This window comes from Hemitrygon akajei, chromosome 5 (genome assembly GCF_048418815.1).
Source record: "Hemitrygon akajei chromosome 5, sHemAka1.3, whole genome shotgun sequence".
Classification (NCBI taxonomy): domain Eukaryota; kingdom Metazoa; phylum Chordata; class Chondrichthyes; order Myliobatiformes; family Dasyatidae; genus Hemitrygon; species Hemitrygon akajei.
The window spans coordinates 149,749,053-150,897,514 of record NC_133128.1 but is presented as its reverse complement, the minus strand read 5'-3'; the positions used below and the strand labels follow the sequence as shown (position 1 = coordinate 150,897,514).

General features: G+C 40.8%; 5 protein-coding genes, 1 long non-coding RNA gene and 1 pseudogene across 12 annotated transcripts; 2 read left to right on the top strand and 5 right to left on the bottom strand.

Moving 5' to 3' along the window:
* The first annotated feature begins 124,124 nt into the window (after nt 1-124,124).
* LOC140727256 (nmrA-like family domain-containing protein 1) lies at nt 124,125-136,966 on the top strand. The gene is made up of 6 exons (XM_073044518.1): nt 124,125-124,142; nt 126,155-126,422; nt 127,239-127,261; nt 129,493-129,670; nt 135,575-135,597; nt 136,826-136,966. The coding sequence occupies exons 1-6, from the start codon at nt 124,125-124,127 to the stop codon at nt 136,964-136,966; spliced, it is 651 nt and encodes a 216-aa protein (XP_072900619.1).
* A 1,834-nt stretch (nt 136,967-138,800) lies between these two features.
* LOC140727389 (sin3 histone deacetylase corepressor complex component SDS3 pseudogene) lies at nt 138,801-139,729 on the bottom strand (annotated as a pseudogene).
* Nucleotides 139,730-166,443: 26,714 nt separating this feature from the next.
* LOC140728318 (ETS translocation variant 5-like) lies at nt 166,444-193,795 on the bottom strand. Of its 3 annotated transcripts, XM_073046862.1 has the most exons (13): nt 193,625-193,791; nt 193,033-193,196; nt 192,775-192,862; nt 192,638-192,685; nt 192,456-192,509; nt 183,042-183,168; nt 181,459-181,746; nt 178,931-179,169; nt 177,023-177,091; nt 174,015-174,083; nt 172,801-172,970; nt 169,474-169,575; nt 166,444-168,336 (listed from the first exon to the last, which is right to left on the bottom strand). In XM_073046862.1, the coding sequence occupies exons 2-13, from the start codon at nt 193,081-193,083 to the stop codon at nt 168,118-168,120; spliced, it is 1,524 nt and encodes a 507-aa protein (XP_072902963.1). In that variant the 5' UTR covers nt 193,084-193,196; nt 193,625-193,791; the 3' UTR covers nt 166,444-168,117. The 3 variants fall into 3 exon arrangements, with proteins under 3 accessions (XP_072902963.1, XP_072902965.1, XP_072902964.1); XM_073046864.1 differs by lacking the exon at nt 181,459-181,746 and having other exon boundaries at nt 193,625-193,795; XM_073046863.1 differs by lacking the exon at nt 193,625-193,791 and having other exon boundaries at nt 193,033-193,297.
* An 803-nt stretch (nt 193,796-194,598) lies between these two features.
* LOC140728317 (uncharacterized) lies at nt 194,599-201,223 on the top strand. The gene is made up of 3 exons (XR_012099047.1): nt 194,599-195,039; nt 195,360-195,589; nt 195,940-201,223. It is a non-coding gene; the product is annotated as an uncharacterized lncRNA (long non-coding RNA).
* A 29,635-nt stretch (nt 201,224-230,858) lies between these two features.
* Nucleotides 230,859-747,938, bottom strand: dgkg (diacylglycerol kinase, gamma). Of its 5 annotated transcripts, none has more exons than XM_073046856.1 (27): nt 747,645-747,938; nt 665,852-666,228; nt 629,054-629,130; nt 605,346-605,366; nt 593,178-593,343; nt 577,117-577,179; nt 574,017-574,265; nt 528,382-528,552; nt 498,995-499,044; nt 497,766-497,840; nt 496,657-496,776; nt 488,156-488,273; nt 485,599-485,687; nt 483,423-483,539; nt 464,370-464,468; nt 456,319-456,432; nt 441,368-441,441; nt 439,646-439,720; nt 429,240-429,325; nt 428,939-429,028; nt 427,876-428,036; nt 373,448-373,512; nt 338,774-338,864; nt 287,297-287,498; nt 240,270-240,390; nt 237,305-237,365; nt 230,859-232,372 (listed from the first exon to the last, which is right to left on the bottom strand). In XM_073046856.1, the coding sequence occupies exons 2-27, from the start codon at nt 665,916-665,918 to the stop codon at nt 232,274-232,276; spliced, it is 2,721 nt and encodes a 906-aa protein (XP_072902957.1). In that variant the 5' UTR covers nt 665,919-666,228; nt 747,645-747,938; the 3' UTR covers nt 230,859-232,273. The 5 variants fall into 5 exon arrangements, with proteins under 5 accessions (XP_072902957.1, XP_072902959.1, XP_072902962.1 ...); XM_073046858.1 differs by lacking the exon at nt 747,645-747,938 and adding an exon at nt 746,790-747,022; XM_073046861.1 differs by lacking the exon at nt 574,017-574,265 and having other exon boundaries at nt 747,645-747,937.
* Nucleotides 747,939-1,095,163: 347,225 nt separating this feature from the next.
* Nucleotides 1,095,164-1,098,850, bottom strand: LOC140728315 (gamma-crystallin S-1-like). The gene is made up of 3 exons (XM_073046855.1): nt 1,098,725-1,098,850; nt 1,098,396-1,098,638; nt 1,095,164-1,095,521 (listed from the first exon to the last, which is right to left on the bottom strand). Exons 1-3 carry the CDS (start codon nt 1,098,731-1,098,733, stop codon nt 1,095,246-1,095,248), a joined length of 528 nt encoding a protein of 175 aa, XP_072902956.1. The 5' UTR covers nt 1,098,734-1,098,850; the 3' UTR covers nt 1,095,164-1,095,245.
* A 33,972-nt stretch (nt 1,098,851-1,132,822) lies between these two features.
* LOC140728314 (gamma-crystallin S-1-like) lies at nt 1,132,823-1,135,036 on the bottom strand. The gene is made up of 3 exons (XM_073046854.1): nt 1,134,942-1,135,036; nt 1,134,605-1,134,847; nt 1,132,823-1,133,175 (listed from the first exon to the last, which is right to left on the bottom strand). The coding sequence occupies exons 1-3, from the start codon at nt 1,134,948-1,134,950 to the stop codon at nt 1,132,900-1,132,902; spliced, it is 528 nt and encodes a 175-aa protein (XP_072902955.1). The 5' UTR covers nt 1,134,951-1,135,036; the 3' UTR covers nt 1,132,823-1,132,899.
* Nucleotides 1,135,037-1,148,462: the final 13,426 nt, after the last annotated feature.

The window sequence follows — 1,148,462 nt, the reverse complement described above, 5'->3', positions numbered from 1 at the left end:
ACAGTAGTACCAACAACAGAGCTACGATTCTTTTAACAAAAAAGGATATCATAAATGGGGAGTTATCCATGCAGTCTCTTGCTTTTCAGTAAGATATTGGCCGATTTGAATTTGGTCCAATTTTGCTATCTGTTCCCCATAACTATTGACTGTCAGGTAGATTGAAAATTTAAAAAAGACTGCAAATGGTGAAAAACTAGAATAAAAACAATAAATACAGGGAATATTAAGCAGGAGCTTAAGAAGGGGCTGAGGAGAGCAAGAAGGGGGCATGAGAAGGCCTTGGCGAGTAGGGTAAAGGAAAACCCAAAGGCATTCTTAATTTATGTGAAGAACAAAAGGATGACAGGAGTAAAGGTAGGACCAATTAGAGATAAAGATGTGATGATGTGCCTGGAGGCTGTGGAAGTGAGTGAGGTCCTCTTCGGTATTCACCAATGAGAGGGAACTTGATGATGGTGAGGACAATATGAGTGAGGTTGATGTTCTGGAGCATGTTGATATTAAGGGAGAAGAGGTACTGGAGTTGTTAAAATACATTAGGATGGATAAGTCCCTGGAGCCTGATGGAATATCCCCAGGCTGCTCCACGAGGCAAGGGAAGAGATTGCTGAGCCTCTGGCTAGGATCTTAATGTCCTCGTTGTCCAAGGGAATGGTACTGGAGGATTGGAGGGAGGCGAATGTTGTCCCCTTGTTCAAAAAAGGTAGTAGGGATAGTCCGGGTAATTATAGACCAGTGAGCCTTGCAAATTTAAGGTGGAGGGCTTAAGGCTGAAGGGCCTGTACTGTGCTGTATTGTTCTATGTTCTAGGTTCAAGTACAGCTCAGCATTCAATACCATCATACCCTCAAAAATTACAAATAAGCTTCAAGATCTTGGCCTCAGTATCTCCTTGTACAGTGGATCCTTGATTTCCTCACTTGCAGACCTCAGTTAGTTCAGATTGACAACATCTCATCCACAATCTCCATAAGCATTTTACACTTTATTACTGTGTTGCTAAGTACAGCTTCAATACCAAATTCAAGTTTGCTGATGACACCACTATCTTAGGCCCAATCAAAGGTGGTGATGATTTGTCATACTGAAGGGAGATTGAAAATCTGACTGAGTGGTGCCATAACAACAGCCTCTTAACTCAGCTTCTTGATTAGATCAGAGGTGGAGAGGGTCAGCAACTTTAAATTCTTCAGCATTATCATTTCAGAGGACATGTCCTTGGCCCAACACGTAAGTGAAATTATGAAGAAAGCATGGCAGTATCTCAACTTCTTTAGGAGTTTGTGAAGGGTCAGCATGATATCTAAAGCTTTGACACACTTCTCTAGATGTGTGGTGGAGAGTATATTGACTGGTTGCATTACACCCTGGTATGGAAACACCAATGCCCTTGAATGGAAAATCCTACAAAAAGTAGTGGATACGGTCCAGTCCATCATGGCTAAATCTCTTCCCACTACTGAGGTCAGCTACATGGAGCACTGTCGTGGGAAAGCAACATCCATCATCAGGGACCCCCACCATGCAGTTCATGCTTTCTTTGTGCTGCTGCCATCAGAAAGAAGGTACAGGAGGAGCCTCAGGACTCACACCACCAGATTCAGAAACAGTTATACCCTTCAACCATCAGGCTCTTGAACCAGTGGGGATAATTTCACTCAGCTTCACCTGCCCCCTCACTGAACTGTTCCCACAATTTATGGATGCACTTTCAAAGACTCTTCATCTCATGTTCCCAAAATTTATTGCTTACTTATTTATTACTGTATTTTCTTTTGTATTTGTACAGCTTCTTGTCTTTTGCACATTGGTTTTTGTCTGCCATGTTGGTGCAGTTGATACTCTTATAGTTCTTGGATTTACTGAGTTTGCCTGTAAGAAAACAGATCTCAGGATTATATATGGTGGTGTGTATGTACTTTGATAATAACTTTGAACTTTGAACTTGAAACTCTCAACACACCAGAACTCTGCACCGGCCCTCTTCCTAAAGTCTTGTTTACAAACAAGAAATTCTGCAGATGCTGGAAGTCCAAACAACACACCCAAAATGCTGGAGGAACTCAGTAGGCCAGGCAGCATCTATGGAAAAGAGTTCAGTCGATGTTTCAGGTTGAGACCCTTCATCAGGACTGGAGAAAAAAAGATGAGAAGTCAGAATTGGAAGGTGGGAGGGGGAGGAAGAAACACAAGGTGACAGGTGAAAACAGGAGGGGGGAAGGTGAAGTAAAGAACTGAGAAGTTGATTGGTGACAGAGATGCAGGGTTGGAGAAGGGGGAATCTGATAGCAGAGAACAGAAGGCCAAGGAAGAGAGAAAAGGGGGAGGAACACCAAAAGATAGTAGTGGGCAGATAAGGAGAGAAGGTGAGAGAGGGAAATGGTGAAGGAGAAAGGAGCATTACTGGAAGTTCAAGAAATCAATGTTCATTCCATCAGGTTGGAGGCTACCCAGATGGAATATAAGGTGTTGCTCCTCCAACCTGAATGTGGCCTCATCATGACAGTAGAGGAGGCCATGGACTGACATGTCGGAATGGGAAGTGGAATTAGAATGGGTGGCCACTGGGAGAACCCATTTTTTCTGATGGGCGGAGCATAGGTGTTCGACAAAACAGTCTCCCAATCTATGTCAGGTGTCACCAAGCAGAAAGTGGAGGGGGGAGGGAAAGATGTGCTTCATGGTTGGATCCTGTAGGAGATGGCGGAAGTTAGGAGAATCCCTCCCCCCCCCCCCCCCCCACTTCCTGCATTCTGCAGGGATCACTCCTTACATGACTCCCCTTGTCTATTCATCCCTCCCCACTGATCTCCCTCCTGGTACTTATCCTTGCAAATGGAACAAGTGCTACACCTGCCCCTGCACCTCCTCCCTCACTGCCATTCTGGGCCCCAAACAGTCCTTCCAGGTGAGGCGACACTTCACCTCTGAGTTTATTGGGGTCATTACAGTATCTGGTTCTCCCAGTGTGGCCTCCTGTTTTTTGGTGAGACCTGACATAGATTGGGAGATGACTTTGCCGAGCACCTATGCTCCATCTGCCAGAAAATGTGGCCACCCATTTTAATTCCACTTCCCATTCTGACATGTCAGTCCTTGACCTCCTCTACTGTCCTGATGAGGCCACACTCAGGTTGGAGGAACAACACCTTATATTCCATCTGTGTAGTCTCCAACCTGATGGAATGAACATGGATTTCTTGAACTTATGGTAATGCCCCCCCCCCACTCCATTCCCCATTCCCTTTTTACCCCTCTCACCGTATCTCCTTACCTGTCCATCACCTCCCTTTGGTGCTCCTCCCCCTTTTCTTACTTCCAAGGTCTTCTGTCCTCTCCTATCAGATTCCCCCTTTTTCAGCCCTGTATCTCTTTCACCACTTCTCAGCTCATTCCATTCTCCCTTCCCCCCTCTCTGTTTCACCTATCACCTATCAAGGTGATATCCCCTCCTCCCCCCCACTTTCTAACTCTAACTTCTCATCCTTTTTTCTCCAATCCTGATGAAGGGACTCAGCTCGAAACATTCTCTTTTCCATAGATGTTGCCTGGCCTGCTGATATCCTCCATCATTTTGTGTGTGTTGACCAGCTCTTTTATTTTGCTGACATTGAGGGAAAGGTTTTTGATGACACCATGTCACTTGCTTTTTCCTTCTCCTACCTGTACTCCAACTCATAGTTACTTGAGGTTTGGCCCACTATGGTGCCATTTGAAATTATGTTGATAGTGTTAGAGCGGATTTGGCCATGCATTTGTGAGTATATATGGAATAGAGTAAAGGTCTGAGGACACAGCATTGTGGGGCACCAGTATTATGGATAATAATGGCAGAGGTGTTGCGGTCTCTCTTTACTGATGGCAGGAAATTGGTCAGGAAGTCAATGTTCAAAGTACATTTATATCAAAGTATGTATAAAGCATAGAACCATGAGATTCATCTTCTTGCAGGCAGCTACAAGGCAAAAAAACACAATAGAATCCATGAAAACCCTCACACAACAAAGACAGTCAAACACCCTATATGTGAAAAAGGAACAATTTGTACAAGCAGTAAAACAAAAGTAAACAAATAATATGCAGAAGAAAAACTGTAGCCTCTTGAGTCTCACAGCCATGGAATCAGTTCAGTGCTGAGGCTCAGGTAATGGATCCTGACTGATACAGAGTAGGCTCCTCTTGTCTTCGACACCTTATTATTTTTAATCTGACTTGGTGCTAAACATCGGTTCATTTTTTGCTCTTGGTCTTGGCTGCTGCTGCTTCAATCCAGCCCAAAGTTTCAGTCCAGCCTGAATTTGAAAAACAAACCAAAACTGTTGAGAGGTTGAGTGAGGTAATTAACACTGCACTTCCAAGTAACTGAGTTCCAAGTCAAGACAAGTACATTTGATCCTTTATTACGAGACCAGCAAAGACAAACAATCAAAAATTAGTGATATCAAAATTAGTGTATCCAAATTTTAGATAGTGAAGTTAACAATATTAATGATATAAGCAGAATAAGAGTGATAAGCAGTCAATAAAAAATACTCATCTCTGGCTCACCCCTTTCAATTAAACTAACTTAAACTAACGAGGACAAAGCATGAACACATGACTATACTCACTTGATTCAATCACCCACCAAGCCACGTGACAAATTACCATAGCCCATAATAAAAACATGTAATGCAAAATACGAAGCAGACAGACAGAAAGTAGACTTGGCTCCTACATAGCCCAAAGTCCACACCAGCAATGGCCACTAAGACCTTGTCTGCATTCTTGCGAGTCTGGTTTGTCGATACTGCAAAAATACCAGATAGTTCAGATGGTTCAAAATCACAACTCACAAAGGGAAATTGTAGGCTGTGGATTACAATGATTGTAGTCCAGAAAAAGTATATTGGTAGACTAGTTAGTAGTTTTGTTAGCTGCCTTCAAAACGTCGCCGCATATTGCCATTGCCATCTTGGGATTCAAGAATCCAGCTGCAAAGGGAGGTGTTGAGTCCCAAGTTTAGGAATTTGGAGATGTGTTTGCTTGCAACTATGAAGGTGGAGCTGTAGTCAATAAACAGTAGTCTAATTTCTGTGTTTTTACTGTCCAGAAATTATTCATCTCTACTGTAAATGGGTAACTAAGTTCTCTAGATCTAGATTACCAAACACAATTTGAAATGGAACATCGAAAGTACGCAGGCAATGGGTTGGAATGCAAACTTATCGTGAGATCTTTGTGATTTTATGAAATTCTCTTTAATTCTCCAAACTGATCAGGACAGCACTTGTGTACAATCCTCTTTTGGTTGACATCTGGATAGATCATGAAACCATATATTTCACTTCTTTTATGTCTTTTAATTTGTTTTTCATCTTGGATGTGATTCTGGAACTGTTGGAGCCTGTGATTTGCAGTTTGGAGATCATTTGGGTGTTCTAGCACTCTACAGTCTCTAAGAAGATTCTGGGAGACAGAGGCAGCATCCGTGAACCTCATGGTGGGAAGGCTGCAAACCGATATTCGACTCCATTTCACCAATTAAAGCTTCCATTGTTCGCTGATTAAAGTGACGAGGAAGATTGAAACATTGAAGCAAATGCAGATGCTTGGAGATTGTTTCAGTGCTCTGCAGTCTCTGAGAAGATTCCAGAAAAAAGAGAAAAAATGCGTGAACTTCATTGCAAGAAGGCTTTTGGAAGGGGTGCAAGCTGATGTTTGATTCCATTTTGCCAACTGTTCACCAATTTAAGCGACAAGGGAGATTGAAGCACCAAGACATAGGCAAATGGTGAACACCAGCTGCCCATCTTTTGATTGAGCTGCTATAGAGAGGGAAATTTCTGCCACTGTGCCGGGAGTGTATTCCATAGGTTTTCTGCGTTTTGGATGTGGTATTGGACTATAAACTTTTTTCAGTCTTATAGTTTTTATATTCTGTGTTTTACGCCTGATTTCTTGTTTATTTTGTGCAGGGAAGGGGATTTGGGGGTCAATATGTCTGGTTTGTTTTTGTTCTTATTATTGTGATGGAGGAGGGATTTGGGGGTCAATGAGCCCGTTCAGTTTGTTTGATTTTTATGCAGGAGGAGGGATTTGGGGGGGGTCAATGTGCCTGTTCTGTTCATTCCTTTTTTTTTGTGCAGGAGGAGGAATTTGGGGGTTGATGTGCCTGTTCCATTTTGTTTTTTTTGTGCAGGAGGAGGGATTTTGGTCTTGATTGAAAAAGAATTTCAAGTTGTATACTTTTATAACCATATAACAATTACAGCACGGAAACAGGCCATCTTGGCCCTTCTAGTCCATTCCGACACTTACACTCACCTAGTCCCACTGACCCGCACTCAGCCCATAACCCTCCATTCCTTTCCTATTCATATACCTATCCAATTTTACTTTAAATGACAATACCGAACCTGCCTCTACCACTTCTACTGGAAGCTCATTCCACACAGCTACCACTCTCCGAGTAAAGAAATTCCCCCTCGTGTTACCCTTAAACTTTTGCCCCCAACTCTCAAATCATGTCCTCTTGTTTGAATCTCCCCTACTCTCAATGGAAAAAGCCTATCCACGTCAACTCGATCTATCCCCATCGTTATTTTAAATACCTCTATCAAGTCCCCCCTCAACCTTCTATGCTCCAAAGAATAAGGACCTAACTTGTTCAGCCTTTCCCTGTAATTTAGGTGCTGAAACCCAGGTAACATTCTAGTAAATCTTCTCTGTACTCTCTCTGTTTTGTTGATATCTTTCCTATAACTTGGTGACCAGAACTGTATACAATACTCCAAATTCGGCCTTACCAATGCCTTGTACAATTTTAACATTACATCCCAACTCCTATACTCAATGCTCTGAATTATAAAGGCCAGCATACCAAAAGCTTTCTTCACCACCCTATCCACATGAGATTCCACCTTCAGGGAACTATGCATCATTATTCCAAGATCACTCTGTTCTACTGCATTCTTCAATGCCCTACCATTTACGATGTATGTCCTATTTGGATTATTCCGACCAAAATGTAGCACCTTACACTTATCAGCATTAAACTCCATCTGCCATCGTTCAGCCCACTCTTCTAACTGGCCTAAATCTCACTGCAAGCTTTGAGAACCTACTTCATTATCCGCAACGCCACCTACCTTAGTATCATCTGCATTCTTACTAATCCAATTTACCGCCCCATCATCCAGATCATTAATGTATATGACAAACAACATTGGACCCAATACAGATCCCTGAGGCACACCACTAGTCACCGGCCTCCAACCTGACAAACAGTTATCCACCATTACTCTCTGGCATCTCCCATCTAGCCACTGTTGAATCCATTTTACTACTTCAATATTAATACCTAACGATTGAACTTTCCTAACTAACCTTCCATGCGGAACCTTGTCAAAGGCCTTACTGAAGTCCATATAGACAACATCCACTGCTTTACCCTTGTTAACTTTCCTCGTAACCTCTTCAAAAAATTCAATAAGATTTGTCAAACATGACCTTCCACGCACAAATCCATGTTGACTATTCCTAATCAGACCCTGTCTATCCAGATAATTATATATACCATCTCTAAGAATACTTTCCATTAATTTACCCACCACTGACGTCAAACTGACAGGCCTGTAATTGCTAGGTTTACTCTTAGAACCCTTTTTAAACAATGGAACCACATGTGCAATACACCAATCCTCCGGCACCATCTCCGTTTCTAATGACATTCGAAATATTTCTGTCAGAGCCCCTGCTATTTCTACACCAACTTCCTTCAAGGTCCTAGGGAATATCCTGTCAGGACTCAGAGATTTATTCACTTCTATATTCCTTAAAAGTGCCAGTACTTCCTCCTCTTTAATTGTCACAGTTTCCATAACTTCCCCATTTGTTATTTTTTTTATAATAAATGAACCTTTGAATTCAGAAATCTAAGAAGTTTTTGCCATTTTTTCTTTAAAAATATATTTTTTATTTACTCTCATGAACCTGTGATGACAATGCTGTGGATGATCATCAGTCTGTGAACTGGCTTTAGAGAAACAGTGCATCAGCGAATATGAGGGTTTTTTTTCACAATAATCCTGTAGTTTCATAGTCACTGCTGGATACATCATGGCTGCAAACAGAAGTTTTGAAATAATGGAAAGTAGCGGAGTAATGTGAAAGGAAACTGGAGATCTGCATTTTGGTTTTGCAATGGTTTGATCACAGGCAAATACATAATGTCCAAATCTAGATATCAGACAGAAGCTACAAAAGGGTCAAAAGAGGTAGTGGTGGTGAAGAGCTGGTTAGTGCAAGTACAGAAACGGAACCTGACCTTTTAGCACCAGATGATGTAGTGTGTACAAAAGAGGAAGATATCAAGAATGGATTCTTAGGAGACTCCAGATGTTCTGGATAGGCTAGGAAGAGATGCATTAACACAAGAGATTCTGCATATGCTGGAAATCCACAGTAATACACATAAAATTCTGGAGGAACTCAGCAGGTGAGGCAACATCTATGGAGAGTAATAAAGAGTCAATATTTCAGTCTGAGACCTTTCATCAGGACTAGAAGGAGAAGGTGGGGGGAGGAGTGGGGAAGTATTACAAGATGGCAGATGATAGGTGAAGCTAGGAGAGAGGGATGGTAGGTGAGCAAAGGAGGGGTGACAAAGTGATGAAGGGTCACGATCCAAAATGTTGATTCTATTCCTCTCCATAGATGCTGCCTGACCCAATGAGATCCCCAACATTTTATGTGTATTACATAGGAAGAGATGCACAGCCAGTGATACTCCAGCTATGAGCGGTTATATTGGAGAATCAAATACTAGAGTGCATTGGTTAGGTTATTGGTGTCACTTTGGAAAGACTATTTTCAATGTGAGGATTACAAGATGGAAGAATTGGTGGTTGCTTGCACTAAAGGGGGGAAACTTGTAGTGCATGATCCATTTCAGTAAAGAGAGCTATTAAGTGAGGACAATTTTAAAAGGATTGTCAAGCTTTAGAAGCAACTTTTCAGAGTGTTACCACAAATAATTTGTTAGTGGGATGATTACACTGAAATCAACCAAGGATGGAAGTTATTATAAAAATCTGGAAAGATATTTGCCTGCAAACATGGCATTCCATTATATTTACTGCAGTAAAAATGTTTCTGGCTGGTGAAGTAGGCTATTTTTGGCTGTTTGTGGTACCAAGGCTGCATAACTTCTAATGATTCTCTGAAGAGAATATAGCATTATTACCTTGATTTACTTTAGTGAAGAAATGCCAATGCTGTCTTTGAAATATTTAATTGTGTGGATTCCCTGCTGGGTTCCTTGCTATAAAGGAACAATACCAGAAGTATAATATAGTATTGCAAGCAAGTGGCCCATTAATTGCTACTATCTGTGACATTTAAATCATACCCTGCTCCTTGGTCTTTTATTCTAAAGTAAGACGCATACTAGTCAACCATGCCAGTGACTTGGGAAATAGCTTTCAATCTAAAAGGCTGATTAACCGTGTTTCATCTAGCCATGTTGTGATAGTTTAAGTGTCTTCAACTGCTTAATCCTATCACCTCTACTGGAGCATAGGTCAATGACATCAGCTGTCCTGGGCCAAATGTTTATCGGCTCAGTTGCTTCCGCTTTCACCACATGACTTTATAGTTCTTCTAAGTGACGGTCCTTCCTCTCCCAGGAATGATGTCTTTGGAGCATCTGTTGGCATTTCTGTAGCTCTGGGCTTTTACAGGATGAGGTTGCAAGCCACATCCCCAACCCTCCTCCTTTCTCAGCCGGACTTGGGATCATCCATGGTGGAGAACTTTAAAAAAAATTATTGACTGGATACAAATGCTGTAATATCTGAATAAATATATCATCCTTTCACAAGAATTTCATACAGCTGCTTAATGTATAACATGTCAATATCAGGATCAGGTTTATTATCACTGAGTGTGTTGTGAAATTTGTTGTTTTGCAGCAGCAGTACAATTGCTATAAATTACAAAATAAATAAATAGTGCAAAAAGCGTCAAAAAAAGCTACATAAAGGACTTTTAACATTGTAAACTAGTGAGTTGTTTGTTATGTCTCCCCGCTCACTGTGAAAACAGAGACATCTCTTTCTCCCTTACTCGGGAGAGGGAGAACCTGTGGTATGTCGAATGCTGGATGAAACGCAAAGTCCTTGGGTAACTGCAAGTTTGTGTCTTTGCTCACACCGGAGTGCTCGGTGCTGGTGCTGATGCTTGCTTTTTTTTGCTGGTGGGGGGAGGGGGATTGTTGCTCACTGCCGCTTACCCGTGGGAGGGGGGAGCTGGGCGGGTCTTTTGGGGTTCTCACGTTTAACTGTCGTTCATTCTTTGGGGCACTTCTCAGTTTTCATGGATGTTTTGCGAAGAAAAAGCATTTCGGGATGTATATTGTGTACATCTCTCTGACATTAAATTGGACCTTTGAACCTTTGAAGAGGAATAATAGATGGATAGATAGATTGATATTTTATTGATCCCAAAGGAAATTACAGTGTCACAGTGGCTTACAGTGCACAGATATAAATATTAGAAGAGAAGTAAAAAATAATAAAGGATAAGTTATCTTGAACAGTCTAACAGGAGGGGGTCATCACTTTCCCGGCTATAGGTTGACTCATTGTAGAGCCTAATGGCTGAGGGTAAGAATGATTTTATACAGTGCTCTTTGGAGCAGTGCAGTTGTCTTCGTCTATTACTAAAAGTGCTCCTCTGTTCAGCCAAAGTGGCGTGCATGCAGAGGGTGGGAAACATTGTCCAGGAATGAGGTAGTATTTGTGGGTTCATTTAACTGGAGACAAAGCAGGGGAACTGAAAGTGGGCAAGTCAGCACCAGACATCCAGATTGATAAAGCTAACTGAACAAAAACAAAAATCACAGACAACACAATAGTCTCATTATCCAAATTCCTGATGTCCACCCTGTTTTGTAAGACATCTGTAGAATGCTAAATCATAAACCATACATGAAATCTCCGTATTTTCCATGTTTTAAATCTGTTGACAGAGTTTCATCATATGTTCCATGTAATTGCTGTTTCATCCAAAGAGTGTGCAAGAGTTGAGGCAGATTGTTCAACTGAATTATTAGTGGGAGATCCATTCATGTGGGTCTTTATATTAGATCAGCACTTGTATAAGACCATAAGATATAGGAGCAGAAGTAGGCCATTCAGCCTATTGAGTCTGCTCCGCCATTCAATCATGGGCTGATCCAGTTCTTCGGGTCATCACCACTCCCCTGCCTTCACCCCATACCCTTTGATGCCCTGACTAATCAAGAACCTATCTATCTTTGCCTTAACTGCACCCAATGATTTATCCTCCACAGCCACTCATGGCAACAAGTTCCACAGATTTACCACCCTTTGACTAAAGTAATTTCTCCACATCTCGGTTCTAAAAGGACGTCCTTCAATCCTGAAGTCGTGCCCTCTTGTCCTATAATCCCCTACCATGGGAAATAACTTTGCCATATCTAATCTTCTAACATTTAGATTGTTTCTATGAGATCCCCCCCTCATTCTTCTGAACACCAGGGAATACAGGCTGAGAGCTGCCAAATGTCCCTCATACAGTAACCCTTTCATTCCTCCATGTTGACCTAAAGCTTACAGAGTGGTTACACATGGTATTTGTGAAGCTAGTGTGTCAGGGCTACAGGTATGTAGTGTTTCCCTTAGACGGACACGAGCTGGGCGAGTCTGAGGGTTACAGTAGAAAAGCACAGTGGCGAACACAAATAATTAATAATTTCTTTCTTCTCGCTTCAGTTATTAAGTGCAATATTAGGGTGCTGTGTAGTCAGTCACATTTGATCATATTCATTTGAATTGAGAACAACAAGGCTCTTTTTGTACCCCAATTTATCTGGAGAACTTGGGGTACATTTTAATGAGGGCACAATTTCCAGTCCCACTTTCAGCATAATACAAAAGGCACAAAGGATTTCAAAGTTATACTCTTGAGTAAGCCGCTGGAAATTGTTATATCTCTATATGTAGCTCCAATAGTTTATCAGACTCATTCCCAGGTTGTCTGCCTCACTTTTGGCCTACATTTAAGAGCAATGGAGAGCTTTGGAGCCTTTTTGAATTTGGATGGGAGCTGGGTGGAAGAATGTGAAATCCAATGAATTCAGTAAAATGCTGAATCATAGTGTCATTATTTTTGTCATGGTGTTCATATGTGGAAACAAAAAAAAGAAATAGGCTCATAATTCAGTGGACTTCTTATTCAGCAGACTGTAGATTTTTGCATGTTTAATCAGCTAAAGTCAGATTTAAGGCTATCTCAGCATTCTTCCTTAAAGAATATAAACCTTATTACTTGAAACACCTATCCTATCTGGCAATGTTGGTTTTAAGTTATTAACCAAGAATGCAAGGGATTTTACATCCTCTCATCATCTGGCCCTTTCTATCTCTGCAAACTCCTCAAATCCTGCACTGACTCCTGATTAAGATGCACCTAAATTAAACAATTCTCATTTTTGTTTTCAAATCCCTCAATAGCTTTGCTCTTTTCTAACTCTGAAATGTCCCTCCGGTCAGTAATCCTCAAAACTATTCCAATTCTGATCTCTGGAGTATTCTTGAATTTAATTGCTCTGCCATTGGTGGGTGTTCTTTCAATGTTTAAGATTCTAAGCTCTGGAATTAATCAACCTTTTGCTGCAACCTTCCTCCCACACCCCCACCCACTACTATCACAGTCACTGAATATTATACTCTCTTTAAGAAGCTGCTGAAAATCCACCTCTGACTAAGCTTTTTGTCTGCACAAGAAAGTACTTATCTAGCTTGCCTTCCCTAGTTCAGGATCAGGTTTAATATCACTGGCATATGTTGTGAAACTTGTTTTTTTGGCAGCAATACATAATATTATTAATAAATAAAAATCACGATAATACTTGTGTGTGTATATAATTTAATAATATAAAATTTATATTATAGTTTATAAAAATATATAGGTAGTGCAAAAAGAGAGGGAAAAGCTGAGGCACTGTTCATGGGTTTATTGTCCATTCAGAAATCTGAAGATGGAGGAATACATTGTTAGAAATATGTTGGTTGTGTGTTCTTCAGGCTCCTATACCATCTCCTTGATGGTACCAATGGAAAGAGGGTATATCCTGGCTGTTTGGGATCTTTTTGAGGCATTGCCTTTTAAAGGTGTCCTGGATGTTGCTGATGCCTATGATGGAGCTGCCTAAGTTTACAACTTTCTGTAACTTTTTCCAATCCTATGCAGTGGCTCTTCCATACCAGATGGTGATGCAACCAGTTAGAATGCTCTCCATGGTAGATCTGTAGAAATTTGTGAGTGCTTTTGGTGACATACCAATTATGAGATATTGCCACTGTCATGCTTTCTTTGTAATTGCATCAACATTTTGTGCTCCTTTCCACTTCCGATCTCTCAATAAGCACTGGTGTGTGTTCCTTCAGCTTCCCCTTTCTGAAATTCACAATCAATTCTTTGGTTTTACTGACGTTGAGTGCAAGGTTGTTGTTGCAACAACACTTAACAAGCTGATCTATCTTTATGCTGTATGTCTTCTCATCACTATCTGAAATTCTATCAAAAATAATTGTGTCATTTACAAATTTATAGATGGCATTTGAGCTGTACCTAGCCACACAATTGTGGGTATAGAGTGAACTGAGCAGTGGGTTGAGCATGTGTCCTTGAGTGTACCAGTGTTGATTGTTAGCAAGGTTGAGATGTTATTTCTTATCTGCACTGACCCTGGTCTCATGATAAATTTGGTGGCTACTGTGGTGTATTCATTCAGACTTGAAGATGAATCCCTGAATATTGTTCCAGTCCACCAACTGAAAGTAGTCCTTTAAGCACTCCTCTGCCTCCTTTCTTGGTCCTCACCTCTAGTGCTGCAGTCTTTAGTCCCTGCTTCTACTCTGAGAGTAGATGTACAGTTAAGTGATAGGATTTTCCAAAGTATGGGCGTGGAATGACACGGTAAGCGTTGTTGATGTTGGTATAACAGTAGTCAAGTGTGTTAGCTCCTCTGGTTCCACAGGTGATATGTCAATGGTAATTGTTCAGAGACTTCCTCAAGCTGGCCTGGTCGAAATCTCCTGTAGTGATAGGGTCGGTAGTTTTGTGCCCGCTGATTCTGTTGCTCAGCTCCTTCAGTGCCTGCTGGTTTGCCTTAAGGTGGAAAGTACACTGCTACCACGATGATGACAGAAAAATCCCGCTGCAGTTAAAATGGATGACATTTGACCACTAGATATTCCAGGTCTTGTAACTAGGACTGAGACAAGTCTGATGATAAAGCTTCTATGAATTGCTCTGGTACGTTTTTCCTTGTTTAGATAAACCATCAGTCAAAGGACCTGTGCTTTTAAGAAAGTGAAATTTTGATCCAGATTATGACTATGAGTCACACTGCCCCGTTTTACTCTTGTTACTGCCTTAACACTCTTTGGAAATGGACATTATTTTCAGCTGAATGTCTGTGGTAAAAAGGAACATTGTTTAGTATCTCTGCAAATGCAGTTCAGTCATTTGTCATAGATGGAGTTGAACCTGCTACACTTGAATTACCATTTCCTTAAAGATCTTTAAGCCGTTTTCATTGGGCAATTTTACTCTTCTGAATAAATGCTGTTAACCAAGTAACTATTGCACTATCATCATCAAGTTAACACAAGATAATCAATCCTGTTAATTTATTTGCTATCTTTGAGTAAGCTCTCAATAATCACTTCTGTTAATTTGTATGTAATAGGAGTAAGATCCATGGATCTGTAATTGCCTGTGTCTGTTCTGTCATCCTTTTTGAAAGTGATAATTTTTCCTTCAATACTAATTACAGCACTGAAACTGTGCATTTAGCTCCACCGATCTTCACTGTTATTTATGCTCTACACGACTGCTTCCACCCTATTTCACCTTTATCAGCAATTCTCTTTATTCCTTTCACCCTCTTGTGCTTAAAAGTAACATTTTCTGTGAAGTCTATCAATTTGTGCTAATCTTCTAGTTTTGGAGAGAGAGTTAATAGTGTTTTGATTGAAAGTGAGGTATGGATTGGGCTGAGTATTGATTACTATTTGGGCTCTAACAGCAACGTCTTGCTTTTCTCATCCAGGCCACATGGTGCAGCCCTCAGACCATATCAATAAATAATGTGACTTATTCACATGCTCATTGTGTACATGGATTTGAGTTTGCTTTTGGATCCACCCATCATGTACATGCAGATCATTAATCATTAGCAGTTTGTGTGGTTCCTAATTCAATTGAGGAAGAGTCTGAAAGGTTTATTTTATAAATGCCTAACCAGATTTCCAGGAGAGGAGAGGTCGTTCATTCGCCAAATAATGAAAACAGGCACAAAACAAACAAAAAAAAATAAGTACCTCCATGAAAATTTCACATTTTCACTCCAAAGGTCTTCAGCCAGATCATTTATAGGATCTGACTAACTACACAGGCAATGTTCCAAATACAAAACGTGTTCTGGAACAGCAATGCTGGCCAGACAGACATCTGAACTTTTCCAGACAGGAAAAGAGTAGTTGCGAATTGAGTTGGGCATGACTGCTGTGCATTTTACTAACTGCTTTAACTACTACAACAGGACAAAATCAAATTAGTCCAGCTTTAGTCACTCTCAGCACAGAAGTATTCACATCTCTCTATTCTCTCTGCCTTTATTTCAATTACTTCTGCTCTTAATTTGCATTTTTACTATGTTCCTAATGATGATTGGTTACTCTGTTCCTTGTTATTGAAGTTACCATAATATTTTAATACTCATTGCATGTTAATCGACATAACATACTTGCATGTTGAGGAAGTAATACATGGTTGCAAACACTGAGGCGTTAAACTGAGTTCCTATCTGTTCTGCTCAAAAGGATGCAAGACATCTTATGGCAATATTCAGAGAGAACTATGCCTAGGACGTTGCCAATACTTAGCTCCCAAACAACATCAGAAAATAATTGCTCATTATAAAAATGTGCTATTGTATCTTGCTGCAAGTAAGTTGGCTTCTCTGTTTCCTTGTAATAGGGACTTATCAAAGCCAATGTGGATGAGTGTGTGCCTTCAAGAACATATCAGACATACCCAACCAAACGCTGTGGATGATTCAGGAGATTTGTAGTCTGCTGTGGGATAGACCTGTGGCATTCAAGACCAGTGATCCAGAACTACACAAGAAGTCAAGGTATGACCTATGGAAGGCTATTTTAAGAGCAATAAAACAGTTCCAATCAAAGTTAGAAATGGAATCGAATGTATGGCAGCACTGACAGGGTTTGCAGACCATTATTTCCACCAAGGAGAAACCTAACATCATGAATAGCTGTGATGTTTCGCTTTCAAATGAGCTCAATTCCTTTTACGTACGCTTTGTAAGGTAGAATAAAAATACACTTGTGCAAATGCCTGTAACCCCTGGTGGCCCAGTGATCACTGTCTCAGAGGCCAATGTCAGAACATCTTTCAAGAGGGTGAACCCTTGCAAGGTGTCAGGCCTTGATGGTGTACCTCGTAGGGCATTGAAAACCTGTGCCAACCAACTGGCAGGAACTTGTATGGACAACTTCAATCTCTCACTGCTGCAGTCCAAGGTTCCCACCTGCTTCAAAAGGGTGACAATTGTACCAATGCCCAACAATTAGTTGACGAGGCAGGATGAACTGCCTCAACAACTATTGCCCAATTTCACTCACATCTACTGTGAAGAAGTGCTTTGAGAGTTTAGCCTTGGCCAGAATCAATTCCTGCCTAAGCAAGGACCTGGACCTGCTGCGCTTTGCCTATCACCACAATAGGTCTACAGTGGATGAAATCTTATAGGCTCTGCACTCGGCCTTGAGTCACCTGGGCATAGCAATACCTACGTTAAGCTGCTGTTTACTGATTACAGCTCAGTGCTCAAAATAATCATACCCTCAGTTCTAATCAACAAACTCCAAAATATGGGCCTCTGTACCTCCATCTGCAAATAGATCCTTGACATTCTCACCAGGAGACCACAGTCAGTTCGGATCAGAAATAAAGTCTCTTCCCCACTGATAATCAACTCTGGCATACCTTAAGGATGCATGCTTAGCCCACAGTGCTACTTTCTCTACATCCACTGTGTGGCTAGGGACAGTTCAGACGCCATCTATAAATTTACCAACAGCACAACTATCGTTGGTAGAATTTCAACTGGAGTCAAGGAGACACAGGAGTGAGATAGATCAGCTGGTTGAGTGGGGTCACACCAACAAGCTTGCACTCATCATCAGTAGTACCAAGGAATTGATTATGGATCTCAGGTAGGGGAAATTGAGGAACACACACCAGTGCTCATTGAGGGATCAGAAGTGAAAAGGGTGAGCGGTTTCAAGCTCCTGTGTGTCAACATCTCTGAAGATCTATCCTGGGACCAACGTTTGATGCAATTACAAAGAATACACAACAACAGCTATATTAGGAGTTTCAGGAGATCTGATATGTCATGGAAGACACTCACAAATTTCTACAGCTGTACCATAGAGTCAGCATTCTAATGGGTTGCATCACCCATTTGGTATAGCGGGTTCACTGCACAGGATTGGAAAAAATCTGCAGAAAGTTGTAAACTCAGCCAGCTTCATCGTGGGCACTAGCCTCCCCAGCATCCATCATTAATGACCCCCTTCACCCAGGACATGCCCTCTTCTCATTGCTACCACCAGGGTGGAGGTATAGGAACCTGAAAACGTACTTGCAAAGTTTCAAGAACAGCTTCTTCCCCTCTGCTATCAGAAATGATAATGTACCCTTCAACACTACCTCACTATTTCTTGCTCTCTTTTTATATGAGTTAATTTAGTTTCTTAATTTCTTATTGTAATTCATAGTTTTCTTATTATTATGTATTGCAATGCACTACTGCTGCAAAATAATAAATATCACGACATATGCCAATGATATTAAATGTGATTCTGATTTTGATTCTGACATTGTGGAAAGTGCATTAAAACATCCTGAAAACATTATGAGAAATGCATAATCTTTCTTTTTATATTCCTTACTGAAAGGATTATTTTACTCAATATAATTGGACTACTTAAACACTGAGAACAAATAAATCATTGCTTTCAGAAATATAAAAATTCAAAATAAATGAAATAAAACTTCCTTCACAAGAATCAGTATGAAAAGAACAGCTTAAAGTACTGACTATTACAGTCAATCCTCATTTTCTGCCGGTTTGTTATCAGTGCAAAAGTGCTGATGGGAATTAATCAACTCGAATTCCCATCTAGAATTTTTTTGACCTACATATACATAGATATTGAGAACCAATTGTTATCTGTATAAAAAGGATAATTAGATTCTATACCATTTGTGTTAAGTGGCTCCCTGCTGTTCACCGTTCAAATAGAAAGTGGCCTTGTTTATTCATACATTTTGTGATTTTATATCGCAAACCTTCTATGCTCACTTTGATTGTCAAAACATGGGAGGAACCATCACAAACTCCCTCAGCCCATAATGATCCTGTGATTTCAGTCTCTGAGGCTGATGTAAGAGCATCCTTCAGGAGGGTGAACCCATGGAAAGCATCCATTCCAGTTGAGGTGATTGGCTGAGTACGAAAGACCTGAGCTGATGAACTGGCTGGAGTGTTCTCTGAGATCTGTAATCTCTCGCTTTGGCAGTCTGAGGTACCCACATGCATCAGGCTGGCTTTAATTATACCGGTGCCTAAGAAGAACAGGGTAACCTGCCTCATTGATTATTGTGCAGTTGCTCTTACAGTACATCCACTGTGATGAAGTGTTTTGAGAGGTTGGTATTGAAACATATTGATTCCTGCCTGAGAAATGACTTGGATCCACTCCAATTTGCCTACCGGCACAATAGGTCTACAACAGATGCCATCTCATTGGCTCTTCACACAAGCCTGAAGCAGCTGGACAGCGAAGGTGTGTACAACAGGATGCTATTATTGACTACAGCTTGGCATTCAATACTATCAGCCCTTCAAAACTAATCAATAAGCTTCAAGACCTTGGTCTCAATATCTCCTTGTGCAATTGATCCTCGATTTCCTCACTTGCAGACCTCAGTCAGTTCGGATTGGCAAAACATCTCCTCTACAATATCCATCAGCACAGGTACACCACAAGACTGTGTGCTTAGCCCCCTGCTCTACTGGCCTTATACTTATGACTATGCGGCTAAGCACAGCTCCAATATCATATTCAAGTTGGCTGACAACACCACTGTCGAGGGTTGAATCAAAGCTGGTGACAAATTAACATTTAGGAGGGAGAATGAAAATCTGGCTTAGTGGTGCCACAAAAACAGCCCCTTACTGAATGTCAGCAAGAACAAGAAGTTGATTATTGACTTCAGGAGGAAACCGAATGTCCATGAGACAGTCTTCATTGGGGGATCAGAGGTGGAGAGGGTGAGTAACTTTAAATTTCTTGGTGTGATTATTTCAGAAGACCTGTCTTGAGCCCAGCACACAAGTGCAATTATGAAGAAAGTATGGCAGTGCATCTACTTCCTTAGGGGTTCACAATGATTTGGCATGACATCTGAAATTTTGACAAGCTTCTTTAGATGTGTGGTGGAGAGTATACTGACTGGCTGCATCACAGCCTGGTATGGAAATACCAATGCCCTTGAATAGAAAATCCTACAAAAGGTAATGCATATGGCCTGGGGCATATGGATGTGGATCATGGGTAAAGCCCTCCCCACTGTTGAACACATCTACACAGAGCTCTGTTGTAGGAAAGCAGCATCCATCATCAGGACCCCACCACCTAGGCCATGCTCTCTTCTCACTGGTGCCATCAACAAGAAGGTAGGGGAGCCTCAGGACTCACACCACCAGTTTCATGAACAGTTGTTACCCTGCAACCATTGGGATCCTGAACCAGAAGGGATAATTTCACTCAGCTTCACTTGCCCCATCACTGAATTATTCCCACAACCTATGAACTCCCTTTCAAGGACTCTATATCTCATGTTCTCAATTATTTATTGCTTATTTATTTATTATTATTATTTCTTTTTTCTTTCATATTTGCATAGTTTGTTCTATTTGCATGTTGGTTGTTTGTCCATCCTGTTTGATGCGTTCTTTCATTGATCCTATTATGTTTCTTGGATTTACTGAAACTTTGACAAATTTCTATAGATTGAATGACTGCAAAAGAATCAGAATCAGGTTTATTATCATTGGCATGTGACGTGAAATTTGTTAACTTAGTAGCAGCAATTCAATGCAATATATAATCTAACAGAAAAAAAATAAAAATTATAATAATAAATAAACAAGTAAATCAATTACATATATTGAATAGATTTTTTTTTAATGTGCAAAAACAGAAATACTGTACATTAAAGAAAAAGTGAGGTAGTGTCCAAAGCTTCAATGTCCATTTAAGAATTGGATGGCAGAGGGGAAGAAGCTGTTCCTGAATTGCTGAGTGTATGCCTTCAGACTTCTGTACTTCCTACCTGATGGTGACAGTGAGAACAGGGCATGCCCTGGGTGCTGGAGGTCCTTAATAATGGATGCTGCCTTTCTGAGACACCGCTCCCTAAAGATGCCCAGGGTACTTTGTAGGCTTGTACCCAAGGTGGAGCTGACTAGATTTACAACCTTATGCAACTTCATTCAGTCCAGTGCAGTAGCCCTTTCAAACCAGACAGTGATACAGCCTGTCAGAATGTTTCCATGGTACATCTATAGAAGTTTTTGAGTGTATTTGTTGACATGCCAAATCGCTTCAAACTCCTAATAAAGTATAGCCGCTGTCTTGCTTCTTAATGACTACGTTGATATGTTGGGACCAGGTTAGATCCTCAGAGATCTTGACACCCACGAACTTGAAGCTGCTCACTCTCTCCACGTCTGATCCCTCTGTGAGGATTGCATGCTTCTCAAATATTCTCTGACAACTAAGTCCTTCTCCTGGTCTTCATGTATGCCTTAGCTGCTAAGCCTAGTGGAATCATTTCTACTGACAGGAGAAGGGGCAAAAGTGGGTTATTGACACATTAAAACCAGTCGCTTTGGGCAGATGGGGCTTGGCAGCTCATCTAGGAGAAGGCAAACTTCAATCTCAACCCTCCGCTGCCTTATGGCTATACTCACTCATGGGGAAGGCTTCGGGAGTAAACACCGAGGGAAAAATCTGGAGCCGGAGTCCTTAAGGCAGTCCTAAGTTGAGTTCAATGCTGACTGGCAACTTCTGTGACACTGCTTATGCCAAACTATATCGGTCTCTGCTGTTCCTTTAAGTTAATCAGATACGTGGAGAAGGGGAGCTTACTACATGGGCAACAGCTTGCTCTCCATATTTTACTGCCCTAGCTTTGCGTATCTAGATAGCTAGGATACAACATCTACCGTTGACCATGACCAACCTCAGGTTATATATACAGTTTTTGGGTGGCAAAATAGGTACAAAGGAGAAATCTCAAGAGTTATCTGTGATTTTGTTGTCCACAGCATGTCTATGCCCGTATCCTTTGTGAACGGTGAGGATCTTATGGTACCGATTAAATTCACAGAAGTGCTTTTAATGTAAATTTTGCTCTTTGTTCATTACTAGTTAAGTTGGTGGACTTCTGGAGCCTTTGCTCACAGATGGAACAGGTGTTGGTCATTTCAGAACTTTGATCTATGACCTTACTCTTTATACTAATTTTTGCCTCATTTCTTTTAATTCATTTGTTATACAGGTATCCACCAATCTCAACGTAGGAGGCATAACCACATATCAATGGCCAGAAAATCATAGTCTGCATTCCTGTGATTTTTTGAAATGTAGCAATCATCACCTACCCTTACCAAAAACATCTCATTAATGGATAAAAGTATCCAAATATTGGAGGTGGCCAAGGCTGAAGAAGCATTGTAGCAGTTAGACAAGCAGTAATGCATAAGTAGACATATTTCAAATTTATTAAAGACACAGCCAATTTTCTCCATTCCTTCCCACTCCTAACATATTGCTGCTAGTTACAGTGCTAAGAAAGCCTTCTGTGATTGTGTGCAAGCAGCTACTTATATGAATGAATCTAGACAATTAACATTGGTTAGTTATTTGACCATGATAGGTATATTTATCCTGTTCGAGCCTTATCCAATTTCTACAGATGCATATTTTGATTGTAGAGATTAGAGCTCAAGGTCAGTTCAGCAATAACTATTGTTTTCGCTAATCAGGCTACCATGGCTGTAATTAGTTCTGGTAATTTGGTTGCAAACTGAACCTGAGATAACCAGCGATTATATTATAAACTCCTGTCATCGGTGAAACATGGACAATTTAATACTTATCTCCATTTGGAAGTACTATTCTTCATTATCTTCAAATCACGTAGAATTTTATCCTCATTTCATTTGAAATCTCATGGGATTGTTCACAATAAATTGATTGTGGGTTGATAATATAGAGCTAATTTTGCCACTTGTTTGAATTTAAGTTATACACAAGACCTTGATAGGTCTAATTGCCTGTATACAAGTGATATTTTTAACTTCTTGATTTATTTATTTAGTGTGCCATTGGCCCAATGAATCTATGCTGGATTCTACAAAACAAAATCGTGGCCACTTCTCCTACTTTCCTCAAAACTTCGAATGCCAGAAATTCTAGAGTGTCAGGGGGAATATGTAACGTGCAACTCCACTCATTTGGATGATGCAATTGTTGGCTTTGTGACTAAGTTTGTGGACAATTCAAATTGAGGTGCTGGGCCAAGTTGTGTTGAGAAAGCAGGGAGTCTGCAGAAGGACTTAGATTAGGAGAATGGACAAAGAAATGGCAGATAGAATATATTGTAGAGGAGAGTATGGTCATGCACTTTGATAGAAGGAATAAAGGTGTAGACTATTTTCTAAACTCCAGAAAATTCAGAAATCAGAGGTCCAAAGAGTCTCGGGAGTTCTTGTGAAGGATTCCCTAAAGGTTAATTTGCAGGTGAAGTTGGTGGAAAGGAAGGCAAATGTATTCATTTCAAGAGGACTAGACCATAAGAGCAAGGATGTAACACTGAGGCTTTATAGGGAATTGGTCAGACCACACTTGGAGTATTGTGAGCAGTTTTGGGCTCCTTATCTAAGAAAAGATGTGCTTACATTGGAGAATGTTAACATAAAGGGTTAACATATGAAGAGCACTTCATGGCTCTGGGCCTATACCCACTAGAGTTTAAAAGAATGAGGGGGGAATCTCATTGAATCCTATCTAGTGCTGAAAGCACTAGATAGAGTGAAAGTAGAGAGGATATTTCCTGAAGTGGGGAAGTCTAGGACCAAAGGGCATAGGCTCATAATAGAGCGATGTCCCTTTAGGACGGAGAAAAGGAGGAATTCCTTTAGCCAGAGGATGGTGAATCTGTGGAATTCATTGTCACAGACAGCTAGCTGTGAATTTGTTGTTGTCGTTGCAGAGGTGTGTGTATGTATATGTATGTATATATGTGTACGTAAATGTAAATAAATAACACACACACACACACACACACACACACACACACACACACACACACACACACACACACACACACACACACACACACACACACACACACACACACACACACACACACACACACACACACACACACACACCCTTCCCCCCCAAAAAAAGTATTCAACCCACTTGGAAGTATTCATGCTTTATTGTTTTACAACACTGAATCACAGTGCTTTTAATTTGCCTTTTTTTGACACTGATCAACAGAAAAAGACTCTTTTGTGTCAAAGTGAAAACAGATCTCTACAAAATGATCTAAATTAATTACAAATATAAAACACAAAATAATTGATTGCATAAGTATTCACCCCCTTCAAGTTAGTATTTAGTAAATGCACCTTTGGCAGCAATTACAACCTTGAATCTGTGTGGATAGGTCTTTATTAGCTTTGCATATCTGGGCACTGCAATTTTTCCCCATTCTTCTTTACAAAACTGCTCAAACTCAGTTAGATTGCATGGGGATCATGAGTGAACAGCCCATTTCAAGCCCAGCCACAAATTTTCAACTGAATTGAGGTCTGGACTCTGACTTGGCCACTGCAGAACATTAACTTTGTTGTTTTTAAGCCATTCCTGTATAGCTTTGGCTTTATGCTTTGGGTCATTGTCTTGCTGGAAGACAAATCTTCTTCCAAGGTGCAGTTCTCTTTCAGACTGCATCAGGTTTTCCTCAAGGATTTTTCTGTACTTTGCTGCATTCATTTTACCCTCTACCTTCACAAGCCTTCCAGGGCCTGCTGCAGTGAAGCATCCCCACAGCATGATGCAGCCACCACTATGCTTCATGGTAGGGATGGTGTATTTTTGATGATGTGTGCTTACGCCAAACATAGTGTTTAGTCTGATGGCCAAAAAGCTCAATTTTGATTTCATCAGACCATAGAACCTTCTTCCAGCTGACTTCAGAGTCTCCCACATGCCTTATGACGAACTCTAGCCAAGATTTCATGTAACTTTTTTTCCAACAGTGGCTTTCTTTTTACCACCTTCCCAGAAAGATGCGACTGGTGAAGCACCTGGGTAACAGTTGTTGTATGCGCATTCTCTCCCATCTCAGCCACTTGTAACTTCTCCAGAGTTGTCATAGGTCTCCTGGTGGCCTCCCTCACTTGTCCCCTTCTTGCATGGTCACTCAGTTTTTGAGGACAGCCTGATATAGGCAGATTTACAGTTGTGCTGTATTCTTTCCATTTCTTGCTGATCGACTTAACTGTTTCTCGAGAGATATTCACCCTGAAATGTCGACTGTACTCTTTTCCATAGATGCTGCCTGGCCTGCTGATTTCCTCCTGCATTTTGTGTGTGTTGCCCCAAGGGGGTCAATATTTTTTAAAGGCATTGTATATAAAATAGTTAAATTAAATGAGTAGTGCAAAAATAGAAAGAAAAAGGGTAGTGAGGTAGTGTTCACGGGTTCAATGTCCATTTAGAAAATGGATGGCAGAGGGGAAGAAGCTGTTCCTGAATCACTGAGTGTTTGACTTAGGGCTTCTGTACCTCTTTCCTGATGGTAGCAATGAGAAGAGGGGCATTTCCTTGATGATCTGCATCCTTAATAATGAACACCACCTTAATCATGCACCATGACCTCCCTTGTTTTATACTCAATTCACTGACTTATGAAAGCTTTCTTTACCATCCTTTGTACCTTTGACTCCACTTTCAATGAACTATATGTTAGTACTCGCAGAGCCCTGTGAAAGTTTTACCTGGATTTGACTTTCCAAAATGCAACATCTCAAACTTATCTGAATTAAACTCCATTTGCCATTCATCAGTCCACTTACTCAGCTAATCAAGATCCCCCTATAATTTTGATGATTTCTTTCATTTCCCCATATACTACAAATTCTAGTGTCATCTGCAAACTTACAAACCAGCCCTTGTATATTTTTATCCAAAGCATTGATGTAGATTACAAATAGCAATAGGCCCAGCACCAACCCTTGAGACACATCACTAGGCATGGGTCTTCAGTCTAAAAAATAACCTTCTACCATCACCCTCTGCTCTCTACCATCTACCCAATTGTGCATCCAATTAGCCAGCTCTCCCTGGATTTAATGTGATCTAACCTTCCAGAGCTCACTACCAGGTGGAATTTTATCAAAGGCTGTATTGAAGTTCATATGCACCACTTTTACTGCTCTGTTCTCATCAACTTTCTTGGTCTCCTCATCAAAAAATTCAATCATGTTTGTAAGACATGTTCTCCCATTCACAAAGCCATGAGTACCACTAATCAACCCTGCCTTTCCAGATGTACTCCAAATCTCCTCTCAACTGAGTGTTCTTAGAAAATTATTATATAAAATTGTGTTGAAGTAACTACGAACTATATCTGGGTCAGGATGAATTGTAACTATGAACTAAATCTGAGTCAGGTTGAAGTTTGAAGTTTGAAGAGGGCTTCTATGTGTCTGCTGCCCTCGTCCTTCTCATACAAAGACATGCTAGTTAGTATGCTGTTGGCTACTGTAAGTTGCCCCTACCGTAGATGTATGGTAGTAGAATAAATGGGGTATTAATGGCCACACATAGAGGAGAGGTTACAGGGAAATAAGTGGAACAAAATTAAGTCCATAGGCTTGGTGAGAGAATCAGCGTAAATGATGGGCTGAATGGCCTGCTTTATGGCATAAGAAAATATATTAGTCAGAGGTTTGGCAAATGCTGTCCAAAATGACTTAGTGAGTCACTACAGTGCACCATCTACAAGGTATAAAATGATGCCATAATGAAGGATATAAGGAGAGCAAAGGTTTTGAGTAATGGATCAAGTACCAGTGAAAGAGGCTGCTGAACAGAGTTAAACTTAAGCATTGTTGTAACAGAACCTAAGGAAAGCATGCCAGGTAATTCTTGCCTTGTTCATGATGGAAAGGGTCTGCGAATTCAGAAAGCAAGCTTCATGCCTCAGCTTCTGGCTTTTATGTTTGCAGACACACTTTATGTTGCTGGTCCAATCAACTTTTTGGAGGATGTGTCTCTACTGGTTGGATATAGTAATTGCCTGACATTTGAAAGATGAGAATGTTATTTGCAAGATACTGTATCAGACCAATGATAAATGACACCCATGTCTTGATGCATTCAGGCACACTCAGGTTCATTATCTGAGAAGTTGCAAACCCTGAATTATCATCCATATCTCCACTTCTGACCTTAGAACAGAGGGAAGGATATTGCTGAAGCACCTGACGATGGCTGGCCGATGACACTGCCCCGAGGAACTCTTCCAGTGATGCGTAGGGGCCACCGCGGTAGCAGCTGTGAAGTACATGCACTTTGAGCCTGCATCAGACATCTAGAGCAGTAAGTAAACTGCGGCTTCTTTTCATCATGTAGAAGTGGTTGATGGTAACAGCCAAGTGTGGTAAGGAAAACATATGTAAGTAAAGTTAGTATTCAGTTCCTGGTCATTATGATGTCAGGGAGAAGAGAATCAAGTTAGGGGATGAGAATACATATTAAAAATAAAGAGCAGTAACACAGAATCAAAAAGCATAGAGGGAGTAGAAGCTAAGTAGAGAAATGAAAGGGTACAGTGAAGTTGTACAGTGGTAAATGGAGCCTCTTTTGATTGAGCGCATTGAGTATCAATTTTTTTGATGCAACTGATTCTTAAAGTTTATTCAGTGCCATTACCTGTGAGAAGAATATTATAGGACGGAATTTCTATCATGTGCTATTTCATGCAAAATCATAAACACGTAAAAATAAAACATTTCCAAAGATGAAATCTCAACAGAAAAAGTAGATTTTATTTTCTTCTTCTGGAGTGTATAGTTAGGATCTGTTACATTTTCTAACAGTTTTTAGATGTAAGAATAACAAATGATAGGTAGTTCTGCATTTTTTGTACAGTATGTATAATTGTTATACATCTGTACCAATATATTGTGCAAGAAAAACTAAAAAAAAGAATGGTATCTAGACCCAAACAGAATGATACCTGTATCCAAGGACTAAATTATGAAGAAAGTTTGTATTAAGTTGGAGTTGGAGTAGCAATGTGTTCCTCCATACTAGAGTTCTATATTATAAGTATTTTAATGATATCACCAGGCCAAAAAAGCTAAGCACATTTATACATTTACCTGTGCCGCTTAGTAGGTTAATTGGTCAATGTAAATTGTCCTGTGATTAGGTTGCTGAGTGGCACGGCTTATGGGCCATGCTATATCCCTAAATAAAGTAATGTACCTCTGACTCTAGCCCCCTCAAATTCCCTCTTTGTCTCCTCCAACACATCGGTCCTTACACCATTTCCAACCTCCTCACAGCCTATGTATTTTCTTACATTTCCATCTACCATTTCAAAGTGTAAACAGGGCAAGAGAATACACAATAATTGAGAGAAAAATAAGAACAGCAGGGAACAGGGAATCTTGGAGTGCATGTCCACAAATTTCTGAAGTTAGCAAGGAAGGTAAATTAAGTGAAATTCAATTTGATCTTTATATGGTGTCCAACTTCTCCCACATAGTCACCTTTAATAGGTAGTAGTGGAAGGTCTCCATTGTAAAGTGTGGAAATAACCACTTTCTTCAGAATATGTGTAATTTTTCATATAAAGACTGGCCACTTGACTCATTAAATATGACAACAATAAGAACATATGAGGATTTGTGTTTTGTGATTCACCACATGGCCAGACTACCTAATTATCTGAGCTGATTTGTTATGGCTGTTAATGAATGATTACTTTATTCCATATGCCAAATATCCTTTCCCTGGTGGTTTCTGGATTGTATCCTAATACTTGGGTTAAATCCAGAAAAAAGTGATATTAGGAAAGAAAGAAAGAAAGCAGAGGTTTGATTTGATGACCAAACCAGTCCAAGATTTGTGCTGGGGCTGGCCCACAAGTGTTGCCACACACCTGGCACCAACATAGGATGCCATCAGCTCACTAACTCTAACCCTAACCATATACCTTTGAGCTGAGGGAGGAAACTAGAGCACCTGGAGAAAATCCATGAGGTGATAGGGAAAATGTACAAACTCCTTACAGACACAGTGAGAATTGAACTCTGATTGGTGATCCCTGCCATTATAAAGCGTTGTGTTAACCGCTACTCCACTGTGGCCTCAGATTACTGAGCAGTGTGGACTGTACCCAATCAATGAACTGAGCAGGAGTAGAAGCTGCGACTTCAAGCAGGTCCACAATTGAATATTCGCTGGTCCATGATTGAAGATTAAAAAAGCAGTGCACTGTGGCAGTTTTCAGAGTTTGACTGCGCCCAATTAGTGAACGGGATTCATTAGAAAGGATGAATAAAAGTAAGGCACGGGCAAGTGGAGGCAGGGGCAGGGGCACTGAGTGAGTTGGCCAGTATTAGAGTGGCATTAGCTCATCAGGCTTGGGCAAGTGAAGTATCTGGTAAGTTTCTTCTTTTTTATTCTTCATTCCTCATCTGTTAGGGCACAGTTAGTGTGGTAAGAATGGCTCCAGTAGTCGTGTTGTTGTCTTTGTGTGAGATGTGGGAATTCTGGGAGGCCTCCAGTCTCCCAGATAATCTCACCTGCACCATGTCTACAGAGCTAAAGCTCCTCTGAGAACATTGTAAGGAACTGGAGCTGCAGCTCGATGACCTTTGGCTCATATGGGAGACTGAGGAAGTGATAGATAGGAGTTACAGGACAGTAGTCATCCCTAGGTTGAAGGAAGCAGGTAACTGGGCGACTGACAGAAGAAGGAAGGAAAATGGACAGCCGGTACAGAGTACCCCTATGGCTGTTCCCCTCAATAATAAGTATACCATTTTGCATGCTATTGAGGGGAGCAGCAGTGACTGAGACTCTGGCACTGAGTCTGGCACTGTGGCTCAGAATAGAAGAGAGGTGAAGAGGATTGCAGTAGTGATAGGGGATTCTATGGTTCGAGAAATAGAGAAGAGATTCTGTGGAAGTGATAAAGACATGAGGATGGTATGGTGCCTCCCAGATGCCAGGGTCAGGAACGTCTCAGATTGGGTTCACAGCATTCTAAAGGGGGAGGGTGAGCAGCCAGAAGTCTTCAAACATATTGGCACCAATGACATATGTAGGAACACTGAGGAGGCTCTGAAGAGAGATTTTAGGGAGTTGGGTAGAAAGCTGAATAGCAGGACCACTAGGGTAGCAGAGACACACCAGAGAGGTTAAGAATAGAAACATTTGGTAGATAAATATGTACCTGAGGAACTGGGGTAGGGGTTCAGATTTTTGGGTCATTGGGATCTGTTCTGGGGAAGGTACAACCTGTCAAAAAGGGATGGGTTACGTTTGAACCGAGGGGGATGAATATCCTTGTGGGCAGGTTTGCTAGGGCTGTTCGGGAGAGTTTAAACTAATTTGGCAAAGGTAGGGTTCAATAGGTACATTTAATGTCTGAGAAATGTATACCATATACATCCCGAAATTCTTTTTCTTCACAAACATTCACGAAAACAGGGAAGTGCCCCAAAGAATGAATGACAGTTAAACGTTAGTCATAAGGAAGGAAAAAATGGAATACAAAGGTAAGCTAGCCCATAATATTAAAGAGGATGCCAAATGTGCCTTCAGATACATAAAGAGTAAAAGAGAGATGGGAGTCGATATCGGATCACTGTATCATGATGCTGGAGAGGTAATAATGGGGGACAAGGAAATGGTGGATAAATTGAATAATTATTTTGTATCAGTCTCCAGTGTGGAAGACACGATCAGTATGCAGGAAGTTTGAAATCTTTAGAAGGCTGAAGTGAGTGAAGTCTTCATTACTTGGGAGAAGGTGCTTGGGAAACTGAAAGGTCTGAAGGTTAATATATTACCTTGACCAAATGGTCTACACAGTTCTGAATTGAACTGAAATGACTTTATTTCTTATATCTTTCACATATATGAGGAGTTAAAATCTTTATGTTGCATCGCCATCTGAATGTGCAATGTGCAAATTAGTAATTTGTAATAAATAGTAGAGCAAATAGAACAGTATTTGTAATAATATATTAAGATATACAACAGAACAGTCAATATAGCTTAGAAATACAATTGTGTCTGCGTGAATTAATCAGTTTGATGGCCTGGTGGAAGAAGCTGTCCTGGAGCCTGTTGGCCCTGGTTTTAATGCTGTGGTACCGTTTCCTGGATGGTAGCAGCTGGAACAGTTTGTGGTCAGGGTGACTCGGGTCCTCAGTGATCCTTTGGCTGAAGAGATTGTGGAGGCATTAGTAATGATTTTTCAAGAATTAATAGATTCTGGCATGGTTCCCGAGGACAGGAAATATGCAAATATCAGCACTCTTCAAGCTGGGAGAGAGGCAGAAGAAAGGAAACTATAGGCCAGTCAGTCTGACCTCAGTTGTTGGGAAGATGTTGGAGTCGATTGTCAAGGATATGGTATCGAGGTACTTGGAGGCACATGATAAAATAGGCAGAAGTCTACATGGTTTCCTAAAGGGAAAATCTTGCCTGACAAATCTATTGGAATTCTTTGAAGAAATAACAAGCAGGACAGACAAAGGAGAATCGGCTAATGCGGTGTACTTGGATTTTCAGAAGGCCTTTGACAAGGTGCCACGCATGAGTCTACTTAACAAGTTAGGAGCCCATGGTATTACAGAGAAGATACTAGCACCGATAGAACATAGGCAGGAGCCAAAGAGTGGGAATAAAGGGAAGCTTTTTTGATTAGCTGTCAGTGACTAGGGGTGTTCCACAGGGGTCTGTGTTGGGACCACTTCTTTTGGATGATAGAATTGATGGCTTTATGGCCAAATTTGCAGATGATACGAAGATAGATGGAGGAGCAGGTAGTGTTGATGAAGCAGAAAAGGCTATAGAAAGCAAAAAGTGGCAGATAGAATACAGTGTCAGGAAACGTATGGTCATGCACTTCGGCAGAAGAAATAAAATCATAGCCTACTTTCTAAATGGGAAGAAAATTCAAAAATCTGAGGTGCAAAGGGACTTGGGAGTCCTTGTGTGGGATTCCCTAAATGCTAATTTGCAGATTGGGTTGGTAGCGAGGAAGGCCAATGCGATATTAGCGTTTATTTTGAGAGGATTAGAATATAAAAGCAAGGATGTAATGTTGAGGCTTTATAAGGCAGTGCAAAGCCTCAGTTGGAATATTGTGAGCAGTTTTTTGCCCCTTATCTGAGAAAGGAGATGCTGTAATTGGAGAGGGTTCAAAGGAGGGTCACAAAAGTGATTCTGGGATTGAAAGGCTTATCATATGTGGAGCATTTAATTGCTCTGGAACTCAGTCGAATTCTGAAGAAGGAGGGAGGATCTCATTGAAATCTAATGACTATTGAAAGTCCTCGATAGAGTGGATGTGGAGAGGATGTTTCCTGTGGTGGGGTGTCTAAAACCAGAGGACACAGCCTGAGAATAGAGGGACATCCTTTTAGAATGATGAGGAGGAATTTCTTTAGCCAGAGAGTGACAAATATGTGGAATACATTGCCACAGATGACTGTAGAGTCCAAGCCATTGAGTATAGTTAAGGCAGAGGTTGACAGGTTCTTGATTAGTCAGGGCATGAAGGGTTACAGGGAGAAGGCTGGAGCTGAGAGAGAAATGGATCAGCCATGATGAAATGGCAGAGCAGACTTGATAGGCCAAATAGTTTAATTCTGCTCCTATATCTTACAATCTTATGGTCTTATTACCGTAATGTTGGATTTCAACTCTATCATTGGTTACTGTGGATATCACTTGCCTGCTTGCAAACCCATCTGCTCAGAAGGGTTATAATTGTCCTGTTCTAGAGAAGGTGATGGTGCGCTCTCTTCCTGGTTTACAGCAATCTGTAGTGAAGTCATTTCTAAATGCTAAAGTCAGGTAATTCCGCAATTTGAACGCAGGATAATGAAAGAATGATGACATATTTACAAGTCAGGATGGCATGAGACTTGGAGGGTTTGCTGTGAATAGTGAGATTCCTATGTGCCCATTGCCTCTGACTTTCTTGGTGTTGGAGATTGTACATCTGGGAAGTGCAGTTGGAACAGTCTTGATGAGTAACCACAGTGCATTTTGTAAATGGTACACACACTTTTGACAAACCTTTAAATCATCTAGCTCACAAGTGGTGGTGGTGGGGGGGCTGTGCTGGGGAGTGAAGTGTTTTAATAAATTTTGAGAAATGTTATAATAGATTATCTGGTGTTTTCATTTTAGGTGCGTTACTAAACTAAGCACATTCCGTGGAATATTGCCTATTTCCAGTTCTTTGGCTTACTCGGCAGGGGAAGGGGGTGAATGGTGGGATTCTAACTTCCGTTGTTTTATTGCTGCTCAAGTGCTTTCCGGTAAGTAAGCAGTGCTGATGACAGGTATTCCTTTCTGAGAAGTTTCAAGTAGTTGGCAAAGCGAATGATTTTAATGAAGCACAGTTTGTGCTGTGCTGTTTTTAAAACTGTAATTCAATCTATGAAGAGCATCTGACAACACAGCTCATCTGCCAGTAAGGGCCAGATAACAGGCAGTTTATTCCACTGCCAGACAGCTTACACTGTTCACTCTGCAGGGACTCTTAGCTAGAAAAGTTAGGACCAATATTCTTGTTCTTCGTACCATCATGAAGCAAGTATATAAAAATGCACTTAACCAAGGGCTGGAGGTCAGCAATGGAACTTCCTTTGCAGCTAATTGGGGGTCTAATTTTTATGTTTTAACCAATTAAATACAAAATGTCTACTTGGAGAATTTATTTTCTTCAGTAAATTATGTTGGCAATAAACCTTGCAGAATTTGCAATGTCTTTCATTTTGCTGTCAGGATACCACATGATGTTTTTCAAAGTGACCAAACGGACTAATGTTACTTTTCTGGTAGATGTGCTGGTCAATGGCAAAACAGTGATCAAAAAAGGCTGGAATAGTTATTGGGCTGAAGTGGGGTGAGAAACATCTATGTTTCTCATGATAACCTACTGAATATTGAAAGGCCTATATAAAATAGATGTGGAGAGGATGTTTCCAATAGTCTAGGACCAGAGGGCACAGCCTTAGAATAGAAGGACTACTTTAGAACAGAGATGAGGAGGAATTTGTTTAGCAAGAGGTTTAATTTATCAAATTCATTGCCACAGATGGCTGTGGAGGCCAAGTCAATAGGCATATTTAAAGCGGAGGTCGATAGCTGCTTGATTAGTATACGGAGAAGACAGGAGAATGGAGCTGACAGAGAAAATAAATCAGCCATGATCAAATAGCAGAGCAGACATGATGGGCCGAATGGCCTGATTCTGGTCCAATGTCTTAGGCTTTTGATTCCTTTTAAGAAATGAAGACTTTATTGAAGAAGTAATTAAGGGCTAAATTAACTGGTTATTGTTTTTATTACTGACTTTGATGGCTGTGACTTAATGGGACCACAAGTCGATGCATCCCTTTAGTAAATCTTTAAAATAACTAAATTATCTAATTTTATTAGTCATAAAAGATTACTAGTTTTCCATGATTAATGTATTTTTTAATCTAATGAACCAAATCAAAAATAAAAGCCAAAATATTCAATCCCTAGGCACACTTAGGAAGGAAAAGCCAGCACAATTTATGAAGTGTCAAGTTCCAGGACATCTGGATGGCATGGTACTGAGCACGGTTTGCTAAGCACTACTGAGCAACCAGATTTGACGGTAGCATAGCAATTTAAAAAAATTTAAATCTAAAAATGAAAACCTTTCTTTACAATTGCCAGTTCTTCGATGTTAACTGAGCTTGGCGGTTCTTAGATGTCAGCATATTGATGTTTGAAAATGATAATGACAGACTTCCCCTCTTCAGGTAGATTCACAAGTAAAGCTTAATCTTATTTTTCAAAGACAAAAATGAAAAACTAAGTACTTGAAATCTGAAGTGTGAATAAAATCCTAGAAATATCAAATGGGTCTGGTATATCTGTGGAGAAATAAATGGAGTTAACACTTCTAGATGTTTTACTTACACCACTATGCAATGTGTGTGTATGTGTGTGTGTGTGTATATATATATACACACACACACACACACACACAAGTATATAGTATATATATTAACATATATGTGAAAAAGTATGAAAGCATAAGATATTTTTGAGAAGAAGGTAGCCTAAAAATGTCTATCTGTCAAAATGTGAAATGCCACCAGATTTTTTGGGAATATTACATAATTTTATGAATAATATCACAATGAATCAGAGAATCAGAATCGGGTTTAATATCACTGGCATATGTCGTGAAATTTGTTAACTTTGTGGCAGCAGTACAATGCAATGCATAATAAAATTAAAAAATCTGAATTACAGTAAGTATATATATATGTATATTAAATAATTATATTAAGATAAGTCATGCAAAAAAAACAAAATTTTAAAAATGTAGTGAGATAATATTCATGCGTTCAATGTCCATTTAGGAATCAGATGGCTGTTCCTGAATCAATGAGTGTGTGCCTTTTGTACTTCCTTCTTGATGGTAACAGTGAGAAGAGGACATGTCCTGGGTGATGAGGGTCCTTGATGATGGATGCCAGTTTTCTGAGGCATTGCTCTTGCAGATGTCTTGGATACTATGGAGTCTAGTACCCATGCTGGGGATGACTAATTTTACAACTCTGTGCAGCTTACTATGATCTTGCGCAGTAGCTGCCCCTGCCTACCAGACAGTGATGCAGCCAGTCAGAATGCTCTCCATGGTACATCTGTAGAGGTTTTTGAGTATTTTAGGTGACAAACCAAATCTCCTCAAGCTCCTGATGAAATATAGCTGTTGTCTTGTCTTCTCTATAGCTGCATCGATATGTTGGGACCAGGTTTGATCCTTGGTGATCTTGACACCCAGGAACTTAAAATTGCTCACCCTCACCACTTCTGATTATAGTTTATAGTTTGTGTTCCCTCATCTCATCCTTTCTGAAGTCCCCAATCAGCTCTTTGGTCTTAATGATGTTGAGCGCAAGGTTGTAATTGTGACCCCACTCAACAAGTTGGCATATCTCGCTCCTGTATGCCCACCCGTCAGCATCTGAGATTCTGTCAACAATGGTTGTATCATCTGCAAATTTGAAGAATTTGTTCTTAAATCACTGAATGTGGATCTTCAGGCTGCTATACCACCTCCACGGTGGTAGTAAAGGAAAGAGGGCATGTCTTGGATGGTGTGGGTCCTTAGTGATAGACAACAGATATCATTTGATTCTTAATATCAAGAACCTAATTCTCCCCAACAAGGAACTATGCTGCCAAAATTCCCATGCAAAGAAAAACAGCAAAAAAATTGAATGGTGGGGAGGAACACTGACAACAATAAAGTGTTATGTCTATAGGTGTGGAATTGTACACAGTCAACTTTATTCCATTAACAATCAGGACCAAACACAATATCAGAAATCATTGAATTACACTTCTCATCGAGTGTTTTCATGGCTTGCCCAGCTCTTGCATTGATATATCTTCATAGCAAATTGCTTGTTGACACATAACACCAAAGGCAAAGTAATGCCAGCTTTAATGACTCATATTCTAACTCACACAGTGAACAATGGCTTCAGCATTTTCAGCTACTTTGTTTAGAAATTGCATTAATATGTAATGTATTTAGTGTGAACCCAGAGTACTGGAAACTTATCTGAAAGCATATTCACTGATTACCAACATTCCCGTGACATCTTCTTCTACAATTTGGCTCATAAGTATAACTTGTCTCCATGTCTTTAGGCTGGAGGTAGTTTAAGATTACTATAGGTACAGTTGCTATGGAGGAACAACTGTGTTTCTAGCTATTATGTGGATCATTTTTGAAAACCTTACAGGATCGCAAAACATTATAGACAGACGGACAAGGACAAAAGCTTTGCATATCCAGGCACATAGATCTAAGAGGTAAAACTATAGTATTATGGAAACACAAAGCAATAATTAAGAACATCATTCTAAACTGGATTATTTGTTTTACAGCCACATAAATCTGTGCATCGTAAGTATATCATTTGATCTTGTGCTGCTAGGCCTTACAATGGCTTGGTATTTTCGGGTTAGACAGGTTGCTGTCACTGAGCATTTTGTTTGGGTTTTGGGTTTTGGATTTTTGAACCTCCACAATATCCCATGTGGGAATTTAAACTGGAGGTGGCAGTGTTTTATAGATTTAAACTACCAACAATCTTCATAATGATAGATTCTTTTGTTCTTAAATGAATCTGTTATATTTCAATTACTTGCAGAAAACTGGACACCAGTTTTCAGACCTTGAGAATGGTGACTCAGGGATTATAACTATTAATGGGAGTTTCTATTTTCCTCTAAAATGATGACACCTTTGTTCACACGGAAAATTGTTACTGCAAAATCTATCTTTAGAATAAAATCTTTTCATCATAGTCAGGGTCCTTAACTGGCAACAAGAAGGAACACAAAGAAGTACATGACACACACGAGGAAGTCTGCAAATCCAGAGCAACACACACAAAATGACGAGGAACTCAGCCAGCCAGGCAGCATCTAAGGAAAAGAGTAAACAGTCGACGTTTCAGGCAGAGACCTTTAGTAACAATAAGTGTTGCTTCCTTCCTGTGAGATTTTACTATGCAACATGCCTTTGCAATGGCTCTTCAGTACCAAATGATGTCTAATATCAACAACGGGTTAGTGGAGGTGAAAGGTCAATAAATACTAAGCGAAATTTGGTATGAGTACAAAAACCAGGGTTTTTAAGAGGGCAGAAAGGGAAGTTAAATTTAAACTCCTGTAATATAACAAGCACTTTACACATCATGAGTATGTCTTCCCTATGCTAAACATCACCTGTCACCTACAAATCAAGATAGGATATCTGGAAATTTTAACATCCTTTCATTTCATGCAGGGATTCTATAATGTGATTTTATGCTTAAACATCTTGTTGCACTGAAAGCCAAGACAAAAGTTATCAGGCATCACACATTGTCAAGGCCGCTTTGTTAGGTTGAGCCTATAGCATTCACCTTTTTGTTGTGACTCTGATCAAAGTCACCAGAGAGACCCTGAAGCTGGTGATACAGAAGTCATTATTCACCACAACATGTAGGCATTCTCTTGGAACCGTTGTAGTAGAGCCAAAAGTACATCACATTTTTATACCCTTAAGATCAAAGGCAACAGCAGGTGATTCAATACAATTTCAATAGTTACAATGACATCATTTACTTCAATATTTGGGTTGATAATGCTTTCTTTGAATTGCATATCCACAGTGGGAGACACATCTGAATGTTCAAATTCCTTGCTAATTGCAAGCTTCACTGAACTTATTTACAATGGTGCAAATTACTTAAACCTATATTTTCCTGCATTGCTGCAGGGAAATTAACACAGCCCCAATGTCTTAACATTTGGTCAATGCATACGCAAACATCTCACAGTCACCATGTTGTAAGCCGTTTCTCTCAGTCTGCTTGCAATTTACAATAAGAATTGAACACTGTTTCTTGTTTGAGTTAATATCTGCTACATTAACGTAACTCCCTAAATATGAAATATTTACTGTTAGCATTTCAAATTGGAAGTCATGGTAAGAGTTATGATTGAAGGTGCTGCTTCTCTCTTCATGGATGCTGTTGAATCTGTGAAGTATTTCAGAACATACTGATCTCTACTGTCTTATTTAAGTTTAAATTAGAATTGTTGGGTGTAGGAACCGAACTGAAGAGACTGGGGAAGAGGAGGTTGGCTCACAAATAGAGAAAGCTTGTAGACAGTGCGAGAGGGAGGATAGGCAGGTGATAGAGAAGGGATGTGCTCAGACCGACGGTTTGAGGTGTGTCTATTTTAACACAAGGAGTATTGTGAACAAAGCAGATGAGCTTAGAGCATGGATCAGTACTTGGAGCTATGATGTTGTGGCCATTTCGGAGACTTGGATGGCTCAGGGACAGGAATGGTTACTTCAAGTGCTGGGTTTTAGATGTCTCAGAAAGGGCAGGGAGGGAGGCAAAAGAGGTTGGGGCATGGCACTGTTGATCGGAGATAGTGTCACGGCTGCAGAAAAGGTGGACGTCATGGAGGGATTGTCTACAGAGTCTTTGTGGGTGGAGGTTAGGAACAGGAAGGAGTCAATAACTCTACTGGGTGTTTTTTATAGGCCGCCCAATAGTAACAGGGATATTGAGGAGCAGATAGGGAAACAGATCCTGGAAAGGTGTAATAATAACATAGTTGTTATTGTGTGAGATTTTAATTTCCCAAATATCAATTGGCATCTCCCTAGAGCAAGGGGTTTAGATGGGGTGGAGTTTGTTATGTTCAGGAAGGTTTCTTGACACAATATGTAGATAAGCCTACAAGAGGAGAGGCTGTACTTGATTTGGTATTGGGAAGTGAACCTGGGCAGGTGTCAGATCTCTCAGTGGGAGAGCATTTTGGAGATAGTGATCATAATTCTATCTCCTTTACAATAGCATTGGAGAGACATAGGAACAGACAAGTTAGAAAAGCGTTTAATTGGAGTAAGGGAAATTATGAGGCTATCAGGCAGGAACTTGGAAGCTTAAATTGGGAACAGATGTTCTCAGGGAAAGATACAGAAGAAATGTGGCAAATGTTCAGGAGATATTAGTGTGGAGTTCTGCATAGGTACGTTCCAATGAGACAGGGAAGTTATGGTAGGGTACAGGAACCGTAGTGTACAAAGGCTGTTGTAAATCTAGTCAAGAAAAAAAGAAAAGCTTACGAAAAGTTCAGAGAGCTAGGTAATGTTAGAGATCTAGAAGATTATAAGGCTAACAGGAAGGAGCTTAAGAAGGAAATTAGGAGAGCCAGAAGGGGCCATGAGAAGGCCTTGGCAGGCAGGATTAAGGAAAACCCCAAGGCATTCTACAAGCATGTGAAGAGCAAGAGGATAAGACATGAAAGAATAGGACCTATCAAGTGTGACAGTGTCAAAGTGTGTATGGAACCAGAGGAAATAGCAGAGGTACTTAATGAATACTTTACTTCAGTATTCACTATGGAAAAGGATCTTGGTGATTGTAGGGATGACTTGCAGCAGACTGAAAAGCTTGAGCATGTAGATATTAAGGAAGAAGATGTGCTGGACCTTTTGGAAAGCTTCAAGTTGGATAAGTCGCCAGGACTGGATGAGATGTACCCCAGGCTATGGTGGGAGGCGAGTAACGGGATTGTTGAGCCTCTGGCGATGATCTTTACATCATCAATGGGGATGGGGGAGGTTCCAGAGGATTGGAGGGTTGTGGATGTTGTTCAATTATTCAAGAAAGGGAGTAGAGATAGCCACTTATAGAGATAGGAAATTATAGACCAGTGAGTCTTACTTCAGTGGTTGCTAAGTTGAGGGAGAAGATCCTGAGAGGTGGGATTTATGTACATTTGGAGAGGCATAATATGATTAGGAATAGTCAGCATGGCCTTGTCAACAGCAAGTTATGCCTTACGAACCTGAATGAATTTTTTTGAGGATGTGACTAAACACATTAATGAAAGAAGAGCAGTAGATGTAGTGTATATGGATTTCAGCAAGGCACTTGATAATGTACCTCCTGCAAGGCTTATTGAGAAAGTAAGGAGGCATGGGATCCAAGGAGAAATTACTTTGTGGATCCAGAACTGGCTTGCCCACAGAAGACAGAGTGGCTGTAGATGGGTCATATTCTGCATGGAGGTTGGTAGGTTGGTCACCAGTGGTGTGCCTCAGGGATCTGTTCTGGGGCTCCTACTCTTCATGATTTTTATAAATGACCTGGATGAGGAAGTGGAGGGATGGGTTAGTAAGTTTGCTGATGACACAAAGGTTGGGGGTTTTGTGGATAGTGTGGAGGGCTGTCAGAGGCTACAGCAGGACATCGATAGGATGCAAAACTAGGCTGAGAAGTGGCAGATGGAGTTCAACCCAGATAAGTGTGAAGTGGTTCATTTTGGTAGGTCAAATATGATGGCAGAATATAGTATTAATGGTAAGACTTGGCAGTGTGGAGGATCAAAGAGATCTTGGGGTTCGAGTCCATAGGATGCTTAAAGCAGCTGCAAAGGTTGTCTCTGTGGTTAAGAAGGCAAATGGTGTATTGGCCTTCATCAATCGTGGAATTGAATTTAGGAGCCGAGAGGTAATGTTACAGCTATATAGGACCCTGATCAGATCCCACTTGGAGTACTGTGTTCAATTCTGATTGCTTCACTACAGGAAGGATGTGGAAACCATAGAAAGGGTGTAGAGGCGATTTACAAGGATTTTGTCTGGATTGGGGAGCATGCCTTATGAAAACAGGTTGAGTGAACTCAGCCTTTTCTCCTTGGAGCGACAGAGAATGAGAGATGACCTGATAGAGGTGTATAAGATGATGAGAGGCATTGATCGTGTGGATTAGTCAGAGGCTTTTTCCCAGGGCTGAAATGGTTGCCACAAGAGGTCACAGGTTTAAGGTGCTTGGGAGTAGGTACAGAGGAGATGTCAGGAGTAAGTTTTTTACGCAGAGAGTGTTGAGTGCGTGGAATGGGCTGTCGGCAAAGGTGGTGGAGGTGGATACGATAGGGTCTTTTAAGAGACTTTTGGATAGGTACACGGAGCTTAGAAAAATAGAGGGCTATGGGTAACCCTAGTAATTTCTAAGGTAGGGATATATTCGGCACAACTTTGTGGGCGGAGGGCCTGTATTGTGCTGTAGGTTTTCTATGTTTCTGTTTCTATTTCACTGTCCGATTTCTAAATGGACATTGAGCCAATGAACAGCGCCTTATTTATTTCAGTTTTTGCACTACTATTTTAACTAGTTCATATACATATATATACTTGCTGTAATTCAATTTATTCTTTATTTATCATTGTACTGCTGCCATTAAATTAACAATTTTCACAATACTCTTCCACACTCCAATCATATTACAATATTACAAGGTAACGTAGAATCTTGACTTTCAACGTCCCAGCCTCCTGGTTCACCATCTGGTCACTTTGATGAGATGAATTAGCCCAAAATAGGCAGCATGGAGATATTCCTCAGTCCTGACTTTGAATCCAGTCAAGTGGCATTGCATCGGGTCACGTACAGGCATAGAAAATTCTGAACGATTATCATACACTGCGTCCCCTCATGTGATAGTGAATCAGAAATCTTACACGATGAATAGAACTTCATAGAAAAAATGACAGTGGCAAGGATACAGAATGATTTCCAGTCTAGGGTTCTTTTCCCCCAAGGTGTATCATCACAGTAGCATCACTGCAGAGTCCTGGTGGATACAGCGGCCAGAGAGGCCTGTGGCAGTAGTGAGAGAAGCAAGAGGAAGGAAAACTCTACCTAATTTTCCCTTACAAATCTACATGTCACAATGCTTATTATTTCTTTCTCTTTGACACTTGTGTACAGGAAGTGACATTAAACAATCTTGAGTCTTGAATATATCCATGGAAGTGGCCATCGCACAATCCCAAAGGAGAATAAATTCCACCTTCATACAAAGGACACCTCCCACTATATCTTGTATATCTAACATAACAGTAAATGAGATGCATTAAATACAGATGTCATGGCACAAATTTGGGCAGCCAGGAGCGTCCTCTGCCCGTTTGCAGTAGCATTACTGTATCCCATTACTGTATGCATATCCTAATAACTCAGCAAATTCCTCAGTATGTCATTTCCTTCAGTCTTGGTTCAGGGTAAGGTGTAGGAGAGTGCCCAAAATAGCACCAGCTGTATCTACAAGCAAGTGCCAAGCTGATCACTACAAGACAGGAGTACATGCCTGCTAAAAGATATGCAAATTCTGATCATTTCTGGAAGCTATTCATATCAGTTCCAGGTGCATTATGGTGGAAATGTATCAGTAGCTTCATCTATGAACTTTGGATCATAAGGTCAGAAATGCAGATAATTATTAATGATTGTTCCTGTTTGGTTTTGGTAACCCTGCCCTCCACCCCATGCAGCAAGGTGTATAGTATTCAGACTTGAACTAGTAAATTGAAAATATATTCTGGATAGTGACAAAATTCATCAAAGAAGATTTCTGACAATCAATGACTTTGACATTATCAAATCCCCCTCTTTATAGTTTGCTTAGCCAGAAGCTTATCTAGACAAGCCATATAAATGCTATTCTCCTACCAATACAATTATGGACAGGCGCATCTGTGGCTACAACAGCAGGTCAGAGGCTGACTAGACTGCATGCTTTTTCACTCCATCTATAAAGAATTGTCATCAACCATAAAGTACAAATGAGAAGTGTAATGGAATAATTTCTATCTGTTTTGATGTGTCCGTCAACAGGGACACCCACCACACAGGACATGTTCTCTTCTCGCTGCTGCCATCAGGAAGAAGATACAGTAGCCTCTGGACTCACACCACCAGTTTCAGGAACAGGTATTACCCCTCAACCGTCCGGCACTTGAACCAAAGGGGATAACTTCACTCAACTTCATTTGTCCCATCATTGAAATATTCACACAACCTATGGACTCACTTACAAGGACACTACAGCTCATGTTCTTGATATTTATTATTTACTTAATTATTATTATTATTATTATTTCTTTCTTTCTTTCTTTCTGTATTTGCACAGTTTGTTGTCTTTTGCACACTGGTTAAATGCCCAAGTTGGTGCGGTCTTTCACTGATTCAATTTTCAATATTATTCTATTATGGATTTTTTGAGTATGCCCACAAGAAAATGAATCTCAGGTTTTTATATGGTGAGATATATGTACTTAGATAATAAATTTAATTTCAACTTTGAGCTTTGCAGCTTGAATCACTCCTTAATTCAAAAGCATGCAAGAAAAAGAAGCTAGCTTTTCGGTCACCCATAAAGAACTTAAATACTCATTTCAACCACCACCAACATACATAAGGATGCTGATCAATAATATGCAACAACCCTTTGACTGCACCTTCTTAGTTCACAGGATCTGCAACCTGAAAGGACAAGGGCAATAATTGTATTGAAATACCACCATATGTAAATTCCCTTTCAGGTCACACATTATCCTGACAGAAAATATTTTGCGTTAGTTCTTTACTGATGCTGTGTTAAAAATTGTGGAATTCCTTACCTAACAGGACTGTGTTAGCTTTTGTTTTCACTACATGAACTGTAGAATTTAAAGAAGGCAGCTCATATTCTCTTTAGAAGACAAATAAATGCCAGTCATCCTACTGGTGCCAGCATCCTGTGAAGCAATGAATAAAAAACAGCTTTTTTTCTCTCTTTGATTAGATGTAACATCAAGACAAGCAGACTAGAAAACAGGGGAATTTAATCCTTCAGTTTCTGTGCCAATCCAATCCCTTTTGGTAACCATGATTCACTCTCTCCTTACCAAACATAAGAATAACTGCCTGCTATGTGAATGACACTAATATACTTAGTGATCAGTACCAGTGGCCAAGCAAGTCTGCTCCTGTATGAGCAATCTATTATTTGAGATATATCTTAAATCATATCTGAGTCTCCTCAGATGCCTGAATGTATGAAAGAAATAAATAGGGCCATACAGCCTCTATCTGCAATGGTTCGTCCAACAAAATCTTTACTCTGGTACATAAAGGCATCTCCAACCCAATTTTCCCCTTTTTAATGAACAGCAGGATGTTTAATCATAAGGGGAAAGCTAATTTGGAAAATACATGCTTAAATTCACTTAGTGAGGGGTGAAACTAGGAGAACAATGCAGATATTTCTGTGCATCAGTATTTTACTAAATGGACTAGGCCAGCCCTATCACTCACAAATTTCAATATTTTGATATTTATCCATTTTCAGTCATCTTTATTTCATTGGCAAAAACCAACATTTATCATCCAACCATAATTTCCCTTGAGAAAGTTGTGGTTTGTGACCTTCTTGCATTACTGTGTTCTCTCCGGTGAAAGTTCTTGACACACTTTTTTAGTGTAGGAAGTTCCAATGTTAATGAAGAGATGACAGTAAGCTTCCAAGTTAGGATGTTTTCCCCTACACCCATTGCCCATGATCATCTCAGTGGAAAGGTTCTGGGACTTGAAGATGCTCTTGGAATAACCTATAGTGTAAATGGTAAATGGTTGTCCATCATGGAAGGACTGAATGCTCAAGGTGGTGAATGGAGAACCAATCAAGTGGGCTGGGCAATATCCATGGAAATAGCAACTCACTGTTTCAGGTCCAAAATGCTTCTTCAGATGTTCTGAACATTTCTAGGCAGTTTCCATTTTTATTTCAGATTTCCTATATTTGCAATTTTTTTTCATTGTTTGGGCACACTGTGTTATCCTGGAGCTTTTTGTTCATTTTGGAGAGGAGTTCATAAAGTAAGTGGAGAGTTCTATCAAACTCGTATCTTTTGCCTTATCAATGGAGGAAAGAAAAATTTTAGGGTGTCAGCAGGAGAATTGCTCACCACAACGTATCCAGCCTGTGACCAGCTCAGATATGTTCTGTTCCTGTTAAGAACTGGTTATTGATGACCAACAGGATACAGATGGAGAACTCAACAATAGTAATATCATTCAATATCAAAGGCAGCTGTTTCCACTCTCTCTTGTTGGAATGGCCATGGCCTAGCATTTTTGTGCCATGGATGCTCATGCCTTAATGCTTATGTAGGTCTTAGTGCATGCAGGCCTAGACTACTTTATTTGCTAAGAAATAGTGAATAGAATTGAATATTGTACAATCATCAGCCTACATCCTGACTTCTGATCTTATTATAGATGAGAGGCCCCATGATGAAGATCGCCGGCAAGTGGTAAGAGTGGGCTTCCTCACCTCTGCCCCTCTGATCCTCAACAGAGGTGTCCCTCAGGGCTGTGTCCTAAGCCCCCTCCTTTACTTTCTGTTTTCCCATGACTGTGTTGCCACCCACAGCTCCAATCTGCTAATTAAATTTGCTGATGACACTATATTGATTGGCCTAATCTCCAATAATAATGAAGAAGTCATCACCCTGACACAGTGGTGTCAAGAAAACAACCTCTCTCTCAATGTCACAAAAACAAAGGAACTGGTTGTGCACTACAGGAGGAATGGAGACAGGCTAACCCTTATTGACATCAATGGATCTGGGCATAAACATCACCGAAGATCTCATGTGGTCTGTACAAACCGGCTGTGTGGTGAAAAAGGCACAACAATGCCTCTTTCACCTCGGATGGTTGAAGAAGTTTGGTATGGGCCCCCCAAATCCTAAGGACTTTCTACAGGGGCACAGTTGAGAGCACCCTGACTGGCTGCATCACTGCCTGGTATGTGAACTGTACCTCCCTCAATCGCAGGACTCTGGTCAGCCCATCGCACCTGTAGATGTGAACTTCCCATTACTCCTGACATTTACAAAGACAGGTGTGTAAAAAGGGCCCAAAAGATCATTGGAGACCCGAGTCACCCCAACCACAAACTGTTCCAGCTGCTACCATCCAGGAAGCGGTACCACAGCATAAAAGTCAGGACTAACAGGCTCCGAGACAGCTTCTTCCTCCAGGCCGTCAGACTGCTCAATTCATGCTGACACAATTGTATTTCTACGTTATATTGACTGTCCTGTTGTACATAATATTTATTATAAATTACTATAAATTGCACATTGCACATTTAGATGGAGATATAACGTAAAGATTTTTATTCCTCGTGTATATGAAGGATGTAAGTAATAAAGTCAATTCAATTGAATTCAGCTGAATATGGTTGAACACACTTCCCTGCAGTGATGCCCTGGAACTGGAATGATTGACCTACAACAACCACAATCAGATTTTATGGGAATATAATTCCAAGTACCTATGGTAAGTATTTTCCTCTGATGTCCATGGACTTCAGTTTTATCAGAACGCATTGATGCCGTACTATGTTAAATTCTGCATTGATATCAAGGGCATCTCATCTTATTTCTGGAACTGAGCTCTTTGGTCTATGTTTGGACCAAGGCTGTGATGAGGTCTGGAATGGAATGCAAAATGTAAGCCGGATATCAGTGAGTATATCACGCGTGAGCAGGTGCTGCTTGATAACACTGTTAATGACAGCTTCCATGACTTCACTGAAATCTAAGAGTAGATTGGCTGGGCAATAATTAGCTTAACTTTTTGTGAACAGGAGTTATCTGGGCAAACTTTCACATTTTCAGGTGGGCAGTGGTATTGTAACAGTACTGGAACAGCTTGGTTAGATGTACTGTACAGCTTGTTCTCGCACTGCAGTTGGGATGTTGTCTGGCCCTTAATTCTTTGCTGCATTTATCTAGTACTTTCAGCCACTAGTTTGGTTGCAAATGTTGGTGGTACTTTCTGCTTGGTAGTCCATCCAATTTTATTGTTTCTCTTTTTGACTGTAGTAGTCATGGTACATCTGCTGGCCTTGCTAAGCAACTTCAGAAAGTGATTTATGGGGTTGCTAGAATTGATGTCATATATAGTCGAACTGGGAATTGATGGTAGGTTGTCTTCCATTACTGAGTCAATTGGGTTTATATAACCACCTGATAATTTGTGTGGCCATCATTACCAACATCAGTTGTTCCAAATTTCACAGATATAATGGACTTAATATGATGTCAATGGCCTTCAATGTCATAATTTTTTCAAATACCTCTTTGGTCCGCCCCATGCTATCTCTGTAATTTTCTCCAATGTTTGAATACACCAAAATATTTGTGCTTCTCCCACTCAGGCCTGGATTTTAATCTCTTCACCAATGCCCAGAGCCTTTTTTTCTCTGACACCCTTTATCTTTCTTTGTTTCTTGCATCTTTTGATCATCTTGTTTAACTGTTACTATGTAAGTTTTGCCCAAAAATTTTTATTTTCTGTTTTCCTGTTCATTTAATTATCACAGCAGAAAGATAAAAGTAAGGCAGGAGTCATCTTAACATATAAACTAAAACTAAAAGGAATATTATTTCCATATTTTATTATATACAATCTAATAAAGCTGGTATTGTGAATAATTATCTGCCCAAGATGCAGGTGAAAATGAAACCTTAAGAAAAATCTTATTATGTTGATGAATGAAAACCATTCACCAGCAGAAGGGTTTTCTGCCAGTGATATATTTAAATTTGCAGGTGACACTCAGGCATGAGTGGCAAATGGATAACTATTAAAAATTTATTTTAATGACCATGACCAGCTTCAAATGAACATATATTCACAACAAAAATAAGAGATTGATCATCAGATGATTCTTCTGTTGGATTTGATTTTGATTGATCAAGAGTTGTTGCCGGTGCTAACCATCTGGTAAGACAGCACTGTGAATTGTTCGGAAGTAACCATTTAAGTTTCCCTAGTGTAAGTGCTGCCTGTTACAGAAATAGACAAATCACATCTGCTAATACTCATCATGTTTATTAGCTGTAATGACAAATTGCTTCCTACATGTCATATTTGGAAACAACAAGATTAGTGATCAATTGGAGCCAATTTATTTTGCATTAAGATACTGCATTAAGATATGGAAACTTATAATTTTATTTATATATTGCCTTTGGAGGTATTTGAAAATAAAGCTGAGAATATTTAAGTTGAAGGATTGCTTAATTAGTGTTGTGACTGTGATCGAAGTCATTCGAGAGACACTAAAGCTGGTGACATAGAAGACTTTATTCGTCACAACAAGCAGGCTGGATTCTGGAGTCACTCTCAGTAGAGGTTCACACACCCAAAGGTACATCATGTTTTTATACCCTTAAGATCAATGGTAACTGTAGGTGACTCAAAGCAGTTTCAACAGCTACAGTGACATCATTGACTTTAATACTCCCTCACAACTAGGGGACAATGCAAGTCAGTGAGCAGAGCAGAGATCGGCATAGAGTTATAGAGCTGTACACACAGTAAACAGGCCCTTCGGCCCAACTCTTCCTTACTGACCAAGTTGCCTAACTCATTTCCTTACATTTTGTCCATAACCTCTAAATCTTCCCTATGAATACAACTTGGCCAGAACAAGAACAAGAGCAGCAGGATGTGTTCATGGAAAGTGGACAAAAGAAAGCTGGCCAGTAGTAGTTTTGGAATAGTCAATCTCAATGATAAAGGTCTCAGCTTCATAATATGGAAATGGCTATGATTATGGCCTGAAAATAACCTGCGGCCAGATATGAGTTCAAGTTTGGAAGTATTTTATGTGTAATGTACTTCATATCTTACCAATTAAAAAATCTTTTAGTTAAAACCTTTGATTGAATTTGGAAATTATCTGTCTCTTTAACATTGCATTTAGCAGTGACCCAAATGTACTGTCACGATTTTAAAAGGTAAAGATTAGCTTTATTTGTCACATATTCAGTGAAACATAGAGCAAAATGCATCGTTTGTGTCAAATCATATCAGCGAGGATTGTGCTTCTGGTGCCAGCACAGCATGCCACAACTCATTAACCCTAGCTGTACGTCTTTGGAATGTGAGAAGAAACTGGAGCACCTGGAGGAAACCCATACAGTCATGGGGAGAACGTACGAACTCCTTACAGACGTTGGCAGGAATCTTACAGCTTGTACTGTAAAGCATTGCTACAAATGTTTCCCTTGTTATTGTAGCACTTATCTTGGAATAGGAACTAATGAAGAGCAATAAAAAATATTGCACAGTATTTCCTACAAACCAATGTTCCTAAGATTTCCTCCCAGAGATACATTTACTTACATCACCCATTGTTCATTTAAGGATTACTTTTAACTTCCTTTCTAAGATTTCATTGTTTTTGCTTTCCCTTTTAATCGAAAGTCATTGTGGAATGTTTTCTTTTATGTAATAATTCTTCCGAAACATAAGCTGATGGTTTCTGCATGAAGATTCTGTTGTACCTTTGTGGGTACACAGACCTGTAGCAGCTCAAGAACAAGAATCTTCTTGGGACAGCTAAGAATAAGCAAAAAAATTGCAACACTGTCCTCATTCTAAAAACTTTTTTTTTAAATAACTAGTCTTAACTAATCTAACATGTGTTTGTTTTTTTTCATAGAATTGTTTCAGTGGGAAATTAAATCATATAGCCCATTGAGCCTGTATCAGTTCTTTGCAAAGCAACCCAGTGAGGTAAGTTCTCTACTCTTTCTTGTTTCTCCCACAGTCCTTATTCATTTCTCATGTTCTCCTGCTGCATTTCTGTTTTTGCCTTCACCACACTCTCGGTAGTGCATCTCAGATCATTAATACTTCACCACCCTTGAATCTTCTATTAATCATTTCAAATTGCTTCATCCTTCTAATCATTTCTATTTTTTAATACGTGAAAGGCCTGACACCTCTCCCCACCAAAGCTCCTCTTAAACCAGAGAGAAAAAAAATTAAATAAAACAGGAAAAGGGAAAAGTGCTAAAAATGAGTGGTTTGAATCCACTTAATCCAAATTAAGTTCATCTTAGATAATTTTATGGTACTGATAATAACCAGGAAGCATCAGGTTTCATACAAATACGTTCTCTTTCTGTGTTTTCTACACAATTGTCTAAAGCAATTATCACCTCCTTGCAATAAAATTATTCTTTAAGTCTCAATTAGATATCTGCTTCTCTTACAGATATGATTTCAGTTCTACATAAAATTTGCCTCTGTGCCCTTAATAACAATTCCCCAGACGAGCTGAATCCATGAATCATTCTTCCACTTGTCATCGGGGTATTACATGTTTAACTAATAAAATTTCAACACAAAAATTAGTGTATTTTAATACGTGTAACAGATGCAATGTATGTAATTTGCCTAATAGAAACTGACCATTAAGGGTCTTTCAAGAGAAGTTTGATGAAATATTTGAGAGAAACAAAATTGCACGTAGTAGAGCACAGTCAGGTAGCAGGAGTAAATGTATCTTTAACAAACTGACAGAGGTACCATGAGCTGAATGAGCTCCTCATATCTGCACATGAAAAATGTTAAACTTTAGAAATTAGCAATACTGTATTACTAAAGTATGAATATATGAAGTGGTAAATATTACATCTGGTTGGTTGAATATTTACTAAACACAGTAGATGTATATTGCTAAAGAAATGAAGAACATTTTCAGTGTTGCTTAGGTAATGAATTGTGCCTCTCTTCCTTTACTGCAGAACGAAACTGTGGGGTTGGTGACAATGGCTTAGAGTCCTTTAAATCCTTAATATAAACAGCTCGAAGTAATGAGACACACAAGCTTGATGTGCTGCTTTCAAGAACTCTTACTCCAAAGAGGTAATGAGAGACTGACATTGTTTGTGGTTTTCATTAAAATGTTAGTTTCCAAAGTTGTCACCTCTTTGTAGATCATCAGCTTTATATGAGAGAGTGTCATTAACTGCTGGAGAATTCTCCATTTATCATTGAGAGCACTTATACTGCATTGAAGGCCTTATTGAAGTAATGTCAAATTATAGCCCATTTTGTTGTAGGTCCAAAGAGATTTGGAAAACACATTTTATGCGGAACTCTCATGGCCTGAAGTGGAAGCTTCCTGTGCATCATTCAGGCTTTGTGTCAAAGGAATATCAAATTATGAATGGAATGTTTGCTGATACTGTGCTGTATGACAGAAATAACTTCCACTGAATGTTTGGTTCATTGGGACACTTCAAGGTTGTGAAAGGTGCTGGATTTATGCGAGCTCTTCACCCACTCATCTGAAGCAATCACATTCTAAAATTACTTTTGGATTGACACAACTTTCATTTTCAGCCTTTCTTGATAGTGTTAAATATAAACTTGATTTTAAAAACTATTTATTACCTAAAAGCTAAAGAAAATGGGAAATCCTCAGTAGTCAATTTAGTAGGCAATCTAATTGAACATAGAACATAGAACTATACAGCACATTACAGGCCCTTCGGCCCACAATGTTGTGCCAACCATATAACCTACTCTAGAAACTGCCTAGAATTACCCTACCACATAGCCCTCTAAGCCTATGTACCTACCAAAGAGTCTCTTAAAAGACCCTATTGTATCCACCTCTACCAGCTTCGCTGGCAGTGCATTCCATGCACCCACTACTCTCTGTGTGAAAAACTTACCCCTGACACCCCCCCTCATACCTACTTCCAAGCACCTTAAATCTATGCCCTTTCGTGTTAACCATTTCAGCCCTGGGAAAAAGCATCCAGCTATCCACACGACCAATACCTCTCATCATCTTATACACCTCTATCTGGTCACCTCTCATCCTCCATTGCTGCAAGGAGAAAAGGCCAAGTTCACTCAACCTATTTTCATAAGGCATGCTCCCCAATCCAGGGAACATCCCTGTAAATCTCCTCTGCACTCTCCCTATAGTATCCATGTCCTTCCTGTAGTGTGGTGACCGAAACTGAACAGAGTACTCCAAGCGGAATCTAACTAAGGTCTTATATAGTTGTAACATTAACTCATAGCTCTTGAACTCAATCCCACGGTTGATGAATGCCAATACACCATACGCCTTCTTAACAACACTGTTAACCTGTGCAGTGGCTTCGAGTGACCTATGGACATGGACCCCAAGATCTCTCTGATTCTCCACACTGCCAAGGGTCTCAGATCTCTCCTATTTATGTACACCAACAAGCATGCCATTTAATATCATGGGCATATTTTTAAAAATCCTCTCTATTACTCTCCCACCAAGTAAAGAACAACTGATTCATTCAGCTGGAGAGGCTTGAATTAAAATACAGTTCCTTGGCTATCAAACAACTTATAAATGGGATTGAACTAAAGGAGTTACACCTACATGCACCTGTTAGATTTGTAAAATCAACTCTACAGTGTATGTACTGTAGGCCTTCATCAATTTTTAAGCAGAGACAATCTTCACAAAGATCTTCAAAGTGAGTCCATATTGACTATAAAATGAGCCTTTTGCTCCTGGCTTAAAGTCGAAGTAAATTTATTCTCAAACTACTGCCTGAAGTTCGTAGCGAGAAGTAAGTATGGCCTGTATGGTGGGTGTCTTTGATGATGGTGCTGCTTTCTTGTGACAGCATGACACATGGAAGTGTGCTCAGTGGTGGGGAGGACTTTTCCTGTGATGGGGAGGGCTGCACCCATCACTTTCTGATGACTTATTCGTTTCTGGACATTGGCGTTTACTTACCAGGCCATGATACAACCAGTTATGATTATCTCCACTGTGCATCCATAGAAGTTTAACAAAGTTTTAGGTGACATCCAAATCTTGCAAACTTCTAAGAAAATAGAGGCACTGTCATGGCTTCTTTGTGATAGGACTTACGTGCTTGTTTCCACCTCTGGTCCCCTAATGAAGACTGGTTTATGCACCTCTGCAATCTTCCTCCTGTAGTCAAAAATCAGCTTTGTTTTGCTGACACTGAGTGAGAGTTTGTTATTGTAACGCCATTCACTCAGATTGTCAATCTTCCTCCTGTATGCCAATCTCGTCACCATGTTTGATTCAGCCAACAACAGTGGCTGTTGTCATCGGTCTTAAATACTTAAATACTGATCCATTATGATATAATTTTACGGAGCCTCTTGTGTAACTAAACCAAAGTCTGCTTTAGACATTGAACCATACTCCAATTAATTCCTTGTACTCTCACATAGATTAAAGAGCAGCTAATTCATACCAGTAGAAAGAAGCTTGAATTAAAATACAGCTCCTTGGTTATCAAACAAATCATAAATAAGATTGACCTATAGATGTTACAAACACCTACATGTATCTAAGTTCATGGAAAATATATGAAATTGAAAATGCACCTATGCAAATAATTTAATATTAATGTTATAGTACAATAGATGAACATAGATGCACTTATTGCTGGTCATTTTGCCAATATTAGTAAGTACTCATGAACCTTTTTCCATTGCTGCCCTCCTTCCTTCTCAACCTCCCACCCATTCTCCCTACATACGTACAATCCTTCCAGTTCCTGAATCCCATCCTGTGTGATCTCTCCCTGATCCTTCTCAGCACACTTGCCATGTTTGTGACCATCCTCCTGTCTCTAGCCCCTGATTCCAGCCATGCTCCATCACATAGCTCCCAGCTGTATATCTGCCCATACTTCTGGCATTATTAATGGGCAGAATCTGCTGGCTTTGTTCTGGGCAACCTCTGTCATCACACCTGATCCGTTCCTGGCTGTGCTTCAGTTTGCACATCCACCTGTGTTTCCAGCTATACTTTAGTTCCCAGCTCCTGAATTGTCCATAGGCTCTATGGGTGCTGCCTCTGGCCCACAGACCTTGCAAAGATAAACACTACTCTACTGGAAAGTAACTAAAGATTAAATCAGGCTTGACCATAGTCTTCGGAGGTTGAATAAGTTGCCAATGATCACAGTGTAGGCTCTTTCGTAAAGAATAACATGTCAGGAAACTTTACTATTCTAACACGGAATGACTACAGAGAAAAGGACAGGAAAAAATTGATTTAAAAACTCCCCATATTCATGTTCATGTAGTGTGTAATTATTATTTTGTTATTAATTTGTACCTATAACTTTTTTTTAGAAACTTTCAGAGAGGTGGAATACTACTTGAGTGTCAAAAGGCTATAGGTGTACAGACTGGCATTTCTGTCATCTCCACTTTTTAATGAAGATATTGACTTTTTGCTGGCGTACAATATTCCACCACTAGCTTCCATTGCAGTTGGTAGACCCTGTTCCATCTTCAGATGCATAATATTAGGCTATTCAACTGCCAAGCCTGTTGTTTTTCATACATCCTGATACACTCACTTTCCCACAGGGTCATACGCTTAATGAAGGTCATGGCTGACTTCGGTCTTCTAATCCCAGCAGTAAGAGACAAATTGCAACGCCTACCTTGTCTAATTCTTCATAGAACAGGATTATCTAATGCCAAAACAAATTCACAAGATTCAGTTCAATATAGACCATACAGATCAGTGTATGGTTAATCAAAACAGATATCCATCTTGTTCCTGTAACAAAATGACAAAACCTTTTTAAAAATATAACCAATGGAGAGTGACAAGCATAGGAAAAATTATGATCAATCACAATGGGTAGTCAGGTTTAGCATGTGAATGCGACCCTGCATATTTATCTCACTGTGTAACTTTCTGTTCACAGCATTCAACACACTAATTATAATATCTGGGTAGCAAGTATCTTGCTTCAAAAATATTGCTTCAGCACAATGACATGCTTGATGGAGATCACAGTTTTAAAGGGAAATGGTTTTGACATCGGAAAAGTGTGTAAATATCTGTGGTAAAGATCATAGTGCTAGCCTGTTGTTAAATAATGTGGGGGAAATTCCAAATATTTATTCACGGCATGTGTTTCCACTGCAGACAATGTTGTTTGCACTGGAATTATTGTAGGCACCACAAAAAAGATATAAAGGAATACGCAAATACTATTATCTTGCCAAGTCAGCTCAGTTCAATGAAAACAATACCTTGTAGCATTAAACCAAGAGTTATTGAAATCTGTCTGATCTTTATTGTGAATAGGGGTATTAGGGTATGTTTCTCTGATTTGTATGTCCAGCACACTTCCCAATAAGGAAGGGATAGAAGAGATAGGAATTGAGTATGGCTTTTGGTTCTCCAAAGCTTGTCTTGCAATACAGATCAAATCATCAGGTAAAACAATAAGAATGCAGAATAAAATGCAAAGCTACCAGAACAGTGTAGTGCAGGTAAAATGATAGAAATTCCAGATCATAATGAGTTAGAATGTAAGGCCAAGAATCCTCTGTACGCTACAAGAGGTCTGTTCAAGAGTGGGATCACAATTGTCCGTGAGCCTGGTGTGATATGTGCTCTTAAGAAATTATGTCTGGGTGGGTGAGGTCTTTGATTATGCTGGTTGCTTTACTGAGTCAGTGATAGATGTGGACAGAGCCCATAGAGGGAGAGGCTGGATCCTGTGACGTGCTGAGCTGTGTCCACAACCCTCTGCAGTTTCTTGCAGTCACATGCAGGGCAGTTACCATACTAAGCTGTTATGCATCCAAACAGAATACTTTCTATGATCCATTGATAAAAATGGGTAAAAGTCATCTGGGACATGCTGAATTTCTTTAGCTTCCTGAGGAAGTAGAGGCATTGGTGAGCTTTCTTGGTGGTGACATCAACATAGTGGGCCCAGGACAGGCTGTTGGTGATGGTCACACCTAGGAACTTGAAACTCTCAACTTTAAACACTGTTATACTGATGGGTAACAGATGGAATAATTGCAACACCTGGTGATGTCACCAGCTAGAGTCCCAAAACATTTTTTCATTTATTTGCAATCAATTGGCAAGCTGCTATTATACTTTGAGGTTAATAGGCAGCCTGGCAATTTTGGAAGGTGGAAATTATAGCATGCCATTCAGAGAGTACAATAACAGATTAAAGAAGAAGCCTGAGTCATATAGGAGCAAAATGGAAACCATAACTAAAGGATAAGCTGTGAGGCATTGTGAGAACCATACTGTTTCTCCTCCAGCCCAAATAATAAAACCATTAGACATAGGAGCAGAATTGGGCTATTCAGCCCATTGAGTCTACTCCCCCATTCCATCATGGCTGATACTGCATCCCACTCAACCCCATACACCTGCCTTCTCGCCATATCCTTTGATGCCCTGACCGCAGGAAACTGTCAACTTCTGCCATAAATCGACCCAGACATGGCCTCCACTACAGTCTGTGGCAGAGCATTCCACAGATTCACCATTCTCTGGCTAAAAAAATTCTTCCTTACCTCTTTTCTAAAAGGTCGCCCCTCAATTTTGAGGCTGTGCTCTCTAGGTCTGGATATCCCCACCAGAGGAAACATCCTCTCCACATCCACCCTATCTAGTCCTTACAACATTAGGTAGGTTTCAATGAGATTTCCCCTGCATTCTTCAAAATTTCAGTGAGTACAGGCCCAAAGCTGCCAAATACTCCTCATATGTTAACCCCTTCATTCCCGGAATCATCCTCATATACATCCTCTGGACTCCCTCCAATGACAACATATCCTTTTGGAGAAATGAGACTCAAAACTGTTGACAATACTCCAAGTACATTCTGATTACTGTCTTACAATGCCTCTACATTATCTCCTTGCTTTTATATTCTATTCCTCTTGAAATAAATACCAACATTGCATTTGCCTTCTTTAACACAGACTCGACCTGTAAATTAACCGTCTGGGAGTCTTGCATGAGGGTTCCTATGTCCTCTGCACGTCCGATGTTCTCCCCATTTAGTTAATAGTCTGCACTATTGTTCCTTTTACCAAAATGTATTATAGTACATTTCCCAACACTGTATTCCATCTGTATTCCCACTTTTTTGCCAATTCTTCCAATGTCTGAGTCTTGCTGTGATCGCATTGCTTCCTCAGTACTACCTACCCCTCCACATATCTTCATATCATCTGCAAATTTTGCCACAAAGCCATCAATTCCATTATCTTAATCATTGACAAACAATGTAAAAAGCAGCAGTCCCAATACCGAACCCTGAGGAACACTGCTAGTCACTGGCAGCCAACCAGAAAAGTACCCCTTTATTCCCACTCGCTGCCTCCTGCCTGTCAACCATTCCTCTATCAATGCCAGTATCTTTCCTGTAATGCTGTAGGATTTTTATCTCATTAAGCAGCCTCATGTGTGGCACCTTATCAAATGCCTTTTGAAAATCCAAGTAAATGACATCCACTGCCTCTCCTTTGTCTAACCTGCTTGTTACTTCCTTGTAGAACTCTAACAGAGTTTTCAGGCAAGATTCCCCTTTACAGCAACCATTCTGACTTTGACTTATTTTATCATTAGTCTCCAAGTACCCCGAAACCACATCCTTAATAATAGACCCCAACACTTTCCCAGCCACTGAGGTCAGGCTAACTGGCCTATAATTTCTTTTCTTTAGCCTTCCTCCATTCTTAAGGAGTGCAGAGTCATTTGCAATCTTCCAGTCCTCTGGGACCATGCCAGAATCAAGTGATTCTTTGAAGGCCATGATCAATGCATCCATTATCTCTTCAGCAACCTTTCTCAGGACTCTGGGATGTAGACCATCTGGTCCAGATGACTTATCCACCTTAAGACCTTTGACTTTGCCCAGCACGTTTTCCTTTGTAATAGTAATGGCACTCACTCCTGTTCCCTGACACTTACGAACCTCTGACACACTGCTCATGTCTTCCACACTGAAGACTGATGCAAAGTATTTATTAAGTTCATCTGCCATTTCTTTGTCCCCCATTACTACCTCACCAACGTTATTTTCCAGTGGTTCAATATCAACTCTCATCTCCCTTTTACACTTTATATAACTTTTAGTATCCTGTTTTATATCATTAGCTAGTTTGCCCTCATATTCCATCTTTTCCCTTCTTATAGCTTTTTTAGTTGGCCTTTGTTGGATTTAAAAAGCTTCCCAATCATTTAACTTCTCATGCACTTTTACTAACCGATATGCCCTTTCCGTGGCTTTTGTGCAGTCCTTAACTTCCCTTGTCAGCCACGGTTGCCTACCCCTGCCATTTGAGAACAACTTCTTCTGTGGAATGTATCTATCCTGCGCCTTGTGAACTACTCCCGGAAACTTCAGCCATCTCTGCTCTGCTGTCATCCCAGCCAGTATCCTCCTCCAATCCACCTGGGCAAGCTCCTCTCTCATGCCTTAGTAGTTCCCATTATTCCAAATTTAATGTTAAATAACTTATAATTGATCTCTAACCTGCTTCTAACAAACCTCTAAAGGGATGATTTTTATGATCAAGGAGGTTAGCTGGTAGCATTTTCACCTCCGAGTCAGAAGGGTTTGAGATCTACTCCAAAGACTAAAACAAAAATGTTTTGTGATATGGACACATACTGGAGTGGGGTAGATCAGTTTGTCAAGTTGAATTGCCTTGCAGCGTCATTGATCACCGATTGGGGTTCAATTCTCATCACTGTTTGTGAGGAGTTTGTATGTTCTCCCCGTTGCTACAGAGGTTTCCTTCCACAGTCCAAAGGCATATGGTTTGGGTTAGGGTTAGCGAGTTGTGGGCAATCTGTGATGGCTTCAGAAGTGTGGCAGTTCTTGCGGTCTTCCCCAGTACAATCCTCATGCTGTGTTGGCTGTCGATGCAAAATGATGCATTTCACTGGCTGTTTCTATGTTTCAAAGTACATGTAAGAAATAAAGCAAATCTTTATCGTTGAAGTGTATAGACTGGATCTAAGTGCCATCCTCCTGTACATCTATGCAATTTTCTCATTGAGCCCTCTCTTTTGCTGCCATTGATATTTCTGCAAAATCAATAGTACATTGTATGCCCCATTTTTAAGATACTTAAATGAAAAGCATATACTCTACATTTTGAAAATGCCATGCTAAAAGAAATCTCCTCTAAACAACAACAAAATTCAATATCATACAGTAGGTAGAGATGTCCATGTCTGTTTGAGATTTAGCATGGAGGTAAATATTATAGCTCTTGTATTTTGTTGTAGCTTGCTTTCTTTTAAGTCCACCGATAGGGTAGAAAATATGTTGCTGTTACATGCTATCAGTTATTGATGACTTTTTTCCTTTATAACCTTTTGACAGATTTTATTCCTTCCTGTTACTTGCTGATTGTTATTTTTACTATCTAATGCACTTGTGGTTTTTTGATGTTTGATGAAAATGAAATTTGAAGACTGGTGCAAGTGTGATAAAGGGAGAATATCCAGAGCAATGTGTAAATACAATTCCTGTATTTGCAAAGGGGGGGGGGGGGGGGGGGTGTGTGTGTGTGTGTGTGTGTGTGTGTGTGTGTGTGTGTGTGTGTGTGTGGTGGGGGGGTGTATTTATATCGATTGGTTCTCTTCCAAATACATTTTTCATGAGGATTCTGAGCAAATATAGTCTGCATATGAAATCATAGAGCATACGTTATTGGAACAGGCTCACAAATATCATTCAATCACCATTTTGAGGTTGTATATGACTTTAAAAAATCAGAAAACGGCAATCAAAATTCTTTGGACACATCATGCAGAGAGAGACATTAGAACATTTAGTTACAACCGGAAAGCTGGAAGGAAAAAGAAGCAGAGGCAGTCAGAGAATGAGAATGATAGATAGATTAACATCACGGTTAGAAACAGGGGAGGCAACAACTACAATTCAGAGGGTCAGGGACCATGATGGATGGAGAGACATGATTGCCCACGCTGAACAGCAAGGCACCTGAACTATATTCTGGTCTCCTTTTGCTTTGATAATATATGACTATTTACAGTTAAGTACTGAAGCTTTTGATGATTTGTAAAAAAGGAGTTTTGGTGGTTGAGCAATTAAGCTTTTTTTGCGATGTTAATTGGGGCAAATCTTCTGGCTGTGACTAATGGTTCTAATGAGAGCTACTGGGGTTCAAGGAATTAAGTCACTGACATTCCTGGGACCACCATATTGAGCCTTACCAAATGGTGCATGGAGGGTTGGGTCACGACTTCCACTTTCCCTGTGGCCGGACACTGATGAAACTGTTCATTATTGCTGGTGTTCTAGCCTATCAGTCATACCTATGAAGTTTGTTCTTAACATCTAGTCCAGGGGAATGCAAATCATAGGATCACAAAGTGTACAGCACAGAAAGGGCCCTTTAGCCCACCACATCAATGCTGGTCCATTTGCCCGTCTACAGTAATCCAATTTGCCCACATTAGGACACCCTGCATGGATAGCTTCATTCATCACTAGTATGAACTGATTTTTCGACCTACAGGCTCACTTTCTAGGGCTTTCTACAGGTCATGAGATCTCAATATTATTTTTATTTTCACAGCTTGTCTTCTTGTGCACATTGTCAGTCTTTGTTTAGGTAGGTTTCCATAAAATTCTATTGTATTGTATTTCTATTGTATGTATTTCTTTTTTCCTATCAAAGCCTGCAAGACAAATGAATCTCAAGGCAGTATGGTAACATAAGCATACTTTGATAATAAATTCACTTTGAACTTTGTATCCTTCTGAAACTTGCTTATTTAACTGTAGTAATTCTAACTGATTCCACCACTTCCTCTGACAACATGTTCCAGATGTCCACCACTCTCGATGTGGAAAGAAATACATACCTCTCAAAGCTCCTTTAAATCTTCTTCTGCTCGCCTTAAACTTATGCTGTCTTGTTTTGACTACCCTACCATGGGGGGTGGGAGTGGAATTCTTTGATTATCTATGCCTCTCATAATTTTATATACTTCATCCTCCTTTACTCCGGGGAAAAGAACCCAAGCCAGTCCAATCTCTCTTTGTAACTAAAATCTTCCAATCCAGGCAACATCGTGGTGAATCTCCTCTGTAATCTCTTCAGTGCAATTGCATCTTTCCTCTAGTGTGATTACTAGAAATGCACAGGATACCCCAAATTCAACCTAACCAGTGTTTTGTAAAGTTGCAATGTAACATTCCAACTCTTACATTAACATAAACCCGGCCCCTCTCTTATTCCTAAACTCTACCCATTGGGTGGATCCCTTCAGGATATGCTCTCTACAAACTGATGTGATGTTCTGCCAAATCAGCAGTGTGGTTTTCCTCCCCATTTTGCATGCCTGTCATGCATAAAAACTCTACACCTCGTAACATGAAGCTGCAGTACTGGTCTTCACTGAACTATATTTCCTTATTTACAATAATATCAGAATTCCACATGCTGATCCACATTGGAAGCTCTGACTTTCCCTTGAGGCTTTCTGCTATCATTTTCCAGGGATACATTCCCAATGTTAAGTGAGGTACCAATCTATAATGTCACTTTAATGACATTAGATTATCCCAAGGCCTTTTACAGCCAATAAACTACTTTTCAAATATAATCACTCTTGTAATGTAGGAAATGCATTGTTAACGTTGCCACAGAAAGCAAGCTTATGCCAAGAAAATCTGCGCTTCTTCCAGACAGTTTCCCAAATCTTTCACACCCACTTCAGAATAAAGAATCAGAGTCAGGTTTGTTATCACTAACATATGTCCTGAAACTTGTTGTTTTATGGCAGCAGTAGAGTTCAAGACATAAAAATGTCTCTAAGTTACAAATAAATAAATATTGTAAAAGCCAAATAACGAGGTAGTGCTCATTGAATTTTCAGAAATCTGATAATAAGATTAGTTTTATTTGTCACAGGTACATCAAAACATGCATTGTTTGCGTTAAATCAAATCAGGGGGATTATGAAGTGTCTCCTTGCTTCCGGTGCCAACGTACAGCTCACTAACTCTAGTGTGTGTCTTTTGGAATGTAGAAGGAAACTGGAACACCCAGAGGAGACCCACACAGTCATGGGGAGAATGTGTAACTCTTTACAGACAGTGGTGGGAGCTAACCACTATGTTTCATGTCAACCGCCCAGAAGAAAGTGTACTTGAAATACTGAGTGTAGGTCATCAGGCTTCTGTACCTCCTCAATGAAAGTAACGTGAGGAGAGCATGGCCCAGGAGGCTGCTCCCTCCTTGGGGTACCTCCTCTCGAAGATGCCTTCAATGTTGGGGGAAGTTGTGCCATGAAGCTAAGTCCATAAGCCTCTGCTGCCTCTTGCAATCCTGTGCATTGGAGGCTCTTTATCAGTCTGTAATGCAGACAGTCAGAATGCTACGTATTTGAAGAAATCTGCAAGAGCCTTTGGTTAAATCTCCTCAAAGTCCCAGTGGAGTAGAGCTGCTGGTGTGCTGCCTTTTTGATGTTAGGCCCAGAATAGATCTCCTAAGATGTTGACCCACTGGAACTTGGTGCTGATCATCTTTTGCAGTGCTGAGCCCTCAGTGACTAACGGTGCGTGTTCTCCGGACCCCACCTTACTGGTACACGATCAATGACAAAATACACAGGCTGGATTTTAAAAAGAAGGGTCCTACACCTGAAATATTTCCTCTCTCTATAGATGTTGCCTGACTAAACCCCCCACCCACCCCTGAGAGTTTCTAGCATTTTCTGTTTTGGTTTCAGATTTCCAGCATCTGAAACAATTTCTTGGAATTCCAAGACTTAATGTAATGTTTTCTACTGATATATAGAAACTTAAATTAGAAAGTTCATACGTACATTGAATATTGAATTTCTCTCTTCATTAATAGACTAAGTATATTTAGTGCTTCCTATAGCAAGAATAGGAATATGCATAATGACAGCAGCATTGAACAATTGAAAATAAAGTGAACCTGTTTATTTCTTGAATTCAGGATGATGTAAATTATGAGAATTCTTGGAATGAGTACTGAGTTCATTTAAAGGGCAAATTGTAGATGAGAATCATGGCTTAGTTAGACTGGGAGGTCACTTAGGAATCATAAATATTATAACACCAGTATATTTTTGGGGAAAGAGTAATGGGATTAGAATGAGGTGGTGAAATAGAAGGGGCAGGTACTGAAAGAAACGGTAAAGCGAGGGTGGGAGCACAGGGCTGCAATTGCTGCAGTGCCACACTGCTGACAGTTGCTGTTATCAATGCCTTGGCTGAGTAAGACAAGGCATTGTCTTCCTCAAAGGAGAAGGAAGTGTGGCTCTATGGAGCTGTTGACAGGCTCTCAGCCTGGAGGGAGGAACTTCGGGCTTAGCACCCACTGCCCTGGGAATCGCAGCCAGGCGAAAGCCTGCACTTATCCCCTGTGCCCTGTGCTTTCTCCACTGTGCATTCATTACTCACCTTCTGTGCCCACTCTTCCCACATCTCCTCTCCTTCCCTCCACTCTCATTCCCATTATAGCCCTCTGTCCATTCTCCTCTCCTCCCATCCCCTCCACTTCACCCCTCTCCAGTTTCCAGCTCTCATCCAGCACCTCCACCTCTCACTTTGGACTCTCGATCCACTCTACATCCATTCCAAATCCACCCTCAACTAGCCTTACCTCTACTGGTCTCCACATCCATCCTTGATAGCCTCCACTTTAGATCAACCCAGGACTGGCCTTACCTCACCTCCCAAGCCATTCCCCTCCTCAGCCTGGGCACTACTCTTCTTACCACCTTCTCAAAAACAGCTCTGCCCTGGACCCTCTCTTGGCCTGGTCTGACCTCCCCTCCTGATTCATTCTGTGGCTCACCTTATTTCCTCATCAGTATCCCCTCCCTCACAGATTACCTCAAGCCCCTCCTTCTGCTTCCACACCATCTCCCCTACCCTCCTGTTACATTCTTGCTCTGGATAAGTAATTAGTGAGAGTTGTCTTTTGTTCTGGCATTGCATATGCAGGTGCTGTAATGCAAGCCGGACTGTGATAAGTCCCCAGTATTAAACCCGTCCTCTAAACTTCTGTGTGGATACTGACCATGTGGACCATGTGACCAAGGTTGAGGAGGACATCAACAAATCACCATTTTCCCAAAGGATAGTAGGCACAAAGTAAAGCTTGCGTTTACAAATTTAAATCGAAGTGCTTGGCAACCACCTGTTTTTATATATGTATTTCAACAAAGAGTTATGAGATGGTATTAAAAAGGTGAAACATTCTTTTTTCTCTTGGTAAGCAATATGATATGAAATTTTTGCACACTTTAAAAAGGAAGTTCTGGATGAGAAAATTTACTGGTAAAAATATAAGAAGGATTAGTAACTGATGCTAATTTGCTCCTGATATCACACCAAACCCTGGAACCATCAATTATATGACACTCTATGATAATAATGCTTGAAAGATAATTGCTAACAAAATATTTTTGGAAATCAATCATTCAAATTGCAGAAGACAGTATATTGGTAATTGATAAAGGTCATCATCATAATCATTACATGCCATGTCTATGACCATTGCCTTCTTCTGGGCAGTGTCTTTACAAGACAGGTGACTCCAGCCATTATCAATACTCTTCAGAGATTGTCTGCCTGGCATCAGTGGTCACATAACCAGGACTTGTGATATGCATCAGCTGCTCGTACAACCATTCACCACCTGCTCCCATGGCTTTGTGTAACCCTGATCAGGGAGCTAAGCAGGTGCTGCACCTTGCCCAAGGATGACTTGCAGGACAGTGGAAGGAAGGAGCGACTTCTTTGGTAGACACATAGATTCACCCTGAGTAAATACAGATGCAAAAAATCCATTTAAGATCTCCCCCATCTCCTTTGGCTCCATGCATAGATTACCATTCTGATCTTCCATAGGACCAATTTTGTCTCTTGCAACCCTTCTGCTCTTAACATATCTGTAGAAATACTTGGGATTCCCCTTATCTGCTAGAGCATCCTCATGCCTTCTTTTAGCCTTCCTGAGTTTGTTCTTAACTGTTCTCCTGCATTTCACTGATGAATAATGTTTTCATACAGTAAACTAAGGCATTTTCATTGGTATGAATCTGTGCTGTTTAATTTTTTTTTAATTCTTAGAAATTGCTCAATCTCAGAGTACTTTGTTTCAAAATTATCCTTGGGGAGAAATCCAGGTGGGTTTTACTTTGTTTAGATAAATGCTTGTCATTCAGTTACAGCCCTTTGTATATTTAATATTTTAGTAATACTTAAGTAATATTGTATGTGTATGTATATATATATATGTGTGTGTGTGTATATATATATATATAGTTTGATTGAGCATTCTTTATTTGTTTAAATAATTAATTACGGGCTATATATAAAAGTTCGTAAATGGCACACGTCAATCTGCCACCACGTCATTACGTGGTGTCTCACTTAAAGTAAAAATGAAGTTAGACTAGCTTTTCAGACTCCTTTGTTTTTCTTGCAATTAGTTTTATGTTTCAGCATTATAAAACCTAACAGTAGTGATGAGGAAATTTTAAATGAACGCAAGAAAACTACCTACCTGTTGAAGTGCCGTGATACATTAGAGTACAAAAAACACATCAAGAAATGGTCGAGTGAAAAAACAGCACAGCACATGCTTCATTGGGAGGAGACAGAGATATTTGAGAAATAAAAGTGGCAGAAAACAGACCAAATTCACAAGTTCATAAACAGTGAGTTTCAGAAGCTAATAATCATAAATAAAATAAAAGAGCAGAAATGGCTGGCTACATCAGAAAGATAGACACATTCAATTGCCCAAGAGATAACAGGAATATGTACAGTACTGTGGCAAAAGTCTTCGGTACATATACATAGCTAGGGTGCCTAAGCCTTTTGCAGAACACTATATTTCTCAAAGTGGAGTGGAGAACGAATTTGTAAATCTGGCAAAGGACGTTCAGAATGGCGGTGGTGGAGTGCCATGGGAGGGGCAGGATTTGGCGAGGGGGCAAGCACACCCAGTCCTGAGAAGGAGTGCCAGGAGCAGGGCGGGGGCGGGGTGGTGGTGTGGGTGCTGACACAAGGCAAATTCATTTGATTGCATACAATTGGTTTATTGATCATTACAAAATGTTTCCGTGGTGCTTCCCACTCTCTCCCCTCTCCCTGCACCCTTCCCTCTCTCAGTCCACGATAGAGACTCATATCAGAATCAGTTTTATCATCACTCACACATGTAATGAAATTTGTTTTTTTTACAGTACAGTACAATATATAAAATTACTACAGAACTGTCTTAGGCACCCTAGCTATATATGTACATATGTATATATAAGGCCACAGTCTTGGAAGAAGTGCGAAACATCCACGACTGTGTCAGAAAGGTGGCTCTTAAGGATGACCTTCTGGGAGAATACCTCAGACAGCAGGCAGGGGACATGGAAATGGAAGTGGGTGAAGCAGAGCCAGAGGACCAAAGGCCATGGCAGGACAAGCATCTGCACGGGATGTACCATCGGCAGATATCTGAGGTGGCTAACTTAAGAAAGTCCTACCAATGGCTGGGAATGGCAGGCCTGAGGGACAACACGGAGGCGCTGCTCATGGCTGCACAAGAACTGGGGCTGAGCACAAGAGCAACAGAAGCGGAGGTCTATCACACCAGACGAGACCCAGGGTGCAGATTGTGCAAGCAATTCACCGATAGTAACAGTGCAAGGTGCAGGCAGGGGCAGCATACACTGAACGGCACAGCCAAATTGCAGGAACATCTGGGCTGAGTATGGATTGGATACTCCCAGCCCAAATGGGAAACGTCCGAGAAGGTAGTGGAGAATGACAGAGCTAAGATCCCATGGGACTTTCAAATACAGACCGATAAGCAGGTACCGGCCAACCAACCAAACATAGTAATACTGGACAAGGAACAGAAGAAAGCAATAGTAGTTGATGTGGCAATCCCGAATGACAGGAACAGCAGGAAGAAAGAATATGTGAAGCTGGAGAAATACCAGGGCTTGAAAGAGCAGATGGAAAGGATGTGGGAGGTTAAAGCCAGAGTAATCCCAGTGGTAACAGGAGCACTTGGGGCTGTGATACCTGGACTGGGAGAGTGGCTCCAACAAATCCTGGGAACAATATCTGAAATCCTGGTCCAGAAGAGCACATGACCAGGAACAGCAAGGATGCTGCACTGAGCCCTGAAGCTCCAGGCCTTTGGTAGAGGGAAAAATGCACATACACACCGCCCATAAGGGGTGAGAGAAAAAAGTGTGTGTGTGTGTGTGTGTGTGTGTGTGTGTGTGTGTGTGTGTGTGTGTGTGTGTGTGTGTGTGTGTGTGTGTGTGTGTGTGTGTGTGTGTGTGTGTACGTACGTACGTGCGCACACGCACACCTAAGACTTTACACGACTCTATATACTGACTGAATTGAGCTGTATTTTCGAAGCAAGTAAAATAGCCGATGAGAAGTGAGTACCAGTTTTGCTGGGTGCATTGGGTTTAAAGGCATACAGTTTGTTTAGACATTTGACTGCTCCAACCAAACCAGATGTAATGAGCTTTGCTGGTATCATGAAAGTAATGCAGAAATACTTAAAACAAAACCATTGTGGATTGTAGAAGGCTTTAGATTTCATAAACAAAATCAAAAGGAAGGGGATTCCATTTCAGCTAACGTGGCCAATTGAAGAAGTTGTCTGAGCATTGTCAATTCAATGATGGGATTAACGATGAATTGGGAGATTGTTTAGTTTGTGGAATCTTACAAGAAAGCATTCAAAAATAGCTCCTATCAGAAGCACAACTTGCTTTTAAAAGAGTAGTTGAATTAGCTGTATCAATCGAGACAACAGACAGAGACACAACTGAGTTGCGATGAGGAATAGAAGTGAGCATGAACAAAACTGCAATGTCAAAACTGAAACTGGCCCCAGAGGAACAAACTGAATCATCATTGTGGTAGTGGCTGACATGTGGTAACCAATGCAGGTTTAAAGGTGAAACTTACAGAAAATGCAACAAAGGTGTGGTGAACTACATATACCTGTCTGGACACGCCCCCCCGCTGACTGCTCCTATGGCTCCTCCCACAGACCCCGGTATAAAGGCGATTGGAGGCACTGCTCCTCCCTCAGTCTCCAGGATGTTGTGTGATGGTCTCTTGCTGCTGACAGTGCTTTCTTCCAGCTAATAAAAGCCTATCTCGCCTCACGCCTCTGAGAGTTATTGATGGTGCATCAAAAGGGCATGACAAAATTCAATGGACTGCACAGGGAAGAGAAAGGGATAAAAACTCAAGTTACAGTTTCAAATAGAGCACTAATCTGCATGTTGTTGATGAAAAGTCGGATAATGATGAGAGTGACACAGGACTGGAGTGCATAGCCTTGAGGTTTATAATGTGAAAACTAACAATAGGCAAGCAATCTGGCTTACACTAGAAGTAAGCAGCAAGTTAATCAAAATGGAATTGGACATTGACTCGGCTGTTTCAGTCATTCCACAAGAAGTGTTTGAATGGCATTTCAAAGATACTGAGTGCAGATATCTAACTAAGAACTTATATTGGAGAAAAGATAACTTCTGTGGAATGACATTTATAACAATGAAATACAACAATCAACAAGCCACATTGGGCTTGTACTGTATGTGGTAAAAACAGGATGGCTTGATTGGAAATCCATTCACCATTTGCATGTCACATTTTGTGTGATAGAGTAAGCTGAAAGTGAATTAAGAAAGGTACTGGATGATGGCACAACTGTCTCCATGCTGTACAGCATGAACTTTTACACAGCAGAGGGCAAACAGGTGTTGGTGCCAACCTCTTTGCCTCTGGTTAGAAAGCATATTGGACCAAGGAAGGACCATGCTGCTCAGGGGAATCATGGAAGTATCAAAAGCAGTGGTCCAATTATAACAGTTTTTGCAGGGAAGCTTCTGATATGTTAATCAGGGAGCTACTTGCAACATGTGGCTTGCTTTTAAACTGGAAGGGAGTTCATGGAGCTACAGGAAAGTTGCAAGCATTCAGGTTTTGTGAGTATAAAGAATCAAAATCTACTCTGCATGAACTTCAACAGAAAGCTGCTCAGTAAAAATAGATACAAAGACCAAAGCCCAGCTAGATGAATGGAAGGCCAAGAATAGTCAGTGGAGATATGAAAACAGATGATTCCTCATGTTGTGGATGAGGAAACCAAGAGGAGAGATCAGATCATAAAGGAAGCACTGTAAGGATTAATAAGACAATATTCCTATAAACTAAATGCACCTTGCCAAGATCAGGATGCACAAACTAGAAAGAAGAAAAGGAAAAGAAAGAGGAAGATGACATCAGTTCTATGGAAATGGAAGGGAATAAACAAGATCTAATTTCTCAAATTAGAGATTCAGAGATACAACAAAACTAGAAGGAAGAAAAAGGAAGGTGAGAAAAGAGATAGAGAGAAATAAAGGGAGTGAGAAAGTGAAAGAGAGCAGGATGTGAGAAAGAAACAGAATGGGAATGAGACCGTGAGCAGGATCAGGACTGTGAATGAGACTGAGAAAGGGATCGAGAGTGAGTTAAAGAGAATGAAAGAAGCTGGGACCAGGAGAGAAGCAAGGATCAAAGTAGGTCCAGAGAGAAATGCCAAAGAAAGGTGTAGAACTGTTGGAACTACTTCCTGCAGTCTCAGAGTCAACTCCTACATCCACCATGAAGTAGGTCCCAGAACCTGAGATTGCTTTCACAGCCACAGGTCTCACCTGCCAAGCAGAGTCGTCTCTTTTGTCAGGAAAGACACTATACCACAAGAGTAAGAAAGCTTCCACAGCGATTAAATCTTTAGGCCTGAGTGGGAGAATTTAAAATTTATTATGCTGTGGACGTCTGTATAGTAGTGGTATCACATGAGTAATATTGTGTATACATATATATTGTTCAATTAAACATTCTTTATTTAAATAATTCTTTACTGGTTATATGTAAAAGTGTGTAAATGGTATATTGCATTATGGAAATTATGGAAAGTTTTCTTAATAAAGAAATAATTAAAGCTGAGCTAGGGCAGTAATCGTTATTAAGTTTACTGAAGCAAATGTAAGCCAGGCAGTAGGTCTTTGTACCCCAAGATAATTTCCATGAAGCTTATGGCATTAAACTATCAGCAACGTTAATTTTTGTCTCCAGTTGTCCCTTTCCTAATTACATACCCTGAAAATGACATTTGTTTATGAACATTAACAATAACTGTATATGGTATCTATAAAAAAGGACTAGACAGGCAAATTATGTTCCTTATATTTTAACTAAAAATGGTGCATCTACCACTCACTCATTGCCCAAATTATGCTGGTGAAAGCTTTATTTTCATAGAGTGTAATTTAGGTTCTGGGTTTAATGTTGCTAAATGGTTTAGACACATGATTGATACTGATATTAAAATGTAACTGTTCATGGATCACAGTGTAGAGTGTACCTGAGAAGTATTTCATTGTACAGTATCTTAAATCGGCAATTGAAGCCACAGTTAACAATTGTTTAATGTCACAAGTATAAATTATGAAAACATTGAATTTAGAAGATGAAATTTGCAGTATCATAAAACAGAGTAAACAGGTGTCACCTTTTGCCATCTCAATTCCATTAATCTGCCTTTAGCAAACACTTTGTTGACCAGGTTTGTAACTATAGCAGCAGAGGTTAAATGAGTTGGTGCATGTGTTTCCTTGGATACTGATTTTTACCATCACATTTTTTCAATGTTTGCTATTCATTGCAAGTCACTTCTTAGGAAGCAGCAAGAAATGGGATCTTGGCATGTTAACCCCAACAGAGATTGACACTAATTGAGGTATGCAATAAATATCCCTGTTCCTGAGCCTATCCGCCTATTTCAAAATAGATACCTGACAGTTAAGAAAATCTAACTTTTGGTTCTACAACAAAATGATGGGCTTAGTATGCCCAGAGAGTGACTGTAAAAGAGTTACATAAATCAATTATTTTTAAAAATATACTTGCTTTAATACTTGTAATTGATGTCAGCAATTTATTTATTTTTTTATTTGAAGAGTCTGGTCTTTGTCATCTGGAGTGTCCAGGGGTCTGGACTGCTTCCATGTTGTCCAGGAATTGCCTTCTTTTGGGGTGTGCCACGATATGCCCCTTATTTTTCCTCATGGCACAAATGCCATCTGTGGTGATAGTGCTTGTGCTGTGAATCAATCATACGGCACAGAAATGCGCCCCTATGGCCCACCTTATCCATGTGATGTTTATCTATGCTAATCCCCATTGCCTGCATTAGACTTGTATTCCTCTACATTTTTCAAAGCAAGCGCCTGGCTTTTTAAAGATTGCAATTGTATCTGTCTCTGTCACCTTTTCTGACAGCTTATTCCGGTGAAATGCCACCCTCTGTACCCCTTAGATCTTTTTAAAATCTCTCTTCCTCACCTTCCAACTGCAACCTCAAGTTCTAGGCATCCCTGATCTTGTGGAAAGACCCTAACTAATGTTCTATCTATAATGTTATAAATATTGATATGGTCACCCCTCAGGCTCTAACATTCCTCATGTGCATAAACCCACATTTTAATTTCAGCCCTTCTTTTTTGGCACTATCCTGATTAATCTCTTCTGCACTCTTTCAGTTAATATCACATCTTTCCTGTAGTGTGGAGACCAGAGCTGGACACAGTGTTGTCTAAGTAAGTCTGTACAGATGCCCTAGGTCTTCTGTTCAGTGCTTGAGCCAATGAAGGCAAGCATACTAAATACCTTCTTCACTTCCCCATTTACCAGTGTTGCCACTTTCAGGGTTCTATGGACACGTAGCAGAAGGTCTCTCTGTACATCAACACACCTATGTTGCTTTATGTGTCCGACCAGAATTTCACTTAACCTTTGTCTGCCTCTGCTTTTCCAAAACGAACAGCTGCTCAATGTCACACTACTCCGTCTGTAAATATATCATACATATATACACACAAACATACGCAGACACAGAGGCCACTTTATTAGGTACACCTGTACACCTGCTTATGCAAATAGCTATTCAGCCAATCATGTGGAAGCAAGTCAGTGCATAGAAAACATGCAGACAAGGTCAAGAGGTTCAGCTGTTGTTCAGACCAAACATCAGAATTGGAAGAAATGTGATCCAAGTGACTGAAGTGGTTGTTGGTGCCAGATGGGGTGGCTTGAGTATCTCAGAAAATGCTGATCTCCTGGGATTTTTATGCATAGCAGTCTGTGGACCTTGCAGAAAATGGGAAGAAAAGCAAAGCAGTGAGAGGCAGTTCTGTGAGCAAAAATGCCTTGTTAGTGAGCAAGGTCAGAGGAGAATGACCAGACTGGTTTAAGCTGACATAAAGGTGACAGTAACTCAAATAACCACGCATTACAACAGTGGTGTGCAGAAGAGCGTCTCTGAAGAAGCACCATATTGAAGCTTGATGTGGATGGGCTGCAACAACGAAGACCCCACCATGTTCTACTCCTGTACCTAATAATGTGGACACTAGCTGTGTCTATTATATAGAATTGGAAGAAAATGATATATAAAGGATTTGGAAGAAAATGTAGGCAGTCTGATTAGTAGATTATAGATAGTGAGGAGGGTAGTCAAGGAGAAAGTGTGTAAAATAGGTATATAACATAATTGCCTTTATCGGATGGGTGTTGAGTGTAAACGTTCAGAAGTCATGTTGCATCTTCTGTCAGGCCACATTTGGAGTATTGGCTCTGCAGTATAGGAAGGATGTGGAGGCTCTGTAGATGAGGTTCTCCAGAATGTTACCTGGACTAGAAAGTCCGACAAAATTGGGTTGCTTTCTCTGGACCATCGAAAACTGAGGTGGGGGGGGGGGGGGGGGGAGGAACCAGTCAAAAGTGTATAAAACTATGAAGGGCAATAATAATCAGAGACTCTTCCCCATGATGGAAATGTCATATACTGGAAGGCTTGGCTTTGAGTGTGAGGTTGAAATTTTAAAGGGGATTTGTATGTTTATTTTTGCACAGAGAGAGGGTGGTGCCTGGAATATGCTACCAGGGGAGGTTGTAGAAGTAGTTATAATAACAAGAGGAAGTGACAGGCACATTAATAAACAGGTAACTAAGGGATATAGACTATATGCTGGCTGATATGAAATTTAAAATGGCATCATAGTTAGCAAAGATATGGACCATAGTGCCCATTCATCTGCTTTGCTGTACTGTTTTGCTCTATGCATTATTAGACAACTTTCTGCACTATCTATGACTCTGCTAATAATTATGGTGCAAACTGATTCATCATACCATTTACATTCTCATCTGAGTCATGTATTAAAAACAACAAAGGTTCAAACACTAATCCCTGTAGTATAACACTTGTTACAGTCAGAAAAGCACCTATCCATCAGTATCCTCTGTCTCCGATTATCAACCTATTTTTGGATTATCAACCCACTTTTGGCCCAGCTGCAGATTCCCTTAACTTTCTGGATTAACTTATTGTGTAAGATCTTGTCCAAAGTCTTACTGGAATCCATGGAAACCACATGCACTGCTCTGCCTTCATTACATTTCTTAATTACCTCCTCAAAAAACCAAATCAGATTTGTGAAACATGACCTCACTTGCACAAAATCATGCTCACTCTTCCTAATCAGTCCCTGACGTGAGGATGTATGCATGAGGACATTTTAGGAATAGGTATATGGTTAGTTTGGGACCCTTTATCTTAGTGGGAGGAGAGGACAGGGATGCTGCAAAGTAATTGAGTGGAGGGCTTTCAGACAGTGAAATTGTTTAATAATATTCCAAATCTAGGGGCCATGAATGTGAGATTCACTAAAAGATTCAGTAGAGAATTCTAGAGGAATCTCTTCACCTAAAGATTGGTAGGAATGTAGAATGAATAACCCAGAGGGAGAGATTGAGAAAAATATTTTAAATGCACTTAAGAGAAAGCTGGATTAAAAAAAAGAACAGGAAGGAAAAAATGTTTGGTAGGCTCAGGAAGGAGGATGGGAGGAGGATGTGGAGCATAAAAACTTTGATAGACTGTTTGGCTGGATGAACTGTTTCTGAGTTGTACGTTCGGTGTATGGCAATGACAACCATTTTCACTGAGGACAAACTATAGGAGCACATCAGCCAGTGGACCAAGGTTAAATTTAAAATTGCTGATACATTTATGTCACTGGTTAAGTACTAGCAACAGGTCTTGTTATTATTGGCAGTGTGACAATATAAATGGGTTGGCACCTAGAGCCACTCACTCCACAGCATCATGCAATTTCTTTGAGATCATCTTCCAGTACAGGAGGAAAGGAGACGACATCGGCAGCTAAAACGTTAATTCCCTCAGCTACATCAGCTCTGAAACTCTCCCAATAAATCTCTCCTCCTTTATCACTTCCTAATTCTTTCACTGTTTTTCCCCTCTGTGTCTGAATGTCTTCCTTTGGTTGTTTTTTTCTCACTATGCCATTGAAAAGCACATTGAAACATTTTATTGCTCTTAAAAGCTGTAAAGTGGCTTTGTAGTGATTGCTGTTGGAGGATGCTAGATTTCTGATTGCTTGTGGCCTATATGACATGATTCATCAATGAAGTAACCTTAATCCCTTCCCCTAGCACCCCCCCCCCCCAAGACTGCAAGAGATACGATTACAAGCTGGATGAGACATGATTGCTAGCTGCACATTGACAAGCCATCAATTTAACAAGCGCACTTTCTTGACAACTTCTGCAACTATCTGGGGATGTTAGCAATGAGATTATTATTGGGAATGAATAATTCAGAGGAGGTGGGAGAATGCCTTATCCCATTCCAAAAAAGACCTTTGCAACGTCTACATCATTAGTATGACAACTTTTCCATCTGTATGACAATGCCCATGACTTAGCTTTTCAGCAAATCAATCAATCATGAGAGTAGGTTCTTTTCTTCTTTGGCAGTGTGATTTTGGGTTGAGGATGACTTGCTCCCAAATCACTGTGTGGGTTACAATGTGGCTAATGTAAAACACAGAATCTTCTGTAGATAGGTCAGGAGGTGGCTGATGGGGCAGGTGCATGGGTAGTTCTTGTGGCGATGTGATCCTTTTGCCACTTAGATAGGACTTACGTGTGTTTTGGGTGCTCAACACCATTTCAAATGCCCCTCAAATATGCAACATTTCCCTCGACTCTAGGGCAGAGGCTCCTGGACTCGAGGGAAATGTTGCACTTCTTCAGGGAAGCTTTGAGCAACTCTTGAATCTTTTTCTCTGTCATCCTGGTAAACTCCTCCATTGTCAGAGCTTGGAATGGAGAAGAGTCAAGTGTTGAGCATGTCCAGCATAGCTGACCGAAGGCAACTAGGGCTTGTGACTAAAGTTCTTTACGGTTGATTTTTAGGACTTCAGTGAGGATGTCTTGTATTTGTAATTGATTAGCTTCTTGATCTCTTGTAATACTCATCAAACAGGTCTTGCTTCTTCCTGGTGTGCGTCTTCATGGGTACCAATTATAGCTAACTCTGTATCCGTGGATTATAGCTGTGGATACTCTGCAGATCCTGCAGTCTGAAGATGAATGAGGCACTGTCAGGCAAGAGCTACTTTATGAAATCATTGAGGGTTTTGACTCTGAATTTTTTGTTTGCACTGATATCTTGGGGCCAAATGTTGGAAATAATAGATTAAACAATTTAGTGCAGCAGGCATTAGTGCCTCTTGTGGCACATGTGATGCCAACATCTTTAAGATCCCACATTCAGACAATAACAGGTGCTTCTGCTTGGACCCGCAGTGTTGCCAAGGTGTCATGAGCTTGCCCTTCTGAAAAATTAGGATGCTCATTATGGCAAGACCATGCCCCAAGATTTTGTCACGAAAGGGACCCCAGTGAAGTTGGCCTTCCTTGCTGATCACACATCACCAGAGTGTAGTGTTCCTTCTCATCTGGCATTGCAGTCTCCCAGGTAGATCATTTTGTTTTCCTTTAGGATGAGCGAAAATTTAAGGTCAGAGAAGTCCTCCATATTCTCATCTGAAGCTCTGAGAGTTGGAGCACGTGCACTGATCCTCATAGTGTTACTTTCATGTTAGAGTAACTAGAAGGGTCTTAAAATGTTAATTACTTCTGAGGTGAAGTCATCTAAACATTGGACTGGCTTACTCGACTGTCATTTCTCCACCAGTTTACTTCTCCAGATGTTGTTACCACTTTGTTCCTCAGACTGGCTGCATCGTGCCTGTCATGTCTCACTCAGTGTGAGATGCTAAGATCATGGAAATAGATATCACACCTGAGATTTACCTATTCTACCTTGCATCCACACAGGAGTGTTGTGTAGTAGGAAGTATTGCAGTTATAGGAAACTCTCATGCACTAATGTTTCATATTAGCTCAGTAGCTATTTGATATGCTTTTTTAAAATTGCCTCTTTTTGTTTATTATTCAGGTTAGACTTGGTGCCTACAAAAATATTGTAACTTTTAATTACCAGATAGTTGCTGAGACAGTCCCAGTGTTAGTAATTATATAATAATCTGCCACCCGCCTGCTTTACTGTCATAGTATTGAAACTGATAATCACATGTGACAGTTCACACTCCAAAGGTAAGAGCAAGTAAATTCACACAGTTTAACCGGTGTTTTGTTCTGAAAGCAAAACCGTGGTGGCAATCTTATTCTCTTCACAAGTAGAATTAGAATGCAAGAACAGGAACGATACCTGAAAGCATCCAACAGTGTTTGCAGAGGGGAAAAGGGGCTGATTGAATCTGTTTGAAAATGAACCTGTCCTGTGAATGATCCAGAAAGATGTAATGTCGAACTGATATCAATACGTTAATAAGAGAGGCGGGAAAACAAAAACTAGAACATAAAACATTAGATTTTTAAAAATAATGAAAAAAATTGAAGTGTTGAACTTAGAGAAATAAACACGTAGAGGTTGTATGCTATGGAGTAGATATATTCTTTTTGCTTGCCAAACCGATAAAACAGCTTCAGACCAGTTCAGTTTGCAAGCAGAATTTTCCATGTCCAAGTCTCAATACTTTGCTTCTGCTTGCTGTTTTATTCCTGTCTCCGAGACTTCATGAATAAATCAAAAGCCCAAAAAGTCAGATGGATAAAATTATCTCAATTACACATCATGTGGTTGTTGTGACAAGAAAAAGAAGTCTGGAGTGTACATTGAAACTGGTACAGTTTAATAATGAGCATTTAGTCACTTGTAGCTCCTGCTAAGGCCATCAGCCACTTGTCATACACTAACTATAGTCAGCTCCATCTAAATCAAACTTTCAGAAGATGAATATGGCTGGGTTCAGCATTAGCCAGTAAATAACATTTTTTTCCCAAAAGCATGCATGTTATCTTATCTACCTATATTGGTTGCAGGCTACGTATTTGTGATTTAGAGGCAAATACTGATGAAGACATTTATGATGAAATTGGAATTGGTTTATATCAGTACTGCAAGCCATCCATGCAACTAATTTAAAACATAAACATGTAAAGGTAGTACAAGCAAAAACCAAAACAGAATGCAGGATATGGTGTTACAGTGCATTCATGGAGTAAGTGCAGTGCTAATACACAAGGGTCATGATGAGGTAGATTGTGAGGTCAAGAGTTTATATTTAATAAATGAGGGGGTCCATTCAGCAATCCTGTAACAGCATGATAGAAGGTGTCCTTGAGTTCTGTGATTCATGTTTTCAAAGTTTTCTATCTTCTGCGCAATGGAAGGGTGAAGAAAAGAGAATGTATTTTGATTATGTTGGCTGCTTTTGGTAAATTGGTTTATTATTGTCACATGTACTGAGATACAGTGAAAAACTTGTCTTGCGTGTTGACAATAAAGGTGAATTAATACAGCAGTGTATTGAGATAGTACAAGGTAAAAACGGTAACAGAGTACAGAATAAACTGGCTACAGTACAGAGAAAGTGCAGTGCAGGTAGACAATAAAGTTCAAGCTCACAGCAAGGTAGATTATGAAGTCAAGATTTCAATTTTCATATGAGGGAAACATTCAATAGATTTATAACTGTGGGATAGAAGCTGTCTTTAAGCCTGGTGGTACTTGCTGTGGTGTGGTACATGGAATCATTGTTGGTGCCAGATAGAGTGGTTTGAGTATCTCAGAAACTGCCAGCCTTCTGGGATTTTCACATACAAGGGTCTATAGAATTTACAGAGAATAGTGCAAAAAACAATACATCCAGTGAGTGGTAGTTCGGTGGGTGAAAACACCTTGTTAATGAAAGAGGTCAGTGGAGAATGGCCAGACTGTTTCAAGTTAACAGAAAGATGACAGTAATTCAAATAACCATGCACATTACAACAGTGGTGTACGGAAGAGCATCTCTGAACACACAACACATTGAACCCTGAAGTGGATGGGCTACAGCAGCAGAAGACCATGAACATATACCCAGTGGCCACTTTATTGGGCATAGGAGGTACCTAATAAAGTGGCCATTGAGTGTAGGATGTTTGATTATGCTGGCTGCTTTATTGAGGCAGCAAGAGGTCCAGACGAAGTACATGGAGGGGAGGCTGCTTTCCTGAATGCACTGAGCTGCACCACAATTCCCTGCGGTTCCTTGCAGTCATGTGCAGAGCAGCTGTTATAACAAGCTGTGATGCATCCAGGTGAATCCTTTCTATGGTGCCCCAGTTATAAACTGGTGTTGGTCAAAGGGAACTTGCCAAAATTCTTTACACTCCTAAAGAAGTAGAGGCCCTGATGAGCTTTCTTGGCTGTGGCATCAATATGCTTGGACCAAGACAGGAAATTTAAGATGATCACTCCTAAATACTTCAAATTCTCAACCCTCTCGATCTCAGTAAACAGGACCACGTGCACCCGCTGCGTTACCTTTTGAAGTTGAGTGAAGTGTAAACAGAGTCAATGGAGGGAGACTGATTTTTGTGACGGAGTGAGCTATGTTCACAACTCTGTGCAATTTCTTGCTTTCATGGGCAGAGCAGTTGTCATACCAGACTGTATTGCATCTGAATAGGATGTTTTCTATGTGTCTCTGTAAAAAAATGGTGAGGGTCAATGGGGACATGCTGAATTTCCGCAGCCTTCTGAGGAAGCAGAGCCTTCTGGTGTGCTTTCTTTGCCATAGTGTTTATGTGCTTGGACAAGGACAAACTTTTGGTGATGTTTACACATAGGTCCTTAAAGCTGTCAACCATCTCTGCCTAAGCATCATTTATACATAAGGGGCATGTGCTTTGCCCCACTTCCTACGGTCAACTACGAGCTCTTTTGTTTTGCTGAGTTTGAGGGAATGGTTGTTGCCATGGCAATAGACTTTCTCCGTCTAGTACTCTGTCTCTTCATTTCAGATCCAGCCTACAATGGTGGTGTTGTCAGCAAACTTGTTAGGTGGAGGTAGTAGAATTTGATAGTATCTATGACCATGCTGCATTAAACAACAAATTTTTAACACTTGGTAAGGTTAAATATTATAATTGATGAAATGAAAGATCAGAAATTAAGATTTTGAGCATCCATACAGTAAAACCATTAAACATTTAAAATGTTTTCTATCATTTTGATGTAGAAAACTAATTTAATCATAAATAGAATTTCAAGATTTTTTTTGTCACTGATCACTTATGAAATGTAAACCCAGGACAGGAAAAACTGCAGCCTCACAAAAACATTTTTGCAGCTTAATATGTTTTGAAATATAATATATAATTATCTTCTTGCTCGTTGTCTTCCTTGTTGGAATTGGCATTTAATCTGTTTCATGAGAACTCATGGGGTTATTGATCCTATCAATCACCAGTTAAAAAGAACGTTAAGCCATTTATGTGTAAAGTTTCTCATTCACTGAGAAATTTAGTGTCCAGAATACAGTTGTAGAAGTTCTACTGTGCCCTAAAAGATGCACGAGGAATGTGTTGTATCGGGGCAATGAGCAACATTTCAGTCATGCAGGTGCCACTGTAAATTTTACAGAATAAACTTGATATATATCTATAATACTTACGAGCTGGGAGGATAGAGTCTAGAACAGGGATGCTGAACCATTTTGGGAATCTGCACGCAAATTGGTGATATCTTAAAAATATTCTCTTGCATGCCATGGTAATTTTCATTAGAAATAATTATTGTTACTAATTCATTAATCAATGATAATGGATATTTTAAGGAAAAAGGATGAGTACTGTTGCTTATTTATGTGTATTTATTGTTTTAATATTAATAAAAGTATAACAGATTGAAACAAATGCAGCATTATAGAAAATCTATTCAAAATTATTAATATTAATATTTTAAAGCACAATTGAAAAAATACATAATTTCTAAATAGTATTGTTATTGTAATCATTTGCTATCCAGTTACTGATGTGTGAACCAGGTCTGTAAGGATTTCAAAACATATACTGTATCCAACATCACATGTTCTCACAAGCTGGCGTCAAGCCAGTGTAAGACTTTTTCTGTGAAAATATCTATCTCACTGCTCCTGGGCTGTAACAAATTATTCGCTGCTCATTTGACAGTGATGATAGTCATTATGTTTCTTTATGTTAGGGGTGGAGGGGTGGGGTTTAAATAATCGAGGGGCAGCATGCATGCTGCATACCAACAATATTTTTGCATGTGCCATTTGGTTTACCGATCTGGATAAGAATCGGTGCTGAATTCCCCAGTGAAAGTAAGAGGAGGGGATGGAAACAGAGGATTTAATTGGTAGTCACAGCCAGTGAGGTAAGATGTTTCTTGGTTAGGGATATGGGCCAATCAGGTGGTTGGGCGGTGGGATTAGGGGAACCTTGGAGGGTTGGCAAAACTTGAGCTTCATGGATTGGAGTGCCATGGGCCCCTGATCAGGGAGGGCTGGGATTATTGAAGGTTGGGAAAATCAGGGTCTCACTTTTGCAAGGTCAGAAGCAGACTTGTGGGCTTGGAATATGTGTACTGTCTTGTGGCGCTGAGGAAGAATGGGGAATTCTATAGATCAAAGTTAAACAATGGATATCCCACAGGCGTCTTAATTGCTGGAAAAACTTGACCTGAAATGCCAGCAGCTTCCCCCCTCCCACCACCTTCAGTTGATGCTGAACCTATTGAGTTCCTCCAGCAGATTTTTTTTTGTTTTAGACTCCAACACCAACAGTCTCTTGTGTATCTGTAAACCTTGGTTCTTCCCGTGACTGTGCTGGGACAAATTCGTCTTATTGGTCACCAGTGCTCCAAAAGATGGATCGCCAAGGAGTAACATTGTGCCATGTGCGAATGTGTGAGTAGGAATTTGACAAGCTTTGTTGGGCCGAATGGCCTATTCTTGTTGGAAACTTTCTATTGTTCTAATTGTGACTGATATGGAAATTGCATAAATTTCATATTAGCATTTCACATGTCAATTTTCTAAAACAGTGTGTGACAATCTGGGAATGGTATATACTGTGCTTAAAGTCAATTTTCAATTGTAGAATACTTTAAGGGTGGGGAGAAATGCAGAAATTTGCAGTTTTAGTTTTTAGGTCACCATTTTTTTATTAAGGCAATAGATACTGTGGTTGACTAGTTTACTACTAAAACAGCCTCCCCAACTGGAATCTCACTTTAGTGCCTGAAAGTTCTAAACCTTGGTCCTTGCCATCACAAAAGCAAGCAATACTTAGCACAGGCAAAAGCTACTCGGTTCTTTGTGCCAGTACTACTCTTCCACACTTTTGCAAAGAAAAGCTTTACCTTGTTGGAAAATCTTTCACATTCTCTAATTGTCATCCTCAGTTATTTAATCCAGCAGGTACTCATTCATGGGTGGACCTTGACAGTTAGTGCTTTAGATTATGAAAGCATGGGTACCAAACCATATTGGAGCCTGATCCACTTCTCATTTAGCCTCCCTTGTAGAAGTGAATGGAGGCTAATGTAGTCTACATTACTGTACTTCCTTAGAAGGTTGGCGTCATTCAATGTCTGTAGTGAGATGCTGAAGATGTTCTATAGGTCAGTTGTGGAGAGCGCCCTCTTCTTTGTGGTGGCGTGTTGGGGAGGAAGCATTAAGAAGAGGGACGCCTCATGTCTTAATAAGCTGGTAAGGAAGGCGGGCTCTGTCGTGGGCAAAGTACTGGAGAGTTTAACATCGGTAGCTGAGCGAAGGGCGCTGAGTAGGCTACGGTCAATTATGGAAAACTCTGAACATCCTCTACATAGCACCATCCAGAGACAGAGAAGCAGTTTCAGCGACAGGTTACTATCGATGCAATGCTCCTCAGACAGGATGAAGAGGTCAATACTCCCCAATGCCATTAGGCTTTACAATTCTACCGCCAGGACTTAAGAACTTTTTAAAAGCTATTATTAATGCTTTTTGAGATAGTGATTTAGATGCATATCATATTTTTTACTGAGTTAAGTATTGTATGTAATTAGTTTTGCTACAACAAGTGTATGGGACATTGGAAAAAAGTTGAATTTCCCCATGGGGATGAATAAAGTATCTATCTATCTATCTACATAAGAAAGTGACAGGTGCAGTCAGTACAAATGGTTAACTTGATCTTGTTATTGATACAGCTGTATTGACAGGAACTAAGTTGTGTTTACCCCTGCTGCATTGACATGTACTGTATATTCATTAGGGGTATTTGACATTTTGAAGTGGGAACATCACTGATCATTGGCTGAAAAAGCTGGCAAAATGATGTTGCAATAGTTGAGTGAAGAGGTCAACAAACAACAGTCTCAATCAAATTGAGCTCTTTTGGCTCAGCTTTTATAGGATAAGTTTATGAACAACTTGCAGAGGGATACAAGGAACTTCATTTTTAATTAGTTAAAGACACATTTAGAATTAAATAAAAGCTGATAAAAACTGAAATCTGTTTCCAGTGAATAATAAATTTTGTACAATCAAGACAATCACACTCAATCTGTCTATTATAATAAGGCTATTCAGACTTTTGTGGTGGCTGAAAGCATTTTCCAGCAGTTAATCTGCAATTTGTGCATGTTGCCAGGTATTTTAAGTCTGATTGATGCTTTTACTATTCCTTCAGGCAAAGAGTTCTAGATCTAGGGTGAAAAAACTCTCTAATGTCTCAACCAATCACTTCAAATCTGACAAAGGGGTTCCAACCTTAAACATCAACTTTGTTTTTTTCATACCATAGATACAGCCTGATCTCCCTATTACTTCTAGCATTTTTGAAGGGTCTCGCCCTGAAATGTCAACTGTACTCTTTTCCATAGATGCTGCCTGGCCCACAGAGTTCCTCCAGCATTTTGTGTGGGTTTCTAGCATTTTGTTTTTTTTTCAGATGTCAGCACTTTTTATTATTTCAGTTTACATTTATGACCCTCGCCACTTTTCAAAGTGGAATAAGTCCTTACTGCATGGTTGCCTATGACTTGTAGCACAGCTCAATGAAGTCTCTTTCCAGTATTTGTTCCAAAGAAGACAACCCCAACTTCTCCATTCTTTCCTCATAGAAACAAAGTGATGATTTAACTGCTGAGCCGGATTCAAAAGGTCAAGGTGTCCAGGCAAAGGATGTTCAGCTCATGACTCCACGAGGCTTTACTTCCCTCAGCATCAAAATGGCTCTGTGGCTATGGCTTGCAGCCATCGGGCTCCTGGACTGGCTCCATCGCTGTTGCCTGCAGCAATCGGGCTCCTAGACTGGCTGCAGACCTGAGCTGGCTCTGCAGCTGTTCTGGGGACTCTGCAGTTCATGTGCTGTGTCTTATTTGTCTGCATTTTTAAATTGTTTCCACAATTTGTTCTTCTTTTGGCACATTGGGTGTTTGGCAAACTTAGTTGTGTGAGTTTTATTTTGTGGATTCTATTGTGTTTCTTTGTTTGTGGCTGCCTGCATGAACACAAATTTTGAGGTTGAATATGAACTTAAGATTTTCAATGCAGCCAATATCCTTGTCAACGCATTTGTCAATCAAATGCAATTACACCTTTCCTGTGATAATGTGACTAGAACTGTATGCAATTTCCAAGCTGTTGCCTAAACCATATTGTATGCAATTCAGATATAACTCAAGCAAAGTTTAACATGTGCTTTTATTTTTAAAACACCCTAGCAACATGGAATCTGATGAGGAACAGCCATTTGGTCATAGAAAAAATGTCACTATTACCTTTTTGCTTCCTGCTTCTGAGCTCATTTTGTATACAGACCACCCCCTGGGTGAACAAGAAGTCCCTTAGATTCTGATTAAATCACTCCCCTTTCACTCTAAACCTCTGTCCTCAAGGTTTTGATCCCTCAACCCTGGGGAAAAGACAGTGTGCATCCCCCTTGTGATGTTATACCCCTCTGTAAGATAACTCCTCTTTCTCCTCACTTATTTACAGTAAAGGTCCCTCAACAGTACACAGGGTCTGGCCAGTGAGGATTAGAGCTTAGATCTTCTTCTTCGGCTGTCCGTCGATTTCGATGTTGACTGCTGAGAGTTTAGTCTCTGCAGGCACGTTTATGGGCCACAAGACCAGCATTGGATCGGCACTGAGTCCCACATCCATTGCATTTGTGATTTGACTGGTCTAGCACCGAATGTCTGCGTTCATGACCTGTTTCATATTTCTTCTGCCTTTTCTCCTCGATAGCTGGGATTGACTTCTTGACAATGCAGCGCTAACTTCTTCTGTGCAAAGCATCTTTCTCCCAGGTGTTGACATTCATGTCAGTGTTCTTCATATGGCACTTGAGCACATCTTTGTAGCGCAGTTTCTGACCACCATGCTTCCTCTTTCCTTCATGTAGCTCCCCATAGAAAACAGCTTTGGGTAAACGATCATTGCTCATTCTTGTGACATGACCAGTCCAACGCAGCTGAGAAGCTGTGATTAGCGATTCTGCGCTGACTGTCCCAACATGTTTGAGCACCTCCACATCTGGTACCCTCTCTTTGCCACTTGATGTGTAATATTTGGCGTGATTGCCTGAGTTGTGTCTTGGTCAATTTCTTGATGTGCTTCCGATACAATGTCATTGTTTCAGTTCAATAAAGCAGAGATGGTAAAACAGCTGTGTTATACACTTTGACCTTGGTTGCCATTTTAATGTTGTGGCAAGACCAAAGTCGCTTCTGGAAAGCACCAAAGACTTCTGTAGCTGATTGAATTCTCATCTCAACTTCCAGATCTGATGAGTTGGTGTTGCTCACAGTGCTTCCTAAGTACGTGAAAGAGTCACAACATTTCAGTGCTACCCCATTGACCAATATGACTGGTGGTTGGGTCTCACTGGGACTACACAGAGGAGGAGGCTGGTACAGAAGTTCGGTTTTGGAGACATTGATTCTTTGGCCAAAAAGAGTGGCAGCAAACGAAAAGCGGTCTACAATTTCTTGAATCACATTAACATCAGTAGCAGCCAGGGCTGAGTGATCTGCATACAGAAGTTCTCTGACACATATCTCTCTTGATTTGGTTGATTTGATTTGGTTAGATACAGAATAAAGCTCTCTCTATATCCCAGGGGTAGTACCAGAAGATTGGAGGTCCAAAACTCAGGAGGCATGGCATCCAGGAAAACGTGGCTGAGTGCATTCAAAATTGGCTTGCTCATGGAGTGTATTCCACCTGGAAGTCCATAACTACTGATGTTCTGCAGTGCTCTGTTCTGAGACACCTGCTGTTTGTGATTTTTATAAGCAACTTGGATGAACAAGTAGAAGGGTGGGTGCATAAGTTTGGAGGTGACACGAAGGTTGCTCATGCTATGGACAGTGTAGAAGGCTGCCGTCGGCTATGATGAGATGTTGATAGGATGCAGAGCTGGGCTGAGAAGTGGCAAATGGAATCCAACATGGAAAAGTGTAAAGTAATTCACTTTGGAAGGTTGAACTTGAGGGCAGGGTACAAGGTTAATGGCAGGGGTCTTAGCAGTGTGGAGGAACAGAAAGATCTTGGAGTCCATGTCCATAGATCCCTTAATTTTGCTGTGTAAGTCTATATAAGGGGTTAGGAAGGCACATGGTGTGTTGGCCTTCATTAGCTGGGAAATAGAGTTCAAGAGCCATGAGGTAATGCTGCAGCTCTATAAAATTCCAGTTAGTCCACACTATGCACGCTGTGTTTAGCTCTGGTAGCATCAATAGACAATAGACAATAGGTGCAGGAGTAGGCCATTTGGCCCTTCTAGCCAGCACTGCCATTCACTGTGATCATGGCTGATCATACACAATCAGTACCCCGTTCCTGCCCTCTCCCCATATCCCTTGACCCCACTATCTATAAGATCTCTATCTAACTCTCTCTTGAATGCATCCAGAGACTTGGCCTCCACTGCCTTCTGGGGCAGAGCATTCCACATATCCACCACTCTCTGGGTGAAAAAGTTTTTCCACATCTCAGTTCTAAATGGCCTACCCCTTATTCTTAAACTGTGGCCTCTAGTTCTGGACTCACCCATCAGCGGGAACATGCTTCCTGCGTCCAGCGTGTCCAATCCCTTAATAATCTTATATGTCTCAATCAGATCCCCTCTCATCCTTCTAAATTCCAGTGTATACAAGCCCAGTCGCTCCAATCTTTCAACATATGACAGTCCCGCCATTCCGGGAATTAACCTTGTGAACCTACGCTGCACTCCCTCAATAGCAAGAATGTCCTTCCTCAAATTTGGAGACCAAAACTGCACACAATACTCCAGGTGGGATCTCACCAGGGCCCTGTACAGCTGCAAAAGGACCTCTTTACTCCTATACTCAATTCCTCTTGTTATAAAGGCCAGCATGCCATTAGCTTTCTTCACTGTCTGCTGTACCCGCATGCTTGCTTTCATTGACTGCTGTACAAGAACACCTAGATCTCGTTGTGCTTCCCCTTTTCCTAACTTGACTCCATTTAGATAGTAATCTGCCTTCCTGTTCTTGCCACCAAAGTGGATAGCCTCACACTTATCCACATTAAACTGCATCTACCATACATTTGCCCACTCATCCAACCTGTCCAAGTCACCCTGCATTCTCATAACATCTTCCTGACATTTCACACTGCCACCCAGCTTTGTGTCATCAGCAAATTTGCTAATGTTACTTTTAATCCCTTCATCTAAATCATTAATGTATATTGTAAACAGCTGCGGTCCCAGCACCAAACCTTGCGGTACCCCACTGGTCACAGCCTGCCATTCCGAAAGGGACCCGTTAATCGCTACTCTTTGTTTCCTGTCAGCCAGCCAATTTTCAAGCCATGTCAGTACTCTGCCCCCAATACCATGTGCCCTAATTTTGCCCACTAATCTCCTATGTGGGACTTTATCAAAAGCTTTCTGGAAGTCCAGGTACACTACATCCACTGGCTCTCCCTTGTCCATTTTCATAGTTACATCCTCAAAAAACTCCAGAAGATTAGTCAAGTATGATTTTCCCTTCATAAATCCATGCTGACTCGGACTGATCCTTCTACTGCTATCCAAATGTGTCGTAATTTCATCTTTTATAATTGACTCCAGCATCTTTCCCACCACTGACGTCAGGCTAACCGGTCTATAATTCCCTGTTTTCTCTCTCCCTCCTTTCTTGAAAAGTGGGACAACATTAGCCACCCTCCAGTCAGCAGGAACTGTTCCTAAATCTATAGAACATTGGAAATTGATTACCAATGCGTCCATGATTTCTAGAGCCACCTCTTTAAGTACCCTGGGATGCAGACCATCAGGTCCCGGAGACTTATCAGCCTTCAGACTCAACAGTCTATCCAACACCGTTTCTTGCCTAATATAAATTTCCTTCAGTTCATCCTTTACCTTAGTTCCTTTGACCACTATTACATCTGGGAGATTGTTTGTGTCTTCCCTAGTGAAGGCAGATCCAAAGTACTTGTTCAACTCATCTGCCATTTCCTTGTTCCTCATAATAAGTTCACCCGTTTCTGTCTTCAATGGTCCAATTTTGGTCTTAACTATTTTTTTGCTATTCACATACCTAAAGAAGCTTTTACTATCCTCCTTTATATTCTTGGCTAGTTCTTGGCTCATTATAGGAAGGATGTAGAAACTTTAGAGAGGGTGCAGAAATTTACCAGGATGTTGCCCAGAGTGCATGTCTTAAGAGGAAAGTTTGATTAAGTAGGCCTTTACTCTTTGGAGCGACGGAGGAGGATAAGAGGTCGCTTTATAGAGGTGTATAGGATAATGAGAGGCAAAGATAGAGTAGATGGCCAGCACTAATTTTCCCACATGGCAAAAGCTAATGAAAAGGAATAATTTTAGGATGGGAAGAAAGCATAAGGGGGTGTCAGAAGAAGTTTTTTACTTACACAGAGTGGTAAATATATGGAATGCACTGCAGATAGAGGCAGATACATTAGGGACATCTAGAAGATGCTTAGGATGGATGAAAGAAAAACAGAGGGCTATGTGGGAAAGAAGCATTAGATTAATCTTAGAGTAGGTTACCTTGCCCTATTGTCCTGTTTATTATTTATTGTAATGCCTGCACTGTTTTTGTGCACTTTATGTAGTCCTGTGTTGGTCTGTAGTCTAGTGTAGCTTTCTCTGTGTTGTTTTTTTTTACATAGTTCAGTCTAGTTTTTGTACTGTGTCATGTAACACCGTGGTCCTAAAAAACGTCTCATTTTTACTATGTACTGTACCAGCAGCTATGGTCGAAATGACAATAAAAGTGACTTAACTTGCATGACATCGTGGGCTGAAGGGTCTGTACTGTACTGTTCTATGTTCTACCACACACTCTTAGGGAAGGGATTGCACATCTTGAAGATCACTATCTCCTGTAAAGGCAGACTGCTGCCTATAGGACATAATGTTGAATTTAGCAATTTCAGATAAGTAGCCTTTTCCTGCTTCTGTAGTAACTTCCCAGTTCTGCTGTAGAGTTATCAAGTTGTAATATTAACCCAGCTTTTGTTTCTCTGTGCAGGCATTGTCTGAGCTACTGGGGATTGTCAGCATTTTCCTTTTGATTTCATAATTTCTTTTTCTCTCTAATTGCCCTCATTAATCTTTCAACTGAACACATAAACATTGGAATCATCTGACTGATCCTGGCCTCACTTTATTAGAGATATTCTCTACATCTTATCTAGTCTTCCCTTCCTTTCCCTCTTTGCAAATAAAACATAACTTTAAACGTTCACTCACTTACCCAGTACTGCTGCAGGGTGTTCAAATTGAAACGTTGAATTCTATTCACAGATGCTGCTTGACCTTCTGAGTGCTTCGAGCATTTTCTGCTTTTGTTTCCTATTCTTTGATTTGAAGTATTCATTAAGTGCCTACTCATCTTCTTTTTCATCTATACATGGGGTATCTTTTTGATCACTAATAGTCTCCACTCTGTCCATAGTTAGTGGGAAAATCTCTCAGTATTTGCTTCAGCTATGTCCTCTGTTGATCTTGCCATACATTCTATCATTCTACCCTATTTAAACTGTTATATCCCATTTCTTGGAAATGCTCAGAAAAGAATAATCTGTTAAGTGTAATCAAGTTATTTTCCCACTTGCGTTAAGATTCTCTGGATCATGCCATATGCAATAAATTAACAACAGATAGGTCCCATCAGCTGTTTGGAAATTGGGATGTTTCTTCCCACGTATCATTTTTGTGAAAGGAGCCATATTTATGCAGAGAATCAGGGCAACACATTGAGCATATTGTTTGACTTATCTAACCATCCTTGACAAAGATAATTAGGAAAGTATTAAAAATTAATGCATTATTTTATTTGCTATCTCTAGAGATATAATGTCCTTTCATAAAAATATTATCTGCAGATATATTACAAAGGTTAAAGGTATTGTGGTGACTTCTGTACTGTAATTATTAGGATAACATTTTTCACTTTTCTGCATGTTAATTTACTGAAAAGGCAAGTATTCTTTTTGCAAACCTTCTTGCCTCCTTTTGTGAAGGTGTTGCATAATCTCCTGCTTTGTTTTGGTGCTTTGACAAATGACTGTTCATCATAAATGACTAAAATAATGTTTCACAGAGGGCTGGGGAGAAGAGGTGGGTGTAAGGGATGGAAAAGAAGGAAGATCATTCTACTGTGGAAGTGTCATTATTAAATTTAATTTTATCCTTACCTGGGAGAGGTCCATATATAATTTAGCAGATCTTTTGCATTTTTAGCTAGTGGTCAGGGATAGATGACTTTCCCACTTACTAATTTGAAAACCCGTACAAACATTGCATTCTGTAGCATCTACCGAGAGATCAGTGTAGACAACAACATAATGTTTCTGGATTCTATAAACTCTGTCCCACTGGGTAATAAGATATTGACAGATATGGGACATGTGGCTAGCTGCATCTCCACATTTTCATAAATCACTGCTAATCAATAAACACACACAATATGCTGGGGGAACTCAGCAGGCCAGGCACCATCTGTGCAAAAAAAGCACAGTTGACGTTTCAGGCCGAGACCCTTTGGCAGGACTGGAGACCACCAGGAAGACCTCAAAGTTCTCCGTTTCTTTCTGAAAAGAAAGTTCCCTGGACCCATCATCTTATTTTCCCTATGGATATCCAGTCCATACACCTCCATCCCCCACCAGGAAGGTCTGAAAGCTCTCCATTTCTTTCTGGACACCCGACTCAACCAGTTCCCCTCCACCACCATTCTCATCTGTCTAGCAGAACTTATACTCATTCTCAATAATTTCTCCTTTGTCTCCTCCCACTTCCTTCAAACAAAAGGTGTAGCCGTGGGCACTCGCATGGCAGCTATGCCTACCTTTTTGTCAGCTACGTGGAACAGTCTATGTTCCAAGCCTATACTGATGTTTGTCCCCCACTTTTCCTATGCTACATCGATGACTGCATTGGTGCTGCTTCCTGCGCCCATGCCAAATTCGTCAACTGCGTCCACTGTGTCTCCAACTTCCACCTTGCCCTCAAATTTACTTGATCCATTTCCGACACCTCCCTCCCCTTTCTTGATCTCACTGAATCTATCTCTAGAGACAGATTATCTACTGACGTCTATTATGAACCCACAGACCCTCACCGCTACCTGGACAATACCTCTTCCAACCCTGTTATTTGTAAAAACGCCACCCCCTTCTCTCTTTTCCTCCGTCTCTGCCACATCTGCTCTCAGGAAGAGGCTTTCATTCTAGAACAAAGGAGATGTCCTCCTTTTTCAAAGAAAGGGCTTTCCCTTGCTCCACCATCAATACTGCCCTCACCTTCATCTCTCTCATTTGGCATATGTCTGCCCTCATCCATCCTCCCAGCACTCACCAGGGATTTGGTTCCTCTTGTCCTCACCTACCACCCCACCAGCCTCCACATCCTGCATATAATTCACTGTAACTTCTGCTATCTCCAACAGGATCCCACCACCAAGCACATTTTTCCATCCTGCCCCCACTCATTGTTTTCCGCAGGGATTGCTCCCTATGCGACTCCCTTGTCCGACCGTTCCTCCCCACTGATCTCCCTCCTGGCACTTATCCTTGCAAGCGGAACAAGTGCTACACCTGCCCCTACACCTCCTCCCTCACTACTATTCTGGGCCTCAAACAGTCCTTCCAGGTGAGATGACACTTCACCTGTGAGTCAGTTGGGGTCATATGCTGAGTCCAGTGCTCCCAGTGTGGCCTCCTGTATATCGGTGAGACACGACGTAGATCGGGAGACCGCTTCCCCGAGTAGCTAGGCTCTGTCCGCCAGAAAAAGCGAGATCTTTCAGTGGACACCCATTTTAGTTCCACATCCCATTCCCATTTCTCACTTGCTGCAAATTAGAGAGTTTCCAGATCAGATTCTGGTTTAATATCGATGGCATATGTCATGATACTTGTTGTTATGTGGCAGCAGTACATTGCAATAGATAACAATAAAAACTGTGACTTACAGTAAGAAGTATATATGTATACATCTATAAATATTAAAAAGTTAAATTAAATAAGTAGTACAATAAAGTAGTGTTTGTGGGTTCAATGTCCATTCAGGAATCGGATGGCAGAGGGGAAGAAGCTGTTCCGGAATCACTGAGTGTGTGTCATCAAGCTTCTGTACCTCCTCACTGATGGTGGCAATGAAAAGAGGGCATGACCTGGGTGATGGGGCTCCTTAATACTGATGTCTCCTTTTCGAGGCTTCACTCCTTGAAGATGCCCTGGATGCTGGGGAGGCTCGTGCCCATGATGGAGCTGACTGACTTTACAACTTTCTGCAACTCATTTCAATGCTGTTCAGTGCACTGCACCCCCACTCCCCACCCCCGTCACACCAGACGGCGATGCAGCCAGTTAGGATGCTCTCCACAGTATATCTGTAGAAATTTACCAGTAAACTTATACAGATGAAGTCTGTAGAAGTTTGAGGATAAGTTTAGAAAACTAGGCAAGATAAGGGTGGTTACCTATATAAATTTTGTTGGACAGATATACAAGTTTACAGAATAGAACAAGTGAATAGATGTGCAAATTCGGTTTAAAGGGTATGATGAACTCCTTGTTACATTGACCTGGACTTGGAGACGAGTGAGTAGTCAGTGTTTGTAGATAGAATAATCAAAAGGAAGAAGGGCGGCAGTATTATAAAAGATACAGTTATCGCACTTGCTGTAAGGGAGTAATTTGAACAGAAGTGAATGTGCTGTAGGAAGGATTAAAGAACAGGAAAGGATTCGAGACTGATCGGGATGGTTCACTTGATGTGTGATGATAATATTTGTGGATGCTTAAGTATAGAGATGAAGAAAGCATAAATCAAAAATAATGTATGATTTTAACATACAACTATTCATTCCACTAAGTGTTTTATTGAAATCATTCTCAAGATCAATTTACTTGATTTGAAAGCAGATAAGATGAGGTTTAGTGTGAGCAATGAAACAAAGTGTTGAAAGAAGTATTTAGCACAATGCAAAGTATATACATAAAGTCATAGTTTTTAGGATTATTAGCAAAGAATTGAAGTCAACGTGTGAGATGAGGGAGGGCACCAACTTAAAAGACTTACATCACTGAAGGAAATCATTCAAATCTATCCATTAGAAACAGCAAAATGTTCCGAGATTTATAAAATAGATATAACAGTGAACTTACAAGTGAAATTAACAGCGTTTCTTTCAGAAATATATCGTCACTTTTTATTGTCATTTCGACCATAACTGCTGGTACACTACACAGTAAAAACGAGATGTTTTTTGGGACTATGGTGCTACATGAAACAGTACAAAAACTACACTGAACTATGTAAAACAACACAAAAACTACACTGGACTACAGACCTACCCAGGACTGCATAAAGTGCACAAAACAGTACAGGCATTACAATAAACAACAAACAAGACAATAGGCACAGTAGAGGGCAGTAAGTTGGTGTCAGTCCAGACTCTGGGTATTGAGGAGTCTGATAGCTTGGGGGAAGAAACTGTTGCACAGTCTGGTCGTGAGAGCCCGAATGCTTCGGTGTCTTTTCCCAGATAGCAGGAGGGAGAAAAGTTTGTATGAGGGGTGCATGGGGTCCTTCATAATGCTGTTTGATTTATGAATAAAGAAAGACAATAAGGAAAAATCTAGGTATATTACAGTAATCTGAGATTATGATGTCTGAAGAGCCAGTCATGCTAAAGTTTTACTGACAACAACTTCAAAAACACAATGCAAAATCTTTAACTAATGATTTAAACAACCTACAGTTGACACATATATAAGATTAAATTAGAAACCAAAGTAATGTAAATTTTTGATATTTACATTTTAAAATGATTTACTTATTGAAACAACAATACACAAGAGTAAGGTAGTATCAAGGCAGAACTAAAAGAGTTGCTGCCTCATAGTTCCAGCAGTTCTGGTTCAGTGCTGTCTTGTGGAGTTTCCATGTTCTTCCTGTGACCACGTAGGTTTCCTCCTTCCAGGCTAGTTCATGAGACATTGCAAATTCCCCTTCATGTGCAGGTAAGTGATGAATTCCGAGCACATTGATGAAAACGTGGTGGGGAATAAAATGAGATGAATGTAAAGGGATGGTTGATAATTGGTATGGACTCAATGGGCTGAATGGCCTTCTGTGATCCTGTATGACTTTTTAAGGTTAGGGTGATATGGTTTGCTAAATGGTGTTTTAAAGTCATATTGCAGTTTTCAGGGCATTTTATAGCAAGGCTTCTCAAGTAGCTTGAGATTGTATTAGTTCAAGTGACTCCTCATGAGTACTGTGGAGAAAGATGATCGCTGTGCTGAATTACAAACAGCAACTGCAGGAATTTGGAGCAAACAACTTGTGAGGAAATCTTATAACTGCTGACTTCCTGCACTGCACTTTATCTGTAAATGCAATACAATATTCTACATTCTGTTTTCTTTTAACTCCCTTGATGTAATCATGTAAGGCATGATCTGCAACAAAACTTTTCATTGTTTCTCAGTACACGTGACCATAATGAACCGATACCCGGGGAGAAGTGATAAACATATTATCTGTTTAATAAATGACCCATCCTCACCAGCAACGTGTTAAAATAAATAACAAAAGATATTGTAGATAGGTTGGGTATCATTTTACAAAACTACTGAGATTCAAATATTATAGATTCAGAAACTATAAATGGCACATATAAAAATGAAACAAAAAAGAAACCGGGTAACTAACCGGGTAACCGGTTTACATTGGTTTTGGAAAAATTACTCAAAATTATATTAAGACTCTCCACCCTGTTGCAGATATTTGTTCCTGGACCAGTCATAAATCTGATGGTGGATGGGAAGAAGCTGTTCCTAAGTCATTGAGTGTACGTCCTCAGACCTCTGTATCTCGTCTCTGATGGTAATGACGAGAATAGGGCATGTCTTGGATGTTGAGGTTCTTCAGTGATGGATGAGCCTTCTTGAGGCACCACCTTTTGAAAACGTCCTCGATAGTGGGAAGTGTTGTGCCCAGAGGGCTGAGTCTTCAACCCTCTGCAGCCTCCTGCAATGCTACGCACTGCTGCTTCCATACCAGTCCATGATGTAACCAGGCAGAATGCTCTCCTCCTTCCACATATAGAAATCTGCAAGAGCCTTTGGTGACGTATCGAATCTCCTCAAACTCCTAACCAAGTGCAGCTGCTAAATATAGTGGCTGGGCATGGACAGCTTTCAGCTGATCAGATTTTACATTGATTTGTGAAGGAAATAATATGCTTAACTGCCTGAATTTACTGAATACCTGAACTCTACAAGCTGAACTGTGGATGTAGGATGTTAATGGATTTGGTTGATATTTTATTTGACACATTTTATAAGATTCTGGAAAAGAGATTAATATGAGAAATAAAGCTCATAGAATTGGAAGCACTTGTGATTTGAATTAGTGATTCGATGGGAACCAGAAGATCAACTAGGAATAAAATGAATGTTCTCTGCATGCTAGGATGTGGTAAGTAGTGTTCCCTGCGGATAAGTAATGCAGACAGAGCATTTCACAAAATGATAAATTATTTTAATTAAAGATTGCAGAGTTATACATCAAAGTTGTGGATATTGCTATGATAGAAGACATGATAAATTGTGTACATGTGCACAGGAAAGAAAGGAAGAGAAACTTGCATTTAGATATTGCACATACCATCACACATCAAAACAGTTTTGCATATAATGAAGTACTTGCAGAAACGTAATCACTGTTATAATATAGGAAACATGGCTGCCAATCTGTGAATGACAAGCTGCCACAAAAGCAATGCGGTAATAATAATTAAAAGAATGTTGATTAAGAGAAATATTGGGGTAAGTTCTCTGACCAATCTTTATTCTTTTACATTAATCAGAAAGCTTACGAAGCCTTGATATTTGAATATGTAGAATAACGTGCAGCATTCCATAGTACTGGAAAGATTGTGTTCAAATTGCTGGAGTAAACTTGAGCATAAACTTCTGATTTGGACACAAAAGAGGTCAGAATTGAAGTGAGGCACTTTTGGAAGAAAATGCATGAAAGGATGCAGACAGGCCAAGTGAGGGAACTGAACATTAGGAACAAAATTTAATGTGGGGAAGTGCAAATGTGCCCTCCTTGAATCCAAAACTGCCTCGAGTGATGTTTCAGTTGTCAATAGTTGTCAGACCCCTTCTGGAATATTGCATTTTTATGGCCCAAACCTTGGAAAAATATATTTGTCTTTGGTCACAGGCGTCAGAGAGCTAAAATATGAGGGTAGGTGGCATAAACACTACACTCCCTTGAATTTATCAGAATGAGGAATTATATAATTAAGTTGTTTAAAATGCAATAGAAATTTGATAGGGCTGTCACAAAGAAATCATATCCTCTGATGAGGAAATGCAGAACAAAGGGACACAATTTTTAAATTATACTAAGCCATGTGGAGTGAACTGAAGTGGCAGAAAGCTAACAAGGATTCTGGGGACAGGAGGAAGATAAGATTATTCATCTACTTATTATTTCTGGGTGAATATGTTGCAATTCTTTTGCTCTGAGCCGTTAAGATTGGAGATGTGCATAGAGGTTCGTCATCCCACCGTTCACCAGAGGATCTGGGTACCATTGCAGGGATTTGATCTGCTCTTATCTGATAATTTACCCTGGAAATATCCCTCATAGCATCTGTAACAAAAATATGAATCAGATGACAATTAATCATCCTTTAGTCACTGGTGCCTGATCAGTAATGTTAATATGGCTGAATGATTCACAAATGAGTTTTAGCCCTACGTTTCTCCAGCTGAGTGTTAGGATGTAATTTAATAATAAAAATGTTAGTTAGTGATCAAATAAGTGGTATTGTTATTGATAGCAGCTGTGGATTGTTGTTTAATTGTAATGCAATCGATACTAATTCAGTTTTAAAAACCCACATCCATCTGGCTCACTTAGGAAAGAATATAATGTTTCAGATTACAGGCATCATCAATATTGTGTGCGGACGTCATACTTTCTTGCCAAAAGTCAATCATTAATGAAGATATTAGTTGCAGAGAATGAGTCCTGATGAGACCATTAGAAGAGTAGAGAAATTGCTAATGTCAGAGGCCATGTGTATCTCTAATGAGACTCAATAAAAATCCAGTTAGTCCCTGGTTTGTTTGTTTGTGTGTGTGTATGTATGTATATATATATACATACACACACACAATTTCACCTTTTCATCCCCACTCCAGTTAACTTCTTGATCGCCTGATAGTATGGATTCCTAACTGGGGCCTGGTTGTAACTTCCAGTTCCTTTTTGTTTTCTTTTCAGCTTGGCACAGGTGAATCAGTTCCTGTCCCTGGTTGCCTGGTGGGGTCAGTCACCTCGCTATTTTGCTACCAGTCTTGTGGTGAAAATGAACTTAAGATCACCGTGGTTTGTTGTTACTGTTGCAAAAGCTTATTCAGAACACATTCATATATAGAATTTGTTCATGGCGTAATGTAGAATAGAATTGATTATCAACTCTGAAGACAATTGGAAAGTTAACTTGCACGTTGAAAAATAGCTTAAATCATGATGAAAAATGAAATCTCTAATCATTACTCATTAGATAGATAGATAGATAGATACTTTATTCATCCCCATGGGGAAATTCAACTTTTTTTTTCCAATGTCCCATACACTTGTTGTAGCAAAACTAATTACATACAATACTTAACTCAGTAAAAAATATGATATGCATCTAAATCACTATCTCAAAAAGCATTAATAATAGCTTTTAAAAAGTTCTTAAGTCCTGGCGGTAGAATTGTAAAGCCTAATGGCATTGGGGAGTATTGACCTCTTCATCCTGTCTGAGGAGCATTGCATCGATAGTAACCTGTCGCTGAAACTGCTTCTCTGTCTCTGGATGGTGCTATGTAGAGGATGTTCAGAGTTATCCATAATTGACCGTAGCCTACTCAGCGCCCTTCGCTCAGCTACCGATGTTAAACTCTCCAGTACTTTGCCCACGACAGAGCCCGCCTTCCTTACCAGCTTATTAAGACGTGAGGCGTCCCTCTTCTTAATGCTTCCTCCCCAACACGCCACCACAAAGAAGAGGGCGCTCTCCACAACTGACCTATAGAACATCTAACATCTTCAGCATCTCACTACAGACATTGAATGACGCCAACCTTCTAAGGAAGTACAGTCGACTCTGTGCCTTCCTGCACAAGGCATCTGTGTTGGCAGTCCAGTCTAGCTTCTCGTCTAACTGTACTCCCAGATACTTGTAGGTCTTAACCTGCTCCACACATTCTCCATTAATGATCACTGGCTCCATATGAGGCCTAGATCTCCTAAAGTCCACCACCATCTCCTTGGTCTTGGTGATATTGAGACGCAGGTAGTTTGAGTTGCACCATATCACAAAGTCCTGTGTCAGTTTCCTATACTCCTCCTCCTAGAATACAACCAGTGAAAAGAATTGTGTTTTGTTTTCTTACAGGAAGACCATTTGCCACATGGAGTTTGCAGTTGCTCTTTGTAGAGCTGTCCTGCCTGGCTCAATCACAACTCCTTCCCTTTAGTCCCTTATATTATTTCCTTCAACTCCTTTATGGAAGTGCTAATTGACGCTGCTTCCCCAGCACTTGCAGGCAGTGATCAATTTACCTCTTTGCCAATTCATCTTTTTCTTGCGTTCTGTTGTTTTTACCCGCCACTTAAAATGAAACATAGGCAGTGCAAACAGAGTACTGTTTCTGTGTGATGTGCTGATTCAGAATGAGCTCAGTCTAACAGTATTACACTACGTAGAATATAATGCTTCTGTTGAAATTATGTAATGCAATGGCTAATCTTTGGACCTTTACAAAACTCTCACTCCAACTCAGGATCAGAGCATGGAGAGTTTGTACTGGTTATTTATCACAAACGACTGGATTAAAGCAGTGCTCCACTCATGCTATAGGGTGTTTCTATTAAAAAGCCCAGAATGCCTTATGTCAGTTTTAATAGTACTTCCACTGAAATCAAAATTTTAGCTATTTTAAGGTTTTCAAAGAAGTTTGATGCCTTGTGGTGAGTTATGATGGTTTATTTTTGTGTGCTATCCGCATTTACATAGTTCAGCATATATTGAGGCACAGTACATTGCGCGGTAAGTTAAAAACCTACTGATGCTGGAAATCTAAAATAAAAACAAAACTGCTGAAAATACCCAGCACGACAAGTTGAATCTGTGGAAAGTGAAACTATGTTTCATATTGGAATTAATGCCCCTCCTCCCCTTCTTACCCCATCCCTGACATATTTAGTTGTTTGCCTGTTCTCCATCTCCCTCTGGTGCTCCCCCCCCCCCCCCACTTTCCTTCTCCTGAGGCCTCCCGTCCTATGATCCTTTCCCTTTTCCAGCTCTGTATCACTTTCCCCAATCACCTTTCCAGCTGTTAGCTTCATCCCACCCCCTCCGGTCTTCTCCTATCATTTCGCATTTCCCCCTCACCCCCACTACTTTCAAATCTCTTACTATCTTTCCTTTCGGTTAGTCCTGACGAAGAGTCTCGGCCCGAAACGTCAACAGCGCTTCTCCCTATAGATGCTGTCTGGCTTGCTGTGTTCCACCAGCATTTTGTGTGTGTTGTTGTTTCATATTGGAAGCTCTTTTATCAAAAAAAGCTTAAGTTACAGGGAGGTTGGAGGAGGGGCATGTCATAAAGTGAACCATGGAGATAAGCTGTAAAGAGGTTATCTGGTCAATGGGTGAATGGTTCGGAGAGTGAGAACATAGACAAGCTAAAAAGGGAATTGCAAAATGCAGAGCAAGAGGGCATGTCCTGTAGATTGGCCATGTCTCTTTCTGAGAGAGAGAGAGAGAGAGAGAGAGAGAGAAAAAGAGGATGGGGGTTGGGGTGGAAAGCAATATGGGCTAATATCACAGGTGGATTACTGATAGAGACTGATAAGTGAAATTACCTGAATTCAAAGAGTTCAATATTGAGTCTAGAGGCTGCAAAATGCCCAGACAGAAGATGAGGGGCTGTTCCATATGTTTGTGTTGGGCCCTTCTATGACAGTAGAGGAGGTTATAACACAGAAGAGTGGGACTGGAAATTGTAGGGCTTCCCTGAAACACGGGTATTCTGTAATTTCCCAATCTGTGTTTTGTTTCTCTGTTGTAGGCGAGAACTGTTGTAGGTGAGTACTGAGTGGAATACATGCAAGTGAATTGCTGCTTAACCTGGAAAGACTGTGTCCTGAAGAGTAGAAAGGGAAGAGGTGAAAAGACAAGTGTAGTGTTACCTCTTGCTGTGAGAAGTGGGGTAGTTGGTGGGAACAGAAGAGTACATGAGGAAGCCACGAAGTGAACAGTCGCAGCAAAATGCTGAAACAGAGGAAAGGGAGCGTGTGTCCGGCAGGGGAGGTGGCAGAAGTTATGGTGAGTGAACTGTTGAATGTAAAGGCTGGTAAGGTGAAAGGGATGACCAGGGGAAATCTACCCTTGCTCTGCCCAAGAGGAGATAGGTGGGGTGAAAGCAGAGGCTTGGCAGGTCGATGAGATGTGGTCAAGGGCTGTCTCAACAATGGTAGATGGAAAGCTACAGTAGAGAATGGTAGAGAAGGAAAGAAGATGTTTCAGAGGCACCTATACTGAAGTCTCCTCATCAAGGGAACTGGGAAAATGGAATAGGGTCCTTAGAGGAAGCAAATTGAGACAACGAGGAGTGGAGACAGCTGCAGTATTTGATAGACTTATGATGGATGTTAACAGCCAACCTCCTAAGCTTAAGTCTTGTGGACTCAATAATGAATTCTACAGTTTCTCAGTATATATCTGAGATATTAGCATGTTTTCTTCTTTCTTCTCACCATGAGTCGTACATACCGTGTCTGATCTTCTGGACTTGACCTGATCTGCATTTTGCAACTCCATCTTGCTCCCATTCATCCATTGACCAGATGACCACTCTGAAGCTTTTCCCTGTGGTCACCTTGGTTTCACCCTGCTGGAGATACCCTCTTCTCCCACCCTCCCGACAGCTAAATGAGCCTCTTTTGTCATCATTTCAGTTCTGAGAATTGGTATTCAACCTGAAACGTTGACGCTATTTCACTTCCCCAAGAAGCGAACTGATCTGCTGATTTCCAGCCTCTTCTTTGAGTCATGTTGCATTGAATGTAGGTTTTTGATCCAGCAGCAGCCCAGTAGAACCTGACTGCATGTATCGAGTTTGGGTCAGGTTAGGTATGTGTTCTGTGATGGTATTGGGTCAGGTTAGGTATGTGTTCTGTGATGGTATTGGGTCAGGCTGTGGCTTGCCAGCCTGCCTCTGCATTTGATCCAGGTGATCAGTATCACTGCATGTGTCCTCTTGTTTCTGATTAAAGTTTCATGTTTCACCCTCTAACAACTCAACATAATATGTTTGATGGCTGTGTTGGCAAGAGAGAAAAAATATAACTACACAGGCTTTTGTCAGGTTTAAATATTGTAAGGTTTGCTGGGTTCAATTCAGAATTTGATACCTGGCTCAACCTGTTTTGATGAATCTTAGTGCAGTATTCTTCCTACTCCTATTGTGTTGAAAACAGGAGTTACCAAATGCTCAGAGTTTTCTCCAGACCCTGAATATCTTGGAATTCATATTCAGGTCTTACTAATTTATTTTTCTCTTTGCAATATTTTCATAAATTTAAATCTGAGCATTGAGTCATTTCCGTGTTTTCTCTGTATGTAATGTGCTGCACCATTGATCCCTTGTCTTCAACTCAATTTTCCCAAGGAATTATTGATGAGACATTTGAATAGTTAATCTCTCAGTGGCCAGTGATGATTTGATACTTGCACTATTATTTTAAAAATTCAGAATCAGGTTTATCATCACTGACATACAGTCAGTGGTCATTTTATTAGGTACACCTGTACATCAGCTCGTTAATGCAATATCTAATCAGCCAGTCATGTGGCAGCATCTCAATGCATAAGAGCACGCAGACATGGTCAAAAGGTCTAGTTGTTGTTCAGACCAAACATCAGAATGGGGAAGAAATGTGATCTAAGTGACTTCAATCATGGAATGATTGTTGGTGCCATAAAGGGTGGGTTTAGGTATCACAGATACTGCTGATATAATGGGATTTTCATGCACTCTCTAGAGTTTATAGAGAATAGTGCCAAAAACAAAAAAAAACATCCAGTAAGCAACAGTTCTGTGGGCAAAAATACCATGCTAATGAGAGAGGTCAGAGGAGAATGGCCAGACTGGGTCAAGCTGCCAGGAAGGCAACAGTAACTCAAATAGCCATGAGTTACAACAGTGGTGTGCAGAAGAGCATCTCTGAATGCACAACACATTGATCTTGAATTGGATGGGCTACAGCAGCAGGAGACCACACCTGATTTCTCTCCTGTCCTAAAAAAAGTGACCATTGAGTGTATATCATGAAATCTGTTGTTTTGCGGCAGTGGTATAGTGCAATACATTAAAGAATTAGTATAGGTTATAATAGGAAATATATAAAAAATAAATCAATAGTCCTAAAAAGAAAACATAATATTGATGTAGAGTTCATGGGTTCATGGTCTGCTCAAAAATATGATGGTGGAGGGGAAGAAGCTGTTCCTAAAACATTGAGTGTGCATCTTCAGGCTCCTGTACCTCTTCCCTGATGATAGTAAGGAAAAGAGGGCATGTCTTGAAGGGAGTGGGTCTCCAGTAGTGGATACCACCTTCCTGAGATGCTGCCTTTTGAAGATGTCCTCGATGGTGGCATTTATATTCCAACTAACATTGATGTCCAAAATATAAAATTTGTGTGGCTCAGTTTGTGTTCAGCTGCAGGAAGTGACTCTCACAAGCACTATTTAAAAGGGAATATCAACTACTTGCTGGTTTGTTGCTGATTAATTTTGCTGGTTGTACAGTAGTTTGAATGCAAGTGCAAGAATATCTCAGATTCCATGGGTAGCTTTTCATTTGTTAGTACTAGTACGAATACCAAATTTTCCAATTTCAGATAAGCCACATCTTCAGTGTTCTCTTGCACAACTAACTGTCCACCTAGTTTACTTCGTTTGTTCATCCTTTCCATCCACTCCACCCATGTGGTTCCATCTGCCAACCATCTCCTCCCCATCTGGCTCCACCTATCATCTATCAGCCTGTGCCCACCCACCCAGTCCCCAATCATTCCATCCATTAACCCCTCCCCATCCAGCTCCACTCCACTCTACCACCTTCTACCCCAACCATACTACCACCTCTTATAAAATGAAATCAAGCAACATAGGCAACAGCGGTGCATCACCTCCAGATGAGCTCAATGCCTTCTGTGCTCACTTTGACCATCAAAACATGGAGGAACCATCATGAACTCCCAAAGTCCCTGCTGATCCTGTGATTTCAATCTCTGAGGCTGACATGCTAGAGCCTTCAGGAGGGTGAACGCACGATAAACATCTGACCTATATGGGGTACCTGGCCAAGTACTAAAAACCTGTGACCCCCCTGGTTTCCTTGGCTGTGTACGTCTAGGGAAGACACTTTCCAGTCCCACCAAATCCATGAGATTGAGACTTCTCTCTCACCCCAAACGCTGGTTTGTGTGGATTCTGGGTAATTTGCTACCCTGTTACAAATTAGTGCCACAAAATGACAGACAGTGCACTGCATACGATTAAAGAAATTATATTTATGAATCTTAACTAAAGGGTTAGTAAAAAAAAATACAAAAAGAAAAGGCCCCATTTTAATTAAACAGTATTCACCGATCCTTAATCAATCATTGCCCCTGGCTGCATCGAATCACAATCCTACTCCGGGTCAAATCCTACGACCTGTTCTCTCCAGTGTCATTTCTCTTCACCTCCCGCTGAGCAAAAACCCCAAGCCCAACCTTAGTGTCCCTCACCAGAAAAACCTCCCCTAATCGGATGGCACACATTCCCCATCATCCCTTATCTTCAACAATAACCCAAACAGGCTGACAGCAGAACAGACTGCTCTTACAGAACTGCTAAATGAAATACCTACAGCATAACAGTAAAAATACGAACCAGGCCATTACACCTCTGCTGATCAACTGGCTGGAGCGTTCACTGAGATCTTTACCCTCCTGCTTCACCAGTCTGTGAGACCCACCTGCTTCAAGCATGCTTCAATTATACTGGTGCCTGAGGAGCACGTGGTAACGTGCCTCAGTGACTATCGTCCAGTAGCTCTCACATCCACAGTGATGAAGTGTATTGCGAGCTTAGTGATGAAACATATTACCTCCTGCCTGAAAGGCTACTTGGATCTCTTCAATTTGCCTAGTGGAGCAACAGATCCGCAGCAGCTGCCTTTTCATTGGCTCTTCACTCAACCCTTGAACATTTGAACAGCAAAGATGCATACATCTGGATGGTCTTTATTGTCTGCCGCTCAGCATTCAATACCATCATCCCCTCTAATCAATAAGCTCCAAGACCTTGGCCTCAATAGCTCCTTGTGCAATTGGAGCCTTGATTTCCTCACTTGTAAACTCCACTCAGTTTGGATAGCAACAACATCTCTTCCACATTCTCCACTGGCATGGGTGCACCTCAAAGCTGTCTGCTTAGCCATATTTGTTTGCTGATGACACCACTGTCATCAACTGAATCAAAGCAATGACAAATCAGCATATAAGAAGGAGATTGGTTATCTGGCTGAGTAGTGTCATAACAACTACCTCTTACTCAGTGTTAGCAAGACCAAGGAGCTGATTATTGATTTCAGGAGAAAGAAACGAGAAGTCCATGAGCCAGTCTTCCTTGGAGGATCAGAAGTGGAGAGCGTCAGCGACCTTCGATCCCTCTGTATTATTGTTTCAGAGGAACTGTCCTAGACCAAGCATGTAAATGCAAATACAAAGATAACATGGCAGCGTCTCTACTTCCTTAGGGGTTTGTGAGAATTTGGCATGACATCTAAAACTTTGACAAACGTCTATAGATGTGTAGTGGAGAGTATATTGACTGGCTGCATCACAGACTGGTATGGAAGCACCAAAGCCCTTGAAAGGAAAATCCTACAAAAAGTAGTGGATATGGTCCAGAGTATCATGGCTAAAACCCTACGCACTATTGAGCACATTTACACAAAACGTTGATGCAGGAAAACAGTACCCATCATCAGGAACCCCCAGGTTCTCAGGTCATGCTCTCCTCCTGCTGTTGCCATCAGGAAGAAGATACAGGAGTCTCAGGACTCACACCATCAGGTTCAGGAACAGTTATTGCCCCTCAACAACCAACCTCTTGAACCAACGGGAATAGCTTCACTCAACTTCACTTACCCCATCATTGAAGTGTTCCCACAACCTCTGGACCCATTTTCAAGGACTCTTCATCTCATATTCTCAATATTTATTGTTTATTTATTTATAATTATTATTTCTTTCTTTTTGTATTTGCACAGTTTGTTTTATTTTGCACACTGGTTGAATACCCAAGTTGATACAGACTTTCATTGATACTTTTAAAGTTATTATTCATTTATGGATTTATTGAGTATGCCCTCAACAAAAAGAAAATGAATCTTAGAGTTGTAACTGATGCCATCTCTGTACTTTCATAATAAATTTCCTTTGAACTTCTGCAGAAAATCTTTTGAATTGGAATGAGTATATTCATAGTTCTTATTAGCGATGAGAGAATTTCTCCTCCCCCATCAAAACTGAATATTGTTCATACTTTCTAAGCGGCTTCCTTCTCCCCGACTCATGCATGTGCAACTTAAATCTACTGACCACAATTTCTTGGGAAAAGTTCAATTTGTGCTCAGCACAACCGTAATATAAAAGTGTTGTCTTTATTAAATATCTGCAGTTTGGATTTTAATTTATTATACGTGGAATTAAATCCTGTATATCTTTCACTGCATAAAAATTAAAAGTGAATTTATCACGGTGATGTCTGGTTCTGTTTTGCATCTTTACATTGTTGATGAACATCTGTGCCTTTCATTTTATTATTTCTTCAATGGTCTATAACAAAATTACATCATTTCTTATCCTGAAAGAAATTTAGATCTAAATTCAGGTTTAGAACTATCTAAAGTTACCTGATCTGATGATGTCATAATTCTAATTATTATTTAATCACAATCATTTTTCTTCCTTGTGCTCTTTAACTTTAATTCTGTATTCCACCCTCCAACACACAAATCCAAGTACTCCCTAGTCTTGGTATTTGCTGAGCTGGCTGGTCTTAGTTGCGTGGAAAAAGAATCATGCGCCAAATTTTATTGCCCATTAAGTACATACGCTGTAAGTCTGGTGCCTTCCGACTAATTTAAAGAAACAAATCTGTTACTGTATTGCGAACTCCATGTAGAGTTCAGAATCTGAGTTGAGTCTTACTTGATTCACCAGCAGTGGCAGGATTTGAGACCCCAGTGATTTCATTAGATATTCTAGGTCTACACCTCAGAAGAAAAAGGGAAAGTGTTTTCATATTTTAATTCTTTCCACATAAATTTTAAGAGGTTAATATCAGACATTTAATTGAACCATTTGTGCTTTAGTTAATAGGTCAAGTCACAGGTAGAGGCCCGTCATTTTTTATTAGAAGTGCAATTTCTAGCAAACCTAGATTCTAGCAAATCTTCTAATTCTGAGTTCCATCTCTTGACTATTCCTGATTACTAGGAGAATAACTGAAGGAAATATCTGTTTTAAGACTGTAATGATCTGAGCAGCAGTTCACTGTGCAAGTACTATAATGCAGCATTGGCACGTGGCCAAGTGGTTAAGGCGTTCGTCTAGTTATCTGAAGGTCGCTAGTTTGAGCCTTGGCTGAGGCTTGCGGGCTTGCATGTGTGTCCTTGAGCAAGGCACTTAACCACACACTGCTCTGCGATGACACTGGTGCCAAGCTGTATTTGGACAACATTGGTGACGTGGAGAGGGGAGACTTGCAGCTTGGGCAACTGCCGGTCTTCCATAAAAAAAACTTTGCCCAGGCTTACACCCTGGAAACTTTCCAAGGGGCAAATCCATGGTCTATCGAGACTAACTGAGGCCTACTATAATGCAAGATATTCAACAACCAGTAAAATATCCTACATTCACTGTGTATGTAACATCGAGAATGAGGCATTCGGGATTTCTAGGTTATATATCTACCTCTTGTACCAGATACTATAAACTTAGCTTCAGATTGCTATTCCCAGAATGTTCAATATATTTAGTGTTGCCTTTTCCTGAGATTGGAACAGAAAGGTTTTACACCCTGTCCTAGTAAAAGCTTGCAATGTGAGGTTGTCATTACACATTTTGTCTATCAATTCACTTCCGGACTCTTTCAGATTTTTCATTATTGGGCAGAACCTAGTTAGGTTGTTCCAATCTTTGATTGTGGGAATTCAACATTTTTTTTGTGTACTTAAAAACACTTCTAAAGGACTGATATCAAATCATGCAAGATTAATATGTTCATTTTTTCTAAAAGTGTTTTTCATAAAATAGGATCATAAAATAAAATAAATAGGATCTTCAGACTGTCCTTGCTGCAGCAGTGCTACAGCAGGATGGGGCTGACCGTCAATACCACCAAGACAGAAGTGGTTTGCCAATGGAGTACCAGTGTCCCACCCACCCTACCTGCCTTCACTGTTGGTGATGAAAAGCTGTCAGTAGTGTCATCTTTCAAATATCTGGGGAGCATTCTCTCTGAGGATAGCGGCATGGCAACGACATCCAGAGCCGCATTAAACAGGCATCAGCTGCCTTTGGGAGACTTCGGCGTAGAGTCTTTCAGAACAGGAGCCTTCATCCCTCCACAAAGGTCGCTGTATACCAAGCGGTCTGTGTAACCACCCTCCTTTATAGCTGTGAAGCTTGGGTAACCTACAGCCGTCACATCAAGTCCTTGGAGCGCTTCCACAGAAGCTGCCTGAAGCACATCCTGGGAATTACCTGGTGTGAGCGGGTGCCTCACACTGAAATACTTGTAAAGACCAACTGCAGAAGTATTGAGGCCATGATCACCCAGCGTCAGCTGCAGTGGCTGGGGCATGTGATAAGGATGCCCCCACATTGGCTACCCCGCCGAGTGTTAAACGGGCAGCTACATCATGGTCATCACTCAGCTGGAGGGCCGAACAAGTGCTATAAGGATCGGATGAAGAATACTTTAAGGAAATGCAAGATCAGACCTGAGGACCTGGAGGATGTTGCTGCTAACTGTAACACTTGGCGACAGCTGTGTAGGGATGGGGTTCGTATTCTGGAGATGGAAAGAACAACCAGAAGACAGCAGAAGAGAGCCAGGAGAAATGCAGCCATGGTTGCCATCACTACCACCACCACTACATGTCCCACCTGAAATAGAACTTGTGGGTCCAGGTTAGGACTGTATAGTCATCAAAAATCTCACCATTAAAGGAGTGGACGTTGTCATCAGATTCCAATGGGCAACCGAAGAAGGAAGACTGTGAACACAATTTGATCACAGGTGAAATCCACTTGGCTCTGATGAAGCATATGAGTGTTTGGACAGCTTCAAGCATATGGAATATGATGAGCAGGTAAAGTCTAGAGATAACAAAGGGAGAAGATAAGGATTGAGCAACAAATGAGCTGAAGCAGTGGGCAGGCATTTGTTACGGAGGTGGAATTTGGTGATTATGGTAAAGCCATGGATATTTGGTGCAAAACCCTTCAGGGAGACAAGTATGATGCAATGATTGGGTACTGTCTCATTCAGCCTAAGACTGCTCAGGGAGAGGGATGAGTGGTCAGAGAATCAACAGGGATGGACTCCAAGGCAGTGCCTTCAGAACATACAAAAGTTTAGCTGGAAGGTATAGGGATAAATAGTTCATTGTTTCCAATGAAGGATGCCATCACACACACAGAAGTAATAAATTGTATTTGATTTGTGGCTTTGTGTAAGGAGCACCCCCAAGGTACGTCATAGCTGATCAGTTAATATGATCCAATAAGAAGAGCAGTGACTGAAGGCATGGCCAAAGTCATGGATTTTGAAAGAGATCTGGAGACTGGAAAGGACGTTCAAGGACTGAGATTTAAGGAGGGAATTCCAGTGGGTAGGAATTAAACAGCTGGTCGGAAGTTTGGTTAAGTAACGGCCTCTGATTATCCTTCTCATTCTGCATATGAAAATCCTCAGCATGTGGTAAGTTGCCTCCCCGTACACCACATCAGAAATGGAAAGCTCACCACAAAACAAATGTAATGTTTTACATATGGTACTCATTGAGGCTAGCAATAAAATTTTGCAAGGGACAAAAAAATTAAGAGAATTTTTAAGAATATGTTGCTACAAGTATAGAGTGCTTTTATTCAAACCTGAAAATGCCATGGATACCAGTTAATTAGCCCATGGGTTAATCATTGCAGCCACTTATTTGGGACAACTCTTAAAGATCTAATGCGAATCAAGAAAATATCTGGGATTCCCTTTGTTTAAATGGGACAGAAGACTGTTGCTAAACAGCTTCTAACTAGCGACAGTCGTATGCACTTAAATGGCCTTTGGTCAAGACACCGTGTTCAGAGCAAACAGTTTTCAAACTGTGTCAGTTGCTTGAGTTTATGTTCAAAAGGCAGTGATTTTTGTCACCAATGGTTGGTGGGAAATAAACAGTAAGATAATTCTGAACTGTCTTGCTCACTGCACTTTCAATAATTCAGGCTTGGAGATGCCTGAAGCAGCTGGGAGTGAAAACAAAACTATTTCACTACTTCAACAAGTTAGGGACTATGAAGAATTTGAAGGTATCAACAATCATTGTGAATATTATAATGAAAATGAAGATTTTGAGGGCGCAATCATTGACAGCATTGTATGAGGGCAGTCTGTTATCTGCACTACATGTCTGCATTGATTTTGTTCATTTACAGTCAGAAGAACATGGCAGTGTACACTGGATGAATTCCCCCGTCAATAACAATTAGGAACCAATGCAGTTTTTTATAGTTCTATAGTAGTATTGGTAGAGTTCTAATTTGTTCTGTATTTCATTTAAATTCATAAGCTGTTACCCAGTTTGCCTTTCTTTATACTGTACCTTTTCAACTATTTCCCTGAAACTGGATAATTGGGGAAGTTGTTTAATTGGGCCTAAGTGTTCAGGTCCTGATGTGTTACAATTAACCAGAACCTACTGTATATTGATGTAAATTCCCTTTGTTCATATCTAATGAATGGTTATATCTATGCTAGAATAATAAATGAAAGAAACATCAAATCCTGCTTTAAACATCTTTGAAGACATCAGAATGTTTGTACATTGCAGAATACTGACTTGTCCTTTGTGGTTCAACCAGTCTGTTTGAATTCTTTTCAATAAAACCCTATATATACTAAAAAAAAAGTGTGCTTTTTAATTGAGGTTTCAAGCATGTGTGATCATGGCACCTACCTAAAGAAAGAGTTTCAAGACTGAGGATGTAGCTAAGGGACAATTCCATTGTTGATTCGCAGAAGGGCATGCTGGGTAAAGATGGCAAAATGGTAGACACAAGAGATTCTGCAGATGCTAGTAATCTTGAACAACACACACAAACTGCTGGAGGAATTCAGCATCCATAGGGAGGAATAAACAGTTGGCATTCTGGGCCAAAATCCTTCATCAGGAAAGGGGGGGGCAGAATTCAAAATAAGAAGGTGGGGAGAGGGGAAGGAATACAAGCTGGCAGGTGATAGGTGAGAGCAGATGAGGGGGAAGGCAGGTAGGTTAAAAAAGAATCTGGAAGATGATAGGTGGAAGAGCTAAAAGGGTGAAGAAGGAATCTAATAGGAGAGGACAGTGGATCGTGGAAGAAAGGGAAGGAGGTGGGGAACCAGAGGGAGGTGATGGGTAAGTGAGGAGTAAAGAAGGGGTAATGGAATAGGAATGGAAAAAGAGAGAAGGAGGGAAGTGAGAGAAACTAGAAGTTAGAGCAATTGATACCCATACCATCAAGTTGGACACTACCCAGACAGAATATGAACTGTTGCTCCTTCAACCTGAGCTTGGCTTCATCATGGCTGTAGAGGAGGCCATGGATATAAATGTCGGACTGGGAATGGGAAGTCGAATTGAAAAGGGTAGCTATTGGGAGATCCTACGAACTTCACCCATCCGGCCCACTACTGAATCCAGTTCCTCTAGTGAGGCCTCCTCTATATCAATGAGACTGATGCGGATTGGGGTACTGCTTTGTTAAGTACTTTCACTCACTCCACTATTGCACTTTGGTTTGGTGTATGGCTGTTTCTGTTTCATTCAAAAATCTACAAAATATTGATGAATTTTGGAGTAGAACATCCTAGTGATCATTCCCAGTTAAAGAAGTATGTATTGGAAATTGCACCAGGCATTTCCAAATGCTAAACATGTTAGTGTTTTGCATCTAATTATATTACTGTTGACTTTTGCCCATTTCTATCTGTGCTGACATAAACTGGAGCCTTTTTGTGCAGCCTGTTGATGCTGTTTTGAACAATTCTGGTCCTTGTGGACAATTACTTTAATTTTCAATAAAGGGTTCAATTTTGTCTATTTGCTATATGTTGCACAGGTTTACTACTATTACGTCGACTCAGGCCTACGGGGTCGGCGTCAATGGCACAGGTTTAACATAACAAAAAAAGCCCAAGTCCAGATTCTAGACAATCGTTTGTGAACTCTGTTACTTTGGGAACAGCTGCATTATTAAGAGAACATAGTGATGTAAAAATATCTCAGTCCTGTTGAACTTGCAGTACAGTTATGAATCACAAAGTTTGATGTAGAAAACAAGGCAGAGGATCCAACTGAAACAATTGAAGCTACCACCAGCTCCCCAACACTTTGAGCATCCTCTTATTCAATTCAGCAGTGCCATGATCGAACACAGAGACAGTAAGTTTTGAGAGTACTTTTACTGGGTTCTGGGAGGGAAACATCCTCTCTTTGTCCACTCTATCTAGGCCCTTCAATATTTGATGGGCTTCAGTAAGATTTCCCCCCCCTCCCCCCATTCTTCTAAACACCAGATGGTACAGACCCAGAGTAATCAAACATGCAGCACACATTAACCCTTCCATTCCTGGGATCATTGTTGGAAACCTCCTCTGGACCCTCTTCAATGCTAGCACATCTTTTCTTAGATTTGGGGCTCAAAACAGCTTATAATACTCCCAGTACAGTCCAAACAATGCCTTATAAACTCTCAGCACCACATTCTTGCTTTTATATTCTAGTCCTCTTAAAATGAATTGTATTTCCCTTCCTTACCACTGACTCAACCTGCAAGCTAACCTTCAGGGAATACGAGGACTCCCAAGACCTTTGTGCCTCTGATTTCTGAATTTGCTTCTCATTTAGAAATTAGTCTATGACTTTATTCCTTCTACCAAAGCGCATGACTCTATATTTCTCTGCACCATACCTGCCACTTCTTTGCCCATTCTCCTTGTCTACCGAAGTCCTTCTGCAGATTTGCTGCTTCCTCAAAACTACCTGCCCCTCCATCTATCTTCTTATCATATGCAAACTTGGCCTCAAAGCCATCAATTCTATCATCCAAGTGATTGACATATAAAGTGAAAAGAAGTGGTCCCAACACTGGCCCCTGTGGAGCACCAATTGTCACCAGCAACCAACCAAAAGAAATCCTCTTTATTCTCAATCTTTGCCTCCTGCCAGTCAGCCAATCTTTTATCCATGCCAGAACCTTTCCTGTAGTTCTTTGGGCTGTAATCTTATTTAGAAGCATCACTTGCAGCACCTTGTCAAAGGTTCTTTGAAAATCCAAGTAAACAACATCCACAGACTCTCCTCTGTCTTTTATGCCTGTTATTTCCTCAAAGAATTACAACAGATTTGTCAGGCAAGATTTTCCCTCAAGGAAACCATGCTGACGTAGGCCTATTTTCTCATGTGCCTACAAGTACCCCGAAATTTCATCCCAACATCTTCTCAACTACAGAAGTCAAGTAAACTGGCCTATAATTTTGTCTTCTGTCTCCCTCCCTTCTTAAAGAGTGGGGTGACATTTGTTATTTTCTAGTCCACTGGAAGCAGTCCAGAATCTATTGATTCTTAGAAGATAACTACTAATGTCTTCACAGTCTCTTCAGCTACCTCCTTCAGAACCCTGGGGTTTAGTCCATCAGATCCAGGTGAATTATCTACCTTCCAGCTTTCCAAGTACCTGCTCTTCACTAATTTCAACTACACTCATTTCCACCCCGACACTCTCAAACTTCTAGCTTACTGCTGGTGTCTTCCACAGTGAAGATTGACAGAAAACACTTATTAAGTATTTATAAACATCTGATATATAACTCTAAATTTGCTAGGTAATGAACAAAATCAGGTGCCACTTCAGTATTGTATATTCAACATTTTAATTGTTCAAAAACAGCATGGTTTGCTACATTAAATACTGACATCCTTTTATCACGCGTTTTCAGTGACATGTTTTAGTTTGCATTACGATCGAGCCTCTTCTTCCTATGCAATGACTCTGTGTATGGAAGTGCTGCCCAAGAGATATATATAGAGACTATAATGGTTACAGAATTTTTTTTTACAGAGCTGGATAACTTACTCCCTGAAATGCTAGTACATTTAGTTGATATGCTCTGTCATGATTCAATTTTCTCAGAATAGTACGTAATTTCTTCTTGGTTTTGTCAAGGTGCAAAGAGCTGTCACTGATATGATACCCTTGGTCCCAAAGCAACAATCTACCTAAACATGATAGTACTTCATTTCAGAGTGATCATTTGTTCCAAAATAAGGAAACCAAGATCACAGCCAGCCTCTGATGAACTACATTGGCTCTTTATAAAAATAGTTCCTCGTTTAAACTCTTATCCTCACCTTAAATTATTTCACAATTTGTCATTACTGGCAGTCACAGTCCACATACTTTAACAATCACTGACCTTCAAAAACAGTTCATTGGCCGTAGTGCTTTGGGACTTCCTGTGATCATGAAAGGGACTGTATAAATCTGAGTCGACTTTACTGTTTGTGGAATTCCTTAGGGAGAATGTGTCATATTTTTTGGAATCTGGATCTTATGGCAGATGAAAAGAAGGCCTCCTGCAGGCAAACTTCAAGAAGGATTCTGCTTCTATTTTGGTTTAATGTTTTGAAAAATCACTGGTGTGTGTAGTTCTTTAACACTGAGATAATGGATTAAACATGATAAAATTTCATTTGGAATTGAATACTTCAAGCACAGCAAGAAGAATTGTAGCAAAATATATACAGTAGTCCTGTTTTTCTCCAATAATGTAAGTGCAACATATTATGACAACTAATTTCCAATAAATGCAGGGATTAGTGTTGTAGTGAATTCCTTCAATGAGCAATTAGGTTGAAGCCAACAATTCCTCACATAAATCACAGCTCCAATGCAAATAATTGACAGTGAACAAGTATTTTCTCAATAGAATGAGACCCACACTGGCAGGACAAGTTGTTTGTACACTACAACAGGAGTTCTTAACTCTGAAGCGTCAAAGGAAAATATGGGTTCACAAAGATGCTTGATAGTGTAATTTTAACTTGATTTCATTTTTCACCAATGTCATTTTGTGTTTAAAAGTTTAAATTGGGTTAAGACTTTTCTAAAGCCTCAACTGTAATATTGTAGATCAAACTGAGCTGAAGCTTGAACATCAAACTATTCTTTTATCAATGATTGTGTGAGAAACTTAAAGGAAAGGAAGTTAAATGTTTAACAAATCCCAGCTTATCAAATCACAACTTTTCAGTGAATAAACTTTGCTTCCTAAACTTGTTAATTTCTTGTATATAATGAAAATGTAAAAAAAGAGTAAATTAGCTACTATTTGGATGGTTTCACAGAGGGGTTTCATCAGCTATTACACTTGGGAATATGACCACTGAAACACAGCAAGTGACTCACATTGTGTAATTTATGTGACAAACAGTTATTTATTGTTGTTATAACACTAAAAACAATTTTTATTTAAAAATTTGTCCCAGCCTTCAAATGAGCAAACTAACAGCTTGCTTCATATCTTGCCGAAGGTAAGTTGCTGTGATGGGTGAAAAGTCTGCAAAATCCTACAAGAGTCGAAATTAAAACAAATGCTTAAAATGGAAACTAACACTGCTTAAATGTGTTTGCCTATCAATTTGGCATTTTAGAAACTTTGCTTTTATTCCTGCTTTCTCATTTTCCCATCTGTTCTTTTGAAAGAAAGAATTAATTTGAATTACCAGGGAACCAGAGAAAGTTGTTATTATAGTGATCAGGAGTGAGATAGAACCTGCTGATTTTGTTTCGCCACTGTGCTCAGGGCCATAGGCTGAGTGTAATGCCCTGTGTTTCTTGCTGTCTTGCCTTCCCAAGGTTTGAACTATGATCTTTCTTGCTTTAGGAAATACTTCCAGTGAAGCTCACTCATGGATTCCAGAGATCTACCATGGCTCTCTTGAAATAACCCAGGGAAATCTGGCATATAGATTTTATATCCGTGACAATTGAAAATCAGCTTCTAAATGCACAATAGCAGGTCAAATAAACAATGAAATGTAATGAAAAATATTGAACTCATTGACTGGATTGCAAAAGGGCTTAGTTAATTCAATTATACACGGAAAATAAAAAGCTTATGCCTCAGATGCTCAATCCAGCTCAGACATTGAAAAGTTTATGTTACATTTCAATTATTGGCTCAAAAATCATATTGATAACATTCACAACAGGTAATGAACTAATCATTGCACAAGCAGGATGCAAATCATTAAGCTCTTGGAACCAGGCCAATCCTATTCACTCTTGGAAGTTGAAGGAAAAGCTCATGAGAACAAGCGGTACCATTTGGACTTGACATCAGCATGCAGATTTATTGTCAGCCTTTCCACCCACCAACATGGATGAAATTATAATGTACAGCTGCACATTTCACTCTGCCATTTAACAATGCAGCATTTTAATAAACAATAACATGCTTCCATGTTACCTGTATGATGCTTTTTGAAGTCAAAAGAAGACATGAACTAGCTGACTCAACGATTTTGCCAGTTTATGTTTTGTGCTTTTCATTTGCTGTTTGCAAAGTTCTCAACCAAGTTTTGTTATTCATATCTGGTTGGGGATCAGGTATCCTATAAATATCCTTAATTGTCACTCTCACAAGAAAGGTAAGTCTAATCCATGGAAGGGGAGGCAGAGAGCCAAGTACAATGTTGACTTCCGTTATAGAAATTTGTTGTTGTTGTTCCTTTTCACGCCTTGTGGTACAGCAGGTGGCATTTCTGCTGTTTCCGTAGCATTTGATTAGGTCAAATTCCTAGCTCAACGCTCAACCCAGTATGGATAAAAAGATGCAAGGTGCAAGGTGCTGGATGGATTTGAACTTGGGACCATTCACCTCGAAGTCTGATGCTGATGCCACTACACCACTCGCTAGATAATAGAGGTTGGTGCTGTACAATTAATATGATAGGTTGAAGTCAATGAGGGTTAATCCAGATTAAATCCAAATTCCAAATCATTTCCAAGAAAGCTTTCACAGCTCAGGAGAATATCCAGCTGTAAGTCATGCAGAACTCTCATGAGATAAGTCGGTTGCCACTAGAACAATTACTCTTAGAAATATGTCAGAATTTTTTTGTAAATCATTTTTTCTAGACAGAATATGACTAATTACTTTATTTATGGATGCAGAAAAGGACAAAAATGGTATTTATATATGTGCACATTGATTAAGATTGGACAATTTCTTGTGATTATAATGGTTGAGAGGTAAATATTGACCTTGCTCTGGAGATTCCACTTCACTTTCATACTACTGAGATTCTTTCATTATCACTTATTTCTTGTTAACTTTTTCCATTCTTGCTTGTCCTTCCATATCCTAGAGTCACATGGCACAAAAAGATTAGATTAGAGATTTTTGTTAAAATAATTTTGATAAAATAATTAAAAGATTAACTGTGGCCCTGATACCTGAGGTTGAAACAAGATGCAATTAATATTTGTTATCTGATAATTCTTCTGTAAGTACTAAATAAAATATCATGTCCTACAACTCTACACATTTATTCTTTTCATACACCCACTCATCTAAACCCTAGTCTTCCGAGCTTGTTTGTGATTGAGGAATACAGTGGGTTCCAGTTAATTGGACCATCGGTTAAATGGGTCAGCTGAATATTTGGGACAAGTCTTAAAGAACAAAAACTTATTGAGAAAATTTGGGACACTATGCTTCTCAATTGGGACGGGTAACTGTTGCCAGTTTCTAACTAGCGTCAGTCATATGCACTTGCATGGCCATGAGACAAGACTCTGTGCTTAGAGTGAACAGTTTTTAAGTAGCGTTTGTTGTGTGTGTTTGTGTTAAAAAAGCAGTGATTTTTGTCACTGACAGTTGGTGAGAAATAAGCAATGAGACAAATCAGAACTGTTTTGCTCACTGTAGTTTCAAGCATTTAGGCTTGGAGATGCCAGAAATGGCTAGAAGTGAAAATAAAATGATTTCACTACTTCAACTACAAGGAATTTGAAGGTATCAACAAGCATCTTGAATGTTACAATGAAAATGACAATTTGGAAGATGAAATTGTTGAATGATTTGTATCAAAGCAGTCCATTATCTGCGCCAGGTGTCTGCATTTATTTTGTTATTTATAGTCAATCAATAGAACATGGCAGGCATACTGATTGAATTCCTCCATTGATAACTATTAGGAACCAATACCTGGTTTCATAGTATTGGTAGTGTTCTAATTTATTCTGTATTTAATTTAAATACATAAGCTGTAATTCAGTTATGTGATAGTTTGCCTTTTGTATACCTTTTCAACTATTTCCATGAAACTTTGGCTAATTGGGGCAGCTGCTTAATTGGGTCAAAATGTGCTGGTCCTGATGTGTCCCAATTAACTGGAATCCACTTTACTTCTAAACCAAGGTTGGATGATGTCTGCAAAAGCAGAGAGAGAATCTATAAATGATGTGTTTGGCTTCTGAGCATTGCTGTTCCTTTGACTGAAAGTGAAGTATTCTCTCCTGCCATCAATCAACCTTAGTGTAATTACCTTGTCCAAATTGTTATTATTATTATCATTATTATTTAGTAGTTTTATGAAATGGGCAGAGGAACAAGAGATATAGAGAGGAGAGCTGAGTGAAGGATAAGGAGGGATCGGATGGGATTGTAGTGTATGAATGTACTGAGAAAATTCACACTATGTTGTGTCTGTGCTTTTGAGTAAGGCACATAGAAAGACGGGTGTACTCTATGTAGGGCGTAAAAAGAATATCTACTGATCTTTTGGAGAGAAGTAGTTCATATTGTATTAGAAGTGGTTTTAAGATGCCGGGAAAGGACTGGAAGTGGACAGAATTCTATATGGTTCATAGTTACATTCTGTAGAGTTCAGAGTTCATTGTTGAGTCTGCGCCTCATTTGACCTTGATATATGGATTTCAGATGCGTATATGCTCTGGAAGTGATATAAGTGTGCAAAGTTGGCAGTCATAATATTTTCTAGAGTGATGTTAATGTGCTTTATTTGGTGGTTAGTGTGTGCCCATGGCTGAGTGGTGTTTTTCTGGCAGCAGAAGATTTTGGGTTTTAGTCCCTCTGAGTACGTGATCTAGACTGGGAGTGCAGTACAGTCCCACATGGAAGGAGTGCACAGCTGTTTCCATCGCTCACAGAATGCTGGTGGAACACAGCAGGCCAGGCAGCATCTATAGGAAGAAGCACTGTCGACATTTCAGGCCAAGACCCTTCGTCAGGACGTGTGTGTTGTTTGAATTTCCAGCATCTTCAGATTTCCTCGTGTTTCCATCGCTGTATGTTTTGATGAAATATTAAGTCATGACCTCAGCATTTACCTAAGATAGCATAAAATATCACATGACATTCTTTGAAATTTTGTTTTCTGGTGAAATGCCTAATATTTATCTCTTGACCATTATCACCATAACATATTATCTGTCATTTACATTGTTAGTGGGACCATTCTGTCTGCACAAACCAATCGTATGTTTTTATAACAGCCACAATATAAATAATTGGCTATGATGTACCAAATTGGCTATTTGTACCTTTGTAAAACATTGATGGTGCCATACCAAAGCAAATAGCTTATTATTTAATTGAATTAAGCATCCCTCGATCAGGCATTTCTTTTAATCTTGGTTTAGACTCACTTACTAAGACCTTACAGCATTTTCTGCTTTTATTTCTTTTAATGTATCTCTTACCACTTTGTCAATATTACACAGATGTACTTTTGATAAAGCTGGAATGAAAATAAGTTTTACGGCATCTTATTAATGTAGTTGGCAGTAATGGCACGAACAAGGATGACAAATAATGTAATAATGTTAAGTGGTGATGTGGCTGCAAGAGGAAGTGGGAATGACGATCAGCCTGTCGTTTCTCAAGGCTCTTTTAGATACAACCATTTTGATGGTGAAAGTGCAAGTGGATACTGCTGACTGTGGTGAACTACATATACCTGTCTGGACACGCCCCTCTGCTGACTGCTCCTGTGGCTCCTCCCACAGACCCCTGTATAAAGGCGATTGGAGGCACTGCTCCTCCCTCAGTCTCCAGGATGTTGTGTGGTGGTCTCTTGCTGCTAATCGTGGTCTCTTGCAGCTAATAAAAGCCTATTGTTCACCTCCCATCTCTGAGAGTTATTGATGGTGCATCACTGACGCTGTTCCTTTTTCTTTAACTCCTTCAAAGTACAGAAAATGAAAACTAAATGTGTGGCTGTAGAAATGCGTGAACTTTACCATTAAATAATCTCAAACTGGCACTTGTTGTCTTCTGAGTACTCTGAGCTTTCTACACTCCAGCCAGTTCATGATTATTATTAAACCGATGACTACAATGACCACTGCAAACTCCCATCCACAATTTTCATCATGTGTTTTCTTTAAATTGAATTAAGATGTGATTTGATGCTTTCATTATACATCCAAGTCAGCCAATACTGTTGTGGCCTAGTTAGCAGTGCTGCTCCTTCACAGTTTCAGCAGCTTGGGTTCAATCTTAAAATCCAGTGCTGTCTGTGTGGAGTTTGCAAGTCTTCCTGTGATCAGGTGGATATCCTCCATTTTCCTAATATATCCCATAAGATGCGTGGGTTGGTAGATTAATTGGCCATTGTAAATTGCTCTTAATATGGTGGGCGTGGTAGAATGGGGGAGACAATAAAATGGGATCCGTGATGATTTGGTGTAAAACTGAACTGAATGGACCGAGGTGCCTGTTTCTTTGCTGTTTGTTCTATTACTGCTGTAGGAATTCAACAAGGAATCTTCAACTTGAAATTTTTACAGTTTTTCTCTTTTCAGTGATCTGCCTGACCTACTGTATATTTGCAGCACTTTCCATTTTTATTTCAGATTTCTGGGATCTGTAGTTTCTATAATTTAAGGTATTGTAGGATCCACAGGAACATTAGTTAGTTATTCAGTAATGGGGGAAATCTTAGTTCCACTCTTTTTAAGAATTTGCACATGTACTGTTGAAGCAAGGACACCTTATATGGATTATGGCTCAAATTTTGTCATCTTTATTCAGTATTGATGTGGCCACAGGGGCAAGTAATCCCAAATCTTGCTTTGACAACACAGATAAATAATTTTAGAGAATTACTCTAGCAAAATAAGTGGAAAATAATTACCTAGCTTACCCTTAGCCTTCTAATCCAAGATCCCCATTAGATTCCGTAGTCCCTCAGACCCTGTGGGGTGAATCTCAGGTCACCATTGGGATCAAAGGGACCTCAAATCCTAAGAGGTGAATACTGAGAGAACTATTGGAGAATACCAGCAAGACTGGTCAACTACACCACCCCCTGTTGGATTCCATGTGGGGTCTAAATTTGATGATAGTTCACCACTGCCCCACCTGCTTGAACCTGTCACTATGTCCCAAACCCACAGTACACTCAAGTCAGGGACTTCAGCTCAAGAGGCTGAACATAGGTATTTCACTTGCAATCACAGGCAAGGTTTGGCCCATTATTTTTCCTGCCAATAAAATTCAAGATCAGATTTCTAATTATTAAAATTAGATTGCTATTTTACTGAATCTTAGGGCTACTTGGATTTATGTTGTTGGGGGGGAGGAGGAAGTTATCAATTAAATATTTATGACAATTTCAAACGATTGCAATTAAATAATGATTTAAATAATTATATCCGGTAATTTTACTTTGTTAATAAACTTGATTTAGTCCAATATAATCTTCAATGGGGGAAGGAATTTTTTCATCTTATTACAAACTTTAGAAAGAATAATTTATTAGAAAGGAAAATAATTACCGAACTAAATCCTGCTCATTTAAAACTATACATTTTTGTTTTGCTATGTAAAATAGTAATTGTAATGTGATTTTGTGAAACTCGTGTTCCCACAGCCTTGAACACCTAATGGTCAAATGCCGTCTCATCTATTTACCTAGGGAGTTCTTTTCCATATGCCTGACTGCAGTTTACGTACCAGCAGCAGCTGACTATATCAAGCACTTGAGATACTGCATGATGTCGTCTCCAAACAAGAAACAGTCCACCCCAATGCATTTCAAATCATAGTTGAGGACTTCAACCAGGCTTGTTTTAAGAAATCCCTGTCCAATTACCATCAACGTATAACTTGTAGTACCCACAGGTAACAGCACACTAGACCACTGCTATACCAAAGTAAGGAATGCCTATGGTTTCATTCCCAGATGGCCCTCTGGAAAATCTGATCACTTGGCTGTCCTTCTCCTACCTGTTTACAGGCAGAGGCTATAAAGCAAAGCTCCAGAGAATAGGACAACAAAGAGGTGATCACCAAAGGCAGAGGGTCAGCTACGGGATTGCACGAGTTAGTGCACTGGGCCGTGTTCAAGGACTCATCTGTGCATCTGAATGAATACACCATGGCTGTCATGGACTTTACTAAAATAGTCATAGATGAATGAGTTCCCACAAGATCATTCAGAATCTTCCCCAACCAGGAGCCCTGGATGAACCATGAGATCTGCAATCTGCTGAGGGCCAGATCAGAGGCATCATGTCTGGTGATCACAAAAGTTACAACAAGTCCAGATACAATCTCCAGAAAGCCATCTCACAGGCGAAGGGGCATTTCTGGACTAAACTTGAAGCAATGAAGGATGCTTGACAGTTGTGGCAGAGCTTGAATACAACCACCATTTTTTAAAATTAAATCAAGCAACATGCTAGAGCCTTCAGGAGGGTGAACGCACGATAAGCATCTGACCTATATGGGGTACCTGGCCAAGTACTAAAAACCTGTGACAACCACCCCCCCCCCCCCGGTTTCCTTGGCTGTGTAAGTCTAGGGAAGACACTTTCCAGTCCCACCAAATCCATGAGATTGAGACTTCTCTCCCACCCCAAACGCTGGTTTGTGTGGATGCTGGGTAATTTGCTACCCTGTTACAGATTAGTTCCACGAAATGACGGACAGTGCACTGCATATGATTAAAGGAACTATATTTATGAATCTTAACTTAACTAAAGGGTTAGTAAAGAAAAACAAAAAGAAGAGGGTCCATTTTAATTAAACAGTCAAATGTGTGCAAGTTGGAGCTCAACGTTTCAACATGTTCACCGATCTTCAATCAATCATCGCCCCGGCTGCATTGATTCACTATCCTGCTCCGAGTTGAATCCTATGACCTGTTCTCCCCAGCGTCATCTCTCTTCAACTCCCATCGAGCAAAAGCCCCAAGCCCAAACTTAGTGTCCCTCACCAGAAAAACCTCCCCTCAATTCTACCATCCTAATTGGATGGCACACCCTTATCTTCAACAAGAACCCAAACAGGCTCTTACAGAACTGCTAAATGAAATACCTACAGCATAACAGTAAAAGTATGAACCAGGCCATTACACCTCTGCTGATCAACTGGCTGGAGCATTCACTGAGATCTTTACCCTCCTGCTTCGCGAGTCTGTGAGACCCACCTGCTTCAAGCATGCTTCAATTATACTGGTGCCTGCGGAGCACGTGGTAACGTGCCTCAGTGACTATCGTCCAGTAGCTCTCACATCCACAGTGATGAAGTGTATTGCGAGCTTAGTGATGAAACATATTACCTCCTGCCTGAAAGGCTACTTGGATCTCTTCAATTTGCCTAGCGGAGCAACAGATCCGCAGCAGCTGCCTTTTCATTGGCTCTTCACTCAACCCTTGAACATTTGAACAGCAAAGATGCATACATCTGGATGGTCTTTATTGTCTGCCACTCAGCATTCAATACCATCATCCCCTCTAATCAATAAGCTCCAAGACCTTGGCCTCAGTAGCTCCTTGTGCAATTGGACCTTCGATTTCCTCACTTGTAAACTCCACTCAGTTTGGATAGCAACAACATCTCTTCCACACTCTCCACTGGCATGGGTGCCCCTCAAAGCTGTCTGCTTAGCCATATTTGTTTGCTGATGACACCACTGTCATCAACTGAATCAAAGCAATGACAAATCAGCATATAAGAAGGAGATTGATTATCTGGCTGAGTAGTGTCATAACAACAACCTCTTACTCAGTGTTAGCAAGACCAAGGAGCTGATTATTGATTTCAGGAGAAAGAAACGAGAAGTCCATGAGCCAGTCTTCCTTGGAGGATCGGAAGTGGAGAGCGTCAGCGACCTTCGATCCCTCTGTATTATTGTTTCAGAGGAACTGTCCTAGACCAAGCATGTAAATGCAAATACAAAGATAACATGGCAGTGTCTCTACTTCCTTAGGGGTTTGTGAGAACTTGGCATGACATCTAAAACTTTGACAAACGTCTATAGATGTATAGTGGAGAGTATATTGACTGGCTGCATCACAGACTGGTATGGAAGCACCAAAGCCCTTGAAAGGAAAATCCTACAAAAAGTAGTGGATATGGTCCAGAGTATCATGGCTAAAACCCTACGCACTATTGAGCACATTTACACAAAACGTTGATGCAGGAAAACAGTACCCATCATCAGGAACCCCCAGGCTCTCAGGTCATGCTCTCTTCCTGCTGTTGCCATCAGGAAGAAGATACAGGAGTCTCAGAACTCACACCACCAGGTTCAGGAACAGTTACTGCCCCTCAACAACCAACCTCTTGAACCAACGGGAATAGCTTCACTCAACTTCACTTACTCCATCATTGAAATGTTCCCATAACCTCTGGACCCACTTTCAAGGACTCTTCATCTCATATTCTCAATATTTATTCTTTATTTATAAAAAAAAATTCTTTTTGTTTTTGCACAGTTTGTTTTCTTTTGCACACTGGCTGAATGCCCAAGTTGATGCAGTCTTTCATTGATACTTTTAAAGTTATTATTCATTTATAGATTTATTGAGTCAATAAAAATAAATTGAATCTTAGAGTTGTGAATGGTGCCTTCTCTGTACTTTCACAATAAATTTCCTTTGAACTTCTGCAGAAAATCTTTTGAATTGGAATGAGTATATTCATAGTTCTTATTAGCGATTAGAGAATTTCTCCTCCCCCATCAAAACTGAAAATTGTTCATAGTTTCTAAGTGGCTTCCTTCTCCCCCACTCATGCACATGCAACTTAAATCTGCTGACCACAATCTCATGGTAAAAGTTCAATTTGTGCTCAGCCCAACTGTAATATAAAAGTGTCTGTATTGAATGTCTACTATGAACACCATTTGATTTGGCTCTGATGAAGCATATGAGTGTAACATTATTCATTAACACAATGCGAGCTAAGCGATAGACAGCTAAGCTTGGACAGCTTCAAGCATATGGAATATGATGAGCAGGTAAAGTCTAGAGATAACAAAGGGAGAAGATAAGGATTGAGCAACAAATGAGCTGAAGCAGTGGGCAGGCATTTGTTACGGAGGTGGAATTTGGTGATTATGGTAAAGCCATGGATATTTGATGCAAAACCCTTCAGGGAGACAAGTATGATGCAATGATTGGATACTGTCTCATTCAGCCTAAGACTGCTCAGGGAGAGGGATGAGTGGTCAGAGAATCAACAGGGATGGACTCCAAGGCAGTGCCTTCAGAACATACAAAAGTTTAGCTGGAAGGTATAGGGATAAATCGTTTATTGTTTCCAATGAAGGATGCCATCACACACACAGAAGTAATAAATTGTATTTGATTTGTGGCTTTGTGTAAGGAGCACCCCCAAGGTACGTCATAGCTGATCAGTTAATATGATCCAATAAGAAGAGCAGTGACTGAAGGCATAGCCAAAGTCATGGATTTTGAAAGAGACCTGGAGACTGGAAAGGACGTTCAAGGACTGAGATTTAAGGAGGGAATTCCAGTGGGCAGGAATTAAACAGCTGGTCGGAAGTTTGATTAAGTAACGGCCTCTGATTATCCTTCTCATTCTGCATATGAAAATCCTCAGCATGTGGTAAATTGCCTCCCCGTACACCACATCAGAAATGGAAAGCTCACCACAAAACAAATGTAATGTTTTACATATGGTACTCATTGAGGCTAGCAATAAAATTTTGCAGGGGACAAAAAAATTAAGAGAATTTTTAAGAATATGTTGCTACAAGTATAGAGTGCTTTTATTCAAACCTGAAAATGCCATGGATACCAGTTAATTAGCCCATGGGTTAATCAGTGCAGCCACTTATTTGGGACAACTCTTAAAGATCTAATGCGAATCAAGAAAATATCTGGGATTCCCTTTGTTTAATTGGGACAGAAGACTGTTGCTAAACAGCTTCTAACTAGCGACAGTCGTATGCACTTAAATGGCCTTTGGTCAAGACACCGTGTTTAGAATGAACAGTTTTTAAACAGCATCATTTGCTTGTGTTTATGTTCAAAATGCGGTGATTTTTGTCACTGATAGTTGGTGATTAATAACCAATAAGATAATTCTGAACTGTTTTGCTCACTGTGATTTCAAGCACTCAGGCCTGGAGATGCCAGAAGCAGCTGGGAGTGAAAACAAAACTATTTCACTACTTCAACAAGTTAGGGACTATGAAGAATTTGAAGGTATCAACAATCATTGTGAATATTATAATGAAAATGAAGATTTTGAGGACGCAATCATTGACAGCATTGTATGAGGGCAGTCTGTTATCTGCACTACATGTCTGCACTGATTTTGTTCATTTACAGTCAAAAGAACATGGCAGTGTACACTGGATGAATTCCTCCATCAATAACGATTAGGAACCAATACAGAGTTTTATAGTACTAGAGTAGTATTGGTAGAATTCTAATTTGTTCTGTATTTCATTTAAATTCATAATGTGTTACCCAGTTGGTCTTCCTTTATACCTTTTTAACTATTTCCCTGAAACTGGATAATTAGGGAAGTTGCTTAATTGGGCCAAAACGTACATGTCCTGATGTGTCCCAGTTAACCAGAATCTACAGTATATTGATAAAAATTCCCTTTGTTCACACCCTTAACAAATCTAATGAATGGTTTAAGGGCATAACAAATACATTTCTTTCGGTAGTTACTACTTTTCATTATGGTGCTTTGAATCTTTTCTACAGATAGGTATTTTTCACTATTTGTCTGATCTTTCTTGAAGATGCTCTGCCACATTGGAGAATTGTGTATAGTGCGATCATTCACACAGTTAGCAACAAGCATTATATCTAAATCTGATCCTGCCTTACCAATTGACAACTAGAAAGCCCTCTAACTATTCACAACTCAAATATCAGTTAACTCAGCACAGAGCAATATCAAACTACTGCTTGTGAGACTCACTTGTTTGCTGGACCATTGACGAAGTGGCATGGATGATTATCATAAACTGACCGATGATATTTAAAGGAATACTTTGCTCTTTGTCGGGGGAAGAGAGTAGCTGGCATTTCCAGTAAACTTGGTGTGAAAAATACTGTATTCAGTGCACTGGAGAATGTGAAAAAACAGATCAAAGCAAAGCTCAACCTGCCGCATTTTGATGGGAAGGAAGAGATGGAAGCTTGCTTTAGGGAACTTGGTGCTCCCATTGCAAGCATTAGAATGCCAGATTATATTGAAATTTTTCTCAAATCCTTGAAACCCATTAAATCAGGCAAGGACGACTATGCTTTGGGTAAGTGGATGGAAATTCCAAATTGTCATTTGACCATGTATGGATGCATAGAGTTATACAGCACAGAAACAGGCCATTCAGCTCAATGTCAATGCCATCTAGGATGTCTGTCTACCTAATCCCTGCATTTAGCTCTATCCCTCTAACCCCTTCCTGTCTATGTACCAATCCAATTATTTTTTTAATATTTTAATTATGTCTGCCTTTTTACCACTTCCTGTAGTATCTTGTTCCATGTACATATCACCCTCTGTGTGGAAAACCTTATTCCTCAGACCCCCTTGAAATATTTTTCCTCTTCACCTTCAACCTATGCCCTCCGGTGTTTGACACCCCTAACCTGGAAGAAGGGCTATGGTTATCTAACCTATCTAAACCCCTCATAATTTTGCTTACATCTGTCATGATATCCCTCAGCCTCCTTTGTTCCAGGGAATACAGTCCCAGCCCACCCAGTCTTTCCTTGTAAATCAAACTCTCCAGTTCAGGCAACATTTCTGTGAATCTTTTCAGTACCCCCTCCAGCTTAATCACATCCTTCTTATAGTATGGCATTCACAAATGCACACACAAGTGTGGGCGGTTCAATAATTATACTAATGTAACATGACTTGCCAACTTCAACAATCAATGTCTCAGCCTATGAAGATAGCATTCTATATGCCTTCTTCACCATTCTATTTACCTGTGTTTTCTCTTTCAGGCAAGTGTATACTTTTACCCCAGGGTCTCACAGTTATGTATAATTGGTCTATTATAACAATTAATTGCAAGTCTGTTATATATTATTAAATTGTATGTTAATATCCTTATCAGTTTTGACATTAAATCATAATCAGGTTTGATTTAATTTGTTTCTCCAATTTACTTCTTTCTCTTCCTCTTTTGGAATATTACCTATGGTAGCCATAAGCTTTCCAGTACCTTAACTAAATGGTAGTGTTTGTGCCCAGGTGAAATACATTGATGACCCAATTTATTCTGGAAGGCATTACTGTCTAGTCAGTCCTGTCCCAGAAACATATCTTAGGGTGAACTTAGCGAGCAATCAGAGACAAAGGCCCCAGGTGACTTTTTTATTCTCTGAGGCTACAAGAAATAAATCATTTTGGGCAACCAATTGCTACTCTGGCTGAGATCCAGAAACCCAGTACAATTTGAAGATTGAACCTGGAATATGGAGCAGTTATGTTCCTAGTGCTAAAGAATATCAGTTGATGAAAACCAAAACTGTTAAATGACAACTTCCAATAGAGGGTTTCTAATTAATAGAGGGTTAATTAATGTGCTTAATTGCTGAATTTCATTATTTCAGCTCCAACATTTTGAAAATACATTGAAAGTCTGGGGGATAATAGAATAAGGTTAATATGGAGTTACCATTCGCATTGCATTTCACTCAGCCTTGATTGTCAAGTATCAGCAAGGTTTCACTGTGATAAGAGAAAATGTTTTGGCTAAATGAGAACTAAATTTGTTATGAAAGCAATTTAATGTAATTGATTGTAATAGCACTTCATTTACTTTGGTCTCTGCACCTGTTTGAAAAAAATGTCTAAATTGTGCATTAAATTGCAGAGAAGATTTGAAAAGGAGGTATTTAACAGAGCAAATTAGATATCAATGTATGTGTTGTTGTAGAGGTGAACCACTTACCCTATTGACCCTGAGTTAGTTTGTATGGAAGAGCAAACCATTCGCTCACTCTGCCTCTGCCCCTCCTCCTGCTCTTAACCAATATCTCTACAGGTATTTATTCAATTTTGCTTGGATATTGAGTTAGAATTCTCAAATTCACTAGATTATTTCAAATTCTAACCATGTATTGGATTTTTTAAAAAATCTTGCATTCTCTTCACTTCTTATGCAAATCACATTAAATCTCTGCTCTTCGGTATTAGAAATTTCAACTGTCTTCATTTTCCTAATGAAAAAAGGCTCTTCATGATTTTTTAACCAATTCCTTATCAAATTTCCTCCTAACCTTCTCATGCCTGTTGAAGAACCTAATTCTCCAAAGCATCCAACAACTATAGTTCTCGTCACTAGAACAAATTCTACTTGATCGTTTCTATGTTGTTTGCAAGCTGGCAGATCCATGACTGAAGTGTCCAGAGCTGGACTCAGCATCCCTATAGAGACTTAACCCATGCTTTAGTGTTACCTTTGCCTTTTATAATTTGTCTCTCTATATGTAAATTCCTAAATATTGTTTCTAAGTGTTATTCTTTGAATCTTCAAAGTCATGTGCGAACACCCCCTACATTTCTTTATTCCTTGCATTACATTTCATCTACTATGTGTTCATCCTACCTATGGCTTCTTAAAGTTGATTGTTATCTGCTACAGCATTTACTACACTTCCAAGTTTCATGTCACCTGAAAATGTTGAAATTGTCTCCTGTACACCAAAGTCAATGAAAGAGACCAGCACTTCCAGTGCTGAACCTTCTCATCCCAACTCTTTTATACTAAGCCATGTCTGATGAAGACAAGCATCCCATCTGCCTTCTTCATCCACCCTTTCTACTCATGGTATCACTTCTAGGAATCTGTGGACTTTGCACCCCGAGGTCCCTCTGTTCATCAACACTCCCTAAGACCCTACCAGTTATTGTGCACGTTCTATCCTTATTCAACCTTCCAAAATACATCACCTCAGACTTGCCAAGAATAAATTCCATTTGCCATTGCTCTGCCCCACGTTCCAACTGATCAATATCATGGCCTGGTCTAAGACACTCCTCCTTGTTATCTACAACAACACAAAACTTTTTTTCTGCTGCAATTAACTCATCATGGATGCAAACATCCGTAGTATTTGTCATAACTATTGCTTGATAAGCAGTGAAGCAAAGTGTACATTTACTTTTATCAATAGATATGTATTTTTATCCCTTACTGAACCTAGTTTGACAATCCTTGTACTGCTACTATGCTAATAAAGAACTTTGGATTTTCTTGCAGCAGCAAACTTTGAATTTATTTTCAAATTATGTGCTTATAACTATCCAGGTAATTAAATGTTTTTCCAAGATACTCCAATGGAGGTAATTTCACTTGATGTCAGAGACTTGGGTGGGGTTTGCTGGCCATCTTGAAAAACCCTGCAGAGCATATTTGGAAAGAGATAGGCCTCAGTCCTGACAGGCTTACAATTAAAAAATATGTTTCAATTATGTGCAAACATACTGGGAAAATGATCAATGACTCTAAGGTTAGTTTAAATTATTCTCATTTTGTCGAAAGTAATAAAAGACACCTAAGTCAGACATCTCAAACTGAAAGTCATAGAACATAGACGTCTATGGCACAGTACAGCCCACAATGTTGTGCCGACCATGTAACCTACTCTAGAAGCTGCCTAGAATTTCCCTACCACATAGCCCTCTGTTTTTCTAAGTGCCATGTACCTATCTAAGAGGCTCTTAAAAGACCCTATTGTATCTGCCTCCACCACCGTCACCAGCAGTGCATTCCATGCACCCACCACTCTCTGTGTAAAAAAAACTTACCCCTGACATCTCCTCTGTACCTACTTCCAAGCACCTTAAAACTATTCCCCCTCGTGTTAGCTATTTCAGCCCCGGGAAAAAAGCTGTGGCTACTACACGATCAACGCCTCTCATCATCTTATAAACCTCTATCAAGTCATTGACAAAGCCTGAGTATTGCGACCTGGACGACTCATACCATTTGCATTTACAGTTACTGTGCTAGTTCTTTTTTCTGCTCTATCTTGTGGGCGTGGCAGTTTGGAAAATTTAATCACAGGAGTGGATTAATCTTAAATTGCCTCTGGTTGACTGATCTGGGTCAAGGCACCAAAGGTAGGCTGCTAAAATTACTGACGATACAAAGATATGCAGAAAAGTAAATTGTGATGAGGGTGTAAGGAGATTATGCAGCAAGGTTAAGTGAGTGGACAAAGATCTGACAAATGGAATAAAATGTGGAAAATGTGAAATTGTCTAATTCACCAAGAAAAATAGAAAGCGTATTATCTGAATGATGAGAGCTTACAGAGCTGCAAGTGTCACTGTGTGATTTACAAAAGGATAATGTGCAAGTCCAGAAGTTAAATGGGAAAGCTAATAGATTGTTATTGTTTAGTGTTGTGGGAAATGAATACTGAAAATAAGAAGTTTATACAGTAGAGTGCAGTAGTGAGAGCTCATTTGGAGAATTGTATACAGTATTGGACTCCTTATTAAGGAAAGATGTTTTAAGAAGATCATTTAAGAATATGTTGGAAGGAGCTCGGAGAAACCTTCCTATATGTGGATTCCTGACTGGAATTAGCAAGTTATTACATGAGGAAAGGTTGGATGGGCTTGGCTTATATCTGTTGGAGAGTGAATGTGATTGAAATATATAAGATCCTGAGTACTCTTCACAAGATGAATCTGGAACGGATATTTCCTCTCGTGGAAGGGACTAGAACTCGCAGATGTTTAAAAAATAAGGAGTTGCCCACTTAAGATGGAGATAAATTGATTGTTTTCTCCAAATGTTTTCAGTCCTTTGAAGTTTTCTTCCTCAGATGACAGTGAAAGCATAGTCTTTGAATATTTTAAGTGACAGAAACATAGATTTTTTTTATGACCAAGGAGTGAAAAGCTTATGACAAGGTAGATGGGAATTCAGAGTTAAAGTAAACAAATTCACTATTAAATGGCAGAGGATTCTTGAAGGCCAGTGATCAAAGTATTGAGTGCAGAAGATAGGATGTTATGTTGAAGTTGTTTAAGACATTGGTGAGGCCTAATTTGGAGTACTGAGTACACTTTTAGTCACCTACCTACAGGAAAGATGTAAATAAAGTTGAGAGAGTACAGAGAAAATTTACAAGGATGTTGTAGGGTCTGGAGGAACTGAGTTATAAAGTAAGATTGAATAGGTTAGGACTTTATTCCTTAAAACATAAAGGATTGAGAGGAGATTTAATAGAGGTATACAAAATTATGAGGGGTATAACTAGGATATATGCAAGCAGGCTTTTTCCACTGAGGTTGGGTGGGACAACAACCAGAGGTCATGGATTAAGGGTGAAAGGTGAAAAGTTTAAGTAGAACATGAAATGAACTTCTTCACTCAGATAGTCGTGAGGATGTGGAACAAATGGTGCATGCTAGCTCAATTTCAATGTTTAAGCAAAGTTTGTTTAGGTACATGGATGGTAAGGGTATGGAGGGCTATGGTCCGGGTGCAGGTTGATGGGAGTAGGCAGTTTCAAATGCTTTGGCATTTGATGGGCCAAAGGGCCTGTTTCTGTGCTGTACTTCTCTGTGACTCTATGACTCTTTGGTCTACAGCTATTCTTAATTCACACATTCATATGTATGTTTGTATTATAACTTTGAGATATAAGCAAATTAAAAGAGTATAGAATCATAAAATCTACAGATACAAGGAAGCAGTTCAGCCTGTCATTCCTGTCTCAGTTCTCTGAAAGAGCTGGTAAATCAGTCCTCCCGTGTGTCTTCACCATAGTGTTTTGAATTGATTTACACTTTCCTTCCGGTCTGGAACTGCACTGTACTTATTTTGTGGAGCATGAGCATCAGCAAATCCCAGCATTCAAGGAGTTTATTTTATGCTGGAACTTATTGGTGGTCTTTAAATGTAACAAGAGATTTGAAAGAATGTTATCTTTGTCCTCAAGATATGGCAAGGCTGCCATGACCTTACTTAGTATCCATCACGTATGGAGAAAGTGAAATTGAATCACTTTGACCAGAAAGGAAAACAAGGACATTGAGTAAGTAACAAAGAACAACCGACAGTATGTGTCCATCCAGGCAGAGTGTGACTCAAAGGGGAAATTGAAAATGTTGGTGTTCCCATAGCATTACTACTCTTGCTCGTTTTAAGGCCGAGGGTGCTCTGGTATGTTGGATGTCAAATGCGGTTACTGTTATCAATACTGTGTTCCATTACAAGTTCACCCTAGCTTACAAACCCAATTTACATCCTGTCCATAAATATAAATGAGATCTTGGAAGATCAGCAGGATGGATTTGCTGACTAATCATGAACACAAGAGATTCTGCAGATGCTGGAAATCCAGAGCAACACACACAAAATTCTCAAGGGACTCAGCAGGTCAGGCAGCATCTGTGGAAATGATTTGGACTGAGTCCCTTCTTCAGGACTGGAAAGATGGGGGGAAAATGCCAGAATAAAAATGTTGGGGGAGGGGAAGGAGGATAGCTAGATAATAGGTGAAGCCAGGTGGGTGGGAAAGATAAAGGTCTGGAGAAGTGGGAATCTGATAGAAGAGGAGAGTTGACCATGGGAGAAAGGGAAGAAGGAAGGGCATAGGGGGAGATGATAGACAGGTGAGGAGAAGAAGTAAGAGGCCAAGAGTGGGGAATAGAAGAAGTGAGAAGAGGGAGAGGTAACAATTTACTGGAAGAAGAAATCAATGTTCACGTCATCAGGTTGGAGGCTACCGAGTTGGAATATGAGATGTTGCTCCTCCACCTTGAAAGTAGCCTCAAAATGGAAAAAGAGGAGGCCATGGAGTTAGGAAGTAAAATGTTTGGCCAGTGGGAAATTCTACTTTTTGCCAGTGGAATGGAGGTGCTCGACAAAGACGTCCACCAATTGTTGGGTCTCACCAATGTACAGGAGGCCACATCAGGAGCACCGGATACAATAGATGCCCCCAAAAGATTTGCAGGTGAAGCATTGCCTCACCTCACAAAGTGCTGTAGATTCTCATGGCTACCTTGATTATATGTTTTCCCAACCCAAATGCCATCCCCTTTTCTCAGTTCCTTCATCTCTCCTGCATCTGTTCACAGGATGAGGCTTTCCTTTTCAGGATGTCAGAGATGTCCTCTTTCAAAGGACAGGGTATCTCTCCCTCCACATTGATACTGTCCATTTCCCGGACACCTGCACTCACCCATCTTCCCTCCCCACTAATCTCTCACCTGACACATATCCCTGCAAGTGATAGAAACACTAGACCTACCCATTCATCTCCTCTCTTTCCTCCATTCAAACAGTCATTCCAGGTGAGGTAACAATTCACCTGCAAATTTGTTAGGGTTGTCTATTGTATCTGGTGCTCTCTGATATGACCTCCTCTACATTGGTAAGATCCGACATAAATTGGGGGGTCACTTTGTCGAGCACCTCTGCCCCATCTGCCAAAACCAGTATTTTCCCACGGTCAACCATTTTAATTCCTATCCCCATTCCTGCTTCGACATGTCAGTCCATAGCTTTCTCTTTTGCCACGATGAGGCCACTCTCAGGGTCGAAGAGCAACACCTTATTTTCTGTGTAGGTAGCCACCAACCTGATGCCATGAACATCACCTTCTCCTTCTGGTAATTATTTTCCCTCCTCATTCCCTGTTCTTCTATTCCCCACTTTGGCCTCTTATCTCTTCTCCCCAACTGCTTATCACCTCCCTCTGATGCCCCTCCTTCTTCCCTTTCTCCCATTGCCCACTCCCCTCTTTATCAGATTCCTTCTTCTCCAGCTCTTTATCTTTCCCACCCACCTGGCTTCAACCATCACCTTCTAGCTAGTCCTTCTTCCCCACCCCCCATCATTTTATTCTGGCATCTTCCCCCTTCCTTTTCCAGTCCTGAAGAAAGATCTCAGCCCGAAGCATTGACTGTTTGTTCATTTCCATGGATGCTACCTGACCTGCTGAGTCCTGCCAGCATTTTGTGTGTGTGTTGCTCTGGATCTGCTGGCTGCTGCAGGGCTGCAGTCATCCTCCGCTGTGTTTGAACTAAGTTAGTGTTTACCTTTCTGACTTGCAAACTGTTCCAATTACAAATAGTCCTCAGGAATAGAATCCTGTTGCGACCTGGGGAGGACCTGTGTTGCATTTCTATGTGTCTCAACATTATGATGAAATTTAGCATTCAAGTGATTTTCTAGTACACTAATAGTGATTGACGTTGGGAGGCACAGTCTCACAGCTAGTAGAGCTGCTCCCTCTTTGCCCCAAAGACCAAATGAACATTTTCTCTATGACCAATTGACTTTTCTTCAGGTATTTTGGTTTTCTCCCATATCCCAAAGACATGTGGTTTGGAAGGTTAATTAATTGCTGTAAATCACCTCTTGTATGGAGTTGTAGAATCGGGAGGAGCTGAGAATATGGAGAGAATACAAATGGGATTAATGTGGGACTGGTGTAGGTGGGAGGTTGATGGTTGGCACTGACTTGATAGAATGGAAGGCCTGTTCCATGCTGCATCTCTCTGTGACTCTCTAATTCTCTGACTTTGTCTATAATTCCTTTTGTGGACCTCTTCCCTTCTCATATCCCACAATCTTTTCTTCTGGGTGTACAAAGATTCCATACAATGGGTGACTTGCTCTGCCATTTCAGAAGTTATTAACATCATCCATTACTGAAGAAATTAGAAGGTCATTTTGGGTGGAAGAGTTTAGATTATTTCCCTGGTGGAAACTAGGATGGTATCCATCACTAGATTGAAGCTCGCAAACTCTGATTTTTGAAATTGCTCTGTACAAGAACAAATTAGTTAAAATCTGGAACATTCATATCAAGGTGCACTTTGAAAACAGTTTGAAGTACGTATTTACTTTAAAAAAGCAAAATCAGCTTTTGATTTTGATTATAAATTAGTCAAATACACTGTTTCTGCTAAACTATATTGCCTAACAGAAGCAAGGCTGAGCCCTCATTCACTGGTGTCCTCAAATGATTTTAGAAAAGTACGGTATACTTTTAGCTTCAAGTTTAGCTTTAAGCCCATTGATACCAAAGCAGCAGGGTTAATATGTACTGTCAACTGTATCTCTGCACCATTTGTCATACACAAAGAGTTTGTTAAGACTCCATGTGGGTTAAGTTCAGTAGACCCTGAAACTGGGACTGCAGATTGCAATGTGTAATTAATGAACACCTGTTGTTTCTGCAGCAGGAAGGTAAAACCCTTTCTGTTTGTTGCTTAATAGTGTGCACTCAGTGTTAACTGTTGGGTGGATGGATGATTGCTTCAACAAAGGACTTTGAATTGTGAAAGATCTGCACCACTTATAGTGAGACACTCACTGTGTCTCTTAAACCCAGCCTCCACTATTTACAGTTTATCTGCATTTCTTTTGACTACTAAGAGCTAGCCTGAATTGCTTGTGCCGATCTCTTACAGGCAGCAGCCACCTTGCAGACACGGTGCTTACGTTGTTTCGAGCACTGCTTTTACACCTTAAGCACCCCACTTGTAAACTAGCCTGCACCTTCTAAAGTGGAGGCACACTCTGGCTGGAGCAGACACGCAAAATCCATAAAATGGCACATCATGACAAAGAGCAAGTTCCACGATTTACAAATGGAGAGTTTGCCCTATCAACAGGAGGCCCTCCAGGCTAAATCTTAAAAGGACTTGAGACCAAATAGCCACAAAGATGAATTTTGAGAGTAAGACCTAGAGGACATAGGTAGTCTGTTGCAAGAACTGCACATGCTTGGTCATGGTCAGTGATTAAGCCCTCAAACTCTTTTTCTTTCTGACTGTACCACATCCATACTTGACATTAATAAGTTAACATCACCCCATGCATTCTCTAGTGCCTCACACCCACATCACAAGCTCACACATAATGCCTCCTATTCACCCTGATACATTGCACTGACACTTTTCTCTTTTACAAGAAGGGGTGGAATATAATCAAAAGCAGCAGGAGTAAGTGTTCCCAGATGCCCTGCTGGTCATGGAGGAGATCATAGAGGCCATTGTTTGGAAGGCTGTTGGTGACACTTTGGTGGTACTGGAGGACAAGCCTATTGTCCTCCCTCAGACTGATGGCATTAACGCTCCCAACATATTGGTACACTTGCTGTTGCCTGCCATCATCAGTCACAAGCCAAGGCTGCCTTTGAAGCCAGACCTCTAAGAGACCAAACTCCTTCAAAGCAAATGTTATAGTTTTAGCCATGCTTGTACAAACAGCACGACAGACAGCAAATCAAATTACTTGTGTGCACAACAGTAATTTGCTGCAGTCCTTGCTTTATATGAGAGCGGGATGTGTCAACTGACCTGTTATCGAACTGAGACCTGCATGGCACCGTGAAGACATGAAAAGCAGATTTTCATTATTATACTGAATCACGGAGTGTTTAAACATTTAATTATTTTTCTAAGAAATACATTTGACATAAATGTAAGTGTTTGATTAAACTACAGCCTTGTTTGCTCAGATAATAAATGAAATTTGTTTCCTTTAGTGACAGGATATTTTTCTTATTAATGCTTAATCCATCATTGTGCAATATTAAATTAATTGTGACTGCTGCACAGGACTTCTTGGATGGGACCAATCTCTGGTTTGGAGAGAGATTACAGATTTCCATTCTTTCAGATCTCAGTTGAAGATTATGCAAAACTCCGTTTTTCCAGGAGACCAAGAACTTACCAAAAATGTTCCAATTTTATATGAAACATCCTGGTCACAGTAAAGAACTGACATTGAAATCAAATCTGAATGCAAAATCCTTTGAGTGGATGTCAGAAAACAAGAATGCCTTTGTGAGTGATTGAGATTCATTTTCAATGTGGAAAAAATAGAACTTGTATAAACCTCTTGGGACAAGCAGCTTACCTGTGTACTATTCACGTGTTAGCTTTGAAACATTATTCAAACAAGCCACACCCAAGCATTTTCACCACGTAGTTATAGAACATTCTTAATATAATATCTCTCAAGAGTTGCTGCTTATCTCAGTAACTGAATATTCACTGAAAATGACTCTCTTTGCCTTCATAGGATTATCCTTAACTCCGAACTCTTTGGTCAAGCTGTTGGTCACCTTTTCTTTATTAACAATTAGTTATATTATTTTTGAAGCATCTTGTAAATAGCTGAATATTTTACATTGTGTATGCTTGTAATATGAACTTAATGCTTTTGTGTAACCACTACATACTCTAAAGATTTCAAATGAGAATTGGAAGAATGAGGAAAACATGTAATGTTAAATTCTGAGCATGTGTAAAAGGAAGTCAGAAAGTGCTGCCTCTGCGATGTGGGAAGCTGATACGAGGACCTTTCTAAGTTGAGTTCTTTACCTGATCAGTAAGGAGATCTAAGTGTTATCTAAACAGAAGCAGAGAAAGGATATATAAAGAAAGAAGTAGCAGCCACATGAGAAGAGAAAAGTAAATAAAATGATTTGTTAAGTGCACATGTAGAATAGGAAATAGTTAAATTTCAAAAGACACTTACATGAGGTGTCAAAAAGCATTAACGTTGTAGTTAATGTATGAGGAGACACTTCGAGCCTCTGTGCTGGACTGAGACAGCAGCCCGCAACTAGTGGACTTCAGGATCAGCTGCAGAGATGCCTGGTTTTGTGAAACAGTTCTGACAGCTGTTTGTTTGCTTTTATTGTTTGCATGATTTGTTTTGTTTTGTCTCCACAGTCTGGGTGTTTGACGGTCTTTTGTTTTTAATGGCTTCTGTTGGGTTCTTTGTTTCATGGCTGCCTGTAAGGAGATAAATCTAAAGTTTGTAAAAAAAAAGATAATTTGATAATAAAATTAACTTTGAACTTGTGGATTTGTACAGAATGGAAATTGGCCCTTCAGCCTTGCTTGTATATGCTGATTGGTGTGGCTTTTATGCCAATCTCATTGACTGACATTTTACCCATATCCCTCTATTCCCTTCCCATCCATGTTCCTGTCCAAATATTTGATTATGATTGTATCCACCTCTAACATCTGCTCTGGCAATTTGTTCCCGATACTCACCACCCTGCAAAACTTATCCCTCAGATCTTCTTTAAGTATTTCCCCGTTTGTCTTAAACCTATGCTTTTGTGTAACTATGCTTTTTAGTTACACAACAATGCTATTAATAAAAATGCTGGAGACAGGAGCTAAGGTTCATGGTTCTTTACTGGTAGAAACCGAACTCTAACACTCACGTACAGATCAATACGTGCCTAATAACGCATGCTCAATATGCGCCTAATAGTGCATTCAACAATGTGTTACTAAAACATAAAGTAGTCCTTTATTATACTGTATAGTGTATTATACGGTACACTTCTCCACTTTTATTTTATTAGTGTAGCAACTGTTTTTTTACTGGGAACTATGCTAAACAAATATGTTTACCCTTAACATAAAGATGCCTACCATTTGTTTACTTAGTAACCTAATAATATCAAATTATAACAAGCCTTTTTTTTACTTTTGGTCTAAGACCCATTTATTACTCAAGTCTCTGGGGGAGTCTTCTCTGCCTCTCCGGGTAATGTCTGTCAATAATTTATTTGTTTTAATACAGATTTCTATATAAAAGTCATGAAAAGTTGACCTCTGAGCATAGGGAGTTAAGAAGATGTGTGCCTCCAACTTGCTAAGAGTTCTAGGCAGCAGATCACCTCCATATAATGAAGACTCCTCTGTGTAGCTGTCCTAGATATATACGCATCTTTGTGCTATCACTTGTCTTCCGTACCCATTTGTTCCGACTGAGCTAATTATACAGCCAAACTTTGTATTCTCCTTAGATTCCAAATAGATAGCCTGACCTTTATGATACCATCTCTTATCGTAATATAACTTTCCATCTTCTATTCATGCTTCATATCTTTGTGCTGGTGATTCAGCAGGAGTGCTGGGAAGATGCTCAGGAGAAGATGGAGATGCTGGTCTTTTCGGAGATTTAAGCTTATTGAGAGTTCCCAGATCTTCCATTATCTGTTCATCTGTTAACAAGTAATTTAACTGCACAGGTGCAGGTTTTCGTCTTTTGTCTGTAATTGGAACAGGGTCTTTAGGTCTCCTCCTTAGTTTCTTAGTCATTATTGGCTTTACCTCCATAGAATCTCCTGCTAGTTCCATTGTTAGCCTCTCATTCTCAATCATCTTTTTCTTTTCTTCTAACTCAATCTTTTTATCTTCAAATTCCTTCACTGTTGCTTTCTTCTCTTTAATATAATTCCTTTTCACTTGTTCTGTCTCCAGTTGCAGAAAAATCTCTGCATTTCATATTCTTCCCTTGTATTGTTGATCTAGTTTCTTCATCCTTTTCTGATGCTCCTGCAAAGTGCTTTCCTGTAACTGCTGTAGCTGTCTATTGAGAGATATCAATTTCTCCTGGTACATCTGCTCTTTTACTTCCAGGTAGTCTTCATCATCCTGCTTATCGGCAATATCTGTCTCCCATGCATCATCTGTATCTTCATCTGAGTCACGGCCATGGATACTGCGTTCATCCTCATCATCGACGCTGTCTAGCTCCTCCTCATCATTGTAATAGTCAACAATGGGTGAGAGGAGAGCTGCAGACATCTTCTCCGCCAAGCTGCCCTCCTTTTTTGACACATCTAGTGCCTTGACGGTGTGCCAATCCAACTGGATTTTCCAGAGCCATTCACGTCCCAGCAATGGTGGTCCTCCATTTTTCAGTACATAGAGCTTCTGCTGCTATGTTTTGTCTCCGTAGGTCACTGTCACTTTAATTTTACCTTTGGGACACACTTTCTGTCCTGTGTAAGCCTTTAGCAGTACTTTAGTTCGTTTCAGAGGTATGTGAGAAAACAGTCGTTTGTAGTCATGTACAGAGATCACTGTTAAAGCTGAGCCTGTGTCCAAATCCATTTTCAGTCTCATGCCTGCCACTTGTGGAGTGATCCATATTACTCTTTGATCATCTGTCTCTTTCACGCTGTGAAGTTGCAGACAAGACAATTCACTTTTGTCTGAGTTGTTTTCATCAGAACTGCTTTCTTTCATTTTGTGTGCATTGTTGTTTTTTCCCTTTCTGGGGTTTCTTGTTTCTCTGTATTTTGTCCTTTTTCTGCTGTTAACTAGCTTTGCATACTCTGCCAGTGTGGCCCTGTTTGCCCCTTTTCTGCATTCTTTGTCTTTAAACCAGCAGTCATCAGGGCCATGTGACATGATCCCACAATGGTAACATTTCTTTCCTTCATTTCTGTTCAGTGACATTTTACTTGTGGCATATCCAGAGAGTTTTGTTGTATCTCAGAAGCATCCCGTGCCACTGTTTCCGTTGATATTGCAATGTTTAGCACTTTCTCAAATGTAAGGTCTCTATCACACAGAAGCTTCTTCTGTGTGGTTTCACAGTGCATGCCACAGACTAAACTGTCCCTCCATGCGTCCGATAGACCAGCTCCAAATAGATAATGTTTTGATATTTGCTCAATTCTGCACAATATTCAGAAATGCTTTCATTTTTGCTCTGATTCTGTTTGTGAAATATAAATCTTTCAGCCATGACCAGTGGTCTGGGGTTTAAATGCTGTTGAAGAGTGTCTACTATTTGCTTGAATGTTTTGTCAGCTGGCTTTTCAGGGGTTGATAAACTCTGTAGCAGGCCGTATGTTTTTGCCCCCATTATACTGAGTAAGACACTGGCTTTCTTTTCATCATTAACACCGTTAGCCTCACAATATAACTCCACTCTCTCAATGTAAGTTGCCCAGTCTTCAATGCTACTATCAAATGCTGTAATGGTTCCAATCATCACCATCTTTGTTATGCTAATTTAGCCCCATTTTCCCCTTGTTTTCTTTTTGACTTGTGTGTTCTTTTTGCTAGCGCCACGAGCGCATTCCGTCTAGATGTGTGCGTCGCTCCTTTTTATCTCCCTTCTGGGGCAGGCAGGCTCTCAGCCCGTGGGGGTCAGCATCGGCTGTGGTCTCGCCTGGACACGCTGCAGCTCTGACTGAGTCTCTTGATCTCCTGATGTTCCCGACCCCTTGCTCGTTCCTTGCTCTCTTCCTCTGAGTGTCGTTATCAATTAAAACACAACGTTCCGATATGATGTAGGTTCATTAACCTCGTTGCCAATTTGTTGCATATGTGGCCTGTTACACAACAATGCTATTAGTAAATACGCTGGAGACAGGAGCTAAGTTTCATGGTTCTTTACTGGTAGAAACCGCACTCTAATACTCACGTACAGATCAATACGCGCCTAATAACGCATGTTCAATATTCCCTTAATAGTGCATTCAACAATGTGTTACTAAAACATAAAGTAGTCCCTTATTATACTGTAGGCAATACGGTACACCTACCCTTTGGGGAAAAAAAACTGTGGCCATCTACCCTATCTATGCTACTTATAATTTTCTAAACCTCTATAAATTCACCCCTCAGCTTTCCATGCCCCATGGAGGACAATCCTAGCCTGTCCAAACGTATCCTGTAAGTAAAACACTCCATTCCAGGCAAATTCCTAGGTGCCTCTCTTCAGCACTCTTTCTAGCATGATCACGTCCTTCAGAGGCTTGACCAGAACTGCATACAATAGTCCACATCTGAACCAACCGAAGTCTGCACCACAGGTTACACTTCCAGCCCGAAGAACACCGTCCAACAATCCCTGCCTCCTATCGCCAAGCTAATTTTGGATCCAGCTTCCCAAATCATCTTGAATCGCATGTGTTCCAACTTTCTGGACCAGCCTATCATTCAGGACCTTGTCAAAAACTGTACTAAATTCCATGTTACCATGTTAACACCTTGTCTTCATATATTTCTTTGTAATCTCCAGAAAAACCTCAGTCAGGTAGGATTTTCCATGTACAAACCCACACTGATACCACCCACTCCCCCACCCCAATTCATCCATGCCTTTCCAAAAGGTTATAAATCCTGTTCATAAGATTTCTTTTCCTTGTTGTTTTCTCACGACCGAAGCCTCACTGCCTTGTAGTTTTCCACAATTTCTCTACTGCCCTTCTTGAATATGGGGAGGAAATAACCTATTCCAGTCTTCCACTACTTCAACAGTTTCTAAAGATGTTGCAGAAATCTCTATCAGAGACCCCCCCCCCCCCCACCTTGCTTTCCACACCACACTGGGACAGATTTCATCAGGCCCTGGGGATTCGTCCACTTTAATGTGAATAAGTATCTCTGACACTTCCTTTCCAATACATTCATGTTTCAGACAATCAGTGTACACCTCCCCCTAACTCACCACCCCACCCATCCTTCCCCCTTGTAAATGCTGTTATAGATGGTCCAGTTCTCAGAAGCATAAAGGAGGGCAGGAGTTGACCAGTTTTGCGCAAGGTCTGTGGTCTTGACCTTCAGATACCCTTTTCAGTGCTGGGACACTGAAGACAATGATGAACTTTATCAATGATATCTTCCAAGAGATGGCTCCTGAACATGAGAAATAAATTGTATAAGGTCTTGTTGTTACAGGGCACTGTGGTGCTGGAGGTAAGTTAGAGGAGGACTTTTGTCTTGTGGATATTGAGTGTAAGGTCCATCCTCTCCAATGCTTCAGTTGAATGTGTTGATGGCTTGAAGCTCAGCCTCTGGACACTGCAAGTGCAAGCATTGACATAATTTAATTCTATTACCACTGATATATCCCTAGCATCTTTGTGCTTTGTTCTTTTCTAGCTCAATACATCTGTTTTGATTCAGATTTATTTTTCACAAGTATATCGAAACATACAGTGAAATGTGTCATTTGCATTAACAACCAACACACCCAAAGATGTGCTGGGGACAGCACGCATTCCAGCTCCCTGATAGCATGCCCACAATGTTCTGCAGAACAGAGAAACACCGCAAAGCAAGCAACAACAGCAGAACAAGCCTTGTTCCTCACTCCCTACCACCCACCCCGCACACACATTTATTTATTTACTGACACGCTGCCCAGCAACCCCCAACTTAATCCTAGCCTAATCACGGGATAATTTACAATGACCAATTAACTTACCAACTGGCATGCCTTTGGACCATGGGAGGAAACTGGGGCACCCGAAGGAAACAGATGCAGTCTTGGGGAGAATGTACAAACTCCATAGAGGCAACTGTGTGAATTGGACCCAGGTTGCTGGAACCATAAAGCATTGTGCTAACCACTATGCTACCATGCTGCTCCCCAGGACAGGTTGTCGTCAGTCTCCAGTGCACTCATGGATTCACTGATACTGGGCCCAGCTTCCCCCGCGGTCTTGTGGAGATATGCAGACTCGGCTACTGTTTTTCCTTCACCATAATGATAACTGCACTTCAAGTGTATTGCCTTGTCTATAAAGCACTTTTGAATATCTTCATAAGGATGTGAAAGTGCTTTATAAATGCATATCTTCAAGCAATGCATTCTCATTCTATTTGCTTTCAATTCACTGTAGAGTACTGATATCTCAAGAACTGTTAAGTATTATTTGGAAAATGAGTCATAGCTTAGTGATAGTTGCAAAACTTTGATCATTTTAAAGCTTCATTTTTAAACCAATTAATAAGTAGTGACGATTTGAAACCTGTTACGTCTTTCCTTGACTAGTTCATTCATAGAAATTCTTGCGTGGGTGGTACCTTCTGCCAACAATGACAGTTCTTCCTGTGATGTTGGACCACAAGTCATCAGCTGGGTGGTGTTATAATGTGGGAGGCAGTTGAGAAATTGCATTCAGTATTACAGCATAAAGGCAACAGCATCACCTGCACACATCTGAACGAGTTCACCAGTATAATTAGCTATATGACAGACCACTCTTGCTTTTTTTTGACATCAATTTTTAAACGAACTCATTAAAGCAAAGTATAGAAACATGCTATCTCAAACATCCTTCTTCTCACAAAGTTCAGTAAATTGATATTTGTGATCTTTGAGAAGGAGTTGTTTAAAAATTCCATCTCAAATCAAAAGAATACTCTTTCTGAAGTATAGATATGGATCAAAGATGTCAGTTATTAGTTGTCAGGTATAAATGGATTAAGTTGGCTGGTAGTGTAATGGCATCGGCACCAGACTTCAAGGCAAGTGTTCCCGGGTTCGAATCCCGCTGCTCCTTGCATGCTTTCTGTCTGTTGAGCATTGAGCTATCAACTTGGCCTTGTAAAAAAATAAGCAAATCGAAAGAAACAGCAAAGTTGCCACCTGATGAGCCACGAGGAGCGGAGAGGTTTTATAAATGCGCCGGCTCAAATCTTCCAGGCTATGACTGAAAGGAAACACTGGCATTCAGTAATCAACACTGAGGTAAGTCCCTTTCAAGTTTCTAGTATCTGAAGTTTTTTTTTTATGATTTGCGTAAGAACAGAGAAGCTGTTCATTTCAATGATGATTCTCAGCCTGCAACATGGAGAACATAGAACAGTAAAGCACAGGAATAGGTCCTTCGATCCATCTACCAGACTAATCTAAGTAATCCATCTGCCTTCACACGGTCTGTATCTCTGTCTTTTCATGTGCCTGTCTAAATGTTGCTATCACATCTGCACTACCTCAGAATTAATATCACTGGCATATGTTTAATATCACTGGCATATGTTGTGAAATTTGTTGTTACGTTGCAGCAGTGCATTGCATACATAATAGTAAAGAAATGTAAATTACAGTAAGAAGTATATATATATATAAAAGTTAAATAAGTAGAGCAAAAAGAGAAATAAAGTAGTGTGGTGGTGTTCATGGTTTTAATGTCCATTCAGAAATCAGATGGCAGAGGGACAGAAGTTACTTCTGAATCATTGTGTGTGTTGTCAGGCTCCTGTACCTCCTGCATGAGGGTAGCAGTGAGAACCAGACATGACCTGGGTGATGGGGATCCTTAATGATGGATGTTGCCTTTTTGAGACAATGCTCCTTGAAGATGTCCAGAATGCTGGGGAGACTAGTGCCCACGATGGAGCTGGCTGAGTCTACAACTCTCTCTGGTTTATTTCGATCCTGTGCAATGCCCCCGCCCCCCCCCACCATACCAGACCGCGATGCAGCCAGTTAGAATTTTCTCCACAGTACATCTGTAGAGATTTGCAAATGTCTTTGGTGACATACCAGTTCTCACACTGCTAATGAAATATAGCTGCTGTTGTTCCTTTTTTGTAACTGCATTGATAAGTTGCGTGTAGGATAGATACTCAGAGATATTGACACTCAGGAACTTGAAATTGCTCACCCTTTTCACTTCTGATTCCTCGATGAGGACAGGAGTGTGTTCCCTCATCTTACCCTTTCTGAAGTCTACAATCCGTTCTTTGGTCTTGCTGTGATACCATTCAACTAGCTGATATAACTCACTCCTGTACGCCCCCTTGTCACCATCTGAAATTCTGCCAACTACAGCAAATTTATAGATAGCATTTGAGCAGGCAATAGGCAAGGGTGCAGAGAGAGTAGAGCAGTAGGCTAAGCACATATCTCTGACATGCACGAGGTGCCCAGAAAATAGCAAACAGAGGCTTTTAATTCTTTGAAATATTTACTTATTCTTTAGTGATAGTTATTAAAGAGAGGAAGTAGATCTTCATCAAATAATGAATAATCAAGAACTGCTGCTTTAAACATTTGGTAAAATCTGAATGGTTCTGAATGTTTGTGTGAGAAGTACTGTATACTTTGCAACACACACAAAATGCTGGAGGAACTCAGCAGGCCAGGCAGCATCTAGGAAAAGAATACAGGTGACATTTCAGGCTGAAACCCTTTAGCAGGATTGGAGAAAAAAAGCTGGGGAGTAGATTTTAAAGGTGGGGGAGGGGAACGAGAAACACAAGGTGACAGGTGAAACATGGAGGGGGAAGGATGAAGTTCATTGGTAAAAGAGACAGAAGACCATGGAAAAAAAGCCGTGGGAGGAGCACCAGAGGGAGGCAATGGGCGGAAAAAGAGATAAGGTGAGAAAGGGAAAAGGGGATGGAAATGGTGAATTGGGGGGGTGTGGGGGCATTACTGGAAATTTGAGAAGTTGATGTTAATGCCATCAGGTTGGAGGCTAACCAAACGGAATATAAGGTGTTGTTCCTCCAACCTAAGTGTGGCCTCATCACAACAGTAAAGGGGGCCGTGGATAGACGTATTGGACTGGGAATGGGATGTGGAATTAAAATGGGTGGCCACTGAGGCTACTTCCACACTACACCGGATAAATCCGAAACCAAAGCTTTTTCTCTTCGTTTTTCTCCTCCGTCCACACTAAAATGGCGTTTTCATCCACCGAAACCGGAGCTTTTCAGAAACGCTTTCCAGGGTGGGTATTTTTGAAAACGCTGCTCAGGCAGATCAGTGTGGACGGGGTAACCGGAGAAATCTGAAAACGCTGTCAGACGGCAGCGCACCATTTCATTGTTTTCTTGAATGCAACCTAACAATTTCAGAACAGATGACAATGAGACTGAAGCCAGGAGAGTTAGAAATGTACTCACCAAATACTTTGACCCATAACTTACTGAATAAATAAGTATACTGTACTCACTTTGCCCTGTTTTCTGTCCTTGCTCGTATGAAGGTGGTTTACCTATTTATGCAAGTACTTCTCTGACAATAGACGTGTAACAGCCTAATGTAACATTGTATAGAAATACAAGATAATACTGATGCAGACATGTTTTATACATTTAACAAGGTGCTTTATTAATGCAACAGAGTTAGTCATTTTTTCAACGTTCGTCATCAGCCAGGTCATACAGTCTGTGAACTCCCAGTCGGTTGCCTCCATACGCTTCAGTATTTGTTTTTTTTACTTTTAAATCTTCCTGTGCGAGAGCCAACAGCTGCCCGTCGTTTAAGTTTTTCTAATCTGTAACTGAACAAACACACACCGTCTTTCACAGCGAGATTCAACACCAAACATGTCGCTTGTTTTTGGTAGATGTGTCCTTCACATGTGCAGTAGGAGGAGATTCGACAAAATATCCGTTTCAATGTGGACAGAGATATTTTTTAAAACGCATAGTGTGGACGCCTATCGTTTTTACGCGAAACCGGCATTTTCAAAATTATCAGGTCTAGTGCGAATGTAGCCTGAGAGATCCCATTTTTTCTGGCGGACTGAGCATAGGTGCTTGGTGAAGCAGCCTTCCAATCTAGGTTGTGTTTCACTGATATACAGGGGGCCACACCGGGAGCACTGGAAACAGTATATGACCCCAACAGACTCACAGGTGAAGTGTCGCCTCACCTGGAAGGACTGTTTAGGGCCCTGAATGGTAGTGAGGGAGGAGGTGTAAGGAGAAAGTATACCCTCCCCACTGGGGAGCAGCAGACCAGTTTCTTCTTTTAATATCATGTTTTTCCCTTCTTTTTCAAATATTTCTTTAGTTCCTTTTTATATGATACTATGATAAATAGATGACAATATATTAATGTTATGATAACCTTTCAGATAGAATGTATTCTAATATTTTCTCCTTTTACAATTCAGAGATAGTGACTTATTATTTATTTAACAATAGAAACAAACATTTACAACTGCTTTCTCAAAATAGTTCTGAATTCTGAAAATCTCTGTTATATTCCCTGTTAGTGGAAACATGTAATTTTAAAAAATAAAATTAATTTCCTGTTTGTAATTTTATGACTGTAGTCAACTTTATTTTTTAAATATTTTTCTGAATTATATCTATAATTTTTTAATAGTATCTCACTTGTCAAAGCCAGTAAGTAGTGTTCCAAAGTTCAGCCATAGCAAAGGGAAGGTTACTATGCCTCATTGGATGCCAGTCTGGTGTTTGCACAGGGCTGCTGTTCAGGTGCGTCATTGGAAATCCCGGGAAACTGCAGGAGCTTGGAGCTGCAGGATGAGTCTCACATCAGAAAATGCTCCGAGTGAAAATACCTGAGGAAGCGGGTACTTCTGCACTTCCAAGAGAGGTCCTCCGAACAGGTTCAGATTCTCAGTATTGTCCGAACCACAAAGTAAGAGGGGTGATTGATAAGTTCATGACCTAAGGTAGAAGGAGTCAGTTTTAGAAAACCTAGTACATTTATTTTTCAACATAGTCCCTTCCTACATTTACACACTTAGTCCAGCGGTCATGGAGCATACGGATCTTGGACCTCTGGAAAGTGTCCACAGCAGGGGTGATTGATAAGTTTGTGGCCTGAGGTAGAAGGAGATGAGTTATACAGCTCTCGTTACATGCACATGCAGTTCAACTCTTTGAGTGATTATGAAGAAAGTTTGAAGTTAATAACTCATCAGTTAATGACTCATCCGGGTGATTGGTAAGTTCGTGGCCCAAGGTAGAAGGTAGAAGGCCTAAGGTAGAAGCCCTCTCAGCTCCATCTGAGATTCTGCCAACAATGGTTGTATCATCAGCAAATATATAGATGGCACCTGAGCTGTGCCTAGACGCACTCACATGGGTTTAGAGAGAGTAGAGCAGTGGGCTAAGAACACATCCCTGACGTGCACCAGTGTTGATTGTCAGCAAGGTGGAGGTGTTAAATCCAATCCACACAGATCGTGGTCTTCCAATTAGGAAGTCGAGGATCCAGTTGCAGAGAGAAGTACAGAGGCCCAGGTTCTGCAGCTTTTCTATCAGGACTGAAGGAATGATGGTGTTAAATAAGTTAAGGAAATCTAATGAAGATGTAAGCTGGTAACTTGAAAGGACTATATAAAAGTATGACAGCATCAAATTCAAAATATTTTTCACAAGAGAATTGGATAAGTATATAAAGAGGTAAAACATAGCAAAAAAAAGGTATGTGATTAATTGGATAGTTGTGAACAAGATTAAATGAGAGCATTACCCAAGATCACACTTTGGGTGAGATAAACCAGCAGGGTACTTTGAATGACTAATGTGGCAATTTCCTTACCTTTATTTCTACTGATTTTAATGGAAATTAAATTGGGTTCATTCTAATACGAGCAAGTGACATGTAGCAGTGGAGCTGAATATGAATGATCCTGCTGGATTACAAAGATTTCGCAGTAACAAACAGGACCTGTGAACAATCTGGTAAATTTTGTGACAGAGGAACAAATGAAAAAAGAATTACAGCTGCTCATGAATTTGCATATGTTTTATTTGCATGTTTCATTTGTGTCTCGTTTCTGTGTTCTAGATCTTTTTCCAAAACTGATCTCTGAACATTACATACACTTGATAATTAATATTTCTGTTTGTCACTGTTCTCTTTTGCCCAGTGTTAATTCCCACATGTTTCCTTAATTTTACAAATATGTTTCTTCTGATTACCACCACCCACAATCCTCCTTCCAACATCCACCAACTTTCAGATTTTGACTTCCAGAGAGAAGTTCTTTCCCCAGGACACACTAAGACACAAGCAAAGCTTAGCGTATGCTCTATGACACAAGGTGACCTGAGCTGGCAGGGGTCCAGTAGCACGCTTTGGAGTTTCTGTGCTGTGATTATCAACACCTTGTCTACCAACACAGATCCTTGTGCTTTCTGTTGGTTGTGAGTACTTCATTGCTTTTCCTGGCATCAATGAAAATATGTAAGCGATGTAACAAAAGCATCTTAATGAAAATAAAATCCTTGAAAACTTTTCTTTTGTGTGGGAGATAGAAAACATATGATTTTTGTCCTGCCATTGAGCAGCGCACAATGAACAATATGGTCTACTTTGTTGAAAATTACTTTAAATTGTTAAGTATTTGCGGACAAAATTGGAGTCCAATGACTTATCTGTCCGTTATCTCTCCTGTTACATTGAAAGTAACCTTCCATTCAAATGCATGTTTTGAAGCATAAGGCATCTGAGTTGTGTGGACCAATTTTGCTTTCTCTTTCATTCATACTCAGATAGTCAAAGAACTTGCAAGTACTTAAGAAAACGAGCAAACCTGATTGCTGATTGGTGCAGATTTTGCACTATTTCCATTCTACTGATTGGTTATTTGGCTTTGCTAAGTGGCCATACATAGTTAGTATTTCTCCCAGGATCCCTTTAAGAAGCTTGTTTGAAACTTATTTAATGTGTAATACCTTTTAAATGGCACATGTACCTCATTACTCCAAACATTTTGAAATCTAATAAAAGCATATGGCCTTGCAAGTCCTGATGAGCTGTTATTCCAAATTGGACATGCTTTCCTCATGAAATTGTGGAACTTTTTAAAAATAATATTTGTGGTGTGAGATCCACATTTTGGCACTGTTTGAAAGCTGTGGACCCAGGGAGAAACAGATTTGATTCCTTACTGCAGCTCTCTCTTTCATAATCTTAGTCTACTCTTCACAGAAGCAGATGCTGGTGAGTCATACATCCTACTGTGTTTGGCACAACACAAGGGCACTTCCTGTACCCTGTTAGATTGTATTCAAGTTGCTAACATGGTTAAAGAGGTAGAATGAACTGCAGCAGCTATGACGGATTATTCCTGTTAAAAACAACTCAGTGCCTCCTCATTTAAAGTAAAGCCTTCGAGGTCAGAGGTCATTTGTTGGTATTTGAGGAAAATACCTGCATTTCTGTTCAAAATTTAACAGGGATTTTAATTCTGTTGTGCTGGAAATGTTATTCTGAAATAAAACCGTTCTTTCTTCATGGAAATTTGTTCCTGCTCACCTTAAATTTTTGTTTAGTTTAATGTCTAAACAATCAAACTGTTGAGATCACATGTGGGTATCTTGAAAATATCTGTTTAAGAATGCCTTTGATTGGAAAGTTACATATAGTTAAACAGACAATTGTGTAAGACTTTATGATTCCTGTTTCCATAACATATGTTAATATAAAAATACTACTCATTTGTTTTGACATTTTGAAAGCTAGTAGTTCAAACTATTATTCATCAATGAAATATTAATGTCTGCTTCTAATATCCATTTGAGCAACCTTTGTTTGATGCAGATATTTAGCTGCATCAGGTAAGTACTTTTCCCATTACCCCTGGTTCTGTGAGTTATTCATGTTGGTGTGAAAGAAGCTCCCTCCTCATGCTGGGGTGCCCTTCCATAGACCACAGTCAGTGCAGATCAGTAACAACATTCCCCTCCTCACTGACAATCAACACTGGCACACCTCAGGGATGTGTGCTAAGCCACTGCTCTAGTCTCTCCACAGCCATTAATGTGTGGTTAAAACACTATCTATAAACTTGCTGATGACACCACTCTCGTTGGCAGCATTTCAGATGGTGACAAGAAGGCGTACAGGAGCGAGATAGATCAGCTGGTTGAGTGGTGTCCTGACAACAACCTTGCACTGAACATCAGTGCGGCCAAAAATTTGATTGTGGGCTTCGGGAGGGAGAAGTTGAATAAATACATACATCACAAATTTCTACAGTGACTGGTTTCATCACTATCTGGTATGGAGGGGCCACTCTATAGCATTGGAAAAAAGCTGCAAAAGGTTGTAAACTCTGCCAGCTTTATCGTGGGCAGTAGCCTCCCCAGCATTGATGACAACTGCAAAAGGCAATGTTTCAAAGAGAGAGCATTCATCATTAGCGACCCACATCACCAAGGACATGCCTTCTTCTCATTGCTACCATCAAGGTGGAGGTACAGAAGCTTGAAGATACACACTCAGCATTTCAGGAACCGCCCTCTTCCCCTTCACCATCAGATTTCTGAATGGACAATGAACATGTGAATGCAGCCTCACTTTCTTTGCTCTCTTTTTGCACTACTTAATTAATTCATTTTTTATATACACTTCTTATCGTATTTATCATTTTTATTATTATATATTTCAATTTACTGTTGCCACAAAACAACAAATCTTACGACTTAAGCATGTGATATTAAGCCTGATTCTGATTCTGACTCAAGTCAGCCTTGCCTGGGAAGTGAATGCTTGCAGTTTTAACCATGCAGGAATAACAGTTCATGCTGATCGCTTTCACACCCTACTATTATGCAAGAAGATTACTCTGCAGTAATCACTGAACCGTAAACTGCAACAATCTACACTTATGGAGTCATAGAGTCATACAGCTTGAAGCAGACCCTTTACCCACTGAATCGACACCAACCACTCATTTACTCAAATCCTTTGCAACAAGATAACAGGGTTCAGTACTGTGGTCAATTTGCTCTCTTCCGAATCAATAGGAATAATAACAATCTTAAATACAATTTTATAGCAGCTTTAATGACAAAATTTCCCATGATGCTCCTGGGGAGTGTTCCGAAACAAAACTTGACGGTCTCAAACAGTGACTTTAAAGCAGATGATAGAAAGCTTTATCAAAGAAGTAGTTGTAAGGAGTGCTTTAAAGCAGGAAAAAGAGGTAAGGAATTAGAAATGTTTAAGGAAAGAACTCTAGAATTTAGGAGCAAAGAAAATGAAGACACAGCCAGAAATGGGAGAATGATTAAGTTTGAGAAGACACAAAGGATTCATGTAAATGAGTGGTTGTGATTTCAGTGGGCAGAAGGGCCTGTTTTGAGTTATTTGACTATGACTCAGTAAGTGCAGTTTCCTTGAGAGATTTACAGAGAAACAGAGAGGTGAGACCATGGAAGGATTTGAAAGCAAAAATAAAATATCTAATTTAGCTGATTTACCTAAAGGGAACTGAACAAGGCTACTGGGTGAAATGTATCTGCTGTTTTTTTTTTGATTTTTAGAAATGTGTTGAACATCGTCAGTAGAGGTTTAATTGACTTCAAGTTGATGGAGAATGTGGCGAGAGAAGCTAGGCAGAAGAATATTAGAGGTTCAAGTCTAGAGGTTAAATAGCATGAATGAGCACTTCAGAAGTAGCTGAGCTGAAGCAATGGAAACATATCACGTCCAGCTTCAGATTAGTTAGTGCAGCATTGATCAGGAATGAACCCCAACACTTTCTGATTGACATGTCATGGTGCATTTCTGAAAGTAATTTTATAATTAATTAAATCTCTTCTACAGTGTGAAAATTTAACAACACATCCATTTCTTGTGATATCTTTGTTTCTATTGGTTAACTGTATTGGTTGCTATGGTCTCAGATGCTTAGAGTTTATCACAGAAAAATGATTTAATTTTGGGCAAAGAGGAAGCAAATCACTTTGGCTTCAGCTACTAAGGTCACATTGACTGAGTACCAGCTGAGATTTTATCAAATCCTTGAAACCCAGGAAAAGCTAAGGTGTAACCTTAATCTAAACTTAGTATAAATTGAACTTAACCGAAAAGCACAAAACTGTAGATGCTGGTAATTTGATATAAAAGAGTAAATGCCAAAAGTCCTCAGCAGGTCAGCTTGATGACCTTTCAATGGAAACATTGAGATGAAAGATTATTGACTTAAAATGTTAAGTCTACTTCTCTCTTCATGGACACTGGCTGAATGACTGAGTCTAAGTTCAAACATGGACCAACGAGCTAAATTCCCAGGGTTAGCTGAGAATGACTGCTCTTGACACAGGGGAAGCATTTGTCCGACGAGGAATCAAGAAGCCCTAGTGAGAGCCCAGTTTAGTGGACATGGGAAAAAGACTGCAAGCTTCCTAGGTCCAAGCATTTTCGGCTGCTCTGTCAATGACTGTTCCTTCACGGTGCAGCCAGACACACAGGCAGTTGCTGATGACTGAACAATGTTCAACTTCTGTCGCAACTGGGCAAAAGTGAGTGCAGCGTATGCAAGGGTGTGCAAGTTCTAGACAGCATTCTGGCATAGATCACCCATCTCCAAGAATACTCTAACCATTTATTCTTGGTGTTCATTGGCGTTATCTTCATCCTAGGGGTAACCATGGACCAGAATCTCAACTGAACCAGTCAAATCAATACCTTGTCTACATTTTTGGACATCCTCCAGTGAGTGACTCACGTCTGATATCCTAGTGCCTTTCCTCCATCCATAAGGCACAAGTCCATTGATTAGCCAGGGCATCAAAGGGTATGGGGATGACTGGTAGAACTGGATCAGCCCAAGATTGAATGGCGGAGCAGACTTGGTGGGATGAATGGCCTACTTCTACTCCTATATCTTATGGCCTTAAGTCGTGGGCATATGGGAATACCCTCTACTTGTCTGGAGGAATGCATTTCTAATGTCTAGAAGCTTAACATCATCCAGAACAAAACAACTACTGAATCTTGATAGCTTAAACATTTGTATGCTTCACCTGCTGTTGCTTGTCCAGGGAGTCAGACTGCTTCTCCTAAATCCGTGTCCTCTACTACCAAGAAGGACAGGTGCATGGGAAGATAGAGTTGCCTTTAAGTTGTAAACTATTCTGCCTTGAAAATACTGTATAGTGTTTCTTCATTGTAATTCTATTCGCAACTACAGTGTGAATGAAGGACTGCAAAGCATTAAGGAGGCAGCTCACCACCAAGTTCTCCAGAGTACTTCGAGATGATCAAGCAGTTTTGGGATAGCTGCAACCTAAAAATGTAAAATGAATAAATTACATTGAACAGAAGTATTTGATGGTGACCCATGACAAGTGATCAAAAGCTTGGTCAAAGATCTCCTTAAAGAAGGAAAGAGTAGTAGGGAGATGGAGAACTTTAAATAGGAACTCTGGGACTAAACAATTTGCCAGCTTTAGTCATGGGCTCCAAAGGAGAAGGGATGAAATCAATGCAGATCTTTCGGGCTGATATTTATGTGTGGACTGGATTTAGTTCATCCCTATGAATTTATGAAGTCAGATTAATTCTTTGCAATCAACATGGGCTTGATTGAAATAAATGTGAAATCATGAGCTGGTTAATCTTACATTAACTTGCATCACCTCTCTCATTTTTAGCATATAATTTTTTTTCAGATTTTTTTATGACATGTTCTTTTAAGATATTATATTACAGTGGAAATTTACATCTAACCAGAAGAAGAGAATGAATCCATAAGATCATAAGACATAGGACCAGAATTCAGCCATTGGCCTATCAGGTCTGCTCTGCCATTCGATCTCTGCTGGTTTATTAGTCCTCTAAACCCCATTCTCCTATCTTCTCCCCGTAAGATTTGATGCCCCAACTAATCTAGATCCTATCAATCTCTGCTTTAAATATACTGTACCCAATGACTTGATCTCCACAGTCATCTGTGGAGATCTTTAAATTCCAGATTCATCCCCCTCTGGCTAAAGAAATTCCTCCTCTTCGCTGTTTTAAAGGGACGTTCTCCTACTCAGAGTTTATGTCCTCTGGTCCTAGACTGTCTCATTAATGGAAACATCCTCTCCGCATACACTCTATCTAGGCCTTTTTATAGTTGTAATGTTTCAATGAGATCCTTCTGTCCCCTTATTCTTCTAAATTCCAGTGAGGACAGGGAATACGCTCCTCACATACGACCCTTTCATTCCCAGGATCAATCTCATAAACCTCTGGACCCTCTCCAATGCCAGCATGTCTTTTCCTAAATATGGGGCTCAAAACTGCTCGCAATACTCAAAGTGTGGTCTGACCAATACTGTATAAAGCATTACATCCTTGCTTTCATATTCTAGTCCTCTCAAAATGAATGCTAATATTGCAATTGCCTTCCTTACTATCCATCCAAACAACCAAAGCTGCAGCTAGATGGGCCAACGGGGCAGCTTCCATGCTGTAGTGCTCTATGATTTATTGTTTCAGTGTCTAGTCACTGTGTAGAATTAAGTTTGGAACTATCCTGGCACCAGCAACTAAGTGACATTACAAAGAAGATACAACAGTGCCTCAGCTTTATTTGAAGTTTTCATAGGTCCAGCTTGTCACCTACAAATTTAACGAACATCCACAGATGCATAGTAGGGAGTATCATAGCTAGTTGCATCATGGCCTGATATGGAAACACCAATGCCCAGGAATGGAAAAGCCAACAGAATGTGGCGGATACAGCCCAGTACATCAGAGGAAATACCCTTCCAACCACTGAGCATATTTACATGGAGTGCTGTTACAAGAAAGCAGCACCCATCATTAAGGCCCTGCTAACACCATCAGGCAGGATGTACAGGACCCTTAGGTCCAAGACTACCAGGTTCAGGGTCAGTTATTGTCCTGCAACCATCAGGTTCCTGAACTGGCTCACCACAACCCTGAACTGATTCCACAACCTACAATCTCACTTTCAAGGACTCGACAGCTCATGTTCTTGGTATTATTTATTCTGTTTATATTTGCACAATTTGTCACCTTTTGCACATTGGTTGTTAATGCATAGTTTTTCATAAATTATATGGTACTTCTTTATTTCCTGCAAGAAAATGAATCTCAAGGTAACTTTGATAATAAATTTACTTTGACTGCGACCTTGACAAATGTCAAGAACCATAGTCACTTGACATGAAGTAACTAATACATTTTAATAAATATATCGCTCATTAGTATTGTCTCTATGTTGCAAGTATTCAGTACTAGTCACAGAAAATATATTGCACATATTGGAACTCTGCAAGTCAGGCAGCATCTATGGAGAGGAATAAAAAGTCAACATTTTGGGTCGAGACCCTTCATCAGGATTGGAAAAGAAGGGGGAAGAAGCCAGAATAAGAAGGGGGGGAGGGTAGGTGGGTAGTGGAGGGGGAATTAAGTGAGAAGCTCAGAGCTGGCAGGTGGAAAACGTAAAGGGTTGAAGAAGAAGGGATCTGAGAGGAGAGGAGGGTGGAGCATGGGAGAAAAGGAAGAAGGAAGTTTACCAGAGGGAGGTGATAGGCAGGTGAGGAGAATATATTTCACAGTACTGTTCTAATTTATGTTCCTTTCTTGTTTCTTGTCTCTGTTTTCAAGAATCTTCTCAAAACCAACAGCATGAATTAACATTACCTTTTTAATGTGGTGAAATGTCTTACAGGAAACAATTCAGGTGGCATTTAAAACTGAGCACCTCAGGAAGAAATTTTATTAAGCAGCCAACAGCTTGGTCAAATGAGTCTTAATGAATGCCCTGCTGAAACAGAGGTTCAATGTTTAACATCCAGTGGTGGGCAAAGAAACAACAGAGGAGAAATCTGAACAAGTGCAGGCCTGTGTTAGGTTGCCTTTTGTCATAGGGCATCAAACATAAAAATAACACTTTAAAGTTTAATGACTTGCTGGGTCAGTGGGCCACTGAGATCCTATGATGGACGTGTTAGTAGAAATGACCATATATGGCAATTCCAAAGTGTAGCACTGCCCCAACTCGATACAGTACCAACCATAATGCATTCTGTGCTGCGTTGGCGGCTTCTGCATAGACTCCAATCGAGCAGTGCAAATGCCTGCAAATTTTCCATCCTTCCGGTCAAGAGACGCTATTACAGCCTAGGGCATTCTGGAGATCGGAGTTCATTTCTGGCAGCGTCTGTAAGGAGTACATCTGCTCTCCCCATGTGACTGTGTGGGTTTCCACCAGGTGCCCCGGTTTCCTCCCACTACCCAAAGATGTACAGTTTAGTAGGTTAACTGGTCATTGTAAATGCCCTGTGATCAGGTGAGTGTTAAATAGGTCGGCCGCAAGGGCCTGTTACACGTGGCAATATTCAATAAATAAATAAATAACATTATACATTCTTCTCTAGATTGGCTCAGCCGCCTTGATTTTAGAAGAAAGAAGTAAAGAGTGTTTTGGATTTGGTTAAAACCAGAGAGACTGTACATTAGTAGGCAAAGGAAACGAGATATTAAGTAGGAATGAAATCCATTTATGACCTTTGTGTTGATAGCTCCACTTACCAATATCCAGCTAATAGGCTCACTCATAGCATGTCTGGTTAATGGCACATGAATTACTGCAGCTGGTGAGTGAAGCAGTTAGGAGCTTCTGACCTCCATGCACAAAGGCACCTTCAACACTCAATGAGCCTACCTATTTCAATGAAACACTCTGTTACAGGGGAATACTTTGTTCTTTGCCTTCATTGTGGAAATTGATACAAATATGAGAAAAGTATTTGAGGCTGGAGATGGACAGTATAACTTCTTTGCTCAAAATATAAGACGGGATAGTAGAAAACATGCTGCCCAGAGAAAACTCTCCCAGTAAACATTGTGGTGGACCAGGGAGAACTTCCCAGATCTTCTTTGAAATAATGCCATAGGATTTTTTTTTACATGTTCCTCAACAGCTTTGATTAAACAGCTCATCCAAAAGTTGGTATCTCCGACCCTCTTAGCAACTACTGTGGAATGCTTTAAGTGGTTTTGAAGAGCCTATTTGGTTCATCACAACTGAAATTGTGATCAGGTTGAGCATTTCATCCCTTGCCTTAAAAATAAGAATAATTGCATGTGCTATAACAACAAATCAAGGTAGTTTTATGTCAGCATGCCTTAAAAGAGGAGATATTATATAGCATGTCTTAGCTGCGTGCATACATCTACTGATGTTTCTGGACACATCATCAGTGATGTTCCTGGAATCATCGGGTGTTTTGGGTCTTTCAACATCTCACACCCTCCTCCAGGTGACCCAGCCGGGGCTGATCAGACCCCAGCTTGTGTCCAGATGGCTAGCTACACATGACTCCATGGCTCCCCTCTCTTGAGCCACAGCCACCTTGAGGCCCTCTCTGCCTCATCGGTAGTATTGTGGATGGCTCTCCTCTTCCTCTCTCCCTCGATGCCCAAATTGCTGTAGGCTCTGGCTGTGAATCCCCTACAACCAGCTTCCACTGGGAGACACCTTGCTCTCCATCCAGCCTGCTGGCAGTTGCTGACCAGTCCTGCGTACTTAGATAGCTTCCTTTCAAAGGCCTCTTCCAAGCGATCTTCCCATGGGACTGTCAGCTCCAGCATCACCACCTGCTTCGTAGACTCAGACACAAGGACAGTGTCTGGTCACAGGGTGGTGGCTGCGATATGGTTGGGGAACCTCAGCTGCCTTTCGAGGTCCACCAACAGCTGCCAGTCTCTTGCAGAGGTCAGGATACCTGCCGATGTTCTTTTGGCGGCTATTGGCTGCTCCCCAGCTCTTACAAAGGCAATGGTCTGCTTGGAGGGTTGGGACTGCGTCGCCCACTCCACTCCTGCACTGATGGCTTCAGTGATGATCTTCAGGACTTGATCATGCCTCCATCGGTACCGTCCCTCACCAAGTGCCCTTGTGCAGCTGCTGAGGATGTGCTCCAGGATTCCTCACTTGGAACACAGTGGGCATGCGGATGACTCTGCTTTGCCCCATGTGTGCAGGTTTGATGGGCTTGGAAGTACATCGTACACTGCCTGGATGAGAAATTGGATGCGGTGTGGCTCGGCTTTCCAAAGCTCAGCCCAGGTCACTGTCCTCTCCACCACATTCTCCCATCTTGTCCAAGCTCCCTGTTGCTTCATTCCCACCGCCTTGCAGGTTCTCCTCTCCTCCACTGCTGCTCCCACCTCCTCCTGAACCAGGCGGTGCCTTTCCTTCCCTCTGATGGTGTCCATTTGGGGAGTTGGAAAGGATCCTAGCCCAGCTCTGCCTCGTGTGACCACTCCCACCAGCCTCCTGTGACGCAGCCTTTCCTCTGCTTTCTGATCAGCTTCCTCTGCCCTCCACTTCCTGTCAGTCCTCACTTGGATCCCTGCTCTAATATATTGTGCAATTGGATCCTCGATTTCCTCACCTGCAGACCCCAGACAGTTTGGATGTGCAACAATATCTCCTCCGCAATCTCCATTAGCAAAGGTGCATCACAAAGTTGTATGCTTAGCTTCCTGCTCAACTCACTTTATACTTATGACTCTGGGATTGAACACAGCTCCAATGCCGTTTTCAAGTTTGCTGATGGCATCACTGTATTAGGACAAATCCAAGGTGGTGACAAATCAGCATATCGGAGAGAGATTGAAAATCAGGCTGCATGGTGCCATAACAACAACCTCTCACTCAATGTCAGCAAGACCAAGGAGCTGATTATTGACTTCAGGAGGAGGAAAACTGAAGTCCATGAGTCTGTTCTCATTGGGGGATCATAAGTGGAGAGAGTTAGCAGCAACCTTAAATTGTCTGGTGTTATCATTTTAGAGGCTGTGCCCTGGGTCCAGCACGTAACCACATTTATGTAAAAAGTACGGTTATGCCTCTACTTCCTTGGAAGCTTGCAAAGATTTGACATGACATCTAAAACTTTGACAAACCTCTATTGATGTGTGGTGTAGAGTATATTGACTGGTTGTATCACAGCCTGGTATGGAAGCACCTATACCCTTGAATGGAAAATCTTCTCAGTTGTTGTGGATATAGCCCAGTCCATCATGAGCCTTCCCCTCCACTGAGCACATCTCTATGGAGTGCTATTGCAGGAAAGCAGCATCCATTATCAGGGACCCCCAATCACCCAGGTCATGCTTTCTTGCCACTGCTGCCATCAGGAAGAAGATTCAGGAGCCTCAGGGCTCACACCACCAGGTTCAGGAATTGTTGGCTCTTGAACCAGTGGGAATAACATCATTCAACTTCACTTGCCCAATCACGGGATGGTTCTCACAACCCATTGACTCACATTCAAGGACACTTCATCTCATGTTCTTGATACTTATAGATTATTTATTTATTATTATTATTTTCTTTTTCTCTCCCTTTTGTATTTGCTCAGTTTGATGTGTTTTTGTACATTGGTTGTTTGTCCACCCTATTAGATGTGGTCTTTCATTGATTCTGTTATGATTCTTGGACTTACTGCGATTGCCTGCAAGAAAAGGAATTGCGGGATGGTATATGGTGACATATATGTACTTCAATAATAAATACACTTTGAACTTGTAATATTATTTATTGTAGACCAAAATGATTTATTATTATTTTGCTGTTCTTTTTTATTTGAACAGTTAGCTGTCTTTTGCACATTGTTCGTTTGTCTGTCTTTGTGTGGAGTTTATCATTGCTTCTATTGTTTCTTTGCATTTGCTGTGAATGCCCAGAAGAAAATGAATGTCACTGTAGTATGTGGTGACATATATGCACTATGATAACAAATTTACTGTAAACTTCGAAGAAAAGGCATAATTCAGATCACAGGGAGTAAAGGCTTGAATGATTCGATAGGGTCTCCTCCCCACAAAAAAAACTGGAACATTTGGAACTAAGTCTAAAAATATAGCAACATTAATGAACTCTAAATATGTATGACTAGTGATATAAACATATTTGTTACAGAAAACCTTCTGATTTCACTAGCCCCTTGTATTGATTGATAGAGTGCGTCTTTAATCATCTGAACCACTTTGAAATCTCTGATCCTACCCAAGCAAGAACTGGATAATTAGATCAGTGTGGGATAATGATGACGTTATTTGTGTTTCTTTGGTCAAGATTCTTTCTGATATTTGATATTTTAAGCAATGCTTGTTTATTGACTAGTTTGATGAATAAATCATGTTTAGTCTGGCAATAACTGAAGAGGCAGACTCATGTCCCTCCATTCTTCAAGAAGGCAGAAGAAAGGAAATTATCGGCCAATTAGCCTGACCTCAGTGGTTGGGAAGATGTTGGAGTCAGTTGTCAAGGATGAGGTTTTGGGGTACTTGGAGGCACATGAAAAAAAAGACCAAAGTCATCATGGTTTCCTTAAAGGAAAACCTTGCCTGACAAATCTGTTAGAACTCTTTGAGGGAATAACAAGCAAGATAGACAAAGAAGAATTGTTTGATGTTGTGCACTTTGATTTTCAGAGGGCCTTTGACAAGGTGCCGCACATGAGGCTGTTAAGGGCACATGGTATTACAGGAAAGATTCTAGCATGTATAGAACATTGGCGATTGGCAGAAGGCAAAAAGTGGGAATAAAGGGAGCCTTTTGCAATTGATTGCCAGTGAGTTCTGCAGGGGTTGGGACCACTGTTTTTTTATGTTGTATGTCAAAGATTTGGATGACAGAGCTGATGGCTTTGTGGCCAATTTTGTGGATGATATGAAGATAGGTGGAGGGGCAGGTAATATTGAGGAAGTAGGGAGGCTGCAGAAAGACTTGGACAGATTATGAGAATGGGCAAAGAAGTGGCAGATGGAATATAAAGTAGGGAAGTGCATAGTCATGAACTTAGATAGAAGGAATAAAAGTGTAAACTATTTTATAAACAGGAAGAAAATTAAAAATTCTGAGATGCAAAGGGACCTGGGATCCTCATGCACGATTCCCTGCAAGTTAACTTGCAGGTTGAGTCGGTGGAGAGAAAGGCAAATGCAATGTTAGCATTCATTTTGAGAGAACTAGAATATAAAAGCAAGGATGTAATGTTGAGGATTTATAAGGCACTGGTGAGGCCTCACTGGGAGTATTGTGAGCCGTTTTGGACCCCTTATCTAAGGAAGGATGTGCCGACATTGCAGAGGGCTCAAAGGAGTGAACAATGAAGCAACATCACTTCCAGGTGATGGTGACAAACAGATGAGTGATATAAAAAATATTCATAAAAGGCAGCAAGTCATGAAGCAGCTGCAGAAAGAGCCCATATTTCAGGCAGAGAACAGTCGGATAGTTGAGTGGAACACTGCCCTGTACCCCAGAGGAATTATCATAACTAAAGGAGATTCTATGTGTCAGGAAAGAGCTTATGTCAGGGAAGGACTAGTGAAGTTATCAGCATACTAGTATGGAAAAGGTCCCAGGTGATAATGATTCTACCTGAACTTATCAAGCACAGGAAGTTGATTCTCCTGCAGATTCTGCTGGAACTTCTCTGTCCCTGTTAGAAGGAGATCGTCATTCCCCAGGATTGATAGATGCAAAAATCACGAACATTATAAAAATACAACTGCATGACTTGTAGCCTGTATCTAGACATTCCCCCATTGAATATCTATCAAGGAGAATATTTGTCTGTTTCTCCGACCAGAGTGCAAAATCTTAGCTGAATGCACTTACCTGAATCCTAGGATGATTTTGGAACTGAACATCCACAATCCAGCCCACCTGCTCAATGCAGAAGCTGCACAAGAAATACCATCAAATGTTGCCTTTATTAGCCTCACCAAGGTGAGTGTGAGCGGGAACAATTCACTCAACCTGCTGAAGCTGCTCAGAGTGATCTACTCCTCACAGGAAAACAACAGGCACAGAGAGCCAGCTAATGGGGAACACTGGAATTGTGCCTGATCCGCCTCTGGGTTAAGCAGAGCTACGTCTATATCCAGGCGTTTGGTCATGTTCTTATCACTGCTACTCTCATGTGGTGCCAGCTCATTCAGTTTTCTACTGGTTGGAAGTTCAAAGTAAATTTATTCCCGTAGTACAACTATGTCACCATATGCTACCTTGAGATTCACTTACTTGCAGGCATCCACAGTAGATCAGAGGAATACAATAGAATCAATGAAAAATTACACACCAAGACTGCCATCAACTAATGTGCAAAAGACAAACTGTGCAATTAATTAATCAATACTAAGAACAGTATTGGCACGTGGCCAAGTGGTTAAGGCGTTCGTCTAGTGATCTGAAGGTCGCTAGTTCGAGCCTTGGCTGAGGCTGCGTGTGTGTCCTTGAGCAAGGTACTTAACCATACATTGCATTGACATCGGTGTCAAGCTGTATGGGTCCTAATACCTTGTAGCTTGGGCCGGTCTTCCATAAAAAAAACCTTGCTTGTGCCCTGGAAACTTCCCAAGGTGCAAATCCATGGTCTATCGAGACTAACGGAGGCCTAACACACACTATGAACATGAGTATAGCATCCCCAAAAGTGAGACCATAGGTTGTGGAATCAGATTAACATTGAGAGGAGTGAAGTTATCTGTCCTGGTTTAGGAGCCTGATGGTTGAAGGGCACTAACTGTTCCTTTACAGAAGCCAGTCCATTATGGGTGAAGCCCTCTCCACCACTGAGCACATCTACACGGAGCACTGTTGCAGGAAATCAGCATCCATTGAGAACTACTACCACCCCCTCCCCTCTCAGTCTATGCTCTCTCTTCTAGCTGCTGCCATCAGGAAAATGGTACAGGAGCCTCGGGACCCGCATTACCAGGTTCAGGAACAGTTATTACCTCCCCAACCATCAGGCTCTGGAACCAGTGGGGATTACTTCACTCACCCCATCACTGTACTGTTCCCACAACCTATGGACTCAGATTCAAGGCCTCTTCGTCTCCCGTTCTTTATACTTACTGCTAATTTATTTATTATTTCCTTTTTTTCTTTTGTATTTGCCATTTGGTTTCTTTTGCACATGGGTTGTTTGTCTGTTCTGTTGGGTGCAGTCTTTCATTGATTTTTTGAGTATGCCCTCAAGAAAATGAATGTCAGGACCATATATAGTGATATATAATATATACTTTGATAATTAATTAACTTGAGCCTCTGACCTAAGCCTTTGTACTCCCTCTCAATGGCAACAGAGAGATGGCACAGCAGTTCTGCTGTGTGAATAGATACACAGAGAGCATCTATTTATATATCAGAACCAATGAAATGTCATTCAGATCTACGCAGAGAGCCATGTACAAAGTGCTCCAGGTCTTCCTCAGAGTTTCTCTGTGCAGGTGATGCTAAAGCAGCCTCCCACACCTCTGGCCACTAATGGACAAACACTCTCACATCTGTAAAGAGCCATCAGCATCAGGAAGCTGAATGTCATGGCCCAGGATGCTGTTACACCACGATCAATTAACACTGATAATGTGTTACTGGAGGCTGTTGACAGCTTCACAAATCCAAGCTCCACAATCACCAGCAATCTGTCACTTGATGCTGAAATCAACACGCACATTGCAAAAGCTGCAGCTGTTTTGTCTAAGCTGAGCAAGAGTGTCAACCAACAGGGCAGTGAGAATCACACAAATAAATGCCTTGCTTTACATTGATAAAGGTCAAAGAATGAGAAAGCAGTATATCAAGCCCTTGTCCTCTATGCTGTGAGGCCTGGACAACACATCAAAAGCAGGAGAAAAAGGCTCATCAGCTCCCACCTTTGCAGTCCATAATCAGACATGTTTCTGCCATCTTCTAACAGAACAGCGTTACTAACAGAGATTCTGGAATGCATCAAGTCCACCATCAGAGTTTAATTACTGAGCCCATGATACTTCCAGTGAACTGGCCAAACCCAACGGATGGATTACTGCCACGTTCCTAGGGACATTTTACAATAATGTGGCCAATTGGTCACAAGCTACTGTACGAGCATACCCCTGTTGATATCTACCATCTTCCTACTGAGATCAGAAGGTTGTGGACATTGCACTGGAAACTGGGAGATAGAGCCTTCTATGGGGCAATGGCATCAACATGCATGATGCCAACAGACTCCATACTGATTAGAAAGGCTGGCTCTGTCACAGGAGTCAAACTGTACATGATGGAGCCTGTGGTAGAACAAAGGACCCTACAAAAAATTCTGGCAATTCTGAGCAATGTTGCTCAACCTCTGCATGCCACTTTGGCTGAACAGAGGAGCACTTTTGGTAATAGACTGAGGCAACTGCACTGCTCCAAAGAGTGCTGTATGAGGTCATTCTAATCCTTGCTCATTAGGTTTTATAATCAGTCAACCTACAGCCAGATAAGTGATGCCACCCTCCTATTAGATTGTTTGAGGTAACTTACTTTGTCTTTCTACTTGTCTTCTAATATTTATATTGGTGCACTTGTATTGCTACTGTGAGACTGTAATTTTGTTTGGAATCAATAAAATTTCTATCTACCTAACCAGGGTGACTTTGGAGAAGTTGTTAATATCTTGTACTAGAATTTTACTGTGTTTGTTAATGTGATAAATGTCCTCAAGAGTTACTTGCTTTGTGGCGTTTTGATATTTTAAAGTTCAAAGTAAATTTATTATCAAAGTTCATATCTGTCACCATTTATACCTGGAGGTTCATTTTCTTAGGGGCATTCACAATAAATACAAAGAAACACAACAGAATCAATTCAAAGCAGCAAAGTCAGGCAAACGACTAAGGAACAAAAGACAACAAATCGTGCAAATATAGAACACGAAAAAAAATAACAAAATAATAATAAATACGTAACAAGTATTGAGTTGTAAAGCCCCTGAAGGAGAGACCATAGGCTGTGGAATTAGTTAGGCTGGACATGTCTTGCAGTATGACCCTGTGTAACTTCACAGCTAACCTTCTTCCAGGCTGGTAACTGTGATTCATCACTGCTCTGCTTTGTCATTCATCCGATTTCCTCCCAATACTACCATGGCCTTTTGTCTTTCAATGTTGTTTACAGGTCAAGTACATGGCATTCCATCAAATACCAAGGTCAGTACATCAACCCTCTCTATTGCATTTATCTATAATGACTGGCAGATTAACCCAAATTTTTCCAAGCTACTATTAACTATGAGTTTGGTCACTGACTCTAGAATTTATTTATGCCACTAATTGGAAGCTTATGGTTGTATAGGATTGCCTCTATGTCTCAACGTCCCTTGGCAATCTGGAAAGTGTACTTTCGAGTATCACCAAACTATCAACATAGAATCTTACACCTTATTTGACAAAGACATAAAATCTAAATGAGTATGAGGCCAAGAAACACTTTATTGTACACAGAGAGATCAAACATTTATTTGGTGTACATGAGAGTTTTCCTTAAATGCGCAACTGGATTTGAAAATAAAGGTAAATTTGCTTGATGGTTATCGACGGACTTTGAGCACACAATTCAAAAGTAAAAGCAAAACATTTAAAACTCCCAAAATAAAATACAATCGAGACCTGGTGTAAAAATAATTTTGTTTCCAAAAAAAATATAGATCCTGGGGACTTTATACATAAAATGTCACAAACTGAAACAATGTGGATATGTTGCAATTATACAATTGCAGTATGCCATTGCAAGATACAATGAGCAGAAACAGTCATACCATTATTTCATTTCCAAAGATTAAACTGTAAAAGATATTCGGTGCAAAGCTTGAAGCAGGCATGTATAACCTGCAGCAGAATGAACTGTTTTACACAGTAAGCCCTAACCCCCTGATTAAAGCAGTAACATCATCAAAATATTGGAACTCTAACCTTTAGAGTGCAGTGTCATTAACAAAAAGATTTTGTCTTGAGTATAAAGACAAAACAAATTACAAATTTATTAAATTTTTCTTGAAAATATTTTGAAAAATACCTGCAGATTTCTTCCCTTTTCCCCATCTTACCTTCTCACCCACTCTAAATGAAAATGATAGAATATTACGCAGGTAGAGCTGCTTGTGGGGAACATTGTATGTACAGACGTTATGCAATACAACTACGGTACATTCTCTAGAGTTAGATCAAGCCATCAAACATTTGATACTAGCTTTTTTTCTTTTTTTTTACAAAGATTGGATGCTGAAAGAGGAGGCGGGGCAGAAGAGATTGGGAATGTGAACACAGGTGGGAGGGGAAGAAAAAATATCAAATGCAGTTTTAAACTTGAATAAAGGCCTTCTTTTTCATTTGATAAATACAACGGGATTTAAACATTTGGAAATTGCTACATTTACATGTGTAGTTTAGAAAAGGAGCAAGACACAAAAAAAATGTTTACAAGGTGCCAAAGACTTCAGGTTTCAAAGATTTAGAACATCTAAGCATTAAAAAAAACAAAATAAACTACAAGCTGTACTCTATTTAAGTCTCAGGTAGACAGGACTTTTGTCTTTAGCTATTTTAATACAGCACCAGTATGTATCCAGTCCAGGGAACAGATCCACATGCTATAGTGCACACAGTTTCCTTATCGTGTCTGACCCATGATACAACTGTGGGATTGTGCAAGTTGAAGCCCTTTAACATCAAAAAGGCAGCTGAAAGAACTGTGTTCTACACAAAGCAGATTGTCATTACAAACGCTAGCCACACGGTCTATCCAAGCTCTGTGAATGCCACACTGAACAATCACAAATGCCACACCTGAATGCATTTCTGATAGCAACACACAGCCTGGTTGCTAGGCATCCCCCCCACCCCCCCTCCCCATACCCACGGCTATCAAAGTGGAGGACTTAGGCAAATTAAGTCACACTTGTTAGTGCATCATCAGTGAAGCACGTGGCAGCTTCTCCAGTAGTGTGATGCTACCGTACAACTTTTAGGCTTTTGCATGTTCTGAAGAGCTGGATTCTTAATACAGCCGAGTGCAACAGTACCGCATAGGGAGCACTTTATCAGCTGGACAGTGATGCATTCAGTCACAGGAGCTGCTGTGATTCAGTCAATATGCAAAGCCCTCTGAATACGGAAGGTTGTTGCAGTGATCCACTTCCAGCAAGAAGGCTGTGTTATCATCAAAATGTGTTAGAGGAACGGTATCCTCCTTAATGTGACAGTCGATTTCAGTCTTCAGAAAGGGACGCTGATTGTCTGGGAAGGCCATAGAGAAAAGTGCCTCGGGATCACACACAAACTTGTACACGTATCGCTCCCCTGCAACCTGGATTGCAAAGAAACAGACACATTGTTATTCAACCAAACTAGAGATGGATTTAAATCTATAATTATAAATTAAAATGATTATGCAGAAGACAAAATACTTTCAATATCCCAGTACAATGGAATCCATCAAAGGGATGTTTTTTAGAATAATTAGACAAGATAGTGCCAGAATATAAAGAAAGAGCCCAGATCTTCCACCAACCAACCAATAAGCTCCTTGAAATGGTGGGTCATCTGTCCTTGGAGCCCATTGCTACCTGGAGAAGGGTCCCCATGGAGAAATTTTCAAGAGAGCACAGCCAATTTATTGGCAAGGCCTAGTATTGTGCCACTCCAAGTCAGGATTGGCAAGCTTCACTCCAGCATGTCAAAACTTAAAGGAGACTAAACATCTAAATTCCTGAGGAGCTAAAACTATTCAAAAGATGTTAAAATTAAATTGAAACAAAATTAAGAACACTTAAAACAACAAAATACAGCTAAATGAATTTGGCTAAGGAAAATGGAATTCCTTGTATTTCGATCTAAAATTGCCCCATCCCATTAAATGATTGCAATGGCTGTACTTGGCACAGTGGACAAATTTCTTTGATTAAATACAAGGAAATCTGTGGAACTGGTCCTTCCATTTCACTACACATGGGGAGTCCGACGGAGAAGCAGTTGCCCCAACGAAGACACTGTGCCATCATAGAGGCAAAAGCCAGCATTTCAGAAGCTAGCTGGAGATCCCCAAGCAGAAGATCTATGTTTTGAAAGCCTGAACACAACTCAAGATCTGCATTTTGGACGAAAGCAGAATTCAATTCCAAACAGAGTTACAGAGGGGTTAAACTAAAGCATGGTAGAAACGAGTCCCTAGACACGCGTACGTAATGCTCAAATTAACAGCAGCTGGACAGCAGGTTTATTCACGCAAAAAAATTCCAAAGTTCAGTTCCACTGAAAATACATTTACATTTAGTGTACGTGAAGAAGAACAACGTTCCACCCTTTTATTAACCATGCTGATTGGATAATAATTGTGCAGATTTGACACAGATGCTGCCACTTTTAGCCAGGCCTGCACAGGGACAGCAGGTGCCCACACGCTGGAAGTGCTGCAGCTTTTTATAAATGCTGACCTCCTCCTTACCTTTTGCATGATCCCCTTTTCGTAATAATAGCGCAGCGAGCGGCTCAATTTGTCATAGTTCATTGCAGGGCGGTTTTTCTGGATGCCCCAGCGGCGGGCGACCTGTGGCAGAACAGGGGAGAAGAGAGAAAAATCTGTTGATAATGTTTGTAGTTAAGGACACGGGGCATATGAACTCTTGAAAGGAAGCAATGGTAAAATGACCGCAGATTGTGTTTATATGCTATTGATCTTTCTCTCATTAGTGCACATCTTAGCAAAGGCAGGAGTATGAATTTAGCAATCAATGGAAACCCCATAGGTCATTACTGTAACAGTAGCACTGCATCAGCAACTTACTAATGGGCTTGTTGATGTGAAAGCATGATTTTAAATGAGATTCTGGAGCGCATATAGCACTTATCTGCTCAGCTACCCTTCAACAGGGGTGAGAATGGTAGCTCTTTTGCTTTCATGGAAATCCTTTCCAATATTTTGACCAAATTAATTGAAAGCACAAATACAAATTTGAGAAACACGATTGGAAGAAACAATGTTAATTTCAATTTTTTTTTAAAAACCAGAGTAATAAATATTCTTAAAATCCAAGCAGCCTTTAGAGGTCCTAAAATTAGCTCAGTGGCCATCAAGGGTTGCAACTTAATGCAGGCTCAATTCCCTTGGAGATCTCTGAGTGATCAAATGAACAAGATGCATCCACCATGCATTTATCATAAGTGTACACAACAACCAAGGTTAGTTGTAATACTGCTTCCTTCATGTTAGCTCATGGCCTCTATAATTAGCACTGAACATCAGCTCATCACCTTCACCACCGACATACAAATCAGATAAAGAAGCTTTCAATCCAAATGAAATTTGGCCAGTGCCTAAGAGTCTTTCATTTCATGCATTTTTAAAGTCACAAGGCTGCTTCTTCAGTAACACGAAGCTGCTGTGGTCTTCAGCCATGTTGCGTTGAAAACACAGGCAACCATAACGTTTACATCAATTGCGTGATAGTCACTTAATACAGATTCTGCTGTTCTACAGTAGAATTACCCAGTTCCTGAAATGTTTATTTTGCTTTAAATGGTTCACTGTTATTGCAACAACAAAGGCCACTTTCACAGATCATGACCTCCTAACACTCCTTCCCATTTTTGGTGATAAAACTGAGTTGTAGACTGACAAAACAGTCTAATACCCTGCACTCACATTTAAAGAGAAATGGATCGAATAAAAAAAAATGCAGTGGGATATGCTGAACTATACAATTTACTTCAAAGGAAGCTAAAACCATGTGATATTCTCTGGTAATAAAGGAGACAGAGTACTCTAATCCCAAGCATTGCATCAGGAGAGCGATCTTCCCTCCTACATTCTGGGCACTTGTTGTGGCTACGTGTTAGTTGCATTGGTCTGCTTGGATTCTGCATAACTCTAGGTTTGGAAAAGGTTGTTATTGTCTTTAGAGTTACTGTTTCCCAAGTCAGAACATCAAGATAGGGCAGTATTCAGTGTTTGACGCTAATTTTAATGGGAACCTTACATTTAAACATTACATTTTGAATATTCATGTGACTCAAAAGGAAAAGCCCAGACATTCTTGCTTGAGTCTGAATACAGCACATATTCAAGTAATGAACAATAACTGATTAAGTATAAAAAATGATTTACATCAGTCTAATGTATAACAAAGCTATCATGTTGATCACCAAGATTCACTCATCTCTCTATCTTTCAGCAATCTCATTTTGTTTACAGCTGTTTGCAGTTCAGAAAAATGCCATCAGTAAAACCACTCGAACATTGAGCAACACATGGACTGTGCTATAGAAAACAGTCAAAGAGGAAATATTTTCTGAATGAGACTAGATCATTTTGCTATTTCATTCTTGAAATCACCTGTGGACTCCACAACCACTCCAGACTGTGCTCCTGAACAAATTAAGTCAGCAAATTAAAATGGCTGATGCCATCACACACACCACCCACACAAATTTAAAAATACGACAAGCAGCTAGCTCTAGCAGACGAAGGTTTGTAAGAAGCCACTGCAGAGATGTGACTGCTCCTGTTACTGCTTCATTCATAATTTCTGCAGTGCCCCAGGCTTTTAATGAAGCTATTTGTCTTTAATGTCAGGGTGTGGTCACGGATCCTCATTCATAAATGTGGTCACTCCCCAGCAAAACAGATGAATGGTTTTATTAAGATCCTAGAGCAACAGAGACACTAACATGTAAAACCATGAACGCAGGCCCATCTCCTTGGTAACAGGGCTCCAGTGTATACTTGTTAAGCCTTTCTGATTTCCAGGAATATGTTCTAGAGCAGCACAGAATCCAATTCCCAGGTAAGATGATTAGGTTTCTGGGTAACACTAATTCATTGGGGGGGGGGGGGGGGGGAATTCCAGTTTAGTTCTGTCAAATCACAACGGAGACAGAGGGCTGATTCAAGGTTACATAAAGGAAGTACAGAGTTAAAAATGGGCCATGTTCTTTGAATAGTTACTTTGTGCTGTAGCCTTCATTGATAAAATCTAGCAAGTTCAATACAGATCATTTTCTTCAAATAATGCTTTTGAAGGAACATAATAATCAGATGAACTATTCCAGAGATAAAATCAATTTGATTGCTCCTCTCATTCATATCTAAGTTCACCTCTATGTTCCTTATGGCATAGGAAGCAGCTATGCAAGCTCTCACTGCAATGCCATCAATCGCATCTCCCTCTAACCTGATCACACATGCTCCTAACGCTCACTGATTCGCCCACCAGCCACCTACAACGGGGTGAGCTGTGGTTGTCAATCAGCCTTCCAACCACCACGTTTTGGGGATGTGGGAGAAAACAGGAGCGGCCAGGAGAAACAGAGAGAACAGGAGAACACCACACAGTAAGCACCCAAGGTCAGGACTGAACCCGGGTCACTGAGGCCAAAAAGCAGCCAAAAAGTTGTGGCACAACTTTTCTCCTCCATGCCACAACTTCCCTCAAGGGCAAAAATAAATCATAGCAATGTAAAAAAAAAAGTTGTGGCATGGAGGAGAAAATCTGTACACCAGACTGTGAATTGTACCCTTTCTCTGTAACAGTATAGTCTAAATGTTTAAGAGTAGCGTCAGCAAACAAAAGCCAGCAGAAGTTGGACAAAATAAGGATTAAGTGTTAAGGAACGTCTGCAAGGAGGATTATTTGAGATGCAGAGGCTTAAGGATAGAATTCCAGTGATCAGATCCCAGGACTGCCAATAGTGGAGAGGTGAAAATCTGGAGTGCGCAAGATGCCAGAGCACGCAGAGCTCACTGAAACCACTAGATAAAAAGTGGAGTACAAACCTCCTCGGGTTCAATTAACTTGAATTCCATGCCTCTGCCCGTCCACGCGATGAAGTGGGAATTTGATGGATCATCCAGCAGCGTTACTAGGAACTGCCACAGCTGTAAGGAACCACGTCGTTGGTAGGGCAGGTTTTCTCTGTACACTGGGGATTCTTGTTTGACTTTATCTGTTAAACACACCAAAGGTGAGAAGCTGGTTGCCATTTTCTTGAATCATTTCCCATTCTTTAACAGAATGGCTAGTCACACTGAATTAAACCACTTTCAGAAATAAAATCTTGCCTCGTATACATCTGCCCAACAGAGAGGTTAGAACTTTGTATATTTTATATTTGCAAAGAACGTCTGTAGAGATTTAATTTTTCCACATGTTCAGCTCCTTCAAGAGCAAACAAAAATTCCATTGAGGGGAACAAGTCACTTGAAAAAACATCAGAGAGGCCCACATTGAACATGATTGGCTCAAACTCAGTTCCTGGTGCACTCTGTAAGCAATTATGAATGACTCAATGTTATCCCTTTCAACAAAAATATTCACTAACAGGGCACTGACCTTGTTGCACAATGATAGTGAGAATAGAAGGATCCTGATCCTTCTAGTGTGTATTTTGGTTAACATGAAACAATGACAGTCTTTACATAATTGCTGAATCAGTGTTATTCGTCTGAAAGTGATCATCAACCAAAATGACTTGACTCAAACTGACAGCGGTTGTAAAATCGAAACAAAACTTCAAGTCTTGGTTATGAGCCCAATAATGTTAAAAGTGAATCTAGCAAAGGGCCTCTTAACAGAATGGACTGCATCTTGAAAGATATGGCTCATATTTCCCCTCCAGTAAAGAAACAGGACTCTCAGGAGTCTTGCCATCCCTGTGGGCAATCTGCTACTGGGTCATTTTGCATGCATCTATATGACTAGACGATGGGATGATGGTGTAAAGCTACCTAGGCCCTCCTCCACATGCTAAATCTGGTTTATGCCAAGCACATGAGGAATTTCTGGCACAATGGTACCAAGAAGCAGGGCCCTTGAGTGATGCCCCTCTATGCCACCAGTTGCATCCTATAAGTGTCCCAGATGAGATCAACTAAGTCAAAATTGAGAAACCAAAGTCAAAACTGATGCTTTCTATAATAAAGCGCTGAAGAACGTCTTTCCAATCAACCTTAACCAGATTTGAGATATGTTAATTATGTACAGAACTTACTGTCAATCCTATCTGGTACCACGCACGTATCGTCATAGTACATTCGGGGATCCTTTTCATAAGGAAAACCTGGGAAAAGGAAAAAGATATAGATTGGCAAATCAGTTGGTTAGAAATTAATTTTCATTGGCAATCTACTTGTCTAGTTTGCTTTTATAAAGCAAGTACTGACTTTGTTGTAATCTTATAACTGTGTGTTCCATGTATATGCGTAGTGACAGGGTGCAAGGGGATACCATATCGTACCAACGTTCTCCAGAACATCTGACAAATTTAGAGATAGGCACATAGGAGGAAAATGTGGATAAATGAAAAATAATGAGGGTTTTGAAAGGTAAATAGTAAGGGTTTTAATAGAGTGAAGACTAACATTTACACGTGCAGGAGAAAACTGGACCATCAGGCGTAACAAAAATCCCATTAAAGTGACATCAGGTCTGTGAACTTCATTGTGGCCTTTATTTTAATTAATATAAAGCACTAAAAGAAATGGTATTGGGATGAGTTCTTGTGCAATGCAATAAAATGCTCTTCTCAAGTTGGCAGCCTACTCCTGCACTTTAATTTCTTCTGATTATATTCTACAATATAACCTTGGGTAAACCTTCAGTGTTGCTTAGCATTCTAAATCGGATAGCCAAAAGATAAATCCCAGTGACATGGTCACATTATTATTCCACTTAGTAACCAGAGGAATAACTTGAGATCACTGCATCAATCCTATTGGTCCCAGATGGAAGAATTTATTGATTTGCGATTTTACCTTCCAAGGGCATGGAAGAGAGAGGGATTGAAAAAGCCACGGCGTTTCTAATGAACACCCATCCTTGTGTTATATGTTATTGAATGCTATGTTTTGACACTGACAGAGTTTAGCATATTTCCTTATGCCTAATAAGCTAATGCTGTCCAAGAGCTTTCTATTCAATCCCATGCCCCTGCTGATTTACCTTTAACCTATTCTCTCTCAAATGCCCACTAACTCCCTCCCTGATTCTCTTACCGCTGACCCACACTTGGAGTAATTTACTGTAAACGATTAACCTACAGATCTCTGTGATGTGGGAGCGTCCAGGGGGAAAATCCATGCAATCAAAGGGAGAACATACAAGCCCCAGACTGAGAGCAGCAGTGATCAGGACTGAGCCTGGGTTAACGGATCGGTGAAGCAGCAGCACTTCCTGATGCGCTACGGTGCTGGCAGAAACTTGTGATTATCCAGGAAAGCTGGTAATTAGCTCTTGTGTACGAGTGGCATGCTGGATCAGCAGTTATTGCTTTTGCCAGTGATCTAGCTTTAATCCTGTGAACATACACGTTTCCTCTGCATGCTCCTGCTTCCCTGTACATACGAAGAGGTATATTCATTTGCTACTGCAAGATGCTCCTTGCTGGTGGCTGGGAGGAAAATTATGGAGTGGATGGGCATGTGAGAGAATATTTTACATGGAAATAAGTGTGTGTGGGGGGGTCATCTTCAGAATGCTCCGACAGCTAGCATAGGTTCAATGGGCTAAATATCTTCCTTCTAGATGTTATCAATGAATAAACGTACATATGACTCAGTGCCAATTAAAACGCATGTGTGCACACACACAATGAAAGGCAGCCTGAATTTTACATTGAGGTTTTCAGCAATCTTGTATTTTTCTAAATACATAACTGAGCAATACTTCATCAGAAGGCTGAGGTACAGTTGCAACAGATGCATCAGCTACAACAGATAACATTGCTTGGTAGAAAGCATACGAGGAGAAACAGGAACAAGCAGCTAACCAACAGCTGCCTGAGATCTTTGTAGATCCGTTAAACCCTGATGGTTCCAAAATAATTTTACTTTTACACCTGCATTTTTCAATCAGATAAGTTTCAGCAAGTTAAATTGAAGAAACATTGTTCAGCTTGCCAGTAAACACTGTCTTCAAAAAGCATCTTCTCAGCCTTCTGAAAAGTGCAATCTATATTTTAATTTCTTTGTAAAGTAACAGGTATAAAAATTTATGGCTGGGCACTTGCTGCAAGTTCCTCCTCCTTTTCTATGGTAACTTCAGCTCAAAAAACTCTTTAAACAAAATTCCTACCATTTACTTGATGAAATAGAATGGGAGTTGCACTGAAGGGGCTTGCAGTTTTACGTCAGTCTGGATTCTGTCGTTTTTAAAACCCAGTCACTCAAATGTCTTCCTTACCCATGCTTTGCTGAGATGATTCTATAGATCAGAGTAACCAGCCATAACTACTCAAGGTAGCAGGAAAAAAACTTTGGTGCCATCCTTTGTGATGAAAGCATTGGAATCATATCCTATTTTAATCAATGGTCTTAATAAATTCTATTTGTACATCCTCTGCACAGATTCATGAGGGGCAAAGATAGGACAAACGTACAAGGTCTTTTTCCCAGGGAAAAGCTAAAATCCACAAGGCAGAGCTTAAAGGAAGGAGGTGAAAGACTCGGCCGGCAGTTTCTCCATGTAGAGTGGATTGAGCTGACAGAAAAAGTTGTTGAGGATAGTACAATAATGCTGAATAGTCATTTGGCTTAGTACATAGATAGGTGGGGTTTAGAGGGAATGTGGGCCAAATGGGACTAGTTTGGCGGGTACCATGGTCAGCATGAATGAGTTGGGCCAGAGCACCATATGGCTCTATAAATCTAATTAAAATACCAACTTTTGAAATTCCATCCTATGTTTTAGCCATTAAAACCAGACCGTGAGGCAAATCTGTTTCTACATTATTTCGGGTGGTTGTGGCATTGCACATTGGCTGGGTTTCGATATCCCTCAGCACACCATTGGCAAAAGTAAATAACAGCAAATGCTGGGAACTTGAAATGAAAACAGAGGGTGCCGGAAAGAGTCAGCAGATCAGGCAGCGTCTGTGGAGAGGGAAACAGACTTCCCAGTTCAATGCCCTTTGGTTGGAGCCTGAAAAGTCGTTTCTGTCAGCATAGATTGTTTTGATTTTATTGCAGTAGACAGTGGAATGGAGATATCAGTGGCACTTACCCTCCTGGTTGGTGGGAGCAGTGTAATAGCTTCCTCCCGTCAGATATGAGGATTGGCAGTTAGGCACTTCTAAACAGAAATATTAAATAAAACAAAAAGACTTTCAAGATGGAGGCCAGAACATTACTAGACCACAAAAACAGTTTATTTAAATGCGAGGATTATAACCCACTGAAAATTTCAGGGCAAACAACGTAAAATAATAGCTCATACATTAGGACATGTGAAAGTTGCATTGAAATTTGTCTGCAACAGGAAAATGCAACTTAAATGCTCTTTAAGAAAGAATAAAAGCAAGCATTGGCCCTGTAATCATTGTAGAGTCTTTGCAAAAAGCAGAAGGGAAAGTTGAATTGAATTGACTTTATTTCTTACATCCTTCACATACATGAGGAGTCTCCATCTAAATGTGCAGTCATAGTAATTTATAATAAATAGAACAGTCAGTGTAATATAGAGTACACTCAAATCAGCGTGAGTTCATCAGTCTGATGGCCTGGTGGAAGAAGCTGGAATAGATTGTTGTTGGGATGTCTTGGGTCCCCAATGATCCTACGGGCCCTTTTTACACTCCTGTCCTTGTGAATATCCTGAATCATGGGAAGTTCACAACTACAGATGCGCTGGGCTGTCCACATCACTCTCTGCAGAAACCTGCGATTGAGGGAAGTATAGTTCCCGTACCAGGCAGTGATGCAGCCAGTCAGGATGCTCTCAGTTGTGCCCCTGTAGAAAGTTCTACAGTGAGGATGTACACCTCAGTAATGACCTACCCTATTTGTGAAATGCTAATTCTTGCCTCTCTCCATGGTGAGGTCCTAAAGAGCACTCACAGCCATTTACAATTGTTTAAACCACAAGTTGGCTCTGTAATGTAGGGCAGATGGGCATAAAAAGACTGACCATCAAGAGATCTTTGCCATTTCTGACCCGTTGAGATCCGAGTGACCCGTGACATGTTGCACTGGAAAAGCAGAAGAGCCAGACAGTGCACTGAATTAAACTCAGGTTTTCAGCAGAGAGGGGCAGTCTAGATATCTCCAATGTGAGTCAAGCACATTTACATCTGACGTTTGGTCAGCTGTGTCACAGAACTGCAAGGTGGGGCCATCGGGCTGACAAAACTCTGCTTCTCGGTTGTCGACAGTTTAAGTGGGATCTCGCTGCTGGTCTGACAAATGGACCAGTGATCTTTAACTGGTGATTAGAGACGTAAGGTACAGGAAACCATGACCTACATTTTTAAAATTTGTTCTGTTAAACCCTTAGTCATTGGTAAATGTTGTCCTTTAGATTTAAATCTTAACCATCTGCTTGGCTTTACAGCAGATCCCCAATCACTGCCTCCTATTAGGTTTTAGTATTAATAGGCCTAAGCTGATTAGAAGATTTTACAGTTACGTCACCGAGCATCAAATTAATAACACCCTTGAAGAAAGCGTTTCGCAAGCCACATACAAAAACATGATCCTTTAAATATCCAAGCTAAGCTTGGATGCATTTTCCCTTTAAAAAAGGAAAGGATCCACCGAGCAGAGGGCAAATCATCTATTTGAGAAATCAACACAGAGTAATTCTTCTAAATAGTAGATGGTGCGATGGTTTCCTTTCCTGATGCAAGATGGAAGTAAAGATTGCTCTATCGAATCTCCCATGTCTGTCAAGCTACCTACATAAATTTAAATTGTGAAATGTCAACCAAGGCCCATCGCCATGGTAACAAAACTCTCATGTTGTCAATTTCAAAAGATAACAAAAAGCCATGCAAAATAGTCTAGGGCAGGAAGAAGGCCCAGCTTTGTTCCTTCAAACGATCAGCAAACAAATATCAGCCAACCAGTGCAGAATGGTTTACTCAGACTGGGGACACAGATCAGAATGCTTCAGTACTCGCCCAAGAGAACCTACCTGAGTCATAGCAGTAGTCTCTTGGTTCCTGCTTAATCCCAAGAGGAGGTTGGAAATTCTGCCTGCTGGGACCACTGACATGATCATAATGTGAGTCGTGGTACTCCTGCTTGAAGGTCTGAAGGGACGGTGAAGGCATGGGCTCTGACAGTTGTCGCTGATAAACTTGTCGACTGTCGTTGGGGACTCCTGACTGATGTGGATATGGGTGGCATGGCTCAGACATCTGCCGCTGGAACCTTTGATGACGAAAAGCAAAACTATTTGGTTGCCTCTCTCAGCACAAACATTATCACCAGATATAAAACATTGAATGAGAGAATTATATATGGTTGAAAATAAGATGCCAGTTGTATGTGTATCCTGTCATACGCAATTATTTAAATTGGCTTATTGTTGTTGTTGAGTCGAGTACGACTCTTTGTGACCTCATGGATCATAGAGTCCAGAGGGTTTTCATGGCAGAATACGGAAGTAGATTGCCAGGCCTTTCTTCCCTGCAGATACTGCTGCTGCCCAGGCTGGGACCCACTGGGTTTGAACTCAGAACCATCTGCCTTGAAGTCCAGTGCTAATGCCACTACACCACCAGCCAGCCCATTAAATTGGCTACAAAAGTTTTAATTTGGTTGTGTGACTGCCAGATCAGAATTGGCAAAAAAATTGTTGACATTAAATTTACATGCAAACTTACAGAAAATTATTTGGAAGTCAAACTACATGAACCTCTAACCTTTAGCAAATAATTATACAAGGTCATCTTTAACCTTCTTGTCTGGTCAGATACGTGAGACTATATCAAGATTTTTTTAAAAAGAATCATTTATTTAGTAAAAAGCTGTGCATTAAGAAAAGTGAACATCTGAACTGCCTGAACAGAATGTACAGGCTAAATTATTATAGAAGAAAATTATCACACCAAAGGAATGTTGCTTTGGCTTTATCATTACTTCCCTTTCGGAAGATTTGTCAGCACAATTCCAAAATAGAACTCTTGAGAATCATTTAGCACCTTGAAAGGCGATCCCACATAAATCAGCTCTCTGCAAATCACCCAGGTCCTCGGGACCACTTTCCACGTAAGATGATCCTTCACAGCTGATTGCATTTGGATTAGTCCCATTTCCACTGTGTATCACCCTGCCTGCCAAACTGTAATCTATAGCTCTACTGGTATGCCTCCATCGGAACAAACACTTCCAGATGGTCTCCAGCCAGCGTCCCGCACATACCAGTTGGCAGAGGTGAAAACCAAGAGCTGTGGGAAGCAGAAGTGCCACACAGGCAGGTGCCATCAAGGGATCTGCCACTGCCCAAAATACCATCTTTCTGAAATCCATTGAGATTTCAGAAGCATGACAGAACTTTTATTTATTCTGCCAAGGCTCCTAAAATACCGCCAGGATAACACGGCAATGTAGAGATAGAGGGCTTAACATTGAGAATAAAATTTCTCCTCTCTGCAGAATGGTGCGTCTAATATTTATGACAATAGTTCGGATTTTGACTGAGTTTGATAGGGGGAAGGCAGTTACAAGGATATTTCTCCTCACCGGGGGACTTAAGAATCTTGAGGCAACATCTCAGGAAAAAAGGACCCAACCACTCAAGACTGAGATGTGAAGTCATTTCTTTTCTAAGAGGACTATGATTCTGTGAAATTCTCTATCACAGAAAACAGAGGATGTTGAGCTACTGGGTACATTCAACCATGGGGTGTAGATTATGAAGTGGAGGGAGGGGGGGGAAGAAAGTCAGGAGGAAATGGTGGCAAGGCCAAAGGTCAAATCAGTCATGATAATACTGAATGGTTGACCAGGCTTGAGAGGCCACATGGCCTATTGCTGCTTCTCTTTCTTATTTAATAATTGAGCACAGGACAGTGTATTTGTTGTCCTTCTTCGGTAAATTAAAGCCAATGTGCTGTGAAATCAAGAAGAGGAGCTTTTCCTGCTAAAACATCCCCTTCCTACGCTAATTCTTTGACTCCTTGTAACGCCTCAGCTGGTGTATCGTTGCTACAGAACTCTTCCTTCAAATTGCCAAGCCTTGTAAACACCTAGGCTGGCTGCATGTTTGGCTCACTGCAAGGATCTACTGTACATAGAGAAGTCCAGTTCACTTCCTCCCTAACAACCCACAAAACTCAATGGTCTAAATAGCCTAACTCTGCTCCTAAGTCTTATAACCTTAAAACACTGGAGGAAATCTGCATGTCAGGCAACTTTTGAGGCGAGAAATGGAAGTCGACTGCATGCTGCTCCAGGATTCCATCATCAGCGATCTCTTGTGTCTCCCGATTTCCCGTCTAGTTCAGGGTAACCAACACCAAATGTGATATCCCCACAATTGCCTGAATTCAACACAGACAGCAGGAAGCCCACCCTGGAGGAACAAAACTGATGCAAAAAAAAAAATTCTGGGGAAAGCAATCAGGAAAAGGGGCACATTCCACAAACTACAAGCTTCCCTCACTAAGCTCTTTCACTTGCACTACAAGACAGCAGAGTGACTTGTCGCTCACTTACCTGTGCTCTGGAGCGTACTGGGACTCGGGCAAGGTCTGGGACATCTGGAGCGGGGGGTGGGGAGGCTGAGGTACTGCAAAGGTCTGCTGTTGTTGCTGCTGCGGCGGTGGTGGTGGAACGGCCGCAGGAGGTGCAGCCTGCACCGGGGACGAAGTGGGGACATGGGTTGGCGGCGGCACTGCAGCAGGAGCGAGGTGAGGCAGAGGGGAGTTCTGATGGACTGGAGACACGGGGGTGGCTGGTGGAGTTAATGGCTTGAACCCAGCGAGGGGCTTCCTATCGTAGGCACTGCAAATGAAAAACCAAAAGGCACAGAAGATTCAGACACTTTGCTGGTGATGCACTTAACACATCCCTGGCTCACACTGTTGTTAGCGAAACTGAATAACTGAAGTGCAAGTACAAATGACCACCATAAGTAGGTGTTAACTACGTGAGGATCACACTGTCCCTCCAACAGCTCCACCCCCCAGCACCACACACAAAACTGCTGGAGGAACTCAGCATTTCCAGCATCTGCAGGATCTCTTGTGTTACAGAAGTCCTTATCACCTTTCCAAAAGATGCCGAGTCCTGATTTTTCACAAGGGCAAAGGCCAAACTTGTAAGTTTCAGTATCTGGGCAGTGCAGTGCAGCAGCAGGTGGGTTCAATCCTGACCTCCAGCGGGGCTGCCTGTTCTCCCTGTGGCCAGGCGCGCTTGCCCTGCGCACGACGCGTGAAAGGGTGGCAGACTTTGGGATGGCTGACAGGCCCGGCAAACCCAGGTTCAGTTCTGGCCTCAGGCTACTGTTTGTGTGGGGTTTGCACATTCTTCATGACCAAATGGCCTTCTTCCTCGCACTACTACTTCCCCGTGTCCTGAGTTTACACTCAACTAGATCCATTCTACATGGAACAAGACTATACTGCCAGGTTCTTCAGAATCCTGCTGAAGAGTCTTGGCCCCAAACGTTGACTGTTTACTCTTTTCCACAGATGCTGCCTGGCCTGCAGAGTTCCTCCAGCATTTTGTGTGTGTTGCTTGGATATCCAGCATCTGCAGATTTTCTCTTGTTTATCAGAATATCCCATTCAATGGTAAATCCTGGATGCTACCATGTGTGATGATTGTCAGGAACATTTAAAAACTACAAAAAAGTTGTAAAACTATATTGAAGCCAGCATCGGACGAGAGATTAAAAAAAATGCTCCTATAAACTGCCTACATGCAGGCAACGTCATCACTGTGAGAAGTAAATACTGTTTCGTCAACTGCTGAAACAAGTGCCAACAATGGGAAAAGAAACACAGAAATGGAATAAAGATGGCGGGAGGATTAGCTCTGTTGGAGTTATGGTGCAACCAAGGGCAATTAAGTAATAAAGCCAAATAACTGGACAAGAGGCCAGGGAAATGAAGTCTGAGCTGGTAGAAGCTTTCACATAAAGCACCTTTGATGTGCTCAGAAGCTCCCAGTTAGAATGTAAAATGTTAACTAACTCTGTGCAAATCTTCACTGCCAATGGTTTAGTTGTGAAGCGCAGTCACTGTCATCATGCAGACAGGAGGGCTGTCCAAAACTAAGAATAAGCCATTGCGTACCTGTAACTGTAGAGGCAGTTTTCTCCATAGCCGGAACTGAGACTCTGCTTGTGACGGCAGGACACTTCTGTATTAGGGCTTTGAGTTTCGCGCTTGATCTTAGCCGGGGAAGGTCCATGAAATACCACTGAAATAAAATAAGTTCACTTTGTAACTCTAGCCGTAGAAAGTGACAGATGCAAAACTAAGATAGACAATGACAAGTTCGTACTAACTAGCATTTGATCAGGCGTTAAGGGGGCAACCATAATTGTCCGGATGCAAATGCGTGGGTGCGGGGAAGCTGAAACAGATCCTTTCCTCTTTATCAAAGTGTAACCTTTAATGTAGATTAATGAAGAATGATTGGTAAAGGATTGCGAATGAACTGACGATGGATGTCCTCACATCTTACAGACACATATAATCTAGAAAAAGAAGATGCTTCAATTGCCAATTTGCAATGTTTCACAACAACAGTTTTAAGAATGACCTACACTCACTTGAAAGTCAATAAAAATACATACTCTGTGCAGATCAGCTGTCGGGGTTTACTTCGATATCAACTCATTGAAAACTCACCAAGAGTGAAAGTGTGTGTGTGTGTGTGTGTGTGCAGATATGAATTCTCACACAGCGGTGCAACAGAATCATTGAGCTAACAGGTGTGTTCCAAACCTCGAGATTTACTGTGAGGAAACATTCTTACAGAGACAGTGAATGGTTTACAGATGGAAGGCAGACATTGGCCCTTACATCTTGTGAGAAAGTTAAAGACCTTACAAAGATTGAATTTCACTCCACAAAGAGAGATTCCAATCCTTGAAAGAATGTGGATCTTCTTGAAAACAGAACAGCCCAACTCCAGGGTTACTCTTACGTTTACTTCATTAAGAAAAGCCTGGGATTAAAATGTAACCATTAAAGTATTTGTAGACAGTGCACTTTATCCCAGTCATTATTTTTGCTAAGTGAAAACAGCAAATGCTAGAAATTCTCAGCCAGCCAATTGAAACATTAACTCTGTTTCTCATTTCACAGTTCCTGCTCGACATGTGTATTTCTAGCATTTCTGTTTCCATTCCAGACCTCTAGAATCTGCAGTAGTTTGCTTTTATTCCTTAATGCCCACATCCTGGTTGTAGTCACAGTTCAGTGGCAGATAATAGTTACCTTTGTTAAGGACATGCCTTTTCTAAACCATGCATGCAAAACAGATTTTTGTCACCTGTAACAAAGGCCGCTCAGTTTTACGACCTGTACTTTATACAGTGCCTTTAATATTTCGCCCATGTACCATCATATATTTTCTTAACAATTCACATATAATTTTGCAATTAACTATGAAAACTGAGAAATTAGCAGGTTCTCCACATTTTTTTTTTAACATTTTGCTTTTCCAAAAGGACCTATCATTTATCTCTTCCCTACTGTCAGCAATTGTATCATTTTACAAAATCACCACTCAGCACTGAATTGTTCTCCGGGTAGCTGCAGTCTAAGGTTAAATGACCCAGGATGAAAATGGTGGCAGCTGCAAAATGGTGCACAGCTGCAAATCACCAGAACAGTCTAACAATGGTTACGTATTTTATGCACGTGACATTTCAAAACAGATGCACAGTGGAGAAAGACTTGCATTTATATAGTATCTTCCAAAGCTTCAGAGCATCCCAATGCATTTTAGTGCTAAAAAGTACTTCTGTACTGTGGTCACGGTGTTAATTAGAAAGCCACACTAGAAAGTATCAGGACATTTATACTCATGCAAGAGAGATACCATCTCTGTCAGGACAACTCTGGAATGTCAGTTTACATTCCTGTTGCTCCGTTCTCTCAAATGGAACTTGGAACAAATTAACTACTGTACTGAGTCAGGTCCAGGAGTGCTAACAACTGAGCAACAGTGGCATTTAAAATTTCTGAATTTTCATCACAATGAGATTCTATAGGGTTTTTTAAAAAATGGGGTTCATTAATACCTAAATATTTTAGGGTAAAAAGGACTAGGCTGTGACCAGCTCATCTCCCCGTGAATAATCCCTTGAATCCCTTGAAAGACAATTTTAATACCATTAGAAGCCATCACCTCAACTTATGGCAGGTGTGTGGCTGAAGATGTCCTAATAAAGTTGGCAACACAGGAGGAAATTCAATGGATTCCACAGCCAAATCTTTACAGAAGACAACTCCTGAAGTCGTGATAAGAGCATGAAGAGAATTCCTAATGTTGTGAATTTTGGTACATAACCGCTGAGGTACAATCAGGTCCAACTGTAATCAGAACCAACAATCACTCAGGCACTTCCACGTGAACCCAGTGAACAAACTACATGAAAGGTGGTGCCCTGGGTTAATTGCTTCCATCCATCTTTCCCAAGAGAATGATGCAACAGATCACTAGAGACGACTTGCCCACTGTTGAATAATCTGATAAACTGCACAAAAGCAGCTGGCAGCTGACCGAAGGAATTCAACTGTGCAAATAAGAAAAAAGCTAATAACTGGACGACAATGATAATCCTCCCTGTAGTTATAAACAAAGGTGAATTTTTTTTTAAAAGCCATTTTTATGCTTGCCAGTTGAGGAAAACTGTAAAATGCTATTTAACAGGACAAAAGTGCAGCTTTTGGTGGAAATCAAACCAAATGTTCCTTACAAATCTCCCATTTTTAAAGCTGTTTTCCTGCTTGAGGACATTATTTTCTGATGGCCAGCTGGGACAGTAAACCAGGAGAAAGAGGAGAGTCAATGGATCCTTTAATGTGCTAATTATCTCTGCAATCTGCAAGGATCAAACTGCTGTTGCAGTATTTCCAAGTCTTTCATGTTTTGCCGACTTTTAGTCATCGCGGATAGTCCAGGTCAGCCCTGGACCTTTATTCTGCGGTTGTAGTGGGTGGTTTGACATTTGTGGAATGATCTGTTGTCAGGCAACAAACAGCAAATTTCAGTGCCACGCTCATCAACAACACCGAAGTCAAATGAGTGGTTATATTTTGTGCTCCATATTGTCTTTACATGCAGCAAAGCATCACATGGTAGAAAATTAAATATTACAGGCCCATATTTCACATAAAGTCCAAGATTTGTTCTTAATTAACTACAAGTAATATGTTGAGCATTATTAGCTATTTTAAAACAATAATGCCATCTTTGAATTAGTGTAACTAAGGAACATTTTAAGAATAGTCAGCTATATCTGTGCCAGAGGAGACATCAGCATTGGTGGCTTAAGAAATTCTAGAGTTTTAATGATTACCTTTATTTGTCATGTACGGTGAAATGCATCACTTGTGTCAAATCGGAGAGCCTGCAAGTGTAACCATGCTTCCAACCTAGTGTGACCACAGCTCACTACCCCTCACCGTACGTCTTTGGAAAGTGGGAAGAAACAGGAGCACCTGGAGGAAACCTACGCAGTCACAGGGCGAATGTTCGAGCTCCTTACAGGCAGTAGCGGTAATTAACCCCATATCGACGTTCAGTGGCGCTGTGACGTGTTGAGCTAACCACTACCGTGCCGTCCCCTCTAACGGGAAGATCATTAGAATTGGGGCTGAGTTTGAGAGAGATGTAGATAGCTGAGGACCTAACAACAGAAGCCACATCACCAGTAGTGGTGTGAAGGGACAGGGCAACAAAAGGCAGGAGTCTATCGTTCAAATACATGGACAATCGCGGCACCTTGAAGCCACTACAGAGATGGTGAGTGGAGAGGTGAAGGGAGGAATTTGAACCGCAGATGAAAATTTTAAAGACAGCGAGAACAGGTGCAGCTAGTAGAGCGGCTGCCTCAACGCTCCACTAAACCAAGTTCTACCCTAAGACTGGGTACTAACTACGTGGAGTTTGCATGTTCTTTACGTGTCCACGTGCACTTCCTCAAATTGCTTCACTTCCCCCATATCGCAGAAGCCATACGACACTAGAGCAGAATTAGGCTACTTGGCCAATCGAGTCTGCTCCAGCATACGGTCGGTAGCCACTAAATTGTTCCGAGTGTGCAGATGAATGGTAAAAACTGCAGAGTTGATGAGAAAGTGGGAGAATAAAATGGAATCACTATAGGATTAAATGTTTAATAGTTGGCGCAGACTCAGTGAGCAGAATGGGTTCTTCCTCTGCTGTCCAACTGTATGGCGATTGAACAGGACTCAAGTTCATAGAAAGTCGCGATGGGAGTCAGGGAAGCACAGGAATGTGTCAGTATGCAGATGGATGGGGATTTCAGTCGCGTAAAGTTGGTGGTATGGTTGATGATGGCAGTGCCTACAGGACTGAAAGCAGATGGGCAATAGTAACCAAAAGTCTGACTCAATCCATGATAGATCTCTAATGGAAAAACATTTATAGTCAGTGATAAAACTTCCCTGTGTTTTAAATGTCAGAGCACAATGATATTTTAAAAATCCACTTTACATTTAAATCTGTGTTCAGTTTTGTTTATAGACACCTAGTTCAAAGGAAATGATTTTATTAAATCAACACTGCACTTTCTGGAATGGCTTTTACTGGGCACTAGCTTGGGTTTAAAATAAACTGTTGTTTCCTGTTGCATGTTTAAAGGGAACTCACCAATCAAAATCTCTCATTTGCTCTCACTAGCGCACTCAAAGGCAATTATATGACATGATACAGTTGATTTTTAAAAAATTATTTAGAGACACAGTGTGGAATAGGCCTGACTGGCCCCTTGAGCTGTATAGTCTAGCAACCCCCAACAACCCTGATTTATCACTAACATAATCACGGGACAATTCACTATGACCAATTATCCTATCTGGTATGTCTTTGGACTGTGGGAGAAAACCAGAGGGCCCAGAGAAAGCACACACATCCCACAGAGAGGACACACATTCCTGAGACCAACTACTTGTAGTCAAGTGTGATCAGTGAAAATCTGACTTAATTCATTCACCAAAATTCCATTTCTAAACATTAGTTAAGTAGTGAGATTTAACATTGTGTAATTTTATTTTCTTTAGATTTGTACCGCAACCAGCTCTGCAAAAGTAAAGCATGCATATTTATATTCTACTGATTAGCAGATAAGAGTGCTGGAGTAAAAGCTCTTCAGGGATGAACTGTAAATAGGTGCCAAAGGAATTCAATATGTGGTGATCATTAAAAAACTGAAGACACTACAGTTGCACAACATGAAAATCTAGTTTCGTTGATGGTGGTCATGACATCAACAACTTTATTACAAGATTTATACAGATATTATTATTACTGCATGGATGTGCTTAATATACAATGGCTTTAATCTGCAGCTAGAGTCGATTAGAAAATATTTTCCTTGAGTTTAAAAGAAAATTTATCTCTTCCCTAATCAAGTGTGTTGTTCCAACCATACCACATAATCAAAGAATCACTGAACTAGTTAGAGATGGCTATCTCATCAGCCACATGTACAGAAAATTACTCTCAAGGCTAATTCTTCTTCTCCATCTTACATGTTGGCAAAATTCAACGTCAATAACCTTTACTCCACACCTCTAGTATAGATCACCAGGGTGGAGGAGAGGCTAGCACAAAAATTCAACAGAGTGAGGATTGTGTGAATTAAGATAGTCTTTCTTTACTCTACCTCTTGTGGCAGAATCGCAGGGCACACACGTTGATAATAAATTTATTTTGAACTTTGAACATGAGAGTCATGATGCATTGAACCAACTGTCCGCTCATAAACACAAAAGCAGCAGCAACTAGACTTCTCACTGCTGTACTGGCACTTCTTCGACGTTGATTTAGTATAATTCATAATTTACAGTTAAGGGCAAGAACAAAAAGGCATACCTGTTGTGAACCAACTCTCCCAGTTACTTTGTAACAGAGGTCCATTTCCCAGGATATGTCTTTTACGCTGGGGATAGTGATGGGGATGCACTATGCTAGATGAGATTTTTGTGAACCCCACAAAAATGTTATGGGTATCAACTGCTGAGGTTACATTGGCATGAGATGTCACGTTACAGGGATGGCAATATCTCCACCATAAAATACTGCACTCAGTAAAACAGGTCCAATGACACTGAATTTGAATTTGCTGCAGTGTGCCAAAGAATCACTGTAGCCACATATGTTCTAAGTGCACCTCTCTGCTCCTGAGGGAAATCAGAGGACTTTAAGGCAAACAACAGACTGACTTGCCACATCACCACCACAACAGAAAACAATTTTGGAAAGACTAAAGACACTACAGGAAGCCAATAACTTCAGTGAAATCTCTATAGTTACAAAGATAATTTAGTAACAAACAATAATGCGAAGCAGAATTCAGCCTTAAAATATAATGCTTTCTAGAAAAGCTCTTCAAAAAGGCAGACCTTTATCTAATTTAAAATATGTCTTTAAAATGTTTTCCTGGTAAAGAATTGTTTGATGACTGTCTCCCTTAACCATTAAATAGTAAATTCTAGGTTATTGATCAGTTAGTCTGATCAGAAAAATAACTATTTACAATGTTGATGTTTTAAATTGGCTTCATATCCTATTACAATCAAGGACAGTATTATATGTTTCATTAAGCATAATTAAAGTGGCTACTCATGTGCTTTACCAGAAACAGCAACCCATGTTACTAGCTCGGTTTAAGTTGACTTTCATTTGACTTCCAACAAAAACCATTAGGACTGATATCTGAGAGTGAGGAATGAGGAAGACAAATGCCTTACTCTTCAGCAAAGAGAATTCTTTACAAAACTCTGACTCCACTTAGCAGGAGATCAATTAAAACATCATTGTTACTAAGGATAAACTTTGCTTCAACACAAAAGAAATGAATTTTATTTAAATACTATCCACTGCTGGACAGTACAGAAAGAGACGTTGCCTAGGGTAGTATTTTTGCTTTGGTGCTTATGCCAGTTTTCAGTGAGAAACTGAAGCGAGCAGGCAACTTTAGCAGTGGGGTGAGAGAAAATAATACAGCATTTGTCGAGGCTGTGGACGTCATTAAATGTAGACAAGACAAACATTACACTGTACACAATTCCCAGATTTCACAGAAAGTCTCAATTTTTGTCTGTCTTTAGGAGAATCATTGCAGATTGAACTAATTTATGGTCCAGTTCTTCATTCTCCCCACCCCATCCTGATTATTCCTTGAGAATTACCTCCTCCTTCCTCAATTCCCATCTATAACCCCTTTCCTGTCTTGTCACTATGCTAACAGCAATTCCCCACCCACTCATTATTCTGCAAGACACCTTCGTAAATGTACTGGAAGGCGACTTTGCAGTTGACCAAGTGGTAGGGCAAGTGCAGCCTGAATGAGAAATTCCATGAGGATTCAATAAAACACACTGCTGTGCTGGACCCAAAGACGCCATGAAGAGTAGACTCACACAAGCCAGCTTGCTAGCTATCCCAATGTTTTACAATGAAGGTTCCCAAGTGAAGCACATTTGCTGCTGGGAACCTCTCCAATCAATGCCTCATTTTTAAACGCCCATACTGTGTACTTAAATCATATTTAACATTCAGGTTTAACATAAAGCAAAATCAAACATAACTAATTAAAATTCTACTTATAAGTGTTGCTAAATAGGTCAAAAAAAGGAAAGCATAGTGAAGAAATGCTAGAGTACAAATGGTGAACAACTCTTCTTGCTGTTGAAATGATCAGAATTGGCTAAAGTGTTAAGGTAGCAGAAATAAAATTCAATACTATTGCACAAAGCAGTAGTGCACAGCATAAAGCACGTCACTGGCTATGCACGTGCTTTGAGATGAGGAAAAATGCTACAAAAGTACAAATTTTTCATTTACTATCACTGTTCTGTCCCAGTAAACTTCACCACAACAAAGGATTTATTTTTAAATGCATTGGTAGCAATCCACGTGCAGAAAAATCAAAACGACTAATGCTATCTAAAGCTGGTAACAGATGGCCAAGTTTCAGTTATACTGCTGTTTTTTTTTAAAAATCAGTCAGATCATTATATAACCATAGAGCCAAAATCTGTAAGAGACCTGATTAAGGTCTTTGTGGCGCAAATAACATTGGGTTGGAATAAACTGCTGTTCGTGGTTGGTTCATGTCAAAAGTCTGACCAGGAGTTAAATGCCAAATAGTCACAGGAACCATAAATCAGAATGGACATAACCCAGGACTGCTGGCTTGGTGCCAACTCCTCCTCCCCCATCCAATATCAAAACAGTCACATGACCTTTAGTGGAGTCTACAATTCCCCATGTGGCCTGAGTAGCCAAGAATAAATGGACTAAAAGGAAAACAACAAATCCCATTCCTATTTTCCATTCAGTTCTATTTATATAATCTTTGTCAATGAAGCAACTGGTAGAATGTAGGCAAAGAATCCCATCCAAATCCACAGTCTCTTTTGGCAGTCCTAACAAACTGCCACCATCAAGGTAAAGCACTCTGAAGTGGGCGACCTGTTATGTGTCAATACATGCACATAGAGAAAAAAAATTTTAAATGCTAAATTTAGAAGTTGCATCAAATCGAAAAAAAAAATTCTTCTGGTGAAGAAGCCTGTCTTTATTAGAAAATGTTCCATTTTCCAGGAATGTGAATTTTGATGGTCAATTTGAAAGTCAAGTTGTACAGCAAAGATTCATTTCGTATAACTTAATACATTTGCTGTACTAATTTTATTACGAGTATAATTTACGGTAATTTGTTATGACTGCCCCATACTGCTGTCACAGAACAATTAATTTCACGACTTCTGTCAATGACAGTAAATACCGATTTATGACTTAAACCTGATTCTGATTCTTCAGAAGTCTATTCCCTGCACTTTCTCTGTGATGGGAAGCTTGGATGCATACTGACCTTGAAAACCTCCAATTAACCAGTCACCCCCACCCCCAGGAACAGTCACTCCAAACGTGATCTTCTGCCCCACGTGATGAACACCCAGAAAATGCCCGTTTGTACTATTATCCAAACCTAAGCACCTTTAAGGAGACTATTTACTACTACTAAATACATTATTTACCAGCGTTAAATTGCAAGAGTGAAAAAAAAGATTGGAAATTAATATATTAGAGAGCTTCTTTGCCCTAGTAATATCATTTCATCAAAAGCTTCTGGTGCAGCCAAAGATGAACCAAGATTAGCGCCACCTCCCAAGTAATTTGCATCTCAACAGGATCCCGAACACAGGAGGGATACAAACATAAACGGTGATCGTTAAGACAGAAAATAATGTAAAAATTTTATTCAGTATTTGACGTTACAGTTAATTTAAATACAGACAGGTAGCCTTCATAGGGCTGCACTTTGCCTGGATATTTAAAATTGATCGTCAGTCTTCCCCTGAGATCTCAGAGAATTGTCAACTCTTCTGTACAGTTCTGTATAAAATACAGCATTTTCCGGTCATCAAAGACTACCCCTGGTTATTCTTTCCACTAAAATTGCCACTATCTTAAAACAGCAAAAGGGATATACTTACAATTAACCGACTGGAAGTCTGGTACAAACTGCTCATCATCTTCGGGAACCTGGGCTGCGCAGAAAGAAAAAAAAATCACGTTCGCTTGAAATATTTCACTGTTCTATTTTACTCGGCAAGTATTTAACTGTCAAGCATAACTGTGCAATTACTGTGATCTGAAATGGATGATTTATACATACCTTCTGCTAGCCATGTTTCTTGCAACTGGCTTAAATCTTGGAAAAGTTCTGGGGAAGCGAAACAAATCACAAGCATAAACAAGGCAAGTCTGTGCGATTGGTTCTACAATCCGCAGTAAATCCAGAACAGTCATTACCTTCCGAATCATGGGCAAGGTCAGTCTCCACTAATTTCCTCTTTCTCTCATTTATTTGTCGCCCACGAAGTTCTTCCCCGCGAGTTTTCTGTGAAAATCAAATAAACTCACATAGAAAATCGAGCAAAACAAGCGCAAATTTTACAGTAAAACCCATCCCCTATTTAATGCACAAATCGATCCAACTTTGTCATATTTAAGAATAAATTCTGAAAATAGTTTTCTTTAAAAAATAGTGAGAATAAATGGCTTACTTACCGGTATATTGTGCACCATAAAAGGAACTTGCTGATCGTAAAATCCGTCCATTTTGTAGCTGATCTTCTATTATAAGTCGACCTACAATCCTTTAACATGGACTCGCAGAGCACAGTCGAGATTTTTTTTTCAGGTTGTTTTGTTTCGCTCGTTCTCCACAGCTCCTAAGAGACGACAGAGCAAAAATTATGAATGGGGCAGGCAGGCTGGCTGGCGTCAGGTATGAGCGTAACGGGATCCGAGCGCCCCATTCACAAAAAAACACACACACGCAGCTGAGCCCCACCGCCCACTGCCTCCCACACAGCAAACAACAACTCGCATTGAGTTTAAAGGCCGCTGGAAAAGCAATCGCCCCAAGCTCCAGAGATTGTCTGCGGAAAAAAATCGGCCTCACAGGCGGCGGAGCAGTTTTTTTACCAATTGCACAGACGTATTCAAGAAAAATGGCGAACATTTCTAGCCAAGCTCTCGTTCGAATCTATCTTTAGCATTAAAATGCAACACTTTCATTCCCTTTCTAAGTCTTACGCGCATTAAAAAAAACTTTATTCGAAATGATATTGTAGACTCGGATATATTTTCTGCTTACCTGTGAAATTATTTGTATTGTATTTAAAAATTACTTTTTAAAAATACACCATCTTTAAAAAATAAAAACACCACACATTCAGACTCACGAGTCGCCGTCAGAAAAAAAAGTTGAATGGGTTTTTTTGCTCAGTTTAAGTGAACGCGATTTCTTTTCCCCAGAGGCAGCTCGGGCTCGCGCATCTCGCCTGCGCTCTGACTGGACAGATCCCACGCTTGTCACAAAGCGAAGCATTTCATTGGTCAGCGTTGAAGCGACATGTGAACCAATTGCTCAATAGCAAAAGAAAACTTCTAAAGCCTATTGGTCAAAAATGGATGGTGTCTCGACAAGCGCAAAAATAACTTCCATAAACCAATCAGAAAACTGGGCGTGTCTTTGATTGATAACTGGCCTGTTGATGGGTTTCATTCACGAAAATTTGGTCAGGGCTGAGTAACTGCGCCATTGAAGGATTGGAGATCACAATAGCAGCTCGATCCTATGCAAGGTCACAACAGCATTAAAAGCATATAGAACAGATTAATCAAAGCTTAGTTGTGCTGTAAAATTAGACACCGTTTTATTCATACTTTTTGAGTAGGATCTGGTCTTCATTACACTTTTAAAAATGCGCATCTCGGAAAATCATTCGGCTAAACGCACATTGCATTGTTAAATGTCAGAGGAAATTTGTTAAAAGTAGAAGAATGTACATGAACAAACGATATTTATTCTAATTTGGCAATTTTGGAAGATTGTTTTTAAAAAATCAACAGTATTTTGCTTAAAAGTATTAAATAGCCTGTAGATTTTTTTTGTCTGCCGATTCAACGCTCTGCAGGCACCACATATAGGTCGTTTGAAAATAAAACCATTCTTGGCAGAAAGTTTGGAAACATATTTTCAGGTGCTGGCCATTTAAGGGCTTCCAGTGCACAAGGATTGGGCAGCCTTAGCCTTAGGCTCCCGGGCGACATTTAAAGCTGGTATGTGGTGAGAGTGGGAGGAACGAAAACATATTAGAAATGACAACATCTCGGGTTCAGGATGAGGTTTCTCGTATCCCGCGTGTTTCATTAATTCCAGAGTCCAGTTTTTCTTCCTAATCTCCCCTCTAGTTCCATTAGTGTTACTTAAACCAGCAGCCTAACCGATCAGCCATGGCCCAGGCATTTCTGTACGACCGATCTTTCACTAACATTCGATCAGTAATATTCAGCAATAGACCAGTTGACTAATTCCACTGGAGCTGCGTCCCGCAAGGTTAGACTCAGACTACTTCCTGAACTTTCCCCATAACAAATGAAGCTCGGCCCAGGACAAAGAGGGCCCCAGAAGCTGGAAGCAATTAGCATATCCGCAAGGTGGGCAGGCACGCTGCCACCCAGACCCTTTTCTTAATGCTTTGGTCAACTTGCCTCTTCTCACAAATGGTGAGTGGGCTGTCGGTAACTTGCAGCGTTTACTGTTTAGTTGTTGCCCTCGTATCTCTACGCGGTGGGAAAATGGAGGATACCTGGGCGGCTCTGCGGTTTCAGTGGATAACAGGCACTCATTGCTGGAAATGCAGGAACGGGGCAACCAGTTGCATACAATATGGCTCCATCTTTTCTACTGAGCGATGGAAAATAGCCGGGACTCCAGTCGCTAAGCATCCAGTGCGTTTTAAAACCTGGATGGGGTTGGGGGGGGGGTGGTTATTATGCTCACCTAAGAGGACAGAGAAGCTCATTTTAATATTCTCTTTTAAAAGGCGGCATCTCGGGCAGTGCAGCAGTTTCCCGGTGTAACGCCACAATACCGACTCAGAAACGAGAGTGTGGAGCTGGCGGATAGATTCATCGGGATTGGCAGTGGACCAGATTCACTCTGTCATAAACTTGATGGTATAAATCGAGTAACCTGAGGTTGTTGGAACCAGACTGTAAATTATACCCGTTACAGGATCCCCCCCTGTGTTGTAGATTGGAGACCAGTAATAATGTAAGTGCAGTGGGAGCGAGAACACTTTGATCTCTTTGTGTATCTCCGGGTTACAAGGAATGTAATTGTAATGACTTCTAGTTAACATATTATTGTCCAGGCTGACACCTAAAGTGAAAGCCCCCCCCCCCTGCAAAGAGTATTTCCCTCTTCGACACCAGCCAACCATCGCTTTGAGCAACTTCCCCCAGTGACATGTATCATGGGTTTCGAATGAGTCGACATTCTGCTCTCTCTCTCTCTCTATGGTCACAAAGACGGAGTTACATTTGAGTCCAAAATCTATTGTTACTATCTTTAGTTACATCCAAAATATTGTGTGATAATTTTCAGTGTTTTTCTTTTTCCAGATTTTCAGCTTCCACATGATTTTGGATCCCTTTGCAGTCCTTGCATAGATGCACATACCTTATAGTGTGTGGGAGCAAAATTCCCTCCTTAACTCAGGGCTTTGGCATTGGAAGCTGGAATTGCCAACCCTCTGAACTTGGACTGAAGGAAAACAAATCTGGAGTCGAGACAGGAAAACAGAAAAGGAAGCTTCTTGCAAGCATTTCAACATTACAATTCTAACTTTATTTGTACTGTATATATTGTATGTGTTAATCACTTCTTTTATTACTTTTTGTTAACTAAGTTTTAAGTGAAAATTTAGCAGTGTCACTTGACTTGGAAGCAAAGACTAAGGGGCAAAGTGAACTGATTGTATTTCTGGAATTAGAGATGGTAGTAATCAGATATTTGGCAAATGAAAATGGTGGACTAAATACCCCCCAAGACCAACGTTAAAATATGAAATCGTATTTTCTCTTACAGATAAGTGTAAAAATCTTAAAGATGTAGAAGACCATTCTAATTTCATTTGAAAAGAAAAAAGCCTATATTCCCTCCACTGTAACCTTTAGTGAATTGAGTAAATTCAAGACTTCCTGGCAAAGAAAAGCCTCCAGTTGGAAGTCCTAATGTTATTTTGTATCCATTAAGAATGTGTGCCTCTTTAATATAAATCACCCTGTTAGATTAGCATTTCCATGTCTTATATACGTCTATAACAGCATTTTTCTTTGTTCTAAGCTGTAAAGGCTGGGATTGAAAATATAATAGAAAGCACAATGTTTTTGTGACTTCCATGTTGAAATTGAAATACTTGCCGCTTTATTTTTGCCAGTTTCAGGAAGAACCCATAGTAGACACACCTGAAGTCGTGGAGTCTGAAGCTTGACTCCATGCACACGAACACACCCTCCTTCCTACAATTGTAATTTGGGCTCTGTACAATCATGACACTTCCTGTCACAGAGCGACCCTTGAAGATCTATATTTTTTCCTGAACACTCTGATTGAATATGCATTATTCAGATACATAAAGTGTAAAAGAGGTGAGTGTGGATTTTGGGCTGCTGGGGGAGTAGTAATGAGGGGACAATGTAATTGTGGATGGACTGAATAAGTATTTTACATCAGTCTTCATTGTGGAAGACAATAGCAATACGGTGGAAGCTCCAGGTGTCAAGGGGCATGGAGAGTGTGAAGTTACCGTAACTAGAGAGAGGATTCTTGGGAAACTGAAAGGTCTGAAGGTAGATACACCCCAGAGTTCGGAAAAGGTGGAAAATTGCAAATGTCACTCCACTCTTCAAGAAGAGAGAGGGGCAGAAGAAAGGAAGCTATAGGCCAGTTGGTCTGACCTCAGTGGCTGGGAAGATGTTGGAGTCAATTATTAAGGATGAGGTCTTGGAGGCACATGATAAAATAGGCCATAGTCAGCATGGTTTCCTCAAGGGAAAATCTTGCCTGTCAAATCTGTTGGAATTCTTTGAAGAAATAACAAGCAGGATAGACAAAGGAGAATTGGTTGATGCTGTGTACTGTATTTGGATTTTCAGAAGGCCTTTGACAAGGTGCCACACATGAGGCGACTAAACAAGCTATGAGCCCACGGTATTACAGGAAACATTCCAGCTCATGAAGAAGTGGCTGATTTACAGGATGTAAGGAGTGGGATAAAGGGAGGCTTTTGTGGCTGTCTGCAGGTGACTAGTGGTGTTCCACGGGGTCTAGGTTGGGACCAATTATTTTTACGTTATATGTTAATGATTTGGATGATGGAATTGATGGTTTTGTTGCAAAGTTTGCAGAGGATATGAAGATAGATGGAGGGGAAGGGAGTTTTGAGGAAGTAGAGAGGCTACAGAAGGATTTCGACAGATTAGGGGAATGGGCAAAGAAATGGCAGATGGAGTACTGTCTGGGGAAGTGTCTGGTCATGCACTTCAGTAGAAGAAGTGAAAGGGATGACTACTTTCTAAATGGAGAGAAAATACAAAAAAATGAGGTGCAAAGGGACTTGGGAGTCCTTGTACAGGATTCCCTAAAGTTTAATTTCCTGGTTGAGTTTGTGGTGAGGAAGGCAAGTGCAATGTTAGCATTCATTTCGAGAGGACTAGAATATAAAAGCAAGGATCTAATGTTGAGACTTTATAAAGCACTGGTGAGGCCTCACTTGGAGTATTGTGAGCAGGTTTGGGCCCCTTAAGTATTAGAAAGGATGTGCTAAAACTGGAGAGGGTTCAAAGGAGGTTCATGAAAGTGATTCCAGGATTGAACGGCTTGTCATATGAAGTGTTTGATGTTTCCAAGGCTGTATTCACTAGAGTTCAGAAGAATGAGGGGTGACCTCATTGAAACCTATCGAATGGTGAAAAGCCTTGTTAGAAAGGATGTGGAGAGTACATTTCCTATGGTTGGAGCGTCTGAGATCAGAGAACACAGCCTCAGAATACAGGGGCGTCCTTTTAGAATGGGGTTAAGGAGGAATTTCTTTAGCCAGAGAGTGGTGAATCTGTGGGATTCTTTCCCATAGTTAGTTGTAGAGGCTAAGTCTTTTTGTATGTTTAAGGCAGAGGTTGATATATTCTTGATCGGTCAGGGCATGAAGGAATATGGGGAGAAGGCAGGAGATTGGGGCTGAGAGGAAAATTGGATCAGCCATGATGAAATGGTGAAGCAGGCATGATGGGCCAAATGGCCTAATTCAGTTCCTATATCTTATGATCTTATGATAATCCTACCCAATCCCATGAGTATTTGACATCTATCAGACTTGTCAACTGTGATCTCGTTCCTAAATGGGCAGAGATGATAAAGGGGAAACCTTTGTGTATATAAACAGTGCAAGTCCCTGAGCTTTTTGTACCTAGTAATTTCTGGTAGGGACATGTTCAGCACAACTTTGTGGGCCGAAGGGCCTGTATTGTGCTGTAGGTTTTCTATGTTTCTATAACACCAGTAAAAAGGAGTAGTTGTAGGAGAAGGCAATTAGGCCCTTCCCATCTGTTCCTCCATTTTGTAGATTGGTGGCTAATCTTTTACCTCAACACCAATTGCTGCACTGACCTTGCACCCTTTGAGTTTCTTAATATCTAAAATTACTACAGTAATAGAGACAAAATATTGGAGTAGACAGACCCACACATAAAGTTCATATTGACATCCTTCACATAACCAAGTTAATGGACTTTGTTCCTGCCGTGGAACAGTTTCTAGGCCCTATATTCTCTGATTTTTTCCCTCTGGAAGTCAGATCACTGTTGCAGCATCTTATTCTTGAAAATTTTCAGTGCTCAACATTTCTCTCATTCCTTAGGACCAGACCTGGTCACAGTTTCCCTTTTCTATGTACTAAGGGATTTGATTTCAGCTAAACTGCACATTGTTGAAAAAAATTTGATTCAACTTGAGCTTCCACATAAACACTTTTCCATATATCAAAGAGAAAATAAGTTGCAAATAGGCACAGTATTTAGAATGTGGCTTGGAAGGTAATTTGTTTTAGAAACTATATTTGGATTTGGGCTTGTTTGCAGTTTCATTACAACAGCTGAAAATATTATTGCAAACAAGAACCACATTAATCAGTGTATATATTAACAAAACTGTTACTGAATTGATGTAAACTGAAAATGTCTCAAAAAATCTGTTTACAAACATTTTATAGTTAAGATATGCAGAAACTATTCTCTTGATGAAAGTTAAAAATTCATTCAGAAACTTTTTTTTTAATGATTGTTTATATCCTTACAACCAAAAGATTAATTTTAAGTTGACTAACTTGTCAAACTTGAAGGCTAGGTACAAAGTTAATGTACTGGAACAGATGGATCTTGGAGACCAGGTCCATAGATTCCCGAAAGTTGTCATGAAAATTGAATGAGTGTTTAAGAAGGCCTACGGTGTGTTGTCCTTTATTGGTCAGGGGACTGAGTCCAAGAGTCGTGAGGTTACATTACAGCTCTATAAAATTCTGGTCAAACCACACTTGGAGTATTGTGTTCATGCTCAACATTTATGAGACAGCACTTGGAGTCCTGTGTATAGTTTTGATCACCATGTTGGATGTTAGGATCATCTTCATCATTATGTCCCGTATCGTATAACGTGGGTGATTCTTCACCATCTACACCTCGGACTTCAACTACAAGAGTCTTGCCATCTTCAGAAGTTTTCTGATGACTCTGCCGTAGTTGGATGCATCAGCAGGGGAGATGAGGCTGAGTACAAGGCTACGGTGGGAAACTTTGTCACATGGTGCGAGCAGAATCATCTGCAGCTTAATGTGAAAAAGACTAAGGAACTGGTGGTGGACCTGAGGAGGGCTAAGGCACCGGTGACCCCTGTTTCCACCAAGGGGTCAGTGTGGACATGGTGGAGGATTACAGATACCTGGGGATACGAATGGACAATAAACTGAACTGGTCAAAGAACACTGAGGCTGCCTACAAGAAGGGTCAGAGCCGTCTCTATTTCCTGAGGAAGACTGAGGTCCTTTAACATCTGCCAGACGATGCTGAGGATGTTCTACAAGGCTGTGGTGGCCAGTGCTATCATGTTTGCTGTTGTGTGCTGGGGCAGCAGGCTGAAGGTAGCAAACACCACCAGAATCAACAAACTCATTCATAAGGCCAGTGATGTTGTGGGGGTGGAACTGGACTCACTGTCGGTGGTGTCTGAAAAGAGGATGCTGTCCAAGTTGCATGCCATCTTGGACAATGACTCCCATCCACTCCATAATGTACTGGTTAGGCACAGGAGTACATTCAGCCAGAGACTCATTCCACTGAGATGTAACACTGAGCGTCATAGGAACTCATTCCTGCCTGGGGCCATCAAACTTTACAACTCCTCCCTAGGAGTGTCAGACACCCTGAGTCAATAGGCTGGTCCTGGACTTATTTCCACTTGGCATGATTAACTTATTAGAATTTAATTATTTATGGTTTTATATTGCTATATTTCTTCACTATTCTTGGTTGGTGCGGCTGTAACAAAACCCAATTTCCCTCGGGATCAATAAAGTATGTCTGTCTGTCTGTCTGTCTGTCAATTGTGGTTGCCTCATTATAGGAAAGATGTGGGAGCATTAAAGAGGATGCAGAGGAGACTTACAAGGATGTTGTCTGGATTAGAGAACATGTCTAATGTGGAAAGCCAGTACTTTCCTCTTTGAAGTGAAGGAGGTTGAGAGGTGATCTGATAAAAGTGCATAAGATTATAAGGGACACAGATAGAATGGTCAGCCAACACTGTGTCGCCAGGCAGCAATGACTGAGGAAATGCTTTAAAAGGAGTGGAGGAAAGTGTCAGGGAGATGTCAGAGCAACGCACACAAAATACTGGAGGAACTCAGTGTGCCAGGCAGCATCTGGGAAAAGAGAACAATCGGCACTTTGGGCCGAAACCCCACAGCGGTACTGAAGAAAAAGATGATGAGGGATGGAGATAAAAGGTGGGGGCAAGGGAGAGAGAAACACAAGATGGTAGGTGAAACGGAGAGGGGGAGGGATGAAGTAAAGAGCTGGGAAGTTGATTGGTGAAAGAGATACAGGGCTAGAGAAGGGGGAATCTGATAGGAGAGGACAGAAGGTCATGGAAGAAAGAAAAGGGGGGACGAGCACCAAATGGAGACGATGGGCAGGCAAGGAGATGAGGTAAGAGAGGGTAAAGGGGATGGGGAAAAGGGAATGGTGAAAGAGGGGAGGGGATTACTAGAAGTTTGAGAAATCGATGTTCATGCCAACAGGAGGCTACCCAGACGGAATGTAAGGTGTTGATCCTTCAACCTGAGTGTGGCCTCATCATGACTGTGAAGGAGGCCATGGATAGACATATTGGAATGGGAATGAGAAGTGGAATTAAAGTGGGTGGCCACTGGAAGATCCCACTTTTTCTGGCAGGTGGACTGTACGTGCTCAGCAAAGAAGTCTCCCAGTTTTCATTGGGTCTCACCAATATACAGGAGGCCACACTGGGAGCACCGGACACAGACGGAGCATAGGTAAGCAGTGAAGCCATCTCGCAATTCCGTCTGGGTAGTCTCTGACCTGATGGCATGGATATCGATTTCTCTAATTTCCGGTAATATCCCTCCCATTTTCCCCCTTCACCATTCCACATCCCCTCTTCCCTCTCTCACCTTATCACCTTGCCTGCCCCTCTGGTGCCTCCTTCCCCCTTTCTTCCATGGCCTTCTGTCCTCTCCTATCAGATTCCCCCTTCTCCAGCCCTTTATCTCTTTCACCAGTCAACTTCCCACCTCTTTACACCTCCCCCTCCTTATTTCACCAATCACTTTGTGTTTCTCCCTCCCCTCCCCCCCAATTTTAACTCTACCCCTCATTCTTTTCTCTCTCCAGCCTTGCCAAAGGGTTTTGGCCGGAAACATTGACTGTACTCTTTTCCATAGACGCTGCCTGGCCTGCTGAGATCCTCCAGCATTTTGAGTGTGTTGCTTGAATTATCAGCACCTGCAAATTTTCTTGTGTTTGTCAGGGAGATGTCAGAGGTTGGTTTATTACCTGGAGAGTTATAATTGTCTGCAACACACTGCTTGGGGTGGTGGTAGAGGCTGATACAATAGGGACATTTAAAGATGCTTTGTTAGGTTCATGGATGAAAGAAAAATGGAGGGTTCTGGGTCATGTAGGAGGAAAGGGATCATGGGGTAGGTCTATATAGGTTAGCACAGCATTGTGCTGTCTATATTCCTCAAATTAAAAACAATGGTAAGAGTGATTTGTGACTACGGTGTAGCTGTAGAGAAATACTGTTTCAAATAATATAAACTATCAGAAATTTAATTTGTACTTAAACGCCTGTGACATTCAGCTGAGCTTTGGAGAATTTCTTTTGGAGAGAATCAAAAACTAAAACAGTTTAGCAAAAGCTTTAAGTCATCAAAGAATGACTGATTTAAATGATCATGCAGCTTGGTGATATTCTAGTTTGATATCTGTTGCAGTTCAACAGCCAAGGATATTGAACTTACTGAGTGTTTTAGGTTTTGTTTTCAAATTGCTTCGTAGCTTTACCCACACTCTTTGTGAAGTTTGCCTGTTCGCTATTCTTTCCGACATTTCCTTATTGACATACCCGTTCAGCATTTTCACCCTGCGTACACACCCTCAGTGGTCACTTTATTAGGTACACTGGTACACCTGCTCGTTTATGCAAGTATCTAATCAGCCAATCATGTGGCAGCAACTCAATGCATAAAAGCATGCAGATGTAGTCAAGAGGTTCAGTTGTTGTTTAAACCAAACATCGGAATGGGGAAGAAATGTGATCCAAGTGACTTTAACCGTGGAGTCATTGTGCCATGCGGAGTGTCCTTGTTAATGAGAGAGGTCTGAGGAGAGTGGTTGGACTGGTTCAAGCTGACAGGAAGGCAACAGTATCTCAATTAATCATGCATTACAATAGTGGTGTGCGCAAGAGCATCTCTGAACACTTTGAACCTCGAACTGATGGGCAGAAAGCCACACCGGGTTCTACTCCTATCCCTAATAAAGTGGCTACTGCATGTATTTTGCTCCTGGGATATTTCCTTTCATTCTACAACTCAAATTTAATGGTTAAGTTTTAAGTAGCAATCATTTGTTGAGCTATATCAAACTGTGTTTGGAAGGCTTACATTATCACTTTGAGGTGTTTGGGCAAGCAAGATATCACTTGTAAAAGGTGTATTGACTATTACAGTGGTTTTATTTCATAGTTAATCCTTTTTTTAGCTCCTGTTAATCAAATGTTATTTTGCATTCAATGGAAATAAGATTAATGAATTTGTATTTGCCTCTGATTAATTTATCATGTTTCTGTAGAATGGTCACTAAATTGCCCAGTTTTCAATCCGAGAACCTCCCTAGTGTGTTTTAAGCCTTTTCTGCTTGCCTAAAACTTGCACTTCATTATATCAGAGTCTTGACTTTTATCTGGGTGGGAAGTGGGAAAGGATCTGATGAGGAACCTACATTGCTCATCTCTTCTCTCATGTATATCTTGATGAAGTAATTGTTCAGGAATTGTTATTATCTTCATGTCACAAAATACTCATCTATTTTTGTGGTCTGATGACACTGTATTGGAATAGCCTGAAATAAATATTGAAAGTACTGTATAAATTGTATGAATAAGCCAGCATGATATAAGGATGTATTTCAGAGTACTCCAAACACTCTGGTTAACACAGCAAAACATTTGACTTTTATACAAGAAACACTGCAGCAAACAGAACCTAGCCCCTTACTGCATGAAATCACGGGCTGCACAGTTCACTGAGCTGAGTTAATCCGTCACAGTGCCATAATTGACCCTGAACTTGGGTGCTGTCTGTGTGGAGTTTGCATGTTCTGCCGATGACATGTCAATTTCTGCTGAGTGCTCTGGCTTCCTCCCATATCCCCAAGAAGTGTGGAAGTGGGTTAAATGGCCATTGTAAATTTCCCTCGGGTGTATGGCGTGGTATAATCTGGGGCATGTTGATAAGATTGGAGGGAAAAGAAAATCGGATTAATGTGGTGTTAGTCTAACTGGCTGGTTGATGGCTGGAGTGGCTCCATGAGCTGATAGGCCTGATCCGTGACTGCCTCTCTGTCTGTGATGTGACCTCATGGCAAGTATCACAAGGTGCTTAGCTGTCTCTCTCCCTATTGAGTGGGTAGCTTGGTCTTGAAAGTACATTGCTTCAGGCTGCTAGTTTGGACCTTGTGCCCGGGCAGTGTGCATGTTGGTGTGGTGCACCCATATTGTTCTGAAGGAGCGCAGGCTCAGAGATTCTTGTTATACTGCGGATGACAGGAAGGTTGGTGGTGTAGAAGGTTGTCGTAGATCATAACAACACTGATGGGATGCATACCTGGGATGAGACTTAACAGATGGAATTTAATCCTGAAAAGTTTGAGGTGATGCACTTTGGAAGATCAAACTTGAAGGCAGAGCACAGGGTAATGGCAGGGTTCCTAGCAGTGGAGAAACAAAGGGATCCTGGGGTCCATATCCATAGATCCTCAAAGTTGCCATGCAAGTTGATCAGGAGGTTAAGAAGGCATATCGTGTGCTCACCTTTATTTGTCAAGGAACTGAGTTCAAGTATTGCAAGATCATGTTGGAACTCTATAAGCTCCGGAATATTGTCACAAACAACAGAAAATCTGCAGATGCTGGAAATCCAAGCAACACATACAAAATGCTGTATCTAAGTACCAGTATACAAAAGTGTGGATCTGGTGAAGGATAAAGTAGTATACAGGTCCATTACAGGTGGTGGAGCGAGAATCCCAGAGTTGTGGAAGTGACTGGGATAGGGACACCAGGTACCTCCTCATGGCGGAAAACGTGGTGTGTAGAATGCAGTGGGAGAGGCAAATGGAGAAACAGTCAGTTGAATGTGAGTACCTGGGGTCCTCAGAGGGTCCATATCAAGAAGCTTGGAAATAAATCTGGAAACTGTGTGGTACAAGCTGGCGGTGAAGGCATGTTCCCAGAAAGGATACGTGGCTGTAGTAGTGGGTATGGGTAAGCATGTGGTCAAAGAGTCAGGGAGCAACAGAGATCACAGAGGGGGAGCAGTGAGAAAGGGTTTCACCAAACTCCCATCGAAGGGAAGATCTAAGCTTCTTCGGGGTAGGCATCCCTGGAAGAGACTACTTGGAATATTCAGTTCTAGTCACCTCACTACAGGAATGGTGTGGAAGCTTTAGAGAGGGTTCAGTGGAGATTTACCAGGATGCTGCCTGGATTAGAGGGCATGTCGAATGAGGAAAGACTGGGCGAGCTAGGGATTTCCTCTTTGGAGCAAAGAAGGATGAGAGATGAATTGATAGAGGTGTAAAAAATGATAAGAGCCACAGATACAGTGGACAGCCAGCATCTTTTTCCCAGAGTGAGCAGGCATGATTTTAAGGTGATTGCAGGAAAATATAGCAGAGATGTCAGAGGTAGATTTTTTCATAAAGAACATTAAGTGTGTGGAACGCAATGCCACGGGTGGTGGCAGAAGCAGATACATGAGAAACTTCTAACAGACTCTTAGACACACAGATGATGGCCCTACATTTTTCTCTGTGGGAGGGATGCGTTAAAATGATCTCGGAGTAGGTTAAAAGGGGATGAAGGGCCTGTGCTGTGCTGCTTTGCTCTATGTCCCGTACTGCATGCTGAAGCTCAGAAGATTGGCAAGTCTAATGACTCCTTTAACACCTTGAAAACCTGAGTGTCAGAAATCCACCGAGGCCACAATTGTCATGAATCTGTCAGATTAATGAGGCAAATATTTTCCTAATTAGCAGCAGTTTCTTCAGCATGACACTTCAATCATTTCATTCCCAGTCTTCAAGGCTGGATCTCTAATTCCTAGTTGCCTCTAACACATCATATTTCTTTTGTATGGTCGGTCAATTGGGTTTTTCCGGTGGGTGTAAGTTAAATAGTGAAGTTCTGCCTGGTTCAGTTGTGGTGAACACCAGAGCTTTGCAGAAGGAGCTAGGAAAGTGTTTGTCTCTGTGGGGATTGTTCTACTCTTGATAGGTTGACTGGTCTTTTCTGTGCTATAATGCTTCAGCAATTCCACCCAAAACTTGCAGTCACATACTGTTTAATGTAGTTCAGAGATTCAGTGGAGTATTATCTATTGGAAAAAAACTCGATGACTGAAGAGTGGTCAAAAAGACAGATCTTTGAGAGCTTCCTAAAGGGGTAAAATGTAGATATATGGGAGGGAATTCCAGAACTTGGCCCTTAGCAGCCGAAAGACAGTGGCAACATTGAAGTTATAATCTGAAGGTTGCATAAGAAGCTCATGTTGGATTGTTGGACAATAGGTGATTACAGGGATAAAAAGCTGCAGTACAGTGGAGGAGACTTGAGAGGACAATTTCAAAATGACCGTATAGGCCAGGCACCCACATGAAGTGGAAGGGCTGATCGTATTAGGAGATGGGCAAACTGCTTTTGTACAAGCTCATGTTTGGAGAGAGGGTGGCCAGAAGTACTGTTCGTTGGAAAAAGTCAAGCCTAGAGAAGAGTTGATGATCAGGGCTTTAGGAACGAATGAACCAAAGATAGGGTGGGACTGCATGTGTAAATGTTATATAATCTTAATGTGCAAATGTTATGTAATCTTAGCGAAGGCTTAGACTTCCTGATCCCATCCAAATGAAATACGACAGTATTGTGAACAGCCAGTTTCAGACCGACTTCAAGACCAGGAATGTGGTGTGAAGCAACAAAACAAAGTTAAAGACAGGGACTGAAGATGGATGCTTTAGTCTTCCCAACATTTATTTAGAAGAAAAGTCTGTTCACCTAATAAGACCATAATATATAGAGCATAATCAGGCTATTTGGCCCATCAAGTTTGCTCTGCCATCCCATTATCATTGATTTATTATCCTCAGAACTCAATTCTCCTGCCTTCTCCCCGTAACCTTTGATGCCCTTACGAATCAAGAACCTATTAACCTCTCTTATAAATATACTCAATGATTTGGCTGCCACAGCTGTCTGTGGCAATGAATTCCACAGATTCACCACCATCTGGCTGAAGAAATTGCCCCTCATCTCTGTTCTAAAGGGACACCCTTGTATTCTGAGATCCTAGACTCTTCCACTGTTAGAATCATCCTCTCCACTATATCTAGGCTTTATACTTAATAACTGGCAATTAATTTGTTAGTTTAGACATAGTGAGGATGGTGGTGAGGTAGATGTGGGTATGCAAATGGAAACTGACATTGTTTAAAAGTGATGTTGCTAAGGGGAATTGTAAGATCGGAGAGAGCAAGCGAGAATTGTTAGGGAAATCCGCAGGTAATGGAATGAGTCAGGGAGATCAGTCATTGCTGATTACCCTTGACTATGACTGAACGGAGAAGACTGGAATCAACCTTCAAAGGTGTGCCATGGTTCAGCGGTGTGGGAGAAAGATGGTAAAATCAACTGAGTTAAGATGTAGTGAGCGGGTTGAGAAGGAAAAAAAAGACATAGGTTAACTTTGCTGTAACAATTCATTTCAATAGTTGCCATGGTCCAGAGCTGTTTTGATGTTGTGCTAGGTTGGATCAAGAACCCAGGTAGAAGAATTTGGTTGAGGATTTCTGGAAAGGAGGACTGCCAATTTCAGTGGCTACTGGACATTCGGGTTAGAAACCAGAGGTCCAAAGGTTGTTTATTTAGGCAAGGGAAAGACTTGAAAGAGACACAGCATGTGAGAAGAGAGAAGTGGATAATTAACATAGGAGCCAGAGAAGCTAGGTAGGTGGTCATCAGTTTAGTACTGAGATTGCCCTGAGGGTTGAAGAGGAGGAGGAGGAGGAGGAGGAGGAGGATTAGACTTGAGCAAATTTTAAAATTACATGATCTATATCTATTGTGTTAATTGTTTGAGGGAAATTACATTAAAATTTCATTAAAGGTTGCATTTGCTCGAGGCACAAGATGGAAAACAACAATATGAGGCACCACAAGCTTTCCACAAATTGCCCTTTATTGGAATATGTGACATTAAATCAATAATAGTCAACACTTCACCTCAGTGGCTTTTAAACCAATTCCAGCTAGATTTGTAGCATCCACTCAGCTCAGGCACCGTTATTATTTCATCTCTTTTGTTTAATTTCACTCTCCTTACTCTAAGGAAGGTCTGTGGATACCTGTTTCCCATTTGTGATCCATCCCAATGCCGTTTGTTCATTTGTGAGCTCTGAGAGTGAAGGTCATCATGTTTGCTGGTTACCGGGGGTATCATTAGAAGGCGAAGAAGGTGGGCAGAAAATTATTGTGTGTTTTATCTTTCCTCTTCACTGCCTCAAAACCCAGTAGATATTTGATGCTACTCCCAACTCTCTGCCTCAGCAGTGTGAGGCCATGAATTTTAGGAATGCGGTGGTGGCAAACAAGATTGAGGTGTTGCTACAGGCAGCTAGAGGCTGAGTAGTAATCCGAGGCCACGGTGCAGACTGCGGGCTTTCAATTATGAAAGTAAGAAATGCGCAGAGGCTGCCCTTGGTGTTGCTCCCTGTAGTACGGTGTGATAGCAGCATTGGGAGCATCAGTGAAACAGCCAATTCTGAGCTCCCTCAGGGGGAGGTGAGAATCTTGATAATAAGTTCCCCTTTTTCTGCCATTTCCAACTGACTTTAGATTTAAGGTAGCTCTGAAACAAGTAAGTGTTGAGAAAACCCAGCTTCAGCGTGTGAAGCCAAAGAGTGGAGAAATTGCTAAATTGACACTTTTTAAGAAATGCACTCCTCAGAGTCATCAAGTATACAATGGGTGCAAAACGTCGCTGTGACAGTGAGGACAAAGCAACGTCTTATTGGTGGCAGGTCAAAGGCTTTTAAATGACTCCCATCTGCTAACCTGATAGTATTCCTCTTCACTTTGGCCACCTTCTTGACCGATTTCCGCAGCTGAAAGGGTGCTGACAATGACTGAAATCAATGAGTAGTATCGAGTACCTCTTCTTCATTAATGCTCTCTGCCAGTCAGAGTCACAGTTGGTATTAGGAAATGGTGATCAAATCTATCCTCCTATGATTCAGCATCCTCTTCTTTTTCCTGTACCCATTGGCCTTTCTGCTTCTTTTTTTGAACCCAGCTTTATGGTTTCCTGAATCCCTTTTTCCTTTGATTTCCTGGGCTCTATTTACTTTTGTGTTCTAGATCTGTAACGTAGCACCACTGACATTCAGGTTTCATAAACACAGGTAATAGTCAAAGTAAGTTTATTATCAAAGTACATTTACTGTATGGCACCAGGTACTACCTTAAGAGTCATTCTCTTGCAGGCATTTACAGGAAAAATTACAATAGAATTTATGCTCTACATAAACAAAGACTGACCATCAATCGCTGTGCGAAAGAAGACAAATTGTGCAAATAAAAAATTAAGTAAATAAATAATACTGAGAACATGAGTTATTGAGTCTTTGAAAGTGACTCTACAGGTTGTAGAGTTGAGGTGAGTAAAGTTATTCCTGCTGGTTTAGGAGCCTGATGGTTGCAGGGTAATAACTGTTGCTGAACCTGGTAGTGTGGGAACCAAGGCTCCTGTCCTTTCTCCTGATGGTAGTAATGAGAAGGGAGCATAGTAGGGATCCTTGATGATGGGTGCTGCTGTTTTTGTGGCAGTGCTCCTTGTAAATGTGCTCAATGGCACAACTTGGCTGTTCCTTGCGGTACAACTTCATTTTAACTTCAGAATGATAGGAAATATAATTGACTTATCAGGAACACTTAACTTGTTTACCGAATCATCGGGTGCTACAGTGCAGAAAAGGCCATTTTGTGCAATGGATCCGTGCCAGTGAATTTTTGCACTAGAGCCGAGCTGATTAATCCTACCTTCCTGCTCGCCCTCCACACCTTTCAACATTCCTCTTTGTTTTCAAGTCTCTATTTAATTTTTTAAAAAGACCATCTTTCATTTGTGGCAGAGAATTCCACAAGTTAACCACTCTTTGCATAAAAAAATTTGTCCCCAGGGCCCTAAGCACGCGATTTAATAGCAGCTGCATATTGGACTTGCCTTTCAAAATTTAGGATCATTGAAGTTAATGGAGCTGCATTTTGAAACCTGTGTACAATACAACCGTATCAGGCAAGTATTAAATCAAGGATGTTTTTACCACTCTAAGTTAGCATTTATTTCTTTAGTTTTATTTCTCTGTGTTTGAGAAAAACTTGCCCTGTACATTGCTTTGAACATTCCCTCTTTGAACAAAAATCCATCCTCTCTAGTATTAGACACTTTGGCCCTGGGGAGAAAAGATACTGGCCTCTCTAAAGGTATCTATGCCTCTCAAAATTTTATAACTTCCATCAGATCTCCCATCAGCCTCCGCCACTCCAGAGCGAAAACAAGTCAACCTCTCCATGTAGAGCATGCTCTCAAATATAGGTACCGTATTTCCACATCCCTTCGAAACAAGGCAAATAGAACTGAACGCAGTACTCCAGATGTGGTCTAGAGTTTTATAAAGCTACGACATGATTTCTTTACTCCTGAATTCACTGTCTCAATTAATAAAGACAAGCATGCCACAACATGTTAAATTCTATTGTCTTGCTATGGTCTGATAGACCAGGGGAAAAGTAACCCCTCAACAGTTAACTTATCTCAACCAACCTTTATCACTATACCTCCATCAGGTTAACAAATATTTTCACCCCAAAATCCCTTTGCTACTCCTCCCCAACCCACCTCTCATTTTTCTTAAAGCATCCCAATCGATCGATGTTGAAATTTATCCACTGTTTTCTGAAGGCTCATTGGTTGGAGCTATGGATCAACTGCAGCTTAGCATTGGCTGTATGTTGCGATGTTTGGCTCTGGATATAGGAGCAAGGACTTAACAGAGACTTTTGAAACATCTGTTATTTGCATCATTAGAAATGACCTATCTGCCGAGGGTTTTTTCCACCACCTTCTTGGTAGATTCCACCTTCAGCCAAAGCCAGGCAGGTTCTGGAGAAGTGAGTAATGTAATCAGCAGGAACAAAACGGCACACCCTGCTGCCTTCCCTATCATTGCGAGAGATTTCGACCAGGACAGCTTGAAGAAGTTTCTGAACAACTGCCGCCTACATGTCTCCTGTAGTACCAGAGGAGCCAGCGTACTTGACCACCGTTATACCAAGAAGATGTACCATGCCAACCCACAGCCATATTACCATGCCATCCCACGTCCAATCACCCAGCTGTACTTTTAATCCCTACATACAGGCAGAGACTAAAGACCGTGGCACCAGTGGTGAGGACCAAGAAGGTATGGTCAAGGGAGGTGGAGGAACACTTACAGGACTGCTTTGAGTCAGTGGACTGGACTGTATTCAGAGATTCATCTTCAAGTCTGAATGAGTATGACACAGTTGTCACGGACTTCATCAAAACCTGTGTGGATGAGTCTTCAAGAACGCACTGGACATACCAAAATCAAAAGCTATGTATGAACTAGGTGATAAATCACAGTCTGCTGAGGGCTAGATCTATGGTATTCAAAGCTGGTGTTCAGAATTATACAAAATGTCCAGGTATGATCTACAAAAGTCAAATTTAAGGCTGATAAAGCAACTCTAATTGAGTTTAGAGACAGAATCAGAAGCACATCAGCTCTGGCAGTGTTTTCAGGCCATTAATTCCTACCAAGCGAAACCTAACATCATGAATCATGAATGCTTCACTCCCAGATTACCTCAAAGCCTTTTATGCACCCTTTTTAATGGAGAATCCCTGCAGCACCCGGTGACCCCGCGATCTCTGCCTCTGAGGCCAATGTCAGAATATCTTTCAGAGGTTGAACCTTTACAAGGTGTCAGGCCCTGATGGTGTACATGGTAGGGCTCTGAAACCCAGGGTCAACCAACTTGCGGGAGCGTTCAAAGACATCTTCAATCTCTCACTACTACAGATCGAGGTTCCCATCTGCTTCAAAAGGGCGACAATCATACCAGTGCCCAAGAAGAGCATGGTGAGCTTCCTCAACGACCATCACCCAGTCGCACTCACACCTACCACTGTCATGAAGTGCTGTGAAGGGTTTGTCAAGTCTAGAATCAAATCCTGCCTAAACTAGGACCTGGACCTGCTGCAATTTGCCTATCTATTGTAGTTACACCCAAGGTGCAGGACACAGAAAACTGGGTGACAGTCAGGAAGGTGAAAGGGGTTAAGGAGAGAGTGTAGAGTACCCCTGTGGCCATCCCCTGCAACAACAGGTATATCACTTTGGGTACTGTTGGGGAGAGTTGACCTAACAGAGAAAGTCACAGTGGTTGACTCTCTGGCACTGAGTCTGGCTCTGTGACTCAGATGGGTTGGGGGGGGGGGGGTGCGGGTGGAAAAAGGCACATTATGGTGATAGGGGATTCGTTGGTTAGAGGAACAGACAGGAGGTTCTGTGGGCAAGAATGAATTTCCCAGATGGTATGTTGCCTCCCAGGCGCCAAAGCCCGGGACATGTCGAATCGGGTCCTCAGATTTCTTAAGTGGGAGGGTGAACAGCCAGCGGTCATGGTCCATGTACAATGACATGGGTAGGATGAGTGAAGAGATTCTGCATAGGGAGTTCAGGGAGTTAGGTGCAAAGTTAAAGGGCAGGATCTTCAGGGTTGTAATCTCAGGATTGCTGCCCATGCCACGTGCTAGTGGGACCAGAACTAGGAAGATAATATAGTTTAATACATGGCTAAGGAGTTAGTGTAGGAGGGAAGGCATCAGAATTTTGGATCACTGGACTCTCTTCCAGGGAAAGTGGGACCTGTACAGAAGGGACGGTTTGCACTTGAACTGGAAGGGACGAATATCCTAGCAGGAAGGTCTGTCAATGCTCATGGTGGGGTTTAAACTGGAGTTGCGGGGGATGGGAACCAGAGTGCTAGAACATTTAGTGGAGAGGTTGCGAAGGCAGCTAAGACCTCAGACAAATTTAGGAATCTAAGGGTTGACCATGGTCCCGAGCTATGTATATTCCCATGCAAGAACTATCGTAAGAAAGGTGGATGATAGTGCTGAAGATGAGGTAGCTGGTTTACAAACAGGCAAGGAATAGCTGATGATATTGCAAAATTTGCGGACAGTATCGAAAAGGGTGAATGCAGGACTGAAGGTGTTATCTTTGAATGCACGTAGTATATGGAACAAGGTAGATGAACTTGTAGCACAGTTGTAGATTGGCATGTATGTTGTTATAGGCATCACTGAAACATGGCTGAAAGAAGATGATAGCTGGGAGCTTAATGTCCAAGGATACTCATTGTATTGAAAGGACAGGCAGGAAGGCAGAGGGGGTGGTGTTGCTCTGTTAGTAAAACATGAAATTAAATCATTAGAAAGAAGTGTCAAAGGGTCGGAAGATGTTGAATCATTGTGGATAGAGCTAGAGAACTGCAAGGGTAAAAAAGACCCTGATGGGAGTTGTATACAGATCCCCTAATAGTAGTAAGGATGAGGTCTACAAATTACAATGGGAGATGGAAAACGCATGTCAAAAGGGCAATGTTACAATAGCAATGGGGGATTTCAATATGCACGTAGATTGGGAAAATCAGGTTGGTGATGGATCGCAAGAGGGGGAATTTCTTGAATGCCTACAAAATGGCTTTTTAGAGCAGCTCATGGTTGAGCCCACTATGGGATCAGCTATTCTGGATTGGGTGTTGTGCAATGAACCGGAATTGATTAAAGAGCTTAAGCTAAAAGAACCCTTAGGGGTAAGTGATCATAACATCATAACATGATTGCATTCACCCTGAAATTTGAGAAGGAGAAGCTGAAGTCAGATATATCAGTATTACAGTATTACAGGGAATTATAGAGGCATGAGAGAGGAACTGGCCAGAATTTTTGGAAAAGAACACTGGCAGGGATGACGGTAGAACAGCAATGGCTGGAATTTCTCGAAGCAATTCGGAAGGCACAGGATATATACAGGAAAGTGTATTCTAAAGTCAGGATAACACAACCATGGCTAACAAGAGAACTCAAAGCCAACAGAAAAGCCAAAGAGAGGGCTTATAATAGAGCAAAAATTAATAGGAAGTCAGAGGATTGGGAATCTTTCTAAAAACTAACAGAAAGCAACTAAAAAATGTCATTAAGAAGGTAAAGATGGAACATGAGTGGTAAATCTGTAGAATTCTTTGCCACGGGCAGCTGTTGAAGCCAGGTTTTTATGTATATTTAAGGCAGTGGTTGATGGGTTCTTGATTGGTCAGGGCATGAAGGGATACAGGAAGAAGGCAGGAGATTGGAGCTGAGAGGAAAATTGGATCAGCCATGATAAAATGGCAGGGCAGAATCAATGGGCCAAATGGCCTAATTCTGCTCCTATATCTTATAGTCTAAACATGAACTTTTCCCCTCAATACAAGATTTGAGCAATAGCTTCACTTGAGTTTACAGGTGATGTGCTTGCCATGTTTACTGGTAGTCAGCGATTATCATAACAAAAATAGGCTCATTTTATACCTCTTGACACTTAGCAGCACCTACATCCTTAAGTTATATAACTATCTACATCCTGCAAGTCATAATTGATTGGAAGCATGACTTAATCCACTGATGGTAATGTGCCTGTAGCTTCTGAAAAGTGGCCAGGCAGTCTATCATAAGTGACTCGCCTCCCAGTTTTTCAGACAATCTCCATTACCAGCAGAAGTTAAGTTAGCTCTCTGATGCAATACTTGGCATCCCTGGACAGTCATAGCTATAAACAGATTTGTGAGATTCATGTCTACCTGGATCAGAATAGTCCATTAGATTGGTGCTGCACCATCAGACTCACTGTCCATTCTCTACCCCCATTGTGCATGGTGTCTGCAATCCACATGACTTGCAGCAATTTGCTATTTTTTAAAATTATACTTCCTGGTCTATAGCATTCATCACTGAGAAGAAGAAACACAATAACATCCTGAGTAGTTCATGTTCAAGTTTAAATATTATTCAAGCATACATGAACATAGCCAAATGAAGCAGAATCCCTCCATGGCCAAGGTGCAAAAGACATTACCAACAGCACGCTACACACTACACATAGCACAAATAGCACATATGGTTATGATTTCAGAAAAACATTGAGTCACAAAGAAAAAATAATATAGCCCATAATCCTGACTGGCATGACTGTAAAATTGATGGTAAGTTGTCCTGATCCGGTTTGTTCTTCTACTGAGCAAACACAGGAGGGCAGCTCTGATGAGAGGGGCCAGTTCCTAACCCAAGTACAGATTCCAGCAGTGCACCCCACAGGGCTCTGCCATACAACCTTGGCGTCTCCTCTCCTCGCCGACTGTAACAGGCGACTCCTTGGCCTTGTCCTCGCCACAGCTGAGGCAATGGAGCTCCCCTGCCATTGGTCTTGCCAATGAATCAGTGAACTGGACTTGCATTTTTGTATGTTACCAATGTTCAACAGGGTCTTGTGATCACAATAAAAATGTTCAAGACAATCATTTGCATTGCGCACCATTCAAGTCCAGGCGACAACGCAACGATGGTACACAATATGTTCAACTCCGTTGCTATAGAGCAACTCACTGATGGGATAGTCCTGCAATACTTGATGTTCTTAATATCCAGCAGTGACCTGCAATTGTGAAAAGGACATACAAGACAAACAAATTCACCTTTGATTGTATCCAGAGTGGCCGCTGCATATGTGTGTGCCGCCATCTTACAGGAATCATCACTATCACTTCTGAGTTATGGAATATCCTGACTTGGGTGTAAATTGTCAGTGATACTGAGCAAACACATCAGCTCCCTACACCATCATGCAAGAATTGCAATATGGCCATCAGCGTCTTTCAGTGGGCAACCAGGAATGGCTGACAAAGGTACCTTTGTCACTTATGTCCCGAGAACAAACTTGAAAAATGCATCAGTAACGGCTGAAAATGCATTGGGAAACAAAATCCGTGCAGGGCCCATTTGCACATCTAACATCTCAATGAGGAGTGAGTTTAAGTGTTTTTCAACCCGCCATCAACGACATGCATACAGAAAGGTGCCGATAAAGGGCCAGTAACATCAGAAGCATTCCCCCTTCCCATGTCTGCTCATGGACTGTTTGTCCCACTCCCATCAGGAAAGAGGCTATGTAGCATCCACACTAGATCAACTATACTCAAAAACAGTTACTTTTCCCAAGCAATAAGATCAACACCTCCACCCACTAACCCACCCCTCCACACCCCCAAGCACCACTATTTTATCATTCCCTGTCAGTCACCTTATGTACAGACACTCCTGAGTGTAGCATTATTTTATGGACAGACAATCTCTCTGTATATAAGCTGTCTTCTGTATCTATATTTATTGTGTTTTTTATTATTGGGTTCATTATCTTAGTGTGTATTTTTGTGCTGAATTGGATCTGGAGCAACAATTTTTTTTTTACCTTGCACTTGTGTACTGGAATTGACATTAAACAATCTTAGTCTTAAACTTAAACAATGAGATATAATTCATAACTCAAGTATGGTTTACAGTGAAGAAAATTTACAGAAACTAGTATCTACCATCAACACAGAGAGCGAAAGACTTGGCCTAACCTTAAACAAAAGGAAAACTGAAGTAATGGTCATATCAAAGAAACCTGATATCCCAAACTGTAGGATGGTTTTGGGAATGACATCCTGAAACAAGTTCACAACTTTAAGTACCTTGGATCATGGGTAACATCTGATGGCAAATGTGAAACAGACATAAAGCAAGAATAGCAATGGCAAGAATAGCATTTACAGAAATGAGAAACATCCTAACGAACAAGAAAATAGCAATTGACATCCGCCTTAGAACTCTTAGCTGCTACATTCTTCCTATATTGATGTACGGCTGCGAGTCATGGACCGTCACAAATGCAATGGAAAAAAGAATCAATGCAGCAGAGATGTGGTTCCTCAGAAGAATGCTATGCATATCATATATGGACAGGATAATCAACGAAGAAGTTCTACAGAGAACGAAAACAGAACATACGTTACTTTAAAAAATCAGAAAACAGCAATCAAAATTCTTTGGACACATCATGCACAGAGAGACATTAGAACGTTTAGTTCCAACTGGAAAGCTGGAAGGAAAAAGAAGTAGAGGCAGTCAGAGAATGAGAATGGTAGATGGATTAATATCACGGTTAGAAACAGGGGAGGCAACAACTACAATTCGGAGCGTCAGGGACCGTGATGGATGGAGAGACATGATTGCCCATGCCGAATGGCAAGGCACCTGAACAGAACATGTATGGAGTTTTGACAAAGTAGTCATTTGTCAGCCAATAATTGTAATTCAATGTTCCTAATGTATTCAGGTAAGAGTGTGATTTCCAACATTGGTTTCCAAATCTGTTTCAGTTAATACTCAAAAAGTAGTATTTATATTAATAAATTATCCTGTGCTAGTTTGGTATTTTTTTCTTTCTGAGACTCATTAGCATTCTTGATATAAATACATATTTCAATGGAAAGCTTTGGGAGGGGCAGAATGATGTAATGTCTCCCTGGTACTGATGAAAGACTATGGCCTGAAGGGAAATTAATATAGATATTTGCATTGGACAAACTTCTATCAACTTGCCCAAATTCCAGCTGACTTTGTGTTCCAGTATGCTCCTAACCTAAAAGATAGAGAACCATGTCATGCCCTTTGTATATCCCACATGTCCTATCTCTTATCCACTGTATTTCATAGGAGGATCTTTGCTTCCTGTTGGCTGTATTTGAAGAAAGAAGGAAATGCTTCTCAGTGCCCTGCCCACTTCATAGGGTCCTCTTGTTCTTCCCACTCTAGCTGATGGTGCAGGAACCATGTCACTGTCCTGACCACCGTGTCAGAGCCAAGGAACGGTCTCCCTGTTTGTTGCCCAATATATTTGATAGAGCAGGAAGCATTTCAGAATCAGAATCAGGTTTAATATCGCTGGCGCATGTTGCAAAACTCATAGTTTTACAGCAGTAGTACAGTGCAATACATAAAATATACTATAAGTTACAATAATAAGTAAATAATGCTAAAAGACAGCAAAATAGTGAGGCAGTGTTAATGGGTTCGTGGATCATTCAGAAATCTGATAGCAGAGGGGAAGAAGCTGTTCTTATAACATTAAGTGTGGGTCTTCAGGTGGCTACTTCCTCCCTGATGGTAGAGGGCATGTTCCGGGTGGTGGGGAACCTTAATGACGGATGTGTCTTCTTGAGGCACAGCTTTTTGGAGAGGCAGGAACTCTCGCAATGTTGAAGAAGAAGCCTGTAGATCAAAACTTGAAATGCCAAAGCGTAGCAGACTACAGCCATGTGCTGGTAAATGGTATCAGTGTAGATGGGTCCTTGGTGGTCAGTAAAATCATACTGTGCCAATGAACCTGTTCTGTGCTGTATGACTGTCTTATATTTATCTGTTGTTGCCATATTTTAGGAGAGATGTGAAGATGTCAGTGACGGGGCAGAGCTGTTTTATTAGAATTGTTCTAGGATTGAAGAATTTGGTAAACGTTTAGAAGAGAGGTTAAAAGAGGATTTGTTGAAGAAAATAATAGATTTAATATTTGGTAAATAGAAAGAAGTAGTTTCTTTAGCAGGTGATTCAGGAACTGGTGGATGGCAAAAGACTTGGGTAAGTATTGAACAGTCATTCTTTTATGTAGGGCTTGATTGTGAGGCTCATTGTCTTTAAAGGTGGCAGAAACAGTCAGGGTTCTTGAGGAAACTCAGGGAAAGAGAAGTGAAATGGAACAGAATCCTTTAGGACGGAACCCTAAAACACTAGATCCTCTTTGGGACAGAATAGTTTGCTGTCTGTACTGCTGGTACAGATTTAATAAGTGGAACAGCCTCTAGTGACTTAGAATTCTTTGAAGCTGTTTCATCATGTACACAGTTTTTAAGGAGAGTGGGAGAGTTATCTCAAAGCCCTGGCTAGTGTTTTATCCACCAACAGATCTCAGTGAAACAGATTATCTGAGCATTATCACAACATTGTTTGTGGGAGCCTGCTGTGGTATTTGTTGATTATTGTCACATCTACCAAGGTGCAGTGAAAAACATCACTGCAAGCATCCATACAATTTATTTTAATGCAGAAGTCTAACAATGTAGCACAAGAGAAAATCAGTAATAGATGCAGAATACAGTTACAGAGAAAGTGCAGCACAGGCAGACTAAGGTGCAAGGCCCATGACAAGATAGAATGTGAAGTCAGGAGTTCACCTTATGAATGCTGCTTATGTTTTGCTATGTGCCTGTGATGCTGTTGCAAGATATCTTTTCATTGCATGTACTTGTGCATATGACAATAAACTGGAGTTTGATTTTGGCTTTTAACATACAAGAGGTCCATTTGGTAGTCATATAACACTGAGACAGAGGCTGTTCTTGAGGTTGGCCTATGTTTTTAAGCTTTTGTATCTTCTACCTAATGGAAGAGGGGGGGGTGGGAAACAGAAGAGAGAATGTTAGGGGTGGGAGGAATCTTTGATTATGTTGGCTGCTTGGCATGTGATAAGTATAGACAGAATCGGAGGGGAGAGTTTGGTTTCCGTGATATACTGAGCTCTGTCCACAACCCTCTGCAGTTGCCATATCAAGCCATGACCCATCTGGTTCGGATGCTCTCTATGGTATGTACATCTACAAAATCTGATAGGGGTCAACCGGGACATGCTGAATCCCATTTTCCTTCTGACGTGCTTTCATCGCCAAAATGTCTACTTGGTTGGACCAAGCAAACTATTTGTGATGTGTACACTTGGTAACCTGGAGTTCTTAAACCATCTCCACCTCAGCACCATTAATACAAACAGGAGTATGTGCAGCCTGTTCATTTCCTGTGTTCAATGACTAGCTCTTTTGTTCTGCTGGCATTAAGGGAAGGGTTGTTGTCCTGACTCTACTCTACTAGGCTTTCTAACTCCATACTCTACTCATCTCACTGTTATTGACATCTGGCCCCTGCACCTCCTCCCCAGTGATAGTAAGGAGAAGGCTGTTCTGGATGGTGGTGGTCCTTAGTGATTGATTGCCTCCTCAAGATGCTGCCTCTTGGGTTTGATGCATCCTTCCTTTCCACACTCTTGCAGCTGCTGTTCAGTTCGTCTCCCTCCTCACTGCCCCCCGAGAACCCCATTCCTTCAACCCAGGTCTGCTCTATAGCTCCCTCCCCACCTCACACACACAGACACAACTTCAGTGTTGCTGACCATGCTTTTACACATCTGATCTTTTTCTCCCTTTTACCTTCCCATTTTGTCTTTTAGGCCCCTGCCTAAAGGTCTTCTACATGGACCAAGAGTCTAGTCACCCATTCTGACATCTCCTGCAAGAATGCTGGCTTGATGAAACCTCTGTAAGGTTTGAATGTGCTGGAAATTGTCTGTAAACACAGTTGGAAAATAGATTTGCCTATTGAATCACCAATTCTAATGATTACTCAGATTTTTTCTTAGGGACTGGCGTCAAAAGGAGGCCGTTTGTGTATTGCTACCATGCTAGCAGTTGCATGCTGCTGTAGAGAGAGTGAGTAAATACCATTGCTTCCTAGATGCTTTCTTCCTACAGCAGCCACATTGAGATGTGAAATATAAAAAAGGAGATATTTTAATACCTTGCGTGGTTTGGAAGCTCCTTAGATTGGATCAGACTGAAACCCCTCAACTGCTGCCTGAACATCGTCAGTTTTGATAAATACATTTGGAACTGTGGTAATTTCAAATCAGCCCAGTATCAATAATTTGAAATGAGAATTTCATATAGATCATTTATTTATCATATTTATTTAGAGATACTGCACGGTAACAGGCTTTTCTGGCCCAATGAGCCCATCCCGCCCAGTTATAGTCATGTGACTAATTGACTTGCTAGCCCATATCTCTTTGGAATGTGGGAGGAAACCAAAGCATTCAGAGGAAACATACTGTCGTGGGTGCGACATACAGACTCCTTACAGACAGAGGTGGAATTGAGCTGGGGTTGCTGGCACTGTAACAGTGTTATGCTAACTGCTGTGCTACCGTGCTGCCTCATTTTCGTGTATGTTTGTACGCCAGTAAGTTAGGGCACAATTTCAAGGCCGTCAATCCCTTACAATGCTACCTGGAGTACTTTCCCAACTGGAAAAACAGCACTCTAAGGTACGACTGCAAAGTTTTCCAGACATTCCAAGGTACTGCTGAATTTTTCCTGGAATGGGACTTGAACTCATATAACTTTCTGTCTCAGAAGCAACAGCACTATTGACTAAGCCTTTCTAACTAAATATCAGACCAAGACGAGAAGCTCTTAGTGGAGAGGCTGACATACACTGTTGTGGTCATTGACTGAGGACAATATTGGGTTTGGCTTTGTGCCTCTGTGGTCAGTAACACATTCCTTCTTAACTCAGTCAATGATAGGATTTTTTAATGATAAGTTTGTCTCACTGCCAATTTCATTATTTATCTGGTATTCACTTATTGCATTCTTAACTTCTGTTGATAGCGTGTGAAGGATTAGTGTTACAATCACAGCAGTGCAGGCGGAGAGTGTCAATATTAATGCAAGGTTACTGTTAACAGAATCTAGCTTGCTATAGAAAAATGATTCCTTGAACCTTTAGCTTTGAGCAAATAACATTCCAAAGTATGAGTGAGGAGCCCGTTCAGCCTGCTGTGGCATTCCGTGCATCACACTTGATCACACTGATTTCCACAACTTGATTTCCATCCTTTTGCAGTTGGCTAATACTGTAAATATTCAAAGACTCTTCTTCCAATACCCTTTGAGGGATAAATTTCCAAAGACTCACACCCCCTGCACGAAAAAATACTGTGATCTAAAATGAATTAACCCTCATTTTTAAATAATAAACCTTATTTCTAGATTTCCTCACACAAGGATTCATCTCTTTTACTCTAGTCTGTCAAGACCTCTCTGGAATTTATAAGTATCAGTGAGATTGCCTCCTACAGTTCTAAACATCAGGGATACAAATCTAGATTCTTCAGACTTAACTCATAGGATAACTTGCACATTCAAGTTGTCAGTCTAGTAAACCTCCCCTGGCCTGCATCCAATGAGTTAAAAGTCTTCCTTAAATCAGGGAAGCAAGACTGGATATTTCTCTATAAGTCAGCTAATGCCCTTTGCATCCGAAACATAACCTCCCTACATTTGCATTGAATTCTTGTCAAAATAAACTATTATGTTTATTATTTGCCAATCACCTTTCCAGCTCTCAGCTTCACCCCACCCCCTTCCGGTCTTCTATCATTTCGCATTTTCCCTGCCCCCTGCTACTTTCAAATCTCTTACTATCTTTCCTTTCAGTTAGTCCTGACGAAGGGTCTCAGCCCAAAACATCCACAGTGCTTCTCCTTATAGATGCTGCCTGACCTGCTGTGTTCCACCAGCATTTTGTGTGTGTTGCTGTTATTATGTTCTGTTAGTTTTCCCAGTTACTCACCGTACCTGCACACCAGCCTTTGTGAAACACGTACCAAAACATTCAGTTTTCCTCTGCGTCTCAGTCCTCTGCAATCTCTCATTATTTAGATAATATTTTGTTTATATTTTCTTAACATAATGAATAATTTCTCACAATATATTCCAGTTGCCAGCTCGTTTAACTTATCTGTAGCTCTTTCTCTTTTGCTATATCTATCCTCTTCAGAACCTACCTTCCTACTTATTTTTGTGTCATCAGTAAATTTAACATTTATACCTTTGGTTCCTTCGCCCAGGTCATTTGTATAAATCGATAAAGGCTGAGATCACAAGTTATATTTTGTCACCAAGCAAAAAACCCCTTTATGTCCTTGTTTTCCCTGTAGGCAGCCAATCTTCCACCTCTCCACATCCATCCAGAGTTGTAATTTGCAAACACTGTGAGTCTTCAGTAATTTTGACTGAAAAACATTGGTGGTGTTGTGGCTGGTGTAGAAGGTTGTCATAGGTTACAGCAGGACATTGACAGGACAGAGAGCTGGGCTGAGAAGTGGCTGATGGAGTTCAGTCTGAAGAAGTATGAAGTGATTCGTTTTGGAAGTTTGAACTTGAAGGCAGAGTACAGGGTTAACGGCAGGATTCTTAACGATGTGGAGGAACAGAGGGATCTTGGGGATTAAGTTGATAGGGTGGTTCAGAAGGTGTATAGTGTGTTGGTTTTCATTAGTCAGGGTATTGGGTTCAAGAGCCATGAGGTAATGTTGCAGCTCTCTGAAGCTCTGGTTAGACCACTCTTGGAGTATTGTCTTTAGTTCTGGTTGCCTCATTATAGGTTGAATGTGGAAGCTTTAGAGAGGATGCAGGGAGAGATGCTGCCTGGATTAGAGAGCACGTCTTATGATGAAAGGTTGAGCAAGTTAGGGATTTTCTCTGTGGAGTGAAGGAGGAGAAGTGACTTGATCGAGGTATACAAGTTGATAAGAGGCATTGACAGAGTGGATGCCAGTGCCTTTTTCCCAGGACAGAAATTACAAGATACTGTAATTTTAAGGTGATTGGAGGGAAGTTTAGTGGAGGATATCAAAGATATTTTTTTTACACAGAGTGGTGTGTACATGGAACGAGCTGCCAGAGATGGTGGTAGAGGCAGATACATACTGTACGTTAGGGACATTTAGGAGATTCTAAGATAGCCACATGGATAAAAGAAAAATGGAGGAGTATTTGGGAGAGACCAATAGATTGAATTTGGAGTAGATTAAAAGGTCAGCGTGATACCATGGGGCAAAAGGCCTTTACTATGCTGTATTGTTCTATGTTGTAAAGCTGAAAGATTCTTGAATACATTCTTTACTACATTGCTATTTATTTGCAGTACTGATTTTGCCAGTGTGAATTTCAAGCAAAGTGACTAGACTGCTTTCTGTAGTTGTACGAAACAGAAAGATACTTTCAGCTTTAATTGGATTTCTGTTGGTTAAAGCATCCTCTAACTAAACTGTCCAGATCTGTTCCTGTTTTTATTCTAGATGTGGACTGGATCAGCTGACCTTAGCGGGATAATCATAGATAGTGAGAGCTGCATCAAGTCCTGTCAGCCATTGGTTCTTTAGTTACTGAATTGCATTGGCTTTCTGCCCAGTTTAATTACTCAATTTCAAGTTCTGATCTTTGTGGCTCATCACAGCTGTACCCCTCCCTTTATTCTGGGTACCTCCAGAAATGTGAACCTAAGATCTCTGCATTCTGGCCTTTACTATGTCCATAAATTTTCATCAATCTACTGTTCTGCTATTTGAGCTCCAAGGTCTGGAATTTCTTCCACCCCACCAGCCTCCGGGTCCACATATAATTCTCCATAACTTCCGCCACCTCCAACGGGATGCCACTACCAAGCACATCTTTCCCTCCCCCCCCTTCTGCTTTCCACAGGGATCGCTCCCTACGCGACTCCCTTGTCCATTCGTGTCCCCCCACCCCTTCCCACCGATTTCCCTCCCGGCATTTATCCTTGTAAGTGGAACAAGTGCTACACCTGCCCTTACACTTCCTCCCTCACCACCATTCAGGGCCCCAGACAGTCCTTCCAGGTGAGGCGACACTTCACCCGTGAGTCGGCTGGTGTGGTATACTGCGTCCGGTGCTCCCGGTGTGGCCTTTTATATATTGGTGAGACCCGACGCAGACTGGGAGACCATTTCGCTGAACACCTACGCTCTGTCTGCCAGAGAAAGCAGGATCTCCCAGTGGTCACACATTTTAATTCCTCATCCCATTCCCATTCTGATATGTCTATCCATGGCCTCCTCTACTGTCAAGATGAAGCCACACTCAGGTTGAAGGAACAACACCTTATATTCTGTCTGGGTAGCCTCCAACCTGATGGCATGAACATTGATTTTTCTAACTTCCGTTATTGCCCCTCCTCCCCTTCTTACCCCATCCCTTATTTATTTATTCCCCTCTCCTTTCTTTTCTCTCTCTGGCCCTTCACAATCACTTCTTGCCTGTTCTCCATCTCCCTCTGGTGCTCCCCTCCCCCTTTCTTTCTCTCTAGGCCTCCTGTCCCATGATCCTTTCCCTTCTCCAGCTCTGTATCCCTTTTGCCAATCACCTTTCCAGCCCTCAGCTTCACCCCTCCCCCTCTGGTCTTCTCCTATCATTTCGCATTTCCCCCTCCCCCCACTACTTTCAAATCTCTTAGTATCTGTCTCTTCAGTTAGTCCTGACGAAGGGTCTCGGCCCGAAACGTCGACTGTGCTTCTCCCTATAGATGCTGCCTGGCCTGCTGCATTCACCAGCATTTTGTGTGTGTTGCTTGAATTTCCAGCATCTGCAGATTTCCTCCTGTTTGCGTTCTGGAATTTCTTTCTTGCTTTCACTCCCTTCTATGTCATCTTTTAAAGTGCATTAATGCCAAAGTATTGGTCATGCATTGTGGTAGCTCACTATCTGACTTAGGGTCAATTTACCTTTTATGAAGTCCCTAGGGATATATTATAGCTATTGGTACTGCATGTATAGATATGTCATATTCAGCAGGTCAGGCAGTATCTGTAGAAACAGAACTAACCTTCAGGTCAAAGGTGCTTCATCAGGTGAAAGGTTTAGTCATTATTTGATTTGATTGGAAGGGGACATGAGCAGGAACAATGGTAGTGCAGCAATGGCTAGAGTTTCTGGGAATAATTTGGAAGAGATAGGATTGGTTCATCCCTAAGAGGAGGACTATAACTAACAACCATGACTAACAAGGGAAATCAAAGTCAGCATAAAAGCAGAAGAGTAAGTACCATATAACAAACATTAGTGGGAAGGTAGGGGACTGAGAAGGTTTTAAAAGCTAGGGCAACTGCAAAGCAATATGGAATAGAAGAGAAGCAAGAGTAGACAACAGACCACTGGAAAATAATGTTGGAGAACTAGTAAAAGGGACAAAGAAATAGTGGATAAACTAGGTAGGTATTTTGCATCAGTCTTCACTGTGGAAGACACAAACAGCATGCCAGATATTTGAGAGAGAGAGTCAGGGAGCAGAAATGAGTGTAATCTCTATTATTAAGGAGAATGTGCTTGGGAAGCTGAAAGGTATGGAGTTAGATAAGTCACCTGGATCAGATGGACTGCACCCCAGTATTATGAAAGAGGTAGCTGAAGAGATTGCAGGGGCATTAATAGTGATCTTTCACAAATCACTAGTTTCTGTAATGGTTCTGGAGGAACAGAACATTCCAAATGTCACTCAATTCATTAAGAAGGCAGGGAGGCAAAAGGAAGGAAATTACAGGCCAGTTAGCCTGACCGCTGGATGATAAGATGTTGCAGTCCATTTTTATGGATGAGGTTTCGGGGTAGCTGGAGGCACGATAAATAGGATGAAGTCAGAATGGTTTCATAGAAACATGGAAAACCTACAGCATAATATAATCCCTTCGGCCCACAGAGCTGTGCCGAACATGTCCTTACCTCAGAAAGTACCTAGGGTTACCTATAACCCTCTATTTTTCTGAGCTCTATATACCTGTCCAGGAGTCTCTTAAAAGACCCTATCATATCTGCCTCTACCGTCGCTGGCAGCCAATTCCACGCACTCACCACTCTCTGTGTAAAAAACTTACCCCTGATATCTCCTCTGTACTTACTTCCAAGTACCTTAAAACTGTGCCCTCTCGTGCTAGCCATTTCAGCCCTGGGAAAAAGCCTCTGTCTATCCACACGATCAATGCCTCTCATCATCTTATACCCCTCTATCAGGTCACCTCTCATCCTCTGTTGCTTCAAGGAAAAAAGGCCGAGTTCATACAACCTATTCTCATAAGGTATACTCCCCAATCCAGGTAACATCCTTGTAAATTTCCTCTGCACCCTTTCTATGGTCTCCACATCCTTCCTAAAGAGAGGCGACCAGAACTGAGCACAGTACTCCAAGTTGGGTCTGACTAGGGTCCTATATAGCTGCAACATTACCTCTCAGCTCCAAAACTCACTCTCATAACTGATGAAGGCCAATGCACCGTATGCTTTCTTAACCACAGAGTCAACCTGCGTAGCAGCTTTGAGTGTCCAATGGACTCAGACCCCAAGATCCCTCTGATCCTCCACACTGCAGAGTCCTACCATTAATACTATATTCTGTCATCATATTTGACCTACTAAAATGAACCATCTCACACATATCTGGGTTGAACTCCATCTGCCACTTCTCAGCCCAGTCTTGCATCCTCTCTATGTCCCGCTGTAACCTCTGACAACCCTCCACACTATCCACAACACCTCCAACCTTTGTGTCATCAGCAAATTTACTAACCCTTCCCTCCACTTCTTCATCCAGGTCATTTATAAAAATCACAAAGAGTAGGAGTCCCAGAACAGATCCCTGAGGCACTCCACTGGTGACCGACCTCCATGCAGAATATGACCCATCTACAACCACTCATTGCCTGCTGTGGGCAAGCCAATTCTGGATCCACAAAGCAATGTCCCCTTGGATCCCATGCCTCCTTACTTTCTCAATAAGCCTCGCATGGGGTACCTTATCAAATGCCTTGCTGAAATCCATATAAACTATGTATATAGTATATAGCAGTATATCCATCTACTGCTCTACTATCATCAATGTGTTTAGTTACATTCTCAAAAAATTCATTCAGGCTCATAAGGCACGACCTGCCTTTCACAAAGCCATGCTGACTATTCCTAATCATATTATGCCTCTCCACTTGTTCTTTAATCCTGCCTCTCAGGATCTTCTCCCTCAACTTACAAACCACTGAAGTAAGACTCATTGGTCTATAATTTCCTGGGCTATCTCTACTCCCTCTCTTGAATAAGGGAACAATTCCCACAACCCTCCAATCCTCCGGAACCTCTTCTGCCCCATTGATGATGCAAAGATCATCGCCGGAGGCTCAACAATCTCCTCCCTTGCCTCCTAGAGTAGCCTGGGGTACATCTCCTCTGTTCCCGGTGACCTATCCAACTTGATGCTTTCCAAAAGCTCCTGCACATCCTCTTTCTTAATATCTACATGCTCAAGCTTTTCAGTCTGCTGTAATTCATCCCTACAATCACCAAGATCCTTTAAGGGGAAGCTTGCCTGGTACATCTGTTGGTAATTTTTGAGAAAATAGTAGGCAGGGATTGATAATGGAAAGTCAGTGGATGTTATTTACTTAGAGTTTCAGAAGGCCTTTGACAAGGTGCCACACTTAAGGCTGCTAAACAAGATCCCACGGTATTACAGGAAAGATACTAGCCTGGATAGAAGATTGGCTGACTGGCAGAAGTTCAAAAGTGGGAATAAAGAGGGCATTTTCTTGTTCACTGCTAGTGACTAGTGGTGTAGGGTCTGTTATTTTTTATGTTATATATTAGTGATCTAGATGATGGAATTGATTGTTTTGTGGTCATGTTTGCCGATGATACAAAGATAGGTGGAAGGGCAGGTAGGGTTGTAAAAACAGGCAGTTTCCTTTGGTTGGGGATCTTGGCTCAGCCCTTGCTATTCCATCTATAGAGCCTTCCGAAAGCTTGAAATTGGTTTCTGCTGTGGATCACACTGTGGAGGATCATAAATAGATAATAGATGACATGCAGAAGTAATGTCTCCCAGCAAGAAATATGCACTTTCACAGGGGAGGCATGAAGTGGCATTGAGAAAAAAAATTATTTTAAGATTATTGCTTCAAATATTATCCTGATTGTCTAATTTAATGGAAAGAGGAAGCTTTGGATTAGATTCTTAAACGTCTAATTGCAGCCAAAATGTTCAGGGCAATGTTTTTTCAAAAGTCTCCCAAAAAATGTAGCTTTCACACTTGAATAAATTCACCTTTGGTGTTTTTCTTATTTTTTGAAACCATTTACGGTGGCTTCTACAATGAGAAGAGTTACTAAATGTGCATAACAAAACTGGTTACAAGCAAAAAATGCTAGAAGCACTCAGCAACATCTGTGGAAAGAGAAACAGTTAATCTTTCAGGATGAAGCCCAGCTATCGGTGCTGGTTAGAAGTACTCAGCCATGTTGATAGCTATCAAATAAAGCATAATAAAAATCTCTCTAAACCAAAATAATTATTTTTGGAAACAACAAATTTAATTATTAAGCAATGGCATGCTTTTGCGTAACAATGATCAATTTATCATTCTCCAATGACATCCAGTAACCATTTATTTGCAATCTTAATGGCATGAGACTATTTAAAATAAATCATTAGTGTTTTCAAGAAAGAATTATTTTCCCAATTCCAATGGAATCCTTTAAGTAACCTAACATAATGTATTGCCTGTTATTGAATATTATAGTTTCAGAAAGAAATACAGGAGTGACCTTTCCACCTTCCAGAAAAAAACCTCTGATCTGCCTGCCTTTCTCCTTTAACACAAACTCTCCAGCTTAGGCCTATGAGTACACCTGTTCCATTTCCCACATTTCTGGCCTCCCTCTTTCGCATAATTATAGTAGAACTTCTCTTTTCAGCGTCTGCCCCTCCAACAGTCACACTTTTGGTTTCTTCTGTACAATGCATCACCATCAAATCCATCTTCTTTGGCCTCCCCATCAGTGTTGTTTTCCTTCCACAACCCCAATTCTTTTCCTTCTATCCATTTCCAGCCACATAACATTTCATCGTGCAAGCACAGAAGTTACAATATCTTCCCTTTTTGTTTACTTTTCTTTCCTATTGCAAATGGTTTCACCACTCTCACCCAGAAACAGTGATTTCCCTTTTTTACTTTCAGTTTAATATACTATGCTCTTAACGGTTTGATCTCCTATGCACCGAGAAGACTGACTCCAGGTTGTGCTACTGCTTTATGGAATACTTCTCTTCGGTGTAACCCTAAGGTGCCACCTACCACTGTAATTCCTCACCCTATGGTATTCCAATGATCCTCAATATCTGCTGGAAGAACAATGCATTGCATCCTTTGGGATCAACAGTTCCAGAAAATAATTCTGCTATTCCTCTTTTCCTGCTTCAGACCTTGCTTCTATTTCTCATCCCCTCATTACCGCCTCTTTGTCATGGACCTTTGACCTTTGTCTTCCACCCTTTCAGTTTGTTTCCATTCCATTCGCTTTCTATACCTCTATATTTCTTCTCCCTGGTTCTGATGCAAGGCCATTGATTAGACTCTTCTTGATTACATTCACGTTCAGGTTTACCATCATCTGACCTTACATATACAGTATACAACCAATGAAAACAACGTTCCCCCAGACCATGGTGCACCCACCAAACATCCATCACACACAGCCCATAAAACACAATATTACCATAAATATGTTACTACAACATAATTCAAAAAGTATGTAGTATACAGTAAACAGTAGAGTAAACACCTTGCTGTCCTAGTGATGAGACCTTGGTGATGGCAGTGTATTCGTTAGTCTACCCCGGTGAGTTACTTCATTATCATCTTCTGTGATTACAGAGATAATCTATTGGCCTGGCGCTATCTCATATTAGTCAACAAAAAACGGTTATATGCCCGGTATCTAATAATGATATTCAGCACAAAGAAGATGCTTTTCTTTTTATTTCTTCTAAAACAATATCCATTTTGGGTTACATATAAACATTGTACATAACAGATCTACACAATACCATGCAAGCAGCCAAAAGCAATTCAACAGACAAGGGGCAACATTACATTGGTAACTTTATTTTCCATAAATTTCAAATTCTTAACAATATACTGGTATGAAAACCCTAAATTATCCAAATGGCTAAAAGTAAGTATTTTCTAACAGCTTTACAGTACATTCAAAATAGATATGGACCCTCTCACTATACTAGTAGTGTGTTTAGTGGCATTTCTATTTCAATGCAGCTAACACAAAGAATATAAAAACAAGTGCTATATATTTGGCTTCTTTTACAATGTTAGATCTATTGATTTTTTTTCAATAATTATTGCACCTTTTTATGTTCAGACACATTGTTAAGGCTGATGATTGTAAACAGACACACAGAACACACAAGCCTACTGTTGCCACTGATATACGACATCAAGAATGATAATCTACACGTAAACACGACCACTGCTGATGCATATGTTTAACTTGAATACCAGTGATGTTTTGCAACTATGTATATGATACACGCACGCATGCACACACACACACACACACACACACCCACACGCACACACACGCACCCACACGCACCCACACAGGTCAGGCTTCTAAGCACAGCTTTCTCTGAATGTCGGTTCAACTAGTTTACTCTACAAGTTTCTCAGTCTTTGCCAATATTAAGAATATTGGTGCAGTCAGTTAATTATAGTTTACCATAAATGTTATATAGCTATGGCAATGATATCACAGCAGGAAAAAAAAAAGACAATTTGTCATTATGTACTGTCATGTTTTGACCTGAAACCATGAGCTGTTTAATCAAAGTGCAAGGTACGGAACTTGCAATTTCAAAATGTTTGTACGTACACAATCCCAGAATGCAAATTCCTTGCTGCCGTCCCAGAACTGCCTGCAGCTCTGAGATGATGACGTGGAAGTGTAACTTTGTTAGGCAACAGGCATTGGTCGGTATGTGACAGCTGAAGTTGATTGTTTTACTGTTGTAGCATGGGTGTGCATCCTGGAGTTTTGCTTCCCTCTTTGCTCCATTGTTCCTAGGATACTAGAACAAACATCGGAAACATGGAAAATGGAAACACCGAAGTATTTACTGATTCTGTTCATTCTTGGAAAGTTTATGACTTTGCTTCATAGATTCATTTTAAATAGTACAAAGTTATTTTCATTGAAGTCCAAGTTATATATTGTTACTGTACAGTGTTTAAGTCCGATGACTCTGTGGTATAAATGTAGAATAAAAATAAAACATCTAAAGTAAAAAGAAAATAATCATTTGTCCAGAGGGCTTTCTTGTAATATTGTGATCTTCAGCTGTAACATTTTCCTGCACATTTAATCTCTGCTGCGATTTCTCCTTTTCCAGAAAAGTAGGCTTGCCTTTGCAGGAGGTCCCAACAGCATGGGGACCTGGTTTTTGTGAGTAATTCTAATCTGGAAAATAAAATATTACAGACGAGTCTTAAACTGGGTAATTGTTGAGTGATACTATATTTGTACATCATGATATTCAGCTGAATGTGTTTATGATATTCAGCAAAGCAGCACTTATGGAGCGGGAGCCCCAAAGGCTGTTGAAGGTTAAAATTAGATAAACCCATATTTGGTCTGCAAATTGTTAGTAACAGTTATTTAAATGACAGAAGTTCACATTATCCTCAGGTACCACTTGGCCCTCTTTCTGCATACACAAGAACAAAAACACAGCCTCATGGCCCATTCCTGTTACTGTTCCATTTAACAAGATCACGGTTGATTTTATGCATTAACTCTAGTTCCCTGACTAATCCCTGAATCTCGACATTCTTTAAATTCCAAAAATGTATCTATCCCCATATATTCAATGACTGTGCATTCACAGATCTCTCAGGTTGGGAATTCCTCCTGACATCATGTCTCAATATTCAGTTCCACATTTTGTAGCTATGTACTCTAACACCAACTCTAGCCATTTCCATCTCCAGTTGTGCTTAACAAATAAATTCAGTGGATTCTGGTTAATTCGGACACATTGGGACCAATACATTTTGGCCCAATTAAGCAGCTGTCCTAAATTAGCTGAAGTTTCGTGAACAGTTAAGAAGGTATATAAAAAAAAGACAAACTACCCTTTAACTGAGTAACAAATTATGTATTTAAATTAAATACAGAATACATTAGAAACTAATAAGGACTATAAAACTGTATTAGTTCCTATTAGTTATCGAAGGAGGAACTCATTCAGTGTATGCTGATGTATTTTAATTGACTATAAATGAACAAAATGAATGCAGACACATAGGGCAGATACCGGACTGCCTTTAAACAGTGCTTTTGACAAATGCAACCTTGAACTCTTCCTTTTAATTGTAACATTTAAGATGATTGTTGATACCTTCAAATTCCTCATAGTTCCTAACTTGTTGAAGTAGGGAAATGATTTCATTTTCACTCCCGCCGTTTCTGGCATCACCAAGCCTGAATGCTTGAAACCGCAGTGAGGAAAATAGTTCTGAATTGTCTTACTGTTATTATTCACCAACTATCAGTGACAAAAATCACTGTGTTTTGAACACAAACACACAAGTGATGCTATTTTAAAATGGTTTGCTCTAAGCACAGTATAATGTCTAATAGCCACATGACATGCATGTGAATGACACAAGTTAGAAATTTTTTTGGCAACAGTTGCCTGCCCTAATTAAGTGGCATAGCATCCCAAATAAGCAAAGGGAATCCTGGCTATTTTCTCAATTTGTTTTTGTTCTTTAAGAATTGGCCCAAGTAAGAGGATGCCCTGATTAAGCAATGGCCCAATTAAATGGAATCCACTCTATGATATTTTAAAGGTAAATTTTGATTAAAATTTCAACCATAAGCAGAGGATGTTGACAATTCTGTTGAACCAAAAATAACTTTTCACTGATCTTCCCATTTATGCTGCTAGGAGGAATTATTTCTAAATAAAAAATATAAATATAAAAATGATTTTTGTATTTGATTATTGTTAATAAAAGGAGGGGAAGTTAAATGTTCCTAGGATAAATTTTACAAACTGTTTTTAGACACACTATACAGAATGTAAATTCTGGGTGCAGTGCATGTGTGCTAGGTTGTGGCACATTGGACATTTAAGTGCAGGTAATGTTATATGTGAACTGGGCACTGCTAACCAGCCACCTACATCTCAGTTACTTGCTGCTGATGCCTGAAAGTCTATACTGGCATGCCAAACTCCATGGTGGTTTTGGGGTTAACGTGTTTAGTGGTGATTCCCGACCTTGACCATGCCAACGAGGTGAAGCATTGAGCAGATGGTAAGCTGCTTCTCTACACACCAGGACTGGTCGTGCACGCATCCTATTGGTCAGATCGAGGCCAGATTTGGCAGAAGGCTGGAAATAGGTTGCCGGGTGTTGAGAGAAATCCAAAAGGAAGGATTAAATATAGTTTTATGCTGTTTTATAGAGATAAAAATTAAATGTTCTAATAAAGTTATGTTGGTAGAACTATACAAACAAGAAATTTAGTGAGCATGAAAAGGGGCATATTGGTACTTAAATTCTGTTCTGTCAATGGTATCGTAAAGTTTTCAACAACAGTTACTAATTTATCCTTAGTAGGTAATTAATGGATGTGAAATCTGTTAAGGTGTAGCATGTCTACTCTGGAACCACTCATTTTGTGTCTCTACTGAAGTTGAATGTTAGCGAAAATTATCTGAAGAAAGTTCCAAAGGTGAGTGGGGAATGGAAGTAACATGGTTACTCTACAGAGCTACAGTGCTCTCTGTCATGTCCTGATCTCATATGGAGACTGCTCCATCCACTGATGCCTTCCATTAGTGTTCAACTGTGAAATATGTTGGTAGGAAGTAGAGGACACCAGAATCTGCAACTCTTACGACTGGTGAACTCTAAAATGGAACATCTCTCAATGGAGTATAATTTATGTATGATTATACAGTTATGTATAATTTTGTATTCTCTGTGTTGTCAATACCTGTGTGCCTTTGCTTCTGTGACAAATTTTTCATTGAACTATACCTCACCATACTTGTGTACATGATAATAAACTTAACTTCCCATGAGATGCACTACCAGAAGACATCAGGGAGTACAGGAGTCTACAGATTGTTGACTATAATAATACTGTTGTATTGTTGATGGTCTGTTTCGCAGTGCTTGCACATGTAACTTTGATTTCATACCAAACTTCCTGAAATTACGGATCTGGTTTCTTATGTTGTAGCTCAGTGATAAGTGATCTCTGATGTCCATGACTCTTCCTGTGCTTTGGATTTGGAATTGGTTTATTATTGGCATATGTACAGTGCTACAGTGAAAAGCTTGTCTTGCATGCTGTTCATACAGATCAAATCATTATGCAGTGCAGAGTGAAGTGTAACCGTAAAGATAAAATGTAGTGCAGGTAGACAGTAAAGTGCAAGATCATAACAAGATAGGTTGTGAAGTCAAGAGTCCAATCATGTAAGACCCTAAGGCACTGAAGCAGAATCGATCTATTGAGTCTGCTCCACCATTTGATCACGGCTGATTTATTTTCCCTCTTAACCCAGTTCTGCAGACTCCTTTCCATGACTGTTGATGTCCTTACTAATCAAGAACATATCAACCTCCACTTTAAAGATTTTATATGAGCAGGGGACCATTCAGTAGTTATATAACAAGAGGCATTGTTCATGTGGATAGTCAGAGGCATTTTCCCAGGGCTGAAATGGCTAGCACGAGAGGGCGCATTTTCAAGGCGCAGAGTAGGTACAGAGGAGATATCAGGGGTAAGTTTTTTTACGCAGAGAGTGATGAGTGCGGGGAATGGGGTGCTGGCGACGGTGGTGGAGGCAGATACGATAAGGTCTTTTATGAGACTCCTGGACAGGTACGTGGAGCTCAGAAAAATAGAGGGCTATGGGTAAGTCTAAGTAATTTATAAGGTAAATTCTGCACAGCTTTGTGAGCTGAAGGGCCTGTATTGTGCTGTAGGTTTTCTATGGTTCTATGACAGCAAGGTAGAAGCTGTCAGAGCCCGGTGGTAGGTGCTTTCAGGCTTTTATATCTTCTGCCTGATTGGAGAGAGGAAAAAAGAAAATGTTCAGAGTGGGTGAGGTTTTTGATTATGCTGGCTGTTTTACTGAGGCAGCAAAATGTGGAGATAGTCAATGGACGGGAAGCTTTTCTCCATGATGTGCTGAGCTGTGTCTACGACTCTCTGCAGGTTCTTGGGATCATGGCAGAGCAGTTGCCATACCAAGCTGTGGTGCTTTGATAAAAATCGATAAGGTTCGACAGAGATTTGCTAAATTTCTTTAGCCTCCTGAGGAAGTAAAGGTGTTGGTGAGCTTTCTTGTCTGTGGTGATTTCATGGTCGAATCAGGACAGGTGCTTGGTGACGTTTACTCCTGGAAACTTGAATCTCTACATTCTCTCAATCTCAACACTGTTGATATAAACAGGAATATCAGTGACAAGGAAAACTAAAGTCTTCCTTTTTCTGAAAAGTCAATGGGTTTCTTCCCTATTGTCCGACAAACATTACCTTCTTGCTAACATTTTGCCTTCTTACAGGCACTGACAGTGCTGGGTCTTCCTCAGGCAGCTATTGTCATGAGTGATCCTTTGTTGTGAAAACTCATAAGCTGCTGAACTACATGGGCACAGGCAGGGAAAGTGGATGAAAGAGCAAACCGTAATCCTACTGCCACTTGAGATACAAAATAGCACTGGTAGTAATGAAAGGAACCCTTGTGAATTTTCTCTTTCATAACCCCAGGGCAGGAATCTAATTTTACAGCAACCAGCAGCCCAACCATGGAACTATGTATATCCTAACCAGGAGTTAATGTTGCATTGCATGAAACCCATTAAACTGTTTCAAGGTGATTTGCAACTATTACTTGTAACCAATGTTCTCATGTAGACAAATCCAGTAGTTGTTAACCTCACTGGCGTTATTCATCAATTTCTCGTGTTGCTTGAGGAGATATGGATGATCAGGACAGCAAGACATGTTCCTACATCTCTCTGAATAACCAGACCAATCTTGGTGTAACTTCTTACTTCTTTTCCTGACTGTAACATTCCCTATGTTTTGCACATCATGGAGACTGTGCAGAGTTTTATGGGTTAAAGTGATAGTATGAATCTACAATCTTTGACTGAAGGAATATTAAAGAAAATGCTCCCGAAAGTTTTTTTTAAACAGTAACCAGTGTTGGGTTTTGCCATGGTATTTGTTTGGAGGTTTTAACATTAAGTAAAACAAAGGAACAGTTGGCATTAATAAGAAGTTTCAATTAAAAATCAAACAAATACCATTGATGCATCAATTCACAGCACAGCTATAGAAAAAAGTGAAATTCACACTTACGGTACAAGGAGGCTGCATCCAGGGCTCCCCATCAATCTGCATAGGCAGCAGCTTAGTTGTTCTATAAATAATTACCTGCAGTTAGCTCAGAACTTTTACTGTAGTATACATACTTTTAAAAGGTGATATAACCACAATACTAATAATTAAAGTTTTTTTAATACCTTGGTAAAGGAAACATTTATTGTCAGTCCAGAGTTGTCCCTGTCCTTGAACACTGTAGCCCATTTAATGAAGGTACATTTAAGATTTTGATACAGTGATATTAACAGATCAGCAATGTACACATATATCTCTGATAATCCAGCGTCCAGTTGTTTGGAAACCCTAATAGTATCGTACCTGGCTTAATCACTGGATCAGAATGAGTCAGGGCTCCAGAGAGCAAGAGTGTGTGATTCCTGGAACACCAGCAGTCAGGATCATAGGTCGGTGCGTGGCCAGATCCATGACATAGAGTGCTCGTACATTTCCTGCTCTTTTTAAACTCAGCATTCAGCTAAAAAAAACTTGTGATATTACCATGTAATAACATATTAAGGGAAAAGTAGAATAAAATAGAGTGTGTATTAATGTACAACATTCAACAGTCTAGGAGATCTGCTGGTCTGGTCCAACCAAAATTTAAAGGCTTTGGACTTTAAGGAATTATCAGAGTTTCACTCTACGGCCTGTTTAGGTGTGACTTGGAGGAGTCCTTCAAGGTACTGGTATTCTATGAGCCTTTGCGCTTGTCCTTCTAGCTGGTAGCAAGTTGTACACACTGCGGCCTAAGTGCACTATTGATGAAGGGTAGGAATGCTAAAGTGATGGATGGGTGTCAATCATTTTGACTGCTCTGTCCTAGATGGTGTCGTGCTGTTTGAGTGCTTCAGTCATCCAGGCAAGTGAATGGTCACCTGCTGAAGAATATTTGAGCCTCTGATTTGCTCTCAGTATATCTTAGTGACTGATGAAGTTAAATTTCTGGTGATCCCTGAATGTTGTTGATAGACGGAGAAGTTGGGCTGGGGGTGGAATGGTGAATTTAAGTTATGCTCCAGGCTTGTGTTTTACATCAATGCACAAGGATGTAAAGATTATGCAGCATCTTCTTTCCATTGACTATTGAGTAGACTGCTACAATTGTGGTATTGCTCTAGCAGCAGAATATTTCCTTTGTTTCCCTTGCGTGTAGTCCTGTGTTGTCATTTCACTAAAGTGGCATCTCATTTTGAGGCAGACCTGTTGCTGCTCCTGCATGTTCCTCTCCACCATTCATGGGCTCTAAGTGGTCCCTTCAAGGCATGTATGAGACTAACGTGCCAGCCTTCCGAAGGGAATACATACAGTTCCTTTTGTTGTGGACCGGACTTGTTTATAACCTTGTGACCACAGCTGCTGCTCTTGGTTTCCCTTTGTGCATGCTCTTGCTCATCAATAGTGTGAGGGATACAAACATGTCAGGCCATGAAGTTACAAAATGAAGTGGATCCCAATTTATCTACTTGCTGACTTTGTACTTCTGGATTTGTTCACGTTCAGAACATGTCCCACTCAATCCATGAAGGTGTAACAGAACATCAGAGCTTTTGATGTGAAAATGGGCATCATCTGCTCAAGGACTCTGCTACGATCACTCCTACCAATCACATCAAGGACATGTCAAGTGCATTGGTGGGGGCAACGACAAATAACTTCTTGCTGTGTGTTGACTTCAGATCAGAATCAGGTCTGATGTCGCTGGAATGTGCCATGAAATTTCCTGTTTTGTGGCAGCAGTACATTGTGTTACATAACAATAAAAACTACAAATTACAACAAGATACAGGTATATCGCCTGTTGAAGATCTTTCTGCAGACTGTGTTATAGAACCTTTATCCAACATGCTGTGGGCAGATTGATCAATAATCACACTACTACGCCTTAATTAAGCCAAGGTTGATTACTGATGATTTCCAGGACCTCTCCTTTCCAACTTCACAATTCATCTCTCCTGCTAGTTGAATAGGATATAGCCTGGAATGGTATTAGGGTCTGGAATGTTGTTGTTGTTGTTCACGTATTGTGGCGAATCGGGTGGCATTTTTGCTGTTTCCATAGCATTTGACTGATTTTACGATGCTGAGTTGCTAGCTCGATGCTCAACCCAGTGCAGATGGAAAGCATTCAAGTAGCCGTCGGATTTGAACCCGGGACCTCTGGCCTTGAAGTCCGGTGCTGAAGCCATTACACCACCTTGGCTTTGGAATGTTGACTGAAGGTCTGAGTCTGAGAATGATTCAACCTGGACGATCCTTACCTTGAGTATCGAATGTATTCTGCTTCTGCCTAGGTGTGTTTCTGTCAGCTGTTCCACTTCCCTCCCGTGTCCCAAAGTAGGAAGATTATTTGGATCATTGTGAAGAAAGTACAAAGGGAGATGGTGCACATTTGAGACAGGAACATGGGGAGATAATTAGAAAGGGAACAGGACCAATGAGATTGTTCAGCTGGGAGTCAGCTTGAAGCAATGGGTGAATAACAATCTCCTGTGTCCTAGTAAGCAAATATATTTCTGAGGGGACCTTTACCTTTGTTATTCTGTGTGGCTAAAATGATGCTGGTGTTCAGGTTAGATACTACTTCTCCTACTTGCATGATATAACTGAGAGAACAGGTAAAATTTGATCTCACATTATAATTGGTCAAAAATCAGTAAGAACGTCAGATCTTCCCCAAAGGTTACTGGTGAATGTGATGAATTTTAATGATAGTCTAATAGTTTGCTGATCACATGATCAGTACTAACTTCTTATTACAGATTTAATTAAGCAGATTGAGATTTCCCAGCTACTGTGGCTGCTTCTGAATTTGCACCCTCATTTCATAATTCAAAGTACCTCAGATAAAAGGTCCCACTGAGTCGTACAGAAGCTCCAACGGCATCAGCATACACGACCGATTTAATGCCGAAGTAATGAGTAAGTGGGTTTGGATAGCTACCTGATGGTGACACAAGCACACTGAGCCAGTCGCTTCCCAGCACTCTTCAGTCCGGTGTAGATTTGTCCCATCTCCATGGCACCTTCAAGGCCAACAACCTCCAGCAGCTGATCACTAAAGTCTGAATGAAATAGAAAGGAAAAGTCAGCCCCATTTGAAGGCAATGACTCTGACAGTCACAATGAAGTACCACACTTCTCTTCACATGCTGCGTATAAGCAATCACAAATTTTTAAATCCTTCGTTCATTATGTGCCCTGTCGTGTGACTTGTGATGAGTACCAGCTGCTCATACGACCATGCACCACCTGCTCCCATGGCTTCACATGACCCTGACTGGGGAGGGCTGGGCAGGTGCTACATCTTGCCCAAGGGTGACCTTCAGGATAGCAGAGGGAAGGAACAACTTACACCTCCTTTGGCAGACTGCCCTGCCACCCTAAAAATTGTGTTAAATGGATTGAAAGGAAGCTCTATTTTTCTCCCAAAAGGAAGGAATTTTATAAAATCTTGAAATAATAAATCAAGCTCTTTCTGTGAGTAAAGATGACGCATAAAACACTTTTTCTCTTGTGCCACTTTGCACTGCAGCGTGATGATGTGATGTCCTCTGTCCCGCACACCTGCTGTGGAGAAGGCAGCACCGGTGGGATCATTAAGTTTCAGCCCGAAGTATCCAGCTTAAAAGTAAAAATAAAGGCCAAACTGTTTCCACTGACAGGAGAGTTGTAATCAGAAGCCATAGACTTGAGATAACTGGAGAAAATGCAATAAATTTTAGGGGGTGGGTGTTATGGATCAAGATGAGGACCAGCTTGTTTTGCTGTACATTGCCTGGAAGGGTGAATAAAACCGTTTCAGCATCTACTTGAAAGGAAGCATGGAGTGACGGGTGGTTGGGTGCAGAGCACTTTCCATTGCTCTATTAAACCCCTGGCATAGTCAAGTTGCTCAGAATCTCCTCCTCTGCTAAAGGAGAACTCAGAACAGGAATGCTATCTGTGGAGAGAGGCTGAAGCTAGGTTACCAAAAGACATTTTCTGTTTTAATTTCTTAACTTATGCACTTGCTTCTGAGTCAAAAGGACAGAATCATCAACAAATCTAAGCATGCACTGTGACTTAACATATTAGATTCAAGTACCTAAGTGGAGACACTGACTCCTGGCCTTGGTTTAACGAGCAATGAACTGCAGCGCCAGTGGAAAATGCACAAGCACTTTGGTGGTTAGGGAATTGGAAAATCTCAAGGAATTCTATTTTCTTGTCAATTCCAGTAACAAAATAACCTGTTGTCTGCTCACTAAAGCTGTAAGTTTCACTGCTCTCCTGTGAAGTGAAGCTCTGCTCTGAGGACACGTAGAATCTATTTATTTGTTAGTTTATTCAAGGGATATGGACAAAGCTGGCAATACCAATATTTACTATCTATCCATAGCTGCCTTTGAATTATCAGCTAGTAAAGAATTAGACATATCAATGGGGTTGGAATCGTATAGTATATAGGTGAGAACAGGTAAAGGTTGCAGATTCTCTTCCCTCAAAGACGTCAAAGTTCAAAGTTAATTTATTATCAAAGTACATATATGTCACCAAATGCTGTATGAATGCAATCACCTTAATAGAATCAATGAAAGGCCACAGCAACAGAGTGGTTAACCAGTGTGCAAAACACAATAAACTGTTCAGATACAAAAAGAAAGAAAAAACAATAAATATCAGGGACATGAGATGAAGAAGTTCTTGAAAGTATTTCTATGGGTTGTAGGAACATTTCAGTGATGGGGCAAGTGAGGTTCAGTGAAGTTATCCCCTTTGGTTCAAGAACCTGATGGTTGAAGGGTGATACTGTTGCTGAACCTGGTGTTGAGGGTCCTGAGGCTCCTGTACCTTCTTTCTGATGGCAGCAGTGATGAAAGAGCATGATCTAGGTGGTGGGGGTCTCTGATGATGGATGCTGCTTTTCTTTGACCATGCTCTATGTAGTTATGCACAATGGTGGGGAGGGCTTTACTTGTGATGGACTGAGCTGTATCCACTACCTTTTTTCTGTTCAAGGGCATTGGTATTTCCGTACCTGGTTGTGATGCAGCCAGTCAATATACTTTGCACCACACAAGATGTTGTGCCAAATCTTTGCAAACTAAAAAAGGAAGTGGAGGTGCTGCTATGCTTTCTTCATAACTGCAATTACCTGCTGGACCCAGGATCGGTCCTCTGAAATAATAACTCGAAGGAATTTGAAGTTGCTGGCCGTCTCTAGTTCTGATCCTCCAATGAAGACCGGCTTATAGACCTCCAGTTTTCTTCTCCTGAAGTCAATAATAAGCTCCTTGGCTTTGCAGACATTGAGTAAGAGGTTGTTGCGGCACCATTCAGCCAGATTTTCAATCTCCCTCCAATATGCTAATTCATTACCACCTTTGATTCGGCCTATGACATTGTTATTGTCAGCAAACTTGGAAATGGCATTGGAGCTGAGCATAGCCACACAGTCGTAAGTGTAAAGTGAGTAGAGCATGGGGCTAGGCACATACCTTGTGGAGATTGTGGTGGTGAGGTTGTTGCCAATCTGAACTGACTGGGGTCTGCAAATGAGGGAATCAAGGATCCAACTTCACAAGGAGGCCTAGATATTGAAGCTTATTGATTAGTTTTGAGGGGATGATAGTATTGAATACCCAACTGTAGTCAATAAAGAGTAACCAGATATATGCATCTTTGCTGACAAGATGTTCCAGGGTTGAATGAAGAGCTGGTGAGGGGGCATCTGCTGCAGACCCGTTTTTCCTGTCAGTAAATTGAGGCGGTTACAAGTTGCTTCTTTGGCAGGTATTGATACGTTTCATCACTATACCTCTCAAAATTCTGGACGTAAGTCATCAAGGCAGGTTACCACGTTCTTCTTAGACACCAGTATAACTGAAGCCTGCTCGAAGCAGGTGAGTACCTCAGACTGCCAAAGCGAGAGGTTAAAGCTCTCAGTGAACACTCCAGCCAATTAATCAGCACAGGTCTTTAGTACTTGGCCAAGTACCCCATCTGGGCCAGACGCTTTCCATTGATTCATCCTGCTGAAGGATGCTCTCATGTCAGCCTCAGAGATTGAAATCACAGAGAAATGGGGTGGTGGGGGGGAGTTTGTGATAGTTCCTCCATGTTTTGATGGTCAACGTGAGCACAGAAAGCATTGAACTCATCTGGAAGCAAAGCCTGATTTCCCTTTATAATTGGTGATAGCATTCAAGCCCTGGATAGCTGTCGAGCATCCTTTATTGATTCAAGTCTATTCTGGAAATGCCACTTCACCCTTGAGGTGGCTTTCCGCAGATTGGACCTGAACCTCTTGAACCTTGCTTGGTCACCAGACTTGAATGCCTCTGATCTGGCCCTCAGCAGATTGTGGATCTCATGATTCATCCAGGGCTTCTAGTTGGGAAAGACGCTGGATGATTTTGTGGGGTCACAATCACCTATAAGTTTTAATAAAGTCTAAGACAACCATGGTGTATTCATTCAGATGCACAGATGAGTGCTTGAACACGGCCCAGTCCACCGACTCGATGCGATCTCATAGCCACTCCTCTGCCTCCCATGGACGTCTCTTTGCTGCCTAGTCTCTGGGGCCTTACACTTTAACCTCTGCCTGTATGCAGGTAGGAGGACAGCCAAGTGATCAGATTTTCTGAAATGTAGTCTGGGCATGGAATTCCTTATCTTAGTATAGCACTGGTCTAGTGTTTTCTGACCTCTGTTGCTGGAGGTTACATGCTGACGGTAATTGGGCAGGGATTTCTTCAAGCAAGCCTGATTGAAATCACTGATTATGATACGAAATGTATCAGGTTGGACTGTTTCTTGTTTGGTGACGGCATCATACGGTATCTCAAGCACTTGATTATAGTCAGCCGCTGGTGGTATACACACCATGTACACATCAGACTTCCAATATAACTCAGAGTCCTGCCATGTGCAGAAGTTCGCTGATGACACGGCCATAGTGGGGTGTGTCAGGAATGGACAGGAGGAGGAGTATAGGAAACTGATACAGGACTTTGTGATATGGTGCAACTCAAACTACCTGCGTCTCAATATCACCAAGACCAAGGAGATGGTGGTGGACTTTAGGAGATCTAGGCCTCATATGGAGCCAGTGATCATTAATGGAGAATGTGTGGAGCAGGTTAAGACCTACAAGTATCTGGGAGTACAGTTAGACGAGAAGCTAGACTGGACTGCCAACACAGATGCCTTGTGCAGGAAGGCACAGAGTCGACTGTACTTCCTAAGAAGGTTGGCGTCATTCAATGTCTGTAGTGAGATGCTGAAGATGTTCTATAGGTCAGTTGTGGAGAGCGCCCTCTTCTTTGTGGTGGCGTGTTGGGGAGGAAGCATTAAGAAGAGGGACGCCTCACGTCTTAATAAGCTGGTAAGGAAGGCAGGCTCTGTCGTGGGCAAAGTACTGGAGAGTTTAACATCGGTAGCTGAGCGAAGGGCGCTGAGTAGGCTACGGTCAATTATGGATAACTCTGAACATCCTCTACATAGCACCATCCAGAGACAGAGAAGCAGTTTCAGCGACAGGTTACTATCGATGCAATGCTCCTCAGACAGGATGAAGAGGTCAATACTCCCCAATGCCATTAGGCTTTACAATTCTACCGCCAGGACTTAAGAACTTTTTAAAAGCTATTATTAATGCTTTTTGAGATAGTGATTTAGATGCATATCATATTTTTTACTGAGTTAAGTATTGTATGTAATTAGTTTTGCTACAACAAGTGTATGGGACATTGGAAAAAAGTTGAATTTCCCCATGGGGATGAATAAAGTATCTATCTATCTATCTATCTATCTAAACAGCGGTCAGGATCATGGAGGAAAACTCTCTTAGTAACTAGAATGGTTGGCATTTAATTGTTAAATGTTCAAGGTTGGGGTAACACAAGTAAGACAAAACCGCCACATCAGAGCACCACAGAAAGTTTACCATGAAACATATACCTCCACCTTTTGCCTTTTCCAAATCAGCAGTTAGTCCATCCTGTGTATAGAGAGGCCTCTGGGTCTTATACCAGTATCTAGTGTAGTCTGATTAAGCCACGTCTCAGTAAAACACAGAACACAATAATTCCCTGATCCAATCAAAAAGAACCACGTTTTTGACAGCAATCCAGCGTGGTTTCATGGTTACTGTTACCAGAGAGCAGGTTTTTTTTAAAATTCCAGGTTTATTTATCTTGTTGAATTTAAATTCCCCAGTTACCATCACAACTCCAGGTCAGTTGAAAAGAGGTCCAGCTGCTAGTTCGGTAATGTAATCACTGTACCACTCAGCTATCTTATCCCACTGTGACTGATGATGGAAAATATAGAGTTATCAAAGCTGCTTTTGTGGAAAAGATATATTTAAGGTCAAGGTTACATAGTACACAAAAGATTTGTCAAAATACACTGATTTACAGAACGTTCTAAAAAATTAGAAAATTTGGTAATAGCAAAATTTGGATATAAAAACACAGAGAAAGCACTTTTCAGCTGGGAAATCAGCCACTCTTTGACAGCACTTTAGCTGATCCCATCAATTCACCATATTCACTGAATAAACAGCTGCATACATTCTGCTTACTTGCAAAATAATGCAATTGGATCATGATAACTATTTTTTTAGGAGTTCCGGGTACTATGTTAAAGTTCTAGGAAATTATGCTCTATAAAGTTTGAGGAAATCTCTTGTGTTTAGGAACTATGCTGCACATTTACATCAATATTAAACAAATTGGAACTTTGCACTGAATTATTCAAGATGATTGGTGAATGTTAGCCCTCTATGTGAATGAATTTCATCTCGCTCTGTCAATAAATCCTTCTCATGGTCATACAGCACTGCCCACCATGTCCATACTGACCATCAAATCCCTATCTATACTAATCCCATTTATCAGAATTTGGTCCATAACCTTGTATGCGTTGATGATTTAAGTGGTCATATGGATAATGCTAAGTGTTGTGAGAGCACCTCTGCCACTCACTCAGATAATGTGTTCCAGATTCTAACTACACTCTAGGTGGAAACATTACTCTTCAGATCCCCTGTCAATCATTAACCAATTTCCTTTATCTCTAGACACCTCTGCTACAGGAAAAATGTCCTACTCTCAATTTTATCTATGTCCCTCATAATTTTGTTTCCCTTCTATCAATTCCTCCAATTCAAGAAAAGCAAAACCAGCCCCTCCTCCTAATTGCAATGCATCTTGCTGGTGAATTTCCTCTGCATCACATCCTACTGTATAGTGTGGCAACCAGAATTATACACAATTTACAGCTGTAAAAATTTTACCATAACCTCTTTGTTCTTATATTCTATGCCCTGACTAATGAAGACAAATAATACCCATCAAACACGAGGAAATCTGCAGATGCTGGAAATTCAAACAGCAACACACACGAAATGCTGGTAGAACACAGCAGGCTAGGCAGCACCTATAGGGAGAAGCGCTGTCGATGTTTTGGGCCGAGACCCTTCGTCAGGACTGACCGAAAGGAAAGATAGTAAGAGATTTGAAAATAATACACGTGCACTTTCTTCACCTTATCTGTCTGTGCTGCCTATTTCGGGCATCCTTGGACTTGTACACCAAAGGTCTCTTTTTCTTCAGTACTCCTTACAATTCAGTGGGTACATCCTCCCCCCACTGGCCCTCCCAAAGTGCATTAACTTGCACTTAACAAGAGAAAATTCCATCTGTCATTGCTCTGCCCATATTACCAACTGAACACTTTCATAGCCCATGACTATTCTCCTTGATATCAACATGTGTCATTTTTGCATCATCATTACTTACAATGCCTCCTGCCTTCATTACCCATATCACTGATGGTTATTACAAATAGCAAGAGTCCCAGCACTGGTCACAGGCTTCCAACCACACAAACAACCTTCCACCATCACCCTCTGTTTCCTATTGCCAAACCAGTTTTGGATCCAATGTAGCCAACTTGTCCTGGCCATCATGGGCTTAGACCCTTTTCAACCAATCTCCCATGTGCGATCTTGTCAAAGACCTTATTAAATTCTACACAGATCACATCAAGCACATTGCTGTCATCAATACATTTGTTACCTTTTCAAAAAATTCCATCTTGTCAGACAGGATGTTCCCCTAGAAAGCCATGTTACCTCCCTTTGAATAATTCCAAGTGTACTAATCCCTCCATTTACTCGGTCTCTACTTCCTGCTATGTTTGGAAATCAGCCAATATAATCAAGAGCCCCTTCCACGTTGGTCATTTTCTCTTCTTCCCTCTCCCATCGAGCAGAAGATACAAAACTTTGAAACCACCTACCACAAATCTCAAGGGCAGCTTCTATCACACTGTTATCAGACTTTTGAACAGACTTCTCATTTGTTAAAGACAAATTCATAGCCTTCCATCTACTTTGTCTTGGTCCCTGCACTTTTGTTTGGACGGCATGGCAGTACAAGTTTTTCACTGTTATCTTCACACGTGACAAAAATGAACCAGTATTGATACCTACGCCTTTCACTGTTCAGAGTTGTTCAGTCCTGCCATACACTTCCTTTTGCAACACACAGATTTCCAGCATCTGTGGTCTCTTGTGTCTCCGTCTTTCTTTTCCTTTAGCCAGGCTTCGATTCCACAGACTAGCTGTCTTCATCTTTCACTTTGTCACACAGTGCCCCCTGTACTCTCATTATTTCACTTGGAGTGAATTTGTAACTTCTCCCCCGTCTACTTTCTTATGATACTGAAATCAGTCTTCCTCCAGTTCAGAACATTAGCTTCTGTACTATGCTTACACAGTCCGTGAAATTTATGGCCACTCTCTCCAAAGCGTTCACCAGTTAATCTATCAGCTACTAGCGTGGCTCCACTCTCTAAGATTAGGTTCAGGGCTGTCTCTTCCTTTATTTCTATGCACTTGCTCAAAAAGCCATCTTGGCAGCACGTTATAAATTCCATTCTCAAGGAAAGTGATTGCCCCTTTTGTTCCCCAGCTCCAGGAAACAAAACATTTGTAAAATATATTGACTTTGTCTGCCATCGCAAATAATCCCAGTATTCTATAAAAGATTACATGCTGAATAAAAATTCAGTGGTTAGCTTTCCTCCATGATAAAATCTGTAAGACATATGATCAGAATTAGACTATTTGGCCTATCGATTCTTCTCTGCCAAACAATCACTGTTCCTCTCAAACCCATTTTCATTCCTTCTCTCCTTAGCCTTTGTTGCACTTACTAATCAAGAACCTATCAACCTGTGCTTTAAATATACCCAATGACTTGTGACATTGAATTCCACATTATCACCATCCTCCTCTTTTCTAAAGGGATGTCCTTCTATTCTGAGGCTGTTCTCTGGTCATAGACTGCTCCATTATTGGAAACATCCTCTCCACATCCACTCTATCTAGGCCTTTCAATATTTAGCAGGTTTCAGTGAGATTCCCCTCCTTCTACTAAACTCACGCAAAGCCATCAAACATTCCTCATACGTTAACTACTTCATTCCTGAGATCATTCTTATGAACATCCTCTGGACCCACTACAAAGCAAGCACATCCTTTCCTAGATATGACACCCAAAACTGCTCACAATACTCCAAATGTGGTCTGACCGATGCCTTATAAAGCCTCAGCATTATGCAGTCCTCTCGAAATGAATGCTAACATTGCATTTGCCTTCCTTATCCAAACCATGCACACCACAGGTAAACAGGCAGTTCTCTTTATATGCTATATGTAAACTATACATATATAGTATATGCAGTTATGTCTAAGTGATATATGACAAGTAGGCCTCCGTTAGTCTCGATAGACCATGGATTTGCACCTTGGAAAGTTTCCAGGGTGCAAGCCTGGGCAAGGTTTTTTTTTTATTGAAGACCGGCAGTTGCCCAAGCTGCAAGTCTCCCCTCTCCACGCCACCAAAGTTGTTCAAGGGAAGGGCATTAGGACCCATACAGCTTGGCACCAGTGTCGTCGCAGAGCAATGTGTGGTTAAGCGCCTTGCTCAAGGACAGACACGCAGCCTCAACCGAGGCTTGAACTAGTGACCTTCAGATAACTAGACGAACACCTTAACCACTTGGCCACACGCCAACACATATGGTAAGAACTTCAGCCTGTTAGTCCAAAACCACGATACCCTCCAGCCAGACAAGTCCACCCATACACACCACAGTTCACTACATCTCCACACAGTTTAAAACTTCTGCTTGGATTCACAGTCATGAATCTTAACAAGCAGTATGTGTTATCTGTCACCTTCTTACAAAAGTGTTGTTGCTTAGAACACCAGTTGTCAACTTTCTCAAATCCCAAAAGAATGTAGGTCATAAGGCATGTGCAAGTCTTTGCACACCTCAGCCAGTAGCCTTTCATTATATGCAAATTTAACACTGACTGATACTGACATATTATTCACAGTTAAATCCAATCCTGTACCCACTTAAAGTCCGGAGTGTCAAGTTTCCAGATAAAATTACTTTATAAAAATCATAAATAGAAACAGCAGCTGGCTATTCACCTTAGTGGAATTGAGCCAGTTGAGCTAACTGAATTGTTATGGTTTAGATAAATCCGCACTGTTTGGGATTGAATTTGGTGTTTTGCAGAATCAGGATTAGATTTAACATCATCAACATATGTCGTGAAATTTGTTAATTTAGCAGCAGCAGTACAATGCAATACATGACTAATATAGAAAAAATAATTACAGTAAGTATATATATGTATATTAGATAGTTAAATTAAAAATAGTGCAAACAGAAAAAAAGTAAGGTAGTATTCACAGGTTCAATGTCCATTTAGAAATCGGATGCAGAGGGAAGAAGCCGTTCCTGAATCACTGAGTGTGTACCTTCAGGATTCTGTACCTCCTTCCCCACAGTAACAATAAGAAGAGGGCATATCCTGCCTGAAGAGGGTCCTTAATAATGGATCAAACACCAGGAAATCTGCAGATGCTGGAAATTCAAACAACACACACAAAATGCTGGTGAAACACAGCAGGCCAGGCAGCATCTATAAGGAGAAGCACTGTCGACATTTCGGGCCGTGACTCTTTGTCAGGACTAAAATAATGGCTGTCAGCTTTCTGAGATACTGCTCCTTGAAGCTGTCTTGGATACCTTGAAGGCTAGCACCCATGATGGAGCTGACTAATTTTACAACTTTGTGTAGCTTCTTATGATCCTGTGCAGTAGCCCCCTGCCTCTTCCCCCCGCCCCCCCCCCCCAATACCAGAGAGTGATGCAGCCTGTCAGAATGCTCTTCTTGGTACATCTACAGAAGTTTTTGTGTGTTTTAGGTGACAAACCAAATCTCCTTAAACTCCTTGTGAAATATAGCTGCTGTCTTGCCTTCTTTCTAGCTGCATTGATATACTGGGACCAGGTTAGATCCTCAGAGATACTGACACCCAGGAACTTGAAATTGCTCACCCTCTCCACTTCCGATCCCTCTGTGAGGACTGGTTTGTGTTCCCTCGTCCTCCTCTTTCTGAGGTCCACAATCAGCTCTTTGGTCTTACTGATGTTGAGAGCAAGGTTGTTGCTGTGATACCACTCAGCCAGCTGGTATATCTCTTTCCTGTATGCCCTCTTGGTCTCCATCTGAGATTCTACCAACAATGGTTGTACCATCAGCATATTTATAGATGGCATTTGAGCTATGCAGTGATATTGGGTATAGAGAGAATAGAGCAGTAAGCTAAGTACACATCCTTGAGGTGTGCCAGTGTTGATCATCAGTGAGAAGGAGATGTTATTACCAATCTGTACAGATTGTGGTCTTCTGGTTAGGAAATCCAGTATCCAATTGCAGAGGAAGGTACAGAGACCCAGGTTCTGTAGCTTTTCAATCAGGACTGTAGGAATGATATACTGAGCTATAGTCAATGAACAGCATGAATAGGTATTTGTACTGCCAAGGTGATCTAAGGCTGTGTGGAGAGCCATTGAGCTTACGTCTGCCATTGACCTATTGTGGTGAAGGGAAAGTTGCAGTGGGTCCAGCTCCTTGCTGAGACAGGTGTTGATTCTTGTCATGACCAACCTCTCAAAGCATTTCATTACCATAGATGTGAGTGCTACTGGACAACAGTCATTAAGGCAGCTCACACTGCACTTCTCAGACACTGGTATAATTGTTACCCTGTTGAAGCAGGTGGGAACTTCTGACCGTAGCAGTGAGAGTTTGAAAATGTCTTTGAGCACACCACCCAACTGATTGGCACAAGTTTTCAGAGCCTTACCGGGTTCACCCCCCTGAAAGACAACTTGACGTTGGCCTCCGAGACAGAGATCACAAGGTCGCTGAGTATAACAGGGATCCTCACAGCTGTAGATATATTCTCCCTTTCAAAGTCGGCATAAAAAGTGTTGACCCCATCTGGTAGTGAAGTATTGCTGCCAGTCATGCATGATGTTGGGTTTTGCTTTGTAGGAAGTGATGTCCTGCAAACCTTGCCAGAATTGATGTGCAACCTATGTCGCCTCTAACCTCGCTCAGATTTGTGCCTTTGCTCTTGAAATAGCGGGTTTTCTTTTACAGGCTTGGATCACCAAACTTAAATGACTTAGATCCAGCCCTCAGCAGATGCTGAACCTCCTGGTTCATCCACGGCTTTTGGTTTGGGAACGTACAGCAAGTTTTTGTAAGTACACACTCATCCACACAGGTTTAAATGAAGTTGGTAACAAATGCAGCACACTCATCCAGATTCGAGGATGAATCCCTGAATACAGTCCAGTCCACCGATTCAAAGCGCCCCTGTGCTTCCCTTACCCAAACCTTCTTGGTCCTCACTACAGGTGCTGCAGTCTTCAGTTTCTGGCTATACTCAGGGAGTAGAAGTACAGCCGGGTGATCAGACTTACCAAAGTGTGGGCGTAGAATAGCACACTTGATGGTGGTGTAGCAATGGTCCAATGTGTTGCTTCCTCTAGTACTACAAGTGATTTGTTGATGGTAATTATTTAGTGACTTTTTCAAGCTGGCCTTTTATTGCAAAATGATGTAGAGTCTAAGGAGGTTAAATTCAAAAGTCAATAGCTTTTGCTGTCCTAATTAGTATAATTTCAAGGCTTTTTTTGCAATATTGGACAAGGTCAATAATTTAAATCTCTTTAATGGTGGGAGTTTGGAACTGCATTCCATTTGCTATCTAACACAAAAGCATTACAGTGTCATGATACAGCACCAACACTATATGAGGAAGGGTGGAAGAGGAAGTATTGCACCCGCACTAAAGAACCGAAAACAATACAGCATCCCCTCAGTGACCATGGAAATGCCAGTCCAGTTTAACAGCTGTGCTACCAGGTGGACAATGACCCGCATTTGCCGAGCATCGTGGTTTCAACGTTGGCACTGGAATGTGTGGCAGCATTTACAGGCTGCCCTCAGCATGTTAACTGTGTTATTGTTAACGCAAACAATGCATTTCACCTTATGTTCAATGTACATACAGTATGATAAATAAATCTGAATGTGACCTATCTCATTTTGTAGACACAACACAATACAAAAGAGGGAGTACATTTGAACAAATAATTGGTGCGGGTTAGGATGGATTTAGCGAAAGTAAATGATGTTTTGTTGGATTATATAGAATGGCTGTACTGGATTACCTTAAGCATTCTTTATTTGTTGCAGAGGCTAATTTACACATAGTAACATCCCATAAATGGGTAATTAGATGAATAAGTAGCTTTAACAGACCCTGAGGGAAGGGAAATGTTTAGCGAGGCCAATAAAACAAATCATTCTTTTGCACCATAATATCTTTAACAATTTCAAACCCTCAGATGGTGATTGTCTTCTATATCTGCATTTCATTCAAGAATAAATCAATTTGAGATATGATGTTTAGTGCGGTGGGAGGTAGAGTGAGGAGGTTAGTGTCAAAGTTTACAATCAAGAATATAAGATAACTTCAAATAAATGTAGTAAGAATACAGGAGAAACATTGCCACCCAGAATTGGGTGAAAATGTGGAACTTGCCACCAATTGGAGTAATTGAGACAAAGCATTTCAGAGGAATCTGGGTAAGTACAGGAGGAAGGAGGAATAGAAGGGATAAATAACAGTATATAGTTGTTGGGCTGAGTGGCTGTAATTTTTGAGTAATAATTTTCTCCTTCCTGGCATGTAGTGCCACAACATAGCCTATTTTATTCAGCTATTTTCTGTCAATTAGTGAGTCACCAAAGCACCAGAAATTTTGCAGCACTCCCTCCCTGGCCACTGAAATACCAGTCCAAGTTAAACGCATTATAGAAAGTGTATTGACAGAAATCAATTCTAACTCTGGAATAGAAGCAGGTTAGGCTTTTCAATTACCAGGATTCTCATGTGATACTGCGTTTGTTGAGCGCTGCAGTTATTTTGTGGTTAAAGTTAAAACCACTTGAACTGCTGTTGCAAACAGCGTATCAGAGACACACTTGGGAATCTAAACAAGACACACATTCAGGTTACACTAAATGCCTTAGCCAGGAAGCAAATATTTATTTTCTTGACTCTTTTAGGAAATAAATGGTCAAGTATTTTAATGCAATGTTCAGAACTTGATAAAAGGAAGAATTTGCTAAATTTGGAAAAAGTATCTTATATTACTTTAAGCCATTATCCATCTCGCCATCCTCCGCCTTCCCACCCTTAGCTCTGAGGAAGATTTACTCTTTTCATGGTGGGGGATTTCTTGTCATTCAGCCAAATGGTTGTTACTTGGAAGACTTGACAGTGTTGGCAACCTATTTGACATTATAACTGTGCCTGTTCCTGTCCTCCTCAAATGCCCACAGATGCATACCTACAGTAGGGGAGGCTTTGGATTTCATTCAGGAACAAAAACTCTGCTTGATAATTCCTTTTTTTAAACCAGGACGCTGGTTATTTGTAACTGCAAAGGTCGATGTCCACAATAAGAACTGGTTTATAGCTTATCTGTCCCTAGCATACGTCTAGTATATAGTACTGTTAGTATTTTTATTTTAAAAACATTTGGGGGCAAAGTAACTATAGGTGAAATTATTCACAACATGCCTATACTAAAAAGTCAATAGTATTTAGTAGTAATTCTACAAGCTGTTTAAATCTTAGTATATTCATTAACTTTTAAGAAGAAACCTAGTTTGCATCCTCTTAGCACTGCTTGATGTAGATTGCTTTTAAAGTGCAATGAAACTCCCTGTGAAATCAGCTTTTATACTTTGTTCGAATTGCATAATGGAACCTTGTAACGCTGTTGGCATCTTGTAGAATCTTGGTTCCTTATGTGGCAACAACCTAAGGCATAACAAGCCTAGGGCATCAACAGCTGATGGCCGTGTTTGCCAAGAATTCATGAATGAAAAACAGGATGCAGTGCTGCTGGAGGTGGCACAGTGAAGAGTGAGAGAGAGAGAGAGATTCAAAGATTCTAAGTACATTCAAAGTACAGAACAGCCCTTCCCCCACCACACGCAGGTATTTTGTTGGAACAAATCAGACATTATGAACTTGAGCAATAGGGCTTCATGCAACACAGCATGCTCAGAAAAACCAAGACCTGAGTGTACTGTGGAGAAAGAGAATGAAAGGGCAGTCTGTGGTTTATATGAGGGGCCTTGGTATTCCTCGCCTTTTGGAAATAGTTATAGTGTATTCTTCACAGTCCTACTCTGGCCCTTTTCCATAAACACTGCCATTATATTCACCGACCTACTTGATCCCATGTATAAAGCGTCCCTCCTCCTCTTGCTCCCTTTGGGAGTGGTTGCAGAGCAGGCTTAAAGTCTTGAGGGGTGAGAGGGGGTAGGCACAATTGTTTTTTTTCCTGACCAGACCTTTCACTCATTTTGTCAAAAGATCTTTTTGCTGAACGCAACGCAGTACGAAGGAATTCAGCAGGTTGGACAGCATCCATGGAAACGAGCAGTCAACGTTTCTATGGATGCTGTCCGACCTGCTGAGTTGCTCCAGTGTGCTGTACGTGCTGCTTTGACCACAGTATCTGCGGTGCACTTCGTGTGTTTGCTGAATGGTTGTGAGGTAGCAAAGCTACCCTGTGCAATCCTTCCAAAGACCTTAAAGCTGTGGTGTAGTGGGAGCAGTCACACTCATCTGTGTTTTCGCTTCCACTGAACTCAAATGTTCCAGAACTTGCTCATTTGTCTTCAACATAATACAGTTCTCACAGCAAGTCTATCAGTTGTACCAACACACCCTTCCCCCTACCCCCGCTGATTTCCCTGTATCCTCCTCACCCTGCAACTCCCCTCAACTCTCCACACAATCCAACAGCCAACACAGCCTAGCGACATGGAAGGAAATCAGAGTTCCTGGGTAGACTCAGGTGATCACGGGGAGGATATGCAAACTCCACACAGACAGTGCAGGAAGTCAAGATTGAATGTGGACTGCTGGGTCTTTCAGTTGGTGCCTGTATTCTGATTCACACCAGGTCTCAATCATTCATCAACCTGAAGCTTTCTGTTCCACATTGGTTACCCGCGCGGCAATGTCTCTACTTTAAAATTCCCATCCTTGTTTTCATATCCCTCATGGCCCCTATCTCCATTGCCAACAGCCTAAAACCTTACAAGATCACTGCAGTCCTGTACATCACTTCTGCGGCCTAAGATCTGAAATTTACCCACTTGACCACGGGTGGTGCCTACGCAGTCTGTGACTGTGAATTTCTTCCTCCGGTTTCCTGCCACATCCCAAAGGGGCTCTGCTAGGTTCATTGGCCCCATAAATTACCCCAGGTGGAGGCAAGTGACAAAGAACCAAAGGAGGTAGTTTGTAGGCATGGACTCTATCTGGATAATGGAAGAGGAAGTGCTTGCTGCCTTGAGGCGAATTAGAGTGGATAAATCCCCAGGGCCTGGGGAGGTGTCCACTTGAACCTGTGGGAGACTAATACATAAATTTTAGGGGCTGTGGAAGAGATACTTTAAGCATCCTTAGTCACGGGTTAGGTGTGGATGGCGAGAGGATATCTAAAGTTATTTCATTTTTTGAGAAAGGCTCGAAGTACAACTTGGGAAATTATTGGCCAGCGAGTTTGATACCAGTTGTGCATGTCCTTATGGAATGATGATGTGATGTTGTGCAGTCTTGGAGGAGGGGGATGGCCTATCATTAGCAGAAGTTTGAAAAGTTGAACGCCTTGGTCAGATCAATGTAGGCTGTGTACAGTTGCTTCTGCTGCTCTCGACTCTCCTCCTGCAGCTGGCACAGTGAGAAGATCATGTCCGCTGTAGACCTGCATGTTCTGAACCTTCACTGTTTCAGCACAACATTGTGGGCCAAAGGGCCTGTACTGTGCTGTATTGTTCTATGTTCTAAAAAGGTCCATTAAGGACACTTACGAGCAACATCCTCTCCAATTTTTTTTACAGCTGTGCAAACCAACCATTGCTTTGAGCTGTATCCCACCAGACCAATCCCAGCACACCAATCCCACCAGAGCAATCCCAGCACACCAATCCCAGCAGACAAATCCCAGTACACCAATCCCACCACACTAATCCATCATAATCTCACACACTCACCCACCGCAATCCAAAACACTAATCCCAGCAGACCAATCCCACCAATCTGGGATTGGTCTGGTGGGATTGGTGTGCTGGGATTGCTCTGGTGGGATTGGTGTGCTGGGATTGGTCTGCTGGGATGCTCTGGTGGGATTGGTGTGCTGGGATTGGTCTGCTGGGATGCTCTGGTAGGATTGGTGTGCTAGGAATGGTGTGCTGGGATTGGACTGTTAGGATTAGTGTGGTCTGGATCTGCTGGGATTGCTCTGGTGGGATTGGTGTGCTGGGATGCTCTGGTGGGATTGGTGTGCTGGGAATGGTGTGCTGGGATTGGTGTGGTGGACTGCGGTGGGTGAGTGTGTGAAATTGTGATGGATTAGTGTAGTGGGATTGGCGCCAATCCCAGCAGACAAATCCCAGTACACCAATCCCACCACACTAATACATCACAATTTCACACACTCACCCACCACAATCCACCACACTAATCCCAACAGACAAATCCCAGCACACCAATCCCACCAGACCAATCCCACCAGAGCATCCCAGCAGACCAATCCCAGCACCAATCCCACCAGACCAATCCCACCAGAGCAATCCCAGCAGACCAATCCCAGCACACCAACCCCAACAGACCAATCCCACCAGACCAACCAGCACACCAATCCCACCAGACCAACCCCAGCACACCAATCCCACCGGAGCAATCCCAGCACACCAATTCCAGCAGACCAATCCCAGCAGACCAATCCCAGCACACCAATCCCACCAGACCAACCCCAGCACACCAATCCCAACAGAGCAATCCCAGCAGACCAATCCCACCAGACCAACACCTGCACACCAATCCCACCAGAGCAATCCCAGCACACCAATCCCACCAGACCAACCCCAGCACACCAATCCCACCAGAGCAATCCCAGCACACCAATCCCACCAGACCAATCCCAGCACACCAATCCCACCAGAGCAATCCCAGCACACCAATCCCACCAGACCAACCCCAGCACACCAATCCCACCGGAGCAATCCCAACACACCAATTCCAGCAGACCAATCCCAGCACACCAATCCCACCAGACCAATCCCAGCACACCAATCCCACCAGAGCATCCCAGCAGACCAATCCCACCAGAGCAATCCCAGCACACCAATCCCACCAGACCAATCCCAACAGAGCAATCCCACCACACCAATCCCAGCAGAGCAATCCCACCACACCAATCCCAGTACGCCAATCCTACCAGACTAATCCATCACAATCTCACACACTCACCCACCGCAATCCACCACACTAATCCCAACAGTCCAATCCCAGCACACCAATCCCAACACACCAATCCCACCAGACCAATTCCACTGTGTGCATTCAAATATAACATATTCAGTCCTGTATTCATCACCCCTTTTGATTTTGTCCCCATGTTACACTTCAACTAATTTCATTGACTGCAATTTTGCCCTACATCAGCCTGTCCTTCCTCACAACACACTGCATCAACTCATATAAGAACTGCCCCTATCCTCAGCCCTAACACTGTGGTTCTCATCCCCCTGCCAACTTAGTTCGAACCCTCCCCAACACCTCTAGTAAACCTGCCCACAAGGATATTGGTCCTCTTCAGGTTCAAGTGCAACCTGTCCTTTTTGTACAGGACATACCTTCCGCAGAAGAGAACCCATTGATCCAGAAATATGAAACCCTGCACCACTTCCTCAGCCATTCATTCATCTGTACTACCACCCTATTCCTTATATTCCCTAAGGTTGCCATGGCCACTGGGTGGGGGTTAGTGGGAGATTAGTTCCCACTACCTATTAACTCCTCCCAATGGCATGTATCTTAAATAGCTCCTGACAACCAAGGCCAGTTCCTGGCCTTCACATGTGCTTTAACTACTAAGTCCAGTGGAATTGTTTCTCCTGACAGGAGAAGGGGAAAAGGTGGGTTACTGCTGCCTTAAACCAGTCACTTCAGGCAGATGGGACTCATCAGCCATTGTTGACACCTCTTCAAGGAGAATGAAAACTCTGATCTCAAGCCTCTGGTATCATGCAGCTATACCCACTCACAGGGAAGGCTTCGGGAGTAAACGCCAAGGGAAAAATCTGGAGCTGGAGTCCCTAAGGCAGTCCTACATTGAGTTCAACACTGGCTAGCAACTCCTGCGGTGCTGCTGGTACAAAACTGTATCAGTCTCTACTGTTCCTGGGCTCATCAACTGTGTGGAGAGGGGAAGCCTGCTGCATAGGTGACAGCTTGCTCTCCATATTCTACTGCCCTGGCTTGCATATCGATGTAGACAACTAGGATACAACATCCGTGGTTGACCGCGACCATGTAGGACCTCCATTATCTTATTCCTGCTCTGACTAGCAAATGGTACCTGAAGGAATCACAAGATTACTACCTTGGAGGTCCTCCTCTTCAGTCTCTTCAAGTCCTGCTGAAGGGTCTCGGCCCGAAACATTGACTGTACTCTCTCCTATAAATGCTGTCTGGCCTACTGAGTTTCTCCAGCATTTTGTGTGTATTGCTTGGATTTCCAGCATCTTCAGATTTTCTCCAGCTCCAGTTCCTTGACCTTGTCAGTCAGGAGCTGAAGTTGGGTGCATTTCCTGCAGATGTAGTCATTAGGGAGACCATTAGGTACCCTGTAAACGCACGTCTCAGGACAATAGCATTCTACTGCCTGAGCTACCATCCTGAGAACACTTGTTATCCCTCTAACTTCTCAAGTATTACTTCTAGCCTGTGATTGTTCTTGCCCAAGCCTGTTGAGTCAAAGCCTGTCCATGTGTATATTATCATAGAAATCTCTTTAAAAATTATATAAAGCATTAAACATTATTCCTGCCTTTATAGAAACGTATTTTTTCTGGTCATGCCTGAACATAGGTTTTTTGCTTAGAAAGAAAGGGCACTGGCTTGTTAATTAAACCCTTTGTAAATTAACATTTTGCTTCGAGGTTTGTATCTGCAAGCTTTTATTTAGGGCACTTCCTAAAATTCACAGTTCTTTGTTACATGTGGTTTTGTGGTAATTTGCACCTTATTTGACTCAACATGTTCTCTGCTGTCCTTTGAAAGAATGTGTTGTGGAGGCAATGAGTAGCAAAATTGAGAGATGCATGGATAACGTGTAATTATATTACTTGGCATAGAATGGAATACCCTGACAAAGATGATCAATTACACTTGTACTAAATGCATTCTTGCTCATTTCAATTCATTGGAACCAAAAATGACAGTCTATGTACAGAGACACTGTTGCTCATCATTAGACGAGTATTCTTTTTGCTTTCATTTAATATGGCAACGTGAATTGCAAAAGTATTGACAACTTAAAAACCTTTTTTGCTGTCATCTCTTTCTACTGAAATCTCATGACAAAATCTAATAAAAAATAATCTTGAAGGGTGAAGAAGTTGCTCAGTGGGAAGTTTATTTGGTATCTTCAGCTGGACTCATCTGTTATCTTTTCCAATTCATTTGCAATGGCCAGGCAACCACAAGCAAAGAGCAAAGATCAAGGGGGCAGATCCTCATTACTCATTGCCTCAACTCTTTATCTCTAACAGACCTGCAGGTTTGAGCTTTGACACTTATTTTAACATGTGCCACTCATTAGCTAAATTGTATTTTCTTCTGAACTGATAAACAGGCATTCATCATGTAGCAGTCCAGGGTAGACACTGGCTGCATTTGCCCCTGTAACTGGAGGACAGAGGGGCCAATTTCTTTACTTATGGTGTTGCTGGAACAATGCCAGGCAACAGCGTTCACAGATGGAATCTTCCTGCTTTCCAAACTACAGTGGATTCTGGTTAATTGGGCCATTGGGTTATCGGGGCAGCCACTTATTCGGGACAACTCCTAAAGAACAAAAACTAATTGAGAAATTAGCCATAATTCCCTCCCTTTATTCAGGACATTATGCCGCTTAACTGGGGAAGGAGACTGTTGCCAAACAGTTTCTCTCTAATGTCAGATGGGTGCACTTAGACGCTACACCGTGCTTAGAGCAAACAGTTTTCAAATAGTATCACAAACACGAGAAAATCGGGAGATGCTGGAAATCCAAAGCAATACACACAAAATTGCCTTGGCCCAAAATGTCGACTGTGTACTCTTTTCCACAGATGCTGCTTGGCCTGCTGAGTTCCTCCAGCATTTTGTGTGTGTTAGTTCTTAAATAGTATCAGTTGCGTGTGCTTGTGTTCAGAAAGCAGTGATTTTTGTCACTGATAGTTAGTAAGAAAAAAGCAGTAAAAAAATTCAGCCCTGTTTTGCCCAATACTGTTTCAAGCAGTCAGTCTTGGAGATGCCAGAAAAGGCTGGGAGTGAAAATGAAACAATTTCACTTTAACAACTTAGGAACTATGAAGAATCTGAGGCAATCAAAAGTGGGGGTGCTTGGAAAGTATCAGGACAGAACTGGACCACAGAAGTACACAGTGAAGATTGCATCTGATGTCACCTGGAAATGAAAAGATGAAGAGAGCAGTGTCAATTGTTCGAGAAGAAAGATGTTCAGAGCCTTCAGAACCACTTCCTGCAGTCCCAGAGTCAACTCCTACAAGGACTACAGAGGTTCCAGAACCTGAGATTATTTCACAGCCATATGTCTCACCTGCCAAGATTAGTGGCCCTTCTATATATAACTGGAGAGCACCATGATACATATTTGAGTTGAGATGTATGCTATATTGAGTTGGAGTTTATAGCTAAGCAGGAAGGAGTGCTGTGTATTTCAGTAGTATTGTAATTATATTGTTTGTTTAAGCTCCCTGCCCTTCTGCTCCACAAAATGACATTCTATCTAACTCTCCGTCGAGAACTTTGGAGATATCTCATCCATGGGTGGAATACCTTTTTTACACTAATAGAGTTCCAGTCAGAGATCCGAGCAGGGAATAGTGATGGCTAGGCTTGCTAGGACTGGACTATGGGCCAAGTTTTTAAAAACCCCAGGGTTCCTTGTGCATCAGGAGTAATTCTGCTGAGCTTTATCCAGATGCACTGCATCCACTTCGTGCTCCTCCCCAAATGACCTATTCCCTGAAATCCTGGCTGCACCATTTCCCATCCCAAGCAGCTTAATCGCCATAAAAGAATGTGCAAGTAAGTTACAAACTGATCAAGTAGTTTGGACAATATTATCTGACTTCTGTTATTAGTTTGGAACATTTTTAGTCACTGTTGGTATCTGTTATTTTACGTGACATTGGATGTGTGAAATGTGGAGCTATATTCTTTCACCATTCCTGTGAAAGTTCTAGGGTTTCTTGACATTTTAATGGTGTTAGAGAGTGTCAGAGCTGTGCACAATCATTCACAGCAGATACCCTACTTGTTCCTGACATTGCTACAAATTTAGGGAATAAAACTGCATAAGATTCATGGAAATATATTGCACTCAGTGGCTAACTTTGGTTGTATTATTTGCATATGTCAATAACGATATAACTTGCAGTTTCATAAATCACAAATGTTCATTTGATCAGGAAATTCATGCCAGTGCATTTGTAAGAGTCACGTGTATATCCAAATCTATTTCAGCTGTGATTTTCTCATGGACCAAGATGTAGAAATAACAGGGAGCCTAAACTTGACAATGGTACTAAATTGTAAATCAGATCACAAATTTTCTTTCTGAACTTGCAAAGCTAAATATAGAAGTCTGGAGACTTTTGCTTGGGAAGCTTTATTACTCCATAATTTATGTTTCTGAAAGATGATATCCAAGTACATGCAACAATGTGAAATTGTAGTATTTCCATGATGGATACCCATTTTGCCGTAATGTAAAGTTTTCAAAAATAGAACTACAGCATCCATTAATAGAGCATCTTTAACAAAAGCAATAGTTCCAAGAGGTTTATAAAATTTATGAAGTTCAAAGTAAATTTATTATTAAAGGAAATATATGTCACCATAGACAACCCTGAGGTTCCTTTTCTTGTGGGCAATCACAGGAAATACAAGAAACCCAACAGGGCGACGACAACCAATGTGCAAAAACATACAACTGCAAATACAAAAAGAGAGAACAATAAGAAATAATAATAATAAATATATAAGCAATAACATTAGAGATCATGAGATGAAGAGTCCTTCAAAGTGAGTCCAGTTCAGAGGAAACAGTTCACTTCAGCAAATGAAGTTGAGTGAATTTATCCCTCTGATCCAAGAGACTGATGGCTGAAGGGTAATAACTGCTTGTGAGCCTGGTGGTGTGAGTCCTGAGACTCCTGTACCTTCTTCCTTGTGGCAGCAGTGAGAAGAGAGCATGACCTGGGTGGTGAGGGCCCCTGATGATGGATGCTGCTTTCCTGTGATGCTGCTCCATGTAGATGTGCTCAGTGGGGGCAGGTGGGGAGGACTTTACCTGTCTTGGACATGTAGGAAGGTAGTACAGCAGATGATAAAATATCTGGGAGGCTTAATGGGAAATCTCAAAGGAAAAGAAATGGTAAGGATCACACACAAAATGCTGGTGGAACACAGCAGGCCAGGCAGCATCTATAAGGAGAAGAACTGTCGACGTTTCGGGCCGAGACCCTTCGTCAGGACTAACTGAAATGAAAGATAGTAAGAGATTTGAAAGTAGAAGGGGGAGGGGGAAATGTGAAATGACAGGAGAAGACCGGAGGGGGTGGGGTGAAGCTGAGAGCTGGAAAGGTGATTGGCAAAAGGGATACAGAGCTGGAGAATGGAAAGGATCATGGGACGGGAGGCCTAGGGAGAAAGAAAGGGGCAGGGGAGCACCAGAGGGAGATGGAGAACAGGCAGAGTGATGGGCAGAGAGAGAAAAAAAAGGAGGGGCAAAAAAACACTAAATATATCAGGGATGGGGTAAGAAGGGGAGGAGGGGCATTAACGGAAGTTAGAGAAATCAATGTTCATGCTATCAGGTTGGAGACTACCCAGCCGGTATATAAAGTGCTGTTCCTCCAACACCAGCTGACTCACACCAGACTCACAGTCGGCTGGTGTGGTATATTGCGTCTGGTGCTCCCGCTGAGGCCTTTTATATATTGGTGAGACCCGACGCAGACTGGGAGACCGTTTCGCTGAACACCTACGCTCTGTCCGCCAGAGAAAGCAGGATCTCCCAGTGGCCACACATTTTAATTCCACGTCCCATTCCCATTCTGATATGTCTATCCATGGCCTCCTCTACTGTCAAGGTGAAGCCACACTCAGGTTGGAGGAACAACACCTTATATATCGGCTGGGTAGCCTCCAACCTGATGGCATGAACACTGACTTCTCTAATTTTCATTAATGCCCCTCCTCCCCTTCTTACCCCATCCCTGATATATTTAGTGTTTTCCCCCCTCCTTTTTTTTCTCTCTCTGCCCATCACTCTGCCTGTTCTCCATCTCCCTCTAGTGCTCCCCTTCCCCTTTCTTTCTCCCTAGGCCTCCCGTCCCATGATCCTTTCCCTTCTCCAGCTCTGTATCCCTTTTGCCAATCACCTTTCCAGCTCTCAGCTTCACCCCACCCCTTCCGGTCTTCTCCTATCATTTTGCATTTTCCCCTCCCCCTCCTACTTTCAAATCTCTTACTATTGTTCCTTTCAGTTAGTCCTGACGAAGGGTCTCAGCCTGAAATGTCGACAGTGCTCCTCCTTATACATGCTGCCTGGCCTGCTGTGTTCCACCAGCATTTTGTGTGTGTTGCTTGAATTTCCAGCATCTGCAGATTTCCTCGTGTTTGAAATGGTAAGGATGATAAGTTTAGAGAGAAAACTCTAAAGATTCAGATCTTGGCAGATGAGCTATACCACTCAAGGGTGAGTAAGAGGCTGGAACTGAAGGAGAATGACAGAAATGAATGATGTTCAGGAAACTATAAAATGAAGGACCTGCAAAACTCCCTCAAGCTTAGGGAAAATAACCTCCAGTTATATAGTATCTCAGGTTGTTATAAGATGTTTAATAGCCAATGTATTCAATATTTGAAATATTATTACTGTTTCAGATGGGGAAAACAGTCTAATTGCATACAGCAAAATTCCATAAACGGCAATTGGCAGCACAAAAGCTCGCACGACTTGGGTTCCAACCTGACCTCTAGAGTTTATATACTCTTCCTGTGACTGCACGTGTTTCCTCCCACATTCTAGAGATGTGTGAGTTGGTTGGTTAGTTGGCGTGGTGGAATCTGCGGGGATTGATGAGAATGTGGGAAGAAGAGGAACACAGGTTCAGTGGAAATGGGTTCTTGATTGTCAGTGTAGACACACACAATGGGCCTGTTCCATTACTGCATAACTCTAAATACAGGTCTTGATAAATTTTAGTTTCTGTCAAACAAACCCACTAGTACTGGTGATTAATTTTAACTAGTGCAAAGTTTCATTCTTCCTGATTTCAGCCATTTCATGCATTTAACTCTTTCCTTTTACTTCTAATCACATTGTCTCTCTTTTGCTTTGGGTGCACTTGATTTGGCTTTGAATGCATCATTCAAACTGACATTTACTGGATCCTGACATGATACTGCATGTACCTGAACTGGTTCTTCAGTGTGACTAGTTAAGGAGATACCCAACTCGGTTCAAATTTTCTCCATGCTCTCTGTAGATAGAGTGCTCTTTTACAGCATGTTCTAGAACAACTTCCCTTTTAAAATGCTAGTAACTCAGCACAACAATAAAGAATGGCTTGCAGCTTTGTTTGAAGCTGATAGGGAAAAAAATCTTACCCTCAGTGCCAGAAATGCATGTGAGCAGTTGACTTGAAAAAGGCCATTCCCTTAAGAAAAATATATTCATTCCACCAACATGGTAAGTAAATCCATTGAAATTTCTCCTCCATTGTATAAGGGGTCGTCTTGTTTGAGGTTATTTATTGGCATGTTCAATCTTTCAGTAGTAACTTTGAACAGAATGTGATCAAGGTTTACTCATAAAATATAGTGAAGCCTTTCTTATTTATTTTCCAGGATGTAGATATAGTGGTAAGGGAAACATTTATTGCCCCTCCCTAATTGCCCTTGAGTGGTGAGGGTTAGGGCCAGGTGGAAGGTGATGGCAATGGTGTCGTCTGTTGAATGGTTGGGATGGTACGCGAACTGCAGGGGGTCCAATGAGGGGGGCAGTAGGGTCTTGTCATATGCCTCATGACAAGCCTCTCGAAACACTTCATGATGATGGATGTGAGTGCAACGGGACGGTAGTCATTGAGGTAGGACACTGAAGACTTCTTCGGCACGGGGACGATGGTGGTGGTCTTGAAGCACGTTGGAACGATGGCGCTGCTCAGGGAGATGTTGAAGATGTCAGTGAGAACATCTGCTAGCTGGTCTGCACATCCTCTGAGCACTCTGCCAGGGATATTGTCTGGTCCAGCAGCCTTCCGTGGATTGACCCCGCACAGGGTTCTCCTCACATCGGCCACGGTGAGACCCAGTACCTAGTCATTTGGAGGAGGGGTGGACTTCCTCACCGCCACGTCATTTTCCGCCTCAAAACGAGCGTAGAAGTTGTTCAGCGCATCTGGGAGGGAGGCATCACCTGCACAGTCAGGTGATGTTCTGCCGTCCAGGCTTATACACATGAAGAACATCGGCTTGGTCAACAGGCTGAGGGCTCTGAAGAAAGATAATCCGCAGCATCTTCAGTAAAGGAAGGTAAAAAAGCCTCTGAGGAATCAGTATCACATACAGTATATCTACGTGGCCTGATGCAGGGTTTTGGACCCAAAATGTCAACAATTCCTTTCCTTCCACCGGTCCTGCTCGAGCCACTGAGTTCCATCTGCAGGTTGTCGTTTCAAGCGTTAGTGTTGACTAAAATCGCAGTGTATCATAGTCACTTGTACTGGTGAAATTAAGCTGAAACCAGCATAGCGGAAAAGAAAATCATCACTGCAAGGCTATTAATAATAAGCATAGATGTCTTTTACTTTGTATGGATCGAATGATTTATGTCGTTTTATTAATCTTGGAAGAACAGAAGACCCCCAGTGAGCATTCTGACCCACAACGCTTTTTAACCTGTTTCTCAGCCCTACCCACTGCCCAATGTGAAAATATATCTGTTTTTACACTCAGTGAAATACAGCGTCACAGAAAGCAGAAGTGACATCCAGGAAGAGTGGAGTAAAAGTGTGGACAAAGGATAATGATCGAAAGAATGAATTTAAATTACTACTTACTTCTTTCATATGAAAAGCTAATCTTTGTTCCTGAGATTGCTGGCAATGGTATTGAAAGCCCTTTTATATTCACCTAATTAAACACAATATTGTTGTTTACCTTGCGGATAGGCATCAGGTTGCCACTGTACATTCTATTTTGGGTAACACGATATTAAAATAAATCACGGCAAACACCAGCGGAATTGCTAAGTGCAATGTAGTGAAGTTTAGTCAGCCACCATGGTGATGATTATTAAAACTGTTCTGCAAAGAGATGTTTTCACTGATCTGTCAGAACCTGCATCTGTCTTCAAACCTAACATGTTCCTCGCATTCCCATCTACTGGTTTCAGCATCAAGCAATCGGCAGGATGAGTCAGACAAAGCGATGATATCAACCATGTGGCATGGCCAGCAGCTCAGGCAGCTTTGATTACCATATGGACTGTTTTCTCCTGCATTCAAGCATCAGTTCAAAGGCAACGTACACGCAAAGAGGCCGATCATGTTGCTACTGCCTCACAGAAGTCAATTGCTCCATCCTGTTGCTGAATGGACTTGCAGAGAAGGTGGCTTTTATTATCGGAATTTAAAATGGATTTCTTTCATAAATTGAAATCTTTCATCTTCTAAGTACTGTGCCTAGTTCATGATAGGGACGAATATTAACCAGAGGAACAGGAAAACTGTGAGGCGCAAAAGATGGTAAAACTTATTAATCTCAACACCCAGCCCTGGGCCAGCTAACAAGATATTATAAAGAATGCTGGAAATGCTCAGGTTAGGCAGCATCTGCAGAGAGAGAGAAAAAAGAGCTATCACTTTGAAGTGTGAACTCTGTTTTCATCACTCTGCAGATATTGTCTGATCTACCGATTATCTCTGACATTTTCTGGAGAACTTCAGGCAGGATTTTGCTTTTCTAGCTGACTACTGCCGGGTTGCGATGGAGGTGGGATATAAAGGTGGCAAAAAACCTGTCCCTAGGAGCTAGATTCATTATTTAAATATAATAAAGAAGGTGTGTTGTTGAGATTTACTCCATTACTCAGGTTATAGAGGAGACAAAGAATGTTTCATTTTTGTTCATTCCTAGAACCCATTTCTGTGGAAAAGGTACATGTTTAATGACACTACTATTGGGCCTGGAGAAGCAGGAATGCTTCATCTCATTCCTTCATCCCTTCAGAACTCCCACCACCCTGCATTTCCCAGCTGATCAAAAGAAAAAGTGTTAATATCTATGCCACAGATGTACAAACCTTTTGTCTTGTGGGGCAGTGTGAAGATGTCTATTTATAAAACTTAAATCATATTCCGATAAGTTTAGTCAATTTGGAAACACTGATATTAGTATTCCGATTGGAATCCATTCACTGATGAAGCAACAGCATTTGAAAGCAAAAAACAAATTACTCAAGGAACTCAGTTAAGCAGCCTGTGGAGGGAAATGGATAGGCAATGTTAAAGCCCTTCATCTGGACTGTCTATTTCTCTGCATAGTTGCTGCCTGACCTGCTGAGTTTCTAGAGAAGTTTGTTTTATGCTTCAGATTTCAGCATTTGCAGTCTCTTCTCAGCATTTCAAAGCATTCCTTCTAAATCTTCTTAACCACAATATTCAAGCAGGACCACCAAGTGAGTACGAGAAACCTCATTGCAAAGAGCAATGCTTGCTCAAGTTCAAGTTCATTGTCATTCAACCATACTCATGTATACCACTAAATGAGACAATGATCCCCCGGGTCAAGGTGCACAACACAGTACATATAACTCACATACATAATGCATAAAGTAATATCACCACAAATAAATTAACAAATAATAAGATGTCCTCCTTTGGATTAGTTTAATGTTTTGAAGTTACAAGACATAATGTGAATTAATGTTTAAAGACTGCATATTATTGGTGTCTGCCCTGTTGAGATTACTGAGGTAATCGGAGTGCACTCAAACAATGGAGGGGATAGGAAAGATTCACAAAATCTAGAGTTTTCAGCTACGCAGACATGGGATATTCTGCAGATGTTGAAAATCTGGAGCATCACACACTAAATACTGGGGGAACTCAGCAGGTTAGGCAGAATCTATGGTGGGAAATGAACAGTCAACATTTCAGTCTGAGACCCTTCCTCGAGACTGGAAAGGAACGGGGAGGTGCATGAATCCAGATGAGAGGTGGGGGGCGCGGGAAGGGAATAAAATGAGAAGCTGTGAGGGGCAAAGGGCTGAAGCAGAAGGAATTTGAAAGCAGATGACATGGAATAAAGGGAAGGAAGTGGGGAATCAGATGAAGGAAGGAGATGTGTAGGTCCTGAGTGTGGGGGAGGGGAAAGGGAAGGGGTAATGGGGATCACAGGGATAAGGGAAAATGGGGGTGGGGAGGCAGGGAGCAGAGGGGAGTGATTACTGGAAGGCAGAGAAACAAATGTTCATTCCATCAGGTTGGAAAATACCAGGACGGAGTATGAGATAACCAGTCAAGAGGACTGAGAAGATGGAGGTGATGTGATTCTGTACCATGTCATAGAGATGAAATGCTATTTGACTGAGTTTGTTAGCGGGTAAAACAATAAAGATGCCCTGGGACAGAAAGGAATCCCATGACTTATCAAGTTTATATTGATTGTAAAGTGCACATTTGTGGCTGTTTAGGCGAAGGCAATGAACTTGCTTACAACACTTCAATGTCACAGAAGCACTCCACATCTCATCTGGCTCACATATGTGAATAACTACTTGGCAGATTTACTGATAGATTGCTGACACCATCAGTGCATTGTGAGTGTAAGCTTTAAATGAAAAGTGATCTGCAATGCAAAAAGTAAAAGGAAGAAATTAAAGCAATGTTCCGTAAACCCACTGGTTTTCACTAATAGATATTAACTGCTAATGTTCACCACCTTTGTTCTAATTTGCAGTTTTCGGTAAGAACTCAGTGTTGCATGCCCAGAGCGGTGAATCAGGATCAGCCCTTGCTCCTGAACCTCAGTACAATTGGTGAATAATGCTGGAAGAATGGGGTTGTCCTGTGAGGCAAATGAGATTATGGCCCTCTGAGATCCAGAGAATGTGAGGAGATTTCATTGAAATATTCTGAGAGGGCTCGGGAGGGTGGCTGTTACTGGGATGGTGGGAGAATGAGAGATTCAGTCATTAGAGAGTGAGGATTCAGTCAGTTAAGACAGAGATGAAGAAGAATTTTATCTTTCAGAACAATGCAATATTTCTCCTGCAGTTCCCTGCTCATGAGTGCTCTGGATTTTCAAATATGTTCAAAGCTGGAATAGTCTTTTCAACTAAATGGGAATCAGGTGGGACAGTGGAGTTGAAGCCAAATATTAGATCCGCCATGGTAGATCAGGTTTGAGGGATTCTACTCTTATTTTGTTTTTCCTGAAGGAATTGGGACATTTGAACTGTAACTCCATTTGCAATACTCAACCTGAGTCACAAAGGACAAATAAAACAAAATTCATAATTATTTACCTAATGGAGTGAAAGATTGAATCAACTTACAATCTGGAACATTTTCATTACAAAAGTATACATAATTAAGAGATAAAAATTCTGTGTACATTACATGAATATTCTTAATCAGTGAATCAAACGTGAGAAGTAATTGCTACAGAACAGTAAAAATTTGTTATCCAAAAGGACTTTAAATAGCCAGGTTAGGGGTTATTTTGTATATTAATGCAGCTTTGCATTTGCAGCCTGTCGATAATTAAGATGTATTTCTTGATTTAGATTTGGGACAACCATGAAAGCAATGGAAAAGTGTAAGTCTGGAAACAACTATGTGACAATCCAAGTATTACTGAAGCAGCCAGTTCTGGCTTTCGCCACACACTTGGTCTGTCCTCCCAGCTCTCGTTCCAGCCACAAACCTACTCACATTCCTGATCCCTCAGTGTTCCTGACTCTGACCCTGGCTACACCTAGGCTATTTTCATTTCACTACTTGCCAGCAGAAGGCATCAATTACAATCCAACACATAGTAAACAGGGCTTACCAAACACAGATTATAGTTGTTAATACTGTCAGTAGTACATGGCCATCCTTGCAAGCCTCTGAGATAGTAAGTCTGTTGATAAAGGATTCTTTATGAAATGGCTCACATTTTCACCCTTCAAATTTTGGCAGCATTTACAATGAGAGGTACAGAATGCTCAGCATTTGTGCACATGAGACGAATGATTAACAATAGTACAATGTATCATACGTGACTGACTGGCCTGCATGGTCAGTACTCCTTCAGCAGTGCAGAATGTACCATCGATAGGATCTGCAATAACTCCTGGAAGATCACTTCAAGAATATGCCAAAACATTACAGGAATAGCATTTTTAGAACACAGAACAGTGCAGGCCTTTCAGTCCACAATGTTATGCAGATCTTTCAATGCACTCTAATATCAATCTAACCCTTCCCTCCTGCATTGTACTCCATTTTTCTATAACCATGTGTCGATCTAAGAGTTTCTTAAATGTACCTACTGTATTCATCTCTGCTATCAGCCATAGCAGGGGTTGCATGCACCCACCACTCTCTGTGTAAAGAACTCGTCCTTGACATCCCCACTTTATTTTCCTCCAGTCACCTTAATATTATGCCGCTTCATGTTAGCCATTTCCAGCCTGAGAAATGAGCATGAGAAACGATGGGAGGGCATCCTGTAGTTCAAGATTAAAATATATTTATTATCAAAGTATGTGTACATTATACAACCTTAAGATTTGTCTCCTTACAGGCAGCCACTAAATAAGAAACCCAAGACCATAAAATGACTACGCCCATCAAACACTTAATGTGCAGAGAGAGAGAAAAAAGCAAATTATGCAAACAGAAAAAGTAATCAAAAAGCATTTAGAATGTAAGTGAGTCCTCAGTCTCAAAGCCCAGAGCAGCCTGAGCAGGCCACAGCCTCAGTTCAGCACATAGCGGAGTAAACGTCACAGAGCCTGCAGCAGCGGGAGTAGGCCACAGCCTCAGCCGAGGGAAGAGTGGAGTAAACATTCTGGAACAGCGAACAGAACCAGCCTGACCTTTACCTCTGGTGCTGACACCAGGCCTTTTCAATCTGTTTGGCCTGGTTTTTAAATCATCCAAACATCGGCTGTTCCTTGATCTAGGACCCGTGGTCTGTCACGTCGATACTCTCCAGGCCCAGATGCTGCTGCTACGTTTCAGCACGTACCTGACCTTTCCAAATTGGCTCAGTGCTTAGATCGACCAAACCTCACTCTCAGTTTGGGTGGACGGGTCTCAAACCTGCCTCTCTGCTGCTCCACTTGCCCTGACTTTGTCTTCAACATGCCTCAACCTTGCCTCACACTCAAATACTTTGATCCTTGACTCAGCTTTGCCCTCATTTGCCTCTCCAACATTTACTATAGTTTTTTTTAAGAAATGTATTATAAGTAGTTAGGACAGTGAACCCACAGAAAGAATCCGGCCCTGGCTGAGTACCAAAGACCTGTCCTGATCAACTGGTTAGAGTGATCATTGATATCTTTAACCTCTCACTTCAGCAGTCTGAGGTACTAACCTGCTTCAAGTAGGCTTCAACTATACCAGTGCCTAAAAATTTCATGGATAACCTGCCTTAATGACTATCGTCTAGCAGCACTTACATCCACTGTGATGAAGTGCTTTAAGAGGTTGTTGATGAAATACATCAACTCCTGCTTGAGATGCAACTTGGATCAGCTCCAATTTGCCTACTGGTGTAACAAGAACACAGTAGATGCCATTTCATTGGCTCTTCACTTAACCGTGAAACATCTGGAGATCAAAGATGCATAAATCAGTATGCTCTTTATTGATTACAGCTATACATTCTCCCCTTAAAACTAATCTAATCCATAAGCTTCAAGACGTTGGCCCTAATACCTTCTGGTGCAATTGGATCCTTGATTTCCTCACTTGAAGACTCCAGTCAGTTTGGATTGACAACAATTATCTTCTGCACAATCTCCAGCAGAGCAGGTGCATCACACCGCTGTGTTTAGTCCCCTACTCTACTCGTTTTACACGTATGACTGTGTGGATAAGAACAGCTGCAACTGCATATTCAGATTTGCTGATGACACCAACTGCTGTAGGCTGAATCAAAGGTGGTGATGAATCACCATATAGGAGGGAGATTGAAAATCTGGCTGACTGGTGCCACAACAACAACCTCTTACTCAATGTCAGCAAGAACAAGGAGCTCACTATTGACTTCAAGGGGAGGAGGAAATCGAAGGTCTATGAGCAAGTCCTTATCAGGGGTTCATAGGTGGAGAGCATCAGCAACTTTAAATTCCTTGGTGTTATCATTTCAGAGGATATGTCTTGGCCCAGGCATGTAAGGACAATTATGAAAAAAGCATGGCAGCACCTCTACTTCCTGTGAAGTTTGCAAAGATTCAGCATGACATCTAAAATTTTGGAAAAACTTCCAATAGATGTCTGGTGCGGAGTATATCGACTGGTTGCATCATGGCAAGGAATGGAAACACTGATACACTTGAATGGAAAATCTTACAAAAATATGGCCCAGTCCATCATAGTAAAGCCCTCCCCAATACTGAGCACACCTACATGGAGTCCTGTTGCAGGAAAGCAGCATCTATCATCAAGGACCCCAACTACACAGGCCATGCTCTCTTCTTGCTGCCACCATCAGGAAGAAGGTATAAGAGCCTTAGGACTCTCACCACCAGGTTCAGGAACAGTTATTACCCCTCAACCACCAGGATCTTGAACCAGTGAGGACAACTTCACTCAACGTCTCTTGCCCCATCACTGAACGGTTCCCACAATCTGATCTCACTTTCAAGGACTCTTCATCTTATGTTCTTGATATTTATTGCTTAATTATTTACTACTTTATAATTTCTTTTCTACTTGCACGGTATGTTGTCTTTTGCACATTGGTTGTTTGTTCATCCGATGGGTGTGGTCTTTCATTAATGCTATTATGTTTCTTGGATTTATTGAGCATGCCCTCAAGAAAATTATTCTCCGGGCTGTATATGGTAACATATATGTACTTTGATAATACATTAACTTTGAAACTTACTAACCCAACCTTCCAGTTCCTCATTCATTATTTATAAAAACACAATGAGCAGTGGTCCCAGAATAAATCCCTGTGGAGAACCACTGACTACTGACCTCCAGGCAGAATATACTCCATCTACAACCACCTTCTGCCTTCTATGGGAAAGCCATGTTTCTCTGGATCTCATGAGTTTCTGAATGAACCTGCCACGGGGGAGCTTAACAAACACTTTACACCACATTCACTGCCCTACCTTCATCAATGTGCTTTGCACACCCTCAAAGAATTCAATCAGGCTCATGAAGCTTCATCTACCCCTCACAAAGACATGCAGACTATCCCTAATCAGACAATGCTTTGCCAGATGCTCGTAAATTCTGTCTCTAAGAAACTTTTCCAATAATTTACCCAACAATGAAGTAAGACTCACTGGCTTTTAATTTCCAGGGTGATCCCTACTCTCTTTCTTGGACAAAGGAATTCTATTTGCCACCTTAAAATCATTTGGTACTACTCCTGCTCCCTTATTAATCTGAGGTGCATCCCATCCAGCCCCAGGGACTCAAACAAGAGAAAATCTGCAGATGCTGGAAATCCAAGCAACACACACAAAACATTGGAGAAACTCAGCAGACCAGGCAGCATCTTTGGAAAAGAGGACAGTCGAGGTTGCAGGCTGAGACTCTTCAGCAGGACTGGATGTAAAAAGCTGAGGAGTAGATTTAAAAGGTGGGGAGGGGAGAGAGACAAGGTGATAGGTGAAACCGGGAGGGGTATGTATGAAGTAAAGAGCTGGGAAGTTCATTGGTAAAAGAGAAACATGGTTGGTGAAGAGGGATTCTGATAGGAGAAAACAGAAGGCCACGGAAGAAAGAAAAGGGGGGGGAGGAGAACCCGAGACAGGTGATGGGTAGGCAAGGAGATAGGGTGAGAGAGGGAAAAAGGGATGAGGAATGGTGAAGGGGATCATTACTGGAAGTTTGAGAAATCAATATTCATGCCATCAGGTTTGTGGCTACCCAGGTGAAATATAAGGTATTGTTCCTCCAACCTGAGCGTGGCCACATTGTGACGGTAGAGGAGGCAATGGATTGACATATTGGAATGGGAACGGGAAGTGGAACTAAAATACGTGGCCACTGGGAAATCCTGCTTCTTCTGGCGGACAGAATGTATCTATACTAGTATTTTTTAAGAGTTCCAGCACAGCGTCTTTTTTAACTCCAACATGTGCTAGCATAGCAGCCTATTTTATGCTTATCATCACAAACATCAAGAGCCCTCTCGCTGGTGAATATTGAAACAAGGTATTCCTTAAGAACCTCCCCTACCATCTCTGACCCCAAACACATGTTTCCTCTACTATCCCTGATTGGTTCTACTCTCACCATGTAGAATGCATTTGGGGGGGGGAGGGGGTTTCCTAAATCCTACTCGCCAAGGTGAGCGAGATTTTGATTTGGATATGTCCCCACTTCTCTATGGTTATTGAAAAGCTAATCTTTCTCTAGCGATTATCAGCTTGGGAGTACTTTTACACTAAGCATCACAGTGGTTCAGGAACATGATTCCCCCTCCCAAACATAGCTTGTTCGAATAAACAGGGAAATGGCTACAAAGCTTGGGGCTAGAAACAGGCTGGTGCATAGGAAAGTGTAGTAAAGGAATGCTGCCGGAAGACCTCGTGTCTGTTTCTTCTAGGAAGGTGGAGGATGGGTTTTCTGCTCCAGCACGCCAGGAATTGTACATGCAAATGGCACAGCTGCTCAGTCTTAAGTGATAAAATAATCTCGCAAAATGTGTACATTTACCGGCACACTCTCTTCCTACTGCAGGAGCTTTAAAAGCAGCAGCAACCTCTGGAAGAGTGAGGAAAGGTACTGCTCTTTGGTAGGAATAACAGGGAGATCGGATATCTGGGTGGGCTCTCAGGGCCAGGATCAGAGAGATTGGGAGGTGGGGTCACAACCTCCAAGGGAAGGTTGTTAGCTGCAAAATGCAACTGTAGTTGAATCATTGATGCATCAGACGATAATCCATAATCAATGTTGTCCTCCATAGTGATTCCCTTTGAGTGGCTCGGGAAAGAATCTGATATATTTAAACAGTATTCAAGCAGGCCTTCCTCTAAGATCTGTTTTCTTGGTTGAGGCCCAAACTGTTTCTCCTTCCCATAAAGACACAACAGGGCTGCATCAGCAAAGCTAAGCTTGCAATACATGCCAACTGAAAGCACTGTGGGAGGGCTAAAGGTTCATGTACATAACCAGCATTAGAAGAGTGTGACATTGCCTTCTCTAATTTCCAGTATCACTGATTTTAACTTCCAGTAATTTCTCTCTGCTCTCTCTTTCACCATTTTCCAGTTCCCATTCTGGCTACCCTCTCACCCTTTCTCCTCACCTGCCTGTCACCTACCTCTGGTTCCCCTCCTCCTTCCATGGTCCACTCTCCTCTCCAATTGGGTTCCTCCTTCTTCAGCCCCTTCCCTCATCCCCGCCCAGCTTCTTACTTCATTCCCCTCACCTCAGCTCACCCATCACCTTTCACTTTGGTTTCTGCTGCCTTCTTTCCCTGTCCTGATGAAGGGTCTGGGCCTGAAATGTCAGCTGTTCACTCCCCTCCATGGATGCTGCCTGACTTGCTGAGCTCTGCCAGCATTTTGTTTGCCTTGCTCAAGATTTCCAGCATCTACTGAATCTCTTGTGTTTAAATTTCCTAGTGCTGAGCCCACTTAGCAATCAGTTTTACAGATCCATTCAACAACAAACTGAACATTTATAGCCTTGAGGCTCTTTAGTTTTGAAACCAGACGGCTGTGGGTCTTGTAACTTAGAAGTTTACATTGGAATGCAAAGGTTAGATAGAGAAAGCTACTTATAAAATTAAAGAGTAATGAAAGCATGAGAACAAGTTGGCAGGTTCAAACTAGCATAAGGAAAGCTGAGAGCAGGTGCCAGGAAGTACTTTGTATCACAGGTGATCAACACTTGGAATTAACTTTTACATACAGTACCATGGACAAAAGTTACAAAGCCATTTAAGAGACAATTGGAATACAGTTAAGGCATATTGTGGCGGTTTTAAAGAGAAGTGAGTAAAGTTTGCTTACAGGCCTTCACCACCATGACCTTGTCAGAAATCACTAGACTTTCTACAATGCATTAGAATCCTTTTTGACTGCATGAATAAGTGTTCAGAGGCTGTGAAGCACATGGGATGCCCTGAGGATGTGATAAATTCAAATTCTTCCTTTGTGTGAGGATGAATCATTTTGTTGCAGGCTGTGCCTGCTGGCTGCATAACAGCTTTGAAACACACACAAAAAAAGTTGAGATAAACGATGCTGTAGATCCTGGCAGTGGGGTGGGAAGGAGGGGTTGTGGCTCTATTGTGTGTGATGTCAGCTGCTTCTCATGGATCTGACCTGTCGTTTCTAGTGGAGTGTAAATGGGGAACAATTCTGGAATGCTTATTCATGTGAATTTTCTCAGTACAGGTGGGGAATTTGCTTTAACTGACAACTGAACACAATGCAAAACCAGCAAAAGACTAGCGAAGCCACTATTAAACTCTCGCTTAACAAATAACTTATGTTTGATCAGTCACATCAACTGTTTTGCCAATCCAATGTTAAAGCAGCTGTTACTTGTCCAGCAGAGTTTCTCCTTCCCTTGTCCAATATTCTCCTCTAGGAAGACATAATTTCCTGTTGCGGTATGGCGCCTGAGGTCATTGCTCACTGTTTCACAGCCTTGCAGCACTGGTCTCCTTTAATGCATGGATCTGGGTAACACGTGGCCACAGACGACTCTGCAGCAGTAACCACCACAAATGAAGACTAATCCTGAGGTTGACACACAGACACAGCCATCTGCCATTCACAGTTGAGAAAACTAACAATTTCCCAGGCTGTAAGAAGCTGTGACCTGGTGTAGATTTTGTCTGGATAAAGCAGGAAACGTGTTGAACTCAAACTGCATCACTTAGTTCGTAAAATGATATTGTTTGGCATGAACTGCAGGCAGTAAAGGAGCACCCTGCCTTTGGCCAAAACATATTTTGGGTGATATCACGGACAACTGTCTACGTAGATTATGGACCAAAGATGGAGCCACTACACCAAATGATTCAGCATCATCTTCTCAGTCTTCCCTCATTGGTTATGCAGCAAATCATCAGCACAGGGGATTCAATTGAGAGAAACACACACAAAATGCTGTTGGAATAGGTCAGGCAGCATTTGTGTAGTCTAGAGGAATAAAGTCATGAAAGTTTTGGCTGAGACCCTTCCCTTGGACTGGAAAGGAAGGGGGAAGAAGCCAGAATAAGAAGGTGGAGGAGGGGAAGGAGCACATTGGCAGGTGATAAGTGAAACCAGGTAGATGGGTGGAGGAGACAGGATGAAGCAAGAAGCTGGGATGTGATAGATGGAAGAGGTAAAGTGCTAAAGAAGAAGGAATCTGACAGGAGAGGACTTTGAACCTTATGAGAAAGGGAAGGCGAGGCACCAGAGGGGTATGATGGATGGATGAAGAGAAGAGGTGAGAGGGGTGCCAGAATGAAGAATGGCAAAAAAAGAGGAGGAGGAGTGGGGAGAAATTCCTGGAAATAGAGAAATCAATGTTCATGCTGAGGTTGAGGCTACCCAGATGGAATATGAGTTGTTGCTCCTCTATATTGAGAGTGGCCATAGACTGACATGTTGGAATGAGAATAGGAAGTTGAGGTGAAATGGGTGGCCACCAGCAAATCCTGCCTTTTGTGGAGGACAGAGTGAAGGTGCTCAATGAAGAAGTCCCCTAATCTACGGCGGGTGTACGGGGGGCAGTGGTTTGGCCACACCGGGAGCACTGGATACAGTGGATGACTCGTCAGATTTGCAGGTGCAGTGCCACCACTTCTGGAGGGACTGTTTTTGGCCCTGAATGGTAGTGATGGAGGAGGTATAGGGACAGGTGTAGCACTTACAGTGATAAGGCCCAGGAGGTCTGTGGAGCAGGACAAGAAGACAAAGGAGTCATCTAGAAAGCAATCCTGGTAGAAGGAGGAGGATGAAGTGGAGGGAAAGATGTGTTTAGTGGTTAGCAACTCTGTTTCTTGTGTAATTTTGTATGTGATAAAAATGACCACCATTCAGCCCATCAGATCTATTGCTAGCTCCATCAGTTCCATTCACTTTCTCCTCATTTCCTTGCAGCCTGCCACTTATTCTCACTTGCTGACCACTCTTATTTATTTTGCTACCTCCGTACACTACGGTGCAACTTGCAATTCGCATGTCTTTCAGATACTGGGAGAGACTGCCACATCTGGGAAAATGCATGCACTCAAGGGGAGGACATGCAAATGTTACACAGGCGACAGATGAGGTCTGAATTGAACACAGATCATTGAAGCCGGGAAGGAAAGCACAGAAAATTGTGCTATATGCCGCTCTTTTCCTTTCCTTTTCAATTCTGTCATCAATGTACTTAAAATAAAAACAACCTTAACCCCCAAACACGAGGAAATCTGCAGATGCTGGAAATTCAAACAACAACACACACAAAATGCTGGTAGAACACAGCAGGCTAGGCAGCATCTATAGGGAGAAGCGATGTCGACGTTTCGGGCCGAGACCCTTCGTCAGGACCTTAACCTTAACCCCTCTGTCTTTGCACACTACCAGCTCGTTTCTGATCCTCACCAGGGTCACTGAATCTGTTACAGCCTTCCAAATTGATGAGCATCTTACCTAAAACTCCCATTAGCTGCCGCTTACAGACAGCTATACCTATGTGGATTGATCACTGGCCTACACTAACCTGTTGTCCCATTGCTCTCTTGACAAAATCACGTGAAAGCACATGTATACTGGCAGTACTCAGCTGTACCTCTCTCAACCAAAATTGTATCTCTATTTACCTGACACCCTCTACTGAATGTACAAATGTTTCTTCTTCACTAACAGGTGGGAAAACTGGACCATTAATCTGTTCCCTGACCATCATGCCAGTTGTCTGAATCTGAATTTGACTGTTCAGAACTAGGTGACGTGGTGATATCGGGATCACTATTTCTCCCTGTATAACATTACCCAGCTCTGTCCACCCTCATCTCTTCTGCTACTGAAACCTTCACCCGTGTCCCGAAACTGGACAACTCCAGTACACTCCTCTGACTTTCCTCATTCTTTAAAGATGATGCCATCCAAAAACTGCAGCTCTCATCCTAGTTTACACTGTCCCACCCACCCATAATCCCTGCACTGTGTCATGATAAAGCACTTGATTCAAATCAGAGCATTTGTCTCTCACCTTTATGCTGATATATTTTTTAATCACAGTACTGAGCAAAAGTCTTTGACACATATATGAGGGGTGATTGATAAGTTTGTGGCCTAAGGTAGAAGGAGATGAGTTATACAGCTCTCGTTACATGCACATGCAGTTCAACTATTTCAGTGATTATGCAGAAAGTTTGAAGTTAATAACTCATCTCCCTCTACCTTAGGCCACAAACTTATCAATCACCCCGATGAGCAATTAACTGATGAGTTATTAACTTCAAACTTTCTGCATAATCACTCAAAGAATTGAACTGCATGTGCATGTAACGAGAGCTGTATAACTCATCTCCTTCTACCTTAGGTCATGAACTTTTCAATCACCCCTGCTGTGGACACTTTCTGGAGGTCCAAGATCCGTATGCTCCACAATCGCTGGACTAAGTGTGTAAATGTAGGAGGGGACTATGTTGAAAAATAAATGTACTAGGTTTTCTAAAATTGACTCCGTCTACCTTAGGCCGCAAATTTATCAATCACCCCTTGTATATAGCTAGGATGCCTAAGACTTTTGCACAGTACTGTATATGCCAAAGTGGGAGCAGAGAGTGAGTCTGTAAATCTGACAGAAACAAAGGATGTTGGGAATGGTGAGGGTAGAGTTCTGCAGAAGGCGTGTGGGCAGATGAGGAGTGCCAGGGACATGGGTGGAGTGGGTGGAGACATAGCCAGCCCTGAGACATCAGGCAAAGTCAGTTGATTCCAAACAATTGGTTTATTGATCATTACAGAATGTTGCTCTGGTGCTTCCTGCTCCCTCTCCTCTCCCTTCCCTTTTCCTAACCATGATTTCAATCTCCTTGCCCCCTTCCCACTCTCAGTCCACTATGGAGATCCACAGAATTAAGTCTATCATCATTCACATACATCATGAAAGTTGTTTTTTTTGTGGGCAGCAATACAAAGGAACACATAAAATTACTTCAGTACTGTGCAAGTCTTAGGCACCTTAGTAGATGTGCCTAAGACATTTGTACAGTACTGTATTTATTTCATCAAAATCACACTGGAAAAGTAAAATACTGCTACAGTTAGAAATGTATAAATATTTTCAGCCTGAGAAATATTTTCAGTCTCTCTCCGTCCAGACATAGTACTGTGGTCCATGGCCAAGACAGTCCTCTTCATTGAGTTAACCATCCCATGGGAGGAGGGATTGGAGCCTGCCCACAAGCAGAAGAGGCTGAATGTAAGGAAGCTGGCTGGAGGACCATCATCTACCCTGTGGAGTTAGGATGCAGGGGCTTCATCGACGACAAGATTACTCCGTACGTGGCAGTGACTGGAGCGAGGCTCAGGAAGGCCACCAGAGAGTTGACAGAAGAGGCAGAAAAGAACAACTTTTGACTGTGTCTGAGGAGGAAGGACAGAAATTGGGGGACTGATAACCAAAGCAACAGGGGGTGACAGGGAAATGCCCTTGTCACTGCTCCACCACCAGGAGATGTACCAGGGCTAAGGAAATGTATGGTTATCCCCAGCTGATGACCCTGCAGCTGACTTAAGGGAGGTACAGCAGACAGCAATGTCAAGCAGGAAACACCTCCCTGTAAATCTCATCAACCATCCCCTCAGTAGCCAAGAATTACCTCTCTAAAATTCTAATTCCTCCTTTAAAATGTTTCTTAAAATCCACCTGGACCAAATTCATGGTATTCTAATGTGGTATTTCCACCTGCAGCTCACTGTTTTTTGATAACAATTCTGTGAAGTTCCTTTGTACATTTCAGGTGCTATACCACTACAAATTGCTGCTGGTGCATTAATATCACAATAAGATGTTAATGATGCAGAAAATCTTTGGAAAGATCCATTCACCTTTGGGCATTTGTACAGCGCAGATGTACACTGTGAACAGGGCAGTCTGCAGATGGCTTCTCTGGTGATAATAAGTCTAGACAAACCTTTGTGCATTTCAAATAGCAAGTGTTTTACATCGCCCAACGTGATTTTGTTTTAATTCAGACACGAGAAATATTTACACAACTTGAAGAAAATATATATTAGCACAATGACCGAAGACATATGATTGGATATGAACCGGTTGCAACTTTCTTTTTCTTTATTGTCTTGAGAGATGTTTGCGGATCTGTTGTATCAACCTCAATAAGCAAATAGGAGAAATCGATCTTTGAGGGAAACAACACAAATGCCCCTTTACCAAATGTTTGGTCAGATCGCATTATATTAAAATCATGTACAATTACCATGAAAGATTGTTACATGGAAAGAAAATGCCAGTAACTAACTGCAATGCAACCCAGACATCAATAGATTCTCAGAGCTAATTTGATTACCAGTGTTCGATTAATCTGTGCCTATTTATGGAAAGGGTGAAGCACATTTTCAGGCAGCAGCATCCAAATGGGAAGAGAGGTAGAACCACATGATGTCAGCCAAGTGATGTTGACCATCATTTCTGGATTGCTGTCTCTTACTGTGATTAACCATGATGAAACTCAGGGATTAAAGGAGCTAATATGACTGCCTCTAAAAGAGGGCAAGTGGGTCACAGCGTTAGATGAATGGCATTTTCTCAGTGGTGCACAATGAGTCGTTAGTTGAGCTTTTACAGAGAACTTGCGGGTAGCGATAGGCTGTCTTCTCCCTTCATCTTGTTCATCAAGTTGTGCAATGCACTACAAATGTGCCCGTTTCACTATCTGGTGTTTGCAAACCAGAAGGCAAAAATCAAGAGTTTCTGGAATCTGTAAGGCTGGTGATAGATCAACAGCATTTCAGTTCTGACAATGTTATCATTGATTGAAATTATGTGTTATGAGAAATTGCTGTAATTCAGAGAATGCATTAGTGGTGGTTATGGGTTAAGAGAAAATGTTTAATGCAAATGTTTCATTCCTTTGTGTAAACAGTGCGCTGTCCAATGCAAATCAGCCTATTTTAGAAGCTAGTTAAGTAGAATGGGAACAAAATAATGCCAGACCACCTTTTAATAAATTTGTTGCCTAGTGGTGGAGAGCATGACTCTTGAGAAGTCATTTTTTTTGTGATGCATTAATAATCTCTGCAGGGATGTCTTGAGTAGATAGACATTAGAGGGAAGCAGTGGGGGAGGCATGAATTTGGGGCCAGATTTGGTCTGGGTAAGATTTCTGTGTATTCTTGGTAGACCCCTCCTTGAATCAACAGCCCACTGTTCTTTCTCTTGGTTCATATGTGGAGAAGGCCCAGAGCAACCTTGCCTCAGAGATAATTCAGAGGCTTCAAAGGGAATAAGAGAAAGAACTTGAAAAATACCTCAGTTATTAAAAACTGCAGTCCCAACAATAAACAAAGAACAATTCTTTGAAATCATTCATAGTTACAGAACGACTACAAAGCATATAGCCATATGAAGCTACTGACATTGACGGAGGGAAGGGAAGATTACCGTGGCAAAGTGGGAAGTGGGAGCTTGGCTTTGCTGAGGAGGGATCAGCATCTTTGTTGGAGCAATAGGTATATTTAAAGTGGAGGTTGAAAGGTTCTTGATTAGTAAGACCATCAAAAGTTATGGGGAGAAGGAAGGAGAATGTGGTTGAGAGGAATAATAAATTAGCCATGATCGAATGGGAGAGCAGACTCAGTGGGCCAATGACCCAATCCAACTCCTAATGGTCAAAGGGATGATGGGAAGAAGCATGACTATGATGGGTAGGACCTCATCATCATGTTAGGTAGAAGCTGAACTACGCTAACCAATCGGTTGTGTTAAATTCTCTGGAAAGGTGACTCTCCTGTAATGAGGCTGAACAGATGGCTGCCTGGCTTCCTGCTATGCCGTAATAACCCCAGAAAGCAGGTCTGAAAGAATACCTTCAGCTATGCCTAAACAGCAAGAATAAACTGGCTGGTGAAGGATTCTGAAAACTAAATTTAGGTTACTAGCAGATGTTTATTTATTTAACCAGAACAAGATCAACAGTTTCAAGTTGTTGTCATAGACATAGAGTGTGGTTTATGGCCAGTACACTGAGCTCATTGAAGAAAGAGTCAGATGTTGTGTTAAGAGGTAAATTTGTTCAACTTTACAGTTGGGATAAAATACAAATTAAGGTTATTGAAAAAACGATTTTGCTATTTTCTCATGAGCTTGTTTCTGCCATCCACAAACAAACTTTTCCCAGGAGAATGCAAAAGACAATACTGGAAGTTAAATGCTTGTATTCATTAATCCTAAATGTTCGAAATGAAACATAACATCATAGGAATTTTAAGATAAATTATAAAAATTAATCAGCATTTCAAGATGTTTTAAAATCTTCATGGAAGTCAGCTCTTAAGTTATCAGTGCAAGTAAAGCTGAGTGTATGATTTCTTTGATGTACAGCTAGACTTTTACTGTTTCCTTGCTATCGGTCTGAATTTTTAACAATCGGCACCAGACAGGAAGCACAACTTTGTGGGAAGTACAGAAGTTTGAATAAAGAATAAAGTAAAATGCATGTGGACTTTTCCTATAATTTGCACTTGTCAATGATCTTCTGAGGTAGATTGAACCCAGCTTCAAAGGCTCAAGAGCAATAAATGTCTGGCACTGTAACCTTCGAACTGTTGATGAAAGATGATACTGAGTGTTGCTATTAATTGATTTACATTGTATTCAAATAAGATTAAATTACACCCACTCTGGCAACTCACAATACCCACAATATGAAATTATTGTTTTATGTCCATTTTCAGAGCAGGTCTCTGCAAAACGTTTTGTGATTATCTTCAGCATGAGAAGTGTGCTTTAGAAATGTCACTGTTGCTAGATCAACATGTCTCCAGGCACTGCAATCTCAGTACTCAACACTTTGAAGGGAAAATGGTCACTTCAGTAGGAAAGGCGAGTATAATATTGCAACACATCAAAGCAGGCAGGTGTCATAAAGTATGGAGCAAGGTCACTCCGGCAGTACAGCAGCCACTCCTACCATTCCACCCCCTTGTTTTTCCTTTCACGTACTGGAGCCATAGGCTCATGCTGGGATACTATTCAAAGTGAGAACAAATTTATTATCAAATTACGTACTTGTTGCCATATATTACCTTGAAATTCATTTTCTTGCCAGCATTTGCAGGAAAAAATAAAGAATTACAATAGAATTTATGAAAAAACTATACATAAACAAAGACTGACAAATAATGTACAAAACGAATGCAAACTGTGCAAATTTAAAATAATAATAGTACTGAGAACATGAGTTGTGGAAGTCCTTGAAAGTACGTTTGCAAGTTATTGAGTTAGTTCTGAGTTGCAGTGAGTGAAGTTATCCACGCAACGGTTCAGGAGCTTGATGGTTGTAGGGTAATAACTATTCCTAGGGAACTCTGTAGGCACAGAGATTTAAACCTGATATTTCAATCAAAAGCCATGTGACAATTAAAACTTCAGTGCTGGGAAAACTGGGTGCAGGATGGTGGCTGGGGGGTTGGGCTGCAGGGGAAACCAGTGTAGAGCTATACACTTATTGCTTCAAGGTTACTGGGCAAACATGGCATTCAACTGGACAGGATTTTTGGCAGCTCATGATGCCATTTCTGATTATATGTCACTGGTTTCATCAAATAACTCCTCTGTTCCAGAACAGAATCTGAGGGATATGATAAAACATATTGTACTACTCAATGAAGAAATCTACCGCAGATCATTTAGCCACAAGTCAAGCAAGGAGTAATGGATTACAGTAGCAAACAAAGGCTTAGCAGCACTGTCGTCATATCAACATAGGACAAAGATCATCGTCCTAACCCATTGCTATATCTCATACTGAAAATCCATTAACTCAGTCTCAATTCTACTCATCTACACGGTCCTTTGAGATAAAGTGTTCTCATCTCAGTCCTAAATGGCGCTTTAACCTTTTTCTTAGATTGCCTCACAAAGAGGAAACATTCTTTGTTAATCCCTCACATGGTATTATTAGGGTCACTTCTCGATCTTCACTGTCTTCCCGCACAATTGTTAGATCTGCCTCTGGAATTGACCCACCCATATCCATCTGTTCAACAACCTCTGGCATACAGTTATGTTATGACTGATTTGTAGCTCAACCCCATCTGCCTGCTTTTGTTCTGTATCACTTGACTCTTTTGCCAAATGAAAGTTAATTGACCCCAGCCTCCTGAGCAACTAACCACCCCTCCTCCCTGGGTTGTCAGGAATGACTAATTCCTTCCTGTTGATCCGAGCTGAGGGAAGGTTTGCAGTACAGGTATTGCCTTCATATTTTTAATCAATTACTCACTGTTGTCTATCAGTTGTTCATTGATGCACAACAAGATCATAAGACCATAAGATATAGGAGTAAAGTTAGGCCATTTGGCCCATCAAATCTGCTCTGTAAGTGTATGCTAAAAGTTCAAAGAACTCTGGCAACTAGACACAGTTTACTTTGATCAGTATATTTTATTTCCATATGTAATGCTCCTGTTGCTAAGGTGAATCTGGGAAGCATTTGGACAGATACAGTTGATAGAAGTGGCAAAATACTGTTCACATCAGCACCATGGGATAAGAAGATGAAAATACAATATTGTTCCTTTGCTCATTTTTATACTGAAATTCCCACTCCCCTCCCCCATAGAAGTGCTATATGGAAATTGGCTGTGGAATTATTGAGTGATGCCACGTGTGGCGAATATTCATTGAAAGGGTTCACACAAAGAGAATGGCTACTTGGAAATGTATCTGGTATACGTGAATTCAATGACACCAACAAAAAAATGATTTTTTTAAAGATCGAGTATGAGCTCCAGAGAAACAGAATCAATCAAAACAACGTGTACTGGGAAAGTTAAAGTGTATTTTACAATCTAGAATCTACTGCTTGAAACATACTTATATCATGTGCTAATGCAACATTTATGTAACTAAAATGTGAACATTGACTGATGGCTCAGTCTGACACGAAATAGAAACTCACAAATTAAATGGCACACTGGATTTCCTACCTTGCACACAGAATTTCAGTTCCTTCACATCTGTCACCGTTGTTGAGCAGAGCTTCTCGGGCACCTTTTTACTCATACGGTTATAGTTCCTTCGCTTCTTTGTCTCACCCCAAAGGTTGGAACCTCCATGCATACTGGGAATGTTGAGGATTGCGATTCCTTCTAGTGACGTGTTACTTAGATCAAGGACAATACCATCACACTGGAAGATACAAATCATAAAACATCACACTCTTTTGCGAAACTGATCAACATAATCTTCCAAAGTCAAAAGGAAGACACACAACAACCTCTGTTATACCACCATACATCAATGATTACAATTTTCAGAGCTATTTAATTATTGTCATTTCATCCATCCATCCAGCATCTTCTTTGACTTTCTACCATCAGATTGGACACACCGTTGCATAAAAACAAGAACGATCAGGGTGAGAAACAGTTTCTTCCCTCGGGCCATTAGGCTTCTGAACTCCCTGTCAAGTTGCATTCCAAGTGTTACTGGTTAATGTGCTCTGTACCTTACAATATTTAATTTATACACTTTAGTTTGTTTATTTATGTGTAATCCATCTGTAGATTTCATCCTTATTTCCATAAGTTATTGTGTGTTATGTATACCATGGTGCCTTATATCCTGGTTCGGAGAAACATTGTCTTGTTTGACAGTATATGTGTAGATAGTAAAATGACAATAAACTTGATTTGATGATCTTCATCCAAAAGATTAAAAAATACAAGATTTACTTTATTACACTTTAAGTTTAAAATTAGATTTTGTTTTGTTTGGCAGCAATATAATTATTACCTAAACTCATGACACTCATGACAGTGAACAGAGATCTGAGTTGTCACTCCAAAAATTAATAACAGTACCATATTGAGGTATATTTTGTTTATTATTTTATATACCTCAACCTCAGTCATATTCCCTCAACCTCCAAGGAACCTCTGTTCCTCGATACTCCCTAAGAACCCTATTGATGGTATATTTCCTAGCCTTATATGTACTCCCAAACTGTATCAACTCAACACTTGTCTTGATTAAACTCTGTCTGTCATCTTACAGCCCATTTCAACACCATTTCAATATATCCCTGCAGCCTAAAACCATTTTCCACACTATCAACAACTCTGCCAATCTTCCTGTTATCTGTGAACTTGCTGCTCTTGCTTTCTATAGTACGTTCACATCTAAGCCGGTGCTCTTCCTTGTGTGACACCACGTCACAGGCAAATACAACCCTCTTCCATCACCCGGTCTCCTATTTCTAAGCCAATTTTGGATTCAATTGTAGGCCAGTGGAGACCAGCATCTAACGATAAGAGGAGAATGCTCTGCACTTTGGATATGCACACAAGTTTGAAGTTTGCAATGTGATCACTGTGGGGGACTTCAACCAGGCTAGGTTGAAGACATCTCTGACAAACTACTACCAACACATCTGTGGAACCAGAAGAGCCAACACAAACATTATTACTGTTATACCATCGTGCCATCCCATGCCTGCACTTTGCCAATTCCGATCAGCTGTCCATGCTTCCATTCCCAGTATACAGGTAGAGACTGAGCACCACAGCAACAGGGGTGAGGACCACAAAGGTACAGTCAAGGGAGGCAGGAGAGCGTTTACAGGACTGCTTTGTATTGGAAGAGTGGACCATATTCAAGAATTCATCTTTGGATCTGAGTGAATGTGCCACAATTGTCATTCACTTCATCAAGACCTGTGTGGATGAGTGTGTGCCTTCAAGAAAATACCAAACGTACTCAAATCAGAAGCCATGGATAATCCAGATTTGTAGTCTGCTGAGGCCTAGATATGTGACTTTCAAGACTGACAAACTAGAACTCTACAAGAAGTTCAAGTACAACCTAAGACCATCATAAGAATGAAAAGGCAATTTCGTAGAGAAAGACGCTATCAAATGTATACAAGAAGGGTCAGAGCCTTCTCTATTTCCTGAGGAGACTGAGGTCCTTTAACATCTGCCGGACGATGCTGAGGATGTTCTACGAGGCTGTGGTGGCCAGTGCTATCATGTTTGCTGTTGTGTGCTGGGGCAGCAGGCTGAGGGTAGCAGACACCAACAGAATCAACAAACTCATTCGTAAGCCCAGTGATGTTGTGGGGGTGGAACTGGACTCTCTGACGGTGGTGTCTGAAAAGAAGATGCTGTCCAAGTTGCATGCCATTTTGGACAATGACTCCCATCCACTCCATAATGTACTGGTTAGGCACAGGAATACATTCAGCCAGAGACTTATTCCACCGAGATGTAACACTGAGCATCATAGGAAGTCATTCCTGCCTGCGGCCATCAAACTTTACATCTCCTCCCTAGGAATGTCAGACACCCTGAGCTAATAGGCTGGTCCTGGACTTATTTCCACCTGGCATGATTAACTTATTATTATTTAATTATTTATGGTTTTATATTGCTATATTTCTACACTGTTCTTGGTTGGTGCGGCTATAACAAAACCCAATTTCCCTTGGGATCAATAAAGTATGTCTGTCTGTCGGTATAATAGCTGCTGCAGGGTTTGCAAGCCATTACTTCCTAAACAGCAATACTTAACAGCATAAATGGCTGTGATGCTTCACTCCCCGATGAGATCAATGCATTTCATGCATGTTTTCAAAAGGAAATTGAAACTACAGCTCTGCAAATCCCCACAGCATCTTGCATCTCTATCTTAGAAGCTGACACCTGAACATCCTTCAGGAGGGTGAACACTCACAATGTGTCAGGCCCAGTGGTGTCCCTGGCAGGATACTTAAAACCTGTGCAGACCAACTGGCTGTAGTGTTCAAGGAGATCTTCAATCTCTCACTGCTGCAGTCAGAGCTTCCCACCTCCTTCAAAAGGGCACTACCATACTGGTGTCGAAGAAAAACAGACTGAATGCCTCAATGACTATTAACCGGTAGCACTCACATCTACTGTGATGAAGTACTTTTAGAGGTTGGTCATGGCTAGAGTTAACTCCATTGAAATTTGCCTCCTGTCACAACAGTTCTACAGTGGATGCAGTCTCACTTGCTCTCCACTCAGCTTTGGACCATCTGAACACCAGCAATACCTATGTCAGGCCGTTTTTTATTGATTACAACTCAGTGTTCAACATCATAATCCTATTAGTACTCATCAAAAACCTTCAACCATGGGCCTCTGTACCTCTCTTTACAATTGCATCCAAAGTTAGTGTGGATCAGTAACACCATCTCCATCTCACTGGCAATCAACACAGGTGCACCTCAAAGATGTATGCTTAGCCCACTGCTCTACTCTCTCTAACTTCATGACATGGCACAGCTCTCAAATGCCATGTGTACACTTGCCAATGACATCACTGTTGTTGGCAGAATCTCAGATGTTCAGATGGTGACAAGGAGGCATATTGGAAGTGAAATAGATTGACTGATTACTTTCAACATCAACAAGACCAAAGAATTGATTGTGGACTTCAGGAAAAGGAATTTGGGAGAATACACACCAGTCCTCATTGAGAGGAGAGTATTAGAAAGGGCGAGTAGCTTCATGTTCCTGGATGTTAACATCTCAAAGGATCAAACCTCATTAAGGATGCTCACCATCCAGGACACACATGCTTCTCATTACTACCAGCAGGGAGGAGATACAGGAACCTGAAGATCCACACTCAAACTTTCAGGAACAGCACAGAAGATCACTGGGACACAGCTCCCAGCCCTGGAGGACACCTACAGCTTACACTGCCTAAGGAAAGCTACAAGCATCTGTAAGGACAATACACACTCATGCAATCATCTGTTTGAACTTCTTCCATCTGGTGGATATTATAAGATTTTCTATGCCCACACTTCCAGATTGAAAAATAGCTTTTTCCCCAGAGCTGTAATTGCTCTGAACCAATCGATCAAGCATCATCCACAAATTTGCTATATTGCTACTTTTAATACTGGTTTTATAGCTGTCATGCATCTGAGTTGCGCTTTTGTACTGCTGGACATTGCTTGTATTGGCTGGTTACTTGATTTTATTTATTGTTTATTTATTTTATTTGTTGTTTTATAACATTGAGTACGAGAGTTGCAAACTCATTTTCGCTGTATTGGTGCATGACAAATTGTACTATGCAATGACAATAAAGATATTTCATTTCTCAATTCACCATCAGATTTCTGAACAGTCCATGAACTCATGAACACTATCTCATTGTTCCTTTTTTACACTATTTATATATTTATTTTATTTTTATTGTAAATTTTAGTTTTTTTTTTAAAGAGTTTTGTGCTGTACTGCTGCAAACGAACATCAAATTTCATGACGTATGTCAGTGATAAAATAAAATGATTCGGATTCTTACATAGGGTAATTTCATTCAGTCATTTCTCAAAGCACAATCCACGCATCCCAGGAATCAGATGACTCTACTCTATGGCAAGTGTATTCGTCCTGCTAAAGCATATTTAGTATTCTACGCATGGTGTCAATGAAGCCATTTATAATTGTATCAAAGACTTCTATTGCTTTGTATTTCAACATCTGCACAACAAAGGCCAACATACTATTTTGCTTTCATAATTGCATGCCAAACCTTAATGCTCACATTCTTTATCTCATGAATCCCAAATCTTTTTTACTAGTTTCACTCGTACATATTTACTAGTTTCTTTCTGCTTGGAAATTATTCCAAGCAAAGTGAATAACTTCCTGTTTTCCTGCACTCTGCAATCCCTTAAAATTATCAATTTAATCAGTTTATATCCCACTGTAACCTCCTCCCTACTCACTTCCTACCTAGCTCTCAGTTTAGTGAACTTGGATATGTTACCCTCTTCCATCCAACGCAAACAGCTTAAGTTCAGTACTGATCGTTGTAGCACATCACAGGCCTGCCAGCCTGAAATAAACACTATCACCCCTCTGTTTTCACTAACTAGTGCTTTATTCAGTCCATCTCCTTACTTTGAGCCCTTTTTTATGTAGCAATCTCGTTTGGAACCCTTATCAAATGCCTTTTGAAAATTGAGATATAGTACACTCATTCCTCCTTCCAGCTACTGTACAATCTCAAAGGACCTTATCACATGTGTCAAACAGAATTTCCCTTTCATAAAACCATTCAGTATTGACTTTCCCTAATCATATGACATTTTTTCTTAAGTACTCAGTTATCATGAGCATAAAATAAACCGTGACTCTAGAATTTTGCTGAGAACTAATGCTCGGATAATTAATCAACAGTGTCCTACTTTATTCCTCCATCCCTACTTTAATAATGGTGTTACACTTGTTTTTCTGCTGATTTTGTTGGGACTGTTTCAGAACAAGGAGTTTTTGATGATCACCACCAATGCATCCATCATCTCTGTAGCCACCTCAATAACATTTGAGGGGTTTTGGTCTCTACTCTTTGGGAAGAATATACTTGCATTGGCAGCATTGCAGGGAAGGTTCACTAGGCTGATCCCTGGGTTAAAAGGGCTGACATATGAAGAAAGGTTGAGCAGTTTGGATCTGCACTCGTTGGAGTACACAGACCTAAGAAGTGATCTTATTTAACCACTCGAGGGTCAGTAACAGGATGGACGCTGAAACGATTCTTTCCCTGTGGGCAACATGAGACCGGGGCATGGTTTCAGGATCGTGGTGCAGCCACTTGAGTTGAGGATTAGGGGGAATTTTTTCTTTTAGAGGGTCACCAGTCATTGTAATTCTACATATGTTTCCATACAACACAGGAGGTAGCAACTTGGACAACAGCCCCATTCCCCTACTGGGTTACATTTTAACTTAATCTCCCCAAATTCTCACCAACTCCCCCAAAATAACTACACACTAGGGATGATTTGCAGTGACCAGTTAAGCTAGCAAGCTTTTGGGATGTGGGAGCAAACTGTAGGGAACCCAGGAAGAACATGCAAACTCCACACAAATAGGACCGGAGTTCAGGAATGAACCTGGATTGCGGTCGGGTGAGGAAGCAGCTCTACTCACTTCAGAAATTGTGGCGATGGAATCAATCAGAGCACCATCTGTAGAGATTAACAAACGTTTCAACTACAAGGGAATTAAGAGGTATTGAAGCAAAGGTTGGAATAGCCATTACTATATTGAATGGCAAAGTGGTTCTGTAGGGCCAATAGTTCTACTTCTGTTCATGTTTCTTATGGTTATCCAAAGGATTTTCTTTAACTACGATCGCTTAAAGTTCCTGAATTTTCTTACACCTGGTTGCTTACTATTTCTGATGCTTTTAGTGCGACTTTCACTATGAACGTAGCTACAGATTATTTGCCTAAGCCATTTTTAAAGCTCATTATAACTTCTGTGTTGCCAGATCATGCTCTAACTTCATCTACATGTTTGCAGGTAACATCACTGCAGTGGGCCAAATCTCAAATAATGATGAATCTGAGTTCAGGAATGAGATAGAGAACCTAGTTGCATGCTGTCATGACAACAACATTTCCATCAATGTTAGCAAAGCAAAACAGCTGGTCATTAACTTCAGGGAAAGGAGGGGGGAGTGGTGGGTGGTGCACATGCTCCTGTCTACATCAGCGGAGTTGCGGTTGACAATCTCAAGTTCCTAGGAATGAATATCACCAGTAGCTAGTGCTCGTGAAACCATGTAGACATCATGGTCAATAATGCACATCTGTCACTTCAACTTTGCAGGAGGCAAAAGAAATCTGGCATGTCTCCTTAGATCCTCACTAATTTTTATTGAAGTACAATAGAAAACATTGTATTCAGATGCATCATAGCTTGGAGTGGCAACTGTTCTGCCCAACACTGCAAGAAACTACAGAAAGTTGTGGATACAGCTCAGCACATCATGGAAAACAGCCTCCCCTCCATGGACTCTGTTTGCAGTTCTCGCTGCCAAATTAATCAAAGACCCCAGCCCACACAAAAAATGCTGGAGGAACTCAGAATGTCAGGGTCTTTTAAGAGACTTTTAGATAGGTACATGGAGCTTAGTAAAATAGAGGGCTATCGGTAAGCCTAGAACTTTCTAAGGTAGGGACATGTTCTGCAAAACTTTGTGGGCCGAAGGGCCTGTATTGTGCTGTAGGTTTTCTACATTTCTTTGTAGCATCTACGGAAATAGATAACCATTGAACATTTTGGGGTGAGATCTTCAGGACTGAGAACGAAAGGAGAAAAGATCAGAGTAAAAAGGTGGGGGGAAGGGAAGGAGGATAGCTGGAAGGTGACAGGTGCAGCCAGGTGGGTGGGAAAGGTCAAGGGTTAGAGAAGAAGGAATCTGATAGGTGAGGAGAGTGGACCATAGGAGAAGAGGGAAGGAGGTGGGGACCTAGGGGGAAGTGAGAAGGGTTGAAAGGTCAGAGTGGGGAAGAGGAAGGGGGGGGGGTCTCATTTAGAATGGGAATATTTTTGGAGCCTGCTGCTGCTCTCATTGTTTTCACCTTCGAAGTTCGAATTTCAAAGTACATTTATTATCAAAGTATATATACTACATACAATCTTGAGATTCATCTCCTGACAGGCAGCCACAAAACAAAGAAACCCAACACCACCCATTTAAAAAAAAAGACCATCAAACACCCAATATGCAGAGAAAAAACAAATTGTGCAAACAGTAAAAGTAAGCAAGTAACAGTCAGAAATCAAGTTCACAAAAGTGAGTCCACAGCCACAGAGCCAGTCATCACTGCAGCCGATCCAGGAGCCCGCCAGCTGCAGGCCACGGCCTCAGTTCAGCGCAAAGACGAGTAAACTTTACGGAGCAGCAAGCTGATCACCGGCCTGTTCCTATCCTTCGGCCCCAACACCCTGATCTTTTCAGTTTGGCCTGGCGCTTAAATCGGCTAAACCTCGGGTCATTCCTCGCTCTCGGACATGGGCCCTGCCACTTTGATACCCTCTCAGGTCCGGATCCTGCTGCCTCGATTTGGCCCATACCCATCACACCACACCACCCTGCTCCCTTCGAGACCTCAGTTCACAGCACAAACGTGCCAGCTCCTACAGGCGGTTCAAAAGCTCAACTCCAAAAGGGAAGTTACAGGCTACTGATTGCAGTGATCATTTCTGAGATTAATACAGAAACTTTTAGTTTTGTTTGCTGCCAGCAAGTTCTCACTGCATTTCACCAGCACCATCTTAAACCAGAAGGCATGATTAGATGTGGTAAGATTTCAGAACCTTAACCTGATTCATTGATTGAGATATTGCTTAGTTATACCATTGCATGTTGCTTTTGGTGTTCTCAAAGCAAAATTTTAAAAGGAATGATCTTTAAAGGGATTAACTTTGCTTCCAGAAGAAATTCATATTTAGTTCACTTCTGATTGTAGAAGCTCCAAGTCAATGTTTATAATTTTTTTCTACTTCATTCTCATATTCTACCTCCTTCCTCTCATAATTTTGTGGTCACTTTTTGTTGATGCTAAAACTTCCTCAATCATCAGACTTGCTACTTGGCAACACTGCAAGCCTCTTTTAGTTCAAACCTGAACATAACAAACTGAATAAGGCACACTGGATCATTTTATTGGTGGATGTTATTTCTCAAAACAAAACAGATTCATTCAGAATTATAAAATATTTCCTTAATGATCTACCTCTGTTTGTGTGCTGGAAAAATTGTAATATGCTTACTACAGTTTGAATTGTGAATGGAAGGCTGTAGATTAAACCTGATTTACACGACTCAAGGACCGCCTCCAAGGGAACAATACTTTGATTTTTATGGTAAGGGAAGACATGGGCTATTGTTTTTTAATATTGTGAAATTACTGATTATTCATCCACACTTGATGACTTTGTGTAAAGTTTATTGGCTGTTTACTTTGCCTGCCTAGTTCCAAGCAAACTCACTTTTTAAAGGTAGCAGGTAGCTGCAATTGTTGAAATATTTCTAGAGGTGGTCTCACCATTCCACTGGTTGAATAAGATGATTTAATGTTTTGTCTCCTTTTAAAACTAATAGCACACTGATTTTCAATGCTAATTTTTGAAATATATACATATTCTTACAATCAGCACCACAAAAAAAATTAATGTTCGAATAACCAGGACCTGATTCTACTTTAGACGCTTAGGTACTGACTGCTGAGAGCTGTTTTATTCAAGGGAAAGTGATGCATCCTCTCTCTCCTTTTACTTTTCAGCTAGCATCAATATTGTGGGAGTACTTATAGGATTGTGCAGTGTCACCTGAAGCCAAACAAAAAGTATAACCACTTCCTTCTTGACAGTACATGACTGATTTTGTTGAAAGGTGGGATAAACATCAGCTATTGTGATACTATTGATAAGCAAAGAAAGTTCAACAAGAACAGGGGCACAAGAGAAGATGATGGAATTTGGAGCATTAACTGAACTGCTGGAAGAACTCAGTGCTGGAAGATGCATACACCAGGATGCTCTTCAATGACTGCAGCTCGACATTCAATATTATCATCCCCTCAAAACTAACCAATAATAAACTCCAAGACCTAGGCCTCAATACCTCCCAGTGCAATTGGATCCTTGATTACCTCACTTGCAAACCCCAGTCAGTTTGGATTGGCAACAACATCTTCTCCACAAACACCATCGGTGCAGGTGCACCACAACGCTGGGTGCTTAGACCTGTACTCTGCTTGCTTTATGCTGTGTGGTTAAGCTCAGCTCCAATGCCTTATTCAAGTTTGCTGCTGACACCACTGTCATTGGCTGAATCAAAGGTGGTGACGAATCAGTATATAGGTGGGAGACTGAAAATCTGGTTGAGTGGTGCCACAACAATCACATCTTACTAAACGTCAGCAAGACCAATGAGTTGATTATTGACTTCAGGAGGAGGAAATCAGAGGGCAATGAGCCGGTCCTCATCGAAGGATCAGAGGTGGGGAGGGTGAACCTCAGTGTTATAACTTCAGAGGACCTATCCTCGGCCCAGCATGCAAGTCCAATTAAGAAGAAAGCATGGGAGGGTCTCTACTTCCTTAGGAGTTCGCTAAGATTCAGCATGACATCTAAAACGTTGACAAACTTCTATAGATGAGTGGTGTGGAGCATATTGACTGACTGCATTATAACCTGGTACAGAAACACCAATACCCTTGAACGGAAAACCCTACAAAAATTAGTGGATAGCCAGGTGTATCATGGGTAAAACCCTCTCCACCATTGAACACATCTACACAGTGCTGTCGCAGGAAAGCAGCATCAATCATCAGGTACTCCTCCACCACTCAGGCCATGCTTTCTTTTTGCTGCTGCCATTAGGAAGCCTCAGGACTCACATCACCAGGTTCAGGAACAGTTATTACCCCTCAGCCACCAGGCTCTTGAACCAGAGGGGATAACTTCATATCTTCTTTCAACTTCACTTACTCCATCACTGACTTGTTCCCACAACCCATGGACTCGCTTTCAAGGACTCTTCACCTCTTGTTCTCAATATTCTTTGCTTATTTATTTATAATTATTACTTCTTATTTTTTACTTTGTATTTGCTCATTTTGGTGCCTTTTGCATACTGGTTGTCCGCCCTGTTGGGTGCGGTCTTTCATTGAATCTTTTATGGTTATTGGATTCATTGAGTATGCCCACAAGAAAATGAATCTCGTGACATATAAGCACTTGGATAATAATTGTACTTTGTAAATCCAAAGGCGCTGCCTGACCCTCCGAGTTCTTCCAGCAGTTTGTTTTTAGTCCAAGTTCTACAGGGGATCTGCCAAGCCCAGAACGGACTGTAATTGTTACGCTTCGCACAGTGCTTTTGGCATAGGGACATCCATTTCTAAATGCCGTGCAAGAATGTGGACACGCATTAACAACTGTACACAATTCACTAGGAAATGATTTGGTAATTTTAAATCAATTGTTTTGTGTCAATAGCACATTCACATTTTTCCCCTTCAGTAGACCATTTTTGGAAAGGTTTTCTGCTTTATCCGTGGCTATCAGAGAACTTGACTACTCTCCATTCCTCAACTAAAACATTAAGTAGGCAATTTGTTCCCAGCTCTCTAGGAATGCCCTTTTGCCTGCCAGGGCATGTTAAGCATAATTCCACCAATGATTATTTAATCAGTTCTAGTAGCCGCTACTTGGAACTTGCCCTAATAAGTATTTCCAATTATTTGGCAGCTAGTGCAACATTAACACAGTGAAAAGAGCAGAGTTGGCTTTCTGCTGTCAAGACATGGCCCCGTTCAGAAACTAGTTAAGACAAGGTGCTGTTAACACCAATTTTGTCGGTTTTGTTGTCAGCAGCCAAAGGCCTATATATATAAAATAGTGATGTTTAGAAGCTGGTAAGCTGTTCTAAATTTGTTTCTGTTGGAATGCTGGTGTACAAAGGAAACAGGAATTCTGATCCAAGAATAATTTGAATATAAATGCTTTCCTGGAGAATATTTAACAGAGATGCAACATTAAGGCATTTCAAAATATTCTGTGAAGAAAGCTTTCAAGAACATACTTTCTATTTGTTGAAGCACTTTAAACTGTAAAGGTCATTGCTGCATAATAGTCAGCAACTCATTACAGCCGGAGACAATATTGTGATTTAAGAGAACTAACCTTTCAACCAAGCATAGTATAGCAAGAAAGGATACAACCTTCTCAAGCATGCATAATTAAATGCAATGCAGTTATTATCTTCACTAGGCTAATGATGCATAATATGATGAAATGGAGCCTAAACATTGTGATTTGGTAGCAATACCATAGTTTGGTATATAAAAAAACACTAGTTTATCACTTCTTTCAATAAGTATAATGAGGCCTTTAATAAACTATCTTGAGTCCAGGTACTATAACGTAGGCTATTTTGTTCGTAATTTAGGATGACGAAATCCCATAAAAATCATAGAGATGAGAGACCAGATAATGCTATTAATGATGTTACTTGAGAAAGGTACTCTGGTGAAACTGAAAAACCCTTTAGGGCCATAGCGTTGTACAATGGGTACTTTGGCCCAGCTTGTCCATACCACTCATGATGCCAATCTAATCCCATTTATAACATTAGGTCTGTATCCCCTTACTCTTTTCCAGTCCAAGTACCTGTCCAAATGTCTTTTAAACATTGAAACTGTATCTGCCTCGACCACCTCCTCCAGCAGCCCATTCCAGATATTTACCAGCCATTGTGTGACAAGCCTACCACTCAAATCTGCTCTAAATTTCTACTCTTCCCCTGAAACATCTGCCCTCTAGTATTAGATTCCCTACCCTACTCATGTCCCTCACAATTTCATAAGCCGCTGCAATGTCACTCCTCATCCTCCTTCATTCCATTGAGAATAAAGCCAGCCTGTCCAGTCACTCCTTATAGTTACAGCTCTCCATTCCAGGAAAAGTCCTGGTGAACCTCTTTGGCATTCTTTCCAATACTACCACTTTATTCCTGCAGTATGGCAAGTCAGAACTGTGCACAAAACTTTGAACGTCAATGGTTTCTGGACCAACATGTAAGTCCACGTCAGATTTCTTACTCTGTACTATAGAGGAAGTTGTCTTCTTGTCTTCCGTATATTGGTATAAATGGGTGGACTAAAGCAAAAAGAAATGGAGTATTTTATTTCAGTTATGATTCAGCAGACTGCCTGATACCCTCAGTGCATTACTATTGTACAGACATATCACTGAAGTGAACATTCATCCTTTCCTTCTAGTTTCTATGTATCTATAGATTCCTGCATAGTGACATCCTTTCACAATTGATGTCAGTCATATTGCCTGCAGGGCACCAGCCATGCTTGCCACGTGAGCTCTTAGTACAAGAGGTCAGCATGCAATGCCATCTGCTTCTATGGTGAAATGACATCCACCACGCATGGATCCATAGACACAGAGACTAGGAGAAGCAGGATGAATACTCACTTGATGGGACATAGAACAGCAATGGAACCCTGCAAAAACTGGCACCATGACGTGACCCATCATCTGGTATAGATCAGAAATCCTGCAAGAGGGCTTGTAATATTCTTAGAGAAGTCCCTCACCGGCTTAGAGATTTTTAAAAATTTGGTAGTTGAGCCTCTCTGGCCAGGAAAATCCACAGTTCAATCCAAGATCTGAGTTAAGTTGGCCTATTTCAACCAGGAAGTCAATAGCTTCTAGGGTTAAGAAAGGGAAAGTCAATGATGTTCTGCTCCCAAACAATGTCTAAGCACTTGTTACAAATGTCCCTCTGTTCATTGATAGGATCACCCCAGCTTATGCTGTCCCCTTAGTTCAACAGATTGTGCATTTGTTCCAAAAGCTCGAGCATAAATGTTAGCCTTTGCTTAGATGTCAGAGGGTATTTTATGGCAGGCAACGGTAACCTAATAAGGGTTTAATGTTTTCAAAAGGGAGGAAAAGATGGAAGGGAAAAAGAGTACCAGAGTGTTAATTATGGAAACAGTTACACTAATATGTGTAATATTATATAATATAAAATAAACATACTGCAATGTTTTATTGCTGTTTATAGTGGCATTGTGCCAGTCTCTTTGTATTTAACTTCAGAAAAGGGGAAAAACATATTTGATTATAGACTCAATTCAAAAGCATCATCTAACTGTGTACAATGAATAACTAGATGAGGGAGAACTGCTGTGTGAAATCGAAGTGCGTCACAGCCTCTAAATTATGGGTATATTGTGCTTATAATAGAATAATGTTGAAGTTCACGATTGAATGAATATCCAGCTGCAGCAGACAATTTTATATTGGCCAGGATTTTGTGGTCAGTGGTGAAGTGATGGCACTTGGCAAGAAACTTGTGGTCCAAGCCCATTCAAATTTTGCCGAATAAATCGGCTTCTCTTATTAATTCCTTTATGGTTGATTCAGCTATTTGTGAGATTTGGCGTTTTTTACACCCTAATGACAAAGAGTTTTCATACTTTTCCCATGTCTATCATAGTTATTCAAGAATTGATTACTTTTTCATTGATCAGCATTTACTTACAGATGTCATGGATTGTAAATATGACTCAATTACCATATCTGATCATGCACCTTTGAAGTTATCTATTAAGGTGACGGATTCATATATTAGTACGAAAAGTTGGAGGCTTAATCCTGTTCTTTTGCAGGACTCTGACTTTATTAGCTTTATTAAACAGCAAATTGATTTGTTTTTCTCAATAAATTCTACAGCAGAGATCTCTAGTGGAATTTTATGGGATACTTTTAAGGCATATATTCGTGGACAGGTTATTTCATATTCTGCTGGAGTTAGGAAATGAACTAATTCCAAAATATTAACATTAGTTGATAAAATTAAGGCAATTGATAAGATCTACTCATCAACTCCTAGTAAAGAACTTTATAAAGAAAGAGTGGAACTCCAAATGGAACATAGTTTACTATTAACCTCCTCGATTGAAAGTCAGTTAATTAAATCGAAGGCTCAATTTTATACATATGGAGATAAGTCAGGTAAACTACTAGCTAATCAATTGAAAATTGCTTCAGATAAGCGACAAATTACTAGGATTCGTAAACAAGATGGTACTTTGACGATTGACCATAAAGAGATAAATAAAGCCTTTCAAGATTTTTATAATTCCTTATATCAATCAGAATGTACTAAGGACTCTTCTATTATGAATGAATTTTTAGGGAAATTGAATATTCCAAAAGTAACTGTTGAAGATAACGTATTTTTGGATACACCTATTACCGAGTCTGAAATAGAAAAGGCTATTTTTTCAATGAACTCGGGTAAAGCTTCAGGTCCAGATGGTTTTTCCGCAGAATTTTTTAAATCCTTTTCTTCTATACTTTCTCCTTGGCTTTGTAAAATTTTTAAAGATGCATTAAGTATAGGTAAACTACCACAATCTTTTTATGAAGCTTCTATTTCTTTAATTCTTAAAAAAGATAAAGACCCGACTGAATGTGCATCCTATCGACCTATATCTTTGCTGAATACGGATTTAAAGATTTTTAGTAAAATTTTAGCTATTAGATTAGAAAATATATTACCTCGGATTATTTCTGAGGATCAGACCGGATTTATTAAAAATCGCTATTCATCTTTTAACATTAGAAAATTAATTAATATTGCTTATACCTCTACATCTAAAATCCCTGAATGTATTATCTCTTTGGATGCCGAAAAAGCATTTGATAGAGTCGAATGGTCATATTTATTCAATACATTGCAACATTTTAATTTTGGATCAAAATTTATATCATGGATTAAGTTAATATATCATAAACCTTTAGCTTCGGTTTTTACCAATAATCAAAAATCCCCTTTCTTTCAATTATTTCGCGGTACAAGACAAGGTTGTCCTTTGAGCCCTTTATTATTTGATATTGCTTTAGAACCTTTGGCTATAACTATTCGTGAATCACCCAATATTTTAGGCATTACCTGTGGAGAGGCGATGTATAAGGTATCATTATATGCGGACGATTTATTATTATATATATCTGATCCTGAAAAATCTATTCCTGCTATTTCTTCTTTACTTGCTCAATTTAGTAATTTTTCTGGTTATAAATTGAATTTTAATAAGAGTGAACTTTTTCCATTAAATATGTATATTCCAATTTATAATCATGTACCATATAGAATCGTTACAGATTATTTTACCTATTTAGGTATTAAAATTACTAAAAAACATAAAGATTTGTTTAAAACTAATTTTTTCCCCTTAATAGATCAAATTAAGCAACTTGCTAATAGATGGTCCCCACTATCTTTGTCTTTGGTAGGCAGAATTAATGCCATTAAGATGATGATATTACCTAAATTTCTATATTTATTTCAAGCATTACCAATTTTTATTCCTAAATCTTTTTTTGATATGGTTGACTCTAAAATATCTTCCTATTTGTGGCAGAACAAAAATCCTAGATTAGGTAAAAAATATTTACAGAAGTCAAAGAAGGAGGGCGGCTTGGCTTTACCAAACCTAAGATTTTACTATTGGGCAGTTAATATACGGTATTTGATATTTTGGACACAAGAATTGACTACAGTAGCTGGCCCACAATGGGTAAATTTGGAATGTAAATCTGTGCAAGATTTCTCATTGATCTCAATCTTAGGATCTTCACTTCCTTTTTCGTTACTCAAAATTAATAAACAGATAACTAATCCCATAGTTAAGTATACATTACGAATCTGGTTTCAATTTCGTAAATCTTTTGGCTTGAATAAGTTTATACTGTCAAGTCCTATAATATCTAATTACTTCTTTCGGCCATCATCTATAGATCAGGCTTTTTTCCTATGGAAAACAAAAGGTATAAAATGTTTTCGTGACCTGTATTTGGATGATAACATTATGTCCTTTGAACAGTTATCTAACAAATACAATTTATCTAAAACCCATTTTTTTAGATACTTACAAATTAGAAATTTTCTATATAATGAATTAAAGTCTTTTTCGAAAGAATGTCCATTGGACATTACAGAGAGAATTCTAACTCTTAATCCTTATCAAAAGGGTTTAGTAGCTATCATTTACAATATGATTATGAAGATACAGCCGGATATATCAGAAAAAATTAAGAAGGAATGGCAGGAAGAATTGCATTGTCCTATATCTATTGAGCAATGGGAAAAAATTTTATTATTGGTAAACTCATCCTCTATTTGTGCTAAACATGCTCTAATACAATTCAAGGTTGTACACAGAGCCCATATGTCTAAAAATAAACTTGCTCGATTTTATTCTTATGTTAATCCAACCTGTGATAGATGTCATTCTGATATTGCTACATTGACTCATATGTTTTGGTCTTGTCCTTGTTTACAAAGCTATTGGAAGGATATTTTTAATATCATTTCAAGAGTTTTAAATATTAATCTTCAACCACATCCTTTTACTGCAATTTTTGGTCTACCTATGATAGATAATATGTGTTTATCTGCTTCTTCTCAGCGAATGATTGCATTTGTTACACTATTGGCTAGAAGATCTATTTTATTGAACTGGAAAGAAATTAATCCTCCAACTGTATTTCAGTGGCTCTCTCAAACCATTTCCTGTTTGAGTTTAGAAAAAATTAGAAGTGTGGTCTTTAACTCCTCAGTTAGATTTGAGGAAACTTGGAGACCATTTATTCAACATTTTCATGCGAGTTAAATGGTCTGATCCTGAACCTTATTGCTACCATCCTGAATTGTATAAATGGAGGTTCGGAGTCATTGGCACTACTGTATGTACTTAACATTATACAATTGCCCATGTTAGTTTTTTTTTATATATTGTTTTTTGTTTTTTTTTCTTCTTCTTTTTGGGGTTTTTTTTTGTGCTTTTCGTCTTAAATCCTTCATATTAATATTATAAGTTTGGGAGACTTTTTACATTGATAATATATAATTGATTATTAATGAATCTATTGTGTACTCTCAAATGTTTTTTGTACTTATATTTTACTTATGTTATGTTCTTAAAATCAATAAAAAGATTTGAAAAGAAAAGAAAGAAAGAAACTTGTCCCACAAAGACCTGGCATTCTCTGTGGTATGGATTTCACCTTTCCTGATACTGATTGCCATCAAGTGCCTGCTCATGGTGTCATCAAGAAGGGGCCCTAGCAGAGATATTTAATACATCCTTGGTGAGGTGCCAGAGGATTGGAGGATAGCTAATGTTCTTCTGTTGTTTAAGAAAGACTCTAAGAATAAAACAGGAAATTATAGGCTGGTGAGCCTGACATCAGTCGTGGGAAAGTTATTGGAAGGTATTCTAAGGGATCAGATAGACAAGTAAAAGTAGTTTAGTGAAGTGGAGCAGACTTGATGGGCCAAATAGCCTCATTCTGCTCCTATTTCTCGTGGTCTTATTTGGATGGGCAGGGACTGATTAGGGATAGTCAACATGGCTTTGTGTGTGCTAGATCATCTCTAATCAATCTTATACAGTTTTTCGAGGAAGTTACCAGCAATGTTGATGAAGGCAAGGCAGTGGATGTTCTCTCTAGCAAGGCTTTGACAAGGTCCTGCATTGGAGGTTCTTTAAGAAGGTTCAGTCGCTTAGCATTCAAGAAGTAGCAGCAAATTGGAATAGACAATGGCTCGGTGTGAGAAGCCAGAGAGTTTTAAATAGTTATCTGTGATTGGAGGCTTCTGATTACTGTTGTGCTGCGGAAATCGGCGTTGAGTCTGTTGTTATTTGTCATCTATTATCAATGATCTTGATGAGAATGTATTAAGCTGGATCAGCAAATTTGAGGATGACTCCAAGATTAGGATGTAGTGGACAGCAAAGACGACTATCAAAGCATGTAGCGGGTTCTGGACCAGCTGGGAAAATGGGATGAGAAATGGCAAATGGAATTTAAAACAGACAAATGTGAGGTGTTACACTTTGGGAAGGCCATCCAGGGTAGGTCTTACACAGTGAGCGGTAGGGCACTGAGGAATGAGGTAGTACAGAGGGATCTTGGAATACAGGTCCATAATTCCTTGAAAGTAGAACCACAAGTAGATAGGGTCGTAAAGAAAACTTTTGGCTTGTTGGCCTTCATAAATCAAAGTATTGAGTACAGGAGTTGGGATGTTATGTTGAAGTTGTATGGGATGTTGGCGAGGCTTAATTTGGAGCATTGTGTCCAGTTTTGGGCATACACTTACAGGAAAGATGTAAATAAGATTGAAAGAGTGCATAGAAAACCTATAAGAATGTTCCCGAGACTTAAGGGAAGGTTGGATAATTTAGCACTTTATTTCCTAGAGCATAGGAGAAGGAGGGGAGATTTGAGAGAGGTATACCAAATTGTGAGGTGTATAGATATGGGTAAATTCAAGCAGGCTTTCTCCACTGAAGTTGGGTGAGTCTAGAACTAGAGATCATGGGTAAAGGGTGAAATGTGGAATGTTCAAGGGGAACATGTGGGGAACTTCTTCAGCCAGAGGGTGGTGAGAGCACGCGGAAGGGATGGACATGGGTTTGATTTTAACATTTAAGAGAAATTTGGATAGGTATATTGGAGAGGTATGGAGGGCTTTGGTCTGGGTGCAGGTCAATGGGACGAGGCAGATTAATGGCTCGGCAAGGACTAGACGGGCTGAAGGGCTTGTTTCGGTGCTGTAGCGTTCTCTGGTTCTAAGGATGACCAGCAAATCAGACAAACGTGGCAAGCCGTGAAGCAAAATTTACACCTTTTAAATAACTTTTAAAATAGTTTAGCAAAGTGGAAATAATGAATGGGAGTATATACATGACATTGGCAGTTGAAATATCACAGACTTTAATGCAATAAAATATGGAGGTTTGAAATATTTATCTCTGAAAATGTCAATCCACAAATGCAAAACTATGTTTCTAGGATGTGTACTATGCAACAAAAATGGTTTAATAACACCATTAAAAGTTCATATATCCCCCATGACACCTTGTGTAACATTTTCAGTTTTTGCTTTAAAAACAGGGAGAATGGTTTACCAGTTCTTGAGATTCCTGTCTGTACAATGTTCTCCTGCTCTTTGACTGGAGGCTATAAAATGTTGTGGCCTCTGTGGGGGACAGAGTTGCCAACAGTAGCTCCTGAATCTTTAGTTGTTGCTGGTAGGTTCCCTCTATTATAATGGTAAATACTAATTGTCTCTGCTATTCTCATGCTAAATTGCAGGTAATTAATAAATGCATTGCAAAGTCATAAGTTGCCAAACAAAACACAGTATATCTGAAGATTCAGCTAAGACTCCATTCAAGAGAGAGGTAAACGAAGCCAAGTTCCGATACCAGGGTGGGGATCAACTACAAGCAACAGTAAATAACTCTGGATATTTTTAGCAGTGGTGTGACTGGGAAAGAAAAACTGCCATTTAATCAGGCTCTGTTCACATGTACTGCCCTGGTCACAAAATGGCAGAGTTCAGTTGGAAGGAGGATTAATTTTCTGGCACGGATCCAAATAACTTAATGGAAAATCACACTTTTGTTGATCTTGTGCAAGAGAAAAACTGAAAAGAGAAACAGACGAAATTCCATTATTCCATTTTGCATAATTTCTGAAATGCCAACAATTCTTTAGCCACGTTCTTATAACTCCTCAGTATTAATGTCCTAACTTTGCTAATTTATTAAATTCACAGCTTAATCCACACTTCAATGCCAAATGTGAAGTTTATTCAGATTAGTTCCATTCATTCAAACAACCCTCTTCATGAAAGATGACTCAGAATATTGTTTTTCACCATTCTGGACAATATTTGATGCAGAATTTGCATTATAAAATGTAAATTGCACCATTATCAGGATGTAAAATCACAAAGCATTTCACCTAATCTCAATGATCTGATCAGGTTTCACTTGCACATTCTGAAAAACAATCTGTTACCAAGTAGCATCTTGAAGACTGCAAATACTTTGAATGTCATGCAGCAACAAGAATCACAGTTGAGATAAAGTGGGACAGGCATTCTTATGATACATGCACCTGTTGAGCTTGGGTTAAGACCAATAAACTGATCTACTCCATGTTTATGAAATACATTCTGTCTGAAGAATACATCTGTGTCAATGCCACAATGACAGAAAGTTGCTCTTAAACTCAATTTGCCCTACAGGCTGAGCTGCTCTTTTCAAAGTTCACCCTTTGTTATCTGAAGGAGCTGCCTCTGGCAGGTGTGTATACCCATAATGATTGGCTAGCTTAAATGACACTGTTTGTGCCTGAATCCAGTTGTTTGTTGATAGGCCATTCACTTGAGGGTAGGAACACAATCCACTCAGATCCCAGGATGTTCTTTCCCTATTCAGCAAGGAATAGAGTCCAACAGAATCAGGGAATGGTTTCAGCATGGAGAAGAACCATTTTGTCTGCTGATTTCACACCAATTCCACTCAACACCAATCCTGCAAGTACCAGTTCTCACACTATAGTCATAACTCTGAGAATTCTTTTTCTTCAGATATCTATGACCTCTCTTGAATAGTACAGTTGAATTTGCAAACTTCTTTACTCCTTGCAGAGCATTCCAGACCCTAACTGTTTGCTTCATGCTAATTTTGGTCCTTTAGCCTAGCACCTATGTCATTCTCTGTCGCCTACTGTAGATCTTGACCCCCTCCATTAATGGAAAAGTTTCTCCCTATCCACTTGGTCCATATACGCGATGATTTCAAAAACTTACAGCCTATGACCTGGCAACTCAAGAAGAACAAAACCAACTTATCCATTCCATCCAGATATCTTAAATTTTTTCACCTCAGATATCATTCTACTGAATTTCTTATGTATTCCTCGCTAAAAATGTGGCATTGAGTACCGGACACAATACTCCATTGTGGTCTACATAGAATGATTAATCAGAAATCCCTTGCTCTTGTATTCATTGCTTCTAAACACAAGGTCCCATGAGCTTTTCAACCTGCCCTTCTACTTCAAACGAATTATGTACCAATACCCCTGATCTTTCTGTACTTGTTCCATTTTAGAACTGCACCCTATGGTTTAAATTGTCTTTTTTCAGCTTTCCAAGAAATTTGTAACACTTCCCATCAGCCAAACATCTGCCTATTTTGCCAGCCTGTCAATATCTCTGTAGGAGCCATGTTGGTTTACCTCCATCCACTTCACTTAGTCTATTACTAAATCATCAAATATTGAGTTATTTGAATATTGGGAAACGGTTGCATGCGCACCCAAATCCAAATCGTTAATACTTATTAAAAAAGCAACCATCCTCATTCAATACTGTACACTTCCATATAATCTAAGAAAAAACTTTTCACAAATATTATTTCCTGTCACTTACCAATTTTCTGTCAATGCTGTTGCAGCACCTTCAGTCCATGTCTAATTGTGGCATATTTGCAAAAGACTTTGAAAGTCTATACAATCTACACTGATCACATTTCCCACTCTATCTTGATGTAGATTTTGACCTGAAATGCCGACAATTCCTTTCTTCCTACAGATGCTGCACATCCCACTGAACTCCTCCAGCAGGCTGTTGAACCAGATTCCATCTGCAGTCGCTTGAGTCTCAAATCCTTTCGGTTACTTATCCAAAAGTAGTTGTTCGACAAGATTAGCTGGCCAGTTGGCTTGACATCAGTGGCTGGCAAGATGCTGAAGTCCATTATTAAGGATGAGGGCACTCGTATCACATGATATAATAGGCCAAAGTCAGGTCTAGAGTGTGTCCAGAGGTGGCTCACAAGAATGATATTGGGAATGAAAGTGTTAATGTTTGATAGCTCTGGGCCTGTACTTGCTGGAGTTTAGAAAAATGAGAGGGTTCTGATTGAAGTCTAGAATATTGAAAGACATAGATAGAATGGATATAGAGAGGATGTTTCCTACAGTTGGAGAGTCTCACACCAGCGTGCACAGCCTCAGAATAGAAGGATGTCCCTTTAGAACAGAGATGAAGAGGAATTACTTTAGCCAGAGGGCGGTGAATCAGTGGAAATCATTGCCACAGATGGTTGTAGAGTCCAAGTCATCAGATATCTTTAAAGCAGAGATTGATAGATTCTTGATTAGTAAGGGCATCAAAGGTTTTGGGCATAAGACTATGAAGGATAATAAATCAGCCATGATGGAATGCCAGACTAGACTTGAGGGGCCGACTGGCCTAATTTTTGTTCCTATGTCTGATTGGTCTATGATCTGCTTTTAACAAATTCCTATTTTTTTTCTCCAACCAATGTGACCATATACAAGAGGCTGTTTATTTAATTATTGCGTTTATAGCTGCCCCATCTGAGGTTAAATGGACAGGTCTGCAATTACTAGGTTTATCCATTGATGGCTTTTTGAAAAAGGTGTAAGAGTTGCAGTTTTCTGATCTTGAGGATCCACACCTGAATCTCTCGATATCAGGACAATAATCAGGACACTTTGGCTTTTGCACATCTCTGAATTCGTTTGCAAATTGGTTCCTCATTATTCTTTCCACTCAGCCTATCAGAATAGTTATAGTCATGCAATTACATGCCTAATGTTCTAAATTCTGAGCAGAAAGATTCATCCTTCAACTGCTCGGGGCATCCCTCTCCCCAGGCTGTAATACTCTCATTCATTAATATCGTTCTACTTTCTTTTCTTCCTTACCTTTTCAGAACACCTCACAATAAAGAATTTAAGAAAACAGATTTATATTACTGCCATAACATTTTAAACTCACGTGATAAGTTAAGCCTACAACTCAATTTGTTGAATATACTGAAATTAACAAAAAAAGTGAAGAATCTGGAAATCTGAAATAAAAAATGGAAAATGTTGGAAACACTCATCAAGTCAGGCACCTTCCATGGAAAGGGTAACAGTTAACCTTTCAGGTCTGGGAAGCTTCGAGAGAACTGAGTTTTGAATAAGGGTACTGGCCTGAAACACTAACTGGAGACAAAGAAGACTGCAGATGCTGGAAGCTGGAGCAACACACAAAATGCTAGAGGAACTCAGCGGGTCAGGCAGCATCGATGAGGGAAATGGACAGGCAACCTGAACCTTTAACTTTATCTCTTGCTACATACACTTGTTCACCTCCTGACTGTTTCCAGTACTTTCTGTTCTTGTTGAATATACCTAGGATTTTATGTACTTCACTGTAAACCGATCATAGAGCTTCCGTTCTAGCTTTTCATTTAATAGTAGTCCTTTGCTATTGCTTTTGTTGTTATTAGTGAATGCTGCATTAGGCCTTGGCCAGTAACACAATGAACTGTAAGCCATCAGAAATGTAGCTAATTTAGGTCCCAGCCCAGCCTATTAGAATCACATTGACTGTCCAGCTCTGTTGTCTTTCAAGGACAAAAATATTTGCTGAATGATCAGACACAGGCCTGATATAGTCCTAAGATTAATTAGAATAACACAGTTGAAGTGGCTCTCTGCTTCTCTTTTGGAGTTTCAAAGTTATATATGCCAGTTAAATTACAAGCATAAATTAGCGTCTCATTACTCCCAGTATTATTGTGGCATTTTATCTGCTTAGTTAATTAATCAAGTCATGAAGGATGTAGGTTAGAGTGCATATTCCAGACACTCTTTTGAATAAGTACAGGCAACTTAATGCATGAAATAAAGGCTATCTACTGCTTACTTCCTGGAATATTGGAGTTGTATAAAATTATAGCCATAACCAGTAGGTCTAAATATCCTTTTTGAAAATGTACAGTCAATGTCGTGAATAGAATTGTTCTCACAACTCATCTTCCTGTTGTGGTAGACATCTAGCAGGCAACCTTGTCATCAAAATGTAACACTATTACCATGCATATTCCTCCACTGTGCATTCTTATTCCTGAACTCCTCCCTCCCCTTACCCTTTCCTCCCAAACTAAGGGAAAGGTTCAATTTGACTTCCTCATCCACTGTAGTAGCTTCATACCCAATTAATCAAGCCCTGCCATTTGCAGCACTTACATTCTCTGTTCCACAGCCAGCTCAATCTGCCTTTTGAAGGAATTGCTCCCTCCACAAACTTCAACCCATTTCTCAATTAGCCCTGACAACATCCCTCTTTAAACAGTTTTCCATGATCTCTTTCCAGTGATATCTCAGTTTAGGACACTATATTTCCAGTGATATCTCAGTTTAGGACACTATATTTCCAGTGATATCTCAGTTTAGGACACTATATTTGCTGCTAATGTTGCCTTCCTTATACTGGAGAGACCAATACAGATAAATTGGCCACTTCAAAAAAATCGCCATTCTCTCGCAAGTGTGACCCCAAACTTTTGGCTGTAAGTGAATTTTACTCTGGGCTCTCAATCATTCTAAACACTCTGTCCTCTGCCTTGTCAGTAATTCCAATCCAAGGGGAGAGAGAGGGAGGCCTGGGGGTGGGGGGGGGGGGGGGAGGGACCTGGCAGAGAGATGGGGGGTTGCTGGCAGGTAGTGTTGAGCAGATAGTCTGCAAAAGGACTTAGACAGATTGGGAGAATGAGCAAAGACATGGGAAATGAAATAAAGTATAGGGAGGTGTATGGTCATGCACTTTGGTGGAAGAAATAAAGGTGCAGACAATTTTCTAAACAAGGAGAAAATTCAAAAATCAGAGATGCAAATGGACTTGGAAGACCTTATAGCAGGCTGAGTCAGTGGTAAGGAAGGCAAATGCAATGTTGTAATTCATTTCAAGAGAGCTGGAACGTAAGAGCAAATGATATAATGCTGAGGCTTTATAAGGCATTGGTCAGACGTTGGAGTATTGTGAGCAGTTTTGGGCCCTTATCTATGAAGGATGTGTTGACATTGGAGAGGGTCCAGAGGAGGTTCACAAGAGTTATTTTGGGAAAGAAAGGGTTAACATATGAGAAGCATTTAATGGCTCTGGGCCTGGACTTGCTGGTGTTCAGAGAAGGGGAGGGGGGAGGGGGGAATCTCAGTGAAACCTATTAAATATTGAAAGGCCTAGATAGAGTGAATGTGAAGTGGTTGTTTCATATAGCGGGTGAGTCTAGGGCCAGAGTGCAAAGCCTCTCGGAGAGCTGAGAAGGCCAAGTCATTAAGTATACTTAAACTGAAGTTTCTTGATTAGTCAGAGTGTCAAAGGCTACCGGGAGAAGGCCAGAGAGTGGAGTTGAGGGGGATAATAAAACATGATGGAATGGTGAAGCAGACTCGATGGGCCAAGTGGCCTAATTCTGCCCCTATGTCTTACGATCTACAGGCCAGTTTCCATAACATCAGAGAGAACTATTCAGGTCTTAATCCTGGAGATGATTAATTCTTAGAATGTGAATTTAGCAGCTAATCAATGCCCTTTGGGGAGTTCAGATGTTTTATGTTCCTATGTTGTTAGGGTTTGAATGTCATTTTCAATCAAGTTGGGTTTGCAGCCATTTATACAAACTAAAACCAGTCCTCAAAAAGAAAACTTGTTCAAACATTAACTACATGTACCTGTAGTAACTAAACAAATTCCATTGTCTGCAGAGAAAGGCATATCTTTCTTTTGAGGTCTAGTACCTGGAACACCTTAATGAAATTACTTCAATTTGCTGCTATCAAAAGCCTTTCAGTAGCCTTTAGATGCTTCTGATCATCACTGAACTGTTCAAAAGGATTTTAAATCAAAAATTATTTAAAATTTAAAAAATACTGCTAATACTTTTAAGTGATAAACATTTATTAACCACATTATTATTATTAAACACTAATTATTATTAGTGTTGGCGCGTGGCCTAGTGGGCAAGGCATCAGACTAGTAACCTGAAGGTCACTGGTTTGAGCCTCAGCTGAGGCAGCGTGTTTGTGTCCTTGAGCAAAGCACTTAACAACACATTGCTCTGCGACGTCACTGGTGCCAAGCTGCATGGGTCCTAGTGCCCTTCCCTTGGACAACATCGGTGGTGTGGAGAGGGGAAGGCCTGCAGCTTGGGCAACTGCCGGTCTCCCATACAACCCTGCCCAGGCCTGCGCCCTGGAAACTCCAGGCGCAGATCCATGGTCTCTCGAGACCAACGGATGCCACCAATTATTATTATTATTTTGCAAAGTAAAATAAAACTAACTCAATAGCACCTCTCAATTCAGGTTGATAACTGATGATCTGATCAAAGGGCATTGGCCTGAAATACTTTTTCTCTCTTCACAGATATTGCCTGATCTGCTGAATGTATCTAGCATTTTCTATTATTACTTCAGATTTTTATAATCTGTAATTTTTGATTCCAGTGTTGCATAGTTTTTTGTCCTTGGATGTAGCCCTTTTTTAATGTCTCATCGTAGATGACGATGCCTTCAGTCACCCCAGTACTGCCCACTAGAATTTGCATGTTGTTTTTTATCCTTTAAGACACATCTCAAAATCCAGTTACTTGATCAAAAGTTTGGCCGTCTTTGCTAATATTCCCCTTTGCCCTGTGAACAATTTTTCTGTTGTCTCTACAAAATGTCTTTGGCTATTTTCAATACTAATTATGATTTATTTTAGAATTAACATGGTCATTATAACTGAAGAGTGAGATAGATCAGCTAATTGAATGGTGTTGTAACAAGTACCTTGCACTCAATGCCAGTGCAACCAATGAAATAATTGTAGAAAGGGAAGGTCCTGAAGTCCATAATCATAGGATAACTCTCTCTCCTTCTTCATAGATATTACTGGGTCTACTGAGACATTACACACAGATGGACACATACCAGTCCTCACTTAAGAGCCTGCGGTGGAAAGGCTAAGCAGTTTAGAGTGCCTGGATGTCAACATCTCAGAGAACCCATCCTGAGTCCAACACAAAGATGCAGCCATGAAGGTGGTGTGCTAGTAAATCCACTTTCTAAAATGTTTAAAGGGATTGGGCATGTCATTGAAGACTTCTACAGCGGAAAGTACTGATTGGTAGCATTACAGCCTAGTATGTAAACTCTAACGTACAGGAATGCAAGAGGCAAAAGAAAGTGGGAAGGACAGCTCTCCCCAGCATTGAGGACATCGACAAGTGGCGACGTCTCAGGAAGGTGACTTCCATCATTAGGGACCCCACCAACCATGCTGCCATCAAAATGGCAGATCAGATCTGGTATATCACACCCATGGCACCCTAATACCAGACACAGCCAACTTCCTAAAACTGCCAAAGATTACAACAGATACTTTAAAAAAACAATATTGTTAACTTAAGTTTCCCTGAAGCACTAGAGAAAGAATGGGTCACATATTACAATTTTGACCCGAAACATTTACGTTTGTCAAGATTATACCAAGATTAAGACTCCTGTTAAAAGATATTTCCTGAAACACTAAAAAGCAATACAAAAATTTAATTGGTGTAATTCATACCATCACCTTTACCTCTCATGTGTCTCCAATTTAGGTTGTGCACTGTCCCACATTCCCTTCACAGTCAATCCTGAGTACTATGCACTGATTTTTGCCATGTTTCCTTACATCACGGTCCGCTAATGGCACAACAGCTCCGGTTTCAGTTTCTGGCGTTGAAGCACTGCAGTGTTCCTCTCTGTGTCAAAATGACTTGCTCTGGTTTACATATGTCTCTGAGAAGCCTGCAGTTCTATAATCTGCTGATGCTCAGGATCCTTTGATCATCCCACTATCTCATCCTGCCCCAGTGAAACCTGTCGATGTTAATCAGTTTCTATTATCACTGATATGTGCAGCTAACCTATTATTTTCCTTTAGATTAACTCCAGGTCACCTGTGCTGCCCAATCCATTTTACCCCAACAGTAATCACAGTAGGTTACAAAAGCATGATGAGTGCACTCACACCATGCTTCAATCTCTATTCTTATTATGGGAAGCACACTAGAGAATTATGTTCTGTATATTTATCTTTAATGCTTTCAGCAAATATTCCCCTGGGAGTTATAAAGAGCCAGTGTTACTGATTACAGTATCTAATGATTAAAAACAAAAGTCACTGCAGCATACAGTAATTGGGCCAAACATTGCTGTCATTGGTAAGTCACTAACCTAGGTACAGTAAGAAAAAGCTCTGCAAGAACATCCAGCAAATCCCAGATCTCCATCTTTGTGCAGGAAGACACTTGTTTCAATAGCACTAACGTGGAGAAAGGCCAGGAGGGCAGTGCAGAATTGCTAGAATTTCCACGCAAGTTCTGGCTGATTATGCTATGAACTGAACACCCAATATTCCCATGCAGTAATACACCTTATATTGTACTGTCTCAGTACTTTTATATTTCTGTGCTGTAGCACTTTCTTTTTACTCGCAGTTATTTTGTAAATAACACTATTCGCTGCATTCGTCCTGACGAAGGGTCTCGGCCCGAAACGTCGACAGTGCTTCTCCCTATTGATGCTGCCTGGCCTGCTGTGTTCTACCAGCATTTTGTGTGTGCTATTCGTTGCATTTCTGGTTAGATGCTAACTGCATTTCATTGGCTTTGTATCTGTATTCGGCACAATGACAATAAAGTTGAATCTAATCTAATCTAATAATCTAAACCTCCCACAAATAAAAAATCAAAACTGGTTTTCATTTTATCCTCATCTGGTCCATTCCATACAATACAGAGACAGCTATAGTATTACAAGAATCAAGAGTATTTTGACTAAACAAGCTTATAATTTTAAATGACTTCGAGTGACTCATTGAACTAAAACGTTATAACAATCTTCCAATAAAGGGTCATCCTTGCTTCTTGATGCTAAACAATCTACTGTGCACTTCAAGCATGTTCTAATGTATGAAGTTAGTATTTGATTGTGATAAAATATGATGAATGCTTCCAATGCCCTTGTACATTCATTTATTTGCTATTTTATAGTCACTACCCTCCATATACAGTATATAAAAAAAAACAGATAGAGCAAAGTCGAATGCATTTAGCAATGATGAACCATTATCATCTGCAGTAATTCCGGACTATGTCAAGAAGGCACCTCTCCCCGGACTGGGAAGAGGACCCAGTGGACACAGTAATCATTAAAAAAAAGCTAAATTCGATTGACAGCTTCCAGTCTTTGGTGTGCAATCTATTCAGCTTACAAATGAGTGTGATGAAGCAATTACAAATGTTACTTTTACACTTCCCTGTGGATATTGACTCCTCTGTTACAGATGATTCAGGCTGATTGCCCAGTTGCCACATGGTAATAATGGGATGAACCAACAATCATTTTCAAACTAATGGAATAATGAGGCACTCAACCTCACCCACAAACACAAGTGCCTAAATGGTACATCATCATCATCATACAGTGAAGTAACATCATACATACAAGGATCACAATATAATTAATTGAACCTGTCACCAGCCAAACAAACTATCTTTTTCCTTCTTTATGCTCATGAATAGTGCAGGTGACAGGAATGCCCAAATAAAGCCAAGTCACATATTCACAGCAGAATTCTCCACAATGGCTTTAGCAGAAAATTCTGCTCAGATGTCAATGATTAAACAGGCCTCATGAAGTTCCTTTGAGGACATTTTTTTTTAGAAAATTGCACTTTAGCAGACATTTGTTATATATAACCTCTTGAGCGACAAACACTCAGTAAGCACACATGTAATTACACCTTTTAGAAACGATTAGATCATCTGAAAACATGAACACAACTCACAGTGGAAGAGTCATACTCAATGGAAGACAGTAGCTTTCAATCCTACAGCGCAACTAATCCGACTGTTTATCATAACGTAATCCAGTGAAGAATGAAAAATAATTATTTTTTCCTCATTAAACACCAGCAAATTGCAGATTGAAGTGTTGACCTCCTAATTAAAAACTCCCAGCTGGTATGTATGATCAGTAGACAGGTGGGACTTAAATCTGACACTGCAGCACCTTTTCTATACTGCACAGAGGATGCGATTATGTTATTGAGCGGGATGCAGGATGTGATTCCAATCTGTAGGAATTCTCTCTTTTCATAAGAAATGCTAAGGAAAACAGAACTTTGGAAAACAAATGAGTTAGATGAGGACAGAGTCTAAATTCCAATGTCCCTGAAAACAGGTGCAAACAGCACAATACATAATTAACCTGCCATGTTAACTGCAGTGCAGGAAGGAAGCCAAATTTGAAACCCCCTTACTTATGATTCAGCCAATGCTATACATGCTGATCAGTAAATGAATGCATCAGAAGGGAGGGGGGGGGGGGGAACCAATATAACGAGTGGCTTACTTTAGTCAAAGCAAACCAGCATTAATAAAAACAGCGTTACACTACAGCTCAAATAAGGGCCGGAACTGGTTCCACAAGTCATACTAATTGGGAAATACTAGAGACTGGTGAACCATGGGGTAGAATAATTATTGCTGGAAGATAAGCAACTCAGTGGAAGATTCCCATTTTGGTCTGCCCAAAACTCGTTGGTCTTCGAGCAGTGAGATATCTGTAAGGGAACACTGCTGACTGCACATTCCTGGCTGCAGGAGCGTGTACTGAGCTTACTGCAGTCAGTGCAAAATTTCTGTTGGGAAGGGCATAGTCTAGGGTCCTTCTGTAACTGGACGTTGATGGGCTAACTTTGACAGGGTAGCCCTTTAACCTGGAGCATTGGTACCATATGTTTACCACTACTGAATTTATTTATCAAGTTATATTAAGAATATAAAGAGCTCTGTGCTGTGTTTATTCTTTGGTATTGTTAAATTATGGATAAAGTTTAGTTTTGAAATCGACAGAATAAGAATGACATGGTACCGCAGGCCCTGATGAAGGAGATTCAAGGCAGCAGATGCATCCTGAACTGCAGGACACAGGCAGTTCGCTGCACAGGGCAACATGAGCAGGCAGCCAGGGAAGTCAGATAGGACCTGGACACTGTGCTCCAAAAAGTTCAAACACTGCATATAGTAACAGTGAATCGATGCATTTTCAAATTTCTATTTTATCAACTGCATCACTAGTCCTGCGATGAGGATTTGTCAGGAGTCTTGATAAATTGTACAGATCAGGGATTTTAGGTCAAACATGTGTTAGACGACTTTTTATCTGTATTAGGAATCAAGCCAAATGCACTCTGGTCCCTTTACATCAAGACATGCACTGAGTGACATGCACCAAGTTTGCACTGGGAGTCTTGCATCAAGACATACATTGGAAGGCTTGTACTGAAATATGAACAGAGAATCTGGTGCCTAGATTCATTGCATGCTTTTTTTTAACCTAAGAATTCACAATTTACAATTTGACATCTCTGAAAATATCATTTCTGAAACTGTTTCTTTGGAGATGCCACATCTCTTGAGTTTGGCTCAAATAGCCACCAATGAACCATCAAGGAACCAGAAAAATACATGAATAACAATTTAGAGACTATATTAAAATATTTCTACTTAATATTAAAAACTAGCATCTTTGAAGAGAGTAACCAGTAAAGTCCTACTTCCCCTTCCCCAAGGTTGTCACATGCTAAAATCAATCAATAAAATGCCTTAAGTTAGGTTTTCAGCTTCTGTTGTTCTTTAGCACATCTGCAACCTAATGATCATAAAGTCAGGGTACATAATAAAAACTGAATGCTGAATGTTTTCCAACCTCTGCTTTATACCGTTCCTCTTTCCTAGGCATGGGGTTGATTTGTGAACTTCACCATGGCCCTGGGCTGTTGGCAGCTTCCTGCTGCTATGCAGAAATTCTGCTTACCAGGAAATGTGCATCCTGGGAATTGTAGTTTCCATTCTCCTTCAATTGAACTATAATACCAAGTGCTCAGCACAACCAAAAGAAAAACTTGATCACTTTACTCATTCCTTACATTAAGTTTTCAGACAACTTACTGGTCTTTACATTATAAACTCATACTGTGGGAAGCAAAGTAAAAATAATGTATTTTGTAAAGCTGTGAAATCATTGAGCAAACAATCATTTCTGCATGTATCCTCTGGGCATGCATCTTGTGTATTATGAATTAAGTTAAAGTTTTCACTCTGCTTTTCTAAAACTCTAATCTCAATGTTAAAAAGAAACTTTAAATCACAAGTGGTGAGCAACCTGCAGAGAAAATAAAATAGAAACACAAGGCTACTAGGCTACTTTAATTTCCCTTTCAATGTTTTGTGTTTAGAGAAGGGTGGGGTGGGGAATGCTCACCTCAGTCCTAAAGGAAATGCTTATAAGATACCATAGCCAGAGCTACTGGCTGGAACATGAAGAAATTTCATGGAGATGTTCACTAACAGTGCAACTTCAATGGCAATCTTAACAAAGTGATAGCTCCTACTCATATTAAACAAAAGGAGTGCCAAAATTTCTCTTAAAATGGTGTAACAATTAGGTTCTCTAGATGAACAGAAATTATAAAATAACACATTCTCATCATAACCAAATACTGAAAATCTAAAAGGAAAGACAAACCATAAATATTGTCCACTGCAATTATCTAAGGTGGTGATTGTTGAGGGAACAGGTGAATTTTTTGCACTTTTACCAATTAATAAGCTTAGTGATTTTCGTATAGCCACCTTTCAATGTCTATAAGGTAACATTTAAAAAAATCAAGTCAGTGTAGTGACATGAAATTTATTTAGCTCTTTGTAGTGATGGATAAATCCTAACTTTACAAAACTGTACTCCAGGTACCAACAACACTCAGAGATCTAGCAATAAAGAATTGTACAGCACAAAAATGGCCCACCTCGTCCATACTAATTGTGATGTCTATCTACCCTAATCCCATTTGCCTTCATTAGAACTATATCCCTGTAAGCCTTTCCTATCTAAGCTTTGACAGCTTATTCCAAATAACCACCATCTTCTGTGTAAATAACCTGGAGGGCTTGCCGAATAACTGAGGCTGCCTCAACTTCTGTATGTGGAAGATTATTTTTATGTTACAGTGGAACAGCACAGATTGAAACTTTTGCTGAAATTTCCTGAAACCTTATAATAGCATGGAAGCCACTAACAATACTGTCATATGGTGTAAAATGCTTATATGAAGCCACTAGGATAAAATTCTATGAAGATAAGGCCTATGAAGCCAGCCTCTCTATTAGATGCACACCAATCCTGCCCGAACAGACCAAGCTATTCAGTATATACAGGTCCTGCCCCCAAATACACTTCCCTGCATAGTACTAAGACTTCCAGTATCTCCTATTCAACCCCATCCCAATCAAATGTTTCTTTTCCTTCCCTAACAAACATTTGGCCTAATCCCCTAACAACACATGCTTCCTTTCCAAAATTTTCTCTGTCTTTGAGTCTCTTTCCACCTCAACAAGCTTTCCTCTGACCCCCACACAACAGCAGGAGAAAAGCCTTTTGTGCAAGTTACTTCAGCCAGATCTACTCTGTCTTACCTGTACCCTGACTGTACCCTATCAGCAGGTCAGGCTAGAATTTGCTGCTGGCCAAGCTGACCCTGAAGGCAACCTTTTTAATATACCTGCTATATTCTTGTCAGAACGTGAATGGATCCCATCGCTGACCAATCTGCCTCATTTTACTGATGAGATCAAACTTTGAGGAGCCCATGAAAAATTCTCAGGCAAGTCATTCACTTCATAGTCATTCACCAAGTTTCATGAGTTCTAACACCTTCATGTTGATTAACAATAGCATCATCGCAACTCGTTTTCGATCTCATGGATTTTCGAGCCTCTAAAACTTTCCAATAAACCTTGTTTAGAAATCCTGATGGTTTGGTACCTATTTTGCCTGGCCTGGTGAGATAGGTGCTGAACCACCAGGAATTCCGAACAATAATATAATAGACAATCATAGGTGATTATACCTTTAAGAAGATAAATTATAAGATTATAGTTCTTGTAATGAGACGAAAACATCACTCAAAACATGGAGGAATTACTCACATGGTGCACAAGATAGGGACATCTAGCAGAAAAGAATATTTGTAGATAAACCCATAAATTCGCAAACCGCTGTGGGCTGGAGCAGATGGTGTACTTTTGGAGAAATATATTGGATTCTAATTTAATATGCAAAGCCTCATTTTCCAATACAGTTACAAACCAAAACTAGAAGTGTCTGTTCACAGATCCACTGCTGAAGAAGCAACTGTGTCAGTTGTTGTCTACATCACTCCTGCATATAATGAAGCTGTGGCTATGGAAAAGGATGGTGGGGTATTTGCAACTTTTGCTGAAATAAACCCAGACCTTTTGGTGCCTTATTAATTTCAGTGGAGTTTAGTAAAGAGCAGAAGACAACAAAGGATGTGCCTCATCAACTCCTTACCTTGCTCTCATCACTTAACTCCACTATTCCAAACTTCCAAACATTCCAACTGGCAGCCAAACACCGTCATCAACTTACACAGGATTGCAATCCTATACATACCCATTTTTAAATTTTTCTCCGAGTCAACCGAGGCCTTTTCTGTCTCCTTGGTTTTCCCAGCCCTGTAACAACCCAAGATTCCTGTGTTCTTCCAGTTCTTGCTACTTTCATTTCATCAATTTTAACTGACTGCCAGGATCCAAACTCTCCTAATCTTCCCTCTCCCCCCACTTCTCTCTTGGATACTGCTTAAAACCCACTTTTCTAAGACGTCGTGCAATCTATTCCTATCTGTTCTTAGCACTAATTATATCCATTCTTCCTCCAGTAAAGTAAGCACCATGTCTTGTTGAATGGGAGACAGTTATGATGGTGCTGCCATGAGGATAAGGAAGGCTAAGAGATGTAATGTTTACTTCTTGCAACACACACAAAATGCTGGTGGAACTCAGCAGGCCAGGCAGCATCTGTAGGAAGAGGTACAGTCGACGTTTCGGGCCGATCCCATCCCATTATCATCTTCTTTCTCCAGCTGTGTATCCCTTTTGCCAATTAACTTTCCAGCTCTTAGCTTCATCCCTCCCCCTCCTGTCTTCTCCTATCATTTCATATCTTTTTCTGACTGTATTTTCTGGCAGTATTTTTTCTGATTGTAACTTTGAAATGTATGTAAAATATGTAATACGACATGGATGAGAAAGTACAGGTTATAATTAGTATGTCTGCAGATAACACTTAAGCAATCTTTTTGCCATCCAGAACCATATATTTCTGAACACAGCAGGACATAAATAACTGGGAAGTTGGGTAGAATGGTGGCAGATGGAATTTAATCCAGACATGCATTGGGTGTCAAACTCTGGTAGGACATCAAGTCAATGGTAGGAGAGATGGGGTGGGGGCAGAAATGAGAGGTGAGGAGGTGGAGAGGGGTGAGGGGAGAGAGAGGTGAGGGAAGAGTGAGGCAGGGAGAGAGGTGGGAAGAGAGGTGAATAGAGAGATGGATAGAGAGGGGCAGAGGGGGAGAGAGGGGGCAAGGGAAAGAGAGGGGGAGATGGGGAGGGGGAGATTGGAGGAGTATAAGCATGTAGAGTGAGGTAGAGGGGGCAGAAGGGGTTAAAAGGGGTGATAGAGGGAGGGAGGGGGAGGGGTAGAGGGAAAGAGAAGGGGAAAGAGAGGGAGGGGAAAGAGTGGGAGAGGATAGAGAGCAAGGGGAAGGAGTGAGGGGAGAGGATGGGTGAGAGTAAGTGGGGAAGTGAGGTGTGTGAGGGGAAGAGTGAGGGGAGAGAGGGAGAGTGATAGAGAGAGGGGAAGGAGGGGGGAGAGAGAGAGAGTGAGTGGTTGGGGAGAGGTTGGTAGGGAGGGGAGAGAAAGGGGGAGAAATAGGGTAGGGGAGAGAGGAGGTGAGGGTGAGAGAGGTGAGAGGGGAGAGAGAGAGGGAGAGTGGAGGGGAGAGATGGTCAGAGTGAGGAGGAAAGAGAAGGAGAGAGTGATGGGGAGGGGGGAGTGAGGGGGAAGTGAGGGTGACCAGAAAGGGGATAGAGGTAATGCAAGAAGGAAGGAGTAATAGAGGGAGGGAGGGGAAGGGAGAAGGAGGGAGGGGGAAGGGAACAGGAGGGGAGAGAGAAGGAGGGATTGAGTGGGGGAGGGAATGAGAGGGGGAGGGAGAGGGAGAGAGTGGGTGGGAGAATGAGTGGGAAGGAGACTGAGGGAGTGTGTGCAGACAAGAGGGCAGTAGTAATAAGGAAAGATTGGATATACTGAGTTTATTTTCACTGGGAAGTTGTGGGGTGCTGAGGGGAAGGGATGGTTACCTTAGAGAGGTTTATAAAACTAAGAGGAGTATTGATTAAATTGACAGAATCTTTATCTTTGGGGAGGTGAGTCTCGATCTAGGGGACATAGATTTAAGATGAGAGAGGAGACATTTAAAAGGAATATGAGGGAAACAATTTTCATACAGAGGATGGAGTGATCCAGCATACAGACCTACTGCAGGCAAATACGATTAACTTAGACAGGCATCAGGGTTGGTTTGGAACAGGTAGGTTGAATAGGCCCATTTCTGTGTACATTTCAATGATTCTGTAATAACACAATTTGCCTACTGGTAGCCTGAGAAAGTCGAGATCATCTTGTTTAAATCAAAACTGCAAATATGATAAATTATTTAAGTAAGCAGAGATCATATAGGAATGTTATCTGACAACGTTCACACCTATATATTTTCTAGGAAAGATCTTAGTTAAAAGTTATATTTGGGACACAATGATTCATTTTTAATCTCTCCTGGGCCTATAAATCAGATCGCTTCTCACACCAATCCTGTCTAGATGAGGATGCCCACGACTTAAAATTTAGCACTTCCAAAATCTGTCTTTCCATAACTGAAACCATTCTGCATTAATCTGTGCTAAGACCTTCAAAATAATAACAGTCACATGTTTAATATTCTATTATTTTGAACATTTATAAGAATGCTTAAACATAAAAAAATCCTGATTAGTCCAATATGTCATCTTCTGCCAGTTTCGAAGAATGATGATTGCAATGACAAATACCCTTCCCACATCTGACATCTCAAATCTCATTCTGAAGCTCATAAAAAATCATATTGATTAACTAATATCCATATAACCCTTAATCTTTATGTTGATGGGCATTCATGCACTTCCTCTTTAATACTATCAATGACATTGTTTTTTTTGCAGCAGAATCTGCTATGCATTGAACATGCTGAGAATAAGAAATGATACCTAAATCCAGCTGTGTGCAGACAATAACAAAGGCCAAACCAGCCAGTTTCTCTACAATGCAAATCTCAATGAAAATTGAGTATTTTTGCTCTGTACAGCCTTTGGCTTCTATTTAGGGGAGTGTTTTCATTCAGCCTCTTGCAATCACCAGGAGGGTCAAGCAATCACAAAATGAGCAACAGTGAATGGGTAAAATCCAGATTCCAGTAAAACAGATGACAGATTTTACAGATTTTGGCAGGCTGCCAGATGAGTATCTGTATGATGAATGAATGAAAATCATTCATTAAAAATGCTTTTACTAAATGGCTGTGTAATGAGCTGTACATTTATGATGACTTGGCACTGCATGACATATGTTGTCTATTATACACAATAAAGTCATGAATGGAATAGAAAGAAAAGAAGTCATGAATGAAATAGAAAACATCCCGGCTGGAAAGGAATATGATTTGTGAATCAAAATTTCTTCCAGCAATTCAGTTGGCTTGCACCATTAAAAAGAAAACAGATAGCCAGTTAAGATTAAACTATTAAATACTGACAAAAATATTTATTTTCAAATGAGCTGTGATTTTGTGTAAAATCATTGCTCTTGATCTGCTAAAGCAAAGGAACAAACAGAAATTTGAATCTGTTCAGTGAGAAAAGGAAATTTCCTAGTATTCAATATGCTACTTCCCTGATCAGAAGCCAGCCAAAACCGTCAGAATGTGACTTTCACAGGACTTACAAAATTAAATTTCAATGCAGTAATACAGCGGTGCTACAAAATTTGGGAACCCCGTAGAATTTTCTCTATTTCTGCATAACAATGACCTTAAATGTGATCAGATCTTCACTCCAGTCCTAAAATTAAAGAGAACCCAATTAAATAAAAACACAAAAACATTATACTTGTTCATTTATTTATTGGGAAAAATAATCCAATATTACAAATATTTGTTGGAAAAAGTATGTGAACCTTTGCTTTCAGTAGCTGGCATGACCCCCTTGTGCAGAAATAACTTCAAACAAATGTTTCCAGCCACTGTTGATCAGTCCTGCATATCAACCTGGTGGAATTTTAGGCCATTTCTCCTTACAAAACTGTTTCAACTGTGGGATGTTGGTGGGCTTTCTTGCATGAACTGCTTGCTTCAGGTCCTTCCACAAAATTTCTATAGGATTAAGGTTAGGACTTTGACTTGGTCATTCCAAAACATGAAGTGACTCCTTTTTAAAACATTTTGTTGTTGATTTACTCTTGTCTTTCGGATCATCGTCTTGTTGCATTATCCAACTTCTATTAAGGTTCAGGTGGTGGACTGCTACCCCGACATTCTCCTGTAAAATGTCTTGACACAATTTTGAATTCACTGTTGCTCAATGATTGCAAGCTGTCCAGGCCCTGAGGCAGCAAAGCAGCCCCAAACCATTATGCTCCTTTCATCGTGCTTCACAGTTGGATGAGGTTTTGGTGTTGGTGTGCAGTGCCCTTTTTCCTCCAAACATAGCAATGTGCATTTCTGCCAATCAAAGTTCAACTTTTGTCTCATCTGTCCACAGAACATTGTCCCAGAAGCATTGTAGAATACCTAGGTGGTCTTTTGCAAACTTGACATATGCAGCAATGCTTTTTTGGAGAGCAGTGGTTTCCTCTGTGGTGTCCTTTCATGAACACCATTCTTGTTCAGTGTTTTTCTTATAGTGGACACATGAACAGAGACTTTAGCAAGTGCAAGAGATTTCTGCCAAACTTTTGGGCTACCCTTGGGTTCTTTTTCACCTCCTTTAGCATTGCATGTTGTGCTCTTGGTGTGATCTTTGCAGAATGCCCACTCCTAGGGAAAGTAGCAACAGTACAGAATTTCTTCCATTTGTAGACAATTTCTCTTACTGTTGATTGATAAACACTCAGGTCTTTAGAAATGCTTTTGTAGCCTTTTTCCAGCTTCATGCATCTCTACAATTCTTCTTTAAAAGTCCTCTGAAAGTTGTTTTGATCAAGGCATGATGCACTTAAACAGATCTTTCTTGAGAAGAGCAGGCTGTGTCAATAACCTGACTCTGAGTGTCTTTTTTATAGGACAGGGCATGTCTACAATCCACACTTCCAATCTCATCTCATTGATTGGAAAACCTGACTCCAAATAGCTTATGCAGAAGCTACTTACCCCAGAGGTTCGCATAGTTTTTCCAATAAATACATGTAATATTGGATCATTTTTCTCAATAAGTAAATGAACAAGTATAATGTTGTAGCGTTATTTATTTAATTGGGGGTTCCCTTTATCTAGTTTTAGGACTTACGTGAAGACCTGATCACATTTTAGGTCATACTTATGTAGAAATAAGAGAAAATTCCGCAGGGTTCATTCATTTTCTAGCACCACTGTAAGTATAAAAGAAGACAAAATACTCTGGCAAAACTGCAGCCTGAATTTACATTTTTCCAGATGTGATACAAAGCCAGAAGGAAATATTTTGTATTCTAGAGAATAAAGAGGCTACAATTTTATTGCACTAAATAAGGGAAAAGTACATTATTTATCTTTGGTGTTGAAAGATTGCATTAGTAGATTGTTGCCTTATGTGGTGAAAGCTTCCTGTCTACACCAGGTGCAAGCATTTTCAAAGAATCTATTGGTTAGCTATATGAAATCAAAGGTATACTGTCGATGCTACTTTCTCATGCTGTGGCTTTAGAACACTGCTAAAATAGAAATCACTTTGCGGCACAAACTCAGTAATACCAGAGCAGAGAATGACTTCATGTCCCTGGTAGAATTTAAAATAAAAAAATAAAACACACCAAGGAAACTTACTGTATGTCTTGAAAAGAAAATTCAGAAAGCTTCTGTACGGTGTGAGGGAAGACCCAGTTGTCATTTTTATCAGACCCCATTACTTGCAAGGTAATGTATTAAAGTTTTAATGAAAGGTTATTTACTTTGGTTCTTTCCCAGTAGTTGCTGAGTATTTCCTGGATTTTGTCTTATTTCAGACTTCCAGAATGCACTTTTGCTTTTGATTTACTGCATTAAATGAGTATTCTGTGCCAAACTGAATGCTACAATTTCAACAGAATAAATAATCCTTCACAATAACTTTTCCCAGATATGCAAGATTGGGCAGCTCACTTCAGTTGTATTTTTTCTGCCATTATAAATTGGGAATGCAGTGAAAACAAACCGGAGGCCAGAATACAAGGCTGTTTCCTTCAACTATGTCTTTAAAGTGAAGCAGTTTTTTTAAACATTGATGTATGCTTTGACCCTTTTGTGTAATACCATGCAAAACAAAATTCCTAAAACGTTTTACATTCTCTGAGTATACTGGGGGTACAATCACATGCACGCTCAAAGTCATCAATAATTTTAACTAAGTGATCTGTGCATTTAGACAGTCTCTATTAGCATATTATTTGACAATACAAGGAATTAACCTTCAAATTTAATCCTGCCTTCACCTGACGTTCACAAGTACACGGCTATTTTCAGCATGAGCCTCTGATAAACAGTGTGAAAAGAACCCAGGTATGTGTTAATATTGTCCTAAACCAATGATACACAGTTTATCACAAAGCATCAGGGGAACAGCCTTCCCCACCATCAGAAGTATCTGCATGAAGTGCTGCCTTAAGAAGGTAACATCAATCATCAAACATTCCCATATCTGTTTCATATCCTCCTCTCGCAGCTACCAAAGGACAGAAAGTATAGAGGCCTTAAGTCTTAACTATCAGGCTGAAAATCAGTTTCTTTCCTTCAACCATTTAGCTCTTGAACCAACCTGCACAACCCTAATCACTACATCAGTGTAGAAACACTACAGTCATACTGCTATTTTTGCTTTTGTTGTCTTCACTCGCCTATAATTACTGATCAGCCTCAAAAGCCTGGAGATAGAACCAAGCTGGAACACAAAATAAACCTTATTCACTAAGACCATGTAGCTACAGAAATTCAGCAGTGCATCTCAAAGCATGACTATTTAAATGGATATTCGAGACACTATTACGAAAACGACCAATCTGAGAAAGTCAGCCTGGGATTGGGAGCCAGCTGACCAAGAGGCTTTGGTTGCTTTGCCTCGCCATGACAACTCTCTCGAAGAATGATTAAGTCGAGAGTTGATTTGGATTGGAACAATTGGCTTGCACTAGTGATCAGTTCTTCTTAATGGTTGCAGGCTGCTACTTTGTTGTCACGGTGTTATCGTCAGCTTTGCAAGCCCTCGTGGTTGTTTCGGTTGATCCAGTGGGAGATGAAGATCCAGCTCTGTGATAGGTGATCTGCCTGAGAAGCCTGTTGTGCCTTCGGGAGCATGTGGCTGCAACTAATTGATGTGGCGACACCAGAGATGTCCATCTACAATAATGTTGTAGAGTACTTTCCCCAACAAGGGAAAATCTGCAGATGCTGGAAATCCAAGCAATACACACAAAATGCTGGAGGAACTCGACTGGCCAAGCAGCATCTGTGGAAAAGAGTATAGTCGCCCTGGTTTGAAATGTCGACTATACTCTTTTCCATAGATGCTGCCTGGCCTGCTGAGTTCCTCCAGCATTTTGAAAGAGTACTTTCCCCATTCATTTAACAACCTGACCTGGTACCCAGAGGTCTAGCCTAATGTGATATTGGCTGGTTCACACTGCAGCTCGGGCTTGAATGACTTCACCCGTCAACCAATATCTGTGCGCACGTGACCATCTGTTGTCTCAGTTGTTGGACATTGTGGCAGCATCCAACACCATGCGCAGTTTTCTTCCTGAAAGTGCTACAGATGGAGAATTCATCTCAAGGCCTGGATGTGGTGTAATTAGATATGTCATGAGAAATGTGTGAGAGCCTTGGCTGATACTCTTTCCCCTCCTGATTTTATAAGCTACTGAAGGTATCTATAAACCTCTTTGCTTAGCCATTGGACTGTGGTCGATATAGGAGTGAGCAGGTCAGGATAATTCCACCGTTTTGGCAGAATGCAGAAAATTGCTGTGAACTAAAAGAGGTGCCGTTGTCAGAAAGAAGCATTTCTTGCCTCCAAAGGCAGTTGAAGATCTGCAGCAGCTATTGAATGGTAGGCTCTGTTGCTGCTGACTTTGTAGGAAATACTTCTGGGCATTTGCAGATGTCAACCAGCATGAGGTAGGTACACCTGTTGATTGGGCCTGTGAAGTCAATAGGTACTCAACTTCAAGGTCTGTGAACCTGAGCCCATGGTTACGGATCAGTTGTACTTGGATCCTTTGCTGTCATACAGCACTAAGTACACTGCTTACATACAAATCTCATATCATTGTGTATGGCCAACCTGTACACAAAGCTTCTTGACAGGGCTTTCATTGAATTGATACCCAGGTGGACCATGGTGGAACTGTTTCAGTACTTTTGGTTGAAGTGCTCGTGGAATCACTATTCTGTCTCCAAACATTAGGCAGAAGTCCACAGTTGAGAACAATGTATGATGTTGATAAAATAATACATCTTCCTCAACCTCGATTGGCCACCCGTCAATGAGGAGTTTGGCAATACCTGAAAAATAGGCTCTGCAGTTGGTTCTGCTCTGATCTTGTCAACCATGACCAGAAGAACTTCTGCAGAATCTGATCAACTAAAATCACAGCATGACTGTATCTTCATTTTCAGTAACCTACTGATTCATAACTCTGGTGAAGGCATCTGCCTGACCAAATTCATGGGTTGATTTGTACTTGATTTCATATTTTTAGGCTAAGAACATCATTCCCACCTTTCTAGATGGCTAGCTGTATACTCTGGGATGCTTTTCCTAGACCAAAGATGGACAACAGTGGCTTATGATCAATAAGGAATGTGAAATGTCTGCCATAAAGCATCTTGTGGAACTTCTTCACAGCGAAGGTGATTCCTAAGGCTTCCTTCTCAATTTGTTCAAAGTTCCTTTCTGCAGCAGTCAGTGATCAGTCTGCATGCATGATAGTGTGATCAGAGAAGGTATGGGATATGACAGCACATACCCTGTAGTTAGGTGCATCTGTCGCGATGATGGTAGGCAGCTCTAGGTTGAAATGCATCTAGAGAAGGCATGATCACAGCATATACTCATCTGATCAAAGACCACTTGACATTGGTTGGACCATTTCCATGTGCAGACTTGTTCAGCAGGGCATTTAGTGGCTCCTCAGCTGGTGCATTGCTGGGAGCAATGTGGAACAATGACTAATTTTACCCAAAAATGATCGTAAGGTGCTGACATCCTTAAGACAGCAGTGATGCTTTTGGGAACTGGGTGACGATCGTGGTCATCTATGATGAATCCCAGATATTTGATTTAAGAGATCAAGAGGCTGCATTTTCTGCCTGAAGTCACAATCCAAAGGTTTGTAGTTTGTTCAAAACATGTTCCAGGTGTTGGCATAGTTCTGGCTGATCTGTACCATCACCATGATGTTGTCAAGGTAACACCTTCAGTACCACTGAGCATGGTGTCCATGAGCTGTTGGAAAGTTGAAGGAGCTGCCTTTACCCCAAAAGTTAGATGGAGGAAGGAATACAAACCTTCTGTGTTGTAATGGTGAGAGCTCTGTGAATTTTTCACCAATTCTACCTGGAGGTAGACTTCAGACAAGTCCAACCTTATAAAAGTAGCAACCACTGTTCACTTTTGTGAAGAGATCTGCAGGTATCGGTAATGGGACTTGGTGTGTCTCCAGAGCCACAGTGATTCCAGTTGAAAAGTCTTCACACAACCACACTGTGCTATTGGCTTTTTTGATGATGACTATTGGAGCCGCCCATTGTGAACAGTTGACACCTTTGATCACAGCAACTTGTTGCAGGCAATCTAACTCTTGCTCCATGATTGCTAAGGCTACACGTGGAACCGGTCTTTTGGGACAGGAAACTGGCGTTGCGTCTGGACGGAGATGGAGTTCTGCTTGCAGCTCAGTTCAGCCAGCTAAACCATCTAGAAACACTGCTGCATAGCACTGTTGCAGTTATTGTATGGTCTCACGTACTGGTGGTGGTATGGCATCAACTATCCTGATTTAAGTAGCCAATGTCTTCCTACAGAGCTCATCCAGAAGGATGCTCCAGAGCTCAAGCTTGTCCATTCAGTCAATGTTAAGGACGTTCAGATCTGGCTGATCTGTTAGGTAACACACTCTGTTGATTTGGTTACCATTCAGCTTCACTGTGCAGTGAAGTTCACCAATCGGATGGAGGATTCCATCCAATGCACAGCAAACAGTGTGATGAGGACCCAAGCACCCGCCATATACATTTGGAGATAATGGTGAGGTGCGACGCTGTATTGAGTTGTAGCTTGACCAACTAGTTGTTGATAAATATGTTGATGTACTGCATTCTGGTGGTGAAGCCAACTTTGAATGTGACCATTAAACTCTTTGTAGATTTTGGTTTGCTTTTGAAACTTCTTGCTCTTGTGTTTCACTGGCCTAGAAGAGTGAAGGACGGTGAAAGACTTCGTCGTGACCACAGCAATGGCATTTGCCACAAAAGTGTTTAAGTATTTCTTGTATTGACTGTTTCCTACATAATGCCATATACCATAGTTCCAACAGGTTGTGGCTGGCCACTTGACGATCTGCTGGGTGATGGTGTCTGGGTCGTTGAAATGCATTGACACAGTTCTGTTCAACCAGCTTGGAATTGTATTTCAGGTTAATCAACCACTAACATTCTTGAGTGACATCTTGCAGAGCCACGTCAGGGTCTTGCTCCAGTCTGGACAAGAGACAATGGTGAATGCCTGCATTGCCAGATGCCTGAAGTCCACAAATAAAAATCAGACATTTGAACTGTGAATCAATCACATTATCCAGCTTGAACTTTTCACATTCATGATTGATGACACCAGCATTTGTGATGAAGTTATTGGTGTTATGTTTAACAGGTTTTAGGCAATGGTAGTGAACATCAAAGAGAGATGTTCTCCAAAAATTCTTGTTATCTGTTGGACAGTTTTGTCAAACGATAGGTCATGCAGGCTCTTAGGCAACATGAAGTTGAAATAACACCCATATTCAGCAATGCCCAAGTTTCAGAGCAAAGTGCTAGTCTTCCACGAGTCATCTTTACTGCTGAACTTAACCCAGAAGATATCTTCATAATGTCTGAATTGTGACTCCCAAAACAGCATCAAACTGGAAGCTGATCATGAACACAACAACTGACTCACATGAGTTCTGTTGAGTGTTGGACACCAATGTTGTACTGACAACTTGCTCTTCAAGGTTTTGATTAACTTTTAGCTGGAATGCCTCAACTTGAGCTTGCTGCTGTTGTAGGATTGCATGTGTATCTTCTGCTGAAATTATCATGTTGATATAATACAGTGCTTCAGTGCAAATTTGCTGTGTTTGCTTGCCTTAACAGCTGATGAGACCTGAAGCCAGGAGACAGAACAAAGCTGGAACATGAAATAAACTTTTATTCACCAAACGCACACAGCTACAAAAACTCAACAATGCATCCCAAAGCTCGACTGTTTAGACATCCCAACATCTCTCTATCTAACCTGTCAAGCACAGGAAGAGTCTTGGCTGTTTAATGAGAAGGAATTTTATTCTTCCAAACTGCTGAGTATAGGCAAAGAGTTCAGAGCAACACGTCATGCTGGAATCAATCTAGTGAATCTTCAGTGAACTCCCTCTGCCGCAGGTTGGGAGATGTACATAATATACCAGATGAGGTCTCACCAGGGCTCTATATATTTGCATCAACGTATTCCCTAAACAAAAGCACATTCTAATTTCTCACCATTTGAAAAATGTCAGCTTCTTTACTTTTTCTAACCAAAGTGGATGAACTCATACTTTTCCACATGATGCGCAATCTGCTACACTGTTGCCTATTCATCTGTATATATCTTCTGCATCCACCCACAGTACCGCTGATCTTAGTATCATCAGCGAACTGAATACATTACACTTCAACCCCTCATCAAAATCACTGATAATAAATTGTGAACTGCAGGAGTTCTGGCAACAATCCCCACAGAACATCACTAGTCACGTCCTCTCAACCATAAAGTTATCAATTTATCCCTACTCTGTTTCTGTCCATTAAACCTAATCCTCAATCCATGCTTGTAATATCATTAATAATCCCATATGTTCTAATAATCTTTTCATGGCACCTTGCCAATGGCCTTCCGAAAATTAAAATAAACACATATATCAGCTCCATTTAATCTAGTCTGCAAGTTACAGCCTGACAAAATTTTAATGGAATTGTCCAATGTGATTTTCCTTTATGATGTAATGGTGGAAAAACTGAATGGGCTGAATGGCCTAATTCTGCTCCTATGTCTTATGGTCTTATAATTCTATGTTAACTTCCCAGTGCTGTTTTTCAACTGCTCTGCTATCACTTCCTAAATTTCTAGCATTTTCTAACTACTTCTGTCAGACTAATTGGTCTCTCTGTTTTTTCTCTCTTCATTCTTCTTTCTTAAATAGTAGGGTTACATATACCTAAGGGGACTGTTCTAGAGCCCATGTAACAGTGGAGAATGAACAACCAGTGCAGACACTATTTTCATAGTCCTTCCTTCAAATCCCTAGAAGCAGACCTTCAGGTCCTGGGTATTCACTGCCTTTCAGTTTCTTTAACTTCTCCAATTATGCTTTCATAAATTTGAATTTCTTTTAATTTTTAATAAAATTACTTTTTATGATTTAGATGACAATCATTTAGCACACTTATAGACCTACAGAACCTGGACCTTTGCCTATCACCACAATAGGTGATCTCTCAATGCAATCTCTCTGGCTCTCCACTCAGCCTTGGATCAACTGGACAATAGTAATAACTACGTCAGGCTGCTGTTTATTGATTACAGCTCAGTTTTCAACACAATTATGACCTTGGTTCTAATCAACAAACTCCAAAACCTTGGCCTCTGTACCTCCCTCTGCAAATGGATCCTTGACTTCCTCACCAGGAGACCACAGTCTGTGTGGATCAGAAATAACATCTCTTTCTCACTGACAATCAACACTGTTGCACGTCAAGGATGCGTGCTTAGTCCAGTGCTCTACTCTCTACACCCATGACTGGGTGGCTAGGCAGAGCTTTAACACCATCTATAAATATGCTGATGACAAAATTATTGTTGGCAGATTTTCAGATGGTGATGAGGAGGCGTACTCAGCTGGTTCAGTGGTGTCATACCAACAACCTTGCACTCATCATCAGTAAGACCAAGGTATTTATTGTGGACTTCAGGAAAGGGAAGTCAAGGGAACACACACCAGTCATTATTGAGAGATCAACAGTGGAAAGGATGAGCAGTTTCAAGTTCCTGGGTGTCTGAAGATCTGACCTGGGCCCAGCATATAGATGCAATTACAAAGAAGGCATGGCAGTGACTATATTTTATTCAAAGTTTGAAGAAATTCAATATGTCATTAGTGACACATTGGTTGCATCACAGCCTGGTATGGAAACACCGATGGTCTTGAATGGAAAATCCTACAAGAGTAGTGGATACGGCCCAGTTCATTATGGGTAAAGTGCTTCCCATCTTTGAGTACATCTGCATGGAGCACTGTTACGGAAAGCAGCATTTATCATCAGGATCCCCCACTATCCAGGTCAAGCTCTCTTCTTGCTGCTATCATCAGGAAGAAGAAACAGGAACCTCAGGTCTAACACCACCAGGTTCAGGAACAGTTATCACTCCTCAACCATTAGGCTCTTGAACCAATGGGAACAACTTCACTTGCCGCATCACTGAACTGTTCCCACAATCTAGACTCTCTTTCAAGGATTCTTCATCTCACATTCACAATATTCATTGCTTATTTACTGCATTTATCATGATAATTTCTTTTCATATTTTGTATTCACACAGTTTGTGGTCTTTTGCACACTGGTTGTTTGTTCGTCCTGTTGGGTGCAGTTTTTCACTGATACTATTATGGCTTTGGATCTACTGTGTATACGCACAAGAAAATGAATCTCAGGACTATAAATGGTGGCACATATGCACATCGATAATAAATTTATTTTGAACTCTGAACAATCATAGATTTCTATAGATGTACCATGGAAAGCACTCTGATTGCATCACCATCTGGTATGGAGGAGGCCACTGCACAGGATTGGAAAAAGCTGTAGAAAGTTGTAAACTCATTCAGCTCCATTATGGGAACTAGCCTTCTCGACAATGAGGACACCTTTAAAAGCCAATGCCTCAAAAAGATGGCATCCATCATTAAGGACCCCCATCATCCAGGACATGCCCTCTCCTCACTGCTACCCAGTGGTGCTACAGGAGCCTGTGGACACACAATGAATATTTCAGGAACAGCTTCTTCCCCGCTACCATCAGATTTCTGAATGGACAATGAACCCATGAACACTATCTCACTATTTTTCCCTCTCTTTTTGCGCTACTTATTTGATTTAATTCATATATATTGTATATATATATATTATTGTAATTTATAGTTTTTAAATTATGTATTACAAAGTACTGCTGCCAGAAAACAACAAATTTCACTACAAATGCCAGTGATATTAAACCTGATTCTGAGAAGCATATAGGAGTGAGATAGTTTGGCTGGTTGAGTGCTGTTGCTACAGCATTGCCCGCAAGAACTTCCCCTTCCTGTGGACTTCAGGAAGGGGAGGTCAGGAGAACACATACCACTCCTCATTAAGTGGTCAGTGGTGGAAAAGATAAGCAGCTTCAAGCTGCTGGACATCAATGTCTCAGAGGGAACATCCTGGGCCCAACACATTGATGCAATCATGAAGATAGTAAGCAAGTGGCTTTACATTGTTAGGAATCTGAGGAAACTCAGTATGTCACCTAACACTTCTGTAAGTCTCTATAAATATACAGTAGAGAGTATTTTGAATGTTTACATTATTGTCCCATTTGGAGGCTCTAATGTGCAGGGTTGTAAGCAGCTACAGGCACAATCCTCCAAGTCATTGGACATCTTCAGGATGCCATCAAGGATATCCATCATTAAAGAGCTTCACCATCTGGGAGATGTCCTCTCCACTTCCACCAGGTAGGATGTACAGGAGCCTAAAGACCCACATTCAATGGCTTAGAAACAGGTTTTTCCACTCTGCCATCGGATTTCTGAATGGTCCATGAACATTATCTCATTATTCTTTTTGTTTTGCTCTATTTATTTTGTAATAAATAGTAACTCCTACAATGTCTTTGCACTCTACTACTACAACAAAACAGCAAATTCCACATCATATAAATCAGTGATAATAAACTTGATAGTGATTCTGATGGCAGATCTGACATCTTTGTTTGATCTATATTATTGGATTCCTCGTGGATCATGACAACTTGTCATTTCCCTGTTACTCCAAGTTCCTCCCTGAGATGTCCTTGAACTTGGCACCATTCAGATTACAAGGCTCCAGTAGAAGTTGGGGAATAGCATGAAACTTCAAATGGAAGGGAAGAGATTGGGATATGAACCACGTCATTTGGCTACTTTGATCATTTTTGCTTTCCTGTTTGTCTGCCAGTCTTCACCCCCACCTCTCCTCGCTAATCAGTATTAAATTCTAATGTGAGACACTCTCAGAAGATCTCTACACATTTTGTTTCCTTGTTATAACGTCTCTCTGAGAGATTACTTGATCGGTTTGTGCAAGACTTAGAAGCAAACCAGATCCTGCTCTCATTTGATCTCTCCGCAGCCATTGTTTCCAGTAGAGCTCTACTGAGCAGAAAACAAATCTGACTTACTGATTTTTGCCCTTTCCTGTCATTAACCATTTAGGACTGAAGTTAGTTTGAAGTCAGACTTCTTTTAACCAAGGAGAGTTCCTCAGTTTTGGCAAACCATAACAAGAATACCCAGGTTTTCTTTTCCTCTTTAGGTGAAACTGCCCCACTATAACAGCTTACTTCCTCTCAATAAAATCATCCAGATGTACAAACCTATTCTGGAAAGCTGCTGTAATTGTAAATTCAAACAACAACTGATCAGCGAAGAGGGAACTCTCATTTATTTTCTTCCCAATTTCTCCAATTTAAGTGACATTTCTTTACTTAACTTTGAATCAAGATAATTACTTGAAATGACTTAAGTGAAAGAAGTGTTTGCCATATTTTCCACCTGGAGCCTTCTACTGCATGTTTACACAAAGCAGAGAGGGAAAATGGATCTCCCCAGCCAAGACATGTTCCAGCTCTGGAAAATCACTCTTAACTACTGTTCTGAGGCTTGTGAAATTTCTTGGAAGCAAAGCAAGCATCAATTCTTAGTATCTGTTCCAAGTTGTTACTGCATTTGCAAAGAAGGTTAAAATTGGTGCATTAGTTCATGAAATTGTGAATTGACAGCCAGAAAGAATATGTGAAGCAGTGACCAGCAAACAGCATAATCAGGCTCATTTAAATAATCTACAGATTTCTCTATTAAAACTGATGGCCAGCATGATCGTCTTAATTAAGAAAATGAAGATATCCATTGCAATAGTTTACAACCAGGTTACAGCTCAAGATTACAATGCATTGTAAAGTAACAATGAGTTGGCCAGGTGTTGAGCATCTTAAATAATTCTTTATTTTTCAGCTCTAATTAGCAACTTTTTAATAATATAACTATTTGCAGCATCCCTTGGGCAAATATTCAGAGAGAATACCATGGGTATTTTTTATGCACAGCTGCAGTTATTTATTTTCTAACCAGATGGTACACATTACTGAGGGGGCCTGGTGAAATATGGTTTCAAGTTCAAGGAAATTGGAAGTAATCTTTTGGAATTGTTATTAATAGTCTGATGTGTCAGTAAATCACATCTTAAGCAAAGTGCTTAACCTTTGCAAATAACTTCAGCTCAGATTTAAAATCTGGGACTGAGTAATACATGGTAGGCATTATTGATTTACTTACAATTCTTCATTGCTGCTTTCCAAATTTTACACAGAATATTCTTGGTACAGGAAATGTACGTCCATCAATATTTGTAAGAGACATTAATGCTCCAAGTATGGACCATTCTTGAGAAAGGTCCAAAGAGTTTACAAGTATAGTTTTGACCTGTCCTTCTCATCCAGTAGCTGATTAATTTTACGGCATATATTCAGTGATTTCTGCCTTTATTTTATTTAATTTCCACCTTTTTTTCTCTTTAATGACATCAATGAAATATTGTGAAAGGAAAAATAAGTCACCCACCTCCACTTCCACAAATTCATTTAACTTCTTGCAAGTAGCAGAAAATGTCTCTGTCGTTCCAAACTCAAAATACCATAGCTTGTTTTTCATTCTGAAAAGAATATAAAGGAACATACACTATTATATGTAACCAAGAATCCATTTTGAAAACACAGTTCACTTCAGATATCTTCCTTATTGAATTCATTGTTAAGATTGTAACAGATTGCTGCAGCTCGGTAATAAGAAAACAGGCAAGAGAGAATCCACAACCACAAAGATCTTTCTCCATTAGTCACTAACCAAACTGAAAGTAACCAAGGACAGTGAGTGAGTCATCCAACTTGTGATATCCAGCAATGCACTAGAGACTTGCTCAATTTAAAATACAAGCCTAGTAGAGCAAGGGAGTGAAGCTAGCACTAGCCTAGAGGCTACCATGAGAAAGGAATGGCATTTCTGCCTGGTTGACAGAGGAGAGGTATATAAGGATACATCAACAGCCCTCAGATTCAGAACCAAATTTATTATCATTGACATATGACATGAAATTTGTTGTTTTGCAGCAGCAGTACAATGCAAAGACATAAAAATCTATAAATTTCAAATCTTGCAATACTGTGCATTGGAGGCTCCGTTCCAGGCTGTGATACCACCAGTCAGGATGCTCTCTACTCTGTCTATATAGATCCCTTTCCAAAAGCAATCCTTTAAATTTACAAGCATTCCTCATTAATCCATGAATCGAACTGCTCTGTAAACAGCTGCATCACCTCAGGGACTACAAACAAACTGCTGGAGGAACTCGGTGTGTCGAGTGGCATCAGTGGGAGGAAAGAAACTTGCCTGCTGAGTTTCTCCAGCAGACTGCTTGTTGCCTCAGTTTCCAGCATCTGCTCTCTGTTGTGTCTCCTTATCTTTGGAACAGTAGCTTCAATTCATCAGAGGTGTCTAATCCATCCCTTCATATCCTCTCTCAATTTAAAACTAATCTACCTTTTCACTTTCCACAGTACTGATAAAGGGTTTGTGGCCTGAAAATTTAACTTTTCAGTTTCAATGAGCTGTCTTGTCTGCCCTGTTGAGTGTTGCCAACACTTCTTTTTGTGTGTGTTTTATTTCAGATTTATAGCTGTTTTTATTTTTTCAATTATTATGAAGTTTTACCAAAAAGGCACTATTTTCAAGTTTCCCAGACAAGTATTATTGCATTTTGTCCATTTCTACAAGGTAAAATGGACCTCCAGTTACAGGGCTGAAATGCATAAAAAATTCATCCAAGGGTCAAAAATTATCAAAGAGTTTATGGGGACAAAGGGACGTGGATGAACTTCACTGCTTCTTCCAAAGGAGCGCAGACAGCAGAAGGATATGGATTCAGGTATCTGACCAAGGAGCAACACAATTAGAAGAAGAGGGTTAGCTTCCACTAAAACAGTTGTGAGCGCAGACTGGAGTTGTATGAAAACCAAACATGTACACAACTGTGCTGAAGGCAGGGTCTTCTCATGAACAACATTAATCAGTTGTTATTACTGGAGTACCGCCAGCAATATTCACAATTAACCTGTTTGGTAATAGTAGTATGCAAAATAATCAGTGAAATAGCAGCATTCTTTAAATGAAATTTATTTTTGGGCATTTTGATTTTTGATTCTCTCAGTTCTTCAGCATACATTTTCAGAAAATCCTTTGCAACCCAGAGTTAGCCAGTAGTTGTCAGAGTGGTGTTTGTCTGTATCACATTGTGGTCAGCAGTGATGTTTAGACATTTCACTGAGCTTTAAAGGTTGTCAGGTGTCTTCTAGGGTGAGCTGTTTCCTAAAGTGCGACTGAAATGGAGCGTGGACCTGCATCCTGGTATGCCTCCATGCTGGGTGTTATTTACAGAATCTGGGAACAGGTGCCTGTCTTTCAGCCTCAGAGATAAATTATTAGTGTTTTCATGGTAACCTCTCATGTAACATGGTAAACTATAGATGTTGCTAAATAAAGATCTTTAAACAATTACTTATATCTTAAAATGAGTATTTCAGTTTGATGCTGAATCATTCTGCATTGAAAAACAATGTGGTTCAAGGCTGTTTCCAACGAGGTAACCTTTTAATAGAGTCGATAGTGTCATACACCATGGAAACAGGAACAGGTCCCTTTCCTCGCTCATCCATTGACAGTGATCCCATTTTATTCTCCCCACATATTCACTGACTTCCGCAGGTTCTATTATTTACAGTACTTACACACCTGGGGCAATTTACAGCATCTAATCTACCAACCAATGTCTTGTACAAATGAGAGGTTAACACATCAAGTCCAAACAGAACTTGATCAGAACTTACTGGATCAGGAGCCAGACTTCTAGACCACTGATCAAGAGTTGTTTCACTGATGTCTGGCAGGAAGGGAAACTGGAAACTGGGACCCGGGACATCATGCCTAATTCAGAGCCATCAATGTAATTGACTACTGACTGCCCTCTTAGTTCAGGGGTAGTTAGAATGGCACAATAAACATGGCATTGACAGCAACATCCACGTGTTGTAAATGAATAAATAAAAGGTTCATTGGCATAGGGTTTTATACTTCAATGTTTTGGGCCCATGATCCACATATCTCAGAGGGCAGAATGTTTCCAAATGAGTCAAGGCAAAATCAGACAAAAAACTGCAAGGAATTCACATGGAATGCAGGAACACCCTCTCTGTCGTTCTAAGGCAAACAGAGCTTCAGAAGACCATGGTAGTCCACAAGTCAGTCATCACGTTTATAATTCATTAGTAATCTATTGTTGAAAACTGGAAATGTCTTCTTTCCCCAGAAACCAGTAAAGCCCACTTCTTATAAGCTTTATTTCATCAAGTTGTTCTGAATCCTAAACAAAGAAAATAAATCTTTTTCTGTATTTAAGCTGGCTACTTATGGATGGATTTTGTATGTCTGATGGCTTGGCCTAATGATCCAATGCATCTCAAAAATTAACTATGTCAGATCTAATTTCTTACATAAGATATTGAGGAAGCAGAAAATACTGGAAATGCTCAACAGGTCAGCCGTTATCTGTGGGAAGAGCAATTAGGTTAATGTTTCAGCTAGGTAATCCTGACCTAAAAAGTTAGTCATATGAAACTTTAACTTCTGTCTCTGCAGATACTTCCTGCTATAGAACCTGGAACATCATAGCACAGGACCAGGCTCTAGGACCTACTACGTGTTTGCTAACCATGATGCCAACCTAAATTAATCCCATTTGCAAGCACGTGCCTGTGCTCCTCGATTCCCTGCAGGTTCATGTTTTTTTAAATGTCTTTTAAAAATTGCTATCACATACATTTCCTACACCTCGCTGGCAGCACATTCCAGGTACCTAATACTCTCTGTTGCTAAAAAAAAATCTTGTTTCACAAACCTTTCTTCCTCATAAGAGCTACTGTATTCCTGCTAGTATTTGATATTTCCACCTTGTTAAAAAGACTCTGACTACCTCCCGTATCTATGCCTTCCATAATTCTATATACTAGTGTCATGTTGTTCCTTAGCCTCCAACACTTCAGAGAAAATAATGCAAGTTTGTCCAGGCAACTTCCTGGTGACCCTGTCCTGCACTCTTTTGATCTGTTTTAAGTATTTTCAGCAATTTCTTTCCCTCAAAAATGCATCTTCCTCGTGGTTCCATTTTGATTTGTGACCTGTAATAGATATTTGTGGATAAAATAAGCTTGCTTGGAGTTTTCTAACCTCAAGGACATCACACCACTCTTATTCACTTTAAATGGAATTTGACACTTGCTTCAACCTGTTCATGCGACTTATCCAAATCGACCTGCAGTCTTTTCATTAGGCCCTGCACTATTTTTTGTGCTGATTAAAGAATTTAAGAACAATGGACTTTAAACTCTCTTCTGAATTATGAAATAACACAAAAAGCTTTTTGAAACTCCACATGACAGATCCCATTGACACTCCTTAGATTATAGTCATTAGCTACCTATTCAACATAATATTTTACAAACCTAAATGATTATTTCTTCAATAGATGTCTATGTCGAGTTTTATGAAAAGCTTTAAATGAGACAAGACACAATAAAAAAATACACAAATAACTGCCTTCTGCTTCTTAAAGCAAATAGTAAACACACTTCAATCCATCCCAATAGGTTTTACTGCTTTTACTCATGAATGTCAACTCTACTTATACAAATAATGTAACAGTTAAAAATGAATCCAAGGAAGTTCTTGTGATTGTTTTTTGAAACTGGTGTATCAGACTGTTTTAATGTAATTACTAATATGTTAAAGTATCTTTTTGAGCTAAAACATGGAGGACAACAAATATTGATGTAAGTTTTAACAGGATTTCTTTGATAGATAATCGAATGGTAGGTTAGTTGGGTTCAGATGGAGCTATTAGAAAGGCTCATAAATTTTAATAATTGAGAACTGCCGTTATAAATTTTTAACCAGTTGCTTACACAGCAACCAGCTGCTAACAGTATTCTCTTAAAGGATTTCAGAAATGGGTTGATCGATTGAAATATATTTTCGGATTCAATCACAATTTTAAACAGTAGATTTCTTTAAAAAAATTGAAGATTGTGACTCAAGTGATCTGATTTGCTTTTGATTAGTTCTCAAGCGTGCCACCTTAAGACAGTTCAGGCTTACGGGTTCCTAGAAGGGAAAAATGGAATTCACATAGGCATGTTTCTGCTTACTTTTTGTTCAAAACTACAAGTTCCTGGAAGAAACCACAGTGCCTACAATCAAGGTGGTTTGAGCTGACAGCTGATTCCCATCCCTTTACCACAATGACTTCCAGAAACAGGTCACTTAGCTATTTTACATACTTTTGTAAAAATCATCAGTACAGAAATGGTGCACACATGTTGTTCAAGGAATATCACCTCTCTGATATATGAATTAGCTTTCTTTGTCTCGTCAAATTAATCCTTGTTCAGTGGTTCCATTTAATGTCAGAGAATGTACACTGTATACAATCTGAAATTCTTACTCCTCACAGACATCTATGAAACAGAAAGAAACCCCAAAGAATGAATGACAGGAATTTGTTAGAACCCCAAAGCCCCCACACTACCCTCTCATGCACAAGCAGCAGCAAAGCATCACCCTCCCCCTTCTCCCACTTGCCCCAGCAGGGAGCAAAGGTGATTCCTAGATGAATCTGATGAAATGCATTCCTCTGAAACATCAAGTTCTCTGGTTCTCACAACTAGGCAGAGACTGAAGACTGCAGCACCAGCAGTGAGGACCAAGAAGGTTTGGACAAGGGAAGGACAGGAGCACCTACAGGACTATTTTGAATCGGTGGACTGGACTGTATTCAGGGATTCATCTTTGAATCTGGATGAGTAGGCTGAAGTTGTTACCGACTTCATTAAAACTTGTGTGTTGCACTATATAAACCTCTTTTTTTAACTGTTTTTTTTTGTTGCATTGTAGAAACTTATAAATTTTTTTTTAAAAAGCCTGTGTGGGGGGATGAGTGTGTGCCTACAAAGACTTACTCTATATTCCCAAAGCAAAAGCTGTGGATGAACCAGGAGGTATGTCGTCTGTTGAAGGCTAGTTCTATGGCATTCAAGTCTGGCAACCCAGGCCCATACTAGAAAAGCAGGTATGATGAGGAGGGCTATTTCAAGGGTGAAGAGACAAGTTCTAAGGAGATTGGAGGTGATATCAGATGCACAGCAACTCTGGCAGGGTCTGCAAGACATTACATCCTACAAAACGAAATCCAATAGCATGAATGGCAGCGATGCTTCACCATCAGATGAACTCCATCACACTTTGAAAGGGAGAACACAACTACAGCTGTGAAGTTCCCTGCTGCACCTGATGACCCTGTGATCTCCGTCTCCGAGGCCGATGTTAGACTGACTTTAAAGAAAGTGAACCCTCACAAGGCATAAGGTCCCGATGGAGTATCTGGTAAGGCTCTGAAAACCTGTGACAACCAACTAGTGGGAGAATTCAAGAACATTTTCAACCTCTCACTGCTACAGGCAGAAGTTGCCAGTTGCTTCAAAAAGGCAACAATTATACCAGTGCCAAAGAAGAATAATGTGGGCTGCCTTAATGACTATCGCCCAGTAGCACTCACATCAACGGTGTTGAAATGCTTTGAAAGTTTGGTTATGACTAGACTGAACTCCTGCCTCAGCAAGGATCTGGACCCATTGCAATTTGCTTATTGTCACAATAGGTCAACAGCAGACGCAATCTCAATGGCTCTCCACACGGCTTTGGACCACCTAGATAACATAAACACCTACAGTACGTCAAGATGCTGTTCATCGACTGTAGCTCAGCATTTAATACCATCTTTCCCACAATCTTGATTGGCAAATTGCAGAAATGGGCCTCTGTACCTTCCTCTGTAATTGGATCCTCGACTCTCTAACTGGAAGACCACAGTCTGTACAGATTGGTGATAACATCTCCTCCTCGATGACGATCAACACTGGTGCACCTCAGGGGGGTGTGCTTAGCCCACTGCTCTACTCTCCATATACACATGACTGTGTGGCTAGGCATTACTCAAATACCATCTATAAATTTACTGAGGATACAACCATTGTTGGTAGAATCTCAGGTTGTGACGAGAGGGCGTATGGGAGTGCGATATACCAACTAGTGGAATGGTGCTGCAGCACAACTTGACACTCAATGTCAGTAAGACAAAAGAGCTGATTGTGGACTTCAGGAAGAGTAAAACGAAGGAATGTATACCAATCCTCATAGAGGGATCAGAAGTGGAGAGAGTGAGCAGCTTCAAGTTCCTGGGTGTCAAGATCTCTGAGGATCTAACCTGGTCCCAACATATTGATGTAGTCATAAAGAAGGAAAGGCAGTGGCTATACTTTATTAGCAGTTTGAAGAGATTTGGCACATCAACAAATACACTCAAAAACTTCTATAGTTGTACTGTGGAGAGCATTCTGACAGGCTTCATCACTGTTTGGTATGGAGGGGCTACTGCAAAGGACCGAAAGAAGCTGCAGAAGGTTGTAAATCTAGTCAGCTCTATCTTGGGCACTAGCCTACAAAGTACCCAGGACATCTTTAGGGAACAGTGACTCAGAAAGGCAGTGTCCATTATTAAGGACCTCCAGCACCCAGGGCATGCCCCCTTTTCACTGTTACCATCAGATAGGAGGTACAGAAACCTGAAGGCAGACACTCAGCGATTCAAGAACAGCTTTTTCCCTTCTGCCATCCGATTCCTAAATGGACATTGAAGCTTTGGACACACCCTCACTTTTTTTAAAAATATAAAGTATTTTGGGTTTTGCACTTTTAAAAATCTATTCATTATATGTAATTGATTTATTTGTTTATTTATTATTATTATTATTATTATGTTTTATTTTATTTATTATCTTTTTTTCTCTCTGCTAGTTTCTATATTGCATTGAACTGCTGTTGCTAAGTTAACAAATTTCACGTCACATGCCAATGATAATAAACCTAATTCTGATGAATGGACTGAGGTATAACAAAATTGGTCCAATATTTATTCTGCAACAGGAGTACTACTGTCACTTAATAATTGTTACGCTTGTTTTTCTTAACTGGAAAAATAATTTAATGCAAGATTATCTCTAGCATTATCAGAAGTAGGTAGTGGATACTGGATCTTGATTAACATGAAAATCAAGGTTGCTTGAGGCTCAGGATCATCTTGATAGACTGATGGAACTCCTACCAACTCATTTGCAATCTAATAGTTTTACTTCATTATCCGCAGTATTCTCCACAGGTATGCTGAGTAACATCCACAAAATACTGGAGGAACTCAGCAGGTCAGGCAGCATCTATGGAGGGGGATAAAGAGCCGATGTTTCGGGCCAGGACCCTTCACCAGGACTTTTTTGATAGATGAAGAGACCCTCAAGGTTTTTCATGTGCTTTGCATGTCTTACTCTAGATTTCTAGCATCTGCAGATTCTCTTGTGTCTATGCTGTATTCTAAGGGTACCACTGAAGCAGAATCATAGAAAATGTATGGCACAAGAGGCCATTTGGCCCATTCTGTCAGTGCTAGTGAAAGACTCTCCAACTTAATCCTACCTTCCAGAACTAGTGCTGTAGCTCTGCAGGTCATGGCTCTTCAAGTATACATACTAATATTTTGTGCAAGGAAAGAAGGTTTCCACTTCTATCATTCTTCCAGGCAGTGAGTTCCAGAGGCTTTTTTACCCTTTGGGAGAAAAATCATTTCCTCATCTTCTGTCTAATCTTTTTGCCATTTACTTTAAATCAATGCCACCTGTGCCCTCTGTTTTAGGCTCCTTTGCTCAGCGAAATGGCTCCTTCTTATATTTGCTACATAAATGCCTAATTAATTTCAGGCATTTCAATTAAAAATTTCCCTTAGATTCCTCTACTCCAGACTATCCAGTAAATTTTCCCAGTCTTGACAACATCCTCACAGTACAATTTTCTGTGATCAAAACTGTACACTATACTCACATACTGATCTTACTAGCATTGTATTCTATTCTAGCAAAGGCTTGCTCCCCTTATTCCATGCCTCACCTGACAAAGAAAAGCATCCCATATACCTCTTCAATCACCTTCTCAATTTGCTGTTTCCTTTCAGAATCTGTGGATACATATCTTAATGTCTCTCATTTCTCACCATTTTCCAATATTGTCCCATTAACTGCACATTTCCTTTCCTAGATGCATCTCTCCAAATGCCTTAACTTCCTTTTGCATTCCAAAACTTTCCTCCTCATTGTCAATCACAGAACTATTTTAATTCCACTGTCAAATCTCTATCATTCCTCTTATGTTTAAACTTAAAATAAGTGACAGAGAAAATCCATGTTGCGATTATTTGCATTGTGAGATACATACATTGTCTTTAATACTGAAAATATTAACTTTTAGAAATGTTTTAGAACTTTTAGAGACCTACTGTCTCTTTCACTAATCAACTTCCCAGCTCTTTACTTCATTCCTCCCCCTCCAGGCTTATCTATCACGTGGTGTTTCTGTCTTCCCTCCCCCACCTTTTAAATCTACTGCTCAGCTGTTTTTCTGCAGGTCTGCTAAACAGTTTCGCCCGAAACATCGACTGTTTACTCTTTTCCATAGATGCTGCCTGGCCTGCTGAGTCCTCCAGCATTTAATGTGTGCTGCTCAGATTTCCAGCCTCTGCAGATTTTCTCTTGGTTGTGAATTAATGAAATAGACTCCTGAATTTATTTGGAAGAAAAATTTGTGCAATTTCATTTGCATATCTAATTACATCACCCAGTAACTTGGTGTTACTGACAAACAGTGCACACACACGGAACACTGGAGGAGCTCAGCATGTCGGGCAGCATCTATGGAAAAGAGGAATCAGTCAACATTTCGGGCTGAGACCCTTCTTCAGGACTGAATCTTCAAGCCCAGCATCTTAAGGCTTTCTTGTGTTTGTGATTGAAAAACAATGCTCCTTTTTGAACTCTATTTCCCTCCTTCATCCATTTTTGCTGCCTCATTTGAAGGTGCTCTTGTATTGTACCAACTCTTGATGTTTCCTAAATGGTATCTGGCCACAATTTACTAACAGATTCAAACATGATTGTTTGAAGTTAATGAAGCCACCTTTTATGATTAAAGGCTATATACAATTTTTTAATTTAATGAACACTGACAAACAGAAAAATAATCATAAATGTTGCCATTTTACACTCTTTAGATAAGTTTTTAAATTCACCATAAACATAGCAGAATGTGAACTGCTTTGCAGCTCCAAGATATTCAAATTTATTCAGAAAGGGAATTTGAATTGATTTGTCATGGCATCAAACTAAGTGTTATTTTCAGTGTACTTTGATTATTAGCTCTATCAATCCCAATGCATTATTCTGATCCATGGTCAGTTAGAGAATATAAAGCAGTAATGCATTATATTGTATCTAGTAAAGCACTTCACATCTTTAATGTTGCTTTGCCTTTGAAGGCAACCAGCAAGCAAGCACCTAAATTGGACAGTCAGCACTGCTTCCCAGGGATATCAAAGGCAGATCTCAAAGGCACAGGCTGTAATTACATACATGCATCTTTAATGCATCATCCTCTGAGATTACTTTACATTGGAGGTTAAGCGTATAATGGCAGAAATGTGAAACCATCCGCTAAGAGCTTCTGCTTCAATATGCACATAATATGTTGTCATTTATGGGGCTTTATATCTTTACATTCAACATAGTTACTAGCTACTTGTTTTCTTTAATTAGCCTACTTCCTGCAATCATTCATATGCTCTGCTGTTAGAAATATCTTCACTACGACTAATTGGTACTTTCTGCTCTCTGCATTAGAAGATCATCTTCTGAGCATGATATAATTAAAATTATGTATTTACATGTATCTTTATTAAGAAGCCCACAAAAAGAAAGTTAAAAATAGAAGCAGTAATATTGTGAATGACAGCATTGACATTCATTTATTTTCCTGGAGGGAAAATGTCAAGACTGGCTAATACTCTACTGTGCTGAAAAACAAGAACAATAAATACTGCATTCTTTTCGAAATAAACTTGGTAAAAAAAATAACAGAGTCGTTTACTTGGAACCTAGGATCTTGATGATTAGTAGATACCAATATAATTGGCAGGGGTGGGGTGGTGAGAAGAAAAGAAGGAGGGTTTGAAAACAAATGGTTAAGAGGATTGATTTGTAGAACCTCTATTTGGAATACTGAATCCTTTGTAAGATTTTTAGCACAAAAAATTGTTGTAATAAGCTCGTTCAAAGAAGCATTTTAGAGCTTTACAAATTATAGTAAAGATGGATATTGTTGTGATGTGAGAGAGCACAGTAATCCAACGAAACAGATTACTCATAAGGACATGGATAGATTTTCATAGCATTGAATGCATGGTCTATTAAGATTGGGCTATCCATTCTGTCAGACTGTATCTCTTGTTCCGTTGCATCTTTTTATTGCATTGTTATTGCATCTGAATTAGCAATTGATAACTGGAAAGATGAGGGGTAGATTTTTTGTTCTTCAGCTGGAATTGGAATCTGTTTATCATCGTGCACTGAGGTACAGTAAAAAGCTTGCCTTGCATACTGTTCATACAGATCATTTCATTACATACAGCATTGTAATACAAGATAAAACAATAACAGAATGCAGAATAAAGTGTAACAGCTACAGTTAAAGTGTAGTTCAGGTAAACAATAAGGTGTAAGGTAATAATGAGTTAGACTGTGAGGTCAAGAGCCCACTTTATTGTACTAGGGAACCATTCAATAGTCTTACAACAGTGGGGTAAATGCTACTGTTGAGCTAGCTGATGTGTGCCTTCAGCTTTTATCTTTCCTGCCCAACATGAAAAAGAAGTGAGAATGTCTGGAGTAGGTGGGGTCTCGGAATAGTGATTGGACTGGCATTGTGTTCAACATTCAATTTCAAATTTAATCCAATGCAGTAACCATTGCGCGATTGACAGAAAGCATTCCACTTTGATACTTGTTAGGGCCACTAATGACATACTTGATAAATACCGAACAACTACAGTTAAATCCTGGGATTGAGATGACTGGCTTCCAACAGCCACAATCATAATTTTCTGTTCTTTTCTGTTCTAGTTATCACTCCAGCTCAAGAAGAATTTTCTTCCCTGACTCCAGTTGTCTTCAGTTTTGCTCTGGCTTACTGATGCTGAAATAGGTCGATTCTAATATCAAGGGCGTCATTCTCATCTCACATCTGGAACTTGTTTCCTCTGCCAGTGTTTGGGAAAATGTTGTAATGAGATCTGGAACAAAATGTTTTGGGAGACACACTTTACTGGTGACCGAGAATCAACTGAATTGTGGCAATTGACTGCACTGGAGTTGCCATTTCTGTAGATGGGATGTAGCTGAAGAATTTCTCACGTTGTCAAGCAGATTTTAGTGTTGGCAGTTGCACTACTAGAGGCATGGCTGGTTCTAGGTTACAAGCCTATAGCTCTGTAACTAGAATGTTGTTAGGGACCAGAGTCTTTACAGAATTTGTTGTTTTTTGCTGTATATCTAAATGCTCCTATTGATATCTCATATGCTTAAAAAAAGACACTGAGATGACATTGAGGTTGGTCATCTCCTTGGTGAATAAACAAAGGTGATTGCAATTGTTTTGTCCTCATATTGTATCTAGGACAGTGGCATACCCTCTCAAAACAATCCTTGGTATCCTTGTTGTAATGATGGAGTTACATATTTATCAGTACTGTGTGGTGGTTACTTTAAGAAATTGTGATTGTCAGGAAATTTTCCAAAATTAAACCTGCATACTTCCATTTATATGAATATCTATGTGTTCTAGCCTTTAGTTAGTACAGAAATGTTGGGCATCCATGACCAAATGTGTAACATAATGCTAGGGGAGAGGTAACTTCAACAAGAAAAAAGGAAATATCAGAATTCAAGGAAATTGAAAAAAGGTGTAGAGAAAACTAATTTCTTGATAGAATACTGAAAAAATAAGGGAAAGCTTGGAAAAACAGTAATCTGAAAATTAATTTAAATACTCAGCAGGTCAAGCAGCATTTGTGGAAAGAGGAACAGTTAATATTTTAGGACAGAACTGGAAAGACTAGTTCTTTTAGATATTGGCTCTGAAAGTTAGCAGAAACAGTAGTTTGGAACCTTTTGAGAGTCAACTTGTTTGATTTAGTATTCACTAACAAAGATACTGACGAGGCCACGCGCGATGAGATTTTGTGTACATTGCTATATACATTTCTTTTAAAGAAACCACAGGCCATAGTTACAACACATTTTTAACATATTGATAAGACATGCAACTACACATAGATGGATGATCTATGACTGAAAAAAAGTACTACAACTTAAGTTATCCCTTGTCTGCAACTTGTGGAAGTGGTGGTTGACTAACAACTAATAATTTCCTTTACAGAGCTAAGTTACAAGCTCAGTTTGCTATGCCTCTAACAGTGGTTGTGAGGTAAATATACTAAGTATAGATGTAAAGTTTCCTGTAATAAACCAGGACATATGATGACTGATTGGGTTTTATTTCAATCTGTTGAAGAGCATTGGTTTCTTTGTGGTAAGCTTTTACACAGAGGGAAAAGAGAAAAAAAATCCAATAAATAAAACATCAGAAAGATTGGGCCCCTTGCCTGGAACTACAAACAAAATATTCAAAAAAAAGTGATTGAATTTTAAATGACATGTAAATTTGCCTTTGAAGATGACAGATAATTAGCTAAAAAGAGACAGGTCTTTTCAATACCTCCAAATTTACAGGAGATCTGTTGAAAACCAAATATGCAAAGCTTGTCCTCAATGCTAAATTAGAGAAAAAGGACTATACTGGTACAAATTGTATTCCTTAAGAACTTAAGTAAATAACTGGGCTGACAATTAAAGTGCCAATGCCACTTAGAATTTCAAAATAATTTTGGCAGATAAATATAGAATGAAATAGTTGATATTGTACATAGCCTGTAATCGCATAATTCCCAGGATCAGTTCTGACTTTGGGACCAATGTTCCCTCTAATTTGTAATAACCAGTGTGCGCAAAAAATCTTGTGCTGTGCAATATTTTGCCAAGTGACAACAACACGGGTGTACTGAATTTTTAAGTGGAAGTAAACCTGAAGCTATTCTAAGGACAATAATCTACCAATTCCAGTTTGTTCTTCATTATTAAAAGAAATAAAATGACTGTCAATAGGAACTTTGATCTCCTCTCGGTTTGATCGTTTTTGCTCTTGCTCATTTACACTCTCACAAAACATACGTAGCAGGCCTTTAGTGGACAATGAAAGATTTTCTCATTGGAGCTATTGCACACCATCCATATGAGATTTGCTTGCTAAATGATGCTTAAAAAAGTCACGTTTCCAAATATCACTCCACTTCTTCCCTCTTGCAAATTCTCCAGCAACTTTTTCATCGAGACAATCATCACAGGTAACACCAGTTTCTGTATGGTACATAAATATTTCTCACAGCTGCATGTTCCTGACTTCATGAGCTTTCTACTATCATGGTTTCTACTGCTTCATTAAGCCATTTCGCTTTAAAAGAACTAGCAGATGTTTGCATTTTGTGTCCTTTGCTTCTTTGGAATTTGACATAGTGAATCAATAACTTCTTCAATTAAAACAGTATAAACAAGCCAGTTCTAAAATCTGCAGACAAATCATCGCAAACTTCACTTTGTCAACACCATCCACATTAGAAACTGTAAAAGGAAATGTGATTGTATATGATCACAAAATATACTTAACATGCTGAGGTAGACGGTGACGACCTTTTATGCGCAGTTTAAATTCCTTTGTGCAGTAGGAGCAAAAGATGTGTGTGTGCGCACACGTACACACCTTACCTTAGAGTGAACGTTGTTCGGGACCCCAAGTGGATAAGGGAAGATAAGTACAGCTATATCAAAGGGGATTGGACTGTGGGCAGTTGAAGATGAGGAGCATTCCCCCAGGTCCAACACTCTACCCTGTTACTGATTCATGTTTGGAAACCTTCAAATAAGATTAACAACAATAGCTTCAGCTGGATTCCTGCCTCTGTGGTTACTGGACCTTCAGCAGTGAACCTCAAACCAGAGGGTACAGACGTTCCCAGTCATCCTTCGTCATTTTCTCCTGGCTCAGAAATAAACTGTGCTTTGCTGTTTCACCACATGTTGCAATCTACCCCAGGACCACCAATTGATCTACTCCTGGACCACTGCCTCTTCAGCAATGCTGCCACCCAAAGGGGATACAAGACCAATCTTTAGACGGAAAAGTGGTATTAATAAAAAAATGAATGAAATCAAAGCTTTGAGTTTCAGAATTCCTTTACCCTGGTTAGAACTCTTGTGATCGTTCTAATCAATTTTGGGACATGAATCTTATAATTGTGAAGTCCTGGTGAAGAATAAGTAAAAACTTGAGATTATACCGACTTGTCTGTGCTTCAGTGCTTTGAAAATGCATAAACAATGTGTGGGGTCGCATCAGAGGAGGAGGAAGGACCATGATCAATGACTCAGAATGGCTCAAGATTGCACAATGTTGTGAAACTTCACATTGCACGTGCATGGTTTCTGTTCCAAATGGGGAAGTAAAAGTGAAGGCTGGCCCATTGACATGTGTTCCCAATCAAATATTTCCCTCAGGCACATCTGCGCAGTAGGAACACCCATACGGAAACAAATTAATTGCAAAAAATGTAAGCACAATCATCATTTGATGAAGAGACTGCATTTCTAAGTATTTTATAGTTGAAGAAGTACTTCAGAAAGAGCTGTGGCTGCTGTAACTTAGGAAAAGCACAAGCAACATGCACATGGAAGGTTCCCACAAGTAGCAATGTGTTAATAACCTGGCAATTTGCTTTTATGATATTGTTTGATGGTAAAAATGTTGTTCAAGATACCAGCATGCAGTTCCCTGCTATGCTTCAAAATGACGTCAGAGTGAAAGGACAGAAGACGGGAGATCTGGTTCGTCACCTTGCCCAAAAACCATACCTTCGATATTTCCTCAGAGCTTCAGTGAACTGCTGGTCTAAATTTTTGTGTGCAATAATCTGGAGAATGGCTTGAATCCACAACTCTGTGGCCATACAGAATGCTTTAAACTAAAAGCTCGTGCGTACAAAGTCATCAAGAGTAGTGGGAAACTGGAAAATTGGGAAAACTTTAAAAAGCAACGAAGAACCACTAAGTGAGCAATAAAGAAAAGGAAGATAGATTATGAAAATAAACTACTACAAAATATAAAAAGGGATAGTAAAAGTTATTGTAATTATATAAAGTGGAAAAGGGTGGCTAAAGTGAATGTAGGTCCTTGGAGGACGAGATGGGGAATTGATATTGGGTAATGAGGAAATGGCCAAGGCTTTGAATGACTATTTTGTGTCGGTGTTCATGGTGGAGGACAAGTCTAACGTACCAAAGCGAGATGTTATGTTTGCAATGGGAGGTGAGGACCTCGATACAAAAGCTATCATTAAAGATGTAGTGCTGAACAAACTTGTGGGCCTAAAAAGAGACAAGACCCCTGGTCCTGATGGAATGCATCCCAGGGTACTAGAAGAAATAGCAGAAGTTATAGCAGAGGCTTTGGTAATAATTTACCAAAATTCTCTGGACTCTGGGCAGGCCCTGGCAGATTGGAAGACCCCGAATGTCACACCACTGTTCAAAAAAGGATGTAGGCAAAAGGTAGGTAACTACAGGCCAGTTAGTTTAACATCTATAGTTGGGAAAATGCTGAAGCTATCATTAAAGAAGAAATAGTGAAGCATCTGAAAAGAAATGGAACCATCAGGCAGACCCAGCATGGATTCAGTAAAGGAAGGTCCTGTTTGACAAACTTACTGGAGTTCTTTGAGGATATAACAAACACAGTGGATAGAGAGGAACAGATGGACGTTATTTACTTGGATTTCCAGAAGGCATTTGATAAGGTGCCACATAAAAGACATATCCATAAGATAAGGATGCACAGAGTTGGGGGTGATGTATTACCATGGATAGAGGATTGGTTAACTAATAGAAAGCAGAGAGTTGGGATACATGGGGGTTACTCTGGTTGGCAATCAGTGGTGAGTGGTGTGCCACAGGGGTCAGTGTTGGGCCTGTCACTGTTCAAAATACACATTAACAATCTGGAAGAGAGGACCAAGAGTAGTGTATCTAAGTTTGCTGATGACACAATTTGAGTGGAAAACCAAATTGTGCAGAAGATATGGAGAGTCCGCAGAGAGATATAGATAGGTTAAGTGAATGGGAAAGGGACTGGCAGGTGGAGTACAATGTTGATAAATGCGAGGTCATCCACTTTGGAAGGAAAAATGAAAGAGCAGATTATTAAATGGTAAAAAACTGCAGCATACAGCTGTGCAGAGGGACTTGGGTATACTTGTGCATGAATCACAAATGGTTGGTTTGCAGGTGCAGTAGGCTATCATGAAGGCAAATGGAATGTTGGTCTTCACTGCTAGAGGGATTGAATTTAAGAGCAGGGAGGTTATGCTGCAACTGCACTAGGTACTGGTGAGGCCACACCTGGAGTACCGCATGTTGTTCAGGTCTCCCTACTTGAGGATGGATATACAGGCTTTGGAGGTTGTATAGAGGGGGTTCACCAGGTTGATTCCAGAGATGAGGGGGTTAGACTAAGAGGAGAGATTGAGACACCTGGGACTGTACTCACTGGAATTCAGAAGAATGAGAGGAGATCTTATGGAAACATATGATTATGAAAGGGAGAGATAAGATAGAGGCAGGAAAGTTGTTTCCACTGGTAGGTGAGACTAGAACTAGGGGATTCAAGATTCAGGGGAGTAAATTTAGGATGGAGATGAGGAGGAACTGCTTTTCCCAGAGAGTGTGCATCTGTGGAATTCTCTGCCCAATGAAACAGTGGAAGCTACCTCAGTAAATATAGTTAAGAGAAGATTGGATAGAATTTTGCATAGTAGGGGTATTAAAAGTTCTGGGGAAAAGGCAGGTAGGTGAAGATGAGTCCATTGCTTGATCAGCCATGATCTTATTGAGTGGTGGAGCATGCTCGATGGGCCAGATGGCCTATTCCTGCTCCTATTTCTTATGTTCTTATTATTTTAGCTGTTTTGTGATTAGTTGGCAACTTGATCAAGTATTATAACTACACTGTGCAAGGCTGGAGCACAGAAGTGTTGATGAAAATTCAACACAGGCAAAAAACCTAGTAAATGAAAGAAATATAAATTAAGAGAGCGGGTTAGCACACATATGGAGAGAAAGAAAGAAAATATGTATTTAGGAAATCTCTGGCTGCAATCCAAAGCATTTCGCATCCAATTTACTCCTTGTCAAAATGCTGTTACTGTTTTATGTGGATGCGAAGTGGCAGAAAATGCTCAAAATTATAAACATCAAGCAGTTATCACAGAGTGCTGGGACATCTTTAGTGAACAAGAATCTGGAAGAAATTGTGAGTGTAAAAGAATTAGCTCCGACTGGAGGTCAGGATTCTGACTCTACGACTGGTTCACATTGGCCCAATAAAAGTATCCCTAACACAATCCAGCGTAGTGAAGCCTGATTCTTTATTATTGGCAGACATCGTTTCTGTAATAAAGTACTCGGCAGGGTTTTCCTGCTGTCTGCTAAGACTAAGTTATTGCCAGGATACAGAATGCAAATATTGCCAAGCATAACTCCTTAACTACAGGGGCAAATCAATGACCTCAAGTACTCCAACGTTAATGCTAAGTTTCACTAACTACGGTACTTGTGCTGACTATGAAGATGATTCTGCTAGCTACATTTGTGATTTGAAAACTAGGAGGATCATTGGCTCAAAATAAATTATCAGAACATTCTTCTTCTTAGGGAATTGCTTGGAGTCAAGTTTGCATGCTTCCATTTTAGCTCTGTAGGTCCAAAGAAGACTGCCAGGCCAGTTTGGGAAGTGCTAACGCTGGAACGGAAAGGTAGGAGGACAGTTTAGTTCAGAGGCACCTCTGTAATTCATGGTGGGCTTCTTTGTGCTTAGGCCAAATCGTGTTATGGTTCTCTATGGCATCCTCAATACTCCTCCCTGACAATGAGTGGCCATGGGCCCGAGATTTCCATCATTTAGTGGGGATATTGCACTTTTTGGAAGGCTTTGTTAATATCCTTAAACCTTTCCCCCTACCCACCTGGTAATCAGTTGTTATGACAGATTTAAGACACGAGTGCCTGTTTCAGGGGCCTGGTGTCGTAACCAACATTCTATTTTGACAAGATTTCACCGCAGAATCCCAAAGTAAGGAAATAACAACAGCTAGATAATATTGTAGAAAGTAAGCACCATATATATGTCCAGTCACGCACATCATAGCAAGTAGAAATGACCACTGGACTAACCATCTGACTAACCACATTGTTATCCCTGTCATCTTAGTCCCTAAAAAGTGTGGCAATATTTGTGCAACACACACAAAATGCTGGTGGAACGCAGCAGGCCAGGCAGCATCTATAGGGAGAAGCACAGTCGACGTTTCAGGCCGAGACCCTTCGTCAGGACTAACTGAAAGAAAAGATAGTAAGAGATTTGAAGGTAGGAGGGGGAGGGGGAAATCCGAAATGATAGGAGAAGACAGGAGGGGGAAGGGTGAGGCTAAGAGCTGGAAAGGTGATTGGCAAAAGGGATACAGAGCTGGAGAAGGGAAAGGATCATGGGACGGGAGGCCTAGGGAGGAAGAAAGGGGGAGGGAAGCACCAGCGGGAGATGGAGAACAGGCAAGGAGTGATTGTGAGAGGGGCAGAGAGAGAAAAAAAAGGGGGGGAGGAGGAAGAAATAAATAAATATTTAAATAAGGGATGGGGTGAGAAGGGGAGGAGGGGCATTAACGGAAGTTAGAGAAATCAATGTTCATGCCATCAGGTTGGAGGCTACCCAGATGGAATATAAGGTGTTGTTCCTCCAGGCTACCCAGACAGAATATAAGGTGTAAACAACACCTGTTGTTTGGAGGAACATCACCTTATATTCCATCTGGGTAGCCTCCAACCTGATGGTAAGAACATTGATTTCTCTAACTTCCGTTAATGCCCCTCCTCCCCTTCTCACCCTATCCCTTATTTATTTATCCCTCTCCCTCCTTTTTTTCTCTCTCTGCCCCTCTCACAATCACTCCTTGCCTGTTCTCCATCTCCCTCTGGTGCTTCCTCCCCTTTTCTTTCTCCCTAGGCCTCCCATCCCATGATCCTTTCCCTTCTCCAGCTCTATCCGTTTTGTCAATCACCTTTCCAGCTCTTAGCTTCACCCCCCCCCCCCGTCTTCTCCTATCATTTTGGATTTCCCCTTCTCCCTCCTACTTTCAAATCTCTTACTATCTTTTCTTTCAGTTAGTCCTGACGAAGGGTCTCGGCCCGAAACGTCGACTGTGCTTCTTCCTATAGATGCTGCCTGGCCTGCTGCGTTCCACCAGCATTTTGTGTGTGTTGCTTGAATGTCCAGCATCTGCAGATTTCCTTGTGTTTGCATGTCAATGTTTGTGTGTATTTCCCTGATAATAGAAATGTGGACAAAGTAAACATTGACATGGTCACTTATGATAAGGACAGAATCTTGGGAGAGGAATTCTTTGAATTGTTTCTTCCAGGAACTCCAGGATGATCTCATGAAACTGGTGGTGGCTTAATGACATGTGCAATTCACATACTTTCACATATAACCCCTAATGAATGCTCAAACAATATAATTACAAAATTACTTAAATATTACTGAAATATCAAATACACAACAGAAATGAACAAAGCCAAATGTAAAGAGACAAGGATTTGTAGGAAATGGCATCAATGACAAAGCTCTTAACTTGATGGAGAAGAACTTTGGCCACAAATTCACAATCTTATCTTTCCCATCTGAGAACAAAGGACCCTGCCAGGAGACCTCTTGACATCAGCAATTGTGACTATTTTTAATTGTGTTGGCTATAGAGGAGTTTCCCTGCTGCCTGCCAAATTAATCAGCACCTTAATTAGTGCCTCCTGGTGGTCAAATAACTACTCCCCAAATTGCAGTTCACAAATAATAAGGCTCAGACCCATTTTCATATAAATGTAAAAAAGTGAGAAAACAGTATCTGTTGAAACTGATAACAATCCTTGCCTTTTTTGATACATAAATAAGATCCTGTACTTATTCCTGACAAAGGGTCGCAGCCTGAAATGTTGACATTTCAATGGATGCTGCCCGACCTGCTAAGTTCATCCAGCTTGTTTGTACGTGTTGATTTGACCACAGCATCTGTAGTATACTTTATGTTTACTGTACTTATTCTGTAGTTCGAGGTAAAGTCCATGGAAAGTTAAGTTCATGACTAAATATCCCGTTAACTCCGTCGGTTAATTACTGCCAGTCATCCTGACTGGATCTGAAAATTAATTTCTTTCCTGTAGGTATCAACTGTTAGCAACTGAATAGAAAATAAAGGCAATGTTTGGAAAGGCTTTTTGACCATTTTTGAATCTTAACCATTTAAACTGCCAGCTATATTAACTACCAAAGTCTTCTATGTCCCTTTAATATACCAGCTGTTATCAACTGGTATTTTTTGCAAATATTTTGAGTTGGAAATTGACAAAAAGATTAACCTATGTAATGTAGAAAATGGCACACATCAGATCATTTTGGGTTAAAGTATTTTATCATAGATTTCTTACTCAGAAGCCAAATCCAACTAAAATTTTATTTTTACATCAAGAAAAAAGTACTTAACTTTTGGAAAGCAATGTAATTTAAAATTTGAATTCATTTTAATTTCACTTAAAATTAATGTTTCAGGGTACATACGCCTAGAAGTTCATCCCCAAACACTGAAATCAATTGAATGAATTTCCGAGGCATAGTATATCATGACCGTACAGCACATTTAATGCTGCTGACTAGGGATTATATTCAAAGCAATAATTTCTATAAAGAGATGGCTCCCCATTAACTGTTCAATGTTACAGGTGGTTCCTTTAATATATAAAGATCAATATCTTTCTTCTTTTCCTGCCAGCATTCTTCCTACCCATTCTCTGCTCCTGAAAAATTCTTGCTCCATAGGTTATTCCAGTTTCTCATCCAGATGTTATTACTTTTGATTAAGCCTTGGCCACGAATGCCAGCACTCGGATGTAGGTACTTTCAACATGTATGTACAGGTGAGTTTGGCATTCATGATCAAGGCTTATGACCACCAGTATTTTCATTCATGTTGCTTTGGAGGCAGCTGAAATATTTACATGATTCCCAAAGGTAAGGATTTTAATTTAAGGTATTTCCTTGAAATAGAATAAAAGCTTTTGATGCATACCTGAAAGCCAAAAAAAAGCACTCATGAACAGATTACTGTAAGTGACCAGCTGGATTGTCTGAGAGGGTTGACAACAAACCCCATTGAAGAATCTATACAATGGAGAACAAACCTAACTAGCAATGCTGTGCTATACACACAAAATGCTGGAGGAGCTCAGCAGGTCAGGCAGCATCTATGGAAGGAATAAACAGCCGGCGATTTGGGCCAAGACCCTTCATCAGGACGGAAAAGGAAGGGAGAAGAAGCCAGAATAAGGAGGTTTGTGGGGTGGGCGGGAGGGGAAGCAGTACAAGTGATAGTTGAAACCAGATGAGTGGTGGGGGGGGGGGGGAGGTGGGTGGTGGGAGAAGGGGCATGAAGTAAGAAGTTGGGAAGTGATAGGTGTAAGAGGTGAAGGGCTGAAGAAGAAGGAATCTGATAGGAGAGGAAAGGAGAGCCAGAATGGGAAATGAAAAAAAAGAGGGGGAGGCGAGAAATTACCAGAAGTCAAAGAAATTGATGTTCATGCTATCAAGTTGGGAGCTAAACAGGAGGTGTTGCTCGCCAGCCTGACAGTGGCCTCATCATGGCAGTAAGAATGCAGGAATTATTTTACTTACTAAATAAGGAATACTAATCTCCGTTCTGGCAGACCAATGGAGAGAATGGCATTTAAATCGTGTGTTACCCAAGAGAAATGTAGCCAGACTCACAGTCATGAGCCACTGTGTAGTGACAGATCAAAACACTCTTGGGATTGCAGACTGAGGTGATGAGTGAGACCCCTGTACTGTTTATGGTGCAGTGTGTGTGTGAATGAAAATATTTCTGCCATGCTGATATAAAGCTAATATTGTAAGTGTGTGGGATGAAGCACACTCGTGCACAGAACAGATGTAATCTGGCATGTTGAATGGTGATACAAGTGCACTTTCTTATATATTTACAAATGTTATTAAAATATTTGAAGCCTTGGAATTACAACAGTCTTTCAGCACTAAAGGTCATTAAGCCTAATGAGGACCTACTGACCCTCTGAAGGAGCTCTCCAATCACCTCATTCTCCACTTTTTGTCCCTGTAACATTTTCAGAAAGTATCAGATTCTCTTTCCAAACTCACTATTGAATCTGCTTCCATCATACAAGCTGAGAAGATAAGCACCAATGCTAAAGAAGAACCTATACATTAGACAGCAAACAGAACTGGAAATAATGCATTCTAGAAATCATAATTCAACTGGATGCAAAAACTTCATCAGCATCCCCCAGCCTTTTTCCAGCTATTTAAATCACTATTTCCTAAACCTCTTGTCAAAGGAAAGAGTTCCCTCAATTGCACACTTTCAAAGACTGAAGTGATCTGCTTTGAACAAATGTTCCATTGAACATCTTGGCCCCTATTTCTCAACATACAACTTGAATCTTTGAGTAAGACTGTGACAATAATCTCGCAATTAAAACTAATAAATGTTTCTATTGAGGACTATATTAAAACAGCAAGTATAGTATCAGTGATTCATTCCATTAGTTTAAATAGGTTAAGTACATACAAAAAAATTGAAAGACCGCATGCAGCAGTTAAAAGGCAGTCATTCAAATATCTTAGTAAATAATATTTCCCACCTATATGGTACACATTTACCAGTGCCTGATAATGTAAATTTAGAAATCCCAAGGAAAGATGCCCAACTGAAAATATGAACATTGCTAAATGGATATAGTTCTTAATTAACATTTAAGATTTAAAGTTATGGTCTAAAGAAAAAGATGTCCATTCAAAATAAATAATTGAGTTTTACATAGATCCAAATGATATCCTACTAAGATATATAGTTTGTAACTAGAAAGGTGTTCAGGTCAGAATAATAAGTGGTTTATGGAACAAGCCACATTTCATTAACTGGATAATCCTTTTAGTCCAGGAGGATCTGAAATGTAATCACTAAACAGGATTATGTTTGCTAATCCAAGCTGGGTAGCTGCAGAGGTTCATAATTGCATTACTGCGCCAGTTTGGGAAACCTAGCACCAGCTAGGTTCATACTCTTATCAACTATCCAATAGTCATGTGCAAGTGTTAACAAATTGGTGATGTCAGCAAAACCAATGAACTGGTCATTGACCTCTGGAGGAAGAGCGGAGTCTACGCCTATCTGTATCAGTACTGAGGTGGAGATGGCTGACAGCTTCAAGATCCAAAGTATAAACATCACTAGGTTACCCTGGTCCAGCCATGTGGATGCTATAGTCAAGAAGCACACCAGTGCCTCTAATTCCTCAAAAGGATAAGGAAATTTAGCATGTCTCTCAAAGACCTTTAACAATTTTGACAGGTGTAACACAGGAAGTATTTATCCAGCTGCATCACAGCTTGATATGGCAATTACTCTGCCTAAGATTGCCAGAAATTGCAGAGAGCTGTGGAAGCAGGCCTGTCTTTCATGAAAGTCAGTCTCCCCTCCATTGACACTGTTAATACTTCCTGCTGCCTTGGGAGAACGGCACAAATAATCAAGGACTAAATTAACTGCTTCAAATTGGACCTGTGGTGTGACTCTGAGTGAAGCAGGTAGGGGGAATCCAAGAGGTAGTGCTGGCGGAGCCTCAGCCCTTACACTTGTCCGACTGGTCTGCGATTCTTGACCCCTGACCAGATAAGAGTGGGAGCTGTAGAAAGGATTAGCAGCCTAGCTAAGATACCATGGTTCAGCCAGCCACTCAAGAGGCAGTTTCAATTAAAAAAATTGATCTAATTGAATACAATAAATTTTCATACAACTTAATTGAAGTCTTGAATTCTCATTTCAGGTACAGTTACACGTGGAGGACCCTGGCCATACTGTATATCAGGGCATACTGCTGCATGCAGCCAAAGCTAGACAGTACTTCAGGTATTTTCTTGCAGCTCTTTTTCATGTTTTCATGTCACGCTTGCAAAAGCTATTTGACACAGCATTTGTGGACCTTGATTCAAAGCACAGTTGTGTGAGATGATAGCAGTTGGATGCTGGGAACCCAACTCAGTTAGCATGCTCTTTAGGTCCCCCTCCTTCACTGTCCCAAGCTTGCAATACTTGTCCTAAACCTCCCGACTACCTATCCATCAATCTGAACCAGCACTTTGTTGACCATTACCTGGCCACTGAACCCTGTTTAATCACTGATCACCTCATACTTCCCTTGAGTGTCTACCAAACCCAGACGCCAGCCTCCTAGACAAGCTCCTAACAGCTTAGTTCCTCGGCAAGCTTGGGAAAGGCAAAACTCACAGAGCTACTGTAAGGCCCATTCTGGACTTGGGAACATACTGCTGGTCATCATCTCTGAAGCAAGATCCTGGATTTCCCTTCTCAACCACATTGTGAAGTACCGTAGTCTGCTTGGGAAGTTCAATAAGGTAGATCACCATTACCTTCTCAATGGCAATTAGGGGGTACATAACAAATGCTGGCCTCACTAGAGACACCTACATATCAGTGATGAACTTTCATTTTGTGGCTTGGTGTCAACCTTCTGTCACAGTGCTCCTCTAAAGTGTCTTTAGGCTGTTGAAGAACCCATGTTATTGTTCTGTGGGATGAATTAAGCTTAGGTGTAACTAGAGTGGTCTGAACTGCTTCAAAATTACCTTTGTAAAAATAAGCATTTAAGTTCAAGGAAAACCTATTGTTCGGATTATCTACATAATTATTTTTATAAGTATACAAAATACTAGATTACTTGTCAGACCGGCCAGAATCAGATAATCTTTCATACATCCATACTACAAATGAAGAGGTTATTCAGTCCAATGAGTCTATGCCACTTACTATGCCACTAACACCCCCCAACTTATTTTCTTGTATCTACAATCTGTTCTCTTTCACATGCCTGTTAAATTCCTCTTGATTCTTCTTCCACCCACCTCCCTCAGGGGCAATTTACAGTGACTAGTTACCCACCCAACCAGTACATCTTTTGGATGTGGGTAACCCAGAGGAGACACAACAGGCTGCAGATGCTGGAATCCAGAGCAATAAACAAAACATTGAAGGAACTCAGCAAGTCAGGCAAAACTTGTGGGGGGAAACGGACCGTCAGAATTTCTGGCCAAGACGCTGAATCTGGAACCAGAGGAAACCCAAATAATCACAAAGTGAACATGCAAACTCCACATAGGCAGCATGGAAATCAGTACTGAACCCAGGTCATTGCAGCTATGAAGCATTCACTCTGCTGTAGTGTAATGGATATTGCAGTAACAGCGAGGGTTGCTGGAAATTTGTTACACCAATCCTGCTAGGGGCTGGAGTTAGGGTTGCTTCATAATGTTTCATGCAGCCAGGCTAAGTGAAGCATAACCAGATACTGGGAGGTTACAGCTTGGGTTCAGCAGGTTTTATTTTTAGCAATATGCAGAGAACGATATCTGAACCAAATTCTAAACCCGTGAATGACAACTAAAGGCAAAGACCAAACATTTTCATCCAGTTACGTTCTGCATATTATTTACTTAATCTACCAGTAATCCAATTATTTTAAAGCTCTCATATTGCTACAACATCACAAATGAAGCAAGATCTCAATCATAGATTTGTACAAATATAGCTGTATTAATAAGAATGATATAAGTAACAATTTCATAATTAGTAATGATCCTAGCAACTTCAATAGAAATTTTACAAACGTTTGCTAAACACTTGCTTCTGATGATGTTTAGATGAACATAATAGCTGACTTACTTTATCTGCTATTATAACCTGCTAAGTATGGTGGTCTACACAACCTTATTTGATACATACAAAAATCCATGACATTCAAATATTAACTTCCATATATAAGTGACTCAAAGCTGTTTGCATCTCTAGAACTTTTGCAGGCTACTTTGATGAACAACTTCCTCTTAAAGCTGCTTTAACAAAAGCACAAATTCTTTTCTTATTTACAATTAAAATGCTCATCATCAATTTCATTCCAACTCTTTTTCATTTCTGAATTGGCCCTTTACCAAAGGAATACAGCTAGAAAGAGCAGCAATGCTAAAGCTTGAGAAAAATTTTAGAATTTCAAAGGAGAATCAAGGAATTAAAAAGAAAAAAGGGGAAATGGAAACACGGAAAAAACATAAAATTGATTGTAAAAGCTTCTAGTGATCTGTGCAAAGCATGCCTTCCAGATTATGAGACAGGAAATTACATTAAGAAATAAGGAAATGGCCAAGAAATTAAACAAATATTTTGTGACCCCTTCAGGGTCAAAGGCAGAAGCCCTCCCAGAAACACTGGAGAACAACTGGCTTAGAGTAATTGAGCAGCTGGAAGAAATTAGTACTACTTAAGAAGAAAGTAATGTAGAAATTAATGGGACTGAAACCTAATAAATCCCTTGAACTAGAGGCAGATAGTATTGCTGCCTCACAGTTCTTGGAAGCTGGGTTCGATCATGATCTCTTGTGCTGTTTGTGTGGAGTTTACATGCCCTATCCATGATGCTTTGCTTTCCTTACACGTTGCAAATAGATATTGATGGGTTAATTGGTTGTGTAACTTATACTTTAGTGTAGGTAAGTAGTTGGTATATTCCAAAATTCTACATATTTCAGAATAGTTCCTAGAGGTGGGAAGGGAGCAAATATAACTATTTAAGAAATGATAGAGGACGAAATCTTGGAATTGCAGACCAATTAGACTGCCACCAATGGTGGGAAACGGGCTAGAATTTATCAGTGAAGAAATGATGACAGGGCACTTTGAAAATAAAAATAGGATTAGGCTAAATCAATATGGATTGATGAAAAGGACCTGAGATTCCACACATCAGATACAGTGCTTTGACTAACAGAACAGGCAACTAGAAGGATGGATGACAGGAAACTGGGAGATGTCAAACCACAAACAAGCAAAAATCTGCAGATGCTGGAAATCTGAGCAACACCCACAAAATACTGAAGGAGCTGAGCAGGCCAGGCAGCAACTATAGAAAAAAATGCGATCAATGTTTTGGCCCGAAATGTCGGCTGTGCTTTTTCTCATAGGTGCTGCCTGGCTTGCTGAGTTCTTCCAGCATTCTGTGCGTGTAACTGGGAGATGTGGTGGATTTGGATTTCTATAAAACTTGTAATTAATTATTGAAGAACATTTGAGCACATGGAACAGTGGATTAGTTTACAGAGTGAGAAATGGAGAAGAATAAATGGGTGATTTTTAGTTGGGGTGGATATGATTAGTGGGTTACTGTAGGGATTGGCCCTTAGTCTTCAACCATTCACAATCTATTCCACATGAACAATCTTGATGAGAGGATCAAAGGGACCATATCCAGATTTGCTGATGCTACAAAGCTGGATGACAGTACAAGCTGTAATGAGAATGCAGGGGAATATGAATAGGTTAACTAAATGGGCAAGGGCTTGGCAATTGGAATATGAGAATACACACAGGGCTCTCTTATTTGCTGGAAAACATCGAAAAGCTGAGAGATTTTCCTAAAGGGTGAGGTTGAAAAGTGTTTATGCTCAGCAGAACCTGAGTGTCCTTGTACATGAATCACTGAATGATAATGTGCAGTAGAGCAAGCGAGAGTGCCAACAATATCGCCTTAATACAGGAGGATTTGAATACAAGTACAATGATGTTATATGCCAATTATGTAGAAATCCAGGTGAAGCAATCTGTTGAGCTGCTGCCTCTCAGCATGTGACCTGGGTTCCAACCTGACCTCTGGGTGGTTTGTGTGGAGTCTGCACATTCTCCGTGCTAACGTGGGCTTCCTCGGGTTATTCTGGTTTCCTCACACATCCCAAAGACATATGGATTGGTAGGTTAATTGGCCACTGTAAGTTGCCCTGGTATGTAAATTAAGTGGAGTTTGTTGCCATACGTATAAGTACAATGAGGTGCAGGCACAATGATAAGTTTGATTGGAGCAGCACCACAGACACATAGACTCAGACAACACAAAATGCAAATTATGCAGAAATTATGAACGACGGGCAAGGAAACGATAGCGTGAAACAGAACATTAATTCAAAAAACACAATCAGAGACAAGTGAAAGGTAATGCAAGGGATGATCTGTAGCATTCTGTTGTTGAGGTTGGGTTAGAACCGTGCAAGCTGACTGGAGAATCTGAAGATTTTAAGAAAGGAGCTGTTCCTGATTCTGGTGGTGTGGAACTTAAGGCTGGTGGTTACACCACAAAAAATGTACGGTGTAGATGAAGGGGCTCTTTGATGATAGATGCTGCCTCTCTAAGGCAGCATCGCATGTAAATGCTTTTTTGCTGGAGGGGAGAGCAGTGTTTGCGCTGAAACAGACACAAACGAATGGTAGAATACAGGTGAGTGGTGAAACATGGCTGGAGTTGATGAGAAAGTGGGATTAATGCAGGATTAGTGTAAAACTGGGTGCTTGGTGGTCTGTGTGGACTTGGTGATCTGAAGATTCACATGATTCCTGGCGTAGGATGAGCTTGACCCCCTATGAGGAGATATTAAGCAGGTTGTAGAGTTTTGAAGAATGAGAGTTAACTTAATTGAAACATAAAAATAATCTTAGGGATTTTGGAAATGGACACAAAGGGAAGGTGTTGTCCATTGCTGGGGCTTCGACAACCAGGGTTAACAGAATCAAAATAAGTACACTTTCAAGACAAAGACTGACAGATTTTTGTATTTTAAGGGAAATAAGAGATACATTATTAATGCAGCAAAGGGTGTTGAAGTAAAAAGCAGTTATGATTATATCAAGACCATAAGGTATAGGAGCAGAATTGGGCCATTTGGCCCATCAAGTCTGCTCCACCATTAATCGCCTGCCTTCTCTCCTTATGCCTTCATGCCCTGACTAATTAAAAATCTATCAACCTCTGCCTTAAATATACCCAATAACTTGGTCTCCACAGCCACCTGTGGCAATGAATTCCACAGATTCGCCACTCTCTGGCTGAAGAAACTATTCCTCATCTCCTTTCTAAATGGACTTCCCTGTAATCTGAGGGTGTGCCATCTCATTTTAGACTCCACCACCATAGAAAACATCCACTTTATGGAGACCTTTCAACATTTGATAGGTTTCAATGACAGGCCCTCTCATTCTCCTGAATTCCAGTGAGTACAGGCCCAAAGCCATCAATCCTCATATGATAAGCCTTTCAATCCTGGAATAATTTTTGTGAATCTCCTCTGAACCCTCTCCAATGTCAACACATCCTTTCTTAGATAAGGGTCCCAAAAATGCTCAAAATACTCCAAGTGAGGCTTCACCAGTGCGTTATAAAGCCTCAACATTACATCCTTGATTTTATATTGTAATCCTCTTGAAATGAATGCTAACATTGCATTTGCCTTCCTCACCACCGACTCAACCTGCAAATTAACCAGGAAATCTATCACAGGGACTCCCAAACCTCTTTGCACCTCATATTTTTTAACTTTCTCTCCATTAAGAAAATAGTCTACGCTGTTATTTCTTTTACCAATGTGCCAGAACATACAATTCCTGACATTGTATTTCATCTGCCATTTTTTTGTCCATTCTCCTAAACTGTCTAAATCCTCCTGCAGCCTCCTTGCTACCTCAACACTTACTGTCCCACCACCTATCTTTGTATCGTCCACAAACTTGGCAACAAAGTCATCAATTTTATCATCCAAATTATTGATATCTAATGTAAAAAAAGTGGTTCCCAACACAGACACCTGTGGAACACCACAACCAACTAGAAAAGGTCCTCTTTATTACCACTCTTTGCCTCCTGCCAATCAGCTAATCCTCTATCCATGCTAGTATCTTTCCTGTAATACCATGGGCTCTTAGCTTGTTAAGGCCTGTGTGGCATCTTGTCAAAGCCCTTCTGAAAATCCACGTGCATAACATCCACTAATTTTCCTTTGTCCATCCTGCTTGTTATTTCTTCACAGAATTCCAAAAGAATTGCCAGGCAAGATTTTCTCTTAAGGAAGCCATGCAGACTTTTGTCTATTTTATCATGTGCTTCCAAGTACCCCAAAATCACATCCTTAACAATCGACTCCAACATCTTCCCAACCACTGAGATCACACTAACTGGCCTATAATTTCCTTTCTTCTGCCTCTCTCCCTTCTTGGATGAATTTGTAATTTTCCAGTCTTCCAGAACTATTCCAGAATCTAGTGATTCTTGAAAGATCATTACTAATGCCTCCACAATCTCTTCAGCCACGTCTTTCAGAACCCTTGGTGTACCCCATCTGGTTCAGATGATTTATCTACTTTCAGACCTTTCAGTTTCCCAAGCAACTTCTCCTTAGTAATGGCAACTTCACTCACTTCTTTCCACCTGACAATCTCAAACCTCTGGCACACCTCTAGTGTCTTCCACACTGAAGACTGATACAAAATACTTATTCAGTTTGTCTGCCATTTCCTTCTCCCCCATTTCTACCTCTCCAGCATCATTTTCCAGCAGTTCGATATCTACTTTCAGCTCTCTTTTACAGCAAACCTGCCCACAAGGATAATTGTCTCCCTCTGGTTCAGGTGCAACCTGTCCTTCTTGCACAGGTCATACCTTCCCCCAAACAGATCCCAATGATCCATAAATCTTAACGCCTGCCCCCTGCATCAGTTCCTTAGCCACATACTTATCTGTCAAATCATCCTATTCTTACCCTCACTGTCACTTGGTACAGGCAGCAGTCTAGAGATTACTACCCTGGAAGTCCTGCTTTTCAACTTTCTACCCAGCTCCCCAAGATCTCTGTTCAGGCCCTCTCGACCTTTCCTATCTCTGACATTGGTGCCTATACATACCCAGATATCTGGCTGCTCAGCCTCCCTCTTTAGAATGCTGTGGACCTGATTTGAAATGTCCCTGGCCCTGGCACCTGAGAGGCAACATACCATCCAGCCGTCTCTGTTGCATCCACAGAAACTGTGGAATCTCTTATAACTACTGCAGTCCTCTTCACCTCTCTTCTCTTCTGAGCCACAGTGCCAGAGACTAGTTGCTGCAGCTACCCCTGGTAAGTCTTCCCCCTTAACAGTATCCAAAGTGGTATACTTGGTTTTGAGGGGAATGGCCACAGGAGTACTCTGTACTAGCTGCCTATTTCCCGTTACTCTCCTGACAGTCACCCAATGACCTGCCTCCTGCAACCTAGGGGTGACTACCTCCCTGAGCTTCTATCTCTTACTTCCTTAGTCTCCTGTATGAGCCAAGAGTCATTTAGCTTAGCATGTTCTCTGAGGAGCTGCCTATATTGACCAGAGGAGCAGCTACAAGCGGCTGAATTGGCTATTGCTGCCTCTGTTTCTTATGTCTACGAAGGCGAAGTTTCCTTGGCGGCCTGGCTTTTGCAGCAGAAAAGTGAAAGCCATTTTTATTTGCTGTCACCACCTTGAAGTCACCTTGAGCTGTCTTGATCAATCCACATGGATCAATGAACATATTCTTGTAGGTGTGACTTAAAAGTGCAATTGTATTATTTTCCGGGACTATTTATTAGCTCAATAAAAACAATTAAGGAAAACAGCGATGACTATACAGTTGGCAAATTAACCACTGAAACAGTTACCAATATTAGTGGACAATCCTTAATGCATTAGCGCTCCTTTAGTAGGAGTTTCTAGAAGTCTCCAACTAAGGCCTGTTAGTATTGTGGTCTTTGATCACAGGTAACTCGGCCCACAAATCTGATTTTCATTTCCTACTTTCTGGTTTGTACTGTTTGAACTTTGTCTGTTTAGAGGATAGGAATTAGGATCTGAAAGTCAACATATAAACAAACTATTGGTACATTGATTTCATCTGGATATGTGAGCCAGGTGCCTGATACATGTCTCAGCTGCTTTCACAGACAAATCATCCTACTCTTACCCTCACTATCACATGGCATAGACAGCAATCTAGAGATTACTACCCTGGAGGTCCTGCTTTAGATTGTTACTAATCCATTTTATGGGTGTATTAAAATGTAAACATGATTGACCAGTAGTAATAGTCAGTGCCGAGAGAAAATACCTAATGATTCATACTTTGTTGTTCTTTTCATGTCGCCCTGTATTTTCCTCCTTTAAGTACCTATCCAATTCTCTTTTGCTCTATTACTATTTACCAGTAAATTGCTGCCATTTATTACAGGCAATGCATTTCAAAATAGCATATTAACAATACTGTTTTCTTCCTATTCAGAAATCAATCCTTTCATATTCATTTAAGAATGTAAGAATCAGTTTAAAAAATAATTTCAATAACTGATCATTCTGATTTATTCACCAGAGAGATGCACAACATTCAAACAAACTTCTACTTCACTGTTCTGTAAATGTGAAATCAGGAATATAAACAACACAAACACAGATATTCTCCAGATGTTGGAAATCTTGAGCAATACACACACACACAATGCTGGTGGAGCTCAGCAAGTTAGGCAGCATCAATGGAGGAGAATAAACAGTTGAATTTTTGGGCTGAGGCCCTTCATCAGGACTGTTAAGGAAGGAGACAGGAACATTAGGTGGTGGGTGATAGGTGAAGCCAGATGAGGAGGAAGGGTGGGTGGGTGGGAAAAGAAGATGAAGTGAGAAGCAGATGAAAGAGGTGAAGGGCTGAAGAACAAGAAATCTAATCGGAGAGGACAGAAGACCATGGAAGAAAGGAGAGGAGGGCAACCGGAGAAAGGCAATGGGCTGGTGAGGAAAAGACAAGGGGTGAGATGGTAACAGAATGGGGAATGGAAAAAGGAGGGGGGGGGGGAGAAATTACCAGAAGTTAGAGAAGTTGGAGAAGGCGTTGCTCCTCAAACCTGAGTTTGGTCCCATAATGGCAGTAGAGGAGGGTATGGACAGATATGACAGAATGGTAATGGGAAATTGAATTGAAATGGGAATCCACTGGGAGATCCCGCCATTTGCAGTGGACAGAGCAAAGGTGCCTGACAATACAGTCCCTCAAACAGTGTTGGGTCTCACTGACATAAAGGAGGAGCACCGGATACAATAGATGAAACCAACAGACTCGCAGGTGAAGTGCTGCCTTACCTGCAAGAACTGTCTGGGGCCTTGAATCTTGTTAAGGGAGAAGGTGTAGAGGCAGATGTAGCAGTTGTCTTGTTTGCAGGAGTAAGTGACAGGAGGGAAATTGGTGGAGAGGGATGAATGGACAAGGGAGTCATATAGAGAGCAATCCTTGAGGAAACTGGGGATAGGGATAGTTGTGCTTAGTGGTAGAACCCCGTTGGTGATGGCGGAGTTATGGAAAATTATGTGGTGGATACGGACACCCATGGGGTGATAGTTAAGGACATGAGGAAGCCTTTTCCTGTTATGATGGTGGGAGAATGGGGTGAGGGCAGATGTGCGGGAAATGCAGGAGATGCAGGTGAGGGCAGCATCAGTGGTGGTGGAAGAGAAGCCCCATCCTTTGAAGAAGGATCTAAGGTATTCGAGAATGGAAAGCCTCATCCTGAGAACAGATGCCGCAGATGCCGCAGAGCCGAACGTATTGAGAGAACACAGCACAATGTCTGTTGCATTCACTTTCGTATTTAAGTAACTTCAACAGTAATTTTAACATCATAAACTTATAAAAAATAGTCATTCCCATGGTATCAGCAAAATTCATTACTCCGTTAGTCAGCGACTAAGTCTTTAGATTTTTTATTTGCATAGACTCCCAAGTTCCATTTTTTTTCTATATGCGGAACGTACAATTGTACTAAAAGTTGGTAATCTCATACAAAAGCAGAAATAAATACAGCACATTCATTCAACCAATATATCTGGGCACCCTAATTTGAATTGTTAAGATGTTCCCATTTACCATTGTGCATTATAATTTTCTTGCTCATTATACTGAGACATGGTGACTGGATGGTTGGGTATTTTTACGAGGGAAGGAGAATTGAAGGAAAGCAGCTTCTTACCTACTGTTGAATTTTTCTGGATGCTTTTCTCTCATTACGTGAAATCTGTGAGCAATTGATGCATCCTATGCAAACAGAATTAAAAGTAAGCATCACAGCAGAAGCAAAAGCAGGTGAACAATTAGTACATAGCAATCCCACGGTGGAGAATAAAATAGCACAATTTCATACATCTTAAGACACAAGACATGGGGGCAAACTAGGCCATTCAGCCCATCAAGTCTGCTCCACCATTCAACAAAGACTGATTTATTATCTCTCTCGTCCTCATTTACTTGCCTTCTCTCAGTAACATTAGATGCCTTTACTAACCTCCATTTTAAATATACCCAATGACTTGGCCTCCACAGCCATCTGTGACAAAGTATTACACAGATTCACCACCCTTTGGCTAAAGAAATTCCTCCTCATCTCTGTTCTAGAGGGGCATCCTTCCATTCTGATCTTGATGTCAGTTGTATAATTTGCTAATATTTTAAAATGAACTAGAAAATCCAGGAGGGGCCGCTGGTTTGAGTTGCTGCCATTGGAAGGGCTTCTGAGTCCTGGTGCTCTCAGAGATGGTATCAAAATTCTGAGATTTATGGATTGGACTGTAGCTCATATTGGCCTCTTTCAGTTCTGTGACTTTTTTCACGTTCTTGCCCATTCTTCCTTGTTGTCAATTGATGGGCTGGGGGTTTGGGTGAGCTGTTAGTTTTGTGTAAGGGAGGGGTTGGGGGTGTTTGGGGTTTGTGAGTTTTTGTTTGATGTCTTTCTTTCAACTACTTATTTGGTTTTCTGTATTCTATGGCTACCCGGAGAAAACAAATTTCAGAGCTGTATTCTGCATACATACTTTGATAATAAAATGAAACTTTGAACCTTTTTTTTCCACAAGTGAGTCAGAAGATGTGCTGCTTTATAACAGGTATAATAACTAGACAAATTGAAACATAACAACAGCTTGGACAGTCTTGACATAGTGAATGTGGGGAGGATGTTACCTCTATAGGGAGAGCATAGAATGGTTTAAAATTATAAGTTGCCCAGTCAAGACAGAGATAAGGCACTATTTTTCCTCTCATTGACTTGTGAGTCTTTGGAAATCTGCTTCAAAGAGCAGTAGGACAGAATCTCTGAATATTTTTAAGGCTGAGTTAGACTCACGATAAACAAGTTTGTAAAATATGACCTAGTAGATGGGGATGCAGAGTTGAGATTACAAATGTTCTGAGCTGAGGGAGCACAACAGAGATGGATCAGCTGCAGCTAATCTTAAGGGGAAACACACAGAAAATTCTGGAAGAACTCAGCAGGTCAGAGAGCATCTATGGAAATGAATATGCAGTCGTCATATTGGGCTGAGCTTGGCTGAAAACATCGACTATTTATTCCTTTTCATAGGTGCTGTTTGATCTGCTGAGTTGCTCCAGCATTTTGTGTGTGTTGCTCTGGATTTCCAGCACCTGCAGAATCTCTTGTGTTTATAATTAGAAGGGATTACCAAACTTAATTAGAATGCAAGTAGGAATAAGTTATGTTTGTGACAGCCTGGCGTGTGCAAGTTGATTTATGGGTTGCCTGGATTACAATAGTGACTAAACTTCAAACATACAGTACATTATTGCTGGCAACTATTTTGGAATACCTGTGGCCATAAACAGAGGTACTTTACCATTTTTGCTTGAAAAGGTGCTTTCTGATTTCAGTTTGGAATGTAATAAAGTTTTAAGAGCACAATGTCCTGTTCTAAATTCTCTGCCTCAACCCCATTAAATTCTTTTATCATTGCAAACTTCTTATGCAGTGCTAGTCAAGTTAATGTAAGCAGGCTTCAAACACTCCAGCAAAATTCAGGTAAATTTGTTTTACAGACTCTCCAATACACCAAAGACCTAAAATTACCCAAATCAGGCCTATAGTACTCTGGGTCTAACAGAGGCACAGTACTACTGAAATATCACTCTCTTCTTTTTTGAATTTTAACTTTCACTAGATAAATGCCTTTTTGCTCACACTAGCAATTCTAATTGTTGTGCTTTACATATGTACATTAGCTTTAAAGCAATACGTTTATATGGTTGGCTAAATCTCTTTGTCCTTGCCAGCAAGAACATGCTTTGATTTAAAGCCTAAGATTGCATTTCCTCAATACAATCCCAGTTATTTTGACTTCGTCACTGTTTCTTAGCAACAATATCTACATAAACACAAAATTAATTCACCCTTACATTATCCCTTAGCACAAGCCTCAGTAATCAAACAATACTTTCAATATTCTTGTAATGTAACTTGGGCCAGACTCAGATACTTTGATTAACATTCCCTCAAGTTTTCTGTTTCATGTTTTCAAACACATCCAAGAAATGTTTGGCTCCCAGTAGAATTGCCATAGTGAAGTTGACAGGATAATAATTCTGACTTTTCTGAAACTGTATCATACAGGGACATTAAAATGAAATTTAAAGTTTGCAATCCATTTCATGTGCAGTGCATTTCTCCACACTAACTTCAGTTGAATTACGTCAAACAGAATGTCGATGTATTTTTCGTAATTCTGCACTGAAAGATTTGCTAAAACACGATTTACAACTAAAATATCCACAGGAAAGTTCACATATGTTCTACATTATCTATTTTCATCTCTTTAACCCCAACTCATCTACAACTAAAGTACCTTTTTTGCAATTGTAAATGAAACAAAAATTTCCATTTTATCTAATGGATGGCATGTTTAACACTCATTCGTTATTCATCTTCTCTGACAACAAATATATTCATTCACTGCTGAAATGCCAATTGAATCCATTAAAATGAGTTAGCATAGGAAAGTTCAATTTTACATAAATCTCCTTGGAACAATTTTAAAGTATTCTTGGAACCAATCCATTAGATTAAAGCTTTTAAATGTCTGTGCCAATTGTGGTTTTCAGATCCAGCCTAATCCCTCTGTGATTAAGGGACGCTGATCAACTTTCTGGATTTGCTGTGAATTGCAAATACAAGGAAAGTGAATAAGGAAATTAGTTTACTCCTTGAGTTTGAGGGGTTCTGTTCTGCTTGCTTTAAATCATCTAGTGACTAATTTCCTGGATTAACTGAGATTAGATTCTTCAGAATCACATATTACATCGATATCACAAAACCTTGATGGTCATTTAATATTCTGATGATTCATTATATGTCAGTTATTGGAATAATGCTTCTTTCAGCAAATTGGCAGCTGCAGGAACTGATTGCTGTTAAATTTTTGTTGGTGTATTCCAGTACTCCACTGAATCACACACACTTACCATTATTTAATGCAAGTTCGAGAAATGCCATTAGAAACAGTTTACATATAGTTCCCAATCAATAATGTTGCCTATGACCAATTCCCAGCTACTTTGCAGTGAAGTTCAACTTCAAAGCAACTTGGTAAGTATTCCCTTAGGTCAGCAGCTTCAAGAAGGTGACTACCCAACTGAATTCGTAAAAGTTGACTCAGACTGCATTTTATTTGCATCGACACTACTGCAGCCAGTCTGGACTGACTGCAGAATAAACTGATTCAGCGAATCTCGGCAGGCTGCAGAAAAACGTTTAGCACTACTTAGAAGTAGCAATAGCATCTACCAATTAAACAAGCACTGGATGATAATTTTCTTACAGAAAACATTGTAAGTAATGTGAATTGTACACGCAAAAGGTTAAGTAATATGAAAGATACCACAGACAAAAGTAATGAGTTGACCCTGGGCTTTTGAATAGGAATGCTGTCAGGTTCCAGCTCTGATACACAACAAAGTGCTACCCAAATCAGTAATACCCATGTTAAATTTCATCTTATCCTTGTGTGGGTAGTAGAAGGGAATTTTATGAATGATCGGCACCTCCTGGAATTCAAGTCATTAGTCAGGCAGGGTGGCAGAGAAATCCCTCAAATTCGCTGCTTATTTCACCAAAAAAATCTGGGCATCAACGAGGCTTCTACCATGCTTTGAGAATTGTCATGATTATAAGACAACTCTGAAGGAATTTTTAAAAATGTATTTAAATAACATGCTTGGTTTGCAGTTTAAAACCAATAATTTATGGGAAAAATTATGCAAAATTGTTGCAATATTTTTAGATTAGCCCACCAACTACAGCTACACAAAATTGACAGAGCAACAGAAACTGTTTTAGAATAAAAACCTTGCTTTAATTAACATTTAACATGATAGCAGGATTTCTTATTTTACAGGTAACAAAATATGTCTAAAGCATTGACCCAGAAGCCAATAACCATCGTATACATATTTTAATCAAATAATGATTGTAATAATTTGTAATCTCTCATTCCATTAAAATTGACTTAAATATTTTGTCATCCAGAATAGTTGGTTGAAATGTTAAATTTACTTTCCCATTACATATTTTCCAATCTAATGCCTGAGTGCATGAATCTTTAGAGGAGGTCTGGGAACTAATAACCTTAGAAGGTTATCAAAACATCAACAGAATTATTTCAAGGAACTGGCAAATAAATGTTTGAGAATTGACCATGCTTCTAATGATAAGTGAACACATGTTTTAAAATATTTTGTTTGGTTACTATGATAAGCAGTAGCTTAAATCTTAAAGTCTATTTTTAATGATAACAGATAGCAAACAAATTACCAGTAACATTGTGTAGGGTAATCTGTGAAACACTTCCTTAATTGAATGAAAAGGAATGCGCATTTTTAAAAAAAAGTAGAATCTTGTAATCTAAAGGGAGCAAAGCTATCAAACTCAGAACTGGCTGTATTCTTACTAACCAAAACGAAGTCAATCAAACCAGCTCTGAAATCAGTAACTACCTCCTATCCAGATGTTTTTTTATTTACGCTGGAGCACATGATGTGGATATTGTTGGTTGTACCAGAATGATGCCAACCATGACTTGCTTGAATTGGGTAAACAGTGGGTCTTTTCCAAGGGCTGCCACATTGCATAAACCCGCACCAGGTCAGGGTTGTAAATAATGTTTCTGGATATTAAATCAATCTTTTGTTAGGTGATTGAGCACAAGATCCCAACTGCTTAAATTTGATTTTTCTCAAGACACTAGCTTTGTTGTATTACCTCAGGACTATAGTAGAAACAAACATATTCATCATAAATAATAATCAATATTCTGTTTGGCATATTATTTTCTACATTATGTTATAAACAGTTAATATAAATGTGCTGTTAACTTCACTGGTTAAAAGTTTTAGAAATAAAGCTATATCAATTTACCCTGACTATCTATTGCAATATTACACAACAAAGAATGTGTAATGGAACCTGGAGCACTTTTAAACATAACTAAGAACTAAACTTAGACTTGAAAAAATCCACTCCGTAACTGAAAACCAACTTCCTGTTATAAATACTTCCTTTTGCAGTGCTGTGACATCTAAAAATGGTTGAAGCACTAATTCTCTTTGGATGACTAAAGCTTTGAGGCATAACATGTATGTAAATCTGCGTAATTATTTTGTATTATTTAAAACCATTGCGATCAATGTGATCCTAGATAACTCAATGCGAAGTATTACTGGAGATAGTTTTCCAGACAAATTTAAACATGGACATTTAAACAGCAGATCTGATCAGTTTATTATTTTCCAGCATTTGATATATTTGTATCTAACAGAGCCTAAGTAAAAAAGTGAACCTTATCATTTTTTTCTAATGTGATAAATGAAGACCCACAAGAAATTTGTTTTCAGTAACAAACTTACTAACATGTTAACACATAGTGCTCAATTCTGCTTTTAAAACTTACAATTTGACTACAATTTTGTATCCTTCCATTAAAAGGGATTTAAACGAAAATCAAGGTGAACTGAAGCTAATTCTTCATAAAGGACATGCCAATTTTGAAGCACTGAAGGTACACTGATACACTAGCACAATAAACACAACCAGTTTATTATTGCTTTCTAAAATAACTAATATGACTCTAACATATACATTTCAAAAAATCATATCAATGTAACATAAATAAGACTGTCAGTCAAGAGTGTAACTGCATACTATCTAGTGTATTACAAATATGATAATTTTCTGACAGTGTGCTGAAAAAAAATGAGAGCACCTGTCTTGTAATGTCATGTGCATTCGGATCTAAAGTTACTACTTTTCATCAACTTTATAGCATCTTGATATTTGATTATGATAAGGTTATTAAAATAACCAAATGTATAGCATAAATAGAAGATGCCTGATGTGATGAATTCAACTTCAGTTGAATTACAGTTCTCAACAAAATCGGAACTCCTGCATTTACATGATCCTTTCAGCCAAATCTCAGATTTTTAACATGTCAATGCTGCATCATAAATGTGCTAACATCCATTTTCACAAAGAATTTACAAAAAAAAATCAAATTCAAAATTCCAATCAACTTTATAACATTGGACAGACAGAAGATGGTTAAAGATTAGCAATGTAACCTTTAGATTTACAAGCCATTAATAAATGGCCTGAGCTTCACTTCCACAGTGTCCGACCAAGTATGATCTTGTACTACAATCAATGCATTGCATTTATGGTGGTTAATGGTTCATTGGGCATGAACAAAAAAATCAGAAATGAGAATTCATACATTAATTTACTTTCTGATTAATAATCTGGTTCACTGATGTAATAAATCTGCTATCTTTATCAGTCTTTATGCAACTCCCGACCTATAGCAATTAGATTGACTCTGAAGTGGCCTAGAAAACCACCCACTTGTATCAAACTACTATGTTAAAGCAAAAGAACAATGCACTGGATGGAACTTAAGCATCAAATTCAATCACAGCCAAGTAATTCCTGGCTCAGTAGACTTCTAAGCACACATCAGGGGACCCTCATGTTCTGACCAGTGAATGAATAAAAACAACACACACAAAATGCTGGTGGAACACAGCAGGCCAGGCAGCATCTATAGAAGCTGTGTTGTGTGTTTTGTGTGTGTTGTTTGAATTTCCAGCATCTGTAGATTTTCTAGTGAATGAATAAATCTTCTTTTCCCATTTGTTAGATCAGCATTTAAAGTACACCTTCAGAGTGTGTTGTTGCTTCAGGAAATAACTGCTGCTTGAAGAATCCACATGAGAAACCACTCTAGTAGAAACAAATTCTAACAGAAATAAATAATAACCACCAAGAGGTGGTGCAGCACGGCATCTAAGCTGGAGTTGGTGCTCAGCAGAAGACAAGCCGTTTTGTGTTAGACTGCTGCACCATTCATGGACTCAGGGTCTTGGACTATATAACTTTTGCATGACCGTACTTTACTGATATCTTCTATGTGCTTGCTATCTCATATATGCCTTGTGCTGTGTATGACTGTTGGTCCTGTGCTTTGTACCTTGGCCACAAGGTAACGCTGTTTTGTTTGGCTCTGTTCATGGATATTCATATATGATTGAATAACAATTAAACTTGAACTTTGAACTGTGAATGGTGAGTGTGTGTGCAATAGAATCAAAAAGACCCCCCCGCCCCTTTATCAAATAAAGAAAACCTTTGTTATGGCCCACTAATTGACGGAATGAATTATTACAAAGTGAACAAACCTGTGAGAAGAGACTAGTTATGAAAAAAAATTCTAACTATAATGTTATTAATAATTGCGTAAGCAAAAGTAAAACCAGTCAATATTGCAAAGACATTTGGTTTCATTCGCTTTTAGGAACAATTTTCCAAAAATCTTTTTTATTTATGTTGTGCTATGGCATATTGGAGAATGAGAGTGCAGTGTGGTGTTTTTCATCTCTCACTTCTGCCAACCTGTTGGGAAAGTGACAGATGTGGGCACAGAGAAGATGCTAAAGACCTGAAATTCTCACAGGACTTCTTGCAGGCTGGTCCCGGCGTGGCACAAAGGCCATGGTCTAAAGCTACAAACATGTACTCTGCTGCCATGTCGGTGTCTACTGGTTCATATTAGATGCTAAGAAGATGACCAGGTTTGTCTTTAAAAAGAACCTTTCATCTAAGAACTCAGCTCTTGAAAGTGATGGCATTCTCCTAATGATGTAGTTTTTGCACTTTTGATGGTGCAAGTGTACGTGGAAAGAAATAACACTATAAAGCCAAGTTACTTTGGATCGTCCTCAGACTGAGCACATTGCAGCCACAATGAAGAGGCATAGCATTGAACCAAAGTGCAGAAAAAGCTGATCCTGAATGGTGTCAAATTTCTGGATTATGGTTTTGACTGTACCCATCCAGGGCACCTTATGAAACGCATTTCATTATTTTTCCCAAGGCGTGCACCGAACATCAAACCAGTCTGGTGGGAAGGCATTGGAAGTGGCAATCATAGTATCTGCCTTGGTCATGAGTCCATGCAGTTTCAACATCTATCCAACAATGGCATACAGGAACCTAGTGCTAGGGAACACAGTGACCAGAGTATTCATAAATATTAGGAAAGGGTTTGATAATTTTCTTGTTATGCATGACCATTGCCTGCCATGCAAATTTGTAATCTTCCATTTGTCAGCCCATTATCTGGCTGTTATCCAGGCCCTGCTTCACTTTTCTAGTAGAACATATCACAGTAAACAGCAGGTGCAATGTTGATTGCCTGTTTTGAATGGACTGAACAGACTGTAAGACCTACTGATAGCAAATGTATACATAAAGAGTCCAGTGTTACTGTAGAAATTTAAATACTTTATGCTACAGGGATTCAAAGATTAACCCTGGGATTTATGTAATTATTTTTTCCCAATCAGTAACAGCTGGTTCCTGAACTCACTAAAGAAAGATATCAAACTGTTTCCTCCTCCTGCTGCTGCTGTCCTTGCCAATTTTTTCCCTTCTCTCCTGATGATATCGACTCATTGCTGGATTTTGTTCCACAGGCATGTTTTTGCCCCCATAGGGGAATGCTAACAGGTTATTCATTCAGCAGATTATTGCAGCTCAGTCTAATCTCTTCAACCATTTTTAAAATTTAAACAATGTACTTTATTGATAAAATTTGCTATTTATTTTCATCTTTTTAATCATCATTCTCAGTACGAGCCATATTGTATTAATTTTCCTATATAATCTTCGAGCAGAGTCTATCTTCCAGCCCTTCACTGTACTGTGATAGAAGGACCTTACGCTGCAGCTTCCCTGATACAACATTTTCAGCAGCTGCAATGAACTTTAGTGCATTCTTCAGGACAGGTCAGTGATTTTGGAGTGTGCCTTCCCTCATATACTAAAAGATGCTGGAGGAATTCAGCAAGTTGAGGAGCAGTGGTGGGAAATATGGAGCTGACATTTCATCAAGACGCTTCTTTTGGAATGAAAGGAGGAGGAAAGATACAGCTAGTACAAAGCCAGCCTTTCCATTCTTCCATTCTCCAACTACCTATTACCCCTCCTCACCTGGATCTACCCACTACTAGCTCTTACCCACTCTTTTCACCTCTTTATACTCATATTCTGACTCTCTGAGTTTCTCCAGCACCATGTTTGTTGCTATGTTATGCAGCTGTTGAGGTAAACCCTCATGGGGAACTCTGCATCACTATTCAAACCTCTTGTCAAATACACACCCCAAACAATAGATGGACGACCATCTCATCGCATTAGGGCAGCATAAAATAGTGCTGAATCTGCCCCTTCTCATCATCAGCCAAACAAGGTCATGGTGCTTCTTTGAAAGTTTTGGTGAGGGAGCAGCCTACCAAATGACATTGACATTCAAGTTGTGAGAAGGCAGAATCCTGTGATCCACAATAAGCAGTGTGGTGGATCCCCAATTTCCAATCTCTTTTTTCTCCTCCTTGTGGATAAGGCCTTCCTTGCAGAATACATCATGCTGCCAACTCCACACAGCACTGAACACTTCTAGCAGGTATAAGCTGATCTATTCCAGCAGATCCAAGTCCAACTCAACTGGCCAGCTACTACTTCCTGAAGGCACAACTAGACCTTGCCAGCTCATCCAGACATCTGTCCAGGACTGGACTGACCTGTGCCCCTCTGGAGAGTTGCTGAGGACAATGAGTGATTAAAGATGCCAACGTGTACAATCAGGTGTCTGCACACAACCTATTGTTTGCTGACATCTCAGGCTGGAGTGTCCAGCCACATTGAGGGTGCTGCTGAAGTCATCATTCAGAATGTTATCTACAATGCCATCAGCAGCACAGGAGTCTTTCATTGCTGGGGAATACACATTGATCAACCTGTGGAAAACACTTTTGTACTTTACATCTAATACAAGAGATGGCCACCATCAACTTCCGACTTCAGTGATGATGAAGATGTATCTCTGCAGCTGGATGGAGAATGGCAATCACTGGCTTCCAACCAGATTGATTCCCCGTGAAATCACCACTGTGACACAGGCTCTAGACTTGACAAAGACAGCAGCTGAGACTTGACCCTGAAAAACTCTTTAAATCTCTTGTGTTTAGGATCTGGTTCATTACTCTGTCCCAGCATACACGTAGCATGCATTGACTTCTGCACTTACTGAGGGCAGAGGTACAGTTTCTGACCTCCCACAGAGACTGAGCTCCACAGTAATGAAGCTGGCAGTGCAGTTGTTTCGTTCCTGCTGGAAATCCTCTCCTGCTTTCCATCTTCCAAAACATGGAGCTGAAGTGGACAAATGCTGCACAGATTCCACTTCCCCTTGCTTTCTGCTTTCCATTTCCACTCCTAGATTGTTGGAGCTGCTGTTCTGGACACATTTGTTCCTGCTTTTTTTTTTTGGCTTGGGTGTATTGGCAATATAACTGTTTGCTCCCTCTCATGATGTGCTGTTTCCGTTGCTGATTTTGTTGATCCTCAGCAGAGGAGTCATCTACAGCGACTGGCCACCTGCAACACCTGGAAGGGCATCTCTGGATTGATGAGTGTTCTGCTTTATCCCATGCTCTGGAAAGCTTTCAACTTCCTCTGTGGCTCTGGATTGGGTTCCGTGCTCCTTGCTTGGGATTTATATTCTTTGTCCTCCAGGCTACGCTCTCGTTCTACATCAGTGGGTCCCAAACCTTTCTGGGTTGTTGTCCCCTTGGCTCCCACACCACATCCCTAGCATCCCTCTCTCCTTTCTGACTATTACATAAAAACAATAAAGAATTTTGATTTATGATGCACAGTGAAAGAAGATAGGAACAGCAAATTCAAAACAATGTCAAATAATTGCAAAAACTATTCAAATCTACAAATAAAAATTCAAAGCTGCAAAAAATTATTTAACTACAGTAAAACATATTTCATCAATAATTTTAGAGTGTATATTAGTTGTCCTATTAGCTACTACGTCAATGCTTTTCACTGTTCAATGAGATGGACGGGCTTGGTGCAGTGATACCAACTTTTCAACATCAGGCTGAATGTCGCTCAGAAGGAGCCTCAGATCTCATGTTCCGTAATTTGAAGTCTACTTCGTTGTTTTGAAGGGCGTTGTTCGATTGCATTGAAACTGTGCTCCACTAAATATGATGTTGTAAAGGCTTCAGCTCAAAGATGTCTTGTATCAAGATCAGTTCTTCCTCCATCCTTCCTGTTAATTCCTCATTACAAGGAATGGATTTATTACTTAATCTGGAAATTGGATCGAGAGAAGACCCTGAAGTATCTCTGACATACAGCTCACCCAGGTGGGCACAGCATACTTGAAGATCATCACCTGGTATTCTTTCTTTTTCTTTCAACTCAAGAGAGTTGAATTTGACTTGGATAAGATTCTCATCGTTTACTCGCAATTGAAGATTGATTTCATTAAACTTTGGGAATAATTCTGACAAATAAGCAACGCTATGCCTAATGCTCTTGAGTCGATTACTGAATGAAGCATTCAAGTCTGGAAAGAATTTTATCACAGTTTCAAAAAGCACATAAAACCGTGTCAGGTGATTTCCATTTGCAAGTCATCTGACTTTTGTGTATACCAGCAAGCATTTAAACCATCATCATTCTCAATATAAAGCTCTTGAAAGAGTCAAGAAATGACAACATGGGACCTAATTTTATTTACTACTGTGATAACACAACTATATCACTGTGATTTAATGACTTGTGCAGCTGATCACTTACGCATTTTAGTGACAATATTTCATCTGTAAGTTACATAGTGCATGGCAAATATGTTAGGTACAGCTTTTTTTCAAATAAGGTGGCGTCCTGTCATTGATGGTGCCCCATCTGTTGCCCAACCAAGAATGTTGGTGAGGGGAATGTCCTTCTCTTTGAAAAGTTGCCCAATGACCTGAAAAATTGATTCCACTTTCTTATCTGTTTCCAGTCCCCTTGCAAATACAAACTCTGGAACCATGCTTTCATCTTTTATGAAGTGAACATCACCAAGAAGCAAAGATTCACTGGCTGACAAATTTGACCCATTCAACTGCAGAGCAAATTCTGTTGCCCTATGTGTGTTGCACAATCAATCTTCCACATTCTCAAACATTTCATCTATTCGTCTTTGAACAGGTTGTTACTGAGTGGAATTGCTTTAATTATTTGGTCTGGTGACTGGTGATTTATGCAAAACCATACACAGAACACTCCCCCCCACCTTATGCTGGCAGAATCAGTTCTTCTCCAATCGAATGGGGTTTTCTAGATAGCAATGAACAATGAAATGTTGTATAAAGCACGCAAACTATCATTTTATGGTTCTGAAGAGTCAACACATGTTTTGAAGTGTTTTCCATTTCTAAGTTTTCATGAAGTGACTGACGGTTTCATTGCCTCATTTGAAAAAACTGTTTGCACATCACAGACACATTGGCTGCTGTCGGTGCTTGGTATTCGTATAAATCCATATTTCAGATTCTCCACACTATACTGTCTACACTTCTTTTTTGGTTGGTCTGCTTCTGCCAATTTCATTATGGATTAACGACCATGGTCAATCACCTATTCTTTAAATCTAACCTCAAGCATTGCGATCAATAAAGGAGAAATTTATGATGTCATTTTTGCTCTGGCAAAGCCTGACACTGCCTGGAGGTACATAAAATGGGGCAGTGATAACCTGGTTGGGCTGTGGGCTAGAAAAATGTGGTCAGGATCATTTGAAAGGGCAGATTCTGAACTTTACCCCATTGAACGCTATACCCTAATTCGCAGGAATTGCATCACTGCATGATTAGAAAATCCGACTCGTACTAGCTAACACCGTACTACTGTAGCAAATGGCAACAATGCGCAGGCTGGGCCCGGAAATAAGATAATTTCTTCAATCCAGATTTCTCATGATATGCCAAATACAGAAGTCTCGCATTGCTTTTTGACAACTACAACACACTTCGAGCAAACTACAAGAGAACAGCAAGTTAGCAAAAGATGCGATAAATTTGTGATCACTGTAATGAATTATGAGGCACTGAGGATCAAATGCTTATAATAAATTATTGATTTTTAAAATTATGCCTGTAATTCTTCAAGTGTCCTTCCTGGCTCCCGAATGCTTCTATGCCTCCTTTATTTTTATCGTCTGTTAAAAACTCCCAGAGGGGTTGGTATCAACCACTTTGAGAACCACTGCTTTCCTTGTTCCTCAAATGGTGCTTGGTACGTGGAGTGACAGTGGAGGCTAGAGTTCTGTAGAGTAGCTGTTCTCTCTTTCTGTGTCATCGACTGTCCTGCAGCCTGCGGTTTGGGAGAGATTTTTTACAGGGATCTGTCTCCCCACACTTGGCCTCTTATCATCTGGTTGTTGTCTATCCTGCAGTCTCAGCAGGTTATTGTTTTGCAGAAAATTGGTTTTGGAGAAGATGTCAGTTAAGAAGTTGTCCCTGGAAACCATTGTAACCATAGCTCCCGACAATTCTGGAACATGGTAGGTGGATGATATTTTTGTCCTTGTCTTTTCTCCACTTCTTTTTCTTATCAGGACACAACACATATCCTAAATGGCTACGCTATCTTTTCTCGCTCTTTCTGGAATACAAGCATATCACAATCAGCATGTGGGTTAATTGTGCACGATTCACATTCTCACCTTCTCTAGAAGTGTGAAGGGGCAATAAGGGTATGTCTTTTTCATTCTCCTTGAAAGCCCTGACCGTTCTCAAGCTTTTCTTAAGTTATCAATGAGTTATCTACTCACGCTAAGCGAAGAGCTTTTCAGGTACTGAGTTGCTCACAGGTCCCCATCTCAAAACCTTCCTGATGGGAACTCATGATACCCGAGCTTTAACAGAATTCACTTCGATCTGCCTGATACCTTGCACCCCATGTCCAAGTCATGAAAGAGCTCCACTGGCATGGTTCAGGAGAGATCACTGTTTTTCCCCTGCCAGTTATGCATCCTCATCCCGGAGAACTACCTTCTTGATAACATTCTCTCCTTTCCCAAGTAAATGCTCTTATCCTGGGAAACTTTCATTTATGTTAACTACTTTGCATTACCAGGTATGCACAGTTCTAAGTGTTCCAAAGACAAGCCACTGGATGACAACCAGAAATCCTAATCTATCTTTTCCTTCCTAAACTAGAAGGGGTTTGAACTAGTATTCTTCTGGCTCTGTAGCTCACTGAATCATCTTTATGGAATTTAAATATTGATTTTTATTGATGAATTAGTATAATGTTCTGGTAATTTTGATCTACAGGCTTTGCCAGGATACAAAATTATTTTTTTAAGTTGCAGATTCTCAGGATATTGGTCAGACAGGCTGGAAGTAAGCTGCTCCAGTGAGGGATTGTGACTTCAGGGGGTCAATTACAAATCAGCAACATCATTGCTGGATTATAGGAACCACCTTAGTAAAGAGAGATAACAATATCTCCTTCATGATTACCCTCAACATTAATGCACCGTAAGACTTATTTTCCTTCTCATCCTGACTTGCTTAACCCTGACGAAGCGTCTCGGCCCGAAACGTCGACAATGCTTCTCCTTATAGATGCTGCCTGGCCTGCTGCATTCCACCAGCATTTTGTGTGTGTTGCTTGAATTTCCAGCTTCTGCAGATTTCTTCGTGTCTCCATCATCATTTGTCTTTGCCTTCCTCTTGCTTCTTCCCTTCAATCTTTCCCATAATTACCTTGCATTCTAAAGCCTCTTTTCTAATCATATGTCCAATGAAGTTACATTGTCTTTTCATGATCTCATACATTATTTCTCTTTTTGTGCTTGCTCTGTTCATTGCATCCTTGTTAGATATTTGTTTCATCCATGATATTCTTTGCATCCTTCTCAAAAACCACATCCCTGCTGCTTCAATTTGTTTCCTCGTGTTACTAGATATTGTCCAACATCCTGAGCCATATAACATCACTGGATAAACGTAACATTTCAGTACTCTGAGGCGGGTTGTCATGCCTAGTTTAGTGTTGGTCAGTATACTCTTCATTCTCGTAAAGGTGTCTTTTGCCATCCCTATTCTTCTTTTGATGTCCATGTCGCACCTGCCAGCTGATGTCACCCAGCTTCCTAAGTAGCAAAAGTTCTGTACTTGTTTTATGTCTTCCCCGTTTATTTTCAGCCTGCAGATAGGATTCTCCTTCTTTTTGGATATCACCATATATTCTGTCTTTTTGCAATTGATAGATAGACCCATTTTCCCACTTTCTTCAACAACTATATCAATTACGTTTTGTAGTTCTTCCTCCGTACTTGCAATTAACACAGTGTCATCCGCATATCTGAAATTATTGATGTTTTCACCGCCAAATTTGATTCCCAAGATGTCTCTTATTTTTTGTAATATTGTATCACTACACATTAAACAAATCAGGAGAGAAAACACACCCTTGTCTAACGTCTCTCTTGATTTTTGTAAACTGACTCACTTCTCCATCTATTCTTACAGTGGCAGTTTGTTTCCAGTACAGATTTCTGATTAGGCTGAGGTCTTTCGAATCTAGATTTACAGGTGGTCCCTGTTTTTCGAACATTTGCTTTACAACACCTCTCTGTTACGAAAGACCTACATTAGTTACCTGTTTTCGCTAACAGAATGTGTTTTCACTGTTACGAAAAAAGCAGCGCGCACCCCCGAGCAGCCAAGCTCCTCCCCCGGAACTGCATTCTAGCCGCCATTGCTTAAACACGTGCCTCTGAGCATTTGTGCTTTATGTACATTTATTTTGTGCATCTGTTAGCAAGTTGAGTTCTAAGATATCAGAAAAGCCTAAAAGAGCTCGTAAGGTTGATACACTTAGCGTAAAACTAGACACAATTAAGCGTTTTGATCGTGGTGAACGAAGTAAGAACATTGTCTGCACATCGAACCATTCGCACTACAGTATTTATATGCAGAGAGAAAGAATCTTGAAAGCGGCCAATGTTACTGTTGGTTCTGCTCGTAGCAAAGTGGTCTCTCTTAGTTGGCATCCAATAATGGATAAAGTGGAAAGTCTATTGACTGAGTGGATTGATGGGTGTACAAAGTGTGGTGTTCCGTTAAGTTATCTTATACTTAAGGAGAAATGAGTCAGTCTTTTTAATAAGCTGAAACAGAAAGCACTGGACGATGGTGATGAAAGTGTTGCGAAAGTGGAATTTAAAGTTAGTCATGGGTGGTTTGATCGGTTTCTGAGGCGAGGGCAGCTTCATAGTTTACCAGAGAGAGTGCTTCGATTGATTCTGAAGCTGCCGAAAAGTTCCCAGCAGAACTGAAGAAAATAATTACAGAAGGTGGTTATTGTATCAGCAAGTGTTTAACTGTGACAAAACTGCAATTTATTGGAAAAAATTGCTGAGCACCCCAACCTCCGACGACTCAGCCTAATACACCATCATCAGTGTGCTTGCTGTCTTCCCGATTCCGGTAAGTGAAACTACACTGTACATACATTATTTCTACTTTATATAGGCTGCATATTTTTATGTATTATTTGGTATGATTTGGCAGCTTCATAGTTTAAAGGCTACTGGAGAGAGTGCTTCCGGTGAGACTGCTTCCGCTACATAGTGAGATTATATGCTACGCTAGACAGTGCTGCAATTATTGCAGAAAAGTATTTCTACTTTATATCGGCTGCGCGTTTATCATATCATTCCTGCTTTTACTATATGTTACTGTTATTTTAGGTTTTATGTGTTATTTGGCATGATTTTGAAGGTTATTTTTTGGGTCTGGGAACACTCACAAATTTTTCCTATATAAATAAATGCTTATTCATTTTACAACATTCCAGTTTACGAGCTGTTTCATAGGAACACTCGACCTTCGAATAGCGGGGGAAACCTGTATTTATCACTCTTCCTATGAAACCTGGAGCAATAGAATGTGAATTACATAGGACCATAAGTTTAATGACTCATATCACTAAGATACTTAGAATTTTGATGACAAGAGCTGGAAGTAAGATACAAGCTGAAATAGATAAAGAACAATATGGTTTTATGATATTGATGTTAAGGATACTTCAGAATGAGCCATTCAAGTGCAAAAAATTTGTTTGTTTGTTTTATTGACAACACAAAAGCATTTACAAATTATTAAATTAAATGATCCCCTTTGCATTTAAAAGCTCATTCAGAGTGACTGGTGCTTTTCACTTAAAGTCAAATCTAATCTGCCACCTGTTCCAAATATTGGCCACAAGTTGTGTCTTGATGTGGCCTCCTCTATATGGGTGAGACCTGATGTAAATTTGGGGGTTGTTTTGTTGAGCACCTCCGCTCTATTTGCAAAAAGCAGAATATCCCGGTGGCCAACTATTTTAATTCCTATCCCCACGTCTGTCCATGGCCTCCTCTTCTGCCACGATGAAATCACTCTCAGGGTGGAGCAGCTACACCTTATATGCTGTCTAGGTAGCCTCCAACCTGATGGCATGAACACTGATTTCTCCTTCTGGTAATTTTCCCTCCCCCCTTTCCCTCTTCTTCCATTCCCCACTTCTCCTCACTTGCCATCACCTAGCCGTGGTGCCCTTCCTCCTTCCCTTTCTCCCATGGTCCACTCCCCTCTACTATCAGGTTCCTTTTCTCCAGCCCATTGCCATTTCCATCTGTCACCTTCCAGCTTAATTCATCCTCCCTCCCTCACCCACCTGGCTTCACCTATCACCTTCTCACCTGTCCTCCTTCCCCTCCCCTCACCTTTTCATTCTGGCTTCTACTCCCTTCCTTTCCAGTCTTGATGAAGGGTCTCGATCCAAAAATGTCAACTATTCATTCATTTCCATAGATGCTGCCTGACCTGCTGAGTTCCTTCAGCATTTTCTATATGTTGCTCTGGATTTCCAGCATCTGAAGAATCTCTTGAGCTTATGATTTGTTCCTTCTCTGCAAAGTCTCTTTGAGGGATGCCAAATATGAAAAAATGTAAACCTTCTCTTCAACAGAGGTTCAGTGAGACCCTCGCTCACTGGTCCCGCTCTGTGATATCTGCTGCCCTCCAACTCTCCTACCATCTGCTCACCCAGACTTGCTACCACAGGCACGTATCCTTCCTGGGAACTTGACTTCACTGCCATCTTGTCCCACATGGCTTTCAGCTCCGTCTTCAGGTCTCTCAGTTTGGACCTGCTGAGGATCCCAGGTACCTGCATTCCCCATCTAGATCTAGGATTTATTTTTTTTTTACTGTTTATTGCACTTTATAGTAAATATTTTGATATTTGGAAACTTTTCACTTCATTTTGAAAGTTTTGTCACTTTACAAATATTTTTACAAGTGCCTAATACTTTTGGACAATACAGTATATAAAAAAATACGTAATGCAAAAGGGGGGGAATATACTGAGGTAATGTTCATGGATTTATTGTCCATTCAGAAATATGATGGTAGAGGTGAAGAAGCTGTTCCTGAAACGTTCAGCATGAGTCTTTGTGTTCCTGTATCTCCTGCTTGATGGTAGCAATGAGAAGAGGCAAGTTTTGGATGATGGGAGTCCTTAATAATGGATGCTGCCTTTTTGAGGCATCATCTTTTGAAGGTGTCCTGGATGCTGGGGAGGCTAGTGCCCAATATGCCCAAGCCGGCTGAGTTTACAACTTTCTGCGGCTGAGTTTACAACTTTTTCCCCATCCTGTGCAGTGGCCCCTCCAAGACAAATGGTGATGCAACCAGTTTGAACAGTACATCTGTAGAAATTTGCAAGTGCCTTTGGTGTCATACCAGTTCTTCTCAAACTCTTAATGAAATATAGCTCCTGCATCAATACATTGGGGCCAGGATAGATCCTCAGAGATATTCACTTCCAGGAACTTGAATCTGCTCACCCTGTCCACTTCTGATCACTTAATAAGGACTGATGTATGTTCCCTCAACTTCCCCTTCCTGAAGTCCACAATCAATTCCTTGGTCTTACTGATGTTCAGTGCAAGGTTGTTGCTGTGACACCACTTAACCAGTTGATCTAGCTCGCTCCTGTACACCTCCTCATCATCATCTGAAATTCTGTCAACAATAGCTGTGTCATTGGCAAATTTATAAACGTCGTTTGAGCTGTGCCTAGCAACATAATTGTGGGTGTAGAGAGAGTTCAGTAGTGATTTAAGCATGTATCCTTGAGGTGCGCCAGTGTTGACTGTCAGCGAGGAGGAGAAGTTATTTCTGACCTGCTCAGACTGTGGTCTGCCAGTGAGGAAATCAAAGACGTAGTTGCAGTGGGAGGTGCAGAAGCCCAGGATTTGAAGCTTGTTGATGAGAACTGAGGATATGATTGTGTTGAATGCTGAGGTGAAATCAATAAACAGTAGCCTGACGTAGGTATTACTATTGTCCAGGTGATCCAAGGCCAAGTGGAGAGCCAGTGAGATTGGATCTGCTGCAGAACTATTGTGGTGGTAGGTAAACTGCAGCGGGTCCAGGTCCTTGCTTAGGCAGGAGTTTATTCTGGCCACGACCGACCTCTCTGTCTCCATCTTCGGAGACAAACTGTCTACTGATATCTTTTATAACCTACTGATTCCCATGTCCATCTTGACTACACCTCTTCCCACCCTGTCTCCTGTAAAAATGCTATTCCCCTTTCTCAGTTCCTTCGTCTCAGACGCATTTGTTCCTATGAGGCTTTCCTTTCTTTCTTCGAAGTCTGGGGTTTCCCTTCCTCCACCATTGATGTTGCCTTCACTAGCACCTCCTCCAACTCCTGGACATCCAAGCTCACCCCATCATCCCACCACCTTAACAGGGATGGAGTTCCTCTTGTCCTCACCTACCACCCCATGGAGCGCCACATCCAACTCATTATTCTCTGCAAATTCTGCCATCTTCTACAGGACCCTATCACCAAACACATCTTTAAACCCTCCCCCCCACTCTCAGCTTTCCACAGGGGGATCCCTTCCTCCATGATTTCTTCATCCATTCATCCCTCCTCACTGATCTCCCTCCCAGCATGTATCTCTGCAAGCAACAGTAATGCTAAGCCTACCCATTCATCTCCTTCCTTACCTACATTCATAAGCCCAAACAGTCACCTGCGAACCTGTTGGCGTTGTCACTTGTAAAAGGACAATTTCCCAGTGGCAGACCATTTTAATTCCTATCCCCATTCCTGTTCCGACACGTCTACGGCCTCCTCTCCTAACGTAATGAGGCCATTCTCAGGGTTGAGGAACAACACCTCAGATTCCATCTAGGTAGCCTCAAACTGATAGCATGGGCATCAATTTCTTCTTCTGGTATTTTTTTCCACTCCACCCTCCCTCTTCTTCCATTCTCCACTCTGGCCTCTTACCTCTTCTCCTCACATGCTCATCACTTCCTCCTGGTGCCCTTCCTCCTTCCCTTTTTCCCAGTGTCCACTCTCCTCTCCTCTCAGATTCCTTTTACTCCAGCCCTTTGTCCTTTCTGCTCATCAGCTCCCAACTTCTTACCTCATCTCCTCCCGCCACACCTGGCTTTAGATAACATCATCTAGGTTGTCCCCTTTTCCCTCCCCCCACCTTTTTATTCTGGCTTCTTCCCCCTTCCTTTTCAGTTTTGATGAAGGGTCATGGCCCGAAATGGTTGACTGTTTATTCATTTCAATTGATGCTGACTGACCTGCTGAGTCCCTCCAGCATTTTGTGTCTGTGGCATTGGGCACAAGTTGTTTTTCCATTTACAGAATAAAAGGATCTATTTTGTAAGACAGAATTTATAAAATCTTATTACCTATTGCATTGCAATGATCATTATTGCATGTGTTATGAAAGATGGGCTACTGGGCAGCAAAGAGAAAACTAGTGAAAATTTGTGGAGGAAAGAAATAAACACAGGAAAAAATAAAAATTGGTGACTAATCCGTGCAGCCAGAAGATAAATCCGCTGCTAGGATCACACAATAGGAATGCTTATTGTGGGAATTGGTCCGATTTCATTACTTACATTTTAAGCTCCTCAATGTGCTCTGGGATGTAATCATGATTCAATTAATCAAACAAAATTTTACTGCTTTCAGCTTTGTAATTGGTACAGTCCTGAACTCGTATGAATCATTTTGTTGCATCATAATTTTCTATCTTGAGCAGAGATACTAGTGTTTCTCTAGGGAGCTATAAATGTGTTATAAAATATGAATCTAAAATTTAGAGAAATTAGCTGAGTGACTCATAAGTACACCCCCATGCCCACTCCCACACATGGACCCATTTCAGATGCGCCATTTTTGACAATTTAATTTTGCCTACGTCACCACTGGGAAAAATAATGGGTCAGATTTTCTTGCCAGAATAAGGGTGACTCTGACGGTACTCAAATGTTAGCAATGGGTAAACGATACAGGAAATTAAACTGAGGTGCAAATGTGAGATCTGATGCCACTTCCCAAATTTTGCTGCTGAAATTTTATACTTTTTCAAAAATGGGATTTTGCTGAGTGCCTCACTGTGGAAATGTACTAGATAGTCTGATTACTGTATTCTCATGACAGATATCAACTAAACTCATCACAAAGTGTATGGATCCTTTTAACCACATGACAATTTCTGATTACTGCCAATCGATATCACTGGCAATTAAAATTAGTACACATGTACATCTCATTTATTTTGGAATTAACCTCGAGATGTGGTGTGAGCCGATGTTCGACTCCATTTTGCTGATTCAAGTTTCCATTGTTCACCGATTAAAGCAGTGAGGAAGACCGAAACATTGAGGCGAATGCTGAGGGTGAGTGCCAACTGCCTGCCTTCTGATCACTGGTGGGATCGCTCTGTTGCCATCGAGGGAGACTGTGTGGCATATCGCTGTGCCCGAAGGGTAGGCCTCAGTGTATCTCTCTCTTTCGATGATGTTGGAAGTTATTACTGAGGTTTCTACATTTATGAGTTTGGACTGTGGGCTAGTTCATTTTAATGGTTTCATATTTTGTGTTTCCACTTGTTCTTTCTTGCTGTTTTTTGTGTGCAGTGGGAAAAGGATTTGGGGTCGATGTTCTTAGTGTTTTTGTTAGTTTTTTGTGTGGGGAGAGGGGGAATTGGGGGCCGATATTCTTGTTGCTTTTCCTGTGGGAGGAGAAGGTTTGGGCAGGTGGTTGATGACCGTGTTGCCATTCTTTTGTGCAAGGAGGGGAAAGTTTGTTGCTTCTCTCTGAACTGACTTTAATGGTTTTACTTTGTTTCGTGGCTACCTGGGGAAGGAGATTCTCAGAGATGTATACTGAATAAATACTTTGATAATAAATGAAGCTTTGAACCTTTAAAGCTATTAAAAATGTTAGATTTAAAATGCTTTTATAAACATTTTCCCCATCCTCTTAATTAATTCTCTTGCTTAATCAACATTTTCTTTCTCATTAATTCTTTTCCCTACATCTGTTATCAAATAAAATTCACCTATTCTAATTTGCCTTTCTCCTCAGACTTTCAATCTGATTGTTTGAGGAGATGCAGATACTTTCTCTGCGCAGCCAGGTGTCACACATTTCTCCTACATTGTGCTATTACAAGGACACCCTTACAATGGCTAACAACACATAAAATACTCTTTAGTCATACTCTGTTGTTCACTACAACCCACCCTGCCTCCTTTCTAAATACAGTCAACCCTCCTTATCCGCGAGGGATTGGTTCCGGGACCCCTCGTGGAGACCAAAGAAAAGCGGATGCTCAAGCCCCTTAGTTAACCTGTTTAAGTGCAGTGGACTTTAGGACCCAGCGGAACCCCGGACCTTAGTTAACCTGTATCAGGGCGGTGGTCTTTAGGACCCGGCGGAGGTCTGAATCCGCAGTGTTTCTGTTCACGAAAATAATCATGATCATGATTGAAAATAAAGTGGAAATAATAAAGCAATCGGAAAGAGGTGAAACACCATTGGTCATTGGGAGAGCGTTAGGCTATAGTCGGTCAACGATCGGAACAATTTTAAAGGATAAAGTGAGAAAGGCCCTGCCCCAATGAAAGCTACAATTATTACTAAGCAACGCAGTGGTTTAACTATTGAAATACATATGTTTCTTAAGTGTTTTATATGCATAGAAAGGTAAAATATATACTATTTTCTAAGACAAACTGTTGAATAACTGATGCTAAATAACACTGGATGTAGCTGTTCTGACTTACTTAGTAAGAGAACTTTTTTGATCCCGATCCACGATAACCTACGCACATCCTCCTGTATACTTTAAATCATCTCTAGATTACCTATAATATCTAATACAATGTAAATAGTTGTTATACTGCATTGTTTAGGGAATAATGACAAGAAAAAAAGTCTGTACATGCTCAAAGAACGAGTACGGTAAGAGCACTACCGGGTTTTCTTGATTTGCGGTTGGTTGAATTCGTGCATGCGGAACTCGCAGATAAGGAGGGCCGACTATATGTCCCTTTTTAAACTTTGGTCTCTTTTGTTGCCTCACGTCATAAACGCATATGCTCAGATGCAGCTGTAGTTCTTCTATTTGTTTAAGATATTCTGCATTTATGTACATGTATTGGAACCACACATTAGAATCATTTGTACTCTGTCTATATATCCTATCAGATTTCTTCTTCTTCAGCCCTTTACTTTTTCCACCTATCACCTCCCAGCTTCTCACTACCCCACCTCCTCCCCCACCAATCTATATTCCTCCTTACTTGGCTTCACCTATCACCTTGCAACTTGTACTCCTTCCCTTCCCTCCACCCCCTACCTTCTTCCCGCTTCTTCTCCAGTCCTAAAGGAGGGTCTCTGCTTGACTCTTTCTTTCTTTCCATAGGTGCTGCCTGACCCACTGAGTTCCTTCAGCATGTTGCATGTGGATTTCCAGCATCTGCAGAATCTCTTGGGCCTATATATCAATCTGTCAAAAGTCTTATTATAACCTTGCTCTGAAGTAGAAGAGGCTAATACGAGGCGGCTAATTTTAAGATGATTGGAGGGAAGTATAGAGGGATGTCAGAGGTAAGTGTTTTTTTTTTACAGAGAGTGGTGGGTGCGTGCCAGGTGTGGTGATAAAAGCATATCCATTAGGGAGATTGAGAAAGTCTTACAAAGGCACATGGATGATAAAATGTGGAAGGTTATGTAGGAGGGAAGGGTTAAATTGAACTTACAGTAGGTTAAAAGGTCAGCACAACATTGTGGGGGGAAGGGCCTGTACTGTGCTGTAACGTTCTATCTTCTATGGAACTTGTGCCTTCAGAATCATTGAAAAAACGAGGCAGAATACCAAGATCTAGAACATAGATGGTGAAATGGTTAGGGCTGTGGCATAGCTCCAAGTGAGCTAGTATCAATGTTGATCTCGAGGATGATCTGTGTGGAGTCTGCACATTCTGAAACCATACGGAGTTTTCTCCAGATGGTCCGCTTCTTTCCCCCCATTTCACAAAGTCACTCCAGTTAGTATGCTGACTGGCTGGAGTTAGTGGGGAGCAGGAGAACTGAGAGGAATTGGTGGCCACGTGAAAGAGAATGGATTATGGAGCAAGGAGTGGTGAACAGGATGGCTGGACATGGCAGAGAAATGTAAAGGTCACATGAAAGATCTCTATTACCTTCTCTTTCTGGTGGAAAAGCACAGATCCTCTTATTCTACTTTCCTGAGTCAGACTGTTCTTCCAGGGCTCAAAGATACTCCCATAAATTCCAGTGTAGATCTGAACCCATTAAGAGAGGTCTCTTCCGAGCCCTGAAGACACCGTCTTGATTACAATTTAATTACCCTAAGCTGAGTACAAAAATTACAGCCAGAAAAATACTGCCCACAAGTAACAACAAATGGTTTTAAAGGATCTTCATGATCTTGAGTGAGCTAGGGCTTTTCTTTTTGGAACAAAGGAAGATGAGAGATGATTTGATAGGGCCTTATAAAATGATAAGTGGTATAGATCGAGTGGACAGCCAGAGACATTTCCCCCCAATGGTGGAAATGGCTAATACAAGGGGGCATAATTTTAAGGTGTTTGGAAGAAGGTACAGAGGGACGTCAGAGGTAAGTTTTTGTATAGAGAGTGGAGATTGCATGGAAAGCACTGTCAAGGCTGGTGGCAGAGGCAGATACATTACAGACATTTAAGATGGCACATAGATGATAGAAAAATGCTAGGCTCTTTGGGAGGGAAGGGTTAGATTGGCTTTAGAGTAGGTTAAAAGTTCGGCACAACATTGTGGACCAAAAGGCCTGTACTGGGCTGTAATATTCTATGTTCCATGTCACAGTAAGTGTATTGCAGGAGGAATACCAGAAAACGTACCTGTAATGTACTGTATCACTCAGAAACACTACTGCGACCACAGAAAGCTGAAGAGACTAAACCTGGCACACTGCAACAGTGATCTATATTGCACCTCAAACATTGCTTCTCGTCCTTTTAGTCAAGATCAAGTGTGGTGCAGTAGTGTAGTAATTGTTAATGACTTGGTTAATGGGATAGAAAACAACATAGCTACAGAGGAATGTTTCATTGAAAGAAGGGATGGGGAGTGGGTGGGAGGATATTATCAATTGTTACTTGGGTGGAAAAAGATGGACAAAGTATAAACACTGGAGCAACAGAGAATTTGCTGGAGGATCTCTTGCGGGCTGAGCAATATCTGTGTGAACTGATGCAGCACCTTGCCCATTCCCTTCCTCCCACGGATGCGACCGGAGTTCCTCCAGCAGACTGCTCCGTGCTCCAGATTCAAGCATCTGTTGGCTCTTCCATCTCCAATGTGTAGACACTGTCCTGACCAGAAACAGAGACAATGTGAACAGCAAGAATCAGAGGATCACGGCTACTATTGGAGGACCGGTGTTGGATCTGAAGTTTCTAAGACTGGTGGAAGATAAAGGTGTTTGGTGGTTTGACCTGAAGGATAGAAAGTAAGTAGTGGATTTTGAGCAGTGTAATCTGGCATTAGTGAAAACCTAGGCTACACTTCTTTTGCATTAAAGTATGGCTCCCTAAAACTGCTTTAAAATATTCTTGAAAGAACAGCCTCAAAGAGGGAAGAAAATTTTGACATTTGTTATTATTTAGGTGAGCTTGATATTGGGAAAATAAAGATAAGGCATCAGAAAATTTCAGTCTGAAACAAGCATATGATGTTAATCACTGGCATTAATTCACAAAAAAAAACACAAAATTGCTTTCATGCTGTTTTGTGTGGTTTCTAACTACACAGAGCCGTTTTTTTACAAGCACTGTATTAACAAATTTCTAGGCCCTTGCTGTTCCAGAAATTACATGAAACTGCCTCTCCCAGGACAATCTGAACCAAAAGAAATTATGCATGGGGAACGGTGTTACTTGATGTGGTCTGACACTGAAACGGTGTCAAATTGTGCTGGTGTGATTCACACCAGAGTGTGTCTCCCTGAACTTCTGGACTGATGCAAGATACCCACAAACAGCTATAATTAATGTTTACTTTGGGTGAGGTGCAATTTCAATTTCTTTAACCAAAAATCACAATGTTAGCTGATCAAATTTCTCGGTCCATATGAATGTATGAATGTATAAAGACAAATGAGTATTTCAGAAGGAAGCAAAAAAAAAAAGGTATGTTTACAGTGTATTGCATATGAACAAATATGCCCATGACCAGGAATTTGGGGGACCAAAATTCTATGTAGGTAAATCCTTAAAGTGACATACATCAAATATTTGATGGTTCAGTAAGATTGCCGGTATTTTGGCCTTTATATCTGTAAAGGTTTGGTTATTGGTTATGCTGCAATATCATTTGCATCTACTTCATGGATTATGTTGTTGTTAACACTAGCAATGTAAAGCTCATACTTTAATTAGAATTGCTTATAATGGATTCCTTTCCACTCGCCCTCATCTCAAACACCTTGTTTGGAAAATCTCACCTGGTCTGATTCTCTGATCTATTGCTTACCCCACTTTGCAGTTCTGCTCCTGATCCTCATGGCTGCCTCCACAGTTCACTTCTGTAAATCACAACTATTTCTATCATAGTACCTTGTCACTGTGATGAAATATCTGCCTTACTCTTGCTTACTGGTGAAACATATAGCCCTTACTGTCTGCCACCTGCACAGTCATGCTGATCAAAGGATACCTTCAGTATGCTCTTTGTGCCTCAGAAGGTATATTCTATGCTAATATTATCCACAGATATTATAAACCCACTTTTAGAACGATCTTACTCCTATTCTCACCACATGCTTCACCACATCCCTTGACTTCTTGTGTTTTAGTACACAACACCTGTATCGCTCCACCTAGAGAGACCTCAGACTCCTATCAGCCCAAGCTTCAGATTCCTCACTAAATGGATTCCTCCTCATTTCAGCTGCACCACAATCCTCACTCACTACATCCCCTGCACCTTCGGCCCAGGCTGCACTGTCTCCCACCGATCCAGGTAGCTACCTGCTTCCAGAATTTCCCTGTTTGAACTGCAAACGATGAACTAGTTTGTCTACTTCGCTTTCAAAACCTACTTGACCTACAATCATCTCTGGTGAAGTACCAGTGTACTCCAAACACTAGCTGGCCTCTGGATATCTTGTTGTGCTATGTAACAGTCCTTTCAAAAGCTGTCCTTAGTGCAAGTGACTAGATCTAACCAAAACCATGCCCACTGGCGCCTACTGACAGCCCATAAACAGAGGAGGAAGCTGGACCAAAGAATGTAAGGCACTTTTCACTGGAACACTAATCTAGAGACACAAGTTTAGGTTGCAACATGGAAAATTAAATTCAAGTAATCACAAGAAACCAGAATCTTTAAAAAGCTCATCTCAGTAACAGCAAACACAAAATTACAGGAGTATTGTTCAAATTAAATTCTTTCAAAGAATGGAATCTGCTAGCCTTGACTCCAGTCTCACTCAATTTGAAAATTAAATTTAGCAGGGTACGTCAACTATAAATGCTTCAAATTGGTCCACCTAATGTCAGACTGGTCTTCTCAGCAAAGGCTGCTTCCTAAAGAATGTGCCTTTTTGCAGACTTAGTTAGACAGGCCTCAATGTTACTTGCTTACCGAAGGAAAACAAGGCCCTTCTACAACATAAGAGTAGGTACAACAGCTGTTTCTATATAGAATTGAAAAGTGAGAAGGTGCCAAACAATCTGGTCCCCTCCCTGGAGTCCTCCACAACATATGTTAGTAATCTGCTACACGTGGTCTTCTGGCTCTGCAGCAGCTAATATTCTGGATGGATTTAATCAACTGGGTCTGGAGGCTCTGAAACTTATTCAAACTGATCTGCTGATCTTGTGAAGGTGAGTAACCCAGGGGTGGCTAGAAATAGACAAATGCTCACAACCATGTGCTCAGAAGAATCCTTCTTTGCACTCTTGTCTGCTCAATTGTTCACTGGATAAATTTACTGTTATGAAAGAAGTGACAAATCTAGTTAATCACACATTTTTTTTTTACAAAGAATGGAAGACAGCTGTAGCATATTAAAAACTTATTTATATTTAAGGATTTCAATTGAGCAAGAAAACGTTTAAAGACTTGCACATTCAACTTCCAGTGCATTTGATACATTAAAGCAGTAACACTCACTGGAACCATTAACTTGTCTATTTTAATGAATGCATATAGTTTATTTTATCTTTATGAATATTGCCTATAATTTTACCAGTGCAAATAATTGCTATTGATATTCCTCTTAGAGAATCTGAGTATTTCTTGTGTGTACATGCAGACACTTTATAAGAGCAATATATTAACTGAATGGATATTAAGAGGCAACTACTTTAGCAAATTATTTCATGAATAAAAACATACCTATTTGATAAGACTTTGCCACTTTAGAATGCAATACAGTGCACAGTCAACAGTACTGCCTCTTCTCAAAATGTATCCTTAAAAAGGAATTCCTTTCAAATTCTTTGCACTCACAGCTTCAGATTGGGCTACTCAGAACCCAAAAATCAGAGGTTTATTAAATTAAACTATTGCTAATCAGTTACATTTAATGATATGGAAAAACCTATCAGGATAGCCTCTAAAGGCTTAACATCAGAGCTGAGTTGGTTTATATAGGTCAACAGAAAAATTGCTGGAAGACTCATCCCAGGCACAATAGTTAGAACAGAGAACTGACCAGACAGTGCCGGGTCACGCCCTTCAGCCCACAATGTCTGTGCCAAGTACTATGCTGAATTAGTCTGGTTCTCTTCTGCCTGTGCATGGTCCATACCCCTGATTCCCTGCATATTAATGTATCCATCTAAAAGCCTCTTAAACACCGCCACCACTACTCCTCCCAACCTATTCTGGGCACCTACTACCCTCTGTCTAAAAAACCTGTCCTGCACATCTCCTTTAAACTTTCCTCCTCATCTTAAACCTATACCCTCTAGTACTCAGCATTTCTCACCTTTGTAAGAGATCTTGTTTACATTATTTATGCCTCTTATAGTTTTCTAAGCTTCTGACATGTCTTTCCTCAGCCTCCAACACTCCATAGAAAATAATCCAAGTTTGTCTTTATAGCTCATACCTTCTAGTCCAGGCCTTTCCAAGGTCTCACATCCTTCCTGTAAATGGGTGACCTCTGCACACAATAACATACTGCCGTGCCAGAAATTATGATTTTAAACCAATTTACTATATTAATAATAATACATAATCAAGGGAATTAAACCAATGGTGATCACAAGAAGAAAATGTATCAGGCAAACTAATGGATGATAAGTCTCCTGGATCTACTTACAATATTTTATTCTAGGGTCATAGACGAAGGAGCTGCTGAGGTAGCAGATTCGCTGGTTGTAATCTGCCAAAATTCCCTGGCTTTTGGGGAGGCCCTGGAGGATTTGAAAACTGTAATTGTAACACTACTATTCAAGAAAGGAGAGAACAGAAAACAGGAAACTATATGCCAGTTAGCCTAATGTTGTAATCCATTATTAAGGAGGTACTGGCAGGATATTTAGAAAATCATGACAAGTAGAGTCAACATGGTTTTGTGAACGAGAAAGCTGAATTTGACAAATTCACAAGAGTTCGTTAAGGATGAATTAGTGTAAACAAAGACGAAGTCAGTGAATGCGATGTACTTGGATATCCAGAAAGCATTCTGTAAGATACTGCATAAAATGTTACAATATAAGGTACAATGCACTGTGTTGTGAATAATGTAATGGGGTGAACGATGGGCATGTGGCTAACTAATAGAGAATGAAGCAACTTTTTCTGATTTGCAGTCAGTAATTAGTGAGATACCAGAGGAATTGTTGCTGGGCCTCAACTATTTATAGTCTGTATTAATTGCTTGGATGATGGGACTAAAGGTAGAATAGGCAAGTTTGCTGATGATGCAAAATAGGTGGGTTAGTATGTGGTCAGGAGGATATAAAGAGTATGTAAAGGGATATAGATAGGTTAAACGAGTGGGCAAGTGCAGATGGAGTGTAATGCACACATTTGTCGGGTTATTCACTTTGGTTAAGAATGATCAAGCAAGTTATTGTTTAAACTTTAAATGCGAGACTGCAAAATGTGGCAGTGCAAATGGTTCTGGGGATTTTAGCACGCAAAACACAAAAGTCATACTTAAAGAATGACATACATGCATTAGAAGTCATGCCTACAAGGTTAACAAGATTGTTCCTTGGGATGAAGGGAATGAGGTAAGAGGGAACACTAAGCAGTGAGGGTCTATGCTCAGTGGAGTACAGAGAATTTTATTGAAGCGTTATGCAGGGGATGGACAGGATGAATGCTGAGGGGTTGTTATCCCCTAGTGGAAGTATGTACAATGAGGGGACACTGTTTCTGAATAAGGAGCTGTCTATCTCAGATGGTATTTTCTTCCACTGGAGTGTCATAAATCGTTGGTCTGTGGAGGCAGAGTCAAAAACACGTTAAAGGCAATTCACCTATGTATATTTAAACTACAAAGAGTTAAGGAGCCTGCAATCTTTATGTGGTCTGGCCCGTGAGCAAGGAAGTGGTGGAAGGGATGTTGAGGCCAAGACTGACTCAACCATGATTTTACTGAATGGGTGAGCCTGTCTGGTCAAGGGGCCAACTCATGTTCAGTTTGCACCTGCACAGTCACTATTCCTTTGTTTGGCTGGTGTAGCAAAAGGAAGGCTTCTATGGCACCACACTCCCAGAACTCCAATCCAAAAATCACATCATGTTCTGCAATTACGAGCCATGTTTGTGCCATGGAATGGTCGTGTCATTGCCAAAGTTTATCTGTTTATGAGCAAAGTCAAAGGGTTTCAGTGCATTTTTATCCCACTGCTCCTCAATTTATTAACTTGAACAGGGTGGAAGTGGGACAAAAATTATAATAAAAGCACATAGACTTATACTGGAAGCTGGCCTGCAATGTTTATGTGGCTCTGTGCTCATGTCTGTGACTTGTGGGAACTTAACAAATAAGCTGAATCTATTATAGGGTCTTATAATGCCTTTAGGTAGGAAAGTCTGAATTTATATCACAGAGCTACTATGCTGATTGTGCAACTTGACTATGAGCCATGGTAGGGAGGCAACAATTTACAATGCTCCTTTGAGGCATCATTAAATAATCGAGTTTGTAAATAATCTCTTTTATTACTTGGGGTGCTTTAAGGCTTTAAAAGTACTCTTAAATCACAGTTCTTTTATGTACTCTTTATGTTTGCCTTCCATTTCCTTCTGTGCTTCGCTGACATACACATTTTCAGCTATCCATTTCAAGATGCTGCTTCAGTCTCACTTCAGTCTCTACCTCAGCCAATGTAGCAGTACTACAGAAAAAGGAGCAGAAGAGCACAAGAACAGGCCCTTTTGTCCACAAAACTTGTGCCAAGCATGAAACAAAATTCAAGTAAATCTCTTTGGCCAGCACATGATCCATATCCTACCATCTTCATATATCTATGCAAAGGACTTCAACATTTTGTATGAGTTGCTCAATATTTCCAGCATCTCTAGAATCTCTTATGTTAATCCCACTATTGTATGCTGGCATCTCTTTTAAAGAAGGAATAATTTGGAATTATTTGCTTAAAAATATTAAGTAATATTTTTGGGTACATTAATTTTTGCAATAATAGATGGTGAGGTGAAGACACATCCCTACCAAAGGCGGTGTAAGGTGCTCCTTCCCTCCGCTTGTAATTTCCAGCCCTCTTGTAATTAAATCATACTATATTAAAAAATTTGACCAGTTTCCTTTCAATTGATCTGGTGGGCATAATGGGCCCCTGGCTACCTGATATGCACCAGAAACAAAAACCAACTGGTTATCTAATAACTTTAATACATACTGATGGTTAAGTTAATTCTTCAAAAATGTTAAATGTTTATATACTTAGTTTAAAAAAACTAAATTACTATTAGTTTGGATGGTGAAGACCAGAATTTGAACCTACCATGATTCATGTAATATTTATCCCTGGACTAGCTCTCACTCGAATATTATCAATATCTCAATTACTTTAGTTCATCAATATCACAAGGGCTGACAGCATGATTTTTCTCCAGCTTCCAACACTTTATAAATCAAACAGCTGGAGGGCTGGTGTATCAATGACTGAAACAGCATGAGGCAAATGATGGTTTCAAGTATCACCAATACCATCAATCCCAATGATGGATTAATTATGCTATCCAGACTTAAAACATTCCCCATGTTTATGAAAGCACCTAAAGCAAGAACGGAAACAGCCACTTACAACAAGTCAGTATTTCATTTTCAGCATTTCCATTCATTGGCAATAGTTGCATATATTAAAGACACATGACATCTAGATTGTTCTTTGGATAGTAGCTTTATATATTCAAGTACACCATCCTCAGATAAGTAATTACCTTTTAAAATAAATGATAAATCATTTTTTTTTTCCTGATCAAATCACCTGACTTGAAGTCATCCAGGGATTTATTCCTATTTGTGAGTTACACAATTGTAAAGAAATGACTTCCAGCTGAACAGTGCATGACTTGATGCAACGATACAGCACTTTTAGCACCACTGACCAGGGCTGAATTTTGAGTTGTAAGTACATTATACTCAGAGTACGCAAGTGTGCTGTTGGTGAGAGAAAAAAAGCTGCTTCTGGAAGTGATAATATCATAAAAGCAGTAGGAGCAGGAGGATTATGAAAATGAGATCTGTGTAAAGCACCTAGTGCTTTTTAAAAAATTATCTTTTGGGGTTAATTGTTTTAGTTTTCAAGTGACACGTATGAACTTCACTCATTTCTGAGAAAGCTATTTTTTTGTGTACAACACTGTTCTTTGGACACAAGAATAAAATGTTCTTATTTATGAAACTTAAATGTAAACGTATAGAAAATAGTTTGAATTTAATTTTGTAATCTTAAAGTACATATTACAGCAAATCTCCTATGATGCTAAATTTCAACTGCTTCAATTATCCACAAAGATTCAAATCTTATAAGCACACCCACAAATGCTTGGCCTTACAAATTTTGTTTTGATGACTTTGAAATTGAACCAACAATGAAATGCAAAGTTTCAAGTTACATTAATTGATGGGTTTCTAATTTGCAAATGTAATTACTTCCATACTCAGTTCAAATTTGGAACAGGGCACCAGCTGCACAATAATTAACACCATGCCTATTGCACGAATACAGTCCTGTCATCAGCTGTATAACCTTCATTAACAAACATCCTATACGCATACAATACTTAATTTAGAAATTGTTATAGAAAGTTGTCCTTTCACCTAAAAAAAATGACCTAAATCAAAATTGCATTGACAAGACAAATACAACATTTTTAGTATCTACTAAAGGTTCTGAACAAAACAAATTAAAATATCCAGTAAGACATTGCCTTCAGGCTACATCACAAATTATGAACATTTTCCACTGATTCCACGCTCGTCTCAGACTACATCCTGAACCACGCTATCTGCAACTCCATGCACTCTCCACTACATTCTAATCTGTTCATCAAGTTTATTCTTTTCAAACATATTGCAAGAATTTTCCTTTTAATTTTCAAAGGTAGCATTATTACATTAGGAATATTAAAATCTCAAACTTAATGGAAAATCCTACAGAAAGTAGTAGCTGTGGCCCATTATTGAGCAAATCGAGATGGAGCGTGATCACAGGAAAGCAAAATCCATCATCAGGGACGTCCACCATGCAGGTCATGCTCTCTTCTCACTGCTGCCATCAGGAAGGTGGTACAGGAGCCTCAGGACCCACACCACCAGGTTCAGGAACAGTTATTACCTTTCAACCATGAGGGGTAACCAGAGGAGGTAGTTTCCCTCACCCCATCACTAAAGTGTTCCTACAACCTGTGGACTCACTTTCAAGGAGTCTTAACTTCATTGCTCACTTATTATTTTCTCTTTTATTTTTGCACAGTGTTTGTCTTTTGGATGTTTGTCTGTCCTGCTGGATGTGCTCTTTCATTGATTCTATAGTGTATCTGTGCACACTTGCATGAAAATTAATCTCAAGGTTGCATCTGGTAGCGTACAGTATACGTACTTTGATAATAAATTTACTTTGACCTTAATTTGAATTATTTACAGCCAGTTGCATTAGAAGATTTGCTTTTAAGGTCACTGTAAACCATAAACAACAGCTTTCTAAAGAACATTTCCCGATCTCTACCTTCACAAACTATAACCTGAGCCATAAATATGTCTGTTTAACCTTCTGTTTTCCTTGTAAGTTAATAACCTATGACATATTCTCTTAATATTTGGTTAGATTCTAGCTCCATGATAATCTTCTTGACTTCAGCAATAAATGAAACTCTATTTTTCGCCACCATTAACTAGAGTGCTAAGGCCTACAACTCCATGCTGCTCTTCTGAGAATTCGACTTAATTCCATTCTCAGTGAAGTGAACAAAACTAATGCTCCGAATTGTAACCTAGTAATTATTCAACAGTTACTATAATGATGGATCGAAGTAAACTGGGCAGAATGCAGGTGCAGTAAGACTGAAAAACAGACGTTTTATATTGTTAAACCATTAGGCACATTTAAAATGAAGATTGCTGCTTTGTGGGAATACAAATTAATATTTGCCACCATTTAATATCTTCTTTGAGCTAAGCAATATGAATTGCTATGAGTCCAGATCTTAGAGTCGTAGAGCACCAGAAAGTCTCAACAGCTCAGCTACTCCATGTTAACCTGATCTTCTGCCTAGTCCCAACTGCATCCGAACTGTATCCCTACAACCCCCATTATCCATGTACCTATCCAAACCTCTCTTAAAATTTAGAAACATAGGAAACCTACAGCACAATACAGGCCTTTCGGCCCACAAAGCTGTGCTGAACATGTCCTTGCCTTAGAAATTACCTAGGGTTACCCATAGCCCTCTATTTTTCTGAGCTCCATGTACCTGTCCAGGAGTCTCTTAAAAGACCCTATCCTATCCTCCTCCACCACCATTGCCGGCAGCCCATTCCATGCACTCACCACTCTCTGCGTAAAAAACTTACCCCTAACATCTCCTCTGTACCTTTTTCCAAGTACCTTAAAACTGTGCTCTCTCGTGCTAGCCATTCCAGCCCTGGTAAAAAGCCTCTGACTATCCACACCATCAATGCCTCTCATCATCTTATACATCTCTATCAGGTCACCTCTCATCCTCCGTCGCTCCAAGGAAAAAAGGCTGAGTTCACTCAACCTATTCTCATAAGTCATGCTCCCTAATCCAGGCAATGTCCTTGTAAGTCTCCTCTGCACCTTTTCTATATTTTCCACATCCTTTCTATAGAGAGGCAACCAGAACTGAGCACAGTACTCCAAGTGGAATACTGCAATTGAACCCACAGCTACCATTTCCACAGGCAACTTTTCCACACACTCACTTGAGTGAAGTTCCCCTCAGATTCTCTTTATTTCACCTTTCACCATAAACCTATGACCTCTAGTTTTATTCTCACCCAATCTGAGGAGGAAAGAATTGGAGAAAAAGAAAGAAAGCTGCAATCAATAATTTTAAAGGCCTGATGTACACATAAAGTAACTGTCTCTAAGACATTGATGCCTGTCGGGAAGTGGCCTGGTTGAGGGAAGTGCATGGTGTGAAAAGTTCTAGTCTTTGGCTCGAGAGTCTTCGGCAAGGAGACTACGCCAGGCACAATTGCAGAGGGTGAAGACATGACCGCTAAGCTGATTCAGTGTGCTACGTGCATGATGTGGGAGGTCAGGGACACTGATGGTGCCCCCGGCTGCTTCAACTGTGGAAAGTGTGTCCAGATTCAGCTTCTGAAGGAGCATGTTGCAGCACTGAAGAAAGAACTGGATGACCTCAGGTTTATCCGCGAAAACAAGGGTTTTCTGGACAGGACCTACAGTGAGGTCGTTACACCGAGGATACCGGAAGAGAGAAAGGGGGCAACGATGAGGAAGGAAAGGATGCTTGAAGTACAGGAGACCCCAGGGGATGTACCTCTCGTAAACAGGTTCACCTTCTTGGAAGCTGTCAGGACAGAAGATACTGCCAGTCTGAGAGGCGGACAGGTCTGCGAGCCGAAAATTGGTGCAGAAGCAGAGCCGAGGAGTCAGACATCAGGAAGAGCCGTGGTAGTAGGGGACTCCATAGTAAGAGGTACGGAAAGGGGTTTCTGCGGCAACAGGCGAGATTTAAGGATGGTGTGTTGCCTCCCTGGTGCTAGGATCCAGGACATCACGGACCAATTGCAGGGAATCCTCAAGGGTGAAGGCGAACAGCCGGAAGCGGTAGTGCATGTCGGCACAAATGACATCGGGAAGAAGAGGAAGGACATTCTGCAGCGGGACTTCAGAGAACTCAGAAGAAAGCTGAAAAGCAGGACTTCCAGGGTGGTTATCTCCGGTTTGCTTCCAGTTCCTCGTGCTGGAGAGGGCAGGAACAGGGAGATAATGGATCTGAATGTGTGGCTGAGGAACTGGTGCAGGAAGCAAGGATTTACATTCTTGGACCACTGCGATCTGTTTTGAGGTAGGGATGAATTGTACAAAAAGGACGGGTTGCACCTTAATAGGTGGGGGACCAGCATTCTGGCAGACAGGTTTGCCACTGCAACATGGATGTGTTTAAACTAAGTAGTGGGGGCGAGGGGATGAACTGGAAATATAAGGATGGAGTTAAAGGGAAAGTGAAAATAAGAAAAGTTAAAAAGGACAACAGAATCAATGGAGTAGAAAGCTCAAGAAGAGATCATACAGTATGGCCAAGTGAAATAGGAATTGATATGAAAGGAGAGGGGAGTACTGAATTAAAAGTATTATATATGAATGCACGAAGTATAAGGGATAAAGTAGATGAGCTTGAGGCTCAGTTGGAAATTGGCAAGTACGATGTTGTGGGAATAACAGAGACATGGCTTCAAGCGGACAGGGCCTGGGAAATGAATATTCAAGGATATACATCTTATTGAAAGGACAGACTGACTGGCAGAGGGGGTGGGGTGGCCCTGTTGGTGAGGAATGATATTCAGTCCCTTGCGAGGGGGGACATAGAATCTGGGGATGTAGAGTCAGTATGGATAGAACTGAGAAATTCTAAGGGCAGAAAGACCCTAATGGGAATTATCTACAGGCCCCCAAACAGCAGTCTGGATGTAGGGTGTAAGTTGAATGAAGAGTTAAAATTGGCATGTCACAAAGGTAATGATACTGTTGTCATGGGGGATTTCAACATGCAGGTAGACTGGGAGAATCAGAATGGTACTGGACCCCAAGAAAGGGAGTTTGTGGAGTGCCTCCGAGATGGATTCTTAGAACAGCTTGTACTGGAGCCTACCAGGGAGAAGGCAATTCTAGATTTAGTGTTGTGCAATGAACCAGATTTGATCAGGGACCTCGAGGTAAAGGAACCATTAGGAGGTAGTGACCATAATATGATATGTTTTAACCTACAATTTGAGAAGGAGAAGGGAAAATCGGATGTGTCAGTATTACAGTTGAACAAAGGGAACTATGGAGCTATGAGGGAGGAGCTGGCCAAAGTTCAATGGAAAAATACCCTAGCAGGGAAGACAGTGGAACAAAAATGGCAGGTATTTCTGGGAATAATGCAGAAGGTGTAGGATCAGTTTATTACAAAGAGGAAGAAAGATCCTAAGGGGAGTAACGGGCAGCCGTGGCTGACGAGGGAAGTAAAGAGCAGTATAAAAATAAAAGAGAAGAAGTATAACATAGCAAAGATGAGCGGGAAACCGGAGGACTGGGAAGCTTTTAAAGAGCAACAGAAGTTAACAAAAAAGGCAATACGCCAAGAAAAAACTGAGGTACAAAGGTAAACTAGCCAAGAATATAAAGGAGGATAGTAAAAGCTTCTTTAGGTATGTGAATAGCAAAAAAATAGTTAAGACCAAAATTGGGCCATTGAAGACAGAAACGGGTGAATTTATTATGGGGAACAAGGAAATGGCAGATGAGTTGAACAGGTACTTTGGATCTGTCTTCACTAGGGAAGACACAAACAATCTCCCAGATGTAATAGTGGTCAAAGGAACTAGGGTAAAGGATGAACTGAAGGGAATTTATATTAGGCAAGAAACGGTGTTGGATAGACTGTTGAGTCTGAAGGCTGGTAAGTCCCCGGGACCTGATGGTCTGCATCCCAAGGTACTTAAAGAGGTGGCTCTAGAAATCGTGGACGCATTGGTAATCATTTTCCAATGTTCTATAGATTCAGGAACAGTTCTTGCTGATTGGAGGGTGGCTAATGTTGTCTCACTTTTCAAGAAAGGAGGGAGAGAGAAAACAGGGAATTATAGACTGGTTAGCCTGACGTCAGTGGTGGGAAAGATGCTGGAGTCAATTATAAAAGAGGAAATTATGACACATTTGGATAGCAGTAGAAGGATTAGTCCAAGTCAGCATGGATTTATGAAGGGAAAATCATGCTTGACTAATCTTCTGGAGTTTTTTAAGGATGTAACTATGAAAATGGACAAGGGAGAGCCAGTGGATGTAGTGTACCTGGACTTCCAGAAAGCTTTTGATAAAGTCCCACATAGGAGATTAGTGGGCAAAATTAGGGCACATGGTATTGGGGGCAGAGTACTGACATGGATTGAAAATTGGCTGGCTGACAGGAAACAAAGAGTAGTGATTAACGGGTCCCTTTCGGAATGGCAGGCTGTGACCAGTGGGGTACCGCAAGGTTCGGTGCTGGGACTGCAGCTGTTTACAATATACATTAATAATTTAGATGAAGGGATTAAAAGTAACATTAGCAAATTTGCTGATGACACAAAGCTGGGTGGCAGTGTGAAATGTCAGGAGGATGTTATGAGAATGCAGGGTGACTTGGACAGGTTGGGTGAGTGGGCAAATGTATGGCAGATGCAGTTTAATGTGGATAAATGTGAGGTTATCCACTTTGGTGGCAAGAACAGGAAGGCAGATTACTATCTAAATGGAGTCAAGTTAGGAAAAGGGGAAGTACAATGAGATCTAGGTGTTCTTGTACATCAGTCAATGAAAGCAAGCATGCAGGTACAGTAGGCAGTGAAGAAAGCTAATGGCATGCTGGCTTTTATAACAAGAGGAATTGAGTATAAGAGTAAAGAGGTCCTTCTGCAGCTGTACAGGGCCCTGGTGAGACCCCACCTGGAGTATTGTGTGCAGTTTTGGTCTCCAAATTTGAGGAAGGACATTCTTGCTATTGAGGGAGTGCAGCGTAGGTTCACAAGGTTAATTCCCGGAATGGCAGGACTGTCATATGTTGAAAGATTGGAGCGACTGGGCTTGTATACACTGGAATTTAGAAGGATGAGAGGGGATCTGATTGAAACATATAAGATTATTAAGGGATTGGACACGCTGGAGGCAGGAAGCATGTTCCTGCTGATGGGTGAGTCCAGAACTAGAGGCCACAGTTTAAGAATAAGGGGTAGGCCATTTAGAACTGAGATGCGGAAAAACTTTTTCACCCAGAGAGTGGTGGATATGTGGAATGCTCTGCCCCAGAAGGCAGTGGAGGCCAAGTCTCTGGATGCATTCAAGAAAGAGTTAGATAGAGCTCTTATAGATAGCAGGGTCAAGGGATATGGGGAGAGGGTAAGAACTGGGTACTGATTGTGTATGATCAGCCATGATCACAGTGAATGACGGTGCTGGCTAGAAGGGCTGAATGGCCTATTCCTGCACCTACTGTCTATTGTCTATATCCTCGATGTTTTTGATACCCAAGTTCTTAAAGGATAGAATATAATTACTGCTGGAAATATCTAACAACCACCGATTTTCAGGACAAAAAAACAACATATACATTTTATGCCATCGAGCCCATTTATCATAATGCTTAACTTTTAGATAATGTTTCCCATTACAATAAGAAAGCTGAATTGGTTTCAGTGCCAATGGGTTACAATAACAAGATATGGTCAGGGTTCTTGAAGTACAGATACTTTGATAATGGGCGTTCACATTGGTTCTTACACTGTTAATATTGTAAATGGTTCCTTCATTTCAGATACTACCATCTTCTACAGCAATGAAATGGTTAAAGTGATCTTACTGTCCCGTGGCCCAGTCTGGAGTGGACAGCCAGTGAAATATGCACAGTGGGCCAATGGCCGTCGTGACTGGTGTGGCCACTCAATGGTGAGAAGTCTTTTTCCATGGCTGGCATGATGCGTGCAGACACTGCCGGGGACTGGTAGCAGCTCCTCCATAGTATGGCCCGACCCTACAGTTTCTCTTATCACCTCAATGTGGTGTTAGATGGTACCTGCTAACTCCTCTTAATTTAACTGCACAGTTATCCCTAACCTGGAGATTTAACATAGAACAGGACAGCACGGTACGGTACGGGCCCTTTGGCCTATGATGTTGTGCTGACTGATTAACCTTCTACATGATCAATCTAATCTTCCCTCCTACATAACCCATCACCCACTATTTTTCTATCATCCATGTGCTTCTTAGATGTCCTTGATACATCAGCCTCTACCACCTCCTCCAGCAGCGCATTCCAGGCACTCATCCATCCCTGTTTAAAACAGCCTGCCACTGACATCTCCCTTAAACTTTCTTCCACTTACCTTAAAAAGATGTTCTCTGGTGTTAGCCATTGCCACCCTGGGAAAAAGACATTGGCTGTCTTCTCCATCTATGCCTCTCACTATTTGACATACTTCAGTCAAGTTACCTCTCAGAATCAGAATCAAGTTTAGTATCACTGGCATGTGTCATGAAATTTGGTACTTTAACAGCAGCAGTTCAATGCAATACATGATAATATGGAAAGAAAAATAAATCAATTACAGTAAGTATGTACAGTGTATGTAAATAGATTAAAAATACTGCAAAAACAGAAATGATATATATTAAAAAAAAGTGAGGTAGCGTTCATGGGTTCAATGTACATTTAGGAATCGGATGGTAGTGGGGAAGAAGCTGTTCCTGAATTGCTGACTGTGTGCTTTCAGGCTTCTATACCTCCTTCCCCTGATGGTAACAGTGAGCAGAGCGCACACCTTAGGTGTTTGGGGTCCTTAATAATGAACAGCACCTTTTTGCCTTTCTGAGACACCGCTCTTTGAAGATGTCTCGGATACTACGAAGATTAGTACCCAAAATGGTGACTGGTGGTGCTCAGCAGGGGTCGGTGTTGGGCCTGCTTCTTTTCACATTTTATGTCAATGATTTGGAAGAGGGAATTGAGGGCTTTGTGGCCAAGTTTGCGAACAATATGAAGATAGGTGGAGGGGCAGGTAGTGTTGAGGAGGAAGGAGTCTGCAGAAGGACTGAGACAGATCAGGAGAAAGGGCAAAGAAGTGGCAGATGGAATACAGTGCAGGGAAGTGTATGGTCATGCACTTTGGTGGAAGGAATAAAGGTGTAGACTACTTTCTAAACAGGGAGATAATTCAGAAATCAGAGGTGCAAAGGATCTTAGGAGTACTCATTCAGGATTCCCTAAAGGTTAACTTACAGGTTGAGTAGGTGGTGAGGAAGGCCAATGCAAGGTTTGCATTCATTTTGAAAGCAAGGATAAGGCTGAGGCTTTTTAAGGCATTGGTCAGACCGCAATTGGAGTATTGTGAGCAGTTTTGGGCTGCATATCTAAGAAAGGATAAGCTGGCTTCGGAGAGGGTCCAGAGGAGGTTTATGAGAATGATTACAGGAATGGAAGAGTTAACATTTGAGGAGCATTTGATGGCTCTGGACCTCTCCTTACTGGACTTTAGAAGAATTGGGAGGTGGGATCTCACTGAAGCCTACAGAACACTGAAAGGCCTAGATAGAATGGATGTGGAGATGTTTCCAGCAGCGGCAGTATCTAGGAACAGAGGGCACTGTCTCAGAATAGAAGGCTATCCCTTTAGAACAGAGATGCGTAGGAATGTTTTTTGCCAGAAGTGTGAATCTGTGAAATTCATTGCCCTAGATTGCAGTGAAAGACAATCCATTGGGTATATTTACCCAGAGGTTGATAGATTTTTATTGGTAATAGCAGCACAGGTTATGGGGAGAAGGCAGGAGAATGGAGTTGAGGCGAGAAATAAATCAGCCATGATCAAATGGTGGAGCATTTGCTCCTATGTCTTTTGGTCCTATTTCTGCTTCCTCCATTGGTCAATTAATATTGTCTTGTAATCTGTAGCATTCTTCTTCACCAAACGGTGCGTAGCCAATTTTGATGTCATCAGGAAACTTAATAAGGCTCTCCACATTTAATTGCTGATGCATGTCAAAATGCAGTGAACCTTGAGGAACCCCATTGCAAACAGCTTGCAAATCCCTGAAACATCCTTTGTTTCCTGTCAGTGAACTCTTTTTGAGTCCAATTTGTATTTCACTTTGGATCTCAAGGGCTTTACTTTTCTGATCAGTCCGCCACGTAGAGACTTGTTAGAAGCCAAACATTTTATATCAAAGCAACTTGCACAAAATGCTGGAGGAACTCAGTGGGTCAGGCAGTATCTATGAAAATGAACAAACAGTGGCTGCTATCCTGAAACTGTCACTTGCTACCTCTCCAAAATTATTCAATTATTAATCATATATATCATTCTTACAGCAAAATTAAAATAAAATGCTGGAAATACTCAGCCAGTGAAGCAAACTTAGCAGAGAAAGAAATAAAGTTCATTCTTTGGTTCAATGACTTTTCATCAGAACTGGGAAAAGTCTGAGATAAAACAAGCTTTAAGATTATAAAGCTCAAACTTAAAAGTTTGTCTCCAACATTTTTGAATTCTAGTAAAAGGTCACTGACTCGAAAAGCAAATCCTTTTCTTCCACAGATAGTGAGTGCCACACCTACTGAATATCATAAGCACATTTTCTGTTTCATTGCAGATTTCCTGCATTTGAAATATTTAGCTTTTAGCTTTTTTAATGAATCCTTGATTAATCTGTGCTTCTCTCACCAACTATGTATTGTGTCCTTCAGAATGCTTTTCAGAAATCTCTCCACTTAATGTAAGCACACTGGTCTGTAACTATTTGATCTATCCCTTTTTACCATTTTCACTGCCTCCTCTTTGAATGCTTACTATTGTTCCAACATCAATTCAATTTCAAGCAGCTATTTTCAGCCTGATGTCAGTCTCGGAGTTTGTTGAATTTTAATGCTGCTGGTGATATTCACTTCTTGTTTAATACTTTACTGGCAGTCCTGGTGGTTGGTGGCTTTCACATCAGCCTTGCAAAATGATTCTCTGCTCAATTAATAACTTTGTCTACCTTTGTTCTGCCTCTGTTATTACAAGGTTGGACGGCAGTGCAGGCTATGAGGAGAATGCAGAACTATAGACAATTTAAATGAATGAGAAGTTATCCACTGTGTGTATACACATTTTTTTTGACGCGGTGCAACAATGAAAGGTGTGAATTGTTGGATGACCATGTCCACAAATCACAAATATGCAAGTACAGCAAAGCAGTTAGGAAAATACATCATAGATTGGCTTTTATTACAAGAGGATTTGAATACAAGAATAGAGACCACTTGCTTCAATTTTATAAGGGCCTGGTAGGAGTTCTGGAACATAGACCATATCTTGGCACTATCTACATTTATAAAGGAGAACATATTTGCAATGGGAGTGCAAAGGATTATTCTTTGATCCTTGGGACAGCAAAACTGTGATATAAAGAGAGATTAAGCAACCTGGGCTCATTCTCTACTGAATTTAGAAGAGGTGATTGCAATGAAATATACAGTACAGCAAGTCTCACAGGGTTTGAAAGGATAAATGGAGGGATTATGCCCAATATGTTTTGCTGAGTTTTGTTAAGCAATGAATTTCAATCAGAGCACATTTCATTAAATAATGCCCTTGTAACTCTACCTTGCATAACTGATATGTCAAATATCGAGGCCGTCCCTTGGTACAGCTTTAATTCATAACATTTCTTAGAACTGAGTTCAGAGCAAAGCTACTGAAACTGACCTAAATTGACATGAACAACCAACTCAGTCTTCCTGAGGAAAAAGTGAAGAGTGCATAAATGGTAGAAAAAAAATCTTAACCACCAATGATAACTGAAAACTTTATTCGTGAAGTAAGAGTGCAGCGCATATGAAGTCTTTGATGTTATTTTAATGCTGAGGATAAAGCATTGAAAATAAATAGGTCACCGTTCTATATTAGGAGATCTAAGACAGCTCCTCTGGGCCAGCAATGATTTCTAAAGATGGTGCTTTCTGCCCTTAATTTAATCACATACAAATAAATGCATTAAGCTGAATATATGTTTGAAAGCCACAGTAAGGATTGGGATCTCTGTGTTATTCTCTGTTACACATATGAAAATAAATAATATTTATAATATATAGTGGTTGTATCTCTTTCACATTTACTTCTCAAGATGATGTAGCTGCAGCTCTGAAATATCTTTAGAAACAAATACAAAACAGAATTACATTACTTCTAAAATTACTATATTATGTGTGTTTTTTTTGTGATTTAAAACAGGTGAAACAAAAACGAGCTGGTGCGCAAATTTAAAAGTACAAATCAACCTCACGTAAAACAGAACCAAAAGAACAGAAAGAGCACTGCATTTACTCACACTTGGGAATGTATTAATACACATGCAGAAAATTCTGTGCATTACTTTATTATAATTGTTAAGCCATTTGTTTTAAATTGTTTAAGGGTTATGTTTAATAGCACCAAAGAGATGTTATCGTACATTTAGTTTCTGATTGATGCAGACATTGTGAATAGTGAAGATATTAATTCCTGTCATACTAATTGCAGTGGTAGCAGGCTTATCTTGGCTCCAGGGACTCTAGTTTTGTTACATATTTTATTTGCATGCAATATTGCAGGAACCATTCATTGTGAGGGAGAATTTAAAAAAAAATCATTAATCTTAGAGCTGATTACCTGTTCAGCTGGACCTAAAATAGTTATTTCAGTGTCCGAACGAACAATTGTAACACAATGAATATCAATAAAGACATCTGTTTCACTGCTTTCTGAGACACCTCAGCAGGCAAAAATAAACCTACAAAATAACAGCACCTACACTTCAAAACCATTTTGCTGGTCCTGAAGTCCTTTGGCAGATTCTGTAAAGGTGAATACAGCTTTGTATACACACATATTTTCCTCATCTTCTCATGGCTATTAACACCAATAAAGTGCTTCTTTCAAAATAAAAATCAATTGTTTCACATTATTGTTAGTAGATAGGTTTTATAGTTCTGATTAAAACTCAGCACAAAACCACATAGACAATTTTTGCCATTGCCATAATGACAAGCAAAATGATGTAGTATTATCCATTATAGCTGGCAGATCATTAATGGATTGGGCATTAAAAAGAAATACTGGGGACGGACTTCAAAAGGGTCCTTTCATCCATCATTAATCAATATGAAGCAGAAATCAAAGTGAAGTCAAGAGTCTGGTAGTAACTTGTTTTGTGAGGAGAATAAATGTAGGGTTTGAAACAAAATGCCAGTCTATGCATAGACGGTGAAATACAATTATGAACATTTTCAATTTACTGCAACACTGACCTCGAGTCAGGAGAACATACCGAATAACATATTTGCATTAATTACAGATTTTTTTTCACTAAAAGATTACATAGTCATTTTAAAATATTAGTAGTTTATGGAAGTAACAAATCATTACAGTGTGAGTGTGGATTAACTGGGCTAACACACAAAAAGCAGCTGGGGCATCCCATTCCCAGCATCTGATCCAATTACTTTGCAGGCTGTAGCTCTGTGTGGTCATCAGGTATAAAATAAACACGGAGAGTGAACTGTTTCTTTCCCCTTATTTTTCCTCAAATCTTCTAATATTAAGCTCAAAGATTAGCTGAGAACTGGCTGATGGAGACTATTGAAGCATGATTAACAGTGCACATTCACTGAGTTGTAGGTAGCACAGTACTCAAAACTCAAGCTCTTTTTAATTAATAGCTCCATGAAGCTAGCACTACCCATGTTGCTCACTGAAAACATCATTCATGATTGTCTCAGATACTGCACATGCCTAGCAATCCATAAGTACAGCCTGCTGAACTCTTAAACATTAACTACATTGTGGCAACAAGGTGTAGTGGTACTTTGTTGAAAAGGGGAGACTTTTGAGGAATGGTTGCACATGTGGGTTATACTTTAAAATATATTTTTATAGAATTTGTTTCATGAAATATGGATTTCATCAACATATTTTGGAATTTATTATTTTATCCTTAATGAAGCAATCCTGAATCAATCATCTTCGCAATGTAGAGGTACGTAGGGTTAAGATTATTTTCCCTGAGGGACACGAGTGAAGTAGATGGATTTTGATCAATTCCGTAGTTTTATTGTTGCCACTGCTAATTCTAGATTTTAGTTTAACTTCAGATTTACTTAATTGCAATTAAATTTCCTGGGTGTTGTGGCAGGATTCAAACTTACATCTATGGATTAGTAGTCCAGAACTCTGGCTTTCACTTCCAGTAACTTTCTGGTAACATACCCAGAGATTTTAGGTGATGAAGCATTGGTGAAAGCAGCAAGTGGTGGTGGAGGTCCATGAAGAAGTTACACTGTCAAAGGGAAGGAAGCTCATGTTCAAAAGGCAACCCCTTCAAGCTGCACCAATAATCTCATCTACTGATCAATTCAACATGCTCTGTTGCTAAATAATAGGCAGTTCAGCTCTATTTAGTGATGTAAAGAAGTCTTGCACATTGGTTATCATTGAGTCTTAAATGGGAATTGAGTTCCTAGGACAGAATGAGCAACTGTGGCAAGTTGCTGAGAGCCCCAATCCATCTGTCCACCCACCTCTTCTGAAGAGGTTGCTCTACTTAGCACGACATTTCTTTATTCTCCCTGGCATGCAAAGGTCTCAAGAGTTAGCACCAGCAAGCCATACATTATTGCAAACAACTTGCCTCAGTGGAAGGCTTCAATTGTTTATATATTAATAGTGTTCAATCCACTGGGAAACTCCAAAAACATAAAGTTGCATTAGCAGATAGAAAGAATAATCCAAGAAATAACCTTCAAATAGTTCCTAGTTTGATGTTCTGCTCAGGTGCATGAGGTCAAGATAGATATTAACAGTCTTCCCAGGCTTACAACCACATTTGAGATGACTGAATATCTTCTCATTACTTTCATAGAAAGCACCAATTGATGCCACAGACTGAACAGATTACTTATCCTTGTTCTGTTGAGTAAATTCTTAGACCTTAATATACATCTATAACATGTGAATTAATGAATTGGAGTCAAAATCAGGTTTAATATCACCAGCATACTGTATGTCAAGAAAAACGTTGCCTTTTCAGCAGTTGTACAATGCAATACATAATAATAGAGAAAAAATGCTGCAAATTACAACAAACGTACAACACACACACACAATACGAATAAACTCTTCTCGGGCTTCCAGCTGGGTACAGATATCAATTATAACCGATGTTTCAAATACAAACTCCACCATCTTCGTCAGGGATGATGCCTGGGTGTGTCTGGTCTGGTGGTATTTACACCCCCATCATCCTTTCCTCCAGATTGGTTAGTCCTCATCCAATCAGGTTTCTGCTCTCCCACCTTGTTTACCTTCATCTTCGTGAAAATTCTTTTTCTCTAGTTTTATCTCATTGGCTTCAGGTGGCTCAGTAGTTTGGTGCCATTGAAATCAATCCTATGGCCATTGCGAATGCAATGTTCTGCTTCTGCCAATTTCTCAAGATGTTGCTCTAACTAAGAACTGGAATTCAATTGTAAACAAGATGGGAGAGCAGAAACCTGATTGGATAAGGACTAACCAATCAGGAGGGATGGACTTTGGGGTTATAAACAGCATCATACCCTGATGAAGATGGCAGAGATTGTCATCGAAACATCAGTGATAATCAATAGCCGTACCTGGCTGGAAGCCCTAGAAGAGTCATATACATCTGGAAAACACTAGTTCTTTTTAAAAAAAATATTAAATAGTTATATAAGTAGTGCAAAAATAAAAATTAAAAGGTAAAATGATGAGGTAGTGTTCAGGGTTTCAATATCCATTCAGAAATCAGATGTCAGAGGGGAAGAACCTGCTCCTGAATGATTGAGTGAATGCCTTCAGACTCCTGTACCTCTTTCCTGATGGTAGCAATAGGAACAGGGCATGTCCTGGAGGATGGGGGCTTCTTAATGAAGGATGCCACCTTTATGAGGCATCACTCTTTGAAAATGTCCTGGGTACTACAGAGGCCAGTGCCCATGATAGAACTTACTGAGTTTACAACTCTGCAGCTTATTTTGATCTTGTGCAGAAGTCCCCACATACCAGACTGTGATGCAGCCGGTTAGAATGTTCTGCAAGGTACATCTGAAGAAATTTGCAAGTGGCTTTGGTGACATACCAAATCTCCTCAAATTCCAAATGAAATACAGCCACTGTCGTGCCTTCTTTGCAGTTGCATCGATATATTAGCCAAGCAGAGATCCTCGGAGATATTGACATCCCAGAACTTGAAATTGCTCACCCTTTCCAATTCTAATCCTGCTATGAGGACTGGTGTGTGTTCCCTTGTCTTATCCTTTCTGAAGTCCACAACCTGTTCTTTGGGTGTTGACGTTAAATTCAATGTTGTTGCTATGACACCATTCAACTAGCTGAGTGGTTTGAGAATGAAAGAAAATTTATGGATCTTGTGAAATAATTATGTCTTCCATACAACGGAGACTTAGACTTGCTAATAGACATTTATCTTTCTTCTAAATTTTAAGGCTCATATAAAATTTATTTACTTGGTAACATTCATATTCATCAAATCTGCAATTGAAGAACATAGACAAATGGGTAAATTATCATTCTGATAAATTAATTAGACCAGTAAAATCTTAGGTCTTGTTCCAAATCAGTGCTAGTGGCAGAATCTGGATGGCCAGGGTGCCATCTTTATGCTTAGTATTGTTTGGTGTGAATGCTAGAATGCTGATCAAACTGCAGCATCTGCTAGGTGAAGGAGCATGTGTACAATTTTGTGGTGAACATGACTGGATTACCTTTTATCATCAGCTGTCAAATGTACGGTCTCTAGTCTACATGTTGGATCAGTATTATTAAGCTCAGGATCATATTATCAGCCTTAGTTTGTGCCATTAGGGTGAGTCTACAGCTCAGAAACAGGCTCTTATGCCCATCTACTGTAGTCCAAGCCAACCTAATCTTCCACCTAGACCCATTTACCCGCAGCCAAGCCGTTTCCCCCTAAACTCCTCCCATCCTTGTACCTATACAAATTTCTCTTACATGTTACAAATGAACCCACATCTACCACTTCTGCTGGCAGCTCATTCCGCACATTCACCACCTGAGTGAAGACGTTTCCCTCAGATTTCCCCTAAATTATTCACCTTTCACTCCAGTTCTAATCTCATCCAAACTCAGGAGGAAGATTTGGAGAAAAGGAAAGAAAACTGCAAACGATAATTGGAAAGACCTACTGAACTGACAAAATATGTGCTAAGACATTAAAGCATATCCTCTCAAACTTTATACATTCCAAGTTATTAAAGGATAGGACCGAATTACTGCTGGAAGTATCTAGCGACCACCAATTTTCAGGACAAAATCTATCATATACTTTTTCTGCTATTAAGCCAATTTATCATACTGGTTAACTTTTAAATAATGTTTCCCATCTGAAAACAATTCCTCATTTGCAGCTTTACCAGTTGGGAAAGTAATGATTTTAGCTTTTTTGCATAAAAGTTATATATAGTCAAATGATGTATGGCACTCTCAATACAAAGCTCATGAAAGATAACTCAACTTAATTTGGAATATTTTAGTTATTTTGAGTTAGATGGCTAACCTTTTAAAATTTTTTTTTACTAAATCCAAAGCAAGATGGGAGTAAAGCACAGGTAACAAGAAAATGATTTGTAGCTATCTCCTTCATTGCAGGACCTGTTCCAGTCTAGGTTGGAAATAACTAGACAAGTCCACTCAGTGGCCACTTTTTTTTAGGTGCATCTGCACACTTTGCTAATACAAGTATCTAATCACCCAATTGGGTGGCAGCAACTCAATGCATAAAAGCATGCAGACATGGTCAAGAAAGTGACACACACATAATGCTGGAGGAACTCAGCAGGCCAGGCAGCATCTATGAAAATGATAAACAGTTGACATTTCGGGCCAACACCCTTCATCAGGACTGGAAAAGAGCGGGAAAGACACCAGAATGATCAAGAGATTCAGTTGTCATTCAGACCAAACATCAGAATGGGGAAGAAATGTAATCTCAGGGACTTTGACAGTGGAGTGCTTGTTGGTGCCACGTGGGGTGGTTTGAGTATCTCAGAAATTGCTGATCTCCTGGGATTTTCACATGCTACAGAGAGTTTTACAGAGAATGGTGCGAAAACAAAAAAAAACATCCAGTGAGTGGCAGTTCTGTGGGCAAATTGCCTTGTTAATGAGGGAGGTCAGAGGAGAATGGCCAGACTCTCCTAGTTCAAGCTGACAAGAAGCCGACAGTAACTCAAATAATCACGCATTATAATGGTGGTGTGCAGAAGAACATCTCTGAAAGCACAACATGTTGAACCTTGATGTGGATGGGCTACACAACACCACGGTAGCATTGTGGTTAGCGTCACACTATTACGACTTGGGGCCTTCTGGAGTTCGGAGTGCATTTCTGGTGCCTTTCTGTAAGGAGTTCCTGTATGCAATGTGAGGATTCCCCAGCTTCCACTCACAGTCGAAAGATGTACTGGGTAGGTTGATTGGTCATTGTAAATGGTCTCATAACTAAGTTAGGGTTAATTAGGTTTGTCAGGGGTTGCGGGGGTAGTGTGGCTCAGAGGGCTGGAAGGGCCTACTTTGTGCTGTATTGCTAAATGAGTAAATAGATAGATAGACAAATAAATAAATAAATAAGGTGACAAGCAGACACTCAGTGGCCACTTTATTAGGTACAGGCGGTGCTTTATTTGGTACTAGCATTAGGTACTGCCTGCATCTAATAAAGTGGTCACTGAGTGCATTTTCAGCTGATCAAAAATCACAAGCAATAACTAAGGACTGACATAAATTAAAGATTATACTTCATGTTGAACAACCTTAAATGAAATGACATTCTTCAAAAGACAACTTCACCCTGACGTTAATGTGCTAGAAAACTCATATGAGCACGGATACTATATCTGGATCTATTTAAACAATTTCTCCATGAAGAAAAGCCTCAGCCTTCTATTTTTCTAAAGAAACCCTAGTATTCACCTGAAATATCCTTTATTGTATTCATAACCACTATACTCAAATGAATTAGAAGACATAATGCAAAATTATGCAATTAAACAAACATATAAAGCAAAAGACTTAAACTGAGTTATCTTTGTTCAAATTTCCCACATTTTGAGATGAACAAGGTAGATAATGCAGCAGAAATATTCAAATGTATATTCTTTGTGCATATGGTACCACTGGAAATGAAACAATCTGAACACTGGTCAGTGCCACATTTCAATAATGTGTCCCCCTTTGACGTAATTGCTAAAACTTGTTCTGTGTCAGTGCTAAAAATTGATATAGGTAACCACTGGAAATCAAATGTACCTCTGATACCCAGTGTTGGGAGGTAACGTAGGATCGCTTCATCTAATAAAATGATCCTCTCTCAGCTGGTAAAGGATGAGAGTGGATCAGATTACTTGAAAACCCCAGCAAAAAGGTTCTAATTGTTCAAATTCCCTAATCATAAGCATGCGACTTAGTTCATCCTGCTGGACTAGAAGCTCCACGATACTGACTATCATAACTCGGTTCATCTGATGTACTTTTTGCTTTTCAGTCTGGACACTGCACAGTAGAAACTCTCAATACCTTTCATGAGATATAATGGTAAACCAATCTATTATGGCCACTGCACAATTATATTTGTTAAATATAAATATCAATCCTACTTGCTATTTTTGCTTCCATATTGGTTTCTTCCAGCTTGTATTACATGATCATGCCTCCGATGAGTGAAGTAAAATTAAGACGCTTGGTACATACAGTGCCTATAAAAAGTATTCACCCTTCTTGAAAATTTTCATGTTTTATTGTTTTACAACATTGAATCACAGTAGATTTAATTTGGCTTTTTTGACACTGATCAACAGAAAAAGACTTTTCCATGTCAAAGTGAAAGCAGATCTCTACAAAGTGATCTAAATTAACTACAGACATAAAGTACAAAATAATTGATTGCACAAGTATTCACCCCCTTCTAATCAGTATTTAGTAGATGCATCTTTGGCAGCAATTACAGCCTTGAGTCTGTGTGGATAGGTCTCTATCAGCTTTGAACATCCGGATACTGCAATTTTTCTCCACTCTTCTTTACAAAACTGCTCGAGCTCTGTCAGATTACATGGGGAACGTTTTCAATTCCAGCCATAATTCTCAATTGGATTGAGGACTGGACTCAGTCTTGGCCACTTCAGGACATTAACTTGGTTGTTTTTAATCCATTCCTGTGTAGCTTTGGCTTTATGCTTGGGATCATTGTCTTGCTGGAAAACAGATCTTCTCCCAAGTAGTAGCTCTCTTTCAGACTGCACTAGGATTTCCCTGTATTTTGCTGCATTCATTTTACCCTCTACTTTCACCAGCCTTACAGACCCTGCTGCAGTGAAGCATCCCCACAGCATGATGCAGCCACCACCAGGCTTCACGGTAGGGATGGTGTGTTTCTGAGGATGTGCAGGGTTTGGCTTACAGAGCGTTTAGTCTGATGGCCAAAAAGCTCAATTTTTGTTTTCATCAGATGATCAAACCACCTTTCAGCTGACTTCAGAGTCTCCCACCTGCCTTCTGGCAAACTCTAGCTAAGATTTCATGTGAGTTTTTTTTAAACAGTAGCTTTCTCTTTGCCACTCTCCCATAAAGCTTCAACTGGTGAAGCAGTTGTTGTATGTGCAGTCTCTCCCATCTCAGCCACTGAAGCTTGTAACTCCTCCAGAATTGTCATAGGTCCCTTGGTGGCCTTCCTCACTAGACCCCTTCTTACACAGTCACTCAGTTTTTGAGGATGGCCTGCTCCAGGCAGATTTACAGCTGTGCCATATTCTTTCCATTTCTTGATGATTGACTTAATTGTACTCCAAGAGATATTCAGTGACTTGGAAATTTTCTTGTATCCATCTCCTGACTTGTGCTTTTCAACAACTTTTTTGCAGAGTTGCTTGGAGTGTTCTTTTGTCTTCATGTAGTTTTTGTCAGGATACTGACTCCCCAGCAATTGGACCTTCCAGATACAGGTGTATTTTTTACTACAATCAATTGAAACACCTTGACTGCACACAAGTCTCTAAAAACAGATCTCCATTTAACTAATTACACGACTTTTAAAAAATCAATTAATTGGCTGCAGCAGTGATGAATTGGTGTGTCAAATTAAAGTGGGGAGGGTGAATACTTATGCAATCAATTATTTTGTGTTTTATATTTGTAACTAATTTAGATCGCTTTGTAGAGATCTGTTTTCACTTTGATGCAAAAGAAGCTTTTTCAGTTGATCAGTGTCAAAAAAGTCAAATTAAATCCACTGTGATTTAATTTTGTAAAACAACAGAACATGAAAACTTCCAAAGAAGGTGAATACTTATAGGCACTGTATACTAATGACTAAAATGTATTCTGAGTATATTAGTTGGCATTAAAAATGAACATTTTGTGCAGTCAGTAGATATAGCATAAGCATGAAAACTATACATTGCACAACAACAAGCACAGGGCAATATCAAAACTTGACATCAGAACAAAAGGACAACAGTACTTTGGCACTTACCACACCTATTGAGAAATAGTTGTTAACAATATTGTATGGCACCGGATCACCTTTTTCTTCTTTGTTGTTTGGAATCACCTCTATACTCCATCGGTCCAACATCATTTCTACACTGTTTTCTATGTCTTTGAGAACTTTCATTAAGTTACCACCTTCGTATCCTTTTGCATGAATAAAGAAACACATGTTAAAATCTTTGACTCTAAATAGCTTCCAATACATAAAATAATCTCTAACCAGCCCACTTATATTGTGGATCTGATGCTGATATTAAGGACATCCACAGAGGCAAACTAACAGTTTTCATGTGCACAGCTACAAACTTTACATAATATTCATTTCACCGATGTTGTTTCAGTAACTGGAGGGAAATAAGTGCTTGTTTAGTAATTGAGAGAAAGAAAGACGGGTCCGGTGACAGAATTTTGTTGGGGGTGGCAGAAATTGTTGTAATTGTTTTTAATGTTTTCACATCCACCAGGTCCAAGGCCACTGCTTATATGAAGCCCATCAGTGTGCATCTCTGCACTCCAAGGATGCGGGGAGTCTGAAACTGACAGCTTCATCATACATCCCTGCTGGCACAGGTAGGAAAAAGATGGGAGTAATTTGGAAGCAAGGGGCTATGGTATGTGGAGGTGAATTTGGACCATTTGGGGATGCAAGAAGTCAGAGATGAATCTCTTGGACTGGGAACAATCAGAACAACATTCACGCTAAGTCACTGCGCCAGGCAATCATTATAACGTGATGTCAATATTAGTGAGAGAGCAATCAATAGCCATTGAGAACAAGAAATTTTAAGAACCTCACTTTGAAATCTAACACTAAATGGTTTCAATATATCCAGCTCCAGTTTTCTCAGTGACTGTGGAGTTTTTATTCAGGACCAATATTATTTTCGACAGCCAAGGAGAAATATTGCAAGATTGCCCCTTGGAAAATTGCATCAGTTTAAATATGGGCAACAAAAATGCTTTATTTACACAATCAAAGCCAAGAGAGGTAGCCTCAACGATAAAACATCTAAGAGGAGCTGCAGTGAGTCAGATTTCATTCTTACCTCCTCCCCATCTCAAACATCGAGCGAGGTCATTTCCGGTTCCCAGTGGTAACACAGCTACAGGTGGGTGTTTTAATAAGTTCATTTTATCTGAAACAAAAAAAACAGATATGCATAGTTCAGGTCAAATAGCAGCTGTAAATCAGAGCAGTTGTAATTTAACATAAAAGAAAAAGATAAGACTATAGTTAAGAATCAAACATGGAAGTATTATTTCTGATGTTAGTGATGAGATTTAATGTAATTTAGTATGTAATAAATAGTTAACTTTTATAATATTATTTGTGAATATTGAACATACCAATACAATCTAATATCCAACCTACGGTTCCATCTCCTCCACAGGCCAAGATTCGGAAATCAGGTATGTCACGAAAAAAATTTAATCTGTAAACAAAGAACGGATGTAAATTTTAAATTATAGTGAATTTTAAACCTATTGTGCACTAATTACTTTTATCAACCTATTTAAATAAATACCATTGACACAAAAACTTGTGAACGTTTACATGCTAATGAGAGACCACAGAAGCTTGATCTTTCTCTGAAGTGCAGGAGATTAAGAGGGGACATGACTGAGATATAAAATTATGAGGGGTATAGACAGGGTAGATCAGCCAGCCCCATGGTATTGTGGCATCCGCACCAGACTTTGAGGTGTGTGGTCCCAGGTTCGAATCCAGCTAGCTCCCTGCACACGTCCCATTCATGCTGGGTTGAGCGTCGAGCTAGCAACTCAGCTTTGTAATAAAACGGACAAATGCTAAAGAATTGGTAAGGTTGCTGCCCGATGCACCACAAGGTGTGGAGAGGAACAACAAGATAGGGTAGAAATGCATTACCCCCCCCCCCCCAATCAGAGGTGAATAAAACTAGAAGACATAGATCTTATAAGAGATAGAAGGTTTTGAGGAGATCTGAGAGGGACCCTTTTCACCAAGATTGATGGAATACATGGCCAGAGATACAGGTGGTAGCACAATCACTGAAAGCATTTAAGAGGCGTCTAGATGAATACTTAAATGGCCTTGACAAAGAAAGCTACAGACCAAGTGTTGGAACTTGGAATTTGTACACATGGGTGGTCACTGGTCAATCTGAGCCAAATGACCTGTTTCCTTTCTGTATCCTATGACAAATACCTTAAACGAAGCAATCTTCAATTTTGTTGCGACTCAGTCAATTCCATATTGGATTCAAACCAAGTCAACACTACCTGAAGATGTTTTATTGCTTACCTCTTTTGAAGCACATCACGAAGTGTTTATGCTCTCGTTAATGTGCTCTCTTTATATAAATGTAAGTTACTGAAACAAAAGTATCTGACTGAAGAAGCATGATCTTTGCGGTCAGCTTTTATGGAACTCCAGTGCAATTTTTTAAATAAAAACAGAATTCGACTTTATTTAATGGTAGAAAGTAACAGTATTTTGAAACACAATTTAAACCAGTCGCTTTTCTCTCTGCAGGTCCCGAGCGATATCTGGTGATTTTTTTGATGTTCAAAGGCTCTTCAGCATATTCTATAGAAAGCTCATGTATTTTACTTTGCTTTTATCTTGTTTCTTGCAAGCTGTGTTATTTAAAACAACCAGCAGAGCTTCAGATAACTACAGCTGAGTATGTATTTTATCGTGAGCTTTGGTTAAAAGAAATGTTCTTAGATAATTGAAATACTCATACCAGTAATATATCTGAGTTGTTAATACACAGTACTTTCATGTACTATACCTGTAACAGCGTGTTGATAATCACAACAATGCATTCTCCACATTTGATGCCTTCACAAAGAACCTTCTGATTTAAAGCTGGAGCTTTAGAAAAATGTCAATGCTAGTTTGAGCATTAACCCTTACACCACTGACCTCACAATGGAGAATAACTCAATACTTCAACCACACCATATAGTACAGTTTGAAATTAATCTCCACAATCCAGATTTCCTCAAAATTTTCTGATGCATCAAATGTCTTCTGAGCTCTAAATCCATTTGGCATTTTGAAAAGAATATTTATAAATATTTAAATAAATGATGTATCAACTGTACATAACTGTCAACCAGTAAACAAGGTATGCAGAGGCCTACGCTTCGGTTTTCTTGGACATTATTGAATTGAATTCAATAAAGTTGGAATAGAGCTCGCAACATGGCTGCCATACGCAGTGCCATTTGGGCAGAATCTTAAAATATATCATTTCACTGAGCTTGCCTTTGAAATAATCTTTATGCTGCCCAAAAAATGCCAAATAGTTAATTACTCTTTCTTTGGATTTTTCTCTAGTAAAAAATATTTAGTTACTTTCTTGGGAAGTGTTTATTTGGTGTAGATGGACAAGTGTAAAGAAAATGAGGGAAGACCCTTGAACAGGAACAAAAGTCACAAAATATTTTTGAAGGATTGACAACCTGGAAAGTGATGACCAATGAGAGCGAGGAATGTGCTTTGAGAGTTACATTTCTATTCAGGGTATTGATTATAATGGGCAAATCACATATGGGGTTAAATATAGATCCACCCCTTATTTCATTGCTTGCTATGAAAGAATTAAGTAATTGAAAATGTTAGAATCATGTTCTAGATACATCAGTATTTCAATGCTTCATGAGAAATATAGAGGCCTGAGGAAGTTAGGCTCAGGAATCATTTGAATTACTGAAAGTCGTGAGTAAACACTGCTAGGTCTGATTATCAAAGATACATATTTAAGGACTTCTAACATACAACTATCAGGGAAAAAAGGACAAATCTAATTCAGCTGATTAGAACTCATCAATCTATTCTCAATATCAACAAGATGATGGAAGATGCCATTGACTGTGCTATCAAGTCTTTTTTACTCACTGATTTTGAAACTTGGTCCATCTGGTTATCAGGGTTCTCAATATCAGCCTTCGGCTGACATGCAAGAATCCTTTTACAGAGCATATTGATTTTGATTCTTCCTGATAAAGCCATAATAGCATAAAGCCATAAATGGCAGCCAGAATGCCCAAACATTTAGAGTGATCTTTTCAGAAATGCAAGCTACTCTCTGTATCCATCACCCTATGAAGTCTGTAACAGCAAGGGACAGGTTTAGTTGAGTATCCTGACTACTAGCTGCATTGCCACCAAAATCACTCGAAGTATTAATTTTTATACATATTGAACTACTATTTATTTTCTAATAACTATAACTTCCATTGCCCAAACTTAAGTGATATATTTGACAAGATGCTTATCTTACTGTATGAATGAACCTTTAATATAGAACACTAAACCAGAGACCTCTTAAAAAAAAGGAACGGATACCTTTGCCTTAAGACCTTTCAACTGCACTCTCCATTTTGAAGAAGGGCAGCTTGCAGAATTTCTCATCACAGTTTGAGTACCAATAGGATTTGCCATGTAAAGAGTCTAATTTCCTTGTTTTATTATTTTTTCCTGTGACTTGAAAAGAAACTGGAGATGGAATTCTCCAAGGTTTGTTTGCTGAGGTGAATTACTTTCATATACATGCATTGACAGTTGTGATTTTTCTGTTGTTAATTGCACACAGGCAAACATTACATGGGATCAGGAGCACCTGTGATTCTGAAATTTTCATGATGGTTAGCAAATAAAACATGATTCATAAAGAATACATTACAAACACTTGAATAAACAAAGACTGGATGTGTGTGTTCACTGGTTAACTTCATTAACTTACAGAATTTTTTTTACCTTTATGAGCAAGCTGTTCTGCATCCACCATGATCTTTATTCACTCTCTTTTGGCTCGGATATCATGCACAGAAGTTTTATTACTAAGCTATCAGTGTTAGCAAGTTTGGTGTTTGTTACTTGACGCATGCAATTTATTAGTGCACTGCCACAGAAATGTACGGTAGCCTGGGAAGTTGTGCCAGTGCTCATGGAAAGGACACAACAGTAGTCATGGTGCTTTGAATTCTCCCTCTCTCTTTCTCAAATCCCAGTTGAATAATTACTCAACTCTTTCGTCTGCCTTCAACCAGGCTTGACTAATGCCTCCCTTCTATGGAGTATGGGCTTTTAGCTTTGCTGATCAATAATACCCTTGCTGATGTCTCATTAAGTCGGACTGCTGTTAGTTACTGTAATCGATCATCTTCATCTTCAGAAATAACAATAGTTTTAATATTTAACCAGATGTTGGATCCAGGTGCTAGAAAGACCACAGATTAAAACTGTATGCTAAAAACAGCTAATGTATTCTTACCACCAAGGTTTACCGGTTTGCTCTTTACATTAAACAGAAACCATTGACCAGGACATGTTATCAGCTCAATGTTCCAAATATTCAAATTTGTAAATCCAAGAACAAATTGTCCTTTTCCTCAAGTGACAAGGTTCGAGCTTCAAGATTGTTTATTCTCATTCTTCAGTACGAATGTAAAGGAGTATGAAATAATTGTCTCTCTGGATCCCATGCAGCATAAAGAACACAATAAAAACCAAAAGTAAACCTATAAAATACAATGCAGAAGTAACGGTTATACACACAGACTGACTGTATGTACATAAAGTGATGTTGAGTGATGAATGCATAATACTGGTGAGGTTGGTTAATGGGCAAAGGTGTTGATCAGCTTGACAGCTTGGGGTAAGTGACTGTTTTTGAGCCTGGTGGCTCAGGTATGGATACTGTGTAGCCTCTTCACTGATGGGGCCTGGGAAAAACAGTCCATACGCAGAGTCGGTGGGATCCTTCATGATATTGCTGGCCTTTCTCAGGCAGCTTTCTATGTATATGTCCTTGATGGTGCTGCTGATGTGTTGGGTAGTTTTAACTACCCATGGTATAGAGCTCCCCTGTTTGCTAAAGTGCAGTTTCCATACCACACAGTGATGCAACATGTCAGAATGCTCTCCACTGTGCACCTGTGAAAGGTTGTGGGTACTGATGTGCATTGATCAGCTATCTCCAGCCTCCTCAGAAAGTAGAGGCATTGGTGAGCTTTCTTGACTGTAGGGGATAAGTTCTGGGACCATGAGAAGTTGCCTCTAGTGAACTTCTGCATTGTATCATCATTTAACTTTCTTGGCCTCTACTTTTTTTAGAAGCATCAAGAGGATATGGCACGTCATTTAATACTCTTAACACACAGTACTTGTACAGATGCCTCTGTAAAAACTATCCAAAATGGTTGTATTGTGACCTGGTATGGGAATGGGAATTTCAATGCGCAGGGTTATAAGAGTCTGTGGAGAGTAGTGGACGCAGTTTGGCCCATCATACGCACAGCATTCCCTACCATTGAAACCATTTCTAGCAACCACTGTCTCAAATGGGTGGCATCTATTATCAACTATCCCTACCATCTGTGCTACGACCCCTTCTTGCTGCTACCATTGGGTCAGAAATAAAGAAGCTTAAATTCCCACACCACCAGGTTCAGGAACAATTACTTTCCTACAATCATCAGGTGTTGATCCAATTCACACAACACTAATTTTAATCGTTTACTATGACTGTGGGCTTTGTGTTACTTCCAAGATAACACAGTTCTGTTTGAGGCAGAGCTCTCTGTTTCTACTTTGTCGTACTCAGTGGATTGTGTAAGCACCTTTACTTCTGTAACGTTGTATCATACTTCCTTTACTCTCCGCCTTCCCCTCTAGTTGTTTATCCTTCTTAACCACCAGTTAATCTCTTTTGAAGGCTGGACCAACTAACTAATCCAGCTTCCATAGCTCAGAGTTATTGGTTTTCTGTCACTGATGGGAACTGGCTGTTGTTTTATTAAAGCACACAGTGTGTACTTTTACTGTATCATACAATCAGTAAATAAAACTAAAACATTTACTGTAGCCTTTAATCAACTAACAGCTGTTTCCAGGCTAATTGCTTAGAAACCAGATAAAACCCTTTGTGTTGCAGTTCTAAGTGTTCAGTATAGATTTGGTAGGATGATGATTATGACTGAACAGTGAGCTGGGGAGCATTTGCAGGAAGGACTAAAACTGTTTACTTTGGCGTGGTAGTTTGAAAATTTCAGCCATGCATCAGTGAATGATGAGAGAAGACATTTTTTCTTCAGCTTTCTCTAATTTTTATGGTGCACAGCAGCTGAGTAGCAGCTGTATAAAATACCAGGTGTTTTTTAAAAATATATCTGGCTTCTATATGTATATATGTATGTATGTATATAGACTCATCTGTAAGAAGGAACAATTTTAAGGATCAGTTTTATTCGCTATATACATTTGTATATATTAGGAATTTGCTGGGAGAAGTAAGTCTTAAAAGAGAAAGAAAGTTAACGTTTAAGGACAAAGGCACATGAGAAGAATTGCAGGCATTGATGAAAGGTCTTTGACTGAAACATTAACTGATTATATTCCTTCAGATGCCGCCTGACCTGCTAAACATTTCATAAGCACAAGAGATTCTGCAGATGCTGGAAATCTTAAACAACACACACAAAGGTGGAGGAAGTCAGGCAGCATATATAGATGGGGATAAATAGTTAACATTTTGGGCTGAGACCCTTTATCATTTACAGCATTTTCTGCATTTAGTTTAAAATTCCAAGTATCTGCAGTTTTTTTCTTCTATTTTTTTGATTTTCTTGTCTTTGTGGACCTCAATTTAAATAAAGGGTTAATTTATCAGAATAATAGAACATCAACTTGAAGACTGAACTTGCATTTTTAAAAGTGTCTTTCATAACATTGATGGCACTTAATGAAATACTGAACTCACTGTTGCAAAATAACGCATATCATCTTGCAAACAGTAATGTTAATGACTATATAATTTATTCAGTGAATGTCAACTGAACAGTAGATATTGACCAGGAAAATGGTTCTCACTCCTCGCCATCAGAATGCCATGAAATCTTTAAGCTTGAGCTGAGAAAACAACCACAGGCCAACAGAAAAGCAGAACCTCAATTTTTCTGCTGCACAGCACAGTTATAACAAATAACCTTTCAAGCTGGGTTCCTGGAATGGGAATTTAATCCCATTCGAACCCAGAAGGGAAGCTGCTGTCACTGAGCTGTATTTCCCATCAGAGGTGAAATAGAACTTGTTCAAAAATAGTTAATGAAATTGCTCAAAACATGGTGATGAGTTTCACTGCATACTGTATATATGTACATATATCAGGTAATAAATGGCTTAAGTACACTATCTCCGAGCACCTGATACATTCACAAGTAGTTGATCCTTTTAGAATTCAAAGTTACATCTTGTAGAAACACTGAAATAATGTACTCATAGCCATGCAATTAATAAAATTATCTCAAACTGATGAGTTTAATTATGCCATTAGTTGTTGCATAACATCTTCTGAAACTCCAAATACATTATTTGCACAGGTTCTCCTTTTCCACTCTGTTCATTGCACAACAAATAACAGATTTATCAAAGGGATTTGTATTTAATAAAACTGGATTGACCCAGCCTAATCATAATGCGATGCTCCAAGAGTCCTCTTATCATACTGCTAGCATGATCATAACAGCTGCTCTACTACTGATGTTGGACTAATAGGCTTTTACATTCCAGTCATTTCTTCATCATTCTTATTTTCCATTTTTTTCCTGTAACAAGTTCCCTTTCATCATTTGCTGATTTTTGATATGTTCTCAGATCATCCCAAGCTTAGTATTTTTGGATGGACCACAGACCTTCCTCTTGTTAGCTTAACTTATCACTTTTCAAAGCATATTTATTTCTCAGGGGAACATACATAAATGAGGAACATGAATTATTTATTTATATCTTTGATGCTGCTAGTATCATCAAATGAGTTTCCTAATCTACTTCAGCCCGAAGTTCAAAGTACATTTATTATCAAAGTATGCATACTTTATAGAACCTTGAAATTCGTCTCCTTACAGGCAGCCACAAAACAAGGAAGCCAAACAGAACCGATTAATGACACAAGAAGATTGTCGAACATGCAATGCAGAGAAAAGCAAGCAAACAGCATTCAGAACTGAAGTTCACAAAACCAGGCGTCTCTACAATTGATCCTGAAGTCCACTAGTTGCAGGCAGCTGTCTCAGTCCAAAACAGAGACAAGCAAACCCCACCACAAAGTCAGGTTCTACTTGCAGGCCACAGCCTCCAACCCCTACGTCCTGATCACTTCAAACTGGCCCAGTGCTTAAATCATCAAAACTCTGGGCTGTTCCTCACTCTCTAACTTCACAACTCCAACTTTATCAAGTTAGAGAGCATTCCTTGCTCTTTAACTCGAACTTTATCATTCCTCAGTTAATTTTACAAGTATTTAACACCTTATTTTCAAATAGAACAATTAGATCCTCCCCTTTCCTTTATAGTAGTAAAGAAATGTTCCTAAACGGGATACTGAGCAGCCAATGCGCACTTTGGCACCACAAGTCCTGGATGCACATAGTAATTATCATTTTCCTGACTCAACAACACAACAATATTCCCTTTGCTCACCAGACCCAAATGATTACCTGTACCAGGGTACCCTGGTCAACTTGCCACTTTATTCTTAACCACATCAATAACTAGCGCTGCAAATGTGCTGGAAGCAAATGCTGAGGCTCTTTTCCACTATAGCTGTGGTTCCCTCTTGCCCCTGACCTTTAACCAAAACTTAACCAGTAGAGAAATTAGTGCTTTCTGAATCAGGATGCTCAGGTAACTGTCCCTCTCCGTCAGGCTAATATAAAGTTCCGTGAATTGCAGACACATATGACAAATGTGGTTATTTCTAATTGCTCTCCTTTCTGCAAACTCCCACGTACTCCACGCTGCTGTCTCTAAACCTAATTGAGAGATTATGGAATTAATTCACTTGGATTACTTAAAACATCAAGAAGACCCACCTAACCATCCAGCAGTGAATTCACACTGTTGTCAAACCCTCAGCTTTCCATTTAATCAATAGCGCTCTGTTAAAGTTGCGCTCTGTAACTGAGCTCTCTGTAATTAATAATAATGTAACTGTACAAGAGAAAACAATATCCTTTTGGCACTCATACTCAAACCTTCCAAATCCTTGGTAAACCATAACACAAGAATAAAAGGTTTATTTGAAAGCACCCACATCCACTTTTGTTTGAAATATACTTTTTGAGATCATATTAATATTACCAGAATAAGACCATCAGAACATTACACATAAAACAATTTCAGCTGCGTTGTTATTTATGTGGTAGTTTTTTTATATATCTTCCAATAAAAACAGTTTCATAAGTCACGATCAAATTAAGCCTGCTGCTACAAGGCTTTGTAGCAACATTATATTAACAACGTAGATCATTTGATATACACCGTTAAAATGGTGATTTCCATCAAATCGGATTGTACTTTTAGAGCAACTTTGGTATGATTTTTTAAGTTACTGTTGAACAATATATTGTTACACAGAGGCTAAATACGAATGATCTGAATAATGACAATGTATTAGGTCAGATCCTCAGGTCAGGGGTTTCCTTGTGGAAGTTTCAGTTCTACTGGTTTCATGGGCTTAATCTGCTGGAAACATGTTTTGGTCTTTTACCTGTGCTGTCAACTGTTTCTGCACTGCTGCTCACTGAGTTGAACAGGCCAGTGTGAACTTGCACAAACTTCCTAGCTATCAGGTTGGGAAACCCATCTGCCTGCCTTTGCCAGTTAAACCTCACACAATGAAATGCTCCACCGAAATGAATGGTAGAAATCAGCTGCCAGGAAGGAAGAGGAAGCGGGGCTTATTCGTTAAATTTAATTAGATTAAGTGTAGATTAGATTAACTGTTTTAAAACATGTGTGCTGTTTAGCATTTTATTAATAAAATATTTTCCATTTTGGTCGTTCTTTCTATATAAGTATTACTAAATGTTTGTGGATGCTAAAGGCAATGAAATACATTCAATACCAATGACAGCTCTAATAGTCAGAGAGCCTGCTGTATCTGGCCAAGAAAACAAATTGGACTGTGCAAAATGAGAAAGCCTTAATGCTGTGTTGGGGCCACACCAAAGTGATGGCTCCAGTATGGTCTGGGGGGCAGGCAGCCTGGAGTTTCAGAGCAAAGGAAGGTCTGTTCCAATTCACTTTATGTAAACTATCATGATGCGAAGCAGAAGTACTTCCTGAGAATCACTAATTTAACAATAATTGTACACTGTCCTCAAAGTTTAAGATTGAAGCAAACCACAAAAGCATAAAAAATACACCACTTTATGCTTCCGCATTCTGTTACGCAGATTTACTGAAGTCCTAATGAAGTAGTACAGGCCACGCCTAGATCAATGCGGCCAGACTCACAGACACCTGTGCATCCAGGTGAGCACCCGTAGCAGTACTGAGTTCAAAAACCTGACCAACGTACATAGATTTGTTTCTGCAAATAGCAGAACTTGTTTACTCTCTCTCTCCACATTCACTAAATATTCTTTCTTACGCCTTCTTGACGCCAGTTATTGCAATATTCCGGATGCATGATTACCATGTTGAGTGATTTTTTTGTGTGTAGCTTCCTACTTAAAGACAAAATTGACTAATGGACATTTGAAACACCAGAACCTGTTTGTTAACCAGGGATGGCCTGTATTTCAAATTATAAACAAGAATAGTTTCAAATTTGATGACAGTCACTGTGAAATTAGTTGACCTCATTCTGAATGGCACTTATTGATATTAGTACTTTCTGGAACACCTTCTTCAACAGGCAAAACACACTCCATAAAACATTAATATATTCTAATATCTAAATTATTTTCAGACTTACCCAGAGATAGGACCACCCCTGTCAAGATTATAAATTTGTCTTGGGTTGAGAAGATACTGAAATTTTCGGAGAACCCTATCAAAACAGAACCGATCAATTTATTCTTGGGTTTCAGGCAATGCATTTTGCACGTTTTGGTGTAATCTATACATTTCATCCTAGGTAACAGTAAAACTGACAGAAAATAGCATTCAGAAAATTATTTATAACTAACAACTGCTGTGATTGAAACAGTTCACCACTGTCTAAAAATCAATGTACGATACCTAGAAAACATGGATATTAAACGAGGTAAACCTGCTGCTTAAGGGGACAAAGGTGTCCATAATTAAATGGATGTTAGCAGTGTTGTGTCACAACTGAGTAAACTGTACGATGCCTGAATAACAAAAGGCCAATGCCCACTTGAATTTCATGCAATCTGTGGTATACTTTATCTCATTTTGCTCATGAAATATGCTGTTTTTTTTTACTATGCTCAACATGCAATAAAAATACTTATTATTTAACATTATTTTGATGCTAGCCCTAAATTACATCTGAAGTTATGGCCTCAAGAGATCATAGATTAAGCTTGATTCCAGAAAGGGCTGCTGGAACACTACAATTTACATCTGCCCATTCATCATTTCAATTCACTGCCTACTCTGTTTCCACCTGATGTGCAAGGGTAACATCAGAACTCCAGCATCTGAATTATGGACAGCGAACTGTCAAATTTGGGATTTGGGAATGGTAGTTACAGTTCTGACAAATTCAAAGCAGAGGCTCAAGGATTGCTTGAATAATGAAAATATCTCAGTCATAGAGAGATGCAGCACAGAAACAGCCCAGGCAGTCTGTGCTAATTATTAAGCATCCACTTTTAGACTAACCCTACCCTCACCCACATCCCTTAAAACCTAAAATTCTTTCAGCACATAAAATCTAAACCAGGACATTTAAGTTTAAACATTTACTTCACATTATGTGCAAAAAGTAAATGAATGAGTAAAATAAAAGGGAAGAGGGTAAAAAAAAACAAAAAAAGAAGGAATGTGATTCTTCATTTGTAGAAGCAAAATTTCCACATAAGAAAACTTGTTGGGCAGTAAGTGTTACTTTACCAGGGTAAGTCTGATAACAGATTAGACAGGAGATTAAATTTGCTCTAATATTTTTATCGCGTTTGGCAAGCAAATATCTCCTCTCCTTGATGTTTGTCATGTTTCACTGATGAGTTTCATGGAAAGGTACTGTTACAATGAAGAGTGTGGAGGAAGCTCTCTTGCTGATATCAAGGTTTAATTATACATGTGTGGTTGATAGAAGCTGCTGTCCAATTTATCCTTTAAATATAGGTAAGCTCTGATAACCTTACTGCAAAATTTAGCTTATTTTGAAATGATTTGTAGGTTGTTTCCTGCAGCTAAGCAGGACAGACTGATTTTTAATAATCAAACAAGATACTGTAAGTGTGCAGTTGGAAAAGTCACTCATTTCTTCTAGATTGAAGCCTATTACATTACGGCTGTTAAAAATAGAAGCGTTTATTAAATTTAACTGCAACTTTATAGTGTTCAGCTACAAAATGGATGGAGGAAATCTAGCCATGAAATTCTTATCATGTCTAAACATTTTCCTACATTTAGCACCTCACTTGCGTTGTTAGACATTATGAACCACAACCGAAAAGTATCATCACCACCAACTTAAGCTTGATAAAATATTCTTCTCATTTACCTTTCCCCTTGCCTTCCACCACTTTTGGGATTGACAAACACTAGAAGTGGATGTGTACCGGGCACTGATGTGATCTGTAAAATAAGCAGGATTGATATATAAAATTCTGACAAGCAAACACAGATTACCATTGAATTTACTGGCATTTATATACAAATAACAATTTGCTCTTATGATCAATCACTTCCAGCCAGAGCCTTATCCCCTCAGCCAAGTGAGTCAGAAAGCATTATCTGGTTTTTGATCACAATTATAACCATATGTAGTGAACACAGCCATTGAAAATAAATGCAATTAAAGAGTAAAACATATTAAAAACAGATTTCTTTGAGTACAAGCCATTAATATGTCCAAAAAATTTCCATTAATTCCCACCATACTTTGTGGTAAAAGAACTGAACTATGGTTATAACTCATTATGAATATTCAGCAAGGCTTAAATGCAGGTTGCACAATATTACATATTATGGTACTTACAACTCAGAAATAAGGCATTGGGTCCAAAAAGCAAACAGTGTTAAGTGCTCCACATGAACTTCCTCCTATCCCTTTCCCAAGTAACTCTCCTTCTTTCCCTTTTTTCCCCTGTATGTTTATTTATCTGTCTCTTAAATTAATCTTTATTTAACCTCCATTTAAATATTTTTAATGCTATATTTGTAATTCCTTCTGCTGAAAGAGCACTAACCTGAAAAATTAACTCTTGCTTCTGTTTCCACAGATACTGCTCAAACGGCTAACAATTTCCGAGATGTTCTGTAATTTATTCAGTCTGTTGCTTCTTCCTGCTTCTGCATGTTCTCAATCTTTGTCACATTGCAGGTCTGCTCCTCATACAGTTGGCCATAGCATCTTCCATCAATCCCCTTGATCAATATCCAGCCAGTTGTATGTCTTTTACCTACCCTGATTCAACTTTTCTTCTCATCTTTGCACTGTAAGCCCTAATGCTCCAGAGGATTTACCCTTGGCAACCTTTTAATTCTACTTTGCATATTACCTACTACCTCATCCAAAAACAGAGCTCTAAAGTGGGCATCTATGAAACATGGGGTCCTTCAGCAGCTGCAGAATACATTCCATCACAACCTAAAGTTTAATTTGTCGGCATATTCCTCTCTCTACCGTAATCAAACTAGGAGACTAATCCTTGTTCAATGAGTATAGAAGGGTTGTGCCTGCAGCAACACTAGGCACCTTGGAAAGAGATACCGACCCAGCAAAGTGCATTACTCAGCTGAACTAGCGTGATGCTTTACAATGCCAGTGAACACCGATTGGGGTTCAGTTCCTGCCACTGTCAGTAAGGAGTTTATACATTCTCCCTGTGACCTTGCATGTTTCTTCTATGTATTCCAATTTACCCCCACATTACAAAGACATTTGATTAGGTTTAGGGTTAGTTAATTATGGGAATGCTATGGTACCTGAAGCATGGTGACACTTGTGGGCTGTCCTCAGCACATCCTCGTGCTGTGTGGATCGCTGATACAAATGACACATTTCACTGTATGTTTTGATGTTTCAATATATGTGTGACAACTAAAGCTAATCTTTAATCTCTACATCACAGGGCTAACTTGGCATGCCCAACCAATACGTCAGATCAAGGCAGTGCAGTTCTCCAGCACCAAGTCATCAGAGGTACTTGACACTTAAACAGCTGACAGAAAGAAGAGGCTCCAAGACCAGCAATGGGGAGAAGGAATCCACCACACTCTGCCTTACTCTGATTTCTCCCCTTCCTTTCCAGTCCTGGTGAAGGGTCTCGGCCCAAAATGTTGACTGTTTACTCTTTTCCATAGATGATGCCTGGCCCGCTGAGTTGCACCAGCGTTTTGTGTGTGTTGCTTTGAAATCTCTGCATTGTCTAGAGCCATATCTCACACAGAACACTGCTTTAAGCTTAACCTCCTTCAGCTATTATCATGATCTTCCGTACATCATCAAGTCAGAATCAGGAATATTCACTGATGATTGTGTTCAATTCCATTTGAAACTTCTCAAACAATATCTCCAACACATGAGGCAAACAATGCTCAGGCATGGACTGATAAAGTGGCAAGTAACATCCATGCCAAGAACATAGAAGTGTCTAAACGTTGATTCTTGATGTTTAATGACATTACTATTATCTAATCTCACACCACCAACTCCCAGAAGCAAGCTAACATTGACTAAAAACCAGCTGCATTCGCACTATGGCACAGGACCAGATAAGAGAGTGTACATTCTTCAACAAATCATTCAACTCCTTACATCTCAAAGACTTTCCACCATCTGTAATCATAAGTTAAGAACGTGTCAGTGTATTCACCATTTCTCAGGGCCTGAAGCTCTTAAGAAACACAATACCATCCAGGGCAAGCAGCCCAATGATTGACACCTTATCTATGACCCTTAACATCCATTCCACCGTCACTACCTGCAATGTGTGGCAGCTAGCACAGACGTAGCAGTTACTGGGCTAAGTGAATCTTCCAAATCTATGACTTCTACCATTGACAGACAAAAACAACAGGCATGCAACATCACACCCACAGGATTACAACCATCTGGCTTTCCTTCAAGAAATACAGCATTCTTACTTTGGGACATATCTACATTCATTCATTGCAATTAGGTCAAACTTCCGGAACCTCATGTCAAAATGAAGACTGCTTAGTTTCACTCCTACTTCAGTTCATCTGCTGCTGAAACCCTCACCCATACCTTTGATATTCCCATAGTTAACCATTACAACACAATGATTGTTGAGTTCAGCTTTGGAGACTGAATTTATCTTTTCCCGTGTTCAAAACTCTTTCCACTCATTTCTTTTCAACAGGCACATCAGAATAAATAAAATAGTAACAAACTTTTGCAATAGCCATTTCTTCCAAATTGAAATTGGAAAATTAACTCATGTTATTTGTAGCATTACACATTTTGTACTAATTAGGCAATTTCAATATTAAAACTGTATTTGTAAATAGCCTTTCTCCTCTAACTCAAAAAACATAAATCCTCTCTCTAAGCTACTTATTATGCTAAAATGAGGATGGTAATAATTAGATCTAATTACCTTGCTCTTTTTTAAAGTTGTAATGTTATGAAACCACTCTTTTTTCATAATTTTGCATAATAAAATCAAATAAAATGAACAAAATAATATTATTTTCTAGATATTGGTAGTTTAAAAATTCCATAGTTAAGGAGTCTCAAAGAAAATATGGTACAGTGGTATACCACTATTTTGAGGTACAGATTTGGGATGATTTTACATACTCACAAACTTTTAAAGGTAATAGGCCTTGTTGATAAAATATTTAATAAAGAACACAAAACACTTGGCTTTATAGGCCACTGAATGTACAAAGAACAATTAATCCTAAACATCTTCAAAACTCTCAGTGATTTGGGAATATCAATGATTTAGGAAGTATTTTAAGCTCTGGGAAGGAATTTTCATAGCTGCTAACTTTAGGTTTAAATGAATTCATTCCCAAGGTGATACAGGGTGAGTTGAGACAATTCTCTTCAGAGCAGTGGCCAAAGGTCAGGCCTGTAACAGAAAGAGGAAACGCTGGAAACACTCATCCCTGTCTGGCAGCATCGGTGGAATGAGAAACAGTTAACATTTCCAGTTCAGGACATATCATCAGAACTGCAAAAAGGAGAGAAAGAAGTTAGGTTTCAGTAGCAGGTTGGGGAGGGATGGGTAGAACAAAAGGATCTCTGAGAGGTTGAGTGCAGAAGGGTTTATGGGGCAGCTGCCAACAGATTGATCTCTTTGTCTGTATAATGTATTCTAAGTGGCAAGGCTACGGGACATGCGCAGCAAGCCCGATTATATAAGCAGAACAAGAAACACAAAGCCAACATGGTGACAGACAGAAATGGTCAGTACTGATACAAGCAAAAAGAAAAAGTGAGCTAACTGAAGTTGGAGAAATTGATACAAATCCAGACAGGTGTAAAGTACCTCAATGGAAGATTAACTTTAACGCTGAGTTGGGCCTTGTTCTAACTGTTGCGGAAGATAGAAAGATCATTGGGATGGTGAGTTAAAGTGGCTGGCCACTGGAAGCTCAGGGTCACTCTGGCAGACTGAACACAGAGTCATCCAATCTGTATTTGGTTTCTCCAATATAGGAACCATATTGTGAAAAACAAGGGTCAAATGCTAGATTAATAGTGTTAGTAAACTACTGCTTCACCTGGAAGAACCATTTAACTTCTGCACTATGGGAAAAAAAAAGATGAAAGGACAAGAGCTGAATCTCCTGCAGTTGCATGTATCCTCTTTAAGGAGACACCTAATGAACTTTCTGAAATTATGATTAGAAACTGCTTCCTCTAGCAACTGGATCCGTGACCAGAAATGGAAAGCATATAAACTGACAAAAGGAGATAGTAAATGAAAAAGAATCTCTTCATTGAGAGATTTGTTCATATCAAGGATCAATTATATTCACCATATGCATCTAGATGCAATGGAATTTCATGTTCATGTTTACAGATAGTCCCCAAGTTATGTATGTCTGACTTACGAACAACTCACACTTACGAACCAAAGAAGGAGAACGCTGTCTGCCATTTTAAGTCGGATCGCAACGCCGTCCGCCATTTTAAGTCGCTGCCGTTGACACTGTATTGAGTGTGTAACTTTGTATTTGGCTTAAAGTTTTCTTAGGAAGATTCACCCTGACCCCGCCCTCCCTTTTCCGGTTGGCTGGTGGCGCAGTGCGATTAGTACTGGGCTTGAGGACAGAGGTTTCCAAGTTCGATCCAGTGACAGACTGCTCCCGTGCTGGGTTGATATCGAGCTCGCAACTCGACCTCGTAAAAAAAAAACACTGCCAACTTCAGTTTAAATTCCCACGCGGAATATTGTGGAGGATCAAATACCGAAACCCAGCACAGCCCCCACTTGTCCCATTTAACCTGTCTCAGTGTGGTGGACTTTAGGACCTGGGGAATTCAGTGTAGTGGTCCTTAGGACCTGGTGGATCTTGGGACCCACTGCCCGCAGTGTTTCTGTTCCGTTGACGGGAAGCGATCACGATTGAAAATAAAGTGGAAATAATAAAGTGTTTGGAAAGAGGTGAAATGTCATCGGTCATTGGAAAAGTGTTAGGCTACAGTCGGTCAACGATCAGAACAATTTTAAAGGATAAAGGATAAAGTGAGAATAATGGAGCATGTGAAAGGCCCTGCCCCGATGAAAGCTACAATTATTACTAAGCAATGCAGTGGTTTAATCATTTCTTAAGTGTCTTAGATGCATAAAAAGGTAAAATATATACAATATACTAAGACAAATGTTTGACTAACTGACGCTAAATAATATCGGATGTACTTGTTCTGACTTGCGTACAAATCCGACTTAAAGACGGACTCAGGAACTGAACTCGTTCGTAACCCTGTAATTATCTTCATCTATCTCAACCACCAATCAAAGATTGTGATGTGTGCTTTACCAAAAGAAATAAATGCACAGAATCAAGTAGCAAAATTGCAACCTTTCACCCATTCTGAATATCCCAGTCTGCAATGTCAAGTCAATAGACTACATGAAACCTAATTTTCCAGAAATGGCAATGGCATAGGATATTATAGTTGAGATCAATGTAAAAAGTCAGGTCAAAGTGCATACCAAGATTAGTGTAACAATATCCACAATGATCAGCTTTAGTACGGGAGGATTGTAAGTAATGGCTCCAACGCGCAAAATAATAAGCATGCATCATGCTGAAGGAACCGTGCCACCATCAAGAGAAAGGTTGAGACATTAAGCAGGTACATTATTGTTATGTAAAGTTTTAAACATCTTTCCTCATAAAATGACCTTCTAGTAAGGAAAGGAAAGTCATATAATACTTTATCATTTCTAATACGTATTTGAAAATGCTTCTTATGCAATAGATTACTTTGAATTGCAACTGCTCAATAAAGGCAAATGTAGCATGGCAGGATGACCTGAATAATGAATGATAGACAGAATGTTGTTAATACTAGCTAAGGATGATAGCTTTTTTAAAAAAAACTATCTCACACCTGAAAAGGTTGACGAGCCTCACTTTTCTTTTTTAAGATGCTTTGTAACACGCTCCCTTTTTCCAAAATTCACATTCATTTGTTCCTCTATCTCTGTGTTTTTTCAATGTAAAATTTTATTTATGGAACCTTGGTGTCAGGTAATAACCTATGATCAAGATATTCACAGATTGTTACAACTATTTCTTAAATTATGAAAAAGACTTCTAAATATAACTAGCTCAAGAAAATATGTTTTTTTGTAAACTGTTTTCACTGGTTTGTCAGCCTATATTTAAATAACCATATAATTATACACATGTATTGCATACCACATATAAAGCACAGTAAATGTTGCTGTCCCATTTATAATTAGCACATGAATTTATTGTACCAAACAGAAATTATTTTAGAGCTGTAACGTAGAAATGCTGTTTATAGCCTCTATGTGCTAATACTGCTGTAATAACTTTGGTACATTTTATTGAGGATAAATAATTATATACACTAACTTTTAATGTATATTCTGATTAGTTTGCACTAGTCATGTTATTTTCAGAGCCAATAGCTAATAACACCAACATTTACCTTTCCAAAAGACATAGAATAAATGTTCCATGATGATTCCCACGTGCAATACTACAGGGCATATATGCAAGGTCAAAGGAGGTATGCGAGACAAGTTTACTTTTAAACAGAGGGTGGTGGGTGCCTGGAATTTGCTGACGGGGAGGTAGTGAAGGTGAATACAATAGCAGCATTGATGAGACCCTTAGATAGACACATAAATGTGCAGAATGGAGGGATATAGACATTGTGCAAGCAGGAGGGAATAGTTTAGCTAGTACTAGTTTAATTAATACAGCACAATATTGTGGGCTGAATGGCCCGTTCTTATGGCCTGTTCTAAGTTCTCATTTACAACTTTATTGAAAATGGATAAATTTATGTATTAAAAAGGATGCTTTACAAAGCCTTTATATTTATTCAGTACTAGTGACAGAAACCACAAGAACCTTATAAGATAACACTAACAATGAGTGTATTTCCTTTAGCTGATTGCAAGTTTCTCTTGGTGACAATCACCCTTTCATAATGGGGACACAAAGGATTGCAGATGCTGGAATCTGGAGCAAAAAAAAACAAACCGCCAGAAGAATTCAGTGGGACTGTCAGCATCTGTGGAGGCATGGAGAATAGGAGAAGGTTGGCCTGTTGCTCTGACAGAGATGGGTACATGATTGGCAACGAAAATGGAAATGGTTAAGTATCAAGGACTTTGTAATCAAAGGTGGTTGCTTGAGAAGGGAAAATACTAAAAAGAATAACAAAGAGAGGGAGAAACTCAAGATGATAAATGTAATTTATAGGTAAAAGAGAATGACAGTCAGGAAGGGAAGACAATGGCCAACTGGAAATGGGATTGAGGGAAAAGGAATTGTTTATCACGGATAGGAATAAGTAAAAGGAAAGGATGAAAGGACTCAGAGAAAAATAAATCGAAGGCAAGCTAGCAGGATGAGTAAGGTGAAGGTAGAAGATGCGATATCCCTATTGAGATGGTCTCAACCACAGTGACTATTGGTTTGGAGAATGAAGTCAGAGGTTATGTGAGTAAAGAGTTAAGGTAATGAATGATAATAGAAGAAAGAAGCCAGATGTTATCTTTACTCTCTGTACGTGTGACCCCCTCCAACATTATGGGGGGGGGGGGGGGAGTGTGGGATTGTGCTCCTAGAAAACAAAATACATTGGGATCTTCCATAAGGTGAAGTCATGTCATTTGCACGTGGCAAGAAATATGAACTGGAAAAAAAAAATTATATTTATTTGCTCAAATTCTGTGAAAGCAAATTTCATCCTTAATCTCATATTTTTGGGTAATAATTTAAGGTAGAGCAAGTTTCTGTTACACAAATGGCTGTCTTGTTGGAGGGAAGCGGGGTCACCCATATAAATAGGAGCAGAATGTTCAGCCTGCTGACTCAACACGGGTAGAAGAGATTACTGTTTTTATCGACTTTGATGTCTTTACCCTAAATTTATTTGAAATCTAGTGAGTTTTGAAGAATAACAAATATATAGTAAATAACCTAACCTGGCTGTTTTATTAATGGGGCAGATATCATTCTAGAGTCACAGAAACAGGCCTTCGGGTCAGGTCATCATCATCATCTGCCAGAGCCTCGGCGACCACTTTCTTCCACTGCGATCTGTCGGCAGTCAAACCTCTTACATCTCTGACAGTGAGGCTGGTCCACTTCTTGATGTTGTCGATCCAGATCGTTCTGTGTCTGCCTCAGGAGTGGCTTCCTTCTACTCTGCCTTCAAGCACAGTGCGTTCTAGTGTGTCATCAGTTCTTGAGATGTGTCCAAAATAGCGAAGCTTCCTTTGGATAACGGTTTCCAGAAGTATTGGTTTCATGCCAATCTTTTCTAGGATGAAATTGTTGGATCTCCTTTCAATGTCGATACCCTGAGGATCCGTCTGTATGTCCACATCTCAAATACTGTCAACTTCTTTTCATCAGCTGCCTTTAGGGTCCACGTTTCACAGCCAGATAGGGCTACTGGCCCGATGAAACACTTGAGGAGGCGTATCTTGGTGTCAGTGCTCACAGATCTATCTTTCCAGATGTTCCAGAGGTTGGTAGTGCTTGTGCATGCCATTGCTAGCCTTCACCTTATTTCCTTGCTGCATTCGTTTGTGTCATTTAGTTCTGCACCAAGGTATATAAAGGAGGACACTTGTTCAATCTTGTCGTTTCCGATGTAGATGTCAGCTTGAATTGCAGTTTTGCTTATCATCATACCTTTGGTCTTTTTGCCATTTATTAGCAATCCAAATTCAGCAGAGACTTTTGCAACATAATTGAGTAGTGTTTGTAGGTCTTCTTCTGTTGTGGCTAGCAGGGCTGTGTCATCGGCGTATCTCAAGTTACTGATGGTTCTTCCTCCTATTTTAATGCCAGTGTTGTCTGGAATTGCCAGTCTCTGATCCTCTCAGTGTAGATGTTAAAAAGGTGTGGAGAAAGGATGCAGCCTTGGCGGACTCCTTTCCCGTTGCAGAATGATTCAGTCTCACCGGATGTGGTCCGAAGGCTGGAGGATTGTTTCTAGAAGAGCCACTAGGTGTGGTGCCACGCCCAGTTGAGTCATTGTTGTCCACAGTTTGGTGTATTGGACACAGTCAAACCTCTTTGAGTAGTCTGTGAAGCAGATGTACGGGGGGGGATATTGACCTCTCTCATTTTCTCCATTATTAGGCGCATGTTGAAAAGCTGGTCCCTGCTACCTCGGCCACTCCTGAAGCCAGCCTGTTCGAGTGCAATCTCTCTTTCTATGTAGTTCTTTAGTCTCTCAGAGATAATCATGGGTAGAACCTTGCTGGCATGTGATATCAATACAATTGTTCTGTAATTACTGCACTGCAGGAGGTCCCCTTTCTTGGGAATTGGAAAGTAGTCAGATTTGCACCAGTCTGTTGGCCATTTGCCAGTCTTCCAGATGGCGCAGACAATGCGGTGCAAGATGTGGGCCTTTGAGGTGCCTGTTGCTTTTAGTAGTTCTGCTGGTATGTTGTCTGGACCAGGTGCTTTATTCTTTTTGATCTTCTCGATCGCTCTTTCTACTTCTGACAGTGGCTCTGGTTCGTGTTCTAGTGTTGTCCAGTCAATGGCTTTGTCATGGCTTTCATTCTCATGATCTTCATAGAGTTTCTTGGTGTACTTGAGCCATCTTTCCCTCACATCTGCATCTTCTGTCAGAATTTTTCCTTTGTCATTTTTGATTGCACCAATTCTTAGTGTGAAGGTGCCAGTAAGTCCTTTTACTGCAGCATAAACTATCTTACTGTTGCCTTTGTTGGCCTTATTTTCCACGTTGGAGCAGATGCGTTGTAGGTATGCCTCTTTGTTAAGCCTACGTCGTTGTTGTACTTCACGCTTCAGCTCCTTGTATTCCTTGCTTGTTCCTTTCTGACCTTTCACCAATCTCTTCTATTCTACTGCATACAGCGTTTCATTTGTGATCCATTTTGTGCCTTTGGGCTTGCGTTGCTTTGGAACGTGTTTCTCTGCTGCTGTTGTCAATGCATCTCTTGTTACATTCCAAAGTTCTTCTGGTTCGACCTCTTCTTGTAAGTTCAGCAGGGCTTCAAAATGCAAACCTTTATGCTGAGAGAGTTTGGTATGTCTGAGAGATCATATCTGACTGGTGGTTTTGCTCGTTTTACGTTCTTAACCCTGAGCTTCACCTTGGCCAACAGCAGATGATGATCAGTATCACAATCAGCTCCCGGATATGTCCTACATTTCATAATATTTGATTTCCATCTTTTGATTGTGAGGATATAATCAATCTGGTTCCTGGTTTTACCATCAGGAACTGTCCATGTGTATTTGCGCCAAGGGTGTTGATCAAACATTGTGTTCATTATACAGAGGTGGTTTTCTTGACAGAACTCAACTAGCTGTGTCCCCCATTCATTTGGTGTTCCTAAATGGTTGTTTCCCATGACTTCCTTATTCAGAGATGTTTGAGCTACTTTTGCATTGAAATCACCTAGAATGAGCACAACATCAGTTTTCGGAGTATCATCCACGAGGTCTTGCAGGGTGTTGTAGTGTCCCTCAAGCTCTTCCTCCTCTGCATCGCTAGTTGGTGAGTAGCTGACAATCAGTGTGATTGGGAAAGGCTTGCATTGTATGCAGACGGACATTAGTCATTCGTTCAATGGGTTGTAGCCTAGTTCTGCTTTAGCTATTTCTTGCTTCAAGATGAACGCAACTTCTGCTCTTCCTCCTTTCTCAGATCCGGAGTAGTACATTGTGTAGCTGTTCTTTGTTGTAAAATAACCTCTGTCAGACCATCTGATCTCTGTTATTCCAATGATATCACAGCTGATTCTGCAGATTTCATCGATGCGAAGGTGAAGCTTCCCTGTGCTTCTTAGAGTGCAAACAATCCAAGTGCCAATATTGATACAATGTTTGTTAAGTCTGAGGGTCTTCGTTCCAGCACTGGTCGTGTCAGATTCTGAGGTTCCTGGAATAGGATTTCCCCCAGAGTCGTCATTATGACCAGAGGTAATTGAAGTGCCGTCAGCCTCTTCCCCAGTAGCATTGTTACCGTGACACAGCCTGTGGGTCCCACTGCCCACAGAATGGTTTTTGTCATTCATTGGTCCTGTCGTAGCGTGAAAGTGGTTGTCTTGGAGGAAAGAGGATTCTGTGAGTGGTCCCCCACGCCCTTCTCACAGCGCAGTGGTCGCTCACTGACTAAATTGCCTGGCTATTGATGCCATTATGGCATGCTTCCGCTAGCGCAGTTGCCGTTGAGCTGCTGAGTTCTTCCACCAATGCCGTCATCAAGCACCCTGCTGCCAGTCTTCACTGTAACCCTGGTAAGGGAGGCTGATAGGTGCTAGTCCTTGCCCAAGGGACACCTGGGAGTACCAGCCACGGTTAAGAAGCACTCCATCGTCCTCATAGCCCTCGCGGACCCCTATGCCTGGATGCAGTTTTACGTCAGGTAGTTCATGCTGAAAACCATTCAAACTACCTACTCCCAATGACCCGCACCCGGACCACAGACCTCTATATCTCTACTATCCATGTACCTATCCAAACTTCTCCTAAATGTTGAACTCGAGCTTGCATGGACCTTTTGTGCTGGCAGCTCATTTCACACTCTTGCGACGCTCTGAGCGAAGAAGTCTGGAAACGTTTAATTCATCCACGATCAAGACCATCTTAGATTTTTATTATCCTTCCAATGAGTAAGGCCTTTCTGATTTCACTTATTAATGTTTTAGCTTTAATTTAAACTGCCGCTGCCTTCTTCTGGATTTTCCTGAGAAAGGACATGAAAATATAATCACTGGTATCAGTTTGGTAAGCCTTACTGATCCTCTTCCAAAGTCAATACATCTTTCTTTGGTTGGGATGCTGAAAAGTTGATGTGACATTCCAGACAGCTTGGTCGGGACTTTGCACAACTACAACATCACCTTCTTTCCAGACCCTTTACAATAATTTTACCAAATCAGAATTTTTAATTACTCCTTATACCTCTGCTCTACTTCTTAGCAATCTGTAACTGGACATTCAAGGGCCCTTGCACGTTCACAGATCTGATTCTTTCTACATTATTCAAGTTTATTTTTCTTGGATCAAAAATAAATAGTTGCATAATTTTGAACTCTGCCCGACACAGTTCACTGTTCCAATATTGTGTAGATTACAATTACATTCACTTCATGGTCTTTTTAAAATTTCATATTCCCATCTATTGAAGTTATTGTTGCTCTCAACTAAGTTTACCTGCTACGTTGGTGTTCAAACTTCTGATCCTTTATCTTAATTTATGAAATTAAGATAAACTAAATTAAGAACACTGAACCTTCTTTATTAAACAATTTATTAACCACAGCAAATAACTACTTCCAATTCAGAACCTTTTTATGTTTTATCAATAATGTCTGCATTCTCTTGAGTGCACACAGACACATCCACTGACAACCCCTTTCCATTATGCCAGTAACCTCAAAAATTTAACTAGTTCCTGAGATGCCCATCACAAATCGGTGCCGTCTATGATCACTTTAGCAACTAGCAACTCCTCAATAACTTTTTGTCTGATAAGAGTCCAGTCACTTCACTGGAACTGACATTAAGCTTATACCTGAGAGGACAGTGGTTTCCTAGTTTAATCCTTTTTCTCCATTCCCAAACAAAGAGCTGACAGTGCGACCTCCCAACTCAGAAGCACAATCCTTAAATCTAGGGAGCTTTGGAAAACCATGAACGCAGTGTAAGTGACGCCACCTGGCTCTTTTACCAACAGAATAGAAATCATTAGGACCTGGAGATTTGGCTGAAGTCTTACTTTTTCCTTCCATTTGTATTTTTAAACCAGTATTAAACTGGAAATATTCCATTTTGTTGAGAAATTCTGCAGATGCTGGAAATCCAAGCAAAACAAACAAACAAACAAACAATATGCTGGAAGAGATTAGCAGGCCAGGCAGCATCTATGGAAAAGAGTAAACTGTCGATGCTTCGGGCTGAGACCCTTCATCAAGACTGTAAAAAAAGATGAGAAGTCAGAGCAAGAACTGTCTTTCCATTCTATCTTCTTATCACTTGGAGTGTTCTGTATTTAGCCCTCTTTCAAATTAAACCAAGCATATACACAAAATGACATAATTTGGTACCTCCTGCACCTAATGAAGTGGCCATTGACTATACGTTCATGGTCTTCATCTGCTGTAGCCTATCTACTTCAAGGTTCGATGTGTTTTATGTTCAGAGATTTTCTTCTGTACACCACTGAATAACACTTTGCTATTTGAGTTACTGTCGCCACCCTGTCGGCTCGAACCCGTCTGACCATTCACCTCTGACACCTCTCATTAACAAGGTGTTTTGGCCTATAGAACAGCCACTCACTGGATACTTCGTTGATTTGCGCACCATTCTCTGCAGACTCTAGGGATTGTTGTGTGTGAAAATCCCAAGAGATCGGCAGTTTCTGAGATACTCAAACCATGCCATCTGGCACTAACAATCATTACATGGTCATAGTCACTTAGATCATATTTCTTCCCCCATTCTAATGTTTGGTCTGACAACAACTGAACCTCTTGACCATGTCTGCATGCTTTTATGCATTGACTTGCTGCTGATTAGATATTTACATTAACAAGCAGGTGTACAGGTTTACCCAATGAAGGGCCACTGAGTGTACTTTTAACAATGCTCCTCAGACAGGATGAAGAGGTCAATACTCCCCAATGCCATTAGGCTTTACAATTCAACCGCCAGGACTTAAGAACTTTTTAAAGGCTATTATTAATGCTTTTTGAGATAGTGATTTAGATGCATATCATATTTTTTACTGAGTTAAGTATTGTATGTAATTAGTTTTGCTACAACAAGTGTATGGGACATTGGAAAAAAAGTTGAATTTCCCCATGGGGATGAATAAAGTATCTATCTATCTATCTATCTATCTACTATAGTATCACGCCATCATTTGGTTGCCTTTTTAAAAAGCTCCCCAGGTCTGGGAAATATCATCCTCAGTGATGCAATCAATTTTTAGCTGATTATTAGTGTCAGAGCACTACAGCACCGAAACAGTCTTTTTGGCCCATCTAATCTGTGCTGGTCAGGCTTTTTGCTTAGTCCCAGACCATAGCCCTTCATTCCTCTCTCACCCATGTACCTATCCAACCTTTTCTCAAATGTTACAATTCAACCCCCCACCCACCACTTCCACTGGCAGCTCGCTCCACACTCACATCACCCTCTAAGTGTAGTAAGCACCCCCTCAGATTTCCATTATTTCACTTTTCACTATAACCTATGACCTCTAGTTGTTGTCTCACTGAATCTGAGAGGAAAAAGCTGCATATGCATTCACCCTATCAATACCCCTCATAATTTTGCATACCTCTATGAAATCTCCCTTCATTGTCCTTGGATGATCCTGAAGTTTGTAGCTTTTGAAAAACAGGGCAAAGTCCACGAGCACTTCATGTAATTTACCCAATCTACTTGGCTCAACCTGATGGCTAGAAGACCAAACCAAATGTTTTTTATTTCCCCTCTCTTCTTTGATTTGAGGGCATTGGCGTTAGAATGCAAGAATATCTGAGTGAGTTCTCAGGTGTTATGCATAGATGATGGTAGGGACTGTGGGTGGAGAGAGAGTCCAATTTCTACCTTGACTTTTTTCAGTTCTGATGACAGGTCTACAACCTAAAATGACAATCAAGTTTCCCTCCACAAATAATGCTGATCTGCTGAGTACTTCCGGTTTTTTGTTTCTTTTTAATGGAAACATAGCTGGTAAGAAATAATTCATTACTATAGAAAGTTAGCAAATGAGCAATACTGGTAGTAGACATTCCATCATTTTAAGCATACCTGCAGTCCTTGTCCATCCATTGTCATTGTATTACATTTGAAAGCCTGATTGTCATCTGAAGTTGGTGTTGTTGGTGAATGATTTTCAGCCTTTTTCTGATTGGGTTGTCTATCCTTTAAAACAGAAAATCAATCAAACAATTAAGAGAATCTGGTGTCGGCTTTTCCAATTTGAACAAAGTTGCATAAATTTACCAGTGTGAAGACGATGCAGTTAGCCACAGGAATTTGCAAGTAACTTACTTATCCTGGTTTTATATTTAACAACACACACACAAAATCCTGGAGGAACTCAGCAGGTCAGGCACCATCTATGGTACTGTTTAACATTCTGAATTCCTCTAGAATTTTGTGTGTGTTGCTGCCAGCTCCTGCAGAACCTCTTGTGCCTCTATTTTATACCTAAATTTTGTTTTGTGCCTTTTGGTGATATGTCAGCCAAAATAATTTGCTTTTCACGAACTCAGCATTAATAGCTGTACAAGAAAGCACCACATGCTAATTTTATTCATTTATCACTAATGTTTATCACTGAACACTGCATTATCACGTTATGTCTGAATTATGTATCATTATATCTACAGCTAATGTTAATTGCAGGAAAACTCAAGGCGACTGAGATTTCCTGGGACGTCCTCTTATTCTGATAGATCTTTCAGATAGTACTTCTGCTACATCTCCCTTACTTGTTTTGAACAACTGAACTAATCAATGGACACAGGAAACTAGTGATAAACATCTTTGAGGATGAGGGAGTCTGGCAGAAGACGGCAGGCTGTTGTACACTGCTACCCCTCCTGATGACCCTCAGCTAATGCTTGGCGTAGACTTGTTTTAAAGAAATGAGAAAACAGAACTTGATTCAATGCTTCCTGCTGCAAGATTGGAAAGGAAACTGAGAAGATATGAGCCTAAATTAAGAAAAGGTTGGAGAGACTGCCAAGAAGTATGGGGTGGGGGGGGGGGCGGAATTGGTACTAGCTATTTAGGTTTTTTTAAACAGCCTGCATGGATTCATTGGGCAGAAATGTACACTGTGAGGCAGACACTCTACAACTCCAGGTATTTTAACTGAACCAAAAATCAGGAAATATGGGACAATCCCGCCTAAAATCATCAAAAGTAAATATCTTCATGTTTATGCTTCATTCTGCCGTTCCAACATGCCTGAACGTGGCCTGCCCCATTCCCCACAACTGTCTTGCAATGACGCCTTTTTCACTAGGCAATAAGCGTAGCTGAACAAGTACGTTCTCCCGAACACATTGAAGGAACTCCTCCTCCTCTTTTCCATTATGTTGTTGCCCTTCCTGCTATATTTGGATAGCTAAAGACCTTTTCTCAATAATCTTTGGCTCTTGTACGCCACTGCAATTTCTCTGCAAATCTGCTCCTCAATGCCTATCTCACTCTCTTAAGCCAATATTTATTGTACAGATGAAACCTAGAGTAAGAATATGAAAAACAGCAAAATTAAAACAAAAATCAGCAAAAAGAAAAGCAATATGAAGCTTACAATATTTAGGCAATAACCACCCACTTCTGGAGACACAGAAGACTGCAGATCAGTACATACAAAACGCTGGTGGAACTCAGCAGGTCAGGTAGCATCTATGAAAATGGATAAATAGTTGCTGTTTTGGGACATTACCTCTCATCAGGACTGGAAAAGAAGGGGGAAGAAGCCGGAATAAGATGGTGGGGGAGGGGGAGGAAGGCAAGCTAAAAGGTGATAGGTCAGGCCAGGTGGGTGGGGGAGGGGAGACGAAGTAAGAAGGTGGGACATGATGTGGATAAAGAAAAGGCTGGAGAAGAAGGAATTTGATAGGAGGGGAGAGTGGATCATAGGAGAATGGGAATGAGGAAGGACAGCAGAGGGAGGTAATAGGTAGGTGAAGAGAAGAGGTAAAAGGCCAGAGAGGGGAAATGAAGCAGAGGGAAGGGGGAAGGGGAGAAATTACTGGAAGCAGGAGAAACTGATGTTCATGCCATCGGGTTGTACCCAGACAGAACATGAGGTGTTGCTCCTGTAACCTAAGAATGACGTCATCGTGGTAGAAGAGATGGCCATGGACCACTATGTCGGAATGGGAATGGGATAGGAATTGAAATGGCTGGCCTGTGGCAACCTACTTTCTGCGCAGGCGAACCGGCTCACAAATAGCCAGCGTGCGGGGGGAGACTTTGGTAATGCACCTCTGATGTCATTTCCGCCCGGAGAGGGCGGGCGCTAGGGATTAAATGCCAGCGCCGCGATGTTTGAATAAACTAGTCTCGAAACGACTTACTGACTGCGTGGCGTTATTTCAGTGCTGTGTGTAGCATATCACTACATTGATGACCCCGATGGTCCAAACGGGATTTGGACCAAAGATGACTGACTCTTCATCTCTTCACGCAGTTTCGCTAAAACTGCTGACTTTCTGGACGCTGCGACCACGCGTGTGGTTTAGCCAAGCAGAAGCCCAGTTCCAGATTCAACAGATATCCTCTGATTCCACGCGTTACTACCACGTGGTGAGCGCCCTTGACCAGGAGACGGCCGCCCAGGTTGCGGATTTCATACAGTCGCCCCCGGAAGAAGGCAAATATGAAGCATTCAAAGCGCTGCTCATTGGGACCTTTGGCCTCTCACGGCGTGAGCGGGGTGCCTGCCTGCTTCACCTGGACGGTTTGGGAGACAGACTGCCGTCAGCATTGATGGACGAGATGCTGGCCCTGGCTGACGGACACAAGCCTTGCCTCATGTTCGAGCAAGCGTTCCTAGAGCAACTGCCCGAGGACATATATCTGCTGCTGGCCGACGCAGATTTCAGCGACCCCCAGAAGGTGGTGGCCCGGGTAGACGTGCTGTGGAAAGCCAAGAGGGAGAGCGTGGCGTCCGTCGGTCAGGTTATCAGGCCACGCGCCCATCAGCAGACCAGACTAGGCCCGGCAGGGGGGCGCACACAACACAGAGGCAGGAGTGAGGAGGCCAGTGAACAGTGGTGTTTCTACCACCAGTGGTGGGGCACAAAAGCCAGCCGTTGTCACCTGCCCTGCAAAGGCCAGGTCCAGGGCCAGCTGCCGCTAATGACTATGGCAGCTGGCCACCAGGACAGCCTCTTGTACGTCTGGGACAAACAGTCGGGACACCGCTTTTTGGTCAACACCAGAGCGGAAATCAGCGTCTTGCCCCCGACGGGGTACGACACCCGCAACAGGAAACCAGGACCCACCCTGAGGGCCGCAAACGGCAGCACAATACGGACCTATGGCACCCGCACAGTGCAGCTACAGTTCGGCACCAGCCGGTTCACGTGGGACTTCACACTGGCCGCCGTGGCCCAACCACTCCTGGGGGCAGACTTCTTGCGAGCTCACAGCCTGCTGGTCGACTTGCAAGGGAAAAGACTGGTACATGCTGAGACTTTCCAGACGTTCTCCCTGGGTGAAGCCAAATTGCCAGCCCCACACCTGGACTCCATCACGCTGTCGGACAACGAATTCACCAGAATCCTGGTGGACTTTCCATCAATTCTGGCACCGCAGTTCACGGCAGCCATGCCCAGACATGGGGTACAGCACCACATCCCGACCCAGGGACCACCCCTCCACACCTGCGCACGAAGGCTCCCCCCGGAAAAGCTCCGCCTGGCGAAGGAGGAGCTCAAGAGGATGGAGGAATTGAGGATCATACGGAGGTCCGACAGCCAATGGGCCTCCCCCCTGCACATGGTGCCCAAAGCAGCCGGGGGTTGGAGACCATGCGGCGACTACCGCAGACTGAATGAGGCTACAACTCCAGACTGCTACCCTGTGCCGCACATACAGGACTTTGCAGCAAACCTGCACGGGGTACGAATATTTCCCAAAGTAGACCTCGTCCGGGGATACCATCAAATCCCGGTGCACCCTGAAGACATCCCCAAAACAGCACTCATCACCCCGTTTGGCCTGTTCGAGTTCCTCCGAATGCCGTTCGGCCTGAAGAATGCCGCACAGACGTTCCAGCGGCTAATGGACGCGACCTGGACTTTGCGTTCATCTATTTGGACGACATCCTTATAGCCAGCAGTAGTTGCCATGAGAATCTGTCCCACCTCCGTCAGCTCTACTCCCGCCTGAGTGATTTCGGCCTCACGATCAACCCGGCCAAATGCCAGTTTGGTCTCGATACCATTGACTTCCTGGGCCACAGCATTACCAAAGACGGGGCAACACCTCTGCCCGCCAAGGTAGACATGATCTGCCACTTTGCCCAGCCCAACACGGTCAAAGGCCTGCAGGAGTTCGTTGGTATGGTGAACTTCTACCACCGTTTCCTCCCCTCAGCAGCCCGTATCATGCGCCCTTTGTACACCCTGATGTCGGGTAAAGGCAAGGACATTACTTGGGACGAGGAGGCCGCGGCCACTTTTGTTAAAGCCAAGGAAGCCTTGGCAGATGCCGCGATGCTGGTGCACCCCAGAACGGACGTTCCGACTGTCCTCACGGTGGACGCATCCGACACAGCAGTTGGTGGGGTGCTGGAGCAGCTCATCGAGGGGCACTGGCAACCCCTGGTGTTCTTCAGCAAGCACCTACGACCACCCGAACTCAAGTACAGTGCTTTCGACCAGGAGCTGTTGGCACTGTATCTGGCAATCCGGCATTTTAGGTACTTCTTAGAAGGCAGGCTGTTCGCCGCGTTCACAGACCACAAACCGTTGACCTTCGCATTCACAAAGGTGTCCGATCCCTGGTTGGCTCGCCAGCAGCGACATCTGTCCTACATCTCCGAGTACACGACAGACATCCAGCATGTCTTGGGAAAGGACAACGTCGTGGCGGACGCACTCTCCAGACCAGCTGTCCAGGCCCTGTCCTTGGGGGTGGACTATGCAGCACTGGCAGAGGTGCAGCAGGCAGACGATGAGATGCCCAGCTACAGGACTGCAGTCTCAGGTTTGCAGCTGCAGGACTTTCTCGTAGGCCCAGGTGATAGGACCCTCCTGTGCGACGTGGCTACCGGCCAACCTCGCCCCATCGTCCCGGCAGCCTGGAGGCGGCGAGTTTTCGATTCCATACACGGTTTGGCGCACCCATCTATCAGGACAACTGTCCGGCTGGTCTCCAGCAAGTTCGCGTGGCACGGACTTCGCAAGCAGGTCAGTGAATGGGCCAGATCGTGCACGCAGTGCCAAACAGCCATGGTACAGCGGCACACTAAAGCCCCGCCGCAGCAGTTTGAACCCACCCACCGGAGGTTCGACTACATTCATGTGGATATCGTGGGCCCCCTACCAGTGTCCCGAGGAACGCGGTACCTCCTAACTATGATAGACCGGTTCACGAGGTGGCCAGAGGCAGTCCCGCTCACTGACACATCTGCCGATTCCTGCGCCCGAGCACTGATCGCAACCTGGGTAGCACGCTTCGGGGTACCGGCCCACATTACCTCCAACAGAGGCGCCCAGTTCACCTCCAGCCTGTGGTCGGCTGTGGCCAGCCTATTGGGAACGCAGCTACACCACACTACTGCCTACCACCCACAGTTGAACGGACTAGTGGAACGCTTCCACCGTCACTTGAAGTCGGCTCTCATGGCCCGCCTGAGAGGACCTAACTGGGTGGACGAGCTTCCCTGGGTCCTGCTTGGAATTCGTACAGCGCCCAAAGAGGATCTGCACGCCTCGTCGGCCGAGTTGGTATATGGCGCGCCCCTGGCCGTCCCAGGAGAGTTCATACCAGCCCCAAGGGGGCAAGAGGAAGAACCCGCAGTAGTCCTGGACAGACTACGCGAGAGGCTCGGCAACCTGGCCCCCGTACCGACTTCACAGCACGGATGGACCCCGACCCATGTACCCAAAGACCTGCAGAACTGTAAGTTTGTGTTTGTACGAAGGGGCGGACACCGGGCACCGTTACAGCGGCTGTACAAGGGGCTGTTCAAGGTGATCAACAACAACAGGTCCACGTACGTTCTGGACATTGGGGGGAAAGAGGAGGTTTTCATGGTGGACCGACTCAAACCAGCCCATGTGGACCTGGCACAGCCGGTCGAGGTTCAGGCACCGCGGCGCAGAGGCAGACCTCCCAAACAGAGACTGATCCAGACTGTGGACATTGGGGGGTGTATCGCCGGTTCGGGGGGGGGGGGAGGTAATGTGGCGACCCACTTTCTGCGCAGGCGAACCGGCTCACGAATAGCCAGCGCGCGGGGAGAGACTTTGGTAATGCACCTCTGATGTCATTTCCGCCCGGAGAGGGCGGGTGCTAGGGATTAAATGGTAGCGCTGCGAAGTTTGAATAAACTAGTCTCAAAATGACTTACCGACTGCGTGTCGTTATTTCAGCGCTGTGTGTAGCACATCGCTACAGGCCACTGGAAAATACTGCTTTTTGCAGATGGAGTTGAAGTGCTCGACAATGCAGTCCTCCAATCTACATGGGGTCTCACCAATGCAGAGGAGGCCACGTCATGAGCACCAGATGCAGGAGACTGCAGTTACTAGAACACAGAGCAAAGAATAAATAGCTGGAGGAACTCAATCTGTGGTAGAGTTTTAGGGCGAGACTCTGCAACAGGACCTGTTACCGAAGAAACCACAACCAAAGGAGTTGAATGACTTCAGACCTGTTGCCTTGACGTCGCACGTGATGAAGACCATGGAGCGGCTGATAATACAGAATCTGAGGCCACAAACCAGGCACGCCCAGGATCCTCTTCAGTTTGCATATAAGGAGAAGGTGGGAGTGGAGGATGCTATCACGTATTTGCTGCACAAATCACTCTCTCACCTAGAGGGGATCAGTTGTGCTGTGAGGATTACATTCCTTGACTTCTCTAGTGCCTTTAACACCATCCAGCCCAAGATCATAAGGCACAAACTAACGGAGATGGGAGTAGACTCTCACATGGTGGATTGGATAGTGGACTACTTGACAGATAGACCTCAGTATGTGCGGTTGGGAGACTGTAGGTCTGACACGGTGGTCAGCAGCACAGGGGCGCCGCAGGGAACCGTACTCTCTCCGGTCCTGTTCACCCTGTACACATCAGACTTCCAATATAACTCAGAGTCCTGCCATGTGCAGAAGTTTGCTGATGACACGGCCATAGTGGGGTGTGTCAGGAATGGACAGGAGGAGGAGTATAGGAAACTGATACAGGACTTTGTGATATGGTGCAACTCAAACTACCTGCGTCTCAATATCACCAAGACCAAGGAGATGGTGGTGGACTTTAGGAGATCTAGGCCCCATATGGAGCCAGTGATCATTAATGGAGAACTTGTGGAGCAGGTTAAGACCTACAAGTATCTGGGAGTACAGTTAGACGAGAAGCTTGACTGGACTGCCAACACAGATGCCTTGTGCAGGAAGGCACAGAGTCGAATGTACTTCCTAAGAAGGTTGGCGTCATTCAATGTCTGTAGTGAGATGCTGAAGATGTTCTATAGGTAAGTTGTGGAGAGCGCCCTCTTCTTTGTGGTGGCGTGTTGGGGAGGAAGCATTAAGAAGAGGGACGCCTCACGTCTTAATAAGCTGGTAAGGAAGGCGGGCTCTGTCGTGGGCAAAGTACTGGAGAGTTTAACATCGGTAGCTGAGCGAAGGGCGCTGAGTAGGCTACGGTCAATTATGGATAACTCTGAACATCCTCTACATAGCACCATCCAGAGACAGAGAAGCAGTTTCAGTGACAGGTTACTATCGATGCAATGCTCCTCAGACAGGATGAAGAGGTCAATACTCCCCAATGCCATTAGGCTTTACAATTCTACCGCCAGGACTTAAGAACTTTTTAAAAGCTATTATTAATGCTTTTTGAGACGGTGATTTAGATGCATATCATATTTTTTTACTGAGTTAAGTATTGTATGTAATTAGTTTTGCTACAACAAGTGTATGGGACATTGGAAAAAAAGTTGAATTTCCCCATGGGGATGAATAAAGTATCTATCTATCTATCTACCTGGTGCAGTGTCTTGACCCAAAACTGCTGATGATCCTTTTTGCCCTTCAGACCTGCTCAGTTCTTCCAACAGATTGTTTTGTACCTAAAGTTTCTAACTATGTTTCATACTTACCAGAACTACAGGACATATGTAGGAAGGAAGTAAAATGTGGTCTTTTAGTTGGCCACCGTCACATTCAGGCTTGATGTGTGAGGCACATTTATTGTGGAGCTGCAGCAAAAATAAAACACAAACAATGATTCACTGAAGTTAGATATCATTAAAAGTTAAAGATAAGCATAATGATGAGTGGTGAAAGGAGATAAAGTAATGCATAATTTATTCAGGCTCACTAAAGACAAGAATCAAAGTTCAAGGATTCCCTATTGAAGTGACATGATCATAATAATTAGAATGATACAGAAACAATCATGGTTAATGAAAATAATACAACCAGAAAGGAATGAAAAAGCACTAAATGCTCGCTGTGCACGTAACTGACCAGATAATGTCTCCAATGCCATGTAAAATATCATTTTAAGAAAAAGATGGTTATATGCTACTCTGTCAAATAACAGAAAATGATAAAGAATGGGAATAGATGACAGTTTAACCTTGGCTTTTTCTGACAATCTCTTAAAACTGAAGGGCTTTCTACTAGCACATGCCACAGTTATTGTGAAACCAGAACAGCCACATTGGAAATTTTTAGTAAGTGTTTGAAAAGTTTCTGCACAGGAGGGTTGCAGACAAAAGTTAAAATGAATAGTAAAATAGAAATTGGGTGCAATGAATGAAAATTTGTTGACGCTCTATAAGGCACTCATGAGACCACACTTGGAGAATTGTGTGCAGTTTTGGGCTCCTTATTTTAGAGAGAATATACTGACATTGGAAAGGGTTCAGAGAAGATTCATGAGAATGATTCCAGGAATGAAAGGGTTACTATATGAGGAACATCTGGCAGCTCTAGGGCTGTATTCTCTGTAGTCCAGGAGAATGAGGGGTGATCTCATAGAAACATTCTGAATGTTAAAAGGCCTGAACAGATTAGATATGGCAGTTATTTACGATGTTAGGGAAGTCTAGGACTAGAGGGTAATAAATTTGTGGAATTTGTTGCCACAAGCGGTTGTGGAGGCCAAGTCATTGGGTGAATTTAAGGCAGAGATAGATAGGTTCTTGATTAGCCAGCGCATCAAAGGGTACGGGGAGAAGGCAGGGAAGTGGGGATGACTGGACGAATTGGATCAGCCCATGATTGAATGGCAGAGCAGACTCGATGGGCCGAATGGCCTACTTCTGCTCCTATATCTTATGGTCTAAAATTGGTAGAAGGGCAGCAAACTGTGTCAGACAGTGGAATGTCATGAGATATATAATGTGTGTTGAACCCATCAGTCTGTGCGTATGTGTTAGATGAGCAGGTTATGGTGACAAAATATCAACATTTGCAGAGAACATAGTTCAATCAGTTCACAAAATCTCAAGTGGGCAAACAGATCTGAGACTTCAAACTGAATGCAACACATTTTGACCTGAGATGATGCACTTTTTGTAGTACTATTAAAGGATGCACATAAAATTATATGGGAACTTTAAAGGGGGAGGAAACACCAAAGTTTTCAATGCTTAAATCATTAAGTATGGAAGAATATGTCTAAGCTCTATAAAATTTGCCAGCAGGAAGATATTTTACATAAACTGATGCAGTGAGTAAATATAAACTCAGGTAATGTTAAACTACACAAGTAACTGATTATATGACCTGTCAAAAGCTGTGTCCTCTTGAGGATATTCTAGTTAGGAAAACCATAACTAGCCTGAACCTCGTAACACGTTGAGACCATAAAACATTGGTATTTTTTATTACAACAGGTGACTCCCACATGTACAAAGAATTACATTCCTCAGACATTCTGTACTATAACAGAATATGAACCAGCAAGTGGAAGTGACCATTCAACCCCTCAAGTTTGTTCCAGTACTCCAACTTGTTTGTGGTTAATCAAATCTTGGCCTTCAGCTTCTTTCCTGCCTGACTCTCATTACCTTTCACTACCCTATAGACCAAAATATCAGTCTGCTTGTTGGTCTTAGCATAGATCATACTTCAAGGCTCTCTTAGATAGAGAATTCCTTAGAATCTCCATTGTTTGAGAGGAGAAATTGCTTCTCCTATCATTTTTAAGTGAGGCAATCCCTTAAATTTGCACTAAACCCACCCCCTGTTCAAAATTCCTTTACAAGGGGTAGAATTCTTCCAGCTGCTATCTGTCCAGTCCTTCAGAACCAGATGCATTCCAGTAAGATCTTGTCTCATTCTTCTAAACTCCAATGAGTATATGCCATCCTTCTTTCTCACAAAACAATCCTTCCATCCCAGCAACACCAAGGCCTTCAAGAGAGTAGAACAGATATTTGCTACGACAGTGCTAGGAAAGAGAAGTTTTCAATGTTGAGAGTATAAAACATAGGTATTTTTAATTACAACAGGTGACTCCCACATGCACAAAGAATTCCATTCCTCAGACATTCCATACCATGATTTTCTATAATGTGAAGCCTTATTTCCCATTGAATCTCACATTATAAACGGAGATGTATTTCTACAGGATGTTTTTCTCGTAACACTGAAGATGCGTACTGCAGCTACGGGCTCACATGGGGACCGGGGCACTTAAGAAATTACTTTGTCAATTTCCAAACCAGATCTCATCTGCTGCTATTTGGTGACATGAGCAACTGCAGCTATCATCCTCCAGCCTTAACTGTGAATGGAGGCATTCACTTTTAAATGCATATCAAATATAGGTGGCATAGTTTAATGATACAACTCACAACAAATAACAGTAATCGTTTAGGTTTACAACTTGCACTTAAACTTATTGGCTCAGTTTCAGACATTGTGAAGATAAATAATATGGAAAACTCTTGGAAAAACAACAGCTAAACAACAAACTGATCTGACTGCACTAAAGAAGACATGCTATATTATCCAGACCTGTCATTACTTATTTAACTTTTCCTCAGATGACTTCAATAAGATTCAATTTTATTCTGTAGCTTTGATTTGCAAGTGCTGTAAGGGAAAATTTCTACCCCCAAACTGTAATACAGGAATTGCCTTCAAAGAAAGATACAACACAGACAAAGAACCTTCCGGTCCATTTGTCCATCCAACTGTGAGGCCTCATTTGCCAATATTAGGCCTATATCACAGTAAGCACTTCCAATCCAAATACCCATCCAGAAGACCTGATATAAATGAGCCTAATTAAAAGATATTAGTAAGACAAATGTGGAGAAACAATCACTGCTGCTTGGTGAATCGATAAGAACATGGCACAAATCCATGATCATGACCAGAGGGACAGGTTTGAGCGACACACACAGAATGCTCAGCAGGCCGATGCTGCCCGGACTGCTGAGCTCCTCCAGTGTTCTGTGTGCATCGCTCAGGTTTCCAGCATCTGCAGACTTCCTCTTGTTTGTGAGAAGGATAGGTTAGATGTTTCTTCATTCAGAAATTTGTTTGGACATGTAATTTCCTGAAATGATTTGAAATAGTGAAGCAAAAGACATGATTGATATTAGGCAAAATTGTTTTTAAAATGGAAAGATTTGACAAAACTGTTATAAAAGTATTTGGGAAAAGCATCAGAAAATAGAAATGAATGAGCAAGTTCATACTCAGATAGTGGGGTAAGTTGCCTCCCACATAGCTCTTTGAGTTTTTGACTACTAATAATGTAGTGGTACATACAACCACACAAACGAGAAGCAGGAGGAAACCACTCGGTCTCTCACGTATGCTGCACCATTCAATATGACTATAGGTGATCTGACTAACTTCAACTCCATATTCTGGTTCACCCATTGCAATCTTTCACTCCCCTTTTTCTGCTAATTGAAATAACAAACCTGACTATCTCCATCTTAAAATATTCAAAGGCTCTGCTTCCACCTCCCTTTGTAGCAAAGGTTCAGAGACTCATGATCTTTGAGTGACAAAAAGATTCCTCCATTACAAACAAAATGAATGACCTCTTATTTTTTAAACAGTGACCTCTAGTGCTAGATTCTCCAAAAAATAGCAACATCATCTCCATTTCATTAAGACTCTTCAGGATCTTTTAGGTTTCAATCTAGTCACCTTTCATTCTTCTAAACTCCAGTGGACGCAAGTATAAACTGTCCAACTTTTCCTTAAGGCAACCATCACAGGTAATAATCTCATAACCCTTCTCTGAACAATGTCCAATACACTGATGTTCTTCTACAAGTAAGGTCAATACAGGGCATAAAGTTGTCCTACCAAAGCCCTATACGCCTGAAGTATAACCTCTTTATTCTGCATTCAATTCCCCCAGCAATTAACAATACTTTCTGTGCCTGAACACTGGCCTTTTGTGAAGAATGTTCTAGGACTCTTAAATCCCTCAGCAGAGTTCTGCAATTTGCCACCATTTAGATAATATGCTTCTTTATTTTTTTCACTATCAGATTGGATAATTTCACATTTTACCTCATTCTCAATTTCTCAGCTCTTTGCCCACTCACAATCTATTTAAATCTCTTTGCAGCTTCCTTGCATCTCTTCAAAACTTACCATGTATCTATGATGTCAGAAAATTTAGTAACATTAACTTCATTGTCTTCATCCATTATTTATAATTCTTCAAAATTGAGGCCCAGTACTTATTTCATGCTGTCTACCAGAAAACTCTTTAAACCATCAGATCTTCTATCTAGCCAACCCATCACCCTCAACACCGTGATAAATAACCTTTGATGCAACATCTTATCAAACGTATTCCGAAAACCTAAATATGATATACTCCTCAGTTCCCCTTTAACAATGGCATATTTACAGTACTTTGAAGTAAATTGTTCAAGCATTTCAAAGCATCCTGTTGACTTCGTCCAATTTCCTTGAAGTTTTCCACAAGACCATAAGATATAGGAACAGAATTAGGCCATTTAGTCCATTGACTCTGCTCCACCATTTCATTATGCCTGCTCCCCATATCCCTCCATACCCTGACTAATCAAGAATCTGCCTTAAATATACCCAACTGGCTTGGCCTCCACAGCTGGCTGTGGCAACAAATGCAGGAACCACAACCTATCACTCGACATCAAGAAGACAACAGAAATAATAATTGACTTAGCAAGTCAAGAGGTCCTGAACAAGCCCTACTATTCATAAATGGTAAAGTAGCAGAAAGGGTTTCCTGTTTCAAGTTTTTGGGAATCAACACTACTGAGGAGACAGACAGACAGACATAATTTATTGATCCCGAGGGAAATTGGGTTTCGTTAGTCACACCAACTAAGATTAGTGAAAAAATATAGCAATACAAAACCATAAAAAATTAAATAATAATAAGTAAATTATGCCAAGTGGAAATAAGTCCAGGACCAGCCTATTGGCTCAGGGTGTCTGACACTCCGAAAGACGAGTTGTAAAGTTTGATAGTCACAGGCAGGAATGTTGCATCTCAGTGGAATGAGTCTCTGGCTGAATGTACTCCTGTGCCTAAACAGTACATTATGGAGTGAATGGGAGACATTGTCCAAGATGGCATACAACTTGGACAGCATCTTCTTTTCAGACACCACCGTCAGAGAGTCCAGTTCCACCCCCACAACATCACTGGGCTTACGAATTAGTTTGTTGATTCTGTTGGTGTCTGCTACTCTTCATGTCTTTGGCGCACCTGTAATATCATTAAAGATCCATCCCATCTCAAAATATGTCTGTTCAATCTCCTGCCATCTGGTAGGAGATATACAAATACCTTAGTCAAGGTAGTAAGACTGAAAAACAGTTTCTTCCCGAGGGCTGTTGTGCAGCTAAATAATACTACACCCGGCTAGTCAATGGCCCTTGAGTGTTTTGGACTATCTAAGGCAGTTGTTGCATGTGAATATGGGAATTTTTTAAAGTGAGCCACACCACATGCATTGTAAATATCTATTTTACAGGGACTGGAGTAGGACCACAATCTTGCCGTCTTGTGCAATGACAATAGAATTCTATTCTATTTTATTTTAATCCAGAGTGAGATTCCTGCATTTAAGCAGAAGAAAAATCAAGATTAAGAATGTTTTATGTAACCCCTCCCCCCCCCATGCAGCCTTAATATTCAGATTGATACTGCAGCAATAAGTTTTGTTGACTTAATTTGAAGAACATGGTTGGTGTTTGCTTGGGAGTTTGAAGTGGGCTTCCAAATGACAATGGACACACCTAAAAGACTGCATGACATTCATTCCTTGTGGAAAAAAAATCTTGTGTCTGCAATTCTCTTTTTGTTATGTAAACAGGGCAAAACTAAAATCAATGTTGGGAAAATAATAGGATCAGCTCCACCTACAGAAAGGAAAATGTATGTACTTGGGATAATCCTTTTAGATCAATTAATTCATTAATATATTTTTCCAAGAATTTAAGTGCAAAATATTCATATTAATTCCATTTCCAAAGATGGAGAAATAGCTGTGCTCATTTTAACTTATATATTTGGAAATGATGTGTAGGGAGTACACTTTAATGGAATTTTGAGTGGACTTGATGTCTCCATATGTAGGCCAATGACACAACAAAGGTCTTTTTGTATTAGTTACAGATGTCTATTGTGGCAAAACAGTTTATTCAAAATTTATTATATGCTGTCAACAAATAGATTTTGACTTTTTTTTGGATAAATAGTCCCTGGTGGGGGTTCAGTATTCACACTCGGGATGTGATAAGCAATTACAGGACAGTAGGTGCACACTTCAAAGAGATAAACCCAGCATCAGAAATGGAGAAAACAAACTCTAGATCCTACATAATTTATGCTCTGGTAATTGAATTTCTATGAGCCACCCTTGGCACAAACAATACAATCTTTAACCGAATTACTAGGCAGCTCTCAGATCGAGGTCTGCTGATAGTTAACCCTCTCCCACTCAGCTGCTGAAAACACCCACTCAACATTCTTCTGCAGCCAAAGGGATTTTTGTTTTTATTTCCGTTCTTAGCTTTATGTACTTCCCTTCCTCTTCTCTCTAAATCCCTTCATGTTAAGAGGAAACCTCTTGTAAAGAAGGGAATTAAAGGATCATGCCTGTGGCATTTGAAAATTCACTTTATGGTTCAGCATAGAACACTACAGAAGAGTGAATTAATTTTCCTGATTTCCTTCCCTTTCACTCTCCAGACTCTATACACAAGTGGTAACTTACAGTTGCCAAACCCAACGTGGGAGGAAACGGGGATGTGGGACGAAACCCACGTCGTCACAGACAGAACATGCAAACTCCATACACACAGCATCCGAGCTCAGGATTGCACCCAGTTCCCTGGTGCAGAGAGGCCATGACCCTCTGACCCTCTGACCTGTGCTACCCAACAACACAGTTACCAAAAATGATGTCACTGTTTTTCATTTTTGGGATAGTTATTTAATTTGAATTAAAATTCCCCAGATGAGAAGCAGACCTGTGTCTTTAGTTCAATGGTGCAGGTTTCTGTTTATTCGCTCTGTAAATTATCCACAGTGCTATTGTCCCTCAATCCTCCTTGCCCTTGTATTGTGTTTGGATGTTAGGGTCATTCTCTTTCTTTCTTGTTCAATCTTTTTATTAAATTTCAAATTAATAAACATAGCAATATTGATAATGGTAATAGAGATCGGGATTACATTAATAATGGTTAACATGTAAAAACACAGATTCCAAGTAACAAATGGAGTTTAGCCTCCCAGTCTCTTTGTAACTAACCATGAAAAAGATATTTTATAAAAAGAGAGAAAAAACCCCTAAACTGTGAAAAACTAAACTAAAAAATACAAAGATTGGGCTGCCACGTTTCATCGGTTAAAATTATAATTTGTCATTAACTCTGCTCCTCTATACATCAACAACAACAATTACTAAAAAAGGATTCAGAAAGGGTCAACATACATCATATGAAAATAGATAGATAGATAGATAGATAGATACTTTATTCATCCCCATGGGGAAATTCAACCAAATATTGAATAAATGGCCTCCAAGTTTCTTCAAATTTAACCAAAGGGTCAATAGTACCACTCCTAATATTTTCCAAGTTTAAACATGCTATTGTTTGGGAAAACCATTGAAATGTGGTAGGGGGGTTGGAGTCTTTCCATTTAAGTAAAATTGATCTTCTGGCTATTAATGTCACAAATGTAATTAGACAACAAGCTGATGAGGATAAATGTCTGGAGTCTATCACTGGTAGTCCAAAAATTGCAGTAATAGGATGAGGTTGTAAATTAACACGCAGAACTACTGAAATAATATCAAAAATATCTTTTCAATATTTTCTGAGAAGAGGACAAGACCAGAACATATGTGTCAAGGAAGCTACTTCAGAATTACATCTATCACAAACAGGATTTATATGACAGTAAAAACGAGCTAACTTACCCATCTAACTTAGGGTCATTCTCATCAAGCTCACATTGGTGTGTTCTGGTAGAAAAAGCCAAGATATTCTTCACAGGTGATACTTTTGATGGACAGACAGCTGTCCAAAAGCATTGGTTGTGAGTTATCATGATGACTGTGAGCCTTTGTAACCCCAGGTTATTGACAGTGGCAAGGGAAGAGATTGCTGGGGCCTTGACCAAAATCTTTATGTCCTATTGACAGGCAAGTTCCCAAAGGACTATCAAGTAGCTAATGTTCCATTATTCAAGAAGGAATAATCCTCGAAATTATAGACCAGCGAGTCTCACATCAGTGGTAGGGAAGTCATCAGAGATAACTCTTAGGGATAGGATTTATAAGCATTTCGAGAACCAAGCCAGCATAGTTTTGTGCAGGGCAGGTCATGTCTTATTAGCTTGATTTGACTTTTTTGATGAAGGTGATTAATAGGTTGTGGATGTTCTTTACATGGATTTTAGTAAAGCGTTTGACAAGGTCCCTCATGGGAGGCTCATCCAGAAGATTAAGATGCATGGGATCCAAGATGAATTGGTCACCTAGATTCAGAACTGGCTTTCCCACAGAACACAGAGGATAGTGGTTGAAGGGGCTTTTTCTACTGTAGCTGGAGGTCTGAGATTAATGCTCTTCCAAAGGCATCTGCACTGGGACTGCTGCTGTTTATGATGTACATAAATGGCCTGGATGAAAACGTAATGGGTGCGTTAAGTTTGCAGATGAGACGAAGATTGATGGTGCTGTGGATAGTGTAGAAGACTGGCAAAGAATACAGCCTGATATAGATCAGTTGCAGATATGGGCAGAGCAATGGCAGATTGAGCTTCACCCAGACAAATGTAAAGTGTTGCACCTTGGTAGGTCAAATATAAAGAGACAGTGCACTTTAAAGGGAAAGACCCTTAACAGTGTTGATAATCAGAGGGATCTTGGAATCAGAGTCCATAGCTCCCTAAAAGTGGCTAGAAAGGTTGGTAGGATGGTTAAGGAGGCATATGGCAAGCTTATCTTTATTAAACAAGATACTGAATTCAAAAGACAGAAAGTTATGTTGCTTTAGTTAGGCCATACCTGAAGTATTGCATACAGTTTTGGTCACCCCATTATAGAAGGATGTCGAGGCTTTGGTGAGGGTGCAGAATAGATTTACCAGGATGATGCCTAGATTAATGGGCATGTGTTATGAGATTGGATAAAGATACGTTGATTTCTCTGGAGCGGTGGAATTTGAGGGGATATCTGATAGAGGTTTATAAGATTATGATAGGTAGGATAGATTTTTTAAGTTCATTGTAGAAGTCCTCCTTGGCCACATTTGGTACTGGTAGAGTTGGAGTGTATGTATTGATGATAGGAGTGAGATTCCTCACAATAGACTAAGCTGGACGATCATGAAATGTTCATTTAACCCCTGAAAAATGCTGATTTGCTACGGTAGCTCATTCTTGATAGCAAAACCCATTCCACAAACACTGCAACACACAGAATGCCGGAGGATTTCAGCAGGTCAGTTAGCATCTATGGAGAGGAATAAACAGTTTTGGGCTGATACTCTTCATCAGACCCTTCATGCACTCCTTTTTGTTCACTCCTCCAGAAGATGAGTCCATTGCGCTACTCGTCGAGCCGGCTACCTCCTGCACCTTGCTGTCGCACTCGGGGCAGAGAGACAAATGTCAGAGTCTCCAAGTCCCTAGGATTAGGGTCTGTTGCTATTGGCATTAGTGACCAGAGAAGAGGCATTCCATTCTGATGGAGGATGCCTGTCTGATTTCCTTTAATGAGGGACAGGGGTTAAAAATCAGTTGCCTTGTGGACAACATACTGTGATCTTAATTCAGTGACAAGGGGGACAAGATGAAAGGAGGAAAGGCTCTACTGCAAGGATACTAGCACATCCATGAACACTCGCGCGCATGAGATGATGGGTAGGCACTGGAGGCACCTGGATGGTCTGTTATGGGCAGTGGAATGTGGGAACAAGCCCACAGGCAGTCTGTCAAGGAATGGCCCTCTGTGGGCTTGTTGCCTCCCAAATGTCTTTTCCTATCATTACTCCTGTATTTCCCTTCTACAAATCTTCAGTTAATTTCTCTCTCCTTCCCTTAATATATTTTCTCTTTTGTTTTCCTCCTCCTCCCCCCAACACCCACTCCATTTTCAGGCATCTGTTTAAAACTATCACGTCTTTAACACTTCTTGGTTCTGACTCAAGGATCTGAAACTCTCGTCCAGATGAGGCAGTCAGCTGTGAGCTAACATGCTTGCTGGTGCCCTGCTTACAAACCTTTAGCTTCCTCTGTGCAGAACTTTCAAAGGGAATAATCTGGTTGAAGTCAGTCTCGGTTTCAATAATAATTGTCAATGGGAGATTTTCAACAAGGATGCAGAATAAATAGTAGCCATGAAACACTGAAGAATGTTTACAAGTTAACCAAATGAGCATGCTAAAAACTACAACTTCTGAATTTCCTGATATTCAGAAACATTCAAGTATAAAATGTGAAACTATTAAAACAGTGAAAAATTAACACCGTATTTAAGTTTGCTGATGACAACACTGTTGACTGGTGGTGACAAACTGGCATATAGAAAGGAGATTGAAAATCTAGCTCAGTAGTGCCACAACAAGAGCCTTTCAATTAACATTAGCAAAACCAAAGAGCTGATTATTTATTACAGATGGAAGAAGCTAGAGGTCCATGAGCCAGTCCTCATTTGGGGAATGGAGGTGAAGAGGGTCTGTCACTTTAAATTCCTTTGGCTTTAACAGATCAGAGAGTGTGGCCTGTGAACATCATTTAAGTGTCATCACAAAGGCGGCATGAAAGCACCTCTACTTTCTTAGAAGTTTGCCTAGATTTGACAGGTCATCTAAAACTTTGATAAACTTCTATGGACAAACAGAGGAGAGTATCCTAATTGATTGCATCATGGCCTGTATGGAAATACCAATGTCCAGAAATGGGGTATTATTATATTGGATGACCTATCTGGGGCCCAGCAAGTAGATTCAATCATAAGGAAAGCCTATCAGTGCCTTTTTTTTCTTAGGAGGTTAAGGAGTTTTGGCTTGTCACTGAACACGCTAAAAAAAAAGTTCCACAGGTGTAGGAAGTATTTGTTGAAAGTATCCACGCTGGTTGCATCATGGTCTGGTATGGCAATCTGAATGTGCAGGAATCTAAGAGTTGCAGAGATCAGTGGACTTAGCACACCACGTCAAGGGTGGACTTAACCCCCCCGACTATCCCCACTATCAGTCATATCTACAGACAGCACTAGCACAAGAAAGCAACATCATCCATCTGGACTACTCCATCTTTTCAAATAAGCAGGAGGTACAGAAGGCTGTACTTCCACCACCAGATTAAAGAACAGCTATTTCCATTTAACCATTGAACCACCCAGCAAAATTCTAATAACCACTACAGTTTCACAACACCATGACAACTCTGAACAATTTGCACTAAAATAGACTTGGTTTTCTTTCCCATTCTAATTGTGTTTTAATTATAAAAAATGCTTATTTTTCATGTGCGTGTTTTTTTTAAATAAGAAGCTATACGCCTGAGATACGGCGGCACATTTCCCCCACTATACATGTGCATGCACGTATGGGTGCATATGACAAACTCAACTTTGGCCTGGTGTGGGATGTTTCAATGGAAAACAGAGAATTCTTGCTAGACTATTGCCATATAATTTATGCTCTTTTGCTAGTCTGCATAAGGGGCCCTGTATGTGCTGGTGACAGCTGCCAGGATGTTGGGAACATTAGTATCAGAGTTGCAGATGGAAATCTTGAGCTTGCTGGAACTTGCCTAGCTGGATTCTGCACTTTCCTGCAAAAACCAGCCAGTGATTTTATTTCTGTCTCCACAACCGCTGACTAACTTCAGCAGTTTTACAGCATCACCATCAATAGGCTCGGAAACTTTAGAGTAAAGCTCAACTTTTACCCAAAGGACAAGGCAACTCTGGGATTCTGGCTTTCTCTCATAACTTAAAATAAATTATGTATGAAAGTTGAAGAAATCTAAATTGTACAAACATGCACACATGAAGTGAAAATGCCAAAGTAGTTGAACACAGGTTGCTGAAGGTGTAATTATGTCCCCAGTGATTTAATTTTCATCAGGAACATGAAATATTTAATTCTTTGAACAAATTAAATATTCTATATAACTTCATCAGCATATACTTCTGAAGTTAGCAACTGTTTCAAGGACTTGGTTGCACACTACACCATTAAACCAATATACATTTGAACACAAGAACTGTTTCTGTGTGAGAAATATGCATTCCAGATCCATTTGCTCTGGATCTTTTCATCTCTAAAAGCCGATGAGATATCAAGCAGCTTGACGTCTACACTCTTCTGTGCTCTTTGAACCTTAACCCCTCTGAACACTCTGCCCTCCATACCAATCCAACCTCACCATCAAGCCCGCAAAGATAGGGTGTTGCAGTGTGGTGGACTGACCTCGATCTTGCTGAGGTCAGGCTGCAAGTAATAGACTCTTCCTATTACTTCCCTCTTGAAAAGGACCATCATCAAGACCATCAGGCCATTATCTTCCACACCATCACCATCTTATCAACTCCAGAGAACTCCCAACCACTGCACTAAGCTCATAGTTCCCTTACCCCGCACTGCTCATTTCTACCTCCTACCCAAGATCCACAAACCTGACCATCCAGGTAAGCCCATTGCTTCTGCCTGCTCCTGCCTCACTGAATTTGGGCCTGCACACCTCGATTCCATTTTATCCCACTTGGTTCAGCCCCCTTCCCACCTACATCCACAGCACTTCACATCCTTTTGAATTTTTCAACACCTTTCAATTTCCCGGCCCTGATCCCCCTTATTTTCACTGTGGATGTCCAGTCCCTACACAATTCTATACCCCCATCAAGAAGGCCTTAAAGCTCTCCATTTCCTTCTCAACAACAGACCCGACCAGTTCCCCTCCACCACCATGCTTCTCCTTTGGCAAAACTGAACAATTTCTTTTGGTTCCTCCCGCTGTCTCCAGACTTGAGGTTTAGCTATGCCTGCCTTTTCATTGGTGATGTGCCACAGCCAATGTTTCAACCCTTGGTGATGCCTCCCAAATCCTTCTGGGCTACACTAACAACTCCACTGGTGCTGCTTCATGCACCCATGCTGAGCTTGTCAATTTCAACAACTTTTGCCTTCAGCTTCCACCCTGCCCTTAATTTTCTTGGTCTATTTCTGAACCTCTCTCCCTTTTATTGATCTTTCTGTCACTTTCTCTGAAGACAAACTTTCATAAGCCCATGATTATCTTGACTATACTTCTTCCCACACTACTTCCTGTAAAAATGCCATTCTCTTTTCTCAGTTTCTTTGTCTCCGCTGCATCTATTCCCAGGATGGGGCTTTCCTTTCCAGGGCTTTAAAGAAATCTTTCTTCTTCAAAGAATGGGGTTTCCCTGTCTCCACCATTGATGCTGCCCTCACCTGCATCTGCTCCATTTCCTGGACATTCATGTTCACCCCATTTTCCCACCGCCTTAACAGGGATAGATTCCACTTGTCCTTACCTACCGCCCCATGAGCCTCTGCATCCAATACATCATTCTCTGCAACTTCTGCCATCTTCCACAGGTCTCTACAACAAAACACATTTTTAACCTACACCCCACCCTCCATTCTCTGTTTTCTGCAGGGTTCACTCGCTCAGTGATTCTCTTGTCCATTCATCTTTCCCCACTAATCACTCTCCTGGCACTTACCACTGTACGCATCAGAAACCATTCACCTTCACTACCCATTCACCTCCTCCCTCAACTCCATTTAGGCTCCAAACAGTTCTGCTAGGTAAGGTAACTCTTCACCTGGGGTCATCTACTGTATCTGGTGCTCCCACTGCAGCCTCCTCTACATTGGTGAGAGCTGATGTAAACTGGGGAACAGCTTTGTTGAATACTCCTGCTCCATCAAAAAGCAAAAAGAGCCACTCTTCAACAGAATTGCATAAGGGCTAAGAGTGTTGTAAAAACAAGCCTGAAGGCTTTGTGTATCAATGCGAGGAGCATTCGTAACAAGGTGGATGAATTGAATGGGCAGATAGTTATTAATGAATATGATATAGTTGGGATCACAGAGACATGGCTCCAGGGTGACCAAGGATGGGAGCTCAACATCCAGGGATATTCAATATTCAGGAGGGATAGACAGGAAAGAAAAGGAAGTGGGGTAGCATTGCTGGTTAGAGAGGAGATTAACGCAATAGAAAGGAAGGACATTAGCCTGGAGGATGTGGAATCGATATGGGTAGAGCTGCATAACACTGAGGGGCAGAAAACGCTGGTGGGAGTTGTGTACAGGCCACCTAACAGTAGTAGTGAGGTTGGGGATGGCATTAAACAGGAAATTAGAAATGCGTGCAATAAAGTAACAGTAGTTATAATGGGTGACTTCAATCTACATATAGATTGGGTGAACCAATTTGGTAAGGGTGTTGAGGAAGAGGATTTCTTGGAATGTATGTGGGATGGTTTTCTGAACCAACATGTTGAGGAACCAACTAGAGAGCAGGCCATTCTAGATTGGGTATTGAGCAATGAGGAAGGGTTAGTTAGCAATCTTGTTGTGCGAGGCCCCTTGGGTAAGAGTGACTATAATATGGTGGAATTCTTCATTAAGATGGAGAGCGACATAGTTAATTCAGAAACAAAGGTTCTGAACTTAAAGAAGGGTAACTTTGAAGGTATGAGACGTGAATTAGCTAAGATAGACTGGCAAATGATACTTAAAGGGTTGACGGTGGATATACAATGGCAAGCATTTAAAGATCGCATGGATGAACTACAACAATTGTTCATCCCAGTTTGGCAAAAGAATAAACCAGGGAAGGTAGTGCACCCATGGCTGACAAGAGAAATTAGGGATAGTATCAAGTCCAAAGAAGAAACATATAAATTAGCAAAAAAAAGCCGCACACCTGAGGACTGGGAGAAATTCAGAGACCAGCAGAGGAGGACAAAGGGCTTAATTAGGAAAGGGAAAAAAGATTATGAGAGAAAGCTGGCAGGGAACATAAAAACTGACTGTAAAAGCTTTTATTGATACGTGAAAAGAAAAAAGATTGGTCAAGACAAATGTAGGTTCATTACAGTCAGAAACAGGTGAATTGATAATAGGGAATAAAGACATGGCAGACCAATTGAATACCTACTTTGGTTCTGTCTTCACTAAAGAGGACATAAATAATCTTCCGGAAATAGTAAGGGACCGAGGGTCTAGTGAGATGGAGGAACTGAGGGAAATACATGTTAGTAGGGAAGTGGTGTTAGGTAAATTGAAGGGATTAAAGGCAGATAAATCCCCAGGGCCAGATGGTCTGCATCCCAGAGTGCTTAAGGAAGTAGCCCAAGAAATAGTGGATGCATTAGTGATAATTTTTCAAAACTCCTTAGATTCTGGATTAGTTCCTGAGGATTGGAGGGTGGCTAATGTAACCCCACTTTTTAAAAAAGGAGGGAGAGAGAAACCGGGGAATTATAGACCGATTAGTCTGACATCGGTGGTGGGGACAATGCTAGAGTCGGTTATCAAAGATATGATAACAGCACTTTTGGAAAGAGGTGAAATCATCGGACAAAGTCAGCATGGATTTGTGAAAGGAAAATCATGTCTGACGAATCTTATAGAATTTTTTGAAGATGTAACTAGTCGAGTGGATAGGGGAGAGCCAGTGGATGTGGTATATTTAGATTTTCAAAAGGCTTTTGACAAGGTCCCACACAGGAGATTAGTGTGCAAAATTAAAGCACACGGTATTGGGGGTATGGTATTGATGTGGATAGAGAATTGGTTGGCAGACAGGAAGCAAAGAGTGGGAGTAAACGGGACCTTTTCAGAATGGTAGGCAGTGACTAGTGGGGTACCGCAAGGCTCAGTGCGGGGACCCCAGTTGTTTACAATATATATTAATGATTTAGACGAGGGAATTAAATGCAGCATCTCCAAGTTTGCGGATGACACGAAGCTGGGCGGCGGTGTTAGCTGTGAGGAGGATGCTAAGAGGATGCAGGGTGACTTGGATAGGTTAGGCGAGTGGGCAAATTCATGGCAGATGCAATTTAATGTGGATAAATGTGAGGTTATCCACTTTGGTTGCAAGAACAGGAAAACAGATTATTATCTGAACGGTGGCCGATTAGGAAAAGGGGAGATGCAACGAGACCTGGGTGTCATTGTACACCAGTCATTGAAGGTGGGCATGCAAGTATAGCAGGCGATGAAAAAGGCAAATGGTATGTTGGCATTCATAGCAAAAGGATTTGAGTACAGGAGCAGGGAGGTTCTACTGCAGTTGTACAAGGCCTTGGTGAGACCGCACCTAGAATATTGTGTGCAGTTTTGGTCCCCTAATCTGAGGAAAGACATTCTTGCCATAGAGGGAGTACAGAGAAGGTTCACCAGATTGATTCCTGGGATGGCAGGACTTTCATATGAAGAAAGACTGGATCGACTAGGCTTATATTCGCTGGAATTTAGAAGATTGAGGGGAGATCTTATTGAAACGTATAAAATTCTAAAGGGATTGGACAGGCTAGATGCAGGAAGGTTGTTTCCAATGTTGGGGAAGTCCAGAACGAGGGGTCACAGTTTAAGGATAAAGGGGAAGCCTTTTAGGACCGAGATGAGGAAAAACTTCTTCACACAGAGAGTGGTGAATCTGTGGAATTCTCTGCCACAGGAAACAGTTGAGGCCGGTTCATTGGCTATATTTAAGAGGAAGTTAGATATGGCTCTTGTGGTTAAAGGGATCAAGGGGTATGTAGAGAAAGCAGGTATAGGGTTCTGAATTGGATGATCAGCCATGATCATACTGAATGGCGGTGCAGGCTCGAAGGGCCAAATGGCCTACTCCTGCACCTATTTTCTATGTTTCTAACAGCAAAAAGCAGAGTTCCTCGGTGGCCAACCATTTTAATTCCTAACCCATTCCCTTTCTGACATGACTGTCCATGGCCTCCACTTCTGCCATGATGAGGCCACCCTCAGGTTGGAGCAACACCTCATGTTTCGTCTGGGTCGCCTCCAACCTGATGGCGTGAACATTGATCTTTCCAACTTCTGGTACTTTCTTCCCCCCTCTCCAGCTTCTTCAATTCCTCATGCTGACCTCTTACCGCTTCTCACCTGTCTATCACCTCTCCCTGGTACCCCCCCACTTCCCTTCCTCCCATGGACTACTCTCCTCTCTGAACAAATTCATTCTTCTCCGCCCTTTGCCTTTCCGCCTATCACCTCCCAGCTTCTTACTTCATCCCTCCTCCCCCACCCACTTGGCTTCACCTATCATCTTCTAGATTGTCATGCTTCCCCTCACCACACCTTCTTATTCTAGCATCTTCTCCCTTCCATTCCAGTCCTGATGAAGGGCCTGGGCCCAAAACGTCAACAGTTTATTCATTTGTGAAGATGCTGCCTGACCTGCTGAGCCCCTAAAGTTTGTCTGACAATTGTTTCCTCACCAGGAAAATCTTTTTGGGCTCCTGAATGGTGATGGCGCAGTACAGGGGAAAGTGTCAGGAAGAAGATCACTAGGGAGGGATGAGTGGACAAGGTAGTCATGTGTGATCCTTATGGAAAGCAGTGGGGTGGGGGGGGGGAGCGATGGAAAACGTGTGGTTAGTGGTAGATCCCGTTGGAAATAGTGAAAGTTACAGAGAACGATGTGCTGGATACGAAGGCCCATGGCAGTAGAGGAAGGTAAGGATAAGGGGAACCCTATTCCTGTCATGACAGCATGAGGGTATGCTGAGGGCAGATGTGTGGGAAATGGAGCAGATGCAAGCAAGGGAAGAATTGATAAAACCGTATTTTGAACATGAAACACAGCATTGATCTCAATGGCGTTCATCCATCATGAATTAGTGTTGACAATGTAATAACTTTAGGTGAAACAGTTGGCCTTGGAAATACGTTGCTGGATTGTCCAATAACTGAGCTGGGTTTCAATCATAACTTCCCTCACAATTTCCTACAATTCAGGAAATCCTGTACCATGCGTTTCGCAGTTACAAATCCTGTTTTATTTTCACCAAAGGAACAGTCTATTCAGGATGATTTGACAATGAAACGGTATTCACACATTTCTTTCTTTAAGGCCCGCATCATTCCATTACGACCTGTCTGAAGAGAGGTCAATGCTCATATGACAGATTTATTATTTTATTGTTAGAAACAGAGGCAGCAGCAGGAGCACAGTAGAAGTGCCTTGAAAATGGTGCTTATCTGAGACAACATTCAACTGAGAAACTGACTTTCAGCAGCATATCAACATCTTTACATTGAAAATTAACTCACATACATAACATCTAACATCAAATGGCAGAGTTCCGAGCATCATAATATTTATTTTATTTACTCGATATCTTGCAAGTTGTAGCTTTAATCTAACACATGATTAACCTATTTTCCTCCTCCTTACTTCTCTCTGTAATATTTGTATTTTGTGCAAAAATTACAAAGAGCAAATACACCTTTAGTCATCAGCATTCTTGTTTGCAATTGCATTTTGGAGAATGTAGCCTCTCATTCAGAGCTGGATTTAAGACAGGATGCAGCTAGAAACTAGATTGCCCCCTAGTGCTCAGCCAATCCTGTGGTGTTTCTGCAAAAAAATTATCATTTATTGTTTTCAAAATAAGGATATTGTTTTGTTCAGTACTTACAGTAATTTGGCACCAAACACAGTGGAGACCGGTGAGACCCTGGTAACATTTAATGCTTTTATGGCATTTATCACATTTGGTTGGTGAGTTTCCTTCCACCCAAACATGCTGCATAACCTTGATAGGAAGGGAAAATGGAAAACGCACAAAATGTTTTAAAAAAAATCTTTATGCAATTTAATCAAAAAGTCATAGAATATGCTATAACATTTACAAGCCAATCTCAGTCTAAATTAACTCAACAAATTAAATTACTTCACTGATATGAAAAGGGCAATCTTTTCAGAATGACTATGTATTCAAAAGTAATCTGCAAAATTACCATCTTCTCAAAAGTCAGTCATAACAATTACGCTTGGGGTTCAGGTTAAGTTTAAACTCTGAGGTGCGTAAAATTTTTACTAATCAATCTGCAAGAGTACAAAGGGATAGAGAGAGGTCACAACGTCAAACTTATAGCTGGGCTCCTTGAACAGGTTTTCAAATTTGATGGGTGTTTAATTTCTGGCTTGAGAGGTACCGAGGACCTCATGCTTACTCCACCATTCAGTATTTCAGTTGAAGTTTATTGTCATCTGACTGCACATATATACAGCCAAATGAAACAATGTTCCTTCGGACCACAGTGCACCCATAAAGCACATATCACACACAGCACATAAAACAAAATATTACCACAAATAAGTTAACAAAATGTAATTCAAAATACATGTAGTGAACTGCACAGGTTAACAGCAAACTGTCAGCAACTTGCAGTCCTACTGACAAGCCCTCAGTAGTGGCAAGGTTTATTAGTCACAAAGCCTGAGGGGAGAAGCTGTAACCCAGCCTGACAGTCTCAGTTCTGATGATCCTGTACCTCCTTCCTGATGGTAGTGAGTCAAAGAGATTGTGGGATGGGTTGTAGGGATCATTGGGCCTTTCACCTACAATGCTTCTGGTAAATATTACAAATGGGGGTGGGGGGGGCGGAACCCCGGTGATCCTCTTAGCAATTTTTACTGTCCTCTGCAGGGTCCAGCAGTCCGATGTCTTACAGCTTCCGTACCACACAATGATGCAGCCAGATAGGATACTCCACTTTCCTGCACTAATTCCATTGTCCTCAATTCCTTCTACCTCTCAAAACCTACCTGCCTTTCTGGGAAGTACTCAGCAACTGAACCTCTAAAGATTTGCTATCGGCAAGGTAGTTATATTCATCTCAGATCTGAATGACAGACTCTGACCTTTGGTTCAAGAGACCACACCCTGTCATGCCAAAAATGAATTTTGTACATTTCAATGAGAACTTCTCTTATCATTATAAATTTAAGAGCATCAACTAGACTGCTTAACCTCTCCTTGTACAACAATGCTGCCACCAAGGAATCAATCTGGTGAAGCAATCTCATTTTCTATGTGCTCTTTTAATAGAAGTCCTCTTTCTCTGTCAGCATCTACTTGAAAACCTTGTGATGCAGATTAACAGGTCCCGGGGACTCATCACTTTTCATTTGCTTTAGTTTCTGCAATGTTAATTCTTTTTAATGATGCTGCTTTCTTTCAGCTCTTTATACACCCTTGACTTGTAGTCATTCACTATTTCTGGGAGGTCCACTGTACCTTCTGCAAAGATAGGCACAAAGTACTTGTTTAATAGCTCTACCTTGCACGGATCTTTGTCAAAGGTCCTACAGCCTGTTCAGCAAACATACACCACTGTGTCAGATTGGGGCTGCATTCTGACATAGCAGCAGTGACCCTACTGAATACAGTAGGTTCCAGACAAGGCAAAAACCTGCACGTGCCCAAACTGTACAAAGGGAGCCTTTATAACAATCTGGTCAAGGTTTTAAAAATCTTGTCCCAAACTTTCTTTACATAAGTATTCACATTAAACGTCTCTCAAATAAGCAGCATAAGTACCGGACATTTGGAAATAAATATTTTTTATAAATCAGTGTAAAAAGTTAACAGTCACGAGGTCCAGATTTTTGGAGCTTAAGGTTTGTGTGGGGAACTTTGCTCAAAGGTTTTCTCAAAGCCGCTAACTTATTTGTTCCAAGAAACATACACTTTGAACAAGACGTCACTGCATTACTGAGCACTCATTTTTCAGATTTCTGGTACCTGGACATAAAAAAAATTCACAAATTCTACATGCACTGTGAATGCACAGAAAAAGTGTACTTACATTAGTATTTCTCTTGGATTTTACATATGTGCTTATACATGATGCAATATCTTTGGAGACACATCTTTCATGGACTGTGTATTTGCAAACTGAAAACAAAATGGAGGAACGTCATAGCAGTTGTCCTTTACGCACTTCTCTAATGATAAGATTACAGACCACTCTATTTAATAAAAAATTGTTTAATTTGATTAATCTGAAATTGTGTATCTTTTCACCTCTGCTTAACTTGTTTTTAAGGACACTCAGATTATTTTAAACAAATCTAGTTTCAATTACCAAAGTAAACTGCATCTACGTTTGTATTTAATTCATGCAATCTTTCAATAACTGGCTTAATAGCTTCTACAAGTCGTAAAAAATTGGGAAACTCCAAAAATGATGATTTTCTCAATTCAGATTTGCAAAAAAAAAAAAGACTGGATATTGCCTTCTTAATTTCAAATCCTGGTTCATAGATTTCTTAAAATACTTGCATTTTGGAGGTTTTTAAAGCTATAGATCCTTAGGGTATATATCATAACAGTTCACTTATGTAATGAGACCTCTTGACTTCTAAGAACTAAACATTCATTTATCTGTCCACATATCTCATCAAATTTAACAAAGTAACTCTGCAAAAAAAAACGGTATAACATGTTCTCTCCTCTGTCTCCATCTGGTAGAGTAAAATAAGCTCGCCACACCATGACCGAGTCAATTTATTAAATTGGGGGGGGGGGGAGGCAAATGCACACCACTTATTCATCTTGCAGAAATTCAAATTCTTTTCACTTTTCAGGAAATGTCAAAAGCTGGTCTTCCTGCATAAAAATGTATGTGCAAACACAGTGATTTACACTGTGTAACAGCAACAGGACCTTGGATCTTCCTTGTAATTCAACAAGCTCATAGTGATTTATTTCTAAATTACAGTTACAAATTCCTTTTTAAATATCCCAAACCAAGAGGCATTAAACATGAGCTCTCATCTAACTCGTGGAATTTAGCACTCAACAAGAGCATTTATCTATATAAATACAGCTGCTAAAGAAGTATGTGCTGTTAACAGTCCCATAAGCTGCTTTCTTTGAATGCCTCATCCATTTATCTTTTAACAACATATATGGTATATTTCCCATTCAAAAATAATTTACATCCTTTTCATTATTACAAGCTTATCATAACTTACAATTATATAACTAATATTACATTTAAATAACATTTAAAATAAAATTCTGATATTACAATTTGTTATCACATTCTAGGATTTCAAAGCATGACGTTTTCAAAAGAGCTTTGGAATGCTATAATATTGAGCTGCTCAGAGGGGAGATAGGAGTTTGGTAAGTGTATTTACTCTATGTGGGCTCTCAGAATTTTTTTAACTGTTTGTGGGTAGTTAAAGCTAATTTTGCAACTAATTAATGCAGCATCTCCATTGAACATATTGCCAGGGAATACGGAGAGAGAAATGAACACTGTGATCATTTGAAGTGATCAGTTTATTAAGTATTGGCCCTCAGCAGCAGCTGACCTCATCAAGAAAGCCTTTGTGCTGGGAGAAAACTAGTCCGGTCCTGCGGTGTGAGGTGGCATGGTAGTGTAGCTGTTAGCGCATCGCTTTACAGCGATTAGCAATCCGGATTCAATCCCTGCTGCTGCCTGTAAGGATTCTGTATGTTGTCCCCATGACTGCGTGAGTTTCCCCCAGATGCTCTTTTTCCTCCCACGTTCCAAAGAGGCACGGATTCATTGGTCGGTTAATTGGTCACAAGGGTGTAATTGGGCAGAGTGGGCTTGTTGGATGGGAAAGGCCAGTTACTATGCCGTATTGCTAAATACTTTAAGAAAATAATTAAATCTCCTGACACTCAAAGGCCAGTCCACCACCTACAAGGCACAAGTTAGCAGAGTGATATAATACTCTGCCCTTGCTTGGAAGAGTGCATCAACTCTCAAGAAGATTGATGCTGTCCAGGCCAAAGTAGGTCACCCAATGGCACAGCATCCAGCACTCTGCACATTTGTTCCAATACCTGGCTGGTGCATATTTGCCTCAGTGACTATTTTCTGCAAAATCCACTGTGGTAATTTGCCCAGTTCTCAAACCTATGACCCATATCACTGAGGAAAACAGCAGTCAGCACTTGGGAACACCACCGCCTCCAGTTCCCTAGATCACGCACCATCCCCAATTTGGAAATGTGTTGCTGGTCCTTTCTGTTTTATTCCTGGAGTCCCTTGCCCAAGAGCATTATGGGATACCTTCACCAGAGTGACTGGTGGATCAGGGTGGCAGCTCACCACTACCTTCTCAGGGGTAATTAGGCTGGGCTAATAAATGCTGACCTTGCCAGTAGTGTCCTGAGCATTAAATTAAAATAGTTATTTTTACATTTTCAGATAGTTTTAATTAAAAGAATTTAAAATATCTGAAAATGCATAAGTAAAATGAGAACTGAAAATTCTGAACATTATATCAGAGAACTGCATAAATATGTACAGAAAGATCAGAACTGAAGGTTGAAACACAGACTCTTCGTTTAATTGCATTTGTAGTCATGTATTTACTTACAAGAACAACAAAGGCCTTGTTTTCTAACACCCAATAGGATTGTCAGGCAGAAGTTGCAATAGGCAGGCTTGTTGAAGTGTTTTAATCGCCAAGCATGTTGACCATCATCCTTCACGTTCTGCAGTAAGGCAAAAATATAAAATTAAACACAATGGATTGAAGTATACAATTGAAATGAGACATTCTTTAATTAATCCTCATGTATATCATTTATTCATAAAATAGTAAATCACAACTGAGATAATAGGCAATACCACCTTTGGAACAAAATAAAAAATCCCAGACAGACCTAATCCTTTTTGTTATTCCACGCATCTATATGATTCTCCATCATGAATCGGGTACCTCATTCCAAATCACGGTCACTCATTGCATAAGGTTCTTCCTCATCACCACTTTGTTTACCAATCACACTATATCTTCACTCCATGACCATTAACCCCATCAACACTGGAAACAGCATCTCGGTATCTCCTTCATCTGAGCTATGATTTGATGCCCATCTATCAAACCTCCTTGCCTTCCCTGCTCCAAGAAAAACAATCCTACCTTCTCCATCTTCTATACACATTACCACTCCGGTAAATCTTTCTGCATTCTCAGCCTTCATATCCTTCCCTAAGGTATAGCAACATTTGGATACGATGTTTGAATTGAAGCAGGTCTAGACTTAATTTTTCAGAGATTGCATACATTCTCATCAACTGCAAATTATTTTTGAATAGAATTCTTTATTTTCAGGACCAGTATCTATTTAGCATTAAAATTTCACTTTCCAGGAAATCCTGCAACAAACACATGTGGATTCCTAAGTCCCAAACTTTCTTAAAAAAAAATGCCCATCAGGATTTGCCAACTGGCGTCTGGCGCTGGACTCCTCAATGAGTCCAGAAGTGAAGCACCAACTTTCCAAAGTTTCTTCAACAGTTAAACTGAGCACTGAACCTGCACCAGTTCAACCCAGATGGCCTGATAAGGTGATTATTAACATTTTTGAACACTAGTGAATTTTTTTGCCATTCACAAACATGAAAGCTGGTTCAGCTTAGAAGTCTGCACAACTACCTGTAAAAGCATTCCTTTGCTTTCTGAGGACTTGCCCAATCTTGCCTGTTGCAGTGGAAAACCCTGTGTTCCACAGTCCTTTGCAGATCAGCTGGCTTAGTTGCTGCTAGAAAGTCCACACAGGTACAGACCTAGCAGTTGGGGAAAGCAGCAAGTGTGCCTGGCTTGGCACTGAGGGAATTCTAGACATCACTGCAGCGCTATGAGCACTGAATCCCGAGAGCCTCCACTATGTAGTTCATTCTAATCTGGGAAAACAGCCAGTCACCACAAGCCTGTTTTCCATCTCCTTTTTAACTAATCACCAGAACATCTGGACAGCAAAGATGCATACATCATAGTCATTTTAATCGACTACAACTCAGCATTCAGTACCATCATCCCCTTAAAACTAATCAAACGTTCCAAGCCCTTGGCCTCAATACCTCCTTGTGCAATTGGATCCTGGATTTCCTCACTTGTAGACCCCAGTCAGTTGAGACTGGCAACAACATCTCCTCCACGATGCACACATGGCTGTATGCTTAGTGCCCAGCTCTAATTGCTTTACACTTATGAATAAACACAACTTCAATGCCGTATATATTTAAGTTTGCCAACGACACCACTGTTGTTGGCCAAATCAAAGGTGGTGACAAATCAACATATTGGAAGGAGATTGAAAATCTGGCTAAGTGGTGCCACAACAACAACCTCTTTAATCAATGTTAGCAAGACCATGATCATTGACTTCAGAAGGAAACCAGGGATCAGAATCAGGTTTATTATCACCGGCATGTGACATGAAATTTGTTAACTTAACAGCAGCAGCAGTTCAATGCAATACATAGTATAGAAGAGGAAAAAATAAATAAAATTAAAAAATAATAATAAATAAATCAATTACATTATATGCATATTGAACAGATTAAAAAACATGCAAAAGACAGAAATGCTGTATATAAAAAAAGTGTGGTGGTGTCCAAGCGTTCAATGTCCATTTAGGAATCAGATGGCAGAGGGGAAGAAGCTGTTCTTGAATCACTGAGTGTGTGTCTTCAGGCTTCTGTACCTCCTACCTGATGGTAACAGTGAGAAAAGGGCATGCCCTGGGTGCTGGAGGTCCTTAATAATAGACACTACTTTTCTGAGACACCGCTCCCTAAAGATGTCTTGGGTACTTTGTAGGCTAGTACCAGAGATGGAGCTGACTAGATTTACAACCTTCTGCAGCTTCTTTCGGTCCTGTGTAGCAGCCCCTGCCCCCCACCCCCCCCATACCAGTCAGTGATGCAGCCTGTCAGAATGCTCTCCACCGTACATTTATAGAAGTTTTTGAGTGTATTTGTTGACATGCCAAATCTCTTCAAACTCCAAATGAAGTATAGCCGCTGTATTGCCTTCTTTAACAACATCGATATGTTGGGACCAGGTTATATCCTCAGAGATCTTGACACCCAGGAATTTGAAACCACTCACTCTCTCCATTTCTGATCCCTCTGTGAGGATTGGTTTGTGTTCCTTTGTCTTACACTTCCTTAAGTCCACAATCAGCTCTTTAGTCTTACTGATGTTGAGTGCCAGGTTGTAGTTGGCCTATCTCAGTCCTGTACGCCCTCTTGTCACCACCTGAGATTCTACTAACAATGGTTGTATCGTCAGCACATTTCCAGGTGGTATTTGAGCTGTGCCTGGCCACACAGTCATGTGTATATAGAGAATGGAGCAGTGGGCTAAGCACACCCCCCTGAGGTGCACCAGTGTTGATAGTCAGCGAGGAGGAGCTGTTATCACCAATCTGCACAGATTGTGGTCTTCCAGTTAGGAAGTCAAGGATCCGATTGCAGAGGGAGGTACAGAGACTCAAGTTCTGTAACTTCTCAATCAGGATTGTGGGAATGATGGTATTAAATGCTGAGCTATAGTCGATGAACAGCATCCTGACATAGGAGTTTGTGTTGTCCAGGTGGTCTAAAGCCGTGTGGAGAGCCACTGAGATTGCGTCTGCCATTGACTTATTGTGGCGGTAGGCAAACTGCAATGGGTCCAGGTCCTTGCTGAGGCAGGAGTTCAGTCTAGTCATGACCAACCTCTCAAAGCATTTCATCACTGTCAATGAGTCATAAGGCAGCTCACATTATTCTTCTTAGGCACTGGTATAATTTTTGAAGCAAGTGGGAACTTCCGCCCTTAGCAGTGAGAGGTTGAAAACGTCCTTGAATACTCCCACCAGTTGGTTGGCACAGGTTTTCAGAGCCTTACCAGGTACTCCATCGGGATCTTCCGCCCTCCAAGGGTTCATTCTCTTTAAAGGCAGCCTAACATCGAGCTCTGAGACAGAGATCACAGGCTCATCAGGTGCAACAGGGATCTTCACAGCTGTAGTTGTAGCTGTAGCCTTTCAAAGTGGGCATAGAAGGTATTGAGTTCATCTGGTAGTGAAGCATCGCTGCCATTCATGCTATTGAGTTTTGCTTTGTAGGAAGTAATGTCTTGCCAGAGTTGCTGTGCATCCGATGTTGCCTCCAACCTCGTTCGAAATTGTCTCTTCACCTTTGAAATAGCCAATCCACAAATCATACATGGTTTTCTGGTACAGGCCTGGGTTGACAGAATTGAATGCCACAGATCCAGCCTTCAGCAAACAACGCACCTCTTGGTTCATCCAGGGCTTTTGCTTTGGGAACGTACAGTAAGTCTTTGCAGGCACACACTCATCCACACAAGTTTTAATGAAGTCGGTGACAACTGCAGCATACTCATCCAGATTCGAAGATGAATCCATGAATACAGTCCAGTCCACCGATTCAAAGCAGTCCTGTAGGCGCTCCTGTGCTTCCCTTGTCCAAACCTTCTTGGTCCTCACCGCTGGTGCTGCAGACTTCAGTCTCTGCCTATACTCAGGGTGTAGAAGTACAGCCAGGTGATCAGACTTCCCGAAGTGAGGGCGTGGAACAGCACGGTAGGCACTCTTGATGATAGTGTAGCAATAGTCCAGTACATTCTTTTCTCTGGTATTGCAAGTGATCTGTTGATGGTAGTTGCTTAGTGATTTTTTTTTCCAGACTGGCCTGGTTAAAATCTCCCAAAACAGTGGTAAAGGCATTAGGGTGTGCTGTTTCTTGCATGTTGATCCCATTGCTCAGATCATCTAAAGTCTGCTTGACTTTGGCCTGAGGTGGAATATAAACTGCTACCAAAATGACCCTGGAGAACTCCCATGGTAGGTAAAAAGGATGGCATTTAACTGTTAGTTATTCCAGATCTAGTGAGCAGTATTGGGACAGCACTGATATATTTGTGCACCAAGAAGAGTTGATCATGAGGCATACTCCTCCACTTCTGCTTTTGAGAGACTCTATAGATCTATCCTGACGGTGTATAGTAAACCTGTCGATCTGAAACACTGCATCCGGTACGGAAGGAGTTAACCAGGATTCAATGAAACAGAGGACACACGCGGTCCTAATGTCCCTCTGAATCAACACCTTAGCTCTGAGATCATCGATTTTATTCACCAGAGACTACACATTTGCCACCAAGATAGTCGGTACAGGGAGTTTAAAACCCCGTTTCCTTAAACACACTTGTAACCCCACTCTGCACCGGCACTTACTCCGAGGTATCCTACGTGGGCGCTTCCAACCACAGTCAGAGCTGTTTCCATCGTTTAAACGCATGAAGGCATCTGTGTTGTCTGCACTGACCTTGGAAATAGTTGTGCTTTTCAGCTGCATCAGGCTGAAACCGAAATATTTAATCGTATCCATTGAGTTACTGCTGCTACTCGAGTTGCGCCCAGGCGCCCCACAATGCAATCCATGAGCCAGTCCTCACTGGAGGATCAGAGTAGGAGAGCGTTGGCAACTTTAAATTCTTCAGTATTATTATTTTGGAGGACCGGTTCTGGGCCCAGCACATAGTACAATTATGAAGAAATCATGACAGCAACTCTATTTCCTTAGGAGTTCATGAAGATTTGGCATGACATCTAAAACTTTGATAAACTTAGATGTGTGGTGGAGAGCATATTGACTGGCTGCATCATAGCCTGGTATTGAAACACCACTGCCCTTGAACAGAAAATCATACAAAAAGTAATGGATATGGCCCAGCCCATCTAGGGTGAAGCCCTCTTCAGCACTGAACACATGAACCCGAAACGCTGTCGCAGGAAAGCAGCATTCCATCATCAGGGACTCCCACCACCCAGGACATGCTCTCTCTTGCTGCTGCCATCTGGAAGGTGGTACAGGAGCCTCAGGACAGTTACTTCTCATCAATCACCAGGCTTTTGAACAAGAGGGGATAACTTCACTTAACTTCAGATGCTCCATCACTGAAATGTTCCCACAACCTATGGACTCACTTTCAAGGACTCTTCATTTATTGTTCTAGATTTATTGTTATTTCTTCTTTCTCTTTGTATCTGCACACTGACTGAAAGCCCAAGTTGGTGCAGTTTTTCATTGATTCTGCTATGGTTATTATTCTGAGAATTCACTGAGTATGCCCGCAAGAAAACGAATCTTAGGATTGTATATGGTGACATATATATACTTTGATAATAAACTCACTTTGAACTTTAGAATTCATGCCCCTTTTCTTCCACTGGTTTCAATTTTACAAATTAGCTTTTAATATGGCATTAATAAAAATAAACCGGATCCTCTGTGTTGTTGCAGAGCCTTGTCAAAAATTCAATTAAATTAGTTGAATTAGTTCTGTTTTAACAAAATTAAGCCGGACCTTGCCTTTTAATTCTGCATGACTACTATCTCAATAAATTTCCCCACCATTTGTCCTGCAATCGCTGGACTCATTACATTGCCCCTTTCCTTGAATAAAATGCAAAATAAAATTTCAGACATTAGAGTTCAGTTTATTTTCATTAAATATTAAATGCACATCAAGCATTCGATTTATATCTGATAGAATAGTGTACACAAATAACAATTTAGTTTTACATTTTAGCTACAAGTTTTAATGGGAAGTTAATATTACTGTATAAAATAAATTTGTCAGCACTTCATGTTGTGAAAATAGTGCTGTGACTAACATTAAAAGGAATTATAACAAAACTCAACAAAGATACATCTTTTTCCCAATAGAAGTAGGTTTATAGCAATGGTGGAGGCCTTCCAGTCAATGAAAAGTATGACAGAGATTGGCATCTTAACAAGAATTCCAGTTCTGTAATTCCTCAGTTATCGTATATAGCAAAGGAAGAAGGGCATTTTTTTTCATTTTTCAGGTAGAATTATTTTATAACCAATCATATACATTTTTTAACAGAGATTGTAACATTAGAAATACAGCAGCCAATTTGCATGAAACAAGATGCATCTTAATTTTTCACAAATTACTAGGTCCCAGCAATATAGCAAAATGACAACCAGACACTTTGCTTTATCAACTTTAGTTTAGGGATAAATTTTGGCCACGATAGTAGGGTGAAATAATGAGAGAGTAGCTGTGAGCCTTACTTAACTAACATTTGATGTGAAAGGCAGCAGTCAGCACTCCCTCAGTACAACATCTTGGTTAAAGTGGGTCTTAAACTCACAATCCCCTTGCTCAAGAGGCTTGAGATATACACATGAGCCACATGTGATCCTTCTAGTGACGGTGCTACACTATTCATCAGAAAAGTATAACTGATAAAGTATAACCATCAGCAACATTCATCCCAACATAGTGCTTAGTGATAAATGATGAAGAATGTGTTAAAATCACTTCAGCTGCAATAATATTACTTTGCAAATTTTAACATAGTGATAACACTTCCTTAATAACATTTGAGTCAATTATTAGGAGGGGGAGGTTAATCCAATTAACATTAGGAAATCATTGATGTCAATCTGCTTTAGCTGAAGATCAATTTATGTTGACTAACATTAAACTGAACGCAATATTATTTTAAACCATTTTGAACAAATGACAAATTGATGCTAATGTTTGACAAGTAGGTGGTTTGTAACTATGCTAAAACAAAATCACCATGTGTCAGTAAATATACTACTTTGAATGCTGTGATCAGAAAAAGTGTAATTTTTACATTGATGAAGTAATTTCTCTATTAAATGCAGCAAAGGAATGCCAGTCACAAGGTGAGTGTATATTATTTCTAGACTCTTAAAATAGTCACATTAAACTCTGTCAATGGGGAGAGGTAACCAGGTGGAGAAAAATGCTCACAGCCTTCCTGAAGAAATGCCCCATAATTGATTCCTGTTACCCTTGAACAAAAACCATTCAAAGTGAAGAAGTGGCATATATTAGGAAAGCTGAGAGCATGCATTTGGAACACTCAGAAACCCTTTTAAGCACCAGGAGTGCCTTACAAACTCATCAGCCAGCTGCCTTGTCAGTAACCTCATGACCCATCGAAGAGTCTGTGGTTCCAATGATAGTCTCATTTGTCACCTCAAAATATAAACAGAAAGCAGCAAGTTATCCTTGATTCTGAAGACTTGCCTCAGAAGTGAACTCTGAAAGCTCCCGTAAATCATTTACACACTAGATTTGGAGAAGTCATTAAAGAAAAAAAATGGCATGAAGATTTAAACATTATGCAAGTTTAAAACCAATATAAAGAGAACAAAATCTCCAAAAGTCTTGTAAGTCTGTTTTTTTTTTTAAGTTTTGAGGGTTTTGGTTTTATAAGACTATTGCAGATCTCATTGCTAAGATATCATGATTTATTCTGTTAACCAATAAAACATTATGTGCCACACTCTAAAGCAAATTACATGACTACCAATTACTTTTATTGTGCCTTTTAAAAAAATGCCATGTAAATCATTTGGAGATTGAATCCTGAGAATGCGTTAGGCAGTGATGTGGTATGGTGGGGACAACACCGTGACAATCTTTCATGTTTTAGAACCTCTGTACAGAGGCCATTTCGAAAAGGAGAACTGGATCTGGTAACATGGGTACTTTCTGAGTTCATTTTCACTGAATTCACTGGTAATCTGCAGCATTACCAGTACAATTATTAACACTCTGTGGAATGCATTCACATCTGCAGAAAAGTTCACTATCACACATTAATCAAGGGATTATAGTTCTGTATGAATGACGCAGGTGGCAAGGATAAATTAGAATACTGTGTCTCAGATATTGTGGCTTTCTCATCAGGGCCTAAGCTGTGGCACTTACCAATGCTTTAGTCACTCCTCACATTCTCACCATCTCTTCGATTTTAAGAAAATTACTTAACTGTATTTATATAAACAGTGGAGTTCCTTCATTGACCCATTGACATTTTTATTGTAAATGCATTACAATTACTGGTGTAAATTCAGCACAGTCAGGTAAGATGATTATTCAGTACTGCAAGTTGTTATGAAGGAAGCAGCTTAGGCGGTTAAAAACATGACTCAATGTTTAAAATGCTTCTTCTGAAGGGCTCTGTAATTTTCACTAATGATTGTTTACAGCCCTATACTTACCGTCTCCATGCCAAGGAGGACCAGTAATGGAATGGTGGTTATCCCTCCTCTTATCCACTCTTCAAGTGTAACTGTACCATCATGATCATAGTCAATTTCCGCCATCATTTCCATTAGTATCTATGTGCAACATATGAAAACACAGAATTTAACAAGACATTTTTCTTACATTTTGAATGAATGTTGTAGTGCAGATAGATGCTGGTCTGTCTTGGTGGCTTTGCTATTGCTTGCTTGGTGGGTTAGGGTGCTGATGCTTATTTGCTGAAGTAACTGGGGGGAGGGAGAGGGTCGATGCTTTGCTGTTGCTTGTGGGTAGGAGGGGGAGTAGGGGGCTTTGGGGGTTCTACCTTTTTAATGTCACTCATTCTTTGGGGCACTCTTCTGCTTTTGTGGATGTCTGCAAAGAATAAAAATTTCATGTTGTATATTGTATACATTCTCTGATATTAAATGGAACTATATAAACAAAATAAACACACTTCCCTTTATCTTCCATTTCAGTATTTATATAAAATTTATGTAAAATGGAACACAGCATTTTCCAGATATTTATCAAAGGAGCAAAAATAAAAGCCGAACAGAACAGTTGGGAAAGTGATTGATGGTATGCTCCTAGGGATAGACTTTCAGGGGGGATTTTGGAGAAGATGGAGTGCGGGTGAAATGTGGAACATTTCCAGTGTGAAGTGAATTGCTGGACAAGAGGTTGGAGCCAGAATAGAGGATGTCCAGAAAGTGGTCCAAAATCATTGCACAACCAGTGACAAACAACAAATATGATAAGCTGTAGACATCTTAAAATAATAGGGGATTTATTGAATATATGAGGACCAGGAGGTATGCTTATGAAAATGGATTCAGAAAATAAATGATCAACAACATGAAATAGTAAACTAATTCCATGCCAAATATTTGTAGGTACATTTTGCAAGCATTGTGGACGGATATGAGATTTCTACTTTTGTAAGAAACATGTTTTGCAAAGGATGCCAGAGAGTTACTGAGTACAAAATAACATGGCCATTAAATGTGTGGTTATATAATCATGTCATAATACCATCATAGTTGCCATCAAAGCATGACTTGGGTTTTCATAAAATACTTACTGGCCTGAGTTCAGTAGCATCCCATTCCAAATATTCTGCAACATGGACCATTTGGTTAATGATTCGATCCAATTCCTGAAATTAAAATTTAAAAAAGGGTTAACTAGCTGATAATTTATGTGCCTGATTAACAAAGGTGGAACCCACCTAAAGATTATATGATGGGAGAAAATTTAAAGAGAAAACCTCTCCTGCTGGTGGCTAAGTGCACTGGGAAATAGTTGCTGGTTGTACTTAATCCCAAAAGTTCTTAGTGGAATCAATAGAATTAAATGCACAAAGGAAGCTACAATGATGTGGTTAAACAGCCTTTGTTTTATTAGCGTTATTCACATTTCTGAACACTGAAATTGCAGAATTCCCTGCCTGTCATCACGTTCAGGCATCAGCAGCAAATAAGACCTATGCTGCTTTCTCCCTCACCGCTAAGGTTAAGAACAAATGATTGGTTAATATGTTGTCAGGCAAATTGGGAAAATCCAACACTAAATTAGCTGAACCCAACCACATCAATTAGCGCAGTCAAACTAAACTCAGAACTGGCCTTGGATGCCTTCCTGGAGATTTCATTACTTGATACCCTGCTTCCAACAATCTCATTCCAACACTCCCACTGCTGATTGACAACATGTCCCCCTTCACAACACATGGACTTTCTACGTCAATTGAAAAATGAATATACTCCGATCTCAGGCTGGATAGTTCTTCACTCTCAATATAATGACTGAAGAAATTCATAATTTTTGTAAAATATCAATGATATTTTTTATGAATGTCGTTGTCCAAAAATATTGGTCTTTTTTCCTGAAAACTGATGAACAGTTGTGAAAATTGGCAATACGTCCTAGCTATTCAAATGAGTGAAAGACAGTGGTGGTTAAGGGGAAGTATTCTGAACGGCTGGCCAGCAGCTCCTGCTGATAAAAGTCTGTATCAATTTGGTTGGCACAGACTGGGAGATTGGGTAGTTAACATTCCTGTCATAAACCACATGGCATAGTAATCTCATTTTGCACTTTAAAACAATTTCAAAAGTTAAAGTATTTAATTATCATCTACAACTTAATTACAGAAGTTAGATCATATTTAAATTCTTCTGTTACATCAGCTGTAAACTTTAAACAAAGTACTTAAAACTGAAAAAGGATGAACTCTTTTTTATTATTATGTTGTGGACAACAGGCTAGACTTAAAGATTACAGTTTTAGTAACTATTAAAAAACACTTACAGAGCTGTCCAGGAAACCATTTCCATCTGTATCATAAAGTCGAAACATAACTGCCGAAGAAAATAGTAACAATATTAAAGTAATTAGATGATCTGGTGCTGAATGTGTAATATTAACTTTTACAAGCAGCATTAATAAATACTTATTTACACCATTTATTGAAGTTTTCTGCAATTTAACAAGCAATGGGAATGAACAAATATAAAACTTCCTCTTCAAAGCAAATCATGGTGTGATGGAAATGCTCTTTGGTGTTGTCTTGTGATTTACTTCAGAGACTTTTGAGAGATGAAGCCAATTATTACTCTACTCATACAACAAATAACACTAATGAGAAGCTTCTGTTGGAATGCTACTTTATGAAGACTAGCTAACACAATCTAATATGCTCCATGTTATTTGTTGAAGCAACCTTGTCTGAACCTGTTCCTGCTATTATGTTTATGTTGAAGATAGTTGTATTTTATGGTTGTTACTGCACAAAGAAAGGATAATCTAATTCATAATTGTAAGTAACAAGCAGTTGGAGAGACTATTTTCCTGTAAGAAACCGTGTAATAGGTTCAGTGGATCCCTTCCATTTCCTACCCAATTTGCTTCATTACAATCAGATTATATCAGTTGCAGTTATCAACTGAACAAAACTGATCTGTATAATATTGCTTTGTTGTTCCTGAACACAATTATTTTGTTGAAAAGTTGTTGGAGTATAAAGTGAACTGTATCATATCCATGACTGAATCAAGGATGATGGTATAGACACTACAGAACAAAAGGGGCTGGCTCAAATACATTCAAAACAGCGATAATATTCCAGATCAATACACTCCATTACAATAGTGCGACATTTCCTTCTTTTTTCATGGTAAAAAAAAAACAAGTAATGATGCAATGCAATTACGCTCGATAAGACAAGTAAATTTTAAAACTAAAACTACCTATTTCAGGAGTCAAGGGTTAAGTCATCAACTCACGCTGATGTGGTTGACAATGAAATGGTCTAACATGTCATTCAGTTGACCATACTGCCACGTTGAAACAGAGAGAAAAAACCCCAAAATTAAATAGATCACCTCAGTATCAACCTGTGCACCCAGTATGGACGTGGCTTTCAGCCCAGTTAACATTGGAATGACCTCCTCACAAGCATCTCTGGGCTGCTGTTTAAATTTGGACAGCTGTCGCAATCAGTCAAGCAACAGCCTGATACCGTTGTCTTCACAGGATTTCACCTGACAGAAAATGTGCCAGACTCCGTCATCATAATCCTTGGGTGCATCCTGCCCCACTGGTAGGGCAGACACACCAGAGGTGGGTAGGCAAAGGTGTACTTGTATGAGGAAGTGGACATGCAAGTCCTCAATACTGATTTCAGTTTCTATGAATTCTCATAGCACTGAGGCAAACATGGGCAAAAAAATCTCTTCCCGTATACCACCTACGATTCTTCCTCAGTGGATGAATGACTGCTCTTGCATGCTCATTGACCCTTGGAAGAAGCAGCAAAATGTATTCTGGTTGAGGGAACTTCAACATCCAACACAAATGACTTGGTGGCAGCAGCAATGACTAAGCTGATTGGGTTCGTCACAGGCAGTGAGTGAACCACTGTGAGGGATAAACCTGCTTGACCTCGTCCTCATCAATCCCCCTGTGGCAGATGTATCATTCTACATTAATACTGATAGCAGTGGCCACAACACAATCCATGTGAAGATTGTATCCCACCTTAGTACTGAGGGCACTCTCCAATGTGTTAACAACGATGATGTTAAATGGAATTGCCTCAGAACTGTTCCTGCAACTCAAAACTGGGCATTCACACAAAGGCATAAGCAACAAAAGAAATGTAACCATCATAATTCATGGCCTGCACATTGCTCACCCTTCCATTACTGCCATGTCAGGTGATCAGTTCTGGTTGAATAAAAGGTGCAGAGTGGCATGCTGGGAAATGCACTAATTGTGCATAAAAATCATCAAGCACTCTGGTGAAACGAAACACAAAGCAACACTGAAGAAACAGCAGGCAACAGAGGATCACATACATCAAAGCCTGCAGTCCAACTGCATCCAGTGCAAACAGTGATGAAAAATTAAATGGCAAATCGGAAAACAGGGCCCCCGGAAACTATTGATGGGATTCAGCCGTCAAGTGCTAATGATAAGGCTGGGACAATTCTAGCTGCCACAGACCAAACCTGATAAATGTTTCTTCAGGACTCGACTGGCTTGCCAGAAAGTCCACCACAGCCTTCCACAGCTAATTTGATTCACATATTATCAAATACATGATACAGGGAAGGCTGTGGGACCAGACACCATGCTGGCTGGATCTGCATAACAAAGCTACCAAATTCCAAGCCAACCCATCCCAGCATGGTTACCACAGAGACAGCCACCCAGCAGTTTGGAAAATCGTCTAAGTTTGCCTTGCTCACAAAAACAGAGGACAAATCCAATCTTCTACACTCAGCCTGAAGAACTTTGAGGAAGGCATTGTAGACACACTGCCATTCTTAGATCAATGCTAGGGTCTAAAGCCTAGAACTCACTCTCCAATACCATTAGGGCATCAGCTTAACTAGCGAGCCCACAGCACTTCAAGAAGGGAGCCATAATCACCTTCTCAAGAGCATGAAATGTTGGCCTTCTTAATAAATAGATAAAGAATTATAAACAGCATATCAGTAAACCGAAGTATAAACATTTGATATTATGGGTTAACTCTATCATTTATTTACATACCCCATGAAAACAGAGTTCAAATTGATTTAATTCTTTTAGAGAAATGCAAAACATAATGTGTGAGGTAGTAGCCCTGCATTTTGTTTACTTACAGACAATTAGAAATACAAGAAAGTTGCTGTTATATCAATAGCTTTTCAACTTCTATTTTCCAATCATCAGCAGTCATAATTCAGTTTCGTTTTACACCTATCATATGATAATTTGCACATTTTCAAAGTTGCTAATTGCCCTCAGTCCCGAATGAAGTTATTTTTGTGGATGAAAATCCAATTAACTTTTTTCTCTGCTGTGTTCTAATCATGAACTGATTTGTCTCCTTAAATTAGTTCAATTTGGACACATTGTCATTAACTTCATTCTTAAAAGTTTGTTAGCTGTGACCAACTGCTCAGAAGAAGCAGCCCTAATCAACATGTCAGAAGGAATTCTGCACTCCCTTTATCATTTCAAGTTCACTTTGGTTTTTTTTTTCTGCTTTTGTAAAAGGCATAAAGATTCCTGAACTTGCACATTCAATTTTTGGGTGAAATAAAGTAACTTAGTTCAAGACATTCAACAAGGGCTCCAGATGACACCATCACGGTGAGCTGAATCTCAAATAGCAATGAGATGGTATACATACAGGAGATGTAAGCCTACTGGCATGGTTTCAAGACAGCGACCTTTCCCTCAATGTCAGCAAAGTGAAAGAGGTGGTCAACGTCATAGAATCTGTACGTAATGTGCCTGCCTCAATGACCATCTCTGGCAGCTCACATCAAAAATACACCACCCTTTCTTCAGAAAGCAAGGTGGAGCACGTGTTCCTGTATGCATCGAAGGTGCTGAGGTGGAGGTTGTTGGGAGCTTTCAAGTTTCTAAGTGTACATATGAGCAACAGCTTGTTATGCTCCATCCACACTGATATCATGGCTTAGAAAGCAGATCAACACATCAGAAAACTTAGGATGCTCGGAATATCACAGTTGACAGAAATATTTATAGATTCACCATAGAAAGCATCCTATCTGGATGTATCACATCTTGGTATGACAACTTTCCTGGTATCTTCCTCAAAAAACTCTACAAGATTAGTTACACATGATCTACCACACACAAAGCCATGTTGTTAATCAGTCGCTATCTATCCAAATACTTATATATCTGGTCCCTTAGGATACCTTCCAATAACTTACCCATTACTGTTTTGAGGCTCACCAGCCTAAAATTTCCAGTTTATTTTTAGAGCCTTTCTTGAACAATGGAACGACAGCGTCTATCCTCCAATCCTACTGCACCTCACCAGTTGATAAGGATGTTATAAATACCTTTGCTAGGCCCCCTGTACTTTCTGCATTAGCCTCCCAAAGGTCTAAGGGAACACTTTGTCAGGCCACCCTAATTTGGCTCAAGACAGCAAACACCTCCTCCTCTGTAATCTTGCTGTTGATTTGCCTCACTTCTATAGACTCTGTGTCCATCTTCAAAGTAAATGCAGTTACAAAAATCAATTTAAGATCTCAGCTCTCTCTTTTGGCTCCATGGATAGATGACCACAAGAGGACCAACTGTGTCATTTGTTATCCTTTTGCTTGTAAACTATCTGTAGAGCCCTTTGGGATTCTACATCACATTGTCTGCTAGACCAACCTTATGCCTTCTTTCAGGCCTCCTGATTAACTGTTTTGTTGCATTTCTTATACTCAAGTACCTATTGTTTTCTTTCTGCCGATACCTGCTAAGTACCTCATCCTTCTTTTTAACCAGGGCCTTAATATCTCTTGAAAACCAAGAACCTGTTATTCTTGCCATTTATTCTAAACTCTGTACACTGAAAATTTTACTTATAAAGGCCTCCCGTTTACCAAGCACATCCTTGCCTGAAAACAACTTCTCCCAATCCACATTTGCCAGATCATTTCTGATAACACCAAAATTGGCCTTTCTCCAATTTAGAATCTCAATTCGAGAACCAGACCTATCCTTCTCTATGATTATATTGAAACTAATAGTAATATAGTCACTAGATGCAGTGTTCCCCTACACAAATTTCTGTCACCTGCTCTGTATCATTCCTTAATAAGAGATCTAGTATCACGCTCTCTCTAGTTGGGATCCCGATGGACAGATTAAGGAAACTTTACTGAATGTGTTTGACAAACTCTATCCCATCCAGCTCTTTTACAGGTTGAAAGATCCAATAAGGAAGTTGAAATCAACTACCATCACAATTTATATTTCTTGCAACAATCTGCAATGTCTCTTCAAATTTGCTCCTCTAGATCTCTCTGACAAGTGCGTAGTCTATAATATAATCCCATTAACATGGTCATCTTTTTCTTATTCCTCAATTCCCCCATGTACCCTCAGTAGATGAGCTCTCCAGCCTATCTTGTTTAAGTACTGATATGACATTGTCCTTGGCTAGTAATGCCACCCCTCCCTCTTTAATCCCTCCGACACTAATGGCTACAATGTCATAAACCCACATGCTGATCCAGGCCCTAAGCTTATCCGCCATCCCTGCATACTCCTTGCATTGAAATAAACACAACTCAGAACGTTAGTCCCACCATGCTTAACCTTTCAATTTCTGACTTTGCGTGTAGGCTTAACACATCTTTCCCCACAACCCCTCCACCATCTGATCTGGCACTCTGGTTCCCATCCCTCTGAATCTCTGGTTTACCCCCACCCCACCCCGTGCAGCACTAGCAAACCTTCCCACATAGATATTAGTTCCCTTCCAGTTCAAGTGCCACTGGACAGTTACAGATACCACCTTCGCTGGAAGAAACCACAATGATCTAAAAATGTAAAGCCCTCCCTCCTACACCATCTCCTTAGTCGTGTGTTAAACTGTATTATCTTCCTGCTTCTGGCCTCACTAGCACGTGGTAGTGGTAGCAATCCTGAGATCACAACCCTAGGCGTCCTGACTTTTAAGTTAGCATCTAACTCCCTGAACTCACTTTGCAGGACCTCGTCACACTTCTATCCATGTCACTGGTACTAACATGAAACCATGGCCTCTGGCTGCCTACCCTCCCATTTAAGAATGCCGTGGACTTGACCTGAGATGTCGCTGATCCTGGCACCCAGGATGAAACATGCCATCCAGGAATCTCATTCTCATCCCCAGAACCTTTAGTCTGCTCCCCTAACCATTAAATCCCCTATCACCTCTTCTCAGCCACAGAGCCAGACTCAGTACCAATTACCTGACTGCTGTGGCTTTCCTCTGCTAAGGCATCGCCACCCAACAGTATCCAAAGTGGTATACTTGTATGGATGACATGCAAATCAATATTTTTCACTATATCTCAGTACATTTGACAATAATAAGCTAATAACCAATTACCAAAAATCAAAAAAGTTGTTGACAAGGTTAATTTTCAACAATCCAGTTTACTTTCTAAAACAATGTAAAAGTTATTAAGAATACACTGCAGAGCTACACAGGTGATGGATAACACTGGTATGCAGTTTCAGGCTGAACTGAACTGAAATTTTGAATGTGCATCAGAGGCAAAGCTTTAGTTAAGTGGTTTGTTCTATTTCCTTACTAAAATAGAAGGTTTATCGAGAAGCTATGCAGAGAAAGCTATTACTGGAATACTGCCTTTGGAATTTCTCCATTGCATGGTCATTAGTGGGAACATTATGGGGGCAAAACCTCTCACATTCCAAAGATGTACAAGCTGGTAGGCTAATTGGACACATAAGTCTATTTAGGTGGCGTGGGCTCGTTGGGCTGGAAGAGCCCGTACCTTGTGGTCTCTCTAAATAAAATAAAGCTGCATCCTCCTCTTTAACCAAGTCCCATATTAATGGTGTATCAGTATGTCATTAATGGTTACTCATGATACACTGATACATCATGAGACATCGAATGGTCAGCAATACCATCATTGGATCACACAACTGTTAAACAAAAAGGCTAATGGCAAACTAGATGCGTCCGTTTTGACTAACAGTACTCGTGCTTCTATGCTCCCCATATCTCATTTGAAAGTATCACTAATGCAAAGAATGCACTATCTGAAAAATGAGAAATAGCCATGCAAGAGCTCTAAACTAAGCATCAGAACTCTATACTGTGAATTCTTGCTGTTACTCATCTCTTTTATAGCTAATTTGATTGACTGCATAGAAAAGCTTGTGACATAATTATTCTAAATTCCCAGCCTACACTTCTCCTAATTTAATTGCTTAGACTGGAATTGTATAATTAATAGTTTTTGCTAACAAATACAGGGAAGTCAGTACACTGTAGATTAAAACTTTCGTGAAACAGAAGTTATGATTCAAATCATGGTTGACAACAGGAGACAAGCAATTCTAATTACCATGTGCAACGAAACACGACATTTAACATTCAGTGATGAACTCTTCCTGTTTAATAACCGCAGCTCAGCGATCACAGCAGTGGAAACCAATCTCAGTCTGAAAATCTCATGTCACAGTCCAGTAATGGAGAAACAACATAATTAAATGGATTGGCGACAACATCTCATCCACATCACCATTAGCACAGGTGCATCACAAGGCTGTGTGCTTAGCCCCCTGCTTGACTCGCTTTATGTTTATGACTGTGAGGTTAAGAACAGCTCCAATGCCATATTTAAGTTTTCTGAAGACACCACTGTTGTTGGCTGAATCAACAAGAAGATGAGCAGGCTCTATTTTCTAAGGAAGCTGAGATCCCTCAATGTGTGCCTGAAACGTCGACTGTACTATTTTTTTCTAAAGATGCTGTTTGGCCTGCTGTGTTCCTCCAGTATATTGCATGTGCTGCTTTTCCTTCTGTCTATTCTGTCTTGGCTGGGGTAGAGTTAAACTCTAGCCTTGGTGTACTTCTGTAAGCCAAAACACTGAGGTACCTGCTTCAACCACTTCCTTCACTTTTCTCAAATATTATAGCCATTAATCTTTCAACATTAACTTTACAATATACTCTGCCTTTCTATTAGATTGTACTCTGCATCAGTGAGCCAAACACCAATTTTACAAAGATCTGCAGCAAACTGTGGGAAGTTGGAAGTTAGGGCCCCTTAAGGAGGTGCTATCATTGGAGAAGGTCCAGAGACGGTCCATGAGAATGATCCCAGAAATGGAACTGTTAACGTATGAGGAGCATTTGATGGCTCTTGGCCTGTATTCCCTGGAGTTTAGAAAAAGAGGGGGAGCTCATTGAAACCTATTGAATATTGAAAGGCCTAGATACAGTGGATGTGGAGAGGATGTTTCCTATCGAAGGTGATCTAGAACAAGAGGCTGCAACTCAGAATAATACAAGGCCAAACCTTTAAAACAGAGGTAAGGAAGAATTTCTTGAGCCAGAGGGTGGCAAATCTGTGGATTTCATTGCCATAGACAGCTGTAGAGACCAAGTCATTAGATATATTTAAAGTGGAGGTTGATAGGTTCTTGAGTATTCATGGTGTCAAAGGTTACTGGGAGAAGGCAGGAGAGGGATAATAAATCAGCCATGATGGAATGGCAGATTAGACTCAATGGGCCAAGTGGTCTAATTATGCACCTATGTCTCATGGACACAGCCTTACCTGGCCAATGGAACTTACAGCAGGTTTGCTGCAGTTCCTCCCCACATCAACACATATCGTGTTCTCATGTGAAGTCTTTCTTGGTCTGTACAATGAACGAATCATCAACTCTCCTCAAATAATTAATCTCCCCCAGGTGTGTACAAACGTCTGCAGTCGAGCATTTATCAGCTCAGATTTTGGTGCCTTCATTTCTTTCACTTAGAATCCAATCGCCTCAAAGCACTATACTTGTCCCAAATGTGGTAACACAGTGAACAAGCTCCAGCTGCTGCTTCAGCCATTCTCCAACAAAATCTGCCAGCAATCCTTGCAGCGCCCCATCAAAAGGTCTGTTGATATTTCAGTACACACTTGGCCCACTCCTGTGAACCTGTGACTTGTTTTCACATTAGGAAGGCATGGGGTCTCTGCCATGTTAGACAATGTAAGTATCATAGGTACAGGCTCACTGGAGCTTGGAGAGATTCTTTATTGCAATCAGTTTTAAGGGTTTGTGATAAATCTGCAGAAAATACATGTCTCCCATTGTATTAGCGAAACCCTCAAGCTCACAGCCTAAACAACACTCTCAAAATACGAGAGGAAAACAGCAGGTCACGCAGTATCGAGACAAATGAATAAACAGTCAATCTTTTGTGCTGAGACCCTTCTTCAGCACTAGTAAGGGGGAAGACACCAGAATCAAAAAGTGGGGGGAGGGGAAGGAGGATAGCTAGATGGTGACAGGTGAAGCCAGGAGGGTGAAAAGGTAAAGGGCTGGAGAAGAAGGGGAAGAGGAGAGAAGAATAGAGGAAGAGGGGCGGGGGGGGGGGGGGGAAATTTTTCTTAAATCAGAAGAACAAATCGATATTCATGCCATCAGGTTGGAGATGACCCAGACAGAATATAGGTGTTGCTCCTCCACCCTGAGGGTGGCCTCATCTTGGTACAAAAGGAGACCATGGACCGACATGTCAGAACGGGATTGGGAATCGGAATTTAAATGTTTGGCCACCGGGAAGTTCCACTTTTGGCAGGGGGAGTGAATGTGCTTGACGAAGCAGTCCCCCAATTTACAGAGCACAACCAAATGCCTTTTTTTAAACCTCTGAGTGCAGTAAGTCTGGCTAATTGTTGGTGCTCTGAATGCACTTCTTATTGGTGCAGGATGGCCCTTGAGGTTTCTCTGCTTTCACACAGTAAGTCACTTAGTACTGGGCCTGCTCTAATAAAGAAATACCGCAGAAGTAACCAAAGGGTCAGGTTTGCTGCAGTTCCTCCCCACATCAACACATATCATGTTCTCATGTGAAGTCTTTCTTGGTCTGTACAATGAACGAATCATCAACTCTCCTCAAATAATTATTCTCCCCCAGGTGTGTACAAACGTCTGCAGTCGAGCATTTATCAGCTCAGATTTTGGTGCCTTCATTTCTTTCACTTAGAATCCAATCGCCTCAAAGCACTATACTTGTCCCAAATGTGGTAACACAGTGAACAAGCTCCAGCTGCTGCTTCAGCCATTCTCCAACAAAATCTGCCAGCAATCCTTGCAGCGCCCCATCAAAAGGTCTGTTGATATTTCAGTACACACTTGGCCCAATCCTGTGAACCTGTGACTTGTTTTCACATTAGGAAGGCATGGGGTCTCTGCCATGTTAGACAATGTAAGTATCATAGGTACCAGTACCATGTAAGCTCCAGGAGTCTCTTAAAAGACCCTATCGTATCCGCCTCCACCACCATCGCCAGCAGCTCATTCCACGCACTCACCACTCTCTGCATAAAAAACGTACCCCTGACATCTCCTCTGTACCTATTTCCAAGCACCTTAAAACTGTGCTCTCTCGTGTTAGCCATGAAATTTTTGAATCCTGAGGGTATAACATGCCTATCTGATGTAATATGTCTTATTTATATTTCTCCCATTGTTATCTGGAGAGAAAAAAGTGTGATATTTAGCTTCTACCTGATGAGAAGTCCAAACACTATGTTGCCATCCTTTCAGTTTTAAGTCTGTATCTTTAAATCCAGCTGATTGACGCAACACCTTATTGGTTGCCCTGTTTCTCATGTCCTATAGTGTCATTAATTCACAACTGAACTGCTTTAGCATGCAACATGCAGAAGAGATTCTAATAGCAGCTGCCTCCCATTCTAAATCTGGCTCAGTAGTTTGGTGGCACTACTGCTCCATCTAGTGGCAAATGTGATAATGGCAGACAGAGGAGAACAATTTGTAGCAGGCGCCTCAGAATAAACACAGTTGATTTCTATCCAGCCATTTGTGTCAAACTTCTCTGATTTTATCCACTATCATTTAATGCCAATAGTAATGACTGACATGAATTGGTAGGAATAATTTAAATACAATGTATATTTAAATGGTTAGATTAGAATTATTGCCTTTTTTCCAACTGTTTTCTTGCCATTCTTCAACCCAGATACTTACTATCCCAGTGACCCCCCTCAGTCACTACAGCTTCTCTCCTCAACCCTGTATATCCTCCTGAAGTAGTTATTCCGTGTCACAGTGCAAGGTGAAATCCGTCATGTGGATAGACAATAGACAATAGACAGTAGGTGCAGGAGTAGGCCATTCGGCCCTTCTAGCCAGCACCACCATTCACTGTGATCATGGTTGATCATACACAATCAGTACCCCGTTCCTGCCCTCTCCCCATATCCCTTGACCCCGCTATCTATAAGAGCTCTATCTAACTCTCTCTTGAATGCATCCAGAGACTTGGCCTCCACTGCCTTCTGGGGCAGAGCATTTCACATATCCACCACTCTCTGGGTGAAAAAGTTTTTCCGCATCTCTGTTCTAAATGGCCTACCTCTTATTCTTAAACTGTGGCCTCTAGTTCTGGACTCACCCATCAGCGGGAACATGCTTCCTGCCTCCAGTGTGTCCAGTCCCTTAATAATCTTATATGTTTCAATCAGATCCCCTCTCATCCTTCTAAATTCCAGTGTATACAAGCCCAGTCGCTCCAATCTTTCAATGGATTTAATGTCATGAGACAGCTCACATTTGTTTCTAACAAGGAGCTGCACTCCTGGCTGGAAATCATTCAATGTTTGAATCATTGGTAAAACACTCTGGTATCACACATAATCAACGTAATGATTTGCCAAGAAGTCCTGAATACCCTCTAGAGCATGTACCTCGCCTAACTGTGCAGAACATGCCTGAAGCAGTGTGAAAGTCACCAAACAGGAAATGGGTCCTTTTTTGGGTCCAAGGGTCAGTATGTCATAATTTACAGCACCACAACTACACCAGAAATAATATAACCAAACCCCATCTTTCACGTTTATTCCCAGCTTACTGCACTACATGACAACCCTGCTCTCTCCCCCCTCTCCCCCAACACATTACTATGACAAGAAAGCACCTCATTCAATTGATTCAGAACTAATGCTATAAAGTGTATCCATATTTAAATCTGCTTGCCTTTAGGGGGTTACTGCTTTATAAACCAGTAAAAGTCCTTGGAACAAATTGTTCCTTTCAAAATAAACATAATTCACACTGTCAATCAAAGTCAATTAATATGCAATTACATTTCCAAAATTCTGTGCCTCTCTGTCTCATAGCATTTGTTTTCAGCCTTATTCCCATATTTTGTTTAGATATTTTAAATATTATGAATACAGATTCAATAATTTAATTCTCTAGTCACAAATTTCAAACATTTACTCCACCCACCACCTTCAGCCTTCACCTGAGCAGACTATGCATTACCCAACTGAATTCACCATGACTAGAATTCTTCACCACTGTAGCATTGCCTGTCTCTGGCCTTCCTCAGTCCTTTGCTGTGACAGGCCTCATTCTTGTCTTTGTTAGTTCTAGCCTCTTCCAATTTGTTGTCTATTTAATATTTAAGTAATATTTGAATGACCTTGTATATATATTTGTTGATTAAGCATTCCTATTTGTTTAAATAATTCATTATGAGTTATATGTAGAAAATACTTGAATTGCATGCGTCATCACACTAACACGCGCGTACCTCGCTTAAAAGTAAGCCCGAAATTAGACCCGCTCTTTTGGACTCTCGTGCCTTTCTTTGAATTAGTTTGATGCTCTGAAATTACAAAACATAACATTGGCAACGGGGTATTTTTAAAACGAACCCAAGACAGCTATCGATCTGTTGAAGCGCAGAGAGACATTCAGACTAAAACAAAACGCAGCAAGGAACGGCAAAATAAGCAGCCCAGCACATGCAGACCGGCGAGCTTAAAAAACCCCAACAGTAAATGGGTTCATAAAGAGTGAATACCGGTTGATAATAAAAGCAGAAATGGCTGACTACGTTGGGAAAACTGACATTTGATTACACAAAAGATAACTGGAATAGGTATACTAAGCTAATTCAAAAACATTTTTAAGCAAAAGCAGTAGCTAATGAGAAATGTGTAAAATTTTGCTGAGTGCATTGGGTTTAAAGGCATACAGTTTGCTTTGAAGTTTAACTGCTCTAACTGCTTCTGATGCTTTGAAACAGGCATCAGAATTGAGTGTTGCTGATATTGTGAAAGTAATGCAGGAACACTTAGAACTGCAACTATTGTTGATTGCAGAATGCTTTAGGTTTTATAAGCATAATCAAAAGGAAGGGGAGTCCATTTCAGCTTAGGTGGCTGAATTGAAGAGATTGTCTGAGCATTGTCAGCTCAATGATAGGCTTAACGACTCACTAAGATATCACTTAGTTTGTGAATCTTACAAGAAAACATTCAAAAATGGCTCCTCATGAGGCACAACTTGCATTTAAAAGAGCAGCTGAAGTTGTTGTATCAACAGAAACAGCAGACACAGAGTCAATTGAGTTGCAGTCAGGAATGAAAGTGACAGAGCAGGTCTGCCGCAAAGGAGTCTAAGATGTCCCTGATGATCCAGCTGGTGGTAGCGGTGGGACGGCAAGCCGCAGGAAAATAAAAGTGTTCAAAACAAAAAGGGAATGGTTTGCACTCACGCACAATGGCTCCTTTTGCAGCCAAGCATGATGGATCTGACAACGAGCCATGGGACAGCATGGAGTCAGAAGATGGGTGGTATACCGCCCCTGGTGCTGACCCAAAGACACGAGAACCCCCTGCTGACCCAGCGACACTGCGCCAGATGTCAGATGTCACAACTCTCCTGGAAAGGTTCCTGACGGTCCAGCAGGCACAGGAGGAACAACTGATCCAGCAGTTACTGGAGCTGAAAGCCAGTCTAACAATGCTACCTCAGCTGGGGGGCATGGGGAGAACCAGAGCAGTCCCTGCTGTGGGTCCATCCAGCTTTCACTTAAGTTCCAGCCCAAGGCTACCCCTACCAGCTCCCTGGCAGTCTCTTCAGGCAGGTAAAGGAGCTGCAATGCAGGAGGCCATTTTGAGACACAGAGACCTCACTTACAGAACAGAGCAAGATGGAGAGGACATTGGAAACTATTTGCTGCACTTCGAGTGCTCAGTTAGGATTTGTGCTTACCAGCTCATCCCACTGCTGATGGAGAAAGCGCTCAAGGTCAACTCTATGATGGATGAGGAGCCATCCAACCAGTGTCCTCAGCTGAAGGAGGCTCTCCTTGCCAAGTTTAACATCTCTCCAGAGACCTATTGGTTGAAGTTCTGAGCCTGGTCTACACCACCAGGGCAGTCATCAAATCAGACCTAGTTTGCAAGTTAGTTTTTTTTTTAGTTTTTAAATTTTTTTTCAATTTGGGGGTTTTTCTTTCTACTATATAAATACAGGATGAGTTTGGGAGATTTGGTACATTTGTGTTATCAATAGTTTATACTTGTGTATACTGCTCTATTAACTTCGTATTCCAACCTCTCTGTATTTCTATTGTTACTATGCTTTGTTTGAAAATCAATAAAAGATTTAAAAAGAAAGAAAGAGACCTACAACCCATCTGAAGGGACTATATTGCCGCTGAGTGAAGCCGGAGCTCTGGACCAAGGGTGACGTCAGAGAGGTCATCATGCTAGAGCTGCTGCTGTAAGGAGATATCCGTACATGGCTACAGGAACAGGAACCTGCAAATGGCTTAGCTGCAGCCCAGCTGGTTCTCAGCAGCACCTGAATGCCTGGACAAGGGTTGTCTGGCCAGTTTTGATGCAGCCGTGGAAACAGAGGACAGCCACTATGAGTATAGGTGTTCTGGGACAGACAGAAGTTTTACACCAGGGTCTACACAGGAGAAAGACAGCAGTTTGCTGTTCACCTCTTCTGTCAATAGCCAGGACACAAAGCTTCTTCTTGTCCTCTGAAGCACCCAAAACTGTCAAGCTACTGCAATGTTCCCTGAGAGGGGGAAGAAATAGAGCTAGTGGCCTGTGAACACTCTAAGGGAGAGGGAGAGGAAATTACCTGTGGCAGACCTGCTCCGAGACGTGTGAACAAAGCTGCAGCGTCTAAGCAGAAACTGGCCTGGCCAAACAGATTGTGTTACCGATGTGTCAGGGACTCGCATGCACCAGACACCACGTCCCCTTACTGCTGCAGAGAAAAATTACGCAGAAATCGACAGAGAGGCCTCGAGTCTGGTTTAGGATGTCTGGAAAAGAGTTTACCCTTGTTACTGATCATCAACCATGGGAGTCCATACTCAATCCATAAAGGGAGTTCCACTAACATCAGCAGCACAAACGCAGAGATGACTGTTTCTTAGAGAACACAATTACAAGATCGAATTCAAGAGGACAACTAATCATGGAAATGTTGATCAATTGCTCTGTTTGCCCTTGGAAAAGGGAATACTGGAAAATTTATGAAACAAAAGACACTTCTCTTGACGTATTCTCCCCAGTGCAAATTAAAAGTCTCTCTAATACAGCAGATATGATCAAAAGGGAAACCAGAAAAGACCCCAAACTGTCTCAGGTCTACACAGCCACACAAAATGGCTGGAATGTGCAGCAGAAGCTCTTGTTTCCCCATTTTTACCACCGCTGAGAGCTGAAGTGTTGGAGGATCTACATGCTGGTCACCTAGGTGTAGTCAAAATGAAAGTGTTGACTCGAAGCTTTATCTGGTAGCCTGGGGTAGATCAGCAGATGGAACAGCTTACCATGCACTGTTTGAGACGCCAAGATCAGCGCCTCTCCATCCCTGGAACTGGTCTACATTGCCCTGGCAGAGAATTCATGTGGATTTTACCAAACTGTTTCATGAGCACAAATTTCTTGGTAGTAGTGGATGCAACTACCAAGTGGCCAGATGTGCTCCCAATAGCCTCCACTACAACCTCGCACACTGTTGATGCATTGGGAAGCCTCCTTGCAAGTGTTTCTGAACACTTAGTCAGTGACAATGGATCAGTTTGTTCCAGAACAGTTTCAGTCATTTCTAAAAATGAATGGAATAAGACATATTACATCTGTACTGTACTACCCAGCTACTAATGGCTTGGCAGAATATTTTGTTCCTGATTCTAAAGAATGCACTGCAAGCAATGTCAGCAGAACACACCACACTACACTAAATCAGAAGCTCACCAGCTTTCCCCTTGCATATCGTAATGCAGCACATTCCACAACAGCAACTCACCAGCCGTGCTGTTCTTGGGCCATTCCTTGTCTTCACTCATGAAACTCCTCAAACCCAGTCTCAGAAGGAGTATGAAGGACAAACAGCAGAGACACGTTAAAGGCTCCTCAAACAAAAAGGTTCAATGTTTCACACCTGGACAAGCAGTCCTGGCGAGGGACTACAGAGGTGATCAAAAGTGGGCACTCGGAAAGATTAAGGACAGAACTCGCCCACTCTCCTGCATGGTGCAGGTTGTGTCTGATATCGTCTGGAGACAACTCACTGATCAGCCGAGGAGAGCAGTCAATTGTTAGAGAAGGAAGTTGGCTACTGGTATCAGAAGTATTTGCTGCAGTCTCAGGGTCTACTCCTACAACCACACGGAGCAGGCCTCAGAACCTGAGATTGTTCCACAGCCAAGCAGAGTGATCCCCCTTGTCAGGAAAGGTGTTATCCCACAAGAATAAGAAATCCCTCAGAGCAATTAAATTTTTAGGTCTTAATGGGACACTTTAAATTTACTATACTGTGGAGCTCTGTATATAGTAGCTGTATTATATGACATACTGTGTATATAATCCAGACGCATTCTATATTGAGTTAGAATTTATAGATAAGTAGGGAGGAGTGTTGTCAAATTAATATTTAAGTAATATTTGAGTGATCTTGAATATATTATTGGTTGATTAAACATTCTTGTGCATTTAAATAATTAATTACTGGTTATATGTATAAATACATCAATTGCATACATCACGCTATCGCGTGATACAGGCATGCCTCACTTAAAGTAAATCTGAAATTAGACTCTCATTTCTGGACTCCCATGTCTTCATTTGAATTAGTTTAATGTTTTGAAGTTACTAAACATAACACTATTCACCTCTTGCAGCTCACCCACGTTTGACCTTCTGTAAACCTTATCTCATGCAAGATCTGTAGCCTATGAGTTTAACTACAACATAGAAATGCTGACACAGAATTTTGTAATCTAGGTTTTCCTGATCAGGCAACACCTATACTTTAAAATTCTCTTCCTTATTTTCAAATCCCTCCAGCAGCTTTGGCAATTGAAGTTCTGCCATGATATCTACTATACAAGGTCCCTGTACTCCTCCAATTCTGGCCTATCATGCATCAATTCATTTAACCCCTCTACGATTAGACTTTCCAGGTCATAGACCTTAAACTTTGGAACTCTCTCCTAAATTATGATGTCTTTCTATGCTCCTTAGAAGTGGATGTGATTTAATTCTCACTCAAGAACAATATTGCCCAATGCTCTGGGACAGTTTATGATATTAAAAGGGATACTTAAGTTACGAATGAAGAAATTCCCATTTAATTTTCAACTACATCTTATTTACCCCATGTGAAAGAACAGAAACAAATGTATTCATTCCTACGATTAATGAAGCATATATGCACCAAGGTAGATGAGATTTGGAGTCACGGAACACTACAGCACAGAAATAGGCCCTTTCTAGGCTATGACAAACTATTATTCTACTAATCCCATTGAGCTGCACCTGGATCATAACCCTCCATCCCACTCCCAAACACCTACTAATCCAAGCTTCTCTTATATTTGTGACAGAAGAGGAAACACAAAATGTATGATTCCCGTGAGGAATCCTGGATTAAACTGAGATATTACAAACAATGAGAAATCTCAGCGTTGAGATGTCACATTGTTTGCAATGCCTAACAAATAAGTCTTCAATTTTAACTTATTTCCATGTCTACCAACAGAAGGATTTCGAAAGATCCTCCTATTTTCTGGCACAGCAGATATAACTTAAGTACCAGAAATAAAATAAATTGCATATAGTAGAAATTTCTAAGAGCAGAACCCATTCCAACATGGCCAAACATTTTAGTTCCGCTTCTCATTCCCATTTTGTCATGTCAATCCATGGCCTCATCTTGTGCCAAGAGGAGCCCATCCTCATGGTGGAGGAGCAGCACCTTGTATTCCATACCCTCCAAACTGATGGTATGAATATCAATTTCTCCTTCCAGGAAATGAATTCTGCCCCCCACTCTGACCAATTACTTCTCCCTGGCTTTCTCCTCCTTCCCCTTCTTCTATGGTCCACTCTCCACTCTTATCAGACTTTTTTTCCCTCCAGCCCTTGACCTTTCCCACCCACGTGGCTTCACCTATCACCTTCCAGCTAGCCTCTTTCCCCTCACCCCACCTTTTCATTCTGGCATCTTCCCCCTACCTTCTCAGTCCCGGAGAAGCGTCTTAGCCTGAAATGTCGACTGTTTATTCTTTTCCATAGATGCTGCCTGACATGCTGGGTTCCTCCAGCATTTTGTGTACGCTTCTTCAGATTTCCAGCATCTACAGAATTTCTCGTGTTTGTAATTCATAGAAATTTTCAAATAACATTAATATTCTTAATGTTGTAACCTTATATTAATATAATTGTAATAATACATATTTTAAAACATCGAATGTCTTAGCTGATTAACATTTTACATATTGCTCTGTCAAGTCAGATTTTAAATCACAATCGACCAACTTTTGTAATGTACTTCGATTGCTTTCCTTCTCTACAGTATGATAATACCATGCTGATTGCTGTGGTACCCTTCTGAAATAAAACAAATCAATTTCATTTCCTTTATCTGCAGTAGGTGTGCATTTAATACACAAAAGGTGAGATTAATTCTCTGTGTTCAGACATATTTACAAGTGGAAAGTGCAAACATATTTTAAACCTTAAATGTTAAAAAAAATTGGATGTGACAGCAGACTAAAGGAAAAAGTATCTTCTACTATCTAAGAAAATCTGAAATTAAAATTAATGCAAAAATCATAGATAGTGAGTTACTATTTTGTCCCAGGGCGAGCATTAGCTGGAAAGGTAGGCTGTTGGAGGCATGTTAGCAGACATCAGCTTCTCCAACTTCTTGTGTCTCCCTTCTATTTGTGCAACAAATCCACTGTATTGCAAGGCAAACTTCTCTGGTCAGGCATGAAATGGCAGTCTCTGTGATGCTGCATGTAGCTATCAGTCTGCACATTTTAAATTGGATTATTGTCATCAATTTCCACGTTGCCTCCACTGTCACTGTAGTTCACATCCAGCCACAGGTTACAGCAAATTTAACTCAAAGCCAAAAACACAATAAATGCACATTTTGTGGCAGTATGGTCACGTCCAGGTCCAAGTTTAACAAATTTCTGAAGAACAGATATATCCAGAGCATGCCAGAATAGTATCAGCATTATAATTCTTGTGCATATAATTGATGTACCTTTATTTTGAACTAAATACTGGTTACATGGCATAAATGTAGCTTATATTTATGACAGAACATTGAACTGAGTTTGAGATTTGCACAATATATGGCAACTATGAGGCATATTTCATGCAGCCAGGTTGTTCAATGTACCCGCTACCTCACTATTAAACTGAAGCAAAACATAAAAAGCATGGAAGTATAAATGAAAACAACTCAGGTTTGATATCAGTGTTGAGAAATTTAAGTAATAAACAGTGACAGCTAGTCCTATTTTCAGTATGCTTTTATTTTGGAGCAGATCACCAAAAATGAATCATGCAAGGCCACTTCCAAGTAGCTAATGCCTAGAAATGTCAATGGATCTGCTCTGGGATCAGGAATAAAATAAAACTGTGACATGGCACTTCATAAATTCTCAAGCTTCTTCCAACACCCTCCATAGCAAAGGCCTACAAGATAATTCGCATAATTGCATTTTCTTTAATAAAAGGACCAACAGTCGCCATCTTACTCGTCAAAGCCCACTTGATAATTCAAGAATTGGAACTGGTTTATAACTGTCCACATGGACCAAAGTACAGTGAAAAGCTCGTCCTGCAAATTGTTTTTACAGATCAATTCATTACACAGTTTATTGAGGGTATATACAAGGTAACATGACAACAAAGTGCAAACTAAAGTGTAACAACTACAGAAAAAGATCAGCACATGTAGACAATAAGGTGAAGGTCATATCAAGATGGATAGTGAGGTCAATAAGTACACAGAAACATAACAGGAATCTATTTAATGGTGCCAATATCACTTCTCAGCATTATACCACAAATGGCACTGTTGCAAGGACAAGGCTGAGGATGAACCCGAGTGCAGGACGCAGGCGCGGAGGCAGAGTTAGGAGGCATTCTTGACGTAGCGAGTGTGGAATCCGTATCCAGGAGCCATGCTAGACTTAGACCTGGTAGTTCTAAGAACCATGAAACAAGGTTACTGTTATGAATGAGGAGCAACTCTGAGGGGCAGAAGGGTGCAAAGTCGCCCCCCCCCCCCCTTTTTGAGAATTGCAAAATCGCTATTATTTCAGGTCTGATACCCAGGAAATGAGAGAGATAAACAGCTCATGTCAGTAATGAGAGAGAGACAACGCAGGGATACACAAAGGTGGAATGTCTCCTCCTAACAAAAGCGGAACAGAACCACTGATTACTGCTATTGTCTCTTGGAGAAGGAATTGTGTATTGAGTACTGTTCTATTCATTGAAACCTCTCAGGGGGCAACCAGAGTGGTCTGGTTGAGGGATTGCATCATCCCAACCTGATTGACACCTGAGACCCCGTGAGTGGGGATAAAAGTCGGGTCTGGGGAACACCCCTCAGATGCACCAGGAGAGACGCTACGAGACCGGTGGGGGCTTGTGTGTGTGTCCACCCTTGCCTGGGTGACGAGTCCTCCACGGAACGGTCTAGCTAAAGGATGGAGGGGTCATACGTGAATGGCCACAACAGTAACGCATCGACGGATCAAGATCGTAAAAGGAAAGTCGGCAAGTCAATAGCTGTTACTCTCTCTCTCTCTCTCTCTCCAACAATTGCAACACAGTGATCAACAACTACCACAGCCTGCATGAACTGAACTGAACTTTATGTTTCCATCGGACAATTCATTATCCCCTAGACAACGATAGAGCTTATTTCTTATTGATTATTATTATACCCGCACTTTTAGGTTTAGTATTGATGACGTATATTATCTGTAGATTTGCATTGATATTATTTTTGTGTATTTTTACTAATAAATACTGTTAAAAATAGTATCATCAGACTTCAACGGATACTCTTATCTTTGCTGGTAAGATACCCGGTTACAGGGTTTGTAACAGTTACTCACACCAGAGTTGACCAATGAACTGGCAGCTCCTTGTTGTGATCACAGGGTTTTTATCCTGCATTTGCCGATGGAAGGCAGGTGTGTGTACTTAGTGGAACCTGGGAATGATTGGAAACTAAGCGAGGGGATTGAGGCCCAATTCCTGAGGTCAATAGCCAGGTGGGGGATTGCCAGAAGGGACCATAACAGGTATTTGATCTCAAAATCATTTTGATAACTGACATCACAGCTTTTCAAAAGTTAATGTAAGACAAATGTTAATCATAGATTGATTAATATATTAAGTAGTGCAAGTAAAACAGTCTTGGATAATTCTTGAAACAGTGAAACTGGCGTTGTTATTCCTTCTCTGTATTCTTCAGCAAACACATCCCCATGTCAAGCGAGGATAAATAACTGCTCTCTCTTAAAACCATTTCTCTCTGCTATAGCTTCATGATCCAGTGGAAGAATTGCAATTGAAGTGCATTTTTTTCTAATAATCTTTGTTTGCATGTTTAACTATTCTTGTTTCAGTAATTTTCAACTGGATGTAAAAAACCAAATTGAACTGAGATAACTAAAACTGTTTGAAGCACTTCACTTCTGCACAAGGATAGAAAAGGTAGCTCTTACACAATTATATTCTTCCTGTCCACCACACATTTTCTGGAGAATGCAGCTGTGAAAGCACAAAATCTGACTAATAAGTTTTCAATACGATAGGACCATTGGATTCAGTAGCCTCTCCATTCAGCCCACAATGTCCATGCTGACCACCAAGCCTTCCTTTACACTAATCCTATATAATTCCATTATTTTCCCCACATTCCCATCAACTCTGTCCAAATTCTGTTACTCCTCTGCACTCTAAAAGCAATTTGTAGTAACCAATTAATAAACCAACCCTGTGGGAGGAAACTGGAGTGTGGGGGAGTGTGAAAACCAATGTGAGAACATGCAAACTCCACACAGACAGCATCAGAAGTCACGATCGAACTTGGGCCATTGCCGGTATGAGGCAGCAGCTCTACAAGCTAAGCCACTGCGAAATATGCAGTTGGAACCTTATAACTGAGCTCTCACATCTGGGAGCTCAACATTTCATCTAAAGGCCCTAGTTTTATTCTGTCCAGCTGCACACAATAAGCAGGAGGCTCAACCCCTGAAAGGGACAATGAATTACCTACAGTTTGGTATGCTGATATTTTTTGCTGTTGCAACAACTCTACAGGAGTTCTGTGTGCATAGAGTCAGTTCAAGCTGTAGACATCTCCAGGGAGCAGTGTGGCAGCTGCTGAAGACTTTTTGTTGACTTCATTGTTAGGCTGAATCCAGCTGTCATTAACATGCATTCCCTGTGCAATGCCACAAGAAACCACACAGTTGTGGGCACAGCTCAGTATCATGGAAAGCAGGAAACCCGCCAAGGAGTCAGTCTATACTCTTCAATGCCTCATATAACCAAAGCACCCTCCTATTCTGGCCATTCTCTACTCTACTCCCCCCTCCCCTTGGGTGGAGGATACAAAAGCCTAAAAGCACATACAACCAGGCTCATGGACAGCTTCTATCCCGCTTTTACAAGACTATTGAACAGTTCCCTGGTACAATAAGACCTCACAATCTATCACATTATGGCCTTGCACCTTACCGGCTGCTTGTATTGCACTTTCTTTGTAACTATTAAACTTTATTCTGCACTGTTTTCCCTCATTGTGCTAACCCAATGTCCTGTTGTAACGCAATGTTCTGTATGGATGGCAGGCAAAAACAAAGAGTTTCACTATCTCATTACACATGACAATAATAAACCAATTTACTAACTTATCAAGGCAATGCAGGCTGAGCATATAGAGCAGGACATGCTGCTGGGCAACAGGGAAGATGAGGCCTCAGCAGGAAAATATTCACTGACGATGCTGAGGCATTCATTTCTCTACCCGAACCTTCTCTACAAAGCTAACATATACAGTATGGGCTTCACAGTAATCTGCCAGTTGTCGCAACTACAAGTGCACAGCAACAATAGGAATTATGATGGCCACCAATAGAACTAGTTTTACATCCAAGTCTTACCAGCAGAAGACACTGTCTGCTTCCCACTGAGTATTGCAAGAGGGTAACCCCTATGATTTAACCGTAGGAATATGAACCACTTTTCATTCTCTTTTGCCTGAAACCAGCCGGTGCAAACAAATTTTCACGATCTAAGCTAAGCACATCAGCAAATACTTTCAGAAAAACCACCTGGCATGTGAGACGAGATTAGGTATCTTCCGATAATTTCTTTTTGTTCTCGCCAAAGACAAACGAGTACGTACAATTTGCATTTCAATTGGTTTGGATATGATCTAGATGATTATATGGATTATTTATAATCCTGCATCAATCTTAGAATAAAACTGCCCAGGAGGATGCTATTCAACCCACTGACAGTTTACTTTTTGAGAGGAGCTGGTACACACACCCCTGCCTTCCCCATACATTTAGAACTATTTTCCTTTAAAAGATGTTAACCTAAATCCCTTTAGAATCCATCTATTTGAACTGTGCCTATCACCCCAACAGGGAGTACATTCTGAATGCTAGATATTCAATGAAACCTATGTTCTTTTGCACATCATTTTAAATCTTGTCTGGTTGTCAACCCCCTCAGTCACTGAAAACAGATTCTAGTTATTTACTGCACCTACCCCATTCTGATTTTAAACATGCCAAGCACATTTTCTGTTATGCTCCTCACAGTACTGAAAACAAGCAGTTTCTCCACCTATCTCTGAATCTTTATCATTAGAATCATTTTATTAAACTCCTTTCTTTTTCTCCTCTCTCTCAGCAAACATTTCAATGTGCAGTACCCAGAATTAGCCACAACATTTCTAGCCAGAATTGGAGAAATTATTTTTTTATTGGTTTACAGTAACCATTTGGTTCTGTTTCATTTTATTTAAAGATTAGTGTTATTTGTCACACATACATCGAAGCATACAGGTACAATGCAAAGCAGCTTTTGTGTCAACAACCAAGACAGCCCAAGGATGTGCTGGGGGCAGCCTGCAAATGTCGCCTTATTTCCGCCATCAACGTAGCATACCCACAACTCGTATGTCTGGAATGTGGGAGGAAACCGGAGCACCAGGAGGAAACCAACGCAATCATGGTGGTGAATGTATTGCACAAACACCTTGCAAACAGCAGCAGGAATTAAACCCTGATTGTTCACGATGTAAAGCGTTACTCTAACCACTATGCCACCCCGCCACCCTTATGCCTTTTCAATACAATTTCAAGATTGGATATGCTTCATTCTGATCTGTTTGGCTAACTTGTCCTGCCACCTTTAAAAATTTATGCACTAACATTGTGGGCCTTACACACTCTTCATAGTAGTATTGTTTAACTTATATTTTCTCTTATTCCCCCTACCAAGATGTAAACCTCCCTTCTGAATTTCATCTGCCACAGATGCGCTTTTCTAAACACAATAAGATAGAGGAGCAGAATTAGGCCATTCGGCCCAATGAGTCTATTCGGTCATTTCATCCTGGCCGATCTCAACCCCATTCTCCTGCCTTATCCCCATAAACATTCCCACCCTGACTAATCAAGAACCTATCAACCTCTGCCTTAAATGCACCCAGTGACCTGGCCTCCGCAGCCACCGGTGCAACAAATTCCACAGATTCATCACCCTCTGGCTAAAGAAATTCCTCCTCATCTCTGTTCTAAATGGACGTCCTTCTATTTTGAGGTTGTGCCTCCTGGTTCTCGACTCCTCCACCAAATGAAGCATCCTCTTCACATTCACTCTATCTCAGCCTTTCAACATTTGATAGGTTTCAATGAGATCCCTCTCATTCTTCTAAATTCGAGCAGGCTCAGAGCACTTAATTGCTGCTCATACGATAACCTTTTCTTTCCTGGAATCTTCCTATGAATGTCCTCTGAATCCTCTCCAAAGTTAGCACATCCCTTCTTGAATAACGGGCCCAAACCTGCTCACAATACTCCAAGTGTGGCCTCACCAGTGTCTTATACAGCCTCAGCATCACATCCTTGCTTTTATATTCCAGTCCTCTTGAAATGAACGCTCGCACTGCATTCGCCTTCCTCACCAAAGATTCAACCTGCAAATTAACTTTTAAGGAATCCTACACAAGGACTCTCAAATCGCTTTGCACCTTGGACTTTTGAATTTTCTCCCGATTTAGAAAATAGTCTATGTGTTTATTCCTTCTACTGAAGTGCACACTTCCTGACACTATTCTATCTGTCACCTTTTCACCCATTCTCCTAATCTGTCTTTGGCAGTCTCTCTGCTTCCTCCATGCCAGCTGCCCCTCCACCTACCTTCATATCATCTGTAAACTCAGCCACAAAGCCATCAATTTCACCATTCGTTGACATACAATGTAAAAAGAAGCATTCCTAACACAGACCCCTGTGGAATATCATTAGTTGCCGGCAGCCAATCCAAATAGAATCATTTTAGTCCCACGCTTTCCTTCTTGCTAATCAGATAACGCTCTATTCATGCTAGTAGCTTCCTGTAATACCCTGGGCTCTTACCTTGTTTAGCAGGCTCATGTGCGGCATCTTGTCAAAGGCCTTCTGAAAATCCTAGTATGTAACATCCACCAACTCTCCTTCGTCTCTCCTGCTTGTTATTTCTTCAAAGTACTCCAATGGACTTGTTAGGCAAGATTTTCCCTTCAGAAAACAATGTGACTTTGGCCTATTTTGTCATGTGCCTCCAAGTACCCCCAAACTAAATCCTTTACAATTAACCTCATCATCTTCCCAACCACTGAGGTCAGGCTAACTGGCCTATACTTTCCTTTCTTCTGCTTCTGTCCCTTTTTGAATAGTGCAGTGACTTTTGTAATTTTCCAGTCATCCGGAACTACACCTGAATCCACTGATTATTGAAAGCTCATTACTAATGCTTCCACAGTCTCTTCATCTACCTCTTTTAGAGCACTGGTGTGTAGTCCATCAAGTCCAAGTAACTTATTTAGCTTTAGACCTTTCAGTTTTCTAAGCACCATCTCCCTAGTAATAGCAACTGCATTCACATTGGCTCCTTAATGCTCTCGAACTTCTGCCATTCTACTGTCTTCCACAGTGAAGACTGATGCAAAATACTTATTCAGTTCGTCTGCCATTTCCTTGCCCGTTCTTATCTCTCCAGTGTCATTTTCCACAGTCTAATATCTACTCTCTTTTACTCTTTATATATCTGAAAAAACTTCTGGTATCGTTAGAGCAATTTTTGGGTTTAACACATTTACATTTAACAAATGACTTTGGGTCTGAGTATAAATTGTGGATTTAATTTAGATTGCAGCTCTGAAAAATGGGTTCATAAAAGCTGTGAATCCCAGACCAAACAATGCTGATTAAAATTCATTTGGATGTTTGCAACGTGTGCACGAATCGGGAGGTGTGAAGTTTGCGTGTAGTTTCAAAGAAAGCATTGTTCATACACTGTAAATATGGAATTGCCCTTTTTTTGTTCAGCACATAAAATATTGAGGCTAACTTTGGGCCAGGCAGACCTTTCGACCAAAAGCATCTCCATATGATGCCAAAGGTACTTTGTGGTGTCGAATCAAAAAGCTGCTTCATAGCTTCCAGTACTGTAATCCAGTGACTTCATTCACACAACAACAGGTATCATTTTTGATATTACTGACCAACTTAACTTCATATTTCATTTTTTCCCCTCTTATGGTTTTTTAAATTACCTTCTATTGGTTTTTAAAAAAATTCCCAATCCTCTAACTTCCCACTAATTTGTGCTCTATTATATGCTCCCGCTTTGGCTTTTATGTTGGCTTAGAATTCCAATGTCAGTCACATTGCATTATCCTTCCCTTAGAACATTTCCCCTTCTTTGAGATATATCTATCCTGCACCTTCCAAATTGCTCCCAGAAACTCCAGCGATTATTGTTCTGCCGTCACTCTACCCACAAGTATTCTACACCTTCCGATCATATGTCACCTCTTTCTAAAGATTTGATTTCATTTTGTACCAGTAGAGTCATCCATCTCCTCTGTCTACCTGCCTGTCTTTTTGATAGGTTGTGTATCCTTAACTATAATTGTCTTTCAACCGTGACTCTGTGATACCCACAACACCATACCTGCCAATCATTAACTACAATACAAGATCATTTACCTTATTTTATATACCACATGCATTCAAATGTAATTCCTTCAGTCCTGTATTCATCACCCTTTTCAATTTTGTCCCCATTACACTGCAACTCATCATCTGCCTCTCCTTCCTGACAATCTAGCTAAGCACTGCCTTGGCTTGTAAACCAACATCCCTATTCTCAGCCCTATCACTTTGGTTCTCATCCACCTGCCAAATTAGTTTAAACCCTCCTCAAAAGCTTTAGCAAACCAGCCCACAAGCCATTGATGTCCTCTCATACTATTACCATTTCATTCTCTGTTTGCTGTATTTCCAGGTTTTGTATCATTTGCTAACTTTGAAATTATGGTTGGTAACACCAAGACATGAATATTAGTCAACAATAACATTTATCAGGCAGTGGTCCTTGCATCACTCTAGTCTGGGAAAAATACTCTTTGCTATTTCAGATTTTAGCCCCCTAGGCATCATTTGTTAACCAGGCTTGCAAGCAGTATTTTACAAAATACTTCTTGGAAACCAATAACAAACTCATCAATTTACTAAATCCAGCACAACCATGGACTTGCCTGTGATAATGTTCTTTTTGTTTGCACTAATGTCTTGTTTTTACACTTTTTATTTCTCTCTTCTCTTCTTTGTGTTGGACAATTTCTGTATAATTTATAAAGTGTGTTGTCTGTACTTTTGTGGCTGTGATCCTGCCGCAAGTTTTCCACTGTTACTTCACCATACTTGTGAACAATAAACTCAATTTGATTTGAACTACACTACCTTCATCCAACCACTTTGTGACTATTGAAAAACACTTTCTTCAATCAAACTTAGTCCTTATTAAAAGTTTTCCCCTAGTTCATATTTACATAATTGATTATTAATTCTCTTCCTGTGAATGTTCTGAATTAGGCTTGGCTGTAAAATCAATTAGCACACGTAACAATCAAATTTAATTTATGAAACTTATCTTTGACAATGTAAGCAGAAGTGATGTGAAATACATTGGAACAAATCATTAATACCACTGGTTCTTGGAAACACTGTTTTACACAAAAATCAACAAATGATTGAACTAATTAAAATAGTCCTCGCAATAGATTTGGATGGCAGTTTGGTTTATAATGCAGATTTCAAAACATTCACTACAGTTATTGGTGAAATGATTTTGACGAGAGTATAGCGTTTATATATAGCAATGCATGACAGCAAACTGTGAGCTTCAGTACTAAAATAGAGCAGAATTTATCATTAAACTGTCAGTTGACTTCTTGTTTCTATTTAAGAATTCATTTTGGCTTCTTCTTGCCAAATACGACTGGAACAGGAAAAGTCATCATTTCTGAACTGCCTCAGCCAGCAGACTAGAGAAAAGACAGTTCATCCAAACTGGACAAACACAGAATGGCTTGGCCATTTCATCATTTGTCTACTTAAAGTCATTTTGGATGACCAGCAAAAGATTTCTAATCTATACAAGTACAAGCTTTAATGAGAGAAAACACGATATATTACCACAGCTCAAAATTCAAATGATTCAATATGTATTAATAATTCTGGGACAGACACCAACTCCAATTTTTGATTTTCAGGTCGTAAAAGATAATGTACTGAATAAAATTGTGGACTCAATCATATAGGTCCATTTTCATGCTCCAGACATTCTCTTGGCCCTCCTTCTGGCTGACATTTGCAAATTTACTACCTTCTCAAGCTGCAATTTAATTCATGAAGTAGCAAAAAGGAACTTTCAGAAAAGTATTTAAATTCTGTTATTGTGAAGTTTCATAGAAGTGTGTAAGCACATTACTGACATGTGACTTTTTAATCTCTTTCAAGTGAATCCAACACTTTTCCCATAATATTTTCTGTTTCAACTGTTCTGATTATTCTTCGTTAAAATACACATCACAGTTGTGAGTGAAAACACCAGCTGCTGATTCAATGTTACACACAGAATTATATAAGATCTAGCAGCTCTATGGGGAGATTATTCATGACCAAAGCCTAGGATTACTGGTCAGGCACAGTGATAGGACAACAGTAAAAAACACAATTTCAAAGGTGGTGAAGACTAAAACTAAAACTAAGGTCATATTAATCCTTTTCTCAACTTACTCAATATCCAATACTTCTTGATAACAAAGCCCTTTGGAAAAATCAGCAGCATTTAATCTGCAATATACTGTAGATGCAATGTGGAAAATTACTGATTTCTTTCTAGAATGAAGTCATATTACAACTGCCCAACTCTAATTCGGATAAAGGTCAACAACGTTTAACTTACACTCCAGCTTATCCTCAGCTCTTCCTCGCTCCAACAGTGACAGATAACAGACAATATCCTTCAGGTAGACCACTTGGGGCATCTGGGGCTGTGGCACATGGGGTGGTGTCTTCAGAGGGCTGTGATTCTTCTTAAATGATAAATTCATCTTCTTGTCTAAACTTTTTGTACCTGTGAAATACAGATGTTGAATTAACCTTAACTGTTCGCAAGAGTGAGAAGATTGAGCATGGGATGGGGAAAGCTTGGGATTGATAGAACAAACAATTTGGTTATGAAATGTTTTAGTCATAAATTTAGCTACTCAAATTGAACTACATCTCAGAGTTAGATCCATTCACTGTGAAGCATAGAACTCCTGGACTTACTGATAAATTCTAAAACTGTGGAAAGGCAGGGATTGAATCTACCATATACTTCACCGCTGGCCTCCTCTTGGACTCTATTAGCACAGATCAGTCTAATTGGAACACTCATTTACACCACTCATCAGATTTCACATGAAGCAGCTTCCTTCCACAGCCTCATTTCAATAGGGATTACAGGATTTCAGTTTAATATAAATCTAGTACAGTATTTTACATTTCCTGAAGAATGGTCTCTGCCTAAATTGTCAACTGTTTATTCAGTTCCAAAGATACTGCCTGGCCTGCTGAGTTCCTCCAACATTTTATGTGTGTTGCTTTGGATTTCCAACATCTGCAAATTTTCTCATGTTAATTATTTTACATTTTAAAATTATTTTAATCAATTTTGAAAGTTTTTTAATTTAAAGAAACATTAAAACCATGTTAAATTCAGCTGTAGATTTGAGCAAAGACGAAGTCTTATCCGTGGGGTGGGGAGGGGTGTCGGTGAGATGGACCCTCCACCACTGAGCACACTAGGACAGTGAGAGGATATTCCAGGCAGCCATGTAATTTCAAATGTCATTTGCTTTGCGTATAGATGACCAACCTAAAAAAATACTTTTAAGCCTGGTGCTGATTTTTATCCACTGATGCAGTGGTGAGCTGGAATGGTACAATGGATCTGATGTGATCCAGAGGTGTTTATCCCCTCATGCCCAAGGAAGAATGCAAGAACGAAATTTAATCATAGAGATATAACTTGGCAGAGACTAGATTGCATTAATGCTTCCAAAAATGGAAAGCCTACCAACTATCAGATCATCACTGACGTCAACTTCAACAGGCACATTCTTGAAGGTCGTTGACAACATTGTAACTATCTTTGGTTATCATGAAGTTAAAAGGTGCTCTGCAAACACGGTTTCATTACATTATCTGGTTTGCTTCTGCAGTGTGGCAGCCACCGTTATTGCTATCTCAAAGACTTTATTCATGATAAAAAAAACTATATACAAAGGAAGAAAGAGCACTAATACCTTTTTGCTTTGTGGTCATTGCATTCAGTGGTGTAAACTTCAAAGAAAAGTAACACAAACAAACGTAGCACCATTGCCACATATGTGACTCTCTGAGGTGATACACTTCTCATTGCTCAAGGAGCTTCCCTACTCAAATCTGCCTCTCCATGAGCAGGAGTGGAAGAAGCCTATACCGTCCCCTTCACCACACATCCTTAGTATTAGCTGCACCAAGCTTCAGAGCATTGCTCAGCACGTATACCTGCAGCCTAGACTGTGCCAGTCTGCAGAATTTCCTTCCACACGCCTCTCTGTGCTGAAAGCCTAACAAGTTTCAGGCAGATCAAAGGGTGTCTGTGCTTCACTGAGTTGATGACCTTTCAGCCTTGGTGTGTGCTTTCACGAACAGAGAGCCAGCCCTCTGCTACACTTGCACCCATCTCCACACACTCTTAGCAAATCCATAGGCTGCAAAGAGCTGGGTGACTGTCAATTCCCCATGCAACTGCTCCGAGCAGCTTGCACTGCGGGTGATATGTTGTCTATAGAGGAAGGCCCTGACTGGGAGGGCACCTCTCATGGCCAGATGGGCGGGATCTTGGTGCTATTGACAAAACATTCTGCAGATGGTTTGGACTGTTTGCTCATGGAAGAAACCCACAGAATCCAGAGTGTCCCTGTCCCACCATGTTTGCAGTACACTGTGCTGACAACCACTGGATGGGCTTGGGGTCAAAGCTATTTACTTGGAAGAACTCTCCCCCAGTCAGCAGGTAATGGGCAATGTTCAGCTGACTAGGATTTGTGCAGCAGAGAGGATAGGCCTATTTTTCACAACATCAAGGAAAGGTGGAATCTTAACATGTTATGACACTTGGTGTCTGCATATCTGGGGTCCACACAGACTGCCTGGTACAGCCGCAGGCTAAGATGGTCATTGGGATGAGTGCACTTATGCCCCTATTCTCTGGAGACATGCAGTGTGGCCCATTGGACTCACTCCATCTTGGATTCCCAGATAAACCGGAAGATGTTCCAGGTGACTTCTGAGGCAGATGAGTGAGGAACCAAGTACAGCAGCCCTGAGAGTATATTGCATCTGATGACCAAGTTCATCCCAGTTACTGACTGAAAACGCTATTTCCGCAGTCCCAATTTTTGTTTAATCTTTCCAATCCGCTGCAGCCAATTCTTGTTAGACACCTCAGCCCCTCTGAACTAGATCCCAGCACCTTCAAGTAGTCAAGCCTGATTCTGAAGATGCCACTGGATCAGTTGGGCCAATTACAGAAGAGCACAGCCTTGCTCTTTCTACAATCGATTTCAGCTGTGGATACAAACTCAAATTTGCTCCAGATGCTGACAAATCTGCAGAATGATGTTAGGTTCAACCAAAAAATAGTGACATGGTCCATGTACAGAGCAGTTTTTTTATTTGAGTGATCCCTCTGATGCTCTTGTCTTTCCTGATGCATTTAGTAAAGGTTCAATGCAACACTCTAGCAAGACAGGGGAGGTTAGACAATCCGGTCTGACTCCAGACTTGACAGGGAAGCCATCTATTTCCTACTGATTAATATTGAATACACTAGATATCTACGTAGAGCACTTGGAACCAATTACTGATTACTTCCCTAAAGCACATTTAGGATCGCAGAAAGAATAAGGTGTGCAAAGAACTGCAATCACATCGCTTGCTTTTTCCCCCAAGTACCTAGTTTAGTTTTACACCTTCAAGTACTAACAGCACACTCACTGTGGCCATGAAGTACAAGTTCTACTAAGGTTTCCATTATTTCCTCCATGAAGTCCTCATTTCTTCAGGGAGGTAAATATTTGCCCATTGATCATAAACTATGACACTTCTTAAAAACTTCTTGCTTTTTGTAATTCAGCTCTCTACCAGCAGCTGCCACTGTAGGTTTATCTATGTACAGTACAGTATTGCATAATCTCAACTTGGCAAAAACCCTCCTCAGTTATGTAAAAATAGAATTAAAATGTATAGATCTACTTCAACGCAAAATATTTTAAATACTTAACTAGTATGAAACCAATGTTAACATGATGTTTTAACTTCCATATAAAGATGAACTTCATTTGTCACAAGTACATTGAAATGTTGAAACGTACAGTGAAATGTATCATTTGCGTCAATGAGCAACGGAGTGTGCTGGGAGCAAGTCACAAGTGCCCCCAAGCTTCTGGCACAACATAGCATGCCCACAACTTACTAACCCCAACTCATATATCTTTGGAATATGGAAGGAAACTGGAGCACATGATGGAAACCCATGTGGAGAATGTACAACTGGCTTACAGACTGTGGCAGGAGTTGGACCCTGATCTTTCTGAGGTTTGCTGGCGCTGTAACTCATTAGGCTAAATGCTACTGCATTGTGGGCTAAGCTATTCAAAATTAAGTAGAACAGAAGCAATTTTATTTGTGATCTGATCCCAGCTTCAAAAAAAAAAGTCCTTCACCATCCTGATTCCTGGTTCATAATCTTAAGGTTTTCCTTCTTTTCAGCCCAATGACTCTCTCTCATCAATGGATTACGGGCTGGTTTATCTCCATGCCAATTCATCCAGTATGCTCAACTGGATTAGTTTCCCTTCTTCCGTCTGCCAAATAGATCAGTATGTTGATCCTCTCTCAGCACTCAAACTACATCCTATTGTTCTCAATTGTTCAGCTACAAAACGTGTGTTTTGCATTATTTTATAGATCTCTACGTCTCCCTCTGGCACTGACTTTGATGGTCAGAGCTAAAACACCAGTGCTTCCAGTTTTGGTTTGCATTCTAACAACTCTCTTAAAATACAGTTGTGATTTTTGCAGAGAAATAATATATCAATTAAATAACTGGTTTGTGCAATGCACAATCTATTTCTTTTAGAGCAATGACCCCCCCCAGCACTACATATTGATCTGTTGTCTGCACAATACACCAGTTAAAGCCGTCTTCCTCATGCATGCTTTTATGTAGTCATGCACAGACACAACAAATTGGCGACGAGTACGAACCTGAATGTTAGAAAATATCATGAACTGCATTGACAGTTATGGGACGAAACAGAGAGCTAAACAGTACAAGAAAGCTGTCATGGATGCTAACAAAGGAACACATGAGTAACAGTGAAAGACGCACTGAACTTAAAGAACAAAATAACGTGACAATGGCTTCAGTTGGGGAAGTTGACGAATTTGATAGTGCTAATGAAGACGAGAAAGAAGGCCCCTGCTCTTCCTAGCTTAATGGGCCCAAGAACATAATCTCTTATGCAGCTTAGTAACCACCGAAAAGTCAGCAAGCAAGACGTTCGATGAAACTGTTACAACTTTACAAAATCACTTGAGCTCTAAACCACAGGTAATAGCTGAGAGATTTAGAATTTATGAAAGGAACGAGTCAAAAGATGAAAGCCTGTCTGAATACTTTGCAGAACTGCACCAACTTTCGCAGTACTGTGACTTTAGAGATGGACTTTCTGATGCACTAAAGGTCAGGCTTGTATGTGGCATGCATAGAAAAGGCACTCAAACGAGGCTACTATCCAAAGACCTAACCCCAGAACAGGCATCAATCATTGCAGTAGTATTAGGGACTGCAGCAAAGGATGCAGCAGAACTACAGAAAATGAGTTAGAATGTGAAATGCACAAAATATCCCTGAATAGTGCAAAAAACCAAAAATATTATGGGGTGGTAAGTCCTCCCATGATGCAAATGACAGTTGGTTCAAAGAAAGAGCCTGCATAAAGTGTCACGGACAAGTTCCCAAAGAGTGTGCAAGGCAGACAAAAAGCACAACTACATGAAAAGTCTCAAACACAAGACGAAGCAGATCACCAGCTCCTTGTGTCCATTTTCAATCCCAGGAAGGGAATTCCAGTGATGACTGCTACCCAGCTGCAACTTTGGGCAATATTCCTAGGAGCCCACTCTTATGACATAGAGTTCAATGGTACCGAACAACACAGCAATGCCGATGACTTGTCACATCTTCCACTATTGGCAACTGAAGAAGGAAAGTCTTCATATTGTGACCCAGCAGAAGTGTTCCACACCGCATTGGTGGACCAGTTGCTGGTAACAAATTCCAAACTACAAAAGGGAAACAAAGAATGAACTAATATTGTCAAAAGTCTATGAAATCATCATGCAAAGATGGCCAGCTCATGGTAACCCCATGTTTCCAGAGTTCTCTTCAAGATGAGACCATTTGTTAGTATGTCAAGGAATGCTGATGTGTGGATCACATGTTGGGTTCCCTCTAAACTAAGCACTAGAGTGTCAGAAACTCTGCATGAAGGACATCTGGGTACAGTCAAGATGGTGGCCAAGAATAGATAAACAGATTGAAGGTTTGGCCAAAAGCTGTTCGGGATGCTATAAAGTTCAAAGTGTAACCCCACAGACATTGTTACACCTGTGGGAGTGAGCGTCGTCACCATGGCAAAGAGTACATATTGACTTTGCGGGGCCACTCATAAACCCCATGCTTCTGATTGCTGTGGATGCTCATTCAAAGTGGCCGGAGGTTATACCAATGCAGTCAACCACCTCAGAAAAGACTGTCTCTGCTCTAAGGACTATCTTCACCAGAAATGGCTTACCAGAACAAATACTGAGTGACAACTGACCACAATATACATCAGAAGAATTCCAACTGTTCATGAAGAAAAATGGTATCAGGCATTTCATGGTAGCTCCTCAGCACCCAGCAACGAATGGGTTAGCTGAAATGTGTATCCAAATCTTCAAGAAGTCCATTAAAGCGATGGACCAGAGGACATTTCTCTACAGCACAAGGTGGACAACTTCCTTTTTGTGTATCAGAACTCTGTTCATGCAACGTCAAATCAAACACCTGCAATGCTGTGCATGAACAGAAATGTGAGATATCACATAGACCTTCTGAAACCAGATGTCTGGAGAGAAGTGCAGAATAAACAGTTCAGCCAGTTGCCATGTGAAGCAGCAAGGAGCTTTGAGATTAGACAGGAAGTCCTAGGCATGATTACCGAGAAAAAAAGTGGACACTCAGTTGGATAGCTACAAGAACTGGACCACTGAAGTACACAGTAGATGTGGGTGGAGATCAGACATGGAGATGTCGCGTGCACCAGATACTGGATGCTCAACCGAAGAACACACCTGAGTTGAATGCCGCCAGCAAGATGGACGCATTACAGTCACTGGACTTACCACTCAGTGATGATCATGTCACTGACAGCAACGTGACGTGGGAAACCTAGAACGTTGTCTTAGACAAGCCACCTGCCAAACCTGATACCATTCCACAGGTCCAGAGGCACTCTCCTGAAAGAAACACAGTACCACGCAAAAGACTGTACCTTTAGAACTGTGAAGTTATGAACTGTTATTGTGAAAGCATGTTTATTTGGAATATGGGTTTATGAAAGGGAAATTGAATGTTTTGTACATATGAAGTTTTATGTTGCATTAATCTAAAGGAGGAGGAAATGTAATGTATGGATCTATTTCTTTTAGAGCAATGACCCCTTCCCTCCCAGCGTTGTCCCCCATGTGCTGTTGTCTAGCATGAGCATTGTTCTCTTTCTCTCTCGTCGCAATGTGAATACACCAGTTAATGCCAACTTCCGCATAGTGTTTATTTAATTGATACGTAGTTGTGCTCAGACACAACAGTTTTAGAGATTAAAATCTACTTTTACCTTGTACTATCTACCTCTAAATAGAAGCAATTTTCTAAATTGTAAACACATTTTTTGGAGAGAGCTGTTTCTAAAAACAAAAGGTAATAATGACTGGTGATATTTGTTGATGCAAAGCTGCTTCAGTTATTACAAGCCCCATGTTTATGGACAAATTGAGTCACCAATAACATGACCAGAGTAAGAAACAACAGTTGCAAGTATAGTTGCCAAAAATGAACAACAAAACTAGCAAAGAAAACTGCGGACTTGCTTGTTACTTTTCCTGCTTTTTTGCATGTATGCATCTGATACTTCTTAAATCCCTCGGCCTCTTTCAGCAAGGTTTCAGCTTTTTGCCGTCACACATACCGAGACACAGTGAGAAGCATTGTTTTCCTGTCATCCAGACAGATTATGTCATACAGTATGTAAGTACATCAAGGTAGTAAAAAGAAAACATAATTCAGAATATAGCAAAGAAATGTAGAAATGCAATGTGGGTAGAGTGGGCCAATTACCTTACAATGTTCTCTTTTCATTATCAGGTCTGATATTGCAACTGTGAAGAATGTTGAGATGTATTCCTAAGCTGATGGCACTATACAAATCACTACAGCTTGCATATTTCCAAATATAAGCTCAATCAATTTAAATATGGAAAATTTTATAAAGTTGTCAGTAACCGATTCAGATCGACGTTGTAGACGCAATTTTTTTTTTAGTTTTTCTTTCAGTGAGACAAACTCCAAGTCCATTTTTTACCCGTGTGCAGATCAATGGCAAGGAGCAATTAGAAATATTGCTGGATTTTTCCACTTAAGGCCAGGTTCAATTTTAGCCGCAGTTACCGGTCATCATTATTTCCCCTTATGCAGGATTTCCCAGGTCCAGAGGTCAGCAAAGTGAATAAATACATTGCTGTCAAATATTAGTGTGGAGCCCCAGGAAGTCCAGATGATAATTTTAGAGATCATAATTGAAGCTCAATTTTATTTGTATCTTTTCTAAACAGGCTCCTTTATGATGAAAGTTTGTGGGATAATTAATTATGCTTATTTAAAAATAAAGAAAGATTGGTGTCTGAAGAATTCAGTTAAAATTGAATCTGGGTTTAATTGGAGAAACAGTAGCAAAGAAATGTTTTATGCTCTCACCCTCTTTCCTCTTTGTTCATTGCTTTTATTCTCCTCAGTTTTCCCCTCTTCCTTTGTTCCCCTGTGTCACTTCCCTTCATTAATATCATCTCATCCTCCTCTCTACAACCATTAAGAGTGGGAAAATTTAAAAAGAGAGGGTGGTGCACTGAAGGATGAAAATGAACAATTATTTCAATTTTCAGGACAATCTGGAATAATGAATTTAAACTTTCACCTGCATTTACATACTGTTAAACCTCTACAATACATTTTTGGGTAAGAACATAATGGTAATAACAGCCATGAGTCGACTGTATGCAAAATAATTTTTTGTAAAAATACTGCAATCAATTGGGTGTAAATGTTAAAAAATTACACAAATGATTTCTGGTATTTGAATAATAGAATTAAGAATTAAGATCAAATACAACTGGGAAAATTAAATTACCATTAATAATTACCATTGTTAATACCATTAATTAATTACCATTAATAAGCATATTAATATGCTTAAAGTTAGAAAAGGATTTACCTTTCGTCTGCAAATCCAATTATCTGCAATGCAAATGCATGCTTTGAATATAAATTTAAGTTAAATTGTGTGTAATATTTACTTTATGCAAATAATCATTTCATGAGGTCAACTGATGCACCAATTTTGCAACTACCTATCCTCCTATACCTACTCCAGAGGAAGAAAAATGCACTTGCTACACAAGTCCATTCATTAATGGATGTTGTAAAAATTTCAGGTGACTGCAGAGTAGCACTAAATTTCAACAGTGCCTCCAGGCACTGATGATTGCCTGGGGGGAAAAAAACACTATTTTCAAGAATATGATGATGGATTAGAGACTGAAATGTAATTTACAGTTTAGTATCTCATAGCTTTCCAAAAGATGAGAGCATACCACTTGAATCAAGTATACGATCAGAACAACTGAGTTTTTTTCATTTCCTCATGATTTCCCCCAGCTTTGAAAAAAATAGGATAACAAGCATTGGATTTAGAAAGGATAGTAAAAGTAATGGATGGCGAATGCTTAAATTGACATAAAGTGCTATCGCATGAATGAGAAGTCTCATATTTTTTCACCAAATCGCTACACTTACATAAGTGGCACCAAAGATTTTTTTTACAATTGCTTATTATGAGTGGGCTAACAATATAATAATCATGTTTTTAATTGTTACCTTCAAATATAAGCTTTCATCACTCACATTATTAAAGACAAATTTAAAGATGATTTACGATTAAACTTAATGAATACTAGCTAGATAGATAGATACTTTATTGATCCCAAAGGAAATTACAATGTCTCAGTAGTATTATAACACACAAATATTAGAAGTAGGAAAGAATAAGAAATAAATTACCTCAGACAGTCTAACAGGAGGGAGGCTATAGGTTAACTCATTACAGAGCCTAAAGGCTTAGGGTAAGAATGTCCTCATATAGTGCTCATTGGAGTTCATAGTTGGCTTAGTCTATTTCTAAAACTGCTCCTCTGTTCAGCCAAGGTGGCATGCAGAGGGTAAGAAACATTGTCCGGAATCGCCAGGATGTTCCATAGGGCCCTTTGTTCTACCACAGCCTCCAGTGTGTGCAGTTTGACTCCTATAACAGAGCCAAACTTTCCAACCGTGTGGATGCCACTGCACCAGCATATCACTGCATAGAAGATTGTCCTGGCGATAACAGACTGGTAGAACATGTGAGGGGAGCCCTGCACACTCTAAAGGACCTCAGTCTCCTCAGGAAGTAGAGGCTACTCTGGCCCTTCTTGTACACAGCCTCTGTGTTGGTGCTACAATCAAATCTGTCATCTGGGTACTTGCAGGTCTTCACCATCAATAGTAACAGAGAGCAGTGCAGGCTTAGTCTTCCTAAATTCAACCATCATCTCCTTTATCTTACTGATGTGGAGCTGCAGATGATTCAGCTTGCACCCTGTATTCATCCTCCCGTCCTCCCTTTACACACCCAGCTATTGCTGAGTCAGCAGAAAATTTCTGCAAATGACATGACAGTGTTGTATCTAAAATCCTAGGTATACACGGTAAGCACAAAGGGAGCCAATACAGTCCCCCGTGGAGCCCCAGTGCTGCGTATAGCCACGTCTGACACACAGCTCTGAAGCTGCAGTCTGCCAGTCAGGTAATCCATTACCCACGATGCAATGGAAGCACCAACCTGCATTGAACGGAGCTTTTCCCCAGCAGTGAGGGCTGTATGGTGTTGAAGGCACTCAAGAAATCACAAAACATGATCCTCACAGGGCAGCCCTGCTTACCCAAATGGGAGTAGGCTCTGTTCAGCAGGTAGATGACAGCATCATCAACTCCAGTGTGCTCCTGGTAGGCAAAGTGCAAACCTATTTTCACTCCTAATATTTTGTATTAAACTGGACCACAAAAACTTAAAATGGTATGGTGTTAAATTATGAAAATATTAGTCATAGTGGTGGACCAACAATCCAGAGACAAGATCAAATCATATCATGACAGCTGTGGAATTTAAGTCCAATTAATAATTTGGAATTTAGAAAACATAAAAGGACATCAGCTAATCAATAATACTGATAAATCTTGCAAAACCAATACATTATTGTATTCTGGACAATTAAACTGAACATACCATTTGCCACTAAACTGGGCACCGATTTCATACTTAGAAGTCACTCCCTGCTCAGCTAACCTTGCAAAGATCCTCCTCAATGTGCTAGATTCCTTCATCACATTTGACGGATTAATCTTGTCTCAATAGCTGTACTCTGATACTGAAAGGCAGTGACTCTTGGGAATCCTCAATGCTGACTCCAGACCTATTAAGTGTCATGATATCAGATCGAATACAGGAAGGAAACTTCCTCCTAATAATAACCTACAATCCTTCCTCAGATGATAAATTATGTTACTCCATGTCATAAAGTTAGAAGCACTGAAAGTTACCAGGGTACAGAAATAGTCCTTTTCAGTGGCCATCATGAAGAATGACTTAATGGTCCCATCACTGACCAGGCTGGCTAAGCACAGAGCTGCCATACTGAGTCTGTCACAGGCACTGAGTGAACCAACATGGGAATTTAAACCTCTAAGACTTTACTCTCACTGACTTCAGTATTGCAGATGCATGTGGTGGAAGTGGTCCTTGTGACATAAAGTGTTACCTTCACACTGAAGATACTATCTATTGTGTCATGCTAAATTGGATAGATTCTGAAAATTCCTCCAGCTCAAATGCTGTGCTCATTTTGCCTTTAAGCAGCAATAGACTAGCATACCATCACAGCTTGTAACCACATGGCTGGGTGTAACCCTCACTCAGTCACCACCATCAGGTTAAGGGATCAACCCTGTCCAATAAGAACTGCAAAAGGGCATGCTGGGAGTTGTAGCAAGAATATTAAAAAATGAGCTGATAGCCTAGTCAATGATCAAAAGCATCATGCAGACACAACTAATTGATTCACACAATCAACGGATCAGATCTGCGAGCCTAAAGTGCTATCACATCTAGAATCTCCAATGTTTGTGCCAATGATCCTAATGGATGAAATGAGGGAGATTCATTTTGGATAACACACTAGTTTCAGTAGTCTATGCTTAAGCTAGTGCCATGTATTTCAATTTATCACTCTTTTCAGCACATCAGCACTGCCAATATGTTGGCCCTAAAAGATGCTTCAACGAATTTTATTTAAAACCTGTAAATCAGTTATTGTGAGTTTTGTGACGAGGAAGAGCTTATAAGTGTAAGTAGTGTTAAAAAGATTACATTGTAAAGTACCACTAACAGGCCACACACAAGTTAAGGGTCTAATATTTGTAATATTATAATCAAGGGACAAAATGGAACAGCAACAGGATCAAACTAAGCTAAACTGGGTTTGCCCTTTGTGGTCTGATTTTTTTAAAAACAGAATATTACAAATAAATCAGACCTCGCCCCCACCAAAATAGTTTATTTCTTTTCAAACTTCTTTCTCTCCTGTCTGTAGAAAATTAGCTACCACTTTCAGTCTCTTCTAATCTAGCACTTGACATTTCTTCAATTACATCTGGTTTGCCTGTGAATCCTTTGGTGTTTCTGTTGTTCAGCTTGCTCTCCTAATAAGCCTCTCATCATAACTACAGTATCGGAATTGGAGCATAGAAGAAAAGATAAAGCAGGATCAGACAAGAAGTGAACAACAAAAAATGCTAAAATTGGCAGAAATCTAAAATATAAAATGATGAAAAATTTTTGTGAATCTGTGGGTAGCACTACATAGTTGATGCTTCAAACATGTATCCTCAGGAGTAGAATTATTGTTCCCCATTTTGTTCTGCAGTTTTGAAGTTATGGTTAACTCATCTTTAATCTTTCCAGAAGCTTTCATGTGTCTAAGATCATCCTGACATCAGCATTCCAGTAACATGACAAATTATGAATCTTTTATGACAGACTTGGTTCTGGCAATGGCCTTATATCTAAGTTACATTTTTGTTTTCCATTTTGTGTCTTGGTTTCCTTTATCAGATCTGAACTTTGAATCTAGTCATTTGTTTTGTCATCCTCATGCTTTTCATAAAGCACCTTTCCTTTCAATAATGCACATCTGATAAAATTGTTCACCAGAATTTCTGAACTATTTTAAGCCTGATATTTTGCTATGTACTGTTATCATTTGTTATTTTTATTTTAGGTTTCCTTTCAAGTCTCGCATCAAACACTAAATATAGTACAAGGACAAATATTGAGTGGAAAATACAATGAACTGCAGACTGATTAATGCAGTGCAGTTACTTCCTGACACTTCAATGCCATGTACCATTTGTGTAAAACAAGCTTTAAAATACTATGATACCTTTTCACAAATTGCTCTGTCCCACAGGCATTGGCACAAAGACTAGCAAAATCATGGATAAAATATGCTCCAAGAAAGTTACCTGCTTCAACAAAGCAAACTGCGCCCATTCCTACCTAGTTCTATTGTGAGTTAGCTCAGGTGTAAATATTCATACCTCCTGGTAGATGAAAACATGTACTCAAAGCACTGTATTCATGCTGATGGTAATTGCAACAGTCCACTTTAAGAATATGTGAAAAAGTGACTTGCTGCTACTGTTCTGGATAGTATCAGTGACATTATGATGAGAAGCTCATTTCTAGCTCAAAGCCCTTTTGTTAAGTTGTAAATAAAATGAAATACTTGAAGCACAAGTGCTGTCTAAACTTTAGCTGCTAAAGCACAAACAATCAAGCTCCAACAATTTTATTCAGATTAAATATTTATGTTTGATATTGTTGATGCTATTTCTCCTCTGACTTCCATCTTCCCCTGCAAACCCATTTTTTATTATGATGACATGAGCATCAGTAACAGCTTGGGCACATTGCCAAAACAGCTATTTGCGATGGCTAATCCCAGAGTGTACATAACAGCATACAATATGACTAAGATAGGTCAGCATACAGTATGACTAAGGTAGGTATTATAATTGAATCAAGACAAAAATCTTCATTTTGCATGCATTCTATTCCAACAAACTGTCCATCAAACATTAGAGCAGGCACCAGAAACAGGGGTAGCAAGTTTAGTTACCCTGCAACACACTCTACAACCGAATCAACAATTCAGCACTGACTGGAAATCAAACCTGCATACTTCAGATCTAACAATTCCATTAATTTTAACCACACAGGTTTTTTGGGAACTAAAACCTATGTGTATCAAAGAATTTTACCATTCCAGGGCAATACTGATAATGCTGTAGGAGTACATATCCAATCAACAGAAAAATGTTCAGTGCTTACCAAAACTAGCACAATGTTTTGTGAAGATTGTCATGTCAGCGCACTAATGCACAAGTAGAGAAGAAAACTGAAGCAGGAGTAGGCCATTTTTCCATACCCCTCTACACCTCAATCTCTCAAATACTTATCCACTTCCTCTAGAAATACTTCTAATGATCCAGCTCTCACCACATAATTCAGAGAACTGCAGAGATTCACCAATTTCTGTGAAAAAAAAGTTCTACATACCTCCATTCTAAAAGACCGGCTCCTTATCTTGTAAACTATGTCCCCCTTTTCCAAGATTCTCACGCCAGTGAAATCATCCCAACAAGTCATCAAGTCCCTTAGGATATGTTTGAATAAGGTCTCCTTATTCTTCTAAACTCCAAAGACTACAAGCCCAAGCTATTTTTAATTTCTCAATATGAACCCCTCTCATCCCACTAATTAAGCTTGGGGAACCATCTTTGTACTGCCTCTAATCTTTTTTAGTAGGGGACTAAAATTGTATGCAGTACTTCCTTTACTTAGCATATCCAATATTATCTTCTATCATTATTCAGTTTGTACCCCACAATATAGAGATGTTTCCTTCAGTTTGCTATAAGTAAATTATACAAAAGACATAATTGTATTGGAGTGTGCAGGAACTGGGCAAAGTCTAAACTCAACTCCCATAGTGTCCACCTGCACTAATCAGCCTCCGATCTGATCAGAGGGAATATCAGGCTGTATCTAAGAATCCTCCATGAAGCTAGTGGAGGCAAGCAAGTATGTTATTCAGAGATATGTCAAAAACAGTCTTAATCATTTTTAATTACAAAAGGAATAAATGATTTTAAAAATCAATTAAACATGCCTAAAATACACTCTATAATATAGTATCAAGTAAAACATAAAGAAATATAATATTTAACTGCACTCCTGCATTTTCACTTTCTGTTAGTGACTGCATTCAGAAGAAATGGACTGTGTTACTTATATATGCCAATGTGAAGTGCACTTGGCTCATCAGACCATCTTGGATTTTCTACATTTTAACATGGTCCTTGACTTTCACGTCAATAGTTGTGCATTTCCATAAAACAAACAAGCCTGCGAATTATAAGTAAAAAACGTAGAGGTGTTGAGAAAGTTTGCTCTTTAGATTCACTACCTCACAGTTAACATTTTATTGTGAAACATACAAAACGCTGGAGGAGCTCAGGAGGCTGGGCAACACTTATGTGACTCTTCGCAGGGCTCCTTTCCATAGACGCTGCCTGGCCTGCTGAGTTCTTCCAGCATTTTGTGTGTGTTGCTCGAATTTCCAGCATCTGCAGATTTTCTCTTTGTGATTTTACTGTGATATTTAGGTTGGTGAGGCTCATTGCAAATATTCTTAACAAATAATACTTTTTAAAAAGAACACAGGATTATACTGTTGAACATAAACTTGCTTTGAATGGAAAACTATTTGTGAGGATTGTGCCACAATTTTTCATTACTGATGCAAGAAACTTAGAAATTCATGTGTATGAATTGCTGGGTACAAGTGCCTTCAAGGGCCAGGAAAAAATTACAAGAAGTAATAAACATGTATTTCATTTTTAATTGACACATTTTAAACTTTTCAATTAAAAAGCTTTAATTTTACTGTTTTTGTTTTAGTTTTAAGATGCATGGTTTCCAAAACACTTTCATCGCTCTTACCCTCCCCCTTTCTTTGTCTATAGTATCACTGATGGAAAAGTGCACCAATTTTATCAGCACATACTGTACTTTTTCTAACGAACCATCCTGCTGGAATTAGTACTGCTCGTATCTTCATAACTTATTTTCTCCCTAGCCATGAAAAGACATAATCAATAGATGATACAGAAACAATTTTTACAAGGACCGCTGACTCACAAATCTGACCCTGGTGGGTGCGGGTAAGAGAATTTTAATGGAATACTATTAATCAAGTTACATTCATTCTAGAACATAGGCCAGAATAAACAATTTTAATTCCTCAAGTGAAGGATTAAACTCTGCAGTAATTACTGCCTCAGGATGACGATATAGTCAGGAAGAAAGTTTCATGGGAAGGTGAAAGCAGTGAGGTAAGTCTCACTGAAGAAATTCCAAGTAGAAATTTAACATAAATGAAACCTCTGATTTGCTACAGCATTTGCTGGTTGCATAAAATTATACAACAAGTTAAGCTTTTGCATTAACATTTAACTATAATGAAACATAATCAGGAAATGCAAGAAAATAATCGGCAGTGTTGGCAGCATCCATGGAAGGAGGAATGGAGTTAATGTTTCAATATTAACTTTTGGAGGGTTTAAACTTTGAAACATCAACTGCTTATTTCCCCATTGTTGCTGCCTGGCATTTCCAGTACTTCATTTTTATTTCAGATTTTTTTACATCTACAGTTTATTTTAATCCTCAGTGAATTGTACCACTACCCTTGTGAGCCTTCTAGAGGATTGTTAACCCAGCTGTGCCCTTCTGGCACTGTACATTACAGTATTGTTTTAGACCGTGAAGAACCCATGAACAAAGAATCGAGTTCCTGCAGAAATTTTAATACTCTAAACAAGTCTTGTTTATAGTATTCAAATTGTAGCCAAATATAATTGTAGCCAAGAGAACACCTGTCAATATTTCCAATTATCTTTGCCACTTATTTGTTTTTCAAATGTGATTGAATTTCTGGAATTGTTCTCTGCACAAGAGAGACAACACTCTCATCAGTTCAGTGTATGCCAGGAATTCCAGAACGTGCAGCATAAGTGAGATTGAACAAGAAAGCACAAAAATCACAGAAACTGCAAGATAAGTTTCATTTCAGGCTCCTGAGGCCAGTGCACTCGGAAGCTGGAGATGATCAATGTGCCCAGTACTTGGTGCTACCAGTTCTACCAGATTGGCTAGGAAATAAATGAACCACATTAGGAAGTGGTCTGGAAATGGTTCTTGGGTACTTTGATTTACTAGTTATAAAATTGTCAGGAACACGTACAAAAGCTGTTTATCACTTTGTCATAGGTTATGCTACTGGATGATGGAGTCCACTCAGTTTACTTTTGATGAAGCAAGTCTTAGCATCATCTCATTAACAATGGACATTGAATGGCCTTTGACTTACTGCATGACTTCATGACAGAATGATACACTAGCTACAAGATCGACCAAAAAGCACTTCAGCGAATGATCAAGACTGCACCAAACATCATTGGGACACCATCTAGCATTTATGAAAACCATCTACAACTCACAATGTCTACAGTGGGCTGCACGGACATTGAGACTGAAGAATAGTTTTATCCCCCAGGGCTGTCGTCCAACTGAACAATTCCCCATTTTTGAGCTGTTTGTTTTAAATTCCGCTGCAATTTAGATGTCACTCTAAAAAAATTCTGATGTTATTTTAAATCTAGTCATTGTTCTTGTAGGAATTGAATCGCCACTATGCTCTTTTGCACTGAATGGAATAGTTGACATACTCACGTTGTCCTCAGCAATGGCAATAAAGCTCTAACTAACTAACTAGAGTGAAAGTGGAGTAATTGATGGGTACATATTATGCAATTAAATCTACAGTTACTTGCACACTCACTGAGTGTATGTTCGTGGTCTTCTGCCACTGTAGCCTATCCACTTCAAGGTTTGATGTGCTGTGCATTCGAGATACTCCTCTGCACACTACGGTTGTAACATGTAGTTATTTGAGTTACTTTCACCTTCCTTTCAGCTAGAATCAGTTTGACCATTTAATCTTCTCTCAGTTCCTCCGTCTCTGTTACATCTGCTCTCAGGATAAGGCTTTGCATTCTAGAATGAAGGAGAAAGAAAGGGGCTTCCCTTCCTCCACCATCGACACTGCCCTCAACCGCATTTCATGCACGTCTGTTCTTACCCCATCCTTCCACCACCCTACCAGGACTAGGGTTCCTCTTGTCCTCACCTACCACCCCACCAGCCTCTGCATCCAGCACATAATTCTCCGGAACTCCCACCATCTCCAACGGGATCCCACCACCAAGCACATCTTTCCCTTCCCCCATCCACTTTCTGCAAGGATCGCTCCATATACGATTCCCTTGTCCATTCGGCCCCCCCCACTGATGTTCCTCTTGGCACTTATCCTTGCAAGCCAAACAAGTGCTACACCTGCCTTTACACCTCTCCCTCATTACCATTCCAGGCCCCGAACAGTCCTTCCAGGTGTGTATGAATCTGTTGGGGTCATATACTGTGTCCAGTGTGGCCTCTTGTATATCGGAGACACCCAGCGTAGACTGGAAGACCACTTCACCGAATACATACGCTCCATCTGCCCCAAGTGGGATCTCCCAGTGGCCACCCATTTTAATTCCACTTCCCATTCTCATTCCCATTCCAATATGTCTATCCATAGCCTCCTCTACTGTTGCAATGAGGCCACACTCAGGTTGGAGGAACAATACCTTATACTCTGATATTCTGTCTGAGTATCTTCCAACCTGATGGTATGAACATTGATTTCTTGAACTTCTGGTAATGCTCCCCCCACTGATCCCCATCCCCTTTTCCCTCTCTCACCTCCCTATGGTGCTCCTTCCCCCCTTTTCTTTCTTCCATGGCCTCTGTCCTCTCCTCTCAGACTCCCCCTTTCCCAGCCCTGTATCTCTTTCACCAATCAACTTCCCAGCTCTACTCACCCCTCCCCATCCTGGTTTCACCTATCGCCTGTTGTTTCTCTCTTCTCTTCCCCACCTTTTAAATCTACTTCTCAGCTTTTTTCTCCAGTCCTGCCGAAAAGTCTTGGCCAAAAATGTCGACTATACTCTTTTCTATAAATGCTGCCTGGCCTGCTGAATTCCTCCAGCATTTTGTGTGTGTTGCTTGATTTCCAGCATCTGCAGATTTTCTCTTGTCCCTTAATAACAAGATGGTTTTGCCCACAGAACTGCTGCCCATTGGACACTTTTTGTACCATTCTCTGTAATCTATAGACTGCTGTGCCTGAAAATCTCAGCAGATCAGCAGTTCCTGAGATACTCAAACCATTCTGTCTAGCACCAACAATCACCACTCTATGGGTCAAAGTCACTTAGGTCATCATATTTCTTCCCCCATTTTGATGTTTGGTCTTAGCCACAACTCTGCATGCTTTTATGCATTTGATTGCTGCCGCAATAAAGTATATCTAAAGTTGGCATCGTTACCTGCAATGATCCCTAGATCACAAAGATCTCTTCTGGGGGAGGTATGACCGGTACAAAAACGATTTAATACACCTGAATCCGAGGGGGATCAATATCTTTGCAGGCATGTTTGCTAGAGCTGTCGGTGAGGGTTTAAACTCAGATGGCGGGGGAAAGGAGCTGGAATGACAGGGCTAAGGATGGGGCAGTAGTAGTAGAAGCCGATTCAGTATGTAGTGAGACTGTGAGGCAGATGTTAGGGCAAAATTACAGTCAGTGGGATGAGGCGAAGTGCAAAATTAAAAAGGGTGATAAATATAGGATAGAAGGTTTTATATTTGAATGTAAACTGTATATGGAATAAGGTAGATGATCTCCAAGTTGCAAAGTACATTTATTATCAAAGTATGTGTGCAGTATACAACCCAGGATTTGTCTTCCCCACAGATAGCCATGAAACAAAGAGAAACCATGGAACCCATTGAAAGAAAAAATTCAACCACCCCTTCCCAAAACTCAGTGCTCCTTATCTGCGGCCACTCTGATTCATATTCACACAAAATAGCAATGATAAAAAGCAGTGACCAGAAACTAGAAACATATGATAATGCAAGCTAGAGTCCAGTCCACAAATAGGGATGATAAAACCTTGCTCCGAACACCAGTGGATGTGTGTGTGTGTGTGTGTGTGTGTGTGTGTGTGTGTGTGTGTGTGTGTGTGTGTGTGTGTGTGTGTGTGTGAGTGTGTGTGTGAGTGTGTGTGTGAGTGTGTGTGTGTGTGTGTGTGTGTGTGTGTGTGTGTGTGTGTGTGTGTGAGTGTGTGTGTGAGTGTGTGTGAGTGTGTGTGTGTGTGTGAGTGTGAGTGTGTGTGTGTGTGTGTGTGTGTGTGTGTGTGTAGGGAGGGAGGGGGAGAGAGGGAGTGGGGAGAGAGGGAGTGGGGAGAGAGGGAGTGGGGAGAGAGGGAGTGGGGAGAGAGGGAGTGGGGAGAGAGGGAGTGGGGAGAGGGGGAGAGGGAGAGAGGGAGAGAGAGGGGGAGAGAGGGAGAGAGAGATGGGAAGTAAAGAGAGAGAGAGAGATGTAGAGAGAGAGAGAGATGATGGAGAGGATACACACACCTTCCTCCAGTAGCAGTGAGCAAGCGGCTGGTAGACACCACTAAATACTTGCTGTTGGAATTCTTTGAGGAAGTAACAGGCAGGATAGACAAAGGAGAACCTGTGACTGTTGTTTACTTGGATTTTCAGAAGGCCTCTGACAAGGTGCATCATATAAGGCTGCTTAACAGGACAGAACCCAGGGTACTATAAGAAATATACTAGCACGATTGGAAAATTGACTGACTGGCAGGAGCCAAAGAGTTGAAATAAAGGGGGCTTATTCCAGCTGGCTGTTGGTAACCAGTGGTGTGCCACAGAGCTCAGTATTAGGACCACTTCCTTTCACATTATATGTTAATGATTTGGATGATGGAATTGATGACTTTGTGGCCAAGTTTGCAGATGTTACAAAGATACGTGGAGGGGCAGAGAGTTTGCAGAAGGAATTAGCCAGATTAGGAGAATAGCCAAAGAAGTAGCAGATGGAATACAGGTGTCTCCCCCTCCCCCTTTACAAAGGTAGAGCGTTCCTATGAAACCTTTCTTAAGCCGAAATGGTGTAAAGCGAAGAACCATTAATTTATATGGGAAAAATTTTCATAAAAGCGAAAACCCTCTTTGTGTTGCGAAAACAGGTTACTAATGTAGGTCTTGTGTAAAAGCGAAGCGGCGTAAAGTGAACATTCGTAAAGCGGGGGACACCTGTATCATGTACGGAAGTGTATGATAATGCACTTTGGCAGAAGGAACAAAGACAAACTATTTTCTAACCGAGGAGAAAATTCAAAAATCAGAGATATACAGGGACTTTGGAGGCCTTGTGCAGGTTTTCCTAAAGGTTGACATGCATCCAGTATTCAGGACTTCAAGGAACAATGCCTCAAAAAGGTGGCATCGATTATTAAGGACCATCAGGGAGGTGGTACAGGAGCCTGAAGGCACAAACTTAATGATTCAGGAACAGCTTCTTCCCCTCTTCCATCTGATTTCTGAATGGCATCAAACACTACCTCACTACTTTTTTTCTTTTTTGCACTACTTACTTAATTTAACTTTTTAAATATATATACTGTATATTCTTCCTACTATAATTTAGTTTTTATTATGCACTGCAATGCACAGCTGCCGCATAACAACAAACTTCAGGACATGTGTCAGTGATACTAAATCTGATTCTGATTCTGAGGCTGAGTTAGAGGCAAGGAAGGAAAATACAATCACAAGGAAATCTGCAGATGCTGGAAATTCAAGCAACACACACAAAATGCTGGTGGAACACAGCAGGCCTGGACCTGATGAAGGGTCTTGGCCCGAAACGTCAACAGTGCTTCTCCCTATAGATGCTGCCTGGCCAGGAAAATACAATGTTAGCATTAATTTTGAGAGGAACAGAATAGAAAAGATGAAATGCTGAGGTTTTATATGGCATTGATCAGACCACACTTGGAGTATTGTGTGTAATTTTAGGCCACTTATCTAAGTAAAAATATGCTGGCATTGGAGGGGGTCCAGAGGGGCTTCATGAGAATAATTCCAGGAATGAAAGGGTTAACATATGAGGAGCATTAGATGGCTCCAGGCCTGTACTTGCTGGAGTTTAGAAGAATGTGGAGGAATTGCATTGAAACTTATTGAACACTGAAAGGCTTTGACAGAGTGGACATGGAGATGAGTCTAAGGCAGGCTTAAAATAGAGGGATGTCCATTTAGAACAGTGACGAGAAGGAATTTCTTTAGCTAGATGGTGGCGAATCTATGGAATCCATTGCCACAGAAGGCTGTGAAGGCAAAGTCATTGAGTATATTTAAAGTAGAGGCTGGTAGGCTCTTAGTTAGTCAAACATTTTGGGGAGGAGCCAGGAGAATGGTGTTGAGAGAGTTAATAAATCACCAATGATGGAGCATAGTCAATGGGCTGAGTGGCCTAATTCTGCTCCAATGTCTTATGACAAGCCTTTTCCATAAAATCAGAGAATAGTGTTCAGGTCTTAATCCTGGAGATGACGGATTATTAGAATGTGAGTTTAACAGAATTCCCCTTTAGACAGTACTGATGTTTTATGTTTCTATGTTGTTCAGGTTTGAATGTCATTTTCAATCAGATTGGGGCTGCAGCCATTTATAAAACCAAGAACCAGTCTTCAAGATGAAAACTCGTTCACATGTAAAATACAAGCAGTAATTAAACAAATTCTATTGACTGCAGAGAGAGCCACATCGCAAAGCTGGGCGTCTGGATTCTCAATAAAGGTGTTTGAATATGCTGAGGTATTCTCTGTCTCAGAGGCCGATGATAGACTGTCGTTAAAAAGTGTGAACCCTCACAAGGCAGAAGGTCCTGATGGAGTACCTGGTAAGGCTCTGAAAACCTGTGCCAACCAACTGATGATAGACAACACAAACACCTACGTCAGAATGGTGATCCACTATAGCTCAGCATTTAATACCATCATTCCCACAATTCTGATTGAGAAGTTGCAGAACCTGGGCCTCTGTACCTCCCTCTGCAATTAGATCCTTGACTTCCTAACTGGAAGACCACAGTCTGTGCGGATTGGTGATAACATATCCTCTTCACTGACGATCAACACTGGCGCACCTCAGGGGTGTGTGCTTAGCCCACTGCTCTACTCTCTGTATACACATGACTGTGTGGCTAGGCACAGCTCAAATACCATCTGTAAATTTGCTGATGATACAACCATTGTTGGTAGAATCTCAGGTGGTGACGAGAGGGCGTACAGGAGTGAGATATGCCAACTTGTGGAATGGTGACACAGCAACAACCTGACACTCAATGTCTGTATGACAGAAGAGCTGATTGTGGACTTCAGGAAAGGTAAGACGAAGGAACACAGACCAATCCTCATAGAGGGATCAGAAGTGGAGAGAGTGAGCAACTTCAAGTTCCTGGGTGTCAAGATCTCGGAGGATCTAACCTGGTCCCAACACACTGATATAGTCATAAAGACAGCAGCTATACTTTATTAGAAGTTTGAAGCGATTTGGCACGTCAACAAATACGCTCAAAAACTTCTATAGTTGCACTGTGGAGAGCATTCTGACAGGCTGCATCACTGTTTGATATGGAGGGGCTATAGCACAAGATCGAAAGAAGCTGCAAAAGGTTGTAAATCTAGTCGGCTCCATCTTGGGCACTAGCCAACAAAGTACCCAGGACACCTTTAGTGAATGGTGTCTCAGAAAGGCAGCGTCCATTATTAAAGACCTCCAGCACCCAGGGCATGCCCTTTTCTCACGGTTACTATCAGGTAGGAGATACAGAAGCCTGAAGGCACACACTCAGCTATTCAGGAACAGCTTCTTCCCCTCTGCCATCTGATTCCTGAATGGACTTTGAAGGTTTGTACACTACCTTACTTTTTAAAATATACAGTATTTCTGTTTTTGCACATTTTTAAATAATCTAGTCAACATACGTAATTGATTTACTTGTTTATTATTATGTTCTATTTTATTATTATTATTTTATTCTCTCTCTGCTAGATTATGTATTGTATTGAACTGCTGCTGCTAAGTTAACAAATTTCACATCACATGCCGGTGATAATAAACCTGATTCTGATTCTGAGTTGAAATATGTTCCCACTAAATACATTCAGTTCTATGGAGTCATTTGCCCACACCCAAAATATTGAATTAAACTATTGTAATTGTAACAGTTGATCACTTGCTATTATCTCCTTGTTTTAAAGAGTAATAAACCTTAATTTACTTTGGGTTTTTGAAAGATTTTCCCAAGAGACTATACCAGAATGTCTGCTTGCCATGCTGAATAAAGCCCCCATACATCCAAACCCACACTCAACACTTTAAAATTAGCTTCTTCCCCTCTGCCATCAGATTTCTGAATTGTCTATGAACACTAACTCATCATTCCTCTTTTGCATTATTCATTTATTGTAATTTAATAACAGTTTATGTCTTGCATTGTATTGCAGCCGTAGAACAATAAATTTCACAATGTGTCAGTGAAAATATACCTGATTCTGATTCTGAACCTGGAGATGATTAACTCTCAAGTTAACAGGCAGTCCAAGCCCATTGGACATGCATTTCTACATTTCTGCACATGACATAGAAACCTTACAGAAGGGATGAAGCACACACAAAATGCTGGAGGAACTCAGCAGGCCAGGCAGCACCGATGGCAAAGAACCCATTTGACATTTTGACCCGAGGCCCTTCAGCAGGATCCGAAACATCGACTGTATTTTTTTTCCCCCATAGGTGCTACCTGTCCTGCTGAGTTCCTCCAGTATTTTGTGTGTGTTACTTGGATTTCTAGCATTTGCAGATTCTCTCTTGTTTGAGAAGGGAGGAAGCTCTCAATTTCCCATGTTTTTTGCTCCCTTCCCTTGCACCATCATGTTGTAAGACTTGGAAAATGGAATCTGATTTTAAAAATCTCATTCTTTTCCTCCTACTCATAAAGAGATTCTACCTGGGAATGCCCTTTAGAAGACGTACAAAAAATATAACCTGATCTATATATTAAATTACCAATATTTAATTGTGCTCACTGTTCATTTTTAACATACAGAACTGTAACTAACCAGGACTGAGCCCATTGTTCTTATCAAACTACCTACTACATTCTAAACAATAAACTGTCTGTAATCCAATGAAAACAAAGTCCTTTTGTCATTAACTGACCAGACTACTCATTTTATATCTAAAATTTGCACGTCTGCTACTGAGTAATATAATGTTTGAAATGTTCCTTTATAAAAATATCTTGCCTGTCCTGCCATGGCAAATCAACATTTGATCAGTCAATGTAATTACATCCTTATGCCAAGTCAGTATATTTAGTGTATCATCTTAGCTTGCTCCTAAATTAATGATGGATCCTACCAGTGAAAGGCACTTATTTTTAGCTGATCAGACAAGGAGTCTTTGGGCTGCCTATTTTAAAGTGTAAAAGATAATCCAATAGTAAAGTAACAGGATTACATGAGATTCATGTCCATATGGCCCTCATTTTCAACAGTGCTCTGCTGAGGTGGAACTATACCAGACTGAGTCCATTGCCATGCATCGCCCTTTAGCTATCTACTGTTTAATCAATATACCAATTGAAAACAGTCACTGTTAGCAGACTAGCTGACTGGTTTTGTGACATTGGCCTTTGCATGCCTAACTCTGATTAATGGTTGAAATAAAAGTTATTTATCAAAAGACACTGCCCTTTTTGCCAAAAGGAAAACAGCATTTAATCAGTGCCCAAGCATATTTATGCTAAGATACCATTTTATGAATGATTGATCATTTTTTGGTGCTGTTTGGACTCTCTTTGCCCATAATAGTTAGAAAATGTTTTGGGCAGGAAGGCCAAACCGGACTGGTGTTGGATGTATTGAGTAAAATTATTTTTAAAACAATGACTTAATGCTCCTCTGCAATTCCAAATAGAACTTAAATTACCAGCATCTCTGAGCAAATTCAGTGTGATTTCCAGTTCCTGAGATTTTGGTAGAAATACATGGACCATTTCTAGATCATGCAATAGTACCCAAAGAAATATCTGTGCAAAAAGAAGTCAGGCAATAACAGTTTTATGCATTCTTATTAGTCCATATTAGACAAATATAATCCAATATTATTCAATTATCTGTTGAGGCCATTACTTTTGTTATCATAAAATTATTATGGTATTGAAAGAAGCCATTTATCCATGGGGTAGAGCAATCTGATCAGTTCCATTCTCCTGCTCCTTTCCAACTGCCCTAAACAATTATTCCTTTTCAAGTAGCTAACCAATTCCCTAATGCCACTGTTGTTACAGTTCTGGATCATTATCTATCTGCTAAAAAAAATAAATTCTCGCAAATCTTCCATCAAAACTCTAAATCTGTACCCTTGGTCTTTGAACTATTTGCTGATTGGAACAGCTTCCCGCCATTTTACCCTATATAATTAAGATCTTGTGCAAGTATTCCTCAACTTACAAAAGATTTTGCTCCTTTCACAAAGTGTTTAATTCAGTAACACTTTGTACATCATTGAGATTGTGGAAAGTACATTAAGGGTTCAGTAAAACTCCTTTCATTTGACATGCTCAGAACTCTGGCGGTGCTAGACTAGCAGGTTTTTTGTACTAACAGTAATTAACCTATCAATGGTCTATCATATTTTTTCTCTTTAAATGTCACACAGTACACTTAAAGGGCATGTAGGATAGAAGGTGCAGTTAAGGTTAAGGAACACATGGCAACCCAGTCAGTTTCAAGTGAGCACAGCCAACAGAATTAACTGACTTTGATGAGATTGGGGCCCTAGACAGTGAGTGTAGGAACTAGATCCATGCTACATGGACAAGTAACACAGAGAAGTCTGTCATCCCACACCACGAGGTTCAAGAGTAACTATTTCCCATCAACCATTCAGCAAAACCCTAATCACTATAGCTTAGCAACACTAAAACAGCCTTTTTAATATACAGAACTATAACTAACCAGGACTGAGCCCATTGTTCTTATCAAACCACCTACTACATCCTGAACAATAAACTGTAATCCAATGAAAACAAAGTCTTTATCCCACTAACAGACCAGACTACAGATTTTATAACTAAAATCTGCTGATTAATATAATATTTGACATGTTCATTTATACCCTCTGCCCAGGATAGAGATTATATTTGCAAACATTTCTGGAGGAAAACACTTCAGCAAAGTGGATTTAACTGAGACCTACCCACAGATAGTGATGGAAGAAGATTCCAAAGTGTTTCTCACCATAAGCGCTCACAGATGGCTTTAACACTATAATCTGCTTATTTTTATAGCAGCATCTGCACCTGCACTCTGACAGAAAACTATGGACCAGGTGCGGTGAGGCTGCCCGGGCACTTAGTATTATCTGGGTGATACCACTGGTTCTGTAAGGATGACAGGGATTTCCCCAAAATTGCAAGGCAGTGTTAAAAAGATTAGAAGATTATGGGCTCAGAGCACAGTGTGAATTCTTTAAACCAAGCATCACTTACTGTGGTCACACCATTGATGCCCAAGAATAACACAAGCGTGCTGAGAAAATTCAAACAGTGGTGGATGCCCCAGGACATGTCACAGTTGTGGTCCTTTTTAGGATTTGTCAATTACTATAACAGGTTCCTGTTAAACCAGGCTACAGCACTCCACACTTGAACTCATTACTACAGATCAGGAATGGCATTGGACAAAGCAGTGTGAGGTGGCTTTCCAAAAGACAAAGGAAATGGTGACGTCAGACACTGTACTCACACATTATGATCCACATCGTCCAGTGAAGCTTGCCTTATGCTATAGGTACAGCCTTGTAAAATATCGTGAGCAATGGAACTGAACACCCCATAGTCTTTGCATCACATTCTCTTATCACCGCTGGGAAATATTATGCACAGATTGACAGAGAGGCCATGAGTCTGATCTGGAGTGTAAAATGGTTAAACCAGTACTTGCATGGGAGTGAGTTTCCCTTCTTACTGATCATCAACCACTGGTGTCCATTTTGATCCACAGAAGAGTGTTCCACTATAGCAGCAGCATGAATGCAGAGATGGGCCCTGTTCATTGGATGACACAATTACGAGATCGAATTCAAGAGGATGACTAATCATGGAAATACTGATGGATTGTCCCATTTACCCTTGGTAAAGGAAATAAACTGAAAAATTTACAAAAGAGGATATTCCTCGTGATATAATCTTCCTAACGTAAATCAAAAGTCTCTCTATTACAGCAGAGATGATCCAAAGGGAAACCAGAAAAAGACCTCACACTGTCTCAGGTCTATGTAGCCTGATGGCTGAAACGTGCAGCAGAAATCCCACTTATCCCATTTTTACCAACACAGAGATGAACTTACCCTGAATGGAGGTTGCCTTATGTGGGGATTGTAAGTTATTGTACCATCCAAACTGAGAGCTAAAATGGTGGAGGAGCTACATGCCAGTCATCTAGGGGTGGTCAAAATGAAAGCTCAAAGCATGGTCTGGTGGCCTGGGATAGATAAGCAACTTACCATGCAGTATTCGGGATGCCAACAAGTCCAAAAGAAAGGTGTTCAGAGCTGTCAGAACCACTTCTGCAGTCTCAGAATCAACCACAACAAAGGGGACCCCAGAACCTAAGATTACTTCACAGCCAGGTCTCATCTGCCAAGCAGAGTGATCTCCCTTGTCAGGATATACATACATACACACATAAGTTGTATAAATTATATACTGAGTTGGAATTTATAGCTAAGCAGGGAGGAGTGTTATTTAATATTTCAGTAATATTGTAAATATATTGTTTGATTAAGTATTCTTTGTTTATATAATTTATTACAGATTATATGTAAAAGGACATGAATGGCATACATCATCACGATATGTGTAAGCCTTACTAAAGTAAAAATAATGAATCAGACACACATCTTCCAGTTACGTACTTTTCTTTCAATAAGTTTTATGTTTTAGAGTTATGAAGCTTAATAACCTGTGATGCTACTGCAAGTAATCAGAGTCTAGTTTATAGTCACTGACATACTGTATATCGAGAAATTGTTACACTGCAATACATAAAAACACTAAGGTACAGGAAGAAATGAAAAAAACTGCAAAAAGAGCAAAATGTGCAGTAGTGTTTATAGGCCATTTAGAAATCTGATGATGGGCTCTCCTGTGATAACCATTTCCTGGTAAGAGTCTTTTTACCAGCCACCAGCAGTATATTCATTAAATATTTACCTCTTTTCAAACATTCTTGAGGTATATACCCAAAGTATATGGTCTTACTTTCTAAGGGTATTTCATGTTTAAAAACGTCTTGTAGGGCATTGTGTATCCCACTCCAACAGTCTTTGATAACGGGGCAATCCCAGAAAATATGGTAATGGTTTGCATTTTGATTTCCACAATTTCTCCAGCAAACAGGGAGGTTACTATCATAATGGGATTTCTGAGAAGGTGTAATAAAATATCTTATCAAGTTTTTCCATTCAAACTCCTTCCTTAAATGCATGGATGGAAATTACAATGGACATTTACAAAATGGAGAGGATAACAGCATCTGTTAATCATAAGTTGGAACAATTTGATTCATACTGGGAAAAATGGTTTAACTACACAACACTTCATAGACCTGACTTTATTCTCACAAATCAATGAATATGCTGTATATAAAAAAAAGATCACTCCCTACTTGTACATAGTTTTCTCCTTTTACTTGTTCTTTCTTTCCTCTCTTTTCTATAAATGTATACCTCAGATAAATATTATGTAGAGATTTGTGGCAAATATGAATATATGATATATGTACAGTACCTGAAATACATCTTATGGAAATGTTTGCTTGATGATGAAAATCAATAAAAAATAAATTACAAAAAAAATCTGATGATGGAGGGAAGAAGCTGTTTCTAAAATATTGAGTGTGTATCTTCAGGCCTTTGAAACTCCTCCTCCCTGATGGTAGCAATGAGAGGAAGGCATGTCCTGGATGATGTGTCCTTAATGATGGATACTGCCTTCTTGAGTCATCATCTATTGAAGATGCTTTTGTCGGTGGGAAGGCTAGTGCCCATGATTTAGTTTACAACCGTCTGCTGCTTCTTCTGACCCTGCATATTGGCATCTCCATGCTAGAGAGTGATGCAGCCAGTCAGAATGCTCTCCATGGTACAGCTGTAGAAATTTGCTAGTGTCTTTGGTGACATACCAAATCTCCTCTAACTCTTAATGAAATACAGCCACTGGTATGCCTTCTTCGCAATTGCTGGGCTCAGGAGACATCTTCAGACTTGTTGACATGCAGGAACTTGAAGCTGCTCGCCCTTTCCACTGCTGACCCCCCCAATGAAGGTTAGTTAGCGTTCTCCTAACTTTCTTTCTTGAAGTCCACTATCAGTTCCTTGATCTTACTTGAGTGCAAGGTTGTTGTTGCAATACCACTAAACCAGTTAAGTTGTCCTCACTCCTATATATGCCTCCTCATCACCATCTAAGATTCTGCCAACAATGGTTGTGTCCTTGGCAAATTATAGATGGTGTCTGAACTAGGGCTAGGCACACAGTCATGAATGTGGAGTAAAGCAGCGGGCTACACACACGTCCTTGAGGTGCACCTGTGTTGACTGTCAGCAAAGTAAGTTCTTCATTTCACCTGTACATAAATGTACTTGTCCACATGATAATAAACTTGATTTTGACATTACCTGGAGAATCAGAGGTAATTAATAGTGCCTCTAAAAATGAATTCATTTGGACAGCTGCATTGTCCATTTGCCTCATCCCTTTCTTTCACCAGAGCTGGATGGGGAACAATTGGGGTTTCAGAATTCACTGTTTTAGTGAAGGTAATAAGTTATGAAGTGACTGAAGACTCAATGGTGCCAAAGTCCCATCATCCTTATTTACTCCAAGCAGAACAATCTTAGCTTTGGCTAAAATCACTATCATCATCCTGCATTTCCAATAAAAAGCAGCCCAGACCCTGATGGCCGGACTAATTCCTGGCCCATTTCCAAATTTCCTAACTCTCCAGCACCCTGAAACATATCAACACTTCTAGACCTGTGTCAACTTTCCCACCACTTCCTACTTAAACCTCTCCAGTCAGGTTTTCGTAGTTCTCCATCCACTCCAAATTAAACCCTGGATGATATTTTTGCTAACTGCAATATGGAACATTGTTCCTTTTTACTGCCTTCTGGATGATTGACAGTGTGCCTACCATTCTACTCTTCTACCCTTCAGAATGGCTGATTTAGACCAACAACTCTTAGTCCAGCTTAAAAGTTGGATAACTAATTTAATGCACTTATGAAAAGTGATTATGTCTCCATTATGTCATCTTCATGTCATCTTCAGATTTATAAATTTGCTACATTGTCCATGGATTGAAAGGGTTGCCACAGGCACATTTTGCAGAAATCCAAACAAACCACACTCCAGCACCACCCTTTCACTTGCTTACACTGTTAACAAATTAAACACTTTTACTCCCATGCTAAAACAAGCATGGAACTCAGCACTACTTTTACTCCCATGCTAAAACAATTCACTGCCTCTGAACCTAGTTCCAACAAGCTTAAGTAATTTTCTCTAAGTCATGGGAAGACTGAAGTCAACAAAAGGCAGCCCCAGACCAGCTTTACAACTTCATAACTCCACAACGACGGTGATATCCCAGGAGGGACAGCTTGTGGTCCATTAGCTCCGCTGACTTAGCATCATCAAGGCCTGGCAAGCAGAGCATCTGTTTGGCGTGCTCAGACTCTGATATGTCTGTATAAGGTGAGTTTTCAACGATTGGTTTTTATCATGTTCTCGTGGGTGATCAAGTAGACTCACCACTCTCGATGCTGTGGAACTGCTGAGCAACACTGTAGAATTTGGTGTGGTCCACTATGATTCCCCGCAGCGCAAATTCAGCCTCAGCTTGTACAAACCCAGCAATGGCATTTTTCTCCCAAAACTCCAGCAGTTTCAAAATTACTGCATTCCCCATCATGTCCAATAATTCTACAATCGTCCTGGAGCATTGGGGTCACCAATGTAGGCTTTCGCAAATAAAATGACATTTAATGTTTAAGAAAAACCGTAGCAACTCATTTATTGGAATCAAAACACTGAACGCAAAGCATGGTAACAGGACTTCATGTCATTACATTATCACATCAGACCAGCATCTTAAAGTGAACCCCAACTCAATGTCAGTGGTTGTGAATTATGTACATCTCCACCAATAACATTACCCTACACAATAAACTAAACTGACACCACCATTTCCCCCCACATGATAAAATAAAGGGTATATGTTGTGCCACAGGAATATAACAAATAATGGGACCTGCAGTAAGTCCAATAACCCAACTTTCAATAGCATCGTGCTTGATCTGACCTTAACCTTAACTCCATTTCCCAGCCCAGCCCCTAGAATCCTTATTTCTCCAGTTGTCAAAAATCAGTCCAACTCAGCTTTGAATACGCTTTGTGGGCCAGATTATGCCAAAGATTTGCAATCTGGGGAAAGAATAAACGACTCAGTTTACTGATAATCTTGATTTTAAGCAACTGACTGACCCTTCATTTTGAGATTATATCCAATAGTTCATGACTTCAATAGGGGAAACATCCTCAAATGTTACATCTGCTCACATGAACATGTTTCCTGCTTCCTGTATTTTATTCAAATGGCCAACTTTGAGAAACTGAGGACTGGTAGGAAATTTCATATTGAAAGACATCATACTCTGGTCTTTACATAGCATTCATGGATACTGCCAAACAAAAAGTCAATGAAAAGTGACCTGGAACCTTGGCCAATTATCCTTTTCCTAACCCTAAAAATGCTGATAACAATGATGTTCTTCTGTTGTGATCAGTATATTGAACAAGAAAGTGGGATGACAGCTTCTTAATTTATGACGCACTTAAAGCTCTGCAAATGTTCTTTCACTCCAGCAGTGATATATTGACTCACACACAAAAAAAGGACGGAAACAGGCACTTTGGCCCATCAAGTTTATACTAAGTAAATATCTAAACAAAGTTTGCACAAATGTTATTTTTAATTTCCTCTCATGTCTACCATTCACCTGCTTCAGGATCAATATATAGTAGTCAATTAACCTACAAATCCACACATCTGTGAAATATGGATGGAAACCAAAGCACTCAAAGGAAACACACAAGGTTACGGGGAGAACATGCAAACTCCAAATGGACAGCACCCAGGGCGGGAATGGATGGAGTCAGTTGAGCAGAGAGTGAGTAACTCACGATGTCACTGAGAAAGAAACAAACTTGCTAACTCTCTGAATTGTGTACTTCAGTAAGATATGTGGATTGAAATGAACCATCAAAAAAACATCAAAGACTACTTTTTGAAGTAATTCAAATTGGAACAACAATTAGTGACGAATGTATAAATCTTACTGCACTTGAAAAAAATTGCTGCCTGTGTGCATAATATTGTGTTAACTCAAAACTTTTAAACATTCCATTGAACTATTATTATGTTCCATACAGTTTAACCACTACATACAAACTTTTCACTTAACAATATTGTGCTCTACAAAATCCCTTATTTTCTTAAATTTATGAAAAAATGAACTGTTTATTAAAAATAGCAAGAAACCACTTCATTTAAATTATTACTTCTAAACTACTCCAAAATATTAGCCCTCTGTGATTTGCTGTACTCAGTTTACTAAGAACTCTCTGTACATGTTGCAATGTTTAAACAACATAATTAGTTTGATTACTTTGAAATTGAAATGTCACATTGATAACAAATTGTGTATTTGACCTGCACTATGTTCTCTAAATAGTGGCACTGAAAAGTTTCACAATACTTAATGATTTCTAAAGTATTAATCATGCATGCTTTTTAATTTAAGAGGCAAACAAGAAATATTACCACAGTTTAAATCATCCTTAAATTAACAAGAATGCCTATTAACCAAAGTGTTGCAACTCATGTTCAAACAAATTTTGAAAACACTTCACAACATTTTAATTAAAAATTTTGATCCTCTTTCAGAACCATTTACTACATTTCTGATAAGGAAGTGATTCATTTTTCCGCAGAGTTTCTTTAATCCTTACTCCCCCATTGAGATTTCGATTCCCCGATTATTCATTTCTGCTCAATCTGGCTGAGGATATGAGTAATATTCAGCAGGTGCTTTCAAATTCAACTTGCAAGAAAAGTCACTCTTGCTGAGATCCTGAAACCATCTTGCATAAGTGTACTGTGACCTTGACATTTGGGCAGATGGGAGTTTGTGACTAAGCAAAACCTCCCTTGCTTCCGTATGTCTGAATATAGTGGCCCTTTGGTAACACACCTATGATTTCCACATCCATGCTGAGATTTAATTAAGATGTTTATGGAAGGCAAACCTGGTGAGGGAATGAAAGTTTTAATTAGTGCCGTCAAACAATTACACGTGATTCCAAGCTGTACTTTGGTACCAACAAAGATCAAATCCATCCCCTTCGACAGCTCACCAGTCAGCCTTGCCAAGCAAGCAGTTTCTGACAGAGTCATGCCTTCTGATGATGGACAGTTAATAACATCCCTGCAGATCATGACCTGCTGAGCAACACAGAATCTAACAAGGAGTATCAATATTCATCCACTGTGCAAACACAGCAGACTGAGTACTACTGCTGAATTTAAATAAACTTCAATATTAGTAAACCAAGGTAGTAAAATGCCTAGCAAGGATTAGAACTGAGATGTATTAACTTCTGTAGTGCATATATTATTGTATTATTTCATTACATTTTATCCTTCAATGACTATTTTGTAGGATTTACTTGACCTTTTTAATAAAGTTTGTCGACTTAGAAAGATAGGGCTTTTACTACTGCCATTTTCACAATTACCATGAAAATTAAGTTTGTACTGTTAAGCTTTTTTGATAACTTTTGAGAACGTCTTTTGAATATATTTTCCTCAATATGCTACAAAACACCTTATTCTAAAAATTAATAAATTTCTGTTCTAATAACAAATAGCAAATTTAATTTTACTTTCTCTTCTAAATTATCTAAGCACAGAATTCTGTTATCTAAATTATTTCTATGGCACAGTAAATACAATATTTTAATCCCAAAAAAAATTTCAAATCACTCGCAATTTAAGTACCAAAGCAATGAAGAGTGACATGAGTGGAATGGTGGTTACTGTGGAGTGGGTGCAATTAGCCTTGGTCAGTAATGTAAAGGAAGCTCAGAGTAGGTATAAAAAAAGACAAACTGGGTAACAAATTATATATTTAAATGATATACAGAACAAATGAGAATACTACCAATGGCACTATAGTTCTATAGAAGTATATCAGCTCCAAATAGTTATTGACAAAGGAATTCATCCAGTGTATGCAATGAACAAAATCAGTGCAGACACCTAGTTCAGATAACAGAATTCCTTCATACAATGCTATTGATGATTGCATCCTTCAAATCTTCATTTGCATTGTAACCTTCAAGAGATCATTGATGCCTTCAAATCCTTTGCAGTTCCTAACTTGCTGAAGTAGTAAAATCATTTCATTTTCACTCCCGGCCATTTCTGGCATCTCCAAGCCTAAACGCTCAAAACTGTAGTGAGTAAAACAATTCTGAATAGTTTTACTGCTTATTTCTCACTAGCGATCAGTGACAAAAATTGCTACTTTTTGAACATAAAAGACACACAACTGACGCTATTTAAAAACCGTTTGTTCTAAGGATACTAATGTGTGTCTAATGGCCACACTAGTGCACATGACTGACACTAGCTAGAAGCTGTCCGGTAATAATCACCTACTCCAATTAAGCAGCATAGCATCCCAGATAAAGAAAGGAAAGCCTTCCAATTTTCTTGATTATGTTTTGTTCTTTAAGCATTGTCCCAAATAAGCAATTGTCTGATTAACTGATGACTCAGTTAACCAGGATCCACAGTAGTAATTCTGATCTTGAACTTCTGGTTGCCTGCCATGATAATTTTCTATCTCATTCCCACTTCTGATCTCTCTGAATTGGACCATTTTTATTTTATATTTATACATTCAAAATCACTATTGCAACAAAGCTCCAACTCACATGGGCAACATTCAGTCAGAATATTATTACAGTGAGGATTGCCTCTTAAAATACCTACTTGCACATACTGAGCCTTTTGGGTCTAGATTTTTGATCTAATAATCCTTCCTAACAGAGACTGTTTAAACAGAGTATACTGGATGCTGCAACACATCCCTTCTGTCTGCACATGACCAATATCACACTCCATTCCTTTCATAGTCATCTGTCTATCTAAAATTCTCTTAAATGTCCCTTTCATATCAGTTTCCATCAGAACCGTGGCAGCCTGTTCCAAACACGTTGTGCTCTGTATAAAACTTACCCCACACATCTTCCTTAAACTTTCTTCTCTCACCTTAAACAAATGTCCTTGAGTACTCATGGCCTTCCCCACTGTAGGGATAAGGCCACGCTTAGCTTAGAAGAACACCTTTTTTCCGTTTGGGTAGCTTCCACCCTGATGGCACGAACATCAATTTATCAAACTTCCAGTAATGCCTCTCAACCACACCCCTTTCACCATTTCCTATCCCTTGTCCCTCTCTCATATTATCTCCTAGCCTGCCCATCACCTCCCTCTGGTGCTCTTCACCCCTTTTTTTTCTTTCATCCATGGCCTTCTGTCTCTTTCTCCAATCAACTTCCTAACTCTTTGCTTCATCCCTCCCCCTCCAAGTTTCATCTATCATCTGGCACTTCTCGCTCTCTTCTCCCCACCTTTCAGATCTACTCCTCAGCTTTTTTTTTTCCAGTCCCGCCGAAGGGTTTTTCAGTCCAAAACGTCGACTGTACTTTTTCTGGAAGAACTCAGCAGGCCAAGTAGCATTTTGTGTGTGTTCCTCAAGTATTTGATATTTCTACTTTTGGAAAAGAGACTTTGATCGTTTACACCAACTATGCCTCCTCTAACTTTATAAACCATGATCAGCCTCTGACACTCCAGGAAAATAACCCGTTTGTCTTCCTTGTCCTTATAGCCCGTGCCCTCTAATCCATCAAGCTAAACTTCCCTCTATCCTTTCCAAAGCTTCCCTATTCTTCCTCTGATACTGGTATAATTATAACAGTTCATTATTATAATTCTAGATGACTAGAATTATAAAAATACAATGTTATTATACCAGTATTGGCTAGCTTGAAAATGCACAAATTAGTTAATAACCACAGTCAATAAAGTAACTATTTCAGGACAGATGCAACCTTAAAAACATGTGTAAAACATAATCTTCAACTATCATGTGTGTGAATAAATGAATTGAATTCCTAGTTCTTTTTTGGTGTGGTACATATTGCAGTAATATGTACATCAATTTTTTTTTCAGGACCGGACAACTAACCACTGATTACTAGCGCCTGGTGATTTTATAGAGACTAATGGTTGCATCCTGTATGCAAGGCAGGTTTGTCCTGAGTTTTGCAACCGTAGACTGCAATGTCCAAATCAGAGGTGAGTTCCAGGCCCCTGACTTCATGCAAGGATTAACTGGCAGAGTAGTGCAACCTCATTCATTTGATTTAAAAGGTTAATGTAGCTGAATAGTTTGCTATCTTCCTTCATTTTACTTAATATTCATATATTCAAAATTAATTTGTAGAAATGTAAGTCGCCTTTTAATAATTTCTGGATTTTTCTCCTTTCCTGGAAAGGTGTAATAATAAGAGTTGTCGTGATAGGAGATTTTAATTTCCTAAATATCGATTGGTATCTCCCTAGAGCGAGGGGTTTAGATGGGGTGGAGTTTATTAGGTGTGTTCAGGAATGTTTCTTGACCTAATATGTAGATAAGCCTACAAGAGGAGAGGCTGTACTAGATTTGGTATTGGGATATGAACCTGGTCAGGTGTCAGATCTCTCAGTGGGAGAGCGTTTTGGAGATAGTGATCATAATTCTATCTCCTTTACAATATCATTGGAGAGAGATAGGAACAGACAAGTTAGAAAAGTGTTCAATTAGAGTAAGGGAAATTATGAGGCTATCAGACAGGAAATTGGAAGCTTAAATTGGAAACAGATGTTCTCAGGGAAAAGTACGGATGAAATGTGGCAAATGTTCAGGGGATATTTGTGTGGAGCTGTGAGTAGGTACGTTCCAATGAGACAGGGAAGTTATGGTAGGGTACAGGAACCGTGGTGTACAAAGGCTGTAATAAATCTAGTCAAGAAGAAAAGCTTACAAAAGGTTCAGAGAGCTAGATAATGTTAGAGATCCAGAAGATTATAAGGCTAATAGGAAGGAGCTTAAGAAGGAAACTAGGTGAGCCAGAAGGGGCCATGAGAAGGACTTGGCAGGCAGGATTAAGGAAAACCCCAAGGCATTCTACAAGTATGTGAAGAGCAAGAGGATAAGATGTGAAAGAATAGGACCTATCATGTGTGATAGTGGGAAAATGTGTATGAAACCGGAGGAAATAGCAGAGGTACTTAATGAATACTTTGCTTCAGTATTCACTACAAAAAAGAATTTTGGTGACAGTGGTGATGACTTGCAGAAGACTGAAAAGCTTGAGCATGTAGATATTAAGAGAGAGGATGTGTTGGAGCTTTTGCAAAGCATCAAGTTGGATAAGTTGCAGGGCCCGGATGAGATGTACCCCAGGCTACTGTGGGAGGCGAGGGAGGAGGAGATTACTGAGCCTCTGGGAATGATTTTTGCATCATCAGTGGGAACAGGAGAGGTTCTGCAGGATTGGAGGGTTGCGGATGTTATTCCTTTATTCAAGAAAGGGAGTAGAGATAGCCCAGGAAGTTATAGACCAGTGAGTTTTACCCTCAGTGATTGGTAAGTTGATGGAGAAGATCCTGAGAGGCAGGATTTATGAGCACTTGGAGAGGTATATGTGATTAGGAATAGTCAGCTCGGCTTTATGACTAAACACATTGATGAAGGAAGAGCAGTAGATGTAGTGTATATGGATTTCAGCAAGGCATTTGACAAGGTACCCCATGCAAGGCTTATTGCGAAAGTAAGGAGGCATGGGATCCAAGGGGACATTGCTTTGTGAATCCAGAACTGGCTTGCCCACAGAAGACAAAGAATGGTTGTAGACGGGTCATATTCTGCATGGAGGTCGGTGACCAGTGGAGTGCCTCAGGGTTCTGTTCTGGGACCCTTACTCTTCGTGATTTTTATAAATGACCTCGATGAGAAAGTAGAGGGATGGGTTAGTAAGTTTGCTGATGACACAAAGGTTGGAGGTGTTGTGGATAGAGTGGAGTGCTGTCAGAGGTTACAGCGGGACATTGACAGAATGCAAAACTGGGCTGAGAAGTGGCAGATGGAGTTCAACCCAGATAAATGTGAAGTGGTTCATTTTGGTAGGTCAAATATGATGGCAGAATATAGTATTAATGGTAAGACTCTTGGCAGTGTGGAGGATCAGAGGGATCCTGCGGTTTGAGTCCATAGGATGCTTAAAGCAGCTGCAACGGTTGTCTCTGTGGTTAAGAAGGCATATGGTGTATTGGCCTTCATCAATCATGGAATTGAATTTAGGAGCCGAGAGGTAATGTTGCAGCTGTATAGGACCCTGGTCAGACCCTACGTGGAGTACTGTGCTCAGTTCTGGTTGCCTCACTACAGGAAGGATGTGGAAGCCATAGAAAGTGTGCAGAGGAGATTTACAAGGATGTTGCCTGGATTGGGGAGCACGCCTTATGAGAATAGGTTGAGTGAACTTGGCCTTTTCTCCTTGGAGAGGCAGAGGATGAGAGGTGACCTGATGGAGGTGTATAATATGATGAGAGGCATTGATCATGTAGATAGTCAGAGGCTTTTTCCCAGGGCTGAAATGGTTGCCACAAGAGAACATAGGTTTAAGGTGCTGGGGAGTTGTCAGGGGTAAGTTTTTTTTACGCAAAGAGTGGTGAGTGCGTGGAATGGGCTGCCGGCAACGGTGGTGGAGGTGGATATGATAGGGTCTTCTAAGAGACTTTTGGATAGGTAGATAGAGCTTAGAAAAATAGAGGGCTATGGGTAAGCCTAGTAATTTCAAAGGAAGGGACATGTTCAACACAACTTTGTGGGCCGAAGGGCCTGTATTGTGCTGTAGGTTTTCTATGTTTTTCCTATAGGGAAGATTAAAGACTATTTACTTCCACAAGTGAAAGGTGCAGATGGGTGATCTGAAAGAAGTATACAACATTATGAGAGGCAGAGGGTATATAGTCAATTTTTTTTCTTGATTTGAGGTATCAAAAACAAAGTGGGAATAGGTTTAAGAAGAATCAGCTTTATAGGGATCTGGATATGTTTTTAAAAAAAAATTGTAAGTGCTGATGTCTGGAGTGGGCTGCTAGATGTGGTGGTGGAATTAAGTGCAATAGTTATGGTTAAGGGTTACTTAGACAAATAGAAAGAACAAGGTATAGAAGGATGCAGTCCTAATGAAGACAAAAGGGATTAGTGGGGATGGGAAAAATGTCAGCATGTTTGGGATGGGGTGAAAGGCTCTATGACTCTATAAATCCCTTCCGTGCTGTGTTGGTACATTAGGAACATATTCAGCAACATGGAAAACTATCCAGTAATGCCTGAGAGATAACCAGCCCATCAATGGCTGGTTGGAGTTTTGTTGGGAACACATCATGTCGGTCACCAAACACTGACTGAAGATCTGTACAGCAGAGATGAGAGATGAAGAGACAGTGGCTCAGTAGTTAACAGAGCATGCAATCAACAAATACTGATATAACTGAAGTCAGTGGAATCAAGGGGACGATATCTGGCTGGTTGGAGTCATGCCCCAAAGGAAGGTGACCGTGGTGGTTGGACATCTCTTCCACAAGACTTCATTGCAGGTGTTTGATGGGAGATAAGAACAATAGGAACAAAACTGGTCACCTGCCCCCCCCCCCCCCCCTTTACATCATGGTTCCAACCATTTTCAGCTACTTCATCAGTGTCTTTCTTTCCATCTTAAGGTCAGGAATGGAATGCTCCCAACAACTGAGCAATCAATTCCATTTCCAGATTCTCAGAATACAGAGCATCCCATTCAGGCATGGCTAATTCATGACATTTGTAGCACACAGGTGCCAGTTGGTACTTCTGAACAGAACAGCCCATTTGAACTCCACTCTCTAGTCCAAATTAAATCTTCATTTCCTCTACCACTTGTACTCTGGACCAACAGTGTATACAAGATGGATTTTAGCAACTCAACAAGGCTTCATCAACACTTCCCCATGAGCAACCTCTGCCACCCAGAGGGTCAAGGACACCAGGAAAGAGGAAACAACACTATCTCCAAATTTACCCCCAAATCACACACCATCTGGAGTTGCAAATATATCAGTGCTCCTTCATTGTCACTGTGTCACAAACCTGGAACTCCAAAGCAGAAAGCTCTGTGGGAGCTAACTCTATGAAATGAACTGCGGTGACTCTAGGAAGCAGAGCATCGCCACCTTCTCAAGGGTAATTAAAAGTGGAAAACACATGCTGACAACCGACAGCACCTCCTGAATAAAAAAGAAATACACTGCATTCTATGTCTGGACCTGCACCTCTATTAAATATGGAAAGATAAGTTTAACCTAACTATGTCATAAACGTGGAAACACAACCACTGCTTAGTGTAATTCATTCAGTAGTGTTGATTTATGTAACATCTTTCTTTACAATAGCTGTCTACATTACCATTCAAATAAGAACAAATTGTATAACAACTCCTTTCTCAAAACATTAATCATTTATGCTTTTTTTTGCAATAATAGCTATTTCACATTTGTCAACTGTCATGTAGTTTATTTCAACATCTTTCTTCTGGGAGAAGAAAATCAAAAGTAAATCATTGTTGCATATTTATCTTAGAGTAGGGTCACAAATAATGAGCAAGGCTACTAAAGCCTCACAATGTTTAAAATTCTGCAATGGCAAAGTTCGTTCCTGTGACGGTCTTTAAGATTTGACAGTACAAACCTCTACATTGAAGAGAAACAAATCTCTACACTCACAATTGGCCAATATCAATTAGACCTTAAAGAAAGATTTGTTTTTTATGTATTTCATGTTGCAATGTAACAACATTAGAGGAAAGATTCAGATTTGGTTAACTAGACTATATGTTCAACATACTTGTTTTTCCTTGGCAAAGGGCATCATCTGTACTGTGAAGTATTAGAGCTCCAATAGTTCAATTATGAAATCATTCTGGCTTCTTTCCCAAGCTTAAATTAACTGGGTCTGGAGGCAATGCGAATGACATAAAAAAAGGGGCATGAAACAGTTGCTTCCTGCAACAATCACACTTTTCTTCTGCAAGCTGGCTGATGCTGATAGAATTTATAAAGCTTGCAACAAATTCTGAAGGAGTTATAAAAGTACAACTGTTTAGAATTTGACAGTCTCATTCTAGCGCATAGAAAAGCATTAAGAATGCAGCAGTCCAAATTGCCAAAGATTTTGTCGTTGTACCCCAGATGCAAATTCAAAGTCCAACAATATGCATTGTGAAGCATTAGTGGTATGTGTCTGGATCATAGGAAGGCTTACGGCCAGAAAAATCCAAGTAAGACACCTGGATTACGAAAAAAAATGACATTCACTCCCTCAGAAAAATGGCCACTTTAACATTCTTCAAGACTGAAGATTGTTTATGATCATACATCAGTACACAAGTGTAAAGGAGAAAAAAATGTTGGTTACTCTGAATTTGATTTAGCATAAAAAACACAATAAACAATATGATAAAAACAAACACATAAGATTAGCTTATATACATGGACTGACTGAAAGAGACGCTAGGTACAGGAGTATTTGCACATAAGGTGACTGACTGACAGGAAATGATAAAGCTGTGGTGGTGGGGTGAGTTAATGGGTGGAGGTGTTGATCAGCTTGACAGGTTGAGGGAAGTAACTGTTTTGAGTATGATGGTCCCAGCATGAATGCTGCATATCTTCTTCCCCGATGGGAACTGGACAGACATGATGGGCTTTCTTGAATGTGGATAATATGTTCTGGGGACCATAAGAAGTTATGCAAGATGTGCACTCCCAGGAGTTTGAAAGTTTCCACTGCTGTGCCACCAATGTGAAGTGAAATGTGAGCGGTGTGATATTTTTCTGAAATCGATAACTACTCCTTTGTCTTGTTGATATTGAGGAAAAGACTATTTGCCTGGCACCAGGCCTCAAGATCTCACCATTATTGGTGACGAGCCCCATCACTGTCGTTTTGTCAGCAAAATTGACAATGTTATTGCTTGGGTGTTGGGCCGTACAAAATCTTGAGACAAAGGCAGAGGTATTGAAGTTTTTAGAGTGGCAGGTCACATTTATTTTGAAGCCAGTGCAATGGAATTATTTTGAAATATTTAGATCCAAGCACTAAAAATGCAAAACACAATATAAAAAAAAGCTGAAATCTCTCTCCTTAAATTTGTCCTTGGGTGCCAGATGAAGCAGTTTTCAATATGTATCATTAGGATTAGTCCAATATTACAGAGAGATTTATCCAAACATACCTTTATAAAAGATAAAATTCTGATTATGCAAGACTCATCAGGACTAATTCAACAGGCAAATCAAACATGACTTAAATACATTAGCAAATAATTCCAGGATACAATAAACCCTGGGCAATCTTTAGGAAGAAAGAAGTGCTTAAGAGGAAGATGAGCTTGATCAGAGATTTACTAAAATGTAATAAAAGCAAAGATATAGAAGGTGCCTAGTACAACAACAGAGCATATGCTGTGAAAAATTACAATGCAAACAGACTTGAATCTAAGAATTGCGGCTATTCTCTAAGTAACACGAAATAAGAACTAAATATGCCTCTTCAATTACTTTCCAAATAAATTAAGCATAATTAGTCAGATGGAAATCAATGCTCAGATTAAAAACAAATAAGTTCATGAGGATAAATGATGTTGAATAAAGTAGCTTTGGAGGCCCCTGCATTCTGCAGGAGGCTGATCACTTCAAACAATGGATGCACCATAAGACCATAAAGCAGACTAATGTCTTCTCAAATTTAAATAAAAAAGGTAAGATGCACGCATGGATATCTACATTGGAACACAACAGAATCAATTAGAATTTGTTTTCAAGGTGATGGAGAAAAGGCAGGAAGATGGGGCTGAGAAGGAAAACAAATCAGCCAAGATCGAATAGTGGAGCAGACTTGATGGGCCAAATGGCCTAAATCTGCTCCAATATATTATGGGCTTATAGTCAATCATCACAAATAAGCCCAAGGAGAGTCCATACAGCTACAATCAGCATGGTTTCAGAGACTTAACTTCTCTGAGGGATTATCAATCCAATGAGAATGTGGAAAACCTTTAAATTTGCAAGGTTCAATTTGTAACACTGTTAAGTAACTCCAAAAGGTGAGATTCAAATTAATACCTTCCAGCAGATAAAGATAAAGGAAGTGGTTTAACAGGAGGAAGAAATAATAAGTACTCATTAGAAGAGTGTTGGCCAAAGCAGGAAAATCACCTCGTGAGGCACAGTGTAGAGTGGGACCGTAACTATCTATAATTTAGAAATAACATGAAAGTTACTGAGAAGTAAAATGAATTTCAGAAAATACCAGAAAACAAAGTGGACAAGAATGGCAAAGACATGTAAGCATATTTAAACAAAAGCTACAAACACAATACAGAAACTGTTGATTATATTTTAACGAAGATTGATATTATGTTAAATGTTATCGGAAATGGCCAATGTGGCATGGAACAAATGAAACTTGACAGGAATCTTTTTGGTGGGAATACAGCTGTCAGGAAATTCAATGAACAATGAATATAGTGATTATACCAGACAGGACTATTGGAGGCAAAAATGCCAGAATAATTTAAGACAAAATGTTCAGAATATTTGAATCAAAGTGGCTAACTTCATTCACAATTTTCTGTCTACCCGATTTAGTTCAATTAATTTTGTCAAAAGTCAATCATGCAAACTTGAAAGGCAAAATCATGTTGGTGCTTTTCATTTACAGTTTATAAACAAAATTTGGTTCATTAGCCAAAAAGAAGTTCAAAATGCCTTTGTTTACAGCACTGAAAGCTGATCATCTTCTGTGCTGCCTATTAGTCTCAACAAGTAGCAAATGAACAGAAACAAACTAAATAATTAATTAAAACAGAAATAACAACCAATTGTTATTTATTCTAGCTAATAAAGAACATTTTGTATTTAATTTTCACATGTTGCTTATGACCTCCAGAGTAATTAGTAGAGGCATTCTATTTAAATGTGTAAAGTTATAGCTATATACACAAGTGAACAAAGTTTTTGCTACAAAGGAATCTTCAATTATAAGTGATTACTTTCAATTGCAACAAGAGTAGAAGTAGTGATATTCAACTGTTTCTATTGCAGCACCCCTTGCAAATACTGATTCATTCACTAGACACCAGACACCATGCTAATATAACATCCAAAGGTAGTGTCTGCTAAGCAAAGAAATACAGGCCATCATTATATTAAAATAAAGCAAAGTTACAAAAATAATCTATTTCAACAACATATAAAGGAAAATGCACACATTCAATTATCTGGCAAACAATGAATCAAGAACTTCAATTTTAAAGTTTCACAGACTATGGAGAGTAACAGTGGTTTTTAATATTATCACTGTTTTAATTACTAAGACTTTATGAAATGCACTGAAATGATAAAAATCCTTAGAAACTTCATGTTGGGTTTGTTGATTTTGGCATCTTAATCAATTCCCATTTCCTACAGCTCACACGGAAGATCAAGTTTAAAAATAATAATAATAATGAACACAGCATTTCTGGTAAATAAATTTAATCTGACAGATGAACAAGCACTGAATCCTTTGCAAAATCTGAAAGGAAGATGAAAGGACTACCTGGAGACTGAGAGTTAAGCAATGAGGCAGAGGAAATCTTGAAGGAGCCAGAGAAGTTATGAGAAAAGTGAGCAGCAGCAGTGGATTTCTGAGAAGAAGACCGAGAGGAACCAGGAGAGTAAGTTGCTGTGGCAGCAGCAGCAATAGGAGCCAAGCTGGGAAATTGCTGATCGGTGAGGTTAACCTGGGAATTCCTTCCATCTGGAGAATGTCTTCTCATGGCATTCAGAATACTTTTGCCATTAATTCCTGCAGTATTAGTGCAAAGATAATAAAGATTAACATAAAACAAATGAAAGGTTAAAAATTTTCATTTTTAATCACCTGAAGGTGTTTAGAAATGAATAGCAGTTTAGAATGAAATAAATTAGTTGCAATAAAGCCAGGTAGGTCTGACTTTTCTCCCTTCCTTAGCTCATATTGCAGCAATATTGGAAAAAAGATTTACAGGAGGACCTTGGTTGGAGGAGAATCCCAGCACATTTCTTATTTTTTACCTTAAGAAACAAAGTGGAAGTGTAAAACTTTCTTCAGTGGTATCTCTAAATGTCAATGTTCAGTTTATGAATCTATGTCAATAATCCACGGGGTAACATTATGTTGGTCAATCCTATTCTTAACTGGAAATTTCATACATTTCTTTTTGGTAGATTTTACTTGTGATGACCATGATTGGGAATCCTGTCTAGTTTTTTTCCCCCGCACAGTCCTAATCATCAGGCCCTGCCCTCCTGGAAATGAACTGGACTTCAGTCCATTCAGTCTGTGAGTTTAATCTATTTGTTTCATCAACAAATCAACAGCAATGGAAGTGCCAGTCTTTGAATCCTCAAATGGCATGCATTTTAATCAAAAATCAGATTTTTGCTTTGGAAGATACAGATAAAGTAGTTTTCATGGATGAATTTGTAGTTAGACTAAATATAAAACATACTTTTGAAATCTCTTTAGTATCTGTAATTAGATTTAACTGATGAATACCTTAATTAAATTCTGGCTTCTCAATTAAGCATTTTATTTGTATACTTATTCTAAATGCACAAACATAGGATCCAGCAAAATAAATTTACTGGTGCAAGTCATAAAGAAGTTCAATAATTCAAATATCAGATTAATGATAAGATAAAATGCCATGTTGAGGACAAACATTTCTGCCTCGGGATAGGATAGAACTGGGTCATAATTGATCAAATGCTTCTTGAACTGTGACTTCAGCTGACTGATTGCAAATCAACTTTGGTCACAGAAAGAAAAACTTAGTATTTTCAAAGCAACACACACAAAATGCTTGCTAGAAGAACTCAACAGGCCAGGCAACATCTATGGAAAAGAGTACAGTCGATATTTCAGCCAGAGACCCTTCATCAGGACCCTTCACCAGTCCTGCTGAAGGGTCTCGGCCCAAAACCTCATCTTATTCTTTTCAATAGATGCTGAGATGCTGCCTGGAATGCTGAGTTCCTCCAGCATTTTGTATGTGTACTGCTTGGATTTCCAACATCTGCAGATTTTCTCTTGTTTGTAATTGTTTTTACAATCCTGGGCTGTCCTACAGTGGTTTTCAGCTGACTGATTACACTTCAAAATGTGCTTAATGTTTTAATTTAGGAAAGGCATAAGCAATTTGTGCAAAGCAAGGGGAATAACACTTTTAGTTATGTTAGCTGGGAAGTAAATAATGGTCAGGACATCAGGATAATTAACAGTCTTCTACTACAAGACAATGTCACAAGGATTTTTTACATTCATTTTGGAGTAGACTGGGCCATAGTTTAATTCTCATTGGAAAGTCTACATTGCTAATGTTAGTGTTCCATCAGTCCAAGATTGGAACAATTTAAACCCAATTTAAACCGAAGCCCATGGGTCACAGTGCATGGCTGAACTAAATATCCATGGCAGCCCAGTCTGTTTTACCCGCCTCTTAGAGGGCAATATTTAGTGACTAAAGACTTGAAAGAGAAAGAAAACAGAACACCACACAACATATTTTAAACAGGTAGATTTTACAGTAATGCAGTTCACTACAGGAGGACATATTATACAACATATTCAACATCACTCAGCACAGACAGGTGCACAAGAAAATACTGAAATGGAAAAGATTCGACCCAGAATTACTTATCTCTGTCTTCCACTCTGCCAATTATGTTTTAAGAGGTGATTGTAGATTTAATACAAGAAATGAATACTTCTGCAAGTTCATTCTACAATACTATTAATATAATTTTTTAAACACTGCAAGAAGCTTTATCATTTGTAAGAGCATAAAGAAAATATTAGGGAAATAAGCAAAAGTTTGGATAGCAGACTTGTAGAGAGGGAGACAGAAAAGGACATGAAAATTTAGAGATTCATGTCCTGGCATTTGGAGACCCACTTGCTAATTAAGGAATGATACATTTTAAAGATGCAGAAGTTACAAATATCAGATGTGTGCAGATAACTCAAGGAAGTGCATGGTAGAGGACCGGACAGGACAAAAACAAGGAAGGCAAAAGACCATGAAGAAATTAAAAAGAAACAAAAAAAAGAGGTTTATAAAACAGAGGCACTGCTTGAGTATGAGCTCAGTTGTGATCTGTTTGAGGGTCACCAAGCACAGAAGCCATGGGTAAATTAGATAGGACATTGGCAGCAAAGTTCTGAATGACCTCAAGTTTACTGAGCTTTGAATGAAGATGGACAACTGGGTGTGTACACATCGGAATATACAAGTCTGCATACAATGACTGTATGAATGGGGGTTTCAGTGGCACATGAACTGAATTAAGTAATATTACTGAGCAGGAAATTAGGCATGAGATTCACCGCTTTACTCAGACTATGAAGGCGAGGTTATGAGCAGTCAAGCACAGTTTCAGGGAGCTGCTAGGGATAGTGATGGAGTTGCTAGGGAAGTAAGCAAGTGATAGGAACCCAAAGACAATGGCTTATTCTTGAAAATGTTTATTGTGAGCAAAACATGTAAATGATATGATAACATGCACAATTCTATCTCTGTGCCCATAGTACAACTAGGCACAAACCTGGTATATAGCTAACATGCACAAAGGTAAAAGAACAATAAGTTCAATGGAAAGAAGGATGCACGATGTACCTGTAATAGGAGCACATGCTACTTCTGTCTGGAAGGAGATGCCAGAATCTAGAGATTTTGGTTCTATAACAAACAATAATTAAAAGCAGTTTCATTTAATCACTAAATGCTGCATGACTTCTTTAATAGATTATTACATATTACTAAAAAAGATATGCGAGAAGTTACAACAATGTACACTACCAAACTGAATAAATTCTGTAATCAAAAGGCTGTTAAATGAGCAATTGCAGTGAACAATGTCCGAAATACAGCACAATTCCTTGATTTCGATTGGGGGCATAACATTAACTACCCCAATTAAAAGGCCTAAATATTGGTGTGGGCTTTCAAATGCAAACACTTCTTGTCCAGAGTACCTCTGTCCAAGAATATTGATAATATAAGTTGATGTAGAAATCTTATTTTAGGACATCTTTAAATAATCATGGCTAATTTATAAAACAAAATTGTATTTTAACTTCATAGGGTAGTAAATCTTTGGACTACTCATCCACAAAGGCTGGAGAGTTTCAGTCTTCAAGTGCAAGCAAGTTGGAGATGAACAGAATTTTAGATAATAAGAGAATCAATGCACAAGAGATTTGTGCAGAAAAATCCTGCAGGGATAAAACATCTTTACACAATAATAAAGATTGCCAAGGGGCAGCCAAATGACTCAATGCTCTTATCTTCATTTGACAGTCTCAAAGTAGAGGCTGGCTTCCTAGTAAGAACCAGCAGACCGCTATACCTCACTCACCATATTCAAACGAAGCCTGAGTGCTAGAATGGTCGATGCGCCCAAATCTATGCTAGAAACAACCAAATGTACAAAATCAATCTGAAACATTAATTCTGTTTCTCTTCCCACAGATGTGACCCAATTTGCTGGGTATTTCCAAAAATTTGCTTTTGTTTTAAATTTCCAGCATCTGCACTTTTTTGTTTTTCTTTTAAACTTTTGGCCAATGTTAGCTGGCAAGAGTCCATAGCATCAGCTTCCAATGTGCCTCCAGGGTGACGTGCCATGTAAGATCCAGCATTAGTTGGGTTCCCTTTCACATCAATACTTCCTCAATTTTTGTATGAGGAGTAATTCATAATGAATCTGTAAATTCAAGGTATTTCTATATGCTATTAAATTTTAGTAGGAGCCTTAAAGGTAAGTACTTAATGTCATTGGTAGCTGCGTGGCCAAGGGGCTAATGTGTGGGATGATCTCAAGAGGCATTGGGGCCATTGTTTCAGGCAGTACAGGTTGAGTACCCCTTATTTGAAATTTCAAATTCAAAAAACCCCAAAGTTTGTAATATTTTGAGCGCTGACATAACATCACAAATGGAAAATTCCACAATGCGCTGGGAAGTTTCCCAGGCGATGCACAGGTATTTGCATGCCACAGACAGTTCTGAGAAGTGACCTCACATATGTAATGAACAAAAGTCAATGAAAAATAGAAAAATCACTGCATAAAGCAAAAAATGAAGATCTTGGTCGTGTATTGAAAGTATGGATTCATCAGTGTCTGAGTGAACATATGCTGCATAACTGTATGTTGATCATGAAACAACCTATTCTATCACAAAGAACTGAACATTGAAGGCAATTGTGAATTAAACAACATTACATTTTTAAAGATTTGTGGTGGTAGAGCATCTGCTGATCTCAAAAGCAGCAGAGAAATTCATTGATGAGTTTGAGAAGATCATCACTGATGAAAATTTAACATTCTGAATGGCTACACCAGTGCAAATACATGATGAACAAGTACAAGACAAAGACTGCTTACCAGTAGAACATAAATGCAGTTGGAAATGATGGCAATCCTAAACTGACCTCATTATTTATCCCCAAATCCAAAAATATTTGAAATCCAAAACACTTGTGGCCACAGTAAGACACAAGTATGATACAATTGAGCCACTTCCTAGCTAATGTTAAATTATTAAAGATTACTTTGATTATCCCTTGCACTAGCTGTTCTATGTAATAAGTGATTTCCTAAACTCTATTTAAGGTTGCTTTCATCCAATGTGGAGGAGTAAAAAAGAACCTCAGGCAACAAATTTTCAAAGTTGAAGAAATTTTATTTCAGCTGCAATTGCCGAAGAAATATGTTAAGCAAATGTAGCACTCAATTTGTCAAGGTTAAAGATAGTTTCAACAGAGATAGGTGGCTCAGTAAATTTAAAGAAAATTTCCAGTGCTTAACTATAACCCGAGGACCTGAATTCTGTTTTAACCATACAATCTAGCTGTTTTACATAGATTGTCATTCTCGTGGACCACTTCAAAAGCATACATGAAATAAAAATACTGCAGTCTCAATTCAGAACATTAATCAAAATGGAACATACTATCATCCAAAACACAAACTACAAAGTTGTATGGCCATTTAGTTGGACATCGATTTAAAATTCGCCCAGTATTTATTATGTTGCTGAAATTTTCAATGTTGTATGTAAACCAGTTTATATGTCCTACATAAATAAAATTTCAGTAATACAAACCCAAAAATTTTAAATTGCAGATTTCTACTAAAAATACTCTATATAATAAAAAATACCCAATTCTAATGCTTTTGAAAGCAAGCCACAAAAGTGAACTGGAAAATAATTTCCTCCATTCTGGGTACAGGTGGAAAGGTTGGCTGTTTTATTCTCATTTGTAGCAAACTGTCATTATAAAATGCACTCCAGCCATGTTCCCAAGACACTACCCATGTTAAGTTAAAGGTAAGGGCTACATTTCACATCTGCTGAGCCAGCATGTTTTCTGGCTCAAATTTCTACCTCAAAATTGGCATCAACAGGTATCATTTACAGACATCTATTTTGGAGAGGGTCCAGCAGCAAACCATACCAGAAATTTTGCACTCCTTTCCATCTCAATGAATACATGATAGTCTGCTGAATGACTAAAGCAGGAAATCTAGGTCAAAATTGAGAATAAAATGTAGACCCTTTTGAAAGTACTGAAATCCTCCAAAATCTCTCGTGTCTTTGAGATGCACGCAACTTACAAGACGTGAATCCTCTTACAGCCTCAGAAAGCCATTTCTAAAATAGCAAAATTTACTAACAACTTTCCAAACACTTAAGCCTTCTTTTTAAGCATTACCATTCGATTTATTTTATTAAGTTGCCGTGATCAGCTTCAGAGGGAAGCTACACGTAGTCAACTCGATGGTTATTTGCCCTAATACATCAGAAGTACAGTCATTAAAAAGGCTATACTGTACAGCAATGTAGTAGTGCTGCCTCAAAACAGTAGTTATTGGAGTTTAACCCTGACCTCTGGAGTTTTCTGTGCAGAGTTTGCATGTTCTCCCTGTGACCATCTGGCCTTATCCCCGATGCCCAGATGCTCTAATTTTGTTTCCTATCTGAAAGATATGCTGTTTGGTAGATTGATAAGGCACTGTAAATTGCCCCTAATGTAGGTTGGGGGGGGGGGGGGTGGGGGTGTTGGGGAGAGGAGAGAATCTGAGAAGAATTGGTGGGCATACAAGAGTGAACAGGTAACAGAGAAATGTGGGAGAATAGCATTGTTCTGAGATCCGGCATAGATTCGATGGGCCAAGTGGCCTGTGTTGTATAAGAAGCATCCCTCATAACTTCTGCAAGAACTAAGGCACAGAACATAACCAAATCAAAAATTATAATCAAGTCCTGATCTTATCTAAAAGCTAAATTTATGCAAAATGATTTTCCATTCAAATTATGATCATAGCAGAATCATGCCCAGATTTCCACCCAATGTTCAGTTTTCCATTTCTCCAGTTGGAACAATACTGACAGGTGGATGAATAAGATTCTTCAAATGGACGAGAATCGCCACAGTGTTTTAATGTTTTAAATATTACATCCTATCTTTTTTCAAACAGCTTATATAACCACAAAGTATGAGTTTAGAGATTTAGAAGAGGATTTAGGCCATCTATCTGGCTTTTAATGTCACAGTGGTTTGATAATTCTTTTTAAATTTTTAAGCAGTACCTGGTAAAATCATTCAGTGGTAATCCACTTTTCAATTTAAGCGAATTTCAATTTCTTTTAGTTGGATATACTGAAGTTGCTTTCTTCCCACTTTATACTTTGGAAACATGATGCATGGAGAAATAACTGGTTTTACAATAATTCCTTGCTTTACAAAAATAACATTATCACATTAATTTATCATCCCTTTTGAGATTCTTAATACTATATAGTGCATTTTACTGTGAAAATCCAGAATACTTTTGAATGCCTCACTATTTTTTTTGGCTTTGAACATAACCAAAATGCAGTTTTATGATACGTATCGCTTTATCTTCACTGTAATAAGTCATGGCAAAGACCTGCTCAAAAACTAAAATGTGCTGCATTCATTTTAAGGCGAAAAAAGGCACAGTACTAATTACTCCTAGGCTAGTTTGTGATCACATTCCGGGTCAAACTGCTGGATATTTTCAGCAGCACATAAAATGCTGGAGGAACTCAGCAGGCCAGGCAGCATCTATCGGAAAAGAGTAAGCAGTCAATGTTTTGGGCCGAGACCGTTCATCAGGGTGTTTTCAGCAGTCAATTCCACCAACAAAGGTTGACCATCTGATTCTGTGTGCAAAGTGCATAACATACGTCACTGAAATCTGATACTATTAGTCACATAATGCTTCTTCAGCCCACCCAACATAAACTAGAACTCAAAGCTTCAAATTGTGACCAGTGTAGAACAGCTCCAGTATGTGGACAGACTAGTTCTTACTTTTCTCAGTGTTAAAAAGCCCCGTCTGCTGATGCTCGGACTCCTGACTAAGCAGTTTCAGGACTCAGATACCTTCTGTTCAGATACCTTCCAAACTCCACTAAGTATGCTTCAACTAAGTAATTTTTCCTCTACCACACTCAAGCTTGTGAAATACACATTCTATTAAGAGTCCTATGGTGTCATCAAATGTATCATCATAGCCACATCTGTGTATTGACGAGTTGGAGATTAGGGCAGGAGGCATAATTTCATCTTCAATGAGACCACATCTTGTCTGGACCTTTCTGAGGTACAATGCATTTCCAGCCTAGGCTAGTCCAAAGGAGAGATAGATAACATAATGCAGTCAGACCTGGAGCCTGGACTGCTCTCTCGGAAGGTGAAGATCACACTCTCAACTTCCTGATCCTAGAATCTTACCAAGTTGCACTGCAGGTCTCTGTGGCATCTCCCAATTCAATGTGTGTTGCTTATTTGAGGACTTCCCTGGCACTGTATTGGGTGATAATGTTTACTGGCCTTGATGTTAATGAGGAACAGGAGGCATCTCAGGCACTAGGATTTGCCAATGTTGCTGGTTTCCCACTAGCCCAGGCATCCCCTGACTACACACATGCCCACAGGGGTTTCCATTAATAATCCAAAGCTTTATATCAGCAAGTATGTCTTAAATACCCTTGGAACTGGAGTGGATCACAAAAAAGAATTTTCTCCCAATGTATGTTAAATCTCCAGGACTGCATCCTGAGGGAGAACATGCTGCAAATATTTTCAGCTACGCAGGGAAAAGGACCACTGACACCAACACACCCAGAGACAAACCACTGACACAAACACACCCAGAGACAGACCACTGTCACCAACAACATCCAGAGACAGATCACTGACACCAACACACCCAGAGACAAACCACTGACACCAGCACACTCAGAGACAAACCACTGTCACCAACACACCCAGAAACAGATCACTGACACCAACACACCGAGAGACAAACCACTGACACCAACACACCCAGAGACAGACCATTGACACCAACACACCCAGAAACAAACCATTGTCACCAACACACTCAGAGACAAACTACTGTCACCAACACACCCAGAGACAAACCACTGACACAAACACACCCAGAGACAGATCACTGACACCAACACTCTCAGAGACAGATCACTGACACCAACACACCCAGAAACAGATCACTGTCACCAACAACATCCTGAGACAAATCACTGTCACCAGCACACCCAGAGACAAACCACTGACACCAACACACCCAGAGACAGATCACTGACACCAACACACCCAGAGACAAACCACTGACACCAACACACCCAGAGACAAACCACTGACACAAGCACATCCAGAGACAGATCACTGTCACCAACAACATCCAGAAACAGATCACTGACACCAACACACCCAGAGACAAACCACTGACACCAGCACACTCAGAGACAAACCACTGTCACCAACACACCCAGAAACAGATCACTGACACCAACACACCGAGAGACAAACCACTGACACCAACACACCCAGAGACAAACCACTGACACCAGCACACTCAGAGACAAACCACTGTCACCAACACACCCAGAAACAGATCACTGACACCAACACACCGAGAGACAAACCACTGACACCAACACACCCAGAGACAGACCACTGACACCAACACACCCAGAGACAAACCATTGTCACCAACACACTCAGAGACAAACTACTGTCACCAACACACCCAGAGACAAACCACTGACACAAACACACCCAGAGACAGATCACTGTCACCAACAACATCCAGAGACAGATCATTGACACCAACACACCCAGAGACAAACCACTGACACCAACACACCCAGAAACAGATCACTGTCACCAACAACATCCTGAGACAAATCACTGTCACCAGCACACCCAGAGACAAACCACTGACACCAACACACCCAGAGACAGATCACTGACACCAACACACTCAGAGACAGATCACTGACACCAACACACCCAGAGACAAACCACTGACACAAACACACCCAGAGACAGATCACTGACACCAACACTCTCAGAGACAGATCACTGACACCAACACACCCAGAGACAAACCACTGACACCAACACACCCAGAGACAGATCACCAACACCAACACACACACAGACAAACCACTGTCACCAACACACCCAGAGACAGATCACTGACACCAACACCACCCAGAGACAGATCACTGTCACCAACACACCCAGAGACAAACCACTGACACCAACACACCCAGAGACAGATCACTGACACCAACACCACCCAGAGACAAACCACTGACACCAACACACCCAGAGACAGATCACTGTCACCAACACACCCAGAGACAAACCAATGACACCAACACACTCAGAGACAAACCAATGACACCAACACCACCCAGAGACAGATCACTGTCACCAACAACACCCAGAGACAAACCAATGACACCAAAACACTCAGAGACAAACCAATGACACCAACACCACCCAGAGACAGATCACTGTCACCAACAACACCGAGAGACAAACCAATGATACCAACAACATCCAGAGACAGACCACTGACACCCATACACCCAGAAGGAAGGACCATTTACACTGACACACCCAGAAGGAAGGACCATTTTCACTGACACACCCGGAGGGAAGTGTTGCTTACACCAATACACCCTACAGAAGCTGTAGCTGAGTGTAGATATAATGACACCTACACAATCAGCAGGTTCGTGGGAATCAGTACACAGATGAGGAAGAAATTCTTGGCTCTAGTCCATAACAAATAGATATTGCAACTTTACTGTGAACTGCTATCAGCACAATCCTGCAAGCCAAGGACATCATCCAGTAGCATAGGAAAATTAGCCAGGAGACATACGATACCCACATTTCAGACATCAGCAGGAACAAAGTAAGCAACAGCAGGTACTGGGGAAGGACAGTGCTTACTACCTGCAGCTGTACCAAGTGGAAAGTAAAGGGGAAGGCCTATTGACAAGGGCTATAGGAAACCGTTCAAAATAGAGGTGTTTCTTTTTCCCAATGTAGTCCATGAGATCCTCTCCACACTTCAATCAATGTCACCAGTTCAACAATGATCAGGTATGATGCATAATAACTACACGTCCACCTCCACTGATTTTCCCACATATGGAGGGAATGAGGAGGGGAGGGGAAGAGAGTGGGTGGGGGGTGGGCTGAGAAGCAGACTGGGAAGCCAGGTGTACAAGAGTTAACAGTTAAGCACAATGAAAATTTTTAAATCACAGCCATAGATGCACCGAGATATATTGCAAGTATTCTCTCTTTATACAAAAAGACACCTGCCCTTCCATATAAAGTAAACAAAGTCAAGTGTACATATTCATTTTACAAAAGGGGGAGAGAGTCTCAATTAAAGATGCTTAGGCATGACAGGAAGATGGAGAATGCATGGAAATGTCATTCCTAGAACAGAAACTGTTATCAGGTAGCCTAGAGCTTTAGGTCTACTTAACAATGAATCTGATTAAATGAAATCAATTTATTTTAGTGCAGGCTTTTGGTGAATAGCTACCATTTTGAGTTTGTTACTGAAGGTTTTTATGACAATGCCTGCAGCAAGTATAAGAGGTCATGCAACATTATCCTGTGCCAGAATAATCAGCTGATGTAAACTTTCAGTGATTTCATTTACAATGCTTGCACAATTTGCATAAGATAATTAGGGTTTCTTACTTGCCAATCGTATTTACCCCGTAGGACCCCCAAAGCATCTCTTTTTGTTTCAAAAGGAAAATTATTTCATTTCAAGAGGACTAGAATATAAAACCAAGGTGGTAACACTGAGGCTTTATAAGGCATTGGTCAGACCACACTTGGACTACTGTGAACAGTTTTGGGCCCCACATCTAAGAGAGGATGTGTTGCATTGGAGAGTCCAGAAGAGGTTCACAAGTATGATCCGGGAATGCAAGGGTTAATGTTTGAGGAGTGGTTGATGGCTCTGAGCCTGTACTCACCGGAGTTTTGAAGAGTGAGAGATGTGAATCTTATTGAATACTCAAAGACCTAGTTAAAGTGGAAGTGAAGAGGATGTTTACCATAGTGGAGGAGTCTAGAATTAGAACGGAAGGATGTCTGTTTAGAACGCAAAGGAGGAATTTCTTTAACCAGAGGGTGGAGAGTCTATGAAATCTACTGCTATAGAAGGCTGTGAAGGCCAAATCATTGGGAATATTTAAAGCAGAAGGTGATATTTTCTTGATTAATAAAGGTGTCATTGGTTATGGGGAGAAGGCAGAGAATGGAGTTGAGACAGATAATAAATCAGCCATGATGGAATGGTGGAGCAGACATAATGGACTGAATGGCCAAGGTATCGTGTCTGAACCTCTGGCGTCCTGTCACACCTACCTCAATAATAAGCAAATGATTTGAGAGGCTGGTCAAGAATTACATCTGCAGCTTGCTACCACCCAAACTGGACCCCTTACAACTTGCCTATCGACACAACCGATCGACAGATGACGCAATAGCCCCTGCTCTACATACCATCCTTACACATCTGGATGCTTATGTGAGAATGCTGTTCTTGGACTACAGTTCAGCATTCAACACTATAGTTCCAACCAGGCTTGACAAGAAGCTCAGAGACCTCGGCCTTGACCCTGCCTTGTGCAGCTGGATCCGTGACTTCCTATCAGATTGCCAGCAGGTTGTAAGAGTGGGCTCCCTCACCTCCAACCCTCTGACTCTCAATACAGGAGACCCTCAGGACTGCGTACTGAGTTCCCTCCTTTACTCTCTGTATATCCATGACTGTATCACCACCTAAAGCTCTAATCTGCAAATTAAATTTGCTGATGACACTACATTGATTGACCTAATCTCAAACAATAACGAGGTGGGCTACAAGAAAGACATCATCTCTCTGACACAGTGGTGTCAAGAAAATAACCTCTTCCTCAATGTCGCAAAAACAAAGCAGCTGGTTGTGCACTACAGGAGGAATGGAAACAGGATAACCCCTATTGACATCAATGGATCTGGGGTTGAGAGGGTGAACATCTTCAAGTTCCTTGGCATCAACATCACTGAGGACCTCACGTGGTCCGTACAGACAAGCTGTGTGGTGAAAAGGCACAACACTGCCTCTTTCACCTCAGATGGTTGAGGAAGTTTGGTATGGGCCCCCAAATCCTAAGAACTTTCGACAGGGGCACAGTTGAGAGCATCCTGACTGGCTGCATCACTGCTTGCTATGGAAACTGTACCTCCCTTAATCACAGGACTGTGCAGAGAGTGGTGCGGACAGCCAAAAGCATCTGTTGTTGTGAACTTCCCATGATTCAGGACATTTACAAGGACAGGTGTGTAAAAAGGGCCCGTAGGATCATTGAGGACCCAAGTCATCCCAACCACAAACTATTCCAGCTGCTACCAGCCAAGAAACGGTACCGCAGCATAAAAACCAGGACCAACAGGCTCTGGGACAGCTACTTCCATCAGGCCATCAAACTGATGAACTCACACTGACTTGGGTGTACTCTATATTACATTGACTGCTCTATTTATTATGAATTATTATTAAGTACTTTGATTGCACGTGGCACGTCTAGATGGAGATGCAACATAAAGATTTTTACTCATCATGTATGTGAAGGATATAGAAATAAAGTCAATTCAATTCAATCATGAGTCTTGTGGACTTGAATCCCATGTCTTATGTTCTTATAAATAAGCATTTTGATACAGCAGAAAATACACATTTACTTTCCTTTAGTGGAGATGCAAACGAAAAATGTTACATTATTCTGAGTGTTGCATGAGCTGTAACTAGGATTTGCTGAAGAGATAACAGAATTAGTACAACCAGTACTGCAGGCTCCAATATTGTGGAGGTGCACTTAGAGCAGTGGTTCCCAAAGTGGGTGATATTAACCCATTGCAGACAGTGAGTGATAAAGATAAAGGGGGTAGACAAGAGAAGTGCTCAGTAGCAAAGGGGGGGGGGGTCAGCTGAGGGATTGCAGGCTTAATTTAAGAAATAAATTACTTAATTGATCTTCAGTGCCTCATAATGATTACAATGGTCATGTAATCACTCCAACTCTTACTAACCTACCGTTCTCTTAGATTTTGGTCGAAGTATGTTATACTTGTTGTAAAGCAAAGTGACAATTCTGTATCTGGCATATTATGAGAAATCTGGACTGAAGAAATAATGTTATTTCTGGGCCCAGCCCAAGTATCATTTCCAGTCACTACTATAGTACAGTGTTAGCTAGTACGATTCCCATACTGTAATCATGCAGTGACACAACTCCTGTGAATTAGAGAATGGCATTCACTGGGGTAAAGTTCAGAATCTGCCCTTTTGAATGGTCTTGATCACATTTCTTTAGCCCATGGCCCACTTAATGTACCTTCAGGCAAGAATCAGGTTTTGCCTGAGCTACAGTGATTCATAACTGACTCATATACTGATCACAGTGCTTGAGGTTGGACTTAAACATCAGGCGATTGACCGTGTCATGAATCCATAAAAATCTTAGTCATGTATATGTAGCTAGGGTGCCTAAGACTTGTGCACAGTACTGTATTTGTCAACGTGGAGTGGAGAGCGAGTTTGTAAATCTGGCGGAAGCGAAGGATGTTGGGAAAGGTGAGGGTGGAGCACTGTGGGAAGGTTGTGGTACAGGTGACAGGGAAGGGGGTGGGTGCGGGTGCAGACACGCCTAGCACTGAGAAATCAGGCAAGGCAATTTGATTAAAAAACAAATCGGTTTATTGATCATTACAGAACATCTTTCTGTTGCTTCCTGCTCCCATCCCCCTTTCCCCAATGATGATTCCCCTCTCCCTGCCTCCTTCCCACTCTCAATCCACAATAGAGACCCAAATCAGAATCAGGTTTATCATCACTCACATGTCATGAAATGTGCATTTTTTTGTGGCAGCAGTACAGTGCAATACATAAATTTCAATACATATATACATACATACACACACACACATACATATATGTTATTTATCAGGTAGATTTATAGGTGGACGACACAGACAGATGGAAACTTATTAAGTCCCTTTACATTAGTTTTAAAAGCAATATTATCTTTCTAAGCATTTTCCAAAGTTATGTAATTAAATCACAGAAAGTCAAAGTCAACTTAATGCAAACTTAGTGTGATACAATTGTGGGGAGTACTTCGTTTTGTCCTTATTGAGGGACATCAGTTTAAGTTTGCCTGTTTGTATTGAACTAGGGACAGGATGCTGTGGATGCAGTGAATCATGATTACTAAATACAGAAACAAAACAGAAAATGCTGGAAATATGTACTGGATTTCAGTCATTTTGTGTTTTATTGCCGATTTCCAGCAGTTGCACTATCTTGCCAAATTCAAGTGTGAGAACTTGCAAGATTTACTGAATACGTACTTCAATATATTCTACAGCTTAAATTTGAAAATTTCATGGAACATTTAGGGCAATATACCTTTTTTTTGCAAGGTCAGATACTGATGAAATTGAATCTGTGAAGGTTCAGAAATAAGAGAGAATGTTTTTATTGAGAAGATGGCAGACTTAGTTGTAGATCTAAGATAATTACAACTTCACAAAATAATGTTTTGTTTCATTGCTTAGTAACTTTAAAAGCCTCAAAAGGGCCGATTCCACAGAATCCAAATTAGACCTCTCTCATAAGATACCAAAACATAACTTTAACTTACATGTATATTTAATGTGAAAATATTTTGAAATCTATCATAAATCAGTTTCACCAGACTGGGCAACAGCCTCTTCCCTCAGGCTGTCAGGCTAAAGAATACCCTGCCACCACCGAGGTCTTGTCACTCAGTCAGTGTGTTGTTTATTGTACACTGGACTGTTTATCTGTGCTGCATGCATTTTGAAATATATTCTATTAATGTATTTATGGTAATATTTTGATTTATGTGCTGTGTGTACTATATGTTTTGTGGGGGCACTGTGGTCTGCAGGAATGTTGTTACATTTGCTTGTGTATGTGTATATATACATACACACACACACACAAACAAACAAACACACACAGTCGGATGACACAATAAACTTGAATTTGAACATAACCAGTGGAGTCACTAAGATGGTGAAAGGATTGGATATGGTAAAAGAAAAAATCAAGAACATTAATAAATTAGGAAAAAAATACATAAATGTTTATTTTGCAGAGAAGTAAACTATACTAGTTATAAAACAGACTTCCAAGTTCACAATTTATTCACCATTGCCAATGACCAACTTTATTCCACAGTGCTTTAGTTTTTTTTAAATAAACACATCACAATTATTCATTGTGCTGTTAAAATACAATAGATTAAAAAACTGATTATTATTGTTCAATTAAAGAAGGCAGCTTTCTGGTTAGGTGGTGGTGGCTGTAAACATGTGTCTTAAATGTCTTCTTGTAATCATAAGACCCTGTTAAGAGAGCGGTACTATAAAATACTGCAAATATGATTCATTGGCGAGATCATCTGCGGAAAAGTCGCGTGACCTTGTTGTTCTCCCGCAGATTAGGCTCTAATGCCACGGCATTGCTTGAAATATTCAGCCAGGGGCAGAGGTGATGTGGAAGAGAACAGAGACGTGGCTGGCATGCTGGAATCTGTACTGTGTTGGGGGGCTGGCCCCTGCAGCTTGGCTCACCCATCAGGGCTGCTCTTCAGTGTTTGCTCCTGGAAGACAAGCTAGTTTGTGTTCGTCTGCAGCTGACCGAGTGCAAGATGAGCAACCATGATGTACTTGTTCTTATAGAAACGTGGCTCCAGGACAACACCCATGCACCATCTTCAGGTCATGCCACACAGGGACTTGTGCTAATATTAATTCTTTGTGACTGTATGTGTTTTTGTAACTATACTATGTTTTGCAATGGCACCGGAGGAACGCTATCTCATTTAACTGTATACATGTGTATAGTTGAATGACAATTAAATTTGAACTTGAACTTAATGTGCTTCACATTAATTTTAGCTATGTTCAATTATAAGATCAAATAAAACAGCTTTCCCTTTATCCAGTTTTTGGGTTTATTTTGCACTGATAGTTAAATATAATATCTACATGAAAATACAACTTTAATTAAATTTTCAAACATGCACCCCCTAAATAATACTGATCTATTGTATTAATCAACAAGGCTACTGATTTTAATTACAGCTGGCAGGTTAATATGAATGACTTTAATTTACCTGCCAGGCTAGAGATTGCTGGCTCATTTACTGCTAACAAATTTCAATGCTTCTGCAACCTTCTGTTAATTAAATTAATATTTCCATAATTATATTTTACAATGTTAAATCTTAATGCATACAATTCTCAATATCGGTACAATCTGAAAGGAAATTACTTTTAATTTCTAGGAACTTCTGCCTTTCTGTGCCGATTTATAAATTTTCAACTCGTCACTATATTTATTCTAACAATACAATCAACAGCAAAGTGAAACAACCTACGTTTCCATTATAATAGTCAAGGAAGCCATTTGACCCATCAAATCTATGTTAGTTCATACAGCAATCCCATTCAGCATTTAATTCTCCTGTATTCTACTCTCCTCATACTCCTATCAAACCTTATTATTCTACCACTCAGTTACACCCAGGACAACTTACCGTGGCCAAATAATCTACTAACCCATGTGTTTAGATCCAGAACAGACAGATGAAACCCATGTAGCTAGAGGGATGTTCAAGTGCCACACAGCATCTGAGATGAGGCTTGAACCCTTGTCAATGGAACTGTGAAACAGCAGAGCTACTTGCTGTGGCACTGTACACCACAATGTCCTAAAGGTTCATGAAAGTGTATCGCTATTCAGTGCCAACTCTAATGCATCTCTTGAATAATATCACAGTGACTTCTTTTCAACTATCCAGAAAGCAAAACACAATTCTTAACATTTTGAGAGTAGAAAAAAAGATCAGAATATACACAAAATGAAGCTAAAGTCATAAACTTCTTAACAAAAGTAAATAATAAAAAAAAATAGATGATGGAACCGGAATGGAGCAGGAACTTTGTAAAGGGAAATTACACAAGCATTTGTGGGAAATTCACTTATAAGGGCCACAGAGAAAGCTTAGGGCAACAGGATAAAATGCATTGACCTTTAAGGTGTTGCTATTGGATCAACTGGCTAAACTGACTTATTCTTCACCATAATAATTCTAAGATTAAACTCCCTCACATATTAAAATATTAATAAATTACAATGCACAGATATAAAATGTTAATTTTAGCTTCAGATAAAGATGGCTAAACAGTATTTACAGCAGAATTATCTCACAAACCAAATTACTTGCAAATACCTTACATTCTCATCAGATCATTGATTTGAAAATTACACTAGAGAAAGCTGCAAATCCGCCCACAGCTCCACAAGAGAAGTGGGGGACTGCAGAGAGTAATTTCTGTATTTCAGTGTTTAATGTGCTGTGTCTAATACAGAGGCTGTTAGTTCCACAATGCAAGAATGTTGAGTGCTGCTAAATGGTCATCCCAAGAGGATGGCTTTCCAATCAGTGTTTAGAGTATTGTAATACTGAGTGGACAATGAAGGGAGGATGTCCAATGTCTGCAGGTATACACATCAGCAACAAAAAGGATAACTCTTTCCATTCTGTTTCAGTTTTATTCTCCCACTAACTATTGTTCATTCCTTTACCAACTATTTTTAACAACTTTACTTTCCGTCCATCCTATCTCACATGAGTTATCCTCACTAAAAATAATTTTTGTGTAGAATTCTTTTCCTGACCTGTTTCTAATATTCATTTTGGGAGAGTAACCAATTGTCAAAAAACTAACATGGAATAGCAGTTTTGCAGTCCACTGATTAAGTCAAGATGGAAATGTTGAATTGTTACACCAAAGAAATATTCTAGTCAGTCTTTACATTTACGTCAAACATGGTGGAGTTGTTCTGAAAAGGAGCAAGTAATGGCAAATGTCAGTTTTTTTATTAAATTAAGATGAATTCTTTACCCTGTTGTTTGCTATTTTCTAGACAAAGGATCTAGTCTTTTCAATATCAGGCAGGTTCTATACCTACCTGGTAGAATGCACTCTGAAGTAAATTTGTAATTGTATCAAAATACTGAAATATAATGATGCACCTCAATGCCACATTCATTACTTTGTCAACATTTGCAGATGTGTTTAAAGTCATGATCGGCAACTCCTGTTCTTAGGTCTTATGCTCCAAGCATTTTTAAGTATTTCCCATATTCCAATAACCAAATGTGCATTTTTCCAAGAGCAATCTGATACTGGATTCACTCTGTCCTTACCTAATAGATTAAACTGTGAATTACTTGAGTTCTGCTTCTGGGACTCCGGTGAATTTTGGCATGTCTTCCTTTTAAATGACATGAATAAGTGCTCACAGAGTTCTTCTGGGATTTCCACCTCCAGATATGTCTTCATGAATAATCTGAAACCTTCGTAATCTATAGGCTGGTGACAAGGAAAAATGGTATTTAAGCAAACATACAAAGCTAACAATTTATTTTATATTATATAAACTATTGAATGGTAGGTCACAAGTTAAATTGAATTTAAAAAAAAACAAAGAATAGCTACAAGTTCCTGTCATCTGCTTTAATGAATCATTATTTTAAGAAGAATATTGAAGAAAGTCAGGCTGTAGTCTACTCATGTGATTTTCATTTCCTTGTGATACTTAGTATTCCATATTAATACTCTGCATATGCAGATCCCTTCAGGAAAATATTCAGTCATGATCATAAAATCAAAGCTGACATGATACCACAAATATTTGGTACGTGCAGCACACAGAAGGGGTAGAAGGAAAATAGAAAGCCACGATCTGGCATTGACTGCTAAATCTGCTACATAATTTATATTAAAGGGATCTATTATTATCACAAGTAAACTTTTTGTCCTGATAATTATTTTATCATGATAGAATGTATTAATATAAACTGCATACTTACTGCCAACTCATTAAACTGAGTATCAGTTAGACCATATGCCACAGAATTAAACACACCAAAAAGCCCAACATTTAATGAGCATCGATATTTTCATGCAATGCTAAATAATGCATGCAGCTTTCAGAACTTGGCACAGCTATCGTTAACCATGATTACAACTGTTGTCATTAAAAAAATTAAATAATTCATTTAAAATAGAACACATGATTGGAAAACAATATAGGAAAAAAATGCCAAATTTGAAAGCAAGTTTGAAGTTCCTTTATATTAATGCAAATGGTGCATGATATTCTATTATATTGCAAAATCTAATGAAATTAAAGATAGCAAAATTGAAATTGATTAGTTGACCAGAAGGAATAGTGGATTCCATTGCAGCTATTGAGAAGTACACCAATGAAACAAAGTCTGTGACAACAATCAATTTTCACGCTTTTATAGAACGTCGAACAGTACAGCACAGTAAAGGTTCTTAGGCCCATGATACTGAGCCAACCTTTTAACCTACTCCAAGATCGATAATCTTACCCACCCCTCCCACATAGCCCTCCAATTTTCTTTCATCCATATGCCCCTCTAAGAGTCTCTTAAATGCCCATAATTTCTATGCCTCTACAACCACCCCTGCAGCGTGTTAAACACATACATTACTCTCTGTGGAAATGAAACTTCTGCTAATATCTCCCCTATAATTTCTTCTAATCACTTTAAAATTATGCCCTCTTATATTACCCATGAATAATGCTAGAGGGCATAAATCTTGGGCATAATTTGTTCAATCTATTTTTGTGTTTGCATTTTCTCTTAAAGGATCTTGCCCACATTAGAGGTTAATTTAGGAATGGAAGTAGCCCTTGTTAATATAAGTAACCCACAGAAGAGGTGAAGCGGAGTAATGATGGCGCTAAATGGCGACTCCTTTGCTTGCATCTTCAGAAACAGCTCTATTTCCATCTTTAATATCTTAATTTTCCCTTTCAGGGTTATTTTGAAGACCTTGACCTGGAGTTGCACACTGACTTTGGTTCCTTGTGGGAATGGGACCCGTTCTCAGGGTTTCATAACCGGCCGTTGTCTGGCACGCCAAGGGCTTGGCCTAAGAGTCTGGCTCAGATTTGAAAGCTTAGGATCTCAGGGCTCTGGAGATGGGCGGAAAGAGGGTCGGTGTCACAGCAGGAGACCCATGTGCCATCGCGGGACTCAGAATATCTACGGCTGTGTGCCCGGAGATCTGAGATCTTTGAGATCTTCTGGCACAGAGCTCGAAAAAAAACAACATAATGGACTTTTAACATCATAAACCAGCAAATTGTTTGTTACATCTCCCCACCCACTGGGAAAATGGAGACACCTCCTTCTTCCTCATTAGGGAGAGAGAGAGAGCCTGTGGTATGTTGTATACCAGGTGAAACGTGAAGTCTTTGGGGTAACTGGGGCATTTGGGGCAAATGTCTTTGCTATTGCGTTGCTCACACTTGAGTGCTCGGTGGCTGGAGCCAGTGCTTTTTTTTTGCCAGTGGGGACAAGTGGGTATTGTTGCTTACTGCCAATTACACTCAGAAGGAAGGAGTGCTAGGGGGGAATTTGGGGTTCTAACATTTAACTGTCGTTCATTCTTTGGGGCACTCCTCTGTTTTCATGGATGGTTGTGAAGAAAAAGCATTTCAGGATATATATAGTATACGTTTCTCTGACATTAAATTGGATCTTTGAACCTTTGATTAGTTATTTCTCAGAGCTGCTTAATTATAGGAAGCAACCATAGCAAAATCCATTTTTGCCTGATTTTCTTACAGATTCCACAACAGAGGACTACTTCACAATAAGGTGACAGATAAGTTTATCTTCTCTTGTTGTTAAATTATAGAAAAGTGACTTGATAGCAATCTCCAACACGAGCAAATCTGTAGATGTTGTAAATCCAAAATAACACTCACAAAATGGAGGAACTCAGCAGGCTAACCAGCATCTATGGTAAAGAGTAAACAGTTGACGTTCCGGGCCAAGACCCTTCATGAGAAATAGAAGCCTGATAGCAATCTCCTTCTGGTCAAGACCAGAACAAGAACCTTTGACTTAACCCTACCCCATCCACATACCTTGTACCTTTCCAAATGTCTTTTATATGTTGTAATCATACCCACCTCTACCATTTTCTCTGGCATTCAGAATATTAAATGACAAATATTCATATGCTGAACCATTTATTAAATAGCAGGGATACATCTTTAAAGACGTGTTAATATAGGAGACGGACAACCTTTCCTGATCTCATCATGAAGATTTTAATGAGGGCCAATTAACATGAGCATTCATTCAATGTCTTCCGCTGTGTAGTTAAAATGGTAGAGACATAGAATCATTCTGAGACACATTTAATTGTTTTTCATTAATGTTTAGTGCTTAAATGTAGCATGTAATAAGTGGCAGCAGCAGTAATGCTGTTAGTGATTGCCTTTTTTGGGTAAACTAAGCAGCTAACTTTGCCCTTTCATGTGCCATTAAACATGGAAATTCAGGATATCTCTGTCAATACCTTTGCAAGGGTCTCCACAATCACAGGCATGTATTACAGTGAAGTTGGTTTTCTTAACTCGTTAGCAATATTTGGGACTTGCCAGTTCAAATGCGGCTAATTTTTTAAATGGAATGACATGTCTTAACAATTGAGGCATGGGAAACGTGCCTTTACAAGTTTGGCATCTTAGTTCTTAAAACTATGGTTACAATGGTCATCTTTTCAGGCATTTTCTCTTTCTTTCCCTCTTATTATGTCTACTGTACATAACTTTACATTGAATTGAATATTGCAGTTCACACTTCCTGGTTTAGACTCTGAATGTCTAAAGAATTCTACAACCTGACTGCAAACGTATCCTTTTTGCCTTTTTCATACAGGTGTCATTTCTTCTTTTGAGAAAACCTTCCTGATTTGGCTCTCTAGAAATGGAAAGTTGTGATGCAGGGCCCACAGGATGTTCTAGGCAAGTGTTAATTGCAATACATGGCAAGTGCTGATGTTTACCATTGAACTAAATCAGGGCCAGTTTTGTTTACAGAAATCTAACAAATTCAAATACTTTGCAGACACTAGAGACTAAAAGTTCAAAGTAAATTTATTATCAAAGTACATGTATGTCAACCCTGGGATTCATGATCTTGCAGGCATTCACTATAGATACAAAGGAACACTACAGGATCAATGAAAACCACACACAGGTTGGACAAATAATGCATGTACAACAGACAGCAAATTGTGCAAATATGAAATATAATAATCTGGAGCAAACTGCAGGAAGAACTCTGTGGGTGAAGCAGAGGGCTTGAAATGTCGACCTTCTATCTGCCTCCACAGATGCTGCTTGACCTGCTGGGTTCCTCCAACCATTTCAAGTCAAGTTTACTGTCATTTAACTATATACACGTATAGCATCAAAGAAGACAACGTTTCTCTGAACAAGGTGCAAAGCACAGTAATACACATAGCACACGATCTCCAGATCAATTACACATAAAGAAACAAAGCAAAGTGAGTAAATTAAATATGGTAAGGTACAGAATGGATTAACTGATGACACTTTGAATGTGAAGCAGCAGAGAGGATGCTGGATGGGTGAGTGGGGATCTTTAATAGCACTAAGGGCCCTGTGTATGCAGCACTCCTGATAAATGACCCTGATGGACGGTAGGGTGACCCCTAAGATCCTCTCAGCTGCTCTCATTTAGTAGGGACTTCCAGTCCAATGCTAGGTTGCTCCCATACCAGACAGAGTTGCAACTTGTCAGGACTCTCTTAAGGATGCTCCTGTAAAATTAATTTAAGATGAAGGGGTGGGGGAGCATCACTTGCCTCAATCTCCTTAGGAAGTGGAGGTTCTGCTGTGCCTTCTTATTCAGGGATCAGGTTAATATCTTATTCAGATATTAAGGGATCAGGTGAGGTAATCCATGATGTGAATTCCCAGGAACTTGGTGTACTTAACTCTCTCTAGAGTTCTCTTGCATACTGATATAATTAGAAACATAGAGGCTAACAGATTTAACAACATATGCTATATAAACTCACTCCTGAAGAACTAGCTTACAATTTTATGAGGAAAATACATTCCAATTTACACTCTGCGTGGACACATTCACTCAGTAAGTAATGCACGCTCGTCAAACTGAGCAAAGCCTTTCTACCTCTTCAACCATCACACAAAATGACCCTACCAGAAAACTTTGCAGAGGGAAGTTAGGAAGGAGCTGAAATGACGCCAGGAACAGATCAAAACAACAACTGAGGGAAAAATCTTCTTCTGGTTTTCAAAATTAAATTAATATTGAGATTTTTGGATGTATCAGAAGTGTTGTAACTGCCAGATTATCGATTAATGATGCGCAAAGAAATTAGGAATACAAAGTAAAACATCACAGAGCCGGACACAGAGCTGAAGGCTTGAGAGACAAAGGAAAGGCCTTTCTGCAAACCATGGCATTTAATGGTGAGGGGCAAGAATTTTGACTGGAAAATACTTATGTGTGTTTACTGATGATGATGCTACTAAAACTTTGAAAATATAAATCAAAGAAAGAATTCCAGATAATATTTTAAATGTTGAAGCTGACGCAGAGACAGCAAAAACCATATTTCCAGAACCTAAGAGGTGCACTACATTAAGTCACACACATTAGGACCATTAAGCCCCAGAGGAAGTCATATCATTGAAATGGACAGCACAGAAACAAGCCTTTACGACCCACCTTGCCCATGTCAACCATGATACCCAATCTCACCTACCAACATGAGATCCAGATCACCCTTAACCTTTTCTATCCAAGCAGCTGTCTGAACACTTTTTAAACACATTAGCTGTATTGTCTATACCATTGTCTATACTCAGCTTGTTACAGATATTCAACACCATCTACATGAAAAACATTTCTCTCAAAGCTCTAATTTTCTCCCCTCTTACTTCAAGCCTATAAGTTCCAGAGTCCACTGTACTGGAAAAACAACTATATATAACCATATAACAATTACAGCATGGAAACAGGCCATCTCAGCCCTTCTAGTCCGTGCAGAATGCTTACTCTCACCCAGTCCCACCTATCTGCACACAGCCCATAACCCTCCATTCCTTTCCTGTCTATATACCTACCCAATTTTTTTTTAAAATGACAAATTGAACCTGCCTCTACCACTTCTACTGGAAGCTCGTTCCACCCAGCTACCACTCTCTGAGTAAAGAAGTTCCCCCTCGTGTTACCCCTAAACTTTTGCCCCTTAACTCTCAACTCATATCCTCTTGTTTGAATCTCCCCTACTCTCAATGGAAAAAGCCTATCCACATCAACTTTATCTATCCCCCTCATAATTTTAAATATCTCTATAAAGTCCCCCCTCAACCTTCTATGCTCCAAAGAATAAAGACCTAACTTGTTCAACCTTTCTCTGTAACTTAGGTGCTGAAACCCAGGTAAAAGTCTAGTAAATCTCCTCTGTACTCTCTCTATTTTGTTGACATCTTTCCTATAATTTGGTGACCAGAACTGTACACAATACTCCAAATGCAGCCATACCAATGCCTTGTACAATTTTAACATTACATCCCAACTCCTATACTCAATGCTCTGACTTATAAAGGCCAGCATACCAAAAGCTTTCTTCACCACCTTATTCACATGAGATTCCACCTTCAGGGAACTATGCACCATTATTCCTAGATCACTCTGTTCTACTGCATTCCTCAATGCCCTACCATTTACCATGTATGTCCTATTTTGATTAGTCCTACCAAAATGTAGCACCTCACACTTATCAGCATTAAACTCCATCTGCCATCTTTCAGCCCACTCTTCTAACTGGCCTAAATCTCTCTGCAAGCTTTGAAAACCTACTTCATTATCCACCACGCCACCTATCTTAGTCATGTGCATACTTACTAATCCAATTTACCACCCCATCATCCAGATGTTGGGGTGAATAGTTGATCCAGATCAACTACTGTATCTATGTCCCTTAGATTTCAGAGGCCTTTGTACAGTCATGCTCAGCCACCTATATTGCAGTGTGAGCAAACCCAGCTTATTCAATCTCTCCTTATGACTACAGACCTCTATTCTAGTCAACATCCCAGTGAATCTCTTCTGCACCCTTTCTCATACTGCCAACATCTTAGTAAACTGGTTTATTATTGTAACTATGCCGATCTGTATGTATGCATCCATACAGACCACTTTATCACATGTGCAATAAAGCAGTACAATGGAAGAGCAGTAACAGAATGCAGAACATACTGCTGCAGTTACAGAGAGAGTGGAGGAGGGAGACAAAATGGTGCAAGGCTAAACAAGTTAGATTGCAAGGTCAAGAATCCACGTTAATGAACAGGAGGTCCTTCAATAGTCTTAAATAGCTGGATGGAAGCTATCCTTGAACCTGATGATACCTGATTTCAGGCTTTTGTATCTTCTGCCGAACAGGAGAGGGGAGAAGAGAGAAGAGCCAGGGTGGGTGGGGGTTTTTCTGAAGCACTGAGAAGTGTAGACAGAGTCCACAGAAGGGAGGCAGTGATGTACCTGGAGAGAATGCTTTCTACAGTGCATCTATAACAACTGGTGAGAGTCAAAGACCGTATGCCATATTTCTTCAGCACGGGTGTTGGTGAGTTTCCTTGGCCACGGCTTCTATGATTGGTCCAGGACAGGCTGTTGGTGAGGTTCACTCATGAGCTTAAAGCTCTCAATCCTCCCAACCTCAGTGCCACTGATGTAAACAGAAGGATGTGCACCACATCCCTTTCTTGAAGCCAATGACCAGCTCTTTTGTTTTGTTGGCACCATGTCACAAGGCTTTCTATCTCCTTCCTGTATTCCGACTCATCATCATTTGAGATACAGCCCATCCTCTGAAAACTTGTAGATGGAGTTAGAGCAGAGTTGGTCTTGCAATATTGAGTGTATAGGGAGTAAAGTAAAGGGCTAAGGACGCAGTGTCATAGGGACCAGTGTTGAGGATAATTGTGGTAGTGTTGCTCCCTGTCCTTATTGATTGCAGTCTGTTGGTCAGGAAGTTGAGGATCCAGTTGCAAAGGGAGGTGATGAGTATAAGAGTTGGGATGTCATCATGCAGTTGTACAAACCTTCGGTCTGTCTGCATCTGGTGTATTGCGTGCCGTCTGGCCACCACACTACAGGAAGGATGCGATAACATTAGCAAAGGTACAGAAGAGATTCACCACTACGTTGCTGGAACGGAAGGCTGTAGTTTTAGGGGGAAATTAGGTAGGCTGGATTATTCTCACTGGAACGTAGGAGGGTGAGTGGTGACTTTGTAAATGTTTATAAAACTTGAGCAGCATAGATAGGGTAGATGGTCTTTTTCCTATGGTAAGGAGGTCTAAACCTGAAATATTTGCATTTAAAATGATATGTGAAAAATCAGGGATAAGTTTTTTACTCAGAGTGGTGATTGCGTGGAATGGGCTGCTGGCAACGATGGTGGAGGCGGATACAATAGGGTCTTTTAAGAGACTTTTGGTTAGGTACATGGAGCTTAGAAAAATAGAGGGCTATGGGTAAGCCTAGTAATTTCTAGGGTAGGAAAATGTTCGGCACAACCATGTGGGCCGAAGGGCCTGTATTGTGCTGTAGGGTTTCTATGTTTCTATAAAGGACATCTGAGGGGCAAGCTTTTCCACATAGAGGCTGGTGGAACAAGCTGCCAGAGATGGTAGAGATAGATACAACTACAATGTTTAAAAGGCACATGGACAGGCACTTGGATAAGAAAGATTCAGTGCGATATAGCCTAAAGGGGACAAATTGGACTGATGTAGAAAGGCATTGCGGCCATCATTGACAAGACAGGCTAAAGGGCCTGTGTCAGTGTTGAACAATTCTATGACTTTGTAACAATAGCCTTTTCCATATGGGCACAGGAAGACTTGCCACAGAGAATCCGCTCATCAATTTCCTCTGTTCTCACCAACAATTATAGAAAGCTCATGCAACCCTGATAAACAAAGGTTGGAGATGAGCTCATAGCGCCCTCTGCTGACTGCAAAATCCACCCCAATACAGTCCCTCCATCCAAAAGGACAAGTGCATTAAACTTGTATGCTACTAAACCAAACTGTTTCCAGTTTTTGTTTTGTTTTCCAACAGTAAAACATTAAATTATTTCAAAGGAAGACGCATGAAGTCTGAAATATCATTTATTCTAATTAACTGCAAAACATTTCAGAATCAGATTTAATATCACTGACATATATTTGTTAACTTTATGACAATACAATGAAACAAATAATAAAAAAAATAGGGCAAAATCTGAATCACACACATATTATATATATATAGTTAAGTTAAAATAATAGTGCAAAATAACAGAAATAAAAAAGTAGTGAGGTAGTGTTCATGAGTTCAATGTCAGATGGCAGAGAGGAAGAAGCTGTTTCTGAATAGCGGGGGCTTTCGTATTTCCTTCCCAATGGTAACAGTGTGAACAGGGCACGCCTGGATCTGTAAATGATGGATGCTGCCTTCCTAAGGCACCGCTCCTCAAGATATCTTGGATACTAGAGGCTGGTACCCATGATAGAGCTGACAAATTTTTAGAAGTTTTTGCATCTCATTTCGATCTTGTACAGTAGCCCCAACACCAGATGCTGATGCAGCTGGTTAGTATGCTCTCCACTGTACTTTTGTAGAAGCTTGAATGTTTTAGCTGAAAACCAGATCTCCTCAATCTCCTAATGAAATATAGCTGCTGTTTTACCTTCTTTATAGCTGCATCAATATGTTGCATCCAGGTTATGTTGTCAGATATTGACACACAGGAACTTGAAATTACTCACTCTCTCCACTTCTGATCCCTCTATGAGGATTGGTTTGTGTTCCCTCGTCTTACACTTCCTGAAGTCCACAATCAGCTCTTTGGTCTTGCTGATGCTGAATGCAAGGTTGTTGCAGTGACACCACTCAACTAGCTGGTTTGTCTCGGTCCTGTATGCCCTTTCATCACTATCTGAAATTCTGCCAACACCCTAAAAACACAGTCATAGGTGTAGAGAGAGTACAGCAGTGGGCGAAACACACATCCCTATGGAACACCAGTGTTAACTGTCAGTGAGGTGGAGATGTTATTTCCAATACACACAGATTGTGGTCTTCTGGTTAAGAAGTTGAGGATCCAGCTGCAGCGGTAGGTGCAGTGGACTACGTTCTGTAGCTTTTCAATCAGGACTGTAGGAATAATAGTCATAAATGCAGATCCACAGCAAATAAACAACTTCCTGACAGGGAGATTTGCATTGTCTTGATGATTCAAGGCTGTGTGGAGAGCCATTGAGATCACATCTGCTGTAGACCTATTGTGGCGATAGGCAAATTGCGGTGGTTCCATGACCTTGCTGAGACAGGTGTTGATTCTAGCCATGACCAACCTCTCAAAGCATTTCACCACCATAGTTGCACTTGTTTTTGAAGCATGCTAAAAACTATAGTGACAGAGCCAGAGGCTGGGAGATAGAGATAGTTACTCTGAAAGAGGTGACATTGTCAAAATAGGCCAACAGTCACATCTATGATGTGATCATTCTAATAAACCTTTAAAAAAAGATCTACTTTTCAGCCAAATGAAGACAACTTCGAAGTGGAAAAGAAAATTTGTTGTGATGATGAAATGAATGGCATTGATTGCACAAATGTGACAGCTTTTCACCTTTCATGTAATTCAATAATCCTAATAATAGTTTATAGTGTTATGCATCATAAAACGAGTATTTAACCCAATCATTTTCAAGTTAAGACAATATTCTAGTGTAGATGTAAAATGTTTCTACAGATACAATGATAAACTCAGATATTCAAATTTCAGTGCAGGACCAGATATATTTAACAAAAGATATTGCATAATTACATACCGTTTCTTTGTTAAATGTTTAAGAGTAAATACTTTTCTTCAATAAAGTTACAATTCATGATAACAGAAACACCTTGAACAAAAGTAAATTTGGTATTGGGTCTTTAGTGCTTTAGCAATGATGCCTCTGTATAGTGATAGAGTTTGCTTTGTAGTGACAGTACACCTCTTACACTAAGGCATTTGTACCTGGATAGCCATTACCATCCAGTGCAATTTGGAGCAAGAGGTACCTTTGGTGGATACGTGATGGCAAAATGAGCTGTGTGAAAATTGAAGTGTACAGTATTGCAGCATGGGTGTGAATGAAGCTACCATATTATTTGTTGCAATTTTAACTAACCTTCCTGTGCCACAGAACAATCTCATGATTTCTTAAAGGAAGGTAATGGATGTTTTTAGCAGCTAGAATCAATATCATTCAGGAACATCTGGTTAATGGAATTATTAAGGTTGACTAGTTTTAATTCAAAGTGAAAAAAATACATTCAAACCACAATCACAAGTTATCTTATTTTGACAAAGCACAGATATTCAATTTATATGTATATTTCCACAAAAAAATAAAATTCATAATTTTCTCTAAAATAGCACCGTGGACATTTAAGCAACACACACAAAATGCTGGAGGAACTCAGCAGGCCAGCCAGCATCTATGGAAAAGAGTACAGTAGACGTTTTGGGCTGAGGCTCTTCATCGGGACTAGGTAAAGAGAAGTCACTATAAGAAGGTGGTGGAGGGAAGGGAGGAATAAATACAAGATGGTAGGTGACAGGTGAAACTGGGTGGGAGGAGGGGTGCAGCGAAGAGCTGGCAACTTGATTGGTGAAAGAGGTAAAGGGCTCAAGAAGGGGGAGATCTGATAGAAGAGGACAGAAGGCCATGGAAGAAAAGGAAGAGGGAGGAGCAACAGAGTGAGGTGATGGGCAAGTAAGGAGATAAGGTGAGAGAGGGATATGGGAATGGGGAATGGTGAAGGAGGGGAATTACTGGAAGTTCAAGAAATCAATGTTCATGCCATGAGGATGGAGGCTATCCATACAGAATACAAGGTGTTGGCCCTCCAGCCTGAGTGTGGCTTCATTGAGGCGGCCACTGACTGACATTTGTCAAGTTACAGTAAGTCATGTTTCATAACCCCTTACCCCACCCATCCTACTATTTCCTTAATACAATCAGATAAAAAGGATAAACAATTTTGAACACATGCAATACTAAATAAAACTATGCCACGGTCATGCTTTTTCAAAAAATAATAGAACATATTTTATTCAGATTGTATGTCAAGAATTCAGTTATGCACTTTGCAGTCTCCTTTCCAGAGACAGAAGAATTGAAAACCCTGCAATTGTAGTTCTAGTTCACAATGGAAACACAGCTAGAGTTGAGCTATTCTGCAGATTTTTCATTAAATTCAAATAGAATTACTTTCTTTCACAATGGCTCTTTATTACAAATTGCTTCATTAACAGTAGAATGGTACAGGGATTGCTCCTTAAAAATTCTCAAAATATGTTGAGCCATTGAATAAAAGGTGAATGATAAAATGCAGGCAGAAAGCAGAGAGGATAAAGCAAAAATATTGTAACATTCTTACTTGCTTTAGAATATCTTGCTTCTGCAGAGTTGTGTGAATTGAAGGACAGACAAAAAAGAGAGAAAGAAAGGAAGGAAGAAATAGGTTATTGAACAGTAATAGAAAGATATGCCAAAGAATAGAAAGAGTGCATATTTTTGGTATTTTTTTCTGATTCTACATTATTACATTGTGCATCTTACAGGTTTGTAGCAAGTTTTGTAATTTGCATTTGATTAAGAGATGTATATTTTCATAACTCTGATGCTTTACCTACTCTTAAATGGACACTCTCATCTAGAATCATTTTGAAGGACACATAATTTTAATATAGTTATTAATTTATTAACATTAACTTATTGTCATTCCAACAATATAGCATGAGGTCCTTTTGGCTTTCTTCCTCTTGAAACACAAACAATTTAACCACGTTTTCTAGTTCACACTTCTCTGGAAAATAATACCTAAATATCAGATCAACACCACGGATGACAGAGTGCTTGGCAGGTAAGGGACAGAGATGGGCATACTGTACTGGCACTTGAGTCGAGAGAGTCTAGGGACTGGGAAGGAATCAGTTGTGCAAGTGTTGTGGGGACGTGGTTGGGGTCTCACTGGCACTGGGGAGATGGAAAGAGGAGTGGATGGTTGGCCTGATGATGCCAAGATGGGGGATTAGGTCCAGCTTGCCCTTGTATTGAAGACCACTGATGTTGCTTGGCATATTCTGAGGAGATAGGGGAGGGACATCAGGGAGTTAGGAGGTACGAGCCTCTACTTCCTTAGGAGTTTATGGTGATTCGGCATGGCATCTAAAACTTTGACAAACTTCAATAGATGTGTAGTGGAGAGTATATTGACTGGCTTCATCATGGCCTGGTATGGAAACACCAATGCCCTTGATGAAAAATCTTACAAAAGATAGTGGTTGCCCAGTTCATCACGGGTAAAGCCCTCCCAACCACTGAGCACATCTGCATGAAACGCTTTTGCAGGAAAGCAGCAACCATCATCAGGGCCCTCCACCACCCAGGATATGCTCTCTTCTTGCTGCTGTCATCAGAAAGAAGGTACAAAAACCTCAGGATTTGCATTACCAGGTTCAGGAACAGTTACCACCCCTCAACCATCTGGCTATTGAACCAAAGGGGATAACTTCATTCAATTTCACTTGCCCCATCCTTGAAATGTTCCCATAACAAATGGTCTAATTTTCAAGGACTCTCCATCTCATGCTCTCAATCTTTATAATTTATTAATATTATTGTCATCTGCACTCTGGTTGAGACCTAATTGGGCAGTCTTCATTGATTCTGTTATAGTTATTCTATGGATTTACTGAGTATGCAACAAGGAAACAAATCTCAGAGTTGTATATGGTGACATATGTACTTTGATAAGACATTTACTTTGAACTTTGAAAGTTAAGCCTAACAAATGATGGAAAGAGGGCTAAGGATGGAGGAGGAATCAGTCAGTGCTTGTAGGGAATGGGTGAGGGAACAACCTAGAACATATTAGGTTCAGTTGGAGTAAGAAGAACTGAAGCCTAATTGGTTTTTAATGAAGTCAGATAATCCTGGTAGAATCATAGAGAACTCCAGCACAGAAACAAGCCCTTTGGACTATATTGTTCGTGCTGAATTCTCTAGTCCCATCCGCCCACTCCTGACCCATAGCCTTCTATACCACTCCTATCTTTGAACTTCCCCAAGTTTCTCTTCAATGCTGAAATTCAACCCACAGTCACCACTACTGATGACAACTCATTTCACATTCTCACCACCCTCTGAGTGGTTTTCCCTCGTCTCCTTAAATATCTCACCGTTTGCCCTTATGTATGTATGACTTTTAGTTCTAGTCTCACCCAACCTCAGTGAAAAAAGACAGCTTCCACTTACCCTATCTATACCCCTCAATTTCATATACCTCAATCAAATCTTCCCTCATTCTCCTACACTCCAGGGAATAACTTCCTAACCTAGGCAGCCCTTCCCTATAAGTCTGGTCCTCAAGTCCAGGCAAGATCCTTGTAAATTTTTCAAAATCATTACCTTTACCATTCTTGCATACTTGTAGTTTGTCTGCAAATTTGCTTCAACTTGTTCTATCTAATTAATGGCAACAGAATATGCTTTGTAATGTGATTCTGTTCAAATGGAAAGGTTCCAATTACACGAGTTCCAAAACACCAACTCAAGTAAAGCTAATGCTTTTAAAAGCAGTTAAAGAGCCAATGCTTTTTCTCAACATTCTCATCTTTTTTTTTCCAAGATGACAACTCAACAAAATAGTCGAGGAAAAGTGAACTGCAGTATACAGAACTAAATACTAACATGCCAGTAATATGAAATGAAAGCACTAGAAATGCACAGTAAGTTAGACAACAACTACACAAAGAGAAAAAGACAATTTAAAAACCAGAGAACAATCTGCAGATGCTGGAAATCCAAGCAACATACACAAAATGCTGGAGAAATTCAGCAGGTCAGGCAGCATCTATGGAAAAGAGTACAATCGACGTTTCAGGCCAACACTCTTCATCAGGACTGGAGAAGAAAAAGATGAGAAGTCAGAGCAAGAAGGTGGGGGAGGGGAGGAAGAAGTACAAGGCAGTAGGTGAAACCAGGAGAGGTGGAGAGGGTAGAAAAAGAAAATTAACGTTTCAAGTCATCTGCTTTTGGAACACTTCACTGATGAAAGATCACTGATCCTGAACATGTTGTTTATAGATATAGATGCAATAAAAATATTTTGTCTTTCCTAAAGAAAGAGTTTCTAGCACCCACTGCAAGTGTAAGTACAGCTAAGGCCCACAAAGGAGTGACATGGTGCTCATCAATCATCATTGACATGCGCGTTCTGAACTTGATTGTTCCCATCTTTCACTCTCCAGGAATAACTTGAAAAAAGAATTTAGCCCCCACAACTAATTTCACATTTTACTATCTCATTTTCTAAATTTAAAATATATTGAAGTAGGTTTTTTGAGCTAATCTTCAAAACATTGTGCATCATGTTAAATAAAAATTCCAAATCAACAATTTACTCAAAATTAAAAACCAAAATTATGAGGCTGGAAAAAGTTTTCATCCTCTTTACAATTACTATGCTAACTTCCTTCAGTAGCAATATAGTATCTTAACAAATCACCCAAATTTTTGATATAGAAAATTAGAGGATCACCTGTTTTCAATGAATTCATTAGAATACTATAAATACCCACTCTCTCTGTAAGATCCAACACTATGGTAGATTTTCAACAGATCAAACTAAAATTAAGACAAAGCATTTAAGGAAAGTCAGGGAAATGATAATAGAGAAGCACAAACCTGGGGAAGGGTACAAAACCATTTCAAAAGGACTCAGAATTTAGTGCAGTCTATCGTGAAACTGAATAGACCTCCAACCTCAGTGGAGCCCATCATGAAAAAGAGGAAAAAATATGAAACCACAGGCACCTTTGCCTAGGTCAGGCTCCCCTCTAAACTTAGTCACTGGAGAAGAATGGCACTTGTAAGAGAGTCTACTGTGATACCAACAGTCACGCTAAGTGAGCTGTAGAAATCAGTGGCTATAACTGGAGATAAAGTTCATGGCTCCAGAATCTCTCAGGCCTTGCACAAAAAGAGTATCTATGGAAAAGTGTCAAGGAAGAAGACATGGCTAAAAAAAGCATTTCTTTTCCTGTAAAGATTTTGTAAAAAGTGTCATTTAGAAGATAATATCAAGATGCGGAAGAAGGTCTTAGTCAGATGAGACGAAAGTGGAACTTTTTGGCTTTAACACTAAGTGATACGTCTGGCATAAATCCAATACTGGTCATCAGCCAGGTAGCACCATTGCAACTGTAAAGTATGGTGGAGGTAGCATCATGCTATGCTGTTTTTCAACAGCAGGGACTGGAAATCTGGGTAGAATTGATGTGAAGATGAATGCTGCTAAATACAGAGAGATTGTGCATAAGATTCTGCTAACCTCTGCCAGAAAATTTAAACTGGGGTGGAAGTTCTTCTCTCAGCAGTTCAACAACCCAAAGCACTCTGCTAGAGCAACCATGCACTTCAAATGAAGAAAAGTGATGTCCTTGAGTGGCCCAGTCAGAGTCCTGATCTTAACCCAATCAAACATCTCTGGCAAGACCTCATGACTGCTGTCCATCGCTGCTCCCCAACTAACCTGGCACAGATTGAGCAATTTCACAAGTAGGAACAAGCTATCTTGCTCAATCACGTTGTGCAAAGCTAATGGAAACGTATCCAAAAAGACTACTGGCTGTAATAGCTGCGAGAGGTGGTTCAACTAAGTACTGAGCAAAGGGGGATGAATTCTTTTGAACTGCTGACATGTCAGTTTTTGAATTTTTAGTTTTTCATGCTTCACAATTTCCCTGTTTTTTGGACTCTACTGTGAAAAAAGTAGCATGCGATTCACAAATAAAACTTCTATTAAGTTGATCAAAATCTCTGGTTGTAATACTCATTTACTGTATGTGAACAAAGTGTTGGGGCCCGAATACTTTTTCAAGGCACTGCAACAAGAGCCTACCAGTAAAGTTGAGAGAGAAAATAGTTAGGTAAACATCTCCATGTTCTGTTCAACATTGTATTTTGATTACTTAAGATGAAGAACAATAGTATTTTTCAAATTTAAGAGCTGCCTTTTAATGTAACATTCTGACATTCAAAACAATAGCAAAATTAAAGTTAAAAATAAATTTTATTATCAAAGTACATATACATCACTATATACAACCCTGAGATTCATCTCCTTATGGACATACTCAATGAATCTATAGAATAATAACCTTAACCGAATCAATGAAAGACATCAAATTGTGCAAATACAAAAAGCAATAATAATAAATAAACAATAAATATCAAGAATATGAGATGAAGAATCCTTGAAAGTGAGTCCATTGGTTGTGGGAACATTTCAAGTCAAATTGCTTTTTATTGTCATTTTGACCATAACTGCTGGTACAGTACATAATAAAAATGAGACAATGTTTTTCAGGACCATGGTGTGCATGAGACAGTACAAAAACTAGACTGAACAACGTAAAAAAACAACTCAGAAAAAAAAACGACACTAGACTACAGACCTACCCAGGACTGCATAAAGTGCACAAAACAGTGCAGGCATTACAATAAATAATAAACAAGACAATAAGGCAGTAAGGTGTCAGTCCAGGCTCTGGGTACTGAGGAGTCTGATAGCTTGGGGGAAGAAACTGTTACAGAGTCTGGTTGTGAGAGCCCTAATGCTTCGGTGCCTTTTCCCAGACAGCAGGAGAGAGAAGAGTTTGTATGAGGGGTGCGTGGGGTCCTTCATAATGCTGTTTGCTTTGTGGATGCAGCGTGTAGTGTATATGTCCGTAATGGCAGAAAGGGTGACCCCGATGATCTTCTCGGCTGACCTCACTATCCGCTGCAGGGTCTTGCGATCCGAGATACTGCAATTTCCGAACCAGGCAGTGATGCAGCTGCTCAGGATATTCTCAATACAACCCGTGTAGAATGTGATGAGGATGGGAGGGTGGGAGATGGACTTTCCTCAGCCTTCATAGAAAGTAGAGACGCTGCTGGGCTTCCTTTGCTATGGAGCTGGTGTTGAGGGACCAGATGAGATTCTCCGCCAGGTGAACACCAAGAAATTTGGTGCTCTTAACAATCTCTACCAAGGAGCTGTCGATGTTTAGCAGGGAGTGGTCGCCTGTGCCCTCCTGAAGTCAACAACCATCTCTTTTGTTTTTTGTTCATATTCAGAGACAGGTTGTTGGCTCTGCACCAGTCCGTTAGCCGCTGCACCTCCTCTCTGTAAGCTGACTCATCGTTCTTGCTGATGAGACCCACCACAGTCATTTCAATGATGGGGCAAGTGAAGTTGAGTTAAGTTATTCCCTTTGGTTCAAGAGCCTGATGGTTGAGGGATAGTAACTGTTCCTGAACCTGATGGTGTGAGTCCTGAAGCTCTTGTATCTGCTTCCTGATGGCAGCAGCGAGATGAAACTTGTCCTGGGTGGTGGGAGTCCCTTTTGATAGATGTTGCTTTCCTACGACAGTGTTTCATGTTTCATGCTCAGTGGTTGGGAGGGCTTTACCCATGATGGACTGGGCTGCATCCACTACTTTTTGGAGGATTTTACTTTCAGGGCATTAGTGTCTCCATACCAGGCTGTGAAACATCCAGTCAATATACTCTTCACTACACATCTATAGAAGCTTGTCAAAGTTTTAGATGTCATGCTGAATTTCCGCAAACTCCTAAAGAAGTAGAGTTGCTACCTTGCTTTCTTCATAATTGTACTCATGTGCTGGGGCCAGTACAGTCCTCCGAAATACTACCACCTCGGAATTTAAATCTGCTAACCCTCTCTACCGCTGATCCTCTGATGAGGACCGGCTCATGGACCTCTAGTTTCCTTCTCCTGAAGTCTAATCAACTCCTTTGTCTTGCTGACCTTGAGTGAGATGTTGTTGTTGTGGCACCACTCAGCCAAATTTTCAATCTCCCTCCCATATGCTGATTCTTTGCCACCTTTGATTCAGCCTACAACAGTGGTGGCATCAGCAAACTTGAATATGGCATTGGAGCTGTACTTAAGCTGCAAATTCAAAATATACTCAGGAGAAATAAATGTTTCTAATTAATTTTTTAAGAAGTTTTTTTTTCAGATCCTGAAGAAGGGTCTCAGTTCAAAACCTCGGCGGTTTGTCCTTTCTATAGATACTGCCTGGCCTACTGAGTTCCTCCAGCATTTTGTGTGAGTTATTGTTGCAACATGTGGTTTTTTGAGCTACTGTTATCTTCCTGCCAGCTTGAACCTGTCTGGCCATTCTCCTCTGATCTCTCTCATTAACAAGGTGTTTTTACCCACAGAACTGGATTGTTTTTTTGTTTCTTGCACCATTCTCTGTAAACTCTAGAGCAGTTGTGCATGAAAATCCCAAAAGATCAGCAGTTTCTGACATACTCCAACCACCCAGTATGGCACCAACAATTATTTCATGGTCAGTCACTTAAAGCACATTTCCTCCCCATCCCGATGTTTGGTTTGATTAACAACAGAACTTCTTGCCCATGTCTGCATGCTTTTTTGTATTGAGATGCTGCCACATGATTGGCTGATTAGATATTTACATTAACTAGGTGTACAGGTTTACCCAATAAAGTGGCCATTGAGTGTATGTATCCCTGTGTTTTTATTACTGGCGATATGTTGCTCAGTGTTCAATGGAATATAGTTTTAACAAGGGTAGAAAAAACAAGAATCACATTTTACTTCTACCCAGGTTACAATCGCCCAACTTACGTACAGACTGTACAAGTGAACTAGTGCTTAGGGGACTACAGGAATGGACTGCCAGCCTCTTTAGGGCTGTAGGCAACCTCTGCCACATGGGAACATGGTTGACAGCTGCATTCCTGACTTGAAAACTGCTCAGGTTATGAATAGCTCACAGGAATGTAACACTGCCTTGCAGCCAACATTTGTGAGGAGAGCAGCACTTTCTCTGCAAATGGCAACTGACCTGGCAAGTTTCCACTCATTGCTGCTTGTTACAAAATCCAGCACAGCAGAGTCCATCACATTAAACTTGCAATTATGCAGCACCTTTAATGACCTTAGAATGTCCTAGGGTATTTAACAGCCAATTAATTACAGCTATGACTACTTTGTTAGCATAATATAACATGATCGTCACCAGTTGCACATCTCCAAAATGCAGCAGTTCTATCAACATCTTTTTCAACATCAGCCTGTGTTTTTAAAACTTATGTAAACTGATAGACAGACATTGGTCAGGACATCAAGGATAAATCTCTAAAACCTCAGATCTAAAATCCAGAGGATTCTCTCTATCCACAAGTGAATAGATGGCTTTTGGTTTAAGGTCTCATCTGCAGACAATTTCTTCATCACTGAAGCACTCTATCAGCACTGCATTACAGTCTCAGACCAGATTTCTCTTTTCATCTCTAGAATGGGACTTGGACCCAAGAACCTCTAATTACCAAATGGGTGACACCTACAGTAGTGAAGTTGATCAGTTAAATATATCACTGGATACAATCCAAGGACCTTTCACATCCTCAGCAATCCATAGGAGACTTCAGGTTAGGCCAGGATGAGCTAATGAGTACAAATTTACTCCAGAATTTTAACTCTCTGATCTCAAAAGACAAAAAGAGAGCAGTTAATTATAGACAATATAGCAATCAGTTTAATGTGGTAATTTTAAAGTCTTCAATAGAAGTCATCCACAAATCTATTCAAAACATGTTCAAGTACTATTCCCATGGTTATTTTCCATATCAGATAAGTAGATTGTTCTTGTAAGCCTTTGAGAAAGCTTCTTTGAAAGCTTCTTTAGTAAGTATTTGTAGGAGCAAATTGAAAGACCACATGTTGATATTCAAAATAATTGGTGATTTACTAAAAACTAGTGCGGACGAAGATACCAGACAAAGCTGACCTATTTGGGACTGAATTTGGGCTTTTATATTCTCAGTTGATGAGATTACCAGTAAAATGACATTTTAATTACAGAAGAAAGACTTAAATAATAAGACTAGGTCCTGATTACAGAATAAAGTGATTATCCACAGGTCTACAGCAAATCCAACTTTGTACAATGGGTACACGCCAGTGAAGTCCCTGAAACCTGGATGTCATCACTGCTGCATTCCATCTCTCTAATTCCAGGCTTTGTCTGCAGCTCCGTTACCACATTAGTACAATCTACATAGTTATTTCCTAGTCATTGGCTCTTACTAATCCTTCCTCTACATCAGTCCCCCCACCCCCCACCCTTGATCTAGAATGTCGGATCCCGAACTGTAGTCTGGTTTGGCCTACGAAATTACCATCCCTGTAATGCCAAAGTTTTACCTGCCCCCCCCCCCCCCCCCCCCAATCTGCACACACAAATAGTGAGTCATTAAATAATCAACTGTACAAACAAGTCAGAACTACTGACTTGATTTGTCTACCGAGCAGAAGATCAAAGAGTTAGTTGGAGACAGCTCACCATGGACTTTATAAGCTAGGTTTAAAAAGCAACCACAGACTCGAAGGACTTGTCTGCTGAATGATAGATTACTAAGTTACTAATTATCCAAGCAAAGGGCAATAAAAAGGTGTAATCAGAGCAGCCAGTTGGCAGCAGCCATTGGAATGGGCCAGTTAACATGGGGGCACAATTGAAAATGGTGATGAATACAGGACTGAAGATGTTACACCAGGGATGATTGATAAGTTTGTGACCTAAGGTAGGAGGAGTTAATTTTAGAAAACCCAGCACATTTATTTTTCAATATAGTCCCCTCCTACATTTACACACTTAGTCCAGCAGTTGTGGAGCATACGGATCTTGGACCTCCAGAAACTGTCCACAGCAGGGGTGATTGATAAGTTCGTGGCCTGAGGTAGAAGGAGATGAGTTGTACAGCTCTCATTACATGCACATACAGTTAAACTCTTTGAGTGATTATGCAGAAAGTTTAAAGTTAATAACTCATCTCCTTCTACCATAGGTCACGAACTTATCAATCACCCCTGATGAGTTATTAACTGATGAGTTATCTCAGATTTTTGGATTTTCTCCCCATTTAGAAAATAGTCTGCACATTTATTTCTACTATTAAAGTGCACGAACGTGAATTTTTCAACATTGTATTTCATATGCCACACTCTTATCCATTCTCCTAATCTGTCCAAGTCCTTCTGCAGCCTACCTGTTTCTTCAACACTACCTGCCCCTCCACCAATCTTCATATCATCGGCAAACTTGGCAACAAAGCTATCCTTTTCATCATCTAAATCATTGATATACAGCACAACAAGAAGCGGTCCCAACACCGACCCCCGCGGAACACCTCTAGTCACTGGCAGCCAACAAGGATCCTATTATTCCCACTCACTGCTCCTACCAATCAGTCAATGCTCTAACCATACCAGTAACTTTCCTGTAATGCCATGGCTCTTAACTTGGTAAGCAGCCTCATGTGTGGCACCTTGTCAAAGACCTTCTGGAATTCCAAATATACAACATCCGCAGCATCCCCTTTATCTATCCTACTTGTAACCTCCTCAAAGAATTCCAACAGGTTTGTCAGGCAGGATTTTCCCTTAAGGAAACCATGCTAACTATGTTCTATCTTGTCCTGTGTCTCCAAGTATTCCATAGTCTCATCTTTAACAATTGACTCAACATCTTCCCAACCACTGAGGTCAGGCTAACTGGTCTATAATTTCCTTTCTGCTGCCTTCCACCTTTCTTTGCAATTTTCCAGTACTCTGGCACCATGCAGAGAATCCAATGATTTTTGAAAGATCATTACTAATGCCTCCACAATCTCTAACGCTACCTTTTTCAGAACCCTGGGGTTCAGTTCATCTGGCCCACATAACTTGCGTACCTTTAGGTCTTTCAGCTTTTTGAGCACCTTCTCCCTTGTATTAGTAACTGCACCCACTTCTCTTCCCTTACAGCCTTCAACATCTGGCACACTGCTAGCGTCTTCCACAGTGAAGACTTATGCAAAATACTCATTTAGTTCATCTGCCATTTCCTTGGCCCCCGTTCTTACTTCTCCAGCCTCATTTTCTAGCAGTCCTATATCTGCTCTCATCTCTCTTAATTATTTAAACATACTTGAAAAAGCTTTTACTATCCATTTTGATAGTGTTTGCTAGCTTACTTTCATATTTCATCTTTCCTCCTAATGATTCTTTTAGTTGTTCTCTAGGATTTTAAAAGCTTCCCAATCCTGTGTTCCTACTATTTTTTGCTTTGCTGTATGCCCTCTCTTTTGCTTTTACATTAGGTTTGACTTCCCCTGTCAGCCATGATTGAACCATTTTGCTACTTGAGATTTCGTCATTTTTGAAATACATATATCCTGTAGCTTCCTCATTGTTCCCAGAAACTCATGCCATTGCTGCTCTACTGTCATCGTTGCCAATTTACTTTGGCCACAGCCTCTCATACCACTGTAATTTCCTTTACTTCATTGAAATACAGCTACGTCAGACTTTACTTTCTCCCTATCAAATTTCAAGTTGAACTCAATCATACAGCGATCACTGTCTCCTAAGGGTTCTTTTACCTTAAGCTCCCTAATCATTTCTGGTCCATTACATAAAACCCAATCCAGTAGTAGGTTCAACAACAAACTCCTCTAAAAAGCCATCTTGTAGGCATTCAACAAACTCACTCTTTCGAAATCCATTTCCAACCTGATTTTCCCAATCAACCTGCATGTTGAAATTTCCCACGATGACCATAACATTGCCCTTTTGACATGCCTTTTCAATTTCCTGTTGTAATCTATGTTGGGAGGCCTGTATTATAACTGCCATCAGGGTTCTTTTACCATTGCAGTTTCTTCACTCAGCCCACAAGGATTCAACATTGTTCGATCCTATGTCACATCTTTCTACTGATTTGGTGCCATTCTTTACCAGCAGAGCCACACCACCCCCTCTGCCTACCTTCCTATCCCTCCGATATAACGTGTAACCTTGAACATCCAGCTCCCAACTACAACCATCCTTCAGCCATGATTCAGTGATGGCCACAACATCATAACTGGCAATCTGTAATATTGCAACAAGGTCATCTACTTTATGTCTTAAACTCTTGTGCAATGAAATATAACACTTTAAGTCCTGCATTTGCTACCCTTTTTGATTCTGCATCCCTAATGCACTGAAACTCACCCTGCTGGCTGCAATTATGTCCTATCATCTGTCTGCCCTTCCCGACAGTCTGACTGCATGCTATCTTTGTGTTTTTTTTTTAAACCATGCACCCTATCCTGAATCCCCTCACTCTGGTTCCCACTCCCCCGCCAAATTAGTTTAAACCCTCCCCAACAGCTCTAACAGACCTGCCCATGAGAATATTGGTCACCCTTAGGTTCAGGTGCAACCTGTCACTTTTAAACAGGTCATACCTCTCCCAGAAGAGATCCAAGTGATCCAAGAACCTGAAGCCCTGTCCCTGCACCAGCTTCTCAGCATTGCATTAAATTGCCAAATCATCCTGTTTCCACCCTCACTGGTGCATGGTACAGTTAGCAACCCAGAAATTACTACCCGGCAGGTCCTGCTTCTCAGCTTTCTACCTAGCTCTCTAAATTCTCTCTTCAGGAACTCTTTGCTTTTCCTTCCTATGCCATTGGTACAAAATATGTAGCAAGACATCTGTCTGCTCTCCCTCCTTCTCCAAAATGTTGTGGATACGATCCGAGACATCCCTGACCCTAGCACCTGGAGGCAACATAATACTCAGGCATCCCATTCACAGCCACAGAATCTCTTGTCTGTTCCCCTGACTATTGAGTCCCCTATCACTTCCCTCTTCTCCCCCTTTCCCTTCTGTACCACAGACCCATGCTCAGTGCCAGTAACCCAGTCTCTGTGACATTCCCTTGGGAGGTCATTCCCCACAACAGTATCTAAAATGGTATACTTATTATTGAGGGGAATGGCCACAGGGGTGCACTGCACTAACTGCCTGTTCATATTTCCATTTCTCCTTACAGTCAACAAGCTACTCACCTCCTGCAACTTCAATGTGACTACTTCCCTGTAACTGATCGATTATCTCCTTGCTCTCCTGTACAAGCTGAAGGCCATCTAGCTGCTGCTCTAGATCCCCAACAGTCTTCAAGGAGCTGCAGCCAGATGCACTCCATGCTGATTTGGTTCCCTGGGAAACTCTGGGTGTCCCAGGACTCCAACATCCGGTATGAAGAACACACAACAGCCATTTACTACACCAGGTACAGTAAGAGAAAATAAAAAGGGAACCTTAACAGGATCTTATCCAAAGCCAACATCTCTTACAAGCTGAAGCCTCCTTTGAGCCAAAGCCTGACACTCATACTCTCACCACTGGCCTATTCCCAACAATGGCCACTCCGCTTGTCCCTTCTGTACTTTTAAACAAGCGTCGCCAACCTGCGAGAAACCTCATCACTGTGGCCTTTTTACTTACTATTGAGAAAGAGCTCAAAAGAGTGACACATTCAATTACGCAAATTCTTTTGAGCTTAGTTTGTCAGGTTCCATATTTACCGTTCCTGTGCAGATACGTTTGCCTGATTAAATCATCCCTGCCAAAACTATCTTCCCAGGTGGAACTAATGTTTCCAGTTCAGCCCTTTCTTAGTCTCCACCAGGGCATACATTTCTGCAGTCAGGATGACCAGAAATAGTTGTTGTTCTGGTTTTGCTGGTACAACCTTAACCATGACCTTACCTCCTGCTTCTGACAGGTTCCTCTTCACTTGGACATTCTCATGCTCACAGCCCGCACTCCATCAAAGATTAATGAAACTATGAGCGCTGCTGCTTTTTGATCACAGGGACAAGTTGCCAACTCCTGTACAAACTGGGCAATCAGTTCCTTAAGTTGCAGCTCTCCAATCCTCTCATCATCACATCCTGTGGTAATTGCATGGCCCATATTGTCATTAATTCAAAGATAGTGAATCCTGTCCCACAAGCAGGACTTCCTCTTATTTCCATCAACAATGCTGGTAATACCCTAGACCACCTTTCCTCAGACTCCGTCAAGGCCTTCTTTAGGCTCCCTTTTAGGGTGCGATTCATTCTCTCAATCACGTCAGAAGACCGAGGTCAGTATGGAACGTGAAACGTCTGCTTGCCCCCTAACAACTTGCTAGCCTTCTTGATCGCCATTCCAGTACAATCTGTCCCCTGCTCCGACTCAAGGTCAGCCGGCACTCTCCATCTAGCTATCACCTCCTCAGCTAGCACATGGGCAACCCCACTTGGCAGAGCAATCCCAATACAGGAATACTTCCACCCATCATGGTGAAGTAATCAGTGATCACCAAGCAATACCATTTACCCCAACACTTGGGTAATAAACCTGTAAGATGCCTCTGAAGATGTTCCCATAGACCTTGAGGTTCTGCCTGATGCCCTAGTTGGAATTTAACTGTTTTTCCTGGGTCACACTAGCTGGGCAACAAGCTATACACTGTTGGCAGAATTTGGCAATCTCTCTCCTCTTCCCCAGGCACCAGCAACATTTTTCTAGCTGGGTCCTCATCTTATCCCACCATGGTAGGTTTTAACAATGCATGTCAGATGCAATCTGGGGCTTTCAAATGTTCACCTCCCCACATCTCATTTTCCTATCGCACTGTTCTCAAATCCACTTTCCCTCTGACAATGCCTCCTCTTGTATTGCCTTTAAATCTTCATCACTTCACCTACAGGGACTGGACCAGATTCCTACACATTTGCCTTAACTGTCTGATCAACAAACGCTTAGGGATGTCTATCCTTCTGTGTGTCTTAATTTTTATGACTGCTGCTTCCTGCGCAGTTTAGCAGCTTCAACTAACTCCCTTACCATTTCTTCATGTTGTATGTGCCCTCCTGACAACCCTGGAAAGAACTCGTCCACCAGTTACCAAACACCCCAATCCCCTGTTCCTCGACACCAATGTTCCTCACATTCCTAGCTTTCTTTTTACCACAACTTATGGTCACAGTCAACTGTGGGGTTATCCCTGTACCTCACAGGATGGTATTTTAAACATACTCATCCAACCAGGAGCAATCCAGTGGGGTATCTTGCCAACTACGCCAATTAGAGGAGCAAACTAAAAGGCCACTTGGAGTTGGAGTTCGAAACTGCAGGTGATTTATTAAGAACTAGTGCATATCAGGAGATCAGTCAAAGCTGATCTACTTGACCATGAACCCAGTACAACTTTTACATTCTCAGTTTACAAGATTACCAGCAAAATTATTTTTTGATAACAGAATAGTGGCCATAAGAAAGCACAAGTTACAGACTAGGCCCTGATTACAGAATAAAATGATTATCCACACATCTAACAGCAAATCCATTTTTTATTATAGGAATGGGTGCACACTATAACACAATTACTGAAGTTCCTGAAATGTGTGTTGTCACTGCTGCATTCCGTGTCTCTACGTCTAGTCTTTGTGGTTTGGTTACCACGTTAGCACAGTCCACATCCTATTTACTAGTTATCAGCCCTCACTAGTCTTTCCCCTACAATAATGTTGCAACCTCAATAAATCAAAATCTCTTGTTGTCTTGCAGGGTTTTAAAGGTGGGGTTACAGCTTGTTTTAACAAGACAATTACCCAACAGCATGCAAATCTTACTTTCATATCCATAGGGGCAACAACAACCTGACTTGGGGCCTTGGGGGAGTGGGGGAATTAGAGGCTGGAGAGAACTCTTGCAGTTTTTAAAAAATCTACTTACATTGAGTTTTGATCCTACACATTCAATATCAAAAAGCAGAGAAGACTAGTTGGTTAGGAAATTTCTGATATAATGCATGGAGATGGAGATAGTTTAATATGTAGTGAATTTTAACTTGTATCGAAATACGAGTTATTTTAATTCAATTCTGTTGACTCAATAGGATCTAGAATTAGTATGGTACATGGGTACTCTTAAATAAAACAAAGTTGATCTACAACTATTTATGAAAGTGTTCAACAAAAAGCAAACTTTACTTAGACCGATAGTTTCTGACTATTGTTAGCACGGTTTCCCAACATGCATTTCGATCGATATAATAAATGCAGCCCTTTGTTAACCAAAACTTAAGGCTTTTGGCAATGTACAATTTCTTCATCATTCAAACAGATTATGGATGATCCATGGAGTAATAAATGCTTTCTCATTGTACCTCTTAGTAATTCCGGTTAAAAGAATACACTAATATTAACAAATGGATAAGCATCAAATTCCATCTGGTAAGTTACACATCACCACCATCCAAATTGTACTGAATTATTTCTTAAGTCATCATCTGGAAGGTATGGAACCCAGTTGTTAAAACTACAATTCTCACCCCAGGTTTCCCAGTCAACATAAATAGCTATCATCTCATCTTCTTTTAATGTCCTGGAAAATTATCCCAGAGTCTTAATACTCTCAAGCTGAACCAAGCAGATTTTATTTGTATTACTGTATAGCACTGCATAGGCAGAATTCAAATAATATTTTTCAAATTATTTTCCATACTTGTTTATCACCAGTGATTTAAATACATGGTGTGGACCCCCGCAACTTCAAACATACAATTTAGGAAGCATTCTGTTCAATTTTTGCCCATTTGATTCACCTCAAACCTCTGAAATGCAGTGCTTCTAATTAAGCTTATCTGGCCTGCCTTAATGTCACCCTCCAAACTTGGGTATCAGAGCACAAAGTCATGTATCAGTGCATTGGCATTCCAATGCCATTGTCTCTACAATGCCATGGTTGGCATGCAACTGCAATAGTCCTACAAGAGTTTGGGGAAAACACTGTGGAGTCACACAGGGCAATTGTGTTCAAATGTTGCAGAGCCACGTACTGCAATGTGACTGCAATTCAATTGTAATCTCTCTGTCTAACATACAAATTCTTCCACACGATCAACATGGCTAAGACAGAAAAAGAATCATCATGCGCTGAAAAGTATAGGACCCTGAACTCCATGTGGTACCCAGTAGTCAAGAAGAACATTATGCATTAATGGTGGGTCTGCAAGATTGGATTGCTGGCTCTTTTATTGGTGCCAGAATTGTTTATTTTTTAAACCAAAAGGACACTTTAAGCTTTGATAAATTACAGTTTGCTACCAAAATGGTATGGACAGAGTTCTGACTCTGAGCCTGTAAGAAAACATAATTAAAAACAGTGGTGCAAGACAGGAAGAGAAATAAGTCAGTAAAGGTCAGCAGCAAACTTAACACATTTCACTGTCAAATGTATTTAAAAATCTGAAGAGGAAAAAGACAAGGATTCTTTTCTTGATTGATGAAAAGAACAGATTAAATTCCAAAGATGAGTATAAATAAGGCACTGCCAACGAGTTCAAAGCCCATCATATTAGTATTCATGCATCACCAGCATGGAACATCACACTTTTTGCCAATAGAACTGACATCAAGTAAACATATTACAGACATGAAGGGTGAACAAAGGACAGAAATAGACCACTTAGCCCCTCAAGCCAATTCCACCATTTGGTAAGATCAGGGCAGATCTGTCACTTAATACCAAATTGGTCCTCAGGCTCACACCTCATGGCACATTTAAATTATAAAAAATCAATTTACTCCAGATTTGAAATTAACAACTGCTCTATGTAAGAAAAATCCAAATTTCAACCACCCTTTACAGTTGAGGAATTTCCCTATGTCAACTCTGAACTCTAATTGAAACTGTTTCTGATGATTGGAAAGTTCAAGTCACATTCCAAAAATTAGAGCTAAAACTAAAGTCTAACTGAGCTACACAAACACAAGGAGACCTCCAGATGCTGGAAATTCAAGCAACACACACAGAATGCTGGTGGAACGCAGCAGGCCAGGCAGCACCTATAGGAAGAAGCACAGTCGACGTTTTGGACCGATGTGTGTTGTCTACCTGAGCTAGTTTCATTTGCCTCCATTTAGCCGATATTGCTCTAAAACTTTCTTGTCCCTATACCTGTCTAAATGTCTTCTGAATATTGCAATTGTACCCATCTCTCCAGCTTCCTCTAATGTTGCTACCCATCCCTGATTATGTTGGAGGAGGAGGTATGAGCTATTTCCTTGAGCCCAAACTTAGTGCATTGTTAAAAATGGAACACACAGTGTACACATACTGCTGGTGGAGAGTGAATATTTTGAGTGATGAATGGGATGCCAGTCAAGCAGGTTGCATATTTCTGAGAGCTGTTAAGTCTCTCCAGTGCTACTGAAGTTCTGCTTTGAAAATCCTCAAACCCATTTAGGGAGTCAGAAAGTGAATTATTTCCAAAAGAACACACACCTTACTTATTTTGGTAAGAGTAGAAATTACACAGGTGGCCCAGTTAAGTCTTGAATACATAGTAAGCATTAGGATAATGGTGATAGAGGTGTTGATGCCGTTCAACCTCAGGGAAAAGTGCTTAGGCTCTCTTGTGTAGGAGGCTGTTACCACCAATGTGTCATGAATATTACTTGCCCATGAATGGTTGTTGTTTAGGTCTTGCAGTAGGCAGGTACAACTTTCATTTTCTGAAGAGCTGGTATTAAAACTCATTGTGCAATCAATGTGCATCCCATTTCTGCCTCTATGATGGATAGCAGGGTTTTGATAAACAAGCTGATAATGACTATGCTTAAGTTACCGCCATTAGTACCTGCCGTAACAATGTCCTGGGGACAAGATCATTATTTTCCACCAATCTTAGTTCTGTTCTTTTCTACAAAATGCATCTTCAACCAGAAGAGAGTTTGCTATCGACTTTAATCAACACACAAAATGTGCTGAGTGACTCGGCAAGTCAGCTGGCATCTATGGAGGAGAATAAACAGTCAACATCTCAAGCCAAGACCTTTCATCAGGAGTTTATTCCCCTCCATAGATGCTGCCTGATCTGCATCTTGTGTGTGTTGCTCAGATCCAACATCTGCAGAATCTCATGTTTATAATCTCTCCTTGAGGGCTAACTCTGTGAAATAATACATTTTGTCAAGCCCTGTCATACTTGCATCACATATGAATGAGCTCTTGAAGTCAATGCTTTTGATGAGGTTCTGCAGTGATCTGAGCAAAGCTCAAACTGAACTCTATGGCTGGGTGTTGTTTGATATCATGGCTGACAATATCTACCATTATCTTGCTGATGACTGAGAGAAGACCTATTGACTTGTCCACCATTGACTTGTCAAGCCTAAAATTAATGAAGGAATGGATGAAGGGTTCAGCAGTGGTCCTGGTGCTGGAGAAGCAATGGGAGTCAGTGGCAAAGTTCAGAGGTCAATTTAATTAAAAAAAAATCAGACAATAAAGAGAGAGATCAAGCCATTGGCTAGGGCAAAAATACTTTGTAGTAGAGAATGAAAATTTAAGCTGATCTGTTCTTGCTTAAAGTCTGCAGCAACTTTTCCCTCTCTGCATTTCACTGACTTCTGTGTGTACTAATTAATTTCATATTCTTTCACCTTCATGTTTTTACAGTCATGATCATATATTGATGCCTTCTCTACATGGCCTTGGAATCTTGAGACCGCCATTATAGAACACTTCTGTCTTGTTTGTGGTCCAAGTGAATTTTGTTTCTAAGTATTTATCACAATTTTCCAACACAACAGTTCATTGCCAAAACATTATTTTAAACTTTAAAACCTCTAATAGCTGGGTTTTCATTCCAACAAATTAATGAAGTTCATTTTTGAATAATGAAATATAATTTTACTAGTTAAAATGCGGAAAAAACTCTGACCTTTGAAATAACAAGATCACTTACATTTAATAATGCACTTCAGTGTCGACAGCATCAAAAGGCACACAATAATAATACTCAGATTCAGACAAGAAGCCTTAATAAAAAGATTCATTTCAAGTAGCAACACACAAAATGCTGGAGGACATCTTGATAAAAGGATCTTAGCCAAAATGCTGGCTGTTCATTTCCCTCCATAGATGCTGCCTGACCTGCTGTGTTCTTCCAGCATCTGCAGTCTTTTCATTACAAATGGTCAAGTTTTGTAATGTCAAGATTCTGATGTTTGTGATTAAAATGACCGGGAACAAAGTGTTTGGTCGCTTTCATCACAAGTTTCTTAAAAAAAAATCACAAAAATGCAAAACTTGATTAATTGATGTGAATCTTCTTTACAAACCCCAGAAATCACATCTCAATATGCATTTTAGCTACCATTCTGTAACAAGGCCTCTTAATTCCAATTTGTCTTATCTCTTCTTTTCTTTTTCCCTCCTTTGACTTCTATCAACATCTTCATTCATGTCGTCCCTTTCATGCAGTCTACTTCCCACAAATTCCTACCTCTACCATTCAGTACTCCTCAACCACTTCTAAACTTCTGCTGTCCCAGCAGGCTTGGACAAGCCAAGCAGATATAAAATGTACCACTCCCTGTAGTTAAGACTGACCTACACTCAGTGGCCGCTTTATTAGGTAGACATGCTCGTTAATGCAAATATCTAATCGGTCAACTACATGGCAGCAACTCAATGGTTAAAGCATACAGACTTAATCAAGAGGTTCAGTTGTTGTTCAGACCAGACATCAGAATGGAAAGAAATGTGATGTAAGTGACTTTGACTGTGGAATGATTGTTGGTGAGAGGTGGTGTGGCCTGAGCATCTCTGGAACTAATGATTTTCACACACAATAGTCTCAAGAGTTTACAGAGAATGGGGCGATAAATAAACAAAACTAAAGCATCCAGTGATTGGTGGTTCTGTGCGTGAAAATGCTTTGTTAATGAGAGATGTCAGAGGAGAACAGCTAGACTGGTTCAAGCTGACAGGCAGGCGACAGTGACTCAAATAACCATATACTACAATAGTGGTATGCAGAAGAGCATCTTTGAATGCACGACACTTCGAACCTTGAAGTGGATGGGCAGAAGGCTACAAGCATACACTCAATAGCCACTTTATTAGGAATAGTAGGTACCTATTAAAGTGTACACTGTGTGTGTGTATGCTGGAATAAAATTGGTAGGCTAATTACATTAATTAGTGTTTAGGGGGCCACTGTAGACCTTCACGTGGAATGGACTTGTTAAGGGAAGCTTGTGTTTAACTTGATTAAACCTTCAAGAACGTTACAGGATGGTTGACAAAGGTAGTGAGTTTGATGTTCAGTAAGAATCTTTGACAAGGTCGCACATGTCAAATTAGAAAAAATGTAATCCCATAGAAATCAGGAGAGAGCTGCAAATTGGATGGAAAAATAGATCATCCAGAGCCCTCAATGTTCAGCCTTCTGTTTTATATATTATACAATAACTAATTCCTATTATAATTGCAGGGAACATGATAGAGAGGGTAACAGAACTGAATGATTGATGATGATGAGGAAAGCCTGAAAAATACGGGGGGGGGGGGGGGAGAAGAGAGAGAGACATAGAGATTTGTATATTTGTGAAGCGTGTTATACAGGACTATGGCCACTCCGACCACTTTGCAATGAAATTTTATCAGCTACACTATTCACAATGTCATGTCATTCCTGTGTCATTGACAAATGTCTTATAAGTGTGGCAAATATTTGTGATATCACATAGATGCTTCTTGAACCTTCTGAGCTACGTCCTGCTCCCATAATCTCTACTCTGTGCATGCTGTGCCTCGGCTGCCAACTTCCAAAAAAAAAAATTGTTTTCGCTTTCATCAGCTTCAACTGAAGCTGCTAGGTTAACCCATTACATCCACGGTCAATAATACATAATCCCTCCATGTATAGCAATACCTAGATTTTAAAATTTTTAACTTTTGAGTTAAAGCAAAATCAATGGCTGCTCTCCATCAACACTAGTTCCACTGCCCTATTTGATTTCCGTTCTAGCCTAATTGTGGGACAATTTACAGTGACCAATTAACCTACTAGCCACTACGTATTTGGATTGTGGGAAGAAACTGGAGCACCCGTTGGAAACCCGTGTGATCACAAGGAGTACGTACAAGCTTCCTTAGTTAGCCCCATTTCACTGCGTTTGGCCCATATTCCTCACAACTGTGTGTGGAAAAATTTGCCTCTCAAGTCTGCTTTAAATATTTCTGTTTTCACTTTAAACCAGTGTTCTTTAGTTTTGGACTAAAAGATCTGGGGAAAAGCCGAAGACCATTCACTGTATTTATGTCCTTCATGATTCCATATACTGCTCTAATACCTCCCTTCAGCCACCTACGCTTTACTCTGGTGCAATGAATATTCAGCCTGCAAAACAAATGCAATTTATCACTGTAAAAACAACTTAAAACTACAGGCAAATGCGTAAATAAAATCAACTGCAGCTAGAATTCAGACTGTGTCACTTTGCAAGGCTACAGGAATAAAACGCAAAGCCTTAAGTATCAAAATGAAACATTACATTTCAGTGGTGCATGTTCATTATTTGATATTTGCTAAAAATAGGCAACACTGAAAAAAATGTGTTTGGTGAATGCTAAATCTTTCCAGTTTCATTTATTTTGCTGATGGAAATGAGTTTTCTGTCCTTTTATAGGAATACTATTAGTTTAATAGTATCAAACTGAACTAACTCAAGTTGACATAGCACATAAGAGACTACTATTTGCATTGGTTTGATGTGAAAATGAAAACTTAAAATCTCATAAATAAAACCATAATAATCCCAAATATCCTAAACTACATACAGTAACTTCCTTTTTTTGGCTTTAAAGACAAGTCCAACTTAATTTGAACAAGTCTGAAAAAAGAGCAAGAGAATGAAGCTATAGCAAGAACAAAGAATGATACATTGTCCCTTACAACCGCAATATTCCCGAGGAGGCATTTATAGTTGCTTAAGCATTTCAGAAGCACTATCAAGGGTATAATATTGGAAAGCTGATCAGGAAGTTATGCAAGGTCCAACAAAGAGCAATAAAATCAATGACAAGATCATCCATTTAAGGTTTTGTTTGAGGGATGAGTATCGACAAGATCACTAGAGAACATTTCTGACGGTTACTAAAAATTCCCAAGTAACCATCCACTCAAACAGAAAACTGAGCACTAACAGCCTTTCACAACAGATCAAGCAATCAGCTGGAAAAAAACAATTAAAGCTTGACAGCCTGCTCAACCCCGTCAAGTATAATAGGGTCCTTTCCAACTTGGATTGGATAGCCAGGTTCTAATCATTAGACTTGATGCACCATCAATAACTCACTCTGAGACGTAAGAAGCGAGATATCGGCTTTTATTGACTGGAAGAATGAATAACACTACATCCTGGAGAATGAGGCCGAGCTCAGGCCTCAATCGCCTTTATACAGGGGTCTGTGGGAGGAGTCACAGGAGCAGTCAGCAGGGGTCTGTGGGAGGAGCCACAGGAGCAGTCCAGACAGGTATATCTAGTTCACCACAAGACTATAAGTTCCAGTGTCAAAATTTGGGTCTATGATGAGCCAACAAATCTGAATGTAGCAGTACTTGAGGTATTCCATTTTATATTTATTACCTACAATTAACTTTAATCTCAACCACTGCCATGCTCAAATCTGTATGCCCAGAATAGATCCAAGGTCAAACCTGGAACTTTTTCTGGTTCTACTACCAAATCATATTGCCCTATAGATTGCAGGTCAAAACTAAGGTCTTTACCGATCAATATGGTGTTTTCATTCCATATTTTATCCTTCCATCAACTAAAACAACCCTCGTCATGAAATCCATGCTGCTCACTTCTGAGCTTGTACAACAGCAAAAAGCTGGACTTAGGGACTCAATCAAAATAATAGATTAAAGATAAATAATTTTCACAAACACATGCTGATATTCATAAAATCCAATGCAAATTGTATTATTAATCTAATGATACTGCTAATTTGAATAAAATGCAAGTCCATGACATTGCAAAATTATCAGCACAAAGTCTTCTAAATAATTTGTTATATTGTCACAACAAAGGGAAATGTCATTTAGGCACAATGGACAGAATACAATAATACATCAATAGATCCTTTGGGAAAGCATCACTTAGCGATGACCTAAATATCTTAACTTTCTTCACTTCATTTAAACTGAAAGATAATGCATATTTTCTACTTTAGTGAATTTATTTTGTTATATTCCACAGAAAACTAATACTTTGAAAGCACAAGAACTTTCAGCACCATGTTAAGAGCAGCTCCAGCATGTGTTATTATAAAGCACACAAACCGGAAAGGTTAAGAGCGATAGATAGTTACCTGTTCAGGATTGTATTTGGACAGCACCCCATCTCCATGAAATTCCTCCAGCACATCTTTCAATTTCTTTGAGGAATCTATAAATAAAATTTCAAGAAATAATTATTAACTGAATTGAATTCTAGCACAGAAATATCTGTATACTTCTTTGATCAGTCCCATTCAACTTCTCTTTATTAAAACCCTCCACAGAGGTATATAAACATGATTGAACCACAAATATTTCCATCTCCATCACAAACGGCAGGTACATTAGAGTTCACTTATCTGTCTGATGGATCCTTAATTTCCTCTACCTCTAACTGACACTTAGAAGAAACTGGAAATTAGCAATCTTATTTTAATATTAAAATGATGTCTATTTTTTAATCAAATATTATTCAAAGTTAATCAGGAATACACAATGCCTTTGGAATTATAATATTCCAGAAGGATGGCATAATTTGCCTACAATGTCCTCTGGTTTTTGATGTTTCTACCCTGGAGAACAGACTTGACTGTCTACTCTCTCAATTTTAAAAACCTCTATCAGATCTCTCCTCAGCCTCCAATACCGTTGGGGCAACAATCCAAGTCTGTCCAACCTTTCTTTATAGATGTTAACCAGTAATCCAAGCAACATCCTGGTAAACCTCTTCAGCACCCTCTGCACATCCTTCCTAAAACAGACCAGAAATGCATGCAGCATTCCAAGTATGCTCTGACTAAAAAGTTTCATGTAGCTACAGCATGACTTCCTTACTCTAGTACTCAACATCACTACCAATGAAGGCAATCGTGCCATTGCCTTTGTTACTACCAAATGGCCTAATTCTGTTCCTATATCTCATGGTTTTACCCACTTCCATTCCCACTTTCAGTGAACAATGAATCTGGATCTCAAGATCCCTCTGTACCTCAATGCTGTTAAATACTTCATTTACCATTCACTACCATTAAATACTTCCTCCTTTCATTTGACCTCCCCAAGTGTAGCACCTCACACTTGCCTGGATTAAACTCTATCTGCCAAGACTCTACTCATATCTGTAACTCATCTATATTCCATTCTAATCTTTGATGGCCCTTCACACTATACATAGCTCCACCAATCTTTGTGTCATTTGCAAATTTGCTAATCCACCCATTGGACATTTTCATCCAAATCACTGCGGAACACCACTGGTCATGGACCTCCATCCACAATAACATCCACCCAATCCAACTCTGACTTCTACTGGCAAGCCAGTTCCGAGCCCAAACCTGCAATTCTCTCGGAATCCCATGCATCCCTATTTTCTGAACACTCCTTGTCTCATCGTAATCCACACACCTACTTGAGACTCTTCCACTGACTCCTCCACACATTAAGAGTTTATCATTTCCTTTCTCACTTTAACAGTTTCCTAGCTAGTGCACCCCAGAGACAGCATCTGAAATCAGTTACTTCAGATAATGATTCTGCTCTCTCCAATAAACCCATCTTTTGTTTTACTTGTTCCAACATCACTTGTTTATGCTTTGAACTCTTTTAACGTTTTATCTCTGCTAAATCCCATCAATCACAGGCCTTCCCTTTTGGCATTTCTACTTCTCCGCTACTTCTTCACTTTCTCAGTGTTTCCTTGAACCAGTTTCATAAGTTGTTTTGATCAACCTGATCACAACAAACCAAGAATAATGGATAAAGTCTTAAGTCTTATTCTTAAGACTTTAAGAATAAAGTCTTAACCAGCCATTAACTGTTCTCATGATTTCACCTTGATATTAATGGCTACTTACAGAAACCTGTGGATATACTAAACAAAAGCTATGTTGAAATATCGCTTGAGTCAACTGAAAATACATTAAAACTAATTGGACTTTTGCCTGTATGGAAGCACTTCACCTAACTGCAGAAGTTAAAAGACAGGAGTCTATTTCCAAATGGACTCAGGTTTTTGCTGGATTTAACCTTCACACTGAAATGCATTGTTCTGAGTTAATTTCCAAATATTTTTGAGGATGGTTTGAACCAATTTGATAATACATGTAACAGCACAAATGATGTCCAACAGAACTCCATATTAAATAAGGATCTAACCCCTTGATTAACGATTTTGGTCTATGGCATTAAAAAAAAGGGCTGGGAACCACCAATCTAAGTAGGTATTGGCATTATACACCGTGAGTGCATTGAATCATATTGTTTTACAATTATGTATCAGTTATCTGCTGCATTAATTTTGTGACACTTAGGAATAAGTTCAATATAATTCTTAATATTAAAGCATCAGACATATAAAGTATCTGACTCTACTGTAGACACTTTATGTTTAATGCACATTTTATTCCTTACCATCCTTTAATTTTATTTTTATATACTTGCCTATTCTTTATAATTGTTGAATGTTGGTTTTTTTTGACCTAACACACCATAGAAAATACCTAAATGCATGTGGTGAATAGAGCTCCTTGATATTATTTAATATGAACATGTTTATAGCTTAAGGAAATTGAGGTAGAAGCTACTGAACAACAAAGAAGCAAACAGCAAAATCTATTGAAGAAGGCATGTTGTATATGAGTCAACAATAGATGAAGCATTATAGATAAATTTGCTGCCACTCTATATGAAGCATGGTAAAATGGGAAAATAGATCACACTCAGCATGCAGTGCACAGGCGTCAGTCTAGCTGAAGAGCCCGTAGTATTATTCCAGTGTACAGAATAGTAGTAATTAGTAATCATAACCTAATTGAAGGGAATTAATTATGGAAATTAAATACAAGTGCACCAACATGCAGTAGTCTTCAAGGTGCCACAAAAGATAAATCAGAATTAATTACAAAACTCATGTGCATTATCTTAATCCACTATTTTTTAAAATGTAAGTAATGAGGAAGCCAATTAAAACTATCAAAGATGACATGCATTGATGACCATAACTCACAAAGTGAAGTTTTAATTTGATGATCTAACTGGGCAAATCCTCCTCTCATTAATCAATCTGTGGCGGTGCAGAAGGATATTAACCTTAATTGAAGCCACAATCAAACCATTAGACCTTCATCCTGAGGTTTGGCTTTCCCCATGTAGGAAGGTCTGGAGGGTAATCACTAATTATATGCTTGCTGCTGCAGCAGGAATAGTTCTGATGCAAAGTTTCAGCCAGATATGCTTTTTGACCAGCTGTGGCAGCTTTATCACAATGAGGATGTGAGGAAGATGAGCGATAAGAAGGGCATCGGATTACCTCTTGCTGAACGAAGGGGCAGAAGAATCAGACTGCTGAGCAGCAAGGGCAGGAGGCCCTCGGTTATACTGGCTGTACAGTGAGAGCTGACAGAGGCAGCAGTGCAACCTACACCATCCCAAGAAATGCCGCAGTGGCAAAAAAGGTCTACTAGTAGTTCAAGGTGATCATTATAAGTAATAGCATTGCTATTGAACATTTCTCTTGCTCCCTACACATCAAGCTCTAATTCCCAAACACCTGCATCTCAAGGAAACTGATTTCTACAAAGAGCGTTCTCAATCAGCTTATGCACTCGATAACAGATAGTGTTACAAGCCCTAACCACTTAAAGGAATAAACACTTCTTTGCAGCACAATGAAAGCACTCAAACACCCTCGCACATATCCTTTAGACTGTCTCCTTTCCTTTTGAATGTAAACCTGGCTCACAATCAGTATTCATTGCTGGGGAGGAGACGCAAGGAAAATATGAGAGCACCTGTCAGCAGAGGATGAACTCCAAATCAGGGAGGGTGTGTAGTAGTCAAGATAACAGGAAATACTTCTTTCTATTTTAATATATATGCATAGCTATCTTAGCAAGATACTGCCTGGATTAGAGGGTATGAGCTACAAGGAGAAACTGGGCAAACTTGGGTTGTTTTCACCAGTGTTTTGATGCTGACAGGTGACCTGATAAAAATTTATAAAATTACAGAAGCATAGAGTTGAGTCAGAATCTTTTCTCCAGGGTAGAAACGTCAAATACTAGAGGACGTGAGTTTAAGGTGAGATGGGGAAAATTTAACGGAAATTTGTGGGAAAGTTTTAAAAACAAAAGACTGCCAAGGATAATGGTGGAAGTAGTAGCAAAACTTGTTTAAAAGGCTTTTTGATAAGTCCCTGAGGGAATGGAGGAATATGAATCACATGCATGCAGAAGAAATTTGGTTGAAATTGGTATGTTAGGCACAGACATCATGGCCCAGAGGGCTTGCTTCTGTGCTGAATGTTCTTTGCTCTAAGTATTTCAAGGTATATTTTAAGTCTGCTGGAACAACTTGCTTACCCTGTTTAGCTGCTTTTTTTTTTAAAAGGGAGGAGAATTAGATCAAAACTGTAGGCACTAAAATGTTCTGTGGTGTTGTAGGCTTCCTCAGATTATTAAAATATTCTTTAATGAAGCCAAGAAGTTTTCAGAATAAAGGGTTATTGGCATGCGCATTGACAAACAAGTATTTCTGCTTTCCATAATAGAATAGAAATCTCAGATATGCAGGCTGGTTAGAATGACAATCACAGCATCGTTCTGGGAGATTGCAAACGACACGGCAGAAAGACCACGATCCGCTGCTCGACTAGAATCAGTGAGCAGGAAGATTTTTTTAAAAAAAAGAGGCACTGAGCAGCAGTGAGCACGAGAAGGAAGTGGTGAAATAAAAGAAAACATCACCAGGAGCAGCACTTGGCCGAGGAACCTATAGGACCAAACACCTAGGGACAAATCTTCAAAATACTTCAGAAGAGTTTCAATCTCAGACATAAATGTGTGTTTGTTGTTCTTCATTTCCAATGTTGACACAGACCTGTGCAGGAGTAGTTTTATAGTGAAAAAGCCATTGCACTGGGGCAGCTCCACTCTCTCGGCCTTAAATCTTGGTCCAATGGTACAAAAAAATCATCACGACTAGAGACTTCCTCGGCTGCAGTGGATAGCCACGATGCCGGCTGTGCCTTGTCATGCCCTCTGCTCTCCACGGAGCACTGCAGCACCACCTTCTTGACTGTTGGATCTTACAGTTGACCTCATCTGCCCAGTCTGCCGGAACTGGCTTTGCATGCTGGGGTTGGCATATCCGTCCCACCAGTGTTGAGGGTTGCTAGCTACCCTCACCTGGTTTAGCCTGCCTGTTGAAGCCGAAGCGGTGTACTGGGATGTGGCCACTGTCACATCATACTTAAATAATGAACATAACATACAGCAAAGGGCCAGACCCTTCGGCCCTCAGTATTGTGCTGAAGTAAATGAGTAATCAGATGCCTAACTGAAGTAATCACTTCCGTCAACACAATGTCCATATCCCTCCATTTTATGCATACTCATGTGCCCATATAAGAGGCTCTCCAACACCTCTATCATATTTGCCTCCACCACTATCCCGGGCAGCACATTCCAAGCACCCAGCAACCCACCACACTGCTGAAAATCTGATCTAGTATCTAGGAATCTAGTATTGCTTATTTATTACTATTTCTTTTGCTTTTTGCACTTGCACAGTTTGTTTTTCTTTTTGCACATTGGTTGCTGTCTGTCTTGTTGGGTGCAGTCTTTCATTGACTCTATTGAGTTTTTGTATTTACTGATTGCCTGCAAAAAAAGTAAATCTCAGGGTTTTTATACGCTGACATTTAGGCACTTTGTTAATAAATTTACTTTGAACTTCAAGGTGAATTCCTCAACTAATAAAGACAAGCATGCCACATGCTTGATTAATCTTTCAGAGAGCTGTGAACTTAAGACTCCAAGATCCCTCTGCACATCATCTCTGGTATGAGTCTTGCCATTGACAGCGCACTGGGAAATCAAATGTAAAGGGACAAAATTAAAAACATCACATTGGGTCGGATCAAAGTCTGTCAGCCATCTCTCCATCCATATCTACAACTAATCTATATCCCACTGTGTCTTTTGGCAGTCTTTTACCCTATCCACAACATCCACTTACATCCTTCGTATACATGAGTAAAAATCTTTACGTTACATCTCCGTCTAAATGTACAATGTGCAATTTATAGTAAACAGTATATACAACAGGACAGTCAATACAACATAGAAATACAGTTGTGTCAGCATGAATTAATCAGTCTGATGACCTGGTGGAAGAAGCTGTTCCGGAGCCTGTTGGTCCTGGCTTTTATGCTGATGGTAAGAGCTGGACAGTTTGTGTTTAGGGTGACCCAGATCTCCAATGATCCTACAGGTCCTTTTTACACACCTTTCTCTGTAAATGTCCTGAATCATGGGAAGTTCACATCTACAGGCGCTCTTAGCTGTACACACCACTCTCTGCAGAGTCCTGCAACTGAGTGAAGTACAGTTCCCATACCAGGCAGTGATGCAGCCAGCCAGTCAGTATGCTCTCAATTGTGCCCCTGTAGAAAGTCCTTAGGATTTGGGGGCCTATACCAAACTTCTTCAGCTGTCTGAGGTGTAAGAAGCGCTGCTGTGCCTTTTTCACCGCACAGCTGGTATGTACAGACCACATGAGATGCTTGGTGATGTTTATGCCGAGGAACTTAAAGTTGTTCACTCTCTCAACCTCAGATCCATTGATGTCAATAGGGGTTAGAAACACAGAAAACCTGCAGCACAATAGCCTGTCTCCATTCCTCCTGTAGTCCACAATCGGCTCCTTTGTTTCTGTGACATTGAGGGAGAGGTTGTTTTCTTGGCACCATCGTGCCAGGGTGATAACTTGTACCTTATACTGTGCCAGGGTGATGATTTATACAGGTACCTTGCTGTTTGTGACAGTGAGGTACCAGTATAGATCCCTCTGTAAAACAGCTAGTCATAGACCTCCAGACAGAACACATTCCACCAACTACTACCTTCTGTCTTCTACGGGCAAAATTATTCTGAATCTAATGGCCAAGTCATCGGTTCTGCATTCTGTAATCTTGTGGATGAGCCTCCCATGAAAGACCTTATCAAACACTTCACTAAAATCCAAGCAGACCACGTAATGGAATCCATATAATACAATGCAAACCACACTGTAAACACTTTCTTTGCTGGAAAATAATTGGGATGTTAGACCACTGAAAGATGTCACTGGATTGTAGAAAGTCTCCCATCTCCTAGAAAACACCACAGTCTAGGACATTTTTGGAAGTATCAGGATGCTTTTAGGGAATTGGAGGCATCCAGAGTAAATTGCTCTATTCCTTCAAAGGATGCCTAGACAGTTAACCACATGATTTAAAACCCTAAAATGGGTCTACCTAGTCTGTAATTGTAACACTAATTTCAAAATATATCACTGACACATCACTGTCTCACTGGAGAAGGACAATGAAGAAGTCTCAAGGTGATGTGAGGGATAAGTTTAGTTTTTACACAGAGAGTGGGAGGTGCCTGGGAGGGGTATTTGTGGCAGAAAGCAAATTGGTGGAGATTAAGAGGCTTTTATACAGATGTATGAATATAAAATGAATGGAGAGATATGGATGACACAAAAGGGTATAGAGTATAAATTGACACAATGTAGGCCGAGAGGAATTCAGCTTGAGAGTCCTGGGCTGTGATCAAGTCTGGAACAAACTGATCCCAGTTTTTCTCAAACATGGCACTAGTGAGCTAGTTATCATGAGTAAGTGCTGCATAATAGCAGCAATATCAACAATTTCTATCACACTGATGATGATTGAGAGTCAACTGATTGGGGAGCAATTAGGTGGATTGGATTTGTCTTCCACTTGCTGGACAAATACAGTTGGCCAATTATTTTCCACAACATTGGAAAGAAGCCTGCACTGTAGTTGTGCTCTAACAGCTTGGCAGAATATCTATCTGGTTCTCAAAAGTGTGTCTTCAATGCAGCTAGGATGTCTCTAATATACTCTCAAGCATTTCTTGACATGATGAGAAGTGAATTGACATTACTAAAACTAACTTTAAAGATTGTGGAAATCTTGAAGGAAAAAAATGAATTGGTTCATCCACTTAGCACTACAAGGTGAATATGACAGCAAGGACAATTGAAAATTAGGATACTGTAGATATTGGAAATCTGAATTATAAATGTTAGGTGCTACAAACACAGGAGGCCTGGCAGCATCCACGGGAAAGGAGGGACAAAACAAGATTAATGTTTCAGGTCAACACATACAAAATGTTAGAGGAACTCAGTAGGTCAGGCAGCATCTATTGAAATGAATAAACAGTTGAAGTTTTGGGCCAACTGAGAGGAAATGAGAAAATGCCAGGAAAAGGTGGTGGGGAGAAGAGAAGGAGGACAAGCTAGGTGATAAGTGAAGTCAGGTGGGTGGGGAGGGGAATGAATTAAAAAGCTGGGAGTTGATAAGTGAAAAAGGCAAAGGGCTGGAGAAGAAAGCGTCTGATAGGAGAGGGATCATGGGGGAAAGCAAAGGAGGAGGGACACCAGGCGGTGGTCCCCTGAACTGAACTGTGTTAGGTCTCACCAATGTGGAGGAGGCTGCATCAGGAGCACCAAATACAGTAGATTAACTCAACAGATTCACAGATGAAGTGTTGCCACACCTGGAAGGTCTGTTTGGGGCCTTGAATGGATGTGAATGGGCAGGTGTAGCACTTTGGCCACTTGCAGGGGTAAGTGCCTGGAGGGAGATTACTGGGAGGGACAAATGGGAATGGGAAACACAGAGGGAGCGATCCCTGTGGAAAGTGAAGAGTGCTGGTGGGGGGGGGGGGGTTTGGAGTAAAAGTATTTGGTGGTATGCTCCTGTTGAAGATGGTGGAAGTTGTGGAGAATAATGTGTTGGATGTGGGGACTCATGGGGTGGTAGGTAAGGACAAGAGGAACTCTATCTCTGTTAAGGCAGCAGAAAGATGGGGTGAGGGGGGAGGGATGTCCAGGAAATGGAGGAGATGAGGGTGAGGCAGCATCAATAGTGGAGGAAGGGAAACCCCACTCTTTGAAGAAGGACATCTCAGATGTCCTGGAAAGGAATGTCTCATCTTGGGAACAGATAAGGTGGAGATGAAGAAACTGAGAAAAAGGAATGGCATTTTTACAGGAGGCAGGGTGGGAAGAGATAGCTGTGGGTGCTGGTAGGTTTAAACAAAGATATCGGTAGACTGTTTGTCTCCAGTGTTAGAGACAGAGATCGACGAAGGGGAGAGATGTGCCAGAAATGGACCAAGTAAATTTAAGGGCCAGGTGGAAGCTGGAGGCAAAATTGATGAAATTGATGAGCTCAGCATGGGTGTATGAAGCAACACCACTGCAGTTGTCAGTGTAGCGCAGAAAGAGGTGGGGAACATTATCAGGGAAAGCTGGGAACATGGATTGTTCCACTTAGCCAATGAAAAAGCAGGTATAGCTGGGGCATGCAGAAAGTAAGGGGAGCTGAAGGAGAAATTTGAGGGTGAGGACCAGTTCTCCCTGACAGAGAACGTGGGGAACTGTTTGGGTCTGTTTTCAAGAAAGAAATGGAGAGCTTTAAGGCCATCTTGATGGGGTTAGAGTGTATTGGGACAGGACACCCATGGTGGAAACGAGGTGATCAAGACCAGGGAATTGAAAGTTGTTGATGAGATCAAGAACACGTGAAGTGTCGTGGATGTTCGTGGGAAAAGAATGAACCAAGGGTGATAAAATGGAGTTAAGGAATACAGAGGCAAAACACAAAATGGTGGGAGAACTCAGCAGGACAGGCAGCATCTATGAAAATTAATATACAGTCAACGTTTCAGGCCGAGACTCTTCATCAGGACTGGGAATCAGAGTAAGAAGGTGGGGGGGTGGGGGTGGGGAGAGTAGTAGTACAAGATGGTAGGTGAAACCGGGACTGAGGAGGGGTGAAGTAAAGAACTGGGAAGTTGATTGGTGAAAGAGATAAAAGGCTGGAGGAGGGGGAATCTGATAGGAGAGGGTAGAAGATCATGGAAGAATGGGAAGGAGGAGCACAGCTAGCTGGACTATACCTCTTCCCACTCTGTCACTTATTAAAATGCCATCCACTTCCCTCAGTTCCTCCGTCTCCACCACATCTGCTCTGAGGATGAGGTTTTCATTCCAGAACTACTGTAATGAGATTTCCTTCTTCTAAAATAGGGGCTTTCCTTCCTGCACTATCCACACTGCCCTCACCTGTATCTCTTCCATTTTGTGTGCGTCTGTCCTCACCCCATCCTCCTACAGCCACACCGGGGATAGGGTTCCTCTTGTCCTCATAAACTACCCCATTAGCCTCCATGTCCAGCACATAATTCTCTGCAACTTCCACCATCTCCAATGGGATCCCACTACCATGCACATCTTTCCCTATCCCCCACATCCCACTTTCCACAGGGATCACTTCCTACGCGACTCTCTTGCTCACTTGTCCCTCCCACTAATCTTCCTCCCAGTATTTATTCTTGCAAGTAGAACTAATGCCACATCTGTCCTTACACCTCCTTCCTTCTTACCATTCAAGGCTCCAAACAGGCCTTCCGGATAAGGTGACCCTTCATCTGAGAGACTGTTGGGGTCATCTACTGTATCCGGTGCTCCCAGTGTGGCCTCTTGTGTATTGTTGATACTCAATGTAGACTGGGAGACCGCTTCTCTGAGCACATACGCTCCTACCAGAAAAAGTGGTAACTCCCATAGCAACCCATTTCAATTCCACTTCCTATTCCCATTCCGACATGTTACATAGAAACATAGAAAATAGGTGCAGGAGTAGGCCATTCAGCGTTTTGAGCCTGCACCGCCATTCAGTATGATCATGGCTGATCATCCAACTCAGAACCCTGTACCTGCTTTCTCTCCATACCCCCGATCCCTTTAGCCACAAGGGCCATATCTAACTTCCTCTTAAATATAGCCAATGAACCGGCCTCAACTGTTTCCTGTGGCAGAGAATTCCACAGATTCACCTCTCTGTGTGAAGAAGTTTTTCCTCATCTCGGTCCTAAAAGGCTTCCCCTTTATCCTTAAACTGTGACCCCTCGTTCTGGACTCCCCCAACATTGGAAACAATCTTCCTGCATCTAGCCTGTCCAATCCCTTTAGAATTTTATACGTTTCAATAAGATCCCCCCTCAATCTTCTAAATTCCAGTGAGTATAAGCCTAGTCGATCCAGTCTTTCTTCATATGAAAGTCCTGCCATCCCAGGAATCAATCTGGTGAACCTTCTTTGTACTCCTTCTATGGCAAGAATGTCTTTCCTCAGATTAGGGGACCAAAACTGCACACAATATTCTAGGTGCGGTCTCACCAAGGCCTTGTACAACTGCAGTAGAACCTCCCTGCTCCTGTACTCAAATCCTTTTGCTATGAATGCCAACATACCATGTGCCTTTTTCACCACCTGCTGTACCTGCATGCCCACTTTCAATGACTGGTGTACAATGACTCCCAGGTCTCGTTGCACCTCCCCTTTTCTAATCGGCCACCGTTCAGATAATAATCTGTTTTCCTGTTCTTGCAACCAAAGTGGATAACCTCACATTTATCCACATTAAATTGCATCTGCCATGAAGTTGCCCACTCACCTAACCTATCCAAGTCACACTGCATCCTCTTAGCATCCTCCTCACAGCTAACACCGCCGCCCAGCTTCATGTCATCTGCAAACTTGGAGATGCTGCATTTAATTCCCTCGTCTAAATCATTAATATATATTGTAAACAACTGGGGTCCCAGCACTGAGCCTTGTAGTACCCCACTAGTCACTGCCTGCCATTCTAAAAAGGTCCTGTTTACTCCCACTCTTTGCTTCCTGTCTGCCAACCAATTCTCTATCCACATCAATAAAATACCCCCAATACCGTGTGCTTTAAGTTTGCACACTAATCTCCTGTGTGGGACCTTGTCAAAAGCCTTTTGAAAATCTAAATATACCACATCCACTGGCTCTCCCCTATCCACTCTACTAGTTACATCTTCAAAAAATTCTATAAGATTCGTCAGACATGATTTTCCTTTCACAAATCCATGCTGACTTTGTCCGATGATTTCACCTCTTTCCAAATGTGCTGTTATCACATCTTTGATAACCGACTCTAGCATTTTCCCCACCACCGATGTCAGACTAACCGGTCTATAATTCCCCAGTTTCTCTCTCCCTCCTTTTTTAAAAAGTGGGGTTACATTAGCCACCCTCCAATCCTCAGGAACTAATCCAGAATCTAAGGAATTTTGAAAAATTATCACTAATGCATCCACTATTTCTTGGGCTACTTCCTTAAGCACTCTGGGATGCAGACCATCTGGCCTTAGGGATTTATCTGCCTTTAATCCCTTCAACTTACCTAACACCACTTCCCTACTAACATGTATTTCCTTCAGTTCCTCCAACTCAGTTAGTCCATGATCTCCTGTACTGGGAGGCCACACTCAAGATGGAGGTGCAACACCTTATATTCCATCTGGATAGCCTCCAACCTGATGGCATGAACATCAATTTCTTGAATTTGGTAATTGCCCTTCACCATTTCCCATTCTTGTTTCCATCTTCTCTCCCTCCCCCATCTCCTTATCTACCCATGACCTCCCTTTAGTGGTACTCCTCCTTTGCTTTCTTCCATTATCTTCCACCCTCTCCTACTCTCCTCCAACCCTTAATCTCTTTCATCAATCAACTTCCTAGCTCTTTACTTCACCTCTCCCAGGTTCACCTATCACCTTGTACTTCTCCCCTCTCCTCACATTCTTACTCTGACTTCTGGTCTTGATGAAGGGTCTCAGCCTGAAACATCAATTGTTTCTTTATTTCTATAGAAGCTGCCTAACCTGCTGAGTTGGTGTTGCTTTGGCTTTCCAGTATCTGTAGATTTTCTTGTGTGCCAAGGAATAAGGACATGAGTTCAGTGGGGCAGGAGCTGGCAGAAACAATGGGCCTACCTGGACAGTTAGGTTTGTGGATCTTGGATAAGAGGTACAAACAGGCAATCATAGTAAGAGAATTATGTGGTTGTTGGCTGTCGATGGGAGATCTCCAGAGTTAGAGGTTGATAATGGTGTCAGAGCCAATGTCCTGATGGTCCTGAGTGGGGTCCTTATCGAGGGGAAAGGAAGAGGAGTTGTCTGAGAGTTGCCTCCTGGCCTCAGTAATTTGGAGGTCAGTTCACACTACAAAAGCATCCCCTTTGTCTGCGGGTTTGATGATGAGGTTGGGATTAGTGCAGAGAGAGCGGAGGGCAGTGTGTTCAGAGGGGTAAGGTTCAAAGAGGAGTGAGGAGTGTTAAAGTCAAACCAATTGATGTCTCGTTGACTATTAGAGATGAAAACATCCAGAGCAGGCAGAGAATCAGAACAGTGTCTCCAAGAACAAGAGGAGAGTTGAAAATGGGAGAATAGGAAAATAGGGGTCATCCGTGAGTGAGTGGTGGGGAATTCTTGCCAAGGAGATAGGCTCAGAGAGGGATGCCATTGAAGAAGAGCTTGGCATCATGGCAGGACAAAATTCACTGAGGTATGGGCAGAGGAGGACAAAGGCAAGGTACTTGCTGAGGACAGGATTTTCAAGTCTGTTTCAGGTCAATGACTTGATTCACAAGTGATGTAGGGTCATTGATCTGAAATATTTATTCAGTCTCTCCTTGAACAGCTGCTGTCTGATGTATTGAGTATTTCTAGCACTTAATGAGTACAAATATTTCAGCCTTAAAATTATCACTCATGTGTTGGATTGTCCCGTTATCGAGGGGGATGATAGGGATGTCTTCAGAGACACATCACCCCACCATTCACAACTGTGGGAAGAGAGCTAAACATTGTAGCATCAGTTATCTCTTATATGCTGCTTTTGTAAACACAGTCCTTGTTGCAACTTTTCCAAGTTGGCAACACTTTCAGATACATTGGTGGTTGCCTCAGAAATGTCTTCTACGCTCTTCATTGAATCAGGCTGATTCTGGACTTAATTATAAATTGCAGGGTACACCAGTTCACAAGGATAGAGGCTGAGATACTGTAACCCATAGTACGTCGCGGGTGTCCAATTTCAACCTGCCAAATCTGTTTGGAGTTTATTCCAGATTGTCTGATTACAATGCCATACAATACAATGAAGGATACCGTTGTGCCCTTTCCACCAGAGTGCTATTTGACACTATTTATATTACAGCTAAACAAGGAGAATAGATGGTAATCAGAAAGTAGTTTCCATTTCTATATCTGTCCTGATACTGCAAGACGCCTTGGAGTCTTGAGTCAATGCAGAGGAATCACATTGCCACCCCCTCCAAAACTTGGTCCAATGATTGGCCTGTCCTGCAAGGGCTGTCGAGTGTAATATCTATAGAGCATGTTTCTGTAAGCTGGACTATGTCAGGCTGGAACAACTCTCTGAATTTAGTCCTCAGCCCTTAGCATGCTTGTAAAAATTACTTTGCCAGGTTAATTTGGCTGGGAAACACTTTAGCATGTCCGAAATTAATGCCCAGCTAATCTGGCTAATTTAAATTCAGATACTTCCATCTGGATGCCTCATTTCTTTTCTTGATACAATTTATTTATTGAGATACACTGCAGGATAGGCCCTTCAAGCCACACCACCCAGCAATCCCCTGATTTAATTCTAGCCTAATACCGGGATAAGTTATAATGACCAATTAACATCTTTGGACTGTGGGAGGAAACTGGAGCAACCAGAGAAAACCCACTCCATCACGGAAGGAACTTACAAACTCCTTACAGGCAGCGGCAGGAATTGAACTCAGGCCGCCTGTACTCTAAAACATCATGCTAAGCACTGCGCTACCGTGCTGCCCATTTCAGAGAGAAGATAAGGAGTTAACCATATTGCTGTAGATTTCTGGAGTCATTTATAACCCACATCAGGTAATGACAGGTCTCCTGAACCTACTGATGAATTAGCTGTGCTTTTACAATAATGCAAGTTTTTCTGTGTTCTATATTGCAGGGATTATTTTAGATTTGAAGTTAATCTAAGACCTTAAGTTTTCATGCTTTCGTCTGGCATCAATCGGTAAGAACTGTCTGAGTTGTCAAAACACTTAAAATTCACTATCCTTGCCTTAGAGATATTCAGCAACTGATAGTGTACTCAGGGATGAAAGTAATTGAAATGATTTTTACTGGTATAGTCACATCACACGTAACATTGGCCATTTTCTTACTTACATACCATTTGGCCCATATTGACCAACTTTTTATAGTTCTTAAAATTTCATTGCCCTAAAAGTAGAATAACAGCCATTTCAGCTTTGAATCTCCAAATGTAAAATATGAAAAAAAATTGGAAAAATAATCAAGTGATGCAGGCAGTTTAAATGGTTCAGCATGAGTTGAAGGGCCTGTTGCGCTGTACTTTTCTATGACTACGAAAATTATTGGGATATTATTTAGTGTCCGACATTTTACCCAGCTCAAGCCGACAAAATAATGATAAACACGAGATTCTGCAGATGCCCCTAATTCCCCACCCACCTTTCCCCTCACTTTGTTTCACCCATCGCCTGCCAGCTTGTACTCTTTCTCCTTCCCCACTTTCTAATTCTGTCTTCTACCCCTTCCTTTCCTGTCCTGATGAAGGGTCTTGGCCCCAAGCATCGATAAATACTGCCTGACCTACTTACTCTCAATAGATCTTGCCTAACCTCCTGAGTTCCTCCAACACTGTGTATCTGACAAAATAATGATGGCATAATTCTGAAATCCACAGATCAAATTTACAATGTCAAAATGCAATTTTTCCATCTTCCTGAGACGTTCCAGCAAATGCTCGATTGGATCTTTTATTGACTTTTTTAAAGCAAAGTCTTTCATTTCACATTCCTGAAAAGTCCAACTTTTCATGGTATTTATATCATGTTTGACTATCAAACTGCTCAAGCGTTTTTTTAAAAAAAGCCACCATTACTCAACTATCGAATGGATTAATTATGGTAATTCATGTTCAAATTGTGGATCTTTGCCTTAAACCAGCAACTTCGAGTACTTGTGTTTGATCTACAAAATTTTTTTTGCAATAATATAGTTTGCCACTTCAACCATAATGTAATTGTCTTATCCTCCCACACTACAGTGCGTTCATAAAGATATCAGTATATTCCACCCATTATTGTAACTACTCAATTTATTTTGTGCAGCCTTCCCGAGAGCTTCAAAATACCTGAACAATGCACTTTACCTCAAAAATAAAATTCCAAGCTCAGTAATTAATATCAAGGTGAAAGGGGTGAACATTTGGTGGACAGTTGTCATTTGTTAAATTGTACAGCATCAATGGTACATTTAATTCTCAATAGTGCTGACAACATAAAATTTAGTGCCATGGATGTGCGCTATGTGTTACAAAAAAGTAATGCAACAATGGAAAAAATATGTGATTAGAAGATCAAAATCAGCAGCTGTCATGGCGGTTGTGACTGTGACCTTCTACACAAATGGCTTCCTTCAACCTAGAGATACAAATAATTCTATCAATTTGATGTGAAGTATGGGGGGTCACCGATGTGTGTTGTTTATGCACAACCATTACTTGCCTTGCTGGAGATCAGAAGACAGTAGGTCATAACTCAAAGCCAACTAATGGCTTTGAGAATTCCCCAAGGGCCCATGCTTGTCCTTGGCAACTAATTGATCTCAAGCAACCAACTGGCTTAGAGCCCAAATCACAGTGGAGGTGGCAATAATTCCGGCTGCAAGCATCAGGAAAGGGGACATGCTGAATGACTGGACTGCAAGGAGGCATCTGGAGGCTCATGTCAATTGCTACTCAACCCCCCTCCAGTTAGAAGCTCCCATTAATCAATTGGAGGATAAGTTGCTGGACAACCCCCAATAACCTGCACATCTGTGTTATTTATTCCTGCACTTATTTAGCAGGCTAACTTTACGCAAAAACACGCGTACCCAGTGATGGGTGGCTGCTGTGTCTAATAGAAGTTGCAATGTCAGCCCGAAGAAATTGTTTCATGGTCAGGATGGCCATCTTATTTACACTAGAATAGTACATTTCCAAATGTGCAAGATACCCCATATTAAGATACAAACTTCTTCCCATTCCTTGGTATTGAACAGAGTCTTCCTAATAGAGTAAGCATTTGTTTGTGGATTGCCTTCAGCCTGTCCCTATCGATTGCCCCCACCAGGTTTTAACAGAGTCCTCTGCAGCTGAACTCTGAGTGACCATGCATCCCAGTCTTTCTTCCTGTCTTGTGTCACTGCCCAGTGATTTAAATCAGGCAGATCCCATCTTCAAATAACATGCATTTGTCACTCAGTATCTGAGGTGTTCATTGCAAGTGTTACAGCAGATGTTCATCACGGTCTTCTTGCAGTTTCTGCTTTGCCTGGAAAGGATGACATTTTGGCTCACATAAAATATACACATCTAGCGTTGTAGAAACAAGAGACTGCAGATGCTGGAATCTCAAAGTCCAGAGTTCAAAGTTCATATTTATTATCAAAGTATATATGAATATTGTAAACAAGCTAGAGATTCAGCTTGCAGGCATCCACAGAAAAAAGTAACAATAGAATCCATGAAAACCACACACAAAGGTGGACAAACATTCAATGTGGAAAAAAAAGAGGACAAATCATGCAAATAGCAAAAAAAGTAAACAAATAATAGAGCAAAAGCTGCAGAGTCCCAGAAAATCCAAAGCTGCAGAGTCAGTTCAGCACTGATGTGAGTGAAGCTGGTCCAGGAAACCAGTGCAGGGCAACAACTGCTCCCAAACCCAGCCTGAGACCTGAGACACTTGTACCTCCCAAGCGAGGGGGGGGGGGAGAGAGAGAAAGGTGGGGGGAGGGAGAGAGGGAGAGAGGGAGAGAGGGAGAGAGGGAGGGGGGGGGAGAGGGGGGAGAGGGGGGAGAGGGGGGAGAGGGGGGAGAGGGGGGAGAGGGGGGAGAGGGGGGAGAGGGAGGGGGAGGGGGAGGGGGAGGGGGAGAGGGAGGGGGAGAGGGAGAGGGAGAGGGAGAGGGAGAGGGAGAGGGAGAGGGAGAGGGAGAGGGAGAGGGAGAGGGAGAGGGAGAGGGAGAGGGAGAGGGAGAGGGAGAGGGAGAGGGAGAGGGGAGAGAGAGAGAGAGACATGTCAAACACAGACATACGGCATTGAACACTGGTTCATTTTCTGCTCTTGGGCATCAATGTTTTAAACTGGATGAATGCTTTAATTGACGTGGAGTAACAGAGCAGAGCACGTGTGTAGGAGCCATGCATCTATTTATTGTCAGTCTGTATAGTATTTGTGTTCCACATCCTCACACTGGGTTAAGGTAATTTGTCACGTGGGTTTGGGTAGTAGTAAAATAAATGAATATGGTCACCTGTTCACCTGTATGGCAGAATAGAGAAGGGGTGAGTAGGGAGCACATACTTTTTGTTGACCAGTTGTCCTTGTTGGAACTTGAACCAATTACGCTCATCTTTTACCACTAATTTTTGTTTGAACTTGATCCAATTACACTTGTCATTAATTTTTGTTTTACATGAACTATGGAAGAATTGAATGATGTTATTGTTGGTTTGTAATAAAGGATTAAACATACATTTTCGACTTGGAATTCAGTTGGTTACAAGTGTGTTGTACAGTGCAATACTCCCTCACAGCCTCTCATCTACTGTTTGTTTGTTTTCAAGTAGTCACTACAACAGGTTTACTTCCTGCTTTTGGGCCTCGACACAGAATCCATCCCCAGCAATGGCCACCTTGCGATGTCCTTACACGCATTCTCAAGATTGTAAAATCACCATTTTGTTTAGACAGTTCAAAAGTACATTTCTTAAAGGGTAATTATAGGCTGCAGATTGCAGTGATCACAGTTCAGAAGTATATCTAGCAGGGTATCTAGTAGTTTCGCCTACAAAACATCACCCTATGTCACCAGCATCATTTTGGATGATTTCCCTCGATTGCAGGGAATCCTCAAGGGTGAAGGTGAACAGCCGGAAGTGGTAGTGCATGTCGGCATAAATGACATCAGGAAGAAGAGGAAGGACATTCTGCAGTAGGACTTCAGAGAACTCGGAAGAAGGCTGAAAAGCAGGACTTCCAGGGTGGTTATCTCTGGTTTGCTTCCAGTTCCTCATGCTGGAGAGGGCAGGAACAGGGAGATAATGGATCTGAATGTGTGGCTGAGGAACTGGTGCAGGAAGCAAGGATTTACATTCTTGGACCACTGGGATCTGTTTTGGGGTAGGGATGAATTGTACAAAAGGGATGGGTTGCACCTTAATAGGTGGGGGACCAGCATTTTGGCAGACAGGTTTGCCTTTGCAACACAGATGTGTTTAAACTAAGTAGTGGGGGCGAGGGGATGAACTGGGAATATAAGGATGGAGTTAAAGGGAAAGTGAAAATAAGAAAAGTTAAAAAGGACAACAGAATCAATGGAGTAGAAAGCTCAAGAAGAGATCATACAGTATGGCCAAGTGAAACAGGAATTGATATGAAAGGAGAGGGGAGTAACAAAGTAAAAGAATTATATATGAATGCACAAAGTATAAGGAATAAAGTAGATGAGCTTGAGGCTCAGTTGGAAATTGGCAAGTACGATGTTGTGGGAATAACAGAGACATGGCTTCAAGCGGACAGGGCCTGGGAAATGAATATTCAAGAATATACATCTTATCGAAAGGACGGACTGACTGGCAGAGGGGGTGGGGTGGCTCTGTTGGTGAGGAATGATATTCAGTCCCTTGCGAGGGGGGACATAGAATCAGGGGAAGTAGAGTCAGTATGGATAGAACTGAGAAATTCTAAGGGTAGAAAGACCCTAATGGGGGTTATCTACAGGCCCCCAAACAGCGGTCTGGATGTAGGGTGTAAGTTGAATGAAGAGTTAAAATTGGCATGTCGCAAAGGTAATGATACAGTTGTCATGGCGGATTTCAACATGCAGGTAGACTGGGAGAATCAGAATGGTACTGGACCCCAAGAAAGGGAGTTTGTGGAGTGCCTCCGAGATGGATTCTTAGAACAGCTTGTACTGGAGCCTACCAGGGAGAAGACAATTCTAGATTTAGTGTTGTGCAATGAACCGGATTTGATCAGGGACCTCGAGGTAAAGGAACCATTTGGAGGTAGTGACCATAATATGATATGTTTTAACCTACAATTTGAGAAGGAGAAGGGAAAATCAGATGTGTCAGTATTACAGTTGAACAAAGGGAACTATAGAGCTAAGAGGGAGGAGCTGGCCAAAGTTCAATGGAACAATACCCTAGCAGGGAAGACAGTGGAACAACAATGGCAGGTGTTTCTGGGAATAATACAGAAAGTGCAGAATTGGTTCATTCCAAAGAGGAAGAAAGATCCTAAGGCGAGTAAGGGGCGGCCATAGCTGACGAGGAAAGTAAAGGGCAGTATAAAAATAAAAGAGAAGTATAACATAGCAAAGATGAGTGGGAAACCAGAGGACTGGGAAGCTTTTAAAGAACAACAGAAGATAACAAAAAAGACAATACGCCAAGAAAAAATGAGGTACAAAGGTAAACTAACCAAGAATATAAAGGAGTATAGTAAAAGCTTCTTTAGGTATGTGAATAGCAAAAAAATAGTTAAGACCAAAATTGGGCCATTGAAGACAGAAACAGGTGAATTTATTATGGGGAATAAGGAAATGGCAGACGAGTTGAACAGTTACTTTGGATCTGTCTTCACTAGGGAAGACACAATCTCCCAGATGTAATAGTGGTCAAAGGAACTAGGGTAAAGGATGAACTGAAGGAAATTTATATTAGGCAAGAAACAGTGTTGGATAGACTGTTGAGTCTGAAGGCTGATAAGTCCCCGGGACCTGATGGTCTGCATCCCAGGGTACTTAAAGAGGTGGCTCTAGAAATCATGGACGCATTGGTAATCATTTTCCAATGTTCTATAGATTCAGGAACAGTTCCTGCTGATTGGAGGGTGGCTAATGTTGTCCCACTTTTCAAGAAAGGAGGGAGAGAGAAAACAGGGAATTATAGACCGGTTAGCCTGACGTCAGTGGTGGGAAAGCTGCTGGAGTCAATTATAAAAGAGGAAATTATGACACATTTGGATAGTAGTAGAAGGATCAGTCAGAGTCAGCATGGATTTATGAAGGAAAAATCATGCTTGACTAATCTTCTGGAGTTTTTTTGAGAATGTAACTATGAAAATGGACAAGGGAGAGCCAGTGGATGTAGTGTACCTGGACTTCCAGAAAGCTTTTGATAAAGTCCCACATAGGAGATTAGTGGGCAAAATTAGGGCACATGGTATTGGGGGTAGAATACTGACATGGATTGAAAATTGGCTGGCTGACAGGAAACAAAGAGTAGCAATTAACGGGTCCCTTTCGGAATGGCAGGCTGTGACCAGTGGGGTACCGCAAGGTTTGGTGCTGGGACCACAGCTGTTTACAATATACATTAATGATTTACATGAAGGGATTAAAAGTAACATTAGCAAATTTGCCGATGACACAAAGCTGGGTGGCAGTGTGAAATGTCAGGAAGATGTTATGAGAATGCAGGGTGACTTGGACAGGTTGGGTGAGTGGGCAAATGTATGGCAGATGCAGTTTAATGTGGATAAATGTGAGGTTGTCCACTTCGGTGGCAAGAACAGGAAGGCAGATTACTATCTAAATGGAGTCAAGTTAGGAAAAGGGGAAGTACAACCAGATCTAGGTGTTCTTGTACATCAGTCAATGAAAGCAAGCATGCAGGTACAGCAGGCAGTGAAGAAAGCTAATAGCATGCTGGCCTTTATAACAAGAGGAATTGAGTATAGGAGTAAAGAGGTCCTTCTGCAGCTGTACAGGGCCCTGGTGTGACCCCACCTGGAGTATTGTGTGCAGTTTTGGTCTCCAAATTTGAGGAAGGACGTTCTTGCTATTGAGGGAGTGCAGCGTAGGTTCACAAGGTTAATTCCCAGAATGGCGGGACTGTCATACGTTGAAAGATTGGAGCAACTGGGCTTGTATACACTGGAATTTAGAAGGATGAGAGGGGATCTGATTGAAACATATAAGATTATTAAGGGATTAGACACACTGGAGGCAGAAAGCATGTTCCTGCTAATGGGTGAGTCCAGAACTAGAGGCCACAGTTTAAGAATAAGGGGTAGGCCATTTAGAACAGAGATGCAGAAAAATGTTTTCATCCAGAGAGTGGTGGATATGTGGAATGCTCTGCCCCAGAAGGCAGTGGAGGCCAAGTCTCTGGATACATTCAAGAGAGAGTTAGATAGAGCTCTTATAGATAGCGGGGTCAAGGGATATGGGGAGAGGGCAGGAACGGGGTACTGATTGTGTATGATCAGCCATGATCACAGTGAATGGTGGAGCTGGCTAGAAGGGCTGAATGGCCTACTCCTGCACCTACTGTCTATTGTCTATTGGAATCTGGAGCAAAAAGAAACAAAATAAGCTGCTGGAAGTGTTCAGCAGGACAAGCAACTTTTGAGGAGCTATAGGGATAGCTGACGTTTCTGGTCAAGAATCTGCATCAGGACTGACATTTATAGTTACATGCTTAGGAAGTGAGCCAGGAAGAACTTCATTGACAGCTTATACAACTAATTTAAGACAAACATGTGTAGACAGAAGGGAAAATGAGAAGTGGGAATGAGGATCATGCACACAGACAGCATTATCTTTGATCAGTTATGCATTGTCAGTCATGATAACTTCAACAACACATGATCTAGTATCATTTCCTGCATGATTAGCTCCCAATACATCTGGCTGTACTCCACCTTGTTTTACAAAGGAACAACCAGGCATTGTTTGCAAGCTGTGAGATGTGGGATGGAATTTTGCAGTATTACTAAGAGTGGCTTGTGTGATCCAATAGTTCACAGCAGGGGGATGGGAAACAAAGCACCAGCTCAGAAAGTGGAGGAATGCAGAAGAAGGTAGACGTCAGGGCCAGTTAAAACATGCAGGAGCTAAGTAATAGAGATGATAGGATGAATAGTTTGAAGTGTGTATGTGTTTAATGCTAGGAGTATTATGGGTAAAGGTGATGAACTTAGAGCAAGAAACTATGATACTGTGGCCATTGCAGAAACTTGGTTGAGAGAAGGACAGGAATGGCTGCTTAATGCCCCAGAGTTTCAATGTTTTAGAAAAGATAGAGGGAGGTAAAACTGGTAGGAGAAGTTGCACCACATAATCATGGTCAATATTACAGCTGTACTCAGAGGGACATAATGGAAGGTTCGTCCACTGAATCTATATAGGCAAAACTTAAAAAAGGAAAAATGTAATCAATCTGATGAGATTGTCCTACAGACCCTACAAATAGCCCCAGGAAACTAAGGAACAGATAGTCTATTTAATAATTTAGTAATTTTTGAGTAATATCATAAATATGTTTGATTAAGCATTCTTTGCTGCTTATGTAATTCATTATAGTTATATGTACCAAGTACGTGAATAGCATACATCATCATGCCACAGCATTTTGCGTGCATGCTTCGCTTAAAGTAAAAACAAATATACACGAGTTATCTCTCGGCTCCCTTGCTTTGCTTTCAATTAGCTTGCATGTTTTGGAGTTACAATACAACAGTGGCAACAAAAATATAGGTTTTGAAGTGCAGCGAGATGTTCAAGTTCAAAAAAAGCAGGAACTGGATGAATTCATGGCTTCATAAACAGTGAGTACTGGATGATAATAATAATAATCATAACTTAAAAAGGAGCAGAAATGGCAAGCTACATCAGAAAGATAGACTGTTCAACTACACCAGAGATAACTGGATTGTGCATGCTGAACAAAATGAGCAGTTTCTTTTTAAGCAAATAAAATAGCCACTGAAAAGTGAGTACCTATTTTGATGAGTGCATTGGATATAAAAGCATACAGTTTTTTAAAAAAAGTTTAAAAACTCCAACCAAACCAGCTGAAATGAGCTTTGCTGATATTATGAACATAATGCAGGAGCACTTAGGACCAAAACCATTGTTGATTGCAGAACATTTTAGGTTTTATATGCAGAATCAACCAGAATGGGCATCTATTTCAGCATATATGTCTGAATTGAAGAGATTGTCTGAGCATTGTCAGTTCAGTAATGGGGTTAATAATGAACTGAGAGATAATTTAGTTTGTGGAATCCTACAAGAACACATTGAAAAACGATCCCTAACTGAAGCACAAAAGAGCAATTTGAAAGAGCAATTAAAATAGCTGTATCAATGGAAACAGCAGACAGAGATGCAATTCAGTTGTAGTAATGAATGAAAATGAGCGAGATCAAAATTGCAACATCGAAACAGAAACCGACCTAGCCAAATAAGTTGTGTTACTGTTGTGGCAGGGGCTCACATACACCAGACCAATGCAGATGTAAAGGTGAAACCTGCAGAAAATACAACAGACAATATGTCAGGCTGACAAAAATAAATGGACTGCATGGGGAAAAAAGATTTTAAAAATTGGAGCTTATAACTAAGTAAGTGTGTTGTATATTTAATATTTCAGTAATATTTGAGTAACATCATAAATATGTTGTATGATTAAGCATTCTTTGTTGTTTATATATGGTTATATGTACAAAGTACCTGAATGGCATACATCATCATGCCACTACATCATGCATGCATGTCTTGTTTAGAGTAAAAACAAACATACACAAGTTACCTCCCATCTCCCATGTTTTGTTTTCAATTAGTTTTCATGTTTTGGTGTTACAAAACATAACAGATATATAGGCAGATTAAGGAAAGGTGTAAAAGTACTGCTCTTAATATGAACTGGGACCTTCGTAGTCCAAGTGGTTTCAGTGGGGCAGAATTTGTTAGGTGTATCCAGGAGGGTTTCTTAAATCAATATGCAGATATCCAACAAGAGGGGCTGTACTAGATCTGGTGTTGGGTAATGAGTCGGGCTAAGTGACGGACCTTTCAGTGGGTGAGTAGTTAAGGAACAGTGTTAAAAGACCAACTGCACAGATTACATGACAAGTTTGTTCCAGTCAGAAGGAAGGACAAAGATGGCAAGGAAAGAGAACCTTGGATGTTGAAGGAGGCAATTAATTTAGTCAAGAAGAAAAAGAATGAAAAGCCGAGGAAGCTAGAATCAAACACAGCCCTTGAGAATTACAAAGAGCCCAGAAAATAACTCAAGAAGGAAACTAGAAAAGCCAGGAGGGGCAATGGAAATCCTTTTGCAAGTAGGATTAAAAAAAATCCAAAGGCATTCTATACATACATCAGGAACAAGTGGATAACTAGAGAGAGGGTGGGCCTCTAAAGGACGGGGGGAAGGGCAGAGAAACGTTTGTTTGGGTGAAGGATATGGGTGAGATCTGCAGCAAAAGAATCTCATGGTTGTATGTGGTGACATGTATGTACTCTGATAATAAATTTTACTTTGAAATTTAATAAGCACTTTACATCAGAATTCACCAAGGAGAAGCGTGTCGAGGATAGGGAGATCAGTGCACGCCATGAGTATTTATATGCTAGGACATTTCAAAGGAGACAAGGTAGATTTGGATCTCTTAAGGTGCATTAAGGTGGGTAAGTCCCCAAGGCCTAATGCAATATGCACCAGGTTACTGAGAGGGCAAGTAAAGAGATTGCTGGGGCCTTGACCAATATCTTTTCTTCCTCTCTAGATTTTTAGCGAAATGATGAGGGTGACTGATTAGGTAGTGCTGTGGATGTTGTCTACATGGATTTTAGTAAGGCTAAAATCACAAGATCCCTAATGGGTGGCTCATCCAGATTAAGATGCATAGTGAATTGGTCACTTGGATTTAGAACTGGCTTTCTCATAGAAGTCAGAGGGTGGTCACTGAAGGGACTTATTCTAGCTGAAAGTCTGCAATTAGTGATGTTCCAAAGGAATCTGTGCGGGGACCTGGATGAGAATGTACTGTAGATGGGTGGGTTCATAAGCTTGCAGACGTTAAAAAGATTTGTGGTGCCATGGATAGCATAGATGATTAGCATAGATCATAGCAGGATATAGATCAGTTGCAGATATGGGCAGAGAAAGAGCAGACTGGAGTTTAACCTGACCAAATGTGAAGTGTTGCACCTTGATAGGACAAATGTAAAAAGACAGTACACTGTTAAGGGCAAGACCCTTAACTGTGGGGGGCAAAGATATGTCTTAAGGAGGTATATTGGAGATGATAAATGCAACAGTGGAATACTGGCAAGAAAACAAACCAGCCTTTCCAATCTCTCCTTAACCTGAGCTATTCCATTCCACTCTACACAGCATCCTGGCGAATTTCCTCTGGGTACAATTGGGTACAATTACAGTATATCCTTCCTGCTGTTACAAAACACTGGCTTATTGAAATATAGATAGATAGATAGATAGATACTTTATTCATCCCCATGGGGAAATTCAACTTTTTTTCCAATGTCCCATACACTTGTTGTAGCAAAACTAATTACATACAATACTTAACTCAGTAAAAAATATGATATACATCTAAATCACTATCTCAAAAAGCATTAATAATAGCTTTTAAAAAGTTCTTAAGTCCTGGCGGTAGAATTGTAAAGCCTAATGGCATTGGGGAGTATTGACCTCTTCATCCTGTCTGAGGAGCATTGCATCGATAGTAACCTGTCGCTGAAACTGCTTCTCTGTCTCTGGATGGTGCTATGTAGGGGATGTTCAGAGTTATCCATAATTGACCGTAGCCTACTCTGCGCCCTTCGCTCAGCTACCGATGTTAAACTCTCCAGTACTTTGCCCACGACAGAGCCCGCCTTCCTTACCAGCTTATTAAGATGTGAGGCGTCCCTCTTCTTAATATGGTTCAGATCCAAATATATTCAAGAAAATAGCTTATTTAGTGATCAATACAAAGGATTAAACAGGTTTTTATTATTAAAGTAAACAAGTCATAGCCCATCTGTTGGTCCTGGCATCAGCAAATATAAGTGTCTTCAATAACTATCATATTACTCATGACCAAAAAGGAAGTCTGCACAGTTAATCGAAGATGCAATCAATTCTAAAGCTAAATACATCCCTTCTATGGTTGGGAATTCCTGACAACACTGAATGCCCAAAGTGAAAACCCTTTTATCAATAGCAAAGACGTCCTACAAACAACATTGCCACCAACCGCTATAGGAGCCAGTTTTGAATTCTGAGTCTTGCAGCACATCCATGCCAGGGGGAAAGCTCAGAAGCTTACAAAGGGAAGATTAGGCCAGAAAGTTAAGACAATCAGTGAGTAACACGAATCCAGGGTGAGGCCACAAACTGGACACAAAATTGACATGGTGGAAGGAAGCAAAGGGTGGTAGCAGAGGTTTTCTTTTCAGACTGCAGAATTTTGACCAATGGTGTGCCACAACAATTAGTATCAGGCCCTCTGTTTTTTCATAACATATCTTTCTGATATTGATAGGAATGTGGATGCCATGATTAGTGAGTTTACAGATGACACCAAAATTGGTGGTACAGTGAACAGCAAAGAGGGTTATCCACCAACAGTATTTAGATCAACTTAGAAGCTGAGTAAGGGAATGACAATGGAATTTACCTCAGACAAGTGAGAAGTGATGCATTTTGGCAAGTTAAACCAGGACAGGACATACACAGTGAATGGTAGGACCCTGGGGAGTGTTGATGAATAGACAAATCTTAGAGTACAAGTACATATTTTCAGGAATGGCAACACAAGTAAATGGGATGGTGAGGAAGGTATATGGCCTTCATTGGCTGAGGCATTAAAAATACATGAGCTGGGACATCATGTTGTGGTTTGAGTACTGTGCGCAGCTCTGGTATCCAAACTATGGGAAGAATGTGATTAAGGGAGAGAGGGTGCAGAGGGGGAAAAATCATCAGGACTTTGCCTGAATTGGAGGGCTTAAGTTATCAGGAGAGATTGTATAGGCTAGATCTGTTTTCCCTGGAATGAAGGAAGACGAGAAAAGACATGATAGTGACATTTAAAATTATGAGATATAAATAGGTCAGAGACAGGGTATTTAAAAATAGAGGCAGACTTAAAAGGTGAGAGAAAGAAGGTACAAAGGTGATGTGAGGGGTGAATACTTCAGACGAAGTGTGGTGGGTATTTGGAATGAGCTGTGTAGTGCAAGAGCCCGATGGCAGAGGCTGAAACAGTAAACATTTAAGAGATATCTGGATGGTTATTTGAATGAGCAAGGCAAAAGGGGAATATGGAATTAATGCAGGTAAATGTGATTAGTATAGGCAGGCATGCAGGTAAATATTCTCTGCAGAGGACACAAAAGATAGGCACGCTGACAGGAATAGATACAGTGTGCTAAAGGGCGGGTTTCTATGCCGTATAACTCTTTGAATAAGAGAGAGAGGAGGCTAGAGAGGGTTTTGAAGACACAGGACAAAGTGATAGTTTTAAAAGCTGCAAATGCAGGAACAGAAAATGCTAGAGGCAAAGCAACAGGAGTGTTCTTTAAGTGACAGAATGGTATCAGTGTTTGGATTTGACAAAGGCTCAAATCAGAGGCTACTGGGCATGAAGCAAAAAGGATGATAAAAATAGGTAGTAGGAAAGATAATGAAGTAGTGAAGAAAATACCCTGTGCAATGGTCGCAGAAGACTGGCGATAGATGATGCAGAAGACAGATGTGTTATGTATTCCTATGCAGTATCACGAACAAACTATGAAATATACTGCTAATCTAAAAGATTCCAGATTAGTGTTGGTTAGGATATCAAGGTCTAATGAGAGGAAAGCAAATAAATAAATTGTTAGCCTGTTGGTGATCAAAGAGATTACATATAACAACTTGGTTGAATTAAATTGAAGCAAACTTCAATCTCGAACTCTACAGATACATTAGAAGTCAATGAACACGATAACTTGTAGAACTTGTAGTAACAGATATCAAAATACTTTAGGCTATGCAACAATACAATGGGATTCACACTAAATTTGACAATATAAAATTGCATATAGTAACTCGTATGAATGCATTTTGCAAAACAATTTTGTTTTACAAAACATCATTTAAAAAAAAAGCCCATACTGGCTGTTCAACTGCCAAGCAGAAACGAGAATATGTAGATGTTACAAAGGAATAATGAGATAAAAGAAATTGCAACTATAGAACAAGTTGTACCATTGGCTTGGGTAAACCAGTACTCAACAGTACAAAAAAAAATCTATCAAAGTCAAGTACTTAAAAACAAAACAATCCATGATTCTTTCTTCTTGTTTAAAATAAATTTGATTTTACAACATGACAAAAAATACTCTAGAACAGAACTGAATACTGCTTTCCACTGCACAACTTTATTGAACGCACAATGACATTTTGTAAGCCTTCCATCTGTTCAAATTTTACTAACTGTAGTCGCCCACACACTTCCTTCAAACATTTTATCATCCTTAACTATTCATTTTACCAATTTAAATTTTATTAAGCTATCTGAAAACAGCTATTAATACAACATTACAATATATATGTATGTGCACATCACCTTCATGCTAAAGCAAGTTTCAACAATGAAAATATTCATCATGGTGTTGGGTTCAAACAAAGAAAATGTATTTTAGCACCCTTCATCTATAGCAAACTGAAAGCATCACACATTGACAAATTATCTAACTATTATTCCCTTTATGTAAATGTGGTACATGCAAGTTAACTGTCCAAGCTTCAAAAGTAGTCTAGTGATTTGTGAGCTTTCTGGGCAATAGACAAAAAGGGAAGGGGGTATCATGAAGAAGTGTGTTACAAAATGCTCTATACAAATGCAATGTTCTGTAAATTGCGCAAACCAACTCTGAATAGGTTTTTGCATCCATCACTTCAATATTGCAGAATCAAGATCCTGATCCCACCAAAATTTCAGATTTTGAACTGTGATTTCAATGTAAAATCACATTCAAAAAGTCTTGAAACATTCAAAAACAATAAAATAAAAAATCACCTAGAATTAACAATTAATAACATGATACATTTACACAATATTCTAAAAGCATTAAACAACTCTGCTGGTTCTACAATGTTAATATTAGGTTCTATTTTTAAACCTCTTTAGTCCTAGAGTACGTACAAGATACACAACTATCCTCCCAACAAAAAGCAGATCATACTTGGGTAGACGTGGAATCGATTCATGCTATTAATTAAAGCACTTCCTTGAAACTTAAAACAATTACACTCTCTCCTACACGTTCGCAATGATGAACTATAGCTAATAAAAGAATCAATGCCCAAATTCTTTGGATCACATTTCTGGTGTTAGGATTCCAGAAATCTCTATCTAGAAGATTTTGATAATATGAAATTGGGAAAAATAAATGAAGTCTTGCTCTGGTCTCAAACCAATGAAGAAAAACAGTAAATAAAATGGTGATAAGGAAAACAAGAACAACTTGAATTTATAAATTGAAATTAAAATTGATTTACCAACAGAATAAAGCACTTACACATTGCATAGGAAATCGACGTGACAAAATGATCGGTACAAACCTAAGACGACATGAGCAGATGCAACAAAAAATACCAAAGCATGGACCAAGTTTTTTGTGTCTAGGAGAAGGAAAGAAAGTACAAGAGTTTAACCGAAACCATAGCTAATAATAGGGAGATGAAGAAAGATAGGATTGCAGAAAAGTATGAATGTACCAGGTGCAGTTTACTTTAATATTAATACACAATTGATCTAGTTTTTTTCTTTGATCACAGAACTTCCCATTAGGTGCTTGGCAGCATGGACTGGGCAGGATAACTGAAAAAAAGAGTGAATGTCAGACAACTCTTTTGATTAAAGAAACCAGCTTTATCGTGCATTTGTATTCACTTTTGTCCTGACATGTACGTACCCGACAGAACTTTAAAATAAGATAATTACCCTTCATGCACGTGGGTGTGCTGAGAGGCTGGTGTGAATCCCCTATCGCTGTGAAATAGTTGGTGGTTCCTTGTGCCACATGGCTCAGCATGAAGGCAATCCCATTAAGCAATGTACAAAGGATGCCTGCAGCAAACTTGCTCTGTGTTGAGATGTAGGGCTCAAGAGCTGCACCCAGGCTGACACAATGAACATTGGCAGTATCTGCTTCTTGTATTGACACGAGTGCCTGAAGCCTTCAGTTTGTCTCATTACCTTCTGCTGGATGTAATGGGAACTGTTTTATACCACTTATTTTAAAATCTGGCCGCATTGCTTTCCCCAAAAGTGCAGATTCCTCTAGAGTAAAAAGCTCAATATTGGTCATGTTCAACAGTGGTCGCTAGCCCTCGAGCTCATTACCAGACAACCGGTTTCATATATCTTACAGTACTGGAATGTTAAGGTGCAGAATGATTCAAGTCACTTCCTTTTTTTCTGGACAGCTTCATGTTTATCCAGTTTTGCTTTAAAGTCATCCAAGTCATATAATATTTCATTACCTCCCCAATTTATACTACTCAACTGGAAAATTCCAAATGTCACACCTTTTTTTAAGAAGGGAAGGAGGCAGAAGAAAGGAAAGTATAGGCTTGTTAGCCTGGATTTAGTGGTTGGGAAGACATTGATGTTCATTACTGAGGATGAGGTTTCAGAGTACTTGGAGGCACATGATAAAGTCGGCCAAAGTTGGCAAGGTTTCCTTGCGGAAATCATGCCAGGCAAATTTGTTGGAATGCTTTCAGGAAATAACAGGCAAGATAGACGAAGAGGAGTCAATGGATGCTGTTTTCTAGGATTTTCAGAAGGTATTCATCAATGTGGTGCACATGAAACTTAGACCATAAGGCATAGGAGTAGAATTAGGTCATCTGGCCCATCAAGTCTGCTCTGTCATCCAATCATGGCCGATCCATTTTTTCTATCTCCTCCTCAACCCCAGTTTTCGGCCTTGTCCCCATAACATTTGATGCCATGTCCAATCAAAAACCTAACAATCTCTGCCTTAAATACACCTAACAACCTGGCCTCCACAGCTGTATGTGGCAACAAATTCCACAAATTCACCACCCTTTGGCTAAAGAAATTTCTCTGTATCTCTGTTTTGAAAGGGTGCCTCTCTATCCTGAGGCTGTGCACTCTTGTCCTAGACTCTCCCACCACGGGAAACATCCTTTCCACATCTACTCTGTCTAGGCCTTTCAACATTTGAAAGGTTTCAATGAGATTCCACCCCCCCCATCCTTCTGAATTCCAGTGAGTACAGACCCAGAGCCATCAAACGTTCCTCATATGATAACCCTTTCATTCCTGGAATCATCCTTGTGAACCTCCTTTGGACCCTCTTCAATGCCAGCACATCTCTTCTAAGATGAGTGGCCCAGAACTGTTCACAATACTCAAGCTGAGGCTTCACCAGTGCCTTATAAAGCCTCAGCATCATATCCTTGCTCTTGGATTGTAGACCTCTTGAAATGAATGATAACACGGCATTTGCCCTCCTCACCACCAACTCAACCTGCAAGTTAACCTTCAGGGTGTTCTACACAAGAACTCCCAAATCCCTCTACAACTCAGATTCCTGGATTTTCTCCTCATTTAGAAAATAGTCAGCATATTTATTTCTACTACCAAAGAGCATGACCATGTATTTTCCAACATTGTATTTCATTTGCCACTTTCTTGCCCATTCTCCTAATGTCTGTTCCATCATCTAAATCATTTATATACAGCATAAAAAGAAGCAGTCCCAACACCAACACCTGCGGATCACCACCACTCACTGGCAGCCAACCAGAGAAGAATTCTTTTATTCCCACTTGCTGCTTCCTACCAATCAGACAATGCTCTAACCATGTTAGTAACTTCCCTGTAATACCACAGGCTCTTAACTTGGTAAGCAGCCTCATGAAACTTCTTAAACAAGAGCCCATCATATTACAGGAAACATACTGGCATGGACAGAAAATTGGCTGACTGGCAGGAAGCAAAGAGTGGGAATAAAGGCGGGGGGGCCTTTTCTGGTTGGCTGCCAGTGACAAGTGGTGTTCCATGGGGGTTGGTATTGGGACCGCTTCTTTTCACATTATATCAACAGTTTGGATGATAGCTTGCAGACAATATAAACATAGGTGGAGGGGCAAACAGTGCTGAGGAAGCAAGGAGACTGCAGAAGGACAGACTGGAGAATGGGAAAAGTGGCAGATGTAATATAGTACAGGGAAGTGTATGGCCATGCACTTTGGTAGAAGGAATAAAGGCGTAGACTATTTTCTAAACACGGAAAAAATCCAAAAATCCAAGGTGCAAAGGGATTTGCGAGTCCTTTGCAGGTTTCCCTAAAGGTTAAATTGTAGGTTGAGTCAGTGTTGAGGAAGGCAAATACAATGTAGGCATTCATTTTGAAAGCACTAGAATATACGAACAAGAATACGATGGTGTAGCTTTACAAGACATGGGTCAGATTACACGAGTATTGTGAGCAGCTTTCAGCCACTTATTTAAGAAAAGATGTGCTGTCATTGGAGAGAGTCCAGAGGAGGTCCAGGAGATGATTCCACAAATGAAGGGGTTAATGTATGTGGAATGGTTGATGGCTCTGGGTCTATACTTACTGGAGATTCAAAGAATGAATGTGGGGTCTCATTGAAACCTTCTGAATATTGAAAAGCTGAGACAAAGTGGAAGTGGAGAGAATGTTTCCTATAGTTGGTGAGTCTGGGACCAGAGAGCACAGCCTCAGAGTAGAGGGATGTCCACTTAGAACGGAGATGAGAAAAAATATTCTTTAGTCAGAGGGTGGTGAATCTGTGGAATTCATTGCCACAGGTGGCTATTGAGGCCAAGTTTTGACTATATTTAAAGCAGAGGTTGATAAGTTCTTGGTTAGTCAGTGCATCAAAGGTTATGGGGTAAAAGGCAGGAGAATGCAGTCAAAGGAGATAATACATCAGCCTTGACAGAATGGTGGAGCAGACTTGATGGGCCAAGTGGAATAATCTGCTATGCTTATGGTCTTATTGAAAAATTCTGCAGTCATCACCAAATATCTATGTGCCTCATTTCAAGAAGGGAAGATCAGAGTAAGATGATTGGGTCTAGGTTACTTCCTCGATGAGCTCCTGGAATAATGCCCGGGAGCAGAGATGACCAACAACCACAACATTTTCAGTATTTTCAGTATACAGTCTTGTTATCAAGGTGAGTCACTCTCATTTCACCTGTGAAGCTCAGTTCTTTTATCCACGTTTGAATTAGGGCTGTAATCTGATTTGGTGTCGATGACTCTTGCCATCCTTTCTGCTAATGATTGGGAACAGATTAACAGACTTGGATTTCTGTCCACAAAAGTCCAACTCAGCACTGTAACTGTATGAAACCAACTTAGCTGGATAATTCTGGAGCGCGTCTTCATGTTGTTGTTTGGTCTCACTGGCTGCTGCATCCCATGATCTCATTATTTATTTATATCATATACTAATCAAAATGTCTGAAGAATGAGTACTGTGATGGTGGAGGAAACAAAGGTGAATCATCTATTCAGTGCTTCTGGTTCAAAGTGATTGTAAATACTTCAGCATTTATATGCTCAAAAAAGGAAGATGCTATCTCCCCATTGCACTCCTTTTTGCTCAAGAGAATAATTTGTCAAAGTTCAGTAGTCGCCCCCACACCCCGGAAGTAAACAGACTGAACAAAGCTGCTGCTTAATCAGTATTCAGAAATATAGCTTGATTTGCAAACTTCCAAGTAGGCTGAGTGAGTTAAACTTCAGATAAATCGGCCCAGATGGAATTGTCACCACCATCATGAACTTTGTCAGCAGGTGTGTTGAGGACTGTATAGCATAAAGGACAATCCAAGTGTTTTTGAAGCCATGAATGAATGGGGAAATCTACTCCCTACTTAAGTCTAAACTGCTGCATAAAAATCAGATGACCTGACCTTTACAAGAGATGAAGATATGACCTCCATAAAGCTATCAGAGTTACCAAGAGGCAATATCAATTCAAAATAGAGTCCCAAACCATCAGTTGTGGCAGGGCTTACATGCTATAACAGGCTACAAAATAAAGTCCAGCAGCATTACCAGCAACATCATAATTGCTTCTTGGTGAGCTAAACACATTCTATGCATAATTTGAACAGAAGGGGATTGATATATTACCACCCACCATGATAGCTTCCAATGCACCTGAAGCCACAGTCACCAGTATGGACACAAGTTTAGTCTGCTAGAGAGTGAATCCATGGAACTCCATGGCATCCCTGGCTGTGTCCTTAGATCTTGTCCAGATCAACTGGGGGGAGTATTTGCAGATATGTTCACCTCTCCCTGTATCAATTTAATGTTCCCACATGCTTTATGAAGACCAATATAATTCGGTACTTAAGGAAAGCACGGTAACATGCCTTACAAACTACCACCCCCTGGTTCTGACATCCACCATCAAGAAGTGCTTCAGGATGCTCCAGCTTCTCAGACAACCTCAACCCACTGCAGTTTGCCTTCTGCCGAAACAGGCCAGGCACAGATGTCATCTCCCTGGCCCTACACTCATTTCTGGGGTATCTGAACTGTAAAGACACCTACATTAGACCATTACTTATTGACTACAGCTCTGATTTCATTACTATAATTCCAAGCAAATATCACCAAACTCCAAGACCTGGGAGTCAACAATTCCCTCTGCAACTGAATGCTTGACTTCCTGACTAGCAGGCTGCAATCAGTAAGGATAGGCTGCAACAACCCCAGCACAATTATTCTCAGCACTGGTGCTCCAGAAGGTTGCCTCCTCAGTCCCCTGCTCTACTGTCTGTACATTCACGACAGTGTGGACAGACTCTTCGCTAACTCAAGCTAGAAGTTTGCAGATGATACCACCTTACGGATCCATATCTGAAATAATTGCGAGTCAGAGTGTGGAGGGAGATGGAGAGTTCAGTAATATGGCATCACGGCAACCTTTAGTTCAATGCCAGTAACACAGAACAGCTGGTCACTGTTTTTGAAGATAGCAAGGTGGGGGGGAGAAGGAGGTAACACACATACTGCTGTTTACATTGATGGTGCTGAGATTGCAAGGGTTGAGTTTCAAGTTCTGAAGAGCGAAAAATCAACCTGTCTTGGTCCAACCACGTGGCCAAGAAAGCCCATCAACACCTTCTCTTCTTCAAGAGCTAAAGAAATTTGGCATGACCCTGTTGACCCCTACCCATTTAAAAAAAAAATTAATGCACCACAGAAAACATCCCGTCTGGATGCATAATGGCTTGGTATGGCAACTGCGCGGGAAGGACATCACAGAAAGCAGGCTTGCCTCCATGGACTCTGTCTATACTTCTCACAGCCTCAGTAAAGCAGCCAGCAGTTGAATCAAAGATCCCATCCACTTTCTTCTCTCCTCTCTCATTAGCCAGAAGATACAAAATCCCAAAAGCGCAAAACACCAGGCACAAGGACAGCCTTTATCCCAATGTCATAATAATATTGAATGGTTCCCTAGCATGATAAAAGTGGACTCTTGACCTTACAATCTAACTCATTATAATCTTCCCCTTAGTATCTACCTGCACTGCATTTTCTCTGTAGCTGTTACATTTTATTCTGTGTTCTGTTATTATTTTACCTTGTACTGCCTCAATGCTCGATGTAATGAATAGATCTGTATGAACAGTATGCCAGCTTTTTACTGTATCTCGCAACATGTGACAATAATAAATCAATGCCAATTCCAACTGCTGCCTAAAACTATGAAAGGAACATTTTGACATATTTCTATCTTGGCTGATATTAGGTCCTTTCAGATGAAGACCTTATAGAATATCACAGCAAGTAGTAAAATTAATATATCCCACAATTTTAGATGTGGGTCTTGAATTTCTGTTATTAATTTTTTTCCCAAATATGAGAAATCTCTAAAATTAAAGCACATCAATACAAACTGAAAAGATTAATTATATCTTGGAAAAAATCAGGTACAATTTTATTTCTCCATGTTTCTAGTTTTATTTGTAATCAAACTTCTTACAATTTTTGCTTAACTGATATTTTAATCAAGATTATACTTACATTCTGTGTACTGTTGTAGCTGAGCAAACTCTGCTGGACTTAGGATAACCCACGTCCCATCACACATTTTTTAAAGATCCGCTTAGCCCAAGTTCTTACTCATGAAGAGAGCACGGCAAATACTGATGTGCTTCTAGAAAAGTATGGTTGCAGAAGGCATCCTCTTTTTCAAGCAGACAGAAGTACTTCTGATGCTTTTAGTTTAGCTGATGTCTGTTTGCATTTGATTGTAAACCCAGTCAAACACACATCTCTTCCCAAGGAAATCTCTTGTTAAACCATTCTTAGTTTCACTTATGAACTGTTCCATTAATAGAATGTGTCGAGTGAAATCCATTCATATTTTTGATGGGCGAATCACAGAACTTTGCTCAAATCTACAAAACACAAAAAGTATAATCAAAAGCAAGCAAATCTACAACAATTGGACTAATCTCAGAATTTTTATTGGTTACAATGACATGACATTATAGCAACGTGCATTCAGTTGGCTTTTTTTCTAGCAAACACGACTCAAGATATATTTGTAAAATGAGAGAGGAATATATCAGTTTATGAGGGAAATAAGTGCTTTAGAACTGAACAGGATACAAAACTGTTAGTGATTTTACTTTACTAGATTAAATAAATACAAATTTTGATTCCTGTCACAATCCTCTGCCAATGTCTAAATCACTAAGTAAAAAGAAAATGGAAGTGAGGGAAAAAATGTAAAGGCTAATGTGGCATTAAAAAAAAATCTCTGAACGTACAGCATTGAAACAGTCCTTTTCCCTTACAAAAAGCTTTGGTCAAGTTCCTTACAAGCTCTTCCAAATGCATTTTAAGCTCACCTGATCTTTTCACCTTCAATCTCTTACGCAAATGACATTTAGGCCATTCAGTCAACCACTTAATTTTGTAAAATATGCAAATTCTGTTTTGAGACCATGAAATGATATCGAATGCCATACCAAAAAAACCAACACAGAGGGAAATGTGGAATTCGGGTGGGGGTGGGGAAAAGAAGCAGATAAAATGTAAGATACTACTTGGGTGATACTTGGGCACGGTTATCATCAGTCCTGGGCTCAAATGTAGTTGGTCAGCAAAGCAGTGAAAAACTTGTCTCCTTCAATTGACTACATCATAACAAGCAATTACACCAAACCAGGCTGGAAGACATCAAGTAAGGAGTGATTTGTAACAATAAAAAACACATTATGTTACTTATTCACTCAAAAACTAAGAGGCTCACTGAGCCATTTCAGAGGAGAGCTTAGAGTCAACCATGCCATATACGGTTTGGATACTGATGTATATCATTCTTACCCTATCTGACAAGTTTAGCTTCTCAAGAACAATTTAGTGGATCAAATCATTTTGTAAATGGCAAGTGGAGGCATCATGATCATAATAAGTGATATAAAATTTTAAATACCTATCCTTTAACCAGTGAAGTTAGTTTTAGTTATTCAGAAGCCTTGGCAGGATTGGAATCATCTAGATGCCAAAATTATCTAGACTCTAAGCCTAATGTGTTCACTAAATGAGGTGAGGTATCAAAGGACAAAAGGACAAAGATCAAGGATTTGAGAGATGTGGAGAATTGGTGCAAAGAAGGAGACAAGACCAACACAGTGCATCCAACAGCATACTGAATGGCAGCAAAGGCTTGAGGGGCCTAGTGGCCTACTCCTGCTCTTATTCTCTGGTGACAGGAAGACAGAAGAACAGACAGAGTTTCCAAGGGGAAAGCAGATTGTAAATATTGACAATGTACTAGGGAAAATGATTTGTCAAAAAAATAAAAACTGTAGGATGAATGGGGAATAACATTGTTGGCAGCAATAAGTTGGAGGTTAAGCAAAGGAAATGGAGGTGAACACTGACTGCCACTAATAACAGCTTAAGGAAACCCCAACAAAAGAGGTGTGGACATTTTCAATGTGACTACTCCAGTTCTTTCAAATAAAAGTTATTTGCATGTTATTGGAACTGGCAGGAATCAGCATCGGTATGTAAATGTTCATGCTCCTTTTCAGGGTACATGCAACAGACATTAAGAAATATAATCAAGTTCAGCCTGGGAATGGAAAAAGCTATTGTAAAAATTAGAACAAGTGAATGAGACATAGAAGGCAAATTTTAAAGGGCAGGGTTAAATCTAGACCTTTGTTAAGTGTGAAAGCTAAAATTATAAATGCTGGTATTTTCGACATCAAGACAAGTTGAACAAACTGCACATTATAATGCACGGCATGTGGCAGATCGAAACTAAAACCACAACCTATTCTAGACAGAATTTGTGCTCCAATTACCACTTCCCATCTATGTAGGTACAGCAACAGCCCACCCAGCTGTGCACTGAATTATAAATTGCCTTATGCTCCTTCCCATCTTCTGTGTGTTCCTCCTTTTATCAATATCAATGTTGATAGGGAATTTGTTTTGCCCCTTATGACACATGCAATACAACTTTTTAAAAAATGTATTTGATGTTGAGATGTTTGCATTACTTTTAACGGCAAAATTTTTTGGCAATCCTCGATTGCCCTGAAAAGGCTCTGGAAAAATACACATTTTAAGAATCTGCAGCAGTCATTCTGGTTAAGGCACTCCCAGAGATATTGGATAAAGAATGTCATGATTTAGACAAACAACAGACTGAATGGCTTTAAAACGTAAAATCAAATGGACCTTAGATCAATTTCCCCACTGTCAGACAATGCTTCACCTGAAAATTACATATGGTAGTGGTCAAGAGAGAATAATTGGTCATGCAATTATTTGCATTTTAAATGACAACAAAAAGTATTCTCAATATTTTCTTCAAACCACTTTTGCTGTTTCCAAAATTGCAGAGGAAGCTACATAATTTGTAGATAAAAACACAAAATGCTGGCAGAACTCAGCAGGCCAGACAGCATCTATGGGAGGAGGTAGTGACGACGTTTCGGCCCGAAACGTCGTCACTACCTCCTCCCATAGATACTGTCTGGCCTGCTGAGTTCTGCCAGCATTTTGTGTTTTTATTTATTTCCAGCATCTGCAGATTCACTTGTGTTACATCATTTGTAGGTTGTCCAGAGTGGAGACAACACTTGCCACGATATTGGTGAATGTTTTATAAGCAGTGGAACTATCAGAAGTCTCTAAAATCAGGTAGTTTTGTGCATTTATGTAAATAAGCAACAATTAGCACAATTTTAATTTGAAAAATACCACTGACACAATATGGCAATTAAATAGATGATTGATGATGTATGGAGGGGGTATGGAGTCCCAAGGGTGGAGAGGATGAAAAGTAATTCCTTTTCTGCCTCTTTACCCAGACTTGGGCCAAAAGTAAACATATCAGTAAAACACCACTGAAGTCTCATTCTGAAAAATATATTAGAAGACAAGGGTCAGAGCAGATTATAGAAAAGTACAATGTATTTTATACGTTAGATACTTTTCCCTCAGTCCAAGAGGAAAAATCAATTGAAACAGTATATCTGTACATAATTTCAATACATTTTAGTGTTTCGGTGCACGTGTACAAGGCTGTGAAGTTTTATTTAATTTAAAATATTTTCAAGGTCTTATCTGATATTCTTTACACAAAGGGGGCCACAGGAATGAGAACTTATTTAAAAGCACACTTAGGTTTCTTATATAGTTCACTAGTTGCTGACCCTCAAAAAACATTCTTCTGCAGCTCAAGACAAGTCCAAAGATTATATAGCACAACTTCATTTTTGAACTATTTCTGGGTTTCTATTGTCAACAGGGGCACCATCAGGTGGGAGCAGGAAAGTTGGTGATATTATGATATCCCATGGTGTCACAACAAATGTGATTTGTATATTAATAATATAACTAATTTGCACAGGTGCATTGGCCAAAGCTCCACAGATAACCAACCGGTTTTGCACAGGAAACCTCACAATAGCTGGATGTTATGAAATGGAGAACTGTGTAAACTGGTAAGGTCACATAAATCATAACTAAATGCAGCTTGTTTACCTAAGAAACATACGGAAGTATCAAAGCAGCAATTTAAAAGATATTTAATCTGAGCATGTTCTCCCCACAAAAGGTCAGAATTCAACTGTAGCTTCCATTCAAGCAGTAGCAAAGTCAAAGCTATGAAAAGCTTGCGATTGCTCGCTTTATATATTTTTTCCACTTCAGGGTGGCTTTTGAACATTGTTATTCAACAAAATCTCATTTTCAGTTACTAAACTTTTACACAAAAGAATTAACTTCTAGTTTTTAAATAAGGTGCAATTAAATCAATAATGATCACAATATATAGCAGAACAAGCCATCTATTGCCACCCCACATGATTTTATACTACTCTGGGTATTTTCATCTCACATTACCCAGTAACATCACTGCCACAAATAAATGCATTTTTCTATAGTCTGATACATCATCCGTCCAGATTTTAAGAGACCGAGTGCACTACTGACTTTAACATATTGCTAACCCACATTGTACCAAAAACATTAGAAGCGACTCATCAGGGTTAATTTTAATTAGTAAGTTTTTCCATTTAAATTTGACAATGAGTATGTCAGGTTCATTGTGCTTCACATTTTTGGAATGTTTTCTTTACTAATGGCACATCATAAACCACCCTAAACATTATTATGTTGCCTCTCAGGAAAGGATGGACTGTAAGAGATCTACCGACAAAGTTTCCGAGTGACGTTGCAGGGTAGGGATAGGTACACAAAACACCAAATTACACATGGAGTTGGAGCAGTAGGCAGACAAAATTCAGAACCTTAAGACTGGACCTGCAGGGCTTGCATACTCTGAACTACAACAATATACAGTCAGCCCTCCTTATACGCGAGTTCCGCATGCACGAATTCAACCAACCGCGAACCGAGAAAACCCAGAACTGCGCTTCCAGCACTCGTTGTTAGAGCATTGTTGATGAGAGTTTAAGCGGGGTTGATGAGAGCTAGAGAAAAGAGTTTAAGGCTAGTAAGGGATGGCTGGCTGGCTATGTAAAGCGCTACGGCCTCAAGAACGTAAAGATGACGGGAGAATCGGCATTGGCTAATGCCAAGACCGCAGCAGTATTCCCAGAGCAGCTCAAGAAACTCATAGAAGAGAAAGGCTACCTTGCAAGATTTGTTTGATGATGCAAAGAAAAAGAGACAGCTTCCTATAACAATGTTTTTAAACTAAAGCATCTGCAATTCTGAGGTCTCGACGTTCAATACTTGAAGATCCTCTGCCCTCAACCTCCACAGTTCCTGACTTTAGTATTATTTAGCCTCCTCCAAAGCATTCTTATTCCCTAAACAAGACAGTGTAACAACTACTGTACAGGTATTACAAGTTTTGCTTGTTGTTTGATCATTGTTCGCCTCGCATCTTGCTCATTCGCTGCTTGTCTTGTGAGCGAAAGGAACATGTACATTTTTTTTTCTTGTCAATATTCCCTAAACATTACAGTATTTACATTGTATTAGGTATTATAAGTAATCTAGAGATGATTTAAAGTATACAGGAAGATGTGGGTAGGTTATATGCAAATACTACGCCATTTTATATAAGGGACTTGAGCATCCGCGTTTTTTGGTATCCACGGGAGGTCCCGGAACGAATCCCTCATGGATAAGGAGGGCTGACTGTATACATATTTTTTTAACTTGACAACACAAGTCCCACTAATTCTGATATCATAAAATTCAGAAGAAATTTAGATAAAAATTCCAGTAAATTGATTGTCTCACTGATGTTCAGGGATTAATCTTGTTAGCTTATAACATGCTGGACAGTTGTAAAACATAGAAATGTTATTTATAAAGGATGTCAGACTTGAGTTTTGGGAGCAATGCAGGCAAGGCCAGCCTTAAAACTCACCCCTTTACCCCCTTTAACAGAAAAGGTGCTTCTATAATTTTTTTGAGTAGGGAATTCCAGGACTTTGATAACAAAGAGCAACTCAGGAACAGTGTGGATTGTGAACACAGGAAGAGTATGTTAAGGAAAAGAAATTTAGAAGCAATTACATGATAGTGTAGATGAGGAACTCTCCTGAAAGCTGTAATATTACAATTTATTTATTTCAGACTGGATGTCAAGAGGTAATGAATGGTGTGTTGCAGGAATCAGTGCCGGGGACTCAACAAAGATAACAATTGTTAAATATAATGATAGCACAAGGTTAAGTTGGATTGCAAGTTGTGAAGAAAATAAGGAGTCTACCAAACAAAAATAGAAAAGACAGATTGGAAAAAGGAAGCAAAACATGAAAAACATAATATTGCTTATTTTTATAGGATAAACAGACAAGTATATTGCTAAATGGCAAAAGATTGCAAAGCTCTGACATGCAGAAGCTCCTGGTTTCAAAGTGCATGATTCACAAATGGTTTGTATGTAGCAACAAGTAATTAGAAAACATAACAGAATGATATTGTTTATTGCAAGGAGGATGGAATATAGTTTGGGATTTTGCGCTGCAGTTATAGTAGGGCACTAGTGAGAACCTGTTTGGATTACTGCTGGTCTCCTTATTTATGAAGGATTTTAATACACTGGTTCAAAGAAGAATTACAAGATGAATACTGGGAATTGGTGCATTATCTTATGCTTTAAGGTTGGACAGGTTCAGCTTGAATCCACTGAAGTTTTGAAGAGCAAGAAGGGAGAAACAAAGTTTTTAAAAAACAGGTGTAGAAATTTCTTGAAACAGATAGTGAACTCCTGGGATTCTTTGTCTTGGAAGGACAAGGAAGCTAAATCATTGGAACATTTAAAAAGTGGAATCAGATAAATGTTTGAAAAATTGAGGAATTCATTGCTGTAGGAAAGAAGTTTAAGCCTGGGCTAGATCAGTCGTGATCGCTTTGAATGGCAGATTTGAAGAGCTAGGAGACCTACTCCTACTTTGTGTTCTTGTGACTTGATTAAAACATAAAAGATGGCAAGGGATCTTGACAGGGTGAATGCAGAGAGAATGTTTAAACCAGTGGGCTAAAAATCTAGAACTATGGTCACTGTTTAAAAACATGGAATTGTGGCGACCCACTTTCTGCGCAGGTGAACCGGTTCACAAATAGCCAGCGTGCGGGGGAAGACTTTGGTAATGCACCTCTGATGTCATTTCCGCCCGGAGAGGGCGGGCGCTAGGGATTAAATGCCAGCGCCACGAAGTTTGAATAAACTAGTCTCGAAACAACTTAACGACTGTGTGTCGTTATTTCAGCGCTGTGTGTAGCACATCGCTACATTGGTGACCCCGACGGTCCAAACAGGATTTGGACCAAAGATGACCGACTCTTTCTTCATCTGTTCATGCAGTTTCGCTAAAATTGCCGACTTTCTGGACGCTGCGACCACGCGTGTGGTTTAGCCAAGCAGAAGCCCAGTTCCAGATTCGGCAGATATCTTCTGAATCCATGTGTCACTATCATGTGGTGAGCGCCCTTGACCAGGAGACGGCCGCCCAGGTTGCGGATTTCATACAGTCGCCCCCGGAAGAAGGCAAATACGAAGCATTCAAAGCGCTGCTCGTTGGGACCTTTGGCCTCTCATGGCGTGAGCGGGGTGCCCGCCTGCTTCACCTGGACGGTTTGGGAGACAGACTGCCGTCAGCATTGATGGATGAGATGCTGGCCCTGGCTGACGGACACAAGCCCAGTCTCATGTTCGAGCAAGCGTTCCTAAAGCAACTGCCCGAGGACATACATCTGCTGCTGGCCGACGCAGATTTCAGAGACCCCTGGAAGGTGGCGGCCCGGGCAGACGTGCTGTGGAAAGCCAAGAGGGAGAGCGTGGCGTCCGTCGGTCAGATTACCAGGCCACACACCCAACAGCGGACCAGACCAGGCCCGGCAGGGGGGGCGCACACAACACAGAGGCAGGAGTGAGGAGGCCAGTGAACAGTGGTGTTTCTACCACCAGCGGTGGGGCACAAAAGCCCGCTGTTGTCGTCCACCCTGCAAGGGCCAGGGCCAGGGCCAGCTGCCGCTAATGACTATGGCGGCTGGCCACCAGGACAGCCTCTTGTACGTCTGGGACAAACTAGCCAGACTAGTGGAACGCTTCCACTGTCACTTGAAGTCGGCTCTCATGGCCCGCCTGAGAGGATCTAACTGGGTGGATGAGCTTCCCTGGGTCCTGCTTGGAATTCGCACAGTGCCCAAAGAGGATTGGCACGCCTCGTCGGCCAAGTTGGTGTACGGTGCACCCCTGGCCATCCCAGGAGAGTTCATACCAGCCCCAAGGGGGCAAGAGAAAGAACCCGCAGCAGTCCTGGATAGACTACGCGAGAGGCTCGGCAACCTGGCCCCCTTACCGACTTCACAGCACGGACGGACCCTGACCCATGTACCCAAAGACCTGCAGAACTGTAAGTTTGTGTTTGTACGAAGGGGCGGACACCGGGCACTGCTACAGCGGCCATACGAGGGGCCATTCAAGGTGATCAACAACAACGGGTCCACGTATGTTCTGGACATTGGGGGGAGAAAGAGGAGGTTTTCATGGTGGACCGACTCAAACCAGCCCATGTGGACTTGGCGCAGCCGGTTGAGGTTCAGGCACCACGGCGCAGAGGCAGACCTCCCAAACAGAGGCTGATCCAGACAGTGGACACTGGGGGGTGTATTGCAGGTTCTTGGTGGGGGAGGGGTTATGTGGCGACCCACTTTCTGTGCAGGCGAACCGGCTCACAAATAGCCAGCGCGTGGGGGGACACTTTGGTAATACACCTCTGACGTCATTTCTGCCCAGAGAGGGCGGGCGCTAGGGATTAAATGCCAGCGCTGGGAAGTTTGAATAAACTAGTCTCGAAACGACTTACCAACTGCATGTCGTTATTTCAGCGCTGTGTGTAGCACATCGCTACAGAATTATCATTTAAGTCTGAGAATGCAATTTTTTTTAACCCCTTGCCTCAAAATTTCAAGCTTTGGAATTCTTTCCATAAAGGTAGTGGAATCAAAACCTTTGAAAAATCTTAAGACAGAGACGGATTAATATTTATTGGGCAGGTTAAAAGTTAGTGTGGACAGAGAGGAACTAAGGTTGCAATCAGATCAAGTGCAATCTCACTGAATGGCTTAGTGGCCTTCATCTGCTCCAATCTACATTTTTTTTTGGAAACAAGACTCTTAGAACTGCAAACAAGAGAAAATCTGCAGATGCTGGAAATCCAAGCAACGTACACAAAATGCTGGAGGATCTCAGCAGGCCAGGAAGCATCCATGGAGAAGTGTACAAGCAATGTTTCAGGACAAGACCCTTCAGCTGGACTGCTGAAGGATTTCAGCCTGAAACGTCAACGGCACTCTTTCCCATAGATGCTGCCTGGCCTTCCGAGTTCCTCCAGCATTTTGTGTGTGTTGCTCTTACAACTGGACGGATATGCATGTCAAGAATAATGGCCTAATTTTTTTTTTGTTGCTCACTATTCATGCAGTATCAAAAATGATTTTCAAAACATTTCTAAACACCGTAGAGCTAGTGGGAGAGCTGTTAGTGCAGGTCATCTCTCTTATTTCATTAGGACAGCATTAAGCCACACAGATAAAGCTTCAGGGCAACAGACAGATAATTTGGCTGACTTTAGCACTGCCCTAGGGAATCATATTGGCAAGAAGGCCAATACTTAGAAATTGTGACCCCGTCTTTTAACCTTTAATTTCAAATTTACTTTGACTTTAATTACACGTTGATAGTATTAAAGAGCACTAATGATTACCTAGCTGAAGCACAGATCAACCAAATCGTTGGTTTAAAGATGTTAAATAAAAACAAGGCTATGCTGTGGCTAGATATGATATGTGAAAACCACAAGTCAACTTCACTGGAAAATATTTGCAATGTTGGTCACCCATAAAAAGGAGCTAATGGAAATATTCTGTTTATAATGACAAATAAGTTTTCTATTTGAAAACTGTACTCAAGGGCTTTTTCCATTGAAACATGCATCACATAACCTCGTGTAGAGTCTCAGGGCTAAGAAAACACTAGGGCTTCCTTTACAACAAACATTAATAGTAAATGTGAAAACTAACATAGATCAACTTCACTGGTAAAAATTGCAGTGTTTAATTTATATTTAAATGAAATAAGAATACAAATTCTTGCTGTCAAGAGTATGTGCTAATTTTCCATCAGCAAAAGTAGCAAACTAATATTATCTTATGCAAGATGTTGGTATTGCTGGCTATGGTAATATTATTGTCCATTCCTAGCTATCATTTAAAACATGGTGGGAAACTATACTCCAACTACAAAAGTCACAATCAAAGTTTATCCAGCAATAGTAGCATTTCAATACACACCTTAATATTTGAACAAACCTATATTTAAAATATACAGTAATTACTCCAAGGTTTGTTGGGATTGCTACAAGGTGCAGTATCATAGTGGTTAATTCACTGAACTATGGACCTTTGTTTCCAAGCCCCTAGTTCACAAGATCAAAGTTTGAGTCACACCACAACAGCTGGGGAATAACTTCAGTTCAATAAATTATTCTCTAGTTCAGTTCAATAATACTTCTAGGATGAGGAATTGGCATTTAATGTTGGCTTTGCGAATGTCACTAAAGCCCAAGATATACTTAAACAAAATCTTCAAGAACATCAGAACACACCTATTTTAAACGATAGCTGGAGTTGCTCACTTTTTTCTGCCAGAAGTATTTTAAGATTTATAACTGTAGCTTTGATTCACATTGAGCAAAACATGTTTTCATCCACCTGTTTCTATCATAACCAAATCTATTAATGATTATATTCACCAATGTCAGTCAGATGATCATAGGAGATTTATATACATCTAACTACTGCAAGAAGGAAATCTCCATCCATGCAACTCTGGATATTATTTTATTAGACATCAGGGTTAGGGACAGGAAATCAAATCAGGAACACCACTTTGACAGCGAGTCACAACTGACATGATACACTGTACCTTTCCTTTTACGTCAATAACACTTAGCGTACTTCCTAGCCAAGTCCATCAAGCTTTTGACTTTCATAATCTCCACAGTTCTTCAAATTTCTCTCCCAGCTCTCAATCACCTTCACACTACCATCACCCCATCCTGATCACATCCAAAACTCCCAGAACAGACTCTGGCACCAAATCAGTCCTCTCCCGATATACCAGATACCTGATATCATATTTGTCACACACACAAAAAGAAACTACAATGCTACATCACTGGAGAGAAAAAAGAAAAGTCAATGCTTCATCGGAACAGGAAAAGTGGGGAAATTAGCACGTTTTAATTTGCAGATGGGGGTGTGGGGGGGGGGGTGAGTGAGTGAAGAGAATATCTGTGATAAGTGCAGATCAAAGTTGCAAAAGTAATAATTACATTAGGAACAGACAATTCGAACAAATGCGATACAGCAAAGTGAAACAAATTTACAGCCACTCTGTGAAAAAGATTGTATTCAAAATTGTTAACGTCCGTGGATATAATGTGCCGTGGATATAAAGTGGAAGATGAGCTGCTGTTCCTCACACTTACATTCAAAGTAAGTGAAGCAAAACAGAGGATGACAACAGAAGGGTCAGAGTAACAGCAGAGTGGAAAGTCGAAGTGACAGGCATCAGGAAAATCAAGATCGTCCCCACAAAATGAATGAAAGTATTCTGCAAAGCAGTCACCAAATCAGAGGTTGTTTGTCCATTCACCCCCACCCCCCATACCTAATACAGGTGAGCAGAGTGCTGCACCATTTGGGTTCCTGTACGGTAGGAAGGGTGAAGATTAAGGGCAGCTACTGCATTTCCCACAGTTACAAGGGAAACTCCCACATACAGAGTAATCTGGATGAATGAAGAGCCCTGCAGGAAAAGTGATCGGTGGGGAGGTTTTCCAAGCATTTGGCTGAATGCATCATCACCAAAACTTACAAGCAAGCACCAATTCTGCTTGGCTGGTGGTGAGAAAGGCCCCTTCAATTAGATATTTCACACACAGAATATGGGCAAATCACCACAAACTTCCTGGTGGTCAGACTGTAAACAAAACAGTTGCCCGTCTCCTTCTGGAATGTGGCTTTACCAGTCATTTTGCAGGATTTTAACCATGTCAGCTTGAAAAACCCTACTTGTTGTACCAGAGGAACAAACATACTGGACTACTGTTATACAGCCATCAAGAGCATTTACTCGCCCACACTTGGTAAAGTCTGATCACTTACTGCACTTCTCTCTGAGTATAGGCAGAGACTGAGGACTGAAGCACTAGTAGTGAGGGCCAAGAAGGTATGGACAAGGGAGGCAAAGGAGTGCTTACAGCACTGCTTTGAATTGGTGGACTGGTCTGCATTCAGGGATTCACATTAGAGTCTGAATAAGTACGTTACAGCTGTTACTAACCTCATTAAAAACCTGTGTGGATGAGTGTGTACCTACGCGAGTTTACTGTACGTACCTAAATCAGAAGCCGCTGATAAACCAGGTTTGTAGTCCTCCAAGGGCTACATCTGTGGCATTGAAGTTGGGCGACAAAACTGTACAAGAAAACCAGGTACGACCTGCTGAGGGCTATTTCAAGGGCAAAGGTACAATTCCAAATGAGGTTGGAGATGGAATTGGATGCACGTCAACGTTGGCAGGGTATGCAGGCCATTACTTCCTACAAAGCAAAACCCATCATCTTGAATGGCTGTGATGCTTCACTCCCAAATGAGTTCAGAAAACTTGTGTCAACCAACTGGTGGGGGTGTTCAAAGACATTTTCAGTTTCTCATTGCTACAGTCGAAAGTTCCTACCTGCTTCAAATGGGCAACGATTTTACCAGTGCCCAAGAAGAGCAGGGTGAGCTGCCTTAATGACTATCGCCCAGTAGCACTCACATTTACCGTAATGAAGTATTTTGAGAAGTTGATTATGGCTAGGATCAACTCCTGCCTCAAAGACCTGGACCCATTGCAATTTGCCTGTCGCCACAATAGGTCTATGACGGATGTGATCTCATTGGCTCTCAACCCAGCCTTGGATTGCCTGGAAAATACAAATACCTATGTCAAGATGTTGTTTATTGACTACAGCTCAGTGTAACACGATCATTCCTAATTGAAAAGCTCCAGAACCTGGGCCTCTGTATCTCCCTCTGCAACTGAATTCTCGACTTCCTAACCGAAGACCACAGTCTGAGCAGATTGGAAATAATATCTCCAACTCACTGACAATCAACACTGGCATACCTCAGGGATGTGTGCTTACCCCACTACTCTACTCTCGACACCCATGACTGTGTGGCTAGGCACAGCTCAAATGCCATCCATAAATTTGCTAATACAACTATTGTTGATAGAATTGCAGATTGGTGATGAGAGGGCATACAGGAGTAGATGTATCAGCTAGTTCAGTGGCGTCACAGCAGCCACCTTGCACTCAATGTCACTAAGACCGTAGAACTGATTGTGGAATTCAGAAAGGGTAAGATGAGGGAACACACACCACTCTTCAGAAGGATCAGAAGTGGAAAGAGCAAGCATCTTTAAATTCCTGGGTGTCAATATCTATCCTGGACCCAACATATCAATGTAGCTACAAAGAAGTCACAACAGCGGATACACTTCATGAGGAGCTTCAGGAGATTTGGTATGTCACTAAAGACACTTGCAAGTTTCTACAGGTATATGTGGACAGCATTTTAACAGGCTGCATCAACATCTGGTATGCGGGGGGGGGGGGGGGGTTGTTAATGCACAGGATCAAAGTATGCTGCAGAGTGTGGTAAACTTACTCAGCTCCATCATAGGCACCAATCTCCACAGTATCCAGGACACCTTCAAGGAGCAATGCCTCAAAAAGGCAGCATCCATCATTAAGGACCTGCATCACCCAGGGCATGCCTTGTTCTCATTGCTATCATCAGGGAGCAGATACAGAAGCATGAAGGCACACATTCAACAATTCAGGAACATTTTCTTCCCCTTTGCCATCTGATTACTTAATGGACATTGAACCCATGAAACACTACCTCACTACTTTTAGATTTCTATTTTTGCATTATTCATTTAACTAATTATTTAATGGACACTGAACCCATGAAACACTACCTCACTACTTTTAGATTTCTATTTTTGCACTACTCATTTAACTATTTTATATTTATTTATATTTAGTGTAATTAACTTTTTTCCCCATCATATATTGCATTGTACTGCTGCTGCAGCAAAGACAACAAATTTCACGACATATGCCTTTGATATTAAACCTGATTCTGAATTTCTAGGGAGAGATGCAGGAATAATTGTGGAAGTTTGTCTTGAACAACTGCATAGCACAGCACACTTCACTGTATGTGCTGTTCCCAGGGACAATCACAGACATTATTAACTTCTCCTGGAAAGTCGAAGTAGTGATTTTCAGCAGTGTGCTCAAAACTCACTGATATTCCAAAGCAAAGTTCTGTCCATAACCAAGTGCTGAAAAGTAGCACACTTCTGAGGTCGAAGATCTACTGGGGAACACATCAAAGACCAGTGCAGTCACTTTGTGTGTTCCATGAGGAAAAGCAGTAGTTTAAAGGTTATTTTACCACTGCACACTGATCAATTGAAATGTGTTAAAAGCCCATGAATTGAATGCTCAGTAATTACATAGAAATGATAGCCTGTGCACTAATTTAAAAAAAAACTGGTAATATTGTGACTTCAGATGAAAATCTAACTGTAATGTTCTTTATTACAAGTTCTTGTAAGAGGCTCTTAGAAAGTTACATGGAGCTTAGAAAAATAGAGCACTATGCGATAAGGCAGCTTCTAGAGGAGACTTCATTGTTGGGACAACATTGCATCCAAAGGGCTTGTAATGTGCTGTAGATTTCTATATTTCTTTGCTGCCAGCAGCACAGCATTACTGAATATCCCATTTTAACCTTTCCTCCCACATATGTTGCGGCTCTAACCACCTAGCTGCTGCAGTGCATTGTTTCTCCAGTTTTTATTTCTTTGTTCCTCATCCTTCTCCTGTTGGTTCTAATTGATGATATACAATTTGGAAGTGCAGGATTACAAAGTGCCCTCACCCTTGCTTCCAACACAAAGCAACATGCCAACTTTGTGCTACCAATGAATCTGCAAGATTGTGTCAGTCTATTCCTTCCGGTCAAAGACAACCAATTGGTCATTCTATGTAATTAAAAAGATGTGCTACAGGGATCGTTCTTGGGACACTCAAGTCTTTGTTATTTATCTACACAGTTGGATGTGAAATCACAGGGCTTGATCAGTAAGTTTGTGAATAATACACAATTAGGAGGTGTTGTTGATAGTGAAGGTGGTCACCATGGATTACAGGGGGAATCTGATCAGTTCGGGAAGATGGCCAAGAAGTAGCAGATGGATTTCAATACGGATTAAGGTGAGGTGATGCACTTTGGAAAGTCAAATCAGCACAGGACTGAATGATAGGGCACTAGAGAGTGCAATGGAACAGAAGGACCTGGGAGAATAAGTGTGTAGTTCATTAATCCTATTGCAGGCAGACAGGGTGGTGAAAAAGGTGTTTAGCCTTCACCAGTCAAGGCACTGAGTACAGGATTTGGGACATTATATTGTACAGTTGTACAAGCTGTTGGTGAAGCTTCATGTGGAGTACTGCGTAGAGTTTTCATTACCCTGCTATAGGAAAGATGTGATTAAACTGGGAATAGTGCAGAAAAGATTTGAGGATGTTGGCAGGCTAGAGGTACAGTGAGGTTAACCAGGTTAGGTGTTTATTCCCTGGAATGTAAGGGTGATCTTTCCAGTAATGTTCAAACATATGAGAGCCATAGCTAAGTTGGATGGCAACAGTCTTTACCTCACAGTGGGGGGGGGGGGGGGAGAGGGTAGGGAGGAGCCCAAAAGTATGGAATACATCTACAGTTTCAGAGGGGAGGGAAAGAGATTTAAGTGGGACACGAGGGGTATTTATTCCACTCAGAGGGCAGTAAGTATATGGGACAAGAGGAAGTGGTTGAGACAGGTACAATAATATCTGGGGTTCTTAAATGATAGGAGCGTGGAGGGGTGGGGCTTGAAGGGATATGGGCAGAAGGATGTGGAAGTTTAGAAAGCATGCAGAGGAGATTTACCATCATGCTGACTGGATTAGAGAGTATGTCTTATGAGGATATGTCGAACAAGCTAGGAGCAAAGAGGATGAAAGACGACTTGATAGATGTGTATTAAGGCATGGAGTGGATATACAGCAACATCTAATATTATAGGACATAACTTTAAGGTAGAGTGTGAGCATTCAAGAGAGAGTACGATCTCTGTCTCTCTCTCACTCTCTTAGTAGAGGCAGATACATTTATGAGACTCTTAGACAGGAACATGGAGGAAAGAAAAATGGAAGGCTATATGGGAGACAAAGGTTATATTGATCTTGGCGTAGGTTAAAAGATTGGTATAACATTATGAGCTAAGGCCCTATACTGTGTTGTTCTACGTTTTATGAATGCAGGAAACTGGATTAGCTGGCTGAGCACTGTGGTCAGCATGAACTGCATCCTGATGAAGGGTCTGGGTAATAAACATCACTCTTGATTCCTTTCCATAGATTCTGCCTGATCTGCTGAGTTCCTCCAGCATTTTATGCATGTTCCTCTGTATTCACATTGTATTGCTCTATTGATTCTAAGATCTGCCAGCCACCTTTAATTGTGTGTTACTTAGAGATAGCCTGCAAGTCTTAGGCAAGACAGCGGCTATACTTTATTAGGAGTTTGAAGCACTTGGCATGTTAACAAATATGCTCAAAAACTTTTATAGTTGTACCGTGGAGAGCATTCTGACAGGCTGCATCACTGTCTGGTATGGAGGGGCTACTGCACAGGACCAAAAGAAGCTGCAGAAGGTTGTAAATCTAGTCAGCTCCATCCTGGGTACTAACCTACAAAGTACCCAGGACATCCTTAGGAAGCAGTGTCTCAGAAAGGCAGCGTCCATTATTAAAGACCTCCAGCGCCCAGGGTGCCCTATTCTCACTGTTACCATCAGGTAGAAGATACAGAAGTGGTTAGTGTAACACTATTACAGCAGCAGCAACTTGGGTTCAATTCCCTCCACTGTCTGTAAGGAGTTTGTAAGTCTGTCTGTGTCAGCGTGGGCTTCTTCCAGATGCTCCAGTTTCCTCCCACATCCCAAAAATGTACAGGTTAGTAGGTTAATTGATCACTTGGGTGTAATTGGGCAATGCTGTCTCATTGAGCCAGAAGAGCCTTTTACTGTGCTGTGATTCTCCAAAGAAATAAATATCCAATGGTCAAAGACTCAGTTTCCATGGCATGAAGTCCTCATGCTGGCCTCGTTCTTTCTTGCTCTTGCTGCTTCTGTGGTTTCTTAAGGTTGTTATAGCGAAGGTGGTAATGGGGACAAGTTCCCAATACCTATTAAATGCTCCCCATGATGTGCGCCTCAAATAGCCTCTGACAACCAAGTCCAGCTCCTGGCCTTCACGTGTGGCTTAGCTACTAAGCCCGGTGGAACCGTTTCTACTGACAGGAGAAGGGACAAAGGTGGGTTACTGGTGCCTTAAAAACCAGTCGCTTTGGGCAGATGGGGCTCGTTAGCCATGGTTGGCAGCTCGTCTAGGAGAAGGGAAACACTGATCTCAAACCTCAGCTGCCTTGCAGCTATACCCACTCATGGGGAAGGCTTTGGGAGTAAACCCCGAGGGAAAAATCCAGAGTTGGAGTTCCTAAGGTAGTTCTACATTGAGTTCAATGCTAACTGGCAACTCCTGCAACACTGCTCGGGCCAAACTGTATTGGTCTCTGCCGATCCGTTGGGTTCATCAGCAGGGTGGAGAGAGGGAGCTTGCTACACGGGCAACAGCTTGCTCTCCATATTGTGCTGCCTTCCTTGTGTATCTAGACAGCTAGGATGAAACGTCCATGGTCAAACCAGACCAACGGAGGCCTCAGGAGGCTGCTTCTGTTATTCAGATTTCAAATCTTGAACTTCCTTGGATGTTGGCGATTGAGGCCAAAGCAAACTTTGACAAGTTTAAACATTGAAAAATCTTGATCTACATTAGCATGAAGGAGTCTTCAAGCAATTCCTGGGTGTTTCTGCTGGACGTTTGAAGATCAGCAGCAGAAAGCAGGAAGTTCTGGCCTTTGTGTGTCTGATCTGAGGCTCTGGGATTCCTGCAGACTCACTCAGCCCAGGACAAGCCTTGAACCTACAAGTTGGGTAAAAGCACATCCTGCACTGACATTGTGCCAGGGAGCTAATTTTCAGTTTAAAAACATGGCTTGCATTGAAACACATGATTGTTGGCAGTCCAACCGATAAATTTCACAAACACTGTGCAACAATTTCTGATCTTTGCATTGAATCAAGATAAAACTCACTACATGTTGAAACCTTTGATAAGGACAAATTCCTCTTTGGTCATTAATATGAAGCATACATGCTAAACTGAATATGCACTTAGTCATTCCCACACATTCAGTTGTTTTGAAGTCAATCAAATTTCTGTTTTTGAGTATGGCCACTGACCAGCTAAGTGCCAAACTGCAGATGTAATGCATTTGAGTTGCAAAACAGTATACTCAGTCCCACGTGTGCAGCTTAAGACACCCATCAGCAAGAGAAAGCCCACAAATTTTGAAAATCCATATAACTGTTCCTTGTTCTGGTAAGTGAACATGAAGTGCAACTGATTTCTCAAACCAGGGACCTTATTGATCTTCTTTACACAATAATAAAAACAGAAAAAGCCAGAAAAACAACAGGCCAGGTTCTGTGACTGAGAAATTATAACAAATGAAGGATCTTTGAACTGAAACATTAACTGTTTGCCTGACCTACTGTGTTTTTCCAGAATTGCCTGTTTTTTAAAAATTTCAGATTGAGCATCTGTATTTTTGTTCTTTGCAAAATGTTCTAAATACCTCAACTCCAGCCTTAAGTGACCAAAGTGCTTATCACCATGATAAACTTAAAAGCAATTAGGAGCATAACCCTTGTCCTTTTGAGATTTAAATGCTATGGTAAGTGATTGATTTCACTGATCAGCTCCTGTGGAGAAATATAAAAAAAAAACTCACATGAATACTTGTATTTTTTGAGCAACCTGTAAAAAAATTGAGAGAAAACCTCAAAAGTTTCTGTGGAAGCAAAGAAAGAACTTTCAGAAATGGTTAGCAGAGGAGTTATTGATGACCTTAAGGTACGTAAAGGTGCTTAAATTTCCAGCCCCTGACCAAGTACAGCCCAGACCTTGTGAGAAGGCCCATGCAGACATCTGTATCACCTTCAGCCACAGCTAAAAAGCTCCAGAAGACTGGAGGGGGACTAATGTTGTTCATTACTTAAAAATAGAGAACTGGAGGATGGCCAATGTTGCCCCATTACTTCAAACTAGCAAACTGTGAAGGCCCTTACAAACATTTGTATCATATTTAACCACAGCCAAAGCTCCAGAAGACTGGAGAGATGACTAATCTTGCCCTGTTACATAAAAGCAGCAAAGACAAGCCAGGGAACTAAAGGCCAATATAGCTGATGTCAGTAGTGGATAAGCTACAGAACAGGATTCTGGAGGGACAGGACCTGCCAGCATTTCGATTGACAAAGCTTGATTATGAATTGAGAGAACAGCTTTGTGCATAGAAGGTTTTCCTTCACAAATCTAATAAGATTTTTGTTGAAGAAGTAACCAAGAGGATTGACAAGGGCAGGCCAATAGCTATCTATATGCATCTTCTTAAGGCCTTTGACTAGGTCCTTCATGAAAGGTTGGTCTGGAAGGTTAGATCACATGAAAACCACGGAGACATAACTGGCTGGATCATAGGAAGCAGATGGTGAAGGGAGAAGTTTATTTTTCCAGACCGGAGGCCTGTGACATGTAGTGTGCCACAGGGATCAGTACTGTGCCCAATGCTGTTCGTCACTTATGTAAATAGCTTGGATGAGAACACGTAAGGCACAGTTAGTAAGTTTGCAGATGACATTAAAATAGGTGGTATTACAGTCAGCAAGAAGATAATCAAAACTTACAAGGGTATTTTGATCAGCTGGGCAAGTGGATCGAGGAATGGTAAATGGCATTTAATTCAGGTAAGCGCAAGGTGCTACACACTGGGAATTCAAACTAAGGTAGGACATTCACAGTGAGTGGTACAGCCCAGGGGAGTGTTACAGACAGAGGGACCTAGAAATATATAGCTCCCTGAAAGTGGCATCACAGGTAAACATGGTGGTGAATAAGGAGTCTGGTCTTCACCAGTCAGGACACATTATATTATAGTTGTCCATGACATTGTTGAGGCTGCACCTGGAGTATTATGTACAGATCTGACTATCTTGCTATAGGAAAGATATCATTAAGCTAGAAAGAGTGCAAAGAAGCTTTCCAAGAATGGTGCCAAAACTCAAGGGCCTGAGTTATTAGGGAGAATGATGGGCAGGCTAGGACTTGGAGCTTATGAGACTGAGATGTCCTTTTGGGAGGTGTATAAAATCATAAGGGGCACAGATAGGGTGAATACAGAGTCTTTTTTGCACAGGAAAAGGGAAGCAACAACTTGAGGACATAAACACAAGTCTGCAGATACTGGAAATCCAGAGCAACATGCACAAAATGCTGGAAGAACCTAGTAGGTCAGGCAGCATCTAAGGAAATGAATAGACAATTGATGTTTCAGGCTGAGACCCTTTCTCAGGACTAAGGAAGGGGGAAGGCACTAGAATAAAAATGTGGAGAGAGGGCAAGGAGGCTAGCTGGAATGTGGTAGGTGAAGCCATGTGGGTGAGAAAAGTAAAGAATTGGAGAAGAAGGAATCTGATAGAGGAAAGTGGACCATAGGAGAAAGGGAAGGAGGGGGGAATCCAGGGAGAATTGATAGAGAGGTGAGAAGAGGTAAAAGGCCAGAATGGGGAGTAGAGAAAGTTGGGCAGGGGAACAAAATTTGTTTAATGGAAGGAAAAATCAATATTCATGCCATCAGGTTGGAGGCTATCCAGACAGAATATAAGGTGTTGCTCCTCCATCCAGAGGGTGGCTTTATCTTGGCACATGAGGCAGCCATGGCCTGACACATCGTAACAGGAATAGGAATTAAAATGTTTAGCCAACAGTAAGTCCCACAGATGGAGTGGAGGTGCTCTTCGAAGTGGTCCCCCAATTTACAATGTGTCTCACCAATGTCGAGAAGGCCACATCAGGAGCACCGGACACAACAGATGACCCCAGCAGATACACAGGTAAAGTGTTGCCTCACCTGGAGGGAATGCCTGGGGGGCAAGGGTTTATGAGGATATAGACTTAAGATGAGAGGGGAAATATTTAAAGAGGACCTGAAGTGCAATTTCCTCACACAGGGGGTGGTGTGAATATGGACCAAGCTGCCAGAGGAAATGGTAGAGGCAGGAACAATTACAAAGTTTTCAGACATTTGGGCAAGCACATGCAAAAGGAAAAGGATATGGACATCTTGGTCAGGATGGACAATTTGGGCTGAAGGTCAGGTTTACTCTATGACTCTTAGCATGAAAATATCATTTCTATGTAACAGTATGTTAAAGATTGATAAAGTATAACATCTGTTAACATGCTTAAAAACACGATAGTCCATTAAAACAAACTTAAGGAATTTGCTGAAGCAATATGACATCTGAAATTGAAGACTGAACATAAATTGTGTACATGGAATGTGCTAATGAAATATAATACTCAAAGTAAATCAGGGTAGAGCATCAGTTAACAAATATGGAAACATGTTGTGAACTTCAATGATGCAAACAAAATTAATAACAAAGTCAATAAGCATGAAAGTCCCAGGCAGAGTCCCAGTTTGTGAAAGAAGAATCAAAGATAAGGAATAACTCGTTTGCCAAAAAACAGCACTGTTAAAGAAATAAAAACATTTTTCAGTACTACTAAAATGACAAGAGATAAAATAGCTCTGGAAACTATTGATTATAATGATAGCTCAAAGAAAAGTAAGCATGTAAAAGAACAGTGAGTCAAAGAGAAATCCCCAGAGGAAGAGAACCAGCAGTCAATAGCACACCTCAGGAAGAGATTGTATACCAATGACCTGGAGGATGACCACCACAAATTAAAGATCTGACTACGGCTCTCATCTTGCAGTCAAAGTGCCCTATACTAACCCCATTACATTTAACCATACCATATAACCATAACAGCACAGAAACAGGCCACCTCGGCCCTTCTAGTCCATGCCGAACACTTACTCTCACCTAGTCCCACCTACCTGCACTCAATAACCCTCCATTCCTTTCCTGTCCATATACCGATCCAATTTTACTTTAAATGACAATACCAAACCTGCTTCTATCACTTTTACTGGAAGCTCGTTCCACACAGCTACCACTCTGAGTAAAGAAATTCCCCCTCGTGTTACCCTTCAACTTCTGCCCCCTCTCAACTCATGTTCTCATTTGAATTTCGCCTACTCTCAATGGAAAAAGCCTATCCACATTAACTCTATCTATCCCCCTCATAATTTTAAATACCTCTATCAAGTCCCCCGTCAACCTTCTACACTCCAAAGAATAAAGACCTAACTTGTTCAATCTTTCCCTGTAACTTAGGCACTGAAACCCAGGTAACATTCTAGTAAATCTTCTCTGTACTCTCTCTATTTTGTTGACATCTTTCCTATAATTTGGTGACTAGAACTGTACACAATATTCCAAATTCAGCTTTACCAATGCCTTGTACAATTTTAACATTACATCCCAACTCCTATACTCAATGCTCTGATTTATAAAGGCCAGCATACCAAAAGCTTTCTTCACCACCTTATTCACATGAGATTCCACCTTCAGGGAACTATGCACCATTATTCCTAGATCACTCTGTTCTACTGCATTCTTCAATGCCCTACTATTTACCATGTATGTCCTATTTGGATTATTCCTACCAAAATTAATCACCTCACATTTATCAGCATTAAACTCCATCTGCCATCATTCAGCCCATTCTTCTAATTGGCCTAAATCTCTCTGCAAGCTTTGAAAACCTAATTCATTATCCACAACACCATCTACACCTTAGTATCATCTGCAAATTTACTAATCCAATTTACCACCCCATCATCCAGATCATTAATGTATATGACAAACACAAAGTGCTAAAAATTCTCAAACCTATTTAGAGAGAAGCAAATTTAATGTTTCACAATTAAGAAAAATTAGAAATACTGTAGAGCAAATCTTAAGGTGCAGGGAATGGTAAAGGGCTTGACAGGAATGAACAGGAGTGATTGAAAAGGTTAAAAAAATGTGGTTACAGAGTTGAGTGAGAGGACACTGAAGACATGAATAACAAAAGTCCTTTCTAAAAACTGAAAATAACTAGAACAGGTGTAGAAAATGAGAATGGAAAAAATGGATTAGCCAGTTATCTGAAATTGTTGAGCTCAATTTTGAGTCCTGAAGTCTGTGTATGCATAATCACGAGGTGTTGTTTCTCTAGCATACAGAAGGCCTTTTTGGAACAACTGGAAAGGTGAAGGGTCATGGTTACAGATTAAATGAAAGCAATCAGTCCAAAGTTGAAGAATGTGGCATCAAATTAGATTTGGTGTTCATGTCCGGAGTTTAAAAAGAGCAACATGCTGGATCACAATCACCATCAGAAACCAAGAGCCATTTGTAGATGGCAATGAAGAGCAATCTCCAAACTTTTCACCTGACCTGGAGCAGAACATTATAAATTACTGTGGTTGAACTGTAATGTAAGCATCTGGATTAAAACCAGGGTGTACAAATTTGGATATTTCTTCATTTTTTTGTTACTTTCAAATTGTAATTATACAAAATAACTAATATGAAGTAATTAAAAAGTAAAATTCTTCAAAATTATATTTTTCATGATTTTAATGATCAATAAAGCAACACGAAACACAATTGAGAATTTGCAGTTCAATCACATTAAGGAAATAACTGGAAATCAAGAAAATGAAATAAAAAGTCATCAGCTAATGAGCATTATTTTTCTTTAAGCCAGCTGTTATAAATTTCAGGTCTCTATCTTCAACACTTAACCTCTTTGTTCTTTGACAACTTGGTCAGCCAAAATGCTATTCAAAATTACCACCTTGTGGTATGTGTCATCTCCCTTGATTGCTGAAAGTGCCATGGTGGCTACACTGACTTATGTCATACTAATGAAATGGTTGAATTACAAAATTAAAGGTGTGAGTGCAAATAGTTGACAAATGATTTCTATCTCAATCTGTTAACCATAAGCTGGAATAATTTGATTCATACTGGGGAAAAATGGTTTAACTACATAATGCCTCATAGGCCTGATTTTATTCTCACAAATCAGTGAATCTGTTGTAAAAAAAAAGATCACTCCCTACTTGTACATAGTTCTTTCCTTTTGCTTGTTTTTTCTTTCCACTCTTTTCTATAAGTGTATACCCCAGATAAATACTTTGTGGAGATTTGTGATATATATGATTATATGATATATATGTACAATGTCTGAAATACATCTTATGGAAATGTTTGTTTGATGATGAACTTCAATAAAAAATAAATTACAAAAATAATGATGACATAGCATCAATTGCAAAATAGTTCCTATATCAACTAATTTAACTCAATACACAAAGGAAGCAAAACAGCTTATAAACTTAATTCAACTTTACGATATATTTTCACACCAGATCACTTCCATTTCAAAAGAATTAACAATGCTTAAAACCTTTAACCAACAGCAATCAGAATCACAGAGAAAAGAAATGGGCCCTTCAATAAAGTCAAACAGAATTAGCAAAAGGTTCATATTACTGTACAATTTTTGTATCCATGTGCCTGTCTAAATACCTTCTAAACATTATAATTGTATCTGCTGCCACCAGCTCCTCTGGCAGTTCAATGCAGACATTCAGCATGCTATGTGAAAAACATAGCCCTCAGATCTCAATTTCCCCCTCTCAACTTAAACCTGTGTCATCTAGTTCTAGACTATCCTGCCATTGGGAAATTGATTTTGACTGTCTATTCTACATTCTCATAATTTCCTAAGACTTAATAGTCGTAAAGTGACTCCAGAGACTCCAACATTCTAGTGAGATTAGATAAGAGGGGTTCAACATGACACCCAGCAAAGGTGTCCTTTAAGTCCCTTACTTTTCGATTTGGCTATAGAGCCACTGGCGATTGCATTTCGAAGTTGTGCTGAATTGATGGGGATTTGGAGGGGAGTGTTGAGCACAAAGTCTCTCTTTATGCTGATGATCTTTTACTTTTTGTATCAAACTCGACTACCTCCTTATCCCCGATGTTTTCACTCCTTAACAAATTTAGACAGCTTTCCGGATACAAACAATTTACATAAGAGCGAATTTTTTCCAATAAGTAGAGAAGCACAATTACTAGAATTTTACAACCTCCCTTTTAAAGTAGTAAATAATCAATTTACTTACCTTGGTATTACAATAACAAGAAATTGTGCCCTTTTGGAAAAAATTCCACTAATCTTTTAAATGATACAAAACAGAGTTTAGCACAGTGGTCACCCTTGTCTATGTCTTTGATGGGTTGAATTAATGTTAAAATGTATATCCTTCCTAAATTTTTATACTTATTTCAATCTTTACCAATTTTTATTTCTAACGCTTTTTTTGATTTGTTAGATTCTATTATTTTATCCTATCTATGGAAGGGCAAACGTCTCAGACTAAATAAAGCTAATCTTCAAAAACCTAAAAGGGTAGGTGGTATGGCCTTGCCCAATTTTCGTTTATATTACTGTGCAGCCAACATGTGTTGTCTTATCTTTTGGTCTTACTTTCATAATCAGTCTGACTACCCAATATGGGTGGCTATGGAGTTGAACTCTAATAAGAATCTCTCCATCTCCACACTTGGATCCGCACATCCTTGCCGTTTGCCTAAATCAATTGTTAATCCGGTTATCAGACACACTCTGAGAATACGGGCACAGTTCAGAAAACATAATGGGCTTCATGGTTTTTCTCTCTCCAGTCCTATTCTACATAATCATCTTTTTCAGCCTTCTATGCGGGATTTAACATTTTTAGACTGGCACAGAAAGGGCATTAGATGCTTTGAGGATCTTTTCATAGATAGTGCTTTGCAACTTTTGAACAATTGTCTAGAAAGTTTGGCCTACCTAACACTCATTTCTTTAGATATCTCCAAATTAGACATTTTATCAACCCTTTAATACCTAACTTTTCTGAGGTACCCATTAAAAATGTAGTGGATTTGTTTCTTCATATGAACCCACTGGGTAAAGGTTTAATTTCTACTATTCGAGATATGTTAACAATGTTGAAGTGAGCCCCCTTCAACAAAATTAAAACTGCCTGGGAGCATGATTTAAATTTTTCTTTGTCTGATGAGGTTTGGGATTCAATTCTTAAGTCAGTAAATTCAACTTCTCTATGTGCTCGCCACTGCCTTTTACAGTTCAAGGTGGTACACAGGGCTCATATGTCTAAAACTAAATTGTCACGGTTCTATCCTGATATTAGTCCCTGTGGCAATAAGTGTAAAGGGGGCGAAGCCTCTCTTATTCATATGTATTGGGCTTGTCCTAGCTTGGAGAAATTCTGGAGAGTTTTAAAAAAAAAACTTTATCTCATATACTTAATTGCTATTTGGAACCTAACCCTCTGATTGCTCTTTTCGGTACTTCAGGAGAAGCTGACGTGCATTTAACTCCGACTAAGCATCGTGCATTGTCTTTTGCCTCTCTTTTGGCCAGACGTGCAGTCCTTCTTAGGTGGAGAGATGCTGCCCCATCCACTCATGCGCAATGGCTCAGAGATATTATGTCCTGCTTAGTCCTTGAAAAGATTCATTATTCACTTCTCAAATCAGACAAAGTTCCAAAAGGTGTGGGGACCTTTTCTTGAATATTTTCATAATTCCCATTTAGATTAAGGGTACATCCCTCCTTTTTTTTCTTTTGCATTTAAATTCCTTACTTCCAGCTTCTTACGGTTAAGATTTATGGTTGTTTTGATGTGTAAACATATTATAGATTAGGTAGTAGGCAATATACTGTATCTTCTTTTTATAAATACAGCTCTGTGGTGATGTAGTTCTGATTAACTTTTTTATATATCGTTAAGGTTGGCTTGCAGTCGGGTAGTGGGAGGGTGGGGTGGTTTATACGATTCTACTATGGGTGCTTTTCTTAATTGTTATGAACTGTACTTTTGATATGTTTGTTTTGCACTGTATAAACCTCTTTTTTTTGTTTTGTTGTATTGTAAAAACTCAAAAAACAAAGAGGGGTTCAATCTCTCTTTGTAGCTACAGCCCTCCATTCCAGGCAATATCCTGGTGAAGCTCTTCTGTAGAATCTCAAATGCTTGTGCATTTCCATGTAGTGTGATCACCAGAACTACACGCAATACTTTAAGTGCAGTCTGATCAATGTTTTGTACTTCTGCAACATGGCAGCCCAATATTACACTCAATGCCTTGACCTATGAAGGTAAACAGACCATAGCCTCTTTCCCTACCATATCCTCTTTCCCTACCATATCCATATATAATCTCTTCCAGGGAGCTATTGCCTATAGCCGAAGATTTCTCTGCACATCAACACTCCAAAACTGTCTCTACAATTTACACTTAATACTTTACCAGAAATTGACTTCTGAATGTGCATTACCTCACACTTGTCTGAATTAAATTTCATCTGTCACTGCGCCGCCCAACCTTCCAGTTGATTTATGCTCATGACATCCTTGGGTGACGTCCATCCCTTTCTATGAATCCACTAATTTTCAAGTCATTTGCAAACTTATTAATCATATCCTTGACATTCTCATCTAAGTCATGTGTATGTATGACAAACAACATAGCTCCCAGCACCAATCCCTGCAGTACACCAACCGTAATGACAGTTAACTTAATCCCGCTCCTCATATCCCTATCATTCTTATCCCAAAACTAATTTTAATTAAAATTATGATTTGAGAATTCAAATTGTACTTGCTCCCACACTTCACCCCTCAGCTGGGAGATAAAGATATCACTAATGTGGCATAATTTTGAATAAGTTATTCTATCACTCCAATTGATAACTAGAATTAGGCAATGGCATTCTGACAAGTTCAGGAGAAGCCGAGTTTCAAGAATCTGTAATGATGAGTCACAGTGGATACAAGTAGCCTGGACATCCGATCTCCGGAGAGAAAAGGTCACATGCAAATTTTGTTCCAGAGGATCTGGATAAGAGCTCCGAGGGTGCAACCGACAGCCAAAGACATGGAGGAAGATGTCCTGACACAGAAATTCAATCCAAAACATTGATAAATCCTCTCCCACCACAGATGCTGCTCAAATCAGTTCCTTACTCCAGATTCCAGCATTTTCACTCTCATATTTCAATATCCGGATACCAACTTCCCAAAAGTGCAGTTAACTTCTGCTCCTTGGAGCCACTGCTGTTCCTGGAGGTGAAGTCCCCAGCAATCTGTTTTAATGGTTGCTTTCTCAAAAGAGCGTTGAGACTTATCAAGATGGCCCAGCAGCACTTTTAACAGATCACTGGAACGGATGATGTGCAAGCCCAGGGGAACAGCAGCAAGGTTAAAAGGTGCAGAAATCTGTTACCCTCTTTCATTTGACTGCTCGAGGACCCAATGTGTTCTTGTTGTCACGTCTCAGCTAGCTGGCCCAGATTGCCCCTCATTAGGAAGACGTTCTAGTTCCAAGATAGACATCTCAGCTCAGATATTTAAGATTGCCCTTCACAGCTTCCTAACATCGCCATTCTCCTCCACTGCAAAAAAGCAGGATCTCCAACCCCACCAGCTTTGGTGCTGCCACAGCAGACAGTGTAGAAGCAGCAGGAAGATCTTATGAAAAGCAGGCATGAAGTTATAAACAAGGTTCATTGACTGAATGATTGAGGGGGAGGGGGAAAATGGTTCTTGATTGTTTCCAGTATTGGGATATTGGGATGCCAGTAGGACTTTTAATGATTATCCCTAATTATCCTGGACAGAGGAGGGCTAATTATCCAAGACTTTTGAAAAACAGTAATATCACTCAATTTTCCTCATCTTTTAGCAGACAATAGTGATTGTTTATGTTATGAAGTTCACAGTACATTGATTACCAAAGCACGTATACATTATACAATCTTGAGTTTCATCTCCTTACAGCCACAAGACAAAGCCCAAAAGAGCCCATTAAAAAAAAGCCCGTCAAACACACAATATGTAGAGAATTTATTTATTTATTTATTTTATGAACAACAAGAACAAGCAAATAGCATTCAGAACTGAAGCCCACGAAAGAGAGACCATCCACAGATCCTAAGTTCAGCACCAAGACAAGTAAACGTCGTGGAAGATCAAGCTGAACTGGTCCATCTGTTGGCTCGGGCCCCAGCACCCTGAACTTTTCAATCTAGCTTGGCACTTAAATAGTTGTTCAAATATCGGGTTCTGTCGCTTTAGTATGCTCTGGGGCCTGGATAATGCTGCCTCGATTTGTCCGGTACCTGACCTTTCCAATTCAACTCAGCACTTATGCTGATCGAACTTCCTCACACCTGTCGATGGGCCTGCTGCCTCATCTCACCACGGTTCTGCCACATCAAATTTCCTCCAGGTCCTAAAGGAAGTCACAGGTTATTGTTTGCGGTGCTCGTTTTCCAGAAAATGTGTGATTAACAAAGTACAGTACTTAGTTGTTTTCTGTGTTTCATTGGCCACCAGCACCACCTTAAACCATCTCCTGATAAAAAAAAAGTGGGGAACCTAAATTACACTGTGCTTTAAAGTGAGGTGAACAATACCCTGCAAACCTTTATTGCTGGCTAAATTACACAAACTTAAAAGTATTTTTAACTCTGATCATTACCTTTTGCAGTTATCCTCCATCTGGGTTACAAACTGCAAGCACATTAAGCAAATCACTTCAGTTGGTCAAACCAACTCTAATTGTTTATTTTTCAAAACATTCAATGGTTTTAAAAAGATAGATGGACAGCTGTTCAAGCTGAATTGTTTATGTTGAATAATACTAAGCCTTGTACACAGACATTATTTTAAATTCTTCACTATATTTTGCTGATGAATACAAACCAAGACAAGAACATGAAGATTCTGAACGTGGAGTGTATACTAACTGGTTGCATCATGGCCTGGTATGGAAACAAAAATGTCCAGGAATAGAAAAGTCTACAGAAAGTGATGGATACAGCTCAGTCTATTACAGGCAAAGCCCTCCCCACCATTGAGCACATTTACACAGAGCTTTGCCACAAAAAGGTAGCATCCATCATTAAGGACCCCACCATCCAGGTCATGTGCTCTTCTTACTGCTACTATCGGGCAAGAGGTACAGGAACCTTGGGTTGGACACCAGCAGGTTCAGGAATTTATAACTCTACACCATTCGACTCCTGAACCAGAGTGCATAACTTCAATCACCACTACTATGAGCTGATTCCACAACCTAGAGACTACTTTTGAGACTCTACTACTCACATTCTCATTATTATCTTTTTAATTGCACAATTTGTCTTCTTTTGCACGTTGGATGTTTGTCAGTCTGTATGTACACTTTTTCATAAATTCTATTGTATTTCTTTATTGTCCTGTAAATGCCTGCAAGAAAATGAGTCTCAAATAGTATTTGGTGACATGCATGTACATTGATAAAGTTTCTTTGATTTTGAAAGCAGAAGCTACTGTACATAATCAGTAGGTCTATTGGCATCTATAAAAAGAAAAAGAGAGTCTCTATTTCAGGATGAAATGTTATTACAGGTGGAGAGGCGAGAATATAAAATGTTCTATGGTGCTGGGAGCTAGAGGAGTGAAGGTAACAATAAGAACAAGGTGGAGACAAAGGGGAAATAACCACACAGTGCCATCTAGATAATAGATGCCATGGGAATTTGGAGAGGGGGGGGGGGGAACATACTGGAGCAGTGAGATGCAAAACACAAAGTGCCAGAAACAAAAGAATGCTGGAATTACCCAGCAGGTCAGGTAGCATCTCAGAAAACACAAAATACTAGAGGAACTCAGCACACCAGGGAGCATGTACAGAGGGGAAGTAATCAGACTGGAGAGTATATGGTCCAAGGAGATGCAGAGAAGAAGAATGGGATAAGGAATGGGAAGGGAAGGATGACTTCCCATTCCAATATGCTAACCTATGGCCTCTACTGCCACAATCAGATTGGAGGAGTAATGAGACATTTTGTCTGGGTAGCTTACAACCCTGATGGCACGAACATCGCTTTCTCAAACTTCTGATAATTTATTCCCCCCCCCCCCGACCTTTTCTTTTTCCTTTGCTCCATTCTGGTCCCCCTCTCACCCCTCCTCTTCTCCTCACCTGTCCATCACCTACCTCTGGTATATCTCCTCTTTCCTTCTTTCCTTTTCTTCCATGGTCCACAATCTTCTCCCAATCAGACTCCTTTTTCAGTCCTTCACCTTTTTCCAGCTTCTTACTTCATCCTCCTCCTCCCACCCACTCACCTTTCCTCACTTGTAGACCCCAGTCAGTTCAAATTGGAAAAAACATTTCCTCCACAATCTCCATCAGCAGATGAGCACCACAGGGATGTGTACTTAGCCCCGTGCTCTACTCGCTTTGTACCTATGGTGAAACTAAATACAACTTCAACACCATATACAAGTTTGCTGATGACAACACTGTTGTGGACTGTATTAAAGGGGGTGATGAATCAACATATGGGGAAGAAGATTGAAAACTTGGCTGAGTGGTGTATTAACAACCTCTCACTCAAGGTCAAGACCAAAGAAATGATTATAGACTTTAGGGGAGGGAAACCAGAGGTCCATGAGCCAGTACTCAGGAGGATCGGAGGTGGAGTCAGTAACTTTAAATTCCTGGGTGTTTCTATCTCAGAGGACCTGTCCTGGTCCCATCATATAATTATTATTGTGAAGAAAGCACAACAGCACCTCTACATCCTCAGGAATCTGCAGAGGTTCAGCATGTCATCAAAAACCTTGGCAAACTTCTATAGATGTGTGATGGAGTGTGTACTGACTGGCTGCATTACGGCCTGGTATGGGAACACAAATGCCTTTGAGCGTAAAGTCCTACAAATGGTAGTGGATTCGGCACAGTACATCATGGATAAAACCCTCCCGACCATTGAACACATCTACATGAAACATTGCCATAGAAGAGCAGCATAAAAAGACCACCCAGGCAATGCTCTCTTCTTGCTGCTGCCATCAGGAAGAAGGTACAAGTATCTCAGGACTCACTCCACCAAGAGCAAGAAAAGTTATTATCCCTCAACCAGCAGGCTTTTGAATAAAAGGGGATAACTACACTCATTTAGGGACTCTTATCTTGTTAATTCATGCTTGTTATTTAATTCTGCATTGACAGTTTGTTTACAGTTACTGTTGCATAGATTTGCTAAGTATGCCCGCAGTAAAAGAATCTCAAGGTTATATGTAGTAACATGGATGTTACTCTGATAAATTTTACTTTGAACTTTCCCCTCACCTGGGCTCACTTACCACCTACGAGCTTGTACTCCTTCCCCTCATCACCCCCTTATTCTGGCTTCTTCTAGTCCTTTCTAGCCCTGATGACCTTATTCCCCTCCATAGACGAGGAGTTCCTCTAGCACTGTGTGTTGCACAAGACTTCCAGCACCTGCAGAATCTCAAGTTTTATCAAAGAATAAATAGTGAGTTTAATGGATAACCTTATGCATAAAAATATTTTTTTATTAAAGCAGCTGATTCAAGATGGGAAGGCAAAAACTGACAGCAATACTTGAGTGACAAATTTATTCCAATAGCCTCCAGATTCTCACCTCTGTAATGTGCTGAACTGCTTGATGGCCAGTAAAGTGAAGAACATTGTGCACCTTGTAATGAATCATGTTCTGTCTGTATTCAATGCAGTAAGATTAATTATGAAGGTCATATAAAACGTGGAGACCCAAGTAACAAGGGAGACTTTCTCTTTTGCTCTATTTTTATTGTACCTTACTGATTTCTTATGCCTGCACTGTACTGCTGCCACAAAACAAATTTCACAACTTGTTAGTGACAATAAACCTGATTCTGATCCTGAGGTGTGATATTTTTTTAATCTGTGCGGAGGGCCAAGTCTTCGCAGATGCTTCCATTTGCTAGTAGTACGCCAGTAAAAAAGTTCCATCAGGTCCAAATCGAAGAAATAAAATTGAAACTAGGCTCAAACTTTGAATCTGCAATAAAATAAGGCAAACAACTAAGGGGGGGGGGGGGGGGGGGAGACAGCAGCCAGGTCTGGAATTCCTAAGATACTGTACAACATACAGTTTATATTAAACACGCTTCTCCTGGATAACAAATTAACTCCATATCTTCAGATATTTATGCACAGATTTTTCCATAAATTATTTGATACATTTGACAAGAAACAATTTCTAAAAGTGGAGATAGCAGAACTAATTCTGCCCTTTGTACATCATTCCTTTTGAATTTAGTAATAATATGCACTGTGCCCACAAGTCAGGTATTCATATTCTCCATGTAGAAAATATCCTTGAATTTCTTAAGTAATCATTACAGATAACACAGATCTGGTGACTAAAAACTAAAAGTATTGCGTTATTATTTTACAAAATGCTAACAAAATTTAATAACATATCAGCACAGATTTCTGTTTGCAAATCAGCATTCTCCACAGACTAGTATGGTAGAGTATATGTATAATCACAATTTTCATTTTCTTTAGCTCCCTATTTTCATATTCTGTGGATTCCAGTTAATTGGGACACATCGGAACCAGTACATTTGACGCAATTAAACAGCTGCCCCAATTAGCCAAAGTTCCATGGAAATAGTTAAAAAAGGTATAACCAAGACAAGTTACTACAACTGAGAATCAAATTATGTGTTTAAATGCAATACAGAACAAATTAGAACACTACCAATACTACTACAGTACTACGAAACTATCATTTCCTAATAGTTATCAGAGTAATTCATCCAGCATGTACACTGCCATGTTCTCACTGTCGCTGGCGATTGACTGTAAATTAACTAAATCAGCACAGACACCTAGAGCAGATAATGGACTGCACTCATTGCCTTCCTGCAAAATAAAAAAACAAAATGATCAAAAAATTCACTGCTTTTCGAATCCGTGTTCGCCGGCTCAAATAGATAACACACAAGCACATGTAACTGATGCTATCTAAAAACTGTTAACTCCATAGTGTCCAACAGCCACACAAATGCATGCAACTAACACTAGTTAAAACTGCTTGGCAGCAGTCTCCTCTCCCAATTAAGCAGCATTGTGTCCAAATAAATGAAGGGAATCCTGACTATTCTCTTTAGGTTTTGTTCTACAAGAGTTGTCCCAAGTAAGTGGCCGTCCTGATTAACCAATGGCCCAATTAACCGAAATCCACTGTATACTTGAGGGGGAAAAAAAACTTGTGCTCCAACTCATTTTAATTTAGCAGTGTTAGATCTCACACTGTGATGTTAACTCATTTCCTTCAAAATCATGCCAAAGTCAACTTGTTAACGCTCACTGAAAAACAGTGCAGTTAAATAATAAGGTTTAAAATAACTGTGAATGCCACGTGCAGTTAGAAATTATGTGGGTTTAATTTCTGTTATAGACCTATGTACACAGGGTACCCATATTACTACTAATTGGTTCTATTTAAGATCCCAGGACAGCTGTTTAAAACATACTTCTACCAATATTGCAATGTGAAGAACATTCTAACTTCTGGCATCACCTTCTGGTCTGGACAAGCCATTGTACAAGTGGGAGACTGTAGGTCTGACACGGTGGTCAGCAGCACAGGAGCGCCGCAGGGAACCGTACTCTCTCCGGTCCTGTTCACCCTGTACACATCAGACTTCCAATATAACTCGGAGTCCTGCCATGTGCAGAAGTTCGCTGATGACACGGCCATAGTGGGGTGTGTCAGGAATGGACAGGAGGAGGAGTATAGGAAACTGATACAGGACTTTGTGATATGGTGCAACTCAAACTACCTGCGTCTCAATATCACCAAGACCAAGGAGATGGTGGTGGACTTTAGGAGATCTAGGCCTCATATGGAGCCAGTGATCATTAATGGAGAATGTGTGGAGCAGGTTAAGACCTACAAGTATCTGGGAGTACAGTTAGACGAGAAGCTAGACTGGACTGCCAACACAGATGCCTTGTGCAGGAAGGCACAGAGTCGACTGTACTTCCTTAGAAGGTTGGCGTCATTCAATGTCTGTAGTGAGATGCTGAAGATGTTCTATAGGTCAGTTGTGGAGAGCGCCCTCTTCTTTGTGGTGGCGTGTTGGGGAGGAAGCATTAAGAAGAGGGACGCCTCACGTCTTAATAAGCTGGTAAGGAAGGCGGGCTCTGTCGTGGGCAAAGTACTGGAGAGTTTAACATTGGTAGCTGAGCGAAGGGCACTGAGTAGGCTACGGTCAATTATGGAAAACTCTGAACATCCTCTACATAGCACCATCCAGAGACAGAGAAGCAGTTTCAGCGACAGGTTACTATCGATGCAATGCTCCTCAGACAGGATGAAGAGGTCAATACTCCCCAATGCCATTAGGCTTTACAATTCAACCGCCAGTACTTAAGAACTTTTTAAAAAGCTATTATTAATGCTTTTTGAGATAGTGATTTAGATGCATATCATATTTTTTTACTGAGTTAAGTATTGTATGTAATTAGTTTTGCTACAACAAGTGTATGGGACATTGGAAAAAAAGTTGAATTTCCCCATGGGGATGAATAAAGTATCTATCTATCTATCTAAGATCTGAAAAAGCTGCAGAGGGTTGCAAACTCAACCAGCTCCGCCATGGGCACCAAACACCCCAGCACTGAAGATGTCTCGAGAAGGGTGGCTTCCATTATTAAGGACTCCCATCACTCAGGACGTGCTCTCTTCTTACTGCTACCATCAAAGGAGGTACAGAAGCCTGAAGACACACATTCAACATTTTAGGAGCAGCCTCTTCCCCTTTGCCACGAGATTTCTGAACAGACAATAAACTAACCGAAGAATGCCACTGCACTACATTTGCGTTACACAATTCATTTAATTTATGTTTCTTAGTGCAACTTAGTTTTTAAAAAAAAAAATGTATTGCACTGCCCTGCTACTGCAACATAGAACAGAGAAAATCTACAGCACATTACAGGCCCTTCAGCCACAATGTTCTGCCGAACATGTAACTTACTCTAGAAACTGCCTAGGATTTCCCTCACACATAGCCTTCTGTTTTACTAAGCTGCACGTACCTGTCCAAGAGGCACTTAAAAGACCCTATTTTATCCATTTCCACTACCGTCACCGGCAGTGCATTCTATGCACCCACCACTCTGTGTGTAAAACTTAGCCCTGACATCCCCTTGGTACCTATTTCCAAGCACCTTAGAAGAATGTCCCCTCATGTTAGCTATTTCAGCCCTGGGAAAAAGCTCTGGGTAGCCACATGATCAATACCTCTCATCATCTTATACACCTGATGCAAAAAAACAAATTTCATGGCATACGTCAGTAACATTAAACCCGATTCTGATGCAGATATTCAGAGAATCGTTAAGGTTCTGCTAGTCAAAAGCCATAAAATATCACTGAGGTTGATCCATGCTTTATCACCAAAGATCGTCAGAAATATTTTACATGAATGTCTACTGAAAATTGTAACACAATATTCCATAATTACAAATCAATTCAATCAGCTAAGTTGATAACAATAAATTTTAGTCATGCTTTTACTGACCATGGGCTGGCCAAGATCAGTGATCGTCAATGTTTTGTGGGCTACACATGATATTTCTAAATGTACCTCTTTCAAATTACTCTCATTGCAACCTGCAGCATGCAACTTCCCTCTAACCAATGTACTTTTAAGTCAATCTCATAATCTACAGATCATACGGTTGTCTGATGACCAGGTGCACCAGGCACACGGATCGGACAAAGGTTCATTACCATGGCTAGAAGCGAGAGGGGGGGCGGGCAGGGGTGGTTTGGGGAGTACAAGCTGGGCAAAAACAGAGAGGAATGAGGTCTCTTCCACCCAGCATCTTATTGGCAATTATGCAATTGCTGGAGAACAAATTTAAGGATCCGAGGGCAAGATTATTGTATCAAAGAGAATTGAGAGCCTCTTCAACTCTATGTTTGACCAAGACTTGACCAAGTATGCCAGAAATGATGATCAGACCTGAAGGCTTCTCGATTTACCAGATCGATTGAACTGGTGATTCAGAAAAGGCAAAAGGAGGTGGTGTGTGTTTCATGATAAACTCTCGGTGGTGCTCTGATGTGGTGGTTTTGTAGAACTCGTGTTCCCCCAACTTGGAACACCTGTTCTCATCTGTGATCCTCACCGGAGTTTACATATCACCACGGCTGATTATAATCGAGTGCTGATGATCCTACATGATGGCATCACCAAACAAGAAACAGTCCATCCTGACACATTATAAATCATAGTTGGAGACTTCAACCAGGCTTGTTTGAAGATAACCCTACCCAATTAACATTAGTATATAACCTGTAGCACTAGAGGTCCCAACATACTTTACCCGTTACACAAAGATGAGGAATTCTCACCATTCCATGCCCAGACCACAATTTGTCTTATTGGACCACTTGACTCTCCTTTTCCTACCTGCATACAGGCAGAAGCTAAAGAGCAAAGCTCCAGAGATCAAGTCAAAGAGGTGGTTGCAGGAGGCAAAGGAGTGGTAATGGGTGCACTCGGTCATATTCAAGGACTCATCTGAGGATCTGAATTAATACACAATGGTTGTCATGGACTTTATCAAAACATCTGCAGATAGAAACATTCAGACTCGGGATGAGCAATGAGATACTAAATCTGCTGAGAGCCAGATTACAGGCATTCAAATGTGGCGATCAAGATACAAGAGGTCCAGGTAAAGCCATCTCATGGGCAAAGTGGCAATCCTGGACCAAACTTGAATCAATGAAGGAAGCTCAACAGTTGTGGCAGGGCTTGAGTACTATCACCTCTTAGGAAGTTAAATCAAGCAAGAGGAGACAGTAGGGCTTCGCCTTCAGATGAGCTTAATGCCTTCAATGCTCACTTTGACCATCAAAACCTGAAGGAACCATCATGAATGGCCACATCCTGATGATCCTATGATTTCCTTCTCTGAAGCCAATGTGCGAGCTTCCTTCAGGAGGGCAAATCCACAAAAACCATCCAGGCAAGATGGGGTACCTGGCCACATACTAAAGATCTGTGCTGATCAATTGGCTGGCATGTTCACTGAGATCTTCAACCTCTTGCTTCAGCAGTGTGTGATGCCCACCTGCTTCAAGTGGGCTTCAGTTATACCAGTGCCCAAGAAGAGCATAATGACCTGCCTCAATGTCTATTGCCCAGTAGCACTTACATCCACAATGAAGTGTTTTGACAGGCTGGTGATGAAGCAGATCAATTCCTGCCAGAGAAGCAACTTAGATCCACTCCAATTTGCCTACTGGAACAACAGGTCCACAGCAGATACCATCTCATTGACTTTTCAGTTAAGACTGGAACATCTGGACAGCAAAGATGCATACATCAGGATGCTCCTTATCTACTACAGCTCAGCACTCAATACCATCATCTATTCTCAACTAATCAATAAGCCCTTGGCCTCAATGCTTCCTTGTGCAATTGGATCCTGCCTTTCCTCACTTGCAGGCCCCAGTCAGTTCGGATTGGCAACAACATCTCCTCCACATTCTCCATCAGCACAGATGCACCACAAGGCTGTGTGCTTAGCCCCCTGCTCTACTCTCTTTACACTAATGACTGTGAGGTTAATCACAGCTCCACTGCCATATTTAAGTTTGCTGACATTAGCTAAATCAAAAGCAGTAATGGATTAGCATATTGGAGGGAGATAGAAAATCTGGTTAAGTGGTGCCATAACAACAACCTCTTAATGTCAGCTAGACCAAGGAGCTGATTATTGATTTCAGGAGAAGGAAACTAGAGGCCAATGAGCCAGTCCTCATCTGAGGTGGGGAAGGTTAGCAATTTTAAATTTCTAGGTGTTATATTATTTTGGAGGATCTGTCCTAAGCACAGCATGCAAATGCAATTATGCAGAAAACACAGCAGCGCCTCTACTTCCTTAGAAGTTTGTGGAGATCTGGTATGACATCTAAAACTTTGATAAATGTTTATAGATGTTCAGTGGAGAGTATATCGACTGGCTGCATCACAGCCTGGTATAAAAACACAAATGCCCTTGAACTTGAAATCCCACAAAAAGTAGTGGATACAGTCCAGCCCATCATGGGTAAAGCCCTCCCAACGATTGAACATATCTGTTGCAGGAAAGCAATATTCATCATCAGGGATCCCCACTAACCAGGGTATGCTCTCTTCTCATTGCTGCCATCAGGAAGAAGATGAAAAAGCCTCAGACTCACACTACCAGGTTCAGGAATAGTTACTATCTCTCAGCCATCAGGCTCTTGAATCAAAGGGGATAACTTCATTCAATTTCATTTGCCCGATCACTGAAATATTCCCATAACCAATGGGCTCACTTTCAAGGACTCTTCACCTCAAGTACTTCATATTTATTAGTTTTTGTTGTATTTGCACAGTTCTTTGTCTTCTGCACTCTGGTTGAATGCCCTAGTTTTGCAGCCTTTCATTGATTGTAGTTATTAGTTTACAGATTTATAGAGTATGCTCACAAGAAAATGAATCTCAGGGTTGTATATGGTGACATACATGTACTTTGATAATAAAATTTACTTTAAACATTGATTGTATTTGTAGAGCATGTTTTGACCAAAATAAAATGAACAAAGTGTTCTTACTTTAATTTTAATATTTTTTTTAAGGAAATGGCGATCATTTATTCTCCTCTATCGATGATGCCTGACTTGCCGAGTTTCTTCTGCATTTGTTATGTGTAGGTCAGGAAAAAAAAAACTTCTTTATGCATATTGAGTGAAATATTGAACCCACTAGGCACAGGGTTAGTTAATGTGATTCATGGAGAATTATGGAGAACCTTGAAGTACCTTGAGCAAATGGAAATATAGGGAATATGTTGGAGGCATGCTTAAATGAAGACAATAGGGAACAGGAGGTTTTGTACAGCATGGATATTAGCTGGAAATGCTCAATCAAATGACCAGTTTTTACTTTGAAAATAACAAGACTACATAAAGATTGGTAACTAGTTTGAAGCAACTCAGCTATCCAGCTAACATTAGAAACTAGATGCTGTTAAACTTTAAAACTGATTAATTCAGAGGCAATTTCATCCAAGTTTTATAAAGTGATGAATGAACCATACTGTTGGTACAGACTAATTGTTCTATAATACTATTCAGATTCAGTTTATTGTCATTTAAAAACCACAAATGCAATGCAGTTAAAAAAAAACTGAGACAACGTTCCTCCAGAATGATATCAACAAAGCACATGACAAAATAGACTACACCAGAAATCCACATAATGTTCGGCAATCCCCAATCCAGAGTCCGAAGAGGCTGCTGTGTATTAACATCGCGCTACCATCTTAGCACGTTCCCCGGAAAGGAGCTCCAAACCCACCAGACGAACAAGACCAAAAACTAAAGCTACAAGACCTGCACAAAACCATATAGTTACAACAGTGCAAACAATACCATAATTTGATAAAAAAACAGACCATGGGCACAGTAAAAATAGTCCAAAGATGTTAAAAGTCTATAAATTTGAAAGAAACCACCACACAGTTTCCACAAGTCCTCAGGGTCACGACAGACTCGTCATCCCACGCCGACGGCAGAAGGGAATACCCCCGCTATGGACTTCCACGGCGTCGCAGACACAGCACACAGTGAAAGCTCCATCGAACCCAGCTTTGCAGACACAGCACACACTGAAAGCGACCTGACCGCAGTGAACTCTGAGTCCGTCGAACCTCCAGGCCAACGACCACCCCCTCCGGCACAGCTTCTCCGAGTACCATCCTCTGCTGAGCGTATTAAGATGCCCCCGCCACCAGCAATGTGATCCTGAGGACTGGAGGCTTGTTCTTCTCAGCAGAGACCCGGACCTCAAAGCAGCAGCAATGAAGAAGGCCTTCCTGATGTTCCTCCATGCTACCACGTCCGTTTTTCATCAGATTAGGATTATGCACGGCACTCCGCTCAACAAATAACAGATATCAACTCCGGAGAGGCCGCTGCAGACTGCGTCACACCGCCATCTTAAATTGATTTCCTTCAGTTTTACTGGTGCTTTTCTTGTGGACGATTGGTGGGCGGGTGTGTGTGGGGGTGAGGAGGGATGAAGGTTTTGTGCTACTGCTGCTGTTCTTTTCTGCGAGTGAGCAGTCAGGGACTGTTAAGTGTAGAGAGTCTTGTTATTGTGGCTGTTTTTTTGCTGCAAGTGAGGGTTAGGTGGGGAGTGATTTGGGGCATGCGAGTTTTGTTTCTTTTCTTTTTCATGGGGGGGGGGTCTGTGTTGTTGCTTTCATCAACACAATACCCATGGTCTTTCTGTATTTACTGCCTATCTGCAGTAGACAAATAGCAAAGTGTGCATTAAACATGCACACTTTGGCAATAAAATGAACTTCTGAAACTTGATATTATGCGAGACTGGGAGAGTTTGGACTAGGCAAATTAGGTGGTAAATTTCATGTTGAAATCTTTTCATATCTGATTGGAAATCCCATCACTGTTGACTTGCTTTATTCTTTCAAGATCAAAGTCAAAGTAAATTTATTACCAATGTATATGTCACCATATACCCTGAGATGCCTTTTCTTGCTGACATTTTACAGGAAAATAAAGTACAATAGAATTTATGAAAAAGAATATATTAAGACTGACAAACAGTCATTATGCAAATAAAAACTGTGAAAATGAGTTGTAGCGTCCTTGAAAACATGTCTGTAGGTCACGGATAAACTTATCCCAACATTTCTGCCTGTGCCTGACAAGAATATCTCCAGGAGTTGATGTGCAAAATGGTAAATTTCACTTTATAGAAAGTGTTGAGCCAACTGAATTTTATTTGTATATACTATACATGAAGAGCATCATCCGAAAAGATGGGATGGCAAAAGTTGTTCATGACCATTAAAGAAACATTGATAGTTGCATTCCATTGAAGTATTTCCGTTCTCAAAGCTTTCTGCTTTTTTTAAAAAAAAAGATTCCAGACCTAACTGGTTCCCCTGTACCACCACTCTCTTCCGTCTAGTGGAATTAGTCCTTACTCTCAATTTCTCCTTTGGCTCCTCCCACTTCCTCCAAACGAAAGGTGTAGCCATGGGCACCCATATGGGTCCCAGATATGCTTGCCTTTTAGTTGTCTTTGTGGAACAGTCCATGTTCCAAGCCTATACGGGTATCCATCCCCTACTTTTCCTTCATTACATCGATGACTGCATTGGCGCTGCCTCCTGCACGCATACTGAGCTCATTGACTTCATTAACTTTGCCTCCAACTTTCACCCTGCCCTCAAATTTACCTGGTCCATTTCCGACACCTCCCTCCTTTTTCTTGATCTTTCTGTCTCCATCTCTGGAGACGGCTTATCTACTGATATCTACTATAAGCCTACAGACTCTCACAGCTACCTGGACTATTCCTCTTCCCACCCTGTCTCTTGCAAAAATGACATCCCCTTCTCGCAATTCCTCCGTCTCTGCTGCATCTGCTCTCAGGATGAGGCTTTTCATTCCAGGACGAAGGAGATGTCTTCCTTTTTTAAACAAAGGGGCTTCCCTTCCTCCACCATCAACTCTGCTCTCAAACACATCTCTCCCATTTCACGCACATCTGCTCTCACCCCATCCGCCCGCCACCCCACTCGGGATAGGGTTCCCCTTGTCCTCACCTACCACCCTACCAGCCTCTGGATCCAACGTATAATTCTCTGTAACTTCTGCCACCTCCAACGGGATCCCACTACCAAGCACATCTCTCCCTCCCCCCCTTTCTGCTTTCCACAGAGATCGCTCCCTACATGACTCCCTTGTCCACTCGCCCCCATCCCTTCCCACTGATCTCCCTCCTGGCACTTATCCTTGTAAGCGGAACAAGTGCTACACCTGCCCTTACACTTCCTCCCTCACCACCATTCAGGACCCCAGACAGTCCTTCCAGGTGAGGCGACACTTCACCTGTGAGTCGGCTGGTATGATACACTGCGTCTGGTGCTCCCGGTGTGGCCTTTTATATATAGGTGAGACCTGACGCAGACTGGGAGACCGTTTCGCTGAACACCTACACTCTGTCTGCCAGAGAAAGCAGGATCTCCCAGTGGTCACACATTTTAATTCCATGTCCCATTCCCATTCTGATATGTCTATCCATGGCCTCCTCTACTGTCAAGATGAAGCCACACTCAGGTTGGAGGAACAACACCTTATATTCCATCTGGGTAGCCTCCAACCTGATGGCATGAACACTGATTTCTCCAACTTCCATTAATGCCCCTCCTTCCATTCTTACCCTATCCCTGATTTATTTATTTCCCCCCTCCCCCTTTTTTATCCTCTCTCTGCCCATAACTCTGTATGTTCTCCATTTCCCTCTGGTGCTCCCCTTCCCCTTTCTTTCTCCCTAGGCCTCCCGTCCCATGATCCTTTCCCTTCTCCAGCTCTGTATCCCTTTTGCCTATCACCTTTCCAGCTCTCAGCTTCACCCCACCCCCCCTCCTGTCTTCTATCATTTCGGATCTCATCCTCCCCCTCCTACTTTCAAATCTCTTACTATCTTTTCTTTCAAGTTAGTCCTGACGAAGGGTCTCGGCCTGAAACTTCGACTGTGCTTCTCCCTATAGATGCTGCCTGGCCTGCTGCGTTCCACCAGCATTTTGTGTATGTTGCTTGAATTTCCAGCATCTGCAGATTTCCTCGTGTTTATGAATTATTTCCATTATTTAATTTGACTGTCAAATGTGTTTTTGATGTTTTAACCTTTCCATAGAGCAAGTGACGTCTTGCAAGTAATTTACAAGTTTGATGTGTCTAACTTTTCTGTGAAATAACTTTGGGGCAGGTAGAGCAACGTAGTAGAACTTAGTGGGATGTGAATCAAGTCCTTCTCAGGAAGTTCAAGTTCAACAGATTGTTAGTTGAATGAAAGTTACTGCAGGATGGCCTCACTAGAAGTACTGTCCCAGTCAACACTTTCAACTAGATATCAAAAGATCCTGTTTTGAAGAGCAGTTATCTCTTACTTCTGTTGTGAGAATATTTATCTCACAGCCAATATTCATCTCCAAGCCAAAATTCTGAGACAAAATAAAAATATATAATTATCATACAAACAATATCGCAGTTTTGTTTTTCTATATTATCATGTATTGCATTGTACTGCTGCTGCAAAGTTAACATATTTCACAATACATGTCAGTGATATTAACACAATTCTTGTTATGACTCACAATTACTTTCTTTGAAGTTTGTGAAGATTCAGTATGTTATCTAAAACTTTGACAAGCATCTTTCAGTGTGCAGTGGAGAGTATATCAACTGGATGATTCACGGCCTGGCATGGAAGCACCAATTTCCTTCATTGAAGGAACCTACAGAAAGTAGTGGATACAGCCCAGTCCATCACAGGTAAAGCCCTCCTCACCACTGAGCACAAGGAGCACTGCTGCAGGAACGAAGCATCCATCATCAAGGACCCCTCTCTACTGCTGCCAACAGGCAGGGAGTACAGCAGCCTAAGCATCCACACTACCATGTTCAGCAACACTTATTACCCCTCAACCATCAGGCTCTTGAACCAGAGGGGATAATATCACTCAACTTCACTCACTCCAACGCTGTACTGGTCTCACAACCCATGGCCTCACTATCAAGCACAATTCATCTCACGTTCATGATATTTATTGCTTATTATTATTATTTTAGTTTCTTCCTCCCCCCCTTTTGTAGATGCAGTTTGTTATGTTTTGCACATTGCAGAAGACAGATAACCAGTTTTCACTGATTCTGTTGTTTCTTTGTATTTACTGCGAATGACCATAAAAATATGAATTTCAGGGTAGTATATGGTGACATACGTACCTCGATAGTAAATTTATTTTGAACGTAATACTTGTGACCTCAAAAATTTTTCACTGGGTTCAAAACCTCTGGGTACACGCTGAACCCATGGAAGATACTTTATAAAACCAAGTCACTTTTTTAAAAAACTATGCATATTTTTGAAAAACAAGCTTGGTGGCATCCGTCAGTCTCGAGAGACCATGGATCTGTGCCTGGAGTTTCCAGGGCGCAGGCCTGGGCAGGGTTGTATGGGAGACCGGCAGTTGCCCAAGCTGCAGGCCTTCCCCTCTCCATGCCACCGATGTTGTCCAAGGGAAGGGGACTAGGACCCATGCAGCTTGGCACCGGTGACGTCGCAGAGCAATGTGTTGTTAAGTGCCTTGCTCAAGGACACAAACACTCTGCCTCAGCTGAGGCTCGAACCAGTGACCTTCAGGTTACTAGTCTGATGCCTTGCCCACTAGGCCACGCGCCAACAAGCTACTAGTGTTGCAAAATTTCTCTAGTACAAATTCGAGGGGAAAATGAAGCAAGCAATCTTCAACCTCATTGTTCAATGCAAACCCAATTGCTTCGTTATTGACCAGCAGGTGTCACGTCTGATGATGTTATTTGTTTAGACTTTAGTTCTTTTATGTTAAGCAAATGCATTAAGCATTTTTAGCATGTCAGACTGTATGATAAATTATGACACCCTAGTTCCAAAAATAACACAAATGACGTAAACAAATATAAACAGGAAATACTGGCTGGACACATCTACAAGTGTTAATGTTTCAGATTGATGAGCTTGCGTGAGAACTGGGAAAAGTTGGCGATAAGATCATCTTAAAATATCAACATTGGAAGCAGCAGAAAAGCAGAGAGATGTGTGAGCAAAATTAAAATGGTGAAGGGGATAAGAGTTTAGCATGAAACGGCAAATATTGGACAAGGGATCAAAAAGGTGCAAATGGGGGAAAAACATCAATTAAAAAAAATATAAATGGTGGAAATGTGAAATGAAAATGCTGACTTTGTCTGATGAAATTTTACTGACCTGAAGCATTAAATCCATTCCCCTTCCTGAAACAACTTCCAGTTTAACCACAAGAGATGCAACACTTGCCATTTTTATCTCATCCCTTCCTGCCATTCAGAGCCCTGAACAACTGAAGCTTCAGTTTTAGTACCCTCCATTTGCCACTCACAACTAGATCACCGTTACATTTGCTACTACACAGCTGTCACCTCTTCTTTCAATTTAGCAAACTGCATTTGCTGCTCACAGTGAGGTCACCCTTACACAGGGTAAGAACAGACCGTTTGGCAATTGATTTGCAGAAGAAATTTATTCAATCAGCATTTCTCACTCCAAATTTTTTGAAGTCTGATGCTTCAGTTCTTCATTAACTCAAAATTGTAAACTCCATCTGCTGCCTCACTTACCATTCCATCAATGCCCAAGGAAGAAAGCAATTCCAACTGGATACATTACTGCCTTCTACATTCAATACCAACATTATCAACTTGAGATAGTTAATATCCTGTTTTTACCTTACCCTTTTCCTTACGTTCCATCTAGTTACTCTGCTTCCACATTATCTCCTTCCCAGTCCCTTGCACCTGCTGTTTATTGTTTAATGGAATTTAATGCTTCCCATGTTATCACATGCTTCCTTTCGTTTTCTCTGCCCCTTCCCCCATCACTGCAGTTTAAGAACTGTTTTATCAACAACTTCCCCAGTCTGAAACATCAGCTCGGCTATCGTCAAACATGCTGCTTGACCTGCAGAGTATTCCCAATACTTCCTGTTTTTAATATCAGTTGTTGTTTATGTCTTGACACTTTCCACCACAAATTAAAAGAAAACAATATGTCGTACCTTTGACAGAACCAAACTCAGTGGATGGCTTGGCGTTGTGATTCACTGTGTTGAGCAAAATATAAGCTTGCAAGTTCCTTTTATAAAAGGCTGCTTTGTCAGAATCAAGAGTCGGAATCATTTGGTTGTAAATACAACACTCTATGTAATACTAAGCCATGATTTCTTTGTCTGATAGAGTTCTTAAAGATAGCAGAGTCAAGGGATTATGGGAAGAAGGCAGGAATGGGGTACTGACTGTGGATGATCAGCCATGATCACATTGAATGGCCTACTCCTGCACCAATTGATTTCACTCCCAGATCCTGAGGACTGTTCAGTTCCACATTCATTAGCAACCCTTCTGCCTTGGTCCCTCTGCTACAAAAAAAGCTCTGGTCACAAACTTATTCTACGGCCCTGCTCCCAATTTTCCATCCTCCGTAAGCCAACTCATCTAAAACATTGGTACTCAATCTTTCTCCACTACTACTTCACACACACCAATTATTTTCATATTCTGTGGCCTACACAAGCTCCTTTTCTCCCAAGCAATCAGATTTTTCACATTACATCGAAACGCAACATTTCCGTTAACAACCAACACACCCAGGATGTTCTGGGTGGGGGATGGGGGCAACAAGATGCAATCTCTGCAGGACAACACAGAACGCAACAAAACAAACATACCAAGAAACAAAACAACAAAACATGTCCCATTCCTCCCAAAGAAGCTGCACTGGTGCTGCTTCCTGCACCCGTGCTGAACTTGTAAATTTCATCCACTTTGCCTCTAACTTCCACCGGGCCCTCAAATTCACCTGGTCCATTTCCAACATTTCCTGTCCCTTTCGCGATCTGTCTCTACGAGATGGCTAATGCACCAGTCTATTACAAACCAACAGACGCTCACAGCTACCTGGTCTATACCTCTTCCCATCATGTAACTTGTAAAACTGCCATCCCCTTCTGTCAATTTCTCTGCTCTCAGGATGAGGCTTTTCATTTCCGAATGAAGGAAATGTGCTCCTTTTTCAAAGAAAGTGGATTCCCATCCTCCACCGTCAACTGCATCTCTTCAATTTCATGCATGTCTGCTCTTACCCCATCTTCCCATCACCCATTAGGGATTGAGTTCCCCTTGTCCTCACCTACCACTCCACCAGCCTCCGAGTCCAGCATATAATTCTCAGAAACTCCCGCCACCTCCAACGGGATCCCACCACCAAACATCTTTCCCTCCTCCCCCCTTTCTGCTTTCCCCGGGGATCACTCTCACAATTCCCTTTGTCCATTCAACCCTCCCTCTTGACACTTATCCTTGCAAGCAGAACAAGTGTTACACCTGCCCCTGCACCTCCTCCCTCACTGCCATTCAGCGTGCCAAAGAGTCCTTCCAGCTGAGGCAACACTTCATCTGCAAGTCTGTTGGGGTCATATACTGTGTTCGGTGCTCCCGGTGTGGCCTCCTGTGTATCAGTGAGACCAGACGTAGATTGGGAGACCACTTCACTGAGCATCTACGCTCCATCTGCTAGAACAAGTAGGATCTCCTAGTGGCCACCCATTTTAATTCCACTTCCCATTACCATTCTGATATGTCCATCCATGGCCTCCTGCACTGTCGTGACAAGGCCACACTCAGGTTGGAGGAACAACAGCTTGTATTCCATTTGGGTAGCTTCCAACCTGATGCCATGAACATCGATTTCTCAAATTTCCAAACATGCTTCCCCCCCCACCCCTCATCCCTTTGTCCCTCTCATGTTATCTCCTTGCCCGCCCATCACCTCCCTCTGGTGCTCTTGATCCCCTTTTTTTCTTTCTTTCATGGCCTTCTGTCTCTTACACCAATCAACTTCCTAGCTCTTTGCTTCATCCCTTCCCCTCCAAGTTTCACCTATTGCCTGTGTTTCTCTTTCCCCTTCCCCCATCTTTCAAATCTACTCCTCAGCTTTTTTCCCTCCAGTCCTGCCAAAGGGTTTCGGCCCGAAACATCGACTGTACTTCCCCCCAATTCCCACAGATGCTGCCTGGCCTGCTGAGTTCCTCCAGCATTTTGTATGTGTTGTTCCCATTCCTCCCTACCATCCACCCACCAAAAGACCCAATTGCAAGAATATGTACGTCACTTCATGGTCTCAATACTACAGTAAGTTTACTTAGTTATTCAGTTCTTCAAGTACTCTACTCCTTCAACTGTGGCATCTCCTAAATCCCTAGTCTCTTTCACTCAATGACAGGTAAATGTGCCTTGTAAATCAAGGAACTCAAATTCCTGTCAATCCTGTCCACCTCTTTCTATCCGTATCAGACCATCATCGGCAGAATTAAAAAGTATAATTGTAAGACTGAAGCACTTGCAAAAAAAGTTCTCTATTTGCAGCATATCACAAGAACTAGCCTCTCCTCCCTGGCTATGGTCCAGGAGCAAGTTGATGGGGTTTGACAGAATAACATTGTGACACAGCCTGGATGGGCCAAAAGACATGTTTCTGTGCTGTAGTGCCTTATAAACTAATGGACTCTGTTCGCACTTCTCAATGCCTCAAGTAAAGTAGCCAGCATAATTAACAACCATACCCATCTTGGACATCATCTCTTCTCCCCTCTTCCATCAAGCAGAAGATGTAGATGCCTGAAAACCTGTACCTCCAGGGTCAACAACAACTTCTGCAACACTGTTATCAGATTCCTGTATGTTAAGTTGGACTCTTGGCCTCACAAGCTACCTCATTATGATCTTGCACTTTACTGTTTACCAGCACTACACTTTTTTGGTAGCTTTTATACTGTGTTGTTATTGTTTTACCGTGTTGGCGTGTGGCCTAGTGGATAAAGCAACAGGTCTAGTGATCTGAAGGTCATTGGTTCGAGCCTCAGCTGAGACAGCGTGTTGTGTCCTTGAGCAAGGCTCTGCGACAACACTGCTGCCAAGCTGCTTGGGTCCTAGTGCCCTTCCCTTGGACAACATCGGTGGTGTGGAGAGGGGAAGGCTTGCAGCTTGGGCAACTGCCGGTCTCCCATACAACCCTGCCCAGGCCTGCGCCCTGGAAACCTTCCAAGGCACAAATCCATGGTCTCATGAGACTAATGGATGCCTATAATCTATAATTGTTTTACCTTATTCTAGCTCAATGCACTGCATAATGATTTGATCTGTTTCAACCGTATGCAAGACAAATGTTTTTCACTGCATCTTGTAACAATAATAAAGCAATCCCAGTAAATTTTGTTGGAAGATGCAGATTATATTGTTTCATGCAGATGTTTGGTACTTTTAATTGTACGGAAATTACAGAAATATTTCCATAACTGAAAGTCCAAAGACCTGGAGAAAGCATGGATCAGCAGCCTTTCAATTCACAGGTTACATTCTTTCACAGATACCAAGTACTGAAATTACAATTGTGTTATCAATATAAAATCTACAACTTTCAAAATATTATTCAGTGCAGTAATTTACTCTTTAAACCAGAAAGGTTCAACTTTCTTACGATTTATTTTATATACTTTTGAATAAAATTCTCAAATTTGCTATTTTGAATAAAATTGCCTGCATACAAAAATGAATAAAAAATGCATAACAGGAAATTAGCATTTATATGTAAACCAAAGCATTGAAAATAGCGCGCTAAGATTAAAAAACTTAGTCTTGAGCAACACAAAAAGGGAATATGACACATAATTCAGTATCCAACTTTTAGCATTTTAAAATTCAGGTCAAGCTTTTAATTTAAGGAATTTTTAGTACAAGCTCAGGCAACACAAATAAAGTACTATAAGTGAGCTGCACAATGATTCCACTATTTAAATAACATCACCAGATACAACTCTGTGCAGCGGAAATAAAGTTTGCTGAATTGTCACCAATGCTTATTTTACAGCTACCTATGCTCAATCTACTCAGAGTTGCTCCTCAAAAGGAACCTGGCATCAAGAAAAATTATAAAATATTCTTTAGTAAGCAATCTACCTATTGGTAACAGCTTCTCCATTGCCAAAACATTCCTGAAAACCATATCTGTCCACCTTATGCCCCAAAAAAACTTCTACATTAATTCATCATAGAGGGTAGCATTTCTCCAAACATTTGGTATGCAGAGCATGTTCATATTCACGTGAGCAGTCATTAAAACAAATGAGGTGAGTGTTTCCTTTACAAGAGGGCAAAATAAAAATAATATCTCCTAAATCTCAAAAGTAAGTGCACCCCCAATCAACAATCTTAAGATGCTGGTGTTTATAGATAGCCAATTCAAAAATTCTGAATCTTACGGCGTATCAGTTGATAACAGAAATATCAAAAAGGTCTCAATGAGAATTATCCAAATGATACATTTTTGGTTGCTTTTGTAGAACTTACATCATGCACATTGTAATTGTGCCAGCTCTTTGAACAAAACTATCCAAATAATCCCATCTGCTGTTCTTCTTCACAGCAGACTAATACTTCAGCTCTACCTAATACTGAATCAATATCCAAAATTCCTCAGGTCAGGGAGAACCAGATCCTACTAACTCTATACATTCAAATGTTCCTCATCAAACTGGTGACTTGTTTTCTGCAAATTATCTTAAATCATTTGATTTCAGACACTCTTGAACAGGGACCTCCCTAGATCACTCTCAAAAACTATGATAAATGTTACTACACTGGATTCCAGTTAATTGGGACACAATGGACATTGGGTCAGTATATTTTGACCCAATTTTCCAAAGTTCCATGGAAATAGTTAAAAAGGTATAAAAAGGGCAAACTACTGCTGATTTCTCGTCAACTATCAGTGATCAAACTCATCATTTTTTGAACACAAACACATGCAACTAACGCTCTGTTTACTCTTAAGCATGGTGTAGTATTTAACAGCTACACAAGTGTATGCAACCGACTCTAGTTAGAAACCATTTGGCAACAGTCTCCTGCCCCAATTAAGTGGCACAGTGTCCCAAATAAATGAAGGGAATCCTGGCTTTCTTCCACCCCCCCCCCCATTTAGTTTTTGTTCTTTAACAGTTGACTCAAATAAGTGGTTGCCTTGATTTACCAATTGCCCAAATTAACCAGATTCCATTGCATTTGTATTAAATCTACCCTTAACATTCTTTTACAACTCTACTTGCTTTTGTTCATCAACTTTGACTTTTGGGCTTCTGTCATGGCTCATTATGTGCTTGAAGAGAACAATTCAGCATTTAATACCATCATTCCATCAATTCTGATTGAGAAGTTGCAAAACTTGGGCCTCTGTACCTCCCTCTGCAATTGGATCCTTGACTTCCTAACCAGAAGGCCACCATCTGTGCAGATTGGTGCTAACAGCTCCTCCTCGCTGACTATCAACACTGGTGCACCTCAGGGGGGTGTGCTTAGCCCACTGAGCTCGACTCTTTACATACCCATGACTGTGTGGCTAGGCATATCTCAAATACTATCTATAAATTTGCTGACAATATAATCATTGATGGTAGAATGGTAGAATCATTGATGAGACAGCATACAGGAGTGCGATATGCCAACTAGTGGAATGATGCCGCAGCAACAACCTGGCACTCAGCGTCAGTAAGACGAAAGAGCTGATTGTGGTCTTCAGGAAGGGTAAGACGAAGGAATACATACCAATCCTCAGAGGGATCAGAAGTGGAGAGAGTGAGCAGTTTCAAGTTCCTCAGTGTCAAGATCTCTGAGAATCTAACCTGGTCCCAACATATCAATGCAGTTATAAAGAAAGCAAGACAGTGGCTATACTTTATTAGGAGTTTGAAGAGATTTGGTATGTCAACAAATACACTCAAACTTCTAGAGTTGTACCGTGGAGAGCATTCTGACAGGCTGCATCACTGTTTGGCGTGGGGGAGTGGGGCTACTGCACAGGTCTGAAAGAAGCTGTAAAAGGTTGTAAATCTAGTCAGCTCCATCTCGGGTGCTAGCCTACAAAGTACCCAGGACATGGTGTCTCAAAGGCAGTGTGCGTTATTAAGGACCTCCAGCACCCAGGGCATGCCCTTTTCTCACTATTACCATCAGGTAGGAGGTACAGAAGCCCGAACGCACACACTCAGTGATTCAGGAACATCTTCTTCCCCTCTGCCATTCGATTTCTAAATGGACATTGAACCCTTGGACACTACCTCACTTTTTCTTAAAAGAAAATACAGTATTTCTGTTTTTTTGCACGATTTTTAATCTATTCAATACATATACCGTATAAAGTATACTGAATAAGATTTAATTAGTTATTACTTCTTTTTCTTTTGTATTATGTATTGCATTGAACTGCAGCTACTAAGTTAACAAATTTCACATCACATGCCAGTGATAATAAACCCGATTCTGTTTCTGATTATGAAATCAAAATAATCTCAGCAACATTTTGAAAAAAATAGGAGGCATCTAGTACAAATTCTACCAATTATCCAGCTGGCTGTTGAAAGCCTTGCATTCTCATCCTCCTTTTGCATATTTTATAGGTACAATCAATACATGTTTGTAACTGTAAACCCAAGTACTGTTAATAAATGCAGCTGCTTGTGTTCACCAGTGTGCATTTACACTCAAAATGAAAGAATTTGAAGTGGGTTGACAGTACAGCATTTTGATTAACTATTAGGATTAAGTTTATATTAATTCCAGTCAGGATAGATGAGTGGTGTGAATCTGCTTAAACTACCACATCATGCTGCAGGGACCACAAGTGGGGTTACTGGGTGACTAATCAATATTCTAGATAGAGCCTCACAAAATACCACTTTTATCAAACCGAAAACCTCTTAAAGCCAAGGCCTACTTGTTATCTTCCTAACTGCAAGTTACACTGCTATGGTAACTGCCAGTGGCTTCTGTACAGGGATAATCCGGAACACCAACACCTTTCAATAGTATACAAGAACATTAAAAAAAGTCCATTCTCTCCCAAAGTCAATGCTTCACATTTGTCCTCACTGTACCATTCCACCAAATTCTTGCCTTTTCACCTAGCTTGCGTTTTTCTGTCTTGCAGCTCACACAGAAACAGTTCTGAATCATCACCGAATCTAGATATTACACTTGACCCCTCATTTATATAGACTGTGAACAAACGAGGGACTTCACGAGTCTATGACTCCAAGAGCTAATCTATGCCAGTCAATTCCCCATAATAGCTTACTGTAATCTTGTTTAATACCTCTTATGAAGCACCTTACCAAATGTCTTCCAGAAATCCAAATAAGTGATAATAACTGAGTTGCTTTTAATATTCGATGGATTACAATGTCAAACAAGGCCAAAGAATATTTCAAAATGAAATTTCTATCATAAATCGGTATGGAAAACTTCACCTATCCCATTATTATTTTCAAAGGAGACATGGCAGGATCAATTGGATGGGTCTGACCAAACTTTGGCAATGAAAATACTGAGTAACCTTCGACAGACTAAACAGCCATGTCCCAGTTTCAGTCTGTGGCAAAGATGTCAAGTTTACTTTTTAGAAAAGTTACACAAAAATCAGATGCCCAAAACAACTCAAATTGCTCATTATAAAAAGTTACAAATGATTTTGAAATATGTAACTCACGACTGTATAAACCAATAGTCTAAGTCCAATCTGACACAAGTTCCTCAGCTGCAATGGGTATTTAAACAATGGGCATTGTGTACAATCCTGTGGCAGTATTATATCAAATTCCCTGGCAGGATAGCCAATGAGCTTGAGGCATCTATGCTCAAACACCTTGTGCCAATGTCCTAAACATGCTACCATTTCACTGACTTAGTCTTACCAAACACGTCAAACCTGGCTTTGTAGCATTGACATAAACGACTAGTTTAGGTGGGAGCTGGAACGATGTCGGCACATGGCAACAGTCCTCCATCCTGCACAGAGCAAGAGTTCCAGACAATCATAATCCAAAAAAGAAAAATCAAACCCTGTTTACCCTGCCATCAAATAGATCTCCAAACAAAAGAGGGTCTCATTTGCAAAGGAACACATTGAAAACAGTTACTATGGAAGGGATCAAGCTGGAAGACTGAATGGTTCAGGCTTCAAATATTAGACTGAAAATCAAAGATTAGAACTACTAGAAATCCAAAATGAAAACAGAAAACACTGGAAATACTCAGGTCAGGCAGCACCTGTGAAAAGAAAAACAGAATTGATAGAATACAAAACATCAAATCTGTTTCTTTCTACAGAAACACCCTGACACAACAGTTCCCAGCATTTCTAATTTTCATTTCTTGTGACATTAAACCCATGTTAAAATTCAGCCTTGCAAATAACTATAAAAAACTTAATAAAATCATTCATAAAGACAGTAAATCAACAAGGATGGCACTTAATCCTTGGAATTATTAAGTAACATTGCCAACTCTTACTACAGAAGGTTCAAGAGTTTATAACAACATAATTGATTTGGTCTTGGCACTTTTCTATAGCCATACCAAAAGAAATCTCATTTACCCAACGCCTCAACATGCACTGACGGAAATATCTGGATACAAGTAATCCTGGCAAGGAAGTACAATGTTAAATTATTACAACATGTTTAGCCTTGTCACTCATGGGAGTCAAACAAGATAGCACTACAAAGGCTGCATCAGGAGAGCACACATAAATCAAGCTCAGGAACACTAGAGCTCACAAAATAAATGGGTGTTCTATAAAGTGGGCAGAATCTTGGAGGTTGGAAAAAGTGATACCGTGAGAATTGACAAGATGTGCAATATAAGCACCCAATACTCCTGACAGATATTGGGCAAGAAACATAAGCTTGCTGACAAATCATCATGTAGCACACTTTACAGTGCCAGTGATCACTGTTTGGGGGGTTTGAATCCCACCACTGTCTGTAGAGAGTTTGTAAGGGTACTCAGGTTTCCACTTACATTAGGGTTAGTATCCTGTGGGCATGCCATGTTGGCACTAGAAGCATGGCACTACTTGATCCTCCCTGCATAGTCCAGCATAATCCTCCCTGATCTGACGTAAATGACACATTTCACTATGTTTCAATGTAAATGTGGCAAATAAAGCAAATCTTTATCTCTGCAAGGTGAGAAAGACCTTGTTTAACGATAAAATCACAAGCAGAAAATTAATGCACTAAGTTAGGACAAAATAACAGAAGCAGAGTAAGACAATTAGCAAGTATTTGTTTCAGTAAAACATTATCTGTCCTTGGAGTTTTGCCGACTTCTTTCTTAATGCAAAATGTGTTTCACTGTTGACTGCCAGATGAATTAATTCAGTTAAAGTTGTTCCATGCTCGTAATCTGAAACATGGATTTGCATGTAAAATTGTGTTAACAGAAATGGTATTCAAAAATATCAGAGAATTTCATCCACCACTAGTGAATGGTATAGTTGCAGTCAAGATTCAGAAAAGTGCAGAGAAGTTCATAGTTACAGGTCTGACATAATAAACTGCTGGAGGAACACAGTGGACCAAACAGCATCTATTGGTGGGCAGGGCTGGTGAAGTAATTGTCAGCGTTGAATCCAAATGTCAACAACTTCTTCCCTACCCAGCACCCTAGCAGGTGTTGCTCAACCCACTGAGTCTCTCCGGCAGAGTGTTTGTTGCTCCAGATTCCAGTATCTGCGGTCTCGTGTCTACAAGTCCAAAGTGTTCTGGCCAGACCAATTGCAGTCAGTCACCACAGCCTTTTCAGTTTAGAATAGTCAAGTATTTCTTATTTAAAAGACAGGTCACATTTGGACAGTTTACAGATCCAAAAATCAAGATGAACTACAAAGCAATTTCAGTGACAACTTGGAATCAATACAAAAGGACTTCATAGTTATTCAGATAGCAAGGAACTGAGATTGTACCATATTTGCCAAAAGCAGCAAACAACATTGCATTTAAGTCAATATGTTGATTAACAATCTCTGCCTTAATATGCAAATTTATGCTGCCACTAATACACTGATAATGAGTCAAGAGCATTTGACAAGTGTAGCCAGATACCATTAATGGAAAGCACTGTTACAGTGAAGATTTACACTAGTGAAGCTTTTCTGACATGAGGGCAAATGAAATACAGACCACTACATTAACACTAAGAACATGTGCCCATCAGTGCCAAATAACAAATGAGAAAGTAATGAATTCTTTAGTAAGTTGAAAGGATGCTAATGCTTATTAATGCAGTGTTAATGCTTCAAAAATTACAGTGAGGTTAGTCATAAGTTAACATGGAAACTCAGGACTGCAGATGCTAGAATCGGAAGTAACACTCAAAACTGGAGGAACTTAGCAGATCAGCTAGTATCTGTGGAGACAAATGGACACGATGCTTGGAGCACATTAATACTTGGAGACAGCTACAATGGCATAACAGGATGCAATATTTGCTTCAGACCAGATGTAATACCATCCTATTGCAACTCCAGATATACCCGATGATGAGCAAAACAAAAAGCAAAAATTGCACCTCACACTCACAAAGAACAAGGACAGTTCTGCAGAAATTAAGGGAGCAACTGAAACAACATCTGAACTCAATCAAATTCCATCAGCTTTTACTGATAGATTCTTTATCCAAGAGATCAAAATGAGGATAGAGTTAGAAGTTACACACAGCTGTCAATAACTGTAACTGCATCCAAAATTGCCAGTTTCCCTGGGTTTTATCTGCAATGTAAAAAGATATACAAAAGGACAAAGACGTGATGGACAGAATTTGACCACTACTGATAAGAAACAAAAGTGAATTGAAGAAGGGTTCATGTACCACAACTGAGCATACTAAAGATAAGCTAGTGTCCAAATGGGCTCGCAGACACTGGCTTATTGTTAGAATGGACATCTCACAGATGGCCAGCAGAGATTGATACTATGGTTTTTCATAGTGGCTTTCTATTTTGATCCACTTCGCAACTTTCAAGAAATGAAATGATATTGAACATACGGCTAGTTCCCTAAAAGGATATGGAAAATATTTGGAGCTGTTCTCAAAAAAGCTCTGCAGGACTCTGCCTGGCCAATCTCTTGCTAAAGCACAGAACAATTCTACACACTATTCCATGGAGTATACACCTCAAAACATGAAGACAAAGAACAAAATTAGCATATTTAAACAAATCTGCCTCCTGAAATTCAGTAGAAGTTCAGTCATAAACATCACCAGGATTCTCATCAGAAAAAATACAGTTCCAAGAAAATCACTTTCTTAGATGATAGCAACCTTCCAGGCAGGTAAATCTCACATTAGTAAAACACAAGAACCATACTACAATAGAAAGAAGCAAGCAGAATCAAGATATATTCAATTGAAATTGGTGTCAGAATCAAAGGCAAACATGAACCAAGTCTGGATAGTGAGCCACTCAATTAAAGCAAATGACAGTAACCAAGCAAACAAAAAGTTAAACTGATAAAAAAAGTATGACTATGTTTAATTGTACAAAATAAGGAAAATGAGTTGGAGGCGAGGAGAAGCACATGGGTTGATCAAGGAGAAGACTAAATCCTCTTAAAGACCATCAGTGCTGCCTGTGCGTGGAGCTGCAGGAGATAGGCAAGATTTTTAATGTTTGACAAGAAAAAGCTGGAATAGCAGCTTAACATTTCTAATTCAACACCAACACACAAACAGATGAAAGTAACCCCAAAAATGTTAGGCTGTGTAAATATCAGTAGCGATGTTACTTTTATCTTCCAACAGTTTTATTGTTGAATTGGAAATGTGATTACCAAATATACTCCAAATCCCACCTGCTTAATTTTGTTGAATCAGTTCATGTTGCATTTTTCCAAATATCTCTGGAAGGGCAAATACAGCACATCCACAAGTTCTCCTTTCCCTATTACAGGGCAGGTTTATGGGGTGGTTTGCTCCTTCTGTACACACAGCTTCTGGATGGTCACAAAGCTTGGACTCGAGGATCTAAATACCATTCCCAGTCCCCAGTTTGAGGAATGCAGACCACAACCACATAAAATCAATGGGGCTGCTATGTGCATTTACTCCCCAATGCCTTTTTCTGTTCTTCTGTTAATCCCATCTGATGATGGTTCTTGGAAATGAAGTCAGGCCTTGAAAACATGAACAGAGCCTGCCCAATGGAGTTAACTGAACTGTAACAGGGATGTTGTCCTGAGAGAGGACATTGACTTTAGATAGTCGCAGAGTGAGTGAATGTATAATACAACCTGTTTTGGATCTTGTTGATTAGAACTGAGGATATGATTGTGTTCAACGCTGAGCAGTATCAATAAAAAGCAGTCTGATGCAGATATTGCTATTGTCTAGGTGGTTCAAGGCTGACTGGAGCAGCAGTGACATTGTATCCATTGCTGCCCATTGTGATGACAGGATGTTGGGACTAGCTGTCCATAACTCTCCAAGCCCCTCTTCTCCAAATTCCTCATAAATGCTGCAGCGCTACCTGCTGCGACCATTTTCTCCAAGTACTCACTAGCCAGTGTAAAGAGGTTGTCTCGGTCTCTAATCGCTCCCTTATCTGTACCCTCTTCTTTGGACTCCCCAACTCTGGGGAAAGGCTACAACAGTCCACTCATTCATATGCTTTCATGATTTTATGAATTTTACGAGGTCACCTCTCATTCTCCTACACTCCAAGGAATAAAGATTCAGCATAGCCAACTTTGCCTATAACTTAGGCCATCTAGTACAGGCAGCATCCTCGTAAAGCTCTTCTGCACCCTCTCCAGCTTGAAGATATTTTTCCTAATCAAAGGATGACCAAAACTGTACACAATACTCCAAGAGCAGTCTCACCAATTTACATAACTGCAACATAATCTCCCTCCTACTAAACATTTTGCATTAACTGAAGGCCAGCATATGAACACATTTTCCACCACCCTGTCTACTTGTACGCCTACTTTCAGCAAACACTTGCACTCCCAGATCCCTCTGTTCCACAATACTCATTAGTGCCCTGCCATTCACTGTATAGGTCCTATCCTGGTTTGAATATCCAAACTGCATTGTCACACTTATCTAAATTGAAATGCATTTGTAATTCATCAGCCAATCTTCCTAACTGATCAAAATCTCTGCAATTCATTCTGACCTGTGCTTATCAACAAAACCCCTAATTTAGTATCAGCAGCAAACTTGCTCATTGTGCCACATGCATTCATATTCAAATCACTTACACATATTGTAAAATGAATACCAAGTCTCAACACTGACCCCTGGGGCACCCTACTAATCACAGGCATCCAGTCAGATAATTGCTCCCTTCTTCCTACCACTGAGGCAGTTCTGAATCCATCTCATTAGCTCTTCCCGTGTAACCCAATCTTTCAATCAGCTTGCCACGTGGGACCCTATCAAGGGCCTTATTCAAGTCCATGTAGACAACATCAACCGTCCAGCCTTCACCTCCCTTTACTCACCTCAATTAATCAGACATGACCTCCCAAAACCATGCTGAATATTATGATCATGTCTCCACTATCCAAGTGATACTAGGCCTTGTTCTTCAGCTTTCTCTCCAGTAACTCCTCTACAAATGAAGTCAGGCTCACTGGCCTATAATTTCCTAACCTGCCCTAGTTATCTTTCTAGAAGAATGGAACAACATTAGCCACCTTCCAGCCTTCTGGAACTTCTACCATAACAAAGCAAATACGGTTGATTGGTCCATCAGCTAACTGGGGCAGCCAATTAAGAATTTGAACAAACTCTTAAAGAACAAGAACTAACTGAGAAAATAGCCACGATTTTCTTTTGTTTATTTGGGACACTGACACTTAATTGGGACAGGAGACTGTTGCCAAAAGGTTCTAACTAGCATCAGTCATGTGAACTTGTGTGGTGTTAGACACTATACTGTGCTTAGATCGAAAAGCTTTTAAATAGTGTCATTCATGTGTTTGTGTTCAAAAAGCATTGAATTTTGTCTCCGATTGTTGATGAGAAAGAAGCAAGTCCATTTTGAACTGATTTGCTTATTGCAATTTCAAATATTCAGGCTCCGAGATGCCAGAAACGGCTGGGAGTGAAAATGAAACAATTTCACTACTTCAAGAAAAATTAAGATATTGATTACCATCTTGAATGTTACAATGAAAATGAAGATTTAGAGAAGGGGTTCCCTACCTGGGGTCCATTGGAGTCCTTGCTTAATGGTATTGGTCCACAGCATAAAAAAGGTTGGGAGCCGCTGATTAGAGCATGCAATCATCAAAAGTATTGTATGAAAACAATCCATTGGCATCTGTGCTACTTTTGTTCATTTACAGTCAATCAAAAGAAAACTGGCAGAGCAATGGCTGTCCATCGTATCTGGTGATGAGAGTGAAACCTGTGCGGGGCAGTTTTTAAAGTGGCAAAGCATTGCACTGGGACAGTTCCACTCTCTCATCGTCACAAGTCTGGGCCAGGTAATACAAGTAGTCATCACAAACTGGGGACTTCCCAGTTTGCGATGACTACTTACAGTGGATAACTATAACTTCTTCTGTTCCCCATCATGCTTTCGCTCTCCTTGAAGCTTTGCAGAACTTCTTGGCCATTGATCTCATTAGGATAGTCTGTTGAAGCTTACTTCACATGCTTGGACAGCCATGTCCCTATTTTACCAGGGTACAAGGCCTGCCGGCTACCATCACCTGGTTTAGCCTGCCTGTTGAAGCGGTGTACCAGGGTGTGGCCCAAGTTGCATACAATCAGCTACTTGTTACCACAGATGAGAGCCAAGTGTCCTGTGGGGACCAAAGGTGAGTGAGCTGCCCCAGAATGGACACAACCTCTTCACCAGAGGTGCTATTGCTCCCTGGAAAACCATACACAGCAGTGTACACTGGATGAATTCTTCTGCCAATAACTAATGGGAATTAATACAGTTTTATCGTACTGTAGTAGTTTTGGTAGTGTCATAATTTATTCTGTATTTCACTTAAATACATAATCTATTACTCAGTTAAAAGGTAGCTTATCTTTTTCACGAAGCTTTGACTAATTTGAGGCAGGTGCTTAACTGGGTCAAGATGTACTGGTCCCGATTTGTCCCAACTAACTGGAATCAATTGTACCTCTGTAGGGGTCTCTGCAATTTCTTCCCCGACCCCCCATAAGGTCTGGAGTGTACTTGGTCTAGCCCTGTGGATTTGTCACCTTAAAGATGCAAATACCTCCTACCTATAGTATGCACAAGACCTAAGACCTCACTACTTTGGTGACCATGGCATTCTCCTTAGTAAACACAGAGGAGAAATAGACATTAAAAATCTGAGCCATCTCCAGCAGCTCCATACATAGGCAGCCCTGATAGTTTTTAAAAAGGACCTAGTCACTCCCTAACCACCCTGTCAATGTTACTCTTAAAAGCCACTTGAGATTATCTTTTATCTCGCCTGCCAAATTCATCTCATAACCGGATTTTATCCTCTTGATTTCCCTCTTAAGCCCGCTCTCAAACTTTTTATATTCAATGAGGAACTCAGTTATAGCCAGCTGCTTCCTTCTTTTTCCTGATCAGAGCCTTGATGTGTCTCATCAGTCAGGGTTCTCTGAAGTTAGCATGTCTACCTTAAGAGGAACATGCTGACCCTGGACTGTTGATACAACTCTTTGAAAAGCCTCCCAAAACTTGCCATCTGTTCCTTCGCCTTTAAATAGTCACCCAGTCAACCCTAACTAGATCATTCCCAATGCCCTCAAAGCTGGCCCAGCTCCAGTTGGGGATTTTATCCTGCGTACGTATTGTACCTTTCTCCATAACTATTTTAAAACTAATAGAATTGCTTCACTTATTCTCCCAGTAGATTTGGAGGATTTTGCAGAAACAGTCTGAATGATATTTTCGAAATCCCTTGAGATGCCTGCAACAGTAGGGAGGCACTGCACCCAGCAAACAATATTTATATGATTTTTTTTCTCAATCTACCAAGAGCCATGCCGAAACATTGACAGCAATGGTGAACTGCACCATCTGACAGAAACCAACATTTTCCCACGCTGTTCTGCTAACTTAAAAAAAAAAGAAACAAGGTACTTAAACAGGGGAGTTACATTTGCTACCTTGCATCTGGTGAGAACTATTTTAGAATCACAGTTTGGGAAGATAACAACCAGTGCAACCATCATCTCTGTAACTATTATTTTCAAAGCCTCAGGATGTAGGTAATCAGATTCTGAGATTTATCACCTCAAATGTTCAGCAATTTCACCAATGAATTTTTAAAAGTAGATATAGGAGGGAGACAAATTCTGGTTGAATGGTGACAAAAGCAACATCCTCCCATTCTACGTCGGCAAGGCCAAAGAGCTGATTATTGACTATAGGAGGAAGAAACTAAAAAGTCCAATGGCCAGTCTTCAACAGAGATAGAGAGGGTCAGCAGCTCCTTATTCATTGGTGTTTTATCAGAGGACCTGTCTTGGGACTAGCATGTAAATGCCATCACAAAGAAGGCATGACAGTGCCTTTACTTTATTTGAAGTTTGCATGGATTCAGCAAGTCACCAAAAACTTTCACAAGTTTCCATAGATACACAGTGAAGTTTATCTTAACTGGAGCCCACTTAGTCTCAGGCAAACCCCTCCGCACCATTGAGCAAATTTACATGGAGTACTGACAGAAAGACATAGTTTATTGATCCTGAGGGAAATTGGGTTTCATTACAGCTGCACCAACCAAGAATAGTGAAGAAATATAGCACTATAAAACCATAAATAATTAAATAATAAGTTACTCATGCCCAGTGGAAATAAGTTCAGGACCAGCCTATTGGCTTAGGGTGTCTGACACTCCGAGGGAGGAGTTGTAAAGTTCGATGGCCACAGGTAGGAATGACTTCCTATGATGCTCAGTGTTACATCTCGGTGGAATGAGTCTCTGGCTGAATGTACTCCTGTGCCTAACCAGTACATTATGGAGTGGATGGGAGTCATTGTCCAAAATGGCATGCAACTTGGACAGCATCCCCTTTTCAGACACCACCGTCAGAGAGTCCAGTTCCACCCCGACAACATCACTGGCCTTACAAATGAGTTTGTTGATTCTATTGGTGTCTGTTACCCTCAGCCTGCTGCCCCAGCACACAACAGCAAACATGATAGCACTGGCCACCACAGCCTCGTAGAACATCCTCAGCATCATCCGGCAGATGTTTAAGGACCTCAGTCTCCTCAGGAAATAGAGACTGCTCTGGCCCTTCTTGTAGACAGCCTCAGTGTTCTTTGACCAGTCCAGAAAGTAGAAACTAGAAAGTAGCAACCATCATCGAGGACCCCCGGCCATCCAGGCCATGCTCTCTTCTCTCTGTTGCCATTGTGCAGGAGGTTAAAAAAACCCACTTTACATCCCAGACCACCAGGCTCAGGGTCAGTTATTTCCTTCCAAACATCAGGCTCTTGAACTGGCATGGATAACTTTACTCACAACTTTCAACTAATTTACAAGCAACAGACACAATTTCAAGGCCTCTTTATAACTCATGTTCTCAGTATTTTTAATTTGCACAAATTGTCTTTTTTGAACATTGGTTGTTTATGTATTTTTTTGGTAAATTCTGTTATATTTATTTCCCATTAAATGCCTGCAAGTAAATGACTCTCAAGGTAGTATATGGTAACATATACATACTCTGATGATAAAATTTACTTTGACTTTGAGTTAACCTTTCCCCCTCTCTAATGTTCAACTCACCTCTAATCCAAAGCCTCACATTCATGCAAAGGATGAAAAACATCCACCTTTTCCCCTCAGAAATTATTACAGTTAACTCTGCCTTTGGTGTCCAATGTTGCAAGAAAACCACTCCAGTGGACCCAAATCACTCCTAACTAACATTCTTCATTGGTGAAGCCTATAAAGCTCCCTGAATGCCAACTTTGATCACCAGTATAATTGGTTGTCTCTAGACTTGCCTCAGCTCATTTCCTATGCAAGCTCCACCATACTTGTTATCACCAAACTCAACTACATCTACAGTCTTCTGCTGACTTCCCACTTTGCACCTTCTAAACCAGCTCATCCAAATATCTGCTGTCCATATACTAAAATGGATTAAACATAGTTTATCATCCAAAATATTTACCAACACCTTTAATTCAAAATGATTTTACAGGCATTGAAACAACTCCATAGACTTAAGCTTCCTAACCATGGTAAACATCTCTAGTGCAATAACAATTTAGAGCTCAGCAATGCTCCAATCCAGTCTCTTGTGTTGTCTTAATTTTCTTCATCTCTCGATGTTTAACTATTTGCCTGGGAGCATGGTGTTTGACAAATATACTCTGGCCAAAACTCCAAATTCCCTCCTTATTCCTCACCCTCTGCTCCAAACATTCCCTCTCTGCTATTGTGATTCTTACAATCGGAATTGCTTAGATTTGCCAAAGTTAATACACCTTTTGTCTCAATGTCAAGTATTCTCTGATAAGTATTCCTGGAACATATTATAAATGGAATTATTGTTGATTTCCGAGGACTATCTGCTAAAAAAACAACAACAACAACGCAGAGAGCAAGCAAGTACAGGTTGAGTACTTATCCAAAACACTTGGGGCTGGAAGTGTTTTTGATTTTTTCAGATTTTGAAATATATAATGAAATAGTTTGGGATCACCATCATTTCCGACTCTGAATTTGTGCGCTAGCGGTAAACAATCTTCGTCTTACAGTTGCTCATCGCACATATACTTAGCAGTAAAAATTATATACCATTAATATAATGCATTCAGGGTTTTAAAAGAGCAGAATGGCAGCATCTGGAGAATACCTGAATCAGCTATTGACCAATAAACAACTGCAGGCTTTCAATCTGTGCCTATAATGCCATGTTTTGATTAAAAGGTTACAGTACACTGTACTTGTATTTTACTTTTTTTTTAAAAAAAAAGGTTTTATGTAAGATATAAAAACAATCAGCAGTGTAGGCTTCTTCTGGTGTTATATTTTCATTAGCAACACTTTAAAAACTGAATGCCATTATTCAAGGAATAAAAACGAATCAACATCGTAGTCTTGTTCTGCTGCTAGAATTTCATGGTCAGCAAACACTTAAAAATTTAATGCTATGCCTTTCCTTTTAAAAAAAATTTTTTTAATTGAATTTTCAAATGGGTTACAAAATAGAAAGAAAAAAATATATATCAACCCTCCCCCCACCCCTTAACCCCTCCCCCCCTAACATATCCCTATATACAAGAAAAAGAGAAAAAAGAAAGAGTGCCTGGATATCGGAAGATCCCCACATGCTCCATGGAGTTCAAATTAGCTTTAATGTATATATATGTTTCTTTCCCCAGATGACCAATAATTTTATCTTCAGAGCACCTATATATTTAATCCTATCTTTTGTAAATAAGGGCACCAAATTTTCAGAAATATATCATATTTCTTAAATTAAGTAATTTTTTCAAATGGAATGCAGCTGAAAATTTCATTCTTCCAACGATCTATACTTAAGTATAAATCCGATTTCCAAGTAACTGCAATAGCCTTTTTGGCTACTGCCAATGCAATTTTTATGAACTCTTTCTGATATTTGTTCAATTTGGGTTTCGGTTTTATCCCTTCAATATCACCTAGTAAGAATAATATTGGATTGTGTGGAAGCTGTGTTCCAATAATTTGTTCCAGTAAAACTCTTAAATTTGTCCAAAAAGGTTGAATTTTAAAACAAGACCGAGTGTAAAAAAAGTACCAATTCTTGATTACATCAAAAACACTGATCAGATAAATTTGAGTTTAATCTATTTATTTTTTGTGGTGTAATATATAATTGATGTAAGAAGTTATATTGTACACTATGCCTTTTCTTAAATTTCTGTAACCAGCTTACTGAATATTCACAATTGCCTTCAATTTTGAGTTTGTCATGATAGATCTTTGCTTGTTTCATGATCAGCATACTGTTAAGCGGCACACAGTGCCTTGAAAATGTACTCAGCCTCCAACTTTTTCTTCACATGAGTAATACAATCGATGATTTTTGATTAATTTAACTGAGAATTTTTATTTCTGAATCATATGCTCCTCCCCCCCCAACAGTGGAGCCCCATAAATGGAAAAACCAAAAATTGAAAAGCTGAAATGTCAGCAGTTCAAAAGTATTCATCACCCTTTGCTGAGCACTTAGTTGAACTACCGCTTGCAGCTATTACAGCCAGTAGTCTTTTGGGACAAGTCTCTATTAGCTTTGCACAACGTGATTTGCCATTCCTCCTTGCAAAATTGCTCAAGTTGTGCCGTTAGTTGGGGAGCAGTGGTGGACAGCAATCTTGAGGTCTTGCAGAAGATGTCCAATCAGTTTAAGATCATGATCACTCCATGGCTGCTCTGGCAATGTGTTTTTTGTTTTATGCAGTGTTCTTCTATTTTTCATTAGCTTCTGTCATGACATACGAGACCTTCTCAGACCTGTCTGTGGTGTGCAGACTTTCACATTGCCTAGGAACATTCCCAGCATCTTGTGAAATTTTCCATTTATGATGTCACATCAGCACAAAAAATTGGATAAGAAGTTTTGAGATTTCGGATAAGGGATACTCAACCTGCATAATTGGTTGATTATATCACTGAGAGAAATCTTTACAATGTATTTGGAAATCTTAAAGCAAATCTTTCTTTAATATTAGAGATTTGCATGAAGTTATTTCCATGTATTTTCAGATGCCCTGTCCATCTTCACAAAATATTTAGAAAACTTTGACTCAGTCTAGGACTTGTGCCCATCAGAATCAGATTTAATACCACCGGCATATATCGTGAAATTTGTTGTTTTGCAGCAGCAGTACAATAGAATACATAATAATAGAAAAAACTAAAGTATATATTAAACAGTTAATTAAGTAGTGCAAAAATACAAATAAAACAGTACTGAGGTAATGTTCATGGGTCCAATGTCCATTCAGAAATCGATGGTGGAGGGGAAGAGCCATTCTTAAATCACTGACTGTGTGCCTTCAGGCTTCTGTTCCGCCTCCTTGATGGTAGTAATGCGAATAAGGTTTGACCTGGGTGATGATCATCCTTGATGATGGAGACCATCTTTCTGAAGCATAGCTCCTTGAAGATGTCCTGGATATGATGGCTAGTGCCCATGATGTAGCTGACTGAATTTAAAACTCCCTGCAGTCAATTTTGACCTTGGGCAGTAGCCACCCCACCCCACACCAGACAGTGATGCAGGCAGTTAGAATGCACCCCATGGTATATCAGTAGAAACTTGCAAGTGTCTTTGGTGACATACCAAATCTCCTAATGAAATACACCCACTGTTGTGCCTTCTTTGTAGCTACATCGATATGTCGGACCCAGGGTAGATCCTCAGAGATATTGACACCCAGGAACTTGAAATTGCTCACTCTTTCCACTTCAAGCTCAAATCTTATTTCAAATTTTAAACACTGTCATGCATTATAAATATGGTCTACTTAGTACTGGAGGGAAAAATAAAGTTAAAAGATTGATAGAAATAACATGTGTTTCACTTCCAGAGTACAGCAAAGTTTCACTGTAATAAAACCCCTAGGACTTAAAACAATTAAATGATTTCTTTTTTAAAATAGCTGTTCAGCCGAACAGTTACTCCCTCAACTACATCTCTTCTATTTCTCGCACATCTGTTCTTACCCCATCCTCCCGCCACCCTACCAGGGATAGGATTCCTCTTGTCCTCACAGACCACCCCACCAGCCTCTGCATGCAGCAGACAATTCTCCGAAACCACTGAGCACATCTCCCCCTCCTCCTGCTCCCCCACTTTCTGCAGGGATCGCACCTACCTGACTCCCATGTCCATTCATCCTTCCCCACTGATCTCACTCCTGGCACTTACCCTTGCAAGTGGAACAAGTGCTGCACCTGTCTCTACATCATCTCCCTCACTACCATTCAGGGCCCCAAACAGTCCTTCCAGGTGAGGCGACACTTCACCTGAGAGTCTTTTGGGGTCATAAATTGTGTTTGGTGCTCCCGGTGTGGACTCCTGTATATCAGTGACTCCTGGCATAGATTGAGAGACCATTTCACCAAGCCCCTATGCTCCGTCTGCCAGAAGAAGCGGGATTTCCCAGTGGCCACCCATTTTAATTCACTTCCCATTCCAATACGTCAATCCATGGTCTCCACTACTATTGCAATAAGGCCACACTCAGGTTGGAGGAACAACACCTTATATTCTGCCTGGATAGCCCCCAACATGATGGCATGAACATTGATTTCTCAAACTTCCAGCAATGGCCCACCTCACCCCCACCCTCTCCTTCACCCGTCCCATTTTCCTTCTTCACCTTATCTCCTTGCCTGCCCAATCGCCTCCCTCTGGTGCTCCTACCCCCTTTTCTTTTTTCCATGGTCTTTTATCCTCACTCATAGACTCCCCCTTCTCCAGCCCTGTATCTCTTTCACCAATCAACTTCCCAGCTATTTATCTCATTCCTCCCCCTCCTGGTTCATCTCTCATTTTATGTTTCTCTCACCCCTCCCCCACCTTTTAAATCTACTCATCTTTTTTTCCTCCAGTCCTGCCAAAGGTCTCGGCCAAAAATGGCAACTGTTTTTTCCCCATAGATGCTGCCTGGTCTGCTGAGTTCCTCCATCATTTTATGTGTGTTGCTTGGATTTCCAGCATCTGCAGATTGTCTCTTGTTTCAGCCAAACAGTTTTTCAGATTGCTTACTGCCAGGTGAAAAAGCACAAACTCATTAAAACTATTAGAAAATATTATTTATATTCCCTATCAGAACCACTGAAGGAATTGTACAGCAATTTTCACAGCTATGATTGGCCACAGAAGTCACACTATGTATGCAGATACAATTTGTAAAGTGACATTAAAGCATGTGACATTGCACTCACTCCAAACACACATATTATCTAATATTTGACTATTAAATGACCTTGGTTTCAAATTTGGTGTCAATTTGTTAATATAACAAATTATACAAATTAACTTCTATAGGGTCTTATTTTACAATTTTGTACACATCATTAAAGCACCTTGACCTTAACGTGGCCATTTGACAATTTTGTACATCAGGAGTTGTTAACTGGAGCTCTCATATTTTTTTCAGTAGCTCTTGAAAAACCTTCATGTTGCCTACCATAAAATGCATATCACAGAAAATACCACTGTTTCCAAAATACGATTTTATGGACCAGTAGTACATATCATTCCTCCTTGCTTTATACTTGAGAACTGATCAGATGAGGGTTAAAAGAAAGGTAGGTTTGCATAGTTCCATTGTAAAAATACACCAGTGCTTAATATTAGCAAAGAGTTATGTGAAATAATCAACCAATTGGAGAATGTTCCACGTAATAAAAAAATCTTCAGCTAATGTATAATTAAACCTATAAATTAAATCCAATATTGCATTGAATTCTTATTGATAATTCATTTCTTCATTTAGAACCAGCAACTATAATCCCAAGGCTAGAATTATTTTTACACACAATTTTACAGAGGATCAAACAGTAACTTTAAAATTAGTACACAGTGTCGATGTGAGGGGAGAGAAATGGAAAGGGACTGCATTTATAGGAATATGAATTTTAAAATTCCAGTTATGATTCATGCTCCTTTATGAATATTGGTGATAAAAGAAACTACCAATTTGAAACACTGCTTGTAATGGTTGTATTTTCAGATTAAAAAAAAGTGATATTAACTACAGCCAACCTTCAGATTCATGCTGGAAAAACAAGTGTTTTAGGAAGGAACTGGTGGAGCATGTAAGGGCCAATCACACAAACTCCCCTGCATGCTAATAAGGCCACAGAACTGTCAAACACAACTCTCTTGACATGGATTCACAGAAAGCCTTGGTATTCTAGTTCAATTAGCCTAATAAAACATCATTTGGCCAGAACAAGCTCTGATATTGGTAGTTCTGTAGGGAACTGCTACCCATCCGGCCTACAAGGTTAGATTTAGATGTTGAGTAAGTACTTCCATATTTAAAAAAAAATAAAAAATATCCTGAATATTTAAATCCTAACAATTAAAAGCAGAAAACACAGCCACAAGAGATTTTGCAGATGCTGGAAATCTAGAGTAACACACAAAATCTAGAGGAATTCAGTGGGTCAGGTAGCATCTATGGAGAGGAATAAACAGTCAACATTTTAGGCCAAGACCCTTTATCAGGACTGGAAAGGAAAGAGGAAGAAGCCAGAATAAGATGTGAGGCGGGGAAGGAGTATGGCAGATACTGGGTGAGCACATGCTCAGAGTCAGAGAGCAGCAGAGATCACAGAGGGGAAACAATGAGAGAGGGTTTACCATTGAAAAGAAGAGTTAAGCTAACAATGTAGTTAGGCCCCTAGATCAGGCCAAATGGCTGAGCCAAGTGCAACATGGTTACCACTCACAGTCCTCTGCACCTCATGGAAAGGCCATACAATGAAGGCTTCCAGTGCAAGGGTACTGGTGGGAACGCGAGGCACAGGCAGTGTCTGACATATTCCAGACAAATATCTGCAGGAAAAAAAGAAAAACAGTGATTGGGAAAAACAGTTTAAAGGAGAAAGTTGAGGCTCACATTGTCATGCATGTATGTTGTGCAAAACCACTTAAAATGTGGGCCTTCATAACACCTCAAAAGTCTAAATCTGACCAAACTCAAAACTAAACTACATGGCATTCGATACATCATTCTCAGACTGCAAGTGAACTAAGGATTTTCATTAAAACTAGCTCCAATGTTAATTGGTGTAGAAATTTAGATTTGGGTACTGTTGTATTTTATAAGTACATATTATTATAACAAAATAAGGGCATAATTTCCTACAGAATACAAGTACTTATTTTGCAAACTCTCCCTTCCTTCATCAGTTCTGCTAAAACATGACTCATTGCTTTAAAAAAAAAAACAGACACACAATATTGAATCACTCTTTCTTGATGCAGCCATGCTATCTCTCACCCTGGTCCACTCTCCACCCAACCTCCACAACTTGTGGGTATTTTTAGGCCTTTAAAACTCAGGAGTAACAAGTTAAAATTTCATGCTCTACCTCATCTTTGCTTTTTTTTTCTTAAATTTTTTTTATTGTTTTTTCAAATAGTTACAGAATAAAAGTGTGTGAAAAAGAAAATATGTGTTACCCATCCCCCCTCCCCTTAACCCCTCCCCCCAACATCCCTATTGAAAGAAAAAAGAAAGATTTTGAAGCATGATAATAACAACCTGAAAAGGGTGACTTTTACGTCAGCTCTCTAATAGTAACTCACAAAAATGCTGGAAGAACTCAGTAAGCCAGGCAGCATCTATAGAAAAATGTACAGTCAACATTTCTGGCCAAGACCCTTTCCAGTCCTGATGAAGGGTTTTAGCCTAAAATGTCGACTGTACTCTTTTCCATAGATGCTACCTGGCTTGCTGAGTTCCTCCAGCATTTTTTGAATGTGTTGCTTGGATTTCCAGCATCTGCAGATTTTCTCTTGTTTCTAATAATAACTGATATTTTTGCACACAGGCCAAAATGTGATAATTGGAAAGCCATCTATACATGGATAGCACAGTGGTGCAGTTAGTAGTGCTGTTGCCTCACAGCATCAGATACCTGGGTTCAATCCTGGCCTCAGCCATCTATGTGGAGTGGACACATTCTCCCTGTGACTGTGCTGATTTTCTCTGGGTGCTCCAGTTTCCTCCCAGAAATGGACCAGTTGGTTGGTTAATTTGCCACTGTGGGTAAACATAAATGTCACAATACTCTTTGAAGAGCAAGACAGTTGCTCTGATTTGTTCAATATTTATCTCTAAAACCAGATCAACTACTGCTTTTACAATATACTGTCCAAGCTTTAAAACAATCTAGCGGCCAAGCTCACTGCAGAAGCAAGGATCTTTTCTCAATTGCTACTTTTACCCTGTAAAATTCTCCAAAAATATAAAACTGCTTAGTGACTGAAATGCACTCCTGTTCTCTATGTGAAAAGTTTGACCCCAACTTGCAATGTATCTGTCCTTTACTTATCTTGAACTATATTTGTCCAGTTATCTCCATAGTTGTGAAACAGATTTTAGGTGCACTTTAATAACACTGTGACATTACAGCTCAAAACTAAAAAAATGCAAACAAGAACCAAAATTCAAGATTGTGTATTACTACACAACCTATTGGTACAATAGTTGGGAAAAGTCAAAAACCCAGTTTCTTCTTTGCTATCTTAACTGCACCTTTTGTAAAAAAAAACTTACATAAAACAATGAGACAAAGGTATATCCAAATTGGGTCACAAAGACCTGCCAGGAAGATTGCCCAAGGTTAGAACATTGAGCCCGTTTCAAAAATGGCATGATACTACAAAAGGGAAAATAAAGAGCTTGGTCATTTTAAAGCACAAATTAAAATGACCCAGCCATCATCTTCACTGTGATTTTGTCTCCAAATGAAGCTTGTGTTTCAAAATTGCATTGCTGACTCTCCAAAAAAAACAAAACTGTGTGGCAGTCATTTTCTATATTAGGAACCTATTTCACTTTACATTGTACAAGAAAATCAACAGCTCAGGTAGACTATGCCCAACTTGTGAATTTAAAATGATTATACATCGATGTTAAAAACTCAGCTTATGAAGTCCAGCTGATGGTAGTTATTCAGTTTGGATTGAATGCCAAGAATGTAGTGGCAAAGTAAATTACTTTGCGGCTATACCTAACCAGGCTTAATGTCTCTCAAACTCCTCTGATAAAATTTCACTGAGAAAGTTTTCAGACATTAAATGAATGCAATTGAAAGTACACAGCAGAAGAACAAATTATCACTAAGAAAGTTATTTTATTTGCCACAAAGTATTATAAATCTACTCATCATTCAGGAAAGGACTTCATTGTGCACTAGCCTGGTGAAAATAAAACATAACATTGTATGTCTATTTCAAGGACTCACATTAACATCTATTATTTTCAAATATCTGTATTGGCGTACATAGATGGACATTATTTCAGAAGTAACTTGATCTTCTTTTCCATAAAATGAAAACGGATTTGCAGAAATCCCGGCATTTAGCCTTGTAAGTACAAGGAGATCAAGCAGAAGTAAGATTCTACTGCCTATTACCTAACTGTGCTATTGCTGGACTTGGTCCTGTATGAATTCCCCAGCATGTCAGCCAAGGAATTTGACCATAAAACCTACACTAGATTAAACCTGGCAAGGGATCCAGTCACTTACGCATGGGAACGGCAGCAAGAATAGTAAAAACCAGTTACAGTTCTAATTCCCAACATTTGCATTAGTATTTTAGTCATTTAAATTGATTAAAAAATTACTTTTGAAATTACTTTAAAAATGTTAATTATTTAAACAGTTAATATTTTTGAATGCCAAGAGCATTCAAAAGCTTTTTTAAAAAAAAACAATTGTCAGCTTTGATGACAGAGCTCATGGCTTTGGCTTTCTGGGTATCAAATGATCCTCTCAGCAGTTTCATGGACAGACCATGTTCTGGTCCATCAGTTACATTGTACAAGGTCACGCCAGTCCTTGCACCCGGTCTGCCATTTGACAAGATAATATGATTGGATCTGAAGCAGGTTTTTAGGATTCTGTGGGACTCAACACATGGCACCGTCAGCACACTTTCACCCAACTAAACATGCCAGTTGCAAAAAGATTAGAACCCCGAGCTTCCTGTTGCCTGTTACTTTTATTCTATGGCCCACCCCACCAATCTATCTGCATCTTCCTGCACCATTAAACAATGCAAGCATGAGGAACACCACTTCAATACATTTTGTTTGAAGTTGCCTCTTGGGCCCCCCTTAAATCTTTCCCCCTCACCCTAATCTTCTATCCTGGGGAAAAGACTATAGCCATCCACCTCGTCAATGCCTCTCATGAAGTTATATACCTTTATAAAGTCAGTAAGTGAACACAGGTGGATGGGAAAGCTGAAGCAATGATCATAAGTTCCATTTTGCCTCATCAGTCTGGTGTTTACAGAGGCCGAAGTCTAGTTTGGAGATTCTCTGCTTGGACACCGTGAACCTTAAAATCCTAATGCTTTTGGACCAGACACTAGAAACAGGGTAGACATGTGCCCCAGTGGTTGAGAAGAGTGTAGTGGGGCCAACAGATCCTGACTTGTCACCAGTAACTCCATCTTCTTTCTGGGACCACTACTCTCTACCACACTCAGTATCGCATTCTCCATCTTCCAGTAATTCATTTTCTATCTGTGCTAGAACTGGCCATTTCTGTTGCAAGTCATCCAACTATGACATTGACTTCATTGTTCTCTCCCATTTGGTACAGCCTGAACATAAATCACTGTCTTGCTATTAGCATACATATACAGTCAAAACATAATTACCCAGTAGTTGTCAATTTAGCCCTCAACCTAATCTCAGGTTCCCCTTTGTTCTATTCACCAGCTCCTCTGCAGTTTAAGATAACCTGTCTCTTTCCCAGGTTAGACAGACACATCAACCTGAAATTTTAACTATTTCTCTTTCCACAGAAACTGTCTGATCTGAACAGTGTTTCCAGCATTTTCTGTTGATCAGTTCAGATTTCTAGCATCAGAAAAGGTTTTCATTTTTACTTGCATGCAATCTGTTCACAGAATTTGCTTGAACAAACTGATCAGAGATGACTCACAACAAATATAATCAATTTTCCCAGAAGACTGGAGGAGGAAGAAACCGCAGCAACTTCTTCCACTAAAAGCAGGGTAGTTTATCCCAAAGATATAGTCAGTGGAAAATAACCTACATCGTGGATTAAATCAAGCTCAGTTGTTTGTGGGCATCAAGCTTGATTCGATAATTTCACTGCCATTCATCACCAAACTACCTGCTTAAAACACCATTGCTTTAAAAAGCAACTACTTCCCAACTACAAAAACATGAAGTTGACAACCACAGTAAAAGATTCCCCCCCCATTTAAGATTATGCATTGTAATATGCAACCTACAAATGGAGTAATATAAATTACTACAGATAAACATCCGAATTCTAAAGAATTAGACACAAGGGAAACAAATATAGGCAGAGCAAAAAAAAAGCCAAAATACCTTCAGAAAGACAATTTCTTTTAGCATCGTTACATGTCCTAAACTTTTCAATCTGTCTAATATGTTAACTATTCGTACGTTTGGTCAAGACTACTTAATTTGTTTTTGATATGTTTCAAAAGTAGCAACATCCTTTTACTAAAGTAGTGCAGCAAATAAACAGTTATTCATATGTTAATGATACAAGTCATGGGCATATAATACAAAAAAAGCCTAATGGTTAGAATTCTAGTCAGTCAATAATAAAGATGACAAGACTGGAGAAACAGCTCTTGCACCTTGACTCAAACTTCCATCCAAATGTATTGGATAAATTGTGTGTTCATGTCTCATTTTTAGGTACACAAGTGTTTTTGCAAAACATCTTAAGAGCCTAAAACAATTCAATAGTTGTCATGTGTATTTCATGCTCTATGTACAGAGACACTGCACAAAAGGGTTACAACCATATTGATGGAACTGTTTTTGTATTTTTAAAACAAAATTTCCTTAGTCCAAGAAGAATGCTGCTACATGCTTAAATTAATCTCTATTTTTCCCTTTATCCCCTTGCCAAGAACAACTGAGTTTAAGTGCCCGGTTGAATCACCATTCCTTAAAGATTTCACCATTCCTTAAAGATTTCTATTCTTCTACCGCTACAGGTATGCATAAGACAGATCAGAGCCAAGGCAGTTCTGCGATATGAATAAAGCACATTATAGTTAAGTTAATTGTGCAGTATCTGTAAGGGGCATCCTAGCAAGACTAGTTCTGCAACATACATAAAGCTAACATACACAATGTTAATGAAATCAGCTCACCAGCCGTGTACATGCACAAAGCAGACAATTAAAAAGGCTGCTGCAGTTTTGAAATTGTCATGTCAAACGTACTATCATGCTTTATTCACTTTTTTTGAAATCTTAAAGAATGATCACAAAGTGAACACTAAGAATCAAAAGTGTCAAAGGGAATAATATATTACAATTTAAAAAGTAAAATGGAAACTAAAAAATAAACTCATTTGTAACCCCAAACATGCCATAATTTAGATCATACCACAAATTAATTTAAAAAGCAGCAAGTATACAGTGGTATGCAAAAGTTTGGGCACCTTGGTCAAAATTTCTGTTACTGTGAATAGCTAAGTAAAAGATGACCTGATTTCCAAAAGGCATAAAGTTAAAGATGACACATTTAACATTTTAAGATTACTTTTCTATTTCTATCTTTTACAGTTTCAAAATAACAAAAAAAGAAAAGGACCTGAAGCAAAAGTTTGGGCACCCTGCATGGTCAGTACTTAGTAACACCCCCTTTGACAAGTATCACAGCTTGTAAACGCCTTCTGTAGCCTGCTAAGAGTCTTTCAATTCTTGTTTGGAGGATTTTCACCCATTCTTCCTTGCAATGGGCTTCTAGCTCTGTGAGATTCTTGGGCCGTCTTGCATGCACTACTCTTTTGAGGTCTATCCACAGAATTTCAATGATGTTTAGGTCAGGGGACTGAGGGTCATGGCAAAACCTTCAGCTTGCGCCTCTTGAGGTAGTCCATTGTGGATTTTGAGGTGTGTTTAGGATCATTATCCTGTGTGTGTCCTCTTTTCATCTTTAGAGCTTTTTTTAAAAAACAGACGGTGTGATGTTTGTTTCCAGAATTCGCTGGTATTTAATTGAATTCATTCTTCCCTCTACCATTGAAATGTTCCCCGTGCCACTGGCTGCAACACAAGCCCAAAGCATGACCCATCCACCTGCTTAAGTTGGAGACGTGTTTTCCTTCATGAAATTCTGCACCCTTTTTTCTCCAAACACAGCTTTGCTCATTGCAGCCAAAAAGTTCTATTTTAACTTCATCAGTCCACAGGACTTGTTTCTAAAATGCATCAGGCCTGCTTAGATGTTCCTTTGCAAACTACTGACGCTGAATTTTGTGGTGAGGATACGAGAAAGATTTTCTTCTGATGACTCTTCCATGAAGGTCATATTTGTGCAGGTGTCGCTGCACAGTAGAACAGTGCACCATCACGCCAGAGTCTGCTAAATCTTCCTGAAGGTCTTTTACAGTCAAACAGGGGTTTTGATTTGCCTTTCTAGCAATCCTACGAGCAGTTCTCTCAGAAAGTTTTCTTAGTCTTCCAGACCTCAACTTGACATCCACAGTTCCTGTTAACTGCCATTTCTTAATTTCATTGTGAACTGAGGAAATGGCTACCTGAAAACGCTTTGCTATCTTCTTATAGCCTTCTCCTGCTTTGTGGGCATCATTTATTTTAATTTTCAGAGTGCTCGCTTCTGCTTAGAGGAGCCCATGGCTGCTGATTGTTGGGACAAGGTTTGAGGAGTCAGGGTATTTATAAAGCTTTGAAATTTGCATCACCTGGTCTTTCCTAATGATGACTGTGAACAAGCCGTAGCCCTAACAAGCTAATTCAGGTCTGAGACCTTGGTGAAAATTATCTGATAACTCAAATCTCTTGGGGTGCCCAAACTTTTGCATGGTGCTCCTTTCCTTTTTTCACTAAAATTGTACAAAACAAAAATAATACACTAGTCTTCTTAAAATGTTGAAAAGAATGTTTCATCTTTAACTTTATGACTTTTGGAGATCAGTTCATCTTCTACTCACTTAACTATTCACAGTAACAGAAATCTTGACCGGGGTGCCCAAACTTTTGCATGCCACTGTATTTAATTGTTTCTTTCCTAACTAAGTTGCATGGATTTGTTCACCAAGGATCACCTCATATTTAGACCATTTTACATTTCTCACACAAGGTTGATCTCCAACAATGATGTGACAAGCAATCATAGAACATTACCAATTCATTCAGTCACAGTACTGAATGCCAAGGCCAGTGGTTCTGCTCACAACTTCAAGGTGAAGTACTCATTTCAGCTTTTACCAATAAGGTGGTAAAGAACCTGAAGATCAACTCGTTCCTTGTGTGCACAAGTAAAGGCAAGCAAGTGCCACCTGGGCCACCAATGCCCATCAGTACTCCACTCAGCAGTAATGCTCATCACCGTGGAATGGTAAAGGAGGAAACAAACATTAAAAGTGTAGATTGTAAAAATGTAAAAGTAATCAAGTTGTATTATATGGGCCTGGTTGGCTATTTGCAGGAAATCAAAAATGTGTTTGTATACTCGCAAATACATTTACAAAAGCATATCTATAGTTCCTTAAAATCTACAAAAAGTTCCAAGATATTTCACAGGAATACTAAAAAATAAAATCTAATATGGAAATTTATCTATAAATTAATCCCTAGTGGTAGGACGTTGCTTCATTGCACCAGTGAGTCCATAAAGCATCTGTGCAGAAACTGGAGCTTTAAGTATACAGAGGCATAAAGACTAGTGCATGTCAGCTCCTAATAACATTTGTCTGGATCAAGTTGAAAATGACATGCCCCATTTCCTCCCCTACAGATTTTGCATTTTGTTTTAAGATCCCAATCAAAACCTTTACACATCTGATGAGATAAGCACGATGTCATAAACTTAATAAATGAACTCAAAGTCTTTTGTTTTAAATCACTGGAGTGCGATGGGGGAGGAGCAACCGTGGTATTAGGGTTAATGTATTCTAGTATTTAAATTTTCTATCAGTCTTAGTGACTTGTGGTACAAGTTAAGTAACAAGGAATGCACGGAGAATGAGAGATTGTAATAAAATAAATATTTCCATTTCATTCACTGACAAAAATAACCAAATATTTAAAAATTAAAGCAAATAATAAACTACGAATTTTCTATAAAGTTATTTTAAGAGATTAAAAAACTGGATTTCTTATGTCCCTTTTCATACAAGCTGAGTGACAAGGTTGAAAGTTTTAACACAAACGCACAAGATTGTTCAGATGCTTGAAAACTAGAGATTCACACACAAAAAATGCTGGAGGAACTCAGCAGGTTAGGCAGCATCTATGGAGATAAATAAACAGGCAACTTTTCAGGTCAAGACCCTACATCAGGTCCTTCCCTCCTGTCCTGGTTTTGATATGGCATGGCTCCATTTGGTATCAGGAGCACTTGTCCGAATGCCAAGCCAACAATAGCTTTCATAGTCTTATATTCAGTGGGTGAATCAGCAGAAACGGATGTCTCCTAGGTGTGAAATACACACAGCCATGCAAAGTGAGTAAAATATTAGACTTTAAGATCTCAGTTTTGATACATGGCTACATACTCCACCAGTAATTCATGCATACACGTTTGCAATTTGGTTTAAATCTCTTCATTTCCACATGAGACAAATAAATACAAAGCAATGTCACAAAATATTAATGTAAATCACAAGATCAAAACCGTCCCAGTAACACAAGGCCACTAGCTAATGAAAGTACTCAACTGACAGTTTAAATGCCAGTGGCACAAAAGCTATTAAAGAAAAAGGTCATGCTTCCCATAAATTAGATAGGCAACCACAATGTTATTTCCTTTTATTCTATTTTTATAAACAATGTTCCTAGCTTGCTCAATACTTTGAAATTAATAACTTGGAAAGGAGCATTTTTAAGTAAAATATTGTAGAAAATTCCATTTTGTAGCATATAGTAGGCCAGGGTAGGAAAAGGACTATTGATAAACAGTGAACATGCTAGTATAGGTGATGAATTTGACAGTAGCTGGATTTAACTTAGCGAATGTGACCTGGGAATTGCAGGATATGAATAACTGGAAAGAGACATTTCATCATCTGACCAGCATAAGGTTTCTATTATGAATCTTAATTTACAAAAACATATTAGTTCCACAAACAAAGTGCAAAACAAACCTTTGTAAACTATCACAGACTACACTTAATTAGGTAATTCTTAAAATACCACAGCCAAATTAGTGTGTGATATTTATCAATAAAAGGATACTGTGACATTATGATTAATCTTCATAACACTTTTTCCCACTGAATACTACAAGAGGCCACTGTTAATCAAAAGCCAATAATGACATCACCAGAAATTACTGATGTTAGACAAGTAGCATCTCATTAATTCTAATTTAGACAAGTTGCACCCAATAGAACAGGCTTGAGTACGTTAGGGAAATTAATTAGGAGTTGCGTTTTTAAAATTGGAACTGAGGGTACACAAACTCTACAAATGCAATTTGTATGTTAAACACAGGCGGGGGGAAAATAGTCAACAAATCCATTAAACATCGGCAACCCTACCTGGAAGAGGCCGCACAGGCATCTCTAACCTCAAACTGGCTTGTTCTGTGTTGCAACTGAATTTGAAACAGTTTCGGCAACCTTAAAACTCAAGTTTCAGTTCTAACAATTCTAGCGGAAACAACTCCTCGCTGATCTGCTGAACATCGTCAGCCGAGCGTCGGTGCTGAACTCAAGGCGCGGGGAGTCAGGAGAAGCCCACGGCGTCTAACCTCAGCACGGTTGGGGCATCATCATCACACATCTCTACGCCCATCGCCCCATTTACTCGGCTATTTAAGAAGAAAACTGGACCACAGAAAGGCAAACGGGCTTACTGCAACCATCTGCCTCTCGCTTCCAAATAAAATAACCGTAATAATAGTAACTTTGGATCATGTTCGGATTACACACAATTTGCCTACTCGCTCCGAGCACGCAACGCTCAGGGTTTCCGCATCTTTGCGTTGAGCCGGTTTATTATTTTTAAAAAAGAGAAATAGAAAATGTCATAAAAGCGGGGCGAGGAGGAAGCAGTGAAGGTGCGGGTGAATGGGCACCGTGCAGGACAGGGGAGACGGGGCAGACCGAACGGGCTGGGCGCGAGCGCACCCCGCGGGGGACGGGGCATCGGGCTGGGCGCGAGCGCACCCCGCGGGGGACGGGGCATCGGGAGGCTCGCGGGGCACCGAGCCGGGCGCCGCGAGCGGGCTGCTCCTCCCGCCACCGCTTCCCCACAGGCCCAGGGACAGGGACAACTCGTCCACTCTCGGTCACTTCCACGGCCGCCACACTGAACGAACAAGCCACAACGTAAAGTCTCAATGACAGAAAAAAAAGCATTTGCAACCTCCACCGCCCCCCCATCCCACTCACCTCTCACCGGGCTCCACTTGCTGCTCCTCTCTCTGCAATAAGCCGCGAGTTCATTGAGCTCCTTTTATTTCACGTGTATGTGTATGCATGAAAGCAAAAAAAAAAAACAAGTCAGGACCGACTGCCAGAGAACTGCCCTTTTGCCGAGGGTTCAGTGGAAAATTATGTTCTTCTACTTTGTTTTATCTTTTTAATTGCCCCACGAGTCTCCTTTGCTCGTCTGTTGGGCAGGAGTACATCAGTGGCTGCGCGTGAGCGCGCTGGATCCTCTGCTACTGAGGCTTGTGTTCATGTTCCTCATCGACGGACCGACCCCGCCGCTATTGCGCGTGCCCGCGAGCCTAGAAGTTCCAGGAAAGGGACATACTGCGCCCAGAGAGGGATGAAAAATAAAAATGCTGCAGATGTTGCAAATATGAAATACATGCTGGATATACCTGTGTTTTTTAATTTTAAAATTTCAGATTTCCGGCATCTGTAATTTTTTTTTCATATTTTCTTTTGTAATCTGAAAAGGTTGTTTCCAGTCGGATCTCAGGTCTCCCGAAAGTCTATATCGAGAAGCTTGCTTTTCTTTAGCAGATTATACCGTGCCGTAAGGTGTCAGATTCTTTACAGCCACTGAAGTTTAGTTGACATTGACCGTTGCATTATAGGACAGGGGCAGTCAAATTGTACACAGCAGAAAATCTGATTTATTTTGTCATGTAAATCGAGAAATCAATAATCCAGAGAATGTCCCCTTTTCTTTTTGGAAGTAATCATGGGATCTAGCGCACAGGACAGATGGGCATTCCCTGTAATATCCCGTGTAATGTAGGAAAACGCACGGCAAGATCCCGCAATCTATTTTGAACTAACATTGGATATGTAAATGAGGCATCGAACTCATAATCCCCAATTTGATGTAATTTATATGAATGTGGATTTTGTTTGTAAGGGAATCCTTCGCGTCACGTCATCAGCTTTCTCTACGGCAGTAATTCTCTCATCTATTTAAAGACATTTGTTACTACCGTCTTCACTTTTGCTGATAATCGTTTACTGCCAGAAAGAGCAGTTCACGGGGACAAGACACAGAATCATTTTCAGAGATTCGCCTTTTCCCTGATTACAACAAAGAATCAAGCACACAGCATTTGATAATTATTAGCATTTATCTCATGCCGCGGGCAATAGTCCACAAAGGCACAAGGTATACATTGTATTCTCCAGGCTTTCAATGAAAATAAATCTATCTAAATTAAATCCAATCAGTAAAAGAGCAGGAACGTGTTTGTTGGAAGCTGTAACCTGTGATATTGAACTGTTATTCGCAAAACTCGTGTTTCCACGCGTTAATCGGAATTATCTATTGTTACAATAAATAAAGATTTAATACGCTTCCATCACAGATATGCAAAGTAAACACAAAGCTTGTCTTCGTTGCTATGACTTCATCCAAATGTAAACACAATATATTTTGGGATATGACGCCAACTGACATGACTCCACAGGTTTTTATACTTTCCAGAGTGCAGTCATGAAGCTACAGGAGTTTTTAAAAAAAAGTTTATAAATACCGTGAGCTTAAAAGAATGGGGTTTGCTGTGTTCTCTGTAAAAAGAACACACCCACACATAATCAATCATATTTCCATTTCATTTCCGATTTTGAGGGGGAGGAAATAAACGCTGCATTCTAATACTTGCAGCCTACCCAGCAAATGCAAAGCAAAGTGACAGAACACATTTAGATTACAATCAAAAATACGTTTTGCATTGTCGAGAGTTGATGAATTTGCTGACTGGTTGACTCACCCCCCATTATGAGAAACTCTCAGTGCTGCTACCTCATGGTCAAGGGTAGCAGCAGATGGAAGTAATTCTTCATTAGATATCTCTTCACGGTCACCTTGCAAAGGGGGTTGATCAATCCTGCAAGATTACCGTTTCTTTGTCGCTTCAATTATGGAACAGAACTAATTAAAGACCGCGTGTGAGATTTAATCCTGGAACTCGTTACTATTATAGCCTTTCAGTTTTCCTATATATCATAATATAATGTAGTAATCTCGTAACTGTGAAACCTTATTCATCCGCTGATATTTCGAAGCAATCGTACTCGTGGGCTGGAACTAATGTGTCAGCAATATTTGCAGTGCATTTGTCTTATGCGATTTTCCCGGTATGGAGATGTAGCAGGATATGATTATAATGTCTTACAATGAACAATTTGTACAATAATAGAACTAGCGTCATGTTGTTTTTAGTACAATGGGATAGCACATAAACGCACAACAGAAAGTAGATACTTATTTTGGCAATCCATTTCCTGAAACACAGGAGATTTATAGTATAAAGTACCTATTTATGTGTTACTCTATTTTACCAAAAGACAAAATGACCTTAACAATACTCAATCCCTTAGTTTTATTAGGGTAGCAAATAATTCACACTCCAAATCCCATTAAGTAAGTGTCTTCCACTTATAATTTGCCCCTCAAATGGTAGATTTCTTGCTACTATCCCATATATGCCATTCCTGCACAGATTTTTAACAAACTATTTCACCAATACACTGAAACTGATGTATTTAATTGATTCTAAAAAGTATGAATTTATTTTGGCAATATATTTCTGGAGCATAGGAGAATGAGGGGAGATTTGAAGGAGGTATACAAGATTTTCCACTGAGATTGGGTGAGTCTAGAACTAGAGGTCATGGGGTTAAGGGTGAAAGGTGAAATATTTAAGGGGACCATGAAGGGGAACTTTTTTATTCAGAGGGCGGTGAGAGTGGGGAGTGAGCTACCGGTGGAAGTGGTGGATGTGTGGTCGATTTTTAGCATTTCAAGATTCAAAGATTCAAAGTACATTTATTACCAAAGAATGTATAAGTTATACAACCTTGAGTTGTGTTTACTTACAGTAGGCACAAAGCAAGAAACCAAAAAAAGAAGCCAATTAAAGAAAAAAAAGACCAACACCCGATGTGCAAGAGAAAGGAAAAGAAAACACAAATCAAGCAAACAACGGAAGCCAACAACAACAGACCAAACCAAATTGAGTCCTCAGGTCTGAACACTGGAGTAGGCCCCAAGCCTTGCTCATCAGTTCATCATATTAGCGGGTATGGAGCACAGCAGCCTGGGCAGTCTTCATAGCCTCAGTGCCAGAGAGAGAGAGGTGACCATCGCAGGGGGCAAGTGAAATCATCTTGTGCCTCGGATACTGACATCTCGTCTTTTCAATCTATCTGAGATGGTGGTTAAATTGACCAAGAGAAATTTGGATAAGTACATGGGTGGAAGGGGTACGAAGGGCTGTGGTCCAGGTGCAGGTGGATGGAACTAGACAGAATAATTGTTCAGCATGGACTGGATTGGCTGAAGGCCTTTTTCTGTGCTGTAGTTCTCTATGCTAGGGACAGCTGGCCTCACTAAAGCTGATCTCATAATCTGAAATTTAGGCTTCAGTGCTGTAGTACTTAATGAATAAGTCAGGTTAACTCAGCTCTCACATATACCATCCTGCTGAAAGGCCTCGGCCCAAAATATTGACTGTACTCTTTTCCATAGATACTGCCTGGCCTGTTGAGTTCCTCCGGCATTTTGTGTGTGTCACTTGGATTTCCAACATCTGCAGATTTTCTCTCGTTTCCATCACATATCTGATTCATTCGGCTTGATTTGGTTTTGAATGTTAAGCGTTCAGTGCAGAACTGAGAATCTTGCATTATCTGAGGTGTTGACTTTCAGAGAGTATTTCTGAAAGTTGATATAAAATAGAAAATGTTGGAAATAGCTGATGGAGCAACATATGTGGAAAGAGAAATAGTTAATGTTTCAAACTGGGGTTCTAACAAAGAGTCCTAGAGCTGAAATATTAGTTACTATTTAAACAGACGGTGCCAGCAATTTCTGCTTTTGTTTCTTATCTCTGGCTTCCACAATTTTCAGATTTTCTTAGCCTATATGTTTATTTGGATAAACTTTTTAAAATGTTGTACAAAATCATCTCAGCTTTACTGGACAGTATTCCCCACTGCAATATAATCAAAAGAAAAGCAGATTAATTGGCCATTTGTCTCATTTTCTGGTTCTGGAGCTTCCAGATGAGAGAGTGTGCAACTCTTGCAGTCATGCATCGCTACAGAGAGAACTATGCTTGAAATATCTTCGGTCATCTGGGTGAAGGAGTCTCATGTTGCAAGAGCTGAAACGCGATGAGCGTAGTTACATCACTGACGATGAGCTTAGAGCATTGTGAGTTGTATTCTTCAAATCAAAAAAATGGGTTAAGAAGACACACACATACAGTTTATAAATACATATTTATTATATTATTCCTGTGTTGTCTTCCAGTGCATGGAATTGTAGAACACTGGTTTGATTCGCAAAGTTTTCACTCTTCGTTCATGGAAAAAGTTGCATAGTGGGGATCGGGGGTTGGCTTTGCATGAGCATTATCTGGCGATTCCTACAGATATTTTCAACAATTATATGCATCTGACATTGATGGAAATTAAGGAGGTGGTCACCCACCCATGCCACTGTTAGCAAAAGGCACACAACAGAAGTATGGAATCTAGGAAAATGATTTACCTTAAAAATGACATGTGACTTTAGTCCTATTCATTTCAATTTGTGACACTTCTGTGACAGTGAAACCATCAAACTAATGCAAGTACCCTCTGGCCACTTTATTAGGCTAGAGGAAAGGAATCTACAGGCCAGTTAGTTTGACCTCAGTGGTTGGGAAGATGTTGGAGTCGATTATTAAGGATGAGTCCTTGGGGTACCTAGAGAGGCATGATAAAATAGGTCATGGTCAGCATGGTTTCCTCAAGGGAAAATCTTGCCTGACAAATCTGTTGGAATTCTTTGAAGAAATAACAAGCAGGATAGTTAGGAGAATTAGTTGACGTTGTGTACTTGCATTTTCAGTAGGCCTTTGACAAGAAGCCACACATGAAGCTGTTTAACAAGCTATGAGCCCATGGTATTACAGGAAAGATTCTAGTATGTTAATGCTTCTGCTGATTGTCAGAAGGCAAAGTGTGGGAATAAAAGGAGCCTTTTCTGGCTGGCTGCCAGTGACTAGTGGAGTTCCACAGGGGTCTGTGTAGGGACCGATCCTTTTTATGTTATATGTCAATGATTTGGATGATGGAATTGATGGCTTTGTTGCAAAGTTTGCAGAGATATGAAGATAGGTGGAGGGGCAGGTAGTTTTGAGGAAAATGAGAGGCTACTCAAGGATTTAGGCAGATTAGGAGAATGAGCAAATAAATGGCAGATGGAATACTATGTCAGGAAGTGAAGGTAGAAGAAAGGGAAGGGTTGACTATTTTTTAAATGGAATGATAATTAAAAAAAACTGAGGTGCAAATGGACTTGGGAACCCCTGTGCAGGATTCCCTAAAGGTTAATTTGCAGGTTGAGTCTGTGGTGAGGAAGGCAAATGTGATGTTAGCATTCATTTCGAGAGAACTAGAATATAAAAGCAAGGCTGTAATGGTGAGAGTTTATAAAGCCTCACTTAGAGTACTATGAGCAGCTTTGGGCCCTTTATCTTAGAAAGGGTGTGCTGAAACTAGAGAGGGTTCAAAGGAAGTTCACCAAAATGATCAGAAAATGCTGGTGGAACGCAGCAAGCCAGGCAGCATCCATAGGGAGAAGCACTGTCGACGTTTCAGGCTGAGACCCTTCGTCAGACGCTTCACAGGAGTCCTGACGAAGGGTCTCGGCCCGAAACATCGACAGTGCTTCTCCCTATAGATGCTGCCTGGCCTGCTGCATTCCACCAGAATTTTGTGTGTGTTGCTTGAATTTCCAGCATCTGCAGATTTCCTCGTGTTCACCAAAAGGATTCCAGGATTGAATGGCTTGTCATATGAAGAGCATTAGATGGTGTGGGGCCTGTGTTCTCTAGAATTCAGAAGAATGAAGCATGAGCTCATTGAAACCTATCGAATGGTGAAAGGCCTTGATAGACTTGCTGTGGAGAGGATGTTTCCTATGGTGGGAGAGTCTAAGACTAGAGGACACAGCCTCAGAATAGAGGTGTGTCCTTTTAAAAAAGGATATAAGGAGGAATTTCTTTAGCCAGAGAACCATAGAACATAAGGTGAATCTGTGGAATTCTTTACCACAGGCAGCAGTGAAGGCCAAGTCTTTATGTATATTTAAAGCAGAGGTTGATAGATTCTTGATTTCTCAGTGCTTGAAGGGATATGGGGAGAAGGCAGGAGTGTGGAGCTGAGAGGAAAACTGGACCAGACATGATGAAATGGTGGAGCAGACTCAATTGTCTAAATGGCCTAATTCTGCTCCTATATCTTATGGTCTTATAAAATAAGCCAATCATTAGCAGCAACTCAATATATAAAAAGCCGTATCAAGAGGGTCGGTTGTTGTTCAAACCAAACATCAGAATGGGGGCAAAATGTGATCTAAGTGACTGACTATAGCTAGATGGTGCCAGATGGGGTGGTTTAAAAATCTCAGAAACTGCTGATCCTCTAGGATTTTCACACAACGGTCTCTAGGGTTTACAAAGAATAGTGTGGAAAACAGAAACAACATCCAGTGAGCAACTGGTCTGTTGGTGAAAACATTTTGTTAATGAGAGAGTTCAGAGGAGAGCACCCAGACTGGTTCAAACTGACAAGAAGGCAACAGAAGAAGGCCAAATAATCACAAGTTGCAACAGTAGTATGCAAAAGAGATCTCTGATTGAACAAGACATCGAATCTTGAAGTGGATGGGCTACAGCAGCAAAGGACCATGCTGAGTTCCATTCCTGTGGCTACTTTATTAAGTACACTCTTGCATCTAATAGAGTGGCCACTGGGAGTATAACGCTATACTATGTTGGATCAAGAATTGCATCGCCACAAAGATTTTCAAGTTGGAGATAATTTCTGCTTGCCAAATAACGCAATGTAAATAGTAAGCACTAAACCTTCCTAGTACTGTCTTAACTAAGACAAAATTTAAATAATTAACAAGCTGAAGTTATAATGTATGTAAAATCTCAGACCCAGCCAGTTCAAAAGTAGAATATACAGTGCAGATATTTTCATTTTGTTGGGATAACTTAGGAGGAACCTGCTCAAGTAACTCTCACAAGTTTAGTCATGTAGTAAATTCTGTGTTCTACATTCTACTCTCTATTTATGCCTCCTTCTTCAGACAGAACTACCCAAGGTATTAGTATATTTATTTTTATTTCATTTAAAACATTCCTAAAATATAAAGCTGTGGATTTAGATTCAGTAACACCATCAGGTGAACAGTACATGAAAATCATCATCATCATCAGGTGCCGTGCCCAGTTTGAGCTTTGACTGCCATGGCCCACACACTCCTGTTTCGGGTCAAGTGGATCAATTCATTGGTATTCATTTCCAGTTCTCTGGCTGCTGTCTCCATCATCATTTGTCTTTGCCTTCCTCTTGCTTTCTTCCCTTCAATCTTTCCCATAATTACCGTGCATTTTGACTCCTCTTTCCTAATCACATGTCCAATAAAGTCACGTTGCCCTTTCATGATCTCATACATTATTTCTCTTTTTGTGCTTGCTCTGTTCATGACATCCTCGTTAGGTGTTCATTTCATCCATAATATTCTTTGCATCCTCCTCAAACACCACATCTCCGATGCTTCAATTCAATTAGATATTGTCCAACATTCTGAGCCATATAACATAGCTGGATAAACGTAACATTTCAGTACTCTGAGGCGGGTTGTCATGCCTAGTTTAGTGTTGGTCAGTATACTCCCCATTCTCGTAAAGGTGTCTTTTGCCATCCCTATTCTTCTTTTGATGTCCATGTCACACCTGCCATCTGATATCACCCAGCTTCCTAAGTAGCAAAGGTTCTGTACTTGTTTTATGTCTTCCTCGTTTATTCTCAGCCTGCAGATAGGATTCTCCTTTTTTTTGGATATCACCATACATTCTGTCTTTTTGCAATTTATAGATAGACCCATTTTTCCACTTTCTTCAACAACTATATTAATTAAGTTTTGTAGTTCTTCCTCTGTACTTGCAATTAACACAGTGTCATCCGCATATCTGAAATTATTGATATTTTCACCGCCAACTTTGATTCCCAAGATGTCTCTTTTTTTTGTAATATTGTTTTACTGTACACATTAAACAAATCAGGGGAGAAAACACACCCTTGTCTAACGCCTGTCTTGATTTTCTTAATCTGACTCACTTCTCCATCTATTCTTACAGCGGAAAATAGATTTTTAAAAAAGCATTGCAAAGTTGGATTTAAAAATCTATCCATGCAAATTTGAACTAAAAACTGTGCAAGTGATAAAGATGTTGAATAACTTAGAAGATCATTTAATGAAGCCTGTTTACATTTTGTCATGACAACGTCTAAGTTTTCCGAATGCGCTGCAATTTGATTAGAATCTATAAAATGCTATAGGAGATTTATCAACTTATGATGTTCACAAATGATAATGAACTGCCATTTATACATTGGCAACAGTTCTTAATGTTCAATTGACTATTGCAATCCAGGGATTTTTCATCCACTACAATCCAGCTTTTTTTTTTGTCACCAATGCTACCATTTTAATTGTACATCTATTCAATTGATTCAATTTACTTAAGAGATGACAGAAGTTTCAAGCATTCAGGCTTGGAGATGACAGAAACAGCTGGGATTGTAAATGAAACAATTTCGCCACTTCAAAAAGTTAGGACCTATGAAGAATCTGATGGTATCTTGAATCTTACACTGAAAATGAAGATTTGGAAAGTACAATCATTGAAAGCATTGGATGAAGAGAGTCCATTATCTGCACTAGGTGTCTGTGCTGATTTTGTTTATTTATAGATAACCAAAGAAACACGCAGTATACAATCAATAAATTTCCCCATTGATGGTAGGTTGTCTTTTTATACCTTTTTAACTACGAGGGGTGATTGATAAGTTCGTGGCCTAAGGTAGAAGGAGTCAATTTTAGAAAACCTAGCACATTTAGTTTTCAACGTAGTTCCCTCCTACATTTACACACTTAGTCACTTAGTCACACTTACACAGCGGTCATGGAGCATACGGATCTTGGATCTCCAGAAAGTGTCCACAGCAGGGGTGATTGCTAAGTTCGTGGCCTAAGGTAAAAGGAGATGAGTTGTACAGCTCTCGTTACATGCACATGCAGGTCAACTCTTTGAGTGATTATGTGGAAAGTTTGAAGTTAATAACTCATAGGGATGATTGATAAGTTCATGGCCTAAGGTAGGAAGAGATAAATTATTAACTTCAAACTTTCCGCATGAACTGCATGTGCATGTAACAGGAGCTGTATAACTCATCTCCTTCTACCTTAGGCCATGAACTTATCAATCACCCATGCTGTAGACACTTTCTGGAGGTCCAAGATCCATATGCACCACGACTGCTGGACTAAATGTGTAAATGTAGGAGGGGACTATGTTGAAACATAAATGTGCTAGGTTTTCTAAAATTGACTCCTTCTATTTAGGCCACAAACTTATCAATCACCCCTCATATTTCAATGAAACTTTGGCTAACTACGGCAGCTGCTTAACTGAGCCAAAATGTGCTGGGCCCAATATGTCCCTATTAATTGGAATCTATTGTATTCTAAAGTTTTTTTAAATTGTAATTTTTATGCATTATTTAAATATTACCAAAATCCTAATATAACAAGGTTATCAGGAGCTAATCACCAGTAATCTAGTCACAATGTCAGAATTATCATCAACTTGTCCTATGCTGACATCATTATCTAAGGATGTATTCTCAGCCTTTTTCAATTTATCATCAAAATCCTGCCCTATATTGATTTACTTCTAACTGTTACTATAATAGTCCAACTTTCTTTGTCATTTTCAAATAATCAGCTGAATTTATTGGCCACACCATTTTTCTTGAACACCCCTACTCACTGATGGAACTGCATTTCTTCTATCATTTTCCTCCTGCGTAACCAAATAATATCTCACAAATAAAAACAGAAAATGAATGAAACTAATTAAGCGTCTGGAAATGAAACATTAACTCTGCTTCTCTTTCCACAGATGCTGCCTAGAATGCAGTGTTTCAGCCTTTTGTTTTTATTCCGGATTTCCAACATCTGCAGATTATTTCATTTCATTTATGAAGTTCTCTTGTAATACTGCACCATTAGGTACTTCCAAGAGAAGAAGGAGATTTTTAAAGACAATATTAATTAACATAATAATGATAATAATAATAACAACAAGAATAGTATTCAATATGTTTGTGATAACTGAAAGAAACGCCCACATGCAATTGAAATGTTTCTTTCAAGGTCAATCCAGTGTGTCATTTGACCATGAGAACTTACAGTGCATTTTCAAGTAGCAAACATCAAAGCAAACTAAATCTATTTATAAAGCCCATTTCAAAAGATCCTTCCAAAGGAACAGTAAGCTTTCTGTAAAATAGATTGCAGTCACTTTGAGCAGTGCCATCTCCAAGCCTGTCAAATGGGAAAATTACCCAGCAATTTCCATTTTATGTGTGGATAGCAGCAACATTCCATGCAGCTTGTAAAATAACATTTCATTCAAGTTATTTCCTTGTTTTACGAAATGTTCTAATGCACATATTTTTTCCATAAGAAAGATCATAATAGCTCATAAAACAAAGTAATATGCTAAAAAGACTATAAAATGGTATGTACTAATGTCTTGACAGACGGCAGTCAGGTAAATGTAAAATAAATTCTAGACTGCACACAGATTGAAATTGGACAGTTGGTGAAATGGACAGTTAAACACCAGATAGAATTTAATCTTGAAAAATGTGTGGTTATGCATTTTAGGAAGACTAATAATGTTAGTTTATACACAATGCTCAGGAGATTCTGAAGAGCAGGTGGATTAGCATGGTTGGCTGATTTCTACCCCACTATGACTATTTTCATTATTCCAAAAACTTTACAAACACAATTCTACAATTTCCTTTTTCAATTTGGAACAATTTGAAAGGGCAGCATAAATATGGACCATACTCCAACATATTCCCAAAATGATCATGAAGTGTCTGGCTCATAAGTTAGTTATAAATATACTCAGTTACTTTACGTCACTGTATTCAAGTGAGAAGTCCAGTCGATCCCTGTTTAAATCAATGTAATTTGGAGCAAAGCCCCATATTAGTTTTATTTAGCATTGGGCGTATGCTGCTTTCAAAGATGATGCCGTTCTTTCGTTTGCTATGTTATATGTTATGATAGTTCTTACAGACCTTATGGTAAAAGATCAAATGTCCAATACTAAAATACAATACTGATAATTCAATTCTTATTCTTCTTCCCCCTAAGCCCATCACCCCTACTGGGGCATAAGCTGTTGACAGCAGCACTTGGAGCCGTGGGTCTGTCTTTACAGGATGGGGTTGCTAGCCCCAACAAGCCGAACCCTCTGGCCATCCATGGAAGAGTTAATAATCTAGTTAAAGATATAATTTGTTTCTGTTTTTGTCAGATAATTGCGAATGAATCACCAATAAATTCAAATGATTGATTATTGAAAGTAACTTCTATATTTGAAATGTTTACTAGAAAGACATAGCAAAAATAACTGGCAATGTGACAGGCAGTGCAATGATTTATTAAGGTAATTACCTGTGCTATAAACTCTTATAATTGATTCTGTTATAGTTATTAATCTTTAGATTTATTGAGTATTCCCACAAGAAAACGAATTTCGTTGTATATGGTGACTTATATGTACTTGGACAATAAAATTTACTTTGAGCTTTGCAGAGCAGCGGCATTCAGAAGAACCAAAAAAGAGCATTGCTGTTAGTTTTATTAATAAATGAAATTTAGGATTCAAAAGAAAACTAGCTGCCTTCTTTAAGCTCAGTTCAAACAGAATTGAAGTTTGTTAAATAAAATTGAATTTAATGATAGAATGTTTTTTAGAACAATATCAATAGATTGTATGTGTATATTAGTTATCATAGGCAATGGTAGCACAGTGTTTTCCATTACCAGTCTAGGAATCCAGAGGATGGGACTTGAAATCTGGTGACAAACAATCAAATCGCATCCCAGTGGGTGGGAAATTCAGTTCACGGAGGAATTAAAGAATACTAGAAACAGTAATGGTGATCATGAAACCATCTGGTTTACCTGCATCCTCCAGGATCCAGGGAATGCACATTGCCACCCTATGCTGTTATTCTATACTGTGACTAAGCCACAGGATAGTGAATGGAATGACAAGGTAAGTTCAGTAAAACACGTTCAGCATTTCCTAGCACACAATGCAAAGCTTATTTGCTAACCTCCTTAGCGTGTGGTGTTAAGGTACAGGGAAGTCACTAGCTATGAGTGGGCTTTGATTACAAAGGGAATGTAGTGGTTAGTGTAACAGTATTAAGGTGCCAGTAACCTCGGTTCCACTGTTTGTAATGAGTTTGTACTTTCTCCCCGTGTCCAAGTGGGTTTCCTTTGTGTGCTCTGGTTTCCTCCCATATTTCAAAGACATCCAGGTTAGGAGGATAATTGGTCACATGGGTATAATTAGTCAGCATGGGCTCATTGGGCCAGAAAGGCCTGTTTCTGTGATGTATCTCTAAATATAAAAACAGCTGTTCAAGGGTGACAAAGTACTGCTCATTCCTTAACTGCTGCTGGAGAATCTGCCACTGAATTCAGCCATGAAATCATGTTCAATGGGCAAGATAACTCTGAGTTCTTCAGGTGAGAGGTTTTTTTTCTTAGTTGGGATAGAGAAATGAGGCTGCTATAATATGCAACCTAATTGTCCACTTTTACCACCATGACACTAGGTGTCTATCAGAGAAGCTGCTCATGTCTCCATTCTCACACTCCTGGTCCAGCCTGCAGATCAATCCCCAGTGCTAAAAGTGGTGATTCCCATTGAGGGCTGTCACTGTGAAGGCTGCCTTACTGTGAGATCATATCATTTGCTGTGACTTTTGAAACAGATTGAATTGCTATTTGTCCTTAACATTAACACTGCTAACCTGCTTGACTGCATTTTTTTTTTGCATATTGGGTGTCTTCTCCCTTTCATCAAATTCTATACAGTTTCTAACCCAGGAAATCTGAAAATGACATGATTCATTTTCTTGCCAAATTCCAAACAGACTTCCTTACTTTGCTTATGTGACTGAGCAACGAATCTTGAAACTCTTTCCTCATTTTATTAACTTCTCTTAAACTCCACAGGTTTTCTTTCAGAAGCTCATAAATACAAAATAAATGGGACTTAACTACCCAGGCTATTTAAAATTTATTACAAGCAAAATAATCAATGTCAAGTGTCACTTATATTGCATAGATAAATAATCATTTAAGTGTACAGAATATAGGTTCATACTCTGAGAATTAAAGTTGTCAATAAATAGGGAAGTATATTTGTGGTTCATTTAAAAGTATGCATTGATTGAAATAATATTTAGGAGCACCAGAAATCTGTGAAGATCATCAGGGTTGTGAAGCTGCTCCTCGGCTGATGCTTCATTTAGAGATAACCTCTTCCTTGACCAGCATATGTCAATTGTCTTCAGCCGATGAACTGTTGCACCATTCTTGACCAGCTTAGATTTGGCTAAGATAATCAAAACAAAAGAAGATCACTAAACTATAGGTGATTTGAACAATAACTTCAGGTTAATGAAAGATTAAGTTTATGTGCACAGTATCTGGTACGAAACAAATGTCCATACCCTTGCCACCTTGCTGCAGGTCTTATTGGACAGAGTGCACAAGTTGTGTACTGTTTAGAGAGCAGCAGCTGTCACTGTAGCAAGCATTGCTGAAGTTGTAACTATCTAGTGCTTAGCATGCTTATGAAACTACTTTTCCTCATCTGCTATTTCATGCATATATATTCATATAAATATTTTCTTTGGAGCTGGCATTGACTGCAACATAACACCTTTTTTGGGAAGGAATGCACATTTCCTACAAAAAGATTTGAATACTTTAAACACAAAAGATTTTTAAAGACAAAAGAACTAATTGAAATAATTTCTAATAGTCTTCATGATCTTTTAAACATCCCAGATTTTCAAGGCACATTTCAGAGGCATTTTGCCAGCTTTAGTTCCTTCTCCACATGAGTAAATATTAATGATTTGTTTGCACCGAAGCACAAACCAAAGAGAGAACTTTATTTTTGCTCACATGTGGCACATTTTCTACTTACAGTTCAGAACCAGGATGGATACTAAATGCAGTGAGGAAAAGGTGTTGTAATGTTTAAAAGGATTGTCTCCCAGCTTCCCTTGTTTTGTATTTTAAACTGTCCATTTTTCTTTTAATGACATCATAAAATAACTAACAGGACAGCATAGTTCAAATGGGAATAGATTTTCACCATTCATTACTGAACTAAGATAACTCCACTAATGAGCTTAATTGAGCCTGATTTAACATCAGGTGAGTCACTGATTATAATTTTTCACCCGAGATCTAATTTTATATCTCCTATTGCAGCAACCTAAGAATAAAGAGCAGTTGAACAGGTCCTGCCCTTATAATTCAATCCAGATTCTCCTGCAATGGCAATCTTTTGTGTTTTCTGCTCTGGGGAAATGTTTAATTTCCAAGGCACAACTACTAGATGATTTGTTTCACACTGCTGATTTGCTGAGCTGGGGAAGCATGGACATACTATAGTCTTGTAAAACAATGAGAGCGGGATGAAATTAACAATGTAATTGTCATCTTTTTCTGCACTTGAGCACTTCTCAGGAACAGGCAAAAGCATGTGTATTAATCTGTATGTCAGTAGTTCCACATTTCCTGAGGGATAGATAAAACAGTACACCGGAATACAGGCCTTTTGGCCCACGATGTTGTATTGACTTTTAGCCTACGCCAAGATTAATCTAATCCTTCCCTCCCACAGGCCTCCATTTTTCTTTCATTCATCTAAGAGTCTCTGAAATGTTCCTAATGTATCTGCCTCTACCCACCACCACTGCTGGTGTGCTCCATGCACTTACCACTCTCTGTGTAAAAAAAAAACTTACTACATGTCTTCTTCTTAAGTGAAATGTTAATAAACATTAAGTTAAAATACTTGGAAATTTAATTTTTTTTGTTGTGGAGTATCTTGTGAATTGAATGCAACCAGCAGGGAAAGCCAAAAACAAATCAGTCATTTCATACCTCATGTACCTGCAATACTTGTGTTAGGGGCTGTCTTTAATAGCTGACTTCAGGTATCTTGTTTGACAGATCCATGACCAGCAGAGCTGGACACTCGTATCCTTTCCTGATTTATTATTTTGCCACCCAGCACTCTCATCAAGCTGGGTTGGCGTAAAGTGACAAATGGATGCTTCAAGCTCATTGCAATTTTCATGAAGAATATGGATGGATTATGCAATTGGAATGTCCAGATTTATAGGAATTGGGTAAGGTAGCTAAATATCCACATGGAAACACTTGTAAAAGGCAAGTTGCTCTTTCCTTTAAAATACATTGTTTATGTAGGTCTGAATGGAGCAGTCCTGACTTATCTAGTTGCTCATTGTGACCCTTAACATATCCATTCCAATGACCATACTTGTCTGTCTTGAGTTCTTGCTGTAGCTGTATGTCCCTTTGGTACTCACTGTCTATTGGTCTCAATTGAAGTGAAACCACAACCCAAACGTGTTGTCTTTTGCCTATGACCATGTAAGCACTGCAGGAGCATGCTGGTATTGTGTTTACCTACCTCCTACTCTCCTTTCTTCAAAATCTTCTTGTGTTTGTGTAGTTCTCATCAGTACTAGATTTTAACTCAAGTGGGCAGAACTCGTAAAAGATTCCAAAAGCCACAAGCATTAACACAATAGCAAAGCTATTTCTCATTGCTTACTTAATTGAAGACAAATTACTATAACTATCAGAGCATCCAGCTGTAGTTTAGATCAATCTAACGTTTTTCCATCAGTTGTCCCTATCAGGGCAACACTCCAGGGTTTGATTTTTCCCTGTGCGGATGTTTTACGGTACACTGACTCTTCATTATCCAATGACTTACTGTCTGTGGGTCTGGGTGTAGTGAACTACATATACCTGTCTGGACACGCCCCCCCACTGCTGACTGCTCCTGTGGCTCCTCCCACAGACCCCGGTATAAAGGCGATTGGAGCCACAGACCCTTCCTCAGTCTCCAGGATGTTGTGTGATGGTCACTTGCTGCTTGTGCTTTCTTCCAGCCAATAAAAGCCTACCTTAACCCACGTCTCAGAGTTATTGATGGTGCATCACTGGGTACTTGTAAGCTTGAAGCTGGCAACAACTTCAAGGGTCAGAAATGCAGGCCAGGAGTGTGGCTGAGGTCTGGAGTGTGGGTTGGGTTTGCAACCAAAGATGGACCAGGAAAACTATGGGTCAGAAACATAGCTATGTTTAGATACAAGCTGAAACTTACCTTAAAGTTGTTATATCCGTGGAAGGGTTTACTGCTGTATTCTGTTGCAACCTTAATGTCATTGTCAGTGGCTTGAGTGGTATCTGTGTTTTCATGTAATTCCCGGGGAATTCTGTGCACTTACCATGAATGATGAATGCTTGGCTCAGTATAAAACTGGTTGTTCTGGGTCTCCCACTTTAATATAAGCTTTATTTATTATATGCACATTGAAGCATCAAAGCAGATAGTGATGTTGTTTGCATCGATGACCAATGCAGTCCAAGGATTGTGCTAGGCAGCCCGCAATTGTTGCCATGTTTCCAACGCCAACGTAACATGCCCACAATGCATTAACCCTAATCAGCGCGTCTTTGGAATGTGGGGAAAAAGCAGAGCACATAAAAGAAATCCACGAGGTTATGAGGGGAACATACAAACTCCTTACAGCTAGCAGCGGGAAATGAACTAAGTCGCTGATTTTGTAATAGTGTTATGTTAACCATTATGCTAGATTTCTACTGACATTAATCTTATAGAATCAACTTGGGGGAAAAACAGAGAAACGCAGAGGGGGGTTAAACACAGATGTCATTAACTGTATTGTGCTACAAAAAATTAGTTGATTTAAATTTTCTGGAAGCTATGGTAACATTTAGAATTCTGTCCTTTGTTAGCTAATATACAGTCTGTGGCCACTTTATTAGGTACACCTGTACACCAATGCAACTATCTAATCAGCCAATCATGCGGCAGCAGTTCTGTGGGTGAAAGTGCCTTATTAATGAGAGAGGAGGGGAGGAGAATGGTCAGGCTGGTTCAAGGTGATGGTAACTCGAATAACCACATGCTACAACAGTGGTGTGCTGAAGAGCATATCTGAATGTACAACATGTTGAACCTTGAAGTTGATGGGCTACAGCAACAGAAGACCGTGAACGTACACTCTACCTGCTTTATTAGGTATAGGAGGTTCCTAATAAAGCAGCCACTGAGCGTACATCAGGACTGACTTTCTATTTATATTCCTTATCCTCTCGAAATTCTGTATGGATCTGAGCCTAAGGTCTTAATAAGCTTTCACAAGCAGCAAATTTCTTAGCTTTTGGGATGGAAACTAACAGCACAAATGGATGGGAAAGTATCCCCCCCCCCTCCCAATTTTAAACCTGCCTTCTTCATAGAATTGTTACATGCAGACATGCTCTCTTTTCATCTTTACTATCAGAGAGGAGGTACAGAAGCCCATGGAACCACACTCAATGCTTTAGCAACATATTTTTCCCCACTGTGTCAGATTTTGATAGGAGGTCAGTGATGGCCCAAGTGCTGATGGAGAGACACAGACAAGGAATAAACAGTTCACTGAGTGTTAAAGGGAACAGTACAGAACAAAGGAAAATAATGAGTGCTAGGACAACGGGACTGCTAACTAAAACTTTCAAACTAACTAAAAATTAACGTCATCACAGCAGCTTGAAAGCAGTGACGTAGAACTAAATTAGTGCCATTCCTTTAAAAGCGTCTATCTGAATCACTAATCTACTTTTCTGGAACGTGGTCTAAGGTAAGCAGGGAGTGTTGTCATCGCTGTGCTTTGATCAAGACTTGACAAGACTGAAACAAAAGGAAGAGAGTTAAATACAATAACAAGTAAACCCTAGTTGGCTGGAATATGTGCATTCTCACCTGAGTGATTGTCAACTTCTTTCAGTTGCCCACCTGTCAGGGAACTCAGACCTGAAGTTGTGACAGGGCCCTCCTCCATAGGTGTAGCTACCGAGATACCAGAGGGTTGTGCCCACTGGAAATTTCAGATCGGAGACTTTTCTAGGATGTGTAGAACCAGAAACCTCTGGCCCCCTCCCAATCACTGCCCTGCCTCTGGTGAGATGCCGCGATGTGCTGCACAGTGTAAACCAGGGACCTATCCACCAAGCGGAGAGGACGGGGAAGGAGGTGACTGGATCAAGGGAGGAGAAAGCCACCAGCTTGAGACTTTTTCCCTTGGCCTGAGAGACCTCACCTCTTGGCAGAGCTGATCAGCCTGCTGGGGATAGTGTTTCTGGGTGTAGAGCAGAGAATTCCTGGCCCTTCTCCGTGTGCTCTTGAAGCGCTGGACTAACCATCCGGCAGCAGGGATTCTTGCGTCTATCTCTTGGTCAGGAAAGAGGGGTGGCTGGAATCACTTTTGACATTCAAAGGGGGACATACCAGTGGGGGATGACTGGAGGTTAGCGTGGGCAATTTCTGCCCAAGCCAGTTGTGAGCTCCAGCTTGTGGAGTTGGAAGAGACAAGGCAGCACAAGATTCTCTCCAGCTCCTGATTCACTCTCTCAGTTTGGCCTTTAGATTGTGGATAGAAACCTGATGAGATGCTGGCCATGGCTCCAAAATGAGAGCAGAAAGCCTTCCCAAAACGGGATGTGAACTGCGGTCCTCGATCAGACGCTTTGCTCTGAGAGAAGCCATGCAGCCAGAGCACGTGCTGAACCATGAGGGTGGCAGTCTCATGAGCTGACAGGAGCTTGGGAAGAGTAATGAAGTGGTCTGCTTTAGTAAACTGGTCCACAGCTACCAGAATGGTAATGTTCTCATCTGACGGAGGCAGACCAGTGATAAAACCCACCAAGAGGTGGGACCAGGGGTGGTGAGGCACAAGCAGCTAGCAAAGCAGACCAGCAGGGAGCTGGCATGATGCCATGTTCTGGGCACAAATGGGGCAGGTAGATATGAAGTTGTAGACATCTTGGGATATACAAAGTAGAAGGCCACCAAAATCATCTCTTCGTAAATTCCAGGGTCTGTTGAATCTCTGGGTGGCCAACCAGATTGGAAGAGTGGCGTCACTCCAGCACTCTGGGGTGCACAGTGGCAGGGCCAGACAGCCGGTTGGGAGGTGTGCACCTGGGTCTGGATCCTCTGTTTCTATTCCCCAAATCACCAGAGAAGCTGTGCACCTGCGGGGAAGGATGAGCTCTGGATTTGCGTTGTCCACATGGATGTCAAACAGGCAGGAGAGAGCTTGGTCCTGGTATTCTTGCTGCCAGGAAAGTAGGTGAGGTGAAGGTAAACCAGGTGAAGAAGAGAGTCCAATGGGCTCGACAGGAGTTAGGTCTCTTGGTGACAGGAATGTAAGAGTGGGTTCAGTGATCTGTGTATACCAGAAACGGGTAGTCTGCTCCCTCCAGCTAGTGTTGCCATGACTCCAGGGCCTCCTTGACAGTCAGAAGTTCTCAGTTCCTGACATCATAGTTACATGCTGCAGGAGTCAAGCAACAGGAAAGAAAGTCAGCATATTCAGCTACCATCAGCTAGGTCTACACCAGCAGTTATCTCTGGAAGGGATTTGCTGACAGGGACTTGAGCCAGTCAGATAGACAGGCATGTTGGTCCCCACTCTTGGAGCCCCTTTAGGGACCAATCGATTTGTGGGTCGTGTCGAGAAAGCCAGGGAAGACCAAGCACCATCGGCAATTCAGGTGAATCAGCGAGACCGAAGGAGGGCCATTCCCAGTGGTTGCCCTCTAACACAAGTTGGAAGGGTTCTGTGGAAAGGTTGATCTTGCTGGTGCCCAGAGGCTGATCAGCCTGACCCTTGATATCAATGTTCTCTCTCACTTGAAAAGTCGGAACTCTCCATCTTCGAGCCTGAGAGATATCCATGAGGTTTCCAGCTGCCCCAGAATTAATATCTGCCAGAAGCTCATGGGTCTAGGAGCCCCAAGACAGGGAAGCTGGGAGCATTAGTTGATTAAGGGAAGATACTTGCAGGGAGAATCGACCCGCCTGAATTCCCCTTCTTACTAATGGGCCTCCTCCTTTACTGGGCACTTGGGACCTGATGCCTGGAATTGTTCTGAAGAGCTGCAGCAGAGGCAGCAACATGTTCTTCCATGCTGATCTCGTTCCTCCTGAGATCCTGAGGCCCTCCACCTGCATGGACTCCTCCGTGGACTGGTTGATGAAAGAGGGGATGAAGACAAGTGATGATTTGATGAATAGGAGGCTCTGGGCATTCTCCCGCTGCTCCTCTCAGCTGCCGGGCTGCAATATCATGATGGAGCTCTGTGCTCTTCCAGCCCACACTGTGAAGCAGTGATGAGAACTCTCTTGTTCCACCCCATCTCAATCACAAGTTTGTGGAAATTTACTGTGTAGACTCTCACTGACCCTCTCCTTTGGTGCAGGTCCAGGTGTCAGTGGGTAACCTGACCCTGTGCTGGAAGGTCAAGCATTCTCTTGAATGTGACTACAAATTGCTGAAACGACTTGGTTACATAAGAACCTTGTTCTTGCAAAACGTTGATCAGGCTACGTGGGAATCCATCTAAGAGGTTCACCATGCAAACCAGTTTACAAACATCATCACTGAGCCGATCAGGCTGGGCTTGGAAAGACACCTCACATGGGGTAAAGTTTCTGCAGCCGTCGGGATACTGGAGTGACTACCCAGTGGGGGAGTGGTCAGGTCCAGAAGCAGCCAAGGGATTTGGGGCATTTGTAGCTGAGGCTGATGAAAATGCAATAGAGGAGGATGGGACAGGTGCCGGTGCTGAAAGTGGGGCTGCCTTGACAGGGAGCTGCTGAATATCGGCAGTGAGAACAGTAATAGCTACCACCTGATTCTGGATGTCTGTGGTGAGTTGCTGAACCATTGTTGCAAGATTTAACACCTGTTCCTCCAGCTTGGACTGGGTTTGCCACTCTGAGAACAGTTGCCCATTGACTTTTAACTTCTCCAGCTGACGAATGAAATTCGGGGCAGATTTCAGATGTTAACGTTCTGCTGGGTCCATTTTGATGTTCAATTCTTACTGACAGGAGTTCAGTGGTGGTCCAAGTACAGATGGAGAAACACAGACCCGGAATGAAAAGTTCACCGAGTTTTAATGGGAACTGTACAAAATAAGATAGATAGATAGATAGATACTTTATTCATCCCCATGGGGAAATTCAACTTTTTTTTCCAATGTCCCATACACTTGTTGTAGCAAAACTAATTACATACAATACTTAACTCAGTAAAAAATATGATATGCATCTAAGTCACTATCTCAAAAAGCATTAATAATAGCTTTTAAAAAGTTCTTAAGTCCTGGCGGTAGAATTGTAAAGCCTAATGGCATTGGGGAGTATTGACCTCTTCATCCTGTCTGAGGAGCATTGCATCGATAGTAACCTGTCGCTGAAACTGCTTCTCTGTCTCTGGATGGTGCTATGTAGAGGATGTTCAGAGTTATCCATAATTGACCGTAGCCTACTCAGCGCCCTTCGCTCAGCTACCGATGTTAAACCCTCCAGTACTTTGCCCACGACAGAGCCCGCCTTCCTTACCAGCTTATTAAGATGTGAGGCGTCCCTCTTCTTAATGCTTCCTCCCCAACACACCACCACAAAGAAGAGGGCGCTCTCCACAACTGACCTATAGAACATCTTCAGCATCTCACTACAGACATTGAATGACGCCAACCTTCTTAGGAAGTACAGTCGACTCTGTGCCTTCCTGCACAAGGCATCTGTGTTGGCAGTCCAGTCTAGCTTCTAAATAAAGAAGGAATAAATAAAGGAAAATAATAAATACTAGGCCAACAGGGCTGCTAACTAACTAAAAATTAACATCATCACTGTTGCTCAAAAGCAGTAACCTGGAACTAAATTAGTACCACTCCTTTACCGGCATTTATCTAAATCACTAATCTTCTTTCCTGGAATGTGGACTAAGGAGCTTTGTTGTCACAATGCTTTGATCAAGATTAGACAAGACAGAAACAAAAGGAAGAGCGTTAAATGCAATTACAAAGAAACCAAGTGGGTATGGGCAGCATAATTCTTTCTTTTAAGGAGATTAGTAAACCAGAGTTACTTTTAGTGTCATTACAATAGCCATCATTACTGAAACTTGCCTAAAATTTCACATTCGATCAGTAGTAGTTATACTCTGCATTTTTGTACTCTGAAATTTAGTTCTACTGACTTCAAGTACTGAGGAAGAATTCCCAGTTATTCCAGTTGGTCAAAGCCACCTGGTTTGAATATGAGCAGATGTATCTGAATCTTTAGCTCTGAGCTCCAGATTACTGATTTAGTCATTTAAAACTTCTGCAACAGGCCTGAAACAATATACTGGTCAGCCCAGAGCAATCTCACCCATGAAACCCATCTGGAAGTCTATGGTAGCCAGCAAACTAATATCTATTAGCAATGAATCAACACCTGGGTAGATGAATCTTTAAGTTTTTTGGCAACTTAGCTCACTGGAGGAGCTGAGCAATGTAATCAGCAGGCACAGAACTGCAGACCCTGATGCCTTCCCTCTCATTGCGGGAGATTTCAACCACACTGGCTTGAGGAAGTCTCTGAACAACTACCACCAACATATCACCTGAGGAACCAGAGGAGACAATACACTTGTCCACTGTTATACCCCCATCAAGAACACTTACTGTGCCATTTCAAAAGTCCAATCACCTGCCTGTACTTCTACACCTAGCATTTGGGGAAAGACTAAAGACCGCATCATCAGCGGTCAGGACCAAGAAGATATGGTCAAGGGAGGCGGAAGAGCGTAACAGGACTGCTTTCAGTTGGAGAACTAGAAAATATACAAGAATTCATTTTTGAGTCTGAATGTCACAATTGTCACTGACTTTAGCAAGACCTGCTTAAATAAGATTGCACCTTTGAGAACATTTCAGACATACACAAACTAAAAGCCATGGATGAACCAGGAGATTCAAAGCCTGCTGAGGGCTAGATCTGCGACATTCAAGACTGATGATCCACAATTATACAGAAAGTCCAGGTATAACCTATGGAAGGCTACTTTAAGAGTGTGAAAACAATTCTAATTGAGGTTAGAGATGGAGCTGGATGTATGTCAGCTCTGACAGGGTTTGCAGGACATTACTTCCTACAAAGTGAAACCTAACATCATGAATGGCTGTAACACTTCACTCCCAGATGACCTCAATGCTTTTTTTGGATGCTTTGAAATGGCGAATAAAACTACATCTGTGTGAATCCTTACATCTGGTAACCCTGTGATCTCTTCCTTGAAGGCTGATGTTATAACATCTTTCAGGATGGTGAACCCTCACAAGCGGTCAGGCCCTGGTGGGGCTTTGAAAACCTGTGCCAATCAACTGGCAGGAGTGTTCAAAGGCATCTTCAATCTCTCACTGCTGCAGTCGGAGGTTCTTATCTGCTTCAAAAGGGTGACAGTCATACCAGAACCCAAGAAGCGCAGGATGAGCTGTCTGAACAACTATCATCCAGTGTCATTACATCTGCTGTAAAGAGACGTCGGTTGGCAAGAATCAACTCCTACCTACCCAAGAACCTGGACCCTCTGCAACTTGCTTATTGCCATAATAGGTCTACAGCAGATACAGTTTCACTGGCTCTCCACTCGGCCTCGGATCATCTGGACAATAGCAATACCGACATCAGGCTGCTCTTTATTGATTACAGCTCAGCGTTCAACACAATCACACTCTCAATTCCAATCAACGAGCTCCAAATCCTGGGTCTCTGTACCTCCCTCCGCAACTGGATCCTCGATTTCCTCATCAGGACACCACAGTCCTTGCTGATCAGAAATAACATTTTCTTCTTGCTGACAGTCAACACTGGCACATGTCAAAGATGCATGTTTCACCTGCTGCTATACTCTCTACACACACAATTGTGTGATTAGATGCAACTCAAATGCAGTCTTTTTTTGCCAATGACACAACTGTTGTTGGCAGAATTTCAGATGGTGTTGAGGAGGCATACAGGAGTCAGATAGACCAGCTGGTTGAATGGTGTCATACCAACAACCTCACACTCATTGTCAGTAAGACCGTGGAATTGATTGAAGACTTAAGGAAGGGGAAGTTGAGGGAGCACTTACCAGTCCTCATTGAGGGATCAGCAGTTGAAAGGGTGAGCAGTTTCAAGTTCCTGGGTGTTTATCCTGGGCCCAGCATATCTATGCAATTACAAAGAAGGCACAACAGTGGCTATATTTCATTAGGAGTTTGAGGAGAATTGGTATGTCACAAAAGACACTTGCATATTTCTACAGATTATCGTGGAGAGCATTCTAATTGGTTGCATCACTGTCTGGTATGAAAGGGCTACTGCACAGGATTGTAAAAAGCTGCAGAAAGCTGTAAACAAGAGAAAATCTGCAGATGCTGGAAATCCAAGCAACACACACACTAAATGCTGGAGGAACTCAGCAGGTCGGGCAGGATCTACGTAAAAGAGTAAATAGTTGATGTTTTGGGCTGAGACCCTTCATCGGGACTCATGAAGGTCCTGATGAAGGGTCTCGGCCTGAAACGTTGACTGTTTACTCTATTACATAAATGCTGCCTGGCCTCTTGAGTTTCTCCAGCATTTTGCGAGGAAGTTATTAACGTGGCCACTTCCATCTTGGGCACAAGCTTTTCCAGCATCGAGGACACCTTCAAAAGGTGATGGCTCAGAAAAGTGGCATCCAACACTAAGGACCCCCATCACCCAGGACATGCTCTTTTCTCACTGCTAACATCAAGCAGGAGGTACAGGACCCTATAGACACACACTCAACATATCAGGAACAGCTTCTTCCCCTCCACCATCAAATTTCTGAGTGGAAAACAGACAATACTATCTCACTATTTTTTTTCCTCTCTTTTTGCACAATTTATTTAATTTAGTTTAAAAAAATATAAATCTTATTGTAATTTAGTTTTTACTATCATGTATTACAATGTACTGCTGCCGCAAAACAACAAGTTTCATGACGTATGCCAGTGATATTAAACCTGGTTCTGATTCTGAACTTTTAAAGCTTATAATTCTTAGTTTCTTTACATATTCTCTGCAGCACAGTGTTCATTGCAGCATCTTACCAGTTTCACGGAGAAAGAAATCCTTGGATCTTATTTTGCTTATTTACTCAAAGATATTTGCTTTCATCTCTACTTGCTCCTGAGTTGAGGAGGCAGGATGGAGACATTAACAAGCAAACACGAAGAGGATGGCAGATTTCCAGAGTGGAAGCAAATTGTTCTTGGTCCAAAGCTGCTCCAAGGCGATATATTTATGTTTAAACATAAGCTCATCTCCTAAGCTTCAGATTTCATATGTGATTTGTTATATATCTCCTGTACTGACCAAAAGTCCTTGCAACCTGTGAATCATATCTCTACAATGCCCTTACATGTCACCCTCAAGACTTTACTGCTTCAGTCATGGCCTCAAGAATAATAGTTCTATTATCCAGCACTTCATGACAATATCCTGAGTCCTTTTGAGTGTAGTTAGGGCAGTGCACAACTACCCTATAAAGGTGGGAAGAGGAAAAAAACTTTAACAGCATGATATTCAATTATAATTGTAATAATGATACAGCAATTTTGATTTTTTTTCCATGAAATTTATATTTTTTTCAGTCACAGTGTGGATGCAAATTTGTTCATGAGTGGGTGTTGTCTCTGCAAATATTTTCACCTGCAATTTATATTGTTTAACTATTACTTGACCTCCTGCCATATTTGGTTGTTATTAACAGTGCAGCATTCAACCCTATTAATAAGCAGGTGAATATATATAATTATAGAGAGCTTGGATTTATTTCTGCATTTGTCAGAATTATTTCATGGCCCAGCAATTGCATAAAAACTGTACCAGACTCCAATCGACCTAGTAAGCGAGATCTCAGTTTATGGAATAACAAGCTACAGGAGGAACTCAGTGGGTTGAGCAACAATCGTGGGGGAGGGAAGGATTTGTCAATGCTTACAGTCAAAACCCTGAATTAGAACCCATAAAGATGATAGTTCCCTTCCCTCTGCAGATGTTGCTTAACCTGCTCAGTTCATCTGGCAGATTGTTTGTGGCTCTTGATTTCAACTTCTGCTGTCTCTTCCGTAGACCACTACATCACAATGCAGGCCCTTCAGCCCATCAGCTTGTTCCAACCTTAAAAGTTACTTTAAGATCAATCCAACCCTTCCCTCATACTGACCCTCCATTTTTCTATCATCCATGCATCAACCTAAGAGTTTCTCCAGATGTCAGTTATGTTTGGAATCATCCGGTCTTGCAAGAGCTTTAACATCTCCCTATGAAGCAATGATTTTGAGAAATGAGTCTTCCTATACTGGAGGTACTTCTTTGTCTCGTTTGCTGCGATTGCTGTTGGACCGGATACTGGTACGAGGTGTAGGATGAGGTGTCCCGGTCTCCATTGACCGTGCTGGGTCTGAGGTAGTGGATGAAATTCAGGTTCAGCCTTTTGAAGAGAAGCTGCCTGGTCACTGGAAGGATGGATCTACTTCCAAAGGTCAAGCTCCTCTCTCTTACACAAGGGACCAAAGAAAAACTGGGTAGTGGAAATAAGGAGAAAGTGCTCAACACACTGTGACACACACAAAATGCCGGAGGAATTCAGCAGCTCAGGCAGCATTCATGAAGAGGAATAAGCTGTTAATGTTTTGGGCTGAGACCCTTCATCAGATCCAGTCCTGATGAAGGGTCATGGCCCAAAACGTCGACAGTTCCTCTCCACTAATGTTGCCTGACCTAATGAATTCCTTCAGCATTGTGTGTGTGTGTTGCTCTGGTTTTCTAGCATCTGCAGAATCTCTGTTTGCGCTGCTGGTGCTGCACATAAAGCTAACTTTCATGACTTTTGTGCCCTGTGTATGTATTTCCATGACGATAATAAATTTGAACCTGAATAACCTCTCATAAAGGCAACAAGATTTTCCAAATGCACAGACAAGTAACATGCTGCAGAGTCACCCATGATGATGGGTTTGCCAAACAGCCCAAAGTGAGATATCTTCCTTCTGATTGCATGGAATCTGGGAAAGTCAGCGTTGGAGCACATCACAGACCTGATTTAGGGAGAGGCCTGAAGAATGCTATGGTTTATGTGCATTTTCTGGGTTAAAATTTGCATGGAATGGAGGGTAGGAAACATTAAAAAAATAAACATGAGAAGGTCTACTGATGCAGGAAATCCAAAGTAAGATACACAAAATGCTGGAGAGGCTCAACAGATCAGACAGCATCTATGGAAATGAATAAACAATCAACATTTCAGGCCAAGGCTATTCTTTGGGACTGAAAAGGAAGGTGGAAGATGCCAGACCATAAAGGTGGGGGAGAGGAAGGAAAATAGCTGGAAGGTGATAGGTGAAGCCAGGTGTGCTGGAAAGGTAAAGGGCTGGAGAAGAAGGAATCTGTTAGGAGAGGAAAGTGGAGGAAGGGTCCCCTTCTCCTTCTTGTTCTATCAGATTCCTCCTTTCCCAGTCTTTTATCTTTCCAATCCGCATGACGTCACCTATCACCTAGTTATCTTCCTCCCCCCCCCCCCCCCCACCATTTATCCTGGTGTCTTTTCCCTTCTTTTTCAGTCCCAAAGAAAGGCCTCGGCCTGAAACGTCAACTGCTTATTCACTTCCATAGATGCTGCCTGACCTGCTAAGTTCCTCCAGCATTTTGTCTGTGTTATTTTAGTTTTAAAAAAATGCTTTTGTCTCTTGCCTAAAAACTGACCAATAAAGATGAGTCTGGAAGTTGAAAGCCTGCCTGCCGTATTGAACTTTTGTGGAATAGCATAAGAGTTATTCTTTCAGATATATATCCACCATAGATGATCAGCATTTCTTTTTGCAATTATTCTCATTCAAAGCCCATGTTTTACTTTGGTAATCAATATTCTCTGTAAACTACATTCCTCTGTTTCCTCGGTGCACTATTTCCATAGCTGTTTTTCTATAATTCCTTCGGCAACCTACAAAATAAATAAATCAGTAAGTGAACCATGCTGTTTGTAATTTGATTTTATTAATAATTGATCTGGAGCCATGCAGAGCTGATGCAAAAGCCAGGTAGATTACATATGAGGAGCCAACTGGCAAGACAGTGAAGTTCTAACATGAAAATGAATGAGCTGTGTGTGACCTGCTAGGAATCTCCAGCAAACCTCCAGAGAATAGCAGCCTATAATTCCCTCAGAAACGTGGTATTTCCCAATTCACAGACCAAGAATAGTGTCCAGCAGTGCGATGTGTTCTTGCTGAGCCTCCAAAGTTAAGTTAACAGATCTGCCTGGTGAATCTGTGTCAGATTAGACCCCAGCAGCAAGGTATGGCTGTGACGGAACAGATAAAAGTAACTTGTATTTTCTTCAATTACATTTGCATTGATGTTTTAATTGCTTCCAAACATTTTAAATTTCTTTTTAAATTACACGGCTTCCTGACTCAGAAATACATCACGAGTCCTGGATCTAAGTGATGGACTTCAACTACTGCACAGAGTCTTGCCATCTTCAGAAGTTTTCTGATGACTCTGCCATAGTTGGATGCATCAGCAAGGGAGATGAGGCGGAGTACAGGGCTACGGTGGGAAACTTTGTCACATGGGGTGAGCAGAATCATCTGCAGCTTAATGTGAAAAAGATTAAGGAGCTGGTGGTGGATCTGAGGAGGGCTAAGGCACCGGTGACCCCTGTTTCCATCCAAGGGGTCAGTGTGGACAGAGTGGAGGATTACAGATACCTGGGGATATGAATTGACAATAAACTGGACTGGTCAAAGAACACTGAGGCTGTCTACAAGAAGGGTCAGAGCCGTCTGAGGTCCTTTAACATCTGCCGGACGATGCTGAGGATGTTCTACGAGTCTGTGGTGGCCAGTGCTATCATGTTTGCTGTTGTGTGCTGGGGCATCAGGCTGAGGGTAGCAGACACCAACAGAATCAACAAACTCATTCATAAGGTCAGTGATGTTGTGGGGGTGGAACTGGACTCTCTGACGGTGGTGTCTGAAAAGAGGATGCTGTCCAAGTTGCATGCCATCTTGGACAATGACTCCCATCCACTCCATAATGTACTAGTTAGGCACAGGAGTACATTCAACCAGAGACTAATTCCACCAAGATATAACACTGAGCCTGTGGCCATCAAACTTTACAACTCCTCCCTCAGAGTATCAGACACCCTGGTCCTGGACTTATTTCCACTTGGCATGATTAACTTATTATTATTTAATTATTTATGGTTTTATATTGCTATATTTCTTCACAATTCTTGGTTGTAACGAAACCCAATTTCCCTCGGGATCAATAAAGTATGTCTGTCTGTCTGAACTAGCTACCCAATAACGTTGTAGGACACCTTTATTCGAAGGACTGCAGAGGTTCAGGATGGTGGTTCAACACCATTTTCTCAAGGGCAATCAGGGGTGGGTGATACACACTGGCCTTGCCATTACCAATCAGACCTCAAAAAACAACATAAAGTGGAAAAACAATCATGGGTGTCCATGAGCTGATTCAATGTCAGAAAAAAACCTCCTTGGCTCTTGAATTTGCCCCCTTTATCCCTGGACATATAAAGGCAAGCTAATTGGGTGATTTAACCCCACCCCAATCCGCAAGGTACAATGACCATCACATGATCATTATGATCACAGTATCATAAGTAGCAATTAGTAGTCGACAATAAGATAAACATTTCACTTGACGGGTTCTATGTAAATTCATTGCTTAATTAAGGAATAGTTGTGTCACTAATAGTTTTTTAAACAATATTTTTATTGAATTTTACCTATATTTCACATATACAGATAAACAATAATAATAATGAAACTAGTGAAACATGTCCTCATGTTTTTCACAATCATCAAAGGAAAAGAGATATAACATTTCACATACTTCACATATTTAATAAAAAAAATAAAAACACATCAGAAAAAAAACCATAGAAGCACTCAACAACACACAGGTATTTCAAGATGACTGTTCCCCTTGGCGTCCAAGAAACTCCAATAAAGGTTTCCACACATTTTCAAATTCTCCTGCCATTCCCCTGGTTATGTAAGTCAGTCTCTCCAATATAATACAAGATGCCATCTCCTTTCCCCATACATGTATCGAAGGTATATCCATTTTTCTCCAAGATAAAGCTAGCATCCTTCTGGCCTGCAGGAGTCCAAAGTCAAATAAAGTTGACTGCTTTGGACTAACAGTAAAGTTCTTTGGATATATACCTAGTGCACACATTTTTGCTTGGTGAGGCACCTTTACTCCAACAATCTCAGATATAGTCTGAATGACTGTTTTCCAGTATTTTTAAAAATTTGGACAGTCCCATACACAGTGAAACAGAGTACCCTTTTCTTCTAAACATTTAACACAAGTGTCCGGGATGTCAGGGGTCCAACGATTCAGCTTGACTAGGGTATTGTAAGTTTTCATTAACCATTTATATTGTAATAGCTTCATTCTCATATTAATTGATTGTTTTTGGGCTTTTAAGCATGCCATTTCCCACTCAATTTCTTGTATGTCCTCTTGAACATCCAGTCTCCATGCCTCTAGCCTGTCAATGGTGGACTCCTTATCATATGACAACAAAGGTGTATAGAGTAAAGAAATCTGACTCCTCCCCTTTAGGTTTAGAAGTGTGAGATTTTCAAGATGTGATAGTGGTGGTTCAGATATTAAAAGCTTATATTTTGATAATATGAAATGTCTCAGTTGCAAATATTTAAAAAAGTGTTTTTTTAGGAATATGGTATGTCTGACACAATTGATCAAATGTAATAAGATTACCATTCATATAAAGGTCCTCTACTTTCTGCACACCTTTGTTTGCCCAGATTCTGAAACCACTATCCGCTCTTCCTGCCCTGAAGTATGTATTGCCTCATATTGGGGAGAAGCGACAGATGGGAGGAGTATCTTCAATATGCTGATGTGCTTTATACCAGATGTCAATAATATTTTTAAGGGTTCTCGGTTGTCCTTTTCTTGGATCTTCAAAGTACAGATAGAGGTTTAATGGGAGGTTTGGTACTGATGCCTGTTCAATATTCACCCAGGCTGGAAGGGCCTCCATTGAGAAATAAAACATTGCAGAACATAACTGAGCAGAGCAATAATACCATTACAGGTTTGGGAGCCGTAGCCCTCCCCTTTCATAAGGCAGGTATAGCACCCTAAGTCGCAGTCTAGATGTTTTATTATTCCAAATGAATTTACTAAAAATACTATTAAGCTTATCAAAAAATGATTTTGGTAGTGGGAGAGGAAGTGATTGAAAAAGGTATAGAAATTTTGGTAATATATTCATTTTGATCATGTTTATATGGCCAGTCATTGATATGGGCATTGTTATCCATTGATCTAACGTCTCTTTCACTTTGTTCACTAGTGTTGTTTGTTGGGACGATCGTTTTAATTTCAGAGGTAATTTTGACACCAAGGTAGGTAAATCCTTCCTTTGCATTTATAAATAGGGTTTTTATGACTGGTTTCAGTCTTTCATCTTTGTTCAAAAATAGTATTGATGATTTTGAGTTGTTAATGTTATAAACAGAGAACTGCCCAAACAATTCAATCTATTGCATTAAGCTTAGAATACTGATGGATAAATTTGTTAAAAAAAGAATCACGTCGTCAGCATATAAGGATATTCTATGTTCCTGTTCTCCTAGCTGGATGCCAGACAGGCCTGTCTGCATTCTTACTGCCATAGCCAGGGGCTCTATGGCCAGTATAAACAACATCGATGTGTCACTAATAGTTAAAACAAATCTTCCATGCAATACTGCAATGAGGAAAGAGAACATTGTTTAAAGATAATTATTGCCAGTTAATTAATCTTCTGTTTATATTTACTGCATAAAAATATAGTCAAGTTTATTGTCATGTGCACAATATCAAACATTAGCTGCTTCATTTACCAAATAGGGAATTATTTTCTTCATAATGATATCTGGCTTTTTCCACCAACAATGGAGGAATATGTGTTTCTCAGGACTTTTGGACAGAGCTTCAAGTAAGGAGAGCACACACTGTATTAATTGATTCTACGGGACCTTCACTTACTCACTGATATTTTGCTCAATCCACCCCTAGACTGAAAAGCTTCATAATTCTTTGACTGACTTTGAGTTTAGGGAATACTGAGAGTGTCTTTCTTTGTACAAAGTATGTTCAGAACAAAGCAGTAGTCAAACAGATAATCAAAAAACTGAAGGTGCAGATTGAAATCTGAAATAAAAACAGAACATTGTGGAAACAATTAATGGGTTGGGCACCATCTGTGGAGAAGGAAATAAGTAAGATCCATCATCACCTTCTCAATGGATTTGAAGGATATACAAAAACTACTGGCCCTAACAAGGACAAAATATTTGGAGTACAAAGATGGATGACAGTATTTCACAACTGCAGGTCACATTGTTGAGAAGCATTTAGAGTTAGATTTTCACCCATGAAGTTGTTGCGTTTGAGAAATAACAAGAGAAACTTGTGTCTACAGATGAATTATTTCTAAATAGGAGTGACAAACCCATGCTGTGTGCTTAACCCATGCCTCGTCTGATTGCAGTAGTCCCTGGTATAAATGCCTATGTGCTTTTGGAGTGCCCCGGAACCCTCTCGCCTCTGTGCTTAGTGGCAATCTACGCAGGTCCTGTCAATTGATATCAGGGTTCTAAGCTTTAAATGTGGCATTGGCATTAAACAATAGCTAAGTTTATTTACTGCTTGTGCTGTTGAAGACTTCTGTCAACTGAAAGATAGGAAACTCCCCCTCATCTCTGTTCTAAAGGGATGTCCTTGTATTCTGAGGTTGTGCCTTCTGATCCTAGACTGCCCCACTATAGGAAACATTCTCCCAACATCCACTCTATCTAGACTTTTCAATATAAATGAAATATTCCCTTATTCTTCTAAACTCCAGCGTGAACAGGCTCAGAGCCATCAAATGCTCCTCATTCCTGGGATTATTCTCGTGAACCTCCTCTGGACTCTCTCCAATGCCAACACATATTTTCTTTGATAAGGGACCCACAACTGCTCATAATTCTCCAAGTGCAGTCTAACTAATGCCTTATAAAGCCTCAGCATTCCATCTTTGCTTTTATATTCCTGTCCTCTTGAAATGAACGCTGACATTGTAATGGCCTTCCTTACCACCAACTCAACCTGCAAGCTAACCTTTAAGGAATCTTGCACGAGGGCTCCCTTTGTATCTCTGATTTCTAAATTTGCTTCCAGTTTAGAAAACAGTCTGTGTGTCTTTATTCCTTATACCAATGTGCATGACCATACACATCCCTACACTGCCACACTTGGCCCAGTTTCCAAATCTAAGTCCTTCTGCAGATCCCTGCTTCCTTCATGCTAACTGCCCTTGCACCTAACTTTGTATTATCCACAAATTTGACCACAAAGCCATCAATTCTATCATCCAAATCATGGACATATAACATGAAAAGAAGCAGTCCCAACACTTGCAGTTTCTTAAGTCTACTCAGAAGGATTCTACATCTTTCAATCTATGTCATCATTTTTTAAAGGATTTGAGTTCCATCTTTTACCAACAGAGTCACACCACCCCCTCTGCCTACCTGCCTGTCCTTTCGATACAATGTGTATCCTTGGATGTTAAACTCCTAATTATGATCTTCTTTCAGCATCAATATCATACCTGACAATTTGAAACTGCACTACAAGACCATCTACCTTAGTTTGTAAACTGTGTGCATTAACATGTAACACCTTCAATCCTGTTTTCATCACCCTTTTCAATTTAGCCACAATGTTACCAGAAGTTAAGTTCTTAACTCTTTCTCTACTTATTGTTGTTTTATTTATTTTGGGGACTTCCATAACCTCTCCTGCACTCTCCTTTCCTTTTATTTTACCTTCACTTTTCCAAACTGCTGAACTCACCACCCCTACTATTTAAAGACACACTTCCATGCATCCATTGCAACTTTAGATTAGATTAGAGTTTGCCCTATCTTCAGCCTACCCTCCTTCACAGTCTCACTACACACTGCATCTACTTGTACACCAACTACCCCATCCTCTGCCCTATCACTCTGGTTCCTATACCTGCAAAATTAGTTCCCACCCCAATGGCTCTAGCAAACCTGCCCACGAGGATATTATTCTTTCTCAAGTTCAAGTGTAGCCCATCCTTTTTCTACAGGTCAAAACTTTGCCACAAGAGATCCCAATGATCCAGAAACCTCAAACCCTGTGCCCTGCACTCGTTCCTCAGCTGCATATTAATCTGCCAAATCATCCTATTCTTCTCTCATTGGGGTGTGGCACAGGAGGCTGTCCAGAGATTATTACCTGTGAGATCCTGCTTTTCAGCTTTCTACCGAATTCCCTATATTCCCCCTTCAAGACCTTCAGCCCTTTCTTATCTTTTTTTTTCAGGGAGTGCAATGTTATCACATTCTACTTTTCCATTCCCTGTGAACCGCAGCCTTTTAAGAAGTGCAGCCCTGTCTGATTTTACCATCCTGCACAAATCTGCCAAAAGCCAAGTCTCCTAGGTGACTTTCCATGGCCTTGTGGCCTTAAAATAAGGTTTGGCTCTTCTACTCCCAAATGCAAAGCCTGGCCAAGTTTCTTACATCAGTGGCAGTGAAAGCTCCAATTTAGAGAGAGAATGATCTCATGCTCTTGCACCCTGAGCAGGAAGTTGCACTCACAGTGAGTCACAATTGGAGCTTCAGGCTGTAATGCTGTTGTTGCCCTACAGGTGGTCAGCAAATGCAACAGAAGGTTTGGACACGTCATGTCACTGCAGCTTGTGGGTAGTCTGGATGGACAGGAGTCAAAAAAGATTTCATGAGCATTCAGGCGTTTAATTCCATAATCCCTCATTATCAGTATCTTTTGCAATTGCTACCAAGTTCTTTCCTTTGAATTTCTGACAGAATCTTGCGGCCATCTCTTAACTTTGTTGCTGTTACTTGCAAAGGACAGGCCAACTTAGAGTCAACATGGCAGCAATCTAGCACCAACTAGAGATAGATTGATCTCCTGCACTGTAAGACACAAAACAAGCTAAGCAGGAGTCCTTGAAAGTCAGTAGATGTTTGTTGAAGCAGCTGCAATCAGAGTGATTGATGCTCTTCACATCTATCATTTCTTTACAGCGCAGGCAGAAGCCAATACCTCAGATGTCAGCCAAACCTATAGCCAGAGCTGAATGTAACATCAGATCCATTATTAAGAACAAATTACACTTTAGTGCGCAGCCTGGCAAACACAAACTGTGAGATCCAAGTATGCAGTAGGTCCACGAAGCTTGACCTGTGCTCCAAGCAATGGTTATGCAAACTGAGCTTCCAGCAAATGTTGCAAGGATTTAATTCAACTTTGTAAAACTTCTACATCTGTATCTGTTGTACCTTTTACTTTGGTCTTGGCACTTTGCAAGGATGAGGTTAATTTTCCATTCAGTATCACCCTGAGATGTCCACAGGCAACATATCACCAGATCTGACTATTTATCTATTAAGGACCCCACCATCTGGGCCATTCCCTCTTCTCAATGCTGCTACCATACAGGAAGTACAGGATTCTGAAGGCCCTCACCTCAAGTTCAATAACAGCTTCTTCCCCTCTGCCATCAGGATCTTGAAAGGACATGAGAAACCCTAATTCCGCCTGGGACCATATTTCCCTCAATTTACACTAACGCTGTTATGTTTATGTTTTTGTTCATTTTGTGACATAAGTTATGTATAATTCATATTCATTTAAGTTGATGTAATTTAAGCTTTTGATGTCTGTAATGTACTTTGCTGCTTCTGCAAAAGGTTAATTTTCAAGACATTTATACCCTGGGTATGTATACTTAAGCCAGACGGTGGTGTGGTGACATCCGTTCGAATCCAACGGCTCCTTGCACACTTTCCATCTGTGCTGGGTTGAGCATCGAACTAGCAACTCAGCCTCTTAAAAAAAAAAGACAAATGCAAAAGAAAACGGCAAAGTTGCTGCCAGATGCGCCACAAGGCGCAGAAAGGAATAATAAAAACGCACGCTCATGACGATAAACTGAAACTTGAACTTAACAACCAATTCACAACTCTCCACCAACAACACACACAGCTTATGGCACGGTCTGCACACCCTTGCAGACTTCAAAGCTAAACGCAGTGGAGTTTCCAACAACGTTGCCTCTCTCCCAGATGAGCTAAATCTTTCTTACTCTCAGTTTGATGTCGCCAACACTGAGCCCCTGAGGAGAGCTGTCGAAGACGATGACCCTGCACCTTGGTCATCTCTGAGGCCGAAGTACGCAGGTGTTTCCAATGAGTGGAGAGTTGCAAGGCTTTGGGATCGGACGGCATCCCAGGGCGAGTACTCAGAGCGTGCTCGGCACAACTGCCGGGTGTGTTTACAGACATTTTGAATCTCTCCCTCTCCCAGCATAGAGAGCCCTCCTGCTTCAAAACACCCACCATTGTTCCTGTACCATAAAAAAAGTGACATGTCTGAATGACTGGTGTCCTGTTGCACTCACCTCAATAATAAGCAAGTGCTTTGAGAGGCTGGTCATGGACTATATCTGCAGCATGCTGCCTCCAACACTGAACCCCCTACAATTCACCTACCGACACAACCAATCGACAGATGACGCAATAGTCACAGCTCTACACACCGTCCTTACACATCTGGAGAAGAAGAATGCTTATGCAAGAAATCTGTTCTTGGACTACAGTTCAGCATTCAGTTCCCTCCAGGCTCAGCAAGAAGCTCAGAGACTTCGACCTTCACCCTGCCTTGTCTAGCTGCATTCTGGACTTTCTGTCAGATCTCCTGCAAATGGTAAGAGTCGGCTCCGTCACCTCTGCCTCCTGACCCTCAACACATGTACCCCTCAAGGCTGTGTCCTAAGCCCCCTCCTTTACTCTCTGTTTTCCCATGACTGTGTCGCCACCCACAGCTCAAATCTGTTAATTAAATTTGCTGATGACACTACATTGATTGGCCTAATCTGCAATAATAACGAGGCAGCCTACAGAGAAGAAGTCACCACCTTGACTCAGTGGTGACAAGAAAACAACCTCTCCCTCAATGTCGCAAAAACAAAGGAGCTGTCTGTGGATTACAGGAGGAATGGAGACAGGCTAACCCCTATTGACATCAATGGATCTGGGGCTGAGAGGGTGAACAGCTTTAAGTTCCTTGGCATAAACATCACCGAGGATCTCACGTGGACTGTACATTCCGGCTGTGTGGTGAAAAAAGCACAACAGCGCCTTTCACCGCAGATGGTTGAAGAAGTTTGGTATGGGCCCCCCAATCCTAAAAATTTTCTGCAGGGGCACAATTGAGAGCATCCTGACCGGCTGCATCACTGCCTGGTATGGGAACTGTGCTTCCTTCAACACAGGACTCTGCAGAGAGTGGTGCCGACAGCCCAGCACATCTGTAGATGTAAACTTCCCACTATTCAGGGCATATGAAAAGACAGATGTGTTAAAAAGGACCCGAAGGATCATTGGAGACCTGAGACACCCCAACCACAAACTGTTCCAGCTGCTACCGCCCGGGAAACGGTACTGCAGCATAAAAGCCAGGACCAACAGGCTCCGGGACAGCTTCTTCCAACAGGTCATCAGACTGATTAATTCATGCTGACACAATTGTATTTTTATGTTATATCGACTGTTCTGCTGTACATACTATTTATTACAAATTACTATAAATTACACATTCCACATTTAGACAGAGATGTAACGTAAACATTTTTACTCCTCAAATATATGAGGAATGTAAGTCAATTCAATTAATTTGAGATTGATTGTTTGTTATATTCTTCTGATTTACATGAAGTGCTGCCACAAGAAAACAACATCCAGGAACATCCCTCTTCTTTCTCCTGTCATCAGACAGGAGATACAGAAGCCTTAGGTCCCATATGACCAGATTCAGGAACAGCTAATACACTATAACCATCAGGCTCCTGAACCAGTATGGGTAACTTCATTCACCACAACCCTGAACTGATTCTACAACCTACAGACTCACTTTCCATGAGTCTTTACAACTTATGTTTTCATTATTATTTTTATTTGCAGTTTGTCTTCCTTTGAGTATTGTATTTCTCAGTCTTTCCTGTAAATGCCTGGAAGAAAATGAATCTCAGTCTATATATGGTAACATAATAATAAATTAACTTTGAATTTTGGATTTCTAATATAGAGGTTACTGTAGAAAAATCCTGTTTAAGCGAATATGGTAAAATATAAGCAAAAACACTATTGACATGTGTGTTGACGTTCCAATATATATAGATTACATGCATTGAGATAAGACAATAGAGCAATGTACTGTGAAGTGTAAAATGTCTTGATAGATGTGTAATAATTATTTACCATAAAATTATCATGCCCAATGCATCAGTGACTTGGAGTACAATGATGAAGCCTGTTAGGATTTGATGTTCAGTCCTTTGTAAGTAGTTTGTACATACTCCCCGTGAGTGTGTGGGTTTCCTCCAGGTGCTCTGGTTTCTTCCCATCTTCCAACGATGTACTGATTAGCAGGATAATTAGTTATTGAAAAACGTCCTGTGATTAGGTTAAGGTTAAACAGTTGGGTTGCTGAGCAGTGCAGCTCATTGGGCCAGAAGGGCCTGTATTTCTAAATAGAATAAAGAATGAAGTTGTATCTCCAGAAAAAAATGCAGAGTGCCAAAACATCCTACAATGATCTTAGGCAGACACTTAGGATCGAAGATGACTTGTTTCCATTCCATTTCCATGGATTCTGAGAAGCCAATGTGACTCTCACGAATGATGAGATGGGATGTAATTGCTTTGTGGGCTGGCATGTTTCTTTTAGCTGTTTTCGCCAGATATCTGTGTCCTCCCAAAGCATGGACTTGTATTTCCCAGTCCTATTCTGAATGATCCTTCACTGGACTTTGAACAGTCATGGGCCAGTGATCTTCAGGAATTTGCAGCATTTCTCAAAGAGGCTTTGAGTACATTCTTGACCACATAACAATCTGTTCCTGTGACAGTGCTTGGCTTGGACAAGGGCACTAATGTTTGTTTGCTTATTCTCCTGGTTAGTTTGGAGGATTTTGTGGAGATTATACTGGTACTATCTTTCCAATCCTATGAATTGTCTGCTGTGGGTAATCCAGGCCCCAGAAGTACATTGGGGAGCAGGGTTTTCTGCCCCTTACACCATGGGTTTTGTATCAAGCGTGCGGTCTTTATCGTCAAATACTCTCACCATTAATCAGTTAAAGAAAATGGCAATTTTCATCATTGGTGTCTGCCTTTTCTGAAAGGTAACACATGTGATTCAAGAAGTTGTCCCTTTTTCTCAGGGTTTAGTCATGAAACCCATTGTTGGAGAGAGGTGTTGTGCAGCAGGTGCTGATCTTTGAGGATCTTTCCCTTGAGTATCTTAATGTGAGATCATATGTGTGAACAAGTTAGGATTCTCTTTTGTATTTAAGTTCAAATAAAAACTTAACACCCAGAAATGTAAAATTACTTTAAGAAGTTCCAGTGGAAGTGTTTGAATCTGCCCTGAAAAAAATTAATATAACACGGGGACCTTTGGCTTCAGATGGATGGGGACAATTAGAGAGAGTGTCAGGTAGAGGTGAAAAACATTTAAAAAGCCATTCAAGATTGTCAATTTATCATCAGCAGCCACTTTCTCTAGGGCCGAGAGAGCAAGGGACAATTAATTGCAGCCCAGCATGACAAGAACCGGACCTGTAGAAGTTGTGAAGGGTGAGCAGACAAATTGCTATGCAGCCCAGTAGCCTGTCTTGTACTTTACTGCTGAAATTGAGGACATGCTATGTGATTTTTGGCAAGGAGGATTTGTCATAGCATTATCTCCTGGGATCTGCTTGGCCTTGCCTGCAAGGAAATATTGTATGGCTCACCCTCACTTTCTGCTCTTTACAGCTTGGTGGTCACGGGTCAGTATGGCTCAGCACCACTGCCTCCATCAGTGTGGTTTAGTACTGCTTTTCCCAGGAAATTCTGAGAGTAAATCTGACTTAAGTGCAGCTGACTTTCAATGACTGTTGCAAATGTTGACTCCTGACTGCATGCTGTTGCTGGCACTTCCTGCCGGGAGAAGGTCCTCAATCCATTATTGCCAGGGTAAATGTGCTACATCACTCTGCAGCTTGAATGCGTGCCAGGAGGAAGTGGAGAGAATGGCTGGGAGTGAGCCTACTTCTGTTTGATGGTCCTGTGGAAGACTAATGGCTGCCAACAACCTATGTTTCAGCCAGCCTCAGACTCGTGCACGCATGTTCCAATGCAGATGCCAGTGCATCTGGCTTCCTGCTCTGCTGTCAGATTCCTCCTTGAGCCCAATGACAGGGTACTGCTGAGCAATGTGTCAGGTAGTCAGATATAGTCTGCACCTGCTCCTCACCTTGCTGCCAGCTCTGGCTGGTGTGTACAAAGCTCAACTCCACCTTGACAAAAATGCAGAGATAATCTTATTTTTTTAATTTTTTCTTATTTTATGGTGTTTTAAATAAATTTATTATATATTATTTCCCATTCTTACTCATCTTTGTTCTGTAAAGTTTCTTAAACAAAGTTGGCTGGGGCAGTGGTGGGGCCTTGTGGTGAACTACATATACCTGTCTGGACACACCCCTCTGCTGACTGCTCCTGTGGCTCATCCCACAGACTCCCGTATAAAGGCAATTGGAAGCACTGCTCCTCCCTCAGTGTCTAGGATGTTGTGTGGTGGTCTCTTGCTGCTAATCATAGTCTTTTGCAGCTAATAAAAGCCTATTGTTCGCCTCCCGACTCCAAGAGTTACTGATGGTGCATCAGGCCTCCAGGTCTGATGCCTGAGGCCTGCTTGCAGCTTGGACCATGCTCCACCTCACAGGACAACACTCAGTCAGCTCCTTCCGCCAGCTGCAGGGGGACAGTGGGTTCAGACTGTGGGCAGGGTGCCAGTGTAAACTCCATCCAGTTGGTCTTCCTCTCCCCCACAAATATTGTAGCTTAGATGATCCCTCCTGATGAATTTAATGATCCGTGAAAGGGAAATTGGAGCAAATTGCACCCAGCTAAAAAAAGTTCTGGAAGTTTATCAACCAGCTGAAATAAAATGGAAAAAACAATAAAGCATCTTTCAATCAAGTATATTGACCTGGATTTCAAGTCACTTGGTTAGCCTATGGTCTACTGGCCCTCAAATGTCAATATGAAATCATTCACCTCAGACTGGTGCCTTTTATCCAGTTCTTCTGGCCTCCCACCCACAACACAGGTTTCATGCCCTCTGCATTATTCTCATCCCCATTAGTTTTCAAAGACAGACCTGGGGAGTTAGCATGCTCACTAGCCAGTGATTGGTCTGTGATAGGGCCCAACCTCACCCTATTTCACACACAGCAGGATGCTTTTACCTTCTTCCACCCCTCAGTTAGAATATACAGTGGGACCTAAAACTGAAAGCGGGAGTCAGGAGATAAGGGATGAAATTGGAGAAAAAGTGTCTGCTGGATTTTGCATCCACTAGGTAGGGAGCATTAGCTTACGTAAAATTGCTTTCCCACCTTTTATTCCTGTCCATGCTTAGCAATAACTTAAATTATCTAATGAGTCAGGAGAAAATCAGACTCCTTAAGAAAATAACATATGGAACCATGTCTTTCAAATAACTTCAGTCTTCAAAAAACGGAACTACTAATATCTTTGCAGTTAGATTATTTGATGGCTAATGCCACAAAAGCTTATAACTTAGTGCTTGCAAGCTCTGAAACAGGCTTGTATCTACAGCTTGACCTCAAGGTACAGATTGAAAAATAAATCCTCATTGTTCACTGTCAATTTCATGTACATAAATAAAAATATGAGATTAATCAAATCTTGTTTGGTCGATCCTGTTGTTCAACAAGCCCCGTTTGGAATAAATGCAAATAGCATTAACCCGAGAACATTAATTGTGGAGCACGTTGACTGTTTACCATCAGACACCAAAATGATCCTCTTGAATCAAACTACCAAGCTACACAGCAAGACATCAGCAAAAAATAGCACAATTCAAATGCATCAGTTCCTTCTTCACACAGAAAGCTGCAATTACAGCAAACAATATATACGCTAATTCTGTTTCAATTTAATTATTGAGATTAAACATTGTTCAGTCACTGCTGGAACTCATAATATAAAGCAAAGCAAGCAGAATTACATAGATTAGGCTATTTAGCAAATGCAATAACTTCCTCAGACTGAATCAGCTACGTTTGACCATGAAGCTGCTAGACAACTTGATTACCTTGTAGTGAAGGTACTTTATAATAACTTCCCATGCTGTAAAACACCAATGCATACAGATAATACCTTTAACGCAACAAAACATGTAAAGTTACCTCAAAAAATGTTGATTCTGAATCAAAATTGTGTTTAATATCACAGGTATATGTGGTAAAATTTGTGGTTTTGCGACAGCAGCCTCAGGATAGAGGGGCACCCTTTTAAAACTGAGGTGTGGAGAAATTTCTTTAGCCAAAGGGTGGTGAATTTGTGGAATTTGTTGCCATGTGCAGCTGTGGAAGCCAGGTCATTGGATCTATTTAAGGCAGAGATTGATAGGTTCTTGATTGGACATGGCATCGAAGGTTATGGGGAGTAGGGCAGGAGCTGGGTTTGAGGAAGAGAACAAAAAAAGGATCAGCCATGATTGAATGGCGGAGCAGACTCGATATGCCAGATGGTCTAAATCTGCTCCTATGTCTTATGGTTTTACGGTCTCAGAATACAGAAAACTATACAAGTAGTTGAAAGAAAGACATCAATTCCCCCCCCCCCACATGAAAAGAGAAAGAAAAAAACCCCAAACACCCCAACCCCTCCCTCACAGAAAACTAACCAGATCACCCAAACCTCCAGCCCGTCAATTGGTATCAAGAATCAATGGATGAGAACACTAAATAACATAGAACTACAGTCAATATAGAGGCCAATATGAACTACAGTCCAATCCATTAATCTCAGAATTTTGATAACATCTCTGAGAGCATCAGAACCCAGCAGCGCCTCTGACAACAGCGACGCGAACCAGCGGCCCATCGGACGGCAGCAAAATGAACCAGCAGCCTCCACCTCAAGAAGCACTCCTTGCAATAGGGGCCCCCCTTCAAATGGGATCCTCCAACTGTCTTCCCTGGTGCTCTTCTGTCTATACCTCTCATCCCAAAGACCCAAAATGGGACTACAGTCCTTCAGAAAACTCTTCCCACCCAGCTCTCGAGAATGTTCTAGGCCATCTCACTCCTGATTGACTGACACAATATTCCTAGATTAGACAACGTGGCTCCTTATCTTTAGCCAAAGTCAAAACCCTCTTACCAGCAGGACACACTGCTTTTTTTTTTACAGAAAACTGCTAAAATAAAATGCCTCTCAGCATAGCAGGAGAAATCTTAACTAGGGCATTACACACACCGCCACCCCCCCCCCCCCCCTTTAGGCTCCTGTATCACCTCCTTGATGGTAGCAGTGAGAAAGAGGAAAATAAAAAATATATATGTATTTAAAATGAATCTGGTTGGCATTTTGGATGTTATAGATCTGAAATTCATGGCAAACTGTGGAAGTTAATCAGACCAGCAGAATATTTAAACAAATAAATCTGGATGACTTTTGTTTGTGAGTTACACAGTAACAGGAGTAAATAGAGTTTGTCGATGTGACAGTTACAAATGAAGTAAGGTCTGACTTATAACAAATTTCAAGTAGGTACAGAGACTCCAGGAACTGCAGAGGCTGGAATCTAGAGAAACAAATAATCTGCCGGAGGAACTCAATGGGGCAGGCAGCATCTGTGCATTGCCTACAAAATAAAACCTAACATTATGAATGGCTGTGATGCTTCACTCCCAGATGAGCTTAATGCCTTTTATGTACGTTTTGAAAGGGAAAATAAAACTACACCTGTGCAAATCCCTGCAGCATCTGGTGACACTGTGATCTCTGTCTTGGAGGCTGACGTCAGAAATTATTTCAAGTTGGTGATCCCTCCCAAGGTGTCAAGCCTAGATGATGTACCTCGTAAGGTACTGTAGTGATGTGCCAATCATATGGTAAGTCTCAATCTCTCACTGCTGCAGTGGGAGGATCCCAACTGCTTCAAAAGGGCTACAATCATACCAATGCCCAAGGAGGGTAGTGTGAGCTGCCTCAATGACTATCGGCCAGTTGCACTCGCATTTACTGTGATAAAGTGATTTGAGAGGTTGGTCCTGGCCAAAACCAACTCCAACTTAAGCAAGGACCTTATCATCGCAATAGGTTAACAATAGATGCCATCTCACTGGCTCTCAGTTCACCTTGGATCATCTGGACAATAGCAAAACCTACTTCAGACTTCTGTTTATTGATTACAGCTCAAGGCTCAACATAATCATACCCTCAGTTCTAATCACCATGCTCCAAAACCTGGGCCTTTAAACCTCCATGTGCAACTGGATCCTTGACTTCCTTAATGGGAGACCACAGACAGAGTAGATTGGAAATAACCTCTGCTCCTTGTTGACAATCAACACTGGCACGTCTGAAGGATGCATGCTTAGCCCACTGCTCAACTCACCCATGAATGTGTGGCTAGGTACAGCTCAAACACCGTCCATGAATTTACTGATGACAGAACTATAGTTGGCGGAATTTTAGATGGTGATAAGCAGGCATACAGGAAGGAGATAGATTGGCTGGTTGAGTGATGTTGTAACAACAACCTTGCGCTCAGCAGCTAAATTTCATTAGGATTTGGGGAGATTTGATATGTCACTGAAGACTCTTGCAAACTTCTACAGCTGTACCGTGGGCACCAGCCTCCCCAGCATTGAGGACACCTTTGAAAAGCAATGTCACAAGAAGGTGGCATCCATCATTAAGGACCCCCATCACACAGAACATGCCCTCTTCTCATTGCGACTATCAATAAGAAGGTAAAGAAGCCTGAAGACACACATTCAATGTTTCAGGAACAGCTTCTTTCCCATAGCTATCAAGATTTCTGAATGGACAATGAACCCATCTATGCTACCTCACCATTTTTTTTTGCTCTACTTTAATTTTATATATTTCTTATTGTAACTTATAATGCTGCAAACAACAAATTTACTGACAAGTGGCAGTGGTATTAAACCTGATTCTGAAATGAACAATCGACATGTCAGGTTGGAACACTTCGTCTGGACTCGTGTTGTCTTAATTGTGCCATTTATTTTGACCTTTCTGCTTAATATTACTTTGACACAAGCACACGGGCACACGTTTTGTTTTAAAAGCTGAGTCTATTTTATGTGGGCCACTTGAAAGGCCCCCATGAGCGACAAGGCATTCTAGATCATTTGCAATGTCTGTAAAAGCTGTCATTTAGTATTTGTTAAGATTGTGGACTCAGGGTGAACCATAGTCCAAACAAATTCTGCAGATGCTGGAAATCTTGAGCAACAGACATAAAATGCCATAGGAACTTGCATGATAGTGTACCAATCAGTGTAAATGCTACTACAATGCCAGCAACCCGGGTTCAGTTACACCCCTCCTTCCAGACATATTGTCTGTAAGGAGTATGTACATTCTCTCCGTGACTGTGTCGGTTTCCTCTGGGTGCATTGGTCTTCTCCCACATTCCAAAGATATACAGATTAGTAGGTCAATTGGTCACATAGGTGTAGTTGGGCAGCACAGGCTCACTGGGCCAGAAGGGCCTGTTACTGTACGGTGTCATTTAGTACAACAAATAAAATAAAACTCAGCAGGTCAGGCAATATCCATGATTCAGCCAGGATCTCCTGGTGGGCATCCATTTTAATTCAACTTCCTATTCCTATACCAATGTGTCTGTCTGTGGCAGGGGTTCACAACCTTTTTAACTTCATGGACCCTTACCATTAACTAATGGGCCTGTGGACTCCATGTTGGGACCCCCTGATCTATGGTCTCCTTTACTGATGTGGTAAGGCCAAACTCATTTGGTGGAGCAACACCTTCTGTCTGAGTAGCCTCCAACCTGATGGCATGAACATTGATTTCTCTGACTTTTGATTATTACTCTGCTCTTTCCCACCCCCCTTTTCCCATTCTCTACTCGGGTTAGCCTATCACCCCTTTTCTTCTCCTACCTCTCCATTTGCCATCATGAACTGCCCATCACTCCGCTCTGGTTCCCCACCTCCTTCCCCTTATTCCATTGTCTTCAACTATAAGATTTCTTCTTCTTCAGCCTTTTACCTCTTCCATCTATTACCTCCCGGCTTCTCACATACCCGCCTCACCTGGTCTCACCTATCATCTTGTAGTCCTCCCCCTCTCCCACCTTCCTATTCTGGCTTCTGATGTCTTCCCTTCCAGTACCAATGAGGGGTCTCAGCTTGAAACATTGACTGTTTATTCTTCTTTATAGACACTATCTGACCTGTTGAGTTCCTCCAGCATTTTCTGGGTGTTGCTCTGGGTGAATGATAGGTTGCTAGCATGGTGGAAATAGACAAATCAGAGTTCAAACTTCATGATCAGAGATTGTAGAAAGAACAGGCAGGAGATGAGGCTTAATCACAGCCAGTGGCATGAGTTACAATGCAATAGAGGTGTGGTGCAGTTAAAACAGAAAGCAGCAAATACTGGACTGAGAGTGTTGTATTTGAATGCACGCAGCATAAGGAATAAAATGGACGATCTTGAAATTCATCTACAGATTGGCAAATATGACCGTTGTGGCCACCTCCGAAACTTGGTTAAAGGATGGCTGCCATTGGGAGCTGAACGTCCAAGGATAAACCGTGTATTGGAAAGATAGGTCAGTAGGCAGAGGTGTTGGCATGGCTCTGTGTATAAGAAATAATATTAAATCATTAGAAAGAGATGACATAGAATTGGAAGGTGTAGAGTCTCTATGGGTTGAGTTAAGAAATGGCAAGGGTAAAAGGACCCTAATGGCAGTTGTATGCATGCCTCCAAACAACAGCTGGGATGTGGACTACAAATTACAGCAGGAGATAGAAAAGGCGTGTCAGAAAGGCAATGGCATGATAATTGTTGGGGATTTTTGACATGAAAGTGGATTGGGAAAACTGGGCCAGTACTGGTCCACAAGAGAGAAAATTTGTAGACTGTATAAGAGATGGCTTTTTAGAACAGCTTATTGTTGAACCCACTAGGGGATCGGCTGTGCTGGATTGGTTGTTGTGCAATGATCCGGAGGTGGTAAGAGCTTAAGTTTAAGTAACCCTCAGGGAACAGTGATCACAATATGATCGAGTTCACATTGAAATTTGAGAGGGAAAAAATAAAATCCAATGTGTTGGTACTTCAGTGGAATAGAGGAAATTACAATGGCATGAGAGGGGAACTGGCTGAAGTTGACTTGAAAAGGATATTTGCAGGAAAGACAGCAGAGCAGCAATGGCTGGAGTTTCTGCGAAAAATGAGGGAAGTGCGAGACAGATACATTTCAAATAAGAAGAAATTTTTAAAGAGAAGAAGGACACTACCGTGGCTGACAAGATAAGTCAGAGCCAAAGTAAAAGCAAAAGAGAGGGCATACAAGGAAGCCAGAGCTAGTGGGAAGCTAAAGGATTGGGGAGCTTTTAAAAACTTGCAGAAGGAAACTAAGAAGGTGAATTGGAAGTAAAAGATGAATTCTGAGAGGAAGCTGGTGACTAATCTCAAAGAAGATACTAAAAGCTTTTTTAAGTATATAAAGGGAAAAAGAGAGTCGAGGGTAGATATAGGACCAATACAAAATGAGTCTGGAGATATTGTAATGAGAGGCAGAGCAACTGAATGCATATTTTGCATCAGTCTTCACAGTGGAAGACATCTGCAGTATACTGGACATTCAAGAGTGTCAGCGAAGTGAAATTTGTTCAGTGAAAATTATGACTAAGAAAGTGCTCAGGAAGCTTAATGGTCTGAGGGTGGATAAATCTCCTGGACCTGATGGAATGCACCCTTGGGTTTTGAAGGAAGTAGCTGGAGAGATTGCGGAGGCATTAACGATAATCTTTCAAGAATTGAGAGTTTCTGGCATTGCACTGGATGACTAGAAAACTGCAAATGTTGCTCCACTATTTAAGAAGGGTAGGAGGCAGCAGAAAGGAAACTATAGACCTGCTAGCTTGGCATCAGTGGTTGGGAAGTTGTTGGGATCAATTGATAAGGATGAGATTATGGAGTATCTGGAGGCACATGACAAGATAGGCCAAAGCCAGCATGGTTTCCTGGAAGGAAAACCCTGCCTTACTAACCTACTGCAATTCTTTGAGGGAATTACAAACAGGGAAGACAAAGGAGATGCAGTAGACGTGATGTACTTATATTTTCAGAAGGCCTTTGACAAGGTGCCACACATGAGGCTGCTGAACAAGGTAAGAGCCCATGAAATTACAGGTAAGTTACTAGTGTGGGTGGAACATTGGCTGGTCGGCAGAAAACAGAGAGTGGGAATAAAGGGATCCTATTCTGGCTAGCTGCCAGTTATCAGTGGAGTTCCACAGGGATTGGTGTTGGGTCCGCTGCTTTTTATGATGTATGTCAATGATTTGGACTACGGTATTAATGGATTTGTGGCTAAATTTGCTGATGATACAAGGATAGGTGGAGGAGTGGGTAGTGTTGAGGAAACAGAGAGCCTGCAGAGAGACTTAGATAGTTTAGGGGAATGGGCAAAGAAGTGGCAAATGAAATACAATGTTGGAAAGTGTATGGTCATGCACTTTGGTGGAAGAAATAAACGGGCAGACTATTATTTAGATGGGGAGAGAATTCAAAATGCAGAGATGCAAAGGGACTTGGGAGTCTTCATGCAGGATACCCTAAAGGTTAACCTTCAGGTTGAATTGGTTGTGAAGAAGGGGAATGCAATGTTGGCATTCATTTTTAGAGGTATAGAATATAAGAGCAGGGATGTGATGTTGAGACTCTATAAGGCACTCGTGAGACTACACTTGGAGTATTGTGTGCAGTTTTGGTCTCCTTATTTTAGAGAGAATATACTGACATTGGAGAGGGTTCAGAGAAGATTCACAAAAATGATTCCAGGGGTGAAGGGGTTACTGTATGAGGAACGTCTGGCAGCTCTTGGGCTGTTTTCCCTGGAGTTTAGGAGAATGAGGGGGGATCTCATAGAAACATTCCGAATGTTAAAAGGCCTGAACAGATTTTATATTGCAAAGTTATTTCCCATGGTAGGGAATTCTAGGACACAAGGGCACGACTTCAGGATTGAAGGATGTCCTTTTAGAACTGAGATATGGAGAAGTTACTTTAGTCAGAGGGTGGTAAATCTGTGGAATTTGTTGCCACAAGTGGCTGTGGAGGCCAAGTCATTGGGTGTATTTAAGGCAGAGATAGATAGGTTCTTGATTAGCCAGGGCATTAAAGGGTATGGGGTATGGGATGCCTGGAAGAATTGGATCAGCGCATGATTGAATGACAGAGTAGAATTGATGGGCTGAATGGCCTACTTCTGCTCCTATATCTTATGGTCTTATTAATGTGAGAGTGGAAGAATGTTAGAATTTGATCTGTTACATTTTACAGGTGAAACTATGGTAACTTTGACTTAAGATTTCCCATTAGTTGTTCACGTCCTGAGACTTGGTTAAGGTTGATGAGGTGTCATTATCACAGATAACCTGTAACAAAAGAGCCAGGAGATCTGATGGATAAATAACTAGGATGCCTCCAGTTTCCAGATTCAGGGAATTAAGAATTAAATCATCCCCTTAGTTGGAGAGGTCGGGGCAATCATAACTGGGCCACTCCGGAGCTAAATCCAGATACAAGTTTTCACACAAGTAGAATCTAGAACTCTTCTCCTACAAAAAAATCCTACGGGTGACAGAATATAGTCAAGGATGAGATCATTATGATTGAATACAGATATTCAGATGAGTTATTGTTGAATCAAAAGATAGGCAGTCTGGTAATGTTGTTATAATTCTCATGTTTCTGTCTAGTTCAGCTAGTTTTCAGATAATCTCATTAAACTATGAAGAATTTTAAGGGTTTTTCACCAGAATATTGACTGCTTATTCCCCTCAATAAATTCTGCCTGACTTGCTGAGTTCCTCTGGCATATTGTGTGTGTTGCTGAAGATTTCCAGCACCTTTTTTTTAAAAAAACAAATGCATACCTCCTCTCACTTTATCCCAACATTACTTTGTCTTTCAGACCTTATAGCAGCCTTGTCTGAAGAAAAGAATTGGTGCAAACCAGCTGACATTGAAGAAATTACAATCCCCAGTTTTTTTTACACAGCCTTTGGGAAATTCCCAGGCATCATAATTATGTTGGTTAATTACTGTTCTACTACTTCTCCAAATTCTGAATCTGGTCAGCCAAAACCAAAATTTTCCAGATACGATTTCAAGAAAAACAAATTGTCCAAAGGGGCGCAACGGTTCATCAGAAATTAAGGTCTGAGTCAGAAGCAAATCTAACATTTGTTTGGACATGGGAATTCATGGAGGCCCCTCGGGTCCCTGATGATTACGTGTGCAGGATGTCAAGTCAAGTCACTTTTATTGTCATTTCGATAATAACTGCTGGTACAGTTCATAGTAAAAATGAGACAACGTTTTTCAGGACCATGGTTTACATGACACAGTACAAAAACTAGACTGAACTATGTAATAAAAAAAACAACACGAAGAAAACTACACGACACTACAGACCTACACAGGACTACATAAAGTGCACAAAAAAAAGTGCAGGCATTACAATAAATAATAAACAGGACAGTAGGGCAAGGGGTCAGTCCAGGCTTCGGGTATTGAGGAGTCTGATAGCTTGGGGGAAGAAACTGTTACATAGTCTGGTTGTGAGAGCCCAAATGCTTCGGAGCCTTTTCCCAGATGGCAGGAGGGAGAAGAGTTTGTATGAGGGGTGCGTGGGGTCCTTCATAATGCTGTTTCCTTTGCGGATGCAGCGTGTAGTGTAAATGTCCGTGATAGCTGGAAGAGAGACCCCGATTATCTTCTCAGCTGACCTCACTATCCGCTGCAGGGTCTTGCGATCCGAGATGGTGCAATTTCTGAACCAGGCAGTGATGCAGCTGCTCAGGATGCTCTCAATACAACCCCTATAGAAAGTGATGAGGATGGGGGGTGGGAGATGGACTTTCCTCGCGCTTCGCAGAAAGTAGAGACGCTGCTGGGCTTTCTTGGCTATGGAGCTGGTGTTGAGGGACCAGGTGAGATTCTCTGTCAGGTGAACACCAAGAAATTTGGTGCTCTTTACGATCTCTACCGAGGAGCCGTCAATGTTCAGCAGGGAGTGGTTGCTCCATGCCCTCCTGAAGTCAACAACCATCTCTTTTGTTTTGTTCACATTAAGAGACGGGTTGTTGGCTCTGCACCAGTCCGTTAGCCACTGCACCTCCTCTCTGTAAGCTGACTCGTCGTTCTTGCTGATGAGACCCACCATGGTCGTGTCATTGGTGAACCTGATGATATGGTTCGAGCTGTGTGTTGCAGCACAGTCGTGGGTCAGCAGAGTGAACAGCAGTGGACTGAGCACACAGCCCTGGGGAGCCCCCCGTGCTCAGTGTGATGGTGTTGGAGATGCTGCTCCCCATCCGGACTGACTGACTGAGGTCTCCCAGTCAGGAAGTCTAGGATCCAGTTGCAGAGGGAGGTGTTCAGGCCCAGTAGGCTCAGCTTTCCAATCAGTTTCTGAGGGATGATTGTGTTGAATGCTGAACTGAAGTCTATGAACAGCATCCAAATGTATGTGTCTTTTTTGTCCAGGTGCGTTAGGGCCAGGTGGAGGGTGGTGGCAATTGCGTCATCTGTTGAGCGTTTGGGACGGTACGCAAACTGCGGGGGGTCCAGTGAGGGGGGCAGCAGGGTCTTGATATGCTTCATGACGAGCCTCTCGAAACATTTCATGATGATGGATGTAAGTGCAACGAGACGGTAGTCATTTAGGCAGGACACTGAAGACTTCTTCGGCACGGGGACGATGGTGGCAGCCTTGAAGCACGTTGGAATGGTGGCGCTGCTCAGGGAGATGTTGAAGATGTCAGTGAGAACATCTGCTAGCTGGTCTGCACATCCTCTGAGCACTCTACCAGGGATGTTGTCTGGTCCAGCAGCCTTCCGTGGGTTGACCCTGCACAGGGTTCTTCTCAAGTTGGCCACGGTGAGATCCAGCACCTGGTCATTTGTAGGAGGGGTGGACTTCCTCGCCGCCATGTTATTTTCCGCCTCAAACCAGGCGTAGAAGTTGTTCAGCGCATCTGGGAGGGAGGCATCACCTGCACAGTCAGAATTTGTGTCCAGCTGCAGCTGCTGACAGACTACATGATGGCCCTAGAGCTGCACAGGGATTCACTTTGGAGCAGCCGTGATGCTGGGAATGTTGTGCATTACCATTTAATATGTTGGTCACACCACAGTTTAAGGGGCTAGGGAAAGACAGGGAATAAGTGAGATAGGCCGAGCAGTAGAAGAAAGGTAATGCAGGAGATGCCTGCGGTCATCTCCCTCCAAAGCAGGTCAATGAGAGTAAGGGCACTTCAGCTGAATGCCCATTCTATTTGAAACAAGCTCAGTAAAAATGTTGCACAAATCAATGCAAAGGGGTATGATTTGGTGTCCATCCATGATAACTTTCTTGAATAGCATGTTATTCTTTATTTAGCGATACATCACAGTAACAGGCCCTTCTGGCCCAATGAGCCGGCATGGCCCAATTATACCCACTAACCCATAAATCTTTAGAGTATGGGAAGAATCTGGGTTATGTAGAGGAAACCCATGTGATCATGGTGAGAAGGTACAAACTCCTTGTAGGCAGTGGCAGAATTGAACCCGTTCGCTAGCAATGTAATAGTGTTACATTAACCATTACACTACTGCACCATTCTAAGTAGAAACATCTTATAAATGGGTTAGCAATGTGGAAATTTGGAATAATAATCTAAAAGCAATGTACTTTCAAGTCCCAATGGCACATATCACTTTTACTTAATATGGCTTTCCTCCATCTCTTGTATCTGGAAATTTTGATGGAAGAAGTTTCGAGCTGATACTTGTCATGGAAGTGGTGGTTGGAAGCAATGTGTGGAGTTTTGGAATTTGTCGCTAATTGTGTTAGTGAACCTACAAGGGAAAATGTTATCATAGATCTCACCTTGTGCAATAAAACAGGTAAAATGAACGATCTTGTAGTTATGGATCCTCCTGGAAAGAATGATCATGGTAAGGCTGGATTTCTTAGACAATAGTTCAATCGAAAATCAGTGTATTATGATTAAATGAGGGAACATAGATTGGTAACACAAACTGTATGGTGGGACAGTTAAGACCATAAAGTAGAGGAGCAGAATTAGGCCATTTGGCCCATCGAGTCTGCTCTGCCATTTCATTATGGCTGATCCATTTTACCTCTCAGTTCCAACCTCCTGCCTTCTCCCTGTATCATTTCGTGTCCTGACTAATCAAAAATCTATCAACCTCTGCCTTAAACGTACCCAATGACTTGCCCTCTACAGCTGCCTGTGGCAACAAATTCCACAAATTCCTCCTCATCTTCATTTTAAAAGGATGCCCCTCTATTCTGTGGCTGTGCACTTTGATCTTAGACTCACCCACTATAGGAAACATTTTCTCCACATCCACTCTATCAAGGCCTTACAACATTTGATAGGTTTCAATGGGATCCCCCATCATTCTTTTGAATGTCAGTGAAGACAGGCCCAGAGCCATCAAATGCTCCTCATATGACAGGCCTTTCAATCCCAGAATCATTTTTTGAACTTCCTTTGAATCCTCTCCAATATCAGCCCTTCCTTTCTTAGATAAGGGACGCAAAATTGACCACAATATTTCAAGTGAGGCCTCACCAGTGCTTTATAAAGTCTCAACATTACATCCTTGCTTTTATATTCTAGTCGTTTTGAAATGAATGCGAACATCACATTTGCCCTCCTCACCACTGACTCATCCTGCAATTTAACCTTTAGGGAATTCTGCACAAGGTCTTCCAAGTCCTCCTTCTGCCAAGGTGCATGATCATACACTTCCCAACACTGTATTCCAACTGCCACTTCCTTGCCCATTCTCCTAATCTGTCTCAGTCTTTCTGTAATGTGGAAGAATGTGCCGAGGCCTTGAAGAATGATTTTGTGTTGGTCTTTATGGTGGAGGACACATCTAATATGCCAAAGAGAGATGTGATGGATGCAATGGGAGGCGAGTACTTCAATACAGGCACTGCCATTGAGATGAGCAAACATGTGGGCCTAAAGGTTGACATAATGGAGTGCATCCTATGTCCTGAAAGAAATGGCGGAAGTTCTGGTAGACGTGTTTGTGATAATTTACTAAATTCTGTGGACTCTGGGAATGTCCTAGTGGATTAGAAGAAAGTGAGTGCCATGTTACTGCTTATTAAAGGATATTGCCCAAAGCTGGGTTACTATAGGCCAGTTAACCTAACATCTGTAGTTGGGAAAATGCTTAACATTATCATTAAGGAAGAAATAGTGAGATATTTAGATATAAGAAGTTGCATCAGGCAGACACATCATGAAATCCTGAAGGGCAGGTTCTATTTCACAAACTTACTGTAGTTCTCTGTGGATATAATGAACACATTGAATAGAGGGGAACAGGTAGATGTTGTACACCTGGATTTCCAGAAGGCTTGCATGAGACATTGTCTTTTTGGGAGAAACCAGGGAGTGATAGTTGTCTCTCTGACTGGAGGTCTGTGACTTGTGGAGTGCTGCAGGGATCGGTGCTGGGTCCATTGTTGTTTGTCATCTATAGCAACGATCTGGATGATAAATGGTTAACTGGATCATCATATTTGTGGATAACACAAAGATTGGGGGTGCAGTGGACAGCGAGGAAGACTATCATGGTTTGCAGCTGGATCTGGACCAGCTGGAAAAATGGGCTGAAAAATGGCAGATGGAATTTAATGCAGATGTGAGGTATTGAGCTTTGGTAGGACCGACCAGGGAAGGTCTTACACAGTGAACAGTAGGGCACTGAGGAATGTGGGAGGACAAAGGGGTCTGGAAACACAGGTCCATAATTCATTGAAAGTGGTGTCACAAGTAGATAGAATTGTAAAGAAAGCTTTTGCACATCGGCCTTCATTAATCAAAGTACTGAGTACAGGAGATGAGATGTTATGTTGAAGTTGTATAAGACATTGGTGAGGCCCAATTTGGAATATTGTGTGCAGTTTTGGTCACCTACCTACAGGAAAGATGTAATACGTTTGAAAGAGTACAGAGAATACTTACAAGGATTTTGCTGTGTCTGGAGGATCTGAGCTATAAGGAAAAATAGATTAGTTTAGGACTTTATTCCTTGGAACATAAAAGATTGAGAGGAAATTTGATGGAAGTATACAAAATTATGAGTGGTATAGATAGGATGGCTTTTTCCACTGAGGTTGGGTGAGACTACAACCAGAAGTCGTGGGTTAAGGATGAAAGGTGAAAAGTTTAAGGGGAACATGAAGGGAAACTTTTTCCACTCAGAGGATTGTGAGAGTGTGGAATGAGCTGTCAGTACAAGTGGTGCATGCAAACTCGATTTCCACATTTAAGTGACGTTTGGATAGGTACAAGGATGGTAGGGGTATGGAGGGCTATGGTCCTGCTGCAGGTCAATGGGACTAGGCAATTTAAATGTTTTTGTAAGGATTAGATGGGTCAGAGGGCTTATTTCTATGCTCTACTTTTCTATGACTCTAAGGCATTCGACAAGGTGCTGCATGAAAGAACATCCATAAGGAAGCATGGAGTTGAAGCAATGCATTGGCATGGATAGAATATTGGTTAACCAATAGAAGGCAGGGAATTGGGATAAATGGGTATTTCCCTGGTTGGCAGTCCTGGGCCTGCAACATTTCACTTGGGAGAGAGTGTTGTGTATTTAATATATGTTTAAAATTTGAGTAATATTGTCAATATATCACTTGATTAAGCATTATTTGTTTATATAATTCACTCCAAGTGAGACCTCACCAATGCTTTATAAAGCCTCTTGAAATGATTGTCAGCATTGCATTTGCCTTCCTTACTACCAGCTCAACTTGCAAATTAACCTTCAGTGAATCCTGCACAAGGACTCTGAAGTCTCTTTGCACCTCAGATTTTTGAATTCTCACTCCATTTAGAAAATAGTGAACACATTTATTTCTTCTACCAAAATGCATGACCATACACTTCACAACAATATATTCCATCCATCACTTCTTTGACCATTCTCCTAATCTGTCTAAGTTCTTCCATGGCTTCTTTAGTTTCCCAACACTACCTGTCCCTTCACCTATCTTTGTATCATCCACAAACTTGGCCACAAAGCCATCAATTCCATCATCCAAATCATTGACATATAATTAAAAAAGTGGTCCCAATACAGACCCCTGTGGAACATCACTAGTCACTGACAGCCAACCAGAAAAGGCTCCCTTTACTCATACACTTTGCTTCCTACTAATCAGCCAATCCTCTTTCCATGCTAGTATCTTCCCCGTAATACTATGAGTTCTTAACTTGTTAAGCAGCCTCATGTGTGGCACCTTATCAAAGGTCTTCTAAAAATTCAAGTACACAACATCCACTGATTCTTCTTTGTCTATCCTGCTTGTTATTTCTTCAAAGAATTCAAACAGATTTATCAAGCAAGATTTCCCCCTAAGGAAACCATGCTGATTTCAGCCTATTTTATCATGTGCCTCCAAATAGCCTAAAACCACATCCTTAACAATCGACTCCAACATCTGCACAGTCACTGAGGTCAGACTAACTGGCTTATAATTTTCTTTCTTCTGCCACTGTCCCTTCTTGAAGAGTGGAGTGACATTTGCAATTTTCCAGTCCTCCAGGACCATGCTAGAATCTATAGATTCTTGAAAGATCATTACTAATGTTTCCATAATCCCTTCAGCAACCTCTTTCAAAACCAAGGGATGTAAACTATATGGTGATTTATCTACCTTCAGACCTTTGTTTTCCAAGCACCTTCTCCCTAATAAGATTCTTGAACATCCAGTATAATGCTGGTGTCTTTCACAGTGAAGACTGGTGCAAAATACTTATTCAGTTTGTCCTCCATTTCCTTGTCTCCAATTACTACCTCTCCAGCATTATTTTCCAGCAATTCAATATATACTCTCACCTCTCTTTTACTCTTTTTATGACTGAAGAAACTTTTGGTATCCTTTCTCCTTAATATCATTGGCTAGCTTACCTTTGGATTTCATCTTTTCCTTCTTTATGACATTCTAGTTGCCTTCTGTAGCTTTTTAAACGCTTCCAAATCCTCTATCCTCCCACTAATTTTTGCTCCATTATATGTCCTCTCTTTGGTTTTGACTTCCTTTGTCAGCCACGGTTGCCTCATCCTGCCTTTAGAATACTTCTTCCTCTTTGGAACATATCTATTCTGTGCCTTCCAAATTCCTCCCAGAAACTCCAGCCATTACTGATCAACTAGTGTTTCCTTTCAATCAGTTTTGGCCAGCTCCTCTCTCATGCCTCTGTAATTCCCTTTACTCCATTGTAATACTGATACATCTGACTCTAGCTTCTCCTTCCCAAATTGCAGGGTGAATTATATCATATTTTGATCACTTCTCCCTCAGGATTCCTTTGCTCTCTAATCAATTCTAGTTCATTGCACAAAGCCAAATCCTGAATAGCTGATCCCCTAGTGGGCTTAACCACAAGCTGCTCTAAAAAGCCATTTTGTAGGCATTCTAGAAAATCCCCCTCTGGGGATCCAGCAGCAACTTAATTTTCCCAATCTCCCTGCATATTGAAGTCTCCCATGACTTTCAAAACATTACCCTTTTGACGTGCATTTTTAAAAATCTCCCATTGTCATTTGTACATAATTATTACTGTTTGGAGGTCTGTAAATAACTCCCATCAGAGTCCTTTTACCCTTGCAGTTCCTTAGCTTTACCCACAATGATTCTACACCTTATGATCCTATGTCATCTCTTTCTAAGGATTTGATTTCATTTTTTACCAACAGAACCACGCCATGCCCTCTGCCTTCCTTCCTGTCCTTTCAATACAATGATTATCCTTGGATGTTAAGCTCCCAGCTATAATCTTCAAGATTCAATGTACATTATCAAAGCATGTATAAATTATAAACCTACTGTTATTTATTGGCTTACCTCCATTATGTCCTGTTTAAGTTTAGAGAAAATAAGAAGTCTGTAATTTGATACATCCTTTAAATTTGAGGAAACTTGGTGACCTTATATTCAATATTTTCATATGCTCTGACTTATGGGCCTTCCAGTTACCTTTTTGAAGCTTTGGATTTGATCAGAAAGTTTTTCCTTGTTTTTTTTTGCTCTCACTCTCAGTTTGAGCTGCTCAGTTCTTTTTACTTTCTTTTTGGTTTTTTTTTGTGTTTTGGTTATTTTTTCTCTACATTTCAATTATAAAAGTTTCTTTTTTTCTTTTTATGGATAAGAGGAGAATCAATTACCTTTCTCTTTATTATATACTGTTAGATTAATACTATGTTTGATCTTGATGTTTATTTTTCCTTTTATTCGAACTGTTATTGATATAGATATTTCTGATAATTCTCCTCTTGTTTATATATATATGTATTTATTTATTTAACTAATAAAAATATTGATAAAGGAAATTATAAACCTTGAATTTTGTCTGCTTACAGGCAGCCACAAAGCAAGAAACCTGAACATCCCAATTAAAAAACAAGAAAGAGCCTAACCACTGCACTGAGAAAGAGGATGAAAAAACAGACTCACACCATGCAAACAATAAGAACAAATGACAGCATTCTGAAATCCACTCCCTTGAGCAGCTGGAGTAGGCCCAAGCCCTGATCTCAGTTCATTATATTAGCAGGGCAAAAATGCCGCAAATCTCATGGAGATGACAGCCGTCAAAGCAGTTCACAGCCTCTGTGCCGCAGAGAGAGGAATGAACATTGTAGGAGAGTGAGTGAAATCAGCCCAACCTTTGCCTCCCGTCCTGACACTTAGGCTTTCCAGTCTATCTTGACTAGAGCTTAAATTGTCCAAGCACCGGGTAGTGCCTTGCTCTACGACCTAGATCCCGGCACAACGACATGCTTGAACCACACAGCCCGAAACAGTTTTCAATCTCACCAAATCAGCTCGATGCTTGGAGCGATCCAGCCTCACACCTGGGTTAGGTGGAGAGGCATTGAAACTCATCCGCATCAACTCCTCTCCAAGTTGTTAACTCCAACAGCAACAGTGATACCAACTCCATCTGTGACTCCATCTCGAGCACACTGCACTTTGGCTTCGTGCGATGCACCTGCACAACTCAACCTTCAATCAGCTTTGCCTCCATTTGCTTCTTCATTGCTTGTGGTGATAGTTGACCATACTTTACTTTGGAATTGGTGTTAAAAATTCTGTTAACATTGTTGTTAACAATGCTTTTAGTCATATTTCTTGCCTTCTGCACTACCAGTAAGCTGTCACACAACTTCAGTAGTGCCATCTTAAACCCAAAGCCACAACTCAGTAATGCTCATAACATCATACATGGCAATCTTTAACTGCGCTACAGGTTCATCTACCTTATTTCGTATACTACATGCATACAAATATAACACCTTCAATCTTTATAACACCTATTACTCTTTTCAATTTTGTCTCTTTTTTACATTGCGACTCATACCATTGACTGAAATTTTGCCCTATGATCAACCTGTCTTTGCTAGCAGTCTCACTACACATTTCCTCTGATTGTAAACCAGCTACCCTGCTGAATCAGCTCAATCTGCCTGCAGGCTCAGGTGTAACCCATCCCTTTTGTACAGGTCATACCTTCCCCAAAACAGATGCCAATGATCCATAAATCTGAACCTCTGCCCCTCAGTTTTCTTACCCTCACTGGTGCATGGCACAGACTGTCATTCAGAGATTACAACCCTGGAGATCCTGCTTCTCAGCTTTCTACCCTAGCTCCCTAAAATATCTCTTCAGGACCTTCTCATCTTTCCTACCTATGTATTGTTGCCAATATGTACTAAGACTTCTGATTGCTCACACTCCCCCTTTAGAGTACCATGGACTTGATCCAAGATATCCCTGACTCTGGCATCTGGGAGGCAACCTACCCACTGGGCATCCTTATCACGTCAACAGAATTTCGTATCTATTCCACTACCTATGGAATCTCCTCTTCACCTCTCTTTTCTTCTGAGTCACAGCACCAGACTCAGTGAGAGAGACCTAGTGTAGTGTAGTGTAGGCCTCCGTTAGTCTTGATAGACCATGGATTTGCACCTTGGAAAGTTTCCAGGGTGCAAGCCTGGGCAGGGTTGTATGGAAGACCGGCAGTTGCCCATATTGCAAGTCTCCCCTCTCCACGCCACTGATATTGTCCAAGGGAAGGGCATTAGGACCCATACAACTTGGCACCGGTGTCAGCACAGAGCAATGTGTGGTTAAGTTGCTTGCTCAAGTACACACACTCAGCCTTAGCCAAGGCTCAGACTAGCGACCTTCAGATCACTAGACAAACATCTTAACCCCTTGGCCATGCGCTAGTATTATATAATAATTAATAATAATAATAATAACAACAATAACAACAACAACAACAACAACAACAACTTTAAAAAAGCAGAAATGGCTGGCTACATTGGAAAGATAATTGTGTTTGATTGCACAAAGGGTAACTGGGTGATTATACTGAATGAATTTAGCAGCATCCTGAGGCAAATGAAATAGCCAATGAAAAGCATTTGCTAGTTGTGCTGAGGTGGAAAAATATACAGGTGGATTAAACATTTAACTGCCACATCCAAACCAGCCGAAATGAGCTTTGATGACATCATGAAAGTAATGCAGGAACATTCAGAACTGAAACCATTGTTGATGGCTTTAGGTTTCATAAACAGAGTCAAAAGAAAGGGGAGTCCTCTTTAGCTTACATGACTAAATTGAAGAAATTGTCTGAGCAATACCAGTTCAGTAATGGGCTTCATGATGCACTGAGTGATAGTTTAGTTTGTGGAATCCTACAAGAAAGCATCCAAAAACACCTCCTAACTGTATCACAACTCACATTCAGAACAGCAGTTGAAATCACTGTATCAATGGAAGCATTACCCAGAGATACAATTGAGTTGCGGTCAGGAAGGAAAGTGAACATGAACAAAATTGTAACATCTGAACAGAAACCTGCCTGGCTGGACAAATTGCTTTACCATTGTGGCAGAGACTCAGATATAACAGACTAATGCAGGTTTAAAGGTGACATTTGCAGAAAATACAACAAAGTAGGCCATGAACAAAAAGCATGCGTGACAGACAGAAATAAATGGACTGCACATGGAAGAAAAAAAGATAAAAAAAGTCAAGATGCAATTTCAAAAAGAGCACTAATTTGCATGTTGTTGATGAAAATGTCACCACAGGAGTGTTTCAGGATGGCATTGGGGAACTCAAACATATGAAGGGTAAAATAATGTTAAATGAAAATGCCACATCCAAGTTTTACAAAGCCCATCTGGTTCCTTATACCATCTGTGATAAAGTAGCCAGTGAGTTAGATCGAATGGAGGCTGAAGAAATTCTTTCCAAGGTTGAGTAGAGCTCATGGGCGATACCAGTGGTCCCAGTAGCCATGAAGAATGGGTCTGTCAGGCTCTGTGGTGTTTTTAAGGTCACTATCAACCTAGTTCTGAAAGTAAATTAATACCTTCTGCCCAGGATAGTGAACTTAACTAAGGTTAGGTTTTATGGAAGGAGATGAAGAAGAGTCCAAAGTGTTTTTCACCAAGAGCACTCAGAAAGGATTTTAACACTAAAATTGGCCTATTTTTAGAGTAGCATCTCCACCTGCACTCTGGCAGAAATCTGTGGAGCAGGTGCTGCAAGGATGCCTAGGCACTCAGTGTTACCTGGATGACATAATTTTTACCATAAAGGATGACAAAGAACATCTGCCAAATGTCAAGACAGTGTTAAAAAGATGAGAAGATTATGAGCTCAAAGCATGACGCAACAAGTGTGATTCTTTAAACCAAGCGTTGCTTACTGTGGTCACACCATTGCATACAAGGATTACATAAGTGTGCTGAGAAAATTCAAGCATTGGTGGATGTCAACATATTTAAAAGACGCCAAGAGCAGCAGCTCTCTACCTTTGGAAATAGTCTGTGTTGACCTGGCAGGGGATTTATGTGGATTTTTCTGCTCCATTCCTGGGCACAAATTTCTTGTTAGTAGTGGATGCAGTTACAAAGGTTCTCAATACCTCCACTACAGCCTCTCATACTGTTCTTGTGTTGAGCAGCCACTTCTCAAGAGCTGGTGTTTCAGAACACTTCATCAGTGACAATGGACCACAGCTTGTTGCAGAACAATTGCAGTCATCCCTGAAAATGAATGGAATATGAAATACAACATCTGTACTGTACCACCCAGCTACAAATGGCTTGGAGGAATGTTTTGTCTAGAGTACAGAAAGCAGTACGAGGAATGTCAGAGATCACACTACACAGACACGATCATAAACTCGCCAATTTTCTCCCTGCATATCACAATACAGCACACTCCACATCTAACAACTCACCAGCTCTGCTGTTCCTGGGTCATCCCTTGCATTTACAAATGAAGAGTCTTAGCCCGAAACGTCAACAGCACTTCTCCCTATAGATGCTGCCTGGCCTGATGTGTTCCACCAGCACTTTGTGTGTGTTCCTTGCATTTACACTTGGATCTCCTTAAACCCAATTTTAGAAGAGGTATGTAGGACAAACAGCTGAGGGAAATTGAGGGCTCCTCAAACCACGGGGTTTGATGTTTCACTCCTGGACGAGCAGTACTGGCAAAGAATTCCGGAGATCAAAAATTGGTACAGTACTTGGAAAGATTAAGGACAGAACTGAACCATTCTCCTACACACTGGAAATTGCTTCTGATGTCATCTGGAGATGATACATCGATCAGTTGAGAAGAGCTGTCAATTGTTACAGAGAAAGATGTCCAGAGCTGTCAGAAACACTTCCTGTAGTCCCAGAGTCAACTCCTACAACCACCATAGAGGAGGCCCCAGAACCTGAGATTGTTTCACAGCCATGAGTCTCACCTGCCAAGTAGAGTGACCCCCTTGTTGTGAAAGATATTATCCTACAAGAATAAGAAATCCTCCACAGCAATTAAATCTCTAGGATATTTAAAAACTGCTACGTTGTGGATGTCCTTATAGCAGTTCTATTACATAGTTCGTTCTTTATGAGCCGTTGTATGATTAAGGCTATCATGGTCTTTCCATGATCATGACTGTTCTTGGCAAATTTTTCTAAAGAAGTGGTTTGCCATTGCCTTCTTCTGGACAGTACCCTTACAAAACGGTTTACCCCAGCCATTATCGATACTCTACAGAGGTTGTCTGCCTGGTGTCAGTGGTCACATAATCAGGACTTGTGATAGGCACTGGCTGCTTCCATGGCTTCATGTGACCCTGATCGAGGGCTACACAGGTGCCACACCTTGCTCTAGGGTGAGCCGCAGGCTAGCAGAGGGTAGGAGCACCTTACAACTCCTTTGGTAGAGACATATCTCCATTCCCCCGCCCAGTATTATATAGTATATGTATATAATTTGAGATACATTCTATATTGAGTTAGAGTTTATAGAGAAGCAGAGAGGAATGTTGTGTATTAAATATTTCAGTAATATTTGAGTAATATTGTAAATATGTTTACATTTCTTTATTTTTTACTTAAATCATTATGGGTTTTATGTAAAAGTATGTGAACGACATACATCATTATGCTACCATGTCATATGTGTGCGCCAGAGTAAGGTAAAATGAAATAGACACGACTCCGTGTTTCTCTTTCAATTAGTTTTATGTTTTGGAGTTACAAAACGTTACAGAAGGGACCAAGTGTAATGTATCTAACTTTGCTGATGACACTAAATTGAGTGGAAGTGAAAATCTCCACAGAGGATGCGGAGGGTCTGCAGGGAGTATAGTGCGGAGACATTATAGCTGTCCTGCTTGTTAGTGCCTCGAGTGCTCTGGAAGGCCCAGTTCAGCAAAGCACTTTCTAATTTGGGTCCCTCCATCAGTGACGTGCTTCTGCACTCTTGGAAATGGTCCTCTGAGGAAAATAAAATGGAAATAAAATCAAATGGCAGTGTCCTAGCAATAATTCTGCAAACTCAAACTTCATTGGTTCTGTCCAAAACAGCCGTTTTTAAATCGAAGCACGAGGCTGAGAGTGAAGGAGTAAAGGAATCTCGGAGAAGTCATTTTTTTCCCCCACACTGCTTGGGAAAAAGAGGCTAGACTGCACAGGCGCGTGATGTAGAGTGCTAAAGGTTAAAAAAAAGACCACCATATACAGCGGGCAGCGGAGTGAGAGGGAGTAGAGTGGGGCGTCTTTGGCTCAACAGGCTTTGGTGTGAACAGGCAGAGGTGAGGGTTGGTTCCGGTAAGTTTTGTTTTTGTTTAGAGTAGAGAGAATGCCAGGCAGGATGTTGGAATGTTCCTCTTCCAGGATGTGGGAAGTCAGGAAGACCTCCAGTGTCCCTGACAACGACACCTGCAAAGAAGTGCATCCAGCTGCAGTTCCTAACAAACCACGTTAGGGAACTGGAGCAGGAGCTGGATGACCTCTGGATCATTTGGGAGAATGAGTTTATGGATAGTAGTTTCAGGGAGGTAGTTACACCAAAGGAGCAGGGCACAGGTAATTGGGTTACCATCAGGCGAGGGAAGAGGAAAGAGCAGGCAGAGCAGGGCTCCCCTGTGGCCATTCCCCTCAACAACAAGTATATCAATTTGGATACTGTTGTGGGGGATGACTTACCTGGGACAAGCTGCAGCAGCCGGATCTCTGGCACTGAGTCTAGTTCTGCAGTGCAGAAGGGAGGGGCCAAGAAGAGGAGAGTGGTAGTGATAGGGGACTCGATAGTTAGAGGTACAGACAGGAGGTTCTGTGGTCATGACAGAGACTCCCGGATAGTTTGTTGCTTCCCGGGTGCCAGGGTCGGGGATGTCTCTGATCGCGTGCCCAGCATTCTGTAGTGGGAGGGTGATCAGCCAGATGTCATGGTACACATCGGTACCAATGATGTAGGAAGAAAGGGTGAGGAGGTCCTGAAGAGTGAGTATAGAGAACTTGGTAGGAAGTTAAAAAGCAGGACCTCGAGGGTAGTAATCTCAGGATTGCTACCTGTGCCATGTGCCACTGAGGATGCTCTGGAGGATGAACACGTGGCTGAGGGACTGGTGTAGGAGGCAGGGTTTCAGATTTCAGGATCATTGGGACCTCTTCTGGGGCAAGTGGGACCTGTACAAGAGAGACAGGTTACACCTAAACTACAAAGGGACCAATATCCTTGCAGGGAGGTTTGTTAGTTAGGGTTTGTTAGAGAGGGTTTAAAATAGATTTGCAGGGGGGTGGGAACAAGAGTGCCAGAGCAGATAGTGGAGCGGGAGTGAAAATGAGTAATGTTAAAAGTTTCTGCAAAGTCACAAATAGAAGGGTTGTGTGTGGTGGTAATAATCTTCTGAGGTGTGTCTATTTCAGTGCTAAGAGTATTGTGGGGAAGGCTGACGAGCTGAGGGTGTGGATTGACACATGGAATTATGACATTATAGCCATTAGTGAAACTTGGCTACAGGAGGGGCAGGACTGGCAGCTTAATGTTCCAGGGTCACGGTGTTTCAGACGTGATAGGGGCAGAGAGATGAAGGGTGGTGGCATTGCTAGTCAGGGAAAATGTTACAGCAGTACTCAGGCAGGAAAGGTTAGAGGGGTTGTCTACTGAGGCCATATGGGTGGAGCTGAGAAACAGGAAAGGTATGACCACATTAATGGGGTTGTATTATAGACCACCCAATAGTCAGCGAGAATTGGAAGAGCAAATCTGCAGAGAGCTAGCAGACAACTGCAGGAAACAGTTGTGATAGTAGGGGATTTTAATTTTCCACACATTAATTGGGACTCCCATACTGTTAAAGGTCTAGACGGGTTAGAGCTTGTAAAATGTGTTCAGGAAAGTTTTCTAAATCAATATATAGAGGTACCAACTAGAGAGGATGCAATATTAGATCTCCTCATAGGAAACGAGTTGGGACAGGTGATGGAAGTGTGTGTAGGGGAACACTTTGGTTCCAGTGATCATAACACCATTAGTTTCAACTTGATCATGGATAAAGATAGATCTGGTCCTTGGGTTGAGGTTCTAAACTGGAAAAAGGCCAAATTTGAAGAAATGAGAAAGGATCTAAAAAACATGGATTGGGACAGGTTGTTCTCTGGCAAGTATGTGATTGGTAAGTGGGAGGCCTTCAAAGGAGAAATTTTGAGAGTGCAGAGTTTGTATGTTCCTGTCAGGATTAAAGGCAAAGTGAATAAGAATAAGGAACCTTGGTTCTCAAGGGATATTGGAACTCTGATAAAGAGAGAGATATAACATGTATAGGAAACGGAGCAAATAAGGTGCTTGAGAAGTATAAAAAGTGCAAAAAAATTATGAAAGAAATCAGGAGGGCTAAAAGAAGACATGAGGTTGCTTTGGCAGTCAAGGTGAAGGATAATCCAAAGAGCTTCTACAGGTATATTAAGAGCAAAAGGATAGCAAGGGATAAAATTGGTCCTCTTGAAGATCAGAGTGGTCGGCTATGATGGAACCAAAGGAAATAGGGGAGATCTTAAATGGGCTTTTTGCATCTGTATTTACTAAGGAAACTGGCATGGAGTCAATGGAAATAAAGGCAAACAGTAGTGAAGTCATGGAACCTATACAGATTGAAGAGGAGGAGGTGCTTGCTCTCAAGGCAAATCAGAGTAGATAAATCCCCAGGATCTGACAGGGTATTCCCTTGGACCTTGAAGGAGAATGGTGTTGAAATTGCAGGGGCCCTGGCAGATATATTTAAAATGTTGGTATCTGTGGGCGAGGTGCTGGAGGATTGGAGGATAGCTCATGTTGTTCCATTGTTTAAAAAAGGCTCTAAAAGCATTCAAGGAAATTATAGGCCGGTAAGTTTGACATCATTAGTAGGTAAATTATTGGAAGAAGTACTAAGAGATAGGATCTACAAGTATTTGGATAGACAGGGACTTATTAGGGAGAGTCAATATGGCTTTGTGCATGGTGGGTCATGTTTAACAAATCTGTTAGAGTTTTTTTGAGGTGGTTACCAGGAAAGTGGATGAAGGGAAGGCAGTGGATGTTGTCTACATGGACTTCAGTAAGTCCTTTGACAAGGTCCCACATGGGAGGTTAGTTAAGAAGATTCAGTCGCTAGTAAATTGGATTAGCCATTGGCTCAATTGGAGAAGTCAGAGAGTGGTAATGGAGGATTGCTTCTCTGAGTGGAGGCCTGTGACTAGTGGTGTGCCACGGGGATCAATGCTGGGTCCATTGTTATTTGTCATCTATATCAATGATTTGGATGATAATGTGGTAAATTGGATCAGCAAATTTGCTGATGATACAAAGATTGGAGGTGTAGTGGACAGTGAGGAAGGTTTTCAAAGCTTGCAGAGGGATTTGGACCAGCTGGACAAATGGGCTGATAACTGGCAGATGGAGTTTAATACAGACAAGTGTGAGGTATTGCACTTTGGAAGGACAAACCAAAGTAGAACATACAAGGTAAATGGTAGGAGACTGAGGAGTGCAGTAGAACAGAGGGATCTGGGAATACAGATACATAATTCCCTAAAAGTGGTGTCACAGGTAGATAGGGTCGTAAAGGGAGCTTTTGGTCCATTGGCCTTTATAAATCAAAGTATTGAGTATAAGAGTTGGAATGTTATGGTGAGGTTGTACAAGGCATTGGTGAGGCCGAATTCAGAGTATTGTGTGTAGTTTTGGTCACCAAATTACAGGAAAGATATTAATAAGTTTGAAAGAGTGCAGAGAAGGTTTACAAGGAATTTGCCAGGACTTGAGAAACTGAGTTATAGAGACAGGTTGAATAGGTTAGGACTTTATTCCCTGGAGCGTAGAAAAATGAGGGGAGATTTGATAGAGGTGTATAAAATTATGATGGGTATAGATAGAGTGAATGCAAGCAGGCTTTTTCCACTCAGGCTAGGGGAAGAAAAAACCAGAGGACATGGGTTAAGGGTGAAGGGGGAAAGTTTAAAGGGAACATTCAGGGGGGCTTCTTCACACAGAGAGTGGTGGGTGTGTGGAATGAGCTGCCAGATGAGGTGGTAAATGTGGGATGTTACGTTCCCAGTAACCGGGTGACTTACCAGCAAAGATAGAGAGGTCCGCTGAAGTCTGATGGTACTATTTTCAAACGTTTTTTTATTTATAAAGGGGCACAAACGTATGGTTAATACAAAACATTCAGATCATATACGTCGTCAAATCTCCATCTAAAGCACAGGTATAGTAATAATCAATCAGAAATAAGCTCTATTGTTGTCTAGGGGAATACTGAGTCCAATGGAATATAAAAGTCACTCATAAATCTGCAGGCTTTTCCGTTTGGGAACCGCTGGCATTTCACGTGTTGGAGAGAGTGAGTGGTGAGAAAGAAGGAACACTTGCCCGTCGTCTTTGCGAAGAAAATCCCGGTTGTTAGTTAAAGCGGTTTTCCTTTGGTTTCAGCCACAGACTCCCGATCCGGAATCTAACGCACGTGGCTTCCTTCAAAATGGCTTCCCGCTCCGATGGGAAGCGCTATCGTGTCTTCTTCGTGTGTCTCCTTGGTGCGTCTGAGGCCCCGCCTCGGCAGCCCACCTTTTATCTGGACTGGCAGGGTTGTAGATGTCAATCAGGGTGGGGGTGAGGCAATCTTTCCCCCATCACCACGTTGCCCTGAGGGTTTGCACGTAGTCCAGTCCCTTATTCCACAAAGGTGTCTCCCAAGACAATGGCCATGTCCATGGCTTTTGTCTGGCTGAGAGGCCAGACCACATTCCAAACCGTAAGGCTGCTCTCTCTCTCTTGCGATTCTCACAAAGGAGGGGGCTGGGGTCATAACAGGGATTACTTTTAACATTTAAGAAAAACTAGGACAGGTTCATGGATGAGAGGGGTTTGGAGGGATATGGTCCAGGTGCAAGTCAGTGGGACTAGGCAGAAAAATGGTTCGGCACATTCAAGAAGGGCCAAAAGGCCTGTTTCTGTGCTGTAATGTTCTATGGTTCTATGGAAACAGATGAATTAAATGAGTGGGTAAGCATCTAGCAGATGGAGTACAATGTTGCTAAATGTGATGTCACCTATTTTGGAAGTAAAAATCAAAGATTAGAATATGATTTAAGTGGTGAAAGGTTGCAGCATGCTGTTTTACATTGGGACTTGGGACTGCTGGTACAGGAATTGCAAAAGGTTGGTTTGCAGGTGCAACCGATGATCAAGATTAATGGAATGTTGGCCTTCATTGCTAGAGGGATTTAAGAGCAACAGGTTATGCTGCCACTGTACAGGGTACTTGTGAGGCTGCTCCTGGAGTACTGTGTGCAGTTCTGTTCTCCCTACTTGAACAAAGAGGCATTGCCTTTGGAAGCAGTGCAGAGGAGGTTCATAAGGATGATTCTGGAGATCAGGAGATCGAGAGAGAGAGATCGAGAGAGAGAGAGACAGTGAGAGGGGATCTTATCAAAACATACAGAGTTATGAAGGGATAGATTAGATAGAGATAGGAAAGTTATTTCCACTGGTAAGTGTGAGTGGAACTAGGGGACATGGCCTCAAGATTTGGGGAAATTGATTTAGAGTGGAGGTGAAAAGAAACCTCCAGAGGTTTCCAGAGATCAGTAAATTTGTGGAGCTCTCTGTTTAGGGAAGCAGTTGGTGACACCCTGTTAAGTATATTTAAGACACAGATAGATTTTTGCATAGCAGGGAATCAAGGGTTATGGGGAAAAGGCAGGAAGGTGAAGCTGAGCCCACAGCCAGATTAGCCATGATCTTATTGAATGGCAGAGCAGGCTTGATGGGCCAGATGGCCGACTGCTGTTCCTATTTCTTATGTTCTTATGAGCATTTGGAAGGTTAGGCTGTAGCTTTAAACATTCAAGTTTCATTTAAATATAAAACAATGCTGCAATATGAAATGCATACCTTTTACCTTGTCAGAAATAGAAGGCGTTGGTGTCCGGTACACTTCCACAGTGCAATAAACCTTTTTGTGTTTCAGTTATTTTGCTTAAAGCACATCTCATCTCTCTCGCTTTCACTAATGACCTGCATATTTGATTACTCTAGGCTCCCAAATGCTTTTTAAGCATGTGGATGCCTTTTTTTCTACGAGATAGCTATTTGTATTTTGTTCATGAAGAACTCTCATCTCTCATGCGTGTCTGTTGCTATGGTTATCTAAAAATAGAAAATGTATCAAATAGATCAGTCTGGCTGAAAATAAAGTAACTCCTTCCATAAAGGTGATTACAAGGATATTTTGTGAATGAATTACTAAGCTTTAGCAACATGACACACATAGTAAAAGCTCTAATAATGGAAGTAGATTATTCCTAAATATCACATAAGAATTGTATCTACTGCTGCAACCTCCGTTACATATTGCAAATTAGACTGAACTCACGATTTACATAAGACATGATGAATTGGCTGTGAAGATTGCAGCAAATGTCTTAAACCCTATCTCACTCCTTTGATGTCTCCATCTGAGTAAAAAGCTCTAACCAAGAGAGAAAAAATTGATACTTTCCTCCAGTTATCATTGTCTTTTGACAAAGAGCATAGTTGGGGACAGACAGTAGGCAATAATGTAGATACAAACACAGATACAACATACAAAAGCCTTGCCTATGTTTGGGGTTGTAATTGTTACCACCAAAGTGACAGCTAAGCCTTCTTGTGATCTGGTCTGGTAAGACTGGCATTTGTTGACCGCATTAGTTGACCGCATTACAGCTATGTATTATGAAATCACATTAACTATTTCCCCTCCATGCTAAAGTGTCAGCCCTGGCTGCACGCATCACTTCTGCCACAGCTGATCACACCAGTGCAGCACAGAGGGGAGCGGCACTACCAGAGGCACCATTCCTTGGATAAGTTGTTACACTGAAGCTTCATTGAGTCTCTTGTGTGATGCAGTGTGAGAGCACAGCCTGAAGGGAAATACACGAGAGAAAGTAATTGATGGGATTGCTCTGAGAGCTAAAATAGACTTAATGGGCCAAATGGCCTGCTTCACCGTTGTAAGAAAATATTTGATAAGAAAATAGTTGATAATAAAAGTTCCCATGATCCTATTCAAGTAAGGAGAAGGATTTTTCCCTGATGGGTTGATCAGTGTTTATACTTCAATAAATGACACCAGGCCAGATTATGAGGTCATTATCTGGTTCGTGGGAATTTCAGAATGACTGCTGTGCTCTGCCATTACACTCATGACTGCACTTTAAAAAATATTTAACTGGTTACACAATAATTTCGAATGCCTGTGAGGATGAGAAAGGATGCTAGGGAAATGCAGGTCTTTCTTTTCCTGTCTGAAGCAATTAAAAAAACAATCTCAGTAGATTTACAGCAGTTGCATAATTCAAAATTGAGGTTTCTATGCTCAAATTAATGTTTCAGCTTTTGCAGAAATCACTGTCAATTTGTAAGTTATTGCCTTAAGGTTGTAAATTTACTTGCAAGAAACACTGCTTTCCATTTTCTAATTATAATTTGGTTTAACTCAATAAAAGCATTTACTGTAGGAGCATTAGGGGAGACACATGATTTATGCATTTAATTTTGCATTGCTTTGTATTTTTTTTAAATTTCTAGGCTTGTGATGTCTCAAGAGCCACCTTAACTGAAAATTTTTACTGTACAAGTTCTGAATAGAATTTGCCTCCACATTCTGAATACAAGAGCTTGAAAATTTTCCAGTGACATTAACAATACAGCTGTAAGAACTGGGGAGTGGAAATGGGTCTCCTATCACCCTGAGGAAATTTCATTCAAGTGTCATTATAAAGAATTAACATGTTGCTCTATTATAAAGACATCTGATTAATACTAAGATTTTTTTTTAAACTGCTCTCTCTTGTTAAGATGCCAACCCAGTGTGAATGCAACATTTTTGGCAAGACTGCACCTGTTGCACTCTGCTTTCTGGGTCTCTGTACTTAAGGTGGGATTCATTTTCCTTGAAGTCAGAGAGACATAGATGAGCTGTTCATAGAAGAGGCTTTTTTCTTGGTTGGCTAATATAGAACTAAAGCGTGTCATCTTAGCTATTTAGGGATGAAATAATAAGGAATATTTTAATTTATTGTCAGCAACATTTGGAATAACCTGCTCAAGATGGTTGTGATGCCTAGTTCTGAAACAGTGTTCAAGGTACCAGAGATCAAATAATTATTAGATGCTAACAGAATCATAGGATATGAGACCAAGCAACAAAGTGGAAGAAGAAATGGATTAGACATGATACAGATTTGAGGATGCTTATGGAAGCCAAGAAGAGTGTGGTGACTTGCCTTAATGACCGCTGTCCGGTGGTACTTACATCAACCTTAATGAGAGGTTGGCTATGGTGCAAGTCATCTCCAGCCTGAGAGGTAACCTGGATCTACTTCAATTTGCCTAACAACAGGTTAACTGCAGATGCCATTTCTCTAGCTCTTCACTCTGCAGTGGATCATCTGGACCACAGGAACTCATACTAAGCAGATCTAGGGAGATTTCTTAAATCGGTATGTAGATATTCCAACAAGAGGAGCAACTGTATTGGCTCTTTAGTTGGGCAATGAGCCCGGCCAGGTGACTGACCTTTCCGTGCATGAGCAGTTAGGGAACAGCGACCACAACTCCTCAAGTTTTAAGATAAGGATAAGGATAAGCATGGAGTTCGTGGCAGAATATTAAACTGAAGCGGGGCAACTTATGAGAGCAGTAGGTAGGAACTAGGCAGAGTTCATTAGGAACAGCTGTTTCTGGGCAAGTCCAAATCCAATATGTGGAGGGTTTTTAAAGACCAACTGCACAAAGTACAGGACAGGTATGTTCCAGTCAGAATTAAAGACAAAGGAGGCATGGTAAGAGAATCTTGGATGTTGAGAGTGGAGATTTAGTCAAGGAGTAAAAGGAAAAGTATGTAAAATTTAGGAAGCTAGAATCAAACAGAATCCTTGAGGGTTATAAAGAAGCCAGAAAGGAACTTAAGAATGGAATTTAGAAAGGCAGGAAAGGCCATCAAAAGTCCTTGGCATGTATGATTAAAGATAGATAGATAGATAGATACTTTATTCATCCCCATGGGGAAATTCAACTTTTTTCCAATGCTACTTGTTGTAGCAAAACTAAATACATACAATACTTAACTCAGTAAAAAATATGATATGCAACTAAATCACTATCTCAAAAAGCATTAATAATAGCTTTTAAAAAGTTCTTAAGTCCTGGCGGTTGAATTGTAAAGCCTAATGGCATTGGGGAGTATTGACCTCTTCATCCTGTCTGAGGAGCATTGCAGGACCGGAGAGAATCCCAAGGCATTCTATACATACATCAAGAGCAAGAGGACAACTAGGGAGAAGGTGGGACCACCTAAGGATAAAGGGGGAACATATGCTTGGATGTGAATGATGTGGGTGAGGTCCTTAATGAGTATCTTACTTGATTTTCTGGATGAGCCTCCCAGGAGGCTCTTCAAAAAATTTAATCAATTGCTGGGGCCCTGACCAATATCTTTGTGTCCTCCCTAGTCACAGACAAGGTACTAGAGGCCTGGCAAGTAGCTAATGTTGTTCCATTGTTTAGAAGGGAACCAGGGATAATCCTGGAAGCTATAGACCAGTGAGTCTCACATCAGTGGTAGGGAAGATATTGGAGAGAATTTTTAGAAATAGGATTTGAGCATTTGGAAAACCATGGCCCAATAAGGGAGAGGTAGCATGGCTTTGTATGGGACAAGTTGTGTCATACTAACTTGCTTGAATTTTTAATGAGATGATGAGGACAATTGATAAAGGTAGAGCTGTGGATGTTCTCTATATGAATTTTAGTAAAGTGTTTTGACAAGGTCCCTGATGGGAGGCTCATCTAGAAGATTAAGGTGCATGGTATCAGTGGTGAATTGGCCATTTGGATTCAATATTGGCTTGCCCAACAAATAAGAGTGTGGTGGTTGAGGAGACTTATAGATCAGTGGGATATAGAACAGTTGCAGATTTGGGTGGAGAAATGGAAGATAGATTTACCCAGTCAAATATGAAGCATTGCACCTTGGTAGGTCAAATACAGACAGTCCAGTGTTAAGGGCAAGATTCTTAACAGTGTTGATGAGCAGAGAGATCTTGGGGTCCAAGTTCACAGCTCTCTAAAAGTGGCTACAGAGGTTGATGGGGTGGTTAAGAGGGCATATGGCATGCTTGCCTTTATTAGTCAAGGCAGTTAGTACAAAAGTCAGGAAGTTATGTTGCAGATTTATAAAACTCCAGTTAGGCTGCACTTGGAGTACTGCATACAGTTCTGGTCATCCATTTATTGGAAGAATGTTGAAGCTCTGGTGAGGGTGCAGAAGAGGCTTACCAGGATGCTGCATGGATTAGAGGGCATGCACTATAACAAGAGATTGTGCAAACAAGGGTTATTTTCTCTGGAGTGGCAGAGGTTGAGAAGATAGCTGATGATGATATCATATGATGAGTAATTTTCTATTTTTAGTGTAGGAAGATGATAGGTAACTTCATAGAGGTGTATAGGATTATAAGTGGCAGAAATTGAATGGATAGCTGGTACATTTTTTCCAGGGTGGAAATGGCTAACATGAGAGGTGATAGGAAGAAAGTATAGAGGTTCCATCAGAGGCTGTTTTTGTACCCAGTGTGTTGAGTGCGTGGAATATGCTTCCAGGGGTGAGGCTGATACATTAAGGATATTTGAGATTCTCTCAGATAGGCACATGGATGAAAGAAAAAAATGAGGGTTTTGTGGGAGGGAAACATTAGATTGATCTTGGAGTACATACGAGGTGGGCACAACATCATGAGCCGAAGGTTCTGTACTGTTCTTTGTTGTATATTCAAATGCCCACTAAACTAATCCCTTCTGCCCATATAATATCCATATCCTTCCATTTCATGTACACACATCTTGTTCTAATTGTGTTCTACTTTTTTGTAATATATTATGTATACTGTATTGTATGTTTAATTTATGTGAATGCTGCTTATATAATACCACCATTCCTGTGGTTCTGCTGTAAGTTTTATGTTGCACCTGTGCATACATGGATTTACTTATATGGCAATAAACTTTAACTTTGACTTGTGACTTCTCATTGCTCCAGTTTTTAAACTACTAAAAGCATGATATCTGAGGATGCAATTATCTCTTTTCTAATACTTATCACACCTGAATAATAAAGGAGCTGAATCATTTCAGTATTTCGCCATATCCTCAAAGTGTCTTCAATCAATAAAGTGCATCAAAGGTTCCACTTGATTTCTAGTTCATACATAGTCCAGAGAATCTTACGCTCAGACTCTGACAAATATCCTGATAGAAAATTGTGAATAGCAACCAATTTAAAAACAGCATGGTCCTAAAAAACACAAACATATAACAATACCACAGATTTATATAGTGCCTGCACCTAGTAAAATATGCCTGAGAGTTTCCAATGCGTTCAGTCAGGTGAAATTTAACATCTTACTTCAGCATGTAATTCAATAATACATTAGCAGACAGTGCCACAGAATTGCTTTTAAAAGGCTGTTAACAATTTTCAATTTCTATTTTAAACAATTTGTTGGTATATGTGCTTTACATTGTTATTGAAATGCAGCTGTCTGTAAACAATCATCTTGTGATTCTTATCTCATTAATGCCAGTGAACCTGTCTGGAATCCACAATGCCAGGGAGATTCCATTTGCATTCTGTTTAAGAGCCTTGTGCTAAATTTCTGAAGTCTATTCTGAGAATCCAGATCATTCTGCAAATAGATTGTAGCTATATTTTGTCAGCATACTGTTATTGCTTGTTGCTGTTTTATGGATTTTTTTTAGAATGCTATGCATTATTAAATTAGTAATTTGACAACTTTCAATGGTTTGGAGCTTTAGTGCACCGTGTGGACCTTTAGTACTGTAAAGTGCATTAAGCATTGCTGATGACTAATACTGAGATAATCCCTAGATAATATGACTTAAAATTAACAAAGAACCACCATGCTCAGTTTTGCTTCTCTTTTGAAAGAGCTGGAGAACAAAGAGAAACAAGAGTAAAGCCACCCACAGGGATTCTGGCACCTGCTCATGACTGATCCGGAGAAACAACTAAAGATCCCAGAGCACATTGTCAAGACCACCTCAAGACCAGACATCTTCCTGGTCTTAGAGGCAGCAAAATACATCATCCTGCTGGAGCCGACAGTGCTGTGGAAGGGCAGTCCAGAAGAGGCCCATGAGAAGAAACTTGCCAGATATGAGGAACTGGTTAGGGACCATCAGAGGCAGGGACGGAAGGCAAAGTTTATTCCTACTGAAGTGGGCTGCCAGGGCTTTGCTGGACGGCCTCTTCACAGAGCCCTCAGCACGTTGGATATCACTGGCACAAGGAGACAGAGAACCTTCAGCAACATCACCGAGGCAGCAGAGAAAGCCTCAAGATGGCTCTGGATGAAGAGAGAGAGTCCATGGGGATCTGCAGCACGTGCTATCTGAACACAAGTTGTAGCTTGATGTAACTGGGTCGCATCGGTGAGGGTGTCTGATGTTGAAAGACCCAAAGCATCCTTTGACTCCAGGTCACATCACAGATTATATTCAGAGCATTGTGAGATATATTCTTCAAATCCTCCGATTCTGTGAGTTGTGCAAGCAAGGACTTAATTACTTATAGACAGGTAAAAATTTGCAGGTGTTGGAAATCTGAAATATGAGCATGAAATTCAACTGCAAACAAGTCGAGCAGCACTCAACAGTATTGACTCTCTCTGTCTCTGTCTCTCTTTAAGTACATGATCTGCTGGGAATTTCTGTCCTTATTTCATAAAGTAGTTACTTTTTGAGAGATTTTAATTGATGACCCTGATTGCATCATGGAAGCATTGTGGAAACAGACAGAATCAGAATCAGGTTTAATATCACTGGCATATGTCATGAAATTTGTTGTTTTGCAAGAACAGTACATTACAATACATAATAATATAATAAAAAAGTTAACATCATATGCCAGTGGTATTAAACCTGATACTGATTCTAATAGTGCAAAAAGAGAGCAAAATGAATATTGAAGTAGTGTACAGTTGTTCATTGTCCATTCAGAAATCTGATGTCGGAGGGGAAGAAGCTGTTCCTAAAACCTTGAGTGTGTGTCTTCAAGTTCCTGTACCTCTTCCTTGATGATAGCAATGAGTAGAGGGCATATCCTGGCATGAAGGGGTCCTTAATGATGGATGCCACACTTTTGGGGCATTGCCTTTTGAAGATGTCCTCAATTCTGGGGAGGCTAGTGCCCATATTGGAGTTGGCTGAATTTGCAATTTTCTGTAGTTTTTTCTCTGAATTTGTGCAGTCACCCCTCCATAACAGATGAAGCAACCAATTAGAATGCGCTCCACGGTACATCTGTAGACATTTGCAAGAATCTTCGGTGTCAAACCAAGTTTCCTCAAGTTCCTAATGAAACATGTGCGCTGTCATAAGCGACTCTTCACCTGTGAGCCTGTTAGGGTCATCTACTGTACCTGGAGCTCCCGGTGTGGCCTCCTTTATCGGTGAGACATGACATAGATAGTATGTATTATTGTTCCTACCCCATTGAACTTATACTTACATACCTGGACTCTGTTTTATCCACCCAGTTCAGTTGTTTCCTACCTACATCTGTGACACTTCAAACACTCCTGAACTTTTGAATAACTTCAAGTTCCCTGGCCTTGGTTGTCTCACTTTCACTATGGACCCTATACACCTCTATTCCCCCATCAGGGAGGCCTCAAAGCCCACCGCTTCTTTCTGGACAGTTCCCCTTCATTACCACGCTTCTCCATCAGGCGGAACTGGTTCTCACTCTCAATGATTTCTCCTTTGGCTCCTCCCACTTCCTTTAGACAAAAGGTGTAGCATGGGCACTTGCATGGGTCCCAGCTATGTCTGCCTTTTAATCAGCTATGTGGAACAGTCTATGTTCCAAGCCTACACTGGTGATCATCCCGCACTTCTACACTACATCAATGACTGCATTGGTGCAGCTTCCTGCAGCCATTCTGAGCTTATCGACTTCAGCAATTTTGCCTCCAACTTCCACCCTGCCCTCAAATTTACCTGGTCCATTTCCAACACCCCCTCCCCTTTCTCAATCTGTCTCTATCTCTGGAGACAGCTTATCCACTGATGTCTTTTATAAATCCACTGATCTCACAGCTACTTGGACTATATTTCTTCCCACTCTGTCATTTGTAAAAATGTCATTCCCTTCTCTCAATTCCTCTGTAGCATCTGTTCTCAGGATGAGGTTTTTCATTCCAGAACTAATGAGGTTTCCTTCTTCAAAGAAAGGGGATTTCCTTCCTCCACAATCACGCCAGGCTCCGTGTCCAGCACATGATTCTCCGTAACTTCTGCCATGTCTAACGGGATCCCGCTACTAAGCATATCTTTCTCTCCCCCCCTGCTTTCCACAGGGATGGCTCCCTCTATGATTCCCTTGTCCATTCATCCCTTCCCACGGATCTCCCACCTGGTATTTATCCTTGCAAGTGGAACAATGAACACACCTGCCCCAACATCTCCTCCCTCACTACTATTCAGGGTCCTAAATGTCCTTCCAGGTGAGGCAACACTTCACCTGTATTAAATACAAAGTACACTGCAGATGCTGACGAAGGGTCTCGGCCCGAAACATTGACCGCTCCTTTCAACGGATGCTGCCCGACCTGCTGAGTTCATCCAGCTTGTTTGTACGTGTTGACTTCACCTGTATGTCTGTTGGGATCATTGACTGTATCTGATGCTCCCGGTGGGGCCCCCTCCGTATCAGTGAGATCCAACATAGATTGGGAGACTGTTTCGCTGAGCACCTATGCTCCACCTGCCAGAAAAAGTGGGATCTCCCAGTGGCAACCCATTTCAATTCCACTTCCCATTCCCATTCCAACATGTCAGTCCATTGCCCCTTTACTGCTGTGATGAGGCCACATAGGTTGGAGGAGCAACACCTTGTATTGTGCTTGGGTAGCCCCCAACCTGATGGCATGTACATCGACTCCTCAAACTTCCAGTAATTGACCCGCCCCTCCTCATCATTCCCATTCCCCTCTCTCATCTTATTTACTCACCTGCCCATCAGCTCCCTCTGATGCTCCTCTTCCTTTCCTTTCCTCCATGGCCTTCTGTCCTCTCCTGTCAGATCCCCACTTCTTCAGCCCTTTATCTCTTTCACCAATTGACTTCCTAGCTGTTTTATTCACCCCCCCCACTGCTTCGCCCAGTTTCACCTTTCACTTGCTACCTACTTCCTCTCTTCCACCCACCTTCTTACTCTGACCTCATCTCCTTTCTCCAGTCCTGATGAAGAGTCTTGGCCCAAAATATCAAATGTTTACTCTTTTCATTTGACACTGACTGGCCTGCAGAGTTCCTCCAGCATTTTATATTATAAGACCATAAGATATTGGAGCAAAGTTAGGCCATTTGGCCCATTGAGTCTGGTCTGCCATTTCATCATGGCTGATCCAATTTTCCTCTCAGCCCCAATCTCCTGCCATCTGCCCATATCCCTTCATGCTCTGATCAGTGAAGAATCTATCAACCTCTGCTTTAAATATACATAAAGACTGGGCCTCCACAGATGCCTGTGGCAAAAAATTCCACAGACATTCACCACTCTCTGGCTAAAGAAATTCCTCCTCATCTGTTCTAAAAGTTTGCCCCTCTATTCTGAGGCTGTCTCCTCTGATTTTAGACTCTTCCACCAGAGGAAACATCCTCTCCACATCCACTCTATCAAGGCCTTTCACCATTCGATAGGTTTCAATGAGGTCACCCCTCATTCTTCTAAATTTTAGTGAATGCAGCCCCAGAACCATCAAACACTCTTCATTTGACAAGCCATTCAATTCTGGAATCATTTTCGCAAACTTCCTTTGAACCCTCTCCAGTTTCAGCACATCCTTTCGAGGATAAGGGGCCTTAAACTGCTCACAATGCTCCAAGTGAAGCCTCACCAGTGCTTTATAAAGTTTCAACATTACATTCTTGCTTTTACATTCTAGTCCTCTTGAAATGAATGCGAACATCACATTTGTCTTTCTCACCACAGACTCAACCCTTAGAGAATCCTGCACAAGGACTCCAAAGTCCCTTTGAGCTTCAGTTTTTTGCATTTTCTCTCCATTTAGAAAACAGTCAACCTTTTCATTTCTTCTACCAAAGTGCATGACCTTACACGTCCTAACACTGTATTCCATCTGCTATTTCTTTGTCTATTCTCGTAATCTATCTAAATCCTTCAGTAGCCTCTCTACTTCCTCAAAACTACCTACACCCTCCACCTATCTTCTTATCGCCTGCAAACTTTGCAACAAAATGATCAATTCTGTCATCCAAATCATTGACATACAATGTAAAAATCAGTCCCAACACAGACCCCTGTGGAACACCACTAGTCACTGGCAGCCAGGCTCATTTTAAAAGGCTCGTTTTATTCCCACACTTTGCCTCCTGCAAATCAGCCACTGCTTTATCCATGCTAGAATGTTTCCTGTAATACCATGGGCTCATAGCTTGCTAAGTAGCCTCATGTGTGGCAACTTGTCAAATGCCTTCTGAAAATCCAAGTATACAACATCAACCAATTCTCTTTTGTCTATCCTGCTTGTTATTTTTTTTGCAAGAATTCCAACAGATTGTCAGGTAAGATTTTCCCTTGAGGAAACCATGCTGACTATGGCCTATTTTATCACGTGCCTTCGAGTACCCTGAAACTTCATCCTCAATAATCAACTCCAACATTTTCCCCAACCACTCAGGTCAGAAAAAATGGCCTGTGATTTCCTTTTTTCTGTCTCTCTCTGTTCTTGAAGAGTGGAATGACATTTCCAATTTTTCAGTCTTCCAGAATCATTGCAGAATCTAATGATTCTTGAAAGATCATTCCTAATGCCTCCATGATCTCTTCAGCCACCTCTTTCAGAACCTGGTGTGTACACCATCTGGTCCAGGTGACTTACCTACCTTCAGATCTTTCAGTTTCCCAAGAACCTTCTCTCTAGTTAAGGTAACTTCACACACTTCATGACCCCTGGCACCTGGAGCTTCCACCATACCGCTAATGTCTTCCACAGTGAAGACTGATGCAAAATACTTATTCAGTTTGTATGCCATTTCCTTGTCCTTTTATTCCACTGTAATACTGACCCATCTACTTTAGTTTCTCCTTCTCAAATTTCAGAGTAAATTTGATCATATTATGATCACTTAACCCTAGGGTTCTTTTACCTTAAGCTCTAATCATTTCCAGTTCATTACACAACACTCAGTCCAGAATAGTTGATATCTTAGTGGACTCAATCATGATCTGCTCTAAAAAGCCATTTTGTGGGCATTCCAGAAATTCTTCCTCTTGTAATCCCATACCAAACTGGTTTTCCCAATCTACCTGCATCTGCAGATCTTCTCCTTTTTATTAGCTGCTGTCATACCTTCTTTGTAATTGCATCAATATGTTGGGCCCAGGATAGATCTTTAGATATGAACTTGAAACCGCTAATCCTTCGATGAACCCATGCTTTCTGCTGTTGACTGTCCATGATGGTGAGGAGAAGGTTACCTGCAGATAAAGGACTTTAATTACACTGAGTTCCTCAGGGTGCAGTTTGATGTACAGCCCCAACTGCAACATGAGCTTTGGGGAATGCTCCAGTGCACTTTTCTAGATTGAACCTGGGGCTTCCAAGATAAAGCAGCTGTGGAGATTCTGGGTCAAGTACAGGTTATGCCAGGCCCCTTCCCCAAACACCTTTGCAATGGTTCATTTTAAATTCCATTGGTAACTTGGGTTAAGTTAAGTTGGGTAACTCCCCAACTTCTCTGAGCTAGTTTCACCATGAAGACCATAGTGGTCAACACACTGTCATCAATGTCACTTTCCTGGGGAACAAATTGATTGCCAGTAAGTTGCCATCTTGTCACTATCACCCTTGTTTCAATAAAGAATAAAAGCACTCTAACCCTGCTACCCTCAAAATTTTCTCATACCAATCGAGAGTGTGCATAAGTACTGCCGTGGATACTCTCATCCACCATGGCCTTAGTGAGATTCTAGATACACCAATGCAACACCTTCAGCAAATGTTCCTCCAGAATGAATTACATGCGTGTCATAAGGTGGGCATTGGGAGTGGACCCAAAACCAAGACACAGACACTGAACTACCAGGAACAGGACTAGGCGTGAGAAGGAAGCTAGGGAAGTGAGGAAGAAAGGACACTGGACATGACACAGGCCCCAGAAAAGACAAGAATTCCAGGCCTGGGCTAGGACTTGACAAGGATAGCAGAACCAGGACATGGAACTGGGAACTAGGAGCCTGGGCTTGGACTCCAAGTCAGAGACTGGACAAGGACCCAGAACCTGGGTCTTGACTCGGGCTCAGACTCCAGAACAAGGCAAGGACATGACAAGGTTACATGACTGGACATGAGACTCATGGACAGGACAAGGGAACCCCATCACCAGGCTGGGCAAGGTACTCCTGGGCTGGGCGAGGCACAAGACAAGACGAGAACACAAAGGCATGGCTTGGACAGGACAAGGACCTTGGACATGACTAGGGCTGGACAAGACCCCAAAGCCTTGACTTGGTCAAGGGAGAGACAGGAACACAAAGCCTTGGTCAAGGGAGAGACAGGAACACAAAGCCTTGGTCAAGGGAGAGACAGGAACACAAAGCCTTGGTCAAGGGAGAGACAGGAACACAAAGCCTTGGTCAAGGGAGAGACAGGAACAAAGAACATTGAGCCTGAGTCAAGGGACAACAGGAACACAGAACACCCAGCCAGGACCCCTCCTTGGGTACAGAATGTAGGATGGGACTCATCACACAGAACAGAGCCAGGACCCCTCTTTGGGTACAGGACATAGGGCCAGGACTCATAACACTGAACACAAGACAGTTCCCAACACTAGGTAGCAGTAAAACAGCCAGACCTACCTAGCAAAGGCATGGACACAGACAGACAGTTCCAAACAAGGCAAGGCTCCAGACATAGGCAGCAGTGAGGCAAGGCACAGCAATGCTCCAGGAGGAAGGGGAGGGACACAGACAGCAGGTTTGGACAGGAACAATCCAGCAGCCAGAGGCTGAATCCTGAAGCTATTTATGAAGCCAGCCCAATGAGAGTCAGCTGCCTCAACAGAAACTGGGGAAATGCCGAATACCAGGAATAAGAAACATGGACCGGACCGTGAACCGGAATGTGGATTTCACGGACCGGACCATGACAATGAGCTTGAAATATTTACATTTTTTTATAATTTAGCTTGCTACTAGAAATGGGTTGCTAAAAGGAAATGTATTTTCATAGAAGGTGATGAAATTGAAACATCTTTTGATGGTCATCTAACTAATCCAGTCACTGGTTACATCATCTTCTGTGTGGACCATCGAGGACTCTTTGCTGCTTTCCTAACAACAATCCATGGGTCACCAGTGATCTAAAGGCTCTTTGCAACTCGCAGAAGGAGAGGCTTAGGATCAGGAAAGAAGAAAGAATTGAAACATGTGCAGAGGGGACTAAAGGAGAAGATCAAGGTGGCTAAAGAGGAATACAGAAGAGAGACTGTAGAACAAGCTTGGGCAGAGTAGTACATGGGAGGGGTGGAGAGGCATGAAGAACATCACTGGCTTCAATCAGCTTAGCTGTAGAGCCTTTGAAAGTAGCTGTGAATGGTCTAATGAGATAACTAGTTCTTCAATAGGTTTGACAACCGCCCTCCTGTTCACACCCCCCCCCCCCCCTCAGGACACCAGTCCAGGTGCCGAGGCACCCAATGCTCCCTCAGCATCAATGGCTCCCCTCCTCCCTCCTCCAGTACAACACATGGATAAACAACACAGAACCACTGTCTACTTCCTCTCCAGACACACCTCCACATACAAACTATCATCCTGATCTTCACCTCCCCCAGTCCCAACCTTCCACCAACCCCCACCCCAGTCATTATGGACTCACCTTCACTAGTGAGCAGGTGAATAGGGCTCTGGGGAAACTTAGACACGGAAAGCATTGGGACCAGATAGTGTGAATCCCAAGATCCTTAAGGAGTGTGCTGAAAAGTTATGTGGAGTTGCCAGCACATTTTCAATTTGTGTCTGGAAAGTCTGGAAAGGGTCCCGACTGTGTGGAAAACATCATGTGTGGTCCCAGTACCCAAGGAAGGCCAGCTGAAAATCTTGAATGACTCCCCAGTGGCCCTGACACTAGAGAGGCTGGTCCTGGTCAGATCAGCCCTCGGTCCCCAGTAGCTTGTCTACCAGGAGTACATTGGAATTGACGATGCTCTCATCTACCTGCTGAAGAGAGCCTACTCCTACTTGGATAAGCAGGGCAGCCCTGTGAGGATCGTGTTTTCTCAAGTATCTTCAATACCGTACAGCCCTCATTGCTGGGGGAAAGCTCCACTCAATGCAGTTTGGGACTTTCATTGTATCCTGGATAATGGACTACCTGACTGACAGACCACAGTGCGTGTGGCTTCAGAACTGTGTGTCAGACGTAGCTATAAGCAGCACTGGGGCCCCACAGGGGACTGCATTGGCTCCTTTTAGATACACCACTGAGTCATGTCACTTGCAGAAATTCTCTGATGACTTAGCAACAGTTGGGTGTATAAAGGGAGGATGGGAGGATGAATACATGACTCTGGTGGAGGACTTTGTCAAATGGTGTAAGCTGAATCATCTGCAGCTCAACATCAGCAAGGCAAAGGAGACACTGATAGACTTTAGGATGACTAGGCTTGCGCTGCTCCGTGTTACTATTGATGGTGAGGACATGGATGTGGTGAGGATTTACAAGTACCTGGGGGTGCACCTTGATGATAGACTTGAATGGAGCACCAACACAGAGGCTAGAGTCACCTCTACTTCATGAGGAGACTGAGGTCCTTTGGAGTATGCAGGCCTTTCCTTCACATGTTCTATCAGTCTGTTGTCACTAGTACAATCTTTTATGTGGTGGGGTGCTGAGGCAACATGGGTGATGCCAACAGACTCAATCAACTGATTGGAAAGGCTGGTTCTGTTATTGGAGTCAAGCTGGACACACAGGAGGCTATGGTAGAACAAGAGTCTCTCTGGAAAATCCTGGCAATTCTGTACAATGTTTCTCACCCTCTGCATGCCACCTTGGCTGAACAGAGGAGCACTTTTAGTAATAGACTAAGACAACTGCACTGCTCCGAAGAGTGCTATATGAGGTCATTCTTACCCTCAGCCATTAGGCTCAGTAATGAGTCAAGCTATAGCGGGGAAGTGATGACTCCCTCCTGTTAGACAGTTTGAGGTAATTTATTTTTTTACTCTTTCTTACTTCTCTTCTATTAGTTGTATATCTGTGCACCTGTAATGCTACTGCGGCACTGCAATTTCCTTTGGGATCAAGAAAGTATTTATCTATCTATCTATCTATCTATCTATCTATCTATCCAGGGTTGAAATATTTTTTCCTTTGTTATACTCCATAAATCACAACAAATAGCTTACAGAGTAGTTGAGGAACCATGTTGAGTGACATCTGTTTTGCAAGTGTTTCTCTTTGGCAGCCGTCCTGGTTGCTAACGCCACTCTTGTGTTTAGTCCACTACGGAGGATGTAGGCTGCAGACCAGCAGGAAGGAGGTGAAGTCAAGCAATTATTTCCTTTCGGGAAATCCAAAATAAGGAAAGAGCCCTGAATCCATTGGATCACCATGATATTTATTATTCACTGAGTGCAACCAAATGACTCATGGGTGAGGAAGACCAACAGTTTTCCAATCAGTTACTGAGTCCTTGGAAGTTCACCATATTGGAATATTTCCCAGGCAGAAACGTTTTCAGTAGCTGTTTTAAACCACCCAAACACTGATAGTTTATGACACTGATCACTTGGTCATACTTATGCACAACAAGCTCACCATAAGCAAGTACTATCCTGGGTAATTTATGAAACAACAGCAAGGTGCTCTTGGAGATTACCATTCTTATCAATGTGTCACCAACCGTTATAGACAAGGCTTGGAATAATAGTACAATCTGCTGTTTTAAGAGTATTGCATGAGGAAATATCACTGCTGAATGTTTCATATACTACCACCAGGGCTGGTGGTATTATTTCACTGGCACTGATAGTGTTTTCTAATGAATTTTGATTTGCAATCAGCAATGTTGACTCAGAGTTAAGAATGATTTGAGCTTTAAATGCACAAAAGCTAAAAGATGAAAGCACTGTAAATCACATACTCGTTCAGCATGGAGATTATACTGAAGTGATATATAACTCTGATCAAGAAACATATTATCATTTCAGCAGGCCAGGCAGCATCAATGGAAAACAGGACAGTCAATGTTTCAGGCCGGCACCCTTCAGCCATCCTGCTGAAGGATCTCCGCCTGAAATGTCAACTGTACTCTTTTTCATAGATGCTGCCTGGCCTGCTGAGTTCCTCTGGCATTTTCTATGTGTTGCTTGGATTTCCAGCATCTGCAGATCTTCTCTTGTTTATCATTTCAGCAAAAGGTATTTACAGTGGTAAGATGGCGGCAGGTATACATGCAGCGCATTCTCCGGGGCCAACTGAAGTTGCCTTTTGCCTTGTTAAATGTGTTTTTATACATTGTAAGTCTATTTTTGACTCCAATAACTACGTGTACAGCAGGTCCACAATGTCAGTGAGTTGCTCATAGTGCAGAGTAGCTGGCCGGGGTGTTGTAAGAGATGGCCGCTGGTTTGGAGATAGCAAGTCGGCCTGACAAGCTGGGGAAATCAAGACGGGTCATTAGGCTGGGGATGTTGAGTCAGACCGTTGGGCCTGAAGATTCATATTGGGTTGTCAGGCCGCAGTAGAAGCAGGATTGGTCTCGGAAGAGCTGACCCAGGTGCAGACTATGCTACTCTGAGGCACCAGAGTCGGTGCCTTTCAGTTTGTGTGAAGCCTGTGTATAATGAAACCACGAATGACTGTCTTGGGTGTTCCTTTTGCAATTGCGAGAGCCTGTTGGCCATTGAATGCCATAGGCCTGCTTCCCTAGTGTGGTGGAGAAACGGGTGGCAAGTGTCACCTCAGTTGTAGCGAGGATTAGGCCTCAGTCCTTGGGCTTGCATTCTAGTTTAGCGTCTTGGCTCAGTTGGTGATGGTCTCTTCGATTGGAGCTTCCCTCCAGTGTTGGATCAGTGGAATTACAGACTGGGCTGCTGGGAACATCAATTTGAGGGACTTATCGCTCAGGGATCTGGACTAAAAATATGTTTTCTTTCGTGACTATATTCTTTCTCTTCTTTTTCCTTTCTCGTTGTTTTGAATGCACATGTATGTTTTTGCACCTTGACCCCAGAGGAATGCTGTCTCATTAAACTGTACCCAGGTATGGTTTGAATGACAGTTAAACTTGATTTGATTTGATTCTTGATACCAAGTACCTTCTCCTCACCATCTACCTGGTATTAAAGAATGTGTGCATTCTGCTTTTAAGGCTGTGTTTAACCACCAGTCGACAGGTGTAAGTCATGACCATTGGCCATCGTTGGATTACTTCTTTGAGATGGATTTCTGTAATATTACAACACCCAGCCAAAAGAAGATCCCCAGCAGTGTGTAATGGAATATCTCTCCACTGTGCTATTACATAATTATGCACTGACTGTTGATTCTGTTTTTCTCTGAATCACAACAATCTTGAGAGGCATTTTGGGAATTTGTTAAAGGGTAGGTTTGAGGACACTGAGCATATCAGAGCCTGACCAGAGACCCGACAAAGGGTCATGACTGTTTATTCCCCTCCATAGATGTTACCTGAATTGCTGAGATCCTCCATCATTTTGTGTTTGTTGCTCCAGATTTCCCATATCTGCAGAGTCTTTTGAGTTAGAGAAACTCTCTGAATAAGTGGCAGCAAAAGTTAGTTAAGACACTTACAACAATCTGCAGCAAATGAAGATTCTTTTCATCTGCATCAAGAGAGTGAATATATTGAGTGGTATAAAGTAGACCCAAGTTCTCATCAGTGCTTCTCTCTGAAATTGGACTGCATTTGATTTATGATAAACATCATTTATCTATAGGCTCGGCATTTTTCAGAAAGTGGAAAAGAAATGTGAACTGTAATTTCATATAAATCTTGTGAAACTGATAACATGGATAAGATTTCATAAAGATTATGTTAGTTATTGACCCAAAAAAGTGGGGTGGGGCAGGGTAGGGGGTGATAAGTGTGGTGTGAATACAATCCTGTGTTCGTTATCAGATCTGTTGTAGAGATGGTCAGCAGCTTCAAGTTGCTTGGCATTCATAACCCTAAAACTTCATCTGGTCCCTTCACACTGAATACTTCAAAGAGGCTTTGAACACATCCACTAATCTTCTCCTCTGTCTGCCTGATAATCTCTTCCTGGGGTTTTCTTCCTTCTCCCACAAACAGAGCATCCTGCCTGAGCAACTTAATTTAATATGCAAAGAAGAAGCTGAACACATGCCTTTGTTAGCATCGTGAAAATAATCAGTTAGAAAGAGAGGTCAATTCTGATCCCTGGCTTCCTTCCTGCTGGTGAAGCCTATACCCCGCAGTGGGTCTGCACTAGACTTCTCAATTCCAGTTCCTGGTTGACCTTTTGAAGTTCTAAGCTCTGAAGAAAAACTTTCTTATCCACATTTTGACATGCAATAATTTGCACGTACCCAGCTTGGTTGCTGACCCCATCGCTGAGCACATATATACGGAGCACGTACACTGAGCACATATATACGGAGCACATACACTGAGCACATATATACGGAGCACGTACACTGAGCACATACACTGAGCACATATATACGGAGCATTGTTGCAAAAAAGCAGCATCCATCATCAAGGAGGCCCACCATCCAGGCCATGCTCTCTTCTCGCTGCTGCCATCAGGAAAAGGTACAGGAGCCTCAGGACTACACCACCAGGTTTCGGAACAGTTATTATCCCTCTATGATCAAGCTCTTGAACCAAAGGGGATAACTTCACTCAACTTCACTGGCCCAGTCACTGAACTGTTCCCACAACCTATGGACTCTCCTTCAAGGACTTTTCATCGAATGTTCTTGGTATTTATTGCTTATTTAATATTATTTTTTTTCTATTTGTATTTGCACAGGCTTTTTTGCAGTGTTTGTTGTCCATCCTATTATGTGTAGTCTTTGATTTATTCTATTGTGTTTTGTGTATTTACTGTGATTGCCTGCAAAATTGAAGCTCAAGGTTGTATATGACTACAAATATAGTATGTACTTTGATAATAAATTTACTTTGAACTTTGAACTTGTATTTCTTTGTTCTACTCTGAATGCTTGTAAGAAGACAAATCTTTCTTTTTTACTCTAGAAAGTACAAACAGGTAAAAGTGACTGAAGGGAATGTGTGATGAGAAGGATGGCATCTTGGATCATAAACATTACCTTGTCACTGCACTGAAAGATCACCTTGGCTTTGGAGTTTTATATTGGCTGCTCATGATAGTGCATGGCTGCTAAAGTAAACTAGAAAGCAAATACAATTTTAAAAGCTAGCTTACTTCTTTGCTCCTTTCACCTTGAATTATGGTGATTTTTACAAAAGGCATGTTTTTTTGTCATTATTGAAATATGTAACAATACTGCAGGAAACGAGAAAGTGTGCAAAAAGCTCTCAGCACAAAAACATTGATTTCCCTTTCTCAACTGTAATGTTACATCAAAGACACCTTGAGCTTTTCAAGACCCAGAAAAAACCTTAAGTATGTTACCTCTCAAGTCGAAATTCCACATTCTACGTTAAATGTCTTATGACAAAAAGAGTAATTACAGTTTTAAAATCCCCAACTCACTCTTTTTATACAACTATTTACCGGTAGTTCCTTCCTGATACTGATCGAGGGTGGTGGGGTGGAATCTTCAGCAATTTATAAATTTCGAATGAAATACAGTAACAACATCTTTCTACTATACTTCAAAAAGACATAATCTGGCAGTAGGAAGGAGGTGATAATATTTAAGGAACAGAGGAGGTTTGAGGGGGTGATAACCCTTTTCCGTAAGGGTTTTTGATGTCCCTGACAGCTCTTATATTAAATTAAGCTTTTCTCAACTTGACTGCTTTATGTTCCAATACAACACTGCCCTAACGTCACAACAGGACTCAGTTTGTGTAATATCTCCGCTGGCTTTACTTCTCATTTTATTTATAAGACATAAGACACAGGAGTAGAATTAAGCCATTTGGCCTATTGAGTCTGCTCCTCGAATTAATGTCACAAATTAACTTTATAAGATTAAAATAAATGTGCTAAACCAATATCAGAGATCATATTAACATTTTCGCATTCAGAATTTAATTATGAAGAGCAAAACAGAAGGGAGACACAGCTATAGATAACATTTTGAGACATTGAATTTGACTTACTTTTAAAGTGGTAAACGAGGAAAATGGATGCAGTGAGGATAATGGCTCAGAAATTCATTGTGAAATGTGTGGTTTTATGTGATTGAAAGCAGAATTGGTAGTAAAATGCAGTTGGAACTTTTATGCGTGCAGCGTGTCCATTATGAAAATAATTCACTGGCTGACATGTGGCTGATGATACCCCTTGCAGAAGCTAGAGGGTAAACAACAGTGATACTAATTGGCATGCAATACATGTGTGATGTTGCTGCTAAAACATTCAATCATTCATGCTGATGCAACAGCATAGATCTTGACTGATAACTCAGGCCTTACTGAGAGCGTGATGACTTTCCCATAGCTGCGTAAAAACCTGCTCAAAGAAGAGCTAAGGAGCTGAAACTGCCAAGAGTTATAGAATCACCACAGGAGACACTCATGGAATCTTCTTCAGCTGGTCAGAGATCTTTGCATATTTTAGTCGAACTATATAACCCAACTAATGCACTAGAAGTTTACTCTGATTATCTTAATTCTGCTTCAAATGCTACTTGTTGAAAATTGCACTTCTAAGAATTCCCGCTTTCGAAGGAGATCGCATAGTTAATTTGTAACTTCAAAATTCTAAACATTGTTTTTCTACTGTGCATATCCTGCCAAGTCCTCTTGTTGTGCAGCCTTTTCTTGTGTAATAATGACCAATAGATCAACATGTTACCATCATTCACCAGTTCATGGAGCACTACTTTACCTGTCTTGAATTTGATTTGTTAGATGAAGGAAATTTTTGCTAAGAGGTACGTTGCTCTTTGTTAAATATAGAAACTTGAATTTGGTCAAGCATTGTTCAGATCTAACAACTACAAAGATGTGAAAAACAGACTGCTACAGAAGCTCAGCTGGTCAGCGAGTATCTGCATCTTGATACAATGCCTCCACAGATACTATCTGATCTGGTGAGTTTCTCCAACAACTTGTTTTTTTTGGTCCAAATTTCATCATCTGTAGACTTTTGTGTCTCCATAGACGTCAATCATGTATTTCATTTCAAATCAGACAGGTCTTCAGTTGTTTTTTTTTATAAATCTGCTGACTAAAATGAACTACTGAGGATATAGACCTACAACATTAACAGTTAAGAGGCAAAAATGAAGAACCCATGTGAATCATTGATGTATATATTTGTTGGTGACAATGCTTCACCAGCAAATTGTTCCCAGAGAGATTTATTTGAACAAACAAATGCTGGAACCATTTGTCTGTTCAAATAGGTCAGGAAACATCTGTGGAAAAAGAAACAGTTGATGTGTCAGGTTGAAGAATCCCTGTCAGAAAACATAGGGGAAAAGGAGGGAAAGAAGGGACAAAATTAATATTTGTAAAGATGTGAAGCTGGGGTTGTCCAGGACTCCTGAGGATTCATGGGTTAATAGCAGCAGTTAGGAAGTGAATGCACAGAAGAAGGAGGGTAAAAGCTTGTGGAATGTAGTGCTGTCAAGAAGTCCAGCAGGTCAGGCAGTATGATTGAAGGAAATATCTCAGTTGGATGATTTACACAGAAATGGCCAGTTCTGATATAGACAGAAAAAGTTTGTTACCAGAAGTTGCAGAATTTGATATTAAGTCCAGAAGATTGCAACATGCTCAGGCAGAAGATGGCATGTTGTTCCTTAAGCTTGCCTTGCAAAGTCTCACTATTAAAAAATATATATATATAGACACTTAAATAAACAAGTTGCGGAAGGATCTGGTCTTAATTTGGAAAAATGGGATTAGTATAGATAGACATAAATGTCAACGTGAATTTTGTGGGTCAAAGGGCCCATTTCTGTGCTGTATATCTCTGTATCTATGTGACACTTGTATTCAGCTGCAGTGTAGCGATACCACAGACAGACAGTGACAGATAGCATGAGATAGAACATTAAAATGGCAGGAATTAAGATCAAAGTTCAAAGTCAATTTGTTATCAAAGTATACATATGTCACCATATACAACCCTGAGATTTTTTTTGGGGCATTCACAGTAAATACAAAGTTACACAATAGAATCAATGAAAAACTGCATACAAGACAGGCAAACAACCAATGTGCAAAAGACAATAAACTGCGCAAATACAAAAAGGAAATAATGATAATAAATAAATAGCAACAAGTCTGAGAACAAGAGATGAATTGTCCTTGGAACTGAGTCCTCAGAGTTATTCTTGAGGAGTGAAGGCCATAGATGCAACACCTATTTGTTCACTTCTTCCCTTCTCAACACCCAGGGATTGAAATAGTCATTCCAGCAGAAGCAATGGTTCACCTGCACCTTGGTTGGAGTTTGAAGTACACCCAATCAGTGAAAGGGAGTGTGACAAGATGAGGCGACTTCACACTGGTCTGCGATTGAAAATTTAAAAAAAATGCTTTGCGGCAGTTTTCAGAGTTTCAACTGTGCCCAGTCAATGAACTGGATTCATTAGCAAGGGGGAATAAAAATAAGGCAGCTGCAAGTGGAACAACCATTGTTGAAGCGGCCATTGTGTGAGTGGGCCAGTGTTAGAGTGGGGAGGCTTTGGTTCTGCCTCATCAGGCTTAGGTGAGATTTAGCCTGGGCATGGTAAGTAACTGGCAAGTTTCTTCTTCTTTATTCTTCATTCCTCATCTGTTATGTCTGAGTTAATGCAGTGAGAATGGCTCTAAGGGCTGTATTGTGTTCTATGCATGAGATGTGGGAATTCTGTGGGACCTCCAACCTCTTGGATAACCACATCTGAACCAGATGCACTGAGCTGCAACTCCTCAGAGAATGTGTTAAGTAGCTGAACCTGAGGGAGGTTCAAGGAGTACTGGATGGTAGGTTGATTGGTCATTGTAAATTCTCCTGTGATTAGGCTAAGAATAACTCAAGGGATTGCAGGGTGGATCGGCTCAAAGGGCCAGAGGAGCCTATTCTGTGCTGTATCTTAATAAAATGACAAATAAAAGAATAAAGAGCTTCTGAAAGTATTCACAAAAGAAAGAGAAATAAGGTAAACGAAGATGATTTGGAATTAGTAATGAGGAATGAGAAAATGACAAAAACTTTTAACAACTATCAGTCTTCATAGTAGAAACTCTAACATCATATAAATAGTAGGAAATCAGATGGCAGAATGAAAAAAGGACTTAAAGTAGTTATTTCCACTGGAAAAAAATGTAGAAGTCAAAATAATGGGACTAAAGATTGACAAATACCTGATAGTCTGTCTCTTAGGGGTTTCGAAGAAATGATTGTAGAGATAGGGGATACAATTGGCATGATCTCCTAGCGTTCTTTGGATTCTGGAAAAAAAAACCCAGCGGATTAGAAAATTGGAAATGTGGGTTGAGAAGGGGAAAAGATGATTACTTTCTTTGATATGGTCATAAAGATATTGCCTGGAGCCAGTTTGATTCTGCAGCAAAGGAAATCATCAGAATGGGAATCAAATAAGAAGTTCCAGGTGAGATTGATGGGAACTATAGGGGACACAGCATCTTCAAACAATTTGGAGAGGAAAGGGAGGTTAGAGTTGGAATGGCAGCTTGTGGGATTTATTGGGTGATGGCAGATTTGAAGAAAAGAGACAATATCATTGGAGGGAGAGAGCTATTCATAATATTAGTCAAAATATACTGTATGCTAGGAAGAGAAATTAGACTATCAGCGGCTTACTTATCACTGATTCATGAGAAATAACACTGAGTGAACAGAAGGTAGGTCTAATAGACATGGCCTGGAAATTAAACAAACCACAGAAAAATACATCTTTGGTGTTATAGAATGGAAAATCATGAGAATTTAGTGTGAGAGGGGAAAAGTAAAGATTAGCTTTATTTATCATTGAACGTGAGTGAAAAGCAGTATTTCATGTCAAATCAAATCAGCAAGGGTTGGGTTGGGCAGCCCCACAAATGTCGCCACACTTCTGGCGCCAACATTGCATGCTAACCACTCACTAGCCCTAACCATACAATATTGAAATGTGGAAGAAAACTTGAGAAAACCCATGCAGTTACATGGAAAACGTACAAACTCCTTACAGACGGTAGTAGGAATTGAATCCCAATCTGACAGCTGAAGCTGTAGAGCATTGTGCTAATAATCACTACATTATTGTGAGGCTAATAGCTGGTCACATCTCATTTAGTGGCAGGTAAATCCAGGACTATCTCGTGTATTTGAAAGAGAGATAGAGGAAACAAGGGAGAGAGAGGGTGAATGGTTCTAGAAGATGAAAGGAGGACCCGACATGGGTTTATGTTGGCTATCCAAAGTACAGTTGTCTGTCATATCCATTGGAATCTGCATCCTATGGATTATAAGGAGCAGAGTTGAAGGCTGTATCAGTGGTTTCAACCAGGAGAACAGTGGTTTTGATTGGGGCATGCATATTAATTGGGTGGAAACCTGGTGGAGCAAGTGATCTAGTGAATGAGCGTTTTCAGCGAGCCAGGCAACATCGATTATCTGATGCAATCTGTAAGTGGAGAGACCTCAGCATTTTGAAGGAGGTCATCACCCACCAAGAGCAATTCTCAAACCAGGCCAATTGTTCCGAAGGTTCAATTTTTAAGTATCTTAGAAATCAGCATAGAGCTATTAGCGCAGATTTCAGAGAATGAGAGCTCACCTTACTAAATTGTACACAATTCTTAAGGGTCTTGATGGGGTAGATTTGGATTGATTTTTGTTTGCTGGGGAGATCACAATCTAAAGCTAAAAGTGGTCAGCTACACGGAGATAAGAAGAAATCCTGAGAACAGCGAATCTTTACCATTCTCTATCTAAGAAAGAAGAGATTTTGATGCTTAATTTATTCCAAGCAGAGATGGATTATTGAAGAAGAGAAGGGAACACCATGTTGATCAAATTTCCTTTTAAGAGCATTATTCGAATACTCTTTATTTACAGCACTTTCGTACTAAGAGAATTGCTCAATGTAGTAACAGAAGTGGTGATTGCATGATTACTAGTTCGCTTGGAAAGATGACGTTTAGTGAAGCTGAAGAACAGTGCCATGTTTCTGATTTTCCTGGAGGACTCTATGAATGGCCTGATGTGTCCTCAGAAGGCCACCCATTCCACAAACCTTGCTCTCAGCAGAGAAACAGATCTCCTACAGAGCTGCAGAGTGTGATGTTATTGGCTGCTGGAGCAAACTTTCTGAGCCTACCTTTGGAAAAATTACATGACAACAGAGCTCAAGCATCACCCCTAATACCCAAACCCAACCCCATTTGAGGTTACACTGATCCTGAGGGCCGGTGGCAGTTGGAAATGGTAAGGGAAAACCATCATAGTTTAGGAGATGGTAAGTGATGTGATGGGTAATGTTGAACTGATCAATGAACTGAGGTGAGAGCTACGGGAGTTAGTGCAGGGGGCAAATCTCAGGTGGAGAGCTAGACACGATTCCCAGGTGGTTGGCCTGGTGGCAGTAGGAGCAGTTGGCAACTAGGATGACTCTTCATGGTCTCTTCCCAGCGGAGCAGTTACTTATTTCATGTGGAAGGGTTAGAGGCAGTGAAGCATTGCAGGAACATGAGGTGTGGGAAATGAATTGCGAGCTATGGTCTGACACGATGTCCTGAGGGAAGCTGTGGAGGCAAACTACATGCTGGAGAACCAGGCCCACCATCTCAGCAGCTGACAGAAGTTTGGGGAGGGAAATGAGGAGGGCCACCTTGGAGAAATGGTCCACCATTGTCATGAACAATATGGCCCCAACGGAAGTTGGCAAACCCGAGATGAAAGCCATGGCGACGTGGGACCACGGGCATCAAGAGACTAGTAGGGCTGCAGGAACAGCAACGAACGACTTATATCTGTGATTATGGTGGCTAACCAGAAAGAATGTCGCAGAAAATTAGATACTATTGTGTGCCTAGATGTCTGCAGAGTAATGAAGAGTGGGCCCACTGGAGTCCCTCAGAGTACTTGGGTGCTTGTACATAAACGTGGTTGTCAGGTGTGTCAGCCAGAGTCGGCTTATGTTGTAGAGCCTGACGAATCTGGTTCTCAAGGTCCCAGATGATGAGGATGAGGATCTGAGGGGATAGAATGACGGGGCTGAGGGTCAATCTCTGTTTCAGCTGGGTTAAACTATAGTAACAGAGCGTCTGCTTTAGTGTTCTTGGAACTGGGTCAGTAGGAGGTGATGAAGTAGAATTGATCGAAGTCGAGAGACCAGCAAACCTGACATGGGTTGAGTTGATGGGTTTTCTGTATGGATACGAGGTTCTGGTGGTCAGTCCAGATCAAAGATGGTGGTTCCCATCTGCCAATATCTCCATTCCTCCATTAAAAAGTGAGTAGCTGCCTGTCTCCTGCTCCATAATGGCACTGTGTAGATTTGAACTTATGCGAAAAGAAGGCATAAGGGTGTGTCTTCCCATACAGCGCTCGCTGGGAGAGGATAGCTCCAGCACCCACATCAGATGTATCCACCTTTACTACAGAAGGTCCGGGAGGGTTCAGATGGTGGAGGATGGGAGCATGGTCCATGGCAACAGACCAGGTTATCCATGAGGTAGGTGACTTGGTGAGGGAAGTGAGAAGAGTGGCAATTTGGCTGTAGTTTCTGATAAAACGGCAGTAGAATTGGAGAAACTCAAGAAGTGCTGTAGATGTTTGAGGGGGCATGGGTGGGGCCATTCAACAACAGCAGGCACTTTCTCTCGATCTACGGTTATGCATTGGGGTGAAAGGAATTAGCTCAGGACAAAAATGACTGGGGTGTGGAACTGGCATTTTTCTAACTTGCAATGCAGTTGGTTTTCGAGGAGAGGCTGAAGGACTGAACAGATGTGACAGATGTGGTCTTTGAAAAGGGGGATGATGTTGCTGAGGTAGACAAACACATACCTGCATAGTATGTCTTGGAATATCTTGTTAATGAAAGCTTGGAAAATGGCTGGACTGTTGGAAAGTCAGGAAGGCATCACTAGGTACTCGTAGTGGCCAGTGGGTGTTATGAATGTTGTCTTGCGCTCATGCCCCTGGCAGATGCAGATCAGGTTATACGCACTCTGTAGATCCAGCTTGGTGAAGATCTGGGGCGGGCAGAGTGGTTGTCCATCAAGGGGAGAGGGTAGCAGTTCTTAATGGTGATTTTGTTGAGTCCATGGTAGTCAATGTAGGGACAAGACTCCCATCTTTCTTTTTAACAAAGAAGAATCCTGCACTGGCTGGTAACTGGAATGATCTAATGAAGCCGCAGTGCTTTGGCGATATAGTCATTCGTGGCTTGTGTCTCAGGAGGAGGGGAAGAGAACAGATAACCTCAGGGAGGGGTATGCCAGGAGGAGGTTGATCGCACAGTTGTGTGTTCTGTGGGGCAGCAAGGTGCTGGCTTCTCTTTGACTGAAGAGGTTAGTTGAGTTGTGATATTTCCGTGGGAGTTTTGTGAGGTTGAACATTTCCTTCATCTCCACAAATGACCCCTTGATAAAGAACACATGTGTTCCCTCAACTTTGCCATCCTGAGGTTCAAAATCAATCGCGTGGTCTTACTGACTTTGAGTGCAAGGTTCTTTTTGCAACACCAGTCAACCAGCTGATCTATCTCACTCTTGTACGCCTCCTTGTCACCATTTGAAATTCTGCCATCATCGGCAAATTTATAGATGATGTTTGAGCTGTACTTAGCCACCCAGTCGTGGGTGTAGAAAGAGGAGAGCATTGGACTAAGTGCACATCCTTGAGGTGCACCAGTATTGATTGTCAGTGAGAAAGAGGTGTTATTTTCATATGTACTAACTTGTGGTCTCCTGATGAGAAAATCAAGGATCTATTTGCGGTGGGAGGTACAGAGGCCTCTGATTTGGAGCTTGCTGATTAGTATTGAGTGCATGATGGTGTTGAACACTGGGCTGTAATCAATAAACAGCAGTCAGACGTAGGTTTTACTATTGTCCAAGTGATTCAAGGCCAAGTGGCGGGCCAATGATATTACATCCACTGTAGACCTGATGTGGTGATAGGCAAATTGCAATGGGTCTAGGTTCTTGCTTAGGCAGGAGTTGATTCTGCCCATGACCAACCTCTCCATCACAGTTAATGTGAGTGCAACTGGGCAATAGTCATTGAGCAAATTATCCACAAGAATCTGACCAAATTTCAAGGATTTACAGCTGCCCAGGCAGGCACTTCCTCTCTTTTCAGTCTAAAATAGTGACCACCTTAGCTTGAGGCCACCTCCACCACCTAACTCTGATTGGAGGAACTGGCCATTTGAAATTTACTGTAGCTTCCAGAAACTTGAAAGTACTTCAGTTACAGTCAAGTCAAGTCACTTTTTATTGTCATTTTGACCATAACTGCTGGTACACTACACAGTAAAAACGAGACAATGTTTTTCGGGACCATGGTGCTACATGAAACAATACAAAAACTACACTGATCTACGTAAAGCAACAGAGAATAAAACTACACTAGACTATAGACCTACCCAGGACTGTATAAAGTGCACAAAACAATGCAGGCATTACAATAAATAATAAACAAGACAATAGGCACAGTAGAGGGCAGTAAGTTGGTGTCAGTCCAGGCTCTGGGTATTGAGGAGTCTGATGGCTTGGGGGAAGAAACTGCTACACAGTCTGGTCCCCTTTCAGAAGAAGAACAATGCTAAGCATGTTTAGTGTAATGCTAAGCAATCAATTCTGCATGCAGGCTAACCAAACTTTTTCTGTCTGTGTGAACCCTTTGAAAGTTACGTGCTTCTCAGAAATGCTAGTCTCTATCCATTCCATATGCTGGTTGCACTGAATGAGCTAAATTGCAGAGGATGAGTTTATCTGATATCCTGAAGGCTCCATTCACCCATATTTGCATCTAATTTCCATCCAAGCAAAATACACCCCCACTGGTTTCACAGTGCAGGCCAGCAGATGGCAAATTGTGATTATTTGCATGAATTCCAATTAGCAAATGTCAGACTGTAGAACCTTTCATACTTGTTTACTTAAATGAAACATGGCATTAATATGCTGGCTAATCAATGGCTGTTTAATGTTAATATGAAGAAGAATACCAAACTTCATTACTCACATTGAAATAAAGCTATTGGTAGCTACGTGTTTACTCAAGATATTGCAGATTCTGCTTATGTCAAAAACAAAAGCAAGTGAATGAAAATCAGGGGTTTTATTGAAGCACATTGAAGCAGCTTCACTACTCAAAAGTTAAAGAAAACCAGTTTGAGCACAGTGGAGCAAAGGTTAGAATGTGCAACCACCAACAGTTGAATCTTTTGAATTTGCTTTACAAATCAAGGCTGAGAGCAAAATATGACTACATGTAAAAGGAGTTGTGAACAAAAATTGTTATTTGAAAGCTCTGCCCCTTTAAGTATTATGTCATTATTTAATCCTTCTCTGTGCTGCAACAGTGCTTATAGCAAACTCCAAAGGCAGACTCCGAAGAGCCTTTAGATAAACTACAAACATGTTGCATGAGCTTATACTCACTAGAATTTAGAAGATTGAGGGGGGATCTTATTGACACATATAAAATTCTAAAGGGATTGGACAGGCTAGATGCAAGAAGATTGTTCCCGATGTTGAGGAAGTCCAGAACAGTTTAAGGATAAAGGGGAAGCCTTTTAGGACCGAGATGAGGAAAAACTTCTTCACACAGAGAGTGGTGAATCTGTGGAATTCTCTGCCACAGGAAACAGTTGAGGCCAGTTCATTGGCTATACTTAAGAGGAAATTAGATATGGCCCTTATGGCTAAAGGGATCGGGGGTATGGAGAGAAAGCAGGTACAGGGTTCTGAGTTGGATGATCAGCCATGATCATACTGAATGGCGGTGCAGGCTCAAAGGGCTGAATGGCCTACTCCTACACCTATTTTCTATGTTTCTATGAGCTCGCAAGTGTACCACGTTGCAGGGAACGTCATTAATGATTATGAGTCCTTTGAGTGTATGCAGTCTACACTGGCAGGGAAAGTGTGGTAAACTCTCTCAGCCATTAGTAATGACAGTCGTTGAATATGTCAAATGACTTCATGACTGCATTAGATGAATGATGCAATGAAACTCTGATTCATTGCAGAAAATCTGGTGTGCAGATTTTGAGCATGATGAGAAAGGTAGACTCCACAAAACCTGGTGCAGATAAAAGGCTAAGCATCATAGATGATGCAGTGACAGACAATACAAAATAGTAGTCTGGTCCCATAATATAGTTATGACAAAGTAAGAGGAGGCCTTCCATTCATATTGCATATGCTACGTTATGTGTGTTCATAATAAAGAACTTTAGTTCCCAGTGTGCAATACGGGTGGTTCACCCGGAACTGGAAGTGACATTGGTGAGCAGGGTGTGTGCTCATACTGGGCTGAAGCCATTACTGTAAATACAATGTGTGCTAGTGTTTTTACCCACACAGTTTTTCTTAAGGACAAATTTAATACAGTGTCTGAAGTCAGTGTGAGGTCTAAACATGGAGTACAGTGAGTGACTAAGAAAGAGACATTAGGTTCCAGTGGAGAAAAGCTGCCAGCCAGAAAGCATGTTATGTCCTGAGGCTGCCATTGCCTCAGTAACCTTTCTCTTGGTAGCCCCAGCTTTGCAGCACTTTGCAAAAAGGTTCTTCTTCCCACTATTATTGAAAGACTTTCCATAAGTAGAAGAGGGATGTGTCTACCTCCACATTTGCTGCATTTGCTGTTTGAGACTACTTCTTTGTTATGCTGTTGCTTTGGGAAATGCCTTGTGCTCTGCCCCTCTGCTTTCACAGCATGGATAATTACAAGACTTACAAAGTGAAGAGCAAGATGTAAGTTAAAAATTATATGCTGTACTGGAGAGAATGTTCCAGTAAAAAGAGGCCCTGTAGTGACCTTCAATCACAAGGGCCGTACCTAAAGGCACAGTTAGTGATTTCTGAAAAGCAAGTGCAGTTAATATTAGGTCTGACTGCATGTGAAAGGCGCAACCTCGTGGAAAGAGTTTCTGAAGTGCCTTCACAGACCAAAGATGATCATGCAGTATTCATGGTAGAGTATGCGGATGTCTTTGAGGGGCTTGGATGCTTATCTGATGTAACTCAAGAAACTTATAACAGCATCCAAGAGAGATGCAGATTGGTTATGTAAGAGAAGCACAAGAACTCCACCTTCCACGGACATCTGTACCAACTACATCTGCATGACAGTCAGGATGCCAGTGCTAAGCAGAGTGATCAAGATGAAGAAGTTGCCAGTCCAGCTTCTACATCATGCAGCTTTGGCTCAAAATCTGTCCTTCATCAACTTCCAGTTAAATAATGGAAATCACAAAGATCTCCGCAATCCTCTCTGAGGTTGATAAGGAAGATGGGAAGATCACACAGACCCAAATTTCAGCAACAGCAACAGTTCGACATGAACCAAGAGGAGGAGTTGGTACGCAGACAACAGAAGGAGCTTGAGACAGACTCAGTTGGAACTTGTGCAAAGACTCACTGATCACATGGATGTGGTCCAGGGCTCCAGTATGAAGCATGCAGAGTGAATTATGGTTACGCAGCAAGAACAAGAACAGAGACAAACAGATAGGATCTTAGCAGAAGGAGGTGAAAGAAAGGAACATGTTGATCAGAGTTCTCAAAAAGACATTAATATTAACACAGCACATCTGTGGAAGACATCAGTGGAAACAAATAGCAGACCAAAAGGGATAATGAAATCACCATAGAGGTGGATTGAGAATCGATGAGTGAATAAGGGACTGTATTTGCTCATTACAATTGAAGTTGATGGAAATATCTTTGTTGGAAAGCATCATTGTTTCTTGCAGGTTTATGATGACATAGTATTGTGTTTGTTTTTACTTTAAAGGGGAAAGATGTGCTATTATGTGTGCATAATCAGGAACTTCAGTTCCCAGTGTGCAATGTGGACAGTTTGCCTGGAACTGGAAGAAACATTGGCGAGTTGGGCATGTATTTGTGTAGGGCTGAAGCCATTACTGTAAATAAAATATATGCTAGCATTTTTACTTATACTGTTTGTCTTTATTGAGAACTAACGTAACCTTAATCTGGTCCAATAACATTCATACTACAAATGGATGGAAATAGTATTCAGGATGAATAACAACATCAAAGTAAAAGCTGAGGGTGAAAATGCTCAGAATACAATACTTGAATACAAAGCATTGACCCTGTCAGTAGAAACAGGACAAGAACATTAAAAGTTGTAGTCAACTGACCATAACCCCATGGGATAAATTATTTGAAAGTTCAAACTTCGAAGTAAATTTATGATCAAAGTATGTATACCATATACAACCTCGAAATTCATCCTCTTGCAGGCGGCCACAAAATAAAGGAATGCAATAAACCCACAAAAAAATCCCCACACAAAAAAAGACTGTGTGAGCAATAAAGAACGTAAACAAATAATCCATGGAACATGAACGGCAGATTCCCTGAGACTGAGTCCACAGTCACGGAGCCAGTTTAGTGCTGAGGCAAGTGAAGCCAGTCCAGGAGCCTGATGGCAGCAGGTGAGAGCTATTGCATTTAATAATGCAATAGAACGACTTCAGCCCAGTGCTTTCAAACCTGTAATCAGGAGAGATGATGACTTAAGCATTTTAGAAAATTTGCTGTGGTATTTGGTGTGCTTCTATATTGCACAGTTCAATCTAAATTTGTATATAGGCTAAGTGAAGTTTGATGATTTATACACTCTGTTAAAATCACTTCTTGTTCTTCTAAATTCAGAGAAGATTATCCTGGTCTTTTGAACCTCTCCTTGTGCAGGAAATGTGCCACTCAAGCATCCCATGTTTCACACAAGACTATGCATCATTTTTTCTTGAAATAAAACATGAACTGACTTAATGTACTCACAAATATCACAAATTTAACAGTGAGGGAGAGGTACTGTGTAATTTTTGAAGTGATATCATTGAATGTGGACTGACCTGATATCAAAGAATTATCCCTCTCTGGCATCAATGTTGTTGCTTTATCATGATTTGTCTGAAATACTGTATTGAATTGAATTGACTTTATTACTTAAATCCTTCATGTACAAGAGGAGTAAAAATCTTAATGTTATGTCTCGGTCTGAATGTGCAATGTGCAAATTATAGTAATTTGTAATAAATAGTATGTACAGTAAGCTATACAACAGCACAGTCAATATAGCTTAGAAGTACAATTGTGTCAGTGTAATTTAATCAGCCTGAGGGCCTGGTGGAAAAAGCTGTCCCAGAGCCCGTTGGTTCTGGCTTTAATGCTGTGGTACTGTTTCTCAGATGGTGGCAGCTAGAACAGTTTGTGGTTGGGGTGACTTGGGTCCCCAATGATCCTTTGGGCTCTGTCACTGTAAACGTCCTGATTATTGGGAAGTTCACATCTACAGATACACTGGGCTGTCTGCACCACTCTCTGCAATGTCCTGCGACTGAGGGAGGTACAGTTCCCATACCAGGCAGTGATGCAGCCAGTCAGGATGCTCTCAATTGTGCCCCTGCAGAAAGTCCTGACGATCTGGGGATTCATGTCAAACTCTTACAACTCTCTGATGTGAAAGAGGCGCTGTTGTGATTTTTTCACCACACAGCCAGTATGTACAGACCACGTCAGGTCCTTGGTAATGTGTATACTGAGGAACTTAAAGCTGTTCACCCTCTCAACCCCAGAATCATTGATGTCTATAGGGGTTAGCCTGTCTCCATTCCTCCTGTAGTCCACAACCAGTTCCTTTGTTTTCGCAACGTTGAGGGAGAGGTTGTTTTCTTGACACCACTGTGTCAGAGAGATGACTTTTTCTCCATAGGCTGCCTCATTATTATTTGAGATAAGGCCAATCAATGTAATATCATCAGCAAATTTAATTAGCAGATTGGAGCTGTGTGTGGTGACACAGTCATTGATATACAGAGAGTAACGGAGGGGGCATAGGACACAGCACTGGGGGGACTTCTGTGTTGCGAGTCAGAGGGGCAGAGGTGAGGGAGCCCACTCTTACCACCTCCTGGCGATCTGACAGGAGGTTCAGGATCCAGCTGCACAAGGCAGGGTGAAGGCCGAGGTCTCTGAGCTTCTTGTCAAGCCTGGAGGGAATTATGGTGTTGAATGCTCAACTGTAGTCCAAGAACAGCATTCTCACATAAAAATCCCTCTTCTCCAGGTTTGTAAGGACAGTGTGTAGATCTGTGGCTATTGTGTCATCCGACAGTTGGTTGTGACAGTAGGTGAATTGTCGTGGGTCCAGTGTGGGTGGTAGCAAGCTGCAGATGTAGTCCTTGACTAGTCTCTCAAAGCATTTGTTTATTATTGAGGTGAGTATGACAGGATGCCAGTCATTCATAGAACAGAAACAGAAAACCTACAGCACAATACAGACCCTTCGGCCCACAATGCTGTGCTGAACATGTACTTACTTTAGAAATGATCTAGGGTTACCCATAGCCCTCTATTTTTCTAAGCTCCATGTACCTATCCAGGAGTCTCTTAAAAGATCCTATTGTAACCGCCTCCAACGCATTTTTTTTTCTTCAGAAGGGGGAGAGAAAGAGGTTCAAGTTAAAGAAGGCAGAAAACGGTTGAAATTCATGGGTTCATAAACAATGAGGTGAAAATAATAATTAATTTAAAAAAGAGCAGAAATGACTGGCTATGTCAGAAAGATAGACATGCTGGATTGCAAAACAAATAACTGGATTATGAATACTGAAAAGTGAGCAGTATATTGAAGCAAATGAAATGAAACAGCTAATGAGAAGTGAGTGCCAGTTTTGCTGAGTGCAATTGGTTGAAAAGAATACACTTTGCTTAGAAGTCTAGCTGCTCCAACCAAACCAGCCAAAATGAGCTTTGCTGATTTTGTGAAGGTACATTAAGAACCAAAATCATTGTTGATTGCAGAACACTTTAGGTTTCATAAGTGTAATTGAAAGGAAGAGGACTTTATTTCAGTTAATGTGGCTGAATTGAAGAAATTGTTTGAACATTGCCAGTTCAGTAATGGGCTTAATGATGCACAGAGAAATTGTTTAATTTGTGGAAACTCACAGAAAAAAAAAATTGGCTCCTAGCTGAAACACAACTCACATTTAAAAGAGCAGTTGACATCACAGTATCAGTGGAAAAAGCACCCAGAGATGCAAAAGAGTTGCAGTCGGGAATGAAAGTGAGCATGAACAAAATTGCAACGTCAATGAAAAATCTGCCTTTCTGAACCAATTGTGTTAACATCATGGCAGGTGCTCACATAAATCAGACCAATGCAGGTTTAAAGGCAAAACTTTTAGAAAAGTAGGACACTTACAAAGAGCATGTCGGGTAGACAAAAATAAGTAGACTGAACAAGGAAGAGAAAAAGTTAAAAAGTCAAGTTGCATTTTCAAAAAGAGCACTATTCTGCATGCTGTTGATGAAAAATCTTATCATGATGAGAGTGACACAGGTCTGTTTAGCCTTGAGAATTACAACGTAAAAGCTAGCAAGAAACAAGCTGTCTAGTCACCCTGGATCCAGTGTGATCTAACCTTTCAGACCAGTCAACCAAATGGAACCTTGTCAAAGGCCTTGCTAAAGAGCTTGTAGACAACATCTAACATCCTGCCCTTATCAGTCCTCTTGGTCTCTTCTTCAAAAATTTATCAGTAATTTCTTGAGATACGGTTTCACATACACAAAGCCATGCTGATTTTTCTTAATCAGTCCCTGTTTTTCCAAATGCAGATAAATCCTGTCTCTCAGAACATCTCCATCAGCAACTCTCCTACCACTGATGTTAGGCTCACCAACCTGTAGTATAAGGAAGGGGAAAGGGTTGATGAGATGTCTCTGAGAGCCAGCACATTCTTGATGGGCAGAACGACTTCCTTCCATGTTTAAGGAAACTAAAATAACATGAAATACACAATGAACTATTCTACAAGCTACTAAGTCTAGATCTCTCTACAGCCTTGAATCCTGCAGTCAAGACCCTTCAGCAACCTTTACGTGGCTGTGGTCTCTAGTTTGTAAAGTGAAGGCACTGCAGTTTACCAGATCAAACAAAGCATCTACGCTCCCTTCATTGTTCTCTGTTCACTAAACAGATGCTGACTGACCTATTGGTTGTGCATAACAAATTGTCTGATAACCAGGCTTGCATGAGCTGAAGTTGTTCCAATGTAACATTCAACGTTGAGTTCTGTTCTGTATTTTCTGCATCACAAGAGATTGTTTGTTTCTATTTTGACAACATTGTCCCTAACTTCCTTTGTCTTAGCCCATATACTGTCGAAACCCTCCCCTAGCCACTTCGGACATGACTCCTCCAATGCTTCCTGGCCAAATTATCATTAGCCACGTCTGTAAACTTACCCCAAACATTGCTGTCTGAGTCTGCTCACCCATATTTTCTGATCTTTAAAAATACATTGGGAATTTGGAATCAAAGCTGTAAGTTCAGAATTGTCATAATTTTATTTCAGCATCTCCAATGAAAGCATTACATCTGATAGACACAAGGGGTTTTGCATTTCATCCCAGTCCAAGGAGCAGCAAAGATTTTTCCCATTGAAACAAGATTCTGAGGGATTTAGTTTACTTTGAATCTGAAAATGGTTAATGCATTCAAGTTAAGATTCTATTTATCATATTATTTTCTAAATTAAAAATGTGTTAGAAGTGTACTGAAATGGCATTTGGTTCACTTCACTTCACTCAACTTCACATGCCTCATCACAGAATGTTCCCACAACTTATGAACTCACTTTCAATGACTCTTCATCTCATGTTCTTGATATTTATTGTTTGTTTATTTATATATTTATTATTATTATTTCTTTTTCTTCTCTTTTGCATTTGCAATTTGTTGTCTTTTGCACACTGGTTATCTGCCCTGTTGGGTGTGGTCTTTTATTGATTCTATTATGGTTACTGAATTTATTGAGTATGCCCATGGGAAAACAAAACTCAGGGTTATACATGATGACACATATGTACTTTGATAATAAGTTTACTTTGAACTTTGGAATTTTTCTCAGATACTTTCCAGATGCTGAGTGCACAGTATTTGAAGTGCTTTGCCATAGGTTTCCTGGAGCCTTCTGATCTTGAGCTATCCCTCTTCTTCCTGTTGTAACTGTCATACCATTTGCTAATCTAATTTTCTATTATTTAAACATTCAGACATTGCTGACTTTCAGTTGGAGGAAATGCCAGATCAAATCAGCTTGCAGTCTGCAATGACATGGTGTGACAGATAACAGATTTGCCACAAGATTTGTGAGACCATTGAATCAAACCTATCATTTTAATAGGAAGCAAATGACAATGCCGCATTACCAGAGCAACTCAGATTGTTGAATGCTATGGAGCAGAACTGTCTACTTAGTTGGTTTTGAAATATGCAGCAAGAAGTTAAAATATGTACAGGAGTAGGGTCATATTTACACAATATTCCTTCTGTGTTACCTGTCAAAATGGATCAGTGAGTTCCAAGATACAATACTTCAATTTCTCAAGGGCACTGTTAAAAAACTGCTGGGTTCTAACTTAGGTGTATAACTATAAAATAATAAAGATAGTTTCATGTTTACATCTGCACATATATTCATTATTTCTTAATGTAGTGTACACTCAGCCAGCGGACATCCATGGGCAGTCTCAGTTGTATGAAAATTGCTCAAAAACTATTATTGTACTTCATTCACTACTATTCTTTGCATAAATCTTTCAATAAATTGCTGAACCATATGTCATCTCCTTAGCTTTTTATATAATAATCTCTTGTGCTGAAAAATACATCAAAAATAAATCAAGTGATTGACTGTGCTCTCAGTCACATGAAGTGCCATATCTTCAGAGGATGTTACTGCCAATCAGCCCACAACTGCACTACCCTTGTGTATATAGATAATAAACTATAATCATCTTTTCACACTTACTTTGCATTTTGAGAGAAAATATGAATTTGCTTAATATTTTTATGTTTTTCTACCAATTGCATGAGAATACTTCTACATAAATATCAGGTAAACAGGACTTCACTGCACATTTCATTGAGTTTGAAGAATTAAGTGGTGCACTGTTAGACAACTAGTATGTTTAAGAAAAGATACAGTAGAGTGTCGAGCTTTCCCAAGTTTTGCGTCTGTGATGCAAGCATGGCAGATAAATAGTTTGACTCTACTTCTGATTATTTTTCATTTATAATGTATGTGGTGCTGCAGTGGAAAATGCTGCAAGTATTCTATTTTCCAAGAGATATAATTCAGACCATGGTTACAATGGATTCCCATTCTCTTCTTTTGTTTTGGCCCAGAATGATTACCTCTTGGAGGCAGCCAGTCAGCAGGAAGGAAAAGTGGTTTTAGCTATTTCTCATCCCTGCAGTAGGAGAATCAAGTTGCATCTGAAGAGGCACATGAGGAACTATGCGCTCACCAACCATAATTGCCAATTTTAAAGCACAAACTAGTCCACAAACAGTATTGAACATTCCACAGGCTGACAATGACAAATCAACAAGTGGCTGGTCCAAGTGATCAGCTTGAGGATGAAGAAGGTGAGTTCATACTGAAATCTTGCTTACACCCATGAACTCATCCATTGGGGAGGAAAGAGAAGGGGAGAGGATAATGGGATGACAGGGATGAGGGTGGGGAGCAACAATCTAAGAACAACTTCAGGCAAGTTTTGTCATGTATACATTTGTCAGCTGCTTTCTTCCAGATGCAAGAACTGGTCCCAATGGTCTTCCTCGATCCTATAGCTGATTGCTGCTGCTGTCGAGGCCTCTGCCGGTCAGAGTTGACCATGAATATTGCATCCCAGTTGTCTAGATATGCAAGCCTGTGCAGAATGATATGGAGAGTAAGCTGCTGGCCACGTAGCAAGCTCCCCTCTCCACGCACCTGATAAACCCCAAAAAATGGCAGAGACCGATACAGTTTGGTACCTGAAGAGTCGCAGGCATTGCCTGTCAGTATTGAACTCAATGTAGGACTGTCTTAGGAACTCCAGCTCTGGGTTTTCCCTCGGGGTTTACCCCTGAAGCCATCCCCATGGGTGGGTACGGCTGCAAGGCAGCGGAGGTTTGATATCAGCGTTTCCCTTCTCCTAGATGAGCTGCCAACCATGGCTGACAAGCCCCATCTGCCCGAAGTGACTGGTTTTACAGCGCCAGTAACCTGCCTTTGCCTCTTCTCCTGTCAGAAGAAACAGCTCCACCGGGCTTAGTAGCTAAGCTACACGTGGAGGCCAGGCGCTAGACTTGGTTGTCAGAGGTTATTTGAGTTGCACACCTTTGGGAGCATTTTATAGGTAGTGGAAGCTTGTCCCCATTACCACCCCTGGCTATAACAGCCTTATGGAATTTATAGTTGATTACACCTCTGTTTAAATCTCAGTTTTGGTGCCAAGTGGTACGAAATGTAAGACATAACTTTTAAGTCCTTTGATTCTCAGTGCTGATATTCCTTATCTTGGTTAAAAACATGATAAAAAAGATATTAAAAAAAAGCAAATGCTGGACAAACTCAGCTAGTGAAGCAGTATGTATGAAAGGGGAATCCAGCAAACTTTCCTCAGAAATGGGGGTGAGAGTTGAGGGTTTATGCTTTTCAAAGCAAAGCTGGGAGGAGGAGTGAGATATCAGATGAACGCCTACACGAAGTTAAATTTTAAAAACAGGTGATAAGGAGCATGAGTACTGACTGTTTGTTAGGTATTTAAAGCAAACAGGGTGAGAAAGGGCTAGAAGTGTGAGAATGGGAAACAATGATCAAGCAGTTTGCCTGAAGTTGGAAAACTCATTGTTCTTTCTAGGGGAATGTGAAGTGTCCAGAAAGCAATGTGGAAGATAAGATGTTGTTCTGTGACATTCAAGTCTGGCAACCCAGGCCTGTACCAGAAAACCATGTATGATTTGTGGAGGGCTATTACAAGGGTGAAGGGACAATTCCGAACAAGGTTGGAGGCGATATCAGATGCATGGCAACTCTGGCAGTGTTTGCAAGACACTACTTCCTACAAAGCAAAACCCAGTAGTATGAATGGCGGTGATGCTTCACTACCAGATGAACTCAACACCTTGTATGCACACTTCGAAAGGGAGAACACAACTACAGCTGTGAAGATCCCTGCTGCATCTGGTGACCCTGTGATCTCTGTCTCAGAGGCCAATGTTAGACTGTCTTTAAAGAGAGCAAACCCTCGCAAGGCGGAAGGACCTGATGGAGTATCTGTTAAGGCTCTGAAAACCTGTGCCAACCAACTAGCGGGAGTATTCAAGGACATTTTCAACCTTTCACTGCAATGGGTGGAAGTTCCCATTTTCTTCAGAAAGGCAACAATTATACCAGTGCATGAGAAGAATAATGTGAGCTGCCTTAATGACTATCACCTGGTGGCATTCACATCGCCAGTGATGAAATGCTTTGAGAGGTTGGTCATGACTAGACTGAACTCCTGCCTCAGCAAGGACCTGGATCCATTGCAATTTCCTTAACATCACAATAGGTCAATGGCAGACGCAATCTCCATGGCTCTTCACACGGCTTTAAACCACCTAGAAAACACAAACACCTAGGTCAGGATGCTGTTCATCGACTATAGCTCAGCATTTAATACCATCATTCCCACAATCCTGATTGAGAAGGTGCAGAACCTGGGCCTCTGTACCTCCCTCTGCAACTGGATCCTCGACTTCCTAACTGGAAGACCACAGTCTGTGCGGATTGATGATAACATATCCTCTTCGCTGACGATCAACACTGGCACAGCTCAGGGGTGTTTGCTTAACCCACTGCTCTACTCCCTGTATACACATGACTGTGTGGCTAGGCATAGCTCAAATACCATCGACAAATTTGCTGACGAAGCAACCATTGTTGGTAGAATATTAGGTGGTGACGAGAGGGTGTACAGGAGTGAGATATGCCAACTAGTGGAATGTTGCCACAGCAACAACCTGGCACTCAATGTCAGTAAGATGAAAGAGCTGATTGTGGACTTCAGGAAGGGTAAGATGAAGGAACACATACCAATCCTCATAGAGGGATCAGACATGGAGAGAGTGAGCAGCTTCAAGTTTCTGGGTGGCAAGATCTCTGAGGATCTAACCTGGTCCCAGTATATTGATGTAGACATAAAGAAGGCAAGACAGCAGCTATACTTCATTAGGAGTTTGAAGCGATTTGGCATGTCAACAAATACACTCAAAAACTTTTATAGCTGCACTGTTGAGAACATTCTGACAGGCTGCATCACTGTCTGGTACGGAGTGGCCACTGCACAGGACAGAAACTGCAGAAGGTTGTAAATCTAGTCGGCTCCATCTTGGGCACTAGCCTACAAAGTACCCAGGACACCTTTAGGGAGCGGTGTCTCAGAAAGACAGCGTCCATTATTAAGGACCTCCAGCACCCAGGGCATGCCCTTTTCTCACTGTTACTATCGGGTAGGAGATACAGAAGCCTGAAGGCACACACTCAGCGATTCAGGAACAGCTTCTTCCCCTCTGCCATCCGATTCCTGAATGGACTATGTAGCTTTGGATGCTACCTCACGTTTTTTAATATGCAGTATTTCTGTTTTTGCACATTTTTAAATAATCTATTCAATATATGTAATTGACTTACTTGTTTATTTATTTTTATGTTTTATTTTATTTATTATTTTTTCTCTCTCAGCTATACAGTATTCTATATTGCATTGAACTGCTGCTGCTAAGTTAACAAATTTCACATCACATGCCGATGATAATAAACCTGATTCTGATTCTGATTCTAGTTTCTATTTGGCCTCACTGTGGCAGTGGAGATGGTTGCTGACAGACAGGTTGAAATAGGCCTGGGACAGAGAAGTAAATTGTCATGCAACAGGAAGTTCAGGATCATCCCTGTAGACTGAGTGCAGGTGCTCTGCAAAGCACTCACACACTCCGTGTTAGATTTTCTCCAGTGCAGTTGAGATCACATTGTGAACACTGAGCACAACAAACTAGATTGGAAACAGAGTAAGTGAATCACTTGGAATATGTTTGGACCCTGGGTTGGTGGAAGAGAAAAGGTGAATGAATGGGTGTTGAATCTCCTCTGTTTGTATGGTTTGTTAGTGGTTTGTGGACAGGGGAGACACAATGTGAGCAGTCTCTCTGAAATGCAGAAAGGGGAGGAAATGGAAATCTTGACATTTGGTGGGATCATGTTGGAGCTGAGAGAAGCTGTGATGGATGAAACACTGAACGTGAAGGTGGAAGGGGAGTACCCCTTCTTCTGTCCTGGTCAGAGCAGGTGAGAGCAGACTGATGTCAAGTAGAGGAAATGAGGTTGAGTTCCATGCACTATAGCAGAGGGGAAGCCACAAAACAGCGAGAAGGAGAACACTTCAGAGGTAGCAAGGTGGAAGATGTCAGCGTTGGGACAAATGTGACAGAGGCAAGGAAACTGGACAAAAAAGGAATGGATGCTCATTACTGTTTAAAAATATATTAGTAGATTTTAGCTTTCATACAGTGTACATTATTTAAGCATCCCTTTTTAAACCAGATGGTTGCAAATGAAAATTCCTTGTGGTCACCAATTTGGACACAAGTCTCAATGCTTGGCTCCAGATTTATAATGAGTGGGCCAGCTTTCTTCACTTTGTATTGCAATTGTGTAATGTAAACTCAGCAAATAATTAATTTGGACATTCCATCTCTCATGCCATTTGGATATTCTGCTTTCTGAGTTAAGAAAAGTTGCCAATTTTTACTGTCTGAAACTTACCAAACTAATGATAATGAATGCTCTTAAATAAAACGAAACAGGTAAAAGCAAAGCATTGGATTCTCATTGCACTCCCTGCATTTATCATTCTGCAATTACTTTAAAAGATGAGTTGTAGATCTGTGCTAAATGAACACTTCTCACAATACAAGAATGACTTCTGAAGTTGTCTGTAGGATTTCCAGTAGAGTGGCTGGCCTTTTGATAAAATAGAAGTGAGAAAAGCAATTGTAGCACAGACTAATGATGTGAATGTTTTGTGGAGGAGCACGATGAGAGCAGTTCATCACAAATGGCCACAATTTTTACTACACATTGAAGGAAATGGCAAAGCACACGGGACGCAGCAAAGCTATAGGACCAGACATACCCTGAAATAGGATTGAACATTTTTACTCCAAAAATAGTTGGGCCGCTAGCCAAGCTTTCAGTATGGTTATGGCATCTATCCAACAATATGGGAAATTGCTTAGGTACATTCTGCTCATAAAAAGTTGGGTGAATACAATCCAACTATTTACTGCCCCATCACACTGCTATTCATCATCAGCAAATTTATGGAAAGTACTGTCAATATTACTCTCACCAACATAACTTGACTCTAGGAATCATTCTTTTTCCAAAGATGGAAAAAGAGAAATGGATTAAGAAGAGAGTGGTTGCTATTCATGACAGGACCCACTAGTCACTACAATCAAATACTGCACTGCCTTTTGTCATACCTTCACAAAAAAGAGTTGTAATTATCAAAGGTCAATCATCCCCAAGCAAGGATATCATTGCAGTGTCTTAGAACTAAATATCTTCAGCTGCCTCATTAAAGTGTGAAGCAAATTTATTATCAAGCACATATATGTTACCATATGCTACTACAGATTCACTTTCTTGCAGTTATTTATGAGGAAAAAGAAATAAAAATAGAATTTTATGAAAAACCACTCGTGAACAAAGACTGACGAACTCCATTGTGCGATGACAAAACTGTGCAAATAAACATAGTACTTAGAACATGAGTTGAAAAGAGTCCTTGAAAGTGAATCTGTAGATCATAGAATCAGTTCAGAGTTTTAGTGAGTGAAGTTATCCATGCTGGTTCAGAAACCTGATGGTTGGAGGGTAATAACTGTTCCTGAATCTGGCAGTGTGGGACCTAAGGCTCCTGTACCTCCTACCAGATGCTAGTAGGGAGAAGAGGACATGGCCTGGATGGTGGGGGTCTTTGATGATGGAACAATGGGAGCTTCAGAGATTTAGTTTCATGAAGTTCCTAACCCAAGAGGGGCCTTATAGACTTTAAAATCTAGATTTCTGGCATACTATTTCACAGAGTTTGCCAGCTGAGTTCCCAAATAGCAGTTAGGGAGCATTTACAGGATCACTCAAATAATTGCTGCATTATGTTGTCTCTATCAGACTCACAGACTCACAGGCATGTACATTGAACAGGCCAGAAACTTGATGAAAGCAGGTTCAATTGCTATGTTTCTTCCTGCCACTTTGGCAATTGCTGCACGTTAGGTGTATGTTAAGCAGAACAGAATCAGCTTGTCATTATCAACCCATGCCTATGCATAATATTCAAGCAAACAACATTTGCTTCACCACAATGCAAGGCCAATCCATCTCCAACAAGAAATAATTGAACTGCCTAACTGTAATATTTAGTAAGTAATACCACCATTGAGCCCCTCTCTATTTATATCCTGGAAAACAACATTCAAGATTCAAAAACTTTATTGTCATTCTAACCGTACATCAGCTCTGCAGGGCAGAATGAGACAGCGTTTCTCAGGGGCAGTGCAATCATAACGTAAAAAATGCAACACTAAATAATAAACATAACAATAAATAGTAAAACACAACAGCCACATGTCAGTTAAAAACAAGTTATAAGTGTCCAGTGCAAGTTAAAAGTGTCCAAAGCAGAGTCAGGTAGAACAGCTATTTAGCAGTCTGACTACCTGTGGGAGGAAGCTGTTTAGTAGCCTTGTGGTTTTAGTTTTGATGCTCCTGTAATGTTTACCTGATGGCAAAAGAACAAACAGTTCATGGAGAGGGTGTGAGGGGTCTTTAATGATGTACCGTGTCTTCTGGAGGCATCGACACTGAAAGAGGTCTTGGACAGAAGGTAGGGAGACCCCAATAACCTTCTCTGCTCCCCTAACCACCCTCTGCAAGGCTTTTTTGTCGGCAGCACTGCAGCTGGAGTACCAGGTTGTGATGCAAAAGGTCAGCACACTCTCAACCACGCCTCTGTAGAATGTAGTTAAGATGTTAATGGGGAGTGATGCTTGTTTAAGCTTCCTCAGAAAGTGCAATCTCTGCAAAATGTCCAAATGTCAACAGGAGGGATGTTATGACAACAAGAGCAAATGAGAGACAAGATATTCTATGATGAGCGATTCACCTTATGGTACCTCTAAATGTTTTCACTGTATAAGATGGAAGTGTGATGAAATACTCTTCCCTTGTTGAACGTGCAGCTCCAACAACACTCCAGAATCTCAACCTCATCCAAGATAAAGCAGAAATATGAGAAATCTGAAGAAGCTGGAAATCTGAGCAACGCACACAAAATGCTAGAGGAACTCAGCAGGCCAGGCAGCGTCTATGGAAAAAAGGAACGGTCAACGTTTCGGGCTGAAACCCTTCGGCAGAATTGGAGAAAAAAAGCCGAGGAGTAGATTTAAAAGGTGGGGGAGGGTAGAGACAAAGCAGTCCACTGAATTGGTACCTTACTCTAAATATTCATTCTGTAAATCAGTGCAGCATCCATAATCAGAGTTAGGGTATTATCACTAACATATGTTATGAAATTTGTCGTTTTGCAGCAGCAAAAAAATTACGTTAACTTACAATAAATATATGAAAAAAGTAAATAGTTGTGCAAAAAGAGAGTAAAAGTGAGGTAGTATTCAGGCGTTTCATGGCCCGTTCAGAAATCTGATGGCGGAGGGGAAGAACATGCTTCTAAAATGTGAAGTGTGTGTACTCAGGCTTCTGTATCTCATCTAATGGCAGTAATGAGAAGAGATCATATCCTGGATGGTAAGGGTCCTTAAATAAGAACTGTAGTCACTTGTACTAGCTATTCCAGCAGCACCTCCTGAACCTGTGATTTCTATCCGGAAGGATGACAGGGAAGTAGGCTCAAGAAAATATCACCAACACTACATTCATGAATCATTTTCATCTTGAAATATATTGCCAGACTTCCATTGTGGCTGGGTCTAAATCCTGGAACTCTCTACCCTTGTGGGAGTATGTTCACCCGAAGGACTACAGCGACTCATCATCACCTTGTCATGGGTGATTAGGGATGGGCCGTAGAGGGTGGCCCTGCCAGTGATGCTCAGATCCTAAAATATTTAATGTATGTTTTCTCCAAGATGCACACCACACTGACTTGGAAGTCGATCACTTTTCCATCAGAGTCATATGCACCAAGTCCTAGAACAGCTGCCCAACATCTGTGTGAGAGCACCTTCATCAGAAGCACTCAGGTTGTTGAACCAAATTCTTAGAGGTAATAAATGACAGGCAAGAAATACTAGCTTGTAACCCCACATTCACTGATAAAATACCGGCATATTAACCATCAAATTATGAGTTAAATTCAACGTCTAGGCCTGTGAACTATATTGGATTTCACTATTTTATATGTGCATTGAGACTGAACTTCTATGAAAAAGCTTTGGCAGACATTATTGGATAACAACTGATGTGCTGCATCTGTGCTGACGACTTAACAAGTTTTTCCCGAGAAATACAATATCTATGCCTCTGTTTGGTTGGAGGTAAGGAAATTGGCCAAACCTCACCCAGACAAACCTTTATGTTACTCCATGCATACAGCAACGTGGTTCAATTTTAATTGTCCCTTTTGTGGGAATGCGCATTAAGTATTGCCATTACTCATGTCACCCTGTTTGTGCAAAGATATCAGAGAGAAGGTCCTGCTGTGATAAAGTTACTGGTCAAACAGACAGAACTCTGAGCTATTGACTCAGACACAAGAAGTGAATAAATGGTCAATAACCTTTATGGTAGCTGGAGAATTTAAACTGGAGTAATGAAATGCACCTGGAATTCAAAAATACTTTGTCTTAGTAACAGCAAGCACAAAGTTACCGGAGTAAATCACGCAAAATGCTGGAGGAACTCAGCAGGTCAGGCAGCGCAGGGGCCATCTGCACCCAGATACACACTCACATCAGGGACAGAGTGCCAATAGCTCTCTTGGGAGCATCATGAAAAATCTTCTCTCCCCATTATGAAGCAGAAATTATACTTCAGGCTTGCTTTGTACCGGGGTTCACTTTTCACTGCTCCATTTTCAGCAGAGTCCTCTTCATAATTTGGATGCTGTCTCCTTTTTTCAGTATTGAGTTCATGCAGTCTGTTATTTTTCCTGTTTATTGCACGTAGCTTTTTCTAGAATTGCAGGGTCGACTCCAGGAAATATTAACTTGTTTTCAGCCAGCCATCAACCACCGTTGCCAAGTAATTACTCATCAATGCAGACAATGGCCAAACATGCTGCCAGAGGCCCAAAATAGAGTAAAACATGAAAGAGAAACTATAAGTTGTGCACAAAAATAACCTATAGTTTCAGCCATTGTAATGTTTATGTGTTGACAGTGCAAACCCACCATCTTCTTCCATCTGGTGGAGAATGCATTCATTATTCTCTGGTGCATGTTGCTTGCTACCCACACTTATCGTTCTTTACATTGCGATCCCAGTCCTGTTCTTGATAATCGAAAGCGGTCACATAAATGAATAGAAACAGTTCAGTTTCACCAAACCTTTGAGAAAGGTAGATACATATGACAAAAATGAAACTGATTGGAAGGATAAAAGTGTAATTTTTTTTTGAAATCAGTGAGAACCAATGATCACAATGATTTCCAAGGGAGAAAGAAAAGACTTTTGATGTACAATATGCAGTACCAAATACATTCAACTTGTAAAGGGTTTCTAGAATTTTCACCCATTGTTTACTAATTTTTCCATCTTGGTTTCTTATTGCAACAGCACAAAGCAGGCCATTTTAAAAATGCCTGTTCAAATCTTCATGGCAAGCCTCTGGGTTGTTTACAGTTTCGTTTTCCTATGGGATTGGGATGGGCATGCTTTATTTCAAGACTGCATTTGTGTTTTCAGTCTAGGGTTAGGAAAGTGACGGGACTGAAAGTGAGTTCTGCACTTTTGTAACTGGTGGTGCTTTGTAGCTGTATTGCACGTCAAAAGCAATATTATACATTCTTTGCAACCATGGTTGACATTTTCATTATCCACCCACTCAAACACATCTTTCACGAGCTTGTCTTTGATACAGGGAATGTTACTCGGTTACCCATGGGTATTATATCAACCCTTATTACTTGATATTCTGAATGATTCAATGTGTAAAGGGAAGTGTGAATTTCTATTTCTACAAGTATTTTTCACAATCTGGAAAATAAATTATGTATGCGAGGCCTGAAGGGAAGAATATTCACTTCTTAACCTTGGTGAACCTATTGAAGTGTCCAATGTTCAAAATCTCTGCCTGCTCTGAATGAGTTAAAATGGGAATTCCGGCCTCTGTAAAACTGTTGGTAAATTGATGTCAGTCAACTATTAAAATGCTGACTGTTTAGAATCTGCCGCCCTCTGAATGAAATGGAACAATTGAAATTAGCTATAACGATGCTGTGGCCCATGAGCAAGAGTGAAAGGGGAGGAGGATATAATTACATTCTACAGTGCAAGGAATATATGTAGTTATCACCAATTTATGTGGTGTGGTAGTAAGAAGATCTTGGGACAGAGAGTGGACCAATAAGCTAAATAAGTTTAATAAGTCCTGCTGAAAAGTTTTGGCCCGAAACGTTGACTGTACTGTTTTCTATAGATGCTGCCTGGCCTGCTGAGTTCCTCCAGCATTTGTGTATATTGCAATAAGTTAAAATTGGTTCTCTCTGCATTGTACAAATTATATTAATCTTTTCTAAATATGACCTCCCTCCTGTAATGTTGCTGATCTTAGCCAGACTACTTTTAGTGGGCATTAATCTGAAATAGGGAAACATCAGTAGTGTCACCTCATTCTCCATTCTGTCTCTGAAAGCAAGTTCACTGAAAGAATTTGGAAGAGGTCCAGAGACAAATATTAGGTCTGATATGATTATATAATGAATTTCATGTTACGGACCAGGATTAATCTGAGGTTTAAGCACTGTCTGATCTATTTCATACACTGCGCAGTACATCAGCTCATCTTAATTTTAGTTATAGAAAAATAGTCAGCACGGAATTAATTAAAGCCTGTAAATTAATCCAAGGCTTCAGACATTTGTAAATTATTTGATAAGTGCTCCTCATATCACATAAGTCCAGAGATTAAATTTACACTCTATTTTTAGACAGAGATGCAACAGAGGACATGGAGAGAGAGCAGAAATATGGCCTTGAGATAGAGAATCGCCATGATCACACTGAATGACAGGGTTTAAGCTTAAAGGGTTTACTCCTCTTTTCTATGTTTCCACTCACTCCTGGGCACTTTTCACCTTATTATAATTGTTTTCTATGGTTTTCATTAGAGCAGATACAACTCTGTAGAATTAAGGTTTAAAACTCCCAAAGAACACAAGCTGATGTGTACTGATCAATAGGCTTTCAACCCCATCCCACATGCAAAATTTGTAAATCTGTAAAGATGGAAATTTACCTGACAAATGCTGGAATTGCTGCCAATGGGAAAGAACTCCTCAAAATCAGCTTTTTTCTTTGATGTTGTAAAGCTTAATACCCAAGATCAAAGTAAGTGCAATTAAGAAATGGGCACTTAGTTAGAACAGGTATTGATCTTTGTTGCAGTTCAGTGAATTTTGAAAGCAAATAGAGTTGTGCATGCCAGAAGTTAAAACAATTTGCTCCTAGAGTTATGCAGCTTTCGAAGACTTTCAGTTTAATCTTTATTAATTCCTCATTAAACTTTGCTTTGGGTCATTTATCCTCAATTCTATCTTTGTAAATTATACAATGGCTTCTCCTCAATGGTCTGCTCTGCAGCGTTCCTTAACTACGAGGTAGCTCGCTATAACCTTTTCAGGAGTATCACTGACAGGCAATCAGTGGAAGACATGCAGGTAACAAGTAGGCCTTGAAAATAAATTCAAAGTACTTCTAAAATGTACTTGAAGAGCATTCTCAGGAGTCAAGAACAGGATTAAGTTTCTTTGTCACCTGAAAAGCATTTCCTTCAACTAGTCAACTAGATTCCTAATTATTTGCTGTATTCACATGCTGTCCTTTTTTGTTTTCCATGCATTGACCTCCCAGAACCCTTTACAATTTGTATCCTTAGCCTCAAATTATAATTTGCTTCCTTACTCTACCTTCCAAAGTGAATTACCTTACGTTTTCTCATATTATTTTCCGTCTGCCAACTTTTTGCCCTCTCATTTAATACGTTGCAGTCCCTCTGCAGGTTCTTTCCACCAGCCTCACAACTTCACAACTTGTTAACCTACCTAGCCATGTTTCTTCAGTAAATCTGACTGCTCTAGGTCTCATCACATAAGCCATCAATATGAGTTATAAACAGTTGAAGCCCCAGTACTGATTGATGTGGCATCTCACAAGATTGGTCCATTTATCCTGACTCACTGTTTTCTTTTCTTTAGCCACCCCCCCCCCCATGTCAAGATATCTCCCCCAATCACAGGCACTCATCTGTTATATAATGTCTTGGTGAATGTCTTCCTAAAATTCAATTACACTTTATCTGTTCGTTCCCCACTCATCCACCATGTTGTTATATCTTCAAAGAATTCTAATATGTTTGTCAAATGCAACTTGCCATTCATAAAGTGATGTTAATTCTGTTTGATTGCCTTATGATTTTTCAGATGTCTTGCTCTTAATTCCTTCATAACCCATTGCAGCATTTTTCTGATTACAGATGCCAGGTTAATAGTTTGTTGCTTTCTGTCTCCCACCTTTCTGGAAGAGTAGAGTTATATTTGCAGTTTTCAAGTCCTCTAGGACCTCTTCAGAAGCCAACAAACTGTGGTGGCTTATAAGTAATGCAGCCACTTCTCTGAATGCTCTAAGACATAGGCTGGGGATTAAGCAGGTCTTTAGACTTATTAGTTTGCCTAGTAATGTTTTATTTCAAAATTTTACTTGTATTAAGTTCCTCTCTCCCTATAGCCCCTTAATTATCTATTATTATTGGGATATTCATTGTGTCTTCTACCGTGAGGAGGCATCCAAGACAATTTCTGCCATTTCTCTAATTCTCATCATTATTTCACTGGTCTTATTTATTAAGGGACCAATGTTCATATCCTTGATTATCTAAAATCAACCTTTGTCAGTTTCAGTAAGTACCAGTCTTCACAATTATTTTCAGGATAGCATAAGCCAAATTCAAATATGCTTTCCTTTTAAATCTAAAGCCATGGTATTATGTGTTGTGACAATTTGCTGCTATTGTAAAAATAGCGTAACTGTCAATGGTACGAAGCCATGACTAAAGCCAGGATTCAGAGGTCACTGATGAGGTCAATATGGGAGTCTTCAACAGAAAGGGCCGGAGACATTTAATGCAGAGGATGGGTGAGTGATTTAAGGTGGCACACCTCTAGTGCATGCATTCCCCTCTTGTGCTTCTATTGGACGGACACAAGATCCTCAGGAGCATCCTAGCCTTCTCCAAGTTGAAGCATTAAGGGTCAGTTGCTCCCAGGAGTCAATGATGATGATTTTTTTTCAAGGATGCTCTGTGGACAGCCTTGAACCCATTTCTCTCTCTACCTTATGATCGCATCCTGTGTAAGAACTTCTGCTTTGGGAGACAGATGTTGAGCATGCAAGTATCTCTTTTTGCATTCCCAATTACGGCTTCCCTCTAACCTCTTCTCTTCTCCTAACTTGCCTACTATCTCACTCTGGTGCCCCTCCCTTCTTACCTTTTCCCATGGTCCACTGTCCACTCAAATCAGGTTACCTTCTTCTTCAGCCCTTGATCTTTACCACCCATCATTTCCCAGCTTCTCAATTCAACACCTCCCCCACCCACCCACCTTCCCCACACCTACTTTCACCTTGCCAGCTTGTTCTTATTCCCTTCTCCCTACCATCTTATTGTGGCTTCTGCTCCCTTTCTTTCCAGTCTTGATAGTTTCCAGTTTCAGCCTGAAATGTTGATTGTTTATTCCCCTCCATAAATGGTACCTGACCTGCTGATTTCCTCCAGCATTCTGTGTGTGTTGCTCTGGATTTCCAGCATCTGCAGAATCCCTTGTGATGATGCCAACATCATGGCTGCCCACCAGAGTGTAGTTCGGGCATCAATGCAGAAGACATGGTTGGTATTGACATCCACTAGTCATTATTTACATTGTAGGAAAAAGTTTGACTAGATAAAGAAATTAATGTCATATATGTGCGGAAGTGCATTTTGTACAACCCCCAAAACTGGCAATACTTCGAGTAATATTAAAACAAGATTTATGATTGTGCATTCGAAGATTTGTTCCCATTGTACTATATGTTCACGTGATTCTCAGGGTATTTTGTGACAACATTTTATTTGCCTCAGGGTCTTTGGCTCCAGGCAAACTTCCTTTCGATAAAAGATGAATTATTCATGGCTGAATTCTTTGAACGAGCGAGAGAAAGAGGTGATTAGAAACAAAAGCATAGGAAAAGTAAACACCTATTACAAATTTGAAATTCATTTCCTTCTAACTTTCCTCACAATATTGGTGACTTCAGGAAAACTTAAAAAAAGACTAAGTTTATAAAGTTAGGAATTCATAAATATGTGATCCTTTTCTAATCATAAATGCTTCCCATCTTTATCACATTCTTTCCAAATGATGAGATGTTATAAAATTTAAGCCTGAAGCCTATTAGTCTTTGAAACTAAATGGGAAAATGATTGCTATTGCAAACATATTTTTGTTTCTCAAATCAGCAAGATGCATACAATCTAATATACACTGGTTTTTAATGCTTGTCAACTATTAATGATGATTCACTTCTCCCTAAAAAATTCAATTTAGCTCTCTAGTTAATGTATTTCCCACTACAGGAAATCTAAAGTAAATAAGACCCATGAAGGCCATGTTGTGTCCTTCAAAATATTGAGAAATTTATGATCAGACTAAAATTGTACATCAGTTTGAACAAATTCAGGCCCATCAGGGAATAAAACTGCAATTTACTGAAGTAATGGTTAATGCAGTTAGTACACATATTTTGACTGGAAGTCCTCATTTATCTTTCATTCATGACTGCAAAATAACTGCTACAATATGAGCCAATAGTATACTTAATTTGAAAAGGAATGTTGACTGGAATGGTATTTCTGAATCGTCTTTTAAAACGTTGTCAGAAGGGAACATAAATATTATATGCAGTGAAGAATTCCTCTGCATACCATGTGCAGGGATGCTATAAACCCATTAAGAAAAGAGAAATTGTGAATTTTTTTAATAAGGCTGGCACGGGACAAACCTTGAATAGTATTGACTGATCTTTACAAATGTGAAAAAAACACTCATGAATCAAAGTATGTCAATTTATTACGGTCTCATTGAACCAACAGGTGTGTATTTTGATTGCTGCAATGTATATTCTCAATACTCAAAGGACTCAAAACAACATTGCTAAGTGTACATTTTTCTTTGAGAAAATGGCTTTCTAATACAATGAAACACTTTTGGCTATTAGTCTGGATATGCCAATCCACTCCAACAAAATGTTTAAAATCTATTTTTTTCTCAAGCTACATTTTCTAATATTCAGTTCATTGATTCAAATTTCAGCCATTTGTTCTATCTGGCACACAAATGGTTTTGAAAATTCAACAATTCAGGGTAGATTGAGCAGTGATATGCTACATGCAGCAGCACTTAACCAAGTGGAATAGTGGTAGAATAGACCATGGCTTTCTGCTATCCAGTCCCCTGGCCTTAAAAAAGCCTGGACCATGAAGCTGCACACTCTATCCCTGCCTCCTCTCCTGATTCCTTCCTCCAGTTCTTGCAAGATTTGCCAGTATCATTTCACCAGCCATTCTCTTTTTCTCCCAATACCCTTTTAAGAACAATCAAAAACTTCAACTACCTGTTAGTGATGGATGCCCTAACCTGCTAACAAAGATAATCTATAAGCTGGTACATTGCTTCACAGCAAAAAAACAGGCCTAGGTACTTCTCAGGTGCAGCAACTTACAACATCATAAATGCTGGACGGTACTGACTGTGAGCCAGAGACTATATTAAATAAAGGGCCAGAAGAACAATGGGAGCTTTGATTTAGTTTCATGAAGTTCTTAACCCAAGAGTGGCCTTATAGACTTTAAAATCTAGATTGCTGGCGTACTGTTTCACAGAGTTTGCCAGCTGAGTTACTAAATTGCAGTTTGGGAGCATTTACAGGATCACTCAAATACTTGCTGCATTATGTTGTCTATATCAGGTGGGACTTCCTATACACTTCCTCATAGACTCCCAGGCACGTACATCAAACTGGCCAGAACCTTGATGAAAGCAGGTCTAATTGCTATGTTTCCTCCTGCCATTCTGACAATTGTTGCATATTAGGTATATGTTAAGCAGAACAGAATCAGCTCTGATATTGCCAAGGAATGGGAATCTGTTGTTCAGACTATGGGAGTAATGGTCAAATGAGACAGTTTTTCTTTCCAATAGACAATGTTCCCTCTAATTTTTTTTACTGCTTCATAGACCAACCATTGCTATAAGCAGGACATTTTTACATGGCTGGAAAGTAGTGTGGCACTTTATAAACAGTAAACCACAGCTGACAGTTTATTAACAATGAGCTACTGGCTTCCACTCTGTGTTTATTGTTACAATTTGTAGCAGCATTGTAACTTAAAACACTGATAATGTAACTACGTTGAACCCCTAAAATGTTTCAAAGTAAAAATACTTTTATTTTGTAAGAAATGTATGGATTATATTCATTAACACAATTAATTAGTGTATTTCACAATTATATTAACATAGATTTCAAAATTATATTAACATTATATCAAAGAAAATTCCAGCTGCATGATGACAAGGGCTGTGTGCATGGGGGCATTTCAGTTTCTGCGTGACCATGCACCCACGTAGCTCAGAGGGAACAGTGCCAATAGATGCTACTAGTGCCCTTGCTGTGTGAACAGATATTTACTTCCACTTAGTTTGTACTAGATGAATGTGAAACTTTGATGGTTTCTGACTGAGGAAGGCAATTATTCACAATCAGACTAACAACATTCAATTACTAACGGTGCTGAAGAAATTGAAAGAATGTCTGATTCTCTTCTCCGATTTTCATGTGCTTTGACCTGTGTTTAGATTCTAACACAAAGCCATGCTAAATAAAATTGTAAATTGTTATTTATGTGTCATCCTAATGAATCTACCAGGCAACTCAAAGCATACTGCTTTTGGTTACTTTATAGAGAAAATAGACTCCATACAGTAGAATCCTGGGCAAGCTGACTGAGGCGTGGTTGCTACGTGAAATGATTGGTCCCACTACACATGATTGCCTTAGCAAAAGTCTTCACATCACCTGGAGAGTTGCTGACAGTCTCTGAGGTGGTCTGGATTTACCACGCAAACTCAAACATCCTCAGCCACTAGTTTGACTTGCTGCCAAAGAGACACTAAATCCAGACCAGTTTACAGAGTTTAAATTATTTCAGACCTTAAATCCAGGCCAGTGAGGCAGGGCATGGATTTCAGCAAGAAATTGTTTCTTAGAAGTCTGAACACTTTGAGGCAGAATTAGTAAACTCGTGAAGGACATTCTCCTGACCTGCTCCTATTCATGTGAACAAATACTTAGCTGGTGTTGTATTTTTTTTCCCCATGAACAAATGAGATTGCTCAGTAATCTGGTAGATTTTTAAGTCCTGTATTTCACAGTACTGATTCACTATATCAAGTGAGTCTCAACTTCACAACCTTCTGACTCAGAAGGAAAAATGTTAGCAATGAGCAATAGTTAAAAACTTGAACTGGATGGAAGACATTAAAAATTGTGCATGTCAAATCCAACCAGTTCACAACATTGCATTTCATAATATATCACCTTTACTTTTTCCAATGATTAAGCTACATATATCACTTTTACAGATAAAATCTAATAACTCATATTGAATGTGGCAGAACTAACATTACTTTCAGTACTCACCTTTTGTTCCTTTTATACTATAAAAGAGAAATAGGAAGTTTCAGATGATGATACTTAATAATGAGAATCAAAAGTAAGAAATAGAGCTGACTGTAACACAAAGATGAGAGTGGAACCTGTAGTCAAAAACTTGTATAGGAAGTATGCCATCTGAAAGTAAGTAGAAAGGATGTTCCTGTTGTATCAGAACTGTGATGATCAGCCTTGTAAAAATTAGACACTTCTATGTGCAAGTCTGATAAGTTATTGAAAAGTATCAGCTTGGTTATATACATTGAAAAAATATTAATGTGATGTTAGGAAATGAGATAAGAATTCATGAAATATATAATGGAAGTTTTATTATGAATTTAAAAAAATTCCAAAAGTGTAGATGAGAAGCATACCTAGAAATTTACCGTTTCTTTTATGATCTGTGCATCTTTCTGCAGCTTACCACTTTGCAGCAGAATTACTTGGAAGCTGGTGCATAAACATTTTGTTGGTGGTAAAACAGTCTCTGATAGATTGTCAAACATCTGCTTCTATTGTTCACTGAAAACTGTTATCAGTATCATCAGTGTCCTCAAAACCACAATACGATAATATAACTTACTCCGTGCAGAGTTTAACCCACATATTTCATATTTCCTTCAGAAAAAATTCAATTCAGATGCCAGTTTATTATATTGTCAAACTGTTAGCAAAACTTAAATCCCGCATTCTTTTCTTTTCATGTGTTCCAGTGGCTACCCTTTCAATCCCTGTTCTTTTGGAGAAATTGTTAATCTTTAGGTCAATCCATTCTTAGAGGAGTCCTTGACAAACTTATGGTTGATTGCACAATGTTCAAATATTTATCATGGAAGATAATTTATTCTAAGATTGGGGAATGCAATTTAAAAGATGCAGGCAAAGAAGCAGCTCATTTTATGTTCTTTCCCTGATTTTCATTTTAAATGTGAAACATGGGGCTGACTTAGAATCTTGCAGGAAGTAGTAGCCAGAGTAGGCAGAATAGCCCTCAGCTGCTCCGCTATTCACTAAGGTTAATTCTCTACCTTAGCACCTCTTTCCCACAAGTGCTATTAATTTCTTGATTCTTCAGAGTTTCTTAGTCTCAGCCAACATTCCCTCTGATTCTTTGACATCTGCATGGACCAACCATTGCTCTGAGCTGGAAATTTTTAAACTAGCGAAAACTGTGTGATACTTTAAAAAAACGTTATATAAAAAAAATTCCAGCTGCGCGGCTAAGTGCACAGGAGCATTTCAGTTCCTGCGTGACCACGCACTCGCACAGCTAAGAGGGAACAGTGGACTCAGCCTTGAAAACATTTAATGACAAGGCCTCAACAGGGTGGAGAATTGTACGGGGATCCAAAGAAGGGAAAACTTCCTGATTTAGGCTCTAAGTGTCCAAATTATGTTTCCTCTCTAACCAGAGAAGACATCACTATAGCATCTGGCCGGCCTTACTTGTTTCAGTGATATCAGAGAATGGATTGTACTGGTTAGTGTTGCCGTCTCACTGCTCCAGAGATCTAGGTTCGTTCCTGACTTTGGCGCTTTGATTCCCTCTCGCATGCCAAAGGTAAGTGAATCAGCTATTGTAAATTATCCCAGTGTAGGTGAGTGGCGGGGAAATCAGCATTCAGGGGCGAGGAATATGATGAGAATGCAAGAGGGAATATAGAAATAATATTCTGATAGGTGTAGATGGTGTTTGATGATCCGTGTAGACAGGTGGGTCAAAGGGCCTTTTATCCGAGTTATATGACTATATACACCTCATTTACCTCACAGTTCAGAGAGAGGGACATTTCTTCCCCCGAAAAGGGATAGCAGTGTTTCTCTGAAACTATATGGATAATCACTAAGTCATCAGATTACCACAAGTAAAGCACGTCAGCTTTACTTTCTTAGAAAGGTTAAAGAGGTTTGGCATGTCACTGAATGCTCTCACTAAATTCTACAGATGTACTGTTTAAAGAATGCCGGCTGAGCAACAGTGGGAACAATGATCGGAGCACCTGAATCACTTCAAGATCACACGAGGGTTGCGGAAAGTGGGTCTGACAGAAAGGGCTATTACGTTGCAATGGAAATCATTCAACACAGGAGCTGCAAGAGCAAAGATCGCTGCAGCTCTGAACACAGGATTGCTCACCTTTCAATAAGCCAGGAGAGTGGTACTCTCCCAAAGAGAGGGACACAAAAGCACAAAGCTTACATAACATTGTGGAGGATATTTAATTAGCAGCAGTGGTGGACAGTAGAAACAATAGTTTCAAAGTTTCGCTGTTTATAATGGAAACCATATCTGCCAATTGTTCCACCATGGGAATGGCTGCATATAATCAAAGGTTTAGTAAGCTTATATTAACCAAATGGTATTCAACTGATAATGTACCAGAGTGAGAATTTGAAAACATTAGGACAAATGCAATATGTAGTCTTCTGCAATGGCAAAGGGCAAGGCTTCTGACGATTATAACTAACAAGCGAAAATCTGCAGATGTTGGAAATCCAAGGGAAGGGGCTCTTTCTGCTTTCCGCAGGGATTGCTCCCTATGTTACTTCCTTGTCCGTTTGTCCTTCCTCATTGATTTCCCTCCTGGCACTTACCCTTGCAAGTGGAACAAGTGCTCCACCTGCCCCTATACCTCCTCCCTCACTGTCATTCAGGGCCCTAAACAGTCCTTCCACGTGAGGTGACACATCACCTGCAAGTCTGTTTGTGTCATATACTGCATCTGGTGCTCCTGGTGTGGCCCCCTGTATATCAGTGCCGAGCACCTACACTCCATCTGCCAGAAGAAGCAGGATCTCCCAGTGGCCACACTTTTTTATTCCACTTCCTGTTCCCATTCCGATATGTCAATCTTATGTTAAACTATCGCGATGAGGCCACACTCAGGTTGGAGGAACAACACTTTATATTTCGTCTGGGTGGCCTCCAACCTGACAGCATGAACATTGATTTCTCAAGCTTCCGGTAATGCCTCCCCCTCGCCCCACCTTCACCATTCTCCATCCCCTTTTCCCTCTCTCACCTTATCTCCTTTTTCTCTCTTGCATGGTCAGAATCCCCCTTCTCCAGCCCTGTATCTCTTTCACCAATCAGCATTTTACTTCATCCCTCCCCCTCCCGGTTTCACCTATCACCTTGTGGTTCTCTGTCCCCTCCCCCCACCTTTTAAATCTCCTCCACATCTTTTTTTTACTCCAGTCCTGCTGAAGAGTCTCGGCCCGAAACACCACTGTACTTTTTTTCCCCATAGATGCTGCCTGGCCTGCTGACTTCATCCAGCATTTGTGTTCATGATAATAACTGTCTGTCTATATATCAACCATTTAGAGAGAGAGAAAAAAACTACACATGGATTGAGAATGTACTCAACATGAATATGGCTATATTCAAACAAACCCTGAACTATAACAAGAAGTGTTTAAAGATTTACGACAGAGATCTAAGAGTACAAATCTTGTGAGTATATAAAAGTCAAATCTGCTTTAAACCCAGGCCAGCACCTAATCCACCAAGAACTGTGACGGAGAAGCTAAACAGATACTTGTGGCCTGGAATACTGGTGGAAGTGCACAGAATAATTGGGTGAGAGCTGTAACAGTGTATTGAAGATCATCCAGCTCTACAGAATGACCTTTACAAGAAATGTAGCTGACAGGAAATGTCCACAGGTGTCTCAGGATTTAAATGCTAAATTGGCAAGATCAAAGGTCTCCAAAAAAAACTTGAACTGACCCACGTTCAGGTGGACAAAGAGAATCAATGATGTTTGACATTCAATTGGTGAGAGGGTTTGTACAGGATGGGGTAAAATCATTGCCTTAAGTATTGTAATTGACAATGAATCAGATACTGCAGAGGCGCAAATGTTATTTATGCTGTCATTATGATAATCTTACTACAACACCACTGAAGGAGGAGAAGCTTTGCCCACTAGAGGAAATGTTCAGAGAATATCATCAAACTAACAACAAGCTGAATAAAAATGCATATTATCCTGCGTGCAGTTGAAGTGATTTACTTGGAATTGCAGATTTTAAACTCGGGAAAGCAGCACTATGGGTAGGTATAAAAGAAGCCAAAAAAAAACCAACAGACACATATTAATTATGATGAAAGAATTTCTGAGCTGCAGGAGAGATTGTTCTCCTAGGGGGATCTCACTGAAACCTACTGAATATTGAAAAGCCTAGATAGAGTGGATGTGTAGAGGATTTTTCCTCTTGTGGGGTAGTCTAAGACCTGAGGGCACAGAATCAGAATAGAAGGATGTCACTTTAGAACATAAATGAAGAGGAATTTCTTTAGGCAGAGGGTGGTGAATCTGTGGAAGTCATTGTCACAGACGGCTGTGGAGGACAAGTCATTGGGTATATTTACAGCGGAGCTAGATGGGCTCTATATTAGTAAGGGTGTCAAGGATTATGAAGAAAAGGCAGAGGAATGGGGTGAGAGAGAAAATAAATCAGCCATGATGGAATGTCAGAGTAGGCTCAATGGACCAAATGGACCAATGCACCTACGTCTCATGGTTTTATGATTCAAAGTGATTGGAACCATGTGTGTTTATGCACCTTTATGGAGTGTGCAGCAGAGGAAGCGAGAACCGTCCAGCACAGTACAGGCCCTTCAGCCCACAAAGCTGTGCCAACCTTTTAAACTATTCCAAGAACAATCTAATCTAACCCCCTCAACACAGCCCGCCCTTCATTTTTCTTTCATTTATGTGCCTATCTGTGAGTATCTTAAATATCATTAATATATTTGTCTCTACCACCAGCCATTCCAAGCATCCACCACCGTCTGTGTAAAAAACCTACTTCAGACACCTCTCCTATAGTTTTCTGCAACCACCTTGAAATTACACTGTCTCATACTAGCCATTTCCACCTTGGGTTAAAAAAAGGCATTGGCTATCCACTCTGTCTATGTCTCTCATCATGTTATGCACTTACATCATTGTTGCCCTGGGAAAAGGTGCTGGTTATACACTCTGTCTATGCCTCTTATCGTCCCATACACTTGAGAAGATAAGGTTTATCTTTGCCAGAGATGATGTTCCCAATGAAGTCATACTAGATAATGGCCCACTGTTCAAAACATCTCAATCTGAACAGTTCATTACAGATAATGGATTTACTTCTGTTCATCACTCATCTTCTGATGAGGACATCCACAAGATACAGATGACATTGAAGAAGCATGTTATGAACTTCGACATGTAACATTAACCAAAGCTTCTACTAAGCTACTGGTCAATGGCAGACTGAGAGAGATAATAAATTAGCCGCGCCCCTGTTGAAATGTGGATCGCAAGAGAGTCAGAATGCAACTCAGAAAGAGGCTTATCAAATTCAATTGGGGAGGGAAAACAGAAGAAAAGCAACTAAAGCAAAGAAAGAATCACACCACACAAGTGAAAAGAAGAGCTTCAGAATTCAGACATGGAGATGTCGTGGCTGTGAAGGCTGAGGAGATAGTGGAGGAATATCATTCCGAGAAATCTCTTGTGCGAAGTCCACATTGACCATTGATCCTTGCAAACAATACATGAGAAAACAACAAAGGTCGTAAGATCATAAATGTTTCTGAACCGAGTCCAACTATTGTTTAAAAGGGATCAACGTGTTATTTTTCTCGTAAGGCTCAAGCTGAGATAACATTGTTCAGAAAAAAAGATAGATGATACACCAAATGAATCAACAGCTTCAACAAAGGTAGCACTTGTGCCATTCCAAAGGCAACAGAAGTCTGTGATTCTGATGAGTTGGTCAGTTTATTCTCTTCTTACATCATAATGATAAAAGATGAAGAGGAGTGGTATTTAGTTGAAACACTGATTGTACCTATATGGCAATGTTCTCTCTAAATTTCTTTTTACATCTACATGTACCAACCCTTGCTCTGAGCAGGAAATTTTTACACAAGCCAAAAACTACATGGTATCTTAATAAAAAATTATATAAAAGAAACTTCCAGCTATGCAGCAACAAAGGCTATATGCACAAGAGCATTTTAAATACCTTGTTGCGGCGCACCAGCATAAATTAGAGGGAACAGTACTTTAAGGTGTCATGCCTTTAAGGATTATGTTATGAGTATCATAATATTAGGAGATTTTTTGGAGTTCTGATTGACCCGTAGCTTGGGAGAAACATTATAAATTGGCGTTACAATGGTGGAGTCCAGAGTATGTTTCTTCAATGTTTCCTATTCCATGTGAACTAAACTTCCTGAAACCGTTTGAAAGTGAGTGGTAAGGAGAGGTGAAATGATGCTTTATTTTATTGCCCTTAATGAACTACTCAAGTTAACAGGATATAAAATGTGTCTTGGATCTCTACAATTGGATCCTCACTGGGACACTACATTCTGTACAGATAGGTGATAACACCTTTTCCTCATTGACAGTTGACGCAGTTGCACCTCAAGTATATGTGCTTAGCCCTCTGCTCTGTTCTCTCTGCATTCACAACTGTGTGGCTAAGCATGGTTCAAGCACCATCTATAAATTTGCGCGAAATCACCGTGGCTGGTAAAATCTCAGCTGCTGTTTCTGAAGTGTACAAGAGTGCGATAGATCAGCTGAATGAGTGATGTCACAACAGCAACTCACACTCAGCATAGGAGCAAGACCAAGAAATTGATTGTGGACATGAAGGGAAGGCGGAAGAACACCCACTAGTCCTCATCGAGGGGGTTGTGCTATAAAGGGAGAGCAGCTTTAAGCTTCTGGGTGCCAGCATCTCTGTGGGTCTCTCCTGGGCCCAACACATTGATACAATCACAAAGTATGCCAATGGCACTACTTTGTTGGAACTTTGAGGAGATTCTTGCAAATTTCTATAGATATGTGGTAGAGCGCATTCTCATTGGTTGCACCAAAGCCTGGTATGGAGGCTCAAATGCATAGGATCATAAGAAACTGCAGATCACAATCCTCCCCATCACTGAGGACATCTTCAATAGGCAGTGCCTCAACAAGGCAGCATCCATCACCATCCAGGACATGTCCTCCTCTCCTTACTACCATTAGGGCGGAGGTATGAGAACCTGAAGACTCACACTCAGTGATTAAGAAATAACTTCTACCCCTTCATGTCTGATTTCCAAATAATCCATGAACCCATAAACACTATTTCATTATTCCTTTTTTTTAGCAGTATTTATTTATTTTGCAATTTATGGTAATTTTATGTCTTGCACTATATTGCTGCTACAAAACAAAAAATTTCACATCATATATAACAATGATAATAAATGTGATTCAGAATCACTCTGGGTCACTGCCATTAAGCCTCTCTGTTGCTCTAGTTTGGCTCTCCTGTACCTGAATTTTTGGTGTATATAGCAGTTCAGATTTACAATTGATCAAATTCAGATTTTTGCCACATGCACATTGAAACATACAGTGAAATGTGCCATGTACCTTAACAGCCAAGGACGTGCTGGGGGCAGCCTTGCATATCAGTACGTATTAGCATATCAGTATGCATGTATCAAGTCAGTATGGCATTTACTTTATTACAGAGAAAAGCTTTAATACTTGAAGATGGACCTGTAAACATATCTTCACATTGTTCCAGAAACATCCTTAAATATGGTTGGATTCCATTCATTGTCAACTTTTCCAATCTGTCTACCACCCTTCCACGCAGAATTAATTTATTTTCATAAATACCTCCTGTAAATTGGCAGCTTGGCCATTTGCTCATTACAGAGGAAAAAAAATCCCAATATTCCCAGAGTCTCCACAGAATATTACCGTTTCTTTATTTATATGTGAAGGTTACCTTTAAGAACCTCTTAGTAGCAGTTGGCAGCTGTGTCAATAATCATACCTGAGGGCTTGAATATTAACCTTTACCTTACTTTTGCAACTACTGGTTTTTGTTCAGATGAAATACCTTCATCATGTAGCCTGGCGCTGCAATCATGTGAAATGGGATAGACTCAGAACTGAATTAGCTGTTCAAAGCTGGGCATCATGGAGGACTGTGGAAATATACATTACCGCATTTTCATCCCCTATATGCCCAACTCTGCAGTCACAGGCAAGACAAACGACTGAGCCAGAGTTGTCTGTACACAAAGAGGCCGCTATTCCTCACTTCCATGACAGCTGTTCAAGCAACTCTTCTGTTGCTGCCACGCAAGGGCTGTTCCTTCAAAAAGACAGAGATAACCTTAGTTAATGGGCAAGTTCTTGGCAGATGGAATATAATGGAAAACAATTTGAAGTTCAGTTTGTTAGAAAAAAAATAGAAAGCTGTATTTTTTAAAAAAAATGGTAAGTTAGAGTTTAGAGAGATCTAGGTGTCACTTTTACACAAATCACTGGAAATCAGCACACATCAACACAGCAGGCAAATGGGAGGATTTAAGTACAAGATGACAATTTTGTAGCATTTTAGTCAATCTGCACTTGCAGTAATTTGAACATTTCTGGTTTCCCTGCCTTAGGATAGAAGGAATGTTCTGTAGGTCTACTAGATTGATACCATATTGTATGAGCAGAGATGAATCAATCTTCACCCAAACTCTGTAGAAACAGAAGAATGAAAGTTTTAGATATAGAATAAAATTCATTCTCACAGAATTATGTGGGTAAAAAAAGTAAATAGATCAAAGCCAAATTCGTTTTTTCAACTTGTGTTTCATGTGTTGCAGCTTTGCATTGTGGGAAATTGCAAGAAGGATTGTTCTATTGGAACACAAGAGGCCTATAAAATGAAAACTGATGTAGAGGCAAGGCAGAACTGGAGCTCTTCAAGACTTAGGTGTTTTAAAATAGATTCAATGTTCCTGAGATATTCAAAAAGCATATTAAAAATCCTTAAAGAATTATAAAATAAAACAAAAATATAGAAATGTTAATTTGGTAGAGAACATGAAAAGATCATGAAATATCTCAAACATACGACTGGAAAATTTACAAACTTCCACAATTAAGCACCTTTAAACACTTCAAAAAAAAAAATCAAAATGAAGAAGACATTGAAGATTGTAAACACGAGATTCAGCAGATGCTGGGAATCTAGAGTCATGTACACAGAATACTGGATGAACTCAGTGGGCCATGGTAGCATCTATGGAAAAGAATAAAGAATCGATGTTTTGGCCCAAGACCCTTCATCGGGGTTAGAATGAAAGGGGGAAGAAGCCAGGATAGGAAGGTAGTGGGAGGGGAAGGAGTAATTCCCTTTCATTAAAATTTTAAAAAATATATTGATTCCCTTATTAGACCTGACACAGGATTGTTGTGCGAATTTGTGATTTCAAGGCAATTAGCACAGCATCCCTCTTCCTTGGCCAATTTCATGTGGAATCTCATATTACAATGTGATCCCAGAGTGAACGGCTGAGAGCAACACATGCTTTTATGTAGTTCCACATATCTATACAAGAATCCCAGATTTGCTGTCAGTTTTACAGTAACAGCAACTCTTGACAGTTTTGCTGTCAGTACTTCAGATAATCTGGTACAATATTTCACAACAATATCTTTTCTTTAGATAAAAGCCAAGTCAAAATGATTTCCTGAAATAGTCCATACCTTTGTTACTCCTATGCTGGACAATCCCAGAGCCTCCTTGGCCATTCTTGTCTATTCTATTTATATCTGTGTTCACTTCTGCGATATGGACATTACTGGCAACCAGCAATGTAGTGCCCATACCCAGTGGCCTGGAGAAGGTGATAAGCCACTTTCATGAAGCATTGTAGTTCTTGAGGTCAAAAGGTACTTACCACTGCAGTTGGGTTGCAAGATTTTGAGCTGGTAACAAAAAAAAATGGCGATCTGTTTCCCTATCAGGATGGTCTGTGATTCTGTGCACCTGAGTTCATCTAAACTTTGACCCTTACACCTAATCTCATTCAGACAACAGCCTTTGGCTTGCTTGCCCTCATTGGGCTCTGGTCCAGCAACACCATGATTCTAAAATCATCGTACAACAATCACAGAAAAAGCTCATCATCATCATTCCCTTCATTTCACTTATCATGGCGATCTTCTCTAGCTTCCACAAAATTAGGCTCCATTTCTAATTTTGTCAGATTAATTCTGTGAAACCAGTTTGGGGCATTCAAGTATCTCCTTGCTATGAAAAGATGCTAGAAAATGATTCCCATGCCCACCCCGTTAGCCCTCTTACTGTTTCCCTACTAATTTACATTATTTAAAACTACAAAAATATCTGAGGACTTGTAGTTTGAGATATGACTGTACATGTTTAACTGAAGGAAAAAAATATCATTATATTGCTTAGAAGAGAGTTAGCTGCCTCAGTCACCCATAACTTTACACTAAATGATGTCACTTGGACTCCTCTAAACACAGTTTGAAAGCTGAAGGCCAACACTCGTATATTTGAATCTTTTTGGCTCTGCAATAGGATCCAGTAAAAGAACACCCCCCCATCCCCCACAAAGAGTAATGAACTCAGTGAACTCTGTGGTTCTAAAGTAAGTCAAGTATGTTTTGATAACAATGCCACATGAATGAGACTAATGTAAGCATAAGCTTGTTATATTCTCAATTGTTTGTCTCACATTGTGCAATATCCCTACCTTGCATAGAAATGCACAAGATATACCCCCCTCCAGACCTTTTTTTAAACTTTGCTAGACTTGGATAAATTTAATCCATTTTCTTAGGATAAAGAATTTCATTTCAGTGAAACATTAGCAACTTTATATCTGCAAAATGTTTGAACAGAAAAGGTGCTAAAACACTTCATGTCAAAACAAAACTCCTGTGCAGGTAAAAAGTGGCTGACTCTATAGGTATTTGTTCCAGAAAACATTTATCAGATAGATCCACATCTGAGTTGTTTACTATCTATTACACTGCTGGCATTTTGGGCAGCAAAGAAAGACATTAATCTCTGGCGGTGTTCAGGGCTTCCTTCATTGTGTCAGTAGCTTCCTATTGGTTTTCATTGCTGTCAATCATGCAAGTTCCATGTGGAAACTCAGGAATACTATCACATTCAGATGTAGAGCGATACTTCATTGCTGTTTCCATAATGACTTTGTCAGTGTTGTTAGCCCTGAGCTGAACCCCCGAACCTGGAGGACTGGTGGACCACTCTTAGTCTGTCCTCTACCCTTTTACGTGGTTGGCATGAGTGACTCTACCAAGAGCCAAAGCATAAAGCTCCAGCCAACACAGCTCTCTGGGTCACTGAGGCATGCAAGCCTCCAAACCCTACGACAAGGGTGTGGCTCTCTTGGAGGATATCTACATATAAGGGAAGCACAATGATTTCCCTTTACCTCTGATTTTTTTTTGACAGAGAGGTCTATCAAAATCCATGTTTAAAGTTCCTGTGTAACTAATATTGATGCATGCAATATTAGTTTCACATTTATATCATTGGTAAAGCCAACAGGAATATTTGTGTTGGCATATTTCTAATGATTGACACAGAATTTCTGTTATGCTTCAGGTCTGCAGTGTAAACCGTTTTCAAGTTGCACCACACCAACCAGCTAAGGATCATGGGACAGCACTCTTCCCTAAATGCACAAAAATAGTGGACACAAGGGACTCCACCATTTCCAGGTCATCCTCCAGTTCACATATTATTTAGCTTACAATTTTTTACCATTTATTTCTCATCACATGGTCAAAATCAAGGACCTCCCTACCTGACGGATTCTCCAAAAGTTTCACAATGGTTCAAGAAGGTGGCAACATTTCCTTATGTGGGGGGATGGGTAATAAATGCTGGCCCTCTGCAAACTAAGAATGAAGAAAAACAGAAGATATTTATGTGTCTTTTCATTTCAAACAAATGCAAACAAAATTGGCTGCATTACGACGATAGAAGGTGTTTTGAGATAACAATAGGGAAGGAATGGTGCAAGCAGTCGTGAAGGTATTTTTATTCATGGGCACCCTGAGCTGGAGATGAGAAATACAGGTTCTGATAAATCCAAGAAAAAGACATGGTGTTTTATAATGTCTTTTAGTCTCTTTCAGGACATTTTAAGCACTTTACAGACAATGAAGGGCTTTTGAAGTCATGTCACTAGGAGACTAGCAACTGGTTTGGAAACCGCAAACTCCCATAAAGAGCAATGTGGGGGATAACTTGACCGCGTGCTTTTAAGTGATGCTTATGAGGGAGTGACCTTTCACATCAAGGTAAACATCATTGGTATTCTATGAAATGGTGCCATGGAATCTTCTACATCCAGAGCAGACAAGAGCTCAGTTTCATGTCTCACCTAAAAGGAGGCACCTAAGTACAGTATGGATCTCCTTTGGTGCTGCTTGAGAGCATCAGCTTAAATTTGTGTACTTAAATCACAAATAATTGAGTGCTACAGATTGCCTTAATGTGGGACAGGCATGGCTCAAAGAGCTCAAGAAAGTATCGAGCAAAACTTTTTTCCATAGACAGCAGTTGGGAGATGGAATTTATTACCACATGGAATATTTGAGAGGATTAATTAGATTCACTTTTGACAGTACTAGGTGACAGCATGAGAAGTCATTCAACAGTAGTTCTTGGCACTGACACTTATTTCAACAGCTTATTACAGTGTCAGCATTTTCTGAGCACAGATGAAAATTAAATGCTGTGGTAGCTACGTTCTGTACACTTTATAGCTGTCGGTGGGAGAGGTTGTTACATTCTGCATTGATTATTTTTGTATGTTCAAAGACAATGAGGTCTTCTCCACTGGTTTCCATTAATATTGCTTTTATTCCTTTCAATGAAACAAGTTTTTGATTTATGGTGTAATCTATGCAATGAAAGGGTCCACCCAAAGTCTTGAAGGGCTTAAACATGAATAAATTATTTCACTTACCGAAGTAACAAACATTTCTATCTAGTTCCCATCTAACATTACAGGCATTTATCAAGCACCTTCACTCCATCACTGCAACAGCCAGGAACTCTCAGTGGCCACCCATTTTAATTCCACAGGAAGAAGTACAGTCAATGTTTTGGGCCGAGACCCCTCATCAGGACTGATGAAGAGTCTTGGCCCGAGTTGTCGACTGTGCTTCTCCCTTTAGATGCTGCCTGGCCTGCTGCGTTCCACCAGCATTTTGTGTGTGTTGCTTGAATTTCCAGCATCTGCAGATTTCCTTGTGCTTGTGTTTATTTCAATTCCACTTCCCTTTCCCACACCAACATGTCTGTCCATGACTTTCTCTACAGTCAAAGAGCCAGAGAGCAGTACAGCACAGAAACAGACCTTTTGCCCATCCAGTCTATGCTAACCTGTTTTACTGCCTAGTTCCATCTACTTACGCTCAGACCATAGTCCTCCATACCCCTCTCATCCATGTACCCATCCAAACGTGAGTGTTGCAATTGAAGCCACATTCACCAATTGCACCATGCTACAAGTGAAGAAATTCCCTCCCCCTACCCCCACCAAGGTCCCCTTAAACATCAGGCTCAAGGCCAGCTTTTATCCCATTCCTATAAGATTATTGAACCATCTTGACCTCACAAGCTGCCTCACCGTGACCTTGCATCTTACTGTCTGCAGGCATGCACTTTCTCTGTATCTGTAATATTATATTCTGCATTCTGTCATTGCTTTTCCCACGTACTATCTCGATGTGCAGTTGTGATGGTGTACAAAACAAAGATTTTCGCTATGTATTAGGATAAGCTAATTTACCAGTTGAATATTCTTTCATTATCACAGGGCACTCCTGCACCTCCTGCAGATACGACTGATGATGGGGGAAGGAAGGATTTGCCCATGATGTACTGAGTTGAGTCCATTTCTCTGCAACAAAAACCTGATGGAGCTTGAGGGAACGCTGTGATGTCACAATCAGTATTGCCATGGATACAGTGGAAAGTAACCAACTGTAAAGTGCTGTTCTGCTCTTTCCTCTTCCTGCCTCAAACATCCTGTACTTGTAACCCACCCATGACAAAAAAATTCCCCAGTAGGGGCTTGCAGACAGAAGCTGGCTCTTTCAATCGGCATGAGGTTCAGAGCAAAACCAGAGCCCTCTGTGACATGAATAGCATCACATAGATGAGCTCAAATGACATTTCGTTTTCTGCACTACCATCAGCAACTGTACATCGCAAGCGCTTCACCAGCTGCAAAGCAGTGCCGATGCCTTGAGATCCCGCAAGGCATGGCATTAGTGTATGTTCTTTTCCTGTCAAAGAGCTGCAGCATCAGTTCAAAGAAGAACTGTCAGTGCAGGTTATATTTCAAAATAGTTTATCAGCTGTTGCAAACTTTTGCAATCCTTCCTCTGAGCTCTTTCCTATTGCTTTCCATGAAGTGCATCAAAAAATTGAAAAAAAGGTTAAACATAAATCTGCAAATCTTTGGGCTTGAAGAAGGGTCAGTAAGATATCAATCAAAATTTAACTTTCTGATTCAGTTTCAATTTTGCACCACTAGAGCTACGATATTACATCCCCATATTTATATATTCTATATCTCCAGCTGTACAAACAGTGCAGTGAAGATTTGATTTGAATTAATGGCAGGCAAGTCTTTGTGAACCATTCCATAAAGGACATTCAAAACAAAAAAAAAGTCCTAAAAAGGAGAGCAAATGAAGTCTTATGTTAAACATGCCCTTGTCTGCTCTCAGCTTTTTCTTAACATCTGCAACTCAGGTGCAGATCAGAATATGCAAGAATGCTTTTCATCATGGTTCTCCTGTGTGAGAGTGCACAGGCAATTCCTTACATTTGTTTATGGATTTGTCAAAGGCGCTGGCTGAAGAAAATCCCATATAAAGTATGTCAGACAATCATACTGATTTGCTTGGAAAAACACTGTTTTATGTTTGCAGTAGAAGGGAGGTTTAGGATGTGGTATTTACACCAGCCACCAGCAGGCACACTGATTCCCCTGGCCTTGACAAGGGAAAGTTAGAAACATAGAAAACCTACGGCACAATACAGGCCCTTCAGCCTACAATGCTGTGAGAAACATGTACTTACTTTAGAAATTAACAAGGGTTACCCATAGCCTTCTATTTTTCTAAGCTCAACGTTCCTACCCAGGAGCTTCTTAAAAGACCCTATTGTATCCTCCTCCACCATAGTTGCTGGCAGCCCATTCCACTCCGTGTAAAAAACTTAACCCTGACATCCCCTCTGTACCTACTTCCAAGCACTTTAAAACTGTGCCCTCTTGTGTTAGCCATTTCAGCCCTGGGAAAAAGCCTCTGACTATCCACACGATCAATGCATCTCATCATCTTATACACCTCTATCAAGTCACCTCTCATCCTCCGTCGCTCCAAGGAAAAAGGCCAAGTTCACTCATCCTATTCTCATAAGTCATGCTCCCTAATCCAGGCAACATCCTTGTAAATCCCCTCTGCACCATTTCTATAGTTTCCACATGCTTCCTGTAGTGAGGTGACCAGAACTAAGCACAGTACTCCAAGTGGGGTCTGACCAGGGTTCTATACAACTGCAACATTACCTCTCCGCTCTTGAACTCAATCCCATGGTTGATGAGGGCCAATGCACCGTATGTCTTCTTAACCACAGAGTCAACCTGCACAGCAGCTTTGAGTGTCCTATGGACACAGACCCCAAGTTATCTCTGATCATTCAAACTGCCAAGAGTCTTACCATTAATACTATATTCTGTCATCATATTTGTTCTACCAAAATGAACCACCTCACACTTATCTGGGTTGAACTCCATCTGCCACTTCTCAGTCCAGTTTTGCATCCTATCAATGTCCTACTGTAACCTCTGACAGCCTTCCACACTATCCACAACACCCCCAACCTTTGTGTCATCAGCAGATTTACTAACCCATCCATTCACTTCCTCATCCAGGTCATTTATTAAAATCACGAAGAGAAGGGGTCCCAGAACAGATCACTGAGGCACTCCACGGGTCACCGACCTCCATGCAGAATATGACCCATCTATAACCACTCTTCTGTATGCAAGCCAGCGCTGGATCCACAAAGCAATGTCCCCTTGGATCCCATGTCTCCTTACTTTCTCAATAAGCCTTGCATGGGGTACCTTATCAAATGCCTTGCTGAAATCCATATAAACTACATCTGCTGCTCTTCCTTCATCAATGTTTTTAGTCACATCCTCAAAAAATTCAATCAGGTTCATAAGGCATGACCTGCCCTTGACAAAGCTATGCTGACTATTCCTAATCATATTATGCCTCTCCATCATAAATTCTTCCTCTTAGGATCTTCTCCATCAACTTACTAACCACTGAAGTAAGACTCACTGGTCTATAATTTTCTGGGCTATCTCTACTCCCTTTCTCCAAAAAAGGAACAATGTCTGCAACCCTCCAATCCTCCGGAACCTCTCCTGTCCCCATTGATGATGCGAAGATCATTGCCAGAGGCTCAGCAATCTCCTCCCTCGCCTCCTACAGTAGCCTGGGATATATCTCGTCCAGTCCTGGTGACTTATCCAATTTGATGCTTTCTAAAAGCTCCAGCACATTCACTTTCTTAATGTCTATATACTCAAGCTTTTCAGCCTGCTGTAAGTCATCCCTACAATCGCCAGGGTCCTTTTCTGTAGTGAATACTGAAGCAAAGTATTTATTAAGTACCTCTGCTATCTCCTCCAGTTCCATACACACTTTTCTACTGTCACACTCGATTAGTCCTATTCTCTCATGTCTTATCCTCTTGCTCTTCAGTGAAGGAGGGGCAGCCAGGGAAGGGATGCTTTGAATGTGGATGTAGCTGCAGATACAATAATGTAGCAGAGGAACTTTGTTTGCCAACTACTGGCTTTATTATGTGGTCATCCGGGTTTGAAGTCCCTATCTGTCTATTGCCATAAGTCTATGGGCTTTATAACATTAAGCATCTAGTGTCTCCCAGTTCTACTGCAAAAAAAAACTCAATGCAATTCTTTTCAGAAACCAATGGAGGGATTCAGGTAACTCATTGACCTTAAGTACATGTTAAAAATTATATAATGTTATTTTTTTGAGAGTTTATTTTGCATAATGCATTGAAGGGTGCCCTGTTTGTAGTATACTTAATATGTCAGTAATATTTGAGTAATATTGTGAATACATTGTTTGATTAAGCTTTCTTGTTTGTTTACATAATTCATTACAGTTATATCTAATAAGAAAATGCATGGCATACATCATTTTTGCCACCATGTCATATAGCATGTCTCCACTACTGAAGAAAAACTATGTACACATGCACCTGGCTCCCGTGTTTTTCTTTTGTTACGAACCCCGTAACTGGGTCACTTACCAGCAAAGATAGAGAGGTCCGTTGAAGTCTGATGGTACTATTTTTAACAGTATTTATTGGTAAAAATACACAAAAATATTATCAATGCAAACATACAGATACTATACATCATCAATACTAGATCTAAAAGTGCGGGTATAATAATAATCAATAAGAAATAGCTCTATCGTTGTCTAGGGCATAATGTATTGTCCGATGGAAATATAAAAGTCACTCAGTTCATTCAGGCTGCAGCTGTTTGGTTGGAGAGAGAGACAGATTTTTAGAACTTGCCAGCTTTCCTTTATCCGATCTTGATCCATATTCGTCCTTTAGCGAGGCCGTTCCGTGGAAGACTTGTCATCCGGGCAAGGATGGACACACACAAGCCCCCACCGGTCTCATACGTTTCTCCTGGTACATCTAAAGGGGTTGTTCCCCAGACCCTCTTTTATCCTTACTCACGGGGTCTCAGATGTCAATCAGGTTGGGATGATGCAATCCCTCAACCAGCCCACTCTGGTCATTCCCTGAGGGCTTCAATGAATAGTACAGTACTCAATACACAATTCCGTCTCCAAGAGACAATAGTCGTTATCAGTGGTCCCGCCTTTCTGGGGGCCAGGACACATTCCAAACCCTTGTGGATTCTGCGTGTCTCTCTCTCATTTCCTGGGTCCCAGACCTGAATTAATAGCGATCTTGCGATTCTCAAAAAGGAGGGGGCTACTTTGTACCCTTCGGCCCCTCAGAGTTGTGGCACATTCATAACACTTATGTTCCATTTCTGGAGTTACAAAACATAACTGTGGTAACAATTAACTTTTAAAATGAACCTGAAATGACTGCTTACTAGTTGAAGCACTGCATGTTTTTCTTCTGAAGGAGGGGAGAGATGTTCAAGTTAAAAAAAAGTAGTGCAGCATGTGCTTCTTCGCAAGGGAAGAGAGACAGTTAAAAAACACACAGAAAAAGGATGGACTTTACAGGTTCCTAAACAGTGAGTACTGGGTGATAATAATAAAAATACATTTAAAAAAAGAAAAACGGCTGGCTACATTGGAAAGAAAGATGTGTTCAATAGCACAACAGATAACTGTATGATGTATACTGAATGAACTGAGCAGTATTTTGAAGCAAATGAAATATCCAATGAAAAGCGAGTGCTAGTGATATGAGTGCAACAGGTGGAAAAGTGTACCACTTACTTAGAAGCTTAACTGCTCCAACCAAACCAGCCGAATGAGTTTTGCTAATATTGTGAACACGATATAGGAACATTGATAAGTGAAACAATTGTTGTTGCAGAGGGCTTTAGGTTTCATAACTGGATTCAAAAGGAAGGACAGTCTATTTCAGTGTACATAGCTGAATTGAAGAAGTTGTCTAAGCATCGTCAGTTTAGCAATGGGTTTAGTGATACACTGAGAGATAATTCAGTTGTGGAATCTTGCAAGAAAGAATACAAAAACACCTCCTAACTGTGGCACAACTCACATTGAAGAGGGCAGTTGAAATTGTTGTATCAATGGAAACAGCAGCCAAAGACACAATTGAATTGCAAGTCGGGAATGAAAGTGAGTGTGAACAAAACTGCAATGACTAAACAGAAATCTGTTGCGCTGAACAAATTGTGTTACCATTGTGGCAGGGGCTCACATACACATGACTAATGCAGGTTTAAAGTGAAACTTGCAGAAAATGCAACAAAGAAGGAAACATACAAAGAACATATTAGGCAGACAAAAATAAGTGAACTACAAAGGGAAGAGAAAAAGATAAAAAGTCAAGTTGCATTTTCAAAAAGCGCACAAATATGCATGCTGCTGATAAAAAAAATCTGGTAATGATAAAAGACAATGTAAAACCTAACAAGAGAGAAGAAGTAAATAGCAAAGTAATTAAAATGGAATTGGCCACCTGGCTCAGCTGTTTCAGTCATTCCACATATTGTGTTTGAACAGCAGTTCAAAGACACTGAATGGATGCTTGCAGATATCTAACTAAGAACTTACAGTTCCTATAAAAAATACTCCACTTGAAAGTTTTCATGTTTTATTGTTTAACAACATTGCATCACAATGGATTTAATTTGGCTTTTTTTGACACTGATCAACAGAGACTTTTTTGTGTCAAAAATTAAAACAGATCTGTAAAAAGTTATCAAAATTAATTACAAATATAAAATATAAAATAATTTATTGCTCAAGTATGCACCCTGTTCAAGTCAGTATTTAGTAGATGCACCTTTGGCAGCAATTACAGCCTTGAGTTTGTGTGGATAGGTCTCTATCAGCTTTGCACATCAGGACACTGAAATTTTTCCTCATTCTTCTTTACAACACTACACAAGCTCTGTTAGATTGTGAGTGAACAGTCCAGTCACAAATTCTCAAAAGCACAGAGTTGGGATACATGGGTATTTCTCTGGTTGGCAATTAGTGGTCAGCGGTGTGCTGCAGGGGTCAGTGCTGGGCCTGCAACTGTTCACAACATACATTAACGATCTGGAAGAGGGGACAGTATGTAGTGTATCTAAGTTTGCTGATGACACTAAATTGAGTGGAGAAGTAAATTGTGCAGAGGATATGGGAAGTCTGCAGAGAGAGATAGATAGGTTAAGTGAGTGGGCAAGGGTCTAGCAAATGGAGCATAATGTTGGTAAATGTGAGGTCATCCACTTTGGAAGGAAAATGGAAGATCAGATTATTATTTAAATGGTAAATGATTGCAGCATGCTGTTATGCAGAAGGACTTGGGAGCGCTTGTGCATGAATCATAAAAGGTTGGTTTGCAGGTGCAGCAGGCTATCAAGAAGGCAAATGGAATGTTGGCCTTCATTGCTAGAAGGATTGAATTTAAGAGCAGGGATGTTATGCTGCACCTGTACAGGGTAATGTTGACGCCACATCTGGAGAACTGCGTGCAGTTTTGGTCACCTTGCTTGAGGGAGGATATATTGGCTTTGAGGTGGTGCAGAGGAGGTTCACTAGATTGATTCTAGAGATGGGGAAGTTAGACCATGAGGAGAGATTGAGTTGCCTGGGACTGTACTTGCTGGAATTCAGAAGGATGAGAGGAGATCTTATAGAAACATCTATCCCTTTCATAATTTTATATCAGGTAGAGGCAGGAAAGATGTATCCACTGGTAGTTGAGACTAGAACTAGGGGACATAGCCTCAAGATCCAGGGGAGTAGATTTAGGATGGAGATGAGGATCATCTGCATTTCCCAGAGAGTGGTAAATCTGTGGAGTTATCTGCCCAGTGAAGCAGTGAAGGCTACCTCAATAAATATTTTTAAGACAAAGTTGGATAGATACTTGCATAGTAGGGGAATTTAGGGTTATGGGGAAAAGGCAGGTAAGTGGAGATGGGTCCATGATCAGATTAGCCATGATCTTATTGAATGGCGGAGCAAGTTCTATGGGCCAGATGGCCTAGTCCTGTCCCTATTTCTTATGTTCTAATTGACTTTGACTTGGCTACTCCAGGACATTAACTTTGTTGTATTTAAGCCATTCTTGTGTAGCTTTGGTTTTATGCTTGGGGTCATTGTCATTTTGGAAAGCAAATGTTCTCCCAAGTTGCAGTTCTCTCCCAGACTGCATCAGGTTCTCTCCCGGATTTCCCTGTATTTTGATGCATTCATTTTATCCTCAACCTTCTCAAGTCTTCCAAGGTCTGCTGCTTTGGAACAACACAACAGCATGATGCAGCCACCACTATGCTTCCCAGTGGGGATGGTGTGTTTTTGATGATGTGCAGTGTTTGACTTACATCAAACATAGCATTTAGTCTAATGGCCAAAAAGCTCAATTTTGGTTTGATCAGACCATAGAACCTTCTTCCAGCTGACTTCCGTCTCCCACATGCCTTCTGGCAAATTCTAGCCAAGGTTTCACGTGAGTTTTTCTTCAGCAGTGACTTTCTCTTTGCCACTCTCCCATACAGCTGTGACTGGTGAAGCACCTGGGCAACAGTTGTTATGTGCACAGTCTCTCCCATCTCAGCCACTAGAGTTTGTAGCTCCTCCAGAATTGTCATAGGTTTCTTGGTGGCCTCCCTTACTAGTTCCCTTCTTGCATGGTCACTCAGTTTTCGAGAATGGCCTGCTTTAGGCAGATTTACAGCTTTGCTGTATTCTTTCAATTTCTTGATGACTATCTTAACTGTACTCCAAGGGATATTCAGTGACTACAATCAAATGAAACACCTTGACTGCATGCAGGTGATCTCTACTTAATTAATTATGTGACTTCTAAAACCAATTGGATGCACCAGTGATGATTTGGTGTGTCATATTAAAGTGGGTGAATATTTATGCAATCAATTATTTTGTGTTGTATATTTGTAATTAATTCAGATCACTTTGTAGAGATATGTTTTCATTTTGACATGAAACAGTCTTTTTGTTGATCAGTGTCAGAAAAGTCAAATTAAATCCACTGTGATTCAATGTTGTAAAACAATAAAACATGAAAATTTCCAAGAGGGTGAATACTTTTTGTAGGCACTGTATACTAGATATAAGATAAATCCTGAGAGAATAACATTCATAACAGTGAAATACAACAACAAATAAGCCACATTAAACTTTATGAGATAAAAACAGGAGGGCCATCATTGGGGGGCCTTGAGTGGCTAAGACAATTACAATTTGATTGGAGATTGCATGCCACATCCCCTGCAATAGAGTCAATTGAAAGTGAATTAAGAAAGAACCTGGATATCAAAGGTAAAATAGTGTTAAGAGAAAATGCCACATCCAAGTTTTACAAAGCCCCTCCAGTTCCTTCTACCATCCAGGAAAAAGTAGCCAGTGTGCTAGATCACATGGAGGCTGAAGGAATTATTTCCAAAGTTGAGTGGAGGCCAGAAGCAATCACAACAGTCCCAGAAGCCAAAAAGAAAGGATCTCTTAGGTTTTAAGGTTATAATCAGCCCAGCACCTAAAGTAGATTGATACAGTTTATCCAGGATGGACGATCTCTTTGCAAACCTTTCTGGAGGGAAACACTTCAGCAAAGTTCACTCAGCTGAGGTCTACCTGCAGATGGAGATGGAAGAAGATTCTAAAGTGTTTCTCACCATAAACACTCACAAAGGGCTCTATTGCTATAATAGGCTTATTTTTGGAGTAGCATCTGCTCCTACACTCTGGCAGAAAACTATGGACCAAGGGCTATAAGGCTGCCCAGGCACTCAGTGTTACCTGGATGATATCATTGTTACCAGAGAGGATGACAAGGGCCATCTGCAAAATCTTAGGATGGTGTTAAAAAGATCAGAAGATTATGGGCTTTGAGCATAACTCAAGTGTGAATTCTTTAAGCCAAGCATCACTTACTGCGGTCATGCTATTGATGCACACAGATTACACAAGTGTGCTGAGAAATTTCAAGCATTGGTGGATACCCCAAGGCCAAAGGGGCCATCACAGTTGTGATCCTTTTTAGGATTTGTTAATTACTATAACAGGTTCATGCCAAACCTGGCTACTGTGCTGTACCCCTTGGACTCAGTACTACAGATTTGGAATAAATAGCATGGGACAAAGCAGCATGTGGTGGCTTTCAAAAAGACAGAGGAAATGGTGGTGGCAGATGCTGTACTTATGCACGATGATGCACACATCATCCAGTGAAGGATGCCTGTGACACTTCGCCTTATGGCATAGGTGCAGTCATGTCGCATGTTATGAGTGATGGAAGTGAACATTCCCTTACTGCTGCAGAGAGAAATTACACTCAGATGAACAGAGAGGCCTTAAGTCTGGTTTATGGTGTAAAATGATTTAACCAGTACTTGTATGGGAGAGAATTTACCTTCATTTCTGATCATCAACCATTGGTGTCCATTTTCAACCCACAGAAGGATGCCCCACTAATGGCAGCAGCACAATACAGAGGTGGGTTTGATTCATGGAGAACACATTATAAGATCAAATTCAAGAGGACAACTAATCATGGAAATGCTGATGGATTGTCCTGTAAAACTTTGGAAAAGGAAATACCTGAAAAATAAATGGCACTCTTCTTGATGTATTCTCTCTAATGCAAATCAAAAGTCTCTCTATTATGGCAGAGATGATTGAAAGAGAAATCAGAAAAGATGCCACACTGTTTCAGGTCTACATGGCAACCCAAAATAGTAGGAATGTGCAGAAGAAATTCCAGTTTCCCCACTTTTACCAGTGCTAGGATAAACTTGCTCTTGACAGAGGTTGCCTTATATGGCTATTTAGAGTTGTTGTACCATCCATGCTGTGAGCTAAAGTGTTGCAGGAGCTACAAGATGGACATCTGGACATGGTCATAATGAAAGCATTGGCTCAAAGCTTTGTCTGGAGACCTGATCAGCAGGTCGAACTTTCCATACACTGTGTGGGATGCCAACATGTCCAGAAGATGCCAAGAGCAGTGCCTCTCTATCCCTGGAAATGGCCTGCATTGCTCTGGCAGAGTCTAAACGCACGGTGAGCAAACACACACAAAGTGCTGGTGGAACACAGCAGGCCAGGCAGCATCTATAGGGAGAAGTGCTGTCAATGTTTCAGGCCGAGACCCTTCATCAGGCCTTAGGTAAATAAACTGGCACTTGGAATAGACTTAAACAGATAACAGAAATTTCCTTTGCATTGTTTTCTATGGAGAGGTTCATTCAGGTCCTGTGTCCCACCCCAATTAATTCAAAGACATACTCCTCTCCAACATATACCTACAGATTGAAGGCTGAGATTTATCAGGGGAGACCCATCTCCATACACCAGGTCCACACTTCCCATATTCCCACCAACACAGCCACAGACTTCCTACCTGCACTCAAATTGCAGCCTGTCATCCACCCAGGTCAGTATCATGATGGGAAACCAGACAGTAAGTAAGAGAAATAAGAGGCCCCCATTGTTGAGTTCAGTCTGAATACCCGGAGGAAGGAATTGATGCATGCATTTCTTTTTCAGAGACTACATAGTCAAATATCCTTCTGTATCTATGACATAATTCACACTTGCCCGTTGATGGAGTCTGCTGAAAAATGTCACTGCCACAGGGTATTCATGTAAGCCAACTGTTGGTAATTTATAGTAGCAGTGAGCCTCTTGGCCTGTCATCCACTTGTCAGCTTTCGCCGGATTTAGGCTTCTCGAACCGTGCCAAAGAACTCTTCCCACCCCTCAGGGTGTCAGCACCACTCTTCAGAAGCGCCAGGTCCTCCCAGGTTTATTGTCATAGCCAGAAATAGAGTCAATCATGCTCCCCTATGGGAGGGGCTGCTGAGGCAATTTACAGGTGGAAGCAGTGATGCAGACTTTAAAATATTAACTCGGTTGAACTTTTTATAAGGAGAAAATCTCTGTGGCTGCTAATTGCTGTTGGCTTCCCTTACATCCACACATACAAACAGATAAATTAGGAGCAGATCAAGCAGGCCTTCAAACTTGCTCCATTATACAGTAAGATCTTGGTTCATTTGATGGTAACCTTAACTGTGCATTCCTATCTACTGGTAGGAATTACTCTGTCCACTGGTTCTCAAGAATCAATCTACCCCTGTCTTAAAACTATTCAACTACTTTGCTTCCCCTGTACTTTGGGGAAGAGAATGCCAAAGGTCCACAGCAACACATGTAGCTCTGGAGGAACTCAGCAGGCCAGGTAGTGTCTATGGAGGAATATGGGCAGTTGATGTTTTTCATCAAGATCCTTCATCTAATCCAGATGGAGGGTTGTGACCCAATACATTGACTCCCCGTTCCCCGCCATAGATGATACATGTCTAGTTGGGTTCCTCATGTGTCTAGTGGTGTGTTGCTCCGGACTCCAGCATCTCCAGTGCCTTGTGTCTCTGCAGAGTCACAACATTCTGAGAGAAAATATTTTACTTAATCTTAAAAGGAAAAAACTCTTTATTTTTAAACAATGATCCCTAATTTGAGAGTCTCCCAAAAGAGGAGACATCCTGTTCACATCCTCCCCTCAGGACTTAATGTGTTTATGTCAAGTTGCCTTTCACTCACCTAAACTGCTGAGGACGTAAGGTTCTTCAATCTTTCCTTATAAGACAACTTGCTTGTACCTGGTGTTAGTCCAGTCAATCAGTATTGCAATCTCCAATGTATTAAAATCGTTAATTTGGAAGGCCAATGCTATTATGTACAGTATTCTATCTTTTGTCTCACAAAGTCATATACAACTGATTACAACCATTCTGCCTTTACATTCAGTTCTTCCTATCGGTAGTTAGAAACTTTGTTGGCTTTTCTATCTAGGACATATATGTCAAACTCAAGGCCCGTGGGCCAAATCCGGCCTGCGGTGGAATTATCTTTGGCTCGCGAGATAATATCGAATTACTATTAAAGCTGGCCCCAGTAATCGAAGCGCCTATGGCGTATGATATGGCTAATGCTGAGTTTATTCAGGTACCAGGTTTTCAGGGTTTTTAGTGTTTATTCGGCAGTATTGCTCGGCAGTCTTCTTCATAAGAAACGGAATTTGGAAAGTGAAACACTTTGTAGTTATAGCAGAGACTGAGACACATGAGAGCAGGCTGAAAAAACGGAGGCAACGAAAGCTGCGTTCACACGCGTCCGACTGATCCGGCCCGCATGAAGCTGCATTTTGCTCAATCCGGCCCGTGACCTAAAATGAGTTTGACACCCCTGATCTAGGACAAAAAATAAGCTACTGGAGGACCTCAGCGGGTCAAGCAACACCTGTGGAGGCAAAAGGATAATCAACATTTTGGCTGTTACTCCTAATAGTAGCCATTTGTGAATGATAAACTAATAGAGAAGTCGATTCCTCACCAGCTCAGAGTTCCGCAGTCTTTCTCCACTTAGATAACATGGCTGCTTGCTGGTCAGAAAGGACAGGCTGGGCAGAAGGACCTGTTTCTGAGCTGTATGACTCTGACTCTTTATGCTTTTGTTTCCTATCCTGCCAAAATGGACAATGTCACATTTTCCCTCATTACAGTCTATTTGTCAGATCTTTGCCCTGATCTCTGCATAGCAAGAAGGATATTGTAGCACTAGAAAGTGTGCTGAAGAGATTTACCAGGTCGTTGGCTGGAGTTGTGGTAGTTAGGCTGGGTTTCTTCTCACTTAAGCAACCCATGAACCCATTCTTCTTTTGCACAATTTAGTTATTTATTATTGTAACTAAGTTTTTTATGTCTTCTACTGCACTGCCACAAATCAACAAATTTTATAGCATACTGTATGTCAGTGATATATCTGATTTTAATTCCTTATAAAGATTTATAAAATTGCGAGAGGAGTAGATACGGTAGTTAATTAGTCTTTTTCCTAAGGTGGGAGAGTGAATACAGTTGTAAAGTGAGAGGGAAGAAGCTTAAAGGTGATCTACAGAGGCTGGTGGATGTATGGAGGGAGCAGCAGAGAAAGTGGTAAAAACAGGATACAACTACAATGTTTAAGAGGCATTTGGACAGTTACCCGCATACAAAAGAGTGGATAGATACAGGTCTAATGAAGACAAATAGGATTGGCATAGATAGACATCATGGATGAGATGGGCTGAAGGGCTTGTTCCTATGCTATAAACTCTCTGACTTTATGACCCTGTGACTTTATGCATTTTTGAGGTTTCCTTATGACCTTTGATTTTACTTTCCAACATAACTTTGTGTCATCAACAAATGTAGCAAATAAGTGTTCAGTGCCTTCATCCAGATGATTTGTATAGATTATAAAAAGCTCTAAAATAATTTTTATCTTGCCCTCGAAGCTGAAAGAAGATAATTTTTGATGTGTAAGAACTGTGTTAAGATATCTACAAGTATTTCTTGTTACTATGATTACTGAGTGTAATGGTCAAATTAGAGCATTGCAGAAGATGAATTGTGTCGCACTGACAGAGTCCCAGAGCTCTCACCGGGTCCAGCAATTACAGTGCTGCTTACAGGCTCACTTCCAAGGTCAACTCAGCAAGGGATATGGCACCCAGATCACAGCTTTGGCAATGTTTCCATTCAGCTTATTACAGACTTCCCACATTCATTGAAAACACCAAGTTCTAGCTCATTGTCATGTTTTCCAAGCCCCCTATGTTGTCAGGCTATTTGTCCAACAGCTAGTCCCAAAAACGTACATCTTCCTAAAAGCAAACTTTGGGAATATCAAGAAGATAGTGATGTTTGCAAGGTGATAAGATGAGAGAGGAAGAATGACGGAGCATGAACATGGGGATAAACCTACCAAGGCCAGGGATGTGGGAATCTGGTCCCATTTAATGACTGGATTGTGTCTTTTAGAATCTCAACCTGAAACGTCCGATGTCCATTCCCTTTCACAGTCTCTGCCTGCCTGTTAAGTTGGTCCAGCATCTTGTCTGTTGCTCTTAATTTTCATTGTCGATCTCCTGCCAGTAGTTTGCCAAATTGACAAGCTGGCTGGCTGGCAGAGAAATAGACAAGAGGAGCATTGATTCAAAGTGGATTTTGGCCAGAAGGAGAGGGACCCATGAAGTCCTGTGCTGGGAAATGGGGAGGGGATGGAATTTAGGGATGATAGAAAGGAGTGGGATGTGCTGTACTCCGCAAGATGAGAAGACAGCACAAGTCACTCTTAGTGACAAGGGGTCATGACTACCTCATGATTATTATTGAAAGTGAAGGAGCACCCGTCATAGTAAAGGATGTTGGTTTACGTAAATATACTGATGATGAAAACACTGTGGGAAATGTTATTAACTGTTCTTGTTATTTATTGCAACACCATTTTCTTTTACACGCTCTCCAATCCAATGAACTAGGAACTTCCCCAAATACTTTTCTTGTGGTTTCTCTGCATTTAAGTAAATGTCCTAATTCATAACAACAGTTTTTCAGTTAATTAAAAATGCATTTTGTGATGATGCACACATTGGAGGTTCCACAGTGCAGTGAATTGGACGATAAACTGATATGATACATTTTCAAAGATTCAAAAGATTCATAGTACATTTACTAACAAATTACGTATGCAGTATCCAACCCTGAAATTCATCCTCCCTGCAGGTAGTCACGAAACAAAGAAGAACCAGGGAACCAACCTGTTTAAAGAAAAGACTTCAAACATCAAACTTCTCTAACACAGCACACAAAAAAAGTCTACCAAAAGGCAACAAAAATATGAGCGATAAACCATAAGACCGTAAGATATAGGAGCAGAATTAGGAAATTCGGCCCATCGAGTCTACTCAACAATTCCATCATGGCTGATCCCAGATCCCACTCAACCCCACACAGCTGCCTTCTCACCTTATCCTTTGATGCCCTGACCAATCAGGAAACCATCAACTTCCGCTTTAAATGTACCACGGACTTGGCCTCCAACATAGTCTGTGGCAGAGCATTCCACAGATTCACTACCCTCTGGCTAAAATGTTCCTCCTTACCTCTGTTCTAAAAGATCACCCCACAATTTTGAGGCTGGGCTCTCTAGGTCTGGATATCCCGCATCAGAGGAAACATCCTCCCCACATCCCCCTTATCTAGTCCTTTCAACAAATGGTTGGTTTCAATGAAATCCCCATGCATTCTTCTAAATTCCAGTGAGTACAGGCCCAAAGCTGCCAAAGGCTCCTCATACGTTAACCCCTTCATTCCTGGAATCATCCGTGTGAACCTCCTCTGGACTCTGTCTAATGACAACACATCCCTTCTGAGATATGGGGCCTAAAACTATTAACAATACTCCAAGTGTGGCCTGATTAGTCTTATAATGCCTCAGCATTATCTCCTTGATCTTATATTCTATTCCACTTGAAATAAATGCCAACATTGCATTTGTCTCCTTTACCTCAGACTCAACCTGTAAACTAATCTTCTGGGAGTCTTGCACAAGGGCTCCTAAGTTCCTCAGCAACTCTGATGTTTGAATTTTCTCCCCATTTAGATAATAGACTGCATGATTAATTTCTTTTACAAAAATGCATTATCATACATTTCCCAACACTGTATACCATCTGCCACTTTTTTGCCAATTCTTGCAATTTGTCTAAATCCTTCTGCAATCACATTGCTTCCTCAGCACTAACTGTCCCTCCACCTATCTTCGTATCACCCGCAAACTTTGCCACAAAGTCATCAATTCCATTATCCAAATCATTAACAAACAATGTGAAAAGTAGTGGTCCCAATACAGACCCCTAATGAAAACCACTAGTCACTGGCAGCAGACCAGAAAAGGTCCCCCTTTATTCCCGCTTGTTACCTCCTGCCTGTCAGCCATTCCGTTATCCATACCAGTATATTTCCTGTAATGTCTTAGGAATTTATTTTGTTAAGCAGCCTCAAGTGTGGCACCTTATCAAATGTTTTCTGAAAATCCAAGTAAATGACATCCACTGCCTCTCCTTTGTCCACCCTGCTTGTTATTTCCTCGAAGAAGTCTAACAGATTTGTCAGGCAAGATATCCCTTTACAGAAACCATTCTGACTTTGACTTATTTTATCATTAATTTCCAAATACCCCAAAGCCTCATCCTTAATAATAGACTCCAACATTTTCCCAATCACTGAAGTTAGGCTAACTGATCTATAATTTCATTTCTTTTGTCGTCCTCCCTTCTTAAAGGGTGGAGTGAAATTTGCAATTTTCAAGTCCTCTAGGACCATGCCAGAATCAAGTGATTCTTGAAAGATCATGACAAATGCATCCGTTATCTCTTCAGCAACCTCTCTCAGGACTCTGGGATGTAGTCCATCTGGTCCAAGTGACTTATTCACCTTGAGACCTTTCAGTTTGCCTAGAACTTTTTCCTTTGTAATAGCAATGGTACTCACTCCTGCTCCCTAACACTCATGAACCTCTGGCACACTGCTAATGAGTTCCACAGTGAAGGCTGATGCAAAGTACTTATTAAGTTCATCTGCCATTTCCTTGTTCCCCAGTACTACCTCACCAGCATCATTTTTCAATGGTCCAATATCAACTCTCACCTCCCTTTTACTCTTTAAATAACTGAAAAACCTTTTAGTATCCTGCTTTATATTATTGGCTACTTTGCTCTCATATTTAATCTTTTCCCTTCTTATGGATTTTTAGTTGCCTTTTATTGGGTTTTAAAAGCTTCCCAATCATCCAACTTCCCATTTACTTTTGCTATCTTATATGCTCTTTCCTTTGGCTTTTATGCAGTCCTTAACTTCCTTTGTCAGCCACGGTTGCCTACCCTTGCTATTTGAGAACAACTACTTATGTGTGACATATCTACCCTGCACCTTGTGAACTATTCTCAGAAACTTCAGCCACCTCTGTTCTGCTGTCACCCCCTCGAGAATTCCCATCCAATCCACTAGGGAAAACTCCTCTTTCATTGCCTCTGTAGACACTGATACACATGGTTTATGCTTCTCCCTTTCAAGCTGCAGAATGAATTCAATCATATTATGATCACTGACTCCTATGGCTCCTTTATGTTAAGCTCTCTAATAAGAACTGGGTTATTACACAACATCTAATCTAAGATAGCCTTTCTCCGAGCAGGCTAGAGCACAAGCTGTTCTTAAAAAGCCATCTCATAGGCATTCAACAAATTCCCTCTCTTGTGATTCAATACCAACCTGATTTTCCAATCCCCTTGCATATTGAAGTCCATCATTACAATTGTTTCATGACCCTTATTTCATGCTTTTTCCAGCTCCCTTTGCAATCTCAGCACCACTCTTGGTTACTATTTGTAGGCCTATATGTAATCCCCATAATGATTTTTTTTTACCCTTGCAGTTTTTTAACTCCACCCACAAAGATTCAACAGTCTCTGACCTCATGTCATCTCTTTCTAAAGATGTCATTCCATCTCTTACCAACAGAGCCACACTATTACCTATGCCTTCCTGCCTTTCCTTTTGATACAAAGTATATCCTTTGCAATTAATCTCTCAACTATGGCCTTCTTTTAGCCACGACTCAATGATGCCCACAATGTCATACTGACCAATCTCTAATTGCGCTACGTAAACACAAAGTGAACTGCAGATGCTGGGGTCAAAGCAACATGTACAACACACTGGAGGAACCCAGTGGGTCAGGCAGCATCTGCGGAAACGCTGCAGACGAAGTGTCCCAATGAAGGGTCTTGGCCCGAAACGTTGACTGCTCGTTTCCACAGATGCTGACCGACCTGCTGAGTTCCTCCAGCGTGTTGTGCATGTAGCTCTAATTGTGCTATGAGTTTGTTCACCTTATTCTGAATGCTATGCGCATTTAAATATAATATCTACAGTCCTGCATTCTTCGTCCTTTCGAATTTTGCCTCTGTGGTACAACTTAACTCTTTGCTCTGTCTGCATTTGTACACAATCATTGGCTTGTCCTTCCTTACATTCATATTACACCCATCATCTACTTGTAAACCTGTGGCTGACTCTCAGCTCTATCATACTAGTTCCCAACAGCTCTAGTATACTTGCCCACAAGAATATTGGTCCCCCTCGGATTCAAGTGCAAACTGTTCCTTTTTTGCAGTTCACACTTTCCCCAGAAGAGATCCCAATTATCCAGAAATCTGAATCCAATTTTTCAGCCACGCATTTATCTGCGACCTCATTCTACTCCTATTCTCATTGCTGCGTGGCACAGGCAGCAATCCCAAGATAACTATCCTTGAGGCCCTGCTTCTCAGCTTTGTCCTTAGCTCCCTGTCTTCTGTTTTCAGGATCTCCTCCCTTTTTCTACGTATGTTGTTGGAAACAATATGTACCACAACTTCTGGCTGCTTACCCTCCGTTTTCAGGATATTGTGGATGCGTTCAGAAATATCATGGACCCTGGTACCCGGGAGGCAACCTACCATCTGCGTTTCCTTTTCACGTCCACAGAATCATCAATCTGTCCCCCAAACTATAGAGCCCCCTATTACTACTGCCATCCTCTTCAGTTCCCTACCCTTCAAAGCCATAGAGCCAAACTCCGTGCCAGAGGCATGGCACTGTTCCTTCCCCCAGTAGGTCATCATCCCCCACAACAGTTCTCAAAATGGTCGAGTGGGATGGCCACAGGGGTGCTCCCCACTATCTGGTGTTCTCCTTTCCCTCTCTGGACAGTCACCCATTTATCTGTCTCCTGTAGCCTTGGGGTGACTAACACCCTTTAGCTCCTGTCTGTCACCTCTTCACTTTCCCTCAGAAGCCGAGGGTCATCGAGTCGCACGGTCTCTAAGGAGCTGCATCTCAATGCACCTGGTGCAGATGTGGTTGCTGGGGTGGCTGGTAGTCTCCTGGAAGTCCCACATCTGACACCCAGAACAGAATACTGGCCCTGTAGACATAGCTCTACTCTCTCAAGGGTTAAATAAGAAACACAAAATAAGAAACAAGGAATGAACTTACCTTGCCTCTGCCTGTGTTTGCCAAAGCCTTACCACTCTGACTCAGACCACTCCCACGATGACCGCTCTGCTAGATGGTACCCCTCTTTTATGGAATTTTTAAAGCTCTTCGTCGGACTTCTGCAGGAACACTTCTGCTGGGTCTGCACAGTTGTCCAATCAAAGACTCTCATTGAAAACTTCCTGCTTTTTAAAAGTTCTTCATCGGACTTGCCCAGGAACCCTTCTACTGTGTCTGTGCCGTAGTCCAGTCAAACACAGAATATAAAACACAAAATCAAAAGGCATATACACTCCAGCTCAGTTTTCATTACCTACAGGCCATCTCGATCCAAAAATTGCCAAAAGTAGTAACAGAAAACAACGGCCACAACAAGAACTAAAAACTAGAATGCATCATAATAACTGAATTAGAGTCCAAATCTCCAATCTGCATTGATTAAGCCTTGTTTCTGAACCATACTCTGAGAGCATCGAATAAGAGGGAGAGAAATCACCCAAATGCAAGGACATTCCTTTAGGAGCAGCAAGCGAGAGATGGCCTTACGCAGCTACCTTCTCCAGCAGCAGCGAATGAGAGGGAGAGAAATCACTCGAACGCAAAGACATTCAAGCGAGGGACTGCCCTATGCAGCTACCTTCTCCAGCAGCAGCGAATGAGAGGCCGGTAGATGGCCCTGAACACTTGCTTGCCTTCCAAATCTGCCTCGATAATTTCAATCTTCCTTGGCACTTCAATCGTTGAGAGATCGAGTCAATTATGGGCCTGTTTCTTCTGGATACATTCTCTGTGGTGAGGAAGACTTAGTCATGCTTCTTTAAAATTTAGTGCTATGTGCAATTGCTGAAAACAGAATTATTTATTTATCATCACTTGGAAATACAGTGGATTCCAGTTAAATGGGCCATTGGTTAATTGGGATAGCCTCTGATTTGGGACAATTTTTAAAGGACAAAAACTAGTCAAGAAAATTGCTGGGATTCCCTTCACTTACTTGGGACACTACGCTGTTTAATTGGAGCTGGATACTGTTGTCCAACAGGTTCTAACTAGCGTCAGTCATGAGCCCTTGTGTGGCCGTTAGACACTACATCGTTCCTAGAGCAAACAGTTTAGAGACAACAGACCAAACATGGATATGTCACTCAATGGCCTCCTCTACTGTTGTGATGAGGTCACGCTCAGGTTGAAGGAACAACACCTTATACTCTATCTGGGTAGCCTCCAACCTGATGGCATGAACATCGATTTCTCAAACTTAAAGTAATGCCCCCACACCCCCCTTCATCATTCCCCATCTCCTTTTCCCTCTCTCACCTTACCTTTTTGCCTGTCCATCACCTCCCTCTGGTGCTCTTCCCCCCCCCTTTTCTTTCTTCCATGGCTTTCTGTCCTCTCCTATCAGATTCCCCCTTCTTTAGCCCTGTATCTCTTTCACCAATCAACTTCCGAGCTCTTTCCTTCACCACCTTCCCCCCTCCAAGTTTCACCTATCACCTTGTGTTTCTCCCTCCCCCCATCTTTTAAATCTACTCCTCATCTTTTTTTCTCCAGTCCTGCTGAAGGGGCTTGTCCCGAAACATCGACAGTCCTCTTTTCCAGCAACGCTGCCTGGCTTGTTGAGTTCCTCCAGCATCTTGTGTGTGTTGCTCAGTTCTGCATTACTTGCACGTGCTTATGTTCAAAAACCAATGAGATTTGTTGCTGATAGTTGCCAAGAAATAAGCAGTGAGACAATTCAGAACTGTCTTGCTCACTGTGGTTTTAAGCAATCATGCTTGGAGATGCCTAAAATGGCCAGGTGTGAAAATGAAATGATTTCACTACTTCAACAAGTTGGCTAATTGGGGTGGCTGCTTAATTGGGCCAAAATGCACTGGTCATGATGTGCTTCAATTAACCGGAATCTACTGCGCTCCCTGCTTAAGCTTGGTAGTACTTTCCACATCTTCTACTAGATAATCTTGTCCGTATTTTTTCATCTGACTGAGGACTCTTGGCATTAAAACTTGTAAAAGGGTATGAGCATGAATCTCTTAGGCTAAATATCCCCGCCCCTACCTCTGCTGTACCTTCCATCTGGAGCAGGCACTACAGCAACTTGTCAAGGCTACTCCAAGTACATGTCCAAATGTGAGACTTCTATCCTGTAGCAGGATGAGGGAATCAGGCATGGGAATCCCAGCATACACACAGTCCCAGAGAGGAAATCAGTCACTGGTCTTTTGTAGCTGCTTAGTGAAAATCCCTCAAGCACAGTGGGAGTTCCCTCATCAGCAGAGACTGCGGAGATTTGGGGTGACAGCTCACCGTATCTACACAGAAAATGTTGACAGCGATTCCCACGTATTGTGACTGAATAATAAAAATAGCTGTCTGCCACTAGCTCTTTTCATAATTGTATTCCTTTAGTTAAAATAGAGTCAGTCATCCCTTTTATGAAGGTGCTATTTAATGCTTTGGTTTAATTACTGCAAGTAAGCAGGATTTTACCCACAATGACACCACAGGCCAGTAGGTCAAATGTAAGGCCTTAATTTGAGGCCTGATGACTAAGCCCTAATCTGCAAGTCTGCGGGAAGTCGGAGGCCCAATGCCTCGAGTCCCACGAAGTCTGATGCAAGAGGCGACCTGTCTTGGGACTGGAGGACTGTCTGTGTGATTGGGAGGGAGGGAGGGAGGAAAGGGGCTTGTTTTGTGTTCTGTTTTGTTTTGCTGTATGTTCTGCTGAACATTAAGTGTATTGGAGTGTAAGGGAGTGAGATGTTACTACACGGAGGTGTCATGAGGGGGAATAAGGGTCACAGGTAAAACATGCAAACTCCACACAGACAGCACCTGAAGCCAGGACTGAATTTATGCTACTGAAGCTATGATGTTGCAGCTCTCCGGCTGTACTGTAGGGTTACCCCAAAGGTGGAATGCAAGTGTGTCTTAGTGTCACTATGTGCCTGTGTTTACATGTGGGGGTCCATGTATGTACATGTGCATATGTGTCTTGTGTGTGTGTGTGTGTGTGTGTGTGTGTGTGTGTGTGTGTGTGTGTGTGTGTGTGTGTGCGTGCGTGCGTGCGTGCGTGCGTGTGTGTATTCCTTCCTGATTTTCACCAGCATTTAAATCAAAGAAACTTTACACTTCCTGAAATCTTGGGCATTACATGCAGCTAATTAAAAGGCATAAAATGCACGTCCATAGATGCTGAGTGCTCACAGTTGCAAGGGTTGGCTTTATGGAGTCAGCTTGTTCTGACAGGCTAACTGTGGATGCTGGTCTTGACGCTCATTACATTAAGCTGGATATCATCATGGCTGGGTTAGGTAGGAACTTGGATGAGGAAGAAAATACTGATTGTCAGTGGCAATGGCCTATTGTGGGGAGACCTGTGGATGTTTGGTAGAGTGGTATACAACAGATGGTGTTGGCAAAGTGGCATAAAAGGTGTTGAGATAACAGATGGAGCTCACTGCGTGTTAGTGTGCAGGCAGAGGCAGAGGTTCGGCTGGAAGAGTCTTCCCTGTGGAGGCTGAGACTATTACACAATATTACTGTTACAGGCTTCTCATCCAAACCAACTGGCAGACTTTTGATGGCAGTGACCCATGGGACCAGATTCTCACTGAGGCCAGATTCTTCTGGAGCCATGTGAATGGGACCATATTAACAGATCTTCTAAACGCTGTCTCCTGCTACCACAGGCCATTGCTCAAGCTTCTGTCGCCTGCCAAGCTGCATAACCTTCAGTGGACATCTGTAAGATTTAAAGATGCCTCTATTATCAATGAATATATAAATTATACAACCCTGAGATTTGTTTGCTTACAGGCAGTCACAAATCAGGGAACCCAAAAGAATCCAATTAAAAAAAAGTAAGACCAACCCCCAGTGCCCATGTGCAAAGAGAGAAAAAAAATCTTGCAAATAATAGAACCGAGCAACAACACTAGCTTTTCGAACCAAATTGAGTCCTTAGAGCCAAATCCCTGGAGCAGCTCAGAGTATGCCCAAAGACTCGGTATTTAGTTCATCACATTAGTGGGACAAGGTTGCGCAAAGTTCGCAGACATGAAACATAGCAGCCAAGGGCAGGCTCACAGCCTTAGCAGTGCAGAGAGAGGAGGCCCCAGACTATCTGGTCCGGCACTTAAATTGTTTGGACCTCGCGCTAGGAACCAGGCCCCACTGCAGCGAATTGGTTCGGACCTAGATTTTGCTGCTGGAGAAGCTGTTCTCAACTGCTCCAAATTGGTTCCGTGCTTAGAGTGATCCAACCATGGCCAACTCTCAACACCTGGCCTTTCTGGTCTATATGGGCCGGCATTCAAAGAAATGAGGGTTCAGTGTTGGGACAGGATCCTCTAGCCAGGAGATCCCAACAACAGTTAGGCAGGTTACAACGTTGTATGACTCCATGACTTTGCTTAGGGAGCTTCCTCACTCTTGTTGTCTTTTCACATCTAAGTAGGTGATTGATTATTACTGTGATTATTATGCTGTTTACCCTCTCATCTTCTTGCAGCCAAAGAATTTCATTGTGCTCTGGTGTATATGATAATAAACTAATCTGATCTGCCTGTCACTACATTAAGGAAAAAAATTGCACTATATTGGAAATATAGGGATCAGGGGAACACTTTGACAGTTGACTTAATTACAAAGTCAGAATTTTTCAGAGTTTATGAGACAGCTTCAAGGACTCTCTGCTAGTCCTGCTTTTCTTCCTTTGAAATTTGCAACAGGAAGGCTGAATGGAATAAAACTTGAGCTAAAATACTATCCCACACAAGGAACTTATTGGAGACCTGACAACGGGCCTCTGTGGGTCGTGAGTCACACCTTCATTGAAGGAGCTGGAGAGTTCCAAATAAGATCTGAATGGGAACATAGAGATACACGAGACCACAGATGCTGGAAACGACTCAAAACAACTAACTGGTAGAGCGCTTATTTTGATCAAAGTTCAAAAATTAGGTTCAAAGTAAATTTATTACAAAGTACATCACCATTTACTACCCTGAGGTTAATTTTTTTGTGAGTATTCACAGTAAAAGCAAAGAAACACAATAGAATCAATGAAAAAATGCACACAACGAAGATGGACAAATATCCAATGTGCAAAAGACAACAAACTGTGCAAATACAAAAAAAGAAAATAATAATAATAGTAAACAAATAAGCAATAGATATCGAGAACGAGTTATAGAGTCTTTAAAAGTGAGTCCATAGATTGTGGAATCAGTTCAGTTTTTGACAGACAGACAGACATACTTTATTGATCCCAAGGGAAATTGGGTTTCGTTACAGCCGCACCAACCAAGAGTAGAGTAGAAATATAGCAATATAAAACCATAAATAATTAAATAATAATAAGTTAATCATGCCAAGTGGAAATAAGTCCAGGACCAGCCTATTGGTTCAGGGTGTCTGACACTCCGAGGGAGGAGTTGTAAAGTTTGATGGCCACAGGCAGGAATGGCTTCCTATGACGCTCAGTGTTACATCTCGGTGGAATGAGACTCTGGCTGAATGTACTCCTGTGCCTAACCAGTACATTATGGAGTGGATGAGAGTCATTGTCCAAGATGGCATGCAACTTGAACAGCATCCTCTTTTCAGACACCACCGTCAGAGAGTCCAGTTCCACCCCCACAACATCACTGGCCTTACGAATGAGTTTGTTGGTGTTTGCTACCCTCAGCCTGCTGCCCCAGCACACAACAGCAAACATGATAGCACTGGCCACCACAGCCTCGTAGAACATCCTCTGCATTGTCCGACAGATGTTAAAGAACCTCAGTCTCCTCAGGAAATAGAGATGGCTCTGACCCTTCTTGTAGAGGATGAGAGAAGTTATCCCTTCTGGTACAAGAACCTAATAACTGTTCCTGGACCTGGCTAGGGCTTCTGAAACTGTTTCATGGTGGCAGCAGCAGGAAGGTAACATGGCTCGGATGGTGGAGATGCTTGATGCTTTCCTGTGATAGCACCCATTTTAAATGTGCTCAGTGGTGAGGAGGGCTTTACCTGTGACGGACTGGGCCGTATCCACTTACCTTTTGTACGCTTTTCCATTCAAGGGTTTTGTTGTTCCCATTCCAGACCGTGATACAACCAGTCAGGATACTCTCCATGACACACCTCTGGAAGTTCACCAAAGTTTTAGATGACATGCCAAATATGTGCAAGTTTCTAAGAAAGCAGAGGCAGTGCCATGCCTTCTTTGTAATGGCAGTTGTGTTCTGAACCCAGGACAAATCCTCTGAAATGATAACACACAGGAATTTAAAGTTTGCTGACCCTCTCCCCCATGACATGGATCCTGCCCAGCTCAAATTTTATACCTCTGAAATATGTCCTGTCTCTTTAAAGACCTTGCCGTGCTTAAAGACACTAAACTTAATTTATAAATATTGAGTTAGCCATGCTTAAGAAGAGGGGGAAGATGAAGAAAGAACCACAAAGTATTTCCAAGTCAGAACAGTATGTGAAGCTTGAAGGAGCCTTGCACGTGGTTGTATTCCCATGCATCTAATGCCCTCGTCCTCTTATGTTTATGAGGTGCTTTGAAATGTGTGTGGATTACTGCAATGCATTTAGTGGATTAACTACTTTGTAGTGTCCAGGCAAAGAATATCCTAATGATTTATACTTTACATTATGCTAGAATTAGCCTAGTTATCAACAGGACTTTAGATCCACCCCATTCTGGTAGCATAGAGTTAACCTAGACCTGACAATGTGATGTTTAAAATTCATGGGTTTGCCCAGTTATAACCTGAAAAGCTAAGGCTTTGATATTGCTGCTTCAGTCAATCTCACATTGTGAATACCAAACATATAGCATTGGCTGCAAGGTGTCGCGATATACAGTACATAAAAACTAAACAGAGCAAGACAAAGTAACATGGAGCAATTTGATTCATTTAAGGAGTATTAATCAGTCATTTCAAACGGACAATTTGTAATGAAGTCTTTAATTTTATTTTGCCTGCTTCCTTATTCAGGAGAATTATGCTGACGTCTGTGTATTTCCTATCTATACTGATCTGATAGGAACAGGGTGGGTTCATTGTTCAAATGCCAAGATTTCATGGCAGCTTCTATGAAAAATATTTCTTCTGTAGTTAATAATAGGGTGAGCATTACTAAAAGCAAATTCTAACTTTATCATGCCACGTAGCACAAAATATCATGACTTTGTTCATGTATTTCAAACTTCTTCATTACAAAAGACCAGTTTCCACTATAAAACTTCACTGTTAAAACAGATTGAGCATTAAAAAAACTCCGAACACAATGCTGATCAATGGCTCCCTTTTATTTTATCATAGTTGGTTTCAATCAATTCCCCACAATGGATACAGTAATGTTATCAGCCACCAAACAATATGCTACAAACCCATCTATAATTTTACTAATATTACAGATAAACTTTACTCAGGCTTCAAGCCAGGTATGGATAATGATTATAACTGACAACTCAATGACAAACTCTGCCATCTTCTTCAGGGATAATATTGCTCATCTTTTATTACTAATTATTTTTATTAGTATTGCTAATTAGCCCGAGAAGCAAAGTAAGCTAATATAGCTAAGTTGTGTAAGTATCTAGTATTAAATTTTATTTCTGCTGTTGTCACTGCAGATTCTTCCATTGAAATACAAATTTGAGAAGCAGCAGGAAGCATGAATGAGACAGTAATATTTAATTAACCCATCGATGGGACTATGTATCAGTCACGAAACAGGGAAGCTGAATGGGTGTCGGAGCAGCTTTGACACTGCTGCCAGTGTGTGTGGGGAAATAGAATGACAATTGAAAAAGCGACGTGAGCAGGAACTGAACCCAAAATAGCTACAGCTGATTGATAGCCACTGAGAGGTTAGTGGCAGCTACAATTCTTCCACGGCCATAATAAAGGAAATTTATATTGAGGAAGCTGTTGCTCGGTTGAAACTGCTAACGCCCACACAGTAGAGAGGCTTCAACTGCCCGCATGCCAGCAAAGGGAAACTCATACTCCCTGTGTTGTAAATCCTCTCGAGGAGGTGGCTGCAGGCTTTGCTTCAAAGTAGCAACCAGGAAAAGGTGCTCTAAATAAACATATAGATTTTATAGCATTCAAAAACCTTGCTGAACTGAAAAATACTTTTTACAATTGCACATGTTGTGGTTTGTTATCTTCAAGCGTGCATATGTGTTAACGTTCTTAAACCGCGTGCGTATGACAACAATGTTTAACTTAGATGTGAAGCCCACATGACAGGATGTCTGCACTGAGCTGTGTGAAATAGATTTTTGTTTTGTACTGAACTACAAGGCGCTTATAACAAGATACAACCACAAGGATTGGCATTGAAAAGTGGTGTCCTAGAGGGCCCCTGCATCTGACTAGGAAGGCCCACTCCAGATGGATATTCAGACTTTATAGTGAATTGAGTCATTGAATTGAGTGGTTGCTGCAGTTGGATATTTTTTCAGGTGTTAATCATACTTAGAGTTGTGAATGAAAGGGATGGTGACAATGTCTGTGACCTTAAGCTGAAGACACTCTACTTTGAAAAGAAGCTCCTCTCCAGTACAATTCATTCAAAGCACTGAAGTTTTGTGATTGGCCTAGACCATCAGATTTTAACTTCCAGCAGGTAACATAGAAACATAGAAAACTTACAGCACAATACAGGCCTTTTGACCCGGAACTTAGTACCAGGTTTAAAGGCCCTGTTGTACTGAGCTGAGTGACAGATGCTAGCAAACCCGTCTCCTGCTTCAGCGCTGAACTACATCCTTTATGGTGGAGGATTTCTGTCATCTGCTTAAGAACTTCTGACTTCAGTCTTTAACAGTACATTAAACTAAGGGGTTCATTAAAAGTAGGACAATCCCATCCTCAAACCATGTCCTCTGGTTCTAAACTTTCCAAATCTCAGCATCTTCCTCCATACACTCCTCTCAGATGCAGTGAAATAATTCTCATTCTTCTAAGCTCCTTTGAATGTAGCCATGTTCAACTCACAGATGATCCCCTGTGCCAGGAATTAATATGGTAAAATAATGCTGGTTCCAAATCAAATTCCTCCCACTTTAGGGTCTGGGACAACATTGTTCCCCAGGGCTCCAAATGTAGCCTCACCAAATCTTTCACAATTGGGACAAGACTTCCTCACTTTTCTACTCCAATCCCCACTTGCAACAAAGACCAACATGTTATTTGCCTTTCGAATTGCTTGTTGTTGCTGCATGCTTACTCCTTGTCTCATGAACTACCCATGACAAAGTACCTCTGGAAGTCAACGTTGCTCCGTTCTCACTATTTAAAAGGATTCTGTCAATCATATTTTTACACATGAAATACAGCCATGAGGCTCTTGAACTGACCTTCACAACCCTTATCCTACCTCATGGATCACCTCTTGCGATATCTTGGACAGGTTTCTGATTCGTTTTGTAGTCATTTCCTTCACTGTCTTGTATAATTTATGTTCTGTGTGTTGTCTGTGTGTTGAAGCTGCAAACAGGTTTTTCATTGTACCCATATCTTACTGCAATTGTACGCATGACAATCTACTTAACTTTTGTCTGCTTAACCTCTCCATACACCTTTTACATCCCCAAGCTCTATCCCAACCACCTCTGGAAAATGGGCAGAAACTGAACAATAGCTGCTGTCTATCACTAGGTTTTTGATTCTTGCCATCGGGGAAGCCCAAAGGCAGTTCACTTAGCAATTAAAAATGATCTGCAACGGACAAGGAAAAGCATATAAAAATCTAAAAAGGTTTGCCCAATCCTCCCGCAATGTTTGCTTTGGTATTCTAACCCACTTAATCATTGGAGACAAAGCACTGTATAAAATTAGTAGAACTTTAGTTCTCTGTACAATGCCAGCTTGATGTCACAGAATTTTGCCTTGTTATCACTGTCATGCCCTAAAATAGACTTGATTAATTCCTTCTAAAAATGAATGAATATGGAGAAAAGAATGTCGTCTTAACTGTACATAAATCAGTGAGAAGAATTACAAGCTGATCCAGAATTCTTGAATGTTATTGGGTGAAGCTTTGTTCCTCAAGACATTATTGCTGGAGAGCCATTAGGGCCCAGAAATTGTGATAGGTGTAATTCTCAAGTGGAAGAAAGTGAGATTATGTTCATCCATGTGCACATTTTCCCAATGTCTACTTAGAACTCAATTTCATCTCAATCACATACACCTGAATGAAATTAAAGTCTTCAACTACTGAAAATCAATAGGCAGTTTTCAAGACTGGAGAAAGAGGCAAATTCGCTCAATATTAAACCATAAGACATCGGAGTTTAATCAGGCCATTTGGCCCTTTGAATCTGCTCCGCCATTCCATCACGGATGATTCATTATCGCTCTCAATCCCATTCTCCTCTCTTCTCCCCATAACCTTTGATGCCCTGACCAATCACAGACGTTTTTAATAAATAGCTGCCTGTGGCATGGAATTCCACAGATTTACTACTTTCTGGCTAAATAAATTCCTCCTCATCTCCATTCTAAAAGGACAGCCCTCTACTTTGAGGCTGTGTTCTCTGGTTTTAGACATCACTGACATAGGAAACATCCTTTCCATATCCACTCTTTCAAGGCCTTTGACCATTCAGCAGGTTTCAATGAGGTCACCCCTCATTCTTCTAAATTCCAGTGAATACAAGCCCAGAACCATCAAATGCTCTCCATATGATAAGTTATTTAATCCTGGAATCATTTTCATGAACCTCCTTTGAACCCTTTCCAGTTTCAACACATCCTTTCTAAGGTAAGGGGCCCAAAATTGCTCACAACACTCCAAGTGAGGTGTCACCAGTGCTTCGTAAAGTCTCAACATTGCATCCTTGCTTTTATATTCTAGTCCTCTCAAAATGAAAGCTAACAATGCATTTGCCTTCCTCACCATAGACTCAGCCAGCAAACGTAACTTTTAGCGAATCCTGCACAAGGACTCTCTAGTCCCTTTGCACCTCAGATTTATGTATTTTCTTTCCATTTAGAAAATAGTCCTTTCAATTCTTCTACCAACACTGTATTCACCAGCTACCTCATTGCCCTTTCTCTTAATCTGTCTAAGGCCCTTCTTAGCTTCCCTATTTCCTCAAAGCTCTTTGCCCCTCCCCCCACCTACCTTCATATCATCTGCAAGCTTTGCAAAAAAGCCATCAATTCCATCATCCAAATAATTGAGACATAGTGTAAAAAGAATTGATCCCAACACAGATGTCTGTGGAACAGCACTAGTCACCAACAGCCAAACAGAAATAGTTCCCCTTATTCCCACTCTCTGCCTTCTGCCAATCAGCCACTATTTTATCGATGCTAGAATCTTTTCTGTAACACTATGCACTCATAGCTTGTTAAGTAGCTTCATGCGTAGCAGCTTGTCAAAGGCCATCTGAGAATCGACTCCAACATCTTCCCAACCACTGAGGTCAGACTAACTGGCCTATAGTTTCCTTTCTTCTGCCTCTCTCCCTTCTGGATGAGTGGAGTGACATTTGCAATTTTCCAGTCCAGTGATTCTTGAAAGATCATTAATAATGCCTCTACAATCTCTTCCGCCACTTCTTTCAGAACCCTGGGGCCTACACCATCTGGTCAATGGTTTGGATGATGGGATTGAAGCCTTTGTTGCAAAGTTTGCGGTTGATATGAACATAGTTGGAGGGGCAGGTAGTTTTGAGGAAGTAGAGAGACACAGATGAAAGACAGATTAGGAGAATGGGCAAAGAAATGGCAGGTGGAACATAGTGTTGGGAAGTGTATGACCGCACACTTTGGTAAAAGAAATGCAAGGGTTTACTATTTTCTAAGTGAAGAGAAAATATAAAAATTTGAAGTGCAAATGAACTTGGGAGTCCTTGTGCAAGACTCCCTAAAGGTTAATTTCTTTTCTGTAGCTCCTGTCTATCACCTCCTCATTCTCCCATATGAGTCAAAGGCCATCAAGGTGCAGCTCCAGTTCCTTAAAATGTTCTCCAGGAACTGCAGCTTAGTGCACCTGGAGCAGATGTGTTTAACAGGGAGACTGAAGGTTTCCCAGACTTCCTACATCCCACATAGAGTACATAACACAACCCTTGGAGCCATTCTCACAAAACTACTACGCCCTAACAGGTGGGGGGAGGGGGGAGGAGAGAGAGAGCCATATGAGCCAAAGCCACTTGAAAGACTGGCCCCTCCACTTCAACTTGAATTATTCTTATAGGTCCTTTGTAATGAATCCCTCTTGCTGATTGGTTGCTCCTCAATGCAGAGAAACTGCCGCAAAACTCTGCCTTCAAAATCTCAATTGCTGCCCTGACTAAAAAGTAGCTCTTTGTATGCACCTCTGGTCAGATTGTCCAACTCAAGAGAGAACTGGTACGAAGCTCTGCTATGTAAATCTTGAACCCAGGCCTGACTGAAAGGCGGCTCTTTTTATCAGAATCAGAATCTTTTATTATCGCCAGGTATGAGGACACATACACGGAATTTGATGCCAGTTTCCCTGAGCTCTCTCTGTACAGAATTAAAAGCAAACAAAAACAATAGTGCAAATAATCATAAACTATGTACAATGAGGTCCACCTCATTGAATGTACAGGTGGACTTGATTTATAATAGACTAAAATTCAAGTGTTCATAAGACTGATGGCATAGGGAAAGAAACTGTTCTTGTACCTATTTGTCCTGGCATACAGTGATCTAAAGTGCCTACCAGAAGGAAGGAGTTGGAACAGGTGATGTCCAGGGAGTGATGGGTCTACAATAATGCTGCTTGGTCACTTCCTGACTCTAGATGCATACAAGTCCTAGATCGAGGGCAGCTTCACACCAATAATCCTTTCCGCAGCCCTGACGGTTCTTTGGAGTCTATTCTTGTCTTGTTTGGTAGCTGATCCAAACCAGACAGTGATGGATGAACAGAGAACAGGCTGGATTATTCCTGAATAGAATTGAATCAGCAGATCCTGAGGCAGGTTGTACTTCCTGAGTTGACGTAGGAAATACAACCTCTACTGAGCCTTTTTGATAAGAGTGTCCGCGTTGGGTGTCCACTTCCGGTCCTGGGAGATTGTGACACCCAGAAATCCTCTGCCTCTTGCTGATTGGTTACTCCTCAACTCAGAGAAACTGCCATGAAATTCTACCTTTAAAATCTCGAATGCCGCCCTAATGTAAAAGTAATTCTTTTTATGCACCCTTGGTGCTGAGTGTCCAACGTGAAGCAAAGTACACAGCAGTCCCTTGTGTCCCTCTGGGACTGCAATCTTGCTCGGAGATCTTCAATTTCATTTTCTGGATACTCTGCATTCACCAACAGGATAGTAGGGAGTGGGGTTCGAAGGTCTTTGTGTTGCCCGGCTTTCTGGGATTCGCCAATTTTGAGGATTAGCAATTTTTTAAATGTTTTAAAACAATGTTGCTTGCTGAAGTAAGCATGACTGGGACGGTGGACTTCAGCTGTCGTGCTAAATGGGGATATTTGGTGTTTCCCAACGGAGCTGCATGCCAAAAGTCAGCACTTGCTGGCGCTGTTTTAATCAGAAAAGTTGCATTCAGGTGCAGGATCATGAATAAACAAAGGAACTGCTTGGACAACACACTTGTGCGCTAGTTTCCTCCAGGATTTTGGGCAATTGCATGCATTACATTTCCACTGAGTGCAAGTTCCCTGAACTTTCAGCCCATTGGTGCTTGCATTCAGATTAGACTAATTAACCGATGTTGCTCTTCTGCATCTCCTAGTGGCCAAGTCCAATTGGCACTTCGATGCCAGATTTTCATCTCCACTAAAGTGAATTGAGTGTCAACCTGTCTAGGCTGCACCTGGATCTCACAAAGCCACTTAAACTTAGTTACTTGGAGCAGTGGAGGTGTTCAGAGAAAATTAGTTAAGAACTGGACAAATGAATTAAAAATATTTTTTTCTCAAATCAGGACAGGATCATAATCAGAATTTAAACACAGAGTTCATCTTGCAAAAATGAACCATTGTGCTAAATTAAAACATTAAACATGTAACAGTACAACACAAAAACTGGCTTTTGGCCCACATAAAGTCATAAAAACTGTACAACACAGAAACAGGCCTTTCAGCCCATCTAGTCCATGTTGAACCATTTAAACTGCTTATTCCATCGATCTGCACCAGGACCCTTGATCCCATACCCCTACCATCCACGTACCTATCCAAGCTTCTCTGAAATCGAGCTCACATGCACTAGTTCCGCTGGCAGCTCATTCCACACACTTACAACCATCTGAGTGAAGAAGTTTCCCTCATCTTCCCCTTAAACTTTTCTTCACCTTTCATCTTTAACCCATGAGGTCTAGTTGTAATTCCACCCAACCATTTTGCTGAGCTGATTAAATTAGTAATCAAATTCTCAACTAAACTAAACCTTCCTGCCTACACAACGTCTGTATCTGCCCATTTCATGCACTTTCATGTCCTATGTAAGAGACAGTTGAACACATCTGTCACATTTGCCTCCACCATGATCCTAGCCAGTACATTCAAGGGGCTCACCAAACTTGCCCTGTACATCTTCTTTCATTTTATCACCTCTCACCTTACCTGCATGCCTCTGATATTAGATATTTCAGCCCTACGAGAAACATACTGATCATCTACTCTTATCTATATTTCTGATAATCTTATAAACCTCTATCCAAGCATCCAGGAGCATCACTCCCACAGCCCTTTGCCCCTGGGATGACTGTTGTGTGGAAGATGCAGTGGCTCCCCTCTTTGTGGACTGTGGGCTTGCAACAAGTGTAGGGAGAGAAATGAAAGGGCCTATGTCACATTTCATCCCAAATAGGTGCTTGACAGAGGACTCCTTGTTCTACGGGCTGTTCCCAGGAACACACACGGAGACAAATATCTGGTGCCGCTGGCAGATCACCAACTCATTGAAAGATGCTCTTTGGTCCATCTAGCAGCTTATCAAGATATTACTGGAAGAATGCTGCTGACTGGTGCATTTCAGGCTGCAGGAATACATGCAGAAGGGGGCACTGAAGCAGCCACTGGTTTGGTAGGGCAGGGAAGAATCACGGTGTAGGGTTCTTTTTCTGCTGGACTGCGAGGGTCTGTGTGTGGGAGGAAGCCCCTCAATTGTAGTAGTAGCAGTGGATCACAGAGTGCCACATGAGTGACAGCTGTGCCTTTGGTGTGTATGAATGTAATGGAACAGAACTCACTGACCTTATGTATGTAAAGAATGAAAAGGCATCGAACAATTTATTCGGTAAATATATTTTTATTATTAATAAAGTTTATTTTGTTTAATAAAAATTGATCTCTATCAAACTTCTCTTAGCTCCTGCAGCTCCAGGAAAATAATCCAAGTTTATCCAACTTTTCTTTATAGCACTTGCCCTCTAATCCTGGCACCATCCTGGTAAACCTCTTCTGCACCCTCTCCAAAGCCTTGACAGCTTTTTTCTGGTAGGGAGACCAGAAATGAATACAATACTTGAGATGCAGCCTTACTAGAGTTTTATAAAGCTGGAGCATATCTTCTCAACTCTTGAACTTTGTTCCTGTACTAATAAAAAGCAAGAATGCCACATCTTCTTTAACAACTTACATAGCCACTTTCAAGGAGTTATGAACTTAGATCTCAAGATTCTTTAGTTCATTAATACTGTTAGCAGTCTCCTTAACATTTTATCGCCCAAAGTATGACACGTCACATTTGGCTGGATTAAACTCCATCTACCATTCTGCTGCCCATTTGTCCAACAGAATCTATGTCCTTCTGAGTCCTTTGCTCATCTTCCACACTATCTACAACAGCACCAAGCATTGTATCATCTGCAAACTTACTAGCCCACCCATAAACGTTTTTTTGGCAGATGGAGTACAACGTTAGTAAATGTGAGGTCATCCACTTTGCAAGGAAAAATGAAAGAGCAGATTATTATTTAAATGATAAAAAAATTGCAGCATGCTGCTGTGCAGAGGGACTTGGGAGTGCCTGTGCATGAATCACAAAAGTTTGGTTTGCAGGTGCAGCAGGCTATCAAGAAAGCAAAAGGGAATGTTGGCCTTCATTGCTAGAGGGAGTGAATTTAAGTGCAGGGAGGTTATGCTGCAACTGTCTACAGTACTGGAGAGGCTGCACCTGGAGTACTGCGTGCAGTTCTGGTCTCCTTACTTGAAGGATATACTGGCTTTGGAGGCTATGCAGAGAAGTTTCACCAGCTTGATTGCAGAGATGAGGGAGTTAGGCTATGAGGAGAGATTGAGTCGCCTGAGACTCTACTCACTGGAATTTAGAAGAATGAGAGGAGATCTTACAGAAACATGTAAAATTTTGAAAGGACTAGATAAGATAGAAGCAGGAAAGTTGTTTCCGCTGGTAAATAAGACTAGCATTAGGGGACATAGCCTCAAGATTCGGGGGGAGTAAATTTAGGACGAAGATGAGGAGGAGGAACTGTTTTTCCCCAGAGGGGGGTGAATCTGTGGGATTCTCTGTTCAATGAAGCAGTGAAGGCTACCTCAGTAGATATATTTAAGACAAGCTTGGATAGATTTTTGCATAGTAGGGGAATTAAGGGTTATGGGAAAAAGGCAGGTAAGTGGAGACAAGTCCATGGTCAGATCAGCCACGATCTTATTGACTGGCAGAGTAGGCTTGACTGGCCAGATGGCCTACTCCTGCTCCTATATCTTATGTTCTTCCAGGTGTGTTTTTATATATGTCACAATCAGCATACAACCCAGTGTGGAACCCCCAAACAACACCACTAGTCACAGGCCCTTTGACCTTATCCTGTATTCTATGGCAAGCCAATTCAGAATTCAAACAGCTAATTAACCATGGATTCCACACATCTTAATTTTCTGGATGAGCCTCCCATAAAGAACCTTGTTAAATACTTTACTAAAATCCATGTAAGCAATATCCACAGCTCTGTCTTCATCAATTAGCTTCATCACCTCTTTGAGAAGCTTGTTAATAAGACACTTCAACTATGAATCTACTGGGCTTCCAGGTGAGGCAACACTTCAGCTGCAAATCTGCTGGGACCATCTATTGTACTCAGTGCTCCTGCGGCAGACTCCTTAACACTGGTGAGACCCATTGTATATTGGGGTCCACTTCGTTGAGCACCTCCGCTCCATCTGCCAAAAGTGGAACTTCCCAGTGGTCAGACATTGTAATTTTAATGCCCATTCCAGTCCTGACATGTTGGTCAATGTATTTCTGTTGTGCCATGATGAGGCCAACTCATCATGTTAGGGCAGAGGAGCAACACCTTATATTGTCTGGTTAGCGTCCAATATGATGGCAAGATTGATTTCCTCTTCCAGTAAAAAAGATTCTCCTCCCTCCCCTTTTCTTCTATTCCCCACTCTGGCCGCTTGATTCTTCTCACCTGCCTATTACCTCCCTCAGTCCCCTCCTCCTACCCCTTTCTCCTATGGGCCACTCTCCTCTCCTATCCCTTAGGATTTCTTACCCACCCGAATTCACCTATCACCTTCTGGGTATTCTCATTTCCTTTCCCCCATTGTTTTGTTCTGGCATCTTCCCCCTTCTACTTCAGTCCTGAAGAAGTGTCTCAGCTTGAAATGTTGACTGTTTATTCATTTCCGTAGATACTACCTAAACTGCTGAGTTCCTTCATCATTTTGTACATTTGCACAAGACCTTGGCAACTGTTCCTAGTTAGGCCATGGTTTTCCAAATGCTCATAAACCCTATCACTAAGGATCCTCAACAGTCACTTCCCCACCACTGAAGTGAGACTCAATAGTTTCTAGGGTTATCCCAATTTCCCTTCATGAAGAACAGTACGGTTAGCTGCCTGTCAGTCCTCACCAGTAGTTGTAGCGGACACATAGAGATTGGTGAAGACCCTGACCATCTCATCAGTAACCTAAGGTATCTCTGTACCAGGATCTGAGGACTTACTTTAATGTTTTTTTAAAGAAATCCCACATTATCACCTTCTTTATGTCAAAATGCCCTAGCACACATCACATTAATCTCCCTATCCCCACCTTCCTTCTCCTTGATAAATACTGAGGCAAAGTAATAATTTAGAAACTCACTGACATCCTCCAAGCATGTGTTCCTTCCTGTATCCTTGAGTGGTCCTACCCATTGTCTAGTTATCCTGTAAACTCTTAATCAAAAGCTTATATAAAACAAGCTTTAAAGGCCACATAGTCAATTAGGAAAGTATGAGGCCAATTAAAGTAAACTTAAACAATTCTGTGACTGTTATAAATTGGATGCTAGTGCACAAGTACTTCTGTGTAGCAAGTTAATTGGCAATACTAAATTTCACACATGTTCCAATATATGTAATGAAGCTACCCATAGTCGTCAGCTGATTGTAATGGCTTAGACCTACTATTGATTAGCTAAATAATGCAAGTATTCTAAAGCCAAATTGTCTCTCAGGACGCAAATTGAAATTGTGGGAGCTGCAACAGGTGGCGATGGAGCTTATTGATTCAGTTTAAGTCCTGGGCCTCATTGCTTAATTGCTAGATCGGTTTATTATTATCACGTGTGCTGAGGTACAGTGAAAAACTGGTCTTGCATTTTGTCCACACAGATCACTTCATTTTGATGGTGCATTGAAGTAGCACAAGGTAAACAATAACAGAGTGCAGAATAAAGGTAGAGTACAGCAAAAGAGCAGTGGAAATATACGATAAGGTGCAAGGTCATAATGATGTAAATTGTGAGATCAAGAGTTCATCTTATTGTACTAGGGAACCATTCAATAGGTCAATAACAGTGGGGTAGAAGCTGCCATTGAGCCTTGTGTTACACTCTTTGTAACTTCTGCCTGATTGGGAGGGGAGTGAAGAGAAGGGGGGAATGGTCAGAGTGGGTGGGGTCTTTGATTATGTGGGCTGCTTTACTGAGGTAGTGAGGAGGATAGATAGAGTTAATGGTTTCCATGATGTGTTGAGCTGTGTCCACAGTTTTTTGTGTTTTCAGGAAGAACAGTTGGCATACCAAGCTGTGATGTATCCAAATAGGATATTTTTAATGGTGCATTGATTAAAAAAATGATGAGGGTCAAGAAGCGCGCACCAAATTTCTTTAACTCCTGGAGAAGTAAAGGCTCTGATGAGGTTTCCTTGCTGTAGTGTCCACGTGATTGGAGCAGGATAGGCTGTCTGAAAGTGGGTGCCTTCTCTTTTCCTCATCCCCCCTTGCACAAGGCACCATTCTCGCCGTCTTTACAAGGTTTAGAAAAAGTTTTAAGCTGCTTAGTGACTCATTGGATCCGTCAGTGCTTACTGAGCTACCGTCCCTGAGACAAAAGGAGTTTCAAAGCAGCAGCCACCCATGGCATAACTGAAACCCAGATGGACATTTTATAACAGATACTCAGCCTGTGGCACTCGCACATTTGCTGACAAAGAGAAATTGTACCCCGTGGAGTTCCTATAACTGCACGATATCATCAGCTCATCTCTTGAGTGCTTCGAAAACTCAGTCTTCATCTGCTTTAGCCAGAACGTCAATGGCTGAAATTACAGTAAAATCACAGGACCTCCAGCTTCCATCCCAAGAAGACTGCAAAACACTGGCTGAAGAAGCTGCAACGTACATGCAGAGACGTTAGAGCGATTGCAGATGCTGGGAATCTCAAATAACGCACATAAAATGCTGGGTGAAGGAACTTGGCACAAAATGTCGACTATTAACTTCTCTTCGTAGACGCTGACCGACCTGCTGAGTTCCTCCAGCATTTTGTGTATGTTGCTCTATGTAAATGCTGTTACCTTCCCTCAGACCAACAAAGTCAATGTTATTTTGATGGCTATAATAGAGATTTGTTTCTTAGTTTTCTTCACCTCAGGATTTATTACAGCTAATGCATTATAATGAAACTGCTTATGACAGGGTGCCACAAAAGAGAAGTGAGGTAAATTATTTAATGTGTGTGTTTGGGTGTTGGTTAACAATGTATTTCCTAGGAAACTGAGCGACCTTTCACTTCTGCCCAAAGGGTGTTTTTCATGTCTCATGCAAACAATCGTAGAAATTTCCAAATGTAATGTGGTCATTTGGCCCACTAGACGCACATTGGTGACAAATGGACTTCAGTTAATTCCTCCTTCCCAACACTGCTCTAGAGTATTGTGGGTGGCAATGATTCAAATGCACATCAGATATTGAATCAGGTTCAGATTTAGCATCAGCTTTATTGGTCACTGTGAAATACATAAAATTACCATAAGTTATGATAATAACTACATAAAATATAAATAAATAGTGCAAAAAGAGAGATAATGTTTATAGATTCATGGACCTTTCAGAAATATGACAGCAGAGGGGAAGAAGCTTTAAAATGGTGAGAGTTTCTGGCTCTACCAGTTTCTCCAGCAGTGAGTTCCAGACTCATTAAGTGAAACCTTTTCTGAAAGCTCCATCCCTTCAAATAATAATTGTATCGATTAAATGAAATTTATGCTCCCTTGTTATTTCTCACTGGGAAGTTCAGTACCATGCCATGCCTTGCACAGTGAATCATTTTTCCTTCTGGCACATTGCCACTGAAGAATGGGCTGGTGTCCAGTCCTGGTTGGGTGCCAGGGATCACAGGCGAGGACCGCTCAAGGCTAGAGTTGGCAGATCATTGGGAACTGGATATGGGAAGAGTTCAAGCCATGGCATGAGGGTGAAGGACCTGCGGGTGGTGGCCAGTGATTAGCTTTTGATGGAGGAACAGTCAGGAGTCAATCCGAGGAGCACGACCATCACGGAGATCAATATACCAGAGGGAGACATATTGGATTAGCAGATTGATACTTGTGGGGAGGTGTGTGAATTGGGTGAAGTGGTGATGGGGGTCACTTCAAGAGCAACTTGAGTAAGAATTTTATTTGAAGGAGTCTCCACCTGACTCAGATTCCAACTGCTAGATTAGCATCTGCTGAGACTGATGGCCTTTATGAAGCAGGGCTCACAGGCAGAGTGATGGGGTACAGTGCACATGGATGAAGGTCTCCAGATCTGCATTCCACTCCATTGGACACCAGTTCAAGTGTTACCCGCTGTGTTACCATTAAGAAGAATAGTTCCTGACTATGCTACATTGTGCTTGAATTTGCATTATGTTTTATTTTACATTGGAATGATATCATGTAGTAAACAAAGGCATGACACTCCACGGCAACCATGTCTGGTATTTTTGCTGGAAGATATCATAGGTTATTCCTACACATCTTGTTTTGAGGCACAGGCAAATCCACTCTACTCTGATCTATTAAATCTCAGATTATTTGAGGTTTTACAATGCATTAACACAAAATGGAAAATTCTGGAGCAGCAGGAAGTAGGGCAGGGTATGGTAATGGTGGACCCCAAGGGAAACATATGGTGAGGGTTAGTAGAGGCACCCATCTGCAGACATTTCCAAAAGGTTTCAAACCTGCTGTGGATATTCCCATTCCAGCTCTAAGCTTCTCCTTTCCAGGCACACATCGAAATGCCTCTTAAATGTTGCAATTGTACCTGTTTCCTCTGGCAGCTCATACCAGGTACTGGCTATCCTCTGTAAAAAAAAAAGTTTCTCCTCAGGTCTCTTTAAAATCTCTCCTCTCGTCTCTTTAAACTCTCTCCTCTCTTGATGTGTATATGTGTTCTCTAGTTTTTCAGTCCCCAAACAGGTTCTCCAGTTTTCTCCCACATCCCTATAATGTGCAGGTTGGGAGGTTAACTGGCCTTTGCATGTTGTATATTACCCCACTGTGTAGGTGAGTGGTAGATTCGGGGAGGAGTATTTGAGAAAGTGGGAAGACCAGGAATGGGATTAACATAGGATTAGTATTAATGGGTAGTTGGTGGTCAGTGAGGACTTACTGTGTGGAATTCCCTCAGTGAATTTACTTTGTAAGGAAGTATGTAAACGTGTATTAATATCTAGAACAAAGAATGTGTTGTTGGCTGGTCTATAGATGGAATGAGCTTTCAGAAATGTTTGATGCATGTAAAATAATGCCCAAAAGACACATTGACAAATACCCAGATAGGAAAGGGATATGGGCCAAATGCTAATCTGGTCAGTATGGACAGGTTGGGCTGAAGGGCTTATTTTTGTGCTGTTTAACTCTGTGACTCCGGTTGGAGATGCAATGCTGTGATGAATACTGCTGGCCAGCATGAAGTGCCCTCGCTTTGCTGTGTGAAGCGACCCTCATTTGGATGTCAATGTACTCGATCTGGGGGAGTGTGGTGAAGTGTAAAACAAAACACGATTCAGCAGTGGCTGTGATATGACCTGAAAATGTGTTGTGTGCACAGAAGAAGAGTGAAATAAAAAAAATAGAAGCAATGGAGTGAACCATTCCGGCCCTTGGGTCTGCTCCAGCATTCTGTAAGATTATCAACTTTTACCTCAGTGTCACTCTCCAGTGTCTTATATTTTGAGTTCTCTGCTGAGGTCTGGGAAGAAGACTAGGTCTGGTGCAAGGTAACAGGCAACTGTATTGTTGGTGTTCTATGCTTTTACTGGGTACAAAATACTGTCCCTTTCATTTTATATCATATTTATTTTGAGATACGCATATGTGGTGAACTACATATACCTGTCTGGACACGCCCCCCCCGACTGCTCCTGTGGCTCCTCCCACAGACCCCGGTATAAAGGCGATTGAGGCCTGAGCCCAGCCCTCAGTCTCCAGGATGTAGCATGGTGGTTAATTGCTGCTTGTTCTTTCTTCCAGTCAATAAAAGCCGATATCTCGCCTCACGTCTCAGAGAGTTATTGATGGTGCATCAGCATGCTAACAGGCCCTTCTGGCCCAATAAACCCAAGCCACACAATTACACCCATGTGACCAATTAACCTACCAACCCACTCGTCTTTGGAACGTGAGAGGAAACCGAGCATCTGGAGCAAACCCACACAGATACAGAGAGAAAATACAAGCATCAGAATTGAATCCAGGTCACGGCCGCTGTAATAGCATTACTCTGACCACCCTTGAACCCAGGTCACTCGTGCTGTAATAGTGCTACGTTAACCACTACAGTATCATCCTATTATAAAATAATTATGCCACTGTGTAAGCACAAGACTCATTGCAGGTTTAGGACATCACCCTCTGCCCAATCAGGGCTGACCTTTCACCTAAACACCACTTTCCAGCTCCAACCTTAAATCCCTTGATTTCCTTACTGTTTATAAACCTATCAGTATTCTAGGGGGAAGAATTCTTGTGAATCTGGCAGAAGATTTTGTTCTTTCCCAGATAGTCAGTCCCTCCTTTTGAGACTATGATCTTGGTTCTAGACATCCAAGTCAGGGGAACATCATCCCTGCATTTACCTTGTCAAACATGTAAGATCTACAAGATCAGCTCTTGTTTTTTCTAAAGCCAAGAGAGTACAGAATCTGTGTACTCCTTCCTTATAAGACAAACTCAGCATCGCAGGAATAGGTCTGGTGAACGTTTGTTGCAATCCCTTAGGAAGGAAGGCTAGACCTGTACACACATTCCAGATGCAGTCTCAACCAGGGCTCCATATAATTGGAGCAAGAGGTCTTCCCTCTTGTACTCAAATGTTCTTGCAATAAAGACTGGCTGACTGTTAGCCTTCCTAATTGCTTGCCTTACATCCATGTTAACTTCCTGTGATTTGAACACACAGATACCTAGGTCTCTCAGGCCACTAACACATTTTCATTGCTCACCACTTAAGACACTTTGCCCTTCTATTTAACTTCTACCAAAGTGAATTACCTCATACATTTTTTAAACATAATATCCCATCTGACAAGTCTTTGCTAAATCGCTTAATACATCTCTACTTTTAATTCATTCCAGGAAAATGGCATCACTGAAAAAGGCCAGTACTTATTGCTCAACTTTAATTGCTGCTAAAGAGGTGATAGTGAGAAAGGTTGTGATCTGCTGCAGTTCTTCTGCTACAGTGAACTTGGAGAAGGAGTTACATGACTTAGACCCAATTATCATGAAGCAGTAGCAATGAATTTCCAAGTCAGGGTGATGTGCATCTTGGAGGGAATCCTACAGGCGATGAATACCTCATGTGGCCTTTATCCTTCTTGGATAAGGATCATATGTGTTGCCAGAGTAGCTTAGACAAGCAATTGCATTAGATGATTCCCTAAGACAGTCCAGTGGTCACAAACTCCTTGTCCAATTCGGACTTCTTTATTCACACAATAATAGCTACATAACTAAAAATGAAAACAGTGATGTTACAAGCTGTTAGTGATATTTTCATTATGCTACATTAACCCTGGAACCCCAGAGGTAATAATATACAGGAAGTCAGCTCCATATCCCAATGGCATAGATTAAAAAACAGAGATATTGTTATTACATTTTCCAAATTAATACTTGGCATTGTTGGATTAGTTCAGTTGATGAGCACTGTCTTCAGAAACATGATGCAAGCCTCTAAAATATTGTTGGAGATTGTATAAAGAATATTTAGATGCCGGAAACTCTGGGTGAAATCCTTAATGTGGGCTGACATTTTGCAAGCAGGTTAATAACCCAATAATACAAACAATGTATTTGCAGAGTTTTTTTGCCTATGTTTCTAATAATTCCTCGGAAAAATATTTGTTTACAGACTTTGATTAAATGGTCAGGTGGATTTTTGAGCCCGAGTTATAAAGATGGTGTTGAGTAAGCCTAGAATATATTCCAATCATCATCTCTAGGATCAGAAGGCTCAAAGGAGAAACTACTGTAAAGTAATGTCTTAGCACACACAGAATGCTGGAGGAACTCAGCAGGTCAGGAGAGGAATAAACAGTCGATATTTTGGGCCAAGACCTTTCATCAGCACTCAAACTTAAACATCGACCGTTTAAGCTACAATACAAAGTAATGTATTACCTACATGAAGCAAGGTAACATCAAGCTCCTCAAAACCCAAATATAAGGTGGTTAATTCTTAACAGGGAGGAAATTATCAGTTAGCACTAATAATGAAATTAAGCCCTTGATCACGAACGGAAGGTGTTTCACAAACAGCAGTGTGAAGAGATCATGGCCTGGGTGGTGGTGGGCCTTGAAGATGGACGTTGCTTTCCGGCCGCAGTGCTTCATGTAGATGTGCTCAATGGTGGGGAGGGCTTTTTCCATGATTTACGAATGATCCTTTGCTTTTTGTCGGGTTTACCATTCAAGGACATTGGTGTTTCCATACCAGGCTGTGATACAACCAGTCAATACACTCTCCACCACACATCTATAGATGTTAGTTAAAATTTTAGATGTCATGTCGAATCTTCAAAAACTTCAAAGAAAGTAGAGGCACCACCATGCTTTCTTCATAATGACACTTTTGTGCTGGACCCATGACAAATCCTCTGAATGCTAATACTGAGAAATTTGAAGTTGCTAACCCTCTCCACCTCTGATCCCGTGATGAGGACTAGTTCATGGACCTCTAGTTTCTCCCTCCTGAAGTGAATAATCAGCTCCTTGATCTTGCTGACATTGAGTGAGAGGTTGTTGCTATGACACCACTCAGCCAGGTTTTCAATCTTCCTCCTATATGCTGATTCAGCCAATGACAGTAGTGTCATCTGCTAACTTAAAATGATATTGGACCTGTGTTTAGCCTCAGTCATAAGTGTAAAGCAGGTAGAGCAGGGGTCTAAGCACACAGCCATGTGGTGCACCTGTGTTGATGGAGTTCGTTGAGGAGATGTTGTTGTGAATGCAAACTGACTGGGGTCTGCAAGTGAGGAAATCAAGGATCCAATTGCACAAAGGGATATCGAGGCCAACGTTTTGGAGCTTATTGATTAGTTTTGAGGGGATGATAGCATTGAATGCCGAGCTGTAGTCAATGAAGGGCATCCTGGTGCATGCATCTTTACTGTCCAGGTGTTCCAGGACTGAGTGAAGAGCCAAGGAAATGGCATCTGCTGTTGGCCTGTAGTGACGGTCGGCAAACTGGAGTGGATCCAAGTCACTTCTCAGGGACACATTGATATATTTCATCACCATCCTCTTAAAGCCTTTCATCACAGTGGATGTAAGTGCCACTGGACAATTGGACAATAGTCATTGAGTCAGGTTGCCACTTTCATGTAAGGCAATGGTATAATTGAAGCCTGTTTGAAGCAGGTGGGTACGTCAGACTGCTGAAGCGAGAGGTTAACTATATCGGTGAGCACTTCAGCCAGTTGATCAGCACAGGTCTTAAGTATTTAGCCCGGCACCCCGTCTGAGCCAAGTGCTCTCTGAGTTCACCTTCCTGAAGGATGCTCTCAGGCCAATGTTGTCCTAACTTGCTAGCAAGTTATATTCTATTCACAGCCAAAAGATAGCAGCAGGAATGTATTCAAACACATCCATGCATACCTGCCATCTTTCAATGCATCTTTCCTTGGAATTCATCAACCGAAAAGAAACATTCACGCATACAATTGCATAAGGCTTGATCAGCAATTTTGCCAATCACGTCAAATTCGGAGGTGTCGCTGATAGTGAAGAAGGTTATTGTAGACTATAGGGTGGTATTCACTCGTTATAGAAGTGAGCTGAGGACTGGCAACTAGATTTCAATACAGACAAGTGTGAGGTAATGCATTTTGTAAAGTCCAGGCAGAGTAGGGTTTATACTGTAAATGGTAAGGCACCAGGGAGTGTAGTGGAACAGAGTACGAGTGCAGAGTGCATGGTGCCACAGATTGACAGTGTGGTGAAAAAGCCGTTTAGCAAGTTTGCCTTCATCAGTCAGGGCATTGAGAATAGGAGTTGGGACTTCCATGTTGCAGTTGTATAAGTTATTGGTGAGGTACACTTGGAGTACTATTTATAGGTTTGGTCACCCTGTTACAGGAAATATGTGGTTCAACTGAAGAGTGCAGAGAAGATTTATGATGATGTTGCCAAGAATAGAGGTCCTGAGACATAGAGGAAGGTTGGTTAGCTACATCTTTATTCCTCAGAATGTAGGGGAATGAGGGGCGACCATACAGCAATGTTTAAAATTATGAGAGGCATAGATATATTAGATGGTAACAGTCTTTCCCCCAGGGTAGGACATAGATTTAGGATGAGAGGAGAAAGATTTATAAAGGTCCTAGGGGACAACTTTTTCATGCATAGAGTGGAGTGTCTATGGAGTGAGCTGCCAGAGGAAGTAGTTCAGGCAGGTACCATAGCATCGATGAAGACACACTTGGATACGTGCATGGAGGGTGGCGCCTGGAGGGAAATGGGCTGAACAAAGGACCTTAGGACGAGGTAAGTGGACAAGATGGTCAACATGGCATTGTTGGGCTGAAGGGCCTGTATTCATGCCTTATTTCTCTGTGACACTCATATTCTATATGACTCATGAATTGATTTGCAGAGAGCAATGAAGGATGTGGTAAACTCAGAGATGACAAATTGTGGTGGTGTTTGACATCATGGAGGGTGTAAAGTCACTGGATCAGCATCAGAAAAGAAAGGAGAAGTCAGCAGAAAAGTATGGGTTATCTTGGCCCGTATGGTGGGGGTGACAATACCTTCATGGCTCCTTTGGAGGACACCGACAAAGGCACTGAAGGAAGCAGGGAACATTTAAGTGATTAAATAAAAAAGTGCAGTGTGTGTATAATTTCTTTCATCTGCTCAGCATATATCATAACTGCCTCCAAGGTTAGCTGATTATTCAGCTTCAAATGTTCAAATTCAGCCCTCACCATCCAGGCCATGCTCTCTTCTCACTACTGCCATCATGCAGGAGGTACTGGAGCCTAAGGCCCATGCCATCGGGTCCAGAAACATCGTCAGGCTCCTGAACCACTGTGGATAACTTCACTTACCTCAACACTGACCTGATTCCACAACCTATAGACTCATTATCAACGACTCTAAAACTCATGCGCTCACTATTATTTATTTTTTGTTTACACACTTTGTCTCCCTTTGCACATGGTTGGTTGTCAATCTTCGTTTATATTTAGTTTTTCATAAATTCTATTGTATTTCTTTAGTTGCCTGCACATACCTGCAGGAAAATGACTCTCAATGAGTATATGGTGGCATATACTGTATGTATTTTGATTAAAAAAATTTACTTTGTCTTGAAATTTTGCAGGTACTTATACATTTGCCAACTTTGACTGCACAGATGACAGACCCCCCTGGGTCGTAGTGAGTAAAGAGTCATCTCCCAAACAGATCGGGCAGGAGTGAGTCAGGACCAACAGACAGGAGTGAAGATTGGAGGCGGTGTGGTGTGAATGTCAGTTCGGCAGCAGGGCAAAAGGAAGGTCTGCAATGCGAAGGAGTCAGCCGCTCCTTGTGGGATGTAGGGACAAGCAGATTTACTTCTGGCTCACAGGAATGGCACTGAAGAAAAAGACTGAAACATTTGTCCTGGTCCACCCACCAGTTCTGCTGCCTGCTGGTTTGGGCTCCCAGCTCTGCTGCTACACAGGCCTTCTGATATTTTCTGTTGTAGAAGTCTGCAACACTGACATCAGCACAGTCACTTATCAGTGCAGGAGCTGTTAAAAGTGCATCTATTCCTGACTATTACTCTGAGCTGCTTACACAGCACACTTTAGATGGCCGTGAATTTTTGTGTAAGATTTGCCTTTCATCCCAGCCTCTGATAAACACTGTATAACACCTGTGTATCACCAGTCTTGTTGTGTGTGACAAGTCATCGCATTCTTTAGAGAAAATCAAATTACGCTAGGTGCTAACAGACCATCAGAAGAATCCAGGTATCGGAAGGAGGCAGTGAATAGAAACCACACACTTTTGAAAATATGGTTTTGTATTTAAGGAAAAAAATGTACAAAATATTTATAACCATGTAACAATTACAGCACGGAAACCGACCATCTCGGCCCTTCTAGTCCGTGCCGAATGCTTACTCTCACCTAGTCCCACCTACCTGCACTCAACCCATAACCCTCCATTCCTTTCCTGTCCATATACCTATCCAATTTTTTTAAAATGACAAAATCAAACCTGCCTCTACCACTTCTACTGGAAGCTCGTCCCATACAGCTACCACTCTCTGAGTAAAGAAGTTCCCCCTCGTGTTACCCCTAAACTATTGCCCCTTAACTCTCAACTCATGTCCTCTTGTTTGAATCTCCCCTACTCTCAATGGAAAAAGCATATCCCCCTCATAATTTTAATCCCTCTATCAAGTTCCCCCTCAACCTTCTGTGCTCCAAAGAATAAAGACCTAACTTGTTCAACCTTTCTCTGTAACTTACGTGCTGAAACCCAGGTAACATTCTAGTAAATCTTCTCTGTACTCTCTCTATTTTTTGACATCATAAGCATAAGCAAGAATAATTTAAAATTTAAACATTCTATTTAGTTTCCAAATCTTAGATGTCAACAAAAGCCTAATTCCTGTTTAGTTAGAATCAGTGATATTCATTAGAATAACCTTTGTTATTCCAATTTCTCTAACTAATTAGATCTAGTGTTATTCCTATTTAAAAGTTTACAGACTAAACTTCCCTTTTTACTTATCCCTAGTTAGTTAGAAAACCAGGTATAATTACTATTTTCAAGTATTATAGTTAACTTCAATTTCAGTTCCAGGCTGCATATCTACAAGTTTAAATTCAAATTCAAAAATTATATGTACACAATTTAAAACCTTTCACAACAATTCTCCAACATCACAACTCTTAAACAAAGTAAATCTCATTCAGTAACCTGCCAAAGTCTTTGCAAAAACAATCAGTTCTTGCAGAAAATCAGATTTGGATTCTTTGAATGAAAATACATCCAAACATATTAAATCCTCTACGTCATTACACATTTCGTTCCCACGCTAGTTCTTCATCTTGGGTGGCTGGTCATCATGTTTCTTGGTTCTTTGGAATGAAATAGTTGATCATCCACGGAAAGCTAATCAACAAACTTGTACAAACCTTGACCAAATGCCTTGGTATGATTTCGCAGAACTAATTCCCCATTACACAGTAGGGATTTTGAACACTGGTCTCTGCTGATATTGTTTCGTTACACCTGCTGCATGTTATAGCTGTAGCTTCAATAAATCGTGTATCGCTATTGTCTCTCTTCCAGGGGTTTCACCCTAAGGTTTTCAAGTTAGTAGGGTGAAGATACTGACTACTTATTCCACTCTTAACAGTTCATGTCTTCAGCTTCTAATCATTGCTGCATTTCTCTCCTTGTCCATCCTGTGTCCAGCCTGCCCTGTGCTTGCATAATGTTTTTTTTTCAAGTTCTTTTTTGTAATCAGTAAAACTCATTTTCATCCCTCCGCAGGTAGAACTTTTGAACATTACAATTTTGGGTTTAATTAACCTGAGTTACAAATGTACATGACCTTTGTTTGAATCTAAAACCACAATCAGAATCAGGTTTAATATCACTGGCATATGCCCTGAAATTTGTTGTCTTTGCGGCAGCAGTATTTCATAATAATAAAAAAATTATGAATTACAGTAAACATATATACACACACTATATATATATATGTGTGTGTGTGTGTATACATACATACATATATAATAGTTACATTAAATAAACAGTACAAAAGTTAAAGTAAGTAATGTAGTGAGGTAGTGTTCATGGGTTCATGGGTTCAAAGTCCATTCGGAAATTAGATGGCAGAGGGAAGAAGCTGTATTTATTCAGTCACCCTTTCTTTTAACCAGTTGTGTATTCTTGATCAGAACAAACATACCAAATAAACAAAATGATTATGCTGTGGCTTCTTGATGCCAGTACCTTTGAGATTAGTCATCCTCCCCTCATCTGGTTTTAATTGTTGCACAGTTAATGGCTGCATTTGCAGGTAGAATGGTCGGAGAGGTTTGTAACCATCTGTCGCAAGCACAGTCTCTGTCGTCGGAACTGCATGCCGTCACGTGCAGAAGCCGTGGAACAAGTTTGGCAATCATGCTCATACGTATGCATGTTACAGCCAATTAGTGATTCATTGTGGTGGTATTTAACCTCCTTCCTCTCCTTTCAGTCTTGTCAAAACTTGACCAAAAGCACAGTAACATCAATGCTCTCTGCTTGCCATTGCCCTGTTTCCAGGAAAGAAGAATAGCATTTAGACTGTTAAGGTGCAGTATTTATTTTGTATTAAGCTACTATTGCTGAGCCATTGTATCGGCATTGGCTTTAGTTTCAAAGTTCTAGTTCGCAACTAGTTAGGCTACGTCCACACTACACCGGATAAATCCATAACTGAAGCTTTTTCTCTTTGTTTTTACACTTTGTCCACACTAAAATGACGTTTTCGTCCCCGAAAACCGGAGCTTTTCAGAAACACTCTCCAAAGTGTGTATTTTTGAAAACGCTGGATTGGCCGGATCAGTGTGGACGGGGTAACCGGAGACTTCTGAAAACGCTGTCAGACGTCAGCGCGCCATTTCAGAACAGACAGCAACGAAACTGACGCCAAAAGAGTTAGAAATGTACTCACCAAATACTTTGACCCGTAACTTACTGAATAAATAAGTATACTGTACTCACTTTGCCCTGTTTTCTGGCCTTGCTCGTATGAAGGTGGTTTACCCATTTATGCAAGTACTTCTCTGACAATAGATGTGTAACAGCCTAATGTAACATTGTATGGAAATACAAGATAACACTGATGCAGACATGTTTTATACATTTAACAAGGTGCTTTATTAACGCAATAGAGTTAGTCAGTTTTTCAACGTTCGTCATCAGCCGGGTCAATCTGTCTGTGAACTCCCTGTCGGTTGCCTCCGTACACTCCAGTATTTGTTTTTTTTTACTTTTAAGTTCTCCTGCGCAAAAGCCAACAGCTGTCCATCGTTTTAAGTTTTTCTAGTCTGTAACTGCACAAATGCGCACTTTTATGACGAGATTCGACATCAAACATGCCGCTTGTTTTCGGTAGATGTGTCCTGCGCCTGCGCAGGAGGAGGAGATTCGCCAAAATCTCCATTTCAATGTGGATAGAGATATTTTTAAAAAAGGAAAGTGTGGATGCCTATCGTTTTTACGCAAACCGGTGTTTTCAAAATTATCCGGTCTAGTGTGGAAGTAGTCTTAGTCTAGCATTTACTGGTTTTCATTTATCTCTGCGCATTTCTTATTAATGTGTAACACGCTGTAATGTTACATTGCTAATGTAAAGGTTTCTCTGTAGCAGCAATGTTTGGGTTATGACTAGAGATAACAAGGCTGAATAAATAAGTATACTGTACTACTTTGCCCTGTTTTCTGGCCTTGCTCGTATGAAGGTGGTTTACCTATTTATGCAAGTACTTCTCTGACAATAGATGTGTAACAGCCTAATGTAACATTGTATGGAAATACAAGATAACACTGATGCAGACATGTTTTATACATGTGGGGCTATCCAATGAGAGGGATGTTGTTCTTTAATGTGGGTATGGGAGCAGGGATTTCGGGTCTTTTTCCAGAGAGAGAGACGAGGAGAGAAGACGCGAATGGAGAGATTTGGTAGACTGCCGGATGGAGTGGACTTGGAACAAGAGTCTGAGGGTTGGCTACACTCGGGGGAGGTTGATGGGAAACCAGTGGACTGGACCATGAGCTCCAACGTTGCGCATTGGACTGTTTCATGAGAGTGGGCCCTTTTCTTTTTTTGCTTCTTTACTAGCCAAACAGTCAAAGTAAGAATTATAAAGCTCAATCGTTTAATCACATATTGTGTACTGTTTGTTTTCTCGTGGTACTGATTTGTAACAGGGGACACATCGCACAGCATCCACCCAAACAAGATTTCTTGTTTGGCTGGACTAAGTGCGGTCTTCCCCTAGATTAAGCTGCTAGCCGAAGTGAGAGTTACAAATGTAATTAAACTGTTGATCAACTTCAGTCTCTCCCTCTCCCTCTCTCCCGTATCACCCAGTACATAGTCCAAGGAGGAGCCTAGGCAGGCGAGGTGCATGCAGCTTTCTCAGGAGGAATGAGATCAGCACAGGAGGACAAGTTCCTGCCTCTACTGTGGCAATCCAGGACACTTCTGGACTATATGTCCCAAGAACCCAGTAATAGTGAATACCCGTCAGCAGGAAAGAGAATTCTGCCAGGTCGATTCTCCCTGTAAGCATCTTTTCCTAATTATGTAATGCTTTCAGCTTCCTTGTTATGGGAGTATCAGACCCACAAGCTTCAGGGGTACACTGACTCTGTGGCAGCCGGGAATTCCATGGATATCCCTCTGGCTCACAGATGCAGAGTTCCAACAGCAATTGAGAGAGAATATTGATCTCAAGGCCATTTTGGCCTCTGGGTGCTAACAAGATTCATCTTTCCACAGAACTAGGTTTTTGTGCTGGAAGGCAAACATAAGGAATAGCTCTTCTTCGATCTGGTTGCTTTGGCTGTAGTGTTGCTAGTGCCTGGCCTTCCCTGGTTATCTCGACACAACCTACGGATTGATTGTTTCCTAAAGGCACTCTGAGAGTGGGACTGGCACGCCTGTCTACCTGTCTGGGTCAATCTCCTGTCAGTATGTCCCCTCCATTGCCAACTGCTAGTGTGGACCCACCTGCCATTCTGACTGAATATGGTGACCTCAGTAAAAAGAAGTCCACCTCCCTGCTTCCACATTGCCCATATAACTGTACCATTGACCTCTTACCCAGTAATAGTTCTTCCTGAGGCAGCTCTTTTCCTTCTCTTGTCCTGAAAAGATGACCCTTGTAGAGTGCATCTGTCTCTCTAGGTCAGTGCATTGGCCTTAGGGTTTATTCATCTGTCAATCGTGCCAGCAGGGGCGGGCTTCTTTTTTATGTGAGCAAAAGTACGGCAAGCTCTGTTCCAGTATTGATTACCCATATTTAGAAAACCTTCTGTTCTCCTGTGGAAGCCACAGCTGGCCTCTCATCTGGTTTCTACCCCCAATCTAACAGCCAGATTGAAAGAGTGAATCAAGAGCTGGAGACAACCCTAGGCTGCCTTGTCTCTTCCAACTGCGTGTCTGGAGCTCCAAATTCATTTGGGCAGAGATTGCCCAGAATAACCTCCACTCATCCTCTACTGGCATATCTCCCTTTGAATGCCAGAAGGGATTCCAGCTATTATGCTTCCTTGACCAAGAGATTGAAGTGAGAGTTTCTAGTGCTGAACAGTTGGTCCAATGCTATAAGTGCATGTGGAAACAGGCCAGGGCTTCTCTGCAGTATGCTCAGAAACAGCATACCCAGCAAACTGATCAGCTCTGCCAACATATGAACCCTCTTAAGCCAGCGGAGAAAGTCTAGCTGGTATCTAAGGATCTTCCCTTGGAAGTCAAGAACTACCAGTTGCCCCCATGCTACATGGGTCCATTCAAGGTGAAGAAGGCTATCAAGAAGGTCTTGAATAGATTTCACCTACCATCATCAATGAAGATTCACCCAGTTTTCTATGTTTGATGACTTCCTCCCCCCTTACTCAAGTTACCACCCCCACCCCTCCTTGCTTGGTGGATGGATCCCTGGTCTATTCTGTGCGGTGCCTCCTGGCATCTCACCGAATCCTTGGCCGGGTCCAGTATCTCATTGATAGGCAAAAGGTGCATACCTTGCTTACAGCAAGCGTCGGAGCATTGTGGAGTCTGATCAGAGGCAACGCCAGAGCCATTGTTGTGATTGAAAGGACAGGTAGATACAACTGAACAGCTCAAGAAGATGACTGTTAGGGCCTCACAGCACCCCTCCACTCAGGCCAGATCATATGGTCGACCAGAAATCACACAGGTTCCCAGGTAGTTCAGAAGTACGGAACTGTGCAAAAGTCTTGGGCACCCCAGATTTTTTAAATGGTTTTAGATGGTATGGCCTCCTCAGAGTCCCGATCTCAACATCATCAACACTGTCTGAGATTACCTCGAGAGACAGAAGCAAGCGAGACAGCCAAAGTCTGCAGAAGAATTGTCGCAGTTTTTCAAGATGTTTGGAAAAACCTACCAGGCTATTTTCTACTAGTTCATCTTTAGGGACCCCACCACCCAGGACATGGTCTCTTCTCACTGCTGCCATCAGGAAGAAGGTACAAGAGCCTTAGGACTCGCACCACCTGGTTCAGGAACAGTTACTACCCCTCAGCCATCAGGCTCATGAACAAAAGGAAATAACTTCACTCAACTTCACTTGCCTCATTATTGAAATGGTCCCCCAACAATGGATTCACTTTCAAGGACTCTTCATCTCATGTTCTTGATACTTATTGCTTGTTTATTTATTATTATTGTTCCTTCTTTTTGCATTTGCGCAGTTTGTTGCCCTCTGTACTCAGGCTGAATGCTCTAGTTGGGTGTTACATAGAAACATAGAAAACCTACAGCACAATACAGGCCCTTCAGAACATGTCCCTACCTTAGAAATTCCTAGGGTTACCCATAGCCCTCTATTTTTCTAAGCTCCATGTACCTATCCAAAAGTCCCTTAAAAGACCCTATCGTATACGTCTCCGCCACCGTTTCCAGCAGCCCATTCCACACACTCACCAGCTTACCCCTGACATCTCCTCTGTACCTGCTCCCAAGCCCCTTAAACCTGTGTCCTCTTGTGGCAGCCATTTCATGTGGCAGTCTTTCAGTGATTCTGTCATATTATTATTCTCTAGATTTGTCGAGTATGCCCATAAGAAAATGAATCTCCAGGTTGTATATGGTGACATATATGAAATTTGGTAATAAAATTTACTTTGAACTTTCTTATAAAACTGCATGACAACATACCTAAAAACAACACACACAAAATACTGGAGGGACTCAGTAGATCAGGTAGCATCCATGGAAATGAACAAACAATCAATGTTTCAGGTCAAGACCCTTCTTCGGGACTGGTAAGTTAGGGGGAAGATGCTTCCTTGGTGGGGGTGGGGTGGGATAGAAGGATAGTTAGAAGGTGATAGGTGAAGCCAGGTGGTAGAGAAAGGTAAAGGGCTGGAGATGAAGGAATCTGATTGGAGAGGAGAGAGGACCATAGGAGAAAGGGAAGGAGGAAGGCACCGGGGGAGGTGATAGGCAGGTGAGAAGAGGGAAGAGTGGGGACTAGAAGAAGTGGGGAGTGGAGGAATTTTTTTTACTGGAAGGAGAAATCAATATTCATGCCATCAGGTTGGGGGCTACCAAGATGGAACATAAGGTGTTGCGCCTCCACCCTGAGGGTGGCCTCATCATGACTTAAGAGGAAGCCATGGACCAACATGTTGTAATGGGAATAGGAATGGGAATTAAAACGTTTGGTCAGTGGGAAATATATCATTTGGTGGATGGAGTGGAAGTGCTCAACGAAGCAGTCCACCAATTTACGATGGGTCCCACCGGTGTAGAGGAGGCTGCATTGTGAGCATTGGATACATCGGATACTCAGCAGATTCGCAGCTGAAGTGTTGCCTCACTTGGAAGGACTGTTTGGGGCTCTGAACTGAGGTGAAGGAGGAGGTGAATGGGCAGGCATACTTTGGTAGCTTGCAGGAGTAAGTGCTGGGAGGGAGATTAGTGGGGAGACACAAATAGACAAGAGAATTATGGAGGGAGTGATCCCTGCAAAAAGCTGAGATTGTGGGGAGGGCATGTAAAGACGTGTTTGGTGGTATCTTAGTGTACCTTAAAGAACTGATTCAGTTTTAAAGGTGAAGGGTGGTCACACATAATATTGATTTGATTTAGCTTTTTTTTTACTGTTTACTGTTCTTATAGTACATTTTTGATGTTTGGAAACTTTACATTTCATTATTTTTGAAAGCATCTTCATTTTATAGAATTGTTTACATGTGCCTGAGGCTTTTGCACAGTAGTGTATGAACACTAGCCACATCAGACGGTGTTGGAATGACTTATACTCCAGACAATGGACTCATTTTTCATTTGCTAAGGATGTTTTCTGGTTCTCTGTTGTTGGTCAACATGCGTAGCTGAGGGAAGCATTGGGGTAGACCTATCATTCCAGCACACTCCCGGAATATAGCCAGGTATCCTGGCAGAAAACCCCGCTGGCATGAACTGAAACTGGTAGTGGAATTGTCAGCCCCCATGCCTACTGTCTCTGTGCTATGTCTCTGTCTCTTCCAATGGGGAAGTGTGTCCTTTAGCAGATTTCCTAGCACGTTAATTCTGGATTCTGCCCGCTGCACCTGAACTGGGTTAAATTTAGGACAAGATGGGCAGCCCCTGTTCAGATGAAGGCGAGGAGCCAGCTTATGGTTCCAGGGGCGGTGTGTCACCCTCTGTCAAAGCCATCGTGTGGGTATAGCAGTCTGCCTGAGCTCTGCTCTACTGGACCATGTTGAAGTGTTGGAAGTGCAGGGAGTTGTGAATTGTGGTGATGCAAGGGTTAAAGACAAGAGAGCATTAGTAAGTCATAAGCGAGTGTTTGTTCTGGGCCCAGTTATTTTATTTTACTATTGCTAGTGTGGAAGTTGAGATAAGACAAGGGTTAAAGACAACACCCAGGCAAGGATAGCCTGGCACAATTGTAGTCAAGTGAGACCTCTGAAGCGAGACCAGCGGAGACACCTCTGCTTACTACAGACGAGATAGGCCAGAGTGACTGTGGCAGGCCAGATGAGTGAGGCCCCTGCTGTAAGTCTTTTCCAGAAAGGTCTTCCTAAAACACAATGGGGGGAGGAGTGCCAGATACATACAAAATAGGAACAATGGAAGGGTGTGAAACACACTCAACAACTAAGGAACAATTGCTTTACTAACTTGAAAATATCATTGATTGTCAGCTTGAAGCTTTGATTGACTTTTTGGATCTCTATTGTAAGTGCAAATTGAGCTTGTATGTAAGGAATTCAAACAGATACAATTTACCAAACGGATCAATATCCATAACCGAGAAGCTAATTCTGTATAAAAATAGCAGTTTTCTGTCCTGGTTTCTGAACGGTGTTGACCGTTTGTTATTGGTACTAGGTTAGGAAATTCACTATGCAACTCGTAATTAATTGAAGCTCGCACTTTATTTGTCTCTATACAAACAACAGTGTAGCTATGTTGACCCTGGGCCAACAGCTTAAAACATGAATTCTACTGTTCCCTCTGTACCAATACTCACTCAGACCACTTGTCCAATTTACAACACTGAAATAGGAGATTTCCAAAGGCCAGATGATCGGTCCTTTCTTCACCAGGCCTCTGGTGTGGGTGTTCTTCTGATGCACCATCAATAACTCTCTGAGATGTGAGGCGAGATGTAGGCTTTTATTGACTGGGAGAAAGAACAAGCAGCAATTGACCACCATGCTACATCCTGGAGACTGAGGGCAGGTCTCAGGCCCCAATCGCCTTTATACCGGGGTCTGTGGGAGGAGCCACAGGAGCAGTCAGCAGGGGGCGTGTCCAGACAGGTATATGTAGTTCACCACATTCACCCCCACTTTGTTTTAAAAGAGAGTCCCCATGGGGCGAAGTTTCTGACAAGTATATTTACAGGTTAAGTCTATCAGGTGGTCGAACCTGTCACTGCGATCTACGTAGCACCGGCTGTGATTGCACAGGTGCCGGTGGTGATTGCACAGGTGCCGGTGGTGGTGATTGCACAGGAGACGGTGGTGGTGATTGCACAGATGCCGGTGGTGATTGCACAGATGCCGGTGGTGGTGATTGCACAGGTGCCGGTGGTGATTGCACAGGTGCCGGTGGTGGTGATTGCACAGGTACTGGTGGTGCTTGCACAGGTGCCGGTGGTGATTGCACAGGTGCCGGTGGTGGTGATTGCACCGGTGCCGGTGGTGGTGATTGCACAGATGCCGGTGGTGGTGATTGCACAGGTGCCGGTGGTGATTGCACAGGTGCCGGAGGTGATTGCACAGGTGCCGGTGGTGCTTGCACAGGTGCCGGTGGTGATTGCACAGGTGCCGGTGGTGGTGATTGCACCGGTGCCGGTGGTGGTGATTGCACAGATGCCGGTGGTGGTGATTGCACAGGTGCCGGTGGTGATTGCACAGGTGCCGGAGGTGATTGCACAGGTGCCGGTGGTGGTGATTGCACAGATGCCGGTGGTGATTGCACAGGTGCCGGTGGTGGTGATTGCACAGGTGCCGGAGGTGGTGATTGCACAGGTGCCGGTGGTGGTGATTGCACAGGTGCCGGTGGTGATTGCACAGGTGCCGGTGGTGGTGATTGCACAGGTGCCGGAGGTGGTGATTGCACAGGTGCCGGTGGTGGTGATTGCACAGGTGCCGGTGGTGATTGCACAGGTGCCGGTGGTGGTGATTGCACAGGTGCCGGTGGTGATTGCATCGGAGACGGAGGTTGTGCTGGTTCCGGCCTGACTGGAGGTGTCAGCCCACTAGGCGTCAGTGATCCCTCATGCGTGTGCGAGGCACCCGGTATAGGAGTGTCGTGAGGAGTCTGTGTAAGGCTTGGTGTGCACGGTGTCACCTCGGGTACAGGGTTCATAGTCACCGTGGAGTGTTCGGGGTAGTGGTCTGCTGCTCCTGCGGGCGCCAGGTCGCGGACAGAGACCGTGTCCTCCCGCCCATCAGGTAAGACCACGTAGGCATACTGGGGGTTCGCATGTAATAGGTGAACCCTCTCGACCAGCGGGGAGTATTTATTGCTCCTCACATGTTTCCGGAGCAGCACTGGCCCTGGGGATGTCAGCCAAGCTGGTAGGGTGGTCCCAGTGGCAGACTTCCTGGGAAAAGAGAATAGGCGCTCGTGAGGGATGGCATTGGTGGACGTACATAACAGGGAGCGGATAGAGTGGAGTGCCTCGGGGAGGACCTCCTGCCATTGAGAGACCAGCAACCCCTTTTGACTTAAGGGCTAAAAGTGTGGCCTTCCACACTGTGACATTCTCCCTCTCCACCTGTCCATTCCCCCGGGGATTGTAACTCGTGGTCCGACTAGTAGCAATGCCCCTAGCCAGCAGGTACTGGCGCAGCTCGTCACTCATAAAGGAGGACCCTCTATCACTGTGGATATAGCAAGGATATCGAACAGAGTGAAGAGCTGGCGCAGGGCTTTTATGACGGATGTGGCAGTGGTGTCGGGGCAGGGGATGGCAAAGGGGAACCGCAAGTCCTCGTCGATAATGTTGAGAAAGTAGGCATTGTGGTCGGTGGAGGGAAGGGGGCCCTTAAAGTCGACACTCAGTCGCTCAAAGGGGCGGGTGGCCTTGATAAGTTGCGCCTTTTCAGGACTGTAGAAGTGCGGTTTGCACTCAGCGCAGACTTGGCAGTCCCTGGTCATCGTCCTGATGTCCTCAAGGGAGTACGGCAGGTTCCGGGCTTTCACGAAATGGTAAAATTGGGTGACCCCCGGGTAGCAAAAATGTGCATGGAGGGCGTATAGCTGGTCGAGCTGTGCGCTGGCACATGCTCCCCGGGATAGGGCATCAGGGGGCTCATTGAGGCTTCCAGGCCGGTACAGGATATCATAGTTGTAGGTGGAGAGTTCTATTCTCCACCGCAAAATTTTATCATTTTTGATTTTGCCCCGCTGTTGGTTGCTGAACATGAACGCAACTGAGCGCTGGTCAGTCAGCAATGTGAACCTTTTGCCGGCGAGATAGTGCCTCCAGTGCCTAATAGCTTCCACTATGGCCTGGGCTTCTTTCTCCACCGCGGAGTGCCGAATTTCAGGGCCTTGAAGGGTACGAGAAAAGAATGCTACTGGCTACTGGCCTGCCTACCTGATTGAGGGTAGCAGCCAGCGCGAAATCGGAGGCATCACTCTCTACTTGGAAGGGAATGGTCTCGTCCACCGCATGCATCGTTGCTTTGGCCATGTCCCCTTTAATGCAGCTGAAGGCCGCGCGGGCCTCGGCAGAGAGGGGAAATGCGGTGGACTTGATCAGGGGGCGGGCTTTGTCTGCGTAATGGGGGACCCATTGGGCGTAATAGGAAAAGAAGCCCAGGCACCGTCTGAGGGCTTTGAGGGTGGTGGGGAGTTCTAACAGGGGGCGCATACGGTCGGGATCAGGGCCAATGACCCCGTTGTCCACAACATACCCAAGGATAGCGAGTCGGGTGGTTCTGAACACATTCTTGTCCCTGTTATCAGTAAGGTTCAGGGCTTTGGCCACTTGGAAAAATCGTTGGAGGTTGGCGTTGTGATCCGGCCAGTCGCGACCACAGATGGTGATATTATCCAGATAGGGAAATGTGGCCTTCAGTTGGCACTGGTCCACCATCCGGTCCATTTCCCTCTGGAAGACAGAGACACCATTTGTGACTCCGAAGGGAACGCGCAGGAAGTGATAGAGCCGGCCACCCGCCTCGAAGGCGGTGTAGGGGCGGTCCTCTGGGCGGATGGGGAGCTGATGGTTAGCGGATTTCAGATCTATTGTCGAGTACACCTTGTACTGAGCTATCTGGTTGACCATATCCGCGATGCGGGGTAGGGGGTACACGTCAAGCTGCGTGAACCTATTGATGGTCTGGCTATAGTCCACGACCACCCTATTTTTCTGCCTGGTCCGAACAACAACCACCTGGGCCCTCCAAGGACTTGTGCTTGGCTCAATGATCCCCTCCCTGAGCAGCCGCTGCACCTCTGACTGAATGAAGGCCCTGTCCCCCGCGCTGTACCTTCTGCTTTTAGTTGCCACCGGTTTGCAGTTGGGGGTCAGGTTGGCGAACAGCGGTGGGGGAGGGATCTTGAGGGTGGAGAGGCTGCAAGTGGTGTCAGTAGCGCAGCTGTCAGCATGGTGCTGGGTGGGATGTGTGGGTCGGTGTGTGTGTGTGGTCAGTAGCGGGGTATATGACGAAGTCCCACAAAACTGAGGATTCCTGACAGTGAGTGGTGGGAGGGGCCCGTCATATGCCATAGTCACACTTTCGAGGTGGCTCTGGAAGTCCAGCCCCAATAGCACAGGCGCGCACAGTTGAGGCATGACCAGTAGCGCAAAGTCCCGATACTCTGTGCCCTGCACCACCAATGTCGCTACACAACCCACCTGGATGTCTGTGGAATGCGACCCAGAAGCCATGGTGACTTTCTGGCTTACCGGCTGTGTCACGAGTCCGCAGCGTTGCACCGTGTCCAGGTTAATAAAACTCTCAGTGCTGCCCGTGTCAAACAGGCAACTAGTCCTGTGCCCCTCCACCAGGATGTCCATCATTGACCTTGCAAGCTGTGTGGGGCGCTTTGGTCGAGGGTTACGGAGGCCAGAGTTGAACTGCCGTCTTGGTGCCTGTAAGCACTGGTGGGTCGGGGGTGGGGCGAGTTGGCACTGACAAAGATGGGGGCCGCCCCCATCCGGGCAGGCAAGATGGCGGTCCCCATGCCTCGCACGAGGCGGGCAGGCAAGATGGCGGCCCCCATGCCTCACACGCAGCGCTGCCCGACCCCGCTCGTGGTTCAGACTTACAGACCTTGGTGAAATGGCCCTTCTTCCCGCAGCTGGAGCAGGTTGCTTCTCGGGCTGGGCAGCGTTTTCGGGGGTGCTTTTCGAGTCCGCAGAAGTCACACTGCGTGGACTCGCGACTGGCAGTGGCGGCGGTGAATTCGCTCGCGGGTGGCGGGGTCTGAGATGTCCATGGGACCGGCGGGGGATCGCGCGGCTGGACAGCGTCAGCGTTGTGCAGAGCAGCCTCCAGCGTGTCAGCTGTCTCGATTGCCGAGCGTAAGGTATGATCGGCATTTTCCAGCAGACACTGGCGCACGTACGCTGACCTGATCCCCGTAACGAAGGCGTCTTGTACTAGCAGCTCCGCATGTTGTTCCGCCGTCAGACCTTTGCAGTCACAGGCCCGCACGAGTGTCTGTAGGGCTCGGAGAAACGCAGCGCTCGTCTCGTCGGGTCACTGCCGCCGCATCGCTAAGCAATGTCTTGCATAGACGGTGTTCACCGGCCGCAGGTACTGTCTTTTGAGGGTGTCCAGTGCCCCTTCGTAGGTCGGCAGGTCCCTGATAAGTGAGTAAACTTTTGGAGTGATCCTCGAGAGGAGAATTCTGTGCATAATAGCGGGCTCAGTCGCACGAACCTCCTCCAAGTATGAGTGGAAGCATGCAAGCCAGAGTTCAAAGGCAAGAGCTGCTTCTAAGTTTTGAGGGTCTAAGTCTAATTTTTCTGGACGTAAAATACTTTCCATGTTTTAAAACTTCCAGTTAATAATATTGATGCACCATCAATAACTCTCTGAGACGTGAGGCGAGATATCGGCTTTTATTGACTGGAAGAAAGAACAAACAGCAATTGACCACCATGCTACATCCTGGAGACTGAGGGCAGGTCTCAGGCCCCAATCGCCTTTATACCGGGGTCTGTGGGAGGAGCCACAGGAGCAGTCAGCAGGGGGGGGGGGGGCGTGTCCAGACAGGTATATGTAGTTCACCACATCTTCCTTACAACGGTGTGTCTCTTTAGAGAGTTATCACTGATAGCACACTTACAGTGTTCATGTTTATACTCGTTTCTTACCAATTGATATATTGCACTCCAGTGTCAATGACTGGAGGTGATTTACCTTTAACACCTTTTAATTGGCTCTGCTCTCGGCCAGCATCCACTTACTGCACTCTTCCCAGCAAGTGACAATTGGTATATTATTACTCTTTGTTCTCTACAGTAAACAGCTCAAATCACTTCAGGCAGACACGGACCCCCACATTCACAACCCTGCATGTTATCTTATTTATCTTATATCAAAGCACACCTCAGAAATAACATCTTATTTGGAAATGATCCTTAGACCAGCACATTACCTGAAACATCATTATGTCTACTTTAAAACACAGAAAGCAAATCAACTCCATCTCACAAAATAGAGGATGTAAAACAGTTCCACAAAATGGCAGCCTCCATCTCCAAGCACATGGCAGGAACAAAGACAATTGATCACACTTGGAATATTCTGTTCATTTCTGATCGCCTCATTACAGGAAGGATGTGGCAGCTTTAGAAAGGGTGCAGAGGATATTTTACCAGAGTGCTGCCTGGACTGGAGTGCACATCTTATGAAGATAGGTTGAGTGAGCTAGGGCTTTCATCTTGGAGTGAAGGACAATGAAAGGTGACTTGATCGAGGAGTGCAAGATAATAGAGTGGATAGTTAGAGTTATTTTCCCAGAACAGAAATGGCTGGTACAAGGAGGCGTAATTTTAAGGTGATAGGCGGAAAGTTTAGGGAGGATGTCAGAGGTATGGTCTTTACACAGAAATTGGTAGGTGCTTGGTAAAGCCCCATCAGGGGTGGTGGTAGAGACAGATATGTTAAGGGAATTTAAGAAACTCTTAGATTTGCAGATGGATGATAGAAATATCGAGGGCTAAGTGGGAGGGAAGATTGATCTTAGTGTTGGTTAAAATGATGATACAATATCATGGCCAAAGAGTCTGTAATGTGCTGTTCTTATTAGCTTTTCACTTTTTGCAAGGATGAGTGAGAAGTTCCCAATTTATTTTCAGATCAGTTAAATGAACAGCATTGAAACTATATCATTAAGATTGAAAGTCATTTATAGGGAAGAAATGCAAAGGAACTTCCTTGGAAATAACTCTGAAATAATTGGTTTTGGCAGAATATCTTTGTAAGAGGAATTAAAGCAGCCAAGGGGAAAATATCACTCGAGGTTTGTCATGGCAAGAATTTCATAGGTCAGGTGTGGCTATGAATGATGTAATGCATATTCTTATTGCCAACCCAACATGAAATTTGACCAATGTAATTCCAAGAATTTAATGTAATAAGACCTATCAGTTCCCAAAATAATCATTCTGACTGAAGCCAGTTCTCTTCTGGGTTAATAGCCAACAATTATTATAAAAAATAACAGATTTGTTTTGGCATGAAGAGGTATATGCAGCCTAACAAGTCATAGTTAGGATCTCATAGCACAGAAGACAAAAAAAGTCCTTCAGCCTATGAGACCATGCCAACCATCAAGCCCCCATTTATTCAAGATTCAAAGTACATTTATTATCAAAAGATGTATAAATGATACAAACTTGAGATCTGTTTGCTCACCGGTAGCCACAGAAACCTGAAAGAACTCAATTAAAAGAAATAAAAATGAAAATAAAAGACCAATATCTGATGTGCAAGTGAAAGGGAGAAAACAATAGAAATCATGCAAAGAATTGAAGCGAGCAATAACATTCCGAACCAAATTGATGAGTCTTCAGAACCGAACCCCAGAGCAGCCTGGAACAGACCCAGAGCCTCGCTTAGCAGTTCGTCATATTAGCAGACATGGAGCACGGCAACTAGGCAGCTGTGGAGAGAGGAGTGACCATCGCCAAGAGTGAAAATTGGCTCTCGCTCAGATCCTGACACCCTGTCGTTTCAGTCTATCTAGGCTGGCGTTTAAATTGACCAAAGAGTGGATTGTACCTGGCAACCACTGCAGCGAAAGGCTCTGGCGTCTTGGAGAGGGGTGTGAACACCATGGAGATCGAGCAAAATTGGCTCTCAGCTCCAATCTGGGCTGGCATTTAAATTGTCTAAACAGTGAATTGTATATCACACTAGGATCTGGCTCCTGTGATGAGCTTGGGGCCTGGACCACGCCACCCAAGTCCAAAGCCGCTCTCAAGCTCTTCAAATCAGCTTGGTGCCCAGAGCAATCCAACCTTGCACCTGGGCCAGTTGTATGGGCATTAAATCTCCTCTGCCCCAACTTCTCCTCTCTGAGTGGCTCACTTCATCTGCATCGACTCTGCAACACACCAACCCAGGTCATCCCCCGAACTCACCTCCCCATCACTTGCCCCCTCACTGCTTGCAGTGATAATTTAACTCAATTTACCCCTGAAAAGATGATTTTAATCAAATTTCTTGCCCTTTGAACTACCAGTGAGCTGTCACATGCATTTGGCTGCGCCACCTTAACCAGAAGATCTATTAATCCACTTTTATTCTTGTCACATTTCATAAACATCTCCTCCTGATTCTATGACACCGCTCACTCACCTATACCCTAGGGACAATTTACTGTGACCAATTAGCCTATCAAAGGTCGACTACTGTCTAACTGGAGAGATTTCAGAGGAATTTGATGATCTAGTGCATGTAACACAAAATGTTAGCAGACAGATCAAACAAGTAATAAAGAATGCAAATGACATATTAATTTTAACTGTAAAGGGGGTGGGATTTAAGAATAGGGAGGTTTTGTTACAATTATACAAGATGTTGTTGAGGCCACAACTGGAACATTGTGCACAGTTATGGTCCCCATTGTAGGCAGTTGGAAGGAGTTGAATCAGGCTAATTTCTGGGATAAGTGGATTATGCCATGAAAAGAGGCTACATAAGTTGGACTTGTATTTTTTGGAATGATTAGAATTAGGGATGAATTTATTCAAACATATACAATCGGGGTCGACAGGAGGCATGAATAAAACAAGTCGGGATGAAGAAGCGATTTCCATGCCTTATATTTCTATGACTCAAATTATTCCTTCTTAAGACCTATCCAATTCCCTTCTGATTGCTTTAATCATCCTTGCAGACAAAAAATTCCAGATTGCAACCAAATAGTAAAAGCAATTATGGTCCGGAGACACATAGGTTTTTGTGTTCCTGCACATCCTGTACAAGCATGCCATTTAGTTTATAGTTCCATATTTCTCTGCCAAATTTCAGCTCTTCATCTTTCTCTGTTTTAAAATTCTCTCTGCCACGTCTGCCCATTCTGTCAGCCTACCCACGTCTTTTTCCTGTCTATTAATAAATCCTCACTGTTTGCCTTACCGCCAACCTTGGATGGAAGCCTTAATTCCAATTACTCAGTGTATAATCATCTAGATTCCCCACACTCATGCCATGAAAGCATAGGATTGAAATATATATGGAATTAACTGTTGTATATTTAAGTGCTTTAACTTAATTATCTACTGTCTTTATTTAAGCACAAACAAATGAATTCTCAGTCTCTCCAAGTTATCTCTGCCCAGGTTTGACTGATGAAGCCAGATGGCAGCTTTTCAACCAGATATTATTTAATGTTTCAGTACTTGTGAATTTCTTGCTGTGATATTGTATTCCCCAATAGCCAATCAATTCAGCTTTTTTAAATTTTTTAATGAGTTTTTACAATGCGACAAAACAAAAAAAGCAATAAAAAAAGAGGTTTATACAGTACAACACAAACATATCAAATGTACAGTTCATATCAATTAAGAAAAGCACCCACAGTAGAATCATATAAACCACCCTACCCTCCGTCTACCCAACTCCAAGCCAACCTTACGGTATATAAAAAAGTTAATCAGAACGTTATTATCACAGAGCTGTATTTATAAAAAAGGTATATTGCCTGCTACCTAATCTATAATATGTTTACACATTAAAAAAACCCATAAATTTTAACCTTAATCTTAAACTGGAAGTAAGGGATTTAAATACAAAAGAAAAAAGGGAGCGATGCACCCTTAATCTAAATGAGTATTATGAAAATATTCAAGAAAAGGTCCCTCACCTTTTGGAACTAATTCAGCTTTATTTGCTTGACAAGGGTATCAGAGACACCACCATAAAATGCTGTCAATGAAAAGCCTAAACTTAAGAGTTGCTGTTTTAACTGTCAGCAATTCCATCATTATATTGACAGGAATTCCTGGTGTTTCGAAAGTCCGAGCTAAACCCGGACAGTGCACACCCCCGTTCCATAGAATGCAATGCTTTGCAACCTTCTTCGTCATAACCTACAGAAATCAATGATCTGACAACTTCAATTATGCACAAAACCTTCTCCAAATTTTGTTGCACGACACAAAAGCAAAGTTTTACTAGTGAACCAAATTGTGATTCCTACTCACAAATCTCTGCTTATCTGGACCTTAACTTCATGCATCTCTTATAATTTCTTTGCAGCCTGCAAAATTTCAATAAAGTTAGTTAATAATTATCGACACAAGAGACTGCAAATGTTGTTATCCTGAACAACAAACAATCTGCTGAAGGAACTCAGGGCTTGAGTGGCATCTGCGGGGGATAAAGCTTAGGGATGAATGTTTGGGTCTAAGCCCTTCATCTGGACAGTTTCAGGGAATGGAATTATCATTCCCTAAAGGAGATTGCTGTCCAAGTAGTGATCGTAATTTGGATGGATTTAACATTATTGTGGAGAAGGACATAAAAGATAAAATAGGGGTAAAATGTCTAAACTGGAGGCCAACTCTGCCTTTGAAGGTTGTTTTTGTAGGAACAAGTGAGGCTGAGGAGAGACTGAATTGAGAGGCCTGAATAAAAGAAAGAGACTTATTTCCCTTTGGAAAAGATAGATAGATACTTTATTGATCCCAAAGGAAGTGACAGTGTCATAGTAGCATTACAGGTGCACAGATATACAAAGAGTGGAAGAGAAGTAAGAAAGAATAAAAAAATGTTAGCTTGAACAGTCTAACAGGAGGGTTCATCACTTACACGGCTATAGGTTGACTCATTTTAGAGCCCGATGGCAGAGGGTAAGAATGACCTCATATAGCACTCTTTGGAGCAGTGCAATTGTCTTAGTCCATTACTAAAAGAAAAGTGCTCCTTTGTTCAGCTAAGGTGGCATGCAGAGGGTGAGAAACATTGTCCAGAATTGCTAGGATTTTCTGTTGGGTCCTTTGTTAAACCACACCCTCCAGTGTGTCCAGTTTGACTCCTATGATAGAGCCAGCCTTTCTAATCAGTTTATTGAGCGTGTTGGCATCACCTGTGTTGATGTCATTATCCCAGCACACCAACGCAAAGGAAGTTGTACTGGTGACAATAGACTGGTAGAACATGTGAAGGAGAGGCCTGCATACTCTAAAGGATTGCAGTTTCCTCATGAAGCAGAGGCGACACGGCCCTTCTTGTACGGAGCCCGTGTGTTAGAGTTCCACTCAAGTCTGTCATCCAGGTGCACCCACAGATACCTGCAGGTTCTCACCATCAATAGTAATAGGGAGCAGTGCAGGTTTAGTCTTCCTGAAGTCCATCACCATCTCCTTTGCCTTACTAGCATTAAGCTGCCGATGATTCAGCTTGCACCATTTGACAAAGTCCTCCACCGTGACCCTGTATTCATCCTCCCGTCCTCCCTTTATACACCCAACTATTGCTGAGTCACCAGGGAATTTCTGCAGATGACATTACTCAGTGTTGTATCTAAAAGGTCAAAAATGAAAGGGAACAAAATGAAAGGATCAAAGTGGACGTGAGGAAAGCATTTTCACCCAGCAGTGGGAGGGGTCTGGAGCTAACTGCCTGAAAAGATGCCAGAGGCAGAAACCCTTATTACCCTTAATAAGTACTTCGGTGTTTATTTGAGGAATTGTGCTCTGCAGGGCGCAGTGCTGGTAGCAGAAGGAGCATCAGTGTGGGTCAGCCTTCTCTACTGGCACAGATACATAGAACATAGACATTTACAGCACATTACCGGCTCTTCGGCCCACAATGTTGTGCTGACCCTGAGCCAAATGGCCTCCTTTGTGTCTGTTTTTTCAATTACTTGACACCCTGTTATTTTTGTTGTTAAAAAGACAAGATATTAGTTCAATACACTGTATAACTAAACACTGTGGTGCTTATGATATAATCTACCCGCTTTAGCTTTTAAAATGTTGTTTCTTTAGTCTTAGTATCACACCATAATTTTCTTGCCAGGGTTATATTTTTAACAATGTATATTGTTTGACAAGTGCTAATTCAAAAGAAATTTACTCAACAAGGGAGGTTTAGATTCCAAATCCCAGATTTTAAAAAATGCAGAAGAGATTCTGTTGCAAATTTGAGGTGAGTAATCATTCAAAGCAACTTGAAGGCTCAGTCTTGGGGAGGACTGTGTCCTTCACAATATGCATCAAAAGCCATGTTGCAATGTGAATATTGAAATCTCCTTTTGAAATTCAGTTCCGTTAGTGGATTGTAACACCAAAGGACGGCTCAGCACAAGTGATGAATTCACGGAGGGCAGATCTCTTCATAGACTGCGTGGGCAGGCAGCTCTGCTGAGTGATTCCAAGTATCAAATACAGAGTTGCTGGAGGCAGCACTCCTGTGGTTTATGCACATCGGCTGCTAAGGAAACCTGCTGCTTCAGGGTAGATGTACCAGCACTGCATTTTGGTTGAAGACAGCCACAAGTAAAGAAGTGAAAACAGAAAATGCTGGAGGTGATCAGCAGCACAGACAATAGCTCTTTCCACAGATGCTGCCTGATATGCTTAGCACCTCTGTATCTCTGATATTTTCTGCTTTTATCTCGGACTCCTCAGATTTTTGCTTGCCATTAAGAAAAGCTGTGTTCACTTGCAGCTCCTTGTTTAAGCAAATGAAGGAGTCACCATGATAATTTGCGCCAATACCAGCTTGGATGGAGCTACAATAATTAGAAGAATGAGAGGTGACCTTACAGAAAATTTTAAAACATGGGCGGCATAGAAAGGGTGGATGATCGTGTTTTCCCCAGGACAGCGGAGTCCAGAACTAGAGGGCATTGGCTTAGTGTGCAAAGGGAAAGATTTAAAAGGAACCTTAAGGGAAATGCTTTCACATAGAGGGTGGTGTGTACATGGAAAGAATCAGAACCAGGTTTCCTATCACTGGCATGTGTCGTGAAATTTGTTAACTTAGTACAATGCAATACATGATAATATAGAAAGAAAAAGAATAAATAGATCAATTACAGTAGCATATAGATGTGTAGCATCCGTGCCCCCAATTTATCCCTGTTCGCCTAGGGTGAACCACCGTCGCCCCGCTAGCAGTGCAATACTTCGGTGTAAATACAGTGTAATCCCCCCCCCCCCCCCAGTACACGCTCGTAACACAAATATCAGACAATACACCAAAGGTGAGTAAATAATTACAACTTTATAGTTATTTCTTAGGGATGGGTTAGTAGAAACAGATAACAGATAACCTAAAGGCGCCAAATCAGTAAGTTTATCAGTTTGTGCACATAATATTTTAATACGTAGGAGCTCACACCTTCGGATCCATCCACAACAACCTTCCGAGCCTTTGGCCACCGTCCGAACCGCCGACATCCAGTATCTGCTGCCCTGGAACTGCTGTCCACTCCTCACACGTCCGTCCTCCTCGCTCGCCTCCCGAAAAAGACCGCGAACTCCCGCTCAGCTTACACATACAAGATAGCATAACAATTCTCCATTGGTTAGTTACCCCCTTATGTGCAGGTATAACCCAAACATTCCAGCTACAGAAACCCATTACAGCATTAAATAACATTACAGAGAAGCCATTTTGCTCGCCTGAACAGTTAACACCACAGTTAATGGTACTGAGAGCCCTACATATGTATATTAAATAGATCAAAGGAACCTTAGGGAAAACATGTTCATGCAGAGGGTGGTGTGTATAGAGAAAGCTGTCAGAGGAAGTGGTTGAAGCAGGTACAGTAGTATCGTTTAAGGACCACTTGGACAGGTACATGGAGGGAAAGGGCTGAGGGAGATACGGACCAAATGCAGGAAAGTGGGACTACCTACATATGCACTGTGGTGTGCATAGACTCACTGGGCTGAAAGGCCTGCATCTATGCTGTAATGCTCTATGACTATAAATCTATGCCACTCTTTGCTACAACTCCTCCTTTCTTGCACAATAGTAGCAGGGAAACAACAGGGAAAGAATTGATTGATGGGAGCTGCGGGTGCCTGTTTTTAAGAAGATAACATGCAGCATCAGGAGTTTGCTACTTAGCCTTTTTGATGAGCAGGCTCTCAAACCAGAGGGAATAGCATCCAACTTCACTCACCCCAACACTGATCCGTTCCCACAATATGGACTCTTCATGTTCTCAATATTTATTGCTTAGTTATTAATTATTATCATTTTGTTTGTCTTTTCTTTTTGTATTTGCACGGTTTGTCATTGTTTGCACATTGGTTGTTTGTCCATCTTGTGTACAGTTTTTCATTGATTCAGGGGTGTTGAGTGCATAGAACCATAGAACATTACAGCACAGAAACAGGCCTTTTGGCCCTTCTTGGCTGTGCTGAACCATTGTTCTGCCTACTCCCACTGACCTGCACCTAGACCATATCCCTCCATACACTTCTCATCCATGTACCTGTCCAAGTTTTTCTTAACTGTTAAAAGTGAGCTTGCATTTACCATTTCATTTGGCAGCTCATTCCACACTCCCACCACTCTCTATGTGAAGAAGCCCCCCCTAATGTTCCCTTTAAGCTTTTCCCTTTTCACTCTTAACCCATGTCCTCTGGGTTTTTTTCTCCCCTAGCCTCAGTGGAAAAAGCCTGCTTGCATTCACTCTATCTATACCCATCATAATTTTATACACCTCTATCAAGTCTCCCCTCATTCTTCTCCACTCCAGGGAATAAAGTCCTAACCTATTCAACCTTTCTCGGTAACTCAGTTTCTCAAGTCCCAGCAACATCCTTGTAAATCTTCTCTGCACTCTTTCAACCTTATTAATATCCTTCCTGTAATTTGGTGACCAAAAAATTAATCTCCGGGTAACATATATGGTAACATATGTGTACTTTGATCATAAATTTACTTTGAACTTTGAACTTTGGTTTAATTCCTCAAAATACAGCACTTTGGAATTATCCGAGTTAAATTCCATCTGCAGCTTCCTGTCCCACTTCTCTAGTTGACCTACATTCTGTTGTAATCTTAAACAACTGTCTTCACTGTCCGCCACACCACCAATTCAGGTGTCATCACAAGCTTTTTAAATATGCCACTCGCATTGTCATCCAAATTGCTAATGCAGGTGATGCACAGCAGTGCACCCAGTGTAGATTACTGCTGTGCACCACTGATCATGTGCCTCCGAAACAACCCTCCACTACCACCCTCTGACTCCTACCACTAAGCCAAGTTTGTACCCAGTTAACTTGCTCACCCTGGATCCTGTGTGAATTCACCTTTTGGGGCAGCCTACTGTGTGGTATCTTCTTGCTAAATCTAAGTAATGTTGAAAAATGTGAACTAATCCACATTGGTGCAAAAACCCCCCAAAATATCTGTTTTTTATGGAGAAAGTTGGTAATGCTGAAGTCAAAGGGACCCAGCTGTTCTTGTCTGCCGGCAACTGAAGACAGATTTGCAGGTGCAACTGCAACTAGGAAAAAATGGCACTTAGAACTTCTTTATGGGAATATTTGAGTACAAGACTACAAGGTATCTTGCTGCAATTATATAGAGCTGGTAAATCTACTCCTAGAATATTGTGCATAAAATTGGTCTCTTTACTAAAAAAGCATACAGTCCTTTGAGAAAGTGCAGAAAGGATTTAGAAGACTGGTTCAAGGGAAGGGAGGTTTGTCACATTAGGAGAGATTGCAATACTTGCATCTTTACAAAGCGCAAGATTGGATTGCTCAAGTAACCTGTGCAAAGGTAATTTACAATTAGTTATTACCATGCATATTCCAGACAACTGCTAATGCAGATTCTTTTCTACTTTTGTCTCTCTGTACTGTAATTTCTTAATGTCCCAGATAACCTACAGAGTTATCAGTGCTACCATTGATTCAGGTAAGCTAGTTCACCAAAAAAGAACTCACCAACCAAGTTTAAAAATGATAGCAGAGGAAATCTCCTATCTTTGCATAGAATGAAAAGGAAAGAGAATTCAGTATTGAATTTGATAGTGTTTTTTAAGAATAAACAAGCTGGGAATGCAACAGAAAACACTGAATCCAATAAAGAAAAAGTATTATAAATGAAAGAGATCTGAAATAAAAACACATCAAGTTGGGCAGCATTTGAGGAGAGAGAAATAGGAGTTTAACATTTTGGGTTTATAATCATCCTGTAAAACATCTATTAAAAACTCAGTCCATGACCTAAGTTAAAGCTAGCATATTTGACTTAATAGGTTCAAATTGGCTTTGCTATTTAAAGGAATATAGCAGTAACCATGCACAAAAGGTCAGGACCCATCCAGTGATGAACCAATCAGATAATGGCATGTTATAAACAACATGACAGAAAATGCTACTGTTGGTTTAGTAAGAGATATTGTCATCTAGTGGATGAAAAGGAAAAAATATAACGTGGGAGGGGTGACCTACTTTCATTAAGATGTGTCAAGGGTGGGGTAATGCTGGTCCGATGATTGAAATTTGCTACTTTGTGTCTATGATACTAAGTAGTCGGTGTATTTACTTCTGAGTAATGGGTGAGGCACATTTTTGATTGGGCTTTAAGAAGTCATCCAAATGGAGAGAGAAGTGTCCAAACTTGGATCTCTTTTCAGAGCTCAATGGTATTTAATAGTATTGTTTGTCCTCAGTGATGACAGGCTCAGATGTCCTCAAAATTTCTACACCAAACCCAAATGGCTGCTACCACTGTGTTCCAAGAAAATGAAATGCAGGAATGAGCACTTTATTCTCTGTTCAGTTCAGGATTAGTTTCCAACTTCAAATTGCCAATGTTGCATTTAACAAAACTACCAGCCAGATTCTGAATATACATCACCCTTAGTTAGAAACAGCCCAGGTGAAGTTTGGTTTAATGTTGGGTGTTGTCGGAAAGGATTGTGAGATTAATCCTGGGAGGAAACTCCATGTACAAATCTTTGCCCATACACAAAATATAACTGCAGGTCATTTATTAAAATTCCTATAAACAGACTAGGAAATAAAGATAAATGGATACAGGGTAGAATGGAAAAATGAGATTTGTCTTTTTAGAATGGGGCTGCTGAGTCAGATAACCATTTGAGTTTATATCCGTAGTTGGCAGATACCTGGATTGGGATGTGATGATTCATGATCCAGAAGTTCTAGTCTCATCTACCAGTGGAAACAACTTTCTTGTCTCTATCTTATTTATCCCTTTCATAATTTTATATATTTCTATAAGATCTCCTCTCATTCTTCTGAATTCCAGTGAGTATAGTCCCAGGTGACTCAATCTCTTCTCATAGTCTAACCCCCTCATCTCTGGAATCAACCTGTTGAACCCCTTCTGCATCACCTTCAAAGCCAATATATCCTTCCCCAAGAAAGGAGACCAGAACTGCATGCAGAACTCCAGATGTAGCCTCACCAGTACCCTGTACAGTTGCAGCATAACCTCCCTGCTCTTAAATCCACTCCCTCTAGCAATGAAAGCCAACATCCCATTTGCCTTCTTGATAGCCTGCTGCACCTGCAAACCAACCTTTTACAATTTTTGCTCAAGCACTCCCAAGTCCTTTTTCACAGCAGCATGCTGCAATTTTTTTACTATTTAAATAATAATCTGATCTTCCATTTTTCCTTCCAAAGTGGATGACCTCACATTTACCAACATTGTACTCCATCTGCCAGACCCTTGCCTACTCACTTAACCTATCTATATCTCTCTGCAGACGCTCCTTATCTCCCGCACAATTTGCTTTTCCACTCAATTTAGTATCATCAGCAAACTTAGATACACTACACTGGGCCCCCTCTTCCAGATCGTTAATTTATATGGTGAACAGTTGCAGGCCCAGCACTGACCCCTGCGGCACACCACTCACCACTGATTGCCAACCAGAAGAGCACCCATATATACACATCTCTGCTTTCTATTAGTTAACCAATCCTCTATCCATGCTAATACATTGCCCCCAACTCTGTGCATCCTTATCTTATGGATAAGTCTTTCATGTGGCACCTTATTGAATGCCATCTGGAAATCCAAGTAAATAACGTCCATCTGTTCCTCTCTATCCACTGTGTTCGTTATATCAGCAAAGAACTCCAGTAAGTTTGTCAAACAGGACCTGCCTTTGCTGAATCCATGCTGGGTCTGCCTGATGGTTCCATTTCTTTCCATCATTCTAGAACCTTCCCTGGATTGCAAGGATCCCTCTTCAGCCTAATGAGAAACCTCAACAAAGTAAAGGTTGGATGACAGGAATTAGAGGTAAATTTGCCTTTGAGGAATTCTGATGGATAAAACATCAATGGCTGTCAGAAACACAAGAATAAGGAGAGATTTGCAAAGAGGTATGAGGGTCCAAGAACCCGGAAAAAGAGCATACAAAAGCTATATTTGAAGGCACCCAGTAGCACTAGCAGCAAAACTTTGCACTAAATCACATAAGGAGATACTTGGACAGGTGAGTGCAACCTTAGCCGTGGGGTTGGGATTTAATGAGCTTAAGAGGTCATGTTTCAACAAGGCTTGGATCTAGTGAGTTCAAGCCACAGACAGGATATTAGAACTCAATACATCCAAGAATGAACTTTATGTTGATGAGACCATGAAATCTCATTGTTCAGAATGAGAGTAAGTTCTGTTAAAATATTAGAAAAGTAATGAAAATAACAATAGTTGGGAGAATCATACTAGAAACATTGCAGAGGAGGAAGGAAGTATCTGTCATAAACCCTGCCCATTTAAATTCTTGTATGGATAATTAATTAAAAATACACACTGTTAAGCATTACAAACCCTGGCTGCTTTCTATATCGCTATATCTGAGATACATGACATATGCAAAACTGTACGTAGTCTTAAAAAGGAAATGCAAAGTGTTCTTAAAAGATAGAATGTAATGACATAGCATAACAATAAGATAACATGTGCTATTATGTTGTGTTAGCATATTAAGAGTTTGCTCTTTCTCCTTGCTAATTAACAACTGTATTACTGGGATATTGTCCAAAAATTAGAGTCAGGTCTTTTAGTTAATAATGAGTAGGAGAAAGTATTGTGAATATAGAACTTATCCAAAATATCATGGAATATGAAAAAATCAAGGAGCCAATTGTCTGCTTCAGCTGTATTGTTTCTACAGTATATGCCCAGCACAAAGATAATGAAGGATTAATTTAAGTGGAAAGAATTCTCAAATTTAATTTCAATAGTGGAACAATTCATTATCTTTCGATTATTAGGGTACCACTAAAGTATTTAATTTCCATTTCCCTTTGGTTTTCAATACTCGGCATTGTAGAATTGTTTTTCTCATTTATCTATGTCCTTTGCACGCAATGTAACAGCATTCTTTAGAATGCTACTAAATAATTTGTTTCACTGCAGTTCTGCTAGTTGGATCTTAGTGATAAAATTCTAATCTGTGGAGGAGTCCATCATAAGTTTAACAAGAATGGGAGTTTGCAATGCAAGCTGACAGTTCAACATTGTATTGGAGATGTTGTTTCTGCATTGAATAACAAGGTCCTAAATATGAAAGGTTCCATAGCAATATTCACAGAAGAAACACTGGGGTTTTGCCTAGTAATCTAGCTGATAATTGTTCTTCAAACAACATCAGTACAACAATAATTATTCTTTTTGCTACTGGCTTTTGCAGCATGCAATTTTCTTCCCACATTTCCTGTATTACAGTAGCAACTAGACTATGATACACTTTCTTAGCTTCAAAGTTGTCTGAAACATTGAGAGGTGAAGAAATACAAGTGCAAGCTATTTATTCTTCATTTCTCTTTTGTTCTGGGCTAATTACAGTTCTCATAGTTTGGAACAACAAGCATCTTTATTGTATGCACTTCTCAAAAATCTCTCCGAAGCGTTTAAACAGTATGAATTCAACCTCGTGTCATTTATTGTTACTGGTTGGAAAAAGCATGTATGTCCTTCCTTGGCTAAGGAGATCAAAGCTATGATCCGTGAATTGCCAAGCATTCAGCAGAAGGAGTATTTAATGTAGAAACAGGAAGCTATGCAGTTTGGTAGATGGTTATTTTGCTGCAGCGGTACAGTGCAATGCATAACATATACTATAAATTAAAATAAGAAATAGATACTGTCAATAATATGGAGGTATCAATGGAAGTGTACCAGTTCACAGAAATGGAGCGAGTTCGGATGGAAAAACTTGATAAAATATTTTATTACACTCTCTCAGAAATCCCATTATGATAGTAACCTCCCTGGTTGCTGGAGAAATTGTGGAAATCAAAATGTAAATCATCATATTTTCTGGGAATGCCCCATTATCAAAGACTATTGGAGGGGGATACACAATGCCCTACAAGACATCTTTAAATGTGAAATACCCTTAGAAAGTAAGACCATATATTTTGGGTGTATACCTCAAGAACAATTGAAAAGAGATAAATATTTAATGAATATACTGCTAGTAGCTGGTAAAAAGACTCTTACTAGGAAATGGTTATCACAGGAGAGCCCAACCTTAAATGCATGAGTGGAAATTACAACTGACATTTACAAAATGGAGAAGATAACAGCATCTGTTATTCATAAGTTGGAACAATTCGATTCATACTGGGAAAAATGGTTTAACTACATTACATCTCATAGGCCTGATTTTATTCTCTCAAATCAATGAATATGTTGTAAAATAAGATCACTCCCTAGTTGTACATAGTTTTCTCCTTCCGCTTGTTCTTTCTTTCCTCTCTTTTCTATAAGTGTATACCTCAGATAAATATTATGTGGAGATGTGTGGCATATATGACTATGATATATATGTACAATATCTGAAATACATCTTATGGAAATGTTTGTTTGACGATGAACTTCAATAAAAAATAAATTGCAAAAAATAGATATTAACAATTAAATAAGTAGTGCAAAAAGTGAGAAAAAGGTGGGAAGCTGGAAATTGAAATTCATATTTAATTGACCAATTTAAAAACACTTGAATTCAAAGGTAGCTTGAATCACAAAGTTGACATTGGGGTGTGGGAAGAAATGAGAGATTAATATTTGTAACAAAATAATTGGAGTTGTCAAAACACAATTGTCATACAGCATTGGGCAGATCACCCCTGAAGTCCTATGTATGAGTTTGGTCTACTTACCTAGAAAGAATATATTTACTTTGGCATGCAGCAAAAGTTTATTAAATTAGTTCCAGGAATGAGGAGATTGCCTGTAATGAAGGTTGGCTGATATTCCCCAGAGGACAGAGCAACAAGAGATGATTTCCCTGGAATATCGAACAATTTTAAGGAACCAAACAGGGAGACACTAAGTGGAAAATGTGGAATAAGAGGTCACAAAATAAAGGACAGAAAAAATATCATCACTCCTAGTGGGAATGATTAGAGTCTTCTGTTTGAAGCTCTCTTCTACCTGGATGATGGTTGTAGCATTTTGAGAATCACATTTTTTGATTTCTCTAGTGACTTCAATACAATCCAGCTACTTCTTCTGAGTGAGAAGCAGCAAAGGATGGGTGTAGACAAATTCACGATCTCCTGGATTACTGACTACCTGACAGATAGACCCCAGTTTGCCTCTGCATTTCTGTTCACAATGTACACCTCAGACTTTCAGTACAAATCTGAGTCTTGTCACTTGCAGAAGTTCTCTGATGACTCTGCAGTGGATGGGTGTATCAGAGATGAGCAGGAGTTGGAGTACAGAGGACTGGTAGACAAGTTTGTGGAGTGGTGCGGGAAGAATCACCTGCTCCTGAATGTGGCCAAATCCAAATGTTGGGAAGTTATGTCACAGCTGTGCAAGACATTGGTGTGACCACAGTTGTGGTATTAAGTGCAGCTCCAGTTTCTTAGCTGTAACTAAGCTGCAAAGACTACGGAAAATATTCAGAAGGGAATATTAGCTGTGAATGGAGGGTTTGAATTATCGGATTATGCTAGATAGGTTGGGGCTTATCTCCATGGAGTATAGGAGGTTGAACAGTGATCTCATAGTGGTAGATAAAATCATTAGGGGCAAAGATAAGGTGAATGACATGGTCTTTTTGCCAGGGTAGAGTAGGTTAAAACTAGAGGGCATAGGTTGAAGTTGAGAGGGTAAAGATTGAAAGGGGACCTGAGGAGGAGTTTGTTCCACACAGAGGGTGTTGAGTATACAGAATGAGGCCGGTACAATTACTATGAAGTGGTAGAGATGGGTACAATTACAACATTTAAAAGACTGTTTGACAGGTAAATGGATAGGAGAAGTATTGGAGGGGTATAGGCCAAATGCAGGCAAATGGGACCATCTTACATAGACATGTTGCTTGACATTGATGAAATGGGCTTGTTTCTTTGCTTTATGTCTTTGAATTAAAACTGCAAGTATTGGTTTCTGATTTTTGACCTGAAACATTAACTCTTCTTCTATCGATGTTTCTTGTCTTGCTGTGTATTCCAGCATTTTTTTTACACCTCAAGTAAGCATGGGGTTTGCACATAGAGCTGTTTTAAGACAGCCATAAACATCAGCCCTTCATTTGGCATCTTGAAATGTTACTGCCTGCCTTTGCATTGCAACTTTCTAGAGTAAATTTCCAGCACCAGTTCCTTGCTTACTAATACCCAGAGTTATGGGAGTATTTCCAAGTCTTTGTTAGATATGGCTCCATATCAGAAAGCAGAGGCTTGTTTGTTTTTCTCTGTAAGATTATTTCTGAAGGAATAAAGAGGAGTTTGAAAGTGCAGCACATGATATTGTTATTCAAGCTGGGATGACTCGCCACTAGACTGGACGAGTGCAGCTTCTGCAGCTCTAAAGGAACTGTTTGCCAGCCCAGGACAGCCCAGCACATCACCCACTCTCAAAATTCATTCCCTGCACCACCAGCACACAATGGCTGTAGCTTCATGCCATAAGGAGTAGAGGCAGTGCAATCACTTGAGTCGACTATGATGTTCTCCTCAGGGGTTGTCTACTGGTGGGTCCTCAGGTAGAGGCTGATCCAGGATTCACATATCCTGGCATTCCTTTAATGAACAACTGTGTGTGACTGTTTAATGTGGGACCGCTGATGCATGGGTGGCCACTACATAGTCCTGGACAAATCAGAGTCAGGGTCCAGTGGCATGGCATGCAAGATGCCTGGGGACTCTACACTGCTGCAGCCTTCCTCCATCTTCACTGTCATTGGATGTGTCATTATCTTCTGCCAGCTCCACCGTTGAGGTCTTGATTGGATCTTTTTTTGTCTGGAAGCTCTCCCTTGGTGTTACCATCATAGGCGATCCCAGCAGGAACTAATTGCCAGATAGATAAACTCCAGATGGCATTGCTCTCAGGATCTGAGGAACTTAGAAGCCTCTCCACTAGGGCAGGTACCATCCAGAGGACACACAAGGAAAGGCATGGATTTGCACCAATCTGTGTTGCAATCTGCTAGAAGCAGTGTGCTTAATGAAATCTTTCACATCCAGCCATCACACCCTCCAAATATCCCTCAGTAATCGTCCATGGCATTTTCTTGCTGGAATAATTAATTAAAAATCCAATCAATCATGAACGAGCTAACTCTGACCATGAGGAGTAATGGCATTTTTGTTCTTGCTACAGTGGAGCCTCCCAGAGGTTTGTCAATGTGTCCTACTGTGACCTTGAGCTCATAATCCTACCTATTTAGGGGAAGTACTGCATGGACAGTCTTTTGATCTGAGATAATGGACCAAGACATGTGGATTTCATAGATGCCACCCCTTTATAAAAAGGGTAAAAAGGGACTATTTGGGCACATCTGCATTATTAATGACCCTTTCTAAAACACGACTACTTTCTTGGCATCAAATGAGCTAATGTTTAGCCTGCAGAGTCCTCCATATCATGTACTACAAGGCTGCAGGCACATATTCCGACATCAACTCCAACAATGCTTCTTACTATTAAACTTCTTCTGAAAGCAGGTCATATAAAAACTCAGAATGTTTCATTCTAAGCCACTGCCAACTTTCAGTTAAAAATAAACAAAAGGAAAATCTCATGGATGAGCCAATGCGCCAAGTTAACACAAATCCCAAGTGAATCCGAACAATAACCAACAAATAAACACCAAGGCCTTTAGAATTGTGGCTGTATTGTCATTTTCCTTAAAAGTTACACCCATTCAACAATTGCTATTGCATTTCTCCAATAAACATACGATTTAAAGTATGAAGATTGGCCACTAAAATGAGGCTCAAAGAGAACAATGAAGTTTTTGCACATGTTCTTCAAGATAAAAGCACAAACAAAATACAATTCCTGTCCTAGTTAACTGTTGTGTTGATAAACCCTTCATCTCATTATATCCTTCACAAACAGCTATCTTTAGCAAGCAGGGAAAAGAAAATTGCCTCTTACCAGTGGGTCCTTTCTGGTGCAAACTATTTAACTATTTTTGCTTCCTATAATGTTAAATTAAGCTCCTCTCAGGAAGTTTCCGTCATATTAATTGTGAGGAAATCTACTTAAAAGTTGGTCAAATGGTGCACTGAATTCCCATAGCCTTTTCTTTCAGAATAGAACATTGCTCACTCATTTCTACAGCTGCTGTTCAAGAAAAATACTTACTGCGTCATACTGGCACTGTTTCCATGACACTGGTGATTTTAGCAGCACCATAGTAACCTAACAGGATAGGATTAAAGTGATGTAAAAATGAGAAACACTCTTTCAATTGATCAGATTGATTGAAGCATTTAAGAAAGTAGAATTTTAATGAAAGTATTAGCAAAATGATTTCATGGTTATAAATTGTGGTATTAATAATTTGTTCTTAGTCATAGGTCATTCAAAGATTAGAGGCTTCTAAGGAAAGTAACCAAATGTGATTACTCAGTACATATGGTAGAACAAAAGCAGAAGAAATCCCTTGGATACATTGCCAATTTTGAAGTTCATGAACAATGTCAAGTTTTAACTGTATTAACACTGCATTTTTACAAACTGTATGATAAACTTCATCAACTTCATTTTTCATATACCCTCACATGTATTAGACTTTTATTGTAGTGTCTTGGCACAACATGCAACTAAAACAACATTCAACAATTATAAAGAATAAAGAACTAAATAAATAGAAGTAAAGGTTAAAGTACAGATGTGGACTGAATGTGTATAAATACATTAACACCAGCATGTATTTACAATGTAAACAGCATTATAACTCAAAACGGTTTAAAGTGGTTTACTTTTCAGTGACTGAGGTAATAGATAGAGGTGCGTGTGGGGGGGGGAGAACTAACCAAAATGATCGATCAACTGAATTGCCTGGGGGGAAAAACTTTTTAAATGGTGTGAAGTTTATTAGCCTTATTGCACTTTCCAGAAGGGAGCTTTTGGGAAAAGCAGTTTGCAAGGTGTGTAGCGTCCACAATAAATTTTCTTGCCTGCTTCTTTGTGCTGAACATATATAAGACCTACAGTGATGGCAGACTGCAGCCAATGACATTTTCTGCTGATCTGATAGTTCACTGTAATTTTCATATATTATCTTGTACTGAAATACAAAGACATAGGCTTGCAGGAAAAATATGATTTAAGTCAGCTCAGCATAATGTAATATTGTCATCCGAGGAAAAGCTCCAAGAGTATTTCCATTTATTCCTTTACTGAGCACTGACTCAAATGTTCACTTCTCTGTGGTCCCTACTTGGAAAAATTTAATGTTCCATGTCTTCAAATTAGACTTCTCTCCTTTATTGTGTGATGCTTTTGTCCTGATGTCCAATCAGATTCCCTGCAAGAAAAATGGTGCATCTGACCAACAGTATGTTAGAGACAGCACCGTTATGGTTCTACGTCAAAAACCGTGTGCGAAGCAAGACTTTAGATGCCCGATAGGATTCATATTGAATGATCCCAGATACTGCTTTGTTGCCTCACTGATCAATAGGGAGACCTGATTGTAACTTGGCCCATAGAAATCATGGAATAGCAAGAAGCAGATGAAAACAGAAGGGAGAGAGGAATCTGTGATCTTCTAGGTATGAGGGTATGTCCCTTAAAATCACCTGCCCTGATTGAACAGCAAACCATGCCAAGTGTTGTACACACCACTGGGAAGAGTGGAGTGATCAATGAGGTAAAGATTAAGGTGTGTGTCTACACTGTACATTGTATAAAAAGGCTGCAGTCACTGATGGAACAATGAATGGTGAGACCTGTGCATTCAAAATTAAGGTTGGCAGATATAGTGTACAGGTAGTCTCTTTAATTGATATCTTATAGGCAATCACAACAGAATGTGCTCCCACACCAAATGCTGGATGAACTCAGCATGTCAGGCAGCATCTATGAAGAGGAATAAACAGTTGAAGTTTTGGGCCAAATCCCTTCATCAAGATTCCCGATTATTTTGTGAGTGAAGATCACGGATTGTACCATAGAGCTTTAAATTACATTGGTAAGGAGGGGAATAGAGCATGGTTTGTGATGTTCTGAGCCACAGGACTAATGGCAGAATATTGAAGCAAAAAGCTGAGACAAAATACACATCAATGTGCTTGGCTCTGTTTTCGAATAGACATGATTTAATCTTGAAAAGTTTACGTTGGAGCATCCTGCCAGGGTTGAATTGTTCTTATACACAATTTGTGAAACACCACTAATGGATCCAATTCTTGGCTCTTATGAATTCTTTGAAACATGCTAATGAGGTCTAACTTTAAGTAAGTAGCACAAGTAGGCCAGGCATTGTGTTAGTAAAAAAGCTGGAAGATGTGTTTACTGAGAATTACAGGAAAGTGAGCCTCTCATTGAATAAAGCATTTGGAATGTGGGGAGAGTGTCCTCAGGGACTGAGATGCTCAAAATCAAATGTAATACAAGCATCAGAAAAGTATCAACTCTGATGAGGAGCAGGAGGTTGTGGACTGAGTTGGAGAAAATTCCTTGTGGACTTTACTCGCCAGGCTTACTCTGTCTTGTGGGAGAGTATTAAACTGAAGCAGGGCAAACTACAAGAGCATTAGGCAGGAACTAGAGAGAGTTAATTGAGAACAGCTGTTTTTGGGCAAATTCACATCTAATACATGGAGGGTATTTAAAGACCAACTGCACAGTGTACAGTACAGGTATGTTCCAGTAAGAAGAAAGGACAAGGGTAGCAAGTTAAGAGAACCTTGGAACTAGAGAGAGAGAAACTAGAGAAAGTGTGATACTAGATCTCCTATTAAAGAATGAGACAGGGCAGGTGACAGAAGTTTGTGTCAGGAAACACTTTCCATCTAGTGATCATAAAGCCATTAGGTTCAAGGAAATTATGGAAAAACATAGGTCTGGGTACTTGGGTTGAGATACTAAATTGGAGAAAGCCTATTTTGATGGTATCAGAAAACATCTGGCAAGTGTGCATTGGGACAGGTTATCTTCTGGCAAAGGTGTACTTTGTAAGTGGGAGGCCTTCAAAAAAAATTTGGGAGTACTGAGTTTGTATGTTCCAGTCAGAAGAAAAGGCAAGGACAACAGGTTTAAGAAACATTGGTTTTCAAGAGATATTGAGACCTTTGTTAAGAAAAAAAGGAGGTTCATAGCAGATGTAGGCAGGAAGGAAGAAATGAGGTACTTGAAGAGTATAAGAAATGCAAGAGAACAAATAAGAAGGAAATCAGCAGAGCTGAAAGAAGACATGAGGTTGCTCTAGCAGACAAGGCGAAGGAGAATCCAAAGAACTCGCACAGATATGTTAAGAGCAACGGGATAGCAAAGGACAAAATTGGTCCTCTGGAAGATCAGAGTGGTAATTTATGTGTGGAGATGAAAGAGATGGGAGAGATCTTCAATAGATTTTTTTTGCATCTGTATTTACTCAGGAGAAGGACACAGAGTCTATAGACGTGAGGCATTACAACAGTAAGGTCATGGACCCTATACCGATTACAAAGTAGGAAGTATTTGCTGTTTTGAGTGTTTTAAGTCTCCAGGGCCTGACAATGTGTTCCTTTAGCCCCTGTGGGAGGCAAGTGCAGAAATTGCAGGGTGCCCTAGCAGAGATATTTAAGATATCCTTAGCTATGGGTGAGGTTCCAGAGAACTGGAGGATAGCTAATGTTGTTCTGTTATTTAAGAAAGGCTCCAAGAATAAGTCAGGAAACTATAAGCCGCTGAACCTGACATCTGCAGTGGGAAAGTTTTTGTGAGGTATTCTAAGGAACCGGGTATGTAAATATTTGGATAGACAGGGTCGGGCTATGTGTATGATAAGTCATGTCTAACCAATCTTATAGAGCTTTTCAAGGAAGTTATCAGGAAAGTTGACGAAGGCCAGGTACTGGATATTGTCTATGTGGACTTCAGAAGGGCCTTTGACATGGTTGCACATGGTAGATTGGTCAAGAAGGTTCAGTTGCTTGGCATTCAAGTTGAGGTAGTAAATTAGATTAGCACTGGCTTTGTGGAAGAAGCCAGAGTGTGGTAGCAGAGGGTTGCCTCTCTGACCAAAGGCCTATGACTAGTGGTGTTCTGCAGGGATTAGTGCCGGGTCAATTGTTGTTTGTCATCTATATCAACAATCTGGATGATAATGTGGTAAGCTGGATCACAAGTTTGCAAATGGCACCAAGACTGGAGGTGTAGTGGACAGCAAGGAAGACCTTCAAAGTTTGCAACGGGATCTGAAAATGAGCTGAAAAAATTGCAGATGGAACTTAATGCAGACAAGTATGAGATGCTGCACTTTTGGAGAATCAACCAGGGTAGGTCTTACAAAGTGAGTGGTAGGGCACTGAGGAACGTGGTAGAGCAGAGGGATCTGGAAATATAGATCCATAATTCTTTGAAAGTGGCTTTACAGATAGATAGGGTTGTAAAGAAAGCTTTTGGCATGTTGGTCTTCATAAATCTATATTCAGGTGTTGGGATGTAATGTTGAAGCTGTATAAAACATTAGTGAGGCCTAATTTGGTGTATTCTGTACAGTTTTAGTCACCTACCTAGAGGAAAGATGTAGATAAGTTTGAAATAGTTCAGAGAAAATTTACAAAGATGTTGCTGGGATATGAGGACCTGAGTTATAGGGAAAGGTTGATTAGGTCAGGACTTCATTTGCTAGAATGTAAAAGACTGAGAGGAGATTATATAGAGGTATGCAAAATTATGAGGTGTATAGAAAGGGCAAATGCAAGCAGGCTTTTTCCACTGAGGTTGGATGAGAAATCAGCTACAGGTCATGAGTTAAGGGTGAAAGATAAATGTTTAAGAGGAACATGAGGGGGATCTTCTTTGCTCAGAGGAGTGGTGAGAGTGTGGAATGAGTTGCCAGCACAAGTGGTGGACGCAGGGTTGATTACAACATTTCAAAGTACACTTATTATCTTAGTATGCATACAAAATACAGCTCTGAAATTTCTTTTAAAAATGGATGAGAGTGGTATGGAGGTCTATGGTCCAGGTACAGGTCGATGGGACCTAGGCAGATTAATGGTTCAGTACAGACTAGATGGGCCAAAGGGCCTGTTTCTCTGCTTAGTGTACTATGACTTTATGAATCTATGCTGGCTTTCATCATTTAGAGCATTTTATAGAAGTTGGGACATCATGTTGCAGTTGTCAAAGTTGTTGATGAGGCTCGCCTAGAGCACTGTGTACAGTTTTGGTCACCCTGTTGTAGGAAAGATATGGTTGAAATGAAAATAACGAAGAAAGGATTTTTTGAGCAACTTGCCATGATTAGAGGGCCTGAGGTTTGCCAGGCTAGATCTTTATTTCTTAGAACATAAGAGGGGCGACCTTTATAGAAATGCTTGAAATTATGAAAGGTGGATAGTAATAGTTTTTTCTTCAGGAGAGGGGAGTCCAAAACTAGAAGACATTGATTTAGGGTGAGAAAGGAAAGACTTAAAAGAGATCTAAAGGGCAAAATTTTCATGCAGAGTATGGTGAATATTTGAAAGGAGCTGGCGGAGGAAGTAAGTGGTTGAGGCAGGTACAATAGTCTCATTTAAGAATTACTTAGATAGATACGTTTCAGCATGGGGTTTGGGGGATACGAACCAAACACAGGAAATTGGGACTGGCTAGGTGTGCACAGTGTCTGGCTTGGAGTTGTGATGCAAGTATTACTTGCCACCCATCTACCCCAGTAAGGGTATTATCTAGGTCCCTACATTAGGTTGCTTCGTGAACTGATGAGTCAGATCTGAACACTGCATTCATCAGCAAACATCCCAATAGAGAAAAGTTAGGACCAAATAGGAAATCCTGGGGCTGTGGGGCTGCCAGCTCACTGCTTGGTTCTTGATTAATGTCTTGAAAAAACACTCACTAAATATCTATAGTAGCACATAAGATGCTGGAGGAACTCAAAGGGCCAGGAAGCCTCTATGGAAAGAAATATATAGTTGGATGACACGGGGCAGGAATGGTTACTTCGAGTGCCAGGCTTTAGATGCTTCAGAAAGGACAGGGAAGGAGGCAAAAGAGGTGGGGTCATGACACTGTTGATCAGAGACAGTGTCATGGCTGCAGAAAAGGAGGAAGTCAAGCGGGGTTGTCTACAGAGTCTCTGTGAGTGGAAGTTAGGAATAGGAAAGGGTCAATAACTCTACGGTGTGTTTTTATAGTTATAGGGACATCAAGGAGCAGATAGGGAGACAAATTCTGGAAAGGTGTAATAATAACAGAGTTGTCGTTGTGGGAGATTTTAATTTCCCAAATATTGATTGGCATCTCCCAAGAACAAGGGGTTTAGATGTGGTAGAGTTCATTAGGTGTGTTCAGGAAGTTTTCTTGACACAATATGTAGATAAGCCTCCAAGAGGAGAGGCTGTACTTGATCTGGTATTGGGAAATGAACCTGGTGAAAGATCTCTCAGTGGGAGAGCATTTTGTAGTGATCACAATTCTATCTCCTTTACCATGGCATTGGAGAGGGATAGGAATAGACAAGTTAGGAAAGCGTTTAGTTGGAAAAGGGGGAAATAAGAGGCTATTACTCAGGAACTTGGAAGCATATATTGAGAACAGATGTTCTCAGGGATATGTATGAAGGAAATGTGGCAAATGTTCAGGGGATATTTGCATAGAGTTCTGTGTAGGTACGTTCCAATGAGACAGATAAAGGATGGTAGAGTACAGGAACCATGGTGTACAAAGGCTGTTGTAAATCTAATCAAGAAGAAAAGGAAAGCTTATGAAAGGTTCAAAAAACTAGATAATGATAGAGATCTAGAAGATTATAAGGCTTGAGGAAGGAGCTTAAGACTGAAATTAGGAGAGCCAGAAGGGGCCATGAGAAGGCCTTGGCGGACAGGATTCAGGAAAACCTAAAGTCATTCTAAAAGCATGTGAAGAGCAAGTGAATAAGACTTGAGAGAATAGGACCAATCAAGTGTGACAGTGGATAAGTATGTATGGAAACTGGGGAGATAGCAAAGATACCTGATGAATATTTTGTTGCAGTATTCACTATGGAAGAGGATCTTGGCAATTGTAGGGATGACTTGCAGCAGACTAAAAAGCTTGAGCATGTAGACGTTAAGAAAGAGGATGTGCTAGAGCTATTGGAAAGCACCAAGATTGGATAAGTCACCGGGACCAGATGAGATATATCTCAGGCTACTGTGGAAAGAGAGGGAGGAGATTGTTGAGCTTCTGGTGATGATCTTTGCATCATCAATGGGGATGGGAGAGGTTCCAGAGGATTGGAAGGTTGCGGATATTGTTTCCTTATTCAAGAAAGGGAGTAGAGATAGCCCACAAAATTATAGACCAGTGAGTCTTACTTCAGTGGTTGGTAAGTTGATGGAGAAGATCCTGTGAGGCAGGATTTATGAACATTTAGAGAGGTATAATATGATTAGGAATAGTCAGCATGGCTTTGTCAAGGGCAGGTTGTGCCTTACGAGCCTGATCGAATTTTTTGAAGATGTGACTGAACACATCGATGAAGGAAGAAAAGTAGATGTAGTGTATATGGATTTCAGCAAGGCATTTGATAAGGTACCCCATGCAAGGCTTATTGAGAAAGTAAGGAGGTATGGGATCCAAGGGGACATTGCTTTGTGGATCCAGAACTGGCTTGCCCACAGAAGGCAAGGAGTGGTTGCTGCAATGGCTAGCACGAGAGGGCACAGTTTTAAGATGCTTGAAAGTAGGTACAGAGGAGAAGTCAGGGGTAAGTTTTTTTACTCAGAGAGTGGTGAGTGTATGGAATGGGCTGCCGGCAGTGGTGGTGGAAGTGGATGCGATATGGTTTTTTAAGAGACTCCTGGATAGGTACATGGAATTTAGGAAAATAGACGGCTATGCGTAATCCTAGGTAATTTCTTAGGGAAGGACATGTTCAGCACAGCTTTGTAGGCTGAAGGCCCTGTATTGTGCTGTAGGTTTTCTATGTTCTATGGTTGATGTTTTGGGCTGTGACTTTTCATCAGAAGATTGTTATAAGTGCCTCAGCCTGATTGTTGACTGTATATTCTTTTCCAAAGATGATGCCTGATCTGCTGAGTTCCTCTGGTATTTTGTGTATGCTAGTCTGGATTTACAGCATCTACAAAATCTTTTGGGTTTATGTAGCTAATTATCTAGTTAATGTTATTGAACGAGCAACCTGCAGTTTAACATTTTATATCAATCAATGACAACCACTGGATTTGGATCTGCTCCTTTGTCAGACCATCATAAATATTCAAGAGGCCCATAAGAAAAGTTCACCACCTCTGCATAATCTGGTCTGCATGCATATCTATTCATCACACTGAGTTTGGTTATAGCAAATAGTTGCTATAGTAGTTAACACAAACACTTGGGATTTCAGCTGGAAGAGACAAAAATAATCCCAGTTGTTTTGGGGAGAGGTCATATTGATTAGCCAAGCTATCAACCAATATTCTCAAGTCCTATAACAATGAATTTTTAACTACGGTTTGTACTACTGACAGAGAATGAGGACAACATGGAGTGTTGCCAGCCTAACTAAGTAACTATATAAAGTAGTGTAAAGGCCAAACACTCTTTGGGATTTGGGTCTCTGATCCTTAGATGAAAGTTACTAATGGGCTGCAATAGTCAATGGAAGGCAAGATGGAATTTTCATTACTTTCATTCACCCAGGGATTAATATTGGAGCAATGCCTACAATTATTTATATCCTTTGGGAAACAGGGTAGCTGGAAAGAATTTAGAGCACATGATCGATCGAAATGAGTAGCTCAGTGCTCCCAGTACTCACGTCCTGAGGTATATATTCTTGTCGGCAAGCACTGTCGGTCCCATTCAATTCAGCTCAGAGCCATTGAACTTTGGACTGATTTCAGAAGCATTTTCTATAAATAGGTAGAGTGAAGTGGAACAGCAATAGGATTTTTTTTAAAGCTATGGCTCTTTTCCAAGTATTGTAAATCAGGGCAGGATAAGGTGAATAATATATCCAGCTGAAATGCTGCTTCACGTCTTGCCAACATCGCAGAAAATAACTTGGACAGGCATGAAAAATGTTCCTCTTGAATCATGAAATTATTCCAAATTCTAAATAACACTTCAGTTTAATTCCCTGTAACTTCACCTTGGTAGCAATAACCCATGGCTTATAGCGGGTGCACTGATATGGCATTCTTGCCTATTAAATGATATGGCTGGTGTACGATGGCAATGCTCGATAACAGCACTATTTCTGTTGCACATCAAGATCAATGTTGCCTTATTAGGAATAAATTGATCTGTATCATTTGAATTTGTTTGGAAGGTTGTTTTATAGTAGCATACTGACTTCACAAACAGACGATAGCTTTGAACTTGATAACATGCCATGACTGGACTGTCCATTTTCAATTTGTACATTTGCCCAAACCTAACTTCATCAAGCCTAATGGCTGTTGTGGAATTTGCAGCAAGGCAAGGGTTTAAGTGAAGTCCAGGCAAGGATAGTTTACAGATAGTGTACAGTCAGCCCAGGCAACTGAGGTCTTTGGAGAGAGGAGAGGTCTTCAAAGAGCTTAGCTTTCCTTTGCACAGCAGATGCAGGTGGAATATTCTGGTGTGACAGTTACTGTTAGTTAGTTACTTCACTAATTCTGAAGTATTATTGGCCTTTCATGTGGAAATTCTATTAGCTATCAATACTTGCATTACAGTAGTGATTGGTGATTGATTATGCAAATAAGGAATATGAACATACATAAGGTTACCAATTGATCAGTATCTGTTTCCGACTAGACAATTCAGTATAAAAATGGCATTTACTTGTTCAGACTTCAGTGGTGACAGGGGCCATGCTGTTCTCTAAGTGCACAAGTTAACCAAGTGTGATTGAGGAATGAGTGTGAGTTTTCAGAGACCAGTTAATCGGCGATGACACTGTGAACACTTATTGTTAGTGACTGAGCATAGACATCTCAGACTAATTCAATACACTGCAACTTATAACTTTAATACTGGTTATCACACTTTGGATGACAAACATCAACTGGTTCATAAAATATGAATACTTTCTTACATGATGGGGACCGTACCAGTCATGAATCAGAATCAGAATCAGGTTTATTATCACCGGCATGTGACATGAAATTTGTTATCTTAATAGCAGCAGTTCAATGCAATACATAATATAGAAGAGAAAAATAAATAAAATAATAATAAATAAATAAATAACAGCACTGTATACGTATATTGAATAGATTAAAAAATGTGCAAAAAAACCAGAGAAATACTGTATATTTCAAAAGTTCAATGTCGATTTAGGAATCAGATGGCAGAGGGGAAGAAGCTATTCCTGAATCGCTGAGTGTGTGCCTTCAGGCTTCTGTACCTCCTACCTGACAGTAACAGTGAGAAAAGAGCATGCCCTCGGTCCTTAATAATGGATGCTGCCTTTCTGAGACACCACTCCCTAAAGGTATCCTGGGTAGTTTGTAGGCTGGTGCCCAAGATGGAGCTGACTAGATTTACAACCCTCTGCAGCTTCTTTTGGTCCTGTGCAGTAGCCCCCCTCCACCTCCACCCATACCAGATGGTGATGCAGCCAGTCAGAATGCATCTATGGAAGTTTTTGAGTGTACTTGTTGAGCCACTTCAGACCTTTGATGGTGTTTTAGCATTGGTACAGCCTGACCAACTGGACTCATGAATAACCCTGCACCAAGCATCACGTATCAAAGAGAGAAGTTTAAAGAACATCTAGCTATCTTCATTGAGCCATCACCCTTTCACAGAGATTCCCTCCTTAACTCTTCATCCCCTCCAACACCTCTCCTGCAACTTAAAACCAACTAGTTTTTGTTCCTTTCCAGTTCACAGACTTGAAACACCAATTCTGTTCCTCTACACAAATTCATTCCAACACCAGCATTGAATTAATGAGGTGACTGTAGCTCCACCTCATTGACACCTTCCACAAAATGAATTGGTTCATTACATGAGGATTAAAATCATAAAGAACAATGAGAAAAATAAATTGTTTCACCAGTGATGTAGTTAAAGAAAATAAATTTGAAATTTTATTTAGAATTTAGAATTATTTCATGATTCAGAAATATCTTTTACATGCTTGCCCATGTTATTTTCTACTGTGTTGGCAAGGCATAAAGCAACATCTCAACCAGATATTGCCGTTCCTCTCTACTCCATCTATTTATATAAAAATGCTTCAGAAATTGATCCAAAGTTCAACTCTAATCTGAACTGAAAGAGATTAACAGTGCCTTCTGGTAGGGATACGCATGTGGACAACAGTTGTTACTGAATCCATTGGTTGTCCTGCCAAACCTGAACATAGGAGCTAAGTTGTTCTCAGCCAACAAACATTACATAGGTGATGTGGAATGATCCAATAATAATTATAGTCCAATAAAGTGTAAATATTATTACAATAAATTCTCTGAAGTTAGGAGTATACAACAAATGGGTATTTGTTGCACACTTAATGTCCTAAAGACTTCAAGATGCTTTGTAGGCTAACAAGGGACAGGGGATGTAAAGGTTGATCAATACTGAGGGGAAATTAGAAAGAAAGACTTTCCACAACTACTTACAGTTGATGCACATTGGAAGTAGCTGTCAGAATGAAGAAACATGGCAATCAATCCACTCACACTAAGTACTCACAACAGCAGTGTGACATTGACCATAACATTTGTTAATGTTGAATGAGGAATAAATGTTGGCCAGGATCCCTGGAATTTAACTTCTGCTCTTCTTCCAATTGGAGCCACCTTGTGTGTCCACCTGAGGATAGGAAGATTTGCAGTATGACACCTTAACCAAGAATACCACCCTCGACAGTGACGAGCTCCTTCTCTGAAGGAGTGCAATGTCAGCCTAGAGTTTTGAATGAATCTCTGGAGTGGGACTTGAAGGCAGCCAATGATGCTGCAATAAAATAAAGGGATCTACAGGAGTTATTGCAGTACTGTATAATGTGATTGCAAAGATCATCTTGTACAGATCTTATAGCCTTCACTTTTGTATTTCTAATCTTACATTGCAATAAGATGCACTCACAAAAATATGAGTGAAAATGCTCTGTCTAATTAAACCAGAATGATTAATGGTACATGTGCCCTTCTGAATTGTTTCACTACCACACCATAGTGGTTTAACTGCCACTGGCATAGAGCTTCCTGACATCGAATGGTCAGTATTGTGAGCTAAATATATTGGTTAAATGGACCACCATCAAGTTCCAGTGATATTCTTACTGATGTTTACTGCAAGACATGATAACCAAAACACTGGTCTCCTGCCTGTTAAGAATTAACACTGGTTTTAATTTCTGTTTGATTCTAAGAGTAGAAAGTGCAATGATTTGGATGTTTTGCAACTTGTGTCAGGACTGTATTATTCTTTTTGTAATTTATGTTTTTTATTGAAGTTCAAAGGACTGTATTATTCTAATGTTCCTCTCTTGTAATTGATGAAGTGTAGAATAAAGACAGCTTCTTATTTCTCAAAAATTCCTAAAACAATCCAATACCTTAACTTTCCATGTCATTTACAATTTAAGGCACAGTTCAATTTAAACCTCATTTTATTGTTGAAAATGCATTACAACATAACTACTAATCGAATAATTTCTCATGTTTGAAAAAACACAAACTTAGTATGGTTATCTTACAGTAATCAAGGGGCCTGGGTTAATGATCAGAATTGCCATCACAAAAATAGAAATTTTAAATTAATTAATTAAGTAAATTTGGAATGAGGAAAGGAAAAGTGATGGTGACCTAAGAAATTACAGAATTGTTGTTAAATATCCATCTGGTCATGAATATCCTCTAGGGATGGAAATCTTCCACCCTTGTCAAAATGTTTCCCATCATCAATGTGTTAGCTCTCTGCACTGTCACCGAGGCCCTACAGTTCATGGGCAGTCATTGAAGGGCAAGGGAACTCATCCCTGACAGTGATCTGTACTTTCCATGAGTGAATAACAAAACAAACCAAGGAAAAAGAAATCACACACAATAATTACAGAATCTCTGACATTACCTGCAGTCCCCATACTCATTCATGTTCAGAATTAGAAAGGTACAGGCAGTTATGCAAGTGAAATATTCACAGACTAAGGAATCTGATGCTTTAAAATTCTGACAGATCCCAGTCCTTCTTCTCTGCAGCAGAATAGATTCATTGCACCTCACCAGGAACCAGAAATAAACCGTGTGGAGAAATCACATATCACAGCTGGAATCAGATTGGAGACAAATGTCAGACGGTACTGTGTTACATATTAAATATGTTATTGCACTTGGAAATAAATATAAGCATGTTGCCCTTCACAGGATGTTGGGTCAATTTTCACAGTGGGGTGCAATCTGAGATCAGTCAGCAATTCACAATTGTCTCATGGCTACTAAAATGCTATCTTCCATTGATGGTTTTTCACAGGTTTTATGAGACATGACTTTATGTGAATAGCAATATATAATCAATAAATGTTAAAGTAATTAAACCGCATGTAAGGCCTTTATAATCAAAGAACTATCGAATTTTAAAATAAAGATTTTAAGCTTGGTACTTCATCTCGATTGCCAATACAGTTTTCTCAATAATGTTGTAACCTAATGCCTTCAAACCTAGTGCAAAACAAAAACTAAAGAACTTACTCATCTTGGGGACATTCTGCTAATTGTGAATGTTGGAGGTAGCTCCAAAAATTAAGTTAGATTTTCTGGGTGTAAGGGCACTAATAAACACATTTTGTGAAGGTTAACAAGAATTTTTAAAACAAGTAATGCTGTATCCCTATCTAGAAAATAGCTTATATCTTTACAACTGATTAATATTCATTAATTTAATATGGGTGATGATTTACAATGATTTTTATTACTTATTGTCAGTAGTAAACTTTTTTGTTTTACCAATTCACAGCCCACATTTATCAAGGAATAACTAATTTTTTTACAATTACACTGATCAAGGTAAATTTCATAGGTGGTGAAAGCATATAAGTTTGAATGGACACTTGAGAGAAATATTTTCAACAGAAATGCAATTTTGAATCACCTAAAATGGAGACTTGACTTCTTTGGAGTTAAGATATGCCTACAAAACAAACAAGATGGGATCAAACTACAAGGCATAATTAAAAATATATAAAAAGTTAATCAGTAGATGCATGACAGAAAAAGCAGAGCTCAATAATTTGCAGAAAATTAGAATTCTTTATTGCCTATGGACACCAATAAATTACAACATTGAAGTAGCAAACAAAGTGACAAGTTCTCCAATTAACAAAATTGTACATTAAAGAGCTCTCAGATTCCCCGAATGCTTCTACAACCAGCTTCATCGGATCTGGAAACCTCAGTTCAAACTAATCAATGAAGTCTCTCAACTAGTGTAGGCTGGGAATGAAAATTAATTGTGCTAGTGTGAATCGAATCTTTAACATGAGTCAGGTAAGAAAAGACAAAGGCACATTTATTTTTAGTGAAAGATGAGCTTGGCACTTTTATTGTGTCTTTCACAGCCAATGGACACTGCAGAGCATCATAACCTACGCACTGCTTCAGATGATCAGTTATTGTAATAAAGATTAACAAATTGTTTCCTCGGATTCTGTTGTGCACAAAGTGATAGCAGAACAGATTTTACTTTATTTTACTTTATCTCTGTTAGGAATAAATATATTGGCCGTGACTTCAGGAAAATTCTTCTCAAATAACAATAATTCAAAGGAATTCTTTGAGCCCACCCTATCACAATTTTTCAGTGCTGCAGTGATACAGTAGAGCAGACCTTTATTAGCATGCTCCAAATGGAGTCAAGTCCATGGTTTTACTGAAGATGTAACACTTCTGAATGTCTTATTTATGTCTCTCATTTGGTTATGTGATTAAAATTCCACTCATGATGCATACATATCTCGTGTGACACTAAATTTTCAATAGAGTCATAGAGCAATATAGTACGGATACAGGCGGTTTGACTCAAGCAGACCCTATCCAACTAGTACCAATTTCCTACATTTGGCCTATATTCCTCTAAGCCTCAGCCCTCCAAGTGCTCCTGCTTCAACCATTTCCTCTGGCAACTTGTTCCATATACTCACCACTCTCTTCATGAAAAGTTTCTGCTCAGTAAAATTGACAAAAAAAAAGTTCAATCAGTTTACAACTCTGTCAAAATCAAACTGAACATCCAGAATCCTACAGGATTTTCTATACCCTAGGTAATTGCTAAAGGTAAGAACATGTTTGGCACAAATTTGTGGGCCGAAGGGCCTGTATTGCGCTGTAGGTGTTCTATGTTTCTATGGAGGCATGGGTACTCTCTGTGACATTCAATTTGCTAAATGCTTCAGAGGTGATTTCTCTAGCAACGGGAAAGTTGCTCATGAAAGTCTTTTTGTTTTGACTTTTTGTATTCATTCACCTTTTTAAAAATTTCTCTCATTTCAAGAGCTTTTGTTTTAAAGAACTCATTTTCAGGACAGTGCATGAGAATGAAAAAAAACTGCAGGTTGAGGATATTTAGTTCATTAAACTATTTGCCACATTTTACTCATAGAAAATAATATATAGGCATACAGATAAACTGTAATATGTCAAAACATAAACAATCACTTGTTTTTTGATGCCATTTTTGCCAATGCTATGAAACATCTTAATGGACTAGAGAAAAGATTCACACCTGAAATATTTCTGTCATTCTACAGTAGTCCAATAGCAAACACATCACGTTTCCCCCTCAGAGACTTAACCTTGGCATCATGAGCGTCATCATAGCCCTTCCACAATATCATGTCATCTCACTTACTCTGTAATTTCCAAATTGCTGTCTCTATTTCATTTCCCTCTCTTAAACGCAAGAGCTTCCACAGATACTGGGAATCCAGAGCAATACACAAAATGCTGGAGGAGCTCATTGGGTCTATCACCATCTATGATTTACACTTTTAGTTTGACATCATGTTCATGTTTCACCAACTTAGCAAATATCCAACTGTTGTAGAGAAAAAATAGTGAGGGCTAATAATGAGTAAATACTCTTTTGGATTGTGCTAATATGGTTTCAGGGAACTGCAGGCAAAAACATAGACAGAATGCAGCAGTGATGACACCTAAGTTTCTGGAACTTCACAGATGTTATAGCTTGTGCCCATTGTTGTAATAGAAAATTAGATTTACTGTTAGACCTGTGGATAATCATCTTATTTTGCAATCAGGACCTAGTTGGCTACTTAATTAAGTCTTCCTTTCTTTTCACCATTCTTTTATCAAAATGTTGTTTACTGGTACTCTCATCAGCTGACTTTGTAAAAGCTGGACCAAACTCATGGTCATGCAGATCAGCTTTCCTCCAGGAGGAACACAATCCTGTCATTGGGTTTGGCAGCTCGTGTGCCTTAATGACCAGGCGAGCCACATTGGCTGGAGTCAGGACTTTATGCTATGGCTCTTGGTAGGGTCACCCAAACAGGTCAAAGAGTAGAGGCCAGACTAAGAGTGGTCCACTGGTCCTCCAAGTGTGGGGGTTCAACTCAGTGCCAACAGCCCTGACTGGTAAAACAAAATTGTTATGGAAACAGCAATGAAGAATCCTTCTACATCTGAGTGTGATGATATTCCTGAACCTCCACCTGGCACCTGCATGACTGACAGCAGGGAAAACCAAGAGGATGCTACTGACATGATGAAGGAAGCCCTGAACACCACAAGGGATGGAAGACCTTCCATGCTGCCATAAGTGCCAGTGGTGTAATGGGCAGTAAGTAAATAGGTAAGATCAGCTTTGGCTGGGCTTCATAAATCACTTGTTATTTGGAACACCATCTCTGTGTAGCATCACAGGTTGCACCCACAGTTTTGTGTCCAGTTTCTACAGCTGATGCACCATCAATAACTCTCTCTGAGACGTAAAGGCGAGATATCGGCTTTTATTGACTGGAAGAAAGAACAAGCAGTAGTTGACCAACATACTACATTCTGGAGAATGAGGGCCGGGCTCAGGCCTCAATCGCCTTTATACCGGGGTCTGTGGGAAGAGCCACAGGAGCAGTCAGCAGGGGCGTGTCCAGACAGGTATATGTAGTTCACCACAACGGCTTCATGTAAAATCTCTGAGTGTAATTAATTGATGCTCATTTGGAACTATTCAGAAAACCTTTTGGAAGCTGACTCATTTGTCTTGTGAATAGTTTAATTGTGTTGGTTTCAGTTCAGTAATACACATTCATCTTTGTGGGGCAAGTATAAAATGATTATTCTTGGTATCCCTGACACCCTTCATTCTCTGCACATGTGGTGTTGAGCTCTCAGTATTCCCAGGAATTACAAATATTTGCATTCTCTTATTTTCTTAAACTTACAACCAAAGCATGATTGGCACTGTGCACACCATCAAACTAAAACTCATTTGCTTTCAGCTCCAGCACCATTGATAGACTGAGGCTGCACAAAGTTCCTCTTTAAAAATAAATCACTGTTGAATTCAATTACTTCTGTATCACCCATTCCTAGCAACAAGACAAGATCAGTCACTGCTCTTGTTATATTTGCACTGGAGAGCTACATTTACGAGTCTGCTTTTATAAATACATTTATATTGTGTGTGCCAATCAGTTCTTTCACCCTACAAGTCGTGCACAACATGGTTTAAATAAAGATGGAACTCAGAAGCCCTTGTGGTTTTAGTTTTCTGCAATATTGTTAAGGTGAACTGAAATAATTTGTAAAGAAAGGCAAGAATGGCAAAGAGCAATGAAAATAAAGAGGATGGAAGAATTTGTATTTGCTTTTATGTCAGCTCTGATTTCAAAACTACCCAGGAATTAAATTCACTCATGGTGATCATAATATTAGTCATAAAATAAGCATAATAGAAAATGTGAGGTACCAATTTCTATTAATAAAATGTGATCAGCTGTGTAATTATATTAATGGACTGACCTCTGTTTATAAATAAGACATGGCCAGTTACAGGGCATGGTACTAATGAAAAAGACTTCTCTATTGTGGATTAACTTAGATGACGTTTTAAAAATGGTATCAACAATACTATGGAGAAGGCTGTTAGAGGACAGCTACACTTGCTTTTGTCTACACTGGTTGGTTGGAGTGCCCACAGGTTCTACTGATTAGGTCTGAAAGAGAGTGAGATCCTACTGCTTTTGGTAGGATTAGATCCCTTCGTTGTGAATGGGCAGAAAAAATATCACCAAGTCCAAGGGAGAAAGAAGTATGAGATGATTTTCACCTTGAAAAGGTGGTGGAGACATTCACCTTGAAAGGATGGTGAAGTGCCAGGGTTGCTGGAAGAGGCAAATATATTAGGGTCATTTAAAAAACTCTTAGATAAACACATGGATGATAAAAACAATGGAAGGCTGTGCAGGAGGGGCGAGTTACATTGATTTTTGAGTAGATAAAAAGAATGGCACAGTATTGTGGATCGAAGGGCCTGCACTGTGTTGTAATGTTCTATGTTCCAGCAATGGCTGGAATTTCTGGATATTTCTGGCACGGGATATGTATGTCCCAAAGAGGAAGACATTCTCTGAAGGCAAGATGACACAACCATGGCTAACAAAAGAAGTCAACGTCAAAATAAAAGCCAAAGAGAGGGCATATAATAGAGCAAAAATTAGTGGGGAGTCAGAGGACTGGGAGGATTTTAAAAATTAACAGAATGCAACTAAAAAAATCATTAAGAAGGAAGAGATGAAATACAAAAGTAAGCAGTCAATAATATCAAAGAGGATACCAAAAGTATCTTCAGATATGTAAAGTGTAAAAGAGAGGTGAGAGTGGATATTAGATGCTGAAAAATTATACTGGAGAGGTAGTAATGGGGGACAAGGAAACGGCAGATCAACTGATTAAGTATTTTGCATCAGTCTTCACAGTGGAAGACATTTGCAGTATGGTGGAAGTTCCAGAATGTGTGTAAAGTCAAAAGTGTGTAAAGTTGCCGTTACTAGGGAGAAGGTTCTTGGGAAACTGAAAGGTCTGAAGGGATAAATCATCTGGACCAGATGGTGTACACACCAGGATCCTGATAAAGGTGGCTGAAGAGATTGTGGAGGCATTATTAATGATCATTCAAGAATCACTAGATTCTGGAATGGTTCTGAAAGACTGAAAAAATGCAAATGTCACTCCATTCTTCAAGAAGGGAGTGAGGCAGAAGAAAGGAGGCCATATTCTCCTGATGAAGGGTTTCGGCCCGAAACGTCATCACTACCTCCTCCTATAGATGCTGTTTGGCCTGCTGAGTTCTGCCAGCATTTTGTGTTTTTATTAGACCATATACCAGTTAGTCTGACCTCAGTGGTAGGGAAGATGTTGGAGTCAATTGTTAAGGACGTGGTTTTGGGGTACTTGGAGGCACATGATAAAATAGGCTGTAGTCAGCATGGTTTCCTCAAGGGAAAATCTTGTCTGACAAATCTGTTGGAATACTTTGAAGAAATAACAAGCAGGATAGACAAAGGAGAATTGGTTGAAGTTGTGTACATGGATTTTCAGAAGGCCTTTGTCAAAGTGCCGCACATGAGGCTGCTGAACAAGTTACGAGCCCATGGTATTGCAGGAAAGATTCTAGTGTGGATAAAGCAGTGGCTGATTGCAAGTAGGCAAAGAGTAGGAATAACGGGACCCTTTTCTGGTTGGCTACTAGTGACTAGTGGTGTTCCACAGGAATCTGTGTTGGGACCGATTCTTTTTACATTATATGTCAATGATTTGGATGATGGAATTGATGGCTTTGTTGCAAAGTTTGTGGACAATACAAAGACAGGTGGATGGCAGGTAGCTTTGAGGAAGTAGAGTGGCTACAGAAGGACTTTGACAGTTAAGGAGAATGGGCAAAGAAATGGCAGATGAAATACAGTGTTGGGAAGTGTATGGTCATGCACATTGGTGGAAGAAATAAAAGGGTAGACTATTTTCTAAATGGAGTGAAAATACAAAAACCTGAGGTGCAAAGGGACTTGGCAGACCTTGTGCAGGATTCCCCAAAGGTTAATTTGTAGGTGGAGTCGGTGGTGAGGATGTTAGTATTCATTCAAGAGGACTAGGATATAAAAGCAAGGATGCAATGTTGAGGCTTTATAAAGCCCTGGTGAGACCTCACTAGGAGTACTGAGGGCATTTTGGGTCCCTTATCTAGGAAAGGATGTGCTGACACTGGAAAGGGTTCAAAGGAGGTTCACAAAAATTATTCCAGGATTGAATGGCTTGACATATGAAGAGAGTTTGATGGCTCTGGACCTGTATTCACTGGAATTCAGAAGAAAGAGGAGTGACCCCATTGAAATCTATTGAATGGGAAAAGACCTTGAAAGAGTGGATGTTGAGATGATGTTTCCTGTGGCAGGAGAGTCTATGAACAGAGAACATAGTTTCAGTGTAGAGGGGTGTCCTTTTAGAATGGAGATCAGGAGGAAATTCTTTAGCTAGGAAGTGGTGAATCTGTGGAATTCAATGCCACAGGCGTCTGTGGAGACCAAGTCTTTACATATATTTAAGGCAGAGGTTGATAGATCCTTGATTAATCAGGGCATGAAAGGATACTGCGGGGGGTGGGGGTGGAGGCAGGAAATTCTGGCTGAGAGGGAAAATTGATCAGTCATGCTGAAATGATGGAACAGTCTCAATGGGCCACATGGCCTACTTCTGCTCCTACATCTTATGGTGTTATGGTATTGTGGTCTTAATTGAACTGTAGGGACAGAATCCTCATTTCTCCCATCTCTCTTAATATTGAAGCCCCATTCCTGGTGGTAATTCTCCTCTTCAGTTTGGGCTTGAATTTGCAATGAGCAAATGCTCAATCAAGCAAACATTTGGATGCCACAGAGGAAATGTGTCCCACTTGTTAACATGTCAATATGCAATTGCGTGATGTTAAAGAACCTTCCAAATATACCAATTTATTTCAGTGTTATATTTGAGGCATATCCATAATAATTATCCACTGAAGAATTTACTGTAAGTGAGGAAATAGTGACATTTTACAGACTCTGAATCTTTACTGGAATGTGAAACACTACTGAGTGCTGGAAATCTGAAACAAAAATAGGAAATACCATGAAGAAGCAATAGGTAAGTCTGTGTCTGAAAACAGAAGTAACACATTTCCAGAGCTCTGGGCTGAAAGATTATTGGAGATTTTAGGAAGACTGGAAATAAATATGATAAGCAGTTGCTGTGACTTGCCACTACCACCACTGCCCCCACCTACTGTCTCTTACCGAACTCTCTGAAAAATAGTTACAGATTTTATTATCGAAGGAAACTATTTTGCCATTTATACAATGTCCATAGTGATATTGAACATCTCTTTTAAGTGTCCTCTTAACCTCTTTATGTTTAGAGGAGGAATCCTGGATGCTCCTGTCTCTGTACATGACTGAAGACACACGTGCCTGGTACCAATGGCCATTGTAGCAAAACCCTTCTACACCTGCATGTGTTTGTGTGTATGACAGTATATGCTTATACACACTTGCTTGCACGTGTGCATATGCATATGTGCGGTGTGCGCACAAACATATGCTTGCATATACATTTCCCCTTCTTTGCATAACTGTCTGAGATTAATTGCCTCACTTAACTTCTTTTTCCTGATCTGTGGGGACGATGCTGAAAACAGTACAAACAAGAACTTGTGCAGTATTCAAGAGAAGGATACAAGAATAAACATAAGGTCAATGCAAAAGAAGTCCAAGGTGAAAGGGCCAAAATAATAAAGCAGAGCTGAAATGAAAAATGTTTAGGTTATGTAAAGCTCAGTCTAATGCACGTAAAATTATTACTGGGGAAAACTGACACTCATTATCCATTTGGACAAATTTCAAAATCAGGAGTAAAGCATTGTATATGAGAACCCCAATATTTTCAGGTCAAGTTCAGAGTACTAGCTAAATTACTAAATACTGGATAGAGATGTATAAGTTTTAACTAATACAACATTATGGATGGAAAGTTAATTTACATTATTGAGTAACATTGAACAGCTTACTAAATGGTTCAATTTCTTTGCCTGTTCCTGATGTTAATGATCAGGCCATACTGATACGGGATTAATAGGAGGCAGACACATTGATATCAGGCAAAAACTCTCAAGGCTTGACCTTTCCAATCAACAAACAAATCAACTTGAGTATAATGCAGGCTTTTCTTAATAAAATCTAATTTATGTATACTTGGATTCTATGCTCTACAATGGTCAGAAGCACTCTATGATCTATTAGTATTAATGAGAGCTTTCTGATTACCCAAGTTCTATTTATAGCTTTCAAGCTGTGATATTTAACTCACAGCAGTAAGCAACATCAAGGCAAAGCCATCAATGAACAGCTAGAAAACAGGAGCATATATGTTTTCCAAAGACATCAATCACAAAGGGATATAGCAGCACAACGTGTACGAAGCAGTATTTACATCCAGGGGCCTGGACAGACGACATTGGAACACATTCAATTTGAACCATGGCATCTGGGGAACTTAAACTCAGTTAATAAATTAAGTAAGTCTGGTATACTATGCCTAGACCAGTAAAGGAGACATTGAGACTGCCATAAAAATCCATCTGGTTCGCTAACGTCCTTCAGGGAAACCTGCCACCTTGCTTCCATCTGCCCTGAGAGTTGCTCTTCAAGAATATGCTACACTTTGGAAATGTGCAACAGGACAAGACAATATTAAACAGCACAGCCCAACTTGTATAGATGTACACACCAGATTTACTTATGCCAGAGACTCATAGCACAATCCATTACTGAATGTTGACCCCTGCTGTGAATATAGCTCAAGCCTCCTTATTAGCAAACTTATAGGTGTTAAAATTAGGAGTGCTGTGCATCAGACTTATCAAGCAACAACCTGGTATAATCATAACAACAGAATCTCAATGAACATCTTTAACTCCTCTGGAACAATCATCACATTTACTACCCTCACTGGAAACTGGAATCTTCACAGACCTCAAGCTTAGCTGGGCCAGGTATATAGGTATCATTCTACAAGAAAGTTAGCTATTCTGCACCCTGAGATATACACCTGATGCCTCACCACCCTTCTTCTGCTGGTAAAAACAAGGTTGTATGCTTAGCCTTCCTGTTCCATTCGCTTTATATTTATGGCTGTATGGCTAAGCACAGCTCCAATGTCATACTTAAGTTTGTTTACGATCGTGACAAATCAGCATAACGGAGGGAAATTGAAAATCTGGCTGGGTGGTGCCACAACAATAACCTCTTACTCAATGTCAGCAAGACCAAGGAGTTGACTATTGACTTCAGGAGGAGGAAGCCGGAGATCCACGAGCAAGTCCTCATCGGGGAATCAAAGGTCAGCAACTTTAAATCAGAATCAGATTCAATATCACTGGCATATGCTGAGAAATTTTTTAACTTTATGGCTGCAGTACATGCAGAAATATAGAGGAAAAAAAGCTGAGTTACATTATATATATCTCTATTAAATAGTTAAGTTAAAATAAGTATAGTGATAAAACAGAAATAAAAATGTAGTGAGGTAGTGTTCATGAGTTCAATGTCCATTTAAAAATCGGTTGGCAGAGGGGAAGAAACTGTTCCCGAATTGCTGAGTGTGTACCTTCAGGCTTCCGTACCTCCTTCCCAATGGTAACAACTTAATGTTGTACACCGCTCCTTGAAGATGTCTTAGATACAATGGAAGCAGGAACCCATGATAGAGCACCCCACCCCCCCACCCCCCACCGACCACATAACAGACAGTGATACAGCCAATCAGAATGCTCTTCATGGTACATTTGTAGAGGTTTTCAAGTGTTTTAGTTGACAAACCAATCTCCTCAGACTCTTAATAAAATGTAGCCACTGTCTTGCCCTCTTTATAGTTGTGTCAAGTTAGGTCCTCAGAGAACTTGACACCTACGAACTTGACATTGCTCACCCTCTCTACTTCTGATCCCTCTATGAGGATTGGTTTGCATTCTCTTGCCTCACCCTTCCTGAAGTCTACAATCAGCTTTTTGTTCTTGCTGACATTGAATGGTTGTTTCACTCACACCACTCAACAAACTGGTATATCTCATTCCTGTACGCCCATTTGTCACCATCTAAAATTCTGCCAACTGTGATTTTATCAGCAACAAATTTATAAATGGCACTGAAGCTATGCCTATCCACACAGTCATGGGTGTAGAGAGAGTAGAGCAGTGTGCTAAGCACACACCCCTGAGGTGCACTGGTGTTGAATGTCAGTGAGGTGGAGATGTTATTTCCAATCCGCACTGATGGTTAGAGAGTTGAGGATCCAACTGAAGGAGGACATACAGAGGCTGAGGTTCTGTAGCTTTTCAATCAGGACTGTAGGAATGATGGTGTTAAATGCTGAGCTGTAGTTAATAAACAATAAACAGCACGCTGATATAGGTATCTGCATTGTCCAGGCAATCAAAGGCTGCATGCAGAGCCTGGTATGAAAACACCAAAGCCCTTAAATGGACAATCCTACAAAAAGTAAGACAAAGGAGATTGATGTTGGAATTTAGAAAGACTAAGCCTGCACTGCTCCCTGTTACTACTGATGGTGAGGACGTGGATGTGGTGAGGACCTACAAGTACCTGAGAATGCACTTGGATGACAGACTAGAGTGGAACACTAACACAGAGGCTGTGTACAAGAGAGACCAGTTGCCTCTACTTTCTGAGGAGACTGAGGCCCTTTGGAGTATGCAGGCCTCTCCTTCACATGTCCTACCAGTCTGTTATAGCCAGTACAATCTTCTATGCAGTGGTGTGCTGGGGCAATATCAACACAGGTGATACCAACAGGCTCAATAAACTGATTAGAAAGGCTGGCTCTGTTATAGGAGTCAAACTGGACACGCTGGAGGCCGTGGTAGAACAAAGGACCTTATGGAAAATCCTGGCATTTCTGGATGTTTTTCACTCTCTGCATGCCACCTTGGCCGAATAGAGGAGTACTTTAGACTTAGACAGTATTGCTGCTCTAAAAAGCGCTATATGAGGTCATTCTTACCCTTGGCCATTAGGCTCTATAATTTACCCCACTAGCCGGGGAAGTGATGACCCCCTCCAGTTAGACTGTTGTAACCTAATTTTTATTCTTTCTGCTTCTGTCTAATATTTATATCTCTGCACTTGTAATGCTTGTGACACTACAATTTCCTTCGGGATCAATAAAGTATCTATCTATCTATTATAGAGGAGTTTGCACTGAAGGGTGAAAGCATTGTTGTTGGATCAAGGGTCAATGTGAATCAATAGCACGGTGTGACTCCATATAAATCAGGATCAGGCCCCGAGAGTTTGAAATAAACTGGAGCTTATCTAGAGCAGAAGATTGGACAGCAGCCATGAAAATACTGTGGTAGAGTCCACGGGTGATGAGAATGTGCGAGTGTGTTTCAGTAGCACTGAAGTCAGCAGAAAGGAAAATTGAGCAGGGTGTATAATGTTTGTTTGATCTTCAACTGTAGATTGACTTCCCACTGAGGATGAAAATGGATAGATGTTTTAGAATCAGGCAAACACAGCCACACCCATTATGCTCTCATTCAACAAGCAGTTCATGACATAAAGAAAGTGTGGCACCTTGTTTTCTCTGTTCTCTATCACCTCAGGGACAATATGCTGTAATATCTCTAGTGTTACTATGGTCAGCATTGAGCTGTCCTCCGTCTGTGGAGCATCTAGATAGTACACTGACTGTCCAAGGCACCAACGGAGCTCAGGAAGCTAGCTTTTGAATTTACAAATAATAGCACAATATATTGTTAAATCATAACTGATGGCGTGTCATGTTACAGTATTGGTAATATCTTGCAAACATACTCAGGCGTACCGTTCCAAAGACCCCCTCATCCAACCCCCACCTCAATGAGCAGATAATGTATATTCCAACATTTATGGTTTGTAAAGGTTTACAATGATTACAGTTAAGTACACACAAAAGCATTCTAGATCAACATTTAACATTGCCATAATGTTAGTGAGTCCTAATGATCTCAATTAATGTGGCGTTGCTGCAGGGTTTGTTTAGAAAAGGAAACTAAGTCACAGAAGGCCTGCGAACCTTAACTAAATACATGCTACAGGAGTCTATATATGAAACTCTGAAGAGGAGGCTGAATGGGAACAGCTTGTTTCCCCTTTGGCATTGGCGCTTCATGTATCCCAATTAGAACATTGATGGCAATCTTTAGCTAATAAATGGTATTTAAACAAAGATTATATTGTTTTCACAGAAGAGGTCAATGTTCAGTATCAATATACATGGCATATCACACAGATCCATTAACCACACTGAAAGACTATTGAAAAGGGATCTGCATGTAAGTGCTGGGGCTGGACGTTTTTCTGCTATGTGTTTTAAAAGAGAAAACACACAGCCAACCATCGGTAATACATGTTGTAGGGGAGAATAGTTAGTTTCAGTATCATGTTAGCTTTCGGAACCCTGGGATTGAACACATATGATTAACTTTTTTTGTGTGTGTGCCATACTCTGCCAGAGCCTCAGCGACCACTTTTTTTTCAAGTGGTTGTATTGGAGGGAAGATTCTGTGAGAGGTCCCCCACGTCCTTCTCACGGCGCAGTTGTGTTTTTTTTTTACGAGGCCGAGTTGCGAGCTCGACACTCAACCCGGCACAGATGAAAGGCGTACCGGGGAGCGACCCGACTGGATTCGAACTCAGGAACCTTCGCTCCGGAGTCCGGCGCTGACGTCACTCCGCCACCAGCCGGCCTATGATTAACTATGCCTTCCGAAAATCAATCAACTTTAATAGACTGTAAATGGAATAGGATACAGATTTTACTGTATCCAAAAGCCTGGAAGATGAGCAGAAAATAGTCAATAAAGCATCGCTTCTTAACTGGGCTCACATCTCATCTCCAAACAACGACTGCTCGAAGGAATATAATTACACTGCTCTCCTGAAAGTCTAATCCCATATCACAGTCAATATCAGAACAAACATCTGTCAAAAGATTTATGCATCGACCATTTTTTCAAAGGACACAAAGGGACATGCCCTTGGGTTCCGAAAGATGAGGATACAATTTTACTACCATATGTCCACGTAAATAATTCATCCTCTTTCATGACTTCACTCACTTAGCTTCCCTAATCTTTATTCAGTAGATCAAGGAAATGGAAGTGGGCTTCTTAGTAGCTTTGCCTCTTAATGACAACCACAGAAAATACTCACCAATCGCAATACATTTATTCAGAGGGCATTGCTTACAAACAGAAATAATTTTGTTTCACTTGACCAACATTCTTGTTTAGTAATGAACAACAAGAAAGCAAACAGTAATTGGCTGCATACAGTGTCAATGCTATAGTGGTCATAGTGTGAAGGAATAGGCAATTCCCCTGTCAGTCAAGCTTGGGGATTACATTCTTGTAAGGAATAATGATTGATTCTATGACATGTACGCATCCATCCTCCATAGTATGGCACTTTTCTCAAAGAAAATCTTCTTTTATTGGAAGAAGCTCTTGTAGTTTCTGTTCCCTCTGCTCTTTAAGTTCAAAGTTTAAAGTACATTTATTATCAAAGAACATATATGTCACAATATACAACCCTGAGCTTCATTTTCTTGCAGGCAAACTCAATTCATCCAATAACCATAATAGAATCAATGTAGGACTGCACCAAATGGATGGACAACCAGTGTGCAAAAGAAAACAAACTGTGCAAATACAAAAAAGAAATTAAAAATAAGCAATAACTATCAGGAACATGAGATGAAGAGTCCTTTAAAGTAGGTCCATAGGTTATGGGAATAGTTCAGTGATGGGGCAAGTCTGGTTCAAGAGCTTGACATTTGAGGGGTAATAACTGTTCTTGAACCTGGTGGTGTGAGTCCTAGGGCTCCTCTACCTTCTTCCTGATGGCCGGAGAGAGAGGAGAGCATGACCTTGGTGATGGGGTCCGTGATGATGGATGCTGCTTTCCTGCGACAGCACTCCATGTAGGTGTGCTCTGTGATGGGGATGGCTTTACCCATGATGGACTGTGCAGTATCCACTACTTTCCGTAGGATTTCCATTCAACGGTGTTGATGTTTCCATACCAGGCTGTGATGCAGATGTTCAGTCCATGTTGCACCACACATCTATAGAAGTTTGTCAAAGTTTTAAATGTCATGCCAAATCCTTGCAAACTTCTAAGGAAGTAGAGGCTGACTTTGATTTGGCCTGCTGATTTAAGTGTTCTTTAAGTGGCTTTCTCTGATTTAAGTGTTCCACCTCCAATTCACTGACAATGCAGCATTTGCCAAATAATGCCCTGTTACATCTATTGTATATTGTTACACAAAGTGATCCTTAGTAGTTCATACTAAAAATCAATATCAGGCATTAAAACATGAAAGATCTTTTTTATCTTTTACAACTCTTTACCTCCAGGTAATATTTGGAGGGAAAATGCAGTTTTAAAAAATCACATTAATCCCAATTACAGAGATTTAATTGGGTCTGTGGTCTGTTACACTGCATTGCATGTGAGTTTGAGGAAGACAATGCCAATGAAGTAGCACTCAATCACATTGACTACAGTGAATTAACTTCTCTTCTGAATGCTGGGGTTCCTGGGTTTTGTAAGAGTTCTGTCTCTGAGAACTGTCCATAAACCAAATGTAAAGTCAGAAAAGAACAACTTTCCTTCAAAGTCACAACGTGAAATCTTTAGCCTCAAGGCAGCCTTGGGGACTGATTTTCATAGAATAGGTTTTAGAAGTTCAGTAAAAGTGATTAGAGTTGATGCCAGCTAGCGAACAGTGACAAATGTTTGTCTGAATGCAGCTTAGGTGGAGTAAAGGAGGGAGATGATTCTAATCCCTGAGAAAAGTACAACAAAAGGAAGTGTGTGCTGAAAGAAGGAACTGTGCTTCCTGACCCTGGAAGATACATCCTAGTAACCATTTACTTTTGGAATTAAGAATGAACAGCTAAGTATCTTGAGGACACAAGAGACCACAGATGCTGGAGTCAGAAGCAACAATCTGGTGCAGGAACTCTGGGCTGAGCAGCATCTGTGTGGGGCGGGTGTGGTGTTGTGGCTATGGAGTGGAATTGCTGTTGTTTTGGGTCAAAATTCTGCAGCTAGCCAGGCGAGCTATCCTGGTTGCTTTTGTGACATTTGACACCATGAAAGGGATGTCAGCTTATGTCCATAGTTGCTGCCTGACATGCTGAGTTCCTCCAGTAGCTTGTAATTTGAATTTCCCAGTGATAGATTTGAGTCCAATTAGCCTTTAACTTCTTTGTTACTGTCCTGTTCCTTTCCCTGAATGTGGGTGTTACATGTATGATTTTCCAAGCTTCTGGTACCTTTTCAGTAAAACTTAGGAAAATTGCACTCACTGCATGTTGTACCTTTCAAGATCCTCAGATTCAGTCCATCAATTCTAGTCAGGTTTATTGGTCTTTATTCCCTGTCTATCTGCCCATCTGTTTCTGCACTAGAGGTTCTCCTAAGTGTAATGACTAGAACTATTCACAGCCCCTTTCCTGATCTGTTTGATCTCTCAAGATGCACTATTTTTGATTTGGCATGGACTTGACATTCTTAAAGTGCTGTTGGATATTCACAGTGGGAACAAGAACAGAATGTTTCAGGAGTTGGAACTGCATTGTCTAGTCACTGAAAAACTTTTACTCCATGCACAGCAGTACTAATGGAAATACTGGATAAAAATCACATCTAATTATTCCGTTGGATTTCTTGCATTTTCCTTACACTCCCAAACACATAAAATATGTTCCGTTCCCTTTCTCGATACACTTTCAATGACAGAGAAGTTAAGATACTTAATGATGATGCAAGCAAGAAGATTACTGGCCAAGACAAGCCATAAGCTGCAGCAAGGAATCATGCTAAATAGTCTTTCTTTATGAGGCAGAAATGTTACCATCAAATACCTTGACAAATTGGGAGACAGTAGCTAGTGCAGTTCAACAATTCAGCTTCAAGGACAGACTACATTAAGTTTTTTTTCTTTTAGTTACTTGATTATCGAATGCCATTCTAAAACTCAAAAAAGTCATTAACATATCAACTATTAATTATTGCTTCAACATTATGGTAGATATGTTGCTGCACCAAGATCAAATAATAATCTGGACACAGGTTTAAAATCTCAACAGAATATGGTCTTAAACAGTTAATTTAATATCAAATTAAATAGCTCTGTAGGATTAGTAACCATGAAATTGTCAGCTGAAAAACAATTAAGTTTAACAATGTATTTCTGAGAAAGAAATCTTCAATCATTACCTATCCTGATTCTCTACCTAGCGATACAACCAAAGCAAAATGGTTCATGCTTAACTGCCCTCTAAGAAAATTTTAAGGAGATTAAATTGATTAGTGTTATTTGTGAATTACTACAAAACATCCTGTCAATATCAGAGTCAGTGATGGAGGCACTAGACTCAGTCTTGGCCACAACACACAAAATCAATCCTTAATTTCCTTTATTAAAGGATGATCTCACCTGGTCCCTTGACTCTACTACTTTGGGCAAGAAAGCACAGCAGCGTCTCCAATTCCTGAGGAGACTGAGGTGAGCAAGCACCCCCCCAACCATTCTAACCAATTTTTACAGAAACACCATTGAGATTAGCCTCACTGACCACATCATAATTCATAGTTCAAGTGTAATTGTCTTAAATGGGTGGGGGGAGGAGAAGGGGGCTAGCTGGAAAGGGATAGGTGAAACAGGTAGGTGGAAAGCATATATAGCACTTAGCAGGTAGCAAGCACATAGGCATCAGTAAAATACAGTCACACAAAATATATAGCTCAAGACCCTGAGTCTATGAACGTCACAGAAATCTGCAGTTGAACCTTGTCTTCTTACCTTGTCTTCTGTCGAGTGAACACTAGTGAGCAGCACCAACTCCAGTTTGGATGCTGCACCACACTGCCTCCAGAGTTAGTGAAATCTGACACCTCTCTCCTGGGTGGCTGTAAACAGGTGACACTGCGGCTTGAGGCCTAGTCCTTGCTACAATCAAGTCAATGCAGCACTAAGCTCCTCCTCCCCACCATTCCCATCTACCCCCGGTGTCTGCCAATAAATCAGTCAATTGGACTTGGCAGCATTCAACATCAACAATGTCCACCAGGATCTTGCAATTACAAGAAAAGCAGCTAAGACGATCACTCGCTGACAGACAGCATGTCTCGTTCCTGCACCAGCGCCTCCGACACCTTTCTGATGCAGACAGCAGCTTGATCTGTTCTTACCCAGCTCCTTCAGTTTCTCCGCCAAGAGCAACTGCATTAGTCCTGCAGTACTTTAAATTCTTAATGTCCAGCAGGTTCTTGAGATTGTAAAAAAAATGTTTAGAAGGAACAATAACATCTTTGGTTGACCTTGTAAAAGCTGCTGTGAGCAAACACACCGCTAACTTACCAAAAGGGGACTGGTAAGAGAATTGCAAGGCATCTGGTCACAAGTCCCTGCAAAGAATTGCAAGGACTGCTGAGAGGATCATTGGAGTCCTTCATCCACCCATCAGGGATATTTATCCAGAGCACTGCATACACATGACCTCTTCCATCCCTCCAACAATCTCTTTGAGCCCCTATTATCAGGCTTGAGGTACCATAGCATTAAGACAGGAACTGTTGGGATGGGAAACCGCTTCTTCCCCCGGGCCGAAGGACTACTGAACACCCTGGCACCATCCAGGACTCATCACGTATGAAGTGCCAGTAGCTTCAGACTGTTGACTTTTTAATCTTGTGTCATATATGCACCTTACTGCTTGTTCATTTATTTGTGGTAACATTACTTTATGTGTTGCGTATATGAGTTATAAGTATTGGGTTGCGCATCGTGGTTCGGAGAAACTTTCTTTCATTTGGTGGTGTACATGTGTTTGGTTGAATAACAATAAACTGAACCTGAACTTGAGTTTTAGGAGCATGTCAAATTGGGAGAGAATTATCCTATTGGCCAAGCTGGTTGAGTCTGAGGAAAGGACGTCCGTTAGGCATGTGGAAGGTTTGGAGCTGCAAAAAAAACCCCAGATATTTGCCACTCTGCAGCTGTGCTAGCCCCCTTGCTGGCATTGGATTAGCTGGTACCTACCCCATTTGGCACATGTCAGATAACCAAGCTTTTGCAGTGACCTGTTCCAAGCTGGTGGTGTTTAGCAGCATGGTAATGACACAATCAGGCACTTTGTGAGAGCTTTCCTGTAAAGGAAGCTGTCAGATTGTATGGCTCTTCTGTCTGCTGCATCATATCATGCTGCTTGGATAGCCTGCCCATCTTCCCTGCCATCAATGTCAAAGTCAAATACATTATCCAAGTACATATATGTTACCATGTACTACCTTGAGATACATTTTCTTGCAGGCATCTATAGGAACATAAAGAAATACAACAGAATTAATGAAAAAATTATACATAAACCAAGACTGACAGATGACCATTGTGCAAAAAAAGACAAATTCTGTAATAATACGGAGAACAAGGCAAGGCTATCCACTGCAGTTGCGGAACTCTCCAGTCCTGATGATGTTTCATACCCTTAGACCAAGATTTTTGAGGCCGAGTGAGTGGAATTGCCCCAGTGCAATGGCATTCTCACTATAAAACTCCTCCCACATAGGTTACGTCATCACTGGACATGACGGTCAACCAACGCTAAGAACCTAAGTTGTAGGTCCTTGAAATTGAGTCCCCAGGTTGTAGAATCATTTCAGAGTTTTGGTGGGTGAAATTATCCATGCAGGTTTTCTTGGAATTGTATATTTCTTGGTTCTTCTGGCAACACCAGTGAGTTCTACTTCTGTTTCCCTAAGTTATGGATTCCTTAATAACTATCCTGAATGGTTAGTTTAATTTAACAGGGATGACGTTCTGGGATGAACAAGCAGTCAGATTCGATTAAAGTGCCTGTTTTTACCACAATCTATTTACTGCTTTGTCAAAACTAACGCAATTGAAAACTGGATTTACATCAATTTCTTAGCCATCGTTATATAAAAGAGTAATTGATTCTTCCTGTTGATTAATAAATTATTAAGGTAAAATGCTGGCACTAAGCATTTAAAGAACTTCTGTGTTCTCTCCATTATCATCCATTAATTCACAACTTATATAGAACTATAGACCTTGGGCAACATCATTTAAAAATAATTTTTCAGTCTTCTGTCACTGAGGCAAGACTTAAACAAGAAAAAAAGATATATTTAGTGGTAATGTTTTGATGTTATACAGAGTAGTAGCAGTTTAATTTGAGACACGACATGCAAACAGTTCACATATACCACAAATATTTTTAGATTCTCATTATTTCCCTCTAAAATCCTAACTTGTACTTTAAAGCTTAACCTCAACCTTTCACTACAACATTTTAATAATGCTATAACTGCTTCTGGATAGCATAAAGCATCTGTCTGCAAGCAATTTGCACTCCACATCCAAGACAGAGAACTATTCCTGAACTATGACATGTTTATTTCTATATTACTTGCAAAACATCCCATCATGGGATGTCATCAATAAGTGGATAGTTAGATAATAATAACTTCTGAGAGACCAGAAGCGTGGAAATAAGTCTGGAAATGTAAATTGGCAACAGAATTAAGGAGTTCTTTCCCAGTGGAAACAAAAGCAGCTAATATTAGCTTTGACGAATGGGCTGTACATATTGACGTCAACTGCAAGTAGACAGCTGTTTTTGATTTCCCTTTTGCAACATTCCTGAATTTGAGGAGATTATGAAATTGAAGAGTACTCTTTAGAATGTGGAACAGTTAGGGAGAGAGCTCACAACATTTTTTTATAAATGCAATATTCTTCCATTGTTTTATCCAGATGTATATTTAGATGTTTGTATGGAATCGATCTTCTTGTGCATACTCCAAATTTGGTAAAAAGAAGGCTTGGAAGATTGAATCAAAAAAACTGGATAGCAAGACAATGCCAACCATAATAACAGCATATTAAACTGATTTATGAGGTCTAAGTAAAATAAACTCAATGAAATTATATCAAAGGGGAAGATAAGGCATAGATCTGAATTAATGTACAGGCATCTTGCTATCTTTTTCTTTGATGATCTTTATAACATAATTGATTGCTGTTCCTATTTTTGTGATGGTGAGCATTGTTAAAAGAAATGAAGCCACGATGACCTTTACAACAACTGGAATGAAGCTCTCTCCAAATTATTTCCAGCACATTGTCAAAGGTATGAGAGAAGCAAATTTCCCTTGCAGTTTATCATGATTATGATGCCTCCCTTGGCATGAAGGAAAATGGCAAGAGGTAATAAATTCAAGAAGACAAGCTCCATAGCATACTAAATGCAATAGTCCGTGAGCCAGGGCCCCAAATTTGGGCCACTGGTACCACCTGGGGGGAATAATTCTTATAGTGATTTTTGGCAAGGTATTCACCCCTAGTGCTAGAAAATATGTGATAGCATTGCAGTGGTGGTAGCTTGCATGTTAACCTCCATGCTATAAGAACCATGACCTCATGGTGCTTCGCCTATGATAAGATGAATTATGCCAGGTACCTGTCCTCTTATTTTGCTCAGATGATGAACCTCGCAGAGAAGAATCCTTCTATGTATGAGGCCATCAAGACAGGCCAATTCTCAGTGCAGCTGTTGAGTAACAACCCCTTTGGGCAGATCCCTGTGGACCAGGCTATTGAAGCCACAGTGAACAAAGACACACAGACTCCTGGAGGGACATCGCGGTTCAGCCTGAATGTTGGATCTATCGAGCATTACTACATAACAGCTGAGCACCGCAGTGCATTCCTGGGACAGTTAAGGGAGATGGTGCAAGGCAACAAATCAGAGCTTTGTCATGTGGAGCTACAGCGGCCAAGAATCCAGAAAGATGAGGAAGCAGTTTCAGCAGTGGTTAGCCTCATGACATGAATGGGTCAACCCATTTGCAGAGAAGTGGGACCTCATTAGCATCTCTACAGCAAAGGCAGCCCCCAAGGACATTGCCTCCGACCTGATGAAGGCAAATGAGATTGGTGAGCAATGCTATGCAACCTTCAAGGATGAGAGACTAGAGGAAGACCCACCAGCAAAGAAATTCCATGACCCAATGAAAACCAACAAGCTGAAAACATTCAGTGATATGTGTAAGAAGAGAGAAGTGAGATCAAATGGGAGGGCGATCATCTTGAAAGCAGACAGGTCTTTGTTTGGACGCATCATAGTGATGGCACAAGGGCACAGTCTACGTATGGATATCCTTTCTCATCCCCTTGGACCATTGCCCCGGGCCCTGTCCACACAAGAGAAAGACAAATAAAGCTACTTTAGCCACAACCGTGCAGAAAAATGTAAAAGTAGAAGAGCAACTCCCAGGAAAATCTGCTACAGTGGTTGATGGAATGAACTTGGTCCAAAGAGTGAAAGGTGATCAAGTTACTTTCAGAGATGTTGCCACAACAATTCTGGATATGGCTCTGAGGGAAGGCAGTCAGAGTAGCAGAATAGATGTTGTGTTCGACATGTTACGAACCCCATAACTGGGTCACTTACCAGCAAAGATAGAGAGGTCCGTTGAAGTCTGATGGTACTATTTTTATCAGTATTTATTGATAAAAACACACAAAAATAATATCAATGCAAACATACAGATAATATACGTCGTCAATACTAAATCTAAACGTGCGGGTATAATAATAATCAATAAGAAATAGCTCTATCATTGTCTAGGGGATAATGTATTGTCAATGGAAATATAAAAGTCACTCAAGTTCATTCAGGCTGTAGCCTTTGGTTGGAGTCAAGAGAGAGATTTTTAGAACTTGCCGGCTTTTCCTTTTATGATTTTGATCCTTCCAGAGTTCCGTTGGTGTTGGTTTCTCCTTTAGCTAAAGCCGTTCTTCCGTGGTAAGGCCCCAATCCTGGCAAAGGGAAAGGATGCACGCGAGCCCCCAACCGGCTGTCGCTATTAAACGCTGTCACGGGATTTCTAGCGTCTCTCTTGGTGCGTCTGAAGGGGTTGTTCCCCAGACCCTCTTTTATCCTTGCTCACGGGGTCTCAGATGTCAATCAGGTTGGGATGATGCAATCCCTCAACCAGCCCACTCTGGTCATTCCCTGAGGGCTTCAATGAATAGTACAGTACTCAATACACAATTCCGTCTCCAAGAGACAATAGTAGTTATCAATGGTTCCGCCTTTCTGGGGGCCAGGACACATTCCAAACCCTTGTGGATTCTGCGTGTCTCTCTCTCATTTCCTGGGTCCCAGACCTGAATTAATAGCGATCTTGCAATTCTCAAAAAGGAGGGGGCTACTTTGTACCCTTCGGCCCCTCAGAGTTGTGGCACATTCGTAACAGACACATACAAGGAGAACTCTATCAAGAATAGTGAAAGATCTCTATGGGGTGAAGAGACTAGTCATGAGTTGCAAGGTATCTCAGGCACACAGATGGTGAGGCAGTGGAGGGGCTTCCTGACTAAAGTCAGTAACAAAAATAGTCTCATTAGCTTCATAGTCTATGAATGGAGGAAGGCGGAGTACAGAGCAAAGCTACAGGAGAAGATTCTGTATGCAACTGTGAATGACAAATGTTACAGAATCACATCTCAAGACAGTGAGGAGGTGTCAGCCCTTCAGTGCCAACAAGAAGAAGCAGATGGCCGCCTGCTTCTCCATGCTGCCCATGCCACAAGAGAGGGATACCAATCTAGTGATCTGCTCAGAGGACACAGATGTCTTTATCATATCTTTAGCATTTCGTGACAAGATTGAGGCCCCATTGTTCCAGAAGTGTGGCACTAGAACCCGTACAAAGCTTGTAGACATCAGGAAGGTTGCTGCTACTGTTGGCATGGAGGTTTGTAGGGCTCTCATCGGGTTGCATGCATATACAGGATGTGACACTGTAAGCGCTTTTGCAGGCAAAGGGAAGATAAATGCCCTAAAACTTCTGACCAGCAAAAGGGAAACTCAGGACACATTCTTAGAGTTGGGTCAGGAATGGGAACTCTCCCCAGAACTGATGGACAAACTGGAGGCATTTACATGTCTCCTGTATGTGCCAAAAAAAGTGAAATCAAAAGTCATCAACTCCCACCATGCATGGACTGCTTAACAAAACATGCACAGCGAGCCAACTACCAGGCTAGTATATGGATAAAATGTTTGGAGAAGGACCCACAAATGCCAAGCCCTGTTGGCAGAGGGTGGAAGATGGAGAGAGAAGAGGAAGCTGAACAATTAGTGGTGCACTGGATGGAAGACCAGCCAGCACTCAATGCCGTCCTGGATCTACTGGCCTGTAACTGTCCAAAAAAATGTTCACTCCCTAGATGTATGTGTGTTGCAAATGGCCTCAGGTGTACTGACATGTGTAGACTGGCAGACTGAGAACCAGGCATCCACCTCAGAGAGTGTGGAAAGTTCAGATGAAGATGTGGAAGACTTGGAAAATTATTATGATTATTAATAGGTAAAGTATGGAAAACAAAGTATAGAAAGCACTCTTTGATTAAATATATTCATTTTACAACCAAATAGGGCCTAAGTTATGGCCGTGTGGAACCGCACATTTGAATTATTGTACTGTAATTCTATATGCTATGACAAGCTTAAGATTGTTTTGATTTGATACAACAATATGGAAAATATCATGACATTGATAAAACTCCAGAAAACTCTCCAAATGAGGTATTTTACCTTTTGGGGGATGGGGTAACATTTGCTGCACAGATGTTAATATGGAATATATACAAGAAGTGATTACTTATTTGAAATAATAAAGCTACCACTTTTGCAATGCTATCACATATTTTCTAACTCTAGAGATGTATAGGTTGCCAAAAATCACTATGTGCATTATTCCCCTCAGATGGTACCGACCAACCTTACTGGCTCACAGACTACAAGGCTTACTTCATTGCTGCAGGTTATGTTGAGTGTCAATCACGAAGTACATGTCAAAAGCAATGAGACCTCAGTGGTTGTGATGTTATTGCAGCTCATCATTATTTATTTGCTCATTTTCGTATATTGGGCGGCATTTTTTCTTGCTGTTTCCATAGCATTTGACAGTTCTTTACAAGGCTGAGATGCTAGCTTGATGCTCAACCCAGCCCAGCACGGATTATAAGTGTGCAAGGAACCAGCTGGATTTGAGCTCGGGACCATTTGCCTTGAAGTCCTGTGTTGATGCCACTACACCACCAGCCAGCTTGCTCTTCATTATATTGCACTGTAATCGATGGTACACTCTGCCTACATATATACAGTATATGCACTAGTCTGTGCATTCGGGCTTTAGAACTGCCCCAAGGGACAAATGAAGAAAAAGATCAGAATAATATGCAAATTCAAGTTAAAGTAGGAGCATCAGGTTCTGGGTTTAGTTGTCAAATCAGAGAAGTTGCTTAACAAATGGGGAAAGTCTAGTTTTCAGTACCTTGTCAAAAAACAGCATGAAGGCAGTAGCATTTTCATTTTTTTTCCAACAAGTGTAAATTATATGTACTGTAGCTGCAAATGCCATTAACTGAAACAGTAGAAAAATTAAATGAATGGTATATAACTTGACAGAAAAATGCAGCTGAAAGGTACAAGGAAGTGTTAGAATTACTGAATCTTATTTCAGGTTAGGCAAAGGCTGTAATCTCAGAATTATTACCAGTGCTACATCCCAGTCAGTGCAAAATTAGCAGAATATGTAGCTAGAGCAGTGATTCCCAATGTGGGCAGTACCGTCCCCCCCCCCCCCAAAGGGCACAGTTACATGTCCTAAGGGGGTATTAGGGAAATAGAAGTTGTTGTGGGAGGATTGGTAAGCGGCACCCTAACATGAGGCACGAGACCTGACCAACTGCTGGTAGAGCAGGCACTTACAAACAAAAAGGATGAGGCACTGGAACACAGGAAGAACCACAGGTCTACAGGTTGTGTCTACAGGCTCGTCATCACATCGTATCTGAAATTCAACAATCTCATCTGACTTTACCAATCAAACAGACATTATTGGGGATGCATGAATTAGCAAACAGGGTGCCCAACAGTTCCCCTTGACTCGCGGCACGGAACGAGTTCATGCAATTTAACAGTTGATAAGTCAGGTACACCCTCTCAACTTCCTCTACAGACCTACGGAAAACAGGTCACGCAGTGATACAGTGCTGGCCGGAACCAAACGGTGAATTAGAGCCAATCAGTGAACCTGCCAACCCTGAGGATTCCTCTTGAGGTGTTCAAAGTGACCTCGGCTTCATATATATGGTCAGAGACCATCTTTGAGGATTGGGACCTTACATGATTGTTACATGCGAATTATTACCAGTGTTATTGGTTAACTAGTATAGTATAAACTACATGCGTTAACTAGTATAGTATAAACTTTATTCTATAAGGGGAGCTTGCGGAGTGCCATCTCTATCCCGAATAACATTCAGGTTCCAATCTGAATCCTTGTCAATGTAATTTTCGCTGATGTGATCATCTTCATCTTCACCTCTTCGTTTCTTTGTGTGCCTCTACCATCATTCCATCCGTGTTCAACTCACTGCCATCATCAACATCTGATAGGCATTCCCAGTTTGTGTTAATTTTTAATTTAGTCCTGTTAATGATGGATAAATACGTACAGTGTGATCTCTGAGGCTGAAGGCAGTGAAGGCAGAATTCTAATCCTGCTAAGGAACAGAAACCTCAGAAAGTGCGTCAATACAATGTAACATACCTGGAGTATGGTTTTATTCTGCTCCATATGTCTTATTTGTAATATTGTACTGTATAATGAAGCCATAAAACCATCAAGTTTGCAGGAACATTTCTGTAAAAGACACCATGAAAAGGCTACTTATGCTATTACTCAGTTCCAGAAGATGAAAGAAGCATTTGAAAAGTGTCGTACATGCGTCATTTGCCAAAAAAACTAAAAATGATCTTGATAGTGATCTCACTGCTTCTTATAACATTTCTAAAATGATAGCAAATTGTGGAAAATCTCATACAATTGGTGAAAGATTAATAATGCCTGCTGTATTAAAAGTGCTCACCACTGTTCTCAAAATGGATACCAGTATTGTAAAATCAATTGCTCTGAGTAATAACTTTGTAGCTCATTGAATTCACAAAATGAATCAAGGCAATGAACTATGCACAGAGCTACAAAAAACAGAATTTGGGATACAACCAGATGAGTCAACTGTGTGAGACAATGAGACATTGCTAATGGCATATGTATGGTTTATCAAAAATGGAAAAGTTTATAAACAGATTCTCTTTTGTAAAAAGGTTAAAAACAAACATCAATGAAGAATCAGTCTACAAGGAGATCAAAATTTGTATTGATGATAGTAACAGGATTTCTTGTGCAACAGATGAAGCATTATGTATAACAGGTCACCATCTTGGTTTACTGACACTTATGAAAAAAGAAATTCCAAGTCTCTTTGCAGTCTTAGCCACAAGTCTTAGCCAGTGACTTTTTTCAAGCATGACTCCTGTAATATCTGCTATCAACAAAATTAAAGCTCATCCATTAAATAGCAGAATATTTCATCAGTTATGCCAAGGTAACGATGAAGAATTTGTACGCTTGCCTCTTCACGTTGAGGTGTGGTGGCTGCCGAGAGGTTGCTGCTTAAAATGTTTCTTTGATATTTTTGACACTATTTGAATTTTTGCTTGAAGTCAACAAGAGCTTAGGAAACAAGATTGAACTTCTATGTGGAGAAGTGGCAAATCTAGCCTATGGCTATATCTGGACTATTACCTAAATGGGGAGAAGGTTCAAACATCAGAGGTGCAGAGGGACTTAGGAGTCCTCATGCAAGACTCCCAGACAGTTAATTTACAGGTTGAGTCGGTGGTAAAGAATGCATGTGCAATGTTAGCATCTATTTCAAGGGGAATAGAATATAAAAGCAAGGAAATAATGCTGAACCTTTATAAGACACTAGTCAGGTCGCACTTGGAGTATTGTCAACAGTTTTGGGCCCAATATCTCAGAAAGGATGTGGTCGTCATTGAAGAGAGTCCAGAGGAGGTTCACGAGGATAATTCTGGCAATGAAGGGGTTAACATATGAGGAGCATTGTTAGCTTTGGGCCTGTACTCACTGGAATTTAGAAGGATGTGTGGTAATCTCATTGGAATCTACTGAATGTTGAAAGGACTGGATAGGGAAGATGTGGAGAGGATGTTTCCTATGCTGGGGGCATCCAGAACTAGAGGGCACTGCCTCAAAATAGAGGGATGATTCTTCAGAACAGAGGTAAGGAGGAATTTTTGTCAGCAAGAGAGTAGAAAATCTGTGGAATGCTCTGCCACAGACTGCAGTGGAGGCCAATCCGTGGGTATATTTAATACGGAAGTTGATCGTTTCCTGATTGGTCAGGGCATCAAAGGATATGGCGAGAAGGCAGGTGTATGGGGCTGAGTGGGATCTGGGATCAGCCATGATATAATGGTAGAGCAGACTTGATGGGTTGAATGGCCTAATTCTGCTCTGATGTCTGGTGGTCTTATGGTCTAAAATTCAGGGTGATGAAGTAAAAATGCTTTTCAAAAATGGCAGCTTTTGTGCTACACTGTCATACAAAGATTTCTGGTCTTTGGAGAACAGCCAAACAGCTCTTCATTGCATTTTTATCCTCCTACTCTGTTGAAAGAGGCTTCAGTGTCGTGAACCACATAGTCACAAAAAACAGAAACTGCTTGGATGTTGTTATGGGTGGGGACTTAAGGCTTTTGCTGTCACAACTAGAACCGGTTATTTCAACTCTTGCTAAAAACCATCAAGCTCGAGGATCACATTGATATCAAAGCTGCTGTATGGTGCACAGGTACCGTGTAAGCTAGGTTTAAAGACAAATAAAAATTTAAAGCAGAATCATTTTTTCTGTGTCATAGAAACATAGAAAATAGGTGCAGGAGTAGGCCATTTGGCCCTTCGAGCCTGCACCGCCATTCAGTATGATCATGGCTGTTCATCCAACTCAGAACCCTGTACCTGCTTTCTCTCCATACCCCCTGATCCCTTTAGCCACAAGGGCCATATCTAACTTCCTCTTAAATATAGCCAATGAACCGGCCTCAACTGTTTCCTGTGGCAGAGAATTCCACAGATTCACCACTCTCTGTGTGAAGAAGATTTTCCTCATCTCGGTCCTAAAAGGCTTCCCCTTTATCCTTAATCTGTGACCCCTCGTTCTGGACTTCCCCAACATCGGAAACAATCTTCCTGCATCTAGCCTGTCCAATCCTTTTAGAATTTTGTACGTTTCAATAAGATCCCCCCTCAATCTTCTAAATTCCAGTGAGTATAAGCCTAGTCGATCCAGTCCTCCTTCATATGAAAGACCTGCCATCCCAGGAATCAATCTGGTGAACCTTCTTTGTACTCCCTCTATGGCAAGAATGTCTTTCCTCAGATTAGGGGACCAAAACTGCACACAATACTCTAGGTGCAGTCTCACCATGGCCTTGTACAACTGCAGTAGAACCTCCCTTCTCCTGTACTCAAATCCTTTTGTTATGAATGCCAACATACCATTTGCCTTTTTCACCGCCTGCTATACCTGCATGCCCACCTTCATTGACTGGTGTACAATGACACCCAAGTCTCGTTGCACTTCCCTTTTTCCTAATCGGCCACTGTTCAGATAATAATCTGTTCTCCTGCTCTTGCAACCAAAGTGGATAACCTCACATTTATCCACATTAAATTGCATCTGCCATGAATTTGCCCACTCACCTAACCTATCCAAGTCACCCTGCATCCTCTTAGTATCCTCCTCACAGCTAACACCGCCGCCCAGCTTCATGTCATCCGCAAACTTGGAGATGCTGCATTTAATTCCCTCGTCTAAATCATTAATATATATTGTAAACAACTGGGGTCCCAGCACTGAGCCTTGCGGTACCCCACTAGTCACTGCCTGCCATTCTGAAAAGGTCCCGTTTACTCCCACACTTTGTTTCCTGTCAGCATATGATAGACATGTTTTTACACTATGGGGGCACCAGAAAGTATTTTGTGCCTTAGAGGAGTGTTGGCTACTATGAAGGTGTTTTAGGCTAAAAAAGGCTGGGAAACACTGGGCAGGAGGAACAAAGGAAGAAATTCAAATTCCTGTGGCATTGGTAACAGTTCTGGGAGAGATTCATCCTGTCATGTTGGATGGCCAGCACCTGGATATAAGCGGGATCAACATCCCAGGGGGAAAGTTTGCTAATGTTGTTGGGATGGTTTAAACTAGACCGGCAGGAGGATGGGACAGCGAGACAGAGGAAGGAGGAGGCAGAAGGATTAAAAGAAATAACAGAATGAAGAAAAGCAATATTGAAAGGCAGTGAAATCAGGGGCAAAAGTCAAACAGGGACCCAGAAGAAAATGTTGTAAAGGGGAAGAAAGTTTTTACAATGACAAGCTTAAAGTCTTGGTGCTATAATGATTAAAACATTCACAATAAGATGGATGAATTAATTGCATAAATAGATGTAAATTAGTATGATATAACTGGGATTACAGAGACATTGCTGCAGGGGGAACCAAGGATGGGAAATAAAGATCTAGATTATACTATATTTATCAAGGATAGACACAAAAGAAAATGTCGTTGGTAGTGATGCTTGTTAAAAAAAGATACAAATCATATTGAGGAGGAATAATAATTAGGCTAACTGAGCAATGAACAAAACTGTGGAGAAGGAATTCCTAGAGTGTATACACGACAGCTCTCTGGACAAACTAAAGAGGAAGCCATCCTACAGATGATGAAAAAATATATTGAGAACAAGGATAAGCCCTTTGTAGTCAGAATCAGGGGAATTTATAATGAAGAACAACGAAACAACAAGCCAATTGAAAAAACATTTTGCAACTGCCTTCACAATATGATTTCTCAGAGTCTAGTGAGAGGGCAGAGCTGAACGAAACATTATTGGCTCTGTAGTATCCAAGACATCTTCAAGGAGTAGTGCCTCAGAAAGGCAGTGTCCAGTATTGAGGACCCCCATCACCCAGGACATGCCCTTTTCTCATTGGTACTGTCAGGGAGTGGGTACAGAAGCCTGAAGTCACAGATACAGTGATTCAGGACCAGCTTCTCGCCCTTGGCTATCCAATTCCTAAATGGACATTGAACTTATGAAAACGATCTCATTTTTTTAAATTATTTCAGTTTTGCACTGTTTTTAATTTTACTATTTAATATGCATATATCTATCTATCTATTGCAATTCATTTATTTCTTTATATTATCATGTACTGCATTGTACTGCTGACGCAGGGATTGAAAGGTAATAAATCTCCATAGTCTGATAGTGGACATCCCAGAGAAGTCAAAGGACAGTCCTAAAAGCAGTAGATGCATTGGTAGTTATTTGCCAACATAGACCGAAAATCAGTTGCCGTTTATTGCATGGTAACTAACATAACCCCCACTGTTTGGGAAAGAGAAAAGAAGGAATTACAGACTCGTACCCTGATATTGGTAGCGGGGATAATGATGGAGTCTATTGGCAGTTATGCAAAAGCAGAGCACTTGGAGAACAGTGACAGGATTAGTGATTTATGAAAGAGAGATAATGATTCACTTGATGTAATTAGCTGAGTGGACTGAGGAGAATCAGCTGATGTAGTGTATTTGGATTGACAGGAGGCTTTCAAGCAGGTCGCATGCAAAAGATAGATGTGTAAAAGCAAACCTCACGAGACTGGGTGCATAATGTACCAGCACGTATGCATGGTTAACAGACAGGAAGCAAGGAGCAGAAGTAAACAGATCTTTCTCCAAGCGACAGGCGGTGACTAGTGAGTTCAATGCATGGACTGTAATTATTCACAGTATTGGTATTGGCATTGGTTTATCATTGTCACATGGTATGAGATAGTGTCTTGTCTTGCTTACTGTTTATCAGATCAAGTCATTACACCGTGCATTGAGCGAGAATACAGTAAAGCAATAACAATGCATAATAAATTGTAAAAACTACTGAAAAGGCGCAGTGCAGGTGAATGATGAAGTGCAAAATCATAACGAGGTAGATTGCAAGGCCAAGAGTCCATCTTTCAGCCAGGAGTTGAAGAATCTGATAACAGTGGGATAGAAGCTGTCTTTGAGCGTGGAAGCATATGCTTTTAGGCTTTTGTATCCTCTGCCTGATGGGAGAAGGGAAGAGAGAATGTCCAGGGTGGGTGAGGTCTTTGATTATGTTAGCTGCTGTACTGAGGCAGTGAGAAGTGGTTCCTGTAAGATGGAAGAGCAGTTCCCATAAGACGGAGATGTGTTTGATCGCAGCAGCTTCTACCAGGTCAACAAATGGTGCTATTGTCCTTTTTAATTATTTTTAAGATTGCAAAATCATGCTAGACCTTAAGAATTTACAGTACTGCAGGTCTACCCCATCAATGAGTTTCTTGTGGCGGAGAAAGTGAAGGAGCTTTGAATCATGCTTGCTGCCTGCGTCAACGGAGTCTTACAGTCTAATTGTGAGTGACCGTCTTGGGGGCTTTTCTTGTGATCGCAAGACCCTTTTCACCATTGCTAATGTGGAATGCCGCAGGCTCGATTCACTGATTTATTGGCGTTGAAGCAGGGGCAGACAGTGAGGGAGCTAAGTGGCCTCGATCATAGCTGCACCCCAATGAGGGCGGTGTGGCGCGGCATCTAGGCTGGAGTCAGTTACTGCCCTCTAGCGTTCACTCAGCAGAAGACAAGCCACATTGGGGTTGACTGCAGATTTCTGTGGCATTCATGGGTTTAGGGTATGGGCTATATATATTTTTCGTGTGGCTGTATCTTACTGATACCTTTATGTGCTTGCTATCTTGTATGTATTATGAATGCTTTGTGCTGTATAATAGTTGGTACTGTGTTTTGCAACTTGGGCCCAGAGTAACAGGGTCTCATTTGGCTGAATTTATGGGTATTCACGTATGGTTGAATGATAATTAAACTTCAATTGAATTGAATTGAAGCCTAGACAAAGACAAAGGGAGGCTGGGTATTGAGTTCCATTCCTTATGAATTAACTTCCTCAAAGCTTCAGAAAACAATTGCTGTTGAACTGCCTCAGGAGGACAATATGACACACTGCAACCTTCAGTTAGTCATGACACTGATTGCGGACTGCTACAAGACTTCCTAGAATCCTTCCTGTTGTGATTGCTGGGCAATGCGTTTGAAGAGCCTCTCAGTGACCCTTGACAATTCATTGCAGGAAGCTTCGGGCAATAAATCACTGGTTATTAAAGAATGATTGAATACCATGGGCCAGGAGGTGTGGGACTGGTCAAATGTGATCAGCTTATTTGAGAGGTTTTTGAGAAACTCTGTTGAACCTGCACCTGCTGACAAGCAATGTGGCAAAGTTTTTCTGAAGTTTTAGTAAGAGATATTCTGAAACATTTTTGTAAATGACGTTCAGCCTCCTCTCATGCCAGGACTACTCACTGAGGAGAGTAAGGTGTGATTTGGCTTCCTGGTCTCGGGTTTATTCCAGGCAGCTATCACTGAACTCTACCATATGTCTTGGCTTGTTCGTCACCACAAAGTTGGAGAAGTTACCCAGATACAGTCTTTCTAAAGGAACAAATCTGTGTACATCAGAATCCAAATCAGAATCAGGTTTAACATCATTGGCGTTTGTCATAAAATCCATTGTTTTGTGGCAGCAGTACATTGCAATACATAATAATAAAAACTATAAACAACCTTAAGAATATATTTAAAAATTAAATTAAATAGGTAGTACAAAAAGAGAGGAGTAAAATGCTGAGGCAGTGTTTATGCGTTCATTGTCCATTCAGAAATCTGATGGCGGAGGGGAAGAAGCTGTTCCTGAAACGTTGAGCGTGTGTCGTCAGCCTCCTGTATTTCCTCCTTGATGGTAGCAATGAGAGAAGCGGGTATGACCTGGGTGATGGGGGTTCTTAATGAAGGTGTCCTGGATTCTGGGGAGGCTAGTGTCATGATGGAGCTGGCTATGTTTACAACCTTCTGCAGCTTTTTCTGATCCTGGGCAGTGGACCCTCCATACCAGACAGTGATGCTACCAGTTAGGATGCTCTCCATGACACACCTGTAGAAATTGGAGAGTGTGTTTCATGACATACCAATTCTCCTCAAACTGCTAATGAAATATAGCTACTGTCATGCGTTCTTAATAATTGCATCGATAAGTTGGGACCAGGATAGATCTTCAGAGGTGTTGATAACCAGGAACTTGAAACTGCTCACCCTTTCCACTGCTGATCCCTTGATGAGGACTGGTGTGTGATCCTTCCATTTCCTTGTCCTGAAATCCACAATCAATTCCTTAGTCTTATTGAAGTTAAGTGCAAACTTGTTGCTGTGACACCACTGAACCATCTGATCTAAATCGCACCTGTACACCTCCTCATCACCAGCTAAAGCTCGATAGTTGTGCCATCAGCAAATTTATAGACACCATCTGAGTTGTGCCTAGCCATACAATCATGAGTGTAGAGAGAGTAGAGCAGTGGCTAAGCACACATCCTTGACGTGTGCCAGTGTTGATTGTCAGCGAGGAGGAAATGTTACTTCTGAGCTGCACAGACTGTGGTTTTCCAGTGAGGAAGTTGAGGATCCAGTTGCTTAGTGAGGTACGGAGGTCCAGGTTTTGGAGCTTGTTGATTAGAACTCTGCACATGATTGTGTTGAATGTTGAGCTGTATTCAATAAACAACAGCCCGATGTAGGTATTGCTATTGTCCAGGTGATCCATGGCTGAGTGGAGAGACTGAGGGATTGCATCCACTATAGACCTACGTGGCAATAAGCAAATGGCAATGGTTTGAGGTCTTTCCTTAGACCAGAGTGGGTTCTAGCCATGACCAACCTCCCAAAGCGCTTCATTACAGTAGGTGTGAGTGCAACTGGGTGATGGTCGTTGAGGAAGCTCACAATGCTCTTCTTGGGCACTGGTATGATTGTCGCCCTTTTCAAGCAGGAGGAACCTCCTCCTTCAGCAGCAGATATCCTTGAACACTTGTACCCGTCGGTTGGCACAAGTTTTTAGCGTATGACTTGATATACCATCAGGGCCTGGCTCCTGTGAGGGTTCACTTACTTGAAAGATGTTCTGACATCCACCTCCAAGACAGAGATTACAGGCTCACTAGATGCTGCAGGGCTTCGCACAGGTGTAGTTTTATTCTCCCTTTGAAGGCCTGCATAAAAGGGATTGAGCTCATGTGGGAGTGAAGCATCACAGCCATTCATGATGTTAGGTTTTGCTTTGTACAAGTATGGCCTGCAAACCTTGCCAGAGCTGATGCGCATCTGATTCCTTATCTAACATCAGAATTTTTTTCTGCCCTTAAAATAGCCTTCAGTATGTTGTACCTCAACTTCTTATATAGTCCTTTGTCACCAGTCTTGAATGCCATAGATAGTAGACTATGAATCTCCTGGCTCATCCGTGGATGTTGGTTTGGGTATGTCTGCTATGTTTTCGAAGGCACACACTCTTCCACACAGGTCTTAATGAAGGCTGTGACAACTGTGACGTATTCATTCAGACTTGAAGATGATGCTCTGAATATCATCCGGTCCACAGACACAAAACAGTCCTGTAAACACTGCTCTGCCTCCTTTAACCATACCTTCTTGGTCCTCACCACTGATACTGTGGTCTTTAATCTGTCTATAGGCTGGGAGTAGAAGAATAGCCAGATGATCAGACTTATCGAAGCATGGGTATAGGATAGTGATGCACCATCAATAACTCACTCTGAGACGTAAAGCGAGGTATCGGCTTTTATTGACTGGAAGAAGGAACAAGCAGTGAGTGACCACCATACTACATCCTGGAGACTGACAGGCCGGGCTCAGACCTCCATCACCTTTATACAGGGGTCTGTGGGAGGAGCCACAGGAGCAGTCAGCAGGGGGTGTGTCCAGACAGGTATAGTATATGTAGTTCACCACAGATAGCGTGGTAAGCGTTCTTGATGGTAGTATAATAGTGATCAAGTGTGTTGGCTCTTCTGGTACCAAAGGTGATATGCTGGTGCTAGCTGTTCAGAGACTTCTTCAAACTGGCCTGATCAAAATCTCCCACAATTATAGGAAAGGCATTAGGATGAGTAGTTTTGTGCCTGATGATTACTTTGCTCAGCTCCTTCAGTGCCTGTCTGACTCTGGCTTGAGGTGGAATGAATGTACACTTCTACCAGGATGATGGCTGAAATATTCCTTAGAAGATAAAATGGATGATATTTGATCGCTAGCTGTTCCAGGTGAGGTGAGCTGGACTGAGACAGAATCAGCACAATTATGCACCACAATGAGTTAATCATAAAGCACACTCAACCTCCTCTGCCTTTAAAAGACTCAGCTATCCTGTCTTTGTGGAGAATCCTGAAGCCATGAAGCTGCAGCACTGTTGTCAAAATGGTGGGGTATGAAGAGATCTAGGGTGTTTAAATGAGCCTAATGCAAAAGACATCAATTGCTCCACACTAAGATGAGAGTACTGCTAGTGAACGTAAAACCTCTGGAAAACCGAAGTGGAGCAAAGCGTACAGCAGTCTCTAATGTCCCCCTGGTACAGCAGTCTCTAATGTCCCCCTGGTACAGCAGTCTTGCTCTGAGGTCTTAAGTTTTGTTTTCCGGAGATTGAACATTCGCTAGCAGTACTTTCATCCTAGTGTGGAGCAATTGATGCACTTTTCCAGTAAGGTTCATTTAAAAAACCCTAGATCTCTTCATGAATAAAATGTTCTGATCAACAAGAAGCAATATATGTTGGTCAATTGCACTACAGGGTTTTGGAGTGAAAGCATTGTCCAGAAGCCTTAGACTTTGGGAGTCGCATGCTGTCCACCAGCTCCCTAGTGTTTGGTCGTTATCTGAACTCCCATTGAGTGTTGATACAACAACAGATCAAGTATAACACTAGGGATTTCCACTGACCTACTGAACCCGAGATTGCTGCCTTCATCAGTCTATGGTACGCAATAGTTCATGGTCATCTGCTGTGGAGATGTCATAGTACGGTGCTGCCTGCAGCATAACCTTGATCAACTGGGACTCAAGGAAGCACAAAACCTGGGTAAACACAAGCAGAAGATTAGCAGGAGTAGAAGGATAATGAAGGGTCTGCAGCAAAAGTTCCCATGCAGATCAGATTCAGATGAACTTATTTATCACGTGTACATAGAACCAGCCCATGAGATGTTTTGCTTGCATTAACAACCAGCGTTTCCTAAGGGTGTGCTGTGGACAACCCACAAGTGTCACCACATATTCCGATGTCAGCATAGCATGCCCACAATGTTCAGCAGAGCAACAAAGCAACAAGAAAACAACCCCTTTTCCTCCCTTTCCCCACACTCACACACCAACAGTCCTCCAATCCCAGCACAGGCTGTCTCTGGACCTCCAGTCTCCAGGGCACTTGCAGACTTCCTTGTCCCACAGACTGAAAGCATTGCCCAGATGGACAATAAGGGATTCATTGGCACAGAGATAATTCTCATGAACACTGCAAAGCACAAGATGCCGGTAGAACTCAAAGGGTCAGTTCACATTCTTGGAGTGAAGTGGACAGTCAACATTTAAGGTTGAGGCCCATCATCTGGACTGGAAGATAGAAAGAAGTTAGTCTAAACAAAAAGGTGAAGGGAAAGAGTGGAACAAGAGCTGGCAAGCGATGGGGTGATAGGCAGGAGGTGGAAGGAAGGGTGGAAGTAGCGACAGAAATTGGGAGGTGACAAGTTGAAGCAACAAAGGATGCTGGAATCTGATAGTAGAGGGAGCTGGAGTGTGTAATCATGAGGAAGTTGGGTGGGCAAATGGGAATAGTGGGGGGTGGGGAACCAATGGCATGAGTGTGTGGGCACCTGACAGATGGAGAGAGTGAAGTAGAATACTTCACCTTGTGTGTGGTAGCATCTTGTGTGTGTACAGTAGCTCCTGATTCCAGCATCTGCTATCTTTTGTGTCTTCTTAATCATTGGCCCACCCTGTGAAACAGGCAGCATTCTCCACCCTCTGTCTGTTGCTACTGACACCAAGAGTCATCCTAGAAACCACTTGTTGCACGATCTTCCCTTATGTGATGCTTTGCAGATCTGAACTGAATTCGACACCGAATGAATTCTTCTATTACTTCAATATCTTGTTAGCATATCCCCGTACTTCTTGATGAATTCTACTTTACTTAAAGCAGTCTGGCGTCCTCACAAACATTCTTTTCACAGTAGCTTTAATGCTGTTGTCTGCTGATCAACCTTGTGATATGATCACCATTGCAGCCAAAGCAACTGAGAGTAACGTATATAATATTAAAATATCCATGATCAATATATAAAGAGAAGGGATGCAATGAGGAGCTAGCTTTTCAATGCAATGAATTCCACACTCACCTATCAATGAGAAATCCCTTATGGAACTCACTTGGAGCAATGACATGCATTACCGGCTGTGGAATTATTCTGACATACGTGGCAGGAAAGAACTGAAGAGGCCTTGGTAGTGAAAGGAACACAACAATTAGATGAGAACAGTGTATTGTCACTCTATCTTGCTCAAGCAATCGCCTCGGTCTGATGTTATATTTCCGGATGACGCAGGTTGTAATCCTGCCCATATATAAAGGCACAGATTCAATGTTTCATTTAAGGAGGTAATCTCACTTTTGTCTTTCAGGGAACTATTCATTGAAGTTGCTATTATATATAAAACTGAAGAACACGCTGAGCAGGGAGAGGAATCCCAAGATGGGAATTGACGTTAGAAGATATCTTCATTCATTAACTGAATTACTGTCCATGTCAGTTCTGATGTTAGTTGCTGTTGATCTCTCGTATTCTGCTCAGTAGTGAGACAACCTTTTTAATCAGAAACCATGCCACCATTGTGAGCACCATTCAGATTCAGTCACTCGTTCAGAGGGTCACGAGAGCGTGGAACGAGCCGCCAGCACCAAGTGGTGCCTGTGAGAAGTTTGGTTCATGGATGGCAGGGATATGGCAGGCTATGATCCTGGTGTAGGCAGTTTAAATGGTTTGGAACAGGCTACGTATGTAGAAGGGCCTGTTTCTGTGACTCTATGATTCCATCTATGTGACCTGCAGCCAGCTGCGTGCAGTGCAGTGGCCCAAGGTCAGCAGTAATTCCAGACCCGGTACCGACTTCACTCTGCACACTGAGCAATGTCATGCGATCCAAATGAGAAGGCATTTGTCTATCAGTTACTGTATATATTGAAAATCACATGTAGCAAGGCCAAGTCAAAAGATACAAGAGATAAAAGCATGGTACTGTAATCACGGTTTAAAGAACTAGGGACATTTCCTTTCTACTATTTTTTGTAGTTTGCACAACATTTTGGTGACCCTCGTGGCTTGGTAGCAGAGTGGTTAGCACAATGCTTTCAAGCTGTAAGCTCTGGGTTTGATTCCTGCTGCTGTCTGTAGGGAGTCTATACATTCTCCTTGTGCTCTGCTTTCCAATACCCCCTACCTTCCAAAGGCACAGTCAGAGTGAGTGAATTGTGGGCATGCTATATTGGTACTGCAGCTGTGGTGAAACTTCTGGGCTGCTCCACAAATTTATTCGCTGATTTGATACAAATAACACATTTCACTGTATATTTTGATGTACATATGACAAATAAAGCTAATCTTTACCTTTGTCTTCAGTTCCTGTGGATGCAGCCTAGCTATGGCACACCATTTCACCTTCTTTGAATGTGTATAAATATCCTTGACCCATGAGGATCTCTCCAACAAGTGGGCTAACTTTAGCCAGGTGGTCCTAGCCCACAGAAGGGGGATGATGGGGTGGCTGGCTGTGCGGCAGGGTAAAAGGTAGTGCTGAGAAGCAAGTTAGTGACCCCCCCAAAAAAGGAGTAATCTATAACAAAGGAACCAAATACACTGGGCAACTCTCTGATGCAAGAATCTGGTTCGGACCCAGATCTCCTGTGGTGTGGCAGGGACCTGACCTCCATGCTCTTTGGCATCTCCTGTTTTTGACCAGGAAGGACTGAGAGTTCACCAACTATCTGTTAGGGATGTAAAATATACCCTCTCAATACCCACAACAGGTTTCTTCCACCTCTGAGTGATACAAGGGATTGGAGTGTCTGGAATCTGGAGCAACCACAAGTCCAGATGAAGGCCTCAATCAAAAATGTCAACTGTCCACTTTCCTCCACAGGTGCTGCATGATCCAATGAATTCCTCTAACCTCTTATTTATTGCTCTCTGTATGACTGCAACTGACTGCTTCTCACTGCTAGAGGCAACCTGAGTCATGTTCTCCCCAACTCATTTTGTGATGACCCTAGGGTGTCTCTTTGCAGTTATCTTTCTGAAGTGTCCCTTATATACAACCTTGAGAACTCCCTCCCTCTCCCACATAGTGACTTTTTCACCCACCTGTTTCTGTTGCCTGGTTACCACTGGAATTGGGCCTTTTGTCAGGATGCTGGATCAGGGATCCAATCACAGACCCAGTACTGTGCACACAGTGATATAAATTCAGTAACAAATCCCAAAGTGCAAACAAAGTCAGTGTCAAAGTTCAGGCAGAGATCAAAACATCCAGCGAAATCCAAAAACCAGAATCAGGCAGAGTCAACAGACAGACACAAATGCTGGAAAGGCTCAGGAATATTCAAGAGCACACTCTGGCAACAAGCAGGTGAAAATACAGGACCGTAGCAGTGTGCTACATGCAGTGCTGTAATAAAGACACGGAGTCGGTGAGATGCAGTTACAAAAGAGGTTTATTCAAACTTCGCGGCCTCACTTTAAAGCCTTCCTGATCCCGCCCTCCCCGGGCGGGAATGCTGTAGGAGGCACGTATTCACAGTCCCGTCCCGCGCGCAGGCTTTTCCCTTTGCTGGTGAAGCAGGCTTGGCGCCCTCTTTGGGACTGGCCTCAGTGCCGGCGCGCGCCACTTTGTGAGTAGCAGTTCGAGTGCACTGGGAAGTGGGTCATCACAGGACTGAAATACACTGAGCAATAAACAGAGAGGCAGATGATAGGTGGAGCACAATGAGACACAGGTGGCAGCAATACAGGCAATAATGAGAAACAGATGAGAGGTGGAGTATGCAGTGATTCAGGGGCTGGACTAGAGCAGGGGCGGGGACAGGAGCACATAGAGCATGAAAACAAGCATGGCAATACAAAACCACAGACTGTCTGCTGGGGGAAAACACAGAAAAAGTCAGAGTTCAACTGGAGGTACTGACACCTTTATGGGCTAAACCATTTCTAAGGTTTGCACGGCAAAAAGTTGCAGCTGCATTGACATTGCACAAGTGTCAGCGGAAGATGATGTAAATGCCTCTCTCAGTGTTTCATTCTGGACAGAACCTTACACTAGTGCTCTTGTACACTTGCTTTTCACTATTTCTGAGATTTTCTGAGGAGAATTTGAACTGGTGCTACGCCTGAACTCAGTCACATTTTAGTGCAGTAAAATGAGCTGTGCTCCATTTTCCAGCACAGACATGCCTACACTTCTGGATTAAATGTTATAAATGTTCTGATCAGCAGTAATTCAGAAAATTAATGCATTTGTTGAGAGGTGGACTTATTCATACTGATAAAATAGGCTTTTTAATGGTTGAGGTTGAAAACTCCAGTTGAGGTAAAATATGCAGAAGCCAGCCATTGGAGTTTTAGTTGCATTTTTTAGTGTATCAACTTCATGCATAAAAACAAAATGATCGCAAATCAAGTGCAATTCCTTCATAGCTGACATTACTATTTTGGTATCATTCCACTCTGGGGTCTGCCAATTCGCTATTAGTTTGCATTCCAACTCAAGCATCTGTGAGATCACCTTCTCCTCTTTACTGCTCTTGGCAGTAGACCCAGTGGTTGAGTGCAGTTGGCAGGAAGTCTGGGGAGAATGGGATCTCTCAGTTGCATTACACAGGGCACCTGAAGTTAATGCGTTGGCGCTGCTGGTCTGGTCCATGTTAAAATCAGACATAGGCACACCTTGGAGTGGTTAGTGGATGGAAGGAAAGAGATGAGCCAGAATATCAAAGAGGCAGGGAGTGATTAAGAGGAAATAGGTAAGCTAACGTGAATATACAGGTAAACATGAAGAAATTAAATTTTAAAAAAAGATGATGCTATGAATATTCAGCAATCTGGCAGTATTAATGCAAGAAAGAGTCAGCAATTCATTTCAGTGGAGAGTCCTGGAGAATTTCTGGATTTAATGTTATAAAGGGTTCTGATGAATAATCTCAGCCCAAAATGTTGACTGTTTATTCCTCTCCATAGATGCTGCCTGACCTGCTGAGTTCCTCCAGCATTTTGTTATTGCTTTGGATTTCCTGCATCTACAGAATTATTTGTGTTAATATTATAAATATTCTGAATCAGTATTAACACAGAAAACTTGTGCAAATAGTGTTTTAATTGGGAAGAAATTGACAAAAGATTTTAATTTATATTTCAGTTTTATGTACAATTATGAAATTATCCCAAACTTCCAAGAATTATTCATGAAATAACTACTTAAAAGGAATAACCTGGATGGATTAAAATCTTGTTTAATAACATTTTCAGATGTTAATCCAGGAGTATTGCAGAAAGTCTGTGCTCTATTGTTGATAGATATTCCAAAGTGAAATGGCATTTGAGAACCATGTTGATCTTCCATCTCCTACAGGCAGAATAAAGTTGTCAATGATCCATCCATTACTTTGATGATTTTATGGACAGGTTCCTATGAAGCCTTTATGGACTGTAATTCCGATTGTGACATCTGATGATGATAAAAATTCACTTAAGGGTAAATTTACATTTCAAAGTAATTGAGCTCCATGGTTGAACTCAGTTGTTCCCTGTTTGTAGACATCCTATGAGAAGAGGACATCTTCAAGAGGTGGTGTTTCAAGAAGGCGGCTTTCTATCATTTAGGAACCTCACAATCCAGGATATGCCTTCTTCTCATTACTCCCATCAGAAAGGAATTACAAGAGCCTGAAGACCCACACGTAATGATTTAGGAACAGCTTCTTCCCGCCTGCCATCAGGTTTATGAACCCATGAACACAACTACATTATTTTCTTTTATACTATTATTTATAGTAATTTTATGGCTTTGTACTGACCTGCTGCTGCAAAACAACAATTTTCATGTCATATATCACTGATAATAGAACATAGAACACTACGGCACAGTACAGGCCCTTCAGCCCTCCATGTTGTGCCGACCCATATAATCCTTAAAAAAAAAGTACTAAACCCATACGCTCCATTTTTCTTTCATCCATGTGCCTGTCCAAGAGGCTCCTAAATACTCTATTGTTTTAGCCTCCACCACTATCCCTGGCAAGTCATTCCAGGCACTCACAACCCTCTGTGTAAAAAAACTTACCCCTGATGTCTCCCCTAAACTTCCCTCCCTTAATTTTGTACCTATGCCCTCTGGTGTTTGCTACTGGTGCCCTGGGAAACAGGTACTGACTATCCACCCTATCTATGCCTCTCATTATCTTGTAGACCTCTATCAAGTCCCCTCTCATTCTTCTACGCTCCAAAGAGAAAAGTCCCAGCTCTGCTAACCTTGCTTCATATGACTTGTTCTCCAAACCAATAATAAACCTGATTCTGAAGCTAATTTTTGGTATCAATAGGTTCTATGGGTGTGAAAAGTTTATATTGATTAAGTTGGTTCCTTTGTGGTTGAGGTTGAAAACTCTAGTGTAGGCAAAAGAAGCAGAGGCCAGCCATTGGTATTTTAATTGCATTGGTTAGTGCCTCAACATGAGCTAAAACAAAATGATTGCAAACCAAGTACAATTCCTTCCTAGCAGACATCGCTTATTTCTGTATCATTGCACTCTGCGGTCTTCCATTATATAGTTACCTTCCATTACAAGTCAAGTGCCTATGGGATCACTTTCTCCTCATCGACACACACAAAACACTGGAGGAACTCAACAGGCTAGGCAGCATCTATGGAAAAAAGGTAGAGTTGATGTTTTGGGCAGGATCTCGGCCTGGTCTGCTCACTTCCTCCAGCTTTTTGTGTGTGTTGCTTGGATTTCCAGCATCTCCAGATTTTCTCTTGTTTGTGATCAAATCACAAACTCATTACTGCTTTTGCTAGTAGCCCCAGTGATGGAATATAGTTGTCAGGAAGTCTGAGGAGAACGGAATCTCTCTGTTGCATATTACAGGCCATGTGAAGTTATGGCAGATCTGATCCATGTTAAAAGTAGACATAAGTACACCTTGGAATGGTTGGCAGGTCACAATGGATGGAAGGAAAAGGAACGAAAGTGACGAGCCAGAAAATGAAAGAGGCAGAGAGGGATTAAAAGGAAATAAATAAACTAAGCAGCGTCTATGGAAAAAGAACCAGAGCCAACAATTCATTTCAGTAGAGAAACAAGAGCCTGCAGATGCTGGAACGTGGAGTCACAAACAACCTTGCTGAGGAATTCAGCAGGTCGAGCAGTATCCGTTGGTTGAAAGGAATTGTGAATTTATCGGGTGGGAATCATCGACAATTCCTTAAAACCCACAGATGCTGCTTGAAGTACTAAGTTCCTCCATGAGATTGTTAATTCACTTTGGCAGCCTCACATTCCAACATGCCCTGCTTTTATTTCTGGCCTCCAGCTCTTGCAGCATTTTATACATTCAAGTTGGAGGTCCATGCAGGATCCCAGGTAAACAATCCCATTGTCTCTTTTCTTATTTCCCTGTATTTTTTGCAACTAGTTCTTGTTCACTCCTGCCACTGACTGATTTTTGTCTCTAATCTACAGCAAAGGAAAAGCTGAGTAAAGCTGCCAGGATATTTTTGATATGTGGAAAAGAAACCAGAACACTTGGAGGGAACTTATGCATTCATGGGAAGAACATGCAAAGTATGTTCTTTCCACATTCCATTTTGGGCCCTGTATCGAAGGAAAGATATCCTTGCCCAGGAGAGGTTCACAAAAATGATTCTGGGAATGAAAGGCTTAACGTCTCAGGAGTGTTTGATGGCTCCGAGCCTGTACTCAATGTAGTTCAGAATGGTGATGACAGATTTCATTGAATCCTAATGAATACAGAGTGGATGTAAAGGGGATGTTTGCATTAGTAGTCGAATCAAGGACTCAAGGGCCTCATCCTCAGAATAAAGGGACTTTAAAACTGACGTGAGAAGAAATTTCTTCAGCCGGAGGCTGAATCTGTGGAATTTGTGGCCACAGAGGTCTGAGAAGGCCAAAACACTGGGTATCTTTCAGGAACACACACAAAATGCTGAAGGAACTCAGCAGCCCAGGCAGCTTCTATGGAAAAAATGACAGCTGACGTTTTGGGTGCTGCAGAAGAGTTTCAGCTCGAAATGTCAACTGTGTTTTTTTTTCCATAGATGATGCCTGGGCTGCTGAGTTCCCCCAGCATTTTGTGTGTGTTGCTCTGATTTCCAGCATTTGCAGATTTTCTCTTCTTTGTGCGTATATTTAAGGGAGAGGTTGTAGGTTCTTGATTGATAAAGGAATTATGGGTTAGAGGGAGAAGGTGGAAAAAAGAGGTTGAAAAAATTTAGCCATGATTTAATGGCAGAGCAGTCTTGATGGGTCAAATGGCCTGATTATGCTCATATGTCTTATGGTCTTATGGTGATGTATAGACAGCATCTGAAGTCAGGATTAAACCCAGGTCCCTGGAGCTCTGAGACTGTGACGATAACTGCGCTACTCAGCCAACATCACTCAATATTACTACTTCATCATTATCACGTTATTTGTTATCCTTATCTTCATTATCTTCATCACTTGTGGATATATGAAGGACAGGCATTTGGGGATGTATTTACTACATCATTAGCTGTAAGGTGGTTTGGGATATATAAATTAGTGTGAGTACTCTTCTTCAGAGAGTGCTATTGGCATCAATTACTGAGCATTACAAATGCTTCAGTTATTGCTGTAGCCCGCAAGGCAGTACAACTAGTTCATCATTAAGATGTTGATTCACAGTGGCATAGCTGGAGGATCTGCCATCTCACATCTCCAGCGATTCTGGTTCAATCCTGACCTGTACAGTTTTCACATTCTCCCCGCGACTGCCTGAGCTACTCCTGGGTTCTCCAGCTTCCTCCCACATGATTGGTAGAACAATTGGCCACTGCAAATTGCCCCTAGTGTGCAGAGCAGTGGCAGAATGTAGCTGGGGGGAGAGGTGATGGGAATGTGGAGAGGATAGACTGGGTTAGGATGGGATTAGAGTACATGGGTGCTTGAAGATTGGTGTAGACTTGGATTCAAAAATGACCGAAATAAGAAGCAGAGGGTGGAGGTTATTTCCTGGAATAGAGGGCTTGGTGCACCACAGGGGTCAGTGTTGGGACTCTTGTTACTAATTACTTCTGTAAATCATTTGGATGTGATCAAAGGTTGATCAATAAGTTCACAAATGAAGATGGTTATTGTAGATTACTGGGAGATCTTGATCTGTTTGGTGTTACGAACCCCGTAACTGGGTCACTTACCAGCAAAGATAGAGAGGTCCGTTGAAGTCTGATGGTACTATTTTTAACAGTATTTATTAGTAAAAATACACAAAAATAATATCAATGCAAACATACAGATAATATACGTCATCAATACTAAATCTAAAAGTGCGGGTATAATAATAATCAATAAGATATAGCTCTATCGTTGTCTAGGGGATAAATGTATTGTCCGATGGAAATATAAAAGTCACTCAGTTCATGCAGGCTGCAGCCTTTGGGGACCGCTGGGTTTTCAATGGTTGGAGAGAGAGAGAGATTTTGAGAAACTTGCCGGCTTTCTTTTTGTGATTTCGATCCGTCAGAGTCTCGTTGGTGTGGCCGTTCACTTGTGGCCTCTCCTTTAGCTAAGCCATTCTTCCGTGGCGAGCCCGCCAATCCCAGGCAAGGGAAGGAAGCACACGAGCCCCACCGGCTGTCGCTATTAAACGCTGTCACGGGATTTCTAGCGTTTCTCCTGGTGCGTCTAAAGGGGTTGTTCCCCAGACCCTCTTTTATCCTTACTCACAGGGTCTGAGATGTCAGTCAGGTTGGGATGATGCAATCCCTCAACCAGCCCACTCTGGTCGTCCCCTGAGGGGCTTCAATGAATAGTACAGTACTCAATACACAATTCCGTCTCCAAGAGACCATAGCCATTATCAATGGTTTTGTTTCACTGAGGCCAGGACACATTCCAAACCTGGTGGATTCTCTCTCATTTCCTGGGTCCCAGACCTGAATTAATAGCGATCTTGCGATTCTCAAAAAGGAGGGGGCGACTTTGTACCCTTCGGCCCCTCAGAGTTGTGGCACATTCGTAACATTGGGAAGTGGGCTGAGGAGCAGCAAATGGCTTCCAATTCAGCTAAGTGTGAGTTGATGCACTTCAGAAAGTCAAGACAGCATATGTCATACTATGAATGATAGGGGACTAGGTAGTATAGTGAAAGAGAGAGAGCTAGAGTACAAGTGTATATTCTTTTGAAAGCATCATAGGTAGACTGGGTGATGAAAATGGCATTTAGCCTACTGGAGTTGATACAGGAAGCTGCAGTTGTATAAGTTGTTGGTGAAGCCACATTTGGTACAGTATTGGTCACCCTGATATGGAAAAGATATGGTTAAACTGGTATATGTACAGAAGAGATTTACAAGGATACCACCAAGACCCAGAAGGCCTGAGTTATTGGGCAAGATGGTCCAGGGTAGGACTTTATTCATTGGAATGTACGAGAGTGAGGGTGATCCTTATAGAGGTTTATAAAATCAAGAAGGACATAAATAAGGTGGACGGTAGCAGTCTTCTCCCCAGGGTAGGAGAGTCCAAAACTAGAACATAGAACATAGAAGTGTACAGCACAGTACAAGCCCTTTGACCCATAATGTTCTGTCATACAACCATATTTCAACATACTCCATAATCAGTCTAATCCTTCCTGCCTACACGAGCCATAACACTCCAATGTTCTTTCGTTCATGTGCCATTCTGAGTCTTTTAAATATCCCTGTTGTATCAGACTCCACCATCGTCCTCGGCAGTGCATTCCAGGCATCCCCAATGCTCTGTGTCAAACCCCTATGTACCTCTGACATCCCTCCTAAATGTTCCTTCACTTTAACTTCAAAAGATGTCCCCTGGTGTTTGCCATTGCCACCTGGGAAAAGGTATTCTTCTTATGATCTTGTACGTCTCTATCAGGACACTCCTCACCCTCCTCCACTCCTGATGCACCATCAATAACTCTCGGAGACAGGAAGTGAACGATAGGCTTTTATTAGCAGCAAAAGGGAGCTCGACATCTCGGAGACTGAGGGAGGAGCAGTGCCCCAATCGCCTTTATACAGGGGTCTGTGGGAGGAGCCACAGGAGCAGTCAGCAGAGGGGCGTGTCCAGACAGGTATACATTGTTTACCACAACTCCAAAGAGAAAAGCTCACTCAACTTCTCTTCATCAGCATGTAAATCTGCTCTGTGCCCTTTTTGGATATTTCCACAGCCATTAATGAGGTGTAATGTATAATGTATAATGAGGTGACCAGAACTGAACACAGCACTATAAGTGTGGCCTAACCAGAGTTTTATAGAGCTGCAGCATACCAATATGGCTCTTGAACTCAGTCCCCAGAATAATGAAGGCCAACACTCCAAATGCCCTCTTAACATCCTGTCAAATTGTGTAGTGACTTTGAGGGATTTATGGACTTGGACCCCAAGATCGCTCTGTTCCTCCACACTGCTAAGAATCCTGCCTTTGACCTTGTTCAACCTTCCAAATCTTATCACTTCACACTTCATCTGCCACTTTTCCACTCAACTCTGCATGGTGTCTCTAGCCTGTTGTAACCTATGATGAACTCTACACTTTCCCCTTACCACCAACCTTTATGTCACCTGAAAATGTACTAACCCACCCCTCCACTTGCTTATCCAAAGAGCAAGGGTGGGATACCCAAGCACAACCGGTAACTGACCTGGAGGCAGAATGTGCTTCATCTACTACCACCCTCTGTCTTCTATGGTCAGGCCAATTCTGCATTCACTCTGCATGGATCTCATGCCTCATGGCTTTGTGGATGAGATCAGCATGGAGAGTCTTGTCAAATGTTTCATAAGAATCCATACACACCACATCTACTGCTCTACATTCATCTCCTCAAAAACCCCAGTCAGGCTCATCAAGATACACAGCCCACTCCTCACAAAGCCAAGATGACTATCCTAATTAGAATATGCTTTTCCAAATGCTTGTAAGTCTTGTCCCGAAGAATCCTCTCCAATACATCACTGGCATAAGATTCACTGGTCTATAATTGCCAGGATTAACTCAATTAACTTTCTTGACCAACAGAATAACATTTACCATTCTCCAATCCCATAGAACCCATCCTGAGGTCGGGAAAGGTGCAAAAATCTAGGGAGTATAGGTTGAGGGCGAGGTGGGAAAGGTTTAAAAGAGACTTGAGGAGCAACATTTTTACACAAATGGTGATAAGTTTATAGAAAGAGCTGCCAGAGGAAGTAGATGAGGCTGGTACAATAGTGTCATTTAAGATGCACTTGGTTAGGATAGGCACTCGGAGTAACAGGGTTTAGAGGGATATAGGCTGAATGTGAGAAATTAGCTGGATGAGCACCATAGTCATTGTTGTCTCATTGTACTATATGATTCTATAACTAATGGGTTGGAGGGCCTGTTTCTGAGCTGAATAACTCAATAGCTCAATGATATTTAAGATTTCAATTGCCCAGATTGGAATTCTGATCCAGTTTGAGACAGAACACCAGATGGCAGTATACACCATCATTCACAGTATGCTGGATGACAGGCAGGAAATGAAGAGTTCCTGTTCCAACTTGTCTTGCAGGATACTTAGTGGAATATGGAGCAAAGTGTGAGGTATATAGGGCTGAGATGTTTACTAGCACTTGGAGACTTACCTGTAAATAATAGACTAAATTTTATTAGAGAGGGACCAATTCACAAGTCAAGTTTACTGTCATACAGAATAGAATATAGAATCGTACAGTACTGGATAGACCATTCGGGCAATAATGTGCTAATTTTGATGCCAATTTATATTACATGTCCTCTTCCTGTTATAATCCATATTCCTTCATATTTATGTGTCGGATGAGAAGTAGCCTCGTAGAAGTTTATAAAGTTGGGAAGGGTATGGACAAGGTGGACAGTCATAGTCTTTTCACTAGTGTTGAGGAACCCAAAACTAGAGGGTGTGGATACAAGGGGGGAGATATTTAAAAGAGGAAGTGATCGAGGCAAGGACAATTGCAACATTTAAGAGATATTTGGATCAGTACAGTACATGGAGGGGAAGGGCTTGGAGTGTTATGGGCAGCTGGGACTAGTGGTGAGGATGCTGTGGTTGGCATAGACCAGTTGGGTCAAAAGGCCTGTTTCACTACTCTATGATACTGTGACTCTTTCTAAATGCCTCTTAAGCTCCACCAAGCTGCCTGATTCCACCATTACCTCTGGTAAACCACCACTCCTTGCGTAAAAACAATTTTCTCATCGCATCACCTTTAAACTTCTACCCTTCCCCCTCCCTGTCCTCTGCTATTTGACCTTTCTAGCCTGGGTTTCTACTCTAGATTCACTCCAGTCTCACTGTCCAAAATTGACCGCACCTCCCAGCAGGACAGTTTAGGAGTGTGAGCCCAGGTGGACTGCTCTCGAGCACAGAAACAATAGACCCAACCTCTCTTAATGAAGGTCGGCAGATTTAGTACAGATCAGTCATCAGGATTCTATGATTCTAATCATCATGGTCAGAGCCCAAGGAAATAGAGGGACTGTACCAACATGGGCAACAAAATATCAAAAACCCACAGATGCTGTAAATCTGAGATAAACATGAAGTGCTGGAAGTACTCAGCAGGTCAGGCAGTAGGTGTTGAGAAGGTGAGTGGAACTGAAATACCTAGCTCTCTGACAATATGACATTAACCTTTATGGTTAATATCATTATGGTGAGGTACAAGACAATGAAAAACTTAATTGTACCAGTATCACTGACACGCTGATTGAGACAACACACAGGACATAAATTATATGTAATTTATACATGACAGTGAAGAAACAAGTGCAGGAAACAGTCAGGGGAAAGTCCATAGTATTTCAGGAGGTGGTCATAATGTTCGGTTGCTGAGGCAGGTTTAGGGTTCAAGGGGAAATTGGCTATTCCTGAAACTGTTTGTGTTGGAATTCAGGCTTTTTACCTCCTGTTGATGATAACAGCAAAAAGAGAGCATATTGGTGATCCCTGATGATGGATGCTGTCATCTTGACACAGTGCCTCATACAGGTGCTTTCAATGGATGTCCTCATGATAGATCAGGCTGTGCCCATTACACACTGTAGCCTCTTGCATTCCTGTGTGTTGGAATTGCCTTAATTACCCATGATGCAATGAGTCAGGATACTTACAACAGTACATCTATCGAAGTTTGTTAATTATGTGACATGCTGAATCTTCTTACTCTTCTAAGAAAGAAAGGGCACTGGTGTGTCTTTTTCATGATTACAACTATGAGCTTGGCCCAGGACTGGTCATCTGAGATGTTAACACCAAGGAATTTGAAGATGCTAATCTCTCCACTTCTGACCCACCAATGAGAGCTGGTACTTGATCTCCTAACTTCTGCTTTCTGAAATCAATGATTAGTCAATGACATAGCAGGTGTCCATTAGAAAGGAAATGAAGATAGACAAGGCCATTCAGAACTTCTCAGTCACTATTGTATCAAGTTGGGGAGATACTTATGGAAGAACTTGCAACAACCAGTTATATGCAAAGAGCAAAACAAAACCAATTTATAAAAGCTATTTTGAGGTAGTCTCTGCAACAGCAACAAAATTCAAAGCTGAAAACGGAAAAGTGGGTGATTTCTCCAACAAATACAATGAGCGGAATATAATAACACTGGAAATTATGTTTACAAATCAATAATAATCAATAAGTTATTTACTTATAATGGTATGATCAGCAAGGGAATTAGCCTGAGAGTTCCTTTATGGCTGACAATAACATTGGCATGATATTCAGCATGAAAGAGGAAAACAGAAAAGGAAGGAATAAAAAGGGAGGAAAATGTGCAAGCTACTTAAAAAAGTTTTGGATCAATTTGTCTGAACAACTTTTTCCACTGGGCTTAAGAACTGACAATTGTACTGATAATTCTGCTGAAGTAAACTGCTATTGACATTTCTGCTCTTGTTATAGATACTGCTGTTCAGTGGGGCAGAGGTAGTAGCATTTGATCAGATTCAGACTTAGATTCAAATTTACTTATCACATGTATACAGTCCTTCTCGCTAAGATTGTGGTTGAAACCAATGTCTCGAGCAAGCTTTATTTGCCATCTTGTCTAATAAAATGACTTGGTGCCAAATTTTATTGGATACTATTGCAGTATCAGACACTTCAGGGTGCTGTATTGTGCTAACTGTGTGCCATAAATGAAAATTTTGTAGCCGCTCACTCTGGTGATTTAATTCTCATCGCATAGAGCTTCATACAGCAGGTGTTCACATCAGGAATGGAGATGACGAAGTTAATGTACTTCCTTCATTGTCTCACAGAAAATTGCAGATCTGGTTCGTTTCCCACCATTGGGCAGTGTTATTTATTCCACTATTCTTCAAATCTGAACAACAGGAGCACAAAGTCTTCCTACTGGATATTATTATCACCATTATCAGGTATAGTACTTCTCTGTGTTGGCATCCTACTTTGAACTATCACCCAAGGTTGCAAGAGCAGAATTTATTGAGTGAGAGACTTCCTTGTCCACTCACGGTCATGCCTCAATAACACCACCTCTGATGGATCCATTTCAGTCCTGAAATGCATAAATGCACAGTTTAGAGGGAAAACCTACCTGATTCATCCTGTTCCCACTCTCTGCAATTGATGCACATGCCCATGGCTGTGTGGGTTGGAGAGGTTATTGCATTGCTGTTGAAGCAAAATTCTATTTCACAATGAGTTTTAAGGTACTGCCATGGCACAATTTAGATAGATGCAGAACTAGAACAGCAGCTGACATCTGAATGTCCGTTAGACTATCTGAGGCACAAGCAGTAGCAGAATTGTATTCCATTGCATTCTGTAACCTTGTGCTTAATTGCATCCCTCACATTACAATACAACCAAGCCCATGGAGCAGGAGTAACTCCACAAATGTGTGCGATATATGGGTAACAGCACCAGCCACACCTAAAACTGACTTGTTAATCTAGATGAACAACTCATGCTACACAACAGAAGCAACATGCTGGAGAAAACCAATTGATCAATGCAAAACTCGGCCACAATGATGGCGGACAAGTAAAGAATAATTACAAGGCAGAGCATTGAAGGAAGATCCATCCTAAGTGATGGAGCTCCCCAAAGGGCAGGCTGCATCACCTCCACACTCAGTTGCCAACATTAGTTGCTTCTGTCAGAGGGTGGAAGTTTGAATGCCACTCTAGAGCTGCAGGGCTACATCTAGGCTGATGCTTCTGAGGATGGGTTGCAAGGTTTCCTCTGCTGAATCCGATTTGTGACATTGGGTGTTCTGCACACTCTGGAAGATATAAGTGGATCTTAGGGAGCATTATTAAAGACAAGTAGGCAGGGGTCAAAAGATAAATATGAAAAATTCTGCATTTAAGAGAAAATCTTCAGGTGCTGGAAATCAAACAATACACACAAAATACTGGAGGAACTCAACAGGTCAGGTAGCATCTATGGAAAACAGTAAACAGTCAATGTTTTGGGCAAGACTTTTGCTCAGGACTGGAAATGAAAGAGGACGATACCCGAATAAAAAGATTTGGGGAGGCGAAGGAAGATAGCTAAAAGACGATAGGTGAGGCAGGTGGGTAGGAAAGGTAAAAGAAGGGCTGGAGAGGAAGGAATTTGATAGGAGAGGAGAGTGGACTATAGGAGAAAGGGAAGGAAGAGGAGATCCAGGCTGGTGATAGGCAGGTGAAATGAGGTAAGAGGCCAGAGTGGGGATTAGAGGAAGAGGGAAGGGGAAGAGGAAAAATTTACCTAGAAGAAGTCAATATTCATGCTATCTGGTTGGAGGCTACCCAGATAGAATATAGGGCGTTGCTCCTCTCATCTGAGACTGGCACATCATGGTACAAGTGAAGGTCATGGACAGACACATCAGAACAGACATGGGAATTGGAATTAAAATGTTTGGCCAGCTGGAAGGTCCACTTTTGGCAGATAGAGCTGAGGTACTCAATGAACTGGCCCTTCTGATTTATGACGGATCTCACCAGCGTTGAGAAGGCCACACTAGGATCACTGGACACAATAGATGACCCCAGCAGATTCACAGGTGAAGTGTTGCCTCAGCTGGAATGACTGTTTGGAGCACAGAATGGAGGTGAGGGAGGGGGTACACGGGCAGCTGTAGCACTTTGGCTGCTGGGAGGTCAATTAGGGGAGAGGGATGAATGGACAAGGGAATCAGGGAGGGTGCAATCCCTGTGAAAAATGGAGATGAGGGGGGTGTGGTAACAATATGTTTGGTAGTAAGATCCCTTTGGAGATGGTGGAAGTTGCAGAGAATGATGGGTTGTATGTGGTAGCCACACTACAGCAGCACCTCCTTTGTCTGCGGGTTTGATGGTAATGTTGGGACTGATGCAGAGTGAGTGGAGGACAATGCCTTCAGAGGGAGGAAAGGTAAGGGGGGGAGGGGTAAGGATTGAAGCTGAAGTTAAGAAGTTTGCTGTCACATTGGCAATTGGAGAAGAAAAGATCCAGAGCAGAAAAAGAACTTGAGAGGTGTCCAAGAAGAAGAGAAGAGTTGGAGAAGGGGTCATCAGTGCAGGATGTGGAATTCTTGCAGGGTCAAAATATGAACTAAAGGAGTTGAATTCCAGAGATCTGCTCTGAATTACAAGTCAACATCAAAGTAGTCCCCAGCCAAGTGTGGAGCCATAGTAAAAACTGAAGTCAATGGTGCTGAGAGGAAAACTCTCTCCTAGCTTGTAAATACGTCATGGATAAAATACTTTAAAATTGAAGGACGTCTCTTTAAAACAGAGATGAGGAGGAATTTCATTAGCCAGATGGTGGTGAATCTGTGGAATTCATCACCACAGATGTCTGTGTTTGTCATATCATATGGATATATTTATAGCGGAGGTTGAATTGTTGTTGATTAGTAAAGGCATCAAAGGTTATGGGGAGAAGGCAGGAGAATGGGGTTGAGAGGGATAGTAAATTAGCCATGATTGAATGGGAAGCAGACTTGATGGGCCAAATAGTCTTATTCTGTTTCTACATCGTATGGTCTCATGATTCCATCATCATTGAGTCTAAATACTGGAGCACCCTCCTTAGTAACATCATGTGGATACCATCATCAAAAGGACTGATGAAGTTCAACAAGATGACTCCACCGCCAGCCCCTCAAGGGCACATAGACTGGGTATTAAATGTTGGTTTGTTGGCAATGCCTTGATCCACAAAGATAGATAAATGAAAACAAGCCCAAGTTAATCTATTCTGGGCATAATTTTAAGGTGATTGGATGAAAGTCTAGAGGGATAACAGAACTAGGTTTTTTTTACACAGAGAATGGTGGATTCATGGAGCACGCTGATAGAACCAGATACATTAGAATTGTTTATGAGACTCTTAGAATCAGAATCAGAATCAGGAGCATGTGTTGTGAAATTTGTTATCTTAGCAGCCGCAGTAAAATGTGATACATGATAATATGGAAAAAAATAAGAAAGTCAATTACAGTAAGTATATACAGTATATGTATATTAAATAGTTAAATGAAAAATAGCACAGAAACAGAAATAATATAAAAAAGTGAGATGGTGTTCATGGGTTCAATGTCCATTTAGGAATTGGATGGCAGAGGGGAAGAAGCTGTTTCTGAATCGCTGAGTGTGTGCCTTCAGGCTTCTGTATCTCCTTCCTGATGGTAACAATGAGAAGAGGGCAGGTCCTGGGTGGGTGGGGGGTCCTTAATAATGCATGCCACTTTTCTGAGATACCACTCCTTGAAGATGTCTTGGATGCTATGGAGGCTAGTACCCAAGATGAAGCTGACTAATTTTATGACTTTCTGCAGCTTCTTTCAATCCTGTGCAACAGCCTTCTCATACCAGACAGTGAAGCAACCTGTCAGAATGCTCTCCACAACACATTTGTCAAAGTTTTCGTTTTAGGTAATAAACCAAATCTCCTCAAACTCCTAATGAAATATAGCTGTTGTTTTGCCTTCTTTATAACTGCTTCAATATGTTAGGACCAGGTTAGATCCTCAGAGATCTTGACACCCAGGAACTTGAAAGTGCTCACAGTCTGCATTTACCTACTTTAACATGGCTCACTGGAAAACCACGGTACCAGCAGTCTTTCAGCTACTAATCTGTTCCGGATTTAGCAATTTAAATAAAATCTTCATTTTTAGTGAATATGTGAACATCAGGCTTCATTTCTTAATAAAACTTCAAATATGATTTTTGTTGTCAACTTTGGGCACAGCTCAGATTGTAAAGTCTCTGGTTTGGCTTTTGGAGTAAACGCGAACAGTCTGTGCTATTGCGTCTGTTCAAAAAGGGGTGTAGGAGCAAGCTGTGGGCATGAATGCACAAGTTACTGACTCAGATCAGGTTGTGAAAGCTGCTCAAAGTAAAATCACACAATCCTGGACTTTATCAGCAGAACCATAATATAAAAGCAGGGAAATGATCCTCAACCTACAAAAACACTTACCTGGCCTCACTCAGTGGGAGTATTGAGCTCATTTCTGGTTGCCTCATAATAGAAGGGATATGAAATCATTCAAGAGGGTACAGAGAAGATTTATGAGAATAGTTTGTGGTATAGATTAAGAGGCTGGGACTGTTTTCTTTGGAGAAAAGAGATTTGGGTAGAGATCTGATAAAATGCATAAGACAACGAGGGTTCTGGACATTCATGGTGGGGGGGGTTGAGAATGGAGGTCTGGTTTAAATCAGAGGGGAAGGGAATTAATTGTCATATAGAAAAATATTTAAATATGGTTGGAATTCAGAACATGGTGTGGTGGAGTGAGATGGATTAATATATGGACAGGAAACATATGCATGGGTACAGTAAGGGTTCTCAGGTAGGGAATTTTTATTGAAATCTTTCTGTGTTGAACAGCATCTTTCTGTGATTCAAGTATTTTTTATGATAATTACGTTATTTAATAAATTTGATCTAAATCAATTTTGATCTAAACAGTAAACTCTACTGAAATATTAGCAGATGGGCTATTGTAACAAGCAGACTGGAGTTTAGAGACAGGGAAGTTCTGTTACAATTGTACAGGGTGTTGATAAGGCACGGCACTGCAGAAATCCAATGGAAATTCAGCAGGCACTTCCCCAGGATATGAGGATTATCCCAGAGAGCCTAATTAGATTAGGTATGTATTCTTTGGAGTGTAGAATACTGAGAAATGATTTTATTAAATATCATCGGGAGAGACGGTGAGGTAAATGTTAAGAAGTTTTCACTACTGAAGGAGTCTCTAACAAGGAGTCATAGTTTCAAGGCTGATCTTCTAAGACGAGTGCTCTTAGAAATTTCTCACAGAGTAAGTGAATCTCTCGAATTCTCTTCCTCGGAGAGTTATGGAGGCTAGATTATTAGGTGTATTTAAAGTTACGGCAGATATTTATTTTTGAAAAACTGGGGAATGGAAACCCGTGGGAATCTGGCACATAGGAGACGATGGAGCCTGGAGTTGGTCAGCTATGATTATGTTGACTGGTGGGGGAACCTTAAGGGGACATGTAACCCTGCCCCCAGCTCCTATTTTCTTGTGATGTTGTGTCCTTTAGTTTTGTGTGGCATCTAATGGTGGATTGCTTGGTGAATCAATGCCTGGAAAATCAAACATGCCTAACTGCAATAGATCCAAATATTTCTTATATATATGTGGTGAAATATTGGGAAGATGGACACCATTATTCACAACCTCTGTTTTGCATCCTCCTCCTGTCAGAAACTGTAGCAGGGTCTTTACAAAACTGGTGTCATATTTAACCCAGGAATGATCGTTGGATCACCTGCTGAAAACCTCATGTGCCTATCACATATCTCCCTTGCAATTTTCTCACTACATAGAAGGAGACTATTCAGCTTGTTGGGTCTATGCCAGCTTCCATTTCCTCTCTGATATGCTTTGACAACTCCCATTGGTTCTCCTGCCACTTGCCTACCATCATGTGGGGTAAATGCAGAGCACTCAGGAGAAGGTGTGATCTCCTGAGGCCAGAAGGTTACTTAAGCTCTGCAGCGCAGTACTAAATATGCAATCCCTTTGTTTCTACCCAAATGATTTGAAGTACTCTTGGGCATCTATTTTATTTGAATTTCCCTCGGGTGATCCAAGGCTTAGCTGCAATGTCGTTAATCACACTAATTCTCATTAACATTGCTCACCTCCGTTAATTCCCATTTGATCAAGGTCTTAGCTTTAAACTTCTCTTTCTTATTTTAACATCTTTCCAGCTTTCACATATTCATATTTCTGTAGTTTCTGCACTCCTCAATCTGACATCTCCTCATCATCATTGAATTTAATTGCCCACAATTTTGTCTGCCAATGAATTGAATTGAATTAAATTGTCTTTATTTCTTACATCCATCACATAGATGAGGAGCAAAAATCTTTATGTTATGTCTCCAGCTTAATGTGCAATATGCAATCATAGTAATTTATAATAAATAGAACAGTCAATATAATATAGGGTGCACTTAAATCAGTATGAATTCATCAGTCTGATGGCCTGGTGGAAGAAGCTGTCCCAGAGCTTGCTGGTCCTGGCTTTTATGCTGCGGTACAGTTTCCTGGATGGTAGCAGCTGGAATAGATTGTGGTTGGGCTGACTCGGGTCCCCAATGATCCTATGGGCCCTTTTTTCACACCTGTCCTTGTAAATATTCTGAATTATGGGAAGTTCACAACTACAAATGTGCTGGGCTGTCTGCACCACTCACTGTAGAGTCCTGCGATTAAGGGAGGTACGGTTCCCATACCAGGCAGTGATGCAGCCAGTCAGGATGCTCCCTGTGGAAAGTTCTTAGGATTTCAGGGCCCATACCAAACTTGCTCAACTGTCTGAGGTGATAGAGGTGCTATTGTGCCTTTTTCAGCACACAGCTGGTGTGTACAGATCATCTGAGGTCATTGATGATGTGAATGCCAAGGAACTTAAAGCTATTCACCCTCACAACCCCAGATCCATTGATGTCAATAGGGGTTAGCCCATCTCCATTCCTCCTGTAATCCACAGCCAGCTCCCTTGTTTTGGCAACATTGAGGGAGAGGTTGTTTTCTTGACACCAACATGTCAAAGAGATGACTTCTTCCCTGTAGGCCACCTCATTATTATTTGAGATAAGGCCAATCAATGTAGTGTCATCAGCAAATTTAATTAGCAGATTAGAACTGTGGGTGGCAATTCTGTCATGGGTATACAGGGAGTAAAGGAGATAACTCAGTACACAGCCCTGAGGGGCTCCTGTGTTGAGAGTCAGAGGGATGGAGGTGAGGGTGTCCACTCTTATAACCTGCTGGCGATCTGACAGGAAATCCACAATCCAGCTGCAAAGGCAGAGTCAAGGCCGAGGTCTCTGAGCTTCTTGTCGAGTCTGGAATGAACTTTGGTGTTGAATGCTGAACTGTAGTCCAAGAACAGCATTTTCACATTAGCATCCTTCTTCTCCAGATGTGTAAGGACGGTATGTAGAGCTGTGACTATTGCGCCATCTGTTGATCGGTTATGTCGGTAGGCGAATTGTAGGGGGTCCAGTGTGGCTGATAGCAAGATGCAGATGTAATCCTTGACCAGCCTCTCAAAACACTTGCTTATTATTGAGGTGAGTGTTACAGGACGCCAGTCGTTCAGGCAATATCAGCAGCAACGAAAGTCCAAAGGTTTAGAATCAGTTCTTAAAACTAACTTTCTGCTTCTTGACCTCTTTTCTGTCTTATGGCATTTGCTAAAACCTGCCTCTTTGAGGAAGCCTTTAGTTATCTGCCTTGTCATCTCCTTTCGTGAATCAGAATCAGTTTTTGTTTGTAAGCAGAGTCCGAGAGACACGGAGTCGTAGAGTACAAAACAGGACTTTCGACCCACCACATTCATGACGACATTTTGTCCTAACTACACTAATGGTATTAGTTTACATTAGACCTACATCTTGCCTATTTCTACATGTCTGAATGTGTCTTCAGTGAAGTGATTGTATCTGATTCCACCATCTCCTCAGACAGGGAAACTACTCTGAAGTTCCATTTATCAACCACTCTCTGTTAAAAAAATGTGCCTCACATCCCCTTTAAAACTCCTTCCTCCCATCTTAAACCTCTGTCGCCTTGTTTTTGGTACTTCTAGGGAAAAATGTTCAGACCATCTGTCCTGTCTAAGCTGATAATTTTATTTATTTATTTATCTAGACATGCAGTATGGAACGGGCCCTTCTGTCTTTTTGAGACGAGCCAGCCAACAATCCACCACTTTAACCTTAGCCTATTCATATCAGGGGACAATTTACAATCACCAATTTACCTGCTAACTGGTATGTCTTTGGATTATGGGAGGAAACCAGAGCACTCGGAGAAAACCTACACATTCCACAGAAAGGATGTACAAGCTCCTTACACTAGTCCCTGAGTGTCATGGCCTGTAGATATATGCTGCATGGGATGTTGTTTTGGAGCCACGTTTCTCCAAAAACAAGTACACAACAGTTGCTTATCTCACACCAGGTCAGCTGTTTTCTTCCATTGAATGAACACTGGAGGACAGCACTGATGGGAGGGGACACCCCCCAACCCAGCATGGACCCCAGCGGCACCTTTGCGCTTTCTCGCACTGCCTCCAGAGTCTTCTCCCCGGGCAGATGCAACAGATGACCCCATAGAGTGAAGACCTGATCTGCAGAACAACCGAGGTCATGCGGCTTCCTCGCTGTCTGTCTTTCCAATGAACCAGTGAACCAGGCTACCAATGTCTAACAGGGTTTTGTGACCACAAGAGAAAGGGCAAAACAATCACTTCCACCATTTGTTGGATTGCATACGGATTCCATCCCTGATGCTTCCCTCCTTTGGTGGCTGGAGCAGACAGCAACACAGAATGCACCAAGTTCATCTCCACTGCTATCATGCAACACACTAGTTGGGTAGACCTGCAGTTCTTAATAGCCAGCAGTGTCTTGTGATCATAAAATAAACATCAAAATGAATATTTACATCTTTGTTTGGATCCAGAGAGGTTGCTGCAACTGAGTGTTGTGCTATCTTACTGGAAGACCCTAAAAATTTTAAGTCATCCTCAAATTTATTAATCATACCTCCTTCCATTCATGTTATTAATACATACCACAAACAAAAAGGATTGTAGAGGTTCACCATAGGTCATAGACTTCCAATCAGAAAGTCACCCTTCCATCACCACCCTCTGCCTTCTATCACCAAGTTAATTTTGGATCAGTTCACCTTGGATCCCAAATTCCTTAACCTGCTGAACCAGTTTAACATGTGGGACCTTATCACTTGATTTGCTAAAGTTCATATGTCAACATGTACCACACTGCCTTCATCAACCTTCTTAGTTACTGCCTCGTAAAATTCAAATAATGTACCTTGGGTGGTCCTGCTATTTTTAAGATGAAACTTGTTATGATTACAGGGATGATTTATAGGGATATGATATACTGAACAATAACTGAAGGTAATGGTGTTGCCTTTGGTAACTCTGCAGCATTGTAGTGTAGCAGTTAGCATAATGGTATTGCAGTGCCAGCAGCCTAGGTTCAATGCCGGCCACTGTCTGTGAGGAGTTCTGCATTCCCTTCAGGTATTCTGGTCTTCCCTCAATCCAAAGATGAGTGGGTTAGTAGGTTAGTTGGTCATTTGGGTTTAATTCGGCCATGCAGGCTCATTGGGCCTGAAGAACTTGTTACTGTGATCGATCTCTAAATTAAAAAAAATTAAAAGACATTTGAAAATGCAGTCAGTGACCCTGACCACTTGCAGAAGGTCATTGAATATCTAGTACCAACAAATCTGGATCCTTGTGGGTCAAGGTGATACGTTTCCATTGGCATCTTAGGCTTCTGGAGAACCTCTTGGTCCCCTCTCCTACTTTCTATGTTCTCCTTTACTGCAGCAGCTGAAAACCTCATAAACAGCTCTTTCCCACTAGGTTTTCAAGTCATCCTTAAAGTTATTGTCATGTTTGTTTAGGTTTCATTCACATGGTTAGGAATGTCTTGAGTCTGCAGATGTAGGAAAATAAATAATCACTTAACATGGTATAACTATTGACTAATCAGCCGCCATGGGAATTAGAGTCTGAGGAGATAGCCTGACAATTCACTATCACATAAAGCTGAAGTTAGACCCCACATTTTGAAAGTTAAGTATCTGTTAATAAAACTATATCACCATCAGCACAGCTGCATGACTTTCCCCACCATTACATCAGTAATAACTCAGTATAAAGCATTTTTTCACCAGGATCTGTCATCAATTTAAGAACCAAAGATGCCACAAAAACAAATTCTTTCCCTTCGCTTTATGTACTGATAAGAGTGACTTTCATTTGAATGATTCTTAAAGTTGTTTTTATCCAAAATGATCAGTACTTCTATTTAGTGAATTTAAAGAGCAAACATGAGGAAATCCGCAGATGCTGGAAATTCAAACAACAACACACACAAAATGCTGGTAGAACACAGCAGGCTAGGCAGCATCTATAGGGAGAAGCGCTGTTGACGTTTCGGGCCGAGACCCTTCGACAGCTTCGTGAGTCCTGACGAAGAGTCTCGGTCCGAAACATCGACAGCGCTTCTCCCTATAGATGCTGCCTAGCCTGCTGTGTTCCACCAGCATTTTGTGTGTGTTGTTGTTAGTACTTCTATTGCATTGTTTTAAAACCATGCTGATGTGTTGAATGAGTAATAAAATTCACTCCTAGGGCATATTAAGTAAACTGCGGACTGCTTAGTTTTGCAAATATACCATCTTTCCATTGATTCCTTTCACTCAATAAAACCAGTGAGACCAGGAAATGCAACGAGTATCAAGTCTTTGCAGCACCACTAAGGTAGGCATCATCCATATGCAGCAGTTGAAGACCATCTTGATTGTCGTCTCCATGAGCTTTTCATCTAATGGGACTTCATGGAAACAAATCATCTTTGAACTTATTACCTGCCCTATTTAACAATAAACTTCAAGGAAGAGCTCAGCTCTGGTAAGCAGGGCTTCATGAATCTTCCAGAAGGAAACATCAGTGTATAAAATGTATGTCAGAACTTCAGGAGGCTTCGAAGTTCTTCTCAGTGAATGAAGTACTTTCCAAGTGCAATCATGGTTATTTTGTAGCCACATTGTAAGACCCCTCCAACAACTGAGGTTCATGGCCAAATAATTGATTGGTCTGTTTGGGTGAGTGACATCGGTCAAGACAGAGAACTGTCCCACCTATCCTAATTTGGAAACATAGACCTTCAAAGTCTGCCAAAGAGGGCATAAGGGGTATTAGTTTCAAACCCTACCTGAAGTACATCACCTCTATATAGTACAAACTCGATACAGGCAATAGAATAATATGGGGATGACCATGACTGTAGCCTGTTGTTATTAACTTGTGCTCTCTCTGATAGAAAAATGTCAAAACATTTGCTGATTTAATACAAATATCACCCACTCTGCCCTCTTGCCAATTTTATCTTTGAGATTTTGCAGTGTTATTCTCTCAGGAGACGATTAGTTAATAATGTTTGAAGACATTCTTCATTCTATTTTGTCAAGATTATTATGATTTCACATGATAAGTGAAACTGGAGATGCTTCAGTGATCAAGGTCCTTCAGATAGCTTGTAAAAATAAGTTTATGCCATTGATCCGTGAAAGCAAATTGGTTTAACATTCCTGCCCATTGTACTATGCATGTTCCAATCCCTGTCTGACGAGAGCACAGATTGAAAGCACGGAGAGAGGTATTGGTCTAATGCCAGTAAAATACAACAGACATTCCGACGTCTAATCAGCCACAGCTGTTGTCAGAACTGAGCTCCAGAGATAAGGAATGCGTTACTACCCTTAGCATCACAGCATCATTTGAACTTGTAGGGTATTAAGCAGTCCTCACTAAAATCAGAAAGGTGGGGGTGGTGTGAACTCCCCACTAGCAAGCTCACCAACTGACTTGCATGGAATAAATGTAGTGAATGCTGGAGACCGATCATCACAGCCGCTGCACATCTGATTGGTATCCTTCCCACATTAGAAATATTCACTATTTATGTGATTGGTCTATGCTAGGAGACCACATACAAAGGCAAACCATGACACACAACTAATCAAGAGGTTTTCAGCAGCAGTTCCCAAATCCACTGCCTCTTCCACCCAGAAGAACAAGTGCAGCAGGAGTATAAGAAAACCACCTTTAGCAAGATCCTTTCTATCATCATGACTTGGAAACATATCAACGCTCCTTAAATAATTTCTGGGACAGAGTTCCTGGAGGTACTTTCTTAATAGCACAGTGGGAGTACTTTCACCATGTGGCTCATATTGGGAGGGCAAATAAATGAATGGAGAGGGGCAAAAAATCTGGTAAAGGACCTTTAACTATGCTGTATCCTTTTTCTTGTCTCTTCTGGACTTCACTGTGAGAACATCCTTTGTTGAAGGACCAAGCATGTACTCAGTGCTCCAGTACGGCCTCAACAACATACTTCTCTATTTCTAAATCCAAACCCTCTTGTAAGAAAGGCCAATGTGCCATTTACCTTCCTAATCACTCATTGCACCTGTCTGCTAACTTTATCTGCTTCATCCTGCACCATAACACTGGATCTGTAGTCTGGGCCTTAGCATGAAGTTCTCCTCTCACTGTGGAGCATGCTATTAATGACTGCACCTCCCTTTCTACTAGCACCTACCCAAGAAAATACTGGGAATACTCAGCATATCAGGCAGCATCCAAATGGTTTTTGGACTGAAACTTTAACTCTGCTTTTCTTTTCTTCATAGTTGTTGTCTCACCTCCTGAGTGTTTTCACCATTTTCTGGTGTTACTTCAGATTTCAAGTATCTGAAATTCAGGATTGCTTTTGGTTTCCCCTTCCCCACTTAGCCAGGGACTTACCTTCAGCTCCCAACCCAGATTGTAGCATCACACATTCTGTAGCAAACTTGCTCAGGGCAAACAGTCTTTCCCAACATCCATCCCATCCCCCCTAAGTGAAGGGGAATAGCTTGAAGGGCTTTCACCTTTTCCCTATGTTTATAATCAAAAAAAGATATGAAACACTTGAACTAAGAAATTCTAAAAATGACCTCGCTTAAAAATAATTAGAGTAAGAATGGGTGTTTGATCTTTGGTGGGAACTATGTGGGCTGATGCGCCTGTTTCTGTGGAGTGTCCCCCTATCTCTAAAAACTCATTTAACATTATCAATACAAACTTAAAAAAAATTAATGAGGATTCATAGTTCCTTTCAAATGAATGGGACCGTGTTGTTTGTACCAGCTGTGACAGACATTCAGTAGTAGTTTGAGGACGATTGATATTTCACCAAAGGCTCTAGCAAACTTCTACAGATGTACGGTTTAGAGCATTCTAACTGGCTGCATCATAGAAATGTTTTGGAGCCACCAATGCACAGGATTGGAAAAAGCCGCAAAGAATAATAAACTCAGGCAGCTTCATCATGCACACAAACCTCCGCACCATCGAGGACATCTTTAAAAGGCAGTGCTCAAGAAGGCAGCATTGTCATTAAGGACTCCCATGACCCAGGACATGCCCACTTCTCATTACTGCCATCATTAGGGAGGTACAGGAGCCTGAAGACACGCTCAACATTTTTATGAACAGCTTCCTCTGCCATCAGATTTCTGAAGGGTCCATGAACTCATGGACACAACATCATTATTTTGCTACCTTTTTGCACTAGATGTTCATTTTTCTATTACAGTAGATTCCGGTTAATTGGGCCATCGGTTAACCGGGGCAGCTGTTTATTTGGGACAACTCTTAAAGAACAAAACCAAATCAAAAAAATAGCCAGGATTCCCTTTGTTTATTTGGGACACTATGCTGCTTAATTGGGGCAGTTGATGGATGCCGAACAGTTTCTAACTGGCGTCAGATGTATGCACGTGTAGCCGTTAGACATGACAGTATGCTTGGAGCGAACAGTTTTTAAATGGGGTCAGTTGTGTTTGCTTCTGTTCAAAAAGCAGTGATTTTTGCCACTGATAGTTGCTGAGAAATAAACAGTAAGACAATTCAGAACTGTTTTCCTCCCCGCAGTTTCAAGGATTCAGGTCTGGAGGTGCCAGAAATGGCCGGAAATCAAAATGAAACAGTTCATCACTTCAACAAGAATCTGACAATCAGTGACAGCATAGACTGTATGAATTCCTTCATCACTAGCTATTAAAAACAAATACACCGTTTTAGAGTAGATGGTGTTCCAATTCATCCTGTATTTCATTTAAATATATAATTCATTACTTGTTAAACTGTATTTTGTCTTTTCTGTACCTCTTTAACTATTTCCATGAAAAATCAGCTAATTGGGGCAGCTGCATAATTGGCCCAAAAGGTACTGGTCCTGATATATCCCAATTAAACAAAATCCACAGTATTTCTATTGTAACTGAGAATATTATTTTTATTGCACTGTACTGCAGCCACAAATCAACTAATTTCGCTACATAGTCAGTGATAATAAACTGGATTCTGATTCTGATTATTAAAGCTAAGAAGCTGGACTGTTTGTTGTTGCTCAGCTGTGTATATTAAATTACAAACTCAAGCACCCACCACATCCAGCTACTCCCTGTGGAATTGCCACCTCACCATTGGTGCAGTCTGGCCCAGTAAGATAACCAGGTATTCTACAACTAAGTGTCGCATTCTCCATTTATTCTGATGTTTCCTTTCAAAGTATGATCATAACTCCTGAGAGATAACCCTAAATAACTAAGATGCTGCTACTAGTAGATACTTGCTTACCATAGTGTCTAAACAACTTAGTCTGACAGTAGGAATCATTTGGAAATTAGGTCGGCTGAGGTGGAGAAGTTCTCTATTTCATCTTCCTCCCATTATATCATGTCCTGAGGTACAGCATGCTGCATGTCACATCATTACCACTCACATTATCTATTTGAGGCTTAAAATTGTACCATTTGTGGTGTGTTCATTAATGCCCATTCATTATCCTGCTATATATAGATAGGTATTTATTGCAAGATGACCTGGTATTAAAATAACAAAAAAAAATTACAGTATGGGGTTAACCTGGCTATTAATCTGTGTTTTATCAAACTTACTCCTCTTGGGAAATTTAATTCCAAACTGCACGGGACAATGCACCTGACAAACAAGCTACAATGATGAACTGTTCGGCCCGCTTATCCATCAGCTTTACCTTTGAGAGTACACTGTAATACTCAAAACAATATCTGTCAATACACTTTACAAAGAAGCTCTGTAAAGTGATGAGTATTTCCTCACTTACACTGGTCCAGAAGCAGCACTGTAGCTCCAAGGGCTGCATTATAATGACTTCATTAAGTGAGGCAAACTTTAAAAAGGGTCAGTTTCCCAAAGATCCTGTCACAAGATGAATCTCCATTTAGTTGGTGAAGAAAATGTAATGGCTGTTGATGTTGTCAGATTAGTTGTTGCCAATTTTGCTGTCAGTTGGCGTTAAAAACAGTTGATGAAAAATGAATTACTTGGCTCACACAGAGTGAAAGGCAGCTGAAAGAGTTCAAAGTAAACACATTTCTTCCCCCGTGGGAGAATGAGAGGGAGTTCTACATTTCCTCCTGTCATTCATTCCATTACACATCCCTAAGCATCCTTGAGAGGGTAGCTGAGAACCACATTAATGAATTGTTGCAATCCTGATGATTAAACTCCTGCAGGGCTTTTGGATAGGTTGGTCCTCCAGTGATGTAAGAATTGCAATCAACTTCCAGGATGGGATGAAGTGTAACTTGTCATGGAACCTGAAGCCTGCTGGTGCTTTGGGCTTCTTCTTTATGGTAGGGATTGAGAGTTCGGATAATGCTGTCGGAGTAGTCTGCATAACTGTTCATTCATGCCAGGCATGGATGATGCTACCTCATTATCATGGGCCATCGTTCTCATCTGACCTCCAGGAATCAGTTGTTTGAGGAAGTTGCGCTGATCGAATGGCACTTTGACCAATCAGCAGGTAAGGATGTCGTGTTAGTCCAGACTACTAGTGACGTGCTCAGTAAGACAGAGAGGCCTAGAGAGGTAGGGCCATGGGCAGTCCATATTTTTAGAGAATGGGGGAATGTAGCTGAGGGTGAAGAATTTAAAGACAGATTGTTCTCATTTCTGCAAAGTGAGGGAAGGGAGTTGTCAGAAAGGTTTAATCAGTCCTTCAGCTGTTGACTGAAGTTCTGAGCTGGTATTACATCATTGGTTGATAAATGCCAAATCATACCTGCGGAGAGCCAAAGTTATCGTAGGCTAAGCATATTCTCTGGAGGTACGCCCACCCCCGATGGGGAAGCAGATAACGAGGCTTGGGCTGAGCAGACATCTCATTTACTGGATGAATGGCAGTACTCAGATAATATGAAAAAACAGAGACTGGTAGAGAGTTTAAAGGGTCCAGCATTTGATATAGTGAGGTTCCTAAAGGCAGAAAACCCATTAGTCACGTCAGCTAATTACCACAAGCTCTGGAAAGTGCTTTTGGCACAACTGAAAGTTCAGCCGATCTGATGATGAAGCTTAGGCACGTTCCAGGAGGAAGGAGCGAAGCTGTCTGCCTACCTTTTCAGGTTGGACAAACTGCTGCACTGCTTGTGCCACAAAGGGGCCAGTCAGCTGTCTGAGAGAATTGTTTGAGGGTGGAGCAAGATGAGAAGGGCGTGCTGTCACATGACATGATTACTCAATGTATTTGAATGACCCACAAGATGCTCCCTTCTCCATCTTTTACCAAATTACTCAGAGAAGTTAGACAGGAGACAAACATGAACATTTCCAAAAGCCAAGAAGTGTCTTTAGTGGTAGCCCCTGTTTCTGAAGTGACCCGTGATACCACAGAGATAGAGCTTTGGAGGAATGAAATGAAAAGCCTTTGAGCTGAGCTGACTTGATGGATACCTGCTAATATTTCAGCTAAGTAAGACACACCATCAGGAAACCCCACCAACCTGCTTAAGCTGGGCTCCAACTTAATTGGAGATAAATCTGATTTAGTCAGGTGGCAGGGGGCCTGAGTCACCAGAAGGTACAAGTGGTGGACGAGGGAGGCACCCTCTAGTAGACAGGGTCACAAGGAATGGCTGAAGCTGAAGAAGTTGAAGATGAGATAAGGAGTTCTCAGAGAGTCAGGAAACCCCCAGAGAGGCACCAGGGAGACAGAGTGTTGCGCCTGTCCCAATAGTGAGATATGTTACTTCCATTTACAAATGGATTGAAAGTCCTGAAATCATGAAATTAATTTGAATACTGTGTTATTAATAATGGTTTAATAGATTCCAGTGTCATAAGGACACGAGTATGTTTGGTTGTGGCGAGGGGGGTAGGGAGAATGTACTGCCCTGGTTAAGATTTCTGCAGCTATGTTGTGAGGTATTTTTATTTAAGCAGTTTTCTGCAAAAGCAGTGTGTCCTGTTAGAGTGTTTTGGCTTTGGTAAAGATAAGGAGCCATTTTGAACAACTTAGGAATGTTGTGTCAGCCAATCAGGATTGTCTTGGTACATGTTGTAACATTTTGCCCAATGGGATGTATGGAAGATTCGAGAGATTCATATTTCTGATGGACAGTAGTTTGGTTTAGGGTCTTTTGGCGGGAGCTGTGGAGGGGGGCGGCACAAGGGAGATGCCGCAGAATGCTGCTTGAGGGAGAAACTCCGTTGTAAGAAATGCTTCGTGTAGATAAATGGTTCCAAAGAGGAAGAGCCAATTATCCTGAGTTAGCCAGTTCATTTGAGATGGTCCTTGAGGGAAGTTCGAATGGTGGCTGGTGTCTTTCATGCAGAACGTGGGTTCAGTGTATGGGTGCAGTGATACATCTGACTACTGCAAAAATGAACCTAAATGTTTATGTGCACATTTATACTGGGTTAACTGTAATGGGCTCTTTACCAAAAATTGATAAATACACTTGCTTTATAATTTTATGCAGGTGTACATATCTGTCATTTCATGGCGACTGATAGTTGTGTATGGGTACAACATTTGCGACAATCAATGTTCCTTAACCAGAACATCCCAACTTTCCTGTTTGGTTGAACCCCAAATCATACTGACCCTAGATGTATATTGCTTATGAAAGGTGGCCTTCTCACCGCTGAGTCATGTGGCTGTTAGCAGAGTTAGCTAATAAGCCAAATTTGTATATGAGTATAATTGATCTGTAATTTAAACTACTTGGTTAACTGTAAGTATCTTCTTCATGGCAGGGAGAGGGGACATTGACAGCTAAACTCTCCATGAAGAATAATTAAGGAAGTGAATTTGTTGTCGAAAATTTGGTACTGACAGTATGCTCTCCCTTTTGTGAGAGAATTCGTGGCTATTTATATCCGATGGGGCTTAAGGTCTTCATTTGCGTTTAGAACTTCGCAGTCAACAAACTCAATATTATCGTAGTTGGCACCCGATATGGTCACGTTGTACCAAAGTACTATTTTTGAAAAAAATTATTTAACAGTAGTCCAACTCAGCGAGCTCTCAACAAGTGCTACAGCATCCCACCTAGTACTACATAATGGTCGACACGCTGATTTCCAGCAGTTGCGCAGAAAAATGCTGGTCAATATTATGGATGTGAGCTAGCATTTTGCGATAATAGCAACACACACGCACAAAGCTGGAGGAACTCCGCAATCCAAGCAGCATCTATTTCGGGCCAAAATATCGAATGTACTCTTTTCTACAAATGCTGCCTGGGCTGCTGAATTCCTCCAGCATTTTGTATGTGTGGCTCAGAATTCCAGCATCTGCAGACTTCCTGTTGTTTGTGATTGAATATGGGATAATACACTGACCGCTCCTCAGATTGAATATGATTATTTTATTCTTCAAGTCAGAAACTGGAATGATGAAGGGATTGAACATAGAGCAGGATGCAAATTAGACAGATCAAGCCCCATTGGATGAACTGACGGACTAAGACTATCACAAGGCAACACGAGTGAATCTGCAGATGCTGGAAATAAATAAAAAACACAAAATGCTGGCAGAACTCAGCAGGCCAGACAGCATCTGTGGGAGGAGGTAATAACGACGTTTCGGGCCGAAACCCTTCATCAGGAGACCATCGACCATCCCATGTTACTTCACTCCTGATGAAGGGTTTCGGCCCGAAACATTGTTATTACCTCCTCCCACAGATGCTGTCTGGCCTGCTGAGTTCTGCCAGCATTTCGTGTTTTTTAAGACTATCACAATTTGTGTGAGATCCCACCAATGTAGCAACAATCCCAACAATGTGCTTGAGGGCAACAAATTGGCCCCTGGCTAGATAGAAACCAAGCACTCGGGAGGGGACCACATGCTTATGTGATAGAAGCTGGTGATCTATATCTTCATCACAATGCATGGGATATTGTATATTCCTAAACACAAAGTACACTGCAGATGCTGTGATCAAATCAAGACGTATAAAAAAGCTGGATGAACTCAGCAGGTTGGGCAGCATCCGATGACCGCTTCTTTCAACTGATGCTGCCCGACCTGCTGAGTTCATCCAGCTTTTCTGTACGTCTTGTGTATTCCTGCTAGGCACACGTGACGGTGTGCCCACATCGGTAAACCCTAGAAGTACTACTGAAGCTTGGAGAACAAATGTTTAGGAACATGCACTAGAATTGCTAAAAAAAAAATTGACCAAAGCCAGTAAAAGAAGACTGCAGGGACAGGTTCCTGTTCGTGGAGCCACGGTAGTTACTACAGCGCAAACATTCCATCAAATTTTTGGATCTCTGAACATTCAAAGTTTATAGGCAATATGCGCCATGCATCAAGCTGATGCTGAAGGAATTCTGAAGTGGCTGCTTCAGAGTAACTGGGGAATATGGGCCTTCTGGGCCAGTCATACTTCCCAACAATCCTTACTAATTTTAACAATTCTTTTTAATGTTATTTCCCATAGCCTTGTACCACCTCCACATGAGTGTGGAAATCCATATCAATATATATGTGGATTTATAAACAAGTAAGTGGCAGAGATGTACGTGGAGGGCTTCGTACTGCATTGAGTAAAATAGTCAAAAGCTAGGGCTTAATAACAACTTGGAAGATCAGAGAACAAATGGCAAGGACAGACTGGGACCTTGTTCAATCTATAAAGTGGTCCCTTTATGCTATTGAAAACCTCTGCACCATGTGTGGAGTAGCTCTTAATCCACAACTGATACATAGATGATTTCAGGTTATTGAAGAGATTTTATGCACCCACATGCTGGTAGCAGGATTGCTGCTCATTTCCATGCAAGGGCAACGAGACATCGGCACAAAGTTTTCCCCTTTTCCCTCTAACGTCAGTAGGATCAGTAGCAAAGTCATCAAACCAGCCTCATTTCTCGGATCAACTGCATTCACAGCATTCTCCTACACTAGCCCCTCAGCAGGGATGAGATAATCAACAAACCAGACAAGTTCCCTAGAGAACGCCTGCCTTACGAAGAGATATTCACCCACATGCTAGACTGCTAAGCACTAGGCATAGGTCACGACTTTTAGCTCCATCTCCTTTCTTTGCAAAAGAATGTCTTAGACTAAGAGATTTCTTCAGGGGCAGATGGAACATTCAGAAGCCCCATCGATATTATGGAGAAGACTATGATACCTAGTACGTGCCACAAGATCTGTCTTGTCTTTTACCCTCTATGTATAAAATGGGATAGAGCCATCCCTCCACTGCAGCTCAGGGAAAGCAAAATGTAATGGAGGGAAAGGTAAAAATTCTCAACAGGAGAACTATACTCTTCCTTACTTTTGTAATGTTCATTTTATGTGTGTTGTTATATTGTGAAATCATATAACCGATGCATATAATTTTCTCTAACTGAAACGTAAGATTACTAATCCATCGGCAACAGAAGACGGCAATACACAATCAGTAACTTGTGTACAAGTCTCATTTTCAGGAAACCTGAGCAAAGTCATGCAATGCCTCGAAAGCAGTGTGAACACCTTTATGAAAGTGATGAACTTCCTTCAGCTAACACTGATGTGATAAAAGCTGCACAGGAGAATTTCAGCAACAATTCCACTCAAAATGCTCCATCTGACGAATAAGATACAGGCACGCCCACTCTTGCCTTTCCAAATGCCAAAGCTCATAGTTTTGGCAAATTTCGACCCTGCTCTTTTGATACAGCAACAGAAATGATAACAAATGCCGCAAGAATCGACTCATAAAGAAGTGTAAAGCTTGCACAGATTTGGCTAATGGCTTCTGGTCACATCTACTTCTTGAAAGTGACTGACAGAGGCTATGTAATTAACATTAGAAGATCTCAGCTCAGTCGTACAGAAGTAAACTTCCTATGCATGATAATTACTATTCAGGGACATGGTTGAAACCCTGAATTTAGACAAAAAAGTCACTCAAGTAAGAGATGCAAAGACCATAAGAGCTTTACAATCAACTCTAGACCTATTGAATTATTCTGGAACTTTCATACCTGACTATGCTCAATTGTTAAAACCATTATACAACAGGTGTAAACCAGAAAAATACAAAGACTTTTGTTTATAACCTCAGAAGGGACATAGAAAAATTGATTAATGCAGTTCATCAACCAGTAGATCTCTGGACAAGAGATCTAAGAAAATCTCTTGTTCTGCAAATCCGTGTTTCTCCAAAAATTGTTGTAGCCATCTTCTATAATGAGGGAGGGGAACCACAAGCCTCCATACACTATGCTTCATATAAATCCCCCCCAACAGAACAGAAATTTACTGCCTTAGAAGGATTTCTAACTATGGTATTCCATATTCTTATTGCAGGAAGGCCACCAAGGGAACAAGCTCATTTTTATACAAACAGAATTTGTGGGTTTGAAAAATGATAGCAAATTGCCAACAAATGAATAGAGAGCTGCCACAGGTAGACATAGGAAATGCCAAACACTTTGACAAGATGACACCTTAAAATGGGAATATGTTCCTATGAGCTATAACTTACAATCCTCACCTGTCATGAAAGATGCAGAACCATCTTTTCCATGGCCCGATATAGCTCAACATCATTTAATGCACTATTCTCAAATATGTTACTATGATGGATCAGCAACTGAATCCAGAAAGATGGATCCACTCAATTATAATCCCTGCTCCTTATTAATAGGCAATTTTTTTTATTGGAAACTGAATTTGACTTGCATGCCTATTTCTGTCATTCCAAGGAAATACATATGGGGTATATGTGGTTAGTCTCTGTTGTAACATGAACAAAGTCATCCGAGAGACACGGAAGCTAGTGGATAAAGAAGCCTTTATTCCAGCAAAACAGGTATACAGGCATCCTATTTGAGACACACTTGAAAGAAGAGGTTTCACCTGTATGACCCAATATTACATGGCATTTTTATATGCTAAAGATCAAAGGAAAACAGCGGGACAATTCTATAGTTAAAATGTATCTGCAATGCTTCCTTTGAATTACATATGATCTTCAAACACCTCCTTCACACCCACTCTCCAGACACCCAAAACGAATGTTAACCCCCACTGAGTCTAGGCCACTTTCGTGCATATGCAGGCATCTGAGGTCTAAGTGGAGTGTTTGCAAGTTTGCAATTGACCCCAGCCTGCAGCTCCAGATCATTCTTCTGAACTGCATTTTAAAGTCAATCTGCAATCCATATTCAAATCTGAAGAATGGCTGCTGTTGAAATTAATACTTGCTATATACCCTAACTCCAGAATACATGTATACCTAATAGTCTCCATGACTTCTTGTAGTGAGACTGAATTGTCATAGCATTCCAAAACTCCCTATTCCCATGTGCTGGCAGCCTGCCTGCATAAATGCCGACTGAAGGTGGCAAAGACGTTCAGGCCATGTGTGAACAAGCAGGCATACCGTACAAGCGGAGTACAACACTCCGTTCCAGCCACAATTGAGTAGAAAGGTGAAGGAAGGAATGGGGAGGCTAAGGAGGTCTGGTAAAACTGGTCCCCTCTCGAGGCAAAGGGGCAGACACTTGTCCCTGAAGTGTCATTGTCTGTGAACAAAGTGCTAATAGCAAAAAATAAAGAGTACACAAGAATATTGTGCCCTATTTTATAATGTACAATGTCCACCTAAATACTTCCCAGATCGCTAACTCAGGCCAAACATCATCTATGTCTGATACAAGTCTCCTCAAGGAACTGAGAGAATTTATGGGAATTCAAGAAAAAGCATAAGAAGCTGACAAGAAAGTTTGGAGAGTACAAACTTGGGGACTGGGGAATGGGTCCAAGAAAAGAAGTTCCATTAAAATAATTCTGACCTATTTTCTGTCCTAAATGGAAACCTCTTTGTCTCATTACCCAGGGTATCAATGATACAACTGTGGTAATCGATACTGGGAGGAGAAACAAGACTGTAAGTAAAACTGTCTCCATAGAGAACATCAAATTTGCCCCAGCAGGATTTATCTTCCCCACCCCTCCCCGAGGATGAATAGAACCCTTATTGATGATATAGATGAATAAAGATGAATTATGAAAGGAAACTGGTGACTAATATCAAAGAAGATACTAAAACCTTCTTTAAGTATATAAAGGGTGAAAGAGATGAGGGTATATACAGGACCAATACAAAATGATACTGGAGATATTGTAATGAGAAATGCAGAGATAGCAGAGGAACTGAATGTGTATTTTGCATCAGTCTTCACAGTGGAAGACATCTGCAGTATACCAGACATTCAAGAGCGTCAGGAAAGTGAAGTTTATGCAGTGAAAATTATGACTGAGAAGGTGCTCAGGAAGCTTAATGGTCTGAGGGTGGATAAATCTCCTGGACCTGATGGAATGCACCCTTGGGTTCTGAAGTAAGCAGCTGGAGAGATTGCAGAGGCATTAACAAAGATCTTTCAAGAATCGATAGATTCTGGCATTGTACCGGATGAGCAGAAAATTGCAAATGTTACTCCACTATTTAAGAAGGGTGGGAGGCAGCAGAAAGGAAGCTATAGACCTGTTAGCCTGACATCAGGGGTTGGGAAGTTGTTGGAATCGATTGTTAGGGATGAGATTACGGAGTATCTGGAGGCACATGACAAGATAGGCCAAAGCCAGCATGGTTGCCTGGCATCCTTCTTGCCTCTTTATCTATTCATCTGGTTCATCTCCAACCCTAGAAGAGTGAAGTGCAGGGACTTCCCTGAATATGCTATCCTTGTTCTTCTTTTTTTACTAGTCATAATCATGAACATTGCATAAGGTATCCTTGACTCTTGCCTCATCTTGGGCTAGGTGGGGGGGGGGGGGGGGGAGAGTGGTGCCTGTCTCAAATAATTGGTGTATTAACACAATCCTACAGAAAGACAAGCATTATTTTTCACTCAGCTATTTGGATGTTTATATTTGCTTTCTAACATGGGTAACGTTTTACAATATGGTTTTTATGATTTTATATAATGTACGCTGTAACTGAGTTGCTTATTGCTAATGATGACATTATACTATCATGGTTTACAGATTTGACTTTTAAAACCATCTGTCTTACTGTATTTAGTGTGTTATGTTGTGTGTCATGGTAAAAGGCTTTTCAGGAGGAGAAATACAGTGACCACTGAGAAATGCTGTACCCCTGATAACCCTTTTCCCCATTCTGTTGCATTTCTTCAGAAACAGAGATGTAATTCTAGGGCCTCAGAGATCTAGAAGTATGATATTGTCACAAGGTAGAACTATATGAATATGATTTACTTACCATTTTGGTATAAGCATATTTTGTGTATGTGGTACTTTTACAATGTAACAAGCCTACCAACACTGCTAATAGTGTATTATTTAATGTTACTAGAACATTTTATATATTTGGTTGATAAAATTCCCATGGTCTAAAAGAATAGACTCAGTAGCCCTTGCTTAGTTAAAGATGTTTGTGAAAACACAGAATTTGGGAAGATGTATTATTTCTTCTCAGCTAGGGGCAATCTTTAACACAGTAAAAGGGGAAGACCTGAACAATTATACCTAGAGTCCAGAATCACCAAAATGGGAAGAAACCTATGCAGATGCTATGGTTGGCAAAAGAATGGTAAGCTACAGCATACCAGTGGGAGGAACATAACAAAGTTCAAGGTTCTAATGTCATTTTCTGGGATCCTGGAATTAAAAGTATAGACAAAGTCCTCAACAGGAGAACTGTAATCCTCCTTACTTTTCTAAATGTTTCATTTTTATGTATGTTGCTATATGGTAAATCATATAACTGATGCATATCATTTTCTATAACTAAAATGTGAGATTACTAATCCTTGGGCAAAAGAAGACAGCAATACACAATTAGTAACTTGTTTACAAGACTAATTTTCAGGAAATCTGAGTAAAGTCAGGCACTGCATCATAAACAATGTGAACACCTCTGTGAAAGAGATGAACTGTCTTCAGTTCAGTGAGAGACATTGCTTGCTGACCTGATGAACTAATGGCAACAGAAGCAGTGATTCAAACTTGTATCAAGGAACTGGGAAGAACTGCTTGTGGGGAAGATTTTAAAGCTGGACTAATACGGACTTATATTATGGACATTGATGTGTAGTTGTCGTGTGTTAATGAAAAATTATTGTGGTAACATTCCTTCGAGATTTCAGAAAGATTTGCAGCTGAGATTATGGAAGTGAATATGCAAGAGTATTTTGCGCATCACTGTCCTGAGGAGACATTGGATTGCATAGAGGAATATACAGAGTTTAAAAGAAGCGAGTGGGGACAGTTTGAGCATTTTGTGTGCCACAGTTCCCGAGGAGACATTGGATTGCATAGAGGAATATACAGAGTTTAAAAGAAGCGAGTGGGGACAGTTTGAGCATTTTGTGTGCCACAGTTCCCGAGGAGACATTGGATTGCATATAATTAGATACTTGGCAAGGACCCATAAAAAAAAGTTAGGTTTAAATGGAGCAACCATTGTTTGAGTGGGTCAATATTGGAATGGGGAGTTGAGGCTTTGGCTCATCAAGGAGAGGTGTAGCTTTTTTTGTTAATTATTCTTTCATTTTTTCTTATTGCACATTTAGAGCAGTGGGGATGCCAGGCAGGATAGAACAATGCTCCTCTTGTGGGATGTAGGAAGGCAGGGAGACTTCCAGTTCCTGATGGCTATGCCTGCAAGAAGTGCTTCCAGCTTGAAAGCTTGCAGCAGCAGCTGGACCAGCTGGAAAAAATGGGCTGAGAAATGACAGATGGAATTTAATGCAGACAAGTGTGAGTGTGTTGTACTTTGGGAGGACCAACTAGGGTAGGTCTTATATTGCGAATGGTAGGGCACTGAGGAGTGTGGTAGAACAAAGGGATTTAGGAATACAGATCCATAATTCCTTGAATGTGGCATCACAGGTAGATAAGGTGATTAAGAAAGCATTCGGCATAGTGACTTTCCTAATTTAATCTATTGAGTATAGGAGTTGGGAAGTTATGTTGTAATTGTATAAGACATTGGTGAGGTCTAAATTGGTCTGTTTTGTGCAGTTTTGATCACCTACCTACAGGAAAGCTGTAAATAAGATTGATGGAGTGCAGAGAAAATTTTACAAGGATGTTGCTGGAACTTAAGGTCCTGAGTTATAGGGAAAGATTGAATAGCTTAGGACTTATCCCCTAGATATAGATGATTGAAGGAAGATTTGATTGAGGTACATAAAATTATGAGGGGTATAGATAGGGTAAACGCAAGCAGACTTTTTCCACTGAGGCTACAACTAGAGGCCATGGGTTAAGGGCAAAAGGTGAAATGTTTAAGGGGAACGTAAGGGGAAATTTCAAAATGTAAGTGAAATTTGGATAGATACATGGATGAGAGGGTATGGAGGGCTATGGTTGATGGGCCTAAACAGATTAATAACCCATTGTAGATTAGATGGGCTTGTTTCTCTAAGAAAAAATCACAGAGAAACCCCACATTGGGAAGCACTCAATAAGCTTGTTGAACATCAGATTGAAGAGAGCCTTTCTAGCACTGGAACAGATGGGGGAGTGAACACCTTTTCCCAAGAGGATTTGTGGTAGGAGTCTTGATCTCAAAACTGATATCCATTGTAAGAATCTGGGTTAGAAATCCTTGCTTTGCAGGAGCGAGGTCTGATGGATATTCACTTCCTAGGCCTGTAGGCTTCTTTCACATATTTTGCCAAGTTCACTTTCCAAACACATCAGCTGCTGCTTGCAAGTTCACAAAAAAATGTAAGAAAACTTCTATCTAATATTTCATTGTTTAGATTCTGGTTATAAAATGGTTGTCAGTCTGTAGTTTTTAAAATATAAATATCAAGCAGTAATCAGCAAGAAGTTTAAAAGCATATCTTTGCAAGCAAGTGCAGTTCATGCTCAAGAGATGCTGTATAAGTCAATGGGTTATTTAATTTGAGTTACTTTAGACAAGCTGAGACTAAGTTACATAGTTCAATGAGGCATGCAGACGAGGTGGAAGCAAACATTTAGCATATCAAATAACTAAACTATTAATGTTCAAAGTTTTTATGTACTCAGGAAAGTTCAGTTTCACAGTACTGTATAGACCATTTGTATATGAAGAGTATCTGATGAAATATCATATGCATGTGGGAGAGAAAGACTACAAATGTAGAGAGCAGCTCAGGCTAATTAGGAATGGGTTAAGGAAGATCAAGAAAATTTTTTTAAAAATGGGGTGAACCAAAGACCATTCCTCTGAGTTCGATTTCTGCGATGGATGATTCATTTATCTAAATTGTTGATATGTCTTTTTAGCTAATGGGATTTGTACCTGTGTTTTGGAAATGCTTTGTGTTTTAGAAATCTTTTGTGTTTCTTAGAAATAGTTTGCATTTTGGAAATGTTTAAGATAGAAATCCTCTGTGAGTTTTAAATGTGTTTTAAGAATGCTGTTTGGATTTAAATGTGCATCATTGAAAATAAATAAACTGTGTTTTAAACTATTTTGTTGGCTGGAAGTACACTCTCCTTGGTAGGGAGAGGGAACCCACCACTGGAATTGTAGGTTTGGGCAGCTAAAATTTCTATGAAGAATAAACAGGGAAGTGAACTAATCTTTGAATTGTGGACAGTCACAGTATAATTTCCCTTTAGTGAGACTACTTGTGGGTATTTATATCCTATCGAGCTTAAGGTCTTGGTTTGAGTAAGCAAACCCAATACCATCACAGTAACAGCATACAAACCCCACCATAGCTGATGTGTAACCATTGTGTCTCTAACTTCACATAGAATTACTTTTTCAATCTCATGATGGTCTTCTGTGGGTCTTACCTGGTCTTCTTGTATGGTTCTGGACTCTGAATCTTTGGGCTTGAATACCACAGATCTAGCCCTCAGCAGACTGCGAATCTCCTAGTTCATCCACATCTTCTGGAAAACTCAGTTTGTTTTTGAAGGCACGCACTCATCCACACAGGTCTCGGTGAAATCAGAAATGGCATTCTGATCTTTCAGAATGATCTTTCTAACCAATCTTTCAGATCTGAAGATGAATTCCTGAATATGGTTCAGTTCAATGACACTAAGCGCTGTAATCATTTCATGACCATTCCTTCATGGTCCTTACCAGTGGTGATGTGATCCTCAGTCTCTGCCTGTATGCTGGGGGTAGAAGTGCAGCTAGCTGATCGGACTTCCAAACGTGTGGGTGTAGGATGGCACGGTAAGCATCCTTAATGGTTGAATAGCAGTGATTGAGTGTGTTGGCTCATCCGTTTCTGCAGGTGACATGTTGGTGATAATTGGTCACCGGTCTGGTTGAAGACTCCTCTACCGTGATCAGGGAATGCGTTGGGGTGCGCTCTCACACCTGCTGATTGTGGTTCTCAGCTCAGAGCCGAATGACGGGTGTGTCACTTACCTGGGATACGGCTGGAACATGAACTCCACTGCTCCAGTGCCTGCTCAGTTAAATACTTCTTGCTACCTGATTCACTATTCAGATACAGCATTTGAAGAGGAGTCTGATGACCCTGACCCTTTGCACCTTGCACAGTGAAACTTGCTGTAGGTAGCTTCAGAATCAATTAGAAGGGCAGGGATCACTACTGCCTGAGTTTGTAGACTTTGAGTTTTCTTTTTGTCCGATCTGAAGTTGTGAACTTCGTTCATCTTTTTCCTCAGTTATCCACTGAAGGAATGATATAACAAGCTAGTAATTATATTAAATCTCAAAGAATTATACTACTTTGTAAAACTGATATTCTGTAATGTTTCTCCAATCAATAAAGTTCCCTAATTTTCATGAAACTTCTAAATCCTTCTTCAAGTCAATTTTCCCATAACTGATCTGATCACCTCTCTCCTATGTCTGGTGGAGTCTTTTTCTCCCACTTTTCACCAAAGTGGAGTAATTTCAGCTGAATTTCCATATTGACCATTTGATGAGTAATATTCATTCCATTTATCTGCAAAATTACAGTGTGAGTCATTTTATAAGGTTGTGCATTTTAAACTGAATTATTTGCAAATGCACAACACATCAAATAGCTGTAATGGCAGCGGAAACATCTGAGTCACTGCAATTATGAGGAGTGACTGTGCAAATGTGCTCAGATTGAAGCATTATAATGTATTGCACTTAAAACTTTACAAGAAAAGCTGGAGGATGTCAGAGCCATTTTACTCTCATAGTTTTGATTTGATGAACAATGTACTGTATATTGCTAATGTGCACATTTAGAGGATGTAACAAGAAGTTGGCTCCATTCTCACTTATTTATGATATTTGGAATATTCAACTCAAAACAGGAAAATGGGAAAGAAGTAAGTCTTTACTGAAGAAATGCAACTATATTTTATTGCTGGGTATGAAAGGCCCATCTACATGGGATACCAGTATGCCCTGAGCAGGGGCAGTATCCTCACTACCAACACTGGTTAGGATACAATAACTGTGCTCAGTTATGACCCGGGCTATGAAACATTTTCTCATTCAGTTTTAAATCCAGACTTTGGGCCATAATCTCTACTGCCAGCACCTAGGCAAGTGCAAGCCCTGTCAACACACACAGAATGCTGGAGGAACTCAGCGGCCAGGCAGCATCCATGGAAGGGTACATTTGACATTTTGGGCCAAAATCCTTCGTCAGGTTTCGGCCCAAACCACATCTGTACTCTTTTCCATAGATGCTGCCTGGCCTGAGAGTTCCTACAGCATTTTGTATGTGTTGCTCAGATTTCCAGCATCTGAAGATTTTCTCTTGTTTGTGATTGGAAACCCTGTCATTTTGCCCAAGTCTTGTACCCATGTGCCAGATAAGTGGTGTAGGCAACAAATGTTGGTATATTTTTTAGAAATATAGAACACCTACAGCACAATACAGGCCCTTCGGCCCACAATGCTGTGCCAAACATATACTTACTTTAGAAATTACCTAGGGATACACATAGGCCTCTATTTTTCTAAGTTCCAGGTACCTATCCAAGAGTCTCTTAAAATACCCTATTGTACTTTACTGAGTACAAATCAAAACTCAATTTTAATTTCTTTTTAAATTCATTGTGCAACACATCTTTTAGCAGAAAAGAGTGGAATATGTATCGATTTGTGTCAAGAATTTCAAAAGCAATTGATGATTTCCCCTTTTGAGACTGTTGTATCAAAAATGTTGAAATAGGACATTTAAGATACATCTCAGACAGGAGTATTATGCATCAATCCACTACAGGCGACTCATATTACAACCATTCAGTTTATGGGAATTCACCCTTACAGAATTCACAAATTTCTACCCAAAGTTATAAACTACAGAATACAAATGCTAAAAATTCATTAGTAAATGTAAGTAGCTGTTAGGTTCATGATTATTTGTATAAACTATGACTAAAGACCTGCTCTGGTCTAGAATTTGATCTTTGAAAGATCCTGGTAAGTTCTGCCAAATTATGGTGAAGTTGATAAAATATTTGTAAAGAAAAGACAACTCCTGAGATGTATATTTTGTCATTTCATTCCAACAGCATCTTCTACAATTGGAGGATGAAGACATCTGACTTTGCAGAGCAGATAATGGAATTCATGGACAACTGCCCTTCCTCTACAATCATTTCCATTACAATGACATTCACCTACTGCCAGGTAATGGGATGATTGCTGGATCTTCTATGAGCAACCCAACTACAGAAGCCAACAATTCTTCCTGAGACTCGGCAGGTAAAGTAGATGTTGTGACCAGGATAGCAGTTGCCCATCTGTTGACTGCCACTGAATGATGCACTATCTTTATTTGTAAAAACTTTGCATTAAATAGAGCTCAATCACAAACAAGAGAAAATCTGCAGATGCTGGAAATCCAAGTGTAGCATCGTGCCCCCAATTTACTCCCGTACACCTAGGGTGAATCACCACTGCTCCGCCAACAGTGCAATACTTGGGTGTAGATATGGTGTAATGCCCTCCCAGTACACGCTCACAACACAAATATCAGACAATACACCAAAGGCAAGTAAATAATTACAACTTTAGAGTTATTTCTCTAGTGATGGGTTAGTAGAAACAGATAACCTAAAGACACCAAATTAGTAAGTTTATCAGTTTGTGAACATAATATTTTAATACGTAGGAGCTCACGCCTCTGGTTCCATCCACAACGACCTTCTGAGCCTTTGGCCACCATCCGAACCGCTGACATCCAGTATCCACTGCCCTGGAACCGCTGTCCACTCCTCACACGTCTGTCCTCCTCGCTCGCCTCCCGAAAAAGACCATGAACTCCCACTCAGCTCACACATACAAGATCGCATAACAATTCTCCATTGGTTAGTTACCCCCTTATTTGCAGTCATAACCCAAACATTCCAGACACAGAAACCCATTACAGCATTAAATAACATTATTAGAGAAGCCATTTCATTATAACAATACAGAGAAGCCATTTTGTTAGCCTGAACAGTTGACACCACAGTTGCTGATACTGAGAGCCCTACACAAGCAACACACTCAAAATGCTGGAGGAACTTGGCAGGCCGGACAGCATCTATAGAAGAGAGTATAGTTGACATTTTGGGCCAAGACCCTTCACCAGGACTGGAGAGAAAAAGATGAGGAGTCAGAGTTAGAAGGTGAGGCGAGGAGAGGAAGAAACACAAGGTGATAGGTGAAACTAGGACGAGAGGAGAGGTGAAGTAAAGAGCTGGGAAGTTGGTGAAAGAGGTACAGGGCTGGAGTATGAGTAATCTAATAGGACAGGAGAGAAGGCCATGGAAGAAAGAAAAGGGGGGAGCACCAGAGGGAAGTGATGGCCAAGTAAGGAGATAAGGTAAGAGAGGGAAAGGGGAGTGGAGAATGATGAGGGGGGGGGATGTGACTGAAAGTTTGAGAAATCAATGTTCATACCATCAGGTTGGAAGCTACCCAATGGAATATAAGGTGTTGTCCTTCCAGCCTGCGTGTGGCCTCATCATGACAGTGGAGGAGGCCATGGCTAAATGTGTCAGAATGGGAATGGGAACTGGAATTAAAGTGTGTGGCCACTGGGAGATCCTGCTTTTTCTGGCAGACGCTCGGCAAAGTGGTCTCCCAGTCTCTGTCGGGTCTCACTGATATACAGGAGAACACATCAGGAGCACCGGACACAGTATATGACCCTAACAGACTCAGAGGTGCAGTGTTGCCTCACCTGGAAGGACAGTTTGGGGCCCTGAATGGTAGTGAGGGAGGAGGTGTAGGGGCAGGTGAGCACTTGTTCCGCTTGAAAGGATGGGTGCCAGGAGGGAGATCAGTGGGGAAGGACAATTGGACAAGGGGCTTGTGATGGGAGCGATCCCTGCGGAAAGCAGAAAGTGGGGGCGGGGGGAGGGAAAGATGTGCTTAGTGGTGGGATCCGTTAGAGATGGTGGAAGTTCTGGAGAATTGTGTACTGGACATGGAGGCTGGTGGGGTGGTAGGTGAGGAGCTGTTACTTGTATGGACCCTATAATTGCATGGACTATACCTCTTCTCACCTTGTTACTAGTAAAAATACCATCCCCTTCTCTCAATTCCTCCATCTCCGGCACATCTGCTCTCAGGACAAGGCTTTTCATTGCAGAATGAAGGAGGTGTCCTCCTTCTTCAAGGAAAGGAGCTTCCTTTCTTCCACCATCAATGCTGCCCTCAAACATTTTGTGCACATCTGCCTCACTCCATCCTCTCGCCACGCCACTAGGGATAGGGTTCCTCTTGTCCTCACCTACCACCCCACTAGCCTCTGTGTCCAGCACATAATTCTCCATAACTTCTGCCATCTCCAATGGGATCCCACCACCAAGCACATCTTTCCTTCCCAGCCCACCCCACCCCACTTTCTGCTTTCCACAGGGATCGCTCCCATCACAAGCCCCTTGTCCAATTGTCCTTCCCCACTGATCTCCCTCCTGGCACCCATCCTTTCAAGCGGAACAAGTGCTCACCTGCCCCTACACCTCCTCCCTCACTACCATCCCTCACTACTCACTAAGCGACTCCCTTGTCTAATTGTCCCTCCCTACTTATTTCACTCCTGGCACTCATCCTTACACCCCTACACCTCCTCCCTCACTACCATTCAGGGCCCCAAACAGTCCTTCCAGGTGAGGCAACACTTCACCTGTGAGTCTGCTGGGGTGATATACTGTGTCTGGTGTTCCTGGTGTGGCCTCCTGTGCATTTGAGAGACCTAACATAGATTGGGAGACCACTTTGCCGAGCAGCCACACTTCATCCGCTCGCCAGAAGAAGCAGGATATGCAGTGGCTATCCATTTTAATTCCACTCCCCACTCCCATTTTGACATGTCAGTCTATGACCTCCTGTACTGTTGCAAAGTAGCCACGCTCAGGTTGGAAGAGCAACACCTTATATTACACCTGGGTAGCCTCCAACCTGATGTCATGAACATCAATTTCTCAAACTTCTTCTAATGCCCCCACCTTCACCATTCCTCATCCCCTTTTCCCTCTCTCACTTTATCTCCTTGCCCGCCTATCACCTCCCTCTGGTGCTCCTCCCCTTTTTCTTTCTTCGATGGCCTTCTGTCCTCACTTATCAGACACCCCCTTCTCTAGCCCTGTATCACTTTCACCAATCAACTTCCCAGCTCTTTACTTTACCCCTCCCGCCGGCTTCACCTATCACCTTGTGCTTCTTCCTTGCCTCCCCCACCTTCTAACTGTGATTCCTCATCTTTCCTCCCCAGTCCTGGTGAAGGGTCTCAGCCCGAATCGTTAACAGTACTCTTCCATAGATACTGTCTGGCCTGCTGAGTTCCTCCAGCATTTCATGTGTGTTGATTAAATAGAGCTGTAATAATAATAAATTAATGAGATTTTATTGACTTCAAACCCTGTTTGACCCTCATTGCTGGTTTTGCTCCAGATATAACAATCATAGGCTATTTATGGTCAATTAATTGTAACTTAAATCCAAGTTGACAACTGGTGATGCTTGACTTGTTTTTGTGCTAAAGATAATTCTAGTGATAGCATGTCAAACATAAATACACAAAGCTTTAATGAATATTCTGCACTGGCAAATAGAGTTTTATTAATGATCTTTTTCCAACCCAAAATACATTCAGATATTTTAACATATATTTACATAGCAAAAGCTTAGTCATTCTTTAAAAATCATGAAAATAAAACTGAAGAGAATATCCATTTATCCAAAGAGGGTGAATATGGAGTTTAGGACCAGCTATGGTCATGCCAGTAATTGTCTTTTATTTAGAATAATCTGATCATCGGCATCATTGAACTGGTGGAACTTAACCAGCATCTTTCAAAAGCTCTGAAGAGGCTAAAGTAGTCTGTCAGGCTGCATCTATCAAGAGGAATAAAAAGTCGACATTTCGAGCCAAGACCCTTCAGCTGAACTCTCCATTGATGTTGCCTGACTTGCTGAGTCTCTCCAGCAGTTTGCATCTGAGATTCTGTAGATTTCCAGTTCTGCAAAACATTTTGTGGCTATGTGGTCTGCTCCTAGTTTTATTTCTTCTGATTTTAATGTTCTTACATTTATATACAGACCGCCTAAACGTGACGAGGCTCAGAACATCATGATAAAGACATGTCATTGAAGTAGCATCCTTTGGGCCTTGGGATTATTACTCAAGCTCAACCATTCAGTGGAACAATACTTGTACGATCAGCCTGAATACTTATGGGCTGAAATCCATGATGCACATTACAGCATTAATTAAGCAAGCAACACACACAAAATGCTGGTGGAATGCTGCAGGCCAGGCAGCATCTATAGGAAGAAGCACTGTCGACGTTTCGGGCCAAGACCCTTCGTCAGAAATTAATTAAGCAATATTGCTTGGTGAGACAGTGGCGATAGCAGTGGTGGAGATGAGATTGGGAGCTTGTGGAGGCAAGACAGTTTTGGACAACATTGAGATAGTTTACTGTGCACAACAACTTATACTTTATTGTCACCAAACAATTGATACTAGAATGTACAATCATCACAGCGATATTTGATTCTGTGCTTTGCGCTCCCTGGAGTACAAATCGAAGTAAATATAATAAAAATTTATATTATAAATCATAATTAGAAAATAGAGAAGGGTAAGTAAGGTAGTGCAAAGGTAGGGATCCAGGTTCAGGAGCTTAGGAATCAGTTTATTTGGAATGATGGTATTAAACTGAGATTCTTTGATAGGTAAAGTAGATCAAATATTCATGAAAACATTTTTTGATGACCTCCCACCATTTTAGAGAATGGAGATACTGGAGTCAGTGGGTTGCAGAACTGACAGGAAGTGATGGCAGCTTCAATGGTGAGGTACGTCAGTGGCTGCGGAGAGCTTTATTCAGGACATTGGATTCTGCAGCAGGGGTGGGGTACGTGAAGTATCAGGGAGATGATCAGATGAAGAAATCAGAAAGTAACTCATATGGTATGAAGACTTGGCAGGGAGCTGGTAGACGATAGAAAGTTAAAAGAACAAAACTATCTGAAATGCCTGAGACTCCATGGTATTGGGCCAGATGGTGTAAGGCATTTGAACTAACACCCAGAGTTGAAGCCCATGTGCAGTATAACAGTGAATGACTAAAATTCAAGCATGTACCATCTTCATAGTGCATTGTTTAATGCCACAGTTCCTATCCAGTGCTTTCCATGCATCCATGTACAACAAACACAGGGGAACTAAATCAAATATGGTAAAACTCTTTTAGTTCAACTCACTCAGGACTTTAATTGTGCTGGGCAAGCAGTTGGATATTATTCTATTATATTTTAAATTCATATTTTTAGTTTTTATACATTTGAATAATACATTTTCCAGTTAATCTGGTTAGCTTAAAAGGACTATTTAGATTCCCAATAGGTTTCAAGGCCCAATAAATTCCGAAAGAGTGTAGGAAACAGGCTGCCAGATAAATTTCAAAAGAGTAAGTTGAAGAGAAGCTGGTGAATTTAAAGGGAGTGCAGGAGCCAGGGCCCAGTTGAGAGAAAAGGAGCGAGGAAATTCGCACCCACTGAGTCAGATACCAAACCATTGAGATTTCTGAACTCTCCAACAGATTATCTGAGTTTTATTGGACCCTAGTGAAATCCAAGCTAACACTGGCAGGACTTGGATAACTGTTGCCTTGTGCCTTTGGATTTTAAGGGCTAGATCTTTTGATTCTTTTACTTGACCATCTTTCCATGAATTCCATCCTACGTTCTCCACAGTTCTCGTGTTTCCACTGTTTTTCCTGATTCTGCTCCTTGCTTTATCCGTGTTGTCTCCTTTTCATTTTTCTCCTCCTGAAAGTCAGAACTAACTTTATGTCAATTGTCTCTTTTGCTTCATTCTATTCATTTGTGAATTAAACACGGGTGGGTATAGAAGATATAATCAGAATTTCTTTTCTATAGCTGAAGCAGCAAATCTACTAAGTTCCTCACCGTTCTGAATAGGAGATAATTAAAGGGCTGACAACTCAATATATGGCATTCTCTAGTCCTGTCCTGTCCAGGAAAAGTAGCTTTTTCACATCCACTCCGATATTACCTTTTTGTGTTTTCTCTGTTGTGTTTTCTCCAATGATATCTCATTCAGTTCAATCAGTACCTTTGTACTGTTGTATTCATTAGAACATAGTGAGCTTGCTTACACTGTTCTTTACTCTATTTCCATTCAGGTTTTGCATTATTATCAAGTCTTAAGAAGCTCTAATTTGCTTGTGACTCAAGAGCATCTTGTCTTTCTGCTAAATGTACTGTCCTTGAATGTATTGTGATGAATAAAGTCTATTTTTAAACAAAAAATGTTTCGGACTTCTTCAAGATGTGGATGGTTGTACATTTTCTGCACTCACATGACAGGCAATGAGCTTATGGCTGTCATCTGTGTCATCTTCCTAGACTTCTCTTTGGAAGATCAAAATGCTCATTTGGTGAATTCATACAGCCTGAAAAACAGGCATGAGATCATGAAATGTCCCAGCCAGTGTTCCAAAGTTCAATCCTACTTTAGAAAAGCAAGTGTTGGAAATTGATAATGTAGGAAGGCCTCCGTTAGTCTCGATAGACCATGGATTTGTGCCTTGGAAAGTTTCCAGGGCACAAGCCTGGGCAAGGTTGTATGGAAGACTGGCAGTTGCCCAAGCTGCAAGTCTCCCCTCTCCACGCCACCGATGTTGTCCAAGTGAAGGGCATTAGGACCCATACAGCTTGGCACCGGTGTCATCTAGGAGCAATGTGTGGTTAAGTGCCTTGCTCAAGGACACACACGCAGCCTCAGCCAAGGCTCGAACTAGTGACCTTCAGATCACTAGACGAACGCCTTAACTACTTGGCCACGCACTAACACTGATAATGTAAAAATAATTGACTAGTTGTCCACAAGTTTGGGTCCAGTGTAGTCATAACTGGGGTCTTCCTTGGTTGCAATGGATGTTGACCATGATGTTTTGTTAAATAATGTTAGGTATAAATGGTACCCCAACTTCAGGTAAAGAGTATTTGCATGGTTAAATATCAATATCTAAATATTGCCATCTGAGTCATACCGTAATATTAATTTTGAAAAAATAGTGTGTCACTATTTACCTTCCGTGCACTGAATGGTATAAAGTTGTATTGGAACAAAGAACTTCACATGCCAGAGATATTTAAGCCTTGCTTTAAAAATGCAAATTTTCCTTGAATGACACAATAAATGTTAATCAATCTACTAGCTCTGAAAAATTAATGAGTAAAAATATGAATCTACAGCCCATCAGGTAGTAATTATAGTCGAAGACTTAAAAAGTTCAAAATTAAACATTTCTTTCAATTATTCTCTCTAAATCCAGACTGCTTATTCCCTATTTATCTTTTTAGTGTCTGATTTGACATTAATTCAACTCCTTCAGTATAAAATGTTTGCATTCTTTATTCCCACTGCTTCCGGCAAGGAGTTTGTATGTTCTCCCTTTGACCATGTATGTTTCCTCCAGGTGCTCCGGTTTCCTCCCACAGCCCAATGACGTACTGGTTGGTAGTTTAATTGGTCATTGTAAATTGTCCATGATAGGCTAGGATTAAATCAGGGGATTACAGGAAAGGCCCATTCCGCATTGTATCTCGATAAATAAATTAATGAATGTTCTCAATCCATTAATCTTCTCAATGGTCATTGTTGACCTCTTGACTCAGATCTCTGATAACATGTATCTCTCACTGAGCCATCATTACCCACTAAATAAAAGATATGGCAGGTCTAGCTGATAGAAGGTTCACTTAGATGCTCTTCAATGGAAAAATATGACTCATTTATATCCAAAGATCAGAAATGGACAAAACTGGCAAAATCTACACAGGTCTGATGACCTGATACTGCTATTGTTTCTCATCCAGGCTGAGAGAAGGGATGTTTCTCATATGCTACATACTACATCAGACAAAAGAAACAGCAGTGCATCAAATTACCCCTCAAGTAATGCTGTTCATTAATATTATAGCTGACCTGGTATGCTAAGTCCATGTTCCTGGCAACCCTATTTTCCCTGGCTGGAATCCAAAATCCACCAATCAAAGCTTCAAGCACACTCAATAACTGTGCAGCCACTCAAGGACTGAATTCATACTTCTGATGTAAAGAAATGTTTTCCACCTTTAATCCAAAATAGCTGATCTCTTATCCTGAGCCTATGCCATGAGTTCTAATCATTCCACCCAGAGATTAAAACCTCTCTTCATCACACTTATCAATCACTCTCAGAATTTTCTGTTTCAGTGAGATGTAACTAAATCTTCTGCAAGTGGCAAACACATCTACACAGTCAGTGCCCTACTGGAGGTTTCTGCCCTTGTAAATGATAATGAGTGGTAAATTAAGGTCTTTAGTCATCACTTTTAAAAGTTGTATCTAATAGATCACAGACCAGCCTACGCACTGTGGGCTGAATAACTCACTAACTGTATCGAAAGGTCAGGGGGCCTGGGTTATTTGTACATTCCATTGAAATATGAAAGGCAGGAAACATGCCATGTGTCGGATTATTTGGTACTCTGTATAATCCACATATATATAGATACCCTGATTGTTTTTTCCTACTATCAAGTGCACTCTGTGAGACCACCTCTGCGCACTTGTAAGTGAAGGGAGATTTCTAGGAGGTTGAACAGAACAGAAGCAAGATTCTAGAATGGGAGATGGCTTGCCCCACTGCAGCCAAGGGTATTGATGGAAGAGGCCACCATCAAAATGCTGGTCAGAGAACAGGCAGCCAGCAGAGGATATAATGAAGCAGAAAGTCAGACACAATGAAATATAAAAAGTGTTGTGGATAGTGTGGTGGGCTGACAGCAGGACATTGATAGGATGCAAAATTGGGCTGAGAAGTGGCAGATGGAGTTCAACCCAGGTAAGTGTGAGGTGGTTCATTTTGGTAGGTCAAATATGATGGCAGAATATAGTATTAATGGTAAGACTCTTGGCAGTGTGGAGGATCGGAGGGATCTTGGGGTCCGAGTCCATAGAACACTCAAAGCTGCTCCGCAGGCTTACTCTATGGTTAAGAAAGCATACGGTGCATTGGCCTTCATCATTCGTGGGATTGAGTTTAGGAGCCAAGAGGTAATGTTGCAGCTGTATAGGACCCTGGTCAGACCCCACTTGGAGTACTGTGCTCAGTTCTGGTTGCCTCACTACAGGAAAGATGTGGAACCTATAGAAAGGGTGCAGAGGAGATTTACAAGGGTGTTGCCTGGATTGGGGAGCGTGCCTTATGTGAATAAGTTGAGTGAACTTGGCTTTTTTTCCTTGGAGTGATGGAGGATGAGAGGTGACCTGATAGAGGTGTATAAGATGATGAGAGGCATTGATCATGTGGATAGTCAGAAGTTTTTTTCCCAGGGCTGAAATGGCTAGCATGAGAGGGCACAGTTTCAAGGTACTTGGAAGTAGGTAAAGAGGAGATGTCAGGGGTTAGTTTTTTTATGCAGAGAGTGGTGAGTGCGTGGAATAGGCTGCTGGCGACGGTGGTGCAGGTGGATACAATAGGGTCTTTTAAGAGACTCCTGGACAAGTACATGGAGCTCAGAAAAATAGAGGGCTATGGGTAACCCTAGGTAATTTCTAAGGTAAGATAGATAGATAGATAGATAGATAGATAGATAGATAGATAGATAGATAGATAGATAGATAGATAGATAGATACTTTATTCATCCCCATGGGGAAACAGCTTTGTGGGCTGAACAGCCTGTATTGTCCTCTAGGTTTTTTATGTTCTATGTTCTATAATCATTCTGGTGCAAATTTCACAGAGCATGCTGAAAGTACTTAATAAACCCTTCTGTTCATATGCTGTTGCTATACTTGGGTATCTTGGCTTTCTGTCCTCTCTCTACATGAATCACTTCAGCACATTCAGTGACAGAGCCTGTGACTGATTTCCTGTGCCACTACGTGTGAAACCTTCTCACACCTCTGATTCTAGATACCAGTTTAGCCCACATTAAGTTACCTGCCAAGCACAGAATCTGAAGATGGAAGTAACGGCCAAGGAAACGGCTCTCTTGGGAGAAGGGCAAAATAAGTGGGGGAGGGAGGAGCAGCTTGCACCTCACTTTACCAAAGAAGTGGCAAGGATGTAGCTGTTTTTTGGTGATCCCCCTAAGCAGGTTCATGGTGAACCAATAGCCACGGGAAGGAAGGATTAGTTACTGTGCTTCAGGAGCTGGCGTTTTGTGAGGTTGCTTCACAGGTTCTGCTGAAGACCTGTGACATCCCTACTGGTCACGGTAGGTGTAGTAGTTAGTGTAATTGCAGAGATCACCGATTGGGGTTTGATTCTGACCGCTGTCAGTAAGGAGTTTGTCCGTTCTCTATAAGATCACTTGTGTTTCCTCCAAGTGCTCCAGTTTTCTCCCACATTCCAAAGACACATGGTTAGCGTTAGGGTTAGTAAGTTGTGGGCATGCTACGTTGCAGCTGGAAGCATGATGGCACTTGGGGGCTGCCCCAACACAATCCTCACTGATATGATTTGATGGAAGAACTCCTGTTTTACTGTACTGTATGTTTTATTGTACAGGTGACAAATAAAGTTAATCCTTAATCTGTGTCACAACAGATCCTCTGTAGCAAATTGCCAGAGAACTTATTAAATGTCCTGAGGTTGCAGTGGATATATAGTTTGGGAATGGACTATGTGATTGTTGTATTTGATGATTTTCCTTATTTTTGCTGCAAGTGCCTTTACTCCTACTAGGCAGAGCTAACATTCTTAATCATAGGTAGCCATACTCAGAAGGAACATCAGTTTCTTGTTCACCAGTCTATCGATGCCATGCAGTACACTCACTTTATAATGGTAAATTCATATTTATTTTATGCTTCTCTAATAAAATTCAATATCAATCTCATGAAATCTACTATCTTCATGCATTATGACAATAAGCAGCTATATGCAAATACAAAATTATGTAATTAAGTAAACATTTACAGATTCTGTAGAATGCTTTTCACAGCCTTCCTTTGTCTGTGCCTTCCCTTAATTTGTCTCTCTCTACAGTATTTTGATCATGGTATCACATTGGAAATCCACAGCACCCTTGACCTGCTCCCACTCAAGTGTCAGTGGTACATCTTGATGAATTAGTTTGTGGCTCTGGACTCTGCTGTTCAAGTTTCCACTTGGGGAGGGTCCCTCTATCTACATTTTCCTCATCTTGTCACCCTCAGGTTTATTATTTGCATGATCATTCATCATAATGCAACCTCAGCTGTAATAATGTATTCAAATCTTTCCATATACTGTATGGGTACCATTCTTTAGGATATATGGTGCACAACATGGATTATCATGTTTCTCTGTACCTTGGCTCCACTCCTGCAGTGACGCTGCAACCGTTTCATCTGCTGGTTTCATAAACACAACAACCTAAGATTCTAGAGCTGCACAAGACCCAGATCTTTGATTCTTCCTGGCAACCTTGATTATTTCCTTGAGCCAACATCACTTTGTGTGAAAGGCTTCAACCAAATCATGACCCCAGTGCTTCCCTGGGATGTGCTCTCTGCGACGTGATTTAATCACCTTCACTTCGGAGAATAGTGTAGTTTGAAACATGAACAGTTTCCTCTCCTCCTCAATACCACCCCACCAACTTCCCAGCAGCAGGACTTTCTCCCTCCAAAGCCCTGCATTACCCTTGTAATGCCCACTTGTTGAACACTGTCATCTGAAACCTTTTCTGCAGCTGATGACTGTTCCGGTAGCTCCCAAAGATCAGCTTTCTAGCTTCACCTGGTGACTAAATACAGATTCCTCAAGCTTGTGACTGAGTGAACATTACCATTTTCCAAAAACACTGAGCTGTTGGCCCTTCTCTTGTAATTTCTAAAATATGCCTTCTATTCATCAAGATAGTACTTGTCACATTCTCAATGCCATTTTCTTTCCCTTGTCTACTAATGTCTCTTCCTGTAATATGTCGTAGACCTCCAAGGCCACCTGATGGTGGGTGGAGCACCCACAGTGTATGGCTTCTAAATCCCTTGTTCCTCAAAGACATAATCCTTTGCAAAACAAAATCCAAGTGACTTAAACCAGTCTCCACCCAGGATTGCTGATTAAAATACACAATGTGATAGTTTCTGGACTGACTATTCTTCTGAGACAACCAGCTGTTGATTCTGCCCTTAACTTTGAGTCTGTCTCCTTATGAAGTATCCAATATTTGTTTGTTTGCCTCAGTGAAAGGTTATTTATACTTAATTGCTCAATGAACATACCATCCTAACCTGTTCATTTTGGTTTTGTGATAAATTCCATTGAGTTTCCTTAGTTCCTTCATTATCTGCATCAACACTGGTGTGTCCCAGTAGATCTGATCCATGGACTTGCCTCCTTATTTCTGGGAATAACAAGGACCACTGATGTTTGAAGGGTCAGTTTCTTTGTGCAATGTGCCCAACCCTAAGGCAACTACACACACAAAATGTTACTCAGGGTTTCCAGCTTCTGCAGAATCTCTTGTGTTTATAACATTCAGTTTTCTGGAAAAATAATATTCTGAGGCTGGTTGTGACCCATGGCAGGGCCTCCTATTGCCCTTCTGTCTTCAGAACTCATACAAGCTGCTGTTTTGCTGCCGAGCCTCCTTACTCTATCAATGTAACCTAGCTTTGTTGCAGAAGACCATACTGCCATTAGCAAGTCTGCAGGTCTTTTTTCTGCCTACACCTCAGAATTACGAGCCCATGTGTAGCTTTTTCTCAATCTCAAACACGTGTTCCTGCACTGTGGCAATTCTATACATGGACTTGACATTTAGGTCTACCTGGCTAACCTGCTTCTTTCAACAATATTGAAGGCACATTTCACTCTGGTGCTGCCAGTTGTGGGAAGAACTCAAATGAAGCAAGTCCATCAGGTGAATCTAATTTTCCAGTACCAGGTCCAACACATCCTTTCACTATTGAGCTGAAGTGATGACTAACAAAAGACCCCATGCTCTGCTGACACCTGTTCCTCAGTTTAAAGACCCCTATCATCCAGGAACCCAGGCACAGTTTAGGCACACGAAGAGGAAAGTCATTTGGCAGTTCAGAATTCTGCATGAGGCTGTAAAAGAATAAAGCTGGCAACACAATTGTAAGAATGGAACATATGTGTCTTTACTTTGACTTCAATTTTCTTCAAAAGAATGGTTAGCACTCCACCTAGTGAGTGGAAGAGGGGGTGATTTTGTGACTGAACTTTCTTGCCACCAAGTTTTAGAATTTCTGTGGGAACGCAGTTTGCCCCTGCAGCCTTGTTATTTGGCTATTTTTTAAAAAAAATTCCAAATTAATTAGTGACAGCTGAGAGGTGGGTCAGGAAGTCTGTGATGGAAGGAAGTGAAATAGTCGAGGAGCTCCTTGAGGTATTTCTACCAGCTGGTGCTGACTGCCTCTCTCAGCTTGATAACTTCACTTCTACTCGAGGCTGTCAACAGAGTAGTGGCTGATGAGTAGATGGCTGAAGAACCCATGCATGTCAGAGCCATCAGCAACTTGTTGAGTCTCCTGTGCTCTATCCACCATCTTATCTTTGTGTAACAGCCGATCTATTCGATCTTATCTTTCAGCTGCCTATAGAGCATCATCCTTTCCCATGAGATGTGGCAAACTTTCCAATTCAAGAACATCATGCTTTTTGCAATTAATTAGCACCTGAATCCCCAGGTGTATCTCATTGAAGCAGTCTATGTGTTTTCTGGTATGGAATCAAGAGTCTATTCACAGCTTCTAATTATGCTGGACCTGAGGCCAGTCCGGACAATGTTTGGACAGTTTGAAGCTCCAGCTCATCAAGAGTTTCCAGGTCAGGAGGAGCTGTCTGTGGAGAGTTGACTTTGTGGTGTTCTTGAAGGTTTCAACTTCGATATTCTGAAAGCTCTGTATTACTGTTGTTACTCTGTTGATGGAGATAAGAAAGCAGATTTATTTGTCAGCAGTATCTATGAGAGTTCAAGTGATCATGATCTTTCTCTCTTCCCCCCTCCTCCTCTCTGTCACACCTCTCTCTCTCCTCTCTCTCCCCCACTTCTCTCTCCCCCTCTCTTCCCCCTTTCTCCCCCTCTCTCCCCTCTCTCTCCCCCCTTTCCCCCCTCTCCCCCTCTCTCTCCCCCAGTCTTTCTCCCTCCTTCAATCTCTCCCCCCCTAGTCTCTTACCCTCTCCCCCATCTCTCTCTCCAACTCTCCCCATCTCAGACATTGACACAATCGAGCTGGTGAAGGTGTCTGAATTGGAATTATTGTCCTGAGACCACCATCACTTTTTCTCTCAGACGAAGAATGTTGATGAAAACAAGACCATGCTCAAAGCATTTATTTCAGAAGGTGGACTCCACTGGGAGAACCTTCTTATTCCCTTTTTGTCAGTCATGCGACTGGGCAGAGTAGGACATGTCGTCATCATTACTAATTTGATTGGGATAGCTGGGAGGAATCTCCCTGCTGCCCAACACAAAAAAATGTCATTACCAGGGTCTCCTCAATCTCCTCCTCCTAGCGACCAAAATACCTTGCTCTAAATTTCAGTTACTTCTGTGCATCTGGATCTGTTTTGCACCACATGTCCACATGCCAAGGCACAGTCGTGATGTGGGAAACGAAGGGCGGAGCTACGATGGCGCTTAAGGGACTCCTTCGAGCTCATCTTCAGAAACAGCTTAATCTCTACCTTTAATGACTCGCTTTTTCCTTTTCCGGGTGGATAGGGTTCTGTCAGAGAACCTGACCTAGAGTTACACTCAGACATCGGTTCGTTGCTGTGGTGGAACCGGCTTCGGTGTGGGGGTGGTGCTCATGACCAGCCATTTTTCAAGATCACAAGGACATGGCCTAGAAGACAAGTGTGCCTTTGAGGTTCAGAGGCTTCGCGGTTCTGTGGACAAGCCCATTCTTTGCTGGGGCCGTCGAATGAAGCTTCACGGGAGAAAACAGTACGTTGGGAACAGTGGATCTCTCTCTCTCTCTCCCCTCTCTCCCCTCTCTCCCCTCTCTCCCCTCTCTCCCCTCTCTCCCCTCTCTCCTCTCCCCTCTCTTCACCCCCCCCCCCGGTTTTCATGGATATCTGCGAAGAAGAATAATTTCAGGCTGTATATTGTATACATCTCTCTGATATTAAATGGAACTAGTGAACTATATGGGCATGTATGTGGTGGGTTAAAAGGCCTGCTTCAGTGCTGTAAACTTCGTGACTCCATGGCCAAGAGATAAATGTGGATCAACGTTGTCCATTGTATCTCACCTTCTCTTGACTGAGTTAAAACCTTTGACTCTGTCAGTTGAGAAGGGCTGTAGAACATGTTCACCTCCCACTAATGCCTGCTACATTATGGCAAGATAGGTTTGAGATTAACCAGTGAGTCCAAACTAGACCTAATCGCATTGACCAAAATCAAGACAGGCTGCATCATTAACCAATACTTTCTTCATTCTATCTCACCACAATACTTCCAACAAAGGTCCATGATGAAATGCTGAAAATTGTGGACTGATATTCAAGATTTAGGATCTACCTCTCCATGAAAGCATATGTCTCTTGGGCTGCTGCATTCACTGCATTTCTGTAAGATTTAGACAGTCCTCAAAGCATTGGGGATTCCCACCAAATCCCTCTGTCAAATTTTCCCTATCCACTGGCAGGTAGTTGAATCAATGATTGTGCCTGCCCTGCAGCTGAATTCCTCAGCATGGAGCCTTTAGACCCTGAATTCTGGTTTAAAATGGTGCTGGTGACGACTTGCAAACAAAGCTACAAACTACTCTATATAGTAAATAATCACTGTAATCAATAGCCTGTAAAGTCCCTTTCGGAGTTGAGCCTTTGAACCACCAGTGCGATCTGGCAGTTTTGCAGTGTGAACTGAAATCTCGAAGGTGCAGGACTGTTGAGACATGGGGGCTGAGCCTGGGCTTGAGGAATGAGCCAATGTATGGCCATTGCTGGGGCAGACTCAGAGCCAATTCTAAACAGTAGAAGTGAGGCAAGGGAGGATCGAGGCAGCAGGGCCCTGGCCTGAGTGCGAGGAACATGCCGATGTTTGACCAACTTAAGCACCGGGCCAGATTGAAAAGGTTGGGTATGGGCAGAATTGAGGCTGTGGGTCCTGGGCCCAACAACGTATCAAAATGTACCAAAGCATCAGGGCCCAGGTCTGATAGTGCTGTTCGGGCGATTGAAGCGCCAGGCCAGATTGAAAAGATCGAGGTGTTGGGGCAGGAGGAGAGGGATGGACCAGTGTTCAACTTGTTGCTCGCGAGGTTTACTCATCTCTGTGCTGAATTGAGGCTGTGTCCTGAACTAACGGGCTCCTGGATCGGCTGTTACTAGCTTTGTAACTCACTTTCATGACCTTCAGTTCTGAATGTTTCTTTCATTTTTTACAGATTTGTTTTCTTTTCTGCACACTGGGTGTTCAACAGTCATCTTTTGTAATGGGTTCTTTTGGGTTTCTTTGTTTTGTGGCTACCTATAAGGAGACAAATCTCAAGGTTGAATATTGTATGCATACTTTGATAATAAATATACTTTGAATGTTGAATTATATTCATTCAGCTCCAATGAACAAGCCACCTTGCTCACATGTCCAATATCAGATTCCAAGCCTTGTTGTGGTGAAAGGCTACTTGGAGGGCAAAGGAACTGATTCAAGGGGTTTCTCAAATCCTTCCCGACAAAGTAGGATATCTCCGAGTGGAGAAGGAGCATTGGGATGTTACAGGGAGTCTTGCATGTTAGCAGCACCCAGAAACCCAGTGTAAATGGTGGAAGGAGAACACCATTCTCCAGCCCTTGCTCCCAGCTGTGCCAACAGGTACGCTGGCTCCATGTACAACAGACATTGCATGGTGACAATTGTACTAAGGCAAGCAGACTGAGGTTTAAACGGGACAGCTGTTCTACCTTACAACTGATGGGTAACTCTTATCATTCAGCTAGATTAAAATAGCTCACAGTATATTGACATTGTCTGACCATTACTTTTAGATTTTTTCCATCCTTCAGTCTCCAGACCTGTCAAATGGAAAGAAGTATTTCAACCTGTAAATTAATTGAAGTACAAAATTGATGATTAAATCATGCATGTGTTTTAAATTTCAGGATACCTATGAAGTAATACAACAGCTTCTGAGTTGACTTCACCTCATCTTTCATCACCTAGTCACTGAGAATTAGAGAATCATTGCAACTCCAGTTACTTGCAGCTATGCATTTGCAGTGCTTTCTAGTCACCCACAACTAAGCTGACAGCCCAGGGCTAAGCATGATTATCCCCATGTTCTCCAGACTGTGTGATATGCTTGTAATGTCAGAACTTCCATAAATGTTCACTTTAGAAACCTTTGAGTTCAGGATCGCATTTTTCTTTAAATAAACAAAACAGAGTGCTCTTGCACTTAATTTTCATAGCTGAATCCTGTAAAGAAAAACGAGTTGAGGGGAAGGAAAGGTTGATGTGGGTTTTACCATTCTTCACTGCTGCAGTGCATTCTTGCCTCTAAGTTAAAAGGCACAAAGCCTCAGCTGGCAGCACTGCTGCAGTGACCTGGGTTCAGTCCTCACCTCTAGTGTGGCGCATTCTTGCTGTGACCACACAGGTTTCCTGCGGCTGATCTGGCTTCTTCCCACAATGCCAGATACACAGGCTGATGGGTTAACTGGCCACTATAAGCTGCCCCTACTGTGATGGTGAGTGGTAGAATTGGAGCTGATATGGGAATGTCAGGATTAGTGTAAATGGGTGATTGATGATTGATGTGGACTTGGTCAACCAAATGGTCTGTTTGCACACTGTACAACACTATTATGGGTTCATCTAATGGACTTGACCACAAACTACTGTAGTGCAGAGTTGCTGGTCTGCCAAAGGTACATTTTTAGATAACGTGTTCATCAAAAGTTGTGTCTATCTTTTCACCGGCACTCTGGGCAAAAATAGGTGATTTAAAGTTGATGCCCTGGCCAAATTTATCCCTCAATTAACTGAACTAAAGGACTTTTACTGGTCACTATCCTTCTGCTCCTTTTTGCGACATTCTGTGCTCACTTTAGTTAATGCAAACACGTTTTAACCATTTCTTGTGACTTCTCCATGATACAGAAGGGATTAAGAGTGAGATAACTGACTGCGACTGCAATGCCAGTGAATAATTATAAAGTTATTCTGGAAACGATTGCATTACACCACACTGGTGCCATGGTAGGAATGTGGGGACTGAGCTGGAGTGACTGTCATTGTGATCATGTTTGCATTTTATAAGCTTTTAAATTATAGAAAAAGAGCAATCAATAATTGCGAAACTAAAAGAAATCTTGAAGACAGAATACAATGCACTTTGAAAATCTATGAGAGAGACATGAAACCAATGACAGCAATTGTCAAACAGCTTTTTCCTCCATTACTTGAGAATATTGTGAGAATCAGTTGGTAAAAATTCTATGAAGACTTTAAGAGATGTACAGCTCCCAACAAGATCAGCTACTGCTTACAATTGTTTTGGACCATTTGTCAGTGGAAATTCAGACCTCTACAAATGTAAAGGCAGGCCACTAACCTGCAAAATTCCATCTCTTTCCCCACAATCCCTTACTGACCTAATGACATTTTAACTATTTCATGGTTTTATGTCAAGCAGAATTAGCACCTTCCAAAATATTGACAGCAGATAAGTTTCTTTTGACAGTGCACCATTGCAGAACCTTGGAAGCTCAGCAGTTAGCGCGACACTATTGCAGCTCGGGGCGTCAGAGTTCAGAGTTCAATTCCAACATTATCTGTAAGGAATCTGTACATTATCCCCGTGGAATGTATGGGTTTTCTCTGTGGGAATTCTGAACCTAAATTATGTATTATTTTTATATTTGGAACACAAAATATCAATGATTTAAGTTTTATTTTAGTTTCTAAATGTTCACTTCTTGATGATCTTTATTATGTTTACACATATGAAAGTTTAGCTTGCAGAGAGTGGAATCATTTTTAATCAGTTAATGCTCACCAGTTTTAAATACATAGTTTTTTTTGCTTGAATATTTAGTTTTGAAAAAATATGATTTACAAAGATTAATGATTTAAACTTCATATCTTAACACTCCATTTTTAAACTTCAAAACCTGCTGAGGGCTAAGTATGATGCCAATAAAGGAAACAGAATTCAAACACATTGCTCCTCACAAACTCTGACTTTAAAGAAAAAACCTAGATGGAAAGAAGGAAGGATCATGTACAGCGATCTGCTAGAACTCTGCAATACAGCTGTTATGTTTGTTCTTTAACAAAGACAAATTTCAGGTGGATTTTTATGCTAGCACATATTTATTTACAGTACATAACTTCTAGCTCAACACTGAGTGGGCATGACCAGCTCACCAACGTCACTCCCAGTTCTGAGAGAACTGCCTGCATTGCCCACTGGGAACTAAAGGTCTTTATTACGTACACACATAATAACACATCATCTCCCTTTAAAGAAAACAAACACAATGCTATGACCTCATAAACCTGAAAGAAATATAATGCTTTCTAACAAAGATATTTACATTAACTTCAATTGTAATGAGCAAATACAGTCCCTTATTCACTCATCAATCTCTGTAGTAGTTTAATAATTCCTTTCGGTCTGCTATTTGTTTCACAGATGTTTTGCTTTCATTTGCTGTGTTAATATTGGTGTCTTTTAGGGAATTCTGATCAACATGTTGCTTTCTTTCACACGCTTCTGCCAAGACCTATTTGTTTGTCTGCGTACTTGTTCTTGCCGTGTGACCATAATTCATTTCACATGCCTTATAATGGAGTCCTGGACGACATCCATGTGATCAGTGAGTCTTTACACAAGTTCCAATTCATTCTGTCTCAATTCACTCTGTTTCAATTCACAGAGCTCCGTCTGTAACCTGCATCTCATTGATAGCTACTCTTCCTGTTGGTCTGTTTTGATTTGGTGCTGTTGTTCTCACCTTGGGGCCTGTGTAGTCTTTCCATCTTCCTTTTTACATTTCCGCTTCAACTCTGGAGATGATCATGGAAATATTCTTGATTTCCAGTCTTTAACTGGAACTTGATGAGAGATACATTTTGAACCAAAGCTGCATGATGTGGAAACAAGACTGGCAACTTCTTCATCATAATCACCCTGTTTAGCACTAGTATCCTGACTGTCATGCTGATGTAGCTGGTAAAGATGTCTATGGAAAGTGGAATACTTGTGCTTCTCTCATTTAACTGGAAGACACAGGGTTTTTCGAGTTGCATCAGGTAAGTATCCAAGCCCCTCAAAGTCATCTGTGTACTTATCTATGAGTATTGCATGATCATTTTTGGTCTGCAAAGTCACTACCAAAACTCTTTCCTTTGGGTTGAGCTATTCACATGCACTCAGACTTAATATCGGCTGTACTCTCTTTTCTACAATCTGTAGCTGTGCTTTCAGATGCTGCCCCTTGTGCTTGAAGGTAAAGCACGGCCCCCTTCTATTGGAATGTACTCTCAAGTGTAACCTATCATTTTTAATTTCACTGCGTAAATCTTGCTCTTAATTTGAGAGTCCTGTAATCACAGATGGATAACAGATTTACCTGGGCTCTGGTGTCAAGCTTGAATTGAATTATTGTCTCACTCACAGTCACTGGAACAATCCATTCTGTTTTACCAACACCAGCAGTCTGTAGAGAATCCACAAAGACTTCCTCCATTTCCTCGGCAAATGTATGCACCTTTTTCTTGGTAGCCTCAGCTTTGCAGCACTTTGCAAAATGATTCCTTTTCCCACAATTATTGCAGGACTTTCCATAAGCAGGACGCTTCCTTGGGGTGTGCCTGGTTTCATATTTGTTGTCATTGCTGTTTGAGGCTACCTCTTTGCTATGCTGCTGCTTTGGCAAATATATTGTGCTCTGCCCCTCTGCTTTCACAGCATGCACTGTTGTTTCTGCCTTGTGCAGCTCCTTAGCTTGTAATAGTGTGGTCTCTCCTGCCCAACACATACCCACACCCTTTTTCTGTATTAAATCTTTTTCTGAGCTCTTTATTTGAAGTTCCTCAAACTATTTTGTCTCTGACTATTGAGTCTCTCAAATCTCCAAATTCATAGGTCTTACTAAGTGTGTGAAGGTCAGCTAAGTATTGGTCAAAGCTAGCACATTGTTTCTGGTCACAGGAAAAAGACTGTATATCTCTCAAAAGTGATGCTTTTACTTGGGACAAAATACTTCTCAACTAGTCATCAGAGTATCCAATGAGAAGGTTGTTCCATCAATTTGAAAGCTCTTATAGATGTCCAAAGATTCTTCACAAATTACAGGTAAAAAGATAGATTATTTTGATATTTCATCTGCCCCTAGGCTTCTAATCACTGCTAGATATATAGTGAATCGCTGTTTGAAGCATTTCCAGTTAGATTGTATAGGTAAAATGTGTACGTGCTTAGCTTATCTATGTAGAATTTTTAGGCTTTCACCTGAGTCTCTCTTGATGATTTCAGTGAACAGTGGCAGCTTCAGAACACAACGTGCCCTCTGATTGGCAGCTTCTCTCTGTTGAAGCTGAGCGTCTCTTTCTTAAATGCTTGTGGTACATTTACTCTCCGTGTTTAGTACTCATGCCAACTAAAGTACATGGCTTCTAACTCCACACTGAGCGCGTACAACCAGCTCCCCAACATTACTCCTGGTTTCGAGTGAACCACTTGCACACTGGGAAATGAAGTTCTGTATTAGGTACACATGTAATAACACAACAGCGACAGGATACCATGGTGGGAAATTTCACATCCCAGTCAGTGTAGCACCTGTACTCTCCTCTCTCCAGTAGTTACTGACATCCTCTAAAATTAGGATGCTATAGAAAACCCGGGCACCACAAGCACTTGGCATGATTGATTCCATGGTAAGGGAAGCAATAATAAAGCTGCATTTATCAGTGCATTCCATCATCTGTCCACCAAAGTTTGGCTTTTAACATATAACCATATAACAATTACAGCATGGAAACAGGCCATCTCAGCCCTTCTAGTCCGTGCCGAACGCTTACTCTCACCTCGTCCCACCGACCTGCACTCAGCCCATAACTCTCCATTCCTTTCCTGTCCATATACCTATCCAATCAGTGTGAATTTGGTTTTCTATGAGCCCATTTTTGATTATGCAAATGGAGGAATCAAGAACTTTCCCTGTTTTGATATGTGATTGGATAAATTTCTTTGAAAATTTTGTAGATTGGTTCCCAATAGATGCTATCGAAATATAAGAAGTTTACATGCTAAAAATATCCCATATTGCAAATGATAATGAGACTGAAATAAAATAAATGGGTGTGTTTCAATTTATGTAAAATCTATAGCTCATTTTACATGCCTCCTCATTCTTAATGACTTCGATGAAAAAGTCAATTGGAAATATTCAAAATGTTCTGTCAGCATTTTATTGTGTTGTCACTCCCAGCAAACAATTTTAAGTTACTAAAAAAGAATGCCAAAATAATTTATTTTATATATAGCAACATTAAACTATGGAAATAAATTACTAATTTGCAACTGTCAAGAAGAAATTTAGAGGGCAATTTTATACTTATGTAACCAAGCAATTAAAGTTCCTGTTCCCACTAGGCATTGCAATGCAATATAAAATCAATGCAATATCAGATCAATATTCTGTCACAGATTGTCAGAAATTATAACCAGCATTTTTCCACCGCTCATCATTTAGGAAAACAATGGGGTTATGTAGAACAGATCTTTTACTTTCATATAAAGAAGATATAGAATACATTAGAGTAAATATCTGTTAGAACAGATGGAGCATCAAAGCTTATAGTTTAAGATGAGAAATGAGGATAAGAGAAGCTAGTGTTATTAAATAATCTTCAGAAGCAATGTGCTTCTATGGTATGATATCTGCAATTCCTGGGTTGTGATCTCAAGATCGCTACCTGTGCCATGTGCTTCTGAGGCCAGAAACAGGGAGATTATACATTTTAATAAATAGCTAAGGAGCTGGTGTAGAAGGGATGGTATAAGGTTTTTGGATCATTGGGCTCTCTTCCAGGGAAGCTGGAACCAGTACAGAAGACACAGTTTGCACGTGAACTGGAGGGCAACTAATATCCTAGCAGGTAGGTTGTGTCTAACCAATCTTATAGACTTTGTCAAGAATGTTACCAGAAAAGTTGATGAAGGCAAGGCAGTGGATGTTGTCTATATGGATTTCAGCAAGGCATTTGACAAGTTCTCACATGTGAGGTTGACCAAGAAGGTTCAGTTGCTTTGCATTCAAGATGAGGTAGTAAATCATATTAGACATTGGTAAGATAAATTGCTCATCCCAGAAATTAGCCAGGTAAATCTCAAAGTTCAAAGTACATTTATTATCAAAGTATGGATACCACACTGGGATTTGTCTCCTTATAGGCAGCCACAAAGAAACAAAACCCAAAAGAACCCATTAAAATGGAAGACCATCAAACACCCAATGTGCAAAAAAAAAAGAAAAAATCATGTAAAAAATAAAAAAGTAAGCAAATAACATTCACTACTAAAGTTCACAAAAGTGAGTTTGCAGCCAAGAAACCAGTGCAGGAGCCCAGTAGTTGTAGGTCACAGCCTTAGTTCAATGTGTTATGAATGTACCACAGCTCTGCGGGGCCGAAGGGTGCGGGGTAGCCCCCTCCTTTGTGAGAATCGCAAGATCACTATTGAGTCAATTCAGGAGACCCAGGAAATGAGAGAAAGACATGCAGAATCCACAAGTCGTTGGAATGTGTCTTGGCCTCCGAGAGGGGGACCCATTGATGCCGGCTATTGTCTCTTGGAGACGGACTTGTGTATTGCATCCTGTACGATGCATCGACGCCCCAGGCAATGAAATGAGGGGGAGGTTGGTGGAGGGATTGCCTCATCCCAACCTGATTGACACCTGAGCCCCTGTGAGTCAGGATAAAAAGAGGGTCTGTGGGAACAGCCCCTCAGACGCACCAGAAGAAACGCTAGAAATCCTGTGACAGCGTTTAATAGCGACAGCCGGTGGGGGGCTCGTGTGCGTCCTTCCCTTGCCTGGGATTGGCGGCCTTACCACGGAAGAACAGCTTTAGCTAAAGAAGAGGCCACAAGTGAACGGCCACCCCCAACAAGACTCCGACGGATCGAACTCATAAAGGTTGGAAAACCCGCAGGGTAACTGTTCCCATTCTATTCCTATTTCTCTCTTTCTCCAATAAAGTGCAACACAGCGACAACCAAAAGACGGCAGCTTGTGGAACTGCAGTGAACTGTACATTTCCATTGGACAATTCATTATCCCCTAGACAACGATAGAGCTTATTTCTTATTGATTATTATTATACCCGCACCTTTAGATTTAGTATTGACAACGTATATTATCTGTATGTTTGCATTGATATTATTTTTGTGTATCTTTACTAATAAATACTGTTAAAATTAGTACCATCAGACTTCAATGGACCTCGCTATCTTTGCTGGTAAGTGACCCAGTTACGGGGTACGTAACAAATGCAGAGATGAGTAAACCTCATTCTACATTGAGCTGAACACTAGCCCGTCCCTTGCCTCTGGCCCATTGCTTAAATCAGCCAATTATTGGTTCGTCCCTCACTCTTGGATCTGGGCCCTGGTACTTCACTATGCTCTCAGGACTGAGCCCCACCACTGCTGCAAATCTGCTTCACTTCAATCTGCTGCTATGAATCGGCCCCTAGTCTGCTCCAGCATTGGTTTTTCCTCACTCTCAGGCCCGGGCCCTGCCACCTTGATTCATCCACACACGCCATTCTGCAACTGTCCTTCACCTTCAAGAAGGACCACACCAGAAAAATTGTCAGGTTATACCGGCCGTTCAAAGTTCAACTCTGAAAGGAAAGTTACAGGCTAGTGATTGCAGTGATCATTGTCCAGAAAAAGTATGATCAATACAGTAGTTAGTAGATCTGTTTGTAGATCCTCTCTTCCATAGATGCTGCCTGGCCTGCTAAGTTCCTCCAGCACTTTGTGTGTGTATCAGTAATCTAAATTCATTTCAGAATTCAAAGTAATTGAGGTAATGAGAAATAAATAAAATAAATGGCTTTAAGTTTGTGGTTTCAACGCAAAAATGATGTGAGCAAATTTAAATGCTCCTAACTTTGAAGGGTTGAGCAAAAATGTTTTGAATTTTAGTTGATTATATACAATTGATCTTGCCTGTTAGACATCAAATAGTTAACTTAATCTGGACCCTGGTAGCATTTCATGATTCAGATATACTGATGTGCAAAGTACATCGTTCATGCATGAAGTGCTTGGCAAACTTTTTGGCTGTGACCAGCAACATTTAATTCTACTTTTTCCTGAATTCACTGTTGTGAAACCAAAATGCAGACAGGCGATGAAATATATTGTAGTCTTACTGTGTCGAAGTCAAAGCACCACTTGTCCTTTCATTGTCATCAGCGCTCATTTGATTTTGTATTAAGTACCATGCTTTTTAAATAGATTCCCAGCTTGGTTGATGTAAGAAGGTGATTTCTTGGGAATTTTCAGGATACTAAGAGAAACTGATTGGAAGAGCGAGAGAATTGGCTTAATTGTATTGTAGAGTTATGGGGAAGGTCACAGAGACTCTATGCTGAATACAGGCCATTCAAAAGTGATGACGGGGCACACTGGGTGATCAAAAATGTGTAGCCCTCTTCCAAATATGGCAAATGTTAATTGTTAATTTTAAATCTACGATTAATTTTTTTATAGGTGGAAAGCTTGATTCAAGTTCAAGTTCAAATTTATTGCCATCTGACTGTACATACATATAACCAAATGGAACAATGTTCCTCTTGGTGCACGCAGAAAATATATATCACATACAGCTGAATAAAACACAATGTTGCCATCAATAAGTTAATAAAATATAATTCAAAATGCATGTTGTGAACAGCACAGGGAAACTGTGAAGCGTACAGCTCGCTGTCTTAGTGAGAAAACCTCGGTAGTGGCAGGGTATTCATTAGTTTCACAGCCTGAAGGAAGAAGCTGTGACCCAGTGAACAAGTCCTAGTCCTGATGCTCCTGTAGCTCCTTCCTGATGGTGAGTAGGTGGTAGGATGAATCTTGGTGTATGGAGTTAGGTTGTAGATCAGCCTTGTGTGATGGAAAAGGGTTTAAGGTTGATTAGCCATCTCCTGCTCCTTTAATACAATGTTGCCAAGAGGTGTAGTTTGTGATGTACTTGTGCATATAGTGAACTGTAAACACAGAGCTTTGGAGATTTTGTTATCAAAGGAGAGAGGCCTGTGGGCGGTAACCATATCTGTGCCATGGCTCCTGACACAAAGTGTCAAAGAACAGTATAGCACAAATACAGGCCCTTTAGCCCAACGAGTCCATGCCGACCATTGTGCCCAACCAGCTAGTCCAGCCTTTCTGTATTCAGCACATATCCCTCTAAGCTCCAACCCAATATGGACATTGAAGCGCTTGTCAAGTTATAATATTATAGCTGCCTCAAACATTTCCTCTGGAAGCCATTCCATTCACTTGACACCCTCTGCATGAAAAAGTTGACCCTCAGGTCACTTTTGAAGTTTTTGCCTCTCAAACTTAAATCCATACCCCTTAACAGGGGAAATGAGTGCTACCATTCGAATTATCTATGCCTCTCTCTCCTCATCCTCCTGTGCTTTGAGAAGTAAAGACCTACCCTGGACAGCTTGTCGCTATAACTCAAGGTCTCTAGTCCTGGAAGAATCCTCATAAATCTTTCTACACTCTCTCCAGGTTAGCCATGCCTTCCTTATAACAGACTGACTTAAACAGTACACACTGCTACTAGTGTAGCCTCACCGATGACTTATCCAACTACATATAATGTTGCAAATCCTATACTCAGTGGCATGACTAATGAAGGCCACATGTTAAAGGTCTCTTTTTTTACCAACTTGTCTACCTGTGACACCGCTTGCAAAGGACTATGTACTTGTACTCCTATGGGCCTAGGTTCTATTACACTCCCTAGTGTCCTACCATTCATGGTGCAAGTACTATGCTGGTTTGACTTTCTGAAATGCATCACCTCACATTTGCCTACATTGAAATTCACTTTCAATTTTTCAGCCTAATTCCACAAGTAATCAAGATCCCCTTGTCATGGATGATGACCCTCTTCACTATCAACAACACCTTCGCACTTCATGTCATCAGCAAGCTTACTGGTCTTTGTATCCAAATTGTTTGTATAGCTAATGATTAACAAGGGTTCAACACCAACCACTGCAGTGCAGCACTAGTCACCAAACTCCATTCTGAGAAACAACCTTCACCTTTCATCCTCTGCTTCCTACCTCCGGGACAATTTTGAATCCATGTAATTATCTCTCTATGGATTATATGGAACCTAACCTTCCAGACCAGCCTACCATGTGTGTCCTTGTCAAAGGCCATTCTAATGTCAAATAAACAACATCCACTGCCTTATTCTCATCTACAGTTTCACCTACCACTTCATAAACTTCAGCACAACTTTCCACCCACAAAGCCATGCTGATGCCTCCAAATCAGACTTTGTCTATTCAAATACTGTCCCTCAGAATTCCTTCCAGTTAACTTCCCCACTGCTCATGTCAGACTGATAGGCCTATAGTTCCATGGTTTGACCTCGCCATCCTTATTAAAGAATGGAACAACATTAGTCACCCTCCAGTCTTGGGAATTCTACCAGTGGCTAATACTGAAGCAAATATCTGCACAAAGGCCTCCACAATTTCTTCTCTAGCCTCTTACAAAGTCCCATGATCCACACAGTCAGACCCTGGTTATTTACCTACCTTTGTGTGTTATAAGACTGCAAATTTCCCTTTCCTAGAGATATGCATGTAAACACAGAATAGAAATATTCATTAAAAATCGTTCCCTTTTCCTGCAGCTCAAGAATAGGCAACCCTACTGATTTCTAAGGGGACATATTCTGTCCCCAGCCACCCTTTTATTCATAATATAGCTGTAGAACTTCTTGGTATTTTCCTTAATCTTACCTGCTACATACATCTCATACTTTCTCTTTGCTCTCTGCCCTACTGATTTAACACTTAAGAGTGTTATTAATCTTTTTATAATCATCAAAGAATTCACTCATCCCCAAAATTCTAAAGCCAATATATTTTTTTCTTCTTGTTCTTGACCAGAGTCTTGAAAACTCTTGTGAGACAAGGTTCCCTAAACTTACTAAGTTTACTCTTTTTCCTAATAGGAACATGCTGCTCCTGGACTCTTGATGACACACTTTTTAAAAGCCTCCCTCTTGCTACTTGTTCCTTTCCCTTCACCAGGCTCACCTAAACACTGCTAGATCCTACCTAATCCCACCAAAATTATCCCTACTCCAGTTTAGGACCCTGACCTGTAGATCTGCCCTATCGTTTTCCATCACCACCTTAAAACTAATAGAATTATGGTCACCAGAGCCAAACTGCTGTCTGATTGCCACTCCGGTTACATGCCCTACCTCATTCCCTAAGAAAAGGAAGACTATTGCACTCTGTAGAGTCAGCCCTTCTACATGTTGATTCAGGAAACTTTACTGAACAAATTTCACAAATTCCATCCCATCTAGGCCCTTGATACACTGGATAGACCAGTCAATGACTGATGAAATTATAATCTCCCACTAATACAGATCTAATATTCAAACAGCTAAGAGCAATTTCACTACATACCCTGAAGTTACACCTGACAATCGGGGTATCTATAATTCAGCCCCACTAGAATGACCCTCCCCTCCTTGTCTCTAAGTTCAACCCATATAGCCGCACAGGGCGATTCCATCAAGAATGTCATCTTTAAGTACTGTTGTTACCTCCTCACTTATCTAAAAAGTAGCAGTACCTTCTCCATGTACCTTTGTCATACCTGTAGCACCTGTATCCTGGAGTACTCACTGCATACGTATGTCTTAATTTGGTTCATACAATCTCTTTATATGTGTTTTTCATGATAGCATAAAAAATGGCAGGAAGCATCATGCGTGACTAAGCTCAGCTCCAATGCCATATTCAAGTTTGCTGATGACAGCACTGTCATTGGCTGAATCAAAGGTGGTGATGAATCAGCACATAAGAGGGAGATTGAAAATCTGGCTGAGTGGTGACTTATTAGCAACCTGTTCTCAATGTCGGCAAGACCAGGAGCCGGTTATTGGCTGAAGCAGGAGAAAGTCAGAGTTCTCACTGGGGGATCAGAGGTGGAGAGGGTCACCAACTTTAAATTCCTCGGTGTTATAATTTTGGAGGATCTATCCTGCGCCCAGCATGTAATTTCAATTATGAAGAAAACAGAGCAGCACCTCTACTTCCCTAGAAGTTTGCAAAGATTCGGCTTAACATCTAAAACTTTGACAGACTTCTATAGATGTGTAGTGGAGAGTATATAGACTGGTTGCATCACAGCCTGGTATGGAAACACCAACGCCCTTGAAAGGAAAATTCTACAAAAAGTAGTGGATACAACCCAGTCCATCACAGGTAAAGCCCTCCCCACCATTGAGCACATCTATATGAAATACTGTCACAAGAAGGCAACATCCATCATCAGAGACTCCCACCACCAAGGCCATGCTCTCTTCTCACTGCTGCCACCAGAAAGAAGATACAGGAGCCTCAGGACTCACACCACCAGGTTCAGGAATAGTTATTACCCCTCAAGCATCAGGCTCTTGAACCAAAGGGGATAACTTCACTCAACCTCACTTGCCCCATCTTTGAAATGTTCCCACAGCCCATGGACTCACTTTCAAGGACTCTTCATTTGATGTTCTCAATATATATTGCTTATTTATTTATATAATTATTTCTTTATTTTTGCATTTGCACAGCTTATGACTTTTGCACACTGGTTGAATTCCCAAGTTGGTGCGGTCTTTCATTGATTCTATTATGGTTATTATTCTATTATAGATTTATTGAGTATGCCCACAAGAAAATGAATCTCAAGGTTGTATGTGGTGACATATATGTACGTGATAATAAAATTATTTTGAACTTTGAACTTTTGAACATGAAAACCTATCCTTTAGGTGAAGATTCTTGTGTGGGATTCTTTGTTACTGCGTATTTTGTAGTTTTCAAAGTTGTTCTCAATGTATATCACCCTTACTAACGTATATGTAAGATTGCAAAAATGGAGAGGTACAAGAGACACTTCATCACAATTTGATATGCATCCGATAGGATTGACATTTTATTGTGCTTTAGAATTTGTCATCATTTGAAAATATACTTTGCAAAAAGGAACTAGAAGTCCCTCATGCACTTGAAGGACCCAACAGTTGAGCTGTAGCCGCCCCAGTCAGTATATTTCCTGTACTCTCCAGGTCTCAGGAAGTACTGTCGGCCTCTATAGCTAGGTTGTTCATAGAAGATCCAGTAACCATCCATCACCTGACAGGAGTGGATGTCACGGTGACGGAAACGATCGTAGACTGAGGGACAGTCTTCCATGAATTCCATCATCTGCCCTGCAAATTCAGGCCTCTCATAAATCCTCATCCTGTAGGTGCCCCCTCGGTACTGGAACATAAAATACACAACATTCAAGCTATTGTAGTAAGTACATGTGTGTCTCACATTAATTACAATTCCATGGCTCCCCAAAAAGAAATCTGAAATACAGCAACACAAATCTATCAGCAGCGATCAAAAGTTTTTCAACAAAATTAAGAAATGGAGTATTGATCATTCATTGTTTTGTAGTCTCCTACCATCACATTGATCACTGAATAGACAAAGCTCTAAGGCATTTATGCATATTGTGGTCGCAACATCCCAACCAAACATACATTACAAATGAAGGTACATCAGGATTGTTATGGGTAATATTGAGCATCTTGCGCTCCATCTTTCAATTTGACAGAGAGAAGCTAAAGTCAGATGTATCAGTACTGCAGCGGAGTAAAGGGAATTACAGAGGCATGAGAGCAGAGCTGGCCAAAGTTGATTGGAAGGGGTCACTAGCAAGGGTGACAAAAGATCATCATTGGCTGATCAGAAAACACAGGATAGATACATCCCAAAGAAGGAGAAGTATTCTGAAGGCAGAATGATGTAACCATGGCTGACAAGGGAAGTCAAAGCCAACGTAAAAGCAAAAAAGAGGGCATATAATAGAAGAAAAATTAGTGGAAAGTTAGATGACTTGGTAATTTAAAAAAAACAATAGGCAACTAAAAAAGCCATAAGGGGAGATCAAGAAGAAATATGAAGGTAAGCCATCCAACAATGTCAAAGAAGATACTAAAAGTTTTTTCCAGGTATGTAAAGAGTAAAAGAGAGTTGTGAATAGATATTGGACCACTGGAAAATTATGCTGGGGAAGTAGTAATGAGATAAAGAAATGGTGGACAAACTGAAGAAGTATTTTGCATCAGTCTTCACTGTGGAAGACAGTAGTGGTATGCTGGAAGTTTGAGAGTGTCGGGGTGCAGAAGTGAGTGCAGTTGTCATTACACATAGTTTTTCAGCATGGAAATGAGCCATTCAGCCTACCCTGTCTACGCTGATTATCATTTCTGTCTATACAAATCCCACTTATCTGCATTAATTCCATATTCATTTCATTCAAATACCTGTCCAGATGACATTTTAATATCACTACTGTTCCTGCCTCCACCACTTCCAGATGCTCATTCCAGATACCAACTGCTCTTCATGTTAAACATTTACCCTTTAGCACCATGTTAAAACTTCCTCCCTCTCACCTTAAACCTATGCCTTCTAATTTTGGACACTCCTATCAGCCTTTCCAATATCTCCATATAACTCAAACACTCCAATCAAAGCAACATCTTTGTGAATCTTTTCTACACCCCCTTTAGTTTAATAACAGCCTTCCTATAGCGTGGTGACAAGAACAGGACACAGTGCCAAATACGGCCTAGTCGATACCTTGTACAAATATAACATGATGGCTCAAGATTTTATTCAAAGCCTGGCTGATAAGGCAAGCATGACATCTACCTCCTTCACCATTCTATCTAGTTGCTTTGCCATTTTCAACTTCTACCGCAGGGTCTCCCTGTGCAACAATACTCCCCAGGTCCCTATCATTCACTGTGTGTCATCTGCATCAATTTTGTATTCAACTGGCTAACTCATCCTGGAGTCCATGTGATCTCACCCTTCAGACCAGCCTACCATATGGGGCCTGGTCAAAGGCCTTGCTAATGTCCAGGTAGATAATATCTACCATCCTGCTCTCATCAATCATCTTGGTCACCTCTTCAAAAACATCAATCAAATTTGCAAGTCATGATGTCCAATGCAGAAAGCCGCACAGACTATCCCTAATCAGTCCTTGCCTGTCCAAAGTGCAGGTGCCTCCTGTCACTCAGAATCCTTCCGAATAATTCTCTCGCTACTAACTACTGGCCTGCAGTTCCCTCACTTATTCCTGAATCCCTTCCTAAATAAAAACACAACATTATCTGTCCTCCAATCTTCTGGTATCTCACCTGTACATATCAAAGATACAAAAATCTCCTCCCTTGCTTCCCATAAAACCCTACAATACAACTGCCAGTGTACAACAGATGTATCCATCTTTAACGTCCTTCTCTACATTAATTATAATCAATAGTAGCAATCAAGAGAAACATTCACTTAAGACCTCGCCTATTTTCAGATTAATATGCTGACTCTCAAGGGAACTTACTCTCTCCTTAGCTACCCTTTTGCTCTTCGGAGCCTAAAGTATCTGCATACGATTTTCCTTTGTCTTATATGGCAGGTATATCTCATGGTCCTTTTTACCATCTTAATTTTCTACTGAAGTGTACCCTCACATTTCATGTGCTGCACAAGGGACATGTTTGATCCCGGATGCAAATTGGACATGCTTCATTCTTTTTTCCTGATCAGACCCCCAGCATACCTCATCAACCAAGGTTCTCTAATTTTGCCAGCCTTGCCCTTCACTCTAATGGGAACATGCTGGCCCTGAATTCATGTTATATCTCGTTTACTATTCTCCCACTTGTTAGATGTCCCTTTACCTGCAAACAGCCCTTCACAGTCAATCTCTGAGAGTTAGCCTACCCACAGTTTATGATTTTCTGTCTCCTTGATCTACAAATCTATGCACCAGTTGTGCTTATTGATAATTAATAACTGTTGTAGGAAATTCCAATAGAGGATAGAGATTATTTCTTGCTTATACTAATGACATTTGTTGGTTCAAACCACATTTCGGTCTTATATCCTATAGTATGGATTCATCACCAGAACAGGAAATGAGAATGTCAAAAGTAATCATGAAATCAATCCAGGAGGTTTTTTAACAATAAGTTAATTGCCCGAGACTGAACTACATAAACAAACCGAACATTGTTGATAAACTAACCTACAAAATGTTCACCATAATTTCAGACTGAAGGTTAAATTGCTCACCTCTGGATAGCTGCGACAGGACTTGACACAGTCATTGAATCCCATCCAGCGCTGGTAGTCAGGATACTCTCCCCTGCTCAGGACATACTGGTATCCCATGTAGTTGGGTCTCTCGTACAACACCCACCAGTCACTGTCAACACGGATGGAGTTACAGCGGCTGAAGTAAGGGGAGAGGTCAGCACAGTCGGAGCTGCACTCATAGTGCCGACCCTGGAAGTTCCTGTCCTCGTAGAAGATGATCTGTGGGGGATTAAATGACACAGGTAAGCAATCAATTTCTTTACCTGATGAAAACGCTATTGGCAAATCTGAAAATAAAATGATACCTTTCCCATGTTGGACTGCACAGTGGAAGAGCAACCCTGACACCACACTGCTTCATGTAGCTCGGTATTTATAAGCTGAAGCAAAATGCCACAGTAGGCAATGCTTTTGTTATTCTAATAATTACAGCAGTATATATCAGCAAAATGGCCAAGTTAAAACAAAAGCTATTGGCACTGTAGACAAAACTCCCTGATTCAGGATTTTACATGCCCTCTGATTCTTTTAATTCTGCTTTAATGCTGTTCTAATTGTTCTGGGCCACAAACAAATGTTGATGCTGCATTTCTGTGCAGGACAGTCACAGCACTGATGCTGCCGTTTTTTGTTTTATCTTTGCATTTTACTTTGCTTCTAGGATTGTTATCTTTCTCTCTTCGTAGTTGCAAAATTATTCCCTGACACAAGGGACACAGATCTCAGGAGATAATCTTCGTTGGAGTTGCCTCAATTTAGGTGGTCCATATTTAAGAAAACAGATGCCCCTCTTTAACCATGAGTGGAGGTTTTATCCATAAGCTTCATGGTCAAGATTTATCTTTAAGACAACATCACTAAAACTGATTGTACTACTATTGTTATTATTATTATTATTATTATTATTATTATACTGATCACTATTATACCAAGTGACACATTCATAATAACTGTGTGTCTGTGATGCTGATGGAAGTAAGTTTTTCTTTGTATCTGTGCAGACATGTACTTGTGCATATTATAATAAACTTGACGTTGACCATGCTGTTCATTGGAGTTTCCTGTTCCTAAATTGTTTGCCATCTTTGCTGTGTTACCCTTCACAGATTTCTTCACAGTCTCTTTTGGGTAATCCTGATGAGCTAAAAGGTAAAAAATAAGCAGCCATTCCTGTTTTGAATTATTAATTGATCTGTTTTATGTTTTCGGTGTGTTGCTACCATTAATTTCTCTCTATGTACATAGGGCACAGGGGTTGTATCTCAAAAGAAAAAGAAAATTAGAAGTGGAATCGGTGCTTATTTTTTATCTGGTATAGATGTTTAGCCAGGTGTTGCCTAGGAAATGTGGTTTTCTGATTGGGAAACATTTCCACTTGTAATTTCAGTGTCCAAATATTTCAGTCTGGCCACAACAAGTTACTCAGCTGCCAATCATACAGAACATTTTGCAGCAAAAACTGCAAAGTCTGGACATCCAAAATAAAAACTAAAAATATTGGAAGCACTCAGAAGATCAGACAGCATCCATGGGAAGAGAAACGGAATCGATATTTTGGGTTAATTAGGAAAGTTTGAGCAAACGGGCTTTTCTCTTTGGAGTGAAGGGGATGAGAAGTGACTTGATAGAGGTGTACAAGATAATAAGAGGCATAGATAGGACAACCAGCACCTTTATCCCTGAGCAGAAATAACTAATACAAGAGGGCATAATTTTAAGGTGATAGGATGGACGTATTGAGTGGATGTCTTTTTTAGAGAGTGGTGCTTGTATTTAAAATCCTAAAACAATGTTTGTATTGTTTTAGCCAAACACAGTCAAATTGCACTTCAAAATACCTGTCTGGGAGAATTATGTGTACAAATACTGTGTCATTATGGTTCTATATGCTCCTTCCCAATGTGTTAGGTTCAGGCCTGTCTTCAGGTCTCTTTAAGGCTTCTCTTGTTAGTTCACATTCTGTCCCAGTGTCTCAGCTCAAGTTGTCATTTTTGCCTATTGGTCTTGCATCCTAGCTGTCTAGATACACAAGCCTGGGCAGTACAATGTGGAGAGCAAGCTGTTTCCCATGTAGCAAGCTCCTCCTCTCCACGCATCTGATGTACCCAAAGAAACAGAAGAGACCGATACATTTTGGTACCAGCAGTGTCACGGGTATCGTCAGTCTGCATTGAACTCAATGTAAGACTGCCGTAGGGATTCCAGCTCCAGACGTTTCCCTCAGAGTTTACTCCCGAAGCCTTCCCCAAGAGTAGGTGTAGCCGCAAGGCAGCGAGGGTTTGAGATCAGAGTTTTCCTTCTCCTAGATGAGCTGCCAGTCTCAGCTAATGAGACCCATCTGCCCAAAGTGACTGGTTTTAAGGCATCAGTAACCCGCCTTTGCCCCTTCTCCTGTCACAAGAAAAGGTTCTGCCGAGCTTAGTAGCCACACATGAGGTCCGGGAGCTGGACTTGGCTGTCAGAGGCTGTTTGAGGTTCATACCATTGGGAGTATTTAATGGGTAGTGGGAGCTTCTCCCCATTACCACTCCTGACTATAACAACCTTAAGGAACCCTATATGACAGACCAAATAAAAGTCAAGGCAGTTGTACTACTTCTTATCCAGCATGAGTTAGCAAATAGTCTTAATTTTGACATCAAGGAAAAAATTATCAAACGGAAGTGGCTTCATTTGGGATTAATTGTGGATTATATCTAGTTGCTTTTATTTCTTTTTGTCTTTTCAAAACTCTTCCATGGAACAACTTCTCCTCACCATCAGATATCTGAATGGTCCACGAACCCATGAACACCACTTGTTTATTATTTATTGTAACTCATAGTAATTTATTGACTTGTACTGTACTGTTGTCACAAAAATAGAAAATCTGTTATTAATAATAACCCTGATTCTGATTCCCTTATTCATTTCTGTTCAGCAACGATGGAAGAGCTATGATTTAAATTCAAGTCATTACTCTGTAATTACTTTAAATTCAAGAGAGGAAGGTGCTAATGTCTGCTTTCCGAGTTCTCTCCACTTACAGAACTGCTAAGATCTCTGGATGGGATGCGCCATTAAAAGAGGCCCTAGACTGTGGTTGCAGCTTATTTAGTCCTGTGCTCACAGTGTAGATATAAAAGCAACAATGGTGGAGAGAATAAACGTTAATGATGGCTGAAAGAACGTTAATCAAACATTCCAGATGTTGAGATTTTTAAGTGTTAATAGAGTTGCTCTCTTCTGTCTCAGACCTGCATTCTGACTTGTAAATGATGGAGAGGCTATTGGATATGATTGTACTATAGAATACCAAATTTCTTACCTGTTCTTGTAAAGCATGGTATTGATTGGCTTGCTTGGTTAACTTCCTGGTTTATGATCACATCCTCTCGCGGTTTATAATAAAAGGATTGAATACATTGAGGGGTGATGTTTAGATCCTTGTTTGGGATCGTGTTGCCACATGTGTGGCATGAATTCTACTTTCCATTTAGTAGTCACTCATTATATTGTCACTTACCACTTCCTAGTTTCTGGGGCTTGTGCTTCATTGTTTATTAATCAAGACCCATGAACCCAAATCCTACTTAGGGAACTGAGTAACCTAAATTCGCTTAATTAACTGAAGAGCTGCTATCAGTGAAGCTGTCTACATCATGTTGAAGTTCTTTCTGTTCACTAATGTACAGAACTTGGCATCATTCTCACCCCGTCTGAATTACAATTGACTCTGGACTCACATTAACGTGGTTGAATTTTAACTGGCCTGGCAAACCCTTCAAACGGCTCCATGTACATACAGTAACTCCTATTAGCAAATGCAGTAATATATCTTATAATGTGAATGGTGACATAGGATTGTATTATGTTACATACTGACACCTTTAAAATTAAATATACCTTTAAGAATTCATGCACGAGTCTCACTTCCAGCTTCTCAAAGGCATTTAGGGATGGGGAATAAATGCTGATCTTGTCATCAATTCTCTAGCTTCTGTGAGAGACTCTAGTGTATTTTAAGTTATGAGAGAATCAGACATAAATGGTTTAATTTCAGTAAGTAAGATTAAGTGAAAACACAATCCAGGTTTTATTAAAACAGAGGCTTTAGTAATTAAGAAGGGAAAATGTATTAGGTTAACGTGTACAATGAAAATCTGAAAAATTGGAAGATTTGTAATGTCCATAGAGGAGTAATTATTTAACAAATATAACCAATAGTATTTTGAATAGCTAATGTTTCTGAGATATGTCTTGAGTTGGAGCAATCTAAGGCTTTGGAGTATATGATATTACTGGAGATTCTCTGAGTGATTGTAAATATTTAATGTTAACTTGTGGGGAATAATTGAACCAATAATCCATTTACCTAGAAGAAAAAAATATTTTAAATTAAAGGCTTCTGGATCTTCTCTTGATTCTTGATTACATTTCAAAATTTCTCCTTACAATTTATGATGAGCCATGGTGCTTTGCATAAATTATAACTCATCTAGAAAGGTGAGTTATAACCTTTCTAAGGCAGTGCAGGTAATGGGGACAAGTTCCCGCTATTATATTCTCCCAATAGCGTGCACCTCAAATAACCTCTGACAATCAAGTCCAGCTCCTGGCCTCCACGTGTGGCTTTGCTACTAAGCCTGGTGGAACTGTTTCTACAGACAGGGCAGAAACTGGTGCCTTAAAACCGGTTGCTTCTGGCAGATGGGGCACACCAGCCATGGTTGGCAGCTCATCTAGGAGAAGGAAAACTCTGATCTCAAACCTCCACTGCCTTGCAGCTATACCCACTCAAGGGAAAGGCTTCGAAAGTAAACCCTGAGTAAAAATCCAGAGCCGGAACCCCTAAGGTGGTCCTATGTTGACTTCAACACTGAATGGCAACTCCTGTGATGCTGCTAGTGTCAAACTGTATCAGCCTCTAGTGTTCCTTTGGATTTATCAGCTGCATGGAGAGGGGGAGCCTACTATATGGGCAACAGCTCATCCACCATATTGTCTACTCTAGCTTGTGTAGTGGTTTGACCATCACCTTGAGAGCTGGGACCCAACATCCTCTGAACAACGGAGGGCCTCAAACAGAACAGAAATATACTGAATGATGTCTTACTATGGTATTCCAACACTTACTGAAGTAAGACTACTGCAACGGATAAACCGATAATTATATCAAGATGGAGGCTTTGAAAAATAATAGCAAATTATCATCAAATCAATGCAGATCTATCATAACTGAATATGGGGAATGTCAAATACTTTTACAAGATGACACCATAATGTGGGAAACTTTACTAGGAGCTATGATTTATAATCCTTACCTGTCATGGGAGATGCAGAACTATCTTCTCCATAATTGAATTGAATTGATTTAAATTGAATTGAATTGACTTTATTTCTTACATCCTTCACATTCATGAGGAGTAAAAATCTTTATGTTACATCTCCGTCTAAATGAGCAATGTTCAATCATAGTAACTTATAATAATTTATTACAAATAGAACAGTCAATGTAACATAGAAATACACTCAGATCAGTGTGAGTTAATAACTCTGATGGCCTGGTGGAAGAAACTGTCCCAGAGCCTGTTGGTCCTGGCTTTTATGCTGTGGTACTGTTATCCGGATGGTAGCAGTTGGAATAAATTGTGGTTGGGGTGACTTGGGTCCCCAATGATCCTTCAGGCCCTTTTTTCACACCTGTCCTTGTAAATGTCCTGAATAGTGGGAAGTTCACAACTACAGATTGCTGGACTGTCCGCACCACTCTCTGCAGAGTCCTGCAATTAAGGGAAGTACAGTCCCCATACCAGGCAGTGATGCAGCCAGTCAAGATGATCTCAATTGTGCCCCTGCAGGAAGTTCTTAGGATCTGGGGCCCATATCAAACTTCCTCAACCATCTGAGATGAAAGAGGTGCTTTGCGTCTTTTTCACCACACAGCTGGTGTGCACAGAGCACATGAGGTCCTTGGTTATGTTGATACTGAGAAACTTAAAGCTCTTTACCCTCTCAACCCCAGGTCCATTGATGTTAATAAGGGTTAGCCAATCTCCATTCCTCCTGTAGTGCACAACCAGCTCCTTTGTTTTTGCAACATTGAGGGAGAGGTTGCTTTCTTGACACCACTGTGTCAGAGAGATGACTTCTTCCCTGTAGGCCATCTCGTTATTGTTTGAGATTAGGCCAATCAATGTAGTGTCATCGGCAAATTTAATTAGCAGGTTAGAGCTGTGAGTGGTGAAACAGCCATGGGCCTAGAGGGAGTAAAGGAGGGGACGCAGTACACAGCCCTGAGGGGCTCCTGTGTTGAGAGTCAGAGGGTTGGAGGTGAGGGAGCCCACTCTTACCACCTGCTGGCAATCTGACAAGAAGTCCAGGATCCAGCTGCACAAGGCAGGGTCAAGGCCAAGGTCTCTGAGCTTGTTGTCAAGCCTGGAGTGAATTATGGTGTTCAATGCATCCTTCTTCTCCAGATGTGTAAGGACGGTATGTAGAGCAGTGGCTATTGCATTGTCTGTTGATTGGTTGTGTCGGTAGGTGAATTGTAGGGGGTCCATTTAGGGTGGTAGTGTGCTGCAGATGTAATATTTGACCAGCCTCTCAAAGCATTTGCTTATTATTGAGGTGAGTACAACAGGACACCAGTTGTTCAGACATGTTACCTTAGTCTTTTTTGGTACAAGGACAATGGTGGATAATTTGAAGCAGGAGGGCACTCGACACTGGGAGAGGGAGAGATTAAAATTGTCTGTAAAAACACCTGCCAGTTGTGCTGTGCACATCCTGAGTACCCGCCCTGGGATGCCGTCTGGTCCTGCAGCCTTGCGACTGTCCACTCGTTGGAAACATCTGCGTACCTCAGCCTCAGAGATGACCAGGTTACAGGTCGTAGCGATGGCTTTCCTTGGAGGCTCAGAGTTAGCGACATCGAACTGAGCATAAAAGTGATTGAACTCATCTGGGAGAGAGGCCGCGATGTTGGCAGCACCACAACGTTTGGCTTTGAAGTCTGAGATGGTATGCAGCCCTTGCCACAAGCCAGTAGACCATGACATCCTTTAGAGCACTATTCTCAAATATGGTACTGTGGTGGATCAGCAATGAAGATCCAGAAGTATGGATCTACTCAATTAAATCCCTGCTATTGATTATACATCAGAGGAAGATGTTTATTGGAAACTGAATTTGAACTACATGTGTTGCAAATACATCCTTTTAGGAATTGTGCAGCTCAATACACAGAGGCTAAAGCCCTAGAAAGATACTTAAAGCAAGTAAATACAACAGAACCAGTTGGGATATGTGCTGACTCTAATTATGTTAGGAATGTGGCTATAAGAGATTTTCTCTTCTGGTCAGCCACCAGATGGAGAACTGCTTCCTAATTGGTCCATTTGGAAGAATATTTATGAATTAATATTGACAAGACTATTAGTACAGGTGTTACACATCCTGGGACACCGCAAGCCTCTTACACACCTATGTGAGTAAACTAGCAAACAAACAAGTAAAACAAGCTATAATAGAATGGCCAAGGCTTCAGTAGTAATTAAGAAACATATTAAAAAAAAACAGGTGATGTTTTAGGTATTCTACTGAACCCAATTCTGAAGGATTTCCAATAGGTTATTCCACCCTTAAAAAAAAGATAAGAAGCAAATACAACCTGTCCAGAAATGGGAAGCACTGATTTGAGAAAATCCACCAAGGATTTGGTTGCTATTATTCTAGCAGACGGGCCACTCATGAAAAATCAGCCATGTTATGCCAATGGCCTTACGTGTTGAGTCCGCTGAATTCAGTCTTCGCATGTGTAGGTAGACAAGCCCTAACTCACTGAGGGTTTGAGGCCCATCGGCTACCCTCATTAGGTTTTGCCGGCCAGTCGAAGCCGTTGCCCGGGGTGTGGCCGCTGTTGCATGCAAACAGCTACAATGAACCACTGGTGAGAGCTGAGTGTCAGGTGAGGACCAATGTGAACGAACTACTCAGAAGAGTACGACGTGTTCCCCGTCAGAGATACTACCTCTCCCTGACACCCCATACATGCAAGGACTGAATTCAGCGGAAACGCGGAGGAGGGCACCACTTGGCAGTCCAATGAGTAGAAAGGCGGACCCAGCAAAGCGTTGTGGAGCGCAATCAAGGCACAGTGAAACACGTAGGACACTGCCGGCCATCCACTGCATCCCGACTTATCTTCAGCTGTCTCAACTGGATACAGATAGGTCAAGATGAGAGAGTGAGACTGACGATTTGCACAACTCTCCCTCACTTTAATCTAAGTCAAGCGCAAGTCACGACTCCAAACCCATTCCGCTAAAAAACTTCAAATCCTGTGGCGATGAGCGAGTGGCGAAGCAGCAGGTGTGGATACACTGGAAGCTGTAGTCACAAACCTGACACACAGGCGGCCCAGGGCATTGGGGCGTTCTCCGCTGGAATGAAGCAGCAGTGGAGCTCGGCAGCCCCCTGGGTGTCTGAGCAGTCCTCTTTAGGATCGCTCTGCTCATCTCCATGGAGGAAGGGGCTAGAAAAGGTGCCTCAAACATAGCCTGCTTCATCTTACCCTGGCCAGCACACTGCGGCTGGCGGGGATCCCACTCAGCGGTCGAACTACAAAGAAGACGAAAGTGAAGGTGCTCAACCTTAGCACGTGGAACGTGCGAACTCTGCCTGACATCACCAAGGCTGTCAGACCAGAAAGAAGAACAACACTGGTTGCCAAAGAACTAGCCCGCTATAACGTGGACATTGCAGCACTCAGCAAAACACGCCTAGCAGACAAGGGCCAGCTTACAGAACGTGGTGGTGGGTACACCTTCTTCTGGAGCGGTCGCAGCAGCACTGAACGACGAGAGGCTGGTGTTGGATTTGCCATCCGATCCCACCTCGTTTGTAAACTTGCCAAGCTTCCAGAGGGCATCAACGATCGCCTGATGATGCTTCGGCTCCCACTTGGCAATAACAGGAGTGCAACGCTGATCAGTGCATATGCCCCAACGATGACCAACCCAGATGACATCAAAGATAAGTTCTATGAAGTACTTGATGCCCTCATAGCAGCAGTCCCACAGTCAGAGAAGCTTATTGTCCTCGGGAACTTTAACGCCAGAGTGGGGACAGATTACCAGACCTGGGAAGGGATTCTTGGAAGACATGGTATTGGCAAGTGTAACAGCAATGGCCTGCTGCTCCTCAAGACATGCGCTACGCATGACCTTGTCATCACCAACACCCTATTCCGCCTCCCTACCCGTAACAAGACATCTTGGATGCATCCACGCTCTAGGCACTGGCATCTGATCGACTATGTCATCACCAGAAAGAGGGACTGGCATGACGTGAGAGTGACAAAGGCCATGTGTGGTGCCGACTGCTGGACGGATCATCGACTCAGAGTGTCCAAGTTTAAACTTCGCATCCTGCCTGTGAGAAGACCCCAAGGTCAGAAGACTGCAAAGAGGCTCAATGTCTCCCAGCTGAAGAGCAGCGTAGTTGCAGAGAAATTTCGTGAAGACCTAGATGGCAGGCTGCTTGACACACCCCAGGATGACCACACCAGCATTGAAGAGCAGTGGACGGCTTTCAGAGATGCAGTCTACTCTACCACTCTCGAACACCTTGGACCAGCAAATCGTAGACATCTAGACTGGTTCGATGAGAACGACGAGGAGATACAGGCACCGTTGTCAGAGAAACACCAACTGTTCAGAGCGCACCAGAATGATCCCACATCACAAGCAAAGATAGATGCCTTCGCCAGTGCAAGACGGAAAGTGCAGAACAAACTCCATGAGATGTAGGATGTCTGGTCCAGCAATAAGGCCGATGAGATCCAGGGCTACGCAGACAGTCACGACACCAAGCGTTTCTACGATGCTTTGAAGGCTATGCATGGCCCTCAGTCCTCTGGCTCCTCCCCCCTCCTCAGTGCAGATGGGACTCGGCTGCTGACAGAGAAAAAGCAGATTTTGGAGAGATGGGCTGAACACTTCAACCAGGTCCTCAACCGCCCTGCCGAAATCAATGATAAGGCCATTGCTTGCCTACCTCAGGTGGAGATCAACCTGGACCCTGACAAACTCCCCACAGAAGAAGAAGTCAGAAAAGCCATCAGGCAACTTTCTTGTAGAAAAGCACCAGGATCAGATGAAATCCCTGCTGAAGTCTTCAAAGCAGGAGGCCCATTCATGATGCAGAAGCTGACTGAGCTCTTCCAGTCTATGTGGAACAAAGGAAAGGTCCCGCAACAATTGAAAGATGCCAGCATAGTCCACATCTACAAGAGGAAAGGCAACCCCCAGTCTTGTGACAATCACCGAGGCATCTCCCTCCTGTCCATAGCTGGGATGATCTTGGCTCGCATCCTGCTTAATCGCCTTCTCCAACACCTTGAGCAAGGTCTCCTCCCAGAAAGCCAGTGTGGCTTCCATGCAGAGCGTGGAACTGTCGACATGATATTTGCTGCACACCAACTCCAGGAAAAATGTCAAGAGCAGCACAGTGACCTCTTTATGACCTTCGTCGATCTGACCAAGGCATTTGATACGGTCAGCAGAGATGGCTTATGGAAGATAATGGAGAAGTTTGGCTGCCCTAGCAGGTTCATCACAATTGTTCAGCAGTTCCACGATGACATGATGGTGAAAGTTTTGGATGATGGTGACGAATCAGAAGCCTTCCCAGTGAAGAACGGTGTGAAGCAAGGATGCATTCTCACCCCTACACTCTTTAGCATGGTCTTCTCTGTTATGCTGACCGATGCCTTCTGCGATTGTCAGAATGGTATACACATCAGATACAGGCTATTCAACCTCCGGTGTCTACAGGCTGTTACAAAGGTAAAGGAGACCGTCGTCAGAGACCTCCTATTCGCTGATGATTGCGCCCTCAACGCCAGCACAGAGCAGAAGATGCAGCGAGAAATGGACTGCCACTCACGAGACTGTGACAACTTCGGACTTACAATCAGCACCAAAAAGACCGAAGTTATGTACCAGCCCGCACCCGGAAAGCCAAACCCAGGAACCACACATCACAGTAAAGGGGCAGAAGCTACTGGCAGTCGACAGCTTTACTTATCTGGGCAGTACTCTATCACGAGTGGTGAACATAGATGCAGAGATCAGCAACAGAATTGCCAAAGCCAGTGACGCCTTTGGGAGACTCCGTGAGAATGTATGGGAGCGGAGCGGACTCAGCCTTACCACCAAGCTGAAGGTCTACCGAGCAGTGGTTCTCACCACCCTCCTCTAAGCCAGCAAGACCCAGACTGTCTACAGCAGACACGCTAAACAGCTCAACCACTTCCACTTGAGCTGCCTCCGCAGACTTCTCCACGTATGATGGCAGGACGAAGTCCCAGACATGGAGGTCCTGGAGTGGGCTAGCACCCACAGCGTCGACACCCTCCTACAGAAAGCCCAAGCCAGATGGGCTGGCCATGTCGTCAGGATGTCTGACAGTCGACTACCAAAACAGCTGCTGTATGGAGAGCTGAGCCAGGGCAAGCGCTCAGTTGGAGGGCAGAAGAAATGTTTCAAAGACTGCCTCAAAGTGTCCCTCAAAGACCTCAACATCAATCTCAGTAGCTGGGAATCGCTTGCTCTGGACCGCCCAACCTGGTGGAGCAGGACCACTAAAGGAGTGTATGCAGCAGAAATCTTTCTTTTTCAATCTTTTTATTATTATTATTAATATCAACAAAATAAAATTGATACATAGATAATGGGATTACAAACATACACATTTCAACTGAACATGAAAGAATACATAAGCAATAGTTACAGTAAAAATGAGTATTCCCAAATCATGGACGATACAAGCAACCAATAAACAAGGCAAACCTAGGTATATCATAATATACATTAAAAAAAAACAGAAAAAAGAAAAAGAAAAAAAATTTATGCAAAAAAACCCTAATCTAATAATCTAATAACTAATAAGGAAAAAAACAAAAAAAGAAAAAAGAGAAAAAGAAAAAAAAGGGCTGTTTATAATATCTCACAAAAATACAAAATCATCAGTGTCGTCAACTCCGATCCTCTCAACATATATAAAATCAAAAATGGAAAAACAAATAGGCTTGGAACAGGGCCATATTACATCATATGAAAATATTGAATAAATGGTCTCCATATCTTTTCAAATTTAATAGAAGTATCAAATACAACACTTCTATTTTTTTCTAAATTTAGACATAACATAGTTTGAGAAAACCAATGAAATACGGTAGGAGGATTAATTTCTTTCCAATTCAACAAAATAGATCTTCTAGCCATTAATGTAAGAAATGCAATCATTCGACAAGCAGAAGAGGATAAATGGAGTGAGTCCATCATTGGTAAACCAAAAATTGCAGTAATAGGATGTGGTTGTAAATCAATGTTCAATACCGCAGAAATAATATCAAAAATATCTTTCCAATATTTTTTCAAAAGCGGACATGACCAGAACATATGAGTTAAAGATGCTATCTCAGAATGACATCTGTCACAAATAGGATTTATATAGGAATAAAAATGAGCCAATTTATCCTTGGACATATGAGTCCTATGCACAACCTTAAACTGTCTTAATGAATGTTTAGCACATATAGATGATGTATTAACTAATTGAAGAATTTTATCCCAATTCTCAATAGGGATAGTAAGGTTAAGTTCTCTTTCCCAATCATTTTTAATCTTATAGAAGGGCTCTGAATGTATCTTCATAATTATATTGTAAAGTTTTGATATTAGCCCTTTCTGAGAAGGATTTAGTTCAAACAAATTCTCCAAAATACCTGAAGACACAAAATTTGGAAAAGTAGGAAGTACAGTGTTTAAGAAATTCCTAATCTGTAAATATCTAAAAAATGAAATCTAGGTAAATTATATTTATTAGATAATTGTTCAAAAGACATAAAACAATTATCCAAAAATAAATCGGAAAATCGTAGTAATCCTTTAGTCTTCCAAGCTGAATAAGCTTGGTCTAAAATAGAAGGATAAAAAAAGCAATTGGATACAATAGGAATATTTAAAACAAACTGAGTCAACCCAAAAAATTTCCAAAATTGAAACCATATACGTAAAGTATGTTTAACTATCGGATTGTCAATTCGTTTCGGCAATTTAGAAAGAGCAAAGGGAAGAGAAGACCCTAAAATAGAACCCAATGAAAATCCTTGTACAGATTTAATTTCCAGGTTCACCCAATGAGGGCTAAAAGATAAATCCCAATCCTTTAACCAACATATCAAATATCGGATATTAACTGCCCAATAATAAAATCTAAAATTAGGCAATGCCAATCCATCTTCCTTCCTTGCCTTCTGTAAATATTTTTTACCTAATCTAGGATTTTTATTCTGCCATATATATGAGGAAATTTTTGAATCAACATTAGCAAAAAAAGATTTCGGAATAAAAATTGGTACCGCTTGAAATATATATAAAAACTTGGGTAAAATAACCGTCTTAATAGCATTAATCTGACCTATCAGAGATAAAGATACTGGTGACCATTTAGTAAACAAACATTTAATCTGATCGATTAGGGGTAAAAAATTAACCTTAAATAAGTCCTTATAGTTTTTTGTGATTTTAATCCCTAAGTGAATAAAAGAGTCGTTAACTAATTTAAAAGGTAAATTTCCATAAATTGGAACCTGTCTATTTAAACGAAACAATTCACTCTTATTAAGATTTAATTTATACCCGGAAAAATTACTAAATTGAGCCAACAATGATATAACTGCAGGAATGGATTTCTCAGGATCAGAAATAAATAATAATAAATCATCTGCATATAATGATAGCTTATGTATATCCGTCCCACGGTTAATGCCAAAAATGTTCTGTGATTCTCTGATAGCAATTGCCTAGGGTTCTAAAGCAATATCAAATAATAATGGACTAAGAGGACAGCCTTGTCTAGTACCCCGAAATAAACGAAAAAAGGGAGATCTTTGATTGTTAGTAAGCACCGAGGCTACTGGAGTATGATATATCAGTTTAATCCAGGAAATGAATGTCAGATTAAAATTAAACTTCTCAAGCACAGTAAATAAGTATGGCCATTCAACTCTATCAAATGCTTTCTCTGCATCTAGTGAAATGATACATTCTGAAGTGCTATGTGAAGGAATATAAACAATATTCAATAATCTCCTAACATTGAAAAAAGAATAGTGATTTTTAATAAAACCAGTTTGATCTTCCAAAATAATTTGGGGTAATACCTTCACCAGCCTGGATGCCAGAAACTTGGAAAAGATCTTGGAAACTACATTCAATAAAGATATTGGTCTATAGGATGCACAGTCAGTAGGGTCTTTATCCTTCTTCAATATTAAAGAAATGGAAAGATTGTGGCAGATTACCCAATCTAATTGCTTCTTCAAAAACCCTGCATAACCAAGGAGAAAGAGTAGCGGAAAAACATTTAAAAATTCTACTGTATACCCCTCTGGACCTGGTGCTTTCCCAGAATTCATAGAGGAAATAACCCCTTTAATTTCTGCATCCATAATAGGAGTTTCTAATATTGAAAGATCATCTGATGATAATTTTGGAAAATTCAATTTCCCAAGAAAATCACACATGGTATAATAATCATGAGGGAATTCAGAATGATACAGGGAGGTATAAAAATCTTGAAATGATTTTTTTATCTCATCATGGTTAACTGTCAGATCCCCATTCTGCTGACGAATCTTAGTAATTTGAAGTTTAACCAAAGCATTCTTCAATTGACTAGCTAACAGTTTACCCAATTTATCACTATGTATATAAAAATCAGATCTGGTTTTCATTAATTGATTTTCAATTGAAGATGTAAGTAATAAACTATGTTCCATTTGAAGTTCAACCCTTTGTTTGTAAAGCTCCTTACTAGGAGTAGTTGAATATTTCTTGTCAATCTCTTTAATTTTATCAACCAATAAAAGAGTTTCCTTCTTAATGCGTTTTCTCAGACCGATGGAGTAGGAGATAATCTGTCCACGTATATATGCTTTAAAAGTGTCCCAAAGTGTTCCGCAAGAAATATCATCCATGGAATTAGTTGAAAAGAAGAAATCGATCTGTTCCTTCATAAATTTAATAAAATCTGGATCTTGCAGTAAGGTAGAATCAAATCACCATTGTCTAGCACTAGAAGCTGTATCCGTAAATTTAATAGAAAGTTTTAATGGAGCATGGTCAGAGATGGCTATAATATCATAATTACAACCAATTACCAATGGAATAAAACAAGAGTCAATAAAAAAATAATCAATTCTCGAGTAGGAATGATAAACATGTGAGAAAAATGAAAACTCTTTGTCCTTAGAATGCCGAAATCTCCAAATATCAAAAATTCCATTATCAGTCAAAAAAGAGTTAATACAAGTGGCCGACTTATTAGGTAAATCTGAGTAGATATAGATCTGTCCAACAAAGGATTTAAACAACAATTAAAGTCCCCACCCATTATTAACTTATATTCATTTAGATTAGGTAGAGAAGTAAATAAGGACTTAAAAAAATCAGGATAATCCACATTTGGAGCATAAACATTAACCATAGCAACCTTTCTGTTAAAAAGTAAACCAGTAATTAACAAAAATCTACCATTCGGATCCGAAAAGATATCGTGTTGGACAAATGCAATAGAGGAGTCAATAAAAATTGAAACTCCCTTTACTTTAGCATTCAAATTCAAATGGTATTGTTGACCCCTCCCTCACATGAGCTTCTTGTACAAAAATAATATGTGCATTGAGTCTTTGGAATACTTTGAAAATCTTTTTCCATTTAATCAGATGGTTTAAGCCATTAGTATTCCAAGAGACAAAATTAATGGTCTGAGCCATATTTCTGAAATCAACCCTTTGGTATATAAAGGGTTAACCAAATTATGAATTCATGTAAAGAACATAAGATTTAGAAAAAGACTCCCCACCCCCACCCAAGAGGAGAAAAGATCTCCCCAGCCAGGAAAAGGCTAGGAAAAAAGAGAAATGAAACTAAATCTACCCCCATATCAGCAGAAGGCAACTCCATATATAAAGGATAAAAAAGATCCACCCAAACTCTAAAGAAATAATAATCACTATACTAAAACCAAACTTCTTAATATAATTGCTAGTAAAAAAAACCAAAAAGAATATAATCACTAGTAACTTATAAATTGGGTTAAAACCCAAACAAACCAAAAAAAATTTAAACTGTGATAAGAAATGCATTATAGGAAGAAGACGAGAGAAAAAAAATGGCGAAATAAAAAAAAGGCCAAAAATATTTTAGAGAAGAAACCGCCATCTTAGTAAAAAAAATTCACCTTCGAAGGATTAATAAAAATGACCAAAGCTAAAGTACAGTGATTGAAGTAAGTAAAATAAAAAGATTAGTACATCAAAAAAAAACGTTAACTAGAGTATAAAATATAGAGTAAACCTACACCAATAGCCAGAAACAAAATCTGGTTTTGGAAACAAAAACCATCTTGCAACGATCAAAATCACTCATTTGTTAGAGATGAGAATCCGTAGCAGTAGGGAAGTTCTCATTCAGAAAGCTTCTCGCTTCAGATGTAGAAAAGAAAACACGCCGTGATGCATTGGGAGGCGAGATTCTGAGCTTCGTAGGGTATAAGAGTGCAGGTTTTAGAATTTTCTCATAACATTTGGACATCAGAGGTTTAAAAAGAAGCCTTGCCTTCATTACTTCTGGACTAAAATCCTCCACTAATCGAAAATTGAATTCTTGGAATTTGACCATCCCTACACGCCGAGCCACACGAATAAGTTGCTCTTTAATGTGCACATAATGAAATCGGACAATTACAACCGGTGGTTTAGCTGAAGCACTTGGTGATCGACGCATAATTCTGTGAGCGCGGTCGAGTAACGGAGGACTGTCTGGGAATACAGAAGGGAACGCATCCTTTAAAAGTTGAGCAAAGTACTTTGAGGGGTCCCCTTGTTCAATACCTTCCGGGAGACCAAGTATGCGTAAGTTCTGTCTTCTGGACCGATTCTCAAAGTCGACACTCTTGGCTTTAAGTGTTTCCACCTGTTTAATCATCGAAAGTAATTTCTGCTCCAGTTTTTCGATTATCAAGTCTCGCTTCCGAGCGTCCTCTTGCAAAGTTGCGATTAGAACTTGCTGCTGGTTAACTACTGAATCCGTCTTATCCATATAATCTTGAAAAGCCTTTATATCTTGTTTGAAAACTTGTCGTTGTTCTTCAAATTTTTCATTTAAAACCTCCAATAAGATTTCATAAGTCAATTCAGTGCGCTTAGGATCGGTCTTTTTCTTCTTCCCGTTCCCGTTAGAATCTTTCCCAGGTTCTCGCCCTTTAGATCTAAGAGCCATTTCTGTATTCATTTCTTCAAAATTCACAATAAACTCTTAAAGATAAGTCCAAAAAAGTAGCAAGAATCTTTTGGTGTAGGTAAAAGTAAGTTAAATAAGGGTGATCATAGGTTAAAAAAAGTAAAGGTTATGGAGCGAATCTGAAACAATGCTCACTCCATGAGCGTCTCCTGCTGACTCCATGCAGCAGAAATCAGATGCACCGCAGAGGCTCAGAAGAAACGCGTCACGTGCAAGGCTCAAGCTACCTCCACTTCCACTGCAGCACCTACCCTCGTGTGTCCCACATGTGGGCGAGCTTTCAGGGCCCGGATTGGCCTCACCAGTCACCTCCGGATCCACAGTCACAAACCCTCCACCTGACAGAAGTCGTGGTCGTCTTCGACTCCGAAGGACGAACAACAACATGTTAAGTGATTGTAAGCAATTTGTTGCAAATTGTGAAGATGTCCAGTGAAAAATAAAGGGATAGTCACAAAATCACCTCCTACCAACTGCACCAATGCAAATGTGGCAAATTGATTGCATAGGCCCATTTCTGGCATCCTCACCTTATTGGAAACATAATTGGGTTTCCGATAATCTTGTGATAATTGATTTTTGTTTGGGATACATGACTTCTTGTATGCTGACCGAGTGTCTTCTTTCAGTGATAAAGACTTTCAAGCCATGTGTGAACAAGCAGGCATACTGTGCAAGCAGAGTACAGCTCTCTTTTCCAGTCACAATCGAGTAGCCTTGTGAAGGGAAGGAACTGGGAAGTTATGGAGGTCTGTTAAAACTGGTCCACTCTGGAGGCAAAGTAGGCTACATCTGTCGCTGAAGCGCAGTTGTCTGTGAACAAAATGCTGATAGCAAAAATAGGAGCACACATGAATGTTGTACCTTATTTTATAATGTACAGTGTCCACCTAAATACTACCCTGATAGTCATAGGCAGGGAAAGAACCAAGATGAGCCCTGTGAACATGGAGTGAGTTTTGCCGTTAGGAAGTCCTTATTGCAAATGATGGAGCCACCAGAAAATGGATCAGAACGACTTATGACTCTCTGCCTACACACCAGTCATGGCCCAGTATCTCTTGTCAGTGTGTATGCCCCTACCTTGAACTCCACCTCTGAGGCAAAAGACATGTTCTATGACAAATTAGAAGCTGTTATCAGGAATATTCCCAGTGATGAGCACCTCGTTCTCCTCAGTGACTTCAACACCAGAGTGGGAGCCGATAACAATGCCTGGCCATCTTGTCTTGGCCACTTTGGAATTTGCAAAATAAATGACAGTGGAAATGTCTCCTGGAGTTCTGCTCCTATCACGGCCTGTGTGTAACTAACTCCTACTTTCAGACAAAGTCGCAGTACAAGGTCTCATGACAACAAACTCTGGCACCAACTAGACATGATCATCACCAGGGGCTCTTTTGTCAGCTCTGTACTAATCACCCGCTCATACCACAGAACAGACTGCAATATGGATCACGCTTTAGTATGCTGCAAGATCAAACTACATCCGAAGAAAATCCACCACTCCAAACAAACTGGAAAACCTCGCATCAACACAACAGAGATGAAACAGTCAGAAACGGTTGACCAGTTTGCCGAGTCAGTACAGGGTGCTATGACTACCTCCTCACAAGGAGATACTGCAACAGAACAATGGTCAAACCTTCGCAACACCATCCACGAATCAGCACTCTCTATCTTTGGAAGAAAGACCACAAAGAGCAGTAACTGGTTTGAGGCAAAGTCCAACATCATGACTCCTGTCATCGAAGCCAAGCGTGCAGCTCTCACAGAGTACAAGCGCTCACCATCTGACCAAACACTCCAGGCATTTCAAGCTGCTAGAAGCAAAGTGCAACAGCCTGCAAGGCAGTGCACAAATGAGTACTGGCTTCAGCTCAGTGAGGACATTCAGACAGCAGTTGTAACAGGCAACATCAGATCAATGTATGATGGTATCATGAAGGCCCTTGGCCCATCACAGAGCAAGACAGCACCCCTGAAGTCATCCAGCAGTGAAATAATAACCGATAAAAGCAAGCAGATGGAACACTGGGTAGAACACTACTCTGAGCTCTACTCGAGGGAAAATGTTGTTAGCTCAGCCATTGATGCCATCGATTGTCTACCAAGCAGGAGAGGAAACTCAATAGTTTTCACCTGCGCAGCCTTTGCCACATCCTTGGCATCACCTTGAGAGACAAAGTCCCAAACTCTGAGGTCCTCTCCCGCGCTGGACTTCCTGCAATGTTCACACTTTTAAGACAATGCAAACTGCACTGGCTGAGCCATATCCATCCTATGAAGGATGGTAGACTGCCAAAGGACATCCTCTATGGAGAACTAGCAACAGGCAAGAGGAACATGTCTAGACCCCAACTTTGTTTCAAGGACCTCTGCAAGCACGACATGAAAGCCTTAAAAATCAACACAGAGTGCTGGGAGGATACAGCAGGTGACCACAACAAATGGCGAGGTACTCTTCAGCAACACCTAGAGCAAGGCGAAAGAGTGATCCTGAGTCAGTTTGAGGAGTGAAGAGCTAAACGGAGAGCACAGTGGACAGCGGACAACAATTTCACAACACCCTACACATGCAGCAACTGTGGCAGAGCCTGCTATTCTAGGATCAATCTCAATAGCCACAGTCAACATTGCTTGACAAACCAGTGACTACCAGAGGCACAGTACCCATGGTCAACCATGACCGACGGAGGCCACACACACACACACACACACACACACACACACACACACACACACACACACACACACACACACACACACACACACACACACACACACACACACACAAACTCAGGCCAACCATTACCTATGTCCGATACAAGTCTCCTCAAGGAATTGAGAGAATTTAAGGGAATTCAAGAGAAAGCAAAAGAAATGACAAGACAGTTTGAAGACCACAAGAAAGGGCTGGGTCCAAGAAAAAAAATCCATAAAAATAATTCTCACCCTAGTTTCTGTCCTAAATGGAAACCTCCTGGTCTCATTACCCAGGTTATCAATGATAGGACCATGGTCATTGAGATTGGGAGAGGAATCAAGAATGTAAGCAAAACTGTCTCCATAGACAACAAACCTGACCCAGGAAGGTTTATCCCCCCAGAATGAGTGGAACCCTTATATTAGACCAGTACATGAGTCTATCACAGAGCCCTACACCCTGACAGAATGGGGGGTGGGGGTGGTGAGATGTATGCAAAAGGTAAGACATATGTTTAGATCTGAGAAAGAACGAAAAACCTGTTCACTGAGGAATATCTCAGAGATACATTGCCTGGAGATAATAGATTCAGAATGTGATGCTGTTTACAGAGTAAGATAGACTCAAACTCCAGGAAGAGGTGTTGCTTTTGCTGTGTTTTACTTTTAATATTTAAGCCAGAATATCATTGTTCAGTGCCTTACTTACCATTTGCTTTTCACAGACGAAGTCTCATTTACAATGGAAATTGTCTCATCTGTCTCAGACACAGCTAAAACTTAATCTCTCAGAGACTATTAGATTAAGAGGATATGTGAGCAATGGTGATTCCAATTGAAATATCACTTACCTCTTGGTCGTATGAGAACTAAAACATTGGAAAACTTAATTCTTGCCTCTGGCAAAGTGCTTGCTCCTGCCCACTTAAACATTCACTCTGACCACCTTGTAGATGAAAAGAACATGCAGTAGATACAAGGGGAGGCAAAGAATCACTTGCAGGAATGATTAATCACACCCTAACAAAACTGGAAGGGTTCAGCCCTGATATTGAAGGTAAACTAACAAAGGATTCCTTTGACATGGTTCCCTCTACACTTGAAGAGAAGTATAGACACTGTTACATCATGGAATGATCCTACTCTTGGGTACATGATGCTGAACATCGTGAAAAACCCAATTTGTTTTTTTTTTAGTAATTTATTTTTTTAATTGAAGTTCATCATCAAACAAACATTTCCGTAAGATGTATTTCAGACATTGTACATGTATATCATATAATCATATATATCACAAATCTCCACAAAGTATTTATCTGAGGTATACACATAGAAAAGAGTGGAAAGAAAAAACAAGCAAAAGGAAAGAACTATGTACAAGTAGGGAGTGATTTTTTTTTACAACATATTCATTGATTTGTGAGAATAAAATCAGGCCTATGAGGCATTATGTAGTTCAACCATTTTTCCCAGTATGAATCAAATTGTTCCAGCTTATGATTAACAGATGCTGTTATCTTCTCCATTTTGTAAATATCCATTGTAATTTCCATCCATGTATTTAAAGTTGGGCTCTTCTGTGAAAACCATTTCCTAGTAAGAGTCTTTTTACCAGTCACCAACACTATATTCATTAAATATTTATCTCTTTTCAACCATTCTTGAGGTATATATCCAAAATATATGGTCTTACTCTCTAAGGGTATTTCACATTTAAAGATGTCTTGTAGGGCATTGTGTATCCCCCTCCAATAGTCTTTGATAACAGGGCAGTCCCAAAAAATATGATAATAATTTGCATTTTGAGGTGTGTCAAACATCTGACTTCTAATTTTCTCCAAGCTTAAACATGACATAATGGAGGACAGCCAGAAAAAAACAGTAGGTGGATTGGGATCTTTCCAATACAACAAAATAGCTCTCCTAGCCAATAAAGTTGAAAAAGCTATCATACATTGAGCGGAAGCAGGAACATTTCCTGCTTCCTTTGTAGCGATCCCAAAGATTGCCGTAAGTGAATTAGGTTGTAGGTCTAAACCTATGACTTTTGATAATGTTCTAAAAAAATCTCTCCAAAAATTATTTAACTTTATATAAGACCAAAACATATGAGTTAAGGTAGCCACCTCAGCATTGCATCTATCACAGGTGGGATTTATGTTAGAAAAAATATGCGCTAGTTTATCTTTTGACATATGCGCCCTGTGCACTACCTTGAACTGAATCAAGGAGTGACGGGTGCAGATAGATGAATTGTTAGCTAACTGATAAATTTTATTCCATTGATCATCTGAAAGAGACTCTTGAAGTTCCAATTCCCAAGCACGTTTAACCTTATCATTAGACATCATTCATAAGTTCATTAGTCATTCATATATAATGGCTATAAAATCCTTTTTGAAATGGTTTAAGCTGAAAAATAGCATCTATCATATTTGGTAAATGAGCAAATGGAAAATTCGGTAACAAATCATGTAAAAAATTCCTAACTTGTAAATATCTAAAAAATTGTGCATTAGATATATCATATATATCCATTAGCTGCAAAAAGACATTAAACAATTCTGTAAAACAAATCTAAAGAAGGTTTTATTCCCTTAGTTTTCCATGTTAAAATGGCCTTATGCAGAATTGATGGTTTAAAAAAATAGTTAAGATGGATATTACTAGAGAGAACAAAGTTATTTAAGTCAAAAAATGTCTAACAATTGAACTAAGATCTTGTCTATCAATCCTAGAAAACAAAAAAGGAAGAGGAGCTCCCACTAAAGAAGCCAAAGAAAACTCTTACCGAGTTCTCCTCCAGGTCCAACCATGAAGGACAGTCCTGATTATCTACATCGTAAATCCAAAAAGTGATATAACAAATATTAATTGCCCAATAATAAAATCTAAAGTTTGGTAATGCCAATCCTCCATCTTTTTAAAATTTTTACAATAAAGGTTTACTCAGTCTAGAACTCTTATTATTCCAGATATACGACAGGATCATAGAATCTATCCTATCAAATAATGTTTTCGAGACAAAGGATGGAACAGCTTGAAACATATATAGAAATGTCAGTAAAATTGCCATTTTTATAGCATTTATTTGACCAATTAATGACATCATCATAGGCAACCTTTTGGAAAGCATTTGTGTGTATATTCAATTACAGGAAGAAAATAATATTTATATTAACCTGTAAAATTTTAGTAGTTTTAATACCAAGATAGGTAAAATAATTTTTAGCAATATTAAAAGGTACTTGATCATAATAATCAGAATAATTATTAACAGGAAATAATTCACTTTTATATAACTTTAATTTATATCCAGAGGAAATATGAAATTCAGTAAATATGGATATAATAGAGGGAATAGATTTCCTAAGGTCTGAAATATAAACTAATAAGTCATCTGCATATAATGAAACCTTATGTACTTTATCCCCTCTCTTAATACCCTCAACAGAATTAGAATCCCTAAGAGCAATAGCAAGTGGTTCTAAAGCCAAATTAAATAATAAAGGACTAAGAGGACAACCCTGACAGGTTCCCCTATATAATCTAAAGTAAGGAGATTTTTGATTGTTAGTTATAACCGCAGCCATCGGGGCTTGATAAATCAGTTTTATCCAGGAAATACATTCCGGACTAAAATTAAACATCTCCAAAACCTGAAACAATTAAGGCCATTCCACCCTGTCAAAAGCTTTCTCTGCATCGAGAGAAACAATACATTCAGATTCAATAACTGAGGGAGAATAATTAATATTTAACAATCTTTGAATATTAAAATGTGAATACCTATTTTTAATAAACCCAGTTTGATCATTTGAGATAACAGTAGGCAGAGTATTTTCAAGTTGTTACGTATTCAGGCAACAATAAATACAGATGAGATAGGCAAGGGTTTAACAACAAATAACATGTTTATTAAACACTGAGACAAACCCCCTCAAAAGTAAACAAACCCAAACGTAATCGGAACTCAGCTGCTGGCAGCTGTTCAAACAGTTCTTAATAGCGTTGCAGTCTCAAACAGTCTTTAAAGCAGTATTGAAAAAAACAGTTCTTTAAAGCGATATGCTGAAAGAAAACAGTTCTTTAGAATGGTATGCCGACAGTTCAAAAGCTCACGGTACTTTTCAAAGGAGAGACTTTTTTAAAACGATTTAAATTCTCTTCCACGTCGATGTCCTTCGATTCCCAGCGTCGAACTCCCACGTCGAATTTTATTAAATATAACGGCTTAAAGTGACTGACCTCTCTTCCACACTATTCTCAAACCCTTTCTGGTCATCCCAGGGATCAACAGCGAGAATAGTCAACGAAATCCTTCCGAATGAGGATCAAACAAGGTCGAACTTTTCCACCTTCGAAAATCGGTTCTTCTCGATGTCCATCTTCCAAACTTCACTCTCCATCAGCAAAGAAACCGTTGGCTCTGACCTTTTAAACTTTAGGCATTATATAAAACTTCATTTTTAACTAAACTGCGTCATCACATTAAATCACACAGTAATATGAAGTCATCTTGGCAAATCTAGCCACGAACTGCCCCACCTGACAGGGTGGGTCTTCCTTTTATACCCTGTAGAAAAAACCTGTCACATGACCTCTACTGGCGGGAAAATGACATCACTCCACCATCACAAAACCATTACCTCATGTCCAGTATAACTTCAACCCCAGTCACGTGACAAGGGTACCACTGTCACGTGTCACGGGTACGTAACAAGTCTATTGGCTAAAATCTTAGAGAGACTTTTAAAATCCACATTCAATAAGGAGCTTGGTCTATAGAGGCACATTCAGATAGATCTTTTCCTTTTTTAGGAATCAATGAAATTGATGCCTCATAAAAAGTTTTCGGAAGATTCCCAAAGGATATAGAATCAGTGAAAGTTTGACAAAGATGTGATGTAAGCATTTCATTAAAGGTCTTATAAAATTCCACTGTATATCCATCTGGTCCCGGAGCTTTCCCTAATTGCATAGAGGATATAGCCTTAGCTATTTCCTCTTGTTTAATAGGTGCATCTAGTGTATTAATATCTTGAATAGAAATTTTAGGTATATTTAACTTTTACAAAAATCTATTCATAATAATAGTATTATCACAGAATTCAGATTTATAATGATTGGAATAGAAATCCATAAATATCTTATTAATTTCATAAGGGTCTAATGTTTCAGTTCTATCTGGTCTACGTATTTTCAAAATCTGTCTTCTGACCATATTTGCCTTTAACTGACCAGCCATCAGTTTACCTGATTTGTCACCAAGTATATAAAATTGACCTTTAGATTTAAAAGTTTGCTCAATGGGGAAGGTCAAAAGCAGATCATATTGTGTTTGGAACGCACCCTTACCAATTCCTCTGACAACTCATTGCATATAGGGGCCATCTATTGTGTGAAAATGTTCAAAAAGCTCAAAGTTCAAATTTACTATTGAAGTACATATACATCACTATATACTACCCCGAGATCCTTTTTCATGCAGGCATTCACAATAGAACAAAGAAAAACTATATAATCAATGAACGAACAAAGGCAGACAAACAATGTACAATACGCATAAATTGTACAAATACAAAAAGAAACACAAGCAATATTAATAAGAAATAGATAAATAATAAATAACATTAAAAACATCAGTTGTAGAGTCTATGAAAGTGAGTCTATAGGTTGCAGAATAAGTTTAGTGCTGCAGTGAGTGAAGTTATCCACTCTGGTTCAGGAGTCTGATGACTGAGGGTCAATAACTGTTCCTGAACCTGATGGAGTGGGATCTCAGCCTTCTGTACCTCCTTCCCAAAGGCAGCAGCAAGAAGAGAGCATGGCCTGGATGGTAGGGGTCCTTGAAGATGGATGCTGCTTTCCTGTAACAGCACTCTGTGTAGATGTTCTACATGGAGAGCTTTTCCTGTGATGGGCTGGGCTGTATCTATTATGTTCCATGCATGGACATTGGTGTTTCCATACCAGGACATGATGCACCTACTCAGGATACTCTCCACATGACATGCCAAACGTGTGCAAACTTTTAAGAAAGTAGAGGTGCCATGCCTTCTTTGTAATGGCACTTGCATGCCGGTCCCAGGACAGATCGCCTGAAACAATAATGACGAGTAATTTAAAGTTACCGGCCCACTCCACCTCAGATACCCTGAAGAAGACTGGCTCATGAACCTCTGCTTTCCTCCTCCCATAATCAATAATCAACTCTCTGATTTTGCTGGCGTTAAGTGAGATGTTGCTGTCATGGCGCCATTCAGCCAGATTTTCAATCTCCCTCTAAATATGCTGATTTGTCACCACCTTTGATTCAGCCATTGACATGTCTTTCACTTCTCAATTTAAACCGATGCTCTCTATTTTTGGATTTCCCTATCCTAACAAAAGGAATATTCACCTTATCTATGCCTCCAAGAATCTATAAATCTCTATGAGGCTACACCTCAGTCCCCTATGCGCCAGAGAAAAAAGCCTTAGCCAATCAGCCTTCATTGTCTCTTGCTATGCATTCCTCATAACTCATTTTTCATTGTTTCTAGTTTAATGACATCATTCTGTTACAAGAACCGTCCCTTGTAATAATGATCATTGAGGCACAGAGAATCTGTAATTACCAACAAGTAACATTTATTGTTTCAACTAAAAGCACGTGGGTTCACAAACTGTCCCTGTTTGCACCCTAGTAGAATTCCCTGACAGTCAATGAAGAGAAAAGGATATTACCTGGGAAAGGAGTCTATGCTGGCCAGGCGTTCCTCGTGGTCCCGATCTCCATGTGTCCATGGGGTCCTCCTTATCCGCGATGGTTGATCTCTGGTTGATGGAGAGTTATCACCCCTGCATATTTGGAGCTCCTGAGTCTTATACAGTTCCTCATCAATTGAACCATTGGATCTCCACCCCATTGGCTCAAGGTCACCTGACCTACATGGGTCACTTTCTTACTGGGTCATTGTACAGGGCTACAGCCAACATTGTTTCATGGCTTTGCCCACTGCAGCCTTGTGTATTTGTGTCTTTACACTCTGACTGGTCCAAACCAGTTAAATGAGGCAACCCAGACAGAGTCTAACGAGATTACCAATTGCAGGTCTGGCATGTTACATAACAAGTAGCTACTCCTCAGAGAATGGTCTCAGGTATATTGCTCTGATTAGATTGTCCCAGAGCAAGGATCAGTTCAGAGTCCATACCCTAACTCTTGTTATGTATTGTCCCAGATCATTACCTGAAGCTTCCTGTGTCCACATTCAGTTGCTCTGATTATCCAAAAGCAAGAAACTGTTCAGAGTCCACAAAATGGGGGAAACAAAGTAACTTGTCTGCTTCCCTTGTCCTTGATCAGACTGCAGTTTCTTCTGGCTAACAATGCTCAATATCCTGACTGATGAAGGAAAGCTTGCCAAACCATAGAAACATAGAACCATAGAACATTACAGCACAGAAACTGGCCTTTTGGCCCTTCTTGGCTGTGCTGAACCATTTTTCTGCCTAGTCCCACTGACCTGCACGTGGGCCATATCTCTCCAAACCCCTTTCATCCATATACCTGTCCAAGTTTTTCTTAAATGTCAAAAGTGAGCCCGCATTCACCACTTCATCTGCCAGGTCATTCCACACTCCCACCACTCTCTGCGTGAAGAAGCCCCCCCTAATGTTCCCTTTAAACTTTTCCCCCTTCACCCTTAACCCATGACCTCTGTTTTTTCTCCCCTGGCCTCAGTGGAAAAAGCCTGCTTGCATTCACTCTATCTATACCCATCATAATTTTATACACCTTTATCAAATCACCCCTCATTCTCCTTCGCTCCTATGGAATATAGTCCTAACCTATTCAACCTTTCTCTGTAACTCAGTTTCTCAAGTCCCGGCAACATCCTTGTAAACCTTCTCTGCACTCTTTCAACCTTATTAATATCCTTCCCATAATTAGGTGACCAAAACTGCACACAATACTCCAACTTCGGTCTCACCAATATCTTATACAAACTCACCATTTCATTGCAACTCTTATACTCAATACTTTGATTTATAAAGACCATTGTACCAAAAGCTCTCTTTACAACCCTATCTACTTGTGACGCCACTTTTAGAGAATTATGTATCTGTACTCCCAGATCCCTCTGTTCTACTGCACTCCTCAGTGTCCTACCATTTACTTTGTATGTTCTACCTTGGTTTGACCTTCCAAAGTGCAATACCTCACACTTGTCCGCATTAAACTCCATCTGCCATTTTTCAGCCCATTCCTCCAACTGGTCCAAATCACTCTGCAAGCTTTGAAAACCTTCCTCACTGTCCACTACACCACCAATCTTTGTATCGTCAGCAAATTTGCTGATCCAATTTGCCACATTATCATCCAGATCATTGATATAGATGACAAATAACAATGGACCCAGCACTGAGCCTTGCTGACTGTTTCTAATATCCAAATACTTGTAGATCCTATCTCTTAGTATTCCTTCCAATAATTTACCTACTACCGATGCCAAACTTACCGGCCTATAATTTCCTGGCTTACTTTTCGAGCCTTTTTTAAACAACGGAACTACATGAGCTATCCTCTAATCCTCCGGCACCTGACCCAGGGATATTGACATTTTAAGTATTTCTGCCAGGGCCCCTGCAATTTCAAATGCCTTCTTCAACAGCCTATCTACCTGTGTCGTCACCTTCAAGGCATCACTTACCTGAGCCCCAGATCCTAAAACATTCTCCAGGTCCTGACCATTTACTATGTCTGATTCTGAATTTCAGTTTGGAAACATCTGCCAGACAATGCTGAGAGTGTTCTACGAGTCTGTGGTGGCATTTGCTATTGTGTGCTGGGGCAGCAGGCTGAGGGTAGCAGACACCAACAGATTCAACAAACTCATTCGTAAGGCCAGTGATGTTGTGGGGGTGGAACTGGACTCTCTGATGGTGGTGTCTGAAAAGAGGATGCTGTCCAAGTTGCATGCCATGTTGGACAATGACTCCCAATCACTCCATAATGTACTGGTTAGGCACAGGAGTACATTCAGCCAGAGACTCATTCCACCGAGATACAACACTGAGCGTCATAGGAAGACATTCCTGCTTGTGGCCATCAAACTTTACAACTCCTCCCTCAGAGTGTCAGACACCCTGAGTCAATAGGCTGGTCCTGGACTTATTTCCACTTGACATGATTAACATTATTATTTAATTATTTATGGTTTTATATTGCTATATTTCTACACTATTCTTGGTTGGTGCGACTGTAACAAAACCCAATTTCCCTCGAGATCAATAAAGTATGTCTGTCTGTCTGAATTCAACACTATGGTCCCACAGACAATAGAAGATGGTGCCAGCAAACAGCGCTACCTCAGGTGACATCCTATGGCTTATTTTTTTTAAATGTTGTTCTAGTACTGTGGAAGCCTGTAATCTACAGTTTGATAGTGTGTTTTTGGGCCAATTGAGTGATTTAGCACTATACTATCTCTGAAAAGGTTCTGGGAGGCAAGCAGCCTCAAGGCTAACCCCATGATTGACTCTATTTCTTGCTGATCTCATTGATTAAAGCATCAAAGAAGATTGAAAGTATTGAGGTGAGTAAGGCAGGTGAGTGAGTACACAGCATCATCTACCAGCCTCTCGCTCACTGCTGCTGGAGGAAGATGTCTGCCTGCGATGGTCTCCCTCTCCCTCTCACTTACTGCTTCCGCGGGAAGGCCCCGATGTTCGAATGATTTCTCTCTCCCTCAATGTTGTCAAGGATGGTCTGAAGTTCTGGGTTTGCAGTTTGTGGAATTGGACTGTAGCTCCTGGCCGCTCCTTTTTTCTGTTGCTATTTTGGGCGAGTTTGAATATGGGCAGCCTGCAGATAATGAACGCTGATCTGAACTGAATATGGACGCTTTTGATTTTGTGTATTATATTCTGTTTTCAATCATTCTTTCTTATTGCCGTTTGCCGTTTATTGCTGTGTTAATGCTCTTGTTGCCATTTGTGCAAATTGTTTTTTGCGTGTGGTTGCGTTAATGTTTTTCTTTGAATGGGTTCCATGGTTTTCTTTGTTTCGTGGCTTGGCTCCCTGTGGAGGATGAACCTCAGGGTTGTGTATGCAAACATACTTAGATAATGAATGTACTTTGAATCATTTGAATCCTTTGACTTTGGTGAACAAACTCCCACTCTTCGGTCTGAATACGCCACTGTGCAACTGGGTGTTGGAGCTCCTAACCAACAGACCTCAGATGGTCAGGATGTGCAGCCGTTCATGGGTTTGTGCTGAGCCAATCGCTGTTCACCCTGTTCACACAGGACTGCTCAGCTCACACATACAAGATCACATAACAATTCTCCATTGATTAGTTACCCCCTTACCTGCAGTCATAACCCAAACATTCCAGACACAGAAACCCATTACAGCATTAAATAACATTACAGAGAAGCCATTTTGATAGCCTGAACTGTTAACAGCACAGTTACTGGTACTGAGAGCCCTACATACTTTTATTACAAAAGAATATATAAATTACACAACCTTGAGATTTGTTTGCTTACAGGTAGCCACAGGCTTTGGACATGGGGGCCCGCGTACTACCATTCACAGGGAAGAGATCAGCTTTTAGAAGAGGAAATGACAATGTGGAATTAACATACAGCATTGTACTCCAGTGGTTAAACTGGTGAATTTTATTCCATTATAAACATTCCGTTATGCATTTGGTGCTAGGCCTGAAATTCGGCATTTCACGAAATGTGATAGTGAAACCAAAAGATATAGCATCAGAGGAGACTGCTTCACTCTGTATTCACCATGAGCCATACTCAAGCTAGAAATGTAGGAAGTAGCAATAGTAGGCGGATGGGGTCTCATCTGGATGTAGTGCTGACTGAATGGACCCATTCTCTCCTCCACAGCTGTCACCAACTACTATTGGCATTGGTTTATTATTGTCACATGTACAGTGAAAAGCTTGTCTGTTCATACAGATCAATTCATCACACAGTGCATTGAGGTTGAATAAGTAATATCAACTATTAATATCTTTTTGTGGTCAACAGAAGCAGAAAAATGCTATGTGCAGTCACAGCAATCCAAAGAAATTGGAAATATTTATGGCAGCATCATTGAGATGTACAAGAACAAATGGCTCTGACTGACTTTGTTCCATTGTATTGTAGGTGCCTGTTAGGTTTGAAACAGAGACAAATGGAAAGAACTGAATTTATTCTACAGCTTCTAGTTTGCCAAACCCACTTAACTCCAAAGGACTGACTATGACTTCTGATGTGCAGGCAGTGTTGAAATAGAGAAAGGCAGAGCTAGTTCACTCACAAGTTCCCACAAGCAGCAATGTCCTACTGACCATGTTTCTGTTTCATTGATGAAGGCATTAGTGGTTAATCAGTGTCTTGGGATCTGGGATTTTTATGCCCATCTGAGAAAACAAAAGGGGCTTTGTTTTGCAATTTCATTTCTCTCTCACCACAGAAGTCTCTGTTGAGTCAAACTGGACAGTCTGCAAAGGGTGAAATGGGTGTGTCAAATGGCGTTGCTTTACCTGTCCTATAAAAGGCAAAAATTGATGGGGCCGGTTAATGTTCACTCAATGACAACATTTATCTGCTGGAAGTGGAGTTAAAAGAGAAGTTGTCAAGCGTGAGTGCCCGATCTGCCAGGTTGATGGGGAATAGATTGATCAGCCCACTGTTCACAGGATAAAAAAGAGAAATGTTCTGGTGAGAGGGTGAAATGGGTAAGAGTGGGTAAGTGAGCCCAGAGATTCACGAGGATGGAGAATTTTTTTAATGTAGAGATCCAGCATGCTAACAGGCCCTTCTGAACCAATGAGACTGTGCTGCCCATTACAGCATGCGACCAATTAACCTACTAAGCTATGTGGGATGAAAATGGTGCAGTCGGAGGAAATGCACATGGTTACAGGGTGAATGTATAATCCTCTTACAGACAGTGGCAAGAATTAAATCTGGGTTGCTGGTGCTGTAGTAATGTGATGCTGACTACATTACTGTGGCACCCTACATATAAATATGGTTATAACAATGCGAAGCAACAAAGGAATTTCAACATTTATTTTATGGTATGAAAGAAAATTGAATTGACTTATTTCTTACATCCTTCACATACATGAGGAGTAAAAATTTTTATGCTATGTCTCCATCTAAATGTGCAATGTGCAATCATAGTAATTTATAATAGAGTCTAGAATTACAATGTAACCTAGAAATACACTCAAATTAGAGTGAGTTAATCAGTCTGTGGTCTGGTGGAAGAAGCTCTCCCGGAGCCTGTTGGTCCTGGCTTTTATGCTGCGGTATTGTTTCTCGGATGGTAGCAGCTGGAATAGATTGTGGTTGGGGTGACTCGGGTCCCCAATGATTTGGAGATGGAGATTTGGAGTAATTAGTTCAATGGGCCAGGATAGGATGGATTTATTTTTCATTTTCTTATTATTTTCTCATGCAAGTCCTGATTGTGTACCATGGGATTGAGATAAAAAGGGGTTATATATCATTGGGAGAAAGCAAGATGAAAATTGTGACTTCCTGCCTTGAAGCAACTATTCTAAGTTGTAGCTCATTTTGCAAGGCAAAGGGTCTCAGGAGTCAAGTAAAACAGTAGACATAAAATGGTATTTTATGTGTGTTCGGTTCAAGATACATACATTAAATTTTGTAAGTATTTCTTCCTCTATATATCCAATCAGGGAGCACTTATGTAAGGGGTCAGGAGTCAGATCTAGTCTGATGTAACACTGGGTAAGGTTAGACCTATTAAGATGAAGCATATGCCTGTGGGAAGAATGAGTTATGTTTAGACCATAAGACTATAATATATAGGAGCATAATTAGGCCATTTTGACCATTGAGTTTGCCCTGGCATTTCATCATGGCTGATCCAATTTTCCTCTCAGCCCCAATCTTCTTCCTGTATCCCTTCATGCCCTGACCAATGAATAATCTATTAACCTCTGAGTTTCAGCATGTTTCATCAATAATAACTTGGCTTTGTCATTTGTAAACTCCCACATTTGCTTCATACCTACTGCAAGCTATTTTTATAACTTCAGGTGAGGAAAATGATACTTGAACAAAGATTAATCAAAGAACAAGAACAAGATGATTTCCCTGTAGGCCATAGTAAGACCATCCACTTTCAACCTATAAAGGTTGGAGTGGAGTTCTTTCTAAATACCAAGCAGTAGAACCAGTGGAAGTCCAGAGGATGTCAGATAAAACACCATGGACAGGTACGAGAAATAATCAACCAAATGCAATGTTGGTCTTTATCTCGAGAGGACTGGAGCACAATGCAGTAGGATTAATGTCACCCAATTCAAAGCTATGGATAGAGCACAGCAAGTAGACTGGACACCACACCACAGAAGAATACATTGGCTTTGAAAGAACAATGTCATAGATTAAATTATGAGGAGAGATATAGAACTTGTATAGAGTTGCAAGCATTTGTATTTGTAAGGCAAATGCACAGTTCAATTGAAGTTTTCTTACAGTGAGAGGGGAAAGATTTAAAGGGACCTCGGGGGCAATGTTTTCACATAGAAGGTGGTGAGTATATTGAATAAGCTGCCAGTAGAAGAAGCTGAGGCTGGTACAGTAATGTTATTTAAGAAGCATTTGGATAGGTGAATGGAGAGGCCGCTTTTAGAGGGATACGAACTGAACACAGGAAATTGGACTAGCTGGGTGGTCAGTGTAGGCTGGTTGAGCTGAAGAGCCTGTATCTGTGTTGTCTTACTCAGCGGTTCTACGCCAATAGACGGATATTAAAAGAAATTGATGCAGTAGATGGAAAGTATTTTTTTTATTGGTAAAGAAATCTTTGACCAGGCGAGATAGTCTTAAAAATGAGAGCCCAGTATTTGAAGATTTAAGTTAGGTGACGGTAGTAGAAGTTTGGAACTGTTCACTGCAAACTCTCGTTATGCTTTGTCACTCCTCAGTTTTATGACAGGCATTGTTAAATTTGTGGACAGAAAGGGATTTAGGTTTGAGCATAAATCAGCCATGATCCCATTCAATGCCAAACAACCTTAAGAGGATGAATTCCTCCTCTTATTCCCAAATACCTCCAATTCCTGAATGAACCCTATTTATTATTGGCACACAAGCATTTTCTAGACCACCACTGAATATCTCAATGAACATATTCTGAGGAGTTTGGCTGGGATTACATCACACCAATTTGTTGCATATCAGATCCTGTCTGTGATTGTCACATTATTGAAGGATAATGGTTTAGAAATACCTGAATGAGAATCCCTGATTCTACTAATGTCTGGATTTTCTATTTCAAAATGAATCCATTAAGCAAAATAATGGTGCAATAGAGGTTATTTTATTATATTGACCATGGATTCAACAAGATATGGATCATGTTTCATGGTAACAGACTAGAAGTCCCTCATGCGCCTGAAGGACCCGATGGTAGCGCAGGAGCTGCCCCAGTCATTAAACCTCCTGTATTCCCCGGGTCTCAGGAAGTACTGTCGTCCTTTGTAGTTGGGATGTTCATAGAAGATCCAATAACCATCCATGACGTGACAGGAGTGGATGTCACGGTAACGGAAACGATCGTAGACAGAGGGACAGTCGTCCATGAATTCCATCATCTGCCCTGAAAAGTCAGGCCTTTCATAAATCCTAATCTTATAGTTTCCTCCTTGGTACTGAAAGAGAAAGACAATTGTAACCATAATGGAAATGCATATTCTGATATTACATGGAGAGAGATACCCAAAAAAAAAATGACTGTGGCAGGGACCAGGTAACACCTTAGAGACGTTTGGAATAGTTTTTACTAAGCAGGTTGACAAAGCTTGAGTTTTGATAGCAATAAACTGCTCCTCTTTACCTTTATATCGTAAAGTAGCTGCTTAGAACATAGAACATAGAGTAGATAGAACATAGACCAAAGGGTAAATAGAGCATAGAACATGCAGTAGATAGAACATCGAACATACAGTAGATAGAACAAAGAACATGCAGTAGCTAGAACATAGAACATAGGGTAAATAGACATAGAACATACAATGGATAGAACACAGAGCATAGATCATAGAGTAAATAGAACATAGAACATGCAGTAGATAGAACAAAGAACATGCAATAGATAGAACATAGGGTAAATAGAACATAGACCATAGAGTAAATAGAACATGGAATATACAGTAGATAGAACATAGAACATGCAGTAGATAGAATGTAGAACTGTACAGCAGAGGGGCAAGCCCTTCGACCCATAATGTTGTGTTGAGCTAATAAAATGCTTAACTAAGCTAATCCCTTCTGCCTACACAATGTCCATATCCTTCCATTCATATGCTAATATCTGCATATTCATGTATCTATCTAAGAGTCTTTTAAACACCATTATTGCATTTGCCTCCACTACCAATACTGGCAGAGCAATCCAGGCACCCACACACTGTGCATAAAAGGTGTCCTGCACTTCCTTGAACTTGCCTGTTCTCACCTTAAGTCAATACCCTCAAGTATTAAAGATTTTGACCCTGGGATAAAGACTAGTTTATAGACTAGATGGGGAGCTGTCGTTATAGATTCTAGTCAACATCTGCACAACATCAGTAAAATATTATCTATTATTATTGTGAGGTCTTTTTCACTGTATGCATAATGTTGAGGGTGGGATGGGGAGAAATTGCTGCTACTAAGGTACACTATAGAAGTAAAGGGATGGATGCAAATGCAGCCAGTTCTTTGTTGTCACGTTCAGTTTCAATACAGAAAATCACTATTGATTCTAGATCATCGATCTATAACAAACAAGCAACTTGCTTTGCTCCAAAGCCTCTGGAGCTTTGCAACAGACTGGGCATCATATAATGCCTTAACATTTTTAAATAGTATATATAAAATGGCTTTAATGTCCACTGTGTGTATTGACTGCAAGAACAGAAATTAACTTTGACTGGTTATGGTGAATTGGTAACTGGGAATTTACAAGGCTTCCACCAACTAACTACTGTACTAGAGTGAAAAGTTGAAATTGTTCCTGAAGCTGGAGGAAAAATATACTCAATCCTGTGGTCACCTTCGTGATTGAGTAGAACATAGATGCCTCCTGTAGTAACTTACATAAGGGTAGGTGCGACAGGACTTGACACAGTCATTGAATCCCATCCAGCGCTGGTAGTCAGGATACTCTCCCCTGCTCAGGACATACTGGTATCCCATGTAGTTGGGTTTCTCGTACAACACCCACCAGTCACTGTCAACACGGATGGAGTTACAGCGGCTGAAGTAAGGGGAGAGGTCGGCACAGTCGGAGCTGCACTCATAGTGCCGACCCTGGAAGTTCCTGTCCTCGTAGAAGATGATCTGTGAAAAACAAGCAGGTTTATCAACAGTTTCTAAATAAGAGAAATAGAATAAATAGTTCTAATACAACATATAAATTCTGTATTATCCTTACCTTTCCCATTTTAGCCTGGTAACTGACTGAATGTTTCACTGCCTCACACAGTACCGTTTATATACGCCGAGCTGAAAGGCTGTGTAGAATGTGCTTTTGTTATTCTAATAATTGCAATTTTAAAAAATCAGCATTAAAAACAACAAAGCACGTGACATAAAGTCTTTTTGTAAAAGGCAGCACTTAAAAGCACCTATGTATTTTTGGTCTCATTTTGCCTCCATGCCATTTTAATTGTGTGTATAGATTGACCATGCATTAAAACCCTTTGTGCTCCATAAAGCCTGCTTCAACTGCAATTCTCAAACAAGTCCTGAGCACAAAGGGCCCACTTCTGATAGGCTGATACAATGAAACAGACATATACCCAAACAGGTCAGGGTGAAGAGTCAGCAAAAGTTGCTTTAATTCCATCGGTGCATGCTTAGCTGAACCCTACAGGGGTTTTTAGGATCCAGCATGCTGACGCTCCATTCACTTGTCAGTGGCATTCATTTGTTCTGAATATGCACCATGGCAAGTTTTTGTTCTTTTCATTTTTTTTGCTATTTTAATTTTTAAGTTGGCTGAATGTATATCATAATGGGGAAGAGAAGTAAAAGGATGGCTGAACAGGACACAGGAATGGTTAATGGTACCAGGCAAGATCTCAGTTGTAGTGGTGAAAACTTGTGCTCTGGAAACAGCTGTACATTGAGAGAAGCTTACAGCTAGGTACATTCTATTAATAAAAAGCAGGATTAATCCTCTCTAACTAATAATCGCCCAATCATTCTGTTCTCAGTCTACAGCACAGCGAGGAACTGGGACAGTATCATCCAATGGTGGCTCGTGCACATGGATTGCCAACTTTCTCACTCCCAAATAAGGGACAAAAGAAGGCGAGCCATGGTGGTGTGGGTATGGTGCAGGCCCGGGATGAAGTGACTGAGGGGGCTGGCAGCTAGCAGATGGTAACAGAGACCTTTTTCAAAAGAGAGAGAGAGAAAAAACAACCCTGAGTAGGCAAACAAATCCAATATATGAACCATGTATACATATCTTCAGTGTTATTTGTGAAGTGTAACACCAAATTATAACAGAGCATAATCTGACTACCAGTCAGACATGGAATAACACCAAATGACCCTATTTGTATGTGCCTATAGACATATAATCACTGTTAAAGAGGAAAAGAGGGGGGACTCACCAAGTCTACTTTTTCCATGGATATTTCTTGCTGCTCTTGACTGATTCAAGCAATCCTTTGTCCTTTTGCACAGCCAGAGAGAAGTCCTTACATGACAAGTCACAGTTCACAGATATTTGAAGTTCATTTTTAATCAGCTTTATGCTGCATCTGTTTTTTGAGTCTGACCATTTAATGGTCATCAGAGAGAAGATCCTCTCTACAAAGGCATTTGATCCTGGCACACTGAGGACAAATGAGACAATCCTGAACATGTTCATCAAGTTGGCTTTCCCTGTTTTGGAAAACTGCCACCCACTTCTCACTGGTGGATTTTGTGGTATCCTGTCTGGCTTTCTGTATTTCCTCCCGGCTAGCACAAAACTCTTCATAGAGTTGGTCCATATTGACTGTCTCTGTCATTTTGAGGGCAGCCACCACCTGCTCCAGGTGAGTGAAGGAGAGCTCCTCATAGAGGCTGATCGGTTTCAGTTTCATCATTACATTTTCTGGTGAGATATTAATCCACTTGTAATGGCAGAGTCATAGAACTTCACAAAGTCCTGTTGCTGCTTGGACCTTTGTGCTGGCACTTGTTTGTCCGTCAGCTGCTTGGTCTGGTATCCAAAGAGGCTGTCCTGTTTCTGCTGAAGCATCTTCATTTTGAACTTCCGGACTTCCTCGTAAACATCTGTGATGCAGAGTTTTGCTTCCTTCAGCTTTTTTACGAGTTGGTCAAAAACACACCCCATGTTGTGGAAAAAGCACAGATAAATTTCAGTAGCTCCAGTTTTTTCTTCATCCTCAAAAATCCTCTTCAGTGCCACACGACAAGCCTCAAGGGAGCTGAAGTATGAGGTAAGAGCTGGCCAGCTTTGCAGGAAACGTTCGACAGCTGGATGAAGAGAGAGCCATCATGTGCAAACGTGATGCAGAATTTCACGCCACTCAATGTCAACAAAGGCAAAAAATGAACGCAGTTCCTCTCTTCGGGAAGCAGATATTGAGAAGTGGCTATAGACCTTTAGAACAATTGTCTCAATATCCACTGACAGCTGATCACAGGCATGCTTGCAAGCGTTATGAGCTATGTGAGCTGGGCAATTAGCTTTCAGAATGCGATTGTTGGCACTGCTCAATAACTGGTAAACTGAGTGGTGTTTTCCAAAGTTTACACTGGCATTATCTGCTGCATAGGCTGTGACGTGTCTAATATCCAGTTCATACTTGTCCAGACAGCTCATCAGAGATTGATGTATGCCATTCGCAGTTTCATCACTGTCTTCATAAAAGTCAAGTAACTTACACTGTACTCCATCAGACACAGAGAAATATCTCACGCACACTGGAAACATTTTTCTATCTCCCTTGTTTGAGGCATCGATGGCAACTGAGAAATACGCGGGTCTGCGGGCTCACCTTCTTTGGTCGGGGACAGATCATTCATAATATCCCGCACAGTCTTTGGCCCTAAAACATTCATTGTAATCATCTCGGCTTTTGTTCTTCCCAAGTGCATCTTCTTCACAACATTTGAGTCATTAAACAAAGCACTGTTGAGCTTAGCAAGACAGTCTGTGCTGTTGTAGCTGAGTCCGTATTTAACCGTGTGGTACACACACGGGGCTTCACTTGCCACGATGTTGTCATTTTCCACAGTAGATTTCATGAAGGATGCACCAATATTGCTTGCACCTTCTTGTGCACTTCTGTGGAAGCATGCTGAGTTAGGTCATTCTCACCTCCGTGGCCAATTGAGAATTCCCGACGGCATAAAGTACAGAAGGCCTTCGTCGACATCAAGTCACCGCTGACAGGCTTAACCCACGTCTTTTTTGCTTCCCATTGCTTGTTATAGCTGCACAGTCTTTTCTTTTTTGGAGGTTTATCCACATTGGCACATGCCAAACCGACCAAACAACACCAGACGTTATTGAAGCTTTTTGTTTTGGCAGGAATTGGCAAAATATAGCACACAACTGGTGCGCAGAAGTGGGCCTGTGATTGGATGACAGGGGAATCACTGGTGCGTGGTGTCAACAGCACATGCAACACGCACACACGCTGTTGTATCAGCTCCAGGATCTATCTGTAAGCGTGCCCTCTGGAGATTACAGAGTAGTAGCAGTCAAATACGGGACAAGGGCAATCCCGTATGCAACAAACCAATTCAGCCCAATATACGGATGTCCCGGCTAATACGGGACAGTTAGCAACCCTATCAATAACCCACTTAAGACACCATCTTGTGAAGACCTTCTTGACGGTGGGGAGGATTGTTCCGATGATGGAGCTAGCTGAGTCTACAAACCTCTGTAGCCTCCTGCGATCCTGGGCATTGGAGCTACCGTACAAGGCCATGATGCAACCAGTCAGAATGTTTCCCAAACTACACCTACAGAAACTTTAGTGACGTACGAAATCTCCTCAAAGCCCTAATAAAGTAGAGCCTTCTGGCGTGATTTGAGGGAGCTAGATAAAAGATACCTCTATCATTTCAGATTGTTCACTGATATCTTTAACTTCTCCCTTTGGCAGTCTGAGGTGCTTACCTGCTTCAAGCTAGTTTCAATTATACCGGTGCCTAAGAAGAACGTGGTAACCTCCTCAGTGATTATCATCAAGTAGCACTTACATCCACTGTGATGAAGTGCTTTGAGAGGTTGGTGATGAAACATATCAACTCCCGCAAGCAGCATTCTGCCTAATTTTTTTCACAGCTGCACATTGCCCTGAGCAGGAAATTCTTGCACAGCCTGAAAACTGTGCAGCCCTTTAATTTATAGATTATATTCATTAACACACATTAATTACGGGGTATTTCACAAGTATATTACACTATAGGTCTACAGCAGATGCCATTTCATTGGCTATTCACATCCAGACAGCAAAGATGTATACTGTACATCATGCTCTCATCACACTGTTCCCATCAGGAAGAAGGCACAGAAGCTTCAGGACTCACATTGCCAGGTTCAGGAACTGTTAGTACTCCTCAGCCATCAGGCTCTTGAACCAGAGGGTAATTGATACTCAACCTCACATGCCCCATCAGTGAAATGTTCCCGCAACCTATGGACTCATTTTCAAGGACTTTTTATCTCATGTTCTCAATATTTATTCCTTTTTTTTCTTACTGGATTTGCACATTTTGTTGTCTTTTGCACACTGGTTGCCTGTCTTTCATTGATTCTATTATGGTTATTGGATTTACTGAGTATGCCTAAAAGAAAATGAAGCTCAGGGCTGTATATGGTGACATGTACGTACTTTGATAGTAAATTTACTCTGAACTTTTTTTTGGACTAGCATTCAATACCATCATCCCCTCAAAATTAATCAATAAGCTTCAAGACCTTGGCCTTAATTACTCCTCATGTAATTGGATCCTCAAGTTCCTCATTTGCAGTCAGCTCGGATTGGCAACAACTCCGCTCCACAATCTCCATCAGCAAAGGTGCAGCACAGGGCTGTGTGATAAGCACTCCGCACTCTACTTGCTTTGATTGCATGGCTAAGCACAGCTCCAATCCCATATTCAGGTTTGCTGTTGACACCACTGCTGTAGGCTGAATCAAAGATGGATCACCATATAGGGGGGAGATTGAAAATCTAGCTCACTGGTGCCATAACAACAACCTCTCACTCAATGTCAGCAAGACTAAAGAGCTGATTATTGACTTCAGGAGGGGGAAACTGGATGTCCATAATCCCATCCTCATTGGGGGAACAGTAATGGAGAGGTTCAGCAACTTTAAATTCCTTGGTGTTATACTATTGGAGGACCTGTCCTGGGCCCAGCATGTAAGTGCAATAATGAAGAAAGCCATGCAGTGCCATTACTTATTTAGAAGTTAGCAAAAATTCAGCATGACATCTAAAACTTTGATGAACTTCTATACATGTGTGGAGAAGAGTATATTGACTGGCTGCATCACAGCCTTATATGGAAACACTAATGCCCTTGAATGGAAACTCCTACAGAATGTGATGGGTACAACCTAGTCCATCACGGGTAAATCCCTCCCCACCATTGAGCACTTCTTCATGGAATGCTGCCACAGGAAAGCAGCATCCATCATCATTGACTCCCACCACCCAGGCCATGTTCTCTTCTCACTGTTGCCATCAGGAAGAAGGTATAGGAGCCTCAGAACCCACACAGCAGGTTCAGGAACAGTTATTACCCCTCAACCATCAGGCTATTTAACCACTCGACTTCACACCCCAACACTGAACTGTTCCCACACCCTATGAACTCACTTTCAAAGACTCTTCATCTCATGTTCTCAATCTTTATAACTTATTTTTTTTATTTTTTCTTCTGTATTTGCACAATTTTGTTGACTTTTGCACATTGGTTGTCTGTCTGTTGGTGAGGTTTTTCATTGAGTCTGTTATGCTTCTTGGAGTCACTGTGTATGTCCGGAAGAAAATAAATCTCAGGGTTGTATATGGTGACACATATGTGCTTTGATAATAAATTTTACTTTGAAATTTGAACTTTGAATAATGAGAGACCTAGATGGCTGGAGTCTTTTTCCCCAGTAGGTTATTTAAAATTAGAGAATGTAGGTGAGAGGGTGTGTTATGGTCCGGTCCGGAGCCTGCATTTCGGGTCTTGATGCAGTCCGCAGACTCCGGACTCCGGGTCTTGTAGCCATCCCTCCTTTCACCCTTAAGCCCAAATAGGATCATCTTGGCTTAAGGAGGCGCACTTGATGCCTATCGGCTGGCAGGTGTATATAAGGGGCTCTGGGACTGAGTCTAGTTGGTGTTGTCATCCTGTTTGCCTCATATGTGCTGGTATGTCTGGTTCACCTTGTTTGTGCTGGTTGCCTGTCTATCCTGTTTTGACCAGGTTGTCCTGTTTGTGCTGGTTGCTCTGTTTACCCTGTTCTGACCTGGTTGTGCTGGTTGCCCTGTTTACCCTGTTCTGACCTGGTTGTGCTGGTTGCCCTGTTTGCCCTGTTCTGACCTGGTTGTGCTGGTTGCTCTGTTTACCCTGTTCTGACCTGTTTGTGCTGGTTGCCCTGTTTACCCTGTTCTGACCTGGTTGTGCTGGTTGCCCTGTTTACCCTGTTCTGACCTGGTTGTGCTGGTTGCCCTGTTTACCCTGTTCTGACCTGGTTGTGCTGGTTGCCCTGTTTACCCTGTTCTGACCTGGTTGTGCTGGTTGCCCTGTTTGCCCTGTTCTGACCTGGTTGTGCTGGTTGCCCTGTTTGCCCTGTTCTGACCTGGTTGTGCTGGTTGCCCTGTTTGCCCTGTTCTGACCTGGTTGTGCTGGTTGCCCTGTTTGCCCTGTTCTGACCTGGTTGTGCTGGTTGCCCTGTTTGCCCTGTTCTGACCTGGTTGTGCTGGTTGCCCTGTTTGCCCTGTTCTGACCTGGTTGTGCTGGTTGCCCTGTTTGCCCTGTTCTGACCTGGTTGTGCTGGTTGCCCTGTTTACCCTGTTCTGACCTGGTTGTGCTGGTTGCCCTGTTTACCCTGTTCTGACCTGGTTGTGCTGGTTGCCCTGTTTACCCTGTTCTGACCTGGTTGTGCTGGTTGCCCTGTTTACCCTGTTCTGACCTGGTTGTGCTGGTTGCCCTGTTTACCCTGTTCTGACCTGGTTGTGCTGGTTGCCCTGTTTGCCCTGTTCTGACCTGGTTGTGCTGGTTGCCCTGGTTGCCCTGTTTGCCCTGTTCTGACCTGGTTGTGCTGGTTGCCCTGTTTGCCCTGTTCTGACCTGGTTGTGCTGGTTGCCCTGTTTGCCCTGTTCTGACCTGGTTGTGCTGGTTGCCCTGTTTGCCCTGTTCTGACCTGGTTGTGCTGGTTGCCCTGTTTACCCTGTTCTGACCTGGTTGTGCTGGTTGCCCTGTTTGCCCTGTTCTGACCTGGTTGTGCTGGTTGCTCTGTTTACCCTGTTCTGACCTGGTTGTGCTGGTTGCCCTGTTTGCCCTGTTCTGACCTGGTTGTGCTGGTTGCCCTGCTTGTGCTGTTCACCTGGTTTTGTTCTGTTTGCCCTGGCTTGGAGTACCCACTGTTAATCAACTAGTTCTGTAAGTCTGTTCTTGTAGTCACCCTGGACTGAGCTCCGTTCTGATCCCTTGCCTCTGTCAGGTAAGCAGGCTGGACTGCTGTTGCCCAGTGGGGGATTCTGACCCTTTCCTACCCCTCTCTTCTGATGGGTTGTGCCCTGCACCTGCCTAGGCCCCTGTGTTCCTGCCTGGGAGGCTGGGCCCTGCCCGGGAGTTATGTGGCTGGCCCAGGGGGCTATCCTCCCAGCATTCCTTGTCCCATAGACCTATCCTCTAGCCTTGCCAGGGTCCATCCTCGCCATGAACTATCTCTGAACCCCAGGATCACCTTTGAATGCCACATCCCTCATGCATGCCACGGTCTCCCTATCTTGTTCTATCCTTTAGTTGTTCCGTTCCTGTCCTGCCCCTAGTACTTCAGTGCCTGTGTCCTGCATTTGGGTCCAGTCTCCATGTCCCCTTGTGACAAGGTGAAAGTTTAAAAGGAATCCGAGGGACCAGTTTTTCACAAAGTCATAATATCTGGATTGAGCTGCTGGAGGAGCTGGTGGAAGCAAAAATATTAACAATATTTAAAAGACATCTGAGCAGGAATGGACAAAATATAGATATATGGGATTAACACAGGCAAGTGGGATTAGTATAGAAAGACATATGGACCTGTTTCAGTGCTCCATAGCAAAAAAAAGCACCCTGTTTATATTGTTATAACAGCCTCAAAACTTTTTATTCCTGCAGTATGACTGCAAAATTTTGTAAATGAAATACATTCTGGTAAACAAACAGTTCCCTGCATCTCCTTGAGTTTATTTAACTGTGTTGATTTTACATTCTGTTATCATAAAATTCCACAAAACTTTCTAGATAGCAAAACTACTTGAGAATCTACAGAGGACACCTTACCACAGAGTTTTATGATCTGATTTCTTCAGGTACCATGTTTTATGTTTGGACATAACTGCCTAATAAGATAGCGTAACTGTCTTTCTATCAGTAGTCCAGAATTAATCTCTAATGGATTAATTGATCATTTCTATTTCCACATACAATTGTTTTATAGCATGCACCATAAGACCATATGTCCATGAGATATAGGAGCAGAATTAGGCCATTTGGCCCATCAAGACTGCTCCACCAGTTCATCATGGCTGATCTAATTTTACTCTCAATCCAATCTCCTGTGTTCTCCCTGTATCCCTTCATGCTCTGACCAATCAAGAATCTATCAACCTCTGCCTTCAAATATAGATAAAGACTTGGCCTCCACAGCTGCGCATGACAAAGAATACCACAGATTCACCACTCTCTGGCTAAAGAAATTCCTCCTCATCTCCTTTCAAAAAGGACACCCCTCTATTCTGAGGCTGCATCCTCTGGTCTTAAACTCTCCCACCATAGTGGATCCTCTCCACATCCACTCTATCAAGGCCTTTCACCAATCAATAGGTTTCAATGAGATCACCCTTCATTCTTCTAAGTTCTAATGAAGATAGGCCCAGCACCATCAAACACTCTTCATTATGACAAGCAATTCAATCCTCTTATCATTTTTGTGAACCTCCTTTGAAACCTCTCCAGTTTCAGCACATTCTTTCAAAACTAAGGGGTTTAAAACTGCTCACAATACTCCAAGGGAACTATATCTAAAGCACCATTGTTCTTGTTAATAATATTTTTCCAAGTTCAGGTTGTCCTACCTTGAAAGTCTGAAGCATTTTAAAAGTGATTTGTCCATAGTTCCTTTATCATTCATTTTTACATTGATTTGTCACCTAAATTCATACTTCGCATGCTCTCATAACAGGACATATGTTTTACAGCATTTTTCCATGTAAAGCAATGTTATCATCTTAATTTACCACAGATATTGACTGCACTACATCTTCAGGTTAAAATGAATCTATAGTTACCCATATATCATCCTTAATATTCTATAACCAATGAAAACACCAATTCTGGCAAGTTCCTCCGAAGCTCAGAGCCCCAGCGATGTGAAGAACAAAGGAACGTTGATGCCAGAAATCTGAAATTAAAACAAAAAATACTGGAAACTTCCATGAGGATGGATAGTGCCCTGTTGATCAAGAAACTGAACTAACGTGTATTCTTTTTCCACATATTTTCTTTATATTTACGTTAGAAATGTCAAGTCAAGTTTATTACTATGTGGACAAGTATGTTGAGATCCAGGTACAATTAAAAACTTGCTTGCAGAAGCTTCACAGGCAAGTAGATTCAGACAATACACAGAAAATAAACAAAGAGAGAGAGAGAGGGAGAGGGGGAGAGAGAGAGGGAGAGAGAGAGGGAGAGGGAGAGGGAGAGGGAGAGAGAGAGAGAGAGAAGACCTTAGTGTAAAAAAAACACAAACGGAATCAAGTTATTGGTTGTGCAGAAGGTAGTCTCCAGTGTTCTATTGTTGGGAAAACTTTTTTTAATTGTACAGGTCACATTAGTTATAATGCAGTTTTGACTGGGAGCTGGAGAACTAAAGAGTTACTTTGGAAATTCTTAAATTGGCAAATTGATTTATTATTGTCACATGTACCAAGGTACAGTGAAAAACTTGACTTGCATACTGAATGTAGATTAATTCATTATAACAGTGCATTGAGGTAGCACATGGTGAAACAATAATAGAGTGCAGAATAAAGTGTTACAGTTGGAGAAAATGCAGTGCAGATAGAGAGTAAGATGCAAGGTCATAATGAGGTGGTTTGTCAAGTCAGGTGTCCATCTCATCAAACTAGGGATCTGTTCAATATTCTTATAACAGTGGGATAGAAACTGTCCTTAACCCTAGTGGTATGGAAGGCTGAGAAGAGAGAATGTCTGGGGTGGTGGGGACTTTGATTATACTACTTTATCGAGGCAACAAAGAGTGTAGACGGAGTCCATGGAGAGGAGGCTGGTTTCTGTGTCCACATCTCTCTGTTCCTTCTTGTGACCACAGGCAGAGCAGTTGCCATAGCAATCTGTTCTCATCCTGATAGAATGCTTTTGGTGATACATCAATAAAAATTGGCAAGGATCAAAGAGGACTTCTCAAATTTCTTTAGCTTCCAGAGGAATTAAAATGTTGGTAAGTTTTCTTGGCCATGGTGTCAATGTGGTTGGACTAGGATAGGCTGTTGGTAAAGTTCACTCCCAGGAACTTGTAGATCTCGATCTCCTTGACCTCAGCAACACTGTTGTGAACAGGAGCACGTCCTGAAGTCTGTGGCCAGCTCTTTTGTCTTGCTGATATTGAGGGGAAAGTTGTTGTCATGGCACCATGCTACTTGACTTCAATCTCCTTTGGAAATGTTGCAATGGATTGATTCTGAGAATTCTGAAATCCAATTGATTGATCTGCAAAGCTCAATTTGTCGACAAATGCTGAGCTAGAAAATATTACCAGAGATCAGTTAGTGACTGTATCAAAGCATAGACATCGAGAGAAAAAAATGTTCCAAAACTCAGGAATTCCAGTCCTGAAACTTGTAACTGTCTGCAAAATGTTGCAGTGGCAGTATTAACAGTACTTTCATCGACATGTTCATTATTTTCTGTGATGAACTTGGTCAAGTCTGATTACAGGAGTAGGCTTACTTATGAAATATGCGTGTCAATAAACTAGTGTCAGCTGAGGTAAGGAGCATTTGTTCAACCCTAGGAACATTGTGTCAGACAGTCGGGAGGGGGAGGGGGAATGCCATGGAACATTTGAGAGAGCTGGGCGGGATCAGATTTCTGATTTGGAGTCTTTTGGTTTGGAGGTGCAGAGAAGAGCATTAGGGAAGTTGCTTGGAGGATCCCACCCAAAGGGGAGACCCCATTGTAAGAAGTGCTTTGTGCAGATGAATGGTTCCGAGGAGGAAATGCCAGTACCCTTGAGTTAACTGGGTCATTCAAAATGTTTTTTGGGGGAAGTTGGAGCTGTGTCTGGTGTCCTTCAAACAGAACGTGGGTTTAGCACGTGAGTTATCAAGCTGTAGCATCCCGACTACTGCAGAAATTAGCTCCCACCGTTATGAGCACATTAGACTAGTTTAACTGTACTGGGTGCCCCTTTTTCTTTGTTTTCCCCTATTAATTAGTTAAAGTTGAAACATCTGTAAATATGCTTCCACTTTAATTTTATGCTGGTGTAAGGTCTATTATCTCCTGGAGACCAATAACTTTGCATAGAGTGGCATTTACCCAGAATTCACCATAAATTCTGTTTCCTCATCATAACATTCCAACTTTCCTGTTTGGTTGAACCCAAATCATACCGATCCTAGATGTGAGTTGCTTATTGAAGGTGGCCTTCTCATGGTTACTATACAATGCTGAGCCATGTGACTGTTATCCAGAGTTAGCTATCGAGCCTGGTTTATTACGAGCTGCAGTGAGAGGTTACATCGATGTCTCTGTAATACTTTAATTACTTTAATTAATAATTAAACACTAAATGAGCAACAGAACTAATCTTTTTTTCCATATTATTGTTATTGATTAATCAAAATGACCGTGGCATGCCAGAAAATGGTTTGGAATTTTTTGCCGGTTTGTGGACATGCTCTCAAAAACATTCCTGGCCCCTGGCCAAGGGAGTAGATTAGTGGGCAGAGGATGCCACTTTGTTGGGTAACAGCGTTGAGGATAAACATACCAGGGGGATTGCTGCCAGCTGTCTGTTGGTCAGAAAGTCAAGGATCCATTGGCAAAAGGAGCTGTTTACAAGCAGAATTACAAGCAGGAATAAAAGCTGTCTTGGTAAGATAAAGACCTGGGGAAAAAGCTTGCTTCCATGTAACCTACTTGTGGTAATGAGACTTCATTGTCTCTTAAGAACACAGGTTGCCTGTTTCACTGAAGGAGGCCACCAGAAATCAACAAGCAATTGCTTTTATTAATACTTGTGCCATGCCATCAATACTTGTGAAATACCACCAATGTTTACACTTTTTGTAAAGATGCAGAAGTAAGCAGTAATGTAATAGAAATATTTAATTGTAGTGACAAATAAGCTTTACTTATTTAACTTAAGTTAATCAAGCATCTGAAAGACCCAATGGTTGAGTTGTAGCCACCCCAGTCACTTTATCTCTGGTATTCCCCGGGTCTCAGGAAGTGCTGTTGGCCTCTGTAGTTGGGTTGTTCACAGAAGATCCAGTAACCATCCATCACCTGACAGGAGTGGATGTCATGGTAATGGAAACTATTGTAGACAGAGGGACAGTTGTCCATGAATTCCATCATCTGCAGTCCAAGGTCAGGTTTCTCTTAAACCCTATCCTGTAGTTTCCTCCTCTCTGTGCATTCCAAAATAGAGATGCGGAAAAATTTCTTTAGCCAAAGGGTGATGAACTTGTGGAATTTGTTGCCACATGCAGCTGTGGAGGCCAGGTTATTGGGCTTATTTAAGTCAGAGATTTTTAGGTTCTTGATTGGACATGGCATCAAAGGTTACGGGGAGAACGCTGGGAACTGGGGTTGAGGAGGAGAAAGAGAAAAAGGATCAGCCATGATTGAATGGCGGAGAAGACTTGATGGGCCAAGTGGCCTAATTCTGCTCCTATGTCTTATGGTAATAGATGATTGTAATTGGAGTCAAGCACAAGATGAATAGACATAACCTAATAAGGAAAGAATAAACAGCTTAATTTATGTTTGCTTGTGAATATTGCTTATGTGATTTTATGTGCCTGTGACGCAGTTGCAGATACATGCACATATGACAATGAACTTGACTGACCTTGAAAAATCCATAAGGTATAGGAGCAGAATTAGGCTATTTGGCCCATACTTGTTGAAGTCATCTACAAAACTACAAAAGCTGAGATAATCTGCTGTGTGGGGTGGTGAAATCAGATTTGTCAATAGATGCTTCAATGCAATTTTACTTGTAATGAAAGGAAGAGGGATCATGAACAATAAGATTGTGGTGAACTACATATACCTGTCTGGACTGCTCCTGTGGCTCCTCCCACAGACCCCTGTATAAAGGCGATTGAGGCCTGAGCCCGGCCTCATTCTCCAGGATGTAGTGTTGTTCATTCTTCCAGTCAATAAAAGCCGATATCTCGCTTCTTACGTCTCAGAGTGAGTTATTGATGGTGCATCAAAGATCAAAGCTGAAACCATCTTTCAGTTGAACCAACCACCCACCAGTCACTCTCAACACGGATGGAGTTATAGCGGCTGAAGTAAGGGGAGAGGTCGGCACAGTCAGAGCTGCACTCATAGTGCTGACCTTGGAAGTTCCTCTCCTCGTAGAAGATGATCTGTGGGAATATACAGATTTGTAAATTATTAGTTTCTCAAACCAGCAGATATAAATCATAATAGATAGCATGAGTTGCCCTTG

What these genes read in the sequence shown, in the direction of transcription:
- LOC140727256 (XM_073044518.1), top strand. An exon ending in TGACATTAAATCATAATCAG is followed by an intron (nt 127,262 to 129,492) that starts GTTTGATTTAAT and finishes ACTTGATGTCAG; the next exon opens with AGACTTGGGTGGGGTTTGCT. An exon ending in GCAGCCACCTTGCAGACACG is followed by an intron (nt 135,598 to 136,825) that starts GTGCTTACGTTG and finishes CCGTTTTTCCAG; the next exon opens with GAGACCAAGAACTTACCAAA.
- LOC140728318 (XM_073046862.1), bottom strand. Translation starts at nt 193,083, where the DNA reads ATGGACGGATTTTACGATCAGCAAGTTCCTTTTATGGTGCACAATATA. An exon ending in CAGTACGCTCCAGAGCACAG is followed by an intron (nt 179,170 to 181,458) that starts GTAAGTGAGCGA and finishes TCGTCATCAAAG; the next exon opens with GTTCCAGCGGCAGATGTCTG. An exon ending in AGACTACTGCTATGACTCAG is followed by an intron (nt 177,092 to 178,930) that starts GTAGGTTCTCTT and finishes ATTTCTGTTTAG; the next exon opens with AAGTGCCTAACTGCCAATCC.
- dgkg (XM_073046856.1), bottom strand. Translation starts at nt 665,918, where the DNA reads ATGTGTGATGGGACGTGGGTTATCCTAAGTCCAGCAGAGTTTGCTCAG. An exon ending in AGGGGTGGTCCTATCTCTGG is followed by an intron (nt 429,326 to 439,645) that starts GTAAGTCTGAAA and finishes CTTTGTTTACAG; the next exon opens with ATTAAATTTTTTTCGTGACA. An exon ending in GGATGCAGCCTCCTTGTACC is followed by an intron (nt 232,373 to 237,304) that starts GTAAGTGTGAAT and finishes TTTATTTTCCAG; the next exon opens with ATTAGAATTACTCACAAAAA.
- LOC140728315 (XM_073046855.1), bottom strand. An exon ending in CCTGTCGCAGCTATCCAGAG is followed by an intron (nt 1,095,522 to 1,098,395) that starts GTGAGCAATTTA and finishes TTTATGTTCCAG; the next exon opens with TACCGAGGGGGCACCTACAG.
- LOC140728314 (XM_073046854.1), bottom strand. An exon ending in CCTGTCGCACCTACCCTTAT is followed by an intron (nt 1,133,176 to 1,134,604) that starts GTAAGTTACTAC and finishes TTTCTCTTTCAG; the next exon opens with TACCAAGGAGGAAACTATAA.